Raw genomic sequence first — 1027428 nt, forward strand, 5'->3', positions numbered from 1 at the left:
ATATATTTATATATTTTATAATATATATATATATAAATATATATAAATATATATAAATATATATATATATATTTCCAGAAAAAAGGATTGCTAGATCATATACTAGTTCTATTTTTGAGGAACCTTCAAACACATAATGGTATACTAATTTACATTTCCATCAATGGTCAAAGGTGTTCCCTTTTCTCCACACCCTGGTCAACACTTATTGCTTGTCTCTTTTTTTTTTTTTTAATAATTGCCACCCTAATAGTCATGAGGTGGTATCTCATTTTAATTTTGATTTGTATTTCTCTGATCATGATGATAATGTTGAGCACATTTTTGTATAGTCTTTGGACATCTCTATGTCTATTTTTTTAAAGAAATGTCAATCTGTTTTTAAATCAAATTATTTGTTTCTGTTTATTTGCTTTGGGTATTGAAACAGGTGAGTTCCTTATATATTTAGGATATTAACCCTGTATCGTGTGTGTGTGTGTGTGTGTGTGTGTGTGTGTGTGTGTAGTTTGGGAACAGAATGAGTTTCTTTCACTCTGTGGGATCAGAGAAGTCATTTGTCTCCCAGTAGCCCCACACAGCATCGGTAGTTGCTAAGAGGATAGGGTTCTCACCTCCCTGGGAGCTCAGATACTTTCCCTGCCCTAACTTAGGTTCCTAAGCCAAAGTTCCTCAGCCTCCTTAGGTAGCCTGAAAAGCTGTCTGGATGAGGCATCATATGATGATAACGACGGGAGAAAGTTAATGCTACACAGTGTACAATGGTGTCTTTTTTAGAGGGATTGAAGACAACAGCAAACATTCTAGAAGCAGTTGTGAATTACTCATTTGCCTATGTTCTAAGTCTTCACAGACATGGGCTTTGGGCAGTGGAGTTTTCAAACGTGCATGATTTACCAGCAGCTGGTAAGGTAGAGCTTCCCTGGAAACATTATAGTCCTGTTCAAACTCATGTCCTGCCAAGTAGGGAACAAACAGTCAGCTGCTTCTCTCCAAATCCTTTTGTTCTTCTTCTTAGTTTGGTTTTTACCTTGTTAATGGCAGAACCCATTGTCGTGGTTCCCAATGCATGATTCTTGATCTACAAGAAATGTCCCAGGCTACAGAGAAGAGGAAACCAAAGAATAAAGGGGAATTATTCTTTCCAAGCCAATGTGATCTCAGTCATTTCTCTTTGTGGTTCTAGTTTACAATGGTACAGATGAAATTTCCTCCTGGCATTTTAATAGCTCCCCGAGTCCCCTATTCATTATATCAGTATTTTATTAATGAGAAACCAAATGTCACTATGAAAACGACTAGATTGGGGATGTGGCTCAGTGACAACAGAACACTTGGCTGGCATGCACAGGACCCTGGGTTCAATCCCCAGCACCACAGAAACAGACAAACAAAAGCCCAACCAGATTTAGGAGCACAGCTTATTAACATACTGTGATGTATGTCCTCTGAGAATGAGAAAAACAAATTGTCCATGGGTATGATAAATGGGATTATGAATCATAGTTTTTCTTTCTTTAAGAAAACAGAAATTACAGTCCATTTATGTATGATCTAATAAATGCATTCTACTATCATGTACAACTAATTAGAAAAATAAAAAATTAATAAAAATAAATAAATTTTAAAAAAGGAAAAAGAAAATATAACATTTTAAAATCTTCACATCCACTTACAAGTATATTATAAGCAATTTTGTGTTGTTTACATAATTAAATGTGTTATGAATTTAAGTCATCCCATCATTAGGCACACCTGAAGAATTTAGGAATATGGTCTATTTCCTCTTTATCACTGACAAGTTCAGTGAAGAGAGGGAGGATCCTTGTAGTTTTTCCTGGACAACAATATTCTGGGAGCTCTGTTTTGTTTTGTTAGTGCTCCTGCTCTCACATGGTCCCACATTAATAAAATGATTAGCCTTATTTAAGATAATGTTTATCCACATACATGAGCAACAAGAAAATCTGCCTTACCTCTGTGCTTTAACTCGAGTTAAATATTAAATGTTCCCAGTAGAGAAAAAGAAGCATGTTGAATACTTGGTCAGAGAGATAAATGAATTCATCAGTGTGATTAAGCAATAAAACAGTTCCCCAGAAAAGCATTTGGTTTTTTACTCACCATATCAGGTTTCTTTTGTCTTTTCTTGGTGTTTTATGCCTCTTACTCTGCATTTCAGTTTGCATAAAATTAGCTTTTTGTCATTACACTGATGCTTATGTGACTATATCAAATCTGAGAAGTTATGATTCAGGGTTATTTCTAGTTGAGAATTTAAACCTAAGCTGATAACTTCTTTAGAGCTGGAGGAACTGCTGCTTAATACACTGTCCTTAAGCAAAGCTGGAGAAAGTTATAATAGGAAGAAGACATCTCAGGTGAGAGAATCAAGGGCCCTTTTAATGGATTTTCTTGATACCTTTGTCTCCAGTTTAATTTGCAAACAGCCTCCATTCCCCTTCCCAGTAAACTCAGCCAAATACCCTATCCAGTCTCTAGGAAGGGGGGATCAGGGGGAGTGCAATTGGTATTAGAAAGAGAGAAAAGAGTCCAAGAGCTTTTGGGAAAGCATTTGAAAACCTGTCGACTCATAAAGGACCACCCAGTCAGAATGCAGGAGGAAGTTAAGCATGACCAGTCCCTTCTGATGTTCCTTCCATCACATCCTACTCATAGAAGTTATGTGAAACTATAGCAGTTTTTGAAAGTGCATGACCTCAGTGAAGAACTAGAGATTTATGTTTGTCCATAGGGCAGTTTATTGAAGAGAAAATCATTTTCTACCTCTAACTTGTGATGATGTTACTTTCCTGAATAAACATTAAAACTTCTCTATGGACACGGTTGGAAAAAATAAGAATCCCTGTGCTGGACACTTTGGGGTGGCTGAGGGAAGGATTGGAGTAGAAGGAGAACTTACTTGTTGAGTGGCCTAAACAATTCTTAATCTTCCTCTAAAGTCATATCATCACTCTGGCTCAGCATGGAAGGGGATGTTGTTCAATACTTCGGTGAACTTATAGCCTAAGTAATACAAGCACTGAGCACAATAGAGACAGGGTGATGCTAGACCACTTTAGTTATTATTATACATGTGGATTGGGAGGTCAGAGAGGAGTGGACAGGTATAGAATTGGAATTCTGAAAATAATTAAGGAACGATTACTTAAAGCGCCATCAATAGCATGGCTTAGAAAAATGGTAAGTGACCTGGAGGGATACAATGACATCCATAGAAATTGTCATGCTCTGGGATAGGGAAGTTCTTTCTCAGCATTCTAAAAGCTCCTTGACTGTCTATTGTTCATGTTTACAGATAACCTCACAGGCTGGTTAACCAAAACTCCCAGAACAGATAAACAATTAACCAAATATTCAGCCATACCAAGCCTATAACTATCCTACCTGACCATCTTATTCACAAATCAAAAGTGTTTTAAAAGTAGTGAAGTCAGGGTGGGTGGGTAGGGGAGAAGAGAAGAAAAATTAATTGTGTCAACAAGGCAAGAGAATAATAAGCATCTAAACACCATTGTTAGAAAGGAAGGTATAGGTTAACCTGGGCTCAAATAACTTCCTTCTAACCCATCAGTAGCACATTATCTAAGATTCTAAAGTGCTAAATTGGTCAGATAAGAGATGTGCTAAGATGTAAGATCCTCTGAACAATGAGGAGAGAAAATTGAAGTGAAAATTGCGATCCCCACCTGCAAGAGACTTAAGTGAGATGAAATAAAAATGTTTACAAGGGAAGAAGAGACAGAAAATGTGAAGAGGATGATATTTACTAATAAAGATAAAACTAGAGACCCAGGAAGGAGAAGGATGACTGGGGAAAGGACTAGGAAAGCCAAAGTCATAAAGCTCCACAGGGACTTAGCCTGGGGGTTGAGGAAAGCTTAGAGGAGCTTATCAGAGCCAGCAGGGACTCTACTGAATGCTGAGTGGACAATCTGTGTCCAGGCATCAACAGCAGATGTTTTTCTGAAAGAAGAATGGTAAAATGATAGTCACAGGAGAATATTGTGACCTGCAGACAAGAGCTGTGTTTCACTGACAGCTGGACAAGAACACACACAAACAAATCTAGTGGAAACACAGAGGTTGTGTCCAAAAGTTAGAGATTTGGTAGATGGAGGTAGAGGAGGGGGCAGGAGGGAGGGACAGGCTACAGAACATTTCTAAAGAAGCAGGGAGGTAACCAGGACTGTCCAATGAGAGCAACAGAATATAAAGAAAGCAAAATCATTGCCCCCTGTGGTTAAAGGTGTATGTCTGAAGCCATATTGCTTGGGTTCAGAATCTCTCTAACACTGATTGTTGTATAACCCTGGACTAGGTACTTATAACTTCTTTGACCTTCAGTTTCCTCATCTGTAAAGTGGGGGTAGTAGTACTATCTAATGAAGTTTTGTGAGGATTGAATGAGATAGTGTATGAGGAAAAACTCAGAATATTGCCTGGCATGCAGGAATCAATAAGTGTTAGCAACTACTGTGCTATGTGATCAGTCTCTGGGAGTGGCTCTGAGCTGCATAGAGTGCTTTTGGTATGCTCTCACATACTTCCAGGCTATCCATAAGATACTCTTTGATGGTTTCATATAATTTCTATTGGCACATCAAGATGATAATTGTCCTTCTTGAGGGCAGCTTGTAAGGTGGCTACATGTGAGTTAAGCTGATTACAAAGGTAACTTTCTTTGACGTTTTTAACTACTTTGGGCATGTCACCTGCCCCCATCCATTGAGTCTCAGTTTCTTACCTATAACACAGGACACAAACACACACAGCATAAAGTTTTTGTGATTTTGATTGTGAAAATGCCTAGAAAAATGCCTGGAATACAATAAGTTTCAATCAAAGTTTTCTGAGTGTGAACCTGCCTTGTGATGTTGGTGACGGTTGACAAGTCTGAGATACTTGCATCTGGGGAGAGTGCTCTTAACTGTTTTCACAGCTGCTTGTGGAGGGGCCTTGGTTCAGCTTTGTCAGAACCTGGAAGAACTGACCTCTTAGGTCACAAAAGAAATTGACATTTATATCTCTGTTCTAGCTTATCACAGGTGTGAACAGGGAAAAAAAATATGACAGCCTGGGCCTCTAAAATGCATGGTGGGAGTGCAGTTTACACTTTCCCCTATGTCTTTTCCTCTTTGAAGGAAGAACCTTACAAGCCTAAAGGAAAGAGTGAAAAGAAGTGAGTAATTGCTCATGCATTATGTTTCCTGGTTCTACTGTCATTGGAAATTGCTGTTCTCCTCTTGTTGAGGACACAGCTGGCTGGCTGGCTGCCTGGACATGTTGCTGTGATTCTAACCATCTTCCTTGGAAACAGCTGTCTCTGTCTTATTGGTTAGAGCTCTGTCTCACTATTTAGGACCATAATGGATTTGATGGAGGATACCCTCTTTCAAAAAACCTCTTGGTTAAGATAGTCTGTCCATGGTTGGAATCCCTTAGTCCTATGAACTTTATATTTAATAGGCCCTGTACACTTTGCATGTTTCAAGATCTACTTTCTCTGGAGCTCTAAGAAAAGAGAAGTTGAGGAATGGAGCAGGTAGTGCTTTCTTTTTAATTTTCTCCTCAATGATATTTAGGAGATCTTTGCCATAACCAATGGCATTAAATAAACTACGAGTCTTTACCTTCATTCTTGAAGGAAGAGTGTGGAAGAGCCAAGCACCCAGTCAGCTGACCATAGCTGCAAGTCTTCAGAAATCCTTTCCTGCTTTTCCTTCCCCATCTGCTCTGCCAGGGTTAACTGGGAAGCCTCTGGCAGGTCCCAATATATGTCTTACAATGTTCAGGCTCCCTCCCCAGCAATCATTTAATAGAAAGGGGTTTTATGATACAAATTTGATAATCTCCCATGCACACTGGCACTGTTCTAATTGAAGTTGTAAGCCCATAAAATTCAATCCCTTTGTCTTCCTGAAGGCCACAAGGTTTAAAAAGATACTATTGTCCTGCCTAACACCCACTACATTGTCACCAGGGACTGATTAAACAGAGTCCTGAATCCAAACAGTGCGGATTTTGTCTAGGTCCTTTTCAGGCCCGACAATGCTCTTTTCAGTTCCCAAGACAAAAGGAGGTTTAAGGAACGAGATTCTTCTAAGATAACCGCATCCATATGGAAGGCAAGGTGGCCGGCAGCTGAGACCCAAACACCCCTCTCCCATCCCCCTCTGTCCTTCTCCACCCCCATCCTCAAATCCCAGGTGATAACACTGCCTCCCTGCCTCCTCCTTGAACAAGAAAGCTAGGGCCTCTAACAGGCCCAATGCCTACCACTCACAGGTTATTTGGGGGCTCCTATTCCCTTCCCCTAGACCGGATTCCCGGAACTGCTCTCCTCTGGCGCGTCTTCTTACAAGTGGGTGCAGGGGGAGGAAATGACCACTTCTCCAGAATTACTTGCCTACAGGGCCTTCCAAATACTGAGGAGCAGTTGCAAACCCAAAAGGTGGAACACTAGGCCCCGGAGCCTAATGTACAGTGGAAGCGAAGATGAAAGAGGAAGTCAGGCCACCAAAGTTTCCCCAGGCCGATCTTCCCTCAGCGGGCAGCCGAGTCTCAACAAGGCCGCTCTGAGGCAGTATCCAGCGCCTGCACCTTTTGATTTCTTCACGCTGCAGCCCGACCAAATCCCACCCTGGCTAGGTGCTGTGTCAAGAAGAGGTGGAAAGTCAAGGCAAAGTGAGGGAATCAATTGCGGATTCCAAGTTCCCCGGTGCTTTACCGGACTTCGCTGGCACGTCTCCCGAGACGCTCATTGCCCCTCATGGCCCACAGGGTTGAGTTTTGGCGTTTCACGCCATCAGCTCTGGGGCCCCAAAGGAGCTTCAGCGACACTCTGGGACCCAAGGCTGCCACCCGTTGACAGAGTTCCTAGGATTACTAGCTTCCTCACCTCCACTTCCTCATCTTCCTAAAACCATGCTGGAACTGCAACCTGCTCTTCAGCCCTAAATTAGCCGCTCAAGGAGCTGGCCGGCGCTGTAAGCTCCAATGCGGTGAACAGGCTCCCACCTTCGTTCCCAGCAGAAGCGCGGGGAGACCCAACCCTACACATTTAATTCTCGCACCACACAAAGGAAAAATATTCTATTTCTTTTAAAATAAGTCGCTTCCCATACAAATGACTATTTAAAATATACAATAAGACTCAATAAAATCTAGCTCTGAGTCCAGGGAAGGGGAGATTTTAGCGAAAGTTCCCTGTATGTGCTTCCGCGACAGCTGGAGAGGGCTGGACAGTATACCCCGAGGTGGGGCCTGCAGGGAAGGGGCCAGCAAACAGCGATCCCAGAGAGCTACAGGTCTTTGGCTGTACCCTTACTGCGGCTACACAGCGCGCTTCAAAGTCTGGGATAGCCCCAGGTACCCCTTGCGGCCTCACCAATTCCAGGAGACCAGGGCGGGGGGCGCTAAGTGCTGGTAGGCGGGGAAGAGGCCGAGCGCGGAGCCGGGACCGAAGGGGGTGTAGCCCGGCAGTGGGCAGGCCGTGGATGGGGGAGCGCTGCATTTGTCCTGGGCCGACGCGGTGCCGGCCTCACCGTTGCTGCTGCGTGGCTGCCCATCGTGCACCAGCACTGGAACCACCACGCGGCGCAGTAAGCCGGGTGCAGGGTGCAGCTCAGCAGAGGTTGCCAAGTCTGGCAACTCCGCCGTTCCCGGCGCGCGCGCCCGCTTCAGCTTGTAGCGATGGTTCTGGAACCAGATCTTGACTTGAGTGGGCGTGAGGCGGAGCAGGCGCGCCAGCTGTTCACGCTCGGGTGCAGACAGGTAGCGTTGCTGCCGGAAGCGTCGCTCCAACTCCAAAGTCTGTGCTTTAGAGAACAGCACCCTCCGCTTCTTCCTCTTCTCGGCGTCGGAGCTCGGAGACGCACGCTGAGCCGACGCAAGCTGCGAGTCTGGCGGGCTTGTTTCCAGGCTGCTCTCGTCCGAGGCTAGGAACGGCAAAGGACACACGGTCTGGTGAGATGCCAGTCCCTCCGAGCGTCTGGAGCCCTTTTGTGAGGGCACCGAGCCGCTAGCCAGAGGACACCCCCACTCGCACGCGACTGTCAGAGCGAGGCCGTTTCCTTCACAGGGTTCACATCTGGGTACCCACTCTTGGAATTCACTGACCTCACTCATACCATAACAGCTCACCAGGCGTGAGATAGTTCTTCAAAGAAACCCACCCCAGGGCCCTGTCAAAATAACCTCACTGGTAGCTGCGCTGGAAGACAAGCCGCTTCATCAAAAATGGGCCACCTCCTGGTCGATGGCACTAATTTGCCAAAGTCTTGACAGGAAGCATAAAAGGGAGGAGTTTTAAATATTTAAATATTCCGACCCGTAGGAATCCCCAGACACAGAAATCCAGTCCAGCACTAGTGCCAAGTGCAGGAATCTACTCTGCGGACCCCTACGCAAGGCAAGACTGGGCCTCTGACTCCAAGACTGAGGAAATCCATACTCTGGTTGGAATTTCGGTTTCCCAGTCTTTCGCTCCCGCTTGCCCCACCCCCCACCGCAATCCTCCGCTCACTCACAGGGATAGTGGGTGCGCTCGGACTCCAGCCAGTCGGTGCAGTGGTCCACACCGGGGATGCGTGGTTCTGGCTCCCGCCTTGGCCGGTGCTGCGCGTCCTGCTCGGGTAAATTCAGGAGGCTGCGCACGGTGAAGCTGAGGCGTCCAGAGGTGGCCATGGTCGATAAGGGGAAGGAGGCGGGGGCAGAGCAGGCTGAGAACTGAGGGGCGGCCGGGCACGCCGCTCCTAGGAGTGGTCGTGGGAGGCGCTCGGCAGGAGCTGGCGGCGGGGATATTAGTGCATTTGCAGTGGAATCCCTGTTTATATAAATAGCTCTTGCCACCCGGTCCGCTTTAAAAGCCGAGGTCTGGGTCTCCAGGGTGTTAAGTACCTGAATGAGTGCTGGACCAAAGCTCGACCGAGCCCGGAAGGTGCCACCTCCGCCCCCAGCCCCGCGTCCCGCCCCGCCCCGTCCTGTCCCCCGCCCCTTGGCGCCCGGTTACCTCCCAGAGGCGGCAGGAAGCAGCCTTCGGCATTAGCGATTGTCTGATTAGCCCAAAGTGGGGAGAGATAATGGGGATTGTTACCAGTGAATAACATCTTGGGTGGCAAGCAATGGCCACTACCCTCCCGACCGAGCCCCAGCTTTCTATTCCTCCTGGGCTGACATGGGACCTGGCCCCGCAGGAGCACCGGGAAAGGTGGGGTCAGCATGGGTGGGTTTATGAGCACCAAGGAATTTATTCTGTTTGCTTTATTCCTTGAGTTAGTTTGTTGAAGTGTTAGTTTGCCCTAAGTATCTGCAACGTGATTTACAAAGCCGCGTTAAACTCTGACGCACTCCCTTTCTCCTTTTATTAGGGCTCCTCTAAGAATGCCGGGCGAGAAGTTCCAGGAGGGTGCAGAGAGTGGCCTGGCCTTACCAGCATCTGGGCAGAGAGTTTCGAAGGCTACTGGGAACTTCCCCACGTCCTCAAACATCCTCCCACCCCACACGCATACAAATCTCCGCGGTGCTAGAAAAGCTCTGGGGAGCGTATGGTCTCCGCGCCAGTCACCCGAGGCCCGAAAAACGGAGCCGACGTATGGCCAAGTTACTTAGCTCTTAAGTGCCCAGCCCCACCTGACAGCTGCCAGTCTCGGCGCCCGAATTCAATGGCCGAACTCCGCAAAATTGGATCCACCGATAGTAGTCTACCCGGCGGCCTACCAGGGCTCTGAGACTTCTTTGGTGCAGCCAGGTGCTCTGGCGCCCCCTGTGCGACTCAGCCCTGTAACCTCTGCGACCACCGCCACCTGAGGCTGACAGTGGTTTGAGCTCCTTGTTTGCAATGGTGTAGACCCCTGCGCAACTGCCGGGTCTGGTACAGGAATGTATTGATCGGTAGAAATAGCACTGGGTCTGTCCAGCATAAAATACTGCAGGTCGAGGGTTTCTCCGGGATCTTCTAGTCTCCACAACCCCACCGAGAAAATGATCAATAGGAGAAGCACGAGGAACCTAGGAACCGGCTGGAGTAGACATATTTTGTTGGCACATGGCCTCGCACTAAGGAAGCTTTAGTCTAGGGTTTAGAGAATGCCACCTCAGAGGCTTCTCCTGCAGCTAGCGGTTTGTGTATTTGGTTGCTAAATTTCAGGAATGGACTCTGCGCTTGGGTGACCGCACCCGAAATCCTAGTTCTGCCGGGGCTGAATTCGAACCCCACTCGGACGTGGTGGCCGTAGTCCCGCCCAACCCGCGCACTGTCCTCAGCAGCCTAGCTACCAAGCGTGCCCTAGGTGCCCGGGGCTGTGCTGCGCTCTGGGTGGTCGGGCGGAGGCAACGCCAATACAGGCCAACTGCTAGGCCGCGGACAAAGGAGAAATGGAGCTCGACGCCCCGGACCTGTTGGAAGCATTTGTTCCAGTCAAGATTTTGCATTTGTTCAGTCCGGAATAATGCTTGATTGACGCCTACACACAATGCGCTTTAGCTTGCCGGGATAAATCGGAGCTTGTCGGGTGTTGTCATGGTTTTCAATGGGGTTCAATGGGATTGGGAACACGATCAACTCTGCTGGCCGTCTCTCCGCGGCTCCGGCAATAGATTTATTAGTTATGTCTTTTTAAATAAGATTACATTGAAACGACTGGGCTGTCCTCTCTGCAGACAAGGCCAGGGCGAGAGCCAGAGGTGGGCAGGGGCCAGTGGGGTCCTATGGAAGTCTTAGGATTCTCAAATTCAGACCTGAACTTCTGAGGCTGAGTCAGGTAGATGGTCTGGAAATGGGTTTGCATTCTAGTTCTGCCCCTAGCCACCGCTAATCACCTCATTACCGTGAACCACCCCCCAAATGGAATATATTAGATAATTTCTAAGGATCTTGTCAGATATAGGATCCCGTTCCTCTGGAAGTTTTCTAAACCCATCTTCACTGTGGCATTTAGCAGACTTGTGGACTTCCTCCTCCTGGCATTTCTTCATTTATGGTACCCAAACTCAGACTCAGACTCCACCTTCTTCTGGATGTTCTATCTTGTGAGATTGCCAAGGGCCCTCCACAGGAGCAGGGTGTGGTGGATAACAATTTTGGAAAGAAAACCAAGTTAAGGGAAGTAAAAGAAGAATCTTCCCTGGAGTGACTGACCTCTCTTAGCCTTTTAATCTATTTAACATCCTAAGACCACACTGACGTGTAGAAATAAGTAAATGACACTCTTCAGTTCTTAAGAGCTCTTCAGCATCAAATATTTGCTTTTACTCTTAGCGTTTGGCTCCCAAAGCACAGACACATATCCCCATTTAGCAGTTGTGCTCTAGGGAGGACTTAGCTCTGGGATAGGCTCCAAATATTATTTCTAACTTCACATTCCTTGGCCTAGGAACAGTGTTCCCGGGTCCCAGTGTGCACTTTGGATATTCCACAGAAGCCCAATACTTCTTGGTTCTAGAAAGCACTGAAACTTTCCTGCTTCATCTTGGATCCCTCCTCCTCCTTAAGCTCCTTTGACATAGTACACATTTTCTTTCAATTCTGGTCTAGGGCTTTATCTAAATTACCTCCAAGAGAGTCTGGGGACTCCAGGAGGTTGTTCCATATAAAACATGCCTTCTGAAGAAATGGAGGAAGGTAGGTGGAGAGACAGAATTATTAGAGAAGGGTTATCTCTTCATTGCCTCTTTACATCTGACAAACTCAAAACTTGGGAGCAGTTTTTTTTTTTTTGCTATCGCATTATTTAAAAAAGTAGAGATATTCATATGTTTTTTTTTTTTGCATAGTGGAACTATATGTATGAATTATCTCCCACTCATGAGAGATTCTTAGAATCACAAGTAAGCATCTTTCCAAATAAAGTAAAATTCTTTCCAAATTTTCAAATGTTGTTTGGTGTTCCAGACACTTGTACTTATTTCACAACTCAATATAGCTTATGAATATTATTAGATAAGTATTTGTTTCCCTGAGATTAGGTGTAGTACCTCTTAATTCTAGTAAGAGTTTTTAATCTTTAGGGATCTGTGATATAGTGAATATGTTTAAGCTGTCCGCACTAATCATTCTTTCAAAAGTCTTGTACAGAGATGACCATCACTGCTGGCTACTTAAGAATTTAAGACTAGAAAATTCTGAAATGAAACTAAAGTATCTTGATTTTTGAAAAAAAAGATTGTGTCCATATCTTGCATTCTGTTTTTAAATCCTTTCATTTTGGTTAAGTGTTTCACAAAATCCTGCAAATCTATACAGTATTGAAGAGAGGCAACATTGCAAATTCCCCTTGATAGATGGAGGGCCCTCAACTGCCAGGACATTTTTCTTTGCCTCATAGCAACTGCTCTCCCCTCTTTATCAGTATTCTGGTTAAAAGAGCTAAAGGAAAATAAAAATGGGCCTTTGACACTTCCAAAAAGAAGTGGATGATCTCGAATGGTCATAGTATGGGAAGAAAAGACAGCATTTAAAATCAAAACTTCTTTGCTTTTCCCTCTGAAAACTAGTTGCCATGAGTAAGTAAACATTTCCCTTTTAATAGGGAATAATCAATTGCTTGGCAGTGGTCTGGTCCTGGCTGCAATTCTTTCTTAGTCATATTGATGTTATATATACATAGGACAGGACAGCAGTTATTTTCTGGATGGAAATTTAGTCCATCTTTGAAGTGGGTTTATATTTTATTAATGCCAAATGACCAGATTTGAACCATTTCATCTGACATTTCCTAAAATATTGAATTTTCGTTGACTCTGCTGTTGTTTCCCATCTCTAAGGGGATAGTTTTTCTCATTTCATGTTTATCTAGTTGTTTATACATTGTACATGAAAAAGTATAGGGAGAAATGGCTCCATGGATTAAAATATAAAAGTATTTAATTAACTATCCATTGTCTCCATCTCCTAAAGAGCCAGCAAATTACTTTTAAAAAAATTCTTAGCTAGTTTATTACTTCTGATCTTTCCCATACCTTACAGTGGTATAATAATGGTAGTTGTGTTGGCATGGTTTTTCAGGAGAAATCAAAACAAATCTTATTTGTCTGGAACTGGAATTCTTATTTTTGTTTAATTTCTTAAGATACCAATTTATACTGCTGATGTAGTTATGGTTTCTAAAGCAGAATCCTTATTGATGTTTATGTAATAAAATTCAGATCCTAAGTCGCACTTAATGTTACATACAGGCACTTGCAAGGCAGAGTGACCCCAGGAACATATTTTATGATACTGCCCCAGTACCTCCCACAGGCCTGCTTCTAGTGCATGCTTATAACCAATGCCCAACACTTCTGTTCAAACCATTTACTATTTTTTCTCAAATTACATATGCATTATAATTGGACCTTTAAAAAACACATGAACTTTGTTTTGAGACCAACTTCAGAAATTGATTACTTACAGATGAATTGAGGTATTATTTCTGTCTTATTTGATGACACTTTAAATATTAAACCAATAATTCTGGAGAAGTATTTGTTAATATTTGGTGAAGACAGTCTCTCAAGGGCTAAAAAAATCAAATATTCAATTTTTTTTTATCAATGATTGTCAGGGGCTGTGAGATGGTGATAATAGCACTAATTTAAAAAAATTACTTTATGTTTTGTACTTTTGAGAATGTTTTCAACTTAGACTTGTACTTCTCATCCCATCCTGAGTCAGGATAGATTATCTAGAAGAAGCAAAGCTTAAGGGGAGCCTTGAAGACAAATAGACTGTGATATCCCTAGAATTGAAGAAATTAGTTTGGAGGATGAAGAGGACCTAAAGAAGAGAGAGAAATTTAATAGAAGGTACTAGAAAAGAATGATTAAAAAGTGAAAGAGAAAGACAGTAGGAACAGTTTAGAGCTATAAGTTCAATGATCTTATCCATCCAGAGAAAGGCATAAATGAGAACGTTACAGCTGGTGGTGGGTTTTACATTTTTTCTAAAGTCTTTATATTTCTAAAAAAGATAAAAATGATTTTTATCTTTTTTAGAAATATAAACTTTAACTTTAAAGTACTACAACTTTACTATTTGTTTTTACTCTGAAATTTTCCTCTAGAAACAATCTTTCATCTCTACCAAGAGGAGGCAAAAGTGCACAACAAGAGCACGAAATGACAACCTACAGGAATTTCCTACAACAAAAGTAAAAGAGCTGTATCTGTTTACTGCAGCCTCTGGAAATCCCTTACCCAGCAAAGGTGGCTGTCTTTGTATTCTTGATTAAATGGGTATTTGCACTGAAGTCCCATACCACACAAAGGAAACAAAACAAAATAAAAATGTCCTTCGTGTTCTGTTTTTCAATCATTTGTGAGAAGGAGGTTCTTGGCCTTTATCACTGTCAGTGAAAAGTTCCTCATTGGAAGGAGACATTCCACTCACCCTGCTTCTTGTGCAAAGGGAGCTTACCATGGAAACTACCTCTGGAGCCATCAGGCAAATATATAAATGACAAAGCTCAACACTGGGTGTTTTAGGTTCAGCTGTATCTCAATGACAGGGTATGAAGAAGGGTGTTCAGAACTTCTTGAGAAATTTATTGTTTTATTTATCTTGCCTTGAATCTAAAAACCCATAAATTGGACTTATTCAATTTAGGAAACAACTGGGGAATGACTTGATCTAGGAGTATTCTCTCTGATACTAAAATATATGTGCTATGTATGTAACACAATTTATGCATGTTAAAGATTTGGTTTTTAGAGATGATCTGTTAAAATTATTTCTTCATTGTCCCCCAAAAAAGAAATAAGAAATTTATCTTAATATCTTAAGATGTTAATCTTTGTATCTTTTGAGTTGGGTATGTCCTTTAATTGAGGAAAAAAAGAAATTTCTTCTATTGAACACATTTCTTCTATTAACAAGCCACATCTTAAACTGTCCTTGGCTTAACACACGTGGACCTTAGGAAACAAGAGGGCACTTTAGGAAACTTTCACTGGATTTTAAAATTTCACTTGCTTGTCACACTTATTTAATTTATAATCAATCCCAGGTTACTCCCCAAGGGCTTCCAGCAAGTCTGTTTGCAGCTTTCCTCTGCCCATGACCCACACAAAGTAACCCTACTGACCATCTGCCCATGAGCAGTATGTCTCCATTGCTCATTCTCCTTACCAGCTTCTCACATCCAGTTTGAGTAAACTGGACTGACATATTTCTGAATGGCTATGACATCAGTATATACACATTTTGAATACATAACCAAAATCAAGTTGTTTTCTTGGTCACTGGAAGTATGTGTTTGTTTGGGTGGTTGCAGTGTGAAAAATAAATCGATGGTCACACATCAGATTATAGTTGCTTCTTTGGATTTGGGTATACTTAAAAAATAAAATAAAATAAAAACTTTCCCTTTTTTAAACTTAAATAACAGTGTGATTATCTATAGAAGAGAAATGAAACCATACTTGTCGATCCTCTTGAAAGATCTGTTCAGCTATGCAATGTTTTGAGAAAAGTACAGATGCACTGTCTTTGGAGGATCATTCCATTATCTTTTGTTTAAGCCAGAATAGCTTTTTTCCTGCTGAAGAATAATCATCTCTCATCTTAGTCTTTTCTAATTCCCAGGGTTGGTGATCCCATGAGACCTCATGTGATTTATAGAGAATTAAAACAACAAAAGGACAAGAATAGAGGATATTTTTGCTTTAGTATTATCAGGCAGTACACTTGGTAAGTAATATTTTTTATAAAAATCCATGCTTCAAAAACTTTTCCTTTTCAATTCTAACTTTATCTGGGATATTCTTAGCTGGGATTTTTTTGAGCTATATGAAGGCATGGCAAACATGTCTACATGTTAGGAATTCTGTTTTGTGTTGCTGTCGTGGTTGTCTTAACCATTAGAACATAGTAGAATAGAGGGTGACTGCTTGGGATCAGATTTTTTTTTTCTTTTAATAAATTCACCTTATACCCTTGGGGAGGGGCTTCCCCCTCCCTTAAGTTAAAGAATTGAGCTATAAAGCAAATGTAGAAAATCAGAGATCTATATTCTATTTCTTATGTATTATTAAAGTGATTTTATATTGATGAACTTGGTGGGACCTCAGGAACCAGAATGCAAGGAGTTATACAATATCATTAGCAGATCTTCCCTGGTGCGTTGTCTTCTGGTTTCTATAAGAATAAAATGAAAACCACTCAGGTTGCATGTATTATCATTTTGATCATTTGTTTTATAGAACCACTAGTAAAAAGGGGCTGGGGAGGTGGCTTAGTGGTAGAGTACTTGCCTAGCATATGTGAGGCCCTGGGATTGATCCCCATGACTGGGGAAGAAAAAAACTTAAAAAAATACATGATCATTTCTTTTCATGAATTATACTCTGTTTCTGTTTTATTGAGATTTTCTGTTATTCAAAGCCTAGATCCTGATTTGCCCATCAGCTGATTGATCACAAGAACATCCCTAAGGGGCAGCTTGGTGTGGGAGTGGAAAGGCCTGCAGGACCTGCAGTGTCTCTAACTGAATCTCAGGTTGTTGGCAGTAGCACTGGAGGTGGAAGTGACTGAGGGAAGGGAGGGAGGGAGGGAGGAGAAGGAGAGACAGTGAGTGCCTGTCTCAGTTTGTCTTCACCCATAGCAGCCAGCCAGCCCAGGCTTTACCAGCTGGAAGGTGATAAAGGGAAGGCCAGTGGCCTGAAAAAAAGGAAAGAGGAAACAGGGCTTGGTGGTTTTGCTCAGATACCAATTAAAATACCCGAAGGTCTGCACATTTTAAATGTCCACATAAAAAACTAAGGCTGATATCTAGGAATTCCGTTGTGATTTTTTTTTTTTTTTTTTTTTTAGCATCTCAGTAACCATCAGAGTGTGATTTCATGTGGTTTAAATTGTATTTGTTTCCAAACAGCTTAGTCTCTTACAATGCTAATTGAGCGGCACAGAAACCCCTTAGAATTTGCAGTTTTAAAAAAGTTCAATCTTCCTAGTAATGAACATAGATTGAAAATCAGTTAAAAGCCAGTGAGAACAAATGTGTCTTAAAACAAGGATGAAACAAAGGGAAGGTGGGGGCACATCCCCTAATGTCAATAGGCAGAAAGCCACACGTGCACAATGGGCTTGGGAGGGACCACCCAAGGTGATTTGAAATCAATTCTGGAGAGGACAGAGACCTGGAGCCAGGACCAGGCCAGCCACCCAGAGTCCTGATCAGGAAGGAGCCAAGAATTTTCTTATTTCTGCTCCATGCTATGTTGTATGCACAACCAATTTTCTTCCAAGTACAACTGAAATATCAATAGGTACGTGCTCTGACTGCTGTGACCAGCTGTCACATTCTTGGTGGATCCTGAAGGCTGTTAATGAGAGTGACTGAGCCCTAACTAGACTAGAGTCAATTGAATTACACAAATATACAACCCCTCTCCATCCCCCACCAGGCTGCCCACCCACATAGCTTTATTAGTGGCATGCAGATTTCTCATAGTCACGAATTTGAGAAAACAGTAGTTCCAAAAATATATGGTAATTTATGAGTACCAGGCACTGAGCTCATCTGGTCAAGTATGAGGAATAGTTTAGAACAAGCAGCTTGATTTACCTTTCCAATATACACTACATTTGAGGATCACACAGATGATCCCCAGATCTGGGTTTAAAGTTTGGCTCTCTCAATAACACCTGAATGAAGTGCCTCAAGTTTCATAATTTCTTTCAGCCACAGTTCCTCACATATAAAATGGAAATAATAATTCATACAGGTGTTGGGAGGGTTTGTAAGATATTTTGTGTAAAGTTCCAGGCATAGTGCTTGCCCACAATTAGTAGATGCTCAATTAATTGTGGCAATTGTGGCTATTATACCAATGGATCTTGGGGAGGTGGGATATGTATGCAGAAGTTGAGTTTTTCCCCATAATAATTAATTGGGAGTTGTCCTATAATTAGTTTAGGATCATTGGTCACAGAGCTAAGGAGAAGATGGTTTGACCCTTCCTGTCCAGAAGAATGAGGTAGAGAGAGAAGCTGGGTGACTTACCCAGCATTTGGCAGAGCTCATCTTGGATCCCTAATCTATGATTTTTTTCTACTTCAGCACTTGCAGTGTTACTAATTTTGAAGTAGCATTTCTTCTCCTAACGTTAGGGGAAATGGTTCCCTTCAGAAGAGAGTTCCTTAAATTCTGCAGCATTACCTAGATCCTCCAGGTTCAGATTTTTTACCTCAGGCCTACTTGCTCCTCAAATCTATTGGCAATACACAAGCTCTCTTTGTGCTTAATGGAGTGGGGTGATCCTGAACCCTAGTGTTTTCATTTCTGCGTGACTCTGTAGCCACTTCAGCAACCCCCTCCCACCACCTCTATGCTTCAGGGTTCATTCTTTTTATCGTGTGAAGCTGTGAAGTAGCTTCAAATCCTCTCCATTCAAACAGAACATGTTGAAGAAAAAGTCCCATCTCTTTAACACATACGAAACACCACATAAGAACGGAGTTAAATGAATTAGTAACAAAGGCATTTGCCTGGACAGAACCAGAAACAGAAAAACAAAGGGAAATGCATTAAGATTTTTAAAAGAGTGACGGTGGTAGAATTCTTTGCCTACTGCAAAGAACTGAGGAGAGAAAATGGCACTTCACAGGAAGACTGTGTCATTCTTACCAGACACTTGGATTTCCCCAGAAGACTGTGCGAATGTAATGGGGGGAAAGTTCCTACATTCCTCATCTGTATCTGTCCTCCAGGGGGCAGGAGAGTTCACAGTCTGCAGGAAGAAGTGAGCCAACTCCTAGAGTCTGTCCTCAAAACTGAGGACACACAACCTCCACTCTTCTTTTATCTTCCAAGCTCCTTCAGTGTTTATAGTTAAAACCATTTTCTCTTAATTGCTCCTTGCACATTTCTAACGTGCAAATTCCATCTTCCTCATTAGAACATAAGCCTCTATAGGACAGAAATCCTGCTCTGTATTTGTTCTATATTCTATAAATACTTGTTGATTCTTTTTTTTTTTTTTATTGGCACAGGAATAAATTGCTAAATGTAAGACAAATGGATTTTCGTTGGGTGCAGCCACACAGGCCTATGATCCTGGAGATTCAGGAAACTGAAGCAGGAGAATCACAAGTTCAAGACCAGTCTCAGCAACTTAGGGACACCCTGTCTCAAAATTTAAAAAAAAAAAAAAAAAAAAAAAAAAAAAAAAAAGGGTGTGGGATGTAGCTCAGTGGTAAAGTGTCCCTGGATTCAATCCCCAGCATCAACCAACCAACCAACAAACCAACAAACAAATGGTTTCTTAATTGCCATGATGCATCTAATCAGATAAGAATATGAGTTGGGATTAATTTCCCATTCAACTGAATTGGTATAAAAGCATATCCTGCTTGAGGTATTGTGGAATACCTCAATAGGCAAAAGGTACATTGAGAGAGATTCCCCATTTGAAAGAAATGGTAATCCTTCTGATCTCAGAGGAAGTTCAATGGGAGTTCAAGTTTTGTTGTTTGTACTCAAAAGTTCCCTGCCCTTGGTCTGTATAAGATACAATGGATGATAACAGCTGATTTAGAATAGTTACAGTCTAGTGTATAAATATGTAAACATGGGTAAGTATGTATTTAGACAATTTAAAAGTGTGTCTCATTTACCCAATTATAAACAGCTGTCTGAGAGCAATTACGATTTATCATGTAAATGCTTATTTGCATAATTCAAAATATGAATATTATTTGCTTGATAAAGACTGTAAATAAATGACAACCCGAACTTTCTTATGCTTAGAGTTTTATGCTAAGTTTCTGCTATATGGGAAAAAGAGCATTTTGTTCAAAATAATCATTATTCTTGATAATTCTATCAGGTCCAAATAATCACTAACTTAAGAGCAAAAGTTTTAAGGTAGAGGTGACTGACTGTAAAGTAATAAAAAAGGTCATATTATTCTGCCACCTTTATTCCTGGAAATATTCTACACAATGATGATGAATTGCCTTACAACTGTTTTCACTGAATGTGAATATTTGCTGTGAATTATTTCAGGGTAATTAGCATATTATTTTTTCTTCTACAATTTGATATACTTGTAATTTTTCAATAATATATGATTACTTTTTAAAGTATAGGATTACTAACTAAGCATACCAAGTGTACTAAGGAACATTTTTTCCTTAAAATAAACTATTCTGCTTTTATGAAAACAAGTAGTGAATTGTGAACATCAAAACCTCCTCTCAGGTATTACCCAATATATTAGTTTCTTAGAACTGCCATAACAGATTATCACCTATTTAGTGACTTATAACAACAGACATTGATTCTTCTACAGTTCTGGAGGTTGGAAATCTGAAATCAACATGCATCCTCCAAAGGTTCCAGAGAAGAATCTTTCCTTGCTTTTTCCTAGTTATGGTGGTTACTGGCCACCTTGATGTGCCTTATGTAGCTTCATGATTCCAATCTTTGTCTCCATTGTCACAGGTCCTCCTCCTGCCTGTGGCTGTGTCTTCTCTTCTTAGAACAACACTAATCATTGGATTTAGGGCCTGCCCTAATCCTGCATGACTTCATCTTAATGAATTACACCTGCAGAGACCCTAGGTTAGATTTCTATAACAAGATACCTAAGACACTCAACTTATAAAGAGAAAAGTTTTATTTTGGCTCACCATTTTGGAGGTTACCACCCACAATCAGTTGACTCCATTGTTTTTGGACCTTGGTGAGGCAGTACATCATGGCAGAAGCTTGTGTTAGAGCAAAACTGCTTACCTCATGGCGGGGAAGCAAAGAGGGAGCAAAGAAGAGACTCCTACTTTCTCTTTCAAGGGCTTACCTCTAATGACCTAAAGATCCCCACTAAATCTGAAGGTTCCACTGCCTTCTAATATTTTGGGGAACAGTCCAGACTAAATTACAGCAAACTATTTATAAATGAGGTCACATTGACAAGTATTAAGGCTTGGATTTGAATGTATTTGGGGAAACACAATTCCATCCACACCCAGTGAGAACTAATATGCAAAGTAATGTCGATGAGTAAAGGATCCTGAAATATTATCTGAATTACCCTTCTCCCAAGGGTAATTTGCATATTGCTGGGTTTTAACATTATAGATGGGATATTATTACTTGAAAAATTGAGAATTCATATGTGATACTTATTATATTATTGTATCATACACTTGAGAAATATTTACTCTATTTCCATTATGTGAAATGATGTGACAAGAATTTTCTGTAACCATTTAACCAGAACACCTCAAACTTTTTTTTCCCACTGTACTGGGAATGGAAACCAGGGGTGCTCTGCCACAGAACCATATCCCCAGCCCTTTACTATTTTTTTTTTAATTTTAAAATAGGGTCTTGTTAAATATCTGAGGCTGGTCTTGAACTTGTGGTCCTCCTGCCTCAGTCTCCAAAGTTGCTGGGATTACAGGTATGCACCATTGCACCAGGCAGAATGAACCTTTTCTAAGAGACCCTTGTGGACAGGCTCCACAGAAATGCAAATCAGAAAAAATCAGAGCATCACAGTGGCTCAGAAAAGAGAAAGCAACACCTAGAGTCTGAATACAGGCACAGGAGTTCATTATAGACTTCTGTAAGCAAAACCAGGAATTTGAATTATAAAATCAGACTAAGATGAAGTGGTAGGTTAGGGGCCTGTCCTGCACCAGGAGGTATCTGATGATATTGACCAAGTAGGAAAGAAGTACTGAAAATTTCATGTCTAAAGGTGCAACCAACATGGCCCAAAAGTATTACATCCACTTCAGCTTGTTTTGGCAAGATTTTCCTACTCTGCTTTTTCCGTGTCACTTCTCTGCTTTTCTGAGGGCAGTTGAATGGTTGTCATTTCTACCATGTGACACTACCTGTCTAGGCTCTCCCTCTCCTATTACCATTTGTATCACCAACAGAACCCATGGAGATCTAAGGAGTCATCCAATCCCAGTCCTTGGCATTAGGAGGGCCATGTCTTATTAGCATAAATAAGTGGGAAATTAAAAAAAAAAAAACTGACAAGTTAGGTGAGTTTTAATTTTTCCTAGTCAAAAAAAATTTTATTCCTGAAACAAAAGATAAGCTTTTCTCACACACTCATCACTCAGTGAAGGATCCTGTAGCCTTTATAATTTCCGTGAGACTTGGATGCCACAAAATGCCAACATGACTTTTTCAGGGCCAACTCCAAAATTAGGAGAACTGTGCAGAATTGGTATTTAGTTCTATTGAGATTCCTGCCCCCCCATGTCAGATCTCTCTCTCTCTCTCTCTCTCTCTCTCTCTCTCTCTCCCCCCCCCACCCTGCCCCAGTTCTAGTTATTTAAAATCAAATATGATGTGCAAGTCAGATTTCTGTAATACCAAAATCGTATATTCTAAAAGCAAACTTACTTCAATGCTTTGTTTTCTGATTGCATTTTCCTCTTTCAAACAGAAAAAAAAAGATAAATTAGCATTTTATGGCACCTATTAATGCAGGACCAGTTAGGTCATAAAAGTGCACCAGGCAGAGGAATTTCCACACTGGCATAACAATGAACTTCCCTGGGTCTTGAACTGTCTCAAGTAAAACAAGCAAGATATCCAACTTGAATGATCATACTGGCTCAGAGCTTCCAAAAGGTTATGACCTTTACCAGAACACCAGGTAGAGCAGGTCCTGCTCCTTTATTGTCACCTGTCAGTCCTGGGATTACAGAAAGGGCTGGCTTATGGGGACCTGCTTCCTGTGCCACCTTTAACTGTGCTTTGGGTCACTTAACACCTGCCCTGATATTTTTCAACTATTTGTTTCTTTTCTAATCCTCATAATAAGCACAAGGGATAGGTTTATTTTGTTAGCACATCCATAGATAAAGTTTTGGTTGCTAAGTGTAGCATTCTAATTTTAGAGAATTGATCATTACAAATTTATTGTTACTAGTTTATCCATCTATTCATTTAATCAACGAGCATTTTGGCATTTCTTAGCATGTGACAATTGCTATGCTAAGTTTTAGAAAATGACATTTTCATAATATTTTCAGATCCTAAAACCTTTATGAGGGTAGGACTGTCATTCAGTGTTAAATTCTAATGACTGTGGATTATCAGATGCCTTTTGGTGGCACTGTGTAGAGTCTCAATAATAAAAAATGACCCAGTCTCCAGTCTTGTAGGGCTAAATGTTTAATATGCATACAGCCATAGGGTTTGTATATAATTTGTTATCCAAACAGGACACTTCTGAGTGGGAAAAAAGGTGCTATAATAATTATGCCAGGACAAATGGTGCAAACTGAGATAGATGGCTATTTCACTCAATGCCACTTTCTCTTATCGCTCAGCCTGTCTGTTCAAGGAGAAAACAAATAGGTCTCTTGCGGTTATGCACAGGAGCTGGGTATAGCAGAGAGTATGGAGCAGGGAACACAGATTGAGGCAGAGACACAGGAAAAGGGGACAGGAAACACTGTGTAGGGTGATTTATGTGCCAATCAGTTACAAAGATGAACCTAAATGGGAATGTTGGGGCTGCCCATGGATACCAGCAGCTGGTCCATGGCTGTCCGTCTCCTGCTTTATTAGAAGCTTTAAGAGAAAGGAAAATCAACAGAATTTCTATTCTCTGGACAAAATCAATCCATCTGATTTTACAATCCCTTATGGTAAAACCAAACTCCCCAGTGGGTAAAAATTTCCAAGATTTTTTCAGATTGGTTTTTATTTTATGTAATTCTTTGGCTGGGGGTTTCTTTTATAGTCTTTCCCAACCAGGAATTTATTCCTTAACTAAACAGTTTAGTATTATCAAGAGAATTAATCCCACTGGGTGAGTATTGACCATTAAAATTCCAGAGAGTAGGAAATATATCTCTCTTTGGCAACTACCATGGAGCTAAGTGAAAGAAGTTGTATTATTTAAGTCTGTGTGCCCAACAGTGAGACTGAGTTTGTTCCCAAGTGGGGATCATGTCTTAGAGCTGGAAGGAATTTGAAGAAAGATTATCAGTTTGTCCTCCTGCCTCTAGGCAGTTAATTCTAAAACTCCAAATATACTTCTAAGGGATTTAAAGATGTCAGGGTAAAGGATATTACAGAGGGTCTTCATGTACTAACAGGCACCTGACAATAATGAATCTCCTACAACTTACTTGTTTGAACTCAGTGCTTCAGCTTAATGATGATGATGATGATATCTAACCTCTTCCAAGCCCTACAGTGTACCTGGAAGATTTCTAAGCATTTTTAATTTTAATAATTCCTAAGTTCTTAGTATTCATTTATTCTTCACAGCTCTATAAAGTAGGTTATATCAATATTATTTTATAGGAATCCAAGATAACAGGTTCAGAGGCTTTTCCAAGGCCAGGTGTCCCCTTAGTTACCCAGTAGAGGGTGCAGTTGGCTCCAGGATAATCTGTGTAGACCACTGTTGCCTCAGTTCTGGCATATTCTTCCCCTTTGAGGACACAGCTTAAATTTCTGTGTCTCCTTAAAAGCTGCTTCTGCCTCTAGAGACCAAACTCAGTGTGCAAGGTTGGGCGACCACAGCACCCTATGTATCCATCTGGGCAGCACTGGGCAGTCTGACTCCCTATTGACTCTCTTGGCTCTCCCCTTTTGTGCTAAGAACAACTTGAGGCTAGGCCCTCTTTAATCTCTGGTCTCTAGCATATGGCTCACTTATTAGGTTTTCAAATACACTCAACACAGTAAAACGTATATAGTCAGAAAGCAAATCAAAATAAAACTGTCAACTTACCTTGGTGTTGCTATGGTAAAGATGTCTAACCTATGTGGAGCACACAGTGATCTAAAGAAATGGGCACAGGGGGCTGTGAGGCAGGGTTGTGATTTTAATTTCAAGCTGGTTTTTGGCAGCAAGCTACTTTAGATCATAACCTAGCCAAGACTGAATTGAAAAAATGGGGTGCTGGTGTTGGGAAAAAAAGCAATATTTTGGAGGCTGATGGTAGGTGCCGGTTGGCATCATCTTCCTGGGAGGCAACTGGACAAGACGGATCAAGGGTCTTTAAAATGCAAACAACTTTTGAACAATTTGCTTCTAGGATTTTTTCCCAAGGAAAAATCAGAACTTTTTCTGTGTGTGTGTGTGTGTGTGTGTGAATATCATCGTGATATTGTTTAAAAGAATGAAAAAATGGGCCAGGTGCCATGATGTATGCTGTAACCCCAGCAGCTCATGAGGCTGAAACAGGAGGATTTCAAGTTCAAAACCACCCTCAGCAACTTAGCAAGGCCCTGACTCTAAAAAAAATATATATTTTAAAAAGGCCTGAGGATGTGGCTCAGTGGTTAAGTACCCCTCAGGGTGGGGAATGAAAGCAACCCAAATGTCCAGGGTTAGAGCATACTTAAGATAATTGTATCAAATGATGGAGTACATGTAGATATTTATACCAGAAAAAGCTTAAAATAAGGCAAATAAAACTCTAGAACATAAAATTCTATAAAGAATATCATTCTAACAATGTAAAAAGTATATGAAAATTGGTAAAAAAAATAAACTAAAATGTTAGTAGTGATAATATCTGGTGAAATTGGATAATTATTATTTTTTCTTTTATAGTTTGCTTCACTTCCCAAATTTTATGCATTAAGGACACACTACTTAGGACAAAATGAAGACTTAAAAACACTGTATGAGATATAATAGTATAAATAATGAAGATGAGATAATATGTAATTTATTAATGAACAAAAATGTACATCATCTATGATTTAAAAATTAATGGAAGTAGATAAATATAATTTTTAAAAAATATATCAAGTTGAAGGTGGATAGCTTCATGGTGGGATGGGGGTAGAAAAGCACATTAGATGGCCGAAAATCTGGCTAACTCTATACTGTTAATTTTACAGCCCAGGAGAGTCATTTAACCTTTTTTTGTCTGTTTTTTTTTTTTTTTTCCACACACACAAAAAAATGCATTAGTTGAATTGGATAATCTCCAAGTATCCTCCTGGCTTTTAATCCATTGATTCACCCACTGTTTGTCTCATATACATAAAAATCCGCATTTATGAATAGTTCTGCTGCATGAGGTGCTGAGTGTGAATTCGTGGAAACTTCCACATCAGCAAAAGTTAGTGACTAATTCCTGAGGTTAGAATGAATGCAAGTTGAGTATCCGGGAACAGAAAGGAAACACATATGAAGAGAAAGAATGATGGGAAAGACATGAGGTGCTGGGAGAGGGCAGATGGGCTGAGGAGGAAGATTCCTGTTTTGACAGAATCAGCTAGGCACATGGTAGGCAGTCGGTGGTCAGGGGTTGATTGATCAATGGTTGAGAGGCTGCCTGACAACTCACCAAAGGAAGAACAGGGGCTGGAGAAGGGGATGACCTTTCACCTTCAGGCTCCCAGCACAAATTCCCTGGAGACCCAGTGTCTTATCCTATGGAGTCAGAAGCAAATGACTGAAAACAAAGTTCCAATCAGGACATGGCCAAAGGGTAGGTTACAAAACAAGTGAAAGAAATGTCTTTAACCAGAAAAACAAAAACAAAGCCAAAAACAAAAACCCAAGCTTTTGGCCCAAAACCAAGGGTAAAGAGAAAAGAGAAGTACTGTGGAATTCAAAAAGCTGTGTGTCCTAATCCTGTCTTTGCTGTGGTCTTGCTGGGTGGCCAGCAAAGTCATTCACCCTTTTGAACCTCACTTTCCTCTCAGTAAAATGGAGAGAGCAAGTCTTGTTCCCTACATCATGGAGGGCCTTAGGAGAATCAGATTCCATGAGTGATAGTGCTGTATATATGTAAATTCAGAAGGTCCAAAGTCCTCTATTTTCTCCCTCCTTTGTCTAGGTAAATCTGGAAGTAGTGGTGGGGGTGGTAGGGAGGTAGGGAAGAAGACAGAGATAAAGAAACAGAGATGGGTTTCCTCTTAGAGAAGGTAATAGTCCCTCTAACCATACTCCCCAAAATGGCAAATGTTAAACAGTGAAAATCCTGTAACCTAAATTGAACTCCAAACTCCCTCAGTGCTTCTGAGTCAAAGAGCATTGAATTTCTAGGAGAAATACTGAATGCTTGGAATAACTACATTACATTTTCCTGTGGCAAATCTGAATGCTATTCATTTCCTTCTCAATGTTATTTTAATCTGCAGCTATCATTAGTCACTATTGCACTTTATTCTACTTTAGTATTTTAAATGTTTTCATAGTCCAGTGATATTTGATTAATGTCAAGGGCAGAGGCTATATCTTCTTGTATTTTTGGAAGGGTAAAAACAAGACTCAAGTTCATGTTCCATTTAAGATCCTGTGCATCTTTCCCATGACTAATACTCTTAGCATTTGCATCTAGTTGTGTTCCTTCACCTGCAGCAGGCCTGTTTGTAAACTCCTGCATGACACAGGAGCCAGAAGGTGTTAGGATATCATTTTAGGGAAAGTAATGACAGCTCATTTCTATTTATAGGTTTAATTGATTCTAATCCAGAAGATTCTGGAATTCAACAATTCTGTGCCAAGTACCTCCAATGAAGGATGACAGTTTGAAGACCTCTGTCAATCACCCAGCAGAGTGGATGAGTGCCCAAGTATTTCTGATTTTAAGGAGCCCCGTTAATCCAATCAGTTGTGGAGAGTCTCACTTCCCCTGAACCATGCATGGATTAATTCTATGAGAGCACCTTTTTCCATTAAAGAAACTGATTGCAAACTTCCCTTCTAATTGTGGAAATGCTCACCTGCTCACTGTGAACCATTCTGGGAAGGTACCTTGGTTTTGCTTCAGTTATTCAACTGAGGAGAACAGACTTTCAACAAAAGTTTAAGAAGTTAAAACTCAACACTCCTCTACACTCATAAATAGTGCAATTTGTGTCTGAGGTGAGTGTGAAAACTACAAAATGACCTTGACCCTATCAGCCACTTCACAGGAGCCTCAAATTATTTTGGTTATTTTTTTAATCATATAAGGAAGTTTATTATGCAAACAGAGTGTCTCCCTGCAGGGTAAGAGAGAAAATGAGAGGAAAAGAAAGGGAAAGAGAAAGGGTGCGCATAAGAGTGTGAAAAGCGAGGAGGAGAAAGTAAGCAAGTGTGTAGGAGAGAAAAGCAAGCGAAAAGATCTATTTTGGTTATTATCTCTAAGGGGATGGTGAAAATGGTAAAGTGTAAGGAGGCATTGGGTTCATTGTTTAAAAGGAATAATTATCAAAAAACTGACCACAATCTAAACAACCAAGAATTGAATTATTAAATCAATTATTAAAATTGAATTTAGTATAATTATATGCTAGAATGCTATGAGATCATTAAAATTCATTTTCCTAAGGAAATATAATGAGATGAAAAAATATTTGCAGCATACTATGAAAAAATGTAGTGTCCAAAATTGGATATCTAATTTTTTTGAGACTCTGTAGCCCTAAAGAAAAAAATTTGCTGTGCAGCAGTTCCAAAGAATAACTTAGATCTAGAATCTAAGTTCTAGAATCTAAGTATGTGCGGTGGCACATACCTGTAATCCCAGCATCTCTGGAGGCTGAAGCAGGAGGATCCCAAGGTCAAGGCCAACCTCAGTGACTTTTGAGGCCCTGTCACAAAATAAATAAAATTGACAACAACAACAACAACAAAAAAAAAGGGGATGTAACTCAGTGGTAAAATGCTCCTGGGTTCAATTCCAAGCACCAAAACAAACAAACAAGAAAACCAAACAATGATCTAAATCTAAATGTACTCAAATGAGAAAATTCCTGAAACCTGACATAGTATCATGAAAGCATGTTTCAAATCAATGTCTAGTACAGCACAATCCTATTTGGGAGGAATGTTGGATGGAAAGTGTTTAAAATATAATTTTAAAATTATATTTTAAAAATTTAGAGTGGAAAGGAAGAAAATTACTATATATGACTTCAAAGTTAATGTTCTTTGCATTTCATGTCACTTTTACAGTCACATGTCTATGGTACCTTAGGGTCAGTTTATGGTGAAGGGAAGAAGAGGAAAAGCAAGGATGCAGGAGGTGGGGTGGTTGTCTTTATTCATAAGCAAGAAAGCTCCAAGTTCAGCAATGAAAATCAAGCACCAGTAAAATCAGAGGTGGGGAGGGAATTGGTGCCATTAGCTAATCTTAAAAGATCCGCAACTCCTTTGCAGTCGTGGTTCACAGCGGCAACAGTTTTAGAGGTTGAAGGGTGGATTCCAGGACCCACCCCCCCAGAGCTGTGATCCAGGAGGTCTGGAGTATGCCCATGAATTCTGAACTCCACATTTTTACAAGCATTCCATGTCATGCTTAAATCAATTCTGGAGAAGCCATGCTGTGTAAAGTGTCACCCTCTTCCTTTCCAACTTACCAGACCACCCTCTGAATTCTTTTTTTCTCTCAGGGTGTCCTTCATGCATATTTGAAGTCAATTCCCCCGGATTAATACACTGGGTAAGGGGCTTGGGGGAGGTAGAGTCACACAGTGTGACTAGGCTAGGGAGAATGGAGAAGAGGCAGATACAGCCTAGGGAAGAGGAGGGACAGCATTCACATGACTGCTGTGAAGTTTAAAAAAAAAAAATCAATGAAAATGCTCTTCTCTCTAGACATGACCCTGCCAAACATATGACATAACAGAGAATAAGACCTGTTAAATAACAGTCATTGTCAGAGGATTATAGTGAAAATAATTATAGCATCTGAGCAGTGAGCACCCAGGCCCTGATCATTAGCTTAGCTAAGAGAAAATGCTATTAGTCCACCTAGGGTCAAGAAGTACGGCAATAATCAGGTTTCTTCCTGAAAGGTTTGTCCAGACTATCCGCCTGCCTGGAGAGCAAAACAAGTCCTATATCGCCACCTAGAGTCCAAATTCTGGAAGTATTGACTGAGGAAATTCCTTTTGATCTGGCTCTGGAGAAATCTCTGTCCAAGGGTAATTACAGCAGGTAATAACCACCAGCTTGAAGCTTACCAGTGCCAATCAGTCCTGTTTCATAGGATATGAATATGTGTTTGAACTCAAGTCTCCATAATGACTGAATGATTTCAGAGTGGAGAAAAACATTGACTGTTTCTAAAACCTTCAATAAACGTGTGAAAGACCTTGTGCAACTGTGTGTGGACCAGGTGGAGGTGGTTCACTGTTGCTAACCGGATGCTGTAGGAAAATCATTTAACCCTTTTGGGGCCTCTTCCTCTTATATAAAAGCAGAGGAGTGAACTAAATTGACATCACCCCAAGCCTTCTAAGCCCCCAAATTTTGTTTCTATAATAATTCCAACATCAGTTAAAATATATATATATATATTATATATGTATACATATATATGGAGAGAGAGAGAGAGAGGTGGAGGAATGCAAATAATATTGGTACCTAGCGTTTGCGAACGTGAATTTTATCAAAGAAATTATGTCTTTGCTGCCCTCTAGAGCTCTGCCTGAAATCTGCATGAATTTAATGTAAAAATTCCCCAAATAAGAGACTTCCTTGTTTGAGACTTGGAGTCTGGCAGCAACTAAAGTCCTACAGGAACTTTTTCTGCAACATATTATTCATGCTTTCCACACACATCTTCAGATGCAATTCAGTTCAGTTCAACTAACTCTTCCAGCACCCCCACCCAACTCTTCCTGTTTATGGCTTTTGGCTGTTGGAAATTAAACCCACACCATGTATTTGGAAGAAGGGGCCAATTTTTCTAAAGGATTCTCTGCTCTATAAATGTGTCTCCTTTAAGTGAGTTGTTCAGTGGCACCAGGGAGGATTATCTGTTCTAATTTTTGGAGCCAGTGCTTATAAAAAATAATCCCAGCCTCTTTTCTTATGTCACTTCCAAGAAATGTGTGCACCAAAACCTCCATTGCACTACAGAACGAGAGCTCTGCTACAAGACTACTAAAAAAGATCACAGGATTGCTGATTAGAAGCTTAGCAGCTGAGTCTGCAGCAGACCCACATCCTCAGTCTCTTTTGGAATTATATTTCAGGCCTAAACTATCTCAGAACTATAGTCAATCTTTCTTTTTCTTTTAAAAAAAAAGTTTGAGTTAGCTGGGCACAGTGATGTTAAGTCTGTAATTCCAGCTACTTTAAGATCTGAGGCAGGAGAATCCTAAATTCAAGGTCAGTCTTGGTAACTTAGCCAGACCCTGTCTCAAAATAAATAATAAAGGGCTGAGGATGTAGCTAAGTGGTGGAACACCCCTGGGTTTGACCCCCAATACTGCAAAAAGTTTTAATTGACAAATGATAATTGTACATGTTTATGGGGTGCAGTATATACAATGTATAATGATTATATTGGGGTAATTAGCCTTTATTCATGTTGGGAAACTTTGAGCTCCTCTCTTCTAGACAATTTGAAATATATAATAAATTGTCATAAACTGTAGTCATTGTGCTATATGATCAAACACCAGAATTGATTTCTCTTATCTAATTGTATTTTGGTACTCATTTTTCAACCTCTCTATCCTCCCTATCTTTACTCTTTCTGGCTTCTAGTGACCACTATTCTATTATCTACTTCTATGAGATCAACTGTTTAAAAACTTCCACATATAAGTGAGAACATGTGGTATTTGTCTTTCTGTGCCTGGCTTATTTCACTTAACATAATGTCCTCCAGTCCCATCTGTATTACCACAAATAACAGGGTTTCACTCTTTTTTGATTGTCCAGTCTGCCAGTTGGTGGGCTATACATAAAGGACAGTTTAGAGAAAAGTGGAAACAATTCCTTTTGCCAGTTATTTTATTAGCATTGGCAAAATCTCCATGTAACAAAAGAAGATTACAGTTCTGTTGGGGTTTTTAACCTGATGGTGATAAAACAACAGTGATAAATTCCAAAATTTATGCCAGAAATTAAAGTGCTGATAATAACCTATTATAAACTCAAATACTGCACAAAACCCATTCAAGGATCCCTAGAGGTTATGCAGTGGTCCTTTCAGGATTCCTGCTGAAGAGAAGACCCAAGACTCCTCCTCACCTGATCTACAGTCACATCAAAGTCTGATCCGCTTTAGGCTTCAGACCCCCACAGGTGTGAAGTCAGGCACAGAGCAGAATACACAAAGCACTTTAAGCACCCGTGCATCAGGAAATGACGAAGCATCAGAAAAAGATTTGCAGAGCTGTAAAGGTTCTTCACTGTTCTTAGTCATAAAAAGAACTTCCAGTGGTTAATATTAAGGAATTACTAGTGTTCGTTACAACTTTGACCATAAATTTGACTTTTCTACTTACCTGTAGAGCAGTTACTGGGCAACCTAGTAACATAATAGTAGTTTCCTTTTTTTTTTTTTTTTTTTTTAAGCCAAGGCACAGCACCATTAATCCCTAGCAAAATAACCAAATCTGTTCTAAGGACATGCTCTCTGACTGGCCATGTATTCTGCTGTTAAGGCCCATACCACCCCCACCTCCAGGAGTCCCATTCTCTTCTCCCTAGCATGGTGCAGGGGAAATTCTTCATTCTACCCACGTTGACCTCACTGACTTCAGAAGAAGGGCAGACTGGAGGAGTTGTCGAAGTACAGATGTTCCAGAGTAGTTTCTGTCTACTCAGAAGTAAAAAGTGAAATTAGAACCCTCTTTACCATCTCCTCCCAAAAACTTCTTCGAAGTGTCAAGAAATGTAGGTTTTATAGTAGAATTGAGAAAAGAGGTAAAAGGAGACATAACTTTTGGTGGACATTACTAAAGCTTGCTGACATTTCCAGGCCTTCTCTCCTTTTTAAAATTTCGGGGGTTTTTTAGATATACATGACAATAGAGTGTATTTTTGACATATTATGTATATATGGAATATAACTTATTCTAATTAGGATCCCATTCTTGTGGTTGAACATGATGTGAAGTTACACTGTTCATGTATTCATATATGAACATAGGAAGTTATGTCTGATTCCTTCTACTGTCTTTCCAATTCCTATCCTCCCTCCTTTCCCTTCATTCCCCTTTATCTAATCCAATGAACTTCTATTCTTTCCATCTGCCCCCTATTGTGTGTTAGCATCTGCATATCAGAGATCCAGGTCTTCTCTTTATCCAAATGTTCAGGAGGATTGCCCCTTCCCACTCCCTCAAAGTCAAGTGACCCTGTGACTTCTTTTGATCAATGAAATACAAAAGGAATTGAAGAGTATTACTTCTTCATGGAAGCATTTCTGAGTTGTGTGACATTCTACATACCACTCTTCCTCTGAACGTATGGACATGTTAATGTGGCAAGACCATAAGATCAAAGTAACCTGTACTGTCAAGCCACTATAGGAAGGACAGTTGATTCAAGAATTGATGGGACCTGTCAAAGGACTTTACATGAAGGAGAATTAAACCTCTTTTTTTTTAACCACTGACTTTTCACCAAAAGGAGGTGTTTGTTCCTGAAGCATACCCAGGCTATCCTGACTGGCACATGCCTTCCTGCTGCTATAAATTGAATCTGTTCAATCTGAAAATTGTTTTTCTTGACAAAGGAGACAGAAGTAATCAGAAGTTCTTTTTTTAGTGGTTTCTGTAATAAAAACAAAGTGTCAATGGGGAGCAGGAAATGAGAATGGCAGTGACTATTGAATCTAGAGTTTAAGAAGTTGTCCAGTGCCCACAATTAGGGTATTTGTTGGTTACTTAATAATGAAATAGATATATTATTTTTTCTTTAAGTTAATGGATAATATTTTTTCATAACTACTAAGTTGTTAGAGTATAAATACTTCTTAAATTGTATGACCCAAACTACTTATGATATGTGAAATTTTGACCTTTGGAGAAAGCTGTTTGTGTACTCTGGGGTACTGTTGCACAAGGAGGAGAAGAGGACTTGCTCCTTCATTTCAAATCAGGAGAAAGGGAACTTAAGGGACCACTGAGAGAGCTTATTGCCCTAGTTAGACATGAACAAGTAAAATCTAAGAGAAAGACAAGAGGGAAAAGATCCCTAGTACTCCCTTGATTTTTTCAGACAGACTTGTATGATTTTCCTGTGGGCCAGTGGGAGACCACGCACAGGAGAGCCAGCTGGGGATTATCTTAGAGAACTGCCAGGAGAGTCACCCAAACCTCGTTAGGAGAGGCTCCTGGTGTCCTGAAAACACAGGGCTGATGAAGGAGTCAGTTACCAGTCAGTCAAGCATCTGCCCTCACTGAAGGAATTACAAGGGATAGAACCTCAATAATTGGAAGGGACTCCAAAAAAGCCACAAAAGCACAGACACTGAGGAGTCAGGTTTCTCCCTGTTGGAGTAGGAGGTTACAGAGGAGCAAGACAAGGAGTCCATATTGATTGCTGTAGTAATGGGTTAGAGTTGAAACCATAAGTCTAAACATACGTTTGGCTAAATACGAGTTGTCAAATACAGAAATATTTATAGATATGTGTTTAAATATGGGTTTGTTTATTTATATAAGATGCTAATGAGGAAAAGTAGTTATGGGATATATATGAACTCTTTGTGCTACCTTTAGAATTTTTCTGTATATATAAAATTATTCCTCTTTTGGTACTAGGGATTGAACCCAGTGGCACTCAACCACTGAGCCACATACCCAGCCCTGTTTTTATTTTTATCTTAAGACAGGGTCTCACTAAGTTGCTTAGGGCCTTGCTAAGTTGCCAGGGCTGGCTTTGAACTTGTGATTCTCCTGTCTCAGCCCCCAAGGCTACTGGGATCACTGGCATGTGCTACTGTGCCCAGCTATAAAAGTGTTTGAAATAAACATTTATTAAAAATCTGTTCTGCCAGGTACTGTGGGCATGCCTGAAATCTCAGCTACTCAGGACACTCAGGTAGGAAGACCACAAATTAGAGGCTAGCCTGGGTAATTTAGTGAGACCCTGCATCAAAATAATAAATAAAAGATCTAAAGATCTGGGGGTGTAGCTTGGTGGTAAAGCACCCCTGGTTCCATCCCCAACACCACACACACACACACACACACACACAAATCAGTTGCATGAGTTAATATCCAAAGTATTTAAGGAACTCCTACAACGCCATAGTAGCCCCCCTCAAATAAGTCAACTGAAATATGAGCAAAAGACTTGAGTAGACAATTCTAAAAAAGAAAAATTTTCAACAGGCATAACTTTATTAATTAACCATTAGGAAAATACACCTCAAAACCACAATGATATAGGCATAATTTCATTAATTAATCATTAGGGAAATACACATCAAAGCCACAATGATATATCACTTCACACTTGTTAGGGTGACTATGATATAAAAAAAAAAAACTGTTGGCAAGGATGTAGAGAAATTAGAACTGTTGTACACTGTTTGTGGAAACATAAGATGGCGCAACTTTAATGAAAACAGTATAAAGATTCCTCAAAAAATTAAAAATAAAACTACCATTGATCAAGCAATCCCATTTCAGATTATTTAGCTCAAAGAATGGAAAAGAAGACCTCAAGAGTTATTTGTACTCCCGTGTTCATTGCAGCACTATTCACAATAGTCAAGAAGTAGAAACGGCCAGGCACAGTGGCACATACCTGTAATCCCAGCGGCTCGGGAGGCCAAGGCAAGAGGATCAAGAGTTCAAAGCCAGCCTCAGCAAAAGCCCAACATTAAGCAACTCACTGAGAACCCGTTTCTAAATAAAATACAAAATAGGGCTGGTGATGTGGCTCAGTGGTCAAGTGCCACTGAGATCAATCCCTGGTTACCCTCCCCCACCCCCCAAAAAAGAAGTAGAAACAATCTAAAATGCCCATGGGTGGATGAATAAATTTTTTAGAAGTGGTATATACATACAGTGGTATATTATTCAGCTATAAAGAAGGAATCCTGTTACATGCTACCACACAGAGAAGCAGGGGTCAGGAGAAGTCTTACTGACTGGTGTTTAGGTCTATGGGAAATGGACTGCAATGGAGATTTGTAGGGAAAGTTCTTGGGAATGCTTTATAAGGGGGTGAGATATGCAGGGCTGGACAATGAGAGATGGTGAACTACAGTGGATTTGCCAGAGAAGACATTACGCTAAGTAAAATAAGCCAGTCACAAGAGAAATAATGCATCTAAAGGAATAGAAACTCATGGAAGCAGAGAGCAGAATGGTCATTGCCAAGAGTTAGGGAGAGAGAAAAATGGGAAGCTTCAGTCATGCAAAATGAAAAAGTTCTAGGGATCTTCTGTTCACCATTGTGTTCAATGATACTGTACCATACACTTAGAAATTTGCTGAGAGTAAAATTTATGCTGTGGTTTTTACTACAGTAATAAAAATGTCTATGTCATGAAAGATAAAGAAAAGCTGAGGGTCAAGGGTATAGCTCAATGACATAGTGCTTGCCTAATGTGCATGAGGCCCTGGGTTCAATCTCCATCACTGCAAAAATAAAAAGGAAAAAAGAAAAGTTGAGAAATAGTTCCAAATTAAAGAGGACAAAAAAGGCAGAAAACCTAAGTGGGGAAAAAAAAAAAACAAGAAAAAATAGGATAAAGTACTAGTTTAAGAATATATGAGGCCCTGACTAGGTTGGATCCCCAGCACTGCAAAAAGTTGAAAAATCATCTGAAAGGAAGACAAAAGTACCACTCAGGTAAAGAGGTGAGGCAAACAGAAACTGGGTGAAAATAAAGGGGAGAAGTTGCCACATCTCACTTCTCTAGCTGCATATTTGCTCAGGCACCAGGTCTGAGATAAGAAAAGTGGGAAATTCCATTTGTAAATCAAGGGAGAAATGTTTTAATTATTTTTTTCAATATATGTGAATCAGTAAATGTAATTCACTACATTAACAAAATCAAGAATAAAAATCACATGATTATCTTAATAGATGCAGAAAAAGTCTTTGATAAAATTTGACATCCCTTCATATTTAAAAACCTAAATATGCTAAATATAGAAGGTTTGTTGTTGTTGTTCTTTTTAGTTATACACGATAGAAAGCATCTTAACACATCATACATAAATGGAGTATAATTTCTCATTCTTCTGTTTGTACATGATGTAGAATTACACCGGTCTTGTAATCATATATTCACATAGAGTAGTAATTTCCAATTCATTCCACTCTCCTTCCCACTGTCTACCCCTCCCTCCCTTCACTGCCCTCTGTCTAATCCAAAGTGCCTCCATTCTTCCCTAGCACCCTGCCTTATGGTGAATTACCATCTGCACATCCCAGAAAACATTCAGCCTTTAGTTCTTTGGAATTGTCTTATTTTACTTAGTATGATATTCTCAGGCTCCATTCATTTACCAGCAAATGCCGTAATTTTATTCTTCTTTAAGGTTGAGTAATATTCCATTGTGGGTGTATATATACCACATTTTCATTATCCATTCATCTGTTGAAGGGCACCTAGGTTGGTTCCATAGTTTAGCTATTGTGAATTGAGCTGATATAAACATTGATGTGGCTGTGTCACTGTAGTATGCTGATTTTAAGTCCTTTGGGTATATGCTGAGGAGTGGGATTACTGGGTCAAATGGTGGTTCCATTCCAAGTTTTTCAAGGAATCTTCATACTGCTTCCCATAGTGGTTGTACCAATTTGCAACCCCAGCAGCAATGTATGAGTGTATCTTTTCCCCACATTCTCACCAATAAAAAATTCTAATTATTAAATTGAGATCATGTTTTGTGGTTTAAAATGACTGCATAATCAAAATAAAAGAAATCATGTGATCTGCTTGAACATTCATCTAAAGGCCATAGAAAAAGTAACCCACAGAATAGTCGTAAAGAAAAAGAGGTGGTAAAAATAAAATTACTCTCTGATTACATCCTGTACATCATGATGCTACATTTGCCTTCTTCCAATTCTCAAGGTAAACATCACCAATGATGACAACGACAACAAAAGAGGAGGGGGAGGCTTATGCTGCTGTCATAAGAAAGGAAATGGCCATAAAGTGAGTAAAGAAGATTTCAGGCCCAAAAGACATTTGTAGCAAATGTCCAAAGAACAAAAAATCATCAACCAGCCACCCATCGGCACCCTATGCGTGTCTTGTCTGGTTTCCAGGTCTGTTTCAGGAATGCTTCCTTCGTGTCTTCCCTGGTTTCAAGGACCTGCCAAATTTGTACAACGCCACAGCTGTGCATCTCCCTCACCCAGAGGCCTGTGGTTTGTCTTACTAGTTCACTGAATGACTTGGCCAGTTAGGGCATGTAAGTAGAAAGCCACTCTTCTCTTTGTCATCCCTGCTCCCTATGTTTAGATTTTCTTATGTAGGCCCATTTCTCCCTGCTTCTTGTTGAAATCTGGGACACTTCAATAATTTTTGCAATTACTTTTAACAATTAAAAAGTTTGGCTGGGTGCAGTGGTGCATACCTGTAATCCCAGTGGATCGGGAGGCTGAGGCAGGAGGATCAAGAATTCAAAACCAGCCTCAGCAAAAGGGAGGTGCTAAGCAACTCAGTGAGACCCCATCTCTAAATAAATTACAAAATAGGGCTGGGGATGTGGCTCAGTGGTCAAGTGCCCCTTAGTTCAATCCCTGGTATCAAAAAAAAAAAAAAAAAAGTTTGACACAGTGATCACATAACAACAAAAGTTCATCTAATTAAAGTATCTCCCTTCATTCATCTCAGACCTACCTCAGCTTCCAAATCCTGCAGTGAGGAAGAGAATTATGACTCATTCTACCTTCTCATTTTACCTCCTATGCTCCTCAGTAGCCACTGTTCATGGCTCTTCCCATGTTGATGGAGAGGGAAGAGAGGAGAAGCAGGGGTCATGCGAAGTCTTACAGACTGGTGTTTAAGTCTATGGGAAATAGACTGCAATGGAAATTTGTAGGGAAAGTTCTTGGGAATACTCTGTAAGTAGGGTGAGAGATGCGGGGCTGGACAACGGGAGATGGTGAACTGCAGTGGAGTCACCCAGAGAGGTCACAGTCACTCCTCGGGCAGCTCTGAAACTGCCAACCAGTTTTCCTTTCAGCTCCAAATTGCCAAAGTCTGCCTCTCTTTGGGTTCCCCTTATTGGTAGGCAGTCCATTTGAACACAGTCCCTCTCAAGATGACCCATTCCAGCTCTTTCCAGGGATTTGTATGGTATATGTATACTGGAAGTGTCCTTAAAAAATTGACCCTGCTATCTAAATGTTGCCAGAAGAAAAAAGATCAACTACTCTAAATCAAATTCATCATCCTTGGCAGATGTGCTGTTTCACGTGGCTTATATCCAACAATCCCCTACCGCTGGTCAAATCATTTCACTCTCTGTGAGTATGATTTGCAACTAATTCATCTTGAAGTGTTTGAGAGAATCTATACTGGTTAAAATTAGAAATGCTATGTGTATTTTATTGAGTTTTTTTTTTTTTTCAGTGCCTATGGTGAGTGATTGCTAACATATGCTCTGAAAACTTTCCAGGCTAAAATCATTATAGCCTTATGCTATAACTAAGAAATTTGGGTCCCAAAGACCTATTCCTCAGTGTGTCAGAGGCCCCCAGAACTGTTTGCTGGAGTTTTTCTGATGCTCACCACCATGCAGAAGTGGTTTTGGTCTTGACTCCTTATCTACACTTAGCCCAGTGATTATCTTTTCCCTTAATTAACAATTAAAAATGTTCACTACTCAGGTTTTTGCCAGAAATTACAATTTTGAATTCACACTGTTCTCCAACATTCATCAAAAGCCAGTTTCAAAAAGTATTTATAGAACCTGGCTTAAAAGGACAGATATTCACCCTTCTAAGATATTTTTATATTTTACGTTAGGATTACACCAGACCATGTGAGTCTTCTGCCTTTCTAGGAGTTTGGATCTGTGTTTTGGCCCACACTAAAGGATTTTATGAGGGACTCACTGGTGAATTTATGGGGACTGTGGTTGAGAAACTATCCACCTCATGGCTGTGCTTCCTCTTTTTCAGGTCTCTTGGGCGTTAGAAAAATGTAGGATTCTCCTCCTGATCCAGTTTGTTTGTAGCCTGGGGAGAGTGTGATTCTTGAAACTCAGTGTAACTTCTTTATATTGAATTATTTAAAAAATTCAAAGTTGAATTCTTGACTCTCCCCTAGCAACTATCAAGATCTCAGAATGTACATTTCTTGGTATTAATGCTACTGTTTTCTACCCATTTTCTTTTCATGGGTTCCCTCTGTTTACTTTAAGCCTTTTATTTGTAGATATTTTTATAAGTTGCCTTGTGTCCTTCATAGAATAAGTCTTGGTTTTTAACAAAATGAAATAGCCATCTCAACTCCAGTCACTGATTTCTTGCCTAACCACACATTTTATTTAACTTCCTGGACCACTTTTTCTCAGTCTAATTAAATAATTAATAATGAGAGGATGATAATAACAATTATTGGTTGAGAGGTCCTATGTGCTAGATTATTGACACATATTATCTCCTTTAATCTTTACAGCCACCCCTCAAGGCAGATATTATTTCCATATGTTACAGAAAAGGAAATCAGGACTTAAGAGTTTTAACATGTTTTCTCAAAGTTCACGCTGGAAAATGACAGAGTTAGAATAGGAACACACCAAGGCCTTTACTCTTCTTCCCTCTGTGCCAAGCTGCCAACTCTGAACGAAGGTGATGTTTTACTCTTCTTAAGGCACCTTTCTGTGAGTTTTAGATGATCTAAGGACATGTAGACCTCAGAACCTAATGGTTCATTTCTGTAATTGGGTTGAGGATGTTGGGGTGGGTGGATCTCAGCCATTTAATATTTTGTTGTCCTTCCTCACTGAAGGAGCAGAGCTCCACCACAGACCATTTCCTCTCCCTTTGAAGGAGGTGAGAGCCAGAGCTTAGACTGGAGGTAGAAATGAAAGAGGAAGTAAGGCAAGACCTGTAAAGAAATATTTTACTGACAAAAGAAAAATTAATTGCCAGGGTTGGCTGGGGGAGGTCGTATTTTCATTAGCCTGCATTAGCCAATCTAGGTAGATTTTAGTTGAGTAACAGGTGGAAACTGTGTTATTATTTTTTTAAAGTCAAGTTTATAGATAAATAACATAAATCCAATAAAATTTTACTGTTCCTGGTGAATAGTTGGAAGAGTTTTGATAAGTGTGTATACTCACATAACCACCATGATAATCAAGATGCAGAATATTTCCATCAGAAGTTTTCCTTCTGACATTATGTTAGGTGAAATAAGTCAGGCACAGAAAGGCAAATACTACATGTTCTTGCTCATATGGAAGTTTGAAAAGTTGATTTCATACAAGAAAAGAGCAGAAAAATGATCACTAGAGCCTATAAGGGTAGGAGGTAGGGAGGATAGAAAGAGGTTGAATAGTAGGTGTCAAAATTCAGTGAAACATGGGCAATAACTTCTGAAGTTCTACAGCTCAGTTGGGTGAGTTTAGTTCATAAAAATTTGTTATGTATTTTAAAAAGAGCTAGAAGAGTTCAGAGGTTTCCACAACAAAGAAGTGGTAAATGTTTAAGGAGATGGAACTGATAATTGCTCTGAACAGACCATTAAACATTATATACGTTATCAAATTGTACTCCTCAATATGTGCAATTGATATACATATTGAAAAAAATGTTTTTCTCCTGCCCCTTTGCAGCCCTCCTCCTGATCTCCCAACCTTTGGAAAGTATGTAGTATTGTCTTGTTTAGAAAGTCATATAAATGGAATCATATGTATATAGTCTTTTATGTCTGTCTTTTACTTAGAGCAATGCTTTTGAAACTCATCTCTCATATATATCAATAGTTTATTCATTTTTGCTCCTGGGTAGTGTTAATACATATGTGAATGTACCACAGTTTGTTTACTTACTCACCAATTGATAATATTTGTTTTGTGATTTTTATGAATAAAGTTACCATGTATATTTACTTATAAAATTTTATGGGTAAATGTGCAGGAATATAACTGTTGAACTATATAGTAATTGGAAGTTTAATGTTATAAGGAACTACTAACCTGTTTTCCAAAGGGCTATGCCAATTTTTAGTTGCCACCAGGAATGGATGAAATTTCTAGTTACACCACACTCTTGTTCATACTTGCTATTGTCAATCTTTTAAATTTTAGCCATTTCTATATGGAGTTTAGTGGTATCTTATTGTGATTTTAATTTGCATTCACCAGAACACTGATGATGGTGAGTAACTTTTCATAAACTATTTGCCATTCATTTCTGTTGTTTGGTAAAGTATCTGTTACAATCTTTTTAAATTAAATACTTTTGTCTTTTTATTATTGACTTGTGTTTCTGTATATTTGTAATACAAGTCCTGTATCAGATATGTGTTTTACAAATATTTTCTCCTAATCTTTGACTTTCCTTTTCTTTTCCTGAACAGTTTATATTTGAAGGGAAATTTTTAGTTTTTGTTCTTAAATTTAGACCTATGATCCATTTGCAAGTTAATTTTCATATAGGTAAATGTTGAGGTTCTCTTTTTAAATTTTTTTTGGCATGTAGATATCTAAATGTTCCATTTGAGTATCATTTGTCAAAATGTCTATCCTTTCTCTTTATTAGTTGCCTGAACCTCTGTAAAAAATCAATTGACCACATATATATGGACCTATTTCTGAACTCTTCATTGATCCATGACTATTCTTACAATACTGTTTTTATAACTTCATAACTTTGTTGTATTGAAATAAGGTAGTATGAATCCTATGTTTAACTTATTCAAATGTTTTGTGTATTCTGTAATTTTTATTTCAGAATCATTTTGGAATCTGCTTGTCAATTTATAAAGGAGAATGGTCTTCCAAAAGTGTTATTGGAATTTTTGAAGTTATAGAGCAATTTGAGGAAGAATTTATATCATTTCTCTCTTTTTCTAATTTGTTAGAATTTGTTTGAGCAAAAGAATACTAAACAAAAGAAAAGCAAAATAAGACCAAAAAAAATTATTCATTTCAGTCAGCTCTGAGAATCAGATTGGATCCTGAGAACTCCCAAGAATTGATATCTTAACAATATTGATATTTCCAATTCATAAATCCAACATACAACTCTATTTATTTACATATCTCAGATTTTTCTCAGACATATTCAGTATACATGTCTCAGACATATTTTATTAAGTTTATATCAGTATTTAATTTTAATGCTCTCATAAGTTATATTTTTGCTTCAGTTTCCAATTGTTCAATAATATATAAACATATAAATCATTTTTGGTACTGACTTTGCATTTCATGACCTTGCTAAATTTATATAGTAGTTCAGTAATTGCTACTTTTGGGATTTTCTACATAGATTATCATGCCATCTGCCAAAAAAGATAGTTTTATTTATTAATTTCCAAACTATGGTTCTTATTTGATTTTCTTGCCTTATTGCATGGGCTAGTGTCACCAGAAAAATCTTGACTAGGTAGAATGGGTAAAGCATTCAGTTTTACATCATGGAGAATAATGATTATGCATTTTGTTATGTCCTGCACTCCAGACTTTTGTTTATACCTTTTTTTTGATTTGGAAGTTTCTTGAAAGTTTCTATTATGAAACTTTTCTAGTTCATTGAAAGTTACTATCATGAATGAATTTCAGGCCTTGTCAAGTGCTTTCCCCCCCTACATCTTTTCAGATGATAATATTTTTTCTCTTTTTGAACTTACTGATAATGGTGAATTGCATTGATTGTTTTTCAAATATTTAAACAATTTTGTAATTCTGTGATAAATACCACTTTATTAATAGTCCTGGCAATTATAACTTCATGCATTGCTGGATTTAATTTGCTAGTATTTTGTTGAGGATTTTACCTGTTTGTTTTTGAGGATTATTGTTCAGCAATTTTCTTATAATGTCCTTGTCTGTTTAGGTAACAGAGTAATACAAGTCTCATAAAATGAGTTCGAAGTTATTCTCTCTTATTCTGCTTTTAGAAGAGTTTATTTGAAAGCTGCATTTTAAATTTCATTTATTTCTATTCATTTTGTCCCTGGTCCACCATCTTTCTCAGTTACTTTGTATGTGATTATCATATTCTCATAGAGTTATCTCATGAAATTAGAAGGGAGAACCAGTAAAGAAAAGGGAACATGGGAAGGAGAATATGAGGGGAGGTACTTGGGAATGAAATTGACAAAATTATGTTATGTTCATGTATGAATATGTTACAGTGAATCCCACTATTATGTATAATTATAATGCACCAATTAAAAATTAATTTAAAAATCATTTTTAAAAAGGAATGTGTTAGTCAGATTTTCCTCAAAACTTCTGAAAAGAACAACTTAGGGAAGGAAAAGTTTATTTTGCTCATGCTTTCAGAGATTCGGCCTATGATTAGCCAGTTGCATCTCTCTGGACTTGAGGTAAAGCTGGATATGATGGATAAAGTGCAGAGAGCCGGAGGAAAGTTGCTCAGTTCATGGTGGCCCAGAGTCAGAGAGAGGGAGGAGCTAAGGGCACAAGATATAATCCCCAAAGTATGGCCCCTGAGGACCTAACTTCCTCTAGACATTCCCTACATGCCTATACTTACTACCCAACCAGTCTATTCAAATCAAGATGAACTGATTAGGTTGCAGGTCTCATAATCTAATCATTTCACCTCTTGCATTAACACAAGAGCTTTTGGGGGACGCCTCATATCCAACCCACACCAAGAAATAGAAGAATTTCTACACGTAGAAGATCAAAGACCCTGAAAAGGCTATATGTATACATGTCTATATGTGAGTGTGTGTGTGGAAGGTGAGGGAAAGAACTTCTTAGATTCTCATGGAATGATGAGAAGTCAGAGTTTATCTTGGAAGAAAATCCCGGAAGCTGAGTGCCTGAAGACAATTTGCCTCTTGCCCAGGGAAATACATAGTCACTCAACTGCAGGAAAAACACCTAGGAAATCTGTGCTCTAGAAATCCTGTGCTTCTTTCCAGGAGTGATTATATGACATAAGAGAAAAACAGGGAAGAGTGTTTTTAAACCTTAGAGGAAACCAACATAAGGCACGATGTGTCCCAGTCTTACAGTAACAAAGGCTGTTTATTACTGTCTTTAAGCAAGACAAGGGCTTGTGTTGTAAAAGAAATGCTTTCTTTCTGCTGGTTAAGTGTGGTTCCATCTACTCGTGTTACTTTCAAGAACCTTCTCCCTCGAAATAAATACTTTCTAACCCTTCAGTCCTGGAACAAACCTGCATTCAAAAAAGAAACTAAACACACAGGAGAAATCATATGTTTTTGCTGTTGTCTCAAAGCATGCCAGAGGTTAGGCTAGTGACAGAAAAGGACAGAAGAGGCATGGTGTACAAGCTTGTGGCTTCACCATCTTTCACCCTCCAGCCTTTCCCTGCAGGGGGAGGAGAAACCCTTGGAAGAAGGCCACACACATATGACTTTGTCTTTGGAGATTTACTGGGAAGCCCAGCTGAGATTTCCAATAGGAGGAAAAGGTACTATGAAAGGCCATTTTCACCCTTACTTGATGAAGGCAGAAGAGCAGGTATAAAAGTCAGTAAGTTCATATGCTTTCCAGACTCTTTACCTAAATTCTCTAGGTTATCCACATGGACCAACACAGTCCTTAGGACTCAGGCCACAGAAAGAGAATTCATATGCAAATCAAAAGATTTGGTGTATAGTCCTAGAATGGCTCTCTTTCAGTTGAGGAAAGGTGCAACCTGCCAGAAGAAGGGAGCATGGGTCCACGTCACATTGTGCTATCTCTTCCCTCTGGCAAAGGGGAGCATGGTTTGTCTCTGCACACAGCAATCCAGGTCCCCATCCTGACTGATTCCTGCCCTGCTCCTGAAGAGAGGCAGTCTTGCTCTTGAAGATCTAGTTAGGGAAGGTTAGCTGTGTCCGTTGTGTTTCTTGCAGGAAACATGACACATTCAAATTAATCTGAGAAATGTTTAATGGTCAGTTATTTACAAAGGTGTAGGCAGAATGTACGGACACAACTGTGGAGCTGGTAATAGTGGAACTCCATTACTGCCCCCAAACCAAAAGGAAGAGGAGAGGACATGACTCCCGGAACCTGTGCAGAGCAACGTATATGAAGAGGGTCTTTTGACAGGAACTGCAGCCCCTTGGTGTGGGAGCCAGGGAATGCACACCAAACCCCTCAGTCTCCTACTGACGTACCACATTGGCTTAACCTAAAGGGAAACCAGAGGACCATGGAGCAGTTTGATGTTGTCCACATAGGTGAGTGCCCTGGAATATACAGCATGAAAGATGAGGGTGGGGAACAGATCCATAGGAATAAGGGGAAGACATCTAGTGAGTTGGTATGTACCTTAAGGTCCTATACCTCCAGCCCCTCTTCACAAGGGCAAATTTCTCCATACCCATACTGGCATCTATTCCCTAGAAGAAAACGCTCTGAGGTTTACCATCTCTGGAGTGGAAACAAGGGCCCATCATCATTGGAATCTGGCTTTTGTTACAGCAGTATGGTTACCAGGTGGGGAGAGAGAAAAACAGGTCCCTAGTGAAGGGTAACTGGCAATGAGCAAAGTTCAACCCTGATCACTCTTGTTAACATCCTCTGATAGCCAAGAACACTGAAAGTAGGCAGAAGTCAGGAAGATTCCAAGATGCTTTTACTAAAAATAAAGCAAATAGCCATTTCTTACAAAATGCCCAGCCACTAATTAGCTGCAGTGCCTTTTTATAAAGAGAGGCCCTTTGACTACAGAATCTGAGTTTAAAAGCTAAGCTCCATCCAAAGTGGCAATTACAGCTTTACCCAATCATAATAAACCTTGGTCTTCCTTTCCTAAGTCAGCACCACATCTCATTGCCAGAACAAACCCACCAGCTCATTCCTGGTTTCCTTCTGAAAACAGCAGAGCCACGATGCTCTGCAGAGCAAATGCTTCTGGTTCATTCTCTACAGGCTCCCTGTAGCCAAGAAGCACTCAGGGCCCTTCAATGGTGTTGACTTGGGCACAGCATTCTCTCAATGTCCAGCCTCTAGCCTCAGCCCAGGCTGCTGTAATTCAAGCTTTGCAATCACAGTCATAATTTTTGCAGGAAAAGAGTGAGAATCTTTACTTTCCCTTCATGACATTTATCAAATTGGAAATTTTACATGTAATAGCAACCGATATTTTTATCATGTGTGTATTCTCTACCACTTTCCTTCCTTTCATTCTACCCACTAATAAAGATTCCTGGCATTGTCCACTTGTCACACTCTTCTGGTCCGTCTTAGGCTCAGCATGGAGAATAAGATGTGAAGCTAGAAAGTTGTTATGAAGTGAAATCCTGGTGGGGCAGGGATGTAATGTGTGCAAGGAGCAGTACAGAAGCAGCAGACAGTGGGTTCCCATGTAGTAAAAGGAAGGTAAAATGCCAAACTCAGCCCAATTTAATCCATTGTTGCCAGGCAAAAATTAGGTATAGTGTGGAGAGATCTAACCATTTTTCAAGTCAACCTCAAAATTTGGATTCCTTTACAAAATTTCTTTTTTCTTTTCTCTCTTCAGTGCTGGAAATAATACCCAGGACGCCATGCATGCTGGGCAAGCATGCTACCACTGAGATACATCCCCATACAAAACTTTCTTGGTTTTTGTGCAAGTCAAACAATACAACCTACAGGCAAGTTGTGGTCATAGCCAATCTGATGGTGTGTGACACTGGGTGAGATGGTATACATTGGAAAGATGGGGAAAGATTGGAAAGACAGCAGGGTAAAAAGTTAGTTTTAAAAGAATCTGAAATTGGGGCTGAGAAGGACTTAGGAACTGTCAAAAGTGAAGAGGATTCTGAGAGCCTTGAAGAGAGTCACTGAAATTGGGAGAGGAGATTTTAAAGGTGCCTGCCTACTCATTAAGAATGAATTCTTCATTTGGATGTTATCTTGAGAGATTGAATAAAGATTTCAATTCTTCCAGTTATTCTTTGGTTGGCAGACTGTGTTGCTTTGAGTTTGCCTTATATCATGCAAAATCATGTGGCTGCCCAGCTTCTCTATGGATGGCTTAGGGGTCGAGTGATCCCATTACACTTAAGGGCAGGTTGAGGACCTGTTTTGCTTCCCGCTATTTGCTGAGTCAATGACTTTGATTTATCTTGGTTCTTTTTTCAAGCTCATTTAGTTAATTTACTTTCACTTCTCCCTGGGACAACTGATATAATCACAATATAATAAGAGGAGTAGGAGAAAGCCAAGAAATCCATCAGTTATCAAAGGTATAGTGAACTGCTCCAGAAGCTGCCACTTGGTTCCAGCAAGCTGGGATCCAGGGACTGGAAATAGCCTGAAGGGGACATATTTTACCCAACTCCTTGAGCCAGAGTCACTATACCTGAAATTACCCATAGAAGGGAGGCTTTGATATCTTCCTTTTGTCCTAAAGAGGTTGTCTAGGCTATCTAAGAACCTACACTGGACCTTGGTGATTTAAAAAATAGAACAGTTTCTGAATGTCAGCAACCCTGGTGCAGTTTAGCTAGGTGCCTCCAAATTAAGCTTTTCACAAGACTGCAGTCAAGGTGCCAGCCAGGGCTGCAGTCATCTCAGTGCTTGACTACAGGAGGGTTCACTTCCAGACTGCCTTTTCTGACTATTGCCAGGCCTCCAGTTCTCACTGACTATTGAGGGGACACATTATTCCTTGCCAGGTGGGTCTCTCCTTATGACTGTTCACAATATGGCTGCTAGATTTCTCTAGAGCAAATCAGTCTTTTTGTACCCTGGTATCAGCAGTGACATCCCATTGATTTTGCCCTAATCTGTTAATCAGAAATGAGTCACTTGATCTATCCCACACTCAATGGGAAGGAATTCTGCAGGACTTGAATGCCAGGTTCAATGGGAATCATTGAAAGTTTTAAGCTAGCCTTTTTATTCAGTGTCCATAGGGAGACAAACAATGATATAGTCATCATGTGACTCTGGATAGAACTCTGACATGTCTCTCTGAATAACCTCTGACTCCTATAACAATCATCTTCCTACAAAAGTCAAACATGGATGTAGTTACATGTTACATGGGCATACATTTTACATACAAATCCTAAGGAAAACTGAGTTCACACTGTAGTTTATTAAAAAGAGAGAGGGAGAGATTGACTAGAACATAAAATCAGCTTATTTTCTCCTCATTCTCTTGTGTCTGCTGGGTTTGAGCTCTGAATCAGCCCTTTACCAGCCATGTGACTCTCTCTGGACAAGAAGATTCCCTAAAGCTCCTTTCCTCACCTGTAACCTGGAGATAATAATAGAATTCATATCAGTAAGTTTGGAGTAGGAGTGAATAAAAGCGATTATTATATTTGAAGACCTAGCCTACCACCTGACACATTATATATGCTAAAGAAATCTTGGTGCCTATCATTATCATTATTATCCTATTACTATTTTTTAATCGACTATATTTCCCCTTAAACAGTCTACTCTTAAAGCTTAGATCGCCTCCCTATAGGATTCTTAAAAACTCATGGGCAGTTTTTTATGATGACAATGAGCATATTATAGACATAGGTTTTGGAGACCTGTTTGTTGCCAGTATTTGGCTTACATCAAAATAAATCCTTATGAAATTAGTGCAGGTTATCAAGGAAGTTTGTAAGCAACAAAACATTATAAAAGAAAGAACAAAATTGATTTTTCACATTTCATCTCTTTAATCCTTGGTCACATTTTGAATGTGTGATTCATGAATATGGATAAGCAGGGCTACCTGGGCATTTTTGGAAATTCTGAGGAAATCCACATAGAGGAGGGGAACATAGCCTCAGCTCTCACTGGAATTAGAAGCCCCAAGTATTTTAGAGAGATGTCTCATAGGCAGTGTGTTCACCCATGTTATGTTTTAGAGTTGAACAGAATTGAGTGTCTCTTACTACTTATTGAGGCAATGTTAGCTGTATTCCAGAAGCCTAGAAATACATGGGTGGACAAACTATCTATGAAATAATTGTTGCCTTTGCATGTGCTTTGAAAAGATACTTGGGGAGACAAAGTCACCCTTTTCTCTCTCTCTCCCAACTTCTTTCCTTCTGAGAAACTGCAGAATTTTGATCCACTCCACATACGCCTCCTTCCTCTGGTTTTGAAATCTGCAGACCAATGGCTTGTTTGCTTGTTAGCATGAAAGGCTTGCTCTGGGTCTGTGCTTGCTTGTTAGTAAAGAACCAACAAGCATTGCAGTCCAAAGGTAATCATGGAATGAAATCACTTCCAGATGCCAAACCCCGCTCCTGATGGTGAAAGCAGACTTTACAATTGCAGTGGACCAGGTATTCAATGGCTCTCACCCAATCCTATTAGGGTTTTTGAACATGCACATGTGTTCTTGTCCTCTTTTCCCCTCTCCCTCCCCTTTCCTTTTTTTTTTTTTTTTTTTTTTTTTTCTTCCTTCTATCACTCCTCGCTTTCCTCAGCTTGGATCAATTTCAATCGAAAGAGCAAAATCGAAGCTGGATAAAACCCAGTCTAAATTCTCCCATAAGTATCTGAGCTTCTGTTATCCTGGGATCTATTACTTGATGATAGCCCCCTGTTAGAATAGCAGCCACTAAAGATAGGAGTCGCTCTTGCTTCCAGCTTCATCCTCATGGGCTCTCAGAAAGCCTGTCCCAGGCAAAGCACAAATGTGAAGAACACTACTTCCTGGACAGCTGGTGAAGTTGTGGTCAGAGGGCTTATTCTACCTGCAGAGTTGAAAAAGGATCACTGTCCATACTAAAATCAGAATGGGCACAGAAATGAAACCAGCTGAACAAATCAGGACCCCAAACTGGTGGAATATTTGTCACCGTTCAGCAATGACATAGGAGATGGTGTTTTCAGTCTCCACATGCTGAGATGTGTCTGCACTTCCCACAGGGAGTTTGAGAAAAGGAGAAAGGAAAGAAGAGAGAGAGGGAAAATAAGGCCAAAAGAAAAGGACTCAGAACTAAAAGAACATTTTTAGTTATTTAATTATAGTATTAAGGTCTGAGGAAGAATAGAATTAAGAAGACTTTCAAAAGAGGAAATCATTTTAGACCTATTGGTTTTCTCCTGTCCAAAAGTGTGTGCCAGGGAATCTAATTTCATTTCCCATCTCAACTTTAACCCTAGACAGTACTTAAATTATAAAATCTTTTCCTTCATTCGCTAATTAGTCTTCTTCACCAAAGTTCTAGTGATAGACATGGCCATTTGCGAAGATGTGATCTGATCATATACAAGTAGAAAAAACACAAATGAAACATTTGTATTGAATCAATAGAAGGGCTTTTTAAGACTTTCTTTTATTTGACTTTTTTGTAGTTAGTATACTTATTAAATTATTCCTTCCCTTGTGTTTAATTCATTATACTTTAAATGCAACAAAAATGTATTTCTTTTCAGGTAAAATAGTATGTAGCTTTGCTCACATTCAGTCATTTATTCCCAGATGTTTACATCCACAAGGTCCAAGAACTCCATAAAACCCAGGATAATAGCACATTGAAAATATCTGGCCACAACCCATAAAAGAACGTACATAATAAAAATGCTCCCACCCTTCAATCCTTCTTCCAATGCAAAACTTCCAATGTTTCAAAGTGATTTTCCAAAGGTGCAGTGGGGGTAGACATCTTAAACCCTATATTCTCCCATCACTGAGATCTTAGTTCAAGATCAAATTGAATAAGTTCATGTATTTACCTCCTTAGAAAGAATCTCTTTAAAATCAATCCAGACAAAAATAAATTTTAAATAGATGTTTAATAATTTATTGTAAGAAAAAATAGAAGGGGTGTATATGTATAGATGTGAGTATGTACCCAGAGTAATGAATGTCTTCTCCAAATGGTCAGATTTTCATCATCCCATTAACATTTAAGCAATACTGCTTCCCCAAATCATTTACTAATGCTGGGTATTTTTTTTACTTGGTTTTGGAAGTATAAATTATTTTATATCAGTCTCTCAGCTACTTATCTTAGATGTATAATATTTTATGCCAAATGAATAGCAAAATCCCATAGTTAGTTTGTGGTTTGATTCCTTAGAAACAAGGGGTATCCAGAGTACTGACCAGTTAAATGCTCAACCAATCAACAAAATCTATTGGACTTCATCTACCTAAGAGAATCAGTTAGAAATGTGAAGGAGAAAACTTCTTCTGCATCAAGAGAGGTAGTAAGACAATGCTAGGAAACTGGTTGGGTGATACAAATGGAGGAAGGTATAATATATGAACATGTACACAACATGCTATGGCTACCCAGAAGGACATTGAAATGCTCAGGAAGGTGGAAAAGGTGAAGTTCTTATGTCTGCACAGTGGGATAAGAGAAAGGAGAAATCAATTGTGTGGTAGAAACCAAAGTATATTTCAAATCAGACAAAATCTGACTGAATCTAGGGTTCAGTTAGTCTTTTCATCTTAGTAGTCACATGGCTTGGACCTAGTTTCTTCATCTATAAAGCTGAGACAATCACTCCTACTTTGAATGGTTACAGCAGAAACCAAATGATCTAAGAGGCTTTGCAAGTTGTAAAGTACCATGCATGTCTGCCCTAACAGAGTGGGTGAAGTTGTGCAAAGAATTAGACAGCCGATGAAATGAAAACACCCTGGGACCTAGGCTCACTGTTATTTATGCCTAACACATGCTTGAGTAATGCTTTCCATCTTGTTTCCTTGTCTGTTAAATGGGGATTAAGTATTTGTCTTATGTGGTTGTTGTATGATCAAATGAGAGGCTATACACAGGAGATTTGTAAAAGGTGAGATGCTATTCAAACTCAACACTTTGCCACACTTTGGTGAAATATAATACATATTCATTTATTCTCTCATTCATTCAACAAACATTCTTTGAACATTAAACTATGCCAGTCTTTGCCAGGCATTAGGAATATTATGGTGAACAAGATAGACCTGACCTTATCTCAAGGAATACATAATAAACTTTATTAACAAGTTATTTGCAAAATGAAATAGACAAGCCCACTTTTTGAAACCATATATATTTTCAGTATTCTACCACACTTACCCTTTGAAACATACACACACACACACACACACACGAAGAGTCAAGGAAGTTTAGTATAAAGATAACTAGCAAATTAGAGATGGATTCAGTTCCAGATCTTCTTAGACATATCATGAAAAGTCTTTGTGCCCTTATTCAGGTTCCACCTACTTCAAAGGATTTATCTGAAAATTTGTAGGCAGGTGTCTCTATGCTGAATCTGGTAGGTTAAAGAACTACTGCAAGACAGACTAATGGACAATTGATTTGATATTTTTAACAAGCCAATGACATGAAGAAGATAGTTAAGAGATACAACAACCAAATTATGTGTGTACTTTGGATAAAATAATGACTTGTAACACATTTTTAAAATAATAATACAAATTCAAACATTGCCTAAATTACAGAAGATATATAGGAAACATCAATAATTTTTAGGTATGTTAGTAGGAATATGATTTTATAACAAATGTCCCATATGTTTTAGTACATGCAAGAATGAAACTATCTAATATCTAGGACTGACTTAAGATGTAATACTAAATAAAGGGAATGATAAATTATGTAACAAAAGGAAAATCTGAAGCATTCATCAAAAGCATGTACACATAAATATATCTTATAGCCTATTTTTATTTTTACTTTTTTACTCTTAATACAGTATCTCACTAAGTTGCCCTGGATGACCTTGCACTTGCCATCCTCTTGGCTCAGCCTACCAGGTACCTGGGATTACCAACCTGCGCTACCATGCCTGACTTCTCACAGCTGTACCTTAAAGAAAGCATTATTGATTCATTTTTTTTCTTTCCTCTGGTACACAAAGTAGGCTACAAAACTCTTTGAAGAGAAAACATTTTTCCTAATACGTGAATTCATTTTAAGTTTGGAAAAGAACATAGGGCATACAGAATACAGGAAAGGAAGTTTTCACGTGTATTTCTTTGTAATAAAATTTTATTAAATTCATAGATGCCATGCTCAAACTGAGCAATTGAGAAAACTGAAGTGCTTCTGGCACCGCATCTGGCTTTTGTGTGGTTGCAAGGTGGGACCCAGGGAGGATAAGTGGGCAGAGAGGGATAAAGGAAGGAAGTCAAACACTTCAAAAAATGAATGATTTGATATCTTCAGGTTTTAATCAGTAATAGAAGGGATGACTCTCTCTTCTCTACAGCAGATTTCACTCATTTTTCTAAACTCCATTGTGTAAATCTCACATAATATTCTTTGGTGACATTTATTAAATTAGCCACATAGCTACCAGTTCTTAACTCCACGTATGGCTGCTTAAAGGACTTTCCCAGTTCTGTTATGGGTAAAGCATATTATAAGTAGAATTAATGACAAGAGTTCAAAATCAATGCCAACAATGTGAACCTGATCATTTGTGTTATAGGAAAAAGCAAACCACCTTTTAAAATGCCTCAAGTTTTCTGTTTTCTATGGTCCTGGAAATCTGGAGAGTCAATGGTGAGTATAATAGGAACATCCTAGGCGCCATAACAGCCCCATAAATATCTCCTCAGCAGAGCTGTGCGTCTCCCCCTGGACTTGAGGAGCTTTCTTTGAAGTCACAAGGCAGAAGTTGTGCACGTGGAAGAGGTATGCAACTTATTATTATCATTATTTGCCATTGCTTTAGAAGCTTTTAAGTAATACTAGATTTATCACATTTTTCTTACAGCAAATTTTAGTTTCATCTAGTGTTTCTTCTGAAGCCTGAACCAATAAACTGGTTTGTCTTTGTAGTTGATCTGCCACAGTAGTTCCCATATTTTTCTGCCAAGAAGCCCTTTTAGATTCTGATTAAATGGGTGACATGACATTTATAGTTTCAGAGATTAGAACACCTGGAAGGAGGCCCAGAACTTACTCAGTCTCTTGGGGACCCTCTAGTACAAAGCAGACTGGTCCTTGTTGGATGGATCCAACTCAGAGCTGGCCTTTTGCTACTATCCCCTCTTGAATTCTACCCTCAACTGGGAAGCTCCCTTAGGTTCATTGCCTAGCACTGAACATAGTAAGTGCTCAGTGAGTATTTTGTATTCTTGACCAACCAAGTAAAACTAGTGTCCATATGAATAATTTGTATTACATGACACAATAGGGGAGAATGACAGTTACAGAACCAGCTGAAAACCTGTATTTCTGCTTAGACTTATTATATCTTTGCTTTCTATCTGCATATAACAAGGCTGTCATTTATTTCTTTAAAAAAGAACACACACACACAAAAAAAAAAGAACACAAACTTAACCCGGTACGGTGGCACACACCCATAATCCCAGAAGCTTGGGAGGCTGAGGCAGGAGAATTGCGGGTTCAAAGCCAGCCTCAGCAACTTAGGAGGCAACTCAGCAAGACCTTGTCTCTAAATAAAGTATTTAAAAAGACGAGGGATGTGGCTTAGTGGTCAAGCACTCCTGGGTTCAATCCTCAGTACCAAAAATTAAATTAAATTAAATTTAAAGATAAAAAGCATAAACTTGCTTACAAACACACCTACGCACACATACATCTTGTTTTCTTCATAACTACAAAAGTAAAGCATGCTTATTATAAAAAAAGCACAAGTAAGCATTTTCCAATTACCTAGTATCTCCATTCTTAAGTTTCAGCCAAATGATCATCTTGATATTTCTTCCTCTCTCCCTACCACACCACTCCTCTGTAGAGTGTTTTGTACCTTGCTGTTAACAATGTCTTGCATTACTGCACACATGTACTCACTGTCTTCAGAGTTCCCTTTGAAATGACAAAAAAGATTAATTTTAAAATTCAAACCACTGCAGCAGTGAAAAACAAGAATGTCATCGATCCATAAGCCAAAAAAGTTGAAGGAGTCTAATCAATAGAAAAGAAAAGGAATATGGTAAGTGGGGAAGTCATGACAGAGATGAAAGGAGTACAAACTCTGGAGGTAAAGACCGACCTTTTTCAAAGGAATCTCCCAGAGTATAGTTTTGAATTTATAGATTAGCCTGGGGTCAAAAAAGTATATTTGAGATAGCCTGAGATGAATGGGACTTTCTCTCTAATTACAAATAGAATAACTAGTGAAGCAGCTTTTGCCTTCTAAAGGACATAGGAAAAGATGTTCAGGAGGGCCACTGGTGAGGGAGGAGGAAGCCAAGAAAGCAATTTCAAGTTTGAATTGGGTCCCCTCAATGACTCAGGGGAGCTGCCCAGCAGTGGATAACCCTGAAGACCTTCACCCCAGAGAAATGTCCTCCTGATTCTGGCAATTACTGAGGAACAGCAGACTTGCATGAGCATCATGGAGCTCCAGAAGGCAATGGAGCAATGATGCCCAAGTTTTGAAGGTAAACTATTTTGAGCCTAGTTTTCTATATCAAGTCAAGTTCAATTAAGTATGAAGACTAAAGAAGACACTTGAAGACACATAAGAATTCAGTAAGTTTGGTAACCACACGTGTAATAAGAAAAGATTATTTGTGAAGTAACCCAGCAAAATTAAAAAAATAGGCCAAGGACATCATTACCTTATGTACATGTATGATTGCACAGCTGGTGTGACTCTGCATTGTGTACAGTCAGAGGAATGAGAAGTTGCGCTACATTTGTGTACAGTTTGTCAAAATGCATTCTGCTGTCAAACATAACTAATTAGAACAAATAAAAAATAAATAAAAGTATTGCTATCTATCTGAAAAAAATTAGGCCAAGAAAGAATAAAATGTGAGCTACAAGAAGCTTCAACTTTCTGATTTGACTGAGGGAGATTTACAGAAGTGAAAAAGAAAATTAAAGGCAACCTTTAGACAGGGTTGCTTGGACCATTCTTGTTTGAGTGACAAAATGTTCAAGACTGAGAATTATGTTTTCTTCAAATGCAGGTTCAATCATACCACTTACTTCTAGAGAGACTTATATTTATGTAATAATGATTTTATAAAATTTTCATATATATTTTAAATATTATCATTGAACTACATGCAAGGGACAGAAAACTAAATCATGGTTTAAGAGGCTTATGATTACTATAAATACTAATGTAATAAGAATAGGAATTGAACAGAAAGAGAGATGAGACATCATTGAAACCCTAAATTTCTCACATTTTGTACCTAGAAGCCAATGAATAATGATTGAAACTGATAACAAAAAGAAATAAGTGAATAATTATATTTTTAAAAATTACCATGATAGTTGTTATAAAAGAACTAGAAGCAGAAACTACTAACAGCATAGGGAGGGGACAGTGAGGTTAAAGAAAGGGGTAATTTACTTTTTATTTTACATATTCCTAAACGGCGTGATTTTTAAAACCATGTACATGTATTACCTTTATAGTATATGTCTTGAACATCTTTCCAGGTGTGTTCCAAATGTTTCCAGCCTGGGGATATAATTGAGATCACATTTATATTTGTGCCAAAATTGTAATGGTTTTTAGTTTTCATTTGCTTGTATAGGAAGTTAGCCCTCATCCTGGGGACTCCCAGAAGGATTCTTCTCACATGACCATACCAAAGTCTTTCATTTCCAGCTGCCATGGTCCCCTTAGTGTGTTCTTTCTCCCCCATTTCTTGGCACTTGCTGTACTCTTGTATGTCATTTTTAATAGCAAACATAATTTCTTGATCTTCAAAATATCTTCAGATACTTGTCTCCCACTTCAAACCTTCAAATCAAAAGTCAAACTTCAATTTAGAAAAAAACATGAGTCAGAAGAACAGGCTAAACAATAGCCAGAGAAGATAGTCAATTACCCCCAGAAGGTATGACAGTCTGCAGGTCAAAAGCTTAGTCTCTTCCATTGGTCTGTTGTAGTTTGTGCTAGATTTAGATGAAGACATAAAGGACACAACCAGATGCCAGAAGGGTCCTGGTTTAGATCCTGTACAGGACATTTTGGGGTCATTGGGACATTTGAAGCTGATCTCGTTGTTTCAATGGATGAAAACTGTTTACATCTTAACATGGAAAGGTAGAGATTATTGATTGAAAAAGCAAGTAGTGTGATCTCATTTAGCAAACACATGCACACATGAAGGATCTAGAAGACTATACACTACACATTTTCAGTGTTTATCTTGTTGATGATAATATGATGTTTTAATTTTCTAAATATGTTTGTCTTTATCTTCTAATTTGCTACCATATGTACTGCTTTTGTAGCAATAAAAATCTATAAAATTCTCCCTGAGAATTTACTTTGTGAACTTGAGTCTCTATTTCCTTTGCCTTGATCTTATATTCCTTTCTCCTCTATCAACTTGTAATTCATGAACAACTCACTGAATCCTCCTGAGAGGTTTTCCTCCTCTCCATCAATATTTTACTCTCAGAAATATTGAGACTATTTAGCAGAGTAACCTGGTTAATTAAAGCTCTTGAGTCACACAACTGGGAGTCTTCCTAAATTCATCCCATTTTAGGTAAACTTAGATATCATGTGCACACCTTGTGTTTCTAATTTCTCAGCCTCACCATGGGAGATGCATGAATATCTGAGGTCAAGACATAGCACACTCACTTCTCAGATCATAACAATACACCCAAATTAAGATAATTTTAACATCTTGTGTGCTGTTGCTGACAAATAGCTGATTGAAACCTTAAGGCTTCCTCTGTCACTGAAAATAACACTAGTTCTGAAAGGCATGTGAGACTGAGCAAGAGGCCCCTCTCGCCTCACAATGTGAGCTGCACATGTGCAGACACACTTGACTCTGACCCCTAAGCATTTCCAACACCAGCGATGTTAAAAGTATTCTTTCTTGAAACAGGATTTTCTCAGGTATTCATAGAAGACAGAAGGAACAGGGTATATTTATAACTCTTTGAAACCAATCAGAGTTCCACATGGGGGGGAATACCACAAAAATAATGTGTAACCTTTTATGTTATCCATGCAAATGTTTGCTCTTTGGGGAATCTGTGTAAGCAAAATCATGTGCCTGGAAGTAGAAACACATAGTAAGTCCTAGGAGGTATGTACTAGGTGGTTGGGAGACAGGAAAGGATAGAGAAGTTGAGAGTGAAAATTTAGGTCTTCTGGATGAGAAAGTGATAGTCAGAGAAAAGACAGGTCTTCCAAATCTTCACATCCTACTCTGTAATTGCAATATAATTTTCCAAAGAATTAAGACCTAGGTCAAGTAAAGTAAACTCTGGGATTCTCTTATAGCATCACTTGTGCAATTCCAATGCATCCTTAGCTAATCTATTACAAGGAAAGATTTGCAAGAACACTTCATCAACAGTATGAACAGTAATCCTATCTGCAACGTCTCCATCTTCATCTCCATTCTCAACTTGAGTATTCTCAATCTAACAAGATAAAAGCATCTCTCAATGCAAATCACCTGCTTTCCCCATTTTTCTCCCAAGAATATCTTGGAACATGAGAGTTCCAAGGGTTCTCATGGATAATTTATTATAAATACCAAATTTTACACATGATCTGGAAAGAGAAAATGATTTCCTGAAGTAATTAGTGACAAAATCCAGACCTGAATCCAGCTCTTCTAAATAACAAGTCAAGAGCTTTTAAAAGGAACCACACATACTTAATGATCTCTTAAAGACAAGACTTGTTATATTGTGCTTAGTTTATTCCGTTTTCTCAGTAAAGCATAACAAAACTAAACAGAAGTGAGCAAAACCCCTAATAACACCTGGGCATGGTGGCATCTGCCTATAATTTCAACTCTCTGGTGGCTGAAGCAGGAGGATCACAAATTCAGGGCTAGCCTAGGCAACTTAGCATGACTCTGATTCAAAATAAAATTTTAAATGGTTGGGAATATAGTTTAAGAGAAGGCCCTGGACTGAAAACAAAAGCAACAATAAAAACCAAGAACACACAAACACATACATACAAAATGAACATTCCTTTGGGAACAGTCATAAGACTGCCATAATAATGTCGCCATCAAATAATCAAATGTGCAAGCATCCTTAGAACAAAGCCCAGAGGTCTTTGATTTTATCCCACAAGAATTACCTCTTTCTAAATCCTCTCACATAAACACTTAGTATATTGTCTCTTCAAGATAATACTTTCATTCTTGTTATCCTAAAGGTTTGCATTCCTCATTGTACTATGTGTAATTAGTTGCTTGTGGGGCTGTTTCTTCCTTGTGTTGTAAGCTCTTGGATGTCAAATTTGTCTCTTTATCTTCTTATACCCTGCACAGAGGAGAAAGAATGTAGGACTTAAACAATGAGTTAATTGACACAGAAACACCTTTTTGATGGCTCTTTCTCCTCTTTCAAAAAAATACAATCTGTTGTACTCACCAAGGAATTATGTTTCTCAGACTCCAGTTTAGAACCTTAAGAGTTTTTTGTCATATTTTTAAATTTGTTCTTTTTAGGTATACATGACAGTAGAGTGTATTTTGACATATTATACATACATGAAGTATAACTTCCCATTCTTTTGCTTGTACATGATGTGTAGTTACACTGGTGGTATATTCATATATTAACATAGGAAAGTTATGTTCAATTCATTCTACTGTCTTTCCTATTCCTATTCTACCTCCCTTCCCTTCATTCTCCTTTGTCTAATCTACTGAATTCTATTCCCCACCCCCTTATTGTGTGTTAGCATCTGCATATTAGAGCGAACATTTGGTCTTCGGTTTTTTGGGATTGGCTTATTTCACTTAGCACAATGGTCTCCAGTTTCATCGTTTACCAGCAAATGCCATAATTTCATTCTTCTTTAAGGCTAAGTAATATTCAATTGTGTATACATACCACATTTTCATTATCCATTCATGTGTTGAAGAGCACTTAGGTTGATTCCATAGCTTAGCTATTGTGAATTGAGCTGCTATAAACATTGATGTTCTGCATCACTGTAGTATGCTGATTTTAAGTCCTTTGGGTATATGCCCAGGAGTGGGATAGCTGGGTCAAATGGTGGTTCCATTTCAAGTTTTCTGAGGAATCTCCGTACTACTTTCCAGAGTGGTTGCACCACTTTGCAGTCCCACCAGCAATATAAGTGTTCCTTTTTCCCACACCCTCACCAACATTTATTTTTACTTGTATTCTTGATAATTGCCATTCTGACTAGAATGAGATGGAATCTCAGTGTAGTTTTAATTTGCATTTCTCTAATTGGTAGAGCTGTTGAACATTATTTTGTATATATTTCTTCTTTACTCCTGGAGTAGGTAAGGTTTCCTAGAGATTTTGCAATAACTGCAATGAAAAAATTGTGTAATTAATCTATTCTTTATACTGATCAATCTGAGAGTCCTTTCCATTCTGTGAGTTGTCAAGTTATTTTTTATACAACATGAATTTAACATTTGATCTACCTGGTGACTGACAGGGAGGAGATGCACTTAGTGCTGAGAGGCATGTAGCTTTTAAGCAGAGAATGAGTGATGGAACAATGGTTCAAATAAGGCAGACACCACATTCCTTAACCATAACTTTAAAATATTTTTCACTTTTGTCTATCTTTGTGTTCTTTAGAATTCATGCTTACATTTTGGGCCTTGAGGTCCATGCAGTCATATCCTGGTCTATGTTTAATAACTGAATTTCTGGAGAAAAAGTCTTGTTTGGAGCAGTTGTTAACTTTTGTGGTATAAATACTACACCACAGCAAATTTGTAACTACAAATGTGATGTCACTGAACACAGAATTGGAAAGAGATGCACAATAGCACACCAATATATTAGTACAAATTATCATATAGTATTTCTACAGTGTGCACACAGAAGACATAAATCACCCCCAAAAGACAAATAATAGTAAAATATAGTAATAAATATTTGAATATTTATCACCTTTGTTATATAAACAGTTTATGTAGTTGTAAATTTACATAATTTAGTTGTTAATAGTAGCTAAATTTAATATCTGGTTCACCGAATTCACCTCAATTTAATAACTGACTTTACTAAGCCTATACCAGACAACTGGGACTACCCCAGTCAATGGGCTGATTTGTTTCCTGTATGAACATGGACAAGCTCTTTGCCCTTTTTTGCTTCTGACTGCTCATCTGCAAAATAATAATAATAATACCTAGTTCATAAAAGTTTTGTGAGGATTAAATGCTTAAAGTGCTTTGAACTGTGCCTGGTACAAGGAAAAGCACCACTACATCAGTTATAGCTGTCATTATTAACAAGCTATAGGTCTATGTTTCGAATTTGGAAGACTATTTGGCTGATCTACAGCCTTTCCGATTCTATGAAGATGACCAGACGCAATCAGTTATAAACAAAACAGACATAAATCACTATTAACCTGCATATTACTTAGTCATGTCCAGCACTTTCTGTTCTGTATTACAGATGTGGATTCACAAGGCAGTAAGATTACCAAGAAATCTGAATAATTTAAACTAGTTGAAATAAAATATCTCTACCATGCAAAACTATCTTTTAACAACAAATTTCTAAATAAAATAGTGATGACTAAAGTGTAAAAATTCCACTCCTTTGTTTTCCATTCTCTCATGAGTAGGAAATATGGCATCATGAAGATGCTCTGGATTATGAGTACACCACATATAGTATCTATATGACCTCAAGAAAGTTATTTAATTTTCCTGCATCTGAGTTTCTTTTTTTTTTTTTTCTTTTTTCTTTTTTTTTTGTGGTGCTGGGGATCAAACCCAGGGCTTTGTGCTTGCAAGGCAAGCACTCTACCGACTGAGCTATCTCCCCAGCCCTGAGTTTCTTTATCTAACAAAACAGGATTCACACTAGCTTCTCATAGCATTATTGTGAGGATGAAATAAGAGTTGTCAAGTGCTTAGTACCAATCTTAAGAACGTTCTTATCATTTCTCATCTGTCTTCTTGAGCTCTAAGAACTAGCAACCCTCCAGTACCTATGGACCAACTGCAGCATATCTAATTTAAGGGTTTATACTACTTACTAAAACTGTATAAAGGTCAGTACAGAGAAAACAGCAAAGTATAATTGATGAGTAAAAACTCAGCAGTTTGGGATTTGATAAGAGCTGAAGTCATCCACCCAATATTAATTTTATACTTCAATTTGTTCAGGGCACATGGCCACTACATCTGGATAAAATAGGCCAATAGTTTAGAGACAGAACTCTCCAGAACACTAGGGCTCCTCAGAAGTTCTGTGGTCTACAACTAAGGTTTATTATTATCTTTTTAATACAATATGCAAGTGGTTCACTTAAAAAATCTTGAAACAAGCTGAAGAAGAAAAACACAAGGCCATGATAGAGGAAAACTTTCAGTTTATGGCATCTGGAAAACAGGGTGAGGAGAGAGAGAGAGAGAGAGAGAGAAAGGGGCCAGGAAGAAGATAAAACCTTCCAAGGCAAGCCCCTAGTGGCTTATTTCCTCCAACTAGGTCCTACCTTCAAGTAGTTCAATCACCTATCAAGGATTAATCCAGTAAGTGGATTAATCTATTAGTGAAGTCAAAACCCTCATGATCCAATGATTGCTTAAAAATCCACCTCTGAACCTTGCTATATTCTTTCAACATGAGACTTGGAGAGATATTCCTGATCCAAACCTTATCTTTTCTCATGCCTTGTTTTCCACAAATATGAGGACATGCCAAAACATAGTGTGAAGACTACCCTTTGGTGCTGTCTTGAATTCCATAGTAATTTTGTGCCTAACCTCACTACAGCATTATATTATTGCCTTACGGCTGTTATACGTTTACATGTCTCTTCCCTTACTCAACTGTGAGTTCCCTCAGGACAATGGTTTATCTATCTTTGTATTTCCAATACTAAGCCCAGTCCCTAACACATGAACTATGCTTAAAAGAAAAACTTGATTTCACAGGTTGAAAGAATGAGTCATTGAATCCATTATATCACCCAGACCACATTAGCCCCAAGGTTACCATAAAAAGATTTTGTCCAATGCTGTACTTAAATATAAATCTTCAGTTCAACCAACTCTGCTACTTTCCATTTTAGGTAAAAGTCACTGTATTTTTCTGTGCCTCAGAATCCCCTATGCAGATTATTGAAGTTTAGCAAGATTAATTTAAAAATTTATATATATAAATATGCTCTACAAAACTGCAAAAGGCAAATACGGATTACACATTCCCTCATTCTAGCAGTCTTATCAAAAAATGGAAATCAAATTTATTGACCTTGCAAAAGCTTGTGGCTTGTGGCTTTCCATTCAGGGGCAGAAAGCAAGGTCTCTGGAAAGTGGCAAGGGAAGGTTAAAGAGGTAAACCTGGAGCCAAATCCACCACAACCTTCGGCAACCTGTGTGGGAGACTCCAGGGAAAGCTGTGTTCTGTTTTCTGGGACCTTTTCTCTTGTCTGGTCTTTGAAGGTTTTTCAAATTCCAGGGTCCAGACAGGATCTCCTATAGATTCTTATGAGTGGGTTGGTGGAGCATCTTCAGTAGGCCACAAAGATTTATACCATAAGAATGTGGGGGATTTTCCTTAGGAAAGAAGGAAGAAAAGTAGAGACACAAGCAGAGAGGAGGACCCTGCCCTACTGATTGGATCCCAGTATGTGCAGGATTGCTCAGTGGTAACAGGACATCACTTGCAAGGAGCCAGCTGCCTGTCATTGTTTATGGGCATCACTTCTGTGGCTGCTGGATATTTCACTGCCTTTTGATATTATTATATTACTGAAGTTATAAGGAAAGACAAACCCATGTAAGATAAATCATCCAAATCATGGTAGGTCCTCAGTCACCTGGGTTCAGGAATTCAAGAGCTGTTTCAGCCTGGCTGGAGAATCCATTTCTCTTGTGGCCCCCATCTCCTTTACTTCCCAAGGGGAAAAATTCATTGAGGACATTGAAGATGGAAAAGAAAACCTGCTTTCACCTGATAGAAATAGCTAGCCCTACAGAGAACCTCAAGCTAAGGGCTGTATCTTTTAAAAATTCATTTTGTTTTCTTTTTTCATGTATATATACATATATATGTATATATATACAAATATGTATGTATACATATTTTAGTTGTAGATGAATATAATACCTTTATTTATTTATTTTTATGTGGTGTTGAGGATCAAACCCAGTGCTTCAGACATGCTAGGCTAGTGCTTTACCACTGACCTACAATCCCAGCCCCTAAGGGCTGTATCTTATCAGTCAGATGGTCCAGCTTGTTTATGAGGTCATGTCTTTCTTTGTCACTGGATTATCAGTACCTAGCACAGTGCCACACCTAGCAGGGTCTCAGTAAATGTGTGTAGAATATATGTGTATGCTGCTCTGGATTAAAATAGATTATTTATGGTCCCTTTGCCATAGTTTTAATGGGCAATGTGTGAGTCAGCTTACCATTATTTTAACATACCTGAGATAATCGATTTAAAAAAAGAAAAGGTTTATTTTGGCTCACAGTTTTACCTTCATGTCCATGGTTGATTGACCTTGTTGATTTTGGGTCTGCAGCAAGGCAGCACACCATGGCAGGGTGAGTGTCGGGGGAGAAAAGCTGTTCACCTCAAAAGATAAAAAGGAAGAGATCAGAGTCTCACAATCCCCTTCAAGGGCATGCCTCTAATGACCTAAACCTCCCAGGAAGCCCACCTCTTAAAAGTTCTATTACCTTCCAATAGCTCCAAGCTGGGGATCAAGCCTCCAACACATAAGCCTTTGGGAGACATTTAAGATCCAAACTATAGGAAATCCAAACTATATGCCTCCTCAGGTCAGTGTTAAGATGTGGGATGATTACACCAAGAACACAATTCAGAATAAGTTTGTCAGAGATAACTAGAAAGGAGGATCAAGCTTCTGCATTCTGCCTTGGAATTCTCCCTTCACAGTCACCTTTAGCTGATTTTAATAAGGTGGACTTACAATAGCTGTTGTTCATTCAGATGAATAACACTCAGTTATAGGCAAGGCCAAGTTCTCATAATGAGACAAAGATGAAGCCAGAGAAAGGCACTTGTGAATGGCATGCCCTGAATCAGGGCTGGACTGTAATTAGCCTCAGGAACCTAATTCTGAAAACCAACCTTTCTTTCTATATTTCTGAGGAGGCTGGGGTTTTGTTCCTACCCTCTGACTTAATTTATTTTAAAAACATTATAAAAAAAACTTCTAAACTTGTTGGCATAAACGAAGAAGAAAAGCTTTCTTCTTTCCAGAGGTGATGCAAAGGGCCCTGTGCATCCCTGAGGCAGGAATGGACGTGACCACAGACAGGCTGGATTTGCTCAAGTTGGGTGAGTGGAGCAGGTTCCTTTCCAGAAGGCTTGTCCCTCCTTCTGGAAGGGGAACTGGGGAGAGCACACATCCCATTCCCAGGGAGTCACCTCCTATTTCTTGTTGAAGCCTTCGGGAATATGAAGAGGGTGGGAGATTCCCAGAAAGAGCACCTTCCCTCGATAGGTGACTCTAGACCATCGTGTCCCACGGAGGCTGCGCCCTTTTGCTCCGCTCTTGCAGGAGCGCTAGGGCCAGGGTGGGTCTATGGATGTGCGCAACTCATCCCGGGGAGTTGAAAAGGACACTGACCATTAGTTTAGTAACTGAAATACAGACAATTCTGGAGTGCGTTATTATGGGAATTCGCGGACATGCATTCGCGCTACCCGGAGAGAGTCAAGGGGGTGGCCATCTAGGGAGCCTGGCTTCATTCGAGGTTTCCTCAGGAGGTGGCGCCATAGGCCGACGCTGCGCTGCACTGCGTCTGCAGCCTTCCTCAGCCAAATCCCGGCTGCTCAAACCCCAGGTGGAGAAAGCGGCGCGGCGCTGCGCTCAGAACCAAGGCGCGTGGAGGTCGGCTATCCAGGTGTCTGGAGCCGGCCTCGTGCTCGGGCCTCCCTCCAACCCAACAACACCTGAGCGCTTTCGACCTAGACCAGCTCCCACAAAGATGACCCAGACACCATTTGTTGGACCGTGACTGATCTTGGTGCCTCAATGGTAACGCCCAGGGTAGCGACTCGGTTGGTGACCTGTGGGAGTTGGGTGAGCTAGGAGCCAGAATCCCACGGCAGCCCATCCACCGCAAGTACTCTCAGTTCTGGGAGGTCACCAAACTCGGAAAAAGGACTGTCAGGTCCGAATTCTTTAGAGATTCGGAGTAGGCAGTTCCTAAGTGCTGGCAGGTCTGCGGGGTTTCTCGCTTGCAGCGGTCTCAGCGAAGGGGACCGCCCCAGGGTAGCCGGGCTTGCAAAACTCAGCTAGGTTTGGCGCACTTAGCCTAGAAAGGAGCGTTGCGCGTCCCGCGCGCTCTGCAGCAAGCTGATGGGTTTCAGCAAGGACTTCCCTTTTGGTTCCACAGATCCATTTCAGGGTCCGGATCCTGGGTTTAGGGGTCTGAAGGTTTCCGACCGAAGGAAGAGGACGTGCGGCGGGCCTCACCGTAGAGCGTAGGAAGTCTAGCTTTAGGAGGAGCGGATTCAGTGCGCTGGAGAGTTTTTGAAGATCCGGGAGAGGGCGATATTCACCAGTCCTCCCCGCGAGAGCAACCCCTCGAATTGGCAGTGGTTAGGGCTGGTGGATCTGCATGTATCCCGAACGAAAAAATCAGGAGAGGGCCTTTCTATCCTGGGCGAGTGGCTGGGGCTCGCTGACTCCCGAGCAGAGGCTTTCACACTCAGGTCCCGAGATGGGGACAAGTGCACTCAGCCAATTTTCCAGTTTTCGTCCTCCCTCTTATTTCCCTCCCGCCACTCTAAGGGCACTCCTGCACTCTCTCTTCCCGGTTACCTGAAGGAGAGTAGCGGTCTGAAGAACGCATAAAGTAAAAGCTTCGTTTCACGGCTTGTCTTTACCATTCTCTTCATTCAGGACATTGTTCTCAGTTTCATTTCCTTATAATATTAGTCAGCGGACAAGGAAGCGCTGATGTGTGCGGACTCAACCAGAACTTGAGAATTGACTTTAAAATGCACACTTGGAGCCCTTGATTCGGCCCTGGGGAGTGTATCTGATAATGCCTTAAGAGGGAAACCAACAAACAAGAGCCCCAATTCAACACCCCTTCCTCCTTTAGAAAAATTAAGGTTAGGATGCAGTGTAAGGCCTTCTAAGTCGTTAAGATTCTCTGATCAGCTCGAAGAGGCTTAAGTACTGTAGGTTTTTGTTTGTCTGTGGAACCATTATCCGTCCCTAAGCGCCTAATTATTTAATGGCAGCCCTCTGGGGCATACCGATACAGGTTGTCTAGTATTTAAGCACGTGCTTCTGCAGTAAACTATAGTCAAACACCCCCCAAGACTGTCATTTTTCTAATTAAAAGAGGTCATTTTAAAAATCTATGTTTAGAAATCTTATTACACATCCTTGAAAATTAAGTTGTACACGATTAATCATGAATAACCAATTTCCATGTAGTACCGACATTGCCAACTTGATGGAGGAGAACAGACCTGAAGACTTTTCAACCTTCAATAAAAAAGAAGAGGACTTTATGACTGAGGTGAAAAGAGGTTGGCAAGCTAAGCCAATGAGGCAGCATGCCTTTACTATGTGCAAAAGCATTCAGACACATGGCGACCCTTTTGCAATAAAACTTTATTGATGATCGTTTGAAAGTTATGGCAACTCCAAGGTTATAAAACTTGTCATAAAATACCAAGCAGTCATTAGTTTACCTGACCTCATTTCAATATAAACTTCCACAAAATATTTTATTTTGTTCCTCCCTATAAGTGGAGAAAAGAAGTTGAGGAGGTTAAACACAGCGGCCCTTTATTGAGGACTGCAATTTGACATCTGACCTTTATGTTTGCAAATAAACAGTGAAATTTATGTTCCATTCTTTTCTGTAGGTATAATTATAGAAAAGATAATAATAATGACTATGTTTTAGTTCCAACTGTCCATTTCTAGCATATAATCTGGGCTCAAATTTGGATGCAGATTTGTTCCTCTCTGGAAGATCTATGAACTACCTTTAAGAGTTTTTTCTCCCTGAGCTATATATTAGAAGTCTAAAAAGCAAATGCCACACATTATTTTTCATGTGACTTAAGGAGTAAAGTGTTTAAAATTAATTTATAATAAAATTTATAATAAAATAAATTTAATTGGTATTTAGAAGTATGGAGAGGTCAGATAAATAATTAACAACCTCCCAGGCCCCAATCATGGGCTTAAAGGCACTCAGAGCAGAAAAGAACCCAAACTGATGTTCCAGGAAACCTGCAGGAGATAAATAATACTACACGCTGTTGAAATCCTTGTTTATGGAACATTTAACTGTACATGTGGATTTAAGCCATGGATCAGTGAATCAGCCATACAACACTGATAACTTTGAATAGTTTCTCATCTTCCCAAGCTCTACTGTGAATCTTTTGAAGCCTATATTCTCTTAATGCTGTATAACCTGCTTTTAGGGCAAAGGGACTTGTGTTCATGTACAGATGGCAAGGTTGGCCTTGTGTTAGTGCATGCTAATTTCTCCTAAACATGTAAAAGTCTGGATACACTTTTCACGGATTGTTTAAAATATAAGCTCCAAGATAGATTCAGGCATATAGGAATTTATGGTGGTTTAGGAATCTAAATGAAGAAAACTAACTGCTTTATGACCTCACTGGAACTCATCTTGGTAATGTTATGCTTAGTTTCCTGGTTTGCCTTAAACTATTTCAGGGATTTCATGGAATTTTAACTAGAAAAGAAGATTTAAAAAATAAAAATCTTATGTAAAGTGCTGGTTTTTCTAGGAAATGTATAGATGTGTGTGTGTGTGTGTGCATGCACATAGATGGAGCTAAGGGGAGAGAGACTAGAGACTAGAGACTAGAAAGAGCAAACTCTGCCTGTCTCCATTTCGGTGAGTTGAGTTACCATTTGATACTTCCAGGTTCTTAGGCACAGGTAATGCCATGCATTTCCCCAAGTCAGTACTGATTTTCAGGAAGGACGGGAGAAACCCTGTGAATCTACAAAGCAATTCATAGGCTAAATAGAGTATCAGACTTAAGAAGCAGTCCAAATTCAGTCCTTTGAGCTTGGGACTTTTCTGAAAAGCTCATGTAATGGATTAACTTGAGATAAATTGGCAAATTGTCCTTATAATTGAGTTGGTCAAATTTATTTATTGAGATATATATATACATTTGTAAACTTATTGGCCTGTTGTAACAGTTTACAGCAATAAATTTAATTTATTGGGGGTGGTATAAAGGGAAAAAAACTCTTGCATTTTAATTTATGACAAAATATTTCTCTTTCTCCTTCATCATCCTTCTCAGAAAACTGTTCAATACTGGTTTTCACTATTGTCACACTATGGATCATGAATAATCTCCTTTCTGTTCTACTTATGAGAAGACCAGAAGGCTTGGTTACCAAACAGGCATCCATTTGGATTAATTTTTTAGAACTCTCCCTTTACCACATTTTGGGGAAGGTGTGCATAATACTTAAGAGAACTTGTAAAATGGTTTTCAAAAACAATTGGAAAGGACAGCACATCATATACACACTTTGTTTTCTTATACTGTGTTCTGTTCAAAAACTTTAGAAAATGTTCCTGAGATACTATATGCTCCTTCAGGTTCCATCCACTTGCTTTTCCTGGGTGATCTGGTTAATTAAGGTTTAACTATATGCTGAGAAGTATGTCTTCAGAAGGCTTTACAAATACATTTGTTTGAAGATTTTTGGACAGCTGGGTGATAGAGTTGTGAAATCCCATGTTATGCCTTGAGTTCTGGTGACATGTACAGACTGCATAACTTTGCCCTCATCATTTTTATTGACACAAGAAACCTTCCCATAAGGAAAAAAAATGCAGCTTTTATGTAGTGTCATCCAAATATATGTTATTCATTTCTTCTACAGAATTCAATGTATATTTTACCCCAAGGGTATATTTTCCTCAATGAGACTGATTTGCTCTAATAGGAATAATGATGCCTCCTATGCACGTAATACCTTTATCTCCCCAAAACCCTCATGTGTCTTAGTAATTCCATGATGAAACATACAGATCATGTGCATGATGTGGCCAGAAGCCATGGCTCATCTTCCACACTACTCTACAAGGTTAACCCTCTGTTTTCTGTTTCTTTTATTTTTTTGTCCCTTTTGTCATAAGAGAAATACAAAGTCTTAAGATAATTTTGTTTCACAGCAAAAAGTCTATAGACAAGTCCAATTTCAAAGAAAAATGCATGCACACATTTTGGCCACCCTTGAATTAAAAAAGGAGCTTGTTGAAGACTTTTATGGAAGTCATAAACCATAGATAATTTAGCCATGTCTGAATTTTCAGCACACAATTTTTTATTCTTCACTCTCCTCTTGGGAAAACTATGGATGACCCACATGTTTAGTTCTAAAACAAAGAGAAAAATTGATGAGGAAAATACCTCTACTCACATTAGTTACCATCTGAGGACTTCATGTTGTTTTGTAGTTGAAGAAATGTGCAGAATTAATTTTGAACAGTAAAATTTTTGGGATTTAGTATCTGGAAGATCTGGGTGTTGTGTAACATGTTTCCATCTTATTTTGAGTTGGCTTTTGTAATATATGAGTTAATTGACTTTTTTTAAACTTTATTTACCATTACATGCAATTCAGAATATTCATCCAGCAAGTAACGACTGAAATCTGCATCATGAAACATTCAGATTGCAAAAGGAAAATCTTCCCAGTCAAGTGGTGCTAGAACATTTTTCCCTTTAAACACAGCAATGGTGGCAGCAGTGCCTGTTTGCTGGAATGGCCTTGCTAGGAGGCTCGTAAATGTACCATGCATTATACAGCCTGGGAAGCAGGAGGGTGATTTAACTGGACTAAAAGAATTTTGACTTTTCTATTTCCTGACTTTCAGGAGGTTTAAATTTTTAGCCTTAAAGTGGCATTGTGAAGGTTTTATTATTTTTTTTTCATTGAGTAATAGGATCATTATTTCTTCCCCTAATGAAAGGGGTGTCTCCAAGAACAGAATCATGTGTTGGAGCAGAAGGCAGTCCCAAAGGAATTGGATAGGAATCGCTCTGGCAATAAAAACTGCTAAGGGAATTTGTGTTGTCAGCTCGCCAGAACATCAGATTCACACCTCTGGTCCTGCAAGAAGGTGCTAGGGGACTTTTTAAAGTTCCCCCATGGCCACGACCTTGGCTTTCTATGCTTCTAAGTAGTGGTTCACTGGTTAGCCACTGTCTAGGTCTGGCATCTAGATCCTATAGGAAATGGAGCCAGCCTTCTTCCCCCAGTCCCCTCTCTTCCACCCTGGGCGTTTGTCAAGGACAGCAGCAGAGCTAGTATAGCTCCATTATACATAGGACACTGACCCAGCATTTCTGGTGCTAATCTCCAGTTGTTACAATCCTCCTTCTCCCCCTGCAGCTGTTAAATTTACTGGCTGGATATGTCGCAAGAACAGAACCCAAACTGTAACACTTTAATATGTTTTTACATATTACTCTTCTAACAGAACTGTAAGAATTAGAATAAAACATGAAGGTTGTCAGTATTGTCTAAAAACCCTTCTTAATTTTTCTAAATTCTCCTTTCAAGAAATTTCATTCTCATTTTTGTCTTCTATGCCCATCCTTCCAAATTATGCTGCTTTTCACCAAATGTCCTGTAAAAATTACTGTGACTAAGATATGAATTGTAACATCTCTGTACACATTTAAAAATGTCTGAGTAGTTTTCAGATGTGCAAATTCCTTCTCTGTATAAACAACTGTTTGAAATTATTTTTTGTGTCTGTTCAAAGGACATATACCTAGTGAAAAAAACTAGCATCCATTCCTTGATTTTTCCACAAAAATATTGAGCTAATTCATGTTACTTTAAAAACATTGTGCTGATGAAAAAAGTGGATCATAGAAAGGCAGCTCTCTCTTGCCTACTCTTGCCTTCCCTCCCCTCTTTCAAAAAAAATTTTTTTAAACCTAGCCATGACATTCATTTACTCCACAAGTATACTCTGTATTTGACCCTTCTTGACTTGTAAGAAAAACTTTTGAGAGATTCTATTTATTTTATTGTTACATCTCTTAAGCTTCTGTGTGCCCATTGAAAACCATATTGCTGGGTCCCTCTCAGATGGAGAGGTGTTTATACTCTGTCTCCTAAAGGCTGAGAGCCCAATTTGTCTCTAGAGACACAACTGCTGCAGGGGAGCGGGGAAGCCAGTTCTTTTTCCTGTCTCAGTGTGGGTAGAGTTTGTTGTTGTTTTTTGTTTGTTTACACAGGCGGGATGCTGTGCTGGCAGAAGGAAGGAGGGGGTACTCCTTGAGACTCTTGGGCCAGAGAATCAAACTTCTGAGAGGGGCGAGCCCAGCCAGGAAGAAGACCTGCACTTAGGACCTGGAATGAAAGGTTACAGGAATGTCCAAATCCAGCCCGAAGGCTCCTCGTAGCCTGAAGAGCTCTGGTGATCCTCACCAAGAAGTGAGCAGTAAGATCCTAGTCTGGATGGAAGTTTCTGACCGAAATTTGAAAACACCAGCTTGGATTTCACAGTCCAGACCCCCTGGCCTGACCGGGAAGAGCTCCCACCAACCCTCTATTCAAGGGACAATGACAGAACGAATTCTGCTAGGGCCGCAGCTAAAGCAAGTTTCCCAAGCCAGTAAAGTTGACCCTGCTCCCCAACCTCTTGACTTTATCTTTGGACTATCACCTCTTCCAGGGCAAGCTAAAATATCTTTTATCATTTTGGGGTTTTAAAAATAAAATAATTTATTTCTCCGTTGCATCCAGGAAAACGGAAGCAGGAAGGAATTGAAATGGACTCCACGACGGCACCCCAAAGGAAAGAAAATGCAACCGTAGTCCAGATTTGCCGCTGGAGCGCAGCTAAGTCCACCACGTGCGCTTCCTAGCCACTTGGGCCCAGCTAGCTGTGTTAATTACGGGTTCTAATTTTATTGCATCTCGGCACCTCCTGGTTTTGTTCCCACTATAGTGGTCTTAAAAAGAAACACACGCAGGCATACACCAGAATGAATTCCCAGAAAGGCAAAGGCGGATTTTTTTTTTTTTTTTTCGCGCTTGAGTTGATACACCGAGAGTGCATTCCGAGTCATAAGGGCTCGTGGGGAAACAAAACCGCTTGCAACCAAGAGTAGGATTCTTTCCGGTCCTGTTTTACCCCTTTTCTAGCTGCTAGGCAGGGCGTTCCTGGGGATGCTGCGCACCGCCATAGTCGCTGAGGACTGCCCCTTCATGACCTGGCGTAGTCCGGGATAGTAGGGACAGTACAAGCATATGGACCCTGATCTCAATTTACCGCCCTCGTCAGGTCATCTGTGACCTTCGCGGAGCGGAATCTGTAGCCAAGGTGAGGAGGTCTTGGGTGCAGGTCCTCTTTGCACAGACTCTGGGTGCGGACCTTAGGTGGGTGTCTCTTCTCTAAGATGTGGAGAGGGGTAGGAGAATGCCCACTTTCAGTGCAGACACCTGTAATATGGTGACTTCTCTTGGAGCTGCCACGCAAACTGCTCCTGCAGAGTAGCAAAGTAGAGAAAGCAACGACTTTCAGACATACATCCGCTTCACTTAATAGTGTGATCTCAATGTATCACGTGTGCTCCCATTTAATCTGTTTTATCTGTGATAGAATAGAAATGGTAATAATACCTCTTTTGTAAGAATGATGTGAGTGTTTAACGTTATGTGCTCTCAGCAAATGGTGGGATGAGCGAGAGAAGAATGGGTGCATCAGTCACCTTCCCATTGCAGAGCTTTTCAGTCTCAGGCTTTTCCGCTTTAGTGCAGGGACAGCTTACAACTAGTGACTTGGAGTAGTCCCTGGGGATCGCGGGAGATCCAGTTTGGCATGGAGTGGAAGATAGGTTTATTTTCGGTGAATCAAGTAAATATTGAAGCACGCGTTTACTTTGGAGAATGATGAAGAATGGAGTGGGGATTTGGAACCCAGTATAGAATCGAGAGTGTAGGGGGGAACTGAAAGGAGGAACTAAAAATTTCTGGCTACTCAAAGGTCTGCGGGTTTTCCAACACCCTTCTCACGTCTCGTGGGAGCGTGACCTAACCGACGCCTGTAGGTGGCGCTGTGACGAGTTGCCGCCGCCAGAAAGAGCAGGCTGGGGACTGAGAGCTTACGGGAAAAATTCCTTGACTCCTGTTCTGACCTTCTGCTCCCAGACCCTGTTTCCTCTTTTTCAGGGGAATAACAAGAACCGTGCGGCACGGGTCTCCGCTGTTGTGGTCAGCGCAGAGCTTGTGGTTGTTGGAGTGATCCAGAAAAAGGGATGAGCTGGAAATATTGCGCCTCCACCTTGCTGCGTTCGGTGGCTGTGCCCCAGCAGAGCCTATTCTCTGGGTAGGAGGACTCACGGGCAGCACAGGTCCCGGGGTAACTTGGGGGGGGGCATCATGTCACCCGCACTCGGAGGGAGGGGACGTACAGTAAGAAAGTTACGGGAGACTGTAGTACTGAAAACGGGAAGAACTTTAGCACCTGTCAGGATGACTTGGGCCCCTTGGTTGATCCAGGCCTTTTGGGTGTCACAAATCGGGTCCAGTACGGGTTGTCCCCTCTGTCAACAGTTCAGGCCCAGTCAGAGCTTCAGCCTAGAGGGCAGCTTCCAGGTCCTCACCAGAGGACAGCAGACTGGGTGTCTCGGTCTGCAGGGAACTTAGAGCTCGCAATAAATCTGCATTCAACACAACCTGGATCACAGTGTCCTCCCCCCAATTCCCCACGGCTTCGAAAGTATTTGAGTCCCGAAACCAGGGCTTAGAGGCGCGGCCTGGTTCGCGTTTATCTTTTCCAGACAGCCTTTAGGCCAATCGGGTCTTTGCAAGGAGGCAGCCCCAATGCCCTTGCACAGACGCTTGAGGGCAGGTCTCAAACTGCTGTGATTTAAGAATCCGCAATTCTGCTTTTCCCAAATGCAGCTGCAACTGTCCTGAGCGCGGCAACTCAAGTTTGTGGAGTGACAGGGCCCCCGAAACCTTTACTGAAGTTGCGAAGTCTTCGTCCGTTGGCTCGAGGTTCAGCCAGGCTTCCCCTTAGAACTCCTTCCTGTCTCTTTTCCCCTGTTGGGATCTGATCTTTGCTCTCGCATCCACGAGTTTTTCCCTTTGCACAAAAAATATGTTCTCTTTGCGGATTTAATAAACAAACGTAACTATATCGCACGGGGTTCTGAGTCGTCCTGAAATCCATCCCGCTGTTGAAAACTGAAAAATGGGTGTAATTTGCGCTCAGAAAGTGATGTTAGGGTCACGGCAATTTCCCGGGATATTATTTATTTTTACTTTAAAGTCTTTAGGGAAGATTTGCTTATGCACTCTGAAACCTTCCAAAGCGAGAATACCAGCAATCCCGTTCGCCTTCTACGCGGGAGGGGGGAAGGAGGTGGAGAACAATTACTGAGTGACGCTAATATGGGGAAACTGAAAAGAAATGTCGATTGTTTTTATTGTAATAGAAGGAGTGAGCAAACAGAAAAACCAACCCCGGGTGATCGGAAACAGGCAGACTGAGAATTAAAAGCTGGTTTCAGGCCGCAACAGGCCCCTCCCCTGCCTTCGGAAGGAGAAAGCGAACGATGAGCGCTTGCAGTCGGCGGGGCAGATCGCACAGCCCTCAGCGCGCGGGTCTGGCAGCTGTCCGACCCGCAGCGCTAGGAAGAATTTCAGAACTCTGGTCCACCTTTGCGGAGCCCGGCAGAGGCTCCTGAATAGCGAGGCTTGTCGATGAAAAGTCTGAGCTGTCGCCAGGCAACTTCGGGTGGCGCTCGGCATCTCTGCGGGGTTCCTGAAGCTTCTCCTCGGGATGGTGCACAATGGCAGGTCAGTGTGTGGACGCCTCCCGCATCCCTCCCCACAACTCGGTCCTGGTTAATGCCTTGTGGGCTGACTACCTCCTTAGCACTTAATGTTTGTTCCCTTTAGCCGTCACCCACCGTGGCCCCTCAGATCCATGCACAGATCCGCGCGGAAAGCAGATCAGGATGGACCCCTTCAAGGCCTTGGGCACCAGGCGCGCTTTTGGCTGCCCCTTGCTGCACCAGTTGCTGAGAGGCACTGCAGCAGAGGAACCGATGCTGACCTTGTGAGGCAGGGCCTTAGCGGTGGGCCCAGGTCTAGAAAAGCTGGGTCTTTTTTTCTCCGCCTCACGGCAATCCTGTGTTCACCCTGGCAATGGCGTTCCTGTGAGGGAACCAGAGCCCCTCAGATGGTTGGAAGAAATCACCGTTCTCTGAAAATCACTGTCTCGGAGCTATGCCTCTGGCTACCTCCAGCGCCTGGAAACTCCCCCAGTGGTTGAGAGGCGGCACCGTCATCTGTCCTTGTTGGGGATCCAGTCTGTTCCCAGTAGGAGGGCTATCTTCCTTACCAGCTGTGCTCATATCTTAACTACAACTGAAAACAGGAGGACTCTTCTCCCGCCACATACATACACTTTACCCTTCCACTGACCTGCACCCGCAACCTCACATGGGGCAGACTGGGGATCGAGACAGGTCTCTCCGTGTCCGGCACAACCTACAGCTCCCGGTACTGACCTGAGCAGCTCTCAGGTGCCGTCTGCCGGGCCTCTTGAGGGCGATCTTGGAAGAAGCTAGATTCCCGGTCTCCGCATCTCTCCTCGGATCCGGCTATAGCTGGGAGGGGCGCACCACAGGTGATGGCCCGTGACACTGGGACCGCTGACAGATTTATGGAGACTTTACAACATCTGGCCTGGGTCCGCGGGGGCAGGGCCGAGTCCAGCCGAGAAGAAGCACTGAGGGCTAAAGCTCCCCCACCTGTACGCCCAGGCCGGGCGGTTCTGGGCCCCGCTTCCCGCCAGCGGGTGTACCCCGGGGTAAGATCAGTGCCAAGTGTGTGGATTCCCCCCACCCGGTTAGCCTCCTCCTTCACACTTTCTGGCCCGGCCAGCTTCCAGTCTCCCATTGAATAAATATTTACCCAGAGAAGGGGTTACCCCTCGGAGAAGGCCTCGACAGCGCCTAGGGAAAAGCTTTTGGCTTCTCTCTGGTTTTAACCAGCTGCAGGCCTTATTGGTTGTGTTTTGGTTTTGGTCTTAAATTTCCTTTTAATCGAAATTCTTCCGATCCCTGTGTGATCTCCTGCGTCCACAACGGGCGACCCCAGGTGACCCTTGCTATTTCTTGAGAAGTCCCGTATTTCTATTTCTTTCTCTCTTTCTCCTCTCCTTCTTCCTTATTCCTCTCCTCCAGGACAGTTGTTCTGGCTCAGCGACTTGGCCCCTACACTCAGCGTGCGACTCCGGGCGCCAGTCCCTGAGGATTCGGCACCGGTCCTTTCAGCTGAAACCTTGTTGCCAGTGCCTGTTTCTGTGCCTCTGGCTCCTCAGAAAGTTGGCTTCCGCTTGCCTGGGATGCTTAGTAGCCCACAGTGTCAAAGAAAAATTCTTTGAGCTCTTTGAGCTGATAGCGCTTAGCACCCTTCACCGCGGACGAGAGGTGGGCCTGCTGAGCTCGGCAAGGCTGGAACGCCCAGTGAGAAGTTGTCTAAGCGTGCCTAGGGAGTTCGCAGCAACTAAGATTACATGCGCTCAGATACAGCCAAGTCCAGCAGGTGGAAAGAGAGATGGCAGTGGACATGCTCGTGAGCGAGGGAGATGCGTGGCTGCCGAAGGAGACCACGGAGGTCAAAAGGATGTTGTATGTTAGGACCACATAACCTACGCGCGGACCATATGGATCTCTGGATCACTCCCAGCTGGTGGGGTTAGACCCTCAGCGGGGCGCCGGGTCTTGCCAACCTGTAGGCTGAAGAACCCGGTAACCGCATAGCGGCCCCGGAGAGTGAGAAAACGCTCACTGGGTGAGCTGAAGTGGGGCAATGAATCAGTTTAGAGGTCGCCACTCATTGCCTGTATCCGTGGGGGGAGGGATTCCTGATCAAGTTGCCCAGCAAGTTCATTCCTTAGCGCAAGCCTAAGGCAAACCTTTAGAGCCTAGTTTATCTTCAGAGCCTAAGGTAAACTCGGCTCTGAAGTCACATTTAAAGTCTCAATTAATTTATACACTATCCCTAAGAAAGACCAATTCTAAAATCTTGGATTCCAGAGAGCCCTCCTTGTTGCAAAGCGCCAGGAGGTACCACATAACAGGTATTTGATGTCAGACTAGGGTAAAATCGCTCTCAAGTCAAACTTGGAGAAGACTTTAAACATTTGAAGCCAACCAACAGAAAATGGGATAAAATAAAAAATTTCTAGTTTTAAAACGTTTCACAAATCCCGATTGTAAAAAAAAATCAAAGATGTCTGAATTCGTCTTTGTCTTTCAAATCCTTCACAATCTAAGTAAATTCGAATTCGGAGTGCGTCTCCATCATAGAAGCGCCAGGATCTGGAGGTCAATGTTCATTCTGAGAAGCACAACTGATCATTGGTTTTTCCTGTGTTCTTGTCATTTATTGGTTAGCCATCTGGGCCCAGGCAGCTTCCCTCTATGTAGCCACACACATACCTCAGGACTGTAGGAGGATCATCCTAAATACTGTGTACACAAGAAGGAGCGTCGTGACCGTCAAGCAACAGTATCATTATTCTCATCCGAAATAGTACCAATTCATAGATTCATTTAAAACGTTCGCCTTATTCTTTTGTTCACATTCTCCACAGTCTTTTTCTTCAAATATTAATAAATTTGGACTCCAAAAAGCATAGTGAACACTTTAGACAGTGAAGAAAGTAAAAATTCAAAAGTAGGCAGAACCTCAGGTCCTCTGATAGCTAAACTGAAGTCAAAATTACATACACGTGTAGTCTCCGTATCTACCTTTTTGGAACTAAGACTGTCACATTTTAAAAAGACCCTTTTGCTATGGCTTACTTGTTTTGAGGGCCCTGGCAAACTCTGACATCAAAAGCTCACTGTCCTGCACCATGACTGAGTACCGCGGAGGGTTGGCCTCTATCCGCTGAAGACCGCTGGCCTTTATGCGGAGCTCGCTATGCACTGGCTATCGGTCGACGTGGGGGTGTGCACTAGCTTTAGCTACGTGTAGTGAAGTTCTTCGCGCACAGCAAGGTTGTGTGCCTGTGGTTATGTTTTCCGCACAGGCTAGGTCCCTGCCTGGAGCCCAACTTGACCTAGATGGGCATTCCTGGATGAGTTCGGCACAGTAAGACGGCCGCAAGAGGGGCCTCCTTGGTCTTAGTACCTCTGGCTCGGCCTCCCAGCTACCCACTGGTCTCTCCGACCCATCTACCGGCATTCTTGCTACCTGGAGTGGTCTGAAATGAGGTAGAATCGGTGGCTAATAGAACTCCCCTCCTGACAGCCCCCAAAGGTTATTCTAAGACTCTCCCCATCCGTGTAAACCGTGTCGCCCGCATCCCACCTAGAGTCTTAATCAATTCTGAGATGTCCAACGTTGCCCCCAAAGAGGTCTTCTTGGTTCCTATCCCTTCGAGTCATTCATATTCAGACCAAATGCTTTCATTTGCTTATTCAGCATTTTTAGCAGCCTAGCTTTGCTGTCTGCTTGTGCCGCCCCCGGGAAGATGTCAAATACCCATTTTCATTCTATTTAGTCACCCAGGTGCGGAGCCAGCCTGAAAAAGACAGCGGAAGGAGTTTCCCGGACCGTGCTGTCACTCACCGAACCACACCAATCACCACGCAGCTTGCCCTCGGACCCTCCTCTTTGGAGGTGTGTCCCTAGTGAGTGATAGACGGAGCCGCCCGGCCCAGCTCAGCCCAGCCCACGTTGCTGCTTAGATTGAAATGCAGAACTCAAGCCTCTTTCATCAGGGCACAGACTTCCTTTTACTCCTTCCTTTTGCACTCTCGCCTCCTCCTCCCGGGGAGAAGCTGAGGTACCGGCAGCCCGGAGCAGCGACAGGCCGGGCTACTGAGGCCTTGAGAAAAGTTTTTTTCTGGGAGTGTGGAACTGGGGCCCGTTTGGTGTACTGTTCGGAGCAATGGGTGAGTGGCGGCGGGGGACGCTGTCAGAACCGAGAAGGGAGGGAGGGAGGGAGCGAGCGGGCGAGGGAGGGAGGGAGGGAGCTCGAGGGCGCGCGCCACTGAGCGCTCACGCTCTCCTTATTGACTTTGCTCGTGTTCCTACAAGTTGTAGGAACACGCTAAGGGTCAGCGGCGCACAGCAGTTCAATCTGAACGCTGGCTACTGGGTTTCTGTTGATGCCATTTTTTGATTTTAAGAGAAAGGAGCTGTGGCATTGGCGAGCTCTACAGCTCCAGAGGCAATCCAAGTTTTGTTTCACACGTGCACACACACAAACAAAACAGAAAAACCTTCCTGCTTCCCCTAGACTTTGCGCGGGTCTTCGGGCGCGGCGCTAGTGACGAGATGGTGGTGGGGAGGAGCGGCCCAAGAACTTTAGGCGAGGAGGGGCACGTTCAGGCGTCAAGACGGATTTCCCCGCCTGCTTCGGAAACTTCAACACTCGGAGCGGCCCTGTGTCTCACCACTTGCCTGTAGCGGCCGCCCCCACGCAGGAATGAGAAAGGGGTCCAACTGACCCGAGATTGTTTTGGGTCGTTCGGCAATGTTCGGTGACTGTCCGGTTTTGGGACAGCACAAGTTGTTAGTCGGGCGGGTGCGTTATTCCTGCCTTCGGACACACACAGTCCGAGTGGCAGGCGGCTGTCCCAAGCGGCGGGTGCGCGTCCCCGCGCGCTGTGTGTTCCTTTTGCAGAGCCAGCTTTTGGGGAGGTGAACCAGCTGGGAGGAGTGTTCGTGAACGGAAGGCCGCTGCCCAACGCCATCCGGCTTCGTATTGTGGAACTGGCCCAACTGGGCATCCGACCGTGTGACATCAGCCGCCAGCTACGGGTCTCTCACGGCTGCGTCAGCAAGATCCTGGCGCGCTACAATGAGACCGGGTCGATCTTGCCAGGAGCCATCGGGGGCAGCAAGCCCCGGGTCACCACCCCCACCGTGGTGAAACACATCCGGACCTACAAGCAGAGGGACCCCGGCATCTTCGCCTGGGAGATCCGGGATCGCCTGCTGGCTGACGGCGTATGCGACAAGTACAACGTGCCCTCGGTGAGTTCCATCAGCCGCATTCTGCGCAACAAGATCGGCAACTTGGCCCAACAGGGTCATTACGACTCATACAAGCAGCACCAGCCTGCGCCGCAACCTGCGCTTCCCTACAACCACATCTACTCATACCCCAGTCCTATCACGGCTGCTACCGCCAAGGTGCCCACGCCACCCGGGGTGCCCGCCATCCCCGGTTCGGTGGCCATGCCGCGCACCTGGCCCTCTTCGCACTCTGTCACCGACATCCTGGGCATCCGCTCCATCACCGACCAAGGTAAGGGTTCAGAGACCTAGCATGAGGATGTGCAGAGCCTGTCTCCGCACCCCCGCGGGGATCGCAGAGTACGCGGCCTCGGGCCGGTGTCTATCCCACCACCTGAGGCTTTTTCCTTTGGAAACGTAAGGAGACTTCCCAGGGGGTGTCCTGATCTCATTAACTTGAAATTCATGCCCCTTGTTTCCTTGCCACACACAGTCTCTAGCCTCATCTCAAACTACCAGACCCATAACATCCCCCAGTCCCCAACACATGGTTCGCATTTTCCACCCTCCCCCGCCCCTCGCGCTGCGGCAGCCTCAGCGGGTTTGCTCGCTTGGTGAGTGCTGCCCGCGCCGACTTGGGGCGCAGCCCCGGAGGCCGGAGCCAATCTGGGGTTGTCGGCGGCAGATGCCGCTACAGGCAACTTATTTGGGGGGATCAGATGTGACTGCTAGCAGTCTCATACGTTGTGGAAATTGTAGTATTCTTCTCGGATTCAGGCAATCAGGCCAAATTTGCTCAGGCAGGAAGTTCAAATGTCACCTAATTGGTTTCATTCTTATGCTTCACTTCATTTTCCTCGGAAACGGAGGTCCCGGTTACTACTAGTAACTTGCATGTAGTTGATTCTGGGTTCCCCTTTCTCTCCTCCTCCCCTTTACATTAATAGAGACATCAGTACCACTGCATATGACGCAGACTAAATTACATGCTCTCCTTTCTACTGTTCTCTCCTGAGCCTGCTGCTTTCCTATAGGGTCCCCGATTCCCCGGGCAAGCAAGTGGACATGTATCTAGTTCTTGCACGGTTTCAGCGGTGCCACCCCACTGTTTCTTTCCTTTCTCACCCCTGACCTTGCCGAGTCCTGAGGTCTTTTCTGCGTGGTCAGAACGATTCCTGGAGCCCTCCTGCCCAGTCTGGCTTCCGCAGGAGACCTGTGTTTGTTTTCTTTTACTGCGCTGTTAAAAAATAAATAAAAAGGCGTTAACTTCTTTCTTGGTAGGGAGAAAAGAAAGTCAAAATGCGGTCGACACAGAATTTAAATAATGCAGAGATAGCCTACCTTCTTAATTTCTCAGCATAAAGTTTAAAAAGTGCAGAGGAAAAAAATTAAATAGGAAAGGGGGAAATAGTTCTTTTTAATTATTTCCTGCCTTTTGCAGTTTCCACCACATTGGCACAATTACCTTTTTAAGTAATTAAAGCAGGGCCCTGATTTCTCATCTTCTTGCTTTCTGACCATGAATTTACAAGAGCCCAGTTTTGTCTTATTTGGAGCTAGTTGGGGCTTTAGTTGGAGAGAGTTTGCCCTTGATTTATAGGATAAACTGACCTCACTGACATCTAAAGGAAGCCCCTGTTCATGGGAAAGTGTGAGATCAGCAGAAATGGGGGCTCACAGGGGGATCTCAATTTCTTAAGATAACTTCAGGCTTGTGCCCACCGACTGCCTTTTGTCTGGAAAGGCAAAGAATTCAGGCAGTTCTGGACCAAAACAGTCTCCTGGTGCAAAAAATAGGAATACAATCTATTTCTTTGGAAGGGGGAGACATAGTGAAAAAGGCTGATGGAGTTGAAAAGAAAACTTTTCTTCTCTAGGGATCCTACAATCAGACCAAATGTCAACTAGGAAAGTACTGGATTGTGGAGAAGCACAAGTTTTCATTGTTGTTGATTGTGGATATCAGCTCTAAGCAACCTGGTTTCTGACAAATCTGTAAATACAGAATAATAATTTCTACAAAATGATCACCCCTTCAAAACACGATTTTGGATGGAAGTGTTTAAAATTAAGTAATGGTGCCTTTGTCAAACCTCACTCTTCAATCCATAGCTCCAAAATAGGAAAGAGAAAGACATCGCCTGTGGACCAAATATCTCCTTTAAAATTGTATTTGATCACTTAAAAATACCAATAATTCAATACGAACAACCATAGATATTGTGATAATCCCTTACACTATATCATTTTCTTTGCATCTCCATCAAGAAAAGAGGGAGTAATGATGGCTTTACTCCTTTTCTTAACACTTATTCTACTTTCATTTTTATTTCATTTTTCTCTTATACTTAAAAAAACTCTATATTTCTGCCACTGGCACTCGTGGTATTTACAGTGTCGTTGAAAGAATTTATTTTTTGAGTTGTATACACATAACCTCATATATTTAATGTGTACAGAGAGCACAGAAGAGTAGTCCCTTGCTCAAACAAGTTGGAAATCTGTGCATTTTACATATGTATTGTGGGCATCATTGAGGTATGTGTTTGCAAAGGACTTTGCAGCTAGGTCTTTTGCCCTATTTGTTGACATAAGTACTAGATCTCCACAATGCAGTGATCACTTTTCTGGATGTTTCTGAGCACCAATACAGGCACCCTCCGGTCAGGACACTCCTCTCTTCCTTTTTAACCTGCCACAGTCTTAGATCTTTGCCATCTCCCTCCAGTTCACCCTGGGTTAAAGAAAGGGGCATTCAATCTCCCAGGTTCTTTCTGTGAGATTCTGTGAGATTTGGAAAATTCTCAAGTTTCTTCCACTCTTTTCCTTGGGGGCCAAGGAGAGGAGGAGGGAAATCAAGGGCTGGTTGAAAAACAAAAAACAAAACAAAACAAAAACCACACCAAACTATCTTCATACAGGCATGGGTGGAACAACTCTGAGAGGCCTACCCTTAGGCGAATAAAACTTCACTAGGTTCTGGGCTGGAAGCGGTGGAGGCCGAAGCTGCGTACAGGGACCCGCAGGGCCACCTCTTCCCGCCCCCACTCTGAGATGGTTGCCCCGGAGTTCTCAGGTCGCTAGGTTCGGGTCACATCTCAGGAGGGGGGAGAGCGGGCTAGGCCATCAGCCTGACATCTTCTCCTCCTTCCCAGGAGTGAGCGACAGCTCCCCCTACCACAGCCCCAAGGTGGAGGAGTGGAGCAGCCTGGGCCGCAACAACTTCCCTGCTGCCGCTCCGCACGCGGTGAACGGGCTGGAGAAAGGAGCCTTGGAGCAGGAAGTCAAGTATGGTCAGGTGAGGAGGCGAGGGCTTGGCCAGGTGGGCCGCGTGGCGGGGGGGGGGGGGGGGGGGGGGGGTTGGGAGATGGAGCACCCAGGTCCTTTTCTGAGCCTCGACCGAGAGAAACCCAGGCTGACGACCCGCTGCTGCCACTAGCCGGATTCCCAGTAGACTGAGGCAGGACAGAGGCTCGAGCCTCCGAGGGCAGAGTTGAGGCCACGACCCCCACGCCAGAGGCCGGGAGCGCTAGCCAGGGCGTGCGGCTCCCCAAGGCGCGGCTCTGGGAAACGACTTCAGGCCTGTTTGACCTTGGGCCTGAAGCCCTTCCGTTATTCGCAAGGGAGCTAGTGTTAACCAAAGGAGCTTCCGAAAGGACGGGCCTCGCAGCCTTGGATTCTCAGAGCAGTGCCCGCGCTGGCGGCCTCCGCGCCAGGGGCGCAAGAGGAGGTCGCACGGCCCTGCGGGACGCCAGCTGCGGGCCCTCGCGCTCCGACCGCTCCCCTACGGAGGTTCAGAGATAAACCAAAGTGTTTTGTCTTGCGATAATAGAAAGAGGGGTAACCAGATAAACGTAATAAAGCTACCATTTCCCGATTAAAGGTCACATCGTAATCTCCCAGGGGAGGTTAGTGAGAAAACCTCAAATTATACGGACTGGCTTTGGACCATTTAATTTTTCTTTCCCTCCGTCCCTCCCCCCTACTCTCCAAAAGAAAATTTAAAACACTCGTGTTCCTCCGCCCAGGGGATGGGGGAAGCTAAGTAATCATCACGACGAAAACCCAAAAGTCTAAGTTCATCATTAAGATAGTCAAGAGTTCAAAACTCTCAAAACCCGGACTTCAAGGTAGCGTAAGATTTCCTTGAGCAGACCTCCGCAGGTTTGCAAATTTCTTAATCCCAAAATCCAATTTCAAAGCCTCAAAATACTTAGGTTTTTGTTTGATTATATCGAAGCCTTACAATGTTTAATGCTTTCTTATAGGTAAAATCAGCTTTTAAAATTAAGTGGGATTTATTAGTCTTATTCATGGGGGGGGGGGCGGGGTGTGTGACCTTGTCATTATTTTCTCTAACAAAGCTCATTTCCACTTCCTCAATCCTCCCTGATTTCGTTCGATCAGAGTCAGAATGTATATTAGTTGCCCCATGATAAATATCACACAGAAAATAGCAGGAGAGTCTCTTTTCTTACTCTCTTTCTGCTGCAAAGAATGCCAGTGGGATATTATAAGCAAGTTTTTCATTTTCTTTTACAAAGTGGCCCCAATTTATTTCACCATTCATCAAAGAGCAATATGTACAATGGTTAGAAACTCTGATCTGTCATCACCAATTCTTAAGCAGGAATTATTTAATTTTTTTAGAGCCCTCATTTCTTCATCTTTAAAAGCAGGAAATAATAGTCTCAACCTCAAAAGATGTTATGAGAATTCAATGAGATAATACAACCATATAGCATATAGTAAGCACTCAGTAAATATTACCTAGGGTTATATATGGTAGAGACTGACCTTGAAAAATCAGCAACATTTAAAATAATACACTTTGTTTAGAGAGCCCACAGTTAAAAAAAAGTCAAGGTATCTTGTTACAAACACTAAAAAGAGTGTATACAAAACACTGAGTATAGCAGCAAGCATTTAATAGATACTCAGTGCTTTTTATTAGTTCATCATTTTGTGGAATAACATTGTGGAGTATAGAGTTAAAAAAGTTTCTAATTCTCATGTGTAGTTAATGAACCCAGTTTATGTGTAAAGTAGTCTTATAATCCAAAAGGTTTATAGTTATTTTCATTTTTACTCCTTTAAGTATATAGCATTGAAGAAATGGTTAATTTATGATACATTTCAAAACCGACTAATTTAAAAAATTTAAACATGGTTTCAAATAATTCACTTTGTGTATTCTGAACACTAAAAATAGATTACCTTTTATACAAATTTTAAATCACTAAATTGTTAGTTTTATAAAAAGCAAGTAATTTAAAGCAGTGGTCAAATGTCACTCTAAATATTTAAGAGAACAAACTTTATTTTATTTTTTACAGAATAAAAATGATTTTAATCAAACTAATATTTGATAAGTTCTTAATTGCAAAATGCTTGTCTTCTGCTTTGTCATGCAGGTAGATAATTCAAATGATGCAGAATTTGAGAAGGTGAAAAGTTTCTAAGCATAATGTAAATCAGTTGCTAGTCTATTATGATTATTAAAATAGTACTTAATACTAAATATAGGCTAAATAGGCATATAAGCTTATGTTGTATCAATTTTTGATCAGTTTTGGACTTTACCTTCAATTGAGGGTAAAATGATATATTAACATTTGATCATAAAAATGCAAAGTGTGTAGCATACATGTGTGTGCATTTCTCTTACTAGTATTCAGAAGGCAGCTTTATTTTAGAAATTATCTTTCAAAATGTTATTATATTCCAACCAAAATGTGAACTCAGGCAGCATTTCCTCCTCTGTATATATAACTATCAAAACTCAAAAAAGTTTTTGACAAAAGCTGAAAAATTTTGCCCCAAATAATTTCAGAATATATATGGTTGTGTTAAATAATGCAATATTATGTTATACCAGTTTCATTTTAGTGTATAAAAGAGGAAATCAAGAATTCAGAATCAGGGCTTAGAGCATATTTTCTCAGAAGACACCTGTGAAATTACCAAAGGGCTGAACTAGCAACTAATTCTGGATCCTATTGATTACTGTAATCTAAAGTTTTTATTTTCAAATTAAATGGAAAGATAGGAAGAGGACAGTTATTAGAACTGTACAGCTATATATGTATGTATTATTTAGAATATTAAAATTTGTCTTACACATTAACACCACACCATAATTGACATATTATTATTCAGAAGATTTTATTGAGTATCTCTGAAGATAGAATATTTACTTATTTTAGCTTTTCCATCTACATTTAATATTGAGCTACAAATTTTAATCTCATGTAATTCTGAATGGCAACAATGTTTCCTGATTCCTGATGACTGATTCTGTTCTGTTGAAAGCATAAAACTGATACTGAATGTAATCAAATGGCAAAGGAACATTCAATAGACAAACAGGGGTTGGAATACATCTCTCCTTTTATATGGAATTTAGCAAATTAATGCCTTGTTTTATTCAAACAGTTTATAAGTAACTATGTGATTCTTTTCTACAAATGCATATACTTTCTCTGAAAAAAAATATTCCTTATCTGGTACTCTAAAGTAATTTGAATGGAAGATTTACAAGTTTTTGGTATCTTCATTTTGGGATTGCATATGTTAACTCTAACTTTGATATAGTACTAATTACAAATTGAGATATCAGAAATAGAGAATAGTCTAAAATACTTGAATTTCTAGAGGTTCAGAATTAAGTATGTTGTGAAAACAGTTGAATTCAAAGACATGATCTGAAATGCTCACAAAGCATTCACTTGTACACTGTCTTTGAATTGAAGATAGTATTCAGAATCCTGAATGTAATTTTCTAGCACATTATTTTAAGAACTAGCTGTCCTTGGGAACATATAGTTCTCGTAAAGATAGAAATGAAGTTACACTAAATTTCCTTCATATAAAATAAAATTAACTTTTTTAAACAATTTATAACTTTATTCAGAATGAAATCTTAGGCAAATATCAATAGTGTTTGAAATTCATTATATTATATATTATGAAAGACATTCTTTGACCTGGCTAACTTTCGAATAGTATTTTTTAAATTAATAATTATATACCAGTAAAACATGTCACATAAAATAACCGGAAAGGGTAATTAAGAAATTTTAAGCTTATTTAAAATAACTAGAAGAGTGTTCTCAATGTGCTTACCACAGGAAATGATAAATGCTTGAGGCAGTGAATGTGCTAAAAAACCATGATTTGATTATTATGCAGTGTATACATGTACCAAAATATCATCACTGCACCCCACCAATATATATAATTATTATGTGTCAACAAAAAACAAAATGAAATTTTTTAAAAATAAAACATTTAAGACTACATCAATTTTAATAACATTTCAGAAAAATTAGAAATAAAGTTGGAAATAGTTTTTAAGTACTGTGTAGCAGCTTCGCATTACCTAGAGACATTTAGATCAGCAGTGTGATAACTAAACATAATTAAGATCCTTGCAGGTGAATGTGAAAACCATATTTATAACCGTCATTTCATTTTATCAGATTTGTTTTAGTAGGTCATTACATAATGAATTAAGAATGGAAGAACAATAGTCAGGAAAATGATTTCAACAAAAAAAGAATCTAGTTTATTTTCAGATATGAAATTTTTCTTGATTATGATATCAAGATTGAAATTCTAGGTGAAGTACAACTTCATTTGTGGCTAAATATACTTTAACATAAAGCCAAGATAAACACATTTTATGAGAAGGAGAGGACCAGGTAGAGCTGATAAGTAGATGATAGATTGGGGTAGAGGATCTGGCACTGTTATTTATATTTTCTTCAAGAGAGAATATGTTGAGCAGACAATTAAACCAAATTTGAAAAATAAACTATAAGCTCTAATTGCTAGTTATATAATAGATTCCCCCATGGTCACAAGTGTTTGGATACTACTGCATTTCAATTTTTTTTTGGAGGAAGGAGAGGAATAAATGGAATAATAATAAATACAATAATGAAATATCTAGTTTAGAAATTTTGTTTACTTTTTCAACAGCCTTTTTCATTTTGTTTAAAATATAATGCCAGCTCTGTGACAAAGGGTAGGTAGCTTTTTGTTTTGTCATTAAAATATTACATCTTTTGCTTTCACAAGCCAGTAGTAACTTAAGTTTAGGAAATGTCTATGATATGTCCTATTTTATGGGGATACAAGACAATTAAGTCAAGTCCCTGTCTTTGAGATACTATTTTTTTTCTGTGGTGTTGGGGGATTGAACCCAGGGCCTAGGCATATGAAGCAGGCACTCTACCAACTGAGTTATATCCCCAGCCCAAGTTTCTGTCTTTGAACACTTTCTATCTAGCCCTCTGCTGACACAACTTTTCAACATATTCATATTGTTTTAGACTGTTTTCCTTATGTTCATGGGATGAAAGTTGTCTTTTCCTAAAAATACTCCACAAATAAAATAACTTATTTTTTCCAGGGTATGCATTTTGGTCCATTTGTCTTTGTATTAGTAAATCTCATTTTCAAAATAAGGCAGAAGATTGTTTGCTATAGAGAGGGCTGTTGCATAGTCCTTCAGAGCAAAGAAATCTCAAGGTTTCCACATAAGATCTGCATGAAAAAGGGGTTGATGTCTTATTTATTAAATATTTAGGTAAAGTCATTTTAAAAAACGAGATTTCCATTACATGCCCATTGCTGAGGTTCCATTTGGAACATTTGTTTACTCTTCCCTAGGGATTCCATATGTTGGTTGATTTATAAATCATATTTACAATCCAATTAAATAGTGTAATTTAGCATGTTTGCTCCCATGATATTTATGGTGTACATTTGGTAGTCTACTCAGCTAGCTAGCTTTTCAGATTAATTATATGCCCTTCAATGAAAACATTAAACAGATTTGGGGAGTTTAAGTCATGTACTCTTTTACTGGAAAGAATAAACAAACATCAATGCTACCTGTAGTTGCTTTCCTTTGCGGTAGAAAATTTCACTCATTCAGTGATCGCTTCATAAATAACAATTACTTTACCCAGTACAGATTTATATCTTTTACTAATGTCATGTTTCAAAATTAATAGTGAGAAAATTGATGTGTTTATTGAATCATTAGAATGAATGAATAGTGAAGGTGGTAGGAGGCAGGTACATTTTAAAGTCACTTTGTTCTCTTTTGCTTACTCATTTTTTCCCTAAATTTCTAAATCTGAACTTCAAAAGTAAAATGAAAAGTTACTCCCCCAACCTAAGTCATTATCTAAACCTGAAAAACTGAGGTTATTATTGTTATACTACTGCTTTTATACTAAAGTTAAAGATTTTTTTAAAGCAAATACTCTAACTTTATTCAAGAAGAAATCACCTCTCTCTGAGCTTCTCTTTCTACTCTTTCTGTAATTCAGAGGGGATTCCATCAATAAAGTGACACAAAATAAAGACTGTAGATTTTAGATAACTTTGAAATGTTCAATACTAGTACAAATAATAGCATAAAGGAAGTTTGATATGTTAAGTATGAGAAATAGGCATAAAATAGTAGTTTTTTTTAATGCTTTATAAATGAATATAGTCATGGAGTGAGTAAATAAGGTATGTGAAGATAAGGCCTAAATCTGATGTTTTGCTTTCCCTAAGTTCCAGGAGCATTATCTAAGATGAAAGTCAAATTCAGCATGGTTTATATTCCAGGGTCAGTGTCTCTGGGCAAAAAGAAGTGGGTCCATAAGTTGAAGAGCAATAGTTCCAAGGACATGGGTATAAGGAGAAAAAAGGGAAGGTGACAAAGTAAGAATTTCAGAGAACTAAAAATTTTGGATGATAGATTAAAAAATACAAAGAAAAAATAATGAGTAGGAAAAATTTAACTGTGATGTAAATTAGAACAACAGATATTTTCTGCTAGCTAGAACATTATTTTTATGTATATTAAATCTTTTAACAATTTGTATTTGTAAAATGTTGAGTAAAGATTTTTATTATTTTGTATTAATTTTAACATTCTTTTCTTTTTCTGTATTGGGGATGGAATCCAGTGCCTTGTATATGCTAAGCATGTTTTCTACCACTGACTTGTATTCCCAGGTCTGAGCATTCTTTTTTGACTTTTCTGGGTGCACACTGGCATCAATAGTTTTAAAAACTAATTGTTTCTGGTAGGTAGTCAAGTATCAATGTGAACATCTTTCCATAACTGTATTGGAATGATCCCATTCTAACCTTAAATTTCTTTTAGATCATTGTGGAAATCTTGAATAAAAGTGATCAAAACTATAATCTCTATGCAATGCTAGATTTTTTCTTTGCAATTTGATAGCTCTCTTGATATTCATTTTCTGAGAACCTTAACATGAGATAAAATTAGTCATTTGAGATGTAATTAGTCATTCTCAAAATGGAGAAAAAAGAATTTTTCTTTAAAGGAGGAAAAAATGAAAATCTAACAATGAGAATTCTAGAGGGTTCTAGAAGGAAAAAGAATCTTTTACTAAATGTTATCTCAAAAGAGGGTCTAGTTTGAAATTAATTGCATCTATCTTCTACTTATCCAGGAAAAAGCCAGCACGATATACTACAGAAGACCCTGCATCAGACAGTGATAATAAATTCTTTTAATACATGGCCATGAACTAGCTAATTGGCCTGGAGTAAATGGATAAATCCTTCCATCTACATTCACATATGTAAAAAGAGGATAAGATTTTATTTTTTTCCAATGGTGATATACAATCATTTCTTTGTTGATGCTGTGTTTTTTTGTTTGTTTTTATTGTTTTTGTTTTAAACATAGCATCTTTCTTGGGATCTCATAAAATATACTTTAATTTCCATTGGACATTGTATCATATTCACAATATGTTATCTTGTGATTGTGATAAACCCAACAGTTTACAATTCATTAATCCTCATTGTCTGGGTCCTCTCTGACACATCCAGCGTGGAGGAGGAAAGGGTTAATTGCTGGAGGAGGATGTTGGTGGTTTTGCTATCTATTACCCAAAAACTTATCTACTCAATAAACACACAAGAGCCAATACTCTTTTTATAAGAGGGTGTGTGACAGGTCTGGTCATACCAACTCTGGCCTCTTTACAACAATCGAGTGGCCCCATAATATGCAGGTAAAAGGAGGCAAGGACGGGGAGGAGCTTCTTCTGTGATGGACAGGATAGGATGGAGTTAGGGGAGCCATCCTCTTAGGGGGAAAATTCCAGAAGGAGACAGGGAACCACTCTGACCCAGTGCCACATACTTCTGGGCAGTTCCTAGAAGCCAGGCCTCTGTGTCACCATGGCTCAACCTAGTCTGATTCTGCTAAATAAAGATGGCTTACCACACCTCATAATTCTGTAAAATATGTTGGATATTTCTTGGTGTCTAAGACATAGTAGATATTCAAGAAACTTTAACTTCCATTCTTCTCAATTTTTCAAAGAACAAACATTGACAAAGAGAAGAATACCAAGGTGTATGTTCTTACAAACCAAAGCCACAAGGTTAATCTAATTTTTTATTTTGTCAGAAATTCATGAGGAATGCTAAACTACATCAACATATATATTCTAACACACACACACACACACACACACACACTCACACACACACTTTCATTGCAAACATACTTTTTGAGATTCTACCATTTTATTCTCATAGGAGTGGAAATGAAAATAACAGTCAACTAAATTATAAAACAATTTCCAGGGCAAGTGTTGAAGCCAAATGGTAGAGCTCATGCTTAGCATGTGCAATGCCTTTGGTTCAAACCCCAGTGCCAAAAAAAAAAAAAGGAAAAGATGAAGAAAACAATTTCTGTGTTTTCTGCATTGTAATTGAATTGAATAAAATATCTAAGATATGTCTGATTTACTTAACTGTAAGAATTAAATTGAGTTTTCTAGTAAAATTCTCATATAATTCTCTTATGTTTTCACTAGGAAATATGTTAATGTGTCATCCCATTCATGTCACTCAGGAAACAGGATTTATTATTTATCTCTAAATAGTGTATGTAGAAATAGAGGAGAAAAAAATAAGCCACTTGAAGAAGAGTGCTGAGTGTACATGCCAGAAGCAGGATTAGAAATCAGGGTGTTTTTGGTGTTGTTAATAGTAACGATACCAACAATAATTTATTGGGTGCCAAGAGAACGCTGGTTTCTAGGCAGGCTCGCCTGCCAGGGCTGTTGCGTTTTGTTTGAAAACAAAGATTTTTTCTTTTTTTTTTTTTGCAAACAAAGATCTAAATTTCAAGAGATTTATCCATCTGGGTTTTAAAAACTCATACTATAAAGCACAAAAACTTTTCCAGCAAAATTTCCAATTTTAAAGCCATGCATATGCAGTTAATTTGTATTCAGATAGACAATTTCCTTTCTGATAAAATTATTGAAAAAATATCCCAATCTTCATTTTAAAAAACAAACTCAAAACTCTTGTAAGACAAAATGTGTGATTTTACTTGTCCTTTGTCCAACCAGCATTCTCAACATGATGTCTTAAAATATGGCCCTTATTTTATTTAGTGTCTTGCTCATTTTGTATTTCTAATGTGACCGTCCATACTCTGTGCCCTTCTTTACTGAAAATGAGAGCTATACCAACCAGGCCCATCACAAATGCCTCAACAAAAAAGCCAAACAAAACCCAAGCAGTGGGAGAGTTAACAAAGGCAGTGTGGACAGCTCAACAAATTCTAAGAGTATTTAATCACTATTAATTCTTTCCTTGCCCTGCCTCTCCTTCCTTCATTTCCAAATCGCAAAAGCAAATACTGTGAACTTTCTGGTTGTAGCTTCCTCAAAACTTTGTAGAAAGAATAATATCTTGCTTTTCAGCCACATTTGTTTAAGTAGCAAAACTTTGAATGCCTTTAAAACATAATTCAGATCAGATCTAAAAAAAAGAAAACAAGGACTCAGAAAATAGTCATAATATTGTTAGCTTGCTCAGGCTTTGTATTTTGCTTCTAAGAACCTGTGAAATGTGGACTACAGAAATGTGATTATTTTTCATCTCCTCTTTTTCTTTTAGGCACCAAATGGTCTCCCAGCTGTGAGCAGTTTTGTGTCAGCATCCAGCATGGCTCCTTACCCCACCCCAGCCCAGGTGTCACCTTACATGACCTACAGCGCTGCTCCTTCTGGTTATGTTGCTGGACATGGGTGGCAACATGCGGGTGGCACCCCACTGTCCCCCCACAACTGTGACATTCCCGCATCGCTGGCCTTCAAGGGAATGCAGGCAGCCAGAGAAGGTAGTCATTCTGTCACCGCTTCTGCACTCTGATGGGAAATCAGTCTCCAGCAGCTGCTCTCGGGTCTCCCTTTCTCAGCACATCCTCCCCCTCTTCCCAGGTTTCACATCCCAACCTTCCTGCCCTCTGCCTGGAGAGCTGGCTTTATAGACTCGCATCCTTTGTGCTGATGACACTTAAATATTTCTTGCCATAACCTCTTTTGCAGAAAACCTGACATGACTTTAGGATTTAAAAACAAAAGCAATGTTAAGAATTGAATGAGACATTTGTGTTGCCCACACACTGTTTTAACGTAGTGAAGAAATCTACACCCCTCAAAGGGCTTAAGGAACTTTTAAACTAGTCTTTGGTAAAACCACACATGTATATTTATTCTAAATCAACCTGAACTTTTGAAACGTGCAATTGTTGAGATTTTGCAAAATCAATAAAGGAAAACACATGTAGAAAAAAAAAGTTATGCTACACCCTCTAATCAAATAAGGTGACCAAGTAAGCCTTAATTTACCATTAGGAAACCAATCAATAATTGACTTGTTTGAGTGATCCTTTGTTTATTTTTAAGAGATAATCTATTTTGTTGAAAAATATGTAGGACCCAAGCAATTTCTGAATTTAGCTCCTGGTGTTTTGACTTGGTTCCAAATACAGTAATGTTTATATTTTCTATTAGTTTGTAAATATGGACTCTGGATGGTGCATTTGTGTCTTCATTCCATAGGATATCCCCCTCTCCCCAACCCCACCTCCTCTCTATTTTTTTTCTTTCTTTTTTGCAAAGGTGACTTTCTGGCAACATCTTTGTCTCTGTTTGGTGGTGGGCTTCTCGGGCTCCTGGACCTGGACTTGCCCCCAAATTTTGTGTGTGCAGTGAAGGCTTCAGCATCATGAAGGACATTTTTTTTCTACAGCAGAGGACTCAAAAAACAGATAAAACAAGCTAGTCTCCCATTTTATATTCTAGTCAAACAACACACATGCCAAGCATATAAAGACAAGAGGGTGGAAAATATCTGAATAAGAAGGCTCTAAAGGAAGTCACTCAGAAACAAGTTTAATGTGAAATGTTTTGCAAAGACACTTAAAATGAACTTTATGCTAAGAAAACCACTGTGAAACTAAATTGTACTGTTATTGTTGGCTTACCTGTGTGTTCAGCAATCGCAGCCCAAAATTATGTTGTAACTTAAAGAAAATGAAAAATTCTGCTCTAATGAATGTAACAATGGCTTGCTGTGAAGTTTACATTGTTGTACAGAACATGTTTCACGTGTACGTAAATTGGTGGTGGTATTAGAAATACAAATGCTATTTAATTTTAATGAATTCCCTTTATTCATTTCTGGAATTACAGGATGCAGATTAACTGATAAATCTTACTAGACCAATTTATTTTTCACTTTAATGTTAATAATAGAGCTGTGGGATATTTGTGTGTGTGAGCATGTGATTATGTGTTGTATTTTAAAATAATTGATTTTCTTTGGTAAAATCCTACAGTTCTTATACCTTCTGTTTAGGAAATTCTTCCTGCTTGGCAATATAGGCCTTAAAATACATTTTTAGAACATTGGTACAATTCATCTATTGGAAAATTAATATATTATGGGCTTTTTTGGTATTAATTCTGTGCAATAACTAAAAGGGCACCTCACTAGATATGGATGTTAAAGATGCATTCATTGAGTGATTTTGATTTCTTCATATCTGTGCTGTGCACAGCCAACATGGCAATCCAGTTCTGCCACATAGGTTTCATGGCTTCATTTAAAACTCAGATGGCTAGATCAATTAGTTTTGCAAATCACTAGGTTGTAAACAGCAGATTTCTGACATATAAGTAATGTTCTAGGAACTGCTTTTTTGCAAGCAGCAGATAACTTATAGAGAGCTTTGACTGCATTTATTTCTAAAGCAACTGAAGTTCAGTACTACAAACAGAGGATTACCACTTCAGGAGAAGAATAAGCAGAAAGAGCAGATGAACTCTCAGGGCCATAGTCTTCCTTTGATCTTGTAAAACTCCAATTGACATCTGGAGTTCCTAGTCTGGTGAGAAAATAGACTATAAACTGAATGGAACAAAAATCCAATCTAATATTTTGGTGGAGACTTTAAAACCATACCATACACGGCTTTACCTGATGTCCAGAAAAACTGACCAAAAATGCAGAATTATTCTTTATGAAATGTTTTCAGGTGGCTAAAAAAAAGGGTCTTTAAAAAATACCAAATGTCATATGGAAAAAAACTAAATGTTATTTTCTTGATTTAAATTAGGAAATCTTTTGTTATTGTTATTATGATTTTTCTGGGTCCTTTATTTTTAAAAATCTAATATTGCTGATATCAAAGTTTTCATTTATCTTCCTTGGTCTTTTTGTTTTTTTTTTTGTTTTTTTTTTTGGCAACAGTAAATTCCATTGGAGAAATTTGAAAAAGACAACAGAAAGTCCAAATACAATTTGCTATTCAAAGCAAATTATGATTTGAAGCCACTTTAAAAACTATGAGACAGAAAATGAAATGGGATATAGGGTTGGGACTGTCTGATTTTTAAACACTATTGTTATTGGTCAATTTATCTGTTTTTTAGAGGGTGAAGGGTTGTTTTTAATTTGCAAATGCACTCTTCAGAAATCCTTTTCCATTTCATTCACATGGTAGGGTTAAACATTCAATTTCATGGCCTATGTACATGTAGTACTCTCTCACAGGATGCAAGACTATTACCTGCAAGGATAGAATGCAGTTGTGCAACATAGGCACATTCTTGTTTCTCTTGGTTTTCTGTTTTTAATGACACACTTATTGAATATTGGACTGAAATATAAATAAAATAAACACGTTGGAAAGGATGTATAACAGAAGGCTGTTTATGTATATACAGTATGTTAAAAAGCCTTTTATTTTTATACTTCAAATGCTCTAAATTAATAAAAACTAATAATTATTATGTTATCTTTACTTTTTATTTTTAGAACACTTTGGTAGGAGAGTTCCATAGTAGAAATATCCTATAGTAGTAGTTTAGAACAGGTTTCTTCTACAACATTCAGATATTTTTGTTGACTTGCTACTGAAGTAGCATCATTTCAGGATGCAGATACAAAATCAACTTTGGTTATATCAAGACCAAAGAGCTATTTTTTAGAGTGCATGGTGCATGTTTGTACAAGAATGCTTGGAAATGCTAAGAATGTACTTCTATTTTGAAGTATTTTTTCTTTCATACATATTTTAGTATTGTAGACAGTAGATGTCACAGCTGAAACTGTCACTTAGAACTAACAACCTGGAAATGAGGTTTTACTCTACACTTATTTTTTTCCTGTGCTGGGGATAGAATCTAGGGTCTGGTACGTGGGTACATGCTAAGCAAGTCCTCTATCACTGAGTCATACACCCAGTCTCTATGTTTTTTTTTTTCCCTTCCCCCAGTACTTCGTATTGAACCCAGGGTTGCTTGACCACTGAGCTACATCCCCAGTTCTTTTTGATTTTTATCTTGAGACAGGGACTCCCTTAGTTGCTGAGGCAAACCACAAACTTGGGATCCTCCTGCCTCAATCTTCCGAGTCACTGGGATTACAGGTGTATGCCACAGCATCCTGTTCTACATTCTTAAGAATAACATAGGTGGGAGTTCTGTATGAGGTATTTGGATACAATTACAGACAGCACCAATGGGCCCAAGGAGTGCTTCCAATTTGTGGTTAGCAATAAAATATTTCAGCAACAAAACTTATCTTCAAAGTAGTTTAATTTCGTGTATTCTATTAGTAGTAAAAGACTTCAGAGAGCATGATTTGAAAATATCTGCTTAAACATATCTGTAAAATACAAAGCAGATTTAGGAAAATCAAACTGAGGTGTATATCATTACTAGAGAACAGATTTACATTTTAACAACATTCATGAAATTAAACATTCTTGAAAGGTCATTTTAGTGCATTTTGAAAACATTCTCCCCCTTGTTTTTAAATATTATTGGTAGAAAAAGTAAATTACTTATAAAAACTTTAAATTCTGGTTTAACTTTTTTTTCACCCAGTTTTTCTTAGAATGAATAGCCACAGAAAAATGTATTTTCAAGGATTGAAGCATTTCTAGCCCTCCTAGAAAAAAACAATATTACAATGAATTTTCATTGCAAAGTAGTATAAGAGGAACATAAGTGAAAAAGCTCATTTGGCTGTTATAAAACATATCTGCTTCCTGTGCTATTTTAATATGCAACTTATATATCTCATGGTTTCATATTATTTTCTTCACAGCTTTATGTCTATTGCCCAAACTATCATTTCAAGTTGTCTAAAGATAATTTCTAAAGAATCAAAATAGGCTTTGTTCTTGAATAAGCCGTTTCCCCCTTCATAATTGTATGCCTAGCTTAGCTGATCCATAGTCTTTCCTCTTCATGGAGTTGCAGAGCAAATACCCATTATCTCAAGGGGAAAATGCTTGGGAGGCAGTCACCAGTTCTCCTGCAGCCATGAATAGGTGTATTCATAAACCAGCAGCATCACTGCACCACCTAGAAAAGAAAAGAACTGTGTTGGTTTGTCACAAATTCTGTGAAACAGCACCGTTCCCCTGGGGTTTCTGAATTCATGAAGTCCCAGGCAGCCCATCAGGCAAGGGCTGTTTGGAACCATCAGTTCTGGAACTCCAATACATAGATACAAAACTATTACGGAAAATTCTCAGAGTAAAATCAAGACCATCTTGAGTATCCAAATACATTTTTTCCTCATGAGTTTCTGCAACTTTCATCATTTCTCATCAGATTCTTTTTCAGGCACTTTTAATTTTTAAAAGTAAATAAATAGAGACATATTTAGTCATGTAAGAGCATGCAGCTTTCCTGTGAACAGAAATCTTCTGCTTTTTCATATGTAGGCAAAGGAATTTATCTTTTTCAGTCTATAATTGGCATTGTCTTAGGGAACATCTAAGATGGTGTTTGATGGATGAGTCTGTTTATTTCATGTGGCTTTCAAACTGGATTGTAATGTGAAAAAGTATCTGCTGAATGTTTTTAAAATCTGTATTTGTAAAACTTGTAAAAAAAAAAAAAGGAGGTTGGAAGCTAACCATCATTTCATTTATCTACGTAAGATGTATAGAGATTTGAACTTGAAGATTTGGTAGTGGAGTTGGATGGTATGAGACCACCATTTGTCTTGGAAGAAAAGAGTTGTATGAAAAGACAGAAAAGAGGTTTTCTATGCAACAAAGCAACAAGAATTCGATTCAGGAAAGCAAGTTCAACAGCTGGACACTGAGAGAAGCAATGGCATGTGAATGATTTTATGTCCTATCTGATGCAGAAATAGTATGTATCCTCTACTTTAGGATAATCCTTTCATGTCTAATAGTGTGAAAAATATTACAAGGTCAAAACAGGGACAAATATCCTGAGCACAACTTAGAGAAGACTCAGCTTCCTCGAGAGAAGACCGAATCCTGACAGAAAGAAATGAAACTTGATTTGGATCTTAGTTATTTGTGTACACTTCCATATGCTTCTTTTTTTTTATCTACATGCAGCACATATTTGTGTAATCATATACCAAAGATAATTATGTGCCTGTAATTTTAATTTTTAACCCACAAAGTTACTCTATTAGACCCCTTATAGCTGTTGTCACCCTCTTGGAACTCAGCAAACAAAAGAAGATGAACCACAGAGAGCTGTTAATGTGTGTGATTATTGTGTTTACTCTTATCAAATGTTCACAATGTAAGGTAAGAACATGCAGAATTGGGTTAGTTTTTAGCCTAGTGAGGAGATCTGGAATTTAAATGACAGACTTAAAGATTCTTTTGTGGGAGATACCTGATTATTAGGCACATAGAGCCTTTAAGGTTATAGAAACAAAATGGGATGCTTCTGCTGACTGAAGACTGAAAATTCCAAGTTCATCTTTCTTTTCTGCTATCTCCTTTTTTTTTTTTTTAATTTTGGTTGACCTTAACTTGAAAGTCTTACTTTACTTTCTACCTTCTTCCCTTTAAAGAAGGAACTTGCACATTTGAAATGAAATGGAGGCCAGGTCCTTGAAGTTACTTACAATTTTGTTTAAATTGGACAGTAAGTTAATGACAACCCTTTTCATGGGGTTTAACATGAACAACTCAGGATCCCTTATGCAAAAGCATTTAAAACCCAACCAAACATTTGCAAGCCTCTAACAAAACTTGGGAGCAGATTATTTGAGAGTTTTGTATTAAGGTTCCAGTCAATTACCATTTTGGCTAAACTCTCCCTGGTCATTACCCTTTTTAGGCTCATCCTTTTCTGAGAAAGCTGGTTCAGGGGTGGTCCTGTGATTTTTCTCTAATATCAAGTCTACTAAGAGGTTTTTACTGTGTGGTAAAGGAAAAACACTTGCAGAGATGCACAAAATTCCCAACATTTTTCATTAGTGGGTTACTTTTCACACATAGGCCAATGATTCACATAAGGCAGGTCTCAATCTCAAATGCAAAACATGCTTAATATCTACAAAAGTTGGGATAGATAGAATACATAAAAGTGTTTTCTTTACTTTACAGATGGCTATTCTTTATCTTAGGTTGGGAGAATTGCTAGTTTATTGGGTTAAGACCTAAAGGTAAATGTGCATGTGTGTGAGTGCAGCATGGGAGGAGGATGGTAGTATTAAAAGGGAGTAATGACAAAAGGAGAGAGAAGAGAAAAGCAAGTTCTAGAGAAGATTACCAGGAAGTCTAAGTAGGGGTACATGGCCTGGTTAGAATTTTAAAAATAAATAAATAAAAGCATACTTTTGGTCTAGAGCATACTTCTGTACTTATTCACAAGGTTGCTTAGAATCCAAGACCATTTGCCCAGGCAGTTGAGTCTGCCACAGTGATTTTTTAAATCTATCTACATAGAGACAGCTGACTTTTCCTATGGGGATGGCAGTCAGCTCTTTGTGGGCTGGCATACTCAGGTAAGGCCCTGAGCCAGCAGTTGTCACTGTCAAGCTGACAGAGGCCAGGAAAAGTGAGTGCCCAGCACGAATGTCACCACCACTCCCCAGAGGTGACCGTGAATAGAAGTGACTCTTGCTGTTCTTGGAGGTGAGTCCTTCTTTTCTCCTTTTGAAATAAAGTGGAGGCAGGAGCAAGAATGAACTGGGAGCACAGGAAGAGCTTTATCTGGCTGGTCACTCAATGACCACTTCAGCCAGAAGCCAAGATGCATTTTGGTGCTCACTTGAATCCAACTGGCTATGGATCCTTTCCTATTGACTTAAGTTGGGCTTTGGCTCCCATCAGCTTCCAGCAGGCCCATAAATAATACTTTCTAAACAAAGGTAGAACATTTCTGATGGATGACATCAGTATCTTGACTACTCTTAGACAACTTTATATCCTCAAGGTTTCCCCTTTCACAGTGTGGTAAACTTTTACTGTGTTGCTGATAGACACAAATAACAAAAGAAGAGACACTAGAAGAAGGGAGAATATAAATAATAAAAGCATCATTACCTGGTCCAAGTCTCATAATTTTGGGAAGCAGTCCTTTGTACAAAGCCAAAATCCTATAACCAGAAGGGAAAAAGCAAAATTCCTATTCCAAAAATAAGTGGAGTTGAACCTGAGCTTTATTGAGATGTTGGCCCAGCATTTAAAAAGAAACTATTTGAAATTAAACCACCCCAAATCTGACAGTATCTGGCTTAGCATTCCCCTGCTGCAATTTGGATGAGGGGAAAGAGTTAATCAATTCTTCTTTACCCAGGCTATACTGGTTTTGTCCAATCAGAAACATGACTTTCATCAGCAAAATGGTTTTTGCTTTCAAGACAGGTCTTGCTTTCAAGGCAGCTGTGTATATGGCTGAGATGACTTTGGTAATCGAATTAAAAGACCACAAACTCAGTCTTTACATTAGGAAATATGATGCAGTTTAGAGCAAAATAATAAAGTATCACTTGTTTACTTGAAAATCAGTAATTGGTGAGGAGGGATGAAGAGACAGTAAAATTTTTTAAAAATCAGAAAAAAGGCATATTTTAAATACAAAAAAATCTAATTTTACAGAATTCTCATATTTAATCCTCCAAGGAGAATATAATTAAGTGACATTTTTATTAGATTTAGTCAGAAGACAATTATTATTCTGCCCATATACTAATAAGACATGTAACATGCAATAGCACATTATGCAAACCGACAAGTAAGAAGTTCATCTCATGGTCTGATATGGATGGTGTAAGAACATTTTGCCAGCATCTTGTTATTGTGTGGCTTTGTGAAGTTTGTCACATATTCCACAGAGCTCCTTCAACACACATCCAATTCAGGAGGCTTACTGATTCCCACCAAAATAGAATTATAATATGGTTTTAACAATACTTGGGCCTTGCACATTTATTAAAGTAAGAATGTGTTACCCTTCTTCCCGATAGACTGTTGTCATTGTTTTAAAACAGGTTCTGTACTTGATCTCTCCAGGAACTGGCTGAGGCCCTTGAATCCTACTCTTGGCAACATCAAAAGGGATGTTAATGACTGAGGCTATTGTCCCCGAGAGAAGACCAATCCCAAATTTTCTCAAAAACTCCAAGTTTGGATCCTAAAAGAAAAGAAGAATAAAATAACAAAGGGAAGTGGAAGCCCCTACATCAGTTAAACACTATAATGCAATATGTATTTAAGCAGAGCACTGCACTCCCCGGCACCCTCCTGTTACTCCAGCGGAACGCATTAGGATTTCCTAGGCTGGAACTTGTTTTCTTGACAATCCCATTGGCTATGTTTTTACACATGGTCTAAATTGCTGAAGTACACATTTCCTCACACAGGATTTATAAACACAGTTCATAAAGAAAGACTGGTATGGCATATGGGGATGATTTGTATAATTGGGCTTCACAATGTACTTAGTATTACTGTATCAAAACAGGAGAAATCCAAGCACACTATTAGCTAATTGGCCAGAATATTTTACAAATGACAGCAACTTCCACCATGAAGCCTACTAAAATGCTCATTTGTGTGTGGACCCCCAAATGTTAAATTAAATCAAGGCTACTCTCAGTCTGCTGCTATTCCCCTCCAGGTTTTTTGCATTTATTTTCACGTGTAGCTGATCCACTGTACTGAGAAGTGCTAGCTTCCTGTTATTAACAAACCAACTTGGGGCGGCTGCAAAACAGCCTGTGACATTCTGTGCATTATAAACAGTAGTAAGTCCCTGGACTAATTGGCTGAAGAATTTATAACCCATTGTTCCTGAATCTTATTCTTCTTCATGGCAAAAGAAGAAAAGGAGAGTTGGGAGGGCGGGGAAGGAGAGAGAGAAATATTTCCTTTTTCCATTTGAATTTAGGTTCTTTGCTTTGGTCTGATTTGATTTTCCACCCCTCCCTGTTCTGCTCTCTGACATCAAAGTATTTAATTAGGTCTTATGTGGGAGTCACTTTCCTTCTGCCTATTTTTGTGCCCAGTGAGCTCACATTGTGCTTTGTTATAATGAATTTGTTGGGAAGTTCTCATTATGTTTGCAGCCTCAGTTCTTGCTGTGAAGAGAAATCATGTCACATATCATCAGCTGCTGACTCTGACTCCCCCCTTATCCTTCCCCCACCCTCTCTTTTGGTGAATATTTCAGAGGCATGATCACAGAGGAACAATACAGGTTGTGCCATGACACTATTTATATAGCAGAACTAAGCAAGGGAAGGATACCCTGTGAAAGAAAGAAAGAGAGAGGGAAAAGGGAAATCAATTCAGGTCTGAGCACTGTAGGCTTCTAGCTTCAATGGAAGAAGAAAACTCCTGGAGGCTCTGAAATTCTCAACTGAACCAGCAGCCAGTTACCATCACAGAAACTCCTATGAGGCTGAATATAAAAAGCAAGGGATTCAGTAATAATTCTTGGATCTGGGCCATACAGGTGCCGGGGAGGTTTAAAGGGATTTAAAAACCAACAGGGTGTTTCTACAGGAAAAACAATGCAGTGATTGCAGTAAGAGTGAGGTGTGTTTAAATAATTCTCCCTCCCCCCATTTTTTCTCTTTTACAAGGAGAGAAAAATGCCTTTATGTTGCCCTTCTCTATTATGGCACAGAAGCAGAACCGGAGCTCTGGAGGACGGCAAATTCAGCACCAGCTCAAATTGTCTCATTTTGGATGAGTCACTGAATCCCGCAGAGCCTATGTATAAAGGGAAGTTTTTAACACCTACCTCACCTGGGTACTGTGTAATGTTTCTGAGAAATAAGAGTGATAAGAGGGGAAATGTGCTATGAATGTTGTACAAGCCTAGCAGAAAATAGTTTTATGATGTAGCCTGTTTTCTAGGTGGAGAGTATCCCATAAAAAGATGCACTTATGATGTCCCTGTGAGACAGCAAAGTTCTTTCTATTATGCAGAAGATTGAAAATGATGATCATATGAATATTGTCCCTCTGGGAAGTTCAGAGGACTTCGTCAAGCATTCAGCCTATCCCATCTCCTGATGTATTTGCCAAGGACCAGGAATGGGAATGGAGGGTAAATTAAGTCACCCAGTGAAGGTCACTGCTTGAGGCACTATTGAAGACCAAAAATCTAAGGTCTCCAAGCCAGCAGTGTTCACTGGTCAAAGTAAGTGTCAAACCTGCATTTTCTGTACATTCTTCACTATAATGGTGATGTCCCACAGTAGTTTCCAAATGCAGCTACACATCAGAATTACCTGGCAGCTTCACATATACAGATGCCTGGGTCTTACCTTGACCCAGCATAGCTTCTCAGATCAGAATCTCTTGGAAAAGCATCTGAAAGTGGTTTTAAAAGTTGCCAGACTCCATTTCTGGGAGCCAGTGATTTTGGTGTTCCATGCAGACAAAGTGCATGGTTACTTTCTCCTTTGTGGTCATTCCAGGGGGAACAAGTTCTCTTGGAATGGCTGAGAGTATTCATCACCACCTGGCTTCTGAATCCCTGGTCATTCTCTTCCTCTGACCTCACAGTTTGCTTTACAACATCGTTCCAGCTGGGACAGGGTGAGCCTAGGAAGGTCCACTCAGCTCTGATATCTTCATTATGGGGTCACTAACCATCCTCAAGGAAATTCAGTCTCTCAGATGCCTCCTTTTCTGTTCCCTCCCAGTCACCTCACCTCTCTGGCTTCACTAGGTCTTGCTTCCCTCCTGCCCTCTATGGTATATTTTTCACAGGAACACCAGGGTTTTCTTTTTGTTAAAATATTTGCTTCTGTTATCTTTCTACTCAAAGATCTTCAGTATTTCCCTGATGTATGGAAAATAATGACAAAGCACTCCTTCAGTTTTCTTCACATGACACACTTTCAACTTGTCTTTCTAGCCTCAAGTGCTACACTCCTACACCCAATCCATACTATAGTTAAACTGGTTGATTAATCCTGACCCAAATAGACCAAGCACATTCTCCCATTTCTAACTTTTGGCCTTTTTTCAAATTACTCCCACAGCTGAGAATGTCTTTCTTCATCATATTCACCCAGGGCAATTTCATTTCTCCTTTAAGATCCAGCTTAAATCTCCCTTGCCCACAAAACTTATGGATACCTATGTTGGAGTTGATTTTTTCCTTTCCCCTGACCTGAGATGCTGTATTAATTACAACCATCACCTTTGGTACGGCCCATTTTGTGTTTTGTTTATTTTGTGCATATCTGTCTCCCTAGCTGGACTATGAACCCATACAGAACAGGAGCTTGTGTTATGATTCTTTGCATTGCCTATTTTGTGACACACTTGTAGGTGCTAAAGCAATAATTGCCAAATGACTATCAATGAACCTACTTATTTTACTATTGTACAAACATTAATCATTGATCATTTCTTCTCAAGGCACTGCATCCTCTAGCCAGGAAATAGACTATTAGAATTCTTCATTTCCATCTTTCCATCAGGAAGCATCAATATGGAAGTAGGACAAGGCATTGGCATTTGGAAAGTGGAACAGTTCAGAGTGGATAAATTGAGATTCTCAGGTCACAGAGCCAGGATCCAAAGCCCACTGACTCTCAGAGAATAGCATGGGATGTCAGGCTCAGAACAGATTTTAGGAAAAACATACAATTGGCATAGAGTGAAACTTAGAAAAATTACCCTTTGCTTAGTAGGCAGAGGACCCACTTCTAAAAGAATGAGCACTATTGTAGCTGGCCTACAGAGAGATAAAGGTAGTATTTAGATTTTTAGTTTCAAATTAAGATCTTGATCATGAAGAGGGAAGTCCTGGAGAAGAAGCATCATCTTGGAGAAGATTGAAGGCAGGAAGCAAAATTTGAGGAGTCCACATGGAAAGAAAGAAGATCCACCAGTGACTGTGGCCAGAATGTCACCACAGAGCAGACCTCCTGCATACTGTACCCTTCTGGGAAGGACCCTGTAGCTAGTTAGGAAGGTCTCCCTTGACAGCCTCTCTCCTGGTTGTCCTTGATAACTACTGTCTAATCAGGCAGAGATTTAGATCTGCGTCATTCACAGGCCTGTGACAGACCTTCTGGTGATGACACTGCTGAGTCTAGGACCCTATTCTCCTAGCCTTCCCACTTGACCTTTTCCTTCCCAACTATCACCTCACTTAGGTTAGCTACATTTCTTCTTGTGCTAACAGAAGAGGTAGCAATTTTAAGAACAGTAAATGTTTAAGTATGTTTTCTTTGCCAGATCCTGCTAAGGACAATTATATATGCCTTAGACCAGTAAATCTTTACAACCTTTGAGGTAATAACAATTACTATTATTCCTATTTTACAAACAAATTTGTTGGAGTTAAGTATAAGAAGAGAATGTCTGTCACATTCAAGCAAACCCAAGACTTTGCCTCAAGGCAGTTTGTTGCCTGATGTGAGTTCATGGGTGGGTTGGTGCAGGGGCTGTCCAAGAACTTCTCAAAAATTTAAGTAGTGATTCTGTGTATGTGTATATGAGCTTTTCTGGGAGGAGTGTCTATAGATTTTATCAGACTTGTAAAAGTTAGAAAAAAATTCATGAGAGCATTTTCTCTACCATTGATAAAGTAGGAAAAGGACAGTGCAGGGTTAAAATCGGACTGAAAACAGGAAACCCAATTTTCACATACAGTTAGTGAAATTCACCATAATAAACAGATTTCCGCACATGTTCCTACTCCAGAGTCCCAGTACACATACCTCAACCATGTCTACTCACTCAGTGGCTCTCAAAGCATGGGTCCAGGCCACTACCATTACCACCATGTGGGTCCTTATTAGAAATAAAAATTGGTGTTCCACCCCAGACCTGATGAATCTGGAGATGGAAATCAGGAATCTATCTAAGCAAATTCTTCAAGTTATTCTGATGATTGCCAAAGTCTGGGAACCACTGTTTAACTGAAGTTTATAATTCATCCTCTTTGGACTTAAGAGGCTGTGGATATGCTGTGAAGTATCTTAAAGCTTTCATTAGTGGAGGCAGGGCTTTGTTTCTTAGGAAAGAAAACTGAAAGCCTCTCTTATTTCCAGGTCGATCTAAATAAAAATGCATTCATATGGGGTTGCCTGGTTAGTATCTATTACAGAGTTTGAACTAATCATTCTGTATTGGCTATCAGCAAATCACTCCAGCATTTCTGCTAATAATGATAACAATAAATAAAATAAAATTAAGAGTAAAATAAACAGCAATAATAAATATATATGCTAAGATAACTACATTATTTTCATAACTCATAATGAGAAATGATTATTAATGTTACTTATTGCCAAGAACAATGTTACAGGCAAAATGTATACAAAACATAGATATTAAATAACAAACCCTATGAGTTAGGTACCTAAACTATTTTACAGATAAGGACATGTCAGCTCTACAAGATCACACTGCCAGAAAGAGGTGGAGCCTCGATTTGAGCCCAGGATCTTCTGACTTCCAAGTCCATACTTTGAGTCATTATGTCATATTACTTCTCAATCATCATTCATTTGTTGTTTACCCAACCAACAAAGTTTTTATTGGTGCCTGGCCCTACACTGAATGCTAGAATTGGGTATGAAGGTAAATGATTCAGAGAGGGTGTTTGGGGCAGGTATATAATCAATCATCCCAGTACAAAATGATCTGTACCAAAGTGGGTTTTGAACAAACTTCATGGAAAAACACACAGTAAGGAGAGGGAAGTTACTTCTGGGATCTCACTATCAAAGTCCTGTGAGACAATTCTTCTTTTCTGCCTCTGAAAAGCTTTGTGACTCATTGGTAATTCAGGAAGTGAACAGAAGACGTCATATTACTTCAAGTCACCAAGTTGCCTCATTAGGCTGAATGGTTAGCTCTCTGTCTTGAGAATTACATGGTCATTTTGCTTTAACCCATTAGTTTCTTTTAAAAACTGCAGTAAGAAGATGATGATAAGATACTCACTATGTGCCAGTTCCTGAGTGTGTTTTCTTCATATTTAAGTTTCATAACATTTCTGTGTGGATGAGGGTACTTGAGTCTTATGGAAATTTCCTAATTTACCAAATGATAGAATTTTAAATGAGTCAAAAAAGAACCAAGGATAATGGGGGGGGCTATGATCAAAACATATTATTTGCATGTATGAATAGACCACAATGTATAATTGAAATGCACAGAGAGAGATAGAGAGACCCAAGTTTCTATTATTTAGAAGTGAAGAAGCCAAAGTACTGAAGTTCCCTGAGACTGACATACCCATAAGTAGAATTAGAGACCTATACACTTGCATCTCAGGACTGTATCCTAATTCAACATCCCAGGAGACCACCACTCAGACCAAAAGAAGACTTAAATGGTGGAAAATAAGATTCTAGTATCATAAGCCTAGGAGAGAACTCAGAATGTCACCTAGTCTAACCCAAATATTCAGGATATATCACATTTAAATTACATAACTGGATATTCATGTTGATGAAAAATCTATTGTTATTAAAAATATCCAACTTACTTCCATGATTTTTTCCAACTGTCATCAATCAGGAAACTTTCCCTGTACCCAACTGACATAAATCATTTTACTCTAATTCTTTGCTTAATTGCAAGGGCAAGCAATGATCACCATTCTCAATATAATTCATCAGGATTTAAAAACCATTATTGCAATAGTCTGTTTCCCATATGTAAAAAACATAATTCCTTTAAAATATTTATTTATAAGGAGTATATATTATTTTTCCTTCTACACATATTTTCCTCTAAATATTTTCAGATTCTTTTTCTCATGAAATATTTGCTTTATAATTAAACCAGAGCTGAGGATACTGAAATATTAATGAATATTGCACATATTTACCTTATTCTGTGATACAATATGAAATGTAGTATTCATTGGGTACTTTTTGATTAATTCCTTGCAGACACTTTAAGGCTGAAGTTAACATTCTATTTCACAAATGAGAATCTGAGCAAGAGAAGGTATAACTTGTCAAAGTCACATGGATAAATAGTAAGTATGAGAATTGACGAATTAACACCAGGTTCTCTTACTAGAATTCTCTGGTTGTTTCTATTACTTTTCTGAAATCTTTGTGTGAGAGCTGAGCTGAATATATGTTTACCAGACCCTCTTCAGAGATATCAATGAGTTTCTTGACAAAAGGGATTATTTATGAACTCCCCAGGACTTAACAAAAGTGCTAGTGAGTGATCCCAAAACACTAGAGGCTGTGACATTCTACAACCTCTAAAAATTCAACAAAAGGCACTAAGTCTCCTTTGCTGTGAAGAAGCTTTTATAGTTTGATGCCATCCCATTGATTTATTATTGATTTTACTTCTTGCACTTTAGGAGTCTTATTACGGAAGTCAGTTCCTAAGCCAATATGTTGGAGTGTTGGGTCTACATTTTCTTTTAGTAGATGCAGCCTTTCTGGTCTAATACCTAGGTCCTTGATCCACTTTCAGTTGAGTTTTGTGCAGAGTGAGAGATAGTGGTTAAATTTCATTCTACTACATATGGACTTCGAGTTTTCCCAGCACCATTTGTTGAAGAGGCTACCTTTACAGAATGGTAGAAAATCTTTGCCACCTGCATCTCAGAGCATTAATTTTCAGGATATACAAAGAACTCAAAAAACAATACCAAAACAAAAAACAAAAAAACAAACCCCAACTAAACCAATCAATAAATGGGCAAAGGAACTGAACAGACACTTCGCAGAAGGATAAATACAAATGATTGACAAATATATGAAAAAGTGTTCAACATTTGTAGCAGTTAGAGAAATACAAATTAAAACCACTCTGATTCCATCTCACTCCAGTCAGAATTGCAATTATCAAGAATACAAGTAACAATAAATGTTGGTGAAGATGTGGGGGAAAAGGTACACTCATACATTCCTGGTGGGACTGCAAATTGGCACAAGCACACTGAAAGGCAATATGGAGATTCCTTAAAAAACTAGGGAATGACCCAGTTATCCCACTCCTTGGTATATATCCAAAGAATTTAAAATCAGTATAGTATAGTTATGCAGCCATATCAATGTTTATAGTAGCACGATTCACAATAGCTAAGCTATGGAACCAACCTAGGTGCTCTTCAACAGATGAATGGATAAAGAAAATGTGGTGTATATACACAATAAAATATGTCTCAGCCATCAAGAACAATAACTTTATGACATTTACTGGTAAATAGATGGATCTGGAAACTATCATGCTAAGTGAAATAAGCCAGTCCCCAAAAGCCAAAGTTCAAATGTTTTCTATCATGCTAAGTGAAATAAGCCAGTCCCCAAAAGCCAAAGTTCAAATGTTTTATCTGATATGTGGCAAGCTAACCCACAATAAGGGGGAAGCAGGGGGAGAATAGAAGTTCAGTAGATTAGATAATGGGGAATGGAGGGAAGGGAAGGGGATTAGGAAAAGGAAATATAAGGGAATGAATCTGGAATGAATCTGACATAATTTTCACATTTTATATATATAGTAAAGATATATGAAACTGTGGTATATATATACAATGGAATATTACTCAGCCATAAAGAATGATAAAATTATGGCATTTGCAGGCAAATGGATGAAATTGGAGAATATCATGCTAAGTGAGATAAGCCAATCTCAAAAAACCAAAGGAAGAATGATCTCACTGATAAGTGGATGATGATACATAATGGGGCGTGGGAGGGGTTAGTTTTAGGGTTAGAGTTAGGGTTAGGGAGGGGGGCAAGAATGGAGGAAGGAAGGACTGTATAGAGGGAAAAGAGGGGTGGGAGGGGTGGGGGGAAGGGAAAAAATAACAGAATGAATCAATCAACATTACCCTATGTAAATTTATGATTACACAAATGGTATGCCTTTACTCCATGTACAAACAGAGAAACAACATGTATCCCATTTGTTTACATTAAGAAAAAAGAGTATGAAAAAAAGATATATGTATATCTTTTGTATATATATATACAAAAAATGAATCTGACGTAATTTTCACATTTTATATATATAGTAAAGATATATGTATATCTTTTGTATATCTTTGCACATATACAAAACATCATAGTGAACCCCACCATCATATACATCCACAAGAATGGGATCCTAACTAGAATAATACATATCCATGCTTGTATAATGATATCAAAATGGATTCTACTGTCATGTATAACTAAAAGGAACCATAAATTTTTCAAAAAGGCACAAAGTCATCAGAAATTTGATCTATGATTCAAAATGTTTAACAACACAGTACATATTTGTAACTAATTTAACCATTGAATCCAAACTATATAGCCAACAGCTAAGACAGCATCAGATACTTAAGACAATGGTACCTGAGGAGTTAATATGCACAAGCACAGATGCAAAATATCTTGATCAAAAGAGGCATATGCTTCCCTTTTTACCTTTCCTGGCATGGGCTCTGATGCCCTGCTTAGTGAATGGCCAGCTGGCTGCTAGATTGATAAACAGAGAACTATTGCCCATCTCACAGGCCTTTGTGATTAGGGTCTGGCATCTTTAAGAAGGCATTCCACACAGAGACATGCCAGAAGAAGGAGGTTAAGGATGATGGGGAAGCAGGATTTGTTAGTTGGTGAGGAATGGGGGTGGTGAGGGAGACTGGTCAGCAGCCCTACTACTCTGCAAAAGGCAAGGTAGAACAGCAATGAGGCCCCTCATTTAAGGGAACTATACACCCACACACATGCCACATGCACACACACACACACACACACACACACACATATATATATATATAATTTTTTTTTTTTTTTTTTTAAGAATCTTCCCATCTCACGTCAGCCCAAATCACATTTTTGTACAGGGGATTCAATTCAGGGATATTTTTACCACTGAGCTGCATCCCTAGACCTTTTTTATTTTTTATTTTGAGATAGAGTCTTATTCTGAGACAGGGTCTTGCCACGTTGCCGAGGCTAGGCTTGAACTTGTGATCCTCCTGCCAGTCTGTGGAGTTGCAGGGATTATAGGTATGCACCTGCACCTAGCTCCAAATCATATTTTCTTTGTTCTCTGCAATTATCATTCTTTAATTCCTGTTGGTAGCACATAAAATAGGATAGTCCTATGAGGAGTCACATTATTTAGGGGCAATCATAAAAGTATTTCTTTGCAGAATTCAATCTTAAACTAACTCATTCCATGTCCTTTGCAGCATATAACTATCAATAGTTGAAGAGGTGTTTGCAATGTAGTCCTTCATTTCCCTAAGACTGAAAGCAAAAGGCAGTGCAAACATGAGGTCTGGAATGTATCCCTATGCGAAGAAACTGCAGAAAATACACTCCAGTAATAAAATTTTAAAAATTTCATTTTCTTTTGAATCATCTGGAACACCTTAATTTCATAGAACCACTTGAAAAAAATCTCCCATATAATTTTGAGCAGTAAGACATTCAATGAATGATATACTGAATGAAGGATGGATGAGAGTATCGTTGGAGGGATTGTCATCTAGCTTAGCGAAATGGTTCTGTGAAAGAAGTGTCTATACAGCAGCCTGAAGATGGGCTGTGTGCACCTGGGTGAAGATGAGGGAGGCCTGCTCACTGGATCTGCTTATGACACAGGTTGGGAGTGGAAATGGAATGACATTAAATTTGTTGCCACAAGCTTTAGTACTGGAAAATTCTTAGTTTAGGCAATTGCATATGTTTAAGATGAGGGAGACTTGACTGAATTTCACATAGTCTGAGGCTTTTAATTGATCATAAAGATTTATACATGCCAACATCTTGACATAAAGCAACATATATTCTCCCTCCCTTCTCTCCATCCCCTTCCCCAACAAATCTTCTAACAGTCCATCTTTGCAGTCTTTGGCTGCATTAAGAAAGATGTATGTTCAGATCACAGGAAGGCTGACCCTGGTTTACTCTGAGTTTGTCAACTCAAAAATGTAGTACTGTGTTTAGCTCTGACACTGACCTTGACAAATCTGATGCACATATTAGTGGGAAGAGACAGACCACCTAGAGGACATACCACTTGAAGAATGGATGAGGAACTGTGCTTACATTCTGTAGAACAGAAGACTCAAAGGTTCATGTATTCACATATTTGAAGAGGCATAATATAATGATTAATAGCATAGACTCTGGAATCAGAGCATAGACTCTGGGTTCAAATATGACTGGAAATAGTGGAGATGGGCACCTGACTATTTGTGAAGATTCATAAAGGAATGTGCCATGTCACATTCATCTTTGTGTATATACCGGACCTGACACAACACAGGTGTTTAATAATGCTTTAGTTTTCCTTTATAGAAACATAATAAACAAAGAATGAAGGTTTCAGAGGCAAATTACAAAGGAGGTATATACACACACTGGTTAAGCACCTGGAAGCTACCACAAGGCAAATAATAGCAGCTTAACATTGCTTTCCCCACAGCTGGTCATGGTGGTCATGAAAATGATGTGGTATATTGAAATCATAGTTGTCTCCTGGTAACTGAATGAGGAGGCAGCTTGAGTGAGAGAGAACTGCTGCTGCTGCTTCTTTTTTCCTTTCTAGAGGGAATTTGCATTTTAAATATTGTTAGTTTTAATGGGCTCAAGTCAGCTAGGAGTAGCTCTTGGCATACACTTTTCATTCTCTAATCTTGGCTCTCTTTTGTTGTTTTGTTCATAAACTTTGACAAAAGCATTTTTTCCCCTGATGTCATGGTGCCATGCTGTTTTGTCCTCAGTGAAAATATCTGCTATTGAAGCTTAATTAAAAAATACAGTTGTTTCCACTTTATAGCTATCAAAAGAATCTATTATAGTGTTTATTTTCTCTTCATGTGAGATAATTTGGGGAAATGCTAGCTCCTCACTCCACAAAAGGTCACTAAACTAAAATGAGATGGTTTAATTGATAAGCATTCTTTAAGGAATGTGCAGTATTCCCAAGATCCTATCCTTGCAGGGCTCTGGGCTTTGGAAAGAAATCAAAGGTTTTTTAAAAGTTCTGCATCTAAATGTAGCCATTCAGAAAATAGCCATGAAAATTCCTTTTTTCCCCCTAAGCTATTCGTTCCTTCAAGTGTTGTGAAATGTACGATAATTTTCAAGGTCTTAGCCACTTAACTCAAATTATAAAAGATATAAAATGTTAAAATGGTTTATGATTTAAACATAACAGTTATCACTCGTTTCACAGATATTTCATGTATAATACATTCTATACAATTACATGTACCTATATATTCACATGGTTGGATAATGCCCTCTGAGAGCTAATCAAATCTTCGAGTGTTATCATACTAAATGAAGGAAAGTATTTCTACATTTCCTTGGGAACCCAGTAGGATTTTCCTTTTTGGCATGCTTCATCTGTTCCTTACCTCAATAAAAACGCTGACCCCAAAGAAAACCAACAAACCAGGTTCCCAAAACAGAGCTGTAAATGTTAAGAAATCAAAGCAAAGTCAAGTTGAGGTACTTTGATATGGAAGTAGGTAGATGAGTATGGAGAAGTCTTCAAACCAAATATATTTCATGAGATTCTACCTCTCTACTTCCATACAGGAATCTTTTCCATGCCCATTTAGTTCCACTTGCATAACATGTTTGTTCAACATACCTTCTCAGATAAATCATTTAAGGGGAGTAAACAGCCTTAAAATTATATGTCTAAAATATTCTGGCCCAGTTTACCTCTGTGGCTCTACTTCCTCCTTCCCTCCCTGCTGGTTCTTCATATACCAGTTACCCTCATTATTTTTTCCCAGGTCCTTTAGTCTTCTGCTTCAGGGCAGAACACAACCTGTCCTGTCTAGTACACTCATCCTTTCCCCCTTGACCTGGCCGACCCTGTTCTTCAGTCCCAGTCAACACATTGTTTCTGAAAGAAGGCCTTTCCTACATCTTCATCCTGCCCCACTGTGGGACTAGATTAGGATCCTTAGTTACCAATTCTCACAGCTTGATAGTTGTCTTTATGGCATTTAACACAATTGGATGCTTCAGCCCCCTGTGTAATGATTGGTTTATTGTCTATTTCCTCCACTAGACTGTAAAGGCAGGAGCAGTGCTCATGCTTGGTAAGATGGTGCCATGCACAAACAGGACGGATCCACTGAGCATCTAATGCTACTTGTACTTCATTTCCAATCACTTGAGCAGTGCCTGACTGGAAAATTCTGACTGAAGTTTATTTAAGAAAATGTCTGAACTCCTCCTGCCCCCCACCTTCGCCTCCCCTTCCCCCAGCACAAATGCCCCAGGGAGTTTGTGCAAACTGCCAATGAAAGATACTCTTTACCACAGAATCTTGTCACATATCCTGGAGTTTTATAGAAAATATATACTTGTTGTCCCCCCCCCCACCCACAGTGGTTATTAGAAAGGAGAATTGTTCTTAATGAAACTTTAATGCTCCTGTCATTCCCATTACCGGATGATTGGTAAGACTAATGATTTAGAGAGAATCCAAAAAATAAATGATCATAAATTAAATCCTACTCTAATCTAATTCTACTGAGATTCTTATTTTCAAAATACAAAATACAAAGTCTAAGTTTTCCACTTAAACCCAAAGGTGAATTTTTTTTTTTTTCACTCAGTTCAGTACACAATTTAGGGAAGGATATAGCTCTCAATCATGAAACTAACACACATTTCCATGTTTCTTCTGATAAACTGAAGTGTGTCTGGCACCACCTTCAGACTTGCTATAGAATTTATAAAACAAAGAAAATATTAAAAACCAAAAGAAAAAACATTTGCATTTCTGAGAGGCAATCTTCTATGACTATTACCTTGGAAGAAAATAAAATTTGTTTGACTTAATGCTGTCTGCAGTAAAATGACCACAGGGACAGGTCTAAATGGTTTATTAAGTAAGAAAGATTGAACACATGAAAAATTGTTCTCTCTTAAAACATTTCTAACCCACACATGTAATTTATATCATGGCAAAATTCAACACAAAAACTCTATTGTTTTTGGCACAATAACCTGCAAACATCCCTGGTTAGGATGCAAAAAAGCACAGCTTAATACTGTTGACAACCATAGCTTTAGACAGTGATTTCTATCATTATTTTTTATGGAAACAAATGAAAAGAAATAAATATAGAAGTAGAAGATCAAGTTCTTAAAGATATGAAATATTCTGATCTTTTGATTCTTATTTGCACATTAACATCATAAATAATATGCTCTAAATACCTCCAACATGGATTGGGAATGAAAGAAAATGTCTTTGCAATGAAAGTTTACTCCCTAGGATATTTGAAAAAGAATTTATTATAAGAAGTGACAGTCTCTTTCTGGAGAGAGAGGATAATTCTTTATGCTTGCTACATTCTATTCCATTTTCAATAAGATGTAAATGGCCTGCATTAAATGAATTTCATGATCAGTTAATATCCAAAGCAGTTTTTTCTCTATTACATCTGTGTGTTTACTATAGTTAATTCCTAAAAATAAATATGAAAGAATATAACACAGGGCATCGTTTTCAAATTGGTAATGCCCAGTTCTTCCAGAGCCATATAATTCTTTGTTTTTATGGATTATAGAGTAAGAATGTGAAAAGGGAGGATCAGGGTGCAGGTCTGAATGAAATAGAAGAAGAATGTTGTTAAATTATTTGGACATTCCAGCTACTTCACTTTCTTAAATTTTAATAATGATTTTTTAAGAAAGAATTCATGTGTGACAAAATATAAGGTAAATGCAGTTAGAGCATTCCATGCTACAGTGCAAAGAGTAGTGGTCCCTGATTCTTTCCCTTTTCCTGCTGTGCAGTCTCAGATTAATTATTTCAGTAAAGGTCACCTTTGAGCCCCATTTGGTTTCTTACAATCTGGTTTCCTTATCTGAAAACAACAGATATTATGATGAGGATCAGGCAAAATCATGGAGTCTATGAAAATGTTTTTAATTGTGAAATGACAAAGGGTCAGGAAAATGATGCTTGAAATTTGTTTTTATCACAGATGACCAGTCTAAAGAGTTGGTCAAAAATTTAAGGGATGAATATCTGAACTACATGGTCTAGGTTTACTGTTTCAAGTTCCTACTTACCTCTGTAGACATAGCTTTAGAATTGAGTAAAATGTGCAGAAGTAACCTACGTAATCTATTTTATGAGGTTCTATTAAACTTATTACTGATTCATTTCCTATTGTAAATTGAAAAACAGTAAACATAAAAGCTTCCAACAATTTGGAATGGTGTATTAAAAAGTATCACTACTCATCCTTCTTGATCTCTCTCTCCCTCTTGTGCATATGTACAAGCACATGCACAATGAAACACACACACACACACACACACACACACACACATATATACATACACACATGATTCCCAATTTCCACTTTCCAGAGATAATCACTATGATCAGATTCTTGTAAAATCAAATACTTTGAAGTTGAAAAACATTGCAAGACATTTATGGATTTCAAAAAATTGAAGAAAACCATAGAATCATGTCATACCATTTAGAGTTGGTGAAATCTCAAGTTCCCATAGAACAACAGAGTGACCAATTGGTGGGTGAGGGAATTGAAACAATAGCCCTGTAAACAAACTGTCCAAAGTGAATGGCCAGAGATAGCCTACAGCAACGATGGAATAATGCCTTAACGGAACACTGCCTCTTCCTCATGGTTTATAACCACTTGATGATGTTCTTTAACATGTTTTAATGATTATCATACCTTCCCCTTCACAAAGAATTGATTTATTATGGTTTAAATTTAAAGAATACTAGTTCCCCAATTTTGAATCGGGCTTAGATTACAGAACACATAAAATCAATGACTTCGTTCCAGGCAAGAAAAACATAGTATTCATTTAAGTGCAAAAAGAATAGTCCTGTGGAAAAATTCCTCATGTGATTCTCCATACTAACCATTTCCACCACCAGTCTCTCCACCTCCTCTTCACCCAGCATTATCATATTTAACAGTTTCATGGTAACTTAGCATTCACAAACTACTTTATATTTTATTTATTTTAATTCTAAAAAATTTTGTCAAATACCTTTCAATTTTTAGATAAGATTTTCTATAGCTCAAAGCAGTGAAGTGCTTGGTTCAAGGTCACTAAATTAAAGAGGTCTTTTCCTTTCACCAGTGTTGAATGATAGCTTTTAGGTATCTATCTGTACTCATCTCCTCTCAAGTTCCAGAACCCACATCTAACTAACAAACTCAAAGTTTGCACTTTGCAATACCAAATGTAGTTAAACTCATAGTTTTTAAGCTGAGCCCACAATATTTTCCCATATGCCTGATTTTCTCTTGTTTCTCCCTGCCCTGCTTGCAGTGAATGGTGTCATTATCCTTTCAATTGTTTAAGCCAAAAGTTTAGATATCATTAATCCCCTCAATGTGTTTTCTCAACATGCATATATACTCCATTGCCACACCCAACGGAGTCTGCCCTCTGAACATTTCTCAAATTGGCCCACTTCTTGTTTCTACCATGAACATTATAGTCCAAGACATCACCATTCCATATTGAAATTCTTTCTATATGTGCATTCTGCCTTTTCATCACCACTCCTACCCCATCTATTCTCTGTGCTATAGGCAGAGCAATCAGTTAACTGCTTTGCTTAAAATCTTTTGTTGGCTTCCCAGTTGCTATGGTTCGGATGTGGTTTGTCCCCACCAAACTCGTGTTGAAATTTAACTGCCAATATAATGGTATTAAGAGATGGTGGGACCTTTAAGAATTGTATCATTGAGGCTGTACCCTGAGAAAGGGATTAATGTAGTTCTTGGAGGATTGGGTTAGTTATTGTGAGAATAGGTCATTATAGAGTATCTGGTCCTCCTTATCCTATTTTCTCTTCTGCAAATGTCTACTTGCTCTTCTGCTTTTTCCTATCATGTAAGAATGCAGCATCAGGTCCTTACCAGGTGTGGCTATCTGCTCTTGAATTTCCCAATCTCCAGAACTGTAAGTTAAATAAATATCTTTTACTCATAAATTACTCAGTCTTAGGTATTCTGTTATAGCAACAGAAAATAGACTAAGACACTAGTGCTCTTTAGAAAAAGATAAGAATTCTTAGCATGGCCTATAATGGTCAAGACAACCCTGATTCTCTAGCCAGATTCCTGCCCTCACATTTTGCTTTTGTCACTGGGACTGTCTTTCATTTTATCCAAGGCATCTAACACCCTCCCTCTTTAGATATTCCATATCTGGAATGCTTATGCCCATCTGCTGTCACAAGTTAAATCCTAATTCATTCTTCAGCTCCAATGTCACTTTTTCAGGAAAGCTTTTCCTGATCACTAGATTTATATTGGGGGAATTTCTCCATCATTATAAGTGTGTGTGTGTTTACTTGTTCTGTTACTTTCCATGGTCTTGCAAATTCTGATAGCTTCTCACTATTGCATTCTCTGGTGTCTAGCATAGGGTCTAGCACCTGTAAGACACTCAGTAAATATGTGTTGGAGCCATGCTCAGACTTGCTGACCCCCAATTTTATGCATAATGTTTCTACCACTGCCCAAACCTAGGGGGCACGAGTGCTCAGATCATTAAATGAAAAGGAATTGGTTCTTTTAGTTTGGAAACTTGGAGATGAAGTTCTGAGCCAACATGGCACAGTTCAGCACTGCCAAAGGTTTATGACTTAATATTGCTAATAGTCAAATATGTAGGAAGCAGTGCTTTGGCTTTCTCCACTAGGGTAAAACTAATGTACAGAAAGGATTATAGTGGAATTTATAAAACTTTCACTTTTAAAAATAATGACAACCCATATTTCATTAACCCCCCTGTTATATGGTGTTTTGGATAGGAGTGTGGGGGAGGGAGGTGTTAAAGTCTTGGTTCTCAGCTCCTTGAGAATTATAATGCAATTTTAAAAATTGGTTCTAAAACTGTGGAGAAAAATGTAACATTTACTTTAAGATTTGGAAGACAGTTCTTCTCAGGGTCATGAATAACAAATTAAGTATGTATTTACTAGTATAATTTAGCTAACAGCTCATTTGGCAAAATGCTGGTTGACATTTCACTGAATATAATTAGAAAAAACTGGACAGATAGTGAATATAATGAGACATGAGAAGAAGAGTTCACTCCAATACCTTTTGTGCTAGTCACTAAAGGTTTTTCTGGGCAGTGGAATCCTGTGTATACTGTGGAAGTTATCAGGATTTTGGTTGCTGCCAATAAATGTGTCTGCTCTGGAAGTTTACTGTGGCAACTGGGGGAAACTTATTTTGGCAATGTGGAAATCTCTATTTTTAGAATTATTTCCCGAAATCAACATCTTACTTTTTAAAATAAAGAACTTATGTTATATATGACCTTGAGTGCCTATTTTTTCCCTTTGGAATTTTGTTTGATTATGGGATCAAATTCAATTCTAACTCTAAGCCCTTCAGCCATAAGATTTCTCCCAGTTTCCTAGAAAAAGGAGTATCAACTAATATAGTGACATCCTCAAGTACAAACACTTCCTTTTACTATCCATAAAAGGGGAAGAAAATCCCCAACCTCACACAAACTCTTCCTTTTATCCCTTCTTCTCTTCTTTCCTTCATTCCTGTTTCATTCAATCTACATTTACTGAGGGATTGGCTATGTGTTTTAATCTCTCAGAATACAGCAGTGGAAAAACAAACAAAAATAGACAAAGTCTCTGTTCTTATGAAATTTACATTCTCTTATATCCTTTATAAATGGAAATGAAGAATGGGTGAAAGTAGTGCAATTGTTGATATGCAGGGAAGGATATTCATATATTGCAAAAGGGAGATAAATATTCTTCAATTTTAAAACCTCCTTTCCTAGTTTGAAAGTTAGAGAAACCAATTGTTTTTAAATATGATGATTTATTAGACAGAATAAAGTCTGATGGAGATTTATTTTTAGAATATTGGTCCAAATTAAGAAAGGCCAAATTTGAGAATTTGTACAATAATTTTCAAACATGATCTAGAATAAAATATCATATTATTATTAACTAGTGGCTTCCAAAATGATGTTTATCTAAATGTGATGTTCTATTTTCATTGTGTCTTTTCAGAGTTTCTCTGGATCTCCTGGAGAAGCCCCTTGAGACTAGGGCAACATCTTAGTCATCTTAGGATACCCAGGGCTTTATAGAATCCCTGGTACATACAGCAGTTGCTTAATAAGCTGTTCAACGAAATACAGCATTATCTTCAGATTCTTAACAAGGTTGGTTTACAAACTAGCAAGATAAATGGACTCCTCCCACAGTTTTAGAATATTCTAAAGTTTAAATGAATGACTAGGCTTCTGGTTCTTTACTAATAATGTAGAACATTTAATACTTTGAGTATGGATTAATTGTAGGGTGAAGTTTGTTTTGTGGATTTTTTTAAAGCTTGGGAACATCTGACCATATGTAGATCTTATCCTTCTTTCTGAATTTCTTTCTGGGCAGTGGGAATAAATTCATTATATTGTAATAGCAAATACACTAAAATGCATTCACAAATATATGTAAGTAAGATATATCAATATTTATCTAATTTGTGTTAATAATTTATATAATTCATTTCATCATATGTAATTTCTTCTTTCTTTATTTTTTTGGGGGGGATAGAACCCAGGGGCACTTAACCAGTGAGCCACATCCCCAGACCTTTTTTGTATTTTTATTTAGAGTCAGGATCTCACTGAGTTGCTTAGGGCCTCCTTAAATTGCTGAGGCTGGCTTTAAACTTAAAATTCTCCTGCCTCAGCCTCCTGAGTTGCTGGGATTACAGGTTTGCACCACCACACCTGGTTCATTTTATGTAATTTCTGTCTCAAGCCCTTGGAGAGCTGGAGAATCAGCAGAATAAGACACTTCTCTTATGCTACATGAATTACTTGTCTCAGAGTCTAAAAAAGTGGTCAGTCCATGGATGTGTAACTTCACATAGGGGAGATTCTGCAACTCTATAGATTGAAAACACAACCTTTGCTACTTTTATACAGTAGAAATCAGGCATGTTACCATTAAAAATAATGAAAATAATAATAATAATTATTATATTGCACCAGAAGCAAATGATCCTAGAATAGTTGATTTATTGTTTACTCTTAATTAACCTATGTAAATTTATTTTTATTTTTTATTTTAAAACCTTTTATTTTTATTTATTTTTTTATTGTAAACAAATGGGATACATGTTGTTTCTCTGTTTGTACATGGAGTAAAGGCATACCATTTGTGTAATCATAAATTTACATAGGGTAATGTTTGATTCATTCTGTTATTTTTTTCTTCCCCCCCACCCCTTCCACCCCTCTTTTCCCTCTATACAGTCCTTCCTTCCTCCATTCTTGCCACCCTCCTTAACCCTAACCCTAAACCTAATCCTAACCCTAACACTAAACCCTCCCACCCCCCCATTATATGTCATCATCTGCTTATCAGTGAGATCATTCGTCCTTTGGTTTTTTGAGATTGGCTTATCTCACTTAGCATGATATTCTCCAATTTCATCCATTTGCCTGCAAATGCCATAATTTTATCATTCTTTATGGCGGAGTAATATTCCATTGTATATATATGCCACAGTTTCTTTATCCATTCATCAATTGAAGGACGTCTAGGTTGGTTCCACAATCTGGTTATGGTGAACTGAGCAGCAATGAACATTGATGTGACTATCTCTGTAGTATGCTGATTTTAAGTCCTTTGGGTATAGGCCAAGGAGTGGGATAGCTGGGTCAAATGGTGGTTCCATTCCAAGCTTTCTAAGGAATCTCCATACTGCTTTCCAGAGTGGCTGCACTAATTTGCAACCCCATCAGCAATGTATGAGTGTACCTTTTTCCCCACATCCTCGCCAACACCTATTGTTGCTTGTGTTCTTGATAATCGCTATTCTAATTGGGGTGAGATGGAATCTTAGTGTAGTTTTGATTTGCATTTCTCTTATTACTAGAGATGTTGAACATTTTTCATATATCTGTTGATTACTTGTACATCTTCTTCTGTGAAGTGTCTGTTCATTTCCTTAGCCCATTTGTTGATTGGATTATTTGTATTCTTCGTGTAGAGTTTTTTGAGTTCTTTATAGATTCTGGAAATTAGCGCTCTATCTGAAGTATGAGTGGCAAAGATATTCTCCCACTCTGAAGGCTCTCTCTTCACATTACTGATTGTTTCCTTTGCTGAGAGAAAGCTTTTTAGTTTGAATCTATCCCAGTTGTTGATTCTTGCTTTTATTTCTTGCGCTATGGGAGTTCTGTTAAGGAAGTCTTATCCTAAGCCAACATGTTGAAGATTTAGACCTACTTTTTCTTCTATAAGATGCAGGGTCTCTGGTCTGATTCCAAGGTCCTTGATCCATTTTGAGTTGAGTTTTGTGTAGGGTGAGAGATAGGGGTTTAATTTCATTCTGTTGCATATGGTTTTCCAGTATTCCCAGCACCATTTGTTGAAGAGGCTATCTTTTCTCCATTGCGTATTTTTGGCACCTTTGTCTAGTATGAGAAAATTGTATTTATTTGGGTTTGTGTCCATGTCCTCTATTCTGTACCATTGATCTACCTGTCTATTTTGGTACCAATACCATGCCATTTTTGTTACTATTGCTTTGTAGTAGAGTTGAAGATCTGGTATTTGGATAACCCCTGCTTCACTCTTTCTGCTAAGGATTGCTTTAGCTATTCTGGGTTTCTTATTCTTCCAGATGAATTTCATAATTGCTTGCTCTATTTCTATGAGGTACATCATTGGGATTTTATTTGGAATTGCATTGAATCTGTATAGCACTTTTAGTAGTATGGCCATTTTGACAATATTAATTCTGCCTATTCAAGAACATGGGAGATCTTTCCATCTTCTAAGGTTTTCTTTAATTTCTTTCTTTAGTGTTCTGTAGTTCTCATTGTAGAGGTCTTTCACCTCTTTTGTGAGATTGATTCCCAAGTATTTTATTTTTTTCAAGGCTATTGTGAATTTAAAAATATCTAGGCAGAATTTAAAAATTGAGGCTGACATTTTTTTTCTTCATGAGCTCAAAATTTTCTTTAGAACACGAAAACTTCAACTTTCTTGATAAAGTGATATGACTGAGAAAGGAATAACATAGTTCTAGAAATTCCTATTAGTGATAAAAGGAAAGCATTCAGATATGGTATCTTCTTCAAGAAGATAAACATGTCAGATTTGGGTTCAAGTCTTTGCTTTACTATTTACTATGAGATCTGGGCAATATACTTGATCTTTCTAAACCTAAGTTCCTGGATTTGAATAGGATAGCAACACTCAGTACATAAGATTGATGTAGGGATCAAATTAGATAATGGATATAAATGTTCCACACAATGAGGCAAGATAAACACCCTACAAATGAAGCTATTATCAGAGATAGGATCCCTCCCCCACCAGATTTTAATCCATTAAATAGTTACCTTACTGACAGGAATAATGTTTTTGACATTGTAGTAGAAGCCAAAATAAACCATGTTGAAAACTCCATGACGTCCCAAAGTTGCTGTAAATCCTTTGTTGAGGCCCTGGAGTCCCAAGCCTTCCTTCTTAATGATTTGTCTTGCATAACCTAAGGTGGATGGTTGCTACAGGAGAGAAAAGCAAAGCCAGAAAGATCAACTTTGGGACCATGGAACAGAGTAAATTACTGTATTAACTTCCCTTTAAGCCAGAATTATAAGGATTTTTTTAACCCAAACATGAGCATTCATGCCTAGATCTGTGCTTTCAAAATTAGCAAACCCAAAAAGCAAACAAAATAGCATGCATAACAACAGGATTTATAGGAACATTGTTGGCAAAGGAAAGCTATCTTTGGTGGAATTAGTGAAACCAATGTCATGTAATAACTATCACCACTTTCAGCATGTAAATAATTGTATCCAATTCTGAATTATCCACTCTAATGAAGGGGATTAACCATACAGATAAATTAGAAATCCAGAACTACACATCATCCAAAAGGAATTTATACTTGGCTCCTGAATCCAGCATATTTACCTTTTTAATTATGTTTTTCTAAACTAATGTTAAAATTAGTCTTGATCCTATTGCCTCAATAGTTTTAAACTGATGCTAGGTTAAAAATCAGTCATGGATAAAGAGCTGTTGATTGTACATATCCTAAAGAAAGTAGGCAATGAGTGCATTTATCACTTGCTGTGATAAATTATAAATCAGTGGTGATGGAAGAACTAGGTTACCTTTATAATTTATTGATTACCCACAGATGAAATACCTTAACTGCTGGGATCCAATCTGCTACTTTTGGAACTTGCTAAGGAACTCACTGAAGTTTGCTCTGAGGCTTATAATTCATTGCAATACAATTACAACTACTCATGGGTTTTTTAAAAACTATGAGTGATTGTTTCATTTTATGGAGTTAGTACACAAAGGATAACTCTCTCACATTTTGACTAAAGAGTAAATGTGGAAAAATGTTTGCTGTTTAATTTTTCCCCCCAGGAGGCAAGCAGTGACATGACATTTGTTTGATATTTTATTAGATCAGGTTGCTGGAGTGATCAAAACAGTTTGATTCAGACTGTTTTCTTATCATGTGTGATTAAGGTTCTCAATTAGGATAGTGTCCTCTTCATTTACCTAAGTTTTCCAGTCTCATACAGCTGAGGACCTGAGGTAGGAAGGATGGTAAGCTCAGAGACTAACAAGGTTCTAGAGCAATGGAGGAACCAATGACTTTAATGAAAGTGCAGATAATAATGACTTTCCAAAAAAAAAAAAAAAAGAAAGAAAGAAAGAAAGAAAGAAAAAGAAAAAGAAAGAAAATGTCTACTGTTCAAGAACCCTAGTTTGCTAAATCATCAGAATTGGGATGACTAAAGTATTAATTTGTGTGGCATCTTTCTCACAATTTTCAGAAAAGAAGACTTCTATTAAATCTTGGTGTCAACAAATATTCAAATGGCATTTATTGATATCTGTAACCCATTTTCATTGGTGTGGGTGCTGGGTGGCTAAAAGGAAGTGCAACACATGGATTTTAAACTCAAACTTTGTTGAGTTTGAGCCCTCGTTGTCAATAAATAAATCAGAGAGTAACATAGTAATTGAAAATAGGAACTTAGAGGCAGACAGCTCCAGTTTGAACCTCAGCAATATCACTTTCCAACTTTGGCAAGTTTTTTATCTCCTCTGATAACATCTTTATTTCACTAGTTTGTAAATAAGAATTTTTCTCACAAAATCATTATATATGTCACTATATATTTAGCTATTGAATAATAGTAGTAATTATGCTGACAATCATAAAAACAATGATAATAATAAAATAACATATAATTTCACTTTTAGTTTAAGGCAGTGGCAGTCAAAAGGTAGAGGTTGAGTTGAGGAAGAAGATATGCTTAATCAGTTTCTTCCTTCTGGATGTCCTTTCCTTTTCCCAGTTCCTGAACCCTTATGATGAAGTCCACCAGAAATGCATGAGGAATGCAAGGTAACAGATCTGCTTTCTCTGAGACCCAAACAAATCCACCCTAAGGCTAGTGATAACCTTCTGAGCATAGTGCCTTACTGCAGGGATTTTATTTTCTTGAGCTACTAGTAGATGCTCTAAATTGGTCTCGCTTCTTGAAGTTAGCACCTTGGTAAGAGCCCTCTACTTGGCAAGCCTATGGGCTCTAGAAGTAAGGCCACAAGAGAGTGAAGGTTTAGAATAGAAAAGCACTTAAGCTAGGCCTCCACTGCCTGGCTTTGGAGCCTAGAGAACGTTTTCACATATGTTATCAGGTACCTGGAACATGGGAAATGCTCATCAGTGTTACTGTGTTCACAGATACTTCACCCTTATTTATTTGTAATTTAATCCTCTCAACTAGTGTGTGAGATAGTTTTTATCATCATCCTTTTTTGACACATGAAGAAACTAAGGCTTAGAAGTCAAGTTACTTGCAAAAGGGCACAAAATACATGAGCATTGCCAGAGCTCAAACTGGGGCCCTTGAACTACAAGTCTGTGCTTTTATCCTCTGTTTGGTTCTGCCATTCTGACGTATGTGATTGCTTCTTGCAACAAACCCCATAAGGTGGGCAGCAGGTTCTGTATATTCTCATTGTTTGGGTTAAGAAACAAAGAATAGTTAAGCAATGTTACTAGGTAAAATGCTACTGATAAATGGCAGATTCTGCATTCTTTTCACACTTATTTTTGTTATATATAAGTGACAATATTTTCAGAGTTTGATAATCAACTGAAAAAACTAACAGATACACAATAGTACAAATATATTTTTCTGGCAAGTTGGGTCCTTGGGATAAAGAAAAACCGGAATTCTAATGCCTACAAAAATCTGAAGTAGAAGCATTATGTGTTTTTGTTTTTGTTTTGTTTTTTCTTCTTCATTCAGGGACATTGTATCACACACATGTAAGCAAATATTTAATTAGAAAGGCAAAACATGACTTCCACTAGGATGCTTAAACAGGAAAATATAGAATCATTTTGACTAGTTCTCTGTAAACACAAGAAATTTTACTAAACTTATTTGATTACTGGGCTTCCATTTCAAAAAAAAATGGTGGCAGATTAGAATCATCAGTCAAATGATTCCAATTCTATCCAACCCAGCAGGTTGCCCATCACTTCAGTTTCCCTATGATAGTTATATTCACTTTGATTTTCATATTTAGTTACCACTTATGGGCCAAATTGCATTCTAACTTTCCTAGCTATATCTTTCACTGACTTGGGATATAGCTAATGTTGTGACTGCACACTACTTTATGGGAATCTTCAGTTCACTAGTACCTTTTAGAAGCATTTCCATTGGAAGTACCTCAAATTCTTCTTTAACTTTGATTTCAGTTATTGCCAACTGCTAATACTGGGAACTCCATGTTTTTCCTACATTAGTAAGTGTCATAGACTGTGCTAAATGTCTAGCACAGTGCTTTGATTATATTCTACAGACTTGCACTTTTTGCTTTAGTTCGTATTTGGAAATATATGCTGATAATTCCTTTTATATATATTTATGATAGTATTTCACAATGGTTATGGAATATGTAATCAAATTTCTGTTTAAAAAGTCCTTAAGAGGTTTAATTTAAAAAGAATATCCTAAGTGAAATAAGCCAAACACAGAAAGAAAAATATTGCTTGATTTAACTTATATATGAAATCTTTGTTTTAAAGGTCATTTAAATATACAGAGATAGAGATTAAAATGTTGTTTGCCATGGCAGTCGGGTGGGTAGGGAAGGAGGAGGAAATAATAGGTCAAAGGATGAAAAGTATACAAAAATAGCAGATATGTAGGATGAGTAAGTCTAGAGTTTTGATGTCCATCATGAAAATCACAGTTAATAAAATCAGATTGTGTTAGGATTTTGGTTAAGTAAGTATATTTTAGCTATTCTTCTTACACAAAAGAGTAACTGAGATGATAGATGTTAATCTGTTTCACTATAGTAACCTTTTTACTTTCTATACGTATCCCATAACATCATTTGTACATCCCAAATAAGCATAATAAAATTTAAAAATTAATTTTAAGGGACTGGGGTTGTGGCTCAGTGGTAGGGTGCTTGCCTAGCATGTGTAAGGCACTGGGTTCAATCCTTAGCAACACATAAAAATAAATAAACAAAATAAAGCCATTGTGTCAATCTACAACTAAAAACAATGAAAAAAATTTTTTTAAAAATTAATTTTAAAAGATGCAAACACACAAAAATATACACAAAAAGAAATAAAGGAAAGGAAGAAAAGGTTCTTTGTGTAAACAATGCTCCCAGGCACCACTCTGGAGCACTGATTCCTTACTCTCCAAGATCCCAGTTCTACCTACAAATCACTGAGATGACTTATGGCAGGCTGAATTATTTTTTCTGGCATTCTTCCATCCAACTACTGACCATAGCTGGCTCTGATTAGTTTGTGTGATCACTGACAGAGGTTTTAGGCAGTGGGCATTGTTCCCTGGGTAAATAACCATCAGAATATGGTCAATAGGTATAGGCATTGGGTGTGTCAGTGGATTTCCTCCATCTCTAAGGCCAGGGAAGAATTCTAGGCACACCACGTCAAGAGACAGCACGCTCCACATGTGTTCCTTTACTTACTTTCTAAAGCAGGGCTAATACTGTTGCATTTTATTGCCAAGGGAATGAGGGTGTTGCACTGGATTTCATCACGTGGATGGAAAGCAAACCGGATGAGACCTTTATACAATGGATTGTGTCCATATTTGCACCTTCAGAAGAATACTGCTTTGTTCAAAAAGAGGAGACCCAGTTGCTACATTTAGGTAAGAAAATATGCTTTCTCTTCAGGAGATAGATGATCACCTATACTTTTGATTACTAAATGAGGTCTTGATGCATTTTCATAAATTCAAAAAAGAAAAAAGAAAAGAAAGACCTGCCTTTTATTTGAGAACAAAATGTATGTGAAAGGAGAGGAGAGGAATCAGGCTCACGGGTCCACATTTATACATTTATTTTAGCTTTAGTTCTTAATTTAGCTTTTTGGTTCACTAATTCAACATTATAGTTTATTTTAGTAGGACATGATTATGAACAAAAAAGATATCCCAAATATAATTATATTCTATCTACTTTGGATAAACAGATCTATTTTTTAACAATCTGAACCCTCCCAGATGCTGAGCCATGGAACTATGGGGACACCCAGTTGCTGCCCAGAGTTCAGGGGGTGCATAGGCCCCTGGACGTGAGGAAACGGTGACACTACCTTGCCCTGCACTGTTGGCAGAGCAGGAAGGATGATGATGGTGTCATGGCCACAGAAGCTACTCTGAGAGGATACTGGCAATAAAGGCGTCTTTGCTTCTTTGTGGTTCCAGAAACACTTCCTTTTGATTTTTCTTAGAGCTTTTTCATTATCCAGGTTTCTTTGTCCAAATGAAAGCCTTATGGTTGAGTAGAAAGAGACTTCTATGTTAATATTCAGTTCCTTAGAACTACTAATATCATTGGATTTTATTTTCTCTACCTATAAGATGGGAATAAAGCCACCAACATTATAAAAAGAGAATTTGGAATATCAAATGAGCATTGGGAAAAGTGGAAGAGTTCACAATGGTGGTGAGAGGGATGAGATTATGGGGAAGTGTTGGCAGAAATCATCAATTATCTTCTCTTTAGACAGTTCTATATTACTTCATTTGAGGAAAAAACACATTATGTGAGTAATTTACAAAATTACATAAAAGTTTTTAAAAAAACAAAGGGAAAAACATGTAAGGTATCTTTCAGTGTCTGACATATAATAGATGTTCTGTAAATGGTAGCCATTATCATTAAAGTCTTGATTCTGAAAGCAGAAATCTAGGGTTCCTGGCACAGCTGAGTGGAAGACTGAAGTCTATTTTCTGTAAATGATAATAGAGAGGTAACTTGGCTGCTCCCTTAGGCATTGTTGAAAGATAACTATAGGAATAGATTCATATGCATAATTTTCTTTTCTGCTCACAAACATCACAGAGTGGAAAGAAATAATTTAGGTACTGAACAGTTGCCAAGCAGCATTTCACACAGTAATGCAGGAAAAATTTGAACTTAATACATCATCATGAATGCTGACATGCCCTTGAAGCTGGCTTCTCACACTGTCTGTAAATACAACCACACACTATGTATAACTCAACTTCTCTCTCTCCCTTTCTTGAAAGAGATGATTACAAAATACAGCCCTTCTATTTACTTTATGTTGACCCCAGATAACATTATGAAGTTTAGTCAAGCAATTTGTTCATTGCCTATGGTGAAAGTTAATCACTAAGCTTTGTGATATCATATATGATCTAATTGATCTCTATTAGATTGTTAAGTTCCCAGCACAGAGTGTGCAGAACCATATTTGGTGGTGTTATCCACAAACCAGAAACAAAATCAGAACTAATTTCTTCTTAAAAGTTTTATCTCTAAAGATTTTATCATCAATTACACATTTACTATCTGTTCACTGACTCTTATAGAGCAAGTAGACAGAAGACTAATTATTCCTTTCTTGGTTTTAATATCTTTAAAGATTACATAGAGGTAAAACAGGCTTTTGCAACTTCCTAAAGGCTTACTTAGGGAAATTGTACCTCCTTTAATATTTGGGGGTGAGAATGATTATGTTCATGTGTAATGTAGTCAAAAATGAGAGAGTAGAAGGAAAACCTGTGCCCCAGTCACACATCAGAGGCAAATCCTATAGACCTTAAGGGAAGGAAAATATAACCCTTTAGCCAAATAATATCTTTGAAGTAGATTTCAAAGTGGAGAGAAAAACTGGGAAACAATTCATACAAGAATTTGCTCCTGGGGAGAAATTCACATTTTCCAAGCTAAGAGAGACTATGTCAGCCAACCACCACTTGGCTTAGCACAACAGATAGGGGACTTCTAGTTCTTGTAAATATACAGATTTTTTTAAAGAGGTATTCAGTTAGAGGGGAGAAAGTTCCTATAAGGATAAAAAGCTACAAAGTCACACTTTTGGCAAGACTGGGCTTTCAAACCATCTCCTCCAATAGAAGAATCCCTGGCCAAGCTTAGTCTTAAGCCAACAAGATTACAAACTAGAACAACCCTTTGCTTGGGTTTAGTCTGAAGGATGGTGGGAAATTTGGATCTATCCTGATTTTATCAGAACATGTTTTTATACCCACTGAACCAAACCAGAGCATGACAAAGTTGTGATTACTCTACTCTCTATAGAAGGTCAAGCATATTTAAATTAGGGACTGGTTTTCTTTATTCACTGTGAATTTCAAGATGTTGGCCAAGGTTCTGGTACTGGAATTGGAGGAAGTGTGGCTGGGATTATAGTCTTTGACTGATACAGCGGTAATTTAATAAGTAGAGGCAAGACAAGTACACCTATTGGAATATTTTATATACAAGTTGGAAGGATATGAAGGCAGTATCAGGGACCAAAGTGTCCACAATTTCCTTTAAATTTTTGGAATAGTTTATGGTTAAATTGGGTGGGAAGGCATATTTTGTGGGTAACATACCTCTAACTGGTTAGAGAATTAGCCTAGACCACAGAGAAGACAACCAGGGTGTCTGGAGCTGCACAGTACCTGCCTTGCCTGAGAAGGCCTGCTGGGAATTGTACTTGGGCTCCAGGACTGCAGTTCCCATCAGACAGCTGCCAAGACCATAAACATAAGGACTCTCTGCTCTCAGTACTACATTTGGACCTCTGTTACAGGAGTCTTGCCCTGGGCCCCTTGCTGCAGGGGTCCCACTCTAGTCCTCTTCCAGCAATGTCTTCTCCACATAGCCAAGGGAACACTCACCTACATCTCACATCTCCTTTCTTTGCAGCCGGGACTGTGGTAGTTCTTCGGTTCCATCTTTATCACTCTGCTATTGCCTAGAAGCTGTAATGTGTAACATCAGCCTGTTTTATTCAGACTGTTTTCCACTACAGAGTCCCTCTCAACTGTGGCAATTTTGTGGGAATTTTCATGTTTAAAAGGCCATGTTGACTCACCACTTTAGGTTAAAGAAATAGGAAAATTCAAAATAACTCATGTTGGATTCCATGGTGGTTCATCTCCAGGATTGAAGTTAAAGAAGCTGAACTCAGACATTCTGTCAGAGAAACTCACCAAATGGCAGGACCAAAGTTATCTACCTGCAAAATAAGCCCCAATGGGGAATCCATTCTGCTTTATTTACAGGTGATATCAGGTCAGCTGGCCATTCTGCATGAAGCCCACACATTTAATGTCCCACAAGAATTCTTAGCTGTAATTGACTGAAAAGGCTGAACATGAGCTCAGTTCATGAAGTGACTAAGAAACTTGATCAAGAGACCATGTTAATGTTATATACTATTCCAGAGAAATAAAATCTTGACTGTTGCAGAATTCTTCCTATAGTGGCCTCAAATGTTCTTATTTTAATCTCTAACATCTGTTGCTATTCATTAGATATTTATAGCCAACAGATAGCCAGCTACTACTGTTTATGATAGTGGGCTTCCTCTGTTTATGACAATGAGTCTGACTTCTCAAAGGTCTATAAGCTTCCTGCCTGCCATTAAGCCTTGATAAAAAAGTCAGGCTGGATCAATCTCTCCCTTTTTCTCTTTCCCTTCCCTCCCCAGCCTCCAGTAATCACTCTTCTCTCTACTTCTATGAGATCAGAGTTTTGGATTTCACTTATGAGTGAGATCAAGAGGTATTTGTCTTTGCCTGGCTTATTCCACTTAACATAATGTCCTTCAGATTCATGTATATTACCACGAGTGGCAGTATTTCTTCTTTTATTATGGTGGAATAGTATTCCATTGTGTATATTTTCCACATTTTCTTTATCCATTTATCATTTGATGGACACTCAAGTTGATTCAATATCTTGAATAGTGTGAATAATGCAGCATTGAACATGGAGGTGCAGATGTCTCTTTGACATAATGATCTCATTTACTTTGGATATTTATGCAGTAATGGGGTTACTGGATTAAATGGTAGTTCTACTTTTAATTTATTGAGGAATCTCCATGCTATGGCTAGATAAAAGGAATAGGGAACAAGGTGTTCTCTGGCACAGTAGAGTAACTATGATATTGTATGGAGTATTTCAAAATAGAAGCGAGGATTCTGAATGTTCTTACCACAAATAAATAATAACTGCATGAAGTCATGATATGCCAAATACCCTGATTTTTATACATTTACTGAAACACTACGTTGTACCCCATAAATCTGTACCATCATGTGTCAGTTAAAAACAAAAGAAAAATTAAAAAGAATTCAGTCTCAATGGATGGTACTGACATGAGAATGCCCTAGTGGACTGAGAGAGAAGACTGACAACCACTCAGTGATCTGCATCTGTTCCCATCACTGAAGTCAGCTGTGACTGCTCAGTATTAATTGGGGCAATATCTCAAGATAAATTTGTCTCTACTTAAGCTTAAGGATTTAAAAGATCAACTTGCATCTAGAAATAGTTCTTACTGGTTGAATACCTACTATTCTGTGTTAAGACATTTGCATACATTATCACATTTGAATTCTTGTAAATAGCATGCTGCAGTAATTACTAGTAACATTTTTTAAACCATCACTATACATCAGATTGTATTGACATCTTTACATATATGTCTCATTTAATCCCCACTACACTCTTTGACATGGTCACTGCTATTATTCTTCCCTAAAAAATGAGGAAACTGGACTACAGTCAAGGTAGGAAATATGAAGCATATCACATAATCAATTAATTGTGATGTCCCTTCAGGGTTGTTCTAAATAGCACACAGAAATGTCCTGCTGTAAGATGGACTGATAATTACTGGTTTACCAATGAAGGAACTGTAAATATTGCAAGACCACCCTGTGGTTGGGAGTAGTGGTATACATCTGTAATCCCAGAGGATGGGCAATTTAGCAAGGCCCTAAGCAACTTAGTGAGACCTTGTCTCTAACTAAAATATTTTTAAAGGGGCTAGGGATGTGGTTCACAGGTTAAGTGCCCCTGGGTTCAATCCCCAGTACAAAAAACAAAAACAAAAACAAAAAAACAGGCTATGAGGAAATGGTGAAAAGCATGATAGGAACTTGGACCTGCTTTGTCCATCCTTCAATTGTCTTCCTGTTCTTGGCTGCTCTGATTATATATGTTCTTCAGTAATTTTCTCACAGGGTTTGAACTTTGTTAGAAATGACCAAAAGTGATATTACTAGTATTATAAGTGAAGTCATGGAACCTGAATGATATAAGGTTGAGACCCAAGATGGGCCAACTAGTTATTCCCACCTGATCAGCTGAGAAGGATTTCCCTAAAGAAGGAGCTTGATCCTGGAAGAGTCATTAGAAGCATTTCTTTTGGATTATATACTTTATACTGTTCTGTGTTTTCTACTTTTTCTACAGTGAGCAGATATTACTTTTTAAAGCAAGTGTTCCCAGACAATACATTTCATGTTAAGACATTTAACCATACAAAGCTCTTGCCTTAAACTCTTACCTTCCCTCACCATTCCAATCTCCTCCTCAGAGGTGACTATAGTTAGAAATTTAGTATGAATTCCTTAAACTGTCATATATGGAAGTCACTACCTATGTGTTGCTATTAAGCACTTGAAATATCCTAGTTGAGATATGCTGTAAGCATAAAGTACATACTAAATTCAAAATTCTGGCATAGAAAAAGTCTCATAGTTTCATACTGATTACATGTTGAAATGAAAATTAAGGAGATTATAAAAAAGATGAGTGGTTGCCTGAGATTAAGGGGTTGGGAGAAAGGGGTGAATATGTGCAGCATAGAGAATTTTAGGAGTGAAACCATTTTGCATGATACTTAAATGGTGGCTACATGTCATTAATTTGCCCAAACCTATAAAATGCCAACAGTGAACCTTAATGTAAACTATAGGTTTTGGGTGATAATGGTGTTAATGTAGGTTTATCAATTGTACCAAATGTACCACGGTTGGATAATGACATTGGGGAAAACTATGGATGTGTAGGGGAAAAGGGTTTGTGAGAAATTTCTGTACCTTTTTTCAATTTTGCCACAAATCTAAAATTGTTCTAAATGCTAAATTCTTAAAGAAAAAATATTTTGGATATATTGAGTGAAGTAAAATACATTATCAAATTAATTTCACCTCTCTTTTCACTTTTTCCTCTAGCTAATAGAAAAGGTGGTGAACATTTTATTTCTACTGAACCAGCACTGCTCTAGAGTCTAGATCACTTTTCGACTTTTACACATTCACATGTATGTAGAGAAAAATATAGATTTTTGGTGTTTTCTAACTTAAATATGCATTACCTTTATCACTGGATTTTAAAAAAAAGAATTAGAGTCTTTAAGTGCAATGGGCACTAAATTAATGTCTTTCTTCCTGTTCTTTATCTTCTTCCTGCTCCTTCTGTCTCTCTTTTTTTTTAAATTTTTATTGTAAACAAATGGGATACATGTTGTTTCTCTGTTTGTACATGGAGTAAAGGCATACCATTTGTGTAATCATAAATTTACATAGGTTAATGTTGTTTGATTCATTCTGTTATTTTTTCCCTTCTCCCCCCATCCCTCCCACCCCTCCTTTCCCTCTATACAGTCCTTCCTTCCTCCATTCTTATCTACAAAGCCTTAGAATGAAGGAAACATAACTATTCTTGGTTATAAAAATGCTGAAGTAAGCACACTTCATATGTGAATTAAATCAGCATAGGTAAAGATTCCCAAAGGGTACCCCCTTTTTGGATAAAAGAAAGCACTAGTCAATGGAAGAAGGCTTTGGGCATTAATGGGTCCTGGACAAAAGACCTATGAAACAGTAGCAAAATGACCTGAAAGTATTTTTTAAACAACTAGATTGAAATGTTCTATTCTTATCCTGTTACCTCTTTCTTTCAAACATTTTTTTGCAGTAGGCATAGTTCCATTCTTTATATTGGGTAACCACTCTCTGCTATTTTTTCAGTTTGATCTCTACTGCCTATGAAGTACCATACGAAAACAAAACCTCAGTTCAGCTACTGAATTCTGATAGTTGCCATAAATAAACACTGACATGTATGATCTATGTTATCAAAATTTTGCTAAGTTCTGGTTAGTTGAAGTAATATTAAAAATATTTTATAATGTATGTAATAGATTTCATTCTGAGAAAATATCTAACAGTGCACAGCTAAGTGGATTCTACAAAAGAAATTACCCCAAGCAAGCTCCCTCTCTCCCCTGCTTATAAATGGACTGAAATACATAAATGATCTACATAGATTGTACTTGTGTAAATGAACTGGGAACATATACACTTGCAATAATTTTTGTCCAGTTGGCATGGTGTTTATCATGTTCTAGCAAGGTGCTAGCATATGCAACATTAGCAGCTCTTACTTGGGCTCAGTGTAGAACTTCCTTGGGAGCAGAGGAGAGAAAAAGAACATTAGGCATGAGCACACATGTTGTGAAAATTTATTATTTTAATTGTTATGAGGGTTCCTTGGTGCTCTCTCCTTTTGCATCCCTGCAGCTACCTAGGTGAGGAAAAAAAAAAAACACTGCAACTGAAGACCTGTTTATGCCTTTTCTCACTCATTGCTACTCCAGGACAATGGGTAAAATAGGGACTGGATGGGAAATCTCCAAAATTTTCTTCTTGCAGGTAATTTTCTCAATCTAATAAACCAAGTTTTCCTTCCAAAGATTCCATGGAAACTGTTTTAAATGCTCCATATTGATGGGACATCTGAAAAGCATTTCTTTATTTTCTTCCTATATCTCATCATATTTTCTCATCATTCAAGAATGAATATAGAGCTAGTAGAACATAAACAAAAACTAGGGGTATACTGAGATTTTCAACTTTTCTAAGGTTTGATTAACATTTTGAAACTTAAAAAAAAATCTCCTTGAATTAGGATTGACTTCCTCTAAGTAGATACCATCTGCTATAGCAGCCCAACCCTGCCCCAACTTCCCCAGCCTAGGCCTTGGCAGTTACAGGTGAGTAGGGCCCCTTTCTTCCCTACACCCCTGCCCAAGAAGCTGTCAGGAAGCTCTAAGGCAGTATCAGCAGGCAGGAAGTGGGTTGGGGGTAAAGGGGTCTCCACCCATTAGCAGATGTTTAAGTAGTAGGCAGGAAAATTTTTCTACAGAAAAATCCAGGTTAGCAGATACTCCAAACCAATTTATGCCACATGCTACCCAGTTGTGGAAATAAATTAAAATGTTAAGAAAGAACACGGAATGCCAATTCCCTTGTTTTCCCTCACTTAGTGCCTCGCACCAAAAGAACAAATCAAGAACAGTTGGACTTGGTTTTTTAAAGGAAATTATTAGGCAACTAGAAGGAAGCAAAGGCAGCACACACCAAAGGAAACTGTTTACTTGGAACATCATGTACCAATGATTAAATGTTAAGACCCATCATTGTTCAGGTGGTGACATCTGCACAGACTTAGTAAGTTGCTCACTCAGATTTAACCAAATGACAACTTTGACAGATTATCAGAATCTTTTGGTGAGGGCGGTGGGTGGAATGGGGAAAGGAGTAAGGTAATTCTGAAGAATGACTTCAATTTTTAAAAGCACAATCATATTATCACCTCAATGGTTTTACTTTAGTATATTCTAGTGTGATATGAAAGAGAAGTTTTTCCAAATGTCAGAAAAACATTTCCAAAGAAGTCATTGTAGATTACATTATAGAGTACATTAGAACTCTAAAATAAAAACATATAAACATGTGTTTGTCTATCAGATCTTAGTGCATTTTGTTAACACTTCCTTGTAGAAGATATTTGACTTTTCCATATACTGCTTCCTTAACAATGATTCACTATGGTTGTAATAAGTGGGTAAGGGGTGGACCCATAATTTTATATATATACTTAAAAATAAAATTTTACATTTCTTAATAGTATGTAAACATTAAATGGTTACCTCTGTGAATGTGTTCCGATTGGCTTGCAAGCCAACTTTTACTACCTCAAAAGGGTTAACCACGATGGCTTCTGTTAGTCCAGATCCCAATCCAGCAATGGCAAATGTCTAGAAAAATTAAATCCATCAATTTTTTAAAACAAGTTATCCTGTATACTAGGTTAGGTATCCTATTCATTACACTGTGCAGCCGAATGTTATGATGAGAATGGAGAAATCTATGTAAGTGCACCATATACCATTACTAAACAGCTTTAGTTCTTGATTAGATGCTGACAATTCATGAAGAAGAAATTACAGAAGCCACAAACCACATCCTAACAATTTCAAAATAAAATGTCAAAGCCCCATCAACAATGACTTTTTCCTTTAACAAAAGGCAAGGTTGTTTTACTGATTTAAGGTGGATACTAAAAACATCTGCACATATAACAGTTAAAGAGAGTTTAAATTGTAAAAGGAGAGCTTCAGTTTTTTAACATTGCTAAAATACATTTATTGAGCATATGAAGAAATCCAAGGAGCAGAACCACAAATAAAATGTTTATAAAAAGCTAAATTCCAGAGTAGCTAGAAACATTCAAATATATAGTCATGTTCCAGAGTCACTATTCCAGACTGTTAACAAAAATTAATTTTTATTCATGTTCTCTACTTAAAACAAAATAAAACTAATGATTGCCCTATGTTTCTGGACTTAAAAACTGAGGAATAAAAGCTAAGATCAGAAAGGGCTAAGTTGTTCTAAAGGGCTCAACTAAAATCTAGAACATTTATCAAAAAATGTATGTCGGGCTCTTAATTGCTGTGTATTAAAATAGAGGTACTTTGGCTTAGGCAGAGGGTAGTGAAGGGAGGGGAGGGGGTATGGGGATAGGAAGGATAGAAGAATGAATTGGACATTATTACTCTATGTCCATGTATGATTACATGACCAGTGTGATTCTACATCAGGTACAACCAGAAGAATGAGAAGTTATACTCCATTTATGTATGATGTATCAAAATGTATTCTACTGTCATATATAACTAATTAGAACAAATAAAAAAAATTCCAGCAATAGAAAAGAATAACTTTATGGAATTTTCTTCCAAGTATAATTAATGTTAAGGGTTTTCCAGAAAATCTGTATCAAAAATAACCATGACAATTAAAACACACCCCACATAAAATAAAAACACAAACAAAATTTAGAAACAAAATCAAGCAAATCCTCTAGTCTCCAAAACAGATGCCAGAAAAAAGTATTATTTGCTGCAGAATCTCTACTTCCAGGAGAAGAAGTAGCACTGTATACAACAGAAGAGTAAAACTAGTGAAGAGTAAAGAACAGATACTCTTATTACGGGACTCTAATATCTTCAAATTAGAAGAGAAAAAGAGAGAAGGGAGAAAGGAATGTTCTTTAATCTTAGAGGGGTAGGTAGGGTAGAACAAGGGCTGGATACAGACCTGAGAGGGCAGGTTTAGGATTTGGTTTTGCCATACGTTGGCTGTAGGATCAGAACTTCCACAGACAGTAGTTTTTACACAGACAAAAGTGCTCAGTCATGGGGTGCATGGAGGCTATACCCCACTTGCCAAGCCAGACCCTGGAGAGATATCAGTCAGGAGGTAGAGCCGCCTTTTCATAATTCACACAAAGACACCATGTGTGCTGACCGGGGCTGCGTATGAATCACTGGACCTTTGATTAGCCAGTTTTCTCATCCATAAAATGAAGATAATAATATCTAATTTTCCTACCTCAGAAAGTTATTATGTGGGTCAAAACACTGTGCACAAGGTCTTTGAAAGTGCTTTCCAAACACCATTGTCTTATTGCATATAAAAAGAGAGGAAGATTGGTATTGCATACAGATTCTAGGAGAGAAGGCATAACTAATGATGTTTTCCTTTTATCCCACTTCATTACAATTTTAAGCATAATTTGTATAGGTTACCTGACCAAATATTTTATTCATTTATCTCAAACTTCCATCATGGAAGCCAAAAGCAGGGGAAAAACACCAGTCCCAAACTCTTCTGACTGGAAAAGCTAAAATCCAGATGTTCAGGTTTTTATTACTTACTATATGCAATCTTCCAAGTAAATCACTTTTTGGTTCTTATATAATGCTCAGCTACATTTGCTGTCAAAACTAGTGTTCAGCAGTCCCTTGTCAAAAGAATTGATCAGATATCAGCAGATCATATTACTTAGGTTTCTGCAGAGACTTGGGTTTACTGTTGGGTTCCCAGTTTCCTAGGTTTTTCATGGGAGCACCAGGGCATATTTCACAGCTAAGTGCCTATTTGTATATAAAAACAACTAGAATAAATGAGTTCAAGAAAAAAGAACTGTATACAGTTTACTTTGCATGCATTCTGTTATAGAAGCTGGAGTGGTTAACTGCTTTACTGTTTCAATTCTCAAGTCAAAGACCTGCAGTCTCTCACGTGGTACTGATGCTCAACACAATAAAACCAGCTGGCCCTCTGGAGGCCATATTTTATTGTCTTTTGCTAGGAAGTCTTTAATCCTCTTTTTGCCAACATGTTTCCAATGCCAAAAATGACATTAAGGGAAGACACTGAGGGATTAAAAACAAAATCTTGATATAATTTTGGGATTCATGGCATGACTATTCCTTTCCAGGCTCCTTCGCAGCCACCTTGTTCAGGCAGGCGTTTGGAGAGGAAATTTCTTGGTGTTAACAAAAAGCAATAGCTTTAAATTTCTTAATGAGATCCCTTCTAGAAAAGGAGCAGGTATAATTTTTAAAGTAACAGAAATTTCTTCTTGGATGGTCTATTTGGTGGAGTAAATATTCTGAAACCTTTACAAGTATAGACCATCCCCTGATAACGGTTCAATCCATAATTTTTTACTTTTGTTAAAAAATGATACATATTCCATATTTTGAATGTTGATCTTTTCTCAGACTAGCAACATGCAGTACTATACTCTCTCATGATGCTGGGTGGTGACAATGAGCTGCGGCTCCCAGTCAGTTATATCATTAAGAAGGTAAACGACCAATGTTCTATGGCGTACTTTGTTTTTAAGCTATGGCAATTGGTAAGTTAGTTATAGTAAATGCATTTTTTTTGGTGGTACTGGGTATTGAACCCAGGGCCTTGTGCATGCAATGCAAGCACTCTACCAATTGAGCTATATCCCAACCCCTAAATGCTTTTTTACTTACTATATTTTCACCTTATGGTGGGCTTGTCTGATTTAAGTTCATCACAATTAAAGGAACATCTACAATTAAAGAGTGGAACCTCAGAACACTGCCTCTTCTGTTGAGTTTTGAGGCACATTTCAGTGGGCAAGTGGGAATTTTCCTAAAGACTAGAGTGTACATTGCCAATTGGAGCAACGATGTACTTAATTTTGCTTTCTTTTTCAGATTCGGAGGGAGAGATTAGTGCATTTGCTCTCTCTGGAGCTCCTGGTGCACACACATTTGGCTAATATAATTTAACTCACTTAAAAAAAGCAGCAAAGTCACCAAGATGGAGAAGAGTGGCACAGGGAAATGTCCAAATCAAGTGAATTTCATGTTACATTCAAGTTTTGTTGTTATAAAATCACTATTCTCCCTGGCTAAGTTGTTTATAGTTATTTCTATAAAAGGCTCTTTAATCTGTGCCTGATCACAGAGTGATTTATCCTGAGTGACTTTAAGTCCTATATTGACTACAGTTTGAGCAATAGCTGGAATAGTGACCTTTTAGGAAATAATCTCAGGCATACTGACTTTTGCATAAATAGATATGTGTAGTATATATGTAAACATATGCATGTTTGGTTTTAAAAGAGCCTTTGATAAATGTACTCTTTATTTTATATTCTTGACCATATCTCACATAGGTCCTTCCAGGCATATCATTATTATTATCATAAATTCATCACTGGGAGCTATAAAATAGTCAAATTGTGAGTTATTAGGAAGATGGCTTTCAACAAGTAGCTGAACATTGAATAACTCGAATTCATATTTTAGTAGCGGGGCTTGGGGAATCAAAAGGGTTTTTGTTTCTAGATTTCACTTTATGAAATAACACACACACTTAAGTATAATAAATACTCTCACTTACCAATGCTGGTGACAGTGACACATATCCTAGCAATTTCTTGTACTGCTCAAAGGTGAAAAACTGTGAAACAAAACCAAGCCCAGAGATTTATGACAATTTCCTGCAACAAACTCTTTAATTGACTAAAAATTCTTTGCTAAATCGTTATATTAACCAGTATTTTAGAAAATGATAAACCATCTAACAGTTTTTAATCCTGTTTCAGGCAGTTGCTATTGGATCTTATTTTAACATTCACATTTTTCAAATGCAGTTATAATAACCTACAGAAGAGCTGATGGAATCCTTTATAGCAGTAAATGAACCATACAACTTCCATTTACCATGACCATTTTCAGTTTCCCCAGACATCAATAGACTTCTTTTTTATGGCAGTGATTCAAAATTATAGGCACAGAGACCTGGACTCTTGGTCTCCTATGTTTTCTCTATGAACTGTGTTCCCAGCAAATGTCCAATTTTCTAACACGCTTGTAAAAGACATTCACTTCTCAGACTTTATATTATACTGCTGTGTCTCTGTACTGTTTCATGAGATGAGAGAGCTGCTTATTCCTTATTTTAAAATCTGATGAAGAAGATGATGATGATGGAGATGATTATCATGGTGATGAGGATGATGAGGATGATCAAGATACTATTCATTTCTTCAGAAGATGATTACTAAAATTTTCTCTTCAAACAAGAATGGAATCCTAAGAGGCAAATCTAATCCTTCCCCTTTCTATAGCCTGGTAAAAAACTTGATTAAACATTATTATTATTATTATTATTATTATTATTATTATTATTATTATTATGTGTGTGGTGCTGGGGTTTGAACCCAGGGCCTTGCCCATGCTAGGCACACACTCTACCTACTGAACTATATGCCCATCTCCTGGTCATGATGTTTTGCTCCTGGGAACTCATTCAAGTAGCTCCAACATCACTGATAATGTATATGTTCTTAGGTCCTGTTAAGTTGCATTCTTAAGACCTAAGAAACTGCAAGGGAAATCAAATGTTTTCTACTTTATTACTTCATAGCCTAGTAAAATGGGACAATAAAAAATAGAGATTTTGGGGGCCAAATAATGCTTCGTTGTTAGAAGGAGGTGGTGCTTTATAGACAAGGTTCTTTTTTTTTTTTTTTTTTTTTTTTTCAGTACTGGGGATTGAACTCAGGGCCTTGTGCTTTCGAGGCAAGCACTCTACCAGCTGAGCTATCTCCTCAGCCCTAGACAAGGTTCTTAATGTATCTTTGGGCAGTCCCAAAGTCATTATACCACAAGATTAATTTTAATTTCTTTTAGAGACTCAGGAATTACTTTTGTGCTATGGTCCTTTATATTAACTACAGATCTGGACTTTTCTGAAACAGGTATTCATTCATTCACTCATCTAATGAATATTGACTAGATTCCTTCCATTCTAGGTACTGGGAATGCAACAGTAAACAGAGAGACCTCTGTCTTTTTGATTTCATGCTCTACTGGATGGTGATAATCCTGAAAGTATCCTGGTGTTAGACAGCATTCATGGAGACCACTGTTGGATGAGATGTGCACTAGAAATCATTAACTATGGAAGGAAAAGGATTATCACCTTAGGTTTTAAAGATAATTTATTTTTCCTCCATTTTATTATCATCACTTTGACAATCACATTGGTGGAAGGTGAGCAGTGCTGGATTTACATTCTAGTTGTGCCACCTAGCTATGAAAGCATGGGCGAGTTGTTTAACCTTTCTAACCCTCAAGAACACAAAGCATACCTTTTAAGAGTTTCTATTGGGGATTGAACTCTAAGGCCTTACACATACTAGGCAAATGCTTAATCACTTAGCTACATCTCCAGTCCTAATAAGAGAATTTAAGTAAGATTCCCTGATATGTCTGGCACATAGGAGACTTTTGGAAAATCTTAGTTCCCATTCTCTGTATTTATTTAGGTTACCAAAGGAACCATAGATGACTTAATTATGTGCACTATGCATGAGAACATACTGTGGTCTAGGAAACATGATAACTTCTACCTTTTGCATGTGCTCCTGCATATAACACATACAGCAAACCCATCAGATCAAGAGGCTAGAATACAATCATGAGTTCCACTGAATATGGAAGCAAAGAACTGAGCTTTCCCTTGAGTTAAATCTAACTCCAAAGTTTCTGAGCACTCTCACGCCTAAACTATACTTATTTCTCACTAACATGATTGTTAGTGGTTTACGAAGAGTTTGCCCTTGGGTTTTCCTGCTGCTGGGGATGAGGTCTTCTTGCCTCCTGTTATATCTGAGGTGGTCACACAGAACCTGGAAGACCTGGAATTCCTTAGGGGAGAAGATTTTGAACTTTTATTGCCAAAAATCTACATAAAAATATTTATCCAAAACACACACACACACACACTCAAACAAATGCACACATGCACAAGGGAGAGCATATGGTCTTAGATTTATAATTGAAATAAAACATTGCCATAAAACAATATTTACTTCCAATGTATAATGCATTATTTTCTGTTCTATTTCTTTAAAAATTTTCTGGTTATGACCCACTACATCTAATGATCTTCTAGAATGATTCCATAGCCCCTGGGTCATGACCCACATTTTGGAAATACTGCATTAGAGACCTACATTAAGATGGAGTTAAAGAAAATTCTGGGAGATGGTGGAGTTCACAGAAGTCTCCACCACCTTATTAGCTTTCAGTGCAAAGATGCATTTGTTTCCTGGCTGGTTTGTATTCTTTCTGGTTTTCTGTCATTACAAGGATTAAGGGCCCAAGTGATGTCAAGGGAGAGGTCCTTTTAAGGATTTCCAAGTCTATACCCGGGGAGCAATTCTAGGCATTTATTTCTCTATCTCGAAGGTTATTAAAAACCAAGCTACTACTGTTTGATTGGCACTCATTAGCAGTCTTGATGGAACTTTTGGTGAATGACTAGGATGAAGTGATTCAGGTTCCTGGGAATAAAGAAACACTATAGGTCACAGTGATAAATTGTTAATGTACTAAATTAAAAAATAATGAACACCTCACATATTCTAATTAAGCAAATAGTACTTAAAACTAAAAAAAATCTATTATAATTTTTACCTTTGCAACCAAAATCTAATTGACCAAATACAAAATAAAACAATGTCTATTTAAGTATGCATTCTACCATCATGTATAACTAATTAGAAAAAAATAGAAAAATAAAACAATATCTCCAGAAAGGAAAAGCTAAAATCTTTCAAAATGAATTTTTAACAATAGTAAAATAATATAAATATATTCATTGTATTTGAAATCAATGTTCATTTAAAAACATCCAATGATTTATCTGTCCATTCAATCAAGAAATATCTACTGGATGTGTCTCATATGTTTAAAGCTGAGAAAACTTTATACTAGATTTATATCCTTAAGAACTAATAGATCAGCTGTTATTTTAATTCCTGTTCACATAGTACTATTCCTTTATGGCTTTCATGGTATTTCTTAATAATATCTCATCCAAAACATTAGCTAAAGTATTGACTGATAAAAGTACCCAGTCATATAAAATACCAGATTGCACTCTAGGGATGAAATTCAAAAGGTCAACATAAAGTTGCTACAAAAGTCATGCAAATGTATGGCTAATGAGTTTTGAAACTACTCATATCTACTCACATCAAATACAAAATTAATCATGCTGTTTGTAAGCTATATTAGTATGCAAATATTGGTGATCTGGCCAGACTTATTGACCATGTCCTTCCTAGAGAAGAGTCACACTGTGGTAGGACAGGGGACATGGGTACATTGGTACATTCTGCCTGGCTGAACCAGTTCTCCACTTTTCCCTTTGTTTTCACTTCATGCAGTTTGATCTATTTGAATCTTACTTTTAGCAACTGGGATCTGAGTAGTGCTCAGTTTGGGGCTAATTCTGAGGCAAGCTCCTTCTGAGTATCCTTTCAATGCCTTTTGAATTTTGATGCTTTCCAGTTTGGCTGGCAGGTACAGACCTGTGTGGCTGCTAAGCATTGTCCTTCTAAAACTCTTGGACAGTTATTTCCTAAGCCTTGATAGTGTCCCCACAGGTGTGCACTGGTCATACTCAGCTGAATACTTGTGGGGGACCTTCTGCAGATCTCAGGAGTTGTCTTCCTGCAGTGCTTGCTCTTCCTTCTCTATCCTGTGAGCTCTAGTTACTTTGTTCTCCCCAGTCTCTCAGCTCTTTCACCACCCAGGGAGTCCAGTGGGCTCTGCTTTTATTTCCCCTCCCTGCCTTGAGCCTGGAAACACTCTCAAGGCCATAAGCTGTAGTCATCACAGGGCTCATCTAATTTGTTTTAGATATTACTATGCTTCATTGTCTGATTCCAGTGTCTTGAAAGTTGTTTCATATATTTTTTTCATTTTTGTCTTGTTGTTTCAGGTGGGAGAGTAAATCTGCTCCCTGTTACTCCATCTTGATTAGAAGTAGAAGTCCTGGACCTCCAGAAATTCAGAATAATTGATGTGGAGATTTGGGTAAACAGATTCTCTCTCTTTCTATAAATTTTTTTTCTGTTTTTCTCTCTCTGTTTCATTTATTCAATTGAATATTTACTATGTGTAGACACCATAAGTGTAGGTATATTATAGTTAGCAAAGAACCTTCACAATTCATATCTCATGAGTTTGGTTAATATAAGGTAGTCCTTGAGAATCTGAACATGGAATAATGGTATTTATGGACCTGTGAAGCTCAATACTAAACCCTGGAACCTAAAACATAGTGCCTCCTGTCTCTCAGAGACCAGTGCTCTTCTGAGTTCTTCATTTCACTTTCTAATTGCAATACTAATTACATTTTAAATTGAGAAAGGGAGAGTTTTGTTTATTTAGCATCAGTGAATCATACTATTTTAATGATAAATATAATTTCAAAGAATAAAGTACAAACTTAAAATTATCTGGTTTTGATTATGATACCAACTGCAACTGATGTGTCCACCCCAAAGAATAAATACACATGCATGCATGCACAGACACATACACACACACACACACACACACACAGTATCTGAATATTATTTTTTTCTGAAGTAAACTTTGATGACATACAATGAAGCAGTTTATGATGTATGAAATTACTACAATCAGGTGATTGCTTTCCTCACAAATCCTAAGATAAATATCTATAAAATGAATCCTTTTATAAATTGTGTTGAAAAACTAGTGCTATCCATCTGGCAAAGATACACTTAACTCCAAGTTATACTTAAAAAGCCAACATACTTACCATATGTCTCAATAATTTTAAGGTAAAATCTACTTGAAACAAGATGTCTGGGACACATACACCATATCCAGTTGCCCAAAAGTTCATCTGTTAACCATTGTTCTGGCACAGAGCACTGCTTCTTTTTTTTTTAAACTAGAGACTCAGTTTTGTAAAGCTCGACTCTTTTTTTCCTTGTAAAAGATTGTTCAGTGTTGATAAACTTTAATCATCATAAAGTTTAAAATGTCTCCAATACATAGTATTAAAAATATTCCAGGAAAATATCAAATTATAATGTACTTTGTTTATACATGTAAAATACTGAACAAATGAATATATTACTCCATGGAGACAAAGTGATTTTCCTTTTGAACAGGAACTCTGCTCTGTTTGTTTACTTAGGCAATCTTTTATCAAGTGAAGCCATTTCATAATTCAATTCGGCCCTTTTGTGTACTTTGGTGAACTTTTTCCAGATTCTTTATAGAGATTCAGATCCTTGTAATGAAATTTGTATTGAAGTAATAATATAAAATCACGAAATTATAACAACAAAGAGGACAAATTTATAGAAAAAGTATTTTTAAATGTTTGTTTTCTGAATTCTCTATACAAATTAAGTTTTGTAAAATTACTTTTAACATAATTTAAAAGTTTGATGTTTGTGTATATATGTTTAGTTATTTCATAATAATTTTTAACACAGTTGCCCACTTGACTTACTCAGTAAAAGTTTTTAAGCTGTTCTTTCTTGCTTTTCATCAGGAATATTGGGACTATAAATTGAGTATGTGAAAAATCTTTATGACATTAAGGTAAATGACACAAAGCTGGAAAGGAAGTCTTTGAGTCTGTATATGTTATTTTTGTTGAAAGACAAAGCCATATTTGGTGATGTCAGAGCTGGGGGTAAGGGAGCAATGCCAGTCAGTCACTGTAATCAGAATTTTTGTCTGAGAGAACATATTAAAAATGTGCAGATACAGTTTTTTTTTTTTTTTTATCCTAGGAGGCTCTTGGCACATTGCTCTGATCCCAATCAGATATTCAATTGGCAAGTAGTACATAAACCTCCACAGTTACGTGGTTAAAGAAATGGAAGTCAGGGTAGTGGAAATAACAATTTTGTAAGCACCAGAATGAAGAACTTTAAGGGGAGACTAAAGGTGAAAATAAAGTTGACATGCCAAATAAATATGTTGTAGAAGAATCATATACAAAGAAATATAGTCTATTTTATAAGATTGGGATGATTTGGGGAAGAAGGTTTTTCCTACTTCTCCTCTTTCTTTAATAATCATTGCTCCAAAGGAAAATTTCTGAATTGCTTTGAGAAAAGGTCCAACTATTTGTGGCTTCTGTGGTTTGATTATATCAATTTCACTCACCACTGTGTCTTTTGCATATTTCCTCATTAGAAGGGAGTACATTTACCTGGAAAAAAATCTACAAACTGATGCACATATTTGAGAGATTAACCAAGTTTAATTATAATAAAAACTGTGCTATAATCTCTGCATTAAAGTTTTTAGTGTTAATTTAAGTCATATTAGTTTCTCCTTGTTTATTGTGGGATATTTTAATACTGAAGCTGTTACTACACCCTATTTTCACTTGGTAGAAAGAAATACCTGCTTACCTTCACTGCTCTTTTTGGTGTTTCGGCTAAGATGGGTGGCAAAATTCCCTTGTAAAAACCAAATAACCTGTTAGAAAAACAAAAGATTTAATATAAACAAGGGAATTAGGGAATAGGTAATTCCACATTTGTTTATTGAAAAAAAAAACAACTAATCATAAAGTCTTCACTGTTATTTACAAATCATGAAATTTTCCTTTGTTTTAATTTCTGAGAACAAGCTATGAATTCTATGTTTCCTAGCACTATGATATTCAGAGAATGAATAAATGATACTGAGACTGGAATCCCTTAATTAAATTGCTGATTATGACCGTGAGTATACCTTTAAGATGAAATTGACCCTTCTCACTCTAAAGAATCTTGAATTAATTTATCTTCTCAGTTGTGTGGCAGGTAGCTACAAGTTGTCAACAGTCTTGGATTTCCTCCCTCCTGATAACTTAAGGAAGTTAGGTCTATACCTGAATTCACTAGACTGAACTCTTTTGAGGCTATCAAGGTAATGAAATACTCAATTTTAGTTTTAATAATAAGCTCTGTGTCTATTGGTCTGTGGTACTAGTGCTCCCAGACCTGTTCTGAATTACTCATAATTTTTTAACTTTGATAATGGAAGTTGAAGAAGTTCAGGGAGGGCCAGTTAGAATTGTCAAATTCCCTTGCTGATATGCAGTCTTGTAGGGCATAGGCCAGCTATCATTATCAATGTTGAGAGGTCGATGGTCACAGATTCAGGCCTTTTTAAAAGAGAGAGAAAAAAAATCTACAATGAGTGGTATATGTTTATGACTGGATTTATTAAAAGTCACTACTTGTTTCTTATTAGATTTTGGTATTCAAAATTTTAAATCTCTCTGTCCAGGAATCTTCATACATATGCCATATCTTCATTTTAAACTTGAAAATATTTAAATAAAACATTCTGCATTGTTTTCTGAATTAATCAGTTATCCTGGTGAGTCCGTAAGTGGCTACCAATAGGGGCATAGCTTCACAACTCGCTATTTTAGGATATTCACTTAACATGGGTTGGGAGCTTCTCTGATCAACACCATCCTCCCCTTGCTAACACAAAATTAACTTTAACTCTCTTTACTTGGTTCTGCTTCTATCTATGCTTCTGGAATAAGAAGTTAAGAGTTTATTCAGTCTAACTCACTGTGCCACCCAACCCCAACTCTTGCTCTTCCTCCTTTCACTGGCTCACATAGCACCCTTCAGTGAGGAGATCTGTCTTACAGTTTTAAAATTTTCAGCTCCTCCATGGTAGGGTAGCCTCTGGAAATACTACCCCAGAGTCCTTTTTGTATGTATATAATAACAAATTGTTAAGCATTATATTAAGTATGTGGATTTCATAAAAGAAAGAAAGAAACAAACGATCACCTTGCTAAGGACTTATTATGTCACTTTAAAAAAAATTGGTCCCAGGGATTAAACCCAGGGGCACTTAAACACTGAGCCACATCTCCAACTCTTTTTAATTTCTATTTTGAGACAGGGTCTTGCTAAGTTTCTTAGAGCCTCACTCAGTTGTTGAAGCTGGCTTTGAACTCAAGATACTCCTGCCTCAGCCTCCTAAATTGCTGGGATTATAGGAATGCACCACCAAGTCAACATCTGCCCACTACTTTTGACTTAATGGATTGTGTTAGTATTATGATAGGAAGTAACACAGACATGTGATTTGAAGGGCCATGGGAGTTGATGAATTGTCCCAACTCCTATCCACTCCAATTTTAACTACCAATGCCTGAAGTTTTCACATCTACACTTATTTCCTCAAGATACTTGTTAAATTTAAATCCTTTTTATCACTTAAATTTCATTATAAATTAATTATTTTTAAATTTGCAGTATGAGAGTAACTAAGTATAGGTTTGCTCTTCCCAAAAGATAAATGTGATTTTCTGGAATAGACCATTTATATCCATAATGGAAGAGGAGATTAGTTTGGTTCTTTCTGTGCTGATCTTTCCACATATGAAAGATTATGCCTGGTTATGTGGGAAAAATTAAGAGGAACATATAAGAAAGTAAAGTCTTTAAAATAGAGTGGTCAGGTTAATAGAGGGACTTGAAATCCTACATGATAGATAATGGTTATAGGTAGAAAATTTGCTTAGCCTGGAGAAGAATAGCCTTATGGAGTAACATGATGAACATGATGGATTTCTTGAAAAGCAAGCACGTAGGAAAGATATTAGACCTTTCTGTTTGTTTTCATGAGGTAGATCTGGGACCAACAGTTGAAAGAACAAGAAAAGACAGATTTTTGGCCAGCTGGAGTTTAAATAAGTAGTACTTCTAATAGTTAGGACTATCTAAAGATAGAACAGGCTTTCCTGAAAAGTGCAGTTACAATTTGGTATGTGGTAAAGAATCCCAGGATGGCCACCTGTCATGGATGTTGCAGATGGGATGTACACAACAGTGGAAGGACTCGACAGTCCTCAAGATTGGTCTGTTTCAATCCTCAGGTTATTTTATTGTCAGAAAAAGAACAAGAAGACACAGGCAAGCATTTTTCTAATGGGAGAAACTCTGCCTTACTTCAGACTTCTGCCTTGAGTACAGCACTGCTTCTCTGGAAGACCATTGAAGGCTTATAAATAACACACAAGGACTTCATTTTAAAAGTGATGGGAGAAAATATTAAAAAGAGGTGTAAGGCAGGAGAGAAGAGAGAGGCAGCTGGAAGAAGCATAAGGATTTAATCTGAAAAGAGCTGGGAGGTCCAGAGTCCTCCGTTTCATTTTGGCGATGCTTCGTTGACGTGCCCTCCTTCCTTTCTCTCTACTTGGCTCCTTTTATGTGCAATCACCACCCCCCCATTCCCCATTCCACCACCCTGAGCCTTCCAGCAGCAAATGAACAGTTTTAACTGGAAATTCTCAGGGACTGTAGGCAGCCTTTGCTAGCAAATGGGAAGCTAGAACCATTTTTTTTTCTTTGCCTTGTTTTCACAGTATATCCATGCAACAGCAGTCATCTATGAAATAGTTAGGCCCGCACCAAATCTGTGGAGAACTGCCACACCCAGATTTTTTTTTTTTTTAAACCACTGGAACCAATATATTAGTACAATATGACACAGCTTATAGGCAGGGGTTGATGAGCACCTTACTCAAATGGATTCAAATGGTATTCTATTTCTTTATTTCATTTAATCTAATACAAGCTAGACTTATCAGAGTTTTTTTTCCAGGATTTTGGGACTGGAACTCAAAAGGTCAGTCTTGCTCTGGGTGGCTAAAACCCTAAAATATAAAACTAAGATATCAAGGCAGTCATTTTCGATCATTTGGAAAAAGCCAATCTGTAGTGATAATAAAGAAGGAAGTCTCTATTCACGGAGATACAGAAGCAAAAAAGAAGAGTTTTTGTGTTGTGAGTGTGACTCTGCTGCCAAGATTTATTTATACTTAGTTAAGTCTGGACCCCTTTTGAATATCTGGTTTTCCCCTCTACCTCTAATTCTAGGAGATACCAAGTAACATTTCCAATAAGTTCTCTCTTTTTTTTTTTTTTTAACTTAAATGAGTTTGAGTTGGGTTGATAACTTATGGCCCAGAGTCCTGGATCCAGAAAGTAAACCTCATGGTCCCTACAACCAAAGTGGCTATTTTAAGATTTTCATGCCATATCCTCTTTTAGGAAGAGATTTTTTTGTCTGTTAAGATTGACTGTTGAGCCAGTTAGAGGAGTTACATATAAAATGTGGGCAAGAGAATGTGAGCAAGAGCTCAAGCTGATAAACTATTTGCCCGATTGGATTAGATACGTATTAAAAGTTTTCCTATTGCAAAATGTGATGCATGGATTTTTAAAAACAAAAAAGAATTGTAAAGTTTTATGAAAGAGATACTTATTTTTTTCCTGCCAAAGGACTGCTGTCTATACCCACATGTACAGTTCATTACGCTTCTGTGTACCTTTGGTTTGCTATTCAGGGCATGTTGCTTTTCAGGACAATAATCTGAAGAGATTGGTGGCACCCATATTAGCATGCTCCATCCTACTTATTTCTAGAGAAGATTGCTACCTTCAGTCTACTTGTTGGATGGATAGACAGTGGGATTCTTAAGGTTTATGTAGCATTGACAGCAGCTCTTTTCCCTATTAATACAGAAAAGTTACCTCTCTGCTTTTAAGTTTTGACCTGCATCAAGTTATCAACAGGAGAAACCTTTGGAAGACACACAAGAGTCACTGCAAGACTTTTTAGTAAATTGTATTATGAACTCCAAGGAAGTCCTCATAATTTTGTTCCTCAAATTTGTTACTTCTGAAAGGTATGAGTTTAATCTTAACTATCCTGTGTAGGAAAATATTAACATGAATGCTTATGGATTTTCATTAATATTATTTTAAATAAAATAGTCAAAACTTGTTGAATGTTTCTTATGTACTAGCTGCTATTTTAATAATAAATATATGTAGATGTATGTATACATATTAAGCTCAACTTTCTCAAAATCCTTTGAAGTATGTGTGCTTATTTTCTTTACTTTGCAGGGAAAGCCTACTGTCACATTATTGCCAAATGGTGTACAGTGACTCAATTTCCTTTGCCTTCTCACAGTCCATGTCCTTGACCATCAGATTATATTATATAGAAGTTTTTCTTGATTTGCAACTGTTTTTGCAGTGCTGGTTATTGAACCCAGGGTCTCACACATGCTGGACAAACGCTGTATCACTGAGCTGTATGCCCAGCTTGAAATAAAATTATTTTAATAACAAAACTTTTGAAAGCTATATATATTGCAACAATGCCTTATCATTTTTTATTTCAGGAAGTAATTTTAGAAAAGGCAAATAAAGATCAGGTTTTTATTTTGAATTTCATTCAATTCTGCTGGAAAGTAATGTGAAACACTGACTGCATCACCAATACCCCTGGTCCAAGATGAACAAGATCATTCTGTTGAAAGATTTTGGATTGTTGATTAAATATTTTCTACTTACATAAGAATAAGAAAAAATCAGGCCATAGGATAAAATTTTTTTGCCCAAAGATAAACTTTTTCCTCTTAAGAAGCATATCAGTATATTCTGTCCATGAGGAAGAAATACAATTATGTAATATGATAAAGCACTGAAACATTAAATTTTAAAATAAAACTTTTATTATCCAAAAGGTCAGCCTTTCTCTAGCCCATGGGTAAAGCAGGATTGTTCAACTCAGTAACAGTAATCACATTCTTTGCTAGCGAGGGGGTTAGGCATGGATATATGACCCAAACCTAGCACATGGGACCAGCAAAGATGTGTACAAGTCTTGGATTTCCAGTCTAAGAACAAAAGACACCATGGGAATCAAAGTTCCTCCTCTTTGCAAGATATTGTCCTGGCTCCATGAGATGCCTGTGCACTATAGTTGTGTGAGCTGTTTTTGGTCACAAGCAGAACAGAAAGACACAAAGGACTTGAATTCCAATGACATTGCTGGGCTGCTGAATTAACCAAGCCTGGCATCCTACTTCCAGATTTCTGATTATGTGAAATTAAAAGTAAATCTTTACTATTTTAGCTACTTTTAATTTGTCTTCTGTGAACCTACAGCTACCAAAATGTGTTTACATTTTTTAATATGAATAGCCATTAGTACCTCATATTTTAAATATTTCATAAACCATAATCCTATGGAAGATAATTGCTAAATGTTGAGCAAAACACTTAGAAGGAACCTGGGAAAGTCATTTAAAAAATGGTTTTAGATTTTTTTCTATCAGGGAGTCCATAACACATTAAAACCCTACCCCATTAGTATGATTACCTGTGAGAGACATTAAAACATAAATGGAACATGGAGATGCTAGCAGACCAAGTTATATAGCAAACATGAGGATGAGGTACCAAGCCTCCCGAGCTATCAGATCATGATGGCAAATATACTAATGAGAGTTATTGTTCACAAACCTGGTAGACACAGAGTATTGGATCACAATATTGAATCACATTTGTTTTTAATTGCATAATCAAAACAGGCCTTGTAGTACTTATGTGCATCTATAAAATGAAGATCAAAAAGTACACTGCACATGTTCTTCTGAAAGACACAGCTCACACATAGCTTATTTGAAATACAGATTTGTGCCAAACCCCACAAAACAATCTTACCCATTTCTCCCCACCTTCATTTTAAAAGTGTGAAACTATTTAACATATAGGTGGCTACAAGATCATAGAACAACCAATGAAATGATACTGATTATATGGAAGCAAGGATATGTGGAATTTCCTGTGGTTTCCAACTTGTGTCCAGTCTCACTGGTTTATATGTAATAAGTTAAAGAGATAGCAGAGACACCTTTCTGTCACCTTTAATTATTAGGGTCCAGATTTAGATTACCTTATTTTAAGGTCTAAGTTTTAGACACCAAGAGACCAGATAACCAGGCAGATCCTTAATTAAACATTGTGTACCTGACAATACCTTTAGTCCATGTGACTGACTGGGGAAAAAAAAATCTACTTGCTTTCACTTAGCTCTTGAAATCCGAAAACTTTGTGGTAAACAGTGGGTAGACAGGGGAGGTTTAACATTCTCAAAATCTGACTCAGGTAAAGAAACTAAAAAGAAGTGGAAAAATTACATGTCTGTCTGCCTCTCCTTTTTTTTTGTCTTTCTGAGTCACTCGCTTGTTGGTTTTGCTGTTATTTTTCTGATTTAGAAAACGTTTGTTTGGAAATCATTTGTACAGTTGGACTACTTCTACAAGCAAGCTGGGAAATTTCCTGAGTTGCTAGGCTAAACCCGCTAGGAACAGCAATGTGGAATATTTTCTTCTTTGTAGACCCCAGTGAGAAAGACAAGAGAGTGTAACCACTTTATGACTGATCTTTAGAGAAAGTCAAACCCTGTTGTCTATCAAAAAGATTATTATAAAATCCAACAGAGAAATTCATGATAAATTGAGTACTGTGCAAGGAAATAGTGAACAAAACATATTCCCGCCTAAGAGAGGAAAAGGTCAATGTACAAATCTGCTGCCCATGGAAACTAAGGCCTTCTCTGATGGTCAAACGTAAAGTGTTTAAGGACTCAAACTGCTGAGATTCACATAAACTAAGTCCAGCAACCATCACACTGGGAAAGTCAGGATAGAGATGCACATTATATGAGCCTGAAACTGTCAATTGCAGAAATGATTTCAAGTTGAAAAGCTGTTTTCCAAGCCACCTGCAGCACACACGCAGCATGAGAAGGATGTTTTCACCTGGATCCTACTTCTCTGCCAAAAACCTGGCATTCAGTAAATGTCCAGAGGAGCAATAATACTCATCGGTGAAGCATGAAATAGGAGCGACAGGGAAAGTGACACCAGATCCCCAGTCGGGGAAATTGGAAAGCATTAACACGTCTGTATACCTAACAGAGCACAATTACTACATTTTATTTTGTTTCAACAGTCAGAACCTAAATGAACATCACCATTCAGTTCTGTTCTGGGCAATGATCCAAGCTCATCTCTGGTACGGTTGATTTTGAAGCCTTACAGTCAATCATATCTTCACAATTTGTTCTCATTTCAGGCTTCGGGCATCCTCCTGATTTCCATTTCTTGTGTGGAAGCCTTGAGTCATCTCTTCTGGCAACATGACCAACCCAAATCAGTAATTTTCTCCAAATTATATTGAAATAGGGATCTTGCTAGTTTGTTGTTTTCTTCCTCCTTTCCTTAGTGTTGCTTTCCCTTAAGGATCTCCTAATACAAACCTGATTGAAGGTATACAATATCCTCTCTCTTCTCCTGCTATCAAATCCAAGTTTCTTACCCACATTACCCCGTTGTTATAATTAAAACAACAACGAGGGGCCTTGGGTTACAAGTACACACCATTGCTGGATGGATGGCATACCCCAGGGCAGAATTCTAGTTTGCCACTACACCTTCAGGGCATTATTCTGGCATCATTTATTCTCCACAAGACCCAGAAGTTCACAGAATTCAAATGAAAGAGTGGGGATTCATGATTCTGTTATTTGAGTTACATAAAATCTGCAATCCCAAATTCACACAATTGCAGGTATCTTGGGGCCATTTTCATTTGGTCACAAGACAGCAGGGGGAAATTGTGTATCTTTCATAGAGAGGAAAAATAGCTCAAAAAGAGTTCATGACACATTATTCTTTTAAAGACAGCAAATTAACTTCAAGGTAGTATAACATAATAAAGGTTTTAGCTAACATTCTAATATAAAACCAACAGTTTTCCCTACTCAACTCATATCAGATCTTCAGACACAAACAATATGTTTTTTATTATTCATTACTGAGAATTAATTGAATTAAGTTTCTGCATAAGGTTCTTGGATTTATTTGTTACTCTAAACCATACCACTTTCATTGTATGCTTTACAGAGGAATTCTTTAAAATTTTCCCCAATACACATTTTAAATTTTACCACAACAATTAAACTTTGTTGATGTGTCTAAAATAAACTACAACTTTGATTTTCTAAGCTACAAAAAGATTAGTTTAGCTGTCAGTATCATTTAGGAGGTAGGTCTATGGCTCCATTCCCTGGAAAGTTGGCAGGGCAACTGACTTACTAAACATATTGCTCAGTTCAGCCCAAGGAAAGCATTAGCATGATATAAGAACCAGAACTTGATGGAAAATGCTAAAAGAAGAAAAAGTGAAAAGATATTTGAGAAACAAGCAAAGTGATAAATAACATGGGTAAAATGGGGGTTTTAATTGCTCCACTAATCGGTAAGTGACATCACTTACTACATGGCAAATGTTCATTTTCAGGGACAGACTACTTTGCTTATAAAGATGAATGCATTTCTATTAGGAAATAAGAATCATTGAAGGACTGTCTGTCCCTTATGCAGATTACACCTATGAGGAAAGGAGTAAACAAACAAATGAACAAACAAATCCCACCCCATCTCCCAACTCCAATTTTTGGGACTGGGACCTGGAAAAGTCAGGAAAGGTAAAGAGATCAAGGAGTCAAAAAGTCCTTCATTAGCCATCTCCCAGTCAACTTTTTGCTCTCTCAGTCCCACAGAGGAAATTCCTTGCTCCATTCTGATGATTCCTATCTACTCATCAGACCTGTTTTTCGTACATCCTCCATTTCTAAATTCTGTCCTTCCCATTCATCAAATGACTCTCTTTAATTTACTTATTCATTTAATATAGTGGCAAACACTTTTTTCTAGGGCCATATATTGATACAGTAGTTCCATTGTCCCAAATCTTAATTTTCTCCAAGAGGCCTTCTCTGACATGGCAGAAAAAACCTTGATGTTGCATCTACCTACATTATTTGACCAAGATGTTGCCTTTTATATTATCTTATGGGCCTGGCACATTGTAATGCTCAGAAGGTAAAATGCATATATATATATATATACAGTACATAACACACTTATATATCTATATGTATACACACATATGTAGATCCATATACACAGACATGACTCAATGTCTATATTAATAGTCCGAAAACTGGCATATTTTTAACTGACTATTGTTATTTACATAATTACCATATTTAATCCACATTATAAACAGCTTAAAGAACAATGGTCATTCCTATTATTTATCACTACCCGCTGGGAATTTAGCATTAATTCAGGATTACTTGTAAATAAAGGCAACATGAATATGGGCTCTAGAGCCACATTCTTTGGCCTTGAATTCATCTCAACCATATGTTAGCTTTTTACCCAGCATAGAAAATTTTTGGTATAAAAGGTGAACAAATTAATTTCAAAGCATTGCCGTTGGACTAGAATATCTCTATATCTATGCCAATTCTCTATTACAAGTACTTATAGTAATGAGTCAGTTGAAAGGCACCTAATTTAATACCTTGACCTAACTAAAGGTCTGTACTTGACTGCAGATGGGACAGAAAGCTTCAGAATTCAGAGCTATCCTTCATAAATGGAATCTTATAAGCATGTGACCCAGTACCTAAAATGTTTACACCCCATTATGGAATTTTGCTACAAACTAATAATATATGTTAAGGCCAAAGATGTTGTGCACTAAGTGCACTGGGTTGTCTACTTCCAAAGTATAAGTCACAGTTGGAAGTGCATTACTTTTTGTGGCCACCAATTACTACAGTCAGTTCAAAATCAATTTCTTGAAGTGCCCCCTAGTGGTATCAGGTTGAATGCCCTAAGTTAACAATTGCCCTAAAGCTGCCAAATAATCAAATGTTGGATCAGGTCATTTTGTAGATTATTAATTAGTCTGATTTAGTAGACTTTCAATTCACTAATAGTATCCAAAGGAAAAGTATTATAACATCTTGTACATCCATTGAAATTGGAACTATTGAGGGAAATGTTAGAAACAAAAATAGCAAATTATGTGAAATGCTTTACAATTATTATCCCATTCGATTTTTATATGAAATAGATACTATTACCTGCATTAAACAGAAAGGGACAAGAAAACTAAGAAGGCTTCCTGTAGCCAAACAGCTAGTAAATGATGATGCTGGAGTCTGCAGATAAATCTACTTGGCTCCAAAACTTTAGCTCTTTGACTTCTCTGGGAAACTTCATTCTGTTCCCAGTTCTAGTGCTCATTTCCTGTGTATCTAGTGTTAGTTGAAGGCCACTTCCAAGGCCCTAGTATATTTCTGGAAGGATCTAAAATGCTGGTTTTTGAAGAGAAGAACAGCAGAGCCAGGGTCTGTGGCCCCTTTTGTTACAGTCCCCTGTACAATTTTTTTTAAAGTGCTAAGTGCTTAGTTAACTGGCTAAAGCACACAGTAAATGGACAGTTACTAAACTTTTTGGATTTAATGAATCAAAGCCTATATATACTTTCTAGACTTCCAGAAGTATGTAGTCTTCCAGATCACTTTGACAAAGTATGTACTTCATACCATGTTATTATCAATGAATAATTAAGGATTAACTATTTCCTTCATTGTCCTAGAAAACCACTAGTTAGATAAATTAAGCAGATTTCAAAACACTTGAACAATGCCAAAGACTTAATTTCTGAACTTGTCCATTTTTCCATGGTGATTTCATTCAGTTCTATGACCTTAATTATCACTCAATTGCTGAACAATCATACCTCTCCAGTTCATCTAGTCACTCATATTTCCCCTTGGATCTTTAATAGATACCCATAATAAGTATATTTAAAATGAATGACAGATTATTCCTCCATGAACTTGTTCCTCCCACAATGTTCTCCAGGTCAGTTAATGGTAATTCTATCTTTCTAGTTCCTTAGACTGGCAACTTTGAACTCATACTTGAGTCCTTTCTTTTGTTCACCTCTATTCTGTTAACCTTGATTCAAGTCCGGATCATACTTCACCTGAATAAGTATAATAGTCTCTTCATTGTTTTCCCTATATCTACTTTCAACACAGTTCCAGAATGGTCCTATTAAGCTAAGGAGTGGATCATGTCACTCTTTGTTCTTAATTTCCCAATGTCTTCCAATCTCATCAGAGCATTGCCAAGGTCCCTGTAAGAGGCACAGGTACTCTGTTCCCACTGTACTATGTTCTGCCTTTCCCCTCATCCTCTCCTCCTCCTAGTCCATTCCTCTCCAGACCATGGGCCTTCTTCTTGTTCCTTGGATCAGGAACACTCTGTCTAGTGCCCTTATACAAGCTGAGTCTTGCTTGGATCCTTTCCCCTGCAGATTCCCATGACCTACTGCTTACCTTCTTCATGTCTTGGCACAAAGAGTCCCTTTTCAGTGGTGTTGGTCTCATCTTTCTTATATTGAAAACTGTAATATGCCCACTTATTAGCTCTTTTTCTGGTTTTATTTCCCTTTATAGAACTTATTCCTTAAAATATGCTTTCCAGTTTACCTGATTAATCTACTCTGTTGCTGCCACCAGGGTGGCAACTCCATGAGGAAAGGGAAGGGATTTTTATCTGTTTTACTTATTTATGTCTCCCCAGGGCCAAATATAGTACTTGACATATAATAGATGCTCAGTAAATATTCATTGCATGAAAGGAAAATGCAGGGCTGGAGATGTAGTTCAGTGGTAAAGCACTTGCCTAGCAAGTGTAAAGTCCTAGGTTTAATCCCCCAAACCCATAACCCCACAAGACACACACATAGAAAGGGAGAGAGAGAGGACACATTATATTCTCATTGACCAAGGCTGATGACACTGTGAGTAGAAAATTGTATATAGCATTTTAAATTATTCTAAGATCCATTTCTTTTACTTTCCTACCAAATGTCATTTCTTTCTGCTTTACTTGTTGCCTTCTATACTTCACAAAAGTGACTATTAATGAATAAAGACAGTTCTGGGCATTTGACCTAATAAACATGAGTAGACTTAAAGAAATGACAAGCAAGGAAGGCAATACTTCAGGTGTTATTATTCCCCATCAGCAACCAAGCTATGATATCAAAGGCCATTTTTATACCTAATCCCCAACCAGCACTATCCCTTCTCCATGCTGATAGAACCTGTGAGGCCATGTGCTCAGGAAAGAGGAACTTGTTACATCTCTGATATGACTGGTTTGTCACCTGCTGTTATTCTCCTGGCTGTCAATCATCTGGGACATAGCAGTGAGATTACCTTCAGATATTCTGATGTGGTAGGTCTGAGTGGAGGTTTGGGAATTTTTAATGCCACCCCTAATTCTGATGGAGAAGGTGCATGAATTACATATTGAAAAGCAGAAACAAACACTTCCCCCATCAAGTGAATGGCATAGAACTGCTCTTACGTAGATATCCATCTGTAGGAAGCAGGCCAAAGAACTCAGAACTTTCATGAGATTACCCTCACTTTCCTACTTTTTCTGTTCTAGAATATCCTCACTTTGTGGGGAAACAAGGACTGCTGATTGCAGATGTGCTCTGTGCTTCTGCTGTGGCCATCTCTGGTCTCTGAGGCCAGGAAGGTACAGATATTCTTACCAATCACCATCATTGAATAGTAGCACATCACATTTCCCTAAGACTGAGTGACTGGAGGACTTTTTTCTCTGAGGGCCACTTTTTGGTTTCCTCTTTTGTTTATTTAAGAATGACACTGAGACATGACAAAACCAGATTATTATCTTGCCTACATTTTCTCAAAAGAGATTAATATTTCATTCCATCTCTGTCTATCAAGACTAGCAAAAATCTTGGTTGGAATACAGCATGCTTTCTCTGTTTAAATATTAGAACAAAATTTAAATGAGAGCACTTTCCTCTAATTCTGCTAACAGTCTTGCACTTTGCAGAACAGGTACAACAGGAAGTAGCCCCCTCTAAAAAGCAAGCAGGACTACACCTACAGTTTTGTGAGCTGAAGAATGTAGGAAAATCCTTTCCTTATGTTTTATGGAATGAACCAACAAAAAGGCCAGGCCCCTCTGGTGTTCTGCAGGTCACTGATGTATAGAAAAGTAACACTGCACAGGGAATCTGGCAACACATTTAGCTTCTAAATTGATTACTTAGTTTAAGAAAAGAGAATGTGAGTTACCCCTAATCTTGATGTTTACACTTTCCACCAAAGTCATTGTTGGAGGTGGGGGAATCCTTTGTTTCAATGACTTCCATATCTCTCACGTGCAATCTATATTTTTCATTATTGTTTTCAGAACCATTAACTTATTTATCAGCAGGTATTTACTGAGCACCTGCTATATGTGTGTTATGAAGAATCAATAGTGTAACTAGTTTGGTCACTGAAATATCAAAACTGCTTCCATATGATCAATGTTTAAGTCCATGAACTTGAGAGAATCATCCACAACATTTTAGTAATCTGAGTATTTCATGAGCCAGGAAAAGCACAAGTATATTTTTCTTCCATTTTCCAAGGAACACTGAATAACATAAAGAAAACTTTATTTTCTCAAGCAAAAAAAAAATTGAGTAATTTCAAGTCCATATTTAGAGTTTGAATTTTTCTCTCCAGTGAATCCTTTCATTCATTCATTCATTCAACAAATAGTTGAGTATCTGCTATGTGTCAGCCAGGCTTTCCTGGTTTATAACTAGGATGTGAACAAGTCAGACAAACTATCCACACAGAGCCTATGTCCTACTGGAGAATAATGTCAATAATGACAAAAGCAACAACAACAACCACTACCTAATAAATTGATGCCAGATCAACATCAATGATCATTAGAGAAAATGAAAACTAAAACCACAGTGAGATGCCACTTCATGTTCATTAGGATGATTATTATAAAAACAACGAGCAAACAAAAACCAGAAAATAAGAAGTGTTGGAAATGGTGCTACTGCTATGGTAATAGTATGGTGGTTCCTCAAAAAATTAAACATAGATTGGCCCATGTAACATAGCAGTTCCACTTCTGTGTATATACCCAAAAAATTGAAAGTAGAAAGTTGAACAGATATAGTTGTGTGGCACTTAAAATGAGGACATGTTCTGAGTAAAGTGTTGTTAAGCTTTTTCGTTGTTGTATAAATATCACAGAGTGCACTTACACAAACCTCGGTGATATAGTTCAATCCCTTGATGTGGCCCCTTGATGAAATAATAGTCATGAAATAAACATGAGATGTATGAGGCTGCTGTCAGTGTAACGTGGCATATTATAGTAAACATTTTTTTTAAGTAGAAGGAGTACATTCTAAAATATGACAAAAATATAGTATAGTGAATACATAAGCCAGTAACATAGTCATTTCTTTTTATCATCAAATATTAAATATTGTACATAATTGCACTATAATTTTATACAATAGGCAGCACAGGTTTGTTTACACCAGCATCACCACAGACACGTGAGTAATGCATCTCTATGACCTTACAATGTCTATGTTGTCCCTGGGCAATAGAAATGTTTCAGCTCTATTGACATCTTACAAGACTACTGTCATGTATATGGTCTGTCCATCACTGACCAATACATTGTTATAAGCTGCATGACTGTATTTGTACACCCATGTTCACAACGGTGATACTGATAGTAGTCAAAGGTGTGGAAAAAGAGCAAATAACAAAATATGGAACATAATACAGTGGGATATTATACTCAACTTTAAAATGAAAGGCAATTATAATACACACTAAAACATGGGACTTTGCCAACATTACACCAAGTAAAGTAAGTCAGGCACAAAAGTACAAATTGCATAATTCCACTTACAATAAGTACCTGGGGTAGTCAAACTTACAGAGACAGAAAATAGAATGGTGGTTACCAGGGTAGGAGGGGAGATGAATGGGGTACAGAATTTCAATTTGGGAAAATGAAAAAGTTCTGGAGGTAGATGGTGTGATGGTTGCATAATGATGGGCATATACTTAATGACACTGAAGTGTGCACTTAAGAATGGTTAAAATGGTATGTTTTATGTTGTGTGTATTTTAATTCAATTTTTAAAAAGGACACCAGAAAGCAAAAAGTTAGAAGGTGCATGTCTGTAACCCCAGTGGCTCACAAGCCTGAGGCAGGAAAACCACAAATTCAGTCAGCCTCAGCAACTTTGTAAGGATCTAAGCAACTTAGTGAGACCATGTCTCAAAATAAAAAATAAAAAGTAAAAAAGTGGCTAGTGGCTAAGTACCCCTGGGTCCAGCCCCTGGTTTTTTAAAAAAAATGTAATCAAAATGAAATTCAAGTCTAGGCCTCTCTGATCCTAAAGCCTATGGCCTTTCCCTTGGCCACACCACACACTGGGTGTTTAAAAGAATTTCCGCAGTATTACAAGGTGATGGCATGAAAATATGGGAGGAAAGTAGTGCCCAAAAGAGGGGAAAAGAGAGAAAAAGTATAGTATAAAGAAGTTTAATTTAATAGGGAAGCTATTAATAAATATACTCTGTATTTCTTCCGCCAGAATTCAGTAATTTTCATAGAAATGTACTTTTATCACCAATAGCAGAATGTGTAGTAAAGGAGGAATAATTTTTTTTAAGGAGAGCTAAGGGGTGAGAAAATAATGGAATCTTTTTAAAAACTCAATACTCATTCAATAATCATGACAGTTAACTTTTAAATTGGTATTTATGATGAAGACTATAAGATACTTCACAAATAGTGTAGGAGAATAAAATTTTTAAATTACAATAATATAAACTCCAATCTATAATTCTAAAAGAGAAAAAGGAAACAAAGAAGAATTCCATTAAGTCTGGATCCTTGAAACACTATAGTTCAAATAATTTCCTCCTTCATATTAAATAATCATGAATCTGGATAACTATGCTATCTGACCACACATTAGAAAAAATATGACACCAAAAACCATAAGCACAGTTTCCCTATTCCTTGAAGAAAGCAATAGCAAGCTATCTAAGAACTCATAAGTACCACCTACCACACACAGACACAAAAAAACACTATTCAGAAAGTGAGCATTTTGTACATAAAACACTTCCACAAACCACACGTGTGTACACAAGCACTTGTTTGTGCACACACATATGCACATTTGTTATTTGGTAGTTTTTTCCCCTTCATCTGTCAGTGGCCTGTGGTGGTGATCACTGATCCCTATGCAATCTCAACTCCTATGGGGCTTGGTGTCACATCCGTGCTATGGAGCCACAGGCTGATGTTCCCAGTAGAAACCTCTCCTTCTCCCCCTGGAGGCTGATAGATTATGTAGCAAGCCTGGCATCTCACAGAACAGCAAATGAGAGCCTGGGACACAGGGCTGAAAGTGGATTTCCTGTAGGGCCAAGCCAATCACTTCCAACTGTCCAGCCAGATGTTTTTCTATATGGTCCTGGCAGCCATGGCTTGAGAAAGAGCCAGAAGTTGGCCTGCCTTTTACACTGAAAAGTTTGAAGGAATGCTGGGGTAGTGCCATCCCATAATAGAAGAGGTAGTCCCTTCAATCTGCACACCATTCTCATTTGCCTTGGGAGCCCTCCAAAGGGAAGGGGGGCTTTTGTACAAGTGGGTGTGTCCATCCAGTTCACGCCAGGGCTGGAGGACAGAAGGGGGGCTGAGGGAAGGTGGATGGAGAAGAAAGGTTCTGAGTGATTGGAAGCTGGTGCCAGATGGAGCTGGAAGACAGTGCTCTCCAGCCTCCCTCCACACATGTGTGGTCACCTGGGGATTGCCTGGCTATGCGCACTGCTTCACATCTGTCAGCTAAATCAAAGATGCATAATTGAAGATGCAAAGCGAGAAACATTACGTGATTCCCAAGGCTCCCTAGAGGATTTGGGGTCTGTAATCCAGTGAGGAGAGTTTAATGAGACTTGAGTCTAGCATTTTCGTCTATGAGAGAGACTCTCATTCCAGCTGTGCTCAAGGATGCGGAAAACTTTTTTTTACAAAATGCGGGCAGTCTTTCTTTATTGGTCACTGCCTGCCCATTTCTCTTGCCATGCTTTGGTTTTCCTCAAAGAAATGCTTCTTTTGAAGGTTGGCAATTTCTGAGCATGAGGAAGGCTCAAAAGATGCTGTGATTTAGGCCTTAGGATAAACAAGTCAAGGGAGGATGTCTCGATAAAATCATTAACCTGGTACATTTTCTTAAAATCAACCTTAAACATCTCCGTATGTTTCACCATAAAAGCAATACATATCAAAGATAAAAATTCAAACAATGCATAAGAATGGAAATTCTGAAGTGACAGTATAAATAGGATTCTTTGCTGGTGTTCCTAGTATAATGCTTCTCAAACAGTCTGTGGTAAAGAAATATTTTTTTTGTTTCCAATCATCATGGATCAATACTTTTGTAAAATGCAATAAAAATGAATTGTTGGAATAATGACCCCCTCCCCAAAAAAAGCACACAAAAACCTATAAAGCACAAACTCATTTTTTAAAAATTTCAGTTTCAACAGATAGCACACTTGGATGTTGTGGCACTGTTAAATTGTTATAACATTTCTAAACATTCTCCAACCCTGTACCTACTGTGGAACGACACTTGAACCATGCATTTTGCCCTGGAGATTCGAAACTGTTCTATCATATCAAACATATGAATATACAGATAATTTTAAAACAGCTTCTCATACTTAATATCATATTTAAGTTTTTCAAGATACACCCTGGTTTTTCTCATTCTTTTTTGTGAGTTTCTGGTATTCCATGGTATGAACTGTCTCAATATTTATAGACACAGGTGGTTTCTAGATTTTGCTTATAGTCAAAATAATTTGAAAGCTTGGCCTCCAGAAACAGACTACTGTTCCCTCTCTCTCTCTCTCTCTCTCTCTCTCTCTCTCTCTCTCTATATATATATATATATATATATATATATATATATATATGTAGATTTACATATATCTATATAAATTTATAAATTATGTATGCTATTTATGTCCAAAATTTCTTTTTCAGTGCTGGGGATTCAACTTAGGGCTTCACTGATGCTAGGCAAGCATTCCACCATTGAACAACCCTAAGCCCCTATGTTCCTTTTGATGAAGTGACCACTAGTGCTTGCTAGAATTTCTGCTTAGTGAGTCAAAGCAAAATGTTTTACAGCCCAAAGGTTCTTATTGTTTTGAGAGTCATACCAGTTGTAAAATGACTGAAACATCTGTCATCAAATGGCAGCATAAGGCATGCCCTCCAGAGAAGAGGGCTGGGTGCCACTGCAAGAGGGCTGGGATCCACACCTCAGTGGACAGATTTTGCTTTTTCAATTAAGTAGCAGACAAGTGAATATGCAGCCATGAATGCAGATGCCACAGGGTCTCAAAGAACTGAAAGCATATCAGGGCCACTCAGCAAGCCACTCAGCTCTTATCTTGGTGGCTCAGACCTCGCCCAGAGAACCTGAATGAAGGGAAGTTTGGCCTGGTAACAAGTCTTGGCTTAATGCCCTATCCTTCTCTCTGTGGATTTTTTTTTTTTTTTCCTGAAGAAGTGAATTTGGGACTCTACATAATTTACCTGCATGAGTTTTCATTGTGGCTAGGGTTTCAGGTGCTGTGGGGGCAGTTAGTTTTGTGTTGGTAAACCACACTCCAAGGCGGGCAGGTCTAGTCAAGATTAACTGAGCATTTGGCCCTAGCAATCTTGCTCTGGGCACAGGACATGACCCAGAAGAGGGGTGTAGCATTTCTGATGTTTATATTTCAGATGTCTCCAGTATAGCCAATTATGTCAGATCTCTGGGCATGTATGGAGATCCTGGGAAGGATTTTGTGTTGAAAGCAAAACTTCTTAAGCAGAAAGACAGGTTTTCCTTTTTACTGAGTTAGCCAGGTCAAAAGGAAAAGGAGGTTCTAGGTTTGTACCCTGAAATTCATCACCTTGGGTTTGGTTAGTGCAGACAGAAGAAAAACAGCAAGAATTCCACTCTGCATTTTCAGCTGAGAAGGAAATAACCTTCAGATACCCCAAAATCTAATAAGGACCTGAAACTTTCTCATGTGAGAACTAGAAACACACTGAAAACCAGTGAGGAAACCTAATTTTTTGGTCTTGCTAAAATTTCAAGTGGTTCTGATGAAAGAAGTCCTGAGTGGAAGTATCCAGGTTAACAATCAAGTTCAAGTTACATCAAGAAAGAATGACTTTTGCGAAAGGCTGCTTGGGCCTTGCTTCTGAAGTGTGCATTATGCATGTCAATGGAGGCTCACAGGGTATGTGGGCAAGCCATCCAAGGACTTGTGAGTATTTTTGTTATTCATCTTATGCTCAGTCTGGGCTCTGAGGTGGCATCCTGTGTCTCAGACATTGCCTGCACAGGGAGAGGACTTGGGCTTAGCATTTCCTCAGTGACCTGCAAGTCCTTGATGCACAGCTTCTTCAGGATTTTTCTTTCTCTCTTTCTTTTTTTCAACCCTGCAAAGAGTCCATTGAATGCAAACCTGCCCCAGCAGGCCTGCCTTACACAGCCTTTCAGAAATGTTTTCTTTTTCTTTCGAATATGCTCTTTTGAATGGGCACCTTTCCTTCACTCAAACTCTTTTGTGTTAAAGCAAAATTGCCATTTGTACCTGAGGGAAAGCAACCTTGATGTGAACCTGTGAAACCTTTTCCTTATAAGTATACTTTTATGAGGAACATTTTGTTGTACTGACATAGAAATGTTTATTTTTGTTTTCGAATTCCCACTTTTAACAAACCATCCAGCAGACAGGTTCTAAATGTTTGTGTTTCTGAGACAACCCTTGGTAACAAGGAAGCTCTAGGCCTCATGACCTCTCAAGGCTGTTTGGTTCAAGATGACATCATTTGTGTTTTACAGAAGAGAAAACCAAGTCTCCAAAGGGGAAAGACCAGGATCATAGAATAATTCAGTTAGTACAGGTAGAAAATTCTATCTCACAGCATATAGCTCTCATCTCCAGATAATGACCTAGCAGTAAAAAAAAGTAAACTGTTAAGTCCCTGGGCAATTTAAAAATAAGTTATCTCAAGAAATAATCAGCATAGATCTCACCATGCATGCCTGAAAGATGTACATGGGCACTACAATTCCAGGGGTGGCCAGGGCTGCCTCCTCTTGTGGCTTTGAGCTATTACTTTGTTCTGCATTTATCACAGACCATGACAAAGCCAACCCAAATCACACTTTTTATCAGGAGTGATTAAATAATTACCTATGACTGTGACATTACTACCATGTTGATTTATGCAGGTTGGTGAAAAAAACGAAAGAAAGAAAGGAAAGGAAAAGAGCTCATAGATGAAAATGTTGGAGAAGAGACTGTGTGTATGTGTGTGTGTGTGTGTGTGTGTGTGTGTGTATAAAATATATATGCATTTGCATTGTTTTACATATGCAAGGAGAAGTTTGGTCTCTCAAATTTAGTGGGAGTGAAAAATAGCAGACTAAACACAATTCCCTGCGTTCATAGGGAAGGTTCTGCCAGCTCTTGAACCTCAGCCCTGAGATTGTCTAAACATCCAAGATTTTCTGTTTTGAAGTGAATGGCTTATAGATGTCAGAGAGATAAGCTACCTTACACATAGTTTTTGAAAAATGTTTTCATGTTCTTGCTGACTCCCTCACTCACTTCTGTATCTACTGATAACATGGAATGCAGCATGTGTGTTTAGGAGAAACCCTCCCCCTGCCACAGAGAGAAGGGCATTGACTCCTTACCAAATGCCCTAATAAAGGTAGTAGGGAAGAGAGAAGGAAAGAGGAAGGGAGAAGAACTGATCCCAAAGAAGAAGAGGGAAGGAAGAGAATGAGGAAGAAGGGAAAGAAAGAAAAAGAAGAAAGTGGCTCCTGCCTCTTTATTATTATTCTTCATTCTTGCCAAATTTGCTTGGCAGATTCTTAGAGGCTGTGGGGCCTGTTCCTTGAAAACCAACTGGATGTCTAGACCAAGTTTAAAAGCATCTCTTTAATTACAGCCACAGAGATGTTCCTCTTTCCTTTCATCTTGGGCCTTTGAGGAGCTCAGTTCCTGCCCTGGCCATTATCTCCTGAAATGTTATACATGCCACATCGCCATTCAGTTTGTGCATCCAAACAGAAGCCTTAAGCATTTTTCCCTTGTTTAGGTTGGCAGGGCCAGCCAGGGGGTGTGACTTTGCTGCTCTCATCCTTTTTTTGTTCCCTTGAGCACCTATCACATTAGTCTCCTGTTCTGTGCCAGATATGTCCTTCAGGAGAGCATTCACTTCAGGTAACTTCCTTGAAGAGGCTGCAACCTTGCCCCTCTCTCAAAAGATGCAAACCAGGAAAATTGTTGCTACTCTCTTTATGAAGCTGACTTATTTTAAAGCTGATTTGATCAAGTTGCACAGACTGCTAAAGAGTATTTCTAAATGATTTGCAACATTTACTGAAAGTTGGTTAATCTCCACAAATTTTCATGGAGGATCATAAAGTGCATTGTGTAGTAACAAACCAATAATCTTCACTGACTTCTCAGAGGCCACACAGCAAGTTGGGTAAGAGCCAGTTTATGAATCATTATTCTGGTCTCTTGATATTAGGATATATTTGCATAGAAGCAACTTAAGAATTAACATGGACTAGGTCTGAAATAATAAGAAAAAGATATATAAAAATTTGGACTGTTATAACATTTAGAAAAGAGAACAAATTATTAAATCAGTTACAAAGATATATAAATTGATTGGATGACTTGAGGACATAGTTAACTCTGGTTATTAGGTGCTAATTATTCATCTTGTACAAAAGTATCTGGTTTTAATTTTAGTTTTTGTTCTTTTTTCCTTTTGGCTGCTAGATTTATGTTTATATTATTGCTTATAAGTGGGTATGGAGAAGAGAGGAGAAAATGAATAGCTCAAATCTGTTCAGTTTTATCCTGTTGAAATTTTTCAAAATAAAGGTACCATGGGGATTTCAATTATATGAGCTTTATTTGCATATGTAAGCAAGGACCATGCCATTACAAACATAGTGAAGAAGACCCTGCAATCCAGGTAGATCTGTTACAGAAGTGAGTTGCTCTTTCCTCTGTTGATAATACAGAATATATGTCATGTATTCCAGAAACTTTTATCTCAACAAAAGTAATGATCATATCAATAACAAATCTATTGAGGGGTTTATTATCTATCAGGCACTGAATTATTTGTTTTATACATATTATTCATCTAATTCTCAGGATAATCCTCAGGTAGATTTTCTTAATTCCATTTTTCATATGAGCATCTAAGCTCAGTCATGTACCAACAGAGGGGAGAGGCAGCTCAGGTCAGCATTCTGCCTTATACTGAGATTCTTCTCCTAGGTCAGCTATGAGTGGAAACTGTGGGAAAGGCAGCTGTTGTGAGACTCACCTCAAATCAAATAGATAGCAAGAATTTGAAACTAAACATGTAACAATAGTTTAGAAGGATCCTACTTCCTTGAATGTTGCAAATTAATTTGAGTTTGGAAAATATACACTATCATCAATTCTAATATAATGTGATTATCATTTTGGATCTTGAATGGAAGTTCCCCCAAGGCCCAAGGTATATTATAGCCAGGCCATCTAATTGTTATGGAAATTAATTGAGATAATGGTAAAGAACTTATAGCTATACCTGGTGCCTACTAAGCCCTCAGTAAATATCAGCATTATATCTTTGTAGCACAAAGTTGACTTTAAGAATAGGTCATTATCTTGAATTAATCCAACCTACTTACTCAGACAATTTAGTAAAGATAAATCCATTGCCTAAATTATATAGACCCTGTATTTTATGTGATGCATGAGTTCGCAACTAGTGTAAGCAGGTGAACATCATGTCATAATCATCTTTCTGTAGCTTAAAAAGCCTGCCCTAAACCATACAAATCAAAGGGATTAAGTCTAGGAATTTCATCAAGTAACACTGTAATTTTATAAAACTTATGGACAATGCTAATTGAATTACATTCAATGTAGACTCTCAAACAACAAATACATTGATTCTGAGGTGAGATTTAATTAGTACCACAGAGGCCCAGACCTGGGTTTTTCTCTAAAATGATTTAGGAGAGAGAACATTCATTTTTTATTTGCTCATTCATTTAATCATTTTCTCTTTTGTTCATGTAACAAATATTTATCAAGTGCTGTAAACCTATATGTGGATGGTGCTGGGATATTGGGGTCCACTCTACCACTGGAGGTAAGAAGAACAGGAAGAAACTTCGTTGCTTGTGTTGAAAGAAAAGTGATTGCTGCACCATCTCAGGTATTTGAGGTAAGGCTTGAGATAGACTTTTAATTTTGCAACAGAGTCCCCCCCCCTTGATTAGGAGCCTTGATCACATAGGAATCAGACACATTAGAGCACACTGAGAAGAGCAGAGAAAGCAGCTATCAAGTTCTTTACCATAGTCACTGTGTAGCTTCCCAAGATAAAATGTATCTTAATGGAGGAGCCAGGTAGGATCATTAATTTGGTGCAGTAATAACACAACAATTCTGGGTCATGGTGCTGCCTTTCATTGAGATTGCTCCTCTGGCCTAGTCCCCTGTAGAAACTCTGTCTGCCTCCTGGGGAGGTCTGACATGAGTTAAAAACAGAAACAATGGATTAAAAAAAGTTGGTCCAAAAGGAGTCGTTTTCATATGCAATCTCCATGAGATACTGATGCTGATGTATAAGTAGCAATGCTTGGAGATCAAGGTAATATTAACAAAAAATATTCCATACTCATGCTGCCCACTCCACGCTCACCACCCATCCTGGCTTTGATGGATTTAGAGATCCTACAGTTCATGCATTAGCCCAATGTCAAGCAAACAAACAAGCAGGGGAGGCAGCAACCACAGCTTTTGCAGTAATAGGAGATAGTGCCCCTAAAGCATTGTTTTAATAGCAAGCCCCCAGTAGGTTTGTGATAAGGCATCACATATGGTTTCATGGGTTACAAGAACCATTCTGCACAGGATCCCTGAACAGAAACAATGAATATGATGCTATTTTAAAAGTCTGACTACACTGAGGCTGCCATGCTTTAAGAAGCCCAGGACACATGAGGGTGAGATGCCACATGGAGAGAACACTGAGGAATCAGACATATGAGAAGACATGTGATGGAAGGGATCATCTAGCTCCAGCTGCCCCAGTTGACCATGTGGCACACAGACGAAGCACCCATCAAGCCCTTCCAGAATTTCCAACCCACAAAGGAGTGAACAAAGTAACTTGGTTGAAGCCCCAGTGTTTTGGGGGTATTTTGTTACACAGCATAATGTGACTAGAACAAGAGGTCTGAAGGAAAAGTACAAATACCAATGATTTAGCAAACAGGTGCTAGAGAATAGAAGTTAGGATTGCTTATCATTGCTAACTGTTGCTTCCAGTCTGCTGTGCCCTGGGAGATTTAGACTATACTAGAAGAGAAGAAAAATTAAAATCAGGAAGAAGCAGCTTACACACTGCACATTCTTGGTTTTCCTCCTATGATTTTTGCTTCTGTGGCTCCTTCTGTGTGTCCTCTGCTGCCCCCAATGTATGTGTTCAAATGGATCTGTCCTAGGATTTTCCCTTCCTCTTAAGTGGACATTATTGACTCTCTTCAGCTTTACCTGTCCCTCCATACAGATGGCAATGCACACAGGCTTAAACCTCCAGTTTCAAAGTCTATTCTGGTCTATAGACTCTCTTAACTGCTTTGTAGAAACATTTTGGAAAATGAAACTTCCCTCTTGCAAACTAAAACCCAGCATGCCCCAAACCAAACTCTTCCCTCATGCAGAGTCAGTTTCTTCATTCATCTTTCCAACTTCTATTAGTAGTCATCAACCCTGGAGCTTCTTGAATTGCCAAGTCATTCTTTTCTGAAATATATACATATTTTTATACACCCTCCTCACTTCTCTGGTTCTTGCCTAGACTTCTGCAATAACATATAACTAGTTGCCCTGCTTTGTTCCATCTCTCCCAACTATGACCTCACTGTGTTTGCAACCAGAGGGCTATAAAAATTAATTTAAAATAAAATTATGTAATAACCAATGAAAATTATCAGTATTTTGCATGTTTTGCATCCAGGAAAGGAATTATCTTGCAGTGTTTTTGTTTTGATTAAAAATATGCTTTAAATATGCTTGAACCAGGTTGCAATGAAAACTGCATTTCTTACTGGGTTGTGATCAAAGAAACACTGGTCTAAACTACATTCTTGTCAGCCTGGATGCTCCTACAATTCAAATCTGGTCATATTACTCTCCTACTTAGATGACTTTGATGTCTACCCACTGTCACAAAGAAAAGTGCCCACTTTAACTCTGGGTTCCACAACTTTGCTGACTTGGTCCAAACTTCCTTTCCAGATTATTTTCTGCCACTGTACTGCACAAGATCCCTACCCAGAGTGGGCTCTTATCTATTCTTTGAACATATCCCATGATTTCTGGCCTCTGGGATTTTATTTCAGTAGCTCCCGTGGATTGCTCTGGTTTTTCCACATACCAACTTTCATTTTAAGTGCTAAAGTAGCATTGTGGGATGGGTCAAGCCTTGGAGTCACACCAACCAGAAACTGACTCCAAACCCTGCCACTTACTTTATAAGTTATATGACATAGAGATGGAATTTTCTTATCTCTCAGAAGAGGAACTTGTAGTACTGGTATTAAGATTATATGCAATAATGTGCACACTGCATTCAGTACAATATGTTGCTCCCATTCATATCTTATTCAGGCTCTCTTGTATCAGCGTCTCCAAAATAATACTGTGAGATAATATTAATGTTTCATAACCATATAGCTAAACATTTGCATTACTCTAAATATAAACAATTATGATATAATATTAAGCATATTGAAGACAAATGTTCTTTTGTTTTACTTTGAGTTTTCTTTCTAATTTTATTCTATTTTATATTTGATGCTTTTTATGCTTGTTAATCTTTTGGTAGAGTCAATGCTCCTAGATCAGGGAAATTTTTAAAAAAGCAATCTGGTGTTTTTAATAGTGCTTAGCAAATGAATTTCACATAGGAAGTGCTCAAAAAATTAAATGGAATTGAAAGTGGCAATGCTACCATACTGTATTCCAACCAGAGAAAATTTCCACTCTGTGGTCCCTGCATAAATCCATGAGAGTGAGCCTGCCTGTCTCTTTATTCTCACTTTGTTCTAACCTCACAGAATGATTGCATATATATTACTTAAGAATCTCCAGTTAGAGCGGAAATGGACTCTGGCCTTTCTATTTGCCTGAGAGCGAGGCTAGGAAGATCAAGCCTATAAATTCTGTGTGGTACTTTGAGAAAGTCAGTACAAAAGTAGAAAGGAAGAATCTGAAACTAGTTATTTTAAAGAGAAAGGAGGTTTCAAATCTTGAAAAGTTGGAATGAGTCAAATACACCAAAGATCAACTGTGCAAATCCCAGGACTGCACTTATTCACTCCTTGTAGTGAATGCTCTTTTCCTCCTAATCCATTATGCTAATACATATGCCACATTTTATGAGGCCAAGGTGAAAACTAATCAGGCTCTATTGTAACTAAGCCTGTTTAGCTGACACATGACACCCAAACGGATTTCTAGCCCAGCAAATCAAGCCCGATGGTATCTGCTGGGAGGTGATGAATAATGAGGTAATCACAGAGGATTGTCTCACCAGCATACTCTGTGAGAGGTGACAAAGCAGGCTTCAAATCTGAAGTTTTAACCCTTTTTTACTGGACATCTGGCACTGCAAACACTGCTGTGACTGGGCTGTTGTAATCCTGATTCACATCTGGACTGACTCTCCTAATACTGTTTCATTGAATTTTGCAGTGTGGAAAACACGTAGCTGCCTGCAGCACTCTACTCTAAGAATCTGCAGCATTCCAATTGGCTCTTAACATTTCTGTGGGCCTGGAATCACCCACTGGCAATAGCCTTTGCTTCATGGCTTTGGTATACTTAGGCTTTATATTGTAAGTAGCAGAGGAGGGACTAGGCCCAGGCATAACTTGTTGACCAGGAGAGGGTGGTGTAAGGGAGCCAGTTGCAGTTTGAGAATGAGCAAGAAAGAGACAAATACCTAATACCAGTGTCAGCATCAAAACGAATAAGGTGAGAAGTAATTGTGCTACTTTTTGTTAATGTTGACATCCTAAAAACAACAAAGAGAAAACTCAAATCAGTAAGCTGATAATGACCTGGGTTTGACTACTAATTATTTTATTTTTAATTATGAAATTTTAATTGTTAACATTTTTTATTAAAATAATTTTAATGATATAGTTTTCACAGTGGAACTACATGTCTCTTATTCTGACTCTACTGTCAGTTCTAACTTACCCGGGACTCCTCATTGTAGCTATAGCACTCCTATAACATCCATAATTCCTCAGACTAGGCCAGTATGTGGTGATTGCTTTCAGTTGACTGAAAGTTGCTTTTGGACAGGCCTGGTTTCAAATGTTTCTAGGTTGAGTGACAATAGGAAAGTAACTTAATTCCTTTAAATCTTACCTTCTGTGGCTATAAAGTGAGAAAGTAATAGACGCTATGTTATAGGGCTGTTTAGAAGATAAAATGAGGAAGTGCATAGACCAAGTTAGCACAATGCCTGGCTAAGTACCCAGAAAAGGACGACTACTAAAATAATTACTCCAAGGTGATAAAAATCTGTGCTAGGTTGTTTTTACTCTACCGTTCCTTTATAAAGCAATATGATGTGACCTAATGCTATGCTACCTGGTATTGTTGCATCTGAAGAGGAGACTAGATGACACAGCATTGCTAAAGTGTCTAGGGATAACACAGACTGCAAGTATAACTGTAGAGCTCTTTTCCAGGTAATGCAATTCTAAGTTGCTTTACCTTCGTTTTCTGTTTTGGGTCTTTTGAACATCTCTATCCTATTTCCAACAATGATAATTTCCCCTCCATTTGGGAGTTATCAGAACAAGCAACTTGTCCTTTCAATATTCTCATGAATGGAAAAGTCTTTTTTGACAAGAATTTTCAATAGCCCATCAAGTATTGCTGTTTTAAAAATTATATTCATTTTGAAGAAATTTTCCTTTTATCACCTTTGAAATAGGATTTTAAAATAAAATTCCAGTGATCACAAAATAGCTAAATTCCTAAAATTCCCAAGAAGAAAGCACTCTTTGCATTATTTGCTTTCATATTTTCCAAATGCTTAACAAGGATGGCAATTTTTGTTTGCATGGCCCATGTTTACATTTTTCTTCTCCCAAGGGTATGTTAGGATTTTAAACTCTCCTTAGTTGCTTAAAATTCTTTTAAAAATATGTAGATTCATATTTGCCCTACAAAAATAGAATTCATGACAAGAAAACTGAAGATACCTCTTAGAAGATGACAAAACCTCGTGCACTGAAATATTTAAATTATAGTGTCATTTCTGTCTTTACATCTTTTTTATAAAGACTTCTTATTACTATAACTCTGTGAGCTGATCATTACTTTCTTCCCCAAAGAGTGTAGCATGGAGCTATGTGCAAATATCTACATTTCCCACACATCTTTAGAGAGCCATTTCAAATCTATTCCCATCCAAGTCAGTGGTATCTGGTCTAGATAGAGGTGGTCTCTAAGACTTGGACCTGATAGATTTCCCTGTTTGGTTTATATCTATTTCAGAAAGAATTACATAATATACATATAATGTTTGTTGTTGATTATTTATGATTTCTGGTGATTTCTATAAAATGTTAGGCATCAGGCTGTTGGTGAGGCATATAATCCCCTGTTATAACATTTCTAGGAGGAAATCAGATTTGACTTATGTCTTTCTTAGTTAGATATCCTAACTAAGGTAGTTTAGGAGGCTGCCTGTATTTCATTTTGCCATATGTAATTATGTTATGTACATATCAGTTTATTGGTCAGATTTTATTACTCTTGCAGCATTCCTGACTTTCTGCATATCTGTTTGTTTAGATGTTTGTCTTTTACCCTGATGTCCATCTTATGCTTAAATGTAATACTAGTCCACTTCTCTTCCTTATCAAGGAAGTCTAAATTCAAAGACCCTTTCTGGGGATCACATCTAAGATTCTGCATTCTGACTCCACAGTGCAGTAACTGATATGTCAACATTCCACTGTGATAAACAATAGGTGAAGATGTAGTTTTTCAAGTAATCTTTTGTGAACTCAAGTTTTGTTATCTTACAGCCCATCTGGTCTTTGGCCTGTTCAATATATTTAAAACTTTAATATGCTTTTAAAAACTTATTGACTAATATTTTCCTTAATTTTTAAACCTCAGCATCCCTTAAGTACTGCATGAATCTTACAAAACCATAAATACTGCAACTGAAGACAAAAGGATACAAAATAAATCACTGATTCAATCTTATTTTTGCAATTGTCATTTTGGACCAGAGCCAAGAATGCATTTTTTTGATGGTGCTAATGAATACAAAGTATACCTACTTCCATTGTTATCAGAATAAAGATCACTTACTTTGAATGGCTCAAGATATGTAAACAGAGCTGGCCCAATGACTGGAGTGGCAATGAAACAGTGCCACAGAGGAGATGGGTTCAGGGGTGACCCAGGGACTCAGATACTTTTGTGTAAAAAGCCCAGAGGTTATTCTGTTTCTATTTCTGATTGTGAGGAAAAACTTAAAGTGCTCTAAATTAGTTTCTTCCTTGCTAAAATATATAGTCTCTATATATAGCTTTAGAACTATAATGTACTGAATTTCTCATTGTAAGCAAAATTTCAAAAAACTGGGGACCTGATATAAAGTTGCTAACTTCTCATTTTGCCAAATATGAAACATAAAAAACAAAACTACCATTTACTATCTCCATCATTTTTATTGAAGAGACATGTAAACATAAAATATTAACATGGATAAGTCCTTTAAATTAAATACATTTAAGATTAAAAAAAATAAATAAATAAAAAATAAAAACCTGTCTTCTTATTTTGGCACAGACCAGAGAACACATTGCTGTATAATGTGGTGTTTGGTTACTGACCTTTCCCTTGTCTGATAAGTGATCATGAATGGTGAGCAGAGGTCTGGGTTCACAAGCAGCATTGGGCCACAGGAATGACATTTTTCTCAGGGTCAAGGAATGAGAAAGCCTGCCAAATCCTAAGATTTCAGATTCTTAGAATGTGCCACTTTATGGCTATAACTTGGCCATAACACACTGCTCATAGGCCATATAGGTTCCTTCAGGGACAAGTCATGACACTGAAAGCCTTCATGAGAAGTAGAAGACAGAATTGTAGTAGTCTGGTGCTCATCAGCTATATTTCAATAATATCAGAAGCAAAGCCAGGGAAACATTTTGGTATATTAAAATCTCATCCAGACACTCCAGAGTACATGTTTGAAAGCTTTGATAATTTTCAAGGGATAAATCCTGAGACATGAAAAATATCTCCAAATCCATGAATATGGTCATATTTGCATAGACTTCTGGCTTTTTCAAGAATTTTTTGAGACATATGTATTTTTGTAGCATATAATCTTCTCAAACCAAGCAAGTGTTTTTGAAAGACTTACTCATGTTTTATCTTTCATACTATGTCCATTTTTCTTTTCACAGAAACCAAGTTTTAATTATCTTAAGAGTTATTGCCTATGTCAGGAGAAAAGAATTAAGAACAAAAAAATCTGACTGCATGGCTGACTAGGCTAACCCACCAGCTCCTCAAGCTCTCTAACACTAGCTTCAAAGTACATACGATTTGAATTTGAACCTCAGCAAAACTGCCAATTAACACATCACAAACCTTCATGGTCGATTGCAAGTATTCAAAACCTAGAGTGTTAAATCTGTGAATACCGAGAGTCTCCTGCATAGTTCTCTGGCTGTTCAGTGTTGCATAATTTGGGGTGAGAAACCCAGGTTGCTGTTGGGAATGGTAACAATCGCTAACTACATCTTCCTTTGTTGCAATTCAAAGTACAGTACAATAAAAGCAAAATATATTTAAAAGTAACATACCAATTGCCTATGTGAATTTTTGTTTCTACTATGCATTGGGCATGGTGATAAATGAATATTATGAATTAAGAAATTGGGAGATCGCTGAACTTTCAGGAGAAAAAATTGGCAAAAGATTTCTTTAATTCTGAGGTACTATGCTAAAGAAAAAATAGCTGACATTTATCGGCATTCTTGAGGGATTTTTCATGTTCTTTCAAAATAAACTACTTTGCCTAGTTGCATGCATGATGACAGATTTTGGAAGAAAAAAAAATCAGCTACTAGTCACTGGGTGGCTAAACAAAAAGCGAAATGTTTATGTATTCTCAGTTGTGAGTGATAAGTTAGTCTGCTAATGACACTGCTGTGATACCAGGCTCACAACTTTAGGCACTTTAGGCACTGTTATGGTTTATATATGAAGTGTTCCCACAAACCTCATTGTGAGACAATGCAAAAACGTTCAGAGGTGAAATGATTAGATCATGTACTGATTTTTCTTTTTAAAGACCTGATCAATGGATTAACCCATTGGTATGAATTAACTGGATGGTAACTGTAGATGGGTAGGGTGTGGCTGGTGGAGGTAGGTCACTGGAGACATGTCTTTGAGGTTCATATTTTGTCCCTGGTGAGTGGAGCTTACTCTCTCTGCTTCCTGGTTGCCATATTCTGAGATCCTTTCCTCCACCATACCCTTCTGTCATGATGTTCCACCTATCAAATGGCACAGATAACAGTTTCAAGGCCACATTCCTTCCTTCCAATGTAGAGGAAGCTTTCAGGAGTGACTTGTTTACATTTATCTAGCAGCATATCACCTTTTTCCATTTATTGTATTGATTTGTGTGATGATTATAGTGCTCTACATTAGACTCTAAACTCGGTATAAAAAGGATTTTGTTGTTTAATATTTAGCAAGAGCTTTATATATAACAAGAACTCAATATTTATAAATTCTAACAGTATAATTAATTACTCAGTATATATGGGGAGTCACCTCCTAACATACACTCTCAATTTCTTTGAATATATCATAGACTTCTAGAAATTGTTTCAGCTTATATGTTAGGAGATATTCCCTGTGATACTGGAGATACCATTTTAAAAGCAAGTAAAAGTACAATGTATTTTTCAGTACTTTTTTCTGAGATTACTTCAGGTAAAGCCAGTAAGAGGAAAAGAACCAAATAGTTTGGCAGATCAGTTTTGATAACAACATACTCTGGATTCTAAATTCTAAGATGAATAGAAGGTTCCATATCTATCTTACTAACACAGTTGAGTTTATTTTAGAGACTAGTTTGAAAAAAAGACAAAAGGATATAATAAGAACTCAGGTTATCTTTTGGCCTTTGAGTATACCAACTAACTCAAGAAATCCTACTTTTCTTAGTAATATATGTCGTGTTGTATCAATTATTCTGTAATTTACAAAAACTGTTACAAATAAGAGTAAAAAGCTGATATTTCTATAGAAATAACTACCATTTTAAAATATTATGATGAAAATGTATAACAATTTTGAATCAATTCCAATGGTACTGATGTGCAATATTATTTTAAATACCTGTATAACATAGTATGAATAAATAAAACAACAGTAAATCACATAATTCATTTTTATCATTCATGAGATTATATTTCCTTCACTCAAGTGTTGCATATGAAGCATTCTACAATTGCTTATTTCCAAAGAGCTGTTTGAGTAAATTAATTCCCATTGGATTTATAAAAAGAAGTATGTTCACTCTGGTGAAAGGGTGAGTGACTGCCATTCATGAAATTAACAGTGGAAAGGGGAGGAGTAGAAACTGGGTCTATGTTTAAGTCTGGTTCCCAGGATACTTGGATATATTTACCCCTAGGAGCTACACATTAGAATCATCTAAAGAAGCCAGGGATGTAAAGTATGTACAGCCTTCTAGAAAAGATCTTCTCCCAACTAATTTATGTAACTTTATCAATTGACAAATATTTAATGGCTTCACAAATAAAAAAACAGTAAATTCAGATTGTGGAGAAACATACACTGGTTTCAGTGTTGGGATGCTGCCCACAGAAGGGGATGTGCTGAGCAAGGTGTTTGCCACCGCTAAGGTCACTGATGTAGACATGGAGAGAAAGGTACAGAAGACAGAATAGGTATAAAACCCATTTTCCCTTTGAAAGAGAGAGACTCTTTTTCTATTTTATGAACAAGCAACCAATAAATAACTATTCTTGCCCATCCCAAAGAAGGCAAGATTTCACACTGATCTCTCCCATTGTTCAGTGCTGGGGGTAACCTTTGTGCCAGCTTCCCCCTTTTAGTGAGAATTTAAGTTCCTTCTCTTTGCACTCATCAATACTGGTCATCATATTTAACAGTCCCCCAACTCCCATCTAAACACCCTAGACAGTGTTTCCTTGGTGTGTTAATTTCAAAATTCTTTACCCCCACCTCAATTTAGCAACCTGTTCCCAAGGCTCGGATATTGCATTACCCTGCATTGAGACACTTGGAGAAACTGAGTGCTATCATCTCATTTTAATATCTTTCCCTCTCCCTTTTGTTGCCTTGTTTTAGTAATACCTGGCCTTCAACCTCATCTAGACCTGCTCCTTTCATCTCTCCCACACATCCCAGTCTACTAGAACTTCTTCTGGATTCTTCTCTTTTCTTAACTTGTATATTCTCTTTTTTTGCAACCACTCAAGAACCCATCAATTCTTGAAAATTCTCATCAACTATTTTTTTGACCGCTATAATCACTGGGGAATACCACATGACCAAAAGACTTTGCCACCCCAGAGGTATATTGCAGTGTCAAAAGGAGGCTCAATGACTCAACAAGACTTTCCTGACAAGACTTTCTGGTGTTGTCTCTTCCCTTCATGTGGATATTATTTCTAAACTTCATAGTACTTCTCTTGAGTTCTCTCTTCAGTATCAGCACACAATCTTGCCTTCTATTTCAAGAGAGGCTATCAGAAAAGATATCTGTCCATATCCAGTTTCTTATCTTCAAATATATTGACCATTACACATCCTGTTGCAGAGTCAGAGACATCTTCCCTGTTCGATTGCATTTCTCTACTGACATCATCAGATTATGTTTCCTTAGAGGTCTTGATCTATTTATGATAGTCTTTCTCACATAATACCTAGAGTAGTGTTCTCTCATATTAAAATAAACTGACTTCTGTAATGGTTTGAATATTGGCTCCAGAGAGTTATGTCTAAGTCCTAAACCCTGGTACCTATGAATATGACCTTATTTGGAAATAGGGTCTTTGCAAGCAAGTTATAATTATACTTAAGACATAATTAAGAATTTCAAGATGAGATCATCCTGGATCAGAGTAGAACTTAACTCCAATAATGTGTGTTATAAAACAGAGAAAATGACATGATAAAAACACACAGAGGAGAAACCCAGGAGAAGATGGAGGCAGAGATGAAGTATGTTGCCACAAGCCAAGGAATGCCAGCAGCCTCCAGAAGCTGGAAGAGAGTCTTCAGAAAGATTCAATTAGGAAGACATCTTGATTTTGGATTTCTGCTCTGAGAATTGTGAGAAAATGAATTTCTGTTGTGGTGATAGCCATGCAATCTGTGGTAATTTGTTTCATCAGCCCTAGGAAACTAATATGCCTTTAGTTCTAAAAGTAAAAGGATTTTTCTTTTAAGTCACTTTCTAGAAGATTCTACATTCACTCTATTCTGTCTCCTGCCCTTATTATGACATGGCAAACAATGTCATTGGCTTTCAGCTGCCACATGTAATGGGAACTCATTCCTGACTTCACTGAGCTCTCTGCTGCATTTTGCACTGCTGAAACCTTCTTCCTTCTTTACAGCTCCTCTCCTTTGGCATCCAGGATATCCTCCACTCTGCTTTACATCTTACCTTTTTGATTATTCTTTCAGAGTACTCCCTTTCCCTACTTTTTGCTTTAAATTTCACATACTCAGGCATTTCCCTTGGCACCTGTTCTTGTTTTCTAAGGCATTTTGACTCCACATCCTGCACATATCTCACATCTAATCTTTCTTCCCCACTCCTTCAACACTGTAGTCATGAGAGGATGGTGTATAGGAAAACCAACATTTAGGAATATCTTTGAGCTTCAGTTTCTTCCTTTACACTGTTATGAGACCATCAACCTACAGGGTTGCAGCAAGGAAAACATGAGCTATCACATGGGAAGTATCACAAGTAGAACAGAAACTAACCAGTGGGCATTCAACATATTTTAGTTCTTTCTCCTTTCTATCTCAGTTCAGGTGTTCATTCGTTCATTTTCTCCAGAAATATTTCTTGGGCACTACCTTGAACAGGTCTGTTCTAGATATGCTAGACACAAATAGTTTATATTCTAGTAAAGAAAAATAAAGTGAACTCATCAATACAAAAGAACATTTCAGACAGTGATAACTTCTATAAAGGAAGCAAAATAGACTGGCTCATTGGGAAATAACCTGGAAGTGGGGAATACACCAGTTTTATCAGTAAAACCTCCAATAGGTGAGATTCAGCTCAACAGATTGAGCTGCAAACTGAGAAGTCAATCCTTCAAAGAGTTTGAAGAAAGAACGTTCTGACTAGAGGGAATTGCAAGTAAAAAAAAAAAAAAAATGAAGTGGAAGTGAACTTGCAGGTAGAGAACAGAAAGGAGTCCACTGTACCTGGGCATAATAAACAGGGAAAGAAGGCACTAGGGTGTCAGTGTCATTGCCTTCTTAACACTCCACCCACCTTTCCACTTTGTGGATACATGTATCATAGCACCCATCATCAATAAATTATCTGACACCTGATTAGACTGAGAATGGCTTAAAGGTGAACATTATCAGAGTTACATTTTTATCTGCAACAACTCTTTGTATCCTCTGAAATTCATATTTTGAAATCCTAATCCCCAACATTATGATATTAGGGAGTAGGGTTGTTGGGAGATAATTAGTTCATGAAGATTAAACCCATGAATGAAGTTAATGCCCTTTTAAAAGGGTTTACAGAGAGTTCCCTTGCCTCTTCTACCATGTGACAATACAGTGAGAAGTGAGCAGTCTGAAACACAGACGAGGTCTCTTGCCAGAAGTTGAACATGCTGGTACCCTGATCTCTCACTTCTAGCCTTCAGAACTGTCAGAAATAAATTTGTGTTGTTTATGAGCCACCCAGACCATGGTACTTGGTTATAGCAGCCCAAACTTATCATAATACTAGACACAGTGGACTCTCATTAAAACATTGCTGAATGAATGAATGGGAGACAGTGAGGGACCTGCATTTTTGAATACCACTTTGTGTCAGGAATTATCCAATGTTTTTAATGGAATGAATGTTTGTGTCTTCTAGGCTACCTACCAATTAGTTCCCACTGTGATTATACTCGAAGATAGGGACTTTGTAGAGCTTATTGAAGTTAAATGAGTTAACAAGGGTGAGGCAATAATCCAATGTGATTTGTGTCCATATAAGAGGAGAAGGAGACACCAAAGAATGCATGGAGGAAAGGCCATATGGAAAACATCAAGAGAGTGGATATCCACCAACCAGGAAGATAGGCCTCAATAGAAACTGACCATGTTGACATTTTAATCTTGGACTTCAAGCATCCAAAACAGTTAAAAATTACATTTTTGTTGTTTAAGCCACCAAGTGTGTAGCATTCTGTTTTGTTTTCCTGAGCATACACTACTGTACATGAACTGTGCAATTTGATGTTCACAGCGACCTGATAAGACAGGTACCCTCATTTGGGAGACATGGAGGCTTAGAGAAAAATAAAGACTTAGAAGAACATGTATTTGGTCATACAAAATAGTAGAGCTATGATTTAAATCTGGATTACCTGAACCCAACACCTGGGAACAAGAAAAATAAGTGTCTGTCTTCTAAAACCTTAAAAATTAGTTTTAGAAGCATGACTGAAATAACCCCCAAAACAAGATTGTGTGAGCAATGCCCAGATCCTTCCCTTAATTTTCAGTTCTGTTTCTGATGACCAAGGGGGCATGTCCTCTTTGATGTCTCCTTTCCCCCTCTAACTCAACCCAACACTCCTTATCTCCAAAAAGTTTTCTTTGCTCTCAGATGGTACCACTTCTCTCTTCATCACCCTAGGAGAACCTTTGAGATACACAGTTGCTTCTTTTTCTTTTATCACTCCATCCTGTGTTCCTTTCACCTTCACCTCCCCGTACAGGTCCCATAATTTCTTCATTTCTGATTTTTCTTCATCAAGTCCCTCATCTCCATCCTTCAGCACCTGCATCCACTGCAGTCCACTCCTGAGCTACTACAAAAGCCTCCATCCTGTAGCTCTACTGAAGAAAGCACTTAATCAAAGCTCTATTCAGTTGTTTCAAGTGGGGTTAAGTTTACTTCTCATTAAGATTCAAATAGTACTGAGGGCAGGAGCTGCACCCCAACCTTTCTTCATATATTCTCATATTGAGACTCTAATGATTGTTTTTCTCTCCTGTCAAGGTCTCTTTTGAGGCTCTAATAAAGACTCTGGACTCTCCCCAGAAGTGTATGTGCAAACACACATTTGTTGGTAGCTTTATACCTCTACAGGGTCTATGAACTCTAAGTTAAGATCTCTGTCCTCTAAACATTGATCTTGAGGCTGGAGCATCAGTACACTACTATTCAACCCTGGTAATTGCAGCTGAAAAACTGCTGTATATTAAGTTGGTGAGGACAGAATCATTTGGTAAGAAAAATTTCAGGTAAGGCTTGACCTGAACTTTCAGGTATGGGTGAAAAGTAAAGGAGGGGAAAGGATATTTAAGGCAAGAGTAAAGCATGAATAAAGGCCTAGAGGCAGAGATGTGGAGGGCATCAAGTTGACCCACTTGAAGAGATGTAAGAGAACACCTGAAAGGAGCAAAAAGGATGTAAAAATGTAAGGTAGTATAAAATCTTACTTGACACAGAGGGCAAGAAGAAGATTGTACAAGTTTCTGAGCAAAGGAAATGACAGTAAAATTGTATAAAAGGAAAGGATGTAAAGGAAAGGAGAGTAAAAGGGAGTGATAGTGATGTTCAGATAAGTTGACAGAGGAAGAAGGGAAGGGATGCAGGGAGGCAGAAAGAAAGAGAAGGAAGAGAAAGGGGAGGGAGAAGAGGAGGAGGTGGAGGGCAAGTGGATGGATGAGGAAAAGGACTAGTCAAAAGATCCATGAGGGGGGGCGATCCAAGATGGCGGCCTAGAGGGTGACTGCACCCCAGTCGCTCCAGAACCCAGGAGTTAAGAAGGGGAGGCATTGAGAGACTCGGACTGAAATAGAGCCACAGGTGAATCTGCCCACTGGGTACAGCTCGGCCCGGGTGGCAGGCCCAGATAGAGGTGGCTTATCGGAGCTGGGCAGGGCAACTAGAGTCTTCCCAAGGTAGCCTTCCACACTCCGGCAGTGGGCTCCTCCCACACGGCCAGCTGCACGGTGCAGGCCCACAGTGAGAGCCTTTCCGCACAGAGCCAGCTCCAAACCGTGGAACCAGTAGGGGGCTAGGGGCAGTTTTCTTTGGATGCACTGCATTATCAGATTCCTCCAAGACATCAGGCTACTGAAGGCTGGGAGGTGATACACTGGAAATCTACCGGGACACTATAAGCCAATAGCGGAAAACTGCAATATCTCAGGGTCCCACTGACAGCTGACCAATATGAGAAAACAAGGGAAGAAAATGTCCCAAACAAACCTAGATACTACATCAATAAAACCCAATGACAGCACAGCAGAAGAAATGTCAGAAAGGGAGTTCAGAATGTACGTAATTAAAACGATCGGGGAAGCTAATGAGGAGGTGAAAGAGCAAATGCAGGCATTGAAGGAGGAGATCAAAGAGAAAATGCAGGCATTAAATGATCGCACCAATCAACAGTTAAAAGACCAAATACGGGAAGCAAGAGATCATTTCAATAAAGAGTTAGAGATATTGAAAAAAAAACAAACTGAAATACTTGAAATGAAGGAAACAATAAACCAAGTTAAAAACTCCATAGAAAGCATAACCAATAGGATAGAACACCTGGAAGACAGAACCTCAGACATTGAAGACAAATTATTTAATCTTGAAAGCAAAGTTGGCCAAACAGAAAAGATGGTAAGAAATCATGAACAGAATCTACAAGAATTATGGGATATCATGAAAAGGCCAAATTTAAGAATTATTGGGATTGAGGAAGGCTTAGAGAAACAAACCAAAGGAATGAACAATCTATTCAATGAAATAATAACAGAAAATTTCCCAAATCTGAAGAATGAAATGGAAAACCAAGTACAAGAGGCTTATAGAACTCCAAACATACAAAATTACAACAGACCCACACCAAGGCACATTATTATGAAAATACCTAACATACAAAATAAAGACAGAATTTTAGAGGCCGCGAGAGAAAAGAATCAAATTACATTCAGAGGGAAACCAATAAGAATATCAGCAGATTTTTCAATCCAGACCCTAAAAGCTAGAAGGGCCTGGAACAACATATACCAAGCCCTGAAAGAAAACGGATGCCAACCAAGAATCTTATACCCAGCAAAACTTACCTTCAAATTTGACGATGAAATAAGATCCTTCCATGATAAACAAAAGCTAAAGGAATTTACAAAAAGAAAGCCAGCATTACAGAACATTCTCAGCAAAATATTCCATGAGGAAGAGATGAAAAACAACGATGCAAATCAGCAACAGGAGGCGCTAGCCTAAAGGAATAGCCAAATAAAGGAGAAACCAAATCATGTCAAAAACAAATATGAGTCAATTGACTGGGAATACAAATCATATCACAATAATAACCCTGAATGTTAATGGCCTGAATTCATCAATCAAAAGACACAGACTGGCAGATTGGATTAAAAAGAAAAATCCAACAATATGCTGCCTGCAAGAGACTCATCTCATAGAAAGAGACACCCATAGACTAAAGGTGAAAGGATGGGGAAAAACATACCATGCACACGGACACAGCAAAAAAGCTGGAGTATCCATCCTCATCTCAGATAATGTGGACTTCAAACCAAAACTAGTCAGAAGGGATAAAGAAGGACATTACATGCTGCTTAAGGGAAGCATAAATCAGCAAGACATAACAATCATAAATATCTATGCCCCGAACATTGGCTCATCCACGTACGTCAAACAAATCCTTCTCAATTCCAGAAATCAAATAGACCACAACACAATAATACTAGGCGATTTTAACACACCTCTCTCACTACTGGATAGATCGTCCAAACAAAAATTGAATAAAGAAACTATAGATCTCAACAACACAATCAGCAATTTAGACTTAACGGACATATATAGAATATACCATCCAACAAAGAACGAATACACTTTCTTCTCAACAGCACATGGATCCTTCTCTAAAATAGACCATATTTTATGCCACAGAGCTACTGTTAGCAAATACAAGAAGATAGAGATACTACCTTGTACTCTATCAGATCATAATGGATTGAAATTAGAAATAAATGACAGAATTAAAAACAGAAACTTCTCCAATACCTGGAGATTAAATAATACACTATTATATGATGAATGGATAACAGAAGACATCAGGAGGGAAATAAAAAAATTCTTAGAAGTAAACGAGAACAAAGACACATCATATCAAAATCTCTGGGACACTATGAAAGCAGTACTTAGAGGAAGATTTATTTCATTTGGGGCGCATTCAAAAAAAGAAGTAGAAATCAACAAATAAACAACTTAACACTACAGCTCAAAGCGCTAGAAAAAGAAGAGCAGACCAATACCAAAAGTAGTAGAAGACAGGAAATAGTTAAAATCAGAGCCGAAATCAACGAAATCGAAACAAAAGAAACAATTGGAAAAATTAACAAAATAAATAGTTGGTTCTTTGAAAAAATAAACAAAATTGATAAACCCTTAGCCACACTAACAAAGAGAAAGAGGGAGAAAACTCAAATTACTTAAATTCGGAATGAACAAGGAAACATCACAACAGACACGAGTGAAATACAAAACATAATTAGAAGCTATTTAGAAAATCTATACTCCAACAAAAGAGAAAATCTCGAAAACATCAACAAATTTCTAGAGACATATGAATTACCTAAACTGAACGAGGAGGACATACACAACTTAAATAAACCAATTTCAAGCAATGAAATAGAAGAGGTCATCAAAAGCCTACCAACAAAGAAAAGTCCGGGACCAGATGGGTTCTCAGCCGAGTTCTACAAAATCTTTAAAGAAGAGCTCATTCCAATACTCATCAAACTATTCCATGAAATAGAAGAGGAGGGAACCCTACCAAACTCGTTCTATGAAGCCAATATCACCCTGATACCTAAACCAGACAGAGACACATCGAGGAAAGAAAATTTCAGACCAATATCCTTAATGAACATCGATGCAAAAATTCTCAACAAAATTTTAGTAAATTGCATACAAATATATATTAAAAAGATAGTGCACCACGATCAAGTGGGTTTTATCCCAGGGATGCAAGGTTGGTTCAACATCCGGAAATCAATAAATGTCATTCACCATATCAACAGACTTAAAGTTAAGAATCACATGATTATTTCGATAGATGCAGAAAAAGCATTTGATAAAATACAGCATCCCTTCATGCTCAAAACACTAGAAAAAATTGGGGTAGTGGGAACATTCCTTAACATTATAAAGGCCATCTACGCTAAGCCCATGGCTAATATCATTCTAAATGGCGAAAAACTGAAAGCGTTCCCCCTAAAAACTGGAATAAGGCAGGGATGCCCTCTTTCACTGCTTCTATTCATCATCGTCCTTGAGACTAGCTGGAGCAATCAAACAAACCAAAGAAATTAAAGGGATACGAATAGGAAAAGAAGAACTCAAACTATCCCTGTTCGCTAATGACATGATTATATATTTAGAGGAACCTGGAAATTCCACCAGAAAGCTTTTAGAACTCAGAAGTGAATTCAGTAAAGTAGCAGGTTACAAGATCAATGCTCATAAATCCAATGCATTTTTATTCATAAGTGATGAATCTTCAGAAAGAGAAATTAGGAAAACTACCCCATTCACAATAGCATCGAAAAAAATAAAATACTTGGGAATCAATCTCACAAAAGAGGCAAAAGACCTCTACAATGAGAACTACAGAACACTAAAGAAAGAAATTAAAGAAAACTTTAGAAGATGGAAAGATCTCCCATGTTCCTGGATAGGCAGAATTAATATCGTCAAAATGGCTATACTACCTAAAGTGCTATACAGATTCAATGCAATTCCAATTAAAATCCCAATGATGTACCTTGCAGAAATAGAGCAAGCAATTATGAAATTCATCTGGAAGAATAAAAAAACCTAGAATAGCTAAAGCAATCCTCAGTAGCAAGAGTGAAGCAGGGGGTATTGCAATACCAGATCTTCAACTCTACTACAAAGCAATAGTAACAAAAACGGCATGGTATTGGTACCAAAATAGACAGGTATATCAATGGTACAGAATAGAGGACATGGACACAAACCCAAATAAATACAATTTTCTCATACTAGACAAAGGGGCCAAAAATATGCAATGGAGAAAAGATAGACTCTTCAACAAATGGTGCTGGGAATACTGGAAAACCATATGCAATAGAATGAAATGAAACCCCTATCTCTCACCCTACACAAAACTCAACTCAAAATGGATCAAGGACCTCGGAATCAGACCAGAGACCCTGCATCTTATAGAAGAAAAAGTAGGTCCAAATCTTCAACTTGTTGGCTTAGGATCAGACTTCCTTAACAGGACTCCCATAGCACAAGAAATAAAAGCAAGAATCAACAACTGGGATAGATTCAAACTAAAAAGCTTTTTCTCAGCAAAGGAAACTATCAGAAATGTGAAGAGAGAGCCTACAGAGTGGGAGAATATCTTTGCCAACCATACCTCAGATAGAGCGCTAATTTCCAGAATCTATAAAGAACTCAAAAAACTCTACACGAAGAATACAAATAATCCAATCAACAAATGGGCTAAGGAAATGAACAGACACTTCACAGAAGATGTACAAGTAATCAACAGATATATGAAAAAATGTTCAACAGTCCTAGTGATAAGGGAAATGCAAATCAAAACTACACTAAGATTTCATCTCACCCCAATTAGAATGGTGATTATCAAGAATACAAGCAACAATAGGTGTTGGCGAGGATGTGGTGAAAAAGGAACACTCATACATTGCTGGTGGGGTTGCAAATTAGTGCAGCCACTCTGGAAAGCAGTATGGAGATTCCTCAGAAAGCTTGGAATGGAACCACCATTTGACCCAGCTATCCCACTCGTTGGCCTATACCCAAAGGACTTAAAATCAGCATACTACAGAGATACAGCCACATCAATGTTCATTGCTGCTCAATTCACCATAGCCAGATTGTGGAACCAACCTAGATGCCCTTCAGTTGATGAATGGATAAAGAAACTGTGGCATATATATACAATGGAATATTACTCCGCAATGAAGAATGATAAAACTATGGCATTTGTAGGCAAATGGTCGAAATTGGAGAATATCATGCTAAGTGAGATAAGCCAATCTCAAAAAACTAAAGGACGAATGATCTCGCTGATAAGCGGATGAGGACATATAATGGGGGGTGGGAGGGTTTAGCATTAGGTTTAGTGTTAGGTTTAGGGTTAGGGATAAGGAGAGCGGTAAGAATGAAGGAAAGAAGGGCTGTATAGAGGGAAAAGAGGGGTGGGAGGGTGGGGGGGGAAGGAAAAAAAATAAACATCATTGCCCTATGTAAACATATGATTACACAAATGGTATGCCTTGACTCTATGTACAAATAGAGAAACAACATGTATCCCATTTGTATACAATAAAAAAAAATTATAAAAAAAAATTGTACATAAAAAAAAAAATCTATGAGGCAACAGTGGGAATGGAGAGGCAGAGTAGAACTGGAGAAATGCTCCAAAAGAAGAAACAGGATTAGATTACGGATAGATTAATGGTTTAAGATTGAAAAGAATGTGGAAATGGAGGATCAATGGGGCAGAGGCAAAACCACTGGTCACACCACCTCACCAGGTGGTGTGCTGGGCCCTAGAATACTTGATGCCTTTAGCAACTCATAGACTAAACCAGACACCAATGTATGGCAACTATGCTTCAGTTCTATCAGACAACTTGCAGACAGTTCTACCAAATTTTATTAAGTAAAAAAAATATACGAGTAACGTCTTTAGGGTGCATATCAAAAAATACCCATACTGGAAACATCTCTTTTAGTACATGATACTCTGCACAGAACCTGCTTCTAATGCAATTGTTTGTAATCTTTAGTGTTGTTTTCATTCAGCTGCCTAAAGCATTTTCAGCAATAGCAGCCTTAAAAATAACCACTAACGTTTCTATTGGCTTTATATGGTTCTTCTTCATTTTCTAATGAAGGCATGCCCAGGAGTTCTGATCTTGGCACCATCTAAAGGTGCACATTTGCATCTAAGGGTGCTCTTACAGAAAAAGAGTAAGTTGTCATAAGCCTTTGGATAGGCACGAAAGTGAGTTTAGGCAGCGCAGGAGCCCTGCCCACTCATCTTCCCACACATTCCAAAATCACACTCCAGGGCCATGCTGGAGTGTGCCTGATAACAGTAATAGAAGTTAAGGGATTAGAGGTACTTTCTTAATTCTGGGATGTCAACATCTCAAACATACTCTATTGTATTCAATCATTTTAAGTTAATTGGTCATGGACTTAAATTTGAGGTGGTGGGTCATGGGGAGATCAATTCATTGTTACCTTGTTACTTAAAATAATGAGTTATAATTGTTCAGAGGGAGACCAGAATTTAAAAAGGCCCCTTCAAACCATGGTGGTGGGGCTTATTATCACCCCCATTTCATTGATTACATGGAGTTCCAGGCATGAACATAATTAGCCCTGGACTGGAGAAGGAGTCAGGGAGAATTCCCCTACTAGTTTTATTGAGGTATGATTGACAAACAAAAATTGTTTATATTTAAGGTACACAATGTGATTATTTGATAAATGTGTACATGTATATACTTGAAGTGATTATCACAAACTTATTAACATATCTACCACCTTATATAGTTGCTTCTTTTGTGTGTGTGTCACTTAAGATCTACCAGCTTAGCAAATTTCAAGTATTCAATACATTACCACTAACTAGAGTACCATGCTGTATATTAGGTTTCCAGAATTTATTCATCTTATTACTGAAAGTTTGTATCACTTGACCAATATTTTCCACCTTCCCCACACCCAAGCCTCTGAAAACTATTATTCTATCCTTTGTTTTTCATGAGTGTGACTTTTTTATATCCATATGTAAGTAAGATCCCACAGTATCTTTCTGAGTCTAGCTAATTTCATAGTATAAAGTCCTCTAAGTTCATTCATATTGTCAGCGTTACAGGATTTCCTTCTTCTCTTAAGGCTGAATAATATTGTGTATATGTGTGTGTGTGTATGTGGTGCATGTGTGTGTGTATGAATAAACGGATAAATTATAATATATAATCTTGGCTATTGTGAATAATGTTGCAAAGAACATGGGAGTATAAATATCAAATCTCTTCTTTCCTTTTCTTTGTTATATATCCAGGAGAGGAATTCATGGTAATTCTATTTTTCATTTTTTTGAAAAATCTTCAAATTATTTTCCAAAGTGGTTATACCAATTTATTTACCCATCAACAGTTTTCCTCTCCATATTCTCATCAATATTTGTTATGTTTTCACTTTTGATAGTAGTTATCCAAACAGGTATGAGGTGAAATATCACTGTAGCCTTGATTTTCACATCTCTGATTAGTGATGTTGAACACCTTTATGTAGACCTGTGGCCTCTTACCTGTGTTCTTTATAAAAATAGCTATTGAGATCCTTTGTTTTCTTTTTTTGATATTGAGTTGCCTGCATTCCTAATATATATATATATTTTGTTGTTGTTGTTTTGTTGTTGTTTTTGCATATTAAGCAGGTTTTAATATATGAATTCCTTTTTTTTTTTCTATTCCTGGTGCTGGGGATTGAACCCAGGGCCTTGTGCATGCAGGGCAAGCACTCTACCAACTGAGCTATATCCCCAGCCCTCCTAATATATTTTGGATATCAATCCCTTGTTAGATATATAGTTTGCACATACTTTCTCTCATTCCTTTTCATTTTGTTGATTGTGTCCTTCTCAGTGCAGAAACATTTTATTTTGATGAAGTCACTAATGTTTATTTTTGTTTTGCTGCCAATGCTTTGGGGTCACATAAAAAAAATCACTAGGAAGACCCAAATAAAGGAATTTTCCCATTTTCTTGTAGGAGTTTTATGCTTTCAGTCTTAAGTTTAACCTTTAATCCACTTGAGTTCATTTTTATGTACAGTACCAAGAGAAAGATACAGTTTCATTCTTTTGTATGGTAATATTCAAGTTTTCCAGCACCATTTGTTGAAGAGACTATCCTTTCCCCACTGCATACTAGTATTAGAGTATTCTGAATTTGACTACACACTTATGTGCACCATTGAGTTTTAAACTTTCCTGTACTAATTAATATCCTTTTGTTTCAGCTTGAAGAACTCCTTTTAGGACTTCATGTAAGAAAGGTCTTTGATGGTGATGAACACCCTCAACTTTTGTTTATTGGGGAAGTCTTTATTTCTTCTTCCTTTCTGAAGAACAGCTTTGCTGTGTAAAATATTCTTGGCAGGCAGTTTTTGTTCTCTTTCTCTCTCTCAGTACTTTGAATATATCATCCTACTCTCTCCTTGCCTACAATATGTTTGCTGAGAAATTGTTGATAACCTAGTGGAGCTTCCCTTGTATGTGATAAATCTCTTTTCTACTGCTGCTTTCAAAATTTTATTTGTGATATTTGACAATTTGATAATAATATGTCTTGGAAAGTCTCCTTTGGGTTCAAACGTTTTAGAGGCCTCTGAACCTCATGTAACTGGGTGTCCAAATCTCTCCCAAGATCTGAGGTGTTTTCAGCTCTTTCTTTCTTTTGTAGTGTTGGGACTTGAACCCAGGGTCTAATGCATGCTAACCAAGTGTTCTATTACTAAGCTACAACCCCATCACCTATTATTTAAGTTTTTACTCCTTTCTCTTTTCTCCGTGTGTGATTCCCATAATCCATACATTCTCTAGCTGGTGTTCCATAAATCCCATAAACTAAGTTTCAATTCCTCTTCCGTATTTTTTCTTTTATTCTTTTCTGTCAGGATAAATTCAAATGAATTGTCTTTGAGTTCATAGATTCTTTGTGTTGCTTTGAAAAGACTACTATTGAAGGTCTCTATTGTATTTTCATTGCATATATTCTTTGGCACCAGAATTTTTTTTTTAAATGATTTCTATATCTTTGCTGAATTTCTCAATTTTTAAAGGTATAGTTTTCTTGATTTCATTAAGTTGCTGATCTGTATTCTCTTGTAATTTGTTGAACTTGCTTAAAAATTATTTTGAATTCTTCATTAGGCAATTCATATATCTCTATCTCTTTGGGGTCAGTTACAGAAAAATTATTGCCTTACTTTTGATGGTGCCATGTTTCCTTGGTTTTAATGTTTTTTTAAAAAACTTATGTTGTTTTCTTTGCATTTGAAGAAGCTTTCATCTTCTTTGGTGTTTAATGACTGACTTTGGAAGAGAAATATCTTCACTAGTCAGCCTACTTAGGGATTCTGAGGCTCTCAGGCTTTCTCTGTAGGTGCACCCATATCTCTTGTTCCCACTTGGGGGAATCCTTAGGATTGTGTGCTTTATCTCAATTTTGCAAAGTCATGCAGGGTGCTGAAAGTTCTCTTCTGGTTTTCCCTAAGGTGGTATCTTGAAATGCCCAAGTTTTTGTGCCTTCCTCTGCTCTGACAGAGTTCAACCAGCTGACTTCATATACTTGGAAACTATCTGCAGACTCACACTTATTCTCTGGGAAGGGAGATTGTATGGGGAATTGATCATAGAATTGAGAAAATAGGGGATATGAAATGTTAGGCACACCAGTGGACCAGTTGTGTGTGTGTGTGTATGTGTGTGTGTGTGTGTGTGTGTGTGTTGGGGGGTGTCAACAGGGAAGACACATCAAGCAGTTCATGGGCAGGCCTCCTGAGAGAGTTCATGAAATAGTAGAAACAGTTGAGTTCCAAACCCTGATGACTGCAAGACTACAGTCTCTTTGCTGTTTCCAATCTCTCACAGTCACTCAGCCATGTTGATAATTTCAAATTTCTGGGTGGGGGAAGAAAGAGGAGGCCACCTGGTCATCACCCTATATAGCCTGAGGGTTAAGAGTTCACTCACTGTACTCACTTTTCTGTGTGGGTGGAATTGTGAGCTGACAGGGGTCTCTCTTGGCACTGAGCTGAGCCACCTTGAGGGAGGGATGATGTGGGTTAAGTAAAACTGTTCTTTTGACTCTCTTCAATGTTTCTATTCTTGGAGATTCTGTTCTGACAGCATGCTGAAATTTCTTCAGTGGACTCCTGGACTCCCAACTGTCTGTTAGTAATTGTTAAAATTGGTGCACTGAGGGGGAGATAAAAGTAGAAATTTTCTATTCTGCTATCTTGCTGATGTTACTCCTCCAGTGAATTAATGCAAACCAGGAACTGCACTTTCCACCCCAGAACCTTTAGTCAGTGAGGCATACTACCCAAACTTGTGTTTATGGGATGGATACATTTTTTTAAATCAAATATGGAAGCAAACATAAGGTTTTAGAAATTATTTCCACATTCTTTTTGTTGTTAGTGTTGTTGAAAATTTCCCTAAACCACCAAAATAATGATCCAGGTTGTGAGACATTTTGTTGATGAAAGTCATCATTTTAAGCACAGAGAACAGACACCATCAGTGAATTCTTAATGACAGATCTTGAGAAATATTTATATTAACCTGGTTTGGGGAATTTTCTAGTACATAATTCAATAGACACATTTTATCTCCATTGACTATTAGTACAATAAATGGTGTTTTAAATCAGGTTTGTTAAGAAAGAAGTTTAAAAGTTCCTGATAGAAACTTATACATTTATGTAGTCTGGATGATTTGTATGCTACCAGAATGTTGGCACTGGTTCCTTTAGACTAGAAAATACTTAAGATTTAGTTCTACTATAGCAATGGTTCTATGCAAGACTGGTCTGAGATCTCCCCTAAGTAGGACACTGTCTTTCTTAGAGTTAATCTTACCCTCCTGAGTCAGTCATAAGGTCAATAATAATCTTTTGCAGTGTTTGAGAGAGCTTAAGTACAAGTAACCTCAGGTAGAAGCAGTAACCCCAAATGCTCCCAGATTGGAGCAGACACTTAAGTCAAACCAGATAACTCCTAGGAGACAAGAATAAGCACAGCAAAAACAAGGGATCAAACTAGACTGGTTTGACTTTGTGTCTTTCTTCCCACTATCAGAGCAGAGGAGATGAATAAATACAAACATTGATTAAACTCTCACCATGTGTCAGACACTTGTCATCTTACTCCATGAATCCACTACCAAGATTCCCATTTTATAGATAAGGAAAACAGACTCCTGGGTCCCATATGCTTACTGTACAATATATATTTGGCACTTTGCTTTTTAAAAAGGATCTATGTAGGTAGCAGAGAGGTGTAACATTGCAACTGAAAGCTAAAAAGAAATTTTTTATGCTGTGAATGTCATCTATCCTTACTATTCCCAATCCCCATATGAAATAGTAGATTAATCAATTATTTTACTAATTCTTTGGTCTAAGGGGCTCTCAGAAAGGGTTGTAGCCAGAGGAAGATGGTCCAGTATAGAGTCCCAGTGTATTGTTGTGCCCTTGAAGGAACAAAATTGACTTAAGAACAGTTCTCCTATAGGAACAAATCAGGGAAATTAATTTGAGGTCTGACCATTCTTCTCTGGCATAAAAGTGAACATTCATGAATTAAACAGAGTGAACCACATGCTCTTGGATTGCTTCTTTCTTTCTTATAGAGTTCTGATTCTGTGTGGGTCTTGGACAACAAAACCAAACTAAGTCAGATTAAGTAGCAAACAAAATCTGTTTGTTGACTTTATCAACATGCATTTAACAAATAGTCTAACATACTCCCCTTCCAGTTACCCTAAACGTTCTCCTGAATTTTTGCATGTGAAAGGTGAAAATATATATATATTTTATCTCACCTACTTCAGAGGGATGGTGATAGAATTATTGGGACAATAGCCATAAAGTTATTTGAGCTTCTTATCAAAAGGTGGTACTGGAATACAAATTATTATCAGCATTATTTATGTGATCTAAAACTATAATACGAAGAATAGGTTATATAGATCAGTGTGCCAGCATCCTGAATAATTTAAATTCAATTTGAAGTTGGCTGTCTTTGCATGCTCAGGTCATATATTAAAGCATTCTTTTGATGAAAGCACTTTCAGGGGGCCAGATGGAGTCACCTTGCAAGAAGAATAACTAGGGTGCAAGAACAGACATGCACAGGTAACACCTGTGGAAAATTGATGTTTGAGCTCTCATTTCTGTAATGCATGTTTATATTACAAAGTCCTACTGCAGTGAAATTGGGAGACTCTTACATGTCTTTATTAAGTGCTTAATATACAGATTATGTGATCTGAGATCAGCTGGAAAGGAATACAGAAATTTTGCTTTAATAAGTGAAGCATTTTGATAGAAACAAAAAATGTAGCATCACTAAACATTATTTCTCTGAGACAAATGTGACAGTTCTAGTCTTTTAAGACCCTGAATATGGGTTTGATTCTTGGGAGGCACCTTGTTATATAATAGGTAAGAGCATGGACTCTGGAATCAGACACTTCTGGGTTTCTTTATTAGCTGTGGGACCTTGGGCACCTCAGTTTCCACCCATAAAATGGGGACAATAAAACCTACCTCAAAGGTTGTTGTGAGGATCACATAATATAATGTGTGTAAAGGACCCAGCACCAGAGTGGGCACTCATTAAAGGTTATTCCTGTTTCCTGCTGTTTGGCACGTTTCAAGTCCCTATATTGTTCTTCAAATACAACTAATACACTCGTATTAAAAAACAAAACAAACAAAAAAACAACCCACTTTTGAATACTTAAATCTAAATGCTGGGAAACCAAGAGGTGATTTTCTTTTCTATGAACGATTTACTAAAAAGATATTCCGCAAAGACAGGTACATTTAGAACAGCCTGATTAAAACAGCTCCATGTGAAAATTAATCCAGAGATTCAACACTAAATGAATTTCAGTTTATTCCTAATTTGTGTCTAAATCCCCAGGGATATCATTTTGCAGATAGAGTTTAAATTTGTAGATAGTATAATCCTTGCTCAAGGATCTCTTTGTTAAAACTCTTCCTGAGTCCTGAGATGACTCTGATTTTTTTTTTTTTTCTCTTAGAGTGCAAAAGTCCTGTGCAATTAATCACACCCTTCATCTGATTAGATGTTCCTGAAACTTTAAAATGCCTTTTAAGGGCCATCTAGAAAAAGAGGGAGAAAAGTGGTATAAAAATGAGGGTAGGGAAGCATTGAAAGAGTTTGGCATATCACCGTGCACCCCAGGCCCCAGCCTGTGTACAGGAAATGTTCCTGGCCATGCTGTGGCCTCAGTGGAAGCCCACAGGCCTTCATAGCAATTAGAGCTGATGGAGGTGAGGCCCCTCACCTCTCTGGCAATTATGAGCCTGTGGTAATAAAATAAACACACACAGCCACTGTCTTCCATGAGATTTTCCTTGTTTCATGGTCACAGAGGCCACATCAAGAGCCTAGAGAATGACAGTTCAGTGTTAGGGTAGGGATTGGATGTGCTCTTTCACACTTAATGTCCCTGGATGAGCTGGAGTCACACATATCACAGGGCACCTGCTCTTAGGTACTTGAGTTTTACATTAATTGATAAGAACAATGGATATGAGTGTTCTCTAAAGAACACTAAAATGAAGTCAGTGAAATGGAACTTGAAATATATTCTATGCAGAATAGCCTAACAGGCCATGAAAACTAGGGTGGGGTGAGGTGTTCATTCATTGTATCACCTTAGGACTGTCACCATTAATTTTCTTTTTCTTTAAAAATGAGGTCAATGGTATTAAAAAAAGAATAAAACAATAGACAAAAATTCAAATAGGTTTAAAACATGCTTTGCATGTCAGTCCCAGAATTTAATTTCTGGGTGCTTTCAAAAGGACAAACTCTCTTGATGAACTTCAAAAATTAATGTAGAAATTGACATTACTTTAGGAAAGATGGAAAGAGTGAATAGACATTCTATTTTATACTAAACAGAATTAGAATTATTCCAAATAATTGTATAAATAGGTTAACAATACATATATAAATGTGTACAAAAATTTTACTAAGCATCTTTTAATAATCCTAAGTATCAAAAATACTGAGTATCATTTTCTAGAAACTTTCTTACTGAAATATAACAAGTCTTTCAAAATTATTACTTTTTCCTGTGATGCAGAAACATATCTAGTCAACAGGAATAACTAAGATGAAGAATTGCTTTGCTGTCATGCTATTGTTAACACCTAAATTCCGTTTGGTTTTCCTTTTTTTTTCATGGAAGTGCAAATGGTTTCTGGAAATAGTTCTTTGCAAGCGTGTCTGTTTTAATCAGAATGCTTGTGCAAAGCATAAACTAAGCTGTATCAAACCATGGTGAAAACATGTTATAGACACTCTGAGAGTAATTTGTTTGATGTGGACTCTAAGCAACTACAAACACTAACGTAAAGCACATTGCTTTTTGTATTTTGAAAGCAAAAGCATAATATTTCAGGAATACTCTGCATTTACTTCTCAAGAAATGGAAGAAATAAAGCAGCCACTTTTATAAATCTGGACATATTTACAGCATTGGTTTATTTTCTTAAAGCATAACAGCATCCATTCATCACTTGAGAGTAACAAAGCAGTAACCTGAGAGATGACAAATATTACGAGCTTAATGGCTGATGTCCATTACCGATGGGTCCCGCGCACTCTTTGGAGATTGGCACTGAAGGATTACTGAGCAAACAGAGCACCTGAAAAAACTTGCACTCCCCAGTCTGTCATCAGGGCTCTGATCGAGGGCATTACCTGAGAACGGCGGCTCTTATCTGAAGCTACAAACTGCTGCCACTGCCAACATTTCTCAACAAAGAGTGGCGGTCATGGAAGGCTGAGCCACTGAGGCCGACAGCTGGGATGCTGTCTCTCAGCCCACCTCTTTATGGATCACCTAAGCCCAGGCTGCCTTTAATTGTGGACGGCCACAACAACTGAAGACAGGCATCCTAGATCTGTATGTGCTAACAAACAAAAAGGTTCTGAATATTCTCTTAAAATACTTTGAATTATTTAATATTTGAATTTGCTTTCACAACTGACTAAGGAATGTGTCTATGTGTACGTTTAAGGTTCTGATGAATATCTTTGGAATCTATTGATACTGAAAGTATGTGCTTCGCTGTCATCTATCTTTCTTCTCCTTTCCTAAGAGGACCTCATAGTCCAGAGAACTAAACTTGTCTTACTGGTTTGGCTCTCAGGAGAAAAGTAAGTCACTGCTTTCTCTCTAGTTATTTTACTTACCTAGAAAAGATCACTTTTCTAACTATAGGGGATTATGGATTAATGAACTTGTTAAATTTATAAATTCCAGGTGAAAATAGGATTTTTGTAGATTTGGTCTTACTCATTTTAGCTGTCTGAAACCAAATAAAATATCCATAGGTTTCCCAGAAAAAAATTTTTAACCTAGTATTTCTTTGTTGATTTTATACATGTATTTTATTTCAATGATGTATTAACATTTGACTATTCGTTAACGTTTTCCACTTAATGCCATTTATGCACCAATAAGTAAAACAATACAAATATTAACTTTATGACAAATAAAAATCTTTACAGATAGCTGAATTATTTGGAGTTAATATTATTAACTGACATTACTATGATAATTTCTTATAAATAAATGCAATGAAAATGAATAGTAGAAGTCATTTGATGTTTGACATTCTGCTATAGAGAATCTGATTTTCCTTAAAGTATTCCAGAGATTGTTTTGGGGAAAACATAAGCAAGTATCTTCGGGGAAGAAAAAGGACAAGGACTAGAGTGAAGGATGGGAGGAAGAACATGCCATTCCTTTTTAAGAAAATCATTGGTAGGTTTAATATAAAGTGGTTATTATGGTTTCATTTTGCTACAACTTTCTCACCTGAAAATTCAATTCAATCAAGCCCCTTGAAGAAAACAGGCAGCATTTACTATATCCTGTGCCTGTCATTCAACACAAATACATTTGTAGACAGGAAAGGCTAAAAATAAAATGTTTAAGAAAAATACAGAGAACAAGATAAGCAGGAAAAAGTTTCATCTTGCCTACATAAAAATTCATTTTTGTCCTATAGTTATGTGTTTCCTATAGTTGTATGTGTGTGTGTGTGTGTGTGTATGTGTGTGTGTGTGAGAGAGAGAGAGAGAGAGAGAGAGAGAGAGAGAGAGAAATAGTACTCTAGCTAAATTGATGGTGGATAAAAAGAGAAAAAGGTATGTGCAAAATACTTGTTAAGAGCTTTCAACATAAGATTTAATTTAACTAGCTAACTTTAATTTAATTTAGTCATAAATATCCATTGGTTCCAGCATCCAGAAGTGTTTTTGTTAAGTTTCTCTTCGGAAATGTGTTGGCATCTTAGGTCATAAGTGTATTTACAGTGAGGATTCAAAAGTAATAAGCAGAATAATAATGACTCAAGGAAAGCTCAAAGGAAATGTCCAAACCAAAATAAATCATCACTATCAAACCTTTAGATTTGTGCAAAATTTTAATTAGTTTTAATCCTAATTTTTGAGGGTTGGTACTTTATTCTGGTTAAAACTATAAAGAATCTATATTTCTCCTTTGGCCTTCCAAATTCTGTCATACCAGGTAAATTCTTCTCTTGCTGGGTAAAATGCTGAATGATGCGTTCACTCTGCTTTAGCTCATAGGAATAATTATGGTTTCAGCATGAATCCACAAAATTCTTTTGCACCTCAATGCATGCTGGACAAAAACTCAAAAAGGTGTGTTCTGCTCATATTTAAATAGTTTTTATTGTTCAGTTATGGATTATGGAGAATTTTTGTTCTCCAAAAGGTCTGCAACACTTTTGAGCCTAAATAAATCCTCTGTTGGAAAAGTCACAAAATAACAGGATTTTAGAAATCTGGTTTAAGATGAAAGGTCAGCTAGCACATACAATTGTGTGGCGATGATTGCCCTATGTCTTGAAAAATAAACTTTTTAAAGCAGGAGTTTGGGAAGGTTGGGTGATTCTAAAACTGTATCTATCATGGTATCATTGTGCTGGAAACAAGGGGATGTGTTTCAGTCAAAATCTCTATTATACTGTCTAGTGTATTTCAGTAATAAAAAGAACAATTATATATAAATTTTTATTTAATAATAGAGTGCAAAATTAAATGCTTGGGAAATACCATCAAAAGACCTATACTTCTTTTTTATTATTTCAAAATAAATAGCAAGAAATTAATGAACATAAGCAAATGGCTACTCAAGTTCATGTATACCTATAGTAGAATGGTTAATCTAATTAAACTGCAGCATATTTCTAAAATAATCTTCTCAGACTTATTTAAATCTAAAAAAAATTAGAGAAATTTATGCTGTAAGTTGCAAATTAGGTAGGTAAACATCTTTTTCAAACTAAAATATTACTATTAGGCAACACTTTATAAATGTATATATTGCTTTTGATTTAACTTAAAACCACAGCAATAAATTACCTTTCACAGTGAAGCATTATACCTTTTACAGACATTCTTGTTCACTAGTTATTTATTTCTATTATTTTGCTTACTATTTAAACAATAACACCTTAACTGCTTTTTAAAGTAAAGAAAATTAATTTGCAAATCTCAGCGAAAACTTCTAGGTTTTAGTAACTAGTATCTATGAAGAAAAATCTGGCTTAATTATAGCTCTTAGCTCCACTGGCAGCCATTTTAAACAGAAAACTGGTTTTTTGTGTTGACAATCACATTTTAAACTGATTCTTTCCAGATGAAAAGATACTTTTTCAAACAATGTAATAAAAATGTAAACTCAGCTGTTTCACAGACATAAAAGTGATTTATATCACATGTACCATGCTTATGGAGTTTTTCTCCTTGAACAATGGAAGTTTTATTTTAAGGAAAAGTTAATAATTAACAGCTAGGAAATCCCACAATGCAAAGAAGTCCACTATAGGGGATTAACCACCCCCTTTGCTCTCCCACAAAAATCAGCCAATAAACCTGGTGAGAAAATGATGGAATATTTGAAAATTAGAGAGTCAACATCAGGATGGTCCTTACCTTTGGTGGGGGTGGTACATGACAGTGATTGGAAGGAGGCACCAGGAGGCTTCTGGGAGCTGTAAATATTCTAAGTCTTGGTCTGAGTGGTGCATATGTGAAAATTTACTGAATTGCACACTCATGTGTACTTGTCTTTGTTATACTATACTTCAATAAAAAGTTCTAAAAAGCAATTACATTTTGTCTTTTTTAATGATACTATGAAAAAAAATTTAGTGTAACTAGATAAGTGCTCTCTTTTTTATAAATACCCTGAAGTATACTTGGGGCATCAACTCTCCCCCCCACCCCAAACCATATGACTAGGGAACCTAAAATTATGCCAGTGGCTCATGTGATGAGTCCCATGCTAGTCCTAAAGAGGGAGAGAATAGGGTAATATTTTACACTGAGGAGAGATGCAAAAAAGGGAAGGAGAGAGGAGGAGAGGGAGAGAAAGAGTGGGCATCCAAGGTCTCATATTTGAAATTTCCACAAAAACATGATCCTTTTGAAGAGTTTTTAACAGAGGACTGTAAAATTCATGTTTCTAACAGTATTTTTCAATGACTGTGAATCTGTATTCTATACATCCAGTTCCCAATTATTCTTGCTAATCGGAGGCAGACCACATGGATGATTGAAAACCCACGTCAAGCACTATAATATATCCCTCCCCCTTCAAAATGTTGACCAAGTATTAAATAAATAGAAAAATTGGTTTGCAATCACATTGCTAATAAACTGTGAAATGTCCAAAGTGTAAGAAACTGCAGGGCACAAAGGTCACCATCCAACCAATGATCTGAAAAATCTAGAATTGGACACATGAAGCAGATACCTTTATGTAGTATGATTTATACATTTACACTGTAAATTTTGTTCTTTAAAATTGTATAGTTTAATTCACTAGTACAAAAACATGCACTCCTTCCTTGTTTCAATATAATATTTCCTCTCTCATTAAAAGAATTAAAAACAAATTATAGAATCATTTTTTTGCAGTCTGAAAAATTATTCAGGTGCCCAACACCATATGGAGTTCCATCAAGGAAATACATCTTTATGATTAGTACATATCCTACATCATCTCACACCCTGCATTTTAAAAACAGTCCTCTCTGGTTCTCCTTAAAATTCCTCTCTCTAGTTTTTGTTTGCTAATCCTTGCTTTCCTTTAGTGCTCTTAGCCTTCTGAAATGAGGTTACTTTTATCTCCTCATCTGAGTAAATAAAAGTATCATCTTTAAGCATACACATGCATATATTTATACATGTTTAGCGACAAAAAGGCAAAATACAGGCAAAGGTATTGTGATCTGATCACTTCTCCATACTGCATGGGAAATGCAAAAGAATTTTCAGATAATTTGAAACCTCCCAAATCATCTACTTGTTGAGGAAAAAATAGAGGTAGGCTGTAGGGGGCTTGAGGATAGAGGAGATAGATATGCAAGTTGCTTTTGTTCCTGACAATGTTATTAATGGGAAAATCTGAACAGAATAAATGGAAGAGCCTGGGGTTCACAATTTTAAGCACTGAGGAATTGTGGGTGAGTAAGCTAACATACTATTCTGAACCTCACAATCAACCATAAGGAGAAGCAGCCTCTCATAACCCTTCACTCACCCACTTTTGCCCTTCCTAAAAAGACACATACAAAAAATGTTCAGCACAAATGCCATGATGGTTTCAAACATGTCATGTTATTTGCAGTTAGTAGTTAAGGAGAAGGACAAGTTTAAGTATATGATGAACCCAAAGCTAATGGACCAAATATTTTCAAAGTTACTTGTGTACATCCCCAGGGTCAAATTCAATCTGCAGAAATCCACGTGCAGTTTCCATAGAAATAGTTACAAACACCAAGGAGGGAAAAAATAGCTGCAGTCAGTCATTTTTTCTGTATTGACATATGGCCTTTATTCTCTTCTGGATTAATCTTGCAAATGGCAAGTTTTGGCTTGGTTCTATGTATACAGTGGAACTTCAACAACTCACACACACCTTTAAGAGAACTGGAGTAAAGCACTCATTGTGGAGACCGGTAAAAAGTTGGAAAAACTTGACAAGAAGAAGCAAATCAAAGATGTTCATGAAACACATATATTTTATTAGACTATGAAAAGAATACAGGCTTGAAAAGTGAATTGAGGTAGCCTCAAAGGAAAATAAATAGTTAATAGAGATGAAGTTGTCAGTAAACATTAGGCAAATATAAGTATTTTTAAAAATAGCCTTTGGTCAAGGCTAGTATAGGTAAAATATTATGCAGGCAATAAACATGTGCAATCAGGGGCAGGTGCTCAGAGAATTAACAGGGGACTAGAAAAGAGTAAGATGGTATTTCCTAGTTATTGATGTTCACTTTTCCATTTCTCCCCAAGAGGGTTTTTATTTTTTCAAAAGAAGAAAGGGGAAAAACCAATCCTCACTCTTAATGAAGTTTAATAAATGAATTTCACTATGTCTTTTAATAGACAAGTAGTACCAATATATAATATGCTTGTTTCAAACTGAAACAGGATTGGAAAATTAATAATACATAACAAATCAAAATTTAATTGTGGAGAAGCTTATAGATATAGGTAAATATCCTAGAAAAATAAGACTCTTGTCTAAGGAATAAAACATGTACAACCAGAAGAATGAGAAGTTATACTCTATGTATGATGTATCAAAATGCATTCTACTATCATGTATAACTACTTAGAACAAATTTTAAAAAAGAAAAAAAACAAAAAGTTTGCTCATGTTACTGTTTTACTGCATATATGAAATAGACTAAAAAATCAACAGTATAAAAATCTCATAAATTTCAAATAGTTCAAGTTTTACTTGCAGCATGAATTTATGGATTTACTCCACTTGTTTTTACCTTATATTATGCTTCTATTATTGAGGGCCAATAAACCATTCTAGTGAAAACTTTATTTTTTATGACTTTGTGATTCAAGGAGAAATGAGGGAATTTCCAAGACCCCATAATATGATAAAAGCTATTATAATAACTTTAGTGATACAATTAAAAAATCTAAGTTGATCTTTTTGTTATAGGGGTTTGGAGAAAAACACTTTTTAAGAAACAAAATTAGAAAATGGTTTTTGAATCCAGATGAGTGGTTTATAGTTAAAACTGATTTTAACTTTGTTATCAAGGTCTTAAGGATCATAAATAAAGTGGTCCATTTGGTCAAATTTAAATTATAAGCAAACCAATCCATCCTGAGGGAAATATTGCTAAGGGCACAGTTTTGTTGTGCCACCTGACTGTCCCGCCAACTTCAGAAGCCCAGTTTCTTGAGTTGGGCGTGTCCTGTATCTGCATGACAACTCTGCTTACCTAACAGATTCTAAGATCCCCCTGTCTTAAAGAAGCATAAAATAAAATGTCAATAACTTAGAGGTTTTTGTGTTTAATTTTATGAAAGGATGGATTTATAAGAGGTTTCTTGTAATCTCTAGATTTCTTACCATAGAAGCTCTGGACTGGGGAGAAGTTTGTTTCTAAAGGTAGAACCAGTGTGGTGTGAAATATCTGCACAGTGTGGCTCACATACTCTGCAGAAGCCCATTAGTCCTTCTTGGGATGATGGGCAGGAACTGAACGTTTTCCAACCTGAGATTCCTGTCACCAACCTGAAGGAATCAGGGACAGAACTCACAAAATGATACCAAGAATCATGTCAGTACTATGAGCTGTGTCTGGGAAGTAACAAGGTAAACAGATAGGTTCAGGCATGGGAGGTGCAAAATTCAGAAGTAACACAGAAAAAAAATATATGTATATATATATGTGTGTGTGTGTGTGTGTGCATAAAATATTCCCCTCAGAACAAGCATATTACATATTGGTACATATATTTGTGTGTGTGTGTGTGTGTGTGTGTGTGTGTGTATAATTCCCCTCAGAACAAGTATAACCTAAATATATCCTAAATGTCAAAGAGTTGTGCCAGAGTGTCAAGTCAAGGGAAGTGTGGTAAAGGACAACTATGGTGTGTGACTGAGGAAAGAGACGCCTTCCCTCATTTATTAAGGAAAGAGAACTACTGCACAATGGAAACCAGGAGGGCCCACAAATCTCTAAGTCAGTTAGCTTTCAAGAAGAATCAACAAGTTGATGTTGTCGGAACAGAATGAACATTTCACCGATGGCCTAATTGCCAACTGAGTAACAATCTCTGCATACCAAGGCATTTTAGTGCTCTGAAATGCAGGCAATCATCACCACTATGGACATGATGTAGAAAGGATTTAAGAATAGGTTTATTCTATTAAGGAATAAATCATGTATTCTACTTGGTAAATAAAAAGTATGTAAGGCTTTTTTTTTTTTTTTTCAAAAAAGAACCAAATCTATCTTCAAACAGAGTTAATAGGCTAGTTCAGCAAACATTTATTGAATTCCACCTATGATTCAAGTATTCCCACAGGTGTACCCAAGGTCACCCACATGGGTATGATAGAATCCTGACCCTTGAGTAATTCACTAACGTCTTGTAGTGAAGTGTTCATTTGCTTTAGGTACACACCTGGTATAAAATGCTTTAAAAATCTTATTGCTCAGCTGTTACAGGATTCCGATATTTCCAGACTCTCCTTGATCTATTCACATGTTTTCACAGAAACCTACCGATAGATTGCTCCAGTGAAGAAATTTAAAACTGAGCTATCTGAATGAACATGTATCAGCTTTGTCAGGATATAGACAGTCTTTTTAAAAAGAAAGAGTCAATGTACTTACTTAACTGCCTCAGGGCCCTGGACTCAGCCAGGAAACCTGGTTTCCATTTCTAGTTCCACAGCCTCTCCTCCACGACCTTTAACAAGTTGCCTAAATTTTTTTCTCCCATATATTTTACTCAGTGAAAAGTAGTGTCAGGCGAGGGGCTGGGCTGGGAGAGTGTGGCAAAGGGAGAAATACTAATAGCTGACCTGAACATTGCTAGGACGTGTTGGATGAGTATAAAATTCTTCCTCACTTTTTGGTGGAAGAGTGTTAGGAAAATAGATAGTTGTGGTAATTATAATTGACACCAATATAAAAAAAATTAAAATCAATTAAACATTAAATTAAACAGATTAAACATTGTTAATCTAAAAATATTTTAATGAACTGTTTTTAATCTAAGAGATTAACTATTTTCAAATGGGTGATTATTTTTACCTATTGAAAGTAAAGATTTTTTTAAAGACCTTTCAAATGTATTCTTAAAAATAAGGACAATAATCTAATGTTGGTAGTATCTGGCTAAAGGCAAAACAGAAAAAATTTTTTAAAAGTCTCAATAGTTTAAGATCAGTTTTAGAACAGTTTATAGCAAGCTCTGCTTTCTACCCCCAACAATGACTCAAACACAACAACAAAACAAAAGACAATGGCCACAAAGTACTTTTATTATGTACAAGCTACATAAAACAGTAGAAAAAACCTACATGACGATCAGTGTAGTTTAGACTTTGCTTTACTGTTATCCAGAAAGTTTGCATGGTCCATGAAATCCCTATAGCAATGAGACTCTGAACAGTAGTATCTCCGTCCTCAAGATTTTACTTACTTCAAAACCCCAGTTGTAAAACATAATTTGAAGTAAAGTAGAAGAGAGTGAGCAGTGGAACAAATTAAGGGAAGAACATTAAGGAAATCAACACAAAACGTTTTTATGTCACAGATTTCAAACCCTATTTGGAAAGTCTGAATAGGATGAAAAGGGTTTCTCTATTCAGTAGTTTCACTTAATCCTCAGTCCAAACATTTGCCCCAATAAACATTAGATTATTTTTATGTTAGCTATAAAGCTGTCAGTCCTCAATAAACAGATACACTCCTGGTGGTTTTTCCTTTGCTGTCAAAGAATTGTCAATATGTATACTGACTCTTAAAACAAACATACAGAAAAAGAAATGTAAAATCGAATCACACAGCAGAGTTTAATGAGAGACTGTTGAAATCCAAAATAAATCATGGTTTAAATAGTCAGTAGTGATTAGAAGTTCAATATCATATATATAAGGTGGTCAATGTGTTGTTAGCACCTTGGTGTCTCCTTAATGGAATGCTGTAATCTCTCCTATTCAGGTAAGTCAGACCCTTACTTTAGTGTGTCTCAATTAAATTTTATGTGTGATGTGTCCATTTGTCGTAGGAAGAGAAAAAAGTTCAATGAAAGGGACACTTTGAAGATTTTTATTTCCTATGGAGACAGTTTACTTCTGTCTGGAAAGTCCCTTCATAGTTTTGGTGGGGTTTTTTTTCCCTGTAATTGAGAATGGTTATATAAGAAGTGTGAAGAGATACAAAGGTATTCAAAATGTTAATGTGTTTTCCAACTGGTTGGTTGAATCTCTATCATTTATACAGTTTCTTTAAGAAGGAATTTTTGAAAAGGCTGACAGAATTATGTAACCAAAATAATTATTTTTGCTCACATAGTCATTTTACTGCAGAGCTAAGTGTTTATAAGGCCAGAGCTGTGTCTTTCTTTATGTACAAGGTATGCTGCCTAATGGAGGGCTGTGTACACATGGGCAGCCACTAAGTACTATTTGCTTACTGGGTTGTAAGTATTTTTGAGGCTAGTAAAGAAAATGACATAAATTCAGAAAAGATGTAATTATCTGTTTTTAGCTGAAATAATGTGGTTTTCCCTTCATCTCCTGTATCAGAAAGTTTTATAGACTTTAGGAAATAGTCCTCACACTAAAAAAATTAAGGAATATTTAATAATGAAATTGACCAATATCACAAAAAGTTGTTCATTTTAATTCTCTATATGAAATGCATAGCTCCTTTTCAGAGAGACAGGGAGAGAGAGGAAGGAAGGGAAGAAAAGAAAGGAGAAGAGAGAGAGAGACAGAGAGAGAGAGAAATCTTTCATATTAGAGAGTCTAAAACAAGAGATCAAAATAAGATGTGGAACACTTAAAGTGTAACCTTGGTGAACAAAGAGTTTGAGGAAAAGAGAGCTGAGGGCAAATATATTAGGAACCTTAAGGTCCTGATGAATACTCCCTTTGTTCTATATAATAAATGCCTGATCTTCCCTGCCAAGACCGAAAGAAAATGGATTTCCCCAAGGAATGCCCCATCATTGGAGATATGTGCCATCAAAAGCCATCACGTTCTGAAGAGGTGTTAGCAAAAAGATTAAAGATTTAAGACAGATGATGGAATAGAGGAAGGAATGAAGACAGGGATGTAGAAAAGGTAAAATGTCAGCATCCTGAGAATGAGATTCACAAATATGAAAGGAGGAAATTGAGAGTGTCAAATTTAAACCCATGGGGTTATATTGTGTGGCCCTGAGCAATCTGGAGCTTAAGGAGAAAGATGGGACATTTTGTTCACCATGATGGCATTTCTTGAGTGTCAAATATGTATAACCAAGCCCAAGCCAAAATATATTAAGAAATGCCCCACTCTCTTGAAGGAGCGTTTGATAAAAAGGCAAAGGTCACATTACAATAAGTATTTAGTACCCTAGCAGAAGTCACCAAGCAATCTGGATTTTTAATTTTCCAATTATTTTCTAAAATGGCAAGTAGCCACTTAGTCAAAGAAGAACAATATATATATATATATATATATATATTTTTTTTTTTTTTTTTTAAGTGTATCTTTAAAAATAATGTACAGAAAAAGATCTGGACCCAGATTACCTGGGTTCAAATTTGACAATTTATGATAAATTAGAAAGTTATGTAAACATTTTGACCTTGATGGACTCATCAGTAAAATGGGAAGAATTATGGTTCTTCCCCAATAGGGTTGTTGTTGGGACTTTATGATTTATTATGCACATTACCTAGCAAAGTGCCTGGCACCTGGTAAGTTATTATTATTATTATTATTTTAATTTTTAAAAATAGTTTTAAAAATATGACCTGAAATTAGAAGAGGGACTTTAGGGAAGGAAAAGGGAACACAGAGAGTAGGGAGAGAGAGGAGGATAAAAGGGAGGGTAGACATGATCAAAGCATGATATATGCATGTATGGAAATGTCACAGTGAAACCATTAATTTGTATAATTAATATGTGTCAATAATTATACTAAAAATAATACTTGTTAATTTTTAAATAAGCTTTTTAAAGCTTGTAATTTTTCCCACCAAAATATATGTATTATTATTATTCTGCTATTCATTTGATCAACTAATTACAATACTGCTGCTACTGCACACTAGAAGGATAAAACATGGTCTCTGATATTCAAGATGCTATAAAATCATTAGCACATTGAATGCTGATATTACATCATGTGGGATGAAAACCCACCTATTAAATACTTAAGTTACAGTATTTTTAGGATTTCCATTTCAGATTTCTTCTTATATAAAAAATGTTTTTTTCAATACTGGGGATTGAATCCTGTGGTGCTCTACCACCAAGTTACACCCCCAGCCATTTTTATTTCTTGAGACATGATCTCACTAATTTGCTGAGGCCGACCTTGAACTTGAAATCTTCCTGCCTCAGCCCAAATTGCTGGAATTATAGACAAGCACCACTGTAACCAACTTGTTTTTATTTCATTCGTATAGATTTCAATTCTCTGTTGAAACTTTCCATCTTTTCTTCTACATTCTTGATTTATTGTTTTTTTAAGAAGCTCCCATATGTCAAACAGAGAATTATCATATGATCTGGCAATTCCACTTCTAGGTTTATGCCCCAAAGAAGTGAAAGTAAGGATTTGAACAGATATTTGCAGACCCATGTTCTTAGCAACATTATTCACAATAGCCAAAAGGTAGAAGCAACTCAAATAAATGTCCATTGACACTTGCATGTGAATGGATAAACAAAATGTGGTGTGTGTGTATATATGTATATATACATATATATCCATTGTGTGTGTGTGTATATATATGATATTCTTCAGTCTTAGAGAGAAAATTCTTACACATGCTACAACATGAATGAACCCAGAATACGTTAAATTAAGTGAAATAAGCCAACTAGTCAAGAAAGGATAAATATTCTACTAATTCACTTATATGAGTAACAAGCAGTAATAAAACTCATAAAGAAAGTAGAATGGAGGTTGCTTGGGGTTGTAGGAAAGAAAGAATGGGAACTTATTGTTTGATGAGTATGTAGTTTCAGTTTGAGATGAAAAAGTTCTGGAGATGGATGGTAATGATGGTTGTACAACATTGTGAGTGTACTTAGTGTAAACTATATGCTTTATATATAGTTTCACACAGTAAAAATAAAATTTAAATGTCCCTGTCTGATAATTGTAAAATTTGAATCACTCATTGTCCACTTCTGATATTTGGCTGCCTTTATATCTAAGACCCTGCATTTCTACATTGAATGTAGCACACTGTATATAAACACACTGAAGAGCCTCTGAACAATGACATCTTCCTCCAAAGAATAATGCATTTTCTCCTAGCAAGCAGATGGATTACAGCAGATTACCTTCATCTGCTGATCTGCTAAGGGTTGGTTTCAGGCTTTGTTAGGGACAATGTATTTGTTTTCCCCTATCCCTAGAGCAGAACCCTTCTCTTGAGAGTGGAGATTCTGGGTCTCAACTAAAGACCTGGGTGTTGATCAAAATTCTTCCACTTGGCAAGGTTTGAACTCTAACACTTGTGTCCTCAGCATCATGGGGCTGCTGAAATCTCCACTCACCTCTATAGCTTCTTAATTGCTGTTCCCCACACCTTTTCTTTTCCTCCTTTTTCTTCTTTTGTGATTTTAATTTTGCAAGGTTTATTGGAGTTTCTTCCTGCCCACAAGCAACCTATGAGTGGGCAAATACCTTGACAGGAAATTGCATAAAGATCTTATGGATTTACCATTTGACCCAGTTTTCCCACTCTTCAGGATATACCTAAAGGACCTAAAATCAGCTTACTATAAGCGGTGTGGCCACATCAATGTTCATAGCAGCTCAATTCACATTAGCAAAGCTATGGAATCAACCTAGTGCCCTTCAATAGATGAATGGCTGAAGAATGTGGTATATATGCACAATGAAATATTACTCAGTCATAAAAAAGAATGAAATTATGGCATTTGCTGGTAAATGGATGGAACAGAAGACTATCATGCTAAGTGAAATAAGCCAATCCCAAAAAACAAAGGTTGAATGTTCTCTCTGATATGCAGATGATAACACACAATAAGGGAAGGGGAAGGGAAGAATAGAAGTTCATTGGATTAAACAAAGGATAAAGAAGGCAAGGGCGGGGGATGGGAATAGGAATGACAGAATAATGAATTAGACATGACTTTCCTATGTTCATATATGAATACACAACCAGTGTAATTCCATATCATGTTCAACCAGAAGAATGGGGAGTTATACTCCATGTATATGTCAAAATATACTCTACCGTTATGTAATCTATAAACAACAAATAAACAAAGAATGATACAAAATACTAAAAAACCCCACACACATGAAGAAGTGTGCAGCATCATTAGTTATCATTAAAATGAAAAAAAATGAAACATTTTCAATGTATAGGAAAGTTTTTATTATTTCATAATGTCAGTCACATATTGATATTTTCAAAAACTGCATCTGCAGAAGGTGATGTTTAATATTTTGTGTATATATGAACTATTATATATATTAATATGTTGTTTATTAAGAAACAATGTTTTAAGTATTTTACATCCCAACATGATATTTTGTTACTTATTAAAAAAGAAAAACTTTGGGTTCAGTTCTTGGCAGTTTCCTCATTCTCCAGGACCTTAGCTCCTTAGGTTACAGCTATCTGGCAACTCTGAATGCCAACTTACAATCTTCCTCCTCAGTCATACTTGATCTTGTCTCTGTCCCCAACCCTTCCCACGAGACTTAGTAAAGCCTTTAGGTAAAAAGCCTGGGAGAATATTCCATTACTTAGGTATACTTTGTTTCCTCAAGTCTGGTACCCCTTCATAGCCCATTGTTTTGTAGTCCTTGAATGCTTTCAAACAGTAGTTTTGTGTATTTTGTCTCATGTTTATTGCTGTTTTCAGTAGGAAGATTATTCCAATACAAGATATTCTCATGACTGAAACCAAAAGTTTAATATGGCTTTTAAAATTCAACTCTTGATTTCCCTCTATTTAAATGTACTTCTGTTTTTACTTCACTTGATCTTTTTATTAACTGAATATTTGGTTCTCATTTACACTGTTTCTGGTTCCTCTGTTTATTAAAACCCCAGGCAGGAAGTGTTGCAAGGAGAACAGTAGTGAAGACAGAACACATTCAAAGCCAGGGAAGTATATGGTTTGCACTTTACTTGAGTCTTATCCCCTCCAATCCCCTCCAGTTTCCCTAGTTAGATTCCCCAGTACCACCCAGCATCACCTGTCAATGGTGAATTCCTGGAGTTTAAAAACTATATGCTGAAATTCGACCTCTCACCTCCAGGCACCTGCATTGCATTAAAATAATTCTACTATCTTCCTGAGATTATTTTTAAAATGTTGCTTTTATGCAGATAAATTATCATGTTTAGGAACTTGGTCTTAATGATACCATAGAAGTCATAAAGTTTTCTTGGTATTTGTTTTGATTTGACTCTATTTTCTACACGAATGTGAAGAGAATAGCTAAGTATATGAAACCACAATTATTCAATTAAATTCAGTAAACAAAAGTTGGATGATGATTATATATAAAGAACTGTGTCATATGCTATTGAAGCCCAAATATAACTTCATCAGAGTCCTACATATTTAAATAATTGTGAAGTTACAGATAATTATCTTCACATGAAATACTAAAACTAACAATTGTTGTATGTATATTTATATACTGTGCATTAATACTGAATGCTAGCAGCACTGTAAAGTAGGCACTATTATTACAAGTAGGCAATTGAGGTATAATGAGGTTAAGTCATTTGCTCAAGATCCTAAAACTTATAAGTGAATTCTAATCCATGACTCTCTGACTCCAAAGGTAAGCATTGTCATAGAGGAACACAAAATGTTATTAAAAAATGGATGAAGGAAATTATTTCTACTTTGAATAGTGAAAGAAGACATGAAAGAGATGGTAGCATATGAGTTGGGCATTTATAGATAACCAGCATTTCCATAGAGGATAAAAAGAGAAAGAGTATTCTTGGTTAATGAACATGTCTGAGAAAATTAATTTCTATTAATTATCATTAAATTATATTAAATTGAATATATTATTATTATTATTAAATGCTTATCTTATATTTCATGAGGTTTTCCTGGTAACTTCTTTTTGCAATGCCTCTGTCCATTGTGTCATGGGATGATGGTGCCATACTGCAGAATACATTTATAGTTCAATTTCATTTGTTCAAGAGATTTCTTTCTTTCTATTTTTGAAAAATTAAACCTTGTATTTCTTGAATGCTGATCTCAGGACCCAATCCGTTAGGCTGGGACACTGACTAAACTCGTTTCTGCTGAAGTTTCTTGTGTGTAGACCAAAGTCCTTCTTGTAACCAATTGTACCATTTATTCTCTATCTTCCCTAGATGCTATGCAGTCACATGAGATAAGGGACTACACTTTGAACCCACAAGGGGAATGGCATAAATCTGAGGTATTTCTTCTGTTATGACTAATACCACTCCATGGTTTTAAATATAATCACTGTTATAACAAGAGTATCTGAATTTTCTCTCTTCCTCCAGTTTCAAATCACCTACAAGACCTGATTGAAAAGTACAGCTGAAGGCACAAGACTAGCCCCGGCAAATACATGAAATTAATGATGAAGATAAAATGTTAACTGTATCTATGTCAAATCATGTTTGTTATTTTCTATGATACAAGAATCAGGCTCAGATAGAAGAGTGCTTATAGGAGGTTTTCTTTCTCATTCTCATCTAAAAATGTTCAGTTTAACAACCACTAGACAAAGGATTTTTGATTTTCGTAAAGACAATTTCCCCCTGCACTTCTAGTCCCTCAGAAATCCAGAATAAGTTAAAATAAAGGCATGAAAATATTTCCAATGCACCAAGCTCTGCCCAGGCTCTCAATTGAGACTCCAACCTTCCAGGAAGACAACTACTCCCCACACCCAGCAACAACTGGTCCTCTTTTCCTTCTTATCAGCAGAGAGTGCAGAGAGGCTGTGTTTGGTCTCTTAAAACAGGCCTCGTTGACAGGCTGACACCATGGCAAACGTTTTCACTTACTCTTTGGCAACAGTTAAATCCTTGCTGAAGACCAGTCTGTAAGTCAGAAAGTGCTGTTAGTACTAGGCTGGGGTGCAAGGGAGTGTGATTGTCAGTTTGCATTCTGTGGTGATGATAGCAGGGAGATCTAGGGGCTGACACAGTTTTAAAGGTCACCTTGTGAACAGAACAAAAAAACTCTGATTTAGAAAAGGAAACAGAACTCCGGGACATGGGAGCACTGAGTGTCCCCTATCTGAGTACTCTGAAAATTTATCATCTTCTCCCTGCTTTACTTTCCCACCCAATGCAACTGAAGTTAACAACTATGTTCTTAGCAGTGGTGCCAAATAATCTGGTAAGATATAAATGTTAAATAATGCATCAGTGATTCAATGGCCTGGGTATTTAAAAATGTTGAAATAAGTTACTGCCTATTCTTCTTTGGTATTCTGCTTCCAAACCCTTTGTCCTTTCATTCTCAACCTTGAATTGCTAAAGCAATCTAGGTTTAAAGTTGTTAGCCACATAAACTTTCTATAAAGAGAAATTACAGTTGGTGCTCTATATTCACAGGTTCTGCATCCAGGGATTCAGCCAATCATGAATTACACACACACACTCATACACACGTGCATGCGCGCATATATATATTCTTTTTATTTTTTGATACTGAAGATTGAACTCTGGGATGCTTAACCACTGAGCCCATCCTCAGCCACATTTAAAATTTTTTTTTTATTTTGAAGCAGGGTCTCACTAACTTGCTTAGTGGCTTAGGGCCTTGCTAAGTTGCTGAAGCTGCCTTTGAATTTGGGATCCTCTGCTTCAGCCTCCAGAGTTGATGGGATTACAGGCATGTGCCGCCACTCTAGGTCAACATATTTTTTAATTGCATCTGTACTGAACATGTCCAGATTTTCTTCTTAAAATTTTTCCCTAAATAATATAGTATAACTATTCACATAGCATTTACATGATATTAGGTATTATAAGTATCCTTGGGTGATTTCAAGCATTTGAAAACCTATAAATAGGTCATATGAAAATACTTGAGGGATTTGAGCATCCATGAATTCTGGTGTCCTCTAACAGTTTTGGGATCAATCCTGAGGATACCAAGGGATGCCTATACACATATTTTATGACAAAAATTTTCTGAATATAATATACTAAAACATGGATAAATCATTTTAAAAAGGAATATTTATTATTTAAGAATAATAATGGTATATCCAGGTTTGAATTTGAGCATCTCTTGTCTCCCTTTCCAAAACAGGAGGCTTGGAAGGAGAAAACAGCTTTAGACTACCAGTGCCATATTCTGTACATAGGCCCATCACTCAAAAGACCTGTTAGATAAAGTTGCTATAGTTTATTCTCCATATTCGAATACGCTTTGTTCCTTTTTTTCCATAGGTAAAGAAGAAACTTGCCATAACATCATTAAGAAGTCCAGACAGGTCAGGGTTGAACTCCATAGTTTTGTTAGTACTAGGCTGGGGACGTGGCAGAGTGCGATTGTCAGCTTGCAAACTCTGGTGATGAAAACAAGGAGATCTAGGAGCTGGAGCAGCTAAGCCTTTCTACTTTGTTCACGGTCGCTACATAGAAAAAAGGATGCACTCAACACAGCTCCAGTGTGTACCAAGGAGGGCCTCTCTGGTAATATAAAAAGGACTAAAGAAAGCAGTCAGGTATCAGGAAATTCATTGTTGGAAGTCACAGTGCACCTCTGGCACCCACCAAAAAAAAAAAAAAAAAAAAAAGACCTCACCTGGCAAACCAGAATTGAAAGTCACCAATATACTCAATGAGCTACACACAACTGATTTGCTGCTGATTATTTGTGGACTGGGTTGCCGACCCCATCTGAGAGAAGACGCAGATGTTTGTGAACTTTACTGGAGGAATAGTCAGATAAGAGGGATCAGCTCCAGGATTAAAAAAAAAAAAAATGATGATGCCAAGAACAGGGCATCCTGCTCCAGCTTGGTAATGCTGGGTAGATGGGTGGGTTTCTGTTAGTCAAGAGGAGAGGGAAAAAATCCAGTAGCAATAACTACTGGACCTTGTGAAGTTGGAACTTGGTTTAAGTATGAGGATGCTGACTGCATAATAACTACAATTCCTGGCTGTGGAAAGAATCAGTTCTTTTCTTGCCTCTTTGACCATGACACTTCCTCACCCTCACTTTCCTGAGGGTCAGGGACCTTTTCAGAGACCACCTTACTTAGGATAGGGGCAGGTCTTTCTATTGTCTGAGGATGCTTTAAAATCAGTCAGCCATGTTAGGTTAGGTAAAACTTTTTTTTTTTTTTTTTTAAAGTAGACCTACTAAGATTAAGACAAAAGTCTTGGAATAAGTCCACTGATAAAAAGAAAATGTTCAAATCTTACCAAGTTGTTGATTTAGAGTTGTAGACATCCCACTTCCTTTGTCTGTGTCACAAGCCACTCATTCCCCCTTCTTAATGAAAACAAGAGGGAGTGATTATACCTCCTGGGGCTGTGCCATTTATGCCGTCTGAAAGGCACTTAAATGAGTGGCACATTATCTCACACATCTGGAGTTTACCAAATTAGCCAATTATGCTGGAGCTCATAAAATGAGGCCTTAAATGTCATTTAACTAGAAAATATTATAATCACCAAGTGGTCTGATTGTAAGATGATACTTGGGGCAGCATCAGTGGTTACAGAAAACAAATCGTGTAACTAAACACAGTTCAAATGCCCCCCCCCCCAACCAAATGCAACCACATATTTTCTACAGCAATACTTTCTGAAGAGTACCATATTTCTGAAGGCACCAGCAATCAACATGTTTCTCATTTGAAACTAAGTTTAATCTGACCTAGCTGTTTCCTAGTTATTTGCCTCAAGCAAACCAATGCCCAAGAATTGTTCTCATAAGAGAGCTAAGGAACATGCAGAATGAGAGTAGACTGACTAAAACCATGAACTGGTGGAGGGTGGGCAACAATTGGATTAAGTCTTGAGTTGCCAGAAGATTGTGGTGCTGCCTCAAAATCACCAAGATTTGGTTGACTGAACATATATACTGGTTTCTCAGAGTTTTCATACTTAATGAATAGATAAAAACTGCTTTAAATTGCTGTGTGATTTGAAGGTAGAAATACCAAAGATCATAGAAATATCTATTTTAAAAGTATGAGTTGATAGCTGTATTTCCACATTGTCTTCTTATCAGTTCTAAATTCTTTTTTTTCTCCTTATTTCAGGAAGAACGACCACTTATAGCACTTGCAGTGGAAGAGAGTAAGGTTGAAGGTGGGAAGATTGTCCTGTTTTTCCATTAACATAATTTAAAATCTCCCCATCCCTCTGTGAACATCTCAGTTCCTCTTAATTAAAGGAATGACAAGTACCAAAGTTTTCCTGAGATACTCTGAGGCAAAGGGAAATGATGCTGATGTGTGGGCACATGGTAAACAGGTACATCAGCCACTGTTTACCAGGAGAGCTTATGAAAAGTTTTAGTGTCTTTAGAGGCTCCTAATAAACTAGACTGTATCTTTATGGCTTTGGGACTCAATTTGTTATACAGCACATAGATCTATTGGTTAGTTTACTTCTGTCAAACCAGAAAAAATGAAGAGTCATAGTGAAAACAGAGATGCCATCAACAATGACAAAAAAAAAAAAAAAAAATCCCTTTCCTGCCTTCATTCTCTATGAGTTCTCCCTTCTAATTTCTGAAAACAGCCTCCTTGGTAAAAGTCAATTAATTATGAAAATTCTGTACAATAGAAAGCTCTATCCAGAATTTAGAAGGCTTAAAGAAAACTTAATCTAATCTCTGCAAAACTATATTGAAAACCCATGATGTTAATAAAAGTACAAGTTTTCTGGGTTTTTAGAATCTTAGAAGCAATAAAGGGATTTAGACTCACGTGTTTGAGCAACTGTCTTTTGGAAGCATATGAATTCTGGGCAGAGAGGTGGGGAATTGGGTCTCTTAAGAGTGATGGTGAGTACCACTTCACTTTCTTACAGTGGGAAAATGGGAGTATTTATGCAGATTCTAATTGTGCATATTCTTAGTGTTTTTAAAAGGGAAAGGACTAACCTTCAAAACTTTCAAAACTTTCAACATGGAGAAGATAGGAAAAACTAGGAGAGATCCTAATAGTTAAGCTAACTAGTACTATCCTCCTTGTAGGCCAAAGAGAAAACTGGCCTTCATGCACCTGGGTAAGAACATCTTTAAAAACATAGTACACTCTAAATTACAAAATCAAAAGAATCTGCTTTTGCTAACACAGCCTAACACAGCATGTATTAAAATGTTTTCTCTTCCTCTTTTTCTCTTTCTTTTTTGTTTGCTTGTCTTTGTTTAACCTAAGGCTATGAAATGTTTTTGCTCCCTATCAAAATTAACAGGCAGATTTTTCTTTTGTATTTTTACAAATATTTTCATCTCTAAGATGAGAGCTCTCTGGCCTTGGTTAATAAACAGCATGTCCAGATCTACAGGCAGTGCAGAAAAATATCAGTTTGTTCTAGAAGCAATTATACACACAGTATAGGAAAAGACCCATTTTACTATGCAAGGACCACACATACCGTGTGTTTGTTATATTTTTTATATCAAAGCAGAAACATCAATTTTTTTCCTAAAATGCACATGAAGTGAAAAGCCTGTCTAAGGAACGCCCACATCCACTTCAGATATCTGTTACAACTTGGCAATGCTGAAGTGACTGTTTCACCAGAAAGGGAAGTTCTGTTACTAGGTAATACACTATGATTTCTTTAACTTTTATACATTGAGTGAAATACACATGATTTTTTATCCCACTTATTGTTAACACTAGCGTATTGTCAGTGTATAGCACTTAGGTATCATATACGTACAGTAACAGCAAAAAGGGCTTACTAGATCCTTGTTACTAGTTGACTACAAAATATTTAATCAGGTCTCGAGATCATTATCATAACTTCAGAGAGGGTGGTCTACCACATGAACTGTTGTCTCTGTTTCGCTTTGCAGCATCATGATGTTGCTGTGATGACTTTCATTTCTGTTCAGTGTTCGCATACTGTCTCCACTCAGTACCAAACAAAGCAGCAGAAATACAGAGATAAATGGGGCTTGGTTGGCCCTTAGGGAAATACAGTCTTGTGTTGGAGAGGGAAGAAAGGGTAATGTGTGCTATATTTTACATACCATACCTACACAAGGAAAAAGGAAGGAAGGAAGGAAGGAAGGAAGGAAGGAAGGAAGGAAGGAAGGAAGGAAGGGAGGGAGGGAGGGAGGGAGGGAGGGAGGGAGGGAGGGAGGGAGGGAGGGAGGAAGGAAGAGGGAAAATAATTCAGTATTGGGTAGTAAAGAGATGATCAGGCTGTGAAATTTGCAGTCACCTTTGAATGAAGAGGGCTAGTTCCCTGGGTGGATTAAGGGTTTAAGTCCTCCAGCAATAGAGAAGAACATGCAAAAATCATGAGAGTGTGAAAGACCAGAAGACTGCAAACCATTTTCTTTTCCTAGAACCTATCTTTGTATGCATAATGAGTCTGGAGAAGAAGGGAGGGCTATGCAAGGAAGGGCTCTAAACACTAAGAAAGGAATTTGAACTTTATACTGTAGGACATGTTTTAACATAGTCCCCAAATACTCTAAAGATAAAATAATTAAAACATAGAGATAAATTAATGAAACAGAATAGGAAATGGAGAAAAAGCAGAAAATCTAGATGATGCTATATGCAGAAGTGTAATATATGAAAAGTAGCATTTTCAATTTGTGAATAAAGGATGGATTTTTTTCAACAAGTGGTGTTTGGACAATCATTTCAAAATGAAATTTAATTCATATATACCACACTGCACATTTTTAAAAATTCTGGAATGAATTAAAGATTTAAATTTAAAAAAAAGAAGAAAATGTTTGCTCTTGGGGTTAGGATGTGTTTTGTTTTGTTTTGTTTTGATTTTAGTGTGACATTAAATAGTTCAAAAGGAATGGTTGATAGGATCACAAAGTAAGTTTTCAAAAGTCACAAACTTCTGAAAGGATAAGTAAGATACTACAGTTGTAAGCAAATTACAAGTTAGGAAAAATGTTTACAATCTAGGTAGCAATCAAAGAATTTGTATCTGTAGTGCATACTAAGTTCCTACAAATCAATTTAAAAACTAACCTGAGAGAAATGAGTAAAGGTCACAAATTGGCAATTAATAAAAGAAGTAACACCTAATGATAAACAAATGTTGCTCAATGACAGTTAAAATAAAAGGAACACAATTAAGACAGTTTTGTTTTCAGTTTATCAACTGGTCAGCAGGAGATACATGTCAGGGACAGATATCACACATAATGATTGATAATACCAGGTTTGAGAGGGCATGGAGCAATGGGAACTCTCAAATACTAAGGGTATAAAATCAGTACATACTTTTGGGAAGGTAATTTGTCAGCATCTACAATACAAAGTGTGTATATCATTTGATCCTAGAAGTTCATAGCTAGCAACTTATTTTATATAAACATGTAAATATAAAATATACTTAAAATATATTTAAAATGTAAACACCATATTTCAAAATATATTAAAAATACAAATACAAATATGTGTGTGTGTGTGTGTGTATGCATGCAAAGACAGTATGAGACAACATTTCACTGGTGTTTATAATAGCAAAAATCTGGAAACAACATAAACATTCATCAAAGGGATTAATTTAATAAATTGTAGCACTCAGATAAATAATTATGATGTTGTTTAAAAGAATATACTGACATGGAAAGATATCCATGAGATAGGTTTATTTGAAATAAATATTATCAGACTAGTACTTAAAGCATTTTGGCAAGAGAGGCAGTGACTGCAGTGGTTAAAAGCAAGGATTTTGGGTCAAACTAACTTAAATGTGGTTTCTAGCTCCACTACCTACCAGGTAAGTGAAAATTACTAACTTCTCTAAGTCTTGGTTTCTTTATCTGTCCAACTAGAATGGAATATCACTCAGGGTTGTAGGGAGAATTCCTAGTACATAAGAAGGCTAAATATATGCTAGTTATTATTATTACAGTTAAAATTTTGAATAGTTATCATTTCAACATATTTTTAATGACAACAACTTTCAAAAGTAAATGGAATATTGTTTAATATTATGAAGTATAATTAAAAATTATACTGTACAATCTTTAACTCTGTTGTATAAGAAATTTTAGCTTATATAAGCAAAATATGCAATTTAAGTGATCATTTACCAGATATGAGAATGAATTTGATACACCAATTTTTGACACCTCTTTTTTAATTTTTTATTTAGAATTTACTATGAAATTCCACTGACTATAGAATCTATAGTCATTTTTTTTTTTACTTTTTTTCAGGGTGCTTACGTATTATTTATTTTATTTTGATAAATAATAGAATCAATATTTGAAGTTTATAATCTGTTAAAATATTCATTATTCCATTAGATCTTAAGGTCTTTTTTATATATTTACTTTTACTGATACATTATAGTTGTACATAATATTTGGGTTCATTTTGATATGATTATTCATTTTAGTCAAAGTGCTCCCCTTTCTCTCCCTTCCTCCCTACACCTATCCTCCTTCTATTCTACTGGTCTACTTTGCACTCATTTATGTATTTTTAATTGGTCTTTATGGATACATATAAAGGCGGAATTCACTGAAGTATATTTTTACATGCACATAGCATAATTTGTCAAATTTGTTTTGCATTTCTTCCCCTTCCCCTCCCTCTTCTCTCCCTCTCACTGTCCTTCTATACAGCTGATCTTTCCTCTGTCTTTATGATACCCTAACCCACCTTTTCTCCCCTACTTTGCTATAGCTTCCGCATTGAAGAATATTTGACCCTTGATTTTGAGTCGACAGAGATCTGTTTTGATTGTGTCTTTATAAACCTTTGTGCAAACAACTGTTAAGTTTAGGTGGTCTCCATTATAAGAACTTTTAAAAGCCTTAATGAAATAAATTAGAAATTTTCCTCTAGTCATTAAATTAGTTGTTAATATTTTTTTTGGTAGTAATTATTATTAATTATAATATCCTTTGGTAGTCATATTATATACACATACATATTTTATTATATACATATAATTATATTATATACATATTCAGTTTTAAATCATGTCAAGAAAAACATAATGAAATAGAAAGGCACACATTTAAGTATGTTTTCCCTAATAATACTACGAAAATAAACCATTTAAAATGATGAAACATGTTAAGTAGAAATACAATAAAAAGCCTATGTCAACATAGTCTGTGCAAGAAAAACAATACATACCCTTCTGTTCGGAAGATCATCCGAAAGCTGTCCCCTAGGCTTTTATAGCTGTTTGGATCTGTTGCATATCTCTGAATCTGGAACCTAGGAACAAAATCAAACAACAACAACAAAAAAGAATCCAAGTTAAGGATTTTGCCAAACGACTTTTCTCATTTTTCAAAGTCGTATAAACTCAGCTTTTTCAGATTAATTTAACATATTCTGGTCTTCTAAAATAGATTTTATTGATTTATTTGCCTTATATAAACTTTACCTTATTTTTGTAGCCTTCAATATTATATTTCTTTGTACTTTAATAGGAACTATAGAAAAAGATTTTTTTCATCTGTTTTTTAGCCAGGCAGATGCACCCGGAGGCATTTATACTTTTTCATTTTGTGCAAAGCATATGCAGATGTCATGTGTTGCTTTAGTATGTAATTCAGAAATCTGAAGATGGAATGAAATAGCTCTAATTCGTATCTTAGTTAGTGTTCTTTGATGGTGACTTAATGTAAGGTTTAAAAATACACAGTAGCTAATATGGCCAAACTTGGGTCTTTTTTGTAAACTTGGAATTAATTCTGGGAGTGAATTAATTCTCACTGGAGTGAGAGCTGGGTTTGCACGTTAGTGTTCTATTTCTATACAATTTACTCTTGCCACCTCATGACAGAATGAGATTTGTGCAGAAGCACAGTGCTCTGCGTAGAGTTGTTGCTCAATAAAAATGTGTCCCATTTCTGAAAACTGAATTACTTTTTCTTCTCCTGTTTGGGTATGATCTCAGAACTCTAACCTTCCAACTGTAGTTTTCAGCATAAGGGTCTTAATTTTCTATTTTGTATTTGCAGTGGCATTTACGTCTAAAGAGACTAATGACAAAGTACTGTTTCCCATGCCCCTGTTGTTCACTCTCTGGTTATGATGTAAGGTTCTTCTTCCTCTTCTCTTTCTCACCACAGTTTCTCTCTCTCTCTCTCTCTCTCTCTCTCTCTCTCTCTCTCTCTCTCTCTCTCTTTCAATAAGTTTTCAAAATCATCTTTCCTATTATCTAGTTCAAGCTGCTTTTTTCTTATTGTTGGCTCTATGATATGAACACAACATCTACTTCTAAGAAGGATATATTTTTGTATGTTCTAGTTCCCAGGAAATTGCACTTAAAACTAGTACAAATCACAGAGAAGCATGAATGTACTGCTTTGGTTGAAGCAGTAGGGCAAAGGAATGGAATGAATGTATCCTAAGATGGAAAGCAAAGCTGGAATTATATTTGGTTTTGTAAAGTGGTGAATTGCTAAATTTTTTTTAAGCAGGAGATTATGTGTCCAGAGATATGGGAGCCGAGTCTTCTAGCAGAGTTCTTGGTACACGCAGATTCCTTAAATAAATACGTTTTGGCTGACTGGATGAATTAGAATGGGAGTGTAAATTAGAGAGCAATTATGAAGGCAATATATTAGTCTGAGTGAGAGAGTATAATGTCAGAATATGAATGGAAGTCACTGAAATGTAATGAAAAGGGTGCACATGTTAGGTAGTCTTTTTTCTCTTTAATACATTTTTTGTTGATACATTCAACATATTCTCACTTGATCCTCTTTAACATGGCAAATATTCTACAACCCTAATACCTTCTATTGCCAAACTACAAAATATTATACATATTCATCTTTATAATGTGGGTTGGGGGCAAAATTTACACCTATGCTGGTATGATCAATTTAGAAGGTTATTTACAGACAAGAACTATAGTATTAAATTTAAGTTGCATAGCACCATTTATTTAAGAGTTTATCTTTTCTCCAATGTATGTTTCTGGTGCCTTTGTTTAGTATGAGATAACTGTATTTATGCGGATTTGTCTCTGTGTCTTTTGGTCTTCATGTCTGTTTTGGTGACAGTACCATGTCATTTTTGTTACTATAGCTCTACAGTATAATTTAAAGTCTGGTATTGTGATGCCTCCTGTTTTACTTCTCTTGCTAAGAATTGCTTTGACTATTCTGGGCCTCTTGTTTTTCCAAATGAATTTGATGAATGCTTTTTGTACTTCTATGAAGAACATCTTTGGAATTTTAATAGGAATTGTATTAAATCTGTACAGAACTTTTGGTGGTATGGTCATTTTGACAATATTAATTCTGCCAATCCAAGAACGTGGGAAGTCTTTCCATCTTCTAAGGTCTTCTTCAATTTCTTTCTTTAGTTTTCTATAGTTTTCATTGTAGAGGTCTTTCACCTCTTTTGTTAGATTGATTTACAAGTACTTTATTGTTTTGGAGCTATTGTGAATGTGATAGGTTTCCTAATTTCTCTTTCAGTTGATTCATCATTGGTGTAAATCCATATGTAGCAGAATAAAATTTAACACCTATCTCTGGTTTTTTTTTTTTTTTAACACCTATCTCTCACCCTGCACAAAACTCAACTCAAAGTGGATTAAGGACTTAGGAATTAGGCCAGAGTCCCTGTGCCTACTAGAAGAAAATAAAGGCCCAACTCTCCATCATGTCAGCTCAGGAATTGACTTCCTCAACAAGACTCCTAAAGAGCAAGAAGTAAAATCAAGAATCAATAAGTGTGAAAATATCAAACTAAAAACCTTCTTTACAGCAACGGAAACAATCAAGAATGTGAAGAGAGAGCCTACAGAATGGGAGAAAATCTTTGCCACTTGCACATTAGATAATTAATCTCCAGGATATATAAAGAACTCAAAAAACTTAACACCAAAGAAACAAATAACCCAATTAATAAATGGGCAAAGGAACTAAACAGGCACTTCACAGAAGAAATATGAATGCTCAAAAAATATATGAAAAAATGTTCAATATCTTTAGAAATTAGAGAAATGCAAATTAAAACTACACTGAGATTCCATCTCACTCCATCAGAATGGCAATTATCAAGAATACAAGTAACAATAAAAATGGTGAGGATATGAGGAAAAATTGCTGTTAGGATTGCAAACTGGTGCAACCACTCTGGAAAGCAGTATAGAGATTCCTCAGAAATCTTGGAAGGGAACCACCATTTGACCCAGTTATCCTACTCCTCAATATATATCCTAAGACTGAAATAAATCAGCATACTACAGTGATGCAGCAACATCAATTCACATTAGCTAAGCTATGGAACTAGCCTAGGTGTCCTTCAACAGATGAATGAATAAAGAAAATGTGGCACATATACACAATGGTGTCTTACTCAGTTATAAAGAAGAATGAAATATGACATTTGGTAAATGAATAGAACTGAAGACTATCATGCTAAATGAAATAAGCCAATCCCAAAAAACCAAAGGTTGAATGTTCTCTCTGATATGCAGATGCTAACACACAATAAGGTGGAGGAGAGGGGGAAGAATGGAAGTTCATTGGATTAAACAAAGGGGAATGAAGGGAAGGGAATAGGAAAGACAATAGACTGAATCAGACAAAACTTTCCTGTGTTCTATGAATACATGACTAGTGAAACTCCACATCATGTACAACCACAAGAATGGGATCCTAATTAGAATAAGTTATACTCCGTGTATATATGTCAAAATCCATTCTGTTGTCATGTATATCTAAAAAAGAACAAATTTTTATAAAAGAAAAAAATTTAAGTTGCACAGAGCTTATCAGAAGACCATGGACCCAGTACAATTAGCTCATTTTAACTATTTTGAATCTATAGCTGCATTCTGTGTATATACCACTGACCTGGAAGACTCAATAGGAGGTTTTGTCTAGAATAAAAACAAGATTTGATGATCAGGTAGATGTACCATGTTCAGCTATTTCTGAACTATAGCATGCAAATAAGATAACTTGGTACTTTGGATACAAATGAATTAACACTAAGCAGAAATTAATATAATAGAATCATATATAGGTTTATATAAAAAATAACTGTGGAACATACAGAGCAATTTCCAAAATATGACTGTTTCAGCTCAAATAAGCATATCCACCTCTGTATTTGTGTATTTGTAACCTATACTCATTGCTGAGTATGAAACACTTTCTCATTTCTACTTGGGAAACCCAAGACTCTTTTGTAATTGTTCTCATAAGGAAATTATTTTAAATACTTTCATATATTATAAAAGTATTATAGGCACATAGATGTTTCTCATAATATCTGCAATAATCTTTCATTAAGTACATTTACCTCAGTCAAATTCCTTTCTAGATGCTTTTCTTCCAAATTACCAAGTATTTTCTTAATGTGTGCCATATGATATAAGATGCTATAGCTTTTACAAAAACCCAGGGCATTATGTCCCTCTTAAGTAGTACAGGAAAAAAATATGAGAAAAAATAATTGACAGTATAAGAAAGCACCAAAAATGTTAAGTAGCATGGGCACTGGGTTGACCAGGTGTTCATGGGGTGGGAGGATAATTACTGTTTTCTTGGAGGGTCAGGAAGGGTTTCAGGAAAGGGAAGGGATTTGAGCTGGTCCTTGAGGGATTCAGAGAGGCAAAGTAGCAGACCAGGAGGAAGCATTCCAGGTGCAGAAAGGAACAAAGGCCAGTGAAGGAAAGTTGCCCCTTTTAATGGGGAGATGAAGAAAAAGATCTTTCCCCATAGCAGCCCATCTGGGTTTCCTTCAGGAAGATGTTTTAATAGTCTGTCTGCTGCACAAGCTTGGTTGCCCATGGTGGTGGAGACCTGAGCTATTTCTAGGACAGTACTTAGGAGATAAAGTCAAAGCCCAATATTGAGCATTTGACCTTTTTCTGTACTTAACTGAATGCTTCAGCTACCTCCAGATGGCCATCTCATAGTCATGTGAACCTGGTCCTAAAAGTAACTGTGAAAGAGACAGCAGATGGACATGTAAGCTTTGTATAAGACTCTGGCAAGTTCAGGAAATACCAAGGCCTGTGCAAATACAAATAAAGAGTATAGTGACTTCATAAGGGACTAGTTGCCTAACTTGGCTATTGGAAGTTCAGGTTCTTTACTCCCCAGTTGTAATTTCTTTTTTTTTTCTTAGAATCCAATAAATAATATTTCCAATCCATTATTCATTCAGTTAATATGAGTTCTTAAGCATTACTATATATTAGGTACTCCTATATTTGGGGGTTACATAGAAATAAGACGTAACCCCACCTTTCAGATTTTTAGTAGGGTGAATGAGGTGTGCAGAGATATGATACCATATACAAGGGATAATGTTTACGAACAGTGTTTCAGCTTATCAGATGCCGGTCAGTGGGTTCTACAATACTAGTACCCTTTGTTTGGGGGATGATCTCCAATCTAGGGGTGGACTCTAATGGATGCAAAGTAGTACTTTGCAGACACTGGAGAGAAGAAGAAAACAAAGGCTGGACATCTTTGGGTTAAAAAAATGTGCGATTAAACTTTACCCACCTATTTTAGAAAAGGCAACAAGAATAGTCAGCAGAATCCTTTGGGAGTAACTCATATAGAAGTTAAGTGTCTTAAGTGATGCTGTATTCATTACAAACAGGGAGGTGACATCAAAATAACTACCTGAGGGGAGCCTACAAGCTGTGTTGGATGAGCAATAGTAAAGGATAGGCAGGCATGGTAAATTCCGATACCTCAGTGCAAGCTCCCAAAGGTCTCACTATGCTTAAAGCAGCTGAAGGCCCCATTAAACAGGTTAGGGCAAGTACAGTTATCTCTTCTACTGTGCATATCACATATGGCATTCCTACTCTGCAGAGAATGTATATGCAGTATTTAGTTCCACTACACATGACTTATTCTGATCACAGACTTATCAGGCCTTCTAAGGAATCTGTTTCAAGTTGATATAATTACAGTGCATTTTGGTCAATCATGTAAAACAGCAATTTCCTTCTTCCTCTCCACTATATTTCAGCAACTTAAAAGGTTTGTCTCCTGGATTGAAGCTTTATATCAACATTTTCCAAGCTCCATTCTATGCTAACAAATTCTCACTATGCTTAGGGAGACAATTTTCCAGTTATGTAATACAACTCTTTGTAAAATTGCAAAGGCAAAGCCACACTATTATTGATCGTATTTAGAAGAAAAGGTTGGACATTTCCATTGTCCTAATAAAAGTAGCTTCCACACATCTGGAATCTCCATTTGAGTAACTTCTTTTATTAGAACGAAAATTTGCTGCCAAGCAGACAAACTGGACAATGAAGTAACTCCTGAGAAATATTTGGTGTCTAACATCTGTCAGAATCAAACACAAGAGAAAAGAATATGGCTTAAACCCTGGGCTACAATGGGAAGGAGTCAGTGATGCAGCCATCCTCTGTGCCTGCCTGCACAGGGCTGCAGGCACTTAACAAGGAGGGACCAGGACCTTGCATTTGCCACACCATAAGCATTAAGTGAGATATTGTGGTAACATCCAGGGTTGGCAGGAGGTTTTCTCAAACAAATACACAAATGTATTTTTTAAAGTTAAAAAATGTTTTCCCTCACTAAATCATTTTTCAGAAGATTTTTCAAGAATCATGACAACATTTCCCACTCACTTATCTGTGTGCTCAATGAGACATTTTAAACTTTGCTGTTGATGTCAGCATAGTTAAATATTCCACTTCAGCTTGTCTAAGTACTTCTGAAGACATGGCCATAAAAAAGATGTTTGAAAGAAATAAAATGGCTTTGCTGCCTCAAAAGTCTTAGGACAAGACTATTTGAAAATTCTAAAATATCAAATTTATGCAGTGCCTTTATTTCCAAAGGACTGGAGGTTTGGGTATATACATATACATATACATATACATATACATATACATATATATGTATATTTAATATATGCATAATGTATTATACATGTTTATATATTTATATATAATTCATGATTTACATATTCATATATTTATATGCAGCAATTCATTGTAAAGGGTTGAATTGGATAGGTAATGGGATTCACCTTGAGCTATATTTGCATAGCATATATACTTTTTATTCATAATCTGGTATGTGTTGGGGGAGAGAACTGATGAAGATTTTGGAGGGTAAAAGCTGTTGTGAGCTACCTCTTTGGCATTGCCACCAGTCCTAAGCAAATTAGTGCAATAGGTGCAGTTTATTTCTGGCATCTTCTGTCTCTAGATCATTTTCTAGATTAACAATTTTTGTGCTCTCTCCAAGCTTTCCCCATTAACCCCTACTCTCAGAAAGTATTCATTTCAATCATTTATCCTTACTGACACTTTTACTTTGATGTACTATCTGTCAAAGCTTGTCCTCTGTTAAAGGGCTTTCAGCTATCAAAGAGGAGGTTGACAAGGTTTGGTTTTTCTAGGGTGGGGATGCAGAGGTTCCTTACTACCAAAGAAAGCTGTAAGTGTCACTTATTTTCCTTCTCAGTGGCATTCTATGTAGCATTAGGCTACATAATAATTCCACCTTTGTGTCAAAGAGGTGAGGCACTTTAGTGACTAGACCAGCAGCTACCAGTTATAATTCATGTTGCCACTGATTCATAGCACACACTGGTGAGAGGTGTAATTTAATACTCTATCTTTCTCCTCAGAGGTAAAATGGAAGAGCAGACAGCAGAGGACAATGTTTTTTTGGAGGAAGAGCAACACAGAGTTAATATTTGAGTTTTGCAGCTATAAGAGAGAAAAGACCTTTAATTTCATTTTATAAATCCCCCAAGTCGCCAAGTTCCATATTTTATATGGATGGGAGACTTATAATAAAACTTGTGCACTAATAATAAGTGGTGATGAGCCTAATGGAACACCCTGCAGAGATCTTTGTAAATGTGCTATGAACAAAGATTATCAGTAATTACCCGAGTATTACACATGGTCCTTAATAACACTTGAGAAGCCCACTAATGAATCAGAGATTAACAGACCAAAGGTTTGCAATTATAGAACACATTAAAAGGATAACTGTAGGAAGATTAAATAAAGATTTTAATCCACCCTAATTAGTCTATCTTACCAAAATAAGATGATGCTCCTATGTTTGCTTTCTCAGTCATTGAATGAGCATGGCCAAATTTAGACCAACATGCAAAGACATGTCTGAGGTTTTGAAACTTAGGTGTACACGCCAATCTCACAAACTTTGGGAAAAAGTCCCAGAAAAAACAGTGTTAGAAAAAATTCCTGCCGTGGATGTTTGTCTCCTGTGGAAATATCATCTTCCTACAGAAAGCCTAACCCCCAGGCTCCACGTTCTCCATCCTGCAGAAAGACACATCAGATGGTGAGGAGTTGAGGCTTCTGATTTTGAAGAGATTATTCTTTCAGTTTTCTTTCATGAGTTCTGAGAGGAAAGGTTTCCTTCTAACATTTCTCTGTGCCCATAATTTTACTGTTCTAATTTAAAGTACCTGGTGAGTAGGGATGATAATTTGTTTTAAAAAGTTAGCTATGAATATTCTGTTTATCTTCAGATAAAATAAAATAATAACCCACATAACTTCACCTTGGCACCAATAAAGGTCTTTAATCATGTTGGAAGGGCATGGTTTCCAGTTCTTGACATGGATTTCTATCTCGACATTTACAGAGGTCCCCATCTGCAAAGGGGAAGGGTAAGAGTTTGGGGGATCCAAAGAAAATAATGCACAGGTCCCGTCCTCTGGAAGGAAACAATTGGAGGGTAGGGAGATATTAATAATTAACTTTAAAACAAAGTGAAACACATGTGCTAAATAGAGTTTTTAAGAGCGTGGGTCACCTGCAATTTAAGCATTGCCTCTGTTTGCTGTGTTCCCAATCATCAATTAACACTCTAAATAATGTTAACAAGTCCACCAGGGTCGTAGAATCTGTGTCTGCCCAGTGATCATCTACTGAAGTTCAAAATCTAAGTTTATTCATTTTGGGCTACCTATCAAATTATTCTAAAAATTTAAGAAAAGAAAGGTACTTTTCCTGATGGTTCCTTAGTCATTCCCTTCTTTATAAAAGAAATAGCAACTATACCTGGCAAAAACAAGTATGTCTTTTGCTTGTTTAAATTCTGTGTGTCTTTACTATGTATAGGGGGGCTTGGCTATGCTTTAGCTTAGTACTTATCAAATTGTAAAGGAGACCAATAAATTTCTCTATGTTATTATAAAACAATTTATAATTTGAAGAAATGTGGAACCTGGAGCCTAGATAATTATTACAGATAAGGTGACAACATTTTGGCAAGTCCACAAAGGCAAGGAAAATCTTCTGTGCCATGTAATTTTGAACATGTTTTAAAACACAGCTTCAAAAATATTATCTCCCTGAAATATCAGATCAACCAGATAGCCCGATTATATTTTAAGTAATTTTCTGTGATCCTTGACACATCTAATTGTTGTTCCTTTCACAAACCAAGATTTAAAGGCTGATGTTCTGTGACTGTACATTACATAATTCACACTTAAACATTACACTTAAACATCATATAAATGGTTCATCATTTGCCAAACACACATTTTGTTACAATAAACATTTACTTATGTGTATCTCATTGGTGTGGTGAAATACATTTACTTTTATACATCGTATGCCATTGCAAAATACACAGCGTTTCTAGTATTTAGAATCATTGTAAAATTTGACATCACAAAATTAATTGTGATAAGAGAGTTTATTCTACCATCTGGCACAAGTTCTTCTAGTGTTTAGATTACTTATGGGCTAAAAACTAAGTATACTGACAATGTAATTCTAAAATTTATTTTAAGGATAGCATGCTAGTTAACAAATCAGAGACAAATGATCATTAGAGATTACAACATAAATATAATATTGTTAAGTCACAAGTAATGAAATAGACTAATTAACATAGCTCTATAATTACAATGTTTCAAGCATAAACTGATCTCACTTAAACAAAAACTTGACTAGCATGACTTTCAATTATTTTGTTTCTTAAGAGACATGTCACATCATAAAACTATGCTAACATCAGGTTTAGTGCTGCCACCTCCTTCAAAACATTTATATTAAATATATATATATTTAATCAAATTTCATATTTAATGCCAACAAATGACTCACATCCACATGTACCTACCTACATTCTTCCAAATGCACTGACCTAAGCTGGCCATTACAGTGGTTAATTAGCATGAGACCAATTTGTACTCGGGAAATGAAGGATGAATCAAAGATTGGAAATAAAACATACTATCAAGGCAATGAGAATAGAAAATGGTATACCAACTTCAGCAATCAAATATTAGAATTACCATAGAAATGACAAAATCATAGTTTTATCTATTCTCCAAATAATTACAGTTTTAAAAAAATAGACACTCTTCCCCCATAAGTTAGCTAGGATCTTTCTCTCTTTGATTCTCTCCACCTACCTCCTTGGATCCACACGTTTTTCTAGCACTCATGGATAACATCTACTGCCTGGTGACAGAGAACCACCATTCTTACTGTTGAATCTCAGCTTGTTGTTCAGGATAAGTTTGAAGTTCTTGGTTTCTAACCTCCATAAAAGATTTCGAGAACAGGGAATTCAAATGTGGCCAAAATTGCCAGAACCCACTCACTGGCTCTGGGAACTGAGCCACTTCACAGAAACTAGGCACCAGGGACTATGAACTAGGGTCCTGGCCAGAAAGAATGTTAGGGAATATGGATGGAGTGTCTGGAGACTTGGCAGACTACTCCATTTTATTTTAAAAGATCAAATGGCCCTATTGTATGGTTTATTTAGCACTGATAAGGATTCTTATCAATAATATCAAAGAAAGAAAGATTAAAAGAGTGAGTGTTTTCTTTGCATTCATAAGCATAAATGCTTATAGTAGAAAGAAATTTGGGGAATAAAGATAATAAGCTTGGCTAATATTGAGGAAAAATATGCTTATACTTATCATAATTGAAAATTTCAAGGAAGTTTTTATTTTTGTATCAAGATTGTCCTTGGTCACCAAGATTTTGATTAATTGTTCAAACAAAGACACAGTTTTCAAAAGCATATCATAGGTAGATAGGATCCAAAAGTGATGAATAAATGTTAATTATACTGCTTAATTGTATATAATTTTTAACTTTGAGAGCATTTTTACACGTATATAAGTAAATTTCAGTTTACTTATATTTATTTCTAGGGGTAAACTCAGAAAATAAAAAAAATTAAAAGTACCACTTTGGAACTAGAAAACCTCAGGCTACAGGAAGTAGATTTCCCTGGAGTATCTCAGTTATACTATAAATTCATCTCCAGTTCAGTGTATGACCAGTAAAATTGCCTCTCTGAACCGAACTTGTTCATTAGTAAAGAGGGGATAATATTCCTTGTGTATCACCCAACTGACATTGAGGTTTATCTTTGGACACTCCCCCCAAGTCAGCTTTCAATTAAATGTGCTCAGGAGAACCAGCTTTCCAAGACACTGTTCATTTAATTTGATTCCTCGTTTGTCAGGAGTGGAGACAGAGAAAAGGCTCTTCATGTTGAAGCCTAGATGGACATCTTTGTAGGAGAATTTAGATCACTTTTATTTGAAGAGCAAAAGACATATGTGATCCCTTTCAACCCTCACTTTATAGCCAACTGGATCAATATATCTTGGACAACAACAAAAGATCTTTCTGTATTTACCTAGCTTTTATTCCATGGGGTTTATGTATTTTCAAGTGTTTAAATGCCTTCTGTGTGCCTGGGGAACACTATCAAAGCCAGTATCAAGCAATGAGCTAATGAGTGCTCTCTCTCTCTCTCTCTCTCTCTTTCTCTCTCTCTCTCTCTCTCTCTCTCTCTCTCACACACACACACACACACACACACTCACGCACACACATTTATACACACACATTCTTTTTCCTATCCTCCTCCTCTCAACTAAAATATTCTTTTAATAATTAATATTCCATTATGTTATGGACACACTCTCAAAAGAGACCCTGTGTAAGGGTACAGTTTCATTATTATCATTAAAAATAATTTTAAATGATTGAGAACACTAGCTATAGAAAAGACACATGAATTATTCCCACCCCAGAGCAGATCTAACCTGTCTATAGAACTTATAAACAAAACTGCGCTTCATCAATTAATGAAATGTTTAATAAAAGACAACCAATAATTTTGGCAATATTGCAGGTATGTAGTTTGGCAGGTCATAAACTACTACAAGACAGTTCAAATAAATTAATTATATAAAATGTTGACCTTACTGCAATAAGTAACAAGCATTTTAAATCATGATTACCTTAAAAAATAATTATGTTTACAAATTAAGATCTAGATAATTGGGTAGCTTAGGTAACCTAGGTTCCCTAAAATACTAAATACTAAACATAAGATAGTCATTTGAAATGAGACCTACATGAGAAACCTATAGTAAATAAATACATAAGGTTTGAACCTTCTCCTTCAAACTTTTGCTGGGATGAGCTCTGGTTGTGTCCAAGGAAACTCCACTTGCTATCATTCAATTAGTCATGATAAAAGGAGAGATTAGACTTAAAGTGAAATTTCAGTCTCTCTTCACAAGTAACACCTTATTATCAAATATTCAAGACAAAAAAGTGTTCCTAAACAGTAAAATGTACAGATAAGTTAAACTGACTAAAATTTATTGAGTGCCTGTACAGAGCAGCATCTGGGTATTAAACTTTTCCTTTTTCTTTTTTTTAAACTATCAATCTTTATTTATTGACTTTTTTGTGAGTATAGTTAAAGTTGACAGAGCTCAATCACAATAAAGTTAAGTGAATGATATAGTGTAACACGACCTGGGATTGCAAGTGAAGTTTTTTGTTTGTTTGTTTTTGTATTTGTTTTTGTTTTTTAAAAGTTCAAGTAGATTTTATTTATTTATTTATTTATTTATTAGTACCAGGGATTGAACACAAGGACACTTAACCACTGAAGCATATCCCCAGTCTTTAAAAAAAAATTTTTTTTATTTAATCTTTAAAAAAATTTTATAGACTGCATTTTGATTCATTATAAACTTCTCTTAACTAAGACCTTGATGTTCTACAGAAGTTTGCATTCCAATAGGGGAGAAAAATGTAGCACTAAAACATTAATGACAAGAGTGTTTTCAGATTCGTGGTATTCTTGCTTGCTTCCTTCAATAATACAGGGAACCCATTCCAGCATTTTCAGGGTCAGTGGAGGCCTTTTGAATAGGAATTACCCTCCTGTGCTGTTGTTAGGGACTTCTGGCTTGGCCAGCCGTGGCCAGGCTTGACCAGTTCAGTCCCTCCACTAGAGGCCTCACAGAGTTTTTCTGGTTCTTCATTTACCGTGGATAGATAGTTCTATCTTCTCCCTTATTGCTAGGCAATCAGTTGTTTCTCACACATCAGGGTTTCTGCCTATAAACCATTCTCTCTGCTCCCTTCCCCTTCTCCTGCTCCTTCTCTCCTGCATTCCTCCTATGTGTTTTAATTTATCACTTAAAATAAGCAGTAGACTAAAGATCAGAGAACTGTGCTTGGTCATGGTTCTTAGTGAGGGCCTGAGGGGCCATACTATGAGTCAAGTCCATGAACATAAACGCCTGACCCTTGCAACATCTATTTTGGCTGTTCAGAGACCATTTCTGCATGTGTTTTGTTTCTCAGTTCTGTGCCAGAGAGTTGAGTTCCTGAGATAAGTGGTCTCTGGCTGAGTTTGAACTTCCCCTGAAAATGGACCATCTTGAGAGGAGGGAAGAACCAGCCACCTTCCATTTTTCTCTAGTCTTCCCTGACCATAGACTCTGGTAGGCGTACTCAGGCCAAGCACCTCTGGGGGGCACAGTATCTCCTTGTGGGAGGAAGGCACTACTGCTGTATGTGCCTGTTCCTTCTGGATTCCTCCCCTCCAACGACCTAAGAAAGTGCCCTGTGACTCTTGAATGCTAAGCAGGAGGTAATTAATAAATTATGATGAGGAAGAGGATAATGATCCAAAGCACAACTGATGCCAACCTTAGAGATTCTTTCCTCATTATATTCCCCTATTTGTCTTGTGGATTCTATTTATTTCTTCAAATAAAATGCCCTTCTGTGTTGTTTGTGTTTGTTTTCCATTTCTGCATTATGGACTATATGGTGAGTGTCTGTTATTTACAGTCTCAGAGATGTATATTTAGTTTAACAATTTGAGAAAAATAAGAAAATGTCTGTTGAAAAACCTGTAGTTTCAGAATTCAGACCAAATCACTGTGGTTTTCTGTTGGCTCTGGTGGTACTGTGCTATCCCTTTTGGTGGGAGGAAAGAGAGAGAAAGAAAAAAGAAAAAGAAAAAAAAAAAAAAAAAAAACCACCACAAAGGATTCTGCTTCCCAGTGTGAATGCTTTGGAACTGCTAAGCCCCCTCTAACTCAAGCGTGTTAGATCAAATTCTGGCAGAAGTCATGGGACAGCTGCAGTTCTGTATTTTGGAATCTTTTTAAAAATTTTAAATATAATTTCTAGAAGAGTTGGCAGGTTCTCTCTCTCATTCTCTTGAATATAGACAACTTTTGAAATAAAGTGAGGAAGTTAGTATTCCAACAGTGAAGTCAATATGTTCACAACTATAAATATGAAATGCCAAGAGAAACTTTCTTCAACAAAGATTAGTTTGATTAATTTTTTTAGTAGTATTACTTGTGTCAGGTTGAGTTTCAGCTATCAAGAGAATTACAAAGTTATGAAGACCACATGTTTTACATAAATACACACACACATATATACATACAATTTTAGTCAATTAAAAGATATACCAATGTGAAAAAAAGGTTATATAACTCTGAAAGTGGTTTTTTTAAAATAATTTTTTAAAATTTATTTTATTTGTTCTAATTAATTGTACATGACAATGCATTTATACATTTTTATAGATCATACATAAAGAGTGTAATCTCTCATTTTTCTGATTATACATATTACAGGATGGAAGTGTTTTTAAGAAATATTTTACCACAGGTCAATAAGCATACCATTGACAATATCATACTTTTAGATTCAAATAATACACTAAAAAAATGATTTTGAACCCCAAATTTAAAACTTCTAGAAATCTGAAGGCATAAGCTGATTACTTTTTCCTTACATTTAACTCCTTATCCAAAGTGAATGTGGTTTTGTCAAGGGCTTTAGTTGCCAAGGGCTTTGGTTGCCAAGAGTGACCTATCTCGAGGTCACTCACATAAGGGGAGATGTGGTTGTTACAGAGATAGTATGTGACCAGGAGGTATAGTGAGGTATCCTGTGGAAATTGGGATTGCGATATGGAAATTCATTAGGGACTGTGTACAAGTGATCACGAAAATCTCCTTCTCCAATTTCATTTGTGTGGAGTCCATGCTGGAAGACACCTACCCAGCCAGAGAGCACATCTCCAGTTCCCTATATAACCAGGTATTAGGTCATGTGATGGCTTTTCCAATGGAATTTAAGTGGAAATGATGTGTGTCACTTTGAAAGTGAGGTTTTTAATAAGTGAGTGACACATTTTTATTCTCTCTCCTGTTTCACCTGCAAGATACATCTTACATTAAGACTATGGAAGCAGAGGACTTTCAAGTTGGAGGCAGAGGACTCCAAAGCTCTAGTGGGTATATAGTCACAAGATGGAAGGAGTCTGGATCTCTAAATTAAACACCAAGGAAGCTCCTGCAATCCAGGCACACCTGCATTGGGTTACTGTGTGAGTGAATATGCTTTTATTGTTTATTTGTTACTGCAGTGGGTTTGCTTTAACTGATACAAGAATCAACACCGTACTCTTTATGTGTCCTCTTTATAGACTGGTTCCTTCTGGCCACTCACACTTCCTACTTCCTCATAGTGCTGAATTTGGTATAATACAATACAAATCTATGCCTATCACTTACTCCTTTTTGCCATGACATGTGTCAAATATCTTTCTTCTGCCTTTCCAGAGTCATTCTCTACCTTTTTCTACCCTGTTCCTTGTCTCAAGAGGTTCTGGAATTCATGTCTTCAAAAGACTCCTTTGTTTTCTGCCTTCAAGTTGGACTTGGTCAATAAGGAACCACGGCAGGTGACAGGAGGGAGGGAGGAGAATGAGGTTGGGATATATTTACTGGACTGGTTCCTACCTGTGAGACTTCCTTAGGCTTGATGTCTTTATCGACTGAAGTTCACTGACCCTATCAAGGAGCCCTTTCTTCATGACTTTCATCTTTGGAGTCTTAGTCGCCTTTCCCTTCACACATGCCTTTGGGCTTAGAGGTGATGATAGCTCTACCTCCTGCTGCTGGTAGCTCCAGGATCCTGAGTTAGTACTTGTGGTTTCCTACCACCCTGCCCTAACTTTGGTTAATTAATCCATATATAATAATCCATATATAAATCCTATTCAAATTATTCTAATTTGAGAGTGCTGTTTCCTGTTGGTTCTTTCACTGCAAAAACCACATCATAATTAAGATTCTCAAGAGGGTAGTCCTTGAGTCATCTCTCTAATACTAGTTTGCTTAGTGATGTCCAGGGAATGGAGTTATAGTGCAAATATCACTGTCAAGCCCATCCCTTGAACAGAGGCCAGAGGTTGTCCAGGAAGAGGATTTATAGGCACCTTAAAAGAGTTTCTCAAAAAAAGCACACCTTCCTGTTTTCATAGAATCTTTCCCTTCTTTTCACTCCTTTTCCAGCTATGTGTCTGCCATTGCATCTTTTTTCCTTTATGGATTGTTTTATCACTGGCTTTTGAAAACCAGACTCTGTCTTGTGTATAGTGAAAATTCTTAGTGCAACATTGTTTAGAATGCTAGTCTTTATATTTAAAAATGAAAGTGATTATAAATTTTAAAAGGGAGATAAAGTAGATATAGCTACAGAATAATACTTTTTTCACATCATTTCTTAGGGGGAAAATATCTTTATAACAACTTAATTCATTGGAAATAACAGGTAGTCTTTGTATCCAGAGGAGTAATCACAACTTTCTCTTTCATTTTTTTGAGATCATTCATATATTTTTATTGCCATTAGTTCCCAGAAAAAGTGTTACATAAGCACCCAAATGAATGAGAAACTAATATTACTCCACAGATCCCACTGCTTTTATTCAGTGTAAAATGTTCCTCCCACATGGGGGCTGGGAGGGCTCAGTAAGTTATCTACTTAGGGCATTGTAAAGATTATTTATGTGAATATCCAGGTACAGAATCCAAACATTCCATTTTAAGGGCCATTCAATTTTTCTCTGAATATTGTATCCTAGTATACTAGTAAGTCATTGGTGATAGTAGATGTATCCTTTTTCTTATTTCAGAAAAAGGGGAACTAGAAACTACTCATTATTCCTCCCCTGGGAAAAGACAATATGGGAGAAAATAGATATTTTCACTCTACATATTTTAAATTATTTGTTCTTTTCATATATACATGAAAGTAGAGTATATTTTGACATAGTATACACACATGGAGTATAACTTATTCTAATTAGGATCCCATTCTAGCAGTTGGAACATAATGTGAGTTACACTGGTCATATATTCATATATGTTCATAGGAAGTTATGGCTGTTTCATTCTACTGTCTTTCCTATTCCTATCACCCCTGCCTTGCCTTAATTCCCCTTTGTTTAATCCAATGAATTTCCATTCTTCTCATCACCCCTATTGTGTGTTAGCATTCACATATCAGAGAGAACATTCAGCCTTTGGTTTTTTTGAGATTGGCTTATTTCACTTATGATGATGGTCTCTAGTGCCATTAATTTACCAGAAAATGTCATAATTTCATTCTTCTGTATGGCTGAGTAATATTCCATTGTGTATATGTACCACATTTTCTTTATTCATTCATCTGTAGAAGGGCAACAAGGTTGATTCCATAACTTTGCTATTGTGAATTGAACTGCTATAAACATTGATGTGACTGCATTACTGTAGTATGCTGGTTTTAAGTCCTTTGGGTATATACTGAGGAGTGGGATAACTGAGTCAAATGGTGGTTCCATTTCAAGTTTTCTGAGGAATCTCCATACTGCTTTCCAGAGGGGCTGTACCAATTGGCAGTCCCACCAGAAATGTATGCCACTTTACATATTTTAAAAGTTGTTTGTTTGTTTGTTTTTTGGTACCAGGGATTGAACCCAGGGGCACGTAAGCACAACCATACCCCAGTCCCTCTTTATTTTCTGAGACAGGATCTCACAAAGTTGCTCAGGGTTTGCTAAATTTCTGAGGCTGGCTTTGAACTTGCCATCCTTCTGCCTCAGCCTCCCAAGCCACTGAGATTATAGGTGTGTACCACCGTGTTCAGATTCCTAATTAATAAATTTAAGGAGTACTGCCATCGTCCTTCCCCAAACATAGGAAGCCTACATCATTATCCCCTCCTCAATATCCCACATCATCCATTTTATGACTTGGGATACATGCAGAAGCTTAGAGTTACTAGGACTTCACAATGAGATTCAAAGTAAGAGATAGCTATTTATTTCTGAAAGTCATAGGTTGATTAAATGGTCTTGGTTTTCCTGTCTCTCCCACCCTGCTGCCAAACCTACTATTACATAAAATCAGAAAATTCTGATTAGACATGAATCCAGCAGAAAAGCATTTTATTTACACAGGCTTCTTGTAGCTCTACAGAAAGCAATTTATTTTTGCTTTATCATGTTTTTCCTAAACCATTACTACATATAAAAGGTCATTTAAATAATACTAGAGATTTGAGTAAAACCCACAAAGGCTTAAACCTCTACTGTTCAATGTGGTATCCACAAGACACATGTGGCTACTGAGTAGTTCAAATGTGGCTAGTGAATAGAAGTTCATTGGATTAGACAAAGGCCAAGGGAAAGGGAAGAGAGGGATATGTAAATAGGAAAGACAGTAGAATGAATTGGACAGTAGAATGAAAGATAGCTTTCCCATGTTCATATATGAATACACAACCAGTGTAACCCCACATCATGTTCAACCAGAAGAATGGGAAGTTATATTCCATGTATGTGAAATATGTCAAAATACATTCTACTGTCATGTATAACTACAAAGAGCAAATCATTTTTTTAAAAAATTTGGCTAGTGCAACTGAGGAAATAAGTTTGCTTCATTTTATTATAATTAATTTAGATTTAAATTTAAGAACAAAAGAGGAAGAAAATATTTTCCCAATAAACATAACTTTGTTGTTTTGCTGGGACAATGTTTGACTTTAACTGGTAGATATTGTATTGTAGCAAGAAATATTTTTTAAATGTAGCTAGTAGCATGTGTAAAATTGTAAGTCTGGCTCACATTATATTTCTTGGAAAGCACTAGCTTACAAACTAATCTTTCATGCAGAAATACCAGTTTTTGTGCATAGAGTTGAACCCAAATATATGGGCCATTATCTGAGTGTGTGGGAAGACATCTCTAGCACATAAAGTAGATATACAAGTTAAGATAATATCAAAATTCAATTTTGTACTTCAAAATTCAATTCTCCCCACATAAACTTAGTGTTACTAATTGTATAGTGCCTCATTACTTGTTATGTATGTAAGTTTGAAATAAAATAAGATTCCACAACAAGTTAATTTTATTATGCCAGTTTTGAACTGAAAAGATCAAAATGCCTCCTTCAGTCTTCCTCAAACAATCTTTTATGAGATGCATCAACCCTTAGAATGAAAGTACATAGCCTATAAGGCCAGCAAAATGTTTCCTGAAAAATGCAGAATGTAATCTACTGAGTTAAATTCCAAATCAAATTAAGAACATTGAAATGACTCTTAAATACACAACGTTCTTTTCCTTCCAGCTATTTGGGTCACAACTGAAGATAGCAGTGTAGTCTGTTCCAAGAATAGAATTTGAGAAAGATCAATACATAGATATGCTCAAGTCATTTCCATGCCTATGTCTTTGTTAGTTTGGTAAAAATGAAATACAGTCTTTCAAACATAAGGAGTTGTCTACATAGTCTAAAAGAAAACCAAATCCCTCACTGGAAAGTAAAAATAGCTAGTTTTTCAGGACACTGCTGGAGAAAAGCTGGAGCTGTTTATGGAGAGATAGTGACTGGAAATCACTAGAGTGCAGGGAGTAAAAGGTGCCTTTTCCTTCCAGATCAACCTAATGACTCCATGAAATAATACACATATCTCCATTATAATGAATCATAACAATGATTTGAGATCTCCCAATATAAATTTCATACCTCTTTGTTTCTCCTTAGACAGGACAAGAGACAAAAACTGGAAAGGTTGGGTCATATGGATCATGGCAGCACTGCTATGTCTGGAATTTTCTTATAAATATCCTATTGCTTTGAGGCTCACAGGCCTGGCTAAAACAGCAGGGACAATCTCATTTGCACTTTTATAGTTGTAGAGGGATTTTCAAGAGTTAAAACAATTTTCCATAATATTCTGTATTAAGTTAACGAATCCAAAGTGTGATTATTACACCTTTACTGAAGACTGACAATTTGGAAGTAATTTTAGAAAAACAAACAAAATTATAAACAAATGCCGGCAGTAGGACATTCTCAGGTACTAAAAAGAATATACTTTCAACAAATTTTTACTGCCTGTTTGCAGCTTTATGCCTTTTTAAGATTATTTTTTTAAACACTATAAATGACTGTTTCTGCCCTTGTGAAAATCTTCACTTCAAAGGAACATCTTGTGGCACTCTTTATAATGACTAAACAAATCACAGAAGACAAAGTGGATTCTACCTTTTTCTGTGTGTATGACTAAACAATCAAGAGCATTTCATTAGAGTCCTATTTTCATTTTACTAAAATAAGTGCTCATTTATCAGCATTTGAGTAATCTCACTTAGCTTGAAATTAGAAATGATATTCATTTCATTAAATGTTAAAGCTTCCATATTATGTTCATTAAAGTTATAGTTTCAGTTCATCTATAAAGTGCATAGCAAACTATATCAGTCATTAAGGATAACAAAAAAGGGGATACCTAAGGAAGTTTAAAAACCAGAGTCAATGAGAAGGGAATTCAAACTAAATACACAATACTATTAAAATAAATTTTATACACATACAAAGAGAAAATAAATAAATGCTTAAAGGAGTTAGTATATACAAACTGAGTTGATGGATTGGAGAATATATTGGGTTAAATGGAAGAAACCTATTTAAAGCAGTTAATGTGTGATTCCAGGAATGGTGATTTCTGTGGCAGTGAGCAAGATGTCTCATGGGTAGAGAGGAAGTTAAAGCAGCACGGGACAGAACTACAAGAGGGAGCTTTTAAAAAGGAGATATGTGTACATCAGCAAGTGCTGATAACCTTCTTCCAAAAACTAAATCTGTGATTTTTAAAGCTTAATAGAAATGTTCTGTATGTTTAGAAAAAAAAACGCATGTAAGATAAAAAAGAAGTATCTAAATGGCAGAAATGAGAGTAAATTATCAAATAGTCTTTGTATTTACTTAGGAAAGGGCATTGACTTACACTAAACCTGGCTTTGTGAAAAGAAAATTGTGCCAAACTAATTTAATTTCCACTCACCATGGAGTGACAGGCTATGTCAAGCAACAGGAAACAACAGTTTTAAAAAAAAATGTTAAAGTAGGTCAGGCATGAAAGAACCAAAATCTAAAGTGCAAATTTGATAAGGGCTTAGGCAAGGTGAGGACATATGCAGATACAACTGTGCTTCTTTTGAAAGACCAACTTTTCCTATTGAAAATGGTATGAGGTCAGTAACAAGAGTAAGAAACTTCTAGAAAACATGCATTTGCTGAATCAAAATAGAAAATTAGGTGTATTTCCTAAATTCAGGAGATCCTCAATCTCTTTGAAATGTCTAGAAATAAAAAAAAATTCAGGGCTAAAAATGAAGCTAAGCGGTACAGCACTTACCTAGAAATAAAGAATTCTATAAACTCTAGTGTACGCCCATCCCTCAGGAGCCTTCTGCTCATTATCTCACAATCATCTTTTAAAAGTGCTTGGAATGTTTCTAACAGTGCAGTATAGCATATTCAATCTAGGAATATGGTAAAAACATGTCATCTTGATATGTAAAAAAAACAGCACAAAGAAACATTAATATTCTAAAGTCCAATTAGGTGCATTGCATTACTCTCTTGTCTTTTAGGGGGAAAGATTGAATTTCAGTCAAGCAAGTTTTCGTTGATTTTTCCAGTCTTTTCTCTTTTTTCTGGATTAAGTTCTGAAATACATTGAAAATAAAAAGGGCTTTGGAGTCTGACAGACCTGGGTTCAAATCTTTACTCTGTCACGTAACCACTGCATGAACTTGGACAGGAAATTTAAACCTTTCTTTTCCTTTATCTGGAAAAGTGATACTTGGTTTGCCCTTTGCAGTGGGGATTAAACAAAACAATGAATGTAAAATGCATTATTTCTCAGTAAATATTGGCTCTCCCCTCCCACTTTCAATCTTAACTTCTCCTTTCTCCTTTCCTAACTACCTATATACCTTGGAAGGAAGAATTCAAGCAAAGGCTAAGAAGAAAGCCCTGTCTTATGAAATAGGAAAAAGAATACAGCCTAACTTCCTTTTATTCTTCAAACCTTGCTAAAGGTTCCCTGATTCTACAAGGAACCATTCACACACATTTGGCATGCTTACCGTGTTTCCCAGTTTTTCTTATGTCAAATGTCAATAAGCTGAACGAAAGAGGCTCTAAAGTAAATGACATTTAATAATATCTTTTCCTATATATATTAGGTAAAGCACAGCACCAACAAAGAGTACGATCACTCTAATAATGTTTAAAAAATAGTCATGCCACCAGGTCAGGTTTACAACTGCAAACTTGGAATGGATACCAGATCTTTTGTTCTTATAGATTTGTCCAGTTTTCTTAAGTAAACAAAGATCAATTCCCTAGCATGCTCTATAGTATCTTGATAATAATTTAGCACCTATGCATAAAGAAAGAGCCAGGAATTATAAAATCACTTAGTATGTATTATTTCTAGAGTGAGCAGACATAAGTCTTTGAGGATTAATTTCACGCTGAGGGTTAAATTTCACTTTCACGATAGGCTAACCATTGCCCGGGGCTGCACAGATAATGAACCTGCCTAGGGATTAGCAAGGAAACACTTGTGTTATTATAAAGCGGGTACACTTCCCTTTCTAACCAAGTTCATCCTACATGACATTAACAAATTACTCTCTCTCTCTGCCCACATTTCAATATAATATGAGCCAGCAAGTGACCCCAAACCAATAGGACACAAGATAAGATCTTCTCAGTGTATGAATGGCTATTAAACTTGTCTGAGAGAGTTAGACCTCCTGCAGGGAAACACAAGGCATTTTATCTCCACAGGGCCCCTGCCTCCCTGCAGAAACCTTTCTTTGGTCATAAAGTCTCTAAATGGACAGAATACCAAGAGGTAGGAAAGTCTTAACACAAATATTTAGGGGGGGGTGGTGGTGCTGGGAGGTACTCTCAGAAAACACAAATAACAAATTCATAAGGACCTATCTTCTCAATAAGAAGTTAATTAGAGGCTTTGCCAAGATTCAATGGGACCAGAGAACATGCAACTAGGGTTATGTGACTGAAATGGCTATGAGTGTCCAAATTGAGATCTACATGAAGTCAGAAGGGAATGTAGGACTCCAGTTAAGGTGGAGGGTGACAGTCCCGAAGGGATGAAGCACAGGAGATAGGATGAGTGGAAGACCAAGAAGAGGGGAAATTTCACATTTGACTTTCAGGGTGAATTTTCAGTTACCACCCTGCCAATGGATAGCATAGAGAAAAGGCCAGGGTTGATCCAGGAACTGAAAGGACATGAGGCATAGTCATTGGTATCACTAAAGCTGAAAGCCTGATGATACCATGGGGGAACAGAATCTGGAGTTCTTGAAGATTGTGGGGCCATGTCCAGTGAGTGTTGTGAGGTTAGAGAAGAGTGGTCAACTGGAGTAAGCAGAGCTGACCTAGCCTGAGATCAGAGAACATGATGCTGTGTGGGTACCCTGTCTTTGAAACTCCTTTCTTCTCTTAGCTACAGTGACTTCTGTCTCTGCACTACACTCTCACATAGTTAAAAGTTGACTATCATGCTGCAAGACTTTCTACTATCATGATCTCAAACTTTTGACTAGACGCTGTGTTGCCATCCATTTTTTTCTGTTAAATGAACTCTTCAGTCCTGTGATCAAGTGTTCTCCACTATCCCTACCACCCTGTCTCATGGCAGCAGGGTCTGTAAATGGACTCTAGGTCTACACTAGCAATGAGCACTGGGAACCAAGTTATCACCCCAGAGTCAGTAGAAGAGATTGTAGATAGAGGTTTGCTACAGCTTTTCCTGTGTAAAGTTCATGTTGGCAAGTGGTTTTCTGATCATTGTCCTTGAATTTGGTACCAGGAACATCCAGATCAGTCATGAAGGGAGGTAAGTCAGAGTCTGGAGGTAGAATAGGGATGTCTAATGGTGGGCAAAGTGCTGACAGGTGCCAGGGCTTTTGCTCAGCTTTCTCCTTTGAGTGAGGCCATGTGCTTGCTAATGTTGAGTTCAACTGACGAATAGAGGAGTCAGAAGTCTATAAAGATTTTCCAGCTTCTTATGAAACAAGTATAAATTATTAAAGCACTATAGTATAGCATAACAGTACCTTCTCAAACACTAGTAGCTGCATAGCCCTGTTAGGATCTTTGGGCAGCCATACACAGACACACTGCACCTGCTCCTTCTTTGGTGGCTACCTTGCTTCTGCTAAGATTGTGTATCTTTTGCTAAATAAATCTGAATTTTAATATGGATTTACAGAGCCTGACTGCATGGTCTTTTCCCACCATAACCTACTTGAGGTAATATGACTAATGTGTGCAGAACAGAATGTGATAAAAATGTCTGCCACCTCAGAAAGATGACCTGGTTTACAGGAAATCATTATTAGATATAGGAGAAAGTAATTTCCAGGGAAGATGAAAGATGAGAAAATATCATCATTAAAAGCAATTTAATATGGAGAATATCATGCTAAGTGAGATAAGCCAATCTCAAAAAACCAAAGGACAAATGATCTCACTGATAAGCAGATGATGACACATAATGAGGGGTGGGAGGGAGACAAGACAGGAGGAAGGAGGGACTCTATAGAGGGAAAAGAAGGGTGGGAGGGGTGGGGGGGAGGAAAAAAAATAAAAAATAAAAGCAATTTATATTGCTTTGTCTGAAAGTCTATGCTACATTATCAGGGAGATATTATTTGACACACTGGCCAACATTCCTGTTCATGGCAACGTGAAAAAATGATGCTTATCTTTAGAATTATTGAGTGACAATATTCATTTCTTAGTTTTATTATTCATTTCTTAGTAGTTGCCAGGAGAAGCACACCTTTACATTTAAATAAAGATTTTAATTGGTTAACTACACTAACCAGTTACATCTACTAGCCTTTTAATGGAAATTTCAAGTTGTTACATGGTTACTATGATTACCATCTTCAACACTCCACTTGATGTGGAGTGTGTATTCTACAATTTGCCAAAAAGCATTCAGCTGAAGTTCTTTAATCTACATAATTACTATAAATACTCTATTTACTATATTTTTATTTGATGTTTCTTTTAAAGGAGTCACTGGAAGTTTATCCAAGATCACTTATAATTATTTACCATTTTCCATATGAAGGTTATTAAATCTTAATTAAAATGCATTTAGAGCCAACCATGAGAGGCTCTCATTCAAATTATAACAACAAATTGTATTACAAATCCTCATAGTATTAACACAATTAACTCATCTCTCAAACCAAATTTCAATTTCAAACCAACATTTGCATTTGTATATACAAGGGAGAATTTAATAAACATTCATTTAGGATCTACTGTGAAGCAGATAATGATTATAGGGAACACAGAACTGGGAACACAAAGAATATTTATGTGGATTTTATTTTGACCAAAATATCATCTTCAAAACTTAAATATTGGCCAAAGTGAACTAAGTTAACTTTCTTATAGTTCGATTTAGTAAAAGGCCATATTATAATACTAGTGACAATCTTTTTCTCTGAAAAGCTGATATATATGCAACCAACATCTTCCATTAAATCCAGCCCAATGGTGACAAATAAAGGTGGGAAACAAGTCTCCAAAAAGAGAAGACATGTATTCTACAGATTCAGGAGGACCTAGTCACTTCTCGGAGATGGTCAAAAAAGTAAGTGAGAAATGAACTGTGACATAAAGGGAAAAGATAACTCATGTCCTTAACTTTCCCACAGTAGTAGCACAATGGGGTAGCCTTCCAGAGGGAGCCTGGAACGCATAGAACTAACTCCATAAGAACATTCCTTAATAGGCTCCCTTGTCACATCTCACAATAGATCTGAACTAATAGTCAAGAATAAAAGGAAGTTGGTTGTTTTTTGTTAAGAAAGAGCACATTATTATTATTATTATTATTATTATTATTATCATCATCATCATCATCAAATAATTATCAAAGATGTCATTGGGGAAAACCCATGAGAGTCAAACCCTCAATGTGATTAGAAAGAAGATAGTTTCCTAATGAATAACAAAATAGTTTGCTTCAACCACAAACATATTTGCCTTTATCCTTTGGAATGAGACTGTTTCTGAAGCAAAATAACTGTTGTTGTGCCCTACTTGGAATTATCTTTTATCTACCAAAAGTCTCAGTGTTCTCAACATCATTGTTTAAAAAATGAGTTATTCAAATGGGTAATCTGAGCAAATTCCTTACTAGCCTCATTAATGAAAGCAAAAGAATAAGTTTGTTTTGGAAAGATTTTACTCATATAAACTTTCTTAAAAATGTGTTGTCTTTCAAATGGCTCGATAACATCAATTTTCTTAGGTTAGGCTTTGAAAACCCAACGTTGCTATCTGAGTTTTGCCATTTAACATTACAAAATAGAATTATGTAACATACAAGTTTCTCAGTCTTTGGAAGCTGTGATTTCCAAAAAGTTGTAAGTGATACTTTTTCAATAGACCTGATAGCTGATGAGCCAGAAAGAAAGGAGAAAGAACTAAGAAAACCAGGGGGATATCATGGGGAAAAAACAGTAGCTTTAACACTAACATTTTTGGGTTTGAATGTGAATTCCACAACTTCACTGTGTAACTGATGACAGCACATACTCACTTGAAGTCTAAAACTAAGAGTAATGGAGAATAAAATCAAAGTATGTATGGCAATTTGTTTGACATAAAGCAGGCACTAAATAAATGTTGATTATTTTCCTTTTAGGAACTTAAAGGAAATGAAATTTCCTTTTCTCCTTTTATGAAGAATCAACACAATTAGTTTTGAATTTCTTGAAATATAATCAAAGTATCAACATGCCTTTAATTTGTCTATTACATACAGTGCATAAGATTTTAAAAATATCAGTGTCTCTCTCATGAAGACATTACCCTTATTCAAAAAATATATTATGTTCTGACTGGAAAATACCCATAACTAAATACAAAAGCATAATTCTGGTCTCAATTAACTTGATAGAAATAAGTAATTTGGGGGCTCTCAATTCTGTAGGAATTATTTATAACTTTTGTAATGTCTTTCCTATATGCTTTAAGAGTTTTTCCTTGAACAAAGTCCTTCAGAATTCACCACTATCACTATTTGGCATATTAGACCCCCAGTCTGAAAACTTTGGAATCAAATTGTATTTTTTTTCCTTTCCTTCCATTCCCTGATCATCATTCCCCACAGATTTTTCTTTCAAATATCTTTCAGATTTGCCATTTCCTCCAATTTCCACTGATTCCCTAACACAAGGTAAATATTAATTAACAACTATAGTTATTTGTTAACTCCAACCTTATACCTATTTACTATGAACAATTTTTCTAAAATACTACCTTCATCTATTGAAATATTTCCCTAGAATCTACAGTGGTTCCCTAAGTGCCTGGTCATTGGGGCCAAACACACATCATGAGTTCAATATACACTGTAATCAATTCCCATCCCACCTATCACTTTAGTTTCTGCTCTTCTAAACCAGACTACCTGTCCAGGTAAGTGGACCAAGACACTCACCACAGAGTACCCTACTCATTTCTTACTTGTGACTTACTTATGCTGTTTCTTCTTGTTGGAAAATAATCTTATCAAAACTTTAGCAAAATCTGCAAAGTCATAAAAATTGTCTGAGAATTTTGGGTCTCCCTTTTCTCTGAGTTCCTTTTAGTTTAGCACCAAATTTTCTTTTACTTTCCCCATGTCTGTTCTTAGATAAATTGTAAGCTCCTAGGGAATAAGATAGTATAGAAGACATGTCATATTTTTATGCCATTCTCCCTCAGCCCAGAGTTTGTGCTCAGTAAACACCTGACTCAATGATATACTAAAAGATACTGGCATACAGATATAGTTTGCCTTTCCAATATTCTTTCTTCTCTTCTTAATCAATTCCCTGATTTTATTTGGAGCAACAATATGTTCAAGGGAAAGACTACTACATTTTCAACTTTCTTTGCAACCCAGTGAGGTCCTTCTAGAAATCATTCGGTGAGGCTCCCAAGAGATTACTTTAAAAATGTCCAACTCAGCTGGGAGGCATGTTCTTTCTGGACTTCCTGCCTGGAAGTTGGATGTATAGATGAAGTTCTGGCCAGCATTTTGCATCATGAAATGACACTAAAAGGATAGGCACCACAACTAGAAAAGCCATAAAAGTGAAAGAGCTTAGGTCTCAAATGATATTGTTGGACTAAACTTCTAGTTTATTTTTGGAAGGTGGTGGGGAAAGGGGAGTTTTGTTACACATAGCTAAATACAATTCCTAATATATACTGGTGTCAATAAAGAAGGAGACTTGAATAGAAGATAAAATAAAGAGGAGAAAATTGTAGCTTTTAGTATAAGGAGGAAAAAGGTTAAGGTAAGAAAGGTCTATAAACTGGGTTAACACTCATGCTGCACACCTACCCTATGGCCACAGAAGAAGCCTGACTGGAAAGGCAGGAAGACATGGGGCCAGGGAACAGATGCACCAAGATTTATTACTCTCAGTCTTGCCAGAGGGAGCTGATCCCTGGATATTAAGCAGAAAGAAATTGCCAGGGGACATCTTTGGCACCATATGGGCTGGAGCTTGGCTAATACTTTACAGAAATCTGCAGTTAAAAAATTCATGGTCAAAGAGGATATTGTATGATCAAAACTCCACAGCTGGCCTAAGGAAGATGAGTCTTATCAGAAATTCACTGTTAATACCACCAGCAGTGGAAGCAATTACTGATCATTGAGCTAGTCAGGGTACTATTTACCTCACTGACATCATTTTTGTCTAGTTATTAAAACAACCTTACAAGGTAAATAAATCTCATTTTAAAATTCATCTATTCACCAATTTTTAATATTTTGCCACACATATTTTTTATTCCTTCTCACTTTGTACCAATAGATATAAGAATATTTTGCAGAATTTTGTGATATTAAATTGAAGACATAATAACACTTTGTCCACACACACTTTAGAATATATCTCCAGAATAAGAACATCCTCCAACATAACCAAATGCCATCATTTCATCCATGAAATTTAGCATTTATACATAATTTGATCTAATAGTCAATCTACATTCAAATTTCCTCAATTGTCCCAATGACATCCTTTGTAGTGTTTTTTCACATCCAATGCCACATATTGCATTCAGTTGTCAAGTCTCTTTAGTACTTCTTAATCTAAGAGACGCTTGACCTTTTTGTCTTTTAAGACATTGACCTTTGTGAAGAATACGGATCGGTTATTGATGGAATGTGGAATGTCCCACAATCTAAATTTGACTGGTTGGTTACTTACTGTTCTTCATGTTAAGATAAATATTTTTGATAAAATATTCCCCCACTTCCCTCCTACCCTGACACCCTTTGTTACCTCCAAGTGAGCTGAGACCAGGCTGTGAACCATGTAATCAGAATGCTTCCAGGTTAATGAAAAGCTTCAGCACCATTTGAAAATTTGGACGGGGGGTCATGCTGTCTCCTAGTCCAAAGAAACTTCATGCAGCTCAGTAATAAAGTTTAATGAATGCTGGTCATTTTGAATCATGAGCCTGAGACTGGCCAAGGGCTAATAGTTTCCTTACAGAATCTCTCCGCTGGACACAGCAAGAACTCGAACTGCCTGGGAAACCAGAGTCATACATGAAATGTAATATTCCATATGCCCAAATCCAAGGGAAGTTTTTGAAAAGGGCAGTAAACATTTCTCACAAGCTGATGTTTTTATTAGGTGATGGCATGCTTTGTGCTGCATTTCATTAATTATCTGCAAAAGCACCTTTCTTTCAACGCCATGTCAGAGTTGACCTATTGCAATCATGTAACCTAGTAGAAAAGCCAGGCTGTGAAGTAGCTTCTCTATCTTTCTAGGGCCATACACATGCAAGGCAGGCTGACAATTTAACCAAAACTAACCCTGCAAAAATTTACATCTCCCAGAGAATCAAGCATGAATGTGTTTTATGTTTTAAAATAACCATTTTAATTGTTTAGAATACCTATATGACAGTGGATGAATTTCTGAAAAAAAAGTATGCATTTTCAGAATGTATTAAAAAAAGAAAAACATAAATAGCATGTAATTTCCATGCAAGTAGATGCCAATCTTACACCTTCAACATTCTTTTAAAAATAGTAGAAATTATATTCTTGTAACCGTTACATGGATTTATGCCATAAGTCAAACCATACTCTAAAAAAAGTTCTTGCTTACTCACAGCAGAAGTCTAAAATGTGCCAAACCATGCATGAGGCAATGGGATTTTCAGGAATGCAGAGAACTTTTCCACATTGAAGAACGTCTCAAACTGAACTATTTCAAATAAAATTTCTGTAGAAAAGTATGATCTAATTGATGGTCAAAAGATCACATTTGCCTCAGACTCCTCTTTCAATAAATAGGACCTGGCTATCAGCTTCACCTATTCTTATAAAACAATTAGCTGAGATTTTAGACATTCTCTTGACAGGCAAGTCTGGGAATTCAATGTAAATATGAATTTGAAGATTTATGGAGCAGGATATTATGATCGCACACCAGCGCTTCTCCAGTTTTCCAGAGATCATAATTTCTGCCTCTATTTATTATTCAGTTTATGGTTGGAGTATAACAGATGATTCATTTTTAATGCGATAAATGTTTGGGGGTTTGTTTGAGGGGAAATAAAAGTTTATAGTTCAGCCCTGGACATGGATAGTAAACTGGAGTGTAAGGCAATATATTTCTAAAACATGGTGATTAGGATATTTATTTGATCCTCTATACCCAGGACTCCAGTGAAGAGTGACTGATAATGTTTACATTTAAACCCCCAAACCACATTAGTCTGCCTTGAAACTTAGTGAACTTTCTAGAAGGAATTTAAATTTTCTCAAGTAATTCAAACTGTTACTTTCTAGTTATGAAATTCTTAATTCGTGATACATAGATAACATATACTAACTCTGTACTACACATCAGAAAGCAAGATGTGATCAAAATAAAGTATTCCTGACTCACAAAAAGGTACAGTGTGAAAAAAATTAATGCTTAGAAACATATAATAGTCCCCATTATCCAGCTTTTGTCCACAGTAAACCAAACTTCAGTTTAATTCATGTATCCATCCATTCATTCTTCCAACAAAAATGTACTGAGCACATAGTAAACATCAGACACAGATCTGCTACTGGCAATGAACAAAGTCTGTGGCCCCACTGAATATCATAGGGAGGGAGATTATAATAAATAAATAGATAAATACTTAAAAGGTCCTGATCTCTTTTCAAAATTTCTAAATATCAATGCGTAAAAAATTCCCAAAACATTCAACAGATGAATGGATAAAGAAAATGTGGTGTGTGTGTGTGTGTGTGTGTGTGTGTGTGTGTGTATGATGGAATATTACTCAGCCTTAAAGAAGAGTGAAATTCTGGCATTTGCTGGTAAATGGATGGAGTTTGAGAATATCATGCTAAGTGAAATAAGCCCCCCCAAAAAAACAAAGGTTGAATGTTTTCTCTGATATTCAGAAGCTAATTCACAATTATGGGGGCAGATAGGGAAGAATAGAGTTACTTTATATTAGGTAGAGGGGAGTGAAGGGAAGGGAGGGGTATGGGGGAAGGAATGATTTAGTAGAGTGAAACAGACATTATTACCTCATGTACATGTTTGCATGACTGATTTGATCCTGCAATATGTATAATCAGAAAAATGAGATTTTACACTCTATTTGTGTATGATCTATCAAAACGTATAAATGATTTCCCCTTAACTTTGTGGCAAATTCATTTGGTAACAAACCTACTTGAAAAGAGATGAGGCTATTTATAGTCTTTATTCCATTCAATGTGAATGTTTATGTGTCTAGCAGTAGAATTTTGATTATGCCCCAGACTCTGTTGGGGTGTTTTGTAATATAAATGATAAGTAAATGTACAATCCTACTTCTGTAAAATACAAAAATTTCTGAATTCTGGAACATATCTGTCCCTAAGAGTTCTGGTTAAGGAATTTAGAGTTTTGGTTAAGGAAGTCACTGCCTGTGTATACCATAACAGTAGGTTGTAATTGAAAAGATACCTGGATGAATGAAAAGATTTCTAGAATTATGTTTTTCAGGTGAATTTGATAATACTATTAAAATACTCAGTCATCAGTAGACTTACACATTTTTCAATGTCTGCCACCTAAAACAGGTTAACTGGTAGTTACTGGCCCTGCCAGTCAGTCATACATTCATTTATTAGTACTGACTGTCTACTGAGGAAGCTAAAATGAGTGGGGCATAGTACCAGCCTTTGAAAACTGCAGTCTAATAGGGGAAATAGATATGAAAACAGAAGAGTGCCACACGCTGTGATAAATGCCACAATCACCTTATTCTGCCTAGGAGAACTAGGCAGACCAGGTGAATTTGAAGAGTGTTGAAAGATAAGGAGGTGTTTTCCAGGCAGAGAAGCTGAGAGAGAACCTTCTTGGAGGTGGATTTCCATGTTCAAAGGCTCCCTGAATTTGAGAAGGGAATGGCACCTTTGGGGAAAAGGTGAGAAGGTCACTGTGGCAATAACAGGGCAAACATACAGCTATGAGGTGGAAAAGACTAGAGCCCTAAGAAGGACTTTCTGCAGCCTTGCAAAGGAAATGAATAGGAAACTTTCAGGCACAAGAGTAGGTGAATCCCTAGGCTTTTTGCTTTATTTCTGGAAATAAAATAGTTCTGGAAACATATGAAGCTTGGGTTTGAATGTAAAGAACAGTGGAAGGCAGGCCCTACGGAAGCAGGTATGAAGTCTGAACTGAGGTCAGCACAGCAGGGTCAGAAGACATATTTGGGAGACCCAAAATGGTGTGGCAACCAATAATGTGTGCAGTAAGGAAAAGGGAAGAGTCAGGGTGTCCAACCTGGAAGACCAGATGCAGAAAAACACCATAGCTTGAGATAATTATAAGGTGCTGCTAAATATTATCCATCAATCTCCAGATATTCTCTTTCAACTGATCAACCTAATTCAAAAGGTCAATGATATTCTGTTTTATACACTGTGGACCCTACTCATAAGGTACAATGAGATTGATTTTTTTTTTTCCTTGTACATAGGGGCTTTCCAAAGGGACAAGCAAAAGAATTATATGTTAAGTATATACTCCATACTGTCAAGGCCCAGATTTGTTTCCAGTGTCATAAATCATCATAATTAGCAACCTTTCAACTGAATGGATCCCAAAGCACTATCCAAATTATGCAACTTTGGAGGTGAATTGCCTCAGCTGTCCAACAGCTGTCAGCAGCATTCTGCAACAGGGACAGAACAAGAGGGAGGATACAGAATCTCCATGGAACTCCTAGCAGCATTTAGGTTTGTGGAATGCAATTCCCCAAAACAGAACTTGGCCCAGAACAAGGACTCTTCTCAGAAGAAACGCAGGAAAGTCATTCTTATTTGAAATGGTCAACAAGATTTCTCTTTCTTACAAAAAATATTATGAATGGAATCAATACCAATCCTGCACCTAGAAAAATCATCTTATATATGAAATAGCCTTTCTTATTTTGGTAAGGGCTTCCTTAATAACTGATCAGGGGGATGGTGGTTTCAAATAGAACTTCATTTCTTTTTTACTTATTAAGAGATTTAATAAACTGTGAAGCTGAATTGAATCATGAGGTCTGGAATTCATGAATCTTTGTGTGCTAACATTCCTTTATTTTTGGTTTGAGTTCGGGTTTTTTGAAGGATCTTTTTTGTAATGAAATAAAATCCCGACTTTTCATTCTCTCTCTCAGTTGGTGTGGGCCTGCATGCTTTGTAGTAAACACTCTGAAATATTCTCTTATTACTGCATTTTCCAACTGCATGTTCCAATATGTACAGGGGATTTGCAAAGTCATCAAATCAACATGGTGACTATTATTGGAGCTCCTAAGATATTCTAAGTTTTGGAATAAATATGAAAACCAATATCTTATAAAGTGTAATGCAACATTAAAATGTTTTAAAAATAAAATATGGAGATTTGACTTTGCTATGAACTACTTGAGGGAACATCCCTAGATAGCTCTTCTATAATTTCTCCCTGTCTCCATCTGCCCATCTGTATTTATTCCCCTTTCATTTCATATGAAGAGGACTTTGGGGAATAATTTTATGAAACACTGCCATAATAAGGACTTTTATTTCTGAAGTATGGTTCTTTTGGACAACAGGGAAATGCATTACACATTTGTGAAATGACAGAGATTCAACAAATGCAATGTTAAGGAAATGATAGTGATGAAAAGGGTTTATATATTTATGTATCAGAATAAGCAAAACTATCACCACCAGTCTGAGAAAAAACTCAAAACAATCTAACACTAGTTGTTGTAAATTATTTTACCAATACCATTCTAAAGAGAGAAGAATTTAGTTCATTTTATATCAATTCAATGAAATAAACATTTCTAGATTGCCCACCATGTACAAGACACTCAGGCAATAACTTTTAAGTGATACAAAGCAAAAGAAGGTAGAAGTGGCATTTCTAAAGCATTGGCCTATGCTGATATTTGGGACAGCCTATCTAGATCTCTGAAAGACCTTGAAAATCAGTTATCCAGAGCTTATTTACCACTAAAACTCATGCCAGAACTGAAATGAACTCAATAGAATCTGTTGTCTTGCTAAGTTTTCAGAATCAAGAACTTGGATTTTTATAAAACCATACAATTTTATTTACTTCTAGTTACTCATTAATTTTCTGGTTGTTTAATTAATTCACTCATTAGTGAACATCTTTATTTTTATGAAGCTATGTGCAAACCTCTGGAGATTGACTCAAGGGATACAGCTCCTACAGTCACAGAGATTTCAGTCTTGTGTGGGTACAAGTAAGTGAACAGGTAATAGGCAATATTTGTGTGTGAAGTGCTGTGATAAGAGCATGTAGCAGGGGGTAAAAGTCTTCTAGAGGTGGGAGGAGAAGGAGGTAGCCAGGAGAAAGAAAAAGAGTAAGGTGGAGAGAAAAGAGTGTTTTAGGTAGAGAAACTAGTGTGAGGAAAGGCAGAGTGAAAACAGGTGAGGGGCATTTGGGGCACAGGGTCTAGGAAGGGAGAGTGGTGGCAGAGAAGTAGTCAAAAGCACACCAGATCATGAAAACTCTATAAAGAGGGCTAAGGACCCTGAACTTTATCCAGACCCCCCAACTGAGAAAGAAAATTGAATATTTGTGTGTGTTTCCAATCACACCAAATTTATATTTGCAGAGAATTAACGATTGCTACCCATGATTGACTCTTTGACAAACTACACAGTATGTGATACAAGGATGCCACAATGATCTCCATTTTGCAAATTAGAAAACTGGAGATCAGGTTAGTAATTGATCAAATCACACTGTTAATAAGCAGTAAAGTCAGAATTCAAATCCAGTTCTGTCTTCTCCAAAACTAAAATTCTGTCTCTATACCTTAGCTTGCCAGCTTCAGAAAGCAGGCAAGAAAGTAAAAGAAAGGTCCTACCCAGAGTGTCTGTTAAGAAAAAGGTGTATGATTCTAGAAAGTTACTTAATCAGACCTCAGATTCTACTGCCTTTTCTTCCAGTCCTTCCAAAATGATATGTTCACCAGGGTACCTCGTAACATTCTGGAAAACTGACTGATAGTCCATTGCAGCATATTACTTTCTCCATATTCCCTGTACTCTCCATGCATCTTAATAGAGCTGTAATGAAGGGCACAAAAGTCCAAATAAGTCTCTGAAAGGATTTTAGCACCATTCAGCCAAAAAGGAGAGCAGGGAGTCAGCATCTATTTAGGAAGCAATATTTTGGTCTTGATTATGCTCCATGGGACTCCTTCACTCACTACTAGAAATTCAGACTTAATGTATAATACAGAAAGTGTGCACAGCGACTGCAGCAGGTGACAGAGTTCTGTTTTCTACCGTATTCTTCTCTAATACAAATGCTAGTAGCAAAAATGGTGAAAATATTTTAACGTTCTATAGTCCTCTTTTAATAAGAGATATAATTTAAGATTTTGAAGTACATAATATGCTCTTTGCAGGGAATTGCTTGGTACCTCTATTTAAAATAAAGTATTACTATGAACAAGCTTTAGATGTTGGAGTCATTAGTAGTTTATTAAACTTGGTCTTTACTATGCACAAAATAAAGGAGGTAAGATAACCTGGGAGCCATATGCATCACATGATTTGTTGGGGCCCAATCACACCTAATTTCAGTGGCTGAAGAAAAAGAGGCAAGCAATTAAGGGAGAGTTTGGTTAGCTTCTGTTCAACCGAGGACGGAAACCTGCACAGCTGGAGACAATTCTGAGCAAATTGATCAGAATTCCTTTACCTTAACTAAAGCCTGGCTAACAAGTTGATACCCATGAGTTTCTATAATCAAGCAGCAAGAATTTAAGAACCCAGAAAGGCAAATCACCTTGGACTACTCAATAGCTCTAACCCATAGTCATTTTAAGGAGCAGAGACACCTGTTAGCTTGGGATAAGGTGGACTGTTTTTTATGAGTAATATATTCTGCTAGGAATCAAAATGCTATACTCCAGTATCAGAAGAATTAAACAGTTGAATATGCCTGTCTATAAAATATACTGATAAACTGTACCAACAACAGGGAGTAGAAAACCTTTGGAAGTCATTTTTCTCAAAGGCATATCTGGGTATCTAAATGTTGTGTCTCCCATTAAAAAAAAAAAAAAAAGACATTTTAATGTATATTCCTCAAATGAGTATTAATAGTCTTCTCTGGGTTATCAATCCCCAGAACCCTCTAAAGGGGTCTTTTATATATACTAATGTTTGCTTTTTCACTTGTCTGCATGATAACCACATCGCCAGAAGTCTCTTCTTGGGACAGATTGGCTATTTTAAGGATGTCTCTCCAACTCCTAAATAATGAACATGGTACTCTGGAAGAATACCAAGCATATTAAACATTTGGAAGAGCTAATGAAAACACTGTTACATATTTTTAAAATAAGAAAGCAGATCCATCTCTATCCCTACCAAACTTAATGATTATTTTTGCAGTTGCAGAATTTAACTCAAAGCCAAAAGTGTTGGAAATACACATATTGCTGATCCAAATGAGTGTGCTATGTGTCATTTCCATGACTGCATGGTGTAGTAAAGGCCTAACAAGGAAAAAATGTAACCCAAAAGCAAAACCACCTACATATACAGAAAGCAACAAAGTTCAATTTGTCTTCAGCAGTCAGCAAAAGTGAACCTGGTTCATTTGCTTTCTCCTCTAAACACTTTTCCTGCATTCAACATCTTTTCTTAACTATACCATTTCTATCCAGGAAAAAAAAAAAAGAAAAGAAAAGAACACCAACAACTAACAATTAGACACACCTGCATAGTGTGTCCTGTGCTCTGTTCACACTTTGTGTAATATCTTAAAGTGACAGCATATTAAAATGTCAATGTAATTCCTGTGCATTATATAGTTAGTACAGCTGAAAGTATAAATGTAGTTCCTAGAATTATTTAACTGAACTCTCACTCATTTTGGGGACCAAAAATTCATACATTATAATGAAATACATGACTTTCACAAATTATAATGTTGGAAAAATTGAAGTATAACTTCACATACAATTATAAATTCTGATTGTCTCCATTTGTTTTGTGTGTGGTTAGAGTATGGTCATGTATTCTTTGACATCTACCATTATGTGTTAGGCAAACACATGAAATTTTGGAAAAGAAAATCATTTCTCTAATATTTCCAAGACAAACACATAGTTAACCATATTCAGGCTTAAATACATATATATTTAAAAATCATACAGAACACACTCCTAAAATTTTACATGGAAACTGAATATACTAAATTTGAGTATAATGAATATCATAAACATGAAATGGATCAAATTGCTTCCATGAACTGAAGTAGAAAAATTGTAAATCTGCTAGAACATATATCCCTGATAATAAATTATGACATTTTTATTGTGAAAACCAGGAGTGTTTGCAAAGTGCTTAGACTATAAAATTGTCTCAGTAACCAAAATAAAATAGAATATTACTATGGAATTTGGCACTAAAACCAAAACAATTGTTTAGAGGGAAGTAGGATTATTAAATTGTTCATGCGAAGACTGTAACAATATAGTATGAATCACATGTTCTAGATAAATGTTTTGGCAGGGCCATACTTCCATTAATGTCTCCCAAGGACAACCCAATGTTGCAAAATCTGAGCTGCTGCCTTAGTGAATGTTGTATACAAACAAAGCATTTTACAATGAACAACATTCAGCAGAACATTACACTGCTTCAGTTTGTCAACTTCTTATAAACACTTACTTAGCCCTCTCTGATGTATGGTGTTTCTAAGACACACTTTGTTTTTTGTATTTGAGTATTCTGTTTTAATTCCAAGAAATAATTTCCGAAGATGCTCAACAGCCTCAGGACCAGCTTGATTCCCTCACCACTCAGGATTCTACTCCCAACCCAGGTCATTGGTACCCAGTTCCTATGTGTGGCCTGGCTGCTCTCTCAGGCCTGAGAGGCACATTCCTCTGCTCATTTGGATGCAAACATGCACTCATTCTACTAAATAGTTGGTTATAGAAACACATGCTTCGATGGCTGCAGTTGCTTCAACTCACTGTTCTTGGTTCTGTTGGACCAGCGACAAATGCCACAGCTTTTTAATGGTCTGACCCCTGAGACTTTCATCAGCCAACACCCTATTTATTCAGAGGTCTTAGGTGTCCTCTGAGACCTTCCAACCAACACTGCTCCATTATGCATCTAGAGCTTTTGTTCCACTTGGATTAGAGAGCACAGTTCATATAGTCTGTTATTTTTTCCCCCTTTAAGACAAAAGTAGGTAGGGTGAAAATCTTTTAAATTATAGGAACCAGAAGTATATGTTTAAGTGTTAATTTCAATTCAGGTTTGACAACAATTAGATTGATGTAAAGCAATAAAGTTGGGACATATTCTTTCACTCACTCATTCATTCAGTTAGCATTTATATAATACCTTTTTGATACCAAAACAGTGCTAGATGCTAGAAGTACAAAGAAAAATGCAACATGATCTCACATTTTAATAGAGGGAATCATAGAAATCTAATATGATAAGGTGAAACTCACAAATAACATACATTACCTACAGACACATACACAGAGATTTCTATCCAGTGTCAGAGAAAGAAATGGCTAACTCCCTCTGAAGAGCAGGGATCTCAAAAGTAGTTATAGTTGAGATGGGTCTTGAAGGAAGAGAGAGTTTCCCCTGAGAAGAAGCTAGCTGTGAAAGAGTAATCACAGCTAACACAAATAGTAATAGTGGTTATCTGCCTGAGTTTTTCATGTCTTAAACTCTTTAAGTTTTGGTTTCCTCATCTGTAAAGTGGAGATGATAATCAAGCCTTCCACAGGCTTGCTGGAAAGATTAAAGTAGACAACATAGCAAAGAATGGTGCATAACACACAGTAAATGCCTGATAGGATAGTTGCTAATGTTTTTATTACTATTATCACTATTGTACACATTTATATGTTGCATTTGAGAAAGAATAAATGGTAGTCTGGTGTGGATAAAATTAAAATGCATTGGAACTAGTGGATATGGTGGGTTCTGGAAAAAGCACCTAGAGATCCTACATTAAAGGCTTGATATGCCATTCTAAAGTCTGAAATTGATACCATCAACAAAGGGAACCGTGGATGGGCATATGGTCCAGATGAACACCTGCTAAAAACTACAGTGAACTGAAACAAACCTGCAATGCAGGATAGTATTTGGCATTTTATTGTTCTTTTCTGCAGACATGAGGTATGGGAGGCATTTTGCTATCCTTGGAACTTCCAAGGGATAGTGATGGCAGCAGTAGGCCTGAGATGCAGGCAATAAGGGGGTACATTGTACTGAATTTTTAAAAAATAATAAACATTAGTTTGCTTTTTAGTATTATCATGCCTTTATAATTCTGAACAATTTCAGTGATACAAAGTGCTCTTCCCTGCTGGGCAAGTCACCCCTTTGGTATCCATGGCTTGGTGGTTTGTTTTGTTAGGTCAGAGGAGGATTAACAAGTACTCAGAAGCTGGGTGCCCTAAAACTCCCTGACTCTCAGGTGTAAGTCAATTCAGAAGCAGGAAATGGACCCAGGGAGCAAACAGTCAAATATGAAGTTTGAAAGAAACCAAAAAATGGGAAAAGTTGGGGGCACCTCCCAAGGAGAATAGGTCAAAGGGAATACTAGAGAAAAAGAGGCCAGGGGACACTGGATAGTGGGCAATGAATAGAAAAAGGTAGATGCTTTTTTCAAGATGGGAGAGAGAAGGCTTAAATATACCTGACTCATCTGTAGCTACCTTAACATTGGTGGGTCAAGTACCAATCCAGAAAGGTCCAGTCCAGTGGTTTTCATGACCACCAATATCAGCACTACATTTTTCACTGTCATAATGTAAAGAAGATGTTACTGGCTTCTAGTGAGTAGAAGCCATGATTGCTAGCAAAACATTCTTCAATGCCCAGGACAAATTCCCCCAAACAAAGAATTACCCAGCCAAAGTGTCAATTGAGCTGAGGTTGAGAAATCCTGGCTAACCTAACAAAGAAGGAGATTTCTTTAGGATCCCCCATTAAGTTGGGGGAAGGGAAAAGCTGGACGGACAAGTCGGCATCCAATCTGGGGTCTTTGAACACAAATCCCACTCGTGTGGTGAGGAATATTTACTGATTGGTGACTGACTCTGTTTATTGTTGGTCCGTAGAGGAAGTAAGAGCTTTATGACCCTAACCAGGAACTGCTGGCTTTGTTTGCTCTCCTTCTCTTGAGCTTGTCTTTCTGTATATTGTTTCTACCCTGACTTCATTCTTTGATTCCTAAGCAATCAAGTCAGTCCTGATCTGGATCTCTGTTTTAAATCCTCACTGCTCAGACCTAGCCTGTAGGGGCAGGGGGTGGGTGGAGACTTTGAATTCTGGTATGGGGGTTGGGGGACAACCTTGCTGAAATGCTAAAGTCAAGAAACTAAGGAGTCCTTGATCTATCTCCCTGTCTAAAATGAGAGAGGCCAGGAAAAAGAGAGTCACTGGACTCATCTTGGAGAAGAGCTGGTTAGGTTTATGCCTATTCGTGGGTGAGGGATTTCTGGAAGTCCCTGGAGCCCCACACCCTGGCTCATTGCTGCTCCAGCAGAAGTGGGCATACAAGGCTATTCATTAAATGCATTCTGCTTGTGTCCTAATGAGGCAGGAATAGGGCTTACTTGTGGGGTAGAGGGGTATGAATGAGATAGAACTATGGAGACGGGAAGCATGTTCCACGCAGAAAATGTGGAATCAGACTGAAATACCAGGTGATGATTGCTGTGGACATTTGACTTACTTTCTTTTCATGGAATTTGGGTAAGCTTGTCTCTGTGCTGTCCAAGGAAGCTTGCTGCTGGTGCAAAAGGACATTTAATTCTTGTGAACAACTCTTAGCATCTTTTTATACAATGATTTTTACAGCCCTCACATTTCTACGGAATCCTTTCACACTTACCACTCTTAGATGACTCTATAACGCACTCCAGTAGCCAAATGGAATACAATTTTGCTCTAATTTTAAAGGAAATTCTTTATACAGTCTTAAACATGCTCTAGCTTAGGCTGGTGTTTGGGTCTCCAGTATTTCTCATCATCAACTCCAAGGGAGCTTTGCCCTGGGGAAGCCTCACTGGAGGACAGGAGCAACACTGGAAGCTCACTTCTTAAAAGAGGGAGGGAGCAAGCAAACAGTTCTGGGATGGAAACACCTTTCAGGCATCACTGCGGGAGTCTCTATTTAAACAGGTGACCTTGTGGAGAGAGGCTCCAGGTCCCATTACTGACTGCCCGGCTGAGAGGCAGATTTGTTTTTATGAGCTCTCAAGGCACACATTGGGGGTGAGGCGTAAATACAGAGGAAACTTGCTGAGACCTTGCTCCTTTTCCACAAAATGAAAAGAAAAGAAAAGAATGCAGAGGGGTTTTGAGAATTACCATCTATCGGTAAATGACCAGTGAGCAGAGTGGTCCTCATTCAATTGACATTTTCAGTTTACTTTTTATTTAGAGGGTATCAGAGATTTTAGCACCCCTGCTTCCTTCAGGGAATGGTGGAGAGAAGAAAACAGCTGCTTGTATATAAAGCAGTTTAAGGGTCAAATATTGCTCTGCCCAGTGGTGCTGACATCACTTAACTCTCCCCAGGAGAGCAGCATTGGCGTCATTTGCTGGGCTGGCCAACTACAGGCCTGAGGATGGGTCAGCTGCAGCTCCATTTTGTTTCCTCTCAAGCACCTACAGAGTCAGCAACTGCAAGTGAACATTACATTTAAGACTCTAAAACTTTGTTTTTATTGGCTTTGGGGGGAGGAGGTTATCCCCCCAACGCACAATTTATGAAAACACAATGTAGCCAGCAAGTTAAAATGTGAATGTGAGTTTCAAACTTTGCATAGTCATTAGGCTAATCATTAGTCATTTGTGGTTGACAGGGAGAGTTATAATTTGACACCTGGCAAAAATCAAGCAGATTTCAGGGAACTTAGACTGGGAAATGAGATGGAAAAAACACCCTCCACTTCTTTAGGAGGTCCCGTGAAGCAATGTTTGCAAATCCTCTATTCTTTTCCTAGAAGTGAATTTCTTGTGATTCAGGGCTGTGGTGTCTCCTCATCTCTATTTGCTGGACCACCCTGTCCCCACCCTCTAGTGCCTTGTCAGTTCTGACCAGAGAATCTGGCTCAGAAGGTTTACACAGAAAACCTCTGGGAATTAGGAGAAGGAGAAAACTCCTCAATCTGATGCTTAAGCAATGGGAGACCACCAGCAAACATTTCAATGTCAATTCTGAAAATTATTTTTGAAACATTATAGAGTCATGAGAGAAAGGAGTTTTAGAATGATCAAGTCTTTAATTCCTAACTACTCTGTAAGATGCCAGATTTTCTTCTTACCCCTCTATATGATCATTTTCTTTTGTGTGATGAGATCAAAAATATTGAACCCTGAGTTTGTATTTTCTGACCCCCGGCCTCTCACAGGTGTTCTGGCTCATTTCCTGAGAGTTATGTTTGATTTGGGAACGCTTCCCTCTCTTCTTCCATTCCCCTGCTACAGTTGAAACCTGGAACACCCGCATACAAAACCCTGACTATCTCCCTTTGCTACCCAAAAACACTCTTAAATGTTCTCTCAGAACTTGGCAAGTATCTGGACAAGGACAGTTTCCTCACACTCTGGGAAATCAAAATATAAAACAATAGCTCTTTTCCAATTCTTCAACCTAAGGATAAATTTTAGCTTCTTTCTTTCTCTCCTTTATTTATTTATTTATTTCTTCCTTCCTTTCCATTTAATTTCACAGTTTCCCTGTTTCTGTACTAAAAGGAAATCAAATAATCTAGTTAAGCTTTCTTATGTATCAAGAAAATAGAAAAGCTAATTTCTGATTCTTTAGGACCAAACATCAGAAAACATCCAAAAATTATTCCAAGATTATCTTTTTGGAGATAGTGGTCAACATTTTCTTAATAAATTTCTCCTTCTCTCTTTTTCAGATTCTAAAAGAAGAGACTAGAAAGTATAACTTTTGGAAGTCATCCATTATTTTTGTTTCAGAATGAGCCTGGAGCACTACTTGACACGCCTAATCTACTAATCTGTTTTTTTTTTTTTTTTTAAGAACAAACTTCAGATATCCAGCAAATTCTGATATGAAGAGATTTCTCCACATTTTAACTCAGCAACAGGCCATACTGAGCTAAGCCAAAAAGAGCTAACTTTAGGAATGCAACAGAGTGCCTACTCCATCTGGGATTATTCATTAAAAAACAAACAAACAAATAACTAGTCTCATGAATTGTGCAAGTAAAAATACCACATTATGTACTCTAAAAACACTTCCTTCATTAGCATCCAGGCTGGATTCATGACACCCACTATCGTAGCATTGTTCTCACAATCCAAGTATCTTCCAGGACAGTGGATGGTCTCTTCATAGACTAAGAGTGGGAGGTCATTCATACCCTGGACCAGAGGAAATAGACTTGAACCTCAGCAGAGGAGAATGGACAGGACTGAGAGAAGCTCAGCTATCACAGGTCCAATGGTGTCCAATTCTGAACAAAATACAACTTAAGTTGCCTAGATTACGTATCCAAAGAAAATATCTAAATACCCTATAATTGGGTCAGGTATAAAGCCTGGTTCATGATTAGAGCAAAAATATGCTTTTTCGTGTTTAATTTTTCCAAATATATAATTGAAAAATATATATTCTATTACTACAGTCATGTAATTGTTTATTCACCAAATACATTTTTGAGCACCTATTTTGTGCCCAACACATATATTACTGAAGAAAGAAGGAAGACCCCTTGCCCTTGGAAAGCCTCCACTCCAGAAGAGGCGAACCAGCAGTTAACATATACACAAATACATAAAGGTGATAAAGTTGGAAGACTAAAGCAAAGACAAGTAAAAAAACAAGAAAGACGAATAGGAGGCCACTGGAGAAGAGGTGGCCAGAGAAGGCTCTCTCAGGAGATAACGGAGGAGTTGGGGTATGAAGATTAGGGAAGGAGCCAGTCATTCCAGCAAGAGAAGGGGTGCTACGGTACCGTTTCCCAGACAGGAGAGGCTCAGAGTGTAAGGAGTGAAGAAATCCCACTCTGGATATCTTCTAAAGTCACTATAAACAATGAAAACATAGGTTTGGAAACAGCACATCCAATTGGAAGAAACCTCCAAGATCATTTTGGGGAATATCTTCAATTTCAAGACCTAGATCAGTTTCCTTGACTCAGAGAGCTGAAGGCTACAGCACTGACCGTGAATTCTGATCTCCTGTATTCCTTATGTACCTTCCCAGATGACCTGTGGTCTCTCCTGAGTTGATGAATATTAATCACACTCCTCCCAGGACACTGACTGACAGCCTAGACACAAAGGGTTTATTTGCTAACCTGTCCTTCCTGAGTGAAAATGGGTCGGAAGTCTAACTTTAGGATATTATCTAAAAGAAAAAAAATGATGAATTTTTTTACTTTTCATAACAGGACACAAATATAGAGATCACTAAAATTCTAAGGCTTTTTTTTGGAGTATTTAGCAGTAATGAATTAGCTCTGATAATGAGAAATTGACTACGGTAGGATGTATTTTTTCATTAAAAAGTGAAATGCATATCCCAGATAGATTCTGATTATCAAAAATTGATAATATTCAATTTTATTCACATGGTTTTTGCTCTAATAGGGAAGTATGAAACCTATGGGGTACTCACAAAAGTTGCACTGGAGAAAATATTCAATAATCCCCAAATGGGAAAAGTTTATCCTGTAGGAACTTGGCCCAGAGTATGTAAACTACATCCAGCTCTACTTATCTTGTAAACTTCATTATGTCAAAATGAAATCTCAGTTGTGCCCTAACAGCAGAGCAAAAGCTATTTTAGCCATCTCAACAAGAATATTCTGCGGATTAATCCATATTCCAGGAATTTCAAACACTTTTATGACTTTTTGGTCAAGGTACAGTTATATTATCAGCCTCAATGTTATTTGTTAAAAGAAATTTATGATTTTCAATCTAGCTTCACAAAAAAGGGAGTAAAATCTAGACTATCCATGATAACTATAGTTTTCAGCTGTTCCAGCATTCCAACAATGTTAGACTCCCATTACTCTTGATTCCCACTATCTGCTCAAAGACAGCTTTCCCGCAGGTGTGGCCTGAGGTCAGGTTCAGCAGACAGCTAGAGTCTTCTTTTCTACAGCAGCCTCTTTTCTCAACTGTCAGCTCCTCTCATGGCACAGGAAGAGCCCGGAGAAGTATCTGGATGTTCTTTCCATGGCACATGACTTTTGAGCAATATTCCAGCCCTTTTGGGACAGGAAAATGTTCTTCATAGAGGCTACTGAGGCACAAGCTCTCCTGATAATTTTGTTTTACTGGTGGGAGACTGTTAAGAATTTAACTAGAAGTCGTTTAAAATAACTATTATAGAAAATAGAGAAGTAAACTATCTTTGTGAACATCTGTTTTACCTTCTTTTTTTTGTTTGAGCTGCTGATTGGACAATGGGCCTCATAATACATGCTAACCATATACTCTGACACTGAGGTACAACCCCAGTTCATTGTTTTACTTCTTGAATTTGGAGCTAGAACTTATCTTAGCTAGCCCTTGAATTGACAGTGAAATTAGACATGGTACTAGTTCCAAATTCTCCTTCCAAACACCTGTGGTTAAAATAGACTACCTAAATAAAGGCCTGGGGGTGTATCCTAGAGGTAGAATGCTTGCCTTGAATGTACAAGTCCCTGGGTTCAATCCCTAGCACTGAGGAGGAAAAAAAATTATCTGAGAAAAGCTTGTGATTGCATAAGGCTCATTTGTTTTTAGTTGAAAATAATTCCAAAACAGTTTGTTAATTTATATTAAATTATAATAATCTCAAATTAGAATTGAAACTAGAGCTTAGGCAAAATGTCTCATATAGGGAAACCTGTGATGTACATTGACTAAATAAGTAGGTATTATGGTTCAGATGTTAGTGTTCCCCAAAAGCTCACATGTGAGACAATGCAAGGTTTAGAGGAGAAATGATTGGGTTATGAGAGTCAACCCAATCGCTAATCAGTGAATTAATCCCCTGATGGGATTAACTGAGTGGTAAGGCAAGGTTGGTAGGGTGTGGCTAAAGGAGGTGGGTCTTTGGGGGAGTGCCTTAAGTATTTGGTATAAGGGGAGTGGAGATCTCTTTCTCTGCTTTCTGATCGCCATGTGAACAACTTCACTCTGCCACACTTCAGCAATGATGTTCTGCCTCACTTGAGCCCATGGAAGTCGGCTGTCTATGAACTGAGATTTCTGAAATTGTGAGTTCCCAAATAAACTTTTCCTCCTTTAAAACTGTTCTTATGAAGTCTTTTTATTGACAGCAGTGAAAAAGCTGACTAAAACAGTAGGTCAATGAAATTGCTGAAAATTTTAAAGCAGCTGGGCCAAAACCTTGGATGGACACTGGCGGGAGGAGCAAAGGAAATGGTCTTTATGCTGATGTTGACTTAGAAGTAGGTCACTTTCCCAAAGATAAGAAAGGCAATTAAGAATTATTTACCTTTCAGCTTTAACAAAGAAGAAGAAGAAGAAGAGGAGGAGGAGGAGGAGGAGAAGAAGAAGAAAAAGAGAGAAAGAAAGAAAGAAAGAAAGAAAGAAAGAAAGAAAGAAAGAAAGAAAGAAAGAAAGAAAGAAAAGAAAGAAAGGAAGGAAGGAAGGAAGGAAGGAAGGAAGGAAGGAAGGAAGGAAGGAAGGAAGGAAGGAAGGGAAGAAAGAGAAAGAAAGTAAGATGTCTATAGAACTCTATTGACTGGCATGAAGACATCTTCTCCTTTCCTTCCCATCCGTTGGCTGGCATCACCACGGAAGGAGAAGACTTTGTAGTTGAGTGGGAAAAAGAGGTGATAAATACTAAAATGGAACACACCTTTTATTGTTAAGCAAGGGAGAATTTTCTAAGGATGTTTAATAAGTTGAAGCATAATAGTTACTGTGCTATTGACACTCTATTTTTAAAAATTTAGATAAAACACAAATCAAGAAATGATTAAACACTTTACAAAGGTTTCACAATGTAAGTCATAAAAATAGCATACTCCCTACAAAGTTATTTTAAAAAGAATTCCATTTACAAAAATAAAAAGTAAATTTAGGAACATTTCAAGATTATAAAGTGGGTTATAGTTGATTTAACATATCTTTGTAATTTTATGTGTACAGAACTGAATTGATTTTTCTCCTCATTAACAAAATTCAAAAATAATTCGAGTACATGGTAGGAAGATACTTCTGGATAAGATCTTTGGGATTGATTTTTTTTCTCCACCACCTCAAATCCTTTGGTGTGTACTTCTTTCTTTCTTGTCATTATTGGCCCAGTGAAGAAATGATCATACTGGTCAGTAGCAGTAAAAGCTGACAAGCAGGGAGTACTTCCTTTGGATAAGGCTACTATTGTACCCAACCCAGCTCAGGGCTTGGGTTTATGCTTAATGGAAGGACAACCAAAATGTGAAGGAGGCAGGTCAAGACTTCCTTCTGTGGATGTTTCTGAGTTTTCCAAAGTTGGGATACAACTCTTACTATTCCAAAAAGAGGAAGAACACTGTCAAAGTAAAAATCCCAAAGTAATATAAATGCATCTCTCCACCAACACATGGTCTATCATCTCCAAACTCTCTGCCTTCCTCCAGAGAGATACACATGCCTGGAACATGAATATCCAACATTCTGTAAAGGTGTAAAAAACAGGATTTTTTTCTTTTTTTTTTTTAATTTTAAGGTCATGCTTAGTCAGATACAAATGTGGGATCTTTTAAAGTTTGCCTGAACTTATAGGCAAGAATGAATTCCATTTGTAATAAAGTACTTGGATGGGAGCAAATGCCAAGCAGAGTATAGCTAATAGGTACTGCTGTCTTTTCAAAATACATTATCCATCTATGTACATTTTTATGTGACTATGTTGGTAAATGAAATCTTCTCTTATGACCACATGGAAAAAAATGGCATGATCAATACTTGCAGAGCTCCCATCATCCAGCACTATTTTGCTTTGCTTCGGTAACTACAAAAAGACATTTCAGTCAAACAAATCCAATCCCAGAGAAACCCTACTTGGAACTTCCAAATCAAAGTTGAAGTGACACTCAAAATGTATTTGGAGATGTTGAACATTTTTTCAAATTTGTTGACCATTCATATTTCTTCTTTTGAGAAATGCTCGTTTAGTTTCTTTGCCCATTTATTGATTGGGTTATTTGTTTTATTTGTGTTATTTTTTCTTTAGTTCTTTGCATATCCTGGAACTTAACACCCTATTTGTGGTGCAGGTGGCAAAGATTTTCTCCCATTCTTTAGGCTCTCTCTTCATACTCTTTTTTTTTTTTTTTTTTTTTTTTTTTTTTTTTTTTTTTTACATTTACATAGGGTAATGATGTTTATTTTATTTTTCCCCTCCCCCCACCCCTCCCACCCCTCTTTTCCCTCTACACAGTCCTTCTTTCCTTCATTCTTGCCGCTGTCCTTAGCCTAACTCTAAACCTAACCCTAAATCTAATGCTAGCCCCTCCCACCCCCCATTATATGTCCTCATCTGCTTATCAGCGAGATCATTCGACCTTTAGTTTTTTGAGATTGGCTTATCTCACTTAGCATGATATTCTCCAATTTCGACCATTTGCCTACAAATGCCATAATTTTATCATTCTTCATTGCGGAGTAATATTCCATTGTATAAATATGCCACAGTTTCTTTATCCATTCATCAACTGAATGGTTTCCTTTGCTGTGAAGAAACTTTTTAGTTTGATACCATCCCATTTATTGATTTTTTTTTTTTCATTTTACTGCTTGCACTTTAGAAGTCTTATTAAGGAAGTCAGTTCCTGAGCGGATATGTTGGAATGCTGGACCTACATTTTCTTCTGGGAGATTCAGGGTTTCTGGTCTAATTCCTAGGTCTTTGATCCACTTTGAGTTGAGTTTTGTGCAAGGTGAGTGATAGGGGTTAAATTTCATCATACTACATATTGATTTCCAGTTTTCCTATGTGTAGAAATTAGAGAAATGTAAATTAAAACCACATGGAGATTTCATCTCACTCCAATCAGAATGGCAATTATGAAGAATACAAGTAACAATAAATATTGGCGAGGATATGGGGAAAAGTATACACTCATACATTGTTGGTGAGATTACAAATTGGTGCAATCACTCTGGAAAGCAGTATGTAGATTCCTCAAAAAACAAAGATTGGAACCACCATTCAATCCAGCTATCCCACTCCTCAGTATATATCCAAAGGAGTTAAGAGTATACTACACCGATACAGCCACATCAATGTTCATAGCACCACAATTCACAATAGCTATGCTATGGAGCCAAACTAGGTGCCCTTCAACAGATGAATGGATAAATAAAATGTGGTATATATACACAGTGGAGTATTATTCAGCCCTTGAGAAGAATGGTTTTTTGTCAGGGTCCTCTCTGCCACGTCCTGAGTGAAGGAGGAAAGGGTTGACAGCTGGAGGAGGATGTTGGCAGTGTTTCTATCTATTACCCAAAAAACTTATCTACTCAATAAAAAAACAGAGTCAGTGCTCTTTTTATAAGAGAGGGGGTGTGACAGGTCTGGTCATATCAACTCTGGCCTCTTTACAACATTCGACCTGGAGTAGCCCAACTCTCTTTCATCTATAGACACACAGGTAAAGGGGGCAAGGACTGGAAGGAGCTTCTTCCGTGATGGGCAGGATAGGGTGGAGTTAGGGGAGCCATTCTCTTAGGGGATAATTCCAGAAGGAGACAGGGAACCACTCCCACACAGCACCACTTGCCTCCCAGCTGTTCCTAGAAGCCAGGCCTCTGCGACACATGGCTCAACCTAGGCTAATTCTGCTAAATAAGGATGGCTTCCCACAGGTTTTATGACATTTGCCAATAAATGGATAAACTTGGAGACTATCAAGCTAAGTGAAATAAGCCAATCCCCAAAAAACCAAAGTTCGAATGTTTTCTCTGATAATGTGAAAGCTAACCCACAGTGGGGGTGGGGGTAGAATAGAAGTTCAGTGGATTAAACAAAGAGGAATGAAGGCAGGTGGATAGGAAAAGGAAAGACAGTGGAATTAATCTGACATATGTACATATATGAATACACCATGGCGAATCTCACCACTGTGTACATCCATAAGACTGGGGTCCTAATTTGAATAAGATATATTCCACAAATGTATAATTATACTTGGGAATCTAGTCATGTACAACAAAAAAGAACCATGGATCGATTTAGCTACATGACAGTCTCAATAAAAATACAGTTTATACAAATGTGATTCTACTCCTTGTTTGCTTTACTTGAGACACATTCTGTCCATGGTTAGAAATAAGGCATGATAGTGATCACACCCTGCATTTCTATCTATGATGAGAAGTGAGCCATAACCATGATCTAAACCTGAATGTGATCTTAATATTTTACACCACTGGTAAATCATTAACACATGGAAATAACCCTCCCAGTCTCTTTGTTATTACTTTTTTTTAATTCTATAGACTCTACTGCCTCTACTCTGTAACCTATCCTCACCTTTTCCCCTGTTCTTTTCTCATTTTAAAGGGGGGATTCTTTTCTTTTTCAAAGAAAAAAAAAAAGGATCTATTTGGGAAAACATTCTTCTTTCCTTTTTTCACCCCACTGTTCTGTTGATCCCAATGGCTGTTCAACACCCTCTCTCCTACCTCTAAATTAAGCGTTCATTCTAAACTTAATGGCTGTTTTCTCTTCTCCCTGGTAAAAGGGGACCGTGAATGCTTCCCAGGCTTTGGCTCCTCACTCTCTGGACTTCCCACAAAGCAGCCTCTCACTGTAGCCTGTCTTCAGAGTTCTTTTTTTAATAAAGTTTTTGATGGGCTTATGTCTCAAAATCATTTTTACTCATCAGAGTCATTTACCATCTCTCTGGAACAACCAATTCTAGCTCTTCTCCTTCCCCTGGTACTGATTTTTGCCCTGTGACCCCACTCAGTAGGACAAAATGTATTGTTCCTGACTGTAGATGATATACTCCTGTATCACTGTCACAAGTCACAAAATGAGTTCTGCAAAGCAAGTTTTTGCTCTTCTACTTCCATTCACTGTTAACAAAGCAATTTTCATAAATTAAATAAATGAGAACCATAGGTTAATGAGATATTTAACATTAAGAAGAAGAAGAAGAAAAAAGAAATTCTTTACATGACTTTTTACAAAAATCCTATATGATATTCAGCAATGGTTCCCAAAGGCCGATCCAGTAACAAATCTGGGCTCACTGCATAAGAATCACCTGGGAGGTTGTTGAACATAAATATTGGTAGGCCCCACCCCTAGAGTTTCTGATTCAGTGGTCTGAGGTTTGGGAGCCACCGATACAGTGTGTAAATCAATCTTGACGGCTTGAGCAAAAGCCCCATAAGCACATATATAACAACATGCAGATGCCAAATTTTCAACTACTTGAGTCTTTAAAATTTGCACAGTGATTAATATGTTTTGGGAGAAGACTTTCAGTGCAAGTTAAGTCCTAATGGGAGGAAGGATGAAAGTCAAGGTGTGTATTGGCCTATTCCCCAGCAGTCTGCAACTATATGTCTACAAGGAGGTATGAAATTGCCTCTTCCCTTCTCAACCTCCCCAGCACCCAATAGAAAATGTGCAGTTTTTTCACAAGTAGTGGTTTTAAAAGATCAGTCTTTACAAGACTGAATTTACTTTAGTTTACACTTGGTTTATGCCCCATTCAAAAATGAAACAAAAGTGATTAAAAAATTACTTAGGGTGGAACAGAATGAACACTTCACGATTTCTCTCTTCCTGAAGCACAGTGGTAGTTTTCCTTCTTGGGAATAAAAATATGAAAGAGATGTAAGCTACAGTCCCCTCAGACTGACTCCACAAGTCCTTGTGGATTCTGAATGCCACTTTTTCCACATAGGTAGGAACCACCAAATGCATATGCAGTAAAATTCCCTCCACCTTACACACTACTTATTTGCAAATGTCAACCCATTCCAAGACAGCATTGTTCCTACAAAGGAACCATGGAATCTCGTTCTGTTTCCCCTAAAAGAGCTTCTATTTCCATTGTGTTCTAGGCCCGTGTTGTCAAATCAAAGAACCACTATCCTCACGTGACTCTCGAGTGTTTGAAATGTGGCTTACTAGTCAATATTGAAATGTGATCTATGTGTAAAATAGGCACCAGATTTCAAAGACCTAGAATGAAAAAAATGGGAAATGTTTCAGTATTAATTTTTATATTGATAAATATGTTATTATGACAATGTTTTGGATATATGAGGTTAAGATTGAACAGAAAACCTACAGAATGGGAAAAATCTTTACTACCTGTACCTCAGATAGAGCATTAATCTCCAGGATATACAAAGAACTCAAAAACAAAAAGAACCAAAAAAACCAAATAGCCCAATCAATAAATGGGCTAAGGACATTTCACAGACATTTCACAGAAGAAGAAATACAAATGGTGAATGAATATATGAAAAAAATGTTTAACATCTCTAGTAATTAGAGAAATGCAGATTAAAACTACACTGTGATTCCATCTCACTACAGTCAGAATGGCAATTATCAAGAATACAAGTAACAATAAATGTTGGAGAGGATGTGGGGAAAAAGGTACACTCAATTCGCTGGTGGGACAGTAAATTGGTGCAACCACTCTGGAAAGGAGTATGGAGATTCCTTAGAAAACTTGGAATGGAATCACATTTGACCCAGTTATCCCACTCCTCAGTTTATATCCAAAGGACTTAAAATTGACATACTACTGTGATACAGCAACATCAATGTTTATAGCAGCTCAATTCACAGTAGCCAAGCTATGGAACCAACCTAGGTGCTCTTCAACAGATGAACCGTTAAAGAAAATGTGGTACATATACACAATGGAATATTACTCAGCCATAAAGAAGAATGAAATATGGCATTTGCCTGTAAATGGGAGAACTGGAGAATATCTTGCTAAGTGAAATAAGCCAGTTCCCCAAAATCAAAGGCCAATTATTCTTTCTGATATGTGGTTGCTAATCCACAAGGCAGGGTGGGAAGGGGAAGGATAGAAGTCCATCGGATTGGACAAAGTGGAATGAAGGAAGGGAGTAGGGAGGTAAACAGGAAAGACAGTAGAATTAATTGGACTTAACTTTTCTAACCTTGTATATGAATACATGACCAAAGTAACTCCACATCATGTACAACTACAAGAATCCTAATTAGAATAATATACCACCACAAGAATCCTAAGTAGAATAAGTTAAACTCCATGTATGTATAATATGTCAAAATACACTCTACTGTCATGTATATATAAAAAGAACAAATTTAAAAAGGAAAAACAAAAATTTAAAACCCTTTAAAAAGGGTCTGACCTGCTGACTCCCACGCCAAGGTCGGACACCATCGCTGAGCCTGCCTGACCCCCTACTGCTGAGGGACACTGCACTTGCCTCTGTGTGGACTCAGCACACTTGCTGGGGCTCCCCAGCTTCTTTGGAGGCTGGTGCAGGCATTTTGAATTATTCCTGAGGGCGAGGCCATCATCATTGGAATGGTGGCTCCCTTTCTGAGACACCTACAGGAGACTGGAGGCCCTTTGACAGGACTCAGGATTCAAGAAGAGGATGTATTGAGAGACTCGGGACCAACTCAGAGCTGCCGGGTGAGTCTCTCCCATTGGGCGAGGCTCCCTGGACGGGTCAGTAGTCCCGGAATGCAGGGAACTTCATGGAGTAGAATTGCCCAGTGAGACTCCCCTGCTGGAGCCCTGAACCCGGACAACCGGGAGCGTTGTAGAGGAGGACCACCCAGCAAGAGGCTTCAGCGCAGAATAAGGGTCCCAGGGCTGGGCAGTAGGTTCAGTCCCCAGGGAACGCTGTAGAGAAGGGCCACTCAAAGAGAGAGTCCCTTGAAGGGTCAGGTCCCCCAGACCAGGTGATAGTTCCAGGCCCCAGGGAACATTGCAGAGGAGGGCTGCCCAGCCCAGGTGGTAGTTCTGGACTGAAGGGAACATCTCAAAGGAGAGCTGCCCAGCAAGATGTCCCCACCAGGTGAGTCTTCCCTGCTGGGCGAGGCTTTCACACCAGGATGGTAGAACCAGAGACACAGGACCAGACCAGCCATTGTCTAGTCCCCCTTTTGACTGACCATTGGTCAACAAGTGGAGGCATCTCTTCCCACCAGCAGAAAATATACCCCACCCAAAGGCCACCACCCCTAGAGGGGCAGCTTCTTTGTGTATCACTGCATTTTCAAGTTCCTCCAAGACTTCAGGCTACTGAAGGTTAGGAGACGAGTTATTGGGAATCTACAGACACACTATAAGTCAATAGAGTTTCACTACTAGAGGGGTAGATACCTGACCAATATGAGAAAACAAGGGAAGAAAATGTCCCAAACAAACCTAGATGCTACATCAATAAAATCCAATGACAGCACAGCAGAAGAAATATCAGAAAGGGAGTTCAGAATGTACATAATTAAAACAATCAGGGAAGCAAACAGGGAGATGAAAGAGCAAATGCAGGCTTTGAATGATCACACCACTCAACAGTTAAAAGAGCAAATGCAGGAAGCAAAAGATCATTTCAATAAAGACTTAGGGATACTGAAAAAAAATGGACAGAAATCCTTGAAATGAAGGAAACAATAAACCAAATTAAAAACTCCATAGAAAGCATCACCAATAGGATAGAACACCTGGAAGACAGAACCTCAGATATTAAAGACAAAATATTTAATCTTGAAAACAAAGTTGACTAAACAGAGAAGATGGTAAGAAATCATGAACAGAATTTCCAAGAACTGTGAGATATCATGAAAAGGCCAAATTTAAGAATTATTGGTATTGAGGAAGGCTTAGAGAAACAAACCAAAGGAATGAACAATCTATTCAATGAAATAATATCAGAAAATTTCCCAAGTCTGAAGAAAGGGAAAATCAAGTCCAAGAGGCTTATAGGACTCCAAATATACAAAATTACAATAGACCCACACCAAGGCACATTATAATAAAAATACCTAACATACAAAATAAAGACAGAATTTTAAAGGCTGCAAATGAAAAGAATCAAATTACATTCAGGAGGAAACCAATACGGATATCAGCAGATTTCTCAACCCAGACCCTAAAAGCTAGAAGGGCCAGGAACAACATTTTTCAAGCCCTGAAAGAAAATGATGCCAACCAAGAATCTTATCCCCAGCAAAACTTACCTTCAGATTTGACAATGAAATAAAATCCTTCCATGATAAACAAAAACTAAATGAATTTACAAAAAGAAAGCCGGCACTACAGAACATTCTCAGCAAAATACTTCATGAGGAAGAGATGAAATACAACGATGTAAATCAGCAAAGGGAGAAACTACCCTAAAGGAATAGCCAAATACAGGAGAAACCAAGTTGTGTCAAAAACCAAAAATGTGTCAAATGACTAGGAATACAAATCATATCTCAATAACCCTGAATGTTAATGGCCTGAACTCATCAATCAAAAGACATAGACTGGCAGATTGGATTGAAAAGAAAGATCCAATAATATGCTGCCTGCAAGAGGCTCATCTCATAGAAAGAGATACCCATAGACTAAAGGTGAAAGGATGGGGAAAAACATACCATGCACACGGACACAGCAAAAAAGCTGGAGAATCTATGCTCATTTCAGATAATGTGGACTTCAAGCCAAAACTAGTCAGAAGGGATAAAGAAGGACATTACATGCTGCTTAAGGGAAGCATAAATCAGCAAGACATAACAATCATAAATATCTATGCCCCAAACAGTGGCTCATCCATGTACATCATACAAATCCTTCTCAATTCCTGGAACCAAATAGACCACAACACAATAATACGAGGTGATTTTAACACACCTCTCCCACCACTGGACAGATCTTCCAAACAAAAATTGAACGAAGAAACCATAGAACTCAATAACACAATCAATAATTTAGACTTAACAGACATATATAGGACATACCGTTCAACGAAGAGCGAATACACTTTCTTCTCAGCAGCACATGGATCCTTCTCTAAAATAGACCATATTCTATGCCACAAAGCTAATGTTAGCAAGTACAAGAAGATAGAGATACTACCTTGTATTCTATCAGATCATAATGGATTGATATTAGAAATAAATGACAGAGTAAAAAACAGAAACTACTCCAACACCTGGAGATTAAATAATATGCTATTGTATGATGAATGGATAACAGAAGACATCAGGAGGGAAATAAAAAAATTCTTAGAGGTATACGAGAGCAAAGATACATATTACCAAAATCTCTGGGACACTATGAAAGCAGTACTTAGAGAAAAATTTATTTCATAGACCACATTCAATAAAAGAAGAAAAAAATCAACAAATAAACAACCTAACACTATAGCTTAAAGCCCTAGAAAAAGAAGAACAGAGCAACACCAAAAGTAGTAGAAGATAGGAAATAGTTAAAATCAGAGCTGAAATCAATGAAATTGAAACAAAAGAAACAATCAAAAAAATTGACAAAATAAATAATTGGTTCTTTGAAAAAATAAACAAAATTGATAAACCCTTAGCCACACTAACAAAGAGGAGAGAGAAAACTCAAATTACTAAAATTTGGAATGAACAAGGAAATATCACAACAGACACTAGTGAAATACAGAACATAATTAGAAGCTATTTTGAAAATCTATACTCCAACAAAATAGAAAATCTTGAAGACATCAACAGGTTTCTAGAGACATGAATTACCTAAACTGAACCAGGAGGACATACACAATTTAAATAGATTGACTTCAAGTAATGAAATAGAAGAAGTCATCAAAAGACTACCAACAAAGAAAAGTCCGGGACCAGATGGGTTCTCAGCCGAGTTTTACAAAACCTTTAAAGAAGAGCTCATTCCAATACTTCTCAAAGTATTTCATGAAATAGAAGAGAAGGGAATCCTCCCAAACTCATTCTATGAAGCCAATATCACCCTGATACCTAAACTGAGATACATCAAGGACAGAAAATGTCAGACCAATATCCTTAATGAACATTGATGCAAAAATTCTAAACAAAATTTTAGCAAATCACATACAAAAACATATTGAAAAGATAGTGCACCACGATCAAGTGGATTTTATCCCAGGGATGCAAGGTTAGTTCAACATCCGGAAATCAATAAATTAATTCACCATATCAACAGACTTAAAGTCAAGAATCACATGATTATTTCAATAGATGCACAAAAAGCATTTGATAAAATACAGCATCCCTTCATACTCAAAACACTAGTAAAAATAGGGATAGTGGGAACATTCCTTAACATTGTAAAGGCCATCTATGCTAAGCCCATGGCCAATATCATTCTAAATGATGAAAAACTGAAAGCATTCCCCCTAAAAACTGGAACAAGGCAGGGATGCCCTCTTTCACCAATTCTATTCAGCATTGTCCTTGAAACTCTAGCCAGAGCAATTAGACAGACCAAAGAAATTAAAGGGATATGAATAGGAAAAGAAGAACTCAAACCATCCCTATTTGCTGATGACATGATTATATATTTAGAGGAACCAGGAAATTCCACCAGAAAGCTTTTAGAACTCAGAAGTGAATTCAGTAAAGTAGCAGTATATAAAATCAATGCTCATAAATCTAATGCATTTTTATACATAAGTGATGAATCTTCAGAAAGAGAAATTAGGAAAACTACCCCATTCACAATAGCTTCAAAAAAAATAAAATATCTGGGAATCAATCTCACAAAAGAGGTGAAAGACCTCTACAATGAGAACTATAGAACTCTAAAGAAAGAAATTAAAGAAAACCTTAGAAGATGGAAAGATCTCCCATGTTCTTGGATAGGCAGAATTAATATTGTCAAAATGGCCATACTACTAAAAGTGCTATACATATTCAATGCAATTCCAATTAAAATCCCAATGACATACCTTACAGAAATAGAGCAAGCAATCATGAAATTCATCTGGAAGAATAAGAAACCCAGAATAGCTAAAGCAATCCTTAGCAGAAAGAGTGAAGCAGGGGGTATCGCAATACCAGACCTTAAACTCTACTACAAAGCAATAGTAACAAAAACGGCATGGTATTGGCACCAAAATAGACAGGGAGATCAATGGTACAGAATAGAGGACATGGACACAAACCCAAATAAATACAATTTTCTCATACTAGACAAAGGTGCCAAAAATATGCAATGGAGAAAAGACAGCCTCTTCAACAAATGGTGCTGGGAAAACTGGAAAACCATATGTAGCAGAATGAAACTAAACCCCTATCTCTCACCATGCACGAAACTAAACTCAAAATGGATCAAGGATCTTGGAATCAGACCAGAGACCATGCATCTTATAGAAGAAAAAGTAGGTCCAAATCTTTAACATGTCGGCTTAGGATCAGACTTCCTTACAGGACTCCCATAGCACAAGAAATAAAAGCTAGAATCAATAACTGGGATAGATTCAAACTCAATAGCTTTTTATCAGCAAAGGAAACTATCAGCAATGTGAAGAGAGAGCCTACAGAGTGGGAGAATATCTTTGCCAACCATACCTCAGATAGAGCGCTAATTTCCAGAATCTATAAAGAACTCAAAAAACTCTAGACCAGGAATACAAATAACCCAATCAACAAATGGGCTAAGAAAATGAACAGACACTTCACAGAAGATCTACAAGTAATCAACAGATATAAGAAACAATGTTCAACATCTCTAGTAATAAGAGAAATGCAAACCAAAACTACCCTAAGATTCCATCTCACCCAAATTAGAATGGCGATTATCAAGAACACAAGCAACAATAGGTGTTGGGGAGGTTGTGGGGGAAAAGGTACACTCATACATTGCTGGTGGGGTTGCAAATTAGTGCAGCCACTCTGGAAAGCAGTGTGGAGATTCCTTAGAAAGCTTGGAATGGAACCACCATTTGACCCAGCTATCCCACTCCTTGGCCTATACCCAAAGGACTTAAAATCAGCATACTACAGAGATACAGCCACATCAATGTTCATAGCTGCTCAATTCACAATAGCCAGATTGTGGAATCAACCTAGATGTCCTTCAACTGATGAATGGATAAAGAAACCGTGGTATATATATTTATAATGGAATATTATTCAGCCATAAAAAATAATAAAATTATGGCATTTGCAGGCAAATGGATGAAATTGGAGTATATCATGCTACATGACATAAGCCAATCTCAAAAAAGCAAAGGATGAATGATCTCGCTGATAAATGGATGATGCCACATAATGGGGGGTCGCAGGGGGGCAAGAATGGAGGAAGGAGGGACTGTATAGAGGGAAAGGAGGGGTGTGAGGGGTGGGGCAAGGAAAAAAATACCAGAATGAATCAAAATCTATTACCCTATGTAAATGTATGATTATACAAATTGTATGCCTCTACTTCGTGTACAGAGAAACAAGATGTATCCCATTTATTTACAATAGAAGTAAATTTAAAAAAAAAAAAAAAGAAGAAACAGGGCTGGAGATATAGCTCAGTTGGTAGAATGCTTGCCTCACATGTACAAGGTCCTGGGTTCAAGCCCCAGCACCACAAAAAAAACAAGAAGAAAAAATAAAAAAGAATAAAATAAGAAGATATATTATTAAAATTAATTTTATCAGTTTTTTTTGCTTCTTCAAATATGTCTCTTAGAAAACTTAAAATTAAAATGTGCTAATGAAAACATAAAAAAGAAAAATTAAAATTATGCCCGTGTCGTGATTTCTAGTAAACAGTGCTAATCTTGGTGAAGACCAGCATTCAGCTTTCCATCTCAGAGATTATTACTTGTGCTCTCTCAGTACCCCTAATCCCCTCCCTTGACTCAGTATAATTACCTTTCATCTGAATACACTTAACTGAAAAGTTGTTGCCTTACTTTAAGTCTGAATCTCTGTCACAGGTTTGACATATGTTTGCCTACCATTACGTCAAGCAATGTCTCTTTTTTTTTATTCTCAACAGATTCTTAATTCCTACCTCTTTCATGAAATTTTCCATTTTTTCAATGAAGACAATCCATCTATCTATTATTCAATTTCTAGACATTCCAGTTTGATTGCAGAACTATCAGGGTTATTTCTGAGTGTAAAAAAATTACTCATTTATTCATTTACTCAATAGCACCCACTGGGCACCTGCTGGAGTCCAGGCACTGTCCTAGCCACAGGGGATACCTAATAATGTCAGCACACAGTCTTAAAATGACGTGAGGAATGATGTCAAGAGGAACACATACACTAAACTAGTGTTCTCCTGCCTTCATTCAGACCCAGAAGGACTCTCTGCTTGCAAACACCTTCTGAGGAAGGACTTAAAAGCAGTGCTCATATAGCACAAGTCTTCCAGCTTGAAAACCTAAAATGGCTTGACTATATATTAAATATTTCCCCTCTTCCACACTTTGTATATTCCCTTATGTTTTTCTGATGACCTTAAAAATTCCATCTTTGTATTCTCCTGTCTTTTGCTGAACCAGGATTAAACACCATGCTTTCACATGAGCGTATGTGACTGCATATTTGCGTGTGTATGGCCATTTATCTCTCCCAACAATGTGAATACCATTATTGGTACCCCTTGGAGAAGAGGAAACTGGGACTCAGGGAAGTTAAATTCCTTAATGAGATCACAGGGGTAATGAGTGAAGAAGTAAGGATTTAAACCCAGGCAGCCTCTCTCTAGAGCCACAGCTATTCACCACTACACAAACACACACCAAGGACCATTCAAACATGAAGATGCTGGCACTATCTGGTGCCAAATAAAGATAGTACAGGAGAATGACATCTGAAGGGGAAGAGGGAAAAAGAATATGAGAGAAATATTACTGATTATTTTATTTGAACCCCAAAAGAACATGAAGCCAGAACCTATCCTTTGGTCTTTCTAGTTTTACAAGTAAATAGGATCTTCTACAATTAGTAGCCATAGGGGGAGGGTCCACTGACAATTGTATACAAAATTCTGTTTGTGTACAAACAGTATAAAGAGTACTACAAAAAGTATGAATGCACTCTCTAGGAAGAAATCTCAAAGGAGATTCAATTCTACACATCTTCTCCCTTTGTCCAATTACTATGGGGTGGTGGAGCTATTGCTAATCTCTGGGTTGCTGCAGTAATTCTGTTGGCTCCTTGGTAGTTCTATCTTTTGTATAATTAATTCCTTGCATTAAATTTCCATTGTTTCAAATACTTAGAGAGTATGTTCTTGTTTGGACCTTGACTAATACAGTTAGTAAAGGAACAAAAATTATAATTATGTCTAAACTAATAAGCATGAAGAAGATGGGGTATGAAGTACCCATGGATTAGTGCAATATACATTTTTGTAAGATGGAAATGGATGGAGGAAATGGAAGAAGGACAGCCTTAGGAGGGCAGAGGTGGCTGTACCCTAAGTACTTGAAGAGGAGGACAGTAGTAAAGATCCTGGGAAGCCTCAGACGTTGGGGAAACTGAATACTTTGGAAGGTGGAAATATGTGACTGAAAAGAGAAGGGTTGACTTGAAGTCCACAGATGTTCTCCTTATCTACCTTGCAGGTAAGCACCTGAGACTTATTCTGTGGAGGCTGAATCAGCACAACTTCAGATTGAAGGCCACTAGGGACAGCAAAAGACAAAACAGAGGTTCCTTGGTAGAAATGTAGTGTTTGAATGTGAGATGTCCCCAAAAATCTCACATGTGAGACAATGCAGGAAGGTTCAGAAAAGACATGATTGGGTTATGAGAGCCTTAACGCAATCAGTGAATTAATTACCTGATGGGATTAATTGAGTGGTAACTGAAGGCAGGTGGAATGTGACTGGAGGAAGTGGAACATTGGGGGATATGATATTAGAGTCTCTCTCTCTGCTTCTGATCATTATGTGAGTTGCTTCCCTCGGCCACACTCTTCTGCCATGATATTCAGCCTCACCTTGAGCCCCATGGAATAGAGTGTGCTATCTATGGATTGAGACCTCTGAAACTGTGAGCCCCCCAAAAAACTTTTGCTCCTCTACAGTTGTTCTGGTTGGATCCTTTTAGTCACAGCAGCAATAAAGCTGACTAAAATACATAGTAATGATATGAATTTTTTAATTCTCTACCACACACAACTTGGAGTAAAAGATTCCTCACTGGAAAAAAGTATCCCCAAATATTGACATTGGAAGGGGGGGGGAAGTATCTAACAAACTAGCCAGATCATTGTGGAAAAAAAAAAAAAAACCCACCTTCAACAAGGCCTACCATGTCATTTGCTATTAGTTTGACAGTATGAAACAGTAGTGAGAAGAAACCTGTAGAAGCATTTGAGAATAAAAATAGCAATTAGCAATAGTTTTATAGAGAACAAAAGAATGAAAATATGAGGCAATAAAGAATTCTAGGAAAATAAAGCATTAAGTGTCACTTGGTTCAGCAGTGGACAGTGTTTGCACAGTCAAAATAATTAAACAGTTCATTACTGATGAAGAATTGGACAGATGAAGGGATGGGAAATAGGGGCTAGGTATAATTATAAATGCCATGAATAACTACACATTTTATTCATATTAATGCTACATCAGTTTCCTAATATGTTCTATTCCTCTCTCTGAGCTTCTGGTGGTTGCCAGAATCCTTGGTGTATGTTGGCTTTCAGCTGCATAATTCAAATTCCTAGTTTTAGTGTCATGTGGCTGTCTTTCTCAGTCTCTTCTTGTAAGGATACAAGTCATATTGGATTTAGAGCCCATCCTATTTTAGTATAACTGTATCTCAATGAATATTATCTACATGGATCTTATTTCCAAATAAGGTCACTTTTTGAGGTTCTGAGAAGGACATGATTTGGGGCAGGGAGCATTATTCAACTCAATATAATTAGTATAAGAATAATGGTTAGAAATATGGAAATGAATTCTAACAGCTACAGTCAAGGGTTCTTACCTTTGGAATGGGAACCGGTGAATTTAAGAAAATAACATTTATGCTTCTAAGGCTTGGAACAGGCATGCCTGTGGCATATTGACACCTAAGTCCCCTCCTTCAGATCAGAGAAGAGGATCATACTGCTGGTTGATTGGTCAAGAGACTAATTTTTAACAAAGGTTGGGGGAGAAAATGACACTCTTGATCAGAGCTATATTTGCCAATATGAGACCATCAGCTCTGTTCTTTATGTTATAAGGATGGTAAAAGCATGTATGGAAACAGAGTTTCTGTCAACCTGAATGACTTCTGCGAGCAGAGTATCTGCTATGGTCCCTAAAGTCCATTTATGAAAATCCTAAACCCCAAGGTTAATAGTTTTAGGAGGTGAAGCATTTGGAAGGTGATTAGGGTTTGAACAGGATTAATATCCTTATAAAATAGACTCTGAATACTACCTTGCACTGTCCACCATGTTAGTATACAGTGAGAAGGGGCTGACTATGTGCCAGGAAATGAACACTCACCAGCACCAAACCAGCAAATGCACTGATCTTGCACTTCTAGACTCCATAACTGTGAGATATAAATTTCTGTTGTTTATCAGTCACCCATTATGGTGTTTTGTTATAGCAACCTGAATGGACCAAGACACCTATTCATATTAAACTGAAGTGGGAATGACCAAAAAAAAAAATTCCTTGTAATCTATTGAGATTTGGGGTTTGTTACTGATGTTTTAGCACCATAACCTATTCTATCTTGATGGATGCAAGGCTTGGGGGTATTATTTGAATTTAATACAATTCACATTTACTATTGTGATAAAAGTACAAATGAATAAAATAAGCTGTAAGTGAAAACATATGAAATCACTTAGCATTAGTAATTTTAGTAGACTTTTTTATTAAAATCCTTTTTATTTTTACAGATTGAATTTTGATTCATTATACACAAATGGGGTAAAACTTTTCATTTCTATGGTTGTACACAATGTAGATTCACACCATTCGTGTAATCATACATGTACATAGGGTAATACTGTCTGTTGCATTCTACTTTCTTTCTGTCCCCCACCCCTCCTACCCCTTTTTCCTCTATACCACCCAAAGTTCCTTTATTCTTCTCTTCCCCCCGTCACTCCCCCTCATTATATATTGTCATGCACTTATTAGAGAAAACATTTAGCCTTTGGTTTTTTGGGTTTGGCCTATTTCACTTAGCATGATATTTTCCAACTTCATCCATTTACTAGCAAATGCCATAATTTTATTCTTCTTTATGGCTGAGTAATATTCCATTGTGTCTATATACGACAGTTTCTTTATCCATCCATCAACTGAAGGGCATCTAGGTTGTTTCCACAATCTAGCCATTGTGAATTGAGCCGCTATGAACATTGATGTGGCTGCATCACGTAGTATTCTGATTTTAAGTTTTTTTGGTATAAACCAAGGAGTGGGATAGCTGGGTCAAATAGTGGGTCCATTCCAAGTTTTCTGAGGAATCTCCATACTGCTTTCCAGAGTGGCTGCACCAATTTGCAACTCCACCAGCAATGTGGTAGGTTTTTTTTTTCTTACATGGTATTCCAAGGGCATTGAATTCTAAGTTGCTGTAGGCATGGTCAAAGTGGGACATGGAAGAGGGATATTGGTGACAAATATCTGTAAGCCCAGCTACTCAACAGGCTATGTTGAGAGTGTTGAGAGTATTGAGAGTATAAGGCCAGTCTGGGTATACAGCAAGACATGGTCTCAACAATAATAACAACAAAAAGTGGGGCATGGGATCATCAGATCAAACAAATCTCATAGCTTTTTAAGAGCTGTTTTCCTTCTCTTCGGATATTATTACTTTAAGGGTGGTACACCGAATTAATCCAAGTATGGATATAGCTCATTTCTACAATATCTCAAGTGCTGGATATGGCAAAATCAATGTATTTACTTTTTGGAGTCTAGTCTTTACTTTGGCTTCTTTTTGTGCCTAATCCTTTTCTTTGCTAAATGAAAAACAACAGATTCTAAAATTTTATTTTCAAGATCTTTTCTTGAGGGATTTTTTTTTCATTCTTCAAATGATCAATTGTGCTCCTTGGTATGAATTTATTCCCATTTAACAATGTAGTCATCTCCTGTAGAATGTAAGACTGAAGAGATTTCAGCATTTTAGTCTGTTCCTGTCCAATTACTTTCACCTCCATGTTAGTTGCCTGAGTGATAAATCCCATTGATCTGGCATATTCTACTTCCATTGCAAAGTCAGTCACAAATATGCCGGGTTTTCAGTTTACTCTATGGTTGGGATCTTTATTCAATATACTTTTTATTGCTATGCAGGTATCAATTGGATACCATCTGGTATCCAATTATCTTCTTCAGGGTACCTGGAAGGATTGTATTATTCTTCCCCCTTGAAGTTAGGCAAGGGCACATACTAATTCCAATTAATGAATGCCATTTTCATGAAAATATTTATATAACAATGAATATATAAAACCCCAGTTACTTGGCACATCTATTTCAAGAAATAAGCAATTCAGTTCTAGTCCAGCAAAATGAAACCGTTTTGGAAATCCATGGTGATGAGATTCTTGATAGCTTCTCAAATTGTGAGCTCTTTGAGGCATAGCTAGGCTGGAACCCACATGTCTGATACTCAATACATATTTGTTGAATGGATGAATGAAGGGAAATTAGTGAATGATCATAATTTTAATATCACATCTTATATCTCCTGAATGCCTATTTGAAAACTAATTTAGGGAGTTACCCTTAAATGAAAAAGACAATTATTCCTGAGTGAGACTAGAAAGAATACTCTGGTTTTTCAAAAAAAGTGAACACAGAATCAAAGCAGGAAAAGCCAATCAGTATTGCTTTTATTTCTGTAAAATCTATAACAAAAGGTGGTCCAGGGTCCTTGAATTTGAATGAAATTCGTGATTTTTTTTCTTCTTTCTCTGTTTTGTTTTAAAGACTTGAGGCTTTTACAGACTGAATTTTGTATCCTTCAAAATTTGTATGCTGAAACTCAAATTCCCAGTGTGATAGTATTTGGAAGTGAACTTTTGGAAAGTGATTAGATATAAATGAAATCATGAGGGTGGAGCATCCATGATGGAAGTAGTGACTTTAAAAGAAAAGAAGAGACAGCAGAGTTTCCCATCATTGCCAAGTGAAGATAACAGTGAGAAGGAGGCTGTCTGTAAGCCAGGAAGATGGCCCTCACAAAGAAATGAGTCCTGACCTTGATTTTGGACTCTCCAACTTCCTAAACCATGAGAAATACTTATCAGTTATTTAAGCCACCCAGCCATGTAGTTTGTTACAGCAACTAAGTCAGAGGCTAAATTCTCATTTTCTCTTTCTCTATGAGAAATGTAATATTATTTACACTTTACAGTCACTTTCTCCTGCTTCTAGAAACATGTTTAAGATTCCCCAGATTCTGTAGACAGATTAATATGCCCATACAAAGACTACTCTGACTTATTAAGTATTTCCTAACTGAAGCAGTAATGATTTGATCAACTACCATTGTTGGATAGCACTGTTAGGCTCCAACCAACCAACAGAGACCTTCACTAAATTCAAACAACTTCTAAGGGCAAAAATAGGGAGTTCTGTAATTCAATCACAGGACAAACTTTTCAAAAAACATTCTAGGCTTATATTAAGGCTTACAAGGTTTTGTTATTTTTGTTTCTGTTTTTGTGGTGGTTGTTGTTCTTGGTAAATAGATATAATACATTGTCCTGATTTTTAATCTCCCTTCAAGAGCAAATTCATTCCCTAGAAACACAGTATTTTGAATTGGCAAAGAGTTATAGGAATAAATTCTTTAGGCACCATTTAAAAAGTTTACTGAAATTTTAGAGGCTCACACCAAATGCTGACTATTAAATAGCAACCTGTTATATGAAATGCCAAATGAAAATGCTATCATAATTCACTGGATAAACTGAATTTTTATATCATTTTGATAAATTTACCTCATTTACCAGTGTAGCCACAAATCATACCTTAACGTTGTCAAGTGAAGGCAATAAAATATTACATACCTTCAGATGACCTCTATCCAGAAATGCTTTTCACTATTCACATTTTATCTGTCAAATAGTACTTTCTTTAAAAAGCAAATATAAATGCCATTATAGGGAGAAGCTACCGGCCTGGGACAAGTTCTAGCATTTAGAATTCTGACAGATCTTAATTTGGATATCAGCCAAAGTCAATAAAACTTGTTCATGCAGAACCTTACCTGGTTTTCACCACATCGAGGGGGTGCATCAGGCAAATTTCTACAAGACCTGAAAGATGATAAAGGATAGTCCAATAAACACTTACGTAAACACTGGTTCATATTCCTTGACCCCATTAATTTCTTAAAGATGAAGATCCAAATAAAAAATTTGGAACTTTGTACCCAACAACTAATAGTAGTAGATTAGTCTCAAAACACAAGAGCATAATATGATTTTATTTCAATGGGAATAGAATTTATGAGTGAGTACTTTCTTAAAAGTGCTCTGTAGCTTGGTGGAGCTCATGGGGGGAAAATGAAATAGGAATCAGCCTATATTCCAATCATGTAAGCAGGGATTATTGCATCCCAATTCAGCACAATTGATAAGTACGTGAGGAAGGAAGGAAAGAAAAGAAAGGAAACAAGGAAAAGAGTCTTTGAGTTTCCCTCCCACTAATGTGGCAAATCACAGTTTTAGTTCTCATATCCATGAAATAAAGATAATTAGGACCCTTATCTCACAAAGTGATTATAAGAATCCAATATATCAATAACTTAATAAAGAACTTGTTTTGAGTGATCATTGTGTGTCAGGCATTGTTCCAAGCAGTACTTATATTATTTCAGTTAATCCTCACAAGAATTCTATGTGATAGAACATATCTTTCCCTTTTACAGATGAGATAATTGAGGCACACAAGGTTAAAGAACTTGTCTAACATGTCACATCTATTAAGTAGTCTAAATTCCCACAAAGCACATGAGGGCAATCATTACACAGTAAGAATTTTTACAGCTTCTTGTCAATTAATTGTAAAGCCCTCTCCTGTTGTTTAACTGAGCAGAGAGAACTACTCAGTTACAAATTACTGGTATGTGTCCAGGTAGTTAGGTACTAGCAGTTATAAGAATAATTATTATAGTAATAGTTGTAATAGTATTATAATAATAATAATAAGTTATCTTACCTGGAGCTCCTACATAGTAATGGTTATTTAACAGACATTATAATTGACAAGAACAATTACTGGAAAAGGTGTTACCATCTTTACTTTAAAATATGCAAACTGAGGTACAACAGTATTTGTCTGTAGTTTCTCCTAGAAGGAGTATTTATCTCATTTGCAAACAAATTCAGTTGGAGTTTATCTATGATTTAGTTCAGATTCTTCCCCCCATATTTGTACAAAATGGTTTTTTGCTCCCCACACTGGTCAGGTACAGAGAATGCAAATGACTGGTACCTACTCAGATGTATCACTCAGGCCTGCTTTGTTTTCTCAGAAGCTTTAGAAAAATTGTCCCGTATGTCCCTGTTATAGGGTGCAAAGCCATATGCTGACCAAAAACTAAAACCAGCCAAAACAAATCCCAAAGAGCCCTCCACAACCTGTCATTCACTATTGATTTCTGTCTCAAAGTCTTTCTGTCATGGACTCAGTTAGAGTCCATTGCCTAGAAATAAGAAAAGAAAGGGACAGGGGAGCAGAGGCAACAGGACTGAAGGGCTCAATGGCCCAGTCTCTGGATCACTGTTTAAGCCTTATTAATAAGCCCTGTTATTCAAGACGGCATGAGTAAACGTTTTTCTTGCAACCTATAAGGTCCCCATATACTTCTTGCCTGAAAATTCATATTCACCTAGCATTAAGAATCAGGTGTCAGATTTCTTGTCCTGCTGCCTCCAGGAAGTGGCCATTACCCATGGGGGCATTATTTCCTTTGCGGTAAAGGGAGTGATTAAATAGAATAAATTTGAGGTCTAATATTCCATGTTTTATTTTTGTTCTTGAATCTAATTCATGTATGCTTATATACATGTGTGTGCACACATACACATAAACACACACATAAATTTTTAGGTTGAACTTAAGTTATATTAATTAGAATAAGATAAAGTCCTGATCTGATAAACAAAATTTACCCAGGAAACTCAACTTTTAGGATAGCATTCTTAGCAAGCACTGCAGCAGCCATCTATGAAATGAGCTATGAATAAGACACTCAAAATCAGTTCATCAGAGCAAGTGCACAGTGTTTCTCCTACCCAATGACATTAGAGGAGAGGCAAAATATTAAATACCAAATAGGACTAGTTGGTACACCTCTTGAAAAGTCTACCAAAAGAACCAACAATTCCAACAATTTATTGAAACACATAGAAGAGCATGGAAAATCAGTTCATATTTACATAAACCTATTTCCCTAATTGCGAATTGTTCTATTTTCCTTTAGATCAGATTATTATAGTTTTGCAGTTCTTTATTTTCAAATCTCTAGTACGCACCAAAAAGTTCACTTGTTCATTCATTTACTGTATTTGTTTGCCCTCTGTTTCTGATATTGCAGATAGTCTAGTGAGTAGAACAGATATAAAGAAACAAATAATATATACACATAGAAGAAGGTGCAACGGTCAGAATTTATGGAAGCACACCAGAGAGAGACCCCTGATCTAGCTGGGTAAGGAGAAGGAAAGGTATTCAAGGCAGAAAGATGACAAATGAGCATGAGGCAAGAAAGAAAGAAAGAGAGAGGGGGGGAGGGAGGGAAAGAAAGAGAAAGAATGAAAGAGGGAGGGAGAGAGGGAGGGAGGGAGGGAGGAGAGAGAAAGAGGGAGGAGAAGGAGAGAGAAAGAGGGAGGAGAAGGAGAGAGAAAGAGGGAGGAGAGAGAGAGAAGGAAAGAAAAGAAAGGGAGAGAAATGGAAAGGAAAGGAAAGGAAGAAAGGAAAAAAGGAAAGAAAGGAAAGGAAAGGAAAGAAAGAGAGGAAGGGAAAAGAAGTAGTTGAGCATTATGATGGTCTAGGTTTGAAGGCAGACCTCAAAGTGTGTAGGTCATGATTGAGTTCATGTTCAGGTATTTGTACTTAATTCCATAGACCACAAGGAGCCAATGAAGGTTTTGTTTTCATTTTTGTTTCTAAATAGTTCATTGGATATTTTTTCTTGTTACTAATGTATTTTGTGTTCACTGAAGACATTTTGAGGAGTTTTAAGTAGAGAAGTGATATTAGCTTCTGTAATTGTGCTTTTCCAATAATCGAATCATCTGCCTCTTCAGTTCTTTCACTGCTCCTGGTCACATTTACTTACCAGAAAGCACAAGCGCACTGATTACCCACAACTTTCTCTTTCGATTACCAGTTTACTAATAAAAGCATTATCTCTCATCACAGTTTAGACTTGCTGGTGTTCACACACCTCTAAGTCTAAAAGAGTCAATTGCCCACTTATGAAACTACCTACCAGATTATCACTTGTCTGATAGGAAAATGTGACTTAAAAAATCAAACATTGTGCTTGCCTTGTGAGCACAAGGTCCTGGGTCAATCCCCAGCACCGCAAAAAAAAAAAAAAAAAAAAAAAAAATCAAACATAACATGTTTGGTCTGTATGATTATTTGTTTTCACTGCTATTTTTAATCAAAAGAAGCAATTTGTAGAATTCCAGTTAACAACAAAACACATCGTAAGCAGAGAAAATACACATGTTGTAAATGATATGGAGGTTTTGATTTTAGTTAGAGTTCACAGTTAAATCTGAATTCACTGAGAGTGAGAATTGATGCTTGCTATCCTCCACTGGGTAGCTAAGGACAAGGAACCTCTATTATTTATAAAAAGAACCATAAGAATGGAATTAGATGAATCCTGTTACCATAGGCCTAGAAGTGGCCTTAGGAAACTGAATCATACTCTGTACTTCTTGGCAGTCCTATTACCTAGTATGAAGTCACAAAAATGATGTGTTAGTGAACAGATTTTAATAATTTCTTCCCTTTCATCAAATTAAAAGTCTAACATAATAAAGAAGATGACTCAACTATCAGGTTCTTTAACTGCAGAAGACATGTTTGGGTAACCCTAAGATGGCGGCTGGCGTTGAGCTAAGAGGTGGTGCATAATTAATGTTAACACGGTGTGATCTACTTTTGCCTGATTAGTTAATGTCTCCTTTGTGCCAGTGGTCAACAGATATTCCTCATTCATTCTTGATTGGTACCGAGGGGCCTGCTTCAATTGTGCTAATCCTAAGCTGATTGGCTGCCTTAGGTATATAAGACACGCACCTACAGGAAGCACAGAAGGATAAGCAGCTAGCAGGAAGTATAAGCAGCATCTCTGATAGATGGCAGAACGCAGGTTGCAGATTGCAGAACGGAGAAGTAAAGCCACACCTCTAGATAGCAGAGTGAAGGACGCAGGATGCAGGATGCACCTTTAAGAAGAAGCAGCAAAACTAAGACAGTATAGATCTCTGAAAGTGTAGCCTCTCCGATAAGCAAAGATTCTCTCTTAAGCAAAGCTTCTCTCTCTCTCTCCTCTCAAAACCTTTCTTCCTCTATAGGCTGGGGGACAGGTGAACAAGCAAGAAAGCAGTGCACTAAAGAGAAAGATAATAGAAGTAGCTCAGTTTCCAGTCCACCTCCGATAAATACCCGCGCAATTGTTGCTGCAGGCGGTAACAAATTGCTGCGGGCGCAACACTTAACAATCTAACCTAATTGCTAATTCAAGACACATTAATCTCAAGATAAATAAGACCTAGGAATTTTGCTCTCACCAACCTGCCATTTGAATTTAAATTCATCAGTCACAGATAAACACAAAATAAAATGATTTAATCTTTTCTACTCATGTATAATATAAAAATTATATTGCCAATCATCAACTCTAGAACCACTCTTCCTGGGAGGGAGCAACATTAGAACTTCATAGTATTTGAGGGGGGATGTGAAAAAATGCATAAGAACTTAAATAATTAAAGATTTAGATCAGCGCTTTTCTAATAGACTTCCTTTCTGACTGATTTTAAATTTAATTTAAAACCAGAACAATAGACACTTAAGAAAATATCTGCATGTTCTACTTTCTTTTTAACAGGTTAACCTATCTGAATCTTCCCCTCATTTTATGAATAAAAAAAGAAAATCAAAACTTAGGCAAACTACAGTATGAAAATAATTAGAAAAACTTTAAAAATATCATACTGTATATCAGGAAGTTAAAATCTTCCATTGTTATTTTCATTTGAGGCAACTGCTGCTTTATCACAATAACAAGCAAATTAGACTTGTTATTGGATTGTTTAAAGTACAGAAAGACTAATATTATAAGTCTGGACATAAAACTTAAGGAAGCCCCAAAGCACACTGATCTTGTGAATTTAACAAATTAAAATGTTTTTGGTGTTTCCACAGTTTTGTGGCACTTTAGTGAGTATAAAAATTCCATGTTTCAGATGAAACTGGGAATGTGACTCTATCGTGGGCTCAGGAAGGCATGGGCTAGCATTTGAATCTGTCAACTTGGAATATTCCTGAATGAATGCTCCCTTCTGCTCAAGTCCTGCCTTCACTGGAACCAATATTGCTGGGAAAGGATTAACATTAGTTTGCTGTTAATGCTTCTTCTACTCTCCATCTTTTCTGAGTGGGTCTCTTGGCCCATTCAATCCAAAACCTACCATAGTCCCACTCTCTTTCCTCTGATAAAACCCAAGCTACACCTCTTTTCCTAATAAAAGTACAAACTCTGTCTTGCAATGATTAGTTGGTGAAAGAACATCAAAATTCGAATCCTTGGAATTTTTCTTTTTTCTAGAATGTTTTACTCCTGTAAGGACACACACACACATATACTTCTTCTGAGAATTCTATACTCACCTTCAAGTCTCAATTTTGGCAACTCTTTTCCCAGAAATCCTGGGGCATCAATGGTGAGTTACTCCCTCGTATTCATCCCCTCTTTTTCCTGGCCACTCAGAATAAATAATGCAATTTCCAGTTTCCCTTGCTGCTGAACACTGCCATGTGATTAAGTTCTGGCTAATGGGATGTAAGTAAAAGTGGCTTAAGCAACATCTAGAAGTCTTTCAAGGGTAGGGAGACTGCTCTTCATCCTTTCCCCTCCTTCCTACAGTGGAATGGGGATGTGGAGCTGAAACAGTCATCTTGGACAAGGTAAATTTGGGAACTGAGGCCACAAATAGTAATAGTAAAAAGATAGAAGTAGTCTCTAAGATTGTGGAGTTGTAGTCTGTCTACCTCCAGACATTAATTTTGAAGAAAATTTTCTGTTTTCTTTAAACTACTACTATTTGCATTTTCTGCGACATATAACTGACCTAATACTGTCTGATACAGGAGCCATTTGATGTGCACACCCAGAACCCTGAACTTGTATTATGACACTGCAACCATATGTTTTCTTGTCTTAAAGCTCCATAAGGGCAGAAACTCCACCTGCTTTCTTCATCTTTGCATTCTTATCACTTTGCATAATGGTTAGCACTCTGTAAGCACAATAAAATATTTGCCAAATAAACAAATTAATGCTGAGATGGGTTTCTAAGCATGCCATCATGTTAACTGATTCTCAAGATAAACTGAACTGGCAGCTACTTATTCTGCAGTTATTTCATTAGTTTGAGCATTACACAAATAAGGTAAAGGCAGAGAAGTAATCATAAAAATGATAGTAAATAAAGTATAAGAAGAACCTGAATACAGAATTGCAATGTTGTCTATCATTCATCCAGATGTTCAGCTGTTAAGTAAATGTGGGAAGACAATCAGCCAATTAGTACCTAATAGACTGATAAATGATTGTTGAAAGCTGTGTGAATGCATGGTATTATATGAGGTGCTGGGAACACAGTCTGATACAGCACAGGGCTGCTAGAAAGGCTAAAGGATTTCAAAGGTCTACATAGAAGTGACTCATTAAGCTGAGTGAGATGGCGCATGCCTGTAATCCCAGCAATTTGGGCGACTGAGGCAGGAGGATCACAAGTTTGAGGCCACCCTCAGCAACTGAGTCCTTATTATTTTTTTAACAAAAAGTAACCCACTGTAATGATTTAGATATGGTGTCCTCCAAAAGCTCATGTGTGAGATAGTGCAAGAAAGTTTAGAGGTGAAATAATTAGGTTATGAGAATTTTAACCTAGTTAGTACATTAATCCCCTCTTAGGGATTAACTGGGTGGTAACTGTTAGGCAGGTAGGGTGTGGCTGGAGTAGCTGGGTCATTGAGGCATGACTTTGGGGTATCTATTTTGTCCTTGGTGAGAGAACTCTCTGCTTCCTGGTGCCATGTTCTGAGCCTTCCTCCACCACTCTTCTGCCATGATGTTCTGTCTCACCTCAGAGCAATGGAGTAGGTCATCTATAGACTGACAGCTCTGAAACTGTAAGTACCAAATATACTTTCCTTCTCTAAAATCATTCTTGTCAAGTCTTTTGGTTACAACTGACTAAAATACTCACTGAGGAAGGCATATAAAGGGAAGATATCAAACAGAAAAAACAGCATTCATATAATCATCTCTTAAGCACAGTGATTTAGTGTTGTTATTCAAGCCTTATGTGACCATTTACTTTTTTTCCAATATGTCAACCTTCTTCAAGAAGGATGATATAATTCATAAAACTAAATGACAAATATATAAACAAATATTTTTAAATTTGTAAGTAAAAATTTAATCTGTGGTTGGGAATTTGTATTTTGTTATTTCTTGTCCTAAGTCACAAAGCTGATTTCTGTGAGGTAAAGCGATATATTTTGAAAGTAAGTATCTCATAAGAAGCAGTTCTTTCAGTTTTCACCTACTTTGCCAACAACCACTGATAGATATCTCATAACTCAAGGATATCCCTTTTCCTTAGAAAACCACATCAAAGTCATCACCACCCAGAAAGGACAGGGTTGTTCTTTTTTCATTCTGGAGATTTAAAATGCTTACAACATAAAACAGATGATTTCTTTCTTTCTTTCTTTCTTTCTTTCTTTCTTTCTTTCTTTCTTTCTTTCTTTCTTTCTTTCTTCCTTTTCTTTCTTTCTCTCTCTCCCTCTCTCTTTCTTTACCCATCTCTTTACCAGAAAAGGTCTCAAAAAAGTGAAAATAGCAAGTACATTACTGCAACGATGCTCTCTCTCTCTTTTCTCTCTCTCTCTCTCTCTCTCTCTCTCTCTCTCTCTCTCTCTCTCTCTCTCTCTCTTTCTTTTCCCATCTCCTTACCAGAAAAGGTCTCAAAAAAGTGAAAATAGCAAGTACATTACTGCAACGATGGGCTGATTGACTATGGAACATATCCCATCCCTGCTAACTCCTAACAGAATCCTTAAGAATAGAAACCTAGATATCTGTTGCCATTCTTGTGCCTTCTGTTCCACTCCACATTTGCCTTCACCCAGGAACAGTATTGGAGTGAACTTCTGTGGCTCTTTTTTTTTTTTTTTTTTTTTTGCAGTACTGAGGTTTGAACACAGGGGCATGCTACCATTGAGCTACGTCTCTAGACCTTTTTATTTTTATTTTGACATAAATTAAATTGCCAAGGCTGGCCTTGAATTTGTGACTCCCCTGCTTCAGTCTCCCAAATTGCTGGGATTACCAGCATGTGCAACTGTGCCTAGCTTCAGTGACCATTTTAGCAACAGAATGAAGGGTCATGGAAAGCAAACTGTATGCCCCAAAGTTGAATATAAATTATTAAAGAACAATATTGAGAGATCCTTTAGTTAAAGTCTTAAGTTTGATTTTAACTATATGCAATCTTATTATACACTGATCCGTCCTCAGATGCATTTTTAAGAATATTCTAAATTTACTCTGCTTTATTTTCACTGAGTCAATTCACCACTCCATTTTCAACAATTCCATTATATATACCAATTATATCATATTAACCTTAAAATTCTATTACAATTGCACTATACATATCAAGAATAGCATGTATCATATCATGCTATAGTTGGCAATATGTAGAAATGTATAAAAGTTTGTCTCTCCGCAACACATGCCTATACCTAGCAGTTGCTCAATAAATGTTGCAGGAAATCCTGAATTATGATAAAACAAAAAACAAAATCCTGTTCAAATGATAGTATTCCTTTTCAGTGGTGTATAAAGCATGAAGTCATACATAACTTCAGTTATACATAAGTTATACATAAGAAGTTAGTGTATAAAGTGGAGACTCACTCAATCCAAAATATTCATAATAATTTGTTAAATATCTGATAGTACTTGCTTTTGAATTTTGCTTTATTTTTAATTGATAGACAAGTATGTATATTTATGGGGTACAATGTGATATTTTGATATATGGTTGCATTGTAATATGATTAACTCAAGTCAATTAACATATTCACCACCTAGCATAGTTATCAATTCTTTTGTGGTGGAAATATTTAAAATCTAATCTTTAAGCAATTTTAAAATATGCAATGCCTTATCACTAATTATAGTTGCCATTATGTGTAATAGATTACTAAAGCTTATTCCTCCTGTCTAGCTGAAACTTTGGACCTTTGATCAACATGTCCCTTTTTCCCATCCAATCTCCTCCCTAGTTCCTGGCAATCATCATTCTAATCTTTACTTTCATGATTTTTATTTTTTTGGATAACACATGTAAGTGAGGTCATTCATGCATTACTTGTCTTTCTATGCCTGGATTATTTCACTTAAAATAATATCCTGCAGGTTTATCCATGACATCACAAATGACAGGATTTTCTTATTTTTTAAGGTCTAATAGTGTTCCTCCTCTGTGTGTATGTGCATGTGTGTGTGTGTATACATCTCACATTTTCTTTATCTGTTGATGGATACTTAGAATTCAGATTGATTCCATATCTAGGCTATTGTAAATAGTGTTTCAATAAACATGGGGGTTGGACGTTTCTTGGGTAAACTGATTTCAGTTCCTTTAGATATATCCCCAGATGTGTAATATGCAGTATCATATGGTAATTCTATTTATATTTTTTGAGAAACCTCTATATATCCATAAAGGCTGCATTAATTTATACTCCCACCAACAGTATATGAATTCCCCTTTCTCCATATCCTTTCACAGTATTTGTTATTTTTTGAATATTTGATCTAGATTGTGCAACAGATCACTAAAGCTTATTCCTCTGTCTAGATGAAACTTTGGACCTTTGGTCAACATGTCCCCATTACCCATCCAACTGTCTCTCCAGCTTCTGGCAACCACCATTCTACTCTCTACCATTCTATCTGGGGTTAGATGATAACTCCTTGTAGTTTTGGTTTGAATTTCCCTGATGATTGGTGATGTTTAGAATATCTTCATATATTTATTGTCCATTTGCATATCTTCTTTTAAGAAATGTCTATTTAGGTACTTTGACCCCTTTTAAATCAGATATTTGTTTTCTTGCTGTTAACTTATTTGAGTTTTTTGTTGTTTTTTTTGGTTTGTTTTTTTGTTTTTTTTTTTTTTTTTTTGGTTGTTTTTTTATTCTTGTTGTTGTTGTTGTTTTTGTTTTTAACCAAGGATTGAACTCAGGGGCACTTAACTACTGAGCACATCCCCAGTCCCTTTTTAAAAAATTTATTTAGAGACAGGGTCTCACTAAGTTGCTTTAGGACCTTGTTAAGCTGCTGATGCTGGTTTTGAATTTGCGATTCTCCTGCCTCAACCTCCCCAGCTACTGGAATTATAGGTGTGTGTCACAACACCCAACTTGAGTTCTTTATCAGATGTATAGTTTGCAATATTTTCTCCCAATGTATGGGTTCTCTTTTTACTGTATTGTTTCCCTGGTTTGAGAAACATTTTAGTTTGAGAAATTCCATATTATTTTTGTTTTTGTTGCCAATGATTTTGGAGTCATATCCAAAAAAAAAAAATTTGTCTAGATCAATATTGCGAGACATTCTCCTTACATTTTCTTCTAGTAACTTTACAATTGTAGGTCTTATAATCAAGTCTTCAGTTCATTTTGACTTGATTTTTGTGAATGATGTAAGATAAAGGTTCTAATTTCATTCTTCTGAATGTGGATATCCAGTTGTCCCAACACCATTTATTAAAGAGACTATCTCCATTGTGTGTTCTCAGAATCCTTGCCAAAAATCAATTGATTATAAAAGTGCAAGTTTATTTCAGGACTCTAAACACTGTTCCATTGGGTCTATATGTCTGATTTTATGCCAGTACCATGGTATTTTGATTACTAACGCTTTTAATAGATTTTGAGGTCAGGTACATGATATCATTAGCTTTTTTCTTTTTACTCCAGATTACTTTGGTTATTTGTTATGCAGCTATTCTTCAGTGCTTCCATATAAATTTTAGGAATTTTTTCTACTTCTGTAAAAAATAGCATTGAAGCTAATAAGGATCACTTTGAATCTATAAATCACCTTGGGATATATGGATATTTTATCAAAATCAATTCTTCAAACCCATAAATAAGGACTATCTTTCCATTTATTTGTGTCATCTTCATGATGATGTTCAAGATGGGAAATAAGTGGGCTAATAGGTTTGGGGATCATATCTATCTTTTGAATGAATGGTAAGTAAAATTTTATAAAGCAGAAACATCTCAGCACAGTGCAGAGAATGGAGACATTCAAGCATCTCCAATATGTCAGGTATAAATTAAACCCATGTTTTCTTTTCATCAGGTCTAAAATCTTTGCATTACAATACAGCCCTTCTTTGGCATTTTAAAATTAAACCTTAAATCTCTCTTTTGGTCTTTAATGTTCACACTGTTTAAATTATTAAATGATTTTACACAGTATTTTTAACTCTTTAAAATATAAAGTAATTTTTTTATTATTAAAGAGAATCAGAGAGATGGTTTCAAACTGTGCAAATTTCAAATTTAAAAACAAAATAGCTACAGACGGAACTGATATTTTTTCACCTACTTTACTGTCAAGCAAATCATTACAACATCCTATTTGATAGCCTGCCCAGAAAATGTGGTAGCCCTACTGAATTATAAGCAATGTGAGACTCATAAATGAAAATCAAATATATTATGCTTTTCCCTAATAACAGGGAAGGTACATGACCTTACTACCCTTGTGGCACAGTAAATTAATATTATGCACAGGGAATTTGCCAAGTAGGCAATGTGTTTGGTAGGTTTGAATGATATTGTTAAAAGTAATGCATTTAGGAAAGCCATAGTCTCCCTTAAAAAACTTGAAGCAAATATTTTTATATAAGTTTACTATTAGCATGTATTTAAAAAAAAAACTAACACTAGGCAATGGTCATTAGCATATTGTTTACAGGGAATGCAATGGTTTCCTCATTGCATACTCCCTGCTCTCACAGTGTGCTATCTAATTGACTTAAGAATTTAAGAAAATATATTTCAGAGGTATAAACATGCATACATTATCCTCTAGGAATCTTGTTAATTGGAGCATGTCCAAGGGAGGGAGAAAAGTTAAAGCAGCATTTAAAAATAAGTGAATTTTTAACCCTAACCCTAACCCTAACCTTCATGTGCATTTGGATAAATGGATCAACTTTTAGACATGCTGACCTTTTATGGAAAGCTATATATGGGCCCTTAACACAATAAGTAACGCAAGGAGAAACACCAAGGGAAAAATAAACTGGGCATATGGGAAAATACTTCTAGAAGTACATAAAATACTTTATAAAGAAGGATATGTGAATAAAAAGTGATAGAGATGCCACTGTTTTATAGATAATAATTAAATATATATAAAACCTATAATGAATATATATATTCACCTATTATATGTGAATATGCATGAATATTTGCATAAAATATATAATATGTGCACTTATTACACATTATATAGGAATTAATATTCAATGTATTAATTCAGAATGCACTTTGTTCATCAAAAGGGAAAAAAATGCTGAAGCTGACCTTGGAAGTTCATCAAAATCTAGAAAGGCAACTAAAGGATGAGTTAAGACCCTATGGATAGGAGAAAATACAGCTTACAGAGTATGAGGACCTCTAAGTCAACTCCACAAAGGACTTGACCAATTCTGGATACTCTATTTCCTCTCCACCTCTCTATTAACCAGAAAGATAAATATATTTTTTCTCTGTCTCAGCTTGCTTCTTTCTCAATTACAACTTCTACGACATTGGTTTCCCTTTTCTTCTTTCACTGAATTGCCTAGAAAAAATGAACCCACAGTTTTCACAAGAGCCAGGAATGAAACTCATTCCACTTGTCCACTTCTCTGTAATGTACTGGAGCTGGCTCTTACAGGCCAAACTGCATTGTCTCTCTTCCTAATTTTCTGTTCAGGGGTATCATGTTGTAGCCTGAAGTAGGCCATAGTAGGACTATCTACACTAAGGCAATTGGTCAATGCTACAAATCAAAGTTTTTGTTTGTTTTCCAGAGAACCAATTGTTAAAACATTTACCAGCATACCACTTTCCAAATCTAGCCATAAATTTGATTGCCTAGCTTCCTAGGTTGGGATAATTTTAAAATTATTTTATATGGAATGTTGTCTTTTATAAATTTCTAATTTTTTTTACATTGTTTGCACAAATTCCCAAAGATGCCAAAAAGTTAATCTTTAGCTTAGATTCTTTGTTTACCATAATTTAGTAATATAAATTATGGTCCTACATTGGAATTTTTCACAATTCTCAGGAATTAATATTCAAGGAAAGCAACCAAGTAGTCAACAGAAAAAGCACCCTTTCAAAGCACTCAACACACCTATGATTTGCCTCTCTGTTGTGCAGTTGCTTCTATTATTCTGACTGCATAGAAACTCAACAATGACAGCAAGTTTTTCCTTTGTCAGGAAAATAGCTTCCTACACTTGCCTTTTCTCTAAAATATGAGCACTTCACAAGAGGAAGAGGAAATGTTGCTGCAAACTAGCTTAACCTTTAGTCATTCAACAGAGGTTCAAAATCAGGCAGAAGGCAAATACACAGCATTTCTTCTAAGTGAAGAATTCAGACTTAAAGGTCACAAGTATCCAGTTCTTTCTTTTTATGTCACTGACACCAATTACCATAAAAGGGAAAAGCAGTATGAAATAATAATGCTCTCCCTGGTTCTAACTAGTAGTAATTCCTAAAATCATGTTCATCTTAATAGTAAATGGCTTTGAAAACCCTTATCACCATTATCACCATTGCCTTTCATTAATATATAGCCCAGGTCTTCTGCATTTCATTAATCACACTGCTATACTGCTTACCTTTGGGTGTTAACTTTTAATGTTATATTTGCTGAATGACCCATAACCATAGCTATATAAGTTCTTATTTTTGAACTCTTATTTCATACCAGTCTCCATGTTTTGCTACCATGAAGTCCAACTTACTGAGACAAGAATTCCAGGTAAAGTTTACACCCACATTCTTTATCAAGGTCTGATTTGTGGGAGGTAAAAAGGACAAAGCTGATTCCATTTTGAGACTATTTTACTTATACAGGCCTACCCATATAGTTTAGTCACAAAGAATTTCCACTAAATGTGGACTAATTAAGCTAATATTTATTTTTACATGACAAACTTACAAAAATGAAATTGATTGCCTTTTGTGAAAGGTAAGTACCAAAAGAAGAGCAATACTTGGATACTAAAGTATAAGACATTATATAACAAAAAGGCAGATAGATTTCAAAACATAGAAATTAGTTGTAATAACACTGAATACATTACTACTAATAGGAAACATTATCTTTGTAGAACTCAACACTTTTAGTTAATATTCTTAAATTGCTAGCTTACCAGACAACATTTGCCTTTGTCTCTTATCCTAACAAGCACTGTGGATGCTTCTTTGCTACTGTACATTAATTGTGCTTTACTTCAGTTTCAAGGTGCTGGACAAGTTCATGTCCAGGAGGATTTTTGTTCAACAAATTTTTCTTTTAGTTCCTACTATGTACATAACTCTTCTAGATGCTGGTTCTCTTCTGCTTGCTTCTGTTTTCTCAAAGCAATAGGGAGCAAGGTTATCAACAAATAGGATGAGGAAGGAGATGGGAGGAAGCAGAAAGAAGGTATGAAACTGACCTCTATGGGAGTGAGGGAAGGGATGGACCAGGAAAATGTAGTGTGATTACTGAATGGCATAACGGTCCACTAGAGGCCAATGTAGAGTAATTAAACTGCCCATTTCTCCAGGCACATTCTGCTGTGTGAGTACAGGCACAGAGCAGACAGAATAGGATTTAAGCAGGATGAACATTTGCCAAATGAATATGAGGGAAAGAGGGAGGAAAAAGGATCAAGTGTATGCCATGGAACTTAAGCTGGAAGGAAGGAACCAAGGATAAAAGGGGCATGAAGACACGGTACTAAAAGTAGTAGCTTGTTGGTTTTATTGGAGTCAGGGAAAGAGAGACAGACAGAGAGAGAGAGAGAGAGAGAGAGAGAGAGAGAGAGAGAGAGAGAGAGAGAGAGAGAGACAGAGGAGAGAGACAGAGAGAGACAGAGGGAGAGAGAGAGAAATCTAAGAGATGGAGTTAATATCAAGATAACTACTATGTCTCATGTTTTCTAATACATAGTAAATACTCAAGTTTGGATGTTTTCTTTGTATCTTCAGTGTCAAGCACAAGGTATGGTACATCATCTATGTTTTAAATAAAAATGCTGACTGAACTAAATTTTGATCCTATAATTGAGTAATACCAAGTACATTAAGAAAACCCACATGATGGACAGCACATTTACATTCCCTGAACTAGCTTCAGGAGATGTTCTCTTTGTTTGGATTTGATCTTAGATCCAAATCTAGTTTATGGTTTGATAACTATTTAACTAAGATTCTATAGTGACCAGACTGTATATACCTGAAGAAGTTAATATGTCAAAGAAAAATGTACAAAATTTGAAAAAATGAATATAACAATCGTACAAGCAAAGGTCTCCAAAGATGGTAGGACTATAAATTCTAAAATCACTTTGGAGAGCAGTATAGAAATTCCTCAAAAGACTAGGAATGGAAATACCATATGACTCAGCTATCCCACTCCTTGGTATTTATCTAAAATATCTAAAAGCAGCACATTATAGTAATATATGTTATAGTGATATATACGCTAAGTGAAATAAGTCAGACACAGAAAGTCAAGGGTTGAATACTTTCGCTCATATGAGGAAACTAGAAAGAAATGAGAAATTTTAAAAAGCAAGGATTTCATGAAAACAGAGGGAGTAAAGAAAGGGAATAGAGAAGGAGAGATAGAAAAGAGAGGTAATGTGGAAAGAAACTGACCAAATTATGCTAGGTGTGTGTATGAATATATCACAAGGAATTTTACTTTTATGTATAACTGCAACACACCAATTTGAAAACAATAAATAAATAGAAGGAAGACCAATAGAACAGAGAAAGGGAGTTAGGAAGAGGGATAAGGGGATGAAAATACAACAAAAGAAATTATATGCATTTATGAATATATTGAAAGGAACACCACTATTGCATATGAACATAATGTACTAATAAAACATCAATAATAAAAAGGATTATTTTCCTGATGTTAAAAATAAAACTGCTTTGAAAGACTTAGAATCTACAGTAGAAAGTTCTAAAAAATAAATGGATATGCTTCATACTCATATTCTGAGGCAAGGTGAGATTGTAATTGATGAAGCACACATTTTAAAGGATTTAATTATGTTTTTTTTTTAGGAAAAACAACCTGAACATTCTATCAAGCAATTTAAAATATGTCTCCACTAAAAGAATTTCTTGATAGATGAAGATTAAAACCCTAACAATCTACCATGGAATTATATAGGGTACCTGAAAAGTCTAACTACATAGATGAATAAACAAAGTCATAAGGGACATTGTCAGCCTATAAAAAAGTAAATCAACATTTATTTATTTTCCACACTGTTTTTTTTTTTTTTTTTTTTTTTGTTGTTGTTGTAGGGTTGAATTCAAGGGCACTCTACCACTGAGATTTATCCCAAGACATTTTTATTTTTTAATCTTGAGAGAGGGTCTTGATTCTTTGCCCAGGTTGGCCTCAAACCTGAGATAAGCTTCCCTAGTTGCTGGGATTACAGGCATGGGCCACCAAGAGTGGCCAGAATTTTTAAATCCTCTGTTGGCATCATAGGTGAGGTATGATTTCTGTATTTACCCAATGACTAGATTTAACTGCCAGATTACTTTTTATTAAGTAAAATAAAATGTGAAAAGCAAAATTGCTGTTATAACTGATTTATTCATGGGCTATTTTGATACTACAAGGATTTATTTCTTCATTCTTCTTTTATACACTAAAGAAGACATAGGGTATATGTGAAACAATGGCAGAAACTAAAGGGATATCTATAATTTTGGGAACAATACTGTGGCACCACCAAAATCCATTTCCTCTTTCTTTCAGGTTCCATGATATTTCGGCAAGATGACATGTAGTAGCATCTCTTGTGTGTGGTCATATAACTAGTATCTTGCCCATGGAATGTGAGAGACAGAAAACCTAAGACTATGATTATATCTCTTCTGCATTCATTTTCTCCTTCCCACTAACTGGGACTTCAGTGTGGCACAGATTGCATTTACCTTACAGATGACAAAACAGTGCCCTAGGGAATGGCAGAGCAATGACTGGAGGGAACCTGTGTTTCAAAGTGACCTCGAGGAGCACAGATTATTGTGATTACGTGGACCTACCATCAAGACTGCTACATGAAAGAGAAATAAACTTTTGTTCTTTACACCACTGTAGTATTATGTCTCCTTAATACAGAAGCCAGGCTTTACCCTGATCAACTAGTGTCATTATAGTTGCTATGTATGTTATGTATCCAAACAGAATTCATCAGACAAAAGATAGCAGTGGCAAGGACATGGAGAAAAGGGAACCCTTGCCCTATGTTAGTAAGAATATAAATCTGTGCAGCCATTATGGAAAACACTATGGAAGTTTTGCCAAAAAACTAAAAATAGAACTACCATATGATCTGGAAATCCCAGTACTGGGTATACATCCGAAAGAAATGAAATCATAATGTCAAAAAGATATCTGTACACCCAAGCTTACTGCAATATTACTCACAATATCCAAGACATTAATCAAGACATTAATCAACTTAATTGTTCATCGAAGGATGAATGGATAAAAGGATTTAGTGTACATGGAGTCATGTGTTACTTAACAATGGGGATACAGTCTGATAAATATGTTGCTAGGCAATTTCATCATTGTGCAAACACCATATAGCATATTTACATAAACCTAGATGGCATAGCCTACCATGCACCTAGGCTATAAAAATATATATATGTAGGGTATAAAGAATATATATATATATGGTATACCTATTGCTCCTATGGCCATGATAATGAAACAGCATGAGATTTTATCAAGAGAATATGGTGCATCAAAAGATACAGTAAACACAAGATATGGTATGTGGTTGCTGTAAGCATACCCTGGCATACTGTTTTACAAAACACTTTCTTTTTCAAAGGGTAGCAGTTATACTGTAAAATAATGATTAAAAATGAAGTATATTAAATACATAAATCAGTAATATAGTCATTTACTATTATTATCAAGTAGTATGTACTATACATAATGCTAGGTTTTTATACAGTAGGCACTGTTTATTCCAATGGTTGCTCCACTCTCATCCATGTTTCTTTTCACCAGCATTGTCACAAAGATGTAAGTGTTGTGCTGCACTGTGACATCATGACCAAAACATGATTTGACCACAAGTCATTTTGCAGTACATGACTATACACAATAAAATACTATTCAGGTGTAAAAAGAAGAAAATCTTGTCATGTGTGACAATATGGATGCACCTGGAGGACATTTTGTTAAGTGAAAGAAGCCAGGCACAGATATATAAATATTTCACTCAGATGTAGAATCTAAAAAGTTGATCTCATAAAAGTTGAGAGAAGGATAGTGGTTTCCAGAAGATGGGAGTGGGTAGATTATGGAGATGTTGGTCAAAAGATACATGGTTTTAGTTAAGTAGGAGGAACACTACATGATGACTATAGTTAACAATATATTGTGTTCTTGAAAATGCTAAGGGAGTGAATACAAGTGTTCTTAATACAAAAATGATGTCTTTGTGATAATACATATGTCAACTTCAAAACATCATATTATACATGATAAATACATAACATTTTATGCAAATTAAAAAATTTCTTTTAAAAACAAAGAAGTAGAGATTGTCACCAAAACATAAAGTTCTAGAAATAGGATCTTAAATATATCATAATGTCTAATAAATAAAGAGAAATTTTAAATAACCAAATTTGCAAACTAAGTGGAGTTTAAACCTTTTCCTGAATATAAATTAAAAAATAGTACCTTTTCTGAGCTAAATTCAATTTACCACCAAGGGAGATAGGTTACTCCCTCCTGCCAAAAAGGAGAAGGGAACAACATAAAGTGTGATGAGACCAGAGCCAGACAGTGCATGGGGTTCACTCAGGTTATATTTAAGGCCTCTCTTACCTTGGAATGGGTTTGTGGCCACTAGTCATAGAAAATTAAGTCTAAGCCATGAGTTTCACTTCTATGGGAAGATATAATTAAAGTTGGGCCACTAATATAATTATTAAGATGAACAAAGTCTAAAATGCCATTGTCATAAAATGAAATAGTACTTTTTAATTTATTTGGTATTTGTTTCACACAGCTTGAAAGACACTCTTAATATGGGCTATTTTTGTTTTAAAATTTTCCAGAGTGAATATATTTTTTGTTTTGTTTTGTTTTGTTTTCTATCTTACTAGTGAGAAGTTGGAGGAGTTTGTGTGACAGAAACAATGCTTTCTTATTCATTCAGGTAGTCAATTCCAACAAAAATAATTTGTCAAGACTCTTGGTTGCTTGAGACAAAATTCAACACAAACCAGATTAAACACAGAAGAGGAATTTGTTGGCTCACAATGGAAACAATGGAAATGGCATGGATGCTTGGCTCCAAGACTTTCTCTCCCCTTCCCCTACCGGCTTGTCCCTGCTTGCCTTTATTCACTCCTGGCTGCAGAGCTTTCCTAACAGAGAAGTACACATCTCAGAGCCCCAGTTCCCATCCTGTCATCCTTAAGATGTGAAAGGCAAGAACTCTTTGCTGGTTCTAGCAGAAAAATCTCTGAGGGGCTTTGATGGGTCTCACTTCAGTCACATGTGAATCCCTGACCAACCCCTAAGTCCAGGAGGAGGGACATCTGATTGGAGGAGCTTTGGTCACATGTGGGTCCCTAGATGGGGGACAAGAGAGAAGTTGAGTGTTTTAAACTTTTTTTACCATTCTTTTTTCACAATTTGTAAAATGGTAATATTATGTGTGAGCTATGTAAACAATACTCTTCCTATTTCCTCCTCTAAATAATTAACTTCTAACCCTAAATTGACTCTCCACTCTGCTAAGAAAACAACAACAATGGTACTGGAATTAATTAATTAATTGCATTGTATCTTTAAAATTTTTTTCCTATATGGGGCTCTAGTTTATAGTTAGGTTATTCTATATTCCTGTGAGATTAGCAAACTTGGAAAGGAAATGAAATGACTCAAGTTTTAAGATGTTATGTTAACTTGTGGATAAGGCTGGCTCACCTAAACTTGTCATTTTTAAAGTATTTATCATATCAGGAAAGGTGTACAGAAATAGGGGAAACATAATCCCTGCTTTAGAGGTTTACAAAATAACCCTGGAAGCCATTGCTGTAGGACATCATGATTATTAAAACTAAACTGCTTCCTGGAGGGGCAAACAGAGGTAACTTTGGCTGCATGTTACAATCCACAATTCAATTTGGCATAGCATCTTGCATAAAAGTATATCCCAAACCACTTTACAGAAGTGAAATTTCCATTCTGAAGCCAATATATGCTATACATTACAGAACATCTGTGTGCAAACATTGCCTCATGGAAAAAAAAAATTTAAGGCATGAGATCATAAGATGAAAATCCAAAGGAGAATTTAGGAGGCATGGACCACAAGGGAAGGAAGAAGAAATAATGAGGAAAAAAGAAACATATCAATTTGTAAATTTAGAAATGGTCTGTGATGAGTTAAAGACAAAACAACCACATTTTCCCTGAAAAAAATTAAGGGCGAGACAATCTTTTAAAATGATCCAAAAGAATAATAGAAGAAGTTAAATAAACAGAAAAAGTAAGATGTGAAGACTATTTTTCCAAGTAGTGGTATAATTAGACAGGATTAGTAATCTTCTAGTTATATAGGATAAAGACAATAAAATGATATATTTTGAGTTAATATGAACTATAATACACTAGCATCCAGAAAGATTAGGGGAAGAGATATACTGTTTAAGTTAATGTCACAAAGCATAAATACTACACATGTGCATATAAAGCTAAGCAGGATTTTATACAATACTTATTTAAAATTAAATCACATGCTATCATCTATTTTAAGAAGGTTGATAGAATAAAGGATCCTCCCTGTCACCTGTTCCCCCACATGCTCACTCTACACTGAAAAGCAAAACGATGTAGCAGCCAACAGTGTCACATGCGGAGTCACAGTGGTAATCTTAGTTTAGTAGTCTCCTTGTGTGTGTAATGGACATAAAAACTGTACTGACTTCAGCACTCAACACAGTGCCTGGCACATTATGAGCAGACAATAAACAATGTCTAGTCTTACTGTTGCTGCTCCTTTGGATAATCCTGAGTTTCCTCAGACAACTGTGAGAAGTTTTCCAGATATTATTCTGACAAAGGCTTGAGCTACACTGCTACGGTTTTCCTCCCAGTCAGTTTTCCTCATTTTCCTGAGTCCAGTCATCCAAGTGGTGGTGGCACAAGTGTGGCTGGTGGTGACTAGTCAGCCAGGCCAGACTTCACCCCACTGTTTCAACTGTGCCCTTCTCAAAGGAAAACACACACACACGTATGCACATGACTAGGTTCTGAAATCCTGGGTTTGAATTTTGTATTAGGTTTCAAAAACTACCTATTTCAGGAGTTTTAACCTGTGGAAAAAGGAAATTTGGAAAGAAGACAGTGTCTGCAAACTGCTGAAAATGATGTGCTGAGTATGTTTTGGGTTTTTTGGTTTTAGTGTTCATTTTTATAGCAAAAGGAGTACATGATCTTTGACAATCTCTCCAAAGATTCTGTGTCCCTAAACGTTCAAGAACTATTAACTGGGCTTCAATTTCTTCCTCTATAAATGGGAATAAAAATTATAGCTGTCCTACTGGCTTCAGTGGTGTTTTGAGGAACAATTTAAACAGACCATGAAAGCTCACTATAAGTTATCATCATACAAACATTTCTATTATTAGCCTTGCTGTCATTATTTTTTTCACTTTCTGTGAACATTTCTGATTACATAGTGTTACCCACAAGAACTCAAAATCTTCTATCTTCTTTTTAAGAGTCATGTCATAGTAGCCCAAGCAGTAAGCATTAAAAAAAAAAAAAATTGAGGCATTATATCCAAAAAACACATCTACAGATGTGTTTTGTTCAGTTTGTGTAAGTGTTCTTTTAAACCTGAATTGGTCGTAAACATTCCAAAATTGGGGAATTTTCACATTTAAAAAAATAGATTTCCAGTATACTTCAAAAACTGAAATATCTGGCTTCCCTTGACTCATCTTCCTATAGGGCAGCAACTGACTGGAGCTGAGTGCAGAGGCATGAGCTTCCCAGAGTTGAATCCGCGTTCCTGCTTCCCTCCTCTAGCTGACTGGCCATGTAGATGTCCCTAGTCTACAGTTAGTCCTTAATCTGAGCAGAGTACAATCACCTTGCTTTGAGAATATATAAAACAAAGTGTTACTTCCTTCTCCCTTTTTGTTCTTAGAAAATCCTTACAAATATCAAACATAGAACAGTTAGAATTAACATTCAGGCAATTGAAAAAAACTATACTATTTTGCCACATATAGTGCTTTTCTAATTAGTGAATTCGTATCCTTTGAAAGAGCATCCTCTAACAGAAACAATGAATGGCAAAACTCATGACATAAGACTCAAGAAGAAAAAGTTGATGTGACTAGGGGAAGGCTATGGGCTTAGCCTCTGGGAAGTCCTGATCCTGATTCATAACTTGATCATACAAAAGTCAACTGGTATGGAGAAATACAAATGGGTTGCGGGCTGCTCACATATCATTTGGTAGAAGCTAAGATGAATCAGCAACTCAAAGGGCCTTCTTTGTCTTGAGCAAAAAAGTCACTTTTAAGGATGTTTAATAAAATTGTGAAATACAGATGGTATATTTCTTTTAAATTTCATAGGTTGTGAGAGGTTTCATAGGTTAACCTTGCTCTGGAACTCAAGAGGAAACACCACTATGAATGCTGAAAATGCAATGGTGAATAATTAAGGCCTGGGACTTTTTTTTTTTTTTTGTACCTAGTATTGAACCCAGGGACACATAGGTGCTTAACAACCAAACAACATCCCCAGACCTGTTTTTGGATTTTTTATTTTAGAGACGGTCTCGCTGAGTTCCTTAGGTCCTGGATAAATTGCCGAGGCTGGCTTTGAACTCTCCATCTAATCCTCCTGCCTCAGCCTCTAGAGAAGCTAGGATTACTGGCAAGTGCCCCTACACCCGGCAAAGACTAGGACTTCTTGATCTTCTTTCTTTGAAACCAAATATTCTCTCCTGTTACTAAGGGCTCCCAAATCATGAGCAGGTAACCCTGGATTATAATAAGAAAGAAAAAAATGGCATGGGGAAACTCACTTAGATATGATTAGAATGAACTTTGTTTCAAAACAGTTCTTAAACTCTATTACACTCTATTTTCCTAAAATAGGTGATATTGGCATTGGAATTCTTATTCAAAAGAAGACCATATCAATTACACAGACCTCTGAAAGAATTCAAGATGTATGCACTCATTACCAGACTAAAAGTTATGCTTGATTATGCACTACAGTACATTAACTACAGTTAATGCTTCAACAAAAGATCTGTGATATAACATAGACCATCCATTTCAGCAGTACAGTCTATAGGAAGTTTTTCTAAACCTAATTGCGGGGGCCATTTGGGTTAGAGCGAGGTTGCACCGTAAATCTGCCATTCTTAGAGGGCCAACTTTCTCAATGCATATTGAACCAATATTCCCGCTATGAAACTGTGTAAGCTAGATTCGGTGCCACTGTAGTAAAATGCTCCTCAATAAACTTGTTTTCACAAGAAGTTTGCCCACTCGGGCGTCCCAAAGCTGTTGTAATCTTCATTGTTGAGACTGATCTAACAGCAGGGACATTATTCTATTTCTTGACATGTTTAAAGTTCTCTAATGAATAAAGCTAACAGCTTATGGCTGCTTTCACTGTCACTTGATTACCCCGGAGGGATTTTTTTCTTTTCTTTTCTTTTTTGTCTTTAAAATTGGCCTCCTAGTTTGTTTTTAACTACCTTGTGCACAGAGGTCTGAAGGGGAAAGCAGATCAAAGATCAGCGTGCAACATAAAAAGCAGCTGTAGTTAATTAAAGGCAAATGAAGGACATCTGACCAGATTCTTTATGAGCCGCCTTGTCACACATTCAACAGTCTATAATCTCTGTGACCTTGTCCCTTGGTCCTGAACTGTCGCAAAACCTGAGAATTGGATATGTCTCATTATTTACGAATGGAAAAAAGGGAGAAATACCCAGGGTGTGGCTTAAGAAAGAGAAAATGATGTGGAAGAGGAAAACAAGGAGTTACCTGAGATATGCCAGAAGTCACTCAGATTTCCTATTATAAAGCAGCAAATATTTTCTTTTTTTTTTTAAATTGGTTCTTTTAGTTATACATGACAGTAAAATCCATTTTGACATAATTATAAAAGCATGGAATATATCTTGTTCTAATTCAGACCCATTACCAATCCTTCTCCTTCCCTCTCCCCACCCTCTGCTCCCTTCCTTCTACTGATCTTTTGGCCACTTACCCATAGTTATTTTTTAAAATGACTTTCTTGGGGATATACCTGATGGTGAGATTCACTGTGGTGTATTCACATATGCACATAGGAAAGTTAGGTCAATTCATTGCACTGTCTTTCCTTTCCCGTCTCCCTCCCTTTCCTTCATTCCCCTTTGCAGAGCTTTTCTTGCACTGAAAATAAAGTGGTTTGTTATTGAGAGGTAAAGGTAGGTAATCAGATCATAAAAGATAACATTTGGGAGGTTAAATTAAATGCTATACTTTAAAAGAAGAGAAAATAAGAATATTCTTAATAGTATCAAGTATTCAAATTTTAAAAATTTATAATCATTTCTATTTTTAAAAAGCTATTCACATATGAATCATTCAAGTAAAACAGTAACATACTCTGATTTCTAAAGCAATACGTGTTTATTCTAAAAATGCAAAAAAAAAAAAAAAATCCGGAAACATAAAGAAAATAAATTTCCCTAAAAACTTAGACTCTGAGAGAATTTTGTTAAGATCTATATTTAAGTCAAGAGAAACACTTTGATTACACACTGTGACCAAAGTAGCAAAGTAGCATGGTGTCTATGTTTGTAGCTAGCCAAGATGACTATCATGTACAGAAGATGGAGTGAAAGGTCTGGGTTCAGGCAAACCATTTAACTTCTATCAGTTCTTGGAAAATGGCTCTCAGGGTCTACACTGACCCTTAAAAATGCATCTCCAGGGTGAATAAAAGAAAAGGCACTACTTCTATAATCTCCAATGTGATTGGACAGCTCCTGTCCCTGCCTGTCGGCCAGCTTACTTGTTAGAGGCCTAGAGTGGACACACCAAGCCCCAACTTTCACTTTCTCTTGATTGGAGATCGGGAGTCATGGGGAAAATGTCTACTTTCCATGACTGTGTAAAGAAATAGAGGGATCATATCTCTAGGAATGCTACGGAAATTGTGAAGAATTATTTATAGCTAGTATTAGTCATAATCAAGGTGCTATAGAGGACACTAAGAATCAATGAAGACTCCTACTTTTGAGGAATTTTTATCATGCACTTGGAAGTACATTATATAAACAAATAAAATACCAATAAAATTTTGAAAATAGGTTCAACTTTACAGTGCAAGTGGTGCGCAAGTTAATCATCAAACGAACTATAAAAATCCAAAAGTGGACTATAAAGTAAAAAGCACAGACTTTTGGTGAGCTTATTAGTTTGACAAACCTTTCAGAACTAACCAACACAAAGTTGTCACCTTGGCCATCTATAAACATTTTAAAATGTCATTGCCACTGTTTAACAAATTTTTAGTCTCCATAAGATTCCCATGAGCCTGTGGCATGTAATTTAAAATAACCTAAAGTGGCATTTTCAAAGATGGTTTCCATTTCTGGTAAGAACCAAGCATCAGGTGGAACCTAGATTGGAGAATACAGAAGTAGATTGGACTGGATGATATTGCCTTAGGTATTACTGAATTTTAATGCTTTTTTCTCTTCCAAAACTCAAGTTGAAATTTAATTAATATTTTAACAGTATTAAGAAACAGAACCGGGGCTGGGGAGATAGCTCAGTTGGTAGAGTGCTTGCCTTGTAAGCACGAGGCCCTGGGTTCGATCCCCAGCACCCAAAAAAGAAACAGAACCTCTAAAAGGTGATTAGGCCATATGAATTTCACCCTCGTGGGTGAGATTTGTCCCACAATAAAAGGGTGAGTTTTTCTCTCTCTTGCCTTTACCCTTCCAGAGGATGACACAGGAAGAGGGTCCTTTATTGTGGAAATCCCAGTCTCCAGAACTGTGAGGCAGTAAGTTTCTTTTGATTATAAATTATCCAGTCTGTGGTATTCTGTTACAGCATCCCAAGAGAGACTATGACAGAAACCAATAGAGAGCCAGCACAGTGGTGCACACTTGCCACCCAGTGGCTCAGGAAGCTGAGGAAGGAGGATTGCAAGTTCAAGGCCAGTCTCAGCAACTTAGCAAAGCCCTAAGACCTGTCTGAAAATAAAATATAAAGAACTGGGATGTAGCTCAGTGGTAAAGTGCCTCTGGGTTCAATCCTCAGAACCAAAAAAAAAAAAAAGAAACCAATAGATAGATGGCCACAGAACAATGAAACTGATCAGCATATGTAGAATAAATTATTTCCAAAGAGTGTTCCAAGAGTGAGTAAACAAAAAATATTTTGATTTTGATTGAGGCATAAGACACTAGTTTAAACAATAATATTCAACTGAGTGAATAAATTCTGATTTTACCTTTAAAAAGTACCATTGACTTTATCTTCACACTCTGAAATTACACCAGACTTCAGAAGAGGGAGATATAGAAAAGCTCTACAATCTAATTTGGATTTGATTTGTTATTTAAGGTTAGACAAGGTACAGTTGGGAGAACAGGTAAAAATTGTATTTCAGAGAGGTAGAATGTGTAAAAAATGTTGGTAGGGTATAGAGGATTTTAGGGCAGTGAAATGTGTAATAATATAATTGTAAGTATATGTGTAATTGTGGGTGTACATTAGTGCAAGTCCATAGAATGAGTGTACAACATCAAGAATGATCCTTAATGTAAACTGTACATTTTGGGTGACAATAAATTTATCGATAGGTTCATCATTTGTAACAAATGCTCCATTCTGGCTCAGGACTTTGACAGTGGAGGAGAATGTGCATGCCTGTGTGTGAAGTAAGCAGTATATGGGAGCCCTCCCTGTTTTTGGATCAATTTTTCTGTGAACATAAAGCTGCTCTAAAAAATAAATCTATTTTTTAAAAAATGATGATGGATTAGAACCCACATAAATAGTTATCTCCTACTAGATAAAGGTGCCCAAACAATACATTGGAGAAAAGTGCTGGAAAACTGGAAATTCATATGTAGCAAAGTGAAATTAAACCTCTATCTTGCACCCTGCACAAAAATCAATGCAAAGTGGATCAAAGACTTAGGTACTGGAACAGAGACCCTGCGCCCAATAGAAGAAAAAGTAGGCCCGAATCTTCATCATGTTGGCTTAGCACCTGACTTCCTTAACAAGACCCCTAAAGCACAAGAATCAATAAATGGGATGGATTCAAACTAAAAAGCTTCTTTTCAGCAAAGAAAATAATCAGTGATGTGAAGAGAGAGCCTACAGAACTCTCTTTTCCACCTGCACCTCAGATAGAGCATTAATCTCCAGGATATATAAAGAATTTAAGAATCTTAACATCAAAAGAAAAAAATAATAACCCAATCAATAAAAGGGCTAAGGAACTGAACAGACACTTCACAGAAAAAGGAATACAATTGATCAACAAATATATGAAAAAATGTTCATCATCTCTAGCAATTAGAGAAATGCAAATCAAAACTACTCTTAAGATTTCATTTCATTCCAGTCAGAATGGCAATTATCAAGAATTCAAGCAATAATAAGTGTTGGTGAGGATGTAAGAAAAAAGGTACACTCATACATTGCTGGTGGGATTGCAAACTGGTGCAACCATTATGGAAAGCAGTACAGAGATTCCTCAGAAAACTTGGAATGGAACCACTATTTGACCCAGCTATCCCACTCCTCAGTTTATATCCTAAGGACTTAAAACAGCATACTACAGTGACTCAGTCACATCAATATTTATAGTAGCTCATTTCACAATAGCTAAACTATGGAATCAACCTAGATACCCTTCAGCAGATGAATGAATAAAGAAAATGTGGTACATATAGACAATGGAATATTATTCAGCCTTAAAGAAGAATGAAATTATAGCATTTTCAGATAGATGGATGGAACTAGAGAATATCATGATTAAGTGAAATAAGCCAATCCTAAAAAGTCAAAGGCCAAATGTTTTCTCTGATAAACTGATGCTGATCCATAATGGGGGGTGGGTAGGGAAGAATGAAGGAACTATGGATTATGCAGAGGGGAGTGAGGGGAAGGGATGGGTGTGAGGGTAGAAAGTTGGTGGAATGAGACAGACATTATTACCCTACATATATATATGATTACACAACCAGTGTGACTCTGCACCATGTACAGCCAGAGGAATGAGAAATTGTGTTCCATTTGTGTATAATGTGTCAAAGTGCATTCTAATGTCATGTACAACTAATTAGAATAAAATTTTTTAAAAAATTTTAAATGATGATGGGAAAGCACAAGCACTGATGGAAAATGAAAGGAAAGAGGAATTAGGAAACTTCCCAGGCAAAGGATAAAAGACTGTAAGTAAGAAGTAGGCCAAGTTCCAAGAAATGAAAGTATTTCACTATGCAGAATGCTAAGAAAAGTTTCTGCAATGATGGAAATATTTTATAATCTGTGCTGTACAGTATGGTATGGTATTCACTAGGCTCACGTAGGTATTGAGTACATAAAATGTGGCTAGCATAACTAAAGAAATATTACTTGCTCTTAATTTAAATCTAAGCCAGGGGTGGTAGCACATACCTGTAATCCCAGCAACATGTGAGGCTGAGGCAGGAAGATCCCAAGTTCAAGGACTGTCTCAGTTTAGGCCCTAAGCAACTTATCAAGACCCTGTCTCAAAACAAAAAATAAAAAGGGCTGGGGATGTAACTCAGTACCCAAGTGCCCCTGGGTTCAATCCCTGGTACCAAAATAAATAAATAAATAATAAAATAAAACAAATATAAGCATCCATGTGGTTGTGGACACCATATAGAATAGTACAGGATATGGCATAATGAGGATCCTGTAAAATAGGGATAGAAACTAAGATAGGAGTTAGCTAGACACTGGAGGTAGACCAGTTATGATAAAGAGTATTAAACTTGTCCCAAAGAAGTTGAGGAGCTAATGAAAATATCTAAGAAAAGGAGTATTCAACATGATCAATTTTTCAACTTTTTAGTTTCAGACTTCAGTAAAAATAATGGATTAGGGTTGTATGGTCTGGATGATCTGGAGGCAGAGGTGTCAAGGAAAATTCTGTTGGATAATCCAGGCAAGAGTTGTCACGACACAGATAGGAGGGTAGCAGGAAAACAGAGGGACTTGAGGGACATTTTTGAGGCAGAAGGAAGGATGGATTGGATGTGAAGAATGAAGGAGGTAAAAAGGATGGATATATGAAGCTTAAGAATGGTGGATGAACCCATGAACTAAAGAATAGGTTTGAGAAGAAAAAGATGAATTCAGTCATAGATATACTGAGTGTGAGGAAGTTTCTAGGCATCAAACAGGATGGTACATATTTGGAAGCCATGCACATATGAATGGCCACAAAGGAGGGAATGACTCTTCAGAGTCGGTCTGAAAGTGAGAGGAAAAGATGGCCCAGGACAAAACTCCAAGGAATACAATTACTATGCTAATGTTTTGTTTGTAAGTCAATTTCTTATTACTTTCTACATTTTATAGCAACATATAAATTAATTATGAGTTTTTTAAAATAAAAGCCTCAAGCTCACAGTCTGAGCAGAAAGCCAGCCCTTGGGAATCCCTCCCCACTCCCTCACTCCAGTTTTAGGACAATTTGACATACAGAATGTATTCCTAATACATTTTTTTCCATTTAGTCCACAATGTCAGATAAAGCAAAGTGAATATGAAAGAAAAAAATCACAGGTGATGGAGACCATATACACTAAGCATGTTTTGAAAGAAGCTAAGAAGAACATGAAAAAAAAGTTGTCAAAAAAGTCCACAAGTGTTTCTCTCTCCTATAAATTTATTATAAAACAAATATTCAGTGTCCCTAATACATCTCATAAGCCATCAGCAAACCAACAAGAGTCATACCATGAAGCAAAAGAATATACAAATTTTTAAAAGTGGAAGCACAATACAAACTCTCCTAGCTAAATACAAAGACTGTTGATACCATTCCATGGAACTCTAATTAACCTTGCTTTATCAACAGTTTTCACTATGCAAATCAGAGTGGGAGTTCCTACATAAAATTTGTGATCATGCAATGTCAAGTACCTTCAGTACTACTCTCAATTGTTTATGTGCATTAGACTGCCAAATGCTCTTCTTTGGGGAAGCTGACCTAGTAAATTTACTGGGATATTACTTACTGCAACTTAAATATTCATAAAATATAGGAAACAATACTGACATGTGTGTAAGTGTAAGGACCATCATGGATCTTTCTTATTTCAGCAACCCAACAGACATTTCTTCATAAATGATTACATACCCTACACTTAGTCCTTTTTTCATTTAACAACTTCCACTACTTATTATCTATGAAGTATGTCAAAGTATAGATGGTTTTGAGTGTTACGTTGAATAGTCTGGACTTTTCAGGTATGAAAAAAAGAAGATTTCAAAGTGCTGGGAGATGAGATATGGTGTAATAGTGACAGGCCCTCATCTGTGTTGTCAAGAGAGCTTTCTGGCAGCAAAATCGGAATGCAGAGAATCATAAGCCCAGTTAGGAGGTTTTTGCAAAATTATCTAGGATAAGAAAAGATTAGTGCCTAAAGTTGGGAAGTGGTGATGGGAATGGAGAGAGAAGGATTAGTCAGAAAGATAATAAGTCAGTGTGGGATTTGAGAAATAATTCTGAGGTTATTACCTGGGAGGACTGGGTAGGTCCCAGAAGGCTTCTCTACAGATATTAATCATTTCTTAGCTTCCATTCGTGGCACCCTCCTAGAAGTGTCATGGAAGTGTTAAGTAAGCATTCATTAGTGGCTTATTTTGGAATTATAGTTGTTTCTTCATTGAACGCCCCTGTCAAGTAGTTAATGATCTGTAAAATTCTTAACTGAACCGGGAAGAGCCCTTTAAATTAATTCTTTAAATCATAGATTCTTTAACTGTATTTTGTAAATTCTGGTTTGCTTCTATAAATGAATTGTACCTATCTTTCAGGGAGTGTTTTCTATTTCCTTGAAGTGTGATGAAAATTTCAGTAGTTTTTAATGTGATCAAAAGGAAATAAAGAGAAACTGAACCTAACCCATTAGTTTTCTAAGAATCATCATACCACAGATTTTAAAAGTTCAGCAGCTGGTAGGAAGCATGGATACTGTATACCTTTGATGGTATTTCTTACATTATTCCTATGATTACAGATACTATTACTAATAAATCTATTTCAACAGGTGTAACTATCACTACCACCACTAAAACTGGCTTACTTCAGAAACCTGCTTTATGTACCAGAAACTGTTACACATATTTTGCATGCATTAGTTCATTAACTCATTGCTGACAGTAATATGCACAGCAGCTCTCTAAAGAGAGTACTGATGCTTTCCCTATTTTATTAATGAGAAGATTGAGGCACTAGGAAAAAAGTAACTTGCCCAAGGTCACACAGTTATTAAAGAACAGAATTGGGATCCAAACCTGTATTATACTGTGAAGTATTCCTGCTGTGGTTGAATGCAGTTCTGCACACTGACTCCAGGGTTGGTCATATGACTTGCTTTGGACAATGAGGCATTAGCTTGCATAGTTTAAGAATTCCAGGGGTGGGAATGTTTGATAAAGTACTTGGACACTAGTGTTTGTATTCCTCCTATACTTCTTGATGGGACCCAGCTACCATGTGCTGAAAAATTCAAATCATGAGGAGTGGCCTCATGGAACTACTGAGGCACCCCAGTCCCAGGCAGTTTCTAACACCAACCATTAGCTATACAAGGGAGTTATCTCAGACATCACAGACCGGTCACCATCCAACTATAATTGCGTGAAACACCTCAGTTCAGATCAGCAGAAGAACTCCCCATGAGAGCCCAGGGGAAAAAATATCACAGAATCATGAGAGATGATAAATGGTTGTTGTTTTAAACTACTAAGTTTGGAGTGATTTGTTACAGAGCAGCAGAAAATCAAAATCAAACCCAATTGGTTTGGTCCCAAAGTCCTACTCTTAACTTCTACCCTAAGTTGAAGTGATCTTTGTAAATAAAGCATAAAATATGCATAATTTATTGAGCATTTATGTGCTCTTTGCAACTATTATTTTAACTTTTTATTTATAAAATGACTTCTTTGAATGGTATTCTATGTGTACTTATTGTAAATTTCTACCTTAAATACAAAATATGAACAAACATATTACAAACTACTTATACATTGCCTAGAAAATCCATTTTATCATAAAAACCTATTTTTAGGAAGGATTAGATCTATTTCACTCACTTTGCTAAAAATTTCTTACAATGATATTTACTCACTTATTTAAACATTCAAGAAATAGTTAACATTTATTTTACAAATACTGTGTTTTATTTTCTGGGGGGGGTTTGCTTTAGTATATTGGACATCTTTCTGATATAAACTATGAGAAAGCAATTCTGATTCAATGGAAGAGATGCTGAAAGATTCAAGATTAATGTCATCCATCATTAGCATGTGAAACTGAGGGAAAGATCAGTGAATGGTGCTCGTAGAATTCTGTATACTGTGTTCTAATAACCATGGTAAATAGTCTAAATACATTTGTTCCTCACAACCACATGTTGAATAAGGAATGGAGATATAACAGAAACTATGCCTGAGATCACAGCTGACACAGGTGACAAAGTCTGACTCCAAGTTCAAGTCAGTCTAACTCAGTTCACACTTTCCCCCCACTTTCTGCTATACTCAGTGCTACCCTTCAAGCAGCAGATATCCGAGAGGAGTATGACAATTTTGGCCTTCAAATCTGACTGAAGGCTTACTGAATAGCTAGTCTCAGTGAAAGATATCAAAAAGTGCCTATTCCTAGTTTCAACTTGAATTGATGATACAGTCTATAAATTAAATCCATAAATCATTAAAAATTAATACACAACCATAAATTAATGTTTAATGCATAAAATTCTTTATTATGTGCATGGAGAAAAACTTGCCCACATACTAGACTGAAAAAAATTTAAGCCTCTGCCTGGTTAAAACCTATCTTTAAATCCTTAGCTCACTTCTCTCTAGGCAACTGACCAACCTGAATCAACACAATCAAGTTAGGTGCCTGTCTTCTCTCTCATATATCATATCTCACTGAATTCTAACTTTCTATTCCCCTAACTCCCTATTCTATTCCACCCAGGCTGACTGTGACTACCTTAAGAAAAAGACATGTTTTATCTACGCTCTCACAGTATCTTGGTCAAGAATGCATTCCTAGGTAGAATGATGCCTCCTTCCAACCTTTATGCTTCCTCTTCTCAGTTCTTCCACCTGTCACAGACTGAGAAAGTTTGTTTTTTCTACTGAGAGAGAAGAGTAGAAAACCTGAAGTTTTCACTATTTTGGAATCATTTTTACCCCTTCAATTTAAAAACCTTTTTATATAGTATGGTTTATGGATCAGATTATGATATAAAAATGAAAAATTCATAATAGAAGGGCTAAAGTATAAACCTATATTGTATTTAGACAGTTAAAATCCAAAACATATCTTGGGAAGAAAAAATTATTTGAGGTAGTGGTAGAAATAGTGATGTTTGAACTGGGTTGTGAAGAATAAGATGAGTTACTTGTGTAGAAGTCTGCAATCTTTCCACTGAGTGAAGTGATTTCACAGCCTGTGAGAAAACATAGGTTGTCAAAAGAACCTTTTTATGGATCTCTTAATTATCATCAGAATAAATTAATCACAGCAAATATTAAGTATCAACTATCTTAAATAGGAAATTAAATATTTAAACATAAATGGAAAGCACCATGTGGGTATGCCTTTGACAGACACAGAAATTCAGAATTAGATAAGTCAGGACAGTCTGGATTATCACAACAAAGTAAAGCTTGAGAGATACTCTAGGAAGTATCAAAAGACTCCAAGAAATATCAGACCTTTATAATATGTGATTATGTAGCATCCTGCTAAGTTGTATAAATAAGTCATATAATAATATGGCACAATTGCCATTATATAAGGATTTCCCTTAAGAAGTGACTTTTCTAGCTCAGATCTAATAGTCAAATGCTAAATACAGTGAAATTGGCAGAAGTTGAAAACTAACAAATGAATATTAACTTTCTAAAAATTGAGAAGACTTTAAGGAAATCTTCTAGCTTAGAATAAATGCACATTTAATTTCTATGCAGATCTCCTTACACTTGACTGGTTTTAATCACCATAATGAGAATTAATAAATGATTTGACATTACTTCAGGAGACAGCGTAGGTTCCATCTGGTACATTCAGGGCTTGTGAAACATTTTCCAGTACTAGCCAGTGACAGAAATCACTGGAAGGTAAGCTCTTACAGCTGAAATGCAGCAGTTGATTGCCAATGGAAGCTACAGGAAAAGATGATTAATATAAACAGGTTTTTGCCTCTGCTTCACAGCAACATTACATAAAACAGTGCTGTTTCAGGAGACTTTTGTATTTTAATTTCCAAGAGTACATAGGGTAATGGATTTTTTTTCATCTAGTTTGATCTTTGATATTTAAGACCAACTTCTGTGTTTTGTTTATTTTTTCTTTGCATTGGAAAAAAGAACATAAAGTGAGTGACAACACATAATCAGGGATAATTGGTATTTTTCAGAGAAAGAGAAAGAAAAAAGAAAACACCTTTTATGATGAGCCAAATACAAACATTTTACAAATAGGGTATCTTGCACCAAATAGTCATGTCAGGAAAAAAAAAAAAAGAAAAAAGTAGTTATGTTGCATGCATGGAAGTATTTGTTAGTTTCAGATTTAATCACAGCAAGTGGTTTTAATTTGTATTTCCCTAGAATTTGGCTATTACACAAAGCAACTACTTTAAAGGACTAAATGATTGTCTTCTCCCTGAAGGAAAGAAACTGAAAGTTGATTTCAAACTGAGAGGAATAATAGAGACAAGGCATTTTAAATAAAAATAAATAAAGGGGGTAGGTAAACCATCCAGAACCAGCTCGTTTAATATAAGTAGATTTGGTTTCCTTAAAAAAAAAACTTACTATTTTTTCATCCTAAAAATGATCAGAAGGATGCAAGCTAACTTAAGCTTTAAAATACTATCAACTATGTAGGGGTCTTCTTGTTGCATTTTTGGTAAGGTCTATGTTGTCAAAACAGGTGATGACAGCAGTACTATTTTGTGTTATTTTAGCAGTCACTAGCCTTCCTAGTATTTTTCACCACTCCCACTTGCTGGCAGTATATCATGGCACAATTTCAACAGAATTCTACTATGAGCTGTGAGCTAACTGGGAAATGTCAACATTTAAAGCCAAGTCTAGAATTAACCTGTCTTTAAAAAGGGCAAACTCCCACATTCTCTCTTCTCTATCAAAACTTGATAATAGCAGAAACACAGCAAAAAGGGTTTGATGAGAAGACGCTGGAGACAGTTCTATAACTTAACGATAAGATAATCACACCAAGTCCATCATGCACATTTTACTATGGAACCAGAAAATAATATTGTTCGTCTTCTTAGAAGAACTCCTCTTATTAAGAACCACATGACCATATGAGTAAGATTCTATCCCTCGCAAGTGAAAAGATCATGCCCTTTAGCTTATTGTGTTGCATGCCATGTCCCTTCCTCTGGTAGAACATCTGACTTTAATTGAATGGCTATTGAGGTTCCTGCTGTGACATCCTAGAGGTATCATCACACTTTCAGGCATTAGCTTTGACTGTGATCTGCCCTATGTCCCCTTAATGACAAGAGGTCAACATTTTGTCTCAAGTCAAGTTACATTTTATATGATGGCTTCTCTTAGCACTGCCCCCTGCCTGATGACCTTGAAAAATGGCCAGTTACCACATGGAAAATCAGCAAAGACCTGGAAGGTCATGACCTCCATGTAACCTAATCAGCATCTCTAAATAATTTGTCAGTCAAGTTGACCAGGACTTACATACTGGAGGTGCATTACTGCCTGCATATCGGAGCTTTTTCTCAGATCAGAACTAGATTCAAAAGTATTTCTGGGGAAATATTATGGAAATGCAAAAGAAACATTCAAAACTTTTGAACAAAACTTTTCTTCACAACTTTTGGTTTAAAACTTTTGGTACTAATTGAGAAAATGAAGGAGTAAAGGGCAGTTTTCATATTAAAAGTAACAATAGCAGCACCAGCTAATTAAAACATTTCCTAGATTTTCAGAAACACAAAAATAATTCACAGAGAAAAGAACAAAGATCTACAGATCTGGACTGTCATCAATATAAGTGACCTCTGCAATGCTAAAAGCATTGTGGGGATAATAAAATGACATGGAAAAGAGCTCAGATGTTTCCTAAGGAGATCACTTTTCATTAAAGTTATTTGTCCTTTGTCCTCTCGAAACTTAATTGATTTTATTCCTTACCATCAGGGAAAATAAACAGAAAATACTCCTAATTCTTTCTTTTTCATAGTTAAGTTAGTCATATTATTCTAGCACAAAACAAAAAAAAATACAATGTATTTCCAATAGAGTTTTGATTGAGGCTTAATTCAGATCCACTATTTAGTAACTGTAGATTATGTAAAGATGCTGGTGGATTCACTGAAAAACATTAAAAGATACCCTCTTGTTCAAATAAAATAAATTTAAAGCTCAACTGATTTTGAAGGAATGGGCACAGACATTTTTGACTTCCAAATCTATCTAGATCTGGTCTCTCTAAGCCTTAAACCCAGCTTTAAAATTGCCTGGATTGTTCCATGGACATGTGAATCTCAATCTAGTGAGAAAAGACTCTCATTTTTCCTTCTGCCCCCACAATTAAATGGCTTTTCCTTTAGGTTTTGCTCACACATTCTACACACAACAATTTAAATCACAAACCTGTGCTTCATCCTAGACACCATTTGCCCTCATATTCAAGCAGTGTTTATATCCTGGGGTTTCTAACTCCTTGATTTCTCTCATCTCTCTTTCCTTCTTTCCATTTCTACTATCCCAATCAAACATCAGATTGTATACCTAAAACTTTCAGATCAGAAGTGGATCCATGAGGATTTATGGGGAAAGACTACACAAATACAAAAGAAATGTTCAAAATTTTTGGTACTACTTGAGAAAACGAAGGAGTAAAAGGTAGTTTTCAGATTAAAAACAACAACAGCAGCAGCAATTGATTAAACAATATTCTCAACTGTGGCTCTTTTAACAATGTCCTTAACTGTGGTTTCTTTTAATGACCAATATTCTTAATTGTGATTCTTTCTGCTTCAAATTTCTCTTCATTTTTCATGCACACCTGATATTGCTACTCCATTTGTTCATTGGTTGTCAACCACTCATAAAATAAAAGCCCACCTAAATCCCATCAAACCCAAATCTGTCCTCTCTCTCCACAGTGGGTTTCATGCTTTCCAGCCCTAAAAAGCCACGGCAGGCCCTGTTTGATCCTGGCCCTTTGGTCACCAGGGTTTGGAATGCCCTGTGTTTCTAGCTTGCCTTCTCAATGCCATCCAGGCACTGGTACATAGTTGTGCTATTTCCTGCTAAACTGTGAGCTCCTCAAAATCACAATGCATGGAACATGGATAACAACTTAATAATGCTGAACAGGTAAATAAACAAATGAATAAAGCAATGAAAGATGATTCAATTTTTGGTTTCACAGCTACATCAAGGGGACAGACTATATAAAGTCAAGTTGTTGGCATCTATGGTTTGAAAAGTTCCTAACCAAACATTAGCAAAATATTATTTCTAAGGAAGAAAATTAAGACTCTAAGAAACATAGTGTGAATCACATAAAAAGCCAGGAGTAATCTTACATTTGCATTTTGCCATTAGTAGAAAAGATTAAAATATTTACAGATACAGATGAATTTTCAGGATATGAAAATTTTATTTTCAATCAGTTACAACCGGACTGAAGGCCTGTTAAATGTTCCCATCTGAAAACTGAAACTGACATCAATCCTATTACTTTTTGCCATTTCATGATTATAACAGTTTCCAGAAAGCAGGTATGTGATTTAGCATCAGTTTTTGTGTACGAATATTGACAGTGTTCAAAGCACTAGGCCTCAGGGAAGAGATAAAGACTCCTTATTCGACTGTGTGACAGAGACATATGCTCTCTACAAAGGAATATAAAATGGAAAGCCCCATAAGTTTCTTAGCACAAGCCAGCTTTCTATACCATAAGATTTACTATAGATATTGAGTTGAAAACATGGGGAAAAAAAACCCCAACTCTGAAACAGCAGTACAACAGATGTTAGATATACTTTGAGATCCAGATGTTCACAAACAGCCTTGCTAAAGAGTTAGACTCTTGGTCACCTAACCCAGAATCATATGTCTCTCCTGTGATGAAGGTTTGGTTTGTTGGATGTCACAACTTCCCTTATAATGCCTAACAAAATGATAAGCATTTCTCAAACATGCCCAGTTTCCTAAAAAAATGATTGAAAAGGTATCATCCTTGAGTTGATCTAAATCCTGCCTAAAAAACAAAATTTACTACTGACTCCCAACCTGGATCTAGGGAATTGGCTGGACTTGAATCAGAATTGTTTCAGAAATGCAGGATGAGAAAGCCTAACACAGAAGTATTTAAAAGGATTTCACCAAGGGCAAGGAAATACTATCTACAATAATTGTGTGAATCTAGAGCCATTTTTAGAAATCACCTTCAAGTTAATACAAATAAATGTCATACTTTCTTATTGTAGATGATCAAAACCAACAGAACTATAAAAATAGGGAAAAAATGCAGAAACTATAACTTTGTCACACATCTTTATTACCTTTAAAAATAACTAATGGAAAACACACACACACACACACACATACACACACACACACACAGATCCAAATGGCAGAAAAAAAAAAGAGAGAAGCTGTAAAAGGAAAAGCCCAAAAGATCCTTTTAAGTGTAAGACACATAAATTTTTCTTTCTCTTTTTTTAACAACCCTCTTCTGTGAAAAAAGGTTTTATGTGATGATCACTCAGAACTACATAGTAACTAAAACAGAGGGAAATACACAGTAAAAGAGGTAGAGTTCAACTAGTGATCAAAACTGATATTTCATGTTCTTTCCACTGCTCCTAAATATATTAATCTCAAAGAGGTAATAAGACAAATTCATCATTCTTATAATTTCAAATGCTAAAGTTGTCTCTAAAGCCTTTAAAGCTAAAATATCTTTATCAAATCCACAAGCAAGTTAGATATATTTTATCTTAAACTGCTTCACAGTGAAACTTAAACACCTATTTACATCTTAACAATTAGGAATTTTTTTTTTTTAGGTTATGTCTTCATCAGGTTTCTTCAGCTACATTTGAACATGATTTGCTTATGGAAACATGTTTTTGGGTAAAAAATCCTAAACCATCTTTAGGAGCACTGAATTAATTCCTAGTGCATTTTAACCTTTTTGCAAACACCCATTAAGAGGTATGACAAATTTATATTGGGATCATATATCATTCCAAGTTCAGATTTCAACAATGGCACTTCCTATGTCCAAAGAAATTTCTCTATCTTTTGAAATTTAAAATTTTGAGCAGGGTGCGGTGGCACACTTCTGTAATCCCAGCAACTTGGGAGGCTGAGGCAGGAGGATTGCAAGCTCAAAGCCAGCCTTAGCAACTAAGCAAGGCCCTAAGCAACCTAACAAGACCCTGTCTCCAAATAAAAAATGAAAAGGGCTGGGGATGAGGCTTAGAGGTAAAGTGTCCCAGGTTTAATCTCCAGTACAAAAAAAAATTCTCCTTGATTACACACATACACATGCAGATATATACACATATATTCAGACATATATCTATATCTATGTAATTGTAAATAAATCTAGATATAAATATATCTATAGGTATATCTGCTCACAGGAATATAGAGATACAGATGTATATCGACCCAAATACATAAAATATCAGAGGTATCTATCTATCTAGTTTACCTATCAACTTGAAATATCCAAGGGCTAAAGTTTTGGTCATTATTCGGGAGGCCAAAGAACAGACAGTAGGAAATTTGATTGAATCAGAGTTACACACTCACTTGATTTGCAATCAAAATGTTTCTTTACAGATCATATTATTATATCACATACTTAAAGACAAAAAGACAAATAATGGTGATTAATGAAAGTGAAGATCTTGCCAATGATTTTTTTTTCTTTGTAAGTGAAAGTATACTTCCATGAAAGCTCTTAATTTATATAGATGTCCTGAAGATATTTTGTTTTGTCAATTCTCCAAACTTTTCTTTTCTGATTGCTGATTTCAACTCTGGAAATCAGTCAAATAAAAACAAGCACACAGATTATAGCTGAAGAAGCAAGTTCTGAAGTTTTGCTGTATTGATACAGTAGCCCCATATTCCAGATACTGTGTTAATTTTAAGAATTTTTTTAAAAATTTAACTTATGGCAAGAAAAATGTTCTATTGAACAATGTGTCTATCATATTAGAAAGACACATGCATAGAAACAAATAAAGATTGGGTAAAATAACTCTTGGTATAAGTTATGGTTTTATTTCCATAGAAAATTTAGAATTGTAAACCAGCCTCTTTTTGAAATTTTATGTTCACATATAGGTGACAAGAATGTGGTCATATTTTTAAATATATGGACTCAAGTAAGTTAAACTATGCTTACATTTACATCATATTAAAGTCATGGCAAGTTAAATATTTTTATTATCAGGACAGCAACCCTAAAAGAATCTATAAACAAAGCCCTATAAATATTATTTGTAGCTTTTGTGTTAAAAATATTGGGTCATTCACAAACAAAGACTTCCCACCACATGTCCTTTAAGTGTCCCTGGGAGAGGCACCATATAAGTGGTAAAATAGAAGTATTTTATACAGTGATGTTACACCAAATGAAAATTTCCATTATTTTTAACCACCATTCTTACAATTTGTTTCACAGATAACTATAGTAGACAAAAGCTACAAAATAGAAAAAGCACTAGCAATTCCACAGATCTTATGGGGGAAATTGCAGCATTTATTAACACTAAATCTAAAAGAAATTCCAAAATTAGCTATGGCTAATTCACTCTTTGTTTACTCAACAAATATGGGTTATATACTATGTGCTAAGAAAACAAATTATATTGATAATTACTGATTCTTGATTTATAATCAAACATAAAGGAAGATGGATTTGTTTGTTTCCAACTGTTCCATAAAACTAATTATGGATTTTTAGTTCTGAGCATCTTAGAACTCAATTAAGCAACCTCTTCTCTTAACATACAAGCTAGAAAGTGGACCTTACTTGATAGCAAATCAACCCTGTTTCTATATGAACTTCAGGGAAGTGTATTCTCTACCATACCAAAAGGAGATATTAGTACCTACAATCTTTCCATTTAAGAGTATCCTACTTCATTTTTTCAATCAACATACACATATTGAGCACTTTCTACATACAACACATACTGGAGCATAGAGATGTCAAAATAAATAGAATCCTTTATCTTCAATTAAATTAAAATATGATAGGAAAATATATTTGTAAAACTTGGTATGTTAACACAAATTTACATAGAAATGAAAAACAAGAAGAACTGAGGTGATCATAAGAAATGAAGAAGGAGGACTTACACTATCATTCAGAAATTAAGAAAATGTGATGTTGGCACAAGGATAAACAAATGAACCCAGAGAATAGGACTTAATAATCCACAAATAAATCTTTGCAGATAGGATCACTTGGTTTATAATTAAATTGCTCTCCTACTGAAGAGGAGTTAGTAAAGGAAGGTTTTTTAATAAATGATGTTGGGACAATTATATAATTACATAGAAAAAAGTCTTTACTATATTACATCATATAAAACTGAATCAAATTCAGTTGAATTATACAACTAAACATCAAAAGTAAAATAATAAAACTTTGTAGAAAAACTATATAAGACTACTGATATAAACTTATGATGACAAAGATCTATTAAAAAGGTCACAGAAAGTGCTGAACAAAGGCAAAAATGTTAAATTATTACATTAAATTTTTTTAAATTCATCAACTCACCAAAAAAGCAAATAAAAGAGTAAAAGAAAAGACAAAGGGTAGAAGAAGATATTTGTAACACGTGTATTGACAGAGGGCTCCTGCTTAGAACATGTAAATAACTTATTAATCAATAAGAAAAAGGGAGAAAACAGGACAGAAAGCAGTGCTTATATAGTCTTTTCATACAAATGAGCAAATAAAAGTGTTCTCAAATTTATTAGCTATCATTAAACCCACACTGTAATATCATGATACATCCACAAGAATGTTTGAAGTGAAAACATCTCTCTCTTTCTATCTCTCTGATACACACATATACACACATAGGTACACACACATACATACACACACATACACTATCAAGTGTCACTGAGGATGTGGAACACTAAACTCTCATATATATTACTGGACTATAAATTGCTAAAACTACTTTGAAACACTATCTGATAGGATCTACTGTGGCTGAACACATATATATATATATGTCATATATATATGAATGTCATATATATATGTCATATATATATATATGAATGTCATATATATATATATATACATATATATATATATATGACACAGCAATTCCTTTCCAGGAATATGTCAAACAGAAGAGGTATAATATTAACCAAAAGACATGTATAAAAATGTTCATAACTCTACCATTACAGTATCTTCAAACTAGGCCATTAGAAGTAAAATGAATAAATTAATACATACTATAGCATTGTACTGCACTGAAAATTAATGAACTATAGATATATAAGACAAATCTCATAACAATGAATTTTAAAAAACAGATCTAAAACAGTACTGTTGATTTCATTTCAATGAAGTTCACAAAACAGCAAAACTAAACTAGAGCAGTAAATATTAGTGGTTAGCCTTGCTGGGGGAAGTTGAGACTTGAAGGGGACAAGAGGGCACTTCTGGGATGCTATGTTCTGGGATGCTAGTTTATATAGGTGTGTTCATATTATGAAAATAATGGGCTGAACACTTATGACTTGTATACTTTTCTGTATATACATGATAATTTGACTAAAAATTACAGTATAGAAATTTTCAATTCATCCATGACTTATGTATCCCACTAAAGATAACTGAACTTGTCCTTCCACCATAAACAACTAGAAAACTGAAAAAAATAGAGAGCAGCTGTTTTCAGAAAATGTATAACCAGAAGCAAAGGGCTGTTTTCCCTAAGAGAAGGCAAACGAATGAATTTATCTCTATGATCACCCCTGTGTTCCTCTTGGAAATAACTTCTAGAATATAGTGCAAGAAGAAGAAATGCAACCAAAGTACAGATCTCACTGAATTAAGGAGACAAAGATTAGAGCTCTGGAAGCCAACGTAGCTCCAATTTGAAGGGCAGAATACTAGAGAGGAATCAACTATGCAGGGAAGGAGCTCTAGAATCCCCATGGGGGTCCTCTTGGATTTGCACATGTGTAGAATAAAATTCTACAAGGCCAGACAAAGAAATATGAGGGAACTAAAAGTAAAGTATTCTCAGAGTTCACTCAAGAATGGGAGATGTTCAAGTACTTTAAATAGTCAAAGTAGAGAGTCCTCAATAAAAACATGTAGCATTTAGTACAGACTCCAGAATGATCATACATTTGTAGCAGGTTCAAACTAACTCTAGAATAATGGCTACTCTAGACCCATTCTAAAATACTTAAAAACAAGAAAGAATCCAAGATGATCCACAAGTACCTTAACTCCTACAAAGCAAAATAAATTTCTTTAAAGGACAGTAAAATTTATCTACTCAACAATATTTACAATTTACAGTGTGCAGCATCCAACTGAAAACTACAAAGATGCTGAAAAATACAACCATACTCAGGAAAAAAACAAGTCTATAAACAGAACTAGACATGACAGAGATGATGGAATTAGCAAACATTAGTTATAATAAATATGATCCAAGATTTAAGGGAAAACTATAAATCACATATTTAAGAAGCTGAAAAAATCTCAAGCAGAATAAAGAAAAAGAAAAGCACTACAAAGTACTACATGGATAATCATGCTGAAAGTGTTGTAAAGCAATGATAAAGAGAAAATATTAAATGAGGCTACCAATAAACAAACAACTAGTATGTACAGAACAAAAGTAAAGATGACAGGAGATTTCTTATTGGAAAATTTTAAACCAAAAAACAACAGATAAACATCTTTCAAATAATGGTAAAAAATGCTAAGCTAGATTTCTAAGCCCGGAGAAAATAATCTTTAAAAAATGAAATTTTTCTGACAAAATCTGAGAGCATTCATTGCCAGCACCCCATTCACTATAAGAATTATAATGCACTATAAGAATTGTCTTCCAATAAGCAGAAAGAAAATAATATCAGTTGGAAATTTGGATCTACACAAGGAAATGAAGAACATTAGAAATGATAAATGTAAATAAATGTGGAAGAATTTTTCTTGTTTTTAAATTTATTTAAACAACAATAGTCAAATAAAAATAATAACAGTGTGTCATTGGCTTATAACGTAAGTGCAAATAAGGTTCATGGCAGCAATAGTACAAAGGATGAAATGTGAAAGGTAGAAATAATCTGGTGATATGGGACGTGGTATAATGTAAATGAAGGAAGACTATGTTAAAGTAAAAAATACATAATGCAAACCCTAAGCAAGCACTTGAAAAACAAAACAAAAACATATAGCTAATGGGGTGGTAATGTTAAAATGCAATAGTAAAAATTATTCAGTACAAAAGAATGCAAAAATAGAGGAAAGGGGGAACAAATAAAGGTGGAAGAAAAAGAAGACAATCTGCAACATAGTCTTCAACTTAATCATGTCAACAATTACATTAAAAGTAAGAGGTTTAAATCTTGTAATAACATGGCAGATTGTTCAAATAAATTAATAAGAAAGCCCCAATTATATGTTGTCTAGAAGAAACCTATTTTAATCATAAAAACATAGATAAACAAAAGGACAAAAACAATATATTGCACAAACACTAATTATTTAAAAAGTAGAAAAGGTGTTAATATCAAACAATGTAGGCTTTCAAATAAAGAATGTTATCATAAATAAAAAGAAACACTTTGTAATGAAAAATTAGGCAATTCATCAAAAAAACACAACCACCTAAATGTGTGTTCCTCTAACAATGAAGCTACAAATTCATGAAGTAATAAGTGACAGACCAAAAGCAGTAATAGACAAATCCACCAAATAGTTGTTAATTGATAACAGAAAATCAGTAAGTATATGAAAGATTTGAGCATCATCAACCAACTGGACAATATTGGCATCTGTAAAACTTTCCACTCAATAATTTCAGGATATATATTCTTTTCATGTATACCTGAAACATTTACTAAAACAGACCGTATGCTGGGCCCTAAAACTTGTCTTAATAAATTTGACTGGATTGAAGTCAGAATACATTCTCTAGCCATAGTAGAATTAAACTAAAAATCAATAATTGATCAATATCTGGAAAAATCCCTAAATATTTGGAAATTTAAGGACACAGTTTAAAACAACTCATGACACAAAGAAGAAATCATAACAGAAATCAGAAAATAGTTTTAGCTGAATGATAATGAAAACATAAGATAACAGAATTTGACCTTGGCATATACAATAATTTCTTAAAACACTAAGAAAATATTAAGCATAAAAGAAAAAATATATGATACATTTAAGCAAAGACACTTGAGGAAAAGTTGAGGAAGAAAATCCTAGGATGGAAAAAAAAAAAAAAAAAAGAAAGGAATCAGAGAGGTAGGTGAGACATTCAAAGGTAACTTCTCAGAAGGGTTCTAAAGATACAGGTAGAGTGATATCTATCTTAAGATGCCAAATAGCAAATCCAAGAGTTCAGATTAAAGAGAAAACTGAAGGGCAATATTGCTTATAAAAATTCACTAAAATTATTATATGAAAAGGTATTTAGATGAAGACTAACTCAGTGGATTTGGAGGAGATTATGTTTAGACCTTTGGCTTCTACAGCAGTTTGGGTATTTAACTACATTGGCATTTACAGACTAAATATTTTGGAATACCTTTCTTAATGGTTATAAGCTGTCAACCTACTAAGAGAATTAATTGTAAAAGCTATCTACCATGTTTCCAACTAAATCTAAAGAGGACTTTTGGAGAGTAATCACTTAAAGTTTTAATAATCATACCCTTATAAAACAAGTCTCACTTATTCATCTTGGCAAATTAAAGGTATTTCCAAGGTTGTAATGATGTTACTCACAATAAAAAAATAAATTATTGAATTCATTGAACCATATTTTAGTCATCTAGATAAATTTGAACACTGTCAATAAATCTTCAGCTGATTGAATCAAAAGATATCCCAAACCTACTATTGATTATTCTCTCTCCTAATGGTCATTTCTGTGATATTCTAAAGACTGAAAGATGAAGAAATCCAAGGGTTTTTCCTCTCTTTTTTGTTCTCCTGGAAAATACTAAGGATACTGACATGTCTACATCAGGGCTAAGTATTTCCATTGGACTCTGTGGCAAATATCATGCATTTGAAGATTCTGACTGTGCCCCAATTTTATTCAATGAAGTTTCTGATGATATCTCCAGTCAAATGATCAGGAAATATAAAATTCTACTAATAAGGAGAGGAAGCACAGTATATGGTTTATCTGGAGAAAATGCTGGCTTTTTAAAGTGAACCCATCATGTCCACAATGTTCTCCAAGCAATATAATAGCATTCAGGACTGACTTAAACCAGCTATGTACATTTCCCCTAAAATTTGAATAATGAAATATCTGCTCTGTGGTATCTGAAATCACAAGCTCCAAATGCTAGTAGATTCAGCTACAGAGTATTAGCACCTACTTCAGTGGAGGGGGGGGGTTCCCCCTATTCCTTTCTTTCCTTCATTAGGAATTTGTGGTGCCTATTTGTGGTGCCTAGCATATAACCAAAGCAATGGCAGCTAGGGGCTTAAAACAGTGATTTCTTAATGACACCTTAGAAGTCTAGAAGAATTCATGATCATTTTATTTTTTAATTTTTAAAAATTTATTCTAATTAGTTGTACATGGCAGTAGAATGCATTTTGACACATTGTACACAAATGGAGCATAACTTCTCATTCCTCTGGCTATACATGGTGCAGAGTCACACTAGGGGTGTAATCATACATGTATATAGGGCAATAATGTCTAATTCTACCATCCTTCCTTTCCCCACCATCCCAACCCTCCCCTCATTCCCCTCTGCACAGTCCAAAATTCCTTCATTCTTCTCTACCACACCCCACCTCCCACTATAGATCAGCATTCACTTACTGGAGAAATTATTAGGCCTTTGTTTTTTGGGGATTGGCTTATTTCACTTAGCATGATATTCTTTAGTTTGATCCATTTACCTGAAATGCCATAATTTCATTCTTCTTTAAGGTTGAGTAATATATCATTGTGTATATATACCACGGTTTCTTTATCCATTCATCTGTTGAAGGGCATCTTATGTTGGTTCCATAGTTTGGCTATTGTGAATTGAGTTGCTATAAACATTGATGTGGCTGAGTCTCTGTAGTATGCTGATTTTATTTCCTTTGGGTATAAACTGAGGAGTGGGATAGCTGGGTCAAATGGTGGTTCCATTACAAGTTTTCTGAGGAATCTCCATACTGCTTTCCATAATGGTTGCACCAATTTGCAGTCCCACCAGCAATGTATGAGTGTACCTTTTCCCCCACATCCTCACCAACACTTAAATATTACTTATATTCTTGATAATTGACATTCTGACTGGAGTAAGATGAAATCTTACAGTAGTTTTAAATTGCATTTCTCTAATTCCTAGAGATGATGAACATTTTTTCATATAATTGTTGATTGATTGTATTTCTTTTTCTGTGAAGTGTCTGTTCAGTTCCTTTGCCCATTTATTGATTGGGTTATTTGTTTTTTCACAGTTAAGATTTTTAAATTCTTTATATATCCTGGAGATTAGTACTCTACCTGAGGTGCATATGGTGAAGATTTTTTCCCATTCTGTAGGCTCTCTCTTCATCTTAGTGATAGTTTTCCTTTCATGCTGTCTTCTTAAAGCATCTAATCTTTCCAGGAGGGGTTCCCCATCCCAAATATTGTCTGACCCATTAGGACAACATTGAATTGACACCATTATGGAACATAACTTTCCTATGTTCATATATGAATACTGGACCCAGTGTAACTCCATATCATGTACAACCACAAGAATGGGACCTAATTAGAAGTTATACTCCATGTATGCATAATTTGTCAAAATACACTCTACTGTCATGTATATTTAAAAAGATAAATAAAAAAATGGGTATTAAAAAAAACCTCAAAATAAGTTACTTATCCTGGTAATAGTCACAGCACAAGAACTTATGATTATCACATGTGAAAAATAAACAGGTACTCCAAAGAGGACTAATTTACTTAAGGAATGATGCCAGAAACATTAAATGTGATAGTTTTGCTTTTAATAAAATGTGGTTAATTTGATTACTATTGATTTTGGCTTTTGCCAGATTTCAATCAAATTTTATGGCAGGATTAGGCTTACAAGTAGAGTGTCTTTGTTTTTTGTTTTAAATAATCAAAGCCTTTTTCCAAGCTTTACTATGGCTAACTAACAGGAGGTTAATGTTGTGCATTATAGATCTATGGTTATCCTCCGATGTATTTATCCACAATGCATGCACATTTAGGTCTGGGTTAGAATAAATAGGTATGTGTATTGTAGACTCTCATTAATTCATAACAGCTTAAATTGTGATTTTTATTTGGCATCCTACTGTGGAACCCAGTAGAGAATGCTGAATTGCTCAGCTAAACATTTTCAAATCCGTGACTCTCCATCTGGTTATTCAATCAGAATAAAATCCCTGCAAAGAAAATCCTCTTCCTAAAATGTACTGCATTTTCCTGGCTAAAAATCATTCTAGAGAAATGTGAACAGTTTGCCTAGTTGTTTAAAGAGTTTATTTGCAGGAAAAAATAACACTATAAATATCAATAGCACTTAAAGGGAGCTGAAGAAAGAATTCCCTCATTCTGTATAATGGCAGAATTGTTAGAAATAACACACATTGAAAAGGAAATATTGCATTTATTATTTTGGAGCTTTTTTTTTTAATTTCAGGTCACCATAAAACAATTGCAGATGACTCTACTGACAAATAAGGAATATCTACATTTATGTCACATTTTATAGAAAACTCAAAGTACTAGTAATTTAGTAACTAACACCATAAAAGTCCTTCATAAGATATAAATTTAAAAAATTCTAAACAAGAAAGCACATACTGAGGCTCTTGGAAGAGCAAAACTACTCTGCCTCACATGATACTGGGACATAGTGCTCTGTAATAAGTATTTGTTGAATGAATACTGGAGTATTACACTCACAGGTCATGAGACTCTTATTCCTAACAAAAAGATAGAAACATGGATTCTCACTTTAAGTAGTTTTTTTACAGTTTTTTTTATAGAGATCCTCTAGTAGGATTCATAATGTTTTTAATGTGTTTTTCATTGCCTTAGTTCATTGGCTACCCTTGACTTGAAGAAGAATGGGAAAAGTAAACATTGCAATTATTTTTTTCTTCTTAAAAGGTAAGTCTGTTTCCAATTAGAGGACATTAGACAACAAAAAGATTTTTGTGTGTGATTATGGAAAAGTGATAGGAAATACATGAGGCAGAAGTATCAGTTTTGAATATAATGTTAAAAAGAATAAACATAAAGTAAATATTTCCAAGAGTTAGAAAACATCTTATGACGAAACTAGTATTCCTTCCTTTAAACCATCTAAACCCCACTTCAAATCCCCACTCCATCATATAAATAGTTCAGCTCCATGTCCATTCCTTATACCGTCATAATAACCTTTTCATAGCGAATTCAAGCATCTCAACCCATATACATAAAAAATCCTTCAATGGTTCTCAATAACTATTAAAACGAAGTTCAAATTCGTTAGTATAGCCCTTGAGGGCCTCATGGCCTAGCATCTACTCACCTCTCAACTCTCATCCCTCAAGTGTCCATCTGATCACACCAAACTTCTAACTACCTGAAGGAGTTGTATACTTCAGTACTGATTGCCCAAACATTCTTCATTCTGCTCACAACACCCATTCCTCTGCTTCTGCATCTAATTTCTACTCATTCTTCAAAATTCAGTTTAAAATTACTCTTTCTAGGAAGGCCTCCCTGAACTGGTCCATCTAATTTTAACATCTCTCTTCTGGGCCTGCATGAATTCATGTGCTTTCCTACTTGTGACTTCAGTATACTTGAATTACTTTTCTTCCTCCCTCTATTTATAGGAAAGGAGACTGGAATCATGTCTGACATATACTAGACCCTCTATAAATATTCCTTGAAAGAATAAATGAATTGTTAAACACCATTATATTTGAATTTGTGCATGAAAAGTCATAAATAATTATCACTCCCAACAGTGAGTAGGAAATTGTTTCTCTTAGGAGGGTCATGCAATTCAAATTAGAGGCAAATAAGAAGCTTCTCAGAGGCTATCACACCAATTGAGCCTTGGCCGGGGTAAGAATAGCTGGCCAGGTGGCATGAACATCAGATGTGTCCTAACAGTAGCCCGACAAAGGTACAGAGGTGAGAGAACAATGGATTGAATTCAGGATGCATAAACAGATCAGTGTTGCTGTTGTTGAGATTATAAAGAGAAGAGCAAAACATAACAGCAGCATGATGTGCAGAGGCCAGAAGATGAAAGACTTTGCAGGCTCTGAGAAGACAAGATACTTTATTGTGTACCCAATGGGGATCCATTAAAAGATTTTAGGCAGACAAGAAACATTGGGGTTACATGTTAGAAAACGTTAAGTGTGAAGATGTGATTAAGATTCCAATTTGATAATCTAGGAAAATCAAAAGATACAGAATTGACAGTATTTAGCAATTGACTGATATAAGGGAGGGTCAATTAGGAAATCTCTCAGATTTTGTTCTAGGTACTTACGTAAGTGGCGATGCCAAGTTAAAATGCAGTTAAATTAATTTTCAATAATTTCTGAGCATTTCATAATGTATTTTGAACTAGGAACATCTGTAATACAAGGGACATGATGTTTTCAAAGAGATGATTCTGACCCTGTGTCCTTTGCTATGAAATAGGATCTTTCAGATTATGCCATGGATTCACTGTGTAATCCCAAAGGGTCATTTAAACTTTCTGCACCTCAGTCCTAAAAATTCTTCTGCACACAAAAGAAAAAATATGCCTCCCCGATAATTTAATAAAGCAATTCAAAAGTAAATTTGTCTGCATGGTAATTTCTGTTTCCTAAAAGCAAGATGAAATCCAATCTCAATTTCCTCCTCTATTAAAAGAAAAAAAGAAAGGTTAAATGATTTCAAATGGCCCCTTTAGCTCCAAAGATCAATGGTTCCATAAGTCAGAGCAATTGGTTGGAGCCACATTCTTCCCAGGTCAGTGGCTGTTCCTCAACAAGAACCAAGGGATTTATGATGGAGGTAGGTTGTCCTATTTAAGTACTTCCTGCTGAGTGAAGTAGTACTTCCTTTTATTTGTCTTAATGGTCTTCTGTTCCTTATCATGTTACTTTTTAATGAGGTGTTTTCATTTGCTTAACAAATATGTATTGAGAGCCTACTATGTACCTGGCACTACCTTAGGTGTGGTGAAACAAAATTAAATGAGACATGCTCCCTTTTGTTGCATTTTTAATCTGTAAACCATATTCAAGCCAAAATACATCATCTTATAAAGTAATATTTATCATGTACATGATCCTACTCTAGGAACCATGCCAGGCTACCCCATTAAACTTGATGGACCTGAGAATAGTAAAACTATACACTGTATAATGTATTTATAGTATATAGTAAGGCAACAAGGTCCCCCGAGAAGGGAAAGCAGGAAAACTGAAAAATCATCATGAGTGTATTTGGAACTCACAGACCATTTGCAAACTCCCTATTTTGTGACTCTATTCCTTTAACTATAAAGTGGAGATAATAAGGCCTACTTCTAATATGCCTCATAGGATATTATGAGGATTAAATAAGTAAATCCACATTAATTACTTGGAGCCTTTTTTAAAAAGCACTAAATAAATATTAGGTATTGTTGTTTGGTAGCATCACATAAAATCACATTAAAGTCAAAAGCCTACTGAAGTTATTCTAATCAAAGTTTAAATCCTAATATGAAAGCAGTGTAAGTTGAATAACTAATATAGGACACACCCCTAATCAGATATAGTTAAAAACTAAATTAAAACTGAAATTAGTTGCATCACTGCATGATGGCTGCTCACAAAGGACAGAGCTTATAAAATGTCTGGTTTGTGACTATAAAGTTGGATTAAGTACAAGGGGGAAAGTCAGCAGAAGCCCCATTCAGATTGACCGGTTTGGGTTTTAATGAATCTTCACTTGGTTGCAGTTTTCAGAGAGAAACTCCTGGTTAATGGGGCTCACATCTCCCCTGAAACTTATGCTACCTGCCCCTCAGTGCCAGATTAGGGGTTGTTTCTACCACCATGGTGTGTGATTTATGCCAGTTTCTACAGGATTATTTTTTAACTTTGAGAGATCAATTGGGTTGAAAATCATTTGTCTGTAATCAAAAACTTCACTAAATTGTGTTCAAAATGTTCTGTTATAAAAGATCCAGGCCCTTGAAAAAGAAAATTTCTCATGAAACTTTTGTTGCTAAGATACTCAAAGTTAAAGCAGACACTTAACACCAAAGAGAGGAACTAAACTAATAATGCCCTCACCAGCCTCAATAGAATTATCTATAAGCTGAGAAAGAGAAATTAGAAAACTGTTCATCTTCTGGTCAAGTCCCTGGATGGAAAGCTTCCTGAGGAGGGAAGCAAGTATTTCTCTTTCTGCTTCTAGGCTGTAGATAAGAAGATAAAAGAGAGCAGAGTGAAGTTTCCCTTTCACCTTATAATTCTTCTTTTAGTTCCCCAAAGAGGGAATGAGCACTAGGGATGGAGATTTTAGGTTCCCAAGAACTCATCACCATAAGCTTCTCTGACTAAGCATGGGTCAAAGTTGAATGCAAATCTTCAGGAAGGGTTTCTTACTACTAACTCTCTTTCAGCTAGAGTGGACTCAGGGAAAAGATGAGTTAGAAAGATGAGATTTTTAAGTTCCAAGAAATTATATTATTAAAAATCCATTAGGCTTTGACAGCATCTGACTCTCAAGCAAAGCAGATGCCTTTTACTATGGATTCTCATCCAGGGGATCTCACAAATTTATTTTTGAAAGATCAGTGAATCTCCTTAGAAAAGCAAATCTCTATAATTAAAGTAGTGAAGCACAAGCAAACCCACAAAATCTAGTAAGCTACAAAATTTTCTTAGCAATTCATTCCAAGGTTTTAAATTATTTAGAATCAAACTCTTCTTTACACCTAATCTATATCTATTTTGTCTTGAAATATTAAAAAAATTAAAAGCATGTCATCCCTTGAGAATTAATTCTTTACTTTTATTAAAACTATAAATCATCAGCCACCAACCACTGACTGAAATTAATAACCTAATTCCTTATGCCATTTCCACTTAACTTCTAATTCTCCAGTACCTGTGGGGTGAAAAGAAGGTGGCATAACTCCGCTTTTTGTTTATAAAATATAGTTGTTAAAATTCTCACTCTTACACTCTGATTTACACACTCCCCTCCCACACACACCTATGCACACACACATAGAGGACTGGAGAGAGAGGGCAAGGGAAGGAGGAAAGGGGAGAAAGAAAGAAAAGAAAAGAAAAGAAAAGAAAAGAAAAGAGAAAAGAGAAGAAAGAAAGAAAGAAAGAAAGAAAGAAAGAAAGAAAGAAAGAAAGAAAGAAAGAAAGAAAGAAAGAAAGAGAAAGAAAGAGAAAGAGAGAGAGGAAGAGAAAGAGAGAGAGGAAGGGAGAAAGGAAGGAAGGGGGAAGAAAAGAAGAAAGGGTAGTTGAAAAAGTAAGAAGAAAAACAATCTAATAGTTAATACCTTGCAGTTGCTTCTCTTTCTCCTGAGGCTGTCACCAGGCAGTTGAAACTTTGAGTAACCCTATTCGCATATTTTAAATGAAGAAGATAACTCTAGTGGTCTCTCCACCCAGGCTAAATTTCATATTTTCCCACTGTTGCCTCCAAACAACTAGTCAAGATCTCAAGTTCTAGATTGGTATAGATTTTCTGACTACTCACACAACATCCAGATTGTTGCTCTGTCTAAGCACCTTAATGTTCCACAAGAATCTCCTAACTGGATAATTTCGGGTCATAGGTGAATTTCTTTATCACTCACCTTGTTCCATTTCAAATTATTTTGGCACAGAGCAAATTGTGGCCAGCAAAGGACTGGCTAAGAGCTCAACTACATATCTGTTTTGAAAGGATTCTCTTACCTATACTATGTGAAAGTTGACATTGCACACTGGAATTCTTTCTCTAGTTTAGTACTAGGAACTGAATTATTTTTTAGAAGCAAGAAGGTTCACATGGAAACCACCTAAAGTCTAAATCCATCATAATTATTTTTATTGGCATAGATCCACATTATTTTATTATTGTCATCTGACCAATTAAATGGTTTAATTCCAAGTTTTCCTCACTGCCATCTCCTTGAATAAATCAGACTATCCGAAACAGGGGGGAAAAAAAAAAAAAACACTTCTTTTCAAATCTGGCAAAAAGAATGTGGAGGCAGGATATGTACATTTCAAGCACAATCATGATGAATGCTGTTTATATCTAATTTTGAGATTCTGCCTCCCCCAAATGTGTATATCACTGATGTCTCTCACTCATCTTCTCCATTTTTAGTTACCAAGTGCCTATATGTTTAAAAGCTTTTGTTGTTGTTTCAAACTACAAGTACATATGGATCCTCTATTTAAAAGGGCCACCTTGTGGATTTCTAAGTATAAAGAATAAAATTCTACATGGTTCAAATGTCAAGGAAGAAATAAATGGTTTCTAAATGATGGAATATTTATTCCAGGCTAAATTATTCCACATTTCCATTGGCTACTAGTACTGAGTTTTTATCTATCAGTACTATCAGTTTTGCAAACCTCAGGCCAACAATCACAGAAGTTGAGAGAGCTCCATCAGGGGAAATCAATCCTAGTCAAGCCAAAGAAACTCACATCTGCATTTCTTCCAAGCTGAATTACAAACAGTCCACACCCATCATGATCCCTCTTCAAATAATTTCTTCATTTACCTGTGTGGCACTTCCTGAAAGTAAGGAAGGGCTTGACTGGATGAGCTATTATCTCATTAGGACTTGTGAGGGAACCAAACAGACGGGAATGCTTTTCACAAGCCCCCCTCACCTACCCTCTCCATTTCCCGTATCCTGGTCACCGTTCATACTGTTTGTCTTTTCTCAGTTTCTGTGTTGCCCAAGACAGACAGATAAGTCCCTTAAATGATTACTACCACTCCGCATTAGCTTTCAAAGCTACTAACAACTTTTCTATGTTTGGCAACTGATAAGTGATAGAAATGTTGACAATGTAAAGCAAGAACTAAATCACACACCAGAACTGCTTCAAATAAATGAAAATCACCAAAAGGTTCTCTGGGAACCCCTTTCAAAGGATTTCATCCATAGTTTAATCAAAGGATTTGTGACATATAAAGATCATTTTCATTGTTGTTTAATTGCAGGAATACCCCAAACAGAAATAAGGCACATGTATTAGGTTGTTTCAATAGATTGGGTTTTTAATGAATTTTATTCTTTCTACTTTCTCCATTTATATTATCCAGAAGAAAATCATACAATTCCTAAATCTGAACTTCACTGAGAATCACAATAATGAGAGTGATCAAAGAATAATGTTTTCCCTTCACCCTGCTCCATATTACCAGAGTAATATATTCATATTACCAGAGGCTCATTTTAATAGTGTACCTGGAGGTACAAAACAGCCAGAACTTCTTTCTGTGGTACTAGGACAGATTGATATTACATTTCAGCTCAGAAAACAAAGGAAAAATAAGGCTGGAGAGTTTGCTAAACATTTGCGTCATTTTAGGGAACTGCTAAATTTCTTTGCTTGGTTAATTGAAAGCCCTGTCACTAAACAAAAGGCTGCAGTTACAGTGTAGCAACTGCTGTGTCTAACTAGGTCAGCGTGATGCTGAAGGTTTGATGTCCCACATTCCACACTGACTTGGGCTCCTAGAAAGAACACAGCTAATGAGGAGTCCCAGAAGTGCTGTTCTTACCAGTGGATGGATGTTCCCTGACAGATCTTTTCCTTCCAAAGGGCACTGACTGAATTATAAATGTGTACACAGATAAAAGGAAGGTAAAAGCAAAACTGCTTAGGCTTAACCATATTCAGAAATCAATGACAGGAACAGACTTGTTGGAGCAGCATTGTAGTGAGTGACATTGGTTTCCACTGTTGCCTACTGTCAACAAGTGTGTGATAAGCACCACATTTCAAAGGGCAGCACTCATTATCTGACTCTCTCTTTCAAAACCTACTATGTGCTGGGCCTTGCTCAAGATGAAGAGATAAGTTGTGGAGAAGTAGGAAACAATAAAGTGAATCCTGTCAATATAACTTTGAATTCTGTAGGAAATAAAACAAAAGAAGATAGTATAAAGTGACAGGGCAGAGTGGGGACACAGTGTTGTAAATAGAACAGTTTATATGCAAAGGGAAAAAGCCTTGCCCATTCATGGAGCTAGAAGAGCAATCCAGGCAGAGGACAGAGCAAATATAAAGGCTATAAGGCAAGATAAAATGGAAACTGCTCAAAACCTCATGGCAGAGAGGAAAGGTTTTGTTGTTGACATTTTTGTTGTTGCTTTTGTTTGGGTCTCTATAACTGAGAAATAAAGCAACCAAGGTATGTAATGAACAAGTGTAGGTTAACTACAAGTCAAACTATTATTTCAGACATGTTCTGGAAAGAGGAACACTATATTATTCTTTTTTTAATGGGGACTCGATATAATATTTAGCATGTTATCCTTTGGGTACTCAGGAAAATGCTGCAATGTAGCTTGAAAGGTCTGCATTTTTACTCTTGATTATTTTCTCCAACACACCCTCTGGCAGCATGTGGTTAAGCCATATACAGACACCTAGTGTTGAATCCTTTCTCACTTCACATTTCTTACAGTGCCTTCCACAGCAGCACCCTGATTTTGATGTAAGGGGACACACATATGGGAACATATCAAGCCCCTAGGAAAACAACAAATTATTCCCAGGTTTTAACCAAGATCTCACAGGAATTCATCAATTCCTGGCAGTTTATCTGCTACAGGATGACACAGTTCCCCACAAGGAAAAGTCCACCTTGCCTGGGTGTCAAGGCAAAACATTGCTTGAGACGTTTGAGCTCTAGGCAGGTTTAAGCAGAAGAGCAGGTTTGGGAGCCTCTGTTACCCCTTTGTAAGTCTGCATCCCATTGAGCTTAGTCTATATGCAGAATCAAATTGCCTTTCTTCTGCTTAATTGATTTTTATTTTCTAATACATCATAACAAATAATAACCAATCAATCAGATCATTGCAATTGATCAAGGTCACATCAAGTTATTTTATTCATTTAATCACCAAACAGGATCAAGCATATAGAATTTTAGTTTGTCACATAAAATTCCAAACAGAAATCTGATGAAAAACAGTTAATTTAAGTTGCATATTTGTATATTTGATGAGGAAAACATAAACTTTATTTTAAAAACTCTTCAGAAATCTATTTTCATATTGTATCATTGAGAGAGATCATCTGTAATATATTGAATTTTAACTTCCTTGTGCTTACTCTTATTTACTCTCAGTTTGCATTTCTAAAATGTGTTATTTCAACTGAAGTTTTGTGAACTGAATTGTATATCCAATACATTAAAATAATGTGTTAGTTAAATACAAATCTGTTTATAATTGATAAAGCCCCCTCAAACATGTCCCTGGTGTAGATTTGGAATTTCATATGACAGCTTTGCTTCAAAGTGAAGTTTTGTTCAAAATTCTGCATTCCCAGCTAATTTGTAACAATTTTTGGAAGCCTAAATTTGTGGTCAAACTCATTCATGGATAAACAAAAAAGTCATGTTTTGTTCTTTTATTTTAAAAAAGTGGGGGAATGGCAGTTTTTCCCCCCTAATTAAATAAGTTTGGAACCAGAGGGGTAAGATATAAATATGAGTTCCCTATCATGCATATTTCCTTTTGTGACGGGTTTGACAGCAATATGATTGAATATATTCACATGCACTACTTGGTAAGATGGTATTTTTGTTAAATGGCTCTGTCAAGTAAACATGATTTATGTCCTTTCTTTTACCCATAATCTTCCTGTTGTCCACTTAAATCTTTCTAACATACCATCTCCAGGCTACCTGCAGCTTTGTCAAATTTCCCAGAACCAAGCCCTTCTCCTCTCTCATATCTTCGCAACAATCTGCCTCTTGTTGTTCTTCATGAAGAATGCTTTTATTTTTTAATGCCTTTTATACCAGAAAGATCAATGGCTTCTTTGAGAGGGAAATTGTTTGATAGCTATATACATATGTAATTAAATTGCACACATATAGTTCTACTTATGCTTTGTAAGCTCATAAAAAGGAAATAAAATGGATTCTGAAGATGCACAAAATTTTTAAAAATCAGCATCATTAATAACACTTAATGAGTAAAATCTGAAATGAATGAATAGAAAGCATGCACAATTTTACTGAAAATGTGAACCGTAAAAGATAAGATTTAGTTCGAATCGTTTTGCATACCTGTTTTATATTCAGGGTTCTCCTCCACCTCCCACTTTCTAAAGTGATCTTCATTACCATTAGCTATCCACACAGTTACAAAGTAGACTTGAAAACTCAATGTAGTTAAGTACAAACCTTATTTCTCATGTTGTTTGTAGAACTGGAATCTAATGAGAAATTTTAAAATATATAAATGTAGATTCTAAAATACTGCCAATTCAGTCAACTTCTAAAACTATTATCAGCAATCCTTTTGAAGTAATACATTAAAACATTAGTTTTCCACACAAACTAGTTCAGAGTTGAAAAAGAACAAAAATGTGTTTGAAACCACTGTCATTTTTTTTTCATTATTTTCTTCTAAATTAAAAGAAATGAACAAGTTCTTAGTAAAATTTTCTCTGAGATTAAAAAGAAGCTCACTGTTCTGAGTGTAGGTTGGGAATTTTTTTTTTAAAATGGTTAAGTTATAAACCAAAACTCCTAAAAATAGGAGTTTATGGTGGAAATGACAGCATTTTAACTCTAAAGGCATGAGTGGTGTCCTTTTACAGATGCCTAAATCAAACACAGAAAAAAGTGATGTGTTGCCAGGATGTTCCGTGTACTTTCCTTTAATTGCCATATATAGTTAATAGCCTGGCCATTTTTTTAAGGAAAATAAATTGCAAAGTTTCAAGCAATTTGATTACACAATATCTTACCATGCAACATATCAAAAACAACGAATTTAATCATTCTGTGGTCTGGGTTGAATTCAACACTGAAATCTTTTTATTGAACTTTACAACAACAAAGAATTTCAAACTTACAGATGACCATCTTTGAAGTTCAATAGAACCCTAGCCATACTATGATGGTCTGATACTGAAAAAGGACAAAGTACAGAATACAGTATTCCAACCAGGATTTGGGCTGATCTGAGAAACTCAAGAAAAGTACTATGAAAGAATTACAGATATTGAATGACTGGATAGGTCATTTGATCTTGCTTCTGAGCCTGAACTTAAAAATCTCTGTTTCAGATTAAACAGCACCTCATTGCTTTCTTTTTTCTTTTTTTTATTCTAAAACACAAGAAAATTTCTACAGAATAAAAGAAAGAATTGGAATAGAAGTAACACAATTATGCAATATGTATTTTATCTACATAGGTCCAGAAAATTCCTGATATTTGAATAACCCAAGCTTTACCCAAAATACTGACTAAATTGCATCAAATCAAACTCTGAGAACACATAGAGGTCTTTCCTATAATGTGTGATCGGTAAGAACAGTGATCTAGCCCATAGCATACCATAAAACAGAAGAAAGAAATCACTTTAGGTTTTTAGAAATCAAGGCTCCATTAGCCTAATAACAGTTTAAGCAGTTGACATTTTATGACTTTTGCCATTTTTAAATATGCTGCACAGAATTATACAGTGACTATTTTTACTATATATTTGACATTATAAATATAGAAATGACTGCAGCAACAGCACTGACTATAACTTTGGCTTACATTATCAAGATAATTATGTAAATAAACTTCAATTATATTCATGTGATTTTTAATGTAAATATTGAATTATGATGGTCCCACCATTTAAATAAATGCTTTTACTACATTAACTTGCATTTTGATAGTACTTTCTAGGTAGAAGATCTCTTGTATATATTTAATTATAGCATGGAATATTTTATTATTTTCCTGTACAGTTTAGATTATACAAAATTTTCGTTTTGTTCACAGAATAATTTTACATGCAACTTTTCAACAAGTCAAAATATTAACTGCTAATAATTGAAAAGTTTGTTTTTCAAGAGATGAGTCAAAATACAGACATCTTTGAAAGAAAGGGTATAATAAGTACTTCACATAATTTTAGAGGTTGTTTCTTACTTACATAGACTATCATAACAAGACTGGGTGAAAATATGGTAGTATTTTCTTCATTTTGAAATGTAAGAAAATATTTCCAAAAAAATTTAAAACATGTAATTAGGTGAAGCAAAACAAATGATATGTCAAATTACATATACAAGACTGAAGGAGAAGTAACTGCATCAATTTTAAAAATTAACCTTATAATAACGAAATTGGTAAAGAGCTGTTTTTTTTTATTACTTTGGAAAATGTATCACTACCATTTTAAAGCTATTTCTATTACATAGATGTTCAAATTTTAATTGTTTTAACTATTATCCATTCTTTTACAATTAATATCAAACTTATAAGAGTTTGAACTGAAAAAAAAATTTTTTTGCTAATGACTTAAATTCAGTATATGGTACTCAAAATTGTTTTTGAACCTGAAATTGTCAGAGATTAGAAAGTCAATCTAACAAGAATCCTCTTTAGCTAAATATAGTCAAAATTCCCAGGGCAAAATAACAAACAAGAGCACACCATATATGCAAAGTACAAGTTACTAATGAGGCTAGAAGATAAAGGACTGAAATGCCTTCAGAAAAGAACACAGCAGGAAGCAAAGCTATGCTGACACCTAGTGGAAGAAGCCAGTAAGACAGTTGTCCTCCTTGGCTCTCAGAGTCAGGTTGGGGAAAGAACACATTTTATCTAATCTATGCTATCACACAAATATGAAAGGAAGGTAAATTAAAAGTATCTGGAGTAATTAATCTTAACTATGCAACAACATGTTATGCTTTTAATTTTATACAAGGACAGAAAGAAAATTTGGAGGGGGTGGAAGTAGTGGAAAGGAACAAGACCAGTTGTGGTGAAAAAATATAACCCATTAAATATAAGGATTATGCAACAAACATTCTTTTCCCTTGATATGTTCTGCCAAACCTGGTCACACTCATCTATTCTCCATCAAGCAAAGAATTTTTATTCAATCAAGTGACAGGCTGTTTGTGAATTTTTGTCTGGATTTGGGACATAAGTCACCTAATACTTCTTATATTCCTTAGCACTAAATTTAGAAATTTCAAATAGCTAAATATTACATGCAGATGTATAGTTACTTTTCCTTCATGACATTATTTAGTTGGAGGGAAAATTTAGATTTGAGCCCCATCCCCATCCTCCCAGTCTTATCTTTTGGTACTGAGAAGGGTGTGGTTCTGATGGAGAGCATGTCTTGGAAGGTAGTGAGTCTTCCTGTGAGCAAACAAAGGCAGAATTGCTACTTTCCAGGGAAAGTTATACATCAGTTAAGTCCACCAGGTCAAACCCTATGGTCTCCTGTAATTACGAGAATCTGTGATTTCCTAAAGTAAGAACTTTATTATATTTTTCTACATTGGGAGATGGATTTTAATTCACTGTCCACATAAGTATTTCAAAGACTATCCCTGTATTTCTTGGTATTCCCAGAATGGTTAATAACTATTATTTGATGGAGACACAGAGGGGTCAAGTCATATTAAGGTCAAACTTAAATTTATCCTTGTGGTAAGTTAGGAATCAAGTTTCCCATAATTGAATACTGACAAGTTATTAACCTGCAAGTGTCCCATTATCTACTCTGGGTTTGCTTACTTTATCAAGCAGTTACATTGGTTTAGATAGCCGACTTAATTTTTAGTTAATACATGATGAGAGTTTTATGTATACATTCCTTCTTATTAATAACCTTCTTATCTTCTTTATTATGGAGTAGCCTATTTTTATCTTACACTAACCTAATAACTCACGCCCATTCACCTAAAGCTTATCTTATGTACTTCATGGATGCTAAACTTTAAAAACTATATTCTAGCTAACCTCATTGGGTTTGTTAATATCATGTTTTAGACATCTCAAAGTTTATTTCATATCACACATACAAATTATCCTAAGTATCAATGTCATTTCTGCCCCTCTGAGGTCCTGCCCTGCTGTCATATATAAGTACAAGATAAGCTTCTCCTTGTAAATTTGGTTGAAGGAATACCAGTTAACCTACCCAGTGATATAGGCTCCCTTGGCTTTGTACAGTTTACATAGTACCAGACCTGATGGTACTGAAATTCTAGTCAGAGTAGTCTCTTGAAAAGTGATACAGGACATTGAGTGTTTACTACCTGATGGTGCCATACAACATGTATCCTGTGTTCAAAAAGTTGTCTCAGAAACCTCCTAGTCACATGTTTCCCTATAACAACTTTGGTGAAACGATTGAAAAATACATAATAAAAGAATTTATATTACATATGAAATTATCACCACCAGATATATAAGATAAGGAATAAAAAAGAGGAAAAAGGAATCAGATTACAGATTCATTCTAATTGACTTGCAACAACAATTTTCCTTCAGAGGATACCCAACCCCCCCCCCCCCCCCCAAAATTCCAAATTCACACACACAAAAATTCTGGCCTAATCCTACCTAGTTGCACCACAGAACCATGGGCTTGAGTTGACTTCTGTACTTTTTCAGGTGACCTTGCTGTCTTTGGCTTGGTGTGGGAGTTGGAAGAAGGAAGTATCAAGGAAGGATTCCTGAAGAGGGTGGATGGGTCCTGAGAGATGGCTAGGACTTAGGTAAACCATGTTGGGGAGTGGAGCAAGCTGGCATGAGGAGTCTTTGCAGAGTGAAGAGTGGGCAGAGGTAAAGGCAGCAGGAATCTAGCCCTGGTGAGCCAGATGTCAGGGTCATGTCCTGAAGCCTGTCCACATGTGGGCCCTGGCCCAGGCACTGTGGGGCAAGGACAAACCAGAGCCAGAGTCTTCTATGAGTAAGGGAGGAAACACATGTGGCAAATAGCAGGAACCAATGACTGTCACAGTGAGCTTAGAGAGATCCTTATGAGAGCCGGAAGAAGGAAACTGTCTTCAGGTTGGGGTAGAAGTTGGAGGGAGTGTCAAGGAAGAATTCCTGAACAGGGTAGTTGGGCCCTGGGAGATAGCTAGGACTTATGTAAATCACATTGGGGAGTGGAGCAAACTGGCATGAGGAATCTTTGTGGATAGTGATAGACTTCCCCTCTGCTTCAGGCAGATAGCTTGAGGTGAGAGACTTCTGCCCCACAATCCTATCTGGGAAGGGCTAGGCTCCAAAGTGTGAACAACTGATTAATTGCCCTATTTAATACATTAAAAAATAGTGCACATTTGTAAAGCATTTCTAAGCACACAGAATTTACATGTGGCTTCATTAGCAGAGATAAATTCCACATTATTCTCTTCTCCCTGCCCATCCCATCTCTTGTCCTTTTATCCAGTATAATGAGCATTACTTCAGAAGTAACAGACGACCAAAAATGAAGCACCCCAAATTAAGTCCACTGCCTTCAGTTGGTTCATCCCATAACTTTATTTTTGTCATGGGAATCAATTTTAATTTTCAAACTATTTCAGCACATACAACTTTGAGAACATTATGCCAGTCATAAAAGGACACTGCTGTATGAGTCCACTTATATTTAATCCCTACCCAGAATAGTTAAATTCAGAGACAGAATGGGGAGTTAAAGCTTAAAGGGTACAGAATTTTAGCTTTGCAAGAGGAAAAGCATTCTGGAGATGGATGGTAGTTGTGATGGTTGTACAACAATGAGAATGTACTTAATGCTGATAAACAACACTTAAAAATGGTTAAGATGGTAAATTTTGTTAAGTGTGTTTTACCACAATAAAAACAAATATTGTTAAATAAAGAAAAAATTGGCATTTCACCATTCAAAATCAAGAATAGAAATTAGAATATATGAACACAGACAAGTCAGTTCTGTGGTGCACCTATTACATAACTGATGCCAATACTTCTGTAAGTATAAGAAAAAAGCATCAGAAAAATCAGTGCATAACCCAAAGATCAAACAGAATGATGCTATCAATCATTTATAAACATTGAACAATGTATGAACAAGTTTTCAAATGGAAATTTACTTCTTTGTTTTCACATTATACTAATATAGTAAAAAGTTCATTAATAAAATACAATGTTAAAAGTTTTATAATGTCAGGTACTTCACAAACCACAAGTATATGCAAGGATAAGTCCTCTTGCTTCTAAATAATTTCTGTACTTACTAGCCAACAGGCATCATGTAGGAGAAATAAAGTTGCATGGTTATTTTAAATGTGATGAATTAAGTTTAATTAAGTGTACCATAAATAAAATCATATTTGATCAACTATTAATATCATTAAATATATGGTAAATAACATAGGTAAATGACAGCAATAGTAATTCCAACAAAAGCTTACTGTATGTGTTTTAAAATCTTTCAATGCCATTAACATGTGCCCCCTTAAACTTCCATTTTATATATACATTGGTCTGCCTAGTATAATTAGAATTAAGAAAACACTCTGCTAAAAACTGGGTAGGTGAAACTTTTCTACCATAAATCATTATTTCAAATGTGTCATCACAATTCTCAGTTGGTCAATTAATTAAAATCCAAGTAACAGTAGGTTTTGCTCAACAACTGTTCAGCCTAGCAGTCCAATGAAAGATGGCCACCCCTGTAATCTTAATAATACCTCAAGGCTGTCAGCATGTCAAGGCCTGACCATGAAATCTAATTTGACAGATAACGGAAGTGAGTTATTAATGCAAACCAACCTGTGCTCAGACCATGTTTTAATATTTTATGTGTTCATTTTGCACAATGTTGCATTTTTTCGGTCTGTCTTGTAGCAGTCCTATTTTGAAAATTATTTCTATAGTAATAAGTCTTTGTCTTTAATGCTTAGAACTTACTTTATTCCATTTCCTCCAGCCTTCCTCACCCCACCCCAGTATGACAGCAAAAGTTTCTGAAAGTCATTTTATACTTAGTCTTTGGCAGTTCCAACTTCACCCTTTTGAAACAGCCCCTAAGTGATAGTGAAATGCACAAAGGAATGAGAAAGAGAACTCAATTACATCTACCTGCATAGTTGAGCTGCACACCAAGTGACAATAAACAAGCATTCTTAAGTCACAGCATTTCATTGGAAATGGGGCAGAACTTGTGTATTTTAACAACTTTTTAGAACTAGTAACCACTACAGCATTTATTTTACTTTTTAAAAGAAAACCAGAGAAGGTTCATAATTTAAACTAAAGGGTCTTTCATCCTCAAAGACAAAAATCACTTCTGCTTAGCACCTGAGTAATAATGTGGGATGTGGACAGGTGAATTAAGAGGACTGGACTCAAAGATAGTTTGTCTTTGAATGATCTGAAATGTCTGACTCCTTTCTAGCACTGGCATCATTTATTATCCAGCAAATAAAACCTGGATTTTTGCTCTAAAAACACAGTGGTGGTCCTCAGCTTACGATTTACCAGGTCTGCTCTGAAATGCACGACACAGACTGTTACAAAATGGTCTCTCTCATATACAGACACACACTTCTCATCATATTTTAGGTATGACTTAACTTCTGGGCCACTAAAACCAGAGAGTTTTGGTTAGTTGCATACATTTTCTCTCTCCTGTGGCATTCAAAACACATTGTACGAGGTACTTTATATCAAACGATATGTATCTGAACATATATGGCAAAGGCATCTCAGATTTTATTTAGTAACTTGAGCATCATTTTTCCTCTTAGAAGTTAGTGTTGTTAAGATTAAGAAGCACAGCACCCCAGACACATTTTAGGCATTACTCTATTCTAAGTTATATGTGGGTGAAATAAATATGAAAGTTTCTCAACGAATGTTGGGCTAGCAATTAGATAATTCTTTTTCCTCTAAGGATACACTATCATTATCCCAAAGTGTGTGTATTTTATAAAACCATCATGTGTGTGCAGACACACACACAAAATGGTCTTTTTGCTCTGATGGAAATTAGGACATATCAATTTACAAGTCCTAGTTTCTAACTGAACAATCTATATCACACACATGATTAACTACAAACAACTAGAAGCAGTATCATGTATGACATACAGAGAGGTTCAGAATATGTAAAGAAGTCAAAACCTTTAATTTTTAAAATTTACCATCCTAATTAGCTGGAACAATACAGTGTAGAAGATAATATTTAGTTAGTTGGCCTATAGATTTACATATGTTCCTTAGAAATATATGTCAGAGTGAGTTCACATGCTAATTTAGGACACAAGTGGATAAAGTTATGCTTGTCATTCTCAGCATGGATAAGTTAAAAATCTATGGTTGATAGTTTGGCATAACTGGCAAGTTTGCATTCAAAGAAAACTATTCTGTAGTGATAAGCAGAGAAGAGGTAGGGAAAAACTAATAAAGGGTCATTTAACGAAAAATTGCTTGAAGAGAAAAGAAGTAAATAGAAATTTAGTAGAACATTATAAAATAACCAACATTGAAAAACAGAGCAAAGTTATTCCAGGGAATCATACAGTGATGAAAAGTTTGGCTTTCCAATTCTCCAGGACTAAATTTATCCTGCCAAACATGTCAGTCCCTAGCCACAAGTGACAATTGAGCACCTGAAATATGGTCTGAAACATAGCTAGTCTGAACCGAGATGTATTGTAGGTGTGAAATGTCAATTTCAAAGACTTATTATTAAAAACAGAATGTAAAAGACCTCATTTATGTTGTAAATGATTACATGTTATGTTAATATTTTGAATAAATTATGTTAAATAAAACGTATTGTTAGCATCAATTTCACCTGTTTCTACTTTTTTTAATGTGGCTACTTGAAAATTTAAATTTACTACATGTTTTGCATTATATTTACATTATATTTCTATTGGATATCACTTGTAAGGTTTATGAGGGTAAAGTCACAGTATGTGAAAACTGAGAACATACAAATTATGTTGCCCAATGCCTCACAATTGACAAACATAAAATTGTGGCCTTTATGGAGGGATGCTCTGGATAAGCCCAGAATTTAGCAGTGTATTCTCCTAGAGGTAAGAATTTATCAGTCTAGTTTTCCTTTCTTGAGAGTATCAGGAAGGAGAGATAATGACCTGCTTCCACCACCACACTCAAAAGCACCATCCTTTTGGGCAGTTTCAAAACTCTTTTTACATCATTTGAGATGTAATACAAAAACCTTTTGTCTTGATTTACAGCCATCTATGCAATCACCTTCATGCTCCTCTTGGTCTTGGTGATGGACACTTACCACAAGACATTTTTGTCTTCACTGTGAAAATTGTTATGTCGCAATGAAGGCTTTTAATCTATGTCCTAAGTTATTTAGAAAATGAACAAGTTTTTAAGCCAATTCCTAAGTGTCCATCAATGAATGAATAAAGAAAATGTTATATATATATATATATATACACACACACACACACACACACACACACACACACACACACACCAAGGGGTATTATTCAGCCATAAAAAGGGTGAAATCTGCTCATGTGCAACAAAACACATGGAACTGGGAGTCTTTAAGTTAATGAAATAAGCCAGGAACAAACCAATTAAAATAAAAAAAACTTTAAATTTGTGCTTAAAGCACAAGAAACATTCAGTCATTTTTCACATGAGCTTTCTCAGGAATTGTATGTTCCTTTTTCTTTCTCCTCTCCGATTCTTTATTCCTTCCTATGTACAGTCAAAGGGCTTCTCCTTTCTACAGTCATTTCCATATTTATGGGATACATTTTTACATTTTTTTCTGTAGTACAACAACTTTCACTTTTTTTTTTCTTTTTTCTTTTGTACCAGGGACTGAACACAGGGCTACTTGACCACTGAGCCACAGCCCCAGCCCTATTTTGTATTTTATATAGAGACAGGGTCTCACTGAGTTGCTTTTACCTCACTTTTGCTAAGGCTGGCTTTGAACTCCTGATCCTCTTTCCTCAGCCTCCTGAGTCACTGGGATTACAGGTGTGTGCCACCATGCCCAGCAACAACTTGCACTTTTAATATGTATTATTATAACCCTCAATTTAAATTTATATTAATGTTCATTTCTAGATTCTTATTTTAGATGATCTAGAGTTGAGTTGAGACATTAAATGGAAATCAGAATAAGCTAGAGTTGTTCCCCTTGCCCTGAACTCTGAGCATATTATCATTCAACATGGTTTGAAGCATTTTCCAAAGTAGGCAAATAGAAAGCAACAGGATTTTTAAGAAGTGAGGGACAGTTCTGGACCTCATCTGTGTCCAGTATGTGAAAGGAAACTCTGGGTAAAACACAGTTAAACAGCTTTGTTTCCTAAAGTGCATCTCAGAAACCTTAATATGCTAACATATAATCTGACCCTTCAAGTTTGCAGAGTTCTCTAAATCTACTTAAACCATGTAAATTCAATTCTCACAGAGCATCTTGAGATACTTTATCCACTAGGACATATTTGGGGAAACCCTAAACTGTATGATTTGTTGCAAGATACTACATATCAGCTTTCACCTTTAATTATTGCTGAGTAACATTGATTATCATATTTAGTCATTTATCCAATAAACTTTTATTAGTTTGCTAAGGACTGAATTGTCCTTCTCACCACCACTTCTCATAAATTTGTATGTTGAAACCTCAATCTCCAATGTGACTGTATTTGTAGACAGGGTCTTTAAGAAGATAATCAAGGTTAAATGAGGTCACAAATTAGGGCCATAATCTGATAAAATTGATATCAAAGGAAGAAACACCTGACATCTCTCTCCTTTTCCAAAGGTATATAAAGACATAAGAAGAAGGCCATCTACAATTGAGGAAAATAGACCCCACCAGAAATCAACTCTCTCAACATCTGGATTTTGGACCTTCCAGCCTCCAGCATTAGGAGAAGATAAACTTTCGTTGTTGAAGCCATCCAGTCAGTGGTATTTTGTTATAGCAGCCCTTGCAGACAAATTCTAGTTTCTACCATGTTTTAAGAAATGTAAATGGTGAAAAGACAGATACTGTCCTTTTCCCGTGAGGAATTTGCCATCAACATCAAAGGCAGCATGGGAAACACTTGCTAACCTTCTGGTGTTAGACTAATCAATTAATTAACTTAGGGTCAGCAGCTCTTGGTCCTACATCCTAACCTCCAACTTAAATTCTCATTACAGGTGATACTCAAGTTATTTGTTATATAATCCTTACTTGAACAAATGGACCAACAGGACTTCGTCTCTATCCCATTTTCCGGAAAAACCTGGGAACCTAAGAACCCAAGCCTGAGTCCCTCCACCTTTGTCATGGAGTGTGGAGGGCTACTCCAACCAGGCTATGAAGAATGGCCATTCCATGCGCCCCTGTACAACTGTTCTCCTGGAGTACAAATACAATGCTCTACCTCCATTTTCTCAGCTCTGGTTGCAAAAAGCACACTGTGCGTACCTTCTGTCCCTTGAATCCCTTATTCTTAAGAGCCAATCTGGAGTCAACCCCACTTACCACAACTTATAGAGATAGCCTTCTCTGTCTCACAGATAAGGTTGTGGTGATCAAATCACGCACATGGTCCCCTCTCCTTTAAAATTACACAAAAGGAGCAACAGTTTGACTTCTCTCCTGCCATTGCAAAAAAAAACAAACAACAACAAAAAAAAAAAAGGAATAACTATCACCGAGACAAATACTCTATTTTTTAAGCAGTCAGTAATTCTGTTCACAAATAAAATTTAAGTAATATAATATTTAAAAATATAAAACATTTAAAAATAATATATAACTGGAACAATTTGGGAAGAACTGGTCAATTATACTATTTATACTACTTTTTCTAAATCATTGCCACACTGGGTCTCAAATCCAAAGTTCTACAAATCGATGCACAGACCCTGACTGTTACACTAGCAATATTACTTGAAGCAAATGAAAGAAATAGGGCCTTCCTTTGTCACAGATCCATCAACAAAATCATTTATTCAAACATTTGTGCAGGGAAGAGATTTGTGTGCCGGGGATTGTGCATGCACATGCATGCACACACAAAGAATTGTTTTGCAAAAGTATCAACAAACAGAATATACTAATACTAAGACAATTTAATTGTTTAGATGATCTAGTATAGAACTGCTTGTGCAATTTTGAAAAATCTACATACTTGCTCTGAACCTCAGTTTCCTCAACCTCAAAATGCAAGAAAAGATTATTTGAGGTATAAAATATTCCCAAATACCATGACTGAACAAAAAAAACAATTCCTTGAAACTTAAACTGTAAATCTCTCTTTAAAACCCCATTCTTTCTTATGTTTTACAATTTCAAATTTTAGGTAAATCATGATACACTATGAAAGGAAACTAGTTCTATTTAAATTTTAATGATTGAAAAACTATCCAGTTATGCTGTGGTTTTATTTAAATAGCAAGAAGCAGCAAAACAATGCCAATTGCATGCTATTTTCTGTTTAGAAATAGAGATAAGGCCAGTAGTGAGGAAGGAATGAGCCTGAGATCTGTAAAAATAAATTCACTATGTATGCTTGTATGAAAACAGTTAAATAGATTTGGCATATCACTGTGGAGGGGCAGATGAGGATACATGTGTTAAGGAAGATATAATATCAGTTAGATATGGAATATAAATTTCAAGAGATCTATTGTATGGCAGAGTACACAGTTAATGATGATATACTGTACTCTTGAAAAACTTGAAAAGTAGTTGTTACATGCTTTTACCACAAAAATGATGACCATGAGGTGATGCATTTATTAATTAGGTAGATTTGACCATTTCACTCATATATATACACACAGTACTTTAAGACATTATGTTAGCTGGGCACAGTGATGTACACCTGTAAACTCAGCAACCTGGGTGACTGAGGCAGGAGGATCCTAAGTTCAAGGTCAGTCTGGGTAACTTAGCAAGACTCTGCTTCAAAATAAAATTAAAAAGACTGAGGATGTAGCTCAATGGTAGAGCACACCTGGGTTCAATCCTCAGAACCCCACCCTCTCACAAAGACATCATGTTGTACATGATTATGAGATCAAAATATACAATACTCTCAGTTTAATTAATTAATTAAATATTTTGCCTTGTGATTGAGAACTCAATCACATTGTATTATGGTACCAATAAAGATAGAGTAAAATTATGTCATTCAGGATCTATTTATTGACCTTAATCCTTCTTTTGCTCTGGAAATGCTCAGGACTAAGAGGCCTGAAAGATCTGGCCCTTCTGTTCGGATACCCACTACCTGCACACAACTAGGCCCTGTATACAGGGCTTGAAACAGCTCCAGAGTTCTTCCATGGGTTCAATCCACAGTGAAGAAAAATATGGTTCTTCAGATGAGTGGTAGCTACTAAAAAATCCCACCTAGTTCAGAAATTCCTTATCAATGAGGCAGATGAATTTGTAGATTTTTACGATTATGACATAAGTACAAACGAATCTACTTATTGCAGAAATTTATCTGAGGTAGACGCTGGTCCATGCTGCATAATTTTCTGTCTCTGATATTGTTATAGGGTCAATTCTGTGGTTAAATAAATAGATGACCACCATGAGTTCACAAAGAGGATGAGAAAAGGAATGTTTGACGGAAGTCTATTAGATGTTGATTTTGCCCCCTCGAATGTATTGTTCATGAGGACACTTGACACTCTTTAAACCTAATTATATTCTCAGATTGTCTGAGCTTTTGAAAAACTAAACTACCTGAGTTTAGTTTTCAAAAACTTATGTAAACCTAAGTGAAGGCTCACCTCAAATATCATCTCCATGGTTCCCGAACTTCTAGATTTCACAGATAAGTGATTTGTTTTAATCTTGAGGAATAACATAGGGTTGCCAACTTTTTATTTTAACAAGCAAGAATAAGTTTTAAATTATCATCTACTCTCACCATTATTTCATGAAAGAAATGAAAATTTTAATAACAGAAGTAAAAATGACAGTATGAACAATGATAATTATTTAATTAAAAATAAAATTAATTGTATACAAATATATTTCTTATTTTTCTTTTTTGCACAAGCCATTAAAGACTACATTATGGATAGGCATGAGTTTTGGAACTACCGATTTTCAGGACTCACTGATTTACATTGTAAAACCTTTCCTCGATCCTTCCCAATCTAGGTCATTTTCTCTTTGTCCATCAACATTTTGTTCACATTAGTTCTATAGAAGAAGCCATCATATTGTATCATGTAGTTGTTCATTTGTGCATGTGGTCTCTAGAAAAGAATGGGGGTTATCTATTTTATCTTCTGACCTCATTACCTAACAATAGATTCTGCATATATTTTCATTAATGAGTTAGTGACTGAATAAATTAATGAAGAAATAAAGAAGTGAATGAATGAGACCCAGACACACTTGGACTTAACTCTACAGGTTAGCCTATTTTTTCCTTACTGTGGAGAACGATGACTAGGGGAGTTTGATATTTACTACCAAGGAAATACATGGCTGAGACATCAAACGTGGTCCCCTTTTATAGCTAAATTGTATAATTCTACACACGAACAACACAGAACAATTCAAAGCTTCTAATTCAAACTCTGGGTAACCCAGAGGTTCAACAACTAAGTCTGTGTATTCTGGCACCCTCAAAATCATACCCCATTTCTGCCCATTCTTCAGGTAGTCTTGCGGCAGGTATAATGCAGGGTAACATGGACCAATAAAAAAGAATCACAGTAGAAAAAACAATTGCCTTCTTCTTTCCAGTTATTAGCAGTGTAGATACTGAAGCAGAAAACAGTCTCAATTGAGGAGTGGAGTGGGTCATCCATTATTTGCTGTTCTTAAAGATCCCTATTTTTACATAGTTCTATGACTATGGTTTCTGTGAATAAGTTTCTTAACAGGTAGAACTCTTTCCTTAATTTTATTATTATATTACCACATGCAAATATTCACCTATAAATAGCAGGATTTTCATCCTGAGGAAGCAGCAGAGACATCACAATTAGAAGCAAATTACAGAACAAAGAAATCTAGACCTCTCATTTCCCTCTAAAATAAATGCAAAAAAAGAAATCTAGACCTAAAAATGTCCCACTGCATTCCAGATCCTTGGAGTTCAAAGTGACAGTTCTTGGGAATTCTATGTTTCAATAATTAAGGGTAAAAACAAAACAAAAGGACAGCAATTCCTTAACATTATGACAATAAATACAAGGCCCCAATTTTTATCCAGTCCACAAGAGTGGGGTCTTAGGTCAAAAGACCACACCTGCTGTAGTCTGGGCTTGGTCCCCAAGCTGTTATGTTTTAGATATGAAGAATGAGATATTCAAGAAGATTTCTGTCAATGATTAGGTATTTGCATAACATTTAGTTTTGGTTACTCATCTATCATCGAGCTGTGTCTACCCAGTGTTTTCTGAATCCTTCAGTGGTGTTGTGGAATTTGATTTTTATCATTTTGCTATTCTACTTCTGCCTCTACCTGTTTAGTTTTGAAGTATCAGTTGCCTGTATTATGGTCCATGTCTAAACACTGCTTTTGGTTACCAAGGGTTGAATGTCAGAAAATATTTAGTTAATGATAACAAGATGCACTATAAACTATTACTAATCAACAATGTGCTGGAACTCTGTTTCTTAATCATCAACTTTGAATTTCATATAAATACAGCAGGATACTTTTGGGCTACTTTGTGCAAATGGCAAGTTGGGCTAAATAACAAATATTGTATTAATATTATTCTATCATAACTCAAAAGATTCACATCGGGCTGGGGAGATAGCTCAGTCGGTAGAGTGCTTGCCTTGCAAGCACAAGGTCCTAGGTTTGATCCCCAGCATCGCAAAAAAAAAAAAATTCACATCATTTATAACTACGAAGATGGCATAAACAGCTGACAAAATTGTCATAAATCTTAAAGTAAGTATAGTCAGAAAGATGGAATACTGAGGAAAAAAGCAGAACAAAAGAGGATAGCTTATAAATTATTAACTTCAAAATGAAAAATGTGAATGATTGCTTAATGAAAATTTATATTCAATATGTGACAGAAATAACAAAAGGCAAAACAATTTTAGTTACTTTATTTTATCATACATCAAGTGGCTTAAAAGTTTAGTGTTCTTTATTAGCAGAAACTAATTTTGGGCCAAATTTCTTCAGTTTTTATAGATTTTTTCAGCATAAGAGCACATATTTCAAATACAGGTTAAACATTCCTAATCAAAAAATCTGAAATATGAAATGTTCCAAAATCTGAAACTTTTTGAGTATTAACATGATGCCATAGCAGAAAATTCCAATCTGACCTCACTCATGTGATGGGTCAATCAAAATGAAGCACACCAAAAATATCATATAAAATTACCTTCAGGCTATATGGATAAGGTGTATATAAAACATAAAATTTGTGTTTAGACTGATGTCCCATTCCCAAGGTATCCCATTATGTATTTGCAAATGTTCCAAAGTCTGAAAAGATCTGAAATCTGCAATATTTCTGATCCTGAGCATTTCAGATAAAGGATACTGAACCCATATTATATTTAGTATTAATTGAAAAGAGAATATAAATCTATCACTTTAAAATTATCACAATAATAGGAGAATTCATTCAAAAATATTTATTCACCATTTATGTATTTTAATCATTTTATGATTTAGGAATAAAATTAATTATATACTTAATACATGCTTAAGTATATACTATGTGCTGAATACTGTGAAGAGAAAAAATAGTGAATTATTTGTTTTTCCAACTCTCTACTGGATATCATCATATGAGATAACATTTTAAAATAATATTCTGATTTCATTTGACCTCTACACTGTGTTATAAATTGAGATTCAAAGGTGAACATATTGTGATTATGTAGAACCAGAATATCATTGCTTGTCCAGAGCCAAACTCATTATCCCATTCCTTCTATACTGCTCCAATTTTTATTAGCTTTCTGTCTCTATGTAAAATGTGAAGGTCCATCTTGATGCAGCAGCCCCAATAAAAATGTCTCCAACCTGTTGATGCAACTTTGGCTTTCTCTACATTTACAAGAACTTTCTCCTCTCACCAGGTTTTTTCTCCTGCAGGCTTTTGTCCTCCACATTATTCTACAGAGCTCTTCCTTAGCACAGTTTTGACCAAATATGTTTCTGCTAAAAGACTTTTTCCTTACTGACCATGGAAGAAGGAAGGCCTGAAATCTTTATCATGGTTGTTCAAAGTTCTTGCCGACCTGGACCCAACTTAGTTTTTATTATATTCTCTTTTTGAAAAAGTTTTTAATTAGTAATTATTTTATTTTTAATTGACAAAACTGTGTATCTACATCATTTACAATGTTTTGAATAAGTTCAAGAGTTATTGTACAGCATCAAGACTATACTAATTAACAATTTCTACTATTTTGAATATTGCTAAGAGAATAGATTTTAAGTGTTCTCAACACACACACACACACACACACAAACACACACACAAGCACAAATGCTCAGTATGTGAGGCAATGTATCTTTTAATTAGCTTGACGGAGCCATTCCATTGTTTTCTGATTTTTTCACTTGTCCCTTCATCCTCTTCCTCTGTACCTTTTTCAAAAATTTTATTTTCATGTGGTGCTAAGGAGTGAACCCAGTGCCTCACACTGAGCTAACCCAGCCCTCCTCTGTGCCTGCAATGGCGTTCCTTTGCTTCTCCTCTTGATGGGAGGTACAAATTCTAGGGCCAGTTCAAATATTCCCGCTTTCAAGAGATCTGACCAGAGCACTCCTGTTAGAAGTAATGATCACTTCTGTATCTGTACCTCCCCACTCTACATATGATTTTCTAAGAACATGGATCACTTCTATTTTGTATTTTGGGCATTTCTGCATGTGCTTTGTCCATCCTATTATTTTTCAAACAATCTGAAAGTTCTTAGTCTAATGCATCTTTGTATTGTCTTCAAAACCAGACATTGTCAGCATTTGATACTTACTGAATGAATTAATAAAAGAATAAACAAATTAAAAGTGACCTAAGAAGGACAAAGTACAACCACAAAAAATGAAAAGAAAAAAGAATGAAAAGCAAAAAGCATATACAACATTGTTCAAAATATTTTAATAACTAGTTACAATGAATGATATTATAAAATAATTTATGCTAAGTACTTGAGCAATTTTCCCAAAGAGATTACTTCTGTATACTGATACTTTCCCCAGTACAATGAAAGGAAATTATCATTTGGATTGTAGTAAAAGTTTTTTCCATTCTTCCTTATAACTCCACTTCTCATCATACTGGAAAGGACACTATGGGAACAATTTTATATCATCATTTAGATGGTCTGGTTGACTCGTTGCTCTCCTAAATTTCTGGATTTTGTGACTTTTATCAACAGGCACTATAAGTAGCAACTTGCCATTAATCATGGGGATTTTTTAACTGTTAGGCACATTAGAGATGACAAACCAAGATTAAAGATGTATGATGAATGTGACAAAAAAAATCTTCTCTGCTTAATTTTTCATATTTACCCATCAAAACTTGTACCTCTGGTAATGAATACTTAGGCTTAATTTTTTTTTTCTTTTAAGAGAGTAATACATCTTGTGGAATGATATCTGTGAAACAACTTAAGAACTATTGCCTATAAGGGGGTAGGACACAGAAAATAGTTTCCACAAAGAGAAAAAAGTAGAGACTGTTCAAATCCCAGCTTAGTACAACCCTTGGGTGCTGGTCAATAAACTTGGTACCAGATATAAACAAAACATTCCATTCAACATTATGTCAACCTTCAGCACAAAGGTCATCCATCACTGTACATTAATGTTCTGAGCACCTGTAAAATCTGATGTGCATTCTTTCAGATCATTTTTTTCAACATTTTGTCTGTCAGAGATACCCCCCACTATATATATGTTATTTATGTTGGGAGTAGCTTTCTAAATGTCACCCAAATGAATTAGCATCATGCTGAGCCTTGGAGTTAAGAGAGTCGCCATGTGCATTTATGTGTTTTCTCTCCCTGAATACTGACACATTTATATCCTTTCCCCGTCTGCTCTGGCTTTGGCAGAGATGCATAGTACAAGCAGTTTATTTTACTATGACATGGTGACAAAATAGAACTTTATTTATGTGAGGCTGGTTAAAAATGCCCTGGCCAAAAAATATGACACCAGTTAAGGAAATCTAATAAAAATCTCTTGTAGAAATGGTGTAAAGTATAGAGTTTTATTTGGAACTTAATGAGGTTGGGAACACATACTATGCCTTACTGTGTCTACCAAATAACATCAGGCTAATGTTGCTAAATGTTTTTTCTAGAAACTAGCTCAATATCTGTTAATTTAATCAGTCACTCCCAGATCCCTAGCATTTACTCGTTCATTCATTTATTTATTATCTTAAAAAAATAGAATAGTTATTATATATCTGCTTTTATGGCTGGAGAGGAATTATGTTCATTTTGATACATGAAACCTCAAATAATTTTGAAAATTTTAAAAATCGATACTTAAGACTTTCTCTAAAGGTCTCAGGAGAATTTACTCAATTAAGGATATTCATCTAAGTTGAAGGACAAAATACAAAACAAAACTAAAATTTAGTCTTGTGAAATGCTGTGTTAAGTATTTTTACCATCTAGTAGTCACTTTTTTAGAGTGACCTAAAGAAATAGCTTCATTTATACATTATGTCATGTGGGTTGATGATGGTTATATAAACAGAATGTAAAACTAATTTTAAAAAGCCAAAATTCTTAGGTACCACCCAAGTTCATTTATGTGTATGCATACAAATAGAAAAAATACTCAGAATTTTCAATTCAAATTTACATTGTTTTTCAATAGCACCACACTGAGAGCCAAAATGAAGACTTTTATCTATTGCCTAGAGCATTTTTGGCCCTGATCTTTGAAATGGCTATCAGAGAAACTTTGTGAGTCATTATTTTAGAGACACAGGATATTCATCCATAGCCATTATCCCCTTCACTTCCTCTTCTCTCTCACTTCTTATTTCAATCTTCATTCTGAGGCCATGCTCATGCTAGCAAAGATCCAGAGACTCAGGAAAGGGCATTGAAGACTCAGGGAGACTCTAGGAAGTAAAAGGTGCCTTCTTCAGTATTCACTAGGATGACTAGAGAAGGTTTTCAAACTAATGCTGGCCTTGAAACAGCCTGACCACCATAAGAACCCTGAATTCTGGTCCTGGCTCACTCATTAATGTGTTTTGTGAACCTAGATAAGGAAATCCAACTCTCTGGATTTTAATTTCCTCAGTGATAACATAGGTAGGATGAGAGTGGGGTGGGCTACTACAGGTGATCTCTACAGATCCTTCCTGTTTCCCAGTACAATAACTTTGGGGTTGCTGCCCCAGATTAACATCAAGTCAGAAAGCATCTTTCATCAACCACAACCAAAAGAATATAGAACTCCAAAATATGGGACATTAATCACATCGTCTGAAACAAATTTAACTCTGATTAGAATTTCAAATGCAACTGCTATTAAAAATGGGGCAAGGAAACAATATTTCTGATGAGAAACAAAATGCCTGCTAAATTATTTCTTTTTCAAGGAAATTCATTATGCCCATTTAACAACTGGCATTAGTATAGACTTCTGGTCAGGTCATGAAGATGGTTTTATTATATAGAACTTGTTCTTATACTCAAAAAACTTAACACCAAAAAAAAAAAAAAAAGAAAAGAAAAGAAAGGGAAAAAAACCAATCTAATCAATTAACAGAGTAAGGAAATGAACAGAGTGAGGTGAGGATGTGGGGGAAAAGGTACACTCATACATTGCTGGTGGCACTGCAAACTGGTGCAACCATTATGGAATGCAGTGTGGCGATTCCTCAGAAAACTTGGAATGGAACCACCATTTGACCCAGCTATCCCACTCCTCAGTTTATACCTAAACGACTTAAAATCAGCACACTACAGTGACTCAGCCACATCAGTGTTTACAGCAGTTCAATTCACAATAGCTAAACTATGAAACCAACCTAGATGCCCTTCAACAGAGGAATGGATAAAGAAACTATAGTATATATACACAGTGGAATTATTACTCAGCCTTAAAGAAGAATGAAATTATGGCATTTTCAGGTAAATGGATGGAACTGGAATATCATGCTAAGCCAAATAAGCCAATCCCAAAAAACCAAAGTCCAAATGTTTTCTCTGATATGCAGATGCTAATTCACAATAAATGGGTAGGAGCTAGGGAAGAATAGAGATACTTTGAGTTAGACAGAGGGGAGTGAAGGGAGGGAAGAGGGCACGGGGGTAGGAAGGATAGTAGAATGAATTGGACATTATTGCCGCATGTGCATATATGACTGGTGTGATTTTACATTGTGTATGACTAGAAGAATGAAAAGTTGTACTCCATTTATGTATGATGTGTCAGAATGCATTCTGCTATCATGTATAACTAATTAGAACAAATAACAAAACAAAATAAAGAACTTGTTCTTACTATGGTATTTATTTATAGGGAATTTGTGTTTCATTATTTTATATACGCCCCCCCCACCCCCCACTCCCCCACAGAAATACACACACATCTTTCTCTCCATATAACTATGCAAAAAGCCTAATTTTTCCATGGGCAGTGGTCAAATACCATTTTGATTAATCTGAACTTATATAACAGAAGACATGGCCGGGTTACATGTTAGAAGGGAATAAAGGAAGAATATCTTTAGAAATTACTTTAAAGGCTTTTTTATAACTCAGTCATTTGGCCTATATATATATCATACATACAGTTACTGAGGCTATTTCACCTTGGACATTTCCAGGTGTGTTTTCCCAGACAACCAAACCACCCAAAGGCCTAAAACTTTCTCTATTATATCACATCACTTAACCACCTGTTTGTCATACAGCACCAAGAGATAACCATGCCCAACTCCCTGGGTCCTCCAAAGGTGAAAACACTCACTCAGAAATGGACAACTACAGCTCCAACAATATTCAATCCATGTTTTGTCCCATGTAATCAATGTTTTATTATTTCACATAAAAAAGTAAGGTGAAAATAAAATTGTCCCTTGAGGAATCTCCTTACTGTAGGTATGTGTTTCATTATGGTTCTGTATGGAATGAACATCAAGCATTAGCTCAGGAGTACAGTTTCTGATGTCACAGAGATATTAAGTTTTCAATCATTCCCTGTGGAAACTAGCCTTGTCATCAGGGTGTTGAGGCCTTACCCAGATATGGGAGATGGGCATTCTCATCCCAGGAAACATTGGTTCACATATGTGTGTGCAGACATACACATATATGATTAGGCAAAAGAGTCAGAAGGGAGTAAGGTGACTTGCTTGTCAAAAACTTACATGAGACAGTCAAATAAATGAATCAGAACAGATAGAATCAAACCACCCAAAGGGAACTTCCAGAAACAAGCCATGTCCCAAAACTGTGTTTAGCAACCACCTGGAAGATTAACATATTTCTTTAGGTTTGTTTGCTTAAACTGTCTTGATTGTGCATATTGATTCCATAAGTTCTTATCCTCACCTTTTAGTTGTCCAGTAATGTTTCTACCATAAACAAGCATGGAATGAAAAAAAAACAGTTAAGTGGTTGCTTTGACTCTCAGTTTAAAAATATAAGCAAGACCAATATTTGGCATGAATTTAAGGCCACTTTTGCTTTCAGTAGGTGTTGCTGCCCTAGATTCCTCCAAAGGTACCCCACTCTCACAGCACACAGACTGAGGGCAACTGATTCATGGACTCTTCCTCTGCCCTCCCACGTCACTCCTCCCTTCTTAAGTCTCCTCTAGTAAATCCCCTGGTGGAGTCAAGGCAAGGGGAGTTGACTGTTTGGATTGCTAGATCCTCAGCCCTTTGTGTCTGATTATACTCATTTAAATCAGAACAGTTTCCTTTCTATTGTACTAAAAATAAACCCTGAGAAACTTATTAAAATAGTCCAATCTCCTGTAATTCCCCACTAACTACTGTTGGAGGATGATGCTTCCCCTGCTTTCACAACCTGAGAAATAAGGTCTTTGAATCTGAGCATGCACAGTCTTCGCTTAGTTTCCCAGAGCCTAAAGACTCGTAGAAAGGGTAGGACCTTCAAAAAGTCAAAGAAAGGGGGAAGGAAGGGCATGGTCCTAAATCACCACGTGGTCTGAGATATCTATAGAAAAAGATGAAAGAAAGACAGACCATCACAGCTTTTGCTAACTTCACTTTCAGATCTCTGAATTTTCTGAATCTAGATTACATAGTTTAGACCACAATTCCTATCTGTCAGTTCTCATCAAACAGGCTAACATGCAATGGATGTTCCATTACTCATTTAGTAATCAGTTACCAAGAAGTATCCTGAATGTCTATCTTCTCCTGGAATATTAAGGTAAGAGGAAAAGCAGAACATTGGAGTAAAAGTCATTGAACTTGGAGCCAGAAGATATGAGCTGGAATCTTCCTTCAGTCACTTGCCTATTACAAACTGTACAGAAGATCACCTTAGTTTTGTGATTATTAGATCTCCTATCTATCCAATTAAGACAATAAGCTCTCTGCTTCTCTGCAAGAATGTTCTGAGCAGAGAATTAGATGAGGTGGGTTTGAAATCCACAAAAGACTAAGATAGAAAGGTCCATGGATATATCTTCTTTTTTTAATATATTAGAAAAATTGTAATATAAACCTTTAATCCAAAATATGGCTAAATGTTTATATAACTATGATATATTTTCACTGGCAAATTTGTGTCATCCCTGTTTTTGGTAACAGGAATCCTATTTCTATTCAAGTATCATTTTCATGTAATTAGTTTGAACACTTAACCCCACATGGATATTTATTTGTGACTGAAAAAGTTAACCAGAATTTCTAGAATAACAATAGAAAACAAGATAATATTGAGAAAATTTTGTTTTCAACTAAGAACTATATTTCTATATGAAGCCAATAAAAAGAGGTGGAGAGAATGATGAGGTAGAAAGAATAGGTAGTGAAGAAAATACTAAATTCCAGTGCTTTCAAAATCACAAGATTCATCCTTAATAATTCTTTATATTTCTCAAGTGCTCTTATCATATAAATTTTCAATTTTATCCTGTAGTCTCTGTTTAAGTGCCGTCCTCTTGCCATCTTTTTTCTTTTGTTGTTTTTTTCTCCTTGCCCCAAGCTTCCACCTCAGTCCTTTCCTTCTTTCTATACTCAGACTCACTTTTCCAAAGGATGGCCTTACCATTATTCCCTAATTTCTTCTCTGGCGTGCACCTTTACAGAAAACCCCTCTCAAGTGAGAAATGTACAGCTGTGAAGTGCAGTTATATGCACAACCCTGCTCAGCAGCACCAAACACAGTTATAGCCAAAACAAGCAAGAAAGACTGTGGGAACACCTATCTAAACAAACATGATGAGTCTGCTCTTCAGTCACCCCAAGTATGGAGCCATGCTCATTAGATGTAACTCTTGCTTTTTGCCAACAACCAGAAAAGGGGAAGTTTGCACAATACGGAGCACAACAACCTAATTGCTTATATGAAATTCTGACATCATAATGCTGTTGTCATGTTCATGTTAAGAGAACTAGGCATCTTCAGCTTTAGCAAATGTCCCCAGGTGTTTCTGATAAAGGATATCTAAGGACCACACTTTAAGAAACATTGCTCTGAGACTTGCTAAGAAAGTGATCACTATTATACAGGACTTGAAAGATCGTATAAAAGAGCATGGATCCAAGAGTGACATCACTTTTGTTCCCTTACTGGTATTGGGTCCCTTATGTCCCTAGCCTCAGTCTTGTCACCCTAACTCTAGGGACATTCCCTTTCCCACCATCCATGTTTCACTACTGGTGAGGAGTGGCTGGCAGCTGAGCTCTCCAAAGCTCTGGTGTATTTTGGGAGGAGCAAAGGAAATATAGAACCTTCCAGAGTTATTAATCATTGTCTTACAAATGACTCTTGCACATGAATGCTGCATCAGATATAAATGACACACCCACACCATCCCCTCCCTAGAACTGGGGAGGTCAGGTGTATTCCCTGAACTCTGACTCTAAACTCTTTGGGTCTAGCAGGAGCTTGAGCACTGGTGAGACCACCTCCAGGACAGACATGGTCCCACCCACTTGCATGTCTTAAAGCAAAATTTCTCATAAAAACAATGATGAGAGGGAAATTAAAGCACCAGGCCAGGCTATGAGCCATTTTGGCTCCTGGAAGTATTAAACTCCATCTCCACTGTCCCAGTCTGAGTTCCCCTCATAGCTTCTCTGGACAATTGTGACAGCTTCCAAAGTGGCTCACTGTCTTTATTCTCTCCTACCACTCATCCATTTCACTAGTCTGCTGCCAAAACATTTTCCTAACATATTAATTATTAATTATTGTTAATATCCCTGTTTCTATCTATTAGGCTTCATGCTATTCATTAACATAATGATTTTAAAGCAAACAATATCACATTTAAATCTATTGCAGAAGTGTCTAAAAAATACCTGGAAAAGGAAGTAAATTATTCTCCAATTTGATTACAGATAATAAAATGCTATACAACTAACCAACTTTTCTTACCTCAAAAGATAATGGTCTCTTTTAGGGGTTAGACATACCAAACTCAATGAAATCAATTTATAATGTCAATATTTTACTTGATTCTAGAATTAGAAGTAGAGGTAGAAAGTTCTCAGTCCGAACTTTTCCTTTTGATGGTAAGGTAAAACTGTTAATATGAAGATTAGTAATTTTAGTTTTTGGCAAGAAAGTTATTGTGAGACTTGAGTTGGCAGTTTTTGAGTTTTTATTTTATTATTCCATATTTTTTGCTACACTAAAGAGGTTGAAATAAAGTCAAAACGTTCCAGAAATATTTTCCACTTTCTTTTGGTTACAAAATAGCCCCCCTTTCCACAGAAGCTTCATACATATCCCCCCATAGTATATTAAAGAGATAAAAGAAACGATAAGTGAAAAAGCCATTAAGCTTATTCTATTTTTAAATATCCCTCCTTTCCTGTTTTATTCCCCAAAGTCACACAAAAACACTGCTTAGATCATGTGAACAGAGGATATAAAATGTCCCTCCCCAGATTATAGTGATTCAGAACAGTATGTCAGAAATAAAGGTATTTACGGCTGACAGAGTAATGGTAAATTTATATTTTAAAATAATAGATCATTCATGTAGGGATTATAATAGCTCTATCTACCTTCATCACAAAGAGATACAGACCATGGATGGGGTTAAGATCAAAACAGACAGGTCAACATAAAGCCATTCTACCCTTATTCAGAGTCAGGCCAGGCCTGCTCTAATTTCACAAGCCTGCTTTGAAGAATGTCAGAGCATCCAGGTAACCCCTCACTGCCTGTACAATCCAAAGGATTTCTAACTAGAACACTGTATTTTTGATTTTGAAGAAAGTTGCTAACTGAAGTAGAAGGATGCTGCAAAGGCTTAGGGAAGAACGGCATCTCCTGTCTATGACTTTGCTGCTTTCACTGTTCCACAAGGTTCTTCTCCATATGTCCTTTGAAACCTCTTTTCAAAATTGCATTTATGCTATATTTGTAAGGATTATTTAATGCCTTCCTTTTCCAAGACTTCTTATGCATACATATAATTTCCTAGTCTGAATCCATGAAAAACCAAGATGAGTAAACATATTTTAATGAATATAGTTTTTTTTTTTTTTTTTTTTTTTTTTTTTTTTTTTTCTCTTTTTTTTTTTTTTTATTTTTTTTACGTTTACATAGGGTAATGATGTTTATTATATTTTTTCCCCTCCCCCCACCCCTCCCACCCCTCCCACCCCTCTTTTCCCTCTACACAGTCCTTCTTTCCTTCATTCTTACTGCTCTCCTTAGCCTAACTCTAAACCTAACCCTAAACCTACTGCTAGCCCGTCCCACCCCCCATTATATGTCCTCATCCGCTTATCAGCGAGATCATTCGTCCTTTAGTTTTTTGAGATTGGCTTATCTCACTTAGCATGATATTCTCCAATTTCGACCATTTGCCTACAAATGCCATAATTTTATCATTCTTCATTGCGGAGTAATATTCCATTGTATAAATATGCCACAGTTTCTTTATCCATTCATCAACTGAAGGGCATCTAGGTTGGTTCCACAATCTGGCTATGGTGAATTGAGCAGCAATGAACATTGATGTGGCTGTATCTCTGTAGTATGCTGATTTTAAGTCCTTTGGGTATAGGCCAAGGAGTGGGATAGCTGGGTCAAATGGTGTTTCCATTCCAAGCTTTCTGAGGAATCTCCACACTGCTTTCCAGAGTGGTTGCACTAATTTGCAACCCCACCAGCAATGTATGAGTGTTCCTTTTTCACCACATCCTCGCCAACACCTATTGTTGCTTGTATTCTTGATAATCGCCATTCTAATTGGGGTGAGATGAAATCTTAGGGTGGTTTTGATTTGCATTTCCCTTATTACTAGGGATGTTGAACATTTTTTCATATATCTGGTGATTACTTGTACATCTTCTTCTGTGAAGTGTCTGTTCATTTCCTTAGCCCATTTGTTGATTGGATTATTTGTATTCTTCGTGTAGAGTTTTTTGAGTTCTTTATAGATTCTGGAAATTAGCGCTCTATCTGAGGTATGGTTGGCAAAGATATTCTCCCACTCTGTAGGCTCTCTCTTCACATTTCTGATAGTTTCCTTTGCTGAGAGAAAGCTTTTTAGTTTGAATCTATCCCAGTTGTTTATTCTTGCTTTTATTTCTTGTGCTATGGGAGTCCTGTTAAGGAAATCTGATCCTGAGCCAACAAGTTGAAGATTTGGACCTACTTTTTCTTCTATAAGATGCAGGGTCTCTGGTCTGATTCCGAGGTCTTTGATCCATTTTGAGTTGAGTTTTGTGTAGGGTGAGAGATAGGGGTTTAGTTTCATTCTATTGCATATAGTTTTCCAGTTTTCCCAGCACCATTTGTTGAAGAGGCTATCTTTTCTCCATTGCATATTGTTGGAACCTTTGTCTAGTATGAGAAAATTGTATTTATTTGGGTTTGTGTCCATGTCCTCTATTCTGTACCATTGATCTACCTGTCTATTTTGGTACCAATACCATGCCGTTTTTGTTACTATTGCTTTGTAGTAGAGTTGAAGATCTGGTATTGCAATACCCCCTGCTTCGCTCTTGCTACTGAGGATTGCTTTAGCTATTCTAGGTTTTTTATTCTTCCAGATGAATTTCATAATTGCTTGCTCTATTTCTGCGAGGTACATCATTGGGATTTTAATTGGAATTGCATTGAATCTGTATAGAACTTTAGGTAGTATAGCCATTTTGACGATATTAATTCTGCCTATCCAGGAACATGGGAGATCTTTCCATCTTCTAAGGTTTTCTTGAATTTCTTTCTTTAGTGTTCTGTAGTTCTCATTGTAGAGGTCTTTCACCTCTTTCGTGAGATTGATTCCCAAGTATTTTATTTTTTCGATGCTATTGTGAATGGGGTAGTTTTCCTAATTTCTCTTTCTGAAGATTCATCACTTATGTATAAAAATGCATTGGATTTATGAGCATTGATCTTGTAACCTGCTACTTTACTGAATTCACTTATGAGTTCTAAAAGTTTTCTGGTGGAATTTCCAGGTTCCTCTAAATATATAATCATGTCATCAGCGAACAGGGATAGTTTGAGTTCTTCTTTTCCTATTCGTATCCCTTTAATTTCTTTGGTTTGTCTGATTGCTCTGGCTAGAGTCTCAAGGACGATGTTGAATAGAAGCGGTGAAAGAGGGCATCCCTGCCTTGTTCCAGTTTTTAGGGGGAACGCTTTCAGTTTTTCACCATTTAGAATGATATTAGCCATGGGCTTAGCGTAGATGGCCTTTATAATGTTTAGGAATGTTCCCATTACCCCAATTTTTTCTAGTGTTTTGAGCATGAAGGGATGCTGTATTTTATCAAATGCTTTTTCTGCATCTATTGAAATAATCATGTGATTCTTAACTTTAAGTCTGTTGATATGGTGAATGACATTTATTGATTTCCGAATGTTGAACCAACCTTGCATCCCTGGGATAAAACCCACTTGATCGTGGTGCACTATCTTTTTAATATATATTTGTATGCGATTTGCTAAAATTTTGTTGAGAATTTTTGCATCGATGTTCATTAAGGATATTGGTCTGAAATTTTCTTTCCTTGATGTGTCTCTGTCTGGTTTAGGTATCAGGGTGATATTGGCTTCATAGAACGAGTTTGGTAGGGTTCCCTCCTCTTCTATTTCATGGAATAGTTTGAGGAGTATTGGAATGAGCTCTTCTTTAAAGGTTTTATAGAACTCGGCTGAGAACCCATCTGGTCCTGGACTTTTCTTTGTTGGTAGGCTTTTGATGACCTCTTCTATTTCATTGCTTGAAATTGGTTTATTTAAGTTGTGTATGTCCTCCTCGTTCAGTTTAGGTAGTTCATATGTCTCTAGAAATTTGTTGATGTCTTCAAGGTTTTCTGTTTTGTTGGAGTATAGATTTTCGAAATAGCTTCTAATTATGTTTTGTATTTCACTCGTGTCTGTTGTGATGTTTCCTTGTTCATTCCGAATTTTAGTAATTTGAGTTTTCTCCCTCTTTCTCTTTGTTAGTGTGGCTAAGGGTTTATCAATTTTATTTATTTTTTCAAAGAACCAACTATTTATTTTATTAATTTTTCCGATTGTTTCTTTTGTTTCGATTTCGTTGATTTCGGCTCTGATTTTAACTATTTCCTGTCTTCTACTACTTTTGGTATTGGTCTGCTCTTCTTTTTCTAGTGCTTTGAGCTGTAGTGTTAACTCGTTTATTTGTTGATTTCTACTTCTTTTTTTGAATGCACCCCATGAAATAAATCTTCCTCTAAGTACTGCTTTCATAGTGTCCCAGAGATTTTGATATGATGTGTCTTTGTTCTCGTTTACTTCTAAGAATTTTTTTATTTCCCTCCTGATGTCTTCTGTTATCCATTCATCATATAATAGTGTATTATTTAGTCTCCAGGTATTGGAGAAGTTTCTGTTTTTTATTCTGTCATTTATTTCTAATTTCAATCCATTATGATCTGATAGAGTACAAGGTAGTATCTCTATCTTCTTGTATTTACTAACAGTAGCTTTGTGGCATAAAATATGGTCTATTTTAGAGAAGGATCCATGTGCTGCTGAGAAGAAAGTGTATTCATTCTTTGTTGGATGGTATATTCTATATATGTCCGTTAAGTCTAAATTGCTGATTGTGTTGTTGAGATCTATAGTTTCTTTATTCAATTTTTGTTTGGACGATCTATCCAGTGGTGAGAGAGGTGTGTTAAAATCACCTAGTATTATTGTGTTGTGGTCTATTTGATTTCTGGAATTGAGAAGGATTTGTTTGACGTACGTGGGTGAGCCAATGTTCGGGGCATAGATATTTATGATTGTTATGTCTTGCTGATTTATGCTTCCCTTAAGCAGCATGTAATGTCCTTCTTTATCCCTTCTGACTAGTTTTGGTTTGAAGTCCACATTATCTGAGATGAGGATGGATACTCCAGCTTTTTTGCTGTGTCCGTGTGCATGGTATGTTTTTCCCCATCCTTTCACCTTTAGTCTATGGGTGTCTCTTTCTATGAGATGTGTCTCTTGCAGGCAGCATATTGTTGGATTTTTCTTTTTAATCCAATCTGCCAGTCTGTGTCTTTTGATTGATGAATTCAGGCCATTAACATTCAGGGTTATTATTGTGATATGATTTGTATTCCCAGTCAATTGACTCATATTTGTTTTTGACATGATTTGGTTTCTCCTTTATTTGGCTATTCCTTTAGGCTAGCGCCTCCTGTTGCTGATTTGCATCGTTGTTTTTCATCTCTTCCTCATGGAATATTTTGCTGAGAATGTTCTGTAATGCTGGCTTTCTTTTTGTAAATTCCTTTAGCTTTTGTTTATTATGGAAGGATCTTATTTCATCGTCAAATTTGAAGGTAAGTTTTGCTGGGTATAAGATTCTTGGTTGGCATCCATTTTCTTTCAGGGCTTGGTATATGTTGTTCCAGGCCCTTCTAGCTTTTAGGGTCTGGATTGAAAAATCTGCTGATATTCTTATTGGTTTCCCTCTGAATGTAATTTGATTCTTTTCTCTCGCGGCCTTTAAAATTCTGTCTTTATTTTGTATGTTAGGTATTTTCATAATAATGTGCCTTGGTGTGGGTCTGTTGTAATTTTGTATGTTTGGAGTTCTATAAGCCTCTTGTACTTGGTTCTCCATTTCGTTCTTCAGATTTGGGAAATTTTCTGTTATTATTTCATTGAATAGATTGTTCATTCCTTTGGTTTGTTTCTCTAAGCCTTCCTCAATCCCAATAATTCTCAAATTTGGCCTTTTCATGATATCCCATAGTTCTTGGAGATTCTGTTCATGATTTCTTACCATCTTCTCTGTTTGTTCCACTTTGTTTTCAAGGTTAAATATTTTGTCTTCAATGTCTGAGGTTCTGTCTTCCAGGTGTTCTATCCTATTGGTTATGCTTTCTATGGAGTTTTTAACTTGGTTTATTGTTTCCTTCATTTCAAGGATTTCAGTTTGGTTTTTCTTCAGTATCTCTAACTCTTTATTGAAATGATCTCTTGCTTCCCGTATTTGGTCTTTTAACTGTTGATTGGTGCGATCATTTAATGCCTGCATTTGCTCTTTCATCTCCTCCTTCAATGCATGCATTTGCTCTTTCATCTCCTCATTAGCTTCCCTGATCGTTTTAATTACGTACATTCTGAACTCCCTTTCTGTCATTTCTTCTGCTCTGCTGTCATTGGGTTTTATTGATGTAGTATCTAGGTTTGTTTGGGACATTTTCTTCCCTTGTTTTCTCATAATGGTCAGTTGTCAATGGGACCTTGAGATATTGCAGTTTTCCACTATTGGCTTATAGTGTCCCACTAGATTTCCAGTGTATCACCTCCCAGCCTTCAGTAGCCTGATGTCTTGGAGGAATCTGATAAAGCAGCTCATTCGAAGAATACTGCCCCTAGCCCCCTACTGGTTCCACGTTTTGGAACTGGCTCTGTGCGGAAATGCTCTCACTGTGGGCCTGCACCGTGCAGCTGGCCGTGTGGGAAGAGCCCACTGCCGGAGTGTGGAAGACTACCTTGGGAAGACTCAAGCTGCCCTGCCCGGCTCTGCTAAGCCACCTCTATCTGGGCCTGCCACCCGGGCTGAGCTTTACCCAGTGGGCAGACTCACCCGTGGCTCCACTTCAGTCCGAGTCTCTCAATGCCTCCCCTTCTTAACTCCTGGGTTCTGGAGCGACCGGGGGTGCAGTCTCCCTCTAGGCCGCCATCTTGGATCGCCCCGTGAAGAGAGCCCGCGGCCGGAGTGGGCAGAGCCGCCTGAAGAGGTCTCCAGCTGCCCTGACCTTATCCCTGAGACTGACTGCAGATCGAGCCTCTCCGCTGGTTCTTTGCAGGAGTACACTGCACTGCAGCAGCTCCGGGACTCGGAGCGTGCTCTGTTCAGACAGGCTCTCCCTAGCGGGCCAGTTCCGTTCCGAGAACCTGGAGAAGCTGGCTGTGTGGGCGGGGCCGGAGTGCGCAGGACTGCCTGTGGATGACTCTAGCTGCCCTGCCCGGCTCCGATAAGCCACCTCTATCTGGGCCTGCCACCCGGGCCGAGCTTTACCCAGTGGGCAGACTCACCCGTGGCTCCACTTCAGTCCGAGTCTCTCAATGCCTCCCCTTCTTAACTCCTGGGTTCTGGAGCGACCGGGGGTGCAGTCTCCCTCTAGGCCGCCATCTTGGATCGCCCCGTGAAGAGAGCCCGCAGCCGGAGTGGGCAGAGCCGCCTGAAGAGGTCTCCGGCTGCCCTGACCTTATCCCTGAGACTGACTGCAGATCGAGCCTCTCCGCTGGTTCTTTGCAGGAGTCTGAATATAGTTTTATTACTTTCTAATAAATACTAGTTATCATGGACTGGAATCAAATAAAAATAAAATATTTCCAAGTCTATGCAACCTCATTTGTGAATCAGTAACTTGTTTATAATATTGAGTGTAAGTAAATGCAGATGAAATGTCTGGCAACATTTCTATCCGGGGGGTTACTCATTTTTCTCCATATTTGTGTTATTTTGTTTGCTCAGTAAACCCTTTCTTTATGGACTCAGAAAGGCATGTCTCTCATCTATGTTCACAAAATCTTAATTAATGTGGTGCACAGAACCATTCTGTTGGTGAGAGCCATCACAGAGTGCCTCCTTCAAGTGCTAATCTCAAGGGTGGAATGGTCAAGCCCTGTATCAGGAAAGACTTTGTAGCAACAATAGAGAGCTGGTTTTGGTTTGCAGCCTTTGAACAAGTTACTTACATTCGTGGGAAGCAGTTTCCTCAGCTATAAAACAGGAAAAATAATCCTGGGAATAACACACTAATGTGAGTAAAGCTCTTAAAGATCCTCTTGTGAGAGGTGCAGTAAAAGGACAAAGTGTCATTACTGGTAGCCTGTCAACACTCAAATAATACATTTAGGAATTAAGCAAAAATGACTATAAAGATAAGTAGAATTGGTTCCTGCAGTAAAATCACATAATTTTGGTCACTGTGATAACCCAGAACTATAATTTAGTTATAATTTATCTTCTTAAGATAAACTGTACAACTAAATAGAAGATAAACTGTCCAATGTGAACATATCTATTCAGTTTTATTAAATCAGAATTATAAACTTGCTCTTGATTGGGGAGGATAATTTTTTATATCTATCACATCAATTTAGTTCTGATTTATTAGTTTATTTTTTATATGCATGTAGATTTTTATATAAACAGACTTTTAAAATTACTGAAGGAATGGTTCTACTTGTGTTCTGATTTTTGTCTTCCAATTATCTACTTCATGCTCAGTTTTAAAAGTTTGTGGTTATTCAAAAGACATAGACCCATTGCTTAGTATATGTGCTAATTTTATTCTTTTCATAAATATCTGTTAGCTTTGCTTCCCTCTTGGAATCTCCAGAATTGACCAAACTGAAGGCAAATTAAAATCTCTCCCTTTTGATCCTGATCTGTAGAATAGAGTTATGCTCTAATCAAAGGGCATCATATTTCCTATCATAATCACCATGACTTTTCATGTAAACATAAAAAATTTGCAATTCCACAGTTAATGTCCATCTTTCCCACTCCATTAAATTTAGTCTCTGACTATGGTTTTTGTTTTATTAATGTTTCCTCTTAATGAGATCAGAAAACTGTGGTCATGAAGTTTTTGATAGCTTAAGATTAAAACTGTTGTTATTTTTAAGAATTTTCCATAATCATTTAAATTTCTCAACTTTTAACAAAAGACTAAGATCTCATGAGATACACATTCACAGAGAATTCTATAATTCCTAACATTCCTTCAATAGTCTCGTTTTGTTTTCAGCATATAAACATATACAAACTATATATAGACGTACTTTCCAGGTAAGAGCTATAGCATTCCTATTTGTTCCTGCTAGAAATAAAAGTAGAATACTCTGGAGCAAGTCCAATATTTCTTGGAGTAAGCTTGAGTAGAAATATTTTCTTTCTGGGTTTATTATCTTCTCTCTCATCCCAATAGATGGTCATTAAGTTATGACTAATAAATTAAAAAATAGATTGTAATCCATAAGAGAGCTCTATCCATCTGATGACAATTTGTGAGTATGTTCTAGGTCTGAGATAAGAATTACCTAAAACATACAAAAGTGAAGGCTGACAGATAATGGAGATTCACAAGCATCATCTGCCTGGGTATCACAGCCACAGTCATGATCAGCAGCTGACCCTCCATTTTCAAGGTAGCTTCTCTATTCTTCTGACTCATTTGCTATCCGCAAATAAATATTTCAAGAAAGTGTCCAAAAAAATGTGTGTGTTAGAGGGAACTTCCCATCGACATAGTGATTTGTACTTCACATACACCCCAACAACTTCCCACCATTCGATGCATAGAGGAAGGAACTCTAAGCACCGTGGAGGTAAATTAGAGTAAATACAAGAGTTGATCAATGGAGTTTGCTCTTTTACTCAAATCAGATACCTCAAAGAAGAGCCCTTGCATGTCCTGAAGTAGATTCAGAACATTCTGACCAAATGTCCCAGATGATCAAGGGACTAGTGTCAAGATTTTGTCATTTACTGAAGAATGTCCCTGCTTTCCTCATAGGAAAAGTCTCTGCTTCTATTTTGCTCTATGCATTAGTTTTGCACCTCCCAGTTTAATAGGTTATGCTCCTCAACTTTCAAAATAACTGTCATTTGCCCTGAGAAAGAGTTTCATGAACCAACAATTTAAAGAAAAGTTAGCAAACCATGGCAACAGAATAATTTCTTCTAATGAAGTTCTAAAATTCTAAAAACAAATGTTTCTACAAGGAACCTTTCTGGTTGTGGGTTGGAGGGACAAGAACTTTATCCCTTGACTTCCTCCTTTCTTGACACCTCCTTCAGCAGCTCCTGAAGGAATTCCACAGTGAATGAAAATCCTCTAAATTAGACAGCAAGAAGAAACTTCCATGTGAATTTTTATTTTCCTAAATAATTAACTCCTTAGCTCAATCAAAATACAATGGTCATCAAAATGTGCCTGCCAGCACCTCAAATCTTATTTTTCCTCCTTTTGAGTGGTGGATTAATTTTAGACTGAAACCACAAGCTTCATGGGTTATTGATCTACATAAGTCACAATTAACTAGAGATCAGTAGCATTTTTATTCTTCGTAATTCCACAGCCCTGGACTATATAGAATGGCAGAAAAATAGATTTTTCTCCTTTGTGTTTGTGGTTCTCCCACATTCCCATAAATGAATATTTTCTTCTTTGGTCTTTACACAATGTCCCTATTTACATGATAAGCCTCAGGAGGTCAGGAATCTTGTCTATGTTAGTAATCAGTACACAGCATCATGGGATTGTCCTAAACATACACTAGCACTTCTTAACTATTGCTGGATAGAGTCAGTAAGAAAGAACTTCATTTGAAATATATGTAATTATTTGATCTGAAAATAATGAGGTTGTTGTACCTACAAACTATGCATTACTTCTCCTCACACACAGAGGGGCTACTAAGCAGATGATGCTTTTTACTAACCAAGCACTCAGCTTTGCTTATAAAAGTTACCTCATACTATTATTGTTGTGTCTCTATGCCTTTTAAAAGGATGTAACAATGATGTACAAATTAAATGTAAATGGTATCCAGCAATGACAAATATGTATTGAGTGGTACTAGAGGAATAAGTGTGAGGATTGACAGTCATCATCTCTGCCCTTGTGGAGCCTGCAGTAGGGGCAAGGAAGACAGCATTGTACACTAGAAAGAAAGAGACAGAGAGAGAGAGAGAGAGAGAGAGAGAGAGAGAGAGAAATACAGTTCTCAATAACATATGGCAGGACAAAGACTTCCCTCAAATGGTCACTCAAACAATTACACAAATGTAAAGGCATTTGCTATAAGCACCTTGAGTTGAAAGCTCTCACTTAAACAAGAAGACTGGGGCCTCTCTCTAAACTGGAAATGGAAAGATGGAAGCAGTTAAGAAGCAAAGCAAGAAGGGAAGAGTATGCTTAATTGAGTGAGTGGCATGTACACCAGCACTCTTGGCAAACATCATGACCCAAGAGAAGGCCAGAGAGAAACAATTCTTAATTTGAGGTAAAGTGAAAATGTGTCTGAAGGCAAAAGGAAGTCCAGCAAACTCTAATATCACTTCTTCTGTTATTAGTCCATATGCAACTGTATTCTTTTCCCTCAGAGTCCTTTCATTTTTGTTATTATTATTATCGTTATTATTACAGTGCTGGGGATTGATTCCAAGGCCTCATGAATGACCTTACAGCCCTTTCCCCCTGGACCGACAGCAGAGCTAAGGCTCTGGTCTGAGAGTGGGAGGTCCCGCTGATTGACAAGCAGTCACTGGTGAGTCACAGTCAGTCATCCTGACAAGACCAGGTTATTATTACATGTAGTGGAGCAGTGAATTCAATGGTTAGAAACGGAATGGAGAGAGCCTGAGAAAGGTGGTGAGGCGGCCTTGAGGAAAGCCACCTCCATGGAACAGGAAGTCTTTTCTCTTTTCAGTGCATCATCCATCATGCTGGGGGAAACGGCAGGAACATAACCTACTACTTCTTAATAGGCTCTGCACAGAGAGTGGCTTTGAAGCAGCAGCTGCCCACAGTAAATTTCACTGACCCTTAGAGCCTTTCTCCAAGTTTTCCAACTGTTTTGTCTCCTGAGCTGTAGCTCAGTGTTGGGTCCAAGTTACAGCACCTGACTAAACTAAGAAGACTGCCTGGTATGAGAATGGAAAGTGTTTGGTGATGTTGTCTTTTCTGAGCTACCCCAACAGTGAGACATGATGCCATTCCATCTGGCCATAAAGTGTATTCTTTCCCAGGGAGAAGAAGCCCAGCAAGGGATTTGTATTTTAAGGTCTGGTATTTTACTGTACACATATCAAAGAAAATACTATGAAATACAGCCTGATCCCAAGATAATGTAGCCAAGGGGTCGGGTCTTCTCAATAAAGCAGAATTAATAATTCTTATAAGACCAAAGGTCTTTGGAGTTCATTCAGGGTTTCATTTTTTAATTGTGAAGTTTCATAGACACTAAAAAGATCAAAGAATGATGTCAGAAATAAGTCATGTAGAAACAATATATCTGAATATTCATCCTTTTTGTCTTCTAACTTATTTTATAACAATTCCAATTAAATCAGGATATATGATACTCATGAATAAAGCAGACACAAATTTTAAAAAAAAATAATTATGTTGACTTTGATGACCTAGGTCCTAGACCCTCTGCTGAAAGCTTGTATGCTGAGCTGCTTGTCCTGGAGCAGACATAGATCTGCTTGGCTCTTCTAGTCTACCTTAGAGCCTGAGCCCTGTGGGATGTGGAAGACCTTTATGAAACAAGAGTCTGTGACTGTAGACTACAGTCTACCAGAGACGTGGAGACCTGAAATCACACTGTGGGTTTTATTTCTCTAAGCTGAGTATTAAGAGCCCTTAGACTCTGTTTTATTCTTTAGTTCTTCCATCCCAATCAGGGCATAAAGGCAGGAGCGTTTTAGAGGCACAAGTTTTGAGTCATGCTCTCATGGGTAAAATGCCTCTCAGTGTGCTGTTGGTCTCAGGGAAGGGAAATGCAAAGGGGGGCTGGGTGACTTCAGATTACTCTGTCTCTGATTACCTTGGACAAAGAGTCAATAAAATCTTATAAAGTTGTTGCAATTTGACTTTTTATTTAATGAAGTCATCTCCTTTGGATTCTAACTTTCCTTAGTTATAAAATTTTCAGGAGAGAAAAAAATGGTAAGTCAATGATGATTGATATTACAAAGGGAAATTCTTAATATATAGTTGGCTAATTGTAAGGATTGTGTTGACTAATGATTATCACAGTGAATATGGGTTAAATAAAGATCATAGAGTAGGCACTTTTCATACTTCTCTCCTGAGGTCTGGAACCCTCTGCTGGTTCAGGATGGTAGACCCAGAATAGTTGCTCAAGAAACAATGACTGATGGAATGGTGATTGAATGGGTAAGCCAGTGAACATAATTCACTTACATATGTACATGAAAGTTATTGATTCACTGTCATGTCACGCATGTACATACCTTTAGATCAACTTCAAAGTAAAGGAAATATGCAACTAATTTTATATTTTAATTGCTAGTATAATAAACCCAACTAATTATGAACTACTATGAACCAATAACTAGAAGGAATTAAACCAATAATTACCAGTATGACTAAAGAATAGGATTACTAATTAGCACTCTATCCCCAGATGCTAAGTGAAAAGGAAAATAAGAAGCCAGTTTAGGGTGAAGAAAGAACCAGATGGACACAGATCCTAAGCAGTAAGTTCTAAGATTTAAGACAGTTCTTCCCATGCTTACATGGGTTGAACAACTTGAAATTGCTGTTTTTGTTCCATTTCTCAACAGTCTTCAGTTTCATATGAGTGAATCTAATGTTTTTATGTAGGTATTCTTGGGCTGACTTAAAAAGAAAGTTAAGAAATTATACCTAACCTATATATTACTAGCATTTCATTCTTCGAAGGACTCTTAAATAAAATTTTTTTTAAATTTTCAGCATCTTTACATTTATAAGTCTATTTATATATTCATCTTGTACATTTAAATATTCATGCATTGAATGTATTCAATTGGCTCATGCCCATAAAGACTCAAATACTTCTTAGCAGAATAAATATGCATCTCTATTTAAAAAGTTCTTTAAGATTTTTAAAGTTCAGTTATATATGTAAGCTCACAGTGATGCAAACTGAAGTCAACTAAGTGCCTTCAGCATTTCCTCATTAGTACAGAAGTGGCAATACCAGGCTTCTGGATAATTATTTCTACTTTCCTTCTCAAAGTACAAGTCTTGTTTGGAAAAGGAAGATCCTGAGTCTCAGACTATTGAAAAAGTAAAGAAATACTGGCTGTGATCATTGTGCTAAAATAAAGGATGCACAGGGGCTGGGGTTGTAGCTCAGTGGTAGAGTGCTTGCCTCGCACCTGTGAGGCACTGGGTTTGATCCTCAGCACCACATAAAAATAAGTGAATAAAATAAAGGCATTGTGTCCATCTATCATCAAAAATCTTTTTTAAAAAAGAGGATGTGCATAAACAGGGATATTGAAGATTATTTTTTAATTTTTTGTGTGTGAGTTTGAATGTATATGTGTATATACTTATATCCCATATTTTAATATATATAATATCATCAAACACCAAGAGTGTATAAGTACTATGCTGTTAACAGGGAGAATACAAAAATAATTAAGACAATGGTCCTATCCTTCATGGATCATAAATTCCTGCCATAAAGAGAAAAGTAAACACAACAAACAATAAAGTAAGGCAAAGGTTAACAGATCAAGAAAAAGAACAAAGAAAGTGAAAATTCACTAGGTTTGCAGGGCAAGGTAGTGTAATCAATGATAGCTTTATGGAGAAGTGGCATTTGACTAGTATCCTGGTAGTTCATAATTAGAGAAGGGGATTTAGAGAGCTGAAAGAAAAAGGAACATGAGAAAAAATAAAAGAGAGGACTATAAGGCAGAGCAAGATCAGAGAAATCCAAAACTGCTTGAGGTATATGGAGGTATAGAGGATGGCATGAAAGAGAAAGGTAGAAGAAAAAAGGGAAAGAGTTTATTCTGTTCACAATAGAAAAGCAACAATTGGAACTACATTTAAGGAAGAAAAATCCATCAGCCATATGTAAGCTAGGTGGAGAGTGTCAGGAAGCAGAAAGGCTGGGAGTGGTACATGTGGGGGTAGGGTGGCAAGGTGGGAGATGAATTACAGTGCCAGAAACATGGAGGAGGAGAAAAGTCTTGAGGGATGCAGGGATATAAGCATGGAACTGAGCAAATGGATGTGAAAAACAGCAGGCTGCTCCATGGGATGGGTGACAAGTCAAATGTGGAATAAAGGAGGCATAAGGTGAAGAAAATGCCAAAATTTCAGGGCAGGATGACTAAGTAGTTCCATAAACAGGAATAGGGATGAGATGAGTTTATTGTGTTAGAGAGACTCTGATGTGAAGGAGTTTTGCAGGAGGTAAGACAGATTTAGGTTCAGGAGAGAGATCAGGGCTCATTTGGAGTCTACCTCCTATAGTTGAAAATAAGCAGTTTATTGATTCATAAATATTGTATAATTAACAAAAGGCAAAGTTTTCTGTAGAAGAATCAAAGTGTAATAAATTATAATAGTTAAATGAATATAATTAGATTGTAAAGTGAATTTTTAAAGATCTAAGAAAAGAAAGTGAATAGAGAAATGAGCTGCAAACTCACACGAAAAAAAGGAGAAAGAAAATAAAACAAAATAATTCCTTCAAAGTATGAAGACTGGAAACCTAATTGGGGCAGAAGGAGAATAAAGTAAAGCAAATTCAATTTTCAACTCAAAACTTTAACAGTCAAATGTTGTACTAAAATAAGAAGTTGTCTAAGAATGGGTAAGACTATTTGGGACAGCTCTATTCATTTTAGAGTCTAAGGCAACACACAAGGAAAAAGAAAGAATAACATTTTAATATGAGGATTTGACAAACTCCAGAAGAACTGAGTGGAAGTGAAATAAAAGGATACTGGGATAGGTTCACCAGAAATATGTGTTTGAGAGATAGAAGGAGATTTGTTTTTCTAGTGTTACATAAACTAATCACCAGTATTTAAGGTTTACTGACTCCTGGTAATCCCAACTTCTAGAATGACTTAGATGTTAACAGACGTGCTCTGACATTGTTTCCACACATAGTTGGTGACTGCCTTTTCTTGTTAGAAAAATGAGTCACACTTTCTCTTAAATATCCTCTCTACTCCTCCCTTTTTATTAGTAAGATTCTGAAAAGGTGGTACATACAGAGACTTTCATTTTGACAACTCTTCTAGATTTGAGTGCCTGCCTTTAAAAAAAATTAAAAAGTAGTCATGTTATTTCTTTTTTCCTAACCAGGTAATTTTCAGGTAGCTGCCAAATATTCTGAAAGCTTATATTTTTTTTGGGTCTCCAAATACTTTGCTATGAAAACTTACATACCATAGAAAATTGGGTCATTTTAAAGTCAAATTTTGCAAGAATATAAATAGACTACAATAGCTGCATAAAACTTAAATTGAAGGGAGCTACAGTAGCTTTGCTATGTGATACACAAAAAGGAATTCAGTATGCATATCTCCCTGTCACTTAGTACCATCATAGGTTGTGCAGGTTAAAAGGGATGTAACTGGACAGTGAGCAAATTGGGAATATATGGAAAGGCACAGGTTGCTCTGAAGTGTGCTTAAATGTATACCAGTCTCTGCACAGATTTAACAAAGGCTTTATTTTTGTTTGTTTTGCCAATAGCCTATGAAATCTTTACCTATGATAATTACTATACCATGTTAAATTACAAATAGGAACCTGGAGATTTTTTGAGCCAAAAAGTGCTCTCTCTATATACACACAAATACACACACACACACACACACACACACACACACAAACACACACACACATATATAGAATACAGATAGATATCTCATGTAACCAATAAAATAAGTTCAAGAACAGCATCTTGAACTTGAACAGCTTAATTCTCAATGTAGAGTTTGAACACATAATACAAAAACCCAAGTAGTAAATAAAAGACAATAAAACTTGGACTTAGAGTGAGAAAGAAGAGATAATAATAGTGTCTGCCATTTTAGTTAGGACATGATCAAGCTGGGTCCTCTGACTCTTTGACCCATGAATGATGCAATGATGATGATGAGGTTATTATGAGGATGATTACTGTCATTTTTAAAGCACTTGCTAGGCATATATTATCCCATTTAATCCTCATAACAATCCTATATGGAAAATACTTTAATTATCCCCATTTCGCAGATGAGGAAATCGATGCTTTCTGGAACTCCTGACAGGATATAGAAGGATAGGCAGAAGAAAGAAAGACACATATAAAGATTTGACTGATGGTATCAAAGAAGAAACACTTACAAAAGAAAGATGCCAGAGAATGAGGAAGCATGGAAGAATACCAAAATTTACACTGCAATTAAACAGTCATTGGAAATTCAATATAAATAAGAAAAAATGTAAGAGATAATTTTTCTTCAAACAGGCTGTCCTCCATCTAGAAAATTAAGTCGAAGAAGTTGGCTTTTTTTTTTTTTTTTTGCATATTTGCATTGTTCGTAAAGATAATCTTGTTTAATAAAAGCACAAATTTAAAAGAGTACATGCTGGGGCTATGGTTGTAGCTCCATGCTAGAGTGCTTGCCTAGCATGTGTGAAGCACTGCGTTTGATCCTCAGCACCACATAAAAATAAAGAAATAAAATGAAGATATTGTGTCCATGTACAACTAAAAACTTTTTTTCAAAAAAGTACATGCTTTAAAGTTTTACAAACTCAGTTGGTAAAATGTTTGGCTGAGGAAGCACATAGAAAAAGCTTGGTGGTTCGGCTATTTTCCAAATAATTTTGTTTTATCTGAGGCATACATGTATCAGTGTCCAAATCCTGAGGTGACCCAGACAGACAACACCAAGTGATTGTTACTCCCAGCAGGTGCTAAATGGGAAACGACCTGCGGGCTATGGTTGATATCAGTGAGGTGACCAAGCAACATTCACAGGAGGAAAAATCAAAGTTAATGACACACTGCAGAAATAGAGTCACAGGAAGAAACAAACCAAAAATGAGAGTTGCAGAGAAAATGTCTGTAAGCAGTGCTACTGTTGGGGGAGGCAAATTCTCAAGCAGTCCCTTGCCAGGCAGTGTCAATGTAAACTAACACCTCAGCCTTGGGAATTTTTGCTCCAGATCAAAAGGACAGCAGCAATGCCATCTGCTGTTTGCTTAGAAAAATGGTAACAGCAGATGTTTTCATGTGCTGACCTGCCATCCCTTGACTAAGAGGCCACTTGAAAAATAATCATGAAACAGCACAGGAGAAACATCTGCACAATGTACAACAGACCACCAATCATGCAGCATAGGAGAGAAGGAACATGCAATGAGCCCATGAAATAATTGTAGGCAGGTCCCCAACAAGTGGTGGAGGTTCCTCACATGTGCATGTCATATGAGAACATATAGAGTTGAGATCAATACTGGCCACGGGGTGGTCAAAATGCTCCCCATGGACCTGAGTAAATTCAGTAAGCAAACACTAACTTATTTCAAATATCTCCAAAGATTCAGAGCTACATATTCACTTCTGTTTTCTCTTTGTTGTTGTCTATGATAACATTTGATTTTTGTTTAACCTATATTTTAGGCATCACTGGGATTAAATGATTAGTGGTCCCTGAAAAACAGGTCATGGCTTTTAGATGAAAAAATTCAAATGCAAAGTGTCTGTGCAATAGGATATCAGGATACAGTGTGAGAATTTGCATCTCATCTCTCCTGATACCCTGAACTTCAAGAGGATCTCATACCCACAGCAAGGCTAATTCAAGTCAGGGCTCTTAGAAATGCTGAGTCACTTGCCAGCCACCAGGTGGGACAGCAAAAACTCTGCCTCAGAAGGAACCAAGTTTCATTTCATTTAGGATTAGCACCTGAGGCATGCTTCCCTTTCTTTTGTGGCCACACCTGCCAGCCTATGCAAGTTCACCCTCTTGCTTTGAGAGACCTACATGCAAAATGCTACTGATCTTTTTGCCACCTTATTGGCTACAAGTTTGAATGCCCCATTTCCCATCAGCTAGTCATCACCTCAGCCTCAGGCTCTCAAATGATCTCACTTGTACCTGGGAATAAATGGTATTTGGGAAATACATAATCTTTCAAAATCATGTTTTCCCACTTGCACATGGAAAAGTTTACATGATCTATATTTCCTCTTCAACATGTACAACTTTAGGATTTTGCTTTCAAACACTATCAAAGCACAAATAGTTAAATTCACTTAACTATTTGTTTTATCCTTATATTTCTCTGATCAAATGATCTGTTGCCCAATCTGTCTTCAATAGTTTTGGTTTTGGTTTTGGTTTTGTAATTGGGAGGGTATTGACTCATTTTGAAATAAACACTTCCTTTTCCTTCCTGTTCTAAAGAAGGTGTCCTCTATTGACCAGAGATGAGAATTCTGTCTCACTTTTTTGCTTAGCAGACCCACCAGCTCACAGTAAATGCTTCCATATTTGAAAAAATAAAAAGAGTTTTCAGGAAAGGTCTTACCAAAAATTCCTGTTACATCATCACACAATCATTAGAAATAATGAGGAATCTCCCTAAAAATGAAACACAAACCTGGTGGGTACCCTGAGTTCTGGAATGACTGCCCCCACCTCCTCCCAAACTCTCCAGGAAGCAGAATGGTTGGTGATACCTCCTATCTTTTGTGGCAAGACAACCATGGGAAGAAAATATCACAACATAATAATTTTCTTTCTGTTCTAACACAAGTGGGGGTCTTGTAATAAAATTTATTTTCTTAGATCCTATCAATTATATAACATAGTCTATGATATTATTCATTCATATACCACACATTATTATCAAAAAGAGACAGACAGAACTAACATAACACTTAATCTTTGAAACTAAAGAAGATTTTTGTCTCCTTTAATGTTGTGGTCTTTTAAAGAAAAACACATATCATTATCTTCTCTCTTTGGCACTTTAGGAATATCTCTTTTGGATATGCCCTCAGAGCTTTGTCTTTCCCTTCCACCCTCACATTTTCTCTCTCTTTCCTTCCACTAGCCCTTACCTTCCTTCCTTTCTTCCCTCCTTTCTTTTCATACACTCTTCAATGATCACAAAGCTTTTCTTTTGAGAATTAATTTGAACTTTTTAAATATCAAAATATCACTTGGAGAAAACCACTGGCAATCAAACATGATCACAATGTACACTTTTTGGTTAAAATCAAGATGAATATAAGGTGCTATATAAGTGATTTGTTGTTTGCTTCAGTGACTCAACTTAGCTCTAAGGGTAAAACAAAAATATTTTGTGCAGTGGTATAACTGCTGCAAAAATTCTAGGATGGTAATTATGATAGATAATACTTTATATTTCATTTCTATTTTATGATGACACTCATTCCTCAGAGTATAAAACCTAATATAATGTAAAACTGAAAAATATAATACCCACAGATGTTTAGTGTGCTCTAGGATATCACAATTTAATTGATTCAGAAGGCTAAATTTTATATGTTGTATTTCCTATTTCCTATTTAGATTTGGTTATTCTCAAAGTAGATTGGAAGAGAATGTCCTTTCCTATAAGAGTCAGATAATCTCAGTGCCTAAGAAATTCATCGACCATAAATCTAGCACATTGCTATAACAGTGCATTGTTAGCTAACTTACTGTGGTCACTGCTATCCAGTGACTATTTTTAGTCCTTAAAATTAGGTTATTTATTCTAAGAAAACAATATGCTCTCACATATCACTTAGTTGGTGCTGCCCAAAACAAGTATTTGCCAAGTATTGGTTCATCAAGGTACTCAAACAAAGTAGAATATAGGATCTTTACCTTCCAAATTTATTCTTACTACACTGAAAAACAACTCAGCCAAAAGTATCAGTAAAAAATTAATATAATAGATTATAAAGTGATCTAAACAACCAGCTGAGGGAGTATTTCAAAAAATTTGTTACGCTGTCTAAAGTAAAAATCTTTTTAATGGGCTAAATAAATAATGGACATGGAGAAAAATCCATACCTTCAAAACTCAATACATAAATTAAACATGATGCTCTTGTCTCTATTTGTAAATTTCTGTAGAGAGAGATGGGTATCTGTACAGGGCAGAGCATCTTCAGAACTATGATTCAATGAATTCTAAGACTACAGAGACTCAAAATAAAAGAAAAATACCCTCTAAGCTGCTATCTGGAAGCAAGTTCTTTTTTGATTCAACAATAAGATCCTATAGAAAATTAGCCCCTATAAAATCCTTGAAGACAGAGTCAGTGTGTCCTCTGAGTGTTTCTTTAGATCTAGAGAAAACCTAAGGGCAAAGACTCTTTTTTTCAGTGGCTTATAAAATGAGACCATCACAGAAAAGTTTGTTCCTTACTCATTTATTTATTAAGGTGCAGCCTGGGTTATATACAATAACACCTATCAAAAAATGATCGAACTAAGCACTTGCTCCTCTCATTATACAACTAGCTATCTCCTTGAAATCTTACTGAACTGGATGATCATTTCAGTGCCATATTAACAACACTGTACATTTTCTGTCAGCTGTCCCAATTATTTTGTACCTTTTGAAGTATGATGACAGTAATCCTACAGAGTCAAATATTCTGGAAAGTTCTTACAAAACTTAGATAATGTCTCTTATTGTTAACATGCTATGATGTTATTGCTTATAGGTAATAGTAAAATTTCATCACAAAACTCAACTTTAGAACTGATTTTAGATTCTTTTAAACTTATTTTTAAAGAATTTATGCTATGAGGAAATTGTTTAGAATATATCATCACAGAAAGTTTGACTCAGGAATTAAAATTATTCATGTGTATTATTCATATATCATTCTTAGTGTGAATACTTTTCAATGAATAAATCTGCAGTGTACAAAAAATAGTAAAATATTATTAACTATGCCAGCACAATAACCTTATTGTCATCTCATTGAGATTACACTCAAAAAATCAAAGAACAAAATCTTATAACAAGCACAGGAGTGTTTGAATAATAGAATTTTTAACTAAGACAGCTAAGCAAGACTTCTATCTTATGGGGGTTAGCAAACACAGCAGAAACATTGTTTAAAAAGTTAAAAAAGTAGATCAGTCTTCGAGGATATGGAATTAAGATAGCACATCAGGAGACAGGATGTTAGAAAGTCAGTTCAGCCTTCAAAGACCATATGGTCAGCAAAGATATCAAGAAGCCAGAGTCAATAAAAACAAGATTAAAATAAAGTCCACTGAGGCAGGACAATTATATGCCCTACTCCAAAATTAAGAAGCTCCCCCAGATGATAAGGGGCAAATTCCAGGAGGTAAAGGATAAATGCATGTATAAAATAGTTCACTAAAGTAACTTGTTTAGTTACTAACTCAGTTACCTTCACTTTATTTAGCACAGTAAAAATCACACTGAGGTAAAAACTGAAGATGTTAAAGATGCACTGCATGAAGGAGTATGATAAAGAAGAGCACAGGCACTACTATAACTCCACCTCAAAGTGCAATGACCAAGAGACCAGGTTCCTGCCTATCCTGTAGATGACATAAAGCTCACCATTGTAGTTAGCCAGGAATTTCTTCTTACACATGCTGCCTTTCTTGTATTTGAGCAAAAAAAACAAAAAGTTTTGTTCCTGTGCCAATGTGCCTTTATTGGATTCTTCTGATACACAAGAACCCATGAACTCAGCGACTTAATTCTGAAAGAGTATAATACATTATTAGGTGACTTTTTAATTGGCTAATACAGACACACCACACTAATTAACAAGCCTCTTATTTTAAGAAATACATTTGTTTGTGCTACTCTACTTTTTCAGGACTAAATTAAATCAGCATTTAAAAAATATATTTCTTAAAATAGGTCAAAAGAATGTTAATAATCATCATAAAATACAAATAAATAATGCTCCAAGTAAACATCTGGTCTTTTATCTGATATTAAATGACTCTAGACTTAAATACCTAAAAAGTTCTTAAATGGAAAAGTTATTTTTCTCTTCACTTGAATCTTGAATACAAGATTTTAAAACATTGTATAAAGGTCTTCTAGATAGCATATACTAAAGGAGTGCATTGTCAGTGAATAGTCTGTTTCTGAGTTCACTTTCATCGTATTGCTTCTTCCTTTTCCTCACCTTTAACCAAAACTTAGATATGGAAAGAAGGAACCATAGCCTGGCTGCCACATCTGCTTTGTTTATTTCACAAATATTTTGGGTGCCTATTTATATGTTAGACCTTAGTGTTGGTGCTAATATACAGCAGTTAACAAAACAAAAGGTCATTGTCCTTCTTGAAGTATAAAATGTGTTTCTTAAAGGTCTTCTGGTAAACAAAGAAAGGTCTACTTACATTAGTTTGCTAAGGCTGCCATAACAAAATACCAAAGACTGGGAGGCTTAAGCAATGGACATTTATTTTCTGCTAGTTCTGGAGTCTGGATATCCAAGATCAAGGCATTGGCAGGATTGGTTTTTCCTAAGACTTCTCTCTAAGGCTGCCAATAGCTAAACATCTCACTGCTTTGTTCTCACATATTTGTCCTTCTCTATACACATGCAACCCTGTATCTCTCTAATTTCCTCTTCTTATAATAACATTTAAAAGGAGCCCACCCAAATGGTCTCATTTTAGCTTAGTTACCTCTTAAAAGATCCTTCTCTAAATAAAGTCATATTCTGCGGTAATAAGAGTTAGTACTTCAACTTATGAATATAGGAGATGGGGGAGGGTGGCACAATTCAGTCCATAATATTAGTATAAATAGATTACACTTTAATAGGGAAATATCTTTATTTTATTCTCCTTATGTATTTGGGGGGGGAGGGATATTAGGGATTGAACTCAGGGGCACTCGACCAGAGCCACATCCCCAGCCCTACTCTGTATTTTATTTATTTATTGTGTATTATTTAGCCCTATTTTGTACTATTATTTAGCAATTCAGGGTCTCACTGAAATACTTAGTGCTTCTCTTTGCTGAGGCTGACTTTGAACTCATGATCCTTCTGTCTCAGCCTCCCAATCTACTGGGATTTTAGGCCTGTGCCACTGTGCCCGGCTTACTCTCATTAAAAAATAGTCTTTCTGGTTACAAAATTCGAGGTTTACAACAATATAAAAATGTTATTCCACTATCTCCTGGCTTCTACTGTTGACAAAAACAAGTCTGCTATAGTCCAACATTAGTTCCTTTTTAAGTAATTTGTGTTTTCTCTTTGGCCTTTTTACAGTTTCTCTTTTTGTCTTTGTTGTTCTGAAGTTTTAGTATGATATGGTATATGTAGATTTTTAAATTCTGCTTGATATACTAGGTTTGATATACTAGGTTAGTACTAGGTTTATTTGGGGAGTACATAGTTAAGCTGTTTCTACACATCAGTTATTTTTTTTTTTTTTAACATTGCTGCTCTTTCATTATCCTTAAAACTCGTAGACATTACAGTAAATGTGCAGTGAACCTTTGCATTGCATTCTCCATGTCTCTTAACTTCTCCATTCTACTTCTGATCTTCTTTATCTCTTTGGGTCATCTTCTGATAATTTCTTTAGCTCTTTCTTTCATTTCTCTATTAATCTTGTTAGTTCATAGTTTTTATGTTTGGCTTAAACATTTTCTACTTCCTTTCCTTCCATTTTTACAAGTTAAATTTAGTGTTTGTTTTTCAACTGGCTCTGTGATTTTGAAAATATTTGTGTGTTTTTAAAATTTCATCTTTACTTTAAATATTTTACAACTGTATTTACATTTTTAATCTTATAATTCAAATATATAAAACATTTGTTTAAGTATTTTGCAGTTTTGCTTCTACTGAGTCTCCATTCTTTATCTGATGATTGTGAAAGGTTGTCTGATGACTTTATAAAAATGTCTTATTTTGAAATAAATTCAAACTTAGAGAAGAATTACAAAGAATTACAAAGACTTCCCTTATGCCATTTGCCCAGTTACCTAAAATTTCTCAAAGTGTCCTAGTTATATACTTTATAGCAAAGAATCCAATGTAGGACCACACAATATACTCGGTTTTATGTCTATTCAGTTTCCTTTAAATCTCCAACAGTTCCATAGATCTTCCTTGATCTTATCATTTTTAAGATTATAAGCCTGTGATTTGCAGAATGTTTTTCTTTGGGTTTATGTTTCTTCATTACTAATTCAGAGTCTAAAACTATTATATTGTGACCTCAGCAACATATCAAGCACAAAATATCAAATTTTAGCACACATTGATGGTTATTGACTTAATTATTATTAAATGGTTGCAGTCATTTTTAATTCTATCACTCCTTCTACATTTATTAGTATTCAACTACAAGAATCTTTTCTTATCTCCAAGTATTTATTTTTATATTAGTGAGAACTAATGAATTCCTATTTTATTCAATGTGATATAATCCATTAACATGTTATATTTTAATCCTCAAATTGACTCATATTTAGTCAGAGAGAGCCCCTTCAAGCTGTTTTATATCCTTTCCACATGTCCCCATCATTCTTTGAGTATTGCCTTGCTATATGATACAAGACATTCCAAGGATTTTTTGTTGTTGTTTTGGTTTGGGTTTTTTTTTTTTTTTTTTTTTTGGTACCCAAGGGCATTAACTACTGAGCCACATCTCCAGTCTTTTTTAAAAATTTTATTTAGAGACAGGGTCTTACTGAGTTGCTTAGGGCCTCACAAAGTTGCTGAGACTGACTTTGAACTCACGAGCCTCCTGCCTCAGTCTCCTGAGCCACAAGGATTACAAGTGTGCATGGTGCAAGACATTCCAAGTTTATACTGTCCCTGTCATAAATCAGTCATTTCTCCATGGAGCCCTACATCGTTCATTTTACTAGAAAATGGCTTTGAGAAAACAAGATCTAGGTCTTTAGTGTGCTCTTTACTACTAAAATCTCTCAGGTACTCTCAAAGACAGTAGCAAGATATATGCATCATATACCTAAATATACATATTTTTACATTTATATCTCTATCTAACCACAAGTTCACACCAATACCTGCAATTCTAACCCAATATCACAGATACATTCAGTCTTCTTATTTTTCATATTGCTAACTCTCATCTTAAAAAGTGAAAAGCTTAATTACCATTATCCTAAATTCATTTATTTATGTGCTCAATTATCCTTTTTGTAAACAATGTCCTGACCCTGTTGGACCTTTATGCAGTTTAGCTGCTTAACTGATCTTTATAAACTCATATTTAATTGGACTTAATCTGTGAGAGTCCTGAAGGCCTACTGAAGAGTTTTCTTTCCTATAAAGAAGATTTGTATTTCCTCCCAAGAGCCAGGAAACCACCAATATGAGACCATGTTAGCCCCCCTATGAAGGATCCTAGTTAATCCAGGATTTTTAGGTTAGCAATCTTGTGTTTAAGCAAGTCACAATCTCTAGATCTCTTGAGCTCATCATTTACAGCTGACCTTCTCAATCGTCCTCTGGGGTTCAGGGGAAGATTTTTTTCAGGATGGGGTGTTATTTGTTTTTCATTTGTTCACTTTTGTGTAATCTGTTGTTCTTTGTTTCATTATTCCTTTGTTTTTGTCCTTAACAACTTCCACTGGCTTCTGCAATCCAAGAAATGCTTTGAAAGTTATTCTTATCACTTAGCAAGGTTTAGTTGTACTAAGCATTAAAGTCCTTCAGATATCTAATCAACCATATTTTGTCTTAATGTGCCTATTTTATCTTTCCCTATGCTGCCAAACTATTAATGCCCTTGAAACACTACAAGATTCTCTGATATAACTTGGTTACTGTTTCAAGACAGGAAAATAAGGTGAGACTATTGAAAGTATTGGGTAACACTTCTTATTTTGTTTTTAATCAGGAAGTAAGGGTTATTTATAGCAGAGTTGGGGTAAGAACAAATCTTTTGTTAGTCTTAAAAATAAAAGAGAATATTAACATTCCTTTGAACCAGTCCCATAATTTGATATATGGGAAAAAGAAAGCTCAAACAGCCAAGAATGGTTTCTAACAAAGTAAATGGCATCTTGGTGGGCTTGCTTATATTTATTTAGAACTGAAGTCTCTATTCCTAATTTATTTCTGTCCAATCTTCTTTATCTAATCAAACTCTGTGATTTGTTTTCCATAAGAATACTTTAATGTGTTTTTCACTTATTAAAATAACATGATCATTTTTGAAAAAAATTTAAATGTACAAAATTATTAAATAAACATTATTTATAATTCTACTACCTAGAAATAACCATTGTTAACATTTTGGTGTTTATAATGCTTATATCCTTTATTTTCATAGCTGAGATCATACCACAGGGTTTTATATATTTTTTCACATAATATATCATTAATATTTCTTCACCTCATTAAAAGCTCTTCATAAGCATTATTTTTGATGGTACATAATATTTAATCATATGGATTTACTTAAATACAATGAACTATTCACCTTCTTTAAATGGATTTTTTCTACTTTTTCCCTATTATATGTAATGTTCCAAAGAATATTTTGTTTTTCAATGTTAGCCCGGAATGATGATTATTTCCTTAGGACAGATACCTAGAGGCAATTTTTCTAGGTCAAAGGATGTGAACATAATTATAATTCCTGATACACATTGCCAAATTGCTTCCCAAATAGTATCAATTTATGCTACCTCTAGTTGGATTTAAGAGAACTCATCTCTTCATGTTCTTTCACATGGGTTTAACTATTCTCAAATATAGTCATGCACTTCATAAAAATGTTCTGATCACTGACAGACCATGATGATGGTCCCATAAAACTGTATTTATTAGTGACCAACATCTTTGTATAATCACACTCTGTGATGTTCACAGAACAATGAAATAGGCGCATTTTGCAGAAGATATCCTCATCATTAAGCAGTGCAGATCACATTCCTCTTCATTATTTTTTTAAAGTTGCAAGTTAATGGGTTATTGAAATATGGCATAGGGGCAAAGGGTAAGTAGTCCTCCAAATAGTTGGACCTGTAGAAGGAAAACCAGAGAAGCACCTGAAAAACTGTTTATGTAGAATGGTCCCTCTTTCCTTCTCAGTGACAATATGGCCTTGAGAATAGCTCAGTCTGTATAGTTACACTTACCTGTCTCATTCCCAACCCCTATTACTTGTGTAATCCTGTGTAAGAAAGGTAAGTCTCATTGAGACTTGGCTTCTTTTCTGTAAAATGGAATATTGATTCCTAACCTTGTTGCAAAGATTAAATTTAAAAGTACCTGATACTTCCTTATCCCGTAATTAGTCCTTCCTATAAAGCTTGAATCTCTATGCTGAAGACTACTTCAAGAGCTAGATAGTTCATTCTGCCAGAATGAATCAAAAACTATTACCCAACATAAATGTATGATTACACAAATGGTATGCCTTTACTTCATGTACAGAGAAACAACATGTATCCCATTTGTTTATAATAAAAATAAATTTAAAAAAGAGCTAGATAGTAAAATTAAAAATCAACAAATGGGATAGCATCATACTAAAAAGCTTCCTCACAGCAAAGAAAACAATCAAGAGCAGGAAGAGAGAGCCTACAGCATGAGAGACAATCTTTGCCACCTGTACCTTGCATAGGGCATTAATTTCCAGGATATACAGATAACTCAAAGAACATCACCTCCCACAATAACCCAATCAATAAATGAGCAGATTATACAGACGCTTGTCAAAAGAAAAGATACGAACAGCCAGCAAGTACATGAAAAAATGTTCAACATCTCTTGCAATTAGAGAAATGAAAATAAAAGCTACAATGGGATTTCATCTCACTCCAGTCAGAAGGGCAACAATCAAGAATACAAGTAACAATAAATGTTGGTAAGGATGTGGGGAAAAGGGTACATTCATACATTGTAGGTGGGACTGAAAATAGGTGCAACCATTAGAGAAAGCAGTATGAAGATTCCTCAAAAAAACTAGCAATGGGGCTGGGGATATAGCTCAGTTGGTGGAGTGCTTGCTTTGGAAGCACAAGTCCCTGGGTTCAATCCCCAGCACCGCTAAAAAAAAAAAAAAAAAAAACAAACAAACAAAAAAAAAAAACTAGCGATGGAACCACCATTTGACCTAGCTATCCCACTCTTCAATATATATCCAAAGGAATTAAAAATAAGCATACTATAGTGATATACTAGCTATCCCACTCTTCAATATATATCCAAAGGAATTAAAAATAAGCATACTATAGCACATCAATGTTTATAGCAGCACAATTCCACAAAATCTAAGCTATGGAGCCAACCTAGGTGCCCCTAAAAAGATGAATGAATAAAGAAATTGTGGTTTATATACACAACAGAGTACTACTCAGCCATAAAGAAGAATGGCTTTATGACATTTGTCAATAAATGGACAGAACTGGAGACTAACATGTTAAGTGAAAGAAGCCAATCCCAAAAAACCAAAGGTTGAATGTTTTTTCTGATATGTTGAAGCTAACCCACAGTAAGTGAGGGAGGGGAAGAATAGAAGTTCAGTGCATTAGACAAAAGGAAATTAAGGGAAAGGAGAAGGGTTAGGACTAAGAAAGACAGTGAAATGAATCTAACATAACTTTCCTATGTATATATATGAATACAACACAGTGAATCTTACCATTGTGTACATCCATAAGATTGGGGTCCTAATTAGAATAAGATCTATTCCTTGCTTCTATAATTATATCAAATGGACTCTTTTGTCATGTATAACTAAAAGGAACCAATGAAAAAACCTCCCCTAAAGAAGAGCTAGATAAAACAGGGTAGGCTTCTTCAATCGGTCACAGCATACACATTTTCCCACCATTCATCTGATGATTACTGAGTTGATATTTTAGATGCTTTCACATGTGTAATCTGGCAGCATGAAAATCCACGGCTTTCAAAGGACTAGTCTGGGGTAGGGAAAATCCAGGATATAGAAGCCAAAACAGGAAAGTTTCAGAAGAAACATTTTATTGCAATTCAATTGATTAGTTCCGACCACTTTATCTAGGAACACAATGGTGACTGCCAAGGAGTTAACTGTTCACTACAATGGATCTCACCCATGATTGTACATCTACTTTTTAAAAGTTTTTTACACCTCTACCCTACTGAATTGGAATCTCTGTGGAATGGGGCTCAAGTATCTGGATTTTTTAAAAGCTCCCTAGCTGACTCTGATTTACTGCCAAAATGTTGAGGTTTAATGGATAACTTGGTTCATAGATTCTGGAATGTAAGAATTGGAATTGGTCATCTAAACCTTTAATTAAACACCCTTGCTTTATAGATTTGCAACTAAGGCCTAAAGAAGTTAAATTACTTGCTAAATATCACATAGTTCAGTAATAACAGAATGAAAACCTAGAATAGTAGCACATTGCCAGAATGTCTTCCAGAAGCTTAATGGATAGGAGACAAATGTCTCACAGAAAACAAAAATTATTTTTTCAAAAGCAATTACTGCCATTTGGCAAAGAATCTTTACTGCTTTCTTCTGTAAATGATCATATTTCATATTGTATGTATATATAGGATGAAGAAATTAGATCTCAGTTCTAACCTGGATGAAGGGCCAAAAAGTGCTTGCTTTACTACTTTACTCTCCCCCAGGAAGTAAAGGACTGCTGTTTATTCTCCTCCATTGCATTAAGTCCTCTTAGCTGTTCCTGTTTTTTCAAAATTGCTTGAATGTGCAATAGTCAAGGTGTAGATGATATTTTAAAAAGTCCCCCATGGGTGGCTACCCCCAAAACTCTTTTCAATTTCTAAAGGGTAATTATTATTGCTATAACCTTTGTTAAAATCTCCCTACCTTAATATATCTCTTTTTAAATACTGGGGGTGGGGGATGGTGAATGATGAAGATTGCTTAGGTATACAATAATGGAGGTATAATTATGTATGAGTCTTTGGGTGGGAAAATTACATAACCAAACCATGCTTTTACCATTTAATTTTTATAATGGACAGCTTGTTAATGAACCTTTCTTTAATCATGTTATTTATGAAGTCTTAACTATGACACTGTTTTAACTTTAAAAGTTTTCAGAAAAAAATACCTAACCATAGAAAAAATGTCTGGCTGATTTTTATTCATTTGAAGCCACATTGAAATCACTAGGTCCTAAAATATTGCTTAAAGGCCATGGGTTCACAGCTGACATGTTCTGACCATTTACAGTGATTCTAGGGACCCTTGGTATCTAGTGCTACAGTTCCTTCTCTCTGTATTTTTCTTGGATTGGATTTACGACCAACTGTTTGTAATTGACCCTCTATTGGGACAAGTTAAGATATGAACATATGACTTCCTTTAAAAAAAAAAAGAAAAGAAAAAAAGAGAGTGACAAAGAAAAAAAATCACCATTGATATTTATCTTAAACCTCTTTCATTTCCAGCTTCTCTGGCAGCAAGTCAAGTTGCTGTCACAAAGTAGAGGGTTTTTAGAGAAAGGATGCTGTGCTGGAAGCAGAACTATATGAGAAAGAGTGTAATAGAAAAAGACAAGCATTTTCTGTCCTTTAGGGCACATATGACACCTGTCTTGTCACTAGAGTGGAATCTGCCACCTGAGATTCCCAGCTAGAAAGGGAAATTGGTCACAAACTGTCTAAGCACAAATTGGACGGTATATGTGAAAAATTTTATCAACAATTCACAAAAAGTCAAGCTCTGTCAAGTTACACAAGCCTTTCCAGCCTCCTGCCCCCTGCAACAGGACTGTTCCCCATCTTTCTCCATGGAGTTTCTCTGTGGCTCTTCCAAATACACCTTGATTAGACTTCTTCCCTAAATAAAGAATATCTAATTAAAGTTTTACACACTAAACCAAAGTCTGAAATTCTTTTTAGTTTAACATACCATGGCTGGTTTGAAGAGAAAGAGAAAAAAATAATATTCTGTATATGGAAATGAAATACTTCTAAATTATTCCCCAAAGAAACTTTCACTACCATGGCTACTATACAAACTACAAATTATTGATCTAATTTGAGACTCTAAAATTGGCCATGTCCTGAGCTCTTTAATTTTATGGTCAGTAGACTTGGAGTTCTTACTCCCATGTGCTGGAAAACAAATCAGTACAAATCATTCTATTGAACAGCTTACAGTTTTCCCTTCAAATGGACCCTTGTAAAAAGTTAAATATGTATGAAGTCTGTTTTATGTTAAAGTCCTAATAATGTAAATAGTCAAATAGAGTATTTTTAGTCATCAGCACTGAAAGAACACCACACACCTGACTGCTTCACCTGGGTATGAGCTGAGGAGTGCTGCTTTCTGTATAAAGCTGTCAACCATGGTGGGAGATTACCCATCTGTCATATTGGTGAATGACACTCAACAGACCAGGAGGCCTGTTAATGGTGACCGGTTCATTTTGTTGTGTCTCCTTGAGCTCCATACTGGCTTTACATTCTGCCAAACTGAAGCAGACAAGAAGTTTCCCAGGTACACAGCGTTCAAAATGTATGGGCTTGCTGTTGGTTGGAAAGGGCATAGGAATGCAGAATTTTGGTAACACTGACCCCAGAAAGTATTTCTTTGGGTATAAACCAAGGAGTAGGATAACTGGGTTATACCCAAAGGACTTAAATTAGCATACTACAAGTAATGCAGTCACATCAATGTTTACAGCAGCTCAATTCATAATAGCTAGATTGTGGAACCAACCTAGATGCCCTTTGACAGATGAATGGATAAAGAAACTGTGGTATATATACACAATGGAATATTATTCAGCCATAAAGAAGAATAATATTATGGCATTTACAGATAAATGGATGGAATTGGAGAATATCATGCTAAGTGAAATAAGCCAATCCAAAAAAAGTAAAGGCCAAATGTTTTCTCTAATGATGTTATATAATGGGGGGGGGGGCGGGTGAGAGAAGAATGGAAGAACTTTAGATTACAAAGAGGGAAATGAGAGGGAGGAGGTGGGGTATGAAAAATGGTGGAATGAGACAGACACATTACCCTATGTATGTGTATGATTACACAAATGGTATGAATCCACATTGTACACATAGAAATGAAAAGTGTACCCCATTTATGTACAATGAATCAAAATGCAATCTGTAAAAATAAATAAATAAATAAACCAAAGCAAAAAATGAAAAGCATTTCTTAAGTCCTACACTTTGAGAATGACCATTCTCTAGTGATAAAAGGAAACAAGAATTTTTGAGTGTGTAATTGTGTGTAGGCCTTACATGTGTTACTTTATAAATCCCTTACAACTCTGGGGAGGGAGGCAATATTATTATTCCCATTTTATAGACAAAGAAACTGAAGCTTGAAAAAATTAAGTAACTTGACCAAGATCACATAGCCAGTAACAGAGACCAAATTTAAAACTGGGCCTACCTGATTCCAAAGTTCATGCTCTTAATCGCTATGTAACACCAGGAGTTAACAGACTCTTCAACACTACTAACTCCTGAACTGGGCTTTCCCTGCAAGGTTGATATTATGAGGCAGAAGGACATCCACTCAGGATAGGCAGAAAGAATTAACTGTTTCTTGGGCCTTTTCAATAACATCAGTGCCTTTATCTTAAATTGGACCTATGTTTACTGTCACAAGTTCCTTCTGAGACTGGGCACCATATCACACCTCTGAAAAGGTGGCATAGTAGTTTGGTGTTCTATCAGTGTCTTCTCCATTTCTCATTTAGTAAACAATATCAAAACAGCATTAATGAGATTTATTGTCTATATGTGTAAGGTCTTGAGCTAGGCACTTTGCAATCTGCTGGGAGCCATGAAATGACATCAGTAATTAGATGATTCCCATGAATTAAACCTGTGGGTGGAGCTGTATACCCTCCATAAGGATAACTCCCCTGTGCTGACACATCAGAGGGGACACACTACAACCTTAACCTCCAGGATAGCACTGTTCCTTGGATACTTATTCTGAGAAAGGAGGCTTTTTACATCTGGCTCAAGTCCTGAGTCAGCAACTGGAAACATATACTCTAGGTATGCTAAGGAGAAACTATTAACCATGTAAACTAGCCCCAAATGACTTTTCTGATTATTTGTTAGCATGCAGGTGGCTTGGGGAAGAGGACTGCAATTCTAGAATGTTAGTTTTTGTAGTATGAGAAAATTGTAACTTTTTTTTCCAGGAACTTGCATTGACATAGATTTAAGGCAGTAATTTGTTACAGGCAAGACATTTATAGGGGCTGCAGTTATCAATGTTAGAATCATCAAGAAATTCTATCAGAAGACACAATGTTTAAGTATAGGTCTAATTACTGCAATCATTTCTTTTTTGTTTCCTTTGCAGAGATCCACTTAATCCCATCTCTTAGTGTGGGCACAAGCTGACAGTTGCATGACAAGGAATGTTTCCCTTTGTAAAAAGCCCACTTCCTTTCTGTGTAGTTTTAGCCTAATTGAAATGTTTCCTATTAAGCTCAATCAAGGCAGCAATTATCTAATTACTCACTTATGCTTTTCCAGCCAAAAATTTGCCTAAGCTGGTATACTGGAATGAGAGAACATATTTATTATTGCTTTTACATTTTCCTGTTTGGCTTTGGACAATAATCATAAACATTTACTTCCAGTTCACCAAAATATATCTAATTAATACTGCTATTTTCTATAAAATTGTATTACTGCAAGCTATAGCCTAGTGCCAAATGTGGCCTTGTCTATGAAATGTGCTTTAAGATTTGTGGTTATGCTACATGAATGGTGTCATTGGAGAAGGGCAATAAGAGACCAGTGAAAACAAATCACAAACATATATTCAATCATTTCAAAGCCACAAGTTTTATGGCTTTAAAAATAAAAAGTGAATCACTTAGATTTAATTGAGAAAATAATTTTTATAGCATCACTTTAAAGAAACATGTATCCTGCATGTCTGGGTTTTCTCTTGATATAAATCCCTTAGGTCTCAAGATGATCACAACCAGTCAACAACACAGGTGGTCCACACTTTTTCAGTATAAATTAGAGACATATATCATTAAAACCAGAATTAATTTTAGAGTTAGTGACCCTATGAGGTCACTCCTGATTAACTTCATTTTGACTGAGGTTGTACTAAAGCACAACAGACAAATTGGATATGAGAGATTGATATTTTCATTTCCAGACAATACATTTCATCCTTGTTTTCATCATAAATGTTAACTAATATGGGACTAATACAGTCCTCTGCATGGAAAATGATCCCCCAGAAATTTTGTGTATTTTAGGGTAAATTTATAAGGCGGCAAAGGAACACTTCATCAATCTCCCAAATGTGGCCAGTTGACAACCCTTCGCCTAAATTTACCATAAACCCACAAAATGACTACACTCAGTAAGAATTGTAACAACAACAACAACAAAGTCTATAAGGAGAATGCTACATTTACTGAAATGAGATGAGAGCTTTTGCATTTTGTTGGTAAAGGAACCACTTGCAATATCAGCAACCCCAGTGATAATGAGTTCTCTACAGACACTTTTAATGAACTTATTTATCTCAGTGGTGACTGATTAATAATTTATAATTAGTTAATAAACTAATGCTTATTATAGTGACCAGCCATAGTGGGTAGGGAAGGTATCTTTCCCAAAGCCATTGTCATGTTATCTGCTTTAGTTTGGAAACAAGCATAGAAAAAGAAAATGCATTATGTCTTGAAGGGGGTCCCAAAGATTCAGTATTCTGTTCTGTTTATTCCTTCAGGAGAGGAAGGCAAAGGCAAAGAGGAGAGAACAGGAGGGGAACTCATGTCTTTGTGAGAATGGAAAGAATAAAGTAATCAGGCATTTCTACTTCACTGGTCCTTATTTAGGAATTTAGAAGTTTGTGAAGTGTTTTCAATAAAATCATCAGAAAAATGGATTTTGTTTTTTTTTTTTTTTTTCACATTCACTTAAGAGAATAAAAGAAGTCTGAGCATTCATTCTAGGGTTGAATCTCCCCTGCTGTTCTTTCTGTAGGCAGCTTTATGCACTCTAGAGAGGGATGAAATTCGTTTTATAAAGACAGAGAAGGAACCTGAGTTATTAGGTGAACTCACCATTCACTGAGAGTGAGCACAAAGACCAGTGATATTGCCTATCTGTCTAGATCTGCCCTTCGCTGACCCTGAGCAGCCAGGGATCTAGTGAGAGTCAAGTCCATTGAACCCAACACCTCAGGTACACAGGCCCATGAATCTCCTGCCCAGGGCCCAGCAATAAACAAAAGGAAACAAGTCATTAAACCAACATGGTCCTTGTTTTCAACATTATTTAGTTCTTGAAATTTTCAAGTTGAATTACCCTGCCTTTATTTCCCCCTCTTATTTTTCACTAGTTCTCATATTTCTATCCTTCCTCTACTGCAATAATTTAATATAACTAATTATGTCTTTAAAAATAGTTAAATAAGCAAATGACTGAAGTTCTCTTTCCGTTTTCCCTGATGCTAGGTCAAGTGGTTCCTCAAGTTTGTCTGAAATGATACCCTTTCAGATCTGGCTTGAGTCTTCTTTGGGGATTATTTTTATGATGTACCATTATACTTAGCAAAGTGTGCTGAAGTGGTGCTGTCTTATTCAATTTGAAGTAATAACTGGTAAATCTTAGAATTGTAGAAATTTAACACTAGAGAAAGCATTCCATAATTGCTCAATTACAATTGTGGATTCTGTGTAGATTTATCTTAACTTTTCCATTTTAAAATATTTTTCTACTTTGTACAATTTTAATATCTGCTTTCATTACTTATTTTTCTCCTAAAGTCTATAATGTTAGTGCTTCATGGGTTTTTATAGTAGCATAGCCTTTGGCTGAAAAAAACAGGACACAAATTATAACTTTTCTTTCTTCTAAAAATGTAAAATTTTTTGCCTTTATATCTTTGAGTATAAGTCATGGTGGGTTATCAATGATAAGTGAAACTATCTGATTTTCATCAATCTATTAAGATTTTACAAATCAAAGCTATTCACCATAAAAGGCACCAAATATGAAAAAGTCTAATGTTAAAAGCTTTTCATTGTCATCATCCAAGTTAAAAAATATGTCACATGGCTTAATGCTTACAAAAGACTGTAACCTGCCTACATATTGGAATTATCTGGAAGCCTTTTAAAAACATCAATAGGCCCTAGCTCCAGAGATTCTAATTTAATTGATATGTAGTGTCCTAGGGCTGAAGGTTGAGAGACATTGCTGTAGAATGAAAATAGAAACACATACACATACATACACAATTAATGGATTTGTAATTAATCATTTTTGTGTCCACCATTACTTTGAGGTGAAATTGAATGCTCCACCAATTTGTTCATTCAGTTGACATCAGTTTAAATTATGCTCACTGTAGAAACTACAAAATGCCACTCTTTCATTACTTAACCAGTTTCAAAAACAAAGAAAATACTCTTCTGCAGAAAAAGAAACAAAACAGATGAGAGAAACTTGGGAAAGACAGCAAATTTGGAGAGAAATATAGTGTGGTAGGCAGAATAATGACCCCTAAAGATGTTCCAACCTAATGCCTTAGGACTGTGAATACGTTCCTTTATATGGCAGAAGCAAGTCTGCAGATGTGATTAAATGTGGGACTTGAAATAGGGAGATTCCCTTGGATGACCCAACTGAGCCAAACCTAACCACATGGCTCCTTAAAATAAGAGAACATTTCCCAACTGTGATCAAGGGAAGCTCTGACTACAGAATACAGGCACAGAAAGATGTAACTTTGCTGCCTTTGAATGCCGAGGAAGGAGGACAGGAACTACAGAATTCAGGATGCCTCTAGAAGCCAGAAGACAATGCAACACACTTCTCTAAAACCAGTAGAAAGGAAAGCAGCAGCACTGTGGACACCCTGAGTTTGGCACAGTAGACCCATGTCAGACATCTGATCCATAGTACACCAAGTTTGTAGCAATTTGTTGCAGCAGTACTAGAAAACTAGTACAGAAACTGTAATGGTTAACTTGAATTGTCAACTTGATTGGACTAAGAGATACTGAAGATTAAGAGGCTTCTGGGTGTGTCAGTGAGGGTTAGGGTCTAGGAATGATTGGAATATGGGATAGTGAACTGAAGTGGAGACTCTCCCTAAGCATGGGCAGCACTGCCCAATAGGATGGTGGCTCAGGAGGAATAAAAGTTGGAAGAACAAGGAAGCAGATGAAGATGCAAGCATAACTCTTCTTGAACTGGTTCTTTTTTTTTTTTTTAATTGTAAACAAATGGGATACATGTTGTTTCTGTTTGTACATGGAGTAACAGCATACCATTTGCGTAATTATACATTTACATAGGGTAATGATGTTTGATTCATTCTGTTACTTTTTCCTTCCCCCCACCCCTCCCACCCCTCTTTACCCTCTATACAGTCCCTCCTTCCTCCATTCTTGCCCCCCTCCCACCCCCCCATTATGTGTCATCATCCGCTTATCAGTGAGATCATTTGTCTTTTGGATTTTTGAGATTGGCTTATCTCACTTAGCATGATATTCTCCAAATTCATCCATTTGCCTGCAAATGCCATAATTTTATTATTCTTTATGGCTGAGTAATATTCCATTGTATATATACAATAGTTTCTTTATCCATTCATCAATTGAAGGACATCTAGGTTGCTTCCACAGTCTGGCTATTGTAAATTGAGCAGCTATGAACATTGATGTGGCTGTATCTCTGTAGTATGCTGATTTTAAGTCCTTTGGGTATAGGCCGAGGAGTGGGATAGCTGGGTCAAATGGTGGTTCCATTCCAAGTTTTCTAAGGAATCTCCACACTGCTTTCCAGAGTGGCTGCACTAATTTGCAGCCCCACCAGCAATGTATGAGTGTACCTTTTTCCCCACATCCTCCCCAACACCTATTGTTGCTTGTATTTTTGATAATCACCATTCTAATTGGGGTGAGATGGAATCTTAGGGTAGTTTTGATTTGCATTTCTCTTATTACTAAAGATGATGAACATTTTTTCATATGTTTGTTGATTGCTTGTAGATCTTCTTCTGTGAAGTGTCTGTTCATATCCTTAGCTCATTTGTTGATTGGGTTATTTGTATTCTTGGTGTAGAGTTTTTTGAGTTCTTTATATATTCTGGAAATTAGTGCTCTATCTGAAGTCTGAGTGGCAAAGATATTCTCCCACTCTGTAGGCTCTCTCTTTGCATTGCTGATAGTTTCCTTTGTTGAGAGAAAGCTATTTAGCTTGAATCTATCCCAGTTATTGATTCTTGCTTTTATTTCTTGTGCTATGGGAGTCCTGTTAAGGAAGTCTGATCCTGAGCCAACAAGTTGAAGATTTGGACCTACTTTTTCTTCTATAAGATGCAGGGTCTCCGGTCTGATTTCAAGGTCCTTGATCCATTGTGAGTTGATTTTTGTGCAGGGTGAGAGATAGGGGTTTAGTTTCATTCTGTTGCATATTGATTTTCAGTTTTCCCAGCACCATTTGTTGAAGAGGCTGTCTTTTCTCCATTGCATATTTTTGGCACCTTTGTCTAGTATGAGAAAATTGTATTTATTTGGGTTTGTGTCCGTGTCCTCTATTCTGTACCATTGATCTACCTGTCTATTTTGGTGCCAATACCATGCCGTTTTTGTTACTACTGCTTTGTAGTATAGTTTAAGTTCTGGTATTGTGTTACCCCCTGTTTCATTCTTCCTGCTAAGGATTGCTTTAGCTAATCTGGGTTTCTTATTCTTCCAGATGAATTTCATGATTGCTTGCTCTATTTCTGTAAGGTACGTCCTTGGGATTTTAATTGGAATTGCATTGAATCTGTATGGCACTTTTGGAAATATGGTCATTTTGACAATATTAATTCTGCCTATCCAAGAACATAGGAGATCTTTCCATCTTCTAAGATCTTCCTCAATTTCTTTCTTCAATGTTTTGTAGTTTTCATTGTAGAGATCTTTTACCTCTTTGGTTAGATTGATTCCCAAGTATTTTTTTTTTTTGAGTCTATTGCAAATGGAGTTATTTTACTCATTTCCCTTTCAGCTGTTTCGTCACTTGTGTATAAAAATGCTTTAGATTTATGCGTGTTAACTTTATAGCCTGCTATTTTGCTGAATTCATTGATGAGGTCTAGAAGCTTTCTGGATGAGGTTTTTGGATCCTCTAAATATAGAATCTTTTCATCAGCAAATAGTGACACCTTAAGTTCCTCTTTTCCTATTCGTATCCCTTTAATTTCTTTGGTCTGCCTAATTGCTCTGGCTAGAGTTTCAAGGACAATGTTGAATAGATGTGGTGAAAGAGGACATCCCTGTCTTGTTCCCGTTTTTAAAGGGAATGGTTTCAGTTTTTCTCCATTAAGAATGATGTTGGCCATGGGCTTAGCATAAATAGCCTTTACAATGTTCAGATATGTTCCTACTATCCCTATTTTTTCTAGTGTTTTGAGCATAAAGAGGTGTTGTATTTTATCAAATGCTTTTTCTGTGTCAATTGAAATAACCATATGATTCTTATCCTTAAGTCTATTGACAGGATGGATTATGTTTATTGATTTACAGATGTTAAACTGTCCTTGCATTCCAGGGATGAACCCCACTTGATCTTGGTGCACAATTTTCTTAATATGTTTTTGGATACGATTTGCCAGTGTTTTGTCAAGGATCTTTGCATCTATATTCATCAAGGATATTGGTCTAAAATTTTCTTTCCTTGATGTGTCTCTTCCTGGTTTGGGTATGAGGGTGATATTAGCTTCATAGAATGAGTTCGGTAGGGTACCCTCCTTTTCTATTTCCTGGAATACTTTGAGAAGTATTGGAATGAGTTCTTCTTTGAAGATCTTGTAGAACTCGACTGAGAATCTGTCTGGTCCTGGGTTTTTCTTGGATGGTAGATTTTTAATGGCTTCTTCTATTTCATTGCTTGATATTGACCTGTTTAAATTGTGTATGTCCTCCTGGTTCAGTTTGGGAGGAGCATATGTCTCTAGAAATTTGTCAATGTCTTCAGTAGTTTCTATTTTGTTGGAATACATATTTTCAAAGTAGCTTCTCATTATATTCTGTATCTCAGTGGTGTCTGTCATGATAGTACCTTTTTCATCACAAATTTTAGTAATTTGAGTTTTCTCTCTCCTTCTCTTTGTTAGTGTGGCTAAGGGTTTGTCTATTTTGTTTACTTTCTCAAAGAACAAACTTTTTGTTTTGTCAATTTTTTGAATTGTTTCTTTTGTTTCAATTTCATTGATTTCAGCTCTGATTTTAATTATTTCCTGTCTTCTACTACTTTTGCTGTTATTCTGTTCTTCTTTTTCTAGGGCTGTGAGCTATAATGTTAGGTCATTTAGTTGTTGACTTTTCATTCTTTTCTAGAATGCACTCCATGCAATGAATTTTCCTCTTAGTACCGCTTTCATAGTGTCCCAGAGATTTTGATATGTTGTATCATCATTGTCATTGACCTCTAAGAATTTTTTATCTCCTCTCTGATGTTTTCTGTTATCCATGTTTCATTCAATAGCATATTATTTAGTCTCCAGGTGTTGGAGTAATTTGTTTTTTATTTTGTCATTGATTTCTATTCTCAGTCCATTATGATCTGATAGAACACAAAGCAGTGTCTCTATTTTTTTGCATTTCCTAAGGGCTGCTTTGTGGCATAACGTATGGTCTATTTTCAAGAAGGTTCCATGTGCTGCTGAGAAGAAAGTGAATCTGCTCGTTGATGGATGGAATATTCTATATATGTCTATTAAGTCTAGGTTATTGATTGTGTTATTGAGTTCTATGGTTTCTTTGGTTGGTTTTTGTTTGGAAGATCTATCTAGTGGTGACGGCGGTGCATTAAAGTCACCCAGAATTATTGTGTTGTGGTCTATGTGATTCCTGAAATTGAGAAGGATTTGTTTGGTGTACAGGGATGCACCATTTTTGGGGGCATAAATATTTACTATCGTTATGTCTTCCTGATTTATGGTTCCCTTAAGCAGTATGAAATGTTCTTCTTTATCCCTTCTGACTAACTTAGGCTTGAAGTCCACTTGATCTGATATAAGGATGGAAACCCCTGCTTTTCTACTGAGTCCATGTGCATGGTAGGTTTTTTACCATCCTTTCACCTTTAGTCTGTGGGTGTCTTTTTCTATGAGATGAGTCTCTTGCAGGCAGCATATTGGTCTTTCTTTTTAATCCATTCTGCCAGTCTATGTCTTTTGATTGATGAGTTTAGGCCATTAACATTCAGGGTTATTATTGAGATATGATTTGTATTCCCAGTCATTTGGCTTATTTTTGGTTTTTAAGTTGGCTTGAGTTCTCCTTTGTTTTTTCTCTAAGGTAGTTCCTCCCTTTGCTGACCTCCATTGTTGTTTTTCATTCCCTCCTCATGGAATATTTTGTTGAGAACATTCTGTAATGCAGGCTTTCTATTTGTAAATTCTTTTAACTTTTGTTTATCATGGAAGGATTTTATTTCATCTTCAAATCTGAAGGTCAGTTTTGCTCAGTATAGGATTCTTGGTTGGCAACCATGTTCTTTCAGAGCTTGAAATACGTTGTTCCAGGCCCTTCTAGCTTTTAGAGTCTGGGTTGAGAAGTCGGCTGCTATCCCTATATGTAATCTGATGCTTTTCTCTCACGGCCTTCAAAATCCTATCTTTATTTTGAATGTTAGGCATTTTCATTATAATGTGCCTTGGTGTGGATCTGTTGTGATTTTGTGCATTTGGCGTTCTATAAGCCTCTTGTATTTGATTTTCCATTTCATTCTTCAGGTTTGGGAAATTTTCTGATATTATTTCATTGAATAGATTGTTTATTCCTTTGGTTTGTATCTCTGTGCCTTCCTCAATCCCAATAATTCTTAAATTTGGTCTTTTCATGATGTCCCATAGTTCTTGGAGATTCTGTTCATGATTTCTTACCATATTCTCTGTTTGGGCAACTTTATTTTCAAGATTAAATATTTTGTCTTCATTGTCTAAGGTTCTGTCTTCCAAGTGGTCTAGTCTTTTGGTGATGTTTCCATTGAGTTTTTTATTTGGTTTATTATTTCCTTCATTTCAAGGATTTCCATTTGGTTTTTTTTTTTTGAGAATCTCTATCTCTTTGTTGAAATGATCTTTTGCTTCCTGCACTTGCTCTTTCAGCTTATTGGTATTATCATTCATTGCCTGCATTTGCTCTCTTATCTCATCCTTTGCTTCACGAATCATCTTAATCATGTATAATCTGAAGTCCTTTTCTGACATTTCTTCTAACAGAGTGTCATTGGATTCTATGAATATAGGATCTAGATTTGTTTGGATCATTTTCTTCCCTTGTTTTTTCATGTTGTTCATGTATCTTCCCCTCTAGCAGTGCAGATCTGGGTTATTGCAGATTTCCCCCTATAGGCTTATAGTGGCCCTATAGGTTTCCAAAACCCTTTCTTTAAGGGGAGATCAATATGAGCAGTGCCCAATTCAGACACTATGCAATCCTAGACCAAATAGCCCCTATGAGGACAATAACAAAATTGTCATAATAAACAGAATGAGTTCAAATATTATCTTCAGTAACACAAACAGATTTGCAGTAAGGTCTACAGTTTCTAATGGAGGACAAAGAGGATGCAGAGGGATGTAGAGTGTGGCTGTTAATGGGATAAGAAAAGAATATACAGAAGTTCTAGATAATAGAAAGAGTGAGAGCATAATCAAAAGAAATTGGATGTTAGCATGCAAAAAAGGGAGAAAAGAGACTCTGAGGGAACGGGTAAACAAAAGGAAAAGAGAGCAAGAAAAGTAAAGAAATAAAAACTTAAACTTTTTCAATAAGGACAAAAAAGAAAATCTACAGTATAACAGTCATATAGTAATGAAACCTCCCAGAGTTCAGTGGCCTGATGCATGAGAGGTACCTAACAATGAGCTTCAAGCCTCCAGCAGGCGTCTCAGAATGGGTTTTGCCACACCTAAAGATCGGAGCTAAGGTTTCCAGGATTATCCAAGATGGCCGCTCTGGCTTCGAAATGTGTTGGCAAATGGGGAGCTGCAGCTCAGGGGTGGACATGGTCAGCTGGAGGTCCTGGAGGCGGGATGCAGTTGGTCCGGCAGGGGTCCTGGAGGTCCGGTGTGTTTGGTGTGGTTGTGCGATCCTGGATGCCGGGTGCAATCAGTTGGTCTAGGGTCTCAGTGATAGGGCGCAGTCAGTTGGTCTGGGGGTCCTGGCAGCAGGGAACAGTCATTCGATATGAGGGCCCCAGAGGCAGGGAACGATCGGTCAGGCTGAGGGATCCTGGAGATGGGGCTCAGTCAGCCTGGCCAGGGGTTCTACAGGGCCTGGCTGTTGTCTCAAAATGGCGGCAGCCACATGTAATCAAACCTGCAGGTACTGTGACAGAGAACTTCCAGGCAACGGCAGGCAACTGGTGCTCCACTGGCGGTCGGCGATCAGTTTGCTGACTGTTGTCGGATGATCGGGAGGTGAATCTCGTGCATTGGGTGATGGATAGGTGTAAGACAGGCGATGGACAGGCGAGAGGCAGGCAAATGGCCTTGAACTGGTTCTTGCTGCTTCAATTGTCTGAGAATATGGGACTCTCGATTCTTCCCTCTTACAAAGGGGACTCTTCCAGTGATTCTCCAGGTAGTTTCCAGAAGCTTGGTCTGGCACTAGGGTAGCACTGTTGATCCTTCTTGTTCTGGGGCTTCTGCCTCTTGGACTTTGAAGTTACTGGTTCTTCCAGCTCTCTTGCCTGCAGATGGCTATTGTGGACTATTCAGTTCCTGGTCCCATAAGGCAATCTAATAAATCCCCTTTTTATAATCATACTTCCTGTTTATTCTGTTCCTCTAGAGAACCCTGACTAATACATATACTGACATTAATTTTTAATCTGCAGTCATCAGGCAAAAATCAGGGTGTGGGAAACACTGTGCAGAGCCATGAGATTGAACCTCGGAGAGTTCCAGATACAGGAAGAATGAGCCAGGGCTCCAGTGCTGCACTGAAATCCATCTTTGTGTTCATGCAGAGATGGTGCTGCCCACAGGTTGCCCTAGCCAAAAACTGGACAGGTAATGCTGAGGGAGATAGGTTCCTGGGAGTCACCAAGCTCCTCTGAATGCCAGTTTTGGCTCGAGCACTGTGTAATGGCCCTGTGAATGGAGTATTGTGGCCAAAAATGTTTCCAGTCAGCTTTCCTTCCTCTTGCCTTCACTCCAAGCATCAGCTATATAATTTGAGTACAAAATAAAAAGGTGGGGCCCCATATTCAAAAAGTCTTGAGAATAGAAAGTGTCTTAGATTAGCTTGCTATAAGAAAATACTGTGAAATGGGTGTCTTAAATAATACTTACTTTTCATAGTTCTGGAGCTGAGAAGTTCAAGGTCAAGGAGCTGATACATCAGGTGTCTGGTAAGGACCTCTGTCCTCACCACTATTTTTCACGCAGACCACTATTTTTCATGATGAAGAGCAAGAGCAAGCTCTCATGTTTTTTCCTTATAAAAGCACTAATTTGATTAATGAGGTGTCCATCCTCATGACCTTCCAAGGACTCTACCCCCTAATACCATTACATTGGGGTTTAGGACTCAATATGAATTTGAGAGGTACATAAACAGTTCACAACCGAGACTCTGATACCAGACCCTGTATATCTGTACAGGCAACTCGCCCATGAGGTTGGCCTTCATTTCTTCTAGTAAAATCCCTGCATGTCAAATGCCAATTAGCTGTCTGTGTGGAGGACCTCCACTAACAGAACAGTCTAGTTTTCTCCTAAAATTAGCTCCTTTGGGCACCAAACCTGGTTGTGATCAAGTGGGTTTCACCCTGCATTTTCAAACCTCTGATGTAATGTTTTAATTATTCTATTCACTAAATCTAGTTTCCTGTTCAGTTTTTGGGTTTTCCTCTTTTGCAACAAATAATATATATAAGATTTGGGAAGCAATATGGGTTTTTGAGCCAAAATCATTGAGAAAAAATTATGCAGTGAGAATTAGAGTTGCATAATTATAACATTTTACCCAAAATAAACAACAAGGCAAAAATCAGGCAGAAAATTCACAAACATATTCTTTCATTTAAAATTGAAGAAAAAGATTGGAAAACAATAAAGAGCTATTTAGGAGAAAGGACTAAAGCTTTCTCCTTCTGCTCCTGCTTGCAATTTTAAGAGCAATTTTTTTCAAAGGAAAGGCATTTTCCAAACATGTAGCAATTTTAAATATTATAGTAAATCTCTGTGGCCTTTAATGTACTCTTGCAAATTGAACCCTATATACTCTCTGAGATCCTTTTCAGTAATAAAATGTCAGCTCTATGAGTTTAATCACAATTTCATATATTCGAGGTAGAATTTTTGCTGAAATGACTTTGGGCAAGCTATTTAACCACTCCAGGCCTCTACTTCCCTATCTGTAAAATGAGGAAGACATTACTTTGTAGGGCTTTTGTGAAGCTTAGGCATGATATATGTAAGATATATTGTACAATGTTTAGCACATAGGAGGCAGGGAATAAAGTTTAGTTTAATTGGGTTTGTTTTCAAAATAAGGAGTATAACTTGAATCCCAGGTTACTAAAATCAATTTCCTTTCCTTCTATCATTATGTAAACAATTGTTAAAAGAATATAACATTCATATTGGATGATCAACTCTGCTACCTAAAAATACAATTTTACAAAGTGTAAAGTTTATTTAAGTAAACTTTAACTGGATGAGGATAAGAATCATGTATTTCCAAGTTTACAAAGGTTTGGAAATGTGCAATTGCTGATTAATCTTTCCTAAAAGCATAGTAAAGAAAATCATATACTTTTTTGCAACAAAAAGGTATCTACGTAAAGATTGACAAAGCTAATGCTTCACCCCTTGATCCTATAATAATTAACCTGCTACTTATAAGAAATAGTGAATTAATTTAAATAGAATTAATATTTCTGTAGTAATATTGGGATTCACAAATACTTAATATTGCCCATAGTCTAAATAGTTAATTTCTTAAATTTATATTCTAAGGGGCCTGCAAGCAAAGAGAGAGAGAGAGAGAGAGAGAGAGAGAGAGAGAGAGAGACAGAGAGAGACAGAGAGAGACAGAGAGAGAGAGAGAGAAATATGAACAAGAGAGAGTTGTTTGAAATTCCTAAATGTCACTCTTGCATACTGTGCCATTCTTAGGGAAATCTTTAACTTTTAAAATGATACAGGGCTGAAGGTGTAGCTTAGTGGAGGAGCACTTATCTAGCATGTGTAAGGCTTTGGTTTCAATCCCCAGTCCCTCAAAAATTTACATTAACAAATTTGTCAGTAACATTGATCAATTATTTTATGCCCAACACCAGACTAGAAACCATGGGTCTACACCTCTGCCTTCAAGGATCAAACCCTCTAATAGAAAAATTATATGGTATGTTATATAGAACTTATCAATCCTCTCCTCATTTTTACTTCTGTCACCAAGCGAAATTCAGGATTCAGTTATGCCTTTGTTCAAGGCATATTTATCTCAACATTTACAATATCCATGTTGATTTATCTAGTGTCTTGACCTTACAGTTCCATGAACTGCTTAACTAACAAAATTTCCTTATCCATTGACTTTTAGGAATCACTTATAATGTTATATTGTGGACATTGTGTTGTCCCAGTATTAACAATCCAAAATTTTGAAACACAAGTTTCTCTTCTCTGGATAGAACCTTCCTAAACTCACATGTTCCCTACTCCTTCACTCTTACCATAAAACAACATAATACTGTATCTAACAATTATTATCACTTACTACAGATCAGTCCCTCTTTTAATTTTCACAGTAATTCTGTGTTGTAAATCCTATTGTAGTTTGAGCATCATTAATCCAGAAATCTGCAATGCTCCAAAACCTGAAACTTTTTGAATGTTAATATGACTCTACAAGTGGAAAATTTCACATATGATTTCATGTGATACCTAAACTTATGTGACACCTGAACCTTATGTGACAGGTTGCAGTCAAAAACAGGTATATTAAAAATATTGGATAGAATTATCTTTGGACTATGTGTATAAAATGTGTATGAAACAAATGAATTTCATATTAAACTTAGGTCCCATCCCTGATATAGCTCATTATGAATATGCAAATATCCCAAAATCCAAAAAAAATCTGAAATCCAAAACATTTCTGGTCCTAAGCATTTCAGGAAAGAGATTTTCAACCTATAATATATTCATTTTAACATTAGTAAACTGAGATTCAGAGAAGTTGAGTAACTTGACCAAAATCAGCTAAAATTGGCAACGCCTGGCTTCCAAACCATGTCTTCAAAGTTTTTAACTATCTCATTGTACTACTTCTCTAACAACTCTGATTCCATCATTACCATAGTTGGCTACCACTCTCCCTACCCTCAGTATATTATAATGCTGGCACCTTCTCTTGGTTAATGTTCTCATTAACATCAGAAACCTTTGTACCTGATGCTCTTGTTCAAGCAATTGTCATCTCCTGGTTCAGCAAACTTCATAATATTAGTTCTCTGTGCTTCACTTGATCATATCTAAGTCAGGTCAGTCAACTTTAGCCAGGTCATCACAGATGCTCAGCATCAGATATTAGTGATTTTCTATTGACCGTAGAATAAAATAAACTTGGTTAAAAGAAGGGCTTTTGTGGCCAGATGACCAGGTTTCAAAGCCTGGATTCTTGACATTCTGGCTTGGCAAGTTACTGACTTCTTTGTACCTCACTTACTCATCTATTAAGTAGGAATAATAATTATGTTGTTGTCAGCAGAAATATAAGTTGTTCATCAATCACAGTGGCTGTAATACACTCTATTTGTTATACTATTTGTTTATTCTTATTGCCTGAAATTTGCTGCATGTGTGAGGAAATGGCTTTATAGATAACTTATAAGCAATGAAACCAAGAAAGTCAGGTGAAAGAATAAATGAATAGAGAGAGTAGTCTCAGAAATCACTCATTCAGTCAGTATTTTCTTAAAACTCTCAGAAGTGGCTAGGCTGCGGGCCCTGTCTCTTTGGTGTGTCTTCAAACAGGAATATACAGAGTAAACGAAATGAAGAAAAAATACAGAGATACAAAGTGAGGAGCAAATAATTCAAAAGAAAACTGAAAGAAACTTTGGAGTTTTATCTACTTTCACTGATTAGTGTTTGACTTCACTAAGGGAAAAGGAAGGAATGAGAGGGAAGAGACAGCCCAAATCTCAGTAGGAAAGCAGGCAATGCCCTGAACCACAGGACAATTTGTTCTCAGAACTAGAACCAAAGCAAAGTCAGTGAAGGATTATGTTGTGGGAACCCTGATGATAAACACACTCAGGATGAAAGAAAAAGGGTCCCTCCCCACCCCAACATGTGGGTAGAAAAATTGAAAACAGGATGATATAATTCTTAGAAATGGAACAATTTAGGATTCAGTTTAATATTAATTGAAACCCTGTTATATGCCAGGCACTGAAGACAGCCTGTGTCTATGCAGAGCTACTCTCTGCAGGGGAGGCACTGTCTCAATGACTGTCCCAGAGAGAGGAGGCAGGATTGAAGATGACTTCCTGTAGGAAGAGGCGCTTTATGCTTGGCTGTGGATAATAAGTACAAATTGAGCAGTTGGTGAGGGAAACTGAGTGTGGCAATAAAATTACTATGTTGGTTAAGAATAAATATTACTTCAGAATGTGCATGAGATGGGAAGTGAACGCTTGACTGAAGAGACACAAGAAGAAAGATTTAACACCATATTATCTGAACTTTTATAAAGTGCTTTCATCTATGTTTCATCTCTGGATGTAAAAAAGTTACTGGAATGAAGCCTAAAACAACCATAGGAGAGCATGTAGTTTTGCCATTTTACAAATCAGAAATCTAAGAACAGAAAGGTTTGCTTCTTTACTCAAAGTTATACAAACAAAACTAGTTTCAATATTGGAATTAATTTCTCTGGATTTCTTGTCACTATGATCTCTACTCCAACATTTTCTCAAAGTATGATTCCTGGAACACCATCTAGAGAATGTTAGGAAGTTTCTATTTTATGGTAAAATTAGTCTTGGGCATGTTAGTTAGAGTCAAACAATTTTCTTAGATTTTTCGGAACTTTAAAAACAGTCATAAATATTGTGCATTTCTGGGCTGGGGATATAACTCAGTTGGTAGAGTGCTTGCCTCGCAAGCACAAGGCCCTGGGTTCAATCCCCAGCACCACAAAAAAAAAAAAAAAAAAAAAAAAAAAAAAAAAATATATATATATATATATTGTGCATTTCTAAATGAAGAGTATATACAATGTGGTTGTTCTTAAATTATTTGATCCCAGTAATCTTCTTTGTGCTGGGTCTCTCACACTTGGAGTAACATGGAACATTCTTTATCTACATGTACTGAGTTAAACAGAAAGTTAGAAAAATTCAGAATATGGGCAGAGAAACATAAATATGAGGTAGAAGAATTATGACAAGATGAATCTGGAATAAATAATTCACTTAGATAACTTACCATTAAGTATAAAGAGGTGGTGCCATACTCCATAAATATCTAGGCAACTTTAATTCTGGATAAGTATACTTCATTATGGAGAGTTTAGATATAAATAATGTCTTGAGATGCATTTAGTATGAAATGTGTGACAAAGAAGAGCCTATTCACATCTCATTTTTTAAAAAAACTGTTATCTGAAATATACAAAGAACTCTTAATTCAACAATAAGAAATCAAACAACCTAATTAAAAGTGGGCCAAAAACCTTAACAGATATCTGGCCATAGAAGATATACAGTTAGCAGGTAAGCATATGAAAAAATGCTCCACATTATATGTCATACAGAAAATGCAGATTAAAACAGCAATGAGATTCTACTACATATCTATTAGAATGTCCAAAATCCAGAACACTTACGATACCAAATGTTGGCAAGAATGTGGGGACAATTCCTATTCTTATTCATTGCTGGTGGAAATGCAAAATGGTATGACCACTTTAGAAAACAATTTAGTGGTTTCTTACAAAACTAAACATACTCTTATATGATCCAGCAATCCGTCTTCTTGGTATTTACCCAAAAAGACTTAAAAACACAAAGGAGTTGAAAGCACAGAAAAATGTACATGATATTTATAGCAGCTTTATTCATAATTGTCCAAACTAAAACTAGTTAAAATGTCTTTCAGAAGGTAAATGGACAAATAAACTGTGGTACATCCAGCTAATAGAATGTAACTCAATGTTAAGAAGAAATGAGCTATCAAACCATGAAAATACAAGAAGAACCTTAAATCCATATTAAGTCAATCTGAAAAGGTTACAAAAATATATGATTCAAATCACATAACATTCTGGAAAGGGCAAACTTATGAAAACAGTAGAAAGATCAGTGGTTTCCAGGGGTTGGGGGTTGGGAGAGGGTTGAATAAGTAGAAATAAAGGATTTTAAGGCAGTGAAAATCTCTGTATGATACTATAATGATGGATACATGTCATTTTACACTTTTCTAAAGCCACAGGATGTACAACATCATAAGTGAGTCCTGATATAAACTATGGACTTTGGTGAATTATGTGTGTCAGTATAGATTCATCAATTACAGCAAATGTACCATTCTGGCAGGGACATTGACTCTGAGGGAGAACATGCATGCATGTGTGGGAGCAAGTGGTAACTTCTATATACTTCTCTCAATATTACCGTGAACCTAAAATTGCACTTATCCAGTGAAGTGTTAAAAATCAAGAGCCTATTTGTTGTATAAGAACAGGGGAGAAAACACAAGTGAGAAAGAAACAAATATCACAGACAACTAAAAAGGTTGTTTCAATGTTTTAGAAGCATACTGCTTGAGAAATCCGAACAGGAGTGAGCCAGTGTCAAGTTCATTATGTATTATTTATAATACTTATGTATTGTTTATTATTCACTGTCTTCCTCTACTCAATGAAAACTTACCATGCACAGAAATTTTTATCATCCCCTGCACCACTGATCAATTCCAAGAGTCTAGAAAAGTGCCTGGTTTACAGTAGATCAATAGACAGTGAATGAATAAATGAATAAAAGAAACAACATGCTCAAATCAGAATCTTTCATCTCTCCTCTCAACCATAATCAGTCCTCTGCATCTTTCCATCATAGTCAATGACAATTCCAATTGACCTAGTTCCCTGAGCCAACAGTCTTGACCTTTACTTTTACTCTTCTCTCACACTTTCATTCAATCAATCAGCAAACAGAATCCTATTTCTATGCATCCTAATTCTGATCTCTTCTTCCCATCTCCACTGCTATTACCTTAGTCATCATCTCTGGTCTGATCTATTTTGAAAGCTCTAAATGTTCTCTGTTTCTGCTCACACCCTGCTACTGTCTTTCCTCTACACAATAACCAGAATTATCCTTCACAGTTATATATCGGGTTTCATTAATCCCATGCTCAAAATGGCTCCAATGGCTTTCCACCAGATTTGGAATTAAGCTTCAGTTCCTTCCTCACTCATAGTGGTAAGACTTGGTGACTTCCTTGCCATCCTCTGTCCTCCATTATATTACATACTGAAAAGCCTTGTACTCACTGCTTCTCCAATTGCACACCCTTCCTTCTGATGACATATTCCATTCCCTCTTCCTCCCAGTCTCTGCTTAGACAGTCCAGTCTCTGATCGCCCAACATAAAAGAGTAGCCTTACCACCACAGTGAATCACTTTATCCTATCAACTTGCCTTATTTTTTATTCATAGCACTTGCCAGTCTCTGATTATATATGGCTATTTCCTGTCTCTATCCCTCACTAGAATAAAGTCCATAAAACTAGTGACTATGTTTTGCTAAATTCTGTAGCTTTGATACATAGAATAATGCCTGGCATGTTGTAGCCCCTAATAAAAATATGCTGAGTGTGTGAATTGCTAACACTGTTGAGTGCATATTAAATGCCAGGGCCTTTAAATGTGTTTCATATGATCCTTAAGAGGCAGTATTATTAACCCACTTTGCAAATGAAAAAATTGGTGTCCAAAGAAATTAGATAACTTGCTCAAGAGCACACATCAGGAGTCAGGATTTAGACCCAAGCAGCCACTCTGGCTCTGAAGCCATGGTGTTCTACATTCTGCTGCACAGCTATGGTGAACACATAATCTATCATTCTAATATTTTTATTTTTCATCATAATTCCCCAAAATGTATTTTCTTTCTTCCTTATTTTATTCCTTCTCATTCCTCCTTTTGTTCTTCACTCACTTCATTTCACTCCTTTATTTCATTTATTCCTTCATTCATGTGCATATGTGCTGAGCCCTGTGATCGACATCGGGGATATAAATCTAAATAAGACATGTCTACACACAAAAAATTGTACTGGCCAGAGGGGAAGGCAGACATATAAGCAAATGATTTCAAGATATGTATTTATTTTTCTCTTTTAGAAAATGGAAATGATTTCACTCAACATATTTTCCACTTTCCATTAAACTGAAAGAAATGTTAGTCCAAGTCATTGCCTAAATGTTGTGATCTTATCTCAATTGCCTCAAACATGTAAATGTTATATTTTGTACTTTATTTCCTACAAATTGTTTCTCATTCTTTGGAAAGTAGATGTGGAATAAACAATAAGCGACATGTATTTCATTGTTCATTAAGCAAAGACTTATTGATATTGAGCATATTTAAGGTATAGCTCAAAGCACTGTGAGGGATTAAAAATAGGTATAACATGGTACCTGCTCCTCAAAGAGCTCACATTCACAGACAGAAGGACACAGACAGAAGCAATTGTACAATTCAAGACACCAAGCAAAACAATACCAGAAGGAAAGGAGAGGGACTGATACGTACTCTGAAAAAAAAAAATCCGTTTGGGGTGATGGGGATTTAAATGCAGAATGCCCAGCTCCAGGACCTTTGTGCTCAACCCTGTCTCTATAAAATTCTGAGGTTGGTGTGAGTTTAGTATGAGTATTGTCTGTTTATTGCTTCAAGCACTAGTCACATGTGTATTTAGCAAATATTAATCAAACTGTACACTTAAGAAATGTACTTTCTTAATGTTTTTCTTTAATAAAATGCCCTCTCCAAAATATTACAAAGTCCTCTTTACTGCCTAACACCCAAGCAATGTGATTTTTGCTTGTGCACTATTCCCACCAAAGCCAATTAAGAGAATCTACCCAAGTTAAGCTGTAATAATCTTTCCTCCTGCAAGCATAATGTCAGTAGAGAGTATTGCTGCAATGACTCTTAGAATCAATGTTTTCTTTTACTATGAATAGCTCATTGGTGCCACATGTTCTGTGTGGCATTAAGACATTTTCAGAATGGCAAAATAATGAAAGAGGGATTTGACAGTAAAGCATGTAAACAAGTAATTTTCATTTTCCAAAAACAACCTGTAGCCACCCACCAAATTCTATTCTGAAATAGAATTTCAGTGCTTGGGGAAAAAAAATCTATCAGCTGACAACCATTATTTATAAAAGACCTTATAAAAGGTATTAAAGATGTCAAGAATATTTTATCTGCTAACCTGAAACTGGCTGCAGAGTCAACACATGCCTTTCATGTAGTGCTGCATTTGAGAGCACCTGCACCAACGTTATGTGTTAAGTCAGTGAAAATATGTAATTCATGGAGTAACTGAAAAAGTCACTAGGCAGGAAGATGAATGTTGAACATTTTCTGTGCCACCAAAAAGCTAATGATTAGGTAAACACCTCTGAGCAAAACAAACTCCAGAATTGTTTCAGTTATTCTCTGACCACCTCCTGCATCTGGTGTTAGCAGCCATTAGGCTGCTGAGGGCACCTCCAGAATAGAGTCCAGGTGCAGCATCTCTGGGAGGTCTCATCCTTTCTCCCACCTTTTAGAGTCCAGATTAGTCAGGTACCTGTTGTGGAGAAACCGGTACTAGATGGAACAAGGACTCGCACCAAGTTTACTGATTCCAAGGCCCAATCTCAGCTGTTATGATATACCACTTCCTAATTTTTAAACACCCTTTTTGCCCTCTTACTATAAAGATAAAGAAGGGGAACAAGGCCAGGGACTTCATCACTATCCATGCCTATCCCTTAAGATCACTATTCTGGGTCTTGACCATCATTCAATGGCAGGCAGGCCTCCTGATGATCTGTACTTAGCTGGAATCACCCAATCCCCTAAGAATATTGCTCTCCAGAAAGTTGCCTTCCAAATCATTCCACCTAAGTGTGTGGCCATCCTTTCTACATCTGTACCACAATGGCTGTGTCCTCCTCCCCCCACACACACAGGCACACTATCCAAAGCAGCAGCAAATATCAGAGAAGTCAGTACTTAAGATTCACTCATTTTGACATTCATCCTACAGGAAGTTCAGACATCAATTAAGACTTACCTTGGTATTTTGAATACTTAGTTACCATCTGTAGCCAATGTGGCATCTTGCTTGGTTTCCCTTATTTATTCTCAAAGAACTATGTCAATATTTGTACATTACACTATTAAATATCCATAATTTTATAGTATAACAATACACAAAAGCTTTAAGAAGGAGGTTTGTTACAAACTATGAACTATATACAGCATCTGTTAAGAATTGTATCCACATACCCAGATATCATACATTTTGGTTTTAAAACAATGCTCTTATGGATTAGATTTGTTTTATGTGAATTTTATAATTTATATTTCCTTATGAATCAATATATTATATCCCTTTCATGTGTATACATACACCTACACATGATGCAACTCAAAATTAAGGTATTTCAAAGCTATATATATAAAATCAGGGCATGTACAATTAAAGCACATTACCCATGTAATAAAAAGACCTTTAGCATAAAAGACATAACATGTAGCTTGCCTGTGAGTAAAATACAAGGGAAACAAGAGGGGTGTGTGTGAAAAATGGTGTTATGATGCAGACATCATTACCCTATGTACATGTATGATTACATGAATGGTATGATTCTACATTGTGCATAACCATTGAAATGAAAAGAGGTCTCCCATTCGTGTACGATGAATCAAAATGCAGTCTGTAAAAATAAAAAAATAATTAAACTAAATATATTGAACATAAAAAAAGTACATGGTCACTGTATCCCCAGAATTTTTTTTAACCTTTTTTCTTCAAAAATAGAGCCCACTGTTATGCTTTGGATATGAAGTGTACCCCCAAAGCTCCTATGTTAATGAAGGTATAGTCAGAGGTAAATGATTGGATTATAAGAACTATAACTTAATTGGTCCATTTTAGTTTGAAGACACTAACTGGGTGGTAATTGTAGACAGGTGGGGGGTCACTGGAGGAAGTGGGTCACCCAGAAGGGTGCACCTTCCCTGTGGCCCCTTCTCCTCTCTCTGCTTCCTGGCCGCCATAAACAAACAGAACCCCTTCACCACACCCTTCTGCTATCACCATGGTCTAGACCTCTGAAATAAACTTCTCTTCCTTTAAGTTGTTTTGTCTGGTATTTTTCTCACAGTGACACTAAGCTAACATACTCATTTTCTACTTGTTGGGTAAATAACAATACAGTTCTCTAAAGGATAATTTTCTAGGTAATAGTGAATTCATACAGTTTTTGTCCCCATCCAACTATTACAAAGTTTTTCATAAGAAGTAAATATCATTATGTAAAATAAAATGCAAATCATTCAAACAAACATGTTTATGTTGACACATTTGTGAAGTATGACCTTTTTCCATTATTGTCTTAATAGTGATTAAGGGTAGTTATTGGTCCCATTTTCTAAACTTTTTATAGTATTTTCAAATAGTCAATTATTTACATTGACAATTAATATTCCCTTATGAATTAACATATTGTATATATTTCATCTGTACACATACACTACACATGATGTGATTTAAAGTTAAAATTTTTCAAAGCTATACAAAAGTGCTTGTAAAATTAAAGCACATTACAAGTGAAATGAAAAGACCTTTAGCATAAAGAACAGATACCACGTAGCTTGCCTGTGAGTATAAAACAAAGTACATGTTATATATCAGTTCCAACATTTTATTTTGAAGCATAAAAGTCCTACTTCCCTTTCCTTATCTCAAATTATATCATAATCTTAAAGTATTACTTACACATGCATCAAATAGTCATATACTTATTTCACAGCTTGTCAAAATACAATTCCTATGAAAAAGTTTGCTAAAATTATGTACAATTAGGATTTATGGGAAAGAATTCTCTAGAACAGCTATTCAACTATTTGCTGTACTATTTGGGGAAAAAATGGGGTTTGCAAAACTTTAGTTTACTTAAGTATATCAACAGTTACTTTTCTAAAATGCTACTCCAGAACTCTAGACATACACTTAATTTCCTTAATTCCTATTTTCCCCAACACTTTAATGTTTCTAAAATTGGGATTATCATACAAAAATTACACATATTTTAAGGTAGCTCCCCCTTTTTTAAACAACAACCAAAAAGTCATATTAAGTTGAGGTCAGATCTGACAAGTGATGAAGGTTTAAAAACTCAGAAATATAGTATTATTTATTAAGGTAAAGTCTAAGTTAAATAACTTTTAATTTGCTATTTCCTTCAGTGCTACTTAAGGTCACTATTCATTCTGCCCAAAGTAGAATCTTTCCAATCTCTAAAAACAAAGAAACAGCATAATCTTGGGCCCAATCAGTTTTTAAAAATGTACTTTTTCTACCATGGCAAATCATTTTATCACTTACTAATGTGAAGAAACCAGAGAGTGATTTAGAGATTTGAAGGATAGATAGATAATAGAGACAAAAATACTGAAAAAAATCAGATTAGTTGCCATATTCACAGTATGAATTATTCAATATAGTGGAAACTCTTATGAGTTGACAGATCGTTCTTTCAATAATTGGCCTTGCATTAGCTTGACCAGAATATGTGCTGCACTTTCAGAAACTAATCATGCAAAAGCCTTGGCTAAAAGTTACCTCAGTAGTTTGAACCTTCTTCTGGCATTAAAAAGCCAGAGTTTTCAGGCCACTCAATAAAACTTGCCAATGAAATTTACTTCTTTAGGTAAGAAAGGGAAAAACAATAATAACAATAACAAAAGGTTGTTATCTATCTTGATTTTACTGACATACTTTAAGGGAAGAAATTATCAATAACTTATTCATTTATAGTCATTCATTCTTTCAACAAAATCAAGATAGGTATATTTAACAATAGGCTAAATTAATTTTATAGCTTCTACCCGTTCAAGGATTCTACATTTATTTCCGATTACTGTAAATAATGTCTATACAATTGCTAATCAAGCCCTAAACATAATTTCTCCACCCTCAACCAAACTATCAGGCCAAAGGACATTATAATTTTTCAGACTGCTTAAAACTGATTATTGGAGGAGATCATCCAACCAATTTGCTGTATTCTTTGCCTCACAAGAGTTCATTCTGCTGTTTTACTGAACAGAACTTTGGAATTTGCCTCAACTGTCTAGATTTATGTGAAAAAATTATAGATTAAATATAAATATAAACTGGACACTGTTTTGTCCATATCTGACCTAATAAAGTGGAAGTTTCAGCCATTGCAGTAGGGATGTGGAACCCTGAAGCGGATTGTAGGAAATAGAACCACATCAATGTAGAAGCAACTCCTCTGGCACTGATTTTTAAATTTCATCTTATTAGGACTCACCATAACTACCCAGTCTTCCTGCTTAGAGCAGCACTTCACAATTTTAACCACTTGGTATCATGCAGAGATGGTTTTACAAAGATGTATGATGCTTATCACCAATTAGGAGATAATGTTAGTGAGGAAAGGAGAGATGCTTTGATTAAGCACTCCTTCTCTTCTCCTCCCTCTCCCTTCCCTTTCCATGCTGCCCACCCCACTCCTTCTCCTCTTCCTTCTCCTTCTTCTTAGGTACTGGGGATCAAACTCAGAGCCTTCTGTAATTATTCTTCTCTAAAGTTTTATGTCTCAATGACCTTATTGTGAAGTTAGATAAAGGATTGTTTACGACGAAAAGTGATTTATATCAAATGGCTGCAAGTATACTTTATTGCTTCTAATACAATCTCTGCTCTGTTTGATCAAAGAAATTCCAGCAAGCAGCAATTGGAAAAAGACACTCTCAGTCTGGGAGAGTAACACATCTTACTGAAGAAAATGTATGGAGATAAAACACTTGGGAGAAATCCAGGATCTCAAGACAAAAGCACAGTAGAGAAAACTTGAAGCCTTCTCTTGGTTCTTTCCTCCCCACCCCATGTTACTTTTTCTTAACCTGTTATGTCCCACTGTCCTATATAGAACTGAAAACTTGGGCTTAATCTTACTTCCTCAACTGCCCAGAGTCAATTCAGTTACCTGAGCAAAAGCCATAGTATATTTCCTAGGATCTAAGGAATTCAGAATTTAGCTTGAGTCTGAAAAGAAAAATCTGAATTCAGGAAAATCAGGAGAAGAGAAAAAAGAAAAGATGTTTTTCATATGTCCCTAAATGTTATCTTACTATCATTGGTGACATCTCTGAATTTGTGTGTGGAGTCTAAAGATAATGAAAATTATCTGACTCATTTGTTTCCCTCTGAGCAATATTTTTTTTCTTCATTAAAAGCAACATCTTAGCCACAGAATGTTCAATGAATGTATAGATGGATTTATACCCTGATATTATCTCGTAGTGCAACTAGTTCAGATATTGGACAGGTGAAATCAATTATAAATTCAATTATGGATAATAAGAAGAGAGGGGCTCAGGAACTATATTAGAGCCTTGCAGGATTAACAAGTTAAGAAATTTTGACAAAAGTATAGAAAGTCACTCTAGAAATAAAATAATTGTAATGGTTGCAAATTTGATGTGAATAGTGGAAAGAAAATTCAAGAGTTAAAACATATGTTTCAAATTATACTGTCATGTGTTACCTGTGGCTTTGGATCTATGCCTCTTTCAGCCTCCATTACCTTATCTGAATATTGGGAAAACATAAGCCTATACATGATGGAATTGTTGAAAGATAAAATAAAGTCATACATGCAAAACCAAAAGTAATAATACTTGAAACAGTAGATATTTAATAAACATTTCACAAAAACAATTTTAGTCTGCTGTACTTGTGTGCTATCAACTCATAACTTAATATATGTCTTTGTTCAAAGAAACTAATATTATTTCTGATATGGCCACTACCTGATCTTATATCGCTTGAAGTCTTAGGGCTCTCTTATCTCCTATAGTATATATGAAATGATTTCAAGCACATGCATATATTTATTGAGGACCTACTGACCTCCTAAAGAGGCTCATAGTCTAACAGTAAGAGAGAAATGCAAATTTGTGCACTCCTGCAACCATCACATTAAGGCAGCTGGTGGAACTCTGGCAGCAAGTCAGGAGGAATACATGTGCATGAGGGAGCCAGGGAGGCTTCAGAAAGAAGCAGACCTTGGCCTGGGGCTTAGGGGTCAGAGAAGCAGTCTACAAAGCATGAGAGAGAGAAAAGAGGCTTTCTAGATAAAAACCCAAAGGAAGATATCCAAACTTTAAAATATTTTTAAATGCTTAAAATGTTCTTTTTGAACATACATAAATTCTAAATCCTCATGGATTATGTGTCTATACTTAAACACTTAGAATTGTACATTTTTTGTGATTCTGAGAAAATCCCCCATCGCCACTTGCTGGAACTATGAGTTTGGTCAAGTTGGTCAAGGCCATCTAGTATAAGCAATTTGAATACATGCTTCAGCAAAATGACAAATTGGTACCTGTCAAGACCTTGGCACCATGTAAGAAGAGTGAAATCAAGGATATTAACTCCAAAGGTCTGTTACTGTATATGATCAATGAGGTTACAAGGCAGCATGATATATAGTTTATATACTAAGAATAACTGTAATATTGGAAATTGAAGTTTAAAAGCCACTGCTATCAAATTTCTTTTTATGTTATCTTGATTATGTGTGCTTTTTACATGTAATTCATATATTTCATCAAACTTGAAATTAACCTATTATAAGAAAAAATTAATATTGTAACTTCTGCCTCTTAGTACCCTTAAAATGATTAGAAAATTAGAAGCTAAATTATATCTGAGTAAATACATGCCCACAAATAGTACACACTATGCATGCAAAAAATGTGGCAAATAACTGTCAGTTATCACAGAAAACTTAACCTCAGTTTCAAAGCATCCAGAAAGAAACTTAATATTTTTAGGTGTTTTAGAAATTTTAGTCATATTGTATAATTTTTTGATTCCTTCATTTAATACACATATTAATGTTTTCAGAACAGCGTCTGCATGTATGTAGTAGTCAATTTTTTCAACTCTAATAATAGTTATTTTGCTTAAAGAATTCAATTTTCACAATAGATCAACCACTCAGGACATTCAGTGTGAAATAACTACGCTTGAAGTTAGAAGGGTCACCACAAAGAATCCACAGTACTGGGCTGTGTTTAACTTGTCATTCCCACTCTCAAAATGACAAAAACAATTTGATCAGGAACAGTCTCCAAAGACTGCCACTGTGCTTTGGGGACATGCCAACTTGATCCAAGCACCAGGAAGAGCACAGACTTCTTGTGGGGATAGTGCTGGGATATGGTACTCAGAATTTAGCTAATGAAAAGTTAACTTGCTTTTTAATTAAAAATATATACCCTAAAAACCTTAATCACTGGAGTAGTATTTGAAAATCATAGCTTCAACAAGTACAATTTTTAGACTTCTTGCCATTGAGAGCTGCTGTTCAATGGGTGTGAAATGAAACACCAGGCTTTATCCCCCTGAAATCTGAGAGCCAGGAGGTCGGTTTAACTATTCATATGTCTATGTTGGCTTTAATGATAAAGATCAACCCAATGGCATTTTAGAAAATTAGTTGTGTCTAATCCCCAGTGTCCTAGTCTACATTTCCTTTATTAATAGAACAGGATACACATGGCTGTAGGTGACCTCTTACTGGGTTTGCTATGACTGTTCTAGCAGTCTGCAAACTGCAGCTGCTCTGTGAGCATGCAGGACTCTTCAAGGGGAAGATACTTAATCAGGCTTTCCCTAGGTAAGCCTTTAAAGTTTCTTGAGCATTTGAAGATTTGTTTTCAAAAGTTTCTTAAAACATACATAACAAAAATAAACTGTATGGCATTGATTTCTAAAGTGGTTTTCAAAAACTACCTCCAATATTTTCCTAATGTTCAACATTTATGAAAAGGCATAATTATCAACTTTTATATAATATTCATTCCTCCCTCCACCAACCACTGAAATTCTTTGGTCATCCAGTAACAAACAAATAAATAGTAATTATAAAAGTATTAAAAAAATAGTAATTATAAAAAGTAATTATAAAAGTAATTATAATAGTAATTATAAAAGGGTGATCAACATCATGCATCAGGAAAGATGAAGTAAAATAACATTGAGATAACATTTTCCCTTTTCAGACTGAAAAATGTAAAATAAGTTGATGAAATTCAGTGTTGGGGTATTGATACTCAAAAACATGGTTAATGGTGTAATCCACTTCAAGGTGGCAGTTTCTTCCAGAAATGTGAATAAATTCTAATCCAAAAATTCCACTTTTTAGAATATATCCTACTAAAATATTTGTACAACTATGTGATGCTACATATAATAATGACCATATGCTAAAATTATTGATTAAATTATGATACTGTTACACAATCCTGCAACTTTTAAAAATGATTGAATAAATGTATAATACAAATAAGGAAGAATTAATAATTTTAATGAAGATGAACAAACAGTAGAATAATGTTTATAGAATAATTTTTTTCTTTACTTACACATATATACAGGCATATGTATTTTAAGATCCATTTATTTACTTGCCTACATAAAAATCTCCATTAGGCATAAATTTCTCAAATTTAATATCTCCAAAGTTGAACTACTAAATTTCCCCAGCATTATCCTCTTTCTAAGTGGCACTTCTACCCACACACTCACTTATTCAGAAGGCCAGGGATAGCAGATGATGAATTTGTTAACTAGTGTGGTTATGTTAAATAATTTCACAGTCTATACATATATCAAGCTATCACATACTCCATAAACATGCAACTTTTAGTTGTTAATTGTACCTCAATAAAGTTGGGGGGGGGGAATGTAGGTACATTTTTCTCTTCATATTCTTTACTTCTAATCTAATCCTAAACTTGTTTCAAACCTGTCTGCTCCTCACAGCTCCATTGTCATAAACTTTGTGTTATTTCATTTTTTTTACCTATTATGATCACCACCTGTCTGATTTCTTGTCTTCTCTTGCAAATTTTGAATCTATTTTTTATATCCCTTTTAAACATGCCATTTGGATCATGTTTCTTCATGCATTCCGAGTACCCACATTCCCTTTTTGCACTCACAGAGGAAATTTATACTACTTTCCTTGGCCTACTCTGCCTGTATACTCTCAATACTACTTCTCCAGTCAATGACATCATTTTTGTAACGGAAACAATAATATTGTCAAATGTTTTCTCATTCAAGTTTCAAAAGAACTACTGAGAGATACAGTGATTAGAAAATATCCTGAAGATAGCACAAATTTATCCCAGGATCTACTATTTCAAAGTGGTTTCTTAGCCAGTCCTCTGCAATAGCATTCTTATGGTTTCCTGAAGATTCTTACTTTCCTTCAATCTATTCTCCCCAGAGAATCAAGAGAAACTGTCTTTCAGCAGTAATATAATCACAACATTCCTTTGCTTACAAGCCTTCTGTGGTCAATGCCTGCCTAATCTGGCCCTGTCTAGCTCTCCACTTTCATCTTAAGCCATTGTTTCCTGGATTTCACTATTTCCTCTGTGCTTTAAATAGCTGGCTTTCGAGCTGGGGAGATAGTTCAGTTGGTAAAGTCCTTGCCTTACGAGCCCAGGGCCCTGGGTTCAATTCCCAGCACCATGAAAAAATGAATAGATAAGTAGATGACTTTTATATTTTTTGGTATCAGTTTAAATTTCACCTTTTCAGAGAGGCCTTCATTGACAAGTATCTACTCCAACTTTTCTTTCTTACAGTACTCTATTGTTTACTTTCATATAACTTGGTACAAATTGAAATAGTTTATATACTTAATTTTTATCTCTCTTCCCAATATCCTGAAAGTGATATGCAAAGCATACATAATAAAGGAGCTGGTTGTGGAATCTATGAATTGTAATTGAGGAATCAGAAAGATCTCTTAGAATATAACATTAAGTCCTGAACTTAAGGGAATGTGTTAAGAAGAGTAAGGAAGAAGATCATTCCAGGTCAAGGGGACTATTGGTAGAGCTGGACAAAAGCAGATGATAAATCCAGAAGACTGTGAGAAGTACCTGAGACCTAAGAAGAGAAGTGAGGAAGAGGGGGGACCCATTGAGACTAGAAGGGGACATCAAGACTGGAAAGATAGGTAAGACAAGGTGGTGAAGGACAGAGGAGGCTTCTCTTATCCTTGAACACTGGGGAGCCTGTCATTTTAAAAGAAGAGTGAAAAACCAGATCTATGATATGAAATAGATGGCATGAAAGAGGAGAAAACACTAGATTATCTTCTAAAAGACAAATTCATAGCCCCAACTCACCTCATTAATAAAATAAATATATGTAAGAGCAGTCTACAACATGAGAGATGAAATAAGTATAATTATAAAGTTGCATATATAAGAAAAAAAGCATATAAATATTTAGTATAAATTCAAATACATTTATAAATTGAACTCTTTTTTCCTCCCAGAGTCAGGGATCCAACCCAGGAGCTAGCACATCCTAGGCAAGCACTCTACAGTGAGCAACATTTCCAGCCCTGAACTCTTTTATTAAAAATGTAGTTTTGGAAATACAGCTAATTTTCCAAAATAACCACTGCCTAAACTGTGCTAACTAAAAAGCAAGGTAGTTATAGAAACAGGAGCAGAATCATTCTCCCTAAATAACAGAAGAAAAAGATTTGAGGAATATAATCCATATATTAGTTTGCTATACTTTACAAAGAAAGGTTTTTGGATTTATAGAAAAACAAAAGCATTTCAAGATAATGTTACATAAATGAAAGTCATTAAATTGAAAACTTGGAAAATACATAAAGCTTAGTTTTTCCCATTTACAGATTCATCCAATCATCTGAAGGCAAAAATCCTAGTAAATATGAAAAAGTCAGATTTTTTTCAAATCAGAGTTTAGACATGACCTGATTTGACCCAAAATTCCAAGGACGATTCTGTCATAAATTAATCATAAATACACAATGTACTTGTTCAATTTGTTTGTACTATGTAAAATTGATTTTTTCCTTAATACTAAAATTTAGTCCATCTGTTGAGAAAACAGAAAATGTTCTAAATGTATACAAAGAGTGGAAATGCTTCATTCCACTAGCTGTATCCTGTGGTATATGCATTTTCATCAGTATGTTTGTCTTGCAGACAAAATGAATATCAGATGGTGGTTTTGAAAAAGGGCAGACCTAACATGAGGTGATTAGTTTCAAAAACAGATTTTTATTCTTGATAAATTATTACCAAATACAATCATCTGTTGATTGAGGATATAAAACAGATTGGTCATACTACAACCCACAGGTTAAATGAAAAACGGAAATAATAAGTTTATTTAACATGGTCTTGCATTAGGTTCCCAGCAGTGCAAATCTAAGGCAAATAATTAGATTTCCAATTTAAAGATATACATTTGTTAAGCCAGACGTTTCCTGAGGTCATCTATTTCTCTGTTGGCTAGTCTCACTGCATTAGCAATGTATTTAGAACATTTTCATTCAGAACTTTATATTACTACACCTTGTATATTATCCATTGTAGTTTGATTCAGGGATAACACAAAGGGCAAAGACTGATTGTGATGATTCCTGACTGCAAATCATATCCCCAGACACTGTCACATAGATTTTTTTTTTTAAAAAAAAACTATTGCTTACAAAAAAAAAAAAAAAAAGTCCTAAGGTTGCAGAAGGGGGAGAATTTACTATGAGACAACTGGTAAACCAAACAAATCAAACTTAAAAAGTAAATGTGACAACAAATTTAGCATGATTCAGCATGCATAACTTCTTAAATATCCACTCTTTTTTCCCCCCAGGGTGAACCACTTAATTTTATGGTGAAAGATAAAAAGTTAAAAGACAACTACTCTAATCAGTAGTATATTCTATTTTTAAGGTACATGCTCGCCTTCCCTCCTTTTCCCCCCTCCTCTATTTCTTCAGTAATTTACAGCTTTGCTATGTAATGTCTCTCCAGGGAGCAAAGAATCTCATTACAGATGATTCCTCTGTGCAGACTTCAGCCCTGTAAATCAACAGGCTGAGCTCTCTAACAGACTTAAAATCCCTGCTTGAGTTGGACTGGGACAACTTGCAAATTGGTGGGGGCTGAAGCAGGGGGAGGGAGGAGAGTTTGGTACCAGAATAAGTTCCAGGAAAAGAGATTATAATACAACTTGTGTTTTTTGTTAACTTTCCCCAATAACCTCTATGCCTTGATATAGAATAAGCAAGGTCTAGAAACAGCATTGATTGAAAAAATATACACAATAGAGATTGTGTAGATTTCTCCCAAAGAGAAAGGGATTCTAAAAAGTCCAGGAGAGTGTATCAGAAATATAAAGTGAGCTGGGCTAATACCTCCTTGGAGATAAGATTGTAAATGGAGTAGAGCATTTTAAAAATACAGAGTGGCGTTGTATAACAAAGGTGTGTACAGGGCAGGGACATTATTTCTAAAATAAACCTCTGAGAATTTGATGTCTCACAGGGATATTTTTTCCTACAGGGCTTCACATGACCTTATTTTTCACAAAAGGAAAAGTTCCTTAGAAATCCACTGAGGTGGAAAAATTTGAGAAATTACTAGTATCTTTTGTATGATGCAGTTCGTATTTGAAATAATGGCTAATTATAACACGTAGGATACAGAATATAGCTAATTATATAAAACTTATTTAGTAATAAGGATATTTACACATTTTATGCTAACATCAATCACATTAGAAGATAGACTCTTATGTTTCCATTATAAAATATCCAACATAAGATGGTTTTCAATGTCCCTCATAAATATACAACACTACGAGGACTAGGGATATAGCTCAGTAGTAGAATGCTTCCCTAGCACACTTGTCGCCCTGGGTTTGATCCTCAGTACCACAAACAAACAAACCTGTGTGCAACCACTATTGAAACAAATCATCAGTGAGAAAAATAGGAAGAGGGAAAGCAACTCAATATCACAAATTGAGTGGTTTCTGGGGGTTGTTTTTATATAAAATCCAGGCACTTGGTTTTAATTGACTACCCTTTTATTTCTATTACCAATTTATGAGATTTCTTATCAACTTCTTAGAAAATTTTGTCCCAATTGGTCCTAAGCCAACATTTCAGTTTCTCCCCTTTTCCCATCAAATTATCTTTACTTTTAAACTTCTCTTGTCCATTTCTGTGACTAGCACTCCAATTCCTTCCTACACCTTATTCCATTTATGTTCAATTGTTACCTAATCATGTCCATCCTTCCTTTTATATTTCTCTGCTTTTGTTTCTATTTTCATTTCTATGGCCATCATCCTACTCTGAGGTCTCATTACTTCAACCCTAGATTACAAATGTTTCTTTCCTTTTTTATTTTTTTTAAATACTAAGGATTAAACCCAGGGACACTTAACTACTGAACTACAACCCCAGCCCTTTTTATGAAAGAGAGTTTCAGTAAATTGTTTAGGGCCTCACTACACTGCTGAAGCTGGCCTCAGGAATTACAGGCATGCACCACCAAGCCTGGCTACAACCATTTCATTTTGTCTAACCTTTTTGCTTTGAGTTTTTCCTAATTCTTCAGCCAATTCACACATTTCTGATTAGTTCTTCTAAAATAGTACTCTACCCATGAGTTAATGAAGTCTGGAATCTGAAATACCTGCCTTTATTCAGTTTTGTGGTCTTAGGAAACTACCTTGACTATGCTCAAATATTCTGAAAACTAACATTGATGTCTGTAAAGTAGTGAGAGAATGAATGGATTGGGATAAATCACTTCTATACCAAGTAAACACTTGGAATTGCCAGTTCACATTTCCCTCAGTATAAAAACAATAGCAAATGATTACTAAACTGAAGGAGGAAGACAACCTAATGGAACACTTGATGAAGGCATGATTATCAATTTAAGGTAATTTCCTAGAGGGTTCATTGCCTTCTCCAGGTTACCATTCCAACTCACAAACTTTGTCACTGTTGACTGTGATTACCAACAGGCTGAACATAACTCCAGATCAGTTCTGCCCCTCTGGTGAAAGCTGTGGTGACATTCTATAACAACCTTTGCTACAACTGGTTTTCTGGAAATCTCACTGTCAATCTTTATTCTAAGTGTTCCAAAAGTTAACCTTTTCCCTAGTGTACATTATTATGTAGGGGCTCCTCTATGCTGCCAGGAAATTTCAGACTGAACTTTTAAATGAAACAAAAAGCCTTAGGGCACAACTGGGCACCCATTTACTTCTTTAAGAATGGTATGTTTGTTTTAAATTGGTGCTCCATTGCTAAAGTTCAAGAGGGACCTTTTAAAAAAATCAGTGTTTAAAAGATCCGATTTCCTTGCACCTTTGGTCAAGAGTTCATAGTTATTTCCTCTGTTAGAGCACTAACTTACCTTAGCAATGGCAAAGACATTTAAAACTAAGGATTCCTTTTCTTCCATCAATAACCTTTCTTCCAAAATATATTTGCATTTACATCCAAGAGCTTCCATTCCCTATTTACTCAGCATGGACAATTTCAATCCATAACTCCCTTCCAATACTCCTTATTCCTGCTTCTACTTACTTCAAACAGTACTTCCTTGAATTTTGGTACATTTCTCTTGTTTGTGCTATCACAGGACAGTTTCCTTACCACCACCCCACTCTGCCTTGCCACCACTACAGCACTTACCAACACTGGATTACAGTAGTTGCATGAATTTGCTTTCTCCCCGCTTAGTCAAGGAGCTCCTGGGAGACAAGGGGCCATGTTTTATTCACCTTTGAATTTCAAAATGATGTACAATATTTAACATATACAAGGTGTTTCACAAATTGATTTGCTAAATTGACCTGGACTGACAAATTGTGATTCAGGCCATGTTAGTTATTAGCTAAGGCCAGGCCTCCACAAACAGAGGACAGAAGTGAAATGAAATAATTATTCAGGTCACTGAGGAAAAAATATGTGCTAATTTGGGCAAAGTGAGTACGCAAAATTTTGCCTAACTGAACAAATCCATCATTTCATTGCAATGCTTAGCTTTGTTAATGGAAAATTTGACCTTTAGGGGACATCTTTGTGTTATGACTGAGTCATCTGTTTCCTATTGATACTAAGTATGCCCTATATCTCTATATGCTCAAAGACAAAAATTACATTGTAATCCCTGTCAGTTATTTCATTGGGTGTGTCCTTGGTTCTAAGCTGGGTCTGGGTCTGCTGAGGGTGGTGTGTTGAAGGCTCTGTGAAATCCATGCCTGGACCACTAAAAGACCACATCCCACTAATATGATGAGTCACTGACATCTTCTTTATAAACCAGAGTCAGTAGGTTGCACAAATAAATTCAACTTCTAGCACATAGTTTCTCCAAAAGAAGTCTGTATGATCCTCTAGATAAAAAGCACAACAGGCCTTTAGAAACTTACCCTTTGGGATGAAGATAAATCCTTATGGGATTTTAAGAACTATTAGAGGAAGAAAATATTGTTGCTTTTTAACAAAGACCAACAACTTGAATTTTTATAGTATACATATTTGTGGACATCTTTCCTTTTCTGGCTCATTTGTACTTGGTCTAAGCAAGAAAAAGGAAAGGTGTTTAATTAAACACCAAAGTGGCAGATTAAAAATTTAAATACTTTTAATCCTTTGTCACTCTGTGACTGTAATTAATTTCTTTCTGTGCATGTATCTTAAAATATGGGATCCAGGCACAGCGACGCACATCTGTAATTCCAGTGGCTCGGGAGTTTGAGGTAGGAGGATCGAGAGTTCAAAGCCAGTCTCAGCAAAAGTGAGGCACTAAGCAACTCACTGAGACCCTGTCTTTAAATGAAAATACAAAATAGTTCTGGGGATGAGGCTCAGTGGTCAAATGCCCCTAAGTTTAATAGCCAGTAGCCAAAAGGAAGAAAAAAAAAAAAAAAGATATGGGGCAGAATTTTGTTTCATGAGAAAGCACAATATTCACTTGGCATTTGTAAATTTAAATTTTTCAAGCAACTAATTAGTTGTAAATAATTGAAAAAAGTTATATTGGAGGCTCTCTGCTCCTCCCCATTCTCAACTTGTGCTGTGCCAGCCACGTCCCTGAGACACGATGGTGAAGGTCGAAATGAACTGATTTGGCCCTATTGGGCACCTGGTCACTGGGCTGCTTTCAACTCTGGCAAAGTGGATATTGCCATCAATGACCCCTTCATTGACTTGAACTATATGGTTTAGTATGGAATCTAGTATGATTCCACCCATGGTAAATTCAATAGCACAGTCAAGGCTGAGAATGGGAAGCTTGTCAACAATGAAAAGTACATCTCCATCTTCCAGGAGTGAGATCCCACAATCATCAAATGGGGTGATGCTGGGTGCTGAGTATGTTGTGGGGTCCACTGGTGTCTTCACTACCATGGAGAAAGCTGGGACTCATTTAAAGGGTGGTGCCAAAAGGGTCATTATCTCTGCCCCTTCTGTTGATGCTCCCATGTTTGTGATGGGTGTGAACCATGAGAAGTATGACAACTCCCTGAAGATTATTATCAATGCCTCCTGTGCCACCAACTTCTTAGCCCCCTGGCCAAGGTCATCCATGACAACTTTGGCATTGTAGAAGGACTCATGACCATAGTCCATGCCATCACTGCTATTCAGAAGATTGTGGATGGCTCCTCTGGGAAATTGTGTTATGATGGCCCTGGGGCTGCCCAGAATATCATCCCTGCATCCACTGCAGCTGCCAAGGCTGTAGGCAAGGTCATCCCTGAACTGAATGGAAAGCTCACTGGCATGGCTTTCCTTGTGCCCACACCCAACATGTCAGTTGTGGATCTGAACTGTCACCTGAAGAAAGCTGCCAAATATGATGACATCAAGAAGGTGGTGAAGCAGGCATCAGTGGACCCCCTCAAGGGCATCCTGGGCTACACAGAGGACCAGGTTGTCTCCTGCAACTTTAACAATGATACCTATTCTTCCACCTTTGATGCTGGGGCCAGCATTGCCCTCAACAATCACTTTGTCAAGCTGATTTCTTGGTATAACAATGAATGTGGCTACAGCAACAGGGTGGTGAACCTTATGGTCCACATGGCCTCCAAGAAGTTAGAGCACTTGGACCACCTGCCCCAGCAAGAACACAGAGGAAGAGAGAGTCCCTCAACTGCTAGGGAATCCCCACCACTAACTCAGTCCCTCAACACACTGAGAATCTCCTCTCCTCCTAATTTCCATCCCAGACCCCCTGAAGAAGAGGAGGGACTTAGGGAGCCCTACTGTCACATACCATCACTGCACCCAAAAAATATTAGATATGTAATTATATTAAAAATTAACTCTGTCACATACAGAGACTTTTACTTTTTAAATGCTTGAAAGGAGAATTTTTAAAAAACTGGTAGCAAACAAAATACTTAATGAAAATTTACAATCCAACACAGGCTACACTATATTGGATAGAACAGAGGAGTAGGAAAGAATCTGGAAATCAGAAAAATCCAGTTTTTCAGTCATGAACTGTGTGATTTTGGGAAAGTCACTGAACCTTCTAAATCTTTCTTTGTTCATTTTCAAAACAGAATTAACAATTCTACCTTATCTAATTCCTGGGGTTTTCTTGAAAAGATCATGAGGTAATATGAGGTACTTTTGAGGCAATAGCTTACTACACTACATAAAGGCATCATCATTACTATTTTGGCCCACGGACATCGAATGTGACAATGGTAGTAATGGTCTTATGTTTGCCAACAGAGGCATCACTTAATGCTCAGTGTTAGTAAATATGATTATCCTAGTTTCAAACTCATTTTTATTCAGATTTAGCCACATGCAAGGCTGCAATGTTCATTATGATAACATCAAGTAAAACAACTTATATTAGTTCAAAATAAAGATATGAAGAAACACATAAACTACACAGTTGTTCCAGGAAAGACTACAGTTCACATTCCTTAAAATTAAAGAGTCCCTCTCTTCAGACTTCCTCCTCACTCTTGTTGGACAAACTTGCTATCAAACATCAATCATATTTTATTAAATTGATTGTGAAAAGGGTGAACCAGACAGATTTTTCAGTCATAGGCTCCATGGATCTGTTCGCTGCAGATGCAAGTTTAGCATCTCCTGTTCATACTTCTTTTTAAAAATAAGAAAGAAAGTGGGAAAATAGAGTAAAATAAAGAGACTAGTACACAATCTTAATAAAATGTGGATAAAACGTAAATACCAAAACATCTAGCAAAGGGGAAAAGGAAAAAACATAAAACCTGCATTAAGCATGTAGCTATTGATACTTTGGTCAGGGGGTAACCTAGACATAATGCACTAAATCCACTATGTTTTAGGAAACAGGAAAGCACCTAGAGAATACTAGCATTCTTCCTAAAGACCAGACTTCCTAAATAAAGAAGCTAGCTTTTCCTTTTCACAAGTGCTACATATAAGATGCAGCTTTAGCTTCAAGCCATATCCCTTAGTGAAGACTCTGTTGTACCACAGGAGAAAATTTTGCTTTTCTACATATCATTAGTTAATTATTTTCTATAAGACTTTCTCCAACAATATTATGAGTTGGCTAGAAAAAGGTAGAGGCATCACTGTAGTTTCCTGGGTTTTGTAAAATTATAATTCTTCAATAAAGGCATTTATGAAGAGCATTAGCTAAGCTGGAAACCTCCCAAATGTTCCTCTTAGTGAGCAAGAGCAAGACCTCCAAATTACTTTGTTCTTTAAAAATAGGTGCCAAAAGGAACTCCTTATCCCCATCAATTTTAAATTCCATCTATTTTTGCATTTAAAGAAATAATGAGATTAGATTATCCATACAGTATATGCCCCAACCCAAACTAGTGTCCAAAATAAAACTTCTTTGTGAGAGGTTGTGGGGTCATGTATAGGGATAAAAAGTGTCTCAGACTCAAATAAGTTTGGGAAACACTGAATTAAACTAGGTTAAACATACTTCTCCTGAAATTTTTCAGAGTTACATTATGATATCATGTATATGACACTCAGAAATTGTTTACAAAATTTATACAACCATGAAACTCTTCTTCTAGTAAAAATCTGGAAGAGATGCAGTTAAGAAATGCTGGTCAACAATATGGCAAAAATATGTCAGATTTGTTATGACCTTCTAACACAGTTGTGCATTGTTTAATGACTAGTATAAATTCTGAGAAATGCATTATTATATGATTTCATTATTGTTTGAACTTCATGGAATCTACTTGCAGAAACGAACACAGATACATCACTAGGCCATGTAATCTTATGAACCACTATTAGAGATGCAGTCCTATGCAGCTTGTGACTATAGTTGTCCTTGTGTGGTTTATTCCACTTATGCTAATCTATGTGGCCACAGAAAACCTACTGCCTTGCCAGATTTTATTTAGGAGTACTTAAAGATTGCTTTGAGGAAAGAGAAAAACAAATTTAATCACTGCCAATGATTCCAGAGATTTTTTTCCCCAAGTGACAGCAAACTTAGGAAATGGTTTAAGCTGCCTTTCCCACAAAGTCACATTATATTCACCTTATTTTCATCAAGGGTAACAGGAACAATTATGGAATTACAAGGCCATGTAATGAAACACAAAATATTGGTGCACCATCATTTCTATCTGTTCTAGGGTGACTGGATTCACAATTTAAATGAGGGACACACCGTAGCATGTAAGATACATTTTAAAAGTAATGTCTTCATATCTATACATCTGTATCTAGCTTCTAGCAACTCATATTTAAACTTTGTTTTCTATCTTTCTGTCTCTGACATTCATTTCCCCAGTTTCCAAGATGGCTGAGAAATGATACAGCTCATGACAACAGTTAGATGATTATTTCTGTTTCTATAGGAACTCAAATCATATATCAACATAAAAATGTTATTCTAATCAGAATACTAATGGTGAATTTTGCTGTTTTTCTTTTTAACTTTTTTTTTCTTTTCTTTTTATTAAGGCAGTGGGAAGGATGCACATGTTATCTCTTAGTGGGAAGCTCCTCTTTTCTGAGCCGAAATAGAGCCTCCCACAATACTACGGTAGCTACAGAGCGTGCTCAGCGGCTGTGGCAGCTCAACCATGCAATTTTATAGCAGGCAGCAAACAAGGCAGAGAATTCAGGGTTAAAAACTCAAGTGAAGTTTTGTCTTCTACAGTAATGAAAGCTGACTAAAAGAGTAAATCAAATGGATCTCCTAACAAAATGAAAACAGCTGTTTGGCCTGGCTTGGTCTCTGATTTAGGTTAAGTAATTATTGCTCTAGTGTGGTTCAAGGTTGTTCTATATTAGTGAAATAAGATATCACATGAAAATCATCCAACATTTTAATTTACTGTAGCATCAGAAATTCCACTGTATAAAAAATTCCAGAAACGTAATCTTCTAAAAACTTTACCTATAAACCTTTACAAATACCAATTGATTAAATGTTCCAAGACATAATTACACAATACCTAATTTCATTACGGTAATAACCCTTAGTATCTATTCTAAGAAACTATTTTAACTTTAAAACACAAAGTTTTTCAAATTTTACTGAAGTGATATATCCCAATTCAAATAACCCTTAAGACTTTTTTGTATAGAGACACTTTTATGAAGGGCAACCAACAAGTATTACTTCTTGAGCCCCTAAAGAAACCTATTTTTGTAGTGCAAATTTTTTTTTAACTAAACCTTGGTGTACCAGTAATGATTAAGAAGGAAAACAATTACAATGATAGAAACAAAGCAAAAGAATATTCTTGAGAAAGAGATTTCTGTGTTCAATACTATTTAGAGTAAATGACTAAGTTACTTCAAATTCCTTTTTTTATTTGTGAATGCTTGCTTTCCATTCCTCTATCACTATCATTTGTGCCATTTCTCCTTACTGAAGCACTATATTTCTGCTTTAGCTTGTCTGTAATTAAAAAAAAAAAAAGATAAAATCAACAATGGGTTGGTGAGTGATAGGTTTTTGAAAAAATTATACCCTAGTAATTATTTTTAAATTATAAAAACAATCTAAAATGTTATCTGATTGAAGACATTAAATTCCTAAGGAATTTAATGAAAGTCTTGGTCAGTTTTTCTGGTTATTAATTTTTAAGTCAACCTCCATTCCATTACTTAATGGATGCTTAAATGTATCAATAATAACAACAGTAAAAGATGTTCTAACACTAATACAAATTTTAATTATAGGACTATTTCTTCAATAGTAACATCTGTAGACTATTTTAACTCACTTGGTTACATTCAGCTTAGTTTGTAATGAGAGGGAAAGGAAGAGGGAGGGGGAGAAAGAGATATTACAGCAGAAAATTAACATTTTGAGGAAAATTACTTGGGTGGTTTAAAGCACAGGGAACAGTCTTAGATGCTCTTCTTATAATTATTATTGCTGGACACAAAACATGACATTTACCTTTCCAGTGGGATACAGTTTTGCAGCTTTCCTAAGTCCAAATAGTGTTTCTCACTAGTCCTTGCCAATTATTCTGAGTAGTGCTTACCAGCACATCAGAATAACAGAAACAATAGAGTTATATGTGTTATTTCTCCAAAATGTTGATGCATTATGATCTTTCTTTGGAGTCAATATTTTTTAAATAAGAGAATATGTCATATTTGGGCTTTCCATTCAGAAATTGTCCTACAGAACTAGATCAACAGTGTAGTTTACTTAAGGATTAGAGAGGAACTCAGTAAAAAGCAATACATACTGGAACATTTAGTTTTTATTTTCAAAGAGCTAACATAAAATCTAATAAGTAAGATCTTCAAAAATGATAGGGTATTTGAAGCCAGTCTATATTCTGAGATGTCTCTAATTCAATGTGGGCAATAGAATGGTTCTACCACTTAGCAGAGTGAGTGTTTTCCTTTCAAGAAACACAAAGCCCACAGTTGTTATTGCTTAAGTTCATTGTAAATAGGCAAATGTCATTAACTCACACATATAAAGAAGGCTAGGCATAGTTGAAGACACTTAAACAGTGCCTCTTTAATTGCAAAGTCAAAGGATAAGATCAAACTCTACTATGTTCTCTGTAGTAATGTTTCCACCAGTATTGTCAGAGCAGTAATTATAGATAGATTCCTTACACTGAAAGCAAAATTTGCCTCTCTGAAAACGGTTTACCTTACTGCAATGCTTCTTTTGAGTCCCTCATTTCTCTCTAGCTCTCCGTTACTCCTGATAATTCCTCCTCCTGAGTATTCACCCTTTGAATAATCTTAGTTGCCATATCTTCATGAATTCCATCTTGGGAACAAAAGTTTTCTGAATCTACAATGAAAATGTCTTGTCCCATATATGTGAACTTTCTATTTTTTCTGAATTTATTCTCCTAAAATATTATGTACCCAACTATTTTCCTTCCCTCTTCTTGACAGAATTCCAGGGATTAAAAAAATAAAATTGAACTAGTAGAATCTAAGAATCAATCTTTTTTTTTTTTTTTTCTTTTTGGTTCAGCGGATTGTTTCTGACCTTGTGCTCAGCTTCAGAAAGGGCATACTTGGAGAAGGACAAAACAGAAATCCTTGTGACTGCTATGACTGAGGGTCTCCTCAGTCACTCATTAGTACACTCATTGGTAAGTCCTGTAACCAATGAAACCATAAATTGATCAGGTTGAACATAGGTTGAGATCATAGATTTTCTGACGTTGGTCAAGGTTCTCTAAACTGTAGCAATTTAATTGGCACTAGGTAAAAACTGACCCTCAGTTTAACATGGATACCTAGAGATTGGGAATCCCTTCCAACTTGGTTTTGAAGAATTTATTCAGCGAAGGAGCACAATCCACCCCAAAGGGCATATTTCTACTCCTTGGTTTCCTCAATGATTTACCTTAGTTCTAAAACTGAGCAGGAAATGGAAACTTCCAAAGATTGGCCTTCTTTAAGCCTCTCCATTGCCTTCTTGCCCATTTTTCTTAAAACCCAAATAAGAGCCACTTTCCAACAACCCACAGCTTTCAAGGCAGCAAACCTTTCTGTACACACTTATTAAGGAATGGCATGACACTTTATAGAGAGACAAGAAGACAAGATGAGATCAGATAGATGGAATACACAGACTATCCTGAAGAATACGTGTACGTGAAAGCTGAACAGTGTTTATTATAATCACGTAATTTACACCATGCAGTCAACCATTTAAAAGCATATTTTCCAAACATTTTTCTTTTACTCTTATTCCTCTGTTTAAAAAATTCTTTCTTGGCTCCAAGTAACCAAGTAACTCCTTAGTTCAAATTTTTTTGTTAAATACTATTTTAATGTTAGGTTTTTAAAATTCAGAATATAAAATAACATTATCATACCAACTTCTATCAAACTTCAATAGAAGATTTGACAAAGCTCTGTAGGCATCTATTCTGTATTAATTTGTAGATTATCTTATATCACATGTACTGGTATAGTTTTTGGATCTGGAATGTCCTCCAAATGCTCATGTGTTAAATGCTTGATCCCCAGCCAGTGGCACTGGAAGGTGATGAAACCTTTAGAAGGTGGGACCTAGTAGAAAAAAGTTAAGTTTTGGGGGACAAGTCCAATCTCCCTTTAAGGGGGGGATTGGAACCCTAGCCTCTTTCTCTTTTTGTTTATAGCTCCCCATGCAGTGAGTAGCTTTGCTCCATTATATACTCCCTGCCATAATGTATAGTTCACCACAGGCCCAAAGCACCACTGCCAATTGACCATAGACTGAAACCTCTGAAACCCTGAGCCAAAACAAACCTTGCCTCCTTATAAGTTAATTTTCTTGGTATTTTGTCACAGTAACAGAAACCTGACTAACATAGATATTTTTAACTTGATGGTGGAAAGAATGTGAAACAGTGTTTCATCTTTCATATCCTGTAAATAGTGGTAGCTATATCAAAACTTTACTAAAGTAAATTCAGTTATAAATTTAATCCACTGAATCTTGTAGTAAAGTGTTCACTACTACTCTCAAATCATATGATTCTTGAATTAGGATTCTTTTCCAAACCCATTTTATTCACTATATGAGAATATTAAGGCCCTAAAAGATACAGGGATTCACCCAGGGTCATACAATTGGTCAGGAAGTAAGTCCAGACTGGCTCTCCAGACAATAGTGGTAAAACAATCACATTTTAGAAGAGATTTTACCTCACATAATATCCAGAAACAAAGATGTGCTCCTTAAAGAATTCCCAATTCCTAAAATGAAATATTTCAGTCCTCTTCTATTAAGCACTTCCTCAACTGCCAAGTTCATTCATAAGGTTTTGCTCATTCCCATTCAACATTGCTGTTACTATTAGTGCAGGTCATTAAACAACTCTCCATTTCCCCTGCCCTCAGCCTTTGGAAATCACTATTCAACTTTCTGTTTCTGTGAATTCTACTAATTTAGATATCTCATATAAGTAGACTCATAAAGTATTTGCCTTTTTGTGACTGGGTTGTTTCACTTAGCATAGTACCCTCAAGATTAATCTATGTTTATAGGACATTAGAGGACTTTCTTCCTCTTTAAGGTGGTGTATGTATGTACATACTACCTTTATAAAAAAAATCCATTCACCTATTGATGGACATTTGAGTTGCTTCCCATTGTTTTTACCATACAGTTATCTGCATTTTGTATTTGAAGAAATTAAAGTACTACAGAAAATATGTCTAGGGTGGGAGGGAGGCAAGAATGGAGGAAGGAAGGACTGTATAGAGGGAAAAAAGGGGTGGGAAGGGTGGGAGGGGTGGGGGGGAAGGAAAAATATAACAGAATGAATCAAACACCATTACCCTATGTAAATGTATGATTACACAAATGGTATGCCTCTACCTCATGTACAAACAGAAACAAGTTGTACCCCATTTATTTACAATAAAAGAATAAATGAAAAAAGAAAATATGTCTAAATCACAAATACTATTTTAATGTGACAAGATACTTAAAGCATTGTAAGTTTCTAAATAAGTGGTTACACCATAATTTAAAATAAATCTATTCATTATTTTAAAATAAGAAACAAAAAAAAGAAAAAAAAAGAAAGAAATGGGGGATTAGATTGGCAAAACTCTTCCAGTAATTATAATTTGGTTATGATTATTACAAAATTATAACTGGCAAAGGATACATGTGGGTTATTATACTATTTAGCAGTGGGTCATTCTAATCAATACTAAACAGGTAAAGAAGAAAGCAAAGTCTTTTGACTTTTTAAAAAATTATTAAAAAAGAAATCACATGAAGTTTACCAACTCAACCATTTTTAAGTATACTGCTAAGCGGTGTTGAGTATATTCACATTGTTGTGCAATAAATGGATCTACAGAACTCTTATCTTCCTTAATTGAAACTCTATACCCATTAAATGACAATTCTCCATTTTCCCCATGCTGAGACTTTGGCAATCACCTTTCTACTTTGTTTCTATGAATTTTACTACTTAGGTACCTCATATAAGTGGAATCATACAGTGTTTGTCTTTTTGTGACAGGCTTAATTCACTTAGTATGTCCTCAAGCTTTAACCATATTGTAATATACAACGGGATTTTCTTCCTTTTTAAGGTTGACTAGCATTCCATTGTATGCATGCACCAAATTTAAAAACTATTTTAGTTATACATGACAGAAGAATGTATTTTGGCAGAATATACATATATAAAGTATAACTTATTGTATTAGGTTCCCACTATTGTGGTCCTACATGATGTGGAGTTACCCTGTCATGCATATACCACATTTTGAAAAATCCATTTATCTGCTGATGGACATTTGAGTTATTTCCATCTCAAAGTCTTCATCTAATATAATATTTTCAAAGGAAAATGAACTATAAGATTCTCAGGGGAAAATTCAACTAAGTAGTCAGGTACAGTGGCACACACCTATAATTTCAGTGACTCAGGAAGGTGAGACAAGAGGATTGCAAGCTCAAGGCCAGCCTTAGCAACTTAGTGAGACCCTACACAACTTAGCCAGGCCCTGTTTCAAAATAAAAAATAAAAAAAAACAAAAAGGGCTGCGAATATAGCTCTGTGGTAATAGATTTGATCCCCAATACCAAAAAATTAAATCAAATTTAAAAAAAGAAAGAAATAAAAATTCAATTAATTAGCAAGGAGAAAGAATGGATGTATAATAACTGGAACAAAGTCTATCCACCAGTTCTTCTCAATGTGATATCTAACACTCCAGGGTCTACAACAAATTGTGCACACCCAATGAAATTGGACAGTGGGTTCATATGAAATTCAATTTATCATTTATCTATTTTTGTTTTCCACCCCCTCCATTTTGGTACTTTTTGATGGAAATATTCAGAGATACTGATGAAAATAAGTGTATTTTAATTCCTTAGTCTAGAGATGTGCTATAAGAAAAGTGATCTGAGAAGGTACTTTGAATGGGTGAGGATTGCCAAATTTTTCAAATTATAAAAAATATTTTGCAGGGCATGGTTGCACATGCCTGTAATCCCAGCAGCTCAGGAGCCTGAGGCAGAAGGATCACAAGTTCAAAGCCAGCCTCATCAAAAGTGAGACACTAAGCAAAACAGGGAGAACCTGTCTCTAAATAAAATATAACATAGTCTAGGGATGTGGCTCAGTGGTTGAGTTTCCCTGAGTTCAAACCCCAGTACCAAAAAAAAAAAAAAAAAAAATACACACACACACTAATAAAAATTGCACTTAAATATCAAATGTATAAAAGGAACTAGTGCTACAGGTATTTTATGATTTATCTTGGTGACAGATTTGGTAAACCATTTGATTTCTAAGAAACTGGGTGCTTGTGTTCCATTTAGCAACCTCGAAAACATCTCTGAATTGCACTATAATATCCTGAGGTGGTGAGTAATAATTATTTTACTGTTTAAGATAACGAACCTACTCCAGAGGATGAAACTCTTCAGATGATTGTAGTCCATCTGTCTGATCCAACAGGGATAAAGTCCACCCAAAATCACTTGCATTTCTAGGGTACTGAGAAGCCAACTCCCTCTTATCTGGAGTCACTTCTGCATTTCATATTTTGCTTCTTGTTCACCTTCTCAGTTCCTACTCCCACTACAAGGGACCACTGATCCCTTGGGCTCATTAAATTTCTGGTCTAAATTATGTGGAGTGATTAATGGTGGTGGGCCTGGTACATGTTGAGGTCAGTGTGCTGAGCATCCTGTATGTCATCAACAAATACACCCGTGTGCATCCCCTGGCTCACTTTCCTCCTCCAGAGTCATAATTTATTCATCCCAGAGTACACTCAACCATCTGCTATTTATTTTGTTTTCTTTAAACATTATTTCCCTCGTTTTGCTAAGCCAGGGCACAGGTGAAAAGTGGTAAGAAGCAAAGGGAAGTTGCTGTTGTTGGACACAGGAGGAGTGAGTTGAGTTCCCCATGAGGAAGAGCATTCAGCTCCACAGAAAGGGCCTAACTGTATTGTTGAATACTTAAATCCCTGCCTAATAGGAGCATTTGGGCCAGGCCCAATCATAACTAGCTAAGGCTAGACCCCTGGGGTGAGGAGTGTAAAGCTGGGGAATTTAAGCATCCTTAATAGTAGCCCTGTAATAAACTGATGCTCTGAATCTTTGCTAGAGTCTGCACAAGACTGGGCTATAAATTTTACATTTGGCTAAGTGACTCATAAAGAAACACCCACCTGATTTCAGACATGCATTTTTGGCAGTCAGGCACTGGCTAAATTAGCTATGGTTCTATTTTTAGCTGCTTTCTTTCTCTGCCTAAAATACAATGATTCTATCTGTAAAACACAGTTTTACAATTATGTATGTCCTCAACTACTAATTCCTCGACTGTCTTTTGGACTGGAGGTCATTGCAGTGTGCTTCTTTTGCATACCCAAAACATTGGAATAAATTTCATTTTTATTTTTATTTTTTAATCTATAAGGAGGCTCTGGCTCTGAAAACTTTTTCTTGGGTGTTCATAGTAGTTTATTGAAATGTATTTGAGCTTATTTGTGCTCTAACAATCCCTGTTATTACAGAGTGATAAAAATATAAAACCACTTTTTCTGCAGGAAGAGTTGAAGTGTCTCTTGTCTGGGGAGACTGAGTGTTGATTTGAGGAACTTAGGTCAAGCTGGTATTTGACCTTTGGCAGGAGGCTGCCCTGGGTCTCATATTCTCAACAAATGGGGCCCAAGACAATAATGTGCTTTATAGCCCAGAACCTGATCAGTGTGTTTCTCCAAGGAAGACCTCAAGCTGAAAAGCCAACATGCCTGACAACCACCGTCAAGGTACCAAGGGCATAAGTACTAGACATTGGAAAACAAATGGAAAAGCACACACAGTTACATCTGGAATCCTAATGGGCCGCCAATGGTTCCCAGCTAAAGGAAGAATTACCCATGTTATTTTATCATCCCTTGCGCTAACTTTGCTGTTTATGTACAGCAATAAATGATTTTTTAAAAACATATTTGGGTCATTATGTCATATACCACCAGCAAGTAAGGTTGTTTTATTGTGCTTGGAGTCAAAATACATTGCCATACCCAGATGTACGGGAAGTTTAAAATCTCTTGTCCTTCTGTATTCATTCCTCTTGGACAAATGAGTTAAGTTTTTAAAAGGGAAACTGAGAATTTTTATGGCTTCTACTCCCACCTCACCAGTAAAATTTGCACCAGTATTTTTCTACCCAGCAAAGGTGCTTGGCCAATGATAACACTAAATACTAATGCAGAAAACCAAATAGCTTCCAACCAACAGGAAATGCCAGAGATTTTTTTTTTTTTTGAACACTTTTAGTAACTTGAATTCTTCTGCCAAGGCTGTGCTATAATCAAAAATTAACTACACCTCAAGACTATGAAGTGAAATCCAGAGGAGAAAGTCAATTCTTCCTCTACAATGATAGGTGGATTTGCACCTTCTTTCTGCCTTCTGTGGGCAGTTTTAAAATTTACCTGCTCTTCAACTACGTTACCATACATACCCAAATTTATCAACAATATTAATCATTTTCTGAGTTTAAAAAAATTCCAAAATGTCCAATCTTTTATAAGGTATTGTTTTACATGCTGTTTCATCAATAGATCTGATTTGTTCCTTTTCCTACCCATTACCTACACTTTCCAAAAATTTGAAGCAAAATTTATCCAAATTTATAAATGTTCTTCCATTCTATTATTAATAAGGGGAACTTTTTTTCAACGTGAATAAAGTCAAGGACTTGTGCAGCAAGGGAGAGGAAAAGTTGAGAAAAGCAGATGTTCAGATTAGATCATGACTGACCTACCTACCTAGAGAATTGGTCCTTGTGTAAGTGTTTGGTTTCTGAAGCAGAGGATGCTGGCTTTCCTGTTTATTTAGCTTGCCCTGTCACTGGTTTTACAGGTGGCCTGGAAAGAAGATTTAGAAAATGTTTTCTCTCTCCATCAATGAACATCAAATTATTTTACAATGTGCCCTGGTACATGCATCATGACAGGTTGTAAGCCAAAGACAATTCCAAATAAAACAGAGATGGTGGTTGTGGAGAGGAGTAAAGGTAAGGAACTGTTTCAAAGTTCTTGATGAAACAATGTTATTTTTAAAATTTCACATCTTTTAGTAAGAGACAAGTCATTTTGCTTTTTAGCTTGGTAAACATTCTCTTCCCGGTCTCCGTTTTTTGGCATTCTCTAAGTTTTGGTAACTTTTGCATTGTAGCAGACTTCAAAATTTTCATAAGATCCCCTTAAGTATGTAATACAGAATTCCCAGGAACTATTACCATGATCTTATGTTTGCTACTAATGATCAGTCATTCAATAAAGCAGTTAACTTGATTCTGAGTTTCACCAGAATCTCCTACACAAGGAAAACCTAAACTCACCAGGGTTGCTTCCACTTGCAAGAAGTCAAGGGTTTGATAATTTATCAGTCAAGGCTAAAGTTCCATCTCTTTCTCTTTCTCTATCTCTCTCTCTCTCTCTCTCTCTCTCTCTCTCTCTCTCTCTTCACTTTTTTCATGCTATTTATGCTATCTACTTTTACCCTTTATCCTATTGCTTAACAATTTTTTTCACCACTGCAGTGATGATTTTGGCAATTTCCTTTTTCTTGGTTATGTTCTTACTCTTTCTTGCCTGAAATGTAATATCTCTTGCTGAATTTCATCAGTATCTGATTTTTGACATATTTCACATTTCAGGAGCATTTGAAAGTCTCTGGCTCATACCTCTACATTCCCTCAGCCCATAAGTCTTCACAGATCAACAATGTCAAATCATGTCCCTCCTCCAAAATGTTGCCAGGAATCATCTCCCAAACTAACCCCATATGGATCTGCTCAACTGAAAAAATTCAACAATCCCATTTGTACATTGCCAGGAGAAAATGTTTAGGAAAATGTTTCTGTATTCTGCAGATTTTTTAAAAAATAACTGTTCTCCTTCTGTTTTTTGGTCTTTTGTTTGAATAATATTTTTGTCATTGTTTAAACTTAAAGCTCCTTGTGTATATATAATGACATTACTCTGAAATACTCTAATGTTTCCTAAATCCTCAGGTCAGTGTGCATCATATTATATGGAGAAACATCAAGAAATATGGCTGCCTGACTAAAGTCTGAAATTGCTTTCTGCCTACCTTGCTTTTTTGATCTTGGACAGCTAAGTAAATGACCATTAATTGTCCTTTGTTTTCATCAAGGCATCTTAGTCACAAGTATGGAACTAAGAGTGTCTGAGGTGATATACATTATACTGATCTCCCATTTGTCAATATGAAAAGGAATATTAGGGTTGGCAAGATTATAACATCTGAAACTTGTCCTTTTTTCTTCAGCATTTCTCTCAGCATTTGTGAGAGTCCTCTCTTCTTTCCAAACTCAGGTATTTTGTGCCTTTGTAATTTCTAACTCCCCCGTTCCAACCATAAAAACAGCAAAATGTGATATTACTTACACTTTTAGTGAAATTAATTTTCTCATATACATTTGCTCTATTGAGAGTTTTCTATTTTAATCTTCATTTCCTGTTATGGAATAGAACTCTATTTCCTGAGAGAGGAATTTAAGGGATATTCAGAAAGTGAGAAGAATGTTATTGAGGGCAGCAAAAGGGACAGAGAAAAGAGATTTTTCTTTGGCCTTAAAATCATGTAACATTTAATTCTGATTTTTCAGAACATACAGTGAATTTGCATTAGTTGTTTGGGGTATTTATCTTAGTAACATACTAACAGCATCTTCCTTCCTATTTTCCTTAATTCAAAGATATCTGTACCCCAAAATTCATAGAAACAGGACTCCTATGCCTCTAACCCTAGCCTGGATCTCTTAGCATCATTGTCATTCACTTACTACATTACCCTCACCATGGACAAAGGGTATGCCCTTCCCTGGGCCTCTCTTTGCTTCTTCTAGAATATAATTCACAATTAAATGACCTAAAGTTTAGTTACTTCCAATATCCCAAACAACTGAATCACATTACTTTAGAGAGGGAATAGTAGCTAAATAGGAATTAAGTGAGAAAGATAGTAAGGTGAGTGGTGGGAACCACCACCAGCCAAAGCACATTGTAAGGTGGCATTATTAAAAATATGGTTATTAGCAGATAGGATTCTACCTCTTTGAGTCATTGACAATATGTCCCAACAGAAACATTCATAAACACAATCACTCTCCGTCTCATATGTGCTATGTTTAATTGAGATATAAATGATATGCAATAGACTGCAGATATTTAAATTTTTCTGACATTCATATGTATTTGTGAAATTATCACAATTCAACTTACTAATGAACATATTCATCACCCCCAGCAGGGTCCTCATCCCTCTTTGTTATCCTTCCCTCTCCCTAAGCAATTACTCATCTGCTTTTTTTGTCACTGTTAGTTTTTTATTTTCTTGAGTTTTACACCTGTATGTATAATCACATAATATATACCTTTTCATTTGGCTTCTCTCAGCATAATTATTTTGAGATTCATCCATGTTAAGTGAGTCACTATTACATTTACTCTAAACACTGAGTTTTCGTCTATTGTATGGATGTGCCCATTGGAGAGACTTTAATGAGCCTCTTCCATGTGACAGGTACTGTGTTAGAAAGGATCTTATCTGGTGTCTCCTACAGAAACAGACAATTTGATTACGATAAAGCTTAATTTATGCCATAGGGAAAGTAATCACAGGTTTGCAAACTCACCAAATACTATGTAAATCAGGTTTGGGGTTCAGTAATGCCTCCTGAGAAACTAATGCTTGAGGTGGTACTTGGTGGATGAGAAGAAAGTAGTGGCTGAGGTCAAAGAGATATAAGTAATTCTTAATTTTGGACATGGTATGGGGCAGATGAAACCAATGAGAAGGACCTTTATGATAGGTAAAAAGCTTAAATTATATCTTGAGATGTATTGAAGCATCTAAATAGCAATGGAATGACATAATTAAATTTGCTTTTTACTATGTAGAATGAAAATTAAGAGGACAAGAAAAAAGATAGACCAACAAACATGCCATCAAAGTGGCCCATGTGAGAGAGGATAGTGGATTAAGCTCGGATGGTGAATGTGGAGAACTCAGGAAATGGATAGACCAGAAAGAAAGTGTTACCGGCAGAGAAAACTGAGAACTCTAAGTACTCAGTGATTGATTAAATGTATCGGTGAGATACAGGAAAGACTCAAGAAGGTTCTTAAATTTAAGGTTTGAACAACTATGTAAATAGAAAACAGATATAAAAGAAAGGGCTGAGAAAGATAAATTCATTCTAACATTTTTGATTTCAAGGTTGTGTGGGCATTCAGAAATTAGATGAATGTAAATAAAGATTTAGACTATACAGAAGTTTAGGGAGATAGCCTTTTCCTCATATTCACAGGTTTGCAGGAAGAAGAAGTTAAAGAATGAAAAAGAGTAGGAAGGATTAAAATATAGCTATTAGAAATACTGTTTCTGTGGGAGAAAAACTAGCTCATGCACTTGTACATATTTTTGCTCCATAGTTTGCAGATTCTTGAAGTAGGATGGAAAGGGGTGCCTTAAACTTTCCAACAGAGAAGAGGCTCAGAACAAATTTATTATTTGCATATTTGCAAATCAAGTATATGGTCAAGGTGGGTCTATAATAAGCTGTCTCTGTGAAATCAATTTATGTGAATTATGAAAATGCTTCAATAATTAGTTTGGATTTATCTAACACACATAGATGTGATCTATTTCTGTTGAGTAGGGACAACAATTGATAGTTAAAAATTTTTCTGATATTTTATTAAACATGTAAAAGGAAAAAGTTCTTCCAGTTTCCAATCTAGCAATGTGACTTTGGCAGAATCAATGACAACATAGCCCAAACATATAACTAAGTAAACAGTCACATAAAACACTGTGTATCAATTTTGTCATTTTGCATATCATACAGAATTTAGCAAGTGACAAACTGAATAAATTTTTGCTTAAATGATTAAAAACCCCAATTTTCTCAATCACATACCACAAAAACAAGGAAAGCTTTCCTAACCCAAATTAAATCTAAGGACTTTAAATATCATTCCATTTGTAAACTAGATTATCGAGGTAAATGATTGTAAGGAAGTCAGGGAAATATCAGTGAATCAATCCTCATTTTTTCCCACATCCAGTGGAGAAGTTGAGATTTAAGCAATTTTGCTTGGGAAAGTGTTTCCCAGGTTAACTCCTTTCCTCCATGATCTCTCCCCCATAGTACATTAAGGGGTAACCTTTACTTGCCATAGAAAAACAGACATGTGAATTTGATACTCTCTGCTTGTTGATATGTTTTCAAAGCTGGCAGGCAAACAGAGTGCAGAATGTGTAATTTTTTGCTTTAACTGCCACATGGTTAGCTGGAAGTCAAATTTAGAACATAGAGAACTGTCTACTCTGATTTCCAAAAGCAGGAAAAACATTAAGTTATGTTGAGGGGGAAGATTCTTATATTTGATATTATTATACTGTTTCCAAAATGTCCTCTAATTTCTTCTAAGTGGAGAATCTTACAAATGAAATAAAACAACAAACAATTTACCATCTCTAAAAGATGTCTAACAATTTGCAAAGAAATGACTTAGACTCACTCATTTTCTAAAATTTCTTCTTCAAAATAGAAAACAACAATGCTGTTTGGAATACAGGTACATTTTATGACTCTTTTTTTTTTTGACTTTATGACTCTTTATAGAACTACTGTTTAGCGATCACTTGATTTAAGAAAATTTAATATGCAAAATCTTTCTAAAGAAAATAAATTGGAGGATATTAGTTATATTAGAAAAGCATTCTTCACTTCACAAGATTCATTAACATATTAATCTCTTCAGTGAACTCTTAAAAAAATCAATTTGTAAACATTTGATTCACATAGCCATCAGAGAAATACAAGTTAAAGCATGTATGGATTTTAAAAAATAAGAATAGGTTCATGCTACTCAATCGTCCTCTCTTCTACATAATTTTCTCCTAACATGCCAAAGTCCACCATCCCTATACCATTAGGTTAGACTTTTTTCCTCCTTTCTTGAATATATTAACTACTTATTTTCCATTTGTTTAACCCAAGGAAATCCAAATATGATGCATTTAGATCTGACAGCATCACTCCATCTTCCAAACACTCCACTTGCAATTCGTTCATTCACAAAACTGTTAAAGTAACTCAAGTCATCCCAGTTCCTTCTCACATTTAGCCACACTTGTGTTTCTACCTTCTTAATAAAGGCTTAAATGAATGCACTTCTCTCCCTCTCCACTTTTCACTTGGTTCAGATGGACTCCACTTTCCCTACACAAATGCACAGCTAACTGTACAGTTGTTCCCTTCTTTAATTCATCCTTCATATCACAACCAGTTACATTTTAAAACTGCAAATCTATGCAAATCATTTCTGCTTAAATTTTTATAGACCTCCCCAAAATAAGGCCTAACTCCTTAACATGACATAAAAGACTCTTTCTTATGCCTCTACTTCATGTACAGAGAAACAAGATGTATCCCACTTGTTTACAATACAAATGAATTTTTAAAAAAAGACTCTTTCTACACCTCCACACATCCACTCTGTACTTCTACCAAATAGAGCTACCTGTTGTCCCCCATGTGCCTCCCTCACTGTCACTTGTGGACCTTTGAATGTGCCATTTGTTCTCCCTAATATGGATCTGCAATTCTCTTAAACTCTTTATCAATTGCCTTTGTTTACTTGCCTTTGAAGTCTCATTTCAGGATATTACATCTTCCACAAAGCTGCCCTGATTTGTTTCTATCCTTTGCGGAGAGAAGACAGAACCCTTCCTGTGTGTTCTGGAAGTTCCCTGTACTCAACAGACCATAGCACTTATTATCCTTTATTGTACTTGCATGGTCACTTGACTGTCTCCCCTTCTAAGACTATAAACATCCTGAGATCAGGGACTGTGCTTTGCTTTACATTACATCCCCAGAACCAAAAACAAAGTCTAGCACATAGTAGACCCACTCGGGCAATAAAAGAATGAATAAAAGTATAGAAAGAAACATAAGCCAAGTATTAAAGGCAAATTTTCCCATTTTGTTCTTAATATTATCTTTTAGCTCTTAATGTGTTGGCCTTTCCTTTTCTTATAGCCTTATAGTCTTAGTTTCCCAATAAATACAAATGAAAACAAAAATACATTTACTTTTCTTTTTTTAAAAGCAAAGATAAGCACATTCTCCTCTACATTAATAGTGGGCTATTATTTTAAACTAATGGCACACTTGTCTATTGATAGAAATTTCAGGGCAAGGATACTTAAATAACATAAAGGAAATTCTGAAAGCAGATTTTAGAAATAATATCAAACTGGAACTTTTATCTCATTATTTATAGAACCCTGGCTTTGTGTAAAGTGAAGAGTCATTCTTTTTAGTTTATAAATTTGAATTTTTTAAAATTATTTTTTTATTTTTTATAGACTGCATTTTGATTCGTTGTACACAAACGGGGTACATCATTTTGTTTCTATGGTTATATGAAAAAGTGTTCAACATCTCTAGTAATTAGAGAAATATAAATTTGAATTTTGATGTGTAGTATTAGGCTTTTCTAAAGTAGAGAACCGTCACAAGGAACTCAAAACCGAGATTTTAGGCTTGTGAAAAAAGAAAAAGCAAATTTTGAAACTACACAATGAATAATGTTCTTCTAACTTGTCTTGACTTTTAAAATATGATCTCCATTTTTTTCTTGCTTTTAAATTTGTGGCAAAAATCCCAAAACCTAAAGATTGAAGTATTTAATTGCTATTCATTTCCTCTTAGATGAAATGAGAAAAATTGCTCTAGATCAATATTTCCCAAACATTATTCCAACTGGAAGCCTTTTCTTTTTTTCAAAATAAATATCATAAAGATGACCAAAATATATAGAATATAAAGAATTTTTCTGTAGGGAGATGAAAAAGGAGGCAGTCTTATCCACACACACTTTGCCCCACAGCATGCTGCTTCTAATGTGCCAGGAAATCCATGGCACATGGGTTTAAAAACCACTTTTCTGTGAGATCTCCAAAGACACCTTTCAAATCTGAAGTTATGTGATTCTAAAATTTCCCAGCATTTCTGACTATGCAGTTACCTGGAGAAGAAAAGCTAAATCACCTATTCTTTTTACCTGGAGAATATGAAAAGGAAATGTTGAAATACAGGTGTTTTTATAATGACTGCAGTTATGAAGAGATTTCTGTGCATTATTAACATAGAATTGATGGATCCTATAATGTTTCTGTAATTATTTTCTTGAAAATCTATTACTTTTTGTTGTTTAAGGGGATCTATTAAAGCACAAATAGTTAACTAAGAAGAAAAACTACTGGGGAAAAAATCTTCACTAATATTACCAAACTTGGAAAGTGAAAAGAGTGGATTTCATGGAGAACCACAAAGTCATGACAGGAACTCAGTCTAAAGAAAGCCTGAGACACTCAGAGACTGAAAGCAATGAGCCAAATTCCCCAAAGTCTCAAACAGTTTCCACCCCAGGGTAGCAAAAACAAGAACTCATGTTTGTTTGTTTTGGAGTCTCCTTTTGGGCCTGAAAGGTCAGGCTCTGAACAGTCATGCCATTGTTCAGCATCACTCACCCTGATCATGGTCCAGCACCTGACTAGGAATTAAGAAACCTTGGTCTTCTATCTGATTCTGCAATCAATTCACCTGGGGTTTTTTTTTTTGAAGAATCGTGATTTCTTCACTCCAGACTATCTGAGAAATGATCTTTCCCCCTCTGATGATTGAACAATTAAGGGGATTATGTTGTCTCTTAGTACTTGGAATCAAGCTAAAAATGGTTCTGATACTTTATTCTCATTTTTTATATTGTTTTAATTCTTATGAACAATGGTTATCACCTTTAAGAAATTATTCTCTGCCAGGATCTGTTCTAAATGTTTTATATAAATTAACATGCTTAATTCACACAAAGACCCTATTAGTAAGGTAAATTATCTTCATTTTTCAAAGAAGGCAGTGAAATCACAAAGAATTTGCCCAAGTCACACAGCTAGTAAGCAGCAAAGCCAGAACTCCAATGCAAGCATTCTGGTTCCACAGTTTTTGTTCTTGAGCACCTTGCAATGCTACCTACCTCTTCATAGGTGCTCTCTGATGTTCCCTCTGATATTTAATGCTGTGAGGGAAAGGAACAGGAAGGCTAGAGTATATACCATCTCTTAATTGCCTATCTCATCAGATTAACTGTTTACTCTCACACAATCACGGACTATGACATATATTGGCCTTACATTTCCCCATTCTTAAAGGAGGATGTGATTGCTCTGTGAGATACAGACAGTTGGGTAGTTGAGTAGGGGAAGAGTTAAGTAGTTTCAAAATGACATTTTTAACTGAATTGGACTACCTCTCCATACATATGTATTTAAAATTAAAAAGAATTTATAAATTTTGTTAAATATTACTCCCTATAGTCATTTTAATAATACAACTGTTCAAAACCCAGACTTTCTATTACTGACACTCGACAGTGGATATCAAAGTGCCAACAAGATAACAGCTTATAAAGTAAAACCTGTTGCAAAGTATTCTCTGATCAAGTTTCCACAATGTAGATGTTCAACTGATTTCTGAATGTCTATATGTTTGTGATTGTTCTCTGTCATTACTGATTTTTTTTCTCCCCCTCTAATTAGGAGTTCTATCAGTAAAATGTACAAGATAGGGGATTTTTAGGTCCCAGTGGAAACAAGAAAATAATTAAAAGTGTAGTAGGTTGCTAACTGCAGCTGCAAATGTTGAACAGTTTCTGCCTAATGTAACCTTGCCACAACCCCATTCCTACTCCCCTATGTTCCTCTGGGTCTGTCTTAAATAGAAGCCAAACAGGACAATGGTATTCAGAACATTTGACCTTACTGTAGTTTGTTTTAAGACACTACAGTTCAAAAACCTCCAAGCAACTACTGAGCTGCACTAAACACAAAGAAATCTCTCACACAGTAACTATGAAATGATTTAACTAGTGTCTTTCTTCCAAGATTTCAAAAACTTTTAAAAGTCACAATGAGTCAAAGGGTTTGAGGAGACGCTGAGGTTAAGGAAAAACACACTGTTGGGGTTGTATTTACCCAAAACCAATATGGAGCTCAATTCACACAAGATTTAGAAAAGCACACTGCAGGCTAGAGGAAATTCGGCCTGGGTGTTAAATCCAAACCCTTGGAAAATGCAAATAAATCACTTTGTCCAGGACAATGTAGACATGTGTTAAAGTGTACAGTTTGTGCACTGATACAAATCAAGTGCTGTGAAACCAGAACAAAGTTGAAAATATGGGAACAATAAGAAAAATACGACCCAAAGGGGCAGAGTAGCAAAAGGCAGCCCATGGTCCATTGCTGGAACTTTGCTATGGGGCAAATGCAGGAGGCTGTGGGTCTCACCAAACCCAGATGGTATGCAAAATAAATGAGTAAGTGCTGAGTATTTATCAAGCAGCATGATCATTCCAGAAATTCAGAAAATATGCAACATAACAAGAGCTATTCAAATAACCCCAACCTTGTTTTGAAGTGAGGCAGTAAAGAAGTTCGCATTGATTAAAAACTAAAATGCAATCTTGGTGCCTTTGATTTGCTTTGCAAAACAAAAATGAGTTCTCAATATCCATACGTGGTGACAGAAAGCAAAACTTTCTTGAATTTCACACAAAGTAGATGGGGTTTTCAATGTACTGTCCACTCCATGCCAGACTCCACATGATGTTTATCTGGCTTACCAAGAAAAACAGTAAGAATACATTAGGAACACAGAAATATAGGTGTTAAATTCATACCATGAATTCATACCATTCCTTAAGGGAGTTCAGATATATATATTTTTTTAGTTTGATCATATCATATTTGGGGGGGAAATATTTAAATTGATGTGGAACTTACCACAATTATCTAAAGAATGAAGACTTTTTATATTTTAGGCAGAAAATTGTTCTTTAAAAACTCTTTCCAGATCCATTCACAAAGTTCTTTCATTGTTTATAATGTTTGCATACCTATTTAGGCTCTTTTGAAAAATGACCACTACCTCTATTCCTCCCTCAAAATAATATGTGAAAGAAAGCCAAGAAAACCTTGAGGAAAAAACTGTCTCCTGAGAATCCCAGGGGTTGTGTCATTTTTCATATGCTACCCACCACTTTCCAATAACATATAGGTAGGAAACTACTGTCATCATAAATTGGGTCATGCATCTCAATCAACCACCACCTAAAAAAAGCTATGGGATTAGAAGGAAAGCAGCAATAAGAAATTCTTACACCCTACTGATTTTGTAATAAAAAGTGTACCTCTGTACCACTGAAACAGATCTAAACTACTCACCCAACTAAAAAACACAGCTTTCCTATAACCATGGAGAGATGTCACAGGCCTATGACATCCAACAGCCAGGAGGCACCTACGTTATAAGTCTTTGCAGACAGATCCAAAACTTTCTTCTGGTGTTACTTAGAGGAAAAGCACTTTGCCTAAACTCTCTTTAGTCTTGGCTGCCTCATCTGTGACACATGGGTGAGCATGTCTATCTTAGCTCTTAGATACTCAAGGCAGCTAATATATGGTGAACACTCAAAATTTCACACATGTGCATCTTGGTGGGAGATTTGGATTTAGCCTCTCAGAACATAACTAGAGCATTTTTACCAAGGTAGATTTATCTTCAAATAGAGTTAAGCTAGTTATTGACTCACCTATAGGAAGATTGTTTTTATTTTTGTTTTTAAATATATCTACTGGATCAACTGCTGCCTCTCTCAACCAAATCATTTTAAATAAGGACTTCAGAGTTAGGGTTAAGGTAATCTTTATTTATTTATTTTTAATTTCCACAGAAGATTCTCTATAATGTACTATTCAAACTTCCCAGTCTTTAGTAGCCTGAGGCATGAAAGGTACTTGATTTTAAAGGTTATGGAGATGTGAAAGCAGGAAATGAAAAAAGAAAAAAGAAACAAAAATGGAGAAAAGAAAAAGGAAAAAAAAGAGTCTTGAAGGAAAATTGAACAATTTTTTATGTTGGAGGTCAATATCTTCTCTGCCTCCCTTCTCTTCTGATAGGTGGGGTTGTCTGGAGTTTGCTGGTAACTCTTCCCTTAGGATGATGACAGTTACTAAAGTAGGAGGATTAGACATGGAGGTGGGACTCCTGGAGACAGGGTCTAGCAATTGCCAGTCCCTGGAAGACTGTACCCCAGGAGTCTCCTTTGGGTTCCACTCGTGTGACACAGGAGCCTGGTCTTTAGCCTCTTCCCTCACTTTTGAACCCCACAATTTCTGGTCTATAATTTAGTCTCTAAATTATATCTGTCCTGCCCTTGCCTTTTTGATTTCCAAATCAGGAACTTCTCTCTCCAGAGGTCCTGAGGACTGAGAATCGGGACCTCTGTGCCTATCTCAGAAAACTGTTCTGTATTGGGCAAATCAGGACCAGGCATTGAAAGCTGTGGGTCAGCTGCATATCTGCAGGCACTGGGCTAGTTGGTGGCTAGGAGATGGTTGGGAGACTGGGGATTGAGGGACTGACGGGCCCTGTTGATTGCCAAACCATCAGAACCAGGTGCTAGGTGGAGTCATGGACCAGGCTGATGTCGGGTCCCAACAAGTGATCTCAAGTTGTCTGGGGGATCCTGTGGGTACCAGCTGGTGGACTGGACAAGCCAGGATCAAGATGCCCTCACATACTTTTCCCACCTACCGACCCCTTGCAAGGCTCTCTCCTGCCTCTGCAGCAAGATAGTGGCTATTAGCACACCTAGCAGGATACCTCAGATGCAACTGAGCCTACAGGGCCCTTGATGATGATCTTTCAGGTCCTAGCTGTTTTCCCTGGATGTAAGTGGCCATGTCCCAAGTTGATGCAACAGAAGAAGCTAACCTGTAGGTACTGATAATGAGCTTCTAGTCTCCAGCAGGATATACTACCTTGCGTTCTATCAGATCATAATGACATGAAATTAGAAATAAATGTTAAAATAAAAAACAGAAACTACTCAAACACCTGCAGACTAAATAATATGCTATTGATTGATGCATGGATAGCAGAAGACATCAGGGAGGAGATAAAAAAAAAATCTTAGAGGTAAACAGGAATACCAATACAACATATCAAAATCTCTGGGATATTATGAAAGTAGTACTAAGAGGAAAATTCATTGCATGGAGAGCATTCAATAAAAGAATAAATAGTCAATGAATAAATGCCTTAAAGTACATCTCAAAGCCCTAGAAAAAGAAGAACAGATCAATACCAAAAGTAGTAGAGACAGGAAATAATTAAAATCAAAGCTGAAATCAATGAAATTGAAACAAAAGAAACAATACAAAAAAATGGCAAAACAAAAAGTTGGTTCATTGAAAAAATAAAATTGATAAAACCTTAGCCACACTAATGAAGAGAAGGAGAGAGAAAACTCAAATTACTAAAATTCATGATGAAAAAGGAAATATCAAAATGGACACTACTGAAATACAAAACATAATAAGAAGCTATTTTGAAAATCTATACTCTAACGAAATAGAAAATCTTGAAAACATCAACAAATTTCTAGAGACATATAATCCACCCAAACTGAATCAGGAGGACAAACACAATTTAAACAGATCAATTTCAAGTAATGAAATAGAAGACACCATCAAAAACTTACCAACCAAGAAAAGCCCAGGACAAGATGGATTCTCAGTCAAGTTCTACAAAAGCTTCAAAGAACTAATACCAATACTCCTCAAAGTATTCCATGAAATAGAAAAGGAGGGAACCTTTCCAAACTCATTCTATGAAGGTAGTATCACCCTGATACCAAAACCAGATAAAGACACATCAAGGAAAGAAAACTTCAGACCAAAATCCCTGATGAACATAGAGGCAAAAATTCTTAACAAAATTCTGGCAAATCACACACAAAAACATATTTAAAAGATAGTGCATCATGATCAAGTGGGATTCATCCCAGGGATGCAAGGTTGGTTCAACATCTTGAAATCAATAAATGTAATTCATCACATCAATAGACTTAAAGCTAAGAATCATATGACCATTTTAAATAGATGCAGAAAAAGCATTTGATAAAATACAGCACTACTTTATGCTCAAAACAGTAGAAAAAATAGGGATAGTAGGAATATACTTCAACATTGTAAAGGTTATCTATGCTAAGCCCAAGGCCAACATCACTCTAAATGGAAAAAGCTGAGAGCATTCCCTTTAAAAACTGGAACAAGACAGGGATGCCCTCTTTCACTACTTCTATTCAACATCGTCCTTGAAACTCTAGCCAGAGCAATTAGACAAACCAAAGAAATTAAAGGAATACAAATAGTAAAAGAAGAACTCAAATATCACTATTTGCCAACACCATGATTCTATATTTACAGAATCCTGAAAATTCCACCAGAAAGATTCTAGAACTAATAGTGAATTCAGCAAAGTAGCAGGATATAAAATCAACACTCAAATCTAATGCATTTCAATTCATAAGTGATGAATTCTCTGAAAGAGAAATTAGGAAAACTATCCCATTCACAATAGTCTCAAAAAAATAAAATAAAATAGCTGGGAATCAATCTAACGAAAGAGGTGAAAGACCTCTATAATGAAAACTACAGTACACTGAAAAAAGAAATTAAAGAAAACCTTAGAAGATGGAAAGATCTCCCATGTTCTTGGATACACAGAATTAATATTGTCAAAATAGCCATACTACCAAAAGCATTGTGCAGATTCAATGCAATCCCAAATTAAATTCCAATGATATGAAAATATAGATGATGTGATAGAGAAAGCAATCATGAAATTCATTTGGAAAAATAAGAAACCCAGAATAGCCAAAGCAATTCTTAGCAGGAAGAGTGAAGCAAGAGATATCACATACCAGACCTTAAACTATACCACAGAGCAATAGTAACAAAAATGTCATGGTATTGGCACCAAAATAGGCAGGTAGACCAATGGAACAGAACAGAAGACACAGAGACAAACCCACATAAAAACAAGTATCTCATACTAGACTAAAAGGTGCCAAAAACATACAATGGAGAAAAGATAGCCTCTTCAACAAATGGTGCTGGGAAAACTGAAAATCCATATGCAATGAAATGAAATTGAACCCCTAACTCTCAACCTGCACAGAACTCAACTCAAAATGGATCAAGGTCCTAGGAATTAGAACAGAGACCCTGCACCACATAGAAGAAAAAGTAGGCGCAAATCTTCATTATGTCGGCTTAGGACCAGACTTCTTTAACAAGACTCCCAAAGCACAAGAAATAAAAACAAGAATCAAGAAATGAGACGAATTCAAACTAAAAAGCTTCTTCTCAGCAAATGAAACAATCAATAATGTGAAGAAAGAGTCTATGACTGGGAGAAAATCTTTACCACACACACTTCAAATAAAGCACTAATCTCCATAATTTATCAAGAATATAAGTAACAATAAATGTTGGTGAGGATGTGAGGAAAAAGTTCACTCATACATTTCTGATGGGACTGAAAATTGGTGCAATCACTCTGGAGAGCAGTATGAAGATTCCTTAGAAAACTTGGAATAGAACCACCATTTGAGCCAGCTATCCCACTCCTTGGTCTATACCCTAAGGACTTAAAATCAGCATACTATAGTGACTCAGTCACACTAATGTTTATAGCAGTTCAATTCACAATAGTTAGATTGTGGAACCAACCTAGATACCCTTCAATAGATGAATGGATAAAGAAACTGTGGTATATATGCATAATGGAATATTTCTCAGTCATAAAGAAGAATAAAATAATGGCATTTGCAGGTAAATGGATGGAATTGGAGAATATCATGCTAAGTGAGATAAGCCAATCCCAAAAAAACCAAAGGTCAAATGCTTTCTCTGATAAGTGGATGGTAACACATAATGGGGGAGGGGTACTGACGGGTAAAGTGAAGAATGGAGGAACTTTGGATTGTGTAAAGGGAAATGAGGGGAGGAGAGGGAGGGAGGGGGAAGGAAAGACAGTGGAATGAGACAAACATAATTACCCTATGTACATGTATGATTACATGAATGGTGTAACTCTACATCATGTTCAACCAGAGAAATGAGAAGTTTTACTCTGTGTACAATGAATCAAAATGCATTCTGTCATGCATAACTACATAGAACAAACAATAAAAATAACAATAAAATAAAATAAAATAAACACCTGAAGAAATACTCCAGGATCCTTAATCTCACAGTATCTACTGTCAAAGACTTCTTGAGGGAGATGCAGAAGAAGGAATACTGTATGTGATGATACAGGGGGCTGAAATAGCACAGCTGGTTCAGAGAACTACAAAGGAACTACAATTGACAAATGCAGTTTCTTCAGTGGAGGAGAGGAAATAACCCATTTCCCAGTTATTAGATAATATCAGAAATAGCCCAACATTTATAAAAGACTTTTCCTTTAAGAATAGGTTAATTATTTAGACTGAACTCCTGGGCTATGACCATATGTGGTATAGTCAGAACAGGTAGGGAAAGAGACAGTACTTAAGTACTCTGACCTCATTCTCCTTCCTCAGCTTGATCTCCCACCAGAATCTCCAAATAGGTGAATTCAACTGCAAGACAGAGGGTAAGGGAGCCTGCTGAGCAGTACAGAGGCCAGCCCACCAAGGTAGAAAGCAGGCTGGGGAGAAATGGAGAGTTAATCTGAAGGTTCCCAGCACAGCCTGGGAAATGCTGCATGAATGAAGGTTTGTATTTTACCACTTCATGTTTGAATCTTAGGGTAACACCATTATCTGCATTAAATATGAATTGTTCCCACAACATTCAGAAGACAAGTTATGTACTTAATAAATTTCCTTTGATAAAAGTTTAATTTACAGCATTAAAATACAGTCCTACTAAAGCATTTAAATGACAAATTAAACAAATGTGATCCAGGAACCCAAGTTTTTAAAAAGTATATTAACTTTATACAGAAATAGAGTTATAGAACATTAAAAAAAAATAGTATGAACTTCAGGCCAGTGGTTCCCAGTCTGACTCTGCATCAAAATCACCTGAAGAACATTTTAAAATATAAGTTACTGGATCCAGTCAACTCTACTTCATTGGCTCTGATTTTTCAGGGGAGGGGCACTGGAATTTATGAAGCACGGATTTTGAAATTTATGTTTGTTTTTAAATTTACCTTTCAAATTGAATATCTTATGCACAAGGCCCTGGGTTCAATTCCTGGCACCACCTCCCCGCAAAAAAAAATTAAATATCTTGGTTCTTTTAAATAAGTTTTTCTTTTTGCCTATTTGCTTCTGCTGTTTTAATTAAGTATTAGTCTGACACAATTTGTTACTCAAATTTATAGAACCATTAATAAACATATACATTTAATAAAAGAATTCTTAATGTGAGCATAATTTTTGAGATTATTTGTCTTTTATATAATCCAAGCAGACTTTAATATCTTTTTTAACAGCTTTACTAAGGCATAATTACATAGAATAAGCTGAATGTCAATATATGTGTTTATTTTATTTTGAAAAAAAAATCCTTTGAGTATCCAGGCAAAAATCTGAATGACATAATGGAAATAAAATTGAATTGCTATTAGCTTTTCAATGGCAATGCTTTATGTCCTATGAAACTGAAGTCACATATTTAAGATGCTCAAGGAAATGAAATACGATCCAAGGATTTTGTATAAATTCTAACTGACTCTAGTATGAAAGCCACCAACATGCTGTTATGGACATGTAAGAATTCAGTAACTATTACTTCCATGAGCTCTTCCATAGGAATCTATTTTCAAATTTCATGCAGCCAAAATGACTAGAGGAATATCGATTTGTGATAAACATTAAATACAGTTGTTTTTAGAATTAAGACCAAATAAGGGTTAAAAGGGAAAGTTAAGAGGGAAAGGCAAATGGTATGTAGTGGGTATATACTCTGACAGAGTACACACAGTACAACTATATCTTTATATAAAAATATTATCAACATTTCATTATCATTTTATGGAAGCATCCAATTTGTGAACTTAGATACCATTTCCCACTATAAGATACAAGGATTATTGTATAAATGGCTGATTCTACATTTAGGGAAAATGTGCAAAACAAAGTCTGAAATATTTTGTCATGCCAAAAAACAAGAAAGCTATCAAATGCTCAGGGTCATATCAAAGGATTCATAAGTCAACTGAAGAGGTTCATATTAGTCAAAGATAATTTGAGCATTCACAAAAAATAACAGCTATAATAGACTGAAGTACTTCATATATTTAAGTCCATGAATTAACAATACTTTTTAAAAAGTCATCTTAGAATGCTAAGTGTGATAGTTTGAAGATTGCCACAAATTCCTTTTCCACGTCTCCCACTGAGCGGTGAAATCTATTTTCATTGATATGGGCTAGTTTTATATTGCTTGAGTAGAAAGTAGTGGAAGGAATATTCTTAAAATAACTTCAAAGTCTAAGTCATAATGACCCTTAAAATGTCCATCTGGTTCCCTTGGAATGCTCTCTCTGGAGATCTGAGATGCCCTTATCAACCATCTAGCTGAGTAATATTCCATTGTGTATATATACCATATTTTCTTTATCCATTCATCTGTTGAAGGGCACCTCGTTTGGCTCCATAGATTGGCTACTATGAATTGAGCAGCTATAAACCTTGATGTGGCTGAGTCACTGAAGTATGCTGATTTTAAGTGCTTTGGGTATAAGCCAAGTTTTCTAAGGAATCTCCATACTTCTTCCCACCAGCAATGTATGAGTGAACTTTTTTCCCACAGCCTCACCAACATTTATTGTTACTTTTATTCTTGATAATTTCCATTCTGACTGGAGTAAGATGAAATCTCAATGTAGTTTTAATTTGCATTTCTCTAATTGCTAGAGATGTTGAACATTTTTTTCACATATTTGTTGACCATTTGTATTTCTTCTTCTATGAAGTGGTACATATACACAATGGAATAGTCATAAAGAAGAATGAAATTATTGCATTTGCCAGTAAATGGATGGAACTGGAGAATATCATGCTAAGTGAAATAAACCAGTCCCAAAAAACCAAAGGCAAAATGTTCTCTCTCATATATGGATGCTAACCCACAACAAGGGAGGGTAGATGGGAATTATAGAAGTTCATTAGATTAGATAAAGGTGAATGAAGGGAAGGGAGGAGGGATGGAATAGGAAAGATGGTAGAATGAATCAGACATAACTTTCCTATGCTCATATATCAGTACACAACCAGTGTAACTCCATATCATGTACAACCACAAGAATGGGATCAAAATTGGAATGGGTTGCACTTCATATATGCATAATATGTCAAAATATACCCCTACCATCATGTATATCTAAAAACAACAAATTTTAAAAATCTTTGGAATTTTTGATATAGAAAATCTTTTTATAAAATCATATTTCTCCTTACAAACTGATCTCTTTTTTTCCTTCTGTTATTGCACAAGTCACGTTTTCCAAGATGATTTTTAATACATGTGATCTGAGGTAATATCCATGCCTTATTGTTGATAGTTCAAGAAAATATCCAGTTTCTCAACATTACATGTGAGGTCAATTGTATGATTTTTTTTTTTCACAAAGTCACTTAGAAAGTTGTGGAAATGCCTGTCTATTCCTAATTTGCTGAGAGTTATTATCATAAGTGTGTGTTGGATTTCCTTTAATGTTTTTTTCTGAATCAATTTATAAGAACATATGGTTTTTCTCTATAATCAGTTTATGTGGTAGATTACATTGATTGGTTTTAGAATGTTAAACCAACCTTGAAAATCTCTATCTAATCACCTTGGTGCACAAAATATTATTGTTCTTATATAGTAGTAGATTTAATTTAGTAATATTTTGTTGAAGAGTTTGTACCTATATGCATAAGAGATATTGCTCTTAATGTTTCATATTGCAAACTTCATGTGATTTTGGTATTCACAGAATACTGAATGCATAGAGTGTATTAGGGAATGCCACTTTTGCTTTTTTATTCTGGAAGAGTATATTTTTATTGTTTGTTCTATTTAGTTATACGTGACAGCAGAATGCATTTCGATTCATTATACACAAATGGAGTACAACTTTTCATTTCTCTGGTTGTACAGGATGTAGAGTCACATCATTTGTGTAATCATATATGTACGTAGGATAATTATATTTGTCTCGTTTCACCATCTTTCCTTCCCCCTGCCTCCTCCTCTTCCCTCATTTCCCTTTACACAATCCAAAGTTCCTCCATTCTTCCCTTATCCCCTCCCCACAATCCCATTATCATCAGCATCCACTTATCAGAGAAAATATTTGGCCTTTGGGTCTTTGGTTTTTGGGATTGGCTCATTTCACTTAGCATGATATTCTCTAGAAGTATTTTTAAATAATTTATATTATGCATTATTGAAGTGCTTGTTAGAATTCCATAGTTTAAAAAACTAGCTGACAATTCCAGCTAAGCCTAGTCTTTCAATCATACTCACCAATTTACATCCCAGTAAATCCATCTTGGATCTTTCAAACCAGCTCATATATAACTGACTACCAGAAACTGACCACAGTTGATGCCACACGGAACAACAGAATCACCCACCTGAGTTCTGCCTAAATTTATGATCCACAAAATCATGTGAATCATGTGATATAATAAAATGTTTTATCATAAGCCATAATGTTTTAGAGTGAATTGTTAAATACAAATAGAAAACTGGAATGAAATTTTGTACCTGAAAATAGAGTTCTACGGTAATAATAACCTGAAATATGGGCATTGGCTTTGGGACTAGGTGGTGGGCAAAAGTCAAAAGAGCCTTAAGCAGGCTGGTAGTAACAGCTGATAGTGACTCCCCTCCAGGGAGGCTGCTGGTGAGGACTTGAGGAATAGTGAAGAAAATGCTAATGGAGGTTGGAAAAAGAAAGAAATCCTTATGTGGTAGTGGCAAATTTAAGAAGGCTGCGGCCTTCAGTATTTTGGAAAATAGAAATTAACTTAAAAATAGAACTGTTCTTTTTTTCCCACAGAATTTATAGTGAATAATAACATGTAGGACTTTCTGGGTTTAAATAAAGCTATTTCTCATCTCCAATATCCTCTAGCAAAATATTTACAGTAATAAATGGCTGTGGGAAAAAGATCAATCCACAGTCCTACAAGCAAAGCATGGCTTCAGAGAAAAGATTTCAAGTGTGGCTCCAAAACCCTTTGATGAGAACCTTAAAACAAAATAAGTATGTGTTTAATAGAGTTTCTCAGAATCACACGGGTTACAATTTCTAGACCTCTCTGCTAGACAAGCAGGCCTCCAAGAAACTTAAAGGTGTGCCCTTTCAAGTAGATAATAGGCTTATAAAATTCTTAAAGTCATTGCCACAGCACCCAGACATTCAACTCAAAGTTGAAAGTACATGTTTTAGGAATGAAATGTGTATATGGCTTTTGTCTAATGAGTTAGATTTATAATTTGATACACAGGAAACCCACAAAATGGTTAAAGAAAATGACATCGACTTGTACCAAAAGTCAAAATGATAACCCCATAGGAAAAGAGGAATTTTGGGTTCCTAAACTTCTGAAGGAAAATTGACTGGGAAGATCATTCCATTGTAAACCCAGAAAGGAAAAGGAAACATTTCCAGGGAATGGAAGTGAGCCCTAATCAAATAATTGATGACATTTTGCCAGCTAGAATTCAGAATTGCTATAGATGTTCATAGCTATGTGCCTCCTGTTTACCCCTTTGTGACTGGGAATGTCTATTATGGAAATCTTAAACTTTTGTCACCACTATATGTTAAGTGTTTAGCAGGTGGGTGGGAAGGAAGAATAGATAAACTTGTCTCTAATTCACAAGCCTTCAAATTGAAAAAAACTACAGTAGGGAAATGCTACACCTGAGAAATTACACCCAAACAATTTCATTCACATGTGGAACTGATTCAAATAATAAATATTACACTTCAAACAGATGCCATAATGAGGTAAGATGGGGGTGTGAACTGGGAAGAAGATAAGTGTATTTTGCACTTGGTAGGGAATGTAAATAGTTTGTAAGAATAGGGCATCCTGAAGCAGATTATTTGTGGCCACAAATCTACACTGCTTCTCCCATAAAAATGTGGAATCTCATTTCCTTTCCCTTGAATTTGGGCTACATTTAGTGGCTTGACTGGCTGAAGAACATAAAAATGATATCTTAGAAGTTATGACTTAGAAGTCTTGCAGCAACAACCCATACCTCTTAAAATTCTTCCTGATAGGCCTGAACTGCCATACATGGAAATCCAACTACCCTTCCTTCCTGAAGAAGGAAGATGCAGGCTCTATAAGTGACAGTTCTAGAGCCTGCTGTTTTCATTCAACCACCCCAGGAAGATGCCAGAAATGTGAGTGATCAACCAGAATTTCAAATGAAAAAAAAAAAAAAAAAAAAGTTTCCTATCTCACTCTGTTCTTTAAAAGTTTAGGTAATAGCCCAATGAAGACACTATGATATATCAAACATATTGTCAATTTCACAAAATAATGTGCCCAGTCTCTATAATCCCCAAAATGACACAAATATGCCAGGGGTGGTGGCTTATTCCTGTCATCCAAAAGGCTTGGAAAGTTGAGACAGGAGGATTGTGAATTCAAAGCCAACCTCAGCAAAAGCAAGGTGCTAAGGAACTCATGACCCTGTAGCTAAATAAAACACAAAATAGGATTGGGGATGTGGTTTAGTGGTCTAGTGCCCAAGTTCAATCCCCGATAACCTCCCCAAATGGTACACACATCTCCATAATTTACATATTCTCCAGATCTATGAAATGACTCACATGCTTTTCTACCAGGTACACACATGGTGATCCTACCACACTGTATTCTAGCCTCCCTGACTGTGCACTAAACTCCAACTACACATAGACTTGGAGTCTGTAGCCAAGTCAACACTGAAAGATAATTTATTTTCACATAAGAAGGGCAAGCAAGCTTTCATCCAAATTCATCACACCTTTCCAAGATATCATGCTTTTTTCTCTCACACAAGCTTCAAAAAATCTGTATCTGGACATCATATTGATTTTCACCCTGGATCTATAAAGATTAGTGAAACACTTCAAAATACTCTCATGCCCCTCCTTAAAATCATTAAATAAATTAACAAAGAGAATTGAAGAAGGAGATTTTTATTTTTTTAAACATCTCAAGAGAAAAATCAAAGACCATTTTAGATATAATTTCACAATTTTTTAAAATTTGAGATTTAATGTAAATCCTCTCCTCAAATTTTTACCATTTTATCTAAAGGAATTAGTACCATTTTCTTCCCTTTGGATTTAGAACTTTCAAATATGTGTACAAGGCTGCAATAACCTCTCTTTAGTCATGGTTTCCCTAACTATTTTGTTTTTGCAATCTTTTTAATTTTTATTTGTTCTTTTTAGTTATATATGACAGTAGAACCTATTTTGATTTATTTATACAAACATGGAATATATCTTATTCTAATTAGAATCTCAGTCTTGTGGATATATATGATGTTGAGATTCACTGTGGTATATTCATTTAGTACATAGGAAAGTTATGTCTGATTCATTCCACTCTGTTTCCTATTCTTATCCCCCCTCCCTTCCCTTCAGATCCCTTTGTCTAATCCACTGAACTTCTATTCTTACCTCCCATGAACCCCCACTTATTGTGATTAACATTCACATATCAGAGAGAACATTAAACTTTTGTTTTTTGGGATTGGTTTATTTCACTTAGCATGATAGTCTCCAGATCCATCCATTTACCCACAAATATCATAAAGTCATTCTTCTTTATGGATAAATAATATTCTATTATGTATATACCACATTTTCTTTATCCATTCATCTGTAGATGGGCATCTAGGTTGGACATTTCTCACCTCAGCCCATAATTTTAAAAAATGTTTTATTTTGCTTTCATATGTGATACAATGACAGCTGAAACCTAAAGCAATTTTCCAGGTGAGTCCTGAGTTTCTTGTAATTTTCATAGTAGTCCTCCCCCACAGCCAAACAATTTTATGATAAATTTAAATTGGAAAGTTTTGGCAAGCTCAGTTTACAAAAAGACAAATTTTTATAAAGGGAGGATTTTCTTCATTTCTTTTTATTTTTCTAGTTCCCTTTTCATATCCTCAGTCAAAAAGTTACTGAATCTGAAAATTGTATGAAATTCTCTCAGTTTTCATACAAATAAAAGTTTTCCTTTGGAAATGTAGTTTATTCTAGGTTATTTAGCTCTGTCATATAGTGTATGTCTCCTTTAGGCATTTTGAGTGCATTTCCATTTTAACAATATATGCATATTAAATCTGTAACACATCTTAGTTAACATGTAAAACCCTAATAACAGCTAATTCACAATAAGTGGGGGGCTGTTAGGGAAGAATAGAGTTACTTTAGGTAGAGGGGAGTGAAAGGAGAGGAACAAGTGTGAGGGTAGGAAGTATAGTAGAGTGAAACAGACATTATTACCTTATGTACATATATGACTGCATGACCGATGTGATCCTACAATGTGTACAATCAGAAAAGTGGGAAATTATACTCCATTTATGTATGATTTATCGAAATGCATAAATGCATTCTACTGTCATGTATAACTAATTAGAACAAATTAAAAAACCCTAAAAACAAACAGATCACGTATATGATCCATCATCCCAAACCTTACAGTATCTAGAATTTTTGGCATCTGAACAGTTTTCTACCCATGTAGCAATAATCATACCTATGCAATTTTGAATATGGAAGGTGTTCATGAGGTACTATAGCTGGTACTTTCCCAGACTCAAATCATAATAAATATCAGTCCATTCATCTAAAACTTTCAAAACTATATTAAATAACTTGAAAAATGGAAGAAGCATATCAGAAAATTATTCTCTATACTTATTAAAATATACACACAATTCAATAAAATCCATTGAAATCAATTCAGCAAATATTTATTATGTTCTAGGAAATTAGTGAAAACATGATCTACACTGCCTAACAAAGTTCTTATAGTATCTCTTCTGCCATTAGCAAGATCCTCACTCTTGTGGCAGACTTTAAGTAGGTGAAGATACAATTCATTTGCAACTGTGTCTTAGAGCAAGTCTCCCAAATGGCTATCTTTGTTTTAATACCACTTCCAAGAAAATGAAATAATAAAACTTCAATATTTCTTTTGAGTACAGATCTTTCAGATTTGGTAATCAATTATAAAGCCTACTTTTTCTCCATGTGTTTTAATGTTCTTAGCTGTAAGATAAAGCATTCAGAACAGACAATGTCTAAGGCTTCTTTCCATTGTAGAGTATATGTATTCTGTTCTATCACTGGTAAGAAGGAACATTATGCAGACCAGAAATATGCTGCTCTGATGTGCATTATTATAATATCTGATATACTGAAGGAATTTAAATACTTTAGGTTTGAAGACCATAGCAAGATCTTTGGAAGAGCCTATGACATTTGTGGTCAAGTTTTGCCAAAGTTGACAGTTGTTTTAGGATACCAGTCTTTTCCATTCTGAAGAATATACAAACTGGCATTAGTACTTGACCTGTTCCTTACAGCCTATTTCACCTGGTAGCTTTGGATCAAATGAACATAAATGGTACCTAAATTGGTGACATTGCCCTTCTTCATCAAATTCTTCCCTCAATAAAAATTAAACATCTCCATGGAGTTTTCTGTGACTTCTCTAGATGAGGGATCTTTCTTCCTGATTGATAGTCTAACTTGAATGCGTCTATGATTACACTCATACTGTACTATATTATTTAAGCATGTTTTCATATAGTCAATCATAAGTTTCTGCAGGGTAAGGATCATGTCATGTTTACCTTTTGTCTAACACAAGGGCATACTACATTGGAGACATTTAAGTAAGAGCGATAGCTAAGATTTATAGAGCATTCAACATGTGTCAGGCACTTTATAAATATCAAGTTTCAACCCTCACACCAATTCTATGAGATACATTCTATTATTATCATCTTTTTACAGATGAGGAAACTGAGCCACAAGTCTCTGAAACTTGTCCAATGTTATGATTAGCTAGACAGTGGAGAATATAAATCCAGAGTGATAACCACTTTTGTTTATGTTACTGTGATATGCCATCCCTCAGATTATTCTCCCACTCTTTCTGAAACAAAGCATTTTGTTTCTCACCAGGGTCCCCAGATGATATATTGAGTTGTATAAAGTACAACTGGGTTTTTCACATATACCTTTAATTCCACTTAGAAATTGTTAACTGAAAACAAACAAACAAAACAAAAAAACGAGGAACAGATTTTTGGTTGTTTACCACTAGAGAAAGTGCCCACAAAGGTACGTATACAAGCATCATCTTCTACAGCAACAGTCTTCATAGACCTGACAAGCACAAACAGGATCCTGTGTGGATACCATCTGGCATCGGAGATGCCATTTCAAATACTGTTACTCAAGGTATGGTCACTAATTAAACTGGAATGGCCAGGTAAAGGCAATGGAGGAGTGAATACAGTCAAAACTAGAGGAGCATCAATCAACATTTCAAGACTTACACCTGGAGCCAACAATTAGCAAGGTCCACTTCAGCATGGTCTAAACAGCAGATACAATGGTCAAGTGATATTCAGAGAATCAGTTAACAAGATTAAAGCTTGTTAGGGAAAAAAAAGTATAAAAACCAGGATAAAAGGAGTACTGTATTTCTCTCTTAACTCTACCTTATGCCCTAAATGTTTGTGTCCTGATCACAACATCATATTTTAAAATCCTAACCCCCAATGGGATGTTATTAGAAGGTAGGGATTTTGAGAGCTAATTTAGGTCATAAGAATAAAGTTCTCATGATTAGAATAAATGTGTCTATAAAAGAGACCTCAGAGTGCACTCTAATCTTTTCTCTGGAAAAGAACACTCAACAGAACAACTACATTGGCACTCTGATCTAGCTCTCCAATCTCCAGAACTGTAAAAAATAATTTTCTGTTATTTATAAATCTCTTAGTCTATGATACTTTGTTATAGCAGCTTGAACTGACTAGGATGCTCTACTCTTAAAAATAATTATAATAATGCAACCACAGAAGAAGTAGGGAAGGCTAAAAAGTACAATGAACTAAAGGTAGAAACTAAAATATCTGCCTAGGCATTGGTTGCCAAATCTTTCAATTTTTCATGAAAAGTCAGAAATCTAGATTATAATGTAAAATATTCCAATTTTTAATATTAGCAATTAATTCCATTAAAAATCCACAATGTAAATAAATCCTAGATATGCCAAACAAAACTGCAGGTCAGATTTGGCCTATGGCCCACATATGCAACCTTGGAATAGAGGTTCCAAGTTCCCCAACATTTAGAAAGTAGAAAATAACTACATGGACAAACATGATTACTTGTGGTCAGAAATAAAAAGAGTGTAGGATTTAGGAAGCTAGACAAGGTGGGGAGAAGCAGAGATCCTGGTGGTAAAAGCAAGAGAAAACCCAGAAACCAGGAAGTTCCATGAGTCAAGATAATGGTACCAGGAATCTAAACAGAGAGTAGCCTTATCCACAAAATTCATTTGCCCAATAGAGCTAGAAACTGAAGCTGGTAGTGGGTGATAGCTAGCCCTGAACCATCTCACAAGGAAGTGAATGCAGGTGGTTGGGGGAGAAAGCCCTCTCCTGCAGGTGTGCTCTGATCCCTGCTGGGGCGGGACACACAGCTGGGATTCCAGGGAGAGTCTTAGGATAAAGGTCCCTGAACTTTCCATTCTAAATAGGAAGCACACCTCAGAGAGTAGGAGGTTAAGCCCTCCTATATTTCATAGCCTCCCTTGTCTGCCAGGGCTCGAGTGTTTCACAAATAAAGCACATTTTGCTATGACACCAACGAACAGCAACTGGTCCCAAGCAACAACATTCAGGCTGCTTCCTCAAATGTCAGTTTGCACAATCTGCTCTCTTTCTTGTAGACCACCCAGTCTTCTTATAATGACCCTACATTGTCTCATTTATTTTCTTCATGGCAGCAGAGGCCCCAATTTCCTTAGTTAAATTTCATTCTCTCCCTTATGCAACTACTGATTTATTTGTAACTCCCTGGTTTTCTATTAGTCAACCCAGGATAATTTCTTTTCCCCTTTCTAATCAGTTGAGAAATACAGTAGGATTGATACACTCTTACTTTTATACTCTATTTAGAAAAATGTGAGGAATGAAATGATAGGGAAAGAGAAAAAAATTAATCAAGTACACACAGATTTTAAGGAAAGGAAACAAAGAAGGCAGATGCCACACACACAGGTAGTTCATACTTTATATAGTGTCCTTTTCACTGAGTGAAGTAAAAAGAAATGGACAAGAAAACAATCTTAATGAATTTACCCTATCATTTGGTGCAGCCCATGTTATTGCATTATTGTAATGAAAAACACATCAGAATATGTCTAGACACATGACATACTCCTGGTAGAGAGTTCCCTGCACTTCAAAAAACTGTGGTTCAATTTCCTTCTGGGAAACGCTCCAATGGCAACATTTCAGGTTCTTGAAAGTCTCTTCAGAATGACCGCCTAAGGGGAGGCCACCTCCAAAAGTAGACTTAAAACACCAGGACACCATAAGGGCTGGCAGAGCTTTCCATGGGAAAATGGTCAGAACAGCATGCCCCCCTGTAGAAATCCCATGTACAATAATCGACTGATAGGTTCTGCTGTATGCAGAGGAGCTGTGACAGTCTAAATAAAACACTGAAAAGAACCTGTAAACAGAACAGAAGTAATAAAATACTTTGTTTTGGTGATTCTTTCATTTTAACTACATATGGATTAAACAAATCCAATTGGTATAACTTTCACCAATGTGTTGATTTAAACCAAATTCTATAGGCACTGGAAGTCAGGGAAGGAAAACTATACCATGGTACTTTACCTATTACAGGGTAAATAATGTTATGCCTGTGTTCTCACAGAAGAGTCATGAGAAGAATGACTTGTAAACTTTAGTCAACAAGCTAAGATTGTAATTCTGACTGTGCCACTCATCTCTAATCTTTAAATGCCCCAAATCAGGTAAACCACAGTCAAGATTTCACAATGGAAATGACTTATTGGAAATAGGGAATAAGAATCATGACATTAAATGTAAAAGGCAGACAATTCAAACTATAGGAGTTTGATCAATGGGTTGAAGTAACAGGTTATCTTAGCAGAGTTGGAAGATGAATTGTTTCTTGATCCCTGAATATACAGAGAAAGGTATGCTAGAATTAGATAACATTACAGTTAAGGCACAAATTGGGGAACACATTGTGGAAGGACAGCAAGCAGCAGCAATTACCACAGATTTGATCAGCAGTAACTAGAAAGGAGCAGGCAGGTGAATCAGGTTAGAAGAAGCCAAATTTCAAAGTAAAAGCAGACCTGGTTGCAGTAAAATCTCTTTCCAGAGAATTTAGCTTTCAATGCAAAGGTAACCCAAAAGAAGTTGGCCTTGCTTAAGGAGCAGCTCATGTATTGCTAGGCTCAAAACGTGCAATAACCCCACATAGCAATCATATCCTAAGAATGCAGCCAAATAAGATTTCCTAAAATAACTTCCACTTGTGATATTGAGTAGCACTGTGAAAGTTAATTCTAGGTGACTTGGTTAAAGAATACTAGAGAACTGGTAAAGCATTATTTCTAGGCACATCTGTAAAAGTGTTTCTAGAGGAGATTGATGTGTGAGTCAATGGCAGGCATCATCTAATTGACTGGGGACCTGTATAGAACAAAAAGGTAAGAAGAAAGGAGAATCCTTTCTCTCCCTCCCCCCTGGAGTTAGGGCATACGTCTTCTGCCCTTGGACATCAGAACTCCAGTTTCTCCAGCATTTGGACTCTGGGACTACTACAGTGATCTACTGTCTTTTGCCTTAGATGGAGGGTTACACCATTGGCTTTCTGATTCTGAGGTTTTCAGATTTGGACTGAACCATGCTACTTCTATCCCAGAGTCTGCAGCTTGCAGACAACCTGATGTGGGACTTTCAAAATATTAAATTTAAATTTAGCATGGGAAAATGTATTGATATTTAAAACACATTTATTCTTCAAAATAAGTACTGAGAACTCAAGAATAAAGGGCTGTGATGTATGTAACTTAAGTGTTTATATATAAACATGTACATATATGTGAACATACCTATATATTTATATATAAAATTAGAAAGATTGAGAGCAAATGATAAAACAAATTGAGTACTGATAATGGGTACATCTGGATAAAACTTTCAAACTATTCTTTGTACTGTTTTTATTTTGATAACTTACCTATAAATTTTAAATATTTGAAGTTATTTCTAAATAAAGTTTCTTTAAAAGAAAAACCTCAATGAATGGATTCACAAGCAATCTATACATAGATGGGAGAAAAGATAATATACCAGAAAATAAGGCAGAAAAAATTATGTAAAATGTAATACAGTAGGAAAAAATGGAAATATGAAAGAGAGTCTAGGATACACAGCCTAAGCAGTGAGGGTTAACATATTTAATGAGGGTTCAGGAAGAGGAGAAAAATGGGACAGAAGCAGGGACAAAATTAGAAATGACTAACAACTACAAACGACTAAAAATTTTTAGAACTGATGAAAGACACCTCACAAATTCATGAATCACAATGAATCTTGAATAGGCAAATAAAATATAATGAATCTGTTTATATATCATAGTAATACTGCATTACACCAAAAGATGAAATGATAGTAGGAAGAAAAAAAGGATAGAGTATTTCCTAAAAGCATCAGTTTGATAGCTGACTTTAATAAAACCAAAAACAAAAACAAAAACAAAAACAAAAAAACCCACAAAAGTCAAAAGACAGTAGAATTACATATGTAATGGACTGAGAGAAAATAACTGTCAACCTAGAATTCTATACCCAGAAAAAGTATCCTGTTATAAAGATGTTTTCAGGCCACCAACAGACCCTGACTAAAGGATTTCAAAAGGATATTCTTTAAGCATAAGGAAAATGATCCCAGATGGAAGATCTGAGATACATGAAAGAATAACAAGCAAAAGACCCTTAAACAAATGAGAGGGACAACGTGAAGAAAAGCAGGGAGGTAAAAAAGAATCTGATGTATTCAAAGAATTACCAGTAGCTTGGTGTGTCCTGGTGAAGCAGAGAATTAGTCTTTCAACCTGATCAAATATAAAACCTATTGGAAAAAAAAATAAAATTAAGCATGTGTTTTGAAATGCTTGCAGATTTACTTATTTATGAATATATTACATATTTTATAAAATATACAAATGGAAAAATTTAAAGGAGTGATATTAAAAACAAAATATAAATAGAACTTTTTATACTTTCTCCCCATAGTCTAAGGGATTATATTATAAAACCAGGGATTGGGAAATGATAGTCTGCTGCCCAAATGAAGGCCACCACCTGCCCTTGTAAAGAAAGCCTTACTGAAACATGGTCATGTTCATCTGTTTATATACCAACTATGACTGCTTTCATGCTACAAAGGAGATGTAGCTGTGGCAGAGACGGATGGTACATGAAGTTTAAAATATTTTCTATCTGGTCGATTGTAGGAAAAGATTGCCAACCCCTGTTTGAACACAGTAACAGAAAAGTAAAGAGCTCATAAGGTACCACATGACGGACATGAGGACATAGGCAATAGGGGGCTTTCAGAGGATTTTAAGCAGAGGAAAGGTCATCCCTGCAGCCAAGGGGTAAATAGAGTAGAGGACAAAAGCCTGAAGAAAGGGAGACCAATTAGGAGATTTTTTTGTGACAGTGATTGAAGTGTTTTCCCTCTGTGAGAAAAGTGAAAATGAAAGTGAAAATTCATAGAGAGTGCCTTGTGATTCAGATAAAATAATGTATAATAAAATGTATTTTACATTGTAAAAGCATTATATCAATTTCAGGTCTGATGAATATACTTATAGCATATATTTATTAAATATTTTAAAGATGTATGTCTTACTACCTCAATTTCATTGTATTCTTTGCTATTAATATATTTTATAAAAGTGTATCACATAGCTATATTGAAATCATTTAGTATCAAAACTTAGGTGTGAATTAATTGTCTTAATGAATTTAAACTTATTTTAGTCATTTTTCTGGAAAAATACTGCCAGATGCTGATAATTCAATGTATTTTTCTTACTTCTTCAGTTATGAAACAATGCTCAGCTGAAGAATGTACAGTATAGGCACTGACTTATTAATAACTGATATGGACATGCCATAAAACAGACATAAAAAAATTAAAAAAAAATACTATGGCAGAAAAAGATCTGTAAACACAATCATATATTTTCTTCTAATTCTTGAGACTCCCCAAATACTATAAGCTAGGTAAAGCAATTTTTCTTAAAAAAAAAAAAACACTTAAGATACTTCTTTTATTATTATTCATGTTACTATATAATCATTTTAACTAATCTTTTTTCATAATTAGGGGTCTAGTTTCCAAGAGGACCCATATGCACCCACTATTTCATAAGATAAATTACTCTGAGCATAACTCGTATCTGGAGCAATAACGGATTATTCTCTCATAATTTTTATATGGCTCTATCCCTTTTGTATGTAAATATGGATTTATGAACATATGTAGAGATGTCCTTTAAAATATGCCAGCATATTGGTGGAGGAAAAAATAAATTATTATCATCAATAAAGATAGGAGGTGAGAAACAGGACCACATGCATCCTAATAGAGCAGCAGCCTGTTTTAATTTAAATTAGTTTCAGCCTTCTTCGTTGAAAACAGAAGTAAATCACGCAAGGAACTAATTCATACTGGGAGAGACAACAAAGAATGCCAGTAAAATTTATTTGTAAAAAAAAATTACTACAAAAATATTTCTACCACATTTCCAGTTTTGTTTTAAATGAAAGAATAGAGGCCTTTTCCAGGAACATTTTTAAAAGGATATAGCTTAAAGGAAACTTTTATTTCTGTTTTTTATATATATGGCTGGGTCTCATTTATTACACATTAATTTGCAGACAAAACCCTAGTACTCTACACAAGAAAAGGCTTGACATAAGCAACATGGTGGTCTATGAAAGAGAAGGTTACATGATCCCTAATTGTGCCAGTGTTCAACACAGCACATTGGTATTCACTCCTCTGAAAACAGAAATCACATCCTCCCAGTGTATAAGGTACATTCTTTACATAGATTGTCCACTCCAGTGCCCTAGCATTCACAGGCAGTTATTTTATTTATGCATCTTTGGAACCTGGATAATTCAATGGATTCAACTTTTTCCACATTTTGGCAATTACCTTACTAGCCTAATCGGACTCTAATACATATCCTATCCATATCTGTTCATCTTTTTTAATGGGTATACCAAGGAATATATGATGGAAGAGTAAGTCTGATTTCCTTCCAGTGTTGAGGACATCCTGTAAAATGTCATTGTTTCCCAATCTGTTATCCATGAGCTTATCTAAACTTTTAATAAATCTATTTATGTTTTCAATCTGTACCACATCCTAGGATAATACATTCCACAAGTTTCTATTCCTTGTAGATCTCATTTAAGCTTCTGAGTCTGCCAACTCCAAGTATATCAGGATTCAATAAATAAGCATAGTCTTCACAATATGATAGCTTGCATTCATATCCCTTTCTCAGCCTTTTTTCTTTGTAAATAGAGCCCCTATTTATTTCTGCTACACTCAGAAAAAAATATGAATTGATTTGCCAACTTAAGTTAATTAATCAATATTGAAGACTATTCTTTTGCTCATGTTAACCTTCTCTGGATTCTCTCACTTTAATCATATCTTCATTGAGAGCTGCTGACCAGAATTGCATACCAAGTTCCTGGTGCTGGGCATAATGAGGTACAAAGAGAGATTGTTTATTCTAAAACAATTTCTAAGCAAGCCTGGAAATGATTAAGATACTTGTGGAATCACCACATACACTAGAACCAAGAAAGGCTTTGAGTGCAGTGGTGCTTGTCAGTGAAGATAGGATACAGAGGTAAGAAACAAGTTGCCTCTGTCAGGTTCACATCTTCTTAATCCTGGGCAGCCTTCCTTGTGGGACAGGTTGCTACATGAGTTTCTCCCAGGTAAGACTTCTTCACACAAGACCTTGAAATACTGGGTTTCTTTGAAAGCAGAATTTTCAAATAATCTTGCAAGACAAGTTTAAGTACCGTCACCATGCAAAAACGAAAGGGAGAAAGATACTCTGATATTTGTCCATCTGTGTTCACATTAAGCCACATTCCAAAGTGCTTACCCATTTATAAAACATCCAGTAGATTTTCAAGGGCATAATTCCCCTGGAAAGTTAACTCATAAGATTTCTTGGCAAGTATAGAATCAAAGCAAAGATTTTTACATGGTATTGATGAAAATGGAAAAATAAACTAAATTAATCCTATAGCAGAATACAATACACATCAGTGTTATTATCTGACAACTGTGTCCATCAGATACTATTTTTCATAGATCTGGGCGGTGCTGGATAGTTATTCGTTATCAGTTTCCAATCCTGTTTTTAGTATAAACTCCAGGGACGATTCCTTTTCAATTACTTTACAGGAAAGAAGACAAATGCTTGGCTCACATGCAGCCATTTTTAGATTCTCTTGCCCATTAAAGATCTTATAAATGGAACCAGCCTGGAGCCTGAATGCAGTTTCAGAATGTTTCTTAATGCAGCATGTTTGGTAATCATTACAAATCAAGTCTAGTTGCAAAATAAAACAAAATGTATTTGGTAGATAGTCAGGTCAGAATGCAAATATGAGGTTTTAATTTCCTTGAGTTATATTCTAGTTTCAGAGATATATTATGTTATTTAAGATAGACTAAAGAAATATCTGAATTATTTATAAATTCCTTTTCATGGGTCAGTTTTCAAAGTTATACTGCATTCCCTCAATTCTGATGTGCTATCAATCATCAAGTGTACCACTGTTTCAATTTGCTGCTAAAGAATTAAAATGCTACTGGGCATGGTGGCGCCGCCTGTAATCCCAGCAACTGAGGAGGCTGAGACAGGAAGATCACAAGATCAAAGTCATCCTCAGTGAAAGCGAGGTGCTAAGCAACTCAGTGAGACCCTGTCTCTAAATAAAATACAAAATAGGGCTAGGAACATGGCTCTGTGACCGAGTGCCCCTGAGTTCAATCCCCAGTACATCCCTTCAAAAAAGTTAATCAGGTAGTATCTTACTTAAGAAAATAAGGAAACAAGAAAGAACAACCACTTCATACACACAACTTCATATACATGGACAAGTATCTTTAACTCTAGTGTATTGCCACCAATAAAAAAAATCAAGTGTGGTAAAAAGAAAAACATTGTCCCACAACAAAGAATGCTGTATCTAATGACCCTTTACTCTTCTAGGGTTGATAGTAATGTTTTCTATATTTTGGAGAAGACAACTTTAACCACTTAAAATGAGATAACTCTCTTGAAATAAGCAATGCTGATCCTCAATTATGCTAGACATTCTTCATTTGCCCCTTTATACCACTTTCCACCCTTTCAGCCTGGCTCTACTCCCAGAAAACAGTTATTTAAGACCTTCAACAACTATACTCTCATTTGCCCTCTCCCTCCACCTGGGTTCAGTCAATGGTAAGTACCCCCAAGAATTCAAAGGCAGAAGGAGAGAGAGTGAAGAGTATTTATTTCCCTTGCTCTCTTTTCCAGGCATGGCTTTGAGCTTTGTACCTCTCATTAAGGCTATACCTTTACAAAGCAGACTTTTCCTCCTGTGCCAGCTATGGCTAGGGTTACTAGTGGCTTCCCATTGTTGCCAGCCCGTGGGTGCTGCATCCTCTGTTGTCAGTTCTTTAATTCTGCCCAACTCCATCAATAGTTCCTCCATTAACTTCTTTAACTCTGCATTTTCAGTGTACCATCAGTTTCCTGCTCGGATTTGGTTGATAAATCACATATTACAATAATAGATGCTACCTAATGTTAAAGTGTGACCCTTTTCTTCAATCTAAAACAAAGTATAGCTCTTCCTAAGATAATTACTAGTAACCTCAATTTTACATTATCATTCTGCTACTCTCAGATCTTATCTGATACATATGATATTTAAGAGGATCATACATGTCAATCACTCTTTTTTTCAAGAGCCCAAGTGTTATCTCTGTTTTGGGTCAGATCACAAGGAAGTCACATACTTAAATTATGTCACTCTGTACTCACTGTAAAGCTGCCTTGTCTGTAAAGGAATGTCATTCTTCCTTTTCCCTAGTCTGCCTTAGTTTCTCTTCCTATGGGCTTTCACAGGACACTAAATTTGTCTATTTGTTTCTCCATCTGTAGCTATTTTTTCACTTATCTGTCCCACTAGATTATAAGTAATATGAGGGCACACACTGTCTTACATTGTTAGTATTTATACCACCTAAAGCTATGGCTCTAAGCACATATAGTATTTGGTAAACAAATTAATCAGATATTATGCTCATTAATTTAAAATGGGCTATGAGGTAATAGTATGAAACAATCAGGTGGAACACATACATTTATAAATAAACTGCTAAGGAATACACTGGTTACTCATTGCTTCATTCACTATTTCAATTTTTTATTATTTATTTATTTATTTTTAAATAAAGAACAAGTTTAGGGTTTGCTATTGGAGAGCATAGCGCTTGGTGCTGGAAAGTCATGTGAGGCACTGTTCTTGCCTAAAATCAAAGTGATTATTTGGATTCTGAAAAGGTCATGTTTTGATCATCAGGTTTCTTATGCAAATTATTCTCAGAGGAACTGTCTTCCTTTTGCATCCCAATAAAAACTGTGAAGAATGCCTTGAAAGTTTATGCAGAATTTTGTATTAAATTGTGTCACTTTCCACCAATGACTCTCTTGACTTAACATTTATCTCTTCTGTGAATATTTACCCTTTCTCTCTCTGGTTTGCACTATGCTACAGTGTTGAAATTACTTACAATTTCTGAGTCATTAAGTCATATTTCTTGTCATATTTCTTTTTGCCTTGGTTTTTATTATAAGTTGTTTTAAGTGTTTCTTGAAAGAAATTCAAGGAACAGAAAAAGAGGTTGCTTTATTTTTCCCTGTTTAATAAAATTTTATCCATCTTTAAAATTTTATATTAATAGATCCGGGCCATTTTTACTTAAATTAATTTTAAAAGCCCATAATTATATTAGTACAATATTAACAGAAAATGCCATTTGTGATTAAGAAATAATTGATATAACAAACTGTTAAAAATATATATCATGTTGTAAGAAGGGGGATTCATTGAGAACCTTAACTATCTGTATTGTATAATTTTCAAATTTGTACGTTTCTTTTTACTTATGTATGCAGAAAAAGACGTTTAAAAGAAAGAGATGACATTCTAGATTATCTTAATTTTCCCACATACACATGGTGCTTGGATGAATGTGCAGATTTAAGATATATAGGGTGGTAATTTGATTATTGAGTCATATGTGACCCAGCTGAATGAATGTAATAACAGACAGATGATGGTTTATGTCATTGATATGAACTGATTTCCCTTGTTCCATATTTTAGCAGCCCGTCATTTCCAGAATTGGCTTAAACCCTGAAAATATCCATAGCAGGGATGGCGTTTTGAGACTAGGACATTCTCTAACAGCTGGAAGACATTCAGTGACTCCACATGAAGAGGACCAGTGGGAACAAGTAAGAATGGGCACTTGCCCTAGAGCTGAGCCTATAGTCCCTGATGTAGCAAACACCTTGCTCTTGCAACAAAATCTCCCTTGGGCTCTTTGGGACATTAAGTTTTAGAAGCCAAACTAAAGAATGGCAGTTTTAAAATAGCCTTCATACATATCTAGAGACCACATTGTAACATTTCTTAAAGTTTAATACAGAGTCTTAGGGAATTGGGGATGGAGATGGGTACAGCATTGATGGCCTTATTTTCAAGTTCCTGGTCTGTTCTCTTCAGAATATTTACAAAGACTAATAAAGCAAGTTCTTCCTGTTACAGAGAACAATAATGTCTCCATGACATATAAAATAAAGTGTAAAGCTTGTGAATAATGAAATATTGGGGTTTCATGTTTATATACTGATAGCATAAAATATTTGAGCTGTTTAACATTAAACCCCAAAGATCTTATCAAATGGATAGATAAGTGACTCAGATATGGTAAGTCATTTCAGCAGTATAGCACAGTATTTACCACAAACATAGTTCTTTCACTCTATTATCATTTAGTCTCTAACTTACATACATATTGATAATTTTTTTAAGAAAAGATGCTATCAGCAATGCAAACAAGATTTTCTATTACCTCAAAACTTATTTATGGTGTTTTAAAAAATTCAATGGAGACAGGAAAAATAGTGTCTTGGTTTTCTAAACTTCACAACATCTGCTTTTACTTACTTTTCAGCATTGAAAAGTTCTCTGAATTTTTAAGTGAATTACTTTGCTTTTCCTTTGTCTATTCTTTTACTTGACTATATTCACACTAAGTTACACACCCAGACATAGTCTATGACTGCATGAAAACCTCAATGGCATGTATAACAAAGGAATTTTGGAGCATGTGACACTACATGGAAAGATACCTCAAAAGAACAGAGAGGTACATAAGAAGCAGTTCCCTCTATAAAACTATTCAAAACTTTTTATCATATTTTCTCAAACCATATCACACTGGATTGTTTTATATGTCACCTACAATCTTAGATGGATATGTCAATAATATTTTCTAAAGAATAAAAATTACTTTTACATATGACTGTATGTGAGTATATTTGTGAGTTTTGTCCAAACCCAAATAAAAGTAAATCCTCAGGTTTGAAAAACAAAGACAGTAAATCTGCTGGTAATAATATCCTCAATGTTAATCTATTCCATGAACTTTTTCTTTCCTTCTTCCCAAATTAAAAGGAGTTAAATTCAAAGATATTTTGGAAATGTTCTTTAAACTTCTTTAAATTTTCTTTTAGTTGTAGATGGACACAATATCTTTCTTTATTTTTATGTGGTTCTGAGAATTGAACCCAGTGCCTCACATGTGAGAGGCAAGCATTCTACCACTGAGCCATAGCCCCATACCTCTTTAAACTTTTTAAGAGAAAAATATCTCTCTGTACTCAGTGACAGCTACTCATAAAACACACTAATATCCAATTATTTTGTAGGGCATGTAAGTCTCTCATACTTTGACCTTTTCCTGTATGACCAAGCAGTGCATTTATTTCATTGAAAATAAGTTACCTTAGAAAAATACAGCCATTCCCTCTACTACATTTCCTGATTCTCTAAAATTTGAGATTTCAATTAATTTCACATCAACAGGAGACAGTGGATTAAAAAAGAAAGATAATATACTGGTCATGATTCAAACAATTTTATTCAGGATTTTCTTGGAAACCTTGTTAAGATACTTTAAACATTTGTTGGTGGCTTCTTGTGAGGCTGGTTTAAAGCCTGAGGATTATTTGTGGTTAATACACAAAAGGAAAAATAAGAAAAACAGGGGGAAACAGCCTTTAAGGAGCACACTCCTGAGGTTTCACTGTTGGGTTAGCTAACATTCTTTCCTTCACTTCCCCAGTTGGGCTGACCTCAAAATTCTTGGTGTCCAAGGCTTCTAAAAGAATGTAAACCACATTATCTTCCCCAGAGGGGAAAACAGAAACAAAGTTGGATGATATGTCAGAATAAAGGAGAGGTCTACCATGTGTTCCAGAAGGAGGGAGAGCTCTAATGCAATCACACCAAAAATCAAGATTTTGTGGGCATGGGTTTGTCCACATGAAAAAGAAGGGTGGCTTTGCCATTTAGTCAAAGGTCCTTCACAAGTAGTTTAAAAAAGAGCAAGTTGGGAGTCATTATATTTGGTTTCTGCCACACACCTGTGAGATCAAGATGGGAGAGAGAATACAAAGATCCGTATCTCCAAAAGATTGTTTTAAATGAAAAGATATTGCAAGTCAGAGGTATAAAGAGGGAAAGGAAGCAAGGTCCTTCTTCTGTCAAATCTGAATGTTGGCAACACTGCCTTTTATAGTTGCTTTGATTGTGTGCAACATTCAAAGTCTCAGCCATAGAAAATTTGATGCTTTGGCTTTCCTTTATTGTCCATCTTTTTGATTGCATGTTTAAAATGTTTTGTGTTCAAGAATCAATTTAACCACATGATTTAGAATTTGTGTGACTTCACTTGAAGTGGAAGTAAATTGGAAATTTGTTTTAGAAAAGAAAGGAAATTCTCAGGCTCATGAGCTTCCCTTTTTCCTTAAAAACATTTTTAAGATGTTTTCATCTAATATTATCTTTAAGTCATCTCTTCTGAAAAGATCCTTTAAATGTCAGTGCTTCTCTGGGGCTTTGTCTCATTGTGTTTGTTCCTTTGTTTTTGTTTGTCTGTTTTCATTCTATGAACTTGCAGAGTTTTAATTAGCATCCATGTACTAGTCAGCCTCATATTTTATCTCCAGCCAAGATCTACCTATCTTTGAACCCACTATCTGTTTACAGACAACAGCCTACTTAGTATCTCACAAGACTTCTACTACATCATAATCACAACTAAATGCATTCCCTTCTTCCATACCTCTCTCCCTGTTCTAAGCTCTCCCCGACAATGCTCCGTGTCTTCAGTACTATCCAGATACCCAAATCATTAATCCAAGGATTTCTTGATACCTTTTCTTCATATAATTAATGACCAAGCTTTGTCAGTCTGTCTCGTCAATTTCACCTGAATATTCATTTGTTTCCCTTTCTACTGTCATACTACTTCAATGTTATCTCAGAAAAATTTTACTGAAACAGAATCCTAGCTAGATTCCTTGACACTAATCTTGTTACCATAAGATCTATTTTCCCTCCACACAATACTTGGAATTATCCTTGTTGGAATGATCCCCATAAAACACAAATCATGTGATCAGGACACTCCAGTTTAAAACCCTTCAATAATTTCTCATTGTTTTTATAACCAAGTCTAAACACTATACCATGACTCCAAAGGCTTATTAGCCTGTCCCTATTTCCCCATTGCTGTTTTCACTTTCCCTTCTAGTCACGCTAAGTAACTTTCAATACTTGGAACCTACCAAATTTTCGAGTGGAACAAGCTTGTCCCCAGTCTCTATATTACTTTCTTAATCTATGATCTAAATGTTTACATTCCCCCAAAATTCAAACCTTGGAACCTAATCACTGAGGTGATAGTATTAGGAGGTAGGACCATTTGGAGAAAACTAGGTCATAAGAGTGGAGCCCTCATGAATGAGAACAGTACTCTTATAAGAGACCCCAGAGAACCTGTTACACCCTTCCAGCAAGTGAGGACACAGTGAGTAGGAGCTGTCTATAAGCCAGAACACCCATCTCCCATCAGATGCCAAATCTGAAAGTGCCTTGGTCTTAGACTTCCTAGCCTCCAGAACTGTGAGAAGGGCATTTTTGTTGTTCATAAGCCAGAATGAACTAAGACATTTGAAGTTATCTTTCTTTACCCTCACCTGGATCAATTTTTTAGTGATGCTTGTAAATTACCCTAATTTCTAGTGCACTACCCAATCCACATCGTTGTAATTGTGTTCAGTGTCTCCTCCACTCTACCATGAGGTCCCTTAGGTCAGGAACTATGTTTGTCTTATTAACTAGTACTCATCATATGGTACTTGGTTGGTAATTTATTTTTCTTGTTCTTTTTTTTTTTTTGGTACGGGGGACTAAAACCAGGGGTGCTTTACTACTAACCTACATCCCCAGTGTTTTTATTTTTTTATTTTGGGACAAGGTCTGGCCAAGTTGCTGAGGCTGGCCCTGAACTTGTGAGGCTGCCTCAGCTTCCCAGGTTGCTGGGATTACACTAATGAGCCACCATGCCCAACTTTGGTTGGTATTTAATAACTAATACTTGAACAAATTATAAATTTACTTATATTTTTTTCTTCACCAGCACAGCAGGTCATTTGATCTGTTATATACTTATCAGTGGCAGATTAATTCACATTCAGCATGCTCCAAAATTAAAGCCCCCACCATAAAATTTTCAAGCTTCATTGACCCAGAATCTTTCAAGTTAACAGATTGGTGGCAAGACCAACTTCCAGGGTCAAAGGAAAACTTGCCTTTGGCTAATCTAAAAGTTGATGGAAGAATTTAAAATTAAGTCATTAACTGGTTGTGTACTACCTCTGGGTATTCTACTTAATCCTGTGACCTAGTTTGGAGAGAAGATAGTTATTCAAGATGCTATTAAACTGGAAGACTATTCTAATCCCCTGAATCTAATTCTAAAGGTAGTTATTACCATTGATACTTGACCATGTCGCTAATGAAGTGCTTTTGTGAACTCTTCTCAACTTTATTTTGGAATATGAGAAAAACTGTGTGTTTACAGAGGCATTATAATGTTATAATAGAAAAAAATTTTTTAATTTAACTCTCTTTGATCATTGGATGTGTCTCCTCTGATATTAGATGTGATATCAGACATAACCATTTGAGATAGCTGTAACTGACAATGTTAGTTATACATAATGGAAATAATACAATGTTAGTTATACATAATGGAAAATGAATTAAGTGTGGCAAAACTGAGTATAAAGACATGTTTATTGCTGTCTGCTCCACCAGAATGCTAGTTCATTACAGAATTTTCTGTCTTGCTCACCCCTGTATCCTCATTGCATAATAAACATTCAATTGATTTTTGGTGATAAACAGTAAAATTATGTCTAAAGGTTAAATTTCTTCATATAAAAATTTATATAATTTATGCACAATTTCTTGGGTTTTGTTGGTTTTGCTTTTACAATAAGATGAACACATTGATTCTCATCCTCCTCATCAGAGTGCTTATACTCATTATATTCTTCTAGAAACTTCAAAGATGTAAGGACGATTGGAATTCCTTTGGGAGTTTGAAATAAAATATGTATGGAAGTTAGTATCTTTACATTATCTTCAATGACCTTTATGAGGCGTAATTCCTCAACTTTGCAATGTCCCTTTCTTAGTGTTAAAAAAAAAAACCCACATAATTTTCTTCAGGTTAATAAAGTACAGATTATCCCAGAACTCATTATTCATTCTAGTATAATGAAGCCAGCGTCCTTTATTGAACCTAAATGTTGCTGAACTTTCTAAAGTAGACTTCAAATACTTCTGAAAATTTCACAAATTTTTATAGAAACTACTTCTTGGAGCATAGTTTTTTTTTTTTATGTTGTTGCTTTATCTGCTTTTCAAAATAATAGTTGGATTTTTAAAACAAAGTAGAACTCTATGATAATATGTATCAATAGTACAACTGTTTGGATAAATGGCAATGTTGCCTTCGGTCAATCCTATCCTTTCCAAAATGTGACAGTCACACATAGTATAAATTTGACCACACTGTTTAGCCTACAACTCTTATTAGTCATGTTTTAGGACATCAAAGTCAAGATAAAAGAATATTACTGCATATGTATGTATGTTAACATAATATTCATTCTAGAAAAGGCTTCTCAACATAATGACATATTCTTTGGGAAATTATTCCAGTCTATAGAACAATAAATTCAGTGAATTCAAATGTTTGGGTATGGATGCTCAACTATTTAATCAAATTAGTCTTCACTGGAGAACCACCTAATGTCTATATTCAGACCTCAAAAATAGTATCAGGGCTGGGGATATAGCTCAGTTGGTTGAGTGCTTGCCTTGCAAGCACAAGGCCCTGGGTTCAAATCCCCAGCACCACAAAAAAAAGAAAGAAAAAAGAAAAAGAATAGTATCAAAATGTTTATATTCAAATCTCTAATTTACCACTCACTGGTTGTGTGAGCTTGGTCAAGTTACTTATTCTTTCTATACCTCAGTTTTATTACCTTTAAAAATGCAGCAAATAATATTACTCAAAAGAGATTTTGATGGTTAAATAAGTTAATCCATGTGGGGTACTTAGAATACTACCTGTTACAAGGAAAATATCAAAAAATGCTAGCCATTGTTTTTAGGTTGAAAGGAAAGAGTCAAAGTTTTAGTTATCACTACTATACAATTACAAATAAAAAGATACCACCTCACACATTTTGAAACAAAATTAGTAGTAAAACTTTATTTTAACTTTATTCCATGTACAATTACATTTTATTTGCAGAGCCAAAGTAATAACTTTCTGACGGAAAAATTTTTGCAGGAGCCTAATAGATGCAAGATTATTTTCTTATACTTTTGCAAACCAGGAAAAAAGGGTCCATGGCCCTCCTGCTAAGTTTAGACTAGACGTTTTTCTTAAATAGCCACATATTTCTTCATTAAACTGTTTTTTTAATGACTCTTTTGATGACTGCCAGTTTCCTCCACAAGAAAAGAAGTTCTGACCTGCAAATTCATTTTTTTTTAATCCAGTAGTAACTTTCAATACACTGACTGAACATAATGGACCAAATAATATTAGTTGTATTTTCCATCATCTGAATGAAATATGAATAAATCAACTTCATCACTGAACTGAAGAGATTGTCTATTGACAAAAAGACAAATATTGTCCTGCCAACTCAAGTTCCTTTTAGAAAGTAAGGAACTCTTGAATGATCTGTGACTCAAACCGAGTTCCTTTTTCTTTTCCCCTTTCTAGTCCAGTGACCTAGTACCATTCTGTAGTCACGCTGCCCATAAAATTACTTTAAGAACTCATTACTTAGAGCATTAACTACAAATTATAACCCAACACAGTATTCATTTTTATAAATATATATTGTTCATTTTTCCTTCTTTACTCATTCTTTATTTTCCTTTCCTTCTTCACTCATCCCAATACTGGCATAATATGATGAATGTACCTTCTCGTCAAGCTACCATCTTTGGTAAATAGACCTTACAGATAATGAACTCATCAGCTAGTTACAACAAAAGTAACAGAAAAGTAACAACCATAAGTCAGTCCATAATCTTGCAAACACTCCCCAATGGTGTTTGCATTTCATAAAAGTGCATAGTTGTCCCTCAAACATTTAGTTTTTGGTAAATGTTGACTTTAAAATATTTCAAGAAACAAACACATTGCCAGTGCGTGCCACTCCAGGTAGTGGATGAGAGGGACCTCAAGCTAAATAGGAAATGTGCTTTTCATTCCATCATCACATTGGAAAATGAGATCTCTTTTTCTTTTTTTTTTTTTTTTTTTTTGGCATTTTCACATGTACTTTGTTTACAGTTTCAAAAGAGAAAGTGAAATACCACTTTTAAGTTTAAATGTGTCATCACAGTTTTGGAGATATACACATATTAAAACTAAAAATACATTTGGAACTTATTAGCAATTTACAATCAAGTGTTTAAGTGCATATATAATACATATTTTTCTTAAACTGTATATTTAGAATCAGATGGATTTTTCTAATTATTTTTACATTGTTGTTACATATAACAATATGTATAAACTTTAAACATCTGATTTGAAAATATTTCTACAACTGTTGCTTTTGTAGGAATCATTTTTAAAGTAAGTTGAGGACGAAGGCAGCTAATGATATAAAGATAGGGAAAAAAACATTTTATTTTTAAAAGCAGTTAATTAACTGGGTAGCTAATTAAAGAGACTACAAAAACCTTGGTTTTAATACTCACAGGTTGTTACTGTGAATATTTATTCTGTTGCATATTTTTCTGTCAGGCTAAGTCTCCAAGTGGGGAATGGACCCTGGCAAGTCTCTGAAAATCGATTGTTCAGAATTCTTAATTATAAGAAAGTAAACAAAGAGCTAGCAAGTTGAAGCAGTGCAGAGTTCTAATGAGTGAATGTTAAAAAAAAAAGAAAGAAAAGAAAAAAAACTGAGCAAAATCAACTCTCTTCAAAGCCAGCAGGCACAACTCTGACAGTCATCCATCAAACTGAAGGTCTCCTTAATAAATGCCAATTACAGGGCATATATGCACAGACGTGGCTAGCATAAGCCATAGGATCATTTCCTTCCGAGAAAATTAGTCACCAAGAAAACACCCAGGCAGTGCAAACGACCAGCCCACCCTATAGTAAGACTTGTTCCTGCTCAGAATACTAACCAGCATTATTTCTTTCTCTCTCTCTCTCTCTCTCTCTCTCTCTCTCTCTCTCTCTCTCTCTCCAACTTAGGAAAAGTTCAGAACCACACAGAATTTTGTTTGGGGTTATACAAATTCCTTCACAATTTGTATAGAAGTCTAACATAACTTTTTAAAAGCCATGACATGCCCATAATGTATACAGAGTCTCTGACTTCCGCTGTAAGCGAGGCTTTTTCCTAACTTAATCATACTCAAATTTCACCCCTTTTAAAGATCCTGATTCAAAAATGTTCACTCATTCTCCACAGTCCACAAATTTATACCATCTCTTCCTGTGGTATTTTATGTGCATAAATTAAAAAAGAATGGCCTCCAATAAGGATTTAAAAATTGAAAAAAATATAGACTTTCTAAATTTAGTTTCGTTTTTAAGAATTTTAACTCTCAAAATATATGTATTAACAAAACATATTTTTCTATGCTCTTATGAAATAATCTATTCGCATTAACCTCACTACCTAGAGGAAGTGCTGAATCAACTCAGAAGTTACACCCTAGGTTTAGGATGATATCACTACATAATCTAGTTTATAGGGGAAATACAGAACTCTTGAGAAGTATCTGATGTATGCCCCACTGGTACACTAGCTCTTACTGTGGAATTCATACTAGCTTATGAATCTCAACTTTCATAAAATGTTGGTTTGCTTCCTTTTTCATTATCTGCCTGACCAGGCACTGAGCCCATCTTCAAATAGGTTTCTTTCCTTTATTTCTTTTTTTTCATTATTTTTAGTTGTAGGTGGACTTAATATCTTTATTTTATTTTTATGAGGTGCTGTGGATCAAACCCAGTGCCTCACACATGCTAGGCGAGCACTCTACCACTGAGTCACAACCCCAGCCCTCAAACAGATTTCTTGATGCCATTTGATGACATCAGGAGAACGAAAAAAACTTTCTTAGAGAGTTTGGCCAGAGTTGTTTAATTCAAAAGCCAAAGGTGCCAATTTTATACCATAGTATTATTTCTTTAAGAAAATAGAGTTTTCCAAAAGAAGAGCTATATCCTACTATGGTGACAGAGATAATTAATGGAGTAAATGAAAACTTTCATGTTTGATATTTTTATGCAAATAGATTAGGATAGTCTGCATTGGCCCCAAGTTGATGTCTTACCTAATTGCCCTTGAAAGTGACATCTTCCATCACACATGCGAACCTGTGCTAAATTCATTTATTTCCATCTTGCCTGAAATTATGATGAATGGTCTGAGCTCTATTCAATTATTTAAAATGTGCAAAGAAACAGAAACAATGAAACTGGCGAAGTCCTCTACATTCTTAGGAACAATTTAGGCTAATTAGCATCAACTTCTCCCCCATTCATCATACCCCTTTAGAAATATAAACAAACTGTCAGCTCTAACCTAACAAACAGATCACTGAGCTACTTAACACAAATTATTCTTACATGAAAAGCTCCTTCTCAGGCAATATTCTCCTTTAGGGCATCTGGGAAGCTGAGCTATTAAAATTGAAGACATATGTTCCAGTCAAACTCAACTCCCGGATTGTAATGATTGCTGTTGTGACAGTTTTCAGTCAGCATACTTGATGCTAGTAACACAGCCCCAAGTTTGAGGGAGACAAAAGTCAAATGGAATGATGCAGGCAGAGCTATGCACATGGAGGACACCTCCTCCTACTATCCTTCACAATTCAGTTAGTGGCTCTCATTTCTCCTGATCTGCTGCAGCTCACAGCTTTACTTTATTTAGTTTGGGGTATTAATGGGCATGAAGTAACAATGTAGTCTGTGACAAGACTGGATTTCCACATGTTATTTTTCACTACATTCTATGAGGCTGGTGCTAGTTAGCTTTGAATATTCAGCTGAATTTTGGCTTATCATTTAAGAAAAACTAGAGAAGATGTAGTTGGAAGGGTTCAAGTAGAGAGACAGAAAATTCATGAAAATAAAAACCTTTGCATGCTAAAAATCAACTGTATGTGCATTCACACATATTTTCTCCCCCACATTTTTCACTGAAGACTTCTGAATCATTTCTCATAAAGCAAACATTACAGTTTGAAAGTGAAGCAAAATCTTCACAAGTTCACTATGAATACACAGATTTCCTAGTAACATGATAAACCATAAAGCCCCTTTAATATATTCCTGTTCTTCAGCATCCTGGAAACATGAATCTCAATGGCACCTACAACTACTTCAATAATGGCATGACCTCACAAGCAGCACCCCCTATGTGGCACTATGTCCGTACTTTATTGAAGCACTTGGATCACCTTTATTTGCTGTAGTGAACGGTTGTTCTTAGCATCTCCTCCTTCTACTACCCACTTAGGTCTCATATTTCCCACCCATCCTGTTTATAGAGATGGGCTACTGGCTTTTTTTAAAAAATAACTTTACTTATTTTTATGTGGTGCAGAGGAGCGAACCCAGAGCGCTCTACCACTGAGCCACAACCCCAGCCCTGGGCTGTTGGCTTCTAAGTCAGTTAGTGTATGCTATCCCCTCAGTCACTGTGATTCCTTTAGGGATGAGCACATTGCTCTGTCTGAGCTAATAACACGAGGAGATATTTGCTGAATACTTCAGGAAACAAGGCTCCTCTCTGTGAGATGATGAAAGTAGGCCTGTAGAAAGCTGAGTAGAGAAATGGAAAGTACTTTGAGATATTGTTGAGCTCCTAGGAAAAGTCTAACATTTATCCCACCCTATTTTAATTTTTCAATTATAATCTTTTTCTGTTAAATAGTTAATAAATAACCTTTGTTGATTAAGGCAATTTGGATGAAGCTCTGTATTCCTTATACTCAAGAGAATCTCACACACATACACACACATATGCTAGTTTTACACCCTATTCCTAACACACAGAGAATGACAGAGAGAGAGAAATTCCTTGAAATATCTTTTGCTTATCTTTTTATAAACTCTTTACTTCTGGGATCATGACTAATATATAAGAAGCTGCTGGAAAATATGCTGAGTTCATTTAGCATAAGGGGAATTCAATTAGGAAAGGAGAACACCTTTCCTAAATTAAAAATAAATAATGTGCCACATTAACCACAGAATGACTAAACAAAATGGTTGCTATCACATTGCTGCCCACTCGGGAGAATAAAAAGTTCTCATTATAATAACCTTAACTGAAAGTGTTTCACTTTACATCATATGTATCTGTATCACAGAAGACTAAAATCTTAATAATCGCGAATCATTTTTTAGTTTATTAAGTAAAGTTATAAAGATGATCTTGTCTCCTGTTCACCCCAAAATTAGGATGTAGGAATACTTTTTCTTTAGTATCCCTAATTACAGTTTCTCTGGATTAGGATAACGAATTGAACTAAATGTTACCCAAGCTTCATTCATAAATATAAAGCAGTACATCAACTTTCAAAAGTTTCTGCCCAATCCTTCACTGCACTATGGGTGGTTTTAACTCCTTGATTATTTGTGAATGCAAAACTGTATATATAACAAATTGCAACTGCAACTGACTAACCTCAGAACAACTGACAAGTGACTAATTACTCCCATAGGTGGCCAAGTGCTTTGGCAATTAGCCCATTTGGGAGAAATTCATTGCATGTAAGAAAGAGGCTTCCTTTTCAAAATATTGACACCTACTTTTTGGAGGATGAATGGAGGGGAGAGGAGTTGTAGGAAAAAAGGGTGAGGGAGAGGATGAAGGGATAAGAAGCAAATGGAAAAATTACTGTTTCTACAAAAAGTAAACCATTTAATATGAATTCTCTCCCAAGGTGATGGAATTCTACCTACCTACTTCCCTGCCAAATACATTTTATGCATTACTGGAAGAAAGGAGTTCAAAGGCTCCAAACATAAAACAATGATAAGGAGATGGAAACATTAATCACCCTGACTTGATCAGTACACAATGTATACATGTACTGAAATATCACCCTGTAATCAATAAATATGTACAACTATTACGTGTTAATCAAAAAAATTTTTAATTTAAGAAAATGGAAATGTTAAATATTCTGATGTGGTTATTGCATATTATATATATACATACTGAGTTGTCACACTGTATCCCATAAATGCATACAATTGAAATAATGATAATATTTTTAAATAAACTAAAAGATAGATCAAGTCATCTAACTAAACATTTTACATAATTCTAAAGTCATCAACATGAACCCATATTTTCTCTTTTGCTTATCATATAAATTTCAGAAATATTTGTGATATTCTAACAATTTTTAAGACTATTTGAATCCGTTCTTCAGAGTAGAGCAAAGAGCATGACAGGATAATGACTGAAAGTACATTTTGTTTTCAGTTATTTATCTGTAGTTATACTATGTCATTAGCTTCCTCTTAAAATATCCCTAAGTCCTAGTAGATAATATTCTGATATAATATGGCAATGTGGTCACTTTTACAACTTAGCTTTTAAGGGTTTCTTTCCATAAAACACTTCAATCAAGAATTAGACAATTTTTCTAAAGACCTAGGTAGTCACCCTGTAATCAGTATTTCTGCTCACCAGCAGCAGGCCTTGGGAACAAGACTGGTAGCACAACAACAATAAAAACAAAAAGTTGCCAGGTGCAGTGGCACACACCTGTCATCCCAGCAGCTCTGGAGGCTGAGACAGTAAGATAGCAAGTTCAAAACCAGCCTCAGCAAAATTGAGGTGCTAAGCAACTCAGCGAGACCCTGTCTCTAAATAAAATACAAACAAGGGCTGGGAATGTGTCTCAGTGGTCAAGTGCTCCTGAGTTGAATCTCCAGTACCCCGCCCCCAGAAAAGTTACCTTACATACCAGACTTGAAAGAAATTGGACATCATTACCACTTGGCTAAGATGATGCCTTTAATATTAAATAAATCAAAACTTTTAATAATTCCCAGCTTGATGAGAATGGGAAAATATAAGCATTTCCATACTTTGTATTAGAAGTAAAAATTAGAGGGAAATTTGGGAGCATACTTCAAAATGTAAAACCAAATGTGTTTGACTCATAAATTTCTCTTCTAGGAATTATTCTATAAATAAACAAATCTGTAAACACACATATACATACTTACATTCATACACATACATATATGTGTATATATATGTTTATATATAACTAGAAACATACACACAGAGATATATACCATTCACACACATGTCTAGATGAATATACATCATTACAGGGATGTATAGTGCAGCATTTTTGGTGCTATATTTTGGATCTAAAATATTTCCCAAAGACCCATGTATTAAAGCCTTAGTTCCAAGCATGCTGTTATTGGTAAATAGTGGAAACATCAAGAGGTACAGCTAGTGTGAGGTTTAAGGTCATTGGATGGTATGTCCCTGAAGAGGCTCATGATATTGTCTATTTTTCTCTCTTTAATTCCTGGTCATGAGGTAAAGAGCTTTGATCCAACAGGTACTTCCAAAACATGAACCAAAAAATATTTTTTTTCTTTATAGGTTGATTATCTCAGGTATTTATTATAGTAACAGAAAGTTGACTAATACAGTTGATAACAGCCTAAAATTTTTTAAAAAAGAAGAAACAAGGTAAATATCATCAGGCATGATTAGTTGAATAAATACAACAAAATTAATACTAGTACCTAAGTTTTATAAAAATGAGGTAGATTACCCTATATACATGTATGATTACACGACTGATGTGACTCAGCACCATGTACAGCCAGAGGAATGAGAAGTTATGTTCCATTTGTGTACAAATGTGTCAAAATGCATTCAACTGTCATGTATAACCAATTAGAACAAGTAAAAAAATTAACTAAAACAAAATGAAGTAGAATAGCTGGGTGTGGTGGCCTATAATTCCAGCTACTTAGAAGGCTGAGGTAGGAGGATTGCAAGTTTGAGGGCAGCCTGGGCAATTAGCAAGACTCTATCTCAAAATAAAATAAAAAATGGGCTGGGGATGTAGCTCAGTGGTACAGTACTTGCCTAGAATGTTGGATGCTCTCCATTCAATCTCCAGTACCACAAGAAAAACAAAAATGAAATAGCTCTATATACAAGAACACAAAAGATATGTCCAAGATAGAATTAGAATGTATTGGAGGTATGTTGTTCAAAGGACACAAAAATTCAGAGAAAAGGAATAAATTCAGGATATCTATTACACAACATGGTGACTACACTTAATGGTGTGTTATATTCTAGAAAATTGCTAAGTGAGTGAACTTTGGATAAGTATGTAAAGTGATACATATACTAATTGGCTCAAATTGGTTATTCCATGATGTATGCCTATTTCAAAACAACATGCTATGCAAGCTGAACATCATTTTTGTCTATTAAAATTAACTTATTAATTATGATGCTAATAACAAAAGAAATAAGCTCTACAAGGGTAGGGATTTTATCTCTTTTGATCGCTGCTATATCACCAGGGTGTAGAACAGTGTTTGGCACATATATACTCAATAAATATTGTTGAATTGAAATAACTACATTATTTAGTGAAAACAAAAATAAAAAGAGATAGACATATATGAACAAGCCCTCAATTAGGTGATCAAAATTAGCATCAAATATGAGATATACATAGACATCATGTGTCAATCAATGTTGTTACATCCTGGAATACGACATCACTTATGTATGTAGTATTTCACCAAGAATGCATAACTAGGTGTCCTTGACCAAGTCAAATAGTCTGGAATTTCTTAGAAGGCCTCGTTTCTAGTCCTAGCTTTGCCACTAACTCATTGAGGAACTTAGGCTATTTCACCTCTCTGGGCCCCAAGTCTCTTAAAAGTCTATAAAATAAGAGAATTCAACCATTGATTCATTCCAAGTCCATTTTTGCTACAAAAGATTTGGTTTTCCAGAATACTACCTCCTTTAACAGAAGTTCTTCTGAATTGCATCATTCATATAAATAAAACATGATGACTGTTTTCTAAAAATGACTACCTAACTGATCTCTTAAAAGGTCTTAAATCTTATTTTACGCCTTTGGAGTTCAGGCCACATTGATTTGTAATAGTTTGGGATTTCCCAAAATCAGTGACAAAGCATATGATATCCTTTCCCTGCTCTTTATTATCCCTGTCTTCTCCAGGGAGCATTTCTCTGCTTTTTTCCTCTGTCTACCTAAAATCCTTCTGGTGTGATCATCAGAGAGCTCCTAACCAAATAGAGCACCATTCTCACATCTCTTTCCCCTTAACATTTAAACTGTGCATTGTTGAAAGGAAATTTAATCCATATGCTTCTAAGTAATTTACCCTTAACATATCAAAATATTCATTTGTAATAGTTTCTTCTTGTTTCAATAATCCTCCTGAGTCTTTTTAAGGGCTGTTATTCTTTGCTGAGTTTAGTAGTAAAAAATGGAACTTAACTCCAGAAGGGCAGTTCTTCTTCATCCTTTTAATTTCTCACTCACTTGGTAGACTTTACCAGGATTTTCCCCCCTTAGATAAAAGACAAAAAAAAAAAACCAAACAAACAAAAAAAAAAAACTTAGCTCTAATACTCTTTATTCTCTTTCAGTTACATAATAAAAGTGTTAGAAAAATTATTGCTTACTGTGTGCCAACAATGCCATGCTTTGTACTGACAGCTTCATATGTATCTTCTTTAACATTTCACATTCAATGAGTAAGCATAATTCTTTTTCCTACTTTTCCAGATTCAAAAGGCAAAGCTCCAGAGACTGTTGCCTAAAATCACATAATTGGTAAGAACCCAGGTGTTACTAACTCCAAATACTGCACTGTACTTTTCATACATTAAATTTGAAAATAATCCCTAGGTAGTGTTCCAACTTCCATATCTGAAGGCCTTGCTGATAGGTCTTTTCCATCTCTAAAACTTTCACTACTTATCCTCTATATTTTTATTTATATTTTTCCTCTTTCTTACTTTTGAAGTCTGCTTGTTAGACTATGTGTGAACACTCAAAATAACTTCATATATTTTAATTGTTAAAATTTGGGGGGCAAGCAAGTGTTTAACAATAGGATAAGGGTCTAACAAACTTTAATAATGCAACGGATTTTAAATAATGGTTTGCAAAGTTTTTTTAAATATTCTTTTATTTGTTGATGGACCTTTATTTTATTTATTGATTGATTTGTATGTGGTGCTGAGAATCGAACCCAGTGACTCATGCATGCTAGACAAGCACTCTACCACTAAGCCACAATCCCAGCCCTTGCAAAGATATTTTAAGAGACATTACACTATAATGACAACTTTAAAATGCAGATGTAGAATTATATATATGATTTGCATTTTAATGCATTTATACAAACACCCATATGTGTACAAAAATACGATCTAATGAAAATGCATCAAATTCTTAACATTTTAGCTATGGTACTGGGAATTGAATTCAGAGGTGCTTTACCACTGAGCTACATACCCAGTCCATTTTTATTTTTTATTTTGAGACTGGGTCTTGCTAATTTGCTTAGTGCCTCACGAAGTTGGTGAGGCTGGCCATCCAGAGAACAGAAAAAATATTGAATAAAAATTTTAGAACCAGATGCCACCATTTTAACTATCTTAGTATTTTCCAAAAGAGCTACATTGTACTTTCAGAAAATAGATCATCAAAGCCAAACAATATTTCTAATAATAAATAAATTTATACATATCAATTTCAATAATACCTAGATTAGTGGTCAAAGAGAACTGAAGCCTCTTCTGGTCCACATTGGTTAGGAATGCATGTTTAAGGTGCTGTGGGAAACAATGTGCTGTAAGTAATAAACATCCTACCCTCGCTGTCAGTTAAAAGGAAAGGAGGAAGCAGAGAAGAGATATTACACTAAATGATGTGAGCTGAAGTTTCTGAGTCCTGGCTTCCAAAGTGGTTCTGATATTTTAACCTACTTAGGGATTCTAAATACCACAGGAGCTTCTAACAAGGGTTTAATCAATACTCAAAGCATAGTCTGATTTGGGTTTCAGAATAAAAATAGTCACCCTGGAACAACTACTATGTTTCCATCTCCGTTCCTTCATTTAACTCTTTCAATAAGCAGGTATCGTTTTTCTATATTTAGGAAATTATGACTCAGAAACTGATGCATTTGCTCAATATCAGAGTTCACAGGAGGTAGAGTTAGTATTTGAATCCTTCCAAGATCCATGTTCTTTCTATTATGTTCTTCTTTTTCTCCTACTTCAACCTTTCCTTGCTATTTATACAATCAACCAGGATCTTCATGCTAATCTAACTAACCCAAAGCCCCAAATATTGCAAAGGAACTACTGCCAGTTGTAATATTTTATTTATCTATCCCATCTCTGATCTCAAATCAAATTCCAATTACTTGTGAGTTACTGAGATGAGTAAGGTATCAAGTTATGACTCATGCTTTGATAATTAAGTTAAAATTGATTTAATAAAAAAGCATTTATTATTTGGAGGAAATAAAAATTTTACATATCCACTGAGTATTTGGATCATAGCTTCTAACTCAAGAGTAAGGATTACATTCTGAAATCCAGAAAAATTATGTGAAAAGGCATAAGTACAGTAGAAAAGCATCTGCCATGATATCACTCATTCAGTCATAAGACACTTATCAAGCAATTGCTGTTTGCCAGGATGCTCTCAAGGTATTTACCAACCACCCATGCATGCCTTTTAAAGGCAAACCAGAACTGATCCTAACCCTGAATCTTTTAGTTCTGTCAACTTAAAACTTGACATCTAGCTCAGGAAAGTAATAGGACACATGCAGAGAGGATAATTTCTGACTTTCCACCTCTCATGGATCACTTTACTGCAATCAGGATAGGTCATCATACAAGGTATCAGATCAATACCCACTGACAACCTTCCCTCCACTTCATAAATGGACACCAAGTAGGGTTGTGAAATAGTTTAGTTCTATTATCAAAACAGAACAATAACACAAATAACATTTTATTATAAATGTCTGTTAAAATTAAAATGTTTAAATAAAGTCATTTTGTAGTTAGAAAATAACCTTCTTTCAAATTAACACTTAAATAGAAAATGCCATTGTGTAAATGTGTTTTCCCAAATTCTTAAAGTGGAGTCTAATCAACAATGTGATACTATTAAGAGGTGGAGTCTTTATGGAGGGAGTGATGAAGTCATGGAGTGGAGTCTTCATGAATGATATTAGTGCCCTCATAAAAGAGGTCTGAAGGAGTTTGTGGACCACTTCTTGTTCCACTTCTAAGGATGGAACAAGAAGGTGCCAATCTATAAGGCAGAGAGCTAGCCCTCACCAGTTACTAAATCTTCTGGTGCCTTGATCACAGCCTTCCAGCCTCTAACACTTATGAATAATAGATTTCTGTAACTTATAAATTACCCAATCTAAAGTTTTTGCTATAACAGCCTGAGTGAAACAAGACAGGGAAATAAAACATGGATAAAGGTCTAAAGTAATGAAATTACCAATGTGTGTGTGTGTGTGTTTCTTTTTTTCCTATTGCTGTGGCTCATAACACAAACTTAATTTGTATCATGTTCCAGGCAACTGTGATAAGGCTTTTACATATACTATGTCATCACATGTGCATACAGACCAAAAGAGGAAAGCATGTTTTGCTTTCCTTTTCTTTTTTAACCCTCTTTTACCTTCAAAGAAGTTAATGCTTAGAGAAGTTAACTATTTCACTTAAGATCACACAGGAGGTGGCACAGCGCAAGGTCTATAACTTGAGCACTTATACTCTTAACCACTACTGCCACACTGATGCCTAATGTTCTAAGAAATCCATGAAGGCAATAGCCTGCCCAAATTCTTTATTTGTGTTTTCCTGTCCATTACCATAGCACCTGAAATATAACAACTTTAAGTCCTCAGTATGCATTTGTTCTCTGTCCATACTGATGTATGTGGAGAGGGGGAGAGAGAAACAGTGAAAGAGAGTATATAATATTTTGAGATATATTTTATATATATATATATATATATACACACACACACACACACACACACACACACACACACATACATACATATATGTGGATATGAATAAGAGTCAGTTTCAGTCAGGTAAATAGTATGAGCCATAAGGGTTTCCAGAGATCTCATCAAACCTATTTTCCTTTATATTATTTATCATTGGCACATCTGATCTGGAACATAATATTAGAATACCAGGTAGAAGCCAGAGGTGAAACAAGGTCAAAATGAATGAACAGCAGAGACAGGAGTTAACTTTTCAAACTAAACAAGAGGTTTTATTTGAGGACCAAGGCAGGAAAGTAATAATGCCAAGGATACTGACACTTAGCAAATAACAGGAAGTAAGCCAAATTCTGAAGTACAGGAAAAAGTTGGATTCGGAATCCCATACATACCAAATAAAATAGATCATCAAGGTATTCAGAGTACTAAATTATTAATGACTTTAGTCATATGTGGCCTAAGTCAAAAGGGCTCAAAGAAAAGGGGCTCTCTAATTATAAACACAAAACAGAAGCCCAAGATATCCAGATAGGACCAGAGATGTGGACCTTCTTTCCTCAGGACCTTCTTTCCTACCCAGCAAATTAATTATAGGGGAAATGCCTTTCCCATCTTAGATTGAGCTTTTTAATTTAAAAAGAAAGGACTTCAGGGGCTGGGGAGATAGCTCAGCTGGTAAAGGGCTTGCCTCCCAAGCACAAGGCCCTGAGTTCGATCCCCAGTACCGCAAAAAAAAAAAAAAAAAAAAGAAAAAGAAAAAGAATCCAAGAAAGGACTTCAGTGTGAAGATAAATCAAGACTATCTCTTCCAAAAGAAGAAGCCAGATATCTACTAATAAAATTCTATTTCATCACACAACCAAAATGCTCCAAGATGAGAATTAGTTTGCTACTGCTCTTTCCATGTACATGTATAGATATTCAAAAGCATATCAAAATGTAGACAATATTCCAAGAATTTATTCGTAAAGTGCTCTTGGAATAAAAAGAATGTTCTTTTGATTTTGCTTATATTAACAAAGCAGTTGTCATAGACAATATTATATTCTATTAAACAAGAACACATAGTACCTAAAAAGTACTGGGCACTGTTTTAAGTATTTTACTCATTTGACCCATATAACAACCTTATATCATATTATTATTATCATCATCCCCAATTTACTAAGAAACTGGAGAACAAAGAGATTAAGTAACTCACACAAGAGCTCCCAGCTTAAAAAAATGAATATTCTAAGATTCAAGCCCAGCCATTCCCTGTCCTGTAACTGTCACATGTATTTTGTATATACTTGGCAAGAGCACTAGGAGCACAGGGGAAATCTGAGAACCACAGAGAAGCAGAAATATGTGAGAATGAGTTGTGGGTCCTGGTGAAAATAAAAATAGGTCTCAGTTTCCCTGTGACATTTCTAGTTTGTGCCTGTTGTCACAGTATAATTATTAATAGTATTTATTGTCTTTCCCAGTAATCTCTAAGTTTAATCAAGTTTGGGTCAATTTGTTAGGTCCTATTTTACAAAGGGCAAAATTCCAGCTTTGTTGTCTATAATGTCCCCATCTGTAAAGTTGGAATGTTAACACTTGCCCCCTTTCTAACTCCTAAGAAGTTATTGTCATATTATGCAGAATACAAATGTAAGGTGTTATAATGTCTTTCTAATGTCAGATAGTTGTATAGGGAGCTTTTACAACTACTGACCTCCCATCATGTGCTGTGCATGCTTTACACTTACTATTGGAATCATGACCCTGAGTATATAATGCCTTTTTATTCTTCCAAAACAAACATTTATGACAGAAACTTTGGTGTCAGAATAAAGTACAAACAAATAAATCATTAAGTCATTATTAACCATTATTACTGAACCAGAAACTATGTCAAGGAACTTGAAAAGAGAGTTTTGCTAATTTCATTAAATAACATCCACTTTATGGTTGACTCATTATTCCACTTAAGTCAGAAAAATGAGTATAATAAAAAGAATAAGCTATTTTGTTATTTAAAGAACAGTTAAAAAGGGCAAGTACTGATAAGTTATTCATGAGAAAGAAGAGGTGTAGATTCATTTTACAAAGGAAAAAGTATACTGAAATCCTGCAAGTACAGTAGTGAGTTGGAATTTAGGGGAAAAATCACCTAAATATTGGAAATTAAGCGGTGTGTGCTCTGTCAGTCAGTGTGTGCATGTGTACCCTTTGTATACTGGCTTTTTAGTGTAGAAATCCCAAAATAAACAGGAGAAAAAAATAACTTCTAAAATGGATAAACATATATTTCTTTTTATCTTTTCCTTAGTTTTCCAATCTCTGTTCTGCAATGTCTACCTATGATCTCCCCTATACTCTAATTTCTAAGATAACAGCAATTTTATTACAACTTCACACTTTCCTTCTCCCCTTTAGTTTATTATCTCACTAAATGTATTCATCTCTGTGACTGAAGATAGAGGAATAAAACTTCTTTTATAATGTATGTTCATTTTTTTTCTTAATATTGTCTTTCTGCAAAACTGAGTTTGGATCACAGTTTTCTTGCCTATAAAATGAGAAGTTTCAATTAGTTGATCCCCATGAAATTCATGGCTTTGTAGATCATGTGGCAATGTATTATGTGATGAGGGAGCTTAATAAGTGCTTCAGACTAAGACAAGGATAAAGAAGATGATGGTGTGAATGACTATATCTCACTTTTGGGTATGTGTGTGGAAATGGATGATCACCATAACAATTAACTCAGTTTTAATTAAGCAATGAATACCTGGAAAAACAAGAAAAAGAAAGAACCAGTGAAAGAAGAAAAGAAAGAAAGAATGAATGAAAGAGAGAGAGAGAGAGAGAGAGAGGAGAAAGAAAGAAAGAAAGAAAGAAAGAAAGAAAGAAAGAAAGAAAGAAAGAAAGAAAGAAAGAAAAGGAGAGAAAGCAAAAGAGGAGAGAGAAAGGGAGGGAGGATATAAGTGATATAAACAAGAAAGAAAAAGAAAGGGAGAGAGGGAGAAGAAAGCAAAGAAACAAGAATAGAAAGGAAAAACCTTTGGGGTATATAAAAACATATAAAATGTGAGATTTGGAGCACTACTATAATTTCTTACTGCAGTGAAATTTTATCTGTTTGTCATGAGAATAAAATGCAAAGCCAAGATATATAAATGTAATTTTGGCTTTCAGAAATACCTTTTTATCTCTACCTGTCAGACAGAGCAGTTGTAGAAGTAAATAATGGCATGCAGTGAGGGGACCTATGTGTTAGCAAGGAAGCCACTTGAGTTTTATGGATCTGGATTTTATCATGGTTCCTGAGACTTCTCAGAGTGTGAAATAATGGGAGAAATTATATATAACTTTTGTCCCCTACAGTTTTTTTCTACATTGCATAACTGTCATATGGTTGACTAATTCCCTTCAGTGGATAACCTGAGGTCTTCATGGAGAAAAATAAAAGGACAAAACATTTAATGAGTCCTATTTGCCAGTTATATTCCCACAGAGACATGAAATTGTTAACACTGCATGTCAAAAACTAAATCACAGCTTAAATGTATATGATAGAAGCAAAATATTACAATATTATTAAAATATGTATGTTTATTCTTTATAAGATCATAGTATTCCAAAAATCAGAACTTGTAACTTTCTATGAAAAACAGTTTTATACTTTTGAAAAAAATGCATAATTGTGTAAAACAATAGTTTGTGAACACTACTTCAGGCTTTCTAATCATGCTGTAGGGAATCCAAAAGCTCATTTCCTCTGAACTTCTATTACTTATGTTTTATGTTAAAAGGTTACATTGGTTTGCAAAGGCATTGGTTAGCCAGAAAACTAGTCCCTAGAACACTTGCTTCATTATTAAATGCAAAACAATACACTAAGTGGCAGGATGAAGGCAACTGTGCAAAATGTACTAAAATTACCTAATAGTTTTATAGAGAACAGGTGAATATCATTCCATTCTGGAGTAGTAAGCACATCCCCTTGAAAAAGGGCATGCACTTGCTCTTGCAAGCATGAAAGCATCTTCATCTTCCTTGATTTCTCAGAAGGAAAAACATAGTATGTCACAGTAGTTGCTTTTCAGTTGCTATGACAAAAAAACAGCTAAGAAAATCAACTTAAAAGGAGGAAAGGCTTATTTTGGATCAGTTTCAGGGGTTTCAGTCTCTGGGCACTTGGACTCCAGTGTTTCATGGCCTGTGGCGAGGCAAAACATCATGGCAGGGAGTGCATGGTGTTGCAAAACTGCACCTGCAGCTCAAAGACAGAAATGAGACGAAGGGGCTGGGGCTTCACTATAACCTTTAAAGGCATGCCTTCAAAGACCTACTTCCTCTAACTAGGCCCCACCTCCTAAAGTTTCCACCACCTCCCAATAGCCCAGTAAGCTATGAATCCATTAAGAGATTAATCCATCAATAAGGTCAGAGTTCTTATGATCCAATCACTTCCCAAAGCCCTCACCTCTGAACACTGCTGCCTTGTGGACCAAACCTTCAACACATGAGTTTCCGGAGGATATTTCAGATCCAAATTATAACACATTTACAGGCTGCCTGCTAGGGTTAAGAACAGAGGAAAGAGTGATGGGGTCACTTGAAATTCATTTCTCTCCAGGCCACTCCCTCCTTGTTCTGAGAATGGGCTAAACTCCACCCACACAACCTCCCCAGCACCATAACTTAGGTTTTTAAGGGACTCCATCATTTAGTACTCATTGTCATTTGAATCTATGGCAATGAAAATATTTCAGGCAATTGTTTATCAATGACTAATAGTAAAATAATGGAGGAACAATCTTCTTTAACCAGCACTTATCTTACATGTTACTTGGTTTTAAAGAGACCAAAAACAACAACAACAACAAAAAAAAAACCTACTTATTTTTTGAACAACAAAATCACAGAGAGAAGAATGTCGTGGGCCAAGTTAATGCACAGTATATTGGGAAGATAATCTAGTCTAAGAATAAAAATACATGAATTCTGTCTTTGAAACCTTTGAAAGTTTACATCTTCTCTCTAAGCCTCAGTGTTTTCACGTAAAATAAGGAAACTGGGTTCAATTGAAGATATTTAAGCTTTTCCTGAGATGAGAATTTTTTGCAACAAAATTTGCTAATGAGCCCAATTTGTGAAACTGATAAAGTGACCCTGATCTGATTGAAAAGAAGGCAGGAAACTCAAGCATCACCAATCACCTTCCTGCCTGCCCTCTTCCCAATCCACATGCAAGCCACCAAACTTTAGAATCTCTAAGGTCATTTCTGTGATTCCAGGTGGATGACAAAAAGAATAAATAAAGCAGATATTAGTCTTCAAAGGCTAATACTAAGCTGTCTCAATCTCAGGAAAAGAGTTTAAGAGAAAGATAAAGGGAGAATTGATGGCCCTCTCTCAGTGGTTCTACATTCTAGCTAGTGGAGCCTTATTTTAGAAAATGCCTTTTATTTGCTATCATTCACTTCTGGTTTAAAAAGCTGAAGAGTTGAATGATGGACTCATTTATAAGGAATAAATTTATTATTCCTTCCTTAAATAATAAATTCATATTTATTAAATAAATGTCATATTTCTTACCCATTTCAATTCACTCTTCTCTAAGGAGAGCCAAATGATGCATAAGATACAGACTGTTCCTATACATTTACACTTATTCATCATAATTCTAAGCAAAGGGGAGAAAGAATAAAGAGGGGAAAGGAAGAGAAAAGGGGAGAGGAAAAAAATCAAACATATTAATTAGAGTGCTTTGGCAGAGAATATAGAATTGTCCTCCAACATTCATTCTCCTCTTCCATACTTTTAGTAATAGAATACCTCCCTCCATTACCTCTTACTTTTAGCTGAACACCTAATTTTCTCTCTCCAAATTTCACTTTCCAGTCTTTTCCAGTCAATGGAATATGAAATGTCATAAGCTATTTCAGATAGTATTTGTATTAAGAAAGCTGCTTTCTCCCCCATATGAAACTCAGGCTGAGATTAGGACATGGTGATAATTCATTTGTCTTTTAATGTACAGATGGCGATCATATTCTACGGAAGGCAGAAAAAATTAGAAGTAACATAGATTCCCTGACATTATAAAAGAATGTCCTGTATGCCTTCTTCCTTTTCTGAGTCACTATATTGTAGGGTCTCTTTAGTACAGAAGCTTAGATTATATCCCAATGAACTTAAGCTTTTCAACCTTATTAATGCCTAAAAACAAAAACAAAATGAAAGGAAGGAAGGAAGGGAGGGAGGGAGGAGAAAGGAAAAGAAAGGACAGGAGGGGAAAGGAATAGAGGCCAAGAGACAAACCTCATTATGTGCTTCTATCTCTGTTACCAGGGTATTTCCCTAGAGTGTCTTAACTCTTGCTCAGTTCTTGGAGTGTCAGACCACACTAAGAAAGCTTCGTAAAGTGATTCTGAGGGTTTCCATGGACATTTCAGGTAGGTCATATTTCAAAAGTCCAAAAGAAATTTCAGCAGGAGGCTGAAATCATTCACTGTAGTCACATACTAGCTATGGCTGTCTGTTAGTTTCCTATTACATGGAGCTTAAAAGTATAACTTTTTTGCTATCACACAAATACCTCTATCTTGCTTTTTAATTTAGCTTGATAGATTTAATTAAATATGAAATATGTCTAATCTCTTTACTGTTTACTTCCATTTCTCATGAAAATAGGAAGTAATAGAGTGAATTACAAAGACCATGTTCACAAGCTGAGCACATACAGACTGTGAGTATAGAGCATATAAGAAAGCACGAAGCAGTATTAATTTATTTTATCATTGATATTGCTTTCTTTCTTCAGAGTCTTTTCTCTAGTAATTTGGAGAATACCATATGCAATTATTAAAACTTATGGTTTGACATAATAATGTTAAACTTCTCTCATTTGGTATATTTATATATTTACTACTAAGATATTTGAAAGCTATTTTTTAATCCAATATTGATAAGCATTGATAATGGGGCTGGAGTTGTAGCTCAGTGGTAAAGTGCTTGCTTAGCATATGTGAAGCACTGGGTTATTGTTAGCACTGCATAAAAATAAAAGTATTGTGTCCATCAACAACTAAAGAAAATATTTTTAAAAAGCATTAATAATATATTTTAATAGTCTAGGAAATTAAGCATTAAAAATTGTAGAGAAAAATAGGTTAGATATGATGATGTAACAAAAATGTATAGCATGTCCTGACATTCCATTTTTCTTCAGAGTTTTGTTTGCTTTTCCTCCTACGTACCAGAATAAAACATAGAGTTATAATCAACATGTGATGACAAATGGTCTCAGGGTTGGGTTTGCATTCTTCTAAATATATTGGCATTTGTAAGCTGGAAAAGATAGATGTAATCAACCACCCTCAGACAAAAGTAGGATGACTATTCTGGCAAAATGTTCAAACCACATTAAGCCCTAATTTGAAATGATGTTTGAAAGAAAGCAATGCAACTAGGACCAATTTATTTGTACAGCAACTAAAAACTGAACTCACTCAACATATTTAAGAGATGGAAACAATTAAATGTGTTTGTTTTCTAAATAGACCAAGTATATTAGAAACTTCGAAGATTAAAAAAAAATTTCAATTTTACTACACTCTATTATTTGTTGCTGCACAAATACTTAAATCATTTTCTTTAATGGCCCTCTGAGGTTGTTCTAATAAAACATTCTATTTTTAAGACTGAATAAACAGTATGTTTAATTTCACATTATCAAGTCGTAGAGTTCCATTTTAATTAGCAGCATATAGAAGGAAGTACTGTGAAGTGTGAATCAGCTTAAGCAAAATATCATTTATGAGGGGTATTCTTGGTTTTCATTCTTGTTTAAAAAAACACTAAAAAAGATGAATTTTTATCCTTTATCCTTGGATACAAATCAAATTTTAATGGTATGCTGAGAAAATTAGGCATAATTATGTCATGTGAGTTCTCTTAGGTGCATACCTAGACACAACAGGCATTTCTGCTGAAGATAACAATTGCTATGGCTCCAAGGAGACTGAAATAGTGATGTTGCTATCCAGAATAACATCCTGCTCCAAATGTGGGATGGCTAAATACCAGCATATCATCAAGTCTTTGGCTAATACATGTACCCTGACCACTCAATCAAGGAGTATCTTTAAGACCAAGTGTCCTAGACTCTCCGGCGTCTTTTCTCTAGGGCTCTATTCTGACAAGCCTGGCTAACAGAGGTGGCTCTTTACACACCGTAATGAAGCCCAGGTTGTGAGGGCAGTCCTGCCAAGCTCCCACTGAAGTTTGCCAAGAATTGATGCTACAGAGTATTGAAAACAGGATAGGGCTCTTGTCAGTTCTCCTCCTCCACACCACTAATTTGTGGATATGTCTGATGAACATTTGAATGAATACATGTGAAGTGAAATTTTTTTTTTTCCATAAGGAACACACATTAACAGCAAAAGTACAGTATGAGGCTTGCCCCTTCATGCAAGAACAGGAAAGAATGATAGGAAAAGAAGAAAACTCACTAATATTTTCTTTCCAGAGTTTATTTACTGCAGAAATACTAACATATTCAAGTGCACCACATGTTCCTAACAGTGGCTGTTACTCCTAGAAATCCATCTAGGGTTAGGATAGTATACTTGACTTTGATGTGTACCTATTCAAGCTACTGGAAAAGGGTTAAGGAGATTCTGCTGATAATAGCATTCAGCCTGAGAGATATTTACATGACTGAAATACTAGTGAGACAACAAAAGCATGACTGAAACGTCAAGTTTAATGAATCGCTTCATTCTACACTATTATATGAATTCATATAGAGCAAGTCTAAAGCATTTTAATTGAGTTAAAAACCAATGAATACTTCAGATACTATAATTGTATTATTCAGCACTTCAGCTAAAGTATTTAAAGATTTCAAGTTCTTTTTCTATTTAAAAAGTACATTAAGAATGAAAATATAAGTAATATATGTAATAAATAGATTTTAAATAAATTTACATTGTAGATTTATATACATGATATAGAACCCGTACAGGGGAACACATGAGGGATAAAATACTTTGAAAAGAATTTTAAAGGAAAAGTTTTTTAAAAGTTAAGTATTACTTAGAAGCGCATAGTCATAAATCTTAATTCAGTCAGTAAGTGCTAAGAGCACGTGTAAGATACCATATTTCAATTATCACAGCACATAACATACATCACGATATCCTGTCTTTTGAGTATCCTAGTGAATGTCCAGATCTATGTCCTGTCTGTGGTAACTAATTTTAAATATCCTACTCTTAATTGGAGTTTTTAGAGAAGAACTACCTTAAAATACCTATATATCCACCTGATATGCATCTTATAACGCTTAAAATACACTAGTTCTAAAAGGCATACATATGTTACTTCTTCTGAATTCAGCATTATGTTTTAAGTTTGTGGACATACTATTGGAAGCCTTTGCTAGTCAGACCTTTCCAAACTAACCAGAACATATCCTTTTAATAAAAAATAATAGCTATGTTCTCATTTTCAAAGTTTGAGATTAAAACCTACAGTGAAAGAATCCAGCTGAGAAGAAATTTCCTTTTGGTTAAAAAAAAATAATGTCATTAAATTTATCGGAACAATATGAAATGAAGATGTTGTTGTTGGGTCTTTCACTTATAATGGAAACCAAATAGGCTTGCTGGCTTAGTAAAACCCATAAATTATTTGTCACATAACCTTTCAACAATAATTTTAAACATTTAAAAGATAAGTTACAAAAGGAAATCCACTATCTTTGATAATCAAACTAAAAAATTATGGATCTTTTTGTGTGATTTAATTGCACAGATTTAAAAAAAAAATCACATAATCTCACGTGTTAAAATATTTCCTTTACATATTTTAAGCATGGCAAGACAGCTTCTCAAAACATAACTTTAGAATTGGGTGCCATTGCAACTCCAGATTCAGATCCTTTGACAGGGCAGCTTGGTTTGCTAATCTTGGCCTATATTTTTAAAAACAACTAACTACAACTTTACGTGGTAGCATTCTATTTTCCCCCATAATTTATAGCCTAAAAATGTAGTTTTAATTACTTTTGATATTGAAAAAGAGAACAATTACTCATTTGAGTTTTCAACAGAGAGCTAAAAGGTACAGGAATCATCCTTTTGAAATCTGGAATGCAGGCAAAACAGTGAATGTGAATAGAAACTAAATAAATAATTCCTCCCATCTAAACTCTTTTTTTCAGGCCATCAGTAGCCTATGCCCTATAAAAGAAATGGTGAAAAATTTATTCCTAGGGAACAGTTTATTTACCATAAGATGTGGATCAGTAAAGTGTTTTGTGTCCTGGAAATTTAAAGTTAATTCTTACTGTGAAAGTTTTAAGAAAACAAGCACATCATAAACATACTTCTGCATTTTAGAGCTGGCATTCATTTTATTTGAGAAAACTATTTTTTATTTTTTCTATTTTTTACAGAATGCAATTTGATTCATTGCACATTTTTTCTATGTTCCTAGCGTCAGCATTCTTAGATGTGTAGAAATGAGAAAAGTAACTTAATAGCATCCTTATATAACCAATCTAATATAACATACATCAGAGTACGCTTTCATTCTCTACATGGGAATAAAAGGAGTGGGGGAAGGGTAGAAAATGAAATCCCAGGAGATAAACTGAGTTTAGCTAAAATGATACTTTTCTAAAAAGAATTTTAAGCTGCTTCAAATAGTCATGTCAAGTCAGAGCCGAGGCTCAATACTGCCATCTTCTTCTGAAAAGCAGAAATACAAGAAGCAATCTCAGGATAAAAAGCAGGTAGTTAGTGAATACATAAAATTCACTAAATATATCATTTATATATTTGTCATTTTGGAGAGGAAGTTCACTAAAGATTATATGTAATATATATATGCTTATATTTATATATATCTATACTATATTATACATTTTATTAAATTAACAAATATTTCTGAACTATAAAATGCTTGTGTGTGCATTTGTGTGTGTGTGTGTGTGTGTGTGTGTGTGTGTGTGTGTGAATCCCCTCCTCCTCCAAAGAGGAGCAGGGAATATATAGCTAATTTGTTTATCCTATTATTTAAAGTTCAATTTATTTTTCTTATTTTGAGGACATTTAAGGATTGAAATAACTACTAAGGCAGTGGACAAAGCCAACCCTAAATTTAGGCACAGTCACTAAACTATTTTATTTTAGGGCTTTTACTCCCAGATACTAGTGGTTTCCTTACCTAATATGTGATTGCTGAAAACTTACCATTAGAGTACGCTACTTACCATTAGAGTACGCTATCAGAGGAGCAGAGAGTGTAGTTATACAGCACTTGCCTTAGCATGCAAGAGATCCTGGGTTCTAAGGCCAGCACTCTCCCTTCCCCAAAAGACTTTTTAAATTAAAAACTTTCAGCTCTATTAAAATGTAAATCAATCACAGAGATGTAAATTTGTAATGTATTAGCAAGTACATAGATCTTACTGTGCATTATTCTCAGGTAGTGCTGCTGCAAGTTCCAGGACAATGCCAGTTTATGCCTCTTGTACCAGAGTAATTATTAAAAACTTTCCTTTCAATCTTGATTAGATATATGCTTACCTTATTCTTAACTCCTTTTCTGAGGGTAGGATTTAGCAGAAGAGAGGAGACCATTGTGGCAAATAGGGGAGGCACTACCAAAGTGATGGGGAGGAGAATGGGAGGGTTAAAAGGAAAGCGCTTCTCAGAGAAGTGCAGTTGTGGGTCATTTAACGTGCAGCATATGTTGTGAGAAAGGTTCTGTTAGGTGATTTCATGATTGTGCCAATATCACAGCATATACTTTCACAAACCAAGATGAAATGTGTCAATCCTCTGATGTGGCTGCTTGATGCCATCATTGATGCAATCAAAGGATACGGTAAAGAGGAGATACATGAGGCTGCTGCTGGTGAAACAAAGCACTGTTTTATAGCAAACTTCTTAATATATATGAGTAGAGCCACTCTAAAATAATAATAACAATAATAAGTATAGTGTAGTGTCTATTACCATCAAGTATTATGAACTGTACATACTTGTATGTACTATAATTTAATATGACTAGCCATTTTGTTTACATCAGCTTCACCAAAAACATTTCAGCATTTGAGTAATGTGTTATACTACAACATTATGATGGCTACAGTGTCTCCAGGTGATGGGAATTTTTCAACTCCATTATAGAGGTCAAGGGGCAAAAGGACAGTCAGTGTAGTCAATGAATGATTGGGTCAGGAAGATGGGGACTGATTCAAGAGGAAATAAAACGCTAATACCTCCAGAGCACTTCTCCAACCTGTTACCAAGGTTACCTGCCTCCAGGGAATTGTTCCTGCCTGCAAGGAGTTGTTAATGAATGCCGCCTGGGCAGCTCCTTTCCAGCCTGCACCCCTGAGTTGCTTTGTTTTGGCACCCTTGTATCACTTCACCTTTTGGTCACTGGTCACACAGGCAAGAGAAGAGGCAGAGGGACATTATAACAAAGGAAATCTAAAATCTATAAAAGGGACTGGACACCCCATTCCCTTGGGCACCAACTTGGACCCCTTCCACTTCAGAGGAGTCTCTGTCCCTCTCTTTCTCTGTTCTATCCTTTAAACCTTTTTGCTCTTGCCTGGGTGTTTCTCAGGTGTTCAGTCTTCAACACCTGCAGAACTGAACTCCAATCCTTTAGTCAACACCAGTATTATAATCTAATAAAATCACTATCATATAAGTAGTCCACTCTTGATTGAAAGGTCATCGTATGGCATGACTGTATTTAGTTACTGCCTTAATAGGGCTTAAAGGGCAAAAAAATCACAATGCAACACCATCTTGACAATAATAAAATGTATATTTGGCTAACAAATACATTAAAGCACCAGATTTAGCTAATTACTATGTTTACAGCTATTTATGGTTTTCCTGAAGAACAAAGGTACTACTTTGGAATCCCTTTTGCTAAATGAACAGAGTACTACTGCAGCCATTTCTCAGTTCCAAAATAAAGAGAAATATATACAGAACCAGCCTGAGAGAATTAGGCCTAGGGGAGCTTGCCATTCTACTACATGTATTTTGGCCCTGTGTAGCAAAACACCTTTTTGCCTCTGGTAATAGTGAGATCTATGGGTAAATCCTAGAAGGAACAACTGAAGTTATTAGCAGTGTCAGTTGTTAAAGTCACTCATAGACTGAATAGCTCTTTTGATCTGACTGATACACAAAAAACACATATCCTTAAAGGTAGAGTTTCCATTCAAGAAGGGCCTTAGGCCCAAGGGGGAAAGGGAGAAATCTGATCACTCTTACCAAAAACATAATCATATAGGGATCAATGCTCTAACACCATGCAGGGTAGAAGGAGATTCAGTGCTCAGACTTTGAAAACAGAAGATAAGAAAGAGACAGTTCTATGAATCTATCAAAAGAACACATTTTATATAAATCTTAAGAATTATATTAAAATTTTATCACAAGACACAATAATATGTTTTTATACCTTCTAAGTTCAATAATTTAAACTTCCAGTATTTCTTTGAGTAAACTATGAAATGAAATCAAGCTTAAGAGAAGTTCCCCCATTCCTCTAGTATCTAAGAATCTTTATATAACTTATTGGAGCAAATTATCTCCTCATCCACAACCTCCAAATTTAATCAGAGTGTTGTAAACATTTTACTTTTAGCCCTTTTAACACAAAGCATATATTTTACATGCAATTTATGTCATTCAAAATAATCTGTCTTGAAAAGTTATAAATTATATTATAAAAAGCAAAAATGACATGTTTTTAAATTATTAAAAGGGACTTACTTCATGTTCATCAATCTGTCTTTAGTCGTCTGAAAAGTAGTGCCAACTTTAAGTGCTTTCTGCCTTTCTAGTGTTAAAAAGGACAACAAGCACAACTGCCAGCCTCTTCACTGATAGGATAGGGGAGGTTACCCATGTAGTCAGATCTCACTACTTCACCTTCAATAAAAAGACACTGCACACAACAATCAGTCTACCATTCCTAAAGTTTCATTACCACTCATGTTGGCTCATTTGTGGGGGAAAAGTTGGTCAAAGGAAAATATTCAGAGCTGGGATTTTTATTTGTACCCTCTTCTTGATCTTAGTAAGTGGCAGCCTTCCCATTGGCAGGTTCAACAATGAGAGAACACTCCATAGAAGTTTCTCCATATATAAATCAATAGAAAAATATATATTCTCCACCTTGGAGAGCAAAAATGTTCTAACTAGTGTAAGCACTACCAGTCGCATACTTCTACCACTATTTCCTCTTATAAAGGAAAAACTGAGAAAGCTATGTGCACTATAGAGCTGAAGTCACCAACTAAATGAGAACAGACTGAAGCTAATAAATGGGCCAAATAAACATTTCTTTGTAAAATGTATTATGGTCAAGACCTTTTAACTTTCAGTGACCTGAGGAATTGCCTAAAGGGCACACAGAGGGTGACCATACACCCTTTAAAAGTGACTTTTAAACTTACTTTCTCAGAATTCCATACCACTTGTGCTGGTCAAAAAGTTTAATCTAACAACCCTAGATACCACTCATGAAAATGATTGGAAAGAAGAGGCTACTTTTCATGATACTCTTTCTTTTGACTGATAACATAATTGGGATGATTTTTCTCCCAAAATGAATTGTGGAAACATGAGCTCAATTGATTTAGTGTTCCTAATCTCATTGACTGATTCGTAGTGAAGGACATGTCAATGAAATGAGAAGAGGAAGTAAAAAGAGATAGACATATAACAAGTTATCAATATGTGAATATCAGTAGTCACTTGGTTTAACTAAAAGTTGCTTACTTTATTAAATACAATAATTGGAGGATTTTGATAGAAAAACTGGCTCCTTTCCTTAGACCCCATCTCATCTCATGCCATAATTCTTCCTTTGAAGAACTACCCCATGAGTCATATCCTTCACAAAATGTTCCCTAATGCCCAGAGACAGAAGTAAACTTTTCTGATCTCTATTGGCAAAAGTCTTTCTCTGTTCCCCTTAACATGTTCTATTCTACATTTTCATTTCTGGAGGAACTTAAGCATTTTGATTCTCTCAAGAATGAGTAGACTGACCCTTTGCTCTAATGGGTCTTCAACTCCATCCTAACATCTCTGAGTCTCTTCTGTGAAGAGAAATCATTCTTTTTTCTCACAATGAATTCTTCCAGTTGTTAATAAGTCTACCTTATGTTAAACTACTCTGTAACTTACCCATGGATCCTAATTATGCATTCTAAAATTAAGCCAAAGTCTACTCTATTTTTCATGTTACTGTCTTTTAATATGTTCTATTCTCCAGATTACATATGCCCCATAAGAAAGGCTTCTAGACCTTTCATCATCTGTCATTATTTGAAATATATCTTTCATTTCGTCAATATTCTTCTTAAGTTTTCCCATCAGAAATAGGAAAGAAAGACAACTGAGGGAATTAATGGTAGGACAAGACAAATGTGAGAAAAGAACAAAGAACTACCAAGCACAACGGAAGGGACAATTCTCAAATTACTGAGTAAGACTAACCCAAGGATTATAGTGCCCCTTCATACATCTACCTGTGGTTCACCTTTCCAAGGTGAATACTAAAGAATAAGCAAAACTAATAATAGCAAACCTTTATGTGCACTTTATGTGTAGTAGCTCATTTAATAATTGCAATAGTCTTCTGAAGTAGATACCATCTCATCATTTTACAGGTGAAGAAACTGATGCTTAAAGAAGGTTAATTATTTGCTAACGGTAATACAAGTGAATGGTAAAGCTGAAACTCTACCCAGGTCTATCTGATTGCAAACCAGAGCTTCAAATCTCATACTATATTACTTACTTTTTAAAACAGACATATGACAGGCAGATAGACTAGTAGATATTAAATTAAAAAGCAGATGTGATCACAAATTTAGGAAACTCAAGTTATATATAAAAACAGGCAACTGCTACATTTCTCAGAACTTTAATATGCTAAGGTACATTGCCAATTTTCAACAGAGGGGTGTAGTATGCCTGTTTCACAAACCTATTTAATTATAAAACTCTAAATGCATCTTGCAAAATTAGTATTCCACAAAACACACTATAGAAAATGACACACCAGGTTTAGAACAACTCCAAAAAATAGAAGTATCTGTTGTTTAATCATTTATGAATGTACCTAATGGTGCTTGTGAAAGTGGACTTTCATACCTAAATTCCTTACTTGGGGAAACTATGTCAATATAATCTGGAAAGCTGAGTGGAATGTGGCTTGATCATAGCATATTCTTTCCTTTATTCATTCAAAAGAAAATAATGAACAACTATCATGAACCAGACTCTGTGCAAAGTGCTGTGCATACAAAAATGGTCATAACCCAATTAATTACTTCTGTTAAGGTGCTGATTATTTATGAGGAACACAGACAGAGTTACACACTATACACATCTCCACAAGTGACTCATATTGTAGTGCTGCACACTCAATATGTAGAGTAGTCTCAGAGGCTTTGAAAGTAGACATATAAAGAAATGACATGAGATAGTATAATGAATGCAACATTTGAGACCTACAAGAAGTTTAGATTCCACACAAGAGAAAATTTAACTCCATTTAGGTATAACAGGGAAAATTTCACCAAAGAGGGGCAACATCCTCCTTCCCTTTGCCCTGACCATTAATAGTGGTCCAATAACTTTCTTGTCCCCCAATAACTAAGACCATATTCCACAAAATACCAAAAATTAAAGTGTCATTTATCTCAAAAATGATCAAAAATTCCCTTTCTCAAAAAAATCAATTTGCATGGTAATGCATATTGGTCCATATGTCTTATAACAATCCGCTACTATGTCTTCATCTTTAAAATCCAATATCAAATAGACACTTACTTCTCTGGAGAATATTTTGGGGGTGAAACATGTACTCTAGGAGTCCTTGGGACCTTACTCACAGAAAATGGGAAGTTACCTATATATAATTATGAGTGAGAAGAATGTTAAAAATGTACACTCATACATTGCTGGTGGGGCTGCAAATTAGTGCAGCCACTCTGGAAAGCAGTGTGGAGACTCCTTAGAAAACTTGGAATGAAACCACCATTTGACCCAGCTATCCCACTCCTTGGCCTATACCCAAAGGACTTAAAATCAGCATATTACAGAGATACAGTCACATCAATGTTCATAGCTGCTCAGTTCACAATAGCCAGATTGTGGAACCAACCTAAATGTCCTTCAACTGATGAATGGATAAAGAAACTGTGGTATATATATACAATGGAATATTACTCAGCCATAAAGAATGATAAAATTATGGCATTTGCAGGCAAATGGATGAAATTGGAGAATATCATGCTAAGTGAGAAAAGCCAATCTCAAAAAACCAAAGGACGAATGATATCTCTAATAAGTGGATGATGACACAATGGGGAGTGCAAGGGGTTAGTATTAGGGTTAGAGTTAGGGTTGGGGGGGGCAAGAATGGAGGAAGGAAGGACTGTATAGAGGGAAAAGAGGGGTGGGAGGGGTGGGGGGAAGGGGAAAAAAGAAAAAAAAAGATTATTGTCAAAAAAATAAATCAATAAATAAAAATGTAAATTGTTTTCAAAGCATTTTAGTATCTAAAAAACTTCCCACCATTTGGAAAAAGAGAAGACTTTAAGATTATTGCAAAATGCTCTAAGTGATTTCTTTGAATAATTTAATCTGGGTGGGAAGGGGTAGAGGAAGGAGGTAAAATAAGTGATACTGAAATGGAGCCAGACTTGGTGAACCTGCTTTGGGCTAGTTGTCCTCCACTACCTTCATCAAGAACTAAATGAAAACAAACACCCATAACTGACAAGAAAAGAATATAAAGGTCTACAGACAGTAAATAATGTGACTTTCCTTGTTATGAAACAATTTTTACAACTAAAGAAAAAAAAAAAAAAAAACCCTGCAAACTGTCACCCATGTTATTTGCCTTACCAGATATTCCTTCAGACTAAGCTCCCCAATTTTCCTATTTAATCATAAAAAACTGGAAAGAACAATACAGCCAAGAACTATCCTAATAATGTAAATAAATGTATTTAATTAAATAATACTGGAATGACTTTATTAAGAAATGGTATTTATATTTAAAACATAAAATAAGAGAAACATCCTTAAAATGTAAGTAAAAATATGAAATTTTATAAAATATATTATGACAATGCCATAAGTATAGTTATAAACACACAAACTAAATAAATAAATAGCAAAATAACCATGATTAGCATTGGATGGTAGAGTTATTAATGACCTTAATTTTCTTCATTATAGTTTCTGTGTTTTCCAAATTAAATAGGATTGGTTTTAAAATTTTTAAAAAATCTTTAAGGTACTTCCTACATATTTTTCCTCCACAGGAACTGATTAAGTAGGCTAAATAGCTTTCAGAATATTCTATTTCATGTCACCTTTACCCAAGGACATCTGTCAATCATCTCATAAATAGATGTTCCTGTTGAAAGACTATAAGCCCAAGATTCATACTGAGGTTATATCACAGAGCATATAGTAATAAACCAAGCAGGCTTTCCCTTTGTGTTACTGTTACCTATAGCAAAGACAAAAATCTATTCCTGAACATGTGGTTGTCCTATGATACCCTTTTTAAGCTTGAGAATTCAATTTTTCAAGGCTGAACATATTAGTAAGACCTCTTTGGTTAGAGGTGTCACCTCTATGCAAATATAGGTAAACTGTGGGATCCAAATAGATGGCCACCCCAAAATAAAGAGTTCTGCATTACATATAAGTCAGGCCATCAAGGTTCTAGTCCTGGTTATGTTACTGTAACAGCTATGTGACCTTGGCAACTCAGAATGTTAGTTCCACATGTGTGAAACTAGTAAGCTGGTCACTTCACTCATCAAAAACCAATGGGTTTTAATAAGAGAACAAATGACATCTATAAAGACATAAACATTAAAGACTCAAATATAGAATGAGATGATACTTAGGTCAATGTAACAGCTATGAAAACATTCCCAGAAGGTCCAGAATCTGTAATCTATAAGCTGTGGTCTGCCACTAGCAAGGTGTATGATTTTCCATAAATCATGTGATGTCCTTGGACCATTGTAAAACAGGCAAGTAGATCAGATGATTTCCAAGTCTGTTCTAACTCTAAGTTCTATGATCTGAAATTCAAATAAGAGTCTAGGGAAACAGGCAGTAAAGGATTAAAATAAACATGAAATTCTCTGACTTCCTTGTTTTTATACTGGGTTAGATTTTCTTCAGTTGTGTTATTTGAGGGATGAGTTAAGTAACTACCACATTCCACTTGGTGGTAGGATTGCAATTATGTTTTTTTAAACAAGAAATTATGACAAGGTTAAGAGATAGAAAATCCGTTATCCAAATGTTAGCTATTTCTTTACATATAATAATTAGCTATTGAAGGCAAGGAGTATCTAGCACTTTCTGGCAACTAGAGAGCACTAAAATATTTATTTGTTAGGATCACTGTTCCATTTGAATGAGGATGGGCTGGGAGCAGGCAGTCTTCAATGGATGATTCCAGATTTTTTTTTCTGATTCAGAAGACTCTAAGTCTTTGGTACCATTAAATATCCAGTATATGTTTATGGTCTAGCACAGTGAGAAGGATTAATTGGGCTATATAATATTTCAGTTACTCTTAAGGCTGTCCAAATGTTTCAGCAAGATTTTATTGTATTAAGTGTCAAAGGAAACTCAGTACCTAAAAATTCAAAAGAAACATTCTCTTTCTCCCATAAATTAGGAGCAATTATGCTTCCCACCTATACTCTAACCATTGAATGATATAATAATTTTCAAAGACATGGATAATAAATAAGGATGTGATCCCAAAGTTTTTCATCACATTTCTTTTTATCTTACACATAATTTAGGTTAAAAATATTACCTACATTATTATTTTAATCAAAAGTCAGGGCACTGTTCCACTGTGGCCTAGCTGGTGACTTCTTCCCTGCACATGGGCTATGTGTACACCACAACCAGGGGTTATAACATTGTTATTAACAACAACTGGAATGAGCATTAGTTGCACTGTCACAGAATTGGCAATTCACTGACATTAGATCAACAAGATACTATTACAAAACCATCAATCAAGACTTGACAACATTGTGCTTAACCAGAAATACTGAAATACAATTTGATTAATCAATGCCTGTACTATTATATACCTAAATGAGGAACTTCTTTCTGTAATTTATTTAATTATACATATATTTACCTTCACTTTCTGTTTGATACTACATTATCACTGCAACTGTCCTTTTCACATTACAACTTTTTGACACATGGAAAATAATTTGCAATAAGGAAAAAATACATGCATATAATTTTATATTTTTGGCAAAATTATTCAACACAATCTTCTCTAAAAATAAGGGGCTACTGTCACCACCGTGATTCCTACACACTTACAATATTTAATTATAGCAAAATGTTTACATGAATATCAGTCTGATTCAATTTCACAAACATTTTTAAAATGTCCACTAAATACAGGTCACAGATACATATTTGGACTTCCCTGCACTCAAGGAGCTTACAAAAACATTTTAGTCTCTCTTACATATAAAAACTGTGACAGTCAATTGTTTTGTTAAGTTTGCAAAAGAGATTTTTCTCAAAGTTAATGAATTGTATTTTTGCTAGAGATCTATGTTTGAAAAGAGGACCATGGAACTGATCTTCCTCGAAGGAAAATGTCTTGGGTCTACTGGAAACTACTAAAACCTGTGTTTCTAAAACACTAATATTAAAGATATATTGCTTGCCCATCTCTACCATGCTTCTGAGAACACGAGTTAGAACAAAAAAAAAGAAAGTGATAGAGGTAGCTTATTATACAGATTCAGGATAGGCATAATAATAACTACCAGTTACTGAGTGATGACCAGGTATCAGGCATTACAAATATTATCTCACTAATACTCCAAAGAGGGTGTTTTAATCCTTGTTTTACAAATGAGGAAACTAGGATTCAAAAAGTTTGGGAAATGTGCATGAGGTCACTTAGCTATATTGTGGCAGAATCAGGATTCTGATCCAGGAATGTCTCACTTCAGATACCATAAAATTTCACTCATCAGCTGCCTCTACAGAGAGTGTACTTATGCAGATACCTACTATTTGAAACAAATGTCTTTGACTTTAACTTAATGCTGCACAATGCATGCATTTCCAGCAGCTCCCTCTCAGTTTTAACCTCTTCTTCCATCTAGATCTTTGTCTTTGACTTACAGTGCTTTATTATTATGATGATCATTGCTTTTTATCATTATTCATTATTTAATGGGGAAAGCTTGAAAGAGTATAAAACTGTTGAAACAGAGTCAGAATGGGTCTCAAATTGTTTTTTTATACTTACATAAATCTAAAATCCTAATACCCTCCCAGGTCAAATGCAAACTAAGTCTTCAAGAACACAAAGACTAGTTCTCTGGCTGACTGCTACATTCAATTATCTTGTCTGAAATAATGCAAACTGACACATGGGAACCTCAAAACTAAAATCCTAACCAGGGAAACAGAAGTGGACTTCAACCAACATAATTTCTCAATGGTGCTGGAATTAGTTTGGTAAAGGATGTGATACACTAACACTCAGAAAAGTCATATCCAGTTGTCACAAGGAGAACACACTATGAAAAATATAAGGACGAGGACAGGCTAAATCTTTTACTATTGGCCAAGAAGCAATGAGAAGGGGATTCCATGATTAGGACCTAATAATTCAACAAACAAAATTACAAAAGAAGTTACGTTATAATCTACATTTAAGCAATTGGAAGATAATTTTCTTGTTTATTATGTGCTAAATACAACCATCCATAAGAAAAGAGAAATGCCTGTTCTTCGTTTCCTTACTTGCAAGTCAATAGGTATTTATCTTAAAAAAAAAAAAAATGTCCATACTACAGTGGCTTAAAAAGTAGTACTATGTTGTGTAAGTCAAGGAATGCCTAGGATTGCTGGCAACTATGAGAATCTAGGAAAGAGGCATGGAACAAATTCTCCATTGGTGCCTCCAGAAGGAACCAGCCCTGTCAACACATCGATTTTGGACTTGTAGGCTCCAGAACTGTGAGATAATAAATTTATGTTGTTCAAAGTTTTAAAAAATGTTATTTAGCAAGAATTTTGAATTGGGAAGTAAAGCAGGAGTTGCATTAAATTGTGTTATCTTGGTGTGTCAATACAAAGGAATCCCCTGACACCAAAGTAAATGTACAAGTCAATATAGTCCATGTTCTACAACTTAAGGAGTATTTGTTAGCACAAATGCATAAACTAAATGGTGCTGTTCAACACAGTAGCCACTAGCCACATGTGGCTACTTAAATTTGTTAAAATAAGATTAAAAATTAATTTCCTGAATCCTATTGGACACATTTCAAGTGCTCAAGTCACATGTGACTCATGGTTACCCTTTTAGACAGTACAGACACAGAATATTTCCATGAATGGACTAAGATCTACTAGAAAGTGCTGGTTTAGAAGGATAAAATATAGAGAATCACTACTTCTTCTTAAAGAAATTCCCAACTTCTTATTCAATGCTGTGACTTCATATCACAAGTGACAGCTATATTCCAGTCTCATAAATATTACTTTGAATTTACAACCTACAAAAACTGAACTGGTGCTTTATTGTGCGCAGTGGCAGATCAGCATCTAGTTTGGAGATGCTATTATCCTGACCTTTTTTTGTTGGCAAGAATTAAATGGTGCAGTTTCATTTGTATGGATTGGAACATAGTTGGGATAAAAAAATGGAAGACATGATGCTTCCTCTTCAACAATGACCTCAACTTACACAGTGTTCCTTTCAGGATTGACCCTAAGTGATTGTAAAGCATATTTCAGACCAACAGTAATCCTGCACTTTACCAAAAAACATAATAAGCCCTCAAGATAATAAAAGAATTAATCCCAATAGAAGAAATCTGTGAATTGCCCCTGCTCCCATGTTCTCTCACTGAGATAGAAATAATCTGAATTATATAAATTAAAAATGTCAGTGATCAAAACAGTCCACCCAGAAAGTAGATAATCAATATTCCATAGTGTCTACAGACCTCAAAATAGGTTTAGTGTCTTTTAAAATTATGTAAAAGTTTCAAGCTTCTCATAATCTATTCCTCAATTTTACTTCTATTTAATTATCATGATTCTATCCTATTTCTTTCTTGCCTGAATTGAAGTCTCCTTGAGAATTTTCGTAATATTTGTTTCTCAAGACCACTGCTTTTAGCATTAAAAACTTTTAAAAGGCTTTAAAAATTAAGGACTCAGTATATCTATAATATTTTATAAGAATGACAATGACAGAATAAAAATAGAGTCCTGCTATAATGGCAGCCTTGATTCAATATTATTCCAGATGGCCTCCACTAAGAGAAAGCAATGGCTAATGTGAGTCCAGAGAGGTATCATGACATACATCCTTGAAAATGTCTTCAAGACCTGTTTGCTCTGAGATAACACATAAACTGTGTCTATCCTCTGACTAGTCTTTTCTACTTATAATAAGCATGTGATATTTTGATGCTTAAAGTAAAACTGTAAATAAAAAGTTTATTACAGTAGCAAATGTGATATGAACTCTGATCTAAGCAAAAATAAAAGGAAATTATTTTAAAAATTTTTTATCAGCCTTCCTGCACTGCATGGCTTGATGAGAAGCAAGGGCCCTGAGAGGGACTTATAGTCAAAGAAGATTTGGTGGTTTCTCATTAAGCCCTTGGCAACGAATATTTCAGAAAATTAAGTAGTTTATAGAGCATATACTCTCGAGACTTTCCCTTGCTTGATTAGATGAGGCAACAATGCAATGTGGATGTGAATTTTAAACAGATGGGGAAAATAATCATAGAAAAGGAGCTGCTAGCTTTTGCCAAATTGTTGAAAGGTTCTCCTAATGGGCAAGCAAAATATACCTCATTGAAAAAGAAATTAGAGGGGATCTATCCACTAAAAACAAAAAGCCAAAGTTAAATGCCCTAACATTCAGGAGGAGGAATAAAGTAATGATCTGAGGAAGGTCCTGGAAGTTGCTGGTCTTATTCTGTTTCTTGACTGGGATGATAGCTACACATTAGTACACTTTGAATAAGTCAGAAAGCACTGTGCTTAATAATTTGTGCACTTTATGTATGTATGTTACACTTATATTTTTTAAAAATAAAAAGAAGTTAAGTGCCTCAACAGAGAGTCATAGAGACTAACCTCAGAATCTTTGTGGGTTTCCATGAAAGAAGCAACAAAAAAGGAATTTGTTTAACATAACACTAGGGCATGTTGTTGAGTCAGACAAATCTTGTTGTGGTGATATTTCTTCTTATGAGGTCCCTTTGTGAACATTTTGGTATGGCATTAGTCTAAGCTCATTGCTGCATACTAAACAAGATGTTTTTTGTTTGACTATTTGGTACTAACCAATGCAGTTGTCAGCCAGCAGCCATATGTACAAGAGCTCACAGATGCATATAACCTTCTGCACCGGCCACTGTAATGAAAGAAATATTCTGCCCACAGTGAGATAAAAATGACTTATAGTCTTATAGTTTTTCCTTAAGTTGTATATCAACATGTATAAAATAGGACCATTCATTCTAAAATTATAAATTCAAAAAGAAGATTGGATAACCATGCAGATTAAATTAATCAAAGAGAATCTCCAGTAATTGGTAGCCAGTTTAGGGCAATGGTCCCAACGTTGGCTGCTCAATGGAATCACCTGGGGAGTTTTAGCAGCACTGATGCTTGAGTTCCACCCTTAGATTGTGCTTCAATTAGTGCAGGACATGACCTGATTCTTGTGATTTCTTTTCTATCTATCTAGATGATTCTGGATTTGCAGTCAAAGATGAGAATTGCTCAGATTGGGACTTGGGTTGATAGCCTATCATAAGGCTATTTCAAGTAAGGATAATGCCAAGAGGAAAAATATGAGAATAAATAAAATGTTCTCGTGCTTAGGCAGGGTTACCATGCTTGTCCAGAGGCAAAGAATAATATCAAGAGATCAAGTAATATCTGTGGTTCAAGTTTCCAGCAGTTTTTTTTTACCCCAAACAAAACTGATTTTGTTTGGTTTGGAATCTCTACTTAGGTTTAGGAAAGTCAGCGTCATTTATCTGGATTGTGGCTGACTAATTTCTAGGATTTGGTGGTGGGAGGAAAGAGTCATAATTTTTTTTAATTTACAGAATAGCCCTTATACTCTCCTGCTTAATCTGAATGATGGAGACATTCAGGATATTATGTTGTTAGTAAAGTACTTTTTGATGAAGTATTTATGATAATACTGAACTACTATGTTTTTAGTTTCAACATAAATAATTGAATGCTCACTATGTGGCAGACACACTGCTCATATTAACTCATGTAACCTTCACAGCAAACCTATGAAATAGGTACTTTTATAAATCCTAAAAAGCAGGAAAAAGAACCATGATGAAGCAGAACCTAACAATGTTACCTATTAATATGTGTAAAAACAGGATTCAAAGCCAGACAGCCTGGTTCTGTCTTAAACACTTTATGCACAGAAAATTTGGAGAGGACAAATGGGTAGGGGTACAAATGTAAAGGTGGAAGTTTTAATTCCTGCAATGACTCCTCCTCCTCCACTTGCCCTGTATTTTTCAGGGTTCTAAATGTGCTATTCTGGCTTCTCTAATAGCTATGACTTGTTTTTTCCTTTCCTCCTCCTCCCTTCTCTGTCCTCCTCCTCCTCTTCTTCAGTCAACAAAATCAGGCTTACCAACTTGCAGCAAAACAGGGTATATCCCATGAGGAAGCTTAAAGTGTCATAGGAAGAGGATGTTAGAATGGGCTTATTGTAGGATAGCCTTATTGGCTGTATAGGAGATGAATTTGAGGGGGTCTGAAGAAGCAAGAGTTACTTACGTAATAGGTGAGATCAGAAAATTCGGACAACTATGATTCTTAACAGGGGTGGGGAAACTGTTAAGTATATCAGGTAGGGATGAAGTATTAAAATCCCCTTAGGTGATCCTCCTAAATAGACACATACCCCAACACATATACACACACACTCTCCCTCTCTCTCTCTCTCTCTCTCTCTCACACACACACACACACACACATGCATGCATGCACACAATGAAAGTCACTAGTTGATAAATATTGATGAGTCTCAAACCTTCCTGAATAGCCCACCAATTTTCCAACCACTGACTACATAATTAAAAATTCAGATACGTAACACACAACTCATTATTCCTCAGTACTTCTTCTGATATTCCCTGTCATGCTGAATGATATCAGACATCAGATTCACCTGGTTTCTGTGAAGCTTTTATTCACTCAACTGCCCAGATCCAATGGACCACCAAATCCAAGTGATTCTTCAAATCTACCCCTCCTCTTTCTCACTGCTACTGCCCTAACCTAAGTTTTCACTTCCCTCCTAAGAAAAACAACCACCTTTCCACTAGCCCCTTTATGCTAGTTTGGCCACTGCACCACCACTAATTCTCTAAAATTTCATTCTCTTTTCCTAAATAGAATATATTCATATTCCCTTTGGAAACACCTTTCATAGTCCTGTTGCCTATAGGATGAATGCAAAACCTCAGGTTGCATAAAATAACCATCTATACCTTCACCAACCCACTCTTTTAAAATTTTATCTCTCACCATTACCTGCCTCCTTCCCTCCCTTCAGACCTGAGACTTTAATTACACTAAACTTCTTGTCCTTCTATAAGTTGACCACAAGCATTCATGCTTTCATACCATTTTAGGTTTTACCTTCTCTGCCTAGAATGCCCTTGTTCACTCAGAAAACTCATGTTCACCTTTTAATACCCGACACAATTCTTTACCTCTTCAGAAAAATCATTCCCAGCCCTGCTTCTGGGTCTCATGCTACTGGTAGGCTTCTCCAGGTGCTGGACTCACCTTATTCTAAGCTGCCTTCACATAGTCAAGCTCAGTAGGCACTCAAAGCACTCAACATTAGAGAAATGTTACCTAGAAAGCTAAGTAGCTAGTGAGATCACAGTAAAAAATCTGTAAGAAACCAAATAACAGTGGCGAAATGGAGAGAAAGAAGTGGGCCAAGAAGTTAGGGATATTTTTGATGAGGGACACACAAAACAGAATAAAGAGCAGCATAACCAAAATTTTTGTACTTAGGAGATTTAAAGGTTGATGGTTCATGGACAATACTAGAGAATGAAGAGAATATATTCCCAATGATGGGTCCTTTTATACTCAACTTAAATCTATGTGAAATTCTTCAAATAATTTTAGAATTAAGATGGCACTTAGGTCAAATAATTGCCCTGACATCTTCAACAGTAATTAATACTAAAAACCAAGTGTCCTGACCTTTAGACATTTTCCCACTGTAGTATACAGATTATTTCATTAGATTCCATATATTGGACTTGAAAACTGTATATTCTGGAAGAAAACATCTAATTCCAGGGAGTTGCCAGATGAATTCCCTTAAAAGGGAGTTTCAAAATCAGGCTTAATATTCTATATTGTTTGTTTTTTTAACTCCTGCCCTTTTGTCCCTCAGCAGATTTACACAATGTCATTTTTAATGGAACACTTCCATCTCATGTACAAGTTTTCTCTGAGTCTGAAATCAATGACACCTTCATCATTAATCTAACAAGTATGTTCACTTACCTATTTTTCTGCATACAATTTAATAATTTTGTTGAATGGGCAAGATAGCAGATTTTTATGATTTTGTATGAAGTCTCTGAGACTATCTGGGTTTGAATGCTAGTGCTGCCATCAACAACATGTGCAAGCGTTACATACCTTCCTCAGTTTTCTGACTTATAAAATTAAATATTTGGCAGGTTCCACAAAACTTGGTTCTCCTCTAATCTTAGAGTGGGTATCTCAATAAATGTTAAGTATTATTATATTAACTGTTATTATTATCACTTATGTAGTGATAGTTCAGTGACTCATCCCTCTTGAGTATATGTGTTAATGATATCTGTCTTAGTTTATAAATTCCTTGGTCATTATTGGGGTGGAATAACAAAGGAGTTTTTAATATTTTAAAAATTAAAAGGAAAACCTTTCATTGAACTATATTTCACATATCCCCCCCAAAAAAAATCCACTCATTTAAAGTGTACAATTCAATGGTTTTCAGATGTTCACAGAGCTGTGCAACCAATACATTACCAAACTCTGAAATATTTTCATCAACCCCCCCCCCCAAAAAAAAGCCTTCCTACACTCTTTATCTCCAGCTTCAGGGCAATTCACTACTCTACTTCCTGTCTCCATAGAGTTCCCAGTTTTGGACTTTTCTTATGAATGGCTAATGTGGAATGTAGCCTTTTGTGGCTGGCTTCTTTCTTTAGCACAAAGTGTTCACGGTTCATTGTGCTTTAGTATGCATAAATACTGCATTCCTTTTCATTGTGGATTAATTTTCCATGGAATGGATACACACATTTTGTTTATCCATTCAACAGCTCATGGATATTTGTGTTGAAGAATCAACTTCTTGGCTATTAGAACTAATGCTGATATGAATATTCACATACAAGTATTATGTGTGGATGTATGCTTTCATTTCTCTGGGTATATACCTAAGACTGAAATTGCTGACCAGACACTACTGTTTAACACTTTAATCAAAGGTTTTGAGTGATACCTAGCACAGAACTAAATTCTACTATAACTTATAAAATAATCTTCAATAACTTAGAGAGTCACTCCAATTTCCTGAACATACCCTAGTAGTCATTATGCATTATGTTCTCTGCTGTCTTTAAAATAACCCATTCTTAAATGTTAATTATAAGGATCTTACCATATTATGAGTTGATCTCACCTTGAAATCTCATAAAAATAAACCATGAAAAAGCATAAATGTGAATAGCTCTTCATGCTATGATTATGAACAGAAAAAGAAGAAACCATGAATGTGTATTTATCCAGAACTCAGTTGTGTGAATCCACGAAACATTTTTTTCCTCTCCTAGTATTAACTAAAAATTTGGATATCCCTAAATATTAGCGATATTGCTGAATGCAATCTCAAAGGAGTTGAAAACAAAGCCACACAAAAACCTGCACACAAACATTACAGCAGCTTTAGTTGTTATTGCCAAACTTAAAATCAATCGATTTCCTTCAGTAGGTGACTGAATAATCAACAATAAAAAGACATGAGCTACTGAGCCATGAGAAGACATGGGAACCTTAAATACATATTGCTAAATGACAGAAGCCAGTCTGAAAGGACTACATACTGTATGATTCCTACTACATGATGTTCTGTAGAAGGCAAAACTGTACTCAGGGACTATGGGGCAGAGCGATGAGGGAGAAATGAACAGGTAGAACACAAGGGATTTCAAGGGCAGTTAAAGTGTTCTGTATGTCTCATAATAGTGTGGCTAGATGGCATTACACATTTGGCAAAATCAGTATGACACTGATTTGTAAATACTGGTATTAAAATATTAAATTTATATTTAGGTAATTTTATTTATTTGTAGTGGTTACATTTCAATTTTACTCAGAATGCAAAAGATCTCAATTTGAGTTCCTTGTCAGAAGTAGAGACATCAGTTGATTTTCTTAAAAAAATGTTGTTTATAAGATGTATGTGAACAATGTTAGGATGAAAAATAAATTAGAAAATTTCCTTCAATTACTCTCTGAATGCATCCTCATTTGTGCCATTTGCCTGACATTTATACATAACTACATTGTCATATCAAGAATAAAACTAAAATCAAGTGAACAGTAGTATAAGCCATCATAATATGTAGTCTGCCTAATCTAGGACATTGTAATTACCTCTGGTATTCTCAAAAGTAAAAGATATGTCAGTAAAGAAGCCACAAGGCATCAACTCTTCCTTTAAATTTATAGTCTACCATATTATAACATGTCTGTGTGTCAATGAATTTGTTTTATAGGTATTCATTAACCACTGACACACAAAAAATTTGTAAAAAAAATTAAAGTATGCTAAAGAAAGCTTATCCATTAAAATATTAGTATTTCATTTCAAATAGCTTGTACTATGCATTTCTGGATTCATTTTGCTTTTGTTTTGTCACAAAACTTGTTTCTTAAAAATAGTTTGTATGAGCCAGGTGTGGTGGTGCACGCCTGTAATCACAGTGGCTTCAGAGGTTGAGGCCGAAGGATCACAAGTTCAAAGTCAGCCTTAGCAACTCAAGACTCTAAGCAACTCAGTGAGACCCTGTCTCTAAATAAAATACAAAATAGGGCTGGGGATGTGGCTCAGTGGCCGAGTGACCCTGAGTTCAATCCCTGGTATCCAAAATAAAAAAAAGTTTGTATGTATTTCATCTGCTTTTCTCTTGACCAATTGCTTAGGATATAAGATGGTGACAATGAACTAGATGTAATGTTCCACCCCACCACCACCAAAAAAGGCATCTATTTCCCTAGCTGATTTTTTTTTAAGTTACTGAAGAAACACATTTCCATTTTCAGAAAACTAAGACAAGGAGAAAAACAACACAAAAAACAGAGGAAAAGAAAACACACAATAGTTCTAGAAGTTTTAACTCATGAAGTACCTTGAAAAAGTTATGTACTATGACATTCAAAGGAATCATTTTTAAAATTTATAACATAAGGTCTTTAAGTAATTTATATTTACATAAACTAATTTCCAAAATAAATAATTCTTAATAAGTGCTTAAAATTTGAGAGAAAAGATGAATCCTCTTATTGTAGACCATTTTTCAAAATTAAATGTCTAGAGCATTGTCATTTGCACAATATAGCATCCTGACTGCTGATAAAAATGACAGTACTGCTAATACTTAAATAGCTCTGCCTTAACCAAATTTGTTCACATATATTAATGTATTATTTTTGGACAATCTCGCTTATATTTTACCTATTATACTCCATTCACTCCATTCAAATTTCTATACATTTCTAATAGCTCCATCAGCTAACTTCTCTTTATTGAAGATAAATATTGTTCTAATATTGTTTATAAGCCCCTAAAAGCCTTCAGAATATACTACCTACATATTATACATTGATTTTCACAAGGAAAGATTAGTTTTGAAAAAGGAAAAACAATTTTTAATGTTTATATTATATTCCACAAAGCAGATCTCCATTGAATATTTTAGTAAAGTATGTTGCAGTCTTTTACCAATGTTCTTTGGTTCAGTATAAATGATATGGTAAATTTGCATTCAAATTCACGGAACTTTTCAAATCTGTTTCCCATTTAGCTGGCCAGCCAAAAACAATATTTTCATTTGTAAACAGCTGTTTCATAATCAGCTCTTTTGTACTATGTAGAATTCCATAAAATGAAGAAATTTTTATTTAAAATACAGGAATTGCATTAATCCACTGCAAATCATTGATTAGTTTTTGTATACTAGCACATAGTCTAGCTTATAAGGAAAGATTTCAAGGAAAATTTAAGCTTATGTCCAAATATAACATTACTTTAAACATGAGGTCATCTAAACATCTGTCTCCAATATATCACTGGGGATTTAAATCAAAAGTCTGCTAAACATGTACAATCATTCTGAAAATAAATAACAGGACAAATTTTGTCTTGATTATGATTATCATGCATTTTAAAAGGAAACATTTATTTTAATAAGAAAAGTCTGAACTAATTTAAACTTTATTGACATTAAGTAAAAATAGTTTCATACAAAAGTAAAAGATATATTTCAGTTAAAGAGACACTTCATTTATTTGCTGCTTAACAACTCTCATATTTTAACTGACATTATTATATCCTGATTTTTCACTCATACAAATAATTATCTTTCCATATATTTTCAATTGTAAAATATTGAAGAAAAAATATCTCAAGATCTGAAATTTTTTACTCAGTAACTGAAAAACTAATATTTTTTTCTAAATTTTCCTTCTGTTAGGGCAACTATGAATCCTCAAGAAGAACTAAAATAGTTATAGCCATTTAACTGATTCCTGATTTATTATTTAAAATTAAGAGAACATAATTACAAAACATAGTCAAGGCACAAAATTCACTCTAAAACTTCAAAATCAGCAAAAATGTACATATTTTAAAGGGAATTAATTAAACTCTACATTTCACTGTAGAATTTGTTTCCAATAAGTATGACTATTTAAATTCAGCAATGATTACTTTAGAAACTACCTAAATACTTGAGATGAATTAGCATTAAAAATAAGCCAAAATGCTTAATCATTAAAATCATTATTACCAAAACTAAAATTAACATTAGCAGTTGAAAAGCTGGACGTATTACCGAATAACATGTTCTTAGAAAAACACCATAATACTCCCCAATCCTGCAGAAATCACATCACAATCCAGCAGCAAGGGACATCAGTGTCCAGGTTCATCTTGCATCTAACTGGCTGTCACAGAATGTGACCTTAGAAGTTGATATTTATGGCCTTCTGAACCCCCTCAATTCATTTCCTCTTCCTGCTTATATCATGGAATTGTTAGCTTTGGTAATGGCAGTTTCAAATCATGTATTACACATTGGTCCATACAGGCAATGAACTTTAAAATGTATTTGCAGCACTGTGTGTGGAACTCCTTAAGTGCAAGAATCATGACTTACCTGGATGTCCATCAACTACAAGTGCATCTGACACATATTTGTGACTTGAAAATGCTAGTACGTTCAGGAATGAGTTAATGAAAGGAATATCTGACTAAAACCCAAGAATTGTTTATGCTGGTTCTGTTGAACAGCTTACTAGTAAGCTGCCTTAGTTTTTCCACCTACAAAATGAGGTTTATTCTTATCTGCACCCTCACTGGGATACTGGAAGAACTGAATGAGAGCATATATACAAAAGTAATCGTAAAACTAGAAGGGGTAAACAAGTGTAATGATTACTATGATTATCAACAGTATATCTAATTCAAAATCATATACACAGAGAAGCAAATACTGAATGTTAGTTGAAGTTTTTGTTGTTGATTTTCTGGGTTTTGTTTTGTTTTGTTTTGTTTTTTAATGTTCTGTGGGCTGGGAATGTAGCTCAGTTGGCAGAGCATATACACATTTCTTTTTTTTACACATATAAACAAATAAAGGGCTGGGGATGTAGCTCAGTGGTAGTGTGCCCCTGGTTTCAAACCCCACTGTCACAAAAAATACAAGAAAGAAATTTAAAAATTTAAAAATATTATTTTGGAGAAACGTTAAATTGAAATAAACTGCTCACAAAAATAATGTGATGTTAAAATATAAAGGAATTTTCTTTCAAACAAACAATTAGGGCTGAAGATATAGTTCAATGATAGAGCACTTGCCTAGCATGTGCAAAGTTGAGTTCAATTCCCAGTGCCACCCCTTCAAAAAAAAAGTTGAACATAAAATTAAAGAATTGTGGGCTAAGTAATCCCTTTAGAAAAGTAAAGTTTGGTGCTATTTTTTAAAAACTTTGTAAGATCTTAGGAACTTAATAATTAATGTCCTTTGGTTTACCAGGAAAGAAGTCTAGTTTTATTTAATCAATAAAATTGAGTTTAACCTGGATTTTAGCCTTTTCATTCCACAAGGTTTACTATTATAAAAGTTAGCTAAAGATCCTGAGTCAGCATAAGGAATGTAAGAGTATGTTTTCATGTGCTACCAGTATTTTTTCCCAAAATTTAAACAGACAGATATGATTTAAGTGGGAAGCATTCGAATTTATACTGGCTTTTGTTAAAATAGCACAGAATTGTCTTAATGATTGTTTCTTTAACTCTAATTTTTTCAAATATAAAAAAATGTAATTTTGCTTTCAGTTTCCATTTGTGTAATTTTATCTCATATTTTCAAAATGTGGGTTCCCATCTATTTTATAATTTCCTATTTCTTTCCAAGTAGATTTACTCTACTGTGATACTGGCAGTAAGGTACCCTTTTTAAAAAAAATCACTTAATTTGGATTTTTTCTATTCTATATTTATTTATTCAAAATAACCAAAACAAAATGTTCAAGGAACCATGTGTCGCTTCTTATATTTTTCTAGATTGTACTAACTTTTTCATCTTTCAAAATATGTACACTAGTAAGTTTACTTAGTAGTGTATTTTTTCTGAGCACTTTGATATGTTACAGGTTTCATCCTCAAGGACAGTATTACCCAGCCTTGGCTGCACATTGGAATCAGCTGGAGCAATTTAAAAAAATGCTGAATCCTGGGTCCAAACCCCAGAGATTCTGGTTTAATCGGGCTGAAGTTAGGCCTTGGCATTAGGATCTTTTAAAGTTACCCAAGTGATTTTAGAATGTAGTTCAGGCTAAAAACCACTGTTCTGGGAACTCACAGTCTTGTCAGAGAGATTAACACCACCAAACCACCAATTTATGGTGTGTTGCTTGTGCCAAACAGTGAGCTACTCTCTTTACATGCATTGTCTCATTTAACTCACAACTTTATGGGGAAATATTGTCACTATTCCTATTTTATGAATAAGGACATGAGGATTAGAAAGATTAAGAAACTTGCCCAAGATCTCGCCAATTGTAATTGACTGAAACAGAATCCCAACAGGTCTGTCCAATTCTAGTGTGGTAATTTTACATCACTGGCTCTCATCAAGGGAGAAACTATGCCAGAAAGCAGAATTTTAAAGGGGCAAGTCATAGTTCCAATAGATAGAAGTGACAAAAGAATTACCTTCAGGGATATAAAACCATGAAAATAAGTCAGATATTGGAAATGTCCATTTTTCGCCTTAGCCTGATTATCAGAATGAATTGTAAGTTTTCTCAAAATAGTAGTGGCTGAGGCAAAAAATGCTCCCAGGCAGTGTCTGGGTCTAGCTGCATACCTCAAAGTTGTCATGGACACAGGAAGGAACAATGAAGTCATTATTTGACTATTATTTTTTTAGTTGCTAGTCAGCATATAATTGTATCTGCAAACTGCATCTCTGCATTCCCTATGGATGGGGGGTGGGGTGCTGTCCCTCCTGGTAGTGACAGAAAAACCACAAACAAAACAGTCCATCTCAGGGGAAAGCCATCTTTATCTGTCAGTGTAAGTCAGTTAAGAAACAGAGCGGCAGGCAGCTGAAAAAACAGTTTGACTATTTTAAGTTTACAGGTGGCCTTATAATGGAAAGTTTTACACACTGAGATTCCTCTATAAGTTAAAAAAGTTTGGACAAAAAGGGACAAAAGCTGGCAAAAATTTTCATGCAAATGCTTCTCACCAGCTTACGAAAGCAAAACATCAAATTTTAGTGAGTTTGGGTGAACTAAGCACCCGCCCTCCAGCAAACAGGCTCAGCCAACTGTTACCATCATTCCTACAATGCACATTCCATAAGCCAAAAATCAGAACTGTCACACTTACCTGTTATCACAGGACCTGACATGTATAAAACACTCAAGAAATGTTTTCTAAATGAATTCATGGACATTGAAGAGAGTAAAAAATACCTTTGAAAATCAGGCAGAGTAACATAATAATAATGTCCACATGTAAATAATAGGACAGGTGCTTAAAGCCCAGGTAGAAGATTTTAATGTGTCTACCTGCTTGAGTGTGTGTGTGTACACGTGAGCTATTTCTTGTAAGGAACAGAATGAAAGGGGGAGAAGGCATTAATTGGTCATTCCATAAGCATGAACAGCATGGACCTAATACTTGGGAGTTCTATGAAAGATACCTGTTTTGCTTTCTCCAGCATTCAGGGAAATGAAGCAGATAGGGACAGTTTATTTTGTGGCTGACTTAAAATACTTTCTTCCTACTAGAGTTTAAGAGCATGAGTTGAAGCTTATCAAAAGGGATTAAATTGGTGAAAATATTTAATACATTATGACCCTGGAACAAAGTACAATTAACTTTATTAATTTAGCTACTATTTCCCAAGAATAAAATCAGGGTTTTAAAAAGTCAGATTAGGCAGCTATTGATGAGAGTCAGAAAACTAGAGTGACTTGGTGGGAAGCCTGGGTCAGGCCTTGACTGAGAGCACTGAATTTTGGGAATGAAAGATTGAAAAACAAAAAACAAAACAAAACAAAAACCCAGGAAGTAATAAGAAAAGGAGAGCCAGCTAATTGCAAACTTGGGTGATAATGTTGGCTTCAAATCCTGGGGAAAGAACTGACAGATCCTAGTTACTGTATAAATAAGTAGTTGTCAATCAGGTGGTCTCTTTATCTTGGTGGTGGTGGGGGGATAAAAAAATAATTTAGATTAAAGACAAGGACTTCAATACTTATCTTGATAAGTAATGATCAATAATATGTATTCCAAATAATACTAAGGAATTTTAACACCTCAAAAGTTATTATGAATGGTGAGTATAATAGAATATCTACAAACATATAAATTCCCCTCTTTGTTAAAATCAGTAGGTCTTAGGGGAGGAGAGTGACCCAAATATGTGATAGGGTGACTACCAGAATGTGTTAAGAACTACTTCTTACTATAAATATATATAATTCTGATTTGTCAATTAAAAATAAACATTTCTAAAAAGAACCATTCTTATAGACTCACTACAGGATTTTTGAAAGGTAATCTCCAGAAGCAACAAAATAACTCCATTTTGAAACTAAAAAAGACCACTTCATCTCATGAGAAAGAAGATGGTATTAATAATCTCAAAGTTTGAGAACAAAACAAAATTCTAGAGTTTAGTGAAATAAGATTAAGTTTCTAGAAGGCAAACAAAAATAGTTTACATATTATAGAACAGAATTATAGTTAGTATATTTGCATATATTCATACACTGTGTCACTCATCTTTGAAGATTTTTTTACATAAGTTTTTTAGTTGCAGGTGAACACAATACTTTGATTTTTTTGTGGTGCTGAGGATCGAACCCAGGGCCTCACACATGCTAGGCAAGTGTGCTACCACTGGGCCACAACCCCAGCCTGAAGATGTTTTTAAGTGTTTGGAAGATACATACATGCTTAGTTATTTTCCTTCTCCATTAATGACAACACAGAGCACTCACTAAGGGCTAGGTGCAATGCTAAGCACTTGACACAAGTCAACTTGTGGGAACCTTCCAATGATGGTATGAAGTAAATTGCATTGTATCTCTATTTTATGGGTGGAGCACACAGATATCAAGCTGCTTGCCCAAGGTAATATAGCTTGTACAAGGTTGGAATGTGATACCAGGAAGTAAAGTATCAGAATCTCTACAGGATACCACCTCCTGGTCTTACCTCTATTCTCATTGAAAGGTAAAGTTCACTATTACATGGATGTCTCTTAATGGGGAACCTATTTCTTTCTTTGTTGATGTCAGTGTACTTACTTCCTTGCTTACTTCCTATAGTGTACTCAAAAGTCTCAAAAGTTTGTCAACTATATACTTATTTTTGGAAAACTCTGTAGTTTCAAAACAAAGATCAGAGAAGACAGGTGAAGTAAATCAATGTTTTCATACACACAGCTGACACACAGAAATAGGCTAAATAACTCTTTGCAACATCATGGTAAGAACTTAATAGGCCAGAAGAGAAAATTAAGATTAGGTGGCTATGACCCCACTGAATAAGTGGACTATCATGAGACTGCCACACATGTGAAACTCGGGTATCACAGAGAAACAGTGGGACAAGTAGAAAGATTGACTGCAATGAATATAACTAGCACTGTGACCTTGGAGTTTGAGAAAATAAACCTACCTCCAACCAGTATGCAAGGATAAGATACTTCATATGTCTTATAACCATTCCTGGGGAACCAGGTAGTAGGAAGACACAGGTCTTCATTCATACAGTCAAAATCCAGGAAGATAAACATCCAGGTTTGAAGAATCAATGGGACTACAATTAAAACTTAGAATTAAAGACCCTCCAGATAGACACTTAGAGCAGAAAATACAGGGTTCTTTAAGAACCCTGTTTCTTCCTTTGCAGCTACTAGAAAGAAAATAGAATAGACATCTTGGAGAGTGCCAGCTCCCAGGGGTAATAACTGAATTTGGTGGCAGATGAGCAGCAATGATTCTCCTCACCACAAATGACAATGGGCATTGAGGAAACCACACTAAAACCTTCAGATCATTTAGAAAGCAGTGTTTTCTCTTACCCTGATAAGATTTAGAATTTTCAAATTAAATTCATAATTATTAAATCAACAATTTAATTATTAAATTAGTAATCAAATAATGAAATCTAAAATAATTCAAAACCCAAACATACTTGACATTTATTTATTCATCCATTCACTTGACAAAAGTTTACTGAGTACCTGTCCTGTGTCAGATTGTTTTAGGCACCAAGGATAGAGCAGATACCAAATGGACCAAGATTCTTATCTTCAGAGAGGTATAGACTACTTAAGGATAAGAGGAACATGTTTTAATACATGTCATTATTTTACATAATTTGTTTAAAAATTAGTGTTATGCATATTTAAATAAACATGTCAATGTTATTTACAAATCAATAAAATATAAGAACTGAAATATTTTAATTTAACTGTGGTTATTTACTTAACTATGCGATACTAGTAAAATAAATATTAAAAGTGTGATTCTCTCATGCTATTCAAATGCAAGAATACATAGATTCATAAATATTAAGTCATAACAAAAATGTGGCATTTTCCAATCCAGAAATAGTCAATTTGCTAATAACCAGAATATACTAGTGTTTACTGCAGTCTCCAAACTTGATTCTTTTCCCAGATCCCTGGTTTGCCCTTCCTCTTTGGCTTTTCTCTGCTGTCTGATGTTCACCAGTCATCTATCCATCCATTTATTCATTGTACAAATATGTTCCAGGATCCACCAGAATGAGAACCTCTAAAACTCATTCACCCTGTCCTTTAGGATGAGGCCTCTCAGATGTTGGAAGCTACCCAAGACTCTTTTATGTTTTGAGACTTTTAATATATTAAAAAATAAAGAACACTAACTAACATGGTTATTAAAATGTAATTCATGATAAAATTATATATATATATATATATATATATATATATATATATTTAGTTGTTGATGGACCTTTATTTTATTCATTCATTTACATGTGGTGCTGAGGATGGAACTAGGCCACACACCACCACTGAGCCACAACCCCACCTGTAGTTTATTTTTTAAATGCCTACATTTTATATAGTAACGCTTTCCACATTACTCAACATAATTTGCATTATTTCACACAATTCCAAAGACAAAGCCTGGACATATATTTTATGTCCAGTCATATCTGAAAGAATTCTATGAAGCCTTCTGAATGTAAGGCTCTGTGATACAGCCCTGCTGGTCCTGCCTGGTATCCTTTCCCTTCTTAGCTTTTGGCACATTCCTGATTCAACATCAATAAGAAGCTACTAGGCTGTTTCTACATATAAGCAACTCTATCCTATTCCCCGTGACATAGAGCTCTCAAACCCCTTAGGGAAGCTAGCTCAGAAGGGCAGAGGACCATAGATTTGGGATTGAAAATCCCAAATGTCTTAGGGCTAAGGGTTCCTTTTAGTGGTATTTCACATTTATTGCAGATTTTTAAAAAATGAATTACATAACACTGTTCTAGGTAGAAATGCACTGTGATTTCAAACTATTCACCTAAAAATACATATTTCTGGAATGTGACCTAGGCCTTTAAGGTATTACTTGAAACTATGTTTTCTCATAAATGGTGAATGTCTTCTTTCCGTCCTCCCTCCCTCCCTCCCTTCCTTCTTTCCTCCCTCCCTTCCTCCTTTCTTTCCTCCCTCCCTTCCTTACTCTTATATGTTCTTATATATGATGACTATAAATCTTTTAAAAACTCAACCTGCGCACAAAAGTGGTTTTACAGAACTGGGTGCACACCTGAAGTCACAGCTACTCACAAGGCCGAAGCAAGATTATTTGAGCTCAGGAGTTCAAGACCAACTTGCACAACATAGCAAGATCTGACATCAGTTTTAAGAAGGTAGGTGAGGGTTTACAAAACTGTGCAATCCACTTCTAACTTATGTTAGAAATGTCAAGTAGAAGATGTCCTTTCTGAGTTTACAATATAAAATATATCTGTGCATGTTGCATTCAAGCAGGAACTGAGCATCTTATAATGATTATATACCAAATATTCCATTATAGAGCACAAAGCATAGTGGTAAGGATAGACAATGGACTTTGCTTTTTGTTTGTTTGTTTGTTTGTTTGTTTGTTTTTTACTGGAGAGTGAACCAAGGGGTGCTTTACCACCGAGCTGCATCACCTGTCCCTTTTATTTTATATCTTGAGACAGGGTCTCACTAAGTTGCTTAGGGCCTCACTAAGTTGCTGAGGCTGGCCTTAAACTTGTGATGCTCCTGCCTCAGCCTCCCAAGTCACTGGGATCATAGGCATGTGCCACTGTGCCTGGCAACTCACTTTTATTTAGATAAACTTTAGGTCAAAAAAATAAAAGTTTTATTTTTTAGTGCTGCTCTGCAAAATTATCACTTCTATAAAGAACATTTCCTCCACTGTCAGCAAAATAAGATACTACAAAAGAGTTCAAAGTATTAGATTCTAAATCAGAAGGTGCTTTCCTTAACTCTGCCACATTTACAGCTGGTTAGGCAGGGGTACATAAGCAAAATAGATCTCAATGGAAGTTATTGCTGTATGGAAAATGCTTTTCAAATAAAAATATACTGGAAAGTCTACTGTATTCTAAACTCTGTGCTAGGCCTGGAGATAAATAAGATATGATTTCTACTTTGAAGGCGCTCAAGCTTCACAGTACAATCTTCTAAATTAAGCCACAGAAAAATGAAATAACTGTGAAACGCATCCTTGCAGAGTTGAATGCTTTAACTAAAATATTAAAAATGTAAATATTAAAAATAATACTGCATATCATGTAGGCATACCAATGAAAACATAAGTACATACAATAACATACTAGCTACTTAAATATCTACTATTGAATGGATAGATAATCCATTTCCTAACTATGGAAGATATAAATCCAACAAGAATCATATAGAACTCTTTAATGGATAGATGATCCTTTTCCTAACTGTAGAAGATATAAATCCAACAAGGATAATATAGATATTATTTTCACCACTGATTTTATTTTCTTACTTAAATGCCAATATTTCTATTTTTACTTTTCTTCCCTTCCTTTTTCTATGCTGAACTTGTAATCTCCAGCACATCAATTCTTGATGCTTATCAGTCCAACACAATTAAACTACATTGCTCTTTAAAATAAAGTTGCTGCCATGCCTTAACACTTTGATGTCATCACATTACTATTCTAACTTTAAAGATATAAATATTTTCTTAGTGCAACTAAAAACTACTATTCTGTCTTTCTAGACAGAAAAAAATTAGTTTTTTCTCCTTATATCAATCACTTTTAATATTTATCCTCTTTATAGCTGCCCTAAAATTATTTAGCTATATACATTTCTTATAAAGAGAGAAAGAAACAGTTTAATTTACTAATCATTTAAGTTTTTAAAGACATGGGAAAGTTATACTGCCACCTTGTGGTTAAAAGTTTGTTTATAGAAGCAAATACTTATGGTATTTCCCATTAACAAAATAAACCCACACAGTATGGACTAATCTTTAAAAAAAAAAAAAAAAAACTTATATATACATATGTACATATATATCCATATATCCATCTTGTTTGGAACGTATGTTAAAGGAGAATATATTATTCGTATACCACCCTACTCTCTTATGTTAAAGCGTACTAGATTAAAACAAGAAATGACATTTTGAGTAGCTGCCTCAGATACATAAATAAAAATTCTGCATTTGGCACTATAGTTCCTGCTCACAGACTTTTGTAATTTAAGATTACAATAATACATACTATAGTCCCAAGAATTTTAAGAAACCAAATTATGGAATCTAGGAATCTTGTATAATCTCTAAACTCCAAAAGCGATTAATATGACATTTATGCCTACCTTATTTACAACTTTTGTTTGCTCCAAAACTCTACTTAAATTCCAAATCAAGCACAGAAAAAATATTATATCAAACAGAAATCACTTCTTCCATCTGTCTTTCTATAAACCTATTTTTACCTACATAGCCAGTAAAGACAATTAAAAGGAAAAATTAAAACACAAAATACAGTCCTCTAAATCTTTTCAAGTATAGAATTTTCTACTCAAGGCACCTGAAGCCACCTGTTCCAAATGCTTTGCAATGACAAAATCTAAATCTAACTCTATCTGCAGAGAACTTTCATTTTTTAAAAAAAGCAAATCACCAAAATTATAGGAAAAGAGTGCCATCTATAGGTCTGCACAAGTACAGACTGACTATCTTAGATTTCAATTATGATTGCCTATAGTAACATATACACTAGTCAATCAAATGCACTACCCTAGAAAGAAGCTCCAAAATTTTTTTTAAAAAAGCTTGCTCATTCTCAAATCTCAGGAGGGGATCTTGCAGTTTATTCCTATCTCTAAAATAATTTTCCAAAATAATGATAACAACACAATAGCAGTCAAAGCAACAAGAAACAAAGAACAATGTTTCTCACAATTTTATTACTCTGATTTGGCATAAGTGGTGATTCATATATAGCAGTAGTTTTTCAAAAATATTAGTACATTGGTATGTGCCCCCCATCGTGTAAACTCTTTTAGTGTCATCCAATTCTATTCAGACATATGAATTTTGTTCTTCTTTCTCCAAAGAGAAAGAAGTTCTATTTCTTCTTACAGGAAGTAGTCTATTATGCTTTTTATAGACATTTAACTAAAGCTGACCTTTATGTCTAACCTAAACTGGTCAAACTCATTTAAAGGGAAAGGTTCAAGAAAACCTGTTTCATGCAACTTAAAATTCTCTTCTTTTTCACAGATAGGCTCCTCCTGTCCTCTCCGAGGTTGCTCTCAGACCAGTGATTCACTCCAATCTCTTCTCTGGTTGTGTAAGAGTACCCCTAATAATACATGGGAGTTGAGGCTTGGCTCATAATAATACATGGGAGTTGAGGCTTGGCTCATAATAATACATGGGAGTTGAAGCTTGGCTCATTCCTAATCAATTGCATGTAGTGCATGGCAGGAAAGATGTGGCCCCACTAAAGCTGATCAAGACACTTGCTAACTAAGGTGGAGAATTTCACAATTGATGTCTGGCATTTAAAGTAACTGTAAAAATAAGAAATGGCCTATTGCACCAAGGGCAGGCTTTGTTTTTTCATCAACATTCAATATCCCATACCAGCTCTCAGTATTTAACCCAACCAAAGAGAAAAGAAGCCTTATGAAAGCAATACTCAGTATGGGGCTGCTTATCTGATGTCCTATTCTGTGCACTAGAGTCTGGAGTAGTGGCTGAGAGTTCAAGTTTTGAAAGCAAAGAAGAGAGTTTGAATTCTATGCCCTGCTACTGGCTTTGAGCAAGCTACTTTGTTTCTCTGAACTTCACTTTTCTCATCTTCAAGAAATTACAAATTAATATAGATGATTTAAGCTTAGCAAAGTGCTTTGAACATAGTAAACATTCAATAAATGTCATTACTAAAAAAGATAAGATTTATCAGTTCTTGTTTATCCTGTTAAAGAAGATAATTAAGTAGTATCTACCCAACCTAAACAGACACTCAACAAAGTTCATATATGACTTAAGATGACAATAAGAATGAATGAGAAAGACAACTAAAAATTGGAATGTGTACAATTATGCAACAAAGAGAAAATGATATTTGAATGATATTAGTTTCAAAATATACCTCTGAAACATCTTTAAAAATCATTAAAATTCATTTGACTATTTCATGTTATTGCTACTGTTTATTTTAGAAATGTGAGTCTGCAGGGCACAAAGAAATTGGAAGCAAAGATCTTGGAGTCACCTACAAATAGATGACTCTAAAACCAGATGGTAAATGGGCTTCTTCAGAGTGATAACTAGAGTATGTGGTAGAGAACATGGAAACCTGTAGACTATATATTTCTAAGACAGTGGGATTTTCATAAAGGAGTCTGTAAAAGAGTGGTCAGATAGGGAGAGGAGGGCTGAAAACCAGCCATAGGAAGAACTTATGTAAAATTGGTTAGAGACATGAAATTCCACAAATATTAAATAAAAAATTGAGGAGAAAAGTTTCAGATAACACTTTCGGCTAAAAGGCAAAGAAGATATACCAATTACAATAGGTTGAAAATTGAGTGATAAACTTTTTAGAAAAAGCTGATAATAAATGGAAAGATAAATACAAGACCATAGTTTGAGATATGGGATGTGAATCTGAGAAACACAATATAAGAAGAAAAATACAATGTCTTTTGTAGTCAAATTGTGACCTCACAAGAGATATGTTCAAGTTCTAACTTCTGGTACCTATAAATATGACCTTACCTGAAAATACCATCTTTGCAGATATAATCAGGTTAAGAGGAGATCATACTGAATTAGAGTCCTAATCCAATGATGATGTCATTAAAAGAATAAGAAAATCTGGACATAAACACAGAGACAAATAAGAAAAGAATACCATGTGATGACAGATGTAGATAGAGTAATGACCTATCTATAAGCCAAGAAAAAATCAAGGTAAGATAGCAAATGCTAGAAGTTAAAAAAATGCATGAGATGGATCCTTCTCAGTACCTCCAGGAAGAACCTGTCTTGTGACACCTTGATTTTGGATTTCTAACTCCAAGAACTGTTTCTTTCATTCATTGCCATTTTAAAGATACTACCTACTTAAATCATAAAGATGTCTGAAGATTATTTGTGCATCTCTTTTTAGTTTGGGGTCCTAGAATGACAGATGATGCCTAAATAAAAACATCCCATCATGGGCTGGGGATGTAGCTCAATGGTACAGCATCTGCCTAGCATGCATGAGGCCCTGGGTTCCACACCCAGCACTCAACATACTATCTTAAGACTCTTACCCAGAAGGTGGAAGAGACTTTAGACCTGAAGGTATTTTTTTTCACATCATTTATTGAATAGTTCCAACAGAAGAGCTATTAAAGTATCATTACATGTATCAATTGTCTGATGATCAGAACCTCTGAATACTTCTCTCTCTTCAGTGTTGGAGACAGAATAATATTCAGTGGTTTGGCTTTTGATATTTATTCATTAATGTAGTCACAAACATTTCTCAGTCCCTACTACAGTGTCTCTGAAACATCGGGTTCTCAGTACTTTGAGATGTTGAAATCAGGCTGGTAGAGGGGTGAGGAAGGGCAAGTTCAACAGTGTGTTCCTAAAACATGAGGAAAAACTGTTTTATGTTTTGTGTCATGAACCCACATAATAATGGTACTTGAACTTCTGAAACAACTTCAGGGAAAGACAGTAAAATAAGAAATCCTTTGAAATATGGTGATGCAACTCACATTTTATTTTAAAATTTATATTTTTAAGACTATATTTTCTTAATGATAAGACTAAACTTTAATTAAAACACATTCCTTAAAGGTATTTTATAATTAATTTGAGCAATAGAGCTGCTTCCTCCTATGTGGTGAAATAATGGAGATTTTTTTCCTCCCTAATTACCCAGATAATGGGTTCCAGCCTTCCTTTGATGTGTCATAAAAGCTCACCTGTTTCACTACAACCTGCTATTTATTATCAAACAATTACAGTTTCCCAAATCCTGAATTTCCAAAGGTGCCATTTATCCAAATCACATGTGTGTCTCCTTTGCACCCATTCTCAAAAAGAATTCTCCTTGATCAAAAATTTAACCTTGATTACCCCCTGGTGCATCAGCTCTTTTATTGCCTAGTACAAATTAAAATCCAGGGACTTCTATAATACACACTATTAAAGCATTCTTTTAATTATATTGTAACTCTTGGGTTAAGGCAAGAAAAGGTAAAAATCTTATTAAGTTGAAAATATCTAAGATATGGAAGATCGGTAATTTTTAAAAATGAAGATTTTATATTGTCCTATACCTGTTTTTTAAAATCTTTTTTTCAGTGAAAGTCTTGTACTTTCTCCCCATCAGAATAAGGCACACTTTGCATATATTCTCAGATAGTCTCCCATAAGCCTATTAATGAATCCCAATTTTCCCTTTCTTGAAAAGGGTCTGTCATTTCAATCTCATTTGATTCTTTGTGTGTGATTAATGAGATTACACTACACAAAATACTTGAACAGTGCTTAGCACAAACTGGAAAGCTTGTCTCCAGAATACTTTGAGTCAAACACTTTCAATGAAAGCAAATGGACCCTGGTAGATGTACATAGTGAACACAATAACTGATGAAAATAGGATGGGGTGCCTACCTACCAAGGTAACAAGGACCAGGCTAGGTTAGAGAAGAGGAAACAGCAACCTAGAAATTTTGAAGAATAAATCAGTGTTCTGCCAGCACAATGATCAATACATGGTCCATGGAGGGAAATGAGCTTTGAAAAGCATTCTGAATAGGATAAGGCAAACTTGGAAGGATATGAGTACAATTCTGGGAGGCAGGAGGAGGGCCTCAGACTTGCCACTGTACATGTATAGGGGTGAATTCACAAGGAATCCTGATGGGCCCTGGTGATAGCAAGACTTCCCAAGGGACCAAGGAAACTTCAGAGGATCAGGAAGTTCTGAGGTTGAGTGCAAAAGTTCTATGAAAGTTTGGAGTAAATTTCTATCTGCATGGGCCTGAAAGTCTCCTATATGACATAGGGAATGAGAAAACCCCATAGGCTTCAGAGACATGTGGAAGGACTCAAACTGGTCACTAGGAAGAATAGAAGGATCCTAGGTGGATTCACCCTCCTGGCTCCTGACCACCTACATGACAGAGCCTCATGGAGCCCTGCTGATGTGCAGACAGGGTAATGCTATGGGACCCAGAGATATGTTGAAGTCAGAGATCTTGAGAGCTCTAACAAGTGTGGAGGAATTCTGTCAGTGTTACCAACAAATTTGCTTCTAATACATTCAGTATGTTTGTAAACAGCAGAAGAAAGGTGTCCCATTTCCCAGAAGGACATAAATGCTTTAGGATGCACAAATTACGGAGCATAGACTAGATTTCAGCTCTTATTTGTTCCAGTAACCAGAGCCCTTTATCAGGCCACAATCTGCCCAACTGCATGTAGAGGACCTGGATGTACTGACCTCTAAAAAAACTAAATTTTCTCTTGGCTAAAAGCTAATCTTGTGCCCATACAAATGAGCACAGTACTATTTAATAAAAATACTGAAAGGATTGTATTTATAAATAAAAGTGTTCTTTTAAGAAATGTTAACCAATAGGAGCTACAAAGATAATAAGAGGTAGATTTGGCTTGATCTCTCCAACTTCTAAAACCATTCAGCCCCTCTGACCATTCTCCTAGTCCCTCTCATATCCCTAATTTCCTATAAAAATGGTTGCATACTTGTGTAACCATGGGTGTGTTAATTATTCTCTCTGTGCATTAGTTTCTTCATCTATAAATGGGATTAAAACAGTGCCTATTTTGTTGAGTTGTGGGGAAGATTAACAACGTTAATACAAGTGTGAAGTTGGGTTTCAGATTTAATATTTATTCTGTGGATTATTGCATCATTCATGTATTAATAAGAACATTAAAACTGGATGGAGCTATAGAGGACATCTGAGAAACATTTATGCAGAAAACCATTTTCAAGCTGGGCCATAGAAAATGGGTAGGATTTCAATAGATAGAGAAAATAAGGGGAAGATAATCCAGACATAGTAATAAAGGTGGAAAGGTACATATATTATTCAGGAATGTTGAGCAGATCTATTTAGCAAAGACTGAATGGAATGTGTAGAAGGGTGGAAAATAAGACTGAAAGTTAAAATGAGGGCACATAATAGGTAATACAGAATTGATTAATTATTTCCAATCAGCAATGAAAATCAAGAAAGATTTTACTTGTAACTCCCTTCAATGTGGCTTTGGCTTTTTCACTCTATGGAATCCTTTTGCTCAAAGGTCTTCTGATAAGGTGCTACTAAAACTTTAAAGTACAAACCAATGATCTCTGGCCTTCCTGAAATGCAGATTCTGATGTGGTAGGTGTGAAGTGAGGCCTGAGATCCTACATTTTTAACAAACTTCCAGGTACTACCATACTCCTTGCCACTCTTCTAGGGTACACATTTTCAGTACCAAGAATAATCTCTTCTCATCTTCATGTTTAGTGATTCCTCAGTGTTCACCTTGGTGATCTTCCTGAAGCTTTCTCATCATAGCTTCCATGACTCTCTTATCTAAATCTTATGGTATTACTTGAAGTTAAGAACAAAGACTAAAATAAATAGTTTCAATGAACACAATGGATTCCAGAGAGATGCAAAGTTAGAACACAGTGATTGATGAAAATGTGGTGGGATGTGTCCCTCTAAGAAACCAGGGGGGAAGAATGGCCACCTGTAGAGGGAGGAACAGCAACCTGGAAATTTGGGGGAATAAATTTATGACCTGCCAGTCTAGTGGTATGCCACATGAAGGGGAATAAGCTGTAGGAGGCATTCTGAGTGGCACTTGTAGGCTTACAGGGATATAAGTAAGTTTTTGAGAGACAGGAGGAACATTGCCACTATGGAAGGAAATTCAGTGTGAACAGGACTTAGAGGTGACCTCACAAGGAAGTCTGACAGGTCCTGCAGAAAAGGGGACTTCATTGGAGTCTCTGAGAGGCTCTGTGGTTTGGGTAAAAAACCCTTATGGGAATTTGGGAAAAATAACCATCTGAGTGGGACTGAAAGGCTGAGAACATGGCTGGCTCTGCAAAAATCCAGTACATATTAACTTGTCTTAAGCAAAGTCTTCATAAGATAAAACTGTCCTTGGTAGCAAGATCTACACACAGCATTTATAGCTACAAACTCAAGACTAGGTTTTAAATATTTATTATCCAAGCAACTGTCACATATCTATTCTTCAGTCTTTTAAATGCAAATATCACAAACTATCTAGTAATAAAAGATATATAATAGATGACACCTATTGCTCCTCTCATGACATCTAGTTTCTCTACATCTCATCTGAGATCCCCATCTCACCTGCCTCACACATTCACATGGGTATTGGCTAGAGTTGATTGATATAGAGGTGGACCCCTGCCAACTATGGTTTATTTTGAGTTTTTCCTTAGGATTTTGGACTAAAATTGAAAGAAAGCAAGTCAGTCTCTCATGTTCTCTGGGAAACAGAAGTCAAAAGCATAGATACAACAGTTGTTGGAGACCAGGTTCTGCCACATAGAAGAGCTCAATGAAAGCTGAAAACAGAAGTAAACTAAGAGAAACAAGAATTCTCAGGATACCAAGACGGCACAGAGAAATTGCTCTATTTGTCAGGTGTACGCCCTGACAATATTGTACATCTCTATATAAGCCAGGATAGCAAGGTCCAATCAGTCTAGCCTGATCTTCGCAGAATGCTCTGTGAATTCTCCAAATCTATCTAATGGAAGACTCTCTCCCTATCTAATGGAAGACTTCTGAAAGGCCTTTTTTATCCGTCTCCTTAGTTTCAATGAACCACATGACCTTCCACCTCACCCCTATCTAGGTTAAAACTGCAGACTTCATCATAAATCTATAAAACCACCTGGCTGTGGTTCAGAGGTAGCTCCTCAACAGCAAGGGGCCAGTCACTCATAGTCTATCATACGACCTCTTCAGGTCAGGGTTATCTATAATACTAGGAACAATATGACTTGCTGTAGCTGTCATGAACTGAATCCTTTTGGGCATGTTTTCTTTACCAGGCAAATGTGTGGGGTATTCCAAGCCATCCTAACAGCTGTAGTAGTAATACTTATGGCCCTATTATTAGCCATCACCTGGCTGCCTTGGGGATGTTTGACCACTTGACAAAAGAAGTAAAAGTTAAAGAGAGTTCACTTCCTTCTCCTCTCCAGAAATGCATGCCAGACCTTGATGAGACATGCTGATATCTCTCCATAAACCTCCCAAGTTTATTTATTTTTTTCTCTTAAGGAAACATTCCCTTACAATGTATTTTTTATCTTTATGGCCAGAAGACCATATAATACACAGAGAGATGATAGTGCCAGAAATCAGAATTCCTGTGGCAGAAATTCAAATGCATTTCCTTTTTCTGCTTCTCTTGTATATTGATTTCTTTCTGACCCTTGATCTACTATATGTAAAAGGATTACTGCATTTATTACAGTTGCAAAAAAGTTTTATGAAAATGCTTTTGGTCAAGTACTCTTTTTCACTATGATGATAGTATAAATTACTCTCATCACTTATCAATAATTCCATAGTACAAACTACATAAATTATCCTACTATTTTAAAGTTATTCTATAAGTGTCCTAATTTTTACTCATACTGATTACAATCATAAGAATATATGATGGCATCACATATTATATCTATGCCAATAAAACACTGTTTGATCTACTTTTAACATCCTTTGAGTTTAACTGTGCCTAATACATATTATGATTAGCTAAACCAATATTCAGATGCTTATGAAGCATTGGTCATAGCTTAGGATTTTAATCAACTAGCTCCACTTTCCCTCTGAGCCAAATGAGTTTTCTTAGATCAGGGTCACAGACTGGAAATAAAGTGAGTCAGGCAGAGCTAGCAGAGCTTTGGCCATTGTGAAATTCTACCAAAACTCTGACTAAATCAGAGCAAGGGCATCATTACTATTGGGAAACAACTTAAAAAGTAGGCAGTGGGGGCACTGACATCATAAATGGGCGGACAATGCACAATTACCTACAAGAAATGAGTGCCTCAATTGTTCTTAAAAATTAATAATGATATATGAACTTCAGAAAAGTGTCACATTGTGACACATTTAGTTGCTTGTGGTACCCCTGAGATTCAACATAATGATATTGGTCATAATTTGAAGTAGTCCCTTATAAAAAGCCCAAATCTGTTTGAAAATACAGTAAATTTTAGTAGTCAACATTAGACATTTTCTAGTCATTGTCATAATGTGATTTATTAGTGTTATCATAATTTACTAAAGGAATAACCACAGTTATAAAAGTGTTTTATAGTTATTAGCTAATTATGATAATTATTTGTTATGTATTTATAATAAAATGCATCACAGTATGCAAGATTAAATTTTCAATGAACTAATAACTTATACTTTAAAATATTCTTAAAATCCATGCACATAATTTCATGGTTAGTAACTTTCCCCAGCCACATTTAACATAATTATTGCCAAGATTGGTTATAACAGATCATTTGCTAAAGGTTTTTCTTTTCCCCCCGACAGCATAAATCTCCATAAATAGTAAGTACATTATAACAAGTGTTTAAGTGTGTTAAAATATGCATTTAATTTAATATGCCTATTTATGGTGCAATTATATCCCAAGCAAGCAAGGTCAAGCAGTAAGAAGCCCTGTGGAGTCCTACCATAATATTTTAATGAGGAAAGAAGGATTTGTCTAAGATTTGTCTACCTTGGAGAGTCTACAAGTGCTAGCAAACTTAAATAAGACAGAACTGAGTCATTTTCAAGTAAAATAGCCAGCAAAGCCAAAAGTCTTCTCTCAAATTACAGGACTTGGTGCTGCTCCCCTCTTGCAGCCTAGGAACAGAGAAGGCCAGGAACCTAAGAGCAGCTGGCATCGGTGCGGAGGCGACCTTACCTAGGACACCAGGCACTCTCCGCCCGCGCCGGGCCTCCTTTGCTCCTACGCTTCGCGGGCTCAGGTATTGAAACCGGAGCGCGGAATTTTGAGGAAGAGGACAAAACTTGGGCTGGGAAGCTTGTCTGAGAAATGTTTTCGCGGCACGCATTGGAGCGGAGCAGGGCAGGGCCCGGCCTTACCAGCAGAACCACCGGCCAAGATCTGCCGAGAAGCCTCGCGCACTAATCCGACTTCGGGCTTGGCGGACATCTTCGCAGCCTGAGGAGGAGGGAGGGGTCTGGGGTGTGTGAGCGAGATCGCCGCTGAACGATGGCCTGCGCTGCCTCTCCGGATGAGAGTCGTGCTGGGTTGGTCCTCTGACCAGTGGTTCCCTGTGGGACGGCAATGGGGACTACCCAGAGATGGCGGTTCGGGCACTGGCTCGCCGCGAGATCTCTAGCGGGTGGGAAGCTGCTTACTGTGCTGCTTGTAGGGTGGCCTTTCGCTCGAACTGGGCTTCCTGCGCTCAGGAAAGGTTCCTGGACAGAAGACTCGAGGATGGTATTAGCTTGACTCACCGCCGCATGTCAGTTTTGGTTTCCTAGATTGGCGCCCAGGCGCTTCCCTATCAAGAGCCTCTCCTGCAGTTTGTCAAGTTGGACGCCCTGCCTTTGATAACGCAAGTGAAGCGACCGGGGGCCGAAGCTCTAAGGGCAAGGCTGGAGCGACCCTTGCTCCTGGCAGGACAGAACACAGTGTCATTCTAAAGAGCGGATTGGTGAATAAATTCCTCGGAGTTAGTTATCCTGAGATTGTAGGCTGAAGTAACTAAGTCAAAGCAGATGGAATTACCTTACAATTGAGCTAATATATAGTACTTTAATAAGAAAATGGTTTAAAGGAGATTTATTTCATACCTCATAAACTTATTTGCTGAAAGACCAAAAAGAGAAAATGCCTGGTTACAAATAGTCTTCTATATCCAGGGTCAGAGGTTCTCAAAGTGTGATACCTAACATAATTTGTGAATCTCCGGGGTTAGGGCCCAGAAACCTATGTTTTAACCAGTTCTCTATAGATTGTTATTAACATTAAAGTTTTTGAACCACTGAAATAATTCAGGAACATTAAGGAACTTTAAGTATGTTCTGTCTATAAAACAATTTTTTATATTAGCCTCTTAGAATAGTTAACAAAAAAAAAATTGTCATTTAAACCTGGTATTTAAGCCATAAGCTTCAAATTCCTGTGTAGGAGAGATACAAATTTCTGCCACACAAGATTGTGAAATTTTAGAAAAAAAAACACCCACCACACCCCTACAGGCAGGAAAATGATAAGAATAAAAGGGACAACTGAGAAGCTTTGGCTGTTGTCATTATTTGTAATACACGGTATTTAATACTAAATGTTTATTTTGTGTCATAAAATTGCCATTTTTGAAGGTCAAAAACTTTGGATATGGACAATTTAATTAACAATATATGATTTCCAGTATGTACAAAATACAGTATTAGTGTTTCATACTTTTATTTCTTTAGCTGAGCCATTAAAAGTCGATGATACTGATACCTGACTGGCAACATTATTCAAAGTGTTTGAGGAATTGGGGAGACTTACTTATATGATTAGATATTCAAAAATAAAATTTCTCATTTGATTAAAATGACTAAATGTGAAAATGTTTCCCAAGAAATAATTTTCAGAATTTTTGCTACTTAGGTAGAATAAAAGTTTTTGCATAGTATTTTTCAGTATTTTATTGGTTAAATATGAGGACAGATGGGGCTAGGGTTGTGGCTCAGTGGTACAGTGATTGCCTGGCATGCCTGAGTCACTGGGTTCAATTCTTAGCACCACATATAAATAAATGAATAAAGGTTCATTGAGACAAAAAAATAAACAAACATGAGGTTATGAGTATATAACATAAAATCACTTCTTATGTTAAAAAGTGATGGTTTTATTTGTATAGGAACAATTTCACAGTTCACAGAAGGCATTTTCTTTCTTTTCCAAGGCAGAAACTGAGTTTTCCAAGATGACACCAGGAGTGACAGAATAGGTGGGCTTCCATTCTAGGATTCCTTCTGGTAATAATGGGTTTGTCTATTTAATTATTAACAACAGGCCAAACAAAATACATTCTATCAAACAGAAACCTAAAATAAATAAGGAACCCCCAAATTCATTTATTAAATGTAAGAAGAATTTCTAAAGTTTCTAAAAGAAAGTGGTCATATCTGTTATTCCAAAGGCACATACTCAAACATTCTACATTCATTCATTGAGAGCTTACTAAGTATTAGCATTTTCTTAAGTACTGGCAATATTCATAGCAAACATCCCTCACTTATGGGTCATATAATTTAATGGAGGAGATCCTACCATGTTGCAATGTAAATAAATCTTTGCCTTCCCAGCCTTTATTTTAGTAAATGTAATAATACTACCAGGTTAAGATTTAAAGATAGCTTATTTTTTTAAATTATTTTTTGATTCATTGTACACAAATATGATACAACTTTCATTTTTCTGGTTGTATACAAAGTAGAGTCACACTGTTTGTATAATCATACTTGTACATAGTGTAATGATGTTTGTCTCATTCCATTATCTTTCCTTCCCCCTGCCCACTCCCCAACCCTCATTTCCCTCTACACAATCCATCCTTCCCCCATTCTTCCCTTACTCCCCCATTATGTATCATCATCCACTTATCAGTGAAAACATTTGATCTTTGGTTTTGGGGGATTGACTTATCTCACGTAGCATGATATTCTCCAGAGACAGCTTATTTTTATGACATCATTATTTTTATGAATATTTTCACTTCTGAAGAGTTTCTCCTAAAAAGATGAGTGCAGGTTTGTGGCTGAACTAAAAACATTGCTTCCTCTCTTTAACTTCTCTAAACTGGAACAAATTTCTTTGGGTAAAAAAGCAAGACCTATTATCACATGTAATCCAGTGCTACACCTCTGGAATAGTTGAGCTTACCCAAAAGCTTGATAACATTCTGGCTCGTGAGTCTGCAAGGGTCAGTCCAGAGTCAACAAATACCCACTGTGCCAAGATCTCTGATTATCAAATCTGCTTTCTATATATAGCTAAATTTGCCCACGGTCAATACCAGAATGCTGGGAGGTTTAGCCCTGGAAAACAATGATAAAATTGACCTATTTCAGATAATGGGACTCAATTCATCCCATTGTTATTTTTATTTTAAATAATATTTTAAAGTCCTAATAGAGCAAAACTATTGCTCAAGGTTGTATTTTTTAAGTTGTTGATTTTTTTTCTGCTGATCTTGGTTAAGAATTACATGATTATTATCAGTTTGCAAAATGGCTGAAAATGAAACCTTCAAGAACCTTAAAATGACAACCAAATTTAAATATCTGACAATTTATTCAACGTGTTATTGAAATAAAGTTTGTGTATTGGGCCATCCAAAATAATAATGACTTAGGATGAATTATTTATTTCCCCTTGTGTAATAGCCCAATGGTAAGCTACGAATATAGCTCCAGCCTGAAGAGGGAGAAAGAAAACACAGCTAAAGAAAGCCCTCACAGGCCAGAATTGCCCACAAGGGCTATCCCTAGGTCTAAAGGTGATCAGGAAATATATTTTGCTGCATGGCCATGTGACCAGGATACAGTGGTGGGTGGTTACCATTATGAAAGAAGGGGAGAACCAAAAGTGCCTGTCATTAAAAAAAAAAAAAATAGTTTAGGAAGAGCTATACTTAAAATGGCAATATTTGCCCATTTTGAAAGACTTTGTCTCCTTTAAGTCTAAAGTTTATTTTATTGCCTAACTAGAAACTATAATATAATACCATTGTACTCACTGTACTATGACTAAAACTATATTTTAAAGTACCATTCACTTAAAGATACATAGCAATTGTAGGCCTAGTCTCTTTTCTTTTTTGGAAAATACTAAGAAACACAGAATTTTGCATATATGGAACCCATCCATGGAACAAAGTTGGGGAGAGTGATATATGGACACCAGATTAAGAAATCTTAACCAGTGGAATATATTAAACTCTTGAAATATTAAAAAGATCTATTATTCTATAATATTCTTATGCACAGGTATTAAAAGTATTATGTGCTTAAAATCTGTAGATCTGAATATAACTGCTCAAAGCTTACAGTTTACAAATACTATGATATGTCTTCATTAAGGACAATTTAAGTTCTCATTAAGTTGAGCACTTAAAGCATTTTAAAATTTAAGTGACTCTACTGAACACTGTAAATGAAATAGTTAAGGTGCTATCTTTGTTACTATTATACAAATACCTGAAATAATCAACTTAATAAAATGTTTATTTTGGTTCACAATGTTGGAGGTTCTAGTACATGATTGATTGGCCCTATTGCTTTGGAGCTGTGGCAAGGAACTATCTCATGGTGGGCAGTATGTGGCAAAACAAAGGTATACACCTCAAGTCTGGGAAGTGAAAAAGAAAGTGGAAGACATAAGGATCCCCTTTCAGGCAGTACTCCCAATGACCTAAAGATCTCACAGTAGGCCCCGCAACAAGGGTTCTACCACCTCCCCAAAGTGCCAAGGTGAAGAACAAGCCTTTAACACATGCACCTATGAGAGACAGTCCAGATCCAAACTACAACAGTTAATGAGGCAACTTTTTTCAATACCTAATTGTGATACATAATAGAAACAACAAGCAGAGTTAATTCATGTGTCAGAACTGTTACTTAGAACATAACTGGAATCAATCTAGGAATTAAGAAAGCCTCTAAGCAGTTACCATGCAGAATCCATGCAGTTTTGTCCTAGGTATAGGTCCCCAGGCCTTCACTTAGAAACTAATTTTATTACCCAATTCTTAAAAAGTCTGTAGAGTAGAAATTAATTTCTTAGTTCATATCAGATTAGAAAGAACACATGAAAAAAGAATGGGAGGATGAGTCTGGAAGAACAGGAGATGTTCCAGAAAAGTAAAAAATAATTACAAACTTTAGGCCATATTCAGCCTACCCAGCAAATAACAATACATTAATTGAATGTTTACCTTAAGCCAGGCACTGGGCTAAGCATTTTGCAACAAATTATCATATAAGCAATATCCCTGAGAGTCTCAGCCTCTGAAAGTAAATGATGTCAAGTAACATGCCTGAAGTCACACTGAGTATTTGAGGTGTTACTTGAATATAAGTATGCGGAACTTAAGATTCTTTTCTGTGTCACTGGAATGTTGTTTTCATAATGTATTTTTAAGTTTAGCTTTTCTACCCACACAAAAAAGAATCAAGATGCAAAATCACTCAAGAGCAAACAGCTTGTAGCTTCCTTGGCTTGGATAAACAACAAACTGGTAAGCTGGGTCAGGAACTCTGTAGGATCTAAAGTCAGAAAAGTATTAATTTCAATACCTTAAAACATGTATATGTAAAGGTTGTGAATTTCCTGTTTTATAAATCAGAGTTTTTCAACAAAAACTTTAATGACAGATAATTATTTCTTGAGGGTGGCTGTCTTGTGCATTGTTGGACACTTAACAGCATCCCTGGCCTCTACCCAGTAGATGCCAATAACAATTCTTTTCCCAGGTATGACACCTAAATGTGTCTCCAGGCATTGTCAATTGTACACTACAGCGAAAACCTGCCCCTGATTGAGAATCACTTGTTTAAGTAATAGAACTAAAATCTGATATTGAAGTCTTCTGAACTTTCTGGGATCATAGAATGGCAGACCTGGAAGAGACTTCAATCAATTCTTTATCTGATAGGTGAGGAGATGGAGGTGTGAATATATTGAGGGCCTTGCCTAAGTTGCCAGACTACTCAGAGGAACTGGGTGGCATAAACAGACATTTCCTGATTTTAAAATTGGTGATCTAGGCATTGATGTTTGGTACATTTCGTATAAGGTGAATACTGTGGCTATACTATCCAGTGACCCTTTCAAATCATCTTTCAGATGATATTACTCACCTGTCCTAAGCCATGTGCTGGTTTCCCTGTCACTCTTAGAATAGAATCCAAAGTCCTAGCATAGACCAGAAGGTCCAGTATAATTTGGCTTCTGGTTATTTCTCCATACTTATTTTCTAATCACCTACTCTTGTCATCATTTTTTTAAAATTTCTTTGAATACCCCAAGCATGTTTCCATATTTCTATGTGCTTTTCTGTATAGTAGGAATGTTCTTTTCTTAGACATGCCCTTGGTTTTGCTTCTTCATTTCCTTCAAATCTTTGTACAAATATTACTTTAACAGGCAGGTTTTACTCTAACTACAGTAGCATGTTTCTCCAACGTTTTCACTCTTTACCTAACATGATTTATTTTTCTTCACTGCAATTTTCAACACCTGGATACATTCTATGTTTATTTGTATATTATTTGACTTTTCTTTCTCTTGAATGTAAAGTCCATGCAAAAGTGACTAGAATACTATCTGGCATATGGAAAGCACTTAGTAAATAGTAATTTAGTGAGCGAATCATATTCAACTCAGATGAATACACCATGCACTTTAAGAAATCACTCCCCATTTTGCCTTACTATCCCCAAACAACCACTAATATGATTTCTGTCTCTATGGATTTGCCTATTGAGTATTTCATAGCAAAGGAATCATACAATATGTAACCTTCTGTGTCTGGCTTCCTTCACTTAGCATAATGTTTTCAATATTCATTCAAGTTTTAGGATGTATCAGTACTTCATTCTTTGTATGGCTGAATAATATTATATTGTATTTATATAAAACAATTTCTTTACTCATTCATCCATTGATGAATATTCGGATTGTTTCTACCTTTAGGCTGTTATAAATAAATACTGTTACAAACATATGTATCTGTGTGGACATATGTTTTCTTTTTTTTTATTGTAAACAAATGGGATACATGTTGTTTCTCTGTTTGTACATGGAGTCAAGGCATACCATTTGTGTAATCATAAATTTACATAGGGTAATGTTGTTTGATTCATTCTGTTATTTTTTCCCTCCCCCCCACCCCTCCCATCCCTCTTTTCCCTCTATACAGTCCTTCCTTCCTCCATTCTTACCACCCTCCTTAACCCTAACCCTAAACCGAACCCTAACCCTAACACTAACCCCTCCCTCCCTCCATTATATGTCCTCATCCGCTTATCAGTGAGATCATTCGACCTTTAGTTTTTTGAGATTGGCTTATCTCACTTAGCATGATATTTTCCAATTTCATCCATTTGCCTGCAAATGCCATAATTTTATCATTCTTTATGGCTGAGTAATATTCCACTGTATATATATGCCACAGTTTCTTTATCCATTCATCAATTGAAGGACATCTAGGTTGGTTCCACAATCTGGTTATGGTGAATTGAGCAGCAATGAACATTGATGTGGCTGTATCTCTGTAGTATGCTGATTTTAAGTCCTTTGGGTATAGGCCAAGGAGTGGGATAGCTGGGTCAAATGGTGGTTCCATTCCAAGCTTTCTGAGGAATCTCCATACTGTTTTCCAGAGTGGCTGCACTAATTTGCAGCCCCACCAGCAATGTATGAGTGTACCTTTTTCCCCACATCCTCACCAACACCTATTGTTGCTTGTGTTCTTGATAATCGCCATTCTAATTGGGGTGAGATGGAATCTTAGGGTAGTTTTGATTTGCATTTTCTTATTACTAGAGATGTTGAACATTTTTTCATATATCTGTTTGTTGCTTGTACATCTTCTTCTGTGAAGTGTCTGTTCAGTTCCTTAGCCCATTTGTTGATTGGGTTATTTGTATTCTTGGTGTAGAGTTTTTTGAGTTCTTTATATATTCTGGAAATTTTTGCTCTATCTGAAATATGAGTGGCAAAGATATTCTCCCACTCTGTAGGCTCTCTCTTCACATTACTGATAGTTTCCTTTGCTGAGAGAAAGCTTTTTAGTTTGAATCTATCCCAGTTGTTGATTCTTGCTTTTATTTCTTGTGCTATGGGAGTCCTGTTAAGGAAGTCTGATCCTAAGCCAACAAGTTGAAGATTTGGACCTACTTTTTCTTCTATAAGATGCAGGGTCTCTGGTCTGATTCCGAGGTCCTTGATCCATTGTGAGTTGAGTTTTGTGCAGGGTGAGAGATAGGGGTTTAATTTCATTCTGTTGCATATGGTTTTCCAGTTTTCCCAGCACCATTTGTTGAAGAGGCTATCTTTTCTCCATTGCATATTTTTGGAACCTTTGTCTAGTATGAGAAAATTGTATTTATTTGGGTTTGTGTCCATGTCCTCTATTCTGTGCCATTGATCTACCTGTCTATTTTGGTACCAATACCATGCCGTTTTTGTTACTATTGCTTTTAATAGAGTTGAAGATCTGGAATTGCGATACCCCCTGCTTCGCTCTTTCTGCTGAGGATTGCTTCAGCTATTCTGGGTTTTTTATTCTTCCAGATGAATTTCATAATTGCTTGCTCTATTTCTGTAAGGTACATCATTGCCAAAAATATACGCCCATGAAATAAATCTTCCTCTAAGGACTGCTTTCATAGTGCCCCAGAGATTTTGATATGATGTGTCTTTGTTCTCGTTTACTTCTAAGAATTTTTTTATTTCCTTCCTGATGTCTTCTGTTATCCATTCATCATATAATAGCATATTATTTAATCGCCAGGTATTGGAGAAGTTTCTGTTTTTTATTCTGTCATTTATTTCTAATTTCAATCCATTATAATCTGATAGAATACAAGGTAGTATCTCTATCTTCTTGTATTTGCTAACAGTAGCTTTGTGGCATGAAATATGGTCTATTTTCGAGAAGGATCCATGTGCTGCTGAGAAGAAAGTGTATTCGTTCTTTGTTGGATGGTATATTCTATATATGTCTGTTAAGTCTAAATTGTTGATTGTGTTATTGAGATCTATGGTTTCTTTATTCAATTTTTGTTTGGAGGGTCTATCCAGTAGTGAGAGAGGTGTGTTAAAATTGCCTAGTATTATTGTGTTGTGGTCTATTTGATTTCTGGAATTAAGAAGGATTTGTTTGACGTACATGGATGAGCCAATGTTTGGGGCATAGATATTTATGATTGTGATGTCTTGCTGATTTATGCTTCCCTTAAGGAGTATGTAATGTCCTTCTTTATCCCTTCTGACTAGTTTTGGCTTGAAGTCCACATTATCTGAAATGAGGATAGATACTCCAGCTTTTTTGCTGTGTCCATGTGCATGGTGTGTTTTTTCCCATCCTTTCACCTTTAGTCTATGGGTATCTCTTTCTATGAGATGAGTCTCTTGCAGGCAGCATATTGTTGGATTTTTCTTTTTAATCCAATCTGCCAGTCTATGTCTTTTGATTGATGAGTTCAGGCCATTAACATTCAGGGTTATTCAGGGTTATTATTGTGATATGATTTGTATTCCCAGTCATTTGACTCATTTTTGTTTTTTGACATGATTTGGTTTCTCCTTTATTTGGCTATTCCTTTAGACTAGTTCCTCTCGATGCTGATTTACATCATTGTTTTTCATCTCTTCCTCATGGAATATTTTGCTGAGAATGTTCTGTAATGCCGACTTTCTTTTTGTAAATTCCCTTAGCTTTTGTTTATTATGGAAGGATCTTATTTCGTTGTCAAATCTGAAAGTAAGTTTTGCTGGTATAAGATTCTTGGTTGGCATCCATTTTCTTTCAGGGCTTGTTCCAGGCCCTTCTAACTTTTAGGGTCTGGATTGAAAAATCTGCTGATATCCGTATTGTTTTCCCCCTGAATGTAATTTGATTCTTTTCTCTCGTGGCCTTTAAAATTCTGTCTTCATTTTGTATGTTAGGTATTTTCATTATAATGTGCCTTGGTGTGGGTCTGTTGTAATTTTGTATATTTGGACTCCTATAAGCCTCTTGTACTTGGTTTTCCATTTCATTCTTCAGATTTGGGAATTTTTCTGATATTTCATTGAATAGATTGTTCATTCCTTTGGTTTGTTTCTCTAAGCCTTCCTCAATCCCAATAATTCTTAATTTTGGTCTTTTCATGATATCCCATAATTCTTGTAGATTCTGTTCATGATTTCTTACCATCTTCTCTGTTTGGTCAACTTTGTTTTCAAGATTAAATATTTTGTCTTTAATGTCTGAGGTTCTGTCTTCCAGGTGTTCTATCCTATTGGTTATGCTTTCTGTGGAGTTTTTAACTTGGTTTATTGTTTCCTTCATTTCAAGGATTTCTGTGTGTTTTTTTTTTCAGTATATCTAACTCTTTATTGAAATGATCTCTTGCTTCCCACATTTGCTCTTTTAACTGTTGATTGGTGTGATCATTTAATGCCTGCATTTGTTCTTTCATCTCCTCCTTCAATGCCTGCATTTGCTCTTTCATCTCCTCATTTGCTTCCCTGATTGTTTTAATTATGTACATTCTGAACTCCCTTTCTGACTTTTCTTCTGCTGTGCTCTCATTGGGTTTTATTGATATAGTATCTAGGTTTGTTTGGGACATTTTCTTCTCTTGTTTTCTCATATTGGTCAGATATCAGTGGGACTCTGAGATATTGCAGATTTCCTCTATTGGCTTATAGTGTCCCTGTAGATTTCCAGTATATCACCTCCCAGCCTTCAGTAGCCTGAAGTCTTGGAGGAACTTGATAATGCAGTGCTTCTGAAGAAAGCTGCCCCTAGCCCGCTACTGGTTCCAGGGCTTGGAGCTGGCTCTGTGCAGAAAGGCTCTCACTGGGCGGTCTGCTCCGAGAAGCTGGCCATGAAAGGAGCCTGCTGCTGGAGGGAACAGGGCTGCTTGGGGAAGTCCCTGGCTGCCCTGTCCTGGTCCCTGAAGCTGTCTGCGGGCCCTGTCTTCTTTTCTCTTGGGTATTTACATAGGAATAGAACTGCTGGGTCCTATAGTGATTCTATATTTAAATTTCTGAGCATCTACTAAACTGTTTTTCACAGTAGCTATACTATATCATAATTCCACCAGCAATATATGAGCATTCCTACTCTGTATCCCTCACAATACTCATTTTCCTTTTCTTCATTATAGCCATTATAGTAGGCACAAAGATATAAAGTGGTATCACTTTGTGGTTTTGATGTGCATTTCCTTAATGATCAATGAATTCATGTGCTTACTGGCCATTTGTATATCTTTTGTGTAATGTCTATTTAAGCCCATTTTTAAACTGCATTGTCTTTTGGTTGTTGAGTTGTTAAGAGTTCTTTACTGGGTATGGATACTATAACCTTATCAGATATGTGATTTGAAAGTGTTTTCTCCCATTATGTGGGTTGTCTTTTCATTTTCTTGATAATGTCCTTTGATGCACAAAAGTTTTAAATTCTGATAAAATCCAACTCCTCTAATTGTTCTTTGGCTGCTCATACTTTTGGTGTCAACCTAAGAAACCACTGTCAAATCTGAAGTCAAGATTTACCTCCATATTTCAATCTAATAGCTGTAGAGTTTTCACTCATATTTAGATCAATGATTAACGTTGTTCTAATTTTTGCATATGAAGCAAAATTAAGGGTCCAAATTCATAGTTTTGCATATGGTTATCCAGGTGTCCCAGCATAGTTTATTAAAGAGATTTTTCTTTCTCAATTGAATGATCTTGACTTCTTTTTTGAAAACTAATTGACCATAGATAATTGTATTTCTTTCTGGGCTCTGTATTCCATTAGTCTGTTATGGTTTAGGTATGAGGTATCCCACAAAAGATCACGTATGAAACAATGCAAGAATTTTGAGGTGAAATAATTGGATTATCAGAGGTGTGACCTAATCAGTGAATTAAACTGCTGGTATGTAATTATATGCAGGGCAGTAATTATATGCAGGTTGGGTGTAGCTGGAGGAAGAAGGTCACTTGGAGTTTATATTTTCTCCTTGGTGAATGTAGGAGCTCTCTGCTTCCTAATCACCATGTCCTGATCTGTTTATTCTTCCATGATTGTGGGGAGCCATCCATGTTTAGCAGAATCAGACTTGGCTGAGCCATGGGATATTGAGGTCTGACTCCCAGGAACTGACAGTCATGAAAGACTGTTTCAGACAGCCAGGGAGTAGGTGGCCCTGTACAGAGGTGGCTCACCCCTCAGGAAATGCTAATTCTTTAAGCAAATGGTTTCCGGAACTCCGCCCCATGCTGTTCCCCATAGAAGAAGCCCCTCCCTGTCCAGGGCCCTTTACCTGTAGGACTATAAAGGTGAAAGTGGGCTGCTCCATCTTGTTGGAGGCCACATCTGATATGGCCTGCTCCATCACATCCCCTTCCGTTTGAAGAGTATTGGCTCTTATGTTTATTGATTAGATAAGTTTATTAGTAATTAATTGATCACCAGCACTGTTGTCTTCCAACAGAAACTCTTCTCCTCATCCATGCGGTATATGGAAAACCCCCCACTCATGATAGTCTGCTTCATCTTGGGCCCAGAACTATGGAGTTGGCTGCCAATGGACTAAACTTTGAAACCATGAGCCAAAATGAACTTTTCCTATTTAAAAAAAATTTTTTTTTCAGGTCTTTTGGTCACAGTGACACAAAAGCTGACTGAAACAATTATCTTTCCTTATGGCTATGTCAGTCTGTCTTGATCATTGTAACTTTGTAGTGACTTTTGAAATCAGGAATGTACCTTTCATTTCAGCCTGCAAAATTGCCTTTTAACATTTTTTTTTTTTAGGGAGATCTCGATTTTTCTTTATATAGGAATTATTTGTGAAGGATAGATCTGCCACGTATAGAATTCTTGGTTGACAATTTTGTTTTCCTTCAGTACTTTAAATATATCAAGCACTGCCTCTGGTGTTTATGGTTTCTGACAAGAGATTGGTTGTGTTAATCTTGTTGAGGATCCTTTGTGTAGTGATTTGCTTCTGTCTTACTGCTTTCTAGATTTTCTCTTTGTTTTTTGATATTTTGATTTTAATAAACCTCAGTGTGATTCTCTTATTGTCAAGCTTCATGGATGTGTAGGATTGTATTAGTCTGATCAGGATGTCATAACAAAGTAACACCAACTGGCTGGCTTAAACAACAGAAATGTACTGTCTCACAGTTCTAGAAGCTATTGTTCCAAAAAAAGTGTCAGCAAGGTTGGTTTCTAAGGAGGTCTCTCTTTCTGGCTCACAAAAGGCTACCTTCTCACTATGACCTCACATGCATGGCCTTTTCTCAGTATATTCATGAAAAGAGAGACCTCTGGTGTCCCTTCCTCTTCTTATAAGGACAGTAATATTAATAGATTAAGGTCCCACCCTTATTACTGCATTTAACTTCAATTACCTCCTTAAAGCTTCTTTTAAAAATATAGTCACACTCAAAAAAAGCCTTACAGGGTTAGGGTTTTAACAAAGAATTATTTTGTGGGGGTGGTGAGAGGACAGTTCAGTTCATAACAAAGTTCATCAAATTTGGGAAGAATTTGTCCATTACTCATTGAAACCTTTCCAAAACTTTCTATTTCTTTTCTCCTAGGTCTTCTGTGATACATAAATTGATAGGCCTGATACTGCCCTTAGGTCTCTTAGGTTCTGTTCATTTTCCTTCATTCTTTTTTTAAATTTCTGTTCCCTCAATAGACCACAAGGCAGATTAACATGCATTACTCAGATTTTTGCAGGATAAGTTACTTATTGTCTGCTTTGTTACCAGCCATCTCTACCAGGAATGTGGCCCACTGTATCCAAGTTCTCTTCCCATGGAACTAGGGGTGAGGGGGAATGATGCTGCTATGCAAAACTGAAATTCACCAGCCACATTCACAGAGACACTGCAATTGTGCAACTGGATCCTAGAGTTCCATAAGAACTGATTCTAATAATTCTTGCTAGGTCAAGAGTTTCATTGGAGGGACCAATTTCTTGAGTCTCCTGTTATACCATCATGATGCCACTGAGACACACAGATTTTTTAGAACTTTTTACTGATTTATCTCTCTGTACATTCTAGTGCCAGGCACAATATTCATATTAAATGGCAACTACTCAATGACTATGAGGAGATTGAGAAACAAAAAGAACAAGAAAAATATAGAAGTCATTTGATATAGAGTAGTGTACTGAAATCTGAACATTTCATGAGACTGGAGATTATTTTCATTTTTTTGAGAAGTTGGTCAAATCTGAGGTTGAGGCTAGAATACAGGGTATGGTCAAATCAAAAAGCCTTAAGAAGAAGTTTAGATGTCATTCCCTAGGGTAGGATAGTAAGTACACCAATGGCTTTTAATCACGGGTTTAGCATAAGCAGATCAGATCTGTACCCTGCACTTTATACTACACTGTTTAATATTTAATATCATGTTTAAAATATGAAAATGGGTATATATTTCCAAGCACGGCATCCAGCAAAGATCAAGTTCAAAAGAAGCAGAGGCTTCTTTGACAATGCTGAGAGTAAGAAAGATTTTTAAAGGTATTTTCAGGGGAAAACCTAAGAAGGTGTTATAGGCCCCTCTTGTGAGTCATGACACAGAGAAACCAAAACTGAGAGTAATGCAGTAGAGAATAGGACCTCAAACTGGGGTTGAGTACTGACTTTGCTATACCTAGCCATTATTTAAAAATTCAGACTCCTAAGCTTTTGTTTCTTCCTCTACAGAGATATTTTTTCAAGTCCTTATCTTGCTTGATCACTCAAGCAGTATTCTACAGTTGACTCTTCTTTCTTTGACATATAGTACTCCCCATTAAAATTTTTATCTTTCTCCTTTTCTGACTGTTCTTTCCTTTGTCACCTTTAAAGGCTTATCCTTCTCTAACTGACCATTAAGTGCTGGAGTTCTCATCCTATGCTCTCTTCTGTTATTACTTGATAGATACTTCCTCATCTTTCTCTAGATATACTCACATTCTTGGTTTTTCCTCCTGTTACAATGGGAAAGGTTACTTGTAACTATAAAATATCTATTCCATTAAGACATAAAAGATCATATATATTATATGATTCCATTTATATGAAATATCCAAAAAGATGAATCAAAGAAAAGAGAAAGCAGGATGTGGGGTGAGGAGGAAGGTGGAAAGGAGAATAATTGCTTAATGGGTACAGGGTATTTATGGGGTATTAACCTAAACCACAGAATCTCTCAAAGAAAATGAGTTCATTCAGTAATAAGCAGAGGATTATAATCTGGGATACACATGCTGTAGTGGAACATGGGACTATTCAGGTAGACTGAGGAAAGAGGAAACTTTTAAAGACAAAACAGAGAAGTACATGTTATTTTTTTTTAAAAAAACAAACAGTTCCTTAGTGGAGACAGTGTATCAGGCAAACGTTCTTGTACATTCAGCTATCTGTTCTTGTGACTCCTGTAGCATGCTGCAGTTTAGATAAAGTCCTTGGGAAAAGTTATTACAGGCCTGCCAGGGAGTCTTTGTAATAGTTTTTTTTTTATCATAGGCATGCGAAAGGGCCCCTTCATAACCTCCTGTTTCTCTGTTTGGTTGCAATTGACACAAGTGACTCTATTTAAATTCAGACAATCTACAGAGGGGTAATGAAAATGCTCTAACATTGTATAGAGATGACGGTTATACAACATTATGAATGTACTAAATGCCACTGAATTATTAATTTTAAAATGGTTAATTTTGTTATGCAAAATTTACTTCAATAAATAATGAAAAAGTCTACCCTACAGGTTTTGTTATACATTTGCCCTTCTCTACTAACCATAATTGATGACATGAAATCCCATATCATCAGTTTCTCACTTTCTATCTGATAAGGGTCATCAATGTACAAATATGCTCTAATATTTTATATATTAAATAATAACAATAATAAGACAAAATATCCCTTCTGTATAGTCATCTGGTAAATTTTTTAAAAATACCAATTCCCAGTCTCCACTCCAAATCAAATGATCAGAAGTTGGGACAGAGAACACTGGGCATCGATATTTTAACTGGGGTTGTGAGAATTTCTGGTGGATAATGGCCACCCTGTTGGCATCTATCAGGAATGCTTTTAGCTCCAAATAACAGAAAACAAGAGGCTAAACAAAAAGGGTTTTGTTTTTAATCTCATATACAAGAGTAGGCAGTCCAAGCCTGGTGCAGCAGCTTACCAATATCTTTATAAACCAAATATTTTCCTTTCTATTCAAGGTATAATAGCATAATAGTTCTTTACTCTCCATCCTAATGATCAGAATGGCTCCCAGGTGTCATGGCTCCATACCAACATCCCAAACAGAACAGTCAGAGGCAGAATGTTTCTTTTCATAAGGTTCTGTTTACTCTGGAAAGGTAGTCCTCCACTTGATTTCCACTATAATACATCTCATTAGCTAGAACTAGATTGTTTGCCACCATGGTCCCATCACCAGGAAAAGAATCATGGGGTTAATATAAGGGGATAAGGCTAAATTTGAGACTGGGAGTAGGGTACTCTTACTCTTCCTTGAGAGCAATAGATCTTTACTAGCAATAAAACCGGAGTTCTGTTAATGGAAGGAAATGAGGTGCAATGTCTGTTGCACAGAAAATATACTATTATACCATTTATCTGTTGTCTATCACAGAGATATCAAAAGAATTTACTGTGTAGCATTTACTATGTCCTCACCAACTATTTTCTCTCCGACCCACTTTAAACTGGCTTCAATTTCCAATTCACTGGAACTATTTTTTATCAATGTCAACAATTACTGCTGCATTACAAAGTCCAAAGGTCACTTCCCTGACCTCATTTTATTCACATTTCCAGCAACATTTGAAAACAATGACCAGTTTCTTTAGGCATTGTCTCCTCTTGGCTACTATGATACACTACTTTCCTGGATTTCTTCCTCCTTTACTATTTATTTCTATGATGTTCCTCTCCCTATTCTTAACCTACAGAGAGAATGGAGTCCTCCAGAGGTTGGGTCCCACTCTCTTCTTTTGTTTAGCCATATTTTCCTCTCAAGTGATCTCATCCAAGCCCTTAGATAAAAATAGTATCTACACTGATGACTCAATCAGTCTTATTTCCAACCATGGAAATATCTAACCATTCCTGAGACACAGAATTGTATAAAAAATTGCCTGTGTTAACATCTCCACTTGGGTATCAAAAAGAAAGAAAGGAAAGAAAAGATAGCTCAAACTATTTTATAGCCCTTAAACCCTTTTCTCCTCCTATATTTCCTAATTCTGAAATGGCATACTATACATCCAATAGTTTTAACCAAAAAAATAAGCTGCATTAAGAACAAAATCAAACTTATTATTGCCTTTATAAGGTTCTATATGAATGGTATGCCCTTATGTATTTGTCTTGTACTATTTTGCCTTACACCTATTCTGATCCAACCACAATAATATTTCTGATTTTGAATGAATGCTAAGCTTGGTTTTCCTCATGAGTTTTGAATTTGAAGAAATGAAATACCACCATACATCTTTGAGAATGCCCAAAACTCAAACCACTGGAAGTATGGAGCAATAAGAATACTTGTTAATTGCTGGTGGGAATGCAATTACTATGGTGACTCCAAAAGATAGTATGGCAGTTTCTTACAAAACTAAACACAGGCTTGCCATATGGTTCAGCAACTGAATTTTTGGTAGTTACTTATATGAATTATACACTTATGTCCACAGTTGCACATGGGTGTCCACAGTAACTTTATTCACAATTGCTAAAACTTAGAAGCAACTAAGATGTCCTTTAATTAGACAGTGGATAAAAATTTAGTACATTCATACAATGGAATATTATTCAGCAATAAAAATAAATGAGCTATGAATTCATGAAAAGACATGTAGGAACCTTCAATGCATACTGATTAGTGAAAGAAGTCAGTCCAAAAAGGCTACACACCACACCTCCATGAAATTCAGGAAAAGGAAAAAAATTATGATAGTAAAAATTCGTGGTTGTCAGGAATTCCAGAGGAGGGAGGGGAGGATAGGTAGATGGAGTACAGGGAATTTTTAGAGTAGTAAAACTATTCTAATACTCTAACAATGGACACATTATAATGCATTTGATAAACTCCATAGAACAATACAACACAAAGAGTAACCCCTAATGTAAACCTTGGACTTCAGTTCATCTTAGTATTAGTTCATCAATTGTAACCAATATACCATGCTAAGTCATGATGTTAAAAACAGGGGGAATCATGGGGACAAGGGGAGTATATGAGAACTCTGTACAACCTATTCAATGCTTTGTAAACCTAAAACCGCTTTAAGAAATAAGTCTATTCCCACTACCACCTAAATAAATAAATAAATATGCTGGAGTTGGGGTATAACTTAGTGGTAGCACTTACCTGATAAGTGCAAGGCCCTGGATTCAATCCCTAGTACTGCATTTAAAAAACAAAAAGTCAGTTAAAAAAAAGAATCATGAGACCCCCCCCCCCCCACAACACACCCAGGACCAAGGCGGATAGCTGAGCCTTCCTGCGTGCCCCACTACTGCTGAGGGACACTGTGCCTGCCTCTGTGCTGATTCAGCACACCCTCGCTGGGGCTCCACAGTTTCTTTGGAGGTTGGTGCAGGCATTTTGAATTATTCCTGAGGGCGTGGCCATCATCATTGGAAGAATGGCTCCCTTCCTGAGACACCTACAGAGACTGGAGACCCTTTGACAGGTACCTCTATTTATTCACATCCAACACCCTTCCCCATCCTCTTGTTCACTAGAAATACTGTAAATAGTAATCAAATTGATCCTGTTCATTACAATAACATTAAGTCTTTATAGGGGCTACCTGGTTCAGGACTGCATTTTCTCTGTATTGGGTGCTACTGGTATTGATCTCCCCTTCAAAGGAGAGGTAGTGGAAAACTGCAAGGTCATAATAAGCCTGCAAGGGGGGAACTTCAGTATCTCTGATCTTCACTGCTAGAGGGGAATATAGAAATAATATGAAAAAACGGGAAGAAAGTGTCCCTAACAAACCAAGATGTTATTGTGATAAACTCCAATGACAGCATGGCAGTAGAAATGACAGAAAAAGAGTTTAGAATCTGCATATTTAAAATGATCCGTGAAGCAAAAGATGAGATAAGAGAGCAAATGCAGGTAATGCATGACCATTCCAGTAAACAGGTAAGAGAGCAAATGCATGAAGCAAAAGAACACTTTAATAAAGAGACAAAGATCCTGAAAAAAAAAAAAACAAATACTTGAAATAAAAAAAAATAAACCAAATTAAAAACTCAATAGAAAGCACCACCAACAAAATAGATCTCGTGGAAGACAGAATCTCAGACAATGAAGACAAAATATTTAATCTTGAAAATAAAGCTGAACAAGCTGAGAAGATGTTAAGATGTAATGAACGGAACCTCCAAGAATTATGGGATACCATGAAAAGACCAAATTTAAGTAACTGGAATTAAGGAAAGCACAGAGATAAAAACCAAAAACATGAACAACCTGTTCAATGAAATAATATCAGAAAATTTCCCAAACCTGAAAAATGAAATGGAAAATCAAATACAAGAGGCTTATAGAACACCAGGTGCACAAAATTACAACAGATCCACACCAAGACACATTATAATGAAAATACCTCACATACAAAATAAAGATAGAATTTTAAAGACTGTAAGACAAAAGCATCAGATTACATATAAGGGGAAACCAGTATAGGCATCAGCAGATTTCTCAGCCCAGACTCTAAAAGCAAGAAGGGCCTGAAACAAAGAACATGGAAGCCAACCAAGAATACTATACCCAGCAAAACTAATCTTCAGATTTGATGATGAAATAAGATCTTTCAACAATAATCAAAAGGATACAAATGGGAAAAGAAGAACTAAAGCTGTCACTATTTGCTGATGACATGATCCTATATTTAGAAGATCCAAAAAACTCCACTAGAAAACTTCTAGAACTAATAAATGAATTCAGCAAAGTAGCAGAATATAAAATCAATATGAATAAATCTAATGCATTTCTATTCATAAGTGATGAATCCTCTGAAAGAGAAATTAGGAAAACCACTGCATTCACAATAGCCTCAAAAAAAAAATACTTAGGAATCAATCTAACAAAAGAGATGAAAGCCCTCTACAATGAAAACTACAGAACATTAAAGAAAGAAATTGAAGAAAACCTTCAAAGATGGAAAGATCGCCCATGTTCTTGGATAGGCAGAATTAACATTGTCAAAATGGTCATTCTACCAAAGGCACTATACAGATTCAATGCAATTCCAGTTAAAATCCCAATGGCATGCCTCATAGAAATAGAGAAAGCAATCATGAACTTTATCTGGAAGAAAAAGAGGCCTAAAATAGCCAAAACAATCCTGAGTAGAAAAAGTTAAACAGGAGGTATCACAATACCAGAAATTACAGTTACTACAGAGTAACTGTAACAACGAAAAAAAAAGCATGGTATTGACACCAAAATAGATAAGCAGACCAATGGAACAGAATAGAAGACACAGAGACAAACCACATAAACACAGTCACCTCATACTAGACAAAGGGGCCAAAAACATACAATGGAGAAAAGATAGACTGTTCAACAAATGGTGCTGACAAAACTGGAAATTCATATGCAGTAAAATGAAATTAAACCTCTATCTCTCACCCTGCACAAAACTCAACTCAAAATGGATCAAGGACACAGGAATTAGACCAGAGATGGTGCACCTAATAGAAGACAAAGTAGGCCTGAATCTTCATCATGTTGGCTTAGGATCACACTTCCTCAACAAGACTCCCAAAGCACAAAAAATCAAAGCAAGAATCAATAAATGGAATGGACTCAACTAAAAAGCTTTTTCTCAGCAAAGGATACAATCATGAATGTGAAGGGAGAGCCTACAGAGTGGGAGAAAATCTTTTCCACACACACTTCAGATAGAGCACTTATCTCCAAAATCTATAAAGAACTTACAAAACTTTACACCAAAAATACAAAGAACCCAATCAATAAATGGGCCAAGGAACTGGACAGACACTTTATAGAAGAAGACATACAGGCAATTAATAAATATATGAAAAAGTGTTCAACATCTCTAGTAATTGGAGAAATGTAAATTAAAACAACTCTTAAGATTTCATCTTACTCCAATTAGAATGGCTATTATCAAGAACACAAACAATAATAGATGTTGGCGTGGATGTGGGGAAAAAGGCACACTTGTACGTTGCTGGTGGAGTCACAAATCGGTGCAGCAACTCTGGAAAGCAGTGTGGAGATTCCTCAGAAAACTTGGAATGGACCCACCTTTTGATCCAGTTATCCCACTCTTCGGTTTATACCCAAAGGACTTAAAATCAGCGTACTACAGTAATACAGTCACATCAATGTTTATAGCAGCTCAGTTCACAATAGCTAGATTGTGGAACCAACCTAGGTGCCCTTCAACAGATGAATGGATAAAGAAACTGTTGTATATATACACATTGGAATATTATTCAGCCATAAAGAATAATAATAATATGGCATTTGCAAATAAATAGATGGAATTGGAGAATATCATGCTAAATGAAATAAGCCAATCCCAAAAAATCAAAGGCTGAATGTTTTCCCTGATAGGTGAAGTATGATATATAATGGGGGTTGGGCGGTGGGGAGGGAGAGAAGAATGGGGAAACTTTAGATTATGTAGAAGGAAATGAGAAAGAGGGGGGTATAAAAATGGTGGAATGAGACAGACATCATTACCCCATGTACATGTATGATAACACAAATGATATGACTCTACATCATGTAAAACCATAGAAATGAAATGCTGTTCCCCATTTGTGTACAACGAATCAGAATGCAGTCTGTTAAAAATTAAAAATTAAAAAAAAAAAGAATCATGATCCTTTAGACAGGTGGTTTATAAGAGGGTTACATGGTGGATAACAATATTAGGGGACTGAATTTCAAAGTGTTAATCACTCTTAATATTTTTATCTCTAACTCAGTACATAACACATCCTTGCATATGAATTGTACATCTAACTGCTGAAAAACTCCCCTTAAATATTCCCCAAATTACTCAATTTCATTCCCTCCCAAACTGAACTTTATTTACTCATTCTTCTAATATCATCAAGAACTCCCTCTTTCTCAGTTATTACTAAAATCTGCAAACTTTGCTTCTTATTTCTTCAATTTATCCTTTTTCATTTATCCTTCCCTACTGCATACTTTCTGTCATTTTCACCTTGGATTAAATAGGCTTGCTACCATGAGAATTTTGATTCTGAAATATATCTTCCAAATTGATAAATGATTTGTCTAAAGTACAAATATGTCTATATCATTACCATTTAATTATTAATACCTATTAACCATAGAATTAAACCAAAGTACTGAAATGAAATACTTCATAATCTCTCTAACCTCATCTCCCAGCATTTTTCATTTTGAATTCCATATTATAATACTAAAGTGCTTATGACCACCTACAGTATCTTGTCTCCATATCTATTCCTCCACAAATAATTCTTTCTCTGCACCTCTACTCCCCTGTCTATCCATACTTGAGGAAGATTCAGACATTATCTCCTCCTGTTTCCCCTGATTCTGTCTTTCTCATACTTTAAACTTCCTCACCCAAGATTATCCAAAACCATTTTTCAGGCAGCTATGAGCAGGATGAAGAATGAAGAAATGTGTGTATGTGGGTAGGGGTGGTGGTGGAGGGGAGTTGGGAGGAAATTAGCTATTGTGATATGAAAAGTTACAGAAAGAGCATTAATAAATGCCTAAGTTGGAAAAGGAATAAGGGAGAATTGGGCCTAATGTTTGAACTCATTCCATAAAAGAGAAAAAAGGAAAAAACAGGTTACTGAAGAAAACAGGGTTTTTTTTTTTTTTTTCCCCCCTTTACCCTGGAGATTTTAAAAATTCAGGCAATGGACTTCAAAAATGAGGCAAAATGAATCTTCACCCAACAAATCTATTATAATCACTTTCTCTAAATTTATCCTGATTTAATATTTAGTGTCAACTTTCTCAATTTTTTAGTCCCTATTTGCCCCTTATTTTTTTAGGTAAGAAAAGTAACTTTCCCTCCTTTATTTTACACATAATTTGATTTGGCACTAACCATTGCCTCAAGTCATTTTTCCTGATTATAATATTCTTTTTGATTGGAGTCTCTGTTCTGACAAACTTACAACCGTCCCCCCCCCCGTTTTTGTCCCATATATTTTTATGGTTGCGTCCACATACATCTTATTCAACCCTGATGTAAAGCAAATCAAAAACAAAACACTTCAAGGCTGAATCTGTAGCAAAGCCCTCCAGCTTACTGTTTATTCTTTATCATATAAGTAACAAAGTTATGTGAGTATTTTAACCTCTTTTGTTCCAACTGATTTACATCCCCTTTTCACTCTTTTTACACTTCCAAAGTCCAAGTTCCTATCATTAAATTTAACCACTAATTTGGGGGTCTATCAACACTTTGTCATTCCTATTCTCTGGGGATATGTAAAACAAGAAAAAAAAATTATTCATCATCCAGCAACCAGAAGAGTGCCTGGCACATGATATGTTCTGAATAAATACTCTGTGTCCAACAGATTAATAAGTAACAGGAGTTAAGGTGACTTTTAGAAAAGCAATCCTAATTTGTGGAACACATTTGAATTACTAACAGCTAATTATATTGGTTCTGATGAAACTATTTTACTCTTATTCTAAAGATATCCTTGGCTTTCTATTTCTTGTTTCAACAGGGTGGTAGGTGAATTGTTTGTTGTTATTGTTTTAAATTCTGGAAGCCTCAACATTCTGTGAATCCACATAGTGTACAGGAGAATTCAGATTTCCTTCCAGGACTTAAAAGTCATCAGCTCCAAAATTTTAGCCTGACGCGTTCTGGGGCCAGGACCTAAGCAACACTTTTGCTCGTTCAAGCCCTTTCCATTCGACCTTCACTTCGCAACAGGCCCGTCACCTCCACCACACCCGCTATTCCCACACTCACGCTCCCCTCAAGTAACACACACACAACCACACAGTCCCGCCAAGTCTCCCTAAGACTCCCCAACGCTTAGGTTCAGCCCACATGCCGCGTTTCCTTCCTTCCTCCAACCAGATTAGGTTTGGTCGAGACAATATTTCGCTCTTCCGAAACGCACCCGCGGTCTCGCACCCCACAACCACAGCTCCCCGCCTTCCGCCCTCTCGCGACTCCTGAGAGGACTCGCCAGGATCTCTCGCTTGGACAGAGGCCCCGCCCCACGCCCCGGCGGACCGTCCCGCGCATGCCCGGTGCGCGCCGCCTCGGTCTCCGTGGGCCCTCGCGAGCGGCGTGCTGCTGGCTAGCTGTCCCTGACTCCTGAGCCCCGCCCCGCTGGATCGTTTGGGGGCGAGCGCACTAGGGCCGAACCTCAGAGCCCGCGGCGTTGACTGTCGCGGTGGTTGCGCATCCGGCCTGAGAAACTCTGAGAGAGTGCTCCCAGTCGGCTCCTGGAGTGATGCCTGGCGCATCCCAGGTAAACCGGGTGGCGGGGAGGTTTGGGCGACTGAAGAATGATCGGGGTGGGCAGAAACCAGGCTTGGAATTTCCGGCCGCAGCCTCCTTGGAGAAGCCGGAGGGGCTGCGCGGAATCCGCACTCAGTGAAGGCCGGCCCCATGCGCCCAGGAGTGATGGGGCATCCTCAGAGGTCAGCGTTCTGCGATTCTCAGGTGACAGACAACTCTTTGCTATGACAGGACTTCAGCAGCTAAGCATTTATTCAAAAGTGTAGGTTTTCTTGTTTGCTTTTCCCTTAAGTCCCAGGGAGTTAAAGGGTTCTAGTCCTGGTGCAGCCTCTGATCTACTCTGCGCCCTTGAGAGGAACTTGAATCGTTTTATATTTTGCTTCTCACAATGTTGTGTGAGTTAGAATACAATCCGGTGCTGCTTTAAGTGCGCGTAGCCACGCTGTACAAAGATACTGTTAAGAGTTCCTTAGGTTCACGACGTCCGAGGGCCCACATTTCTCTGTCTGGAAGGTGACACTAGTGGACAGTATTTACCAAATGCTTTAATAGCTTTGTGGATAAAAGAAATCGGATAAACACAAGATAGACTTATAATTAGACAAGGATGGTGGAAAGAAACATCTTTCCTCAAGAACAGACTTTTTGAAAAGCTCCTTTGTGCATTTTATGGAGGTTGAATCACAGCCGTAGACAAAGGTAAGCCAAAACAAGAGGTCAAACAAAACTGCATTTCAAGGCGGTTCTTTTTTCTTTCCCATATAACTTTAACACACTATCACAAGTTGTTCTTTGTAAAGTTTCTTCTTGGGGTCTGGGATGACACTAACCTAATGTGACCTTACATGATCATGGGGTTTCATATACAATAATATACTAATAAAATTAATTAAAACAAAGCTACTTTTTCTATGTGAAGTATTAGAAATTGTCTTATTGGAGAGAGATAATGATGGCAAATCAGAAAAGGGAATGGGAGATGTACACAATTTTCCTTCAAAGGCATATAGTTCATAGAAATCTCTGTTAATTTTTAAAAGTATGATAAGTATAGAAGTGTTTAAATCATATTTGTACAACTCATTGATTTTTCAGAGTGTACATACCCCTGTCTCCAGTACCTAGATCAAGAAAGAATATTACAGTACTTGCATCCCAGAAGCCCCACTTTATGGTTCCAGCTGAGCAAAGGTAACCATTATCTCAACTTCTAACATTATTGAGTTTCAGCTATTATTGACTTTATATTAAAAAATTCATACTGTATATAGTCTTCTGAGTCTGACTTCAGCTCAATTTTGTATTTGTGAGATTTATATGGGTTATATAGCAGTTTTTTCATTTTCATATTGTATATTATTACACTCAGTTTTAGGTTACTAACAATAGGGTTGCTATGATATTTTATAAGTATTTTGGTGAATTTATGTATACATTTCTATTGGGTATATACTTACTAGTAAAATGGCTATGTTATAGGCTATGCAGATGTGTGTTTATGGAATACTCCATCCAAAAGTGTTTCAAACTGTGTTAATTTACATTCCCATTAGCAATGTATGAGTATTCTTTTGCCCCCAAGTATTTGTAACACTTCACATTGTCTTTCATTTTAGACATTCTGATAGGTACATATTGATATTACTTTGGGGTTTCCTACTAATTTTCCTAATGACCTAAAATCATTGCACATCTCTTCATGTATTTATTAGTCATTTGCATATTCTCTATTTCTGCAAAAGGCAAGATATTAAATATAGGAGTCCTCATTTGGAGTTTCAGTTAGTATAGTACCATGCAAAGCTAGGACTATTGGTTTAGTTTTAGGTTTTGCAGTCACCAAACGGTCTCTGTTGCATATTCTTTATCTTCATTCTTTTTTTCTTTCTCTGCCTCCTTTTATGCCTCCCTCCCTTCCTTCCTTTCCAACCCTTTAAAAATATAAAAAACATTCCTAACTCACAGACTGAACAAAAACAGTTATAAAAGATATCATAGGCATGCTAAAATTCTAGTCTGCATGAGCTTTCAGGAATTCATGAATGGGAATGTACCACATTTGAAGTAGTTAAGCAAAGGGCACAAAGGGAATACAAGAGTATTTGTACAAATACTCTGTCACTGAGTGACATCCCCATCCCTTAAAATTTTATTTTCACACAGTGACTCACCAAGGTACCCAGGCTTGTCTTGAACTTGCAGTCCTCATACCTCAGCCTCCTGAGTAGCTGGGTTTATAGATGTGTGCCACTACTGCTTAGTTGGTAAGTTCCAATTGGGTTAAGCTTAAACTTTATTTTCCTGCTTACATTGAATTGGGTTTGATTTTCCTTATACAGGAACAAAGGCTCTGGAGCCATCATAACCTAATGGCCTCCTAATTAATTACTTTAGCACAGTTATGTGGGCTGGATTTGGGCCTTAGACCTCAGTTAGTGACCCCCTGCTCTATTGAAAGATTGTGTTCAACCCCTTGCCTCTTGATTGTTGGTGAAATCAATAGCTGAGATGAACAATATTGGACAAGTAAAGATACATAATAATATTAAGCAACATGGGCTTCAGTATTTTGGAGTTGAATTTAAAGTGTATAAACAGTCTTTGCTTTTCTCCAGTTTTATTTCTAGAGAGACCATTTTGAGACTTTTCTGAACTTTCTTACACCCCTACTTTCTTCTGTCGCTGTAAATCTGAAGAACAAAAGAGAAGTAAAAACTGAAAAAGGAGATAAACTCTTTCTTTGATATTGAAAAAAGACTAGAAAAAAAAAGATGATATCCAAATAGCTTGGGACACTTTGAGTAAAATTATTAATTGCTTTGGCAATATTTTGAGTTAGATATTGCTCATCTTGAGATGGCTCGATTAGACTTTTTCCACGTGATTGAATGTATTCATGATAGGAGTAGCAGTAGTCAAAGGCTTGGTCCCTGAAGTTCCAACTGTGACACTCACCCAGCCTAGGATGAAGCCTATTTCTCCTCCTTAAATACGTCTCTCCTTTTAACCTGAACTCCCTCCCTTTTACTCAGTACCACCAAACATTTTTTTTGAATACTATCAAAGTTAATATTTTCAGCTAACATTTTTGTATTTTTAGGTGGCTTATAAAAGTGAATTTAGTATATATTTAGACATATACTAAAAATAATGAGAGACTTGGGGATAATCACTATCAATGTTATACTTTCTTTGATGTGGATAAACGAGTGTCTCTTCCTTTTTTGGGGGAGGGCAGATTCTGGATGTTTAACCCAGAGGTATTTTACCACTGAGCTATATACCCAGCCCCTTTTGTTTTTTATTTTGTGAGATCTTACTGAGATGCTTAGGGTCTCCCTTAATTGCTGAGGCTGGCCTTGAACTTGTGATCTTCCTGTCTCAGCCTCCTGAACTGCTGGAATTACAAGCCAGTTTTCCTTGATTGTTAAACATATGCAGATTTAAGATAGTCTCTGTCTTCTACCACCAAGGAATTGCATTCCTTAAACTTTTCCTTCATAGAATTCTGGGTGAGATAATAATGTGTTAGTCAGCAATGGATAACTAATGCACTACTCTTATTAATTTCAGAAAAATTCTAATTAAATAGTTCATCTTGATGTTTTTGAGACCTTGATTTTAATCCATTTAGTTTTTGTTTTTTGTTTTTGTTTTTGAGGTAGGGCTCTCTCTGTTACCCAACCTGGATAACAACTGGGTTTAAGCAATTCTGCCTTAACCTCCCAAGTAGCTAGGACTATGTGCACTAGCTACCACACCTGGCATGTATCACTTTAAATATATTTGAGAATTCATTATTTTTATATCCTGAAATATTAAATTTTTACCATTTAACTATAAATCCCCTATTTATAAAGTTTAATTGATAGGTATTTGTTTTATCTCTAAATTGGTAACACAAATGATTACTCTGAATCATTGGTTGGTTTGGTGTTTGACTAAAATGGATGGCTAATGGGATAAATTTACCATAGAACTGCTTTTGGCAGTTGGCATAAGCACCTCTGGTTCTGATATTGTCAGTACTGAAAGTTTTTAATTTAGATTTGTACTATTTCAGTTGTATACAGGCAGATAGCATACTCTTGCTATTTGCAGTTCTGCACTAGGATGATTTGATTACGTACAAATATTATTTTGAGAATTGCTTTCAGTATGCCTGGTTTAAGTTTTGGAAGCTACTAGAATACATCAGGGTTCATTTTAATGAAATTTTGAATCTTGAATCTTGCCTTATTGCTTCCTATTGAAGCATACTGACTTCTTCATCTTTTTTTCTTGAAGATCTTGTTTCTGTGGAACAGGTTTTGAAAACCTGAAAAAAACACATGAGTATGTACATAAATGGTCTAGCATTTAAAAAAATTATTATGAAATATAGTTCATGTGAAGTAAAAGATATATGGACAGTTCAACGAGTAAGTGAAAAGTGAGCCTCTGTGTAACCACCATCAGTGTTTAGAATTGAATGATCATTGGAACTTGTAGTGCTTGCCTTGTGTATTTTTTTAAAATGCTCTTTGTGTGTGTGTGTGTGTGTGTGTGTATGTGTGAATTTGATGGATGTGATGCTTTATATGTGTCTACTCAGTAAAGTTCGTTAATGCTGTTGTTAAAATCTTTTCCCTTAATGATTTCTGTGTATGTATCTGTATGTGCTTGTTATGGTAATTGGTGGAATGCTTTTATGTGTTAGTGCTCCCTTTTTAATTGTGGAGTTCTATTTCTGTCAACTATTTATTATTTAATTTTTTATTGGTGTATTATAATTTGTTCTAGTTTGAATCTGAGTTTTCCCCCAAAAGCTCCTGTGTTAATGCAGGAATATTTCAGAGGTAAAATGACTGGATTATGATGGCTGTAACCTAATTAGTCTATCCTAGTTTAAATTAAGTAACTGGGTGATAACTATACACAGGTGGGGCATGGCTAGAGGTGGTGGGTCACTGGGATCAGTGCCCTGGAAGGGTTCTTCCCTGCATCACCTTCCCCCTTTCTCTCTGCTTCCTGGCAACCAAGTCCTGAGCAGTTTCTTTCTACCATGCCCTTCCTCTATGATGTTCTCTCTCACCTCGGTCCAAGAGCAATGGAGTCAGCCATCCATGGACTAAATCTCTGTAATTGTTAGCCAAAATAAATTTCCCCTCTTTTAAGTTATCCCAGTTAGTCATATTGATCACAGCGACAAAAAGCTGACCAACACATATTCATACATAATAGTGGAATTCACTGTGATATATTTCATATATGCACATAACAATTTGGTCAGTTTCATATTCCCTTTCCCTCCCCTCCTCTTTCCTCTATTCTAGTTTCCCTTCTTTTTTCATGTGATCACTTTCCCCCATTTTTTTCTCTAACTTCCACATGAGAGACAATATATGTTATAGTTTGAATATGAGGTGTCCCCCAAATGCTCTAATATATGACAATGTAAGAAGGTTTGAAGGAGAAATGATTGGGCTATATCCTTAATCTAACCAGTGAATTAATCTCTGAGGGATTACCATTAATTGAATGGTAATTGAAGAGAAGTGGGGTGTGACTTGAGGAAGTGGGGCATTAGGGGCATGGCTTTGGGGGTATATATTTTGTATGTGGTAAATAGTCTCTCTGATTTCTGATCATCATGTGAGTAGCTTCCACCTGCCATACACTCCTTTATGATGTTCAGCTTCAACTTGAGTGTCAAGGAATGGAGCCACTATCTGTGGACTGAGACCTCTGAAACTGGGAGCCCCCAAGTAAACTTTTACTCCCCTAAAATTGTTCTGGTCAGATATTTTAGTCACAGCAGTGAAAGAGCTGACTACAACAACATAGGACTCTACTTTCTGAGTCTGGCCTATTTCATTTAATAGGATGTTGTTTAATTCCATCCGTTTCCCTACAGATGACATAATTTCCTTCTTTTTAATGACTAAAACTCCATTTTGTATATATACTACATTTTCTTTATATATTCATCCATTAGTGGACATCTAAGCTGGTTCCATAGCTTGGTTGTTGTGGATTGTGCTGCCATAAACATGGTTATGGATTTCTTGCTATCATATTCTGACTTTAATTCTTTAAAATAAATACTGAGAACTGGTATACCTGGGTCATGTGGTGGGTCTATTCCTAGTCTTTTGAGGAACCTCCATACTGATTTCCACTGTAGTTATACTAATTTACAAGCCCACCAACAATGTATAAGTGTTCCTCTTCCCCTGCATTCTTGCCATCATTTATTACTATTTGTATTATTGCTGATTGCCATTCTAATTGGAGTGAAATAAAATCTCTGTAGTTGAATTTCCCTGAGAGCTAAAAACGTTGAACATTTTTCATGTTTGTGGGCATTTGTACATTTTAAAAAATTTTTTAAGTACCAGGGATTGAACTCAGGGGTACTTGGCCACTGAGCCACATCTGCAACCCTATTTTATATTTTATTTTATTTTATTTTATTTTAATTATTTATTTATCTTTTTATTTTTTACAGACTGCATTTTGATTCATTATACACAAATGAGGTACATCATTTCATTTTTTTAATTGTAAACAAATGGGGTACAACTTGTTTCTCTGGTTGTACATGAAGTAGAGGCATACCATTTGTGTAATCATACATTTACATAGGGTAATGGTGTTTGATTCATTCTGTTATTTTTTCCTTCCTGCCACCCCTCCCACCCCTCTTTTGCCTCTATACAGTCCCTCCTTCCTCCATTCTTGCCTCCCTCCCACCCCCCATTATGTATCATCATGCTTATCTGACTTAGCATGATATTCTTCAGTTTCATCCATTTGCCTGCAAATGCCATAATTTTATTATTTTTTATGGCTGAGTAATATTCCATTGTGTATATATACCACAGTTTCTTTATCCATTCATCAATTGAAAGGCATCTAGGTTGGTTCCACAATCTGGCTATGTGAATTGAGCAGCTGTGTACATTGATGTGGCTGCATCACTGTATTATGCTGGTTTTAAGTCCTTTGGGTATAGGCCAAGGAGTGAGATAACTGGGTCAAATGGTGGTTCCATTCCAAATTTTCTAAGGTATCTCCACACTACTTTCCAGAGTGACTGCACTAATTTGCAACCCCACCAGCAATGTATGAGTGTACCTTTTTCCCCACATCCTTGCCAACACCTGCTGTTGCTTGTATTCTTGATAATTGCCTTTCTAATTGGGGTGAGATGGAATCTTGATTTGCATTTCTCTTATTACTAGAGATGTTGAACATTTTTTCATATATCTGTTGATTGCTTGTAGATCTTCTTCTGTGAAGTGTCTGTTCATTTCCTTAGCCCATTTGTTGATTAGGTTATTTGTATTCTTGGTGTAGAGTTTTTTGAGTTCTTTATATATGTATTTTATTTAGATACAGATTCTCACTGAGTTGCTTGGCACCTTGCTTTTGCTAAGATTGACTTTGTTCCTCTTACCTCAGCCTCCTGAGCTGCTGGAATTATAGTTGTGTGCCACTGCACCTGGCTGTATATTTCTTCTTTTGAGAAATAGCTGTTTAGTTCATTTCTCCATGGATTGGTTGGGTTATGTGTTTTGTTGGTGTTAAGTTTTGTGAATACTTTAAATATTTTGGATTTTAATCCTCTGTCAGAAGAGTACCTGGCAAAGATTTTCTCCCATTCAGTTGCCTCTCTTCATTCTCTTGTTTCCTTTGCTGTGTAGACACTTTTGAATTTGATGACACCCCCTTTATTAATTTTTGGAGTCCTATTTTGGAAGTTATTGCCTGAACCTGTATGTTGGAGTGTTGACTCTTTGTTTTTTTTCTAGCAGTTGCAGAGTTTCTGGTCTAATTCCTATGTCTTAGAATTTTGAGTTGACTTTGTACAGGGTGAGAATTAGGCCTAGTTTCATTCTTCTACATATGGATATCTGGTTTTCACAGCACTGAGATCTTTTGTTTAAAAGGCTCTCTTTTCTCCAATGTATATTTTTTTGTGTCTTTGTCAAAGATCATGTGCATTCCTGTCTGTTTCTTTTATTATATTACATTGGTCTATATGTCTGTTTTACGTCAGTATTGTGGTGTTTTTGTTACTATAGCTTTGTAGCACAATTTAAAATAAGATATTGTGGTGCCTCTAGCATCTATCTGTTAGCTTAGAATTGTTTTGGATGTTCTGGGTCTTTTATTGTTCTATATGAATATTTGGACTGATTTTTTAGTTATGTGAAGAATGTCATTGGTATTTTGATGGGGATTACATTGAATATGTAGATCAGGTTTGGTAATATGGCCGTTTTAACTATTAATTCTCCATATCCATGAACATGGAATGTCTTTCTATCCCCTAGTGTCATCTTCAGTTTCTCCAATGTTCTAGAATTTTTACTGTAGATGTCTTTCATCTCCTTGGTTAGATTTATTCCCAGCTATTTTATTTATTTATTTATTTTGAGGCTATTATGAGTGGAATTGTTTTCCTGATGTCGTGATTGTCAGCAGATTCATTATTTGTGTGTAGAAAAACTACTGTTTTTTGTATATTGATTTTGTATCCTCTTATTTTCCTGAATTTGTCAGTGTTTGATATCTTCTAGTGAAGTTTTTGGAATCTTGTAAGTAAAGGATTTCATCTGCAAATAGTGATAATTTGACTTCTTCCTTTTCTATTTGTATCCCTTTATTTCCTTCTTTTGCTTAACTGCTCTTGCTAAAATTTCAAGTACTCTATTGAGTAGGACTTGTTAGAGTGCTCATCCTTCTCTGGTTCCTGATTTTAGGTGAAATGCTTTCAGCTTTTCCCATTCGCTGTGGATTTGGCTTTGGGTTTGTCATAAATATATATCCTTCTGTCCCTAGTTTCTTCCATGTTTTTTCCTGAATGGTATTAAATTTTGTCGAAGGCTTTTCTGTATCTACTGAGATGATCATGTGATTTTTGTCCTCAATTCTGTAATATATGGTGAATAACATTTATTGATTTGTGTATTCAGCCCATCCTTGCATCCCAGTAACAAAATCAACCTGGTCATGCTGTACAATCTTAATGTGTTTTTGAATATAATTTGCTAATTTTTTAAAGCATTTTTATATCTGTGTTTCAAAATTATTGTTCTGTCGTTTTCTTTCCTTGATGATCCTTATCTGTTTGGTGTTTGGGTAATACTGCCTTCATAGAATGAACTTGGGAGTGCTCTCCCTTGCCCTGCCTTTCATTTCATTGAATAAGTTAGGAGCATCGGCATTAATTCTTTAAATTTCTGAAAAAAATCAGCTAAGAATTCCTCTGGTCCTGAGCTTATCATTGTTGGAAGGCTTTTTATTAATGCTTTAATCCGAAATTGATATTGTTCTGTTTAGATTTTCAGTATGTACTAGGTTCAATTTTGGTAAGTTGTATGTGTTTGTAAATTTTTCTGTTTCTTCTAGATTTTCCAATGCATTGGAATTTAAGTTTTCAAAATAGTTTTTGATGGATTTCAGTGATAGTTGCTTTTTTCATGTCTAATTTTATTAATTTGGGTCTTCTCTTTGTTTTGGTTATTTTTAGCTATGAGTTTATCAATCTTGTTTATCTGTTCAAAGAACCAATTCTTTGTTACATTTTGTTATGTTTTAATTCTTTTATTTAGTTAATTCAAGTGCTCATCTTAGTTAATCCTTCCTACTCCTGGCTTTGGAATGGTTTCTTCTTGTATCTATTTATATATATATGTAAACTTTCCTCTTAGAACTGCCTACATAGTGTCCCAGAGATTCTGGTATGTTGTATCTCTGTTCTTATTAGTTTCAAAGAATTCCTTACTTTTCCCCCTGATTTCTTCTGTGCCTCATTCATTGTTCAGAAATGTATGTTCAGTTTCTATGTATGTATGTAGTTTTCGTGATTTTCCTTGCTGTTGACTTCAAATTTCATTTCATTATGACCTGATAGTATGCAAGGGATTACATCAATTTCTCTTTTTATATTTACTAAGACTTACTTTGTGACCTACAATATATTGGATTTGGAAAATGTTCCATAAGCAGCTAAGAAGAAAATGAATTCTGCTGTTTTGGAATGAAATAATTCTATAGATGTCTTTTAGGCTTTATTTATTTATTTATTTATTTATTTATTTATTTTTTGCGGTGCTGGGGATCAAACCCAGGGCCTTGTGCTTGCAAGGCAAGCATGCTACCAACTGAGCTATCTCCCCAGCCCTAAGCTTTATTTTTAAAAATATTCTTCTTAGTTGTAGATGGACACAATACCTTTATTTATTTATTTATTCATTTATTTATTTTTTTATGCGGTGCTGAGGACCAAACCCAATGCCTCACATGTGCTGGGTAAGCATTCTGCCACTGAACTACAACCTAGCCCAGTCTTTCAGATTTTAGATCCATTCGATTTATAGTACTTTTTAGATCTGATATTTTTTACTGATTTTATGTTTCAGTGACCTATCTATTGGTGAGAGGGGTGTTGTTGAAATCACCCCAGTATTATTGTATTGTCACCTGTCTGAACTTTTTTTTTTTTTTTTTTGCATTGGTGTTTGAACCCTTTTTTGTATTTCATTTAGAGACGGGGTCTCGCCAAATTGCTTAGGCCCTCACTAAGTTGCTGAGACTGACCTTGAGCTTGCAGTTCTCCTGCCTTGGCCCCCTGAGCCACTGGCATTACTAGTGTACGCCACTGTGCTCAACTTGTCTGAACCTTTGAGAAGTGCTTTTCGTGTGTTTGTGTGTTTTTTGTTGTTGTTGCTATTGTTTTGTTTCCTTTTTTAAAATTTTAATTAGATGCACTGATGCTTGGGCATAAATATTTACTATTATTTTATCTTCTTTTTGGATTTTTCTCTTTGCTAGAATGTAGTGAACTTTTTTGTTTTCTGGTAAATTTTGGCTAAGAGGCCCCTCAAAAGTTCATGTGTAAGACAATGCAGGCAGGTTTAGAGGTGAAATGATTGGGTTATATAGGTTTTGCCCTAATAACTACATTAATCCACTTGAATAGATTAGCTGAGTGGTGAATGTAGACAGGTGGGGTGTGTCTGGAGGAGTTAGGTCACTGGAGATGGTGCCCTTGGGGCATATTTTTTTTTCCCCTGGTGAGAGGAGATCTCTCTCTTCTTCCTTTTTGCCATGTGATAAACTGCTCTGCTTAACACCTTTCCACCATTGATTTTGTGTGTCATTGCAGGCTGAGAGCAACAGAGTTGGCCATCTATGGACTGACACCTCCACAAATGTGAGCACCAAATAAAACTTCCTGCCTTAAAATTGTTCTTATCAGTTCTTTTTGTCACAGCAACAAAGAAACTGAGTAAAATATTAGATATGAGAATAGCTACTCCTGCTTGCTTTTGGAGTCCATTTGCAAGAATATCATTTTCTACCCTTTCATTTTCAACATGTGGATTTCTTTGCCTGAGCTGTGTCTCTTGCAGACAGTGTATAGTTGGGTCTTGTTTTTAAATCCAATCTGCCACAATATGTCTTTTAATTGAAGAGTTGAGACCATTTATATTCATTGTTATAGAAAGATGTTTGTTATTATAAAGAGAATAATTATTATTGTATTTACTTCCATTTTGATCTTTTTCTCATGTTCAGTTTGTCCCTAATTCTCATTTGATTAAAAAGTATTCTTTTAATGAGATCCTTTCCTGAGTTCAGGTTTTGGTTTCTAATGTCTTCTGTGTGTATGATTTCTTTAAGTATTTTCTATAATGCTGCTTAGTAGTCATGAATTCTAGCTTTCTTTTCATAATCTCTGTCTCTTTATTGAAGTGATCTTTTATTTCCTGAAATTTATCTCTGATTTCACGCCTTCATTTTCACTATATACATTCTTTACTTTTTCTCTGACATTTCTTCTACTGTGCTGTCAATGGATTCTATTATTGGAGCATTTTGGTTTATTGGGGGAACTTTGTTCCCTTGATTTTTCATGTTGTTTGTGTGTCTTCTCATCTAGCAGTGTGGATCTGAGGTAGTATAGTTTCTTCCCTGTAGACTTACAGTGTCCTTGAAGGTTTCTAGTACATCATGTTTAAGGGGGAGGTCAATATCAACAGCATCCAATGCAAACAATACACAACCTTAAACCAAATAGCTTCTATTGGTTGACACTTCTTTTCCAGGCAGTCCTGAGGGCTGAGAGCTGGGACCTGTGCACCTGTCACAAAGAGCTGTTCTGCATTGGGCATATCAGGAACAGGTGCTGAGAGCTATAGGTTGGCCTTTTAAATGTGAGTACTGGGCCAGGTTGGTGGCTAGGTTGGGGATCAGGAAGCTGGAGGGCTCTGTTGGGTGCTGGACTGATATTGGACTTATGTTGGATCTGGCAGAACAAGGAGATTAGTGGATGCTGGACTAGGGATGGAGTCAGGATCCAGGCTGGTGCTGGGGCCCAAGTGGGCTTCAGGAACCCAGTGGTTGCCAGATAGTCTGACTGGGTAAACTGAGAGGAAAATGCCCTCACACCCTCTTCCTACCTTCTGACTCACTATAACCAGCCCCAACTGTCCCCGTGAGCTTTAGGACCCATTGAGCTGGGGTGAGCCCAGTTTTCTCCTTCCTCTGCAGCAAGATGGTGGCTACTAGCACACCCAGCAGTAATACCTCAGGTGTAACCAAATGTACAGGTATCTCAATAATGGACCTCCAGGCCCTGGTCAGTGTCCCCAGAGGGAGGTGGCCATGTCCTGAGATGGCAGGCACCCCAACACTGGACCTCCAGATCCCAGCCAGTGTCCCAAAACATAGGGTGCCGAGTCTCAAGATGGTATTGGTGTTGGTGGTGGCAGCAGTGGTGGCGGTGTCCCAAGATGGAGGCAGCTGCATTCATTATTGGAGCAGTGGTGGAGGGCGGCACTGTGCTCTCAACATATACCATTAAAAGTTATTACTAATGATCTCTACTACTCTGTTAACCAAGGGGAAAAGTGGGTGAGTAGTAATATAGGCTGAAAAGATTGAACATGAATGATAGTATACTAAATTGAATTTGAAAAAGTGATTAAAAGATAAAATAGGAACAGGGAAAGGAAAAAAAAGTAGGTGGAGGGAAGAGAGACTAAAGATAAAATGAGGAGAAAGTAGGATGTAGGGGAAAGGGATGGGAATGGAGAAGAGAAAAAAAGTATTGAGGGAGAATCCAGTTAATTTTCATGATACACAAAATTAGAACTCTGAAAACCCACAAAAAGTGTGAAGATACTAGAAATCAGTTTACATCACACAGTTGATACAATAACAATCATAAAAGGATTCAGTGTTTTTCTTCTTGCTGAGTTTTTTAATATGGAGATATTTCTTTCCAGGTTTTCAATTTTAGAATCTCCCCACTGTGAGGAGCAATAACAAAATAACTTTGTTACGTGACTGGAGTTTGAGGTATAAGTCTGGAAGGGCCTTTAGGCCCTATTCTCCAGATTGTGTCACACTCCCCTTTCTGAGATCCTTGGTTCATGTGCTGGGGGAAGATGTGTGGGTCATGTCTGTCTGTCCTCCAGATACATCTGGATATGGGGTCAGTGGTATGGATCTGTGGTAGGCTGTCTCAGGATCACCACTTTCCATCTCACTCTGATCTCTCGTGGTTCCACTACATCAGCCTTACTCCTAATCCCAGATTGCAGACCACCAGTTTCAATTGAAAGCACCCTTCATTCTTTTCCGCTTTGCAGACTTATAAACTTGCAGCTGCTGTTCCTCTTGCCTCCTGGAGCTTCTTCCAAGTCTGTGTTACAGTCTCACTCCTGTGCCCAAATTGATTCAGAGCATGGGCACCCAACAGTGATAAGTAAACTCTAATTGACTCTTTGGTCTTGAGTATTCAAAAAGCAAGTATACTGAGAACAAGACAAAGAAGAAAATATTATGGAGCACAAAGTATAAAAAACAAAGGTATACAGCAGGGATATCTAGTCTTCCTCTTAAGAAGTACAGTCTTTTTTATGCCATTGCCACTTTCCCATTTTCACCATCTCTACTGGAGAGCAGGGACTTTCCTTCAGTACTTGCCCAGCTTCCTTTATCTGAGCTTATTTTTGCTTCAGATTGTAAATTTGTTGGATAATAACTCCTCTTTTTCTTAATTTTGGTGGGAGAATTTCTTTGTCTCCTTGGAAGTGAGTTTCCCCTTCCCCAGTGAGCACCATGCAACTAGTACTACTGTAATCTATTCCTTTTTTTTTGTCTTTCTGTTCTAGGACTTGATGTTTCTTATATTCACCTGGTTGCAACTCTCTTGAATTGCTCTCCCCGCCCCCCTGCAACAGCCTTCCTACCTCAATATACTGCCACAGAATAATTGTTTTAATGCACTCTCAGGGAGCTGCCCCAATATTTTGGGTCCTTCTGATCTGCTGTTCTTCCTTGATTTATTTATTTTGAAATTGTTATTCAAAGCATACAACTTTATGATTGATCTATTTTCTCATAAATCTACTTTTTTTCTCAATTTTGAGAGACCCTCTTTATCTCTAGGGATGGTTTCTGTTTTAAAGTTTAGTTTTATTTTTTAGGAAAACTTTGTCTTGAAATAATTTTAGATTTACTGAAGTTACAAAAATAATACACACTGTGTATTATGATTTTTTGTCTTAAGTTTTTAGGGTTTATGATGGCATGAAAATGATAGGAATTCAGTGGAAACAGTACCTCAGATTTAGAATTTTGATCGTCTCCCAGAGGTAAGATATTCTCTTGTGATGCTTGGCAGTGATAGTTGCATCTCCCAGTCATCATACTGTCATGAGGACAAACAGCTGGTACTCTACAGTGTGTACATGTTGCTAAGTTATGATGTTTGGTAGGTTAGGTGTATTAAATGCATTTTTGACATACAATATTTTCAGCTTATGAATTTATAAGAGTATAACCCTATGTTAAGTCAGTGAGCATCTCTAAAGAGTTCCTGTATACCCATCACCCTACTTCTAATGTTAACATAATGTGTAATCATAGTATAGTGATCAAAAATAAATTAATATGTAGTCTCATTAAATTCACTAAATATTGTAACTTAATTCAGTTAACAACTCACCAAATGTGTAAATTTTGAATATGCTGAATAAATGAACTAAATAATAAAGAAGTTAATTTAATGAATAATATAGTCACTAAACTATTAACTTTAGCTATCTCTAGTTTTTCCATTAATGTTCTTTTTCTGTTTTAGGAACCAATCTAGAACTCAGTGTTGTGTTTTGTTGTCATGTTAATTGAGTCTTTTCCAATCTGTTCCTTTTCCTATTTTAATATAGCTGTGTCAGCCATCTTTTGCTTACTGAAATGGTATCTGAGTAGGGATAGACCTGGAAAGTAGTACATAGAATTGAGTTTTTAAAAATCCAGTGGAACATCTTTGTCTTAGAGTTAAAACATTTGGTAATTGGGTCACTTAAATTAGAGCATTTGGTAATTAGGTCATTTAATCTATTTTTTTATTATTGTATATTTTACCCTTTGTTATTTTGTTATTTTGGAAGTTATATATGCTTTCATATTATTTTAGTGACTACAGAGACTACGGATCCTGGAATGCATTCTTTCAGATCTTTCTTTATGCATTTCCTTGCATGTGTGTACTGGTAGATACTCGTGCAAATTTTAGATATTTGTTCGTAAATTTTCAGTATTATAAAGAGCATTTACATTTATATTGTTGTCACTGTATGTTTGCATCCTTTGCACAGATTTGTAGAAGGATTACAAAATCAAAAACTTTGCACATTTAAAACTTCACTTGACATTTGGGGGACATTCTTGTTATTTTCTTTCAATGTTTCTGTAAAATGATAAATGTTTATGAATTTCAGAAAAGCATCACCCAAAATTATACCACCTCAACCAAAATAACTTTAATTAAAAACTAGATCTACAATCTTCTGTTTCTCTTCTTAAAAGTGCTCAGTTAGAAAGAAAGAAAGTCTGTCTGCTAGCACATATTTGTGAAAGTTGTTAACACCAAGAAAGCAAATCCTAAAAAATTTCAGAGAAAAAGTAAAAAAAACCAAAAAAACAAAAAACAGTCTACAATAAATTAAAAATAAATAAATAAACCAGCATTAGCATTAATCTTCTTGGTAACAGTTATTTTCCACTAAAACAGTGTTATAGTGATTTCAAATTTTCAAAGGATAGGACTTAGCTCATGACTAGGAAATAATTGTTGAAGGATGGAGATAGAGTAAAAACATTTTTAGATCTAGGAAACTTCAAATTTCTTAAATTATGCTTTAGAAAATAAAGAAGTTAAAGAAAGATGAGAATATAGGAAATAATAAATATAGCCCAGGAAAATAGTGAAATGATATCCAAATAAGGACAGTTCTGTAGCACACCTGGAAAACAGTCTAAGATTGGAGAGAAGCTTCAAAGAAAGGAGCTTCAAAGAAGGGAAATAAAGGTGATTTAAGAAGTTTTATAATTCAAGGGCCTGAAGTTTTCTTACTTAGAAGGTTTTTTAAATTGTTTAATAGATGCAACACTGCTCTGGTTTTCTATCTCATATGGTTAGCATTGGTAGATTTTGTTTTTCAAACACAGTTTGATATCGGTAATTTTTTTTGAGGTGTGTTTCCTTTTCATCCATATTATTAACTGTGTATCTGTGAAGTTACTTGTAATACAGTAATTGTCTTTCCAACCTCTCAATCCTGCCCCCTTATCTGTGGTCTAACTTTCCTTCTTTCTATTATCTGTGTTCAACTGCAACTAGAAAATATTAATTGGAAAATTTCAGAAATAATTTATACGTTTTAAATAACTTATTATAGTATATTATTATAATCATTCTTTTTTATTATTCTTAATCTCTTTCTGTGAAAATTTGTGTGTGTGTGTGTGTGCAATGAAATGAGAAATGAATTTTTAAATTTTTAAAGTTTATTGTAGGTATGGGTGTATAGAAAAATACATCATATATACAGGGTTCAGTAATATCTGGTTTCATTCATCTGCTGGTGGTCTTTTAACATATCTCTTTCAGATAAGGGGGAACTACCCATGTTCCCTTTTTATCATTTTAATGTCCATAGGATATTTTGCTATCCTTCTTTTTCTGACATTGGTAATTTATATCTTCTTTGTGTCTTAATCAGTCTAGCAAGAAGTTTAATTCTCATTGATCTTTTCAAAAATCTATCTTTGGGTGTCATTGATTTTTCTGTGTAGATTTTACAATTCCAATTTCACTGATTTTTGCTTTTTACCATTTCCTTTCTTTGACTTTTTTTTTTTAAAGATGGAATCTTAAGTATTGATGAGAGAAAGTCTTTTTTTCACTATGTATATATTTTGACTATAGATTTTCCTTAAAGAACTGATCTAGGTACATCTCACAAATTTTGATATATTGTGTTATTTAGTTCAAAATATTTTAAGATTTTTCTTTTTTTTTTTTGAACTATGGGTTATTTAGAATTATTTGGAGGTTTTTTAGATATCTCTTTTGTACTTATTTCTAGTTTATTTCTGTTTTGGTAAGATAACATACTTTTATGATCTCAGTTCTTAGAAATGTATTAAGGTCTGTTTGATGAACCAGAATAGGGTCTGTTTTGGTAAATGTGCTGCGTGCACTTGAAAAGATTCTGTATTTTGCTTTGGTTGGGTGGAATCATCTATAAATGTCAGTTAGGTCTGGTTGGTTATTGTTAAAGAAAGTTAAAAGAAAGTCAACAGGACAATAGTTAAGAGTGGTAAGAACAAATTTTATTGAGGAACTATTTTAATAGGATAAAAGAAACCTAAGTACAGAACCAGTCTCCATTCCAAAGAGAACAAGGACAAGTGTGTATTTAAGACTAAGGAGCAAGTGGATAGAGATAACATCAAGGGAAGAGGGGATTCTGGTTGAACAAATTAGGCAGGCTTCTTGCTGAAGGCAACCCAGGTGATCAGATATCCAGGATGAAAGATTCTCTCTAAATCGACTTAGGATCTTTTTTTTTTTTAACATGAAAGAGACTCTATTAGTATGTTTTGATGCTTCTTTTTAAATCAGCAGAACTTAAGTGCAAGATAACAGGAATATATTACCCAATATCAAGCATTCTGCTTTAATCTGGGGAATTGGATATAAATACTTGAACTGGCTTTAGTTTTACATTTTCTGAAGCAAACATACAAAAATGTAGTTCAAGAATCAAGCAGCCATTGACAGAAAAATGAGTACATGCAGTTATTTCTATGAATTATAATTGGACTGTTTAAAAAATAGACTTCCATTTTATTGAATTTGGATAATGTCAAATAAGATTGGTGTTAATTCCATTACAGAACTTCAGTCCAACTATAAAATTATAAGAACTTGGCTTTCATAGTCTAGAAATTCCATTAGAGACCAACACACCTCAATACCATGCAATGTGGAATATAAAGGTGATTTTACAAAAGATTAAATAAATCATGACTATTCATTATGATTATTAATGTAATTTTTTGCAAAGCATCTAGCTAAAAATATAAATTTTTAATCTGCAATGAAGGAGTTATATCTGTAGAACATCTGGATGTTCTGAAACATCTGGAATCTTTCCAGGTTTTATCTCAATGTCTCATAGCTTTCAAAAATACTCTGCATATGTCAAGGTAGGTAGAATATTAGGTAAAAGTTGGTAGACATATTGTTGTGCAAAACAAATTTTAATGGCTGTATGTAGATAGTATTTCATAAAGAAAAGGAATTATATTTTATTCTTGACAAGATATCTATTAATAGATATTACAAAGTTTGAAAAGTATTCATGGAACTTGAAAATGCCTATTGTTATGTAAAATAAAGTAATCATAATATCAAATAGGAAATAAAGAACGTAACTATACAATTAAAAAATATGTAAAACTTCCAGTATTTAGCAATCACTTACAGGATTCTATACCCCATTCCATGGATAATTTTGTTTGATTTTCAAAATAAATAATGACTTAAACATTATTATTACTGCAATTTTTCTGAGAAAGAACCCAAATTATTAATAAGTTATCCAATATTATGTAGTTGACTCCCAGATTAAAGTCACTTCTGAATAGAGAGTCCATTCTTTTTTTTTTTTTTTTATTGTATACAAATGGGTAACATGTCGTTTCTCTATTTGTACATAGAGTCAAGGCATACCATTTTTGTAATCATGCGTTTACATAGGGCAATGATGTTTGATTATTTTTTTTTCCCTTCCCCCCACCCCTCCCACCCCTCTTTTCCCTCTATACAGCCCTTCTTTCCTTCATTCTTACCGCTCTCCTTATCCCTAACCCTAAACCTAACCCTAAACCTAATGCTAACCCCTCCCATCCCCCATTATATGTCCTCGTCCGCTTATCAGCGAGATCATTCGTCCTTTAGTTTTTTGAGACTGGCTTATCTCACTTAGCATGATATTCTCCAATTTCATCCATTTGTCTGCAAATGCCATAATTTTATCATTCTTCATTGTGGAGTAATATTCCATTGTATATATATGCAACATACCTAGTAATAAGGGAAATGCAAATCAAAACTACCCTAAGATTTCATCTCACCCCAATTAGAATGGCGATTATCAAGAACACAAGCAACAATAGGTGTTGGCGAGGATGTGGTGAAAAAGGAACACTCATACACTGCTGGTGGGGTTGCAAATTAGTGCAGCCACTCTGGAAAGCAGTGTGGAGATTCCTCAGAAAGCTTGGAATGGAAACACCATTTGACCCAGCTATCCCACTCCTTGGCCTGTACCCAAAGGACTTAAAATCAGCATACTACAGAGATACAGCCACATCAGTGTTCATTGCTGCTCAATTCACCATAGCCAGATTGTGGAACCAACCTAGATGCCCTTCAGTTGATGAATGGATAAAGAAACTGTGGCATATATATACAATGGAATATTACTCCGCAATGAAGAATGACTTAGGATCTTAAAACTAAACACTGCAGACACAAACATTCAACCCAGGGTTAAGGCTTGGTGAGTGGAAGATTCAGAGTTGCCAAATTGAAGTTTGGTCTTTGTCATTGATAGCATTTAGTCTACAACTGGACTGCTTTTCTGAATACTTTCTTTCCTGCTTATTGAGAGAGGAGTGGTGAAGTTTCTACCTATGGTTATGGATTTACCTATTTCCTTTCATCAGTTTTTACTTCAAGTATTTGATTGTACGATGTTAAGTGCTAACTTATTTATGATTGCTTTTGTTTGGTTAGTGAAATAAATCCTTTAATGCACTTTTTTAGCTTTTATGCTATTGTCTTATTCTGTCTGATATTAATATCGTTGCTCTTTCTTTGTTTTGATTAGAATTGCCATGTTTTTCTTCACTGTGTTTTGTTATACTAAGTGATACATAGTTATGAAAGGGTAATGTGTGAGATATTTTCATTTTGTGTACTTTCTTTTATTTACTTTTTTCTTTTTCTTTCCTTTTTTTTTCCCTCATACTAGGGATTGAACTTGGGGGTAATTTACCCTTGAGCTACATTCCCTGCCCCTTTGATTTTTTTTTTTTTTAATTTTCAGACAGGTTCTAAATTGCCCAGACTGGCCTTGAACTTGTGCTCTTCTTGCCTCAGTCTCCAGAGTAGCTGCTATTTATTGTAACCTTTGATTCTAGAAAATATTATCGAATGATCTAAGATTCTTTAATTTAATATTAAGGTACAAGATACAACAATATATTTATCACATAATCAGAAAAATATTTGCTTTATTACTTTACTTTCTTGGATAGAATTTGAATGATTATTTCTTACATATACTCTGCATTTTAGTGCTGCAGTGCTATTTTGCATTGTTTCAACCATATGTTTATAAACTAAACAAAATATAAACATTTGGATTTCTTCTTTTAATGAATTACTTTCTGAAGTATGACAGACCTCTTCTTTAAGCAGCATGTCTTGAAACTAATTAGTACTTTAATACTTTTATTATCTTTTAAGTTTAATGTAAATCAAAGCCACTTCCTTAATTTATGTTGAACAGCTTATTGCCAGCATGGGAGCTCCTGATACTGTGTGTTATAGCTTATGATATCTCAAAGTAGAACATTTTATTCAGTGGCATGAGCTGGCACAGTGGGCAAGATTATTCTAATTCATTTGAATAAGTGAACTGCAGCTTAGGAAGTTCATGCACAGCAATGTGCTGTCAGTTTCTTTGTGATTCTTATTGGAAAGAAACTCTGGGTTTAGAATTTTAACATCTTAATTCCTATTGTCTTTTATTTCATGTAGGCTATTAATTTTGAGGCTTATTCTAAATTAAAATCCATATACACATCTTTAAATATCTGTTTTATTTGTTAACCATTTAGAATTACAATTTAATTTTAAAATAATTCATCATATTGATTAGTATCTGGTTGGTTCTGGAAGCTCATGGTCTACGTATAAATGTTCTAAAAAATGAGAAAGATTATTTTCTTCACTTAGACTTTTTGGAATAGTTTGTCTTCTAAAATATGCTCTTAATTGTAGAAAGTACTTTATGAAAATCAAAAGACTTTGTTATGTACCTTTAGTGGATAAAAATTTAGACTACTCCTTAACATATACAATATTTAGTATTAGTGGAATTTTCAAAAGCTTCCACAAAGATGTTCCTTCTAGTGCTTGTAACAGAAAACTAAGATAGGTACAGCTAATGGAATATTAACCAATAAAGTGGTGGTTTGAAGAAAAATGCTTATGATATAATATTCTAGTGAAAAAATCAAATATTTTTAGAAATTAATTATTCACATATAAATATATAAAAATGCCAAGGGAACACACTAAAATTTTAAAAGCATTTTATATTTTGGTACAAAATGTAAGGGGTGATCTTTTTTCCCCCTCTTTCTGCTTTTATTTAGTATATTCTGAACTGTTTTCCACAAAATATAGTGATTTGAATGCTGCCTAAAATTTGTATCTCTGAAGTTTTTTGGTTTGTTTTCCTTTCATCAGTGATTTCTATAAAATCATGAAACCAACATCATTTGATAGTGGATCAGGTCTGATTTCTGGTGTCTGTAGTTAGAATGTAACCAGTTTATTTGTTTTAAAAAATGTGGTTTTTAAACCCTTTTAAATTCTTCAAATGAGTTGTCAAAATATATAAAAATAAACAATTGCTTAGAAAAGTGTTTTCTTTGTTCTTGAGAATTTTATTTATCATAAATGACCATTCTTGTTCTGAGACCTCCTGTCTGTACTTCTTTTGCTACCATCACCCTCCCCAACTTTAATCTTTTATTTGAACTTGGCTTTTCCTTCAGTGCTATTGCTTTTCTGTTGGTTTTCAACTCAATTTCTAGTTTCTGTACAGTGTGCAAGAAACTTTTGTTCAAGAGATCATAAAACTTAGGTTGCCCTAGCACTTCATACTGTATTGAGAATCCTTGCCTATTTCTTCATTTTAGAGATTCTCCTGAGTCTCAGATACCATTTTGTTTGCTGTTACCCTGTGCTGCTTTTTATATAGATTCTATATATCATGTAGGTCTTAAAGTTGTGGGTGTTGTTTTCTGGTATTTACCTAATTTTTGTGGAAGATATTTGATTGTGGATTTGGTTTTACTACTCTGATTCTCTTGGAGAGATATGAGGAGTTTAGAATACCTCTGGCCTTTTCTTTTTAAACAAGCTAAGTTTATTCAGTCCTTTTTGAAGTTATGTACAGCCAAAATGGTCTTCATTTTTTTGAAAGTTTGTGATTATAGATGGTGACTCTTTCTTTTCTTTTTTGTATATCTTTGTACAGTAAAAACTTGGTAATAGTTCTGTCTTAAGAGATTTTAATAGTTTGTGAATCTATAATTTTAATGACTACTTATCTTCTTGATTCTCTAAGACAGAAAAAAATAAGTTCTAAAGGCAACAGTTAATAAATGGTAGTACCTATATCCAAATATTTATTTTATGATTCCATAAAATAATCATAGTAGTTATAGGAAGTGACTGAATGAGAAGAGAACTTTGTTTAGAAAGTATTTTCTCCTTCAGCTAATGCACATCTTTCTATATTAGAACTCCCTTCTAGGTAGTATGAGAAATAACCCCTCTAGGGGGAATGGAGATATGGTTTTTGGTAGGTTTCTAATCATCAGGAGTTTGAGTTTCCAATTAATTCATGACTGTGATGTCCCCTCTGTTTTAAATTTATTCCATAAGAGAAATTGAAAATATCATTGAATATACTAGGTGGTTTGAGAGTAGAAAACCCACAAGGCATATATTTTAAGTTTCTTATCACTGCCATAATCACTATAAGAAATCTCTACAATTTTGGTAGCCTAAAATAAGTTTATTATTATAGGCCTAGGGTTCAGAAATCTGAATAGTCTCTTCTCGGGCTAAAATGAAGTTATTAGTAAGCACTTCATTCTTTTGTAGAATCTCTAAGAAATAGCCCTACTTCTCAGAGAGGTACATTTCTCCATGAAGGTGATAAATTAACATTTTGTAATGTATTCATCTGTTCAGTTCTTTGAATTTTTTTCAGTGTAGTTCTTTCATTTAACCATTATAGAGTCACTGTCTACTGTCTTTCCCTGTATCTGGAATTTGGAAATGGTGGTGGTGGAGAACGAAGACATAACCAAAGTCAAAAACATAAAGTGTGTGTGTGTGTGTGTGTGTGTGTGTGTGTGTGAGAGAGAGAGAGAGAGAGAGAGAGAGAGAGAGAGAGAGAGAGAGAAAGGAAATGGGATGAACTTGGGTTGAGAGAGTCTCAGGTACCACAGAATTACTGGTGACATTTATTTTTCTGCATGAAGAAACTCCTTTGGTCAGCATTGAGGGAGAAAGGGTAGAAATCTCTGAAGTTGTATTCTAGTACAGAAAGAGGCTATCTTGTACTAATAACCCCCTAGATACAACACAAGTTTATTTCTCACTCATAATTTGGCTTAGAGATTATATTAGTTTATTTTCTGTTATTATGATGAAATGCCCAAGGCTGGATACTTTATAAAGAAAAGAGTTTTTAAAAATTCACAGTTCTGGAACTTTAAAGACATTAACACCAGTGTTGACTTGGTTCTGGTGAGGACCTCAGGGTGAATGGCATCACAATGGTGGAAGCATATGTAAGAGGGAGAGAGCACATAGTAAGACAGAAAGTCACAGACTGGAGAGGGGCTATGCTCACTCTTTTATAACAATTTTCTTGTGAGTACTAACCAGGGTTCCATGAGAAATATATGGATTCCTTCTAAGAGTAATGCCTTCACAGATCTAATTATATTCTCCTAGGCCCTGCCTTTTAATGATTCCATTCCACTTTTCAGTACTACCACACTTGAGGATGAAGCCTTGAACACATAAACTCTTTGGGGATACACTCAGATTATATCCAAACCATAGCAGAGAAAACAGGTCTCTCCATCCTGTGAAGTTTTTAAGGTTCTTACAGGAAGAAGAGAAGGATACAGGATCTTATAGAATGCCTGTAAGGGTGAATCCTGAAATTGGCTTGTATTATTTTTGCCCATACTGTATGGCTTTAGCTATAGCACAAATGACTCAAATATAATGAAGCCTAGGGAATGAAGTTTTCCTGCATTCAGGAACAGAAAATACTGTGGTTATAATCCAACCATTCTTGGAGTCTGGAAGGGTGGGATTAGACAAGATATAATGGTAGTTAAATCTCATCTTTTTTTCATTACCTCCCATAGAACTTTTGTCCTGTTTTGCATTACCTATAGCATTTACAGTTTGGACTATTGCTGCTGATTACTGAACTGATGGGACACACAAGGATTGTCCCAAGGCAACATGGGAGACATAACTTTTTCTCTCACTCATTCTTTTAACATCATTAATGTCTGCCCTTCACCCAAGGCTATTATAGCCCTCCTCTCCTCCAGTGCTATCACATGACAACTGATAAGGACTTCTTGAAGCTTTTGACTGGTTCTTCAGGCCATTGATTCTCTTTTCTAGTCATTCTAGGTTGATTTTGGAGGTGGAGAGCCAGCAACCCATTGTAGTTATAATTTTATATAAAGAAGAAGGGAAGCCTTCCTAATTTCTGAGTAAAACTTCCTTGGGAAAAAAAGGCCCAACTTTGTGTTCACTAAGGAGGAAACAATTTTGTTTCTTTACCCTGTAAGTAGAATAGGCAGTTTATTCCTAGGTATGATGATAACCTTGATACCAGTATCTGATTATCTGGCAGTGATCCAGAGGATAGCTAGTTTGAATGGATGGGGTGGTAACTATAGGTTGGTGGGACATTGCTGGAGGAAATTGATCACTGGGAGCATTCTCTGGAAGGGTGCTTCTTCCCTGCAAACCTTGTGCCCCTGCCTCTGCTTCCTGACCCCACCATGAACTGAACAGCTGTCCTTTGCTGAGCCCTTCCCCCATTATATACTGCCTTACCTTGGGCCTAGAGCAATGGAGTTGGCCATCTATGAACTGAGACCTCTGAAACCATGAGCCCCAAATAAACTTTTCCTCTTCTAAGTTTTTCTCATCAGATATTTTGGTCACAGCAATGCAAAAGCTGATTAAAACTCTTACCTTTGAATAAGATTCTTGGTTTAGCAGTGTATTCTCTTTTTTCTCACCATTGATACTCTCTTCACCTTCTTCCAAGTCAAGGTGAGAATCTGAAGTAATTGTAAAAAATCAGTTTGTCAAAGCAAGTGCATTGCTTCAAATATTTTAGTGTGTAATTAACCTCAGTGACCTAATTACATTCCCCTCTTAAAGGTTCCATGTCATATTCCAGGTACTGAGGGCCCTGCCACACTGAGGACCAAGCCTGCAACACATGAATGCTTGGGAGACACAATAGATGAGATATTAAAATAAGTGTTAAAAACAGTTTGAGTGGTTGGGGGTTGTAACTCAGTGGAAGAGTGCTTACCTAGCATGTGTGGGACCCTAGGTTCAATCACTAGCACCCCAAATTAATTAATTAATTAATTAAATAGATAAAAACAGTTTGGTTTGGTAAAATAAGCACCCTGACCATTGAAGAAAATTTAGAAGGTTGGAAATGTTTAAGTTTTCAAAATACATCAACAATTTCATTGAAAATCTTTACATTGGGTAGTTCATTTAAACATACTCTTCCGCTAGGTACAGTGCTCAGTGGACATATATATATATATATATGAATGAGTACATCATAAACATTATTAAAAATTAATGTTAGAAGCTTATTATTTATATGAACTAACTTCACATAGTAGGCTAATTAATATTAAAGAATTGAAATTAAATAACACCAAGAGAAAAATACTTAAATTCTGTATTGAGGTTATGCAAAGATGTGGAAATAAAAGTATTAAGAGGAAACATCTGTTGCTGCTTCTACTGATTCTATACCTTTTATGCTGGTGATTGATTTTAGTAGGGTTTCTGTTGAGTTAAATATGTATACTCTGTATTACAATTAAAAATAATAAGAGTTTGAAGTTGAGTTATATCAGTGATTAATGTATTTTGACATTGTTTTAAAAATATATGTAACAGAAAGATCTCACATATATGTGGAATCTAAAAAAGTAGAATACAGAAGTAGAGATTAATGGTGGTTACCAGAGGTTAAGATTTTGATCAGGGACTGGAGTTGTTGCTCAGTGGTAGAGTGCTTGCCTAGCACTCATGAGGCCCTGGGTTCAATCCTTAGCACTACATAAAAATAAAATAAAGGTATCGTGTCCACCTACAACTAAAATGTGTATGTGTGTGTGTGTGTGTGTATAAAGAGAGACACATAAAGATTTTGATCAAAGGATACACAATTTCAGTAAGGAACAATAGGTTCAGGAGCTCTATTGTACAGCCTGGTATTTATAGTTAGTAACAATGTATTGTATTCTTGAAAATGCTGAGAGAGTAGATTTTAAGTATTTTAATTGTTTTCATCAGACAACAATGAAAAGTAAGTTAGTGAATATGTTAGTTATCTCTATTTGGTCATACCACAATGTATATGTGTATTTCAAAAGAGGATAGATATATGCAATTTTTGTCAATATAAATAAATATGTAAAGTACTCACTAAAGGGGAACTTTTTATCTTTAAATCGGCTATAATGTTATTAAATTTTTTTATCAATTTTTTTAAAATACAAAACTTTTTACTGTTACTTGTTATTGGGGAAGGGTCAACAAAGAATTCAGAAAGCCTGCTTGTGTTCCTGTGTCCCCTTATCTGTTGTTGTTATGACCATAGGAACTTTGAGCATTTGCTTTGGTATTTGTTTGCAGAATATTACTCCATATCTGTATCTTTGTGGAGTAATTTTTGTGTATTTTATCCTTTACTTTGGTATTTGTAGTGTAAATACTAATTTTTTTTCCTTTGAAACATCAGCTGCCATTATTTGTCTCCTGTGGGAAAATTTTTTAGATGTTGAGGAAATACCAGTTATTCAAAAATATCACTTATCAAATGAAAATTAGAGTCAGAATATTGATTAGGAAAAATGTGGGCAGTTGGATGTTATAAATACAAAAACTGGCTTTTCTAAAAGTCAGTTCTGTTAGGTTTACAGCAAAATTAGTAAGAAGGACTAAATCATAAGCTCTGGAAATATGTCTCTTTCTCCAGTAGATGGGGCTATGTACTAACAGTGTAGCTCTATAACAAACAAAGGCATGTATCTATGATAATACTAAGATTAAACTCAAACCAATATATTAATACAATTTAAAATTGACTTACTTGTTATATGACTATAAGTAAAACATAATTTAAGCCTTTATATATACATTCTGTGGGAGTGTATAAAATTATGTGGTAGAATTGATAAGTTTCTATATTTGCATTTAGTACCTTACTGATCAAAAAATATAAACAATTTTTAATATGTGGTTGAAGTTGTATTAGATGACTTCCACTCATCAGTTTTCCCAAATGCTTGAATTCTGTACACATACTGCCTGATGCCATGGTATGCTTAATGTTCAGGTTAGTAGATTCATCTCATATACTTCTGCTTCTAACAATTCAGTTGATTTTATATTTATCAAGCATTGGTTGTGTTTGTTACCTAACCTGTTTATACTAGTTGTGTCTGTGGTCATAATCATATAATTGAATTAAATCAAAATAAACTAATGGAAGTGTCATTATAAGCAGCATTCTTTCTATAAAAACTACCAGATCTTCAACTCTACTACAAAGCAATAGTAACAAAAACGGCATGGTATTGGTACCAAAATAGACAGGTAGATCAATGGTACAGAACAGAGGACATGGACACAAACCCAAATAAATACAATTTTCTCATACTAGACAAAGGTTCCAACAATATGCAATGGAGAAAAGATAGCCTCTTCAACAAATGGTGCTGGGAAAACTGGAAAACTATATGCAATAGAATGAAACTAAACCCCTATCTCTCACCCTACACAAAACTCAACTCAAAATGGATCAAGGACCTCGGAATCAGACCAGAGACCCTGCATCTTATAGAAGAAAAAGTAGGTCCAAATCTTCAACTTGTTGGCTCAGGATCAGATTTCCTTAACAGGACTCCCATAGCACAAGAAATAAAAGCAAGAATAAACAACTGGGATAGATTCAAACTAAAAAGCTTTCTCTCAGCAAAGGAAACTATCAGAAATGTGAAGAGAGAGCCTACAGAGTGGGAGAATATCTTTGCCAACCATACCTCAGATAGAGCGCTAATTTCCAGAATCTATAAAGAACTCAAAAAACTCTACACGAAGAATACAAATAATCCAATCAACAAATGGGCTAAGGAAATGAACAGACACTTCACAGAAGAAGATGTACAAGTAATCACCAGATATATGAAAAAATGTTCAACATCCCTAGTAATAAGGGAAATGCAAATCAAAACCACCCTAAGATTTCATCTCACCCCAATTAGAATGGCGATTATCAAGAATACAAGCAACAATAGGTGTTGGCGAGGATGTGGTGAAAAAGGAACACTCATACATTGCTGGTGGGGTTGCAAATTAGTGCAACCACTCTGGAAAGCAGTGTGGAGATTCCTCAGAAAGCTTGGAATGGAAACACCATTTGACCCAGCTATCCCACTCCTTGGCCTATACCCAAAGGACTTAAAATCAGCATACTACAGAGATACAGCCACATCAATGTTCATTGCTGCTCAATTCACCATAGCCAGATTGTGGAACCAACCTAGATGCCCTTCAGTTGATGAATGGATAAAGAAACTGTGGCATATTTATACAATGGAATATTACTCCGCAATGAAGAATGATAAAATTATGGCATTTGTAGGCAAATGGTCGAAATTGGAGAATATCATGCTAAGTGAGATAAGCCAATCTCAAAAAACTAAAGGACAAATGATCTCGCTGATAAGCGGATGAGGACATATAATGGGGGGTGGGAGGGGCTAGCATTAGGTTTAGGGTTAGGTTTAGAGTTAGGCTAAGGAGAGCAGTAAGAATGAAGGAATGAAGGACTGTGTAGAGGGAAAAGAGGGGTGGGAGGGGTGGGAGGGGTGGGAGGGGTGGGGGGGAGGGGAAAAATATAATAAACATCATTACCCTATGTAAACGTAAAAAAAATAAATAAATATAAAAAAAAAAAAAAAAAAAAAACTAAAGTGAATGTTTTGGAACACTCAGTAAAAGTGGGTTGCCAAAACAAAAACTATCAAATTAAATTTGAGTGAAAAGTCATGAACAAACTGGAAAGGTTTTACACTTGAGTATGGAACAGAAAGTACTTGGAATTTTCTGAGTTCTGTATGAAAGGGGGTCTTTTTAAAAAAAATATATATTTTTTAGTTGTAGATGGACACAATACCTTTATTTTATTTATTTATCTTTATTTGGTGCTGAAGTTCGAATCCAGGGCCTCATACATGGTAGGCAAGTGCTCTGCCACTGAACTACAACCCCAGCCCAATGTGCTGTTCATCTAAGTAAGTTTTACAATATTTTTCTAGGTGTTAATAAGGCAATTGCAAATCAAAACTACACTGAGATTTTTATCTCATTCCATTTAGAATGACAGTCAGTGAGAAGAAAACAGCAATAAGAAATGCTGGAAAGGGTGTGGAGAAAAAGGAAAACTTTTACACTGTTGGTAGGATTGTGAATTAGTACAACCACTATGGAAATCAGTATAGATGTTCCTTAAGCAACAAAGAATGAAATCACCATATGACCCAGCCATACCACACCTCATTGTTTATCCTAAAGAATTAAAGTCAACATCCTCTAACAATACATGCATGCCCATATTTATAGCAGTACCATTCATAATTGCCAAACTATGGAACCAGCCTAGGTATCCTCAGTGGATAAATGGATAAAGAAAATGTGATATATATATATACATACACACACACACAATGAAATTATGTCATTTGCAGGAACTTGAAAACATTATGTTCAGTGAAATAAACCAAACTCAGGAAGTTAACAATTGTATGTTTTCTCTCATATGTAGATGCAAAAGAGGAAAAAGAAAAAGAAAGATGGGGGCATATCTCAGGAAAATCAAAGAGAGATCTAGAATGGAAAGAGACCCAGGAAAGAAGAATACTAGGAATTGATATTGGCCAAATCATTATATTGTGCATGTACCAATATGTATCAATGAATCCCACCAATAAGTACAATTATAATGTACCTATAAAAATACAGAAGGAAAAAAAGAGTGATCTTTAAATAGTTGCTCATTTTCCAGTCTAGTATTCATCTTTTTCTTTAGGGTATTTCCTTTAGGGTAACTTTTTTCAGTCACGAGTCCTTTGAGTTTCAGACAAATCATTAGTAAATTAGAAAATAATAGTAATTTGATAAATGATACATTTAATAAATATCTTACGTGTCAACATATTTATTTTCTAATGGGCCTTAATACTTTCCTAGGAAAGTTGCAGTATGGACAGCTTTCTTTATTTTCATGTTTACTATGCTGTTGTATAAAGAGCCACTGTTTTTCCCCTAATGTCAAAGTCAGGTCTTTAAAGAGTTGACAGACTTGTACATTATACCTATTATGTGGGCCAGATCTGGCCTGCTGCTCTTTCTGTAAATCAAATTTTACTGCAACATAGTCATGCCCACACACTTATGTATTGTTCATGGTTATTTTCTTGCTATAGTGAAATAATCGCAACAGAAATGACATATGCCCACAAAGCCTAAAATACTGCTTTCTGACCTTTTACAGAAATAGTAAGCTGATCACTTCTTTAGATGAATATTGTATGTTGGCCAATATATGACAGTCCTAAGAGTACTGAACTTGTCAAGAGTTCTGTTTGACACTGTTCTTTGACTTTGGGAGATATTAGGAGTTATCTTCCTTAACTACAGTTTATTCATCCATAACGGGGAAGATTACTAAATGATTTTTGAGATGCTTTTTAGCTCTTAAGTTATGAGAAACTTAGTAAAGACATGTATAATAGGTGTATGTAGAGATACAGAATTTATCTGTATTTTATGTAATGTAATTATAGAATAGATACAAAAGTAAATGTGCAAATGGACCATAAAATGGAGGACAAACAGAGATTTTTGTCAGGGTTTAATCATGTAGGAATCTTCAATATGAAAATCTAATCTGATCTTAAAAATGTGTTAAATAGTGAATTTCTGATAGTTTGTTTTCTAGTGTTTCAAATGGGAAAAGTAATAATGTGTTACTAGCCCATCCCTAAACCCTAAGGAGATATCCCTCAGGTATCACTGAAGCTCTCTTCCACAAGTATATATGTAAAGATACATCATGAATCTCACTCAAATCCTGTGTGGCTGAGGGAAAGGGGTCCTGTAGGAGGGATGGACTGTCTGCAAAATAAAAGGCTAATGAAATTTATTTGTCATAAATAACAACAGAATACAGATTTATCTTCGAAGCAGGGGCATGACTGATTGAGCTGTCCATCAGGGACTAACTCTAACAAATGAAGGAGCCCAGGTTTTCTTTATTTATAGCGGTACCTTATAGAAAAATGAATTTAAAAATTCTTATGGAAAATTTATCCCTAAGAAAAATTACACATGCAAGTAAATGCCTCCCTCAATACATACAAAGGGTATAATTATCTGTTGATAGAAAGGGAAAAAGAACAGTCAGAATGTAACTGTATTAAAAGACCTGTGAAAATATATAGTTGCTATCAATATATCTTGTAAAGGAGATTCCCATTTCCAACTGGATGGCTCAAGTTCTGGTAACCATTGATATTAGTTTTTCCTTTATATAAAATATCACAAAAATCATCGTTGGACAATTATAAAAAGATAACTGAAAAATATGTGGCAAGGTGATATTGATAAGGATAGGTGAACAAAAATGTTTAGGTGATCAGTATAGTTTGCTTCCTCCTTTCTAGAGGATGCTTAAGACAGTACTGATCTTAACCAGAACTCCTAATAAACCCTGATCTATGGAATTTATCATCTGAATGATAACTCTTTAATTAATAAGTAAGTTCTTTTAAATGTATGTACGTGAATGTAAGGATTGAATCCAGGGGCACTGAATCATATCCCCAGCCATTTTTTTATGTTTTATTTTGAGACAGCGTCTCATTAAGTTGCTTAGGGTCTCCTTAAATTTCTGAGGCGAGCCCCAAACGTGTGATCTCCTGCCTCAGCCTCCAGAGCTTCTGGGATTATAGGCATATGCCAACACAATTGGCTATTTTATTTATTTTTATACTAAGAATTCCTTGTGTTCATGTGCGGGGAACCACCCATGGTCTATAGGAGAACCAAGTTAGTTGGACTGTTAGGGAAATCTGGCTTTACTTTTGGTAGTATGGCCATTTTGACAATATTAGTTCTGCCTATCCAAGAACATGGAAATCTTTGCATCTTCTAAGGTTTTCTTGAATTTCTTTCTTTAGTGTTCTGTAGTTCTCATTGTAGAGGTCTTTCACCTCTTTTGTTAGATTGATTCCCAAGTATTTTATTTTTTTCAAAGCTATTGTGAATGGGGTAGTTTTCTTAACTTCTCTTTCTGAAGATTCATCACTTATGTATAAAAATGCATTGGATTTATGAGCATTGATCTTATATCCTGCTACTTTACCGAATTCACTTATGAGTTCTAAAAGTTTTCTGGTGAAATTTCCTGGTTCCTCTAAATATATAATCATGTCATCAGCAAATAGGGATAGTTTGAGTTCTTCTTTTCCTATTCGTATCCCTTTAATTTCCTTTGTCTGTCTGATTGCTCTGGCTAGAGTTTCGAGGACAGTGTTGAATAGAAGTGGTGAAAGAGGGCATCCCTGCCTTTTTCCAGTTTTTAGGGGAATGCTTTCAGTTTTTCACCATTTAGAATGATATTGGCCATGGGCTTAGCATAGATGGCCTTTACAATGTTAAGGAATGTTCCCACTATCCCTATTTTTTCCAGTGTTTTGAGCATGAAGGGATGCTATATTTTATCAAATGCTTTTTCTGCATGTATCGAAATAATCATGTGATTCTTGACTTTAAGTCTGTTGATACGGTGAATTATATTTATTAATTTCCGAATGTTGAACCAACATTGCATCCCTGGAATAAAACCCACTTGATCGTGGTGCACTATCTTTTTAATATGTTTTTGTATGTGATTTGCTAAGATTTTGCTGAGAATTTTTGCATCAATGTTCATTAAGGATATTGGTCTGAAATTTTCGTTCCTCAGTGTGTCTCTGTCTGGTTTAGATATCAGAGTGATATTGGCTTCATAGAATGAGTTTGGGAGGGTTCCCTTCTCTTCTGTTTCATGAAATACTTTGAGAAGTATTGGAATGAGCTCTTCTTTAAAGGTTTTGTAGAACTCGACTGAGAACCCATCTGGTCCCGGACTTTTCTTTGTTGGTAGACTTTTGATGACTTCTTCTATTTCATTACTTGAAGTCGATCTATTTAAATTGTGTATGTCCTCCTGGTTCAGTTTAGGTAATTCATGTCTCTAGAACTGTTGATGTCTTCAAGATTTTCTATTTTGTTGGAGTATAGATTTTCAAAATAGCTTCTAATTTTGTTTTGTATTTCAATCTTGTCTGTTGTGGTATTTCCTTGTTCATTCCGAATTTTAGTAAATTGGGTTTTCTCTCTCCTTCTCTTTGTTAGTGTGGCTAAAGGTTTATCAATTTTGTTTATTTTTTTAAAGAACCAACTATTTATTTTGTCAATTTTTTCTGTTGTTTCAATTTCATTGATTTCAGCTCTGATTTTAACGATTTCCTGTCTTCTACTACTTTTGGTGTTGCTCTGTTCTTCTTTTTCTAGGGTTTTGAGCTGTAGTGTTAGGTCATTTATTTGTTGATTTTTTCTTCTTTTATTGAATGCACTCCATGAAATAAATTTTCCTCTAAGTACTGCTTTCATAGTGTCACAGAGATTTTGATATGATGTTTCTTCTCATTTACCTCTAAGAATTTTTTAATTTCCTTCCTCATGTTTTCTGTTATCCATTCATCATACAATAGCATATTATTTAATCTCCAGGTGTTGGTGTAGTTTCTGTTTTTTACTCTGTCATTTATTTCTAATTTCAATCCATTATAATCTGATAGAATACAAGGTAGTATCTCTATCTTCTTGTACTTGCTAATAGTAGCTTTGTGGCATAAAATATGGTCTGTTTCAGAGAAGGATCCAAGTGCTGCTGAGAAGAAAGTGTATTCGCTCTTTGTTGAATGGTATATTCTATAAATGTCCGTTAAGTCTAAATTATTGATTGTGTTATTGAGATCTGTGTTTTCTTCGTTCAGTTTTTGTTTGGAGGATCTGTCCAGTGGTGAGAGAGGTGTATTAAAATCACCTAGTATTATTGTGTTGTGGTCTATTTGATTCCTGGAATTGAGAAGGATTTGTTTGATGTACATGGATGAGCCACTGTTTGGGGCATAGATATTTATGATTGTTATGTCTTGCTAATTTATGCTTCCCTTAAGCAGTATGAAATGTTCTTCTTTATCCCTTCTGACTAACTCTGGCTTTAAGTCCACATTATCTGATATGAGGATGGATACTCTGGCTTTTTTGCTGTGTCCATGCACATGGTGTTTTTTCTCCTATCCTTTCACCTTTAGCTGTGGGAATCTCTTTCGATGAGATGAGTCTCTTGCAGGCAGCAAATTGTTGGATCTTTCTTTTTAATACAATCTGCCAGTCTATGCCTTTTGATTGATGAGTTCAGGCCATTAACATTTGGGTTTATTATTGAGATATATTTGTATTCCCAGTCATTTGGCTCATTTTTGTTTTTGACATGACTTGGTTTCTCCTTTATTTGGCTGTTCCTTTAGGGTAATTCCTCCCTTTGCTGATTTGCATCATTGTTTTTCATCTCTTCCTCATGGAATATTTTGCTGAGAATGTTCTGTAATGCCGGCTTTCTTTTAGTAAGTTCTTTTAGCTTTTGTTTATTATGGAAGGATTTTATTTCGTCATCAAATCTGAAAGTAAGTTTTGCTGGGTATAAGATTCTTGGTTGGCATCCGTTTTCTTTCAGGGCTTAAAAAATGTTGTTCCAGGCCCTTCTAGCTTTTAGGGTCTGGATTGAAAAATCTGCTGATATCCGTATTGGTTTCCCCTGAATGTAATTTCATTCTTTTCTTTCACAGCCTTTAAAATTCTGTCTTCATTTTGTATGTTAGGTATTTTCATTATAATGTACCTTGGTGTGGGTCTGTTGTTATTTTGTGTATTTGGAGTCCCATAAGCCTCTTGGACCTGGTTTTTCCTTTCTTTCTTCAGGTTTGGGAAATTTTCTGATATTCTTTCATTGAATAGATTGTTCATTCCTTATGTTTGTTTCTCTGTGCCTTTCTCAATTCCAATAATTCTTAAATTTGGCCTCTTCATGATATCCCATAATTCTTGTAGATTCTGTTCATGATTTCTTACCATCTTCTGTTTGGTCAACTTTGTTTTCAAGATTAAATATTTTGTCTTTAATGTCTGAGGTTCTGTCTTCCAGGTGTTCTATCCTATTGGTTATGCTTTCTATGGAGTTTTTAATTTGGTTTATTGTTTCCTTCATTTCAGGGATTTCTGGTTTTTTTTTTTTTTCAACATCTCTAACTCTTCATTGAAATGATCTTTTGCTTCCCGTATTTGTTCTTTTAACTGTCGATTGGTGCGATCATTCAATGCCTGCATTTGCTCTTTCATCTCATCATTCAATGCCTTCATTTGCTTTTTCATCTCCTTGTTTGCTTCCCTAATCATTTTAATTATGTACATTCTGAACTCCCTTTCTGACATTTCTTCTGCCATGCTGTCATTGGATTTTATTGCTATACCATCTAGGTTTGTTTGGGACATTTTCTTCCCTTGTTTTCTCATATTGTTCAGGTATCTACCCCATAGTAGTGAAACTTTGGGAAATTGCAGATTTCCTCTATTGACTAATATTGTCTCTGTAGATTTCCAATAGCTCACCTCTTAGCCTTTAGTAGTCTGAAATCTTGGAGGAACTTGATTATGCGGTGCTCCACTAGGAAGCTGCCCCTCTAGGGGTGGTGACCTTCAGGTGGGGTATATTCCCTGTCAGTGGGCAGAGGCACCTCCACTTGTTGACAGATGGTCAGTCAAAGGAGGACTAGACTGCAAACTGGGGCACGTCTGATCTGGGCCTGTGTCTCTGGTTCTACTGCCCTGATGGGAAAACCTCGCCCAGCAGGGAAGACTCACCCAGTGGGGAAGTTTCACTGGGCAGTTCTCCTCTGAGAAGTTCCCTTCGGTCCAGAACTACCACCTGGACTGGGAAGCCCTCCTCTGCGATGTTCCCAGGGGTCCTGACCTACTGCCTGGGCTGGGGAGTGAAGCTACCGCCTGGGCCTGGAACCTTCACTCTGTGTTGAAGCCTCTCGCTGTGCGGCCCTCCTCTGCATTGCTCCCGTTAACTGGGTTCTCGGCTCCAGCAGGGCAGTCTCACTGGACCAGTCTACGCCACAAAGTTCCCTGCGTTTCCTGACTACTTCCCCATCCAGGGAGCCCAACCAGTGGGAGAGACTCACCCGGTGGCTCTGAGTTGGTCCCCAATCTCTCAGTACCTCCTCTTCTTGACTCCTGGGTCTTGTCAAAGGTCCTTTAGCCTCCTGTAGGTGTCTCAGGAAGGGAGCTGCCCTTCCATTGATGATGGCCATGCCCTCATGAATAATTCAAAATGCCTGCACCAGCCTATAAAGAAACCTCTGGCTCGCTCTGCGATGCAGCTGGGCTGGCTGGTCTGCCGGCTTGCTCCGCGATGGCAACAGACCTTGGCGTGGTGGTCAGGTGGGGTCACTCAGTGATGTCATCTGTCTTTGGCCTGGTGGTTGGGCGGGCTGGCTGCCAGCTGCCTAGCTCCACAAGGCAGGCGGGTTGGGTGCCCTCCTGCTACCTCCGTAATGCAGGCTGCCTGACTCATCCGCCAGCTCACTTCGTGACCTGGTTTTTTTAAAATATTTTTTTGTTGTAGATGGACACAATACCTTTATTTCTTTATTTTTATGTGGTGCTGAGGATTGAACCCAGTGCCTCACACGTGCTAGGCAAGCACTCTACGGCTGAGCTACAACCCCAGCCATCAATTAACTGTTCACAACCATAGTTATCCTACTGTTCTATAGAATACTGGAAGTTATTCTTCCCATCTAGATGCACCCCTGGACATTTGACAATGATCTCTCTATCCTATCTCCCCACAACCTTCCCAGGCCCTTGTACACACTATTTATTCTTTACTTCTAGGGCATAAACTTGTAAGCTGCCACGTGTATATGAGAACATGAAATATTTTTTCTTCTGTGCTTGATTTATTTACTTAACATAATCCCTTCCAGTTCCATCTGTGTTGTTACAAATGACAGAATTCCATTCTTTATTATGGTTGAATAATATTTCATTCTGTCTCTATATTATGTTTTTTTAACCATACATCTAATGATTGATTACATATCTTGACTATTATGAATAATTCTACAATAAGCATGGAGATGCAGATGTCTACTTAGCATACTTATTTTGTTTCCTTTTGATGTGTATTATGTTAGTCAGCTTCCTGTTGCTGTGACTAAGCTACACAATAAGAACCACTTAGAGGAAGAGAAGTTTGTCATGGCTCACAGTTTCAGACATTCAGTACATGATCACAGAGCCCATTGCTCTGGGCCCAAGGCAAGGCAGAACATCATGGAGGAAGAGCATGGCAGAGGAGCACTTCTCACTTCATGGTGACCAGGAAGCAGAAAAGGGTAAGGGGCTTGAGGGAAGATGAACCCTTTAAGGGCATGCCCCATTGACTTACCTTCTCCAGCAATGCCCTACCTGCCTACAGTTACCACCCAGTTAGACCATTTAAACTAGAATGGACTGATTAGGTATTAACTCTCGTAATCTAATCATATCATCTCTGAACATTCCTGCATTAACATAGGAACTTGTTTTTGGGGATCCATCTCAGATCCAGTCCATATATAACATTCTACCTCTGAACCCCAAGAGCTCATGTCCATATCACAATGCACAATATATTCGGTTCCTCTCCCAAAGAGTCCCATAGTCTTAACAGTTCCAGCATTGCTCAAAAGTTCAAGTCCAAAATCTCATCTGAGACTCAAGGCAAACTTTTGGCTGTGAGCCCCTGTAAAAATCAAATATAATGTACATATATCCAATATACAATGGTACAGGGTAAACATCTCATTCCAAAAAGAAGGAATGAGGGCATAGAAAGGAGTGGAACTGAAACCTCACCAGACAGTTGGGTCCTGTAACTCCATGCATAGTATCTAGGATACATGATGGTGCTATGTGATCTGCAAAGGTCTTGGACAGTCCTGCCCATTTGACTTTGCCAATTTTGCATACATGGCCTTTCTTTTAGTCTGTCTCTTTTCTGCATCTAGCAGCTTTTCTTGTCATACAGTCCACATTATGGGCATCTCTTAATTGTCAAGGTCTCCATTCTAGCTTCAGCTTCACCTTCACAGTTTTACACAATACGTTCTCAGGGGCAACCTGCAGAGATTTTGACCCTGCTACAATTTTCCTGGCCTCCTGGCTCTTTCTGTGAAATCTTGGTGGAAGCCTCCATGACCCCCAAATTCCAGCATCCTGTATTTCTGCAGAACCAGCACCACATGGATGACACCAGTGTCTTCTGCCAACTCAAGCAGTAGTAGCAGGGTCCGCTGGGACCATAGCTGAAGCAGCCTCTGAGTGCCTGGGTGGCTGAACTTTGTGAAACAACTTCCTGGGACTCCCTTTGCAAGCAGGGTTTTCCCACAGTCTCTGCAAATTTACTTTTACACTGAGCCTTAGTGGCTATCATCTTGCTGTTTCCTGAGATGCCCTCAAGCCATCTTTCCTATTGTATTTTTTACTAAAGTACTTAACTTATCTTTAGTAGTGGTAATATCTTCAACAATCACACCTTCCCTGACCCTGGTTTTACATGCACTTTTCTGACCAAAATGCAAGTTTTAAAAATACTCGGGTTTTGCTGTCTGCTTCTGATTCTCACAGTAAACCTGGATTAATGCTGCCAGCAATATCTATGCTATAACCTGAATGTTGTGCTTCCTTGAAATTTCCTCTGCTAGATTAATTTGTATATACCTTTTTTTTTTTTTGCGGTACTGGGGATCGAACCCAGGGCGTTGTGCTTGCAAGGCAAGCACTCTACCGATTGAGCTATCTCCCCAGCCCTGTATATACCTTTTGATTCAACCTCACAAAAAGTCTTAGGGCATGGGTAAAATGTAGACAAGTTCTTTCCCAATAGAATCTTCATTTGTTCTTGGAAACCTCATGAGTGCAGTCTTTACCATCTGCATTCTGGTCTTCTGAACTCCCACCAGAATTACCCATTAAGCTTCACTTACAACATGCTAAATCTTCTCCAGCCTGCATCTGTAAACTTTTCCAAACTCCTCCTGCAAATCAGCTCCAAATACTTTTGAACCACGTGATCAGGTTAGTCATAGTGATGACCCCACTCCTGATATTATTTTCTGTGCTGGATTTTTGTATCCCTGTGACCAAAATATACAACAACTTAGAGGAGGGAAAATTTATTATTGCTCACACTTTCAGAGGTTTAGTACATGTTGGCTAAGTCCATTGCTTTGGGCCTAAAGTGTGGCAGAAGGAAAGGAGGAAAGGCATGGAGGGGGAGCACTGCTCACCTTATAGTGGCCAGGAAGCATACAGAGAAGGGCAAGGGACTTGAGGGAAGATGTACCCTTTCAGGGTATGCCCACAGTGACCCACCTCCTTCAGCCATGCCCCACCTGCCTACTGTTACCACCCAGTTAGACCATTCAAACTAGGATGGAGTGATTAGGTTACAGTTCTCACAACCCAATCTTATCACCTCTGAACATTTCTGCATTAATAAAGGAACTTTTGGGGGACACCTCATATCCAAATCATAGCATATACCAAGTAATAGGATTGCTGAATCATATGACAGTTCTATTTCTACTTTTCTATAAAACCTCTATACTATTTTCCATAATGTCTATACTACTTTACATTCCCATCAAAAGCATGTGAGTTCTACTTCCTCTTTATCCTCTCCAGCATTTGTAATTTTTGTTTTATTGATAATAGACATTCTAATTGGGGTGAGATGATATCTCATTGGCCAGTGTATATCCTTTTTTGCGAAATATTTATTCAAGTTCTTTACCTATTTTAAAATTTGGTTATTGGAGTTTTTTCTGTTGAGTTTTTAATGTATTCTTGATATTAATCCTTTATTGAGTGAATAGTCTGTAAATATTTTATTTTCCGGTTTGTAAGTTGTTTCTTCATTCCATTTACTTTACCTTTGCTGTGTAGAAGCTTTTTATTTTGATGTAATTCCATTCACCAATTTTTGTTTTTGTTGGCTTTTCAGATCATATCTAAAATACCTTTGTTCAGAATAATGTCCTTATGTGTTTATTTTCTTTTCTTTTAGTAGGTCAGATTTTCAGGTCTACATTTAAATCTTTAATCCAATTTGAGTTGATTTTGTATATGCTGAGACATAGGGACCTTATTTCTTTCTTTTGCATGAGGATATCTAATTTTCCCAGCACCATTTATTGACTTCCCTTTCTCCAGCGTATATTCTTGTTCTCTTTTTTGAAAATCAGTTGACTGTAAAAATATGGATTTACTTTTGGACTTTCTGTTTTATTCCTTTTGTCTGTGTGTCTGTTTTTGTCATTACTGTTTTGGTTACTATGGCTTGGTAGTATGTTTGGAAATAAGGTATTATAATTATAATGCTTTCAGCTTTAGCCTTTTTGCTCATGTTCACTTTGACTATTTGGGGACTTTTACAGTTCTATCCAAATTTTAGGAGTGTTTTTTTCTAATTTTTGATACAAATTGCGTTGAATCAATGGATTGCTTTGGGTAGTATGACCATTCTAGCAGAATTAAGTCTTCCAGTTCATGACCATGAGGTGTTTTTCCTTGTTTTTTCCCCCCTCTCTGGGGGGGGTGGTGGTGGTGGTGGTGGTTGTCCTCTTTTATTTTTTTCACCACTGTTTTGTAATTTTTATTGCAGAGATCACTTCCTTGAGTATATTTATTCTTACTTATTTTTGTGACTACTGTGAATGAGATTGCTTTCTCCATGATTTCATTATTGGCATATAAAAATGTTGCTGACTTTCATGTGTACAAGTTTGTTTTCTATAAACTTAGATTGCTTTCTCCATGATTTCATTATTGGCATATAAAAATGTTGCTGACTTTCATGTGTACAAGTTTGTTTTCTATAAACTTACTGAATTTTTTTTATCTGTTTTTGCATTTTTTGGTAGAATCTTTTAGGTTTTTCTCTATAGAAAATCATGTCATTTTCATACAGTGATAATTTGACTTCCTCCTTTCTTATTTGGATGTCTTTTATTTCTTTCTCTTGGTTTATTGTTTAGCCCAACACTTCCAATACTTCATTGAATAAGAATGGTGAAAGTTGATTTCCTTATCTTGTTTCTCATTCTTAGAGGAATGAATTTTAGCTGTTCTCCATTAAATATTATGTTGGCTGGGGTTTTGTCAACTCTAGCCTAATAGGGCTGAGGTATGTTCCTTCTATACCTAATTTTTTGAGGATTTTTCATCATGAAGAGATGTCAAATTTTATCAAATGCTTTTTCTGAATCTGTTGAGATAATCATTGTTTTTGTCTTTCATTTCATCAACCTGACCATTGTTGCATTCCTGAGACAAATCCCACTTGTTCATGGTGTGTGTGTGTTTGATGGGAGATTGGATTCAATTTGCTAATATTTTGTTGAGAATTTCTACATCTATGTTCATCAAGAATATTGGTCTACAGTTTTGTTTTGTTTTGTTTTTCCGTGTGTTTGTTTGTTTGGTTTTGGATTTGGGTTAATGCCAGCCCTATAGAATGAATTTGGAAGAAATCCCTCCTTTTACATTCTTTGGAATAGTTTGAAAAGAATTGGCATTCCCCTTTAAGGGCTTGGTAAAATCCTGCGGTAAAACCATCTGGTTTTTTGCTTTTCTTTGTTGAGAGACTTTTTGTTACTTATCCAAACTCTTTATTTAATCTTGGTCTGTTCAGGTTTTCTGTGTCCTCCTGGTTCAGTTTGTGCAGGTTGTGTTCAGAAATTTATACATTTCTAATATGTATTCCAATATATTGTTGTATAGTTGTTCATAGTAGTCTCTCATGATTCTTTGTATTGCTGTGGTATCAGTTGTGTCCTTTTTTATTTATTTGGTCTTTTCTCTTTTTTCCTACATTAGTCTAACTAAAGGTTTTTATTTTTTTCTGTTTGGTTATCTTTTCAAAAAACAACTCTTTGCTTCATCAGTCTTTTGTATTTTTTTAAAACTATTTTGTTTTATTTCTATTCTGATCTTTGTTATTTCTTACTTACTACTAACTTTGGGTTTTATTTGTTTTTGCTTTTCTGGTTTCCTGAGTTGTATTATTATGTTATTTATTTGAAATCTTTCTGTGTTGCTGACATAGGCACTTATTACTGTACACTTCCTCTTGGTACTACTTTTGCTATAGCCCATAGACTTTAGCATGTTGTATTTTAATTTTCAGAACTGTTTGCAAGCTATTTTTGTTTATTTCAAGAAAATTTTAAATTTTCATTTTGATTTCTTTATTGACCCATTTGTTGTTAGGGAGAATGTTGTTTTAATTTCCGTGTATTTATACAATATCCAAAGTTTCTGTTGTTATTGATTTCTAGTTTTATTCCATATGGTCAGAGAAGATACATGCTATGATTTCAGTTGTTTTGAACTTGTCACATCTTATTTTGTGACCTAACATATGGTCTATCCTAGAGAATGTCCCATATGTAGAGGAGAAGTGTATTGTGCAGAGATTAGATGCAGTGTTCTGAAAATGTCTGTTAGGTGTGTTGGGTCTATAATATAGTTTAATTTTACTATACTATAGTGAAATTTTTTGTTTGGATCTGTCCATTGATGGAAGTGGGGAATTGAAGTTCCCAACAATTATTCTATTCAAATTAATCTCTCCTTTTAGAGCAAATATTTGCTTTGTATAATTGGTTGTCCAACATTGGATTCATTCTTTTCCCTATACAATAGGACTCCCTGAAGCATCTCTTATAGTGCTGATCCAGTCAGAATGAATTCTGTTTTTGCTTGACTCATAAAGACTTTATTTCTTCCTCATTCCATCTTATACTCCATTTTCTTAGTGTAGTGTTCTTAGTGGCCACTTTTTTTTTTTCTTTCAGGATTTTGAATATATCATCCCATTCTCTCCTGGCTTATAAAGTTTCTTGTAAGAAGTATGCTATTAGTCTGATGGATATTCCTTTATATGTGACTTGACACTTTCCTTTGACTATTTTTAGAATTTTCTCTTAGTCTTGGACTTTTAACGGTTTGACTATAATATGCTTTGGAAAGGTCAAATCTTGACTATAACATGCTTTGGAAAGGTCAGATCTATTAAGGTTCCTTTGAACTTTCTGCACTTGGTTACCCATTTCTTTCTCAAAATTCATAAGTTTTTCAACAGTACTACATTAAATAGTTATTCCATACCTTTTTCATTCTCCTTCTAGAGTACTTATAATACAAAGGTTTGCTTGCTTAATGGCATTCTGTAAGTCTTGTTGGCTTTCTTCATTTAAAAAAATTTTTTTTCTTCCTTTCATCTGACTAAGTTATTCTGAGAAACCTGTTCTCAAACTCAGAAATTTGTTCTGCTTGATATAGTCTGTCATGGAGACTCTCATGTATTGGATTCTTTAGCTCTAATGTTCTATTTGGTTCTTTTTTTATGATCTCTCTTTGCTGAATTTCTCATTTTTATTCCCTTATTTTGTCTGGTCTGTATTCTCTTATATTTCATTGTTTCTTTAAAATCTCTATTTCAAGCTGGGCACAGTGGCACATTTCTGTTATCCCGTTGGCTCAGGAGGCTGAGGCGGGAGGATTGCAAGTTAAAGATAACCTCAACAACTTAGCAAGGCCCTAAGCAAGTCAGCGAGACCCTGTTTCTAAATAATATATAAAAAAGGGCTGCAGATGTGGCTCAGTGCTTAAGCACCTCTGGGTTCAATCCCCAGTACCCTCTCCCCCAACAAAAGACCTTTATTTCTTTTTTGGGGCAACCCATTAATTTTCTTTTCTTTGAGATGTGTAGCTAGAAAGTTACTGAGTTCCTTTAAAGGTGTCATGGTATCTCCCACTACCCAAAGTTTCTTGTATCCCTGCATTGATATTTGTGTGTCTGGCTAATCACTTGCCTATACGGATTTTATAGACTGACTTTCGTAGCAAAGACTTTGTTCTGACATTATGACCTAGGGTGTCAGTTGGATAGACTGTATTGGCTTTTAATTCCAGGTGGGTGTTGTGTCTGTGTAGCTTCTTCAGTTATGATCAACATCAATGATAACTGCAGTTGTGTCAGTAACCTAGGTTGCAGAGGTTGTGGCATTGCAACCCCAACTGTGACACAGCTCTTAGGGTAGGTTGTACCAACCTGTAGGTTTGGGGTGCTATTCAAATGTTCCCATGGGTTTCCTGACATTGAGGCTACTCTGGCAGGCCCATTCCCATGAGGTGTGCTGGTATGGCAGTGGAAGCATGGTGCCTGTCAGGGTCTAAGGGCCAGTGAACATCCCTGGTAGAAAGGCAGGGTACTTGTCAGAGTCTGAGGGTAGCATTGGGCCTAGGGTGCACCAGTGGGCCCAAACTGGGTGCCTCTCAATGTTCAGTGGCTATACAGGTGATTTCTGGTGGCCAGTATGCTTAGGATGGGCTTCCCAGCTCTTGAGAATCAGCTTCATAGGGATTCAGTTGCCCAAGCTTCTGAGAATGGGCTACTTGACTACTCATTAGGGCTACAGGAGACTGTGTTAGATTACCCATCTGTTTGCCTGGGACCTCTGAACTGCTCAAGATGGACTGCCTAGCTACTTCCCACATGTATCTGTTTGGCTACTTTCTGGGCAGCTGAAGGGTGGGTTGACTGTTAAACTATTTCCTGGGGTCTCCGTGGGCCCATACATTCAGAATGGGATGCTGAGGTATTCCGAGGGACGTGGAAGGGCAGGTGAGGACCTAGTTGGCCAGCTGCTAGGCTACTTCATAAGCCCCTGGGTGGGCAGGGTCTCAAGATGGTGCTGTATAGCAGGATGCTGTGTGGGGGAAGGGACAACATAGTCTGGGCTTTCTCTAGGGTAATGCAGTGATGTGCTAACCTAGCAGCTCCCCAAACTAGGCTCAGGTCTTAAGAGGGCCACAGGGTTTTCCTGCAGCAGTAGTTCAGGTGTCCATGGTGTGAGTGGTGACTTCTGAGGGCTTCCTGCTTATGCTTTCTTCACTGAAGTCTAACTTGGTTCAGAATTAATCTCTAGAAACAGGACAGCAGATGTTGTGTGTTTAGTTTCCTTGTTGTAAGGTCATTGTATGTATCTGTGTTTCACAACCTCTCTGCATCCTGGTGCTTTGCCTCAAGTATTCCTGTGAAATAGCTGTTGTTTCTTCTTAGTTTGGGTCCTTTGTTGTTGAGGAAAGCATGCCCACACACCTTTAATCAACCATCTTCCCTCCCCTTCCTGAATTCTTAAAGGAGTAGTACTTAAACTGCTTTTTGTGATGCTCTTATCATCATATTTTCATGCTGTTTCTGAGCTACCCTCCTCTCTTATTCTGTAATGATTTGCCTTTTATTCCAGTAGCTACTGAAAACAGTTTTATAAAGCAGCAACTGAAAACAAATTTGTAAGGATATGAGTTCATTGAAAAGAGTGTAGTAAGGTCTAATGTCCTACCAGTAAACCTCGTTAAACTAGTAGTTCACACAATGTTCAACAGATGGCACTGTTTCCCTTGAAAATTTAAAGTATGAACTCTGAAATTACTGCATTTCTTGGGGATGTCTTTGCACACAATTTGGGAACCTTAGATCCTGGGCCATTTTTAAGGCATTATTTACTGTGGGCACGTGTACACACACACGTAAACACACACACAGTAAAGTTAAAGATCTATTCTAGTTTGTATTAACATCATAAAATATACATAGCAAAGATACCATTTTAATTTTTTTTTGGTGGACAGTTCATTGCATTAAGTTTATTCACAATGTTGTGCAACCATCATTACTATTTCTAGAGTTTTCATCATCCCAAAGAGAAGCTATGCCTATTAAGCTGTAGCTCCTCATATACACAGTGACCTCTATTCTACTCTCTATTAATTTTCCTGTTCTAAATACTTCATTTAGGTAGACTCAAAACATATTTGGTCTTTTGTGTCATTTTGCATTTCTACCAGCTATACACAACGATCTGATTTTCTCTATTCTTGCCAATGCTTGATATTTTCAGTTTTTTAAATAATAGCCATTCTATTGGATATGAGGAATATCTCACTGTAGTTTTCTTTGTTTTAATTTTTATTTGTTCTTTTTAGATATACATGACAGTAGAGTGTTTTTTGACATGTTATACATACATAGAGTGTAAATTCCCATTCTTGTGATTGTACATGATGTGGAGTTACACTGGTCATGTATTTATATATGAATATAGGAAAGTGATATCTTTCCTATTCCTGTCCCTCCTCCCTTCCCTTCATTTCCCTTTGTCTAATACAATTAACCCTGTTCTTCCTTCCCCCTCTTATCATGTATTGGCATCTGTTGGGACTAATGACACGTTAACTAACTCAGGCTAACTCCTTAACTCCCTGGCAGGTGAGCAAGATCAAGGCCTCAAAGGCGGTTTCAAAGGTTAATGACGCTAAATCGGACCACTGTCAGGGATTGGTTAACAATAGTTCCCCGAACGTGATCTGCTTGTGCTTGCCATATAGTCCTATGGTATTCTCACCTGCGTGAACCCCCCATGCCTTGCTGACCTTTAAGCTGATTGGTTCCTGCCTAGCCTCCAACCTACATAAAAGCTGTGTGACTTCCTCAATAAACCAGTTCCTGCTCTGACTGGTCTCCCTGACGCGTCTGATTGTCCTCCGGCTGGAGGGCTGGGTGCGGGCAGTTAGTCGGCCCTGCCTATCCTGGTCTGTCTTTGTTGGGGAGTGCTCCCTTCCCTTGTCGCTGGTCGAGAAGAGCAGGGGGCTTAAGACCCTGACAGGCATCCACATATCAGAGAGAATGTTTGGCCTTTGGATTTTTTGGGATTGGCTTATTTTACTTAGCATGATAGTCTCCAGTTCCATCTATTTACTGGCAAATGCCATAATTTTATTCTTCTTTGTGACTGAGTAATATTACATCACTGTGGTCTTGATTTGTATTTCCCTAATGTTTAATGATGTGCCTGTTGGCCATTTGACCATTTGTATCTTCTTCACAGAAATGTCTATTCAGTCTTTTTTCCTATTTTTTTTTTCCCTGTTAAAGGCTGTTTGTTTTGAGGCTTTTCCATATAATTTTTTCATTCTGTTTATCATGTGTGAATGCTGTAACTCTGTTTCTTTAGCTCAAGTTTCATTAGCTATTGTTTTTGCAGACATTTCCTTGGATTTCAGGGGCTCTTCCTTTCTTTGCAGATTGCTTCAGTGCTGGGGCACTCTTTTTTTTTTTTGGTGGTGTTGGGGATCGAACCCAGGGCCTTGTACTTGCAAGGCAAGCACTCTACCAATTGAGCTACCTCCCCAGCCCCAACTGGGGCACTCTTTTAGCCCTTAGCTTGGCTTGCTCTGAGCCTAACAATCAACCTGGAGTGAAAGTTTAAGGTCCTCTCAGGTGTTTTCTGAGCATGTCTCTTTCCTGGGCGCGTGGTGACTTTCATCTTAAAGATCAATTTTTCTTGATTGGATATTTTCTTGGTTGTTGAAAACCTTTGACTATTTTCCAAAACTGCAGCAGATTTTATTCAAACACTTCCTGCCTTTGTGTGTGTGTGTGTGTGTACATTCCCAGCTCTTTTTATCTACTTTTATTTCAATACAGGTTCTCACTAAGTTGCCCAGTCTGGCCAGGAACTTGAGATCCTCCTGCCTCAGTCTCACCAGTAACTGGAATTATAGGCATGTACCGCTATGATTGGGTATCTTTTCCCCATTCTGTCCTCTGAAGTAACAAGAGCTTGAAGTATCCATATTTCTGTTGTCTTCCCTTTTGGCTTTTAATAAGAGGTATTCACTGACTTCGCACACATTTCATGTCTCTCTCTTTCACTCTCTCTTCTTTTTTATTTGTGACGGTTGAATCCAGAACCTTGTGCATGCCAGGCTATATCATAGCCTGTGACATTTCATGTCATTTGTCCTATCTTTGAATTGCTTGAGCAACACAGTAATCTCATTTCATTAACTCAGAAGGCTAGTTCTAGAAGTCTGAGTAGGGCATAAAGTAACCCTTTTTTGTAGCACTTGTTTTGTGTTTGTGTAGATACCCTCACCGTGGCTGATTTCTGGTTAAAAACGTGGTATCACTCATCTTGGAAATGGATAGGGACACAAGTGACTTTTGCAAACTGGCTTCAGTACTCCATTACAGTTAGGGAGCTCCCATTGTTAAACCATGTATAGCCTATTATGCTTTTGACTGGTAAAAGCATCACAGGATTTACAATGTACAGCAATCCATACTGGAAAGTCCTGAAGGGATATTTCTATCAGTAACTTCTAAGGTAGTGAATTGGCCTGTTCAAAGTAAACTCCTTCTGAATTTACCCCTCCAGCATACTTTCATGTATGACATTAGTGTATTATTGGTAATCTCTGCTGAATTCCTGTATTAGTTCATTTTATGTTACTCTAATGAAATACCTGATGCTGGGTACTTATAAATAAGAGATTTCTTCAGCTTACAGTTTTGGAGGCTGAAAGTTCAAACAGCACAGTGCTGGTTCTGGCAGGGGCTGTCTTGGCTGCATCACCATATGGCAGATGGTACCACAGTGGCAGGAACATACGTAGGAATGAGAGATCACATTGCGAAACAGGAAACCAAATATTGATGGGAGGGGTCAGTCTTGCTCTCTCAAGAACTCATTCCAGAAGGCAAGCATTCCCTTCCTAAAATGACCTAAAGACCCTAATGACCTAAAGACCTCCCACTTGTCCCCATCTTTTAAAGGTCCATACCACACTAGAACTAATCTTCCAACACATGGACCCTTGGGGGACAAACCATATCCAGTCCATAACACTGGCTTTCTCCTTATTTGAAAGATTTTTCATCAACTCCCAGTTCATGAGACTATTTCTTGCCTCAGAATTGTTTGATGACCTTTGATGGTAGGGCATTTTCTACCAAAGCCTGAGACAAGTTAGCTTGTAGTCTTTAAAAAAGGGCTATATTAATATTTCATTAGGCAGCTTTCAATTCTGGTGATACCTTTTCAACTGGTGATATCTTCTTCATAATCAGCTGAGCTGTAGTAATTGGTTTCTGTCCAAGTCTACTATCTTCAACAGTAAGGGTACTTTTAAAGTAATTTGCACATTGAGTTCCTAGACTTTAGAACCTAAAGGGACTACCTGATTCTTTGTAAATCCTTTATTGATTATTTTGACCTGTGACCCTATTCAAATTCAGATTCGTTTGCCCTGACTTTATTAGTAGATTTAATAGTATCCTTAAGTGGATGATGTAGTTTTGCCAAAATTGAAATAGTCCCACCCATCTCTGATCTTCCTTTCTAAGGAGAGGTCAATAAGCAATATTAAATTATTTCTCAAAGATTATGGATATCCATCATGTCTCTGGCTTACTGTCTTCCCAAAAGTTTCACAGATTGGACCAGGCCTTAATTTATAGTTAGGTTTTATTAACCTATTTTTATGTTGCATGGGTGCTATAGTTTGAATCTGTAGTATCCTCCAAAGCCCCATGTTTTAAAGGCTTGATTCCCAGCCATCGTGCTCTTGATGGAACCTTTAAGAGGTGGGACCTAGTGGGAGGACCTCTGATCATATGGTTATGCCCTTGAAAGTGACAGCAGGACCCCAGCCCCTTCCTTCCTCACTTTTTTGGTTCCTGACCACCATGAAGAGTAGATTTGCTCTACCACATCTCCCTCTTATGATTTACTGCCTCACCACAGACCCAAAAGCAGTGGAACCAACTGATTATGGACTGAAACCACCAACACTGTGAGCCAAAATAATCTCACGTATTTGTAATAGTACTAGAAAGCAGACTGACAGCGTATGTAAGATAGAATGCAAGAGTTCCAGTTGTTCCACATCTTCTTCACCATTTAAGTTTATTACAGCCCTTAATTATAGCCACACTGGTATATGTGTGTCACAGCATATCATTGTGGCTTTACTTTATATTTCTCTGGTGATCAGTATGCTAGGCACCCTCTTCCATGTTTGTTAGCCTATATCTATTCACTCTTCTATGAAATTTGAATTCTGTTTATTTGCCCATTTTTTAAGAAAATGTTGCTGTTTGTCTTTATTGATTTGTAGGCATCATAAAAATGTATTTTGATTAAATCTTCATTAGTTAAATATGTTGTAAATGTCTTCTCCTAGTCTCTTGCTTCCCTTTTTGTTCATTATGGTATTTTATTTTTGATAAACAGAAAAATCTTAATTTTAATGAAGTCAAAGTTTCCATCTTTTATAATTAATGTTTTATGTATCATGTTACATACCTATCCCAAGAAGAATATGATCTCCCATATTTTCTTCAACAGACTTAGTTGCTTTAGATTTTTTAAAATTTATTTTTATATTTTAAATTGATTCTTAGTTATACATGACAATAGGATTCATTTCAACAGAATTATAAAAGCATGGACTATAAATTGTTCTAATTCAGTGCCTAGTACTTGCTCTTTCCCTACCATTTTCCCTCCCCCATTCTCTTCCGTCTACTCCACTGATCTTTCTGCTATTATAGTTTTATTTTTAATTTGCTGTCCCACCAGCAGTGTATGTGTGGACTCTTTTCCCCATGTCCTCACCAACATTTATTGTAACTTGTATTCTTGATAATTGCCATTGTGACTGGAGTGAGATGAAATCTCAATGTGGTTTAATTTGCATTTCTCTAAATACTAGAACATTTTTCTCTAATTGTTGAACATTTTTTCACATATTAGTTGACAATTCATATTTCTTCTTCTGAGTAGTGCCCGTTCAGTTCCTTGGCCCATTTATTGATTGGGTTATTTGCTTTATTGGTGTTAATTTTTTTGAGTTCTTTTTATATCCTGGAAATTAACATCCTACCTGAGGTGCAGCTGGTGAAGGTTTTCTCCCATTCTGTAGGCTCTCTCTCCAGGATCTTGATTGTTTCACTATGAAGAAACTTTTTAGTTTGATGACATCCCACTTACTGATTTTTGATTCTATTTCTTGTGCTTCCAGAATCTAGTTAAGGAAGTCAGTTCCAGACCTGATTTGTTGGAGTGTTGGGCCTACCTTTTCTTCTAGTAGGTGCAGGATTTCTGGTCTAATTGCTAGGTCTTTGATCCACTTTGAGTTGAGTTTTGTGTGGGGTGAGAGTTAGGAGTTAAATTTCATTCTGCTACATATAGATTTACAGTTTTCCCAGCACCATTTGTTGAAGAGGCTATCTTTTCTCCAGTGTATGTTTTTGGCACTCTTGTCTAGTATGAGATAACTGTATTTATGTGGATTTGTCTCTGTGTCTTCTATTTCATTGGTCTATCTGCTATTTTGTTGCTAGTACCATGCTGTTTTTGTTACTGTGACTCTATATTATAATTTGAGGTCCCATATTGTGATGTCTCCTGCTTTACTTTTATTGCTAAGGATTGCTTTGGCTATTCTGGATGTCTTATTTTTCCAAATGAATTTCATGATTGCTTTTTCTAGTTCTATGAAGAATGTCATTAGAATTTTGATGGGAATTGCATTGAATCTGTATAGTACTTTTGGTATGGACATTTTGATAATATTAATTCTGCCCATCCAAGAACATGGGAGGTCTTTCTATCTTCTAAGGTTTTCTTCAGTTTCTTCCTTTAGTGTTATATAGTTTTCATTGTAGAGGTCCTTCACCTTTTTAGTTAGATTGATTTCCATGCATTTTATGTTATTTTTTTGAGGCTATTGTGAATGGGATGTTTTTCCTAATTTCTCTTTCAGTTGCTTCATTGTTGGAGTATGGGAACACAATTGATTTCTGGGTGTTGACCTTGTATCCTGCTACTTTGCTGAATTCATTTATGAGTTCTAGAAGTTTTTTGGTTTAGTTTTTTAGGGGAGTGGGGGGTTCTTCTAAATATAGAATCATCTCATCAGCAAATAGAGATAATTTGAGCTCTTCTTTTCCTAATTGTATCCCTTTAATTTTTTTCTTTTGCCTAATTGCTTTAACTAAACTTTCAAGGACTGTGTTGAAAAGAGTTGTGAAAGTGGGCATCTGTGTCTTGTCCCATTTTTAAAGGGAGTGCTTTTGGTTTTTCTCCTGTTCGGGATGATTTTGACCTTGTGTTTGTGGTATAGAGCTTTTACAACGTTGAGCTATGTTTCTTCTTTCTCTATTTTTTCCTAGTGTTTTGAACATGAATGGATGCTTTATTTTGTCAAATGCTTTTTCTGCCTCTATTGGGATAAGCTTGTGATTCTTGTCTTTAAGCCTATTTATGTGTTGAATTACATTTTCTGATTTCTGCTGTTGAACTAATCTTGAATCCTTGGGACATAACCTACTTTATCATTGTGCAGTCTCTTTTTAATGTTTTTTTTTTATATGCCAGTGTTTTATTAAGAATTCTTGCATCTATGTTTATCAAGCATATTGGTCTCAAGTTTTCTTTCCTTAATTTGTCTTTGTCTGGTTTAGTAATACTGACTTCGTAGAATAAGTTTGATGGCGTTCCCTCCTTTTCTATTTCTTGGAATCATTTGAGGAAAATTGCTATTGGTACTTCTTTAATGGTCTGGTAGAAGTTGGCTAAGAATTCATCTGTCCCTGGGGTTTTCATTGTTGGGAGACTTTTGGTAACTTTAATTTCATTACTTGAAATTGATTTAAGTTTTCTATATCCTCTGGTTCAATTTGGGTAGGTCATATATCTTAGGAATTTGTCCATATCTTCAAGAACTTATAACTTATTGGAGAATAAGTTTTCAAAGTAGTTTCTGATGATCCTTTGGATTTTAATAGTGTCTGTGGTGGTATTTCCTGTTTCAGCTCAATTTTTGATAAATGAGGTTTTTCCCCTCTTTTTTTGGTTAGCGTGGCTAAGGGTTTACCAAGTTTTAAAATTCTTTCTAAAACCAATCTTTGCTTCATTGATCTTTTGTATTTTGATCTTTTATGGTGTATATTTATTTTTATGTGGTGCTGAGGTTTGAATCCCATGTCTCACATATGGCAGGCATGCGTTCTACCACCAAGCTACAACCACAGCCCCTCTTTTTAATTTTTTTAATCTTCATTTCATTGATTTTTGTCTGATTTTAATTATTTCCTGACTTCTAATTTTGGTGTTAGTTTGTTCTTTTTCTAGGGCCGTAAGTGTAATGTTAGATTATTATTTATATTATTTTGATGTATGAGCTCAAATGCTTTGAATGTTTCTCTTAGAACTGACTTCATACTGTCCCAGAGATTTTGATATATTGTATTACTATTCTCATTTGCTTCTAGATTTTATTTTTAATTCTGGCATCTCGCTCAGGATAATTTCAGTATGATATGAATTCAAAATCAAGGATAATTTTTTCCTTCTAGCTGTATAGTTAATCCTGTATCATTATTGAAAAGATAACTGTATTAGTCAGCTTTTTATTGCTGTTATCAGAATACTTTGCAAGAACAACTTAGAGGAAGAAAAGTTTATTTTGGCTCATGATTTTATAGGTCTTAGTCCATGGTTGGCTGACTCCATTGATGTGGACCTGAGGTGAGTCAGAACATCATGGCAGGAGGCATGACAGAGGAAAGCTGTCAGCTCCTGGCAGCCAAGAAGCAGAAAGAGAGAGTGAGGAACCCTGGACAAAAATATATCTAAAAGCATGCCCCAGCCACACTCTACCTGCCTACCATTACCATCCAACAATCCATTCAAATTATTAATCTGTCCAATGGTTGAATCCACTTATTAGGTTAAGTTCTCATAATAATTTCACCTCTGAACATTTCCATGTGGTCTAACATGAGCTTTTGGGAAGATACCTCATATCTTCATAACAATCACCTTTTCTTCATTGAAGATCAGTGGATCATTTACCTTAAGTCAGTCTCTCTCTCTTTCTCCCTCCCTCCTTCCTTCTCCTCATATATATGTTTCTAGACTCTTCATTTCATTTGTCTGTTTCTATATCCTTGCCTCAGTATCCTACTGCCTTATAATTACTATGGCTTTGTAGAAATAAGGCACATTGACTGGAAAGGAAGATGTAGAACATCTTTATTAGCAGATTCGTGATCCTGTATACAGAAAAATCTTAAAGTCTATCATAAATGAGCAGAATTTTAAATTGAATTTTGTGAGGATGTAAGGTTCAATAATCATGTACAAAAATAAGCTCTATTTCAATATATAGCAAATAACATTTGGAAACATGAAATAAAATTATTTCATTTAAAAGAACATCAAAAAACCTGAAATACTTGGGGACAAATTTTATAAAAATACTTGCAAGACTTTTACAGTAGAAACGCTAAAGTATTGTTGGGAAAATTAAAGATGTAAATGAACTAAGAGATATAGTCATGCATTGGACAACTAGTGTTGGTTAAACTTTTGTTTCTTAGTTGCTTTACTTCCATAAAAATTTCAGCATGCTTTTTAAAAAGAAATTATGAGCCCATTGTACTAGTCATTTTTTGCATTACACTAACAATACCTAACACAGGACTTATGAAGTAAAGAGAGGTTTATTTTGGCTCATGCTTCTGGAGGATTGAGCTAAAGATTGGGAAGTCCCATTGATTTAGGTCCCTGGTGAGAGCAGCACATCATAGATAAGAGTTCTTGTGAGAGTCAGAGGTCACAACACAGGTCAGAAAGCAGAAGAGAGAGAAAAAGAGACAGGGACTGAGAGGCTCGGCAGGATACCATAATGTCTTTGAAGGGTACAGCCCCCAGGGACTTATGAACCTCTTACTAGGCCCTATTTTCTAAAGGTCCACAGCACTTTCCAGTACCATCATCTTGGAGACAAACTTTTACATATAGATTTTTGGGAGACAACTACCCATATTTAAAGTATAGCACACATTCCAGTATTGATATGAAATGCAAAGTGCTTACTAAAGTAACATTTTTAAAGAATAACAAACTAGTATATCTTATAGTATCTGATTTCAAGAGTTAACTGCAAATTTTATGTAATAAAGACAGTTTAATATTAGTGAAAGGGTAGAAATGGAACCCAATAAGAGCCCCCAGATAGATTCACACCTTTATAGTTTAACAGATTTTCTTTTCTTTTTTTAAAATTTGTTCTAATTAGTCAGATTTTCAATAAAGATGCCAAGGTAACCCTAGAGAATGGATAGTCTATTCAACCAATGATGTTAGGATGAATATATATGTGTTGGGGAAAAGAGTACTGCCTCATGTCCATATATACACTTTGAAATAAATCATTGATCTAAATGTGAAGACTAAAACTGTAAAACTTATAGGAAAATAAAATAGTCCTGACCTTAAAGTTGGTAAATATTTCTGAGGGCACATACACAAAAAATAATAAGCTCCAAAGAAAAAAAAATTATAAATTGGTACTGTGGTTTGAAATGTCTGCTCCAAAACTCCATTGTAACAGCGTTAAGAGGTGGAATATGTAAGTGATAATTAGGTCATGGGGACACCACCCTCATAAATGGATTGAAGATGTTATCATGGAAGTAGGATGAATTATAAAAGGGGGAAATTCAGCCTCCTTCATTTCTCTCTAGTTTGCTCTTCTGCCACATGATATCTTTCATTGTATTGTGATGTAGCAAGAAGGGCCTCACCAAGTGCAACCGAAGGACCTTGTACTTCCCAGCCTCCAGACCCTAAGCTAAATAAACTTCTATTGTTTATAATTCACCTGGAGTCTGTGGTATTCTGTTATAACAGTAGAGAAAGGACTGAGACAGAAAATTGGTACCAAGTAGTGGGGCTGTTGGTATAACAAAAACCTGAAACTCTGGAATTGGCTTTGAAACTGGGTAACAAATAGAAGCTGGAAGAATTTGGAGGATTAGGAAAAGCCCATATTGCTGTGAATGGAGGATTAATAGTTATTCTCAGTGGGGACTCAGAAGAAGCAGAGAGCTATAGGCAAGTCTGAATCTCCTCAGAGATTACTTTAATGGTCATGGTCCAGAATGTTGGTAGAAATATGAACAGTAAAGACCATTCTCTTGAGCTGTCAGGTGGAAATAGGAACAAATATTAGAAAGTGGAGTGAAGGCCATCCTTGTCATATAATTGCAAATAACTTGATGGAATTATGACTGGGTCCTGGGACTTTATGGAATGCAGAATTTAAGAGTGATGAACTAAGATAGCTGGTGGAAGAAATACCTAAGCAACAAAACATTCAGGCTGCATGGGTACTTTTAATCACATATAGTTCAAGGGGAAAGAAATGATTTAAAGATGGAATTAATAAATAAAAGAGAGCAGATGGAAAGATATAGAAAATTCTGTCTAGTCTAAGAAGTCAAAAGGTGTTTTTAGAATACTTAGGGTGTGACCAAGGGAACATTTGCTAAAGAGATTCATATAGATAAAAGGCAGCCAAATATAATTCCTTAAGACATTGAGTAAAAGACTTTGAAGGCATTTCAGAGAATTTCACAGCTACCCTTCCCATCACAGATCCAGAACTCTAGTATTGCAGAGTAGTTTGGGGGATGGGTCTTGGACACTTTACACAGGATCACTGCTAAGGGACTGCTTTGGAATTCTGTTCCCTACATTCTAGCACAGACCTCTTGGTTGCCCTATTCACAGCTCAGCTGAACCCAGGTGCAGGGTGAAAGAATGACTTACAGGCTGAATTTTCTAAAACCACTGACTCTGGGCCTGCAGATACCTGCAGATGCCTGATGGGTAACTAAAAGCCAGATACATCTTGGCATCTCTGCCTCCATTTTGCATCTGTCTTCTTTGTTCTGAGTCCTCTTTTGTAGTCACTTTTAATTCCAGGAACAACAGGTCTGATAGATAAACATCTCATGAGAAGAGCCAAAACTACCCACTAGGCAGTAACAACTTTCTTATCATGTATAAGGTTCAGCCTGACTTAATCTTGAGATAATGATCAACAGAACCACAATTGGACCCAAACTGCTTGACTGTGTATCCTTCTTGTCACTCACTTCTGTTCCTTCCCCTGTATAAACCTGGAGCTCATGTTAGTCCCCCAAACAACAGGTCTGGAATAATTTGAAGTGGATTGGTATTGGTACATCTTTAAATGATCCGGTAGAACTTGGCTAAGAATACATCTGGCCCTGGGCTTTTCTTTGTTGGTAGACTTTTGATGGCATCTTCAATTTCCTTACTTGAAATTTGTCTGTTTAAATTTTCTATATCCTCCTGGTTGAAGTTAGGTAGGTAATTTGTCTCTAGAAATTTATTTGTTCAAGATTTTCTAACTTATTGAAGTTTAAATTTATTTAATTATAAAACATTTCTTTTTATTTGTATATTAATAGTGTCTGTATATTACTAGTATCTGTGGTGATGTTTCTTTTTTTTTGTAAACAAATGGGATACATGTTGTTTCTCTGTACATGGAGTAAAAGCATACCATTTGTGTAATCATAAATTTACATAGGGTAATGTTTGATTCATTCTGTTGTTTTTTCGGTGATGTTTCTTTTAACATGACAGATTTAACAATTTGAGTTATTTCTTTTGGTTGGTTTGGCTAAGAGTTTATCAATTTTTTAAATTCTTTCAAGGATCCAACTTTTTGTTTGGTTGATTTTTTTGAATTCTTCTTTTAATCTGTTTCATTGATTTTGACTGATTTTAATCATTTCCTGTCTTCTGTTGATTTTGGTGTTGGTTTATTCTTTTTCTAGGGCCTTGAGTTGTAATGTTAGATTATTTATTGGTATCTTTTTATTCATTTAATGTATAAGCTGAATACTATGAACTTTTCTCTTAGAACCACCTTCGTCCTGTCTCAGAGATTTTGATATGTTGTATTTCTATTCTCATTTACTTCTAAGTAATTTTTACTTTACCACTGATTTCTTCTGCTATTCATTGATCATTCATTAGTGCATTAGTCTCCAAGTATTAGTTTCTATATTTTATCTTACCATAGATTTCTAATTTCATTCCATTATGATCTAATAGAATACTGAGTATTATCTCTTTTTTGGTATTTGCTAAGAGTTGCCTTGTGGCCTAAAATGTGGTCTATTTTAGACAATGTTCAGATGCTGTTTAGAAGAAAGTGTATTCAGTCATCAATGGATTAAATATTCTATATGTCTGTTAAATGTTAATTATTAATTGTATTTTTTAGTTCTATAGCTTCTTTATTAAGTTTTTGTTTAGAAGATCTAGCTATTGATGATCCTTCTACATACGGACATCTAGTTTTCACAGCATCCATCATTTGTTAAAAAGGCTATCTTCTTCAACATATATTTTTGGCACTTTTGTCAAGTATCTGATGACTGTCACTATGTGGATTGTCTCTCTGTCTTCTATTCCATTGATCTTTGTGTCTATTTTGATGCTAATATCACACTGTTTTTGTTAGTATAGCTCTGTAGTATAATTTGAGATCAGGCATTATGATGTCTCCTGCATTGCTTTTCCTGCTCAGCATTGCTTTTACTATCGTAGGTCTCTTATTCTTCCAAATGAAGTTTAGGACTATTTTTTTTTTCCTAGTGCTATGAAGAATGTCATTGGTATTTTGGTGGAACCTGCTTGAATATATATTGCTTTTGGTAGTAGCTCATGATTTAAACAAAAATCTGTTATATTATATGATTTTCAGGCTGCTAACAAGGTTTATGTTAGTTGATTGACTTAAACACAGAGTTAGATTTCTTGCCCCATTGCAGACAAGGCTTTTGGTTTTTAATTTAGGTAGTTAACTCTTGTACCTAATTTGCTCAATACATTGTGCAGGAGGTTAGAGATGCTTTATTGTTACTAAAGGTGGGGAAAGTCTGTGTAGTTGACTCTAACCCTTAAGCTGGGTTAGCCTGAGTATTCCCATGGACTACTTGGCCTAAGTCCCAGGTAACAACACTAAGTGTTATGATTTGGTGTTGACATACAGACATTTCCTTTTGAACTTGTTCATGTTTTAAAATATTTTGGTATTTCAAAGTTTGGAATGATAAGTATTAAGGGACATACCATCAAGTGCTCAGTTATTTCTATCAGCACAGGATTTAAATTTGTAGTTCCTTCAATAAAGAGTTTAAAAAGAATCAAACTGAATGCAGGACCTGTTCTATGACATGCTGTCATTTCACCTTGGTGAATGATTACAGTCATTTCTTTCACTGGTATGAAGTTATTTTAATAAATATTTAATACTTATATGTTATGTATGCATTAAATATATAATTATTAAAATTATTTAAAACATTGTGATAATATAAAATTTACCTAAATTTGCTGGTTTGTGTATAAATTTAACACATATTAAATGATGAAAGATGTTGGAATTTTGAGACATGATTGTGTAGTCATGATCACTGTTTCTGTTTATGATTCTTTTATGAAATTCACCATCTTTGTTAGTTTAAAAATTATTGGAAGTTATTCAAGATGGCGGAATGGAGGAGGTTGCTTTCCCTCCTGCTCTGTGGATTGAATCCAAGAAAGCAGACAGGCAGTTTTTCAACAAGGTGGGTGAACAACAAAAAGCAGGGTGGGGAATACTTTAAAACTGGGCATTCAAAGCAGATTGGGGACTAAGAAGTTTGGATATAATAAAATAAGGAAAGAAATCCCCAGCTGCAAAGCCGCTGATGCAGCCAGGTCTGAAACACCAGCCAGAGTGGTCCCTCTTTGAGGAAAGTGGAGGGATAAGGGAATTAAAGGAACCTGTATTTTTAGGAGACCTGAGGCATGTCTGGGTACAGAGTGTTTAGAGATCAAGGACACTGTCTGACCAAACTGAAAGGTGTGCTGTACAATATCCTTGTGCAGCAAAGAAGCCACCATCTCTCCAGGCAGCCTGACAAGGACAAAGGGAGGAACCATTTTGCAGCCACAGTATGGGGGCTGGCAGCTAAGGGAGCCAATTCCTGGCAAACCCCAATTTGGCCAGAAATACAGATCCAGAAAACACACACTGAACAACATAGGGTGTGCTTAAGTGGCCAGGAGAAAATCACACATGCATAGAGGTTTACACAGGGGACAGCTGGTCATGGAAACCCACCTGGCTCTACCCTCTCCCTCCAATCTGTCTGCTTGCAGGACTGGTCGGGAGAGACCAGTCTGGCTGGGAATTCAGCAGTGGGGTGTGGGGAGGGGAGATTGAGTTTGGAGACTGAACCCAAGAACAGGAAACTGTGAGTCCTCAGGTAATGTAGGGGACTAAGAATTGGCTTCTCTAAAACATGAGTGGAAACCACGGGAGATCCCTGGAGTACAGTCTTCCTGCAAGGACCAGCAATTACTGGGCCCTGGAGGTGCACTGATTTAAAATCTCTAGACCAACTGGCAATCTGCAAAGAGCCTGAACCCACCTAAGCCTTAACTCTGCCTCCAGGAATTCTACCTATGGGATTACACTACTCACTCCAGTAGTCCAGAGAGTGGAGCGTCACACTCCAGACAACCCTACCTAAAACTGCTGAGAAGAGAAACTGAGAATCTTTTAAACTACAAAGAAAATAATTCTTTTTAACTTTTCATTGAGATTTTTTTTCCTCTTTTTTATTTTTTCCTTAGTTTGTTACCTTAATGGTATGTGGACATTTATATATACTAAAATTTGTTTTTTTCTCTTTTCTGTTCTTTTTGAATCCAGTTATTTTTCATGGATCAGCTTTTTGAGGACTTTTATTTTTAATTTTAAAATTTTTAATTTATATATACATTTTTTTCTCTTACCTGTTTCCCTTGATTCTCTTTCTCTTCTTCTAACGGTCAATCTCTGTTCTCTCTTTCACTCTTCCTTTATTTTTTTTTATTTCTATCTCCTCTCCTCCTCCCTCATAATGATCACATCCTGTATCACTTCTATTTTCTCCCTATCCACCTTTTGAAATTGTAAACCCCTTTGCAAACTTGCTCTTTTAATTGAAAGCAATAACTGATTATATCTCTGTTTATTGTGATAATTAGCATCATAGATGTCATAGTAGGAACTTTTTGGTTTAATGCTTATATTGTTTGTATTGATTGTTATATGTCTCCCCTTAAATGTGAGATACAGGAAACCTTCAGGAACACTATAAGTCCACAAGGTAGAAACTGTACTACCTCGGATCCATACTGCTAGATGAGCAGACACAGATAACATGGAAAAGCAAGAGAACAAATCATCCCAAATAAATCAAAGTACTTCAATAACAGAATATAATGACCCCATGGTGGGTGGAAGAAATGTCAGTGAAGGCATTTAGAATGTGCTTAGTCAAATTGATCTGTGAAATAAAAGATGATGTAAGAAGTGAAATCAGGACAAAACTACAGGAAGTGAAAGATCACTTCAATAAAGATAGATTGTGAAAAAAAAAATCAAGCTGAAATCCTCAAAATGAAGAAATCAGTAAGCCAAATTAAGAATTCAATGGAAAGCATCACCTACAGACTAGATCACTTAGAAGACAGAGTTTTAGGCAATAAAGACAAAATATATAATCTTAAAAACAAAGTTGACTGTGAAGAAAAGATGTTAAGGGATCATGAACAGTGCTTTCAAGAAATATGGGATAATCTAAAAAGACAAAATTTAAGATTTATTGGAATAGATGAAGGCTCAGAAATACAAACCCAAGGAATGCACAATCTTTTCAATGAAATAATATCAGAAAATTTCCCAAACCTAAAAAATGAAATGAAAAATCAAATATAGGAGGCTTATTAGGACCTCAAATACAAAATTACAACATACCTACACCAAGGCACATTATTATGAAAACGACTAGCATATAGAAGGATAGAATTTTAAAGACTGACAGAGTAAAGCAGCAGGTAACCATTAGAGGGAAACCAGTCCAGATCTCAACTGATTTCTCAGCCCAGACCCTCATAGCTTGGAGTTCTTAGACTAATATATACCAAGCTCTGAAAGAAAATGGATGCATTCAAGAATATTATACCCAGCAAATTAAGCTTCAGTATTGATGATGAAATAAAAAACTTCTATGATAAAAAAAAAAGTTAAAAGAATTCACTAGAAAACCTACACTATAAAACATTCCCAATAAAATATTTCATGAAGAAGAAATGAAAAATATAAGTGAAAACCAGTAAAGGGAGGAACTACACTAGAAGAATAGTCAATTAAAGGAGAAATGATTTCAAACTAAAAATTGAAATAAAATGACAGGGAATAAAAATAATTTCTCAATAATAACATTGAATGTAAATGACTTAAGGCCATCAATCAGAAGATACAGACTGACAGATTGAATTAAAAAACAAGACCAACAATATGTTGTCTTCAAGAGACTCAACTTATAGGCAAAGACATCTACAGCCTGAAGATAAAAGGATGAGCAAAAAACTTACTCAAATGGATCTTGTAAACAAGCAGGGGTTTCTATCCTTTTATCAGATAAAGTGAACTTCAAGCCAAAGTTAATCAGAAGGGACAAATAAGGTCATTTCATACTACTTAAGGGAGTTGTACATCAACAAAACAAAACAAAACAATTGTAAATATTTATACCCCAAACAATGGAGCATCTTCATAAATCAAACCAACCCTTCTCAATTTCAGGAATCAAATAGACCACAACACAATAATACTGGGTAACTTTAACTTGGCTCTGTCACCAGTGGATAGATCCTCCAAACAAAAACTAAATAAAGAAGCTGTAGAACTAAAAAATACAATTGATAATTTGGACTTAACAGACATACATAGAATATTTCATCATGACTGAGTACACTTTCTTCTCAGTAGCACCCAGTTCCTTTTCCAATATAGACTATGTTATGTAAGCTATCATGTATGTTGGCATACAATTTACAATTAATATTTAATATTACTATTAACTTAATATATTTTTAGCATCTGTAGGGTTATTTTGATAGCTCCGTTTCCATTGATATTAATTTTTTTTATTTTCTTGCTATTTTCTTAGACTTATTTGATGTTTTTATCAACTCTTAGATATATTATTTCTTCTGTATTTCATGTATTTCTGCTCCTACTCTTTTTTACCTTCCTACTACCAAATCTGAACATAATTTGTTAATCTTGCTTCTTTCTGATACAAGTACTTTAAGTTATAAATGTTCATGTCAGTATTCTTTCATCCCAGATTCTGATATTTTAAGCTTTTATTATCACTTAGTTCAAACCTATTTTTATTTAATTTTCTTGTGCTTTCTTCCTTGATCTGTGAGATATTTCTAAGTGTCATTTAATTTTGAAGGAGTTGACGTGGGGTTGGGGTCCTTTGTATCTTAAGGTGATTGATTTCTAATGTAATAAATCATTCAGGAAATGGTCTCCATGATTTCAAATTTTTAAAAAAGGTAATGGGAATGATTTTTATATTGATTGTATTGGGTACGTATTTCAAATATGTGCAATTTATTGTACTTCAATTTTACCTCAATAAAGCTATGAAAGAATATATATATATTCCTAGCCATATATATTCTTAGCTATATATATAAGAACATCTTGATACATATATATAGCTAAGAATATATGATATATAGCTAAGAAAAAATATACATACATATATATATATATATACCAAGCTACCCTTTTCTTTCTTTCTCTTGCCAATTAATTGCTCTGGCCAAAATTTCAAGTATTATATTGAATAAGAATGGTGAGAATGGACACTCTTGTTTCTGATTCTAGAGGAAATGCTTTCAGTTTTTCCCCTTTCAATATGATGGTGGTTGTGGGTTTGTCATATATAGCATTTATTATGATGAGGCATGATCCTTCTATACCTAGTTTTACTCAGGAATTTTTATCATGAAGGGATGTTGAATTTGTCAAAAGCTTTTTCAGCATCTCTTGACATGATCATGATTTTTTTGTCTTTAATTCTATTCATGAATTCTATTCATTTATTAATTTGAACCATTCTTGCATTCCTGGAATGAAACCAACTTGGTCATGCTGTTTTACCTTTTAATGTATTATTGAATTCTATTTCCAAATATTTTATTGAGAATTTTTATATCTATATTCACCAAGAATATTGGTCTATAATTTTCTTTTGTTCTTGTTGTTGTATTATCAGATTTTGTAGCAGGGTAATACTGCCTTTGTAGAATGATTTTTGAAGGATTTCTTTCCTTTCTATTTTATAGAATAGTTTGATGAGCATTCATGTTAGACCTTCTTAAAAGTCTGGGAAAATTCAGCAGCTAATGTTTCTGGACCTGGGTTTTTCTTTGTTAAGAGACTCTTTATTAGTGATTCAATCTCTTTATATGTTATTGATCTATTTGTTGGGTTTTTTAAAGTATCTTTTTGGCTCAGTTTTAGTAGGTCATATGTGTCTAGAAGTTTGTTCATTTCTTCTAGACTATCTGTGTATTGGAATATACTTTTTCAACATATTTCCTAATGATCCTTTGAATTCCAGTTTTATCTGTTGTAATATTACCTTTATTGGCTCTAATTTTATTTAATTGTTTTCTCTTTCTTTCTTTTGCTTAATATGACTAAGGGTTTGTCAATATTGTTTATCTTTTCAAAGAGCCTACTTGTTTCATCAATCCCTTTGGTTTGTTCTTTTAGTCTCCATTTCATTTATTTTTGCACTGATCTTTATTATTTCCCTCTAGTGATTTCTTGGGGTTACTTTGTTCTGTTTTTCTAAGACCTTGAGATGCATCATTAGGGTATTTATTTGAGGTTTTTTTCTTTTCTTTTTTTTTTTTTATGTAGGCACTCCTACATATAAACTTTTCTCTTAGTGTTGCTTTTACTATATCTCACAGGTTCTGGTATGTTGTTCCCATTTTTATTTGATTCTAGAAATTTTTAAATTTCTTCTCTGATTTATTTAGTGATCCATTGTCCAATGTGTACTGTTCAATCTCCATGTGTTTGAATTATTTCTATACTTGCTGCTGTTGTTGATTTCTTGTTCTTTTTCACTAAGATCTGATAAAATACAAGGAATTATTTCATTTTTGTAAAGTTTGTTAAGACTTGCTTTATAGCCTCACATATAATCTGTGTTTGAAAAAGCTCAATGGACTGATTAAAAAGAATGTTTATTCTCAGTTATTGAATGACATATCCTTTAGATGTCTATTAACTCTACTTGATCTATAGTATAATTTAATTCTGATATTTTTAAAATTTATTTATCTTTGGTCTAGATGACTTATCTGTTGGTGAGAGTAAGTTATTAAAGTCATCTATTATTATTGTTTTGAACCTATATTTCACTTTATGCCCAGCAATGTTTGTTTTATAAAATTGGGTGCTTTATATCCTCTTGAGGAATTGTCCTCTTTATCAGTGTGTAGTTGCCTTTGTCTCTTCTGACTGATTTTGGCATAAAGTCTCTTTGTTGGATAGGAGTACAGCTCTGCCTACTTGCTTTCAGATTCCATTTGTTTGGACTGTCATTTTCCTTCCTGTTTTTTTGTTTTGTTTTGTTTTGTTTTTGTTTTTGGTGCTGGGGATTTAACCCAGGGTCTTGTGCATGGGAGACAAGCACTCTACCTACTGAGCTATATCCCTAGCCCGAGTTTGTACCTTTTAATGGGAAAATTAAGACCATTTACATTCAGGGTTATTATTGAAAGGTGTGTGCTTTTTTTCTGTCATTTTTTTTCCTCATTGTTTTGAATATTCTGTGTTCATTTCTTTCTCTTTTTCATTTTTTTTAATCTCAGAGGTTAGATAGCTTACTGTATTGATAATGAGTCATTCTTTCTTCTCATTTGCTTTTCTAGTCTTCCAGTGAGATTTATTCTTTGCTGTGCTCTCATGATTATGTTTATCTTGTTTCCTCTTTTAGACATAGGATTTCTCTAAGTATCTTTTGTAACGTTGGTTTAGTAGTCATGAATTCCCTTAGTTTATGCCTGTGTTCTAAGGTCTTATCTTTGCTAGGTATAATAATACTAATCTAGGTTGGCAGTTATTTTCGTTAAGGACTTGAAATACATCATTTTATGCTCTCCTGGCCTTTAGAGTTTCTGCTAAGAAATCTGCTGTTATTCTTTAAATATGAGTTGGCACCTCTCTCTTGCAGCTTTTAATAATCTTTCTTTGTTCTGGTCTTTGTACTTTAACTATAATATGTTGTGGAGGGTTCTTTTACTGGACGTGCCTATTTTGAGTTCCAAATGTTTCCTGAACCTGAATGTCTTTGTCTTTCCCAGATTTCTCAGTATTTTCAACTATTTCATTGAATAAATTTTCTATGCATTCAGTCTATAACTCTTCTCCCTTTTCTATTCTGATTATTCACAGAATAATTCACAGATCTTTCAAGGATGTCACAGAATGTTCTTGTTCTTTCTATTCATTTATTCTTTTTTCTTCTTTTTCCTTGCTCCTCCTCCTACTCATTCTTATTCTCCTCCTTCTTTGCATATTTACTATGTGAATGTAAAGCTTTGTCTTTAAGCTCTTATATTCTTCTCTTTGATCTAATTTATTGATTGACCTTTCAATTGAATTTTTCATCTGACTTACTTAGCTTTTTATTTCTAGGTTTTCCATTTTTTTTTTCAAAATTTCTCTGTTTATTGTTCATTTATGTCATACAATGTCTTCCTTAATTTATTTGTATCCTGTTTATTTGTATCCTCTTGGAATTCATTGAGGTTTTTTTTTTTAAATCATTTTTTGAAGTTATTTGGCATTTCACCCACTTTCATATCTTCGGAATCACTTACTAAAGAGTTATGAACTTTAAGGTGTCACATTGCCTTGTTTTCTTCACATTCTGTTCATGCATTGTACATATCTTTTGGGATGGATGACTCTTCACTTTTATGTGAGACCCCTCTTAGTAAGCAGACCTTTCTTGATGATATGCTCTGAGATATCAAATTGTTGTGTCGTGTTGAGTATAATTTCAAGTGGACTTAATTGTATAATGTCCCCCATCACTTCTTTGTTTGTGATTAGTGTGTTTTAAGAAAGCCCGTACTATGTTGGAATCTGAGGGACCCACTTTCTCTGAAGGTTTCACAAGAGTTGGAACCCTATGGTAATTGTGACAGGTGTGGTGTAGATAGCATAGTAAAGGGGTGTCTCCTCTGTATTTATCCCTCCTGTCTCTTGTCAGCACTAGGTGTTCTGAGAGGGTATGGAAGTATCTGATGCTGAGGTCCCTTGTAGGTGTGTGCCCATAACAATTGTTATTTCTCTCTTCTGTTTCTGTGGGGGTGAGTGTCTAGGAGTGGAACTTCTGGTTCCTCTCCCCAGACGTGCCTACTTGGGACCTACTTGTTGGCTGGCGTCTTTTATCTTCCTGACTCTTTAAGTTAAAGTATTCACCAAGACTTCAGTGAAACTAGGTCATAGCTGGAGTAAGGTCCAATTTATTTCAGTTGGGCTAAGGATATAATAGCTCAGCAACAAAATAGCACACTATGCCCAAGGTGCCAGGCACAGTTCCCAGCAACACACAGAAAGAATACAAACTACAGTAATAGTACATAAAAACAAACCAGATAAATAAAGTATGAACCAAATAAAAATAAAAGCCACAATAGCAATAACAACAGAAAAGGGCAAAAATAATATAGAATAAAGCCAGAAGTTATACAGTAATTAAAGGAAGAACAAAGAACAGAAGAAAAGTTTAAGAAAAAGAAAAAAATTTAAAAGAAAAGAGAAAGGTAAAGCAAGAGAAAAGAAAAGGGAAGCAAGAAGACAAGAGAGGAAAAAATTAAATTTTTAAAAAATAAAATGAAAAATAATCAAGAATAATAGAATAAATGGAGGAAACAAAGTGAGTGAAAAATTTCTTCTAACCAAGTTACTTGACTATGCTTGCTTGGGGGTTTTCAGTAGTTGAAACCTGATAGGTAGGGAGTTGGGTTGGGGTAGGTAGTCACAGCTTCGGACTATTGTGACTCCCCTCAGCTGACACCAAATAAGTTGGGGCAGAAAGCAGGATGTTTTTCTCTGGACAGGTAGGAGAATGTTGATGGTAGCAGACTCCTCTCTGGAGGTTTTTAGTGTGTGTACCCAGCATGGGGGATGTCAGAGTCACAGCAAGCCCTCCTTGTAGACTGAGTTTGGATGGATTATCAACTGTGCCATGCAATGTAGACTCACTCCAGAGGTTTTCAGTCTGTACCTCAAGTGGCCTGGCCCTGTTGGGACCACTGTACATCCTTGTCACTGAGAATGTATATGCCCCCTTCGTGTGGGACATATATTCAGCCCAGAGATTTCTAGTCTGTGCACCCAGGTAGTGGCAAACATCCAAACTGCAGCATATCCCAGGTTTGCCTCTGAGTGCAGGGGTGGGGGTGGAGCAGCAGGTAATCAAACCACAGAGTTTTGTGCTGGAGTAGGGATTACCAGGTGGCTTCTACTACAGTTGGCAGAATCACTGACTGCTGCAACCTCCACTTAACCCCATGACAGCACTGTTCCCTGGTATATGAACCTCTTCTGGTTTCACATATTCTCCCAAGCCATGACTGCCTCACGTGTCCATCTTCCATCCAGTCAGTGCAGCAGGATGTCCATAGGGACACTGAATTGTGATTGTTCCAGGTTTTCTGATCCCCAGAGCAGCTTAGTCCCTAGCAGTAAGACCCTTAACAGGATCACTCTTCCTCATTATAGCACTTTGTATACTGAACAATGTAAGGAATTTCTTCTCAAAAACTACCTTGTTGTGCAAAAGGAGTCACTCTTAGACCAAATCCCTGACCTAGATTTAAGGCTTGTAAGAACAGTGGATTTCTTCTGCACTTAAGACTGCCAGACTACTAGGGTTGTTTGTACTTTCTGGCTTTCCTTATACTGTTGTGTGGGTTCCCCGCCTCCAGTCTGGGAGTTGGGGTTGAAGTTGCAAATTGCTTTGAACTTTTTCCATGAGTTTCTTTTCTGATTTGCCAGTCTGCTTAGGTTTTCCATCACCTCTTTGTTGGTTCTCAAGAGTTCTTCCTCTCTCGTCTCAGAATATAGTTTCTCCTTTGTTGCCCTGACTTTTGTCTCCTGCAGGGTCCTGCAAAGGGTACTTCTGTTCCACCATCTTGGCTCCTTTCCTAGGATCATATTGCACAGTTTTCATTAATGAAAACATTTATTAAGAATTATTCAAGTAATTACTTGAGCTTTGTGGTTTCTCAGAAAAATGAATGGTAATGGTTTTGACTTTTTTTATATTGGACCAGAAATTTGAGCAATAGACCTAACACTTATTTCACTATTTTGAAATACTTGGTTTCTAGTAACTGTATTCTACAACCTAGAAGCTCTCTTTACTATTAAAGTTTTTAAAATAAAGTACACAATTTACATGCAGCATTGCTCATTGGGAGTAATTCAGCATGATAATCTTGTTAAATTGCATATCTAAAGATTGTATTAATTATGAAATTGTTACCACTTTTTTAAAACTTAAAGTGTAACTGTTGTTATTAGAGTAAACTTACTCTCATATATGTGCCTGTATTTGTTAATATTAGTATTAGTATTAGTGTTTATTGTTAAACTGTAGAAACTATAGAAAAATTTAAGTGGATTTTTTTCAATTAAATGTGTTAGCATAAGGATATATAATTAAACACATTATATGTTTATTTTTTCTTTGTTTTAGAAAGACATTTTCTGGTAGCCATTGTTTTGTTTGATTTCAAGTGACTGCTATTAATGTTGTAATTATAGATTGATTTAACTTGCTTTACTATGTTTTTTATCTTTGATTTGCCAAGAACTTCAGTTGATTGTGTGGAAATGTAAGCCTTTGTGTGCAGGAATATGTCATTGCATCAGAACTTGGCACCATATGAATCTTAAGAAAACAGGCTGTTTGTTCCCTGCAGAAACTATGCTATGAGCTGACTTAGTTTTATATTGTGTTCTGTGCTAGATTAAGTGATTTGATTTAGTTTGGTTTAAGGCAAAACGTCTCAGTATATTTTATAAAATCCTGGTATGTTATTAGCTCTCTGAAAATAATACTAGTTTTAAGATTTTGCTTTTTGTTTGTTTGTTTTAAACTAGTATGCCACACCATATTCATTCTCAAGTGCCATTTGCAACTCTCTTTGAAGACTGTTGTAATATTCAAAATAGTATATTGTTTTGCCTCCAAATTTTTTAAATGTTTAAAAATTTTTAAAACATGTTTGAAACACTAGATATTTATTTTCTCTTGATGTTCTTTAATGATTGCATTAGTGTTACTGAGAGAAAAAAATATTAATAGGAGACACACACACACACACACACACACACACACACACACACACACTTATAAGGAATTGATTCATGCATTCATGGAGGCTAACAAGTCCCAAGATCTGCAGTCAGCAAGAAGGTGACCCTGGAGAGTGAGAGTTTAGTTCCATTCCAGATCAGAAGGTCTGAGACCCAGGAATGCTAATGATGTAATTTCTACTGAAGAGTAACAGAATTGAGCCCCCAAACAGAAGATATTTCAGAATCCTAGTGCTGGAAAGAAGTAATATCTCATCCCACGGCAGTCAGACAGGAGAAATTTCTATTCATGGTAGGGAGGGATCAGTCTACTGATCCACTGATCTACTTATCCAGATACATCCTCACAACACTCCTAGAATAATGCTTGACCAAATAGCAGAGAACCCTGTGATGCACTCAAGTTGACACACAAAATTACCTGTCACAATGACTTTCAATGGTGGTAAATAGGTAGGTTGGTTTTTTGCTTTTTGTTTTTTTGGTAATGATTTCTTAATCACTAAAGGGTATACCAAAGAGGAATTATCTGTGACAGAGATATAATATTCATAATATAGAATAATTTATTTTCATCATAAATTTTTAAAATTTTCAACTCCTGAACTCAGACTATTATAAATGGTTCCTAATTGAACTAAGAAATGTGGTTCTAAGAAACATTTGCTTAATTCTCAGAAACCCTTTCATACATCTTAAACTTCTCTCTTCAAAAAAAAATCTTGCTATGTATATTAGTTTATTTAGAGATCTTTCACTCAAACCAAACAGGTGAGCAAATAACCAAAAGAAAGTGTAATTATAAAAGATTATAAGGAAAAATACATTTTCCAATTTCAAGAGAATCATAAAGATCACTTCCTTTCTATTCATTTGGGATCTCTGTCATTATATGATGTCCTCAAGTTTTCCCGTTAAACTACTAGGTAATTTACAAATATTTTATTATTCAAAGAAATGTAATACAGGCACATGATAAAAAGAAAGTTATGCATATAGATTTAAAATAAATGTTCCTTATTTTCTCAGTTTGTCCACCTCAACTCTAAGAATAGTTTCCTATGTATCCATCTAGAAAAAAAATTAATAGACCTATTAAATCATATATATCAAGTATAATTATAACATTATTTTCTGGTTTATTTATCCATGTTTTATAGGAAATTTATTCATCTTTTCCATCTTACTCATCTTTTTATGGTTCATTCAATGTAGCTATTTTAAAAATATTTATTAAAAAAATCATCTATACATAGCACGTGTGTCTCTTGCATTTATGGTATAAGCCATATGGGTTTACTATATGAGTGAACCACTTTTTATTTGATGAGTTCTTTATTGGATATTTTATGTTAGTGCTATTTTCCATCTACCATCTCTTCCTCTACCTGTCCATCCACACATTTGCCAAATTTATGCTGAGTACTTCTTTTGTGCCACACATTTTTCTGGGGATACAAAGAGAAGAAAATCAAGGATCCTGTTTACATGAAACTTTCATGTACAAAGTTGCCTGAGATACATTGAAAACAAAGAGATAAAACCTAAACAAATCAATTTTGTAAAGGCAGTAGCATATACAGTACAATGAGAAGAGTTTCTACTTTAGATAGGATGACCATCCAAAACTTTTTTGAAGAAGACTTTTGAGCAAGGTCTGAATGATGAGAAAAAATAGTTGAGAGATCTGGGGACAATTATAAGCAGAGACTAGCAAGTGTAATAGCCCGAGGCAAGAATAAGTTTGGTGTGTTAGAGGAACAGAAAGAAGTTCAGAATAACAGAGCATAAGTGAATATTTGCTCTTAAAAATAATATTCCAAAAATTTTGGCTTCAGTGAATCTTTGTATATAAAAATATTTTTAAAAATATTTCTGTAAATGTTTTTAGTTTTGGAACTGTGGAGTCAAATAGTATATGCATATTCAGTTTTGATATCTATGGTGCAGGGCTTCTTTCATTCCATGTTCTTTCTCCTTCAACCTTCTCTTGCTTTTCCAGCTTTGAGGAAATTCATTTGCTGGAACCTGGCAGGGGTGGGCACATTATGTGAAAGGAAATCTTTTTGGGAAAGAATGTACCAAGGACTGTAAATGCTTGAGAGACTTTTATATATTAGGAAGAAAATCCAACAGTAGAATATAAATTTATATCATATATGTCGTGTTAAGTAACATTTGACTGTCTGAAAGATAGTGCTCTCCTTTGACCATTTAATAAAACTATTTAAACTCAGAAATAATCAACCTTTCTCAACCTAGAAAATGTAAATTTCAAGTTTTTTAGTTATAGTTAGATACAGTGCAGTATTATAAGTGATTCCTAGTTTGATACTTGGATGCAACTCACACAAATTTGTGATTAAGTTAAGGGAATTTAAAGAAAAAAAAATGCCATCAGCCAAAACCATCCAAAACTCTTTGTTAGAGTGTGACTTTCATGCAGTATGAGTTTTAAAATAGTTTTCTAAATCCTGGATGCTGGTACTTTGGGGAATAAATCCCAGTTTTAAATGCTTCTCTATGAAAAGGCATTATTTAATTTTAAAGGATAAATTACTTATGATTTCTTAAACAAATTAGAAATGTTAGATTGGTCAAAGAACAAATTTTGTTTCATGAGGTATTTTAATGCCCGATAAACAAAGAATGTCAGGTCACATTTGAAAGCATAGAGCTGTTTTTTAAAATTTTTTCAATCTACATTGTTTTGATTGGTGAATATAGGAAACTGTCAGATATATTGAGCTTGTCATGTGCCAAGAGAGAGAAGGACATAACCAATTTGCTTAATTTATTTTTCTTCTCTTCTACATAAAAATATTTACTATCTTTGAGGATTAAAAATAACTTAAAGGAATGATGTTAGGAATCTGTGATGGAGAGTATTTTGATTTAACAGATGCTACTCTGATATGTAATGTTAGTTATATTAGAGTTTTTTTTTAAATGTAAGTAATCTTCTCCAGTACAACTTATAAACAAATTTTAGTTGGAAATAGATTTTATTTTGCTTTTTGAATCTGGTATAGATTAGTAATAATAAAGCAATTACATTTGATCTATAATGATTAAGCAGCCCAGTTTCTCTCACAAAGTCAACTAGTTTTAATGTGAATATATTCTTTTTTACTGAAAATTAAGTTCTTGATATCAAATCTTTATAAGGACAGGAATTAGTATATTATTAGCCCTAATCCGTTGTCCTTAAAAGGATAGAAGTGTAAAATATGTTGCATGTTTACAGAAATATATTCCTATTATAATATGTAGATATGAGTTTTAATTGTTTGGATCATTAAAACATCTAATTTTTGCCTAAGAATATGCAAATGTGCCATTAAATCTGTTTTTTAAGATTTTTCCAGTTTAATGTCTGAATCCAAATTCATAAAGAGTTGGAAAAATGAGATGTCTGAGCTATAGGATTCACAGGGATTTCATATGAAGCCTATTTAATCAGGATAACACGGTTATTAATATTCATAATGTCAGCTGGAACACAAATGACAGACTATGGGGCCTAAAAATTTTACTTGGTGAATTTATTAAAAGTAGCTTAAAAAATTAATGGAATTTAAGTAAAGTTGGTGAATATGAAAATCTTGTGTTAGCAGAAAAAAATCTCTATTAGAACTTTCTTTAAGATCATTTTACATTGATGTCTTTTGACAGATTTCATTGGTACTTAAAGAAGAAAGATGCATGAATGGTCATTTAAGAGGATTTAAACACATTGGCACATTAATTTTTACATGAATAATAAGTACTTTCCAAAAGCAATTAACTTACAGTGTACAAGATATGAATTGAAAAATAAGACTCTGACATCAAGGGCAAAGCAAATGTGCTGTACATTTTAAACTTAGTGACAGGACTTTTTAATATTTTGATTTATTTTATTTTTATAATTTGCACAGGATATGACTTAGAATATGGTTATATTAATACATTTGAAAGCAAATTAGAAGGGCATTAATTTAATGCTCTCTTCCTCCCAGTATTGGTATAGTGTTAAGCATTATCTTCTCCAAACCATTTGCATTTATTGAAGAAGTAAACATTTGTTGTGCTAATTGCAGTATTTTATTAGAGAACATGTTCAATGCTTTAGAAAGGCAAAGGGATGATGCTAATTAGGTTTAGTGGTACAAATACATGTTTTAACACAGATTTATTGATTATAGCATTACTTAAAGGTATAATAAACTTCTGAAAGTTCAGTGTGAAAAGTTAAGGACCATGTGACTAGTAGACAAGTATATTTGTCCTGAATTTTAGCCTAAGAAAGTAAAAAGTTGGGGATGCTATGAGACCAGCACAAATTTTATGTTGGACAGAGCTTATTACTTTTTACATTTTAAAATATGCTTATATGCAAGTTATACCAGTATTTAATCTTTTTGTTTTTATTACTGGAGTTCATTCAGAATAACTAATTTTATAGAGTATTCTGTGAAATCAATAATTTTGTTTACATCTTTAATGCAAATTTTATTGCTAGTGAAAACATAGCTAGTTATTATGAGTAGAAGTCTAATTAGGCCTTGCTGTTGAGAGATCATAGGTGTTCACTGGCCATCCAGATGGGTACTAGAAGGTTCATTTGCACTCTGTTTAGGAGTTGTCTAGTATGTTTTAAAACTCAGAACTTTATTGGAAAAAGCATTAACTTAATGTATGTCTATAAATTATCATAGATTTGTACTATATGGAATGGAATCCAATCAATATAGTAGTTATTATTATTTGTTCTAGCTGCTTTTAGGTTTCATTGAATTTTTTAGTTTTGACCCCAATGTATTCAACTATATGCCCAGGAGAGGGCAGCATTTTACTATGTCAAGCTCATAAAAGAATTTGCCCTGCTTAGACTGTCAATGTTTCTTGTAATTACTCCCAGTATATTTGTTGCTTGCTTATGAATTAACTTGCATTTATGGAACTAAATCATTCCAATCATTTAATTACACCTGAGGAGCTGAACTATAATTGCTTGCTTCCAACTAGGATCTGATATGGCTTGAGCAGTATTAATTTGGTGTTTACTTTTCTGAGTGCTAAAAGCATTAAAATGATTGTGCAATGGGATTACATTTTACTAATTGCTGGCATTCATTAGCTGGGTAAATGATGAGGAAGAGTGACTGTATATTGCAGAGGGATAAAATTATGGTTTTAAATAGTATATTACTAAGCACATTAAAGCCTGTAAGACATGTTTTAAAATACTCCAGAGGTTATTAAAGACTGTATTTTCTACATGTCTTGCTATATGAATCTCTTATTAAAATACTGCAATTATTATTAACCTTTTTGGGCAATATGTAGGGAAATGGCTTCATTGACTAGAACATATTTCTTTGATATTAATAACTTCCTATATTTTCAACTAATCCAAAAGTAAATGAGGAACTTAGAAAAAGATTGCCAACTCCAGATCAACATATTTAGAGAAAATTGGAAAAGGAGAAGCTTACTACAGCTTTATTTGAGGACTTTTTAAAGAACGCTGAGTTCTACCTGTGAGGCAAATCTAATTTTATTCGCTTTAAAGCAAGCCAAAAACAAAACAAGAAATGTACATAGCTTTTACTGTGTTTACTATGAAAACAAGTGCAACAGAGAAATACCAATACTTTTACAGGTTAATGATTTGATTTGTTTTATTTAAAAATTACAATAACAATATTAAATTGCTTTTAAAAGTGTTTAATATTTTATATGAATATATGCATACCAAGCTCAGATTAATAAATTTGAAATATTTGGTGCAAGAAATAATAGTTGGAGAAGTTTTAAGTTAAATAAATTTAAATGTTCTGTAATCAAAGCAGCAAAAAGGTCTAAAAACATAATGAACTATATTTATGAAAATATAACTGTGAAGAATAAAACTTTTTTCTGAGAAAAAGACTTTATTTCAGCTGCTGAAATAGAGTTAATTTTCCTGTTGTAAATGTTTTAAAGAACCATTTATCCTGTTAATTCTGTGTTAAACAAAGGTAAGGTTTAGGTGTGTTCTTATATATTGTTTTAAGTTTATTTATCTAGAGTTGGCTTTATTTTAGCTTCAGTCTTGGAGTGAAAATCAGAGACATTGCCAGAGCAAACAAGAACAGAAGTACAAATGGAGGACTGGTCAAAAGGTAAGGACTTTTAAGGTATTAATACCAAGCCCCAGGTGTTGTGGCAGTTCAAGGCACTGAATGAAGTGTGTTTGTTCTAACCAATATGTTGGAAGCCAGCATGCACACATACAAACATATGTGCATTGCACATGTGTACACACTGTGTGCACATGCACACACACACACACACACACACACACACAAAGCATACCCACACAAAGAGAGCCATATATTACAAAAGAGACCCAAAGCCCAGAAAAACATATATACACATGCATACAAATAAAGAGATAAACATAAAAAAGATATTGAGAGGAAGAGGGAAAAAGATGCACAGGGAAATAAAAACAAACATACAAAAAGAGAAGACAGTGACAGAGAGAGAGAGAGAGAGAGAGAGAGATACGGTTACAGAGGCACACTCAGAGAAAAAGACATGGGAGGGGATGTAATTAAAGATGAAGACACAGAGAGACCCAAACATGTATGGAGGCACATAGAAAGAAACACAAACAGACTCAAAGAAAAAATGATACCAGAATAACAGACACATGAGAAGACAGATGTACAGTGAGAGGGAGAGAGGAAAAATAAGACACACAGAACTAGAAGCACAGGCATACACACAGATAAACATAGAAAAGAGACTCTCAGGCAAAAACATGCATAGTGGAAGAGTGAACACAAATACCCCTCCCCCCTCACACACACACACAGAAACAGACTGGGACACATAGATTAGGAGACATATGTAGAAACAGTCACATCTTGAGACATACCCAGAGGCACTTCAAGAGGGAAAGGGTCAGACGGAGCAAGTGAGATCTGCAGAGACATGAAATATGTAGAGATGTACAGATGGAGACAGAGATTCTCTGAGACAGAGACAAAGAGAGACACAGCTTCAAAGAGACAGACAGAAGCAGATACAGTTATACATGGACCCAGGAACACAGCCTAAGAGGCAGAACAATCATAGACAGAAACAGTTTGAAAGTCCTTCCAAACTCATATTCTGAGAGCCTCCAATAGACAGATGAGTGGTAGTACATACAAGCAACATCTGTATGGAACAGGGAAAAAAAGGATTTAAAATGTGTTATGGTAAAATGTTGAAAATTTGGAACTCTTGGAAAATGAATCATTTGAACATAATACATATAGTTGAAAACTTAAATCTTTATGTACTTCTTTTTCATTCCTTCTCAATTTTATAATTTAAAATATAGGATTCTTAATAATGTACTGTACAGTCTTCCCTTTTTTTGTCCCCTCCGCCCCATAGGGCTCTTTTCCTCACCATATATTCAGGAACATTATTCCTTGTTCTGGAAGTTTAAAGGCTCTTTGGGGTATTGTTTTATAGTCATTATGTCGAATTGGTTGATTGCTTATTTTTTCCTGAGGTATCAAGATATTATGCTTTCTAAGTACTTTTTTCTGAATTCTGCATTTGTTTTTGTTTTCCATATAAAAACTTACATGAACACATATATAATTTGTATAAACCATGTTGCTGTTAATGCTACTATTAGGTAATTTCTTTTCTTACTTGGGACTCTGGGCTGTTTGTTACGAATTTAACATCCAGATGACTTATTGAATTGTGTGTAAAGTAGTAGTACATAATATCCGAGTAAGGTGATTAAAGGTTCTTAATGCAAGTTAGTAGTTTTTTAGTGTGACACTTAATTTTGACCAGCTCTCTTTATGTATGTGACATTTAATTTTGACCGACTCTCTTTATATTCAAGTTTGTGATAAGAATACACTGGTGTATGTTTGGAAACTAATTTTTATTTGTTTTAGATATTTTTCTTCTTCTTCTTTTTTTTCTTGCCAGTACTGGGGATCAAACTCAGGGCCTCATGCATGCAAGCCCCCTACCACTGAGCAGCATCCCTAGCTCAGTATTTTTATTTTTTTATGCAAGTAGGCAAGCAACAAAAAGCAGGAGCTCAAAAAGCATTCTCCTCAATTTATGTACAAGATAAGAAAAAGTAAGCAAATTGTGATGCACCGGTTGTTTATCATCCCTATTCACAGGTCATATTGCTATGAAAATCATATTGTTCAAATTAGAGACCAAAAGGGCATTTAAGGAGCCAAAGGAATTAATTTTTAATGTATCAAAAGAACTGAAAGACAAGGAGGAATTGCTTCTCATAATTGTAAATAACCAAAAAAGATGTCAAGGAAGGAGGTGCTGAAGTTCTGGGATACTTATGGAAAGAAAGGTTTTAGAGTTGAAGACATAGATACCTATGTAGTTTGCAGGAGGCACAGACCCCAGCAGATGTGACTAAAACATTATTAAGAGAATTTACATTTTTATAGGCATTTTTACATTGGAAATAGAAATACATTCTTTTTTATTAGAGGATATTAATAAATATTAAAATCATACAGGTAAATAATATTTTTTGAGTATTTCCATAACTGGTTATGTTTCATCAGTAGATTCTCACATTGTCATCTCCTTGATACCAGGGTTTGTGGGATTTATTTAAAGCACAGATTGCTTCTTAGTTCTGTCTTACACTTAGATTTATTGTCCACTTTAACAATTAATTTTAATATTATTTTACTGTATTTTAAGAAATTGAGCTAAATAAAACTTGCATTACACAGATGTACCTTTGCTTTGTCTTATATTTCATTATAAGGAGGGCTTAAGTAACCATTCTTTTAGTGGCCTTACTGTGAAAAACATTATTGAAATATTTTAATTGCAAACAGTTGATAAGATAGATAATGTAACAGATACAACCATTTATGTTTTTATTTGATTCAATTATAGATATCTTGGAAAATGTAGAACCAAGGTTGTTAGATAGAATTGGTGAAACATAAAATGTGTCCAACTTTCTTTAAAGAACTTGAAAACAACACTGACTCAATGTATATTTTCAGTCAATAGAAGCAGTAGAAGTGTGAATAAATTTGTGTTGCCACATGGGCATTGCTACCAATAATGTTTTGCCATTTTGTGAAAACTTTGTTTCAGCTTTCTCTTTTATCTTCTTTTAAGAAACAAAATGTCACAATCAAAGGAGTTTATGTAAAGTCAACGCTTAGAAAGAACAACTTGGCTTATGATTAATTGCTTAGCCCTCTTTAGCACTCACACTTAGCCCTTTCATATGTGTGGATTCCACATCCTAGAATTCAACCAATTGTAGATGGGAAATATGTGGAAATAAAAATTGTTTCTGTACTAAACATGTACAGATTTTTTCCCTTGTCATTATTCCCCAAACAATACAGTATATCAGCTATTTACATAGTATTAGGTATTTTAAGTAATCTAGAGATGATTTAAAGTATGTGGAAGGATTCTAAGGAGGTTATATGCAAATTCTGTGCCAGGTTTTTATAAGGGACTTAAGCATCTACAGATTTTGATATCTGTGGGGTTCCTGGTACCAGTTCCTCATGGATACCAAAGACAATTGTATTCATTTACTTAACTGTGTAAGAAAAAAGGCATGGAGGTCAGAAAGCTCGTATGAATAATTATTTGGAATAATGTAGATTACTGAATATTTCTTATATTAATTTTGGTAGTTTTATTAGTGGAAATGTAGTCTAGTGGTTTTATGCTATACAATAATCCTTAGGAGATAGTTTAGGTACTATTCATAGATAAATGCGTGCATCTGCCGTAAGTATATATAATTATAATAATATAGGTTGAAATGAGGGCTAGATACCAGTTAAATTTAGAAAATTGTGAGATACTTATTTAAATTTAGAACCTTTAGGGGTCAGTGTTCCCTAAGAAAGGTTAAAAAAGGTTACCATGCCTACCAAAATTAAATATTAAATCTGCTGTCTTTTAACTATTTTTTATTAATTGAAATTAAGGAATGATGAGAGTCACACAGCTTGAAGAAGCATTAGACAAAAACCTTTTAATGAACTTCTTTCATATTGTTAAGTTTATTATTTAAGGAATCATTTATTATACATTTTAAAACCCAGTAGTTATTTTTACTTTTATGTATTTTAATTTTGATGTGAATCACATATTTTTAAACTAATTGGCCTTTAAAGTTAAAGTGAGCATTATTCTAAGTCAGGATTCTTTGTACTCATGAAACAAGGTGTAAAACCTCTTCTAAAACTGCCTGTGTTAGTAGAATCCTTACATGTTGCAATTTATTGAAGCTCAGTAAATATCTTGAAAAATCTTATATTACTAAATTTAAATAAAACACAACTATCATTCTCTTTATTCTAGAATTGGACTAGCAACTGTCTTTTATAGTCATGATTCTTATGGTTTTACTACAAAATAAATAACCAAAATAATTTTTTCTAATAAATAAAATTCAACAAAAGGTAACTTATAAGTGCTTTGTTAGTTTCTTATTAAATCAGAATACTGTTGATTCATGCTTAGCCTTTTAAATCTGTACCACCATCTACTTCTTTTATTCATTCATCTTTCTCTCTTTTTGCAAGGTATTTAGTATTTTAAATTTGTTCATCTGTTATTCTGCAATGAAATTATAACTCAAACTGTTGCATGATTTACAAACTTTTATAAGACTAGACAACTAAAGAAATACTCTAGAAAAACATCTATGATGCTTTTAAATGTCACTGATTATTTTGATGAAAATATGATTGTAGAATCTCAATTGTTTTTCACAAACTTGTTTAAGGCAGAGAGGAAGGAAATAGATGATTTAGAATGGACATTCATTTAAAATGATAATTGGTAGAAAAAAATTACTCTGGTAGAATTATGATCAGGAACTTATTGATACTGAAGATTTTGAACCGCTCTAGATAACTATCAGTAGTAAATTATATTTAATAACAGTAAGTAATGGCATGTTTTCCCTAAATCATAATGTAATTAGTAGTTACCAGTTTTTAGCTTATTTCCTATATTTGAAAGTAGAAGGTGAACTGCACTGGAAAATCAATCCATTTAATAATTTCAATGAAGTATTATGATAGAAACAAACAGGTTTTAGAGCTGGATAGATCTTTTAATTTTCCACTTACTATCCACCTGGACTTGGGTACAAGTTTCATAACTCTTTGCAAGCCTGAGTTTTCTTGTGGGGAAATGGAGAGATACTTCCTTTGGAACTAATGTGAAGATTAGATTTGACGTATGGTAAGACCCTACTACAATGTCTGAGACAGGAAATGAATTAATATATTTCTCATAGAGTAATTATTTTCACTAATGTGATGGTTGTAGTGATTACAAAGACTGACAAAAGGATCTTTAAATAATGATGGTTGTTGTCTTATTCTTTCCAGTTATGGAAGTAAAGTGTATTAAAGTTTCAAAAGTATTAGGAAATATTAACTTCATTATTTGATATGGTTATCAGTTTAATAAGTCTGTTCTCTTCAAACATAATATTCAGAGTATCTTTAGAAATTTGGTTTTTCGAAGAGGTATAGTTTATGTTTATATATTTGGTAGAATGTAATATAGAATCAGTAATATTCCTTTAGGGTAACATAATTTTGGCTGTATTTTAAAAAATTCTAATTGCAGTAAAACCCTTGAGACTAGTGATGTCACAGACTGCCTTTTCCTTTTGGCAAGTGTGAATTTAAAGTTGTATTTTAAATTTTTCATATGCCCTAGAGGGGTTGAAAAAATAAAATGCCTGAGATTTGATTAAATTTACTATTTAGCTCCATAGTACCTAGATTAATAGAGTGCTAGTGGCTTCTCATACATGACCATCTAGAATATTTGAGAGTGGTGGTAGGGTCCTGGCAGCTGGCCAACAAGAATTGATTCGTTTCCTGGGGAAATTCTGAGGCTATTCCTAGAATAATGATGCAGGTTGTACTCTTTTATTAAATTTTTTCTTTTATTTTAAATAGGTTTATTAAAATCGGATTCTGGGTTTCTTTATTATTTAAGCTTACCATGAATGATTCTGTTATTACTCTTGGTCTCAGTAGAAAAATGGAATGAAAAAACAAAAAATAATTACAAGGGCAACTTAATTTTCTAGCTGGTTATATAATATTTGTTACGAACTGTGTTTTAGATGTAATTGCTGATATGAATACTTCACATTGGTGAATTTATGCCATATATTTCTTTTAAAAATTAGCTTTAGGTAGTATTTTTAGAATACTTCATGGTTCACAGCAAAATTGAGAGAAAACTCCAGAGTTCCCTTATTCACCTTCCCCCATAATGCACCATCTCCCTCACCATCAAAATTCCACATCATCATGGTACATTTGTTACAGTCCATGAACTTACCCATAAATTCTTAATATGGGAAAAGTTTGTAAGATGATAGGAATCAATCTTTATTTCACCCTTCCCTTCCCTTCTCTTTCCTTTCCTCCCTTCCCACCTTCCTTCCCCAAATTTAAAGTGTTCTGAATCTGTTCAGGCTATAGTTCTTTATGTGAAATTCTCAGTGTATTTTTGATCTTCCATTTTATAGAAATGATCATTACTAAGAATGAACATAAAATGATAATTTTTATTTTAATAGAACCTTCTCTCATTCTATTCTATTGGTATGACTCTTTTTTTGTAGAACCTGTGACTTACTTTTTTGGTTCAAAGGTATATCAACTCCACTTATACAAGCACTTTCAAATTTATTTTTGTCATAGAATATGAAGTGCTTTTTAGAAATAGGAAAAACTACTGGAATTTACCAAAAGTCTTTTTGCTTCATTTAAAATTCTTTTTCCATGGGATTCTGTGCTATTCAATAAATATCCTCATTCATTTTCACTTACGGGCTTGTAGAACAGAATATTTCCTGGAATGTGTACCACACAAATCTTAATATTATAATATTAAATCTTTAACTTTCTAGAAATTGGAATTTCAGTTTATATAAAATCACGGTTGTGGTCTCTTAATATGATTACTATAAAATTCAAAGCATTGGCATTTTTTTGTTTTAGAAGATAAGTATACACTAGAATATAGGGTGAATTTAAGGCTATTTGCAGAGTCAATCGGTCCTGGTTGATTGTAAAGCAAGACTGATGTGACTTCCTGGATTTAAAGGTATTCATAATGCTTTTCAAGAAATGTTTCCTAAATGCCAAAATTATATATTTTAGGATTTATTTTCTCCCTGCTTTTTGGTTATAAATAAATCTAGTAGAAAAAAAAATTTTTTTTGGAGGATTTCACTAAATACCTCAACTTTTAGTTGTTTGGCTTCTATCATGTAGGGCATTATTATCTTTGGGGGAGAGTATTATATACTATTTTTCTTTGTGTTTTGCTTATTGTAGGGAATGTGAAAAGGCAAAAAACAAATCAGCTTCAAATTTTTAAAATTGGTTAAGTACATTATCTCATAGTTTCAGTGATTGGATTAAAAATATTCTAAGGGCCTGGGGTATAGCTGAGTGGACAATAGGTCAGCTCACAGTACGCCCCCCAAAAAATCTTTTGTAATTTTTTGGGTGAAATTGATAATTCTTTGTCAAATGGGAAAATTTTACTGATAAAATGGCAAGGTAAAAATCATTGTTTTTAAAAATCATATTTTGACTTTCACATTTATTTTTTGAATGATTCGTTTTTATATATAACATCTTAATATTTTAAAATTGGCGTACTAATGGGTAAAAAGTAAAAACTAAGCATTTTATACTGATAAAATTATACTTGGTGCATAGAAATTATAGTATAAGCTTTTGCTATTTCAGTATTTTTTAAATTAACAATTAAATCCTCCTTTTTAATACAATCTTGCTGTCTGTACCTAATATAATTTGATAACTAACATAACTAACAATGTTCATTGATTTGAGCATTTTTAGTAAAAAAATATAATCAAGTTAAACACAAATACCACTTATTTCTTTTTTTAATTAATATCCTCCCTTACCTTGGAAAATTAAAAATTTTAAATTAATATCAGTCTTCAGCAGATTGGAATGTAAGTAGAGTTTATTTAGCTTAGTTATTAGTAGAGTTTATTTAGTTTCTTTGAACCAACGAATATGTGGAAAGAAATATGATAGGAAATACAGAACAAATATGTAGTACTTAAATTTTCAGGTTTATATACAGATTCTTAAGCTTTGGAATGTGAAGTAACATATTCTATATCCTTTCCCCAGATTACTGTAAGTTTGAAGAAATTGTAATTTGAAAGAACCCTGTTTTTAAATAGATGATTTATAAATTTTTATTAGAACCCAACTTTGTAAAATGTAAAGTCTGAAGCCACAAACTCAGTTACTTTTAGAAGTTGAAAGTTAGAAAAAAAAAAAAAAAAAAAAGCCACAGTTCAGCAAAGCTGATTGTTTCTTTTCAGAACCCTTTATTGCCTGTGTTTTATAATCATCCAATATAGTATTTAAGACAAGGACAAGGGTACATTAGTCCAGGTAAGAAGAGCAAAGACCAAAAGAAAATTTTTTTTTCATTAAAAAAGGGAGTCCTCGATCTCATGAGAATGCAGTGGAAAGTAACATTAGAGACTTCCTCTGCATTTTTAATAGGTCATTTGCTAGCTGAGATGTTCTGTATTCGCCCTTTATTACCTTTTTTCTTTTTAAAAGTCTGTACCCTTCCCCCAAGTCATTTGAAATGAACACATTATCAAAAAACAAATTTACTTTTCTGAGACTTTTTTAATTTCAGGCTAATGCTTTTTAAAAAGTTTTAAATGCCAACTCCAACCAGGGACTGATGATGGTATAGTGTAATGGACGAACAAGGTTCTAGTTCCGAAGTCACAGTTGACTAATGAAATAACACCTCTACCTTTTCCTCTTATGCTTTTTTTTTGACAAGTGGTGAATTTGAATAAAACATATCATTTGCATAGAAAGTTATGTAATGATGCCATATAGAGTATAATGATTTCCTAAAACCTTGTATTTAAAGTAACCTGAATTACAATGAGAGATAAACAGAATATTTACCCATCCCTTATGAGCTGCTGCTGATATGTAAATTTATTCTTCTACTTTGCACAAATATACTTTTGAGCTACTGCTTAAACACTTTGAGGTCCTTAGTCAAACAGTTTTAATGATGCCTCCAATATTATGAAAGTGTGACATTTGATGAATGTCTCATATAGTTTTGATATCTGGGCACATGTCAACAAAAAAAATTGAGCATTGGTTTGTCATGCAACACCTAGATAATTTATAATTTTACTGTTTATATCCATCTTGACATTTTTTATCTGCCAAAGGCAGGTTTCATTTGGAATCTTAATCTGAGATTTATTTGGTGGATCTGGAAATCATAGCTAGGGTTCCCACAGGAAATGGTCCATCTACCAACAGATTAAATGGCAGTCCTGCAGTTGTTAGGGGAGCTCTGCATTTAACACACATGCATACTCATTCAGTCAGCACTGTGGAGAAAAATTAAAGTAGTAACCCAGGTTTAGGAACAATGTAGCTAAAAAGTCCCATATTTGCAGAATGACAAAGGGTTATATAGCAGCATTTCATTTTATTATTCGTGCTTGAATTTCTTGTTTGCTTTGTTGAGTCTGCTGACGAATACTAATAAATGCCTGCAACAATCCAGACGAGAGATGCCTGGCAACAAAGCTATGCGGTGGACCTCCCTGATCTTCTCCAGTTCACAACCTGACCTTTTGAAAAATTGGCTGGGCTAAGCTGCAGAATTTGGGTGTAATGGTTATTGTTAACTCCAGCTTTAGGATTTATTAATTTGTGTGATCAAGACTTACCTATACTTCAAAGTTTCAAAAGACCAAACACAATCATCCATCCATTAGAACTAACATTATGTTTCAGTGATTCCTGCTTAGTGTCTGACTGGTGATTCTTCTGCTTTGTTTTCTGAATCTAAAGATGTTCTTAAACAAAATGAAAGACACATATAAAGAGCATCTTTTTTTTTTCCCCTCTTAACACTACTGGAAAATTTGTCTTCCATAAATGATTTATGAAATTGTTGAGTTCATAGACAATTGTTGTATGTTTGTACTTAAATAAAAATATGTACTTATTAAACCTATTTTACTTGCAGTTGTAGAAATTTAACTTGCTCGGTTCATTTATATTTTTAATTACTTTATAAATTATCCTAATGATAGGAAAACCTGAGAAGGCTACAAAGATTAGAAATCTCTTATAAAGAGCCAGATCACTCATGTCACTGGGAAAGAAAAAGAATAAAGATTTACTGTTATGTTAATTAAATTTTAGGATAGTTTTCATAATCATTTCAACCTAAATAATGCTTTTAATATTTTAAATCAGGTAATATAAGTTTTACAGAACTTCAGCTTATGTGATATGTTCATAAGTAACTAGTTAGTCTAAACATTAGACTATACTATTTTACTGTGTTCATTGCCTTCATGTAGTAGGATGTTGAAACTGAATATTTTTAAACATTATGATAGAATTTCAAAAAATGTTTATATCCTTTTAGTAGTTCTTAAACAGATATCTGAACTTTTTCCCATCAGAATAAATATTGTGTTCATGACTGTTTTAGACATGGAGAGATGAACAAAAACTTTTTAAAAATTTGGAGTAGTACCACCATTTTACATAGGTTTTTAAATAATAAAACAACACACTTCCAGTAGAGCAAATGGGGTACATCGTTGTTGGATTATTATAATCAGAGATAAAATCACCTCACCACTTCTTTTGATTTCTGTGTTTATCTAGATATACAATCACATATAGGAGTACAAAGGATACAGTTTATTTTACCTGACCCTAATGTCCAAATAAACAAGTTATATGGTATTGACAGGATTCTTGATTTTCTGGCTTTACAAACCTTTGTAAAAGATTATTTCAATCTCTTATACCTACATCTAGTCTCTACTCTCCCATGTTTTCTATTTCCCTTCAATATATTTACAATGTGCCTTATTAGAACTGTATCTGTGCTATTCAGAATGGTAACCACTAGCCACAGGTGGCTAATCTAACCTGAGATCTGCTATCAGTACAGGAAAGAATTGTAAAATTTCTCAAAATGATTTTTATATTACATGTTAACAGAAAAAATAGTTTTTTTATTTCTTGTTTAACATACTTACTAGAAAATATGAAATTATATGAATAACTTGCACAATATATCTCAGAATTGTACTGATCTGGATGACTGAGCATATCACTAGGATCATTCCCATTCTGCCACCAGCATTTGGTTAATTCTTCGAAAGTGTTACTCTTGCCTGCCTCCCTGACACTTTTTTCATCTCACCTGAGAGCTAATGCACTTTTTTTGTTGTTTGTTTACCTTAACATTCTGTTTGGCACCAAATTAATTCTAAATAGGTATTAAATATTAAGTATTCATTTTAATGCTTGTTTGCTGTACATGTATCTTTTAAATGATATATCAGTATTTGCTTTTGTTAACTCATTTTATTTCAGTGAATTAAACAATCTAATATATCTATTGATATTTTTCTGTTTTAGGAAGATGAGTGTATTGGAAGCTTACAACCAAATAAAAAAGGGCGGGGGAGAAATATAAAAATAAGACCGTAAGCTGTAGAGACTACATCTATGTAATTCTTCTATTATGTGTCTAACAACATGTTGGTGATTAACTTAGTGATGAGATTTAAAAATAGACGAAACAAAAAGATATGTTACAATTGCATTTTTGATGTTAATGGAGACAGCCTAGCAGTATAGTGGCAGTCTTTATGAAGGATATTAAGTATGCAGAAAACCTGAAATGAAAATTATAGTTTTGTTTATCTTATTCCCATTGAAGCCAGAAAAACAAAGCCCTGAAAGAGTTGGTGTACAGTATCCAAGTAACAAGTTTGCATTTTTTAAGACAAAGGTCAAAAATTACCTAATTTCCTGAGATTTCTAAATTAGATTTCTCTGAAGGATAGCAGACTGTGATCTACTTGCTGTGATCTTGATTATAATTAAAAATATCATGCGCTAATATAGAGAATACTAAAATTATGTAACAGAATTATGCAATTTAGAGTTATCATTTACCTGTCTTGAGATTGAATTCATAGAAACAAACTTTCTACAGGACTGAGTTTTCTTTCAGAATTTTTCCCTATATCTGAATTTTTAAATTTCAAAATATTATTACTTCTTATATACTAATTTTACAATCTCATGCTTTATTAAAATAATGTGTTAATTACAAATTTTAACCTTCTTAAGTATTTCCTTTTGTTGTTTGTTATTGAATTAGATATCATTTATTTTCCATTTCCATGTCTTCTGAATATTTTAATAAGAAAATATTATATAAGGTTTCTGAAAGATTTTTCCACATATTTGCTGGCATTTCCTGAAAGAAAACAATAAATATATAAATAATAGCTTGGCTTCTTAGGATAGTCCTTCTGATTTTAGCTGCATAACCATATGCTAACCATGAACCATAAAGAAGTTTGTTTGGGAAATTTGAGAAATTTTTTAAAATGGAAGTTGGAGTGATAAGACAATAGATGTCTTTCTTGCTTTTATTGTTAATATTGAGAGAAATTAATTAAAGATATAACTTGAATTTAAAATTCAAATATGATCCAGAGAGTGTGTTATGTACCTCATAGAATGATTAGGAGAAATCCAAATAGTGAAACTTTTAGCAAAGCAGATTTAAAGATAATATTTAACATTTATTGTGTGTTCTGTGCTGATAATTTTCCAAGAGATATTTAATTTAAATAATAATAGTCCTCATAGCTTCCTTTTGAGGCCAATGTTGTTACATTGTACTTTTATTAATAGGGGAACTGCTGGAAGGTTAAATAATGTGCTAAACATTATACAGCTGTGTTATGGAGTCAGCATTCAAGCCCTGTAGTCTGTCTTCACAACCTCTGCACTGACTGTGGTTCTGCATGGAAAGTCTAAATGTATCAGTGTTGTGGTAGTTTGACCACTTAGTCAATTTTTGCTTTGTACACACTCATAGTAGGTGGGATCACTATGATATGACATATGTCTGATGCGCTTTTCTACTTCTATTTTGTTTGGGGAATAAAAACATATAATATGCATCTATGTTGAAAACTAATCCTCTATTCTACAAAAGAAGGAGATAGTTTGAAATATTTAGTATAAGAAATAATTTTTGAATGGATGGATGAATGGAGACAGGCAGAACTATATTTAAATTAAAGAATTATTAGAAATCAGTAAACCCCACTAGTTGATAACTGTTGTTCTTATTAATTTGAAACTAATGTTCATTTTTAAGGAGTTCTTAATTATCCAGAAATTTTTTTTTATTTAAAATGTAGGACTACTATAGTAATTAACATATTGCATTAAGTTTACAATTTCAGAGTAAAAGCTGTGGTCATCAACAGTATAGGAAAGAGAAGCAATGTGCATTAGGTTATTAGGTTTTTCTTCTTTATGTATTTATAAAATCAAATGCTAAGGTGTAAGTAATACACCTCCCTCCGCCAAAAAAAAAAAAAAAAAAAAAAAAAAAAAAAGAATGTAAAGTAGTGACCAATTGCATTTAAAGTGTCAGAGAGCACATTAACACATTATTTCCATTATGGTTCATTTTAGATATAAATGTGCCTAACTAACACCTTCATTTTAAGAGGTAAAAGATCCATTTATTTGAATGTATTTGTCCATATTACTTCTATCCCCTTGTCTCTTTCTGTCCCTGAGTTCTCAGGTAGCTGGGATGTTGCTATTCTGAGTAACCCGGTAGATCCCTAGAGACAATTCTAGCTCAACCACTCTGAAGAAACAGCTCTGTAAACAGTATTGACCCCCCAGGGGACCATCAAATCCGTTTACACAGATACCAGTTGTCACAAACTATTTACAAAGCCAGGCAGAACAGAATTTCCCAGCCTCTAAGAATCCCTATTTGATTCTAGCCACCTCTTTACTTCTGTATAATAGTCATGAAATAAAGGTTATTTTTGGCCAATAGTCATTATTTCTTGGGTAGCATCAATTTAACTGAATATATTATACATTAATGTGTAATTGGAGAATTGAACTTAATGGGGGATCTTGAAGCTTTCTTTTCTAGGATAGGAAATAGTATCATTACTGTTAATTTTCTAGACTTAGGAATTGAGGATTTAACATTAGCATTGAGTTGACAGGACTGACATCTCCAGAAGTAAAGGAAGAATTCATTAGATTACAAAAATGATCCCTTGAAAACAGCATGAAAGTCACTAGAGATGGGATCTTCAAACTGTATAATGCAGCTAGCATACACACATATTAAATACTAAATTTAAAAAAAGTTTCACCAATCCACCTGATTTTTTCAGATGAATAACTCTAGCAATAGCTATTGGTGTCATTTTAGAGGAATACCTGGTAGTAGTATTCATATCATTTTTAGATACAGTGTGATTTTTCATGGCAATGATAGCATTAGATACACTAATAACAAATTTGGGGAAGCATATTTTGACACAATTGAATTCTCATATCCAAATAAAAAAGTGTGCCTACGGAAGAGCAAATAAAGGAATTGATGTAGTCATGAAAATTTTCCATTTTAAATCTCAGTAAAAGAAAATCAGACTTCATGGACTTAAGAATTATGAAGAGATTAATTTTTCTCTGAATTCATAGGGAGAAATGAATTTAAATAATATTCAGTTGTTCAGAATGATAGATCAGTTAACAATGACCTTGATAAACACAGATGTGGATTACTAAAGAGTATTTTCAAACCAAGTGAGAGAAATAGAAGAATCAATAGAATGGTTTTAAGTTTTCATCTGCCAAGAGATAAGTTTAAATCAGAAGTGGATATCTGTCTTTTTGTTTAACATTTATCTTTGAAATTGACGAGTGTGCAATGCAGTCCTTAACTTCACTTTTGTGGCATTTTATTAGCTTACACATTTATATTTCTGTACACAGTTCTTTCAGAATTAAAGAGACAATACAAATAAGTTCAGCTGAAGTTTTTAGTAGCTTCATTCCAGTATCATTTCTTAAAGCTCTTTCTCCTGGGTTGAAGATTTTAGGAAAAATAATTAAAGATTGAATTTAGAATTACTAAGTGTCATCTTCTTCTCTTGGTTGGAGTAAGTACTAATTTAGAAGTTGTATATAAATTGAGTTTCAAATAAGGTAAAGAAAATTTGTCAAAATTTAAGATGATAGAGCAATACTTTGAAATTTTTCCTGAAAGGTCAAAGAGTATCACACTTGCTGCTTACTCTCCAGTGACTCAAAAAAGAAAATGTGGGCATAGGTAGATAAGGAAACACAAATTTAAAGTGAGTATGATAAAATGTTAATATTTGCAAAACTGGGAAAAAGTATATAGGAATTCTTTGTACTGATTTTGAAATTTTTTAATAAGACTATTTAAAAATAAAAGATAAAAAGACTATTCTCTGTCATCAATTTTGTCGAGACTCTCATCTGTGTTTCACATTTTCTATCTGTAGTCTTTGAAGACTCATATGTCTGGCTCCCATTTCTACTTCCCATTTTGTGCCATTTTTCTGGATGCCTTCATTTCCTTCAAAGGACACTTTCAGCACACTGATCCCTTGGTGTCCTCTTCTCCAAGCACCTTAACTTACCAGTCTGTTTAATCAACCCATTTCCAAATGAACTGCATCTTGGACTTTGTCCTTACCTGTTTCTTATTTTAGAACTCTTTTCTCCTTATCATATCTTGTTCTTCAATACAAGAAATACCACTGTTTTTCCCAAATCTTTTCCTTCTCTTTATTCATTCCTGTTTTTCTTTTGTTCTTAGAGTCTATCAATGTTCTTTTCTTTGTTGACTATGCTTATTTAACTCATCTCTTTGGCAGTTCATTACTTTGCATATTCCCACACATCCTTTTTGAAGCAAATACCTTTATGAGGTCCTCTAGAGTCTTCCAGTTGAACATTAGTATGTCTAACGTATACTCTAAAGCTTTTGCCTAGAGCTTGTTACATTTTGTTCATAACATTGAATCAGTTTGCTGTCATCATTGATCTATAAAGTCCTTGAGGGAAGTGTCTGTTTCTTATATTTGTTTTCACAGTACCTATCACAGGACGTGTGATGTTTTTGGGTGTTCCTGAATAAGGAAATTATTTTGAAAGGTCAAATGTAATACTTGCATAGGATACTGCAGTATGGCAGAGAGGAAGAACATTGAAAACTTTGAGAGGATTTAACAGTAGTTTGCTAATACTTGCCAAAATGGTTAAAAAAAAAAAAAAAGGAAAATTTTATAAATCAGCCTCTTTTACTCTAAAGTAAAATTAAATTCTTAGTAGAAAAATATGGATATTCTGATTTGCAGAGCAGACTTCAGCTGTCTGATGAGTAGTTCAAATTGGGAATCTAAAAGCTTTTATTACTGTACAAAATTAGAAATACCCAGAAATAGTCAGATTCAAATCATGCCCACAGGTTCTTTTAAAAAATTAAACATTTCAAATATTCACCTTTAAAACATCTTAAAATTGGGCTGGGGAGATAGCTCAATTGATAGAGTGCTTGCTTTGCAAGCACAAGTCCCTGGGTTCGATCCCCAGCACCGCAAAAAAAAAAAAAAAAAAAAAAAAAAAAAATCTTAAAATCCAGAAGTGTCAGAAATTGTTGCATTTTTAAAAAATAACCTTTCAAGGGGTTCTATTTACTAAGATCCAGAAGGGATCAAAAGAGACCTCTTATTGGTAAGTTTTCATGTCTTCTTTAAGACTTTGAAGAAGATAGCCCAGGTACAGGTGAAATAATGGTGAAGAAAGAGAGCTGTAAAACTATTAAGCAAATACCAAATATAGATATCAGGAATTGGGTAAGGGAAACCCCGGTTAGGAATAAAAGACTGAAAGCAGAAAGATCCTAACTAAACCTAGAAGTACAGAGGGGAGAAAGTGGAACAAGTTTAGATAATGGTAAATTTGATCTCAACCAGGTCAAAGAGTCAGGACTGAAGAGTCTGAAGCAGTTTCTGTGGTATTATTGCAGGGAAAAGGGATTTTATGTAGTTGGTAGTAGTCCATGGGCCATCCTGTTTCCTCTAGGATAGTATTTGGCCCTTATAGTTTTTTATGATATGTCTCTGGGGATCATTTTTGTTATTTTGATATTGCTTTCAATAACTATAATTCTTTTTCATTGAGTTAATTATATAGATATACAGTAGTGTTAGAAAATACGGTTCATTATTGCTATAAAGGATTTCCTTAGTTCCATTTATAAAATTCCCTCCTTCAGATTTTGAGGATTCCATTCTAATACTAGCATATCCTAGAAAAACAGGATGGTGAATGAACATCTAAAGCAAATCAGGTAAGAGTTTTGAGATGTCAAAAGCTGGCAAGTGATCTCCAGTTACAAGATTTCTGTTCCTAAAGTTTAAACAGGATATAATGAAAAAAAGTCCTACCTACCCCACAATATATAATTATGATAGTATATTCTCTCTTCGAATACATTCCCTCAACGTGGAATCAAAAGTAATTTGTCAAAAACCAATGATTTCTAATCTACTTCTAGCTACCATTAAAAACAAAATCCAGACTTGAAGTAACTGGCTATACCTAACAGGCTATTTATTTAGAATAAATACTTTGTTGCAAGTATCTTATTTGTAAGTGTTTCTATTTTCTTCTTATTCTAAAACTACCCTTTTTTGCCTCAAAAGGATTTTAAGTTTGATGCTTTAGAGAAGGCATCACCAGAAAGGAGCTGCGATTCATGTGCTTCTTAAAGTTAAGAATTATTTCTGATGAATTAGTAAAGTACTAATTAACAATCAATGTTAGACCTGCTCTTCTGATTTACTAGTAAAAATTTGTTTTCTATGTATGTGTGTACGATTTTTCCCAAAAAACTTTTTGTTATATCATTAAGTATAGATTATTCTTTTGAAATAATTATTATTTACTAAGTACAACTTAAAAAAACTTTTTCGTGAGATAGCCAAGTGTTACAAAGTAGATTGCCTTGTATATATAGCACATTTCTGATAAAATGGAGGATAGATGTGACTCTCTTATGTCCATTTTAATGTTATAGTGATGATTATAAAAGTAATAGCTAACATTTATTGTTGTAATTTAGTACTAGGGCAATTACTTTATATGTGTTAACTTAGTCCTCTCAACAACTCAGTAAAGTGTTGTTATGTTTGTATTTTACAAACAGAAAGCTGAGACAGGAATGGGTTAAATAACTCATCCAATGCTGTACCCTTAGCAAAACTGCAATTCTAACCTAGTCTGATACTGGAATTTCATGCATAGTATTACCTCACTGTAATCATTAATTTATTGTATCCTATTTTGAGAGATCTTAATAATATCTGTGGTTCAGTGTTTCTTAACAGCAAACATATCAAGGAATTATCTGGGGAGATTTAAAAGTAGGGACGATCAGGGCATGGTGGTGTGCACCTGTAATCCTAGTGGCTCCGGAGGCTGAGGCAGGAGGATCACAGGTTCGAAGCCAGCCTCTGCAAATTAATGAAGCTCTAAGCAACTTAGAGAGACCCTGTCTCAAAAAGTGCTGGATTCAGTAGTTTAGCCCCCTGGGGGTCAATATGCCATGGTACCAAAAAAAAAAAGTAGGGATAAAGTCATATCCACTAGGTTCTAGGTCCCTATTCTGAACTTTGGATTCTTAAAAACTCCTTGTTATTCTTACATTTAGACAAGAGTGTAAACCACTATCCTAAATGTCTTTTGACTGTGAAAATGGAAATATGAATGGCAGGCACCACACTATTCATGTTTATCTTATTACAGTAAGACTAGGAAAGTATGCATTTCAAGTATGAAAAAAATATTCATTTGAATAATTTTTAACATTTAGTTATGACATTTAATATAATGTTTGTTTCATTTGTTTACACACAGATATAACCCACGTTTATCTTGAACAAGAGAGTATTGGGAAAAATAAAAGTACACAGCTAGATGAGCAACTCACTATGAATTCTGAGGGAAGCATGCATCAAAAATCCAGTGAATTAGCTAATGAAGTCACATATGAGGACCCTGAAATGCCAGGACAGAAATCTAGGAATTTCCAGGTCTTCAGCCCTTACCCAGATGATGAGACATCTGAAAAATGCAAGTGAGTTCTGTCAACCTTAGGTCTAGAAAGTAAAAATTGGGAGAACTTTTCTTCATATGTATACACACACACACACACACACACACACACACACACACTTTGTGTGTGTGAGCTGAATTTGAAATATTATTAACTTATGAGAATGCGGGGGTATGTGACAATGTTTTGTGTTGTGTCTGTGATTTGATGAAATGGGTCTAAAGAGCTAAGTGTAAATGCACAAGGTGAGTTTGAAGGAATGCAATGAGGTTTTATTCCTCATTCAACTTTATTTTCTATGCCTTTCATTATGAATGTGGAAATGACTGTTAGATTGCTATAAATGGGATATTACTCTTCAAACCTAAACTGGCAGTTCTAGGACAAATTAAGCCCAAAGATGCTTTGGTTTTGGTTAGCATTCTTTTTCATTTAAATGAATATGAATGCTTTTAAAAAGTTCTTCCGGGCTGGGGAGATAGCTCAGTTGGTAAAGTGCTTGCCTTACAAGCACAGGCCCTGGGTTCGATCCCCAGTACCTCAAAAACAAAAAAACAAAACAAAACAAAACAAAAAAAAAAAGTTCTTCCACTCTACTGTTTACCTTCCTTCTTATTTATGTCCTATAGCTTTTACCCGTCCACTTTGTCTCATGAAGGAATTTGAGTTTGTGATTCCTTTGACTTTTACCAATAAGATTAAAGTATTTTGATAATTAGTCACGTGCTATGAAAATATTGTTAGATTAAAAAATTCAATGATATTGTATTTTCAGTCTAAAAATCTATTTTCTAGAATACTATTTTAACAGAGTTTGGCATAGAAATTGCTATTTCTATTTACTTGCAAGTATTCAGTAGATATATTAGTGACATTTACACATAATGAAATAGATACTATGTTGATTCGTACCTGTTTCTTAGATCACTTCTTAATGAGGTACAATTTGGGATGTTTTACCAGGTAGAGGCAAGAATGAATGAAAAAGGAATAAATATTTATATGACCACATGGGGAAAACAAATAGTAGAGCTTGGGCAAAAGCCAGATTGAGTGCTCTGGTATAATTGTAACAGGAGATATATGGAAAATACTATTACACTGAATGTCCTAAGCCTCACTGCTAAATTTCTTCTTAATGACTTCATATTTATCTGTGCTTACAAATTTATATAATGCCTTCAAAAAACAATCCATATCTTTTCCCTTCCCTTCCTTTATACTACTCAATTATAAGTTCATACTCTTCTCAAATAGCATATAAAATGTCAGAACACTTTCATTACTTAAATGTTACAGGAATAGGTTTTTATTTTAAAGTTTTGATTTAATAATGAAGTATGATACTCTTTTCCCCAAAATAAAAAAATTACTTGACTATTGTTCCCATTTTTAGGAAGCAAGACATTTAACTAGAATCCCAACCTATAATACAAATTGTAATAATATTTAGAGCCTCTAAAACCTAAACCAAAATAATATTTATAGCCTCTGAAACCTGAATTCTTTTATCAGATATACTCAACCATGAGTCTTGGGTGTTACTAAGTGCTTTCCATAAATTTATAATTGATAGATTGGCAACTCTTTATGAGATTATGTCCTTTCTTTTTTATCTATAATATTCTCTTAAGTGCATTAAAAGAGAGATTTAAACATGGGTACCATCACCTATTATTAAAACTAAATTTGTCTCCATTTGAAGTATAAAATTTATAGATCCTGTAATATATTGTTTAATGGTTTTCTTTATTGCAGAATTATGGAACATAGAAAGAATGAATTGCATTATGAATATATGATTCCTTATCATGTTACTCCAGACCTAAATAAAGAGACTACAGTAGCATTCTTCTAAAAGAATTGGATTTTCTCAGAAACAGCAATAAAAAGGTATAATACAGTAAGCCTGATCATTGTAAAATATACTTTCAGCTGTTGACCTTCTAAATTTTCTTTGTTGCCCATCATTTTTCAGTTTTATTATGTACCTGAAATAATACAGTACACAATAGTTGTGTACTTTATGTCACCATATCTTGTCATCATGGTGTAGCTGAGTCAAGTCATTGGCCATGAAAATAGCATTTTTTGTTTTTCTGCCTTGCTGGTCTGATATCATTTTGTTTTTCATAAATTTTGGGTACCTTATGTAGGTACCTAAAAAAAGATTAAGTTTCTACCACAATAAAACTTTCAGCATTGTGAAGAATGAGAAATATTATAAAGCTGTTTCTTTACTTTCTTTTCTTCTTTATTTTTATTAGTATATGTGCCCTATACTTCACCCCAATGTAATTGAACATTATAATAGCAAGACCTGCTGATATTTTCATTCACTTTGTTTTATCCTGTTGTCCAATTTGTCTTATCATGTTTTTATTTTTTTATTGATTCTTATCTAGTTATATTCTTCTGAGCGCTAAATAATGTTAATAAATAATGTTCATTTACTGTACCTTAAAAAAAAAAACTTTACATGCTTTTCTGATCTAAATATTCTCACTGTTTGACCTAACCAAACCAATACATGATGTTAGGAATGTTGATCATGTCTAAAGGAAAATGATACAAATGACAAAAGCCTAGTGAGGAATTAAAAATAAGAAACATTTAGAAGACTTCTTATATGAAAGCATGAGACATTTTCTGTACTTTGATTTATCAATTGTTACATACCAATTGTGAGTCTGATACCAGTGCTGACTTGAAAGGAATATGACAAGGTAGCAGATTTGTATCAGATATTAAGATTATTATCTTAATTAATTTTGTTTCAAAATATTGGAATTACTAAGAGAAGCTGTAAAACTGAACCATCCATTAATTTATTAGGAGTGTCCCATCCAAATCTTTTGCATTAAGACAAAAAAACAGGTGAGATTGCTTCTAGTAGTTTTTCGATTTTTTTTTTTCTGGGGGGGGTTCCAGGGATTAAACTCAGGGGCACTCGACCTCTGAGCCACATCCTCAGCCCTATTTTGTATTTTATTTAGAGACAGGGTCTCACTGCTTAGCGCCTTGTTTTTGCCAAGGCTGGTTTTGAACTCACAATCCTTCTGCCTCAGTCTCCTGAGCAGCTGTAATTATAGGCATGGGCCACCGTGCCCATTCAGTAGTTATTTTTATAATGATGCTGTTCCTCTTAGTTTTATCTACACACAAATTAAGTATGTAATAGAATGTTTTATAATTATGATTACAGGTAATCATTACTTTATAAAATATCTTGCAACCTTATTTTTTTTTACCCTGGAGTTCATATATTTAGACAATTGAATGTAATATTATATAAAGGTTTAAGAAAAAATCAAAATTTTACTTTGGAATTAATCATATATCTAGAAGACATTTTCAAATGTTTTTATTAGTACATTGTAATTATACGTAACAGTGGGCTTCATTTTGAGAAGACATTTTCTAGATAAGAATCTGTATTTTTTTTAATGTGTTTTAGCTTCAAGAAAAACTGAATGAAGAGGATAAAGAACAGAGAAAATTAAAGCTTAAACTGGAACTCCAAGAGAAAGCAACGGAAGCTAAAATTGCTGAAAAGGCAGCAGGTATAGTAGATGAGTGTTATCATACAGCCTGAAGAATCACATACGTGGTTATTATATGATGTGTCTTAGTACTAGCATACTGCCTTATTTGCCAAAGGTGGAAAGCTCTTTTTTTTTTTTTTTGGCTGCTTAGAAAATAGGTGGCTTTAACATCCTGGTACTGGTATTAGTGAGAGCTTTACCTGTATTCATACTGATTTGGGCATTAAATGCATTGTTAACACCATGTCAATCCAATCACAAAAAGGTTGTTTGTTTTGTTGGAAGGGCCTGAACAAACAAGGGGAAATAATGATTACCAGTGCCTCTACCTTTCAACCAGCAGTTCAAATACCACTTATTGTTTTAGCTCGTTGAGAGGAAATACTTCTCCTTCATGTGAAGATACTCATATATTCATTACAAAGAAAACCTACATTTGATTCAAAAAATCCGTTTTGTGCAATTAATAAGTTAACATCTGATGATATAGATGATGATAAGAGATAATGTTTTCCCTGAGATTCAAGTGACAGGTTGCCACAGTTTAATGTTATAAATGACTGCCTTAAATTTATTTTTGGAGTCTGTCTTTATTCACAGGTCTTTTCAAAGGGAAAATTTTTTATCATATCTGTGATATGTTACAGATTGAGCAAATGATTCTAAAAATCTGTGATATCCATGTATATGTCAGTTTGGCTCTTTCCCCCATACTGTTTTCATGTGTTAAGAAATTTCACAAAATAGTAGATGTCAGCATTCACTGGCATTTTGGAGAGCACTAATTTAACATTTTTACATCAGTTGTAATGAATTTTTAAAAATAATTTATTTCGTGATTAGTTTGAGGTCATAATTATGCTTTATAAGCCACCTAACTTGGTTACATATGTAAAAGAATCATGGTATTTAAGGTCAGATATATGATTAATTTAGTACAGTCTGTCTTCAAAATATTATTTTGGAAAACAGAATTAAACATCATAAAGATATAACCAAGGGCTGGGGAGATAGCTCAGTTGGTAGAGTGCTTGCCTTGCAAGCACAACGCCCTGGGTTCGATCCCCAGTACCGCCAAAAAAAAAAAAAAAAAGATACAACCAAGATGACCATGAATATTAATATCAATAATTCAAGTATAAGTTTAGAATGATTTATAAATTTCCTGGCTTTTTATAATCAAATACACACATATACAAATATACACACTATTAGGATGGTATTGTATACGGATAGTATGCTTGTTTAGACATAAAAATTTAACTTTTCGTGTATCTTACAGAAGTAATTGAATATTTCGGGGTATTAAAACATGAGAATTATGAGCATAGCATATAATTCCTGGAGTAATCATTAAACAATTAATGTTGTATAATATAGCTAAGCATGTCCTTCAAATATTTATTGATATATTTAAGGATTCCCCTTGATTGAACATTTGAATCATTCCTGCATAAAATGGAGAAAATTTGATTACTGTATAATTCTTATTAATCACAAAACAATCTAGTTAAGAGATGTGTCCCCCAAAAAAGTGTCCAAACACAAAGTGGTAAAAGTGAAACAAAACAAAAATCCTTCAAAGTTTTTCAAAGTATTAATTTTCAACTAGATTTTTGTTTATGTTTCACTTCTATCTTATTTAAGAAACATCTTTTACTTGTAACATTAAAGGGGATTATTAGTGTTATGTCAAATTTTAATAATAGTGAATTGCTTAAAAATCCACTATTTTGAAACTGAAAAATTTAGTCTATTAGTGAACTCATTTTTCATTAAATGTATAGTAACAGTGTTAAAGCCAGGAACAGTGGCACATAACTATAGTACCAGTGGCTCAGGAGGCTGAGGCAGAAGGATAGAAAGTTCAAAGCCAACCTCAGCAACTTAGCAAGGCCCTTAGTGAGACCCTGTCTCAAAATAAAAAATAAAAAAAGTGCTGGGGATATAACTCAGTGTTAAAGTGCCACTGGATTCAATTCCTACAGAAAAAAAAATATATATGTAATATATATTTATATAGTATGTATTATATTTCATATTATAAATATCTATCACATATTTATGTACTATATAAATATATATAAACATTTTTTAAAATTTTAGTTATACATATTCATTTTGACTAATTCATAAATGCATTAATATAATTCTCTTCATTTATTTTTTTGAACATTACACTTACTTCTATTTGTTCTTTTTATTTGTACATGACAGTAGGATGTATTTTGACATATCATACATACATAGAGTATAACTTCCCATTCTTGTGGTTGTACATAATGTGGAGTTACAATGTTTGTGCATTCATATATGAACAAAAGAAATTTAAATCTTCAGGACTATCCCCTTCTCTCCTATCCTCCCTCTCCCTATCACCTTCCTCTACCCCAGTGATCTTAAGTAAGTTTATCTTCTACCTGATCTGTACCAAGTACACTCAAAAAGCAAAACATAACAGAAACAACCATGTTAGTATCTTAGTAGAAATAGGAACAGTATAGAACTATGATTACATGGCACAGATTCTGTTTCTTATAACAGATAGTTCACATAAATACAAATGTTTGTTTCTATCACAACTTCTTATATTCAAAGTAAAAAGTGTATTTGACAAAGTATATTATGAATATGCACACTAAGTAATGCACTTAAGCAAAATATATTTAAAAACATCAAACTATTCCACAATAAAACAATTGTAAAAAATGTCTGAGCTAAATATTGGAAATAGCATACCAAAATATATGACAGTAGAGATTTTTAAAAAGTGTTAAAATATGATGGAAATAGTAGACATTTCCCTACAGTATGTAAAATAAAGATTTGTATGTAAGGATGTTCACATAGCTTTAGTTACCATAGCAAGAGAATCAAAAACAACTAACAATAAGAAAATTGTTATAGCACATTTATGCTGTGAGACTTCCCAAAGAATATTGGATGATATGCAAAAAATCTTCTTAACTTAGTGTTAAATGGAAGCTATAAGGGGAAAACTTTATTTATAATACAATTTTGTTAAAAGAAATGATATTTATACTTGTCTCTTATGTAAAACGAGAGAGAAGTTTTGGTAGTATTTAAATGGAACTACTGGTTCGGTGAATGGTTTCTTTTTCAGGTTTTATACAGTGAACGTATACTAGATTTAATTTAGTTACAGGAAAAGTAAATATGACTTCTAAAAGATGTGATTTAAAAAAAATATTTGCACCCTAATGTTAAAAAAATTCCTGTGATGGCTTTGAGACATGACGATCATAAAACCAAAGTTTTATGAAAACCATATGATGTCTATGATCCAGTCTTGGCATTTTACTCATGCAGGTTTTTGGTCTTTCAGATTCCCTCCATATTTATTTTTCCATCGGTATGTGTATCATGTAATTTATGTGAATATTAGTCCATCTTTTCTTCCCAACTGACTGTTTAATTTATAAGACTAAGAATCTGGTACAGTTAAACCACATAAAAGAAAATGTGTCCAGTTCTCCTTAGGCGTTTTGATACAACTGGGAAGACCAAAAGCTTTGGAGTCACTCCCAGGTTCAATTCACAACTTTAATACTAAATATTGAGTGTATGCCTTTGAATGAGTTTCTTAGCCTCTCCTGACTTTTTTTCCATGTAAAATGTGAATATTAAATAACTTACAGGTTATTTTAAGGATTAAAGGCAATGTATAAAAGCACCTATTTTATAACTAGTACTCAGTAAGTGGTAGCTTTATTTAATAATATATAACATTTTATTTTCATGAAATTCTTGAACTTTTGATAATGTCATCATTGTCAAAATTCATGAAAAAATAACTAATTCTGTTTAGTTTTTATATGAAAAGTACATATATATGGAATACACACACAAACACACACACAAAACACTAATACATTTTTCTAATATGTGAATACAGAATAAAAGAAATGGCATACAGAAGATTTGGACTTGTATACATATGATAAACCTTCATGAAAACTCTTCTTAGCTTCAAATCTGTTTTCTTTATTTCTCTTTGGTTTTTACAGAATTTGAACAGTGTCGTTCTATGTGATTTTATGTGTGTTTGAAACTCGGTTGTGTCCTCTATCATCAAATCTCAGATGGTTGACCCTTTTACCTTTCCTTACTTTTGTACATCATTATTGTCATTATCATTACCATTGGTACTGATTATTATACATTCAGTATTTTATAAGAACAATCTTAACTTCTTTACCAAACAAGATGTTTATCTAGGGTCCCTTATGTACAAGGCACTGTGTTAACCACTGAACATATATCAACAAATAAGACAGATTTGGAATTTCAAGCATTTCTTTTTTTTTCTGTCTCTTCACATCATGATATACCATAGATGTGTGGGTAGATAGTGGTTACATTTTCAGACTTTGGATTTAGTCCTTTGTTCTAATCTTTTTACCTCTTACTTGTAATGAAAGCCTCACTAAGCCTTTGGTTAAAACCTACTACAGGTGGCTAGGATGTTTAAGTGAGATAATATTTATGAATTGCTTAACCCTTAGAAGTTACTCAGTAAATGATAATTGTGATGATGACAACTTTGTTACTCTTTTTTTCAGACTTCTTTATTTAAAGGGGACACAGTCAATGTGTTTCTAATAATTCAGGAGTTATACAAGAAACTGTTCCATACTAGTTTTATTCATGTAACTACCCCATTGTTATTTATATATGGTTTTGTTTCACAACAAATTAGTTTCTTTTTAAAAGTAATTTATAAAGCATTTTATTAATTATTTCATGTGCCATTTTTTATTTTGCCTAACTTTTAGTTTCAACCTTATTGAGAACGTTGTAAAATATGATAAAATTCCAAAATCTCTACAAAAATGAAAATAGATGAAAAATGTAGTCTTAAGAATAGCAGAATGTATAGCTCATTCCTTCCCATATGTTGACATTGGGGAAAAAATTATCTCATTGCAGCCATTTAGGACTTTTTACTTTGTTTTGACTTATTTAGTTATATACACGAATAATACTGTTTGAAAATTATTAGCATGTATAACTTTCAAATACTAGGAAATAATTTAAAGAAATATACTAGAAACATTGAATATTTGCATTTAAGTATCTTCTGACCTAAAATAAGTGATTAAACTATAAAATTACAAAATTTGTTTTAAGAAATTGAGTTTAACAATAAGAGATAATATTGTATGGCCTGATTTGTAGCCATTAATTTGCTCTTATAACTTTCAAAAATAGGTTGTTCAATTAAACCTCTCCTTTTCATAAATAGTCTCAGTGGGCATTGTCTAGTATTTGTTGTCTCTTTAATTTTTATTTTTCTATTGCTCTTATAGTATCCACATGATGCTTAAATTTTGCATTAAAATATTTAAATAATTTTATTATGTTATTTTTGTGATATTTAAATATATTTGTTTCTTTAAAGGCCTTATTTTTCTGTTTCTTAAAAGCTCACGTTAGAGCCTCTGCTTTATATGTTAGTTATTTTCTTTCTCGCATGTCATCCATTAAAGATTAGCTGTGGAAGGTTGGAGCATGGAGAGATTATGAATGACAGAACAACTCCTGTAGAATAATAATCAGTTTTTGGTATTTAATGCTGTTTGACTTTTGCAGACACATTTCTTATTAACCTTTGGTACAAAGAGAAATCCAGGTTCCTGATATCTCATGGAGAAGATGAATTTGAGATCCTCTTCCAATTAAACTGAAATAAAGCCAATATTGGGTTTTAGCCAAAAGAACTCCTTAGTTCCTAAGTCTTGTGTTTTTAAGTCTATCTATCTATCTATCTATCTATCTATCTATCTATCTATCTATCTATCTACATTTTAGTAATTTAGTGGTTATATAATTTGCTTAGCCTTACTTGTACTGAAAATGCAAGCATTTAAAACTGCTTTTTCTCTTTAAACATAGATTCCTTCCTGTGCATCTAAATTTAGAGAAATATTTTGTAAATAAAAAAACTGTCAATTCCTTCTTACTGCAGAGAATGTTAATTTGACTTTCAAAAGGAGGAGAGGAGTTTAATTTTGATTATCCAGAGGAACAGAACCTAGAATCCCTGAAACTTACATCTTAACTTTCTCTATCCTGGTTCAAATATAAATCTTAAAAATATAGATATGTAATATATAATAGCAGACATATTAAGGACACACCAATTAGTTAATATAGAAAATAAGAATTATTGTATAATAGAAAAGTTTACATGATTCTCTTGTAAAAAGATTGTTATCGTATACCATATTTCAAATGATGTTGGCCCTATACTGATTATGAATGAGAGTGAGGTCTGTGGACAAGAAGTATAAAAAATAGGATATTTAATTTTTAAGAAATAATTCACATTGGAATTCCATTTTTTCCCTGTATATAATAATGAACATCAATAAAATATGATTACCTTTCCTCTAATACTTGAATGCCTTAACAGTGTAAAGTTATAATGGAACATTAAATCTTTATTTATAGTTACTTTTTAATTCATAAGGAAAAGGGGTTTCTAGACTATGACCAACAATTTCAGATGAAAACAGAAAGACCCATCTCTATGAAATATAGCAGGTGGAAATAGTGATAGATAGAATGTTGATTATATTACTGTCTTCGGCTACAGAATTCTGTGGTTGTGTATCAGGATGAATTTTGACAATTATGAGCCAAATAATACTTGAGGATAGAGTATGGTTAATTTTGTATTCTCTCTCCCAAGAAAAGTATTTGTTTTGATTTTTTTTTTCCTGGAAAAGTGAAATACAAGTTGAGTGGACAAGAGAGTCCATTACATGTGGCAGTAACCAACAATTGGACATATTTTATTAGATATGGCATTTGGGAATTTAGCATGCTATTAGACATTTAATAACATATATAACTAATAACATATAGCATACATAACTAATAAAAACATATAACTAATTAAAAACAAATACAGAAACAGAACTTTTCAGAAAGTGATCTTAAAACTTTTTCATATTTGGTTCTAAAGAAGAAGTGATTCTAGGAATGTTTAGGTAGCAGTTACTTTTCCCTTTGGTGTCAGTTAAAATTTAGATTGTGTAGTAAAAAAGTAAAATACCTGTTAAATTTTATTTTAAAAGTCATAAGGTTATTGATATTGATTTTAATACTTTAAGGATAAACATCTCTTTCACATTAAAAATAACTCCAATATCAATGTATTAAATTTTTGAATGTTAATGTGGAGCATATTTTAGAAAGTGTTTTTGTATTATCTTTGAGTTATCTGTAGTACATATATAAATAGATATCAATATATATTACTGAGGGGTTTTATTTTAAATTTAATATTTCATATTTTTACTACTATTTTATAAAATAATTTTCTAATTAGCCTTTAACAATTTCTGTACTGCTGCTGAATATAAATTTACAGCAGCTTTACAAAGGAAAGTTTGATAGCATTTTAAGATTTTAAAATGCTGACTTATACAGTCAACATACTTCTAGGAATTTTCCTAATTACATATGTATATTCATAAAATCAATTGGTGTTCACAGATATTTATTACATTAATGTTTATATAATGAATAGTTGGGAACAGTGTAAAATCCAATATTAGAAACATCTTAGTTGAATAAAATATGGCATGTCCAAATGATAAAAATTCCATGTACTATTTTGTATCTTTTGAAGGATATTTAAAAATATAGGAATATATTGTTTATTTTCAGTATTCACAGAAACTTAAAACTATGTTAAGCTATTTGTCTCCTTGAAATTTTAAATGAGCCTTTATTACTTTTTGATCAGAAAAAGTTACTTACAAAATAATTATATAAAATTTTGAAAAATCTATTCCTTGGAAGAACATAGTAATCTGGCCATAAAACAAGTTCTGGAGTAATTGGATTCTGCATTGTGATGCCTAAAACAAGCATCAGATTATTTAAAGTTGGTTTTGGATAAGTTTTATTGGCATGGGGCCTTTACTGTTTCTTTTTAAATTTCCAATAATCAGTTTATACAGAGAAATAGATAAAGACATAAAAACCATAGTACAGTGTTTGTGGTACTGAAATTTGTATGTGTTGATTTAATAAAAAACTCATTATTGATATATTTGCAGGGAATCTATTTAACATCATAATAAATCTGCCCAGAACTGTTACTCTTCAATGTAAAGCTGTAACAGTAGGTATTCATGCATTCTGAGATTCTTTCATATATAGGTAAAGGTCAGTCTTTTACAAAACCATTTTCTATTTTAGAACATGAATTGTATTCAGGGATTATTTGATATATTTAAATTCCTAATAATTTATTCTTCCCTCTCTTTAATTCAGCCTTTTATATATATGTAACTACCATGAGGATATTAACAAATAGATTCTTTTACCTGAGAAATGTCTTTCAAATTATGTTGTTTAGAGAATCACTATCCAGTGTTTAAACTAGAATGTTTTCAAATATATGGTCTCATTCCTACTGTATTTTAAAACTAGTTTAAGAAGTGTAGAACATGTAGACTTGGGTTCTACTAAGGAAATATGTACTCTGCCTTGACTGAATAAACTCATACTTAGTATGGTTCAGCTTCTTCATATTTACTTGTGCCCATATTAGAAAACAATTAGCTTACTAAACAAATTTGAGTATTTGGTGGTTGGGGGGGTAAGGTTGATCCTCTCTGAATCTTTCTCATTTGACTAAGAATTATAGGATATTTGATAACCATGTTTAAAAATGGAGATATCCAAATATTATTGTAAACACCCAATGATTTGTTTTACCTACAATATAAGTATTTTACTTGGTTGGCTTACATAGTAGCTAATAATATTTGTTAATGTAATTTAACTGCTGTGAACCTTTACTGAACAAATATTGAAATTTATTCAAGCCAAAGAAAGAGAATCTCTAATGACTTTTGTTAAAGCTTCTATTTAATAGTTAAGGAGAAAAGTTTGTATGACATACGAGATGCAATTAACAGTAGATTTTACATTTAATAAAAAGAAAGAAGCATGCGTATTTGCTTTATTCATTCCATCATAATTTGCATTAGAGCTGTGGGTGTTTAATGAGCAAATTCCAACTAAAATGCTATATTGATTTTCTAGTGAACTTTGTAATAGTCATCTACCTTGGAAAAGCTCAGTGTTTACAATTAAGTTTTCTTTACTAAAAATGTTTGAGAGTTGCGTATTGATTCTTTAAAAGTACTGAATTCTAGAAAGAATCAGGTTTTTATAATTAAAAAATTTCACATGTAACCTAATGTTAAAAATTATCCTTAAGTGATAAATTTACATTTTTTTCTTATTTTTAAATCAGATAACCAAATTCATACATGTGTTGTTTATGCAAGTTATCTGGCATTTTTAAATGTAACCTTAGAATACTTAAATGATACCTTCCATTGAAATATACATATACATCTTTGAATCTTAAGCAGCATTATAGAGGAAAAACTTTTTTCCTGCTTATTATAAAGCCCTCGACATCATTATCTTTACCCCTTTCATCAGATGCTGTTGTATGTAAAGTGAAACATAACTTGGATTAAATGTTGCTTTATAAAGATCTGATCGCATTTTGTAGAAACGGTAGGAAACCTGTTGGCATTTAAAATTTGCTAATTATTTATTACTAAAATTTACTAATTTACTTATACTATACCAGGATATGTTAATTTGTAATGAGATCATGATTTTGTATCCTATCAGCTTACAAAGTATACATTTATAATTTTGTAAAAATTTCAAAAAAATGTTACTTTGTATAAACTATTGTCATCATGGTATGTAACATACAATATACAGTGTGTTCTGAATAATTTCTCTTTAAGTCTGTTTATAATTTTTTCATGCCAATGAAAAAACGTTTAAACAGGAGAAATCTCGAACTGAATTTTTTAATGTGTGGTTCAAATTAATCAAAATCACATTATTAATATATATAGGAGTTAAGTCACATTTAGTCTGTGGGTTGAGATTATTGACAGTAGTGGTAGAATGGAATTAAAATTTGTTGAGAATCCACTTTATTTATTTGGCCAAGAGTTTTCATATATTGTCTAATTTAATTTTCCTAACAACTACACATGGTTTTATTATATCTATTTAGTATACCTGAACTGAAACTAAAATAATTGTAGAAATTTACAAAAACAAGGGCACTGAACTTTAGTACCTTACTTGAAGCTAAATAAAAATTCATATGCTTCTATACATCATACCAAATTCCTTTTTCTAAGCTCCTATGATTGTCTTCCCTGGAAGAAGATTGTGGAGAATTAGACTGGAAATGTTGAAGTCATTTTTGGATACTACCTTCTGAGCAGAAATGCATTTTAAAATAGCTTGACGAATTGATAAGTTGGTAGCAGACTAGTATAGCCACAGACAGCCAAATAGCAGTAATAATAATACCTTTAAAAAGGGAAAGAAAAAGTAATGAATATTGTGCCAAGAAGTACTTGTTCTTCCAAAAGCTATGTTCATAAGAATATCTTAATTAAGCTCACCTAAATTGTTGTTTAAAATCATTTGATTTTATGTATGCGAATATTGAGTTATTCCAGTGCAGTTTGTCATATAGTTTTGTTTATCCATTCATCTGCTACTAGACATTTGGATTTTTCCCAGATTGTGTTTATTATAAATAAATAAGCTGTGAATACTTGTGTTAGTTTTTATGTAGACATATGCTTTAATTTCTCTTGGTAAATACCAATGAATAGGAATAGCTGAATTTTATGGTATGAATATTTTTAACTTTAAAAAAAATAAACTGACACACTGTGTATTGTCTTAGATTTTCACCATTAGTGTGTGAGAGTTCAGTTATTCTTCATTCTTGTTTCCACTTGTTATGGCCAGTTTTTAATTTAAATTTAATTATTGAAGTAGGTATGTGGTGGTAATCTTACTATAGTTGTAATTTGCATTTCCCTAATGACTAAATATTGAGCACCTCTTCATGTACTTATTTACCATCTGCATATCTACTTTATATATCTACTTTGACTTATTTAAGTGGGTTGTTCCTTTATTATTTATTATGGGTTTTGAGAGTTTTAAAAATTATGTTCTGGTTGTGCCAACATTTATTTATCTGATAATAAACTTCTCATGAAGGAAGAACATCCAGAACATAATTTTTAAAACTCTCACAAGTCAATTTTTTTTTTCAGTTTATGGCTTATCTCTATTTCCTTGTCATTTTCTTTAGAAGAGCAGAAATTTTTAATGAATTAAATTTTAGCCTAATTTATCACTCACTAATTTATCCTAAAATATGACTGATTCTTTATTATTGAAAGATAGTGAAGATCTTTCCTTTCTCTTAAAATATTTTTTCACTTATTCATAATAATTACAGTAGGTTTCATTATGGCCTATTTATACATGCGTGTATCACCATAACTTAGTCATTTTCACTCCCTAGTATTTCCCCTTACTTTCCCTTCTCCTGATCCCCTTCTTCTTCCCTAGTTGTCTTTTCTAGTTTCTTCAGATGTGATCTTAGATGATGATTTGAGATCTTTCTAATATATGTATTTAATGATATAAATTCTCTCTAGGTGCTGGACATGGTGGTATATGCCTTTAATCCCAGTAGCTCAGGAACCTGAGGCAGGAGGATCACAAGTTCAAAACAAGCCTCAGCAACTTAGTGAGGCCCTATAAAATTTAGTGAGACTTTGTCTCAAAATAAAAATAAATAGGACTGGGCATGTGACTCAGTGGTTAAACACTCCTGGTTTCAATCCCTGGTACCAAAAAAAAAAAATTCTCTCTGGGCAGTGCTTTAGTTTTCTCACAGATTTTGTTATGCTGAATTTCTTTCTCTCTCTCTCTCTTTCTTTCTTTTTATTTTTTTTGTTAAGATGTAGATGGACACAGTACCTTTATTTTATTTATTTATTTTTACGTGGTGCTGAGGATTGAACTCAGTGCTTCACACATGCTAGGTGAGTGCTCTACCACTGAGCCACAACCCCAGCCCCCCCGCTTTTTTTTTTTTGAGTTCAGAATACTTCTGATTTCTCTAAGACCTCCTCTTTTCATCCATGGATTAGTTAGAAATATGTTATTTAATATCCAAGTGTTTATAGATTTGTTGTTATTTTTAATGTTTTCTACTTTAATTCCTATTTGGTCAGAAAATATACTTTGTATGATTTCAGTTCTTTCGAAATTGATGTTTAATTTATGGTGAAGCATTTTATAACTGTCATTTAATTCTTCGTGGTTAATAATGTTAATTTCTTGTATTCTTGCTGATTTTCTATCTACTGTATTAGACAGTGTGTTGATGTCTTCAACTTTAAGAATAGATTTGTCTTATTCTTTCAGGCCTGTCAATTTTTGTTTCATGTGTGTATTAACATTTAGAATTGTTATATCTTTTTGATGAAATGACTTTTTCATCCTTCATTATTACAGCTTTTTATCCATTGTAATTTTCTTTGCTCTAAAGTTGACTTTGATTTAAATTTAGTCATGCCAGCTTTATTTTATATGATTTAACTTTATCATTTAAAAATCTACTTGTATAACATTGTACTTGAAGTAAGTTTCTTGTATATACATAATTGGTCATCCTTTTAAAATCCAATCTGATAATCTCTGTGTAGTTGACTGATATGTTTGGATTTAGGGCTACCATTTAATTATTTGCTTTCCTTTTTGTTCCCTCTATTTTCTCTTTCATGTCTTCTTAGGCTTATTTGAACCTGTTTTAGTATTCCAATTTCAGTTTCTCAATTTGATTTTGATTAGTATTTCCCACTCTCTATATATTTGAGTGATATAGGAATTATAAAATACAATCAATTCTCATTATTCATGACTTCCACAAATAATTTGTGAATAAGTAACTTTTCAGTTTATTTTGAATTACTACTTTACCATTTCAATTGATATAATATGCAGAAAACTTTACCAAATATAGAACTTTACTTTCTTCTATTGATGCTCATTTCTTATATCTTTCCACATCATGTACAACTACAGAAACAAAATGATGTGCAGTGAATCAAAATGCAGTCTGTAAAAAATTTTAAAAAAATTTTTTAAATGTAAAAATAAAAAGTCTTTCGAAAATAATGTGCTCTATTCCCTATGTACCAATTCACTCAGTTCTCTTACGCAGGCTTGTTTTCCAAACCCTGTTCTATCTAGTTATGTATCTATCTAACTTTCTGCCTTTTTTTTCCCCCCTGTTTTCTGTCTCCCTGAAATGGAATGTAGGGGTGGTAAGGACTTATTAAATAACTACTCTATTCATTGCCCTTAAAACTAAATGAATGACTGATACAGAAGTTTGATAAACATTTGACAAATGAATGAATGAATGTATATACTTCTCTTCCTTTAGACTTAGCCCCTGGAAAGTGGGTTTTGACTTGCTTTGACATTATGTATTACATTTTATACTTGTACTCTTTCATAATCTACCATGAAAAAAATAATTGATTTATTCTCATGATTGCTACCACTTATAATTTAAATAGTATAATAACTATTTTAATCAAGTGTGTACTTATTTATAACAAGTCTTGAGCACAAACCCAGTGTTTTATATAATAAAAGAACATATCAAACAAATTTTCAAGTTTATTTTGTGGTTTGACAATATACATAAAATTTGGTTTGGTGATTCAAGTATTTGAGACCCTCTTTGTATAACATTACAGTGGTATTTTTAAAATTATGTAAGATCTCAAGTATATCAACAATAGAAATTATGCTTTAAAAATAACAATGTCAGATGACATCAAAGCTCCCCGTATAGAGCTATACAAATCTAAGAGATTCTGTTTGTTTTATCACCTATGTAAATAGTGCCCCCTTCTCTGTACAGATGAGCTGTGCTAAACCAGCACAACTCTGCATCTTTTTATTCTTCCCTTATCCATTTCTTTTCATCTTCTTGTACCATCCCACTGAGGTAGCTTCTCCTCTGATCTTCAATAATGCTTATTTTTTTCCTAGCTGCCTATTCATAAATAGTAGGTAGTTGTTTTATTTTGCAACTTGCTATTCTTGCCAACATTTTAATTTTGAGGTTAACCATCTATCCATAGTTAATTCATTTTGAATGATGGGTAGAGTTCCATTCTGAATGTATTGTGATTTATTTATTCCCACTCATGGTGACAGGCATTTGGGTTATTTCTAAATTTTTGTTACTATAAGCAATACTGCAGTATTTTTATAAATACTTTATTTTGTAAAAAATTCTCCAGACTATATTCCACAGCAAGTATTTTCTTTATTACAGAGTGGGCACATACTCAACTTTAATAAATATTGCCAAATTGCTCTTCATACAGTTGTAGGAATATGTATATGCATTTATGCAGTGTACATGGGAGTATCCTTTGTTTCAGAAGCTCACAACATTTGTTCTTGGACCTTTTAATTTTTGCTTCTTTGATGGGTGTGAAATGGTATCTCAGTTTGGCAGTAGCTATTAAAAATAACATTTTCTCAAATGATTAATTGATACTAACTCCATTTAATAAATTTTCCTTAATATAATGGAATTGCTTTTTTTAAATTTTTGGTAGATATTAACCTTTCTCTTGTATTTTCCCTGATTGATTATGGGTTGTCTATTTTGGTAGGTCTGGTTGAAGAAGTATATTTTGCACAGAAGGAACGTGATGAAGCTGTTAAATCTAGGCTGAAATTAGCCATTGAGGAGAGAGATGAAGCAATTGCACGAGCCAAGCATATGGAAATGTCTCTAAAATTGTATGTATACATTTAAAATTATATATGATATTAGGAACGTTTATAAAATGTGTGCATTACATGATGATTACCTATTCAAATTATTGCTGATTGTTATTGTTACATTAGAATATTGCATGTCCCCACAATCTTTTCTAAGACCTTTGGCATGCTAGTGGTTTGCCTATCAGGGTGAGAGCTTTTTTTAAAAATTGAAGTATATGTTACTCTCAGTACAGTCACTTTACTTCTTCATAGTTTCTCTCATCAGTGTCCTTACCCTGCTTTCCCATTTGACTCCTTTTTTCCTTCTCATTATCTCCTCTTATTATTGCTTTCTTGATAATATTATTTCATTTACCAGGGTTCTTTCACTAATCTCTGTTTAATATACCTATTCCTTTACTCCATTACCTTTTACCTTTGTTCTTTTAGCTATTACTTTTAAAGTGTAGTGATTCTTGGAATAGGTTAGAGCCTAAGAATCTATTTTTTTATAACCCATGTGAATTTAATAGGCAAATTATGGGTATGACATTTAGAAAAATAATAACCTAGAAATAAGTACTTTTCAAATTTTAGTGTTCAATCTGATGTCTTGGAGGATCTGATTAGAATGCAGGTTCTGATTCACAAGGTCTGGGATGGGACTTGAGATTTTACCAGATGATACAAATGATGCTAATCTAAGGAAAGTGCTTCTAGAAAAATGTTACCTGTAAGTTAGATAGAATACAATAACCTAATATTAATAATGATCAAGGAATACACTTATGTCTTGTTTATTTTGTCCAGTGTTATGCTAAGCGCTTTGGAGGATCAGTAACATACTAATTAAAACATAGTTCATTAGGGAGACACAAATTCACAAATAATTAACACTGAAAATGTTCAGATTATGATTTAGTTAATATAATTTTTTTGATTAATGACTTCATTTTTTTAAAGATTGATAGAGACTCATTATTAAACATTTAAATTCATAGAAAAATGCAAATAAATTACTTAAATTTTACACTTTCTACTCCAAAATAACCATTTTTTAAGTTTTCATATTTTTTAATTGGCACATAGTAATTACACATATTTATGGGGTATGATATGGTCATTCAACACATATATACAGAATGTACTGATCAAATCAAGATAATTAGCATTTCTATCTCCTTATCATTTCTTAATGTTTGGAGTTGTCAAACTCTTCTAGTTCTTCACAGAGTAGATAATATCTTATCTATTAACTATAATCATCCTACTATGCTATAGAACACTAGAATTATTTTCTTCTTTCTGACTGTATTTTGGTACTGTTATCCAAACCCCCTCTATCCAGCATTCCCACTACATAATCACTATTCCACTCCTAATTTGAGATGAACATTTTAGCTTCCACATTTTTTTGGTAGCACTAGGATTTATTAGGATATGCCTTAATACAGGCACTGAGGCTTGCCCATGGTGTTCTTAATGTGTAAAGACCTAACATTCTACCAATTCTTCTTGAGCAGTGACACCAGGAAGTTGACAGCCAGGTGGATGTTATGCAAAAGTTCATCATCTGTCATCTTCACATGACCAACAGTAACAGCCAGATACAGTACCTTCTTCATCTGAAACTTGATTGTAGATTTCACCTCATCAACTTAGCCACCATGTTTTCATTTTGTGTTAGCAGAGAAGGGAATTTGCCAGCCTTATTTAGACCTGGGCCTAGGATTCATGGAATCTGCTTAATCAAAGACTCTGAGGCCAAAAGGGCATCATACTTATTGGCCAGCTTCTTGACCAACTTCTTATTCTTGTTGAGTTTCTTCAGCGCCTCCATGTCCATGTGGGGGATATCCACAGCCTTGGCCTTATCACAGTGCTGCTGGTCCCCCAGGACACATACAGAGAACCTAGGGCGAAGAGTAGACTTAAACCCGAGAAGCACCTGTCCTTCTCTGGATCATATTTCTTCAAGCTGATCTGCAGCTCCATCATTTCCAGATATTTGCAGCACTTGTGCTGGTTCCTGTGCAGGACTTCCCGTACCACCTCGTACGGGGTGTCATGAGAGACTTTGTTGCTCATGACTCCTCGCACCACAGTAACAGAAAAAATATAGCTCCCACATTTGAGTAAGAATGTGTAGTATATGTCTCTTAGTGCCTGACTTATTTCACTTAATGTCCTCCAGTTCCATCCATTTTGCCACAAATGATGGCATTCCTTTTTTCTTTCTTCCTTCTCAACTTTCTTTTCCTTTCCTCTCTTTTCTTTCCTCTTCCTTCCTTCCTTCCTTCCTTTTTGCCTTCCTGCCTTCTTGCCTTCCTGCCTTTCTTTCCATATCTCTCTGCTAGAGTTTGCATCTTGAATGTCCCACATGTTAAAGGCTTAATTGCCAACCTGTGGTTTTATTAAGAAGTGGTGGAACCTTTAATGTGGGCCTAATGTAGTAAGGTCACTACGGAGGTACCCTCAAAAGGGATATTGGGACCCAGCCCCTTTTTCTCTGTCTTTGCTCCCAAGCCACCATAAGGTGAAAAGATTACTCTACCTCTTACTCCCCACCATGAAGTATTGTTCACAGACCCAAAAGCAATAGGACCAAGTGGTCATGAATTGAAACCTCTAAAACCTTGAGCCAAAAGTCACCCTTTATAGTTGAGTCACCATTATTTCGTCATGGTAACAGAAAACTGACTAATGCAAGCTGGGTGATTTCCCATTGTATAAAAATACCATATTATCCATTTGTATGCTGATGGACACTTTGGTTAGTTAGTTACTGTGAATAATTTTGCAGTAAGCATGGGAATGCAGATATCTTTTTGGCATATTGATTCCATTCAGTACATATTGTTTTATTTGAGGGCCAGTGTAGGGTAAGAGGATAGATTCTAGACCCATAATCTGTCTTTGAAATTTGGCTAGGCTGCTTCCTAGCTGTATAGCCATGGACAAATTACTCAGAGTCACTGGGACTCAGTTTTTTTACCTACAAAATGAATAAAACAAGACCCATCTTATACAAGTTCTTCTGATGACTAAATGACTTAGTGAATATCTGAAAGTATCTGGCTCATCTCAAGTGCTGTGTATTTGAATATAAGAATAATAGTCAAAGTGAACCTGAAGAAAATGGAATCGTAGAATGTGTTCTTTCAATAAGAAATATTAATTCCATAAAAAACCCTTCTAATTTTAGGAAAAGAGACTTAAGAATCATAAAAATTTTTTTTGTGCAATATGTCAAACAGTATCATTTGTGTAATGGTTAATTTGAATTGTTAACTTGATTGGATTAAGAGATGCCAATGATTAAGAGGCTTCTGGGTGTGTCAGTGAGGGCATGTCTAGGAATGATTGGAATGTGGAATAATGAGCTGAAGTGGAGACCCTCCCTAAGCATGGGGCAGCACCACCCAATAGGATGGTGACTTATATGAAATAAAAGTTGGAAGAACAAGGAAGCAGATACAGATGTAAGCTCAGCTCTTCTTGAACAGGTTCTTGATTGCTGCTTCAGTTGTCTGAGGATATTGCTCTCTCATTTCTTCATTCTTCCAAAGGGGACTCTGTCACTGATTCTCCAGGTAGTTTCCAGAAGCCTTGTTCTTGGACTAGGGTAGCAATGTTGATCCTTCTCGTTCTGGGGCTTCTGCCTCTTGGACTTTGAAGCTACTGGTTCTTCCAGCTTTCTTGCCTGCAGATAGTCATTGTGGACTATCCAGCTTCTGGTCATTTAAGCCAATCTAATAAATTCCCTTTTAATAATCATACTTCCTGTTGATTCTGTTCCTCTAGAGAACCATGACTAATATAATTTGACTCAAGTATGAAATAAAGAATTGCATTTTTAAACCCTTTTCTTTCTTCATTAATATTCTTTTAAAATATTTGTAAAAATTGTATTCAGTTTTATAGTCAAAGGGACTCTTTTGTTTAATCATAATTTTGTATTTAAAAGGATTAAATAGTCATTACTGGAACTTTGATCATAGATGGCATTTTTATACCTGATTTTTTTATTGTGGGGAACCCCCAGGTTACTGAATTTCATTTTCAAATAGTTTTTTCCCTTTTTATTTCACTGTTATTTTAATATCTTCTTTGAGAACTTTATGGAATGCATAGTCTTTTTATATTCCTTTGAAATGCAAACCACTAGTAGGAAAATTTTGTTTCCTTATGTGTTAATGTGTGCTGCTATAGCAGAGTAACTAAGACTGGGTAATTTATAATGAACAGAAATTTATTGTCTTTGAATTCTAGAGACAAGTAAGTCCAAAATCAATGCCAGCATCTGGCATGGGCCTCCTCGATAAGCCATTTCAGGGTAGAAGGTAGAAGGGAAAGCAGAGGCAAAAGGGAGCTGAGGCCCCCATTGTAGAATTGGATTTATTTTAATTTTAATTTTTTTTAAATGTAGATGGACACAATACCTTTATCTAACTTTTTTATGTGGTGCTAAGGATCGAACCCAGGGCCTCACACATGCTAGGCAAGTGCTCTGCCACTGAACTATAACTGCAGCCCCTAGAATTGGATTTTTTGATTGTATCTAAAGAGGGTGGAGCCCTGGTGGCCAAATCACCTGTGCAAAGTTCTACCTCTTAATACTGTATCAATGAAAATTCAAATTCAGTGTGAGTTTGAGAGAGCACAAACATTCATATAGCAACTCGATTTTTATTTTCTTTTTTATTGTGATGTGTTGAGGTATATATATAAATGAAATATTCTTTTGTCTTGCTTATGCTTAAAATAAGTTCTATCAAGAATTTTGTTTTGTTCTGATATGGTACAGTTGGATTTTTCTTGACAAATATTTCATCTAATTTATGACATATTTGCCTCCTCTGTGTTGTAGTTTCTGCGCTAGGTATTGTTCTCTTTCTTCCATTCTGTTTTACCTTTGGGCAGTGGGGTGTGGACGGAAGTTGGAAAGGCCTTGCTAGATCTGTATGCCCCTTTTGTTGGAGTTTATGAATTCTAAATAGGGATTTTAATGTTCATCAAGGGTTCATGCTATCTGTTCTTGTGTATCTCTCGATTACTTCTGGACTTTTATTTATTTTACCATTGTAATAAAAAATGGCCAATTCTGATTCTATTAGCTTCCTCTATACAGATTCTTCATTAATACAGGCATCTACTTGGGAAGGATTTATTTTCCTTTTTTCTGGACTGTCTGTTCAACTCATTCTGAGATTATGTCCAAGCTATAAAATAATATTACTGAAAATTCTCAGGAGCTGTCTTTTCCCAATACTTATTGCCATAGGTAAAATTCAGTGAACCTAGCCAAAATTTTCATTTGTCCACATTCTATTCCCTCCGAACTTTAAAAAAATTACTACTTGATATCATATTTCCTTTGATGTCTGATTCATTTTTATTTTCTGTTCTTGTGGTTGTATGTGTTCAGAATTCCATATGCCATCTTCACATGTATCTCCAATGTTTTAATAAACTTTTGATTTTAGAATCATTTTGATTTTCAGAAAAGTTGCCAGATATAAACCTCATCTAGTTTCCCTGTTGTACATATCTTACATTACTATAATATGTTTGTCACAGGATAGAATTCAACATTATTATACAATCATTAACTAAACTCCGTGCTTTCTTCAGATTTTACCAATTTTACCCTAAAGTCATTTTGTGATTTATTTTATGTTTATGTTTTTATTACATTTAGTTGTTATACTTCCTTAGCCTGCCCTGGTGTATGACATTTTCTCACATTTTCTTCTTTTTTTGATGGTCTTGATAGTTTGGGGGATTGCTAGTCAAGTATTTTTCAACATGTCTCTCAATTTGATCTTTTCTATACTTTTTCTTATGGTTAAACTGAGGTTATACGTTTTGAGGATAAAGATCACAGAAGTGAATGCTATTCTTATTTTATCATTTCAAGGTTAGAGTCTATCAACAGGACTTACTACCAGTAATGTAAACCTTGACCATCTGACCCAAGGCAGGATGTGCCAGATTTCTTCACTGTAAAGTTACTTCCTGTCCCTTTTTCATAATCTACTTTTTGGAAGCATAATGCTTAATATAGCCCATACTCAAGAATGAGGACAAGAGATATTTGGGTTTTACCTCTGCCATAGTTTGGATCTGTACTGTGCCCCCAAAACTCATATTTTAATGACTGTTGTACATATTGACACTATTGGGAAATATTAGAACCTCCAATAAGTGAAGCCTAGTAAAAGTTCTTCATGTCTTTGAGGGGTGTGCCCTTGAAGAGGGGATAGTGGGACAATGGCCCCTTCCTCTTTCTCTCAGTTGTTTCCTGTCATGAGGTGAACAGCTTTTCTCCACACCACACTTCCTCTAAGATATGCTTTCTCACCATAAGGCCAAAGAAATGGGGCTAACTGATCATGGATTTATACCTCCAAAATTCCTACTGCTAAAATAAGCCCATTCTCTTTATAAGTTGATTATCTCAACTATTTGTTTTAGTAATCGAAAGCTGATTAGCATAACTTCCTATAAGAGATACTATCTACATAAATTATTTATAATTCTTCAGTAAAGGAGATTTGTCTCTTTATTTATTTATTCACTCATTTATTCACTCAGTATGGACTCATGGATAGTCATTTAATATTTTAGATTATAATCTAATACCACATTATTGATTTTCTTATTTGGATTATTCCATATTTGACCATTGGAAGCTCTTCAGGTTAGCTCCTATATCCCATTCATATGTCCCCATCCTTTTCATTTTGGACACTTTCTTTTTTTTAATTTTTAAAAAATTTTAAATTTGTTCTAATTAGTTTATACATCATAGTAGAATACATTTTGACACATCATACTTAAATGGAGTGTCACTTCTCATTCTTCTGGTTGTACATAATATAGAGTTACATAGGTCTTGTAATCATATATGCACATAGGATAATAATGTCTGATTCATTACTTTCTAACATTTATAAGATATTCAAGGGTCATCTTCTTTAGGAACGTATAGAATCAGCCATTGCTCCACGTAGCTCTAGTTCTGTTTATTGGAAAATGTTATTAGAAACCAAGATCTAGATGCCAGTGTATGTCCATACTTGTTGAAGTATGACTACTTTCTGTTCCTTTCATCAAAGTAGGAAATGTATCTGTATATGCTGCTTTATACATAATATATCTCTATTTTTTGTGTGCCTGTCTATATAAATATAAATTCATACTGATGTGTCCTTAATTCTAATCCAGTATGACATAGTTCATTCTAGCCCTCTTCTCTTGCTCATCTATAATTTCTCTCTCAACAGTGAGAAATGTGGCTCCCACCAAATAGCATCCAATTTATTTATTCAACTCCAAATATCCATTATGCCTCTTTCTAGATCATAAAACCCTATCTCCATGAAAAACAGTTTTACCAGTGAGAGTGTATTACTTGCAGTTTCTTTAGTCTTATAGTTTATAGACTTACTTAGGTCAGTTTGTTCCTCAATCCCCACCTCTTTCAGTAAGTTTATGCCATATTTTTGTAATGTACTTAGACTCTTTTATGATAGTCTGCATGCTGTGTTAGGATCCTTTGTCCTGTTGATTTATTTTTATATGCATTTATTAATGTTTCCTCTGTGCTGTAAAGTTGTATGAGTTTTGATAAAAGCATGGTGTCATGGATGCACATTAATTCTTCCACTTAAATATCCCCAAAGCTTTCTTCAGTCAAACCCGTGGGAACCACTGACTCCCTAATCTCCCTACTGGCCTGTTATCCTTTTTGTTGTTGTTGTTGTTTGACAGTATTCCATTGTGTAGATGTATCACAATTTGCTTATCTGTTCACCTATGTAAAGAATATCTTGGTTGCCTCCAGTTTGGGTGATTTTGAATAAAGTTTGCTATAAACATTTGCATACAGGTTTCTATCTGGACATAACATTTTTAAATCATTTGAGTAAACCTGGTTGCACAATTGTAAGGTTGTATTTTAAATCTATATTAAAATTGTAAGAAACTGTCAAACCCCCTTGCAGAGTAGCTGAACCATTTTTCATTCCCACCAGCAATGAATTAGAGTTCCTGTTGCCCTGCATCCATACCAGAGTTTGGAATTGTTGATTTTGTTTTGTTTCCTGTTTTAAATGTTAGCCTTAGAGTCTAATATGTGTGTACAGGTATGTCAGCATTTAAATTTGTATTTCCCTGATGACAAATTAAAATATGTTCTTTGGTTACATGTCTATTCAGATATTTGGTTGCAATTTTTAAATTGTATTCTTTTCATATTTAAAGAGTTATTTATATTTGGATAATAAGTCCTTTTACAGATACGTGGTTTGCAAATATTTTCTTTCAGTCCATGACTTAGTTATTGAGTCTCTGTACGGTAGTTTTGGCAAAACACAACTTTTAAATTTTAAGAAGACCTTTCTTATTATTCGATTTTTATTTTTTTTCATGGCTTGTGCTTTTGATATTGCCTGTAAAACTCATTGCCAAATGGAAAGTCACACTGATTTTCTCCTGTGTTGCTTCTACAAGTTTTTTGTGTTTTACATGTAGGGCAGTGATTTATTTGTGGTTAATTTTTGTGGAATGTGTGATATACATTTGGATGGTATAAAGGACATGTGGAGTTCCTTTGTACTTTTCCTGTTGTTTATAGACATTCATTTATTCCACTACCATTTTTTGAAAAGGCTATCATTTTTCTATTAGATTTCTAAATTGGCCATTTTGGAGTTATTTTGTGAACTTGAATATTTAGTTCCCTTGATTTATGTCTATGTCTATCCCTTTGTCAATATTATGTATTCTTGATTATGGAATCTTATATTAGATTTAGGAATCAGATGTTAGTCCTTGAATTTTGTCTTTTATTACAGAATTCTTTAGGCTACTCTAGTACCTTTGCTTTTCCATATATATAGAATTGGTTTATTTATAATCGCAGAAATCCTGACTGGAATCAAATGTTTTTACACATACCTTCAAAGTGAATAATTTATAGAATTTTTTTCAGAAGTGTACCTGTTGAAATCTAAAGCACATGGAAATTATTGACATTAGAGGAATATTGCTCCACTTTGATAATTACCTTTATATACATGTATAAAATTATCATACTGTACTCCATCCATAAATATGTACAAATATTATGTTTCAGTAAAAACAATTAAAATTTAGATCTCTTTTTTAGAAAAGTGCTGTTATGTTCAATTTATCAACTGCTAAATAGTATTGTTATAATATAGCTATGTCTATAGATTTTTAGATTGATCACCCATTTTGTTTATGAAGTTTGTTTCTGAATAGACTTTTTTTTGCTTTTTAAAAAATCAGATTTACTCCCCAAATATAACAAATCCATTTTTCATAAAGTATTACAACTCTTTTGAGGTAGATGATATTCATGCTCTGTAAATTAAAACTTAGAGCTACTTGGCCAAAGACTCAAAGTCAATCAAGTCACATTATTGGTATTGTCTACCTCAGATTTATCCAGGAAACTCAAACTTAGCATATCCAAAATGAAACTTATTAATTCACTCTTAAAACCTGATCCTTCTCCTTAATCCCCTATCCTGATCAGTGACACAACCATCTGCCTACATATCCAAGCCAAAACTCTTCCTCAGAATCCCTATTAAATTGATCTCTTAGTTTTGTTCATTCTCTTTAGCCAGTGTATTTAAATAGAACCTGCGCTTTCCTCATTTTTCTTTCCATTTCATGTATTTTAATTTGTACATTTATTTGCTATACTTTTTATTACTATATATTGAAATTAGCATTCCTTGAGGGAGAGCCTTTTCTCTTTGTAGCATTAGTGTTAGGGAGGAATGGGAATGGGAAAAAGGAAAACAAACCCAAGACTTTTCTTTATATTAATTAATCTAGTTAATAAATATTTATAGAATATATACTATGTCAGCTACAGTGCTAGTTGCTGGGGACACATCATTATGGTCCAATTTAGTTAGGGCTATCATCAAAAGAGTTAATACTAATACTTAAAACAGTACTAACTGATAAAATGAATTATTCATTTCTAGAAAGTTTATAAGAGGGACTTCTACTGTATCATAGTCTAGGGATGCAGGTGGGTGGGTGTCAGCGAAGGCTATACAGACCATGCAAAAACAACAGAAAAGAATAAAATGTCAGCTTTGTGTCAGATGGTAATGTGGAGGTTTCTTTCTCCTTAACTATGTATAGATTCTGAACCTTCAAGAGTACATTTTAGACTGAATCCTTAATAATATAGAACAAATTCATAACTATGAATTTATTGCTTAACTATGAGACATATTTGGAGGCATTGAATATAGGATGAAATTATATAAAGTACTGGTTTTCTTTTTTAATTCCCCGTATCCTGCTTCCTATAATCTTTAAGTTCCTTCTTTTTTCTCGTATCTCCTTGCCACTTATGACTTTCTTTTATCTCTCTGTTGTAGTGTCAGCCTAGTCTTATTCTGACACCTTTCTGCTTTCCCTTACCTCTTGAATTATCAATGTTTTTCTTCTCTTCCCAAGTAGGGAAAAAGAAAAAGAATTCAAGTTAAAATAATTTATGTTTAAATACTTTACATGTTTTCATAGGTAAACTCAAAACTTTTGAGATGATATCGTTTTTTAGTCTCTTTGTTATTGTTAATTTTTTTAAACATATCAGATGTGACACAGTAAAAATGAGAATAAAAGCAAACAAGTCAAAATTTCTGGTTAGCTGATCACTAGTTCTTTATCATTTGAGGTCAATATTATGCTTTGCACATTGAAAACAGTGAATGTGGCTTTAGAAAGGAAGAAGGTGATATTGACTGATTTAGGAATAAATCAAGAAATGTGACATTTCATGGATGGTTTCATTTAGAGTGCAAGGTTGTCAATTAGAATTTGCATGATATAGGAAATCAATTGAAACTTGAGCCCATGTACATTTACTTCAGCAAAATTCTTACTAATTATCATGACTGCCAAGTTAAACTGTAGTAGGCATAATTTAGAGTTTACAAAAGGTTGAGAGTATTTCATCTAATTGTAATCTCATATTAATGAGTTATAATTTGTAGTTGGTCAGCTATATCTTATATAACACCATCTATTAATTTTAATTCTTTACTAAACCAATAAATTGTTGTATGCTGTACATGCTGCCAGTAAAACATAGTACCCCCAGAGTTATCTTTTGTAGAAAATTAAAGGCCATATATAGCTGTTCCAAATTTTCTCTTTTTTAAAAAGGTAGGTTATCTAAAGTTGTGTTTTATTAAGTGATGTAGTAAGTGATATAGTTATTGTAGGCCTGTATTTAATTTTCTGAAAATTAAATTTTGTTAATTCTTAATCTTTAACTAGATGTTGAATGAATGAGCTCAAAAAATTATGCCAATATACAATATACTGAATTAGCACTTACTGTACCAACATCAAAGATCTGGTCTTCTTTTACAGTAATCTATCAAGGATGGGCAAAGTAAGAACCTATGATGCAAATGCAGCCCACCTCCTATTTTGTAAATAAAGTTTTATTAAAACCCAACCACACCCGTTTACATATATGTTTATAGATGGTTTTACACTACAGAGACAGTTTAGTAGCAATGACAGTAAACATAGACAAAACCTATGTTATTATTTGGCCCTTTATGGAATGTTCACTGATCTCTGCTCTGTGTGATCTAATAGATTAAATTATGATGTAATCAATTTTCAATATCTATGATAGATACTCCTTGAGATTTATAAAATATGAATAAAATATAAGTATTAGCTATACTTATAAATTATAAGTATCAGCTTTTCCTTTTCTAGATCAAGTTTGTATTTAGAGTTACATGTGTCAATGCAAATTTTCAAATCAATTATCCTTTAAATTTTTTGTTAAAGTTTTATTTTCTCTTGATGACCATTTATCAGTATACTTATATCAATTAAAAAGAATAATAATAAAATGAGATAGAGATCCAAATGCTAAGTGGTTGACTGTTCACTCATGCTCTGTCAGCTAGCATTGTAGACTCTATCAAAAATAGTTCCAATTCATTTATCAGCTAATGACAAGTCATTATATCTTACGTACTTTCAGAGGAAATTACACAAATTATTTTAAGTTTGAATGCCAAGTTCACATGCCTGGGATTTGATTTCAATTTTAGAAAATTATTAGATAATTTTAATATTAGAATAAATACTAATATTAAAACATTAGTCTTTCCTGTTGAGAGATGTTAATTTAAAACATTTGAACTCTTCATCTGCCCCTCATTAATGTTTCTTCACATTACAATGTCTAAAGGCAACTTACAAGTATTATGTAGAAATTCCATACAGTTTTTATTGTGCTGATTATTTGGTATGTACAAATTTTGTGACCTATTTACATTTCTTCCTGGATCTATTTAATTTTTTAAAACTAAAAATGGAGATTTATTACTTTCATTACTAATTTTACTGTTCCTAGGAATCTACCATTCCAAGGTTTGTCATGTATCTGTTCACATTAAAATTTTCAAGTTTAATAGAAGTAATTTTTTATAAAATTTTTAAACATTTAATTGGATTTTATTTGGAAACTGCCATAATGAAGTCTCAGTCTGATTTCATTTTTAAAAGTATAATATTAAGATGAATATTTCCCATGGCATTTGACTTCCTTAAAAATCATATTTAGCCATCCAACACCTAATGGTTAAATGCTACTGACAGACTCCATACTTATACTGTGACCACAAATAAATGTAAGGATTTTATTATCACACTTTTCTGCTATTTCAGTTGAATAATAAAAAAAAATGCTTATCTTCATGATTCTTATAGAACAAGCTTTGTTAAGTAACATTGTTGAAAACTTGATTTATTTTGGAGGGAAAAAAGATAAAAGACAAGAGTATTTGCTTTTCTGGAAATGTGAATTCAAGCAGGTTTCAGTAGTTTGAAATTCACTGTTACATATAATTCAAATTACTATGATGCCTTCCTGTTATACTATTTGTGTATGTAGAGCGAGATTTTTATATGTTGCTTTTTAATGTGTTTATATATTTTTTCCTCATAAGATGCTGTGTTTTAAAATCACTGCCTTGTCTCTGAGTGCAGTGAGTTCATCCAGTTGTGGAGTTCACAACAATTTTGTGACATATTTATCAAATGCTTTTATTTAAGTTTTTCCTAGTATACTGTTGATTGAGATCCAAACGCTAGGTGGTTAACTGTGCTCACTCATGCACTGCCTGTGAGACTTAGCACACTAGACTCACCAAAAGCAGTTCAAATTAATTTACCAGCAGTGAAAAATTATAGCATGTACTTTTAGGTGCAGTCATAGTAATTATTTAATATCTGAATTCTAAATTCATGTGCCCAGGATCCTGTATAGTAAATATTAAATCATAGGAATACAGAAATTGGAAAGGGGGCATATCTTGAGAAAACAGGAACTTGATTATCTAAACTTTTTATCATAATTTTTAAATAATTGAGATTGTTTCTAGAATCTATTATCATTTCACTACTACCCATTGCAGATTATCTTTTAATTTGCCCAATTTATTGGTTACCTAAATTATATTTTAGAAATTTTCTAATGTGTGTCATTTAGAACTTGTTTCCTTTCAGTCATTCCTTCAGTTCATCAACATTAACAAGCATTTCTGTAAACACCATGCCTCTTTTGAGACAATGTATTTATGAGGGGAACCAATTTATTTTCTTTATCTTTAAACTGAATGATTCCTTATATAGTATAAAAAAGAGAAAACAGCATTCTTAAAATGTGGCCCAATTTTGGTCAGCATGTCTATATAGTGAATTTGTTATAACAAATAGATAGCAGCAAGAGATTTTCAGGTCAAAGTTAGTGTAATTATTTGTCACTGTTTTTGAGGGAACATAGTTAAACTTTGAAATAAAATACTTGCTTTGTTTTACTTGTGATGGCATCCACAAAAGAGGAAATACAGTTTCTGTTAAGAATTGAAGTCCAGGAATAAATATAATGATAAGAATGAGTACTTCTATCACTGGGGAACTTTCTTCATCTAAGCACATATGAACAATTGATCCTTGTAGTCATATATAGCAGTAAACATTAATAACTTAACAGTCTGAAGTCAGTGCAGAAGATATAGAGCATTATTGAAAGATGGAGTCGAGCAGGTGGCACTTTAATATGTTCAGTGTCATGGTTGACTCTAAAGACTAGTCGAATGAAATTACTTGAGGTTCTAAAGATTTAAAAAGCGAACTCATTTTGCTGCACTAAGGAAATGCTACTGATCAGGCTTCTGTGTCCCTTTTTTCTAGGCTAGAAAATATTAACCCTGAAGAAAATGACATGGTAAGCCATTCTCTGAGGAGATTTCTTGATGTCAGTCTTATATCTTAGAGGCTTAAGTTCAATTGAGTGGGTTTCAAGAACTAAGATGTGGGAAAAAGAAGAATTGACACACTAATAATGTACATCTTTGCTGCAATATGAAAATTCAATAACTTCACTCAGTCAATTTACAATTCACATGTGCCTATTAATTAAAACCCTATATTAAATAAAATATATTAAAACTTCATGTCTGACTAACATATAATGGTGTTGGTAGACATTACAGGAATTACTGAACAGAATAAACAATGCAGACACAGGGATAGCTATTCAGAAGAATGGAGCTATAATTGTGGATAGAATCTACAAGACCAAGGAATGTAAAAAGAGAATAACTGCCGAAGAAATGAATGCAGTCATAGAAGAACGGGATGCTGCTTTGTCTCAGGTAACTCTGCATGTATCTGAAAAAGCATATGCTTACCATTTTCCCCTCTTTTTCTAGACATTAAAAGGTGATTCTTGCCCAAATATTCTTAATTCACTTTAGTTTTTAAAGTTAATACCACATGATTAGATATATTAAAATATTTACATAATTTCCTTCTACCACTGTTCAAAATATCCATCCTAATTTCTTTATAAAATTTAATGCATCATCTTTTTAGTAAAATTAAACTTGTTTATAACATGTTAATTTGTTATTAAAATTTAATTATATTCTCTAATCACTTTTATATGAGACTTCTTGTTCAAGTTGCAGTTTTTGAGGACTGTCTTTATTACTGTTTTATTCCCAATGCCTAGTTTGGTACCATTTAATAAACATTGTTAAATGGGTCAAATTATTAGCATATTCTTTTCTGAGCACAACTTGTGCCTTCCTGCTCTAACTCAAACCTTTTCCTCCCTGGAGGCTAATTCCTTATAGCATTTTTAGATCATTATTTCTTTTTCCTTCCTAAACTACTACAGCTTTGAAACTCATGTGTCAGAAAACACTGCCCAGTATATAATCTTGTCACAGTTAGGTACATATCCCTCTGTCATTTCCCTTGTTTCATGAAGATTTAAGATCTGTTTCTTTTTCTCTTCAACCTACCCCTTTCATAATTCTTGGTGAATTAAATATCTATATAGATGATCCTTGCAATGTGCCAGTCTCTCGTTTCCTAGAATTTCTCTTCTTCCACCAGTATACACTTCTGCCATGTAGTCTGTGGTCATATCCTATTCTTGTTCATTACTCATCTGTTCCAAGCATCCTGCTTTCCGAACTCCACCTATCTTTCTAGCTCACTTTTCTAAAACTCTGACTTCAAGATACCTCTCATCCACAATGAGTTCATGCATGTCCCCAGCTTTGTTAAGTTGCTGAGGTTGACCTTTAACTTGTGATCCTCCTGCCTCACTCAGCCTCCCGAGATGCTGGTATTACAGGCATGTACCACCACACACAGCTCTAATTCACATCTTTTCCCACATGAGTAAGGCTATCACAGCCAATTGTTCCTTTTTTCTCCTACTTGATAAAATGTTTCCTATAAGTTTATTTCTATCACTGTACAAAAATCTTTATTATCTCCCTTGGAGACTGGGGTGGAAGTTTTGGTAAGTCTTGGTCTACTTGTGATTCACCCTTGTACTTTAGATGAGTCCTTCCAAACTGACAGCTTAGTATTCATGAGGATCCTACTCCCCAGATCCTGTCAGTATTGTCTCCTCAGCATTGTAATGCTCTGGAGAAATCTTCTGTTGCTCTAATCTTGTCACTTTAGTCCTACCTAACTACAAAAGCTTGGATGGTTTCTCTGCCCTACAGAAGGAGTTCTCTGCCTCGACAGTCTGATTTCTCAGTTCCTTGGCCATACCTAGAATGTGCAAAACTCTGGGGAAAAAACATTGAGTGCAGACTTCAAATTATCTCTCTCTTGTTAACCCCCCTTCAGGATCTTAGCCATTCAAGTTATTATTGCAACCACATCCCTTTGTGCCTTTACTCTGATGACTTTTGTCTTTATTCTGGCTTTTCTAGTTCATGACTAGAGTGTTGGTCTGTCACAAATGATTCTGTCCTATCTAGATGTGGAAATCTGACATTTGTCTTTAAATTAGAATTTTGTAAAAGATTCTAGAACTTGTAAAATGGGCTTATTTATGCTTGTGTATTATACTAAAATTGTAGAAATGCCTGAAATTAGAGAACAGAGCTGAAAACTTTCATTTCTTTAACTTTGTAAAACTAATGAACAAATAGATCATTTTAGATCTATTTTAAGATATGGTAAACTAAAAGAAGTTAGTGAATACTCATGCACCCACATTTTGTTAAGTACCTAATACGAGCCTTGTGCTGGGATCTCAAAAATGATACAAATATAAAAGGTTCCTACTCTTGTGAAACTTACATTGTAATATAGAAATATAGATAGCAAACCAATAAATAATAAATTACTTTACAGTAGTGGTATGATGAAAATAAAAAGGTAATAAATGACTGCAGTTGATAGGACTGCTAGGATGATCACACAGGCTTCTGTTAAGGTGAATAGCTCACCTAAGACTTGAAAAAGGAGAAGGGTCTAGCCCGGCAAAGAGCTGTAGAAAGAATATTCCATCAGAAATGAAGAACTCAACAATGCTCTGAGTATGGGCACATACTTAAGGCAGTGATGCAAATGCATCAAACTTATATCCAGTTAAATTCCATTAAGCAAGGAAGAATGTCAAGAGATTAGACCAAGGTCGTAGGCAGTAGAAAATTCTGTGTGGCATTGTAGGTCATGGCCAGGAGCAGAAATTTTATCAAAATGTAGAAGATATTGAAAAAAAACCTGATGAAATAGTGTAAGCACAAAATAAGACCAATAATTGCTTAGATGAACAGATATAGATCTATAGAAGTGGACACATTTGGGAAGTATTTTGCAGTGAACATGGCTTGATAATAGACTGATTTGGACAGAAGGGGCCAGGAAGAGTTGTAGCTGACTCCTGTGTTTGGGATTGAACAATGTAGATATATTCTCTTTTGTGATTTGGGGAGGGGAATTAAACTCTCTCTTGGATAGTTGAAATGATTATTTAAAATTCAAATGGAAACACTGAGCAGACAGTTAACTATTGGACCCATCAGCACATAGCTAATTAAAGCTGTGGTACTACATAAACTAGAAAAAGGTCATTGAGAAGAAAGAGTGCCCAAGACCAAGCTCTGTGGAGTGCCAATGTTTGTAGTTGGAAAAGGAGGAGGAGCTGATGGAGGAAAGTTAGGAATGTCAAATGAGGTAAAAGGCAACTTACAAGAGTGTCAGAGAAAGCAGCATATAGCATTTCCAAATGAAAGTAAGATTAGAGTGACCAGTAGAAAGAGTGAACATATAGAACCTTTTTCCTTCCTGTCACAGAGGTAGAAAAAGTGGTATTAGATGGAAAGGAGGCTCATGGTATCTTAGGATTTCTTTTTTCTTTTTTCTATTGTGAGATTCTAGAGCATGTAGTTGTATTGATAAACAAAGGAGGAAGGAAAGGTGATGTTTTCAGGAAAGAAAAGGTAATTGCAGTAGTGAGTCCTGGAGTAGATAATTAGATTGAAGGTAGATAAGTAGGTTCTAGAACATAGCCAAACATAAAGAATTGCCTTTTGTTAAGAAGAGGGAAATTACTTTCATTATAATAGAGGTATATGAAGAACATGGATGGACATGGATGCTAGTAAGTTGATAAATTTAGTGGTAGAAAAATGAGGTTGGTGTGTCCATCCTTTCTCAAATGAAAATGTTTAGATTTTCAGTGTGATGTGTTTAGTGTCTGGTGCTAAAAATTTATAAAGTAGAGACAATTTGAAATTGTTGTCTTGGTTTATATGAAAATGATATAACTAAAGAAAAGTAGGATCACTAGGTAGAACTGAATGACATTTGAGAGTTGGTGTAATGAGTTAGGAAAACCCATGAGGAATTTGCATGATTGCTTCTAGAAACATTCAGATCTTGAGTGTAGTGTTGCATTGTAGATACTCAATTTAATTGAGGTTGCAGTTTTAATGGGTGAAGGGACCAGGGAGTCATCTCAGCTATGTACCAAGGACTTTCCCTTGTGTGATAGAAGAGGAGCGATGAGTGATACAAAAGGAACCAAGGTGAGTAAGGTGTCACAAAAGAAAAAATCCTGGACAGTAAAAGCAGTGTTAAGTCCATGTATTGGAGTTCTTGGTTTATCAAGTAATTGTTTGTCTCAAGAGTGCTGAAATGATTTATAATCAAGAGAAAAAAACATTTAAAATAAAGACTTTGAAGTTATCGTAATAATTAGGGTCATTCTGCATAACTTTCATATGGATCTATAGAAAGAAACCTAAGTGTTGGGTATTACTCCCACACAGTCAACAAGCCAGACCGAGAAGTGGTAAAGGTAAGAGAGCCTGAGGAAAAGTTATGAATAACTTTAAAATTGTAAAGAATTTCTTATTAATATAACAAGTTCATAAATTAAAATCTCAGAAGTTAATGTAATGACATATTTAAAGATTCTGAAGTCCATGCTAGAACATTCCTGGCCTGGTTATGAATTTCTCACTTGATATTGTATACAACCAAAAGTCACTATGAAGAAGTAGATTGAGATCTAGGAGTATGCATAAACTAATAAAAAGTTAACATTCCACTTTAGCAGGGGAAATAATCAGATGACCTAATGTCTTAAGCTCTCTTTTTTCTAGGTTCCTTCACTTTTTAATTCTTACAATTAGCATAATGAATAGCATATAATAGAGGCAGAATGATGAATTATTAAGTTATTAGAAGTTTGACAAAACGTCATACTTAAAAATAAATAAAAACATTGGGTTTCATTTTTAGAAAGCATGTTTAATATCCTTCAGTATGGTGCTTCTAAATTTTTTATTGATTTTTCCCATTAATTTGTTAATTTACCTTCCTGTCATATGATTATTTGCTTATGTGTGTTTTTTTCCAGGCCCTCTTGCTAAAATGTATTATTAACATTCCACCAATTGTAATTACTCTTCTTTTTTCTTATAAAATTTTACAACATTTTGAAGGTATTGTCAATTTTAGAAAGTATGCATATAAGCAAAAGTAATGAAAAAAAGTGTCCTTATAAACTCAATACCTAGAAATCATCATGTACAGGTTGTCTTTTTCTGTGATTATTATAGGAAATGCACTTGATTTTTCACTTGCATTTTATAATTTTCCAGTCTTATAATTTTTTTTTTTTTTTTTTTTTTTGCAGTGCTGGGGATTGAACCCAGGGCCTTGTGCTTTCGGGTCAAGCATTGTACCAACTGAGCTATATCCCCAGGCCCAGTCTTATAATTTTAAGACTATTAAGATTTGTTAAACTTATCTGCCCTTTGGAAGACCATTTATATGTTTTCTGTTTTGATAACCAGAACATTTTTGTAGCTGATTTTTACATGCATCCGTGTTTCTTTCCTTGGGGAAAGTTCCCAGGAGTGAAAATAATGATTCAACAAATACAAACATTTTTAAATAAATGTACATTTCCAAATAGAATTTGTAGAAAAATTGTATTTAAGCATATTATTTTGAATTTTAATTCAAGGGGACTTTCAGTGAATAAAATGCTAAATAATTTAGACTTTATTCTCTATGCAGTGTGGAACTCATGGAATTTTAGTTTTCTACTAATACAGAAAGTGCTTTTTTTGAAGAAGATTTCAGCAGGTATGGAGGTATAACTTACTATAAACTAAACAATTATCAAGTGAAGGATATAATGAATTTTTACATATGTATGTAGCCAGATAAGCAGCACCCAGATCAAGATGTATTTCTAGTACTCCAGAAGGCTCCATAATTTCTCTTCTAGGCAGAGTCCCTTAGCAAAGGTACTCATTCTTACTTTTATCCTCATTGATCATTTTGCATATTTGTAAACTTCATGTAAAAGAAATCATGTTATAAATTGTTTTGTATCTGTATGTTGATGTGTGTTATTGGTTTCCAGTAATTTATCTTTCTCATTGTTTTGTTCTATGTGAGTATACCATGACTTATGTACATATTCAATGGATCTCTCAAATTTAGATATTTCCATTTGGAACTGATTATGTACAAAATTCTCAGGATGTTCTTGGGTATGTCTTTTATTGGGCATAAGCATTAATTTCTTCATATCTATATATTTATACCTGTAAAGACTATTATATATACATATACACATACATGTTCAAAGAAGATTCGTTAAGAATAATAGATTTAGGGTATGCCAAACATTTTCCCATTGCACGAGCAATGTAAGAGAGTTGCTTCAGTTGTGAGCATTAATACCTAGTATCATTATTTATTTTAATTTCCACCACTCTTCATATTTCATTTGGGCTTTAAATTGTGTTTCCCTCATGACTAATGATGTTGAGAACCTTTTCAAATATTTAAATGCCATTTTAATAATTCATTTTTCTGAAGTAGCTATTCAAGGTTTTTGCCCATTATTAAATTTGGTTGTTTGTCTTTTTTTACTGGTTTGTACAGTTTTGATAAAAATATTTGTACAATTGGTGACTTGCATTTTTATTCTTTTAATGCTATCTTTTGATAGCAAAATCTTTTAATTTCAATTAAATCTAATTTATCTTTTTACCCTTACATTTAATGCACGAGTTTCTGTATGGTCAGAGTATTTCATTTTCTTCCTGTGGATGACCATTTCACTTGATGGAGTACCATGTGTGCTAAAAGTTGTTTCCCCTCCTACCTGTCCCAGTGAATTACAGTGCAGCCCTTGTAATAAATAGTTCAGATGACTGTATATATGTTAGTCTGTCTCTGAACTTTCTTCTGTTCCATTGGTGAAGTTTGTTATTCTTACAGTGCAGTTAAGTACTTGTGATAGCACTTAAGTTAAATCATAATTTGTAATAATGTAAGGATCTAGCTTTGTTATTTTTCTTCAGTATTTTCTTAGCTATACTGTTATTGTTCAGCTTGTCATTATCCACTAAAAAAATCTGATATTGCTTAATGGAAACTGAATGGACTCTAAAGGTCAGTTAAAGAAGGTTGGGATATTAGTATCAAGTCTTCCAAATGATTCTTTATTTCATGGAAACTATAATTTTTCTTTACACACTGCTTTAGCTGCATCCCACACATTTTGGGGTGGGAGCAGGTACCAGTGATTGAACTCAGGGGCACTAGACCACTGAGCCACATTCTCAGTCCTATTTTTTATTTTATTGAGAGACAGGATCTCACTGAGTTGCTTAGCGCTTCACTTTTGCTGAGGCTGCTTTGAACTCTCAATCCTCCTACCTCTGCTTTCCCAGCCACTGGGATTACATTCATGCACCACTGCACCCAGCCACACATTTTTGATGTCCTATTAGCTCATTATTATAATAACTCAATTTTTAAATATTTTTTTAGATAGATCTAGGATTTCTGCTGTTCTGCCTCTATTAATCCCTATGAGTCATTCAGTTAGCTGATGATCAGGCTTTTCGTTATATCACTTCTAAAGCTCCACATATAGTATTGCTGTCAAAATGCTTAAGATATCAAAAACTGAAGTTATTTCCCTAAGAATTAGTGTTAACCAGCATTACAAACATTACTTGTTAAAAAATATAACAGGGCTAGGAGTTTAGCGCAGTGATAGAGTGCTTGCCTAGCATGCACAAGGCCCTAGATTTAATCTCCAGCACTATAAAACAAAACAAGTATCTGTTATGTACATACACACACACACACACACACAATGTTGAGTACATTTTATCAGTTGTTTTTTCCAGTGGTTGTTTCATTTAACATAATAGTAGATCTATTCTGCCTTTTTAGAAGAGGCAGTGTCTTCCTATAATGGTTGATGGCAAGTTGAACAAGTTTGCAAGAAATGAGAACTTAAGCCACTAACCCATTATTAACACATTTGATAATTAGTAGAAATCACTAAATATTGGAGAATTTATTGTATAAAGATTTTTGGCATGAAAGCATCTTTATTCTAAAGATGGAATACTGGCCCAGCAGATGTGGTGCAAATTCCTGATTTTTCCAGTATGAAGTTCCTAATGTCCAGAGTACTTGGAGGTTATATTGAAATTTTATTCTTGTTAAAGAAGAAGGGAGCTATATGTTTTAATATATACTCTGATTACTTATATGTGCAAATTACATAAAATATCACAAATTTACAAATGGAAAAAAATAAATAAAGATGGGATTTTATAAAGGGAACTAAAATTTTGTTCTACTTGATAGTTTAATAAATTGTCATCTCACAAAAATTCAAATTGCAATGGTTTCATTTCTTTAGTATCTCTCTCACAAGAAAAAATTTCAGTTACCGTTTTAATGGCTTATATTTACACTAAATTTTATCCTCAGAAACACAAGTATATGTAATGAAATAGCTAGTAAAATTATCGGATGTGCTTTCTATTGCAGGAGAAATGTAAAGCCATTAAACAAGGTACTTATCTTTAGTCCAAGTGTCAGTACACTTTTACATAAAACTTGCATTCATAACACAATATATCAAGCCCTTCACTCTTTTGAAAATGACTCTGTGGCTGTGCTTTTACATTTGCATACAGGTTTGTTTGATTAATTGCTACTTGACTCATCTATCATAATACTAAGCTCTGGGATCACAAAAGATCAGACTTCCAAACCACTTCCTAGAATTAATTTAAATATTTAATGTCAAAACCTTGAAAAGATTCAGAGGAAAATGGTTTTTATTGTTAATGGTAGCCTGTTTCAGTATTATAATCCCTTCAAAAAATTCCAAAGTTACATATTAACTCATTAATATTACCTAGTCAAGTCTGGTTTTAAAATTATGATAATCTTATTAAAAGTAGGTTAAATATATAGTAAAATATACCTTTATATTATATTTTATCTAGAAACTTTTTCAATAATTATATAAATCAAAAACATTAAAGAATCTCGAGTTCTTTTGTTATTTTGGTTTTAATTATCATTGAAAATTTAAAGAGTTTTTCACTTAATATTTACTGTTTATTATTCATAATTTTAATGTTAGATAAAATTTACAACTACAAATAAAAATACATAAATATTAATTTGTCAATTTAACAAGTCTTAACAAATGATTATACCCTTTCACCACATCTGCATAAAGAAAGGACATTCCTTAATCTAAGAAGATTCTCTCATTTATGTTCCTTTCCTATCAGTCTTCCCTGAGCAACTTCCCTGAGTTTCGTAAAACTACAGTTTTTTTTTTTACCTACTTTAGAACTTCATAGATGTGGAATGTACAATGTCAGCAAAATATTTGTGGTACTCCTTAATGTTGCTCTGTATATCAGTAGTTATTTTTCATTTTATTTATAAGTAATATTTCATCGTATAATATTACATTTGCTATTTATTCTCTTATTGATGGAAATTTAGATTTGTATAGTTTTTAATCTATTAAAACTAAGAATTCTTGTTCATGTCTTTTTGTGGACATGTTTTCATTCTCTTGGGTAAATGCTTACGAGTAGGATTGCTGAGTCATAAAATAGGAATGTATGTATTTATAAAAGAAATTAACAAATTTTTACATAAGTGGCTGTATCATTTTAAACTTATTAAAAACCCTCCCTTTTTGTAGTCACTTTTTGAGCATTGACACAGGATATTCACTGTCCATATGTGAGATATATGGATGGGACTAGGGAAAATTCTTAATGTGTAGTGAAAGCAGGAGGAAATGAACTCAGATAACAAATATAGGAATGATAAATCTATTGATCTGTTCAGAAAATGATGATGATAAACTTGTTATGGTTTGGATGTGAAGTGTCCCCAAAATCATCTGTTAATGTAGTAATATTCAGAGGTGAAATGATTAGATTATGATAGGTGGAACCTAATTAGTCCATCCTACTTTGAATGGACTGACTGAGTGGTAACTATAGGCAGGTGGAGTATGGCTAGAGGAGATGGATCACTGGGGTTGTACCCTGGAAGGGTTCTTCTTCCCTGTGTTGTGTGTGTGTATGTGTGTGTGTCTCTCTCTCTATATATATACTTCCTGACCCCACCATGGGCTGAGCAGATTTCCTCCACTGGACTCTTCCCTCATGATCATGATGTAGTGCTTTACCTTGGGACCAGAGCAGTGGAATCAGCTTTCTATGGACTGGGACCTCTTAAAATAAACTCTCCCTCTTCCAAGTTGTTCTTACCGGATACTCTTTGGTTACAGTGATGCAAAAAGTGGCTAAAACAAATCTTAAAGAAGTTTGTGTTCAAAGTCCTTCATTCATTATTTCGTGTTCTTTCTTCATTGCAATTAGAAGGCAGAAGGTTGAGGTTTGAATCCTGACTGAGTGAAATTTGTCAGGCGAGGAAACTTGTGTAGGTAAGACTAAATGAAAGGAGAATTAGCGTGAGGTTGGAAATAATAATTCAAGTAAATTTTGAGAGTAAAAGTGAAGAAAATATTTACTCTCTTTTGTAGTGGGTTTACACTGGATTAGAGATTAGAAGAGTTTTTAATATAGGGAAATTGAAGATGCCTATGATGATGTTGCCAAAATAGTGAACCAGATGATTTAGCACCGACAGAAAGAAATCTTAAACTAATAAAGATAGTGCTCTTGTTAAAGAGCTGTTTTAGTAAGATGGGAGATTAATAGAAAGTTGTGATCTAAGAGTCAAGTTAAGAATTAAGGAATAAAGAGACCTGAGAGTAAGATACTGGTTGTGAGCATTCTTTGAAAGCAAATTTTGTTAAAACAAATGGTTCAAGAAATTGTGAGGCTACAGTGTTGTATATGTGACCATTGCTTTTGTCTAGAATGGTGGCAAGAAATAATCTATAATAATGTGGGAAAATAACCTTGGTTATCAGTAAATGACAGTGATACAGATGAAAGGCAAGTCATCCAAGTCAGTTCTTCTGAAACTACCTGTGAAGGACAAGTCTTTATAAAATAATTTTCCTCAAGTGTTTGAACTACTACTTTTGTAACATAATAAAAGTGAATTAACAAAAAAATGAAGTAAAAAATAATATACATACAAAATCCAATCATACATTTTTTTATTATTGGGTTCTACAACCATAAAATTGCTCTGTTGAATTCCTATAAAATGTTTAATTGCTTACCCTGAAATTTAGTACTAGCTTTATGGCAGTAATGAATGGTTTCAGAGCAATACTAGTCTCTGGATCACACTTTAAGGATCACTGCTCTAAGTAGATAGCAGGAACTTCAGAATCTAAACAGTTTTTTGATGAAGGTGTAGTGGACTAGAAATGGCAGTTGGGAACCAGGAAATGCAAGTAATTTTTTCCTGCCTCTGAAGTAATCATGTGTGAAAAAAGGAGCATGTTGTAATAGAAAGGGTTCAGAAAGAAGTATCACTGGAAGCGAGTTTTTACAGAGGAAATGAAGAGTTTAGGCTCATGAACATATAAAATTATCTTGGCAATGAAAAAATACTTGCAGAGGCCACAGATGACAAAAGAAAGAGAGTAGTTAAGGGAAATAGCTAAGGAATGGGAGGACTATAGTTTTAAAAAGTTAGTTGACTTTAGGGGTTGAATGGTAGACTTTTTTTTCACTAAGATTGCTCTTATTTAAATCACCACTAAATGGTTTGGATGATGTTCTTGGCCTTGCATAAATACATCAACAAAATCATCTCAGGAACATTTAAAAATGCATATAGGTAAATGATTGACTTCATTGAAAAATTAGCATCCTGAAAACTGTCCCAATTTTCCATAGCTTTTGTTACAGTAGTTTATCAGTTCATAAATATTTACTGGTTTCCTACTATTTATCACACATATTCAAAATTAATTTGACTCATCCCTCAAAGATATTCAGCATTTTGATATTTTTTCATAAGATTTTTTAGTTTTTCTCCATTTGTAGTCTTAGAAGTGAGAGTGACTTGTTAGGATTTAACAGTGTTTGGGCAATACATTATACAAGAAGAAAATTCAGAATGAGCACTTAGGTAATTGACAGCTCTATTGAAATCACATTTATAATGGCAAACAAAGTTTGGAAACCAAGAGGAAGCATCTGAATTCCAGGAATACAATAACCGAAAAAGAGCTTAATAAACTATTAAACTGTGGCTATCATCCAGTTAGTACTAATACTATTTCCTGAACTCTGCTTTGTGTTTTAAAAAGTATTAGAAGCATCGAAGTCCTTTTGTGCAATAACTGCCAACTTAACATTTAGGTTATACTGTTGTTTGTTTATGGATTTTGAGAAAATCCATTGAAGTTTACTTAAGAACCAGCTCATTACAATGGTATTATTTACTGAATTTTGTTTTCCTGGCCATCAGCTAACTACAGAGTTCAGCATTACAAGGTTACAACTGTTCAAAGAAGATCAGAATACCACATCCTAGTAGTTGCTTTAGCCAGAGAAGTAAAGTCATCATCTTAGAATAAATGCCTTTGAAGCGCTGAAGAGATTATAGAAAATGAATAAACTAGATCCAATCTCATTTATGTGGTAATTTTATAATTATCTTTATTTTAATCATTTCAGTTATATTGTTCTACACTTTAATTACTTTCTGATTATTCATATTAAACTGCAGAAATTCAATACTTTCTGGTATAATTCACATCAAAATGAAAAAGTCAAAATGGTTCTAGAATTTTTACTTTTATTATTACATTTATGGAGGAAAGGTTATTAGTTAATTGCTGCTTTTAATTCAGATAACATAATTGTAATCACAAATCCATTTAGATACCAAAGGAATTTTAAGTAACCATACTGAAAATCTAAAAACTAGGAAAATGCTGAGTAAATTTTATACATACTTCTAATTTAACTCTAATGTATGAAATATAGTTATGAATCCATAATTTTGATTATTTATATAATTAACAAGTCATACATGAAATGTGAGCTATAATAGACTAGGTATTAGGATTGCTGTTTTCTTCCTGTTAGACATGATGGCCATCCCAGCAGATTGAGCTCCTAAGAAACTATGGGATGGTGGAAGAACTATTCCCAGAACATCAGATACTATTAAAATTACAGCACTATGTAACTTTTGTTTCTCTCTCTCTCTCTCTCTCTCATTTTTTCACAACCCAATTAGAATACTCTCTCAAAGTTCCATCCTACCTTTTCCATTTTTTTTTTTTTACCACCTGAACACAGAAACCAGTTAGAATATACAGTCAAAAAATTAGGATGCTTGGGGAGGAGAGATCAGAGAAGGAGAAGTCGAACATATAAGTAATAAGTTAGTTTGAGGGGGCTTATGTGTACAGAGAAGCGTTGGTTGCATTTAAAGGAGTAAATGGGGTATACATGTCAGATCCAGTTAATTTTATCTCATTTAGTTCCTTATATTATTTCTAAATGTGTTAGAATTAAAATCCAGAAGAGGTGATTTCATAGCTTTTCACTTTGTTACCTTCTAACCCCGTTTGGTAGTTTCTAGTTAAGTAAAGTCCATTACTAATTTACTCAAAAGTGACTATTATCAGTTTACATATTGTGGCAAACCCTGGGGAATAATTTCACTCCTAAGGAAATATATAGGAATCAGTGCGTATAATTCCATTTCCTGTTAACTTATTTATTAGTAAAATTACCAACTTTACAGATATCAGGAAAAGCTACATTGAAAATTACAGAAAACTGGAATGGAAAAATTTTTTTCATTGAGTATTCAGACAGTTTTAAGCAAATGAAAACTTATCATGACCCTTCAGTTCCTAAACTACAGAAAACTTTTTTTCTTAGTGGGGAAAAATTGTTTTGGGTCCTTTGAAAAACAATAGCAACTTCTTGATATGGCAGAATAACTATTACCAATATGGTCATATCTATAATAACTATAAACTTGGGAAAGAAAAAAAGCAGAGTGCTCAGGAATACACAGTGACCACCCCCTTCCAGCATTATGTCCACAGATCCTCTTGCTGAGTCGGAGGGAGAGCCCAGACAGAGCTGGGCTACACTACAGAAAAAAATTTAAGTCTGAATATTTGAAGCAGTTGGAATTTGCAAGAGATAGTACTCAGTGAGCAAAATGGTATGTATATGTTTGGGGAGATGGAAGAACAGGTATTTGTATAGTAATTCACCTTCTGTGCTTGACCACAGGTTATGCTCTTCATACACAGATTAACATGCATGTGATTTAGAAGCACTGCTTCAATGCTGAGTGTTAAATGGAGAAATTGGAATTATTGTGTCTAATCAGAGTGGACACACTTCACTGAGCACAATGAACATTCCGTTGATTAATTGTACATGGTAAGGGCCCAGCCTAATACAATGCTATGCAATAGAGCTTTCTACAATAAGGTAAATATTTTCCTTATCGTTCAGTTTGGTAGTCAAGAACCACATGTTGTTTTTGAGTATTTGAAATGTGGCTAGTGGAAAAGAATAATTGGCTTTCAAATTTTATTTAATTTTAATTAACATACAGTTCAGTTTTAATAACCACATGTGAATAATAGCTGCCATATCAAACAGGGCATCTCTAGAGTAAGGCCAGGCCCTAGAATTAAATTCAAAACTGGAATAGACCTACCCAATAAATTATAAAATTTAAGTCTGACAGACCCAAAAGAATCCAACAGTAACTGTCTGCCAAAAGAAAAGTATATACTCTAAGTGAAAACAACATAATTTAGGTAATTTCTGATATATTTTCCAAAATGCCTAATTTATACAGATGTGAAACGGCAATATGACCTACAGTTAGAGAAAATGTAGTTAAAAGAAGCAAACCTTCACTACCACATTATCATATTGACAATGATAATTTTCAGAAATGTGCTTTTAAGGTAGTCATTTTAAGTTTCTCTAAGGATTTAAAGAAAAGATGATCATAATGAGTGAACTGATGGGGAAATCAGTAAGGAAAACTAAAACTCTAGAAAGGGGCATAGTAGAACTTGCAAAAGCACAAATGCAGTATGCATAAGTGGAAAATTTACTAGTAAGCCTAACAGTGTGTAAGGCTATAAAATAAAGTTAGTGAACTTGAAGACAAGTCGGTAAAAATTATCAAAATTTGCAAAAGAGAGAAAGAAAATGTAAATGGGAAAAAAGAACACATCGGTGACTTATGGGACAATATCAATTTGATCAACAACTGGACTCCCTGGAAATAGAGTTGAAGAAGAAAGAGAAAGGGGTCAGAATAAATGGAAAATACAATGGCCGAAAGCTCAAATTTGGCTAATATAAACTTATAGATCAAGAACCTCAACAAAACCAGGAAAAATCAGTGCAAGAAATCCCGCCCACCCCAGAGTCAAATTAATGAAAACCAAATAAAAGAGAAAATCTTGAAAGCAAACAAAAAGATTAGGAGAGATAAAATACAGGGAACATTTCTGTAAATGGTGACTGACTTCTTATTATAAATAACGGAAGTGAGAAGACAAAGGAGTAGAAAGAACAAAAGCTTCTAACAACTCACAGTTTATGTGTGTGTGTGTGAGACAGAGAGAGAGAGAATATCTTTACAAAATGAAGATGTAATAAAGAAATTTTCAGATAAAGGAAAGCTGAGCAAATTGAATTCCAGTGCCCTATATAATACAATGCTAAAGTGAGTTCTTCAAACTAAAGAAAAATGGCATCACATAGAAAGTTTAATCTGTAAGAATAAAGAACCCTGAAAGTGAGAAATTGTTCGGCTCCTATAAGAGCTCTTTTTCTTCTCTAAATTTTTTAGAAATACTACAGATTGTTTAAAGTAAAATTGGTATAAAATATATGAAAACAAAAGCTAAGTAAAATGGAATTTTACTATTGGAGCGTTCTTGTATTTGATTTTTACATTTTAAATGAAGCAGTAAAAAATTAAGACTTGATGATGTATAATTATAATTTAAATATATAATACATTCAGGGTGCATAATTTAATTCCTGGAACAGACACACAAACAAAATGCCATAACTGAAAAGGCAGTATACAATATAAGAGTTGAGTTAAAATAGAATACTATAAGTATATTTAGTTAATCCTAAAGAAAGTAGAGCAGAAGAAAGGTACAACAGAAGATGGGACAGTTATTAACAACGTTAGCCGTAAACCTAACCATATAAATTATTTCATTAATGAAAATGAACTAAATACTCAAAGTTAGAAACTGTGACATATTAAAGATAGCAAAATGTCAGGACTCACTTATATACTCTCTGTACAAAACATTTGAAACAATAAGACACATAAATTGAAAGTAAAAGAACAAAAAATAAAATATGTAAGTCTAGAAACTTTAGAAAGGTGCTATAACTAGTTGGATATAGTGGCACAAGCCTGTAATCCCAGCTACTTGGTAGACTGAGAGAGGAGACCACAAGTTTGAGGTTAGTCTGGGCAACTTAGGAAGACCCTACCTCAAAAGTTAAAAGAAAAATTAAAAGGTTGGGATATAGTTCAGTGTAAAATACCCTTGGTTTCAATCTTCAGTACTACACACACACAAAAGGTGCTATGACTATATTGATATCATACAACTTAAAAGCAAGGAGCATTACCAAGATAAATATATAAAGAACTTTAAAAACAACACCAAAAAAAAAAAAAAACACCCACAAATAACCTATTCAATAAATGGGCAAATGAACTAGACAGACCCTTCTCAAAATATAAATGACCAACAATTACATGAAAAAATGTTCAATATTTCTAGCCATTAGAGAAATGAAAATCAAAACTACAGTGAGATTTCATCAAGAATACAAATAACAATAAATGCTGGGGAAGATTCAGGGGGAAATGAACTCTTATACAATGTTAGTGAGAATATAAATTAATATAGCCACTGTGGAAATCAGTATGGAGGGTCCTCAAAAGACAAGGAATGGAACCACCATATGATCCAACTATCCCACTCCTCAGTGTCTATCCTAAAAAAACTAAAATCACCATACTTTAGAGATACGTGCATACCCATGTAATTTATAAGCAGCACAATTCACAATAGACAAGTTATGGAACTAACCTGTGTTCAAAAGCAGTTGAATAGATAAAGAAAATGAGTCATATATGCACAAGCGAGTGTTATTCAGCCATAAAGAATGACCAAATGATACACTTGCAGGAAAATGAAGAAGTATCATGTTAAATGAAATAAGCTAGATTCAGAAAGTCAAGGATCAAATGTTTTCTTTCATATGTAGAAGCTAGAGAGAAAAAAGGAAAAAAATAAAGTATCTAATGAATATAGAAAAGAGAACACTAGGGTAAAGCAAGGGGACATGGGGAGGAAGGAGAGGGTGAGGGGAGGAACTCAGAAATGAAATATCTCAAAGTATGTTATGTATGAATATGCCACAATGAAACCCACTATTATGTATAATAATGTGCACCAATTTAAAAGAAATAACATTTCTTGTGATGAAGATTTGTTTGCAGTTCAACCATTCTTTTAGCTTCATTTCCCATTCATTATTTAACTTAAATAAAATTAAATTTAATGTTTTATTTTTTAAAATAGAGGGGCACTGCATTGAAAACACATTAGCAATCCTGAATATATATTTAATATATATTTATATGATTTTATTATATTTATATAATATATAATGTTTATATATCAAAATATTTTATAATATGTATAAAATTATATTTTATAATATAAAATATTTTGTTTTATAATATTGCATATAAAATATATATTTTATGACATATATTTCTCCAAAATAGAAACTGACAGAAGTAAAGGAAGAATATACTATTGAACAATCATAGTTGGAGAGATTAACACTGTTCTCTCTACAATTGATAGATTTAGACAAAATTTATTTAAAAAGACTTAACTCTTCTTTTTTTCTTTTTTGAGAGTGTGTGTGTTTTACTGGGGACTGAACTTGGGGCCTTGTTGGGCAAGTGATGTACTACTGAGCTGTATCCCTGCCCTTTTTATTTTTTAAGACAGGTCCTTGGTTAATTGCTCAGACTTGTCTCCAACTTGTGCTACTCCTTTCTTAGCTTCCCACATAGCCAGGATTATAGGTGAGCATGACTGTGCCCCACTAAGGCTTAATTTTTAGTCACCTCGACCTAATTAAAATTTATCAAACAACCAACGGCTGTAGAATATACTTTCTTATCCTATTTACATGGAACAATCAGAAAGATAGTCTTTATTCTGGACTTTATAATAGCTCACAATAAACTTGAAAATGCTGAAATATTAGGGAGAATATTTTCTATCCCAAAGGATCTAAATGAGAAATTAATAAGATTAAGATATTTAGGATATCCATAAATATTTGAAAATAAAACATTTCCCTTTAAAATACTCTGGGAATCAATATAAGTAGGAAAAGAAAAGATAATGAATAAAACCTTCATGTTAATGCATTTGGTACCTCAGATGAAATGGCCAGATTTCCTAAAAAACACTAGTTACCCAACCTATATATTTTCTGTTTCTTGTAAACTTTGATAAATTATGTTTTTTAAAGAGTTCATGTTTTGTCCAGGTTATAAGACTTTTGAAATTTAAAAAATAACTTGACAATCCAATTTTATGTTTTATGAAAATAAAAAAAGTATATTCAAACAATCTTGAAAAAATGAAATTGGAAGGTTTATGCTGTCTGATTTTAAGATTCTAATACTATAAAAATTAGGATTGTTGCTTATGTATACACAACTCATTAGAAGAATGTAGTAAGTAAAAATAGCTTCACTATTTATAGTCGCTAATTTATAGTCAAATTAATTTTTTTTACATTTTTAACAACTTGATTATAATTCACATTCCATTCACATATTTTAATGTACATAATTCCATGGTTTTTAGTGTAATCACAACCTTATACAGTTACCACTACAATTTTAGAGAATTTTTATCAATTCATGAAGAAACGCTATACCCTTTGACATTTTCTCCCCCTTTATTCTTCTCAAATACCCCTCCAACAGCCTTAGACAACCACTAATATGTCTCCATAGATTTGCCTATTCTGGGTTTTATATAAATGGAATCCTACAATATGTGGTCTTTTGCGACTGGCTTCTTTTGCTTCATATAAAATGTTCAAAATTTATTCATTTGATGGTTCATATTAATACTTTAATAGCTGTATTAGTGCTTTTATAATTACTGGTTAATAATTTATGAACATACCTCATTTTGTTTATTCATTTATAAGTTAATGGATATTTGAGTAGTTTTCACTTGTTGACTATAATGAATAATGTTCCTAAGAACATTCATGTATACATTTTTGTTGGAACATGTTTTCATTCTTCTCGGGTTTACACTGGCAGTGGAATTGCTGGACTGGTACAGTATCTCTATATTTAACATTTCAGTAAACTACCCAACTATTTCTTAAAGTACTACACCATTGTACATTTCCAGCAACAATGTGTGAGAGGTACAATTTCTCTATATTCTTCCCAGCACCTGTTACTGTTACTTTACAGCCATTAGTATTCTATCATGGCTTTAGTTTTTCATATTTTAAAAATTGTTTTTAAAATTGGTAACAAAATTTGCCAGCTTAACTAATTTGAAGTGTGTAGTTCAATAGTGTTAAGTACATGTACATTGTTGTGCAGTCATCAATAGTATCCGTCTTCAAAGTCATTTTCATGTTGTCAAACTAAAACTCTGTAGCCACTTAACAGTAACTCTTCATTCCTTCCTTCCTTCCCCAGTCCTTCACAACCACAATCTTACTTTATGTTTGTATGCATTTGACTAATCTGGGTACCTCATATAAGTGAAATCATACTGTATTTTCCTTTTTGTGACTGACATTTGATTTAACATAATGTCCTTCATATAAATTCATATTTTAACATATATCAGAATTTCCTTTCTTTTAAAGACTGGAGAGATAAAAGGAAAATGGAGGGGAGATACAACCAAAATACATTACGTGCACATGTGAAATTGTCACAGTGAATCTCATTGTTTTATAATTCATTATAATTTCAATTCTATAAGCACTGTAGGAATTAGTAAAGTAGTTCACATTAGAGTGGGTGGGAGTTAGTGTGAAAAAACAAGAGCTGCATTTTTAGAAATAGTTTTCTGAAATTTTTATTACCCTGAAGTGCAACCTGAAAACTTCATTTAAAATACACACACACACACACACACACACACACACACAGGCACACACATTCACATTTTTCTTTTTAATTTCCCTGGTTGCTTTTATTGGCAGTCAGCACTGGGAACTACTAGAATAGAAGAGAATTTGGAAGGGCTTGAAACTGGGAGATGTGACCCTTACCAGTGATGAAAAACTTAGGGGCTGAACCAAAGATATGATGTTGGGAGTAGAGGAATAAGCATGCTGAAGGAATGGGATGCAGACTTATTTTAGGTTAAAGATAGGGAACTCAAGGTGATTTTCAGGTTTAACAGGGATGTTTGGGAAATGCCATTCATAAACAGGCAATATAGTAAAGCAACAAGTACATGTTTAATAGATCCTGTTTCAGGTACTTTGTTGGCTGTTATTAGTAAATAAACACATTGATATCTATTGTCTGTACAAAGAAGAATAGGTATAGTTGATGTCAGCATGTGAAAGATGTCAGTTTTCTTCAATGAGTATGTGTGTTTGTATAATCATGCATATTATATATATTGCAATATTATCTTGCAAGTACAAATGTATATACATGTATACACATATACATATATGTAGCTTTTATAAGAACTTTGTTTAAAAGAAAGCACTTTCAACAATAATAAAAGAATAGCGGTTTTCAAGATGGCGGAGTAGAGGGCGGCTGCATTTCATGTTGCTCCAGGACTCAAGATTCAAAAGAGGAGATAGTTAGTGACTTGGGACCAATTCAAAGCCGCCGGGTGAGTTTCTTCCATTGGGGAGGCGACCCGGATGGGGCGGTAGCCCCTGAACGCAGAGAACTTTGTGAAGTAGAGTGGCTCGGCGAGACGCCCCTCCCCCCGCTGGAGCGGTAAACACGGACAGCGAAGCAGAGGGAAAAACGGAGCGAAAAAATGGTGGAGCGAAGGTTCCAGGACTGCGGGCAGCTTCTCTAAGGAGGGACAACCTAAGGAGACTCGTCTGTGAAGGGTCAGGCTCCCAGGCCCAGGAGGTAGGTCCGGACCCCTGGGAACGTTGCCTGGGAAGGCTGCCTTACCCAGGCGGCAAGACACCCCTCCCCCCGCTGGAGCAGTGAACTCGGAAAGCGGGGAACTTTGCAGAGGAGGCCGCGCAGCACACCGCTTGGTTTTGGAGCAATCTGCCGGGGCTCCGGCAGCTGCCAGAGAAAGAGTTGGGCGGCGAGCTATTTGGACTCAGCAACCGCCTGAACAATGGGGAGGGGGCTGTCCTGAGGAGGTGGAGGTGCGCAGTGAGTTGCTTGGTCTCCAAGCGCCCACACAGAACACCGGGTGGCTGCCTGGAGGAAGAGACAAGTGGCGGGTCACTGGGGCTTGGAGCATATGTACGAGGCTCCAAGTGACTGCCCAGAGGACGGGTCGCATAGCCAGGCGATTAGGTGCATAGCACGGTCCGGTCCGGGGACCTAGGCACCTTTTCTTGAAAGAACTACACAGAGACAAGCTGAGGGGCGGAGCGAAGGTTCCAGGACTGCAGGCAGCTTCTCTGAGGAGGGGCTACCTAAAGAGACTCGTCTGCGAAGGGCAGGGCTCCCAGGACCAGGAGGTAGGTCCAGGCCCCTGGGAATGTTGCCTGGGAAGGCTGCCCTGCCCAGGCGGTAGTTGTGGACTGAGGGGAACCTCTAGGAGGGGAACTGACCAGCGAGACCTCCCCACCGGGTGAATCTTCCCCGCCGGGTGAGGTTTTCCCACAAGGATGGTAAAACCAGAGACACAGGCCCAAACAGGCCTTGCCTCAGCCCGCAGTCTAGTTCCGCTTTGGATGACCATTGGTCAACAAGTAGAGGCACCTCTGCCCACTAGCAGGGAATATACCCCACCTAAAGACCACCACCCCTAAAGAGGCAGCTTCCTAGGGGAACACCGCAGTATCAACTTCCTCTAAGACTTCAGGCTACTGAAGGATGAGAGGGGATACACTAGCAATCTTCAGGGACATTATAAGTCAATAGAGGAAATCTGCAACATCTCTGCAGTCGAATGATACCTGAATGACATGAGAAAACAAGGGAAGAAAATGCCTCAAACAAATCTGGATGTTACATCAATAAAATCCAATGACAGCATGGCAGAAGAAATGTCAGAAAGGGAGTTCAGAATGTACATAATTTACATGATAAGGGAAGCAAACGATGAAATGAAAAAGCAAATGCAGGCATTGAATGAACGCACCAATTGACAGTTAAAAGAGCAAATATAGGAAGCAAAAGACCATTTCAATAAAGAGAGATATTGAAAAAAAACCAAACAGAAATCCTTGAAATGAAGGAAACAATAAACCAAATTAAGAACCCCATAGAAAGCACAACCAATAGGATAGAACACCTGGAAGACAGAACCTCAGATATTGAAGACAAAATATTTAACCTCGAAAACAAAGTTGAACAAACAGAGAAGATGGTAAGAAATCATGAACAGAATCTCCAAGAACTATGGGACATCATGAAAAGGCCAGATTTGAGAATTATTGGGATTGAGGAAGGCTTAGAGAAACAAACCAAAGGAATGAACAACCTATTCAATGAGATAATTTCAGAAAATTTCCCAAATCTGAAGAATGAAATGGAAAATCAAGTTCAAGAGGCTTATAGGACTCCAAATACACAAAATTACAACAGACCCACACCAAGGCACATTATAATGAAAATACCTAACATTCAAAATAAAGACAGAATTTTAAAGGCTGTGAGAGAAAAGAACCAAATTACATTCAGGGAGAAACCAACACGGATATCAGCAGATTTTTCAATCCAGAACTTAAAAGCTAGAAGGGCCTGGAATAACATTTTTCAAGCCCTAAAAGAAAATGGATGCCAACCAAGAATCTTATACCCAGCAAAACTTACCTTCAGATTTGACGACGAAATAAAATCCTTCCATGATAAACAAAAGCTAAAAGAATATACAAAAAGAAAGCCAGCATTACAGAACATTCTCAGCAAAATATTCCATGAAGAAGAGATAAAAAACAAAGAAGCAAATCAGCAAAGGGAGGAGATATCCTAAAGGAACTCTCAAATAAAGAGGAACCAAGTCGTGTCAAAAATAAACAAATAAATGAATAAAATGAGTCAAATGACCAGGAATACAAATCATATCTCAGTAATAACCCTGAATATTAATGGCCTGAATTCATCCATCAAAAGACATAGACTGGCAGATTGGATAAAAAAGAAAGATCCAACAATATGTTGCCTGCAAGAGACTCATCTCTTAGAAAGAGATATCCAAAGACTAAAGGTGAAAGGATGGGAAAAAACTTACCATGTACATGGACCCAGCAAAAAAGCTGGGGTATCCATCCTCATTTCAGATAAAGTGGACTTCAAGCCAAAGTTAATCAGAAGGGATAAAGAAGGACACTTCATACTGCTTAAGGGAACCATAAATCAGCAAGACATAACAATCATAAATATCTATGCCCCAAACAGTGGCTCATCCATGTATGTCAAACAAATCCTTCTCAATCTCAAAAACCAAATAGACCACAATACAATAATATTAGGTGATTTTAACATGCCTCTCTCACCAATGGACAGATCTTCCAAACAAAAATTGAACAAAGAAACTATAGATCTCAATAACACAATCAATAATTTAGACTTAACAGACATTTATAGAATATACCATCCAATGAAGAGTGAATACACTTTCTTCTCAGCAGCACATGGATCCTTCTCTAAAATAGACCATATATTATGCCACAAAGCTAATGTTAGCAAATACAAGAAGATAGAGACACTTCCTTGTATTTTATCAGATCATAATGGATTGAAACTAGAAATAAATGAAAGAGTAAAAAACAGAAATTACTCCAACACCTGGAGATTAAACAATATGCTATTATATGATGAATGGATAACAGAAGATATTAGGAAGGAAATTTAAAAATTCTTAGAGGTAAATGAGAACAAAGAAACATCATATCAAAATCTCTGGGACACTATGAAAGTAGTACTTAGAGGAAAATTTATTTCATGGAGCGCATTCAATAAAAGAAGCAAAACTCAACAAATAAACAACCTAACACTACAGCTCAAAGCCCTAGAAAAAGAACAGACCAACACTAAAAGTAGTAGAAGACAGGAAATAGTTAAACTCAGAGCTGAAATCAACGAAATTTAAACAAAAGAAACAATACAGAAAATTGACAAAATAAATAGTTGGTTCTTCGAAAAAATAAACAAAATTGATAAAACTTTAGCCACACTAACAAAGAGAAGACGAGAGAAAACCCAAATCACCAAAATTCGGAATGAACAAGGAAATATCACAACAGACAAGATTGAAATACAAAACATTAATTAGAAGCTATTTTGAAAATCTATACTCCAACAAAATAGAAAATTTCGAAGATACCAACAAGTTTCTAGAGACCTATGAATTGCCTAAACTGAACGAGGAGGACATACACAATTTAAATAGACCAATTTCAAGTAATGAAATAGAAGAAGTCATCAAAAGCCTACCAACAAAGAAAAGTCCAGGACCTGATGGTTTCTCAGCCGAGTTCTACAAAACCTTTAAAGAAGAGCTCATTCCAATACTTTTCAAAGTATTCCATGAAATAGAAGAGGAGGGAACCCTCCCAAACTCATTCTACGAAGTATCACCCTGATACCTAAACCAGACAGAGACACATGGAGGAAAGAAAATTTCAGACTAATATCCTTAATGAACATAGACGCAAAAATTCTCAACAAAATTTTAGCAAATCACATACAAAAACATATTAAAAAGATAGTGATCAAGTGGGTTTCATCCCAGGGATGCAAGGTTGGTTCAACATCAGGAAATCAATAAATGTAATTCACCATATCAATAGACTTAAAGTCAAGAATCACATGATTATTTCAATAGATGCAGAAAAAGCATTTGATAAAATACAGCACCCCTTCATGCTCAAAACACTAGAAAAAATAGGGATAGTGGAAACGTTCCTTAACATTGTAAAGGCCATCTATGCTAAGCCCATGGCTAATATCATTCTTAATGGTGAAAAACTGAAAGCATTCCCTTTAAAATCTGGAACAAGGCAGGGATGCCCTCTCTCACCACTCCTATTCAATATCGTCCTTGAAACTCTAGCCAGAGCAATTAGACAGACCAAAGAAATTAAAGGGCTTCTTCTTTTTCTTCTTTCCTTTTCCCCGAGCAGACGTGAATCGTCCACATAAAATAAAAGTTCCTCATGTGAGATCTGTGTCTGTGGAGCATTTCTCTGGGAGTTATCCGAACCATAACTGCCCCTAACATCTGGTGCCATGACTCGGATATGGGATTTTTCCGCTGATTAAGCAGGCAGAATCCCATCTGATAGCCCCGTCACCCACGGATACAGTCTCACCTTCCATTTACCTGGATGCCCAGTTTTCTACATACAACACCGGACTCCAAAATTGAAGCCTCACCAGATCCCTTTTACAGCCTGCTCTCCTCCAAGTGGACTTCTACAATGAACCCCTCAATTGACCCAATTTCTAAAAAGGAACCTCCAAACTGCTTGCCCCATGCTGTCCACTTCCAGCTCGAAGAAGTCTGATCGGTCATCACCCCTTTTCCCTACAGCAGTGAAGGAATTCCTAGTATTAGAAGGGTAAATGAAGCCAGAATTGGGAACAGGCAGTTAGTGTAGAAATAGGAGGTCAGTCAAAACAAGAAAATGAAGTCCATGAAAATCATCTGCCTTTGGAAGCCTAGAAGGAGAATGAACTTTTTACATCTCACCTGCAAAACCAACCCCAGTCACCTAGGCAGGAAAGAGAGAGAAGGCTTCTAAAAGAACTGAAGAGCAAGATTTTTTTATTTTTTTTAAAAAAAGAAATGGGGGAATGTAAGGAATCCGGCCTCCCAACCACCTGTCAATCTGCGTTCCGCCCGCCTCTCCTGTTACAGGAATTTCCGGCTTATGTTGCCGTAATCTTCCTGCCTCCCACATTACGTTCTAATATGTCATTGGTCCATCAGTCAGTCTGTAATAATTCTCCTCCACAATTGGTTCCTCCCAGCCTGCGAAATTCCAATATCTGAGGAGAAACCATGCGCCATGTTCTTCTTTTTCTTCTTTCCTTTTCCCTGAGCAGACGTGAATCGTCCACATAAAATAAAAGTTCCTCATGTGAAAAAAAAAAAAAAAGAAATTAAAGGGATACGAATTGGAAAAGAAGAACTCAAACTATCCCTATTTGCTGATGATATGATTGTATACTTAGAGGAACCAGGAAATTCCACCAGAAAACTCTTAGAACTCATAAATGAATTTAGTAAAATAGCGGGATATAAGATCAATGCTCATAAATCTAATGCATTTTTATACATAAGTGATGAATCTTCAGAAAGAGAAGTTAGGAAAACTACCCCATTCACAATAGCCTCGAAAAAAATAAAATACTTGGGAATCAGTCTCACAAAAGAGGTGCAAGACCTCTACAGTGAGAACTACAGAACACTAAAGAAAGAAATTAAAGAACACCTTAGAAGATGGAAAGATCTCCCATGTTCCTGGATAGGCAGAATTAATATTGTCAAAATGGCCATACTACCAAAGTGCTATACAGATTCAATGCAATTCCAATTAAAATCCCAACAATGTACCTTACAGAAGTAGAACAAGCAATCATGAAATTCATCTGGAAGAATAAAAAACCCAGAATTGCTAAAGCAATCCTTCGCAGGAAAAATGAAACAGGGGGTATTGCAATACCAGAACTTCAACTGTACTACAAAGCAATAGTAACAAAAACGGCATGGTATTGGTACCAAAATAGACAGGTAGATCAATGGTACAGAATAGAGGACACGGAGACAAACCCAAATAAATATAATTTTCTCATACTAGACAAAGGGTCCAAAAATATGCAATGGAGAAAAGATAGCCTCTTCAACAAATGATGCTGGGAAAATTGGAAATCCATATGCAACAAAATGAAACTAAACCCATATCTCTCACTGTGCACAAAACTAAACTCAAAATGGATTAAGGACCTCGGAATCAGACCAGAGACCCTGCATCTTATAGAAGAAACAGTAGGTCCAGATCTTCAACATGTCGGCTTAGGACCAGACTTTCTCAACAGGACTCCCATAGCACAAGAAATAAAAGCAAGTATCAACAACTGGGATAGATTCAAACTAAAAAGCTTTCTCTCAGCAAAGGAAACTATCAGCAATGCGAAGAAAGAGCCTACAGAGTGGGAGAAAATCTTTGCCAATCATACTTCAGATAGAGCACTAATCTCCAGAATCTATAAAGAACTCAAAAAACTCAACACCAAGACTACAAATAACCCAATTGACAAATGGTCTAAGGAAATGAACAGACACTTCACAGAAGAAGACCTACAAGCAATCAACAAACATAAGGAAAAATGTTCAACATCTCTAGTAATAAGAGAAATGCAAATCAAAACCACCCTAAGATTCCATCTCACCCCAATCAGAATGGCGATTATCAAGAATACAAGCAACAACAGGTGTTAGCGAGGATGTGGGGAAAAAGGTACACTCATACATTGCTGGTGTGGTTGCAAATTAGTGCAGCCACTCTGGAAGGTAGTATGGAGATTCCTTAGAAAACTTGAAATGGAACTACCATTTGACCCAGCTATCCCACTCCTTGGCCTATACCCAAAGGACTTAAAATCAGCATACTACAGAGATGCAGCCACATCAATGTTCATTGCTGCTCAATTCACCGTAGCCAGATTGTGGAACCAACCTAGATGCCCTTCAGTTGATGAATGGATAAAGAAACTGTGGCATATATATATAATGGAATATTACTCAGCCATAAAGAATGATAAAATTATGGCATTTGCAGGCAAATGGACGAAATTGGAGAATATCATGCTAAGTGAGATAAGCCAATCTCAAAAAACCAAAGGAAGAATGATCTCGCTGATAAGTGGATGATGATACATAATGGGGCGTGGGAGGGGTTAGTTTTAGGGTTAGAGTGAGGGTTAGGGAGGGGGGCAAGAATGGAGGAAGGAAGGACTGTATAGAGGGAAAAGAGGGATGGGAGGGGTGGGGGGAAGGGGAAAAATAACAGAATGAATCAACCAATATCACCCTATGTAAATTTTTGATTACACAAATGGTATGCCTTTACTCTATGTACAAATAGAGAAACAACATGTATCCCATTTGTTTACAATAAAAAAAGAAAAAAAAAAGAATAGCTATTGTGTTGTTTTATATTCCTAAAAAGGGCATTTTGATTTTTAACCTTAGAATATGAAATTAAAAGGTAAGAAACATTTACTTAGATGGATTTCATTAATTTAGCATAAACTTTTTGAGTATGAGTGAACTGAGTTAAAAGGCATTATAATTCTATGTGCTAAGTATTCTCTATGTTGTGTATTTATTTCCTTGAAACAGATGTATATGCTACTTGAAAAATTATATATTACTGCCCAAATTTCTAGTTTTAAAATACCACCATTAACTTTTACTGCATTTCTAGCCATTGTCATTCCTTTTGTTTTTGCACATACCTGTATACACTACAAATTTTCTTGATGAACTGAATTATAAGACTTCAGTTTTAATTTTGCATGTTAATTTATGAGTTTTGAGAATTATTTATTACCCTTTGCTTCCATTTATTATCCAGAATGGAATAATAATATCTAATTCAGATTTCATAGGAAAATTAACTGATTAAATACAAGTAAAATGCTTGAAACAGGGACTGACAAGTACTAATAATACTCATTAGGAGTTTATTGACTATCATTAATAATGCATTTTGTTTTATTTTGGAAATAGATGCAAATCACATTTTTTCAAATAAATAATTTTTGTAAATATAGCTAGCATAATCAATTTAAATAGTATTAAAATATTTTAATAGCGTAGCATACTAAATAAATAATTTTATACACCTTATCTTTAATGATTTTCCTCTCTACCAATTCTTTTACTTTACAATTTAAGATGTTTCTTTAACATTTCCTAAATAATTTAATACCTTAAAATATAAATATAAAAATCATTATCAAATCCCTAGCTATCTATTTTTATATGATACTTTAGAAATGTTTATACATAGTTTGCAATATGTTTAATTATAAATATATATATGTATGTACATATACTTAAGTATAGATAGATAGATGTGCAGAAGGACATAGAAACATATTCTTACCTGGCATATTGCCTGATTAGAACTGGTACATTGCCTACTGGATGCTCAATGAATATTTATTGAATAATTTAGTTCAGTTATATGTAATATATATGTACATACATACATACATAAAATCTGCATATGTGGTATCAAGAGATTTACATAGCTTTTCTTCAGTTAATCTTTTGTTTTTTCTAAACTTTTTAAAAATTATTTATTTTTAAATTTTTTATAGAGACTGCATTTTGATTCATTGTACACAAATGGGGTACATCTTTTCATTTCTGTGGTTGTACACGATATAGATTCATACCATTCGTGTAATCATACATGTACATAGGGTAATGATGTCTGTCTCATTCCACCATTTTTCATACCCCCCTCCCTCTCATTTCCTTCCACATAATCTAAAGTTCCCCCATTCTTCTTTCACTCCCCACACCCCCACCCCCATTATTATCCACTTATCAGGGAACACATTCTGCCTTTGGTTTTTTGGGATTGGCTTATTTCACTTAGCATGATATTCTCCAATCCCATCCATTTATTTGCAAATGCCATAATATTATTATTCTTTATGGCTGAATAATATTCCATTGTGTATATATACCACAATTTCTTTATCCATTCATCTGTTGAAGGGAATCTAGGTTGGTTCCACAATCTAACTATTGTGAACTGAGCTGCTATAAACATTGATGTGACTATGTTACTGTAGTATGCTGATTTTAAGTCCTTTGGGTATAAACCAAGGATTGGGCTAACTGGGTTAAGAGGTAGGCCCATTCCAGGTTTTCTGAGGAATCTCCACACTGCTTTCCAGAGTGGCTGCACCAATGTGCAACTCCACCAGCAACGTACAAATGTGCTTTTTTTCCCCACATCCATGCCAACATCTATTATTGTTTGTGTTCTTGATAATAGCCATTCTAATTGGAGTGAGATGAAATCTTAAAGTTTTTTCAATTTGCATTTCTCTAATTACTAGAGATGTTGAACACTTTTTCATGTATTTATTGATAGCTTGTATGTCTTCTTTTGTAAAGTCTCTGTCCAGTTCCTTGGCCCATTTATAGATTGGGTTCTTTGTATTTTTTGTGTAACGTTTTGTAAGTTCTTTATAAATTTTGGAGATAAGTGCTTTATCTGAAGTGTGTGTGGTAAAGATTTTCTCCTGCTCTGTAGGCTCCCTCTTCACATTCTTGATTGTATCCTTTTCTGAGAAAAAGCTTTTTAGTTTGAGTCCATCCCATTTATTGATTCGTGCTTTGATTTCTTGTGCTTTGGGAGTCTTGTTGAGGAAGCCTGATCCTAAGCCAACATGATGAAGATTTGGACCTACTTTGTCTTCTATTAGGTGCAGGGTCACCCTGCACAAAACTCAACTCAAAATGGCTCAAGGACATAGGAATTAGACCAGAGATCCTGCACCTAAACTTCTTGCCATTATGTATATATTCATCTAATCCAACTTGGTGATATTTTGCCAGGGTTATCTTTTCAAATTTAAAAACCATTTTAAGTTATTTTAATGTTAGGAAAAGCATTGGAATTGTTATTTTAAAATACAAAATGAAGTTATTTGAAATGATTCTTTTAATCATAAAAGGAATAAAAACACATTTATACAATCCTAAGTGCTTCCAAACATCTGCAGTTCAAAGTACATAATTCATGTTGACACCAAAGTTTACTATCTGTTTTGACTGGAAGAGTCTGATATTATTTTTGTCTGCAAAGGAAAGAGTTGTATCACATCCAAGTGGGAAGATGTTTGATTATAATGTGAACAAGATGATATATGACCAAAAGCAGGTTGTACAGAAGGAGAAACAGCAGCTGTTAAAAACTTTGCAACTATCCTGAACTTTTGGTTAAGAACTAAAGGCATGTTTATCTTTTAGAAGGTAAAGAAAGCGTAAAGTAAGACAAAATCATAATGATGTGTTATCTGCTCGATACAATTCTTCATAATTCTCAATGATCAATGACAGGAAATTATAGATCTTCTAGTAAATACTAGACAAATTCATTTTGTAAAATGTCATCATGACTTTTGTTGTTTGGTTCGTTTGCATTGTAGAGTTTGCAGTGGTAAATTTTAATTTTTTTTATTCTTACCAGTGTGCTTAGAGTGTTAGTATCATGAATCCCTGTGGTATTTTCATCCTGTTACAATTATTCTTCATTTTAAAATTAATTTTTAAAAGTTTAAGAATAGGAGTATTCTTTTATAAAAGTATAAGAATATTTTCCTTATTATTTTAAAGGAAATCCCATACATAAACCCTTTTTCTCTGTAATTTTCATTGTGTATCTATAAAGTAAGTAAACTCTTGTTTAAAATATAACCACAGTATCATCACACCCATATTATAACAATAATTTAATACCACAAAACATTGTTTAATTTTCAAATTTCAGTGGTTTCATGAATATCATAACTTTACCTCTTTGTTATAAAGCTGTATCTAAAAAAAAAATCACACATTGCAATTGTCTTTTAAAGGTCTTAATTTATAGTGGATTCCCCTTAAGCTTTCTGTTTTCTTCAGTTTCCCAGTTTTTTCCCTGAGTTTCTGTAGTTTCATTCTGTAGTATCTTTTCTCTTCTTTGCATATGACAATTTGGGCTAAAGACTTGATCATGTTTTGGTTCATTTTTATTAGCACATTATAGGTGGGGTTTTTTTCTTTCATCTGGAAGCACATAATGGATTGGCTTTATTGTTAATCAATCAAGTGCCTAGACCTGTTTATATCTTAATGATTTCAAAATTGTTATAGCCCAACATTTCCATTTTCTTTGTTAGCTAGAGTGGTTCTATGAGAGTTATTTATATTGATCTCTATATTGGTACTCCACCAAGAATACACAGATACCCTTCTTTTTGATTACAGTGGTAAAGTTTATATAAGAAAGCATACATAAGTGCTTTGTTTATTAGTTATTTATAGTAGTGACAGTTTAAGATGTTTTATTCTCATTATGAACTCAATAATGTAACCATAGTTAATGTTCAGTGCAGTGTAATTACTATCTTAATTGATACTCATATTGTCTTCTCTTTAGCCAGTGCAGAACTTTTTCAAGTTGCCTCCTGAGTTTTTTCTGGGTTTGATAATTTGATGCTGTCTGCTGTGACTGAAGATTTCTAAATCAGCATGCACATTCTAGGTCAAGGTCTGGATTCAGCTATATATCAATAGAGCCCTTTGTTTTTAGCAGGAATTGGTGTGTGGATATCCTAAGTCCACGTACCAGGTGTCCTCATTGCTACTGAGTTTTCTCTTGTTTCTATCCTTTTTAAATGGTCTGAACTAGAAAATACACATAGTACACATTTTTTAAAGAAAAAACTTTTGTCTCTATGTTGGTACTTTAAACTCTGAACTAAAGAGTTTTTACTTAATGTATCTTAAATCTGTATCTTTTTTCTTCCTATGGTGAGAATCCCAGTTGTCAAGAACATTGCAATGCCATTTCAATTTGAGAACTTAAAAATTTTGGTATGAAAGATATAAGAATTCATATGTGCAAATTAGTGCAACCACTCTGGAAAGCAGTGTGGAGATTCCTCAGAAAGCTTGGAATGGAAACACCATTTTACCCAGCTATCCCACTCCTTGGCCTATACCCAAAGGACTTAAAATCAGCATACTACAGAGATACAGCCACATCAATGTTCATTGCTGCTCAATTCACCATAGCCAGATTGTGGAACCAACCTAGATGTCCTTCAGTTGATGAATGGATAAAGAAACTGTGGCATATTTATACAATGGAATATTACTCCGCAATGAAGAATGATAAAATTATGGCATTTGTAGGCAAATGGTCGAAATTGGAGAATATCATGCTAAGTGAGATAAGCCAATCTCAAAAAACTAAAGGACGAATGATCTCGCTGATAAGCGGATGAGGACATATAATGGGGGGTGGGAGGGGCTAGCATTAGGTTTAGGGTTAGGTTTAGAGTTAGGCTAAGGAGAGCAGTAAGAATGAAGGAAAGAAGGACTGTGTAGAGGGAAAAGAGGGGTGGGAGGGGTGGGGGGGAGGGGAAAAATATAATAAACATCATTACCCTATGTAAACATAAAAAAAAATAAATAAATAAATAAATAAAAAGAATTCATATGTCCTAATTTGTGCATTAGAACTTTTAAGAAGTTGATATTGGGCAGAATATGCACTGGAAAGATATTTGTCATTTTTAGTTGAGGTAGTTCAAAAGGAAAGTGTTGAAACCCGTAGGAAAATTGTTTAATGTATAAATTTGATTTAGAAACAAATCTTCCTTAACATTTGACTTAACTATTTTTAGCCATTAAGTTAGGGAAAATCTTTAAACACCATTAAGTATAGCCCTTTGGCTCATTTATCACTTTGGGTGGCCCCTAGGCCTTGTCTTCTGTCCCTTTTATGTTGATTGGCCATAGAAACTAAACCCAATAATGCAATATAGATAAATACCCTCAGTGCAAAAACAACTTTATTATACTAATATTATTCTTACCTGTTTGGTCAGTTTTCACATGAAAAAAAACGGCATAAGAGTAACCCCCACCAAGAATACACAGATACCCTTTTTTTCATAAAGAATAAAGAAACAGAAACACTGTGAACGTTAAAAAGTAAGAAGAAACCTAATTAACTATAAGCGTAATTGTTAACTAGGAATATAAGACCAGAATACATCCCAGGTACTAGAACTTGAATTTTATTGACCATAAAAGGACTTAAAATATGACCACTTGAGTCAAGGAATTCCAACTGAGTGGAATTCCTTGCATATAGTCAAACGTAGAAAGACTGCTTCTTCACTGAAAGGGAGTCTGGAAAAGTTCAGAGAGGTAAGAAGACAGCTTGTCTCTGACCAGGACTGTATAGACCTGGAATTGCCTGCCATGAGGAAAATCCACAAACTGAGACTTTAACATATAAACATGCCCACAATAAGTACACTTTTGTTCTTCCAACAGAACAAATACAAAACCAGCCTGGCAATTCTTCCACATACAAGTTAATACCAAAAATTTTATACAGGTAAGATGGACACAGTAAAAATCTACACAGCACATAAGAAAACAGTCCACCACAAAGCATAATTTAATGTAACCATAGTTAATGTTCAGTGCAGTGTAATTACTTACTTATAATTTAAAGTATAAGGTCATCAATATTTGAGGTCTTAGAAAAACATTGCAAGAGTATAAAATGTATATTTAAACAGAAATAATTTAATAGATAAAAAGAGCATCATGAGAAATGATAGGCAGAATTGGAAAAGAATATAAGAAAACATCTACAAATGAAAGCTATAGTAATTAAATTTTTTAAAACAATAGATGTCCAGGCATGGTGGTGCATGCCTATGATCTCAGCAACTCAAGAGGCTGAGACAGGAGGATCACAAAAATTGTTAAAGCAACCATTGAGAAAAGACAGATCAACCTTCAGAGGAATTGCTATTATACCAATAGTGACTTCACATTAGCAGCAATAGATGCCAGCAGTTGAATAGTATCTTCAACGTGCTGAAGAAATAACATATATCATAACTTCTTTCCATTAGTGTAAGAACATTTTCAGGTAGAGACTACCTCACTACAGAGAACTTGTAAAAACTGTATCTCTGAGAAAAATCAGTTGAATCCCAGCTGAAAACTCAGATGATTTGATAGGAGATATCTACTAATTCTTCTGTGAAGAGACTATTTCAAGTCCAACCTTGATAACAAAACTGAAAAGTATACATAGCCTAAGAAGAAAAAAATGTTAGTCATATAGTAACATACCAGCAATCTGAAATAAAATATTTGTAAAACAAGTTAAGGAATTTTTTTTCCATATGCATAGATACACATATACAAATGAATGTAACCAATGTATGTGGTAATCAGAACTTTTCACAGTAATGGAAACATTGTAATACATTAGTAAGTTGGGATAATTCATCTCAACACATTTCTAAAAAAAACCAATAAATTTAAACACATTTGAAGTTTTTCAGAAGAGTAGGACCTTTTAGCAGAAGAAAAAAAATAACATTCCTGATGTGATTAGTATATCTATCAAATTGCCTCTTGCTGATTATATGTTAGAAGCATTTCTTTTAAGGTCAAGAACATTTCTTTTAAGCATTTCATTTAAGATAAGAATGACCACCACTAAAAGACCTATTCTTTTCAAAGTATATTTAGTCTACTTCTTACTAACTTGTTACCAACCTAGTCTTATCACCTCATTTCTCTCCTGAACTGTTCAATAATCTGCCAACTAGACTTCCTAATTCTTGCTTTGGACTTCTTAGAGTCTGTTCTTAACAAAGCAGGAAGAGTGAACATATATTAATGTAAGAGAAATCTTCTAGAAACTCATACTCTTTATAAGGACCTCAAACTCTTCATATCTCATCTAGTGTTCTCCTTACATCGTTCCTGCGACAGGATTATCCCAACTACTACTCAGTGATGCCAGACAAGCTTCTACCTTGGAGTCTTTGCACTTATTATTCCTTCTGTTTCAGTCATTCCTTCCAAAGATATGTAAGATTTACTGCATTATCATCTTAGGGTCTTCATTCACTTATCTTTTTCTTCATTGTATCTTTACTGTTTTAAATTGTGAAGCATTTCCTTACCAACTCTTTTGGTACTTCCTATTCTCTAATCTGGCTATCTCCATAACATTTTCATCTTTATCATACTATATGTTTCATTTATTTGTTTATTATCTGTTTTTCCCAACTAGAAGGTGGGCTCCATGAGAGTAGAAATTTTTATCAACACTGTTGAATGCAGTATCCCCCATAATCTATAATTGTCTGGCATGGAATAATTGCTTAATAAATATTGGTGAATAAAAATGCACTTAAGAATAGGTGTTTCTTGAGGGGAAACAAGGGCATGATTCAAGGGGAGATATTTGTTACATTGTGTTCTCTCTCATTTTTGATACTGTGGATCAACTGAGGTCCTCATGAATATTAGGCAAATGCTGTACCACTGAGTTATATTGTCAACCCTCATGTTTTGTTTTTTTTAATCTGAAAGAATGTAGCAGATTTGTTTACATTTGTTAGATTTGATGACGGGTACAACAGTTTCCATTCTATTATCCCCTTCTTTATATGTTAAATGACAAATTTTTTGACATTTGAAAGGTCACACTGGTGAGAATTTTAAGAAAACTTGAGATATAAAGGGTAGATTTTGTAAAGATAAGCAATATTTCTCTTCTATTGTCTACTTTCTAAATATTACATAAAACTATAAAATGACAACACAATATAATAGTAACTAGTGAATATTACTTCAAAATAGTGAATATTACTTCAAAATAGGTAAGTCCAAATTTAAAAGTATAGAAAAAAAGCAAACCAGAAGAAATTATACATGAGTATGCTTTTGTGGGGAGGGTATTAGACTTTCTGAATATAAAAGTAAATGAATAAATCATTTAGGATTAAATAAATCTAAATAAACCCTAATGTAGTTAAATATAAATCACAAGCATGTACTTCACAAGAGCATTTGTAGATATATATTTTGTACGCTCTTCAAAACTACTGCTTGGTTCACATAATTTGAGTCTCAGATCAATGTTAAATTTAAACCCTATAAACAAATGAAAATCAGTTCAACATTTATTAAGCAAAATAAATGAATTGTTTTTTATTTTTGCATCATGTAGATGGGAAAAACCTTTCTTTTGAGGTGATTTCATGTTTACTTGAAATAAAAATAGTGGTCAGATAACTCTTGCCATGCTCCCTTACTTTTTTTAGATATACCCCTGATGTTTCTTCCTTCTTTCTTTTTCTTTTATATTCTTTCTTTCTCCAGCTTCAACTTAGAAAATCACTTGTCCCAAACATGCCCAACTCAGACGTCATCTGCTCCATGAAACATACTTCTTCCACATCAAATTTATCCATTCTGCCTTTGAGCTCTCATGGCATTATAATGGCATTATAATACTTAATAATTTGTTATTAAAATTCATTGAAAATATAGAGGATAATTCTGGCATAGAAGATATCTACTGAACTATGATACTGCTGTGCCTGATTCATTTTCATGCCTCATGATTTTGTCTTTACTACATGACCAACACTACGTGCTATAGGCTGAAAAGAGACAGGTTAGAGTGAATGTAAATCATGTTATATGTTGTAAATCCAAATAATAGCTAAATGATAATTTCACAAAATTTCACTGTAATTTTTTAAATTGTAATCAGTGAATTAAGTTTTCATTTAGCAAATGGTGAAAGTGGACATAGTGATGTAAAAACTTATGAATCAGTTAGTACTATATTTATAGATTTTTATTTTCATCAAAACTATTTGCAGATTTTAGCTTCAAACAAACTACCTTCTAAATTAAACTAGTATTGATTTGAATTGTCTTGATCTTATGGTTACTTTAATTTGTAAATGTGTTTGTGTTTTATAATTTTATTTTGTATGAGATGTGTATAGTCACTGTTATATTTTTGTATGTGTTATATAATTCAAGTCACTATCAGGAGTCTGGCTAGACATTTTCTTTTAAAAGCTTCATATATTGCACAAACTTAGGAAATACCAGTACAGACTGCTTAATATTGTAGAGGTCAGATGCAGAAGAAATGCCTTTTGTCAAATAATCTGGAAAGAACTTTGACCAGATCTTAAATCAATATGTGTACTTGGTACTTAACTATCCTAATTTTAAAAAAATATAAAATGAGTGATTTTTAACAGTTTTAGAAAACTTGGGTTTAGTACTTTATTCCTTTAATCTTCTACGTATCTTTATATATATGATTATCAGCCTTTCAGTTTATAGCCTTTATGATTTTCATGTAAAATGGTTTAAATTTCTTTAAAAATCTGAAATATTACTGGGCATTGTGGCTTATTCCTATAATCTGAGCGGCTCAGGAAGCTGAGGCAGTAGGATAGCATGTTCAAAGCCAGCCTCAGCAAGTTATCAAGTCCTTAAGCAACTCAGTGAGACCCTGTCTCTATATAAAATACATAAAAGGGCTAGGGTTGTGACTGAGTGGTTAAGTGCTCCTGAGTTAAACCCCTGGTACCAAAAAAAAAAAAAAAAAAAGAAAAGAAGAAGAAAATAAAAAACTCTGAAATATCTCTTAATGTATATTTTATGGATAATTTTTATTTTAAAACCTTAATAAAAATCAGTCATAGAATATGATATTGTGATTTAATTTTAGAAGCACACTTTTGTAACCAACACATGTAAAATCATAGCCATTGGTTACTGAAGAAAATAATTTTGAATATAGTTTGACCTTAATTTTTTTAAAAATAAGTATTTTGTGATGTATATATTATTTAGAGTAAGAGGACTACCTAAAAATTGCAATTGAATTACCAGAATACTATATACAATGTTATTTTGTTTGTATTCAGCATGACTTTTACTTACCATTCTTGTTACAAAACAAAACAAAACCTTGTCTTTAAAGAATACAGTGGTATTATTTACATTAATTCATATGGCTTGGTGGAAAAATGCTATAACTCCTTTACTTAATGGGATTCTTCCCCTGTGGCAGTGCAAACGGCTAGAGCAGGAGCTTCATCATCTGAAAGAGCAGAACCAGACTTCAGCAAACAACATGAGACATCTGACTGCTGAAAACAATCAAGAACGTGCTCTGAAGGTAAATCTCCGTTCCTTCTTGCAGGCAAATTAAGGTTGTAAGCCCTTGGTGCCAGCTTTCTGTGCTGCATATATCAGTTGTGTACATTTCAGCAGAAGTGAGCTGTGGTGTTTGCCAACAACCCCTTCTTTAAACACAGATACAGCACCCTTCTGTTATGGTATTATTTTATTTCATGTATGTGTACGTGAAAACAACGTATTTTCTGAATTTTGAGTATAGCGTATTAATAATTTTTGGTACCTATTCATTCTGCCTCTGCTTCTGTTTTTTTATGTTATTACCTTTTATAGTTAATAAAAAGTGACCACAATGGAAGGAAAAAAATAAATCATGGGCCCTTTCTTTGTACCTATATTTATTATAATAATTTTTAAAATGAGTTGTCACATGAGTAAAGGACTGAACGGACACTCCTGAAGCATATGTGGACTTGTTTGGGAACTGAAGGAGTACTTAGAATGTTACAACAAAAAAGAAAGAGAAAACATATTTAACTAGAACTTAAAATAAGTGAAGAGTATATTATATGACAAGTTGTCATTGTAGTATAGATTAAGTAATCATGAAAAAGCACATTATTTTGATTCTGCTAATTATATTTTTTTCTTCAGATGCTTGTGACTTTCTATTCTTTGTTTTTTCTTGGGTTCCTAGTATAAAGCCTGTGACATAGTAATGGCTTCTACTCCTCAAGGTGCTTGCATTCTCATGATCAGGTTGAAGATGATCCATGGGAGCGGGGCACAGTGGCACATACCTGTAATCCCAGCAGCTTGGGAGGCTGAAGCAGGAGGATCGAGAGTTCAAAACCACCCTCAGCAAAAGCGAGGCACTAGGAACTCTGTGAGACCCTGTCTCTAAATAAAATATAAAATAGGGCTCAGAGATTGAGTGCCCCTGAGTTCAATCCCCAGTACCACCGCCCCCCGCCAAAAAAAGCCCCAGATAATTCATGGGAAACAAAAGATTCATCATTGTTTTATTTTATAGTAAGAAAAAATTGCTACCAAGAGGATTATATTATACTTTGTTGTCTCAAATTCACTTTTTGCTGCAGATTGCAAATACCATGGTATTAAAAGGGTCATACACTAGGACAGAATTGAAAAAACTCTCTGTCAAAATTGAGAAAAGTAGTTTTAGTCTGTAGAGAAAATGGGAGGTTTGATGAAGTCAGATTTTTCTACAAAATATATTTAACTTAATTTTGAAGTGGTAGGCTTGTAATAACTTTGTTATTTTAGTATAATGCATTTTCTGTTATGTTCTATTGAATATTTAGTTAGACCAGAAAGATAAGTGAGAAAAGAGGGAATTATAGATTGCTATGGTTGTTCTTAATTACCTCCAAGGAATGGACTCTTTTATGAAAATTAAATATGATAAATGTTACCTGCAAAATGGAAAACATTATTAGGCAGCTTCCAGAATGCATACTAAAATATTATCACCATTAGTGGATTGATTTCATGTGATATGGTTGTTTCCATTTAAAACAAGACCTCAAATAAAAAATTCCAGTTTGTTGGCGTGTATAGTTATTGCATGGTCTTGTTCTGGTATTTCGGTTATATATTTATGTTAAATTTAATTAACTGGTGGTTTCAATTATGAAAAGAAATAGATGCACAATTCTAAGAGATCATTGAAATTATAAGAAAATAAGTGTACCAAAAGACTCCGAAGTTCAAAACAAAAACCAGACCCCTGTAAAAGAGAAGTCTCTGTAGACCATAAAATTTGAAGTAATACATAAATATAACTCATTTTTACTCCTGAAAAATGTACTGCTTTGCAGTCTTTTCTAGTTCCTCATCTTTTTATGCAAAAATCTTAGATTTTTGTGCTTTTTGTTAGTCCTTGATAACCTCATCCATTAACTAAATCCACCTTAAATTCTTGATAGAGTAAGGAAAGGAAGAACTGTCCATCTTATGTGACACTTTGAATTATTTTAGTTATTTTAAATCATATTTCATCAAGAGAAACTAAATGTATTATGAAAATCGCATCATTTATAATACGTTCAATTATTCTAAATCATATTTTAAGTTATTCTTACCTTTCAGGAATTCTGTTCTTTATTTGGTGCTTTTTAAAACTATAATACTCTAAATTGTCCTGTAAGTTTTGGATAATAAACTGCTTTCTCTGTCCTTATCTCTTGCAACCCATTTATATGTATCATTTTTGTTTGTTCACTGATTTAATATTTAGTTTATGTCTAAATCAGCATCAAAAGAAATGTTAAAGCTTTCAGTCTACCAATATTTTATTTATTATAAATAATATTGTTATGAATATTACTAATAATGGTAAATTTGGATAGAGTGGGAGTTGAAAAATTCAACTTGTTTACTGAATTTTACTGAACTTTCTAAAAGAAACAGTTCTCTTTGTGTGTGTGTGGAGGATTTTATTTGACAGACAACATATATATTGTTCTTGTTGAATGTTTTTTAAAATTTTATTTGTATTTTTTGGATATACATGTCAGTAGAGTATATTTTGACGTATTTATGCAAACATGGAGTATATAGAACAAGAAACAGTTCTTAAATCAATTGTCAACCATTCTTTCCAAATTGATGATTATAGCTTCATCATAATTACCATACAAGGAAATACTTTTCAATAATCTAGTGTCATTCAAATAATAATGTCTTTGTTTATTCTAATAACTGGAAAATTCTTCCTAATTTTTTTTATGGTACAGCGTAGAAATAGACTTGGTGATCATTTATAAACATTCTATTTGGAGTAGCAAGGAATTATACTAAGTGAATTTATGGCCATGGTACTTTTTTCTCCTAGTTTTATATATTTATTCTTCTCTAATAAAAAGTAAAACACAGATGTACCTATAGGGTGGGACTGGATTAGACTAATATTAGTATATATAGAGTTTTTTTTATTAAAAATACAACTTATTTTATCATTTAAAATAAATTTTATCCATTGACATTAAGAAATTGGTTTCTTGAAGAACACATTTTTAGACATTTAATGTTTTAGAAATAAATTTAGATTAGCCATACATATGTAGACATTGAACTTAATAAGAAATAGGTAATATACATTACCTTTATTTCCTTTTTATTTTACCAATTACCTTATCACACATCTTTAACCTCCTACAATTGGAGTTCTTTAATGTAATTTCATTGAAAGCCATTCTCTCTTAGATTATAAGTGACCTCCAATGGTAAGTAAACCCATATTACTGACGATTCATTATGATACCCAACATCCCAATCAATGTAAGGATAATACATTTCAATTTTACTGACTTTTGAAATACTCATTCCTAGTTCTCTACTGCTATGTCCTCATTATTGTTCTCATCTTTGATTGCTCTTTCTTAGTCTTGAGTGCTGCCGTCTCTTTTTTTCTACTTATTCCTGAAGTATAAATGTTTCTCTAGGTTATGTAATTGGTTCCTTATTCTAAGAAAGAAAGAAAGAAAGGAAGGAAGAAAGGAAGAAAAACAGACTGAATTTTAGAGCAATTTTAGGTTCACATTAAAATTGAGCAGAAAGTAAAAAGAGAGTTCCCATATACCCACTGCCCCCACGTCCAACCTCTCCCACTATCAATATCCTGTACCAGAGTGACTCAGTCCATTAACCTGTAATAACACATTGACACATCATTGTAACCAAAAGTCCATAGTTTACATTAGGCTTTACTTGGTGTTGTACGAGGAGTTTTGGTAATGTATGATGTCAAGTAATCATTACAGTATTATGCAGAATGGTTTTACTGCCTTTAAAATACTCTGTGTCCTCCTTATTCATCCCTTTTAACGCTCCTGTCCCCTGACCACTGATGTTTTTACTCTCTCCGTAGTTTATATCTTCCAGGAATTACACAATATTTGTAGTCCTTCCAACATGGACTTTTGAAACCTTTATATCTGATTGCTTTTTAGGGCTAAATAATACTCCATTATTAAATGTACCACAGTTTATTTATTCAGTCATCTACTGAAGGATTTCTTGGTTGCTTACAAGCTTGGGCAGTTATGAATAAAACTCCTATAATCACTTTGATGTAGGTTTTTGTCTGAACATAAGGTTTCCAGCTCATCTAAGTAAGTTCCAAGGAGTGCAATTGCTGGGTCATATGGTAAAAGTTTGTTTTACTTATGTCAGAAATTGCCATTTTTTTCCAAAGTGACTGTACCATTTGCATTTCTAACACTGAGGAACAAGAATTCCTATTGAACCATATCCTCACTAGCAGGATATTTCTTTTGTTTTCTTTCCCTTTTCCACTTAATCTGTTCTTGTGGCATCATCTATTTATGTCCTAAGTAATGTCACATCTGCCCTTCTGTTTGGGTATCTTAATGTCGTCTTACCTAGTAAATTTGAAACTAAATGCCCAATTTGACCCTGTGAGCTTTCTCCCTGGGAGGAAGTCAGGACCTGAGTCAGACATTATTAACCGTGTAATTCAATATTATCTCCAGTCATAGTCCCCTTTGCATGCCTCTGCTATAGAAGTGTGAAAAGTTAAACACTTTCTCAGCCTTTCTTATTGCCAGTGAAACATGCAAGGGAGTGTACAACAGGGGTAAGGGAAGAAAGAGGGTGCCTCTGGAATAGTTTTTGGTTTTCTGATATAAGGCAGATGAAGCAAACAGTATTACTCTTCTTAACTACCTTGAACACTTACTTGCTGTGTGGAACTGTAGCAGCCATTTTACAGTCATGAAGAAAAGGCTAAGAGAAACTCTTAAACATCATTGAGTCCCTTAGCCAGTGATCACTTAGAGAACATTAAATACCTTGATTTTTTTTTTTTTAGTGAGAAAATAGAACTATGTTTTATGTAATTCTGAACTTTTTCTATTATTGTTTACTGTCCATTCAGTCCATTAATATCAGTTGACTAATGATACTACCATTCTCCTGGTAGACCTGTAGGCCCAAGTAATTGACATAATTTTCATATCCTTTAACACTCACCCACCTTGAAAAGCAGTTCAGCTTCCAGTTTCATCGGCTATGCAGCAGTTCTTTCTTTCCTGTTCTGCCTTCATTTTTATTTTGTCTTATGTCACAGTCATGATCTAGACAATCATAGTTATCATCCTAACTTACTTATCCTCATTTTCTCACCTCCCTAGTAAGTTGTCATATTGTCATGAGCTATTCTTCGAAGACTCAGGTGATGCTTTTTTATTTCAAAACCTTTGCTAAGTCTTGCATTTTCCAAAATATAAAACATATAGCAATATCTCGAATAAATCTTCTGGTCAAAAACAACGAAAAGACTAGGCATGGTGGTGTACACCTGTAATCCCAGCAGCACAGGAGGCTGAGGCAGGAGGATCACAAGTTCAAAGCCAGCCTCAGCAACTCAGTGAGACCCTGTCTCTAAATAAAATACAAAAAAGGGAGGGATGGTGATGTGGCTCAGTGGTTAAGTGCCCTAGCTTCAATCTCTGGTACCAAAACAAACAACAAAAGAAAACCAAAATGATAACAGAGGATAACTTTTTTTTATTTTAAGAATATTTTCAAACATATTATTGAGATGGCAATAAAGTAAGGAATCTGGAAAGGCTCCAAACCATGTGGTAATAAAAATGGAAAGAAAAAAAATTGTGCAATAATTGCCTGAGCTCTTTCATTTCTTCCTGAGTGGATTTGTCAAATCTTGGTGAATTTGAGCTTCTACTTTAATGGTAAAACAGAGCCTATTTATGCCAGGGAACATCATGAGAGATCCTCTCCTAAAGCTGGGCTCCTAGATGACTTCACCATTAGTATTAATGTCATTAGTATTTATGTGAACAGGAGGCAAGCCCTTTATACAAAATAAGACAGCAGGGGAACTTGACTTTCTTAACTGGAGAGAGGGAAAATTTTTTCTCTGAGAATTTGTCATTCGTCACCAGCTTTCAGGCAGGTTTAGTACCACACAGGTAGCCTGACTTTATGCTTCAAGTATGGTTCTAAGAGCTGAGGATTTAATTTGGTCCTGCCCTGCAGAGAGGCCCTTAGACAACGAACTAAAGCAAATTTTCATCACAATTGTCTTTAACAGTTCCTGAAGATAAAGTTTCAAAGACTCTGAGCTAACAGAAAAAGAAATTAGAAAATGCATTAGAGAGAAAGATACTTCTAATGAAAGGAAAAAATAAAATATAAGGCAGCAGAATCATATAGTTCACAAATAATTTTGGCATTTTAATCATCAGTTACACAATACAATGAAAGTGTTTTCATATCTTTGAGGCAAAAGAGAGGCTTGAGAAATAACTGGATTTGGGGAAAAACTACATTGAACTTATAAAAATGAAATTAAAATTAAACACTTAACAAATAGGTTGAACAGCAAACTACACACAATTTCAGAAAGTATTAGTAAACTAAAAGATGGATTTGAAGCAAATATGGAGATTGAAACCAGAGAGAGAAAGAAATTAAAGATATAGAAGAGATGTTAAAAGACATAAAATTTTAAGATCTAAAACACTCTTCATAGATTTTAGGAACTAATACAGGGAATGGGGGGAAAGGCAAAATAAATCATGATGAAAAAATTCACCAGAATTATCAAATGATGGAAACCTCAGATATAATAATCCCAAATGAATTCCAATGATGATATTTTTTTAAATCATACGGAACACTGAAGTTAAAAACAAAAAATTCTTGAAACAACCCGTTAGAAAATGCATATTTATAAAAGAATGGCAGGCACATTGAATCTACAACAGCAGTCATGGAATGAGACATTGTACATACACTGAAAGCAACTAAGTGTAGAGGTGAACACTTATAATACCAGTGACTGGGGAGGCGACGCAGGAAGTTTTTAAGTTTCGAGCCAGTCTGGGCAACTTAAGGAGATTTGTCTCAAAATAAAATTAAAAAAAATATATTAGAGATGTATCTCTCAATGGTAAAGCGCCCCTGGGTTCAATTCCCAGTACCACCGAAAAGGAGAAGGAGAAGTAGAAGGAAAGACTGAAAATCATGATAATGTTTTAAATTTTTCAGAGTGAAAGTAACTATCAAGGGCAAGAGTAAATAATGAGTGTAGAAAAAAAAACTTCAGCAGCCTCCTTTTTGCTTATGGAATGAAATCTAAACCTTCCTCTGAATATGGAATTTAGGACTCCATACTATTGTTTTATCCTACCTAATCCCCTTCTCTCTCTCTCTCTCTCTCTCTCTCTGTTTTTTTTTTATAAGGACTGTTTCTCTAGTTTTACTAAACCCATGATATTCCCTACTACTTGATTTTTACTAAATGTGTCACATTTTTTGTTCTTCTGGATTCTGTTTTTGTTATAACTTATTTTTAATTCTGTCTCCATTGTTAGTTGATTATTGTCTCCTGTAAATCAGAAATTTGTTCAGCATAAAGGATCATAGTTTTTTTTTAATGTTACTATCTTCTTGGAAGTTAATTTAGCACATTATTTGTATCATATTAGACAATCAAGATATTTTTAAGTTAGGGTGTTTTAATCTATCCAAGTTGATGTTAATATTTTTATTATCTAGTATGTGCAAGACATGGATAACATAGAGTTTTTCTGGTATAATAATGTTTTAAGAATCACTACCTGTGCCCAACTATAACTTTTCAGAAGGACTTCTATTTTGTGCTAAAGTTCTTGGTTCATGAATCGAACAGTGTAGTTTAAGCATTCTAGCTTTTACTACTGACTTAAAAATATTGATGGAAGAACCTTTAGCTTGTTCATTTTGCCCTCTGCTATTTGGAGTTCACTGCAGAATAAACTCTTGTAAAAGAATGAATGAATAGCAAAGGCTATTCACTGCATGGAATAATAAACAATAACAGCTTCTTAAGATGAAATCATGCATTAAGATGAGCTATTAGTCTTTTTCCTGCAGCAGCCATATTACTGTTCTGTATTGATGATAGCAGCCTTCTGTGCAGTGGGGTGTGGTTTTAAATTATTTCTAGTAGATAACCCTGGTAATAGATTTTGAATTTCAAAATACTGGATTTTCCCTTTACTGTCTGCATAGCACTGGGAAATGCCGTTAACTTCTGTGAGTATTGGGTCTCATATTTGCAAGATCAGAACAGAGATATTTCTAGGAGTGATGTCCCATGCGTGTAATTCCAGTAACTTGGAAGGTTGAGGCAGGAGGACCACAAGTTCAAGGCCAGACTTAACAAGACCCTCAGCAACTTACTAAGACCCTATCTCCAAATTTTTGAATTAAGTAAAGAGCAGTCAATTTTAAATGAGTTTTATTATAGGTAGGATAACCACATAATTTGTCTTTAAGACATTTTTTAAAATGGTTTATGATTAATAATTATACCAAGACAGTGGGGTTATGACTATAGGAAGATAGAACAAGAGGTCCTGGGGATGGAATGGTTCTGTAATTTTATTGTGATTGTGGTTACATCAATTTACAGGTGATTAAATTGCATAGAACTACACACACACACACACACACACACACACTCTCATGAGTGCATATAAAACTGGTGAAATCAGAATAAACTCTGTGGATTGTGCAATAATCAGCTTGCTGATTTAGGTATTATATAGTGCTGTGCAAGATGTTGACATTGGGGTATATCAGATGGAAACTACATGGCACCTCACCATATATTTTTTTTCAGCTGCCTATGAATTTGTAACTACTTCGGAATAAAATTTTAAAAGTGAGTCATTAAATTCAACCCATACTACAGGGCAGGCAGTTATACAAGAGCACAAATAGGAGGAGGCAAGGATCTTGGTGCCATGTTAGAGGCTGCCTATCACAATTTAGGTATGTGTAAACACTTCAAACTTAATATGCCAGAAACCAGACTCCTAATCTTATCCCCTGAAGTTGTTGATTCTGCGTACTGTATCTGAAAAGAACATCCTTTTATCCCGCCAGTGACTTAGGCCAAAATCTATGGAATCATTTTGACTCCTCTCTTCTCTCGCTTCACATCCTAACTGTAAACAAATTCTCTTGGCTCTACTTTTAGTAAATATCAAGTATTCAGCCACTTCCCACCACTTCCACTGCTACTGTCTTTCAAGCTCTAGCATTTCTTGCCTATATTATTTCAAAAGCCTCTAAATGATCTCCTGCTCCTATCCTTGCCTTCCTCCATTCTCAGCACAGCCCTCAGAATGATCCTATTAAAATACAAATTAGGTTATGTTACTCCTCTGCAAAGAACCTCCTAATGGCCTGCTAGTTCACTCAGAGGAGAACCTTCCAACACCTCTTGTTCTGGCCCTTAGGACTTCCCTGATGTCATATTTCACTTCAGGTGTAGTATTCTCTTCATGTTCCTCAAACACACCAGGCATGCTCACATTTAAGAGTCTTGATCTTCCTGTTTCTACTTCCAAAGAACACTTTCCCTAAATGTTCACACAGCTCATTTTTATCTTTTGGAAATTGATTTAAATGCCATCTACCCAGCAAGGTATATCTTAGCTCATTTCCCCATCAGCATTTTCTCTGTCCCTTCCCTTTTTTTTTTTTTTTTTTTTGTCATCCTCTTAGGATATTTTTTCTTTATCCTTTGTATTTTCAATTTTCCTGGCAGGAGTAAGGGCTTCATGAGGTTAGAGATTTTGTGCACCTCTGCATCTACTGATGATATTAAAAATTTTTGGCATTGAGGACATCAAAGATACTGACCAATCAGAACACCTAGCAGGTTTTAACAATTTGACCACACCTGTGCACACCACCTGAAAACTATCCCTGGCTGTATTTCTTGCAGAAGTGCCTGGTACATAATATTCATTGTCTAAATACCGTAAATATGTAGTGAATTAATGCTATACATGCAGTTTGGTATTCTTCTTTCCTGGTTAACACTTCATAAGCATACTTCGGTGGACTTAAATACTCTTATAATTGCTCCCTTAAAATGCTGCATAATTTGCAATGCATAGATATGCCATAATTTTAATTCTTCCTTTAAAATTGAAAATTTAGGTTGATTGCAGTTTTGTACTGTTATTAATACTGCTGTAAAAACTATTTTGTGTGTAAATACTTATCTATATTTAGCAAACAATGGTTTTCAAGTTTTTTGTTTTTAGTAAAACATTATAAATCAAATTATTCTATGAGTGCTGTAATTTAAAAAAGAAAATCTGCTCCCTCATCTTCACTTCCTGATTTCAGCTCCACAAACAAGATCGCTTTTAACTTGTTTAGCTCTTTATTTCATGTCTATACTATGTGTCTTGATAAATACTTTATTTTTTATTTTTCATTTTTAGTTATTATTAATTAACTTAACTGTGAAGTTGAGAATTTAGCTTTCTCACCTTTTTGTTTCTTCAATGTTAGTATTTACATTATTATAAATAAATATTTATGGATGACCAGATAGTAAAATACGTTTCAGGAATCTTAGCATAAATTATAGTTTATTGTCATGACCCAGTAAATACACAAATACATATAAATATACAACTAAGAAAAATGTGAGGAAAGGATATATACACTAATATACATACATGTACTTAGACACTTCAACTCTACTCCACTGAATTGTTTTAAAACAAATACTAGTTGTGACCCTCTAAAATAATCATATTAGGAGACTGTTCTCCCATGGATTTTTATCAGGAGGGTAGAGTTGTATACGTGTTTTTACATGTCTTGTAGAGGCACTACCAGCCTTTGTTTCAAACTACGTTTTAAAGAATATTTGTTTAGCATATAGCCTTGTAAAGGTAGTATCTCCCTTGAAGGAAGCACTTTGAAAATAGAGGATAGATAGTTTACTAACAAATACAATAAGAATAATGCTTCCCATTGAGGCAAAGGTGGGAAGGTTTTCTTGTAGCATATTACAAAATATTGAGGTTTCTTAAGCTCGGAGTTCTTCATATGAGATAAATCTACTGTATGTGCAGTATTGACCTGAGTCCCTCTGTGTTATTCACGTAGAACTTGAAGATCAAAAGAACATGGCATAAAGCTTATGTTGTTCAAGACTGTTACTTCTTTTGGGACTATACATATACATTCCGTCATTGTGTACTATTCTCCTTTAAATTGCTTAAAACTTTTTCTTATATATTATCTCCTCCTTCTCTCCCTTTTTTTCCTTTCCTCTTTCCTTCCTTCCTTGCTCTCTCCCTCCCTTCTTTTCTCTCCTTTTACATTTACCCAATACAGTGTTGCTGCACAGCAATAACTTTGCTATTCAGAATAATTTAGATTGCATCTGATTTTTAACCCTGGTTCTCCTCAAAGAAAGCAACCTTCCTTCATCCTCAGATGAAATTTGGTTGAAGGTACTACTATTGTGGGTCTTAGTCCTGACCAATAAAATTATCAGATTCTTTTGTGACAGTAATTATTTCAAAAATGGGTGCTTGTATAATTTAAAGCCGATGTTTTCACCATTTTTTCTCAATATTGTTGAGTATATTTTAAACAAAAATGGAGTCACTTACTAATATGTCCTGAGGATCATTCAGTATCAATAAATGCAGATCTACGTGATCTTTTTTTGCTTTGTAGATCTCAATTCCCTTATGCACAATGTTTAATTTTCTCAGTCCTCTATTTTAGAACATTTTGATTATTTCCCACTTCTCAATATAATAAGCAACATTGGTAAATACTCTGTGCCCCTATTCTTCATTTAGCAGGGGAAGTATCTTCATATGGGGGAAGTATAGTGCTCAGGACATAGTTTGAAGAGGAAGAAAATTATACCAGGTATAATACAGGTTGTATTCAGACCTGAAGTATATGGGAATGCTCAGAGATCAGATTTAGAAGAAGAGAAATAAAAGGATGGAACAGTAGTGATTCTCCATTTAAGTGGTGCACAAAAACAAGTGGTTCACAAAGTTGGCAGAGAAGGAATAGTCTGAAAGATATTGGGATGATCAAGATATTATGTTTTCACAGAATTCAGAATGGAATGAAATTTCTTGAAGGGAGAGTTCACGGTGTCAATTGCTGCAGCAATATCAAGTAAGACCAAAAGTGCACATTTGGTTGGTAATTAGGGTGGCAGTGGCTTTATCACTGCAGAATCAGTTCAGTGATGATGGTGGAAGGCTTAATTCCAGTTAAATGAAAGTTTAAAAGCAGAAAATATGCAAAATATTTGGAGGAACTCAAGTTATTTTTTTTTCTTTTTCTTTTTTCTAGTTGTACATCACAGTAGAAGTTGAATGCATTTTGACACATCATACATAAGTGGAGTACAACTTCTCACTCTTCTAGTTGTATACAATGTAGAATTATACCAGTTATGTAGTCATATATGCACATAGGGTAATAATGTCCAATTTATTCTACTATCCTTCCTACCTCCATATTCCTTCCCTTCCCTTCAATCCCCTCTGTCTAACCCAAAATACCTTTATTCTTCTCTAGCCCCCACACCCTTATTGTAAATTATCATCTGCATATCAGAGAAAACATTTGGCCCTTCATTTGGGGATTGGCTTATTTTACTTATCATGATATCCTTCAGGTCTATCCATTTACCTGCAAATGCCATAATTTCAGTCTTCTTTAAGGCTGAGTAATATTCTATTGTGTATATATACCACATTTTTTCTTTGTCCATTCATTTGTTGAAGGACACCTAGGTTGGTTCCATAGTTTGGCCATTGTGAATTGAACTGCTGCAAACATTGATGTGGCTGCATCACTGTGGTATGCTGATTTTACACCCTTTGGTATAAACCGAGGAGTGGGATAGCTGGGTCAAGTGGTGGTTCCATTTCAAGTTTTCTGAGGAATTTCCATATCACTTTCCATAATGGTTGCATCAATTTGCAGTCCCATCATCCTTTTTCCCTACATCCTTGCCAACATTTATTACTGCTTGTATTTTTGATAATTGCCATTCTGACTAAAGTGAGATGAAATCTTTTTTGATTTGCATTACTATAAATGCTAGAGATGTTGAATTTTAAAATTTTTTTTCATTGATTGCATTTCTTCTGTGAAGTGTCCATTTCGTTAGCCTATTTATTGATTGGGTTATTTGGGGGTTTGGTGTTAATTTTTTTGAGTTCTTTGCATATCCTGAAGATTAGTGCTCTGTCTGAGGGGTATGTGGTAAAGATTTTCTCCCATTCTGTAGCCTCTCTCTTCATATTATTGGTGAAGAAGCTTTTTAGGTTGAATCCATCCCATTTATTGACGCTAGATTTTACTTCTTGCACTTTAGGAGTCTTGTTAAGGAAGTCAATTCCTAAATTGACATGGTGAAGAGTTGGGCCTACTTTTTCTTCTGTTAGATTCAGAGTCTCTGTTCTAGTGCCTGTGTCTTTGATCCACTTGGAGTTGAGTTTTCTGCAGGGTGAGAGGGGTTTAATTTCATTTTGTTACATATGGATTTCCAATTTTCCCAGCACCACTTGTTGAATAGGCTATCTTTTTTCCAATGAATGCTCTTTGGCTCCTTTGTCTAGTATGAGATAATGTATTTATGTGGGTTTGGCTCCATGTCTTCTATTCTGTACCCTTGGTCTGTGTGTCTGTTTTGGTGCCAATACCATCCTGTTTTTGTTACTATGGCTCTGTAGTATAGTTTAAGCTCTGGTATTGTGATGCCTCCTGCTTCACTCTTCTTCCGGAGGACTGCTTTGACTATTCTGGGTCTCTTATTTCGAGGAGTTCAGTTTTTAAATGGGAATGTTAGGCTATAATGTGAATGTTACACTGAGACTTATTTTACAGACTAGAGTGTAACATATTTCTTGTCTACTTAAATTCATTTAGCCATCCCCCAACTATTCTTTTTCTATAAGAAATCTGATGCATTTGCTCATTAGCTAGTGACCTGGATCCATGTGGTCTTGTGTGAAAAGATAGTTAGGTCATATTCCTACTTTAATAATTGGGAATTGGGAAACTGAAAGGGAATGAACCAGTTGGCTTTGAAGACTCAGTGGAGTGATCCTTGGCTTGGGGCCAAGGAGGCTACTACAGGCCATGTGCAATCTGAAGTTATTAAGGAGCCAGTTAGGAAAAAGGAGAGAAAGAAGCTAGTGTATGGCAAAGCACAAATTTCTGAGGAAGCGGGTTGGAGAGTTTCTGCCCTGGTTACTAAAAGCATTCTATTCACAGGCCAGGCTTTGTTTTCCACACAATAAATTTTTTCTCTAGAGTATCTTCCTTTATAAGCAGTACTCCAGCTAGACCAGGTTTACCATCTTTTCACAACAAATGGGGAAGTGCTGTAACAGCTTTCATTATGGCTCCCTGTAATGAATAATACGTTGAAGCGCAGCTCTGTGGATTACAGCAACAGGTATAGGCAAATCACTAAAACCCATGTAGGTTCATCAAGTCCACAAAGATGCAATAAAAAATGATGGGGTGCAGATAAAACAACTGAACTAAACCCTGCCTCAAAAAGTAATATGAATTACTGTAGGAAACTTTTGTAGAGTTTATTAACAGCAAACACAAATATAAAACTCGTGGTACTTGCATTTAATTGCATTTTATCATTGGTTCCTAATGATTTTTTCTATTTTTGAGTTTTATGGTCAGTATTATTTTATGAATTTGGTACTTTATTTTGATAAATAATGATGAAAATATAAAATTACATTGTAAATTTCCCTATGGGAACTGTTTTATACACTTTATATTATGCCAAAATTTTTATTATAAACACATGAATGAAGACATGAATTTTGAGTAAGAGACTGAATTTTGAGTACAGCATGTGGAACTATTATTGTGTGAATTGTTTTGGATAGATCCTGGAACCTATTTCCAGGCTTTGTATCATATGGTCTTTGGACCTGGTATTTCCTCTGACTGAAATGCCCTATGTCACCTAAGCCTCGTGCCCTACTTCCTATGCCTGTCATTGTAAAAGCTACTCATTCTCTCTTCTCAGTATGACCACAGTACTCTTGTCTTGGCACACTGGAAGGGAGTTTGGATGATAGAATGATTTTTTTTTTCTATAAGAACATGAGCACTGACCCAAAAGAAATGGAATATGTAAGAAACTGCCTTTGTCCTTAGGATGTCTTTCTCTACCTGTATCAACCATTCCTTCATCACTAGCTTCATCTTTTCCCCTGCTGTCACCCTATTATCTCCTCCTCTTTTCTTGACAAGTAGATTTCTAGTATTACAATAGCCAAGATGTACAAGAGCAGGTGTCCATGGTGCACTGTTGAGAACAATAACCTGGATACTTTAAAGCAATACCTCTTAGAGATCCAGTTGATTGTTAAGTAAATAGTACAGGTCAGTCATTCTTTCAAGAGACATATTATTATTGAGAGTGTTTTCAAAATGATAGATCTGGGCCTGACCCAGAGCCTACCAGATTAGAATATCTTACTTTGCATTTGAAATCTTGCCCAAGATAGACTATGTGTTTGCAAAGTAAAGTAAGGAAAAAATATTTTCTCAATTTTCTTCTAGGCCTATGAATTTTCTATATTTATAAAAATACCAGCTATACTTTCTGGTTATAGTTCTGCTTAATTTTCCACTTGGTTTCTATATTAGGTTGATACCAGGATTTTTGTGGCATTATCCATTTTATGTCTTTTTTATTGCTTTCAAAGTATTTTAGGGATAAGTTAGATGAGACTACGTGGAGACTGCTGGTCAAATGTAATGTTCTCTTTTATGTTTTTACTTGTTTCCAGTAACCAAATTCTACAGAAAGTTGTGCCCAAGACTTACTTGGTAAACAGTGATGTATTAAATTGTCTTATGAACTACAAAACAGTATAGTAATGCTCTGAAAGTTGTAGCACACAGTCTGGATAGTTACTTAAAATACTATGAAATGTAATTTGGTGGATTTTTTTTTAATGTTGTTTTCTCAACTAAAAATATATTTTAAAAACAAATTTTAGATTGCCAAATACACTTATTTTAGCTATTAAATAAAAACATGTCTAGTTTGAGAAACGATATGGAAAGTGGTTGAGTTCTTCATTAGTGATTACATAAAATTCTCAAAGTAATTGCATATACCAATATAGTTTTTAGTACTAAATAGATCCTTGTTATTTTAGTATATCTTACATGAATGTTGATTTTCAGACACACAGTTCTTAGCAGTACATCTATAGAACTTTTGTATGTACATTTATTTTCCAAAAATAACTAATATTCATAAACTGATATGGCTATAGTCTTTCATCTATTACAAAATGACTTTATTATGTTGCTCAGTGTTGGTTAGTTTTTCTGTTATGTTGATGCATTAAAACAGATATTAAATTTTATCATTAATTCAGTGCCTGGTCTCTCATCAAATCCCCTTAATTACAAATTGACTCCAAGGATTAGACAGCATGGATTTTAATTTTAACTGAAACAAAAAAGGCATCTTGGAAAATCACTCTTGCCTACTGACTCAGATACATTTTTTTAAAATCCTGTAATTTATTGCTTAGTATTTAAAATCAATATAAAAAGCATATTGCCAACATTTTCAGGTTTGTATTAAATATATTTCTTAGTATATAATTCACAGTCTTGAAAAAATTCCACATATTTTCAAATGAATAGCAGCTTCTGGGAATTTTTATAACTTGTAGCCTTTCCTTTAGAAAATGTTAACTTTGAATCTTGCACAACCATGATGTATCTGAGTGGCATTTATGTTATCTTGTATTTTTACTTTCTTAATAATTTCACAAAATCATGCAATATAGTTTTATATTCCTTGGAAGTATTTCCAATATAATCCAGTACTCTACTTACTGTATTGTTTGTGGTTTATGATTGTACAGTTAAATCTTCTCTGCCTTTTGATACTTGCTCTATTTATATCCAGAATTGTTTTTTATGCATTTCATTTCTAAGATATATCAGCATTATGTCCTTCTTCCTAAGTGAGTTTTAGTTGAATTTTATTACATAAATTATGCATTTTTAAATACTAGAATAACTATTCATTTTTTATAGAACATGAGAATAGTGAAATTAATTTATGGTCACAGTGATCCAAAAAAAAAAGCACATTTGTCTGTTGCATTTTTGTTCCATTTTATGGTAGTTTTCTTTAAACTCCAGAATGCCTCTAAAAATTCATTCATTCTAATAGTTTCTGGAATCCAACTTGTTTTAGTCATTTATGTTGATTTTTATCTAGATCCATGTTTCCAGGTAATTACTTTTAGACCACAATGATTACTAATAAGCCGTGAGCATTCTAAGGTAAACCTTTTATATTTAATAAATTGTTATTTACCTTCACCTTTTGAGAAATTATAAAAATATAAGTACTAGTGATCCTTCCAATTAAGCAAATGGCGTATATCTTATATTTTGTAAATTTTTTAAAATAACTTTCCTTTGCCAGATTTTGTTGCTGTTAAACTGGATGTTTAGACACAAAAACATATTTAGTGTACAAATTAACTCAGCTCATCATGGCAGAGGAAGAAAATAAATTGCCTAGAAACGGACTGTTACGTAATATTAGATGGTAATATAAACCAACAAAAGCAAGGAAATTAACTTCTAAGACTGAAACACTGCCCTTTCCTTGCTCCTTTGTGCCTGAAGGTATTATGTGTATTATAATACTAAAGTACAGTGGACTCAGTCAATAACTGTCAAACTTAATTCTAAATTTCTTTACTTTGCTGGTTTATGTCACAACTTAACATTATTATTTTGTCTCTTAATGCTATATAAATGTCCCTCACATGTGAGATGAAGCAATGCATGGGTGGATCTGAACAAGATGGTAAAAGTTTATTTGCTTTTCTCTCATTTATAGTTGATTGCCTGTGATTAGCCAAATATCACACAGGTCTGATATTAGTTCTTAATATTTTTTAAAAGGTAGTGTAAGAGGAAGTTATAAAATATCCAAGAAAATTGTTGAAAAATGTATTGATACTGATGAAAGTTATTTAGTCTTATTTTTCTGCTGATTTTTATTTTATCATTTTAAAAGGGAAAATTTTTAAATTAGAAGCTTAGAGTTATGGGAAACTACTAGTGATTTATTATGAATAATCAAATATACAAGTGTGATTTCACAGAGCAGTTCTTGTATGAATTGCACTAAAGAATTATTCGTGGAATTCTGATTGTAAGACTAAAATAACCCCCAAGATTAATCTGGAAGTTGATAAATACATGACTTCTCTTAACAGCATCTGCTCCTTGGTGTTTATGGTAAAATGTGAAGAATTCGTTGTACTTCAGTTTTTATATTCACCAGTTAGGTAGCAGTTCATCAGTTCCTAATGACTTTTAAGTCTACTTTTTGGGAGACTGTTTCATATAATTACTAGAGATTAAGTTCAAAATTGATTCCTTTGTGAATGTGAGTCCTGTGTTTTGTTGTCACTTATTTTACTATTTTCTGTTTTTATATGTAAGTAATAATTTCTGCTTTGATATAGATATTTATTAGGATAAGTTTTCTAAAAGAATTACATATTTTAATTAAAGTTCTAAATGTTTAAAATTCTTTGTTCACTTGGGTGTTAAACCTCAGAAAAAAATCAGATATTTTCTACTAAAATATATGACAGAATAAACATTTAAGTGTGATTGAACAAATTATTTTGCTTTGAGAAAATAAAGAAACTACTGTAAAATGTGGTGGTGGAAGATGAAATATAAGGTTGGGGGTTGTGGTAAATCTTTCAGATCTTACACTTTTTATTTTATGTAATTATTATTTAATTGGCTACATTCAAAAGTGGTGAAAAAATGATCTATTTGCTAGAGATTTGTGAAACAATACTCTTAAGCTCTTACTTATTCTGAAGTGTTGAAAGGTGAAACATTTGACATTTTCTTTTCGGGCATTGCTTTAAGAAACAGAGGGCGGGAAAGAGGCGTTGCCACATCAGAGTTAAGGGTGTTTGTGGTTGTCCGTGACAGCAGCTCTAGTTTTAAAACACCTGTGTTTACTTTCCAGCTTTTCAGAATCTGCCTGAAAGTGGCCTAAGAATGGCACAGGCCTTCCTGATGACTGGGTTTTATAGTAGAGGAAACACACACACATACACACACACACACACACTCTCTCTCTCTCTCTCTGTCTCTCTCTCTCTCTCTCTTTCTTTCTCAACTTTATACCTTTGTTTTCTGGTTTAGTTCCCTTCTGTTATTTGTACATTTTTTCTCTACATATATATGTGTATAAGGTATTGCATCCTTTATATAATTTATACATTATACTCGAACATACTCATTTACTTTTTTAAAGATATCTGCTCATAATTTTGCCTTTTGTTTATTGACTAAAAAGTTGGCTAAAAGCCTGTTATGTATTACTGTATAGAGGATTTTCTTTCATAATCAAAGAAGTTAGTGAAAAATTGAAAGTTCATATGCTTTTTGGGGGGGACAGATGAAAGGAAATTGCTTAACATGTATTTCATTGTCAGTGTTTTTATCCTCTAGTATTAATTTCTCAATTTTTGCTTTATTACTGGTATTTTTACATTATAGGAATTAGTTTTTAAACATTTTTGTCAATCTCAAGATGTAATTTTCCCCTTTAGTATATTTATTATTTTTGACATTCACAGATACCTACATATTATGTAAACTTTATTATTCTCAATTTGAGATGTTTCTAGCTATGACATTTTAGTTGAATAAATGTTTTTTTGGCTCTTTTCAAAAGTACTTTTTTTATTTTTAATCCTCCTGGTTCTTTACAAGAAACAAGATGTCATATATTCTGTGCTGCCCTCTTTCTACATACAAATTATTGACTATAGTAACAGGACAATTGTGCACAATAACAGTTACTATCAAGCCTGTTTGATGTATAAAAGGAATAATTCTTTTAACAAAAGAGTGATCTTTATTCATACACTTAAATTTAAAAAAAAAAAAAACATTTTGTATATTTAGGTCTTTTCCCTAAAAATAAAAACCAAGCATACATAGAAATTCTCATATAGCTTGAAGGAGTTTATTTCCTTCCCAAATCTATCTGTAAGCTTCTGTATATGAACCTTTGTTCTAGGTCATATATATATATTTTTGAGAATTTTAGTTTTTTTTAGACAATTGTTAATATAGTAGACCACAGAGAAATCAAAATCAAATTCTGGATTGATTAGGGCATAGTTAGTATAAGACACCATGTTAGGTGTTAAACATCATAAAGCAATAATTGACTTTAGCATTAAACATAAATAGTATTTTAACAATGTAGTTCATCTCCATGATGGCTATACATGTATGTGTCCCAAACCCAGCATCTAAATGAATTTGAAATACAAATTATAGTTTTTTCCTTTCCAGACACCATTGAAAGTATACCTGTTATATTATTTAAAAGAAAATTCAATTAGAATCATCATATAAAAGTTGCAAAAAATAATATTCCCACTCGAAAACTGAATGCTTTGATACAGGTATCCATCTAGACAAAGAATACTTAGCTATAGTCAGTGTCCGAAACGGATTATATATAATAATAATATTACCTCAAAAATAATGAAATTTTGAAGAAAATAGCTAACAGTTGAGTTTTTTAAATGTAAAAATATTTAGGGATTTTGTTAATATAGGAAAAGTAGTGAATTATTTTAAGTGGCACAAATTTAAATAAGTTACATACACCTAGGGTTTATAATAGTACTGTACTTATACAGTTTAGCATAGTTTAGAACTGTTTTGGTCAGATTAAACTACTGAGAAAAAGAATTATTTTAAGAGTTCCATTTTTGTTATTTTCTGTGACTGCTGATAAGGAAGTAAAAGGGATAAAGATTCTTTTAGGGCAGAGTACATTTGTTTCCGGAAACTCCAATTGCTTAACTTAAATCTTGAAATATGATACAGTATTTCCATTGGGTGTGTCAGTTTTGTCCTGGTGACAATTCCCATTAGATATATGTATCTATGTCCTCTCAGTTTCAGCCTCATTCATGTGTAATCATTTTGTTGTGTTATTTAAGTTTTATAATTCTCTAATGAAAATTTATTTTGTGTATCTGTCTTAAGCACATTTTCAACTTCCTTATATAAAACTTTAGTTCTCTATGAAAATAGGACAATTTTTCTCAATCTTGAAGCTATGTATCTTGTGTTTGGAATGTAGTTTTGTTTTGTTTTGTTTCTTTTGCGGTGCTGGGGATTGAACCCAGGCCTTGTGCTTGCAAGGGAAGCAAGCACTCTACCAACTGAGCTATGTCCTCAGCTCTGGAAGGTAGTTTTTTATAGACTATTGGGTCTTTCATAATTCATATTTCTTTACAACTAGTATTTTCCAATGTACCTTTAAGAGTACACGAAAAACGTAAAGATACTCTAAAATAAATAAATAAATAAATAAATAAGAAAGACTTGAGGTAGAAATTAAGATCACTGACCCATAAAGAAAACCAAATGATATGACTTATAACTAAAATATTTGATAATGTTACTTAGAGAATTGTATACTATTTCTTGTCCAACTCAAACTCAGTGTGAACAAAAAATACATATTCTGAATTAGTAATTAGGAAAACCATTTTATAACAATCCTTAAACATTATAACAGCTTAGGAAAAACCATTGGGCCAGGTGTAGTGGTGCACACCTGTAATCCCAGCTACTTAGGAGGCTGAGGCAGGAGGATTGCAAGTTTAGAGCCAGCCTCAGCAACTTAGTGGGGCCCTAAGCAATTTAATGAGACCCTGTCCCAAACTAAAAAATAAAAAGGACTGGAGATGTGGTTCAGTAGTTAAGTGCCCCTGGGTTTACTCCCTGGTACCAAAGAAAAAAAGAAATGTTGAATTTCCCTCTTAGGAAAGAAAAGAAAACTTGAAAATGGTTGGAGAATTGCATTTTTGTTTTAAAAAGAAAACTAAGTCATTAGGTGCCTATAAACTTGCTTTTATTTTAATCATCATTTACTTTCAACAGTATGTTAATACATTTACATGTCCACATAAATTTTGTAAACTGAGTTTAATTGTATCAGATGGTAAATGCTGTTTCAAGGATCAAAAAACCACACACCAAATTGCTTAAGCAAAAATGAAACGTATTGTTCATATAACTGAAAAGACCAAGGATAAGGCTAACTTTCAGAGATTACAGTTAGCCCTTCTGTCCATAGGTTCCACATCTGTGGATTCAGCCAACTGCATATGGAAAATTTATTTAAGTTAGGCCTACAATGGCTGTATCAATACTGACCATGTAAAAAAAAAAATTTTGTGTGTGGTTATTCCCTAAACAGTACTCTACAACAATTATATACTTTGCCATTTTGAGACTTGAGCATCCATGATTTTGGTATCACAAATGGTTTGGAACAAATCCCCTGTGGATACCAAGAGATGACTGTACTTTGAGTTGTGTTTTTTTTTTTTTTTTTATTCAATCAGCCTTATTGAGTCAACCTTATTGTATGTGCATTCAGTAAATTACATCCATTTAAGGTGTACAGTTGAAATGCATTTTGGCAGATCTGTGTCCACTGTAATGAAGACGCATAGCACTTCTCTCACCCCACCAAGACTGATTGAGCTGCTTTCCAGTTTATATGTGACTACAGGCAACCCCTGATCTGCTTTTTATCATTACAAATTTATTTGCACTTTCTAGAATGCTGTATAAATGGAATCATGTAATATTTACTCTTTTGTATCTGACTTGATGAGTTTGAGATTCAACCATGTTTTGTATTATAGTAGTCTACTCCTCTTTTAACTTCAGGAGAGTCTTAATTGGAACCCAAAAGACTTTGTTCTATTCATGGGTTTTGTTTGCTCTCTCCTATGTGTTGCCCTAATTTTCAGATTATGTAGAGGTAGAAGCTTCAGATTTCCTGCATCCCAGATGAAAAGTAGAATATAAGAGTTATTAATAAAAAATAAAAAAGCAAATCCTAGAATTGGATATTGTTAACTTGAATGGAATTGCTAGAGGTAATGTGCTTGTTCACTTATCTCAAAACTAATTGCTATGTCCAGAGGAATGAGATCTACAAACTGCCTTAGTAGTTTGTAGCAGAGGAACGATTTCCTTAAAAAAAAAAAAAAAAGAAAAGAAAAGAAGAAAAAAAATGAAACACTGTTTACCCAGAAGAACTAAGAAGGAAGTGTGGAAAAAACAATGGAACAAAAGTCATATTCCACTGTAGTAACATGTCTTCTTCACTTAACTAAAAAATACAATCTGTTATATAATTAAGTGGAATTTAATTCCTTTTCCTTACCTTTTCAGCTCTTAACAAAAGATAATCACAGATGAAATGTATATATGCATATATTTACATGCATACACATTATGCCTAATTTCATGGTTTATATGGAGATCTGTGGTTTTCCAACTGAATTCCTGGATAGTGTGATAATTTGAATCTTCATACTCCTTTATGTCAGTTTTTATACTATATTGAGGCAATGTGACTAGGAGCTCTAAGACAGTAGAAGGGAAGAACCTGAAAGGAAAGCTGATTTCTGCAGCCACTTCTTGTTTAGGCACTTGTTGATTATCTCTAGGCAGAATTCTGAAATTTTCACCTCTATTCGTAGAGAGCCACTGCCAGGATATAGAAGAACTAGCGAATTTCTTATTTGTGTTGAGTGTAGAGAGCGTCAAGCCCACATCCAATAGCACATTCAGGGTATCTGTAGCTGTTCAGGAAGGAGATTATAAGCCTAAACAGCAAGTCTCTGAAAAGCAAGTTGGAATTTGCAGTTTTTTTGTGAGAACTGAGGACCATACCTGGCATCTGTACTGCTCAGTTCTTAATAGAATTAAAACCACCAGTTCTTACTCTATCTCCCTGGTAAAGCCGAAATGTCTAGGGGAAATAATGAATTCTTTACCTTTATCGTACATACATGATGGGAGATAATTAATTGAAAATTACCTGACACACAAAAAGACAGTACCATAGAATCAAACTAAAACATAAACTGACTCAAAATTGGTCTAAATATTGGAGTTTGATGACAAGGACTTTATAATTACTATGATTTAAATATTCAGTAAGGCAAAGGAAATGAAGAAGAAATAGTTGAAAATATTAAGCATTTTACCAGAAAATTGGACTCTCCATAAAATAATCAACTGGAAATTCTAGTACTGACAAACAGAGCATCAAAATTGCAAATGTATTAGATGAGTTTAGTTCAGAACACAGGATTAGTAAACTAGATAATAAGGGAACAGTTAATTTTTAAATTATATCACAGAGGTAAAAGAAATTGGGGAGGGGTGAGCACAACTGTAGAAACAGAACCAATGTATATGTAAGTGGAGTCTCTGAAGGAGATGAGGTGACAATGAAGTGGAACAGTAATTGAAAATGTAGTAACCAAGATTTCTCCAAATCAGGAATATTTCAGAACTTAAACTCATGAAACTCTAAGAACTCCAAGTGGGAAAAGTAAAAGAAAATGACCTGTGGACACAACATAACTGAAGTAATGAACTACGGAGATAAAGGAGAAAAATCTTGAAAGCAAACTGAGGGAAAAAAAAAAAAAAAAACTTGTTCAAAGAACAATACCGACTGCTGAATTCTTAATGGGAATAGTGGAAGACAAAAGAAAGTAGATCAACATCATTAAAACTCCAAAATGACTGCCAGTATAGAATTCTATACTCAAACTACTGTATAAACATATTTCAGAGAAACAGCAGCAGAGAATTAGATACTTGAGAATGTGCATTGAGAGAAATAGCAAATGGAGTTCTTCAGGCAAATGGAAAATGATACCAAGTATAAACTCAAAGATGTAGGAAGGAAGGAAGAGCAACTAAAAGGACAAATGTGTTGGCAAATATTAAAATACTGACTAAATGTAGCATATTCAGAGCAATCAGTAATGTCTTGTGGTGATTCAAATGTATGTATAATCAAATACATGAGGAAAAATAATCCTAAAGCCTGGAAGTGGGTAATGTACTAAAAATCTAAGATTATAAGGTATTACCAAAACAGTTATACAAGTAACTATTTATATTAGATTGTTATAAGTCAGGCAAACAAGTTAGAATTTCCAAGGTGATCATAAAAAGAGTATTAAAGAATTTATACTTAAGGACCTATGAACCAGGAAAGTCATTTTTTAAAAAATTGATTGGAGCATTATAATTATACATAATAGCTGAATTAATTCCAGCAAAATCATACATGCATGGAATTGACCCACACCATTTCAGTGCCTATTCTTCCCTCTTCCCTCCACCCTCTCTCCACTCCACTCATCTCCCCTTGCTCATCAATTTATCCATCCTTGATTGGTGCTTTTCATACACACATAGAGGTGAGATTCCCTCTGGTGTCTTTATATATGCACGTTGTTATTTTGTTAAATTCATTTCCCATTTCCTCCCCTTTCCCTTCCATCCTCCCTCCTTCTCAGTCTTCCTCCACTGATCTTCCCTACATCATTATGATATTCTATCCTCCCTTCTTTCCCTTTTTTGCTCTTTCGCATATGAGAGAAAACATTGAAAAAGGCAATTTAATGAATATATTTGATAATCCAATCTAAAGATTACAATAGTAAGCATAATTCCAAAAATTATAAGTAATTTATTAATTCAAATCGATATTCCAACAAGAAGCAGTGATTTTGAGACTATATAATAAAGGGTAGCCCAACTATGTACTACTTACCCGAAACATATATAAGGTTAAAAGTCACAGGATACAAGCAGGTAAGTACACAATGTTTAACTGGACATATTTATGCTCGTATCAAAAAATTTTTCAGTCAGGAAGCCTTATTATAACAACTAATACTGACAAATACCAGGAAGATATAGCATTACTAAATCTGAATGCAACCATTAGTAGCTTCAGAATATTTAAAGCAAAAATTATTAGAAACAAAATGAGAAATTGACATTTATAACCATTTGGTAGATTTTAACAGATCCTTCTTGGTAACTGATAGAACAAACAAATCAAAGCCAGAAGGGGTGCAGAAGATTTGAACAGTATGGCTAACAAACTTAACCTAATTAATACATATAGCACCTTATACTCCTCATTCAAGTGCAAATGACACTTTACTAAAATAAAACATATGTTGGGCTATAACACAAGCCTTAACAGACTTTGGAAAACTGAAATAATTTAGAATATGTTCCCCATAGTAGAATTAAGGTAGTAATTCCCAGTTGCTTGGAAAATAAACAGTACACTTATATGTAATCCATGCATCAATGAAGAAATTACAATGGAAATCAGAAAATATTTTGAAATAAATGATAATTTAGATTTGATGTTAACACTCTTATGGAATTTTGTGCAACAGAAGCAGTCCATATAGGAAAAGGCATATTCTTAAAATGTATGTATTAGAAAAGGACAAAGATGAAAATCAGTATTCTAAGTATTCAAGAAGCCAGAACAGGAACAGCTGAATGATTATAATGAGCCTGGCAGATAAGGACCTATGAAAAGAGCATGTCAGGGAGGTAAGATAAACTCTCTGAGTCATGAATGGTATAGTATGTTTAGCAAATAGAAGTCCAGCATGACTGAATCATAGTGAATGAACAGAAATAGATACATAAAATTAGGTCTAAAAGGTAAGCTAGGACATTGTTGTATCTATACAGTGACCTCTGCAATGATAAAGTTTGAATTTTTTTGGTAAATATATAAATCAGTGATGGTTAATAGCAAATGAGTAGCAGTATTTAAAGCTTAAGAAGATCACTGGCTACTACATGTAGCAGTGTTTCTAAAGAAATAAGAATGGAAGTAGGGAGAACTGTTAGGAGCCATTTTAATACTTTAGGCAAGATGTGATAGTGGCTTACCTTTGGATTCCTTATCAACAGCAGAAAGTACTTGTGGATGTACTGTGTTTGCATTGTGTGGGGAGGTATGGTAGCAATAGCAATAGTATTTTTTGAAGGGTTTTGGAGGATAACTTAAGGGAAATAAGAATCAAGAATAATGCTAAGACTTTAGATTGGCAAATGGTAGTTCTATAAGATAGGGATGTTCAGAGGAAATAGAGTAAAACTCCCAAACTTTTTGGGGCTATGTTAGTTTCATCATCAGATATCTAGGGATCCTGTCATGGTGGGGTTATATATACAAGTTTAGAGTTCCCAGAGAAGAGACCAAGGTCGGGGACATAAATATTTTTAGTCATATGAGACATGGGACTAGATTAGAGTATTTAAAGGAAGAATGCAGATTGAAAACAGGAAGAATGTGGAGCTCTGTCTCATTCCAATATGTTGGGGTCAAGGAGAGGAAGAGCTCCAGCAAAGGAGAAGTAGGAAGAAACACAGGGGAATGGAGTATCTCAGACACCAAGGAAAGTTTCAAGTCACCTAGGAAAATGAAGACAAATATTTTTCATTGATTTTTTAACTATGTGGTGGATTGTGGTGACTTCAATAGGAGCAGTATCAATGAAAACATAGAAACTCTTGGAGAGCAAGCTGAAGACAAAATGTGTAGTGAGGAAGTTGAAATAATACAAATTTGAAGGAGTTTTACTGCATAGGTAATTAGAAAAATGGGTAGTTAAAGAAGACATTAGTCAGGGATAAATCTAAGAAATATAATAAGGGATATGCATTCGTGCATGTGACTAGTTTAAATAGTTATTTCTCCTTAGCTATTCATAGTTTGATGTAAATACCAGTTTCTGGAATGAACAAGTGAAGGAAAAGCAAAATAATAAAGACAACATTGAGGGCTATTTTTTCATCCTCTCACTTTAAGATATAGGTTATATATACTTTACTGTGCATGGTAAGCTTGTGCCAGATCACCTTAGAACAGGTAAAAAATTCTTCCCTAGTTCTGTAGACCTCACCATAGTAAGGTCTCACCTCCAACCTTCAAGTAAAACGGGGATGCAAGATATGGATCTCAGCCACTTTTATTTTCCCAAAGAATAATTTCCATAAAGAAAAATCTATTGTCTCATTTTCTTCACCTCTTACTTTTCTATGTATTATCTGTAAAAATTAAGCAATGAAATTCACATGAAATGGATTGTGATAGACCTGTTTTTATGTTACAATCTGCAGTTGGACATTGATTTTAATTTTTTGTAATAAATTAAGGAGTTTGATATTTGATTTATTCTATCAATTTGTAACTTATGGTACAATAACATTTAGGGATCCAGAATGTCTTGATGCTTAGTCCAACATTATTATTAGACATAACATTTAAAATCTACATAAAAGCATAATTTTTCTACTTAGTAACTTGTGGATATTTGACATATTTTGTAAACTTGGAAATTTTTGCTCAAATATCCTGTATCAAGTAGACCAAGGAAAATGCTGTAAATAGGCATTTTGTTTATAGTTTCTAAAAATTAGAGAATATCCATAGGTGTGTTGAGAAAATTCCTTGAAAATGAGTTTGCATACATAAAAAACAAAATTAAACAGCTTCTTTTCTTCTGTGGAACTTCTCAAACTCTTTAATAGTCTAATGGTATTTGTGTGTCTCTAAACAAGATTTAAAGTATAAAAGGAACACTCATGACCAATGGATCCTTTCCTTTCCCTAATAAATGTGAACATCTATTACTAGTTTCCTGTAATTCAGTTTGGGGGATTGCAACACAGGAGATGTTCAAATGTTGTCTGAATTATAATCCCATCGTAGTTTATCACAACTGTGTTACTGAGGTGACTTCAAGGTACAGGTTGAGCATCCCTGATCCAAAAATCTGAAATGCACCAAAATCTGAAAGTTTTTGAGTATAATGCAACAAGTAGATTCTACCCAAATATTTCAAAATCTAAAACACACACATACCCCCCCTAAATTAAATTTGAAGTCCTTCTGGCCCCAGGTATTTCTGATAAGAGATATTCAACCTGGACATGTTGTACAACTGCTTTTCCACTTATTAAATCTGAACTGCATTAAAAAATAAAAATCACAAAATTGAGCCAATGTATATTACTATGGATTTATCTTCAGCCTCAATTTGACCATTCTTTTAGCATGCTCTCTACAGCAGCCGTCTCTTAACTTACATTGTGTTTTTTGGTTGTTTGGTTGTTTGGAGCTTCTACCCCAGTAACTTCCTATATCTCTCTGAAAAGATAAACAATTATCTTAATTAAAAAAGAAAATAAGTAAAAATAAATAAAATTTTAAAAAAAGAAAATAGGTATGAACTCAACTTCTCATCTTCATGTCATTCATGTCATTTCCTATAGTCTCAGAGGAAATATCCCTGCTCCAAATGAGGGCTATTCCATCTGCTCCTGCTCTCAGCCATTTCCAAACAGTCTATAGATCTGCTGTGTACCAAAAGCACCTGTAGAGTTATTTAAAATTACAAATTCTGAAGCCCTCCTAAGAGGATCTGATTCAGTAGTTCTGTGAAGGGACTGAGTCTGTTTTTTAAAACTTTTGATCTTAGCCCACTACTTAGATGCAGCTGCTAGGCTCTTTGAGTCTCCTGTCTTCAGCCCACCTACTTTCACTCCAGCCTCTACCATGTCCATCACGGTGACCCAGAAGTCCTGCAAGATGTCCACCTCTGGCCCCCAGGCCTTCATCAGCCACTCATAACTGAGTGGACCAGGGGTGCCACATCAGTTCCTCCAACTTCTCCTGGATGGGCAGCAGCAGCAGCTTCCAGAGGAGTCAGACTCCAGTATAGGTCTAAGCAGCAGCTATGGGAGGGCTGCTGGTGTGTGTGTGTGTGGCGGGGGGTAGGGGGATCACAGCAATCACTGTAAACCACAGCCTGCTGAGCCCCTCAAGTTGTGGGTGAACCCCAGCATCCAGGCCGTGCATACTCAGGAGATGGAGCAGATCAAGACCCTCAGCAAGAAGTTTGCCTCCTTCATCAACAATGTCAGGTTCCTGGAGCAGCAGAACAAAATGCTGGAGACCAGATGGATCCTCCTGTAGCAACAGAACACTGCTCACAGCAACATGGACAACGTGTTTGAGAGCTAAATCAACAATATTCAGTGGCATCTGGAGTCATTGGGCCGGGAGAAGCTGAAGCTGGAAAAACTGAAGCTGGAGTCAGAGCTCAGCAACATGCAGGGACTGGTAGAGGATTACAAGAATAAGTATAAGGATGAGATCAATAAGAGTACGGAGAAGGAGAGTGAATTTGCCCTCATCAAGAAGCACGTGGATGAAGCTTACATGAACAAAGTTGAGCTGGAGTCTCTCCTGGAAGGGCTGACTGATGAGATCAACTTCCACAGGCAACAGTATGAAGAGGAGATCCATGAACTGCAGTACCAGATCTCCGACACGTCCCTGGTGCTGTCCATGGACAACAACCACTCCTTGGACATGGGCATGCTGCATCATCACTGAGGTCTGTGCCCAGTATAAAGAGATTGCCAACTGCAACCAGGCTGAGGCCGAGAGAGTGTAACAGATCAAGTATGAGGAGCTGCAGACACACTGCGAAGCATGGGGATGATTTGTGCGGCACCCAGACAGAGATCTCTGAAATGAACCACAACATTAGCTGCCTCCAGGTAGAGATTGAGGCCCTCAGGCCAGAGGGCATCCCTGGAGGTTGCCATCACCGATACTGAGCAGCATGGGGAGCCAGCCATTAAGGATGCCAAAGCCAGGGTGAAGGCTGCCCTGCAGCAGGCCAAGCAGGACATGGCACATCAGCTGCACGAGTACCAGGAGCTCACAAACATCAAGCTGGCCCTGGACATCGAGATTGCCACCTACCATGCAAACCTCTGGAGGGCGAAGAGAGCCAACTGGAGTCTGGGATGCCGACGAACGTGAGTATCCGAACAAAGACCATAAATGACTACTCAGGAGGCCTGAGCACATCCTACGGGGGCCTCCAGCCCTGGCCTCAGCTATGGCCTAAGCTCCTTCCAGCCCAGCTTCAGTTCTGCCAGGACTCTAGCTTCTTCACCCTCACCAAGGCTGTGGTTGTGAAGATTGAGACCCCTGATGGGAAGCTGGTGTCTGAGTCCTCTAATGTCCTGCCCAAGTGAACAGCCTCTGTAGCTCCTCCCAGCCTCCTGCCTCCTGCTACTGCCCCAGAACCTGTGGGGAAGGTAGCTGTAAGAGGGGAGCGTGGGAAACAAGAGACCCCACTGAAGCTCAGACCTAGCCCTCACCCACCCCTCTTGCCCATGCCCTCAACCCCAAACTAGTTCATTTGTTTTTTTCCAAAATAAAGCCTTGGGTGACCCTGCCAACCAGAAAAAAAAAAAAAAATATTCTGATCCCATTGATTCCATTTTTTTTTTAAGTCCCATTGATGTGAAGGATTTTGTTCTATTAGTTATTTTTTAAATTATATGGCAGGGTACATGTTTTTAATTTTGATTAATTTGAATAAATCTCTTTCTTTTATGGATTGTACTTTTGGAACTCTTGGAACACTGCCTAACCCTGGATCATGAAGATGATTTATTATGTCTTATAAAAATGTTATAGTTTTATATTTTAAATTTAGTTCTATTTTGAGGTAATGTACAACATATAAGACAGGTTGAAAGGTATTTTTGTTTGTTTTGTTTGTTTTTGTTTTTTGGCATATAGCTGTCCCATTATTCTTACACCATTTGTTTAAAGGGTTAACTTTCTCAAATGAATTGTTTTTATATCTTTATCAGTACACAATTTGCCATATTCGTATGGGTTTATTGCTGAACTAGCAAATTTGTGGTCTAAATGTCTCTTCCTTCAGCAATAATGTACTGTCTTGTTTACTGTAGCTTCGTAGTAGATCTTTAAGTTCTATAGTGTGACTATTCCAATTAATTTTTTCAAATTTATTTAGGTATTCCACTTTCTTCATGAATTTTAAAATCAGCCAGTCTACTTCTACAAAATATTCATTCTTTTGATAGAATAATTGACATCTTTACTATTTTTTTCTGTGTTACAAACAGCATATTTCTCCAGTTTTCTTTATTTTTAATACATTTTATGATTTTAATCATACAGATCTTGAGTACATATTTTGTTATATTTACACTTAAATAGTTGATGTTTTGGCAGGATTACAAATAGTATTGTTTTTAATTTAGGTCTCCATTTATACATTGTTAATAAATAGAAATACAATGTTAGGTATATTGTATATCCTGTGTCTTTGAGGGACTCACTTATTAATTCTATTGTTGCTTCCCCCTACCACCACCACCATGGCAGTTGCTTTTCTAAAGATTCCTTGGGATTCTTATGTAGATAATCGTGTCATTTACAAATAGAGACCTTTTAATTTCTTCCTTTCCAATATATATGCCTTTTATTTGCTTTTCTTTCCATGTTGCTCTAGCTGGAACAAAAGCAGACATCATTGCCTTTTTTCCAGTCTTCAGGGAAAGTATTTATCCTTTCACCCTTAAATGTGTTTCAAGCTCTGGTCTTTGTAGATATCTTTTATCATAACAAGTAAGTTCTATTCTCTCACTAGTTTGCTAAAATATTTATCATGAATGGATGTTGAATTCAGCTAAAGGCATTTCCAGCATCAGTTGAGCAAAGAAGTAATTTGAATTTATGAAATTGAAATTGGATTCTAAGTAGTTTACAGTTTACTGAAGAAATTGAAAAAGTTGTCTTCAACTTAACTGCATATAATAGGTAGAATTATGTTCCCCAAAATGTATGTTCAAGTCTTAATTCCTGTACCTATGAAATAACCCTGTTTGGAAATAGGGTCTTTGCAGACGTATGTAATCAAGTTAAAATGAGATTATTCTGGATTAGGCTAAGCTGTAATTCAATGAACGGTGTCCTTATAAGAAGGACATTGGACACAACCACAGAAGGCACAGGAAAGAAAGCCATGTGACAATGGATGCAGAGATTGCAGTGATATGTCCAAGGAATGTTGAGGGGTTGTTGGCAACTGCACAGAGCCAGGAAAAGACCATGGAACAGAGTTTCCTCTCAGAGCTTCCAGAAGGAACCAGCCTTTCCAACACCTTGATTTTGAACATCTGGCATTTGGAAATATAAGAGAAGAAATTCCTATTTTCTGAAGCCACTTAATTGTGGTATTTTGTTCCTGCAGCCCTAGGAAACCAATGCACTGCCCTTTTCCTGATAGCATTTCTTTGAGTTCTAAAATAACCCTTTTAAAAATAAATGGTTATTTTATTTTATTTTTATTTTATTTACTGTTTGGGTATTTGTTGCAGCCTACAACACAGGTGAACCATTCTTTTTTTCTCCCTGGGTTCCTGTGGCTTTATCACTGATCATCATGTAGATTTTTGAGAAAAGCATATAATTTCTTAACTTTGATGTGTTTCCAATTAAAGGATTTCTTCTCCCCCTCCATATTTTGAAAATGTTATTTTTCTGGTGACCAACCTTTTAATATCTTCCATGGTGAGCAGCAGTGTGAGCCATGATTGGCACATATTTAGGAAGGCTATCTTCTTCTTTCATTTCTAAAAAATAAAATATATCATTAATTTTCCCATTTTCTAGAAATTGAAAAGTGACCCAAAAACTTTCATTATTGAAACTTCAATATTACAGGTAAGAAAATCACACCCTTTCTCAAAGTACAGTGTACAAAGTGTGGCAAGATATTATGTAAGATATCATAACTTTATTTAGTAGAAATTTATAGATTGAATGGATACTGCCAAAACTACATTTGCTTTTGTTTTCAGAAAATCCACAAAAATAAGAAAAGTCTACTTTGAATTTGAAAAAGGCATCAAAAGTCATTTTTTGTCTTCCAGAGTTTTATTAAAACCTAAGTAGAAGTTAACAGGATTATTTAAAACCCCATTTTCCATACTTGGTAGGCAATTGTTGCTACAATTGACACATCATTTGATGAAGTATGAAAAGCAGGATTAGGGTTCAGTGTTGATGTAATCATCTGTATAGTGTTGTGTCAATTTGTTTCCTATCAGAGTTTCCTTTGTTGTTGATTATCTAGCAAGACATTTTTTTTTGCAACCTGAGTAGAGATATCTACTCATTTCACAGAACTATCAAGGAAATTACATAACAATGTTTGTTCCCTGCGGAATGTCCAACCTATTTCAGCAGCTCCAATAATTGTGTCATTTTGAGAGAGAAAACAAAACAACAAAATAACAGACTTTGATTGATTTAGAAAACTTGCCTGTCTCATTATAAACTTGTGAGAATCAATCTTTGTACATGCTTTCACATATCCCTTTCAGTATTCCAATCCCAATTCTTTTTGGAATCATTTGTATGATATTTTGTTCTAGTTATTTATCTCCCTAAACCAAACCACTTGTGTGTATCCTTTCATCTTGCCTTCATTTTGATGATGTCTGAATTATGCTGGAATTCCTGTTATCATCATTCTCATTTTCATTATCTGAAATTAGAAAGCATATCATGGTAATCACAATTTTAAAAATTAAAACCTGTTTGAAACACAACAGTTCATTCACAGAGAAAGTCAAAGATAAATTGGTTAACTCTCACATTTACAGTGTACTTAAGGTGATATTAGGAATGATGCAACAAGGAGTGACCAATTATTGTGAACCATAAATTGTGGTTGCTAACATTAGTGCTCGGGGGGAAGTAGCACTGCAAAAGTTCAAATATGCGGACACTAAAACCAGTGTTGTTTTTAACCCTGTGATTTGGACCGTCATATAGATTTATACTTTTTCCCCCAACATCTTCCTCCATTGCCAAAAACTGGGACTCTACATCCCATGAAGGTATTTCCAAGACTGGTTTGTCGCCTTCTAAACAACTGATATTGTAAAGTACAGTGAGCTTTTGAAAAGAGGCGAAGATTATTATTAGTGAAATGGAAAGTAGGCATGCTCTGAAGATTTGTTTATGAAGGATGGCAATATATGATATAATAATATGAAATGAATAAAGTAATCTGATGGGTTTTAATGCAATTACTCAGGCATAGGAGGGAAGGAAGACTGATTTGGTGCCTATTATTGTATGAATTGAAGTAAAGTATATTGGGACTTCCTTGAGTAACAACAGTAGGAATAGAGAATGAGTAAGATATTTTTAGATAAGTAGCAAGACTTCACTTACTGGGTATGAGACAGGAAGGGGAGGTTTACGATGACACTGACAAAGTGACATTGAGAAGTTTATGTGGTTTGTTGAAACAACTGAGTTTAATTAGAAAATGTCAACTTCAAAGCATAACATATGCTTAGTATTTGAAGCTACTGGTACTGCAACTCATGATACAGATAGTACAAAGCTCAGTGATCACTTTGTGGTACCAAAGGAGTCAGTATTATGATGCAAATGATGGAGTATTTGTTACTTGTACAGAAATAAAACAAATACAACTTTTGAAAGTTTCAGTGAATAATAAAGATGGAAACAATGGAATGGAAGCTGTTTTTCCATGATTCTCTAAGCTCTGGAAGGTCCTATTAGAATTTGGAAGAAAGCTAACATCTGTCCAGTTAATGATTGTGCCTTGAAGAAATTTGCCAGTCTGCCCAATGAAGAAACTGCTTACTACTCACTGTTTCTCATCATCACTGTTCCAAATCTGCCTGTCTTCAAATATGCTGAAAGAATCTATATCATCCGATATGAATAGACATGAGAAATTCATAATTCAGAGAAATGATTGCTTCATGGAAAAGACCACATTTTCTTTTTCCAGCTATATTTACATTATATGAGTTTACTCATTTAGTTGACTCATGAAAATGTATAGAATCTGACTTATACCTATGATATGTTCAAATACGACCACGTACTTAAAAACAACAGTATATGATGCTATCACTAAAACTTTACCTTTTTGATTTTTATTAGTGTTTATTTTGACATAATTATACAAGAATGGAATATAATTTGCTCCAATTTATTACTTCCCCTTTCCCTCCCTTTTACGCTCCCCCGTCCCCTTGCCTTTACTGGTGAAAGATGACAATTTTAATTGAATTTGTTTATTGAAGGAGAGGAACTTTTCAAAACAAGGAGAATCAAAGATATTTTGAAGGAATGATCAAAAAGACGATACAGTAGGTAAAAAAATATAGTAGGTGATTTGAATAACAAAATGATCAGGGAAAAAATCTAATTAGTGATTTAGAACAGCGAAGGAAAAAACACTAGTAAAAAATTCAAGAAATTAAGTGAATGAAAACGTAATATATAGAAGACAGATCTAAGTTTAGAAGCAAATTAAAAGAAACCACACTCAAAGCAGCAATAGAAGAAAACTCACTTGCGCTGAAGAAAACCGAGTTATTAAAATAAGTACATTTTTTAAATTACATATGCTTATGCAAATTTATATAAACATCCTAAATTTATAGACATAGCTAGGTGAAATTATCTTTATACCGATAATAAAGAGAAACAAGAGAAACTGTTATACCTCTATAACCTTTCTCATGAAATTGCATGAAAACTTATTATTTGCAAAAGAAGAGCTTTACACTGGTATCACATTCTTACCTGCAATATGGAAAGCAAAATGGTGCCACTTTGTAAATTTGAGAGGAAAATACTTAAATTTAGGGCTCCTGTATGTAGACAAAATATCATGTATATAGGATAACAAAACAAAGACTTGTTTTTTAACAAGTAAGAATTTAAAATACCTATTAAAACAACACAAGAACACAACTTCAAACTTGCAGAAAACCAGTGAAGGCACCTAACTGTTGTAATGAATGCTGCATATTAAGAGAAACCACAAGAAGGTTAAATGTTGCTTGTCTAATATTCTTGAATTTGATAAGAACCAACACATAGTCCTTGTCATTGACAGATCCCAGTTTGTATATACATTATTTACATTCCTCTCTGTTTTTGTTGAGAAAAGAGACATTTTAACCTTTTTTGTAAGGTTATTGATTTAATTTCATGTTATTTGGTTGCATGAAGTTGCCCTTAACCACTAAGAATCATCAAGATTTTTGCACAGACTTATACATGTCTAGGATCTTATATCAAGGGCAGTTATGGTCATTATTTTCCTACCTTTACCCCACCACCACCCAACACTTCTTTACATATTAATTAGCATTATTTTAGATAACTACTCCTAATGCTTAAGGATAGGATTTCCTCTTTTTGACAACCCAGGAAGTAATTTCTAGATATATATATAATGTTGGTTTATCAAAGATGAAATTAAAATTGTCCTTCAGTCTGAGGACCTGTGTACAGTTTAATCATATTGTACAATATCTATTCTATATTAGAAATAACTAGTTGACAGCTTATACTTCTCAAAATTCATGTTGTTATGTATACAAATTGAATTTCTATATGTGAAGTTAGTGAGCCTTTTTCTGTTACTCCAAATAAAGGCAATTATTTATTTTTTACCAATTCCTGTACAATTTGGGCTAATTGTTCAAGATGGATACTTTACTTTTAAGGCTGGAATCAACCAGCAGCCCTGCAGGAACTAGACAAAGCATTGACTTTTAAATAGAGATTTTTAAAGGAACTGTTTTCTTTTGGAACTACAATTAGAATTGTTAATATTCAACCCATAAACCATTATTATGAGTACATTGTTGCTATTTTGATATAGGGAATTTTATTTATTTTTATGCCAGGTTATATTGTGAAAACACATTTAGTCTTTTTGAGTTTTATCAATATTGTTTATGCTTATCCTTGGAACATCTTTTGCATATTTGAAGTTTGTAGTAGAAGAGATTACTGTTAAACAAATCAAAAACAAATAAGTATTGCTTTTACATAATAAATTTATTGGAATATATACTGGGAGTAAGCTTTGAGGTTGTAAACAACTAAGGTAGTGTAATTTGGCTTCGTATATGTAATGTGAGATAGTAATGTAATTCATAGATTAAAGCAAAAATTGTTAATAGCAGGTTAACAGTATAAATAAATAAATAAACAAACAAACCAATTCATCTTCTGGGGGAATTAACTTGAGAAGCACAATAGCCAAAAGAAAATTGAAACAGATCTCCAAAGAGAGGGACATGTATAAAAATAAGTGAAAGTATTTGTGTTGCTTAAGTAAAATATCTGAGGTAATATATAAGAAAAAGATTTATTTGGCCCAAAGTTCTGTTCTAGTTTTGGGAGATTCCAGATAACATGGCACCAGCATTTGGCAAGGGCCTCATGACTGTATCACCACATGGTGAAGAAACAGAAAGAGAACAGACTACTCAATACTTGAAGGGGCCAATCTTTAAGTATTAAGGAGGCCTTGCTTAATAATAACCCACTTCACAGGAACTAAGCCAATCCAGTGAGAAGTACATTAATCTCTTCTGAGGGTAGCCTCTCTCACACTTCTTAAAGGCTTCTATCAGGGACCAAGCTTTAAGCACATGAAACTGTGAGGAACACATTCAAACCATATTGAAATCATAGTAGTAGCATATCTCAAAATGTATAAATCTAAAACAGTGATCATTTAGTTGCGATGTATAAGAAAGAGTATGCAAATACAGTATGTACAATAAGAAAAAATCCAAAAGATGGCATAGAACTACAATTTTAAAATATTCCAATAAACTTAATAGATAGGAACTATGGGTGGAGGAGGATTTTTAAAAATCTTGGTTTTGCTTTCAAAATTTTTCCTTTATTTATTAGGACACATCAATTATAAGACTGTTTAAAACTGGAATTAGTGTCTTGAGTAAGAGACTGAGTAAAGCCAAGTTGTTTATTTCAGTTAAAAGAACAGATTTTCCTATTCATAGGGACACACATGCTGGGTCAACCTACTTTAAATAAGTCCTGTCTTTAATAGTGACATTACCTACTTACGACTTATCAATTTTATTTTTATAGTCATAGTAATGTGAACATTAATATTGCAAGGATTTGGTATAATTAAACAGACATCCTAAATTGATACAATAAAGATAGGAAGAAAAATTGGGGGAAGTTGGCGGAAGCTCCTTTTTAAGGAGCTAGCCCCTCAGATATCATAACCAAAACCAATAGGTTATTTCTACAATTCATGATTCTGATAATAAGGATATAAGCATATGCTGAGACGTATAAGCAGTTATTTCTGGGAGCTAGACATGGTTGATGGACATGGTGGGAAACAAAAACTGATCTTTTTCACTGTAGGTCTTTTAAGAGTTTTAAATTTTTTTATTAGTGCATTATGGGTCCACATAATAGTGGATTTCATTGCGATATAGTCATACATGTACATAATATGATTTAATCAATTTCCGTTCACCTATCCCCCTCTCTTCCCTCCCCCTTTTCCCTATTCTTCACTCTACTGGTCTCCCTTTATTTTTATGAAGTCCCTTCTTAAAAGTACTTTTTTCTGACTTCCACATATGAGAGCGAATATACAACTCTTGATTTTTTGAGTCTGACTTACTTTGCTATCTTACTGATTTTAAAGTATCTATATTTATTGAAATGCTTAATTAGATCTTATATGATACATTCTGTGAATACAAAAATCAAAGGATAAGAATTTGACATCTACTGGAGAGACACATGTACAAAAAATCCAGATAAAATTAGATGAATGCTATACTAGATTTCTGTACAAGGTAAAATGAAGCTTAGGAAAACAGTGCCAAAAGACCAGCCATGAGAATGTTTCGGTCTGTCATGATCAAGGCTGAAGAGACATGATGAACTGTTGGCACATGTTTTGTAGAAGAAAATGCAAGTGTTTATCCCAAGTAATTAACGCCATCTCATCAAGTTCTTAATTTGAAATGCATTGAAATTGGTGTGAAAGGGCATATCTCAGGTACTGCCTGTTAAAAAACACCTATTTGAGTCCTGTTCTAGGGTAGGCCCACGTATTTTTAAACTTAAAGAAAAAAAATGGCAGAATTTAGAGCAACTGAGTATAGCAGTCAGACAGATGTTCACTATATATATCGTACTAGTTTTTTGCAGAGGGGAGAAGATGTAAATTTCTTGGCTTATTTTTAAACACCAATGAACTAGGAACTGTGGCTTCAAAATGGATTTGACTTCTGCCTTCCCTGTTTAACTCACACTGGATACAATGATGAGTGCAGCAGCCCACTTCTTCAGTAGTAGCCATGCCTGCCTGTACAGCTATGATGTGGTAGGTTTGTAAGATGATAACTGTAGCCGGTTGCATTCCTCAGAGAAGAGGAAAGTATGATCTGCTGCTGTGTTGTTTGTGTACTTACTAGATATGCCTTGTGATGTTGGAAAAGACAGCTGCCCAGTGTCAAGGCAGAAGATATTTGCTCTTGCTGCTGCTATCCTGAGAAACTAGGTCTTTTCTTAGAATTGAGAAATCAGAATATTCTGTGGCCTAATAGAGATTTTCAAACCTCAAGGCTAACAGATTTTTCCTCTATTTGCACATTTTGTTAGGCTCCCATACATCAGGGGATTCCCTGTAAATTACAGAAGTCTTAAATATTACAAATTCTCATGGGAAGTTAGTTTCATAGAGATGAATAAGTTTTTTGGGGGGGTGATAATGTACTTATCATTCTTGTTTTGTAAATATTGAAATTCCTGCTTTAGCAACCACAATTACATAGAATAAGGTGAGAGTTTTCTAACTAATTTTTTTTTTCGTATCAGACATCCATATTACCCAAATGGCAACTAATAATTGCTTTAGAAAGTTCATCTTTGTTCATTATTTTTTATTACAGCCTCTGTGGTGAAATGATTTATTTACATGTTATTTAAAGTTTCTGTTCATATTAATTGTCCTGTTGCCTAACTGAAGCGCTCAGAACTAATAATCAGTAGGCTTTTCTATTTAATGCTGGAAGAACAAGCTGCTTATGATGACCCAACAGAGACATGAGGAAGGTTTGTGAAAGGGGTGTATTCATCCAGCTCTAATCCTTGTTTTTCAGAAAGGCAGCGTCTTTAAGTGTTCTCTAATTAGTGAATAGATATGGTGTAAATTCTCGTAGACACCTCTTCATAGAACAGAGATGGTTTGCCTGGCCTGTTTAAATCTTCATTTTACATTCATGCAAATGAAGCTTTTTAAATTTTTATCAGTGCATTATAATTATACATAATAGTGGGATTCATTGTGACATACTGATACATGCACACATGCACATAACATGATTTTATCAGTTTAATTCCCAGTTCCTCCCCTTTATGTTGCATAAATAAAGTTTTAATATGAGTATTAAAACAGGAAATAGTAAAAAAAAAAATCACTGCTATTTTATTTTTATGATTCATTATTTTCTTGACATCTTCATAATTAGAAACTTAAATGTTAAATATCATAAAGTGGTTCTAAAATAAAATGTTTTTCCTTTTTGTTTTACTGCTTATTTGTTTTGCTGATCTCTTTGGTATACATGAAATGTTTACTGCTCAGAGGTAAATTTCTTTTTGGGTTTGGTTAAATTGCTTCTACCAGTCACCTAGGAAAATAAGCTAGGGAACAAGACACTGATATTTAGGCATACCAAGAGAAAATATATTGCTTCAGTGACTGAATATAAAACATGATCAGTGAAAACACCTGGAAATCAAAAGAACAGATTTTAGTTATGCTTCTCTTTTTCAAAGAACTTAAGTGCTTAGCTATTATTGTTAGTTCTAGAGAAGTGAGTTGGCAGTGACATTTGAAATATGATAATAAAAGCGTACAGAATGTCTGCTTCTGCTTTTAGCACTTGTCTGATTCTTCTTCAGAAATTGCATAATGGAAACTACCATAAAGTTAATTGCAACTCTATACACCAACCTTACTTGTAGTAATAAATGTATTCTCTATTACTGTGTAATGATAAAGCCACACTTATTGAAACTGCCAAAGTTATTGAAAGAGAGGGATAGGAGCTTTTGCTGTTATCACCTGTATTATTAATTGGAGATAATTACTACAGAGCAGCTGGCTGTTGGTTTTAGGGAGCATCAATTGTTCGTCTCACCCAGCTGTTAACTAATAGGATAGTCAACACATCTGTTTCAACAGCTGGTAATTAACAAAAGCCTAATTGCTGCAACTCTTTTAACATCCAATCTGCGAAAAAGAAGGGATGTAGAAGAATATTATTTACTTTGTGCTTTGCACTTTCTGAGACCAGTTTCTCTTTTTTTCTCTCCCCCTCCCCACTTTTTCTCTTACTTTGAACACCACTGCCTTTGTATGAAGCATTGAATGGCAGGAGAACACAATATGGTAATCCAGAGCTTAACTTTTTCAGATCTTTGTTGGTGTTTCTTATTGCAACATTTCTTTGCTAACTTGCAAGATAAAATGGATCAAAAGCATTTTGAGTAGTTCCATACAACAGTTAAAATCCGCAGCAGTGTGCCCTAGGCTGTGTTGCTGTTGTCTGAAGCATCCAAAAGGAAACAGGGAATTCTTTTTTCTTATGCTTTTCACATGCTTAGGCACAACTCCCAAATAATTTCCACATTCAAATGTGTAATTTTTAAAAAATTTCTGCTATAGTTCATTAACGTGAATGAAGTCAGATATAGCAAACCTTCTTCCTTTGGTTAAAAACTATTTAAGCTATCATCTCTGGAAGAGTTTAGCTTACTTATTTTATGTCTATTTGTCAACTCAAAAGAAAACTTTTGGCATATTTATGAAATCTTGTTTGTCTGATTTCTTTAACAATGTGATTTGATCTTTTAAAAAAGTTCCTTTTATTCAGATATCTTTGACTACTAGTTGCTTTTTACAATGAATAGAATTGATGGGCTTGTACTTAAGACACCTGGAATTGAACTATTTCAGAGATGAAAGACGTATAAATTAATAGCTCTTATTTGAACAATTTCAGTAGTCTTAATTGTAACTATTTCAGTCAGAATATATTTCATACACTTTGCTTATAGAGCTTTATGTTTATGCGTTTTATAGTTCTGTTTTGCTAGTTACATATTAATGCAGACATGTCAACATTGCTTATTTGTCTCTTTTAAAAATTGCATGTAGATATATTTGATTGAAAATGTTTTCCTTTAGAATATATGTTTTCAGTTATGCCTAATTTGTTAGTAGGGTGTTTTCATAATCATATATTCTTTAAAGTCTATATCATAAAATATTTTTGATGATCAAAATGTGTCATATAATCATACAGATTTACTTTTACCACATTCATACAAAATTTTAGAATAATGTTATGGTTAATTTGCTAGTGATTATGGTTCTTATTTAATCTGAGCATCTGAAACAGGTCCTTAGCTAAAATTATAGTCAGATTTACTTGATTAAACTTGTTTTCACTAACTTTTCAGTTGGCAATATTCTATGCAAGCAGTCCTTAAATTGAATGTCAAAAGGTATAGAAGAATTCTACCCAAGTGCTTGCCATGGACTGAACTGCAGATTGCATAATTTCAAATTTTTTGCTGGCAGGACAAGTTTAGTTCGGCAGGTGTTCAGGTGATGAAGTGTACTATAGATGTAATGAAAAAACATACATGATCCTGAACAAATAAACAAAATACTTCTGTCTAAAATTCTAACTAAATACAAGGGCACTGGCATGTAGAGAAATGTTTACGACTCAAGTGAAAAGGAGGGAGAATATGTCATTTTGGGAAATGTTTGCTTCTTGAGTTTAAATAAGAATTTAATTTTCTCTGTGTGCTCATGTTCTTAGGTAGTACCAGAGAGCTTAGTGAAAGGAATGTATTCTACCATATGAAAGGAGAGTGGACTTTTTGAGAAAGCCACATGCTAAGCAACTTTATGCCACTGAGCTATACCCCAGCATAGGAATCCATGTCCTGGATGAAACATTTAGTGTTTTCTTTCATATAATTTTTTTTTTCTTGAAGAAATGACCTCAAAAACAGTAGTATAGCATGGTAGATGGAAATTAATCATTTAATGTGTTTTCTGAAGACCATACAATACTACATAATTAATCTTTTATCTAGGCGTTAAAAGAAGCAGATCTTACCAAATGAAAAATAGAGTATTAATGAAGTCAGTGTGCTAGTTAGTGGTTTTGTACCTATCAGGAAGTGACTTTCAGAAGTGTAGAAAGGAAGTCTTTGGGGCCAGACATGTGACACCTAACTAGCAACAAATTTAAGGCCATGGTAGCATTTTTTGAGATAGAGTTCATCCAACTTAGAAGATACAAGGAAACGATAAGCCCTCCACAGTCTAAATTCGTGCACAAAGAAGTGGTTCAAGACAAGATTTCACATCATGGCTTAATAGTAAGTTACATTGGACACTAAAAGTGAAAAAGCAAACTATACATCTTGAGGAGGTTGATATCTACAGTATATAAGGGGGTCCAAAAACTCAAACAACTAAAAAAAGTAAATAAATAACTGAATTTTAAAATGAGCAGTAGACCTAAATAGACATTTCTCAAAAGACAGACAAATGGCCATCAGGTATATACAAACAAACAAACAAAACAAAACAAAAAAACTCAAGTTTTACTGATCATCAGAAAAAATGCAAATCAAAAACCACATGAGAGGTTACCTCACCCCATTAAAAATGGCTATTATTCAGGGAACTGAAAAGGAGTAAACCAAATTCCCTGCATTTATAATTTTGTCAAAATGAATCCAACTAGTACATGTAATTATAATGCTCTAATAAAAGAAAATAAATAAATAAATCACACATATGTACAATAAAGTGGCTATTATTCAAATACTGAATATAAAAAGTGTTATCACAGATGTGGGATGTCTTCTTTCATCACAATGAATTGCCATCCTATTGCCCCTGGCCTCCATGTTTCTTAAATGAAATCTGCTGTTAATCTTATCAGGATTCCTTGTACATGATGTGCCATTTATTTTTTGCTGCTTTCACATTTCTTTTTTGCCTTTGACTACGAATATAGAAAACCATATATTTTAGTATTTAGTGTCTTGAAGAAGCCAAAGGGTTGCTTGGGTGGGAGTAAGTCCTCTAAAATATAAACGGTTATTAGTAGCCTGTGTAGATTACACAGTATCAGAGAGGACCACATTCAGGAGTGTAGTCAAATACATTGTGTTTCAGATTTATAAATTACAGTTGCAAAGCCTGATAGATTTAAAATGGAACATTAAAATAGCGATGTCAAAATTTAAAGCATTAGGTTCAAAGAACCACAGAACTGAATATTAGGTGTGTGTCTTTGTCTGGCAGTAGATCACAGAAGCCTGGTAAAAGTGAACATATCAAAGGTTAATGTTCATGGATCCACAGAGAATAGCAAGGACCCAGCAGAAACAGAATGCAAGTAAACAGATACATATCTGTATTCAAAATTAAACCAAGAACTAGGAAATAAGCAGACTGGAATTCAGGTTAGTACTGAAACTGGTGTCTTGAAAATAAAAAAGAGTAACTTTCAGACCAGCACAACAAAGTTTCGAATCTTGGCTAGATCCAGTAGAGATTTTTTTTTCTTTCTCTCAATACCTTTCCTAATAGATGGGTAGGTGGGATAAATGCTTAGAATCTTGTGCAATTCCCTACACCCCAAAGGGCAGGATTCCTTGGGAGAGACAGTTACTGTAGTATAGAAAAATTCTCATCATTATCCTTAAATTTAAGTTATATGCAGTTACTGTTTTATCTGAGAAGCTGCAACATTACCCTTTTACCAACAGTCTATAAAATTAAGGGGAACACTACAGGTGGCCTTTTGTTGCTAAAGGGATTAACATTCCAAAACCATATATGTGCCTCCAAGAAAGATCTGGGTGCCATATTAAAATAAACCACTTGAGTTAAAAAAAAAAATCTTATACCAAGGTTCTTCATATAAAATCACGTAATACCAATTTGTTAGTAATAATTGACATCAGATTTTCAAAGCCCAAATTTTGCCTAGCATTTATAGCATAGGAGTTAACAGTAAGGTCTTTGGAGCCAGACTAAATTCAAATTCTTCCTTACCATTCATTAACTGACTGACTTTTACTAAGTTACTTAGGATTTTCTTCTTCTGTGAAATGGAAAATAGTAATAACAACTATCACAAAGATATGTTGTGAGAATAAGCAAATGAATATGTCTAATACACTTAGAACAGTGCCTAGCTAGTTTTTCTATTTTGCTAGGTATACATATAAAATCAGAAATTTATATGTGAATTGTAGTACCGTACTGTACTTGGACAAAGATTAGGACTTATTTATAGGTTCTACTTCTTGTTAATGGACAATCTATATAGTTCATAATCTGTCTTATTTTCCTCTCTTCTAAAATGATAGAAATAGCATTTACTCATTTAACAAGAGTTTTCAAGCTCCTACTGTCTCAATTTAAATAATGTTATAGTTTAAGTCTTCTATAAACATATGATTATACATATTCTAAGTATTACTATAAGTGATGGTATTGGTATTAATTATAAACAGCCTCCAACTTAAATGATATATGATGGAATATAACCCCTAAAATTAAGTCTCAAAAATATTTTCTATTTTTAAAGATGATCAGTGAAATTCCATAACATACATTAAAAGGAGTTTCTTGAAAAATATTGCATTTTGCATACTTTTTCTGGAAGGAAAATTACATGATATGTGACCAATAACAAAAGATGTGTACTTATTTCCTTGATCAACACAGGGTGTTTTTGGCAAAGATACATAAAATCATGAAAAAAACCATAAACACCAAGATCTCACAGGGACTCAGACCCCTTTCTGTTTGAGTAAAAGTTTTGAGAATACAAGGCATATCTACACTGAATCATTTTCTGCACCCATCGTGCCAGCAATCTTTACTGGTTCCTCATCTGCTGAGTCAAGTTGGTAATTCAGCTCTTTTTTGTTTTCCTGTTATTTATTAATCGTCATTTATTAGAGTACTTATTATGTGCCAGGCACCAATTTAAATATTTTACAGATTTCATCTCATTTTTTCCTACTGTCAGCCCTCTAAGATATAGAGTACGATTACCCCCATTTTTGTAGTTGAAGATACCAAGGAACATAAAGCTTTGGTAACTTGCCAAAATGGGACATTTCGTAAGTGGTGTAGACAGGCTGGTATCTCACTCATTCTGGTCCCACAGAAGGCTGTGGTCTTGCATACCTTTTCTGCTCTCCATCTCTCTGTTTCATGGCTTCTGTTCACATGCTTCTGAGTCAGTTTCTGTCTATTAACGTTTGATTTCTGTTCTCCCACAAACCTCTCTCATCTCCTCTCTCATGTCAAATCACTTCATTAGTCACTAGTCAGTGCTATGTGAATTTTGGAGGTAAAGAACCTGATCAACTTGGTCTGATAAACTGAAAGTCATGATGTAAGGATAAAATGTAACAACCTCTAAAAATCACCTCTAGGGAGCATTATGCCATGGTCAGTAATGCTATGGTGAGCAATTCAAATCTTCTCTGAAAAGAAGATAACTGAAATCTGGTCAATTTTTACCCTTTGATAATAGCTTTTAATTTTTAAGTTATCTTTTTGCATGATTTTTTTCTACTAGGTTCTTAGATTGCTTGTGAGGTTAAAAACTAAATTCTAGGAGGACTCTAATCATAATGCTTGAGCATTGTCTAACTAGACATTCTTATAAAGATATCTAACTAGATATCTTACTGATGTGTTTAATAGTATAGCCAGTCATATATACCTATGACTATTCTGTAAAATAATTCTATTAAAACAACAATATTAAATTAAACTATTGAAATGTGGTGCATATGGCAAAATACAGTGTCTTCTGGATACTTGTATTCTAGTTCCAACTTTCTTTCTAATTAGCTGTGAAACCCTGAATAATTTACAGATGTTTTTTCTGTACATGTTGTATTAGCAACAATCTCCTCATCTATAAAAGTAAGGGAATAGATTACCTCTAAAATCCTTTCAAGTCTAAAATTGTTTGGTTCTGTGATTTAATTTGTACTGTATGCTTCTTTACTTAGCAGATATCATACATACAATCAGTTGCTTCTGTTCTATCATAAAAATAGATTTCCATTAATGGTCTTGGAGTTACCAAGGAAGGTTAACTGTATCAGATTATAACTATTAAAAACACATTTAAACCAAACATAACAAGATCTGAACATGGGATAATAGTGGTTTATCCACAGTACTTATAACCTGTAGTGTTTAGTGATGTGAACAGTGTAATCTTTTCTTTTTCTGTCATCCTAAACTACTAGATTAAAACTCTAAGGAAACAATGTAGTTCATTTCTAATATATATCAGTAACAAATGGCTGTCCTATTTAGATGACAGATCAGATAGGCATACAATGGGGCATTTAACTATGAGACTAACCTAATAGTTAAAGGGAAAAAAAAAATTCATTCACTTCAGGTATATTAAAAGAATACTGAGTATGGAAAACACATTCTGATTTTTCTGTGAACCTCCCATTATGTCAATAACTCTATACCCAAATGATTTGATTCTGTCGTCTCACCCTAGAGATAGAGATATGGATATCACAGAATGTTATACAGCAGTGTAAAGGGAAATTATATGTTTGGGGTCAAAAAACCTCAATTTGCAGTTTAGTCCACCAGCCATTAACTCTGTGATATAATATATGTTACTTAAGCTCCAAGAACCTGTTTATTACCTGTAAAATAGCAATAATGGGAAATCGTCTCAGGTTGTTTGCAAGGATAGGTTATAATAACATATTTCAAGCACCTGATACAATGTCAATCTATAGATAGGCGTTCAATAAGAGGCATTGGTATTAGTTAAGTATAGATACTTTAAAATTATTTCAACATAGCCAGCGAGTTCAATGATTTCTTTATAGAGTATATAAACACACATTTACCATAGGGACTCAGCATTTCCACTTCCAGGGGTATTGCTTCAAAAGAAACAGAGGCATATTTCTACAAAATAACCTATACAGATATTTATAACCCTGTTATTAATCATTACCAAAAAGTGGGGAAATCCAAATGTCACTTATACTGTGGTATATCCATAGAAAGTAGTATTGCTCAATGATATAAGGAATCAGCTATCATCTATACAATAATATAGATGAGTCCTCAAAAGCATTACATTAAGTAAAAGAAACTAGACTCAAATACTGAATCATATTTATATAACATGCTAGAAAACAGAAAAACTGTAATAACAAAAATCACATAAATGGTTGCCAGAAGCTGTTGGGTATAAAAGGCTGTATACTGAAAATGGATGAATTTTGCTTTATATAAATTATGATTCAATAACCCTGACTTAAAAAATCCATGTGCTTACTTATATGATATTGCAGATATTTTGTTTTGATAAACTTTTACCTCAAACTATGAATATAAGCATAAAACTTGATTGGCATAACATGTTTACCTATAATTATAATTATATATAGAAATCCTCACTCTAGACTGCTCAAAATATATTTTAAGTAATTTTATCAAAATTTCAATTAGAATACATAGAGATTGTAAAGAGTATGAAGAGTATAATATAAAGGGAAATGTAGGAAATTTATTCCACATAAGTCTGAGAAAAAAAGCAAAGTACGCTTAATGTAAAACCTGAGGTAATATGTAAAAACAAGTCCAAATATATCTATAATCACAGTATACATATAAAAAAAACTATAGGAAAGCTACATGTATCAGTATGAATAACTGACCAAATAAGCAATTTTCCAAGAATACATGATACAATACCTATAAGAACATAATTCTTTAGTAAAAGCATAAAATATTCTTGAAATTGATGAACCCCAATTCATGGAGATGTTTACTTTAGGTCTGTGAGGGAAGGAAGTGAATGTGACTGGTGAATGTGATTAGTGGGATGGGATGATTGATCAATTTTTTTATGTAAAGCAAAATAGCCAATCTTGAAAAATTTAAAGCATTATTTGTAATTGTATACAATGCTGTCAGGTTTTCAGTTTGTAAATGGATGTATTTGCGAAAATAACAAATATGAGAGTTTTGTTTTAAAATTCATAGAATATCTCTTGAAGCAAATACAACAAAAAGTGAACTAATAATCTCACTAGAAAGGATATGTAGTACTGCAGGTTGGAACATTAAATATCTCTTACACTGTTTCATTAGTTTTATTTAATGTATGCATTTCATTATGTGAGTATGAACCTAGATGATAGCATGCAGTTTTTATAATGCCAGAAAATGGGAATGGGATGCTCAAAAAAATTTCCTTGATATTTTGAAATAAAATTTATGTTTTATCTATAGTGTGATGGAGTTATATTAATAAAAATCTAGGAAATAAGTAGCACTTTTAAATTAAACTTTTTATGCTCCATGTAACAGACATCCAACTCAAACTTTACTAACACACATTCCACCCTGAAACAAAAAGGATTTACCTACGCAGGAATTTAGAAGTAGATCTGGATCTGTCCTCTGGCATATATAGCTCCAAGAGTATGAATGATGTCATCATGAATCAGTACTCTGATGAACAACCTGGATCTTATACCTGAGGTGATAGGAATGAAGTTCATCCTAACTGCTAGCTCTGAAATAGGAGTCCTGTGCCATAGGGTAGGATATTTTCCCCCTAAAGACATCATGACCAGATAAGCATATATCTGATAAAGTAAGGAGACTTAAAGCCAGAAAGTTATAATAACCTTGAGCATAGTCACCAGGGTGTAGACAGAAAATTAGACATTGGGAATTAGAAATTGAATTGTTTATGAAGCAACACCATATCTTCATTGCCAATACATGTGGGAGGGAAGGGAAATGTTCAGTATTTCTTTAAGCATGAGAATTTTATGTTTTCACAATCCCATTTCATTATGGAAATTTCTAGGCAAAATCTCCATTTTGGTGTTTTCCACAAGAACATTGTTTTTTTATTTTATTTTTTTCTGTTTTTGGTTTGGTTTTGATTTTTTTTATTCTTTTGCCAAATAAAAGTCTTTAAAAAATCAGAAAAATCATCTAAGTACTTATTACTGGCATATATTTATTTTTCAAAAGTTTCTGTTACCTATTATTTGATATTCCTTAAATACATACAACATGATGTTTGAACTTTACTTAGTTAAATGCAATGCGACCTTTTTTGTGTGATTCTTTTAACTTGCCATTAGTCATAGTGGGTATCTGTGCCTTCCAAAGTACCATTACAGTCATACTTCATAGTATAGTGAAAATTGGTGAAGTGATTAATTATTATTTTTTTTACATATCAGCAAACTTTTTATCTCATTCATAGTAGAAAGCTTATTTATAAGGAAGTTCATTTGAGATCTGCTGAGCTTGAACCAGAAAAGAAACACAGAGTTGACCCACAGCATCACAGGGTAACTGAGGGTTGATTTTTTAAGTCACTGAGCTTTGAAGTGACTTCTTTTTTTTTTTTTTTATTGTAAAACAAATGGGATACATGTTGTTTCTCTGTTTGTACATGGGAGTAAAGGCATACCATTTGTGTAATCATAAAGTTACATAAAGTAATGTTGTTTGATTCATTCTGTTATTTTTTTCTTCCCCCCCACCCTTCCCACCCTCTTTTCCCTCTATGCAGTCCTTCCTTCCTCCATTCTTGCCCCTCCCTAAATCTAACACTAAACCTAACCTAACCCTAACCCTAACGCTAACCCCTCCACACCCCCATTATAGGTCCTCATCCGCTTATCAGTGAGATCATTCGTCCTTTGTTTTTTGAGATTGGCTTATCTCACTTAGCATGATATTCTCCAATTTCATCCATTTGCCTGCAAATGCCATAATTTTATCATTCTTTATGGCGGATTAATATTCCATTGTATATATATATGCCACAGTTTCTTTATCCATTCATCAATTGAAGGACATCTAGGTTGGTTCCACAATCTGGCTATGGTGAATTGAGCAGCAATGAACATTGATGTGGCTGTATCTCTGTAGTATGCCGATTTTTAAGTCCTTTGGGTATAGGCCAAGGAGTGGATAGCTGGGTCAAATGGTGGTTCCATTCCAAGCTTCTGAGGAATCTCCATACCGCTTTCCAGAGTGGCTACACTAATTGCAACCCCACCAGCAACTGTATGAGTGTTCCTTTTTCCCCACATCCTCACCAACACCTATTGTTGCTTGTGTTCTTGATAATTGCCATTCTAATTGGAGTGAGATGGAATCTTAGGGTAGTTTTGATTCGCATTTCTCTTATTACTAGAGATTTTGAACATTTCTTCATATATCTGTTGATTGCTTGTACATCTTCTGTGAAGTGTCTATTCATTTCCTTAGCCCATTTGTTGATTGGATTATTTGTATTCTTGGTGTAGAGTTTTTTGAGTTCTTTATATATTCTGGAATTAGTACTCTATCTGAAGTGGCAAAGATATTCTCCCATTCTGTAGGCTCTCTCTTCACATTACTGATAGTGTACTTTGCTGAGAGAAGCTTTTTAGTTTGAATCTATCCCAGTTATTGATTCTTGTTTTTATTTCTTGTGCTATGGGAGTCCTGTTGAGGAAGTCTGATCCTAAGCTGACAAGTTGAAGATTTGGACCTACTTTTTCTTCTATAAGATGCAGGGTCTCTGGTCTGATTCCGGGGTCCTTGATCCATTTTGAGTTGAGTTTTGTGCAGAGTGAGAGATAGGGGTTTAATTTCTTTCTGTGCATATGGTTTTCCAGTTTTCCCAGCACCATTTGTTGAAGAGACTATCTTTTCTTCATTGCATATTTTTGGCCCCTTTGTCTAGTAGAGAAAATTGTATTTATTTGGGTTTGTGTCCATGTCCTCTATTCTGTACCCTGATCTACCTTTCTATTTTGGTACCAGTACCATGCCGTTTTTGTTACTATTGCTTTGTAGTAGAGTTGAAGATCTGGTATTGTGATACCCCCTGCTTCGCTCTTTCTACTGAGATTGCTTTAGCTATTCTGGGTTTCTTGTTCTTCCAGATGAATTTCATAATTGCTTGTTTCTATTTCTGTAAGGTACATCATTGGGATTTTAATGGACTTGCATTGAATCTGTATAGCAATTTTGGTAGTATGGCCATTTTGACAAAATGAATTCTGCCTATCCAAGAACATGGGAGATCTTTCCATCTTCTAAGGTTTTCTTAATTTCTTTCTTTAGTGTTCTGTAGTTCTCATTGTAGAGGTCTTTCACCTCTTTTGTGAGATTGACGCCCAAGTATTTATTTTTTTCGCTGCTATTGTGAATGGGGTAGTTTTCCTAACTTCTCTTTCTGAAGATTCATCACTTACGTATAAAAATGCGTTGGATTTATGAGCATTGATCTTGTATCCTGCTACTTTACTGAATTCACTTATGAGTTCTAACGTTTTCTGGTGGAATTTCCAGGTTCCTCTAAATATTAATCATGTCATCAGCGAACAGGGATAGTTTTGAGTTCTTTGTTTCCACTTCGTATCCCTTTAATTTCTTTGGTTTGTCTAATTGCTCTGGCTAGAGTTTCTAGGACGATGTTGAATAGAAGTAGTGAAAGAGGGCATCACTGCCTTGTTCCAGTTTCTAGGGGGAATGCTTTCAGTTTTTCACACTTTAGAATGATATTGGCCATGGGCTTAGCATAGATGGCCTTTACAATGTTAAGGAATATTCCCACTATCCCTATTTTTTCTAGTGTTTTGAGCATGAAAGGATGCTCTATTTATTGAATGCTTTTCTGCATCTATCGAAATAATCATGTGATTCTTAACTTTAAGTCTGTTGATATGGTTGAATGACATTTATTGATTTCCGAATGTTGAACCAACCTTGCATCCCTGGATAAAACCCACTTGATCGTGGTGCACTATCTTTTTAATATGGTTTTGTATGCGATTTGCTAAAATTTTGTTGAGAATTTTGCGTCGATGTTCATTAAGGATATTGGTCTGAAATTTTCTTTCCTCAATGTGTCTCTGTCTGGTTTAGGTATCATGGTGATATTGGCTTCATAGAATGAGTTGGGAGGGTTCCCTCCTCTTCTGTTTCATGGAATACTTTGAGGAGTATTGGAATGAGCTCTTCTTTAAAGGTTTTGTAGAACTCGGCTGAGAACCCATCTGGTCCCGAACTTTTCTTTGTTGGTAGGGTTTTGATGACCTCTTCTATTTCATTGCTTGAAATTGTTTTATTTCAGTTGTGTATATCCTCCTCATTCAGTTTAGGTAATTCATATGTCTCTAGAAACTTGTTGATTTCTTCGAGGTTTTCCGTTTTGTTGGAGTATAGACTTTTAAATAGCTTCTAATTATTTTTTGTATTTCACTTGTGTCTGTTGTGATATTTCCTTGTTATTTCCAAATTTTAGTAATTTGAGTTTTCTCCCTCTTTCTCTTGTTAGTGTGGTTAAGGGTTTATCAATTTTTTATATTTTTTCAAAGAACCAACTGTTTATTTTGTTAATTTTTCTGATTGTTTCTTTTGTTTGAATTCGTTGATTTCGGCTCTGATTTAACTATTTCCTGTCTTCTAATTTGGTGTTGGTCTGCTATTCTTTTTCTAGCGCTTTGAGCTGTAGTGTTAAGTCGTTTATTTGTTGATTTCTACTTCTTTTGTTGAATGCACCCCATGAAATAATCTTCCTCTAAGTACTGCTTTCATAGTGTCCCAGAGATTTTGATATGATGTGTCTTTGTTCTCATTTACTTCTAAGAATTTTTTTATTTTCTTCCTGATGTCTTCTGTTATCTATTCATCATATAATAGTGTATTATTTAATCTCCAGGTATTGGAGAATTTTCTGTTTTTTATTCTGTCATTTATTTCTAATTTCAATCCATTATGATCTGATAGAATGCAAGGTAGTATCTCTATCTTCTTGTATTTGCTAACAGTAGCTTTGTGGCATAAAATATGGTCTATTTTAGAGAAGGATCCATGTGCTGCTGAGAAGAAAGTGTATTCGTTCTTTGTTGGATGGTATATTCTATATATGTCCGTTAAGTCTAAATTGTTGATTGTGTTATTGAGATCTATGGTTTCTTTATTCAATTTTTGTTTGGAAGATCTATCCAATGGTGAGAGAGGTGTATTAAAATCGCCCAGTATTATTGTGTTGTGGTCTATTTGATTTCTGGAATTGAGAAGGATTTGTTTGACGTACATGGATGAGCCAATGTTCGGGGCATAGATATCTATGATTGTTATGTCTTGCTGATTTATGCTTCCCTTAAGCAGTATGTAATGTCCTTCTTTATCCCTTCTGACTAGTTTTGGCTTGAAGTTCACATTATCTGAAATGAGGATATATATTCCATCTTTTTGCTGTGTCCATGTGCATGGTATGTTTTTTCCCATCCTTTCACCTTTAGTCTATGGGTGTCTCTTTCTATGAGATGAGTCTCTTGCAGGCAGCATATTGTTGGATCTTTCTTTTTAATCCAAATCGCCAGTCTATGTCTTTTGATTGATGAGTTCAGGCCATTAACATTCAGGGTTATTATTGTGATATGATTTGTATTCCCCAGTCATTTGACTCATTTTGTTTTGTGACATGATTGGTTTCTCCTTTTTGGCTATTCCTTTAGGCTAGTTCCTCCGATGCTGATTTGGCATCATTGTTTTCATCTCTTCCTCATGGAATATTTTGCTGAGAATGTTCTGTAATGCCAGCTTTCTTTTTGTAAATTCTTTTAGCTTTTGTTTTCATGGAAGGATCTATTTCGTCATCAAATCTGAAGGAAAGTTTTGCTGGGTATAAGATTCTTGGTGGCATCCATTTTCTTTCAGGGCTTGGTAAATGTTGTCCAGGTCCTTTGGGTCTGGATTGAAAATCTGCTGATATTCTTATTGGTTTCCCCCGAATGAATTTGATTCTTTTCTCACGTGGCCTTTAAAATTCTGTCTTTATTTTGTAGTTAGGTTTTCCAATTATAATGTACCTTGGTGTGGGTCTGTTGTATTTGTATATTTGGAGTCCTATAAGCCTCTTGTATTTGGTTTCCATTCATCCTCAGATTGGGAAATTTTCTGATACATTATTTCATTGAATAGATTGTTCATTCTTTGATTTGTTTCTCTAAGCCTTCCTCAATCCCAATTAATTCTTAAATTTGGCCTTTTCATGATATCACATAATTCTTGTAGATTCTGTTCATGATTTCTTACCATCTTCTCTGTTTGGTCAACTTTGTTTTCAAGGTTACATTTTTTGTCTTCAATGTCTGAGGTTCTGTCTTCCAGGTGTCTATCCTATTGGTTATGCTTTCTATGGAGTTTTTAACTTGGTTTATTGTTTCCTTCATTTCAAGGATTTTTGTGTGTTTTTTTTTTCAGTATCTCTAACTCTTTATTGAAATGATCTCTTGCTTCCCACATTGCTTTTTTTAACTGTTGATTGGTATGATCATTTAATGCCTGCATTTACTCTTTCATCTCCTCCTTCAATGCCTGCATTTGCTCTTTCATCTCTTTGTTTGCTTCCCTGATTGTTTTAATTATGTACATTCTGAACTGCCTTTCTGACATTTCTTCTGCTGTGCTGTCACTGGGTTTTATTGATATAGTATCTAGGTTTGTTTGGGACATTTTCTTCCCTTGTTTTCTCATATTGGTCAGATATCAGTGGGACTCTGAGATATTGCAGATTCCTCTATTGGCTTATAGTGTCCCTGTAGATTTCCAGTATATCACCTCCCAGCCTTCAGTAGCTTGAAGTCTTGGAGGAACTTGATAATGCAGTGCTTAGAAGAAAGCTGCCCCTAGCCTGCTACTGGTTCCAGGGCTTGGAGCTGGCTCTGTGCAGAAAGACTCTCACTGGTTGTCTTGCTCCGAGAAGCTGGCCGTGGAGGGAGCCTGCCGCTGGAGGGAGCAGGCTGCTTGGAGAAATATGTGGCTGCCCTGCCCTGGTCCCAGAGGCTGCCTACGGCTGGAGCTCGCCTGCTGGCTCTTGGACTTGGAGCTGGCTCTGTGCAGAAAGGCTCTCACTGTGCGGCCTGCTCTGAGAAGCTGGCTGTGGAAGGTGCCCGCTGCCGGAGGGAGCAGGGCTGCCTGGGGAAGACTTCTAGCTCCCCAGCCCTTCTCTGAGAAGCCACCCCTGTCTCGGGCCTGCTGCCCAGGCCGAACTTCACCCAGTGGGGAGACTCCACCTGTGGCTCTGTTAGTCCAAGTCTCTCAATGCCTCCCTTCTTGAATCCTGGGTTCTGGAGCCACAGGAGATGCAGTCACCCTAGTCTGCCATCTTGGACGCGCCCGTGATTAATTATTGATATCACAAAACAGCTACTTGGGAAGGGGTTGTAGCTTGGTGGTAGAGCACTTGCCTCGCACGCATGTGTGAGGCACTCAGTACCACATAAAAAAACATAAATAAAAATGAAGGTATTGGGTTCATCTACAACTAAAAAAAAACCTACTTTTTATTTAAAAAATTTTTTTCCTTATTTGTTAAAATGTTTCATCTATAATTATGGAATACTGCATGTTAAAGCAAGCATTCAGGCATCTTAAATTTAATTACAAAGAAACTCTTTGTTAGAATTTATTAGCCCAGATAGAGAACAAATTAATATCTTGTACCTAAACTTTATATGCAAATATCCAAACTACTGCATATTTTATAATTCTGTTATTAAAATAGAATTATCTATTGTTCACTTTCATTACAGTAATTAATTTTTCTATAATTAGGATTTTATGATTTTCTTATGACTGTATTCTTATGCAAGAAAGTAATTTCACTGAAATCACAATGGATTCAACAAAATTCTAGAACTTTACACTGAACTTTCAGTTACTTTAAGTATTGGCATTGATGTAGTTTGTAAGGTTTGTGACAACAATTAGATTTTTGTTATCTATCATGTTTAAAGTAAATGACAATCTTTTCACGAAATTTAATTTGAATTGACAATATAAAATCTGACGTTTTAAAAGTTATGATGAAAACTTTTTTGGCATATCTTAAATCCAATGGGAATGATGATGAAAAGACAGCAAAAGATTTTGAAATTATTATGGTTAACCCTATCAAAACCACTATAGATTACAATAATGAACTGTACATTTCAAAGAACTAAAAAATATATATCTAAAGTTTCACCATAAAGAAATGAGGAGTGGTCTGAGGAGTTAGAGTTTAACCAGAGTTAAACATATAAAATATACACGTGTTGAAACATCACATTACTTCATTAGAATAATTTTATGTTTGTTATCATTCAAAATAAATTTATCATTTAAAGTTGCTGGCATTCTCCTTTTAGGGATTTTTTTTTCCCCCTGACAAAAGGAATTGAAAAGGTTAATTCATATCTGTAAGAATCAGATATGTCTTGGGTATTTTTTTCACATTAAATATCAAAGATGGCTTGGCAACATATTTAGAATTTTCTAAGCTTTACTATTATAAAGTTAAAAGAAAATCTAATGTGATCAGCAGGGGAGCCACATTCAGTTTGTGTGTGAAATACCCATTGTGCTTATCTCTACCCTCAATATTGCTCTGAACCCATGTTCCACATTCTGAATTCTATGTATAAAGTTAAACATTGCAGAAGGTCATATATCTGATAGTACAGATAAAATAAGGTGGAAGTTTAGAAATGAGCCAAGTTCATAATTTAATGTTCATGTCTTTAGTATTTCTACTATTAATACATCCAGACCATTGTTGTGTGAAATTGAGACACTACTAAAAATATTGAGAAGTTTTTCAGCTCCCAGAAATATAAAAGACCTCTCTTCATACTGAACTACTGTACTTTAACATCATGGAATTAATCTTGAAATTTAAAAAAATGTTAACTATTTGCAGGCAAAGCTGTTATCAATGCAAGAAGCCAGAGAAGCTGCAGTTGAACAGTACAAAAAACTGGAAGAAGAAATCCAGACACTACGAGTTTACTACCGGTAAAATTCTTCTTAGCTTGGGCTTAAGTAAATATTGTTTGGGAAATGTTTCCATCTAATTTCAACAATAGTGAATAAGGAGATACTTAAGTGAAATTAAACATTATGCATTCAAAGCATTTTGGTAACTTTAACATTATTTAGCCATAAAAGACTCATTTATTCTACCTCTTTTCCTTCCTGCATTTGGCAGGATCAGTGGTAGAGTACCCCTGGGTTTAAATCTTCAGTACCACAAAAAAATTTTAAAAAAGCTTATATCAACACTGTATGATTGGTGCCTGTTTGGTGTTACATTGTGGCAGGTAGCTAATTCACCTCCATTGACATGAAGAGTTTTTTTATGGAAACTTCTGCTACCCTTGTGAGATAGGACAGCAAGTGCTCTGCTGAACTTATGGTGTGTAAGAATTTTAAAAGATTGTATGGTAATCTTGCATGAACTGATATTACTTCCTGAAAAATAAATAAAACTTAGATGCCAGTTCTTAAGGCTCCTTTTTGTTGCTGAGTTGCAGATTACTAATTATTTTGAAAATTTATGAAGCTAAAATATTTATTTTCAGAGGACTTTTTTCAGCTTACATGAACATGAGTTCTTCTAAACAAAGTTAGCAATTATTGGCTCAAAGATATGCCTAATAAGCATCTTTTTTTTTTTTTTTTTGTGGTGCTGGGGGTTTGAACCCAAGGCCTTGTGCTTGCAAGGCAAGCACTCTACCAACTGAGCTATATCCCCAGCCCCCTATAAGCATCTTATTGCTACTTTAAAAAACTGGTAAAGCTACTGGGATTTGCAATTACACACACTATGTAGCCTTGTTTAAATGAACCTCACCTTGCCCATTCCAAATTTTTAAAAATAATAATAGCAATGCCTACTTTACAGATTAAGTGTGTAAAGCTCTTAGCACAATTTTTTGCTTATTGTTAGTACTCAACCAATGTTAAAGTGAATTTATTTTTTAAATAATTCAATGAAGTAGGAGAATTAATGGGTGCGAAATTACTAAAACTAAGATTTCCAAAAAGAAAAAAAGAAAGTCAAATACTACTAAATAGTTGTGTAAGATAATAATTAAAAGTATCTTTTGTATTTGAAATTTGGTGGTCATGAGTGACTTCCACAAAAAAATTTTATTAGAGAATTAAATATAGAAAACAGTTCTCAGTGAATTGAATTAATAGGTAAACAAGTATGGCAATTTGAACAATGGAGTAATCCTTGAAGAAACTTGAATAAGAAAGATAATAATGATAGTTGAGGAGAAAGAAAAGAAGGTTAAGGATTTTCCTTTTCTGGTTTGAAAAATGCCAAATTCTTGAACTGTGTGGTTGATTGGAAGGAGCCAATAGGAGTGTTGTGGAACAGACTCTGGAGAAGGTGGGAAGAAAAGAGAACTAAGAGTGTCTGCAAAGAGTTCATGTTGAACAGGGAAATGGCTATCTCGTAATCATAGATAGCAGTAAAGAAGGTAAGAATAACTGAGAATGTAAATAAATTTGAGGCTGCAAGAATTAGAGGTTGATGTGAGCTTCTGAAGATGAGAGGCACCCTGACAGGAATGATAGGGTTAGAATAACCACTCGTGTTCAGAATGGGAGAAAGAACTGAATATGGGTAAGAAAAAAATACAAGTCAAGGCTGGGAATATAATGTAATTCAGTGGTAGAGCACTTGACTAGTATGCAGAAGGCTTTGGGTTCAATCCCTAGCACCACAAAAGGGGAAGAAAAAAATAAAAGGAGCCAAGTCAAACTATCCTGAGGACCCAGCTGGGGATGGATGCCACATTGAACCATCTTTGTGTACAGTACAAAAGGCCAAAGATTGAACTGACTCAGGATTACAAATTATTAGGGGAAGATGATAGAGAATAGAGAGATTGATGGTACTAGCAAAAAATGTCGAAATGATAATAATATCCTAAGTCAAATAGGTCACAAAATAAAGTTGAAGGAGCATGTATACTGAGAAAAAATAAAGGAAGTATCAAGAAACCATAAATCTTAAGGAGATTGCAGAATAAATATAATAGGACCAAGAAAATTCAAGACCTGAAGGAATAAGAGGTTATAGTCAGGTCGCAGAACATTGCTATTTAAAATCTCAGTAGTGACCAGGCATGGTGGTGCACACCCATAATCCCAGCAACTCAGGAGGCTGAGGCAGGAGGATTTCAACTTTGAGACCAGCCTTAGCAATTTAGCAATTTGTGGAACCAACCTAGGTGCCTTTCAACAGATGAATGGATAAAGAAACTGTGGTATGTATGCACAATGGAATATTATCCAGCCATAAAGAATAATAATATTATGGCATTTGCAAATAAATGGATGGGATTGGAGAATATCATGCTAAGTGAAATAAGCCAGTCCCAAAAAACCAAAGGCCAAATGTTTTCCCTGTTAAGTGGAGAATGATATTAATGGGGGGTGGGAGTGTGGGGAGTGAGAGAGAATGGAGGAACTTTGGATTGTGTAGAAGGAAATGAGAGGGAAGGGGGTATGAAAGAACTTTGGACTGTATAGAAGGAAATGAGAGGGAGGCGGGTATGAAAGACAGACATCATTGCCCTGTGTACATGTATGATTGCACGAATGGTATGAGTCTACATCGTGGTACAACCATGGAGACGAAATTATGTACCCCATTTGTATGTGGTGAATCAAGGTGCAGTCTGTAAAAAATTAAAAAATAAATAAGATAGACAAAAAGTGGTTAAAATGATAAATTGTATATCATTATTTAACCCTGTGTACAACTCTAGCAAGGGAGGAAGTTTCCAAAAATAATATGCTTAAATTTCCTGGAAGCTCAGATTCTGCTTTAATTGTGATATAAAATGAAAATAAATTTTTTTACATACTTCAATGATTGATGGTCACAAATCCCTATGTGAGATGCATCCAACACATACAGATGTTAGCTTTTTCTCAAAGTTTCCTAGGTTATAGAGGAAAAGAAAAAGTTATATTTTGTATGTAGAGAAGGCCAAGTTTAATACTGTAATTTTCAGAAAAAATAAAGATAGATCGATTTCATAGATAATGGATTATGCCTAGTAAGTCTTGAAAAAATACACTTCAGCTATTAAATCAGTTTCACATTGTGTGTGTGTGTGTGTGTGTGTGTGTGTGTGTGTGTGTATGTTGTCATTAAATAAAGTTATTTATCAAGAATTAAGAAAAATGAGATGTGAAAAACACAGCACTAGAACAGCTAGTTGGAGCCAGGAGTGAGCCGGTATACAGCTCAAATGTGAATACCAGGAAGTAAGAGTAAACTTCAAATCTGGCTCTCACCTTTCTATAGACAAAAGAGAGGAGAAGGTATGCCCATTTGTTAGTTTAAGAGGAAGATTAAAATATGCTGATGACTTTCTTTCTACTTTGCCTTTAATTTTATCAACTAGTGATATTGTCCTTATTTTTTAAGTCTTTTTTTTTTTTTTTTGCCAAAAATTGTTTGCTTTTACTGGAATTGAATAAAAGCTATAGTTGCTATAAGCATTCCATTTCATTTTATGGAAATGTAGGAATGTATTTTTTGTTCTTTTGTTTCTTTTGAGTTTTAGCAAGATTTTAAGTGCTAAGAAAAGGAAATATTAGAGTTAGGGGCAGGGGCCAGAGAGTAGTTGAGTTACCAAACTTAGCATTGTAACCAACAGCTCTTCCACATAAAGAACTTGCAGGAGGGAAATAACAATATGAAGGTTTAAAATAAATTTTATTTATTATAAAATCACTATCAGTAAAGTATTAGTGTCTCCTTATTGCTGTGCCAAATGCCAAATCATCTGCAACATCTTCATTAGTATAAATGTAAACAACTTCATCAGGGAAGAATCTTACCCATTAAGTCTCAGGTTTTCAATTCTGCAAATATTTCAACAAAATCAACAGAGGTGTGTTAAAATACATTAGAAATTATAATCTAGAGCTATGTACATTATATTAATCAGTATTATATTATAATCACCAATATTTTATAATATATATTAAATTACTGTAATATAATTATATATTTATTATTATATAATTATACTGTATGTTATATACTATATTTAAATTTTTTATTATATATTGTATTTAAATTTTATAGGTGTTTCACATCTGTGACAATGGGACAAAATGAGTTAAACTTGTAGGGTTTAGTTTGTATTTAGTAATGATTTTTTCCTGTTGTTGTAAACCTGCAGTGCTGCATTCCTAAGTTCAAGAGGCATAATATAACAAACTCTTTTCTAATCGAGGGAATGCCTATGTTTCAAATGTTTGGGTGATATTATAGTGCTTCCTTGTATTTCCTTTATTTAAAGAAAGTGCAAATTAAAATGTTTAGACAAGAATTATATCCTGTTTTTTGGTGCTGGTAGTAGGATTTAATGTGCTTATTTATCATAATAGCAATTAATATGTTTTACATTTTTCTGGTTTTTTCTGATTCTGTATATGAATCTGTAATACCATTCAGAACCTGGTAAATTGCACATTTTAGAGCAAAAAATACTGAATATGTTATACGCTATTTTAAGTTAGTATGTTTTCCATGATAGTAATAGTATTTTTAAAATTAACTACAATACTTAGATATTTGATCTAGTAAAAAGTGGGCTAAACATGACCTACTTACTTGGTTTATATATTTCAAAGTTATAAAACCATTAGATAGAGGCTATATAAAATATACTCAAAAGGAATGAATTCTAAATTTTTTCTACACGTGTCAGTTCATTTTATATGGACTATTATTTTACACACACGCACACACACATATACATATATGTCTGTACATACTATTTTGTAACAGATTACCACAGACTGAGTAATTTGTAATAAATAGAAATTTGTTTGGCTTGTGACTCTGAGAGTGGGGAAGTCCAAGAGCATGACTCTGCACATGGTGAGGGCCTCTGTGCTGCATCATCCCATGGCAAAAAGTAGAAGGGCAAGATGAGGGTGACAAGATAGATGAAGGGGCTGAACTTCATTTATAACACAGCTACTCTTGTGAAATTAACCCACTCCTACAATAAGACATTAATCCATTCATCCTCATGACCTAACACCACCTCTCATTAGGCCCCATCCCCCAACATAGTTGCATTGAAATCTAAGTTTCCAACACATGAACTTTAGGAACACATTCAAACCAGGTCAATTCTTTTATAAATTTATTGAGAATGAGTCTTTTTCTTCTTATATGCGTCTGTCTGTGTATATGGTAACATTAATAATAGAAATATGGAATTATCCCTAGGATCTGATGTTTGTTTTTAGTGGTAGTGGATAGTTTTTCATTGAACCATATGCTCTTCATTGGAACTATGCATTGATAACTCATGCTTATAGCATGCAGACTCTAACCATGAAGAAGTATTTTTCCTCATTACAATTCTTCATTGAGATTGGGAGTTGAACACTCAATTCTCATCTCATTAGTTCTGTTCTCATTGGTTTATGCCTTTGGGCAATCCATGACATAAAAATTTATTGTATCTAGGTTTTCTGCAGAAATTAACTGTCCGTGGAGCTACATTATGGTACCACACTGCAAAACATTGATAAAAAGAATACAAGAAGCCTTAAATTATATTTCCATGTAATCATATTTTTATCATAGATAATTCTAAGGTGAAGTAATTGACTTTCAGGGGTAGACTAACTTATTAAATGCCATATTCCACTGGTTGAGAGTGAAAAAGGAAGAATCTTCGATTTTGACATTGTGGGCTTTTTGTAGCTCCAAAATTTTATGGAATTTATTACCCCTTCATATGAGGTAGATTCCACTTTTTGTTTAGTAATGCTTAGCATCAAAACTGGCCCTCTCAATGCTATTAAAGTTGTACCTGTCTCCACAACCTTTTTCATGTACAATTGGTTTCAACTTTACAAGCCAGTTTATCAGTATATTATTGGTGACTCTGAAATGCTAAACTGAAAGATAATTAAAACAGTTTTAAATTTTTTTTAAATTTGTATTTGCTATATGTCCAGTTACATATTCTTATATGTACATAGAATAATTTGGTTAGTTTCATTCCACAGTTCCTCCTTTTCCTGTCCCTTCTCCTTTCCCCCAAATCATCTTCCTCTGCTCCACTGGTCTCCTTTCTATTTTCATGGAATCCCTTCCCCTCCTTTTTTCCTTATTTTACTCTAGCATATTTGATTTAGAAATGTTTTATCTCTCCTTTCTTTACAGGACATATGTTTGTTATTAAATCCATTAAAGATTGCATTGAATCTAACTAGTTAAAAAGATTTGGCAAATGGAAATAATAGCTAATGACTGGAGACCTTTGTTCAGGAACATTCTGATTATTAATTGCAAAAACAGTAAATAACTTTGGTAACATATAGTACAAGGTATAATAAACTGAGATCTTTAAACTATTCTTGATTTCTATAAACTTTCTAATGCCACTGCTGTCATAAAGAGCTTAGTAAATATTGACTGAGGATGAGGATGATGATCCAACAGTCTTTTTTTAAGACTGGGCGGCACTGGCAGAACAGTCAGATATCCGGGACTTAACATTGTTATTTTGCCGTGGGCCCTTCTACCTGGGCCTTTCCCAGAAGGATAAATGTTTACCTGCAGTTAGGTACCTGCAGTTAGGCATTTAAATGTGTAAATATTCCAGATTCAATTATATGTGAAATAGGTAGAGTGTTCACTCTAAATCGTGAAGTAATCATTCCCTAAAGTTTATGTTGATGTTACAGAAGTTCGTTACAATCAAAAGAGACTTGATTGAATGTTTTTCCCATAATTCCAAACAAAAAAGTTGTTTTATAAACTCAGGTCAGTATAAAAATAATGTGCTCCACCAACTATTCCAAACAGGATATTTTCGAAACTTTTGAGTTTATTGAGGTTTAATTTGCTATTCTTTTATTGTTTTAAATGTTGGTATACAGTGTGTCTTACTCCTTTTGGGCTTATAAGGGTTTTATGAATATCATTATTTATTAATATAGTTCCAGTCATTTCCTCAAATATCTGCTAAAACTTCCTGGTTCTTATTGAATTAGAAATAAACAGTATTCAGTTACTCTGTGACACAATCAGAAAGTTCAAGGCTAGGGGTCATTTTCAGTTTAGTTTTATTAGACATCATTAATCTGATATTTATTTTGATCCACAGAAAGTCTAGTTGTTTTATAAAGATTGGTTAGGTGTTCTGAACTATTAAAAAATTTAAATTGTCTAAACATCAATTTTGTGAAAAAGATGAGAATTGAGATTTTTTCTAGAAAACTGGATACACTGTTGACTTAAATCATAATCCAAAGTGGAGAAACTTCATGTGTTTCTACATCTGTTTCACTTGTATCCGTTTATCTTTTTATTTGAAATATGTTTGCTTTGCATTCATTTCTTTGATATAATTTTTAATTTAGACCTAATGCAACAGTAAAACAGATGGTACAGATTCCGACTTTCTAGCTGAATAGCCTTTGATAGGTAATTAACCTCTCAAATCTTCAATTTCCTGATCTGTAAAATAGGAATTGTAATTATACCTGCCTCATATCATTGTTGCAAATAACTAAATGAAATAAAGCATGTACAATGTTTTATACTGTGCATGGGTACAGATATAGGTATTAAACAAAGGTGAATCCGAATCTTAAAAGTTTGTTTCATCAGCTTTTCCTTGAGAGTCTATTAATACATACCAAATTTTTTGGTTTGATTTGGTTTGTGGAGACTTTTTTGTTTGTTTGTTGTATTTTAGACTCTATATGCAATATTGTGACATAGATATGGAATCTCAATATTTCTTTGAGAACAAGATTTTACCAGAGTTAAGGGCTTTTTTTTTTTTTTTTTTTTTTTTTTTTTTACTTGTAAGGCACTTTTTAAGAGGTACTTAGTCAAAATGATATGCTTAAACTTAGATTTGGCCCTTTTTGATTTATAGTTTATTTTCAACAGTTACTTATTCACACAGGAACATTTTAATATTTAGAAATCTGTTGAGAGTTAGAAATTTAATAATTTTATCACTTTTCTTCTTACCTGTTACATTTTTTTCCTTGAGTACACCATTCAAATTATACCATTTCTGCCAGTTTTCTTCTAAATTTTTTATTTCAGAAAATAATGAGGTTGTAATTTTATAAAACCACATTTCTAAATCCTTCTTATACCTTCAAGTTTGGTACATACATTATCTCCTTTAATCCCTTCCATATCTTTGTGAGACATTATCCCTTTTACAAATGGGGAAATTGAATCACAGAAGTGAACTAACATGCCCTAGGTCACATCAGGGACAGTGATAGAAGCATAAGCATCACCTACCTCATCTGATACCTGGGCCTTGTTCTCCACCTGCTAAACAGCTTCCCCCTCCCACACCTCTCTTAGAAATACTCCTGAGGCAGATCTGAGACTTTGCAATTATTTTTCTGAGTTGGATATCATTGGTATGTTTATTGCACAAAACATACCCCTGAGACCATGTTAAAGACAGGTTAAAACTGTAAAAGGATCTGATCTGCCTTGAAGTTTAACAGTCTTTGTCTGTGTTCAGCCAAACTATACACATTACAACCGCAGTCAGTGTCTGGATTTATAAATAGACTACCTTTGGGAAAAAATTTTTTGGAGAACCTTTAAGCTCTAGCATTATATCATATGTCAGACTACAAAAGGTAAATACTATGCCTGTCGGTAATTTTATCTACATAATCATAATACTTTATTTTTATTAGTATGTGTAGTATTACTCTGTTGTTTTATCAGTACTCTAGTACAATCACTAACATAACAATAACCATATTTAGAAGTAATCATTAACCAGATAGCCATTTTCTGTTCTTTGTAGATTTGTTAAGATCCTAATATAGACTAAGGACTTTATAGACTCCTGTGAAAAATATAGTAACAGGATAAAGTATAGTTGCTGTGCTCAAATAAATTATAATTAAGTGGAGAAAAAAATGTACTCAAAATTAGCATATGATACCATTTGCCATTAAGTGAAATAATTGGAGGTTTTCTTAGAAAGTCAAAGAAGGGAGAGATTATTGTAGGCTGGAATAGAGAATGTTTTATGGAATGCTTGAGAACTGAGGTATGAACAAATAGGATTCTTATAGAAAAAAGGAGGAGGAGGAGGAGGAGGAAGAGGGGAAAGAGAAAGCACATTCCACCCTGGAAGAACAGTTAAAGCAAAAGTGAAGAAGTTGTAAGGAGCATACTGTATTACATTATGGAATTGAGAGAAATTTGCAGGAATTTTAATGCCAATGTACACTTAATTTTGAGTCTGTATTTCCTGGGGAGCCTTGGGAATCTAGAACATATTCTTTTTATTAAATAACTTTTATTTATTTATTTTTATGTGGTGCTGAGGATCAAACCCAGGGCCTCACACATGCTAGGCAAAAGCACTCTACCACTGAACCACAACCCCAGACCTAGAACTTATCTTAAAAATGTTAATAGTATAACTTTCTCTCAAATTTCTATAATTTATATAAAATTTAAAGCGTTTTAAAAGCCTAAATGAATTTTTAAAAGCTTGTGGAGAATTTTGGACATGTAGTAAAGCAAATAGAATTAACCCAACATGTGTTTATCACTTGCTCCCAAAACCATCAACCCTACTCTAAGGTACATACCCTCCACTCTCTGGCATTATTTTAAAGTAAATCCCATATATGGTGTCATTTCATTTATAAATATGCATAGGTTTATAACAGTATATATCACTAAAATATGAACACTCTAATCACATCATTAACATACTTGAAAACAATTTAACAATAACTTCTTCATATAATCAAATCTCCAATGTTGAAACTTCAAATTATCTCATTAATGTCATAATGTCTTATTAATTTGTTTTTGTTTTAATCAGGATTTAAATAAAATCCACATATTGCATTTGATAGATATATACTTTTTAAATATGAAAATTTATTCTCCATCTTTAGTTTTTTGTTAAAATTTGCTTGTTGAAAAAACAGTTTCTATGTTCTTTCAAGTTTCCACAGCCATGCTGATTGTATCCTCATGATATAGTGAATATTGAATCAACTTTTTTTTTTTTTTTTTTTTTTTTTTTTGCGGTACTGGGGATCAAACTCAGGGCCTTGTGCTTGCGAGGCAAGCACTCTACCAGCTGAGCTATCTCCCCAGCCCTTGAAGTAACTTTTTAACGATACTTATTTTATACTTCTGATATTTAGGGAAGGAAATCAGGAACCGTATACAGAAGCTCAGTTTTTTTTTAGAACATGCTTCTTTAATTTTAGTCTTCACACACTCCTTTTTATTAGCTATTACATATCATTTATCTTAATATTGTGAAATTGAAAATAGGTTAGAAGTCAACACATGAAAGAAAAAATAGATATTTTGTTCAAAGCAGAGTTTTATAACATTTTTGTCATTTAAGCAGCAGTTTTAAAGATTTATAAGAGAAAATGCAAAATAAGAAAAGCTTTAGTTCCTTCACTCGTTTTTATATTTAGGAATATGTAATCCTAAATTTTTCCCTGTGTATTTGCATCCTATTTTTTATTTTCAAAAGTATTTAGTTACTACTTATACTTCTTTTTTTCAGTGCAGGAATCAAGTCCATGGCCTTGTGCGTCCTACCACTGAACTATATCCCCAACCTATAGTCTCATTTCTTAAACTATATTTTGTGTTTTAATTCCTCATTATCTATTGTTTTCTTCGTAGTTCCTGATCTGTGCATTGATATTAATTTTTAACTTCTTTCATAATTCTCACAGCTAATGATAAGTTAAAGTTGAAACAGATAACACTAGGTCCATCTTTATTCACTACAAATCAAAATCAGAATTTAGAATTCCATAATAGTGCCATATTTACAAGCCTATATAATACAAATTTGTTGTAATATGGTCTTATGACATTGCTTTCATAACAAGTCCCTGAGAACAACCTTAAAGAAAATATGGTGAATTCACTTGAACCATCATTTCAAGCATCAAAGTATTGTGACAGAAAGATCTTACAAGTTTACTCAACCACAAAGCTATGTCTTCTACTAAACTTAGAGCAAAACTTCAATTCTCATTAAAGTTAATATTTATATCCAATAGGATAACTAATTTTTAAAGGAAGATAACAAGGATTGAGAAGGATGTAGAAAAACCAAAACACTAGAACATTACTTGTAGGAATATAAAATGGTGCAGCTATTGTGGGAAAAAATTTAATAGTTACATACTAAGTTAAACATAGAATTAGTATATGACCCAGCAGTTCCATTCCTGGTATACATCCAAAAGATTTGAAAATAGATGATCAAACAAAACCTTGTATGCTGTTTTTGATATGGCATTGTTCACAATATCTAAAGGGCAGAAACAACGAAAATGTCTATTGGTGAAAGAATTGATATGTGATATGAATATGAATGATATGTTACATGAAAACAACTGAAATATCCATCAGTGCATAAATTATGTGACAAGTGTATGAATGTAATGTATTCATTCATACAGTGGAATATTCTCCAACCATAAAAGGAAATGACAAGCCAATGCATGCTACAACATGAGTGAGCATGCTAAGTCAAAGAAACCAGATGCAGAGGCATAATTGCATGATTTTCTAATATGATTCCAGAATCAGCAAATACACAGAGACAGAAAGCAGATTAATGGTTGCCAGGAAGTAGAGATTGTGGGGATTTTGGAATAATTGCTTATTGGTTTACAGGATCTCCTTTTGAGATGATGAAAATATTCTGGAACTAAATATGGTAATTGTGGTGTAAAAATGTAAATGAACAAAGTATCAATAATGCTAAGTTTTACATTATATGTTTTCTATCCATTTTTTTAAAGCTAGCAAACCGAACCCATATGAAAGGAATTATATACAATGATTAGAAGGATTTATCTCAGCAATGCAAAGTTGACTTACCATTGTGAAATCAATAAGTATAATATACTGTGTTAATTTGCTAGGACAGCCATAGCAAAATACCACAGACTGGGTGGCTTAAACAACAGAAATTTATTTTCCCACAGTTCTGAAGAGAGTAAGTCCAAGATCAAGTTGTTGGATGTGTGATTTCTTCTGAGGCCTTTCTCCTCGGCATGTGGCCACTTTCTTGATGTGTCCTCACATGGCCTTTTCTTTGTGCACTTACACCCCTTACTCAACCCCTCACTGAACATCCTAATCCTCTTATAAAGTCACAACCCTAACATCCTTATTTTACCTTAACTGCCTTTTTTAAGGCCTTACCTCAGAATGTGACTATATGACTATATTCTGAAATATTAGGGTTAAGACTTCAACATATGAATTTTGAAGGACACAGTTCAATCCATAGCACTACATCCTATAAGCCTCTAAAATTTATGTCCTTTTCACATGCAAAGTGCATTCACACCCTCATACTCAACAGCCCAAAAGTCAATCCATTCCATCAACTCTTAAGCGCTAAATCACTTAAATATTGTCTAAATCAACTGTAGACAAGACTCAAGGTATACTTTTTCCTAAGGCAGTATTTTTCACCAACTGTGAGACTCTTAAAATAGATGTTATTTCTAAAGTATGGTGGTAGAACAGGTATAGGATAGACATCTCCACTTCAAAAAGGAAAAAACTAGAAAGAAACAGGAAGTCACTGATCCCAGTCAAGTTCAAAACATAGCAGGACAGATTACGTTCTATTGTAAGGCTAGGGAATAATCCTCTTTAGTGCAATGCTCTGTCCTCTAGGCTTTCTGAGGTGGCACTCCAACTTCAGTGGCCACTTGGGTGGCAGCATTGCCCTGTTGGCCCTCAGCAGTAGTATTTCTCCATACCCTGGGTGGCAGCCCTGAGACCTGGGGTAGTAACTTGTCCTCCCGACACCAAGAAGGAGATAGCTTCACCCTCTAGACCTACTGTGGGAGTAATAGCCCTGGTGATCTCTGAATTGTCTTCAGGATTGTTCTTTCCTTTTCCTGAAGGGTAACATTTTTGTAGCTTGGTATCAGCATTATCCTATCCTATAGAATACCACGTGTCCAACAGACTTCCTGCATTTTGTCCTATCTTCATCCTCTTTAGTCCAAGCTGGCAGCTTTCATGCTGGTTTCACCTGATATCCATTCCTGGCTTAGGTGGCTGATTATATCCATGAGTCACACCCATAATTTCTTTGAGTGGCTGACCCACCTTAATGTTCTCTTCAGAACATACTTTCTCTTTTTTGCAGTATGGATAGGCTGAGCATTTCCCAGATCAGATCTTCAAGTTCTGGTTTCTTCTTGCTTAACAATTCCTTTACATCTTTTTTCCTACACATTACTACAAGGAACAATAAGAAACTTGGCCATCCTTTCAATATTTTGCTTAGAAATCTCCTAAATTAAATATCCACATTCATCACTTAAAATTTCTAATCCCATAAAACACTAGAATACAATTTGACTGAATTCTTTGCCACCATGTAACAAAGACTCTTTCTTCCCATACACATTAACATTTCCCCATCCTCATTTTCATTTGAGACCTCACCAGAATTACCCTTAACATTCCTATTTCTACTGGCCATCTTTTCAAGGCAATCTAGGCTTTTTCTAACATGCACTTCAAAACTCTTTCAGCCTGTATTCATACCCATTTCCAAAGCCACTTCCATATTTGTTAGATGTCTTGGAGCAGTACATTACCTCCAGTGCCAAAATTTATATTAGGGCTCTCCAGAGAAGCAGATCCAATAGGGCGTGTGTGTGTGTGTGTGTGTGTGTGTGTGTGTGTGTGTGTATAGAAAGAGATTGAGATTTAATTTAAGGAATCAGTTCAGATGAGGCTAGCAAATTCAAAATCTGCAGAATGGACTGGTAGCATGGAGAGCCAAAGAACCTCTGACATTGATTAGTTCAATTGTGAAGGTTGTTGGGCTACAGATCTAGAGTATAGCCAGAGCTGCAGTTTGGTTCTAAACCATATACTGGCAAAATTCTTTCTTGCTCAAGGGAGATCAGTCTTTGTCCTGTTGAGAACTACAACTTAATAGATTGGATGAGGCCCACCCTTATTATAGAGAACAAAACTAGCAATGCAAACCAACAATTATATAAAGTGAATGCTGCATCCTGACCAGATAGTAATGGTTTAACATTTGAAAGTCAATGTAATTCACAATGTTGACAGAGAAAGGAAGAAGAAACAGTTGTTTCAATAAGTGCAGGAAATGCACGTGATAAAATTCAAAATCTGTTTAGTTGTTCAACCTGACAGAGAACATCTAGGAAAAAACTTATATCTGTCATATTTAATGATAAAATCTCCATGACTTTTATGTAGAAAACAAGCAGGGATGTTCATATCCAGCTCACTGCTTCAACATTCTATGGGAAGTCATGATCGTTGCAAAATGAAATGGAAAAATAATTCCTCCTGTATTTGCAAACTGTATGATTGCATACATAGACAATCATAAGAATCTTTTAAAAATATTTTTAGTTGTAAATAGACACAATATATTTTTTGTGTGTTTATTTTTATGTGGTGCTGAGGATTGCACCCAGTGCCTCACACGTGCAAGGCAAGGGCTCTACTACTAGCTACAGCCCCAGCCCAGGAATCCTTTTTAAGAACTGCTATAATGAGCGGATTCAGGTCAGTATACAAAATTCAGTTATATTTTTATCTGTTAGCAATGGGCAATATCAAAATGAAATTTTAAAACTCAATTTCTTTTGAGGTTACATAAAAAATGCTTATTACCCTGATTCGATTATTTCACATTATATGCATGTATTGAATTATGAAAGTGTACCCCGTAAGATGTAGAAATAGTATGACTGAATTTAAAAAGATTAATTTTAAAATAAAATAAAGTTGCATCCAAAATTATGAAAAATTTGAGGACAAATTTAACACTGTACCCTGAAAACAACAGGAGATTGCTGAAAGCATGTATGGAAAAACTAAGTAAGTAGAGAAATATACAGTGTATATACATGAAGAACTCAGTACTGCTAAAATGCCAATTCTCTGCAAATTGATCTGTAGACCCCACATTAGCCTAATAAAAATTACATCAGACCTAATTGTAGATATTCATAAGCTATTCTAAAATTTATATGAAAGTGCAGATGATTTAGAATTGCCAAAATTATTTTATAAAAGAAACAGTTTGGAGATTATACTACCTGATTTCAAGACATATTCCATAAAGTCTCAGCAAAGACACTGGTATTGGTGAAAAGATAGACATACATATGGACCATTGGAATAGAATAGTCTTTCAGATGTGATCAGTTTATTTCCAACAATGAAGATAAGGGAATTCATAAGAAAAAGTCTACAATCCAAGAAATAGTGATAGAACAACTGGTAACTATGTAAAAAAATTAAAATAATGTTAATCCTTACCTCACATCCTTCACAAAAAAGACATAAACTTTATTTAACTTTTGATTCCCATACCCGATATTCTGTCTGACTGATTATAGTACTAAGTAATTTTTTGTATTAAGAATAAATAACTACAGTCTAGTTCCCCCGGTTTCTAACTCAAATCTCAGAGGGGCACCCATCACAGTTTGAGGGGGCTAGACAGAGTATTTTAGCTTTGTAAAGATATACCCTAATTAGACAGGTTCTAGTTCCCTCCTTTTACTGTTTCTGTCTGGATAGCTTTTCCAGTCACAGCTTCCAGATGCTCTTACCTGCTCTGAAATGCTTAACAGTTTCACAGATATTTCTTTTTGTTGCTGCATTTGTATGTATTACAAGCTACAAGAATGAGAACATGTTAAACTTAAATAAAGAAACAAGAGGCAGAACAATGATATGTGCTTGTGGATAATTCAGTACTATTTGTTGATGCTGCTGATTTGCATTTTACTCCCACTGGCAGCTAGAGTCAACATGACTTATTCGTTTATTCTAATACTTTAATTCCAGTGAGCTCTCTGTTTTTTTAATAATATAGATATAATATGACTTTATTTTGCTGAAAGAACTTAAAGAATATTGGTGCCTTTCTTTTCAACATATGGATAGATAGGCAGTGATTAATGTTGGCAGATTAAATAAAGAGGTCAAATGATTTGTCCATTCACACAGAAAAACAAGATTGTAGCCAAAGTTCAGGACTCTTGATGGCTGATTTTATTAGACAACCCTTAATGAAGTCCCATACTTTCAAATATGTCCCTTTTTATAGGACTGAGAAATGCATACACTCTTAAATTAAAAACAAAAAAGTTTGACCTAACCAAAACTGGAATGTTTCTCTTCAAACCTGTTTCATAATATTACTTCAATCACTGAACCAGAGAGAAAACCCAATTAGATGCTGATAGTCCTTTAAACTCTTCAGTACCTCCTGCCTTCCTTTTAAGGGAGACAGACTGTGCGCTATAGCAGTAGCAGCCACAGCCATTGTGGGCTGATATAGAACTTAGGAAGTATCATTGCAGAAGGCAGCATGTATTATGAAACAAGAAATGTGAATCAAGGTGTCCTGTATATGTTGCTTAGTTTGAAACTGGTCTTTGTTGTTGATTTATAAAGTGCCCACAGTATCATTGGCAAGAAATCATATTTGTCTGAATTTATGTTATAAGTAGATTCTAATATGACAAAACTAAAACTCTCTTTACTTGCCAAACTATATTTATTATCTTTCCTTATTCATTAAGGATTTTTTGCTAATAATTATTAATAACAACTAGCAATATTGGCTTTCAAAATCTCAGTAGGTCACTTTATTTCTTAGCATTTTAAATAGTTTTAAAAATTTTACAAGGAAGTTAATGTCAGTATTTTCTGTGCTGTAGCCTTTTAATCAGAGTAAAGGGGCATGGTCATCAAGACAGTGCACAAGATGATAAAGACTTATTAAAGAACTTTTAGTTCTCTAAGATTAATTATGCTAAAAGAACAACAGGATCTTAAATTTCAAAATCAGTATTCTGCTTACTCTTTTATGTGTATGGACATTGTACATAGTTTTTACATTCATCAGTATTTGTAAACAAATACATACCATGTTCAAATTCCATGTAGACACTTTTCTTTATGTTTCAGTTCTTCTGGTATTTATTTTTATTTATTTTTATGTAACTTTTCAGGTTTTCTAATTCATTTTTTACTCCAGAGACATTCTCAAGAACCACCTTAAGATAAATTTCTTGTTTATGCCAATGAAAAAGGAATGGCAGCAAGATCACATTCTTCTCCTGTCACCTGAAGAGTATTTTTCACATTCCATACATGGTACTTGATCAGACAGGCTGCTGCAATTTTTGCCATGTCAAAGTTATTCTGAGAATCAATAGTTTCTTCCCTTTACTTTTAATCTCCCTATTAGTAGATTCTACAATAGATTTTACCTATAAGAAAGAGGAAGAAATGTTTTAGCAGTGAAAATCTATGAACAGTTGACAACACTCAGATAAGGCATACAGGTTATACTTTAGTTAGGTTTATTAGTATAAAATAGACAAAATGTAGACATATAGAAAACACTGAAATAGTAAATATACAAATCTGTAAAGAATTTTTTTTGTTTCAAATTGTCCTTAAAAGTATTTCAACAAGTTGAATGACTTATTTCAATGAATTTAGTAATGAAATTATTCATTACTTCATATATGTAGATATTTTGGTTTTAAAAGTAAGAAACAACATTACTGACTGTGCTAGCCAAGTGGTATTCTAGAATTATAGCTCTTTTCCTTTGGATTGAATTTGTCAACCCCATGCCAAACAGAATGTTCTTTGGATCAAGACAAAAGGATTTTTTTAAGTACTTCATCAAAAGTCATACCGTATTTTGTGTTCTTACTTCAGCCCTGCTTTCTTGTAAGTTTTTTCATCTGCCTGAGATTTCTCATTACTTTCTTTTTCTTGGATCTTGCACTTATTGTTTCAGCTCTTTCTGTGCTCTCATCCTGATCCATCCTGAACCTGCTGCTCTTTCTCTGGGTTGCTGCGTGGTATCCTAGGATTTCTCTTCTCTTTCCTCTGGGTTGGCCTCACTGTTGTTAGGATTCTGGGTCTTTTTTTTTTTTTTTGGTGCTGGGGTATTGAACCCAGGGCCTTGTGCATGCAGGCAAAGATTCTAGGTCTTCTTTCTTGCTTTATTCCCTCTTTAAGTAAGTTCCAATCAGAGAGTTTTTCTACTATAATTCATCCTTTCAGAACTTTTAAGATTTTTTTCTTCTTTATAATTTGTTCTGTTTAGATATACAGGACAGGAGTGTATTTTGACATATGACACATACATGGAATATACCTTATTCTAATTAGGATTCCATTCTTGGGTTTGAACATCAGTGGAGTTACACTGTTCATGTATTATATTTGAACATATGAAAGTTATGTCTGATTCATTCTATTGTCTTTCCTATTCCCATCCCGCCTCCCTTCCCTTCGTTCATTTGTCTAACCTAATGAACTTCTATTCTTCCCCTTACCCCACTTACTGTGAGTCAGCATCCACATATCAGAGAGAACATTCGGCCTTTGGTTTTTTGGGATTGGCTTATTTCACTTAGCATGATAGTCTCCAGTTTGATCCACTTACTGGCAAATGCCATAATTTCATTCCTTCTTTATGGCTGAGTATATTCCATTGTGTTTATATACCACATTTTCTTTATCCATTCATCTGTTGAAGGGCATAATAGAAAATAAAAGAGGTTGTCTAGAAATGGATCATCTTTATTTTTTGATTTGTATTTATAGATGCTTCCAATCTGAAGATTCTTGTCTTTCATTCTCTTAAAGATTGATAGTTTCATTTCCTCTTTTTTCACTCCTTATTTCTTTCTGTTTTCCTATTTGCCAGATGATGTACCTTCTGGATTGATTCATATTTTTCTTTATATTTTCTTAATCTTTAAATTTGTGTTGGATAGTCTTAGAAATTTTTTTATTTGAAATTCTTTGTGTCAATGCCTTTTAAACATTATTTGCATAAATAATATAAGTATAAAAATATATATATTTACTTGTTTTAAAGTAGAATTTCATTTCCTTACATAAAAATAAGCTGTCTATAGATGCAAAAGTTCTGTCATATCTGTTGGCTAAAAGGGGTTTTTCGGAAAATGCTTTCCCAATTACCAAGTTGGGTGCAATTTATACATATGCATATTTAGTGTATACACACACACACACACACACACACACACCCATAAACATAAATTTTATCATTTTAACCATTTTTAAGTGTGCAGTTAGTGACATTTAAGTATACTCACCATTTTGTATAGTCAAGTACTCCTATTAAATTTAATTTTGTAAATGGTGTATTTCTTCTCCAAAAAATACTTTTTTGTACAAGGGATTGAACCCAGGGATGCTTTGCTACTGAACTATCATCTCTATCATTTTTTATTATCAATTTTATCTTTGAGACAGGATCTCACAAAATTGCTGAGGCTGCTCTAGAACTTGAGATCCTCCTGTCTCAGCCTCACAAGTCACTGAGACTATAGGCCTGTACTCTCACACCTGTCTACTTACTTTTTTTTTTAATTCCCTTTTTATAGCACCCTAATCTTTAAAAAAGATCAATGCACATAAATCTAAGGCATTTTTATACATAAGTGATGAATCTTCAGAAAGAGAAATTAGGAAAACTACCCCATTCACAATAGCATCGAAAAAAATAAAATACGTGGGAATCAATCTCACAAAAGAGGTGAAAGACCTCTACAGTGAGAACTACAGAACACTAAAGAAAGAAATTAAAGAAAACCTCAGAAGATGGAAAGATCTCCCATGTTCTTGGATAGGAAGAATTAATATTGTCAAAATGGCCATACTACCAAAAGTGCTATACAGATTCAATGCAATTCCAATTAAAATCCCAATGATGTACCTTACAGAAATAGAGCAAGCAATTATGAAATTCATCTGGAAGAATAAAAAACCCAGAATAGCTAAAGCAATCCTCAGTAGAAAGAGTGAAGCAGGGGGTATCGCAATACCCGATCTTCAACTCTACTACAAAGCAATAGTAACAAAAACGGCATGGGTATTGGTACCAAAATAGAAAGGTGGATCAATGGTACAGAATGGAGGACATGGACACAAACCCAAATAAATACAATTTTCTCATACTAGACAAAGGGGCCAAAAATATGCAATGGAGAAAAGATAGCCTCTTCAACAAATGGTGCTGGGAGAATTGGAAATCCATATGCAACAGAATGAAACTAAACCCATATCTCTCACCATGCACGAAACTAAACTCAAAATGGATTAAGGACCTCGGAATCAGACCAGAGACCTTGCATCTTATAGAAGAAAAAGTAGGTCCAGAGCTTCAACATGTTGGCTTAGGACCAGACTTCCTCAACAGGACTCCCATAGCACAAGAAATGAAAACAAGAATCAATAACTGGGATAGATTCAAACTAAAAAGCTTTCTCTCAGCAAAGGAAACTATCAGCAATGCGAAGAAAGAGCCTACAGAGTGGGAGAAAATCTTTGCCAATCATACTTCAGATAGAGCACTAATCTCCAGAATCTATAAAGAACTCAAAAAACTCTACACCAAGAATGCAAATAATCCAATCGACAAATGGGCTAAGGAAATGAATAGACACTTCACAGAAGAAGATCTACAAGCAATCAACAAACATATGGAAAAATGTTCAACATCTCTAGTAATAAGAGAAATGCAAATCAAAACCACCCTAAGATTCCATCTCACCCCAATTAGAATGGCGATTATCAAGAATACAAGCAACAACAGGTGTTGGCGAGGATGTGGGGAGAAAGGTACACTCATACATTGCTGGTGTGGTTGCAAATTAGTGCAGCCACTCTGGAAAGCAGTGTTGAGACTCCTTAGAAAACTTGGAATGGAACCACCATTTGACCCAGCTATCCCACTCCTTGGCCTATACCCAAAGGACTTAAAATCAGCATATTACAGAGGTACAGCCACATCAATGTTCATAGCTGCTCAGTTCACAATAGCCAGATTGTGGAACCAACCTAGATGTCCTTCAATTGATGAATGGATAAAGAAAATGTGGTATATATATACAATGGAATATTACTCAGCCATAAAGAATGATAAAATTATGGCATTTGCAGGCAAATGGATGAAATTGGAAAATATCATGCTAAGTGAGATAAGCCAATCTCAAAAAAACAAAGGACAAATGATATCGCTAATAAGTGGATGATGACACATAATGGAGGGTGGGAGGGGTTAGTATTAGGGTTAGAGTTAGGGTTAGGGAGGGGGGCAAGAATGGAGGAAGGACTGTATAGAGGGAAAAGAGGGGTGGGAGGGGTGGGAGGGAAGGGAAAAAAATAACTAAATGAATCAAACAGCATTACTCTATGTAAATTTATGATTACACAAATGGTATGCCTTTACGCCATGTACAGAGAAACAACATGTATCCCATTTGTTTACAATAAAATAATTTAAAAAAAATTTATTTTTGTTCTTTTTAGTTATACATGACAGTAGAGTATAATATTAATTATTTATAAAAACATGAAGTATGTCTTATACTACCTCAGATCCCAGTGTTGTGGTTGTCCTTGATTCACTGTGGTGTATTCTTATATGAACATAGGGAAGTTATGTCAGAATCATTCCACTGTCTTTCCTATTCCTGTCCCCTCTCCCTTTCCTTCATTCCCCTTCGTCTAATCTATAGAACTTCTATTCTTTCCTTTCCCACCTTGTTGCATGTTTGTATCTCTCTGTATTCAGAGAGAACATTCACAAACTGGTGCAACCACTCTGGAAAGCAATATAGAGGTTCCTCAGAAAACTTGGAATGGAACCACTGTTTGACCCAGTTATTGCACTGCTTGGTATATACCCAAAGGACTTAAAAACAGCATAGTACAATGATGCAGCCACATCAGTGCTTAGAGTAGCTAAGTTCACAACAGCTAAAACATGGAACCAACTTAGGTGCCCTACAAAAGATGAATGGATAAAGAAAATGTGGTATACGTAGACAATGGATTATTATTCAGACATAAAAAATAACGTTATGGCACTTGCCAGAAAATGGATGGATCTTAGAGACTATTATGCTAAGCAAAATAAGCCAATCCCAATAGCACCCTAGTCTTATATAATCAATATAATGTCTTTTCATATCCATCTTTATTTTTTCTTATTTTTATCTGAGCTGTCTGATTCTTTGGGAATCTTTGGGGATCTTGTGTTTCTCTTCATCCTGTGGCCCTCAACATTGGTCTTTTCACAATTAAAAGAGAAGGGTCAAGTGTCCAGTGTAGACTTCATTTGCTATAATAATTTAAATAAGTCCTTTACTCTCCCATGCGGGAATTCTGTTAGAGAATGTACTATATGGGATGGAAGAGAGAACATAAACTGGTGGAATTCACTTTAATTTTAAGCTTTTGGGTAATTCCGCAATTGCCAAAATGGAGAAAGTTTGACTTGGGGATGCTTATCCAAACCAACTTCATCCAGGTAATTCATTCTCTAACAGTTCAGTGAATTTCTTTAGAGTAAAAATGGCAGGTTCTTTACCTGTTGGCAAATATCAAGGTGCCAGCCTTCTGTGCTCAGGTGTAAGATCTCAGACACTCAATTAGTCCTCTGCTCTAAGGCTCTGGTTTCAACCCTGCCCCAGTAACCTGCTAGCCCAGAGCCGCAGCACCTCCTTCTGCAAAGTTTCCATGTAGAATATTCTACGATACACCTTTATCTTCTTGTTTGTTTTCTTGACACACTCATCAACTTTCTGTGTTCCAGATTATATTGAAATTTCTTATTAAAGGTAATCACCATCTCCATTCCCAGCTCTCCTCTCTTTTTATGAGTTTATTTTTTTAAACTGTGATGCCTTTATTTCAGTGTGATCTCAGGAGGGATGGGAGACAAACCCATGGGATATGTATGACACAGTCCACAGAATTAAACAAACGAGAAGTAATTCATTTTCTTTGCATAATTAAATTGCCAAATATTTCTGTGAATGCAGAATTTTTAAGGTTGTTCTTCACTCTGTAGCTTCTATAATTTAAGAATAATTTTTAAAAAGGCTAAAAAGAAAATGAGTATCATCCATAACCCAACTACTTTTAAAATCAAAACATACATATATTTTTCCACTCCTTAGTCATTTGAATGTATTTCACATATGATTTTAACATGAATTTTTGTAGTATCTAAATTTATTAAGAAACTTTGTGCCCTAGTATGTTAAAAAAAACTGTGTTCACAGAATTTTAAATGAGGTGACTTTACAACTGTATCTATAAAGTTAATTCAGGGGACTGGGATTGTGGCACAGTGGCAGAGCACTTGCCCAGCATGTGTGAGGCCCTGGGTTTGCTCTTCAGCACAACATAATAAATAAATTAATTAATTAAAGGTTCATTGACAACTATAAAAATAGTTTAAAAATAAAGTTGTCAGTAATAATATTGTTTTAAATAGGAATATAATGTTTCTTTACTCAAATTATTCTAAAATTTTTATTTTTTAAAGTCTACAGCACATTTATTCAGCAAGATAAATATTTTCTGCAGAGTTTTTCTTGACATCTCTTCCCTGTAGTAATGTTAGCTACTTTATATATATTGCCATGTACTCTGCATTCTTGTCACAACACCTGCACATAGTTAATCTTACTTGTTCACCTAAGCATTGCCACCTACATCATCTCTGTACCTTATTTCCCTGTCTTGCACCTTGGTGTAGGTGCTCACCAACAATTTGGAGAAGAGAAAGAAAGCAACTTGAGATATCCTTATAAGTATCTTAGAAGTCAGTGTTTCTTCTACTTAGGTATACTTGTGAATTTTAAAAATTATTTCTAAATGAGGGATTCGTTTCAAATAGGATGAGACTTATTTGGTTTAGAAAAGGTTGCACATCAGAAGTTTTCTATATCCTCATTGTGGGCAACACATTCCCCTATCTTTTTGGGTAGGTATGTCATTCCCAAACAATGAGCTTGGCTATGTACACTGTTGAGTCTTGTATGTGGATTCAGGTATTGCTTGGGATAATCTTAGAATTATTTAATGAAAAAAATACATTCATGGTAGCCAAACAATTGGCATCCAATACACTTTGAAAATCAAAACATGACTTAGATGAATTATACAAGTTAATTTTTAAAGGGGAAACTGCATAAAATAAATGTCCTCCTGAGGTATATTTGTCAAAGCATTTCACACATGTCATTATGAACCTTGAGTTTCTTTTGTTGATTCTCTTTGCCTAGCACTTGACCATTAAGGACTTGAGATGAAAAGAAAAAGATATGGCTACTAAATGGTCACTCTTTTCAGTGCACTTAGAATAACAAAGTATGAAATCTGGAATTCAGCCAAGTGTTATTTATAATCATCTCAGCATTATTTTAAATGTAGATTTTCATTTATTAAAATTTAATATGAAAGAAAAGCATGAATTACAGAAATCATTTCATAAGCAAATGAAAACTTGATTAAAGGTAGCCATATCAAGCATTCCTCACTTGAAATATCTTGCCAGCTTCTGAGTAATGCTTTGATTTGGTTTGAATCTTTTGTATGTAACAGTTTTTAGTGCAAGTTACTACAGTTCTTTCTGAATAACATAGGTCATGAGAAGTTCATTTGTAGGTGGGGCAGCTGTACAACTTTGGGGGACTGTCTAATAGATCCATTTCATTAATTGTCATGAATTTTTTATTAACAAAACCTGTACATCAGGTTTAGCCAGCTAAAAACTGTTCTCATAGTTGTTATCTTTATTGTCAGAAAGAATATTGTGAAAATAGGGAATTACTGCACATGCTTTAACTCTTGATTAAACAGAGGAATGGCACCATCCATGAACAATAACTTAGGGGCATATTATCAGGTTGACATAGAGTGTTTCAGTTGTGCAACTCCCATTAACTTTAAAGCCCTGTGCTTTAATTTCAGTGTCTTCCAGTTAGGAGTAATGCCAGAGCCGTCTGTTAGGTACTCTGAGTTAATGTGATTAATGTCAAGTAGCAGGATGTTCATTCTCTCTTCCTTAAGCTCTAGTCCTTAGGTATTTTTCGTTAAAAGGCCTTCTAAGGAATTACCTTTCAGAAACCAAGCAGTGGTATTAAGAAGCAGCAATAATGGCTTAGAAAATAAATGACGTTAGCAAGTGCATTTTATTTACCAATGAAAGAGTTTCCTTCAGTTCTCATCTGATGATCTTTATTATTAAGTCATGCATAGAGCATTAAAACTATGCTTTTTTAACTTTAAGAAATTTCAAAAGCTTTCTTGGATATGTAATAGGTGACTATATATAATTTATATTCTTTTTCTCTTCCATTTCAAAGTCATAAGCACTTTTTATTTCCTACCTCTTGTGAGATACTTAATAGCATAAATTATCTTCATTTAAATAGTTTAAAAAGTGAAAAAAGGAGAGGTTTAGTGGTTTTCTCAAGATCCCATAACAAATCTTCAATATAGTATATAATATAATTTAGAATTTGTACTTGGACTCACCGTACTTGATAAAACATTGGCCTTAAAATTTTAAGGCTGAAAGAGTCTTGAGAAAATGTTTTGGAAAAAAAAATGATATGCATAATCTTTGGAAAAAGGAATATCGTGGTTGACATCCTGGCTAAGCCATTTACTTGCTTTACACTGGGTAAATTACTTGGTCTCTTTTGCTCCTTCTCCTTTCAACCCTGCCCCACCACTCTAAATGGAATGTGAAGTACTTTTGGGGATTATTTGACAGATTAGATATAGTGTATGTAAATGCCCAAAGAAGGCACTTAAAAAATTGGTATCATTTTTATTATATACAAATTTAGAATCAGACCTAGAGCTGGGGGTATAGCGTAATGGTAGAGCACTTACCTAGTATGTGTGAGGGCTTGGGTTTTTGTCAAATAAAAAAAAAAAAAAAAAAAAAAAAAGAAGGAGGCGGCGGGAGGGGGAGGAAAAGAAAGAAAGAAAAGTTAGACTAAGAGAAAGAAAAGAGAATTAGTGAATGTAACATTGTGCATTAGTGGCACAAATTAAATTGGGACCCAAGGTATCCAAACCAAACCACTGTTCTTTGCATGTACAATGTAGTCTTGTAGTTATTGAAATTGTCTAGGCTGTTTATTCTGTTTCTCACTAGTTCACACTATTCAATAGTATTTTCACTTTCTTTTCTCTCCTTAAAATTCAAGATTTCAGTGTCTGTCATCTAGACCAAAATCCTCAATATTTTTTTGTTTTTAATAAGTATGATCCAAGGAACCTGTCAGTTTTAGGGATACTATCAAGCTCTAACTCTACCTCAGGAGAGGTTTGTCAATAGCCATTTTTCAGAACCTGCAACATGTGTCTAGTTAGTCATGACCTAGAATAAATAACATGAGACTTTTTCACACTATGTCACACTATGTTATACAGGTGGCACAGGATTCATATCTGAATATCCACAGAAACTCATGATCTGTCTAGTGGTTCTGCTCATGACCCCATGTACCCTCTGACCTGAACTATGTTCTTGACTCCAGATCCCTTACACCAGCTGGATTATAGGCTCGAGGGTGCTCTACATACTAGGCCTTTTCTGGGACCAGCCTTCAGCACAGCCTTAATGTTGTTCTTCTAGACCTCACTTCCCATGCTATCTGGGTAGCACACCACAGAAGGTGTAATGATAGTGTTAGCCAATACTTATATAAAGCTTTATTTTTAGTCAGAGTTTTTTCATATTTATAATCTATGTCAATCCTCATATCAACTGTATGAAATGAAGTAAGCAATACTGTCTTACTGTTGAAGAATCTAATGTCCAATTAAGTAATTTGCCCAAAGTCACACGGATATTAAATGAAAGAGCCTGGGTTGTGACTGCAATTCTTATACTCTTTATCTCTCAATCACAGCTCATGATCCCATTGCTGGTAATTGATAACAGAAGTGTCCTATGATGAAAATAGAGTAAATATATATTAAGTGCTGTGTTACAATGTGAGAGCTATCATCATATGAAACATCTCTGTGTAAAGAAGCATTTGTATAAGTGCACATGAGAGATAAAACATAGGCACACATCACTTAATGACAGGAACATGTTCTGAGAAAGGCATTGTTAAGGAGATTTCATCTTTGTGTGAACATCACAGAGAATAATTATACAAACCCAGATGGAATAGGTCAATCAATCACTTGAAGTGGCCACTTGATGCAATCAGGAGACAAAGTAATCACCATATACATGAGGCTGTTGCCAAAATAACACAGCATACTACGTTTTTAGTGAATCTTTTATGAGCAGGAATATACTCTAAATTTATAACAAAATATAGTATAGTATAGTGAATACATAAACCAATAACAACCATTAGTTATCATTACCAGCTACTGTGGACTGTACATAGTTGTGTGTGCTATACTTTTATATGACTAGAGTATGGTAGGTTTGTTTATACCAACACCATCATGAACACATGGGTATGCATTGCTTTGTGATCTTACATCACTAAGTGATAAGAATTTTTCACCTCCATTATAATCCTATAGGATCACTGTCATGTCTGTCACTGATGAAACTATGCAGTGTGCGATTGTATTGTCAAAGTGTCACCACGAGAATAATCTTCTAGTACTGAGCACATGGGAGGTAGCTCTAAATATTTCTGATTGTTTATTTCATTTAGAATATCTCTTTGAAAAAAGGTCTTAGTGTGATTTTTATCAAAACTGTCTTTAGCAATTTTTTCATTGTTATAATGATTATAAAGTCTTTTCCATGGACTACTCCAACTTACTCCTCTGGTTTTAACTCCCACCTATATACTGATGATTCCAAAATGTAGCTATTCAGGCCAGTTCTCACTCCAGTTTCACTTTATATATCAAAACTATCTGCTGGAGATTTTCAGTTGGTATTTCATGAGCACCCGGACTCAGAATGTCTAAAACTGAAAGTAACAAAGTAACTTTCTTTATAAAACTGCTTTTCCTTCTGAATACCTATAAATCAACAAATTCTATCAATTTCACTTCTTAAATATTTAGTGAGTCTACTGTGTTCTCTTTTCTGCAATATTACAAGTACCCTGCTCAAGACCATTATTATATATCACTTGCACTACTGAAATAGTCTCTTTAAGTAATTTCTCTGTAGCTAGTCTTATCTTGCCCTATAATGGCCACACCAACACCAAACTGCTTTTAGTCACCCATTTATTCTTCTTTTTCAATGATATGCCTCTGTTCATGCTGTCTCATGCTTTCTTTTTTAGAAATTGCCCTCTCCTGAATAACCTGCTGCCATTCTCCTCTTCCCTTTACCAGCCAAATTAGGTGTGCTTGTCTGCTCTCAAATTGTATTCTAATTATGTCTTCTTAACTTCACTCTAAATTTCTTAGAGCAGGGATGCTCTTATTCACTTTGTAACACAAGGACTCCTAATGTGTTCATTAAATTATAGACATGGATTTTTTTTTTAACTGTATGCCCTTTTATAAATTTAATGTCATTTCATGAAGATGACATGTTTGATTGGAAAATGTATTTACATGTCATTCCAATAATCATAATAATTTGTGTTTACCAAATTGGATTTATTTTATGTACATGTCATTTTCCCATTAGAATAATCATGCTATGATATTCTGTTGTTAAAGGTATTTCAGTAAATTATAAAAAAATCAGGATATACTGAAACATATTTTCTTCTACACAATATTAATATTGATATTTATTTAGTTGTGAATTCTTCATATCCATTGTAGGGACAAACAATAAAATGAAAAGAAATACACCAACTTGCAGTTCTATATCCATCCAAATAGATCTTCTTTATATTATTTCCATATTGAATCTGTCTTTCAAATAACAGATATTAATATTAAGTAGTGAACAAGACTGTGTACATATTTTTCAACCTAAATAACTGTTACTAAATGTTATCTGTCCATAGTATATTCCCCAGGTGAAGAACAAATTATGATCTGGGACCATCTTGTATTATTCAGACTTGTATTATGAATAAATTCAATAACCACCAAGAGGTATTTACTAAATGAAAATCAAGCATATTGCAGCTATGGATTTTCAGATAAAAGAAATACAGTATTGTCTATTGAAAAGACCCTAACATTCTTTGTTACAGTAAGCACAGTCACGATGTCATCTTCTCCTAATTCACTATGTCAATCTAAAGGTAGCTAAAGAGTATAAAAGAAGTAAAAATTCCTCTATTAAATTTAAGTTAAATTAGAATTTGTTTTTAGATTACATTGTTTTTATGATTTACTACTTCAAAAAGATGTAGTATTTGTTTTTGTGATTCCCAAACATAAACCTCTTATAGGCAGATGCAGATGTTGAAGGAGTACAAAATCTAATGTTATGATTTCAGAACTTTTCTTAATACCAAAAAATTTCTGCTCATCCTAATGTTTTCATTTTGTAAAAAAGAGAAAAAATAGATTCTTTTGGAAAATAAGCTTTGATACATGAAAACGTACTTTACAGATAACCTTCAAAGAAATTGTTTCATAATTTGATGCTTCTAGAATGTAACTAATATTCTTTTTGAAACTTGTATAATATTTTGGTATACCTTTATGAATTAAAAAGGATATATTACAGCAAAATGTACTTTGTTGACAGAAAATTTATACCAGAGATACACATAAAATAAAGACTGTGAAAATATCAAATTTGAAATAAAGCTTTAGTTTTAGGTTTTTTTTGTCTTTCTTTTTTTTTAATTGTAAACAAATGGGATACATGTTCTTTCTCTGTTTGTACATGGAGTAAAGGCATACCATTTGTGTAATCATAAATTTACATAGGGTAATGTTGTTTGATTCATTGTTATTTTTCCCCTTCCCCCCCACCCCTCCCACCCCTCTTTTCCCTCTATACAGTCCTTCCTTCCTCCATTCTTGCCCCCCTCCCTAACCCTAACTCTAACCCTAATACTAACCCCTCCCACCCCCCATTATGTGTCATCATCCACTTATTAGCGATATCATTCGTCCTTTGGTTTTTTTGAGATTGGCTTATCTCACTTAGCATGATACGCTCCAATTTCATCCATTTGCCTGCAAATGCCATAAATTTATCATTAATAAATTATGGCGGAGTAATATTCCATTGTATATATATACCACAGTTTCTTTATCCATTCATCAATTGAAGGACATCTAGGTTTGGTTCCACAATCTGGCTATTGTGAACTGAGCAGCTATGAACATTGATGTGGCTGTATCTCTGTAATACGCTGATTTTAAGTCCTTTGGGTATAGGCCAAGGAGTGGGATAGCTGGGTCAAATGGTGGTTCCATTCCAAGTTTTCTAAGGAGTCTCAACACTGCTTTCCAGAGTGGCTGCACTAATTTGCAACCACACCAGCAATGTATGAGTGTACCTTTCTCCCCACATCCTCGCCAACACCTGTTGTTGCTTGTATTCTTGATAATCACCATTCTAATTGGGGTGAGATGGAATCTTAGGGTGGTTTTGATTTGCATTTCTCTTATTACTAGAGATGTTGAACATTTTTCCATATGTTTGTTGATTGCTTGTAGATCTTCTTCTGTGAAGTGTCTATTCATTTCCTTAGCCCATTTGTCGATTGGATTATTTGCATTCTTGGTGTAGAGTTTTTTGAGTTCTTTATAGATTCTGGAGATTAGTGCTCTATCTGAAGTATGATTGGCAAAGATTTTCTCCCACTCTGTAGGCTCTTTCTTCGCATTGCTGATAGTTTCCTTTGCTGAGAGAAAGCTTTTTAGTTTGAATCTATCCCAGTTATTGATTCTTGTTTTATTTCTTGTGCTATGGGAGTCCTGTTGAGGAAGTCTGGTCCTAAGCCAACATGTTGAAGTTCTGGACCTACTTTTTCTTCTATAAGATGCAAGGTCTCTGGTCTGATTCCAAGGTCCTTAATCCATTTTGAGTTAGTTTCGTGCATGGTGAGAGATATGGGTTTAGTTTCATTCTGTTGCATATGGATTTCCAATTCTCCCAGCACCATTTGTTGAAGAGGCTACCTTTTCTCCATTGCATATTTTTGGCCCCTTTGTCTAGTATGAGAAAATTGTATTTATTTGGGTTTGTGTCCGTGTCCTCTATTCTGTACCATTGATCCACCTTTCTATTTTGGTACCAATACCATGCCGTTTTTGTTACTATTGCTTTGTAGTAGAGTTGAAGATCTGGTATTGCAATACCCCACTGCTTCACTCTTTCTGCCAAGGATTGCTTTAGCTATTCTGGGTTTTTTATTCTTCCAGATGAATTTCATAATTGCTTGCTCTATTTCTGTAAGGTACATCATTGGGATTTTAATTGGAATTGCATTGAATCTGTATAGCACTTTTGGTAGTTTAGCCATTTTGACAATATTAATTCTGCCTATCCAAGAACTTGGGAGATCTTTCCATCTTCTAAGGTTTTCTTTAATTTCTTTCTTTAGTGTTCTGTAGTTCTCATTGTAGAGGTCTTTCACCTCTTTAGTGAGATTGATTCCCAAGTATTTTATTTTTTTCACTGCTATTGTGAATGGGGTAGTTTTCCTAATTTCTCTTTCTGAAGATTCATCACTTATGTATAAAAATGCATTAGATTTATGTGCATTGATCTTGTATCCTGCTACTTTACTGAATTCACTTATGAGTTCTAAAAGTTTTCTGGTGGAATTTCCTGGTTCCTCTAAGTATATAATCATATCATCAGCAAATAGGGATAGTTTGAGTTCTTCTTTTCCTATTTGTATCCCTTTAATTTCTTTTGTCTTTCTAAAAAATTGTCATTGTGAAACCCTGATATAGAGTGTAGAACAGAAAAGTGATGAGATAGATATAAGAGCCTCATGGGCATGAACTGTAGATGAGGTGTCCAGAAAGGAACCTTACCTGTCAGGTGGATCTTCCTAAAGCTAGATTAACTTTGTTCTGAAAGTTCCACAGGAGTAGACATGTTGATCTGTTTTATTCATTAAGATTTCCTAGTACTTGTAACAATGTGTGTCTGGCACAAAGTAGGTGCTCACTCTGTAAAGATTTGTTGAATGAATGAGAATGGGCATCAACCAGATGCAAGTGTTTCCCCACAGTAGCTTCCCAGCAATCAAAAAATGGGTGATTTTTTGGTTTCAGAAAATACCTGAAAGTAGAGAAATGAGGATGCTCTCTTTCCCTGTTTAAGAAATCTTTCCCTCACCCACTTTACAAAGATCTGAAGTTTTCTGTTTAGAACTAGCTGTGTTTGCAAGCGCACAGTAGTTCAATATTTTCAGCAAAGGTTTTCTCATACCTCTATGCATGGCCTCCTCTAGGTGGTGTACCCTTTATTTTTCCTTATTTGTTAAACTCTTACTTTTTCAAGACTTGACTTTAAACCTTCTGTCTTCCAAGGTACCCTCCCTGATCTCCCACTCTATCTGGGCTAAGCGCCCTACTATGCACTCTCATAGATGCTCATGCTTGTCTTTGCAGTTTTCCAAACTAGACAATTTCTGAGAAAACAGATTAAAGGATTTGGAAATAAATCACCTATAACATCACACCACATATTGTCTGGTTTCACAAGTTGACTGACTGGTTAAGATTAGTTGATATACTTTGTCTTTGCCCATATGTGCAACTGTCTGTCAGAGTCGGGAAAAATTTTTCATTTCCTGTTAAGGTACTCATCTATTCCAGCAGCAGTATTCCAGTTTACACTTTTCCATTTACATGGGTAATTGATTACCTATGCAACCTGAGTTTAAATAATCATATTTTCAGTTTACTCCAATGAGGTTTCTATGGTCATTTTAGATTGAAACCTAGACAAGTACCAGCTGGCTTACCCCTTGTTCTGTTCTGACCTGTGTTCCTGGAAAAAATTTGAGAAATAGAATATCTTTAGATTGTATAACATTTCAGAGATCAAAATCAATATAGACATGAGTTTAAGAAACACGAACCAGAAATACCAGTTTTAAAACATTTATATCCTATGCCATCTTTCCAAACTTTGATATACTAAGATCACCAATGTACCAAATGAGAACTCATTCTAAAGTTGAAACATAGTGCCTTGCTCTTCCAAAGTGTACAACACAATATTATTAAATAATCCTTTGACAGGGCTTTACAAAAAATACATAGTATTTGGACCATCAATAACATCTTAAAAATTAACTTCATATGTCACTGACAGTAAGAAGCTGTTCTCTTCCATATACTAACCATATCAAGGAAAATATATATATATATATATTTCTTTCGGCCCACCACAAAGTAAATAAACAGATTGTCCCAACATTGCTAATTCGACATTAGCACCTCAAAGCTGGAACATTTGTAATATTTTTTCCATTCTGAAAACTTAACTTGCTTTTTATTCTAATATTTTTTCCTTTATTTTCATTTGACCCCTTTGATTTGGCTTCCTCTTGAAGGATTATTAATTCGTCCAATACTTTGAGTCCCCAACACTTATTTGATACTTAAGAAAACAATTCATGACTTTCTATGATTGGATATTAGAATTCATTCTCTAGTAAGTTTTTATTAAGTGTATTAAATTACTAAACTGAAGTATAGAAAAATATTGTCCTACCAAAAAACAATGTATTAACTTCCCCTAAAATCTGTAAGCATGAAATAAGCACATGCTTAAAGAAATCAGTCTCTTTTCTAGAAAGTAACTGAGCAGTTACCAGTTATTCTAATTACCTTAGAATACTTAATAATAACTGAGCAATTAACAAGTATTAAGTTTAAGTCTGGAGTGATTTCTTCCTATTTAAAAAGTAAAACTGACAATTTTTCTGCCTGCCCAGGAGTTAGAATAGATGAATCAGTGGACCCAAAACTCAGTAGAGAGTTGGAAAGATAAAACTCACCTTTACAATGTTGAATAAAAAACAAAACTCCAAATGTCTGCTGCTTTTACAGACTATGTTGCAACTCTGAAGCAACAGAAATTTTATAACATTTCCTTATGAGAGCAGCTGTAGTACAACAGGTTTTGAACAAGTACAGTGTGGTGTTCAGTAAAGTGAAAGGGGGTGGGTTATTTTATACTTCAAGTTGGCATTTTACCAAGGAGAAAAGTCAGTGGTTGTTTTTCTCTCTTGTACTTAAGTGATATAGTATTCAATTAAAAGAACACGATTTTATATTAATTCTCATTGGGTCTTTTTCTAAATAAGATACTCCAATAAATGAAATATCCAAATTCCTTTTACACCTATAAACTATATTGCTGGGCAATTATTATGGAAAGGAAGGTAAGATAAAGTTGCTTTTAAGAGTCCTTTAACATATCAGTTGATAACTAGCAAAACACCTTTACAGCCATTAAATATTTACCAAGCCTCAGCTTTGGGCAAGGGAGCTGTTTAGTGCACCAAATTTGACTCTATGCATTGCCATTGATTAGCTATCATAAGAACAGAGTTAATAAGTAACTTTAAGTATACAGAGCACTCTACATTCTTGTCAAATCTTTTCTCTGAGGATGGCCTAAAAAAAGTCAGTTATAACCAGCATTCACCCCACCAATGATTGCACAAGCACAACTTTGAAAGAAATAAAGGCCAGGCAAATCAGTTGAGCGGATACTTAAGCAATCTTGCCTAGTGACTGTTGTCATTGCTGCTGGACTTTAGAACTGAACATGTTTAATTAATTAGAAAGGACACACAGTTACAGCACAGTAGCTATCAATATCGGATCAGAATTGATTTCCGCTTTCCTCCCCAGTGATTGCTTCCTTCAAGCTAATTAAAAAAAGGCATATAACCAAATGACTCACATAAAATTTTAAAGCAAGTAAACAGTATTCCCTGGAGACCCAACCAAAAGGAAACGGCATTCATCCTGATTATTAGCTACATTTTTAAAAAGAATTCTGATGCTTATAACTGTGTTATAAAGCATGTTTTGGTGTTATCAGACTTGCTGATATACCAAGTAGTCACTTTGAAGAAACCTCTGTGAAGGTTTCTTCACAGAGCACTCTTTACTGGAGTGCTTTAACCTCTAATTAAAAAAAAAAAAAAAAACCTTACTTACTTTTATCTTTATAATCCCTAAAACTGACGATAAAGCAGTCTGCTGAATCTTGGGTTCATTTTGTTAGGTTCTCAGCATACAGAGAAACTACTGAAATGTATAGTAAATAACAAATTTCTTTTAAATGAAGTGCATAGAGCACATGTGTTATTCACTAAAATTAAGGGGACCATCCTGATGTGCATGAATAACATTTCCTTGTAATTACACAGGCAAAATCATCAACAAAATTAGGATAAAAGATAATGTTTTTGTAGCTCCAAACTATCTACTATAAAAAGATCTGCTTTAGATTTCACATAGTTAATATTTGGTGATTATACTAATTTATGGTGAACTGAGTTTTAAATCAGAGAACTAAAGGCAAATAGGAAAGAAATAGAAGCTACCTCCAGGAGAGTCTTGTCACAGCCATACAGTATCACATGGAGAATGGAAGGCCATCAAGAGATAAAGATCAGAATAATTCAGAATGAATACAAATCTTAAGAAATATTATTTGATTAATTCACAGATATTTAATAAACATTCTTTTAAGCACTAGAGATAAAATGTGAGTAAAACCTCTATAGACTTGGAGATGGGGTGAAACTCAGGGCAGAGCACATGCTTAGCATACAGGAGGACTTGGGTTTGATCCCTAGGGCAAAAAAAATAAAGAGCAACAACTCTATGTAAGATTAGAGATTTTAAGTACTTTGGTTACTATCATATACCCAAGCACTTACTTTGTACTTGGTACATAGTGTGAGTGTGTGCACATGCACTCAGTTACTCAATAATATCTACTGCATGATGACCCTTTCAAAAAGTATTTCACTACAAGCAAATGTTCACTCAGCCACAAGGGGAGCTTCCAATAGCATTTGTTTCCAGTACTCCAGGAAAACTACTGAAATTCACAATCTATAGTAAGAGATTACTATATAGAGTCCATTTAAAATCCCCCTCTAGAATAGAGTAATTCATGGAAATTTTTTATGTTTACTTTTCTTGATTTCATTTCCTTTTTAAATCTTAGCCTTTTTATTACTCTCAATCTGTAATCCATATTGGTCACTGAATATCCACAGCTTATGTTTTTCAGGGTACATATAAATCACAAAGATTGCTGTCAGCCATTAAAACATAACAATTAAGAAACCACCTGACAGGCATAAGGAACCAATAATTAATTCTATCCATTTTCACAAATATTTATTTAACTCCTTTCTAGGTATTAGACAAAGGTCACATGGTGAAAAGTTTTTTTTTCCTGGTGCTTACTATCTATTCAGTATGAAAGCAAATGAGAGAATTGCCTAACTGGGCATCAAATTTATTTCTGAAGAAACGCATGTGTAAAAGGAAGAATTGGAGGGATTTAAGAAAAAAGGAGGAGGGGGTCATGTTTAAGGGATGTGAAAGTTATTCATCCTGACTGTGATTTAGGGGTGAATAGGAGAATTATGAGAAATGAGCTGGAAAGAGAGAAAAGAACTTCTGTAATGATGTTAAGGAATTTGGACATTATTCTAGAAAAAAATGAGGGATCATTAAAGAGTTTAGTCTAGGGGAGTAATAATATCCATGCTATACAAAGTTCACCAAAGGGGAGGAACAAGTGAGAAGACTATTGGAATAATCCATTAAAGAAAATAATAGAAGGCACTCTAAATAAGATACAATAATAGGTCTGGAAAGAAATTGAAAGATGTGAGGGAGACTGAAGTATAAATCAGCAGAAGAGTTTCAATTGTGAAATGAGAGAGATGAAGCTTACTGCTTAAGTTTGGGGCTTGGACAAGTGAGAGGTGTCCATGGAAAAGGAGAGGGAAAGAAACCAATTTGGAAAGGAGTGAAAAATGAGCTCATGAATTCAGTTTCAGACATTGATTTGTAGGCATTTGCAGAATGGTCAGTTGGAGATGTCCACAAGCTGGTATGTAGATCTGGTACCCAGGATAGATATCTGAACTGTAGAAAAATTATGTATATAGGTGATGAAGTGAAACCATGAGAGGGCATTGAAATTAAGGGAGAGTAGGGAAAAAGAGAAGACAGAACAGGAAAAAAGTTGAATAAAGGAAAAAGAAGCCCCCAAAGGAGATTGAGAAACATCAAGAACACTAAGCAGAAACCAGAAGAGTATTGCCATGGAAAGCAGGGAAAGGCTTTCAGAAATAATTGGCTCCAGATAAGTCAAGTAGATAATGACTGAAAAATATATTTTCTGTTTAGCAGCATCACTGGCACTGTTGGGGAATTTAAATTCTTTCAGTGGTTTTTCATTTATCTTAGCTAAAGACCAAAATCCATCTCATGTCCCCAAAAGACTCTGTGTAACTTGGTTCCATCCATTTTTCAAAGCTTCCTTAACATGAGCCTAATTGGGCTTCATTCATTCTCCAGCCCTTCTTTCTTTTAAGACCTTTGCACACACTCTTGCCTATATCTAAAATTCTTCCTCCACTCTCCCCCTCATTAATACCTATTTTTATCATTAAACTTCAACTCAAATGTCATCATTGGACAAATTCTTACAACATTTGTAACATTTTGGAATATGTATAGCAAATACTCTTATCGCTAGCCCTCACTAGGTGACCAGCACATGGTAGTTCTTTATTGTGACCTGAGATATCACAATGCAGCCACCCAGTTCTAAGTACCTATAAAATAAAACATGTTCATATATGCATATACCAACTGAACCCTATATTTAATATTTCAATTAATATAGTGTAAAACATATTCGATAAGTCATCAGTATTGTGTTGTACATTAGAATTACACAATTCTATCAGTGAGGCCCATTTCCAAACTGAAATTTCTTACCCTCTGAAGTAACAGAGAACACCATAAACTGCTTCAAATACTTAAAGATATTTATAATAGTCCTATAACTTTTTCTCAATTCCTGTCCATATGTTTCTGTAATCATTTTTTATAAGCCATAGTAAGTTTTATAGAGTATCCCCCGTTTTGATAATTCCTCCTTGAAAGTGCTTCAATTTAACACTTAAAAATTGAGTACAGACATCACTGAATTCTAGTCTGCTCAAGTCTAAAATAGATAATATACTGATCGTATTTGACTATATTATTTGTATCTCATGTCAGATTTGATTCCTAATGAGTTTCTCCCACTCCATGTGGTAAATCAGAGCTGGGACTCTATAGACTTTATTTATTAGAACAGTTAAAGTTTACTGTGAAGTTGAGGTAGCACAGTTCTCATGTAACCTGTCCTCCCTCCCCACCCAGTTTCCCTTATTATTAACATCTATTATTGATATGGATCATTGTTAGAATCAATGAAACCATATTGATAGATTATCATTACCTAAAGTTCACAGTTGAAATTGAAGTTCACTCATTATTTTGTACAGTTCTATGACTTTTGAGAAATATATAACACCATCCCTACCACTACAGTATCACACGGAATTGTTCCACCACACTAAAGAACCAGAGTGCTTTACTTTTCATTCTTTCTTCCTTCCTTCCCTCTGAACCACTAGCAACTATTTTTTGTATAGCAGCATCACTGGCGCACTGTCTCTATAGTTTTCCACATGTCATATTGTTGGAACCTAGTAGTACGTAGTTTTTTCACACTGGTTACTTTCACTAAGCAGTATGCACTTAAGATTCTTCCCTGTATGTTCATGCGTTGATAACTGATTTTGTATCATTAAACAATATTCTGTTCTATTAATTAACCATGGTTTGTTTATCCATTTACCTATTGAAAGACATTGTTTAGTTCCAGTTTTAGAAAATTATTAATAAAGCAACTATAAACATTCACGAGCAGAGATTTTGTGTGGACATGTTTTCAACTCTATTAGGTAAATACATAGGAGCATGATTACTGGGTCATACATTGAGACTGTTTGTTTTTGTAAGAAACTGCAAAACTGTCTTCCAGAGTAACTACTCTACACTCGCACCAGCAATGAATGATCATTTCTATTGTCCTACATCCTCATTAGCACTTGTTATTGTAAGTTTTTTTGGATTTTAGTCATTCTTAGAGGTGTGTAGTGACATCTCATTGCTGTTTTAATTTGCTCTTCCATGATGACATATGATGTTAAGCATCTTTTGTGTGCTTACTTGCTGCCTCTGTATCTTCTTGCTAAAATGCCTATTCAGATCTTTTGTTATTTTCTTGTTGTCAAGTTCTAAGAGTTTCTTGGCAGTTTTCCTTTTCTTGTCATTGTCTGGTTTGGTTGTTAGGGGTAATGCTGGCCTCATTAATTGAGTTAGGAAGTGTTTCCTCTGCTTCTGTTTTATGGGTGCAATTATAGAGAATTATTTCATTTCTTCCTTAAATATTTGGTTGAATTTACCCCTGAAACTATCTGAGCCTGATTCTTTCTTTGTTTCTGTTTTGTTCCTTATTTGTTTGGGGGTGGATTTCTTTGGGGGATGTTATTGATTCTTGAATCAATTTGTTTAATAATGAAGACTTTTTCAGACTATTTATTTCTTCTTTTGTGAGTTTTGATAGTTTGTGTCTTACATGGAACCAGTCCATTCATCTGAGGTATAGGGCATAGTTGTTTAAAAAATTCTTTATTATCCCTTTGATATTTATGGTCTCAGTATTGATGAACCATTGGTCTCAGTATTGATGAACCATTTTCATTTCCATTTCATTATTTTTCTTCTCCCTTTATTTTCATGGTTAGCCTGGTTGGTTGTTTCTCAGTTTTATTGAATATAGTACACTAAAAAATGACTTCCCCAGAATATGCCCACATTAAGTCACTAGAACCTTTAAGTGTTACATTATGTGATGAAAGATGTGATTAAGTTAAGGAACTTGAAAGGAGAGGCTTATTTTGAATTCTCCTATATATAATCACATGTGTCCTTATAAGAGAGAGGCAGAGTTTTGAAACAGAGACAGATATAAGAAAGCCATGTGAACCTGGAACCAAAGACTGGAGTCATGCAAAGAAGTGGAGTGAGTGAAGGAATTCCAGGAGTCACCAGAGGCTGAAGAGGCAAAGGAAGAAATTTCCCCTGGAGGGACCCTGCCAAGTCCTTGATTTCAGACTTCTGGCTACAACTGAGAAAATAAATTTCTGTCATTTAAGCCACAGGTTGTGGTAATTTGTTAAAGTGGCCCTAGGAAATTAATACATAGATCTTTTCAAAACACTGGCTTCTAATTTTTTTTTAATCTATTCATTTCTGGTTTTCAACTGTATTTGTTTCTGCTCTTAAGTTTTATTCTTTATCTTTATCAGATTGCTTTAGATGTATATTGCTCTTGTTTGTCTAGTTTCCTAAGGTGAAAGCATATGTTATTGACTTCAAATCTTTCTTCTTCTCTAATATATGTATTCAGTTCTATAAATTTCCCTCATAAGTGCTACTTTTGCTTCATCCACACATTTTGATAAGTTGTATTTACATTTTCACTTAGTTCAAAATATTTTTTACTTTCTGTTGAAACTTCATCTTGACCCATATGTTATTTAGAAGCACATTGTTTAATCTCCAAATTCTTTTGGATTTTTAGGCTATTTTCATATATGGATTTCTAGTTTAATTTCATAGTGATCTGAGAGCATATCTATCTGTATGATTTCTATTCCTTTAAGATATGTTTATGGCCCATACTGTGATATATCTTGGTGAATGTTTTAGCATAAGAAAAAATGTGCATTCTACTGTTTGTTATTAAATGAAGTATTCTGTAATCTCATCTATCTATCAGTGGTTAAAATGGCTATTACCAAAAAAGAAAAAAGATAGCAAATGTTGGTGAGTATGTGGAGAAAGGAAACCCTTATTGGTGGGAATTAAATTAGTATGGTCATCATGGAGAATAGTATGGAAGTTCCTCAAAAAATTGAAAGTATAATTACCACCTGATCCCAAAGTCTAACTTCTGCATATTATCCAAAGGAAATGAAATAAGTATGTTGAAGAAATACCTGCACTACCATGCTCATTGCAGTATTATTTGCAGTAACCAAACACTGAAAGTAATCTAAATGTCTATCACTGGGCAAATGGATAAAGAAAATATGATACACACACACACACACACACACACACAATGGAATATTAAAAACCCTTTTTAAAAAGGAAGACTTATCATTGATGACAAACATAGGTGATCCCAGGAGACATTATACTAGGTGAAATAACTAGACACAAAAAGACAAACGCTATGATCTCATTATGAGTGGAATCTAAAAAGAAATGAACTCAGAAGCAGAGAGTAGAATAGTGGATAGGGGCTGAGAGAAATGGAGAAATGTTAGTCAAAGGGTACAAAGTTTTGGATATTCAGGATTAATAACTTCTGCATATCTATCATACTATTATAGTTAACAGTATTGTATTCTATACTCAAAATTTCCTAACAGATCTTCTATGAAGTGTCTGTTCATTTCCTTAGCCCATTTGTTGATTGGATTATTTGTATTCTGGTGTAGAGTTTTTTGAGTTCTTTATAGATTCTGGAAATTAGTGCTCTATCTGAAGTTTGAGTGGCAAAGATTTTCTCCACTCTGTAGGGTCTCTCTTCACATTACTGATAGTTTCCTTTGCTGAGAGAAAGCTTTTTAGTTTGAATCTATCCCAGTTGTTGATTCTTGCTTTCATTTCTGTGCTATGGAAGTCCTGTTAAGGAAGTCTGATCCTAAGCCGACATGTTGAAGATTTGGACCTACTTTTTCTTCTATAAGATGCAGGGTCTCTGGTCTGATTCCAAGGTCCTTGATCCATTTTGAGTTGAGTTTTGTGCAGGGTGAGAGATAGGGGTTTAGTTTCATTCTGTTGCATATGGATTTCCAGTTTTCCCAGCACCATTTGTTGAAGAGGCTATCTTTTCTTCATTGCATATTTTTGGCCCCTTTGTCTAGTATGAGAAAACTAATTATTTGGGTTTGTGTCCATGTCCTCTATTCTGTACCATTGATCTACCTGTCTATTTTGGTACAAATACCATGCCATTTTTGTTACTATTGCTTGGTAGTAGAGTTGAAGATCTGGTATTGCGATACCCCCTGCTTCACTCTTTCTGCCAAGGATTGCTTTAGCTATTCTGGGTTTCTTTTCTTCCAGATGAATTTCATGATTGCTTGCTCTATTTTGTAAGGTATGTCATTGGAATTTTAATTGGAATTGCATTGAATCTGTATAGCACTTTTGGTAGTGTGCCATTTTGACAACATGAATTCTGCCTATCCAAGAACTTGAAGATCTTTCCATCTTTTAAGGTTTTCTTTAATTTCTTTCTTTAGTATTCTGTAGTTCTCATTGTAGAGGGTCTTTCACCTCTTTTGTGAGATTGATTCCCAAGTATTTTTTTTTTCGCTGCTATTGTGAATGGGGTAGTTTTCCTAATTCTCTTTCTGAAAATTCATCACTTATGTATAAAAATGCATTAGATTTGTGAGCATTGATCTTGTATCCTGCTACTTTACTGAATTCACTTATGAGTTCTAAACATTTTCTGGTGGAATTTCCAGGTTCCTCTAAGTATATAATCATGTCATCAGCAAATAGGGATAGTTAGAGTTCTTCTTTCCCTATTCATATCTCTTTAATTTCTTTGATCTGTCTAATTGCTCTGGCTAGAGTTTCAAGGACAGTGTTGAATAGAAGTGGTAAAAGAGGGCATCCCTACCTTGTTCCAGATTTTAGGGGTAATGCTTTCAGTTTTTCACCATTTAGAATGATATTGGCCATGGGCTTAGCATAGATGGCCTTTACAATGTTAAGGAATGTTCCCACTATCCCTGTTTTTTCTAGTTCTTTGAGCATGATGGGATGCTGTATTTTATCAAATGCTTTTTCTGCATCTATCGAAATATTCATGTGATTTTTTACTTTAAGTCTGTTGATATGGTGAATTACATTTATTGATTTCCGGATGTTGAACCAACCTTGCATCCCTGGGATAAAACCCACTTGATCATGGTGCACTATCTTTTTAATAAATTTTTGTATGCTATTTGCTAAAATTTTGTTGAGAATTTTTGCGTCGATGTTCATTAAGGATATTGGTCTGAAATTTTCTTTCCTCGATGTGTCTCTGTCTGGTTTAGGTATCAGGGTAATATTGGCTTCATAGAATGAGTTTGGGAGGGTTCCCTCCTCTTCTATTTTATGGAATACTTTGAGAAGTATTGGAATGAGCTCTAAAGTTTTGTAGAACTCAGTTGAGAACCTATCTGGTCCTGGACTTTTCTTTGTTGGTAGGCTGTTTTTGTTTTTTATTTTTTTAATTTAGCTTTTCATGTTTTACAGACTGCATTTTGATTCATTGTACACAAATGGGGTACATAATTTCATTTCTATGGTTGTACACAATGCAGATTTATACCATTCGTGTAATCATACATGTACATAGGGCAATGATGTCTGTCTCATTTCACCATTTTTCATATCCCCCTCCCTCTCATTTTCTTCTACATATTCTAAAGTTCTCACATTATCCTCTCATTCTCCACCCCCATTATATATCATCCTCCACTTATCAGGGAAAACATTCGGCCTTTGGTTTTTTGAACTTGGCTTATTTCACTTAGCATGATATTCTCCAGTTCCATCTATTTATTTGCAAATGTCATAATATTATTCTACTTTATGGCTAAATAGTATTCCATTGTATATATATACCAGAGTTTCATTATCCATTCATCTGTCCAAGGGCATCTAGGTTGGTTCCACAATTTAGCTATTGTGAACTGGACACTTTACAGAAGAAGACACACAGGCAATTAATAAATATATGAAAAAGTGTTCAACATCTCTAGTAATTAGAGAAATGCAAATTAAAACAACTCTAAGATTTCATCTTACTCCAATTAAAATGGCTACTATCAAGAACACAAACAATAATAGATGTTGGCGTGGATGTGGGAAAGAAGGCACACTTTTACATTGCTGGTGGAGTTGCAAATTGGTGCAGCCACTCTGGAAAGCAGTATGGAGAATCCTAAGAAAACTTGGAATGGACCCACCTTTTGGCCAGTTATCCCACTCCTTGGTTTGTACCCAAAGGACCTAAAATCAGCAAACTACAGTAACAGCCACATCAATGTTGGTAGGCTTTTGATGACTTCTTCTATTCATTACTTGAAATTGATCTATTTAAATTGTGTATGTCCTCCTGGTTTAGTTTAGGTAATTCATATGTCTCTAGAAACCTGTTGATATCTTTGAGATTTTCTATTTTGTTGGAGTATAGATTTTCAAAATAGCTTCTAATTATGTTTTGTATTTCACTCATGTCTGTCGTGATATTTCCTTGTTCATTCCGAATTTTAGTCATCTGAGTTTTCTCTCTCCTTCTCTTTGTTAGTGTGGCTCAGGGTTTATCACTTTTGTTTATTTTTTCAAAGAACCAGCTGTTTATTTTGTCAATTTTTTCTATTGTTTCTTTTGTTTCAATGTCATTGATTTCAGCTCTGATTTTAACGATTTCCTGTGTTCTACTACTTTTGGTGTTACTCTGTTCTTCTTTCTCTAGGGCTTTGAGCTGTAGTGTTAGGTCGTTTATTTGTTGATTTTTTCTTTTATTGAATGTGCTCCATGAAATAAATTTTCCTCTAAGAACTGCTTTCATAGTGTCCCAGAGATTTCGATATGATGTATCTTTGTTTTTGTTTACCTCTAAGAATTTTTCTATTTCCCCCCGATGTCTTCTGTTATTCAATAGTGTATTATTTAATCTCCAGGTGTTGGAGTAGTTTCTGTTTTTTCTTCTTTCATTTATTTCTAATATCAATCCATTATGATCTGATAGAATACAAGGTAGTATCTCTATCTTCTTGTATTTGCTAACACTAGCTTTGTGGCATAACATATGGTCTATTTTAGAGAAGGATCCATGTGCTGCTGAGAAGAAAGTGTATTCGCTCTTTGTTGAATGGTATATTCTATAAATGTCAGTTAAGTCAATTATTGATTGTGTTATTAAGATCTATGGTTTCTTTGTTCAGTTTTTGTTTGGAAGATCTGTCCAGTGGGGAGAGAGGTGTGTTAAAGTCACCTAGTATTATTGTGTTGTGGTCCTTTTGATTCCTGGAATTGAGAAGGATTTGTTTGACATACGTGGATGAGCTACTGTTTGGAGCATAGATATTTATGATTGTTATGTCTTGCTGATTTATGTTTCCCTTAAGCAGTATGAAATGTCCTTCTTTATGCCTTTGAGTAACTTTGGCTTGAAGTCCACATTATCTGAAATGAGGATGGATACTCCAGCTTTTTTGCTGAGTCCATGTACATGGTATGTTTTTTCCCATCCTTTCACCTTTAGTCTGTGGGTATCTGTTTCTGTGAGATGAGTCTCTTGCAGGCAGCATATTGTTGGATCTTTCTTTTTAATCCAATCTGCCAGTCTATGTCTTTTGATTGATGAGTTCAGGCCATTAACATTAAGGGTTATTATTGAGATATGATTTGTATTCCCAGTCATTTGGCTCATTTTGGTTTTTTTGACATTTGGTTTCTCCTTTATTTAGCTGTTCCTTTAGGGTAGTTCCTTCCTTTGCTGATTTACATCATTGTTTTTCATCTCTTCCTCATGGAATATTTTGCTGAGAATGTTCTGTAATGCCAGCTTTCTTTTTGTAAATTCTTTGAGCTTTTATTTATCATGGAAGGATTTTATTTTGTCATCAAATCTGAAGGAAAGTTTTGCTGGGTATAAGATTCTTGGTTGGCATCCGTTTTCTTTCAGGGCTTGAAAAATGTTGTTCCAGGCCCTTCTAGTTTTTAGGGTCTGAGTTGAAAAATCTGCTGATATCCGTCTTGGTTTCCCACTGAATGTAACTTGATTCTTTTCTCTCTCAGTCTTTAAAATTCTGTCTTTATTTTGTATGTTAGGTATTTTCATTATAATGTGCCTTGGTGCGAGTCTGTTGTAATTTTGTGTATTTGGAGTCCTATAAGCCTCTTGTACTTGATTTTCCATTTTATTCTTCAGATTTGGGAAATTTTCTGATGTTATTTCATTGAATAGATTGTTCATTCCTTTGGTTTGTGTCTCTGTGCCTTCCTCAGTTACAATAATTCTTAAATTTGACCTTTTCATGATATCCCATAATTCTTGTAGATTCTGTTCATGATTTCTTACCATCTTCTCTGTTTGTTCAAACTTCGTTTTCAAAATAAAATATTTTGTCTTCAATGTCTGAGGTTCTGTCTTCCAGGTGTTCTATCCTATTGGTTATGCTTTCTATGGAGTTTTTTAACTTGGTTTATTGTTTCCTTCATTTCATGGATTTCTGTTTGTTGTTTTTTTTTTTTTTCAATATCTCTAACTCTTTATTGAAATGATCTTTTGCTTCCCACATTTGCTCTTTTAACTGTTGATTGGTGTGGTCATTCAAAGCCTGCATTTTGCTCTTTCATCTCATCGTTTGCTTCCCTGATCATTTTAATTATGTACATTCTGAACTTCCTTTCTGTTGTTTCTTCTGCCATGCTGTCATTGGATTTTATTGATGTAGCATCTAGGTGTGTTTGGGCCATTTTCTTCCCTTGTTTTCTCATATTGCTCATGTATCTTCCCCTCTAGTAGTGAAACTCTGGGATATTGCAGATTTCCCCTGTTGACTTATAGTGTCCCTGTAGATTTCCAATAACTCAACTCCTAGCCTTCAGTAGCCTGAAGTCTTGAAGGAAGTTGATAATGCAGTGATCCACTAGGAAACTACCCCTCTAGGAGTGGTGGCCTTCAGGTGGGGTATATTCCCTGCTAGTGGGCAGAGTCAGCTCCACTTCTTGACCAATAGTCAGCCAAAGGGGGACAAGACTGCGGGCTGGGGCACAGCTGATCTGGGTCTGCTTCTCTGGTTCTACCATCCCCGTGGGAAAGCCTCACCCAATGGGGAAAACTCACCCAGTGGGGAAGTCTCATTGGGCAGCCCTCTTCTGAGAAGTTCCCTTTGGTCCGGAACTACCACCTGGTCCAGGAAGCCTTGCCCTACGAGTGAGTCAGCCCTCCTCTGCGATGTTCTGTGGCCTGGAACTACCTCCTGGGCCGGGGATCCTGACCCTGGGAGGGAGTCTTTCGCTGGGTGGCCCTGCTCTGAGAAGCTGCCTGCAGTCCATGCCTGCCGCCCGGTCTGGGGTAGCCTGGTCCAGTGGGAGAGACTCATCTGGCGGCTCTGAGTTGGTCCCCGAGTCTCTTAATAGCTCCTCTTCTTGAATCCTGAGTTCTGGAGCAACATGAGATGCAGTCACCCTCTAGTCTGCCATTGTGGTCTGTCCCTTTGTTTTTTTTTTTGGGGGGGGGGTGCATCGGGGATTGAAGGATTCACCAGGGTCAGTCAACCACATTCCCAGCCCTTTTTAATTTTTTGTTTTGAGACAGAATCTTGGTAAGTTGCTTCGGGCCTCACTAAATTGCTAAAGACTGACTGAACTTTTGATCCTCCTGCCTCAGTCTCCTGGTCCACTGGGATTACAGCCATCCTGCCAGTGCCCCAGGTGGACCATGTTTTATAATCCTGTTAATCTCATTTAGTTTTTGTATTAGGTCATTTACATTTAGGTTATTATTAATGTCTGCTATTTATTATTTGTTTTCTGTTTGTTCACTCTGAAGTGTTTTATTAGTTTTCTCTTTTCTTGTTTTTTTATTTGGGGTTTTTCTGTTGTTTTATTTGTTTTTCCTATCTTTCTTATAGGTTACTTAAACATATTTTGGAATTTCTGTTTCTATACCTACAGTGTTTTCAGTGTTTCTCTTTTTTATATTTTTTTAAATTGTTGACATAGATATTACATTATATATAAATATTATTACAGTCTTTTGATATCATTTTATCTTTCGTAGTGGAACACAGAAACTTTACCTTCTTTAATATTCCTTACCCTTCCTTGTTTATAATGTGTTTTAAATATATCTTCTACATACATTTAAAACCACATCAGACAGTGTTATAATTTTTTCCTTCAGTCATCAAACATAATTTTAAAAATTCAAGTATACCTATTGTATTTCTCCATATTTTGCATATAGTGTTCTTTCTTCCTTCACAACATTTCAAGATTTGTTCTTTTATCATTTCCTTTATGTTCAGATAACTTCCATTTCTTTTAGGATAGATCTGCTCAGGACAAATTCTCCTGGTTCCTCTTCATCTGAGAATATCTTGCTTTCTGCCTTATTCTTGAAGCATATTTCTCAAGGTCTAGAATAATAGGTTGACAGTTCTTTCAATCTTTGAAAAGTAATGTGTCACTTTCTTATTAGAATTTGCTTTAATTTAAATTAGTTTTCCCTTATATGTAAGGGCCCACTCACTGAGTACTTTCAAAATTGTCTTTGATTTTAGCTTTCAGAAGTTTAATTATGAAGTATCTCTTCATGCACTTAGGTGGATTTTCTCCATTTGGAGTCTTGTAGATTTGTATCCCTTGGGAAGCTTTCTGTCATTATTTCTTTAAGTACTCTTTCGGGTCTCTCCTTTTTCATTTTCCCTTCTCTGACTCTGACAACATGAATGTTAGTTCTTTTATTATTGTCCATGAGTTCATGAATCCCTAAAGCTCTGAAATTTTTTTCAATTTATGTGTCTCTGTTCGTAGTGGATCATTTTTAGTGCTTTCTCTTCCAGTTCAGTGATTCTTTTCTTTGTCCTCTCATTTCTGCTATTGAGCCCATCCACAGGACTTTTTGTTTCAGTTTTTGTATTTTCAATTCTAAAACTTTGACATATTCATTACATATTCTATTTTCCATCTTCTCAGAATGAGAAGTCTCCCTTTTATTAAATTTAAAACATTCTTAAGTTTTATTTCCAGTTATATCTGCTATTCTATAGTTTTAGTAATGTTCATAAAGTGATATTTGTTACATGATAAATTTTATGATAGACTTTGTTCTCTATTGATCTATATAGTGATATGTAAGTGACTTTATGAACTTAATGCTCTCATTCCCAAGTCACCAAATTCAAGAATCCACTCTTGGATAATTAGGAACTGGCCCTACATCAATTCCAAGTGTATTGTAAACTATAATAGTGTTTCCTAAATAGTTTAATTTAATAGATTTTTCAGTGAATTCTTGAAATTAGTTATGTAGATTATTACCTTTCTTTTCTAGTCAATGAATTCAACAAATATTTAGTAACTACTAGTTTATATCACAAAATGTAGTATCCGTAAGCCTTTCAGTAAGTAGTAATAAACATATTGACCAGTATATCCACTTTTAAATCCTTAAAATCTTAAGTTAACTCACTGTATAAAAAAGAAATTATTATTCTCTCTGAAATAATTTCAACAAGTTGTTCCTGAAACTAAATCAACTGCCACAACAGAGGAAACAAATCAGTGCAATCACTAGACTGATTTATCAATTAAATCTTCTAATCCACGCTCTTAACCATTCTGAATATATTTTCTTCTATCTGTACATCATTCATAATTTAAACCTATTGGAGCACAAGCTAATTTTCTCAAAAACAAGCAAGGATATCAACTATTATTTTCTTGAAAAGATCTTAGCAAATTAATTGATGCAGTAAATTAGGAAGTAAGAACACTGTCCTCTCAGTAAAGAGAGCACATACTTCTGCTTTTCATACTTTTGATTTTATTTATTTAAGTAAAACAAGCCAAACCTGCCTTTTTTAAAAAGAATGATTTAAGAATGTTATCAGTAAGTGAATAAAGGTTGAGAAAACTAGTTTACTTCTTTCAGTTCATGAAAAACCTGTGGAAACAGGCTGCTGTTTTTCAGCAGAGTATTTATAAAATGTCTGAGTATTGTGTAAGATTATGTGCAAGGTCAGTGAGATGCAAATCACTTCTTTTAAACATTATACAGGTATGAATGCCTATTCCTACCCAGTTATTATGCTAGATATTTTTCCACATAATAGATCACCTCATCTCTTTCTCATATGAACTCCATGAGTTTGTTCTCAAGTTGAGGAAATTAATATTCAGGGAGTAAAGTATCTTCCTAAGGTCACACAGAGTGAATGATAAGACTGAAATTTGAACCTACATTTTCTAAATCCATGCCAACATCTTTTCATCTATACCAAGCTCAGCATTTTTGACATAATGGACTGTGTAATTCTTTGTTTTGAGGGTCTGTCCTCTACATTAGAGGATGTTTAGCAGTACCTCTGACCTCTACCACTAAATGATAGTAGTAGCATCCCTGTCATTGTGACAACTGAAAATGTCTTTAATGGATGGAATTACTGCCATTTAAGAACTACTTATCTGCATTATTGTATCTCATCTCTAAATTCTAATCCAACACTGTCTATCCAATTAAAATAAACAGCTCATATAGGATACACAATTGATTGAGCAAATACTATTAAATAAATGAAATATAAGCAGAAGGATAAATGTTAATTTTAGGATGGTGAATAAAGTGATGTCATGTAAGGACTTTATTATCTGATCATTAGGGGACAAGACAGGAAGTCAAGAAAAGTAGCATAAAAATTTGGTATTAATGGAAAAGTATCGACTGCAAGAATAAGCTAAAACCACATGTGACATGACAGTACAACTGAGAATGAGTTCAACAAGCAGATAAGCAGACAGATTGAGGAGAACATAAATATCTACAAGGAAAATATGTAAGCTGGTCATAAACCTGATAGTTTTCCAATATTTGAAACTGAGACAGTGCAGAGAGTCGGGGTCAGGAAAATAAAGCCACAGACATGAGACAAAAAAAGACTTACATTTCAGAATTAGGAAACACTGAAACTGACACACAAACCACTACAAAGAGGAATCTGATACATGTTGCTTACTGGAGTAGTGCCCATTGGAGGGCATTTTCTACCTTGACCTTCCTTTAGATTTAGTATACTGAGCAACATAGTAGATGATTTAGTCTTAATTGTTATGAATTAATATGAAATATTACAAAGTTAAAATATTTTAAAGCTTCACTTTCTATACTGAATTAGAAATATTAAATTTGTTAAGACCTTATAATTTTAAAACTGGAAGTGAAACTTTGTTTATATTACCCCAGTAACTTTGTGATAACCAAAAATGGTTATTCTGTTATCATTCTATGTGAATATTGAATGAGCCACACTATTGAATATTCTTCTGTTGTTTTATTTTTTTCTTCCTATAACTTAAAATCCCATAAGATTTAAGTGCTGTTAAGTTGGAATGCTGCTACTATGATGAACAGTGCATCTGAAAATAAGTAACTTTGGAAAGAAGTTAAATGTTATATAATGTTATAGGACTTCCTGAATAAGGCTAACCAATTGATCCCTGGTGTCAGTTTAAGAAAAGCACTCTGAGGGGAAAATAGCACTAAAGCAAAAGTGTGCTTCAGATGTTATAGATTTATATATGCTGGAAACATATACTTCCTACTTTTATTTCTATAGGAAAATGTCATAATTATAAACATCCTGATTTATTATAGTTCTTAAGAAATGCATTCTTCCCATAAAATAAAATTGGCCTATATAAATGGAATATTAATATGTTAGCAGTGGGAAGTATATCATAACAAGAAATTTTTTAAAATTGCCAATTATTACAAGTTCTAAGGAGGAAAAGAGTATGATCCAAGAGAAATTAACAAAGAGGAAATATTGAAATTTAGATTTGAAGAGTCCCAGTGGCTTCTGAGGAAGTGGTGTTTATGCTGCAACTTAATAAACAAGTGGGAGTAGAGGGAAAAGCTATCCAAACAAATGCCCAAAGCAGGAAAAAGTCTTCTCTACCTTAAAACTGAATGCCTGGTTGAAAGGTGAAGAGGTAGATAGACCAGGTGGTGCTAGTCTTCATAGACTACAAGCAAACCTGGAGGTGGGTTCAACACAGAGAAGGTTGTGGGTTCAAGTCCTGTCTCTGCTAGAGGGGTAAGACTGATTAAATTACTTGCCTTTCTTGTTTCAGTTTTTTGTTTTTTGTTTTGTTTTGTTTTGTTTTGTTTTGTTTTGTTTTGTTGGTATGGGGATTGAACTCAGGAGTTCTCAACCACTAAGCCACATCCCCAGCCCTATTTTGTATTTTATTTAGAGACAGGGTCTTACTGAGTTGCTTAGCACCTTGCTTTGCTGAGGCTGACTTTGAACTCGAAATCCTTCTGCCTCAGCCTCCTTTGCTGTTGAGATTACAGGTGTGTGCCACAATGCCTGGCTTCTTTGTTTCAGTTTTCTCATCAGTAAATTAGAAATATTATTGGAACTCCTCACCCAGGTGTTGTCAGGTTTAGTGAGTTAAAAATATATAACTTGTTATCTTTAGAATTTTTTTCTGAGTGCAATAAGATGCTATTGCAGAATTTTAAGTAACATTATCTACTTCATCATTTTGAAAAAAAAAAGTCACTCCAGCTATTGCTTCTGTTCAAGAAAGTCTTGATGGAAACTTGGAAGTTCCCAAGGCATTGTGAATGATGAGTATTTTTTTTAAGAGCTTGAGAGTAAATGATCTAATCACATGTCCATTTGCACATCATTCTTATTTATATGTACTAACCAAAGGACCGGAGTTTAGCAACAATCTCTCTTCTTAGGGACTAATTTGAATCCTGAAATGATTTCTTTTGATATGTTAACTGTCCTGGTTTCATGTCCATTTTATTTCTATGTGACACCTATTCCAAAGTGAGACCACTGTAAAGGCTCATGGATAACTTAAAAAGAAGAAATTTATAATCACTTTAGTTTGAAGAATTTTAAATATCAGACTGTGTATTAAGCCAGTGCTAAAATTCACTGACTAGCTTTTTGCAGATTTAAGAATTATATTGCTTTTTTTCATATTATCAACCTGTATTATATAGTTAGGTTGTTGAAGTTCAAGTCTCCAATCTACAGTTCCTTTGTATGCATATACTGAAATGATTTTATTTAATAAAAAAAGAACATCTCCTTGTGTGGATTTTAAATTTCCCTTATTAAATATTTATATTTTCAAAATGTCTTTATTTAATTGAGTGAGGTGCTTGGTGCCATTTCAAAATAACCTCAGGTGGTAGGTGTAATGACATATCAAAGATTTGACCTTTAGCATTTTAGGATTCTATTTATCTGCATTTTCTTCTGCATTCATTTAGTCTTAATTTATATGCTATTCCTCTGTATGACTTAATGAGTGAATGTATTTGGCATAAGATTCATTAATCATAAAAATATATATCTGAATACATATTATTTCTGTTCATTTATATCTCAACTGTGACAAGTAGAAAATTCTGTGTATGAAGCTGATCAGTATTTGCACAAACCTCATTCATTCTCATTAAGTGCTTAGCAGAATAGACCCTGGATCTCCTAAACTGATGCCCATTCTCCTACTTCTCACTTCTTTGTAGTCAGCTTATTATATTCCTTTATTTACCTAGAGATACTTTATTTTCCAATTCTCTGCTATTCCTTTTAAAGAAAATTGAATGTAATATTTACACTGATGTAATTAAATTAACATCTTGCAGCATCTTTCTGTGTGCTTTGGTAGCATAGATAATCATTTACTGGGTTGCTTTCAGCCTAGAAGCAGAGTTATAGAATAATTATCAATTATAATATTGTGATATAAAGTTATTTTCGTTTATGCATGTTTTTCTATTTTGATTTTGAGCAGTAGAGATTCTAAGTGAAGTTTTTAGGAAATGGATCTTTGACCAGTAAGCCTACATTACTTATATTTAAATTATTTTTGTATTTTCTCAGTTTGCACAAATCTTTATCTCAAGAAGAAAATCTGAAGGATCAGTTTAACCATACCCTTAGTACTTATGAAGAAGCTTTAAAAAACAGAGAGAACATTGTTTCCATCACTCAACAACAGAATGAGGAACTTGCTACCCAATTGCAGCAAGCTCTGACAGAACGAGCAAACATGGAATTACAGCTCCAGCGTGCCCTAGAGGCCTCCCAAGTGGCCAGTGAAAAGGTTCAGAAGTAAGTAAAATGTTCTTTCTTTATTTTATAAATAGAAAACAGAAAAAACACTTTCTTCTGGTAACTAAGCAATATATAATTATTATTCATGCCATTAATAGTTTAAGACAAAAGTGGAACCAAATGAACTATTTTGTATTGTATATCATAACCATGTTTAGGATCAAAAAGTCATTTTCTTGGGAATAGTTGTTACTATTTAGGACAGACCATTTATTTTTAATAACTAATCTTCATCAGTTCATGGTGACCACAGTATTGAAATCATTTCACGCTCCCAAGTTGATAGGCAAAGTTATTTGCAAGAGGAAGAGGCAGTCAAGTTACTACCTGTACTCATTAGCTTCACAATAATCCTGCTGGAGTTGAGATCATCTATGACCTTGCAATCTGAGACCTCTAGATGCAGAGAATCCAGTACAGTGAAATTAATTTTCTTGTGTTGTTCTTCTGAAGTATTCAATGCTGCTATTCACAGCACATAATTATATTTGTTTATTTTGAATGATCTTTCCATTTTTTATTAAAATTTAAATAAAGCTGCATAATCAGTCAGTCCTTATGACAGCTAGCAGAATGTTAACAACTTACCAAGCAAAGAAGTCACTTGTTAATTTATGGGGCTTGAATGTTGTCACAGAATTTTCTGAGGAAGATTTAATGTAATAAAACTTGTCATTTTAACCTTCTTTATGTATTGTTAACAACATAACATCATTCATATACCTATTCACCTTCAATTTCTAACACATACCTTTTCCTCAACCTCTTTTTAAGTTTTATAGTATGAAGTAATGCATACATCCTTTAAGGTTTCTTACTTCCTATGACTTCTTATTTGAAAACGAGTCATTTCAGCTACCTCCTTAAAATCTCTGAAGTTATATTTCAGTTAAGATCCCAAAGTCAGGTGAATTTGTTGTTGACCATTTTCCAAACAGTTTAGGGACTGTGCATATTAATAGTTACTACCTATCTACCTTGAAACTTTTGATTTATATAAGTGTCATACTTTGTAGGTTTAAAGATTAGGCTTGTATTCTATCAAAAACTATCTAGTTATTCACAATGTGCACTAACAGTCTAAGAACATTGATATATAGGTGGATCCCATGGATCCCATTTCATTGTATATTGCAGTTAGTTAGTGGACCATCAGGATCTGATTTAGCTCTGTTAGTTAAAAGTCTATAAATAATTATAAATTTCAAAGTTTTCTTTACAGGTAATCTTTTAATTTCTATCAATGACTAAAATCCCCTAAAATAGTTCCCAGAGACTAATTCAGTTTTCAAAAAAATTTTTGGAAATGTTATTTTTATTTTTTATTTTTAAAATCTTACCAACTATCATTATCGTTTTATAAAAGGAATAACTTTTGTACACCAAGAAGTATAAAGAACATTATCTCAGATAAGGCTTGAAATGTAATAAATTTAACTATTAAATAATAGACTCATCATGTCATTCTCATTTTGCAAATTTAACCACAGAAAGCAAAACTTTTTATTGGATTGGCACCAGTCCATGGATCAAAGTCTGAGCACAGCAACTATGTCATTTACAAGTGTTAAATGTTAAATATTTTATTCTGATTTTCAACAAGATGTAGGAGAAATATCATCAGGCTTGCCTTCTCATATTCAATTCACTGTACTTCGTTTTTAGTTTGCATCAATTAAAGTGTATCTTCATTCCAGTTAACGTGGACATCAATATGTTTTATTGTTTAAAAAGAAAGTTATCCTCTATAAAGAAACTATCTAATAAGGTTTTGGGGAATGGGAATGTGAGCTCAGTGGTATAATGCTTGCCTAGCACGTGTGAGGCCTTGGGTTTGGTTCCTAGCGCTACAAAAAGAGAGAGAGAGAGAGACTGACTTTGTAAGATACTATTCTCCATACAATCAAAAATTACTACTGTTAGCATACATTTAGACATTCCCTTGAAAATATGTAAATATTTCAGGCAATTTAAAATTTAAAGAGGTTCATATTTCCTCTTTTCCCTTTGCAACCAAATTTTTTGAATAACTTGTCTATAGTCACTGTCTCTAATTTTTCAATTCCCATTTATTCCTCTGCTACTCAATACTATGGCTAACTCTTATGCTGAAATTGTTCTTTTAGGATCACAGATAATTTCCTAACTCCTAAATCAATAGCCCATTTTAAACCACATTTTTATTGCACAACTAATATATGATGATGGTAATAATAAATGAAGACACTCATATAGCTTCAGCTCCTGCTTTGGATTCCAAACATATAGGTGCAGACTTGGATGTTTTATTTTAAAACACTGTGCTAATGTGGACAGTAACACTTCTGCCACATAACACTGCTATAAGCATTAGTTGAAATAATTGAAGCAACGCTTTTAGAACAATGTGTGTTGCATATCCCTTCCTTCTCTTGCATATCTCCTCCTTCTTTGGTTGTCTCTTTCCATGCTACACTCATTACTCAGAAGGACTGTATGTTTTTCAAGACTAAATGCCTTTGCATGTGTTGATCCCTTTGCTTAGAGTCTTTTTACTCTTTCCCCCAGTGAGAACCTTTCATCTTGTGAGAGTCAGTGCAACATAGAGGATAGAAAACAGGCTTTGTTGTCAGGTCTGAAAATCCTGGGTTTGAATGCCTAATTTCCTACTTATTACATGTGAAATTTTGTATTAAATACACCCCTGTAAATAAAAATTCCTCAGATAAATTCAGTAATACTGACTTCATAGGGAGTGTTCTTGTGAGAAAGAAATTGAATAGTATATGCAATGCCTATTGCAGTGCCAATAACTATTAAAAGCAATCTATAAATGACATTATTAGTATTGTGCTATTCATCAACAAAGCAAAAATAGTTCAGTTACATCTTTTCCACTGTCTTCTCCAACTTCCTAGAAAGTAAAATCACTCCCTTCTATGTCTTGTCGTAGTATTGGGGCAGGGAGGGGGGCGTTTGTGTATAATTGGAAGCCATTCCAATCAACAGCAATTAGTTGGAACTTATAGCCTGATTCCATGCCAATAATAGTTATTGTGCCTTATTATTTCTATGTTTATGTGTCTTCCTACTAGATTGTGAGTCCCTTGAGAGTAGAAAACATCCTAAAATTTTACATGACACATCTTACCTATTGAATTATTAATGAATATTGTTTTGAAAACAAGAAGAGACAGAAAGCTTATATTCTAAAGTCTGGGGATTACATTGATGTTAAGACATGTTAAGACCATATGATATAATCACAGAACATTATTTTAAGACTTTCATTCTACAACTTTTCTGTCTATTTCTACTCCATTTCTTTTATGGAATGTGTCTGCAGATACTCATAAATAATCTTTTTTTTTTTTTTTTGAAACTGAGGTTTGTTTCCAGGGCAATCTACCACTGAACCACATCCCCAGTCCTTTCTTTTATATATATATATATATTTTTTTTTAAATATATTTTAGTTGTAGGTGACACAGTACCTTTATTTTATTTTTATGTGGTGTTGAGGATCAAACCCATGGCCTCATACATGCTAGGTGAGCACTCTACCACTGAGGCGCATCTCTAGCCCTTTCTATTTTATTTTGAGACAGGATCCCCCTAAGTTGCCCAGGCTGGCCTTGAACTTGTGATCCTCTTGCCTTGGCCTGCAGTCACTGGGATTTCAGGCATGCACCCTTGTGGCTGGCCCTACATAATGATTTCTCCAAAGATTACTGCTACATAATTCCCAAGAAATGTCATTCATTTCCATAAGCTTAACCCACTACCTGTTAGCCAAATAACTTCCAAATCTTCTTCTTATAGTACTCACCTCTCTACTAAGATCCAGTCTCATGTTCCTTAAACTCTTTACCTTGCCCTCCCCTGAAAATAAAGGTCTTTCAGTTTTCCTGTATTTTCTCTCTGTTAATGAACTTCAGCACTTTCAACACTGCCTGTTTCCTCACTCTTTTTTTTACCTTCCATGTTTACTTTGGCACAAGTTTCTGCTTTGTCTACTGCCTAAATGTCTTGATTCCCTTCACCTCATCCTTACTAGTTAGCTCTACTACAGCAAATCCTCATCATCCCTCATCTGAACTATCTCAATAATTATAACACTATTCTATCTGCCTTTAGTTCTCCTATGTCTGCCACCATAAAACATAAATCAAACATGAAACATAAGTACTACTTTCTAATATAAAATCTGTCATATGAGGCCTATCACTGGCCCTCTCCCACCGTTCTAGTATCATTTCCTAACACAGTCCTTACTACCCATCTTTGCATATGCTATTTCTTCTTAGAACATGTTCCTGCCTTTTAGTGTACTGCCAAACTTTCGTTAACTCCTGAAATCCAACCTAAATATTATCCTCATTATAAAGCTTTAACTGGCTTCTTTCTTCCAGTTAATTGTTTATTTTCTTCTTCTGTTTTGTTTTCATAGTACTTAATCCATACCTTTGTTAGAGTTGTTAATCATCTAGGTGTTATAATTGTTTCATATGTTTATTTCCTACCTACTCTCTGCGTTCTCTCCCACATTTCCTAAGACATGGACAGTTCTTGTTCATCTTCATATCTCCATCACCTCCAGAAACTCACACAGATGCCTACTATAAAGTAGATTCTCTGTAAATACTTAAGGAAAAATGAACTGAAACAATAGATTGATAGAATAATGGAAAAAGGTGAAAGCTGGTCAGGTTGGGAATGTATAGGAAAAATTCAGATATACTCTGATCTGCTTTAAGTCCTAGATAAAAAGCATTTCTCCCATCCCAGTGCCAAAATCTTACCAATTTCTTGAAAAGGATGGCCCTCATGATGGATCCTGCCCACCTCCCCTCAGTGGCACTACCATACCTTCTCCTTTCCTAGAAACTGGGAGCTCATGTCCAGACTCTAACCCTTGTTCTAAACATCCACTTCCCTCAAGTTTACTTATAATTAAGACTGGAAATCTTTAGTAATGGTAGAAAGAGAACATATACTATTGCTAATTGTAGAATTTTAAATTCATATTTTCGTTTTAGTACTAAGAATGTTAATGCTTTCTGAATTTTTTAAAGTACAGGAATATTTCTTAAAAGAAAATTTGTATGGAATTGCCACTCACAAGCTGGCCTACAGTTATGTACAGAATAAAAATCAGTGAATGCCAAAAACTCATTGCCCAAAATAGTTCTTGGCCCAGCCATCATAAAACCTAAAGTTTTACTGGTGAAGACCCATTCCTTTGGATTAAGCACTGTGCACTTCTATTAACTTCTGTTAACTTTTACTATTTACTATTTTACTATTTTAAAATGTGTATGTTTTGGGGAGAATAGTACATTGAGATTTAGCTTTTAGTTTATTTCCTGATACTCGGTTTTTGAAGAGAGGAGTTATGTGGAGCTGCAGGGAACTAAAGAGTAGGCTAAGAGCACAAAACCTTTATAGGAAAAACATTTTTTAATAGTTTTACCAAGGACCATTCCCAGTCCCCATTTATTCAAGCAAAAACTGACAGCAGTACATCTAATGAATGCTTTTATGATTATGAGATTTAAAATGCAACACATTGTGCTGTATTTTATTTTCTATCAATAGATATGCTTCTTGTGTCCTGAAGCAAAACTTCAAAGGAATTTTAAGAATACATTTTGCAATACTTAGCATGCCTAAGCTGCACATAGTTACTTAAAATAAAAGTAATTACAAACATATTTATAAGTTTAGGCGATCTCTCAGACATTTAGGTTTTACATTGAAATAGTTTTTTTCCCATATCATCTATACTGTGGGCCCAACTTACAGTGGTAAAATTCAAATGCCCACATAAACTATAACTCTATAGTGAATAAATCAGACAAATGGATGTAGAAAAATTTAACTTTAAACATATTTTCAAGAAAAGATGTGTCAACTCTCAGAACTTTCTTTCTGTCCATACTTTTCTAAAAGAAAAATAGAGCCAATTGTTTAAATTTTACATGAGTTCTTGTCATTTAAAATTTTTGTAGAATAATTAAAATATCAAAAATCAGGATGAATCTATTAGTTGATAGATTTTTATAGTAGTAAATTGCCTTTTGAATCATAGAGCACCCTGCATCTTTTGAGCAATATGGATAGGGAAGAAGAACATCAACACATAAAGGTAACAGTCTCTCCTGCTGCTTAACCAAATGCTGATTTCTATGAAAAAGTTGATGTTACAAAGAATCCGTGAATTCTTGGCCTGGTTTCCTGGCTGATGAGTAAGAACTGACTGTAGTTCCCTTGGAAGTGTCAGGGGAGTCGCCATAGTGTCACACAAGGGTTCTTAGTGTAGAGCAAACATACTTCTCACAAACTCCACTGCTTAATCTGTTTGCAGGTTGAATTATAAAACAGGATAGATGACTCTGGGTGCTGGAAAGGAGAACAGAGCATTTCCACAGTTATTGATTAAAAAAAAAAAAAAAAACTCTACCATTTTCATCAAAAGACTTAAATAGAATTTTTAGTTTTGTTACTAGCTTCAGAATCCAATTTTAACCATAAGGAAAAATAATTATGCTAAAATATTCCTAAGTAGCTTAATATGAAAAGCCTCTGTGACCGACTTTTTTCCTAGAATTGCATGGTATTTTCAATAAAATTATTCTACTTCTTGTCAATTTTAGCTGTGCTGTTTCTCCTATAAAATCTTGTGTGCACTGTAAGTTAGTTCTAAGGCAGCTTCTAAGGCAGCATTATGCATATGTGCATACTGTAAATACTCATGAAGTAAATCCAAGAATACTCTTCATAAATTCTCAATTGAGCACAAGGTATAAATCAATATTTAACAAAATGTTTAAAGTGGACTTTGATTCATTAGTACCATTAATAAATGGGAGGACTTAAATTTCTCTGGAAATTGCTCTTCAAAATGTTTCTTTATGTTTGAGATTTGAAACCTCTGTGAAATATGACACATACCTTGGCAAATAATAGGCCAAATAGCTAATTTATTTGTGATAGTTTATCTACAAATGACTTCCCTAATCAGCTTTAGAAGGCACCTTCTAAATCTAGATAATTAGATAATAGCTTTATTGCCATTTACATGTGGAAGATGAACTCAGAAGACTCCTGAGCAATCACTGTAAGATGTACAGCATGTAAACAAGCTTGATTTCTATTCCTGAACACATGATAGGCTTTTTTTAATAGACTTTTAAAGAATTTAGTATTCTGAATTTGTGAATCACAGACATGTTTTTAAATTATGTGATTATGTATTTAATTTGTGAAATATAAATCTTGTATTCTGTTAAACAAGTGTGTAGTATTATAATTATTGATCATATTATATATTTATATAGTGGATCACCTTTCTCATTCATCAAATATTTCAAGTAGATTTCTTTAGAACTACTTTTATTATGCCCAGAGATACCTACCATATTTGAGAGATATATAATGTAATTATTTATTTATAAAAACTAAAGAATTTGGGCTTATATCTTTACCTTTAGGAAATGTCTCACTTTGACATGAAGAAACAGTTTCAATTGTCTGGTTTACTCCTTTATACCAGGGAGGGATTAATGTAGGATTAACTAGGATTGGAGCCTAACCCAGAATTTGAGAGATTCCCAATGGAGTAGAAAATGAAGGCTTTGGACTAAAGTAGAAAAAGAGCTCTCTAAATCTAAGGTTCTCTGCTTTCCATGATAAGCTAGATCTCTTTTATAGTTAACTATATGAAAAGAATAAAAATGAGAATAAATATAAGAACTAAAGAGTTAAATTACGACATGACTTCTTGCATTTGGTCTACTTCTGCATTTCATAATCTGTCCTCCAATAAATGAACTAAAGTTGGGCTACTATATGTTTCTGCATACTAAGATAGATAAACAGGTTTCAGACAAGCAAATAGAGAGTAATGAATGAAAAAGAACAAAAGACTACAAGAGGTACACACTCTTTCCCTTCAGGATTAAATAAAATAAAGGAGTTTTTGTTGTTTTTCATCAATCCCAGTTCTATAGTGATTAAAAGTCAGAGATATAGAGTTCCTGTCATTTCAGAGAAATTCTAGAATCCACTTATAATTATCAGGTTATGTTTTGGCAGACTTGACAGACCAAAAACCCAATACCAAAGGAGTTCTTACACCTCAGAGAAATTCAGGTGTGATTTGCACATCTTATTTATCTGTGAAGATAGAATTCATGTATAATCTATCAAGTATCTTTTTCCTTGATTCTATTCTTAACTGCAGTCAAAATCCTTGCTACTATTTAACTTTTAACAGACTATGTAGCTCCCAGGTACTTCTATAAAGTTAGAATTCATTCATCTTATTTGAGAGAGTAGTTAAAGAATTGGTAAAATATAAGATGTATAAAGTGATTTGAACTCCCTACAAAAAGGTTACTTAATGATATCAATTGCTAATATATAGTAAAATAAAAGGAAGCTATTGTAGGATTTTAGAATTTTTATCATCCCTACTTGGATGTCACTCAACCTCATTATATTTGATATAATATGCTTGTTATAATGTATCATTACAATTTTACTTGATATAATTCAACTCAGAACTTCCCCATATGTTTTCTCTATTCCTAAACATATAAATTGTATATAATGTATCTACTTGTCAATATAGAAAATCCACAATATAATCGTCTAACATCTATGTACACAGTTGCACAATTTAAACAGCAATTTTAAGCTTCCTTACAAGGTATAGATTATGTTCCCAAAATATAATTGGAAGAAAAACTCAAATGAACCCAAGATTAAATAGAAATGCAGATTTTACTTGGATTCTAAGATTCCATGATTGGTTATTTCTTCCAACTAGGTCAGGGATTTGCTGGCATGTATATTTGGTCCCTGGTAAATTTATAGGCTGAAAAAATTCTTCGCTTGTTTCAGTGTAACTTTGTCGGTGGTGAAATCATAAATACTGCCCATACATAAACTTGATTCTGGATCATTTAGGTTTAAAGAGAAAAAATTCTGTAACAATACTGTATGTAGTAGTAGTTGAAGTATAACTTTTATTCCTTACATTTTTATGTATTTTTGAACAGCTAACTCCACAGAAACAGTTTTTCTCATCAGTTTTTAACCTAAGTACAATATAATGAAAAAATTGTTATACAATTGTATAACTTTTTCAGGTGTTTAGAAAGACTAACTAGAAATAAAAATAAGATCCCCAAATTACATTGTAAATAGTAAACACTATTGGGAACTTACTAATTTTAACTTCTGAGCTGCTTTGGCATTTATAGCATGCAAACTAATAGAATATCATTAATTTATTTTTTTCTTTGCCACATACAGCAGTATTCTAAAAACATGTATAAGTGTATGTTTTTTCTCTTTTGTTACCATTTGCCATATAACAAGCTATATAATGATAAAAATAGCGAAAACATTTACTATCTTGAAACATTTTCCTTAAACTAATCTGCCTTCTAGGCTGAGTTATGTGTATTTCACATCAGTCTTCCAAGTTCCCCACAACTGACTCTCAGAGGGCCTAATCTTTCCCAGAATGATGGAGTAGCACAGTTCAAGAACAAGAATGAATTTCTGTATAATCACACCACAATGTGAGGTGACCCTAAGACAGAGAACTGACCAGATACACATATGGGTTTTAGGAAGACTTTCTGATGCTCTTTTTTAACACAGCTGTGAGAAGAATGTGGCTAAGACCCAATAGTCATTCTTGAGTAGAGCTGGCAAAGGAAACCATGAGGAGAAGAGAATTTAACACATGGGTGTAAGAAAGTACGGCTTCATTGATGCGATCTGAGGGGAATGCCTAATGACTGGAAGAATCAAACTTGGCAATGAGAACACAAAGCTCTTTTCATCAATTCAAACGCAGACTCTAAAGCTGCAGATGGTCACCTCCAGCCTTGTCTATTCAGTGTGGGGTTTTATAAAATGGCACTTTGGTGAATACTAATAGATCAAAACAAAGATTTAATAACATAAAGATGTGGTGTTCATTTTTAAATGAGTATACAGGTCAGTGTCTCAGAAAAGGATAAAAAGAGTACCTCTTATATGTGGGTCTTAAGTCTTTTTGTTATTTTTCAACTTCAAAAATAAATGACATCTTTAATATACAGATTGTGCTTTATGGTGAACAGTTTACATTATGAATAAGAGGCCAGAATTGGACTTTAAATGCTCGTTCATTGATTTCATTGCTTCTGTTTGAAGACTCTCAATATATAATGTTGGTTAATGTCATCCTGTAATGTTTTCTTGATGCTCACTTAATATGATAAATATATGTTGCAAAGATTTTAGAAAATTATGACAGTTATATACTAAAATACAATTCACTATATTCCACTTGTTACTTATGCTTATATCACTGAGTCTTAAATTAAAATATGGCATGTTTTTCCAAAATAATCTTTATTATTAGACATGTTTAGGTGGTTTATAAAATTCTTAAGCTAAATCCAAACAAATGTAGCTTTATCCAAGAACCTTAAAATATAAATGTAATAGTACCTTTCTTTATTCACTACTTGTGAAGTAAATATGATGACTAATTCTGTATTCTTAAAGCTTTTATCTAGCAAGTAATACATATAAAAATTGAAACCCTAGAATTGTAAGTTAAGGGAGAGGCAACCTAGTGTCTAGTAGAAATATCAGTGAATTAGCAGGACCCTAGATTGTAGTTAGTTATGTACAAATAATTAAATTGTGTTTCCTCTCAGTATGCTTGTCTGGAAAATGGAGCTGATATACTTACTCTCTCTAATTCAAAACATAGCTATAAAAATGAAATTAAATGCATGTGCATGAAAGTGCTTTGAACCATATAATGTACTTTATAAATATAAACCTTTGAATGTCATTTTATAATTCACATTTTAGATTTTGAAATTATTACTGTTTCCTTGGAACCATAAATAGTAAGAAAAAAAGCATTTTAGTTTCAGAGACATAATGTAAGTACTAACTTGTGAAAAAAGTGGTTTTTGCCATAGGTCTTAGAACTTGGAAGTAAATGGTCAATGCATTCTTATGCATTACTGGTGGGAAGGCAAATGATCAACCAGTAAGAAGGAGAATTTGGCAATATCTAATAAAATAACATGTATTTACCCTTTGAGGATAAACTTATAGGAATTCATCCTGAATATATACCTCCACAAATATGAAATAGCATAAGAATTAGAGCATTATTCTTAATCACAAATAAAAACAACCCAAATAGTAGGGTACATTCACATAGGAGAATATAATGCAACTGCAAAAAAAAATATAATAAGGAATATATGTATAAAATGGTTTGAATGGTTCCCAGTGTATATTGCTAGCTGAAAAGAAAACAAGTATTTATACTACTCTTTATGTGAAAAGTAAGAACAAAAGGAACAAGAAAGATAAACTAGAAACTAATGAAAATGATTATTTCTGGAAGTAGAAAGGAAAGAAACAGGCATAGAATGGAAGTGCAACTTTTGTAATTGTGCCCTTTTATATAGTTTTGACTTTTGAACCATGTAAATGTTTTACATATTCAGAAATTAAATGCAAATTTAAAAATAAAAATCAAGGCCTAAAAGTGAATACAAGTAGAAATAAATATGTCTGTGTATCAAATTGATAAGACATTTGTAAAAAGAAAATAACCAGAGTATCTTTTGATTGTTATACCTTGTGTCAGATTATTCTAAGAATAAAAGAAATGCCTAGAAATCTTAAGTTTTTCACAGTGTTGTTCATAGTTGGTAGTACTATTGGTATCAACACTATTTTTGCTCTTTTGTGGTGAGACCAGGGCCTTACATGTACCGAGCAACAAGCACTCCACCACTAAGCCACCTCTCCAGCCTAGTATCAGCATTTTTAAACAATTTTATGTATATTATTGAATTGAACCAAAATTTTCACCATAAAATAGATGGCATTAGGAAAAAGAAACTTTAATATTACATTTGGGCTGAAAATATCAATATGAACTCATGATTTCATATATATATATATATTCACATATATATATTCACACACACACACACACATATATATGTGTGTGTGTATGTATTTATATACACACATTTAGCTCTATCCACTGAAGAGGCCTACAGCAGTGGACACACATAGCACCCAGATTTGTTCATACCAAACCACATTGAAAGAATTCAAAGCTGTTCATCCTAGGTCAGGGAAAGTATAAAGTTATCTATGGTATCCTTTTGTGCCAAAAGCAAGTGCTCAAGTAGTTGTACTGAAATATGAGGTCATATGAAAAAGACAAAGGATCCAGTCTGAAGAGGTCATGGCCACTGATCAAATTCAGGACAATTTGTGTATCACAAAAATAACTCTTTAATTATAGAATATTGAACTCTTACATCTTTGTAGAAAGATATTTTTAAACAAAGATACTTTTAAAAAGACAGAGATGGAGAATGGAGAGGGAAAACAAACCTTTTGTACAGAAGAATGTCAGTATTAAAAGTAGATAGGATGATAGAAATTTACCACCTTGTAACTCGCAGTATAATGAATTCAAACAAATATCAGAAATTTTACCATTAATTAGTTTAAAAGAAGCTACTTTGGCACTAGAATCAGTCTACAGTACTTTGGGAAAACTTCTTCACATGTGCTAAGGAGTTTAGAGCTTAAAAATTAGAATGGGTGTAAACATAGAGATTTAGGATGTCAAGTGCCTTTGAGCAATATTTAGAGATTTATTACTAAAATTTACTTTGGAAATTGTTCTGACTCGAGTATTCTGTGCTTATGTAAATGATAGTAGAGATATAAGCCACTCAACCTTTTATCAAAATTCATTTTTTAAAGAATCGCACTACAATGTGAAGTTTTGCCTTAGAGACTTTATGGATATTAGACTAGGTACTGATCCTTTCCTTATTTAAAATTTTTATATTATGTTTATCATGCAGTTTTCAATGAATTTTGATTTTTTTGAGGGGGGCTAATGGGGATTGAATCCAGGGGTGCTTTACCACTCAGCTACATACATCCCCAGCCCTTTCCATTTTTATTTGAGGCAGGGGCCTCCCTGAGTTGCTTACCCTCCTCCTTCAATTGCTGAGGTTGACCTGGACTTAGATCCTCTGCCTCAGCTTTCTGAGTCACTGGGATTAAAGGCATGCACGACTGTGCACAATTATTTTATTTCATTAGAATATTATCTTGATTACTGAGGGGCTTTTTTGCACCCCTTAAATTTTAATCTGCAAAGAGTGCTTCATTCACCTCATCCTAGTTCTAACCCTAAGTATTCTATAAAAGATGAACAAGACACTGCTAGGAAGAAACAAAAGATACTCCTAATTGATCTTTATCAAAAATAATAAGTAATGATAACTTGCTAAGTTATCCTAACTCATATGATTTCTAATGAATATTTTATGTTCAGAAATATGGTGTGAATCTGAAAAATTATGGTTCTTTGCAGTCTATGGAAGTTGGTCAGGATTTTAATTTTATGCTGTCCAGAAATCTACCACTGCCTAAATTTCTTTCTTACTTTATGTTCAGTACATGCACCACTTTTGCCAGCTATTTCTTTGTTATATAGTTATATTTCATATTCTGTCTAGATCAAACATCATATATATCAACAGAAAGGTCCTAATTGCATTCTAGACCCTAAATGTTGATTTTTATTTGATAATATATGGTTTTTATGAATCAAAGTTAAATCAGATAAAGAAAATGACTATCACAATGCCAGCTTAATAAGTTGAATATTACTTTTACTTTGTAGGCCCATGGCTTAGTCTGAAATTTGAAGTTGCATTGATATATTATCTCTACTAGTCTCCCAAAGGATGTTGCCAGTCTTTTGAATTAAACTTGAATAAGGTTGATTTGTATTCCCTGTTAATCAAAATTTGAAATGTTGACTTTAGAAAATTTCATTCAGTGCTAATTATATATGACTTTTATGAAAGTTAGGAAGGAAAGAATCCTACATTTTAAAGTTTAGTATCAGTCTAAAACCCTATGAAAACAATAGTGAGTAGCTTAATAAGCCATCTTAATAAGATACCTTAATAAAACTAACCAGTTATTCTAGCTTGCTGCATTTCACTTGGCAGTATAAAATCAGTGATTCACTTTCTCCATCAGTAATTGAAACTTTTCTGGGTTTAAAATGATCCAAAACCTTAGCAACGTTATAGCAACACTTCTTAGGCTATAAACTCTTGAATCTCTCTGATAGCAAAATTATATTCTCTAGGTAGTGTTTTAAACATTCTTTTGGCATTAGTATAAGAAAAGAAGTTAATTTATATTGATTACCTTATAAACTTTATTTAAACACAATCTTTAATATTCATAATATGTAATATCACATGGTGTTTGTCTTCAGCTATGGAAGAAAAAGCATAATTTGTTAAATTTTATAATGGTATATTAAGTTTGGTTTAGGGACTGAATATAAATAAGAAAGTAGATTAAAATTTAGTAACATGTTATGGCATTAAATAACTCCTTATGAGATGATATTTGGAATTCTTAACATTTTACTTTAAAATGAAATAATGGAAGTTTTTCAGCCTCCATTTACTAGAATATTTCTGCAAATAGCACATTGTGGGCATTTTGGTCTTTACTTCAATATATGAAAACTAAATTAAATATTATTATTCAATTATTTTCTCTTTTTAACTTTTTGTTTTAAGTAACAGCTTCTTGATAGGCAAGGTGTGAGTAGTTTGATCTAATGAACACAATTTATAGATAGGGTGAAGAGAATCTTTGAGTGAATTTACCAATTTATTTTTATGCCCCTTATTAATTTGTATTCAACATCAGTGTACTTTCTGCTTCCCCTGAGTGTTCAGTGGTCCATTAGGAATGGAAATTAAAGAATTTACAACTGGTAAAGAAAAAATTAATTTAAAAATAACATGTTGGTCTGCTCTGTTCTGCTGAGTGATAGAGAAACTGAGAGTTAGATTCATGAATATGCTGTGATGTTTGCTTAAATTCCTCTTTGCTCATTTGTGTGCACTCAGAAGTTCTCAAACCATTCCATTTTAAAAGGAAAAAGGTTTAATGATAATTGTATTCTTTCACTTCAAAAATAGACTGAACAGACAGCATTATCACCTTTGGCTATTTGATCTCCTGTGAATTTTTAAATCATATACATTTAAAATTTTGCTTTAGGGAAGCATAATTTAGATTTGTACAACCTTTTCATGTTTTTTGTCAATTTTAACATATTTTTGAAACATGCTGGTTGAGGGCTGTGGATGTAGCTCAGTGGTAGAGCACTTGCCTAGCATGTGCAAAATCCCTAGGGGGAAAAAAAAAAAGTTGCTTGAAAAAATAATTTTAAAATACTTAAAAATATTTTTTGAAATATTGTTATTAATTATTAAGAAAAAAGTCCCATAAATTCATATGAAAGTCAAATAAATTATCTGAAATTATTAAGATATTGAAAGGAATTGTTTGCTGGAAAAAGTATGTGCTACATCATACTAAATAAATGTTAAAGATTTCTTAACACATCTCCAAGTAAGAAAACATTTTTCAAAAAAATTTAATAGTTTGTTATATAATAATTGACTATGTACCTAAAATATGGAGTAAATATTTTTCTCATCATGGACAAAGTATACAACTCTAGAACCTAATAATTTTGTTCCTGGACTTAATAAATATTAATCTTCGCTAGTCCAGTTTACACCATTTGTTCTTCCACCAGCTTTCTGATTTTGCTCTGAAGTATTCTACCATATGATGTTTTATGATACTAGCTGCAGAGCTTGCTCTTCCAGTTTACTGAATATGCTTACTATATTCTGTAACTGATAAATCAATAAAACCTTATTGTAATGTATAAACTTCCATTTCTGTAAAGCAGTTATATGCAAACTGTAAGTGAACACGAGTCCGAAAAAGGTATTTTGTGATTATATTGACTGAAAACATTTGACTTTCATAGAAGACATCAATTATTGTGTAGTTTGGTTGTAGTACTGCTCATAATTTTTTGAATAATGAATCCAATGGATAGAAAACAATAAAAATGTTTATATTATACAAATACATTTTTAAATAGTTATTCCAGAGAGCTACTTGTTAGTGGCAAATTAATAGATATGACTCACATTTCTTAATTGGGAATGAAACTGGAGCCTGTTAATAAAGTTTTTATTCTCTGTAATTGAATTTGATATTGGTTTCATACATTTTCAATATCATGATAGCAAAAATAACCTTTTAAACTTTTAAATATCATTAAGTAAAAAATGTAAACACCATCAACTCTATGCCGATTAAGTAAAAGTGTTTAGGAGTAGGATAACTGCATCAAAGATTTGCATTAGCAGTAATGTCATTTTCTCATTTTAAAGATAATTTGTACTTAATGAAAAATTTTTGTTGTTCATTAGAATTTGACCCAGTCTTAAATAACTAACACCAGTTTTCTGATGTATTTTATCATTTTCATAAATACCCCCTTTGATTACTACTACAAAATGGTTGTTTTATAATTTGTTCTTCTAGGTGACCTAATAAGTTATTATGAAATGAAAATCTAAAGAAAAATTATTACAAATGGATTGTTTAAAAAAGTAAGTGGGTGAGTTATGATAACTACACCAAATATAAATATTGGAAATTTTTTCAGATCTACAAATCAAATATGTTTCATTCTAAATATAAAGATGAAAGAGAGCCTGACCAGCAAGGCATACCTGTAATCTCAACAGCTCAGGATGCTGAGGCAGGAGGATCACAAGTTCAAAACCAACCTCAGCAACTTAGCAAGGCCCTAAGCAACTCAGCAAGACCCTCTCTCTAAATAAAATATAAAAAAGGGGTAGGAATGTGGTTCAGTGATTAAACACCTCTGGGTTCAATCCCTGGTTCCAAAAAAAAAAAAGAAAGAGAAAATCCCTAGTGGGTGGATGAAGAACGATTGTTGCATATTTAAAAAGGCCATGATTTAAGTATTTTCTCAATTATAATTACAATAATAGGCTTTTGATCAGTTTTACTTATGACTTTACTCAGCCAATATTTTTAAACAGCAACTGTGTCAAGCACTGGGATAGTCACTGGTAATCAAACTCAAACTATACCTTGACCTCATGAAGAAATAATCTTTTAGGAGAGATTAAGTATTAAATATCCATATAAGCATATTATAAGCTTATATGGATATGCTTATATGGATATTTAGATGCATATGGATATCTATATATTATATGAATAAGTATGTTTAATGTGATGAGGAAAAATGCATAGGAGTTATAAGAGAGAATAGCAGAGAGGTCCAGTTTATATTTGTATTTATGATAAGAGGTTTTTACCTTTGCTGTGACCATACTATAAATAGAGAATAACTTAACTAGTGAAAATAACCTTCCATATGGAAACCAAAGCAAAGAACTTGACTTACTGGAAAAATTAAAAGATCTTTGCAGCAAAGTGAGGGCAACTCAGAACAATAAGGATGGTGTAATATGCAGATCTTGGCAGATCATGGCAGAACTCTTAGAACCCTTTATCCTATATTAAATGGATATGTCTATTAGTTTCCACTTATTAACTTTATCTTCCTAGAAGTGGAAGTTTTTGATGGATTTAATCAGGGACAATGTACTGATTTACATTTTTAAAGGTTAACACTGCTGTGTTGAAGATAATTAGCATAGGACAAGTACAAAAGCAAAGAGACTTTCCAGGAAGCAATAGCATTGGTGAGAAGTCATAATGACTTGAATTTGGGGTGCTGGTGCAGACTGAAATAAGTAGTGAGATTTAAGACCTCTTTAAGTGGAAGACTTCCTAAATGGATGCAGGGTATCAAGGAGAGATCCCAGATATCTGTCTTCATAATCTGATATATAGAAATACCATTTACTAAGGTGGGAAAGACTATAGTACGAACAGTTGAAATAGGATAATGTTTTTAACAGGTTGAGTGAGTTGTACATGAGATATCGAGGTGGTTATACCCTTCCTGATTTCTTAGTTTCTCAAGGAAACTAAGGATTTGGATTTATTATAGGCAATCCTTCAAAATTCTTTCATTTTTTATTATTTTTAATTGATACATTATAGTTTATACATAAAAGTAGAATTCATTGTGATATATTCATGAATGCACATAGTATAGTTTGGTGAACTTCATTCTGCAATTCTTCATTATTAATTCTTTTTTAAATTAATTCTTAATAGGTCCATTTAAGAAAATATTTGGATTTATATTGCTTAACATTTTATGGTAAAGTTTTCTAATGTAAAGATGATAACCTGCCATTCTCTTGCCTGATAGATAACCTTATCATTAGGTTATGTTAGGAGACCAGATTTAACATCCTGTGGTGTGTTTGATATCTACAGTACCAGGCATGACCTTGGAGCTCTCTTAGGTAATATATTTTTCCTTCCAATAGATCATTTTTATCCAAAAGGTTTCATTGAACCATTGTGCCAGGAATTGGTTTAGGTTTTAAAATTGTTATTTGTTTTATGCCAAAACTCTTCTTTATGGTATGTATTTCCTGCTAATCATGAACTTGTAATAAAGCATAGTGGATAGATTTTAACCAGACATGTATAAAATTTCAAATCATAATTCTAGGTTACATTTTGTATCAGGATTTAAAAAATGTTTTGCTTTGAGGTTAATATTGGTTTAACTATCTATTGCTATATAGCAAATTATTCCAAAACTTATTAGAAACAGAATTCTTACCCCTTTCAAATCAAGATATAGAGAAGAATCTGAGTCCAAACTAATCCAGTTTTACTAGTAAAAATTAGAAAAATAAAATAGTAGAGAAGGGGCATTTATCAGTGGTGGATATGCAAAGAATGTCTATTATTTGAATGCATGCTGAGGTATGGCAATTTCATTGTTACTTCAGATCTGTTTGTTGTTGATGTTGTTGCAAGTCAGTAGCAATGGAAACTCAAAAAGTTTGAGTAATAAAATACAAGTATTTAAACAAGAAGCTTATTTTAAAAGTACAAAAGTAATATAATCATTAACATGAAAGATTACAAAAAATAATTTGAAATAAAATGAGCATTATTATTGCCACAATAGACACATCAGTGCATGGACAGCTGTTAAAATATTTTGTTGAAATAAGAATAAGAATTTAAAGTAATAAAAGGATAGAACTTGAATAAGGGTAATGCCTGCCTTTTTCATGTACCTTGAATTATTGGAAGGGACTTAGAATCCCCTTAAACTTATTTCTTTCACTGTCCAATTCAATCATTAATCAAGTAGGTACTATACAGCAAGCACTGAAATAGACACCAGGAAGTACAGGTAAATAAAATTCAAGGCAGGAGCACCTTCCATCACTGAGAGTCTAACAAGGGGTAACAACAAATATAGCGATCACAGAAATGTGTGTACTGAGGAGATACTTAGGAAGGACGCCTATCTCATACTTGGATAAGTAGGATAGGTTTTCTAGTTGTAGGAAACATTTGTTCCATTAAATATCCCAATTATGTTACTAGAAGTCTTTATTACCTATCAGTGTGTGTCATAGAAAAGGAATATAAAATTGAAAATTCTGACCCCAAAAAACATGATTTTAAAATATTGTTTTTGCTATAGCATATATATAGTATTGTTCACTTACTAAAGAAATAGCATAGAACCTAAGTAGGTTCCCTTATTTGAATCCCTTGGGGTTGTGTTTCAATATTTTCCAAATCTTACAGAGGAAATATGGTATATATTTTCTTTATTGTATAACACCTCCATTTGTTCCAGAAAAGCATGCCATAATCAAACATATGCAATGATATAAACGAATTGTCTCCCTAAATCAGGTCAGATTTTGGTGCTATATGAGTTTGCAGCAAATAATAAGCATATTATAAATATGCTTATGGTTTTTCAGAGCTTTCTGAACATGGAAAATATACATTAAAGGATTATGAATATAGCAAGCATGTCCATAAAAAGACAGTTGGACCTGATAAATTAATAATAAAGATACCAATGAAATTTTTACATTGTTCCTGTAATACCAATCACTGAAATTAAGGTGAAGGATCTCACTCAGGTCTGTTCCTCTTTGATCTTGTATTGACTATCCCTCTCAATAATAGAAAGTATCAATGGGAAAAGGTAGAGAATAATCCTAATGGCTTATTTGTTACAGGAAAGATAAGGACATAAGAGTCACAAAAAAACTTGATAAGTATTTTTAAATATGGGTTTTAATAACTTAACTATTGGTCTAAGTTTATGCCAAGTCTCTGATTGGATAGTTGTTTATGTGCTATTTTCTAATACTGGTCAATATAGTAACTCTATAGATGAAGTCAAGTTTATTATGAGGGATTTGTCACAACTGCAAGTTTTTTATATTTCAACATTTTCCCAGAACTTTATTCCAGTGTAGTTAAATCATTTTCCAGAATCATATAAAACAGTTAAGTTTTATTTTTACTGAGCTACATAACTATCTATTTGTTGGGTTAAGTAAAATGAAAAAGTCAAATACCAACACATTAAAGGTTTTTATTGAAAAGAGGGATTTGTGATTTTCTCTGCAGAAGATGTCTTTTCATTACAGCCCCCATTAGCTTTTGAGGGATATGTCACTAAGGGAGAGGAGAAGATACAGACATAGTTAAAATTATTTATAGGCTCAGTTTCTCATTGAAACCCAAATAAAAGCTATTTTGACTTCTACCCACAACTTTCTTCTTAGTTTGGTAAATGTAATTAAGATTTTAAGTGAAGCATTTTTCCTATTTGTAACTAAAAATTTGTACTTGTATGTCTAAGAAAAGTGAAAGCAACTGTGTGTATCTTGGTAGTGCTAGAAAAAATTTAACTTTGAAATTTCAATCTCTTCAAAACTATCAACTCTCTTAGAGACTTTCAGAACTAAATTCACTAGTTGTTAATTTTCTGTGGATATGAAACATTGTAAGAGTTTAATATGAAGAACTGGGAGTGTTACTCAGTTATAGAGAACATGCTTAGAATGTGATAGGCCCTGGGTTCAATCCCCAGCACCAAAAAGACAACCAAAAACTGTATAACTTGAATCCTGAAAAAGTTAATCATGTATATCTTTTGAGACTAAGGCGTGCGAGCTCTGTGAAAAAAGAATTCGGGATATTTTTATTTCAATTACAAGGAAGGCTATCAGTGAATAGGTTTCTCCAAACATGTGTTTGTGTAGTTCCCTTAATCTGTAGGATTAAGAAATGAAATGAAATTTTAAGTTTTGAAAAATATTTGATTTGAAATTTTGTTAAATATTACTGTTTTAGTCATCATTTTCACCGCCATGACCAAAATACCTGCAAGAGCAACATAGAGGAAGAAAAATTTATTTGAAACTCAAGGATTCTGAAGTCTCAACTCATAGGCAGCCAACTCCTTTGCTCTGGGCCCAAGATGAAACAGAACATCATGGTGGAAAGGTATAAACAAGGAAAGAAGCTAAGGACATGGCAACAAGAACAGGGAAGCAGAGAGAGGGCTCCACTCACCAGGGACAAAATATAATATACAAAGGCACATCCCCAGTGACTCACCTCCTATAGCCACACCCTACCTGCCAATAGTTATTGTCCAGTTAACCCATTCAAGTGCATTAATGCACTGAGTAGGTTAAGGCTCACATAACCAAATCACCTCTAAGCTATCTTCCATTGTCTCACACATGAGCTTTTGGAGAATACCTAGCATCTAAACCATCAGAATTGCCAAATATTGTTCTTTAAAAACTCATAAACACTCAAACTGTCTCTATTTGCCAATGACATGATTCTATATTTAGAAGACCCAGAAATTCTACCAGAAAACTTCTAGAACTAATAAATGAATTCAACAAAATGGCAGGATATAAAATCAAAACCCCTCAATCAAACACATTCCTATACATCAGGAATGAATCTACTGAGAGAGAAATTACTACCCCATTCACAAAATCCTCAAAAAAAAAAAAATATTGGGAATCGATCTTAAAAAAAGAGGTGAAAGACCTCTACAATGAAAACTACAGAACACTAAAGAAGACCTTACAAAATAGAAAGACCTCCCATGCTCCTGGATAGGCAAAATTAATATTGTCAAAATGATCATACTGCCAAAAACATTATATAGATTTAATGCAATTCCTATTAAAATCCCAATGACATTCTTCATAGAACTAGAAAAAGAAATCGTGAAATTCATTTGGAGAAATAAGAGACCCAGAATAGCCAAAGCAATCCTTAGCAAGAAAAGTGGAGCAGGAGGCATCACAATACCAGACCTCAAACTGTACTACAGAGCCATAGTAATAAAACAGCATGGTATTGGTACCAAAACAGACACATAGACCAGTGGTACAGAATAGAAGACACAGAGACAAACCCACAAAAACAGTTATCTCATACTAGACAAAGGCACCAAAAATATTCACTGGAGAAAAGATTGCCTATTCAACCAATGGCATTGGGAAAATTAGAAATCCATATGTAACAAAATGAAATTAAACCACTTTCACCATACATGAAACTCAACTCAAAGTGGATCAAAGACTTAGGCACTAAAACAGAAACCTTGCACCTAATAGAACATATAGGCCCAAATCTTCACCATGTCAGCTAAAGATCTGACTTCCTTAAGAAGACTCCTAAAGCACAAAAAGTAAAATCAAGAATCAATAAATGGGATGGATCCAAACTAAAAGCTTCTTCTCAGCAAAGGAAACCAATCAGTGACATGAAAAGAGAACCTGCAGAATAGGAGAAAATCTTTTTACTACTTGCACCTCAAATATAGTGTTAATCTCCAGGATATATAAAGAACACAAAAATCTTAACACCAAAAATAAATAAATAAATAAATAAACTGATCAATAAATGGGCTAAGGAACTGAGTAGACACTTCAAAGATGAAGAAATACAATCAATCAACAAATAAAAGAAAAAATGTTCAACATTTCTAGCAATTAGAGAAACAAAACTAAGATTTCATCTCACTCCAGCAATTATCAAGAATACAAGCAACAATAAATGGGGGAAAATGTACACCCATACATTGCTGGTGGGACTAATTGGTTGAACCATTTTGGAAGATTGAGATTCCTCAGAAAACTGGGAATGGAACCACCATTTGACCCAGCTATTCCACTCCTCACTTTATACCCAAAGGACTTAAAATCAGCATACTGCAGTCCCAGCCACATCAATGTTTACAGCCCCAGCCATGATAGCTAAACTATCGAACCAACCTAGATGCCTTTCAGCAGATGAATGTATAAAGAAAATGTGGTATATGTACAAAATGGAATATTACTCAGCCTTAAAGAAGAATGAAATTATGGTATTTGCTGGTAAATGGATGGAGTTGGAGAATATCATGCTAAGCAAAATAAGACAATCCCAAAAAAACAAAGACTAAATGTTTCTCTGATACCTGGATTCTAATTCACAATAAGGTGGGGCTGGGGGGTGGCTAGAAATGAATAGTTACTTTGGATTAGGCAGAGGGGAGTAAAGGGAGGAGAAGAGGGTATGGAGAGTAGGAAGGACAGTAGGATGAATTGGACATTATTACTCTATGTGCACATCTGACTACATGACCTGTGTGATTCCATATCATGTACATCCAGAAGAATGAGAAGTTATACTACATTTTTGTATGATGTGTCAAAGTGCATTCTAGTGGCATGTGTAACTAATTATAACAAATTTTAAAAAGTTAAAAAAAACAACCTCAAACAATAAGTAATCTATGAGAATGCTCACTTCCTCAAGTCTTCACTATATAGTAGGTTGTTAACATTCCAATCTGAGAGGTAAAAAATTGTGCCTTATTTTAACGTGCATTTCTTTAAGAATAGAGTTAAGCATTTTTTATATTAGCAATGTATTTTTCTTTTTATATGAATTGCCCATTAATGCCCTGTTTGCATTTTCATATTGAACTGTGGATCAATTTTATTTATTTCTAAAACCACTTTGACTAGTAAGTGAATTAGTTTTTGAATTGCATATACTGTAAGCATTTTTTCCATGTATAAATTTGCTTAGATTACTTTTTTCCAACAAATATTTTTTATTTTTCTTTTACATTGTCAGGTTTATTTGATAAATTGTGGTGTTTTATGATAACTGAGGCAGCTGGCCTTCTTTTGAGTTGCTTATTTAAAGTTTATTTTTATTACTATTTATGATTACCCAAAAAAGAAAAAAAAATAAAGCATTAGAAGGCTAGGTGTATGGCTCCACAGTAGAGCACCTGTCTGGCATGCACAAGGTCCTGGATTCAATCCCCAGCAACACACACACACACTATATATATGAAGAAAACACTATAATTGTTTATCAATGTGATCTTTGTGTACTCTTCGTGTACTTTTTCTTTTAGCAAGAAGTTTTTATTAATTAGTTCAGTAGATAAAAGTTTTCATACCTTAATGCCAATTCAGCTTGGTTTATCTTAGCAAATAAACTATTTAGTCATTGTCCTTCAGCCATAAATCTCCCATTCCAAAACAAATATCCTTCAAGGATAAAACAAACAGGATCAAAACGTAATGAGAGGTCTGAACCCTTAGATGCTAGATTGCCTTCACTTGGTGTGGGAGATTAAAGGAAAGAACCTGAGATAACCCTTACTATAAAAGGAAATCTTTCTTTAGGTTTAAATGGTCTTTTTAAATATTGTAAATATTTAATTAGAAAAAATGCAGGGCCTTGATTTATGTTGTTAAAAAACAATGAAATAACTGGTTCTTCCATCTTCATGAACCATGTGTCCCTTAGTTTATCTTTCTGGAAAATTTATAGCATAATATGAAGCAAAATTATAAAATCTACATAGTATAGATTTCTGAATATAAATGAGGCTATTTTTAAGCCTCATTCTCTCTGTCGGGCTTATAAGATACCCAAACCTGTGGAAAGTTCAGCAAAAATTGAGAATGGAAAAAGGAAAAAGAAAAAGAGGTTACATTTTTCTCTTTTAAATACCCACTTGTCCAGAGAACGTGCACCTAACAGAATAGGCCCAAATCTTCACCATGTTGGCTTAGGACCAGACTTCCTTAACAAGACTCCCAAAGCGTAAGAAATAAAATCAAGAATCAATAAATGGAATGAATTCAAACTGAAAAGCTTCTTTTCAGCAAAGGAAACAATCAATAACATGAAGAGAGAGCATAAAGAATAGGAGAAAATCTTTACCACATGCATCTCAGATAGAGCATTAATCTCCAGGATATATAAAGAACACAAAAAACTTAACACCAAAAAAAAAAAAAACCCAATCAATAAATGGGCTAAGGAACTAAACAGACACTTCACAGAAGAAGAAATACAATCGATCAACAAATATAAGAAAAAATGTTCAACATCTTTATCAATTAGAGAAATGCAAATCAAAACTACTCTAATAATTCATCTCACCCCAGTAAGAATGGCAGTTATCAAGAATACAAAGAAAAATAAATGTTGGAGAGATTGTGGGGGGGAAAGGTACACTCATACATTGGTGATCAGAATGAAAGTTGGTGCAACCATTATGGAAATCAATACAGAGATTCCTCAGAAAATGTGGAATGGAACCACCATTTGACGCAGTTAATTATCCCACTTCTCAGTTTAAAATCAGCATACTACAGTCCCAGCCACATCAATGTTTATAGCAGCTCAATTCACAATAACTGAACTATGGAATCAACCTAGGTGCCCTTCAACAGATGAATGGATAAAAAAAATAATGTGGGATATATATATATATATATATTATATATGTGGGATATATATTATATATATAATGGAATATTACTCAGCCTTAAAGAAGGATGAAAATGTGGCATATTACAGTAAGTGGATAGAACTGGAGAATATCATGGTAAGTTAAATATACCATTCCCCAAAAAACAAAAGCCAAATGTTTTCTCTGATATGTGGATGCTAATTCACGATATTGGGAGTGGAGTAGGGGAAGAATAGAGTTACTTTATATTAGATAGAAGGGACTGAGGGAGGGGAGGAGATAGTAGAATGAATCAGACATTATTACCCTGTGTACATATATAACTGTATGACTGGTGGGATTCTACATCATGTATAACCTAAAGAATGAGAAATTATACTCCATTAGTATCAAAGTGCATTCTACTGTCACATATAACTAATTAAAACAAATTCAAAAAATTAATGTTTGTTATCATTAATAGTTATGTACATGTGTTTATCTTGATTGAAACAAATATTAAATATCTTGATGATAGGCTAAACATTTGGAAAATGCTTTTTTACTCATAATATTTATATATGTAGACATATATACATATATATATGTTGCAAATTACTAAAGCAATACACATGTATTTTAGCTGTATTTTCAAAATATAGCTAAACAACTTGGCATTTTTACAAAATGTTTTGTATACTAACAATTTTATAAACATATTGTATCAACATTGTGACACATTTATGAAATGACATATTTCTATCATATGTAATCGTAAGTACCTTTAAATCTGTAGTATGGTTGTCCCATAATTTATTTAACTAATTTATTATTATTGTTACTATTTACTTGTTTTGAAATATTGCTGAAGTGAAGATGCTTGCTGCTAGCTAAATATTTGTACAAATCTGCAATTATTACAGAGAGCATAAATTTATGAGAGTGGAATATTTGAATTAAATAAGTTTAAAATTGTTAGAAAATATTTCTATCAATCGGAAAAATAAATTAGACATCTATAGAAATACCATTGAGGAACTACAGATTTTAACTCCCTTTAGGTACATGGAAAAGAGAAATAGGGTGCAGGTTTTTCACAATAAATAAATACTTCATCTTTTCTCTAATTATAAAATAGATCATCAGAAAGTTTCCTATAAGAATGACCTAAATTATAAAAGATATTATATATGTAATTTTGATTTACTTTTTATGGTACCAGTACTGAATAAATTTTTATTCAAAATTTCTATACTTTTTAATGTATTTTTAATAAACTTCAAAGACACTGTACATAACAAAGCAAAATGGTGGTTTGGAAGATGGAAAAGGCAGATCATTTGTCCCATTAAGAGGTGCCCTACAATCATTTGAGTAGATTGAGAAAAAAGTTTAGAAAAAAATAATAGCTTGTTATAGGATGCTAAGTCACCCACTCTTCTCAGTAAGCACGTCAACATAATGGGCCGGCACTTTTGACAGTTTAAAGTGAATGATTAAGTCTTTGGGTGTATGAACTTAATGTTAGAAGCACTACACATTTGGAAACCTTTTGGCAGGAAGGTGACAATTAAGAATAAGTCGGGCATGGTGTCACATGCCTATAATCCTTGAAACTCAGGAAGCTGAGGCAGAAGGATCATAAATTCAAGGACAGCCTTGGCAATTTAGGGAGACTCTCAGCAACTCAGAAAGACCTTGTCTCAGAATAAAAAGGACTGGGGATGTAATTAAGTGGTAGAATGCTCCTGGGTTCAATCTCCAGTACCAAAAAAAAAAATCTTTCCACTTGTTCTGTCAAGTTTTCAACACCTTTTTTCCTTGCCATTTCATGGTAAGTATAAAAATTGTTTTTTATTAGTCAACTTAGTGTTGAAAATTTAAAAGATCTTATCACATTTTGGAAAGATATAGAATTTTAGTAAAAAACATGGACCAAGTTAAGGGAAAAGAAATTAATAAATTTGGGTGTATTTTCATCTCTGTTACTGTTACTACAAGATAAAGAGAAAGACAACTAACCAAAAAACTGTGTCATGTATTAGCACTGTTTTGAATCTGGTGAGATATATTGAAAGTGTGTCATACATCCATTGCCCACAAGATGTTTATAGTATTGGTATTTAGTTTTTTGTTTTTTTTTTTTTCAAAATACTGCCACATTTAATGTTCTTACAGCTAAATAACTTGGAGAATGCACAAATTCCTACCAGTAAAATCATTGAGTTAAAAAGAATTTGGTCGTAATATATTTATATTTTCTGCATTATTCATTTATTATTTCATGGGATAGACCGGTGTTGAGTAATCTGTTCATTGTTCAGTGAAGGTAACACCATTTGAAAAGGAAGGTTTCAGCCCTGGAGAATGGGTGGGATATGAATAAGCAAAAAGGAAAGAGACGGTAACAAAGAGGAGAGAAGAAGCATAAATAAAGCAGAGAGAGGTCCAGAGGTTAGTCTGGCAGGAATAGAGGTTCCTGTGGATTGACATCATATAGGTGAGGCAGGGCTGAATCACTGAGAGCCTTCAAGGTATGCTAAGACATCTAGATTTCATGTGACAAGGAATTAGAACTCATTATAGAGTTTTGAACAGCAGCAGTGATAACTGTATGAAAAGAGCATTTTAGGAACATTGGTTTCTCCTTCATTTGCAAGATTAATTGAAGTTGATTGGTATTAGAGGCAAAAGTACCAGCAAAGCAGCAATCATAATAGCATAGTATAAGACAGATAGATGGTAAGCTAGCGTGGACTGGTAGCAGTGAAAACAGAAGGAAGAGATGCATATCAGAACACTATAGAGAAAATAAGATTTGGTGAAGAGATGTGAAAGGTAAAGTAGTCAGTGTTTTTAAGGATTTTCTACCTGAGAGAGGGACAACACAGTACCATTAATAGAATGTCTTTAGTTCAGTGCTAATAACTAATTTCATTTTCTTTTTATACATAAAACTTATAAACTTATGAGAAAAAATATTAAGTTGAGTTTGAGAACAGTACTGCCAGATGACAGATATAAAACTCATCAAAATTGGCTTCCAGAAACTGAACAGCCAAAGAAGGGGAATGCTTCTTCGGATTCTTCTCTGAGAATAATAGAAATACCATGAGAATTTCTCTGGAACGATGGCAATTTAGATTATAGAACCCTATTTCCTACATAATTAAACTCTTTCCACAGAGTTTAGCACTAAAAGTCAGAATGTCCAAAGTTATTCTGAATCATAAAGATTATTCTTAAGAGCTGTATCTCAAGCCATTCAAAGATAGGCCAAATGTCAAGGCTGCGGCTTGAGATGTCATTCTTCAAAGGCAATATGTAACTCTTCCACTGGGCAAACAGCAGATCAGTTCCTGAGCTGATGTCAGTCAGATTGGGAAGAATTATCTGAACTAGCCTGGTGTGTGAATATTTAAAAGTCCGGATATAAGCAACTGAAAACAGCATGCAGAGAGGATTTTGCTAATTATTTTGTTTAAAAAGGTACAGGATGAGGATGGCCTGTTAGCAAAGATTTCTAGCAATTATCCATTAATGTTGCCAGGCAATTTGCTCAAAAATTTAGGTAACAAAACACATACCAGAAGAAGTAGCACTGCACATTGCCTAAACCTGGACTAATCTACAGAAAAACACCATCAGTTGTAATGTTCATATATCATGCATTATTGAGTCTTGGAAAATCCTTAGGGATTTTATCAGGAGGCAAGTTTAAGGCTATTGTCTTTGTACCTAGATAGGGATTGCTCTACCAATTAAGATAAAAGGATAGTTTTCATTGGCCTTTCAGAGTATACTCTAATACTCTGTAAATCATAATCATTATAAATATGAGTGTATTATCTGTGCTGCCAATTTCAAGTAGTTTCTAGAATATAAAGATCTATATTAACAGCACAAATGATGTAAGTCTGAAATAAATCACGTGAAAAAATCCACCTTTGCTAATAAATTACTCACTGTAAATAAATTTGAAAATGAATATAATTCACATTTAAGACTGTTAGTCCTTGATGCAGTGTAGTGAAGAGTGTTCTATCGATTAGAAAGTTAATGTGTCCCTATGTCACTAACTTGCTACCAAGGAATAATCTACATACTGACAAGAAAGCCCATTAATCCCTAATACTAACACTTTAACACATAAAAGAAAGATGTATGTGATTTAATTTCAAGACATCTATGGTGCTCAGAAAGTATTAACTGTGAAGTGAATGGATATTAAAGAATGGAAATTACATTTACAAATGGCATATAAAATCAGGAAAAAAAATGAAACTCAGTCAGAAACTCTAGTCTTTATATGCATCCAGAATTCTTTGTCTGTAAAGTATAAATGTGTAGTATATATTTGGAATACACAGTTTTTCAGATAAATGAATATATAAACCTGTTCCATTCTTCAACATAAGTAGCAAAGGCCATTATAACATTTTTCATCTTACGTGTTTTTGTGATGGCATGACTCCTTAAATGAAGTATACTCTGTGTTAAGTATGCATCATAAAAATTTCAGAATAATCTGCCTTTTCATTGTTATGTTACTTAACTAAATTTTGATGTTTTAGAAAGATGGATCTCTCACTTCAAAAAATTTAGGACTCTATAAAACATGTACATCCAGTAGCCTACAACTTTCAACTGCCAAAAAGAAGCAGTAACAACCTAAGTGTCCAAAAATATCATGAATGAGATTGTACTCCAAGTTTCTATTTATTGTATGCTTATCTAGAAACCAAGGATCAATTCTACGTAGGAAAAAGACATTAGGGACAATATGATTGAGCAGTTTCAGAAACAGTATTTAAGAAGGAAATAATTTGTCACTCATAATTTTTAACAAAAACACCCTAAAAATATTGGAACTGTGATGTTTTAAATAAAAGGATTGCAGGCTAAAAGAAAGAAAAGTTTTCTATGCGCCTTCAGATGTTACTAAAGCAAATGTTCATATGTATTGTCCTAGAAGTGGGGGAGCAGGGCCAAAACACAAATGCCAAAAAATAAGGAAAAAAAAAAGAGGAACTTTCCCACTAATGAACATTCTTTTTTAAAAAATACCATTAATGTACCCTGTTTTGGATTCTTAGAAATCAAGTGAATTTTGAGTCTAATAATAGCTAAAATAGTTACCATTTGCTTTTCATTATTTTTATTCCTATTTGTGACTCTGATCCTTCTCCCATAGAAGATGCAGAAGCTGATTTTGCTAGTTAACCAAATATATAATGATGAGCAAAATATACATTGTACTTACCCATCTTGTGAGGCCTCATGGGGCTCCTTCCGCCCTTCCTTCCTTTCTTCCTGCCTTTCTTTTTTAGTACTGGAGAATGAACCCAGGGCCTCACATATCCTAAGCAAGCACTCTATCACTCATTATATCTTTCTGTCCTTTATTCTGATAATTCTATACATGTTTTACAGAGAAAAATTGTTTGGGAGAAAGGACCATATTAGATTTGATTAATTTGGCAGTAATGATAGAAACCAACATACCAATTATTAAATAGCATTTGTTTTAAAACTAAATATTGGTGGTGCATTTCCATATTTGGCTGGAAGGGTTCCCCTCTTTCTTTTTTAACATTTTAGACCCAGCCAATAATGCCAACTGATAAATGGTTACTGGTTTTGAGTTTTCCTTGCATCTTATGTATTATTTAAATATCCTCTGATATGCAAAGTAAAAGAACCCAATAAAACTATTACTTAATTCATTCATTTCTGATGTCAAGAGGCTTAAGCAAAATAGTTCTATTATCTTTTGTTAACACTTTCATAATAGTGTCTTTCATGCACTACTGCTGCCATGAACTAACTGGAGTCCAGTAGACAATCTGGACATCTAATTTATGAAGTACTAATTAAATCCAGGCACAATGGTGTACTCCTATAATCCCATCTACTTGGAAGGCTGAGAAAGGAAGATCACAAGTTCATGCCCAACCTGGGAAATTTAGCAAGACCCTGTCTCAAAAAAAAAAAGATTTTTTTTAAGAAGAAGCTAGGATATAGCTTACTGGTAGGGATTTAATCCCTAGTACTGCAAAAAAATATACATGTATGTATACAAAATTTTAATTAATCCCTGGGTAAAATTACAGGAAGTTACTGTTTTAAAAAATAAGACTTGAAATAAAACTACCTTAGAGACTACAAAGAAGGAAATGTAACTTTAATTCTTCTTCATGTTCTAATTTTTAAGTGGGGTAAAACAAAAGAATGCAATTTTACAAACTGTTATTGTTTTATGTCTGATATTATCTTTATTAGTCATCTAAATACTGATGGATATTATAATTGATTAATGAGCCTCTTTTTTCCAGGTTTACCTAAAATAGTAAATATTAGTCCATGTATAAAATACAAGTGACTTTTCTGTGCCTTGTATACTTTGGGTCTTAGTGACATTGAATAAGGAATGTCATGTATCTAATTTAAGTGTTGTTGAATACACATGTACTAAGACTTCTCTATGTTCTTTTAATCTGAAAGATAAATCCACATTTCTTGCTTAATTTCAAGGTGTGAAGAAATTTCTTAGTGTTAATATAAATCTAAAAGTGATGCTAAATAAAGCATGATAAATAAAATGATCCAGAAATTGGGAGGTCTGAATACAGCTTATTCCCACATTCTATTTTCCTATTTTCCCATTCTCTTGTGCACAATATTTAAAATCTTAGAAGTACTTGAAAAAGGAATCATATGAATCTTACTATTGCATAACTCGATATGGCTACGAACCCCTCCCCATGGTCTATATTTATAATTTTGTTTCAGGAAAAAGACTTCATATGAAATGTATCTATAATAGACACCCAGAAAAACCTGTGTAAAACAACTCATTAAATGGTGGCATTCCCAGAATGAATGCTTAAGTATTTCTGAATGAATAAATGATAATCATTTATATAATTATATATGAGGAGCTAAATTAGTCTGCCCATATTATTTCTTTTTATACTTCATTCCAGTAATTATAGATAGTTTTATATAGTAAAATTGGGGGAGTTAAAGGATTGAATTAGATTTGATTAATCTGAAAGTTATGATAGAAATCAACATACTAATTATCAAGTAGTAATGATGCTTTAAAGGTAAATGACTTTATTTCCCAATTTTTCTGGGTATTTTTATCTTCTTTTTTGAATACATGTTAGATGACCAATAATGTCAGTTGATAACAAATAGTGACAATCTTATATGTAGACAGAGATGATAGTCACATTTAAAAGAAAATGCAAATTCCTATATATATATATTATATGTATATTTCAATATCTATCACTGACACTTGAGATTCCTCCATCAGAGAGTCACAAATTTGAGTTAAATGAAATAAATATATGCAGATGCACTTTTGTTTTCTGAATAACATAATGTCAAAAAGTTAGGGCATGTGTTAAGGATTATTGAGAGGAGAATAAGAGGAAACTGGATTTTTCATTGTGAAGAAGAAATGTGTCATTGGTAAGTTTCTGTTTTATAGTTTCTCTAGCTCTTATTCTCTAACGCTTAATGCTGTTGGAATTCCATTTTAATCATTTTCATTACAAATTCTTTTAGACTTCACTCCAAGAAATAAAGGAAAACTTCCATTTTCACAGTTCTGCACCATGACTAGCCTAAATAAAATTTACTTTGACCATTTGATAAGAGGTGTAGAGAAGACATGATCCAAAATCATTTTGAGAACCATGATAATTTTATAAGCTTTACTTCCTGAGTATTATGTTGTGTTTGGATAGTGGAGGTTGTGAAAAACATGTTTATTTATTTACAATATTGATTTTGGACTCATCATTTTTAAGTCAAAAACCAGAGCTGACAATACAATGCTTCTGCTGAAGCCTGACTTTGTAAACAAAACACAGGCATATACTCTGCTTCAACCTTCATAGGCTCACTCCAAATTTTCCAGCATTTTAGTACTGATAAAAATTTTCACGTCCCATGACATTAATAAGATATTGAAGAGGCCTGAACACAGCGAATCAAGTAGGTAGTAAGACGACCTTTTTTAAATGCGTTCTTTGGTTTCTACTTAATCTCAACGATCTTGATATGTGGATTAACAGAGAGAAGGTGGCTTTATTCTGTTATAGCATACCCATGTAAATTTTCAATGACACATTAACTAGGCTAAGATTTTTAATACTGTCTTTTATCAAGGAAGATTTAAAAACTTTTCCCTAGCCATTTATTTACATTGGTAATATTGTCCAAGAATTAAACAACTAGTTTTCCAATTTGTTTGAGATAAAACTATTTAAAGTGGTATTCATCTAGGGTCTATTATCTACTTATGATAAAATATTTGTAATGTCCTTTTAAAAATATTTTGACATGAATTTATATAATACGTATTTGCCCTGTACACTTTTTCCTTTAGTTAATTGGCCTTTTATAATCATTTTGGCTTTCTGCATTCCTCCTAGTATCAATTTTCTCCTCACTTTTCCTAGTATAATTACTGTTGAAATTTCATCTTAACTATTATTTCTATAATGTTCAATTTTAGATAAATAAATTATCTATGTTGAAATTAACCACAACCCATTATTAACAGTGAGATTACTGGGTCAGGTATGGTGGCACATACCTGTAATCCCAGCTACTGGGAGAATTTGAAGAGGAGGAATCCAAGTTTAAAGCCAGTGTGGCAACTTAGCAAGACCCGGTCTCAAAATAAAATTCTAAAAAGGGCTGAAGATATGTAGCACAGTGGTAGAGTGCTTGCCTAGCATACACAAGGCCCTGAGTTTGATTCCTAAAACCACAAAAATAAAAAGAACTGAGAATGCTAACCGATACAAAAATGTTTTAGGCTTAAAATTTTATAAAACAAGATCACTTTGTAACTCCTTTTCTATTTAATAGTAAAACTTTATTTTTTGGTAAGATAAAATCACAATAATCACAATGTCATCATAGTATTATCAAATTGTAATATTGTTAGCCAGGTATGGTGGTGCAGGCCTGTAATCCCAGAGGCTCAGAAGGCTGAGGCAGGAGGATCAAAAGTTCAAAGCCATCCTCAGCAATAGTGAGACTCTAAGCAACTCAGTGAGACCCTATCTCTAAATAAAATACAAAATAGGACTGGAAGTATGACTCAGTGATTGAGTGCCCCTAAATTCAGTCCCTGGTGCCCCCCCAAATTATATTTTAAAATTTATGATTTGATTTTCAAATAAAGTCAAAACCAGTTTTGAAGTGAATATGTTTTGAATCTTCAAATATATTCGAAGTTTTAAGTGAATTTATCTTGAATGTTGAAAAGAAGGTACACTAGTCATTAAAATTAAAGTAGGTGCTATATACTGTGAGTCATAATAGGCATAATATCAACTTCAGTAAGCAATGACCTACTAACACCACATTTGTCAAGTATCTTCACAGCTCAGAAACTCTTGCTCCATGTCACAATAAAACTGTTTGAGTATATGTTTTTGGATATCTGTAAAAGCTCAAATTAAACCTGTTAGGTACTCTAACTCAAATAATTACCAGTGACTCAATATTACATCTTGCATCGTGCCCTGTTACTTTAGCTAGACCCACCTAGTCACTCACTGATCTGCTCACTAAGGATATGCTGTGACAGCCAAACCAATTCTAGAGGGCCTAGCTACCTCTCAGGAATCAACCTCTATAGGTAGTTGGTAAAGAGAAATAATATAACTCTAAAATATATTGATTTCAGCAGTAATTTGACAAACCATCTCAAAATATTTTTGTGGACAAGACCAAAAATTATTGCACAGTTCAGAGAAGTCATAACTAATTGAATATTTATACATATGATATTCTATAGGGTTATCTCTTAAGAATTTTCCTCCTTATGCTTGGTTTTTCTTGTTCAACATTTTTCTCATTTCCTATGTTAAAAGGAAGAACAGCGGTCTTATCAAAAGTACAAGAAGTCATAGACAATTTCAGGATGCCAAGAAATAATAGTTGCTGGGAAAATAAGTTCGATTTATCAACTAGCTCTAACAGGGAAAAAGGTAAAAGTCTTACATTTAAGATCATTACCAGAGTGGAATCAAACTAGGTCACAGATTTTTTTGGCAGCTGCTCCTATTCTTCCTAAGAGGAAGAATTCGTTTCCTCATTATTTGAATCTAGGTGGGCTGTGATTTACTTTGACCAACAAAATAAACTAGTGATGTTTTATAACTTCTAAACAAGGCCTTAAGGGCCTCACTGATTCCAGTTATTATATATTACTAACTTCTGCTCACTGGGTTAGTAAATCTGGTCTCACTTACTTGAGAATAAGGTACCACATGAAGAGAAAGTCCTACAAGAAGTCAAGAATAACTGTGAGGCATATGCCACCTGGCATTAGTTCACTACAGCTGCATGAATGATTTCAGGCAAGGCTAGCAGATGAACTTTCCAGCTGAACCAAGCCCAAATTGACAGAATTAAATCAAGTAGCTATTGTTTCAAGCCACTAACTTGTAGGTGGTTTATTACACAGCAATAAATAACTAAAAGAGTAATTGTATATGACAAAAAGAAAGACTGGACTTTGTAGGCAAAGCAGGCTGAAGTATTATTGGGTGAATCATTTGCCCAAAGCTCAGTGTAAGCCAGTGGTGAAACATGGCATCATCAAGGCAGAAGTAAATGTCCTGATCAAGAGAGAGATAAGTTTTCCTTACCTTGGTAATGACCAGACTGAATTACTTCATAGGGCTCAATATTTTAAAGATGTGGCATCCTAGAAAGATGTACAGAGAACAGCAAGTTATGGTAAGCACTTTGTTAACTTTAATATACAAAGCCATTTGAAGATTAGAAGCATCCTCCAGCGGGGAAAAATATGCCAACTTTTTCAACATTTTGACAATCCTTCATATAGAAAGTCAATGAGGTAATAATGACTTATCTTCTAGATAGTGGAAGAGCCAAGGAGACAAATTTTCTGTTAAAAGAAGGAATAATATTCTGTGTAACTAATTAATATTCAACTCCATATTCTTTTCATTTTCTACCAATTTTTGTTTCTACTTTATTCACCATGACTTTTCAACCCACTCTCCCATCTATTTCTACTGTCACCTTTTCACTTACCAACTTCTGCATGTCTGTTTCAAATGTGAAGCCTTCATTTTGTTTTCCTTCTCAATTTCATTCTTTTCTCCTTTGATATTTCCTTTTTTCTATGTATGCTTTTGTAAGCATATATGTTCACATTTACATGAGCATGTCTTTATGCATAAATATATGTATTTGCATGTTTTATATGAATCTGTATATCTTAGTCTGTATTTATATCTTTCAGTTATGGCTAAAATTGAGCAAGTTTTGTATTTCATTAGTCACAACTTCTACATGGGGGAGTAGGTAAGTATCATCAATTACCTGTCCCCTCACAGAATTGTTTGCTTCCTCTCTCCCAATCTTCTTTCCTTCTCCTTTTTTGCCCTATTCTTTGCTCTTTTCCATCTTCCTTCTGGAACCTTCTTTCCATTGTTACTACCTCATGTCTATCCACAACTTCTGCCCTGAATGCATTATAATTCAATTTTGCCTGAAACTTGAACTGACCAAGGACATTTCTTCATCAGCCACCTACTACATACTAGTCTTTCTCCCATACCCTACATAATAAGAAGTAGAGCTCTTTTGGCTCCCTGTTATATCTCCATATTTTCTTCATCCTTGTAAAACTACTTCCTTCATTAAGGCTCACATCATCTAATCTGATCGCTCCCTATCCCTCCTCTTTTATGATTTCTGCTGATCTTCTGGTCAATGCCACTCATTTAATGTCAGTCTCAGGCACCTGATTCAATGTCTTCCTCTTTACCACAACTTCTGCATTCATGCTAAGAAACTTCACTATCAATGTCAACAATCTGTATTGTTGTTTTGCCTACTAAATGTTAATGATGTTTGTCTCTTCTCCTGCACCCTCTCAATCTTGTCATTACTAACAGTTTTTCTACATCTGAAATCCTAAGCCCAAATTGTCTGTCTGATAATAACCACAACCTTATTCCAACTACTCTTGCTTGTTAGCTTCAACACAGATTAAAACATCCTGTCAATTGCTCCCTTCATTTTTTCCCTGGACTGACAATCTTTTCTAGACTTGCTTTCTTCTTTACACAATCTGTAATCTAGGTTTATTTTCTTTCTCCCCAGGATACTCAGTCTCTTTATACCCTTATCTTTCTCAATTCACTTGTCATATAAGTCGTAAACTGAATTTCTTCTGTAATTTGCCCTCTCCATATCTATCCCTCAATATATAGAACTGATGGGGAAATAAAGTTATACTACTATGATGATCAGTGTCTTCTACAAAATGGTAGTCTCTAGCTGTGGGTGGGCTGTCAGTACCACCCAACAAACCTCTTACATAGCCTGATACCTCTCTTTCTTTTCTTACTAAACTCTCACTGTTCTCTTTCACCTTCTTTGTAACCCAACTTTTAGCAGAGATCTGTCTCCTACTCCATGGGGAAAACAGAATCTAGAAGGCCTAATTTCTGTCAGTTTCCTTCCTTCACACCTACAAAATTATCCACAGCTATATCCATCCCACCTCTTTCCTTCTGGTCTCCAAGGAAAAGTTTTCCAGTCATATTTTAAAGGTTTATCCTACAAATGATGCCTATGACTACATCCTATGAGACCCTACTTTAAAAAGTATCATCTTTCTCCCTTATATTGTAGTATCTTTCCATAGTCTTCTTTTCCATAATCCATAACTATATTCATGTCATCCATTTTTTAAAAAAATGTTCTTAGCCAATCATTTCCTATAACTATAATCCTCTTTACTTTCTAGCTTCTTTTAGCTAGATAGACCAGGTCTATCTATCCTTTGCCTTTCCATTTTCACATTCCATTCTTGCTTCATCCCACTTCTACTGAATCATTAAAATTGCACTGAAAAAGGTTACACTTTCCTGTCTAATCGAATTGGTATTTTTCACTTTGATCTTGTTTAAGCACCCATTTAACCTTGTTGATCATTCCCTTCTTGAAGTTCTCATCTCTCAATTCTGTTTTACTACTCTTTGTCCATCTTTTACTTCTCTGACTATTGTTTCTCAAATTCTTTCCTTAATTTCTTTCTCTTATATATTTGATTCATTTTGCTTCTGTCCTCTTTCAGTCTCTTCTCCTTTTTTATTTCCCTCTCTAAATATTTCCATTCCCATGGCTTTAATTGTGAGCTAAGTAAGACCTAGTCTTGACCTACCCCACGTGCCTTACTTTTCTGCTGTCTTGCATCTCCTATTTCACCATCCTGAGAAACCACACCATTGGTTATGCTTGATAACGCATCAAGTTTTTCCCACATCTATACCTTCACACATTATTTCCTCTGCCTGAAACACCCATCCTTGCCCTGTCTCCATTCCACCTTTTTTGAGGTGATAATTTCTTTCTCTTCCTTTAAAGTTTACCAGTCATTATCAGGAAGCTTTTACAGACCTCTCCTCTCCTTCCATACTCAGGCTAGGTTTCATTTAATACTCATGTTTATTCTTTTATTACAGCATTTACCAATAATGTATTAGCGTTAACCATATAAAGATCTACTTTCCCACCTTGCTGCTCCTTATAAGCAAAGACCTTGACCTGTTCTTTGAATAATCAAAGCCTAGATTACATAAGAATTACCCAATAAACACTATTGACTCAGCTGGAATCTACATAAAATTCTCCCTTTAACAGAACTTTTATATCCAAGCTCCTATTTAACATCCCCACATGTTTCATCAATACTTAAAATATAAGTATCAGAATGAACTCATTCTCTCACACAGGTTCCCCCCAACAGAAATCTGCTTTTCCTCTCCATTGCCTTGGTTAGGGTATCACTGTTTACCTAGTCACCAAGACCAAACACCTGGAAATCAGCCTTTTTGTCTTTTTAATTCTCTGTCCTACATATCTTTTGTCCCTTTCTGCCCATTCACATTGCTGCTCTGCTCTAATTCAGACCTTCAAGTCTATAATTTTTTTGTGGTAAAATATTCATAACATAAGTTTTAACTACTTTAAAGTGTTCAGTGGCACTCACATTATTGTGCCCCAGAGGATTTCTTTTAATAAGGAGCTGTAACCTTTGTAAAGTACACATGAGTGCTGGGGGCATAACTCAGTAGCAGAGTGCTTGCCTAGCACATATAAGGCTCTAGGTTCAATCCCCAGCATGCAAACAAAAAAATACACAAAATTCAAATGATATTTCTAGATGAACAGGAATGTTTTCATTCTTTATTCAGAGAGGTTTCATTACTTCAAGTTAAAATTGGGGAAAAAAAATACACCAAGTGTTTCTAAAATTTTTCCAGTTTAAAGGTCAAATGAATGAATGATCACAGTAATCAAGATAAGAAATACAGAAATATGCATGCAAGATAAAATATTAAGTTTTGGTTTGGAAAATGCTAAGTGTCATAGGCCTGTGGTATTAACAAGAGGGGATATATTGAAAGCAGTTGCATATGCGAGTCTGAAACTTAAGAGAATTTTGGAATATGGGGGGTCTGGATTTGGAAGTCATGAGCATTTAAGTGACATCAAAGGAGCAAATATCTCTTGAGGCATGCAGGAAAATACATAAAGAAGAATGATAAAGTACATCAACATTAAAGAGACCAACAGAAGAATAGCCATAGTGGTAAAATAAAAAAATATATATTTAAAGTCTTCTAATCCTTCTGCCGTAATTGAGGGAGAGCAAGATCTTTGATACCAATGACAACCGTGAGGTAGAGTATTTTTAGTGGTTTTGCCTTTTCTGCTGGAAGGATGATCGTTATCCATCTCACTTGGATTTTTTGGTTCCTTGTACTGAAGAAGGATTTTAAAAAACTAAACATGTTTGATGGAGCAACTTCATCACCTAAATAATAGTAATGCTTTTTCTGGAAAGAAAGTTGTCTATCCAATAAGAATTTTCTTACTCTTATTCAATTGTACCAAAGCTGGTTCTCCCAGCCCTAACTCTAGCTTTTTTTCTATTTCATTTTCTATAATGAAGCTCTTTGGAAGAGATCATTTAGCAGTATGTAAAGCACTTGGAACCTATTTTAGTAAACTATATTATTTTCTTAAAGATATTGTTGATTTGGACAGTAAAGAATAGCCTGCAGGCAAATCCTGCAAGGTGCTTCAGCAGACACACACACCTACCTTCCTGTTGGCACAGCCTCTGTTTGGCAGGTGTATTCCATTCCTTACAGGAAGGAATAGGTGCTTTATTGTATTTCAGAAGTCAGTAAGCTTTTGCAAAACTAAGTAATTGACATTTTTCTCATTTCTGAGATCAAATTTTCATAAATCAGTCAACCTGGATAAACTGAGAATGTGGTTGATCTAGTAATTGTTGAAATACAGTAAAGACATTGCAAAGCATGATATTTAAGTATTTCCTCCTGATTCCTTTCCTTAGAGAGATATAAGACTTCTAAATGGAAAAATGCTCTAATGTATAAAAACGAAACAAAAGACAAGCCTATCTGAAGAAGCCAAAAGAAGCACAACACAGATTCATCTCAGTAATTTGGTATTCCAATGATTCTAAATTTGTAGTAATAATAATCACAAAGTAGAACTTACTTTTATATTATGAGGAAGTGTTTTTTTAGTTAGTTGGTAGCTTAAGTGATATTATGAGGACAGGATATATTTAACCAACTTGAAAGCAATATTTTCTGACTCTTACACAAGGAAATGCTTTAATAGCTTGTCAAGATTTCTACCGGAAACCTGTGTTAACAGTTCATTCAAGTTACTATCAGAGTTTAGCAGTAAGCTTAGTGTTGTGATTTATGCTAAAATTTCCATCCCCCTCTTACACAGTTTAAGTTAATAAAACTTTGCCTAAAAGGATTCATTGTAGTCCCATGAATCATAATATCTGGAGTGTATAAGATAGCAGATAACACTAGTTTTTGCCACTAGGGAAAGTCCAACTAATATAAACTAATCTATGAAGGCAGTGAATATTTCTATGAATCTTCTAGTTGTCCCTCTAGACTGTTTTAGTAGATACACAATATTTATGCACAATTTGCAGTTGAGAAATCTTTAGTAATAAAAGGCAAGAGTTATATTTTACTCTAAGAGAATTACTATATTTCTAAAGGCAAATATTTTGATGCACTGAAATATTCCTGTTTTCTGTTAACAGAAATCTTGCTATGTGCAGAATTATCTAATAAACTTGAAATGATTTTCTGAGTTGTATGCAGTTGACTTGTTCGTTCCTTACCGAAAGTCTCAAATAGTCTAAACAAGTATGTTTGACACCAAGAATACCCTCATTCCTTTAGTGTCTAGCTCTGTACTGTGTTTATTTGCAAAGGACCCTCATGCATGGATCCATATAAATGAGGCAAACTGTGGAGCAGACTAGACTATGTCGCTCACCAAGCTTTGAGAAGGGGAGACTGTGTTTATGAAAACTGCTGGGCATGATTTACACTTATAAGGAAGATTACTTGTGTGTAACATCAAGCAAGATTTTTGGTTGAGGTTTTATGCTTCCAGTAAGAAAATGAAAGAAGACCAATTAATGCTCTGCTTCCATCATCTTTTGTTAAGCACAACTCTCACTGATCCACATGAATGTAATCTCCCACCCACAGAGTAGCCTAAGAGCATTGCAGAATGGACTTCTGAACTTTTGACTCTATTTTCAGTTTAATTGGTAGGTTTTAACTAAAAATATCATACTTCTTTGACTAAAATCTAGGTAATTCTTAGACTGATTACTCAGGAATAGAAACTTTTCTTAAATGTATAGAAAATCTGGTTATACTATTGTCAAATCATTTGTACTTATTTTTGGGACATGCAGTTTTCCCCACCTAGCCACCTAATTCCTATCTATATTATCATCAACTGACTCTAGAAAAAGAAAGAACTTTAATGTATAAGAATTGTACAGTAAGTTCAGGGTGGAAGAGAGAATACCTAGCATGTGTGAGTCCCTAGGTTCAAAAAAAAAAAAAATACAGCATGCCAACCAATGTGTTGCTTATTTAGCTAAGTAACAGGTATAAGCTTACTAGTATTTCTTTATATTGAAATATGTTTCTGAGGCTGGGGATGTAGTTTAGTGATAGAGCACCTGCTTAGCTGGTCAGGTTCTAATCCCCAACATCATCTAAAGAAAGAGAAAAGAGAGATGTGTTTCTCTTAGTTAAAAATCAGTTTGAAGCTGGTTCTACACTTAATATGCCATCCTGTCATTGCATAGTAAATGATTCATTCATGACCTTAGTGCAAGTATCCAAATGTATTGAAATGAATATCCTATATATTTTATGGCATGTAACACGGCATAATCTGAGGATCTGAGTTAAAGTTTGTGTTTTTGCTGCTTTTTTAACCCCAAATCCTTGGCGTTCTGCAAGAGTGCCTCTCATTTACAGTAATGCTTTGTTTCTTAACATGACTACCAGGACTGCTTAGTCACAGACACATACTGTTCTTTTTCAGTCAAAACATTCCTAACAATAATTGTACTTTTTATTTTCTTCTTTTCTCCCTCCTGTTTCCCCTGCCCCCAACTTAGGTTAGAAAGGTTGGTGGACGTCCTGAGGAAGAAGGTTGGAACAGGGACCGTGAGGACAGTGATATGACTGAAAAAACGACCGTCTGGGGGAAGCGATCACATCTGGTGACCAGGCTGCTTCATTCAACACTGTGTAAACACTAAAAGCCTTAACTTAGCAAACAGTTGTTAGAAGTGGGACACTCCAACCACATTCCAAGCTGAGATAAAATCAAATCACAAATGTTTAACCACTTTGCTGCTGACTTGAGTTATTTATCCAAATATATTAAACTACAGACTTTTACCAATGGGTAGCTATAAGGATGCAGCTTATTTTATAACTATTTTATATCTCAACACCTTTAATATAAATCTTTTTACTGAGCGATCATTATAGAAACACGTAAAATTGGTCAGGATCATATCTTCACATGTGGCCCTCTCTGAATCAAAGTACAGCAAAGTAAATATTGTCTAAGCCTTAATCCACTGTGTTAGGTCAAAACTTCAAATAAATGCATTTTCCAATATAGAGTATATTTTATAACTGATAAAGGATGTTCAGACATGAGATTTTGTAATATTCCTTTAGTGTACATATGTTATCTTTGTTAGTATTAAAGAATATTATAAATAGATGCAACAAATTAAATGTATAATTTGCTTTAATGAGTTTAGTACATTGAAATTACATTCATCAGGACATGATTTTGTTTCACTAAAAATAATACACACTCTATTGAATAAAAAGAGAAGATTGTTAACGTGTACTTATAAATTTATATTGTCAATATTTTTAATGTTAAGTCTGGATAATTATCTAAGCTCCACCTACATTGCAGAAATTGCCAAGTTTCTGTCTAATGGTAAGGGATACTTTTGGCTTGAAAATTAGCATGTGCCAGCATGTCTCTATCTGAAAAGGCAAGAAGCCATCAAATATATTAAGTATTCTTATTAATTATCTTTTTGTAGATTATTGTTTGAATTTTTTGTTGTGAAGAAGTGAAATTCAGTATGTAATATACCATAAAATTACAACGTGCAAATATTAGGACTTAGACAAAAGTAAACTTGCATTTTGGTTCAGGTTGCCTTTATTTCATTTAAGAATCAACAGTTAACTTAATTTAAGAGGTAATTTAAAAGTTAAAGCATAGCCATTACTTCTAATCATATGATGTCGTGAATAAAACTGAAATTCTGTGTATTTGGCTATATGGAAAAAAATCATCATTATTTTAGACTGAAAAGATGAGAGGCCAATAGGAAATGACTATGCCAGGAGCAGGGTGAAATAAACAAACAGATTGAATTTGTGAAAGGTTTGTAGACAAATGTAAATTTACATACATTTTTACTTCATCATTAAGATTGAGCTAAATTTGCTACCATTGCCTATTTTCAGGATTAGTATATTCAGGACAATGTATTGTATCATTCTTTAAGATGCCATTAGAGATTATCAATTTTTTTATTTACTTTGCAGAAAATTTTAAGGTGCTCGTCATAGGTGATAAAAGAATCATGAGGCTAAATACACCCCATCCCTTCCTTATTAAATCTTTTTTTATTGAAGTAACAGACAGAGTCATCCCATTGCATTAAAATTTGGAATTTATTCATGTTTCCTGCTCTTAATGATTTTTTAAATGATGAGACTTAGAAAATAAGGCACAACAAGGGTTGAAAATAAACTAACTGGATTTGCTCTATAGTTCTAAAGAATATCATAATCTCTTATAGGCTAGTGACTATATAAACATAGAAATGTATCATACTTTAGTCATACTTGGAGTGTTGTCTCTGGGCTTTAACTTAAACCCCTAAAAACTCCTTGTTTGAAGAAATAGTACCCTTTAAATCATCCAGGAGATTCAGGTAAGTAGGAAAACAGTTCTTGTCACAAAATACTCTATTTCTGAACCCTCTTAAAATAAATAACAAGTAAACTTGAATTTTAAGTTTAGTCTTAAAGAACAAACTAACTTTTCTTGGGTTACTTTGGGATTTTAAAATACATCAAGTGCCATATCAAGATATCTTACAGTTTCCAAACATCTCTTCCTATACCTAAATGATCATATTAGAGCAACCAATTCCTATAATCAATATTGTGAAGTTTGATAGAATATGGTTGTAAAGTGCAGTTTACAGAACAGTTCTAATATCCGCTTTTGTTCAGCAAAAGCCATCTCCCAAAATAACCCATCCCCTTGAAAATGAGTTATCTGCAAAATTAACAAATGCAAAGTATTACAAATATTGTCTTAATTGATTTCTTACAGTTAAAACTAACTTTTTTGCTTTTAATGCCTTACTAACTGAAAATCAGGTAGCCACATATTCAATCCTAGCACAACTTCAGAAATGTTCCACTCTATTCAGAAATGTTGCCATGAGTTTGCTTTAAACATCATCAAGTGTAATTCCTATAATAACATGAGACTTCACTTCTTGTAAAAATAAGTAGTCCAAGGAAAGGCAGAAAAAATGTTAACATTTGTAACACTTGATGATTTACAAAGTCCTTTCACATCTTTGTTTTTATTTGATCCTATCAAAAACCATATAATAATAATAAATTATTTATATCAACTTTATAATAATGATTATGAGGGCTTTAGTGGTAGTGTTATCGTTGTTATAAAATGCTATGTAGATGAGGAAACAGAATCAGGGTATCTTGGAACTTGCTGCAGACTGACTAGGACTTAGAACTAAGGGCTTGTAACTATACTCCATGCAACTATAGGTCTTCAAACCTTTCTGTTAGAAAAAACAAATGTAGTAAAGATTTTAACTCTTGTAATTTTTGTTATTATTGTACCATTTATTTTATACACATAAATATGAATTCCCTATCCATCTAAGACTGTACACATTTCTTTCCATGAAGTACAATAATGTGAACTGCAGGCATAGATAGCATCTTGGTTTGACCAACTATCATATGACAGTAGCAGCATGCTGTGTCTCAGACTTCTCTAAAATATAATCTTGAGGTGCTTTGGACTATTTTCAATTTGACCTCATGGTAAATCCTAACACTGTAGTTTTATACATAGTGATCTAAACTTCAAGGCTTGCTCTACCTCCTAGGGCATCTATTAGAGATAAAACTATATACATAAGCAAAGTTATTGGTTATAAGCCATGTGTAGGCAGTTTTAGCAAAATTATTAATCATTAATATGTTTATTTTTAATTCTACTTTTATAAATAAGCCATTGTGTTTAAAAGTAACTAAAATAGTTTCACTACTTTATAGAAGAAATATTCTATATTATTTTCAGTGATAAAATTGATCCTTTGTATATTTTCTTATCCAATTAAACTGAAGAGGGCTTGGGATTTAGCTCAGTGGCAGAACACAGACTTAGCATGCATGATGGTTCAATCCCCAGTACCAAAAAAAAAAAAAATTAAATCTTTTTATAGTCACATCACTTACTGATAAAATTAGTTTATTTTACAAAAAAAGAATATTGAAGATTCGTAATTTTAATATTGTATAGTATCACAGAAAAACATTTTATATGAAATATTTTTAAAGATCACAATTATTTCTTAAAGTTCATAGTCATAATTAATAAGGCATTAGATAATAAAATAGCCATGAAACATTTCATCTGCTCCCATGTGGCTTGTGTGGAAGTCAGATTTTTCACAGATATTATTGTTCTTGGTTCCTGTCATGTACAGTTCACATATTTATTCATATATACAGACATACCCACACAGACACAAAATCACATTTACCTTTTTAAAATATTGATTTATAAGTCAACTGTTGAGCTCTAGTGATTTCAGCATTTTGTTCGTGTTTTATTGGAAATGCACGTGGTTACTGAGGCTTTTAAACAAATACATGAAATGGTTGAAAGATTTATATCGCTCGTGCTTAGCTAAATATGTCATCTCTAGAAAAGCTGTGGTTTATTTTGGCACTGTTTTAAAAACTCAAATATTTTAAACATTTGTTAAGTTGGAGCTTGCACATTTCAACTAGTAGCATACGTTCCAGAATAGCATCTCCAGTTACCAAACTTTTTGTAATCCTTTTACTGTAATAACCTTTTTTGCAAAGGTTTCTTTTCTTTTTTGTTATGTACTTTAATGTAAGTGAGGTTAAAGTTATTACCTTTTTGATGTAGGACTTCATAATAGAATTTGGCAATGATAAGTGTATTTTTGAGAATCATTAGAATGTTGTATGCTATTTGTCTTCTTTGCAGAAGTATTAATATGCCTACTTTTAAATTTATTTTATAAATATAGTTTTGGAGTATACTAGTACTTTGAAAACTACCAGTTTCTTGACTGTATGATTATTAACAAAGATGTATTTTAATGTAATCATATCTAAAAATATGTATTTACTTTTTATTCACAATCCCCTCTTGCAAATCCTACAAGTTTTGTTGCAATTTTTATACATTGATCTCAATTAGATTTGAAAGTGTACAATCCTGAAGACACTGTACTGGATATATACTATAAAGTATACATAGCAGTAGGGAAACAGATTGTTTCCTATCAAACTGTGTGTAACTTCCTTATTAAGATAAGTCAACATGACTGATTTGTTAGGTACCTTAAGAACCTTTAAAAATTATTTAAATATAAAATAAAGTTTTAGTAAAAAGTATTATAAATATTATCTTTGGTAAATATGGTTAGAAAGAACTTAAGGAAGGAGATCAAATTATTTTAATTTAAAAATAATAGATTGGTTCAAATCTATTGCAAGCACCTCTAATAATTTTGGAATGTGTGTGGAATTTTGTTGTAATCAAGAGCTGAAATCTGCTGAGTATAGTGGCACACACCTGTAACCCCACTTCTGGTAAAGAACCCTTGGGTTCAATCCCATTAACAGAAAAAAAAAAAAAAAGCTAAAATAACACTATCACTTCTGTTGTATTTGATTATTGAATCATAATGAGATAAATATAAATAAATTATGTAACTCTATGTAGTAAACTTTGAAATTAAAGCTTAGGGTACATGACCAAAAAGACTGAAATGAGGGTGGACAGGAGGAGTCTTCAGGAAAGATTCTACAAACTGATGATATCTAAACTGACATGGTACTAATTGTGTCTCACTGTGTTTGAGACACGATGTTGTCTCACCAAGGCCTTCATGATGATGTGGTACATTTTACTTCTGCATCTGTATACAATGATCACATTCTTACTATTTTTACTTTGAAGAGTCAGTTATTTTAAGGAAATTTTAAAACTAAGATATTTACCCATGTCTATCATTTCTGCTCTTCTTTTCTTTGTGTAGATCTCAGTTTCCACCAGTTACCACCTGCCTGAAGTATTTATCATCCACTCTAATGTAGGACTATTGGTTCAGCTTTTGAATGTCAGAAAATGTTTTTCTGCCTTCAATTTTTGTAATTACTAGATAAAGAATTTTCAGTTTCTGAACTTTTTTTTGTCATCTGTTATAAAAAGTTGCTCTAATGTCTCTGGCTTGTTTTGTTTCTGTTAGCATTCTTATTGTTGTTCTTTGTAAATAGTATGTCTTCTGAATGCTTTAAAGATTCTCCCTATTTCACTTATTTTAACTAATTTGATTATGATGTGTTGTGGTATAGATTTCTGCATCTTTCTGTGCTTGTGATTTGTTGATCTTTAATGTATCTGTGAGTTTGTGGTTCATCAGAAAAATTTCAACCATTATTTTTCCAATGCTTTTGTCCAGCAGTTTTTCCTCTCCTTCTGAAATTACAACACAATGTATACTAAGCCACTTAAAATTGTCCACAAAAAAATCATTCATGTTTCATTCCTTTTTTTTCTTTTCTTTTCTTTTGGCATTCTCATTTTCCCCTATGTGTTCATTCTGGGTAATTTCTTTTGCCTTGTCTTCAGAGTTAATTATCTTTTCTTTTGCAGTGTCTAGTGTGCTGTTAATCCCATCCAGGGCCTTTTTCTTTACAAACATTGTATTTCTTGTCTCTAACAATTCAGTCTTTCTTTCTAATTTCTTTCATGCCTCTCCCTGTTCATACTTTGACTTATTTTGGGGAACACAAGAAAATATAATGGTTTTTATTGTCCTTGTTTGTTAATATTAACATCCGTTCAATTTCTGAGTCAGTTTCTGTTGAGTTTGTTCTGGTACAATGTGTTGTATTTCTTATATGAATGCCTCCTTTTTGTCAGATGCCATTCATTGTGGATTTTGTCTTGTTGGGTGTTGGATGTTTTTATACTTCTTTACAATGTTTTGAGCTTTGTTCAGCAATGCAGTTACATTAACTTGGATATAGTTTGTTACTTTTAAGGCTATCCAAACTTTGTTAAACAGATAAGAATAGCCATTAGTCTAGAGCAGATTTTTTCCCCACAACCAAGTTCATCACCTTCTGAATCCACAACTTTATGTATGTATTATAAGACATTTGTACTCCACCGGGTCACAACAGAAACTATTTCTAGTGATGTATGAATTTAAGTCACTGTTCAGCCTACTCTTTTTTGTGGTGGTTTTTGCCGTGGCCTTGGTAGTTTGTTTACATACATGTGCTAATCAGTACTCAGAGGAAGAGGTAGGGAATGCTCTGCAGCTTTTCAGAGTTTACTCACTCTGTGCAGTCCTCTGAGTTCCCCTTCCCTTCACTTTGCTCTGTAAACTCTACAAACCATAAGCTGGAACAATCATAGAGCTAACTTTGCACCCTTTTCTTTCAGGAGTCACTCTCCTGTGCTGCCTGTTGTCCAAAGCCCACAAACATTGTTACATTATTTAATATGTTTTCACCATTGTTTTTTATTTGTTTGGTTTGTAGGTTTTGTTTGTTTGTTTTGTTTTTCAGTCTCTTAGAGTGTTAGTCCCTGTTACTCCATCATAGTCAAAAAGGTAAGTTCTCCTATAACTCTTAAAATTAGTCCTCTTTCCCAAAGGACTTAAAATCAGCATGCTACAGTAACACAGTCACATCAATGTTTATAGCATCTCAATTAACAATAGCTAGATTGTGGAACCAACCTAGATGCCCTGCAATAGATGAATGGATAAAGAAACTGTGGTATATATACTCAATGGAATATTATTCAGCCATAAAGAAGAATAAAATTATGGCATTTGCGGGTAAATGGATGGAATTGGAGGATATCATGCTAAGTGAAATACGCCAACCCCCAAAAACCAAAGGCTGAATATTTTCTCTGATGAGTGGATGATGATACATAATGGGGGTGGGGAGTAAGGGAAGAATGGAGGAACTTTGGATTTTGTAGAGGGAAATGAGAAGGGAAAAGGGGCAGGAGTATGAAAGATGGTGGAATGAGACAGACATCATTACCCTTTGTACATATGTGTTTACACAAATGGTGTGAATCTACATAATGAAATGAATGTAGATTCCATAGAAATGAAAAGTTGAACCCCATTTGTGTACAACAAATCAAAATGCAGTCTGGGGGCTGGGGAGATAGCTCAGTTGGTAGAGTCTTGTAAGCACAAGGCCCTGGGTTCGATCCCCAGCACCCAAAAAAAAAAAAAAAAAAAATGCAGTCTGTAAAAATAAAAATAAATTATTCCTCTTTCTTTTTTCTTTTCTTTCATTTCTTTCTTTCTTTTTTTTTTTTTTTTTTTTTTGTACCAGAGATTGAACCTGGGGTACTTAACCACTGAGCTACATCCCCAGCCCTTATTTTATTTTGAAAAAGCGTCTTGCTAAGTTGCTGATTCCTCTTGATGTCCTCTTGATGTCTAGCTTTCCTCCTCCTGGTTAAGAAATTAACTGCCAGTCTTACTGTTCTCCTAAAAGTAAAGTCTTTATTTTCCCTGATTGCTTTTTATATATTACTCATTTACTTTGTTTTTTGTCATTGTTTTATTGGTGGGGGACATTTTTATTTTATGCCTAGATGTGGTCTTCTTTGTATGTTTCTTGTTTGAGTTCAGAGATCTTATCAAATCTCTGACTTGATATCTTTTGTCATTTTTAGGAAATTCTTAATATCTTTCTCCTCCTCTGAGACTCTAATTATGTTAACCATTTCACTGTCTTCCAAATGTCTCTTTCATCCTCTATTTTCTGTTCTTTTTTTTTTTTTAACTCTATTTGCATCAGTTTAAATTTTTTTAAACTGACTCTATTTCCTTACTTCTGTCTTCTGCTATGAAACTATCTATGGAGTTCTTAATTTTAGATTGTATATATTTTTCAATTATATAATTTCCTGATTTTTGTACATTCCACTGCTTTGGTGAAATACTCATCTTTATAATTCTGTTTTCTCTCCTTTTGCTTCTGTTTTCTTGAAAATACTAGTCAGAGTCACTTTAATATCCAAGTCTACTAACTCTAATAGCTGAATCACCTGTGAGTATTTTTCTGTTCTCTGTTTTTTTTCTCTTGGCATGCCTATTCAGTTTTGATTGAATATAAGACATCCTGAACCCCCAGATGATTTTGTCTTCCTTTAGAGAGAATATATTCTCTATTGTGCTGAAAAGATTGAGTAGAAGCTAACTGCCATAACCCAGTCAAGCATTGTGCTGAACTTGAAACTGTGTTGCAGTTTGAGTAACATTTTATTATTTCTGATTTGCCTCTTTCCTGGTAGCATAATTCATTAGGAGTCTCCATGATATAAGTGGGGCCCTTTTAGATATTCTCATTTTTGCTTCTTTTAACCTCACACTTAGGACAGCTCAGAATTTACCAGATTTTTTAAAGGGGAAACTAGGCATGCCTTTCAGGTCTTTTGGTTCTCCATTTTGGTCACATGAGCTATGCAAGACTGCCAAAAACTCTGATGGATTCTATGTTCCTAGTAGCAGATTATCAATTTTCTCATATTCACCCAGAACCAGGAAATCTCTTCAGTGGAAAAGCAGCTACAGATCTTCAGTTTACCTGTGTTGTTCTCTTCTTTATGGGATCTTAGTCCCTTTGGTTATGTTTACTTTCTCCCCCGTCTGATACTTTTAAACAAATGTTTTGTTGTAGTTTTTCCAGCTTTCCTAGTTGTTCTTGGCATGAGCTCTGTTCTGTCTGGAATCAGAAATCCAGGAAGTTTTTCATTTCTGTTATTGTAATTTTTCTTTCTGGAGATAATACTCTATCCAGTCTCAACTGCATTTTTATAGTGCTCATTTCTATTTTATATTTTTAATCCATTTCACATTTTCTCATATATTTTAAACATACTTATTTTCTGGTAATTTTAATATATCAAGTATTTATGTTCTGATTATGCTATTATTTCTGCCTGCTATATTTATATTGTCTTATTTCTTTGAATGTTTGGTGATTCATTAATGTGAGCTTATATTTCCAAAAATTTTTATTCTCTATGGGATGTTTCAAGACCTGGATTAAAGATGGATTCCTCCATGGTCTCTGCATTTCCTGCTGCCAATTATTTGGAAGCTTGTATATGTCTTGGGTCACTTTTAGTCTTAATGTGAATTTTATTTGAACACTTGTCAATTTTGTTGAACTCCCATATGAGGGCTCAATTGTGGTTACAAAATGTGTAGGGGAAATGTTCTTTCATCCTCCATTTATAACCCAAATTAAAGATTTGTGTAATTGGATGGGTCTTGGTCTGTGTCCTCTGTTGCCTGTTACCTTAGAAGGCCATGAAAACCAAAGCTTAACTTTACCCCTATCATAGGCAAATGCTTTCAAAATTGCCTTTGTGCTTCACTTAACCCCTGAGGTTGCTAGTTTTTCTTAGATTTGGGCCTCCGAATATCCCTTACTGGATACCAACATATTGATGTATTTGAGAAGATATTCATCATTTTCTATCCAACATTTTTAGTTGCCTACTGCAGGAGGTGCTAGATCCATCACAGCAAGAAGCACTATGTGTGAATGTTATTCAATTTATACACACAGAATTGTACTTCTAATAAAATGTTTGAATTTAGTATCACTTGTATACATGAGTAAAATAAGCAGATAATAAATTTACCTTCCAAGAACCATAATTGCAGCTCTTTGTCCCCACCAGTAACTACAAGCAGTTTTTCATTAAAGATGATAAAATGATTGAATAATCCAAATTAGCCTGGGCACGAAAACTAACAGCTGCCTAAAATGAAATGTTTGAGTTATGAGCCATGTGCCACTTTGGTTTATCTGCAGCCAAAAGGTTCAGAATCGGTATTCAATTAACCATGTTGCTTGGGAGGGCCTGGTTGCCCTGAATAAGAGCTGCTTGGTGATGAGTAAGAGGTATCCGTGACACACAAGTTCAGACCTTGCAACTCTGTTTTTGTTGTTTGAACTTTCTCTGTTGTAGCTAGGGATCCAGCATGGAATTTAAACACTTGTGTGGTAACTCCATTCCTTCAGCCATTGTGTTGTTAAGCTCTAGCTAACGAACTTTGAACACTGGCTCCAGAAAGGCAAGACTTAGAAAACAGCAGCAATCAACATTTCAGGTTTTATAATTAAAACTATATGATTTATATATTTTTATGCAGCTGAGAAGCCCTTGCCTGTCTAGCCCAATTGTTCCATTAAAAGTATCTTTCATGTATGAAAAATAAAGAAATAAACCAAGGCACACCTAGAAAAGCTTAAATTAAGAACTGACTCGTTTAAAAAAAAATCACACCTACTGTAGCAGAAACTTCCAAATGTGTACCTGTTTTAAAACTTAGAAACTTTGCTGAAATAATGGAACCCAATTGCATAATATTTGAAAGGTGAAAACTGCCAGATGCATCAGTCATGTATACTTTATCTCATGTGGCCCCTTTCTTTCATGCCAATGTTTTTTGTTGCTTAGGGAGATCCTCCTGATAATGTCACAAAGAATGTCTCTCAGACCCATATAGACTATGTACACAGTGACTTGCTAAGGAAACTTCTTTAAAATCTCTAAGCTTCATTTTGCTTCTAAACATAGTTTTGAATCAAAAAACTAAGGAACTAAAAGGGAGAAGACCAAATTTCCTAACTTCTAAACCAGTTCTAAAGAGAATACTCAAGGAGAATATTCAAGTATACTTGAAATAATTGTATAATAATTTAGTAGAAACATCTCAGTGTTATTACTTTGAAGAACTGTATTTTACTCAAAGGTACACACTAATTTCTTGCTGGTCACTAATTAATAGTGTCTTACTTCATCATAACCTTTACCCTTCGTAAAATTAGGTTTGCTTTTTGCATCTTTTCATAAACTCTGATCCTATTGTAAAGAATAGTTGCTTTTATTTAAGTAACATAGAAGGATGTGAATATGTAATCTTGTTTGTCAAATAGAAGTGAAGAAAAACTTGAAATCAGAAGTTGCCTCTCATTCAAAACCTCAGTAATAATCACCTAGTTTATTGTAAAACCTGCAACATAGTTGTACTGTGGGCTGAAAGTTTAAATATTACAGACACTATTGTCTTTAAATTTTAGGAAAATTATCTGTGTCTTTATTGAAATTTTTAAGAACCAGTTGCCCTAATCATATAAAGAAATTTTATACCACATTATGTTACTTTATTGTGGATGGCAAGAAAATCAACAAAAATTAGACCCTATACTCCAAGCACACACTCCATTTCAGTTCCTACCTTGTATTTTCATTATTTAATTCATTTGCCATGTTTAATCCTCTACTTAATCAAACCTAACTTCACTTGTTTAAATCCAATTCATCCTTCAAGAACACTTATATGCCACCTCCTACGTGAAGCAGTCCCTAATTCCCCACCCCCACCCCACAACCAAGTTGTAGTTAATCTCTTTTCTGTGTGCCTTATAGCTCTTTCTGCAGCTCTCTATTACAGCGGTTATTAAGTCCTCTTGTTTCAGTATTCCAGTGCCATCTTCCATTAGAATGCAAGCTTCTGGAGATCAGAGATTCAGTTTTGTCCATATTTCTTTGTACAGGTAAATACTCAATGAATACCCATTATTCAATGATGAAACCTAAATTTCAAACTATGTTCAATCTTGAAACATTTGTGTGATGTGTTTGTCTTAAATAAATCACATTAAGATTTGAATATCCTTTCCCATGATGGTAGTATTAAAATAGACTGTTATGTCAAATTATCTAGCACTGAGCACACTACCAGATCTCACATTGTGCTTACCTGAAGACTAACTTTTTAACCACAATTGATTTAAAGTAAAGGATTATTATGACGTTTCACTCGTTGTTTGTTTTTTGGTTTGGCTTAGATTTAAAGTCAGAATTTCTTAACCATTCAGTTATGGTTCCATACACTCCAAAGTTTGAAATTTCATTCTGTGATCAAGTGTAGATATTTTGTTGATTACAGAGCTTATACAGATTTTTCAGATAACCAAATCTTTACTGAACAGCAGTAATAACTAAATTGCCTTCTGGAACCAAGTGAGAAGGGTGAGAATGCTAAACATTTATAAACCAGTGTGGTGCATTCGGATGCCCTCCAACAGTGCAGCATCTACTTTACATCTCAATTCCAAATTCAGTAACCACTCAGTTTCCAAAAAGTCACGGAAGTTTTCTGAATTCTGATTATTTTGATAATCTTTCTTAAGGTTCTCTTCTATTATATATTATTCTTCCAAACCCAATCTATATTTTAAGATACTTGAGAGCAAAAATAAATCATGCATGAATATTACCGACCAAGCTACCTCAAAAATTAATAGTTACTAATTTTGTTCTGTCTCTACTACGGTCTCCACCAATTTTCAACATGTAACTTGTTGAATGAAGATCCTAAAGCTTAATAAATGCATATCATTCTTCAAGAAATAAATCAGTTGTATCCAAGGCTTTCTGAAACATCAACGCCGAGAATATTCACTGAATTTTACTTGTGTGATCATGACATTAACACCCTGAAAATCTTTAAGTTTCTTAAAGAGATTTTCTTCTCATAAATCTGTCCTGGCTGTGTTTCACCAAATTACAGTTTTCAATATAGTTTGCCCTTCTTTGAAATTGTTTCTAGTATGTACCTCACAAAGTTAACTATCTTGATTATAATTGACTGCCGACAGAGTGATTCCTTTTCAAATAAGAGTGTTTTGTTTGTAATTTTCTAGGAAATATTGCTTCTTTACTCATCAAGAAACAGTGAACCAAAAATGCCCACATTGTTTACCATGTTGAAAATTTAAAATTATCTTAATGAATGGTGCTCAAATTCTGGCACATGGCCAAATGAAACATTTATCTTAAAGCAGCTTAAAGGTTAAGACACTAGTTATGTTTATATTTAATTTTTCTTGAAACTAATCAGACAAGAAGTGAAAATGCTAGAGTTTGAGCTTTTTGCCTTGAACATCTGAAGTTCTCTTCACTGGTAATTTTTTACTTAGAATTGTGTCTTTAGTTCCATGGTCTCTCATCTCTTTGAAACCACTGAATTAAAACATATAGTCCTCTTTCAGAATGTTCACATTTGAATAAAATGAGAACAAAGGAATTGAAGAATTTTATAAGTGCCATGAGCAGGCATTTTCTGAGCCAGATGTAAAAATGTGTATCCACTCTGAAAGCTCTGCAGTTTGTCAGCCATACTGCTTCCTTCCCTATCTGCTGCTGTTAAGAGCTGAAACCTGTGCCATCATGGTTAATGTTTTGACAGATTTTATCATAAACCTTAGTGTTGTAAATTCACCTTGAGCCAAAATTTAACATGTTGTAAGCTCAGAAACTGTTTTTACTGTTGATGATCCAGAAAAGGAAATAAATCAAATATGCCCTTTTGAATGATAGGAGTATAGTGTTTAACTCCTTAAAAGTTATACATTACTTAGAATTTGGGAGAAATTCTCATTCTCTGTGTTCAAGGCCTCTAAAATGTCAGTAAAACCATACATAAACACTTTCATAACCATTGCAAGGCAGGAGATACCAAAGAAAATATTATGTGGCTTATATATGCTCATTAAATTTTATAATCAAAATAAACCTTTTTTTAAAAAAAAAGAAAAGACCCTTTGCCTTAGTAATGGAGTAAAAAATGTAAACCCTCAACATGTGATTGATTCAACAATCATGGAATAGTCACTTGGTTTCCAAAAACTTTCAGAATGCTCTTTAATGAGACCTTGTTTTATAGTGTCTTTCATATATTATTTTATGACTTCTTAGAGTATTTTATTTTATGTAGATTCTCCAAATGATTGCTATTCCTAACAACCTGTAGACTTTTTTCTCTCTCTCTAAAACATTTTCAATGACCATGACCATTAATATTTACTCGTAAGTGCATTTGTACACAGGCTCAACCATTGCACATCAGTGAAGACAAAAAGAGTTGTTACTCAGTTCTTTACCCTAGAATAAATCAAATCAACAAATATTTATTGAATGTCTACTATGTGCAAATAGCCCTGACTGGTCAGCTTTTAAAAGCCACCCAACTTTTCACATTAACAAATCAAAGCATTATTATTTCAAGCATTGCAGAAGCTGCTTCCATGTCCTTAAGGTGACGAAGCATATGGGGACCCTGCAGTTACCTGGGGTAAAGAAAGACAAGAAGGAGAAGGTAAATTCACAGAGTGAAAGGAGGAGAGAGAGTGCACTAAGATGCCACGGATGGACTGCACCATGTATGTATGTATGTGTGTATGAATTTATGTGTATGGGCATGTATTTTCTACATATGGTTTTGCATGTGCATATAGCCACATGAAGAGAGGAAAGAATTTGAGAGAAATAGCCTTTGTTAAGGTGACACAGAAACAGCATTCACATTCGAGTCCAGAACTTTGCTTTAAAAATAGGCTTAATAAGTTTAACTAGTATTAAGCCCTATAGTATCAAGAAACGAAAATACATCATGTTATAATAGGAAAATTACTCAACTTGGAGTCCTCTGTCCTACATTCTGCCTTTCTAACATATATGTGAGATGACCTCACCTATCAATAGATTTATAATGAAGTGTTTTCTACATTATCACTATAGAAAATTTTTGAAGAGGCCTAAAGTTAATCTTATCATAAATAAGAGAAGCTACTTAAATTCATTTTAAAGATTCTAGTTGCTGTTAGAAACTGATAAAAACTACCACTAAGAGGCAAACTTTGTGCACTTTACCCTTGCTATTCTGTTCCTTTCATTTTGTTAATCTGTAAAAGGTAAAATCATGTACTATTTACTCACATCAAATAATTAAATGCATTTTCTTAGTGCAATATAAAAGGGAAGCTGGCAATAATTTCTAACTTTGCCAAATGGAATTAATCCTGGTTGCTTTACATAGAAGGCATGTATATATATGTTGGCCATAGAAGATATTATCACTGACATTCTCACAAAGGATATCTGATGTCAACTGAATAATATTTAAGAGAAATAATTTTTAAATATCAGTTTTTGCCTCTTTTTGGTAGGCTAAGTTTAAGTTCTAATGAAAGTCAAAACACACTCTATAAATAACCTTTTTAAGCAGTAGTTTTTCTTTCCTAAAATGACTGAAATTAATTTTCAGTTTTGTATGGGAAAAAATACTACTGTACTCTAGTCAAAACTTATGCTTCTGTGATGAAATTTTTATTATTAAGATCATTTTGAAGCAAAAGTATCTTCTCATTTTTAAAAAATTATTTGATCCTTTGCCTATCTGGTCGTAATTTATTTCCGAATCATACCCCAATTATTCTGTAGTAAGTTTTAAATTTCTTCTCACATAAGGTCTTTCTCTTCTGGTGAAACCATTTATTGGCCTTTTTAAAACATATTAAGTGGGGCTACTTACATTGGTTTAGTATTTTTCATTTATTTTCTTGATACATTACAATTAATCTTTGGACATCTGAATAAAATTTCACATGGGTGATCCAGGTCTAATGTTTTTGTTCATGAAGAAATATTATCATTAGAGTTGTTTCTAATTTTCACTTGATCTGTCCCCCTTCTTTGAAAAGAATTCCTAATACCAAGACCCCTTACCTTGGACCTAGCCTGGATTCACCTGCCCCCTGGTGGTGTTCCTACCCAAAAAGTTAACTAATTTTTGAAATCTGGATTTGGTATTAGCAGCCTGAGAAGAGAAACTTCATTACCATATTTAGCACTCCAGAGTCAGAAAAGTCCTCTTCTCTTAGACATTGTCTAACAAAAAAAGACAGAAGACATTTTTTTAATTTAATTCAGAGCACAAGAAGGAAATTGGGCACTCTAAAGAGTAGCTTATGATAAATGATGATGCTTGATTTTGTCTAGGATCAGTATTAGTGACCTATGGATTGATAAACTGAATGGGTATTTCAAAAGTTCTCACCAAAGTATATTGAAATCAAGTTTATTCTATGTCATTGTCCCCTTTTTTTAGTGAAGAAGGGAGTAAGGGAGACTGCTATTCTATTTTATTTAAATTATAAATAGATTTCCTAAGCCTTCAAATTTAAAAATATAAAACATATTGTATAATATATAGTCAGATGTGTTTTATATGCTTGACCCAATAGATTTTTGTTGCCCTCTCAAAAATAAATTCCTTCTTCATATACCACAGACTAATTTTTACCCCTTTAATTGAAGTCAAGAGGGTTTGCACATGGAAAAGGGATGTATATATTATCAATGAGAGAATTAACCTAGCCATAAATTCAGAAACATTTTGCAAGATTAAGGACTTAAGAATTAGGTCTCTAGTTAATAATGAATAATGTAAAAGCAAAAGAAAGGGAAAGGGGAAATAAAAGTACTGTTTACATAAAGAAAGTATTTATCTTACATTTTATCATAGATTAATAAATTATTATTGTTAACAAGACCCCAAGTAAAAATTTAAAGATTGCTTTTCTTCTGATAACTGTAGAATATTTTGAGCAGATAAGATCTGCCTCTTTCCATGTTCTTCCATCTCCCACCCCCACCCCCACCCCCCACCCAAGCCAGGTTGAATTGAGTTGTAATGATACTCTGTGATGTTTTAAACATCATGTCGCCTCACCTGAGACGTGGAAGAAGAAACAGGATACAGGCTTTAATACAGCGATTTGTAGGCCAACTCCCAAATTTCTAGTATGTACCGCTGTTTTGCAGTTTCTCTTCAGTTTATAACAGTTGACCTCCTAACAGGTTCCCAGAAACAGGTTCCGATTTTGGCAGGCTTACCTCACCTCTTTGTCCTTCCAAAGTACATAAATGCTAAACTGTGTTCACAGTGAGGAAGGGAACATCATTCCAAGGAGACTTTAAAAACCAAGACTCATTCTGCTCCCTACCAAGTTGCTGCCATGCTTTCCAAAGGCATAAAAAGTGTGTCCATGTGCCCTTGGCATAATTTCTTCAACTTGGATTAACTACAGGTGACTGAGAGTCTGCCTTATCTCCACAGGGCATTAGTCACTCTATAAAAGTTAAATTTATTATGAAATGCTTTGTGTGTGTTAACATATATCTTCTCTGGGAAGTTGGAAACAAAGGCATGTCCTTTAAGACTCCATATGGGGAAAACACATCCTCCGTTGGAATTTAACCTTAATTTGAACCAAGATCTGTGAAAGAAAAGCACTTTAGTGTATTGTTCCCTTGCTCCACCCTTCTATCCCCTTATCTAAATGGAGTTACTGTTGCTTCATGCTTTCTTAACTCTTTCAATTCCAAATCTTGTTTTCCTGAGTTTAAAAATTATCTTAGAAAAGAAACATTAAAATCATTATGGTAAATGACTATACTTTGCTTTAAGAATGAGTGTTTTTATGTAATATATTAATTCTGATATCCCTAAAGTTAAAAACGCATAGCCAGTTTATACTTATATATCTTCATTGTTCATTTTGTTATTTTAAAGTACACTATAAAGAATATCTTGGGCTGGGGAGATAGCTCAGTTGGTAGAGTGCTTGTCTTGCAAGCACAAGGCCCTGGGTTCAATCCCAGCACCGCAAAAAAATAATAAAATAAAAAAATAAAAAATAAAATCTTATTTCCTAAAAATTATATTCCTTGCAAATATTTTCTAGGAATCTCATGCTAGCTGACATTGTCAGATATACATAGTTTACACTGTATTAGAAGTAGGGAATAATTAGAAGAAAAGTTTACATTAGGAATGTTGATAAGATACTATTTGAAAGTCCAATTTTTAACATGTTTTCTTTCAGACCATTTGCAGTCTTGTAATGCTTCGTATACATCTAAAATCCATATATGTTACAAAGTTCCTTTTCAAAAGCAAAAGCAAATCTTCTATTATTGCTGCCCCACCATAATAGCCTATTTGTTTACAAATTTCAAGGAAAGCTTTCAAAAGTAAAATATTTTAATTTGACCTTTAATAAATATTTCTTAGATGAATAGATTTTAATAGCATCTACCATAAAACTTGTAATCACCCCAATGATCTTCCTTTCATGACTTTTGTTATGTTAAGGAGAAATCACAAACTAAACTCTAATAATCTTAGATGTTAATTTTTCTAAACAAAACAAAACAAAAAATAGTAACAGCCAGGCACACTGGTGCACACCTTTAGTCTCAGTGACTCAGGAAACTGAGACAGGAGGATCAAAAGTTCAGGGCCAACCTCAGCAACTTAGTGAGACCCTGTCTTACAATTTTTAATTTTTTAAAGGGGTGGGAATATAACTCAACTGGTATAGCATCCATGGATTCAATCCCCAGTACCTCCAAAAGAAAGAAAGAAAGAAGATGATTTTTTAAATGTATCTGTATTAAACCCCTCTCAAAATAATTATCTTCAGCATTATGAAATTGAAATTTCTTAGCCAAAAAAGAGGAAAGAAAAGCAAAATAAAACATTTACAGACTCCTTTGATCACATATTTTGTTATCTCTCAGTATGTTTCATTTAAATGATAATGTTGAAATTTCTTTGATAGATTTTTTAAAATATATATGGAATGCATGCTTAATATGTTTAGGACACTGGAACATTTATTCCAAGGAATATCAAATCAGAGTATCCTTATTCCCCACCTCAGCCCCACATAGATAACATTGGTTCCATTCCAACCTACCCTCATGTGACAGTCAGTGAAACTTAGTCTCTACCACTTGTTAGCACTTGATTGCATACTGTCATCATCCTTTAAATTCACAGTATGTATTAGATTTCTTCATGGAAATTATAAACTAACATGGGACGATAATGAGTTGACAGTTTGAATGTTTTACCTCTTAGACTCTAAGTTCTTTGTTTTGTTGGACTTTGCACTGTTTTAGATGTGAATTTGATATAAACTTAACAAAGATAACAGCCTTGGGGCTGGAGATGTAGCTCAGTGATTAAAGTACTTTGATTTTTTGAATGGCTATCTTCATGGCACATGTAGATGATTGTATAGTTATATCATTCATTGATAATCCTTCCATAAGATAATCAAAGAAATACCCTCCACAAGAGTAAAATGATCAAAATAACAGATGAACAAAAAAATAACAAAGTATGAGGGTGAAAGGTAGGTGTTAAACAGAATAAAGAAAGAATGAAAAGTGTTGACTTTGTAGATGATGGGTAGAAACAACTTGACAATAACTAAATAAGAGAGAGAAAGAACCGAAGATCACTCTAAGCCGCCATGTACATCATTGCTGGTAAATTCTAAAGTATTTACAAAATTGGATTTTAAAAAAGATATTAACTTTATGTGTGTGGTTTTAGACAAGAGTGATCTTCACATGTTAAATTTTGAAGATGTGAGGATGTGGCAGAACAGTTACAATGACAAAATACCAACTTTCTTCATTGACCATGAGCAATATTACTTAACCATGAGCTATATAAACTAAATAAAACCACAAAATGTTTGTTCATATGAGGTATTTATTTCAATTGGGTTTTGTGTATCTTTGAATCTCATGGGAGACATTTTAAAACTAGCTGTTAATACAGTCCTTACTAAATGAAATTACAATATGATAGAGTCACAAGAAGTATGGATAATACAGCTGGGATGTAGCTTAGAGGTAGAGCACTTGCCTAGCATATGTGAGACTCTGAGTTTGGTCACCAGCACCTCAAAAAGGAGTGGATCATAAACTGCAGCAATGAGTGAGAGTTAAAGGATAAGAAGACCTATTATAAAATATCTAAAGCTTAATCACATATTGATCATTCAATGATTTACAAATACAGATAATGTACAGCGTAAGGACAAGTGAAAGTGATGTTCTCAGAGGAAATGATCCTATTCAACTTACATTTGGAACTTCTCAGGACAGCTTTTAATTATATCTAGAAGTCCTTGATATTTTTTCTACAGGAGTATTTGGCAGAGGTATGAAAGAGATAATGGGGGATGTTACCATTTATTTTATTAATAAATTTGGGGGCTGTGGATGTGACTCAGTGGTAACGTGCTTGCCTGGCATGCATGAGGCCCTTGGTTCAAATCCCCCAACACCAAAAAAATAAATAAATAAAAAGTAAATAAATTTGGCCAATACCATACCTGGTGATGGGAATACAAAAGTGAATAAAACAGTCTCTGACTTCATAAAAATCACAGTCCAGAAGGAATAACATAGCTGTAAATAATTATAATATAGTATGGTATGTGCCGTAATAGAGAGAGGCTCAGAATGCTTTAAAACATGTAAAAGGGGATCTTGCCTTTTCTTTGAGATTAAGGAAAACTTCCCAAAAGAGATGGTGTTTGAGCTAAGTGCCATTGGGATTGGCAATTAAGGAATCCTTGGTGACTTTAATCAGAGTGATTTCTACTGAAATGAGGGACAAAATCCAGATTGCAGTGAACTGAGAGGTGAATATAGAATTGGAAACAGTGGAAGTAAACTATTTTTCCCAGGAAATCACTTTCTGTTTTACTTGCTGCCTCTAGAAAGATTTAATAAGGAATTTCATATTTTAGAGCACAGTTACTTAGTGATGGATGGTAGTAGTAGATTTTTCCCCTATGGGTCTTAGTGAATAATCACTTTCCACTTATACACTGTCACTGATATAAATCCTTCCAACAAGAGCCTTAGCACCTGAAGAATACTGACATCTACACCTTTTCATTATGAATGTCTTTGATTCCCAGTTCTTCTAGTCCTTAATTCCTATCCTGGAGCTTCAGTCTCGCTTGACAAGTATACCATTGCTAACTCACTTCACTGGTGACCTACTGCAACTTCCTTCTAAAAAGTATGCTTAACCCCAGTGACTTCCTTCTTCTCATCCGTACTGCAAGTGTTACTTTGAATAGAAATCATATTATATTTCTTTCAATTTTCTTCTTTTATGGTAGACATTATACACAGTTTCATACTAACACTCATATGCTTCCCCAATTTTCTAATTTTTACCATTTGCCAGCAATCTTTAGCTTAAAATGTTCTTGCTTCTAGAATATTCTATAGCCTCACTTCCACCAGCATGGTTGACAATCACTCCAGCTCTCTGAAAAACCCAGCTTCAAAGGAGTGTATTTTTAGCCCTTTGGATTGTTCAACTACTATGTTAGTTTGACTCTAATATTTAGTTATCCAATTTTCCTCTCTAGGAGCATTGTCCATTTTGGACATAATCTAATCCAAACTGTATAACATTGAATTGGAATCCTGTACACTGAACTGTATTGTAAGTGTGAAGGTTTGCTCTTCATGATGATATTAATCTGTGGCTTTCTGCCCTTCAGGTAAAACAAACATACTAGATTAAATAGTTTCAAGATCTTCAAGTCTTCTAGAATTACAGTATATAACTAAATGATCTTTATTGACTAATCAACTAAAGTTTACAGAAAAATTAATGCTACCATAACTCCTAAAATATATGCCAACCTTCAAACCCATAAAATTTGGCTAAGAAGGTAAATTGAGACCTCAAACACAAGTAATTAAGAGAACCTCATAGAAATCACCAAGAGTTATGAGCAGGGACTTGGGTCTTAGAATATAATAAGGAAATACTTTCTGCTGCTGCTATAACAGAGTTGCTCAAATCAGATTAATTCACTCACTACTAAGATAACTACAAACCTGGACAAAATACAAAGTGAAACAAAACAAATCTGAAACTTTGGAGAACAACCAGTGCAGCCAAGGCCTGAGGGCCAAGATCCTGGGGAGAATGAAAAACATTGGGGTGAGCCCTGCATTCATGGCTGTTTTCCCTTTGGAGCATATAACCAATTCAAGTGTCCAGCTGAATCTGACCCTGCTTTGAGCTGAGGCAATAGCTATCTGCCACTGGGAGAGGGGCAGGAGCCATCCCATCCCTAGGCCCAAAGGTACTTTGCATGGTACAAGAAATTCTCCCACAACCATGATAGTCAACCAATATAAGATACACTTTGGAAGAAGAGCAGGGAATCTTCCTGTGCTGTAGACCCTGTCACTGAGAAGCAGAGACTGCCACTGGAGAGGCTCAGTTACACAGCACTTACCTAAGACTGAGATGGAGCAGGAGAGTTGAGAAGCCCTCCTTCTTCCTCTCCGTGGAAGCTTTCATCTAGGAATAGGTAACAGCCATCTACTTGTGGGAGAGGAACAGAAACATGGAAAGAGATTCCTATTCTTCAGGCCTAGAGAACCTGCTGATAGCTAAAGGAGGAGCAGGGAAATTGAAGGAAAAAAACCCTGAGATGCCAGATCTTACACTGGGCACATGTAGCCATCTAATGGAAGAATGCCAAGTCTGTTGTTCACTGAAGATATAACTATGGCAACCAACAAATCCCATCTTACCTTAAATACTGGACCAGATTTATTCAACTCTCACACTGATAGCCTGACAGAAGAGGGATCACTATGTTGGACATTAGTTCAGTCTCTACTGTTGATTATATATAATATCTGGCCTTTAATTTTTTAAAAATAGAACACACCTTTAAAAGAAAAAATATCCATGTGAAAAGATAAAATAGTCAACAGGACTGGATCTAGAGATGACCTAGACATTGGAACCATTAGAGACTTGAAAAAAACAAAAAGACATGTTACTATTAAAAAAAAAAAAAAAAAAAAGAATATAACCAACAGTTGATTTATCAGAGAAAAAAATTTTTTGAATAACATCTTTAAAATTCTGAAAATTACAAAATCAACAACCTGGAATTAAGTATCCAGCAAAAGATGGAAGTATCACCCATAGGACTCTACTGAAAGAAATCCCAAAGGCAGTCGATGAGGCAAAAGGAAAGTGAGCACAGAATCATGATGATTTAGGAAGAAAATTTGAGATAAGACAAATGAATATTGACTGTTTTAAGAAAAATAGAATACATGACATTAAAAAGTGCATTCTGTTCAAAACAAACATATCTATCTGTAATTAAAAGTCAAATGACCACACCTAAGTAAATAAAGCCAAACCTGCAGGCTGTTTATCCATATGGGTCATCTAGTCTACACCCAATATTCAATCTTGAGAAGCTCACTATTTCCTGAGGTAGGACTACTCAATCTATTTTTGTAATTCTTCTATTTACCACTGGCCCTTATTCTGTCCTCTATGATTACATGTAATAAATAGCGCTAGTGTCTCTCATACATGCTAGAAGTAAGTATAGCATCCTCCAATCATAACAAAATGGTTTTTATTTCTTTGGCTAAACATCCCCATTCTAAACCATCTGTCACATAGAATGTTTTAGTTCTCATTCATATCCAGAGTCTTCTAAATACACCTTACTTTTTCAAACACATCCCAAAACATGAGCCTGTGGAGACCAATCAGTGCATCCTTACTTTCCACCATTATGTGGGCAGCCTAAGATGGTATTTATATTTTAGGGGAAGAAATCTTGCTATTTTTTCAAATATAATCCCTGATATTTACCTCTATGAAAACTCTAGTCTCAAGATGTAGGAATCATCTGCATTCACTGAAAGTGAATATTAGGCTATAAATGGTCTACAGACAAGAATTGACCCAAGAGAATATGGAGACTATTTCAACATTTAATGGAAAGTTGTATGGATTAACACTGCGGACCTTCAAATGGTAAGGAAGGGGAGGTGTGGTAATTGGAAGTATTGACCAAGGTATATGAATTGATTACAGATATGCACAAAAAGGATGAACCAATGGCTACTAGACTTTTCAAGCCTGAATGTCTAAGAGAATGAGAAAATCTGGAAGTTCGGAGGAGTGCCTTGTTACTGAGAGAATGTCTTACTTTGATTTAAATGTATTAAATATCATTGAATACCTTGTAGACAGGTGTAGAAATAAGATGGGAAGGTTTTTAGTTAAGTTTGTTTGTTTTTATTTTATTTTATGTTCTTTGTTTTTAAGACAGAAATTAACTTTTATCTGTTTATGTGGGAGTTCAAGCCATGAAACAAAGGAACAAAGAAACTGTCAATGTCTAGCCAAAGACCATGGAGCATACCTATAGTTGAACAAGTTGAGTTTTATTGCTTGGTACAATAAGGGAGACCACACACCATGGGGAGCTGTGTGGCATTCCAGTAAGAGGGTGTTAGAAGGGACTTATCACAGGACTGAAGCTTGTATTAGGTAACTTTGTGGGAGGGTTCAGAAAGTAGAACTTTGGACTGGAATCTCTCAGATGCAGAAATAATTCTATGATGAGAATCTTCATAAATTTTAAATAGAAAAAAAGATTAAAACAAAGCTTTGTAATTTGCAAAGAAACTGTTAACTTTGAAGGGGAAAATGTATGCTAGTTTTGTGGTTCACACATATACATGTTTTTCTGTCCTTAGACAAAATTACAAAGAGATCTTGTTTTCAATCTCACTTCTCCATGATTGTACAGTGGGCTCATCTAATGTTGGTGTTTAGTAAATTGTTCAGTGGCTACTTTTGTCCTGGAGAAGAGACAGGTCTCCTTTTCCTCCCAGACCTAACGGAGGATGTATTGGTATGGAAATAGAAATGGTGAGCTGAAATATAGGATATTTGAAGGAATGGATTACAGGCAAATCTTTTTAAAAAAATTATTTTTTAGTAACATTAGAGACAAGATCATCTGCTAAGATTCAGGAGAAAGGGAAATGAAAAGGTTTAAGTCATCTAAGAAGTTATCTGGTAAATCAACAAAAGATACTGCTTTTTATTAAGTCACCTATTATTAAAGAACAAAATGCAACATTTGCTGTATAGCATGAATTTGCAGCAGACTTAGGAATGAGAGTTTCTTTTAGTCTCTAAAAAAATAAATAAACAACAACAAAAATCAGTATTGCTGTCTGCCATTTTTTATGAGTGCTACAAACAAAACTTTTTTCTGGAATACCCAGGCTATGTTAAATATTATTTGATACAATAATTTGTAACTTTTGTTTTGGCTTTTGGGCTGCACCTCCCAAAGGGGAGAGAAATCTTGCTCTTTTTCCAAAACTCAATAGAACATCAACCAGAAACAATAGCCCCCAGAAGACCGAGTTCCAAGGTGTCCAGAGCAATAAAATTAAGGCTTCCACCCCACCATCATAAAAGTGGACTCCCCATTCCCACTTCATTTTCTGTTTACGTGGATCTAAATAACTAGATGCCGTGCTCATTCCCGGTATTAGGTGTGATTGAGAGATAACTCACTTAGCGGCAGCCGCAGCCGCGGCAGTTTCTATGCATGCTGTAGCCCATGCTCTTGTGAGCATCAAAGGAGATGAAGCCTGATTAACCATTTGAAATCTATCGGATGAGGAGAAGTCCTTACAAAACAACTTTTATACGCTTTAATTAAAAACGTGTTCCGGCAGCTCAGAGCTGAATGGGCTTCAGGGGGAGCAGGGCTGAGCTCGTTGCTATGACGACACCAATCTTTTCACGCCTGTCCCTTCCTCAGCGCAGCGTCTAGCTCTCCCCAGCCATTAATTTGCCTCTGCCCCATCTCTCACTCCCTCAGTCCCCCTGGTCGGGGAGTCCCTGGCCCCAACAACTTTTGCTGCTTCTGCGATGGAATTCCTTCCTCCCTCCAGCTTCCTCATTTTTTATCCCTTACATTTCCCTGTCGATCTGTTTTCTATTCCTCTTTATATCAAGTACCTTCCTTAGTTAAAAATACCTTTTGCCGGGTGGGATTTGGCGGGAGGACAAAGCATTGTCCTCATGGTAAATTCCATCGGAAAGTCTTGAGTTGTGGTCAAGAAGACTCTATATTCTACCATATTTTATTTTTCAGATTGACACTGGCTATAAGACCACTCTTTCTGTTGCTGAGGATACCTAAAATAGAAAAGGTTCAGTTTTACTCTGTTAAAGTTGGTTTGTGTTTATTCTTAAATCACAGGTTCTTCCATATACAGCATCATCTGGTAATGATTTTAAGTGAATGTAAGGCTTTAACATACAAATGCTTAATACGAATGCTTTGAAAACAAAGAGGAATTTTCTTAAGAAGGCCCTTTGAATATTTTTAAAGTTGTACTCATTACATAGGAAATTAAATGCATTTCAACACTGTAAGTTGTTACATCATGTGAATCATAATTAGGTAGCACTTGGTCTCCTCAGGACTCAATGGCCAACCTGAAGAAAGCTAGTATCTTTGAAATCTTGTATTCAATGGATTTATATAGATTGTGATATTATTACACAACTCTTAATGTTACCCTGAATCAGCTGAGGCCTTACAACCTTTCCTTGGATTATAATTCCAATCTTCCCTTTCACTTACTGTTTATAAGATGAACTAAGTGAATGGAATGCAGTGAATATTATTTCTCAATACTTCTTATTTCCTCTACCAACTTAACTCACAACTTGTTCTGCCTATGACTATATTTCCAAAATGAATTACTTGACAGATGAAATCAGCATTTCCTTTCTGAGTGTCTGACTCAGTAGAGATGTTGTGACCTAAGAGACAGGTGTAATTTGAGGGGGTTAATCCTTCACACGACATGGCCCAGTGGTCCCTAAACAGAGCATGGGCAAATCCTTCTGGGTTTTGGGACCCCAGAGTCTGGTTCTGAGTAAGAGACTCCAAGTCACAATGCAGCTTTCCAGCTCTAGCTGGTGAACATCTAGAATTGAAATGCTAAAGTTTTATAATGGACTACCTTGATCTAGTTAGGACGTAAAACTCTCACGTAGTATATTCCTGATAGGTCCAGCTGTAACAAATGCTGGGAAATCTCTTCAGCATGGGAAACAGTATTCCTTTCTTTTTTCTTCTAGTGGTACTGAGGATTGAACTTCAGGGCCTTACACATGCTAGGCAAGTGCTCTAATTCTGAACTACATTCCCAGTTATTTTCTTGTTGTCATTGTTGTTGTTAGATGGGTGTCACTAAATTGCTGAGGCTAACCTCAAACTTGTGATCCTCCTGCCTCAGCCTCCCAAGTAGTTGGGATTACAAGTGTGCACCACCTCACCTGACTAAGAAACAGTATTTCTTCTAAATGAACAACCCCCCAATTGGCTTCTAATTTTTTATAGTTTAAACCCACTACATTTTAGGAATTTGAAATCCTATGACTTTTTACTATAAGTCATACTTAAAAGGTAAGGCTACATGACCTAGTATTTGGGCGACATCTTACAAAGGGACAAAATCTCCTGTTCATAATAATTGCATCATTCAAAACTCAACTTATTTTTCCTCTCCTAGTATAAAGACTAGAAAATCAAATGCTTATACATGTTCAAGGTGTTTTCCCACCTGGGGCACTTTATTTGGATCAATCCTAGGTAAGAACTAAAGTGTGTGTAGATTGGTTAAATAAATTGTTGAAGAGACAAGTATCTAGCCATCTGGAAAAGTTTGAGACAATAAAAATGAATCCTAAAGAGGCATTCTTGAAATACAAGACAATTTTACTTTAACATAAGAAAAAATTCAGTTGAAAAACCATTTTGCACCATTAATAGAACTTCTCCATTGCCTGGATAAACTCAAGAAGTGGGAATCATTTCAGTTCTTGATAATTAAATCTATTCTGAACTTGTTTGGGAATATTTTGAGGGGAATAATCTTGCAGATGAGTAAACTAGAAGTTATAACGGGTCTTTCTGTCACTATTCTTTTTTATTTTTTAAAAAAATTTTAGTTGTAGATGTACATGACACTTTTATTTTATTTATTTATTTTCCACGTGGTACTGAGATTCAAATCCAGTGCCTCACATATGCAAGGCAAGCACTGTACCACTAAGCCACAATCCCAGCCCTCTGTCATTAATTTTTGTGGCCCCATGATTCAATAATCCCAAGGCTGAAAGTGTGCTCTGTGATTGCACTTTGGATAACACTAAATTCTCATTTCTTCTGAAATGACTTTCTCTCCTTCTCTCCTAATCTGTTCTGGGGCCAAAGACATCTACATGAAAATTGTACTGTCTTTTGCTTAATAATACATCCATCCTTTGGTGCCCTGCTCACATGAATTCACATAATCCTATATGTGTACTCTTGGCACTTAGACAACTATTTATGTGATAAACCACAGAACTGCCATGTAGCTTCTGTGGTTTGGTGGTATATGTCAGAATTAAAGCTCTTTTGGTAGTTTTGAACGTGCTGTTTTTCAGAGAACAGTTCTCCTACTGGGTCTAAAGTTTGGTTATTCTGAAGTCCTCAAAACATCATGAAAATTAATTTCCAAATTATTCCAATTGCACTATTACATTGAACTCTTATTCAAATTGCTAATATGTAAATCTATATGTAATATGTAAAATGTTATATATAAAATCTAAATCACTGCCATTTATATAACATATAATATGTGGTATAAATGCCTTTCTCTCCCCAATAGTTCTAAGATATGATGAAGAATATGTCAAAGAAGAATATGCAAAGGAGGTATAGTAGTCCACCAGGTGTGGAATGTGTGTGACACAATTAAAGACAAAGCTTAAACCTCCTCTTGATGTTCCAAAGACACTTGTGAAGCAAATTACTGTAAATGAATCAGTCATCATGATTCAAACCTATTCTTAAATGTTAATAAAAAGTAGGGTAAGGGCCCAGAAGTCTCACACACACACACACACACACACACACACACACACACACACACAGTTACTAACTGTAGAGACTGGCCTGGAATTTGCAATCCTCCTCTCCCAGCACCCCGCGCCCCCCACACTACCAATTAACAAGTCGATCATCTTTGGATAATCTGTAGTAGCTAGAGTCTAAAACTCATCTAAAGTATAGAATTTCCCATAGACTTCTTTAAGAGTCACTCAAATATCTTCAAGGTAAATGCTTTACATCTCTTTTGAGGCAAATGTAACCAATACAGATGTCACAAAGTAATATGAGGTTAAATATAATCAGAATGCTACTCTGAGACAAGAAGAAGAAGAGGAGGAGGAGGAGGAGGAGGAGGAGGACTGAAACCTTTCTCTATAATCCTTTCCTACCACAATGAAAATTTTCTCCCCGCTCCTTCCAATGCCTAGGCCTAAAATTTGAGGGTGGGGTTAAAGTTCCAAGATGTAAATTTATGAATGTACTCTTCTTAATGGAGAAGGGAATTAGCAAAAATTCCTAGATCTCGTGACAACGCTTTCAATCTGAAACACTTTTTTCAGTTTACCCCAAGTCAGATCAATTTATTGCTTCCTTTTTGTGGAGGACTGGTCTGTAGACAGAAATATTTTGTGGATGCTCCTCTAAGTCAGTATGTCTGAGTTTGGGTGGATATGTATGAATAGATAGATAGATACAGATATTTTACCTGTAATGTATATGTACTGCCCTTAGTTCTCTTAAGAAAAAGGTGAAGAGTCCATTGCTTGAAGGTTAAATTAGCCCGGACTAATGAAGAGGGAGGAATGAATGATCCAGTTACTACCACAAAGCACTCTTCTAAGTGCTCCTTTAAAAAAAAAAAAAAAAAAAAGTACCTAAATTGTTTTATTATTCTTCTTTATGTGACAGAAATAAAACTGCAGTACATACTTTCCCCAATAATGGGTGAGGGGAAAAGTAGGGTCGTGTAGGAATCAAGCTTAGTAAAGACCTAAACTGGTATTTTACACAGTGATCTGTGGTCAGGCACGTGATAATGCCAGCTTTAGTCTGTTTTCACCTCCACGTACTCAGGAGTGTAGAGAAGGGGCTGCAGGCAGCTGAAAGGGCAATGGAACCCGGGAGGAGGACTGCGAGGTCGCAGTCTCCAGTGTCCTAGGGATGGAGAAGGTGATACATCACTCCCAGAATCCAGACCTCTATAGCCGGATGCGGAACGTGGTGTCCTGCTGCCCGGGCCCAGGCTCCTGGGTCACCTTTTAGAATAGCTGACGTGGAAGCAAATGGGGAGAACCTCACCAAAGGGGCCGGGTTTATTAGTGCTAGGTTGCGAGGAGAGTCCAGGGCGCTGGGGTTGGGCTTCGTGGTCGAGGTGTTGAGAGCAGGGAGCGCTCAGCCAGGGGCCAGGGCGGGTCTTCTGCCCAGCGCTCTCGGGCGCCCGGACTGCTTCACAGCTGGAGGCCGGGAAGGAGGAGAGTAAACACCCAGTCTGCGGGGGCCGCTCTCAGGGGATGGTTGCAAAGGGGGAAACGAAAAATAAATCAAACGACAGTACCGCCCCGCCCCCCTCCCCATGCGGCCTTAGCGGGAGGTGCCACGGGTCCTGCAGCCTAGCTGCCCGCCTGCGCCCCCAGCGCCGGGACGCCGCAGCCGGGTCCGGCGGGTTGGGACTGCGACTCGGTGCGGGTCCCCAGGAGCACGTTTCGCCCTCCCGCCCTGCCTGGCCGGGCCCCTCGGGCTGGATAGAGCCCTGCTTTGCTCTTTTCGTTGGCCAAGCACAATTGTGTTATTGGAGATAATGAATTCAATCCCCATCAAAGGGCATTAGGCTCACTCGGGCCCTGGAGTTGCTGATGCCTTTTTTTTTTTTTTTCAAACTAGAAATGAAAGGCTGAGGAGAAAAAAATTCTCTGGGGGAGGCCTTTCCCCTGATCGCCGCTTTTGAAGTGAAGGGGCCTGGGCATTGTTGTTCACCTCGCGGCCCATACGGCTGAAGAAAGACTGGGCTTTTGAAGGGCTGAGAACCGCCTCGGCAATGAGCACCACGTCGGGCCGCGCGGCCTGCGGGCAGCATATGTCTCAGGGCGCGCGGGCACCGTCTGGTGGGCGGGGCCGCGGGCCTGGTGGGGTGGGGGCTCGACCCAGGAGGCCGGTACTGGACACAAGGCCTGCACGATGGGTGCAGCGGGCGCCCTGGGGTGCGGAGGGACCCGCGGGGCCTTAGCGCTTGCGCGGAGATCTGCAGTTCCTCGCGCCAACTTCGTGGAAGTAGCTCAGAGATTTCATCTGTGCTTGATGAGTTAAGACCTTCGACTAGGAGACAGACCTTTTGGGGGCGAGGGTAGGAAAAGCTGGGGTTTCGGTGAAGGTCGCAGTTCGGGTTGCTTGTAAGTCTTTCTTTATAACCACTGGGACCCACCCAGCATCAAAGGTAGAGGTAGAGTTTGATAAGTCTGTGAAGGTATACACTTCAAACAGGGGCATGTGTAAACCACGCAGTTAGGATCTAAAAAAAAAAATGTGACTGGGACAACTTGCAAAGCAGCGGGGCTGCTGGCCAGGGTGCGGAGGGCGTGGGAGGCAGTCACTCAGCAGCCAGTGCGCGGCCGATGGGCTTGAGGGTCAGATTTTCCAGCATTGGGGCATCTGGCCATGCCATTCTGAGCCAAGGACATCTCTTTAGCATCGGGTCGTCTTTTCTAAAACCTGTTGCAGCATTTACCTTTACTTCTGTGCCCCAACGTGAACTTTCCTCAGCTGGATTCACTCCCTCGGCCCGCCACTGAGCTCTTTGGCCCAAGGTCAGCAATCGGAATTGTCCCATTCCCTTCTTCATCCTCCCCATCTCCAACCCCCTCCTCCTCTCCCCTAAGGATCCGGGTTATCCACCCCATTAAAATATTAGTCAGGCATAACACAAAGGAAGCGCGTGTCGGCAGAAGGCAATGTGACTCCAGGGAAAAGCGAGAAAACCTGGACAATGCCCTGCGCTACCACACGGTTCATTGCAGTTTGAGCTGGTGAATTGGCCTCCACCTAGGAAAAGCCGTGGAGGACACTGCGGGAGTTGGCGATCGGCGGCGTTGAGCGGTTGTTAGATTGGGCATTTATAGTTGGACTGCAGGAGTGAAGCCCAGATGGGGCCCAGAGCTAGGATAATGTTCCAAAAATTACCCCATCACCTAAGTCATGCAAAGAAACCAGAAGTCCAGGAGCACACAGTAAACAGGCTCCTCCTTTCTTTCTCGTACATAATAGGCCCTTAAAATTTAATATATAAACGAAATAAACCATTGCAAAGCCCCTTACATTCTTTTCCTTAAATTGTTTGTGTTTTAAAATAACAACTCTTTGGCGTACCCTAGAACATGATTGGACAGGCAAAGGCGTAACAATTGTTATAGGAGAGAGGGGAAAGAAACTATGGAGATTTGCAATTTAACTCGTGGTTCCCTATTTCCAGGCATTGCTTTGGGGGAATTTCCAGGTTGTTTTTTGGTTGTGGGGAGGGGAAGTGCTTGCTATGTGATCTTTAGGAGGTGTTGAGAAAAGTAGAAAGGCAACTCCACTTTTAGAACTCTAGAGTCTGGCCAGCCCCTGGGTGTGACTGACTGGGTTTTGAGCTTAATTTCCCCAGTGACTTGACCAGCATCCTACCTGTATTCTCAAGTCCAAAACAGGATTCCATTTAAGCCCTTTCCTTCCTGAATTTGGAAGAAGAGTATCCTGCCCCTGTAACTCTAGGTTGACTAGAATACAGAGAATCCCAAAATATTCTGAGATGGTATCTAGAGGGAGAACTCCTCACTTCCCAGAGGGGCAAGGAGGAGGGGAGCTCACACTTGTCATGCCATTTGCTTTTAAAATGTGTAGTCACAGCAATCCTAACTGTCATGAGGAAGTTAGAAAAAGGTAGCAAGTGAGAATTTCCCTCTGGTCAAGTTTTAAAAATGTTTGTAATAGGAACATGTGTGCAATTTACAAGTTATAATGGAACAGCATGGATATTCTCCAGTCCCTTAAAGCCTGCTAGGAGGGCTGGGGGTGGGGGGGGGTGGGGGGGGAAGGTGAGGGCTGCAGTCCCAGCTGTGCAAAGTTCAATGAACCAAGCTGGGCTGGGAGCTAAAAGAGGAAAACACCAATAGAACCATTATGCCCCAAATTTAACTATTTGGAAGAAGAAGAAGGAATAAAAAATAGGTAATTTGTTGTTAAATGTTATTTGAATACACTGAATAGCACGGTAGGTGGAAAATAAGACTTGCATATGTAGCTACTTTTAAAAAACCTTGTATCTTTCCAAATGGATTCTATTTATAAACAGGAAGGTTGTAAAATCTTCCAAGTGATTTCATTTTATAACAGTCTCCATCTTATGAGTATCTATAGATACTAACAATTCTTTTAGTTGGGAACTTTTTATTTCTAAATTTCAGCATAATTTGATTACCTATTTAGCACAAGGTAGCTTAAAAATAATCACCTTTGCATGTAATTATCCTGAAGTAATTAGGCTTTCTTCTAACTGTATTAGTTGTAAACCACATTGCACTATAATTCAAATGAAGTGTTTAATTTTGAAGACAAAATATTTTTACAAATTTATTAAATATTAAATAATTTAAGCAATTTTATTTTTCAACAAGTTTTTCTTCTTGACATATTGAGGTATCACATTAAAATACATTATAGCTAAATGTTCTACAATATTACTGCTAAATCAACAGAAAACCAATTGATCTTGAGGAAAGGTTAATTAATTTGGGCTACAGGTCTCCTACTTTGTCCGCATTGACAGGAATTCGTATTGATCGCAGTTTTTTTTTTTTTTTGGCAAAGAAATTTAATAAGCATTTTCATTGTAACTGAGATCAATTTTTTAAATGCCAAAACAACAAGGTTTTAACATTTTATCACTGTGGGAATTATTGTCTGTTATGGTTCATTCAAATCTGCAAGACTACTGAGAAAAATGTTTTTTTTTACACTTTCAGTGAAATCTGTCAGGTATCTAGTCTTCTGAAAAATGAAAACATAAGGTAAAAACTTTAATAGGATTCCGTTGGTTTTCGTCTCATAACAATTCTCGCCAGTTTATTGTGCTATGCCCGGGGATCACCTAAGGGACAACGGAAATACAATTTTATCTTTGATTTGAACACTGTATTAACTACCTTGTGGAAAACGAACTGAGCTGACTTCTACTTGCGAACTCTTCTGAGTTGTTTCGTTTCTGCTGAATAGAATAGGTGAGTTTTTCTTCTTTCCTATCTTTGGTTGTCTCCCCACTTCTGCTTTTTAAAATCAGTTTTAAAATGTTTCAGACCTGCCGCTTCCGAATGCAAGGTGGAAGTAACAGTTGAAGCTTCTCTCCCCTGCACTCACTCCCCAAACATCTTTTCCTTCTTTTGAAAAATATGTTTGCTCGGCGGCGTTGCCAGCGGATCCGAGGGCCTCCGGGGCTTTACGCTAGGGTCAGTAGGAAGACTTTCTCTCCTCGAGCCCTCCCTCCGCCTCTGGAGACCCCTCCCCCACCTCGGGCGAAATTCCTAAATAGAACAAGCAGGGGGCACCGCGGCCGAGCCCGGAGCATCCCCTTTCCAGCCCTCGTCCGCCCGAGCTTCCGAGGTGAAGAAATACAGGAACGCGTAGACCAAACGCGGGGGCGGGGGAGCTGGAGTCGCACGAAAGCCGCACGCTCGGGGAGGGTCCCCGCGCTCCCTCGGATCCACAGATGTTTTCCTCCTGGCCCAGGGGCGCCGCGCCCCGGCCCCGGGCGTTCCCGCGTTTGTGTGTCCGGGTTTCCGAGGAAGGGATTACGCAGCGGGAGCGGCCGCGGCAGCGCTGGCCGCTGGGGCCGTAGGACGGTAACGAGGCGCCCGGACTTCTTTGTTGACTTTTAGGTCTCCGGCTCAACAGAAGATTTATTCGCTAGGCGGGGAAAATGCCCAAACAATGAAGAACTAACTGCACTTGTCATCTTGAGACGCTTGCGGTCTTGCGCTTCCCCCCTTCCCCAGAAATCTGCTGCCCTAGTCCCGACGCGCGGGTCACAGATCGCATAGCCCAGGGGTGCGGGGTGCGTAGTCAGATAATCGCGTGAGACGCCCACCCGGCAGGAGCTGGGCCTGCAGGAGCCTCTGTTCCAAGGCAAGACCAGTTCCTCATGACCCTGGCTCTCGCTTCCCAGGAGGTCCACGAAGGCTCGGGGCACCTCGCCACCCGCAAACCCAGAAAAAATCTGCCAAGTAAAAGATCAAGAGCTAAGGCCGACTTCAACCTGGTGGGGCGAAGACTGAACATCGACACTGATAATATGTTGAAGGGGAAGAAGGGAACGTCTCCAAGGGGATGGCACAAAACTCAGACCCTTTAGGTTCAAGGGAACTGGGGGAAATGACAAATGCAGAGGCCCAAGCTCATACGTTTGTGTTACATTTGGAATTCGAATTTGCTATGACTCCTTTACCCGCTATGTAACTATGAATAACTGTTAAGAGTCAAAGCTTTTTCCTCTCTTGGGTTTTCAACGTCCTTCCGAAGTCTCCAAATTAAGTCTTGAAATGACTTAAACCAGGAATTTATTTTCCCTTTCTCCTTTCATTTGTTGAAGTGAGCGGAGATGTCTGGATTTTTCCCAAGTGCTATGTGGCTCCCCTCTCTCATCTGGGGAGGCCATTACGCGATAATTAAGCGACTCGCCACAACTCTTTTTATCTTGTCCGCGGTGTGGAGTGGTGCGATCAAAGTAAAGGCTGTCCAAGTTCAAGCCCTGGTGAGGATGGAGTTCATACACAAGCGCTCAGGCAGGCCAGCCTCTACTTGGGGTGGTGGTGTTATTGTTGATGTCAATCTGAACAAGACTTACAAAGAAATAGGTGGACTGGAAAGTGAGCCTACTATCAAAGGAGATTAATGATTTTGTGATCCCAAGCAACTAGGGGTGTGAAGTTGCATTTCAAATCTTCTTTGAAGGCAAACAAATCATCAGATTTGAGTTCTGAGGAGCGATATTTTAACCATCAGTAATTTTAAAAATATAAAACTTTCCCTACGGGAGTGAATTAACTCCTCTCCTTTCTCCCTCCAAAGCTACCAGGATGGTTAAGTTCTCTTTTAATGAGAATAGGGTTGAAGAGTCCCTGTTGAAGACAACTTAATTTTATCAGTCACAGCGGATATATTATTCTCAATACTTTTCTGATAAGGGGGAAAGTATACATTGGGAAAGGAGGAAAATTAACAATATTTGATTTCACAGTGGAAAAACTCAAAGGAAACACAAAAGGCTTAAGGTCATGCAAGAAAATTGAAGTAAACCTTACTGGGAATAAAGAATTTTTAAAAATCTCAATTCTTGGACTATTTAATCACTCTATCTGCCCACTTTAATTTCTTTCACTGCCTTTTACTGACCACATGTTCATTTAAATCATAGATGAAACAATTTTGTTTTAGGTAATTTTCCTGTTTGTCATTCATATTGTTTCAAAATTTGAAAAATATAATATTCAGAAGATCCGTTTTGGATTTAGTTAAGTGAATGAAAATAAGAGAAATCCTTTTTTTTTGTTAACATTTGATTTATTTAAAGTCCTTAACTGCAAATGATCAAGAACATATTCCACGGCTTAAAATCTGGTATTATTTTTGTTATTTAAATCAAAATATTTTAATTACAATCACATTGATAAAATTAACATTTTAATTGTAATTTTAACCATCATTTAAAGCAATTTCAGCTGTAAAGAAAAAGAATAAACCATGCAATAAATTAACATTGAGAAGGCAAAAAGGAATAATAATGAAACCCGTCTGGCTATACTAACACCATATCCAACTGTGGAAAGTGCATTAACACTGGATGAAACAAGCACACGATGGCAATAATTAAAATGGCCACAATCAATAGGATTTTGGAATCTTGGACCAATTTTTGAAACACAGCTCCCTATTAATGTCTCTCTTCTCCAACATTGTGATATTCTGTTTTTGTGGGGAAATATCCTTTAAATGGTGTACATTCACAGAATCTAATTTTATACCTTATGTGACCTCAGAATGACATGACCATGGCACTCTGCAAATCAAGGAGCAGAGTTCTTGAGGAGGGCAATTCCTGAGGAATCAATTCCCAGGCCCATATATTGGGAGAGAACAAGGGGGTAGAGTCCTTGTAACTTCTTGGTCAGGCAACTCTTTAAAATGTAGAATGTATATTACCTACCTATTAACCTCTATATGTTATGTAAATATATGGAGAATGTCTACATATCTGAGCATAATTAAGTCCATAGACAGTATATGTGTATTTCATTTAAAGACAACTGCTATCTGGATCAGAAATGTAAGCTGAAAAACAAATGGCTCTGATGTTTATTCTGTTTATGTTTCGTTGCATAACTGCAGAAATCTTTCAATACTTCCTAGAGCCCCTAGTGTCTACTTGTTTCTTACCATTTCAATTCTTATGGTTAAGAGTATTGCCACAGACCTGTAAACTCGTGCGTTGGGGTCAGGTAAGAGGGGAGAAAAAGCACAAACAAATATTTTACAAACTTGACCGTCTTTCTTTCTTTTTAAATATACCCTGCACAGACTAGAATGTGTCTGGAAGGGAAAGAGGGAAGAAAGGGAAGAGGGCAAAGAAGAAGGAAAATTTTATATATACACTTGTGGATCATTAAACTTCACAGGAAAAATTTTTGTTGCTGTGGGGTTGGTAATAATATACACAACGAGTTTTGAATACAATAATAAAGTAACAGTCCTTTCCACTGGGGAAAAATTGTGCACGAAAAATTAAAGTAGTTGGGATTTTATTATGCTGTTTTTGGTTAGGTATGTATGGTTTTGTTTGCTGTTGTTTTTTGTTTTGTTTTCTCTCTCTCTCTCTCTCTCTCTCTCTCTCTCTCTGCTACCAGCATGGCCATGCAGACAAAACCCCAGTCCCGGCAGCTAGGAAGTGTTTAGGACGGGTCTGGAATACACACCTTGGTAGTAGGCCGGCTCCAGGGCTGAGGGCTCGATGGGGCTCCTGGTGGCCACCGAGGCGCTGCCAAGCGGCAGGCTGGCGGGCAAGGCGGCGCCGTAGGGCGAGTACTGCAGTGCCTGCTCGTATGCCTTGAAGTCCAGCTTGTGCTGCTGCTCCGAGGAGGACATGAGGTTGTTGATGGAGAAGGGGTGGTTGAAGGAGTAGTGGGGATCTCCTTTCAGGTGCATCTGGGACTCGTGGGGTGCTAGGCCATGCGCTGGGTGAGAGGGGGGCACAGATGCCAGGGTCCCGGGCCCGGAGCTTATGGGGGGAGCCGACGAGGAGGCTGGAGTCTTCAACTCCGAGGCGCCCCCTGTCGCCGTCGCCCCGCTGTGGTCCAGAGTCTGGGGGCTGGCGGCGGGCCCGGGGGCCGGCGCGCCCTCTAGCTGGCCCGCCTTCCCGTGCACGCCCCGATGAAGGGGCGAGTCGGCGCTGGGTTACCCGCGCTGGAAGGGTCCTTGCGGCTTTCAGGGCCGCTCTTGGAGCCACTGCCCCCACTCCCTCCCCCGGCCCCCGGCTGCTTCTCGCACTTGAAGCGTTTCTGACGGCGCAGGTAGCAGCCGTTTTCGAACATGTTGCCGGAGTCCGGATGCAGCGTCCAGTAAGAGCCCTTGCCCGGCTTGTCCGGGGATCGTGCCACCTTGACAAAGCAGTCGTTGAAAGAGAGAGAGTGGCGGATGGAGTTCTGCCAGCGCTGCTGGTTCTGCCGGTAATAGGGGAAGAGGTCCATGATCCACTGGTAGATCTCACTTAGCGTGAGCATCTTGCTGGGCGCCTGCTGGATAGCCATGGTGATGAGCGAGATGTAGGAGTAGGGCGGCTTGGCGTGCGGGTAGCTGCGCTTGAACGTCTTGGCGTCGCTGCCTCCCCCAGCGCGGCTGCGGCCCAGGTTGGACGGAGCGTACGCCATCGGGCTCATGCATGGGTTCATGGCGGCTGCATAAGGGCCCAGGCCATTCATGGAGGCCGCCGGCTGCGCGCCCATGGCGCCCATGCCACCTGGACTCAGCGCCGTCCCCATAGCCGTCACACCTGCTGCCGTCATGCTGTTCATGGCGCCCGCTGAGCCCCCTGGCATGCCAGTCACAGCACCTGGACTCAGACCAGCCCCCAAGCCCGGGTTAGCGTAGGACATGTTGAAGGAAGCCGGGGTCATGTTGCCGCTCGTGGTCATGGTGTTCATGGTCATGTAGGTGTTCATGGAATTCATGGAACCCAGGCCTGAGTTCATGTTGCTGACCGGGACCGAGGAGTAGGCCTGCAGCGGAGACAGCGAATGAAGAGGCCCCGAAGGGCGGGGTTAGTGGTAGGCTCAGGGGGGCAGCAGGCCGGGAGCAAAACTCCTGGGCGGGGGGCAAATGGAGAGTATTTCTGAAAGTATGGGAGCCCCCCACCCAGGGCAAACTGTTAGGCGCCCTTCCCAGACCGAGCAAAGATGTCTTGCGCGGCAGGAGGAAAATCCTAACGCAGCAGGCATGAAAGACAAGCACTCACAGAAAATATGTCCCCGGGAAGATGTGTAATCGCCTTACACGCCAGACTCAGAGGTTGGCTTCCAGGGCAGCTTCACTGCCGCCTCTATCCACGCCAGGCAGTATACCAAGTCTCCACCCCAGATCAGCCTCAGCCCTTTGGGCAAATGGTCTTTAAAACTTTGAAAACAGAATTAATCTCTGACCCTTCGATTCTTCACTTCACCCCAAGGGCGCAGTGGGTTCCCCAGCCCAGCCCCCGTTGGGCAAGTGACAGTGCACCAACTTCTGCGCCCACACCTCACCCAAGGCTAGCAGTCTCAATTGTGCTAAATGGTTGTTAATGAAACTCTCCTTGATAGAGCAAACCATCCATGGCCATATAACCCCCCACCATCATTCATTTTCCAACAACTGACTTTATTGTTTTAGGAGTTTTTGCCAAATGATGCCTTTTCGTTTGTAAAAAATTATATTTAGACGTAATGTTTCCCACCTACTTGTAACAACTCTAATATTTAAAAAGGAAGCAAACTCAGAAGTTATATAGGCTTCAGAAAAATAAAACTGAAGAATTAACAGAAGGGTATTGCAGGGGTGCATCATATATATCAACCTACTACATACATTTAACATGAGTTTATATGTATACCTCTGCAAACCATTCAAAAACCTGCATTGTTACTTATTTCCAATCCCTTGCAAGTGTGAAAATTTTGGTGGCAATCTGTTGAAATAATCATCTGGGTTTTTTTTCACACACCGATAAGCTGCTGCTGATCATTTCAAAGCCTTGCCTTTGAAACTACATGAGTTGTTTTGAAAGATGTCCAAAATTAAACTCTACTTACTTTTTCTTATTGCTCTTCTACTTCCTAATTCTCAACTTCAACATGTAAAAAAGCTCTTTCTACTAAGGGGCTTAACTGGTGGATTGAGATGACTGCATCAGAATTAAACCTCTGGAAGAGTTCTGATTCCTTTAAAAATCATCAGCAAGTGAACTCTTTATCAATAGTAATTTGGGAATGAACTGGTTATTTTAAAATGTAGGGTCCAGAAATATTAAAATTAATAATTTAATAAAGAACAATAAAGTCCTCAAATTTATGTTCATTAGAAAAATAATTCCATTTGAAAACATGAGGCGAACAAATAGATTTAAATAGGAATACCCTGTAAGCTATGGTATTCAAATAAACTCAAATGAATTTGTGAATATCTCTATATCAATCCAAATTAATTGCTATGAAAATGTCTGATTCTATATTTTTTGGTCCACCGCCGTTATATGGTTCGGTTTATTTACTTTGGAGTTTATTTTCTTTCACTTTTCCCAAGATAATCCAAGGCCCAATCCAATAAGCGTAACTTTTGGGAAGTAACTGAAAGCTGTTTCCAGAAAAAATACTTTTAATAGTGGGTGATCCTGCCTGTACCTGGTTTTCTTCTCAATTCTTTTGTGCACAATGTAAAATAAAGCCCATGAACGGGCCACCAAAGGGACAATGAAGAGAAACAGGTTCTTGGCCCCGAGTTCTGGAAAAAGATTTGGCTCGCACTAGCGCCACCCAGCGGTTCTATAGAAGAATGGGCTCGCTTCTACCCAAACAGGGCTTTTGAAGAAGTTTTACAAAATTTAGGAATCGTTTCATTATTAAGACGCCCAACTTTGCAGCACAGCGCCTTTATCCGAATACGTCCGCAAATAAAAACGGTGGGACGAAGAGACCGCCCTGAAGTGTAGCTCTGGCTTTTTCAGAGTTGCTTCCAACTAGTGTCGGCGGCACCCGCGGCACCCGCGGCACCCAGGGCCGGGCTCCAGCTCCCGCTCTCTGCAGGGCAAAGACAAGTGCTTCCCAGAGCGGATGTTTTCAAAGCCCGGACTTTCCTAAAACTCTTTTGCCCGCTGCGAGCGCAGGGATCCAGCAGGGCAACAGGGCTGGCTATGAGGCCCAGCCAAAGCTGGGCCCCGACCACACCAAGACCGGCAGCCCTGGCACCGATTAGGCGCTCCCAGCCCGCCAGCCACCCTGCCTGTCCCGCGCCCACCTCGCCCCGGCCTCTGGGCTTCGGGGACGCCCTGCCGGCTACTAGCCTCTCACCTCCTGTGTGTCCGCGTAATAGCTGTTCCAGTCGCTGCTCTCATGCCCTTCCATCTTCACAGTTCCTAACATCCTGGAGCAGCCCTGCCCGATGCAACCATCCAGCCCTGTGCGAAGCGACGGGCGACCGCGCGGCGCGGGGCGGGGGGAGGGGAGCCGAAGCAGCTGCAGTCACCCGAGCGCCCGCGCGGGCCCAAAGCCACCCCGGAGAGGAGGAAGCCTGGCGCTGCGGGGCGCGGCGTGCGCGGCGGCGGCGGCGGCGCGGCGGGCGGGGGCAGCGCCGGGGGCAGGCGGCTGCCGCGGAGCGCGGCGCCGGGGAGCGCCTCCGCAGAAAGTGAGCGGGCGGCCTCTGTGAGGCGAGTGCAGTTGAGCTGATGTGGATCTTACGTCGCTCGAGTGCCCACCTCCTCGTCCTCTCCCCATTTGTCCGCGGCACAAAGACGCTCGCACCTACAAAGCCCGAGGTGCACCTGCGAGGCGGCCGCCCGCCAGTCCAGCCACTGCGCCTCCCGCCCCGCCGCGCCGCCGCCGCGCGCGCCCCCCGCGCCCCCTCCCACTGAGTCCCCTCCCCCCAAACCTGGCCCTCACTTTGTTTGCAAAGCAGTGTAATTGGTTTAAGCCCCGAGGCTAGGGAAAGAGTGAAATGGGGCGGGGGAGTGTATGTAACCCCCTTTGGAAAAGGAAAAAAGAAAAATAGGCGGGACCTTAAGGGCAGGCCAAGATTCTAGATGGGTACCCTGTAGCTGGAGAAGGGCTGGGGCGGTGGCGTCGAAGCCCAGGCTCTTGGACCGTGTGCGCTAGATGACCAAGGGGTTCCTCCCCAGAGGCACTCACCACTCTCTGAACCAGAACTGCGACGGCGTCCGGAGCCCCTCCTGCCCTTTTACCTGTTCCCTGCCTCCACCCTCCTGATTCCAGACCCAAAGTTCAACCCCGAGAGACCGGTGAATACAGACTTTATTTTTATTTTTTTCTCCCTCACTTGGGCTTCAGACTAGAAAAGGGAAAAAGACCTACTTTTGCCTCGTCACTAGAAACCCAGTCATCTGAGTCAGCCGGGCCGAGTGACGTTAGGTTGACCCGGGCTTCTGGCTAGCAGAGCGGAGGCGCTGCCACGAAACTCGTACCTGCGGCTAAGAGCAGGTGAGTCACAGCACCGTTTTATATCTTTATGACATAACTTTTTTTTTTTCCGCCTCAGTCCACTCCACTCCCCTTGTCTCTGTAGTGATCATAAAGAGGAAGAAACTGAGAGCAGATGTCTGTGTGGTAGAGCAGGCGGATCCAAGTCGGCCGTCCTTCTTCTGTCGAGCTCCTCCTCCCACCCCCCTTCGGCAGCCTGGAGGACTGAGCTGAAAGCTACCGTCTGGTTTCTGATAGGGAAAGGTCAGGGGGAGGGGACATCTCCCTAAACACAGGCGTTAGCTGGTAAAGCTAGGACCCGCGCTCGGGGACGCATCTGCACTGCTGAAGAGGTGCCAGGCCAAAGCCAGAGGCAGCCCGTAGTGGTGGGGTCTCTGACCCGGAGGTGCTGGACTAGCACTTCAAGCTCTTGCCTGGTTCCTAATGGGTCCTAGGCGGCTATGGAAAATTCTCCCTCACGCACAGCCTCTTGCCGCCCTAGAAGCTCTCTGTAGTGGAGTGCTCACATGTCCTGGAGAAAAAGACCAACCAAAGAGACTGGATGATAGGCACTGAACTGGTGATAAATTGGGAGATGGTGTATGGGTGTTTCTGAGTAGACTTTATATGTGTTTCTGAGGATGTGTAACTGAGTGTATTTCTGAGTATGAGTGATGGAGTGTGTGAGTGACCCTGTATGTGTTGCACCTGCCTGCAGAACCACTAGGTTTCCTTAAGTAGCCATAAAATAAAATCTTAACTACGACTACAAAATTCTTGTTTTGCAAAGTTTAAAAATGTGATTAATCTCATTTTAAGAAATGTGTTTTAACTTGTCTTCCATAGAGATACCTTATCACACCCCCCTTTCTTTGTTCTCTTAAATCTTTCTTCCTTGAAATCTGGCAAGAGAATCACATTAAATCCTTGAACCAAATAAATCTTTTAGATCAGCAGGGGAGCAGAGAGGGTGAAGATGTACAGTTAAGGAAATAAAAAAGATAAAAGCATTGAATTACAATTCCTTTTTGAACAAAAAGGTGGGGGACATCATTTGTGAGGGAAGGTATGAGAGTGAAATTAAATCCACCTGGAACTCAGCAGACCAAGAACCCATTCCAATGCAATCTGTGGAGGTGGGCCCATGAGTTTGTGTAAATGTACTTCAAGTGTGTGTGGGAAGCTAATTCTTTTGTGCAAAGTTCCCATCAGCAGCAGGACCTCAGTTCCAATTGCAAAGTACACTGATGCTTAGCTCCCTCAGCCTGATGTGGACTTTCAGTGTTAATGAGCTTCCTTGTTCCTTCCAGTGTGTGACTCTCCAACGCCCTCTTGGCTCTTCTACAACATCAAGCATGACTACAGTATTTTCTTTATGGGTGGTTACAACTTAGTAATAGCTTAGTGATAGCTTTTACAGGGCACGAAAATACTGCACTTTAAGGAAAAAACCGCAGTCACTCTAAAGGGGGTTCATTTTTAAATGCCAAATATTCATTTGGCTTATCTTCCAAACCTTCTAGTTTTTTTATAATCAACGTAAAATAATAATAATAAAGTCTTATTGTGTTCATAATGTGATGGTCAAAATGAAGTTTCTCCCAGGCTTCTTCAAAGTCTAAGACTGATGGTGCAGAATGGACTCTCAGCTTTAGAGCCTTGATCCAACTCTGAGGTTCCCCGGAGCGCAGACCAAAGGGATTCCCTGCGAACACAGCGCCTCCTGTCTTGGAGACCGAACGCTGGATTTTCCAGCAGGTGCCCACAGCGAGACCCCAGGAACGACTATATTGAACCCTCCACGCGTCCTGCAGACAGGGATTTTGGTTTTTAGATCTCACCGCCTAAGGCCAAGAAAAAGGAAAGATGGCAATTAGGTTTGCTTCCAGTCTCTATCTCCGTGGAAGCATTCCTAACCTAACAAATTCAGGAGGTGAAGTTCTAGTGTACACCACAGGCGGCCTAGTCAGTTTTCCTGTAGGTTAAAAGAGAATCAGCAGGGACACGCAATGTCTTTGACTAGGAACACACACACACACACACACACACACAGAGAGAGAGAGAGAGAGAGAGAGAGAGAGAGAGAGAGAGAGAGAGAGAAATGCTACTGTCTCAGGGTTGATGGCCCCCGCTGGCACCCAGGTAAAGCGTTCAGCTGCCTAACCCTGCTTTGTTTCCAACCTCTTTTCCTGATTAGGCCCTTACTCTATTGCATAACTGCTTTGTAAAGACTGCATCTTTCTTAGGGGAATTGAACCTGTCTTCAGTTCTAGGGAGGCTGAGTGAACTCAGGGCAGGGAAATCAGGAGAGCAACCACTTGGCAGTTCCTGAGACGTCCCGAGACAAACTCGCAGGGGTGAGAACCGGTCTACGGCAGCCGGGGGCAGCGGAGGTAGTGGGGAGGGCGAACTCCTCAAGTGGAGGAAGCCAGGGCAGTCGGGACCTTGGGGTGTGAGAGAACTTAAGGAGGCCGCAGACGGAGAAAGCAGCTCCGCCTTTCCCGGAAGCTCCTGCTAAGCCTTTGGGGCCTGCTCCCACCCTGTACAGACCTACCGTAGGAGGGGCGGCACAAGGTCCATTGGCTGAACCCGAGTGCCTCAGCTTACCCTTTCCCTAGATATTGACTGGGCAGGGAGAAGCAGAGGGTATGACGACTAAAGGCTAAAGGAAAGGCCAAAGTCTCCTGTCGCGGGGCCGGCTGGTGGCCTCTCCAGGCGCCTGGGCCCTACCTTTTTAGCGACTGAAGGGTGGGGACAAAAGCAGGGTCTGGGGTGGCAGGTCTCTGCTATGCCCCAGATTTCTCTCCAGGGCTTCCCTCTATGACTTTTCCTAGTCTGCCTCCTTTACCCGACGACCCTTTCCTCGTTGGGGCTGTGATCAGATCAAGACCTCCGTGGGGGCTGGGGATGTAGCTCAGTTGGTAGAGTGCTTGCTTCACATGCACAAGGCCCTGGGTTCAATCCCCAGCACCACAATTAGGAAAAAAAGAAGACGACGACGACCACGCTTGGTGCGGGGTGGTCCGAGTTTCTCCGCGGTCCCCCACCTCCCGCCCAGATAAGAAGATTAAGTCTTCCTCCTGCAAGAGAGAGAATCAGACGCAATGAAAGACCTGTGATCTTTAACTCGGTTCAAAGCCGACCCCGACTGGGACCTGGCTCAGCTCAGGAATGAGGAAGGCCAGGGACGAAGAAAGCATCTGCATGCTGTTCCGTGTGCCTGGTCTTCGGGAAGGCATCTGAGTCCCTCAGGAACGTCTGTCTTAAGCGTCCCGCCCACAACCGCTGGGGGCGCGGCGGACCGGGTTTGAGGGCCCACCGCTGCCCTGACCAGCCTGAGGTGCAGGGCCAGCATTCAAGCTCCTTTTCTTTTACTGCCTCTTCCTTCTTTGTCTTTTCTTTCCTCATACTTTCCCTTCTCTCTTCCTTCTGTCATTAAATCATTAATTAAGGAATTAATTCACAACTCACAAAACATCCAACTCCCAGTAGGTAGGCCCTCTACAACCATCTGATGGACCTTGTCTGGTCACTTTTATGCGGAGTCCTTTTACTGTTCTCGGTCGCATCCCTGGCTGTGTGTGTGTGTGTGTGTGTGTGTGTGTCCCCGTCCTTCCAATACATAACTTCCAGGACTTTCGATTATTTTGTGGTAAACAAAAAAACAACAGTCATTAGGTTTGTCTCTTCTGCTATTAATCTCGGAGGCGCCCCTGGGTTTCAGAACCTTTCCAGACTTCGCGGACCTGGCTCAGCAACAGCCGGATGTCGGAGCCGGAGCTGCTCCCCACCTGGCTTCTCCCGCGGGCGACAAAACCGTCTCTGGCCGTGAGTGAGCTTCGCCTTGCCAAAACCAACTCACATTTTCATGTATTCAAATGAGGAATGTTAGGAAGGGTGATTGGCTCTTCTTGGCAATCAACGGTCTTGGGAAGAAAAGTTAAGTGTCCCATTTGTTCCCACAGAGAAAGGGAACGTTCCTCCCTCCAGGCCGGCCCAGACAGTCGCGCATCTTGCAGCTGCGTTGTTCTCCGAGTTACCGACTTCTTTATTCATACTTGTCACCACCAGCTGGAGGACGTCTTCAGCCCCAGTCAGTCAATCGCTCGTTACCCAGTGCAGTCTTCGCTCCGTGGCGCCCACGCTATCCTTTGGTTTTTCATGTTTACTCAAAACCCGCTTGGGTGGGAATACTGGGAAAGAGACTGGAAATACGCTCTTCACACAGAGAGTTGGAAAATCAGGAGAAAACATGACCCCTGTTAGGTCTGAGTTTGAACAGAGAGGATCTAGAGCGGCTCAGGTCCTACTATGTGCCACAGACTGGGCGGGGCGCTTAGAGATCCCAGCATTTCCTCTTCACCTGCTCTTCTGGTCCAAGAGCTGGGAAATTGGAAGCTTCGGCGACTGTAATCAGGATCTTGATCCCTCACCACAGCAGAAGCCCTCGCTAATAGGAAGCAGTAATGGAAGCCAAGGAGTTGGAAAAGTCAACGAATTTCATCTCTTGCAACTTAAACATTAAATCCGTCCTGAACGCTAGACAAGTGTTCAGCTTCCTCGCCCCTGCCAAACATCCCCTTTTATCCATTAGAATCTCCTGCCTTCCACACACCAAGGAGCTTTCCCAAGGTCCCTTAGTCATCCCTGGTGGCTTACCTTTGGCTATTCAAATGTGATTGCCCTTAAATTTACATAGTTCTATTTAACAGTTGCTTTTGTAACAATTATATAAAGTATATCCTACAGTTGCAAGAATTAACCACAAAAATGCATTTTAGCCAGAATTTTTCACTCTTTCCTAATTACCCCCCTCCCTTTTTGAAATCATGCTTTGGACTGGTAAAGACACAAATTTACTGACTTGACTAGAGAGAGAGGTTACATTCATAATTTAAAATTGAAATTTGACCGGAGGGCACTGTTGAGGGACTGCTTCTGGGTTCTTTGGCAGCTATTCCAGAAAGTATGTCAGAGGAAAGTTTTGTTTTAAATGTGGCACATTTATTTGCAGTTTAAAAAATCTCTGTGATCCTATGGGCCACAGAGCAAAAGTAGCTTAGGTCAACTTGCAGTAAGCTTGCTTGTTAACAGACACACTGTGAAGAAACTTCCGTGGCAGCATTTGCTTTGCTGGGATACTAGTGAGATTTGCAGAACTTGGGCCACTTTCTAAATGGTTTGTTCTGATTTCCAACCATACACGGATTGAGTCAAGGAAATGCAAGGCCACCATGAGGCATGGCCTGTGATGGCAAGTCCAGAACAACTTCCTGGGATCCTTGGTAAGAACTTTTCACATCTTTCCCAAACAACTGAATTCTGCTCTCCTTAGGTTCACATCCTGTTCTAGATTTCTGCTAGATTCTTTTCAGTCTCCTACAGTAAATTTCACTTGTTTCTTGTTGCTCTCTGAGGGCAGGAACCATTGTAATTCCCCAAGTTACAGTAAAGCACAGTAGACTTCAAAGATTTATTCAGCCAATCAATCAACTACCCTAGCTCAGAGACTGACCACACTAGCCTTAGGCAGGGAGAGATTCATGAGTCTCAAAACTGTATCCACTTGCTTCCTAAGACTTCAAGTGAGAGGACCTCAGTCCTGTACACTGGAAAAACAAAGGCAGTGGAATGAATCAGCCAATTGATGGGGGAGGGAAGATATGGATGGACAGATGCTTCTGACAGAATGAACAGATAGGTGTCTCAGCCTGGAACCCCTAGGCTTCAAAGTCCCTTGGTTCTGACTCTTTCCTTGACATTGATGCCTGCTTTTAGCCAGAACCAATGGGTCACATTATGAAATTGGAATTTTTCCCCTCAGATACCCAGACATGGGTGGAATCACCAGCCAAGCCTTGTTCATATATGGCCATTGATGTATGACCCAAGGCAAATATTTCACTTTTTCTCATTGTGAAAAGGCAACAGTCACACATATCAATAGCAGATATCAATTAAAAGTTAAAGAAGTCCATCAATTTTCCATCAAGAAAATGCTTTACTCAGAGCTGTAAAGGAAATGTCCATGTTTAAACAATATGTTTAAATTGGCAAACAAATAAAGCCCAGCTCTTGCAGTGGGAAGGAAGAGAGTTCTGTTAGTACAAGGTTGAATTCAGGGGTTTAGAGCAACTTGCCTTCAGCCCTGCTCTGGAGGGTAGGGGGGTGGGGAGGTGGGAGGCCTGGGGTCCAGAGCGCTGGCAGGTATAGGTGCTAGGCTTGCTCTGTGGTAGTCAAAGTTATGATCCTCTCTAGTGCCTCCTTCTTAGCAGGAGAAATTACCAGACATTAACCTTAATTGCCTTTCTGTACAAAGTATTTCGTTCTATGTATATTCCTTGTGTAATGTAATGGTTTTCTTAAATGACCACCAAATCCCTCCCAGAACCCAAGTGTTGTTGCAAGGTTGTTGCTGGAGAACCCTCATGTGATTTTTTTCCTCTCTCCTGAAGTTTTACTTGCCAGGAAAGCAAGCATTTGGGGAGTCCTTGAGAGAGGAAGCAGGTCTGCCTCCTTCTTTGGTTGCTGTCATTCAGGAAGCCACAGGATTGTTCAATTCTCCAGCTGCATCTGGTGTGTCCCCTCAGGAGGGTGTTAATCTCAGCAATGGCTAGGATTCTGCCTCAAACCTGCTCTGCTATCTCCCTGCTTTCAGATCACCCTCTCTTCCAGTATTCATCCTTAGGCAGGGGACCGGATGGGGGAGCTTTGAACTCTGGTCGAGTCTGATTTGCCTTGAAGACTTAGGATCTGATTCTAGCACCTATGGTGTAGATTTCAAATGATTTTGAGGATGCAGTGGGGAAGGTGGAAACCACTCTCCTCATTCCACTGGCCTCCTTGTGCCAAAAATATCTTTCATTGTGAATCCTTGGTTCCCTCTGACCTCATGACCCTCTCCCCCATACCTCACACTGAGAGAAATGGTTTCAATAAATAAAACCCAGTACTGGGGTTGAAGGTCAGTTTACACTGGAGCAGGAGATTCTAAAACTCTGGCAGGTGTTGGAATGGGAATAAACCAGGCCACTGGTCCAAGGATGAGAGAGGGAGAAAGTGAGGACCAGAGAGTATATATGGAGATACCGTTGGTGATGAGAGGGTCCATGGAGAGGTGGGGTGGGGCATGGCATGGCTAGAAGCTTGGCCAAGGTGCCACAGACTTCGCATTTGCTGGGGAACCCAGGTAGATCCTAGGTGCTGCATGATGAGCTTGGACCTGATGTTCTGATTCTGGCAATGTTGATGGTAGGGACAAAACCTGGAGTGGCTGGTGGCTTAGGTTTGGACTTGATGTTTCTCCCCAAGGGAATGAGGACCTGTGTGAAACTAGGAAAAGAACAGTTTTGGAGCTCCTGGAAGTGTCTGAAGGAAAGTCTCTTGGAGCATTGGCACTAAGATTTTCTTCCTTTTTGCTGAATATCTAGTTTTATAGTCTATATTTCCTGGTAAAATTTGGGCAAAAGCCTTCGTGCTTTTCATTGCTTTTCATAGTATCTTCAAAGACAGCAGCAGCAGGAGAGAGAGAGAGCATAGCCTGTCCTTCCTGTTTCCAAGTGCAGGCAGAGCCTCCTCAGTGCACAGCTGCCCAGTGCTCTCACAGTCCCCTGGCCAGGGCTGGTATCCTTAGGCCACTGGTGTCTGAGGCTGAGTATTTCTGAGAATCTCATTAGGCAAACTCCAAGGGGCTTCTTCAAATTGACAAAAACAAATGGTGTCAGCAAGTCATGGGTGTTAGGGGCTGGGTTGTAGCTCCAGTGGTAGAGCACTTGCCTAGCACTGTGAGGCACTGGGTTTGATCCTCAGCAACACATAAAATAAATAAATAAAGGTATTAAAAAAATGGGTGTCAGTAAACCAGGGCTTTGGAATCAGACCGAGATTCTGCAGGAGACTAGCTCTCTTGAGTCTTAGTTTTCTCAACAGCAAAATGAGCTTATTAGAACTCACCTCAATGCCAGTGAGGACACAGTAGTACACAACAAATGGTAGCATAAAGAGCCTTCACAGAATTTGGGAGCCTAGGTGGTACTGGATGCTGGGACATGAAGGTGATGCAGGCCTACGATCCAGGTGCGCTTTCCCTTCCCTTTCCAGTTCTCTGCTTGGGATCTCTGGCCTGGCTTTCTGGATGATGCAGTGTCTGCCTGGTGTAATCAGCAAGGAGGAAGAAACCTTAGGGCATCCAGTGGGGCTGGGTCTCAATGTCCTTAGTGATTCTATCTGGAATTCTTTCCCCATCTCACAGAAGGGGAAGGCTGCTTTCCATAGTCTGGATTGGTGGCAGAGGGAAAGTGCCACAAGAAGGGGTCAAGAGACTACATTAAGGACCCTCTATGGGAAGGGAGGCTCAAGGAGGCAAGAGATGAGCAGGCCCATATTTGCTGTGGTACAGAACCCACACAGGCCAGCAGGACGAATTGTTCTTCCTTTCACCCCTTTAGTAGAGAGGGAAGATGCTGTCCAAAGATCCTGCCTGTGGCTCCCCTGGGTTCCTGAGATTGTTGTCCACCTGCAGTCTTTGGCAGTCTCAGGCATCTTCTCTTTCAGGTTTCTACTATCTCTTAGGCTCAGGCAAACTGGTTTTTTGGCTTACATCCAAGAGGGGAGGGAAGGGGGAGGAAGAAAAGGATGCTGAGTCTGTTCCTGAGAGGCCACTGTAAGCCTCAGCACCAGAATTTGGTAAGAGCTGATATGAGAAAACCCTTGATTTCTTCCAGATACTTTCTCCTCCTAATTCCCTTCTCACATAAAGCGTTAAAAGGAGCCAAACTATCATTTGGAGAAGTATCACCTAGACATTTCCTAAAATTCTGAAAATCCAAGACGTGGTTATAGTGAGGAAACATTAGTTGCTATCTTTGAGAATTATGTGATTTAAATCCCCTAACAAAGTTTCTTCCTGGGGTGCAAGTCCATCTGAAATGAAGCACACATGCTGGGCTTTTGGTGGATTCTTCAAATATGAAAGACTTGAAATCTTACCTTGCCTGTGGAAGAAGGCTTGGTGGGGTGCCAAAGCTTAATTATGACAAACAGTAGGTAAGAACACCGAATCACAAAAGGGTTTCCCAGATGTAGATCCATCTGCTGAGATGAAGATTCACAAGGTTTTCAACCCCTCCTACGGCTACCGAGGAAGGGTGGAGACTTTTGAGTTTCAACTTTGGATGAGGGACTTTTGCAGATTTCAGACAAAGTTTAGATGGGCTTAGAGACTGCTATATAGAAGTGCTATTAAGTTTTGAATTCTGTTTCATCAAGCAATCAGAATCCAGGTGGGTAAAATAATTTTTTAAAAATTGGAGAACAGAAAAACAACACATCTTTAAAGCTTACAGATTTTCTTTGGGTTAATATTGGAGGAGGTGAGCACAGAGAAAGTGGGCTGGTGCACAGAGCCTCAGGCAGTCATCTCTGGCTAAATGTGTCTTCTGTTTTTACAGCTTACTTAGGGCGAGATGTTAGTTTTTCTAAGCATAAACGGGGCATTGGTTCTCTAAGCTCAGTGTTTAGGCTACAAAGCTCATACAATCATCTTACATACCTACCATTAGAAAAAGAATGGTTCTGACCCCAAACTCAGCAAAATCTCTAGTACATTACCATACTTGGAGAACACCTCTGTGAAACCCTTTGGAGGTGTAAAGTGAATGCTAAACTGGAATGCTAAACTCCAGCCACTACCTCCTAGAAAAATAAATCCTTAATTCTCAGTCAAGGACACCTGTTTTGGACCAGGCATATTTGTGTTATTTTTATCTTTTCTTTTTAGACAGATAGTTTTACTGCTGAGTGCTTGCTCCCCACCCCCTGGCCCCCTCCTCCAGGGCTGGGGATTGAACCAGCTAGACAAATGCTTGGACCTGCTAGACAAATGCTTTACTACTGAGCTACATACCCAGCCTCTGTGCTTGCTAATTTTAATCTTACCTTAAGTACCCTGGGATCAGGCCAGGAGTCAGACTTTTGAGACACCTCAGGAAAGAGGTGGTTGACTTCCCAGGTGTTCATTACTGAACTCCATAAGCTTGATGTTAGAACCATGTCAGAGTTTAAGATCTGGAGGAGAGTCTGGCATGTGTTCATTAGGTTACCATGGGAAAAGTGAAGTGAGCAGGGTGCTTGGAGAGGCTGGAGGCAGGCAGTGCTAGGATAGGGTCATAATGTGGGGCAACCTGTCTCAATACACTGGTTTCTGTGGATTGAAGCCTTTGGGCTTCAATCTGGTTTAGCCAGTGGGCAGCAATGATTCAGGAATGAAGGGCAGAAAGACAATGAGTGGGAGGAGAAGCACTTATTCTTGCTTTCTTCTTGCAGCCTTCTTTTATGTCCTCTCTCTATGTTTATAGGCCCTACAAGGCAGCCCCTCTTTTGCAGGTTTAGCTTCACCAGCTCTGCCGACCCCTCCTTTGCTCCTTTCCCCTTCAGATCAAGGGGGTAACCTCCCTGCTGTTGCTAGACTTTGGGTGACTCTTGAACTCTTGTAGTTGCCTCTGACCCACCCACACTCATAAATAGTTCCTTCAATTCCCACTTCCTCCTCCTCCACCATCCAGTTAAACCCTTTAGAGCATGCCATCTATTTTCTGTGGGGACCTGACTGATGAGGAGGGAAGTAAACACTAAGGGAAGTGAAGTGTGATGCCTTCGGTCATCTCCAATGACATTCTCATACTGTAACTCACCAAGGCTCTACTCCTTCATCATCATCTTGCCTGGAGTTTCTGGGTCTCCATGGTGACAGCTTTCTTCAGGCTAGCCTGCCTCTGGGTCTAGCAGGGGAGCAAACTTGAAATTTATTTTCTTTACATTCACCACTTTGATCTGCATTTTACATTATTGTTAAGGTAATTGACAAATATTGATAGTTAAAACCAAATATTGATAGCATCTAAGTTTTTTTTTTTTTTTTTTTTTTTTTTTTTTTTAACCTACAGTGAATTGACCTTTGCTGTAAACCAAAGACTGAGACTTATGTTAGTGGTAAGTTGTGTTAATATAATTAGTCATTGAACTAGATCCAGTGACTATGGGGCTCACTGGTAATGTGCATGTATGTTCCTGAAGGCCTGTGCATATTTGGCCTTCTCATTTCTAGAACATTACGTCTAGAGCTCAGTTCTCTTCAGTGTCTTGGCAACTACTGAGTCTTGACTAATGCCAATTTAGTGACATTACTTAGGTAATGGAAACTCTTTGTGCTATGCACTGTATTAAATATTATGGATAATAAATTTAACACTAGATTCTTGCCTTCCAATTATTAAAACAACACTTCCATGTCATATTTTAAAATCTCATATACCTCTATGTAGGAAAAGTTTATAAAAGTGAAATTTCTGGGTCAAAAGACACACAAGTAATTAGGATTTTGGAATGTTTTGCTACCTGTCATCTAGCAGGATGCCATCTGACATCTATGAGTGAGTCTGTTCCTTCATTTCTACATACATACTTGATTACTAATTTGGTAATTTGATTGATAAAAATTACAATTCCCTGTTTTAATTTGTATTTCTGAGATTATTGATGGAGTTGAATATTTTTATATTTCTCTTTACTGTAATATTTCTTCTTTTAGGAACTGCCTGTTCATGCCCCTTTAACTGAAGATTTTGAGTAATTGTTCATTTCTTATCTATAGAATATTGATATCATGTCTGACATAATGTTGTAAAACTTTGTTTCAGCAGATATTTCTGTATAATTTTGTTCATTTTAATGCCTAAATTAAAAAAATAACACTTTCAATTTAAAGTCTCTGCCTTTTATGGCTTAGTTCTTACTAGTCTTATCTATACAAAATCAAAATCTTTCATCCATTTGGAATTTGCATGGGTGTATAATAATAATGGGTGAAGAAATGACTATTTTCCAAGTATTCAAACCTTTGGGCAGGCTCTAATTGTGAGGAGCCTTGAATTCTATTTGGAGAACTGTGTTTGGAGTTTGTTCCATGGTGATACTTGGAGGTGTGGAAGCTGGAAAGTCACATTGGGTCTACCTTTACTTGCAGTGAGGTAAACTAGTGAGGGCTCCAAAACTAGATGTCAAGAGGACTGGTAGGTGGTTGGGGAGAGTGACAACAGCTAGGGAAATCATAGTGTTTTCATGACTGCATGAGCAATTTTGTGCTGCTCTTCCAGTCTAATTATCATCTCCTTAAAAAGACATTAGCATTTCCATATGAAGACCTTATGAAATGGAGAGTGAATCTGAAATGCCTTTAGATTAATAACTAACTCCTCCCTTTCTTTATCTTCCCTTCCTCGCCCCTTTTCCTTTTCCCTTCCTTCTCCTCCCCACCTTTTCTGTTCTGCACCTCTCCCTCTCTGTCTTACTCTCTTTTTCCTTTTGGTAAGTAGACCTAGAACAGAGATTCCTAACACAGGATTACTAGCTAGGGACTTTGGGTGAATTCTTTTACAATTCTTTTATCTCTTTGAACATCAATGCCTTATCTGTAAAATGAAGATGATACTAACAGTACCTCATTCATGGACTGTATTATCCTATGACTTGTATACCTGAATACATAGTTATCATTTTTTGCTTATGCAAAATATTAATGATCTTTTTTTTTTTTTTTTTTTTTTTTTTGAGATTGGGTCTCACTATGTAGTCCAGGCTGTCCTCCAACTCCTGTGCTCAAGCGATCCTCCTGCAGTCTCTCAGGTAGCTGGGACCATGGGATGGGCCACCATGCCTGGTTAAAGAATGTTATTTATCATTTAAGTTGTTTCCTGATCATATGTTAGACAGACTTCAAGATTACATTAATTTAAAACTTTCTAGTTTGGAAAACTGAATTTATTGTTTTTGTGTAGCATCCAGGAGAATATCAAGAACAATTATTTACTTGAGAAGCACTTTGGCTATTTGCTTATTACTTCAATTGGGACAGAGAGGCAATTTACTCCTGGTCTTCTATGCTTAGAGTGAAGCTGTCTTCTCGGAGCACCCACTGGATAGGGGGATGTGATGTGAGTGCAATGAAACCTCAAGGGATGGCAAGCCTTTTCCTGTGGTATGCTTCTCATTTTGTGAACATTCAACTATATTTGAACACATCGTGTTAGGGAGAAAGGTAACAAACTTGGGATATAAGATTATTATCTCCATTTCATAGATGAGGATGCAGAAACCCAGAGAGGGGAAAAATCTTGTCCAGGAGGCCAAGTTGAGTGTCCCAACCTAATTTTGTTTGCCTTTAAAGTGGAAGTTTCCCTCTCAAAGGCCTGAGGATGGCTGAGTACATCTCTCCACGGTTGGGCTGTTGTAGGGCCCACCAGCTCTAGGGGAATGTATAGTAAAGAACATTCTTTTCTCTTTTTTTAAAAATATTTTTTTAGTTGTAAGTGGACACAATGCCTTTATTTTATTTATTTTATGCGGTGCTGAGGATTGATCCCTGTGCCTCACACATGGTAGGCAAGTGCTCTACCACTGAGCTCCAGCTCCAACCCACGTTCTTCTCTCTTGAACAGCTTCCAGCACCTGGAGTTTTGTGAAAAATCTTAGAAGATTGTATTTGCCACTATCCTGATGTCACTTTTGAGTTGCCTGAATATTTGGAGAGGGAGGATTGATAGAGAGTAGAAGGATAGCAACAGAATTTATTTATTTTTGGGGTGGTGGTGGGGATTGAACCCAGGGCCTTGGGCATGCTAGGCAAGCACTCTACCAACTGACTATAAGGATAGAACATAAATGCTTGAGGGCCTGTTAAGTGCCAAGTATTGAGCAAAGCACTTTCATTTACATTATTTCATTAAAATGGTTTTTATTTATCTTTTCACCCTTTAAAAAAATGTTGAAGCCAGGAGTGGTGGTGCACGTCTGTAATCCCAGTGGCTCAGGAGGCTGAGGCAGGAGGATTGCAGGTTCCAAGTCAGCTTCAGCAATTTAGTGAGACTCTGAACAACTTAGCGAAATCCTGTCTCCCAAAAAATAAAAATAAAAAAATAAAATAAAGAAGGGCTTAGTGGTTAAGTGCCCTTGGGTTCAATCACTGGTAACAACAGCAACAACAACAAAAAGAAAGGTGCAATATTACATAAGAAAATGAACACAACACAAAACAATAGTTTATCACAAAGAGAAAATCCAAATAGCCATCATCAAGGTTAAAAAGTTTAAAAAGTAGAATATTGCTAGCCCCCTAAGACTGTCCTCCATGCTGTTTATCCACTTACCATCACCTTTCCCTCTCTGAAGATGACTACAATCTGCTTTTTATGGTTATTACTATCTTGTGTTTATTTGTAACATATTATGCATCTCTAGCACTTTGCACTGGTCTGGGTTTGACCTTTGTATGATGGACTCATAGAATATATATCCTGCTATGTTTGGTCTCTTTATTCAACATTACATTTCTGAGAGATTCACCTTTGCTCTTCCCCAAAGTCATTTATTTCTTTGATGTGTGTTACTGCATTTTATAAATATACCACCATTAATTTGTGAATATTAGTTTTGATGGACATTTGGGTTGTTTCCAGTTTTTAGCTACTAAAACTGGAAACTATTTTTTATTTTTTATTAAACTACTATAAAAATATATGTATATGTATATTGAATATTGTATATTCAACTTTAATAGATAATGCCAATTATTGTGTCTTGGACCACATTAGAAATTCTGAATATGGCCAAATCTGCGATTATAATATGAAATCTGAACCTCATATCCTTGATCTGAAGATTCTCTTTACAAATCTTTCACAGTGGACAACTTGGACACATACTCCCTGAAATGTACCCTTCATTGACAGTGCAGACATTTCTTTTAAAACAGGAAGACGAACGGTCTGTCTTGAGGTCCAGCATTATTTGTGTAAACACAGAGTAAGAGTGCTAAGAAAGCAATTGGTTAAATTGGGCAAAACCAGCCAATCCAGGAGGCTTCAGTCCAGGGGGCTTTTTGGAACCAGCGCCTTCTCCACTGGCGGAGTGCGGGGAGTGAGGCGTCGGCTCTGAGTCCGAGGACCTGGAGCGGGTTCCACCTGGCGGAAAAGCGGGCGGAGGGCGAAGAGGGCGCTCACAGAGTAAAGGGGATTCTGTGTGGCCAGGGACGCGGGTGAGAGGCTGGAGCCCCGGAGAGGGAGCGCGCGGGGCTTGTTGCCTGGCGACGGAGCGCGTCCCTTCCGCAAGGAGTAGGTCGATCCTACCCGGCCCTTGCGCCCTACAAGGGGCAGTTGCCCATCCCGCCGGCCCCGATAGGGCGAATCTCTGACACTTGAATGAGAACACCGACGTCCTCGGAGCCAGGTGAGAGGAGACCTCGGATTGGGTCGCGGGTGTCTCTGGACTCCGTGGGAAGGAGTCGCTGTGTTATCTGAGTAGAGCAGTTACCTCTTCTGTTCCGCCGCTCTAATCCACTTTGGCAGGTTCGAGGTCCCGCAAAAATCAGGGCTAATCATAGGACCGGGGTTGGGAAGGGGTTTGGGGCTGGAACAGGGACTGAACTTCTTGGGTTATGGGACTGAAATTAAAGTCTAACTTTCATGGGAAAATGGGCACTGGTTGAAGAGGAGCTGGGAATGACAATCTGGATGGAAGAGAAAGGTAGATATCTATGGCAGACTAGGCTGTGGGGAAAGGAGAAAAAGACCAAGAGGAAGGCTGAGGGGTGGGCAAAAGGTCACAGTGCTGGGAATTTAATTTCCATTTCTCTGAACTTCTCTTCTGTGCCTTTACAGGGTATCTTGTTTGGGTGAACTTTAATATCACTACTAGGTGACCACTCCCACTGTGGCCGGTGTGGTGCGGGTGTGTCTAACTTCAGAATAGAGAAGTTCCTGAGTTTGTTTCCTGAGTTTGGTAGGACATTGCATGCTTAGTGCAAGGATAATTTGTCCTTGAAGGCCACAGACATTCAATGAATCTATTGTAGACTACTATTACAGGAGTTTAAAGAAAATCAATATTTTTAAACATGCAAATATACTTATTTAGCAAATTGCTCTTTTCCTAAAGTTTTATAGAACTATGATTTATATTCAATAAACTACAGAAATGTATATTTTGTACAGTGTATTGCTGTGCAATTTGTTTATTTTGACAGATATGTACGCCTTTGAAACAATTACTGCAATCAAGATAATGGAACCTTTTCCTTTCTCTGCCCCCTTTGCTATTCATTCATTCCTTCTCTTGCTCCCATCCCCAAGTCATCACCTATCTGCTGTGTGACACTATATAATAGTTTGCATTTTTAAAAGGAAGGAAATAGTATGTATTCTTTTGTGTCTGGCTTCCTTTACTCAGCTTAATGATTTGCCAGGAACTTTGCCTTGCTTACTGTAACTTACTGTAGTGTAATTTTGAAGTTGAATAGTATAAGTTCTCCAGATATTTCCTTTTAAGTATCACTTTGGTGATTTAAAACCATTTGCATTCATTTCTACACATATTTTATATATGTAGAAATATATATATTATACATATAGTTCTAAAAACAAAACAAACAAATCTGAAATTTTGGTTGAGATTGCATTGAATCTTTACATCTATTGGGAGATATGATACCAACATCATTAAAATAGACAGTATGTTTCCATTTATGAAGTTTTTAATTTCTATTAACAAGGTCCTGTAATTTTCATTGTAGAAATTTTGGACCTGTTTTTGTTAGATTAATTCATAAATATTTTATGTTTTGAGAGGTCACCAGTGTAAGTGGAATTAAAAACTGTTTTCTAATTGTTGCTAGTATATAAAAATACAATTGATTTTGTGCTTCAGCATTCATAACTATTAGTAGTTGTTTTATAGCTTTCTTAAGAAAATCATATCAAGGAAATAGGGAATTTTCTTGCAGTGGCTAGTTGAATAGTTATGGTAAGAGTGAGGCATTTTTGCCTTGTTTTCAGTTTTATGGGCAAACATAGATATGTTAGTTTTAAGGGTTTTTAAAAATTCCATTAATCATATTGCAATGGTTTCTTCATGATTCATAGTTTTAGCAGGGTTGTTTATTTTTATCATGAATGGGTGTTGAATTTTATCAGAAGCTTTTCCACTATCTATTGAAATGACCATATATTTTGTCTCCTACACTCTGTTAATATTGTAAATACTAATGATTTTGAAATTTGTATAATTAAATCTGTAATCTTAAATCAGTTTTTCAACTGTGACAAACACTATTAGGTCAGGATATATTATCCTCTTAAAAATTATAATTTTGAAATTGATTTTGTGGTACTGGGGATAGAACCCAGGAGCACTCAGCCACTGAGCTACATCCCCAGTCCTTTTTATTTTTTATTTTGAGACTGATTTTGAACTTGAAATACTTCTGCCCCAGCCTCCTGAGCTGCTGGATTACAGGTGGACGTGCACCACTGTGCCCTGCTTCATTAGATTCTTGAGGAGTCAGATTTCTCTCTGGTATAATGACTTTTAGCTTGAAGAATTTTCTTAAGCATTTCTTATAGTTTGCTTGGACTGGTGAACAATTCTCTTCATTTTCCTCAATCTGAATGTCTTTATTTTGCCCTCGTTTAAAAAAAAAATTTGTGTGACAGATATAAAATTCTGAGATGACAGTTTTTTTTTTTTTTTAAATGAGGTTACAAATCTTATTTCACTTTCTTCTAAGTGCTGTCCTGTGGTAAGTCTATGGTCATTTGAATTGTTTCCCTGTAAATAATGTATTGTTTCATTCTGTTTGCTTTCAAATTCTGTCTTTGGCTTTGGTTTTTTGTAGCTTACTTGGAGTTTTGTTTAAATTTATCCTGCTTGGAGTTGACTGAGCTTTTAGATTTATCAATGTATATCTGTGTCCAAATTTGGGATGTTCTCAGAAATTATTTTTCTCAAACTATTTTTTTTTCTATTCCATTCTCTTCCTGTCCTTTTGGAATATTGATTATCTTACAGGTTTAGGGAATTGATATTGTCTCTATAGGATTCTGAGGCCTTGTGCTATCTCTTTTTTTTTCCTTAAAACTTATTTTCCTCTTCCTTCTTATATTTGGTAATTATTGTTGATTTTCCTTCCAGTTCAGTCTTTTCTCTGACATCTCATTTTGCTTTTACTAAAACAATATATCTTTCAAGCAAAAACTTCTACATTTAATTTTATTTCTACACTAAGATTTTCTTAGTTATCTCTACTGTATTTTCCTTTTACTTCAATGAGCATAGTTATAATAGCTGCTTTAAAATCCTTGTTTAAGCTGGTCTTAGAGGTATATGCCCATAAACCCATCACTTGGGAGGTTGAAGCAGAAAGACTGCAAGTTTGAGACCAACCTGGGAAACAGTGAGACCTTTTCTCAAAATTAAAGGTATCGAGGTTCAAGCTTCAGGCCTTTGGTTCAATATCCAGTACCACACACTCACACACAAAAAATTCTGTCTAATAATCTCAATATCTCTGTCATTTCTGCATAAGGCACTGGTTGATTGTCATTAAGAATGTGCCAATCGGGCTGGGGAGATAGCTCAGTCGGAAAAATGTGCCAAGTACTTTTAGTTATATTGTGGACATTGTAAATGTTTTGTTGAGTATAGTAAGAATTCTGTTATATTGCCTCTGAAGAAAGTTGGTGTTTTTCATTTAGTAGCTTATTCACCAGACTGTACTCACTGTAAACTTGCTCTCACTCTCTGTGGTTGGTGATTCAGTTCACACCTTTGTGATGCTGCTTTGAGTTTGTCCCACATATACATGGTTCAAAGGTCAGTCTGAGACTTGTGTGGGGTTTAGACACAGAACTGGAGGATACCTTCTTTGGCATTGTCTTTTCTGGGATTTCTCTTGTGCTGGTTGTTGTCTGACCAGAATAATGAAAGGCATTCTGTTGACGCTTTTACCACCTGCACTATGCCATTTTGCAACTACACACAGTATTTAGAAGCCAAAGTTAACCTGAAAATTACCTCCGCCAGTGTTTTTATAAGTTTTGACTCCCACACAATCTTGCTGCTTTTGTTTACTCCTAGGAATTCTCAGAATTTTTTTTTTTAATATGTTGTTAAGAGTTTGTTGTTAATTGGTGAGGAATTGGTCTGTAAGATGCAGTCATGGAAGTCCAACAAATTGCTTTTGAAATTGAGAGCAGGCAGCATTTAATAAATCAAAGCATAAAGAAAATTTAAAAACACACCACCTTTCATTTTCCTAATTTGGCTGTTTGAGCAATTAGATGAAGGAAGGATAGAAAATGGTGAGAAGAAAAAGCAGGGAGAGATTTGTTATTCTACAACTGTTATGTGTATGTATGACGTACAGACAAGGGATGTGATCATACTCTAGGTTCTGGTAATAAAGATTTGAATAAGTTTTTATAATCACTAAAATTTCTTTGGACTTCTGAAGAGTTTAGAAAAAAAGCTTCTTTTAAGCTTAAAAACAGCCTTTTCTTTATTTTCTATATTCTTTTAAATGAGTACATATAAGTGGTAGTTACTATTATTGATACTATTATTATTGCTATTGATATTATTAGGGTTAGAGGCAGCAAAACAAATATGAAAAATTTAGAAAAACAGGAGAAATGACTGTTATTTCATTCTTTTTTTTTTTTTTGGGGGGGGGTTGGTGCTGGGGATAGAACCCAGGGCCTTGTGCTTGCAAGGCAAGCACTCTACCGACTGAGCTATCTCCCCAGCCCCCTGTTATTTCATTCTTTAGCAAAGTTATTAATGTTTGTATATTTCCTCTTAGACTTTTTCAGAAATTATTATTAGAGCACAAACAGATCTTGTTTTTATACTGATATTTAAAAAGCAAATATTGTTTTCAGAATATTTTAATTTTCCTTGTAATACTAAAGATTTTACAAGATGAGACAGACTGTCTTTGGATTTGGAAGTTTCTTTTGGAACTTTAGTGACATGCTTTGAAAGTTAGCATAGACATTAAAATTCAGGAAATAAATTGAGATATTTGACTATGGAACTAAGAGGACCCAAATTCTGTTCTTAATGAGTTACCACTCCCCTGAGGTACCTTGACTGTATATAAGAAGAGGACAAGATCAGGTAAATCATGTCACCAGCTGGGGCTTGGGCCCCATTCCCAATTCTACACTTTGATGAGTTAAACCTAACACAACAGGAATTGTTTTCCTGTAACCAGTTGGGTAAGTGTAGCTTGAACCAGGTCATCCAGTGTCTGCTCTATGTATTTCTATTTTAGTCAGCTTCTAGGGAAGAGTTTGAATTTGCTGTTCCAATAGGAGAAGCAGCCACAACTACAAGAACCCAACAGCAACCTGCACCCAAGTCTGCTGGGGCCATTAGCCATTATTTTGGTCAGGGAACTTCTTCCTGATGCCTGACCTGGCCTTCTGAAAGAGGAAAAAAGGCTGTCTCAGACCTTCTGACTACCTCACCACTTGACCTTGAACCTCCCAGTAGAAGAGGAAGAAAAAGGGATAGAATTTCAAATTTAAAAAGAAGAGGAGAGGGAAATTATTGCTTGAGTTTCTTTCTGTTCTATTTTGAAGTACAGGATAAACTTAATTACTTTGGATTTTCAACAACAGATTTGGATCTCCTGTAGAGTAATCTTTCCTCTTACATTATTTTCCCTGAGTACCTCCAAACCAAAACTAATCTCTGTAAAATGCTCCCAAGAAAATGAGAGTATACTAGTTTCCCATGAGATTTTATGCTTAAAAATCATATTACTCACCTTGAATGCACAATAGAAGTTCCTTTCAAGCTTATAAGTTCTATTTCTTATTGATTGGTTTTTACATATAAAGAACAAGTTTCCTATAAGGAACTCATGGGAATGTGCTGAGATGTGTTAAACAATAGACACTTGTTAAATTTCAATAGCAAATTAAGGGCCTGGGAGAAGTTGGGAAGGGCATCCAAAACAGGAACTAAGAAATAAAAGGGGAAGTGCAATTGGGAAAGTCAAGTCAGACTCTCATCAGGTATTGAAGTACTTCTGAGCTGTGCTCTGTTTCATTTAATTTCAGCCTCTTGCAAGAAGAAATGCAGATGGTGTCTGCATGAACATACTGCCACCTGTGTAAACAATAACAGCCAAAATTCTATGAGGAAGATTACATAGCATTTTTTAAATAAGGAAACTTCCTTATAGCCTTTAGGACTAATTTCTAATGTTCATATCCTATGGCCTGGACAACAGGCAATGCATTATTTTTTTTTCACTATTTAATATGATTCCACAGTATAACAGAATTGAATTGTTCAAGGTCCAGTCAGTGGTGGAGCTGGGTAAAGAAAGAAAGCCTACTGATTCCTAGATGGGAACTTTATCTGTAACATGGTCTTCAGTTTGAGAATTAGCAGCTCATATTTTAGAAATTTAAAGCAGTATGACTATTTGGAGGATAAATAAGACATTTTCTTCATATTACCCAAACCACATAATAAATAATTTCCACTGAAAAGCTAAACCTTTTCATGAATTGATCTGAATCCAACCACAAAATGTGGATAAGTAGCAAGCAAAGAAATGGATAGTAAAAATATTTGCCACATGTAAGTTTTACATCTACCTGGGTTTATTCTGGCACCTGATACAAAACAAGGTGGTTTGCTTCCTATATAGTCAACCAATTACCTCTGCAAAACCTATTGAACAGTTCATTTATCACCAATTGAATGCTGCCTTCATAATGTAACTCATATTATTTTAACTCTTTTTCTCTCAGTCTATTGATTCTAGCAGTTGTATTCTGGTTCTAATTCTTATATCTGAATAAATTTTAATCATCTGTTGCTCCCTAATTGAGGGACAAGTATTCTCTCATTTCCTTTCTTAGATCTTTGACTAGTTTGTCATGTTTATTATTTCAAATAAATTCAAAATTACTTTTCAAATTCCAAAATATGATTTTTAGATTTTCAAATTGGCATTAAAACAATACAGTATTTTGGGAATGCCTGATATAATTAATTTATTTGGTCTTTCCACCAAGGAACATTTAGTTGAGTCTATTTAGTTGAGTCTTTCATGTACTTTGATAAAAATTTTAATTCAATTTTAGAAATTATTCATGTAGTTTTAGTATATTTCTTCTTAAGTTTATACCTAGATACTTGGCTGTTTGCTCTTTTAAGAAATTATAAGTGAAATTTTAACCATATTTTTAATTGGATCATTTGGTATTAGGGAAGCTATTAATTTTTATATAATTAAAAAATTCAAATCCCTTACAGTTCTCAATTAGAGTTCAAAAAATGATGATGATATTCTGAAGGTGTTTCTGCTTTATTTTTGTTTTTCAGAGAACTTTGGTCTTGGGTTTTCTGGAAAAAAAAGTTACTGTTCTGATTCATTGATTTCTATTTCTATTTTCACTGTTTTACTCCTGTTCCTTGAAACACTTTTCTTCTTGGCTTCTGGGGATTCTATTTTCCTCATTTTCCTAATTCTCTGATCTTACCCCTTCTACCTTGCACAGGTAATTGAGCCACAGAATCTGTCATTGGCTCCTCTCTTTATAGTTCCTGTTAGCCTGACTTTCAAGATCTCAGAATCCACTTATGATTCTAGATATCTAGCTTTGTTGAATACTTTTTTTTTTTAAATAGTAAAGGCTAGGAAAGGCTCAGGATATAGAGGCTGTGAGTGTCCTTCTTGCTTTTATTCTCTCATTTACTCAATATTAATATTCCCCAAGCACCAGGTCCCATCAAGTCACTTTTCTCCTAAAATTTTTGAGTGGTTCTCAGTAGCTCACAGATAAAGTGACAAATATTTGGCATCAAAGGCTTATAATCTGGCTGTAGTCAGTCTTGAGCCTGACCACCTCCCTTCCTATACTCTGGTATAGTACAGGTAGCACACATTGAGGGAAGTGGGTTGGGTAAGGGAGGGAGGCACCTGGGACCTGCTAGAGAAGAACCTGGGAACAACTGTCAGCCACAAGAGCAGGAATTTTTGGCCCTTGTATTGTCAGAACCTCCACAACTCGCCCCCCCACACCAATTCCCGAAACTGCAAATCTAGATTTTTATGTAAAAATCTCCCAATTTAAAATTATTGACTATGAATTAATATTAAAAAAAATCTGAACAATTGGAAGCCATATTTATGAACTGGATCTAGTCCACAAGCAGTTGGTGAGCTCTATCTCTGTGAGCAGTGCTACTTTAGATTTTCTGTGCCTAGCACAGTCTTCATTCCCTGCAAGTAGGACTCCAACATTATAGTCCAAAGAAGTGTTAAAATAGATCCAGTAGGGGCTTGGGAAACTCCCATTGAAAAACATTACTGCTTTAGAGGGTTTTCATGATTCAAGAGGTCAGTAGATGGTCGTAAAATTATTGACTCATTTTAGCCACTTTTGCCTTAGAAAGCACAGCAAGGCTCTATCATGAGAGCTTTACTGAACTGAAATTTTATATATTAACAGAAATTTGTTGAATGATACATAATTTGTGTGTGTATGTGTGTGTGTGTGTCTGTGTGTTATTTTACAGGTCAAGTTTGTCAAGATGTCCACCTTCCAAAAGCACTTTGGACTGAAATCCAGAGAAGAATCCTACCTGTTTAAAGAGCTGGAGAAAGTTCGCCAGGAGACTAAAAAGAACTTTCTCCAATTCAAGCAGAAGTTGGCTTCCAACCTGACTTTAGATGAAGGCCCAGTCCACTACCCGCGCCCGGCCCGCCCTAGGGAGAGGAGGTGCGGTTCCTTCACGCGTCGTCGCAGAACGTCCGCTAAAGTCCCGGCGACAGCCGCAGGGGTCTTCCTGCAGGCGGCGCTCCAAGGCATTGTGCGCCCCCCAGGCCCCAGCGGGGCCATCGCTCCGTGGACCAGGCCGTTTCGTCCCCAGGAGTTTTACTTGCGGAGCTCCGCGTTCCTACGGCACAGGATCCAGAAGATACCGCCGATCATCGCCCCGGATGTTGGCACGTCCAAACCTGTGGTCCTGCGGCCGCCGCCCACGTCACCGGTGAAGCCAAGAGCGCGCCCGAGTGCCTGGAGCCCGCGGCCCTCCGTGTACAGGCGGGTCCTCGACCTGGCCAGCCAGCGAGAAGCGATCCAGGAGATAGTTACGCTCCCAGAGGCCCACAGGGCCAAAGACAGGAAGACCAGCAGCTCCATCTCCAGTGAGGACAGCGACTGGGAGGCGGGCTGGTGGCGGAGGAGAGTGAGGATTCGCACTCACTACGTGCGCCAGGGCTCAGACGCCGGGGCGACGGATGCAGGCGGGTCCATTTCCAAAGCAGTGTGGGAGAGTGGCGTGTTCAGGGACTTGCAGGAGGTCGCCCAGTCCGAGCTGCTGCCCACCAGAGTGATCCCCACAACCATCGAGGAGGTTATCGCCTCTCTGCAGTCTGAGGCCCAGCTGGCCTCGGACCAGATCATCAGAGAGCTCATACAGAGCATCCTGGGCCAGAACTACGACATTAAAGTGGAAGTAGGTGACCTGAACGATGGTTATGTTTCTTCTGGGTGAAACAACTTTTAGTAGAGAGAGAGATATGTAGAGATCCCTTTTTATATATAGATCTTTATATGTATCTGTTCCATATGTTCTATATAAAATGTAGACGCATACTTTAAGATATATTATTTCGTTACATATACTATTTCAGCATATGATGTGTTCTAACTCAAAACACTGTAGACTTATTGATCTTCTTTGTATTTCATTTGAGTTTTCCTTCAAGGGAGTGTATCTTCTTTTTGAAGTGAAGGAATTTGGGAGGTTAGTCCAAAAGGTGATCCAAAAACTATATTAGCTGAAGACCAGAAAAATGTATCACAAGTCACCTTCACTTTCAAGAACTGATTATTTCGTAAATGAAATAACAGGTATTTTATTTGAAAAGCTTGCTCTTTTTGTTTAGCCTTATCAGTAGTGAAATGCAGTAAAAGTGAGTTTTTATACTAAGATCAGTGTGCTACAGTTTAGAAATTTAACTCATAAGAATTATGTATTTTCAGTGAAAACCGTTCTCTTGAAGCACTTAAAAATGTATTTTCTAGGTTTCTTCAATTACGAAGACTTAGATGTGCTTCTTGTGTGCAAAGTATTATCCGACACCCTTTATGTGCATTTTTTTTCTTAAAAACTGCATCAGGTAGATAGATAGCAGTAAAAGTCCGATTTTATTTAAGAGGACTTCTAGCTTTGGAAAGGCTGAAGAATTGGTACGATAGAATAGCACGATAGAGCTTGAATTCCACCGGGTTGTCTCCCCCTAGAGACTAGATTGGAATCCTGTTCAGGAAGGTCCATTTGTCAACTGTCTCCCCCCCTCCCCCCCCCAGGAAGCAAAGTTAAATAGGGTCATATTTAAATTTAAGATATTTTGTTGATTATATAGATTTTGTTCTGGTGGGGGCATTCGAAGCAAATAATAATAAGGGAACTTGAGCTCCCACTAAAAGGAGGTGGGGATAAGGAAAGAGAGAGACTGAGACTTTGAGAATGACAAAGGGACTGATAGTAAGAGGGAAGAAAATTCTGCTGATTTTGGATGCAGATTCAAATCTCTTGTTGTACACAGAATACTGCCACCAGATTATGTCTTTGAAATAGTTTTAGCCTCCAAATGCACTCTTGACTGTGATTTGAGGAACATGATCATAAAGAGAAACAAAAACATGTATGAACTAGAGTCTCTAGTGTCATCTTTGACCTATTATTTATGACCAGAATATCACAAATGTTCTGAAGTAAGATTCCCCACCCCCCCTGCATTTACTGAACAGGAGCTGTGTGACATCTTGAGTTATTTTAAGTGGAATATTTCTAGTTAGATTTTTTTTTTTTTTTTTTGCAAATCTTTTTGGATAAGGAATTGGAAATGTTCACTGAAGAGCCTTAGCAAAGAGGAGAAAGGCCTCGGTATTCCTGTCAGATGGGCTATATATCTATGGCATAATCAAGGTACTGGACATGAAGAGGGCAGGTATTAGTAACTTGCTCAGAGGTCCTGTACAGTTGAGGAAAGTTATATTGCAGGGTAAGGACCCATAAGAAAGAATACATTTTGAAGGAGTCAAATGGAATTAAGGTAAACGAAGGAAGAATATCAAATGAATAATGAATATTAGAAAGCAAATTTTATTCTGCTGAAATTATTCATCTCTCTTTTGTATTTCTTCTTCTTCTTCTTCTTCTTCTTTTTTTTTTTTTTTGATGTTTTGGTTACCTGAATTAAGAAAGATTGGTGTCAGTGGAGGGTCCAAATTTTCAGCATTGTCCAATAATAAAAAGGCCATCCTTTCTATACTCCTTGTGGTGTATAGTAAAGGAAGCAGTAATGAGATACCCCTATTCTTTCCAATCAGAATGGTGTCAACAGCAGCCTAGTAGGGAATTCCCATGCAACAGTAACTAAGAGCCCCCCCCCCCAATAAAGGAACCTGAACCTTTATCCCTTCCTGGTAGTAATGAGGCATTACCTGCCCTATTCCCAGTGCTCTATTAGAGTAGTGTCAGAGGAACCCACATAAAACAGAAAGTTTAAATAAGATCCAGAGTTTTAATGATACCCCAAAGGTCCAGACTTCTATAGAAAAATGTCTTGTCATGCCAAGAACCAAGAACACCTCCATTAAAAAAAAAAAAAAAAAGACAATCAGTTGATACGAAGGAAGAATTGAGATGTCTGGATTATCTGACAAAAATATTAAAGCAGCCCTCAAAAATGCTTTGGTAAGTAATTATGAACATACTTGAAACGAATGAAGAAAATAGAAAGTCTTCACAGAGAAGTAGAAAGTCTCAGAAGAATCAAGAACATTTTCAAGCTGAAAAATACAGTAACTGAAATAAAAACTCAGTGGATGGTTCACCAACTGAATGGAGAACCTAGGGAACAATTAGTGAACTTGAAGATAGAACAATATGATCTCTCACAGGAGAAGAAAAGAAACTAGACAGACAAAATTAAAAAAAAAACAAAAAACTTTAGGGACCTCTGAAATGAAAACAAACAAGCAAAATATAATCTTAATGCCAGCACAGTCCTGTTAGGAGAGAAAAGAGAAGGCAGAATTGAAAAGGTACTCAACCAAATAGTGGCTAAAACCTCCCAAATTTGCTAAGAGACATAAATCTGCAAATTGAAGAAGTTGAGTGAATCCCAAACCAAAGAAGTCCATGACAAAACATTTAATAGTTACACTTCTGACAACTGAAGTTACAGGAAAAAATTTTCAAAGTAGAAAAATAATGTTACCTACAGGGAAAGCAATTTGATTGACAATATATTTCTCATCAGAAACCCAGCAGGTCAGAAGTAATTGATAATATTTTTCAGGTGCTAAAAGAAAAGAACTGTCCACTCAACTCTATTTCCAATGAAATTATCCCTGGAATAAAAGGGCAGCCAAGACTGTTTTAGTCAGCTTTTACCATTACTGTGACCAAGAGGCCTAACAAGAACAATATAGAAGAGGTTAAGTTTATTTGGGGCTTATGGTTTCATAAAGTTTATGAGGTCTTAGTATAAGACAGCTAACTCCATTGCTGTGTGCCCAAGGTGAGGCAGAACATCATGGTGGAAGGATGTGGAGGAGGATAGCAGCTCAAAACATGGCAATAGGAAGCAGAGAGAGGGAGGGAAGGAGGGAGAAAGGGAGGGAGGGAGAGAGGGAGAGAGAGAGAGAGAGAGAGAGAGAGAGAGAGAGAGAGAGAGCGCCTCCACTCACCAAGGACAAAATATAAACCCAAAGGCGTATCCCCAATGACCCACCTCTTCTAACTACACCCTATCTGCCACCATCCAATTAATCCATTCAAGAGGATTAATACACTAATTAGGTTTGGGCTTTCATCACCAATCATTTCACTTCTAAACTTTCTTGCCTTATCTCACACTTGAGTTTTTTAAGTATCTAAACCAAAACAAAGATATTCTCGGATGAAAGAAAACTAAGAGATTTTTGTCTCTTGCATTTCCTACCCTGAAAGAATGACCAAAGGAAGAGCCAATCAGGAAGGTAACAATTAAAAAAAAAAAAGATTCTTGGAGCACTTGGAAAGAAGAAAAATTGCAGTAAACAAAACTATGGCTAGATACAATAGATTTTCATTTTTTTGAGTTATCTAAGTACAACATATCAAAATTTGTGGACCACAGCTAAAGTAATGCTGAGGGGGAAATTTGTAGCACTACATGTATACTTTAGGAAAGAGGAAAAGTATCAAATCAGTACCCAATAGTCTGAGTTCCTACCTTATGTGATTATAGCTGAATTACTGAAATCAGTAAAAGATATCTACTTTTAAGTATGCTTAAAGCCATTTGATCTTAGCAAATTTTATTGTACTTAAAAGCAAATACAACAATAAACTAAACTAAATTTGAAAAAAATAATGTTGAGCATTATCAGTGTACCTTATTTATTTCAAGCTTTATGTAGGTACAGTAATCAAGACTGTGTGGTGTTAGTGGAGACACAGACACATAAATCTGGAGCAGAATAGACCACACAGAGATCCACACAAACATGCCCAACTGATTTGATGGAGGTGCAAAAGCGATGAAAGACTGAAGATCTTTTTTGATAAATGGTACAGGAAAAAGTGGACGTCCACAGGCAAAAAACTAAACCTTTTCCTAAGTGTTGTGCATTATACAAAAGTTAACTTAAATGTAAAGCCATAAAACCTTCAGGAAAAAGAAGAGGAGGAAAGCTTCTGTATCTAGGGCTAGGCAAAGAGAGATTAGACTTGACTCTAACAGCATGATCCATAAAGAGAATTTGACAATTTGGATTGTGTCCATATTAAGCTTTTTTCCTCTGCAAAAGACTCAGTTAAAGAGGATGAAAAGAGAAACTGTGAACTGTTAGGAAATATTTGCAACCACGTTGCTAGCAGAGGACCAGTATCTAGAATTATAAAGAATTTTAAAGACTCAACAGTAAATTTCCAACTAGAAAATGGGCAAAAAACACCATGATTAGACATTTCACCAAAGAGAATATACAGATGGCATATAAGTACAAGAAAAGATATTCAACATCATTATTAGGAAAATGTAAGTTAAATCCATAATGAGATATCATCACATACCTATCAGATTGCCTAAGATAAAAAATAGTGATGATGCCAAATACTAGCAAGGATGGAGATGTATTGGTGTTGGTAGGAAAATAAAATGGTATGGCCACTCTGGAAAATAATTTGGCAGTTTCTTTAAAAAGTAAGCGTGCTAGTACCATGTGACCCAGCAATTACACTCTTGGAACAGTTATCACAGAAAAAGGAAAATGTATGCTTACACAAAAATCTGAGATAGTTGCTCATACCAACTTTATTAGAGATAAACTGGAAACAATCTGCATGTCCTTCAAAAGAGAACAATAAAAAGAAATGAAGTATTAATACCTGCATTAACTTGGATGAATCTCCAGAGAATTATTCTGAAGCAAAATCACCAATCTACAAAAGTTAGCTACTGTGTGATTCCATTTATACAGTGGTCTTGAAATGACAAATTTGCAGAAATACAGAACAGAACTGTGGCTGCCAGAAATTAAGGATGGACTTTTGGTGGAGGAAGGTGAGTGGGAGCTATGTGTGGCTTTAGAAGGGCAAGATGAAAAGGTGTGTGGTGATGGAAATGTATTTGTATCCTGACTCTGTCAGGGTTGATATCCTTGCTATATTAAAAATTTCACAATTTTACCTTGGAAAAAGATGGGTAAAGTATACACCACATCTCTTTGTATTATTATTATTATTATTATTATTGAAATGGGGTCTCGTTATGTTGTCCAAACTGGTCAAAACATGTGTTGCTCATGGGCTGAAACAATCCTCCTGCCTCAGTTTCTCAAGTAGGTGGGACTACAGATGCACAGCATCACACCAGCTCAAGAGATCTCTCTGTATTGTTTCTTAAAATTGAATGAGAATTTACAGTTGCTTCAAAATAAAAACTTTAATTAAAGATATTAGCAGATTAAACATTTTTTTTTTAGTGCTGGAAATTGAACCCAAGGTGTTGCACATGTGAGGCAAGCACTCTATTATTGAGCTACACCCCCAGCTCAAACATCATAGCAGATTCTTTAAAAGGTTTATACTTCATTTTATAAGGAAATAATAGTACAGATTGAGTATCCATAATCTGAAATCTGAAATCCTCTGAAACACATTTCAGATTTTGGATTTGGATTTTTAGGTTAAGTGATAGTCCATGAAAAAACAAACAAACAACAACAAAAAACCTCCCGAAATTCCAAACTGAAACACTCTGGTCTCAAACATTTTGCTAAAGGATACTCTTCTAGTATATTCTCTTCTATGCCTTCATTAACTTCCCCAAATAATGAATACTTGTTTACCCTCTACACTTATCTCAATTCTTAGTACAAGTATGTATACACACAGGCACACACACAGGGTATATTTTTAATAAAAATAAATGACTATACATATTATTTTGTAACTTATTTTTTGACACGTCAATGAATATCAATATGTTTTCTTTTAAAGAACTATATACCATTCCATAGTACTTAAACATTTTCTTAGTGCTTTGTTTTTCAAATTTCAGCTTTCCTTATCATAGGAACAAACATTGATTATTGGAGGTATAAATCAGAGAGCCAACTAGAATCTGGACAGAAAAAAGCAATGTATGTTGTTTGAATGACAGCAGCATAATTGGGAGGGACTAGTTTGGCAAATCTTTTCAATTCAAAATGACAAGCACATTTATTACACTTTGTGCTGTACTTTATTGTCCTCATAGATATAACAGCTTATGCTAGTACAAATGATGTGATGATTAAGAAGTTATCTGATTATTGCCAAATCAATTTACAATTTATTTTTTCTGTGACGTTTTAAAATCTCACACATGACATTTTGATGCTTTCATTAAATACAAAATGCTTATGTATTTTCATTTTTTAATGCAGCAGACATTCCTATTCCATTTATTATAGAAATAATTTTGAACCAAGTTAGAAGGTATTCTTTCAAAATAGATATTCTTTGTTGGATATGAGTGCAATTTGTTTTCCACAAGAATATTTTTTAAAGATTGAAATATACAGTTACTTGACAAATGAAATACTATTTTATTGTAGAATTCAGATATATGTTTTTCATAGAACAGATGCTACCAGCAGTGATTTTTTTCTTTCGCTTATTCGTGTAATTAAGTCCTAGACTATAAAGAACAGAGTTCAGATGCATTTGAATCTTAAAAGTGATGAATTTTCTCATGTGTCAGGGTTTGTCTGCACATGTGAGGTAAAGTGAAGAATTTAAAAATGTTAAAAATTGAATTGCTTTTGCTGGCCATTTCAGGTATAATTATTTGAATATTTAGGATAAAAGCATCTCTGCTCTACTCCATGAATTATTATTTAATACATAACTCAATTTCACCTTTATTTGATAAAGTAGACCTTTTAAATGCTTTTCAATGTTAAGGACTGATCCAAGGCTTTAGAATCTCCTAGAGCGGGGTTTCAGGTAGACACTAGCTGATAACTGGATAGTTAAAATCCATCACTAATGGCCACTTTAACATTGTTGGGTGTTACAAGTCTGCCTTAAGGGTAATTTTTGTGATACCTTCAAGTCATCATTTTCCTTTTTTGTGTGTAAAACTAAAGGAAAGAGCATATGTAATTTCAAACAGTTGTCTAACATATAAAGTTAATATCACAGCTTAGAATAAGAAGGCTACCTTGACAACAATTTGAATCAACTGAATATCCCAGTTAGATTGCACACTCACTTACTGTACATGAAAGCTGTTTATTTTTTTCTTATTGAGGAGTACAGTATTTGGTTGTGATTGAAGTCAGCCATTCTGTAGCTGCAAACAGTCTAAGCTAGGCAGCTGTAGTCTTTACAGTGTTTGTTTTAAAGCAGGATAGGTAAACATGTGGGTTTCAAGGATGGGTAGATAAACAGTTTTGATAATAAAATCAAAATCTTGAGAACTAGCCAACCACAGTCATGTTTAAGTATCTCTTATCCCAAATGAAAACATTAGAATAGATGTACAGCACATTTTCTAATTGTGTGAGATGTTTGTTTCATATTAGGGAGGATATTCTTTTATATCCATTGCAGAGTGTCCTGAATTGTTGTCTCATGATAGTAGAGAGAGATGGCTTAACAAAATTAGCCACACTTACTTTCTTTATGAGTTTTTATGATCATGGTAGTAAAAAGGTTAAGTTTTTAGTTTTTTGAATTGAAGCTAAAAATAGTTCTTTTTAAAATTCTGGACATACTAGGATTTATTTTGATATAGCGGTGACCTAGCATTTATTTAGTAAAATTTCTTTGACATCTTTAACTTGTGTTCTCATATGGAAAAGACATTTCAGAGTTCTTGATAATTTTTCCTGTAGTATTTCCTTACCCTAATTTTTTACTGAAATAATGTATTGAGCTGAAGGTCACCTGATTTTATGTGTGTATGTGTGTGTGTGTGTTTGTATATGTATGAATTTACATATATATTTATTTTATATTTATATATAAATTATACATATATATATAAACTTTGTATTATACATAACAAAACCAAATCTAATGAGGGAAAGTGACTTTGCAAGGCCATAGAGCTAATTAACATAGTTGGGACTAGAACTATTTAGTTCTTCTGACAACTAGTTCAGCAGTGTTCTTATTTGTATTATATAATGCTAATGGTACTTTCCTTACTCTACTTTCCCCATCTTTACTTCCCTTTTTTTCCCTTGTTACCTTAAGATGTAGAACCCAGAACTATTTTTCATTGTGATCTCTCTGCTCCTAAATCTCCGCATTAGTGGGAGGACCATTGCATTCTTTTGTGCTGGTGTGGCCCCTTCATCTCTTGCTGGCAACTTCTAAACTGAGCACACCTGGACCTTTAGAAAAGTCAGCAAGAAATAAGGATTTGCTCTCAGAGCTCTGTGATGTTGGTAAAGATCATGGGCAGGGCATGGTATTTGGACTGGTCCCCCAAGCTACTACATTTTGTCATCAAAGTAAAAGGATACAGGTGGAACAAATGACAGTGAGAACATTAGAAGTTGGTTGGATGACCAGTAATCAGTTACATTCAGCCCAAAACCACTGATTCTGATACCTTAGGTTGATGCTGATATGAATAGAAATAAAATTTTTATCTTCCATCTCTCTTGTCAAATGAAAGCACAGTAACAGACTGACCCACTTTCACCAATCTTACTAGCTTTATTTATTTATTTTTTAAGATTCCATAGCACTTTTTTTTTTAATTTAAGTTGTAGATGGACACAATACCTTTATTTTATTTATTTATGTAGTGGTGCTGAGGATCGAACCCAGTGCCTCACACATGTGAGGCAAGTGCTCTACCACTGAGCCACAACCCCAGCCCAACTATCTTTATTTTTATGGAAATATTTGAACTACTCTCAAAGTGAATACCCAGAGGTACTTTTTTTCCTTGACCCAATGGGTAGAGGATGTGAGTCACCATCTTTTTTGGGAAGAAGAGCTACTTTAACATACTTGAAATTTTATCACTTGTGGTAAGTTAGGGCCTTGTTGAGAATTCTCAGCTTGAAGGAATGAGACAAGTCATTGGCCTAATCAGGAATTCCCAAAAGCCAGGAGGAAGAGTCAGTGGTTTAGACATTACTAAAGGAGTGCTACAGGATTGCATGACTATATGATGAACTGTAAATTGGCATACTGGTCATCAGATTTATTCTGTCTTGGTAATAAGTAACATTCTCTGTACCTTCCACCACTTCACCCTTTTAAAAAAAGTAGCCTATCTTTTCTTTAGACCTCACAGATAATATAATCAAAAAAATTCCTGTCCTTTGCTTAGCTTACTACAAATTTATTAGGCACACAGGAGCAGATTATAATAAATCCAAACCTCATCATTTCAGAAAGATTTTCCCTCAAGAACATCTTGAGTCTCAAGCTCTTCATCTCTTAATCATTAGAAATAGGGTTATGAAGAAATGAAAGATTGAGATAGCTAAGACACTTTTCATTGTTCTGCTTTCATTATGCTGTTGAGACCTGCCTCATTGTATAGTCTTTGAGAATCAGTTATTACTCTGGAAAGTGACTATTAAACAGTTTACTGAATAATGGCTTTTTATGCATGACTGTTCTGTTGCTCTTTAGGGTTAAATGAAAAGGCTTATTAAATATCCATTTACAATGGGATCTTTGAAAACACTAAATGGAATGTATAATTCATATAGACTGTCACTAGTACAAAGCCAAATCAGTTTAACAAAATATCAAGTTACAAGGAAATAAGGAGTAAGTGACAACCCTTACAGAACTAGTTCTGGTTAGCTAATGGGTCCAGACAATCAGAAATCCAAAGTAATAGTGGCTCAGGCAAGAAAAAGTTTATTTCTCTCTGGTGGAAAAATGTAGAATGTAGTTAATGTAGAATGGATATGGTGTGGGGTCAGGGATCCAGAACCTGCCATCGGAGCCACTGACTGTGGTCCTCATTCCCAAGGTCACCTAAAGGTCCAGATGGCTGTACCAGCTGTCATAGGTGAATTCTAGCCTGTAGAAAGACATTTAATAGGAATACACATGCTTAAAGTTGCTTTTCATTTAGACTTATATTTAATTAGCCCCAAATTACCCACATCACCACATATTGCTACAGAGAGAATTAAAAAAGAAGTCACTCTTCTGGAAATCCATGTGCCAAAGTTCATTGTTCTGTTACTATGAAAGTGGGTAGAAGAGATATTGAGGCAGTGTTTGGAATGTTCTTTATGGGTGAGACCCTCATGACTCAGAGTTATTCACTTTTCTGTAAAAATTTATTGAGAACCTGTGACATTTATTTAGCACTGTACTAGGCCCTAGGAATTGAAAGATTTTGTATGTGACATAGATTTTAAAGAGTGAGGTTACATATCAAGGGGATTAGTAGACAATGGAAAACAATAGAGTAAGACCTGGTTTACAGTTAGATGACCTAAGGTAGGATCCTTGATTTATAATTTATTTATTCCTTAAATTATTGGTGTCTCATTTTCTTTTGGTGCAACAGAGCTGGTAAGATTTATCACACAATACTGTGAGGGTAAAATGTTCTTAAATAAGATAATACAGGTTAAATGTGCTGCATTGTTTTTGAAGAGTCTTAGTGTACATTGCTGCACTGTGTCCTAATAAAGTGAATGAGCTACATTCCTTGGTAGTAAGCCCAGTCTGTTTCTCTATATCCTCACCAACTTTGTGTGTTATGCTTTAGAATCTTTACTAATTTGAAAGGTCAATTGTTTTGTTTATGTAAAAGCTTGGCTTTAGTGTCTTGATAGGGAATGTGGAAGCAGGAACCCAACTCTCAATCCAGACTCTCCCCAGAACACTCCTTGGTCTTTAAGGTATTTTCCATCCATTAAAAATTATTGGGTGCTTTTCATTATTGGTGTTTATCAGGCACTGGGAAATAGAAGTGAACAAATGAAATTCCTGTTCTCTTGGACTTAAAAACTAGTGGGGGGAGACAGTATACAAATCTTTAATGTCTTAGATGGCAATAGATGACATAAAGAAGAATACTTCAGAAGAGAGTAGAGAATAATGGAGGTGGAGATACATTTAAATAAGATAGAAGGTCAAGAAAGGGTAATAAGAGTACATGAGGGCTGGGGTGTAACTCAGTGTGGGAGGCCCTGAGTTCACAGTACTGGTGGAAAAAATGATATCTGAGCAGAAGTCTGAAGAAAGCAAGGATTTTCCCATGAAATTTATGTTTTGGGGTAGGGGGAGTTGTTAATCCAGGCAGAGGGAAGAGGCAGTAGTACAAGGATCCAAGACAGAATCATTCCTGTGGTGTTGGAGACACAAGGTGAAGGAAGTATAAAGTGTAATAGGAGATAATGTCACAGAGGTAGCCAAGAGCTAGATCCGCAAGGGCAGTGGTCCTCAATACTATTAGACTTAGCATTCCTTCCTTTCTGAATATATTTTTTCTCTTTTAATGTCCTGAAAAAATTCTTAGTTATTTTTTACCTATTCATGTAGTTTCAAAAGTAAATATAATGCTGTATTTGTAACATACAGGGAAGATGAGAGTACTTCATACTTAAATTATAATTATAAATGACCACATTAGAAGACATAATGGAATCATTGGCTGCTTTCATCTACTGATAATGAGCATGTTTTGAGTATGAATATAATAAGTCATAATGTACAAGAAAACCAAGAAAAAAGGAAGAACAATGCATTTGGCACTAGATTATGTGTTATGAAAATTAATAGCAGACTCCACTTACATGTATTCAATAAGAGAAAATTGGAAATAACTTTAGGAGAAGTAGGAATGTATACCATTTTTCAAATTAAAGACTTGAAATGAACTAGACCTCCTTATAAATGTAATGTCAAAATAAATTCCTATTGTGACATGGAAAAGATAAGGAGTTATCAAAAAACAACAACAAAAAAACCCAAACAAAACATATTTCCCAATTTTAAATCTCAAAATGCCAGGGCATATTCAGTCCTGGTACTTAAAAATGAACCCAGATACCATGTCTTTCAGTAGATGATGAGACTACAAGAGTAATACAAGAAGACATGGAAAAAAAAACTCCATAAAAAGTCTTAAAGTGAGAAAATAAGTCATTTAAAATTAAATTCATTATTAATAAAACACTAATTATTCCTATGTTTCTCATGTTAGCTCATTTTATTGTTTGAGCTGCCTAATATACTTCCAAGTAAAGATGATAATATATTATAATATAACAATATAATATACTCAATTCTGGAGTTCACTTGGAAGATTGGGGCCAGAGAAATTGGGGATCATCAATGATCAGATGGTATTCTAATTCATGAAACTGGAAGAGGTGACCAGGGGGATGAGTGTAGTTATAAAGGAGAAGAGATCTAAGGACCAAGAGTTCAGAGGCAGAGAGAAGAAGTGGAATTAGCCAAAAAAACCTGAGGAGTGCCTGGTGCAGGAGGAAAGAGCCAGGAAAAGGTGTATAGGGTCTTGAAAACCAAGTGAAGAGAGTATTTCAGGAAGGATGTGATAACTGTGTCAAATGTTGCTAAGTTGAATAATGAAAACCACCAGGTTTGACATACTATTACAATATTTAACTATACAACATCTACCCATGTTTTCGATTTTATTGCTCTTGTGAATGATGTATCTTTTCTATTTACATTTTCAAATTGTTTATTACCATACTGGTTTTTAATATATTGATCATGTATCCAATAACTTCTCTGAACTCTTATTCCTCTAAAATTTGCCTCTAGAATTTTTTTATATTAGCAATGTTTTATTCATAATAGTAGTGCTGTATTCATAATGACCAATTCTAGAACTAACCCATGTGTTCTTCAACATGTAATTAGCCCATACCATGGAAGACTACTTAACAAAAAAGAGTGATCTAAGAAAAAGGGAATTTCAAAGGGATATACATTGTATGATTTCAATATATAATAATTTTGAAATGACAGAATTATAGAAATAAAGAACAAACTAGTGATTGTGAGGGGTTGGGATGGGAACAGGACACAGGGAGGAGGAAGTGGTAATAATAGGACAATATAAGGAATCTTTGTGACAAAGAAACTTCTGTATTTTGATGTGGTAGTGAATATATGAACCTAAAACTTAGAATAAAATTATATTAGACTAAACACACACAAGTACTGAGAGACACAATAGAATTTCTTGTTTAATAAAATTGGTGTTTAATAAAAGTGGTGGTAGTGGGTGTTCTTGGGTTGTTCTTCACTTTAAGTCAAAGATTTCTATTGTTTTTACCAATAAGTATTTTTTTTGTTTGTTTGTTTGTTTGTTTTGGTATCGGGGATTGAACCTAGGGGCACTTAACCACTGAACCACATTCCCAATCCTTTTTATATTTTATTTAGAGACAGGTTCTCACTAAGTTGCTTAGGCCCTCGCTAAGTTGTTGAGGCTGGTTTTGAACTTGTGATCCTCCTGCCTCAGCCTCCCCATCCTGGTAGGATTACAGGAATGTGCTACTGAACCCTGGCATTATGATTTTTCCTATAGTTTTTTGATAGATACTCCTTTATATGTTCACTACATTTCTCAGATAAGAATTTTTATCATGAATAAGTACTGAATTTTGTTGAATACTTTTCTCTTTAATCTGTTATTGTGATGTATTTGGCAATCTGAACTATCCTTGATTTTTGGGAAAAATGTGTTTGGTTATGTTACAGGATGTTCCTATATACTGGTGATTACTGTTACGGTTTTTGCATTTGTGTTCATAAGTTAGATTGGTGTATTCTTTTTTCCTTATGCTGCCTTTGTCTGTATTTGATATTAAGATTGTTTTGTCCTCATAAATTGAGGCTTACTTTCTTGTCCTGTTCTCCAAACTCAGTTTTTAGAAGAGCAAGGTTATTTTTTCCTAGAATGTTGGTAATTATCATCTATAATGTCAAATGGGCTAGCGTCTTAGGTAAAGAGAGTTTTTAAAAAATTATCTCAGATTCTTTAATGTTTATTAATTTATTCAGACTTTTGATTCTTTCCCTCCCACTTCACTTTTTTGATTCATATTTCTAGAGAATTCTTTTTCTATGGCCTGACCTCCTAATATAACTGTGGAGGCCATCTTAGCATATAATGGGTATGAATCTCAATCCAAAAACCTGTATGTGCAAGAACTATGTTCATTTCTCTAGAACTCAAGTGAGTCTTCATTTGTAGCTCTCATTCCATCAGGGCCACAGAAACTTGGTCTCAGGCAAGTTGGGGGTCCTTCTCCTCTTTCCTGGTATATATACATAATTCTCTAGGTCGTGGGTCATGCTGAGCACCTCTGTTGAGACATCCATGCTTCCATCTGGTGGCCCACTTAGATCTTCTCAATGGTGTCAGTCCACACATGTTTCTTCTGAATTGCCCCTTTTCCTTTCTCTAAGGCTCTTCCATTTTCCCCAGATCTTCTACCCAGATTTGCCATTCTTGTATGCACAGAAGACATTTTTCTGTTCTTAAGCCATGCCGGGGCCTGATGATCTCTGTGAAATTATGTGATGCTCCATCTGCCTTGAGATTTTTCATGACCATTTCTTTGCTGGAATTTTGCTGCTTCTTAGATTCTCTTTGGGAAGTGGTTCCAGGTTATTTCTATTCTCCATTCCCAACAAACTCATTTTTTTTTTTCCTTTGGACTAACCCTGGGGATCTTGGTGTAGGCCCTTATAACAGAGACCCAATAGCATTTTTGTTTTCATCGCCTGCCTGCCAACTTCCTCTGGCCCAAGAATTCAACTTTTTTCCAACCACAGAGGGAGAAAACCTTACTTAAACAGATTTATCTTGTTTTTTCCCCAAATAAGTTGCCATTGTCTTCTGTTCTTTCTGTTCTATCGGGTTCCAATATTCTTGAAACCTGAAAGTTAGAAAGAAATTCTACTTTCCATTACTTTGTGCTCTGGGTAGCTCCTTTTACCTGAGACCATGGGCCCATAGCGGCCAAATCTGAGTAAAGGGAGAATATTGGTGTATGGGTTGGAGGAGAACATCAATGGATCCTTCACAACTATCTCTTTAGCCTCTTCATTAGAGAGATGATGAAACAGAGTCCCAGAAAAGTAACTGATTTGTTAAGCCCACACGTAGTTAGTGTTGGAGCAGAGAGCCCAAACTCCAGAGACTCCACTTGCTGCTTTTATATTCTTTGGTGTTATACACTATCAACCTATTGCATAATTTAGATTAAACAATTCAATAGAGTATATATATTTCACCTAGATTTTTAAATACATTGTAAGTGCCATTATGAAAGCTCCTTAGCAGATGCATCATTTTAGATGTTGTGTTCTCCATAATTTAGGTTGCCCTCCTTTAAGGACACATATGCCTTCTTTCATGCTCACTCTTCTGTAGGAACATTTTAAAAAAATCTGTCATATGCTTTCCCCCTTGTAAAAGTGAGTGTGACCTGTTCCTCCTGTACTCCCATTACCTAGTGTGAGTACACCTCAGTAGAAGTGCCAAGACAATTCTTTTCTTGAAGACAAAGTGCACCATTTGAATGCCAGTTCTTTATGCTATTCTGTATTACAGTGATTCCCCAAGGTCTCACTGGGTGAGTGAACTATGCACCTCACACCCTGTATTCAGCTCTGCTTTGAATTCCTTTGTTTTCTTTTTAAAATTTTTGTTTCCTCCTTCCCATTAGGCTGCAGCTGTCTCCGTTTTGTAGTCAGTATTTCGGTATGCTGTAAGGAGCCCCTCTCCCACAGCTCTCTTCCTAATATCTTATTTCTATTCTGCCACAGGCTTAGAAACTAGATAAATAAGCCTGGTGATATTATTTGTAAAGTGAGAGTAAATAGCCTCCGAGGGAGGGCCTCACAGGCTTTCCTATGGGAAAGTGTGAGTTTCCTCCACACAGGCCTTTGCTGACATCTCTTCTGTGGCTCTCAGGTCCTTTTTGGTTATATCCTGTTTCTCAGCTCTTCTAGGTCCTTATGGTTGTTGGATGGCTGCACAGCAAATAGGTGAGGAATAACTGCTTTTTTCTTTCTTTTCTGTTTTTATTGGTTCAGGGACACCTGATTATAAATATTATAAAATATTTTTGCATTTGAATAAGCCATATTCTTCCATAGAGTTATTAACCTGATCCTTTGCAAATCAGAATAAAAAATAACAAACATAGAACCACAGAATACCTTTGGACAGTTTGATTATTTAAGATGCAAACTATATTGCTGACCTCGGGGTCTTTTTGAACCACAGCTGTCAGTTTAAACAAAACTCTGAACCTAATTAAACTTTTGTTGGATGGGACACTAGCTTGAGAACTAGTTGGACAGCTTTTAAGACTTAATGACGCAGTTGTTCTCCAGAACACAAATAAAAGTATTGATACCTGGTATATATATTCTCTGAGGCCAAATGTAAGGTCTTAGTTTATGTTTTTTTTTTTTTTTGAGGGGGGAATGGAGATTAATTTCCTGTCCATAGATGAATTGCATTTTATGAATTTTCTTCACCTAGTTGTTAACATTGTAAAACTGAGATGAAGCTATTCTTCCCAGGCCCTCATCTCCCTGCTTCTCTCTTTTTTTCTTTCATATCCTTTCTTTCTCTTTCATTCACTCTACTGTCAATACAGTTGATAAATTGTTCTTAGATTCCTGTCACTATTCATTTGAATATTTAAGCAAACATAGCCTTTTCAATTTTTACTTTGCTCTTAGAAGTAATGGAATATCTATCTACCTACCTACCTATCTTTTTTTCCCCCCCTCACAATCATTTTTGGGTCATTTATGACATAAATAGTTATCAAGTGTCCTCAAGGGGCCAGATATTAGGGATGTATTAGGGATGTATAATCTTCCATATGTATATCTCAGTATTTAAAAGTAGAGGGAACATTTCTGCTTGTGAGTTGTTTGGCATGACTCAAGTACTGTGTGCAAGACTTGGGTCAAGTCAGGTGAGGTACAGAGCCTGCTGGGAGGGGGAGCTGGAATGGCAGACAGTGGTCAGTGTGTGGCTGTGGAAAGGAGTTGAGGTTTGATTCTGATGGCAGTGGGGTGATTTTAAGCAGGGGAGTGATGTGGTGCAATTAATATTTTAGAAAGATCATTCTAGAGGCATTGCTACCACTGATTGGTGGGAAGCAAGAATTAGGATCTGAAGCTTTAATCCATAAAGAAGTGAAGAATGTCTAAGTTAAGGCAGGGGCAGATGACAGTGAGCCATTAAGCTGAACTGTACAAAATTGTTTTTTTAGGTAAAGAATCATCAAATCAGCCATTTTCATATGGATCAACTTAATACACTGTAACAGGTTAAGGAGTGACAGGATCAAATCACAGAATCATTTGCAGTAAGATCGACTGTGAAAGAAAGAAAAGCTGAACTGTGACTGAAAGAGCTTATATGAGTGTGTTCTTTAAAATAGGATGTTTATATGCTGATGGGAAAGACCTACTGGAGAGAGGTGCAGTGGGGAGGGATTGAAGACACAGAGATGTAGACTGTGTTTTTGGTTATTTGTTTCTTTTTTACTATATTTTTATTTTTGTGGAAGTAATATATAGACATAGCTTAAAAAGTCAGAATAGAATTAAACTTATAACAACATCTCCTTGTCAAACCTTTCCATTCCTTCCCACTCATTAGAGACACCTGCTTTCCAACTTTTCAGAAATATATATTTATATTTTAAATCATATTTTAATGCCACTAGTTTCTGATTTTCCCTAATATTTTACAGGGAATTTTAAAATTTTCTGTTATAAAATATGATGATTAATTGCCTCATGGTACATAGGCTTTTCTTTCCTATCTTCCCAGTATAGTAAATTATAATTTTTGGTATTTGAAATATTATATTTTGTCAGATATCACAGGTAACATGTCTTTTCTCATGTAACTGGCTTTTTCTGGAGTTAGTGGTTACACAGTATTCCTCCCCCCATTACTTAGTTTTTTATGTGCACATCACTAATTTACCACCGAAATCTTTAAACGAGTAAAAATGTTGTCTACATACATTCAGACACATCAGGTAATCTTTCCTATTCTTTTTCTCAGATAGTGCTCTTGGAGGCTTTGATCTCCTGGTTCAAGCAGGATTGATTGATCTCTGGCCCGCTACTTAGCTATGGCTCTGGCATCTGATTTCACTCATTGATTGGGTCCCACATCTTTTTTTCTTGATTTACTCCCAAGAAAGGAGACATGGGAAGATGGGAAGTATGTGTGATATATATAAAATCTATCTATATCTATATCTATATCATCTGAAGATTATATATATTATTTAACATCTATATCTCATCTGAAGATTATATATATTATGTAATATACATAATATTGTATATAGCTATATCATCAGAAGATTATATATATTACATAATATATATAATACTGTATATGTATCATCTGAAGATTATATATAATATAATATATACCATATATAGGCATGTGTGTGTGTACAGTGAATTATAATTTTTGGTATTTGAAATATTATATTATATGATGATATATATATATCTTCTGAAATTTTCATTATTCCATGCAACCTAAAATAATAGTTTGTGATAGAATTCTAGCTTGGAAATAATTTTATTTTACTCAGGAGTTTAGAAGTGTACTTCTATCTTCTTCTAACTTGTGTTTGCTGGTGAGAAATTGAATGATGTCTTATTTCTGTTCTGCTTTTGGTAACTTTCCCCCTTCCCTCTTAGAAACTTTTTTGGTCCCAGGCTTTCTGAGGTTTTACAATGACATGACTCAATGAGGTTTCCTTTTCATTCATTCCTGTTGGGTCCTCAGTGGTGCCTTCATTCCCACAATTCTTCCTTCAGTTCTGGGAAATTTACTCTTACTATTTATTTCCAAGTATCTTCTTTTTTCCTTAAATTTATCTTTCTGGAACTCCTATTATTGGGACATTTGGCCTCTGGAATAATTATATATTTTCTGTTTTTCTTCTCATTATCTTTTTTGTTTTTTTCTGGGAGAATTTTCTCAATTTTAGCTTCTTTGTGTAGAAGTCTTAGTTCCTGCTGTCACATTTTGTTTTAACACTACAGTCTCCTGCTTGGAGATGTACTGCTTGGCTCCATGGAGTCTTTAGGGTGTCCGTTTTCAGTCCTACCTGCACCTTCACTTCCACTCCTAAATCTTTCTGAGGTTCTGTTGTATGACTTACTTTGCTTCTGACTCTTCATTCTTATAAAATGTGGATACATTTCGTATATAACATAATAAGAAAACATTTACAAGCTTTCAGTCTTGTCGACTTATCCATGTTTGTTGTTATTTCTAATGGGGGCCATTATTTCTTTATACACTGGCAACTTACAACATGCACTATAATAGTAAGCCACAAGAATAAATAATTGTTTTATAGAATAAATTTTGAGGTTCTTACTGTCTATCAGGTCATGGCCAAAGTAAACTTTCTTTTGTATGTTTGTTCCCAATTAGAAGAGTGTTTATTTAAAGCAAGGTATTTCTTAAATAAGCTTGTCTAAGATAATTGTTTCTATAGATGCTTTTTAAAAACGTATTTATAGAAAATATTAAACATAGGTCTTTTTGAACTTTCTGCTTTTTGAAAAAAAGCATCTATAGAAAATATTAAACATGGATCTAAGAAAATAGAAGTTGGTACTGACAGAATTGTCATGCAGAGGGTAAAGCAGCATTGGAATAAATAATTTTTCTTTTTTTGTTTTGTCTCATGAGTTTAAGAGAAAATATGTAGTTGACATTCATATGAAAGTTATATTAGTTTAAACAATAGTGCTCCCAAAATTATAGGTAATCAGGGACTTGAGTCATTGAAAAATGTTGTTTCCTAACCACAGGGTATAATGTTAGATTTTATAGTTGACTATAATCTACTAATGTTAATGGAGAGAATACTTTTCCATTTTTAAAATTTGTTCCTTAAATAATTCCTAAATTCATATGAAATGTATGATTTTGTTACCTTGTGAATGGATTTGGGAATGCTGACAGTGAGTGGTTTTGGCTGATCTTGGGGTGTGCATTACAAATAGCCCCTATCCCCCACCAGCTATTAAACCACTTCTTGTTCAGTATGGCAGGCCTTGGGGTTTTGACATAGACTGGAAAAGCAAGAATCATATCCAAATACCACCCCTGAATTTCAATGTTGTAAAGATAAATATTTATGATAAAGCATAAATTGCTAAATATATTTATCTAAATAGAGAAGGTGAATGATGCAGAAAAGTAAAGACAAAAACATAGGTAAAATTCTAAGTACAAAATAGATACTTTCACAGCTGTTTCCAACAGTTTTAAAATAATAACTGATGTTTTCATTTCTATTTTGCTACTTTGCCTGCCATGCTAGGAATGAGTCACAATATCTTGAATTTAGAGCATACGAGTACCCAAGCAGGCTTGATTTTTCTTCCAGAACTACCTTTTGTCAATATGAAGTAACCTTTCTTTCTCTTGAACTTTCTGCTATATCTGTAATGAAGACGTGGTATCCCTGTTTTTGGTTTTTTCTTTTCTAATGGTTCCTCCCTCCCAATTTAGTCAGCATGACTCAGTAGTGTGGAGGGTCCCCAAATACTCTGAACATAAACCAACAGAGGGTAATGAAATGAGACTGTGAATTCCCAAGAAATACAAATGGCATTCAGAAACTTTCATCTGACACTACCACCACCCAGTATTTCATTCACGGGCATTGGTAAGGGACTTTGCTACAAAATCACTCCTCTTTGTAGTCTACAATTTGAGGCTGCCCCTTTTCAGACTCTTTTTTTTTTTTTTTTGAAGATTTTAAAATTTGTTCTAATTAATAATACATGACAGTAGAATGCATTTTGACACATCATACATAAATGTAGTATAACTTCTCATTCTTCTGGTTTTACCTGATGTAGAATCACACAGGTCATGTAGTCATATAAACACATGAGGTAATAATGTCTGATTCCTTCTACCCTCATTCCTACCCCCACAACTTTTCAGACTCTTAACCACCTTTCCTAGCTTCATTTTGTTTTTTAAATCTATAGAGTCGGAGTAATAATAATTACCTTGTGGGTTTGTTGTGACAACTAAATTAATTTTTTAAAGTGTTCCCCAATGCCTGCAACACTGTGAATGCTTAATAATTATTGACTGTCATATCCCACAGTCCATTCTTTTGCTTCTCTCTTATCATGTGTTCAGTCTTTGTGAGTGGGTTGGATATATTTTGGAAACAACCAAATGTCATTTAGAGCAATGCCTTATGAATAAAATGATAAAACGGGTACACGTTGATTGGAGTGTAACCAACTTGGGTCAGAAATCTAGGGTAGTAATTAAGAAGAAAGAAAATTTTTCTTTTGTGAATGGCAAACTGTCTCTGAAGGCAATTCCAAAAGATATTCCAAAACCTACTGAAATAAGTGTGGGGCTTCTAAAATCAGTCCTCTAAAGTAGCTGGCAACTTAGGGATGCAAAGATGTTACTGTGCACTAAGCTCCCATGAACTGTCTCTGAGCAGTCACTATTTGCTAGGCCCTGTGGACCAGTCCCTGTCCTTATGTCTGGTGGGAGAGAGAAGCTTTGATATCTGAACAATTTGGTAAGCTGCATGGTGCCATCATAGCCCATCCTGTGGGTACTTAACCTACTGAGGGATGTCGGCGTGAGTGTGTGTGTATTGTTCAAGGTTTGATTTGAGCTATTACCCTCACTATAGTGTGAGAAATGAATGGATGAGGAGGGGGGTGACCAGGCAGATGTGGTTATAATAGCTGAGGTACTACTGTGGGAGTCTCAGAGATAATTAGGGAGCAAATTTAAGGATTTGTTAATGAATTGGATTTGGGAGGGGAAGGAAAAGAGAGATGTCAAGGTAACTTCTCTTTTCTGGCATTAGCAGCTGGCTTCTTGGAATTCCAGAGATGGAAAAACACCAGGATTGAGCCAACTTCTTGAAATTGGAACACAACTAGGTGTGGTTATTCATAGCACAAGTGCATAATGGCCTACTTGCTAAACAGAAGTACAACTAAAGTGCTGTGGGGACAGTGAATTCTGAGGGAATGTTCAAGGAGTGGCATTTCAACCACCTCCTTCTTCAGAAGGCCTAGGCTTTCTTATGGGGTTCTTTCATCATGCCTGACTCCATTCTCTGGGATGTTTCCCAAGGGACCTTAAATACTTGTACGAATGAGATTTTGGGAGCTTTGTCTCATCTGACTTTGCCAGACATGCTCAGACATATCCAAATTCTATTTAGACTCAAGATGGGGCTCTCCAGTAGTTTGAAAACATAAGGGTTTTTAAAAAAAAATTTTATTTTTTAAAGATATTTTTAGTTTTAGATTTACATAACTTTATTATTTTTTTAATGTGGTGCTGAGGATCAAACCCAGTGCTTCACACATGCTAGGCAAGTGCTCTACCACTGTGTCACAACCTCAGTCCTTGAGGGTTATTTTTATTTATCTTTTCCTTTGATCTTTAAGAAAATCCTTAAGGAGTGGAGAATGAGAACTAATAAGGAACATTCTTTCAAGACTTCTTATTTCTAGTGTCTACCTTAAATTAGGCCCTCATCAGCTTTTACCTAGATCCTTATGCCTTCAAGACCAACTTTTAGTTCTTACCCCTACTAAAGTTTATTCATCAGACACTCATATTAATTTATTTTCTCACCCCAAATTGGAATGGTCTCTATTGACTATAGGGTAGGATCCAACCACAGATAGAACAAGGATCCTTTATAATTTGACTTTATTAGCATCACTATTATTTTGCCTTCTGCTTTTATTCACTAGTTGTTTCAGCCAGCCAGTGCTGTGTAACAAAACAACTCCCACAACCTAGAGACTTATAACAATATTATATCTCTTACATCTGTGAATTAGCTAGAGTCAGTTAATCTATGCTAGATTTACTTATGCATCTCTTGGCCATTTGACTTGTCCAGATGTCTGTGGATCAGATGAGGACTCTATTCTGGCTGGAAACTTTAGCTGGGTTAGCTTTGTTCAATATGTCTCCCCTCTGGGACCAATATCTAGATCATACACATCCATGCATATTTCTCCCTTGGAACCAATAATTTGTCCAGGATTTCTCATGATGGCAGCAGAAAGTTCAAGAGAAAAATGTGGAGAATCTCTTGAACCCCAGACTCAGGACTGGTACATCATTGCTTCTATTTCATTTTACTGGTTAACACAACCCATGTGGATACATCCAGAGTCAGAAGACAGGAAAATAAACATAGTCTCTTGCTGGGAAAACTGCAAAGTTGCATAGAAGGAGGAGTGGATAGCTTGAGAGGAGAAAAATCAAGCCAGTATTGTAATTGACCACACTAGCCATCCTCTGGACCCCTCACATTTCCTGAACATACCATAGCTGTTTATGAAAGGGACAGTAGGAATTGTCCTGAGTCATGCATCATGAGAATGACTGGCAAGTCTAGTTTTGCTAAAAGACTAATGGGATGCTTCCTGCTTCTTGGACCTGTCACTTTTTTTTTTTTTCCCTCATTTATTCCATGAATCTTGACAGCCTTTCTGTGCCTCCTGCATGGCAAGAGTCTTTCTGATGCTCCCAGCTGAGAACCCTGGCTATCTCTCTTGATAACTCAAATAAACTCATTACTTCTGTCCAGAGATTAGCTTTCTTGTTTCAGAAATTAGCAAGGTGGGAGGAAGGACATTAAGGGCATAGATAATGTAATGCAAGTTCTTACAACTTTACATAAACCAAATGAACAGAGCTATTTCCCTTTTGAATTAGAATCCTGCTGTGAGCAAAACCATCTTGGAGAACCAAGTACACACAACCATAGGGCTCATTCCCACCCCTTGGAAGAAGAACCTGGAATAAGGAGTGAGGGAGCCAATATGAAGATATCCTCTATCTTAACCCTATTTAATTGCAGTAAGTGGCATATGTGACCCTGCCAAGGAGAAAGAAAAGACCTTAAATCTGTCCAAGGAGTCTTTCTCTACCTGGAATGCCTTTTCTGTCTCCACTGGACACACTTTATTCTGACCTTTCTCTTAAGAACCCTTTTGAAGAAGTGTTACTTTCTATTGTAGCTCTATTTAATCTGACCTCTCCTCACCCCAACTCCTGGGTACAAATTTACTTTGTTCCTTTATTATGACATTGTATTTGTCTATTTTGTGTTATTAGGTGCTCAACCAGAAGACTGGTAACTTTTAAAGAAAAGAGGTTTATTTTGGTTAGACTCTAGAGATCTAAGGTTGAGTGGCTGCATCTGGGTGTGCTTGTGTGTACGTGTCTTTTCTGGACTCCCCTTCTCTTATAAAGTTACCAATATTCAGTTATGGGGATTCAACCCTGACGAATTTTTCTAAACCTAATAATCATCTTCTAAAGGCCCCACTTCTAAAAACCATTATTAGATTGTTTCCATCCTTTAAGACCTCACAATAGGGATTGAATTTCAACCCATGAATCCTTGGAAACATACTTAAATCATATACAAACCACAGTGGACATGGATTATTATTATTTACACACCAGTATATAAGTTCATGTAGGCTGTGACTATGTAAGTGACCAAAATGAATCTTATTTGTCTTTTTATTTTTGGAAGGATGGATTAAATGAAAGTTGAATTTGTTGTATAAGACCATAAACAACCTGGAGGCAAGATTATTTCTCTTTTGTGTTTTTGTCCTTTGAATCATCTCATATAATTCCTTGTACTTATTTACTCTATAAATAAAGATTTGTTGAGTGATATAAATAAAAATATGCTTACTCTTGGAGCTCTGAATTTTATTATTGAACTATTTATTTACATTATTAAATCATTTGTGATGATAAGAGACCTAAGAGAATATTTCTGTGAATTTTTCTGACAATTTATCATTTATTCTCTTGACTTCATATTAAAAAAGCTTGGAGAAGATGGAAATTAGTATGGAGAAGAGGTAATGAAGCCTGATTATTAATTATCTTTTATGGATAATATTTATTAATCATTTTTCATTTTAACTAAGGTATATACATTGCTTAAAATGTAAACATAGGTTGAATGTCATTACATATATATGTAGTACATATATATATATATATATATATATATATATATATATATATTTCCTTCATTGGTTTTTTTGTAATAGTAGTACAAAGACCATGTTCTTGGTGTGGGTTTATAAAATATTTCTTCTAGTAAACTTTTTAACTCTCTCTGATTCTGTAGTTTTTGCAGTTATTGAAGTGATGGAGCATGGAATGTGTTTTTTTAAAGGTGATAACAGATGTAATGAAATGTTAAATGATAAGATTTCAGAGGTTGGGGGGTATAATTCAGTTCTAAAATGTTTGCCTGGTATGAAATAGGCCCTGGGTTTGAACCTCAGCACTGAAAAAAAATATCCATGATGTATGAGATAATTGTGTGGGACAAAGGAGCTTGTATTAAATTTCACTCAGTATATTGTACTAACACATGTACTTGTTTACTTGTTGTTTTCCTTAAGGATCTAGCACAAACTACTTTAATGAATTTTCTAACGATATGTGTATATATAATCTCTCTCTACATGTCCTACATATACTATATAGTTAGTGTGTATATATATTTGTTTATGACTGAGAAAAATAAGGTCATAATAGGTGACAAGGATGGAAAAATGTTCTTACCTAAAAAATAAGAATTGTTATGTGATTTTGAGATCTCTAAGAAATGTCACAAAATATCTGGAGCTAGAATTTTAATTTTAGAGCCCTTTTTGGTTATGTATGTCTGTGAAACAAATCACCCCAAAACTTAGCAACTAAAAGCTGTGAACATTTATTATTTCACACAGTTTTGGTGGGTCAGGAGCTCAGGAGCAGCTTAGCTGTATGATCCTGGCCTCAGGCCTTACTTAGAATGTGGTGAGGTCTTGTCTGGGGCTACTCTTTGAAAACTTGATTATGGATGAAGGATCCTCTTCCAGGATGCTTCAGTCACAAGACTGAATAATGGTAAAAGTTTTTGGGAGACTTCTGGTTCCTTACCATGTGGCTCTCATCACGGGAATGTTTGAGTGTTCTCCTGACATGTATGACAGATGGCTTCTCTCAGACCGAGTGATTTAAGAGAGAGCAAGGTGGAGTTGCCATGTTTTATGACAGCCACAAGTGGTCATTTCTACTCTCTTACTGATAATACTGTTCACTAAGAAAGTGACTGAGAGTTGGGAATCACTGGGGATCATCTTGGATGATGGCTACCTGAGTTTTTTTGTAATAAGATCTCCAAGGTGGTATTACAAATGTTTTTGTTGAACATCAGGGTAGATTAGATATTTTTTTTTTAATAATTTTTTAGTTGTCAGTGGACCTTTATTTTATTTATTTATTTATATGTGGTGCTGAGTATTGAACCCAGGGACTCACATATTCCAGGCAAGTGCTCTACCACTGATCCACAACACCAGCCCTAGATGTGTTTTAATTTGTTGAATTTTTAGTTAACATTTTACATGGTTTTGCAATAGAAAACTCTGAAGAAAATTAATTGAATTTGTAATTTGGCTTAAGAACCCAAACCAGAACTTTCAGATTTAGTATCATTTGAGAAAATAGAAATATGTTTTCATCCTTTCTCAGTTCGTGTCTTGAATATTTCAGTTGTATAAATCTTACCAACTAAATAAACAAACATAAATAAACAGACATAAATATTTTTAGCTGATCTTATATATTAAAGATATTAAGTAAGAACTATGTTCCCCTATTCCTATATCCCTCCTCCTCTTCCTCCCCCCAAAACCCAGCTGTGCCTCAAACTTGTTTTTCAATGGCACAATTTGGAACTGGTGCATATTCTGATGTTTATACTCTTAACTTCATCTGGACCCTTACTGAGCTTGAAGCCTGGCATAATAATTATGCTTGATTAAATATACTGCTTTGCATTATGAAAAACATTTCTAGTTTGTTATTTCCATCTAAGGGAAAGACTTGCTTTATATTCTTACTTTTCTCTTGGATTCCTAGTCCTGAAGTGCTATAGCATAGTGTTGCTCACATAACTCATTGAGTGTAATTCATGTAATAGTTGGCACTTAATTCTAAGGAGTATCATATCTGAGAAGGCAGGTGCTATAACTTAGAGGCAGGTCTTAACTCAAATATCTCTTTAGGTTTCTGAAACAAAAAGTCTGGACTTTCCTTCTGAGTATGGATGTCAAGGGGTAAAGAATTCTGCATTGCTCAGTGATGGACTCTATCATGTTCTGGAAATATTTTGATTACTTCTGTTTGAGATGACCTGATTGAAACAGGTTTTTTCATGAAAATCTCAACACTTTATTTATTTACTTTTTCTAAAAGCACTTATAGTTTTGTGGTAAAAGGCACTTGTCAGAGAAGTGATATTATGAAAACTAAAAATATTACTTGAGATGCAGTGATTTGGTGTTTCTGGAAATACCCTATTTTTTGAACAAACTAAAGTAATGGACTAAATTTCACTAGGATTTTGTGCAAAGTCCTATACATATTAGTTATAGAAAGTGCCTACAGCAATTTTGTTGCTTACATTTATATGGCAGCCGTTCAAATTGTTTTCTTTGAAATCACATTTTTCAGAATTGACAGTTTTACTGAATTTAGGGTCCAGTCATTCAGAACAATCATATAAAATGTTTAAGTAGAAAAAAAAAATGAAGATAGAAGAATAAATGCAAAACAGCCTTGACACAGTCTTGTGCCTGTAAGCAGAATTCTATAGGCCAATACCATCTGGGTTTTGCCTGCAGGAAGCAAGGGAAAGTCAATGCAAATCAGGGCAGTTTCTCCAGAAAGTTAACTTGTGCAGACAAGTTTTTGTTTAGGGTCATAAAATGTCTGTTGCTTCCTTCTTCTGAAACTTGAACTTCATACTAAGTTATTTAAAGGAAGTGCACCTTGAGTAAGTGTTGATAAAACCACAAAAAGGTACGTGTTAGAAATACTCTTCTGGCCCATGTCATCAAGCCTGGTATCTCTGGGCATAAGCTGGATTGCATGTCTGGGTGTTGTGGGGAGCTGCTCTCCTTCTGCCGGGTCTGCCTAACAGGCTGGAGGAACACTGCTGCTTCTGTTGCTGGTCTGTCTGCTCTGAGCAGTTTAGGTGAAAGACCATGTGCTGTGTTTGTTTTGAATACTACATGGCACCCTTTGGCTCAAAGCTTTGGTTTCAGTGCCTGTGAAATTTGGGCTTCTTTCAGGTTTTTCTGATCTTTTAAGTGCCTTCCAGCTCTGACATTTTTGGGTAGTAAGATGCCACAAGTGGAAACTTCTCTGTGAGACACATGAAAAGTGTATACAGGACTGTGAAGCTGATCTGTTCCCAGCTTTGTACATTTTCAGTTATTTATATAGCTTTGAAATTTGTTCAACACTTCATCAGACCCTCTGGAAGACAAGGAACTATACTAGTAGTTATACTTTATGACTCAGGGAGATAAGATAGAGTAATGCAAGTTAGAGAAAATATTAATTGTATTTCTTAAAATGTTTCTTTTTAACTCAAATCCAAGATTTTTATTCAAGTCAATTTTCATGTCTCTAATTTTTTAGTTTTTTCCCCGCATTTCTTAAAGCAGTGTTTTGGTACTTTTTATTTTGATTGCTTTTGTAACATTGCAACTTTTCTCATTTTTTCAAAGTGTCAAATTTGGCTTTTAGTAACTAATTTTCTTTTTAAAAATATCTTTTAAATAACTCCATTTTGTTTATTTATTTTTATGTGGTGCTGAGGATCGAACCCAGTGCCTCACATGTACTAGGCAAGCAGTCTACCACTGAGCCATGACCCCAGCCCCTAGTAACCAATTTTATGTCTTATTTCTAACAATTTTCTAGGGTTATTTTGTAGTTTCTAGACATCTAGTCATAGATTCTTCAAATAACAGTAGTAGTTAATACATTTTTAGTTGTTTTATTTGTTTCATATCTATATTTTACAGTTTAACATCAAATTATGAGTGACAATAGATATCCTTATTTTGTTTTTTGTTTTAATGTGAATAATAATGGCTATTATTATATATTACATTTCCTTCTTGCACATATATTCTCATTTAATCCTCATAATAAACATGTAAGGTATGTGCTATTCTTATCCCTATTTTACAATACTGAAACCCTGAAAGATTGAAAAATTTACTTGAGATTGTCCTGAGGTTGATTGAGTCAAGATTTCAACCACTTTGTCATACTTCTTTCCATGTGATTTTCACTTAAGAGTACTATGAAGATGATTATATATTTTAATTTCACTTGTAAATTAATGTATTTCTTAATGTTGAATGAAGCATTTTTTTTACTCTCACTTGTTATAGCCACATGTTTGTATGTCTTCATTATTAAAATTTACATCCAATACTAACAAAATTATTGTGGTCAATAAATCACCATTATTTACATTATATGCCTTTTAAAAATGTCAATGTGAACTTTATTTCTCTGGATTTATTAGAATACAAAATGAACACAATGAACAAAAATAAATCCTTTTGTTACTGGACAATTTATTTTAATAATCAAGTACAAATTTTACTGCTATCTTAAAAATGTCCAAGGAGCAGGGAAATGCCATTTATAGTATTTCTACTCTTTCCAAGTGCTTATCATACCCAAGCACTTTTTGAACATGGAGGTGAAGTTCACATAACATGAAATTAACCATCTTGAAGTGTACAATTCAAGGGCATCAACATTTACAATGTTGAACAGTAATCACCTTTGTCTAGTTCCCAAATCATTTCATCACCCCAAAAGGATATTCTGTACACATTAAGCAGTCACCACCCCACTTCCCTTCCTCCAAGCCCTTCAGCCACTGCTTGTTGGCTTTTTGTCTCTATTATCTATTATGGATTTGTATATATAGAAACATACAATAAATGACCTTGGTATCTGTCTTCTCTCAAATAGCATAGTGTTTTTGAGATTCATCCACATTGTAGCATCTATCAGATCTTAATTTTTTGACTTTAATAATATTCCATTGTATGTATATACTGCATTTTGTTTATCAGTTGGTGGACATTTGAGTTGTTTCCACCTTTTTGACTATTGTGAATGGTGCTGCTATGAATGTCCATGTCCAAATAGCTGTTTGCATACCTGCAATTCTTTGGGGCACAAGAATGACAGGTCATGTGGTAATTGTATGCTTAAGTTTTTGAGAAACTACCAACATTTCCACAATGGCTGCATCATATTTTATTCATACAAGCAGTGTATGAGGCTTCTCTGATTTCTCTACATCCTCCTCAGCTCTTACCTTCTGCTTTTTACTTCTATTTTTATTGTTTATTACAGTCATCTTAGTGGGTCGGAAGTGGTACTTCTTTATGATTTTGATTTCTGTTTTCCTAATGGCTAAAGATATTTTGAACATCTTTTTATGCGATTGTTGACTTTCGTATATCTTCTTTGGAGAAATGTGTGCTCAAATCCTTTGCCCAGTGTTTCTTTTTTAAATTATACAGAGATCAAGATTTATTGTCTATTTCTTTTCTGTGATTTCTTTCTAACTTTAACCAAATAGATCACACGATTTTCTGAAGCAGAGAGTTACACCGCTTGCAAAATATTATTATTATTTTATTTTTAAAGAGCATTATAGTTTTACACAGTAGTTGGGTTCATTTTGACAAAATCATATATGCATGGAATTTGATTTCAATCCCTGTTCTTCTCTTTTTCCCTCTCCTCTTCATTCCTTTCTTCCTCTTTCTCTACTCTACTGATCTTTTGCTTATTTATTTATTTATTTATTTTTGATTGGTACTTTCTACATATTCATAAAAGTGAAATTTCCTGTGGTTTATTCATATATGCATATAATGAGATTTTGTTAAATTCATTCCATATTTCCTTCTCTTCCTTATGCCTTTTCCTTCCCTCTTCTTCTATTCCACTGATCTTCCCTGTATCTTTGCTGCAGAATATTATTGCTTATTACTGTTGAGAATGTGCAAAAGGAAAGATTCTCTGTCACATGGTGATTTAATGAGGGCAAGTGATTCTGAGAAGAAAACTTGCTTTTGTTCGTATGAGAAATGTTTGTATTTGAAATGCTGAAGTCATTGACACTAAAGAATGATTGGTAACAGGACCAAGGTCAGAGAAAGTCAGGTGGCAAAGTCAGTTACAATGGTTAGGAAGAGGGAGGGAGGGAAATTCTCAAGCTGAGTGATTAGGCCACTTTGAATCCTTCTTCTCCTTGTCCTACCTTAAACCCCACTATTGGGCTGAGGATATAGCTCAGTTGGTAGAGTGCTTGCCCTGCATGCCTAAGGTCTTGGGTTCAAACCCTAGCTTGGGGGACGGGGCTGTAATCCCAGTGATTTGGGAGACTGAGGCAGGAGGATTGCAAGTTCAAAACAAGTGTCAGAAATTTAGTGAGGCCCTAAGCAACTAAGGAGACCCTGTCTCAAAGTAAAAATTTAAAATAGGGTTAGGGATCCCTGGTATCCCACCTCTCAAAATAAAAAAGAAAAATTTTGTCTTTTTTTTTTTTTTTTTAAGTTCTAAGAGTTCTTTATATATTCTTAATACTAGACCCTTTTCAGATAAATGTCTTGCAAATATCTTTTACCATTCTGCAGATTGTATTTTCACTTTCTTGATAATGTCCCTTTATGCATAGAAGTTTTAAATTTTGAAGACATGAAATTTATTTTTTTAAATTGCTTGTACTTTGGTGTCATTTCTAAGAATTGTTTGCCAAATCCAAGATCATTTTTTTAAAAAGAATTTATAGTTTGTGATTCTTTCATTTAGGAACTTGGTCCATTTTGAGTTAATTTTTGTATGTTAGGTGAGGTAAGAGTTCAATTTCATTCTTTTATATGTTGATATCTCCTTGTCCTGGCAATATTTGGAGAGATTATTGCATATTGAATGGTCTTGCCATCCTTGTCAACATCAGTTGGTCATAGTTGGATGGGTTTATTTCTGGACTCTTAATTTCACTTGCATTGATCCAGATGTCTAACCTTATCCTTGTTCTACACTGTTTTGATTACTGTAGCTTGATAGTAACTTTTGAAATAGGAAAGTGTGATACCTCCAACTCTATTTTTCCTTTTCCAGACTGTGTTGCCTATTTGGAGTTCCTTGAATTCCACAGGAATTTTAGTATCAGCTTTTCTATTTCTACAAACAAGGTCCTTGGGACTTTGATTGATATGATAAGGTAAATCAGTTTGAGGAGTCCTGCCACCTTAAGAATATTAAGTATCAAATCCATGGATATTCATAGGATGTCTTTCTTTTCATTTAGGTCTTCTTTAATTTTGTACAAGTTTTGTTCCTCTTTGGCTAAATTTATCCCTAAGTATTTTATTCTCATCAATGTGATTGTAAATGGAATTGTTTTCCTTAATCTCATTTTCAGATATTTCATTGCAAGTATATGGAAATACAACTGATGTTTATATACTAATCTTGTACTCCACAACTTTGGCAAATTAATTTATTATACCTCTAATAGTTTTGTTTTTGGATTTTAGTATTCTTTATTATTTTTTCTATATGTGATCATGTCATTTCTTTTTCTTTTCTTTTTTTGGGGGGTGGGTACTGGAGATTGAACTCAGGGGCACTCAACCACTGAGTCACATCCCTGACCCAATTTTCTATTTTATTTAGAGACAGGGTGTCACTGAGTTGCTTAGTACCTCACTTTTGCTGAGGCTGGCTTTGAACTTGCAATCCTCCTGCCTCAGCTTCCTGAGCAGCTGAGATTACAGGTTTGTGCCTATCTGATCATGTCATTTATGAATAAATATAATTTTGTATCTTCTTTGCATGCATTTTATTTCTTTTTCTTGTCTAAGTTCTGAATAGAACTTCCAATACTATGTTGAGTAGAAGTAGTGAAACTGGACATTCTTGTCATGTTCCTGATATTAGGGAAACGCTTTCAGTCTTGTTCCATTGATTATGTTAGCTTTGGGTTTTTCATACATGTCCTTTGTGGGATGAGAAAGTGTCCTTCTATTCCCAGTTTTTTTGAGTGATTTTGTTAAATCCTTTTTCTGAGTCAATAGAGGCAATCATGTGCTTTTGTTTTTTCTTTCATTCTGGTATTGTGATATATTACGATGACTGATTTTTGTACGTTGAACCATCCTTGCATTCCTTGGATAAATCCCATTTGGTTTCTATTTGTTAGTATTTATTGGGGATTTTTGCATTTATATTCATAACAGAAATAGTCTAGCATTTTCTTTATTTGTTATATGTCTTTCTCTGGCTTTGGCCTCAGTGTTTTGCTGGCCTCATAAAATGAGTTAGGAAGTGTTCCTTTCTGTTTGTGGTAATATTTGAGGAATTGTGTTAATTATTTTTTTGCATTGTTTTTATAGAAATATAATTATGTTGTATGCAATTTACTTTTTGTATTCAATATAATGGACTTGGTATTAATTCTTTAAATGTTTGGTAGAATGCACCAGTAAATCTATCTGGTTCTGCACTTTGCTTTTTGGAAGACTTTTGATTAGTGATTCAATCTCTTGTCATAGGTCTGATTAAATTTTTTATTTTTGAGCAGTTTTAGTAGTTTATTTGTCTTTGTGTGTGTGTGTGTGTGTGTGTATGTGTGTGTGTTGCTGTGAATTGAATAGAATCACACATGCTAGGCAATTGCTCTATCACTGAGCAATATCCCCAGCCCTATATATCTTTTAAAATTTTTTTAATTTTTAATTTTTTATTGTTTGTTCTATTTAGTCATACATGACAGCAGAATGTGTTTTGATTTGTTGTACACAAATGTAGTACAACTCTTCCTTTCTCTGGTTGTACAAAATGTAGAGTCACATCATTCATGTAATTATACATGTACATAGGGTAATGATGTTTGTCTCATTCCACCGTCTTTCCTTCCTCTTGCCCCTGCCCCTCCCCTCATTTCCCTCTACACAATCCAAAGTTCCTCCATTCTTCCCCTGCATCCCACTAATGTATCAGCATCTACTCATCAGAGAAAACATTTCGCCTTTGGTTTTTTGGGACCTATATGTCTTTTTAAATGTGGCTCCTGACATTCATATTTGCTTTTATGAATTGTGTAAAAATTATTTAGATGATTACTTATATTTATGGTTTCATTGCGTACCATCTCTATTTAAATCTTGTAACTTTCAGTTTTGGGCCCTTATTTCCTCTTCAAATATTTTTTGTGGAAGGTCAGTTTGTGTTGTGAATTTTCTGAGCTGAGTATGTTGTGATTCTCACTGCGAAGGAGACAGGCAGCATTCTGAGGCAAGTGGAGGGGATGTCTCTGTTTTCTACTCGCTGTAGGCTCATTGTCAAGGACTTCTTTTTGTGATTCTCAGTCTAATGGAGTCCCCTGTGAAAAGTATTCCTTTAGATCCTGCCTGTATAAATTTCTGAGAACCAGAATCCAGAGTCTGAGACAGATTCTGCTGTCTTTGAACTCCACCACGCCTCTCCACTGTTATCTTCCTGAAACTCTTTGCATTTGCCCAAATAAACCTTTGGGATCTCTGTCCACCAAGTTATCATTTGTTTCCAGAATATGACTAATACTCTTTCTTGGGCACAAATTCAGATATCCAGATACTTGCTATGTTTCTAATTAAACGTTTTATAAAATATGTTTAGATATGCTTTTATTTTCCCTGAATTTTTCTGGAAAACCACAACCCAAACTCTTTTAACTTACCTACCCTTTTTAAAATCTATTAGATGTTTTTCTGTCAAGTTACTGACTTTCACTTGTTTTTCATTTACTTTGTTCAAGAATCGTTAATTATTCCCAATATAATCTGTCTATTCTCTCACCTTGATTTTATCTTCTCATGTCTTCCCTCTGACTCTCATAATTCTTAAAATTTTATTTTTATATTCTTTAGCACTTTTTTTTAGATTTTGGAATAATTTTAGATTTATGGGAAAGTTACAAAGGTAGTACAGAAAACTTTTGCACAAATTTCATCTTTCCCTGATTTTCCTTTATATTTTGGAGTATCTTATTAATTTTCATCTACCTCCTGATTTCATTTTCCTTATTAATGTAATAAAAACTATGCTTTTACATATATATTTAATAAACTACATCCATGTACAAATATACCACAGTGAATCCCATTTATGTAAAATTATAATGCACTAATTAAAATAATGATAATTATTAATTAAAATAATTATGATCAGTAGAGTAGAGCAAGTGGATCAGGGGAAGGGAGGAGCAGAGGGAAAGGGAAAGTACTGGAGAATTACAGTGATCAAATTGTGTACATGTATGAATACAGCATGGGGAATTCCTCTATTTGGTGTAATTTTAACACAACAATAAAAATTAAAAATATGTAAATATTTTAATATTATTATCTTAGTATTTTTCCAAGTTTCCTGTTTCATTCAATGTAAGTTTCATTTTCATCTTATTTTTTTTGTTTTCAGTCTACTTTGTCTATTTTGCATGGAATTCACTATGTTTTTGGCAGAATTTTTATCTGCTTGCATCTTTTGAACATATAACACAGTTTAAAATCTATTCCTTTGAGATTTTGGGTCATTATCTCTGCTCCTTTATTCTTCAGAGGTTCTTCAGTATTCTTTCAGATAGGCAAAAGTTTTTGTCTTCTTTTTACTTGTCATGATCTGAGTACCTCCTGTTCAGTTTAGATATTTGTGAATAGAATATGTTTATGGATCATCTTTAACCTTGTAATCATTTCTAAAGTCCCATCTATTGGGTAGTCTGACTCTTTTTATTGATATTCTCTATTTTGTGTGACATTATTCTTACAACTATTTTCAGTTCTTTAGACATGGTCTCCTTTGGTTCTTTGAACATATTTAATATAGGTCACTTAAAGTATTTGTCTAATAAATCCAACATCTTGGTTTCTTTAGAGATGGTTTCTATTGATTACTTTGTTTCCTCTATTAAGCTTTACCTTTTCATTTCTTTGCTTGTCTCATAATTTTTTGTTGTTGTTGTCAGCTGGAAATATAATGCAATAACTGTGGAAATCAGATCTCCTTTCTTTGCAGGTTTGTTATTGTTGAGTCATGTTGTTTTTTATTGTCATTAAAAATATAGGGCTGGTCATGGTGGTGCATACCTGTAATCCCAGCAGTTTGGGAGGCTCAGGCAGGAGCATCACGAGTTCAAAGCCAACCTCAGCAATGGTGAGGTGTTAAAGCAACTCAGTGAGACCCTGTTGTTAAACAAAATACAAAATAAGGTTGGGAATGTGGCTCAGTGGTCAAGTGCCCCTGAATTTAATCCCTGATTAACCTCCTCCCCCCCCAAAAAAAAAAAAAAGATAAATCAAAAACAATATGGTATTGGCACAAAAACAGACATGAAGACTAATGGAATAGAATAAAAGACACAGAGACAAATCCACATAAATACAGTTGTCTCATACTAGACAAAGGCACCATATAAGCACACATTGGAGAAAATATAGCCTTTAAACAAATGGCGCTGGGAAAACTGGAAATCCATATGGAGAAGATTGAAATTTAACCCTTATCTCTCACCTTGACCAAAAGTCAACTCAAAGTGGAATTTGATCAGAAACTCTGCAACTTCTAGAAGAAAATATAGGCCCAACACTCCAACATGTAGATACAGGAACCAATTCATTAACAAGACTTCTAAAGCACAAGAAATAAAACAAAAAATCAGCAAATAGCATGGCATCAGATTAAAGCTTCTACAGAGCAAATGAAACAAGAGCATAAAGAGAGAGCCTACAGAATGGGAGAAGATCTTTCCCATCTGTTCCTCAGATAGGGCATTAATATCAAGAACAGATGAAGAACTCAAAAAACTTAACAAATAAATAAATTGATAAATGGGCATAAAAACTAAACAACGCTTCTCAAAGGAAGAAATACAATCTATCAACAAATATATGAAAAAATGTTCAACATCTATGGCAATTAAGGATATGCAAATCAAAACTACTCTAAGATTTCATCTCACTCCAGTCAGAATGGCAATAATCAAGAATACAAATAATATTAAGTGTTGGTGAGGATGTGGGGAAAAAGGTACACTCATATATTGTTGGTGGGACTGCAAATTAGTGCAGCCACTCTGTAAAGCAGTATGAAGATTTCTCAAAAAACTAGGACTGGAACCACCATATGACCCAACTAGTCCGTTCCTTGGTATATATCCCCAAAATCTAAAATAGGGATCTATAGGGATACAGCTATATCAATATTTATAGCAGCACAATTCACAAAAGTCAACCTAGGTGCCTTTCAATAGGTGAATGGATAAAGAAAATGTGGTACATTTACACAATGAGCATTACTCAGCCATAAAGAAGAATGAAATTATGGCTGGTAAATGATGGAACTGGAGACTATCATGTTAAGTGAAATAAGGCAGACCTAAAAACTCAAAGGCCAAATATATTCTGTGATATGCAGAAGCTAGTCAAAAATAGAGAGAGAGAGAGAGAGAGAGAGAGAGAGAGAGAGAGAGAGAGAGAGAGAGAAAGGAAGGAGGAAGAAAGAAAGAAAAGAAAGAAAGGGGGGAATTTCATTAAAATAGAAAGATTTGTGGACTAGATGAAGGGGATTGGGGAGGGGAGGAGGGATGGGATAAGGGAAGGACAGTGGAATGAATCTGACACAACTTTCCTATGTACATATACGAATATACCACAGTGACTCTCATCATCATGTGTATCCACAAGACACTAATGAAAAAAAAAGTAAATGGCAGAAAGATCAGTGGAATAGAGTGAAGAGAACGGGGGGGGGGAAGGGAGGGAGGAAGGGAGGGAATGAAGTACTGGGGGCTGAATTAAAGCAAATTATATTCCAGTTTTTATAATTATGTCAAAATGAATCCTAATGATATATGTAACTAAAAGGAATCAATAAAAGGGAAAAAATTGTAATGACTTTCTTGAACTACTTCTGTAAAACCTGTATTCTTTGTTGTGTGTGGCCACTGAAGGATTTTTTTTAACATAGTGGTCAAGTAGGGATTGTGTAGATTTCCTTTAATGCCTTTCAGTCTTTGTCAAAAAGGATGTGTGTGTGTATGTGTGTGTGTGTGTTTGTGTGTGTGTGTGTGTGTGTGTGTGTGTGTGTGTCTGTCTGTCTGTCTGTCTGTTGAGAGAGATACCTTCAATATTCAGGCGGGCAGTTTACAACTCTGCTTTAGCCTTCACTTCCAGCTTGCCAAGAGTATCAAGGTCAGCCAGAGGTGAAAATTTATGTCTCTTGTAGTCTTTTCTAAGTATGTGTGCAGCTCTGGGCATGCATATCAATCTGTACATGTACAGACTAAAGTCACTAAAATATTTATTTTACTCTTATTATTTTTCAAGGATACTACTGAGCTATAGGAGTATAGGATGGGAGTAGGGTGAGCAAAAAAAAAAAAAACTAAAAGTTTATTGAAGACATTCATTTATTTTTACTGATAAATGCTCTCTAGGTTGCTACAGACTTTTCAACAAATAAATTATGACACATGTGAATAAACAAGTAAGTATGATAAGTATGGACCATACAAAGAAAAAAGCAATGAATAGAAACTGTCCTTGAAGAAGCCTAAGCATTGGACTTGCTAGACCAATACTTACTTTCATTTGCTTTTGTCTTCATACTTATATTATTGGGAAGTCAGGAGAGGCTGTTTTTGGCTATTATAAAGCCATTTTAACCTAGTTCAATGTACTGTCTTTGGCCTTTCTTATGTAGCCATATTTATTTATTTATTTTTTGAGAGGCGCTAGGATCAAACCCTGGTTATGCATGTGCTATGCCAGGCAAGTGGTCTACTGCTAGCTATACCTCTAGACTGCTCATTTTTATTTTTGGAATGGGATCCTAACTGGTTATTGCTTTTGTGAATTTTTATTTGTTGAGTTTTCTTTTAACCTCTACCTTGGTCTGATAGCTTTTCAATTGATATTCTTTTTCCCTCCAAATATAAGGTCACATAATCCATTAACAATGACATTTTGTTGTTCTCTTTGATGTTTTTTATTCCACCTATTATTTTTTTTCTTATTGCATTGGATCTGGTCTTACTCATGTCCTATTATGAATTACAATGTTTGGTGCAGGGTTCTGTAGATATCTCTTGTGGGATTAGGAAAGTTTTCTTCTATTTGTAGTTTATTTTTATTCAGTAATGGGCATTGAACTTTACTGATAAGTTTTCCAAGCATTTGTTCAGAAGATCATATAGCTTTTCATTAATTTTTCATATCAGAAATTAATAATGAATTATCCACATTCTGGGAAAGCTTCCCTTTGTCAAAATGTATTATTTCTGGGTAAGCGACTTGGATTTATTTACAAATATGTTATTTGGGGTTTATGCATTTATGTTCAAGTGAGGTAAGTTGTATGTTTCTGTATTGAGTTATTTGTATCTATTCTTAACATTACTATTATATTGCCCCCTAAAATGTGTTGAAAATTTTCTTTAAGGTATTTTTATTATGAAATATTTCAAATGTTTCAAATTTCAGGTTTTTCAAAATTTAATGTTTTGTCATATTTACTTCATATTGCTTAAATCAATAGAAAATTACAAGTAAAGTACAGGCCCCCTTTGTACCTCCTCCCCATAATTTCTTCCCTTTTCAGTTGTGAGCAGTATTTTGAATTTGGAGTTTATCATTTTTATGTTTTTATACTTTAATAATATATTTATAAACCTAAAAAGAATTACTGATGGGTTTTCACATTTATTTAATCTAGTTAGTACAGTCATGAAGAGTGAAGTCTCTGGAGCAAGCTTGAAGTGTCCAACTATAGTAGTATTTGTGTGTGCTTCTGTTTTCACTTTGTGCATATTGTTAGTCTTCTGAGTTACTTGACCCTTTTGTTGTTGTGAAGGGATGTTGCTAACATCCCTTGTTTTGAAGACTGCTGTGTCTGATGTTAATGTAACCCCTGTGTTGCCATCATTACCCCTTATTGGCAATGAATTTTCATTGTAATTAGCATTAATAGTGGTAAAAATAACGCTAACAGTGGTACCAGTGAGGTTTAAAATATATTCATATTCCTTTTTACTCTTGGTTAGATTGAATTTTAGTTTTGATTTTAATTTTCTTGTTCAGTGTTTTACAGTGTTTGATTTAATGGGGGCATTTTTATAATAGCTGATATAATATCTAATTATCTTATTCAATCTAATAATAATCTATTGAGATCAACAATCTAAAAGGCAATAATTGAAAGAATAGACAAAATATATTTTTCCATATTTTTCATTTATTGTTGTTATTGAGTAGTGTGTACTTTTCTCATGTATTTCTCACTTATTGTATTAATTAGATGATATTTTTCTATATTGAATAATGCACTTAAATTATTTTTAAAATTGGAATTGCTTTGTTTTCTCTTCTTCCTTAAAGGATATTTCTTTGATGGGAAAAGAGAGCCTCAATACACCTCAGCTGCAAGCAGATACAGTTCAGATGGAAGCAGAAACAGTTCAGTTGGAAGCAGAAACACTTGAGATGGAAGAAGAAGAAGAGTTACAGATAAGTGTTGAGGAACCTCAAATGGTAAAGTGATTCATAAAAATTCTCCTTGCCTATACTAAAGTATTAGCCTATTTCTTGTTTTTTTTTAAATATATATTTCTATTTGTTCTTATTAGTTATGCATGATAGAATGTATTTTGACATGTTAAACATATATGGAATATAATTTATCATTTTTCTGGTTGATACAGAATTACATTGGTCATGTAATCATATATGCACATAGGACAGTAATGTCTGATTCATTCTGCTATCTTTCCTATTCCCATTCCCCCTCCCTTCCCTTCATTCCCCTTGGTCTATCTAAAGTACTTCTATTCTTCCCTACCTGCCCCTTATTGTGAGTTAGCATCTGCATATCAGAGAAAACATTGGGCCTTTTGTGTTTTGGGATTGGCTTATTTCACTTAGCATGATAGTCTCCAGTTCCATCCATTTACCGGCAAATGCCATAATTTCATCCTTCTTTAAGGCTGAGTAATATTCCATTGTGTATATACCACATTTTCTATATCCATTCATCTGTTGAAGGGCACCTAGATTGGTTCCATAGTTTAGCTCTTGTGAATTGAGCTGCTATAATCATTGA

At 35.7% G+C, this 1027428-nt stretch overlaps 6 protein-coding genes, 1 long non-coding RNA gene and 3 pseudogenes across 14 annotated transcripts; 5 read left to right on the top strand and 5 right to left on the bottom strand.

The window, feature by feature from the left end:
- Nucleotides 1-7146: 7146 nt before the first annotated feature.
- Nucleotides 7147-9113, bottom strand: Nkx2-8 (NK2 homeobox 8). The gene is made up of 3 exons (XM_047542066.1): nt 9035-9113; nt 8553-8810; nt 7147-7961 (listed from the first exon to the last, which is right to left on the bottom strand). Exons 2-3 carry the CDS (start codon nt 8707-8709, stop codon nt 7408-7410), a joined length of 711 nt encoding a protein of 236 aa, XP_047398022.1. The 5' UTR covers nt 8710-8810; nt 9035-9113; the 3' UTR covers nt 7147-7407.
- A 71274-nt stretch (nt 9114-80387) lies between these two features.
- On the top strand, nt 80388-94881 carry Pax9 (paired box 9). Its single transcript, XM_047539383.1, is given in 5 exon segments — nt 80388-80588; nt 81255-81304; nt 81306-81949; nt 84813-84955; nt 94627-94881. Coding segments are annotated over 5 exon segments (1293 nt in total).
- A 2970-nt stretch (nt 94882-97851) lies between these two features.
- Nucleotides 97852-572619, bottom strand: Slc25a21 (solute carrier family 25 member 21). 7 transcript variants are annotated; one of them, XM_047540307.1, is made up of 11 exons: nt 572125-572617; nt 494553-494615; nt 296672-296720; nt 228554-228637; nt 150587-150653; nt 143719-143778; nt 139632-139739; nt 125653-125817; nt 103312-103445; nt 102356-102408; nt 97852-99389 (listed from the first exon to the last, which is right to left on the bottom strand). In XM_047540307.1, exons 1-11 carry the CDS (start codon nt 572192-572194, stop codon nt 99328-99330), a joined length of 915 nt encoding a protein of 304 aa, XP_047396263.1. In that variant the 5' UTR covers nt 572195-572617; the 3' UTR covers nt 97852-99327. The 7 variants fall into 7 exon arrangements, with proteins under 7 accessions (XP_047396263.1, XP_047396262.1, XP_047396268.1 ...); XM_047540306.1 differs by having other exon boundaries at nt 103264-103445; nt 572125-572616; XM_047540312.1 differs by lacking the exon at nt 125653-125817 and having other exon boundaries at nt 103264-103445; nt 572125-572619.
- On the top strand, nt 451044-452323 carry LOC124973882 (glyceraldehyde-3-phosphate dehydrogenase-like; annotated as a pseudogene).
- Nucleotides 572620-596149: 23530 nt separating the features above from the next.
- Nucleotides 596150-924270, top strand: Mipol1 (mirror-image polydactyly 1). Its single transcript, XM_047538984.1, is given in 13 exon segments — nt 596150-596293; nt 597379-597474; nt 692023-692242; nt 693980-694071; nt 694074-694114; nt 695679-695784; nt 710370-710499; nt 724750-724783; nt 725043-725213; nt 763569-763676; nt 822101-822195; nt 875860-876090; nt 919353-924270. Coding segments are annotated over 11 exon segments (1221 nt in total). The 5' UTR covers nt 596150-596293; nt 597379-597474; nt 692023-692096; the 3' UTR covers nt 919420-924270.
- LOC124976157 (60S ribosomal protein L10a-like) lies at nt 711909-712551 on the bottom strand (annotated as a pseudogene).
- Nucleotides 793056-794560, top strand: LOC124976156 (keratin, type II cytoskeletal 8-like; annotated as a pseudogene).
- LOC124976158 (uncharacterized) lies at nt 881554-936552 on the bottom strand. Of its 2 annotated transcripts, XR_007107002.1 has the most exons (4): nt 936234-936552; nt 935341-935389; nt 912463-912521; nt 881554-882474 (listed from the first exon to the last, which is right to left on the bottom strand). It is a non-coding gene; the product is annotated as an uncharacterized LOC124976158 (long non-coding RNA). The 2 variants fall into 2 exon arrangements; XR_007107001.1 differs by lacking the exons at nt 881554-882474; nt 912463-912521 and adding an exon at nt 933659-933789.
- A 19185-nt stretch (nt 936553-955737) lies between these two features.
- Nucleotides 955738-961314, bottom strand: Foxa1 (forkhead box A1). The gene is given in 3 exon segments (XM_047542518.1): nt 955738-957617; nt 957620-958442; nt 960762-961314. Coding segments are annotated over 3 exon segments (1404 nt in total). The 5' UTR covers nt 960834-961314; the 3' UTR covers nt 955738-957108.
- Nucleotides 961315-977051: 15737 nt separating this feature from the next.
- Nucleotides 977052-986294, top strand: LOC124976576 (uncharacterized). Its single transcript, XM_047539384.1, has 2 exons — nt 977052-977162; nt 985314-986294. Exon 2 carries the CDS (start codon nt 985329-985331, stop codon nt 986292-986294), a length of 966 nt encoding a protein of 321 aa, XP_047395340.1. The 5' UTR covers nt 977052-977162; nt 985314-985328.
- Nucleotides 986295-1027428: the final 41134 nt, after the last annotated feature.

The sequence above is a fragment of the Sciurus carolinensis genome, chromosome 2 (genome assembly GCF_902686445.1).
Source record: "Sciurus carolinensis chromosome 2, mSciCar1.2, whole genome shotgun sequence".
Lineage (NCBI taxonomy): Eukaryota > Metazoa > Chordata > Mammalia > Rodentia > Sciuridae > Sciurus > Sciurus carolinensis.

What these genes read in the sequence shown, in the direction of transcription:
- Slc25a21 (XM_047540306.1), bottom strand. Translation starts at nt 572,194, where the DNA reads ATGTCCGCCAAGCCCGAAGTCGGATTAGTGCGCGAGGCTTCTCGGCAG. An exon ending in TGTCACTGTCACCAGCATTG is followed by an intron (nt 139,740 to 143,718) that starts GTAAGTGAGAGT and finishes TAATTTTTCTAG; the next exon opens with ACATTTGCCATTGCTGGATT. An exon ending in ACATTATTCCTGTCAGTAAG is followed by an intron (nt 103,446 to 125,652) that starts GTAACTATTTAA and finishes CTTTTCTTTTAG; the next exon opens with GATCCAAACTTGGAGTTTTT.
- Nkx2-8 (XM_047542066.1), bottom strand. Translation starts at nt 8,709, where the DNA reads ATGGCCACCTCTGGACGCCTCAGCTTCACCGTGCGCAGCCTCCTGAAT. An exon ending in CGAGCGCACCCACTATCCCT is followed by an intron (nt 7,962 to 8,552) that starts GTGAGTGAGCGG and finishes TGCCGTTCCTAG; the next exon opens with CCTCGGACGAGAGCAGCCTG.
- LOC124976576 (XM_047539384.1), top strand. Translation starts at nt 985,329, where the DNA reads ATGTCCACCTTCCAAAAGCACTTTGGACTGAAATCCAGAGAAGAATCC.